Genomic DNA, 1,153,433 nt, shown 5'->3' with positions numbered 1-1,153,433 from the left:
AGTGTGCCATCTATATAATGAACATAATTAACAGACCTAATTGTCACACAGTGTGCCCTACATTTAACACAGACAAAAACTCAAACTATTTTCAGGCACACACAGTGCACTTACCACAATGATAGGGGATGATCTTTGTAAAGTAAAATGTTGCCGTCTCATCTGGCCATTGCTTCATGGCCAATCTACCAGGTATCCTAGCAGAACTTCTGTTAACTTATGAGTGTATCTTACATAAGGAAAATGAGCAAAATTCTATGGCACTTTTCTGTCTTATGAGTTAACATTGCTCATGCAATTAAAGAAAGCTGCAACCTCATGACGAATGTCTCAAGGGCTGTTGTTTTTGTCATGGAAGATCAGTTATTTCTTTTACATAAAAAAATATTATATGTACAGAAAGAGGAAGGAAAAAATGTTTTCCTTTTAACTGAAAAATTAAGTTTACTTCCAAGTATTTATGTTGCTGATCTCTTCTTTTAGTTATGCATATATAATTTATATTTCCTAAATAGAAAGTCTCCTTGATGTTGACATTAGGATGAATGTGCCTATCTGGCAGTTGGTCCAAATTGCCATTAATAATGCGAAGGTCATAGGGTCTACTATTCATTGGCCAGTGAGTATTGTATCATATTATGCCTGTAATAAACCTCTAGCTTGGCTGGGCATTTTATAAAATGTGTGTGGCTAAAATGGGAAGTAAAATATAAAATGTAGATGGATCAGCACAAACAATTAGAAAAAAACTGCTTAAAGAGCATGCCCTTTGAATCAATAACATCATCTTTGTTTAACAAGCACAGCCCCTTGATTTATCAGAAAAGACTCAGATTCATCCCTCATTAATGAAAGACTGTGCTGCAGGCTTTGTTTACTTAGAAAACCAAATTGGAACCAATGCTGTTAGGTTGCACTTGTCTGTGGTCTCGATAATTTGCAGTGAGCAAAATATGTTTGCAGCCTTGACAAACTAGAAATTATGTATTTCATATAAAGCAAGTTATATAAAAGTGAAGCCAGCTCAATTTTAAGACAAAACCATAATCACTTATTCTTAAAGCAATCATCTGCAAATTATGATATTAAGAGAAGACTGGTCTAAAACAGAGCTAAAAATTCCATCTTAAAAAATAAAAATCTCATTTTGGGCTTTCCAGGGCCAGAAGTCATCAAAAAAGATAAATGTAAGATCATACAAAGTTTATCTTAAACTTTGTAAATTGGCAAAATCAGACACCTTAGTCTGAAGGAAGGTATATTTGATATGTAAGGCAAATAATTCAGCATGATATGTAGTTCATACAATGCTCAGAGAATTAATTTCACAGATTTATCCCTGGAAATTCATATTAAAGTAGGAACTCACTTTGAATTTTCTGATTTCTGGTCCGTATGTATCTTTGGCTAATGCACAGAAATGTGGGTAAGACTTGACATTTCAATTTTTAATTAATTATTCAACTAAATATCTTGCTTGAATGTACCATAGGAAGTGAAAGTAAGAACGTTGACTAAAATGTCATTATTTTTCACAAACTATACCAAAGGGCAGCTTAATGGGTAGCAGTTTCACAAATAATTAGACTAAATTATAAAATGTCAAAATAAATGAACAGACATGCCCTTTGATGTGTTTTCTTTATTTAAAACATTACTGATTTGCATATAGGCCAATTTGCCAAATTGGCAACATTTAGTTGTTCTTTCCTGCATTCATGTGAATCATCTTGTTTTATCTATTTAGGTGCTGTTTCCAATCTATAAAGCTGCTATTCCTAAGGTAAGATTCTGGAAGTTTTTCTTCTGCTGAAAGGAAATTTATATTTATCTGATAATTTCCCATTGTAAAATAAGGGTTTTTTGTATACAACATGATTTAATCAGTAATGTTAAAAACTTACCTAACCAAAATCAGTTCCGTCATTCCAGATTCCTTGAAATCTTCTCCATTAATTACTAATAATTTAAATGCCTACATGTATACGTGCAGTCCCAATTCCTGAATTATGTATTCAAAATAAGGGAATATAACCTTGTATACTTTCTTCATTACCTTCTACTATTTAGTATTCATAAAGTTACTACCTTAATTATTCACAACCCTTTAATGATCAACTTCCTATTGATTTCAGTTGTTACTTCTAACTCATCCTTTGAGCCATTAATACCTGATTTATTAACCCATCAGCATGTAATCAATGATTTTTCTGAAATCACTAATATCCTCTATCAGTTAACTTCTGTTTCTCGAAACCAGGAAATCTCAGTGGCGTACAAAACCATGCCCTTATTTCATGCACATGGATGCCTCTACTGGAGGGCTGAGCTGCTTTTGGCTGGGCTGGGGGACAGCTGCACTGAGTGTAGGTGATGTGTGCCCTGTGATCTCCTGTTCTTCTTGGGCTAGTAAACTGGCCAGGGCATGGTCTTTTCATAGCGATGGCAAACGTGCAGGATATGTGGAGACAACGAGAGGCCTCTTGAGGCCTACATTTGTAACTGGCAACTCACATTTCTGTGCGTGTTTACTTGGCCAGAGTAAGTCCCACAGCTGAGCCCTACGTGGAGAGGTTGGGGAGCAAATTGTCTTTTGCGTCACAAATGGCAAAGTTATAAAACAAAGGTCATCAGTGCCAGGAGAGGTGGCCAACTAGGGCCACGCAGCTTTCAACAGCCCGAAGGGTGATTTCTCCTAAGACGGCTTCCTTCTGTGACCTCTTAAGAACTGGTAGTTTCTTAATCTCAGTTCCCTTGATCTAGCTTTCCCTCTACTCTTCATTTTTTTGCATCTTGCTTCTCAAAAGTTGGCAATTCGTAAGCCTCCTTATAAAAGTCATTTTTTCCTCATTCTAATTTTCCTCCCTGAATGGTCTCTTGTAGTTACAGGGTATCTATTATTACATATATTCTGAAAACACTTAAATTTAAATTTTCACCCCTCATTTCTCACCCGAGTGTCAGACTCAATTTTCTGAATCTGTATTAGACTTTTTAGCCTGAAAGACTTAAAAATCCCAAACTCAGTATGTCCAAAACCTAATTATTGCTAGATATTTCAATTATCAAACCTATTCTGCTTTCTTTAAATATATCAATGACATCATCTTATACCTAGATACACCAGCTGAATTCTCAGAAACAAAGTTAGCAACTTTCCCTTTCAAATCCTCCAAATTTAATCAGTTGCTAAATCCTGTTGAGTCTACCAAATCCCTCTCCTAATATTTCCACAGCTCTCTCACTAATTTATTTGACAAATTTTATTAAAACTAAATTGCTGTCAAGGTATTGTGTTAAGCCATGTTAAATGCCCAGAAAGAACTTAAGTCTCATATAGGATGTAAATATTAAGATAATGATAAAGACCCAAATAGCGTGTATACCTTGAAGGGATAATTTTTAGTGAGGTGTATCAGGGACAAGGCAATGTTCTAACTAGCTTTTGGAATAAGTTATAAAACATACAAGTAGGATTTTATATGAGAAGAACATAAGATGGCAAGGAAGAAGACTTTTCAATATAAAGAAAATTAATAAGTATGATTTAAAAAAGTTGGAGTATTTAAGATGAAATCCCAGGAAGTTTGGGATATAGCCAGTATTTTGACTTCCTCTCGCTGTATGGGTCCAATTATTAAGTACATTAGACAGACATGTTCTGTTCTTTATATTTTAAGGGATAGGCACAATTTACACTAGAAGTGCCGAGTTCAGCGTCTACGTGCAGACAGTGCCTGGCAGTGGAAGTGGTACTAGTGAGGAGTTTTATTAGTGACACCAGTGTGTGTGAACTCTGCACACATATGTTTTATGCTGCAATATTTTTTGTATTGTTAGCTTTCAGTAACTTTGTTTCTTATCAACTTTTTGTGCAAGTTTTTAAACTCCCTAGTGTCTGGTGAGCTGATCAACATGCCTCCAATGTACCATTTCTCTACCTTAAGTTAATCACAACCAGTGTTACTTGTGTTCAGCAGAGCCCTGACGTTGATCAGATTTTCTAGAAGAGAACTTCAAAGTGAGGATTTTTGTGCTAGAGATTCACTAAGGAGTACCATTCAAGGTTAAAGAATGTGTCAGGCAGGAGAGGGAATTGTGTCCACATGGACACAATTTCAGGAAAAGTCCTATGAAGGGTGAATCTAGTCTCCTCCCCAGGGGGAGCTCTGTATTGTAAGTTACACCCCTAGAGACTATCTTCTTCAGCACAATGATCGTGGGTTTGTACTTATACACAGCTCAGTTATTGGAGAAATCCCACTTCCGGGGGGCTTCTAGCTGTCTGCATTTTTAGGCAAAGCAACTCCAGTGGTTGCGTGGTGGTCCCCCAAGGACAGCTGCAGTTGTAGGCTATGCGCAGAAACACAGAAGTTCCAAGACAGCAGAAGAGAAACTCACAGAAATGACGACAGAAAGTTTTTAGATGAAGCACTGACAGTGCTAGCTATAGACTAAAATGGGTAAAAAATATATATATAATTGAGTTTCAGGTAATATTTTCATGGAAAACTAAATGAATCTTCATTAGTTATCTCCCCTATTAGGGGTACAAACAATGGAAATGCTGTTCATATTCAGGCATTCTCATCTAGCAGAAAGTGACTTGAAGTGAGAGACAGCATGGAATAATGGTTAAGAGCACGGTGAAGTGAAAGTGAAAGCGAAAGTCGCTCAGTCGAGTCCGACTCTTTGTGACCCCATGGGCTATACAGTCCATGGAATTCTCCAGGCCAGAATACCAGATTGGGTAGCATTTCCCTTCTCCAGGGGATCTTCCCAACCCAGGGATCGAACCCAGGTTTCCTGCATTGCAGGTGTATTCTTTACCAGCTGAGAAATCTAACTGCCTTGGACAAATTTCAGCTTTGCTGCTTGTTAAAGAGTAGCCTTGGTAAGTTACATAACATCTTCATGTCTCAGTTCTGCATGAGTAGAATCAAGGTTAACCATAATATGTACATCAAAGAGTCTGTGTATTCAGTTAGAATTCCTATAAAACTCAGAGCAGTGTTTGTCTCATGATAAGTAGTAACTATGTTTAACAAATAAATACATGTAGTTGTGAAATATCTAATTAAATTAGTATCTGCATTCCCAACCATGTCTCTGGTATAGAATATTACAAACGAGATACATTCAAGGCCGGTGCATTTGAATGCTGGGTGTTAAAGGTTTTGAGCATACAGAAGTATACTATTTTTGGTACGTGCATTACACCTTTTTCTTCCTGTTGAAGGCAGGGGTTCCCGTGATGTGCATCTTGAAGGGAAGCAGGACCTTGCCTCATTTTTCCTCTCTGCTGGTTAAGGTATCAGCGTATTGGCCAGGTTCATAAATCAGATTCTTCCTTTCCAGGACCTTGACTCAGGATGGCGAGACTAAAGCTCCTGGGGCAGGTGAGCGCAGTACAGAGGCAGTGGTGGCGTTAATGGTAGGGGTGTACCAGCAATAGCATTTGAAGGGGACTGTTCCTTTAGAACGCCTTGGCCACCCTTTTGGCACCCATCTCCCTCGATTTCTGCTCACTTTCTGAGCCTGGTTTTCTAGTCTTCCCAGCTGCTTTGTGATTTACCCAATACTCTGAAAATAAAGTCCTTTTATGCGTTAGTCAGATAGCCTCGACTCTACTGCTGCAACCAAGAACCTATGTGACCCACAAGCCTTGTCTTGAAAAAGTATATGGAGAGGGAAAGAATATGAAAGAAAATGTATAGAAACTATTTAGTGAAAACAATCTGTCAGAGGTGTGTGTATGAACGTTGTTGTACATGGGTCTGAGAATTTCTAAATTAAGTAAATTTTAGAAGCTACTCAAATCTCTCATTCATAGTTGCCAATGGACAAGAAAATGTGTGCATTAAATGCAGCTTTTCTTGGATAGATATTAAAAAGCTAGTAGAATGTATGCTTGAGGTCAGTTTTTTAAAACTAGTGATCATTTTTTTGAATCAATGGCTTATACAGTCATATATTCTTGGGCTAGATTGTCTGGGTTTAAAATCTGTGTCCATCATATACTACTTTATTAGTGTCACTGAGCCTCTGTTTGCTTACTGACAAAAAAAGAATATAACTGCAAGTTCTTTATATGGCTGTTGAAAAGCTTAAATGAATTATTTGTATGTGAAGAGCTTAGAATGAAGCCTGCCCTCTGTGATACTTCCACTTTGATGATAGTAAGTATCTTCTCCCCTTCATCATCATCATTATTATTCTTGTTGCTATTACTATTGTTATTGTTATTTGATAGCTAACTTGTACTAGTATATGATATTTTCTCAAAATTCTTTTTATAACTAAAATCACAAAATATATCACCTTCTAATCCATATACCAGATTTCTAGTTCATTTGTCCTATTTGTAACACTGTCATTTTGGCCTTTTTATGTCTTCATGAATAAATATTACACATACAATAGTTAATATTTGGAAAGTAGTCTCATAGGAGTTAGGATTAAAAATTGGCCACACACATTAATATATCCCTACTTTATTTCTTATCCTTAAATCTGAGGCTTCTTTTAAAATTTGCTTAGAATTATACCCAAAATGGTTAATGTGTACAAATTAAGTACAGATATAATTTGTACACTTAAATGAAATAAATCATTTTTATTTTAGAAGCATTATATACAGTATTTTCAATTTAATAAAACTCTGATAAGGGATTTTAAGAAATTTCCATGTATTCCTTTTTATAATATTGAATTTCAGGTTAACACTGTAATATAGTATTATATAGAGACTATTTTGGCTGAGTCTGTATTATACCATTCTATACAAGATAGGATACACCAGATGGAATTAACTAAGAAATTCATCCAGTGGCAAGAAGGTGTATAGAAAAATTTCAAGGTCAGCATTTACACTATTTTCCACTTCCAGTTCTCAAGTAGCCTTTTAAAAACACACTCGGCACATTTTATCTGCAAGGAAGTATCAATCTAGGGAAGAAAATATTTTCAATTCTCAGTTCTTATGACAGCTTCAAGGGTAAAGTATTACAGAAGAGTTCTGAAAATTTTTAGGAGATGAAACAAGAGCTGTACTTCAGAATAATGAACAAGATACTGTGGCTCATAAATGCACCCTATGCCTAAAATATCAAGAAGAGTCATTTCTTATGTATTAGGTCACTGTTGTAGGAAGATGAAGTTTTCTACTTTATCTCCCTGGTGGTAATGCCATTCAATTTTCAAAGAAATTTGAATTTATAACTGAGGGTACTTTAATTGAAATTTTATAAGTCAGATAAGTTTTGAAAATTGTTTGATTTCTCAGAATAAATATAATTCATGCATATCACTAAATTTGATGCAAAAAATGTCTATCTTCTAGTATCGATATATCAGTATTCCAGAATCACAAATTGAAATGTCCATCTTTAAGTACACATATATTTTATCTGTTGGCTTATAATTATTTTAATTGAAGCAATGGAATACATTTGCACAAATGAATTGTACAAATGAAGTATCAGGTATGTATTTCAGCAAATGGACTTTAAGGTAATACTTAAAATAACTACAGTGGAAATATCAACTTGGAATATTTTAATGTTTAAGTATCACAATATACTATAAGCACAAAGTGGCTAATGCCATTACCATTTATTTCTGATTAAAACAAAGTTAGCCATAGCTACTAAAATAATACTTAACAGTAAACAGTTTCTCTTGTTTTTAAAGGATGGCAGCAGAAGTCAGGGTGTGGAAACAGAAGGACTTGAGGAAGATGCTGTACTGCTCTGTGACGGTCAAATAATTACCATGCTTGAATATATGCCACCTAGACATGCACATGCCCAAATATACCCTATACAGAAACAGTTTGAGTTTTCACTGGCAATGTCTTTTAAAACCTCTGCTACTTTTATGATCAGATCATTCTGTTTTCATGGGTATAATCTTATACCTAACAGTAACGTTGAAAAAATGCTGCTTACATAGCTTTTGATTCTATACGAAAACCAATAAGGGTTTTGTCATCAGCACCATAGTCTCCAGAATCTGAGAAATGTGTTATCTACTTGTCAAAAGGAACCTTGCTGATGTAGTTTAATTGAGAATAAAAGGTTATCCTGGAATTTCCAGATGGGCGCAATGGAACCACAGAGGGACGCAAGAAAGTCAAAGTCAGGAGAAGGAGAGGGGATGATGGAGACAGAAGTTGGAGTGTTGTACTTTATAGACAGAAGAAGGGACCGCAAGCTAAGGAATGCCAGCGGAGAGGAAAAGGAAAAGGACTGTTTCCTGGAGCCGCCAGGAGGGACTGGCACCACTAAACCTTGACTTTGGCTCCGGAACACTCGTGTCAGAATCCAACCTCCAGAATTGTGAGAGAATTAATTTGTTTTATTCAGAGACATTAAGTGTTTGGAAATCTGTCACAGCAGAAATAGGAAACTAATGGAATTTTCTACATACATTAGTTATTTTTTTATAATTTCACAAAATTAGAAGGCAGGCAATGCTAACCTAGCAGCAATGCTTCAGTATACATCTTCTAATTCATATAAACCATTCTGGTTCTGACCTAGGTGTTCAAACTGAGTTACTTATATTGTAGTATGCTTATTTCAGTTATCTAATTACTGGCTAGAAACATAATTATATTGCTTAAATTGTTATTTATATTCTATTCTTTCCAATCATAAACTTAACCTAATATCATCAATAATTTGGAAAATAGAAAAAAACTAAAAAAATTTTCTGATCTACTAATTTAATATGTTTTGATTTATAGATGTACGTCCTTCAAGTTTAAAAAATAAGTATAATGTAATTAATTATAATAGTTCTATGTGTTTATAATCATAACATGTATATGCTATTTTGTATGATTTTTATCATTTAATATCATTGACTGATTTAATAAACTTAGAAAGCGATGACTATGTTTATATATTACTTACTCATAAAAATGAGAGGGATTTTTAGGTTGTACATAGATTCTGGAAAGTTTTTTCCTAACTTCCAAATAGTTTAGGAAGATGTTATGGAAAAGAAAAGATTTCAGTAAATGAAAAAGAAGCCACTTGGTAACCCGAACGGGCAAGTGCAGTGGGAAAGGGATGCCAGGCCAGGAACGCTTATGAATGCGTCCGCAGAGATTTGGAGGAGTAGTGTCTGCATGCTCAGCTGTGTCTGACTCTGTGCAACCCTAGCCTATCAGGATCCTCTGTTCATGGTTTTTTCCAGGCAAGAATATTGGAGTAGATTGCCATTTCCTCCTCCAGGGGAATCTTCCCGACTCAGGGATTGAACCTGCATCTCCTGTGTCTCCAGAGTCGGCAACTGGATTCCTTCCCATTGAGCCATCTGGGAAGCCCATTGGAGGTAGAAGTAGAATAACCAAAGGAGACAAAAAGTCACCCAGAAGAGGTGTGAAGAGGAGAAAGTCACATCTGATGCCTAACACAGTCGGAGAGCACTTCAAGGTCTCAAATCAAAGGATAAAGCAATGGACAAATGAAGATGGAAAGTGAAGCAGAAGAAATCTCAAGTGTAAGGTGCCTGCAAGATGGTGGCTTCCTGGAAAGTGTTTACAGAAATTTTGGCTAAGCTATTATATGACTAAAACATGATATAAAGAGATCCTGTGTTAACAGGTATACAAAATTGTGAATGAGCTCAGTCGCTCAGTCATGTCTGACACTTTGCGACCCCATGCATCGCAGCATGCCAGGCCTCCCTGTCTATCACCAACTCCCGGAGTTTACCCAAACCCATGTCCATCAAGTCGGTGATGCCATCCAACCATCTCATCCTCTGTAGTCCCCTTCTCCTCCTGCCCTCAATCCTTCCCAGCATTAGGGTCTTTTCCAATGAGTCAACTCTTCGCATAAGGTGGCCAAAGTATTGGAGTTTCAGCTTCAACATCAGTCCTTCCAATGAACACCCAGGTTGGATCTCCTTGCAGTCCAAGGGACTCTCAAGAGTCTTCTCCAACACCACAGTTCAAAAGCATCAGTTCTTCGGCGCTCAGCTTTCTTCACCATCCAACTCTCACATCCATACATGACCACTGGAAAAAACATAGCCTTGACTAGATGGACTTTGTTGGCAGAGTAATTTCTCTGCTTTTCAATAGGCTATCTAGGTTGGTCATAACCTTCCTTCCAAGGAGTAAGCATCTTTTAATTTCATGGCTGCAATCACCATCAGCAGTGATTTTGGAGCCCCCAAAAATAAAGTCTGACATTGTTTCCACTGTTTCCCCATCTATTTCCCATGAAGTGAAGGGACCAGATGCCATGATCTTAGTTTTCTGAATGTTGAGCTTTAAGCCAACTTTTTCATTCTTCTCTCTCACTTTCATCAAGAGGCTCTTTAGTTCTTCTTCGCTTTCTGCCAAAAGGGTGGTGTCATCTGCATATCTGAGGTTATTGATATTTCTCCCAGAAATCTTGATTCCAGCTTGTGTTTCTTCCAGCCCAGAGTTTCTCATGATGTACTCTGCATATAAGTTAAATAAGCAGGGTGACAATATACAGCCTTGACGGACTCCTTTTCCTATTTGGAACCAGTCTGTTGTTCCATGTTCAGTTCTCACTGTTGCTTCCTGACCTGCATACAGGTTTCTTAAGAGACAGGTCAGATGGTCTGGTATTCCCATCTCTTTCAGAATTTTCCACAGTTTATTGTGATCCACACAGTCAAAGGCTTTGGCATAGTCAATAAAGCAGAAATAGATGTTCTTCTGGAACTTACTTGCTTTTTTGATGATCCAGCGGATGTTGGCAATTTGATCTCTGGTTCCTCCGCCTTTTCTAAAACCAGCTTGACTATACATGAAGAATAAGATACTGTATACAGGAGTTAGATGCAGTTATTTTAAGGTATCTTGCTTAATGAATTACACTCTTGGTAATGTTGAATTCTTTTTGAATAAGAGAATGTTAGAGGAAGATTTCTCATCAAAGATGTTTAGCCATTGTTAAGCCATGCTGAAACAGGGTAGAAGAATGTTCTGGTAAATATAATTCAATGTAAATCCTTGACAGAGAATAAACTTTTCTTGGAACCCCAGAAGCCAGTGGATAGTATCATGATATGCTTTTTTTTCTTAAGGCAATCAAACACTGAAAATGACCACTGGCATTCTGAATAGCAAATGAGACTCAACAGGCTCAGAAGTTTCTCAGGGGTGAAGTGATTCTGTGAGAACACAACCGCTTTCTGCCCCGCTTTGACAGCTGGCGTGGGCGCACATCTTCATCTGCAGCGGTAGCCGGCCTCCCTGGCAGCCCGCAGGGGTCTCTCCCGGCCCTCACGCCCTTGTGTCCTCCCCTCCTACATGGACCACAGTTGGTCTGAGTGACCAGCAGCATAAGCAGAAATGATAAGACATGACTTCCACGTTCATAGTATGAAAGAGCACGGCTTCTGTCTTGGGAGCTCTGTTGCTCCTCTCTCCTCACTTTCAGATCACTCACTTTGAGGAAAGTCAGCTTTCATTTCACGAGGACACACAGGCAGAACAGGAAGAGCTCACGTGGCAAAGAACTGTGGCTTCTGGCCAATGGCTAGAGAGGAACTATTGCCTGCTGACAAGCACACAAGTAAGTTTGGAAGTGGATTCTCAGCCCCAGTCAAGCCTTGAGATGTTTGCAACTCTGGCAAACAGCTAACGGCAACCTTGTGAGAAAACCCGGTTCAGGGCCATCCCTCACTGCTGCTACAAGACTCCTGACTCCTAGAAACTGCGGTTATGCAACTGAAGGTAACTAGGACGCTGGCTCTTAATGCTTCTGCTAAATGAACACAGAGCACAGAAAAGGCTTCTGCACTGGAAATATTAGAGAGCTCAAGAGTAGAGTTTTGCCCGGTAAAGAAGGAGGGGGAAGGATAAGCTTTCCAGGCAGGGGTGACATTCCCGCATGTATCTCCTGCTTTCTTTGATTTAATGTTTAGGCTAATGAGATTATATAACTATTCCCCAAGTACACCTGAAATGTTTTTGCTCTTACCTTGCTTTCCCTCTATGTTTCACTGTTATACATTCATGTCTATTTATCCTTTAGATTTCCTTCTACTTTCTACTCAGAGATCAAATCATTTTGTGAATTAATGATTCATTTTGTAATTTCACCCACTAAAGTAATATTTTTCTCATTTGTGCTACCACAGAAAGCTGCACATCTCCTCTTCACTTTTCACTGTTGGTCTGTTTTATCATAATTGGATACTGGTTTTCTAAATTAGATTTTAAGCTCTTTGAGAGAAGCACCTATGAAAGAATTGTTTTTCTTATGCCTCAGCACTTATAGGATTGAATTGAATTAAAATAAGCTCTGGACATAAAAAAAAATTATAGAGTTACCTATGCTACAATTGTAGTAATATCACTGCATTTCTTCATGTTTAATGTAATATAGAGGAGAAAATCAACTTTGGAATCAAAAGAACATAATCCCACTTGGATTTACCAGATGGTAATTAGACAGTCTGGGGTTTGTTTTTCTTTCCCACCTTCTCTCTTTTTAAATTAAAAAAATTCTAGGTCTATTTTCTCATATACAATAGAATGTTAGACTTTCCTAAATAGAACTATAAATCTTACAAAATATGCATATAAAATAATCTCGTTCATGTTTCTTATAGAGACTCAATGCAAATTAGAAAACAAAAACAGCATTCTAGTTGAGATTTAGAAACATATTATAGATATCAATAGGATGAGTTAACTCTTTTGGATTAGTCATATTAGAATTTTGATGGAATTTGCAGCCAATTAGCATTTAATTTCTAGGCAAAACACAATTTAGTACTAATTCATTTTCAAATTGCTACTGCAGGATAAGAGAATGGCACATTTCTTGTGGTATTTATATGCTGAAATCACTAAGGTTGAGGCTAAAAAAACTACTTATTCAGTAAGTGGAACTTATACACAAGTGCTTAAAATGCCAACAAGTTCTGGTTTATATCAGTTAATTTCTCAAAAGACTTTTTTTTTTCCTTAAACAAAACATCATGAGTGTACAGCTGCGGAATATGTGAAAAGGAGTTTAATGGTATACTCTTCAATCAATGAGACATTTTAAAAATGCACACAGCATTGTTTCAGCAAATGGCCTACATGTAAACTTTCAAAATTTGTACTAATTCCAGTAGTTTAGGAGATTGAAAGAAAGTCAGCCATACCTGTGGGAGTTTGTTTACAGACGCTTAAATTACAAAGGGCAGTCTGCTCTATTCTGGAAACCTTTGGACTGTTATGGGAGATGAAGGCTGTTTTCAGTATCTAAGCAAAAGCCCTTTTAAACACATCAAAATTCACATTTGGGGCAAAATCAATAATGATAACTGAAAATGATTTTTTTCCTAATACACTACAAAGAGATACATAGCAAGCTACGCATCCTCAGAAATACTAATTGTTGATGAATATTCATCTCCTAGAAGAGCTTACATTATGTGGAAACTAAATTCAAAGCATGATTGTAAGTACCTTGAGAGCCTGTTTAAAATAAAAACACAAAAAGATAACAAGGTGATATATATTGTCACATTGGTGGCTTTATTATTTTTTACCGATATTGTTCCTCAAACTACCTTAGATTTGCCATTTTTTAAAGTATTTTTTATAATCCTTTCTGAGAATGAAATCCATTGAAAATGAGAACTTTTCCATTGTGTCTTGCCTTGCAAATGATTGCAAAATGAAGTCTTTGTCTAAAGTGCAGAGAGTGAGGCCGTATTATGGGGACAGCAATCTGTCAGGAGTGACAAATTTTGGTTCCAGCAAGTCTGCTCTAGTCTGGGTTCTGGGTCTGACTTTGGGGAGCAGTCAGATGCTGGGTCTGACCCTGTCATTCACATACACTCTCTGAGTTTTTATCTGTCAACAGTAATAACCACACTATTTACTATGGAGTTACCATGTGCCAGGCACTCTACTTGATACTTCCAAAAAACTTTGAATATAGTGGTGGTCCTTGTAGAACATACAGCCTCATGAATAAATGAGACAATTCAATAGACTCTAATTCTAATTACTAAAAAACCCGCAGAATTAGATATTGTATTGGGCATACGTAGTTACAGTGCTTAACATAGACGAAGTGAAAGGGAGATCAACAGGAGGAAGTATCATTTAAGTTATGATCTGAGAGATGAGATAATATGTGCAAAAGCAAAATGCAGAATCAAACAATTATTATTTTGGCAGATTGGCTCCATTTTAGAAGCCAAAATGACAAGTGAATTCACAGGTCTACTGCTTGGCTGGAGCTATTCATATCAGCAGTTCAAGTGATTAAATCTTGATTTTATAAGAGGAATCATCACTTTTACTGGTGAAAAAAGCATTTTCTTACCTACACAGGTGCATGGGACAGCTTAGATGCTATTCCTATGTTCTATAGAGTAGAAAAGTTACTTTATTAATTGAAGTTTTACAATATTCTATGAGATATGTGAAATTATTTTTAACTAGGCAATTCTGACTTAAGAAAAAATAATTTTATTGAAATCTAATACCTTATTTTTTAATATTATATAAAAATTGCATTACGTATATTAACATATTTAAATATATGCTCTGCTTAGTCACTCAGTGGTGTCCAACTCTTTGTGACCCCATGGACTGTAGCCGGTTCAAAATATAATTAAATATATTTTAAATGAAAAAACCCACTGTTGTTATCCTAGATTGGAGCAGACAGCCTTAGTGAGTATTTTAATTCAAGCAACAACTTCACTGAAAAAGCTGACAATTATCCCCCTTGTCTTCTCCCTTTTTGGGCATGCTCAGTTGCAAAGTCATGTCTGACTCTTTGTGACCCCATGGACTGTAGCCCACCAGGCTCCTCTGTCCTTGGGATTTCCCAGGCCAGAATACTGGAGTGGGTTGCCATTTCCTTTTCCAGGGGATCTTCCTGAACCAGGGGTCAAACCCCAGTCCTGCATTGGCAGGCAGATGCTATACCACTGAACCACCTGGGAAGCCCTTCCCTTTTCATACCTTATCAATAATCAGAAATAATAGTGGAGGCTTTCTGAAATATAGAAATGTCCCAAGTATTATCACAGTAGTGGACTGAAGGGAAGATCTATCATATCAGTAATGGTTTAACTGATAAAAAATAAGCAAAGAGGAAAGAAAAGTGTTTGTAAGGACCATAGTCCCCGACAGCTCTATCTGTCAGGGGTAAGTGGAGCAGAGGGCCAGGGCCACGTTAAAAGAGAAAAACCCTGAAATTAAGACTCCCTGAGAGACTTCAGTAAGAGTATGATTAGCTCAGCATTGCTTTCATCCTCCATTTCCCCCTCCCATTTCCTATAGACTTTAGTTTTAATAATGATTAAAGAATAATGCTTGAATCCCATCTGAATGGCTTTTGAGACTTAACTCACTAAATCTATTCATAGCACTGAGCTTGTAAGGGGGGTTTGAGCAGATCTGCACAACTAATCATGGAATATTACACTGATACTTCATCTCCCACATCAATACCAATTATGACTGCATAGAGAGTGCTGCGTATTATTTTAATAGGATAGAAATTTTTAATCTAGTCAGGTAGTTCTGGATGAATGTGTTTGTATGTCTATCATTAAAATTTGGTGGCTCATGCTGCTCAAGACAGACACATTTTGAATGTTTAAAATTTTCACAGATGTTATTTATCCATTAGAATGGAAAATTTCCTGCTCTCTACTATATAGATTCTGCCTCATTAACATAAATAAAAAATAAAGCATAACAACAACAATCTTGCTTAATGTGTACAAACAGAAATATTGTCATAGGCATCTGGCAATCAGTTGGAGAAGGTGAAAACTGCTAAATGAATGAAACTGGCAGAAGATAACAATTTTTTCTGAGGAAAAGGCCTGCTGTTAAGAGATTTTGCCTCTGTGTCCCATTGTTTTTTATTCTGAGTGTGGTTGTGATCAGCATGGACATTCAAATAAAAGATGTCTTCACTAATTATTTGTGCTAATAACATTTATAAAAAAATATTCCTTCTCTCAATTGACAAAGCTGGATTTCCCCTAAAGCCATTTTGCAAAACAAAATCATAAAGAAGGCCAACTTTTTAACATCAGGACCCATGTATCACAGCACTCCCAGGCATGGGCTTGAGATCACGATCATAAAAGAAACCCAGCTAAGAGACATAAATTCACCGCTATACTCAAGAAAATATCATCATATCATGACATAAATTTGATTATTACTACAGAAATTCCTTTTCATGTCCACTAGGAAATACTTCATGAATTTCTAAATTTTTTTGGTTTTGACTTACTAAAACTAGCAAAACATAAATGAGAAGATTTCCTACTGATACAAGCATCTCCCACTACCTGTCTCCAGACAATTTTGCCAACTTGCTCCATGTTAACTCCTTTCATTTCTGTCTTTCCAATCAGGCAGAATACTTTCATGAGGGCAGGGACAGCACTTTTTTTTTTTTTTAATGTAAAATTCATAATGATGACAGAGAGCAGTTATTATATTTTTGTTGAAGGAGTGAATAAAAAAAAAGTATATTTACATTCTTTCCCTGCAGTTATACTAAATTGTATCCTTGGACTGGCAAGATTGAAAAATTAAGACCAGGACACAAGCTCACAGCAGACATTATTCTCAATGGTGAAAAACTGAAAGGAATTCCCCCAAAGATCAGGAATAAGACAAGGGTGTCCACTCTCACCACTCTTACTCAACATAGATTTGGAAGTCCTAGCAACAGCAATCAGAGAAGGAAAAGAAATAAAAGAATCCAGATTGGAAAAGAAGAAGTAACACTCTCACAATGTTTACAGATAACATGATACTATACATAGAAAACCCTAAAGATACTATCAGAAAATTACTATAGCTAATCAGTGAATTTAGCAAAGTTGCAGGATACAAAATAAATACACAGAAATCACTTGCAATTCCTATATACTAACAATGAAAAATCAGAAAGCGATATTAAGGAATTAATCCCATTCACCATTGCAACAAAAAGAATAAATTATCTAGGAATAAACCTACCTAAGGAGAAAAAAGATCTGTATACAGAAAATTATAAGACAGTGATGAAAGAAATCAAAGATGACATAAACAGAGGAGAGATATTCCATGTTCCTGGGTGGGAAGAATCAATATTGTGAAAATGACTATACTACCAAATGCAATCTACAGATTCAATGGGATCCCTATCAAATGACCAATGGTATTCACAGAACCAGAACAAAAATTTTTACAATTCATATGGAAACACAAAAGACCCCAAATAGCCAAAGGAGTCTTGAGAAAAAAACAATGGAGCTGGAGGAATCAAACTTCCTGACTTCAGACTATACCACAAAGCTACAGTTATCAAGACAGTATGGTACTTGCACAAAAACAGAACTATAGACCAATAGAACAACATAGAAGGCCTAGCAATAAACCCATGCACCTGTGGGCACCTTATTTTTGACAAAGGAGGCAAGAATATACAATGGGGCAAAGATAGCCTCTTCAATAAGTGGTACTGGGAAAACTAGACAGCTACATGTAAAAGAAGGAACTTAGAACGGTTTGTAACACCATACACAAAGATAAACTCAAAATGGATTAAAGACCTAAATGTAAGACCAGAAAAAAACTATCAAACTCTTAAAGGAAAGCATAGGCAGAACACTTGATGTCATAAATGAAAGCAAGATCCTCTATGACCCACCTCCTAGAGTAATGGAAATAAAAACAAAGTAAACAAGCTACTTAAACTTAAAAGCTTTTACATAGCAAAGCAAACTATAAACAAGGTGAAGAGACAACCCTCAGAATGAGAAAAGATAATAGCAAATGAATCAACTGACAAAGGATTAATTTCCAAAATATACAAGCAGCTCATACAACTCAATATGGAAAAAACAAACAACCCAATCAAAAAGTAGGAAAAAGACCTAAACAGACATTTCTCCAAAGACATACAGATGGCTAACAAACACATGAAAAGATGCTCAACATCGCTCAATATTAGAGAAATGCAAATCAAAACTGCAATGAGATATCACCTCACAGCGGTCAGAATGGCCGTCATCAAAAAGTCTCCAAACAATAAATACTGGAGAAGGTGTGGAGAAAAGGGAACGCTCTTGCACTGTTGTTGGGAATGTAAAGTGATACAGCCACTATGGAAGACAGTATGTAGATTCCTTAAAAAACTAGGAATAAAACCACCATATGACCCAGCAATCCCACTCCTAGGCATATACCCTGAGGGAACCAAAATTGAAAGAGACACATGTATCCCAATGTTCACTGCAGCACTATTTACAATAGTGAGAATATGGAAGCAACATAGATATCCATCAACAGATGAATGGATAAAGAAGTTGTGGTCCACAAACAGAAGGGAATATTACTCAGCCATAAAAAGGAACACATTTGAGTCAGTTCTAATGAGGTGGATGAACCTAGATCCTATTATACAGTGTGTCAGAAAGAAAATTATAAATATTGTATACTAACGCATATATATGCAATCTAGAAAAATGGTACTTATGAATTTATTTGCAAGACAGCAATGGAGAAACAGACATAGATAACATACTTATCGACACGGGAAAGGGGAGGAGAGGGTGAGATGTATGGAAAGGGTAACATGGAAACTTACATTATCATATGTAAAATAGATAGCCAATGGGAATTTGCTGTCTGGCTCAGGGAACTCAAACAGGGGCTCTGTATCAACCTAGAGGGGTGGGATGGGGAGGGAAATGGGAGGGAGGTTCAAAAGGGAGGGGATATATGTACACCTATGGCTGATTCATGTTGATGTTTGACAGAAAACAGCAAAATTCTATAAAGCAATTATCCTTCAATTAAAAAATAAATTAAAAAAAAAGTCATAGGAAGAAAATATTCGAAAAAGATACGTCTGATAAAAAAGACTGCTATTCAAAATATACAAAGAACTTCTACTCAACAATAACAAAATAACAATCCAATGAAGAAATGGCCAAAAGTTCTGAACAGATACGTCAACAGAGGAGATATACTAATATATAAGAAATATATATATATATTTCTTAATATACACAGGAAAAAAATGTTTCACATCACTAAGTCATTCAGTGTTAGTCGATCAGTCACGTCCGACTCTTTATAACCCCATGGACTGTAGCCTGCCCGGCTCCTCTGTCCATGGGATTTCTTTGGCAAGAATACTGGAGTGGGTTGCCATTCCCTTCTCCAGGGGAACTTTCCAATCCAGGGATCAAACCCAGGTCTCCTGCATAGCAAGTGGAATCTTTACTGCCTGAGCTGCTGGCAAAGCCTTAGGGTACTGCAGATTAAAACAATGAGATACCACTGTATACCCATTAGAATAGTGAAAAATCAGAGCAGTGACAACACTAACAAAAGCTAACAAAGATATAGGGCCACATGAACATTTCTTCATTGCTGGCAGGCATGCAAAATAGCCACTTTGGAAGACAGTTTGCCAGTTTATAATAAAAGTAAATACACTCTTATCATGTGATCCAGTAATTGTGCTTCTTGGTATTTACCCCAAAGAGATGAAAATTTGTGTCCATACAAAAACCTATACATAAAAGTTGTAGCAGCTTTATTCAAAATTGTGAAAACTTGGATGCAACTAAGATGAACTTTAACAGGTGAATTCATAAACATACTGTGGTACATCAGACAGTATAGTTTTATTCATTACAAAAAAGAAATGTGCTATCAAGCCATGAAAAAAAATATAAAAATACCTTGAATCCATTGTACTAAGACAAAGAAGCCAATATGAAAAGGTAATATAAGTATGATCCCACCTACATGACATTCTGGAAAAGGTAAAACTATAGAGACAATAAAAAGAGCACTGGTTACCAGTGGTTAGGGAGGAGAGAAGGATGAACAGGTAGACAATCTCTAGGGCAGTGAAAAAGTACTCTGTATGGTGCTGTAATGATGGATATATGCTGTTATATAATACACTTGTCTAAGCCCATACAATGTATTACGCCAAGAGTGAACCCTAATGTTAACTCTGGGCTTTGGGTAATGATATGCCAATGTAAAACTCGGGTTGGGTATATTAGCAAGAGGAAGCAATGCATGTGTGGGATCAGAGAGTATATGGACTTTCTGCTCAATTTTTCAGTGAATCTAAAACTGCTCTAAAAAAATAAAGTTCATTAATTAAGAAAAAAACGAAATCATTTTTTCAAGTGGGAAAAATAAATCTGAACACCATCCCAAGTCAGAAAAATTAATACTTTTTTAAGTTTCTCACCCAATTTTATATTTCCTGGTGGCTAAATCTTCAGGTTCAATTGGCAAAGACAGTGAACTTGGGCAAGTATTTCACTTTTTGATGTACCATAAAATGTTATGTCAAGGCATTTTAAATTCTTTCTTCGCTTTAGAAATGAAGTAAGGCAGACTTTTCACTATTTGTACATAGTCTTAAGTAGTAACTACATCATCCAGGGTACTGTTTGCAAGCAACAGAAAACAGTTTTTGTTAGTTTAAGTAGAAAATTAGCTTCTTAGAAGGGTATTATGAGAATTTATTATTACACAATTTATTATTATGGAATTTCTGAGAGTTCTGGAAAACAACATTGAAGCCACATAACCAGAAGCAGTTCTTTAGGTGGCATTGCTGATTTGGTCCTGTGAAAACCCTAAGGCAATTGTCTCTGGTCATGGACAGTGTAGCTTGCATCCCCAATACTAGCAACCTTAGACAAAGGGAATGTGCATACTTAGAAAATTATGCAGACCACTTGAAATAAATAAGACTTGGATAAGAAGAATTCAAATTTGTCAAGTAATTCGATGTGGGAAATAAAGAGAACTGGGGAAGTCTGATTTCTCCTGTATTTCAAACTGGGCGATGAGAATAAGCAACAAAATGATAAGAGGTTTAGGGTGTGGAAAATACATTGAGTTTAAAATATTGCTGATACTTCCTTTCAAATTGAAATCTAAAATCTATCTATCACAAACCTTCCTGACGAGAGTGACAGATCGATTTGCTAGTGACAAACGTGACAGTGTTGAACACTCTGTCATGTCTTTAATATCAGTGTGCTGTGAACTGAGAGGATGCACAGTTTGGGAACATGGCATTCTAACTTTTGGAAACTCTGGGGAGAGCAGTCTTTGGAGGGAATGTAGCAATGCACAGCCTTGGAGCCCTGGTCTCCATGCTGTTGGTGTCAAGAGAATGAAGAGAACATATGGAAAAAGCAGAAGGTTTTCATCACTGATCTAGTTATTTTCAGCTTTCATTTTTAATAATAATGGCCTCACTTCAGCTTTTAGAGAGTTTCAAAGTTATCTCCTAATAGTAAACTAAGGAGAATAGAAAATTTGCTCATCTTGTTTTTCATGCAGCAATAACCTCTTTCACTGTTGAAGGAGAGTAAATTTGCGTTGCTCCAGCCACAGCTAGATTTTTTTTATATTGGATTATCAAGAAAAGAAATGGAATAATCTTGTCTCAAGGTCATTTCAATAGGATAAGATACCATCAATTTAGTCAGTTTAGCTTGCCAGTCTCATTATAAGTTGAAAGAGACAAGCTGACCTCTCAAACTACTCCTCAGGAAAGATTCACAAGCTTTTATGAGATAGTTGTCCCCCTAACTCATTATCTAGGACTGATGTACCAGCCTTTCTTGTTACTTATTAGAATACAATGGGAAACTAGCCCCTAAATATTATTTTCTCCCTTTTTGTGGACTTAGAATTGGTAAATGACACAGAGAAATAAAAACCAAAATCTCAGTGAGTTCACAAACATGATGGGGTGGGCACTTGATAGATATTTGCGTAATTCTTCATCTAGATTCATCTTTGAGTCACATAGATTGAATTCAGACATGCAATTCATTACTTTGCATCTCCTTGAGACAGATAAAAACAATTATTTATGATGTTATTCTGTCTTCATTTAAAATTTAGTGAGGTGTTTTGCCATTAACATGGATTTTGTAGTATGTAGCATGAATGCTTGGCAATTTTTCTTAGCATTATCTAGAATTTGTTAATTGATGGGAAATTGTCATTTTTGACATAATATTAATTTGTATGTTTATTGGAGGCATTAATCATTAACCATGAAAAATTAAATAACAAAGAAAATGCAATGTATTACACATATGTATGCAGATGATCTGTATTTTATACATACATACACATGGATATATAAAAACCTTGTATGTGTTTATACTAAAAATTGGAGTCAATTTCTGTAACATGCTTTATTGAAAGAAAGCTAGTAAAAAACATATTGAATCACCTGGTTTTTAGACCCAAAAGAACTATAAGAATTATATATTGAAGTCCCCAACCTCTACTTTTTATGTATTATTGTAGTTTTTTAGTTGCTAAATTATATCTGACTCTGTGAACCCATGGACTGTAGCCCACCAGGCTCCTCCATCCATGGGATTTCCCAGGCAAGAATTGCTTGCCATTTCCTTCTCCAGGGGATCTTCCCAACCCAGGAATCATATCTACATCTCCTGCATGGGCAGGTGGGCTCTTTACCGCTGAGCCACCAGGCAAGCCCTTTATAGATGATATCAAGAGAAATTAAAAGACTTGCCCAGTACTATAAGGCAGATGGTTACAAGGGCTCAGGGTCACTTTCTGGTTCATGGTTCAGTCTCCCACTAGAGAGGCCAATACTTCTGTTTGTATCTTTCAAGAAGAGAAGGGACGTCAGCATGAGCATAGTAAGAGATCTTCTACCCTGGAGCTTTTTAGTCAGTAGGCGCTATGCCTGTGGTGATCCGTATGAGCCCAAGGCTGTTCAGTCAGAGTCTTTATTCACATGCAGGTGGGACACAAACATTTTCTGGGTCCTTGTTAAATGAGCAATTAAACAGTTGAGGTGTTTTTTTTCTGTAAGTGTTCACTTCAGCTGGTAAAGTCTTCTGTTGCATGAGCTCAGGAGTCTCGATCTGTGTAGGTACCCAGTTTCTTGCCCACAGTTTGAGATGCCCAGCGTGCTCTCTCTGTAAGATGTGCGTGACTGAGGTTTTGTGACCTGACTCTGCAGAGACTGATGACAGTCAATGTTTCTAGGTGGTCATGTTTCTCCTTTCGCTACTGTAACCAAACATCAAATATCTCAGTGAATTCTTGAGAAGAACAGAAGAAGAATACAACATAGAAGGATATAAGTATTGAAGAATACAACATTTAAACACACACATATATATATATATATAAAATTCTTCAATGCTAACTGCATAAGATCATTTCTGAAATTGCTGTAGAATTATTTGCTATTAAACACTTAAAAAGTTTTAAATGTATCCTTGTTCAAATAAATATATCCTTATGTTCCTGAAATAGTTGTTAGAGTAATTTGCTTCTCCGAGCTAGTGACCTTTACAGAGAGAAGCAAGTCTGGACAGGAGTATGAAGTGATTAAAAGAAGTTGCTCAACACACTGATTTACTTTTATTTAATAGCCTGACATTTCATTAAAATTGAAATGATTGTATTGTTTATATTAAAACTTAGAAACATTTTTACTGTAAAAGTCATTTATCAAAGGAGTGGTCCATTGAGATAAGTTCAGATTTCACAGAGAGGTGATGCTACAACTGAAGAAAGGGGAAAAAAAAAAAGTTGGGGGCAGGGAATCAAATAGCAGTTTAGGTGGATTTCCATTTAGAAAATTATAATGATTAACCTAGTTCAGCTCATAACTGCCATGTATTAAAACCTAAAATACTTGGTGCTGGCAAACCAAAGTAAAAAGAAAAGTGAAATTAATTAAAATAATTAATTAAATTAGGTTTAAAAAACTTAAAGCATTAGGATAAAGCTTATTTTCAACTTCTGTATTAACTTCTAATGGGAAACTTCATTATTTTTGCTGTATGTTGTTTGAATGCAAGCTAATTATATAATTTTAAATGCTTATTGATTGCAATATGAAAACTGCAAAATATTTACAGGATCAATAGAAAGTCCATGATATTATATTTTAAGTTGGCACAAATAATTCTTTTTATATATTGAGAGTTATAATAGTATGCAATGTTACTGAGGCATATATGAAAGCATCTACTGTTTTTTTCTTCAAGAAATAAAGTTAAAAGGGTGACAAAATATGATTTGATTTCTTTCCTCATTCCCTGTTATACCCTAGTCTCTTTAACAGGTTGATCTAGAAAGTCTCAGATTCTTTCTATTTACATGTTTATTGAGGACAACATAGAAAATAACAGTCTATGAAGCTATTTATGAAATCGCCTTTACGTGTATTGAAAGACTCTAACCTAAATCTATTTTTATCAAGGAGCAGCACAGAGATTAATATTCTAGGCTCTGGTGCCAGAAGGCTAGCATATACATTCTTCCCTCACCATGTACAATCTGAGAGACCTTAAGCTAATTAACTAGACTCTCTATGCCTGCTTTCTCCACTGAAAAATACTGCAAAGTGGGAATGAGCCTAGACCCTATCTCCTTGGTTTTATTTTTTAACATTAAACCTGGCATAGTTATGCATATAGTGTGTTGGGCAGTACAGACATATGGTAAACTCTGAAAATTATTTAACTTATAAGTTGGGTTCCAATTCTATTTTTAAGATGGAATCCCCTTTGAAAACGGACAGTTTTTATTTTATTCATCTGCATTTTAATAATAGCATAATCTCCATTTGGAAGGGAAAAAAACTGAATGAAAAAATTTGTGTTTAACAAACAGCTTATATCTGAGGAATTCCTAGGACATTTACAAAGACCAGAAATTAATTCTAACCTGAAACAACTGACTTATTTATTAGAGGGTATATCTCCTCTTGAGTGAATGAGATATTTTGATCTCTATGAACTGCTGTATGTAGAAATGAAGACATGAAAATCTATTAAAGATTCAACTATTAACTTCAATTTATGCCTGAATCCTAGGGAAACTGCATTCTCACTCCAAGTTTTCTGAAACTATGTTTCATAGAATAAAGACACAATTCTCATTCTTCATTTTGAAGGGAAATTAAAGTTAAAATGTAGGCTCTTGGCTGTGCATTTGCATGTCCACTATATAATGACAGAGGGGGAAAGAAGAAATTCTTTCTTTGCTGTGTACAGTCCTTCAGCCATATTTGAACTATTCCTTTCATTCAAGGAAGAAACCAGCAAGTGCACGGGGATTAAAAGGTAGTACAGTTCCAGTTACATACACTGAATTTTTAGGTACAGAAATATTGTCTATGGCTAATTTTAAAGTTAAATTTAGGTATAAAAGCGGGTGAAGAGTATCTCAAAGGGTAAAAATCCAGATAGACGGCACACTTATGCCTTCAGTGCCTGAGGAATACCCATTTAACAGAAGGGTTATTTCAAGCTCTTGAAAAAGTTCTTTCTTCCTTCTTCCCTCTTCCTTTCTTTCTTCCCTTCCTCCGTTTCTTTATGTATCTAATATAGCTTTGTTTTTCTTGTATATAGTAGTCACTGTGCTGTGCATTAGAGCTCCATGACTTACGCATCTTCTAGCTGCAAGGTTGTACCCTTTGACCAACATCTTTCTGATCCCCACTCCTTGGCCTCCGATAAACACCATTCTACTCTGTCTCTATTAGCTTGGCTTTCTCAGAATCTACACACAAGTGATCTCATACAATATCTGTCTTTGTGTTGTTGTTTCGTAGCTAAATTGTCTGACTCTTTTGCGACCCCATGGACTATAGCCTGTCAGGTTCCTCTGTCCATGGGATTTCCCAGGCAAGAATATTGGAGTGAGTTGCCATTTCCTTCTCTAGGGGTCTTTCTGGCTTAGGGATACAAACCGCATCTCCTGCTTTGACAGGCGGATTCTGTACCACTGAGCCACCAGGGAAGCCCATTTGTCTTTGCATGATTTCTCTAACTTAGAATAGCACCCTCAAAGTCAATCCTTGTTTTCACAAAAGGAAGGGTTTTCTTTTTTCTCACAGCTAAGTAATTAATCCATTTAATATATTATACATATAACATCTTCTTTATCCACTTATCTATTGATGGGCACTTGGGTTGTTTCTACATCTTGGGTATTGTGAATAATGCTGAAATAAACACAGAGGTGTGACCTCTTTTTTGATATTCGGTTTTATTGTCCTTTGAGTATACACTCAAATGTGGGAATGCTGGATAATATGGTAGTTCTATTTTTAATTTTTTAAGCAACCTTCATACCATTTTCCATAGGGGGATGAACCAACTTACATTCCCATCAGCAGTGCATAAAGATTCCCTTTCCTCCACATCCTCACCAATGCTTTTCTTGTCTTCTTGTTGATAGCCATCCTAATATGTCTGAGATACTATTTCACTGTGGTTTTGATTTTCATTTACTTGATGATTAGTGCTGTCAAGTGCTATAGTTTATTTTTATATACTGTTGGCCATATACTGTTGGCCACTGTTTTATATACTGTTGGCCATTTGTATGTCTTTTTTGAAAAAAGTCTACTCAGGTACACTATACACTTTTCAAATTGGATTGTTTAGTTTTTGTTTGTTATTGAGTTGTGTGAATTCTTCACACAGTTTGGATATTATGTGGTAGGCAAATATTTTATTGCATTCTTTAGTTTGATGTCTCATTTTTTGGATTTTCTCCACTGTGCAGAGCTTTTTAGTTTGACATAGTCCTGCTTGCTTATTTTTGCTTTTGTTACTTGTGCTTTTGGTGTCATATGCAAAAAAAAAAAAAAAAAAATTGTTGCTAAGACCAGTATCGAGGAGATTTTTCCCTGATTCTTTCTAGGGATTTCATAGTTTATGTTTAAATTATGTTTATGCTTAAATTAAGTCTTTAACCCATTTTGAGTTAACCTTTTGAGTTGCGTAAGAAAGTGGTTCGATTTAATTTCTCTGCATGTGATTATTCACTTTTCCGCACACCATTTATCGTAAAAACTATCCTTTGCCACTCATTCTTGGCTCCTTTGTCAAATAATAGTTGACTGTATATGCAGGGCTTTATTTCTTTACTCTCTTCAGTTCCATTGGCCAACGTATCTATTTTAATGCCAGTACCATACTAGTAAAGGATCAGCCTGCAATGCAGGAGACCACCTGTAATGCAGGAGATGCGGGTTTGATCCCGGTAGGAAAGATTCCCTGGAGAAGAGAATGATGACTCACTCCAGTATTCTGGCCTGGGAAAGCCATGGACAGAGGAGCCTGGCTGACTACAGTCCATGGGATCACAAGAGCTGGACACGAATTAGTGATTAAACTAACACCATCACCATACTATTAAAATCACTAGTTTTGTGGTGTGAGTTGAAATCAGGAAGTGTGATGTTTCTGTCTTTATTCTTTCTCAGGATTGCTTTGGTTATCTAGGATCTTTTGTTGCTCCATAAACATTTTAATAATTTTTTTTTCTATTTCTTTGAAAAACATTATCAAAATTTTGATAAAGATTGCAGTGAATCTACCCATAGCTTTAGTTTATATGGGAATTTTAACAATATTACATTTTTAAATCAATAAAATAGTTACATCTGTAAATTACTTGCAGGTAGATACCATTGAAATTATCAGAGATATTTTTATTCATTAATCTCTCTAATCTGGAGGACATTCGTGGAGAAAGTATACACAATGGGTATGGAATGAAGCATAAGAGAAATGAGACTATGCTATCCTGTTTCAGTTCAGTTCGGTTCAGTTCAGTCGCTCAGTCGTGTCTGACTCTTTGCGACCCCATGAATTGCAGCACGCCAGGCTATCCTGCTTATTGCCAAATTCAGACTTAAATTGAAGAAAGTAGGGAAAACCACTAGCCCATTCAGGTATGACCTAGATCAAATCCCTTATGAGTATACAGTGGAAGTGACAAATAGATTTAAGGGACTAGACCTGATAGACAGAGTGCCTGATGAACTATGGACAGAGGTTTGTGACATTGTACAGGAGACAGGGATCAAGAAAATCCCCATAGAAAAGAAATGCAAAAAAACCAAAATGGCTGTCTGAGGGGGCCTTGCAGATAGCTGGGAAGAGAAGAGAAGCGAAAAGCAAAGGAGAAAAGGAAAGATATTCCCATCGGAATGCAGAGTTCCAAAGAATAGCAAGGAGAGATAAGAAAGACTTTCTCAGCAATCAGTGCAAAGAAATAGAGGAAAACAACAGATTAGGAAAGACTAGAGATCTCTTCAAGAAAATTAGAGATAACAAAGGAACATTTCATGCAAAGATAGGCTCGATAAAGGACAGAAATGGTATGGACCTAACAGAAGCAAAAGATATTAAGAAGAGGTGGCAAGAATACACAGAAGAACTGTACAAAAAAGATCTTCATGACCCAGATAATCACGATGGTGTGATCACTCACCTAGAGCCAGACATCCCGGAATGTGAAGTCAAGTGGGCCTTAGAAACCATCACTACAAACAAAGCTAGTGGAGGTGATGGAATTCCAGTTGAGCTATTTCAAATCCTCAAAGGTGATGCTGTGAAAGTGCTGCACTCGATATGCCAGCAAATCTGGAAAACTCAGCAGTGGCCACAGGACTGGAAAAGGTCAGTTTTCGTTCCAATCCCAAAGAAAGGCAATGCCAAAGAATGCTCAAACTACCGCACAATTGCACTCATCTCACATGCTAGTAAAGTAATGCTCAAAATTCTCCAAGCCAGGCTTCAGCAATACATGAACCGTGAACTTCCAGATGTCCAAGCTGATTTTAGAAAAGGCACAGGAACCAGAGATCAAATTGCCAATATCTGCTGGATCATCGAAAAAGCAAGAGAGTTCCAGAAAAACATCTACTTCTGCTTTATTGACTATGCCAAAGCTTTTGACTGTGTGGATCACAATAAACTGTGGAAAATTCTGAAAGAGACGGGAATACCAGACCATCTGACCTGTCTCTTGAAAAAACTGTATGCAGGTCAGGAAGCAACAGTTAGAACTGGAAATGGAACAACAGACTGGTTCCAAATAGGAAAAGGAGTCCGTCAAGGCTGTATATTGTCACCCTGCTTATTTAACTTATATGCAGAGTACATCATGAGAAACGCTGGGCTGGAAGAAACACAAGCTGGAATCAAGATTGCTGGGAGAAATATCAATAACCTCAGATATGCAGATGACACCACCCTTATGGCAGAAAGTGAAGAAGAACTAAAGAGCCTCTTGATGAAGGTGAAAGAGGAGAGTGAAAAAGTTGGCTTAAGGCTCAGCGTTCAGAAAACTAAGATCATGGCATCTGGTCGCATCACTTCATGGGAAATAGATGGGGAAACAGTGTCAGACTTTATTTTTTTGGGCTCCAAAATCACTGCTGATGGTGATTGCAGCCATGAAATTAAACGACACTTACTCCTTGGAAGGAAGGTTATGGCCAACCTAGATAGCATATTTAAAAGCAGAGACATTACTTTGCCAACAAAAGTCCGTCTAGTCAAGGCTATGGTTTTTCCAGTTGTCATGTATGGATGTGAGAGTCGGACGGTGAAGAAAGCTGAGCGCCGAAGAATTGATGCTTTTGAACTATGGTGTTGGAGAAGACTCTTGAGAGTCCCTTGGACTGCAAGGAGATCCAATCAATCCATCCTAAAAGAGATCAATCCTGGGTGTTCATTGGAAGGTCTGATGTTGAAGCTGAAACTCCAATACTTTGGCCACCTCATGCGAAGGGTTGACTCATTGGAAAAGACCCTAATGCTGGGTAGGATTGGGGGCGGGAGGAGAAGAGGACGACAGAGGATGAGATGGTTGGATGGCATAACCGACTCGATGGACATGGGTTTGGGTGGACTCCGGGAGTTGGTGATGGACAGAGAGGCCTGGCGTGCTGCAATTCATGGGGTCGCAAAGAGTCGGACACGACTGAGCGACTGAACTGAACTGAACTGAGGCTATTCTGTTTAGTTCTGGGTAAAATGAAAATGTTAATGCTTTAGGCTATATTTTTCCCTTATAACTTAGCTGCTTTGCTATATTAAAGTACTGATGTATGAAGTGAAAATGTTTACAATGAAATATTAAGGAAATACATCTGCTTGAAATATAACTATACTGACTATCCACAGATTTCATGTTACTTGACACGTTCAGAAATTCATTAATGAGTGATGAGTGTTGATGGCTATTCTTTATATTCTACAGAGGAATCAAAAATTTTAGTTCCCACACAGTTAAAAAAATGACTACACAAACACATAGAAAGATCTCTACCTGGGCAATTCTAAGATTTTTTTCATGGAAAGAAAGACTTTGTCTACAGGAGATTAACATTTCAGCATATTTGCCACTGAAATAAAAAATATCCTGATTTTATCTTCTATTCCAAATAAAACAATAGAATCTTAATTTTTATGATTATTTGAAATTTCACATTAGTTTTTCATTTATCACTTTTCAATAAATTAACTGATTTTTGATCAGGTTTTATATATGATGAAACATATCTACATATATTCATAACTGTTCAATTTCCAAAGGCAAACAGCACTGCCAGAATTTGAAATGGGCTTCCGGTAGAAGATGGCAGAATTGAAGGATGTGCACTCATCTCCTCCTGCAAGAGCACCCAAATTACAACTAGCAGTTGAAAAACCATTGACAGGAGGATGCTGAAACCCACAAAAAAAACGATAACCCATGTCCAAAGACAAAGAAGAAGCCTCAGAGATGGTAGGAGGGGCACGCAATCCCAATAAAATCAAATCCTATACCTGCCAGGTGGGTGACACATGGACTGGAGAACCATAATATCAAAGAAGTTCTTGCATGATTGTGAAGTTTCTGAACTCCAAGTTAGGCTTCCCAGCCTGGAGCTCTAACAAAGGGACTGGAAATCCCCAGGGAATCAGGCCTTGAGGGCCAGCAGGATTTGATTATAGGACTTGCAGAGGACTGGGGGAAACAGAGACAAAGAAAATTTTGCATGCATCAAGACTCAGAGGACAGGAGCAGTGACCCCACAGGAGATCGAACCAAAACTACCTGCTAGTGTTGGAGGGGCTCTTGTGGAGGCGTGGGTCATCAGGGGCTCACCACAGGGATGGGGGCACTGGAAGGTCCCCTTGGTGTCAACCCTCTTGGAGTTTGCCATTAACCCTACCATAGAGATCCTAGGGCTGGGATGCCCCAGGCCAAACTACTACCAGGGAGGGAGTGCAGCCCCACCCATCAGCAGATCATTGGATTAAAGTTTTACTGAGAAAGGTCTGATTTTTCCCTGTTCCTTCCATGAAGGAGCTTACACAAGCCTCTTAGCCTCAACCATCAGAGGGCAGACAGAAGAAGCAAGAAGCATAGTCTCATGGAGGCTAAAATAAAAACTATATTGCATAAAGCTAATCATGATGAATAAGTAGAAAGTTACATCCCAGATGAAGGGACAAGATCAGTTCAGTTCAGTTCAGTCGCTCAGTCGTGTCCGACTCTCTGCGACCCCATGAATTGCAGCACGCCAGGCCTCTCTGTCCATCACCAACTCCCGGAGTCTACCCAAACCCATGTCCATCGAGTCGGTGATGCCATCCAACCATCTCATCCTCTGTCGTCCCCTTCTCCTCCCACCCCCAATCCTACCCAGCATTAGGGTCTTTTCCAATGAGTCAACCCTTCGCATGAGGTGGCCAAAGTATTGGAGCTTCAGCTTCAACATCAGACCTTCCAATGAACACCCAGGATTGATCTCTTTTAGGGTTAGGGACAAGGGACAAGGGACAAGATAAGATCCTAAAAAAACAACTAAATGAAGTGGAGATAGGCAACCTACCAGAAAAAAGATCTCAGATAATGATTGTGAAGATGATCCAGGATCTTGGGAAAAGAATGGAGGCAAAGATTGAGAAGAGGCAAGAAATGTTTATCAAAGACCTACAAGAACTAGAGAACAAACCTATGGAGATGAATAATACACTAGAAGGAATCAACAGCAGAATGACTGAAGCAGAAGAATGGATAAATGACCTGGAGGACTGAATGGTGGAAATCACTGCTGCAAAACAGAACAGAGAAAACAGAATGAAAAGAAGTGAAGACAACCTAAGAGACGTCTGGGACATTTGCATTATGGGGGTCCCAGAAGATAAGAGAGAGAAAGGACCTGAGAAAATATTGGAAGAGGTAATAGCTGAAAACTTCCTGACCATGGGAAATAGTCAACCAAGTCCAGGAAGCACAGAGAGTCCCAGGCAGGATAAACACAAGGAGGAACACAATAATCAAACTGACACAAATTAAAGGCAGAGATAAAGTATTAAAAGCAACAAGGGAAAAACAACAAATAACATACACGGGAACTTCCATCAGGCTATCTACTGATTTCTCAACAGAAACTCTACAAGTCAGAAGGGAATTGTAGGATATATACGAAGTGATGAAAGGGAGGAACCTACAACCAATAATACTCTACCCAGCAAGACTCTCCTTCAGATTTGATAGAAAAATCAGAAGTTTTCCAGAAAAGCAAAAGTTAGGAGAATTTAGCACCACCAAACCAGCCTAACAACAAATGCTAAAGGAATTTCTCTAGGCAGGAAACACAAGAGAAGGCAAAGACCTACAGAAAAGAAACCCAAACAATTAAGAACATGGTAATAGAATCATACATATTGATAATTATCTTAAATGTAAATGAATTAAATGCACCAACAAAAAGACAGACTGGCTGGGTGAAAACATATGCATGTATTCATTTCCACTTACCACATCACTTTGCTTGACATCCTCCCCCTCCCCAAATTGCATGTAATTATTTTATATTGTTAAGTTAATGATGCTCCCATTATGGCTTGCAATTGTACTTATCTTTTATTTTTTGTCTGGCTATTGATTGGGAAAACTGATAAACATCTTTTACACTTGAGATTATGTAACTATTACTCACTTAATACCAATGTATCATGATTGGTCAACAGAAAAATAATAGAACTCTATATCACCAAAACTAGGGTGTAATAGAAAAAACTGCAGTCACTTTTTAAAATTCAGATGCATATCAGAATTATCTTGAATTTTTTTAAAAATACAAATGCTCAGGTATTGCTTTTTTTTCCTCCAGAGTTCCAGATATGTTTCTAATCAGTAGTCATGTTTAAAAGCAACTAGACTGTAAGAGAATTTTCTACTTTTTTCTAGTTTGTTTCACTTTTTCTATTTCATATTCAGTGCTCACATTTTATTGTTCATGGTCTCCAATTTCTCCATCTCTTTTTTTTTTTTTGATGTTCTTTCTCAAGTCTTTATCAAATGTAGTAGGAAAACTTTTGTATACGTACATATATCTATGTAAAAATATGCATAATATATATCTTAGAAAGCTTCTGAATTTTTGCCTAACTAAAAAATTATGACATTTTGATTCCACTTGTTTGAGTTAGTATGAATAGAATGCTAGATTTGTAATTAAAATATAGATATGCAGCAAGCAACAAAGGCTTACTGTACAGCATAGGGAACTATACAGTCAATATCTTGTAATAACCTAGGATAGGAAATAATTTCAAAAATACATATGCATATTTGTATAACTGAATCACCTTGCTATGTACCTGAAACACTGTGACTTAACTATACTTCAATAATATATGTATATATATATTTCAAAAAAAGGAATTTGAAATGGATAAAACTGTTACAGTATTTAACAAGTATTTTGTACATAAACCCTCCTCTATATATGGGGTTAATGGCCTTTAAGCTGAAACTATCGCACTAAAACTGCACCTAACACAGTCTGCCAGCACGGCAGTTTAGCCTAGGCTGCTTTAACTGCGCCCAGAAGACTTACAGTAGTCTACACTTGGGCAACATCATCTGCGCAAAGCTTATTTTATAGCAATTATTTAATACTTCTTGTAGTTCGCTGAATACTCCACTGAAAGGGAACAGTAGAACGGCTGTAGATGCGCCAGTCGTTTGCCCTCATCATCTGGTGGCTGAGTGGTACTGCACCTCACTGCTGTCGTGCAGCGTACTGAGAGGGCATAAACCACGTGTGGCTAATCCAGGCAAAGATAAACATTCAAAGTCTGTAGTATGGTTGCCACTGAATTCGTATCATTTTTGTACCACTGTAAGCCGAAAAATCACAAGTTGAACCATCATAAATCTGGGACCATATTTATAACTATAGCTATCTGTTGATACCTATCTATCTATTATCTATTGAAATCCATAGATCAGTTTCAGGATGCACTAAGAATAATAAAATCTGAAGAAAATAGTCCAGTCCCATTTTTGGCCCTCTCAATCCCCAGGTTCTACATCTGTACTTTGGTTCTACATCTGTACGTTCAACCTAGCATGGAACATATATTAACTTTGTGATTCATGCTTGGTTGGATTCCAGGTTGCAGAACTTGTAGGTACATAGGGTTGATTAAAGGACTTGACCATCTTCATATTTTGGTATCTGTGATGGGTCCTAGAACCAACTTCCCTCAGATATCAAGGGCAGACAGTGCTGAGGAATGAGAGAGAGAGAGAGAGAATGAGAAAGTCCAAGGTATCAGCACCAGTGTTTTCTACAAAATAGAGATCAAAGTACATAAACATTTAATAGTGATTTAAATTATTTTCAGATGAAATATTCTGGTCAGGACCTACTTTTATTTTAATTGAGTGAAGAATTATAACATAGTCCATTAGATAAAGGCTTGTAGTGTACTTGTTAAAAGCCGACCATTATGTGCAGACCCCATTGACTCAAATTTTAGGAAGATAGTTTAGGATATATTCATTGATTTCTGCATCTCATGATACCTTTCTGTTCATGTTGTGCTAGGAATTTGTGTTATGACTAACTTGTAAGCATCCTGCTGATTATTTCATTTATCCCACTATATATATTTAAGGTACTCAGTAAGACGGAGGAGTAGAAGGACATGTACTCTTCTGTGATAAATCCAAAATTGCAACTAGAAGGTGAACAACCATCAACAGGAGAATGTCAGATCTCACCAAAAAAGATACCCTGCATCCAAGGGCAAAGGAGAAGCCCAACAAGATGGTAGGAGGGGCGAAATCACGTTCACAATCAAACCTCATACCCTCCAGAGACACTGGGGGGGCACACAAAAAATGTGCACACCAGGACACAGTGCCTCCAAAAGGGACTGAGCCAGACCCGCCTCTGAGGGTCGGAATGTCTCCACTGGAGGCGTGAGTCAGCAGGGGGCTGCCGCAGGGACATGGGCTCTGGCTGCAGCAGACCTGGGAGGAGTGGCCTGCTGCCTAAGTCCTCTTGGAGGAGGTTGCCATTAGCCCCACAAAAGAGCCGCCAAGCCGACGACCCACAAATAGCAGAACAGTTATGCTGAACAATGTAATTCAAGATCACAGTAATCCAAGTCTATGCCCCAACCATGAATGCCAAAAAAGCTGAAATTGAATGGTTCTATGAAGACCTACAAGACCTTCTAGAACTAACACCAAAACAAAAACAAAACCAGAAAACCTCCTCTTCATCATGGAATACAAAAATAGGATGTTAAGAGATACCTGGAGTAACAGGCAAATTTGGCCTTGGAGTACAAAATGAACCAGGACAAAGGCTAACAGAGTTTTGCCAAGAGAACACACTGATCATAGGAAACACTCTCTTCCAACAACACAAGAGAAGACTCTACACATGGACATCACCAGATGGTCAATACCAATCAGACTGATTATATTCTTTGCAGCCAAAGATGGAGAAGCTCCATACAGTCAGCAAAAACAAGACCGGGGGCAGACTGTGGCTCAGATCATGAACTCCTTATTGCCAAATTCAGATATAAATTTAATCCAGTGGCCACAGGACTGGAAAAGGGCAGTTTTCATTCCAATTGAAAAGAAAGGCAAAGCCAAAGAATGCTCAAACTACCGCACAATTGCACTCATCTCACATGCTAGCAGAGTAATGCTCAAAATTCTCCAAGCCAGGCTTCAAAAGTACATGAACCATGAACTTCCAGATGTTCAAGCTGGACTTAGAAAAGGCAGAGGAACCAGAGAGCAAATTACCAACATCCATTAGATCATAAAAGAGCAAGAGGTCCAGAAAAACATCTACTTCTGTTTTACTGACTATGCCAAAGGCTTTGACTGTGTGAATCACAACAAACTGTGGAAAACTCTTCAAGAGATGGGAATACCAGACCACCTGACCTGCCTCCTGAGAAATCTGTATGCAGGTCAATAAGCAACAGCTAGAATTGGACATGGAACAACAGACTGGTTCCAAATAGGAAAAGGAGTACATCAAGGCTGTATATTGTCACCCTGCTTATTTAACTCATATGTAAAGTACATCATGAGAAACGCTGGGCTGGAGGAAGCACAAGCTGGAATAAAGATTGCCAGGAGAAATATCAATAACCTCAGATATGCAGATGACACCACCCTTATGGCAGAAAGTGAAGAAGAACTAAGAGCCTCTTGACGAGAGTGAAAGAGGAGAGTAAAAAAGTTGGCTTAAAGCTCAACATTCAGAAAACTAAGATCATGGCATCTGGCCCCATCTCTTTGTGGCAAATAGATGCGGAAACAGTGAAAACAGTGGCAGACTTTATTTTGTTGGGCTCCAAAATCACTGCCCATTTTGACTGCAGCCATGAAATTAAAAGACGCTTGCTCCTTGGAAGAAAAGTTATGACTAACCTAGACAGCATATTTAAAAGCAGAGACATTACTTTGCCAACAAATGTCCGTCTAGTCAAGACTATGGTTTTTCCAGTGGTCATGTATGGATGTGAGAGTAGGACGGTGAAGAAAGCTGAGCGCCGAAGAATTGATGCTTTTGAACTGTGGTGTTGGAGAAGACTCTTGAGAGTCCCTTGGACTGCAAGGAGATCCAATCAATCCATCCTAAAAGAGATCAATCCTGGGTGTTCATTGGAAGGTCTGATGTTGAAGCTGAAACTCCAATACTTTGGCCACCTCATGCGAAGGGTTGACTCACTAGAAAAGACCCTAATGCTGGGTAGGATTGGGGGCGGGAGGAGAAGGGGACGACAGAGGATAAGATGGTTGGATGGCATAACCGACTCGATGGACATGGGTTTGGGTGGACTCCGGGAGTTGGTGATGGACAGAGAGGCCTGGCGTGCTGCAATTCATGGGGTCGCAAAGAGTCGGACACGACTGAGTGACTGAACTGAACACACGTTATTGTATAATATATATTATACACACACATCTGTGAATCAGATATGAAAGTGTCATTTTGATGATGAATATAGCAAAATAACCCTATTCCTACATGCCTCAGGAGATAATGCTAACTCTTAAAAGTTACTGTATTTGTATCTGAATTAAGAAAAAAGTGTGTAAATTTGGATATGGAGGAAGTAGTTTGATAATAGCCATTCGCATCAGTAACGCCGATGCCAAATATAAATCTTACATGAAGTCATGTTTGCTTCTCTTTCTTGTCACATTCAAGAGGAGAATATTTAATTTTTAAATAAAATAAATGCCACTTGAAAATCATATAGTACTTTCAGGAACACGAAATATATAGTTCTAAAATGATTGGGTTAATAAAGCCAGAAACTTCTGTTAGAGCAACTTCATTATCTTCGAGATGAAGGATCAACATTCTAATTGTGGTATGTAATAGCCCTTGTCAGTTTTGTTTGAAAAGGAAAGAGATGACAAAGTCGCTTGCAGAGAAATGTTGAAGGATCGTACTGGTTTTCTAGGGCTTCCATAACAAATTACCACAAACTGAATAGCTTAAAACGACATAAATTTATTCTTTTATGTTTCTGGACACTGAAGTCTGAAATCTAGAAGCTCTGGGGAGTAATCTCCTCTTCCCTCTTCCAGCTTTTAGTACCTCTCAGCAGCCCTTGGGTTCCTTGGCTTATGGCCACATCAGTCCACTCTGACCTACCTCCATACAAACTTCTCTCCTTACTTCTAGAAAATCTCCCTATGTGTCTCTCACAAACACACATGTCATTGGAGGTAGGCCCTTCCCAGGAAGATCTCTTCACCTCAAGAGCCTTAATTTAGTTACTTTTGTGAAGATTCTTTTCCCAAGTAAGGCAAAAATCCACTGGTTCCAGGGATTTGATATGGGCATATTTTTAGAGGACAGTTATTCAACTCACTATACAGGTTTAATAGAATGTAAAGGGGAAAGGCCCTGGAGGAGGGAAAGGCAACCCCCTCCAGGATTCTTGCCTGGGGACTCCCCATGGACCGAGGAGCCTGGTGGGCTACAGTCCAAGGGGTCGCAGAGTCCATGACTGAGCGACTAAGCCCAGCACGGCGCATAGGAGAAAGGCAGGGAGAACGTGACAAGTGTGGTCAGAGAAGTTCTGATGAACACTGGGTATGCTCTAGTGCAGACATGCTCAAGTTTAAAGGTTTGCTTCCTTCTGATTATCTGGAGTACTCTGTCCATGGCATAATATATCAGTGAAACAATGCCACTTATCTCATCAAAGCAGGTTCAAAGCTCTACAAAGAATTGCTCTGTTCCCTTTAAAATCAGAGCTGTCAGATAATCTAACAAATCTTAGAGGAAATAAGAAAAAGAATGCTTTACACCTCCTTTCCCTCTCACCTCAAGCACTGTCTTACCCTTGTTCTAATTAAACTTACTTCTCTAATAACACTCTCATGTCCTCAGTTCATGAAGCTTCTTGAATTAGTCTACCTTTGTTAGGAGTGACCACTTCAATTGCTAATATTTTCAAATATGATGGAGATCCTTAATAAACATAGAAATATATTTGGTTGCAGGAGATTATGACAATGAGGTTTGTTCATTATTCTGATGGATTTGTCACATTTTCCCTGGATCTAAAAATGGTATTAAAATGTCATATTTCACATATGCTATTAAATTATTAAAAATATCCAATTCTCACAGTTAAAGCTTGAGGAAACTTTCTGCAGTCATATATAGTTCTAAGAAGAGTTGCCTACAGAATGTCATAGAATTTAATCAGTGTCTGAGTCTTACTAAGAGGGAAATTTGTATAAAATATTTTCAACAAGTTAACAAATTGATATATTTAAAGGAGTAAGAACAGACACATTATATTACTATATAAACCAAAATCTTAGCATCACAATAGTGGGATCCATTAGTGTAATTGAATTAAGGAAAAAAGGAAATTGCTAGTTATCCTATTGTCACACTAGACAAAACTCTATTGTTTGGATTTTAAACACAGAATGTGAATTAAGAGTTATACAAACATCAATGTATCTTTCACAAATTTAGATTCAGAGGGCACATATATACTCTTAAAGATACAATGTTCACCATTTTCTGTTCTATTTACTTTCAACCTTCTACACTTCCTGAGAATGTGAAGAAAATATGAAGTCTATCTTGGTATAATTTTATCATTTCTGAGGAGATTTTTCAAATGTAAAGAAAAACCAAAAAATGTTACACTGATGTTATGTAATCATTTATGTTAATTCAAGATAAATGAAATCTAGTATTCATTAAAATGGATTTTCCATTAGGCAAAATAACCAGATATTGCAACACTTTCAGTTCAGTTCAGTTGCTCAGTCGTGTCCTACTCTTTGCGACCCCATGGACCGCAGCACGCCAGGCCTCCCTGTCCATCACCAACTCCCGGAGTTTACTCAAACTCATGTCCAGTGAGTTGGTGAAGCCATCCAACCATCTCATCCTCTGCTGTCCCCTTCTCCTGCCTTCAATCTTCCCAACATTAGGCTCTTTTCCAATGAATCAGTTCTTTGCATCAGGTGGCCAAAGTATTGGAATTTCACCTTCAGTATCAGTCCTTCCAATGACTATTCAGGACTGATTTCCTTTAGGACAGACTGGCTGGATCTCTTTGCAGTCCAAGGGACTCTCAAGAGTCTTCTCCAACACCACAGTTCAAAAGCATCAATTCTTTGGCGCTCAGCTTTCTTTATAGTCCAACTCTCACATCCTTATATGACTACTGGAAAAATGATAGCTTTGACTAGATGGACCTTTGTCAGCAAAGTAATGTCTCTGCTTTTTAATATGCTATGTTGGTCATAGCTTTTATTAATATGCTATCTAGGTTGGTCATAGCTTTTCTTCCAAGGAGCAAGTGTCTTTTAATTTCATGGCTGCAGTTACCATCTGCAGTGATTTTGGAGACCAGAGAAATAAAGTCTGTCACTTTTTCCACTGTTTCCGCATCTATTTGCCATGAAATGATGGGACCAGATGCCATGATCTTAGTTTTCTGAATGTTGAGTTTTAAGCCAAGTTTTTCACTCTCTTCTTTCACTTTCATCAAGAGGCTCTTTAGTTCTTTTTCACTTTCTGTCATAAGGGTGGTGTCATTTGCATGTCTGACATTAGTGACATTTCTCTTGGCAAACTTGATTCCAGCTTGTGCTTCATCCAGCCTGGCATTTCTCATGATGTACTCTGCATAGAAGTTAAATAAGCAAGGTGACAATATACAGCATTCATGTACTCCTTTCCTGATTTGGAACCAGTCTGTTGTTCCATGTCCAGTTCTAACTGTTGCTTCTTGACTTGCATACAGATTGCTCAGGAGGCAAGTAAGGTGGTCTGGTATTCCCATTTCCTGAAGAATTTTCCACACTTCTTTGGGATCCACACAGTCAAAAGCTTTGGCTGATCTTTGCAGACCATTAGAAGTCTACAAATAACAAATGGTGGAGGATGTGGAGAAAAGGGAACTCCAGTACACTGTTTTGGGGAATGTAAACTGCAGCCAATTAATAGAAATGAGTAAGGAGAGTCCTCAAAAAACTAAAAATAGACTCCCATGATCGAGCAATTCCATTCCTAGGTGTATGTCCAAAGAAAACAAAAACATGCTTGAAAATGTGCATGCATCCCAGTGTTCATAGCACCATTATGTACAGGAGCCGGGACATGGGAGAAACCTCTGTGCATCAGCAGACGAAGCTACACAGAAGCTTTACGTGTACAATGTAATGTCATTCAGCCACATAGAGAACGAAATCTACTTTCAACAACCTAGGTGGACCTAAGGGGGATTAAGCTTACTGAAATAAGTTAGACAGATAAAGATAAATACTTTATGTAATATGTGGAATCTAAAAAATTGAATAACGAATGAACGTAGTAAAGGAGAGTCAGATCACAGATATAGAGAACAAACAGTTACCAGTGGGAAAAGGTGAGGGGTAAAGAGCAGGATATGGGTAGGGTGTTAATAGATACAAGCTACTATTTAAAAAATCAATAAGCAACAGGGGTATATTGGATAGCTCAGGGAAATATTGCCATTATTTTGTAATAACTTTAAATGGAGTATAATCTACAAAAATGCTGAGTCACTATACTGTACACTTGAAACTAACATAATTTTTAAATCAACTATACTTCAGTAAAAATGAATGATTATTATTATACATAAATATATATTTCTGATACTCAAATAAAGAACATTTTTTTATCCCTTTGTGCATAATGTAAAATTTTCACACATGAACACAAATGTAACAATAAGTCTTACAGAAGCAATATAATTTAAAATTCCTATTAAAAATAAAGCAGAAAAGAAAGAAAGAATAAAAATCTTTTGCTAGTTTGTTTAACCACAATATCACATTTGTTTATTAAACTTTTACTAATCTTTCTTCTACTAGATTTATTTCTCCCTTTTGTTATTGGATCCTATAATGACTTAATTAAATTTGGGCTGGATTCTATTACTGAAGAATCAAAGGACCATATTCATCATGTGTGTGAATGTAAGGTCACCACCTGTAGGATATTGTAATGTGTTATGAGAGATGTGGTAGGAATACACAAAGGTTAAAACCAAGTTTTAAACCTTATTCTCATGATCATCACAGAGATAATACAGTGTCCTCTTTGGCAAAAATAAAGGCGGCAAAATTCTTCAATGAGGTGAATCGCATAAATGAATCCCACGTGCTAAATGAGTTCCTTTTCTGGTAAACTGATTAATTCCTCTGAAAGTGAAAAGTTAAAGTGAAGTCGCTCAGTCATGTCCCACTGTTTGTGACTCATGGACTGTAGCCCACCAGGCCCCTTTGTCCATGGGGATTCTCCAGGCAAGAATACTGAAGTGGGTTGCCATTTCCTTCTCCAGGGGATCTTTCCGACCCAAGGATCAAACCTGGGTCTCCCGCATTCCTCTGAAGACATTTGTAAACATTAATATTGTTGCTAAAATTCTTTAGGTAATTTTACATGAAATTCCTAAAGAAATGTTAATTCTGGTGAAATAAGTTAAGTTGGTATGACAATGACATAAACTTGAAACAGAGCACATAACAGGAAGTTATGAAAGAGGAATATGAAAACCAAGATAGAAATATTAAAACAAAGCTTAGTCAAATACAGTTTGCAGTTATAGCTCAGGGCACTCTCAGTCCACTTAAATAAGATGACTGAAACAAGGACAGGACTTTCAGAGAGACTTGTAGATTGAGAGAGGTTCCAGAAGATAGGCAATAAATAAAAGCAAATAACCAGAAACCAGAGTGACTGGGGAGGTTCGAGTCAGTGTATGAGAAGCATTTAGAAGATATTGTTAAAAGAATGCTTTAGTGCAATAATAAAAATGAATCAGTGATAACTAGGATACATTTGAACAGGCAAAAATAAAGTTTTTGACTAAATGCATCAGTATCATATATAACATGTATTTTTAGTTTGAAAATATGATAAGGAAATAATGTTTCAACATTGTCATAAGTTTGAGACAACTTTCTATAAAGTATTTATAGGAATTTGGGGAAGTAGCAAATAGATGATATAAAAATTGAATTATTTGTATATATACATATATATATACATACATATATACTCTCACTACATAAAGTATACACTAAAGCAGTATAGGAAATATAATAGAAATATTTAAACAGAAAGCCATTTTTTAAACTTATTCTCAGAAATATTCAGAAAAAAGCTAAATAAGTTTCAGTTTCAAGGAAAATTCATAATACAGCCTTGTCAAAGACTGTCAGAATCAACATTTTGCCAATGATTTGCATAGTTTGTATGACGGTTAAAATATTAAAATAAAACATTTTGAGAAACGTGGTTATGATTTACTCTGATTTTGTGAAAATTAGAAGGATATTTATTTATTGGTTGAAAAATTATGAACAAAGAAAATTAGAGTCTAAAATGATGGTTAACTCTAAAATGATGATTTAAAAATTTAATTATGTTTCAATTGGTTAAACAATAAATGTCCACTGCTGTCTAGTAGGCCTAGACTTCTCTTAATTGGCTTAATTCTTTAAAATTTCTGCTTTTTAAAACTTGCCTTAAATTAATATTCTAAAGGACAATTTTCCAAAGCAGAGTTAATAGATTTCTTCACATTATCTTGAACATCTTTTTGGTGTATAATAGTTTGTTTTATTTGATTTATGAATTGGCTGTTGAGAAATTGACAGTTTTACAGTATTTATAAGAGAACATATCATATTTTTCCACTTATGAAAGTCATTTTTGTGCATAAGTACAATTTTGTAGTTCTCTGATACAAGTTTTTACATTTCTTGTAAAGTTTCTTGCTAAGCTAATTATATTTTCCATTAGTATTATGAATGAGAATCTTTCCATTGTATTTCCTAATTGAGTTTTATTACAATACAGGAAAATATATTGGGTTTTGAATGTTATCCAAATGGCTTATTATATAAATTTCTTTATAAATTGATTGTCTTAGTTTTTTTAAGATACAATTCTATATGCAAGATGAAACTCAACAATGTCCATCAACTAAATCTGGCACAACAGTTGAAAGAGCTATGGCTTAGGTATAGCAGCAATTATGAAAATAATTTTATTATCTTAGTCACAATTAATTGTTCTTTATTAAGAATTAAGTGCCTACCATTGTTAAATGCACTGGTGATACAACAATTACAGAGAAACATCCCCATCTTCCTAGAGCTTATTATTTTAATGGAAATGGACAATCTAATTTCACACTGACAGTGGGGAAAAAAGTCATTGGAAAGTTTTGAGTAGGGTAGAGAATTGATCTGGCTTTTCATAAGGCATCCTATAACACTATACCAATATGTGCAGAGTAGATTATAGGGGATAAGATTTGCATCAGACCAATTAAGAGATGGTTGCAAATGGTCTACATGACAAGTGATGGTGACTTGCACTAAAGAAGTTCAATTCCTTATCATTAAACCATTGTGGGAAATTGCCGTGAATTCTGGATTTATTTGAATGAAAAGATGATAAGATTTGTTGATAAAGTGGATATGGAGTGTCAAAAAATTAATGAAAAGATTTTATATAAATATGAGTCTGATATATATAAAAAAACAATGACCACTTTTAGATTGCATTTTCAGAAATCTCCAATATGATAACAACTGGGCTACCCTTTATTCCTACCTGCAATTCTGTTTTCATTATTGGATATTATAATTTGAATACATTATAGGTTGAATGAAATCTGCACAGAGGAGTGTCTCCATTTTGGTCAAAGGCACTTGAATCATAACATATGAAGTACACTTAAAGAGCAATTGATATTTAACCTAATGACTAGAAGAGCCAGGTGAAAAATAACAGCTTTTCCAAAATCACTGAGTCATGTGGAAGAGAAATTAAGCTTTTAAAAAGTGGACCCCATGAGGAAGAACTAGTATCTGATGAGTTAGTGGGACACAGATTTTACTCACTCTGTGAATAAATGGTGAGATCTGAATGCTATAGTGAAATCTGAATTGTTAATGTCATGCTTGGTATAAAACAGAATAAACTGTCCTGCAATACAGTTTTTCTCTTCAATCAAGGTACTCAAAGCTCATTTTACATGATAGGTCATTAGAAATATTATGGAAGGATTTCTACGTAAATCGAGTGGCTCTTCCAAACTGAAGTATCGGTTATTCTGCAAAATTTTTGATTACTTCATTTATTGTCTACAATATTTATGGAAGGCTAGGACAATAAAAATACTTAGGGGTGATTTGAAGAATACTTATCTTGACAAACTCTAGATGACATAATTATTTTAAATGACTTTTTTTCTCAAAAAAATAGAATTAACAGTAAAACTGCTTCAGGTAATAGTTATATACTCTGCTACAAGTATTTCCATGTTATTTCTTTTTTCTCCAAAATACAGAAGCTTATCTCAAAGAAACATCTCTTTAAATATCTTATGTGAAAAAAAAAGTTTGCCTCCAAATAAGAATAGTTGTGATACTGCCTAGCATGTTTCATTTATTTCACTTGACTTGATATAAAAAATGCCTAGAGACATTTTCATTTCTTTTTTAAAAAAACTGGTTGGATTCAATTACAATATTCCTTTGATAGTAACAATGGAATTGATATAGTATTTATATAAGGTTAAATGTTGTAAAAATCAAATTTCAAACATTGGTTTATTTTTTTAAACTCTCAAATAGCCCATGTGATTATGAAAAGTTAAAGCTTCTTATGAAACTTGAATAAATATATGACAATTAACCTTATCAAATAAGTATATTATTATTATAAAACTGACAATTTGATAATTCTGTATGACAATTATTTTTCAAAAATAACACAATTCATTTTGGAACCAAAGTCAAAGAATGGATGCATCCATATATTAAAGCCGTAGCTGTAGTGGGCTTATCATTTACAGTTTAAATAATTTCAAACTGCCAACTCATTCATTCTCTGATACTGAAAATTCTGTAGCTTGACAGAATCTCAAGACACATACTTAGCTCTAAAGATGACCAACAGAAACATCTAACTAAATTACTACTCCACCACAAACATTCTACTACCGATTTGCTTTGCTTTGCCAAGTGTTCCTATCTAAAGAGTACAAGGTACCAGCCTTCAAACTTTTCTCCCTTGAATCCCTTTTTTTCATTAATAAGCCAATTCGGGGGGTTGAAAGTTTAGATTTATTAGGTATTCACATTTGAAGGAGTGATATTTATAGAGACTGGTTCTAATGAATAAATACTTTATTATGCTGAAGGAGAAGGAAGGCACGATTATGAGGTGTGGTATTACAAGGGAGAAGAGAACATTCCACAGAGAACTTGATTCATGAAGCTTGAGGGAGGGGAAGATACTGGGAAATGTGCCATTTTTATTATGGTATACATCTTTGTTATTGGGATAGGAAATAAAGACATTTCTTACCACTGGAGTTTGCCCAAGTTCGTTAAAAAAAAAAAAAAAAAAAAATCTTTTTCATTGAACAACAGCATAGCTTATGTCAGTTAACATGCAGTTTCACAGAAACAGGGGTATGAATTACTTGGCACGTGTAAACCATCACCAAATGGCCAATACCGAAATCAAATGGATTATTATATTCTTTGCAGTAGAAGATGGAGAAGCTCTTCATTGTCAGCAAAACAAGACCTGGTGCTGACTGTGGCTCAGATCGTGAGCTCCTCATTGAAATTTTCAGGCTTAAATTGAAGACAGCAGGGAAAAGCATGAGATCATTCAAGTGTGACCTAAATCAAATGTCTTATGATTATACAGTGGAGGTGACAAACAGATTAAAGGGATTAAATCTGGTAGACAGAATGCCTGAAGAACTATGGACAAAATTTCCTACCATTGTATAGGAGACAGTGACCGTATCATCCACAAGAAAAAGAAATGCAAGTAGGCAAAGTGGCTGTCTGAGGAGGCTTTACAAATAGCTGAGAAAAGAGAAGCCAAAAGCAAAGGAGAAAGGGAAAGATATATCCCACTGAATGCAGAGTTTCAAGGAGAGCAAGGAGAGATAAGAAATCAATCTGTGAAATTGCTACACTCAATATGCCAGGAAACTTGGAAAACTCAGCAGTGGCCACAGGACTGGAAAAGATCAATTTTCATTCCAATCCCAAAGAAAGGCAATGCCAAAGACTGTTCAAACTACCATACAATTGTGTTCATTTCACATGCTAGCAAGGTTATGCTCAAAATCCTTCAAGTTAGGCTTCAACAGTATGTGAACCAAGCACTTCCAGATGTACAAGCTGGATTTAGAAAAAGCAGAGAAACCAGAGATCAAATTGCCACCTTCCATTAGAAAGATCATAGAAAAAGCAAGAGAGTTTAAAACAAAACAAAACAAAACTACTTCTGTTTCATTGACTACACTAAAGCCTCTGTATGGATCACAAAAAAAAAAAAGAAAAACTGTGGAAAATTCTTAAAGAGATGGGATTACAAGACCACTTTACTGGTCTCCTGAGAAGCCCATATACAGGTCAGGAAGCAACAGTTAGAACCAGACATGGAACAACAGATGGTCCAACATTGGGAAAGGAGTGTGACAAGGCTGGATATTGTCGCCTTGATTATTTAACTTACATGCAGCCAGGCTGGATGACTCACAATATGGAATCAAGATTACTGGGAGAAATATCAACAACCTCAGATATACAGATGATACCCCTTTAATGGCAGAAAGTGAAGAGAAACTAAAGAAGCTCTTGATGAGGGTGAAAGAGGAGAGTGAAAAAGCTGGCTTAAAACTCAACATTCAAAAAGCTAAGATCATGGCATCTGGTTCCATCACTTCATGGCAAATAGATGGGAAAAAAGTAGAAACAGTGACAGAATTTATTTTCATGGGCTCAGAATCTCTGTGGATATTGACTGCTGACTGGCAGCCACTAAATTAGAAGACATTTGCTCCATGGAAGAAAAATTATGACAAACCTAGACAGTGCATTAAAAAGCAGAGACATCACTCTGCTGACAAAAGTCCATATAGTCAAAGCTATGGTTTTTCTAGTAAGCATGTACAGATGTGAGAGCTGGACCATAAAGAAGGCTGAGTGCCAAAGAATTGATGCTTTCAAACTTTGGTGCTGTAGAAGACTCTTGAGAGTCCCTTGGACAGCCAGGAGATCAAATCAGTCCATCCTAAAGGAAATCAACCCTGAATAATCATTGGAAGGACTGATGCTGAAGCTCCAATACTTTGGCCACCTGATGCAAAGAGCCAATTCATTGGAAAAGACCCTGATGCTGAAAAAGACTGAGGGCAGGAGGAGAAGGGGACGACAGAGGATGTGATGGTTGGATGGCATCACCGACTCTGGGAGACAGTGAGGCACAGGAGACTGTGGCGTGCTCCAGCTCACGGAGTTGCAAAGAGTTGAACATGACTTAGCAACTGAACAACAACAAAACCACGGAAATCAGTATATCACCGATTTCAAAATCTTGTAATAAGACAGAAGAGATGTCATATCCAAACACATGAGCAAGCAAGAGCCAATTTCCATCAGCAATAACTCCCCATGGTTGAACTGGTAACAACTTTTTGTACAGAAGGAAGTTTCCTTGACATAATAAGACACTGTATTTTGAAGTTTTTCAAGAGCTCTGGAAAGAGTTGGAGCAATAATGAGAAATGTTAAGTGAGCTTGTGTCTGAACATGTTCTGCAGCAAGTGAAGCTATGTGTATTATAATAAAAACTGAGAGGAAGGAGCACAGGGAGAACAGATACTGAATGAAAGAATGATCTGTTTTACTCCCTAAAAGGCCTAAGGCAGAGGACACAACCCCCTCTTCTCTTGAGTCTATCTACTCCTTTCTTGTCCTCAGAAGAGATGTGTAGAATCACAGTGTTCCACTAAAAAAAAAGACAACATGCTTCTGACTAAATCTATGTTTTGGGGCAAATTATCTTACTATTTGCATAAGAAATTATTTTCCAGACTAAGGCCAAGACCTGTGGTGGAAAACCTTAATAATTTCACAGATTTAGTATCTTTTCATAAACATACTAAAAATAATTGCTTTTATCATTCATCCAACAAATAGGTATTGAGTACATGTCTGTGTGTTCAACTGCTCAGTTGTTTGTGATTCTTTGCGACCCCATGGACTGCTGTAGCCTGTCAGGCTCCTCTGTCCACGGGATTTTCCAGGCAAGAATACCGGAGTGAGCTGACATTTCCTACTCCAGGGTATCTTCCCAACCCAGGGATTGAACCTGGGTCTCTTGCGTCTTCTGCATTGGCAGGCATATTCTTTACCATTGCAGCACCTGGGAAGCCCCATATTGAGTACGTATTACATGTAAAGACGTATGCCTGAGTGAAAGTGAGCAAGGGCAAGCAAGGTTAACTAACCTTGTCACTGTCAAAAAACACAAAACAAGGAACAAAAACCCCTCAATTATGAATAGTGTCTCTTTAAGAGAGTAAAAAAATGTTACTATTGAGCATATTTGAAAAAAAAAGAAAACCTTCTGAGCATTTTAGAAGTTTGAGTAAACTTTTTTTTTCCCCGAGTAAACTATTTCTATTTACATCACTGTGAAACTGTATGATCTCAGCTGATCTTTAAATTTATCTAGTGTCTTAAAATCTACTAGAAGGAACCTGACCAATGACCATGATTAAAAAAGAAGCCTGACAGCAACTTCTTAGAATAGAACCATTTACTTAACAACTTCCTTCCACCAATCTATTTCTATCTGGTCCATAGCCACATATAGTTCCTGCTTTCTTTCTTTGAACTTCATTTTGAGTTTTGGAACAAATGCATATTTATATCTTTCTCAGATTTTCAGTATTATTTTCAACATTGCAGTTGATAAAGATTTAGTTTGTGAGTTTTCTGTGTATTTATTTTAATGAATTTTGGTATGCTTTTGTAGCCTCAAGTTCTGAAGGGTCATCAACCAAGAGATATAAAGGAGGTCACATTAGCACTGATATGGAAACTCCGCTGATCGACTATCTTCTACCTGCACAACTGGAGGATTTCACCCCCCTGAAAAGTCTAGGTATTTTTTGAGACTCCTTAGGGAGTGTTTCACGTTTGTTCAAGTACTGGTTTTACATATCAAAGTATTGCTTCTCCTATGCCTTCACTGATGACTGATTGAATCGACTTGTCATTCATCATTCTGCCATGGTTGTCCTGACTGTGGTATCTCAGTGAACTTCAAGAAGCCAGGCTTTAGAAAGGCACTACTTTTCTTTCAGTCATTTAAGTGACCTTCATCAAAAAACAAAACAAAACAAAAAAACAGACTCAAGATATTGCATCCTATATGGTTAATTTATATAACATTCTAGAGAAGGCAAAACTATTTACACAGAAACTTTATGATCATTGTTATTTTTTAATATAAGCTGTATTTATTTGTTTTTTGTAACTTAAATTTTACTGCCCAGAATCGATCTCAGTGCTTCATAAGGTCTGGTCAGAGGAGATCAGAACTACCACAACTTTCACTGTAGATACTATTCTATTCATATGCACTTAAGATTATATTAGTTTTTTTTTTATATTATGTGACTTTACTTTTTGTAGATTCTATCTCTTCATATTTTCAGACATTTGATCAATATACATTGAATATTCTCATTGCAATCATTGGATAAGGCATTATCTTAAGGTCAGGATATAAGAAAATATTTCTCTAGATCAGTGTGATCAATTAATTAGAAACTTCTGAGTATAGCTGTTCAAACTATTAGGAGTTCACCTAACTGTGTAATTCTTCAACTCATATATCTTATTTATAAGACTGTCACGAGAAACTTTTATATATCTTACCAAAATCTGGAATTTTTGTCTGCTGCATTTTTCTGATTTTCCAGTCTAACACGTCTATCAAAAAGGGACAATGAATTTAGTTCAATGAGAGTTTTTCTTAGTCAATCTATAGTAATGATCACTGCTTTCTTCTCTGGTTGCTTTCAGATCACTCTTTATCCATCAGTTCTTATTTCTTGCATGAGATTGATGTGAAACACTCAGATTTTCAAAACAAATATTTTTCCTTCTCAAAAATCAATATTATAATTTTCCCATCCCCAATCTCATGATGTTCTTCTGTTTTCAATGAATCTTAATATATTTTTCCTTTTCAAGGAATATTCCACAAGTGAATAGAAGTTTAATAAGGAAATGAATATCTCTTCACCAGTCTATTAAAAATTTTATGGAAGAATTCATAAAAATCTATAAGAAAATGACAAAGCCTGATGAAAATATGTAAAGAATACAAATACCTCCCAAATAAAATGCAAATAAATGTTTTAATGAATATAAAAGCCATACATTCAGACAACAGATTCCTATTTCTCACTTATAAAGTTAACAAAATTCATTAATCTCTTTTATTTATCAAAAACATTTTGAATTCTACCCTTTATTCTAGGTTTTTATTCTTTGGATTGGGTATTCAGTGATATAAACTTAAGATATATAGATATTTTCTTGTGTTTGTGAAGGAAGCAAGCATATGGATATCAGGAGAAATAATGCAGTCAGAGGGAAATAGTTTAAAGGCTTTGAGACGCGGGATGGAAGAGAAAGCCAATGTAGCTTATGCATAGTGAATAGTGGAGAGATGAACACAAACAAAATTAGAGAGATAGGAAAGGAACCATATTGTATTGATTCTACAGTGATGCAGAGTATGGGGCACAGTTAGAGTATAAAAACCAAGGAAGGGTTATGGTTTGATTTATCCTTTGAAACACAACCATTTTTACTGCCATGTTAAGAACTGACTATAATGGCCAAGTGTGGAAATAGGGAGAATAGCGGTGGCTTGTGGAGTAATGAAGGCAGGAGATGATATCTTGGACTATTTTGCTAAAATTGGAGATGGTAATAATAAAATAATTTGTTTCAAAATTAAATTAAAATATTAAAAATCACGGACAAGGTTTTTGTGGAGTCACATAATATTAATATTCTACTCTATGCCTGTTACATTGTCTATAAACATGTTTAATTTTCACACATTTATGGTATTACTACAGTTGTTTCCAATTATAGTTTTTTTGAAGTTATTTCTTTATACTTTTGTTCATTTATCTCTTTACATTGATTGTTTTCTTTAATCTGTAGAAGCTGTTTCTATATTTTGATTATGAACATTTTGTGTATTATGTGCATTTTGGATTATTCAGACTTTTTAATTAAAAGGCAGAAATCATATATTACACACATTTTTGTTACTTAAAACTATGACTATACGTTGTTAATTAAGGCTAATTAGAGGGTTGAAAAATGCCATACTTAATGGTTGCAGAATAACTGCAAACATGACTATGTCATAATTTACTAACCCAGTTAACTTACATTGGTCACAAAGGTTGCTAATTTTTTTTTTTAATCATGAAAAATAATGCTTGTCATAAAGCATTTACTCTTTCATCCATTTTTAGTCTAGGATTCTAGAATCAGAATTAGTTGATATAAACACATGAAAATTTTAAGCATCCTAACATTCCTAATAAATACGAAAGTTATTTCTTTGCACTCTCTTCTTTTATGCACTTCCACTTTAAGTAATTCAATTGTAAATTAATGCTTCTGCATATTACAGTGTCTCACTTGATCTTTGTATAAAATTAAGCATTGCTATTTTGCTTAGTGAATTACTTCCTCTATAATTCCAGTGGCTATCATTTCATGCTATTTTTTCCCTTTTGAATGATAGTACGCTAATTTTGTGAAAATGGTGCTGCATGTTTAATACATCTCCAGCCCAGAAGGTTACAAAAAGAGAGATTGATGTTCACACGTTAATATTTAAGTATATAAATTAAAGATAACACTCCAAGGTTGCTCTTCAATCAAGGCATTTGTGCTGTGGTTCTCCCACTGATTTCTCTCACTCCCAACTTCTTTGGTCTGCTTTCCTCACTTCAAATGGTCTCCGCTCAAACACCAGCATGTCTGAAGGGACTTTTCTTACCACCCTTTATAAAACAGCCCTCTGTGTTCATCCTTCTCTATCTACTCACTCTGCTTTTTCCTCACATTCTATAGCATATTTTAGACAGCAAATTTTTTGTGTATGTTAATTTGCTCATTTTGCTTTTCTGGCACTAAAACATCTGCACTGTGAGGACTTTATCCGATGTGTTTATAGCTGTATTTTCAACACCCAAAATAGTTTCTGGAAGTTATGGGAGTTCAATAGGTATTTGTCAAGTTAGTGGGTGAACAAATTAATTGACTCTTACTCAAGCATTCACTGTGAAAGCGAAAGTGTTAGTCACTGTCGTGTCTGACTCTTGTGACCCCGTGGACTGTAGCCCACCAAGCTCCTCTGTCCATGGGATTCTCCAGGCAAGAACACTGGAGTGGGTTGCTATTCCCTTCTCCAGGGGATCTTCCCGACCCAGGGATTGAATCCAGGTCTCCTGCATTGTAGGCAGATTCTTTACCATCTGAGCCACCAGGGAGGTCCAAAGCATTTATTATTTCAAAGTAAATTTTGCTCTTTTACTTACTTTCATGTCAGTAGGGATAATATTGACAAAGAGATTCTAGATCTTTATTGTTTCCTTGTACTGCTGAGCATTAAACATTCTTTAACCTAAAATAAAAACAATTAAGAAAAACCAATTTGGGAGAGAGATGTATTTTAATGATCAATGCATAGAAAGTAAGGTACAAACTCTCCCATTGACATTGCTGTGTGATCTTGCCGATCAGCTTGTCTTACTTTAGTCAACCACATACTACATGATGCAGGTCAAGATGGCTGTAGCTGTCAAAAAGGAGACTCTAAGGGCAATTTACATGCTTTAAAGAAAAGTTTCAAAAAGATTCTAGAATCATGCTTAAACTCACAAGCTAAAATCTGTTATTCATTACACACAATCTTAAGAGCTGTTCGGAGTTTGGGATGTGATTGGTTGGCATGCTGGCATTTAACATTCTGCATAAGCCGCAGGCACAGCTAGAAATGCTGTTTAATGTTTTGAATCACCACTTTTATTACCCAAACTTTAAAAAATGCCCTACACGATAAATGCTTTTGATTTATATTAAAATGCAGAGGAATCTAATATAAGATAACTATAGCCTCATAATATTTTAGTTCTAGACAACCACTCCCTCACTCTGACTTATTTTATGATTTATGAAACATAAGACAGGTTATTTATCCTACGTAGATACCACCATGCATCCTAATTATTGATAGGCAGAGATTTTTCTTTATTACTAGTTTATGACCTAACTTATTCTCATTTTACTTCAAGTTCCTCATTTATCTACCTATTTTCCCTCTTTCTCTATCAACATGCCATATCAAAACTGGAAGAGGTGTTTACAATAATACATTAGAAGAACAATGTAAAAAACTAGACTCGATCACCAAAGTGTTCCCTAGTTGACTGACTGGGTCTCTTAGATTCATAGCTTAGATACTCAAGGAATTCAACCATCCTCGCCTATTCATAAACTTCTTCCATGTTAACATTAGCAAGGATCAAATCAGATTAGCTGTCAGTGGTTAACACAGCCTTGTATTATATAGAGCAAAATAAAACTAAGTGTAAACATGATAATTCAGAGGTTTTCCTGCTAGAGATGTATAAATTATATTCCTAACTTTTAAGCAACCAATGTGAGAAGACTACAGATCCAAGACTTATATCAAAGTTAATTATTTTCCAGCTCTTTGTGGCATTTGAGAAGTCTAGTTTCTTAGTTACTGTTTCTTAAAAGGGCACTATCATTCTTTAAAATCATTATAGAATAACTGGAACATAATGAAACCAAAAAGCCTAAAACAGTATCTAACATATTATGAAAGAGAATATATGTGTGCATGTGTTTGTATATGTGTGTTGGCATACTGTATGGGAAACTCTCTTAAAACTTATCTAGCTTATAAGGGGAAGAGAAGTTATATATAGACTCTCATGTTTGTGTAATGGTTTTATTGAATTCCTTTGGTTTGATGAAAAGCTTATTAATGCTGACAAATTCTAGGGATTCTCCTCAAGGACTATCTGCAATACTATATCATTTCCTAGGAAATTTATCAATTATGCCAACCTGAAATTTACTTATCTTTCAGGGAATTCTTAAAAATAAGGCATGCCATATTGGTAGGTGCAAAAGAATATCTAGTTCATTTTGCTTTTTTAAAGTAGTGTGTAATGGAACAAGCTAAATAAACATATCTTTTATATCAAGGAGTAGTGATAACGTAACTCTCCTTAGCAAAAGACTTCTGGTTAGTAGCTCGGTAAAAAGTTCTTTCTTTGGGCTAAGATAATTTTCAGCATAATGTAAGCTTTTTACCACCTGTTTTGGGTTTTGCTTATTTTCTGGGTACATGGAAACCTTCCCATTGTTGCTGGGTTTCTGTTGCCTTTATGAAATAGTGCTTCAAAATGGTTTATCTTGTATTACAATTGTAAATTCCGTGGTTAAATATGGTTTTGAAAATGAAAACCTCTTGTAATTGTTTTCAGTTATCATACTAAAACTAAAAGTATTGACTGTATGTAGTAAAATTTCTAAATCTATTTATTTACTTTAGTAAATTTGTTTTGACATTTCCATGAAAAATGGATGTGTTTTTTTAATCCATAATGAGCAGCAGGCAAAGCCACATAATTTTAGACCTTGCTGCAAACTGAGAAAGTTGTAACTCTCTTGTGACTACAATTTTGAAAAGTCATTTTTAATAAAATTACCTTTGTGTCTTTTTGGTCTCAAAAACATAATGTTTATATAGATTTGTATTGGTTGATTTAGTCACTAAGTCGTGTCTGACCCTATGTGACCTTATGGAAGGTATTTCACCAGGCTCCTCTGTCCATGGGATTTCCCAGGCAAAAATACGGTAGTCAGTTGCCATTTCCTCGTCCAGGGGATCTTTCCCACCCAGGGATTAAACCCAAATGTTCTGCATTTCAGCTGGTCTCCTGCACTGCAGGCAGATTTTTTACCAATTGAGACAAAGAACAGTCCCCATATATTTGCATGCTTTTATTTTATTGTGGATGTCATATGGAAGGTTTAGACATGAGTTATTTTGAAATCATTTCAGGCAATTTCCAATTTTGTGTTTACGAGTCTATCGAGTCTATTACCAGGATTTGAGAATTATTGGGACACATCTAGTTAATTGTGGTAGTGCAACATAATAACACAACAAATTAGACCACTGTCAGGTCACTGATCAGTGTCTCGGCATTCGGCCATCATGATTAGTAAAAGAAAAAAAACTGAATTGAACTGAAATGGTTAATTTCACAGAGCCTTTGAGCTACGAGTTTTCTGTATCTCTTTCAAGAATAGAAAATGCTAGCGTTGTGTGGGTTAAAATACATTAATTCCACATAAAGCACTCTACAAAAGGAAAGGATATTTGATTTGTTTGGCTTTAAAGTTTTAGCAGATGAACCTATCCCTGTGAGACTACAGACCATTTACCATCACTAGATTGATTTCTTTCAATGCTAAAGGCTTGATGGCACTTTCCAGCGCGGTTCATTGTGACTAGAATGATACTTCAAATACACATTAACTGAAGAGTCTTCAGAGGCTGTATTAAGGAAATGAAACTCTAAGTGACAGAAGGGATAATAGCATTTACTAAGAAGAAAAATTCTGATAAGGTTTATAGAAATAAAACTATTGTAATAATATCTGGGTTTCTTTATAGGTATTGAAATAAGTCTTGTGATTAGTGCTTAAAGGTTAGTGTTTAAAGATAAAAATAATTTTTTAGTATTTTTTAGTGTTTCTTTTAATTTGTTAAATGTGTGCTCTGTACCATTTTTCTGAAGTTGTTTTGTTTTCAAGGTGGATATATTTGCAAGATGGATGGATACCCCAAATGAAAATTGATATCAATTAAAGGGACTGTGGATTAAGAAACTCAAATCCAAAGGATACTACCAAATGACACTTGATTTTAAAAATCTTTATTTAAATTTTAAATGAAACAAAATCTCAAGAGACAATTATACAAATTAAGGACACCAAACTAAACACAATAGTTATCTTCAGATGCGAGAATTTAGGGCCATATGTAAATAATACCACTCTAATGGCAGAAAGCTAAGAGGAACTAAAGAACCTCTTGAGGAAGGTGAAAGGAGAGTGAAAAGGCTGGATTAAAATTCAACATTCAAAAAATGAAGATTGTGGCACCTAGTCCAATCACTTCATGGCAAATAGGGAAAAAGTGGAAACGGTGACAACTTTTATTTTCTTGGGCAATAAAATTACTGCAGACAGGACTGCAGCCATGAAATTTAAAGATGCTTGCTCCTTGGAAGAAAAGCTATGATAACCCTCAGTTCAGTTCAGTCGCTCAGTTGTGTCCGACTCTTTGAGACCCCATGAATTGCAGCACGCCAGGCCTCTCTGTCCATCACCAACTCCTGGAGTCCACCCAAACCCATGTCCATCGAGTCGGTGATGCCATCCAACCATCTCATCCTCTGTCGTCCCCTTCTCCTCCCGCCCCCAATCCTACCCAGCATTAGGGTCTTTTCCAATGAGTCAACCCTTCGCATGAGGTGGCCAAAGTATTGGAGTTTCAGCTTCAACCTCAGACCTTCCAATGAACACCCAGGATTGATCTCTTTTAGGATGGATTGATTGGATCTCCTTGCAGTCCAAGGGACTCTCAAGAGTCTTCTCCAACACCACACTTCAAAAGCATCAATTCTGCGGCGCTCAGCTTTCTTCACCGTCCAACTCTCACATCCATACATGACCACTGGAAAAACCATAGCCTTGACTAGACGGACTTTTGTTGGCAAAGTAATGTCTCTGCTTTTAAATATGCTATCTAGGTTGGCCATAACCTTCCTTCCAAGGAGTAAGTGTCTTTTAATTTCATGGCTGCAATCACCATCAGCAGTGATTTTGGAGCCCAAAAAAATAAAGTCTGACACTGTTTCCACTGTTTCTCCATCTATTTCCCATGAAGTGATGGGACCAGATGCCATGATCTTAGTTTTCTGAACGTTGAGCTTTAAGCCAACTTTTTCACTCTCCTCTTTCACTTTGATCAAGAGGCTCTTTAGTTCTTCTTCACTTTCTGCCATAAGGGTGGTGTCATCCGCATATCTGAGGTTACTGATATTTCTCCCAGCAATCTTGATTCCAGCTTGTGTTTCTTCCAGCCCAGCGTCTCTCATGATGTACTCTGCATATAAGTTAAATCAGCAGGGTGACAACATACCCTAGAAGTGTATTAAAAAGCAAAGACATAATTTGGCTGACAAAATCCTTATTGACAAAGCTATGGTTTTTCCAGTAGTCATGTACAGATGTGAAAGTTGGACCACTAAGAAGGATGAGCACTGAAGAATTGATGCTTTCAAAATGTGGTGTTGCAGAAGACTCTTGAGAGTCCCCTGGACTGCAAGGAGATCAAACCAGTCCATCCTAAAGGAAATCAGTCCTGAATATTCATTGGAAAGACTGATGTTGAAGCTGAAGCTCCAATACTTTGGCCACCTGATGCGAAGAGCTGACTCATTTGAAAAGACCCTGAAGCAGGGAAAGATTGAGATGGGAGATGGTTAGATGGCATCACTGACTCTCAACAGACATGAGCTTAAGCAAACTCTGGGCGATAGTGAAGGACAGGGAAAGCTGACATGCTGCAGTTCATGTGGTGGCAAAGAGTCAGACACGACTTAGGGGAAAGAAAAACAACAACAAATGTTCTACATTTTCCAAATATTTACTTTTAAAAAATAGGAAAAAATACATTAATCCATGATTGTTTAAGGAACCAAGCCAGTTAGGGCATTTAAAGAAATCATGCAACAAAAATTTCTGCTAATGAAGAGTTTCCCCGATGGCTCGGTGGGTAAAGAATCTGCCTGCAATGCAGGAGACACGTGGGTTTGATCTCCGGGTCAGGAAGATCCCCTGGAGGAGGAAATGGCAACCCCCTCCAGTATTCTTGCCTGGGAAATCCCATGGACAGTGGAGCTTGGCTGACTACAATTCAAAGGGTCGCAGAGAGTCAATGTATTTTCTTGGGTGGTAGGTAAAGTTAAATTTCTCACACTTCAATTAATCCAAATTAGATTTGTTCTTCATTCCCTATCTTCCTCATTCAATATGAGTTCCCCACACTGATTTTGTCCTTTTTTGAAGTTCTTTAGTGCTTTTGGTCCAAACTTCCCAAGCGGGTTAATTTGTGCATAGAGTTATATTCTAGTGTATGCTAGCTTTGTCTCTGCAAAGGTTCCGATATCCGTGTTTTCCCAGTCTCCCTACCATGGTAGGCACTCAAAAATACTTACTGATAGACTGACTTGAAATAATGTTTGCATGTCATAATTTATTATCGTAATATGCAGTGTTTTGGGAATCCCCAGGTGGCGCTAGCAGTAAAGAACCTGCCTGCCAATGCGATAAAGAGACACGGCTCCATCCCTGGGTCAGGAAGATCCTTTGGAGGGCACAGCAACCCACCCCAGTATTTTTGCCTGGAGAATCCCATGGACAGAGGATCCTGGCAGGCTATGGTCCATAGGGTCACAGAGAGTCGGACACAATTGAAGTGACTTAGCCACCATACATGCATGAGCAGTGTTTTAGTCTCCAATATAAAAGTAAATATCATTTTCCATTCCCAATGAACATTCATTGTTTTACTATGAGGCTCATAAAAATAAAAATACTCATTATGGAATTAAACTTTTTGATTTCTAAAATCTGATTTAGTTTACTCTGGCTTTAAATTAATCCTGAATAACAGTCTTTCCTCCCTTCCATTTATTGCTAAAATCCACACAAGAAAGAGAAATAAAAACAAACAACTTGAACATAAATACTTTAGCTGAACTACTGTCAAATTACAGGATAAGTTAATCATAATTATGAATTCAATGGCACTATTTTATATCAAACAAGCAAACATCAATAAATAAATCCAAGCAAACTAGATCTCACTTTACGATATCTGGGCTTTGCCTCATAAAGAGAGGCAAACACTTGCTATTGTATTCTCCCCACCCTTCCCCTGTATCTGCCTCTTGCTTTAAAGACCCAGTTCCTTTCCATAACAGAAACTTAACTGTGAGCTCTGTACTTAGGGCTGCCCAGAAAACTGATCTCTCTCAATTAATGGCTTAGACTGTTTGAAACTTCCAAAAAAATAAAGTTTACCGACACTGGAAGCAAAGCATTCAATTATGAGCCATTCTCAGGAACAAGGAACTTTCTTGGAGCCGGAGGGGGAGCAGACCCAGTGGCAGGCATGCTGGGGAGGATGATTTGTTGTTGCGGAGCTTTCTTCGGCCAAAGACTCCACACCGGGGAGATAACTGTGGGATGAGCACCTTGTAAGGACAGCAGAGCTACACTGGATCCTGGTGGGAATGGGACCACGTCTGGGGCTCTGAAAGTTGGATTTCCCTTGGGAACTAATTTGGTTTAGCAGTGGATTTGGTCTCATTCGAATGGTAAGAAAAGTTAAGACATACTCAGTTGTCAGTCCTGAACAGAGAGTGTTTATAAAGACCTTGTCTGCTTAGAGGATGGGACCATGAAAACATACCACAAAAGATACAGTAGAAATTTGAATTTCAAAATTCACTATTTCAGGTCCAGTATATCATCTAAGAAAATACATTCTTAACAAGATAAAAAAACTATTTACTATTAAGAAACGAAAAGAAAAACTATAATGGCAATTGAAATGCAATAGAAAGAGATAAAAATTTTCAGCTCATCTCAAATTTAATAGTCAATTTAAAATATACTCTAAAAGAGGGGAATAACAAGATTATTTCAGAAAGACAAAGTCCAGAAAGTACAATATGGAATTTCAAAATTACAGCAAACTGAGAAACAATTTAATGCAAAAAAAATTCAAAAATGAAAAGTAAAAACCATGAGTTAAAAGCCTAGTAATTCCAGAAATACTGAGAGTATCATTGAATGAGTGTGCTTGTGTGTGTGTATGTATACATCTGGGCAGGGAGCAGGGTAAGTGAAGAATGTGAGAAAACTGTCTAAAGTTATAGCTACAACCATTAAAGAGCTTATATTTCCTTTATGTTTAGATAAAATACAGATTCAAAAATAAAATATGTGTTAATAACAAGGAAATTAAAAAAAAAACAATAAAGAAATGAAACAAAGACAATCCAAAATAAAATTCTACTGGATAATATTAAAGAAATTACAAAATTCTAAGATAGGACAAAACAAAGATAATCTGTATGTTACTTAGAAGAAATAAATCTCAAACCAAATGACATAAAGGTGAAAAATAAAAATAACAAAATTAGTCCTTGAATACCAGATATACACAATAAAAAAGGGATATTATACTAAAAAAAAAAACAAAAACACCCAAACAAATAAAACAAGGATGATGCTAATTTAAAGTAAGTTTTTCAGTCACAAATGAAGCAGCAGAACCTAATTACACATTGATAAACTGTGCAATTTAGTTTGGACAGAAATGATTTGCAAAAAAGATAAAGATCTTTATAATGTATGTTAGCTTGAACTCCAAATTGACCCCAAATGACCCCTGACCTTATGATGTCCTCACCCCTTGAACATGGGCAAAACTTGTATCTGGAGATATAAATTCCACGATTAGGGTAGGTATTAGGGCAAAAGTAAACAAGTAATTATGGGCTCATATCGGTTATATGAAGACAGGGAGATTATCTGAGATGACTCTAACCTAGTCAGATGCACCTTTAAATGAGATAGGCTTTTTCTGGAGAGAGAAATTCAAAGCTTGAGAGAGACTAGGCACCAGTGATGGCCAGCAAGAAATCAGTGACTTCAGTACTAAAACTGTAAGCCAATAACCCGAGAGTGTGGAAGCAGATTCTTCTTCAGAGCTCCTACCCCTGCTAACACCTTCATTTCCGCCTTCCAAGATCCTGAGCAGAGAACCTAGTCATATCATGCCTGAACTTCCAATACAAAAATCTGTGAGTCAATAAATGGGTCTTCTTTTAAGCCTCTAAGTTCCTGACAATGTCTGAAGTAGCCATAGAAAATAGAAATAAAGTGTGCTAAATTACTGAATTAAGGAGATCTGGACAAGGTCAGCAAGGTATTATGGAGAAATGGATAAGATGAGGAGGGAAATTCAAAGTGCTTGCATTACAAAATCATGGGCCATAACCACAACGGAAACCCACAAGCAGAACTTAGAACCCTGTAAAAACTGCACTGTTCACGAGCAATCCTGGTTGCACTCCTAGCGCCCCTCAAGTCATGGCCTGGCATTTTGGGTATAGGTTCTGAGCTTTAGAAGGAGGTTTATCATTCAGGAAAAGAAAAGGATACAATTGGAAGGTGACGGTTCTGCATCCTTGGGGACCCATAAATATATCTCCAGTAACTTGCTCATAGCACCTCTGAAAGTAAATGTACCTGTGGTTCCATATTATTTATCCCTCTCACACAGCATCATATCTCTTGAAATGAGACCCTTGAAGCAGCAATGATTAATGCCTTCTTACTTTTTTTATATATTCAGGGATATACACCTGTCTGGGTTCCCAGGCAGTGCTAGTGGCAAGAGATCAGCTGCCAGTGCAGGAGGAGATGTAAGAGACACAGGTGGGATCCCTGGGTTGGGCAGATTCTCTGGAAAAGGGTGTGACAACTCACTTCAGTATTCTTGCCTGGAGAATCCCAAGGACAGAGGAGACTGAGAGGCTACAATCCATAGGGTCGCAAAAAGTTGGACATGATTAAAGCGACTAAACTATCCCCACCACCATCACTATAGACCTGCATGACTCGAGGTTCCGCTCCTGCAGAGGTTTCAGGTCAGCAGTCTGTGCTTAGGGTTCTTGGATGCACTTCCTCTAAGTCAGTTGCTGTCTTTGGAAGGTTTTCTTATGGTGCTATTTTTATAGTTGAATATACAATATCTTACTCACTCACTTAGGTAATAATTTCCCTGCATCTCACACTTAGAAATTTTCTTTCAGCCTTAATATATATATATATGTATATATATATATATATATATATATATTACAATATTTGTAAATAGGATTCACTCTAAACCAGAGAAAACTCTTGATCCTTTGTTAATAAAAAAGTGTTTAAAGTAGTCACTATGAAAAACTCAAATACATGAGGTTTATCAACTTGAACTAGCAGAGTAAACAATAAACCACAATAAACATGTAAAAATATCTAAATCAATTTGACCAAGATGAAAGAACTGAGTAAAAAGAATCCACAATAATAAAAATAAGCATCAATATGTTAAATTTTGATTTCAGAACCATTTAAAAAGATATGATAGAACATCATTAGAAAGCTTTTGCATGGATCAGAAATGCCATAGAACATATTGGTTTCTATTCAACCTACCATCAAATTGACTTCCCAGGTGGTTCAGTGGTAAAGAATTTGCCTGCAATGCAGGAGACATGGGTTGAATCCCTGGGTCAGGAAGTTCTCCTGGAGAAGGAAATAGCAACCCACTCCAGTATTCTTGCCTGGGGAATCCCATGGACAGAGGAGCCTGGCAGGTTACAGTCCATGGGGTCTCAAAAGAGTTGGACACAATTTAGCAACTAAACAACAACCATCAAGGTACAGTGTGCATACAATGTATCTATATATTTAACTACAGGGCCCATCTCTATTTTTAAATCTTTTTGCCTCTGATTTTAGTACTAAAAGTATCTTAGTATCTTTAGTATCTTAGGACTCTATTCTTTATTATCTCCTCACTTATACATTTCCTTAGGAAATACTGTTCATCTCAGGCAATTTGTCATTTAATTATATATATTCTACTAATTTAAATATTAGTATCATCCTCCAGATTCTGTTGATATATGTAACAAGAACGCTAAGGATGCAGGAAATATTGCTTTGCTTAACTGGTGGGGAATTCTTCAAAAAGTTACTCATGTTTAAGGCAGAACTGACTCTACAACTTCTATCTAAGCATCAACAATGCTGTTTCATCACTTTTTAGATTTAATCCTTTGAGAGCACAGAACATTTATTCATCTTTATACCAACAATATCTAGGACAGCATCTAGCATACACTAACTGCATTATAAAACTGTGCTGAATGAATGCATGAGTGAGTAGATGAATGGAAATTTGTCTGAGACCCAGGTGGAGTCCTAAGCATTATCTTCCTGTTTTCATCTGGACTCAGTACAACTTTAACTATGTGAGGCTGGGTTGTAGGAGGCAGGGGCTGCATGAACCCTGGTCTCCTTTCTGCATTCAAAAAGTCCTGGCAGAGGCTGCTTCTTCCAGTATAACAACTCTCTACACTGTTATCTTGGTTTCTATATGACCTGCCTGATAGAAAGCCTTCATGGTAATAGTTTTTTCTTTATTTTCATCACTATGATATTAAGCTTAGAGTTACTTGGGTGCCATTTACTATAATGCTGATGAAGGTTCTCTTTATGAGCACTTCTTTTTATTATCCTTATTATGTTTTGTAGGTTTCCATGGGGGTGTTTCATTATTTGGTGGTAAAGCATACCTATTTCATTTTATTTATAGCTAATAGATATTTTCTTATCAAAGTAAGATTTGTATTGTTAAATCCAAGTTCCTTTCTAGTTTCCTTTATTAGGAAAGAGTATTCAGAAGAACTTTACATTCAGAATGATGGACATTTAGTGAAATTATGAAATGCTGCTATAGCATTACTCTTCTAGGTGAATTAGGCTGGCATTTCTAATTAGGGCATTAGAGGTATAGGCATAGATTTTACAGTAGTTAAATATTTGCTGACAAGATAAGCATTGAGTAAAGAAATTTGATCCTGTTCAGCTTTTAATAGAAAATGTTTTCTCTTTAGATCTACTTGCTCTCTGGGAAGGTTTATAGCTAATCAAAAAAGATTCTTTTGCCTGCTTATTTTTAGGTGTATAGATGCCTCCCATGAAACAAATATTCAAATAAATAAATAATTTTTTCCATTGGGAAAAATAATCAATATTATTATAAGTTGCTTTACGATAGTACAGAAACGAATCTGGATAGTTCCAATCATACTCTATAGTTCAGTAATAATTAAAACTTAATAATATTACAACACATTTTGCTCTTTTTGGAATAAGTTAAATATTTTAATTACAGGTTAACAAATATTTTAACAAGCATCAACTGAATTCTCAATGCTTTCAATACAATATTTCCTATGTCAAAAAAAAAAAACAAAGCAAAACAAAATTGAGAACATTCTTCCCATTTTCCACTTTACTGTGGTGCCACGAGTGTGTGTGTGTGTGTGTGTGTGTGTGTGTGTGTGTGTGTGTGTGTGTGTGTGTGTGTGTGTGTGTGTGTGTGTGTGTGTGTGTGTGTGTGTTAGACACTCAGTCATGCCCAACTCTTTGAGACCCCATGGACTGTAGCTCACCAGGCTCCTCTGTCCATTGAATTCTCCAGGCAAGAATACTGGAGTGGGGTGGCATTCCCTTCTCCAGGGGATCTTTCCAACCCAGGGATTGAACCCAGGTCTCCTGCATCACAGGTGAATTCTTGTACTGTCTGAGAAACCAAGGAAAGCCCACTGTGGTGCTGCCTTACATATATTTTTGCAAGATAAAATAACAGGTCCTCTCCTGAGTCAAAGTAGTAAATTTTGTTTTATACAATTTCTTTGTATCTAAAAGCAAACATTTAAAAGTTTATATTTACCAAGTAATCCAGCTTGAAGATTGGTAACCATTTTTTTTTATTAAAAAAGAGATTTAATTTATATAATAATTAACATGACCCAGGTAATGTACACTTAGATTTATGGTTGTTGCTGGTATTGAGTTGCTACGTTGTGCCTTCTCTTTCATGCTTAAAAAAGGACTTTATGACAGTAACAACTAATCCAAGTCCTTAGATATGTTATTTGAAAAGTAGATTTATTATTTATAATTAAGTGTGTATTGCAGCTAAATGGCAATATGGTATTTGCTTGGTTTGATATGTTATTACATAATTATTGTTTGAAAATTCAATAAAATGTTAAAACAAATAAACCTATTAAGGACAATGTTTCTGTGTGTGTTATACTCTCTGTCTCTAGACTATGAAAGAATGCAGCTGTGCTGATTAATTGTTTTAAAACTACTTGCAGAGTTAATCCCCGATCTACCAAAAAAGAGTTTACAAATCAATTGTTTTGAATCTTCATTATAATTTTGATTCTATTAAAAATGATACTTATCAGTTATGTGCCATAATTAAATTTTGCCCTTTTCTAGAACACAGTGATTTAATAGAATTGTCAACCATGAAATTTTACCAATGTATAAAACATTAAGTTCTATTTTAGCTTCAACATGTAAAATTGCTCATTTCTGTATCCTTTAAAAATATTTATAGATTTGTATTTTATGAGAAAATTTCCAAATTGTCAATATTACCGTGGTTAAAAGATAGGTAAAATGTAAAATCAGTAACAAAATCCTCATTATGTCATGTATTTCATGACAGTAAAACTGAATATTTCTCTTGGGTTCAATGTATAATTTGTATACAGAGAAAAATTATAAATTTTTAGCCCCTAACATAATTAATTAGCCATTTTCACATTAATCTGTTTGAGAAGTTTTCTCTTATAAGATTATAGTTTATGTTGAATTTGTAGACAGCTGTTTTATAGAGTAATCACATTAGCTATAAAACTGTAATTATGCTACAAATAATATTATAATTTTATTATATCTACAAGTTATACTAAATGATGCACTTTTGCTTCCTAATTTTTACCTTATGTTTGTGCTCTTGTTTTTATCACAACACTATCTGCTTGTTTATATCCCTCTTAAGTTTAAGCCTAACAGAGTCCTTTGAACAAACTTTTTACACCTATTAGAGTTGAGTGAAACTCAGCCTTTCCTGAGATCCAATGCTTTCCTGGGTATACTTCCATGATTAACACCAAGTAGTATACAAGATATTATGGGCTTCCCTGATAGCTCAGTTGGTAAAGAATCTGCCTGCAATGCAGGAGACACCAATTTGATTCCTGGGTTGGGAAAATCGGCTGGAGAAGGGATAGGCTACTCACTCCAGTATTCTTGGGCTTCCCTTGTAGCTCAGCTGGTAGAGAATCCGCCTGCAATGCAGGAGACCTGGGTTTGATCCCTGGGTTGGGACGATCCCCTGGAGAACGAGATCTGAAGAACACTCCAGTATTCTTGCCTGGAGAATTCCATGGGCTGTATAGTCCATGGCATCAAAAAGTCGGACATGGCTGGGTGAACTTCACCTCACTTCACTTCAATCCGTACAAGATATTGACTATCTAATGATTGCACACAAACATGTCTTTGCATTTGACATCGAGAAGTTAAGTGGGATGTTAAATTGTTTCCAAAGTTACTTTCTGCAAAAAAGAAACTGCTCTTGACATGTAAATTAAGATGGGACTTGTAAACATTAAAGTTTTCCTTCATTCTCCCTTCCCTCCTCCTTCCCTTTCTCACCAAAGAAAACCATCATTAAAAAGAGAGCACAGGGAAAGCCAACTTTGTGCCAGTCTGGAAAATCTAAAACCCTCAGGTGACAGCAGACTTCAGAAACTGAAAACTTTCCTAAAAGACCACATTCAAAACTCTGTTTTAAGAACAAATCAGAATAACTGGCGATGGTAAGAGAATGAGAATATTATTAATAAGGGTCTCGGTACACGAAAGCCACCCACTCAGTTGCAGATGGTGCTTGTAAATAATGAACACAGGACGAGCAGGAGTGGATCAGCAAACTGTGAGCCATGCCAGAGGACTCATAAATCTGAGCCTGAACGATCATCTCAGGGCAGGCTAGGAGAGACTGGAAAATTACGTATCTACTATTCTTAGCTGTCTTTAGCTTAACCGTAAATTCTAACTCTATTCTTTGTCACTCTGTCTAGAGTATCTGCCAACACACAAACCCATGTCATGTTCTAAAACATTATTGATGTTACTAATAACATTCATCATAATCTGAAATTATCTTATTATTTCATGTGATTACTTACATATTTCTTGTCTGTTTTCCTTTTTTCCCCACTAGAAAGCAAGCTCTGTGAGAAAGGGTTCTTATATAGGCACTGTTCTGTATGGTAACTAATAGCCATATGTAGCTATTTAAATTTAAATAAATGAGTAATATAAAACATTCATTTTCCATATTTTAAATGCTCAGTAGCCACATGTGGCTAGCGGCTACCATATTTGACTACATGGACTATAATCTCTATTAGTAGCTACATTTATAGTCTGAAATAATTTTTTAAGTTCATTTTTCTTATTTAACCAACACAAGAGTACAAAAGTCAGTATTAAGTCCTCCCAAGTCAAATGAGGACATTAATTCGATTGTTTTATTTCTTTTTGCCTTCAGTACCACTTTCCTCAGCTTCCTGACTGGAATGAAGGAACTTAGACATTTGGGAAAGGATCGTGGCATTGTCTCTGTAGCTTCTCTCTGAAGTTGTTGAAAAGCCTGTATCTAGGACCAGATCTATAAAATTAATCGGTTATCTCTGAATCATTTCTTTCCAAAATTGTTTTTGCCAGAATTTGGTTATAAACGCTCACTGTGTGATGTTTTATTTTGAATGAAACTCTCCTATTTGTTGGGTTTATTTTGTAACTTTATATGTAAGCTTACATTTCTTCTGACACCCTGGCACCACCGACGTGATGGACATGAGTCTCAGCAAGCTCCGGGAGCTGGTGATGGACAGGGAGGCCTGGCGTGCTGCAGTCCATGGGGTCGCAAAGAGTCGGACACGACTGAGCAACTGAACTGAACTGAACTAACATCCTGAGGACGTTTCACTTCCCCCTGGAGGACTAGATTGTAGAAATAAGTGAAATTATGCTACAACTTAGCCTTCCATGGTGGTGGTGGTTTAGTCGCTAAGCTGTGTCTGACACTTTGAGACCCCAAGGACTGTAGCCTGCCACACTGCTGTGTGCCAGGGATTTCCAGGCAAGCACACTGGAGTGGGCTGCCATTCCCTTCTCAAAAGGGGGTCTTCTCAACACAGGGATTGAACCCACGTCTCCTGCATTACAGGCAGAGCCACTAGGGAAGCCCTATCTCATTAGTTCAGTTCAGTTCAGTTGCTCAGTTGTGTCCGACTCTCTGCCACCCCATGAACCACAGCACGCCAGGCCTCCATGTCCATCACCAACTCCCGGAGTTTACCCAAACCCATGTCCATTGAGTCGGTGATGCCATCCAAACATCTCATCCTCTGTCATCCCCTTCTCCTCCTGCCTTCAATCATCCCCAGCATCAGGGTCTTTTCCAGTGAATCAGCTCTTCACATCAGGTGGCCAAAGTATTGGAGTTTCATCTTCAGCATCAGTCCTTCCAACGTATATTCAGGACTGATTTCCTTTAGGATGGACCAGTTGGATCTCCTTGCAGTCCAAGGGACTCTCAAGAGTCTTCTCCAACACCACAGTTCAAAAGCATCAATTCTTCGGTGCTCAGCTTTCTTTATAGTCCAACTCTCACATCCATATATGACCACTGGAAAAACCATAGCCTTGACTAGACGGACCTTTGCTGACAAAGTAATGTCTCTGCTTTTTAATATGCTGTCTGTGTTGGTCATAATTTTTCCTCCAAGGAGTAAGCGTCTTTTAATTTCATGGCTGCAATCATCATCTGCAGTGATTTTGGAGCCCAAAAAAATAAAGTCAGCCACTGTTTCCACTGTTTCCCCATCTATTTGCCATGAAGTGATGGGACTGGATGCCATGATCTTAGTTTTCTGAATGTTGAGCTTTAAGCCAACTTTTTCACTCTCCTCTTTCACTTTCATTAAGAGGCTCTTTAGTTTTTCTTCACTTTTTGCGATAAGGGTGGTGTCATCTGCATATTTACCATATTCTCCTTCAATTTTACAATTCTTGTGCATAAGCAATGGTAAAACAAGATCCAAAACGGTTACTGTAGCCCACTTACTTCTTCAGCACTCTTTTTTCCAAACTGATACTAATATGTTCTGTCAGAAGTACATCCACTTTAGAAGGTCATTCTGTTCCGGGTCTAGACGGTTTTAGTTTGGTTTATTTTGATTTCTTTCAATACCATCTAAATTGTCAGGTAACATGACATGAATTTTGTTGATGGGTGGGGCTGTGTTCTATCCCTGTTGTTTGGCCTGAGGCCAACTGTCCACCCATGTCTCCACTGGAGACTCCTAGACACTCAAGACTCAGTCTCTTGTTGGGACACTGCTCCTTTCTCCTGGCTCCTCGTGCACACAAGGATTGGTTTGTGCCCTCCAAGAGTCTGTTTCCCCAGCCCTGTGGAAGTTTTGTAAGCAAATCCCACTGGCCTCCAAAGTCAAATTCTCTGGAGGTTCTCAGTCCCTTTACCGGATCCCCAGGTTGGGATATCTGTTGTGGGTCCTAGAACTTTCTTAACAGTGTGAGAATTTCTTGGTATAATTGTTCTGCAGTTTATGGGTCATCTGCTTCGCATTTCTATGGTGGGTAACGCTGCGTGGCCCAGGACTGCTGCAGTCAGAGCCCCTGTCCCAGCGGCAGGCCACTGCTGACCCGTGCCTCTGTAGGAGACACTCACTCAAAGGCAGGTCAGCTCAGTCTCTGTGGAGCCTCTGGGTCCTGGTGCACACAAGGTTTTGTTTGAGCACTCGCAGCGTCTCTGGCGGGTATGGGGTTTGATTCTAATGCAATTTCACCCTTCCTACCAACTTGTTTGTACTTCTCCTTTGCCCTTGGATGTGGGGTATCTTTTTCTGGTGGGATCCAACATTCTCCTGTCAATGGTTGTTCAGCAGTGAGTTGCAATTTTGGAGTTTTCCCAGGAGAAGATGAGCACACATCTTTCTACCCTGCCACCTTGCTTACCTGAACACAGCCCCACCCATCAACAGAAAACTGAATTAAAGATTTACTGAGTGTGGCCCTGCCCATCAGAACAAGACCCAGTTCCCACCAGTTAGTCTCTCATGTCAGGAAGCTTCCATAAGCCTCTCATCCTTATTCATCAGAGAGCAGACAGAATGAAAACCACAGTCACAGAAAACTAACCAAACTGATCACATTGACCACAGCCTTGTCTAATTCAATGAAACTATGAGCCATGCCATGCAGGGCCACCCAAGATGGACGGGTCATGGTGGAGAGTTCTGACAGAATGTGGTCCACTGGAGAAGGGCATGGCAAACCACTTCAGTATTCTTGCCTTGAGAACCCCGTGAACACTATGAAAAAGCAAAAAGATAGGACACTGAAAGATGAACTCCCCAGGTTGGTGGGTGCCCAATATGCTACTGGAGATCAGTGGGGAAATAACTCCAGAAAGAATGAAGAGACAGAGCCAAAGCAAAAACAACACCCAGTTGTGGATGTGACTGGTGATGGAAGTAAAGTCCGATGCCATACAGAACAATATTGCATAGGAACCTGGAACATTAGGTCCATGAATCAACATGAACATTGACATTTTAGGAATCAGTGAGCTGAAATGGACTGAAATGGTCGAATTTAACTCAGATGACCATTATATCTACTACTGTGGGCAGGTATCCCTTAGAAGAAATGGAGTAGCCCTCATAGTCAACAAAAGAGTCCAAAATGCAGTACTTGGATGCAATCTCAAAACCGACAGAATGATCTCTGTTCGTTTCCAAGGCAAACCATTCAACATCAAAGTAATCCAAGTTTATGCCCCAACCACTAATGCTGAAGAAGCTGAAGTTGAACAGTTCTATGACAACCTACATGATCTTCCAGAACTTACACAAAAAGAGATGTCCTTTTCATAGGGGACTGGAATGCAAATGTAGTTAAGAGATACCTGGAGTAACAGGCAAATTTGACCTTGGGGTACAAGATGAAGCAGGGCAAAGATTAACAGAGTTTTGGCAAGAGAATGCACTGGTCATAGCAAACACCCTCTTCCAACAACACAAGAGAAGACTCTACACATGGACATCACAGATGGTCAATACCGAAATCAGACTGATTATATTTTTTTTGCAGTTGAAAATGAGAAGCTGTATACAGTCAGCACAAACAAGCCCAGGAGCTGACTGTGGCTCAGATCGTGAACTGCTTATTGCCAAATTCAGACTTAAATTGAAGAAAGTAGGGAAAACCACTAGACCATTCAGTTATGACCAAAATCAAATCCTTTATGATTATTATACAGCAGAAGTGAGAAATAAATGCAAGGGATTAGATCTGAGAGACAGAGTGCCTGAAGAACTATGGAAGGGGGTTCGTGACATTGTACTGGAGACAGTGATCAAGATCATCCCCAAGAAAACTTTGCTGTATATCTGAAACTTTTTTTGTACAGACTTTTTGTATGCCTGAAACTAACACATGGTAATCTACTATAATTCAATATAAAATAAAAATGTTTTAAACAGTTGTTTTGTCCCTAAAACACTGATTCAAGAAAAACAAAGCTGGTGTTTTTTTCTTTTTTTTAATGTATAGTTAATTGGAGATTTTGCATCAACTTTAAAATGTCATTAATAGCTTTATATGTTGTCCATAGTCCCTCCAACAAAAATTTGCTTTGTTGAGATTCATTTCTCTAGGCAATATACAATGAAATGCTACTCAATTTTCATTATTGTTACTTACTTTTTCCTTTAAGCTTTTTAAGCTTCCTTTTTAAGCTCAATGTTTAACCAATGAGTACATAAAAGGAATTAATGATGAATGAAGATCTAATAAATTAGTACATCTATATGAACATTCTTTTATTAGATTAAAAAAGGAAACTGTCCAGATTCTCTTTTATGTCTAAGACAAAAAAAAAAAAAAGATGTTAATAAAAATAGCAACCATCATTGGTGAAACGTTTTACAAACACCTTACTGATAAAGGCAATTTTAAGTTCTTACATACAGAAGCAATATGGGCAAGTCAATTTTGGTTTACACATTTTAAAGACATAGTAGGAAATCCACATGATCAGATTAAGCAGCAGAGAATAAGCAAATGCCGTCTAATGACAAGTGCAGCTTTCCAAGTCCACCAAAAGGGTGTCACTGGTAGGTACATGGGCTATAAAGAGTAAAATTAAATCAGAACTTCTGAAAATTCAATATTCTGAGTAATTCCATATTTAGGTTAAGGATATAGGCTAGGAACAACCTTATATGAGCAAGTCCACCCCTAAAACATATGGGGGCTGAGAAAAGAAATACCATCTGACTAAACATTTTTTTAAAATCAAATCAATCCGTATAATAAAATACTATTCATAATAGACTCTATAGCCTTACTTTGACAAATGCATCTTCATGATGAAAAAAAAAAAAAGCAACAGAAAAAAATTTAGAGTTTTAAATGAAATTTTTACCAAAGATGACAAATCTCTGTATTTATACCAGATAGTTCTCTGGATGTTCCCTATTAAGATTTGTTAAATGTGGGAGACTTTATTCTCCTTGCCTTAGTTTCATGGACAGTGGGAGAAGACGAGACTCTTGAGTTGGAGACAAGGGAGTTCATTTACTCACAGCAATATTAATAGTAGTCTGAGTGACATCCTTTTACACAAGCTTACTGAGCCCCAATTTCCATTTGGTAACAAGGGCCACGTGATGTCTGGGCATACAATGTCTTGTAGCATAGGAATAAAACCCTGATCATAGGAAATGTCAGTCTTTTAAGGATTCTGCCAGCAAACTTGTTCAAACTTTGCATCTGAGAGAGACATTATCTTTATTATTCTGGACAGCAAAATCCTGCCGTTTTCCAAGAAGAATACATTATCTCTGTCTTCCAAGTCTATTTGCTACACAAAGATTCTTTAAAATGTAGTCTGAAATAAAATAATGACAATGCTTCGCCAGCAAAATGTGTAGAAATATGGGACATTCACGGAGAAATGTCTCCCAATAGTATTACTGTGTTTGACTGAATAATACAGAAATATACAGCTTACAAATCACTATAAAATTATTTTGTAAAAATTATGTATGCCTTGATTTCAGCAAAATCATTAAATATGGTGTTGTAAAACAACCCTTTTACATAGTTTTTGTTCTATTGAAAGTAATGCCAAATTAAACATCTTTTCTTTAGTCATTATAGTTCTTATATTTTATTGATATTAATTTGGTAAAATCTAAGAAGTTGAAGTGAAGTTGTCTATTAAAATTCTTGAAGTAATTTTTATATTCAGAAATAAGGATTTTGAAACTGAATTTTATATATTATCATCATAAAAGACAAAATATTTTAATTTCAACACATCATTCACTAAATTTATTAAATTATATTGCCATTTTACCACCTCTAAAATATATTTGCACGATAAAACAAAGAATCATCATACATATTTAATTATCAGTGCACTTCAGTTCAGTTGCTCAGTATATTTAATTATACATACATATATATGTAAATTATTCAATATTATAACATATTGTTCAGTTGCCATGAGGTATGTGAATTACGGGCTTCCCTGGTGGCTCAGTTGGTAAACAATCCACCTGCAGTGCAGGAGACCCAGGTTTAATCCCTGGGTCGGGAAGATCCCTGGAGGAGGGCATGGCAACCCACTCCAGTATTCTTGCCTGGAGAGCTCCATGGACAGAGGAGCCTGTCAGGCTATGGTCCATGGGGTCGGGAAGAGTCGGACATGACTGAGGACAAACACGACACTTCACATTAATTACAAGCCATTATTTATGGATTCTTTTAGAATCCTGCATTAGAACACAAAGAAAAGCAGTATAAGGACCATTGGCACTATTTCATTGAATCTATAACATTTATTCTGTATATGAGGAAGATCCTATCATCAAGTTTACTAATATTTTCTTCTGCATAAAATCTATTATTCCTATTCAGTGGAGTTTACATTCATCTTTAAGATTTCCATTTTTTGTCCTTTTAGTATTTTTGTTTTCATTATATTTATGCTTTTCTTTAAATTATTGAACATATTTATAATATATGTTTTTTGTTTGCTTTTTGTCAGTTGAGATTTCTGAACCTGTTTCTCCTAACTGCTAATTCTCAGATTATGGATCACATTTTCCTGGATTTTTATATGACTAGTATGTTTTGATTGAATGCTGGACATTGTAACTATTATGTTTTTGAGTATCTGTAACTTGTTGCTTTCCTTTAAAAGCACTGTTTTTATTTTTTTTTTGGTAGGAAGCTATTTCTGGATTAGCTTGATACTTTGATAACTTGTCAAGTTCACTGACTATGCTGCTGCTGCTGCTAAGTCACGTCAGTCATGTCTGACTCTGTGCGACCCCATAGACGGCAGCCCAACAGGCTCCTCTGTCCCTGGGATTCTCCAGGCAAGAATACTGGAGTGGACTATGTCTAAAGTAGTCTAGCAGTCTTTACGAATAGTTTATCACTATTGAAAATGTGTATATACCATTTCTGGTGACTCTTTAAAGCCCTAAGTGTTCAATAACATCTTCCTACCCTTCCTTGTCTGAATTCAAATGTCTTTACTATGTGAGTTTTGGCTGTTGTTTATCTTACAGATATAATTTAGTTGTTCACTGTCTAATCTGAGTATCATCCCATATAGTTATATAACTAAATACCAAAGAGGAGGCCATGCAGATTTCTGGAACTTGTTTTTTTGCCTAAAAATTATCTTGTATGGTATTTCTCCCTATATATTTCAGCTGCCTCTACATCTATGAATATCTATGATCTTTATCTTCTCAATACAGGCATATCTTGTTAATACTGCAGGGTCAGTTCCAGATCACTGAAATAAAATGAATACAGGGATAAAGAGAGTGACACAAAATTTGTTTTCCTAATGCTTATAAAAGTTATATTTACACCATATTGTGGTCTATAAAGTGTGAAATAGTATTATGTCTAAAAAAATGTACACACCTTATTAAAAAAAAGATCCATTATTGCTCAAAAATGCTAACCATCATGTGAGTCTTCAATGAGTCATAGTAGCAACATCAAAGATCACTGATCACATACCATCATGACAAATAAAAATGAAAAAGCTTGACATAGTCTGGAATTACTTAAGTGTGACACAGAGACATGAAGTGTGAGCAAAGGTTTTTGGAAAAATGGCACCAATAGACTTGCCACAAAACTTCAACTTGTAAGAAAGGCAATATCTTCAAAACACAATAAACCTAAGTGCAATAAAATGAGACATGCCTGTATAGAGGGAATCTGATTTATTTCCCCATCACTACACTAGAATCAAGAAAGTGCTTCCCAGCCCTCAGCACTCTGGGGGTAATTATACAAGTAATTATAAAATTCATCTTGTTTATTTTTCTTCCATCAGGATTACAGTCTTGTACTGCCTATTGTCCAGTGTCTAAAAACACTGTTTGGTTTTTTTTTTAATGGCAGGAGAGTTAGTCTAGTAACATATACCCAATTATAGTTGGAAGCTGAATCATCCAGTGCTTTCTTTTTTTTAATTTTTTTAACTTTTTGTTGTGATTTTCCACCCTTGACCTCTTGATGCCTATATTTTTCTTTAAAGCTTTGGCCTTATATACAAAAGCTCTCTTAACTTTCCTGTTTGCTAATTTCATTGACATTGCTACATTTCTCTACTTATTTTTTCCTTTTAACTATAGATCACAACATGCTACTTTTTTTTATATAGGTATCGATTTTTTTTTATTATAACCTTGCCCCTGTGGATGTTAACATTATTCAGAGTCTGGATTCTGCTGATTTATTTTAAAGAATTATAATTTTTGCCGCTAATAGCCACATTTTCCATTTCTGTTGAATTTTTTTTTTTTTTAATTTATTGGAGCAGTTCTAAAGTAGTCTTACTCTCTAGTAAGAGTGTAGTCTTAATTCTGAGGAAAGGGCTTTCTGTCACTTCAGTTAAATGTCCAGAGTGATCAGTGAATTCTCTCCATACTGGCTGGATAAACTGCAATGTATCCAGAAATTTGAAACCTCCAGAATTCCTATTCAGGATACAGTCCCTCAGTAGTTGTTCTCAGAAAGGTCTCATAGAATATCATCCCTGCACGTGCATATTAATCTTCAGCCAGGACTCAGAGGTTCCTATGCAGATTTCTGGGGCTCTTTCTCTTTGTATTTCCTTTATATCTCATATACTGCTTTTCAAATGTCAGCTCCCTCTGCTGATGCTGCTGCTAAGTCGCTTCAGTCGTGTCCGACTCTGTGCCACCCCATAGACGGCAGTCCACCAGGCTCCCCCGTCCCTGGGATTCTCCAGGCAAGAACACTGGAGTGGGTTGCCATTTCCTTCTCCAATGCATGAAAGGAAAAGTGAAAATGAAGTCGCTCAGTCGTGTCCGACTCTGTGTGACCCCACGGACAGCAGCACACCAGGCTCCTCTGTCCAGGGGATTCTCCAGGCAAGAACACTGGAGTGGGTTGCCATTTCCTTCTCCAATGCATGAAAAGGAAAAGGGAAAAGGAAGTCGCTCAGTCGTGTCCGACTCTGTGCGACCCTACGGACAGCAGCGCACCAGGCTCCTCTGTCCACGGGATTTTCTAGGCAAGAATACTGGAGTGGGGTGCCATTTCCTTCTCCTCAGCTCCCTCAAGAGTCCCATATTGCGATTACTTACTTCCTCTTTTCTCTTTGTGAATTCCGTCCTTTTGTCATGGTTCAGCAAGTTTCCCCAGGCAGACATCTTGGTGAATGTGATGCTCACTTAATGTACCTCCTTTCTTTTACAGAGAATAGACTTGCTCTACGTTGTTCAGGATCTGAAAGTGTTGCTGCATGTAGTTTTTCCAGATACACTGTTGTTTAGGTAGGGGGTTAAGTCTGATACCTGGTATTCAACATCTGAAGGGTATTTCTTCTGAGTGTAGGACTGAATATGGGAAATGTTTCCAGCATGTAAATATGTCATTAAACTGCCAACTGTCTGACTGCTTTTGTTGCAAAGTCAGCCATCATTCTTACTGCTCCTTTGAAGGTAATACGTCTTTTGTTTCTCTGGCTACTGTCAAAATTTTCTCTTGATCTTTGATTTTCAAGTTTCACTCTGATGCGATTGAATATGGTTCTCTTTATATTTATCCTGCATGCAATTAAACAAAAGATTTGTATCTGTCTGGAATTCACAGAGAAATTTTCATTAATTTTTAAAATTATTTGCTGTCATTATTCAAGTACTGATTCTTTATTGTTTTCTCTATTCCTCTCTCTCTGGGGTTCAAATATCACATAGGCTAGAATTTTTGATGATATCTCACATATTCCCTTTCACTTTTCCCTTTCATGCATTAGAGAAGGAAATGGCAACCCACTCCAATGTTCTTGCCTGGAGAATCCCAGGGACGGCGGAGCCTGGCGGGCTGCCGTCTATGGGGTCGCGCAGAGTCGGACACGACTGAGGCGACTTAGCAGCAGCAGCAGCAGCTCATGCCTCTTGCTGTGTGCTCTGCTCTGTCCTGTCTGCCTCTCCGCGGCCGTTTGAATCGTAGTCTGCCAGGTTACTCTATGGATGGAAGGCCACAATTTTTATATACTTCTCTTTATAGCTGAGATATCAGTTGTGAAAAGAGATCATGGTATCCCTACTGAAACTTCTGCAGCTTGACTCTGCTTGTTCTGCTTAGATAAAATTAGGTTAGCAAAGGCAAATTAAAGTGGACATGTCGGGTCAAAATAACACATATGTACCTAGATAGCATATTAAAAAGCAGAGACATTACTTTGTCAACAAAGGTCCATCTAGTCAAGGCTATGGTTTCTCCAGTGGTCATGTATGGATGTGAGAGTTGGACTATAAAGAAAGCTGAGTGCCAAAGAATTGATGCTTTTGAACTGTGGTGCTGGAGAAGACTGTTGAGAGTCCCTTGGACTGCAAGGAGATCCAACCAGTCCATCCTAAAGGAGATCAGTCCTGGGTATTCATTGGAAGGACTGATGCTGAAGCTGAAGCTCCAATACTCTGGTACCTGATTTGAAGAACTGACTCACTGGAAAAGACCTTGATGCTGGAAAGAGTGAAGGCAGGAGGAGAAGGGGACGGCAGAGGATAAGGTGGTTCGATGGCATCACTGATTTTATGGACATAAGTTTGAGCAAGCTCCGGGAATTTGTAATGGACAGGAATGCCTGGCGTGCTGGTCTGGGGTCGCAAAGCGTCGGACAGGACTGCGTGACTGAACTGGAAGCGTGTGGTTCAAAGTTACTCTTTCAATTCATCTCACGCCGTCTTCTCTCCACCATGTCCACAAGTCTGCTCTCTGTGTCTTTGTCTCCGTCGCTTCCCTGAAAATAGGTTCATCAGTGCCATCTTTCTCGATTCCGTATATATGCATTAATACATGATAGTTGTTTTTCTCTTTCTGACTTACTCACTCTGTATAATAGGCTCTAGGTCCATCCACCTTGTTAGAACTGAGTCAAACGCATCCTTTTCATGGCTGAGTGACATTGCACTGTGTGTATGCACTACAGCCTCTTTGTCCAGTCATCCACTGAGCGGCGTCTAGGCTGCTCCCGTGTCCCACCTGCTGTGAACACTGCGGTGCGTCTGGCTTTTTCAATCACGGTTTCCTCATGGTATATGACCAGTAGAGGGATTGTTGGGTCATTTGATAGTTTTATGCCAGTTTTTTTATGGAATCTGCATACTGTGCTCCATAGTGGCTGTATCGATTAGTATTCCCAGGAACGGTGCTAGAGGGTTCCCTTTACTCCGCACCTTCTCCAGCATTTATTGTTTATTTTTCTTTTTATTTCCATTATTTTAGGAGGAGGGTCAAAACAGATGTTGCTGTGATTTATACCAGTGTACTGCCTATGTTTTTCTCTAAGAGCTTTATGGTCTCTGGCCTTACATTTAAGTCTTTAATCCATTTTGAGTTTATCTTTGCGTGTGGAAGTGTTAGGAATTGTTTTAATTACATTCTTTTACATGCAAATCTCCAGTTTCCCACTTATTGAAGAGACTATCTTTTCTCCATCGTATATTCTTGCCTCCTTTGTTGATGATAAGGTGCCTAAAGGTCCTTGGATTTATCTCTGGGCTTTCTATCTTGTTCCATTGGTTTATATTTTTATTTTTGTGCCAGTAGCATGCTGCCTTGATGACTGTAGCCTGTAATATAGTCTCAAATCAGGCAGGTTGAATCCTACAGATCCTTTCTTATTTCTCAAGATTGCTTTGGCTTTTCGAGGTCCTCTGTGTTTCCATACAAGTTGTGAAATGTTTTGTTCTAGTTCTGTGAAAAATATCATTGGTAGTTTGATAGGAACTGCACTGAATCTGTATATTGCTTTGCATAGTACAGTCATTTTCACAATATTGATTTTTTCAGTCAAGAAACATGGTCCATCCCTCCATCCGCTCGTGGTCATCTTTGGCTTCTTTCATCAGTGTCTTATAGTTTTCTGCATACAGGTCTTTTGTCTCTTTAGGTACGTTTATTCTTAGGTATTTTATTCTTTTCGTTGCAATGGTGAATGGAATTGTTTCCTTAATTCCTCTTCCTGATTTTTCATTGTTAGTGTATAAGAAAGCAAGGGATTTCTGTGTATTAATTTTATATCCTGAGACTTTACTATATGAATTCATTAGCTCTAGTAATTTCCTGGAGGCATCCTTACGGTTTTCTTTGTATAGTATCATGCCATGAGCAAAGAGTGAGAGTGTTATTTCTGCTTTTCAATCTGGATTCATTTTATTTATTTTTCTTCTCTGATTACTGTAGCTAGGGTTCAAAAACTAAGTTGAATAATAGTAGCAAGTGTGAGCTTCCTTGCCTAGTTCTTAATCTTAGAGGAAATGCTTCCTGTTGTTCACCACTGAGATTAATGTTTGCTGTAGATTTGTCATATATGACCTTTATTATGTTGAGACATGTTCTTTCTATGCCTACTTTCTGGAGCTTTTATTTATTTGTTTTAATCATAAATGGATATTGAATATTGTCAAAAGCCTTCTCTGCATCTATTGAGATGATCATATGATTTCTATCTTTCAGTTTATTAATATGGTATATCACAATGGTTGATTTGCATACATTGAAGACTACTTGCATCCTGAGGATAAATTCCATTTGATTATTAAGTAAGATGCTTTTATGTGTTGTTGGATTCTGTTTCCTAGAATTTTATTTGCACTTATGCTCATCAGTGACACTGCCCTGTAATTTTCTTGTTTAGTGGTATATTGTCTAGTTTTGGTATCAGGGTGATGGTGTCCTCATTGAATGATTTTGGGTTTTCCATCCTCTGAAATTTTCTGGAGAGTTTAAGCAGGACAGGTGAACACTACAGGGAGTTTTAAAAATTGGTTCTAATTCAAATATTGAAATTACCCATTTATATAAACCTGAGTAGGTCATTTGACATTTTAGGACCTCCATTTTCTTGTATGTAAATTCCAGTAACTACATTTTCTCTAAAATGCTATTAGCTTGTGAGATGCTCGTGTGTGTGCCCCCACCTCTCTCTGGGTGTCGGTTTCTGAGCATAAAATGCAGTTCAGAGCGCCTGTGCTGCTGTGCTGTTCTCAGTCACGCGGTCACGTCCGACTCTTTGTGACCACATGGACTGGAGCCTGCCAGGCTCCTCTGTCCACGCGGAATCTCCAGGAAAGAATATTGGAGTGGGTAGCCTATCCTTCTCCAGGGGATCTTTCCCCCCTAGCAATCGAAAAGGGGTCTTCTGCGTTGCAAGCAGTTTCTTTACCAACATAGCTACCAGGGAAGCCCCCATAGTTTTTGTATATTTGGGCATTTTGGTGTACAGTGAAAGTAAAATAATATGAGTATAAAGAAAGTACCATGAAATACAAGAATGAGAAGAGTTTTCATTTTCACTCTTCAAGGACTACATTATGGATCGTTTTCTCCAACTAATTCTCAGAAAATCTCTCTTGAAAAAAACCTGAAACAGTGAAAATTTTTGTTGATATGGTATATATTAGTTCTATAAATCTCATTTGTGTACAGCTCGATAAAATCTGTAACTACTTCTTTAAACTCAACCCTTCAAATATGTATGGTACTTTGTAAGTGAACCAACTTACCTAATCAGTTCAGCTCAGTCACGTCCAACTCTTTGCGGCCCCGTGGACTGCAGCACACAAGGCCTCCCTGTCCATCACCAACTCCTAGAGCTTGCTCAGATTCATGTCCATCGAGTCGGTGATGCCATCCAACCATCTCATCCTCTGTCATCCTCGTCTCCTCCCTCCTTCACTCTTTCCCAGCATCAGGGTCTTTTCCAATGAGTCGGCTTTTCGCATCAAGTGGCCAAAGTATTGGGAGTTTCAGCTTCAACATCAGTCCTTCCAATGAACACCCAGGACTAATCTCCTTTAGGATGGACTGATTGGATCTCCTTGCCATCCAAGGGACTCTCAAGAGTCTTCTCCAACACCGTAGTTCAGAAGCATCAATTCTTTGGTGCTCAGCTTTCTTCACAGTCCAACTCTCACATCTGTACAAGAACTGGAAAAACCACAGCCTTGACTAGACGGACCTTTGTGGACAAAGTAATATCTCTGCCTTTTAATACACTCTCTAGGTTTGTCACAGCTTTTCTTCCAAGGAGCAAGCATCTTTTAATTCATGGCTGCAGTCACCATTTGCAGTGCTTTTGGAGCCCAAGAAAATAGTGTCACTGTTTCCATTGTTTCCCCTTGTATTTGCCATGAAGTGATGGGACCAGATGCCATGACCTTCCTTTTTTGAATATTGAGTTTTAAGCCAGCTTTTTCACTCTTCTTTTTCACTCTCATCAAGAGGCTCTCTAGTTCCTTTTCACTTTCTTTCATAAGGGTGGTGTTATCTGCATATCTGAGGTTATTGATATTTCTCCCAGCACAGCCCCACCCATCAATAGAACATAGGATTAAAAGTTTACTGAGCATGTCTCCGCCCTTCAGAACAAGACCCAGTTTCTCCCACAGTCTGTGGCTCCCATCAAGAAGCTTCCATAAACCTTTTATCATTATTCAACTCACCTAATAGATATAAAAAATAATAAGAACAGTAATAGCAGTGAATATTTATTAAGAGCTTATTTTAAGAAACTTAACCACATACCCATGTAATACACAGCATAAAATTTTAAAGATTTTGGATAGTTTATTAATACTTGTGCAAATGTAACAATACATGTCTTTATTTCAGTATAATTGGTATATATTTAGTGACTATTTATATGGGGCATTAAAAATATGTGATATCTGTTTATTAACTAATGATTGTCAAACTGCTCCTGAAGTATGTATTGAAGAACACATTTGCTGTTGCTTTTACAATATAGATTAAACACTTCAGCCTTTCAACCACATCAGTTCCACTGGAAATATATATTGATTTCACTGTTTTATTCTAATTATTTGATTATTCATTAAACAACATTTCAGTAATTTTTACTATCTGAAAAAGTTATTGAACTTTTACATTGTTACTGATTTTTTATCAAGTACATTTAACCTATCAGATGTACAATTTACTATAAATTTCACCCTGTAGTACTTAACCTATTTATTATCAAACTCAAAAATTTTTAAATCAACATCATACAGTCTTTGCATGAACAAAAGCCCTCTTATTCACTTTTTGCTTTCTCCCACAGTTTCCCACATTTCTCCACATGGCATTACATATTACATAACTTATAGAGTAGGTCGCTATTCTAAGAACCCCTGTAACAAACGTACATTCATTCTTTTTTTAGGATGCAGTAATTACTTATAGTCCTAAAGTTATAATTGCAATGTGAACAGTGCAACTGTTGCCAGGTAAAATGTACTCTTTTAGCACAGTATGTGTGTAGACATGATTTGGAGGTTTGTTGAATGAAAAAAAAAATAACTCATAACAAATGAGTCTACATGAATAGGGCTAACCAGAAAGCAATAGAAAGAAATTATTTTGATATAGTTAAAATCCTCAGAAGGGTTTCTGAAGAAATAAATTTATCTATAGCTTGTTCTTTGATGATTTTTTTTTTTTGACTGTGCCATGTGGTATGCAGAATATTAGTTCAGAATATTAGCCCCCAACCAGAGATCCAACCTGTCTTTCTGGACTGGGAGGGCGAGTCTCAATCACTGTACCACCAGGGAATTTCCTGATAATCTATTAAGGGACCTTATTTTTAGTGTTCCATGAATAGTGGACCCTGTATTGTTATAAAATGAATGATACTTTTTACTATATAAAGATTGCTCAATTCACATGTGAAACAAGTTTAAGAGTCATGTTGTAATAATTTCAGATAAAAATACACTTGGAATTTTATTCACAAAAATTAAAATATTTAATCTGAGAAATAATAATGACTTGAAGTCTAATACTTAGGCTCCTAAAATTAATAAGCTAAGCTCTTCCCCAGTGGTTCAGCAATAAAGAATTTGTCTGCAATTCAGGAGACACAGGAAACACTGGTTCAATGCCTCCGTCTGGACCATCCCCTGGAAGAGGTAATGGCAATGCATTCCAGTCTTCTTGTTGGGAAAATCCTATGGACAGAGGAGTCTGGCGGGTTGTAGGTCCTCGGGTTGCAAAGAGTCAGACATGATTAAGCAACTGAGCACACAGGTACTTCAGGCTAATGCAGGGCAAAATAACGTGTCAATGTGTGTGTGTGTGTGTGTTTGCGCGCTCAGTCACTCAGTCATGTCTGATTCTTTGCAATCCCATGGACTGTAACGTGTCAATGTGTGTGTGTGTGTGTGTGTGTGTGTCTGTGTGTGTGTGTGTGTGTGTGTGTGTGTGTGTTTGCGCGCTCAGTCACTCAGTCGTGTCTGGTTCTTTGCAATCCCATGGACTGTAGCCTGTCAGGCTCCTCTGTCCATGGGGTTTTCAAGGTGAGAACACTGGCATGGGTTGCCAGTCCCATCTCCAGGGGATCTTCTTGACTCCGGGATCGAATCCACATCTCTTGTGTCTCTTGTACTGACAGGCAATTTCTTACTACTAGCGCCACCTGGGAAGCTCTATTCAATGGATCCAAACAATGGATCCAAACAATAAATTGAGAAAATGAGTATTTTTACTTAAAATGTTGAAATTTGTTTTTTTAGATGTTTTGCTTTGCTCTGGTGTACTCATCTATCCTTAATTATTTTACTATATTTCTAATCAATAATATTAAACCAAAAGGCTGTTTTCCTTGTTCTATTTCACTGATACTGACACAGTTTAAAATATTGAGGAAACAGATTGAGTTTGTCATATAGCCTCTAAAGAAAATATATATTAGTTTAGCTCTGTGTGTGTGTATATGTATGTGAAAGTGTATATATATATATATATATATATATATATATATATACACACACACACACAAGAGAATTTACATGAATTTTTAGCAGCCTAAAATATTTATAATTGTCAAACTTTGGTTCCTTGTGTGTTGATATGATGGAAGTCTGTGTTTTTTGTCTTGTTTTCAAACTGTGCTTTACTTATGCTTCTTCTGTTTGTTTCTAAAATGATTACTTATCCTTTAGGTGGCATTGAATTAACATACTTCTTACTCAAATAAAAAGCAAGCCACTAAACTATATTCTGTTTTATTTACATGTCTTCTGTAGCCCAAAATGTACATTCAAACAGAAGCTGGAGATGTCATCTGCATTTGACACTGGCCAACTGATGAAAATGCTTTGTCCTATTGACTGAACCCCCACAATTAGAACTGTTCACCATGGCGGCTGCATAGAGTGTGTTTAGCTACAGTGACCTGTGCTGTTATATGTTTTGGAAATGGTCTTTATCCTCCCAAATAAAGTTGGTGCATCCAAATTTGGAAACTGACAGCAGTAATATTCCCTGACTAAAGCTGGAGCTTAGCCCTGTTATACTTATTAAAAAGCCTATTCATACAAATTAAATCCATTCCATATCCTGGCCTCTGATGACAGCTCCATTTTTTTCCTTGTCTGGTTTGAATTACCTCAAGTCTGTACCCAGAAAGAATTTATCCTTTTCAAGAGACTTCTCCAAGCCTATCATAAATTCACATGGGTCGTCCCATCAATGTAGTGAATTTGCATTATTATTTCATTATGAGTAGGAAAGAAAGCGGATTAGATCTCTTCCAGCATTGGCAGAGCCTAATTCAACCTGAACACATGATTAAAGCTGGCATTTATGACTATAACTGTCAAAGAAAACTAATTGTAAACTGAGAGCTGTGGATAATTATGGCTTTTGCTATTAAACCATTTCTCTCCTATTTATCACAGAACCAACTACAGACCTTACTACTGTTTGCATTTAGTTCTCTGATTACTACGAACCTATTTATGCAAATGAAATTTGATCTATATTCTCAAATTGAAAACTTTGTGTAAACTTAAGTTCAATCAGGCTTTAATGTATATGTCTTGCTTTTTCTTTCCTTTTTAAAACTTTTTTGGAAAAGGTGAAGTAACACTAAGACCACTGAGTCTAAGACACTTCATTTTACATTGTTTGAATTAAAAACTCTGAAACAGCTATCTGATAATAAGTTTGACACATATGCTATTTGAACTAACTTTTACAAGAGACTTTTAAAAATTATCCCTGATTATTTGCTGTATATATGCTAAGGCCTATAGACTATATACATAAAAGTTTATATATTTTACATTATATATACTTACACAGGTATGAATAGCTATGCACATACAAACATGCATATAGAAATATATACATACACATACAAATACATATACATGTATCCATGGAAGCATATGCCTACATATATACAAACAAATGTATGGATATATCACCAGTAAACACTGTAAGTTCTTAATGATGTGACGAATATTTTTATAATTTCATGGGAAGCTGTATGTGATAGTGGCTAATCACATAAGCTCTTAAGCATGTCTATTTAGGATTCAACTGCATTTTTACCCTTTACCAGCTACACACATTTATAAAACATACTTATTTTGAAAATGTATAAATGTTATTATGAACAGGATAATTAAAGGAAATAATTGCTATAAACTAACTTGTACATAGTAAGTGCTCAATTAAAACTTTCAGCAAGCTTTTTAATATTCTAGTATTGAAACTGTGGATCACTGTGTGTGTATGAATTTTTATGGAAATATATTTTGAAGTTGAAATACAACAATAGTGACAACTATAATTAAATTACATGCTTCAATTTATGGGACAGCTCTAATACATGAATTTGTATTTGTCAAAGGCAATTACTAAAAAGCTTAAGTAGTAGAATTTAATTTGTATAACTACAAAAACTAAGAATAATAAAATGCACATAAAAGGAAAAGATAATTTCTTTTGTTTAATGATCTGGTCATCAATTCAGAGAATAGTTTCACTGAATCCTATGTGATACTACCAATAATCAATGCAATGAATTGTATGTTGATAAGATAAGGCTAGAGAGTGGCCAAGATGGGAGAATAGAAAGACCCTGAGCTCACTTTCTCTCACAAGTCCACCAAAATCACAACTATCTGCAGAACAACCGCTGATGAAAAAGACGAAGAAACCAGAAAAGATCTTCGACAATGAAAGACATAAAGAAGGAACTGCAACAAGGTGGGTAGGAGAAGCAGACTCATTACTTAATCAAGTTCCAAACTCCTGCAGTGGATTACCCACAAACTAGAGAATAATTGTATTGCAGAGGATTTTCCTTAGGAATGAGAGTTCTGGGTCTTGCATCAGGCTCCCTAGTTCAAGGGTCTGGCATCAGGAAAATGATGCTCTGGCACCCTAGAGCGTTTGGTTTTGAAGGCCAGCAAGGCTTAATTTCAGGAGCCACATACAAGTGGGGGGAAAAGAGACTTCATTCTTAAAGGGCATACACAAAATAGCTTGTGCCCTGGGACCTAGGGCAAAAGCAATAATTAGATAGGAGGTCGGGTGAGACCTACCTGCTGGTCTTGGAAAGCCTCCCAGAGAGGCAGGGGTCAGCTACAGCTCACTGACACTGGTGGCAGACATATCTAGCCACAGGAACACTGCTACTGGTGGTGCCATCTTAACTCATTAGAGCCAGAACCTGCCCCCACCCAATAGCTCCGATGCTGCAGGCCAAACAACTAAGCTGGTAGTGACACAGCCCCACCCCTCAGAGGGCAGGCTGCCTAAAGACTTCCTGAGCCTATAGCCACCTCTAGATATGCCCCTGGACGTGGCCATGACTGCCAGAGGGCCAAGGCTCAGCTCTACTCACCAGTGGGCAGCACTGACCATTCCCACTGGGAATCCTACACTGGACCAGCCTCACCTACCAGGGGGCAAACACCAGAAGCAAGACAATTAGGATCCTGTGACTGTGGAGCAAGCACACCGCTAGCAGGCTAGACCCTGCCCCGAGGCCAGCGGGCCCTGCACCTGCCCATTATCAGGCCAGTGGAGCTTTCAAGAAGCCTCAGGCCCCGCACTCAACTTCCCCCTCCAACAATCTGAAAGGAGCTACGGGGTTCCTGGAGTCTGCAGTCAGACTCTGGAAACCAGCTCTTCCTGCCAGTAGTCTGGCATTAACCAGAGGATCTGGCTTCACCTGCCAGTTGGTGGACAATAGCCTCAGAGTCTTTGGGACCCTGAATCCTCTCACCAGTAAAACAGAACTGGCCCTAGGATTCTGCAACCAGACACCTTGTGACCAGGCCTTGCTAAACAGGAGCCAGAAGCAACCACACAAAGGCCTGGCACCCAGCTGGACCAGGGGATGCGCAAGCCTCCCGGATCACCCACAGAGCTGTCACAGCAGAGAGACCCAAGGAGTCTCAGCAGAAACCTCTAGAGCACACAGTTTCAGTGACCAGCTGGGCCAGGGGACGCGCAAGCCTCCCGATCACCCACAGAGCTGTCACAGCAGAGAGACCCAAGGAGTCTCAGCAGAAACCTCTAGAGCACACAGTTTGAGTGCCAGCTGGGCCAGGGGACGCGCAAGCCTCCCGATCACCCACAGAGCTGTCACAGCAGAGAGACCCAAGGAGTCTCAGCAGAAACCTCTAGAGCACACAGTTTGAGTGATCGGGAGTGCACTGCTGGCATGCATAGGATGTCTCCTACAGAAGGCCACTTCTCTAAGGTCAAGAGATGTAGCTAACCTATCACAGACATAAAGATTCAAATAGCAACTTAGATAAAATGAAGTAGCAGAGGAATGTGTTCTAGACAAAGAAAAAGTTAAAATCCCAGAAGAAGAACTAAGTGAAGTGGAGATAGGGTTCAGAGTTATGATTATAAAGATGATCAAAGAACTGAGGTGAATGGATGCTCAGAGTGAGATGACTGATATGAGAAGTTGTGTTTTTTTCTTTAATAAGAGTTAGAAAACATAAGGATCTGCCAAATATGGATAAAGAATACAATAACTGAAATGAAAAATACACTAGAAGGAATCAGTACTAGACTAAATGATACAGAAGACTGGACCAGTGAAGTGGAAGACAGAGTAGTGGGAATCACTGCCACTGAATAGAGAACAGCAAAAAAAAAAAGAACAAAAAGAAAAAACAAGAGACCTCTGGGAGGACAAGCGCATCACTAATATTCACATTATAGGGGTCCCAAAAGCAGAAGAGGGAGATAAAGGGCCTGAGAAAATATCTGAAGAGATAATAGCTTCAAACTTCCCTAACTCGAGGAAGGAAACAATCACCAAACTCCAGGAAGCAGAGAGAGCCCCGCACAGAGCGGACTCAGAGAGGAGCACACCAGGACACAGTGTCATCAGGACAAAAGTCACAGATACAGACTATGAAAAGCAACAAACAGCATACAAAGGAACTCCCACTGGCTCTCAACCGATTTCTTTTTTTTAGCAGAAACTCTGCAGGCCAGAAAGGAGTGGCATGATATACTTACAGTGATGAGAGAGAAAAACACACAGTGAGGGATATTCTACACAGCAAGGTTCTTGTTCAGATTTGATGGAGAAATCAAAAGTTTCACAGACAGGCAAAAGGTGAAAGAATCCCGCACCACCAAATCAGCTTTACAACAAATGCTAAGCAACTTCTCTAGGCAGAAAAGAAAAAGCCACAACTTAGTAACAAGAAAATTATAAAATGAGAAGCTCACTGGTAAAGGCAAACATACCATAAAGGGAGGCAGAGTAAAAGCACTTCTATGAAGGAAGTTGACAGCAACAATTTTACCTCAGCAAACAAAAGAATCTCAAATAAACAATGTAACCTTACACCTAAAACAACCAGAGTAAGACCCTTCTAAGGGTCAATGAAGATAACATTTTATTCACAATTTAACATTTAATTCAGCAATACTGAATCTGGAATCCATGGGCTATAAGATTCTGTACTATGCCAAGTTGTGACATTTAACCTACTCAATGAATAATTAAAATAATTAGTTTCTACTGTAAAAATATTAGTTTAAAATCAATAGCAGAACATGTATGCAATATTAAAAAATTGAGACTTTTGAATCAAATATTTGTGTTACTCTTTTGCTAATGAAATAAGAAGCCTTTTAATCCCGTTTTATGACCTTACTGATAAGTCTTTGCATTTGTGTATTACCTTTCCATCTGTGTGTGTGTGTGTGTGTGTATATGCATGCATGTGTGTGTGTGTGTTTTAGTTACTCAGTTGAGTCCATCTCTTTGTGACCCCATGGACTGTAGCCCACCAGGCTCCTCTATCCATGGAATTCTCCAGGCAAGAATATTGGAGTGGGTTGCCGTTTCCTACTCCAAGGAATCTTCTAGACCAAGGGATTGAACTTGGATCTCCCACAGAGAAAGCAGATTCTTCACTGTCTGAGCCACCAGGGAGGCTCTCACTTCTGTCCACGAGCATGAATATTTTGGCAGTTATATTAATTATGTACCTGCACTGTGAGTGCCACTTTTTCACTTATTATTAGTTCATAAACACTGATCTGTATTTTTATGTCACCACTGTATTATAATTTAAACAACCTCTTAAAATGCCACCGAGTAAACATTTTTTATAATTTACTTGAATGATATCTTACTTTTATAAGACTTTTAGAATATTTTCAACTTGTTATGTATCCAGAGCACTATAAAAACATCTCAGAGCATATATCTTTGCTTGAATTACTTATTTAGGCTCAATTATTTAGAATCTGATGACATTTTTGAAAGGTATGAAACAATCATGATTTTAAAAAAACTTTGCCATATTATTCTCCAAAAGGATGGTATAAGCAATAAGGGTTTAACTAATAGTTTTATAGTGTCTTTTCTCTATATTTATTATGTTGTTAATTTGTAAATAAATATTAAAATATATTTCTTAATGAAATACAAAGACCAAAGATAACAAATCAACAATTATGAAATCAAGTTCATTCTCTGTATATACATTAGGTGACATCTAATTTCTTGGTTTTCACTTTCTGATTGCCTGCACTTTGCTTATGGATCCTGAAGAACACTGATAAATAAATTATATGCTAGCATTTTAGAAGTCTTAATTTCATATTAAAATGAAAATCTAAGTCAACACCTCTGTAGCAAACTTTTTTCAAGAAATAAAGCATCACTAAATACAATATTAACTCCTTTAATTGAAGTTAAAATAAAAAAATAAATAAAAAGGTGCTTATTCTAATGTACAAAACAACATTTTTGTATACCTTTCAAATTATCACTAAAGCTTATAAAGTAAGTAGCTCAAAATGTATACACATACTCCCTAATTCAGATGATAGCATGCACAGATAAAAATTATTTACCCAATAGAGCTGGCATCATAATGAATGAAAGAAGCAAAATTTTCTCACAATGATATCACAAATTCCTATAATTCAGTGATGATTTATTAATAGAGTTTTACTAAAATGACTCTCAGTTGAACTTTGTTTAAATTTTCTACATGACACAAATTTCAATGTAGAATTATATATATTTCTTCCTTGTGTCAAAAACTTTCAAATATCTCACTAATGTAAAAGGAATTAATTCTGCCAAAGGGTCTAGAGTATCAAAAAAATTATTGAAAATGTTATTAAACATTTGTATGCATATCATTTATTATATATTTGTCAGAAATATGGCCTTTCACTATTTTTATTCATTGATCATCATTAATGATACTTCTACAAATGAAGAGCTATGCAAGTAACTTATCAAGTATACTAAAGCATAAAAAGGATTGAAAATGGAAAAAATGTTATAAATTTTCTTGTGTTCTCAAGAATATATGAACATAATTTCTCATAAAATATAATAGATATAACCAGAGTATCACTGGATTTAAGAGGAGTAATATGTCATTGCTCAGCTATAGTCTGAAGCCCCCTTTTACATTATTAAGCTAAAGAAAATAATATACTCCAAATGAGAGTAAGAAAAACTGAAGTCCCCAAATATTGAATAAGATCCTAGGAATTCAGCAAGTCTTAAATGACAGTGACTAAAAATTACTATCTACACAGATGCTTTCATGACTTCAATGGAGGTCAATGCAATGGGGATTAAGTGACATTTATAGTTGATGTAAGAACTCTTGATGATTTGGCTTAAGTTAACTGGTGGCTATACACAGAAACTTTTTTTTTTTTTCTATAGAAAGAAATTTAAATAAAATCTTTTCTAGAGAGCCTTTGCAGTACAGGGTTTTGACAGGATAGAAAGAACCATGAAAATATTTATTTTTGTTATTGTCTTACTTTCATTTCTTAACAATATGTGTCAAAATCATATATATTAAAACAAAACAAAACAAAACAAAAAAACTCTGTCTTTACCATCAATTGCTACCAAAAGCCCAAGGGCCTTCATTATGCAAATTCTGAGTGCCATAAAATGCAGAAGACTTATTTTCTAAAGAGGTAAAAGACGGTATCTATCCAAGGAAGGCCATTCATATCTGAATAGTATGAATTGCACATACTCTACAGAAAACAAAGGAATCAACAAATACATTCTGGAATAAGTACAAGTCCTTTCTGCTTCTGTTTTGGAAACACTAACAGTTATTCTTTAGGCAAAATACTAGAAGATCATTTTTTTGAAAAACATAGAAACCTAAGAGAAAACACTATAGACGTTAACATTGGGGATTTCCAGCTGATTTAGCTAAGGAACGCAAACATCGAATAAATCAAAGAAAGCAGTCCTTTTCAGTAAACTATCATCCAATAGTACACTGCGGCCAATTATCTTTGGGACAAGAGCCAACTGTTAATATTCTCCATACTCTTCATTCAGTGCCTACCTGTTGGTAGCCCTAAACTATTGTTAGTATCTTGAAACCCACCACAGTGGAAGAATTTTATATCACTGAAATTGGCTAACTCAAAAAATACAACATTAACCTTAACTGTCTCAGAGATATACTACAACTATTAGGTCCACTAAAAGAGGATTCCATATTTATAATAAACAAAAATCAGAAACAAAAGTTAAGTTTTCAAGAATTAAAATTATGAAACTGGAATAGAAAAATGCCAGAGAATTTTTGAAAAGATTCTGCTCCCCCAAACAAGGATAAATCAAAACACAATAAAATATAGGATATGAAATTTTAAAAAATTAAACTGCTACTCTAGTTGTTCAAAATCCTAGCAGTAGAAAATCCAAGAAGAGGCAGCAGAGAAAATTGAGTTAAAAAAAAAAAAAAAGGAAAATTGTTCATTATTACTTCCAAGAGCTAAAGTTAATGTGTTTCCTAGTTGAAAGCACTTACTAAATATCCAGATCATGGATGAAGACATATGCACACAATGATATATCACCATTAGATTTCAAATCATGAACACAAAAAACAATACTGCAAAGTTTCCTCTAAAAGCAACTCATCTTAGAAGAAAAGCTCAAAGAAAAGAATAATTTTTGTTGTTTTAATTTTAGGGTGGAACACTTGAAAGTAAAAAGAACGGTATTGTCAAGTTACTTAGCAAAAATGATATCCAATCCAGGATTCTACATCTAGTTAAACTCTTATACAAAGATTTTGGCATTGTTGTTCAGTCACTGAGTTGTGTCCAACTCTTTGTGGCCCTGTGGACTATAGCACACCAGGCTCCCACGTCTTTCACGATCTCCCAGTGTTTGCTTATATTCATGTCCAGTGGATTGGTGATGCTATCTAACCATCTCGTCTCATCCTCTGCCACTCCCTTCTCCTTCTGCCTTGGATCCTTCCCAGCATCAGGGTCTTTTCCAATGAGTCAGCTCTTCCCATCAGGTGGCCAAAGTTTTGGAGCCTTCAACTTCAACCCTTCCAGTGAATATTCAGGGTTGACTTCCTTTAGAATTGACTGGTTTGATCTCCTTGCAGTCCAAGGAACTCTCAAGGGTCCTTTCCAGCACCACAGTTTGAAAGCATCCGATCTTCGGTGCTCAGCCTTCACTATGGTCTAACTCTTACTTCTGTACATGGCTACTGAAAAAAACATAGTTTTGACTATACAGACCTTTGTCGACTGGTCTGTATAGTGATGTCTCTGTATAGTGACATCACTATAAAGTGATGTCTCTGCACTTTAATACACTGTCTAGGTTTGTCATAGCTTTCCTTCTAAGGAGCAAGTGTCTTTTATGGCCTGGGTCATAGCTTGATTGATTTACACAAGCCCCTTCACCACAACGAAGCTGTGATCCATGAAGGGGATACAAAGCTTAGGATTAAGAAAAATTTGGACAGGTAGCAAAGACTGTAGAGTCCTCAACCAAAATGAGAAATCAAACAAAAATTTTTAAAGGGGGGATACATGCGATGGGACCCAGGAATCAGGGAATTCAAATATGGCAGAGTGGCAAAGGGAGACTCTAGGATGATGATGAAGCCAGGTGCTGCCGCTGCTGTTGCTGCTAAGTTGCTTCAGTTGTGTCTGACTCTGTGCGATCCCAGAGACGGCAGCCCACTAGGCTCCCCCATCCCTGGGATTCTCCAGGCAAGAACACTGGAGTGGGTTGCCATTTCCTTCTCCAATGCATGAACGTGAAAAGTGAAAGTGAAGTCGCTCAGTCGTGTCCGACTCTTAGCGACCCCATGGACTGCAGCCTACCAGGCTCCTCTGTCCACGGGATTTTCCAGGCAAGAGTACTGGAGTGAGGTGCCATTGCCTTCTCCAGATGAAGCAAGAATCTTGAATAATTGTATTCTACAGGTAGAACAAAGTCCAAATTGAAGCTGGTGAGAGGAAGTACATAGAGACTCTTTAAGAAGATTCAACTGACAATACACCTGCTAAGTCAGAATGTATTTCAAGGAGATTTGGACACTTGGCTGGATATGTAAAGTTGCATAATATAAAACTATCCAAAAAAACAGCAAGAGGAAATAAGATAAATTTCACTCTGAGGAAAATAAGAAGTTTAGAAATTAAAAGAAATAATAACTAAGCTAAGGAAATAAAAGAAATAAATACTATTATGCTCCATGGTTCAGTGGTGAATAGCATTTATATACCCTATCATTGCATCTGCCATGATACCTTCCCCAACTTCACCACTTCTGCTGATAGATGGGGAACGTGGTGAATGGGATCATTCTATATACAGTGTTGGAGAAGGCAATGGCACCCCAGTCCAGTACTCTTGCCTGGAAAATCCCATGGATGGAGGAGCCTGGTAGGCTGCAGACCCATGGGGTCGCTAAGAGTCGGACACAACTGAGCGACTTCACTCTCACTTTTCCCTTTCATGCACTGGAGAAGGAAATGGCAACCCACTCCAGTATTCTTGCCTGGAGAATCCCAGGAACGGCGGAGCCTGGTGGGCTGCCATCTATGGGGTTGCACAGAGTCGGACACGACTGAAGCGACTTAGCAGCAGCAGCAGCAGCAGCAGCAGCAGTCATCATTTTAAACTCTGGATAATGTTCTAATGAGAAGGCCCTCAGCTCTCATGTCTGGCTTACTTTAAGGAGCTCTACAAGCAAGTGAAGTCAAAAGGCGAAATGGATACCAATTGCTTGGCTGAGTGTTAAGCTTCTGCCCCAGAATGAAAATAGATCTCCTTTGTAAAGACTGGGAGACTTACCTAAGGAAATCTCTGTTCATTAATTATCTGATAACTTAGCTAATCAAGCAGAGATTTCAGGCCACATGCGACAAACAACACAGATTGTACAGAATTAATTCAGAATTATTTTTAAAAATATTGGTTGTGTACCTACTGTGTTCTGGTAGGTGGTGGTTACAAGAAAGCTAACTTATAATATACTTCAAATTTTCAAAGTTTAAAAGTAGTAAGGAAGGAAGGCTTTAGTCCACTGTGATTTAGGAAGAGTTACAAGTCTACTGGGCTTCTCCAGTGGCTAACTGGTAAAAGAATCAGCCTGCAATGCAGGAGACGCAGGAGATGCAGGTTCAATCCCTGGGTTGGGAAGATCCCCTGGAGAAGAGCATGGCAATCCATGCTAGTATTTTTTGCCTGGGAAAATCCCATGGACAGAGGAGCCTGGCAGGCTATAGTCCATGGGGGTCTCAAAGAGTTGGACAGGAGTGAAACAACAGCATGAGCAGGAGAGGTTTACTGTGTGCTGAAAGTTTATTAAAAGATATACTTAGAAGCAAAGAAACAAAAAAGAAAAAAAAAAAGACTGTGTTTGTTTGTTTGAATTGTCTGATTAATTTCACTTCTTCCCTGTTTATTTTTTGCCTAAATGCACTGTAAACACATATATCTTGTGAGTTACAAAAATATTTTGTTTAAAATAATACAATCTGATTCTACTTCATTCCTCCCATTCTGCCATTTTATGATGTTTTCTTTGGGCATTTGCTCTTGTAATTATCTAGAGCACTATACACAGGCTGTGATGCCTGTGAGGACTTTGTAAATGGATGTCCCTGTCTTCCTAGTAAAATCATTAATCCATCCTTTATGTTGGTGTAGTAAAAGAAGCGGAGAAGGCAATGGCACCCCACTCCAGTACTCTTGCCTGGAAAATCCAGTGGGTGGAGGAGCCTGGTGGGCTGCAGACCCATGGGGTAGCTAGGAGTCAGACATGACTGAGCGACTTCACTTTCACTTTTCCCTTTCATGCACTGGAGAAGGAAATGGCAACCCACTCCAGTATTCTTGCCTGGAGAATCCCAGGGACAGCGGAGCCTGGTGGGCTGCCGTCTATGGGGTCGCACAGGGTCGGACACGACTGAAGCGACTTAGCAGTAGCAGTAAAAGAAGCATCAGGCATAGAATGTCTGAGAGGAAAAAGTAAAAGTGTTCAATTTGTCAAGGTCTAAAATAAACCAAACGGAGAAGGCAATGGCACCCCATTTCAGTACTCTTGCCTGAAAAATCCCATGGACGGAGGAGCCTGGTAGGCTACAATCCATGGGGTCGCTAAGAGTCAGACACAACTGAGCGACTTCATTTTCACTTTTCCCTTTCATGCACTGGAGAAGGAAATGGCAACCCACTCCAGTATTCTTGCCTGGAGAATCCCAGAGACGGGGGAGCCTGGTGGGCTGCCGTCTATGGGGTCGCACAGAGTCAGACACGACTGAAGTGACTTAGCAGCAAAATAAACCAAAAGCATGGAATAGAAAAAAAACAAAAACAAAACATAATTTAACCAAAAGGTGTTTAAATGAGAAATGACTAAGAGGTTTTACTGATAAAGAAGTAGATATGTACCTCATCAATTAAAAAATCAAAGCCTAACCTTTCCAGTGAGATTTTTAGATATAAAAGTAAAAAATGTAATATGCCATTCATGTGCTCACTTCCAGACACAGAGAAATCCAGATGATGTCAAATATAACAATACTGAAGTTTAAGAGTTCAGTAAAACTTGGTATGCAGAAAGTCTGCTGCTCAGAAAGAGCTCACAAAGTGTATGTTTGACTTGAATATGCTTTTTAAAATATGCTATCAATTAAAATGAAGGTTATTTCATATCCAATTCCAAACTTCTGAGTTTTCTAGAACAATCTGAATAACTGGCACATTGGACCCAAGCTGGATTGCAGTGCATACTTTCTAGCTTGCCACCTTCCTTGTCAGTCTGTAAGGTCTTCCAGGCATGCGACCAAGTCTTAGTTCACATGTAACATTGTGTTTCCTCTGTTGCTTTTCTTCTTCTTGGACAAACAAAAGTGGAACATAAAAGAGAAGGCTTCAAGGAAATCAGAGTGAGCGCTTTACTGTGGAAATGAAGAATATTCTTCATTTTTAATATATCAAATATGTGTGCCCAGAAAATTCAAGATAGCATTTTCATATATCCAACTATCAAGCCATGAAAAGTCATGTAGGGTCTTTAAGTAAAAGAAGACAAACAGAGAAAACCACATACTGTGTGACTCCAGCTATATGACATTCTGGAAAAGGCAATGATGTGATAGAGATAGTAAAAACATCAGTGGCTGCCAGTGGTTGGGGAGGCAAGGGAGAGTTGAATAAGTGGAACAAAGAGTATTTTTAGGGCAGAGAAAATATTCTGTATGATGCATTAACAAGGAATTCAATCATAATATGTTTATCCAAATCTATAGAATGTACAAGACCAAGAGTGAATGCCTATGTAAACCACTGGATTTGGGGTGGTTATACTGTGCCAGTGTAGGCTCATTAATTGTCACAAAGGTGTAAATCTGGTAGGGGTTGTCAGTAATGGTGGAAGCTATTAACGTGTAAGGACTGGAGGTATATGAGAAATCTCTGTACCTTTCTGTCAGTTTTGCTGTGACCCTAAAGCTCTTCTAAAAATCATCTTTGAAAAACAAAAGCAAATGCTGAGTACACTTTCAGTGCGATGAGAGATACGATAAAACCTCAGAAGTCTAATTACCGTTGCACGTGCTCATGCTCAGTCACTCAGTCATGCCAGACTCTCTGCGACCCCACGGACTGTAGCCCACCAGGCTCCTCTGTCCATGGGATTCTCCAGGCAAGAATCCTGGAGTGGGCTGCCATTTCCTTCTCCAGAGGATCTTCCCAACCCAGGCACTGAACCTGCATGTCCTGCTTTGGCAAGCAGGTTCTTCACTACTGCATTGTCTGGGAAGATCCTAATTATCATTGAGTGATACCTAAAGCATCTGAGACCAAAGGAACTATTTGTGGAAGCCTCCATAACACTTCTTTGGGAAAGAGCAAGGTTAGTGAATGGGGCCTTCTAGTGGTACAGCTCAGAAATCTCCAGCAAATATTCACTCTTAGAAGGGAGATCCACTCTACCCAGGAATTACTCTGAGCAAAATGGGCATGGTAAAAGACTATAGATGTTCCAGAGATGGCAGATGTTAGAAAGTGACAGCAAAATAAACCCTGAATAATGACTGCATCACCAAGGAAAACTAATGCTGTCATCCCTACATTTAGCACTCAAGAAACCAGAGAGATACAGGATTATGGAAAAGCCCTCTTAACAAGATAAGGTCTTAGGAGGGCCAACTATACAGAAATTCCATGTATAGCAGGTTACTGCTAGAGTCAGAGAAGAAGTGTACACATATGTGTGTGTGTCTGGGAAGAGACAGAGAGAGCAAGAGAGAAGCAATTTCCACTGAAAAACATTTACAAAGAAATAACTATTGCTTCCACAAAAACCTCTGATTATACTTGGTTTCACAAGAAATACTTTGAAATATTAAAGATCTAAAAGGCTTTTTAGAACACAGGAAATAAAGAAAATTTCTAAATTCTTCTCACACTTCAAGCATAAGCTTAATAATGATTTCTATTTTAATTTTAAAAAATTAAAAAAGACAAGTATAAGGGTAATACAGAAACAATCTAAATGTCTGTTATTGGATGAATGGTCAAAGAAAAGTAGTTACATATGTAATGGAATATTACTAATCCTTAAAAAAAGGACATTCTGCCATTTGCAATATGAACCTGAAGGACATTATGCTAAGTGAAATAATTCAGATTTAGAAAAAAAATACTGCATGGTCTTACTTTAATGTGAGATCACACTACTTTACTTACTTACTTTAGTAATCTAAAATAGTCAAATTAAAAGAAGCAGAGTGGAATGGTGGTTGCCAGGGACAGGAGGAAGGGGAAAGTGAAAAGATGTTGGTCAAGGAATACATTTCCACTTTGCAAGATGAGTAAGATTATAGTCAACAATATTGAATGTTATACTGGAAATTTTCTAAGAGGTTAGATCTTAAGTCTTCTCAGCATATACACAAAAAGACTACAGGGAGGGAACACAAACCCACCCTACCAGCAGAAAATTGGATTAAAGATTTACCAAGCATGGCCCTGACCACCAAGCAAGACCTACTATTCCCCACAGCCAGTCCCTCCCATCAGGAAGCTTCCACAAGCCTCTTATCCTTATCCATCAGGGAGCAGACAGAATGAAAACTATAATCACAGAAAACTAACCAAACTGATCACCATAGATCACAGCCTTGTCTAACTTAATGAAACTATGAGCCATGCAGTATAGGGGCAGCCAAAACCGATGGGTCATGGTGGAGAGTTCTGACAAAAAGTGGCCAACTGGAGAAGGGAATGGCAAACCAGCTCAGCATCTGGCCCTGAGGACCCTTGGTGGTATGAAAGGCAAAAAGACATGACACTGAAAGATGAACTTCCCAGGTCTGTGGATGCCCAATATGCTACTGGACAAGAGGGGAGAAATAGCTCCATAAAGAATAAAGACACTGAGCCAAAGCGAAAACAAAGCCCAAATGTGGATGTGTCTGGTGGTAAAAGTAAAGTCTGATGCTGGAAAATACAATATTGCATAGGAACCTGGAATGTTAGGTCCATGAATCAAGGTAAATTATAAGTGGTAAGGAGATGTAATGGGATGGCTAAAGTGAACATCAACATTTCAGGAATCAGTTAACTAAAATGGACCAGAATGAGTAAATTTAATTCAGATGACCATTATATCTATTACTGTGGTTAAGAATCCATTAGAAGAAATGGAGTGCCCCTCACAGTCAACAAAAGAGTCTGAAATGCAGTGCTTGGGTGCACTCTCAAAAACAACAGAATGATCTCTGTTTGTTTCCAAGGCAAAGCATTCAATATGATAGTAACTCAACTCTATGCCCCAAACACTAATGCTGAAGTGGCTGAAGCTGAATGTTTCCAAAAAAGACCTACAAGACCTCCTAGAAATAACAACAAAAAGATGTCATCTTCATCATGCTGCTGCTGCTGCTAAGTCGCGTCAGTCGTGTCTGACTCTGTGCGACCCCATAGACGGCAGCCCACCAGGCTCCGCCGTCCTTGGGATTCTCCAGGCAACAGTACTGGAGTGGGTTGCCATTTCCTTCTCCAGTGCATGAAAGGGAAAAGTGAAAGTGGAGTCGCTCAGTCGTGTCCGACTCAGTGACCCCATGGACTGCAGCCTGCCAGGCTCCTCCGTCCATGGGATTTTCCAGGCAAAAGTACTGGAGTGGGGTGCCATTGCCTTCTTCATCATAGGGGATTGGAATACAAAAGTAGGAAGTCAAGAGATACCTGTAGTAACAGGCAAGTTTGGCCTTGGAGTACAAAATGAAGCAGGGCAAAGGCTAACAGAGTTTTTGCCAAGAGAACACACTGGTCATAGAAAACACCCTCTTCCAACAACACAAGAGAAGACTCTACACATGGACATCACCAGATGGTCAACACCAAAATCAGATTGATTATATTCTTTACAGCCAAAGATGGAGAAGCTCTATAAAGTCAGCAAAAACAAGATCGGGAGCTGACTGTGACTCAGATCATGAACTCATTGCCAAATTTAGACTTAAATTGAAGAAAGTAGGGAAAACCACTAGACCATTCAGGTATGACCTAAATCAAATCCATTATGATTATGCAGTGGAAGTGACAAATAGATTCAAGAGATTAGATGTGATAGAGTGCCTGAAGAACTACGGTCGGAGGTTCATGACATTGTACAGGAGGCAGTGATCAAGACCATCCCCAAGAAAAAGAAATGCAAAAAGGCAAAATGGTTTTCTGAGGAGACCTTACAAATAGCTGAGAAAAAAAGAGAAGCTAAAGGCAAAGGAGAAAAGGAAAGAAATGCCCATTTAACTATATAGTTCCAAAGAATAGCAAGGAGAGACAAGAAATCCTTCCTCAGTATTCAATGCAAAGAAACAGAGGAAAACAATAGAATGGGAAGGACTAGAGATCTCGTCAACAAAATCAGATACCAAGGGATGATTTCATGTAAAGATGGGCTCAATAAAGGACAGAAATTGTATGGACCTAAGAGAACCAGAAAATATTAAGAAGAGGTAGCAAAAATAAAGAGAAGAACTATACAAAAAAGATCTTCACAACCCAGATAACCATGAGGGCATGATCACTCACCTAGACACAGATATCCTGGAATGTGAAGTCAAGTGGGTCTTAGGAAGCATCACTACAAACAAAGCTAGTGGAGGTGATGGAATTCTAGTTGAGCTACTTCAGATCCTAAAAGATGATCCTGTGAAAGTGTCTCACTCAATATGCCAGCAAATTTGGAAAGCTCAGCAGTGGCCAGAGGACTGGAAAATGTCATTTTTCATTCTAATCCCAAAGAAAGGCAATGCCAGCAAATGTTCAAATTACTGCAGAATTGCACTTATCTCACATGCAAGCAAAGTAATGCTCAAAATTCTCCAAGATAGGCTTCAACAGTACATGAACTGAGAACTTCCAGGTGTTCAAGATAGATTTAGACAAGGCAGAGGATTGATCACATCTAGTCACAAATCAAGCCTTGGTAGATTGAAAAATACTGAAATTGAATCAGGCATTTTTTTCCAACCCCAATGGATGAATGGAATGTTATATAAATGTGAATTTGTAAAAGTTATGCTATGCCTTCAATTTCTGAAGTGAGAAAGCAAAAGGTATATGTTATATTCATCAGAAGACTTCTATTTTGTTAGAGACTGGTAGGCTAGGCAACTTACAGAAAATAATGATGATTCAAGAACATGAGATCAAGAGATGATTGACTCAAGTTTAAATAACAGCCAGTTACCTATCCTTGAACTTAATTTACCTACGCCATTCTGACTTGCCCCTTGTCTCTCAAGTAAGTACCAAAGCGAAAATCACTTGAAATATGAGCGTATGTGAACTAGCCTTGTCAAGGTAACTTCTAAACATAACGAGTGTGCTTTGGCAAACCTTGGTAAGCACGAGCCATTCCATCAAGCGATTCTGTTACAAGATCTTGATGGCACCCTTGATTTCAAACCATTATGTTTGAGCAGTTACTGCCTAATAGGAATTTACCTCTATTAAATTGAATCAGAAAATTCCTGTCTTCTTCACAAGATGATTCAAATGAAACACTACATTTAGAATTGACTGGTATTGGAGATCTCTGCTTTAAAATGCCACCTGGCTAAAAAAATGTCTGATCCAATCTTTAACACCTCCCACCATCAATAATTTTGAAATTTAGAAAAATGCAAAATCTCATGATAGTCTAAACGGTTACTGGTTAAAAACCTATTTTCTAAATCAGGGAATTCACTCTAAAACTTTACAACCTATAATTATGGTACGCATTTGCTTCTTATAAAAGACTAAAATTCAAAAGACAGAAAATAGTTTGTAAATTTGTTGTTCTTTGTTTCCTAAATTAGAGACTTAGAGTCAGTAGTACTGCAGATACATCTAAGGTGGCCCATGTTATCCTTGCCTCATAGTATTTATGATCATTGCTAAGCAATATAATATGACAAAAGTGATGGGATATTACTCCCATGATCAAATTCCCTTGTATAAGACTTTGTCTTGCTAGCAAACTTTTTTTAGAAACTCTCCTTGTTGGCTTGAAAAAGTAAGCCCTCATTTAGGGAAAGCCCTACAGCAAAGAACTACAAACAGCCTGGAGGAGCTGAGGGTTACTCCTAGCCAAGAGCCAACAGGAAGGAGGTGCCCACTGTCCCACAACTCTAAGAAAACAAATGCTGCCAGAAACTGAGTGAAATTAGAAGTGGATTCTTCCCCAATCAAATTTTCAGATGAGAACACTGCTGTAGCCAATGTCTTGCTTGACGATGTCTGAGGACTTAAGCAGAGGATACAGATAGGCCACGTCCAGATACTTGACTCACGGGAATTTTGAGGCAATAAATGTGTGTTGTTTTAAGCTGCCAAATTTGTGGCAATTTGTAATTAAGCAACAGGTAACTAATAGAGATGGTGACTAGAAGATTATGAGGCCTTGTATTCTGCATCTTATATTAACAGTCCTAAGGAGAGTACTCTAAGCGGGGCAGGTAAGGGGGTGAAAGAACACCTAGGACAGCAGACTCTGCCAGGGCATGAGTTTTTCTGACGCATAAAAGAAGTGAAAGTGTTAGTCATTCAGTCGTGTCTGACCCTTTTGCGATACCATGGACTGTAGTCCACCAGGCTCTTCTGTCCATGGAATTCTCCAGGCAAGAATACTGGAGTGGGCAGCCATTCCCGTCTCCAGAGGATCTTCCCAACCCAGGGGTCAAACCCAGGTCTCTTGTATTGCAAGTGGATTCCTTACTGTCTGAGCCACTCCATGGGTAAGTTCAAATATCAGAATAATGCACCAGAAGTGGAAGAAATCCCTTGATTAACATAGAATTGCTACTCTTGATAATCATTGTTTGTTAGAGGCAAGTCGTGTTGGAATCTGTATATGGAAACTTGTTTTCTAGTTATCAGTAAGGGAAGAGAGCCAATAGCACCTTATAGCTTAGAACTGCGGTTGGCAAACTATACCCTGCAGTCTAAATGCAGCCTCTTCTCTATGTTTACAAATAGAATTTCATTATAAACAGCCATGCTCACTTGTTTACATATTGTCTTTGGCTGAAATGCTGGGGCTGAGTGATCGGGGCAGAGACTAGACGATCTGCAGTCTCAAATGTTACTGTCTGACTTCCTGCTAGAGAAGTTTTCTGACCTCTTGGTTAAAAAGTGAGATAAAGTAGAATTTTTCCACATATGTATACATCCTTTGGCAAATATTACATCTAAAGAGATCTTATTTAAATGTTAATAAGAAAAACAGAATCTTGAAAATATACTGTAATTTAAGTAATAAAAGTAGCTCTATGAAGGCACATGGAAATATTACACTTATGAAAATGACCTGAAGAAATATTCAGAATAAAAAAATTAGAACAAATGCTTTTGAAAAACAATTAATTAAAGATGTGACATCAGAAATTTTTTTAGAGATGAATAAATTGACCAGTTTTTTCAGATTAAAAACACTACATTTCAATAGCTTTAAGAAGAACACACTGAATTTTTAAATTCAACACACATACACACACATACACACACACTCAAAAGGGAAAACACAACAAAAATAACCAGGTTGAAGAGACATGTTGCATACACCACTATGGCAACAGGCCTTTCTTCTACAACAATAAACTGAGATTAAATTGGGGAACTTTGAAACATAAAAGCTTATAATATTTTTAAATTGACCCAACTTGATTTTCAGATGTACAAGCCAATACAGTATATAAGCAAATGCTTAGATATTCAGAATATATAATTTAAATATTAATTTTGTAATAATTATAAATTAAGAAAACATGAATGTATATGAACAGAAAACTTATACTAGAAAAGAACTGGCAATGAACCCTGAAACAAACTGTCCATAGTAGAAGCTAAGTAAATATTCCAAACTGGGTTAAAATGGGAAAAAATAATGTGTTTCAAATAAATAATGCCATTACAAGTTATCAGCTTTCTAGAAAAGTATTAATAAAGACAATGTGTTAAGTGGTTGGGAGACTGTGAGGCTGTAATTAGACAGCATAGTATAGAATAAAATAATGGCATAAGATAAGTTAGGTAGCCTTTTAAATAGGAAAAATAGGCTATGTTATATATAAAATATGCCTCTTACATGTTTTATTGTTGGGATGAATTATCCCTACTAATATCAGGACTGGAAGGATATAATCAAATTATTATCAGCATTATTCCTATGTTTAAGAATTATGGGAAACTTATGTTCATGTTTAAAGTCTCTGTCTTTTCTCAATTTATTAAAAACAACATATATTATTTTTGAAATAAAGTATATTATAAACATGTTTGAAATGAATATATAAAATATTTATTTTCGACATTAGTAATATTAGAGATGAATGGTATTTTTTTTGCATTTAATGTAGTTTTAATTAAAGTCAGAACTACTTTGACATCAAAAAAAATCATTGTGTAACAAGTTCAGAGCCCCATTTTTGTTTTATAATGAAACTGACTGCCTTAGAACATGGTATAAATTTTATTTGGTAATGAGGAATGTCAATGTTTAATAGCAACACCATTTCTGTCAAGTTATTAGTTCAAAAATTGGGTTATGGGTACACCAAGTTTGAGAAATAGTTGTTTTGATAGTATTAGCTCTCTTTTAAGCTGTAGTGCTTTGCTTCTGGAGAAGGCACTGGCAACCCACTCCAGTATTCTTGCCTGGAGAATCCCAGGGACGGGGGGAGCCTGGTGGGCTGCCGTCTACGGCGTCGCACAGAGTCAGACACGACTGGAGCGACTAAGCAGCAGCAGCAGCTTTGCTTCTAAAACACTTACCGGTATGAAATAATGTGCTGTCTTGATAAATAAGACATGGTCACCATGTTTTGTAATGCCAGATCATAAAAATTAAAATCCATGTTGGGCAAGTAGGTCAAAATGCTCATATGGCAGGATATTTTATCAGCTCAGTCACTCAGTCATGTCTGACTCTTTGTGACCCCGTGGACCGCAGCACACTAGGCTTCCCTGTCCATCACCAACTATTGGAGCTTGCTCAAACTCATGTCCATTGAGTTGGTGATGCCATCCAACCATCTCATCCTCTGCCGTCCCCTTCTCCTCCGTCCTTCAATCTTTCCCAATATCAGGTATTTTCCAATGTGTCTATCTGCATCAGGTGGCCAAAGTATTGAAGTTTCAGCTTCAGTATCAGTCGAATATTCAGGACTGATTTCCTTTAGGATAGACTGGTTGGATATCCTTGCAGTCCAAGGAACTCTCTGTACACAAGCTGTGGTTTTCTCCAACATCACAGTTCAAAAACATCAATTCTTCAGCACACTTTTTTCTTTATAGTCCAACTCTCACATCCATACACGACTACTGGAAAAACCATAGCTTTGACTAGATGGACCATTGTCAGTAAAGTAATGTCTCTGCTTTTTAATATGCTGTCTAGGTTGGTCATAACTTTCCTTCCAAGGAGTAAGCGTCTTTTAATTTCATGGCTGCAGTTACCATCTGCAGTGATTTTGGAGGCCCAAAAATAAAGTCAACCACTGTTTCCACTGTTTCCCCATCTATTTTCCATGAAGTGATGGGACCAGATGCCATGATTTAGTTTTCTGAATGTTGAGTTTTAAGCCAACTTTTTCACTCTCCTCTTACATTTTAATCAAGAGGCTCTTTATTCTTCTTTGCTTTCTGCCATACGGGTGGTGTCATCTGCATATCTGAGGTTATTAATATTTCTCCTGGTAATCTTGATTTCAGCCTGTGCTTCATCCAGCCTGACATTTTGCATGATGTACTCTGCATATAAGTTAAATATGCAGGGTGACAATATACAGCCTTGACGTACTCCTTTCCCTATTTGGAACCAGTCTGTTTTTCCATGTCCAGTTCTAATTATTGCTTCCTGACCTGTATACAAATTTCTCAGGAGGCAGGTAAGGTGTTCTGGTATTCCCATCTCTTAAAGAATTTTCCACAGTTTGTTGTGATCCACACAAAGTCTTTGGTATAGTCAATAAAGCAGAAACAGATGTTTTTGTAAAACTGTCTTGCTTTTTTGATGATCCAATTGATGTTGGCAATTTCTTCTCCGGTTCCTCTGCCTTTTCTAAATCCAGCTTGAACATCTGTAAGTTCACGGTTCACATACTGTTGAAGTCCGGCTTGGAGAATTTGAACATTACTTTGCTAGCATGTGAGATGAGTGGAAATGTGCAGTACTTTGAACATTCTTTGGCATTGCTTTTCTTTGGGATTCAAATGAAAACTGACCTTTTCCAGTCCTGTGGCCCCTGCTGGGTTTTCCAAATTTGCTCGCATATTCAGTGAGGCACTTTCACAGCATCATCTTTTAGGATTTGAAATAGCTCAACTGGAATTCCATCACCTCCACTAGCTTTGTTCGTAGTGATGCTTTCTAAGGCCCACTTGACTTCACATTCCACAATGTCTGGCTCTAGGTGAGTGATCACACCATCACGGTTATCTGGGTCATGAAGATCTTTTTTGTATAGTTCTTCTCTTTATTTTTGCTACCTCTTCTTAATATCTTTTGTTTCTGTTAGGTCCATACAGTTTGTGTCTTTTATTTTGCCCATCTTTACATGAAATCATCCTTTGCTAGCTCTCATTTTCTTGTAGAGATCTCTAGTCTTTCCCATTCTGTTGTTTTCCTCTATTCCTTTGTATTGATCACTGAGGAAGGCTTTCTTGTCTCTCCTTGATATTCTTTGGAACTCTATATTCTAATAGACATTTCTTTCCTTTTCTCCTTTGCGTTTAGCTTCTCTTCTTTTCTCAGCTATTTGTAAGGCCTCCTCAGACGATCATTTTGCCTTTTTGAATTTTTTTTCTTAGGGATGATCTTGATCCCTGCCTTCTGTACAATGTCACGAACTTCCAACCATAGTTCTTCAGGCACTCTATCACATCTAATCTCTTGAATCTATTTGTCACTTCCACTACATAATCATAATATATTTGATTTAGGTCATACCTGAATGGTCTAGTGGTTTTCCCTCCTTTTTCAATCTAAGTCTGAATTTTGCAATAAGGAGTTCATGATCTGAGCCACAGTCAGTTCCCGGTCTTATTTTTGCTGACTGTATAGAGCTTCTCCATCTTTGGCTGCAAAGAATATAATCAATCTGATTTTGGTGTTGACCATCTGGTGATGTCCATCTGTAGAGTCTTCTCTTGTGTTGTTGGAAGAGGGTGTTTGCTATGACCAGTGCGTTCTCTTGGCAAAAACTCTGTTAGCCTTTGCCCTGCTTCATTTTGTACTCCAAGGCCAAACCTGCCTGTTACGGCAGGTATCTCTTGCCTTCCTACTTTTGCATTCTAGTCCCCTATAATGAAAAGGACATCTTTTTTGGTCTTAATTCTAGAAGGTCTTGTAGGTCTTTATAGAATCATTCAACTTCAGCTTCCTCAGCATTACTTGTTGGGGATAAGAGACAAGGATATATTATTCTTGGTGCTTAATGCAAACACAAAATACAACATATATATATACACACACACATATCAGAAGTGGTAAGATTGGACTTCTTTGTGGCATTTGGAATTTGCATAATTGGGATAGCAGGGCAGTCTGACCTCTGGAGGAAAAGCTGAGGTTGGGGAGTGCAAATCAAGATGAGAGCAGGAGATAAAATACACCTGCATCCAGACCACTTAGCTTGGTCCAGAAAGGGGAAGGGGGCAGGTAAGGTGCAGGTCTTTATAAGGAAAAAAGTTTATATGTGTTAGTTAAAAATGAGGACAGTACACAGCTGGGATAACCAAGTGGGGCTGAAAAGGACTGCGGCTTCAGGGAGAGGCTTGGAGACAAATAAAAGAGGTTTGGCAACATATTCATGGTCATTAAAACTGCTGAGCTTCATAAATCTGGAGTCTGCCAGAATCATTATTCAGAGTTCCCCATGTGTAAATCAGTTTGTGGGCAAGTAACTGGTATATATAATTACTTGCTGTTAGTAGGGACATACATGAGAAGGAATAAACAGCACTGATGCAAAATATATACTTAGTTTTGTTTTTTAAATAATTTGTTAATGAGAAAGAAATTATTTTCATGGAAAGTAAATAGAGAAATATAAAATCATACCATTAAAAATAAGATGTAAAATATCTCAAAATTTATGTCTACAGGTCAAGCAGAAGTATCAGTCTAATTACTTTAAGTGAATTGTATATACAGGAAATTAATTTGTGAAGCAGCTCAAGAATAAAGTTTGTTAGTAAATGTGATAAATATTACATATTTTGAGAAAACTAGGTTGGCGATGGAAATAAAAAAGAAATAGAATAACTCATGACAGCATATTCCATAATAGTGTTAATTCAATCCAGAGTGGAAAACTTGAAAGTAACTGACACAAGCGACTTTTAAAAAGAGGGAACATGGATAAATTTGGAAGAAAGTAATGTGGAGTCCAGCTGCTAACACAAAGGAGGAAACAGACTTAGAAACATTTCGTACTTCTTGGCATCCTTCTACTATAAGGTTTTCAATATTTTAGTTGTTGATGTTCCTAATCCATTAGGGTTTTACTTTTTGGCAAGGTAAGAACAGAAAAGACTTCATTGTGCCACTATAAACAAAGTTTAAGTAATTATACCTCAAAAGCTTTCCAAAAAGGATTTCTCTTCTCTGGACTTTGAAACAGGGTGTTGGAGAAAGCTTCCTGGTGTGGTATTTCTCAGTTTTCATTTTCACTTTGGCTAAAAGGCCTATTTTTGCACTGCCTTTTTCTTATTTTGATAGATCCAAGTTGGTTTCATTTCTTGAGTAGCAGATTACTCTGAAATTATTGCAGGTGGCTAAGAGGATTTGGTTTTGTCTCAGGTTAGGCAGACTTCAATATATTGTATTAATAGTTCCATTTAGTGCAGCAGATTTTACTAGCTTACATTTGCTTGCACATTCTTTATGCACTACCAACCAGTTTATCATTTTGGTAATATGCTTTATAGATCTAATATATTTGAAATCAGTGAGAGGTTTGTCTAGATTAGAGCTTTGCTCTGAATAATGAAACGGAACACATTTCCCAAAATTAAACTGACCAAAAAAGTGTTTTGTGTTTTTTTTTTCATATTTAAGAGGTTGTCTTTCTCTTACCATAGAGCCACATACTATTCAATGAATTCAGTCTTACTTTTGAGTTCTTTTAAGTCATAACTCTGAAAAGATCTTCACGACACAGATAATCACGATGGTGTGATCACTCACCTAGAGCCAGACATCCTGGAATGTGAAGTCAAGTGGGCCTTAGAAAGCATCACTACGAACAAAGCTAGTGGAGGTGATGGAATTCCAGTTGAGCTATTTCAAATCCTCAAAGGTGATGCTGTGAAAGTGCTGCACTCGATATGCCAGCAAATTTGGAAAACTCAGCAGTGGCCACAGGACTGGAAGAGGTCAGTCTTCATTCCAATCCTAAAGAAAGGCAATGCCAAAGAATGCTCAAACTACCGCACAATTGCACTCATCTCACATGCTAGTAAAGTAATGCTCAAAATTCTCCAAGCCAGGCTTCAGCAATACGTGAACCGTGAACTTCCAGATGTTCAAGCTGGTTTTAGAAAAGCCAGAGGAACCAGAGATCAAATTGCCAATATCCGCTGGATCAGCGAAAAAGCAAGAGAATTCCAGAAAAACATCTATTTCTGCTTTATTGACTATGCCAAAGCCTTTGACTGTGTGGATCACAATAAACTGTGGAAAATTCTGAAAGAGATGGGAATACCAGATCATCTGACCTGTCTCTTGAGAAACCTGTATGCAGGTCAGGAAGCAACAGTTAGAACTGGACATGGAACAACAGACTGGTTCCAAATAGGAAAAGGAGTACGTCAAGGCTGTATATTGTCACCCTGCTTATTTAACTTATATGCAGAGTACATCATGAGAAACGCTGGGCAAAGAAACACAAGCTGGAATCAAGATTGCCGGGAGAAATATCAATAACCTCAGATATGCGGATGACACCACCATTATGGCAGAAAGTGAAGAAGAACTAAAGAGCCTCTTGATGAAGGTGAAGGAGGAGAGTGAAAAAGTTGGCTTAAAGCTCAACGTTCAGAAAACTAAGATCATGGCATCTGGTCCCATCACTCCATGGGAAATTGATGGGGAAACAGTGGAAACAGTGTCAGACTTTACTTTTTTGGGCTCCAGAATCACTGCTGATGGTGACTGCAGCCATGAAATTAAAAGACGCTTACTACTTGGAAGGAAGGTTATGGCCAACCTAGATAGCATGTTTAAAAGCAGAGACATTACTTTGCCAACAAAAGTCCGTCTAGTCAAGGCTATGGTTTTTCCAGTGGTCATGTATGGATGTGAGAGTTGGACGGTGAAGAAAGCTGAGTGCCGCAGAATTGATGCTTTTGAACTGTAGTGTTGGAGAAGACTCTTGAGAGTCCCTTGGACTGCAAGGAGATCCAATCAATCCATCCTAAAAGAGATCAATCCTGGGTGTTCATTGGAAGGTCTGATGTTGAGGCTGAAGCTCCAATACTTTGGCCACCTCATGCGAAGGGTTGACTCACTGGAAAAGACCCTAATGCTGGGTAGGATTGGGGGCGGGAGGAGAAGGGGACGACAGAGGATGAGATGGTTGGATGGCATCACCGACTCGATGAACATGGGTTTGGGTAGACTCCGGGAGTTGGTGATGGACAGGGAGGCCTGGCGTGCTGCAATTCATGGGGTCGCGGAGAGTCGGACACGACTGAGCGACTGAACTGAACTGAACTGAACTCTGAAATACCCTCTCCATCTATTTCCTTGTTTTCCTAAAGTTCAATCCCTCTATCAAATCTTTTAGAGGTACTCCAATCTACATTTGATAATTCTAATTTTTGATTGCCTTATCTATGTACATAGGTCATGAACCTTTATTTCGGTGGAAAGATATTACTCTGAACATTTTGTCTTGGGTAAAAGAGAACTGATAAGGAGAGACTTCTAAGGTCGTCAGTCTTGGAGTGAAGGAACTGTGTCTGACTATGTAACATTCAGCATGAAGAATGTCCCTGGGCACAGGCTGGTGCTTAGCTCAAGATCTGAAGGCTATAATCTCAAGTAATGGGTTATTTAACTGAATAATTGATATGGACCAAGTGCTTCTTGAATTCATTGCCTATATTAACCAAGCTAAACTTCGTAACAACTCTGTGAAGTACAAACATTAATATACAAAGGCAAGGAAATGAAAGTATAAGATGATAAACGAAGATCACACAGTGAGTGTGTGGCCAGAACTTAAAACTAGGCTATCTGGCACCTGAGTTTATTTTGTTAAATACCTACCAAACAGCATCTGAAATTGGGCTCCCATATCCATTCACCATGGTCCAAGAAAACTCACTGCCATCTTCCACTTTCATTCTTAGAGAAGATGCCTCATCTCAGGGCTCAGTGATAAGCTGCAGAGGAGGCTAGTTTTTCCAACACTATTTCCTTGTTGCCGTATAGAGTTGCTATAAATAGACTCACTTTCTAAAATATGGGTTCCAGGAGACTAATTTGATGTGCTCATGTATGTAGTCAGGCAGGGTTGAGACAGTTCTCTTTTACGGTGTTCTAGTTTTTAAAAAATAAACTAAGGCACTCCACAATACTGCTGTCATATGTTCTGTTTTTATATAAGTAAATAAAGAAATATACACACACTAGATATCCAACTAGAGGGTAAGCTTTTGTCCTCTACATCACAGAGATAATCAATTCAACTCTTTATATTTATAGACCAGTCTTAGGTCCATAAATCCTGTGTAACTTGTTTGTGGCTACAAAATTCTTCAGTACGGGAATAAGGGCAAGCACTCAGCAGGGTGGCTCCTGGGCTACTTATCTTTGTTCTATAACATACACATGGTGGGTTTAAGAAAAATAGCTTAATTTATTAGGCAACATAACTTTGTGATTCAGCCCTAGATATAGCCTTGATAAGAAATAGTCATATTCAAAACAACTTGAGTCAAAATTAATATGCTATATTAAAATGTATTTAGATTTAATATTGTTATCAGATAAAATCTACATAATTCATGAAGCTTCAGTCAGTGAGAGAAAAATCTTTGGTTTGTCCGAAGTCTGATCACAGTCACAGAGTGTACAGCATGTGGATAGAACACTTAATACATAGTTATACTACAGGTAACATTTGCTTGAACCGTCTGCTTTGATAACTCACATGTTGGCAGGAAAACCACTCACACATAATAATTAGAAAGTGCTTTAGATTCAGACAAACCTTGACTACAATGTTGATCAAACCATGTACCGTTTGTGTGACCTGATCACGTTAGTTAATAATGCCTCAGTTTCTTTGTCTGTGAAATGGAGGCAATGTTGAATATGATTGTTACTCTCAGTTAAATATATAAAGTGCTTTATAGTCTCTGACATACACTATATAGCTTAAGAAAAATAATATTTTAGTATCTTTGCAGTTGGTATTAAATGCTGAATGAACAAATCTATTGCAAATTTTTCCCAGAGGTGTTCTACAGAATTTGTCAATAGGCAAAGTATTTTTTCCTTCCAGTTGTATAGTCTTTTGGGGGAGAAGGTTGTGAAGAAAGTTCAGTTAAAGCAATAATTTTGAAATATGCTCTGGGGAGCTACAAGGCTAAGTTCTCAATTAATGTGTTGTGAAATAAATGTATGTGGGAAAATATAAAATATTACAAGAAAAATTACTAAAAATAAATGAGATTCTAAGAACTTTTAAAATAAGTGTTAAGAGAAGCTGCAAACATGACAATTAGATCTGAAGGCAGATTATTTAGCAGTTTACATAGCAGTGAACTTTGAGCAAGATGTAACTGAAGATCTTATGGGGGGAGAAGGATCTAATGGACTTTCCAAATGGGACTGAGGGCTCTAGAGAACACTTAGAATTGTGAGCGAACACATTCAAAACGGCTGATTACCAACATATCTCTTTAGCTGAAATAAAAAGTTTTGCTTATAAATTAGATAATATAAGAACATGTACAATGGTTTCTAAAAAAGCTGCTCTTCATTCTTCAGTGACAGCAAATATTAGATAAACACATGTTTATTTGAAACACCCTGTTATCAGGGCTTACAATGTCTTTCAAGTTTTGGGCAGAGATTTCATTGATAAGAGTAGTAATACAATAAAAAAAAAAATGCATCATTTAAAAAATAAACTTTGGGTTTCCCTCGTAGCTCAGTCAGTAAAGAATCTGCCTGCAATGCAGGAGACCTGCGTTCAATTTCTGGGTTGGGAAGATTCTCTGGAGAAGGAAATGGCAACCCACTGCAATATTCTTGCCTAGAGAATCCCATGGACAGAGGAGCCAGGCAGGCTACAGTCCATGGGGTCTCAAGAGTCAGACACAACTAAAAACTAACTTCGGGTAATTTATTATAGCCTTGAATCTACCATCAATTGTTAACCTCTGTGTCAGCAAAGGTTAGCGTTTTGGTGGTCAGTGATGATTTCTGTGCTTCTTGTGACATAAATGATGTCTTCCTCTTGCTTTCTACCAAAGGTGTATAAGTTTTTAGTTCATAAATTTGTTAGTTGGTTCAATTCATAAAAGAACAAAAGCAGGTTCCTGGTTGAATAATTTTAATTATTTCATATTTTATAATAATGACAAATGTAATTCATATGATAAAATTTATAAAATTCCATAATCCACTGATTTATTGAGGAGTATTTCCCAGGTTAGGCGAAGAATGGGCTAATCTGCAAGGAAAAGTATATACAAGATACTTTTAAATTAATCAGATTGTATAAAATAGGAGGTTTCCCAGTTAGGGATTTCTATAATTCCCCTAGGAAAAGTATCTCTAATTGTTAGACTTCCGCTGATCTGGGGAATGCCACCTTTAACTACTAACGCTTTCCTGTTTTTCACTGCCACTTATGACATTGTTATATATAGTTCAGCCAGACTTTCGTTCTTTTCTTTCCTACTCCACAATCTAAATATTCTTTGAACATATTACAAAGGCAATCATTTGGTAGAAATCTTAATTGCCACAATAGGTAGAAACTGTCAATGATCATATCGTGATATATACACTGAACAAACAAAAGGAATGAAAGCATGCTTTTCCAATAAAATTTTCTTTCAGAATTACTTCTAAAATGATGTATGTCCACAATTATTAGTGCATATATTCAAGTACTTAAGAATGGTGCAATTTATAGATGAAGGCAATATAATTCCGTGAATAGACTTTAGTCAGACAGGCAAGTGTTCAAATCTTGCTCTTAAATGACATTTTCAGTACATGAACCTAGCCATAAATCTAGAATTAGCATTTAAATTATCAATACTGCTTTCTTCTGTTAACTGTAAACAGACCTAGTGGGTTACCACTTTACCAAAAGTCCTTCATATAGTAATTATTGCCATTACATTATTATGTTTACAGTATGTGCTTATTTTTTCCTCCTCATTATTCTAAAACACTTTGTACATATCTCTAGCTTGATACTTATCTTATTGCTATGTGTCTCCCTTCTCTCTGGAATAAATATGGAACATAATAGAGGTGAATGGAAATATTTGCTAAATGAATGAATAATATGGTGTGAAGTAATGTTAATCTGTTTATATATAAATCAAATATGAACAATCTTGTTTTACACTGACTATAAAGGTGCAAACATGAACAAAAATTTTCTATATCTGAATATATTTTTATTTAAATGAAATCTAAAACTGGCATACAAATAAAAATAGAAATACTATTTCGGTTCATTACTGTCATTTGATTACATTATAATTAAATACGTTTAGCATCATATACTAAAATGATTCATTCTGCTACTTGATAACTTTAAGCATTTAAAAACATGATAGAAAACTGCTTTAAAAAATATAGTTGGTGCCACTACGTATATATATATAGACAGCTTGATAAAGTAGACAGAAAATTACCATTGAAGTAAGGATGACTCAGGTTCGAATCAAATTTTTTAAGTTTGACATATAAGAGAATGAAGATGGAGTACAGAAGAAAGGCATGCCAAGAAACAGTGAGGGAAGTTTGATGCAAAAAATGAATTGGAAAAAAGGAGGAAAAATTAACAAGGGAGATCAAACAAAGGCAGGATTGAACCAAAGATATGGAGACAATGAAGTAGTAGAAAAACAGCAAAAACAAGGAAAGAAACCTTTTTTCTTTTCATGCAGAACTACCGTGGGTGGCCAAGGAGCCTTTGTAAAGAGGGTCTGCCCAATTCAAATCAAAGGGTAAGTCAATTTCTGGTGCTTTTGATCCTTTCTGGAAAGTGATGGTGATATATAAGTAAGACGAAAACAGTTGGTTTTGCTGTAATCAAGAGTGGGTTTTGGAAGGTTGGTGTTTTTTGTTTGTCTTGGCAGATATTATAGTCTTTAAATATGCAGAGGGGAAGACTTAGGAACTGCAAGAGAAGAAGAAAGAAAAACTGAAGGGGGAGGAAGAAATCTTGAGGCGGGGAGAGAGGAGAGCCGTGTGGGTATGTGAAGTCTTCTGTCACACTAGAACATAGATTATGTACGTCCACACTTGGGTGAGTGATGTTCGGGGAGCCTCTCGGGGGTTAGGAACTGAGATCCACACCTGGGATGATGTAGTAGAATATCGGGCCAGCAAAGCAAGGATTGTGTGACAAGCCATAAATGAGCAAATGTAACCAGCAGTTATTATGTAAGGCCGTATTCCACCACAGCTGGGATAGATTTTCAGTCAGTTATATTGAGCAAATCTAAAAAGATAGGGCACCTGGGTTGACATCCAGCTTACAGTGATTTGAGATAGGTACACACAGTAAAATACTCAAATGGCGTGAGTCAGCTATTGCTAGAAATGACTCACTTATTCAAACAAACAAACTAAAGAAAGCTGATGTCTGAGAAGAGTTAAAGCCTATTTTGTTTTTAGCTATTTGATTAGCAATTATTAGTAACCTAGTTATCCTTCCAAATCTTTTAACCAGCTAAACTTTTCTAATCTTTTTTTTTGCTCAAGAACCCAGCCTTAGTCATGGCAAGAATAGTGAGGATGATCCAGGTCTATGCTACATCAGCAAAGACTGCCCTGACTCAAGCAGAGAGCTGGTACTTCACTCACTAGTGAATTCAGTTTTCAGAGGCAGTTCACCATCTGACCATTTTCCTAAAGGAGTACATTAATAGATAGGGGCTCCCAGTGTACTTATTTTGAAATACCATGCAACTTTATATCTGTAGGTAATTTTGGAAGCACAATCTATTTTAATATGTTTATCTGCTTCCTGCTCTTCAAACAAACTGGACTTAGTACAATTCTTCTATGCATCAATGATCATCCACTATGGACTAAACTTGAATAATAGCAAAGTTAAGTTTTCTGAAGCCTTAACCTTTAAACCAGTTTTAACTGATTGTTCAGGAATTATCAAGTGAGATGAATTAGAAGAAACACTAGTTAACATATTTCCATTTTGATAAGCATTTAATTGAAATATTCATTATATACTGAAAAAGCACAAATCGCACTTACTATAAAGGGAATTGACACATTTACCATCTCTCTATATATTAGTATACAGCTTATATAAATTCATCTTTCTTCTGGAAAACAATAGAAAGGGAACTTTGCTTTGTCTCCTTGCACTGTTAAAATGTATTTGGTGAGGGAAATTTAGATTTTTCCCTTGTCCTTTGATAGAACCTGGGACCCGAGACTCTCCACAATCACATCCTTCTGGTCCTTTGGATGTTAAAAGATTTTCAGTGCTTTAAGCTATAAACACAGTCTCAATATGGAGGCTCACATTTTATGGTCCCAGAAAATGATCAAAGCTGTGAACTTGCTTTAACGTTTGGTCCTTTCCTTTCCTCACAGCCAGGGTCGTAGCAGGGAAGATGCTTCCTTTTCTTTCTCTCTTCTCAGAGGGTGTTCCTTCTGCCTACTACTTGAACTGCCTGGTTCTCCCCTCAACATATTCACGCTCAGGGAGACAGCAGTGGGGAGAAGGAGCCGGTCTTCCGAGGCAGTGGCTGTCTGTGATTTCTGACTGTCTCTCATGGCAGTCCTGGCCCTTCAGAGGCCCCTGTCCCCTGCGTGCTCCTGCTGCGACGCCTACAAAGCTGTGATGTACCTGTTCCTCCAGGTGAGCCTTCTTCCCACAGCCCGTGTTTCCCACAGAACTTTCCAGGCAGTCTTCATGGGCAGTCTTTATCACGGCTCTAGGTTCTCCTTCCTGTGGTCCCCAAACGTTCTTGTGTCTAAACGTGTCTATGGTTGACTTCCCCAGGATCTTCCTCCTGCCCAGCTAGCTGCCTCAAGGCAGTAGCCATGGCCTCTGACTTTACTTTCCTGGCATGTTCCAGATGGCAGCACTGAAAAACTGGAAATGTATCTCAAGCTATCTGATGGATCCTGTTGGAGGTCCTGTGTAATTTGCAGAGAGGTGGGAGTCACAGCCTAGAAACACACTCTCCAAATCAGAAAGCAAAACACAACCCTCTTCACAAGCTTTCATTTATGGTCTGTTTCTACCATCTATCTGGGTCAGTAGTCCCAGTGAGAAAGGTCTTTATGTCATGAAACCATTCTCAAATATTTAATTTGATCTGCTGTCTTACTTGTATGGAAAATCAAATCCTTAAGATACTATTATGTTGCATATATATGTGTATAACAGCTATAAATATTGTTTTTATATAGTACTCTTTATTTCCTTAAATATATATTATAATCATTTCCTCAAGCCAATAAATATCTTTCTTTCATAAAATTTTAATAGGTGTAGATTATTCCTTTCTATGAATGGACCATATTTTATGTAAAATATTCCCTACTTTGGACAAACTGCCTAGGATTATTTCCCTTCAGATTTTACTACTGCTAACAGACTACTGCTAACATAAGCTCTTAATGAAAACAGTCATGTTTATTTCCTAAGGATAAATTCTTAGAAAGAATTGCTGAATCGAATGCATGCACAATTTTAAGAATTTTGGTATATACTTCCAAATTGTCCTCTGGAAACTTTGTCTCAGCAGCAGTGTGTTAAAGTTTCTGTTTAATTTACACTCGACAATAACTCATGTAATTTCTTTAGTCTTTTGCAGTTGATGAATACAAAGTAAATTTCACTGAGACTTTATTTTTATTACTAGTGTTTGAATCTATCTATATTTACATATGCACATACACATATATATTAGGCATTTTTAGTTGATTTTAGAAATGTGTTCATTTCTTTGTCCATTTTCTATTGGCACATAAATTTTGGATTAATTTTCTTTAAATATTGAGGGCATCAAAACTTTGGCTTTCTGAATCAGTCAGATTCCAGTCAAAAAACAGAAACCACATTGGCTACTTCAAACTAAAAGAATTTCATACATGAGATACAGTATAAAGTTTTGGAACCTCTGAAAGAACCAAAATGAGAGAGGCATGCTAGAGGACTAAAAATGATGACAGACTATTACCCTGAGGTCAGAAAGCCACAAACGTCCTTGAGTGGGAGCCAGGATTCTGAGACTCTGCTGCGTTGTTGTAGGTGCCGCAGAACCAATTGTTGTTGTTTAGTTGCCAAGCCATGTCCGACTCTTTGCGACCCCATGGACAGTATCCTTGTCAGGCTCCTCTGTCCATGGGATAAGGCACGAATACTGCAGTGGGTTGTATTTCCTTCTCCAAGGGTTCTTCCCCACCCAGGGACTGAACCTTTTTCTCTTGTGTCTCCTGCATTGACAGGCGGATTTTACTTATTTATTTGCTTATTGCCTGTCTCTCCAACTAGAATGTGAGTTTAACGAGGGATTTGTCTGTTGGTTTCAGTATATCGTGTCGAGGGCTTTATCTTCATTGTTCAGAATGATGGACTGCACTAAGAAGATTCTTAACAAATATTTGTTTAATGATTAAAAAGCTCAGTATTTAACTGTAGGTGTGTTTCTAGACTTTACGTTCTATGCAATGATTTACTTGTCCAAATGTGTAATAGTGCTGTGGTTTATAAATTACTGTATCTCTTCAGTGGACTTTAAAATTTGGAATTTCGAACATCCTTTTAAAAATAAACTTTTATTTTAGAATAATTTTAGATTTAAGGAACAATTGTGAAGTTAGTGCATTAGGGTTGCTAAACACCCTATTTCCAGTTTAATAATATTAATATTTTTACATTGGTATAGAACCTTTGTCACAGGGAATGAATCAATTATCTAAAGTCCATATTTTATTCAGATGTCCTTAGTTTTTATCTAATGTCTTTTTATTTTTTTGAACCAGGAATCCTTCCATGATACCACATTGCATTTATCTTGTCTCCTTAGGCTCTTCTTGGCTATGTAGTTACACAGACTTTTTCTGTTTTTGATAACTGTAGTGAACTGAATGTTTGTGTTCCCTCAAATTCACATTTTGAACTCCTAACCTCCAGTGGGATAGTAGTAACAAGTGGAGTATTTTGCATGTGATTAAATCATTTTAATGTGCTCTCATGAAAGGAATTAATGCCTTGTAAAATAAACCTAGGATCCCTTAATCCTTGTAAGGACACAGTGAAAAGAGAACAATCCATGAGCCAGGAAGTGAACTCTCATTAGATACTAAATCTACTGGAGTCTTGATCATGGACATCCCAGCCTCTAGAACAATGATAAATTTCTGTTGTTTATAAGCTAGCAGTCAATGGTATTTTTATTACAGTGGATGAAGATGCATTAAGACAGTGAACTTCACAGTTTTGAGGAATGTTGGTCAGGTACTTTGTAGATTATTTCTCTATTTAAAATTGTTTTTATGTTTTTCTCATGATTAGACTGGAGTATTGAGTTTTTGGAAGAAAAGCCATGGAGGAAAAGTGATCTTCTCATTATATACGAAGGGTGACATCACTTTATCCGTATGACATCACTCCTGATATCAGTGTTGATCACTTGGTCGAGGTGGTGTTTGTTGAGTTCAGTTCAGTTCAGTTGCTCAGTCATGTCCGACTCTTTAAGACCCCATGGACTGCAGCACGCCAGGCCTCCCTGTCCATCAATGACTCCCAGAGTTTGCCCAAACTCATGTCCATTGTGTTGGTGATGCCATCCAACCATCTCATCCTCTGTCGTCCCCTTCTCCTTCCATCTTCAATCTTTCCCAGCATCAGGGACTTCTCAAATGACTTAGCTCTTCGCATCAGGTGGCCAAAGTATTGGAGTTTCAGCTTCAGCATCAGTCCTTGCAATGAACACTCAAGACTGGTTTCCTTTAGGATAGACTAGTTGGATCTCCCTGCTGTCCAGGGGACTCTCAATAAGACTCTTCTCTAACACCACAGTTCAAAAGCATCAATTCTTCGGCACTCAGCTTTCTTTATAGTCCAACTCTCACATCCATACATGACTACTGGAAAAACCATAGCCTTGACTAGATGGACGTTTGTTGGCAAAGTAATGTCTCTGCATTTTAATATGCTGTCTAGGTTGGTCACAATTTTTCTTCCAAGAAGTAAGCGTCGTTTTATTTCATGGATGCAGTCATCATCTGCACGGATTTTGGAGCCCAAAAAAACAAAAGTCTGCCACGTTTTTCCACTGTTTCTCCATCTATTTGCCATGAAGTGATGGGACTGGATGCCAAGATCTTAGTTTTCTGACTGTTGAGCTTTAAGCCAACTTTTTCACTCTCCTCTTTTACTTACATCAAGAGGCTCTTTAGTTCTTTTTCACTTTCTGCCATAAGGGTGGTGTCATCTGCATATCTGAGGTTATTGATATTTCTCACGGCAATCTTGATTCCAGCTTATGTTTCATCCAGACCAGCATTTCTCACGCTGTACTCTGCATATAAGCTAAATAAGCAGGGTGACAACATACAGCCTTGACATGCTCCTTTTCTCAATCTGGAACCACTCTGTTGTTCCATGTCTGGTTCTAACTGTTGCTTCTTGACCTGCATACAGATTTCTCAGGAGGCAGTTAAGGTGGTCTGGTAGTCCCATCTGGTAGGAATACTGGAATCTTGTCAGTCTATGATAAAAAATTGGGTTTTATGCAACAATGGACACTTCAAATGTAATTCTGATAACACTTTTGGAATTTTAAGAAATCACCCTGGAAGAGAAAATGTCAAAATGAAGAGGACCTACTCTAGGTAAGTTGATACCACAAAAACTTTATTGCAGTCATTACAGTCCTAAACCACCAACTGGTTTTCATCAGGATGTTTCTACATATTTCATGGATTTAAAAATAACTATTTATAATCATTAAGTTTATCTTTCTTTTTACTAAGAAAGGATGCTTTGTCTTCCAAATGTGTATTTGGTGAAACACAGTGATAAAGTAAGTACAGGACATCAGACAGGTTTACCAGATTTTTAAATGAAATTATACAGTTTCTGATATTTTCCCCTAAAAATGTAGTTCAATATACAACTTCTTTTTTTCTTTCAATACTTAAATACCTTTATTACTTTTAAAAAATTATTTGGGCATTGATAGCTCGGCAAATGGAGAAGGCAATGGTAACCCACTCCAGTACTCTTGCCTGGAAAATCCCATGGATGGAGGAGCCTGGTAGGCTACAGTCCATGGGGTGGTGAAGAGTCAGACACAACTGAGCAACTTCACTTTCACTTTTCACTTTCATGCATTGGAGAAAGATAATGGCAACCCACTCCAGTGTTCTTGCCTGGAGAATCCCAGGGACAGAGGAGTCTGTTGGGCTGCCGTCTATGCGGTCGCACAGAGTCGGACATGACTGATGGGACTTAGCAGCAGCAGCAGTAGCAAGCAGCTTGGCAAAATACTTCTCCCACCCCAAAGCCTCACACCCTTTCCACATGTCCTCCCCAAAAAAGACAAAATACTCATCCTTTTGCCCATTCTAATCTAATTCTTAAAAACATGCAAGGTTCAAAATCAAATATTACTTTTCTTTCCCAGAATTCGTTAATAATCTTAAATCACAATGCATATACCCAATGGAATTTCTTTTTTAAAAATTAGCTTATCTGACTATTTTATGAGGGGAAAAAAAAATCAATTCAAGGCCTTTGAATAGGGCTGGGAGTGCAGAGCAGAGGAGCAGGGCTGGGTCCTGGGTGGGGTGGGGAGCCTGCCCCTGCACTGGTTTCTCAGTGATGAACATGAGTGTCCACCAAACAACTTGAAATAAGTTAAAGGTATCCTTTGACTGTATATATATTTATTAGATTGTTAAATATTGTTTTTATTTAAAAACGGAGTTCGTATTACCTGTTTGTTTCTCCCTTAGAAACAGGTCAAGCAAAAGCATGATGATTCTACAGATTCTCATGAAAGACATCTATTTTTTTCCCCAGAGAAATTTTAGTTTCTGACGGTTTAAAGTGTGGAGGGATGGATAGTATCAAGTATATATATTGTAATAAAAGGTACTAATTATTGCTGGCTTGGTCATTATGCTATTGAGTGACAGTTGATCTGCAATTGCCACCCGGCTGAAGGGCCCGTATCAACAAGACTGCTTTACACTCAATGGGAATGTTGAATATTGCAGAAGAATCTGAAGTATGACTGGAAAGCAGGTAGGATTTTTTTTTGACAATGTAGACTTATCACAATTGACTGCTGCTTAAATCTACTCTTAATACTGACCCATAAATAAACTTTAAAAGTTCATCTTCCTAAAGAAACAGATTATTTTAAAGCTTGTATAAATAGTATGATATATTCTACATGAAGATTTCTAAGTAACAGTCACATCAAGTGAATGTAATCAGAATAGTCTTGAAGTTTCATTATTTTCTACATATCAAAATTTTACAACTTTTCCCTTTGTTAACAATTCCCCAACAACCTGAGAATTGTGGGGAGCCAGGAACTGTTCAAGGATAAGTTTAATCCTTCATGAACACAGTAGCTCTATTTGTCACCCCAGCCTCCAAAAATTACCCAAAGGCATTTTTGTCTGAAGCTAAAATCCCATAGACGGAGGAGCCTGGTAAGCTGCAGTCCACGGGGTCGCGAAGAATCAGACAGGACTGAGCGACTTCACTCTCACTTTTCACTTTCATGCATTGGAGAAGGAAACGGCAACCCACTCCAGTGTTCTTGCCTGGAGAATCCCAGGGACGTAGGAGCCTGGTGGGCTGCCGTCTATGGGGTCGCACAGAGTCGGACACGACTGAAGCGACTTAGTAGCAGCAGCAGGGTGCCTTTAAGGGATTTTCAAGCAATGGAGTGAAGATGTGATTAATAAAAGAACTGTAAAACAGGGGTTGGCAAGTTTTCTATAAAGGGCCATATTGTAAATATTTTAGGCTTTGTGGGCCATACAATCTCTCACAAAAACTCAACTCTGCCATTGTAGTCTGAAAGAACCAATAGAATAATACACATATTAATGAATGTAGCTATGCCTGATGCTGGGAAAGATTGAGGGCAGCAGGAGAAGGGAGCGACAGAGGAGGAGATGGTTGGATGGCATCACTGACTCAATGGACATGAGTTTGAGCAAGCTCCAGGACATAGTGAAGGACAGGAAAGCCTGGTGTGTTGCAGTCCGTGGGGTCACAAAGAGTTGGACATGACTTAGTGACCGAAAAAAAAAAATGCTTCAATAAAAAATTTTGGTACACTGAAATTTGAATTTCATATAATTCTCATGTGTCACAAATATCACTCTGCTTTTGAGGTTTTTTTTAAACCTTCTAAAATGTGAAAATCATTCTTAGCTTAGAGACTATATATAAGCATGAGGTAGGCAAAGTCTGTTTTCTTAGCCATTTGTTTCCACTGACCATTGTTTACTGATCCCTGATATAAACACTTGAATCCTCTCAGAATTTATCCAGTAATTGAGCAATTGATGAAATTAAACCATCATCTCTTTCAAAGGATATCATATTTCTAGTTCCTGGGTAGTGTTATCATATTGACCTTCCAAATATTTTTTGCCTTTTCTTGGAAACATTGTTTTTGGAAGCTTTTGATTAGACTAAAGAAGTAGATTATTTCTAGAATTCCTGGACAAAATATATACCTTACTTTGTTTTGGTGAGGAAAGAAGTCTTGGTATGTGACAAGGATATTTCTCGCTTTTCCCCAGACTATGGATTTTTTTAACTTGGAGGGTACATAAAGCATTTCCATGAACATGTCTCATTTGCATATATATTATCATATATGGATGCATATATATGCCTCTGTGCTAAATAAACATAATATTCTATATATAGTTAAAGTAGAACATGTAAGGAAAAGAGTCTACTGATGGCCAGTCTTTCCTTTTGGTCTTTACTTTGGGGAATGCATGATTTGAAAGCTAGAGCCTACAAAGAATGAATGAGCTGGAAAAATAAAAGTAAAATGAGTAGAAACACAGAATTTCTTTCGAATAACTTGAGAAGTTTTCTAACAATGTGGTGGGTTGACCCAAAGCACTGATACAGCTTCTCTGGTAATTGAAAATGAAACTATCTTACTCAAAGTAACAAATTATCTATGACTTTTAAAATGCAAACTGTTTGTTTCATATTGGCAAAAATATTATAGAAGAGAAAAGATTCAGATGTTGGCAAGAGATTGTGCTGTTATGTTTATTTTATTTCAGGTTTACAGCGTGAAATGCACATTCTGAATATTCAGGCCCAATACAGTATCATCAAATAAAATATGAACTATTTAACACTGGTTGAAGAATTATTTTTCACACTGGATATAGTTTTGGCTTGTTTAACATATGCCTGGGGCTCATGTTGAATAGCATGAATTTATTTAAATATGTGTTTTACCATGTATATTCAGGCACATTGTGTATAGTGAATGACAATTCTAAAATGTACAGTGTCATGCAAAATCCATGACTTAATATAATTGACCTGAAAGCAGTAATTCTACATTTCTCTCTCAAGCTGGTCAGCAGAGGATAGGATGGGAATGTCTATTGAGATGTTTTAATCAGTGTACTTTCTCCACCCAAAATTGTTGTTGGATGGAGTCCAGAATGACTTTCTTTGTCTTCCTCATATTTATCAAATGTTAGAGTAAAATAAAAGAGCAAAAAAGACTTGTCATAAATAGAAAGCCTTAAAATTAACTATTTTTGTCATTCTCAGTTTTTTTCTAAGACCTCACATTTGGCTACAGAAATGCAGAGTGGTTTCCATCTTTTCAAGACACAATGAAATACGTTGTTCATTGGGACAGTTGGCCTGCCAAAATTCCTTGGCAAAGGGAAGCTTCTGGCCAACTAACTGTGATATAACAAATGATCTGACCAGATTGTCAATGAATTGAGATCTGAAGTTAGAGCTGCTTTGGGGATGGAGAAATTAGTTATTTCTCTTCAACTCTTGCCCCTAAAAGTATGAAAGCTCTGACAAGTGTACCACACATATTCAGAGAATTAATACCGTATCAAGTGATAATGTGCTTCTCATTTGTCTAATGCTATGAATTACTTATTTATTTTTGAGACATTTCATTATTAAGTATTTATTATGTCTGATTTTAAATATAGCATATGTTCATTTGGATAACAGGGCAAAGTTTAAAGAAAAAAATAACAGCTATTTATAATTACACTACCCACTCATATCCACCATAAAATTTTTGATACTTAGTAGTTGTTTTTTCTGAATTTGTAGATTATATGTTGTGTGTATTATATTGCATTTACTTTTATAGTTTCATATTATAGCATAAGTAATTCACCAAGTAATAAATAAATCCTCATAAATACTAGAGTATTATGTACTCTAGTATATAGTACTAGAGCATTCAATTTTAAGAGTATTCAATCACAACAATAATACTTGGCTGTTTAATGTATCTACTTGTCAATATATTCACAATTTCAATATAAATTGTTTTAATATTTATCATTGCTTCATTTTCTGTATTTATTTTGTAAGATAATGTGATCTATAATCCTGATATCTATGTTAAATTGTTGCCTTCAAAGGTTTCGTCCAGGTACATTTATTTTTTTTTAAATGTAGACCTCTATGAAGGAACTTTCAAAATCTTTGGTGGTCTCCACTGAGAGTCTGCATGGATTCAGTAGGGGCTGAGCTAATATGTGAGTTATACAATTTTTTTGTTTTCTTTACAATATCCTATTTGATGTGTACTTCCTGTACTTGAGCATGTTTTTTACATGCACTCTCTTCTTTACAGTGTTCTTAAGTTCTGTTCTATCTTGGGTAAGAAAACTTATTCATATAAGTTAAATTTTGCAGGTGTCTGGTAATCTATGGATGATGGTCTTCTATAAACAAATAAGCTAGCCACTCATCCATATGCCCATCCCATACTTTCTTCAATGCTCTGTTTTCAATCCCAGACTCTGCTTCTCAGTTTTCCATAATTTTTAACCACACCTACTAGGAGTCTAATCTAGGATAAACATAAATATATTATTTCATAATATATTATGAAGTAGAAGTTTAATGAATACCTAATATGTGTCTTAGAGAGTTGTAGACAAGGGAATACAGCAGTGCCCATGACATCAAAAGCTCTTTTCTCATGGAGTTATCAATGCTTGGTTAGAAGAGGGGAAGACAATGGATAAACAAAGAATAAGCTGAAAAAATCAGATAGTGGCAAGTACTATAATGTTATTTAAAATTAGGAAAATTGATAAAGTTAACAAGATGGTTACTTAAGACTGTATCATCAGAGACAACATCAAAGAAGAGGTGATGCTTAGTCTGAATCCTCAACATCCTGAAGGAGTCAGCCTTGTGAAGACTGGAAGGACAAGCCTTTCAGACACAAGAAGCAGGTCTTGTAAATGTTTTCAAGTAGGGACCAGGTTGGTGTGTTCAAGGAATATAAAGAAGCTCCATATGACTGAATCTTGGTAGATAAAAGAGAAAATAAGGAAAATAGATTTATAAAGGAAAAGAGAGAATGAGATATAAATGAATAAAACTATGATGACAGGCAAGCCTGCCATGCTGCAGTCTATGGGGCTGCGGAGAGTCAGACACGGCTTAGCAACTGAACTGAGCTGAACCGAAAGAGTCAGACACGGCTTAGCGACCCAACGACAAGTCTATGGGGCTGAGGAGAGTCAGACACAGTTTAGCGACTGAACTGAGCTGAACCGAAAGAGTCAGACACGGCTTGGCGACTGAACGACAAGAGAGCACAGCGAGGGTCTATGCTTCATTCTGCTTGTACGACGAGTCCGTCAGGATGTCTTAGAGAGATCAGGTGCATGATATGAAAGCTAGCACTGCAATTTAAATTTCTGCATTATGGACAGTTCATAAGAACTCAAGAGCAGAGGTGGGGATATTTACCAGCTATAGAAAGGCAACGAACACGAAGAAGATGATGACTTGGACTTGAGTTGCGATGCTGTGGATGGAGAGACGAGGACAGATATGAGATGTGTTTTATTTTGTTTTTAATTAAGTTACAGTTGGTTTACAATAGATTATTATTTTCGGGTGTACATCATACTTATTCAATATTTTTATACATTATATTCCATTTAAAGTTATCACAAATTAATGGCTATATTTCTCTGTGCTAGACTACATAAGACTGTGGTTTATTTTGCAGCCAGTAGTCTGTCTCTTCGGAGAAGGCAATGGCACCCCACTCCAGTCCTCTCGCCTGGAGAATCCCATGGATGGAGGAGTCTGGTGGGCTGCAGTCCATGGGGTCGTGAAGAGTCGGACACGACTGAGCGACTTCACCTTCACTTTTCCCTTTCATGCACTGGAGAAGGCAATGGCACCCCACTCCAGTCCTCTCGCCTGGAGAATCCCATGGATGGAGGAGCCTGGGGGGCTGCAGTCCATGGGGTCGTGAAGAGTCGGACATGACTGAGTGACTTCACTTTCACTTTTCCCTTTCATGCACTGGAGAAGGAAATGGCAACCCACTCCAGTGTTCTTGCCTGGAGAATCCCAGGGACGGCGGAGCCTGGTGGGCTGCCGTCTATGGGGTCGCAGAGTCGGACATGACTGAAGCGACTTAGCAGCAGTCTGTCTCTTCATCCCTGACTTGTATTTTACCCTTCCCCCATTCTCCCTTCCACTGGTAACTACTAGTTTGCTCTCTATATCTGCGAGTCTGTTAGTGTTTTGTTATAAACATTTGTTTATTTTTTGGTTTTCACATATAAGTGATAATTTAGAGCATTTTTATTTCTTTGTCCAGATTATTACACTAAGTGTAATACTCTCTAGGTCCATCTATATTGTTGTAGGTGGCATAATTTCCTTTCTTTTATTTTTCTTCTTTTTATGGCTCAATAATATTCTATTGTATATATATTATATATACACACACACAACCATACTGTCTTTATTCACTCATCTATTGATGGGCTTTTAGGTTGCTTCCATATCTTGCTATTGTACATAATACTGCTGTGAATACTGGGGTATACGTAGCTTTTCAAACTAGTATTTTCATCTTCTTTAGATGTATATTCAGGAGTGGAATTGCTGAATCGTGTAGTTCTATTTTTAGTTTTTTTTTTTTTAAGGAAACTCCATACTGTTTTCCTTACCGGCTGTACCAATTTGCAATCTCAACAATAGAGTACTAGGGTTCATTTTTTCCCATATTTTCACTAACATTTTTTTACTTGTAGGCTTTTTGGTGAGAGCTATTTTTGATGAGTGTGAGGTAATATCTCATTGTGTTTTTGATTTGCATTTCTCTGATGATTAGTGATATTCAGCACTGTTTCATGTGTCTCTTGACCATTTGTATATCTTCTTTGAAAATAAAATGTCTTGTATACAGGTCTTCTACTTATTTCTTAATCAGGTCTGGTTTTGGTTTTTGTGTTTACTGCTGAGTTGTAGGAGCTGTTTATATATATATTAGATATTAGCCCATTTTCTCCCATTTAGTAGGTTGTCTCTCCCATATGTTGATAGTTACCTTTGCTGTACAGAAGCTTTTATGTTCAATTGGATCACATTTGTTTATTTTTGCTTTCATTTCTTTTGCTTTAGGAGACAGATAACCCAAAATATTGCTACCATTTATGTTAAAATGTGTTCTTTCTATGTTTTCTTCTAGAAGTTTTATGGTTTCAAATCTTACATTTAGGTCTTTAATTAATTTTGTGTTTACTTTTTAATATGGTATGAGGAATATTTTTGACGATAGAGTTAATGATTTGACCTAGGCCTAGACAGAAGAGACTTTTGGCTCAAAAATCTGAGTTGTGCACATTTTTCTGGGGTGAAGCAGACTGACGGTAGGCCAGGCGGAGCTAATGGTGAAGAACCTACCGGCCGACACAGGAGATGTAACAGGTGTGGGTTCCATCCCTGCATCAGGAAAATCCCCAGGAGGAGGGCATGGCAACCCACTCCTGGAGAACTCCCTTGGACAGAGGAACCTGGTGGGCTACAGTCTATGGAGTTGCAAAGAGTCAGATGTGACTGAAGTGACTTAGCACTCAGGCACATAGCATGCAGGGCATATTTGGGAGAGAGAAATCAAGAATCTGTTTTGGATACACTAACTTCTAGATGTCAATATGCTATCCAACTGGAGATAATGAGGCAGCTTATATGACTCTGGAAAATTAAGACAGATAGGGACAGGGAATACTAGAAATAAAGACGTAGAATTTATTTGCCCTTAAAATGGCATTTGAATCCATAAAGTCAGATGCATTATCTATTGCAATACTATATAGTTTGGAGTATGAATCTAACTCCCAACTTATGCCATTATTTTGGTGAATTCAGTACTAATACAGACAACTCATGTAACTTCTTGTATTCACAGATACTTGACTTTTTCAATATCAGTTCAGTTCAGTTCAGACGCTCAGTCGTGTCCGACTCTTTGCGACTCCATGAATTGCAGCACGCAAGGCCTCTTTGTCCATCAACAACTCCCGGAGTCTACCCAAACCCATGTCCATCGAGTTGGTGATGCCATCCAACCATCTCATCCGCTGTCGTCCCCTTCTCCTCCCGCCCCCAATCCTACCCAGCATTAGGGTCTTTTCCAATGAGTCAACCCTTCGCATGAGGTGGCCAAAGTATTGGAGTTTCAGCTTCAACATCAGATCTTCCAATGAACACCAAGGATTGATCTCTTTTAGGATGGATTGATTGGATCTCCTTGCAGTCCAAGGGACTCTCAAGAGCCTTCTCCAACACCACAGTTCAAAAGCATCAATTCTTCGGTGCTCAGCTTTCTTCACCGTCCAACACTCACATCCATACATGACCACTGGAAAAACCATAGCCTTGACTAGACGGATTTTTGTTGGCAAAGTAATGTCTCTGCTTTTAAATATGCTATCTAGGTTGGCCATAACCTTCCTTCCAAGGAGTAAGCGTCTTTTAATTTCATGGCTGCAGTCACCATCAGCAGTGATTCTGGAGCCCCCCAAAATAAAGTCTGACACTGTTTCCACTGTTTCCCCATCTATTTCCCATGAAGTGATGGGACCAGATGCCATGATCTTAGTTTTCTGAACGTTGAGCCTTAAGCCAACTTTTTCACTCTCCTCTTTCACCTTCATCAAGAGGCTCTTTAGTTCTTCTTCACTTTCTGCCATAAGGGTGGTGTCATCGGCATATCTGAGGTTATTGATATTTCTCCCGGCAATCTTGATTCCAGCTTGTGTTTCTTCTAGCCCAGCGTTTCTCATGATGTACTCTGCATACAAGTTAAATAAGTTCCTATTTGGAACCATATAAGTTCCTATTTGGAACCAGTCTGTTGTTCCATGTCCAGTTCTAACTGTTGCTTCCTGACCTGCATACAGGTTTCTCAAGAGACAGGTCAGATGGTCTGGTATTCCCGTCTCTTTCAGAATTTTCCACAGTTTATTGTGATCCACGCAGTCAAAGGCTTTGGCATAGTCAATAAAGCAGAAATAGATGTTTTTCTGGAACTCTCTTGCTTTTTCGATGATCCAGCGGATATTGGCAATTTGATCTCTGGTTCTTCTGCCTTTTCTAAAACCAGCTTGAACATCTGGAAGTTCACGGTTCATGTATTGCTGAAGCCTGGCTTGGAGAATTTTGAGCATTACTTTACTAGCGTGTGAGATGAGTGCAATTGTGCGGTAGATTGAGCATTCTTTTGGCATTGTCCTTCTTTGGGATTGGAACGAAAATTGACCTTTTCCAGTCCTGTGGCCACTGCTGAGTTCTCCAGATTTGCTGGCACATCTAGTGCAGCACTTTCACAGCATCACCTTTGAGGATTTGAAATAGCTCAACTGGAATTCCATCACCTCCACTAGCTTTGTTTGTAGTGATGCTTCCTTAGGCCCACTTGACTTCACATTCCAGGATGTCTGGCTCTAGGTGAGTGATCACACCATCGTGATTATCTGGGTCGTGAAGATCTTTTTTCTACAGTTCTTCTGTGTATTCTTGCCACCTCTTCTTAATATCTTCTGCTTCTGTTAGGTCCATACCATTTCTGTCCTTTATCGAGCCTATCTTTGCATGAAATGTTCCTTTGGTATCTCTAATCTTCTTGAAGAGATCTCTAGTCTTTCCCAATCTGTTGTTTTCCTCTATTTGTTTGCACTGATCACTGAGGAAGGCTTCCTTATCTCTCCTTGCTATTCTTTGGAACTCTGCATTCAGATGGGAATATCTTTCCTTTTCTCCTTTGCTTTTCGCTTCTCTTCTCTTCCCAGCTATCTGTAAGGCCTCCTCAGACAGCCATTTCAATATCAGTGATCTTCATCTTACTCTACTTTGTCAGTTATTCCCACAACTTCATTCTGGACCTGAGGCCAGGTATGACTCATCACTTCAAAACTCGTACTCCACACCTTCTTTCATAATTACCGAGCAAGAGCCCAGACCGACCCCAAATCTACACTCTGGTCCCCTACGTGTGCTTACTCTCTCAGTTGTGTCTGACTCTTGCGACCCCACGGACTGTAGCCTGCTAGGTTCCTCTGTCCATGGGATTTTCCAGGCAAGCATACTGGAGTAGGTTGTCATTTCCTTCTCCAGGGGATCTTCCTGACCCAGGAACTGAACCCAGGTCTCCTGCCATGCAGGCAGATTCTTTACCAACTGAGCTAGGTTCCCCTATATAATACCAGATAAACACTGTTACCATTAAAACACTTCAACACTTGTTTAAAAAGTTATTTCTCTCTCCTATCTTTCAGGTTTCTTTTTTTTCAAAGAATGGAACATTTATGATTAATGTGGCCATAAGAATAAAACATTTGATATAGAACAATACACATAAAAACTTCTAAATTTTGAATTATTTTGACCTTGGAGAGTGGAGTCTGTTGGAATTGGTTTAAGAGCCCATGGTCATCACAGTCAACATTCTTGTAAGTCTATCGGGCTTTTTCATGGCCACAGAAAACAGCTTGAGCTCCCGCTCCAGGCAAGGTATTAACAGTCAAGGCAGGAGGAAATAGAAAACGGGAAATAGGTGGTATCAGTTACATGTGTCCCTTTGAATCTAAAAAAAACAGGGGCTTTCTTTCCATCTCTACTTCATTCTGTAGCATTAATAAAGACCACAGGGGGCTAATTGAATGGAGCATGAGTCAGAGAGACAGCAATTATAGTCATGAGGGATGGAAGATCAAGGGGAAGGAATTCTTTATTATAAGAGACATAATTATTTTTATTGGGCTAATGAGAAAAAGTGAATAGAGAAATGCGATTTGAAAGTTAACCACAGTGACAGAGGAAGAGGAGGGAAATGAGGATGAAAAAAGAAGACATTGGAGCAAACAGAATTAAGCACTACAATGGAAGAGCTGGCTTTGATAAACAGGAGAGAAAATCATTTTCTAATTGAACCTAGACTGATTTAACCCTGTTCATGTTTATTCTTTTTAAAAATCCACTTAAAATTGTTGGATTCCATATAAATTCTGACTCTCAATTCTCTGAATGCTTCTGAAACTATTCATTGATGGTCTTCTTTTTTAAATATTTTATTGCAGTATAGGGGATTACCTTACCTATACTTCACCTATACAGCCCCATTGTGGTTCCTGCTGATGTTTAGTCACTTCAGTCGTGTCTGACTCTGTGCGACCCCATGGACTGTAGCCCACCAGGCTCCTCTGTCCATGCGATTCTCTAGGCAAGAGTACTGGAGTGGTTGTCATGCCCTCCTCCAGGGGATCTTCCCAACCCAGGGACCGAACCCAGGTCTCCTGCATTGCAGGTAGATTCTTTGCCACTGAGCCACCAGGGAAGCCCTATACAGCCCCATTACTTCATGGCAAATAGCAGGGGAAAAGGCAGAATAGTGACAGATTTCTTCTTCTTGGGCTGCAGATGATGAACATAGCCATGAAATCAGATGATTGCTTCTTGGCAGGAAGGCTATGGCAAACCTGGACAGTGTGTTGAAAAGCAGAGACATTACTCGGCTGACAAAGATCTGTATAGTCAAGGCTGTGGTCTTCCCAGTGGTCACGTACCACTTGTGGTCACATACCAGTTGTGAGAGATGGATCGTAAAGAGGTCAGTGCACCAAAGAATTGATACCTTCGAACTGTGGTGCTGGACAAGACTCCTGAGAGTAACTTGGAAAGCAAGGAGATCAAACCAGTCAATCTTAAGGGAGATCAACCCTGAATTCTCATTGGAGGGACTAAACCTGAAGCTGAAGCTCCAGTATTTTGGTCATGTGATGTGAACAGATGGGGAAATAGATGGGGAAACAATGGAAACAGAGAGAGACTTTATTTTTTATTTTTTGGGGCTCCAAAATCACTGCAGATGGTGACTGCAGCCATCTGGAATTAAAAGACACTTGCTCCTTGGAAGAAAAACTATGAAAAACCTAAACAGCATATTAAATGGCAAAGACATTATTTTGCTAACAAAGGTCTGTCTACTCAAAGCTATGGTTTTTCCAGTAGTCAGGTATGGATGTGAGAGTTGGTCCATAATGAAAACTGAGATGCTTTTGAACTGTGGTGCTGGAGAAGACTCTTGAGAGACCCTTGGACTGCAAGGAGGTCAAACCGGTCAGTCCTAAAGGAAATCAGTCCTGAATATTCATTGGAAGAACTGAAGAGCTGAAACTGAAGCTCCAATACTTGGCAACCTGATGCAAATAACTGTCTCATTGGAAAAGACCCTGATGGTGGCAAGATTAAAGGCAGGAGGAGAAAGGGACAACACAGAATGAGATGGTGGGATGGCATCACCAACTCAATGGACATGAGTTTGAGCAAGCTTCAGGAGTTGGTGATGGACAAGGAAGCCTGGGGTGCTACAGTCCATGGGGTCACAAAGAGTCGGACACAACTGAGTGACTGAACTGAACTGATGGGAACAGCTGACTCATTGGAAAAGTCTCTGATGCTGGGAAAGATTGAGGGCAGAAAAAGAGGACATCAGAGGATGAGCTGGCTGGATGGCATCACCGATGCAATGGACATGAACTCTGGAAACCTTTGGGAGATGGTGAGGGACAGGGAGACCTGGCGTGCTGCAGTCTACGGAGTTGCAAAGAGTCAGACATGACTGGGTAACTGAACAACAACATAGGTGATTTACAATGTTGTGAATGGCCTTCTCTTTAGGTCCATTGTTGGTGTATCAGAATTCTCCCAATAAGCGGTATTTACTTTCTTTGAATACTTGCCATATGTGATCTCAACAACTCATATTTTTCACAAAATATAAAAGGAAGATGATTGAACACTGACATTTCCCTTCTAAATCTTTCCCGATGGCTTATATGGTATTTATTGGCATAACACATTGTTTAAATGCTCCACCACAAAATTCAGCATGTCCAAAATTAATCTGAGATATATCTATCCTTTTCCTCTATATTTCCCAAGTCATCAAAAAAAAAAAAAAAAAAAAACAGAACTGGGAAGCACATTTGTTACTTCAATACAGTGCAACCCACAATGCTATGATCAAGTATTAATCCTAAATATTTCTGTTATTTCATCCCACTTTTTGATACCTAAGTTCAGAGTTCATTCAACTCTCCTGTACTATTTCAACAGCATCCTAATAAGGAAGGTCACTCTGCTTAAATCCATGCCTCACACTGAAACACAAACGTCTTCTACTCAAAATTCTTCAGGTGTGCTCCATAACTCATTGGATAAACCTTCAGTTTCCCCCATTATTCACAGGATAGCTCACAAGAGTCTTCTCAGGGCAATGAATAGTATCATTGTTCTAGTCCTTTTATGTGAAACCTGGTCTTTATATGACTATAAGGCTTCATCTGTCTTTGCTCCTTTCCTCACACTGTATGTGTTAGTAAAACCAAAGTGTGTGGAGCTCCTGGAGACACTGCAGTGGGTGTAAAACTCCTGCCTCTACTCTTACTGTTCTTCTGAGATTCATTCCTACCCTGCTGTTTTGATCCATTTAATTATTGCTAATTCTTGCAATTTTAGTTTGGTACCACTTTTCAGATATTTCATGTCTAGTCATTATTTCTCTCCAAATTCTTAGCTTACTCTAGCATCTGTATCTTCCTCCAGAATCATCAAAGTAATTTCAGTCCCCTCAATGCTATAATACTTTCCAATTGTAGATTTTTGCATTAAGTCTTCAGGCTGTTCTTTCCTCTCCTCTCCCCCTACCTCACCCTCTTACATTCCAACAGTTTTGCTCTAGAACATTTTCCTTTTCACCGAGATATTACTACCTCTTAGAAATCTCTGAGTATCAGTCTTTATTTGATGCCCTTTATGTGACTTCAAATCATGATAACAATATCAAACACACACAGTATCTAACATTTGATAGATACCTTCTAAGTACTTTACGTATATTAAAGCATTTAATTCTCACATAATGCTGTAAGGTAAGCATGATTATTATCCCCACTTTAAAGGTGAGAAAATTGAGGTATTGGTGTGTTAATTATGTTGAGCAGTTAGCAACTGAAAGGGACAAACTTTACACCATGCCAGGCTGCCTTCGCTTTACTGTGTAGCTAGCGGTAAAGAACCTGCTTGCCAATACAGGGGACATAAGAGACGCGAGTTCAATCCCTGGGTTGGGAAGATACCCTGGAGGAGGGCAGGGAAACCCACTCCAGTATTCTTGCCTGAAGAACCCCATCGACAGAGGAGTCTGGTGGGCTACAGTCCATAGGGCCCAAAGAGTCGGACACGACTGAGGTGACTAAGCCATGCATGCGCACACTATACTTCTCCATGTACTACTTCTGATACACAGAATTAATTTACTTGCTGTTACCATTCGCCAGATATAAATTCTATGAAAACTTACTCATTATTGAATCCTCATCATCCATCTAAAAGCCTTTGAATATTTGATGCTCAAAGAATTTTTGATAAATGACAAAACGATACAGAACACTATCCAAAAGCAGAGCAAAATGCATCTTAACAGAACACAAGTTGCTCAATATTAAATTGCCACAAGGAATTACAATGAAGGTGAAGATATATTTCTTACCCACAAGGGCGATGTAATACAGAAGTTAGCTACAGCACAAATACATCTGGGCAAACATAAGTGATAGAGACATGCATATTCTCCTACTGACATGTCAAGATACACACAGGTGCAAGAATATCTGAAATAAACGAACCCAGGTGGATTTAGTTTGACAAGCTTTCCATGAGTTGAATCAGAAATGAAGGGGGTTTTGTGAGTTTACACATTTAAGAAAGGTGTGTAACCTAGAAAGCACAGTGAAAACGTATACTGTAACACCATATGGAGGATAAGTTAAAATGTTTTCATTCTTTTCGGTATTTATAGCATGTCATAGGTTGCATATAATAGTCTGACCCGCTACTCAGAGATGAACTCATAAAACCCTTTTTCTTTGACAAATAGTCCAGGCATGGGCTTAATTTTTATTTTTTATTGTCCCATTGTGCTTGTAGTTCCACATATACTCAGCAGTATCCCACATATCTTTCTACCTCTGCTCCTGGACATTTTTTCTCTTTTCTTTTACCCTCTTTCTTGTTTAACAGTATTCCTTGGCTTGTTATTCCATGGAGAACAACTTCACTAACTCAGCAATTAGTGCTTGCATTTCCAGTAACTTTTTAGTTCATCTCACGTAACAACCTCTTTTTGAAGTGAGGATGTGGGACTTAATGCTTTGCATCGTAAGCATTTTGGCATCTAACTTTAAATTAAAGGTATGGATAGTACATTTGTAAGTATTTATATTTTATAAATGTGAAATATATATGTATTCACTATATTTTTATATAACTGAACTCATTTTCAATGCTTACCATATAGGGTAACATGTATAACATGCCAGAAAGAAATAATCTGAATGATAAAAAATTATTAATTTAAAAAATATGGTACCTATTTTTAACAGAATTTTTTTTTTTTTTTTTTTTTTTTTTTTACTCTTTCCCAAGGGGGCTGTTATGAACTTGATTTGAGTGAACCAAAGTTTTCCCTAAGGAAATCCCAATTTCCTGCTTTGTGGAGAAGCTCCATTAACATAATGTTCTCACAAACATTATCGTCAAATTAAATGAAAGGGTTAAGTGGCCTTGCCTGACACTAACAGTATGTTTATCTGAATTGAAACATGAGGCCCTATACGTAGTACATGTCTTTACATACATAAGTCCATAAGAAACAAAATAAATGGCATGTAGACAAAGCCTATAATAATAAAAGGAAGAAGAAAAAAAGTCACCCTGTTGTGCTTTCATTTGGCCTTTCCTTACCTAACATTACATGTTATTTAATTTGTGTTTTATCTCTTCTCTTAGAAGGAGAGCAAATCTGGGACTCCTTCCTTCCCACACTGCTTCTCAGAAAGAGGTCAGTTCATTTCAATTCAGTTCAGTTCTCTAGTCTTTCCCATTCTATTGTTTTCCTCTATATCTTTGCAATTATCACTGAGGAAGGCTTTCTTATCTCTCCATGCTATTATTTAGAACTCTGCATTCAGATGGGTATATCTTTCCCTTTTCTCCCTTTGGGTATATCTTTCCCTTTTCTCCTTTGTCTTTAGCTTCTCTTCTTTTTTCAGCTATTTGTAAGACCTCCTCAGACAACCATTTTGCCTTTTGCATTTATTTTCTTGGGGATGGATGGTCTTGGTCACTGCCTCCTGTACAATGTCATAAACCTCCATTCATAGTTCTTCAGGCACTCTGTCAGACCTAATCCCTTGAATCTATTTCTTACTCCCACTGTATAATCATAAGGGATTTGATTTAGTTTGACCTGAATGGTCTAGTGGTTTTCCCTACTTTATCTTTGAAGACAGATATATTCAAAATAGGAGAGAAATAAAATTTTCACAGATGGAATTAGTGTATGTAAAATCATGAGAAATTTGTGTTACAATTTTTTGAAGTATTATCTTTTCAGTAAAAATTTTAAATAAGATGATATCATAGGAATGCAAAGTATCATAAGAGACTACTGAGAACAATAATATGCCCACAAGTTGGACAACATGGAAGGAATGAATTAATTCCTAAGAGTATACACTATACCAAGAATGAATCAGGATGAAGTAGAAAATACAAACAGACTGATTACTAGCAAGGGGACTGACTCAGTAGTAAAAACATCTCAACAAACAAATATTCAGGACCATATAGCTTCACTGCTGACTCCTATCGAGGTGTCAAAAACTTATATCAATTCTTCTCAAACTTTTGGAAAAAAATAAAAGTAGAGAACTCTTCTAAGCACATTTTATGAAGTCAGGATTACTGATACCAAAATCAAAGATGCAATAAAAAAGTAAATTATAAACCAATATTCCTGATTAACATAGATATAAAAATTCTAATTGTTAACAAACCAAACTCAACAATTAATTAAAATGATTATACAGCATGATTAAGTGGGATTTATTTGGGTGTTACAAAGATGTTTCAACACCCACAAATTAGTCAATATCATATATCACATTAACAAAATTAAAGGACAAAAATCATATGATCATCTCAAAAGATGCAGAAAAAGCTTTTGATAAAGTCAAGCATGCATTTGTGATAAAAACTCTCAGTCACACAGTGGGTATAGACGGAACCATACCTCAGTATTATAAAGACCATATATAAAAAACACAGCTAACATCACTAATAGTGCATAGCTGAAAGCTCCTCTTCTAATATTAGAAAGAAGACAAGGATGCTCACTCTCAGCACTTTTATTCAACACAGTCCTGGAAGCCTTAGTTAAGCAATTAGAAAAGAGAAAGAAAATCCAGCTAAATTAGAAAGTAATAAGTAGCACTGTCATTATTTGTAGATGACATGATACTACTTATAGAAAAATCCTAGAGTTCATCAGAAAACTTTTAGAATGAATAAATTCAGCAAAGTTGCAGGATACAAAACCAATATGCAAACAATCTGTTTTCTTTTTATATTAAACAGTGAATTATCAGAAAGAGGAATTTATAAAACAATTCCATTTACAATTGTACAAAAAATAAATCCCTAAGAATATTTTTAACTGAGAAGGCAAAAGATCTGTGCATTGAAAACTGTAAGACTCTACTGTAACTAACTGAAGAAGATACAGGTGGAAAAATACTTGTGGAAGTAAGTGGAAAAATACTCCATGTTCATGAGCTGGAAGAATTAATGTTGTTAAAATGTTCATACTATGAAAACCAATCTACAGATTCCATGTAATCCCAATCTCTATTTCAATGGTATTTTTCATAGAAATAAAACAAAAATACTAAAATTTGTATGAATGATAAAAGATCCCAAATAGCCAAAGCAATCTTGAGTAAGAACAATCTAGAGGCATTGCACTTCCTGGTTTCAAACTATATTACAGTGCTATACTAATTAAAACAGCACGACACTGACCAAAAAAGACACATAGGTCAAAGAAACCAAAGAGAGAGCCCAGAATTAAACCCCAGCATATACTGTCAACTGAATTTTGACAAAGGAGCCAATAATATACAATGGTAAAAGGACAGTATCTTTAATAAGTGGTGTTGGCAAAACTGGATAACCAAGAGCAAAGAATGCAACTAGACCATTTTCTTATACCATATACAAAAATTAAATCATAATGGATTAAGGACTTAAACATAAGGCTTGAGATTGTAAAGCTCTTAGAAAAAAACATAGGCAGTAAGCTCCTTGACATAGGTTTAAAGATGATATTCTTTAATCTGACATGAAAAGCAAAAGCAACAAAAGGAAAAATAAACAAGTAGAATTACATGAAACTAAAAATCTTCTACATAGCAGAGGAACCCATTAAAAAAAAAGTCAACCTACTGAATGGGAGAAAATAGTTGCAAATTATATCTGATATGGGGTTAATATCCAAAATTTATAAAGAACTCATATAATTCAATAACAAAAACAACAAGAAAACAACAAACAATTCAGTTAAAAATGGGCAGAAGATCTGAATATTTTTTTCAAAGAAGACATTCAGATGGCCAACAGATATATGAAAAGATGCTCAATGTAATCAATCATCAGGAAAATGCAAATCACAACCACAAACAGATATTACCTCATAATTGTTAGAATGACTATTATCAAAAAGACAAGAAAAATAAGTGTTGGGGAGGACGTGAAAAAAAGGGAATTTATGTACTGCTGATGAGAGTGTAAATTCATTCAGCCACTCTGAAAAGCTGTATGGAGGTTTTTCAAAAATTTTAAAATATAATTATCTTATGATCCAATAGTTCCACTTATGGGTATTCATCCAAAGAAAAGAAAAACACTAATTTGAAGAGATCTCACTTGCATGTATATTGAAACATTAACTGCAACAGTCAAGAAACAATCTAAGTGTCTGTCAAAGGATGAGTGAAAAAAGAAACTATGAACGTTACAGATATTTCACTAAGTGAAATACGTCAGAGAAAGACAAATACCGTATTATCTCTTTTACAAATGGAATCCCCAAAAATAAATACAAGCACACAGATGCCGAGAACAGATAGGTGGTTGCAAGAAGCAGGACTGGGCGCGGATGAAAGGAGTGGGTGGACTGCTTTGTTTTTGTTTTTTAGGTTAAACAAATTGAATGATTTTTTAAATGGATAGAACATAATATATTAAAAGGAAGAACACCATGAATGGGAGACCATCTGTCACACAGGAAAAAACACTATCTTTCACATAAATATAGTCATTTTTTAAATCAGAATTGCTGAAGTGACGGAGCTCTGCTTGGTGTTCTACATAGTTCCATCAGGAATTTGAGTCATTTACCTGAGCTATCAATGTGTATTCTCTTTCTCTCTCTGAACATTGTAAGATTCTGGCCCTGCTCAATCATCATTATGCTTCCCACCTGCTAGTAGCTGAATCAATAGTTTGTTCTCTACATGGATTTAAGAAGCGCATCTTGATTTCAATAATTGTTTTGTAGAACCAAGGGTTTTTAGGGCATGACTATGTTAAATACAGAACAACTTTACAATTGATACTAAATCTTGTTAGGCTTAGAAATTGTTAAGAGTGCCTTGAATATAGACAACCCATAATTTAAAAGATGCTATTCTTAATGACAATAACTGCTATTGAGTTTTAAAAAAAACTTAATTGAATATTCATTCTGTCATTATGACAGTATAGATGCTAGTCGCATAAAACAGGGAAATCATATATAATTATATTTAATTTTAGCAACATTATTATTCTTTCTTGGGATTACTATACGTAGTCAAATATGACAAAAATGTGGGAATTTGAAGAATATGAAAAATCATTTGGACTTAGGGGCACTTGGATATCTATGTCCTAATACTTAGGAAAGATTTCTTAGCAAAGATTTCTTCTGTTATCTTTAGCTACGAAAGAAACTGAATGCTATGCGTGGTTTATTGAAAAAAATTATGATTAATGTATCTTTTAAAGTAAATGATTAATGATAATAATAGAAGTAGAGTTCTTAAGAGTCTTAAGTTGCACATGAACAATTTTGAATAGTATTTCACATGCATCATTTGATTTAATCTTTATACATTAATGTTGATAATAACAACAGCTATCCTTGTTCAAGTATTTACTTGTATTTAGACAATTTGTAGAGGAAACTTCATAGTTTCAGAAAAAAAAGACATTAAAAACCCTCAGGCATAAATACAGTATTTTATATTGTTACTATACTTTGAGAGCAATGAGCCAAGATTCTTTTTCACATTTAACTGACTCTGCCCAATACACTACATTTCCTTCCAAAGTTCTTGAGACAAAGGCAAGGTATTTATCATTAACCATTCAATAAGTGAGGCTCCATGATCAGGAAAATCTCATAGACTTTGCATAATAAACTAAATCAGATCCTGCTGCACCCCCATATAACCCCTCTTCAATTATGAAGATAATGAGTGTATACAATAAAGAATGAAAACTCTAAATCATTTATGGCATTAAGAAAGGGATACAAATAGTAATTTCAAAAGACAAATATATGTACTTTCAAATGTAAGAACGTTGAACAGTGGCATCTTGATTAATTTCACTCTTCATTTTTTCTAATTCATTTCTCTTTTCTCACATTTTTAAGAGATGGCACCTCAGAACCAGAAAACTTCTTTAACTTAAAATTATTTACACTATGATCATCAACTACTTAGTTATTTTGAAAGAACTTTGAACAAACAAAACCACTTATTTCCTACTTGTTCTTAATGGTTTATAAGATAATATAATTATAATTTGTCCCTTTTCTTTCTTTTTCACTTATACAATGACACCATTGTTTTCAGATAATAAGATACATAATACTGTACTCTGCTTTTTCCCCTCTAGTAGGCTAGTACAATGTAAATGTTATCACCTAACAATGAAGATAATTGTTTTAAGAAAAAAGAAATGTTTTACATCTTCTGTGACAAAAATGATGTAAAAAATTGATGTCGTTACAACCACTAAACAGAATTTTTTTTTAGTTTGGGTTCTTGTCAAGAGGAATAAAGACATAGCTCTTAGTGCATTTTAGAAAGTATTCTAATAGTCTGCATTTAATAAGGCATATCTCTCTGTCCCCACAAATCTTTTGTATAATCCCATAAGAACGTACAATAAACTGCATTCAGCCTGTTGTCAAGAGCCTGAAACTATGAGGTCAGAGGCGTGAAGCTATTAAGATATAAAACATGTAATCTCAGTAATGTTTTACTTTGAATGCCATTTTACAAGGACTTTCCAATACCTCTTCCCAAGTTCATTGAGGTTCACAGGGGCAGTGTGAAAAAAAGACCAACAGGCCAAAAACTTGGGTCAAGTTCAAGCTTACTGACCGAATTCATTCAAAACTTTGTAAGGTACACGGACCTTGTTTTAATCCCCATTTCCTCACATAGAATTTGGCATGGATTAAGAACTAAATAAATATCTTTTAAATAAATAAACACATGAGCTCAAACAAACTGCTAACGTTCCCTGAGTCACAGATTCTTCAGTTGAAAAATGGAAATAATGATATCTGAACTGTGATGACAATAGGAAACTATATGTGTGTTTGGTTGGTTTGTGTGCATATGTACATGAACATGTTCTGAAGTTTGTGGTAGCTATAAAATACAAGTACATGTAAAGATTATTATTATTATTATTTTTAATACTGGAACCCTTTTTTGAAGGCACTAAGTGAGGAAAATGAGCACGTTATGGTCCTCACTCACTATGATAAACGTCAAAAAGCTTGCAAATCCAAAGTGAGGTTTATAAATACAAACAGTGAGAATACCCCTATGCTTCCCACTTATGATAAATTGTCCCAACCCAAATACTCACTCTGTTCCCTGAGAGGCAAGTTAAATACCACTTAATGCTGTCAATAGGATGTTCAAGAAGAAAACAGTGTCTTATGTGTCAGAGACGTTCTCACACACTGCACTGCCGTTAAATATTCACATCAATCAGAGCTTCATTAAAGGAAGTAGTGAGTTTAACATTTAGATTATCCGTAAATCTTAGAGCACTCACTGTGACTGGTAGGAGCTTGTCAAAGATGAGGCGGTGGGAGCCGTCCATCTGTGGAGCAGGCAATTCACGAGGTGTGCTGTCGGTGGAGAATTTAGAAACAATAATAAAACTTGACTAAAGTTGGTCTGCTTTTTATTAACACCATGCCTCAAGTCAGTGATAAAATTGTCCTTCCAGAAAAAATCTGTTGTTTTAAGTGCTAAGCAATTGCTATGGTTACTATTCAGTTTTAATAATATATATGTAAACTTCAAATTAGCACATTTTTATTACTTATCCTTTGGTAAACATTGTATTCTATATGAAATTTAATTTAACTCTCAGTTATACAGCTGGGCTTGATACATGCATTTGTTTCAACAACAAGTTTTTAAAGATGTGGAATCATTTAAGCTCTCTTCAAGCATACTACATGGTTCCATTTAAACAGCAGAATAGAAATAAACAAGATAGTCTAGTGATTGTAAAAAAAAAGGAACAAAACTTGATAACCTATACTTTTATTTGTGTTAAGTATTGGAAGCTGTTGGAATTACTCCTAAAGAAACAAAGATGTAGAGCAATATGACACTTTCTGGAATTTACTGTGAAATAGGATTTTTATAACTCTAAGGCAAACTTTTTTCTTATATTTTAGATTACTAAAAATTACATAAATTGGTTGTATCATCTGAAATAACTTTTTTGAAATTAAAATTAATGAGAAGTGTTTCTCAATCACTACTATAAGTAGATGTAGTGTTACTAGTTATATTTAGCTATAACCATAAATATTTTAAGAAGATTCATTTTGATAAAGTCATTCATATAGCAACAGATTAACACTTTCAAATAGAAAATGTAAATTTATTATAACTCATTACAACCATAAATATACGACATTTTCATAATCTTTAAAAGACATAGTATAAACTAAGAAATACTAACTCACTATAATATTTCTTCCTGTAATATGTAATAATTCTACATTTACATTCCTTAATTTGTTTTACTGATATTATATATACATGCAGTTCAGGAAATACCACCTTCACTCTCCTTGTTCTTTCTGGACGTTACTCTATGACTCTCGTTTTATGATTATTACTTGGTAATGACCTACTCTGTGTCTCACTTATGCTAGGGATGCTCCTGACGATTCCTGACCCACAAACTGTTGTATGAAGAAAAGACTGTTGAAACAAGGTATGTCTATTTTCAAACAACATGGAAGTAATGGATTGTTTTTAATAACAGACAGATTCACTTCTCAGTTGAATGGGACAATACCAAAAGGAAAAAAATTAAGGTTGGTGGCTCAGATGGTAGAGAATCTGCCTGCAATGCAGGAGACGCGGGTTTGATCCCTGGGTCAGGAAGAGCCCCTGGAGAAGGGAATGGCAACCCACTCCAGTACTCTTGCCTGGAAAATTCCATGGACAGAGGAGCCTGGCGGGCTACAGTCCATGGGTTGCAAAAAGTCAGACATTGAGTGATTTTTAAATTACAAGAAAATAAAAGGGACTAACAACACCTACCACTGGCAAATATACAGAATAGCTAGTGGTACGAGTCTAAACTGGTACAATATTTTGCAAAAGAATTTAGTCATAGGCATACCCTGTGATCCAGCAGTTTCTTGTAAGAGTGACCTTTGCTGTTGTTCAGTCACTAAGTTGTGTCTGGCTCTGTGACCCCATGGACTGGGGCATGCCAGGCTCCTCTCTCCCTGACTCTCTCCCAGAGTATGCTCAAATTCACGTCCAGAAGGCTGATCTAGCAGCTTCATTCATGATGGTTAAAAACTCTACACCACCCAGTTTCTTATCAACTGTAGAATAAATGAATTATCTGTGACCTATCAATAGAATTAAATGTTCTAGAGCAATGAAAATGAAAAATCTACTGCTAAATGCAACAAGATGCATTCTCACGAAATTCACTAACATACTTTATATAAAGTATATATAAAAAATAATTCCTACAAAACTTATATTAAGTTCAAAACTGGACAAAACTTTTATGGAAAAAAAAATATTTTAGGGAGCATCAGAAATCAGGAGAGTAACTAATTTGGGAAGAAGTATTAGTAACTGGGAGATATCTCAAGGAGGAATTTTGGTGTGCTAGTAATATTCGATTTGTTAAAGTTTTCTATATGCATGTTCTACTTCCATAAAAAGTGTTTATAATAAATGATAATACATAGCACTTACTGTAATTTCAAGAACATAGAAAGTCTAAACAAGAATTTTACTTGTATAGCAGAGCCACAGAGATGATATCTCTAACCTATAACAGCACTAAACATAAATTGGTCATATAGCAACCTTTGTCGTAAGGCACTGGTATAGACATTTATATTTTATCAAAAATGTTTTGGATGTAAAGGTCATTAATAGGCAATTTAGATAAAATTGGATTTTGAGATTGAGGGGAAAAAATCTATTACTTTTGTTTCTTATATGAAGATTTGATATCTCATTCACAACTTAAATCATTATCTCACGAAGAATTACTAGACTGCCTAGTGGAATTACCAGTTAAAGAGATATAAAGAATATTTGTGTTACATTATTCTTAGCATTTTCTTTATGAGTTTTCACAGATGTTGTGAAATGTATGTTAGGGACAGTCACCTTGCCAGACATATAATTAATACTTTTCACATCAAGAACCTATTGAAAGTTACATCATACCTGCACTATTTTGAGCTTTTCTAATTAGGTATATGCTATTATTTGTTGTAGCTGATTTTATTTTTTTCCAAGAAAACTCAAACAGGTAAATTTTCTGGGTAAAAACCGTTGAATTTTCTTCAAGGACAAAGGATAAGGGAACAGTAACAATGTATCATAATGGCAAGAAGTATAAATGTGTGCTTTTCTTTTTGATTTCCTAGATTATGCATAGTGATTAATATTTATAATAATTAACACATTAATACATAATGTTGCATAAGTCAATTTTATTATTACAATTATATGCAAAATTTCATCAAATATGAAATTATTATAAGTTACTGGTAAGTTAAGAATAAAAGCTCCCATACCAATGTTGTTCAAATTATTTAAATATTATCAAAAGTTTTAAATGGGGAAAAGAATTAGTAAACCAAAAGGATGAAATTTTAAAGTGCTTGACAGACAACTAAATCAAGGTTAATAAACTGTGTCTTTTTAGCAAACAAGAAATGTTTCAAGACAGTGTCTATATGATACCATTAATTCTTAAATCACTAGCAAATTACAATTCCATATGCAAACAAACTGTTTTTCATAATGTGAGATAATTGTCGTAAGTATGTACATAGAAATTATGGAAGGTTTTAGTGTGCTGACATCACTGAAAAATCTGAAAAAGAATATGATTTAAATATTTTGCTTTGATACCAATTTAGAATATCATAGCTTGGGTCACGGAAAGACACTTAAAAAATAATTTTTTTCCAACTACTACATAGCAAACTATGATTGGGTAGAAAGTTAATTTTCTTCCATATTATGTAACTTATTAAAGGTAATTTACTTTCATTCCTATCAGTCATGCAGTTAAAAAAAAACATTTATATATACCACTGCTCCACCTGTAGGCGTCTATTAAAAAAATAATATCCTAAAATGCAACAAGCAGTTAAAATATCTTGGGTCTGCTATACTTTTCAATACTGTCATCTCCATGAATTAAATTTCCATTTCTTAAAAAAGTATAATATGTATCAGTCTAGCAATTACCTGTCCTGATGAAAATTTGGGAATTGTTTTTATAGATCACTTTGTTAATACCACTTAAAAATGATTGTGCTATGTGCTCAGTCATGCCTGACTCTTTGCAACCTTGTGGACTATAGCTTGCCAAGTTCCTCTGGGCATGGAATTTTCCAGGCAAGATACTGGAGTGGGTTGCCATTTCCTTCTCCATTTAATTAATCATTAAAAATGATTAATATATTTAATTAATGTATTTTGAAGCTTGTTTCTAAAACCAATTTTCAAATTAAAAAAATTAGAATCTGATCATTTCAAGTATTTCTCATGAAGTTCTATATGAAAATCTATGCTTGGGACATAAAGTTTGACTGGATTACCTACATTAAAACTGGGGCATCATTCACAAAGTATTCCCGTTGGAAGCTTAATGAATAATTTTTTTTCTGTTGCTTTCTTAATTTTTTTAATCTGTTCTAAATACAGACACAGTCAGTTGCCCCTTGCCTGAAATTCTTTACTATTGGGAAATGAAGGTATGACTTTTTATCCTGGAATTTACTGGTAGGAAAGTAAAAGACCATAATGTTGCACATGAAATATATGGATCAGATACCCTCACACAATTCAGGAAAAAGTGTGAAAAGTTGGCTCTGCCTGCTGAGGTATTAAATGAAAGGGACATGTATATTTTCTTTTTTAAAACATTTTTGATGATATTTGTTTAATTTGCGGACTTTGCAGGGGCTTAGTGGTAAACAATCAACTGCCAATGCATGAGATGCAGGAGACTTGGGTTCAGTCCCTGGGTTGGAAAGATCCCCTGGAGAAGGAAATGGCAACCCACTCCAGTGTTCTTGCCTGGAAAATCCCATGGACAGAGAAGCTTGGCGAACTACAGTCCATGGGGTCGCAAAGAGTCCGACATGACTTAGCGACTGAGCACAGCACGACATTCACTTTTTAGGTTCAAGTCAATGACTTCAATGAATTAAATATTTTAAAGATTTTATCTAGATAGATAGAAATGAATTTTTTTAAATGTAGCCACAATATAGTATCTGATTTAAAAATTACTATTTTCTTAATACTATCACAAAATACACAGATTAAACAATAATTTGACTTAATATGGATACAAATGAGATCAATGTTTGCCAGGTCTCTTCTAACTGTTTATTGTGAATAATTTATGTGTATTTAATTATATTTTTCCATAATACCTCTTTTTTGACTTGCAATTTTTTTATTGAAAAAATGGATTGTTCGGTTGAATCTCTCAAAGCCTGGATTTCTCTGACCGCAGTGTCATTGACTGGACATGTGTACTCATAGTTTATAGCTCCTGAAAACTGACAGGTAAGTCTTGAGGCTTGATTTTACTTCAGGTGAGAGACTTCATACATGGTAAGGTGTCATTTTCTTTCAGACAACATCAGCTAAGAGTTTGGGAAATTTATTGTTGGCAATTAAGACTACATTGTCCTTATTCCCAGAGTGTTGTTACTCTGAGTGATGATGAGGTTTCATTTTGATGAGAATCAATGTAAAATATCCTGTGGCAGAAAATTTGAGGATGATACAAAGCATCTTCTCTCTGGGGCTCCTGTTTGGATTAGATTTATTCGGTAACGGGAAATCTCCATATTTTACTGGGGAGACATAAGCAGACTCATTAATTCTAATGAGACCTGCTGAATACTTAGCAATGCTAAGCTACTGTCTACGTGATCTTCTACCTATATTTCTGGAGAAAAAGTTTGTTTTATCTTGTCCTGTACTGAGTTTTTATGAATTAAAGACAAAGTTCTGTCAATTCAGTAGAAAGTAGTACTGAGAATTTGTGCTTTAATTCTCCAAATATTAGATGTGGCTCAGTGGTAAAGAATCCTCCTGTCAATTCAGGAGATATGGGTTTGACCCCCAAGTCGGGATGATCCCCTGGAGAGGGAAATGACAACCCACTCTAATATTCTTGCCTGGGAAAACCCATGACAGAGGATCCTAGCAAGCTACAGTCCATGGGGTTGCAAAAGAGTCGGGCACAGTTCAGTAGCTAAACAACAAACACCTCTGGGCCAGGCACTGTTTTAGAAAATGAGGGTATAAGTATTAGTGAAAACAGATATGTTTTTTCTTTTCATAGCACTATGGTGATACGAAGAATATAGATAATAACCAAATAATTCTCCTAGTTAATATACAATTACTAACTGAAAGTGCTCTGAAGGGAGAGAACATTACTTAACATCATTAAAACAAAGGAACTGCATTTCAAGATGTAGCAAGAAGTAATGAAGGCAGTCCAGAACCAGGCACATTTGGGAGGTGATTAGTATCCACCGGTACTGTTTATGGATTTCTCATGGCAAAAATACTGGAGTGAGTTGCCATTTCCTCCTCCACTGGAGGAAAAAGGATAAGGGGGTGGCAGAGGATGAGGTGGTTATATACCATCACCGACTCAATGGACATGAATTTGAGCAAACTCTGGGAGATAGTGGAGGACAAAGGAGCCTGGTGTGCTGCAGTCCACGGGGTCACAAAGAGTCAGACACAACTTGGCACCTGGGTAACAACAAGTAACCAGCATGAGAATTTGTGGAACATAAAAATATATTTCTCAGTTTCAATCCCAGATATTCATTAAGGAAGGAAACTATTCTGGAAAATGTTTCTGAAAAACTTTGCAATATCGTCCTCACACTTTTTAAAATTAGACATTGAATACAAGGATTATCCCTGAAAGGAAGAGAGAGATGAGAGATATAATTTCTAACTCACAACTGCTTGTAAAACACAGGCCTTCTCATCCCTCTTGTTTGCCCATATGGTCCACATGGAACATATTGGGTAAGCAAAGAACTATATCTGGTCACAAAAAGTTCTGACTTCTGGATAGGTCCAAACATAATTTTAACTGCTGTTTGCAATTCAAACTAAATAGTGTAGTGATTATATTAACTACATCAATATTAGGCTAACTAAGTCGCTTTGTCTAGAAATAGAGAAGTTTCTCATAGGCCACATGTAAAGCAACCATAAATAACCATGTGCAAAAATATGAACGCAAGCTGAACATATTTAGAAATACAATATCCCCTACATCATGAAGTATTTCTCTACTTTGGCAGTTCTTTGTGTGAGAGAGTCACCAAAGACACTTTAATATACAGAAACCACAACTTTTTTTGTAATAAATGGGAAACAGAAGAATTGGAAAACAGAATATAGGAAATAATTTATGAAGAAAAAGATAGAAAACAAAAGAACCATTTTTTACTTATAAACTTTTGCAGTCTGATGCCTGTCTTGCTCATATGAACCATTTTTCAGAGAAGGTAAGTGATGACAGATGTGGCTTTGTTATGGAAAGAATGTAACGTCAAGCAGCTGAGCAACTACACTTCTTAAAGAAATTAATCCCGTCTTCCTAATTGGACCCTTTTCATCTCCTCTGTCCTCCTTAAATTTCTAAATGGCGTTTTAGGTAAATGATAACAATCTCGCTGGCCTCTAATGGTCTTAGTGATATTACGTTCCCAACTCTTTCTGTTGGTGGTATTCATAAACACCTTTGTAGTACAAGTGCCCGAGGTAGAATTATTTATTTGAAAACATGGCCATTTATTTATGATATGTTATCATTTCCATATATATTCTCCTTTCTGTTACTATATATTTTCTTTCTTGTTATACTTCTTTTAAAGGAGAAATAGGCGAAGTGAAAGTCGCTCAGTCGTGTCCGACTCTTAGTGACCCCATGGACTATACAGTCCATGGAATTCTCCAGGCCAGAATACTGGAGTGGGTAGCCTTTCCCTTCTCCAGGGGATCTTCCCAATCCAGGGATCGAACCCACGTCTCCCGCATTGCAGGCAGATTCTTTACCAGCTGAGCCACAAGGGAAGCCCAGAAATAGGTTAGACAATGATAATATTGGTAATTCTATTTTATAGGAGATAAAAATACCATTTTTATACGTTATATATTTAACCATGACATTTGAGATTCCTGTAGCATGAGAATAACATCTTTAAGTTGGAAGGGGCAGTTCTGCATTTCTACTAGGTAGGGCTTTTATACCGAAACCTTTTTAAAAATAATCCATAATAAATAACTGGACAGTCAGTGACAGAACACCAAATTAAAGGCCCTGTGTGTGTATTAAGTCACTTCAGTCATGTCCAACTCTTTGTGACCCCATGGACCATAGCCCGCCAGGCTCTTCTGTCCATGGGATTCTCCAGGTAAGAATCCTGGAGTGGGTTGCTGTGCCCTCTCCAAGGGATCTTCCTGACTCACGGACTGACTCCGCCTCTCTTACATCTTCTGTGTTGGCAAGTGGATGCTTTACCACCAGCACCACCTGGGAAGCCCGAAGGCCCTCTGGGACCTTTTTACTTTCCTCAAAGACCCTCTGCGGAAGGTATATAGAGGGTGGAAATTATATATATATATGTGTGTGTGTGTAAAATACCTTTCCTATTGCTATATGTATTGGGTTGGCCAAAAAGTTTGAGTTTCTCCCTAAGACGTTAAGGAAAAACTCGTACAACACTTTGGTCAAGCCTGTATTTGGTGTTTTGTCACAGCACCGTGAGGATTCTCCCAGTGACACTAGGGCCCTGAGGACGTCACTGCGTGAGGATGCTGATGAAGTGAGGAGGAAGGGAGTGATTTCTACTCTGGGAGCCCACTGAGGTGCTCAAGGAGAGACTGATTCCAGTGATACCTCCCTGGTCTGGAACAACCGTCTTCACACTCCAGTGAAACGGCTCCTCACCTCTGCGTGCTGTCGCCTGGCCTTGCATGTGTAGACTTTCACCTGGGATTCTCTCTTTTCCTATCCATCTTCTCACATCATGATTAAGCTCCTCAAGGCATTCCAGATCAGTGTTTCCAAGAGAAATACTATTCATGACACATAAATCATTTACAGTTTTCTAGTAACTCTATTACCAAAATTAAAAACAAATTAATTTTAATAATGTATTTGATTTAAACTAAGATATTAAATGTTATTTCACACACATCAGTGTAAGAATCATCAATGTGTATCTTACGTACCTTTGTTGTATTGTTAACTAAACGTCCAGAATCTGCTATTATACACATACAGCACATGTCAGTTTGAGCTAGCCGTATTTCAGGTGTGCAATAGCCACAAGTGCCTTTGTTGTTTTCAGTCACTTAGTCGTGTTCCACTCTTCGTGACCCTGTGACACTCCGGGTTCCTCTATCCTCAACTATCTCCTGGAGTTTGCTCAGATTCAAGTCTGTTGAGTTGGTGATGCTATCTAACCATCTCATTCTCTGCTGCCCAATTCTCCTTTTACCTTCAATCCTTCCCAGCATCAGGATCTTTTCCAATGAGTGGGCTTTTTGCATCAGGTGGCCAAAGCATTGGAGCTTCAGTTTCAGCAGCAGTCCTTCCAATGAATACTTATGGTTGATTTCCTTCAAGATGGACTGGTTTGATCTCCTTGTATCCCAAGGGGCTCTCAAGAGTCTTCTCCAGCCCTACAATTAAAAGCATGACTTCTTCGGCAGTCAGCCTTCTTTATGGTTCAACTCTCACATCCATACGTGACTACTGGGAAAAACCACAGCTTTGACTACATGAGCCTTTGTCAGTGAAGAGCTGTCTCTGCTCTTCGACACGCTGTCTAGATGTCTCTCAGCTTTCCTTCCAACGTGCAAGTGTGTTTTCATTTTGTTGCTGCCATTACCACCCGCAGTGATGTTGGAGCCCAAGAAAATAAAATCTACCACTGCTTCTACTTTCCCCCCTTCTCTTTGACATGAAGTGATGGAACCAGATGCCATGATCTTAGTCTTTCTGAAAGTTGAGTTTCATGCCAGCTTTTCCACTCTGCTATCTCACCCTCATCTGGTACTTTTATCTCTTGAAGAATTTTCCAGTTTGTTGTGATCCACACAGTCAAAGGTTTTATCATAGTCAATGAAGCAGAAGTAGATGTTTTCCTGGAACACTACTGATTTCTGCATGATCCAATGAATGTTGGCAATTTGACCTCTGGTTCCTCTGACACATTTTTTAAAATTAATTTACTTTTTATTGAAGGATAATTGCTTTACAGAATTTTGCTGTTTTCTGTCAAACCTCAACATGAATCAGCCATAGGTATACATATATCCTGTCCCTTTGAAACCCAGTTTATTCATCTGGAAGTTCTTGGTTCAAGTACTGCTGAAGTCTAGCTTGAAAGATTTTGAGCATAACCTTGCTAGCCTGTGAAATGAATGCAATTGTATGTTAGTTTGAACACTGTTGGACATTGCTTTCTTTGGGATTAGAATGAAAAGTGAACTTTTCAATATTGCGACCACTGCTGAATTTTCCAAAATGCTAACATACTGAGTGTAACAATTTAATAGCATCATCTTTTAGGATTTTTAAATACCTCAGCTGCTATTCAGTCACCTCCACTAGCTAATGTTTCCTAAGGCTCACTTGACTTTACATTCCAGTGTATCTGGCTTGAAATAAGTGACCACACTATCATGATTATCAGGGTCATTAAGACCTTTTCTGAATAGCTCTTCTGTGCATTCTTGCTACCTATTCTTAATCTCTTCTACTTCTGTTAGGTCCTTACCGTTTCTGTCCTTTACCATGCCCATCCTTGCATGAAACTTGAAGAGATCTCTAGTTTTTCACATTCTATTGTTTTCCTCTATTTCTTTGCATTGCTCATTTAAGAAGGTCTTCTTTTCTCTCCTTGTTCTTCTCTGGAACTCTGCATTCAGTTGGGTATATCTTACCCTTTCTCTCTTGCCTTTTGCTTCTCTTCTTTTCTCAGCTATTTGTAAAGTTTCCTCAGACAACCACTTTGCCTTCTTGCATGTCTTTTTCTTGGGGATGGTTTTGGTCACTGCATCCTGCACAGTGTTATGAACCTCCATCCATAGTTCTTCAGGCACTCTTTCTTCCAGATCTAATTTGAATCTATTTGTCATCTCCACTGTATAATCCTATGGGATTTGAGTTAGGTCATACCAAATGGCCTAGTGGTTTTCCCTCCTTTTTTTTTTTTTCCAATTTAAGCATGAATTTTGCAATAATGAGCTCAGTGATCTGAGCCAGAGTCAACTCTAGGTCTTGTTTTTACTGACTGTATGAAGCTTTTCCAACTTCAGCTGCAAAAAAATGTAATCAACATAATATAGGTATTGACCATCTGGTGATGCCATGTGTAGGATGGTCTCTTGGGTTGTTGGAAAAAGATGTTTGCTATGACCAGCATGTTCTCTTGACAAAACTCTGTTAGCCTTTGTCCTGCTTCATTTTGTACTTCAATGCCAAACTTGTCTGTTATTATGGATATCTCTTGACTTTCTACTTTTGCATTCCAATCCCCTATGATACAAAGGTCTTTTTTTTTTTTTTGGTGGTGTTACTTCCAGAAGGTGTTGTAGGCCTAAAATCAGTCAATTTTAGCTCTTTGTCATCAGTGGTTGGGGCACAGACTTGGATTACTGTGATGTTAAATGGTTTGCCTTGGAAATGAATCAAGATCATTCTGTTTTTTTTTGAGATTCCACCTAAGTACTGAATTTTGGACTGTTTTGTTAACTATGAGGGCTACTCCATTTCTTCTAAGGGATTCTTGCCCAGAATAGTAAATATCATGGGCATTTGGGTTAATTTTGCCCATTGCCATCCGTTTTAGTTCACTGATTCCTAAGATGTTGATGTTTACTCTTGCCATCTCCTGTTTGATCACATCCAATTTACCTTTACCAATTCGTGGAGCTAACAGTCCAGGTTCCCATGCAATATTGTTCTTTACAGCATCAGACTTGACTTTCACCACCACACATATCTACGCTGAGCATCATTTCTGCTCTGACCCAGCCACTTCATTCTTTCCGCAGCTATTAGTAATTGCCCTCTGCTCTTCCCCAGTAGCATACTGACACCTCCTGGCCTGGGGGGCTCACCCAGCATCTATCTATTTGCCTTCTAATACTGGAGTGGGCTGCCATTCCCTTTTCCAGGGGAGCACATTTTGTCAGAACTCTTCACTGTGACTCTTCCATCTTGGATGACCCTGCCTGGCATGACTTGTAGCTTCACTGAATTATGCAAGCTCCTTGGCCCCGACAAGGCTGTGATTCATGAAGGGACACATGTGCATAATGGCTACCATATAGGAGAGCACAGCTCTGATTATTCCTCCTTCATGTAGCCACAGGCCTACATCAAGCAATCAGGTTCTTTATCAAGGATACCCCTCCATTTTTATACACTGAGAAACCTACTAATGAGACGACCAAGTCCAATCCTTAGAAAGCCAAATATCACCCTTTCTTTTAAAGTTTACCTGATCTGTACAAAATTGGCGTGAGCCTCTATAACTCAGTTCATAAACAGAACATATGAAACTTCATTCGCAGTCTCCTTTCACCCCACACCTAGACATCAGGCTTGTACATTCTTTCCTCTTCAAACTCTTAAGATATCTATTTGTTGACCAAGCCCTTAAGCTGCTCTTAATATAAATTAGGCAGATACAGGAAACAAACAAGAGTTCCAAACTCAGGAGAAGTTGGGAATCATATAATCCATACATCATGTCCACAGGAAATTAGTATGTCCATAGTAAAAGCCAAAAGCAAGGTTGTATTTGTTCAGATAGAGCTATATTCTAATTCTTCCTGTATCATCCGTCTGCACACGAGCTGTTACTTCAGTGTGTGTAGTGTTAGTCGCTCAGTCATGTCCGACTCTTCGCAACCCCACGAACTGCATCCCTCCAGGCTCCTCTGTCCTTGGGATTCTCCAGGCAAGAATACTGGAGTGGATTGCCATTTCCTACTCTAGGGAATCTTCCCAACCCAGGGATCGAAGCCGCATCTCGTATGTGTCCTGCATTTGCAGGTGGGTTCTTTACCACTAGAGCCACCTGGTAAACCCTAGAATACTGGCGTGGGTCACCACGCTCTTCTCCAGGGGATTTTCTTGACCCAGGTTTCAAACCCAGGTCTCCCACATTACAGGCAGATTCTTTACTGTTTGAGCTACTTGGGACCTAAAATTTTCACTATAGGAACACTTTTTGCTCTAATACAGGAACAATAATATTAATAGTCCTTGATATTAAGAATTACAATTGCAACCATCCCTTGAATACTAGCATTGGACCAGATTTTTTGCTAAGGATTTCACATTCATTATTTATTAAATACAGGGACTATATCTCACCAAATGTGGTAATACATGTACTATTTCTATCTTATATTTGTTTATCAATATAGTCAGTATAATATATTAACTATTATGATTATAATGATTGCTTTATTATTTCTCATCTGTCTTCAGTTTTCTTAATTGATGATAACATCCCAATTTTCATCATAGACAGAAAATCTTCAGTGACAAAACAATGTGTATTATATGAATCCCCAGGGTACAGTTTGTTTATTTCTTATCAACTTCTGATGCTCAGCTGCTCAATAAATAATGAATAAATTAATGAATTAATTAGTGAGCCAAAAAAGGGAGAATTTCTGAATTCAATAGCCATTGTATAGCAAAGTAAGATTATATTAATTATGTTCTCTATTTCATTTAGAGAGCAGCCTCCAAAATTTCTCAAGCAAACCAAGAGATGTATGTTGCACCATCAGTGGAACAAAAAGAATGTTTATTTAAATGGAGGAATCAGACTCTTTGACAATGAGACCGATTTGATTCCTCAATGCTCTTCTCCTTCCCCTTTCCACTAGTGACTAGGTTGCAGATGTGCCACCTGGCTTGTTAAACAGCTGTACACACACAGTGGTCAATTCTCTGGCTGCAGAACAGATTCATATAAAAGAGGCTCTGCTCTTTCTGAGCTTTTAGATATGGGAATTTATTGAATCTGCTTCCTTCTTTTTTCAAAATCTTACAAACTATGAAAGTTTTTGCCTCTACCATCAACATGCAAGTTATAAACAAACCATACCAAACCATTTGTGAGCAAATGTTGAGGTAATGCCCTTTTGTGTACAAACTTCTAAACAAAGTTAAGTGGCAATGACATCAGCATTTTTGAGAAAATTAGATATTCATACATAAAAGAAATGAGACATCTATTTTACACTACTCAGACTTAAATCAAAATAGATTAAAGACTTAAATATGAGTAGACACTATAAAACTCCCAGAAGAAAATACTAAAAAAAAAAAAAAAAAGTTGCTGGACAGGGCTCTTGGCAATGATGATTTGGGTGTGACATATAAAGCACAAGTAACAAGAGCAAAAATGAACCTGTATGACCATAACTAAAAAGCTTCTGCACAACAAAAGAAACAATTAACAAAATGAAAAGACAACCTGTGGAATGGGAAATGGTATTTGCAAACTACGTATTTGACCACAGGCTAGTACCCAATATATATAAAGAACTCATATAACTCAGTAGCAAAAAATTTCCAAATAACACAATTAAAAACTGAGCAGAAGATCTGAATGGACGTTTTTCCAAAGAAGATATATGAATGGCCATAGGTACATGAAAAGATGTTAAATATCACTAATCATAGGGAAATGGAATGAAAAGCACATGTTATTATCTCACACCTACTAAAATGGCTACCATCAAAAAAGAAAGGGATAACAAGTGCACAGCTACTGTGACTGCAAATTGGTATAGCCACTATGGCAAACAGTATGGAGGCTCCTCAAAATTAAAAATAGAACTGCCATACAATTCATCAACTTCAACCCTTAAGATATATCCAAATAAAACAAAACCCTATGTAGAGAGATATCTGCACCCCTATGTTCCTTGCAGCATTATTTACAATAGCCAGGCATAGAAACAATATATGGCCAAATAAAGATATATGGACAAAGAAGTTGTAACACATATACAACAATGGAATATTTTTCAGTAATTAAAAAGAAGGAAATCAGCCATTTGTGACAACATGGATGGAGCTTGAGAGCATCATGCTAAGCAAAATAAGTTAGACAAAAAAATACAAATTCTGAATGATTGCTCTTACACGTGGCATCTGAAAACAAAACAAAAAGCCCAAGCAAACTCAAAAAAGATCGGGATATGTAGTTATAGGAGGTGGTAGGTGGCGGGAGGAGGGAATGGTTGAAGGTGGTTGAAAAAGTACAACTTTCATTTATAAGACAGGTAAATAGTACGAGATCAGCAGGTAAAGAATCCACTGGCAATGCAAGAGATTCAGGTTCAATCCCTGGGCTGGGAAGATCCCCTGGAGGAACAAATGGCAACCCACTCTAGTATTCTTGCCTGAAAAATCCCATGGACAAAGGACGCTGGTGGAATACAGTCTAAAGGATCTCAGAGTCAGACACGACTGAGCAACTGAGCACATGTAAGTACTAGGTATGCAATGCACATGTACAGTTAACACTGCTGTGTATATATATACATATACATGCATGAAAGTTATTAACAGAGTAAATCCTAACAGTGGTCATCATAAGAAAAAAAATTTTTTTTTTCTCTTTTTTTGTATCTCTATGAGATTATGGAGGTTAAGCACTTGTAATCATTTTACAATACACTTCAAGTAAAAGCATTATGCTGTGTACCTTAAACTTATATAGCCATTTAGGTGCCAGTCGTGTCCAACTCTTTTGTGAGCCCTGGACTATAGCCCACCTTGTTCCTCTGTCTAGGGGATTTCCCAGGCAAGGACACTGGAGTGGGTTGCCATTTCCTTCTCCGGGGCATCTTCTCAACCCAGGGATCAAAATCTTGTCTCCTGCATTGCAGATGGACTGTTACCAACTTATATAGTGCTATACGTCAATTTTACTGCAATAAAATTAGAAAAAATTAAGAGAAAAATAATCAGCATTTTGTATTAAATGCTATTTTGAGTGACATTCCATTTTCTTTACTTTTCTTGCCCTATTAAACTTTACTTAAATGGAAATATTTTTATGTAGTTATATTTCCTATTTACATGCTACTTTATATTGCTACTTTATATGAGATTGTATCCCTGGAGTAGGAATGGCAACCTGCTGCAACATTTTTGCCTGAAAAATTCCATGGACAGAAGTCTGGTGGGCTATAGCCCATAGGTCTCAAAGAGTTGGACACAACTGACAGACATGATTCTATTCCGAGTTACATATCATTATTTTGCATCTAGGCCATTTATTTAAAGAACTTCTACATTAAAAGAACAAAAAACTACAACACTAAAGGACAAAATTTTCATTGAAATGGCTCAGGAATTCCTGGTCTAAAAATTTTCAGGATGTTTCCAATGCCAGTATTAGAATGTAGACTTATGACAAATAAAAGAGCTATAATTCTTTACACCTGTGAGAGATTTAAAATGAAGTGTTTACTTGAAGAGCGAAATACGATTCAACGTTTTTCCTCAAAGGAAAATTGATATAAAAATGTACCACCTCTCTCCTTTCTCCTTCATTCCTTCTTTCTTTCCTTCTCCCCTTCCTTTCTTCTCTTTTTCTTTCCTTTCTTTCTTAGCAGAGGAATAAAGCTTCAAATATTGATACCACTGGAGTCCAAGAAATGAGATCCATACTTTGGAGCCCTATAGGATTAAAGATTATTGCCTGAGAGGACAAAGAGTTTGTCTCAGTAGACTCTATAACTTCTTCAATAGAGTAAAAGGTATGCCTGGTCCTGCTATCGAGCTTTCTGTGAAGTTCATACTCTCTCTGATCATCACATCGTGACAAGGTATCTCACATATGGGAACAAGAGCACAGATCCACAGACACACTGCTCTGTCCTTCCATGCATGAAGATTCAGCAAACATGATCTGGATCATCCACAATACTTAATGGAAATAGCCAAAAAAGAGACCTGATCTTGCAGTACACTGACAAGAATCTTAGCCTGAACATGCTTGAAAGACCAAGACACCATTAAAAAAAAAAAAAAAGGGAAATCATCAAATTACCAAGAATTACCAAGCCATCCTAGTTTCAAGACCTATACAGTTCAAAGTTGAGTTAGAGGACTCCAAGCCAGGAAGGTTTATAGACTTCTAATTCCATCTTCAGGATATTTAATTTCTTGCTTAAACTATTTTTTAAATGACAATTACAGGGAATCAAAAAACAAAAGCAAATGAAAACCAAAAAAAGCAAAATCTCTGCTTTATTAAGCTTTATGCATTCTCAAAGAGTTATCTATAAAGTAGAAGAATCTTGTTGAATAAATGAAGGTTAAATCATCAATAGCAAGATCATTATTTTCTCATTAGAAGATCCACAAAAGGATGCAGTGCTGCCCTTGCTGTATTAATTTGCAAACATAAATACTTGAAGGTAAACGCTTGGAATATGCATCTGGTCCAAAGTTAAAATAGTAAATGAAAGCTAACTTCTATTTCTTTGAAATCTGTTTTTCTCCTAGATTATAAAGCAGATCAAATTATGATTTGTACTGAAAGGAACCTTTACTACTATATTTACAATATTGTGTATAATACTGTACTATATTTGAATATGAAATCATATTTAACATCTGTGACACTTAGTCCATTCATATAAATACATAAGTGTCCTGTTACTAGTAGTTCATCCCATTGGTTTCACTCCATGTTCACTATGAAACAAGTTTGGCATATGCATATATTAAGTGAGATTCTTCACATATTTAGCACAACAAATACACAGCAAAGTACCTAGAAATAAGAGAATCGTGTCTAACTTTTGATGAGAAATTTTAACTTTCTGGGCCTTGCTGTTGTTGTTCAATGCTCAGTCGTGTCCGACTCTGTGACCCCGTGGACTGCAGCACGCCAGTCCTCCCTGTCCTTCGCTCTCTCCTGGAGCTTGCTTAAACTCACATCCATTGAGTCACTGATGCCATCCAACCAGCTCGTCCTCTGTCATTCCCTTCTCTTGACTTCAATCTTTCCCAGCATCACCATCTTTTTAACGAGTCGGCTCTTCCCATCAGGTGGCCCAAAGTATTGGAGCTTCAGCTTCAGCACCAGTCCCTCTAATGAATATTTGGGATTGATTTCTTTTAGGGTTGACTGGTTTGATCTCCTTGTAGTCTAAGGGACTCTCAAGAGTCTTTGCCAACACCACAGTTCAAAATAATCAATCCTTCATTGTTCAGCCTTCCTTATGGCCCAACTCTCATATCTATACATGACCTACCGGAAAAACATAGCTTTGACTAGACGGACCTTTGTTGGCAAAGTAATGTCTCTGCTTTTTAATATACTGTCTAGGTTTGTCATGACGTTTCTTCCAAGGAGCAAGCATCTTTTAATTTTGTGGCTGGAATCACCATCTGCAGTGATTTTAGAGCACAAGAAAATAAAATCTGTCACTGTTTCCATTGTTTCCCCATCTATTTGCCATGAAATAATGGGACCTGAGGCCATGATCTTAGTTTTTTGAATGTTGAGTTTTAAGCCAACTTTTTCACTCTCCTCTTTCACTTTCATCAAGAGGCTCTTTAGTTCTTCTTTGCTTTCTACCTAAGGGTGGTGTCATCTGCATCTCTGAAGTTACTGATATTTCTCCAGGCAATCTTGAATCCAGCTTGTGCTTCATCTAGTCCCTCATTTCGCATGATGTACTCTGCATATATTAAATAAGCAGGGTGACAATATACAGCTTTCAGGTGATCCTTTCCCAATTTGGAACCAGTGTGTTGTTTCATGTCCGGTTCTAACTGTTGTTTCTCAACCTGCAAACAGCTTTCTCAGGAGGCAGGTAAGGTGGTCTGGTATTCCCATCTCTTGAAGAATTTTCCACAGTTTTTGTGATCCACACAGTAAAAGGCTTTAGCATAGCCACTGAAGAAGAAGTAGGTGTTTTTCTGGTACCCTCTTGCTTTTTCTATGATCCAACGTGTGTTGGCAATTTGATCTCTGGTTTCTCTTCCTTTTCTAAATCCAGCTTGAACATTTGGAATTTCTTGGTTCAAGTACTGTTGAACCTATCTTGGAGAATTTTGAGCATTACTCTGCTAGCATTTGAAATGAGTGCAATTGTGCCGTAGTTTGAACATTCTTTGGAATTGCCCTTCTTTGGACTGGAATGAAACTTGATCTTTTCCCATCATGTGGCCACTGTTGAGTTTTCCAAATTTGCTGGCATATTGAATGCAGCACTTTAACACTTTTAGGATTTGAAACAGCTCAGCTGGAATTCCATCACCTCCACTAGTTTTGTTTGTAGTGATGCTTTCTAAGGACCATTTGACTTCACATTCCAGGACATCTGGCTCTATATGAGTGATCACACCATTGTGGTTATCTGGGTCATTAACTTCTCTTTTTTATAGTTCTTCTGTGTATTCTTCCCACCTCTTCTTAATATCTTCTGCTCCTGTTAGGTCCATACCATTTCTGTCCTTTATTGGGCCATTTTAGCATGAAAGTTTCCCTTGGTATCTCTAATTTTCTTGAAGAGATCTCTAGTCTTTCCCAATCTGTTGTTTTCCTCTATCTCTTTGCATTGTTCACTGAGGAAGGCTTTCTTATCTTTCCTTGCTATTCTTTGGAATTCTGCATCCAGATGAGTATATTCTTCCCTTTGTCCTTTGTCTTTCGCTTCTCTTTTTTTCTCAGCTATTTTGTTATGCCTCCTGAGACAATCATTTTCCCTTTCTTTTTCTTGGGGAGGGTTTTGATCACCATCTCCTGTACAATGTCATGAGCCTCTGTCCATAGTTCTTAAGGCTCTGTATCAGATAGAATCCCTTGAATCTGTTTGTCACCTCCACTGTATTTTCATAAGGGATTTGATTTAGGTCTTACCTGAATGCTCCAGGAGTTGGTAATGGACAGGGGAAGCCTGGCGTGCTGCAGTCCATGGGGTCGCAGAGTCAGACAGGACTTGAGTGACTGAACTGAACTGAACTGAATGCTTCAGTGTTTTTCCTACTTTCTTCAATTTAGCCTGAATTTTTGCAATGAGTTCATGATCTGAGCCATAGTCAGTTCCTGGTCTTGTTTTTGCTGACTGTATAGAGTTTCTCCATCTTTGACTGCAAAGAATGTCCTTAATGGCCTTAATGTCCTTATTTGTACAATCGTTTATTTGAAAAAAAAAATAGGTTAGAGCTAGATGTTCAAGGTGTTATAATTTTTTCCAAACAGGGCACAGAGACACATGCTTAAGAATCTACCTATATTATTTCTTTCTTTTCAACATAAAAGAGCTTATTAATTGATTTACTTATTTTCTTGATACTTAAAGATGTATTATTAAAGAAAAATAAAGTCAGTTTTTTATTATTTTTTTCTCCAGCTTTTGCTTCGAGGAGCTTGTTTGTTTTATACATAAGAAGGTATGAAGTATTTCTCTGAAACTGCATGAAAAATAAGAATAAATCAAAACTATAAACCAGTTTTGTACCAGGTTTCAACAATAAAGAAATGCCTTTGGTTCTTTACATTACCTTTTGAACTATACACAGTATTATAATTGACTGATCTTGTTACCTTGAATTCCAGTTTATCCCCATTTGATTCTAAGCAATTATCTGTCTAGATGAACTAAAGAAATAAATCATCTGCATTTTATATGAGGTGTTGACATTTATTGATTTAATGTTCTCTTAAATTCTTTCAGGGAAACAGTTTTTAAATTATAATAATAAGTGGACAGAAATTAATGGACCTAACAAGAGCAATGTGTTGGTGTATAATTCATCGTCAAAATTTTGTGAGTGAATTTTATTTCACCCTTTTTAGTAAGAGAAAATTATGGCTCAGAGGCTATGTAGCTATCCTTTGTAACTCACACTGCTCCTTTCTCAGGAGCAATTTGAGGACACTGCACTATTAGTGAAGGGAAAGTCCCTCAGTTGTGTCTGACTCTTTGTGACCCTATGGACTCTACAGCCCATGGAATTCTCCAGGCCAGAATACCGGAAGTGGGTAGCCTTTCCCTTCTCCAGGGACTCTTCCCAACCTAGGGATGGAACCCAGGTCTCCCACATTTCAGGTGGATTCTTTAGCAGCTGAGCCACCACTGAGAAATGTAATTATTCATTTTAGACCCTGACATGTATTATGTTTTCTGTTTTCACAAGACTAAAAGTCCTTCAAAACAAAATCTTTCAAAAAAATATTTTACTCTAAATAATTTAGGAAGAAATAGATAAACTATTATGAATACAATAAATGATTAACATTCAGACACTTCTGTATTAATATTTAATACAAAAATGTGTTGTAATGTAACATGCAGTATAAACTTTACTAAACATTGTATATAAAAACATGAAGCATAAATCATTCAGATTACCTTTCTTATAATCTCCAAGAAAGCTGTGAGTACGTATAAAATGTGTCTTTCTACAAATACATAATCAGCCATCTTTCACCTCATAATTCCTTTCATGTTCTTTACCTTGTGCTCTATCAGTTTTACCCAATCCTTTATCTATCCTCTTGATTTTTTGGCTTGTTTTTATCTTTAAAAAAACAGAGATACAGCTTCTTCGCTTCAATATGCAAATAAATTATATTTCAAAATTGTTACAATTTATTAGGTTTGATTGGTGGCTCAGTGGTAAAGAATCCACCTGCCAGTGCAGGAGACGTGAGTTCAATCCCTGAGTCAGAAAGATCCCCTGGAGAGGGAAATGGAAATCCACTCCAGGATTCTTGCCTGGGAAATCTCATGGACAGAGCAGAGGAGTCCTAGCAGGCTACAGTCCATGGGGTTGCAAAAGAGTCGGACATGACTTAGCTACTAAACAACAGACAACATAGATACATGCAAGGTAAGTATAAAATTAGAATATACCACTTTTCCCATATCAGTTTCATATTTAAGCATCTTTAATAAAATCAGGATTCTTCTAACATTAACAGCAATAAAAATTTTGTTGTCAATAGAGATTAGGTTAAGGGAGCAATTGATAGATCATAACAAGTTCACTCAAAAAAAAAGAAAAAGAGAAGTGAGCTGATTTTGCCTTAATAGGAAATATAGAAATGTTGCAAAGAGTTCAAGCGTCAAAATTTTACCTTCAGTTGAATTCTTGCCTTATTTGAAATCATAGTGAAGGGCTGCCTCCTTTTAGACACCTGTGTTTAACCATACTGTTTTCTGATACAAACTATTTTTCTTCTGTTACAAGTGTCTATGTTACGTTGTTAAATCTGAAGTCTGAGGTCAAAGAAGAAAGTATCACTTCATGATTCAGATACACTACAAGAGGCATTCTCCCATACCCCTGGGATGCCTGAAGTGCTCTTGTGAGTTTCCAGAGCTTAGCCCTCCAAAGAACTAAGATGTGGAAGGCTAAAGTGAATCTAAGACATGGGTAAAAGCAACTTTTAGGTTCTCACTATTGTGGAAAATAAACCCCCCATCTTGAAATTTTACTTCACATTGATTAGGCAAATAAATCATGCTTGAAAAAGCTGTTCCACTTCAAAATCATTGGCTTTTGTACACTGTTCTCAGTTTGATTTTTGAAAAACCTCTCTTCCCTGCCAGTTGTGCTACCCCAATGGTCTTTTGGCATTATCTGTTGAGTTATTGTATGAGCTCAGTGTACCAGAAATGCAAGCAGCTGAAAAACTTACATTAATGACACACACTAGTTTTTACATGGAGAAACAAAAAACTTTAATGGAAGTGTGGAAATCGATCCGAAGAAAGTACAAAAGTGACTTAACTTGGCAGGTTTAGATTTACTGAGGCTAAACGGACTATTCAGTTGGATAGTGAAGTTCAGGAAATACAATTATTGTTGTATTATATTGGTGCCTCTTGGGATTTGGCCTTTGAGGTTGCTTCGGTACATATCTTTTATAAAACATCTTTGTAAAAATCTCTCCTTACCCTTCTGGTGTGTAGGTCATGATATTTAGTCAGTTCCTATTGATGTCCACCAAATATTATTTTGCTAATTTTAAGAATTTGAAGTCTCATATATCCAGTGGCACACTCATTTAAAGCCCCAGCACCTCTCACCAGGATGGTTTGCATTCTTGATTAATCCCTGGAGCATACAGGATAACTCATCCTAACTAGCTGTATGAGGAAGTGGAAAATCTACAGCAAGACGGAAGCCCTGTGGTTTTTCTGAGAAAAGCACCTACCCCTTCAGTCTCACTTTTTTTTCTATGATGTGTACTACTAGTCACTAAAAATCAAGTGATATTTTTCTATTATTTGATTTGGTAAAATGGCTTTACTGTCTTCAGTTTATAAGACCCTAAATTCTTAAACTAACATGTTTCATAAATCATCAGACAATAAGAATGCTAGTGGCTCTTTACAAGATATATTTGGGAGGGCCTTTTTTAAATATTCAAACAAAATTAGCATTTGAAATTTTATATTAAATTTGTAATTTGAACTTATAGGTCATACAATTTTAATGTGATTATAGTTAGCATATGTAGTGAGATGTTTGACACTTTGCAGTAGAAAATTTGTGGTGACTGAGGGTTTTCTGTTCAATGACAGTCAAGTGTTGGAGAAGCAATTATTTTATGCTGAAAGCAACCATATAACCTTATGATTACACCCATATGAATGCCTTTAGCGTTTACTCAGATGAGTACATAGCAAGATGACAAAGAACCATTCAATCAATAGACACAGACGCCACACTTCTCAGTTAGTGCTGTGGGTAATACAAAGCTGAAAGAGACCTAAGATATAGAACTTTAAACTCCTAAGATATAGAACTTCAGTGCACTAGATTTTTCACGTCACTTCCAAGGGCTCACAGAATACCTATAATTCAGATTATACATCACTAGCTTATATGGAAAATGTTAAGCAAAATCTTGGGTTACCACAAAAAATTTTAGCAGGGCCAACACCATTGTGAGAACAGGCATTTTAAAAACAGAGAGAAGAAAGCTGCTCTTGTTGGAAACCTCATCACAAACCCCAAGTCAGGACTGCTTCACCATTCTGAATCATCCTGTAAATCTGATTATTTTATAAGGGTGATCAAGTGAAGAGAAATTACAGAAAATTCAGGTTCAGGCTTTGAGTAACTGCAGTTTAGATAAATGCTGAGGCTTCATAAGAAACGAGCATCTCGTAGACTCAGAGTGGCAAGTAATGGATACAAATTCATGATAATTCATTCAGTAGCAGCTTGATCACTAAAATGGGGGCAAACAACAAAAACCAGAAAACATACAAACATTGAAAATATGACTTTGGTGGATTTTCTTAAAGATAGCACCCTTTGCTGCGTAGCTCTGCTGAAATGTTATCACATCAGAATGCTACCTGTTCTATGTCTAGGAGGACCTGTGACTCATGATACTTCTTCCCTTTTCCCATTTGTGATTCAGGATCCTGGCTGGATTCCTGGAACACAGTGGATATTTGGATAATGGGTTAATCAAGTATAATAAATCAAAGTAGGCCATATATTATGCAGTTAGTGGCTATTTGGTTATTTTCCATAATGAGAAATATTATAAATAATCTGAGTTTCTCAGTTTTTTTCTACCAAACACTCTTTTCATATCCAATTCAAGACATAAATAACTAGTTGTATGACTTCATTAGCCTGTAATGAAAGAGAAGTTATCTCTCTCGCAATTGCTCTTTTAAATGCCCATTTGTATTTCTCTTCAAATTTCTTCCCAGGAAATATTGAATGAGTGCTTGTTAATTATATATGTGTTCAAAGATGGGTTGTACCATTTGTAAGAAAGATCAAATTTTGGCCTTTCATGGAGCTTCTATTTTAGTGAATGAAAAAGACATGAAACACAAAATTACATGATGCAATATCAGATAAATACAAGAGGAAGTGAGAATAAATAATAATAGAGGTGATTTTTAGACAGAGTTAATCAAGGAAGGCCTCTGTGCAAAACCAGCACTTGAAAGTAAAAGGCAACTACAAAGATCCCACAGAAGGAAGAGCTTTGTGAAGCAGAGGGTTAGAGGGAAATCCAGTGAGGGTGGGGCGAATGGGAGGGAGATTGATAAGCAATGTAACTGGAAAGGTAGGAAGAACCAGATGTCCTGCAGTTGTGGAGACATCTGGATTTTACTCTGATTGTGACAAAAGCCACCAAAAGTTTTGAAAAGAAAGTGATCTGATCTAATTTAGGCACTAAAATGATCATACTGAATGCTCTGTGGGAAAGAGGTAAGAAAATGGAATACAGCAAGAAGAGTCTATTGCAGCCTGTGGTGGCTGAAGTGGGATGATGTTAACATAAAACTGGAGAAAACAGTTTGGATTCAGCATTTATTTTCAGGGAGGAACAATGCGACTTCCTGTAGATGAGAATTAGGTATAAGGGAAAGGAAGGAGTCAAATATGACTCCTCATATTTTGGCTTAAAATAACCAGACATTTTGATGGTATCATTTATCCAAGTAGGGAAGAAAGGGAAGTTGAATTTGAATATACCATTTTTGCATTGTTTTTCAACCTGGGTATCAAACGTACTGGCTTATGCATTTAGAATTCTTTAGGAGAGTAAATTAAGTTGTCCTTTTAGTAAGTAAACTAACACTCAGTATGATAACATATATCAGTAATCCTAAAAGCAAGTGTCAGTAAACAAGGAAAAGGCTTTACTGAGAATTCTCTTCAGAAGTCATATAAGTGTTTTCAACATTATTATCATTCCTTTGTTGTGAAAGAAAATATTTTACCAAAATCTTGCCTTCTTTATCCACATACGCTCCCAATGGACTATTGTAATGTACCAAAAGCCCCAAGGAAATACTGACAAATGACTATAACCATAGTGTATAAACATATTTAAGTGTTTCATTCAAGGTGAAATAACAGCTCATCTAAACTTCCTATTGTTAAATATTATTACTAAAATAAGTGCTTTATCCAGCAGAATAAGGATATCTTGGGTTTCCCAGGTGGCACAGTAGTAAAGAATCTGCCTGTCAATGCAGACATGGGTTCAATCTCTGCGTCAGGAAGATCCTCTGGAGAAGAAAATGGCAATTCATTCCAGTATTCTTACCTGGGAAATCCCATGGACAGAGGAGCCAAGTGGGCTACAGTCCACAGGGTGGCAAAAGAGTCAGATATGACTTAGTGCCTAAACAATAGCAACACAGGGACATCTTAACTGACTAGATGTTCACAAATTTTATTTCCTTTGTCTTTTGAGGTAACTTCATTAACTGTTTTCGCTTTTTTTTTTTTTTTTTGCATTTTAGCTACCCAGCATTCATTCTCTTGGTTTAGTCAAATCATTTCATTGTACTTTTATAGAAATCTGTATCTACTACATGATTGGTCTTTAGATCAGGATATTTTCTTTTGTTCTTTACTGAAATGATAGATTTGTGCCATCAAAACAAATTGGAATTTTTCTTCTATTACTTTCCAGTAAGAATAGAGTTCAGAAAGGAAATAATATAGATGCTTTTATTCCAAGGACAGAGTCTTAATGAAATCTTGAGTGGTCCCTATGAGAGAAATATCTTTTCCTTCCCAAGTTTTATTTTTCAGCTGTTATTTATATTGCATGCCCTTTCACATCCTTCAAATAAATGTCTTTTTTTCAAATCCAGTTATTCAGATTTGGTTTATAAATTCTACAGACATAGAAATTTGATATATGATATACTATATATATGAGGCTTTCTTTTATCCAAAGAATTTTAGTATTGCCTTTTTTGAGGAAATACAAAAGCCTGTGGTGTTTAAGTATACTCACAAAAAATCTGGAAATAGTAAATTTTTACAAAATCATCTTGCAAAAAGGTGGCAACTGAGGCACCATCAGTAATTGATTCATGCTAAAATAATGCTATTGTTGTGGTTCAATCACCAAGTCGTGTCCAACTCTTTGCAACCCCATGGAATGCAGCAAGCCAGGCCCTTCTGTCCTCCATTATCTCCCTGAATTTGCTTAAATTCATGTCCACCGAATTGGTGATGCTATCTATCTAACTCAACCTCTGTCAACCTCTTCTCCTGTTGCCTTCAATCTTTCCCAGGATCAGGGTCTTTTCCAATGAGTCAGTTCTTTGCATCAGGTGGCCAAAGTATTGGAGCTTCAGCTTCAACATCAGTTCTTCCAATGATTATTCAGTGTTTTGATTTCCTTTAGCATTGACTGGTTTGATCTCCTTGCAGTCAGAGGGATTCATAGAAGTCATCTTCAGCACCACAATTAGAAAGCATCAATTCTTTGGCACTCAGCCATCTGATACAACTCTCACATCTGTACATGACTACTGGAAAAACCATAGCTTTGACTATAGGTACTTTTGTCGGCAAAGTAATGTCTCTGCTTTTTAATATGCTCTCTAGGTTTGTCACAGATTTCTTTAATTCTTTCGTTCAATTTCAAGCCTGAAATCACCATCTGCAGTGATTTTGGAGCCAAAGAAAATAAAGTCTGTCACTGCTTCCAATTTTTCCCCCTTACATTTGCCATGAAGTGATGGGACCAGATGCTGTGATCTTAGCTTTTTGAATGCTTTCAAGCCAGCTTTTTAACTCTCCTCTTTCACCCTCATCAAGAGGCTTTTAGATCCTCTTCACTTTCTGCCATTAGAGTGGTATCATCTGCATCTTTGAGATTTTGATATTTCTTCTCACAATCTTGATTCCAGCTTGTGATTTATCCAGGCTAGCATTTTGTACTCTGAATAGAAGTTAAATAAGCAGGGTGACAATATACAGCCTTGTGTGTATTCCTTTCCCAATTTTGAAGCAGTCCACTGTTCCATGTCTGGTTCTAACTGTAGTTTTTTAACCCATATACAGATTTCTCAGGAGACAGGTAAGGTGGTCTGGTATTCCTATCTCTTTAAGAATTTTCCACAGTTTGTTGTGACCCCCAGAGTCAAAGGCTTTAGCCTAGTCAATGAAGCAGAAGTATATGTTTTTCAGTAATTCTCTTGTTTTCTCCACGTTCAACAAATGTTGGTTATTTGATCTCTGGTTCCTCTGACTCACTGAAGCCTAGCTTACACATCTGGAAGTTCCTGTATTATTGTACAAGAATTCATGTACTTCTGAAGCCTAGCTTGAAGGATCTTGAGCACAACCTTCCTAACATGTGAAATGAATGCAAGTGTGTGGTAGTTTGAACATTCTTTAACATTGCCCTTTATTGGGATTGGAATGAAAACTGATCTTTTCCAATCCTGAGCCACTGTTGCATTTTCCAATTTGCTGATACATTGAGTGCAGCACTTTGATAGCATCACCTTTTAGGATTTTAAATACCTCAGCTGGAATTCCATCACTTCTACTTGGCTTTGTTAGTACTAATGCTTCCTAAGGACCACTTGACTTCACACTCCAAGACATCTGGCTTGAGGTAAAGGACCACAACACTGTGGTTTTCTGGGTCATTAAGACCATCTTTGTAGAGTTCTTCTGTGTATTCTTGTCCCATCTGATTTCTTTTATTTTTAATTGGAGGATAATTACTTTACAATATTGTGAAGGATTTCTGCCACACTTCAACAGGCAACAGCCACAGGGATATGTATGTTCTCTCACTTTTGAACCTCTGTCCTTCCCTCCTCTCCATCTTCTTAACCTCTTCTGCTTCTATTAGGTCCTTACTATTTCTGCCCTTTATCCTGCCCATGCTTGCATGAAATGTTGCCTTGGTATCTTTAATTTTCTTGAAGAGAGCTCTAGTCTTTCCCACTCTACTGTTTTCCTCTATTTCTCTGCATTTTTTGTTTAAGAAAGCCTTGTTATCTCTCCTTCTCCTGTCAATAGAGGATGAAATTGTTGGATGGCATCACTAACTCAATGGACAGGCATTTGAGCAAGCTCCTGGAGTTGGTGATGGACAGGGAGGCCTTGCGTGTTGCAGTCCATGGGGTCACAAAGAGCTGGACATGACTGAGCAACTTAACTGAACTGTTATCTCTCCTTGCTCTTCTCTGGAACTCTGCATTCAGTTGGGTATATCTTTCCTTTTCTCCCTTGCCTTTCACTTATCTTCTTTACTCAGCTATATCTAAAGCTTTCTCAGACAACCAATTTGCCATTTTGCATTTCTTTTTCTTTTGGATGATTTTGGTCATTGCCTCCTATACAGTGTTATGGACCTCCATCCATAGTTCTTTAGGCACTCTCTCCACCAGATCTAATACCTTGAATCTATTATTCATTGCCACTGTTTCTGACCTAAATCAAATACCTTATGATTATAGGCATTGGATTTAGGTCATACTTGAATGGTCCAGTGGTTTTCCCTATTTTGTTGTCAATTTAAGCCTGAATTTTGCAATAAGGAGCACATAATCTGAGCCACAGGTAGTTTAGGTCTTGTTTTCACTGACTGTATAGAGCTTCTCCAACTTCAGCTGCTAAGAACATCAATCTGATTTCAGTATTGACCATTTGGTGATGTCCCTGTGTAGAGTCTCTTGGGTTGTTGGAAAAGGGTATTTGCTATTAGCAGTGTGTTCTCTTGACAAAACTCTGCTACCCTTTATCCTGTTTCATTTTGTACTCCAAGACCAAACTTGCCTGTTATTCCAGGTTCCTCTTGATTTCTTACTTTTGCATTCTAATTCCCTATGATGAAAAGGACAGCTTTTCTTTTTGGTGTTGTTTCTAGTAGATGTTGTAAGTTTTCATAGAACCTATAATTTCAGCTATTTGGCATCAGTGGTTTGAGAACAGACTTGGATCATTATCATGTTGAATGGTTTGCCTTTTAAACAAACCAAGATCATGTTGAAACAAGTTAATTTATTATTGACACATTATGTAATGGTCAATTCTGATCATTCAAACTGTAGTTTTTGATGAGATAAAAATAATATATATTAAGATAAATTTGACTTCAAAAATTTCAAAAAGTACAACTTCCTGTTCAGTTGCTCAGTCATGTCCAACTCTTTGCAACCCCATGGACTGCAGCATGCCAGGCTGCCCTGTCCATCACCAACTCCCGGAGTCCACCCAAACCCATGTCCATCGAGTGGGTGAGCCATCCAACCATCTCATCTTCTGTCATCCCCTTCTCCTCCTGCCTTCAATCTTTTCCAGCATCAGGGTCTTTTCCAATGAGTCAGTTCTTCACATCAGGTGGCCAAAGTATTGGAGTTTCAGCCTCAACATCAGTCCTTCCAATGAACACCCAGGACTGATCTCCATTAGGATGGACTGGTTGGATCTCCTTGCAGTGCAAGGGACTCTCAAGAGTCTTCTCCAACAAACACCACAGTTCAAAAACACCAATTATTTGGTGTTCAGTCTTCTTTACAATCCAACTCTCACATCCATACTTGACTACTGTAAAAAAATAGCTTTGACTAGATGGACCTTTGTTGGCAAAGTAGTATCTCTGCTTTTTAACATGCTGTCTAGGATGGTCATAGCTTTTCTTTCAAGGAACAAGTGTCTTTTAATTTCATGGGTGCAGTAACCAACTGCAGCAATTCTGGAGCCCAAGTAAATAAAGGCTCTCAATATTTCTATTGTTTCCCCATCTATTCGCCATGGAGTGATGGGACGAGATATCCATGATCTTAGTTATTTAAATGTTGAGTTCTAAGCCAACTTTTTCACTCTCCTCATTCACTTTCATCAAGAGGCTCTTTAGTTCTTCTTCACTTTCTGCCATAAGGGTGGTGTCATCTGCATATCTGAGGTTATTGATATTTCTCCTGGCAATCTTTATTCCAGCTTGTGCTTCATCCAGCCCAGCATTTCTCATGATGTACTCTGCAGAGCAGTTAAATAAGCTGGGTGACAATATACAACCTTGTTGTACTCCTTTCCCAATTTGGAACCATTCTGTTGTTCCATGTCCGGTTCTAACTGTTGCTTCTTGACCTGCAAACAGATTTCCTAGGAGGCAGGTATGCGGTTTGGTATTCCTATCTCTTTAAGAATTTTCCAGTTTGCTGTGATCCACACAGTCAAAGGCTCTGGTGTAATCAATAAAGCAGATGTTTTATTCTGGAACTCCCTTGCTTTTTTGATGATCCAACGGATGTTGTCAATTTGATCTATGGTTCCTCTGCCTTTTTAAAATCCAGCTTAAACATCTGGAAGTTCCCAGTTCATGTTCTGTTGAAGCCTGGCGTGGAGAATTTTGAGCATTACTTTTCTAGCGTGTGAGATGAGTGCAACTGTGTGGTAGTTTGAACATTCTTTGGCATTGCTCTACTTTGGGATTGGAATGAAAGCTGACCTTTTCCAGTCCTGTGTCCACTGCTGAGTTTTCCAAACTAGAACCTTATAACATAACAAATCCTCTGAAGGTTTTATTTTACTTACTTCTAAAGTAGTAAACACCTTGGTAATGTACCATTTTAACTCTTTCATCAACTCAGGTAAATTGGGATGACATACTCCTTCAGTGTGGGCTTCCCTGATGACTCAGTAGTTAAGAATCCACCTGCAGTGCAGGAGCCTCAGGCGATGATGGTTCAGTCCCTTGGCCGGGAAGATCCCCTGGAGAAGCGCATGGCAACTCACATCAGTATTCTTGCCTGAAGAATCCCCATGGACAGAGGAGCCTAGCAGGCTATAGTCTATAGGATCGAGTCACAGAGAGTTAGACATGACTCAAGCAACTGCACACATGCACTCCCTCAGTGTAGCTCTTCATATTTACAAATATCTATTTTCCTATCAGTAAATTTCCAAATACAGCTCTGATGACTTCTATAGCCTGTTCAGAGCTAGTCACGGAGTCTATATACTTGATAAAACATTATGGAATGCATTTCCCCATAATTCTCTAGTATTGTTGACATAAGCTCTATCTGGAAATTCAGTATACTCATTTATACCTGAAATAAATTTAAGAAACCTGAAATGATGTGAAGTCATTTTAATGCACTTCTGAGTCTTATAAAAGTATTTATTTAATACTCTCTGAATTTCCAAGGACATATATATTTCTGTTATTTAATTTTTAAATTATTTGCTTTAAAATAAAGTGAACATTCTCAGCATATGAAATCCAGGTAACTCTGATTGGCAACAACTATTTAGTACATACTGAAAGTTATCTTCTGAATTTTAAAGCATATGCTTTGAGAACTGATCATGTTATCTAAGTTATCAAACTTATTAATGAAGCATTATTTGGTGTATTCCTTTAATATTTTTTGACATCTGCAGGGTCTTCAGTGATAGCTTGCTTCATCCCCAATATGGGTAATTTGTGTCTTGTCTGTTTTTGTCACTCTTGTCAGAAGTTTGTCAGTTAAATAAATACTTTCAAAGAACCAACTGTGTCATTGATTTCTTCTACTGTTTCACTGTTTTCAATTTCATTGATATCTGCTCTTATTATATCCCTCCATAGGAGTTCTTTGGGTTATTTTGCTCATGGTTTTTCTAAGTATTGAGCTGGCAGCTTAGATTATTGATTTGAGAATTTTTTTTTTTTTTTTTGCTTTCTAATATATGCATTCAGTGATATATATTTCTCTCTTCGTGCTAAAATAGTGCTGGTGCATGCTAAGTCACTTCAGTTGTGTCCAACTCCTTGCGACCCTATGGACTGTATCCCGCCAGGCTCCTCTGTCCATGGAATTCTTCTGGCAAGAATAATGGAGTGGGTTGCCATGCCCTTCTCCAAGGGATCGAACCCGCATCTCTTACGTCTCCTGCATTGGCAGGCAGGTTCTTTACCACTAGCACCACCTGGAATCCCCAAAGTAGTGCTATGTCCCACAAATTTTGATATACTATATTTTATCTTCATACATTTCAACATATTTATAAATGTCCTTTGAGACTTTCTCTTTGACTGAAGATCACCAAATTGTGATTTAACAGCATATTCTTTAGTCTCAAGTGTTTGGTGATTTTCCAGTTATTTATTATCAACCTCTAATTCGATTCTAGTATGATTGGAGAACACACTGTGATTTCAGTTCTTTTACATCTTCTGTTATCTATTTCATAGCCTTGGATAAGGTCTATCTTAGTACATGTTCTTTGAATGCTTAAAACATTGTGTATTCTGCTGCTGTTGAATGGTGTGTTCTAAAAATGTTGATTGACTTTTGTTGGTTGATAGCTTTTTCAAGTTCTTTTATATTTTCACTGAGTTTTGTCTAGTTCTTCTATGAGTTACTTAGAGTGTGTTACGGTCTCCAATTATAGCTGTGAAATTGTCTGTTCTCCTTTCAGTTCTATTTTTTTTTTTTCATATGCTTTGCAGTTTTTTGCTTGGTTTATACATAATTAGTATTGCTGTGTCTTCTTGGTATATAGACCCTTTTTATCATTATATCATGTTCCTCTCTGACTTTGCTAATTTCCTATGCTCTGAAGTCAACTATACCTGATGTTAATATATCCATGTCTGCTTTCCTTTGATTAATGTTTACATGGTATAAATCTGATATTCTTGTACTTTCAACCTGCCTGAATTGTTATATTTGAAATGAGCTTAAAAAACAGCAAATGCTTGAGTCCTGTTTCTCAATTAATTACGCTAACATTGCTCATTTGAATTATATATTGAGCCATTTACATTTATTATAATTATAAACCTGTTAGAGATCAAGTTTACCATTAAAATTTTTGTTTTCACATAATTGATTTATGATTATTTTTTCTGTGATTTCTTTGTTTTCTTCTAGTCTTCTGTGGGTTATCTGAACATTTTGTTAATTCCATTTTTATTTATCTACAGTGCTTTTGAGTGTATTTTCTTTGAATAACTTTATAAGTCACTTACTCTAAGCACTTAATTATATACACATATCTTACCACATTCTACTGATGGTAATATTTCATCAGAAACTTTACCTCACTTATCTATTCTATCTCCAAGTTCACTGATTCTTTCTCTGTGCCCTCCATTCTGTGGTCTTATTTCGCTTTTCATTTTGGTTTATATTGTATTTCAAATTCAAAAATGTTCATTTTTTTATATATTTTTAAATTAATTTATTTATTTTAATTGGAGGCTAATTACTTTACAATATTGTAGTGGTCTTTGCCATACATTGACATGAATCAGCCATGGATGGACATGTATCCCCATCCTGAACCCCCCTCCCACCTCCCTCCCCATCCCACCCCTCTGGGTTGTCCCAGTGCACTGGCCCTGAGTGTTCTGTTTCATGCATCATACTTGGACTGGTCATCTATTTCATATATGACAATATATACATGTTTCAATGCTATTCTCTCAAATCATCCCACCCTCACCTTATCCCACAGAGTCCAAAAGTCTGCTCTTTATATCTGTGTCTCTTTTGCTGTCTTGCATAGAAGGTCATCATTACCATCTTTCTAAATTCCATATATATGCATTAATATACTGTATTGCTGTTTTTCTTTATGACTTACTTCACTCTGCATAACAGGCTCCAGTTTCATCCACCTCATTAGAACTGATTCAAATGTGTTCTTTTAATAGCTGAATAATATCCATTGTGTATTGTACCACAGCTTTCTTATCCATTGTCTGCCGATGGACATCTAGCTTGCTTCCATGTCCTAGCTATTGTAAAGAGTGCTGTGATAAACATTGGGGTACACATGTCTCTTTATCTTTAATACATTTTGAGTTTATTTTTGTGTATTATGTTAGAAAGTGTTCTAGTTTCATTCTTTCACAGGTAGTTGACCAGTTTTCCCAGCACCACTTGTTAAAGAGATTGTCTTTTCTCCATTGTATATTCTTGCCTCCTTTGTCAAAGATAAGGTGTCCATAGGTGTGTGGATTTATCTCTAGGCTTTCTATTTTGTTCCATTGATCTATATTTCTGACTTTGTGCTAGTACCATACTGTCTTGATGACTGTAGCTTTGTAGTATAGTATGAAGTCAGGTAGGTTGATTTCTCCAGTTTCATTCTTCTTTCTCAAGATTGCTTTGGCTATTCGAGGTTTTTTTGTATTTCCATACAAATTGTGAAACTATTTGCTCTAGTTCTCTGAAAAATACCATTGGTAGCTTGATAGGGATCACATTGAATTTATAGGTTGCTTTAGGTAGTATACTCATTTTCACTATATTGATTCTTCTGGGCCATGAACATGGTATATTTCTCCATCTATTTGTGTCATCTTTGATTTCTTTCATCAGTGTTTTATAGTTTTCTATATGTAGGTCTTTTGTTTCTTTAGGTAGATATATTCCTAAGTATTTTATTCTTTTCGTTGTGATGGTGAAAGGAATTGTTTCCTTAATTTCTCTTTCTGTTTTCTCATTGTTAGTGTATAGGAATGCAAGGGATTTCTTTATGTTAATTTTATATCCTGCAACTTTACTATATTCATTGATTAGCTCTAGTAATTTTCTGGTGGTGTCTTTAGGGTTTTCTATATAGAGGATCATGTCATCTGCAAACAGTGAGAGTTTTACTTCTTCTTTTCCAATCTGGATTCCTTTTATTTCTTTTTCCTCTCTGATTTCTGTGGCTAAACCTTCCAGAACTGTTGAATAGTAGTGGTCAGAGTGGGTACCCTTGTCTTGTTCCTGACATTAGGGGAAATGCTTTCAACTTTTCACCATTGAGGATAATGCCTACTGTGGGTTTATCATATGCGACTTTTATTATGTTGAGGAATGTTCCTTCTATGCCTGCTTTCTGGAGGGTTTTTTTTATCATAAATGGATGTTGAATTTCTTCAAAGGTTTTCTCTGCATCTATTGAGATAATCACATGGTTTTTATCTTTCAATTTGTAATGTAATTGATTGATTTGCAAATATTGAAGAATCCTTGCATCCCTGGGATAAAGCCCATTTGGTCATGATGTATGAAGTTTTTAATATGTCGTTGGATTCTGTTTGCTAGAATTTTGTTGAAGATCTTTGCATCTATGTTCATCAGTGATATTGGCCTGTAGTTTTCTTTTTTTGGTGGCATCTTTGTCTGCTTTTGGTATTAGGGTGATGGCGGCCTCAAAGAATGAGTTTGGCAGTTTACCTTGTTCTGCAATTTTCTGGGAGAGTTTGCGTAGGATAGGTGTTAGCTCTTCTATAAATTTTTGGTAGAATTCACCTGTGAAGCCACCAGGTCCTGGGCTTTTGTTGGAAGATTTTTGATTACAGTTTTGATTTCCGTGCTTGTGATGGGCCTGTTAAGATTTTATATTTCTTCCTGGTTCAAGTTTGGAAGGGTATACTTTTCTAAGAATTTGTCTATTTCTTCCAAGTGGTCCATTTTATTGTCATATAGTTGGTGATAGTAGTCTCTTGTGATCCTTGTATTTCTGTGTTGTCTGTTGTGATTTCTCCATTTTCATTTCTAATTATGCTTACTTAATTCTTCTCCCTTTTTTTCTTGATGAGTCTGGCTAACGGTTTGTCTATTTTATTTATCTTCTCAAAGAACCAGCTTAGTTTTGTTGATTTTTGCTATAGTCTCCTTTGTTTCTTTTTCATTCATTTCTTTATATGTTTTATTTGGTGAGACTTTTTAAAATGTTTAAAATTGTGTGCAATTGTTGGATATAAAGTATGTCCAAGATGGCTACTACTAAAGTCTTTCTCAGATAATTTTAATATCTCTTTCATCTCAGTGTTGGTATCTATTGATTGTCTTTTTCATTCAATTTAAATTATTCCTGATTGTTGATATATATGATTTTCAATTAATAGCTACCGAGTTTCATGATAAGATTTAAAATTTTATTTGCCTGATGACTAGAACATTTAACTTCCACTTGCAAAAACATGGATGGGCTTGGAGGGGATTATGGTAAGTGACACAGTCTGACAGAGAAAGACAAACACTGTGTGATATTACTTACGTGCAGAATCTAAAAATACAACAAACCAGTGAACAGAAAATAAAAGAAGCCGATTCACAGATACAGAGAACAACCTAGCGGTTATCACTTGGGAGCTGAAAAGAGAGAACGGTAGATGGATATAGGAGATTAAGAGTTACAAACTATTATGTATAAAATAAGCTACAAAAATATATAACACCAGGAATATACCCAATATTTTATCATAACTAAGGATGGAGTGTAATATTTAAAAATTGTGAGTAACTCTATAATATACCTATAACATATAAACCATTTTACATCAACTACACTTATATTAATAAAAATGTTATTTAATGTCATATCCATAAAGTCAATGATTAAAAACGACACAAATCAATATTGGTAAATATTGAATAAATATTCCTACTAATAAAATAAAAACAAATAACCTTTGGGAAAAATACAGAACTGGAATCAAAAAGCAGAAAAATTTAGTAAGGGAATCCAGAGACTGCCTTAGGAGATAGAAAGTGCTAGAAGTGAAAGCAGAATGTTAGGAGTATTTGAGTTCTGAGAATCTAAACCATAATCTTACTTTAAGTAATGAATGATGGATAGTGATGGGATTGGTAGTAGAGTCAAATAAAAAGGGAATATTCTATTATAGCAATTACATGGACATTTCTTGCTCATATTAAAGACAATTATGATAGAAAAGCATCATTCTGTCATATAAAGATTGTAATTTGTGTGCCTCTGAATTCTATCCTTTCAGCTAAAACAACATTTTTCTTCTAGTGTTCTTTTTCTAAGAAATCAGTGTCTTTGTGTAGACTAGGGTAATGTTATTGGGCTGTTCCATCACTTAATCATAAGAGATATTTTGTTCTCTAATTTTTTCTTTTTCTGAGCAAAAGTTTGTAGAAAGTGCTCAGCGAACATTTGCAATTCTGAGAGGATGCTGTTTACTTTCTAATCTTTTATTATACCTAACTAAATCTCTGACCTTAGGTTTAAAATCATCAATAAAAAAGATGCATACAACAGTTAGAAATGTTGAAATGTCTTCTCCATGTTCAGTTCAGTTCCGTCGCTCAGTCATGTCTGACTCTTTGCGACCCCATGAATTGCAGCACACCAGGCCTCCCTGTCCATCACCAACTCCCGGAGTCTACCCAAACCCATGTCCATTGAGTCAGTGATGCCATCCAACCCTCTCATCCTCTGTTGTCTTCTCCTCTTGCCCTCAATCCTACCCAGCATCAGGGTCTTTTCTAATGAGTCAGCTCTTTGCATCAAGGGGCCGAAGTACTGGAGTTTCAGCTTCAAAATCAGTCCTTCCAATGAACACCCAGGACTGATCTGCTTTAGGATGGACTGGTTGGATTGCTTTGCAGTCCAAGGGACTCTCAAGAGAAGAATTTTCTTTAAAGGTGGTAGAAAGGTCTAGAAAGCCTATAAGATTTTCTTTATATTTATGACTGTATTTTCTAAATATGCTTTATATATATTTTGGAACAGTTTGGTATTTGTAGAAAAATTCACATTATAGTGTAGAAAAATTGAGAATATAGTATAGAAAGTTCTAACATATACTTTGTATATGTATATGTTCCCATATATTATGTACAGTTTCCCTATTAACATCTGACATTATTAACATTAATAAGGTTATAATATTATTAATGAAGTTTAATTGAAACACTATTGAGACATTATTATGTATCATTATTATGCATATTATAATAATGAAGCATTATTGATACATTATTATTAGCTAAAATTTATACTTTTTCAGATTATTTTAATTTTTGTTTAATGTATTTTTCTCTTCTAGGATCACATCCAGGTTCCCCATGTCTTTTTAGGTTCTCCTTTGTTGTGCCAAGTTTTTGGGCTTTCCTTGTTCTGATGGGTTTGGCAGTTTTAAGGTTTCCTGGTCAGCTATTTTTTAGAATTACACTCGAATTTTACTGAATTTTTTCTCATTATCAGGCTGGAGTTACAGGGTTTGGTCTTGTGTGGAGGAGCATCACAGGAAAAGTGCATTTCACGGCATACTATTACTATAGTTTATCACTGCTGATCTTGACCTTAACTACCTGGCTGAGGGCATGCTTGTCATGTTTCTCCACTGTAAAGTTTCTCTTCTTCCCTCTTTCCACACTACACTTAAGTTACAATGATCTTCCTGAATGCCAACGATTACATGCATTATTTTGAAGTCTTCTCTATGGAAAATTTTTATCTCCTCACAAATTTGTTTATTTATTCAGTCATTCACTTCTGCAAGTATAGACCAATGGATATTTATTTTATACTTTGGGTTATAACGCAATATCATTTTATTTTCCTACTCAAGTTATTCCAGTTTTGGCCTCTGGGAACTTGTTTAGTTTCTCAGCATCATTAAAGTGAAGTGAAGTGCTCAGTTGAGTCTGACTCTTTGCGGCCCATGGACTGAAGCCCACTAGATGCTTCTGTCCATGCAATTCTCCAGGCAAGAATACTGGAGTAGATAGCCATTCCTTTCTCCAGGGGACCTTCCAGATCCAGAGATTGAAAGAGGGTCTCCTGCATTGCAGGTAGATTCTTTACCAGCTAAACCACCAGGGAAGCTCGCCTATCAATTTGTATGTGTGTGTGTGTTTAGGTACTTTATTCTCAGGCAATAGAAGAATGTTTCAGGCTCATCTTGCCTATTTTCTGTCCCAGTCCTAAAATAAGCCATTTCTCCAAGGGAGCCTTGGTGCTTTAGTCTGGAGAATGGTATAGACATCACAGTCTGAGAGCTAGGACTGGAGTCTTGACTAATCATTTTTGATAGAAAAGCCCTTTGGAAAAGTTCTAGGCTGAATTGTGTTCGACTTTTCAAAGTGCTGTAGAATAATCAATGAAGTCATTAACTGTCCTTGGTAAAATTCTGCCAGAATTTCAAATATTTAGTTATATTTACATCATAAAATCTGTACATGTCAGAAGTTGGACATAAAATCAGATTGTCATTGAATAACTGAGAATATCATATGCAAATGACAGGAAATAATAGAGAAGTAATAGATAAGAAACTTGGCACTAAACTCCACCTTAGTTTTTATTGCTCTTGGTAAATAAACATAGTTCAGTCAAGAGGGTAAAAGACAGTAAAAGCTTAGGCAGCACTTGAAGCAAAGAGTAGGTATGATCATCATCAAAAGGAATTACTCAACTGCCCAGGCCCTGGGATATTGAGTATGAGGACGTTAAAAGCTGTTGTGCACTGTTCAGGAAGTGACATGGGCTGAGTGCGATATAATGAAAGCATGAAAAATGATGGGAGAAAACTAACCTGATCACCATTAAGGATGCATATGTGCATGCCAAGTCACTTCAGTTGTCTCCAACCTTTAGTGAACCATGGACTGTAGCCTGCCAGGCTCTTCTGTCCATGGGATTCTCCAGGCAAGAGTACTGGGGTGGATTGCCATGACCTCCTCCAGGAGATCTTCCTAACCAAGGGATTGAACCCACGTCTCTTACAACTCCTACATCAGCAGGCAGGTTCTTTACCACTACTGTCACCTAAGAAGCCCACCGTTAAGGATAATCTTTATTAAATAATGCTATAATACGTTCAACTTTGACAGAGTGCCATATCATAAGGAATAAGGGTAGTTTTGTGGAGTTTTTCCAGAAAGATAAGAAGTTACATAAGTTTTGGGAAGTGTTATAAACATTTCTTGGAAGAGAGAGATTATTACTGCACTTTAGAAACTGATGGCTAAGCGATTTAAATTTAACAAAAGTGACAGAAGAAAGAGGGCCTAATGTCACATGAGGACTACCATAAGGGAAGGGAGGAGCCGTTTAAGGGACGAGAACATAAGACAGTCATAGTGAAAATTTTTCAATCATTTAGTGTCTTTTGCTTGATTATATTAAGAACCAGTGCTCTTCAGCTTACAGTAAATACAATTATTGTACCTTCCCATACATTACTTCTACTGATTTCAATGTTTTAAGTTAAATATATAAGAACACTGTATCAGAGGATTATGTACTTCTACACATTCTTCAGAAAGCTCCATATCCATATAAGGTCCTAAATAAATATTTTGTGAAAAATTAAGCATTTAAAGTACAATATTTATGATTTATAATTAAAGAGCCTTACACTTATCATAAGAACTCCCACAATATAGAACTAGGCAAAACTGAAATCCTCTATCCTTCCTCTCTATTTCTATTCCCACACTCACATATTTTCCCAGTATGGTGATTATTAGTATATTTGCATATCTAAAATATATATGACAGAAATACTACTAGCTAAAATCTATTGAGTTGACCCAGGCAATCAGATAAGTATTTTCCATATTTATTCACTCTTAGTTTTATAAAACACTTTAAAATGGTATTATTATTATTATTTCCATAATAACATAAAAAGAAATAATATAACAAAAAGAAAGAATATGGTACTTATACTGTCAGTAAGCACTTGTGTGATATCAGGCTGCTTTACTAATATCTGCAGTTGGTATGTGCCATTTTGGAATTCTCCATCTCACCTGCTAGCACCAGTGGGTGCTCTGCCCTGATGAGAGTTCTGCTTCCTCCTGTGCCTCTGCTGGGCCTCTTAGCCAGCCAATCAACAGCCCCAACCACTGGCACCCACGGCAGCTACAACCCACGTGCAGCCCTGCTCACCATTCCTCCACAGCTGTCACTGCTCCACCAAAACAGAGGGCAGCCCACATAAGGGACACCAGTTGATTGTCTGGCTCTGTGCCCAGGCAGCACTGTTCTGAGCCTCACAGGACATCTTCTAAATAAAGTCAATCCTTTAAGACTGGGAGTTAATTGATACGCCTAACACATAGAAACAAAAACAAAAAATTAGGCAAAATGAAGAGAGGAATGTGTTCCATCTGAAAGAATAAAATAAAACTGCAGAAAAATAACTAAGTTGAATGGAGATACAATGAGAATCATCCTTACAGAGCAGCAAAATGAAAAAAACTAACTAAAGAAGTACAGATACCATAACACAACTTTGGGACAATATTAAACACAGTATTATTTGCATTTTAGGTACCCCAGAAGGAAAAAAAGAGAAAAAGTGTCAGAAAAAAGTATCTGAAGAAATAGTAGTTGAAGATATCCTGAACCTGGGGAAGGAAAAAGACGTCTAGGTCCACGAGGCAGAAAGAGTTCTAAATAGGGTAAATCCAAAGAGACATATACCAAGACACATTATAATAAAAAATGGCAATTGTTAATAAAAAATGAAAATTCCTAAAAGAAGCAAGAGCAAAACGACTAATGTAGAAGAAAAACCTCATAAGGCTATTAGCAGAATTTCTCAGCAGAAACTTTCCAGGCCGGAAGAAAGTGCCATGACAAAGTCTAAGTACTGAAAGGAAAAACACTGCCAAGAAGCCTCTCCACAGAAAGGTTATCATTCAGAATTGAAGGAGATGCCAAGAGTTTTACAGGTAAAAGAAGCTAAGATTTCATCACCACTAAAATGTCCCTATAAGAAATATTAAAGGGATTTCTTTAAGGTTAAAATAAATTTCATTAGTTAATAACAGGATAACTTACAAAGCAAAACTCTCACTGAAAAAGGTAAGTATATATTGGGTTGGTCAAAAGTTTGTCCAGGTTTGTCCATAAGGTGCAATGGAAAAACCCAAACAAACTTTTTGGCCAATCCAGTAATAAAGGTCACTCATTTATAAAAGAAGCATACAGGTTAAAATACAAAAGTTAGGAAAGAGAAACTACAATTATAACAATAATTTAAGGAAAGCAAAAAATTAAAAATTGTAAAATGAGGCATTGAAACTATAAAATATGGGGGTTGGAGTAAAATATGAAGCTTCAGAATATCTGTATCTAAATTGCTGCCAACTTAACACAGGCCTACTACTTACAGGATGGCATATGTAATCCTAATGGCGACCATAAGGAATTAACTTAAGTAGATATACAAAATAAATTAAAAAAGGAATATAGATAAAACACTAAAGAAAACTATCAAATGAAAGAAAAAGAAGAAAGGTACAGAGAAGAACCATAAAAACATCCAAATAATACACAAAAAATGGCAATAAGTACATGCCCATCAATAATAAAAAAATAATAAAAAAACAAGAAGGAAATGGCAACCCACTCCAGTGTTCTTGCCTGGAGAATCCTAGGGATGGCAAAGCCTGGTGGGCTGCCGTCTATGGGGTCGCACAGAGTCGGACACGACTGAAGCGACTTAGCAGCATCAATAATCACTTTAAATGTAAATGGAATAAATGTTCCAATTGAAAGACACAGAGTGACTGAATGGATTAAAAAAATTGAATATATAAGGAAACAAAAACAGGACCCATCTATATGCTGCCCACAGGAGGCTCAGATCTAAAGATGAGTGGACTGAAAGTGAGCAGAAGGGAAAAGGTGTTCCATGCAAATGTTAACAAAAAGAAAAAGTCTGGGCAATATTTATATCAGACAAAATAGATTTTAACATAAGACTTTAAAATAGACTTTATTTTTAGAAAATTAAAAAATAAATCTAGAAACAAATGAAAATAGAAATGTGATATAGCAAAATCCATTGGATGGCAGCAAAAGCAGTTCTAAGTGCCATGTCACAGCAATACAGGTATACCTCAAGAAACAAGATAAATCCCAAATAAACAACCTAACTTAATAATTAAGAAATATAAAGAGAGCATGTCAAAGCCCCAAATTATAAGAAGGTAGAATAATAGAGATCCATGCAAAAATAAATTAAAAAGAGAGTAAAAAAATAGACAAGATCAATGAAACTAAGAGCTGGTTCTTGTAAGATAAACACAATCGGCAAACATTTAGCAAACTCATCATAAAAAAGAGAGGAAAGAAATGCCATCAGAGATGAAAGAGAAGGTTCAACTGATACCACAGATAGACAAAGGTTCATAAGAGATGACTATATACATTACACACCAATGAATTGGACAATCTAGAAGAAATGGATAAATTCCTAAAAACATAACAATCTTCTCAGACTGAATCTTAATGATGTAGGAAATCTGAATAGAACAGTGACTAGAGTAAGGAGATTAAACCAGTAATCAAACTCTTCCAAAAACAAAAGCCCAGGACCAGATGGCTTCACTGACATATTCTACAATACATCCAGAGAAGATTTAATACTTTTCACAACATTTTCCAAAAAACTGAAGAGAGGAAATCTTCCAAAAATATTTTACAAAGCCAGTGCTACAACAGATATCAAAGTTAAGCAAGTACAACACGAAAAAGAAAAATACAAGTGATATTCCTGATAAACATACATGCAAAGTTCTTCAACAAAATGTTAGCAAACCAAACTCAAAAATATATTAAAAATGTCATAGACCATGATTAAGTAGCATTTATTCCAGGGAAGCAAGGCTGGTTTAACATACAGAAGCTATTTAAAATGGCCATTTAAATTTTAAAAATAAGGGATACAAATCATATGATCATCTTAAGAGATGAGAAAAGGCTTTTTATAAAATTCAACATTCATTTATAATAAAAAGTGTGAACAGAGCACATATAGAGGAAATGCATCTCAGCATAATAAATGTGATATGTCACAAGCCCACAGCTAACAGCCTATTTAATAATGAAAAGCTGAAAATTTTTACTTTAATATTAAGAACAAGACAAAGATGTTAATCTAGCCACTTTTCTTCACCAAAGTATTAGAAGTCTTAGAGCAATTAGGCAAGAAAAATAAAGAAAGAATATATAAACCGGAAAGGAAGAAGTAAGACTGTCACTATTTGCAGATTATATGACATATATAGAAAACCCTAAATACTCCATCACAAAACTATTAGATCTGTTGAATGAATTCAGCAAAGTCACATGAGGCAAAATAAATATACAGAAATCTGTGGCATTTCTATACACTAATAAAAACTAGCATAAAGAAAAATAATCCCACTTACAGCTGCATAAAAACAATAAAATACTTAGGAATAAATTTAACCAAGGAGGTGAAAAATCTGTATACTGAAAAGTATAACATGTTCATAAAAGGCACTGAAAAAGACACAAACAAATGGAAAGATACTCCAACATCACAGATTGAAAACAGTAATAATATTGTTAAAATGTAGATATTGCCCCAAACAATCTACAGATTCAATGCAATCTCTATCATAACTCCAATGTCATATTTCACAGAATTAAAAGAGACAGTTTTAAAATTTGTACAGAACCACAAAAGGTCCCATTTAGCCAAAACAATCCTGAGAAAGAAGAACAATGTTGGAGGTATTATTTGCTCTCATTTCAAACTATATTAAAAAGCTACAGTAAGCAAACTGTATGGTTCTGGCACAAAAACAGATTCACAGACCAACGGGACAGATTTGAGAGCCCAGAAATAAACATACATGTGGAAAACTAATTTATTACAAAGGCACAAAGAACATATAAGGAGAAATATTAGTTTTTCAATAAATGGTGTGGGAAAATTAATAACCATACAGAAAAGAATGTTAGTCCACTAAATTATACCATATGTAGAAATTAACTCACAATGGTTAAAAGACTTTAGATATAAAAACCATAAAAATTTTTTACATGAAAACTTAAGCAGTACCTTCACTGACACTGGTATGAGCAATACTTTTGTGTATCTGACTCCAAAGTGAAGGGAAACAAAAGCCAAAATAAACAAATGGGAATTCATCAAACAAAAAGCTTCTGCACAACAAGGGAAAAATCATAAAATAAAAAGACAACTTACTGAATGGGAGACGATATTTATAAACCATATATTTGTTAAGAGGTTAACATACAAAACGTATTTTAAAGAAAAACTCATATAATTCAATAACAAAAATCAAACCGTCCAAATGAAAAAATGAGCAGAGGACAGGAATAGACATTTTTCCAAAGTCAAAGACAGTAAAAAGGCACATAAATAGATGCTCAACATCATTAATTATTAGGAAAATGCAAATCAAAAGCACTATGAGGTTATCACCTCTCACCTGTTGCAAAGGCAATTTTTAAAAAGACAAGCAGAAAGAAATGTTGGAGATGATGTAAAGAAAAAAGAACCCTCAAACACTGCTTGGTGGGACTAAAAGTTGGTGTGATATATAGCAATTAGAATTGTGGTATGGATGGCAATTAGACTTGTAGTGTACATACAGATGACAAAAATTATAATGCTATACACTGACACATATAATATTAATAACTATTATTTTAAAGAATATGATACTTGCTTAATGTATCACATCAAAGTAGGGCCTCAGTACCTATTCTTAACGAAATACTAATATCCATTCCAATTTTTAAATTTTTCCACAACTTGCTTTCATTGCTAAGTAATAAATGTTATATCTCTTTCCATACTAGAATACAAAGATAATTCTGATACTTTTGAACAGTTGCACAAAACTGTTTTATGAAGGTAGGGAGATTTATTAAACCACAATTTTATTGGTGTACATAAATGATAATTTTTCAGTGAAAATCTTTGTAAGTATATTCCTATACTATTTTCTGCAGTAACTTTAGGATAAATTTATAGAATTAGAAATACTTATTCAAGGAGTTTCAGCATTTGTAAGATTACATCAATTTATACGTGCAGTTTTTCTGGAAGAGTAATGTGTTCCCCTTCAAACAGTTGACAACAAAACTAATTATCAAAGTTTGATCAATAGCAATCTGATAATTGAATAGTCTTGTTATTATAAGTGATTCTGATTGTACTTTCATTTGTTAACAGACCATTCACCTTCCTTAGCTATTAACTGCTTCTTCATGCTCATTGCCCATGTTTGTACTAGATCTAATTTGTTGTCTTATTGTAAAAATTTCTCAGTGTAATAACAGCATTAGCATTTATATGTCAGAAGGGTAAGTTTGAGTTCAGTTCATTTGAGCCACTCAGTTGTGGCCGACTCTTTGTGGGCCCATGGACTGCAGCACGCCGGTCCATCACCAACTCCTGGAACTTGTTTAAACTCATGTACCTTGAGTCTGTGATGCCATCCAACCATCTCATCTTCTGTAGTCCCCTTCTTCTTCTGCCTTCAATCTTTCCCAGCATCAGGGTGTAAGTTCACTGTTTTCTGTTGTTTACTGTTGCCAATTATATTTGTACTTTCTGTGAGTGTTCACTTATTTCCATAGAATTGTCAACATTTCATATAGTGAAATTTATCAAACTTTTTCATTTTTTTATTCTTTAATTTGATATACTTAGACCTTACCCAGTGTATGAGCATAGGCAATATCCACACATTTTATCTGTCATTCCATTTTTTAAAAATTTTCCTTTTCGACTCTTTTATTCATTTGTAATTTATTCTGTTGCAATCTTTTTTTAGCCTATAGGCCCCAACAATTTCTTGAGTAGTGTCTCTTTCCTTCACTGATTTCAATTACTTCTACATAATAATATTAAGGGCTTCGCAGGTGATGCTAGTGGTAAAGAACCCACTTGCCATCGCAGGAACATAAGAGATTCCGGGGTGCGGAAGATCCCCTGGTGGAGGGCATGGCAACCTACTCCAGTATCCTTGACTGGAGAATCCCACAGACAGAGGAGCCTGGCTGGCTACAGTCCATGGGTGGCACAGAGTCAGACAAGACTGAAGTGACCTAGCATCCTGTAATATATTAAATATTCATGATGTAATTTAAAATAGAAACAAATATGGTATAAATGTTATGGTGTTCATAGTGTTGCATTCATCTACATTTTTGAAATACAAGGAATATTTTACTTTCAGAAAAGCGAGTGAAACTTTTGCTAGGGGACCAAGAATTTAGAACTTTGCAAATACCAAAAGCCATGCCATTTTTTAAAAGATTAGAAACACATGAGGAAAGACTATAAGCATAATTCTAAGATTTTAAAAGTTGTAAGTTCTACTCTCTTCAATGTATACAGAGAAATATCCTTTCCTTTTCTATATCCTTTTGGACATCTGGATGCAAAATAAGCTTGGGGGGTTTCCTGTGCTGCAGTCTTAACACTGCTCATTCTTCCATATTTATCAAGCAAAACTACTTAGAAGTATCATAGATCTATGGCCCATGTTGCTATCAGAGATAGCAAAATAGAAATATCAAATCCCCACTACAAAACACTGAAGCTAAGCATGCCTAAATATTATTGCATAGTAACATCGTTGCCTACCTGGTCGTGAATTCTGTGTGATTTTCTGATTCACTCTATTTATAGTCTATCTAGAGTCTTTCTCTTGGTGCTTAGAAAAGTTACACAATACACTCTTTATTTAAATGTAATATGGACCAAAAAAAAAAAAAAAAAACAACTGAGAGGAAAAATTCAAAGCCCCTCTGACTTTCCACAGAGAAATTTGGGGAATTAGGCATAAAAAATATATCTCATTTAGGCAGCATGACCCTTATCTCAATAAGCTGTACATTAGACATGGAATTGGTGCTTTTCTAAATGGATGAAAACCTCCAGCCCCAAAAGTTTATATGATTTTCTCATGCTTCTGCAGATGCTAAGCCATAATTTCTGAGTTCATATCATGCATGCAACCATCAGTCTCTCTGTTTACAGGCATAAATGGCAGGCTTATTTGTTTCTTTTTAGATGTAGTGCCCCTTGGAGTATGAATGTGTATATACACAAATCAGGAAAAAAGAGAGTATGACAGAATTCTAGAGGGCAATATTTAATTTTGCTTTAAAAATGAGCTCTCACCTATTTCTCATACTGAAAATGAAGCCTGTAATTTCCCAAAGGTGTGCAGTGGGAAATAGATAATATAAGGAAATTCATCAGTGGATTCTTCTCCTAAAATGAAAAATATGGACATGGAAAGAAAGATTGTTTCTGCTAGTCATGGCAGCATTTAGGAAAGCATGGAAAGAGGTCTTAATAGTAAGTCTGAACTTAAACAAAGTTACAAACTCAATAAATTCATTTCTTTCTCAGGTTCAAGTGTGACAGAAAGATGGAAACACATAGATAATGAGTGAATCAAAGGGACAGTGGTTATTTTCCCCCTCACCTCTCACCACGGTGAGCTCAATTTTATTCCTTAGGTAAAGAAAAGGGCATCAAAAATCAAGAATTAAAAAAAAAAAAAAGCAAACAACAGTGACTTTTGAAAGAACTCTGACCAGATATGTTCTCTGTGAGTATCTTTATTTATTTAGTGGGCAACTTCTGTCTAGATATGAGGATATTTATTATTTACCATTATTTTTCACTGTACCTTAGAACCAGTACTGAGTAGTATCCAAAAAATAAAAGAATAAATTAGATATGATTAAAAATAGCAAGCTAATATATGTGATTTCATTTAAAGAAAACATAACTAGAAGATCAACTCCTGTGTTAATCTGGCTATCCTGCAGCCACTTGCCAGTATTTTCAACTTAACTTCTTTATCAACAGTAATTTACCTCATTTCTATTTCTTAACATTCCTCTTTGTAAGGAATCTGGATTTCTTTTCATCTTTAAAAATTTGAAATTTCTCTCTAATGACAATATATAATAATTAAGCATGTGTAAAATAGGGAATCTGTATCTTGAAATGCCATTGCACATACATTCTATTTTACTGTTCTTGCAGTGAATTATGAGTTTTCTACTTAAAAGTAATGAAAGTTACATAGCAACACTGAAAGTAGAAGAGACACCTTAAGATATTCTATCATCTAATTCATTCTTCTACTCCTGCTGCAAATAAATCTGTCACATGGCTAAATTGCAGCTCAAATATTAGATGAGTCATTCCACATATTAAGATTAGACAGATTCACTGAACTGGGAATTCAGAGCAGGGAAAGGCAAAGCACAGACTGGAAGTTTGATGAACCAGACTGCAACAGGTAAAGATATGGTGAAAGATGGTTCAAATAAACACCTGCTCTACAGATGACTGGGACTCCAAAATTCTAGTAAAATCAGATCAAACACACTGCAAAGTTGTTTAGGCTGCTATTTTAAAATAATTCTTGGAGACTGGAACATAGCTAAAGGTCATAAAGAAAACTATAGGCTTAGCTTACCAATTTGGGCATTTGGAAAGTAAACATCATTGGATAATTCTACAATTCTTTTAAGAGTGAAGGGGTCTGATAAATACCATAACTTCATGAGGCATAGCACATATTTTTACCACTTTTATTCAGTGTAGGGAAATTTCTTAAAATCAGAAGATTACATCCATCTTACTTACATCAACATCCATCTTAAGCTCAGTGTATTTTTGGATTCTCCCCTTTATGGTGTAATAATAACTTTAGAATACACAGAATAGACCACCCGACTGTCAGGAATGTACACAAAAGCAGCTTGATAATAATGTAGGAATTTCAATCTTAGAGAATTAACTGTATTTTCTTCCTGGAACATAAAAAAATAATCCTCTAACATATTGCCTCTGAATCCTGGATAATCAGGTAGACTGGTTATCTAAGTGATTAGATAATCATAAATATTGGTTAGATATATCAAAGATATTGATTAAATAATCAATAAGCCTGGATAATCAATTAAATGGTTTTTAATTAAAAAAGAGTTTCTAAAAGGAACGTAAATCCTGCTTACGTTGAATCCGTGTCTTTTTGATTGATTGCAAAATTGGCTTAAATCTGGGAAGAGAATCAGGCTTGAAGCCCTTTCACATCTGCTATTGCTGACCTTGCCTCTCCTGCCGTTACACACTGTGGCTCATCAGGCAGAGACTAAGCATACAAGACTACTGCCTCCAGCACTCAGCAAGTTGGACAGGTCATATGCATGGCCCAGTGAGAGACTACTGTGGCCCATTCTCCTTACTGACTGTCCACTCTGGAACACTAGATTCACCACACTATTAGTATACATTTGTTCACAAACTTGCTGACTCTAGTTTCCTAAGTCAGCAATATTCTATAAAAAATATTGGAGATATCAGATGCATTCAGTAATTGAACCATCAAAAAACACAAAAGCTATCAGAGTTTAACGTGACGTAAATGAACTCAACACATAAACAGAAGGAAGAGGATTGGATATGAGATATAATTTTCTGCCTTTGTTAGGAAATATATAATTTACATAAAGTATTTCATGAATTTAATGGATCAACGAAAAAGCAAGCGAGTTCCAGAAAAACATCTATTTCTGCTTTATTGACTATGCCAAAGCCTTTGACTGTGTGGATCACAATAAACTGTGGAAAATTCTGAAAGAGATGGGAAAACCAGACCATCTGACCGCCTCCTGAGAAACCTGTATGCAGGTCAGGAAGCAACAGTTAGAACTGGACATGGAACAACAGACTGGTTCCAAAAAGGAAAAGCAGTATGTCAAGGCTGTATATTGTCACCCTGCTTAACTTACATGCAGAGTACATCATGAGAAACGCTGGGCTGGAGGAAGCACAAGCTGGAATCAAGATTGCTGGGAGAAATATCAATGACCTCAGATATGCAGATGACACCATCATCATGGCAGAAAGTAAAGAAGAACTAAAGAGCCTCTTGATGAAAGTGAAAGAGGAGAGTGAAAAAGTTGGCTTAAAGCTCAACATTCAGAAAACTAAGGTCATGGCATCCGGTCCCATAACTTCCTGGCAAATAGATGGGGAAACAGTGGCTGACTTTATTTTTCTGGGCTCCAAAATCACTGCAGATGGTGACTGCAGCCATGAAATTAAAAGACACTTACTCCTTGGAAGGAAAGTTATGATCAACCTAGAGAACATATTAAAAAGCAGAGACAACATTTTGGCAACAAAGGTCCATCTAGTCAAGGCTATGGTTTTTCCAATGGTCATGTATGGATGTGAGAGTTGGACTATAAAGAAAGCTGAGTGCCAAAGAAATGATGCTTTTGAACTGTGGTGTTGGAGAAGACTCTTGAGAGTCCCTTGGACTGCAAGGAGATCCAACCAGTCCATCCTAAAGGAGATCAGTCCTGGGTATTCATTGGAAGGACTTATGTTGAAGACAAAATGCCAATATTTTGGCCACCTGATGCGAAGAGCTGACTCATTGGAAAAGACCCTGATGCTGGGAAAGACTGAGGGCAGGAGGAGAAGGGGATGACAGAGGATGAGATGGTTGTATGGTATCACCAACTCAATGGACATGGGTTTGGGTGGACTCCAGGAGTTGGTGATGGACAGGGAGGCCTGGCATGCTACAGTCCATGGGGTCGCAGAGTCAAACATGACTGAGCAATTGAACTGAACTGATTTCATGAATTTTGGTAACTTTAAAAAAGTAAATCACTAATTTTGAAAGCATTTTATGTTGCAACTGAAGATACAAGACATATCAATAGTTAAAAGATTGTCTTTCCCAAAGCTATGTTTTCCCACAGGTATTTTTAATGTAGCAAAAGAATATCTGGATCCCATCAGTGATAGTAATTTGATGAAAGTTGATCTCAGTGAATAATGAGGCTATATCTAAATCTAAAATGGAGTTTAAGACCATTCAACTTGAGCAATTCTGATGTGTTCAGCTTTATTCTCATTCTTGGTAAAAATGGGTTTGGGGCTCATTTTGCTATTTTTGACAACATACTTTTATTTGATAACATGTCAAGTCACTTGCATACAACAACATGAAAATAGAAACCACTTAAGTGTGAGTGAAGACTTACTTGCTGCTATTTAATAAAAATACCTTATCTCTCTATAACTAGAACAAGATTATTATAGTGATAACACAGCTTTTATGTAACGTGAATATTTTTAAAGATTCATAATAAAACATACTCATGTTAAAAATTAAAAGAGTACAAAAGGAAGGGGAGGGGTAATACAGAAGTGAGAAAGTGGGCGTACAACCTATCAGGTGTAAGACAGACTCAAGGATATATTGTGCCACATGGGGAATAGAGTCAATGTTCTGAAATAACTGAATGGAGGCATGCATGCTCAGTCGCTTCAGTCGTGTCCAACTCTGTGTGACTCTACGGGCTGTAGCCCACCAGGCTCCTCTGTCCCTGGGATTCCCCCGGCAAGAACATTGAAGTGGGTTGCCATGCCCCATGGGATCTTCCCAAACCAGAGATCGAACTCATGTCTGCCTGCATCTCCTGTAATACAGGAGGATTCTTTACCCACCGAGCCACCTGGGAAGACCAACTGAATGAAAAGTAGCCTTTAAAAATTGGATTAAAAATTAAAAAAAAATAAGGCAGTCCAAAATGAAATACAGTAAAATGTGAGTCTTATGGGAGTTCCACTTCCCACAGATACACTCGCTCTGTGTGTGTTTGGGGGGGGGGGTATTTTTTTCACATAATTACACGAGGAGAGAATTAACTAATGGAAAAGAACAAATAGTATATGTGAAAACACACCTCTTACAACTACATATAAGAAATAGATAAAATTTTTACCTATCAGAGAATGCATATTAAATTTGACAATCATAGGATTTAGGAAGAATGCAGGGAAGGAGAAACTCCTAAGGCTATTGAAAGAGTTAATAATGTGGCACTAACAATATTTTAAGCACTTGCAATTTGACTAGTTTCTTTTTACTTAATGACTTCCAAGTGACCACTATCTAAAACAAGTGACTGATATTTCTGTAGGTTTCTGGGTGCCAGTTTTTTTCCAATTTATAATTTGTCTTTCAACTGTGTCTTCAATATTGATTTTGCAGGTAAGTTTCAATTTTTATCACTTTATGTCTTCAAATTAATTGGTTCTCCTTTGTCTTAGTTTTTGTCTAGCTTTAAAGGGATTTCTTTCATAAAAAAGAAAGGCTTACTCTTGATTTATGTTTACTGTTTTATGTGTGTTTTTGTTTACTGGTTTGTTTCAAGTTTTTACTATAAAATATTAATCATAAACTAAAGTATAAAGACTTGTAAAACATCCTACATACGATTTTTACAAAGGTTAATGTTTTGCTGTTTTAGCTTTATGTATTTTTTCTTTGATTAACTATTTTAAGTTAAAACTATCATGATATTTCACCCATTTTATGTAAATACTCCAGTATGCATACCTAGAAAACATAAGCACAGATACTGCTTTATAAGAATTTCAAACATTCAGGTATAGAGCATTTTTCCTTCTTTCTTCATTTTTATATAATTTTTGAAGGCTAGTTTCCACTTACAGTTATTATAAAATATCAGCTACATTCCTCATGTTGTATAGTACATCCTTGAGCCTATCATACAGTAGTTATCATTCTCTGACTTATCTCTAGCATTATGTCCTCCAACTCCATCTGCGTTGCTACAAATATCAAAATATCATTTGTTTTTATTGATTAGTAGTACTCCATTGTATGCTTGTGTGTACATATATGTATACCATAGCCTCTTTATCCATTTATATGTTTACAGACACTGAAGCTGTTTCCATGCCTTAGCAAAGTAAATAATACTTCTTTGAACACTGGGTTCATGTGTTTTTTAAATTAGTGTTTTGGGTTTTTTTGGACATACTGCCAGGAGAGAAATCTCTGGGATATATGGTAGTAGTATTTTTAGTTTTCTGAGAAACCTCCATGATGTTTTCCATAATGGTTGCAGCAATTTACATCCCCACCCCACCGGCAGTGTAAAGGGTTCCCTTTTCTCAACACCCTTGCCAACATTTGTTGTTTGTAGAAGACTATTTAAGTGAGTTATCAAAACTGGTTTTAGAAAGATTTCTACAAGAAAAAAATAAGAGACAAAAAAACTACCGCAATTTTTAATATTTTAAAGGTAAGCCTTTTGAAATTCAAAGCAACTGGCCCACCATATGCTTATATTTTCTGACCTAGTTTAACAATAAAGGATATATGCTCCTTGAGAAATAAACACTTTTGAGAGGTTAACAATTTTGAGATATTAACTGTTTTGCAATAATCAGATTCAGTCTGGCTAATCAATGTTTTTGTGTGACAAAAGAAAAAAACTTCTGCAGACCTCCTGGCTATATGTCTCTTTTCCATTAAGCATACACCAATGGCAGAGACTTTGAAGAGTTGTTGAACATATATCATGAGAAGGATTGTCATAAGCAGCCAAACTCATAATAATTAATGGAAGTAATTGATTGACTCCTAAATTACTGCATTCAACACAGAAGTATTATTCAAGTATGAAATTAAAATAAAAAGTTTCTAAGTCACAAAGCAGTATTGATATATATATATATATATATATTTTTGATTTCTGAAAGAAATCTATTAAGTGCTAACGATTTTAAATGGTCCAAAAGAGCTAAAATTCAGATACAACAACATTTAAAGTACTGATAGATTCCCCTTTCGTCTTCCCTCCTGACATCAGATTCATATACACTTCAAATTCACATTTTTAGAACTCATTTTCAGCACAAGCTCTTGTTAATTTTAACCCATAATTATGATACCCCAAAATGGTAGCCTAAAGTACACTGAAAAATATAACAAATTGGACTCGCTGCTTTTATCTATATGCATTTTCTTCTCTTTTTTATGTCAATAATCTTTCCAATCAACTTTTATTCAGAATTAAGACCCAGTGGGGGGCTGGCGTTTTAAAATTGTTTCTTGTGCAACTCCTAATAAAGTTGTCATTGTTTAATTTTAAAAATATAATATTCAATGTATATGTTTTAATCTTTCATCACTTTCATTATATTATCTCTTTTATTCATATATATATATATATAAATGCACTTTCATCAAAGACATGAAAAAATAAAATTATAAAGTGGGACAAATATACATATATATTATATATATAATATATATACATAATACAAACAATAAATACTTCACATATCACAGCGTAAAGAAAGAGACAAATAATTTTAGGCCTAAATATAAATGGTGTTGTCTCTTCATAATTTGGGTTTTATATGTAATTCAAAAAGAAATGGGAGAAAAGTCCACTGACTGATAACAGTAAATATCATAAAAATGATATTTTACCATTACTTTACCCTTCATTCACTGATTAGGATAGATAATGGTTTGTGATGTCAGAGAAACAAGGCAGAAAACTGAAAAGTATAACTGAAAAATATCTTCCTCTTAAAAAATGCCAGATATGCCACTTCCATGCAGCCTAAATATTTTGGTTTGGGTTTTTAAAATTTCAAACTCTATTTAAATTGTATTTCAAACACAAAAATATTAAAATATTGTCAATGTGACAAATTCACTCTCTCTCTAAATTATAAGCATTTGAATCTAACTTGAATTTGATAAAATCTTTCCTAGGATCTATTAATCTCACATCAAAATTAATTTACCTTAGTTTCAGTTAAGTTTTGACAAGAAATTTATATTCAAATTAGAACATAATATCCAGTTATAATATTTCAAATATTAATACAAAGTTTCTAAACATATAAATGTAGCTTCTTCTGGATTTAGAGTAGCAAATAGTTCAATCCTAGTGATTACTTTTTAAAAAAATATATTACATAATAGTGCTTTGCAAAGTATATTGTATACAGTGCCAGTTCTATCACATCAGAGCTACTATAGCGCAATATCAGAGAGTATTACGGTAAAAATATTTAGGGAATAATTTAATCTGGTATCTTTATTGCAGAACATCTCTGAACCCTTGATGTTATAATTTCAAAAAGGGTTAATATGGTATACCACATTGCAAACATATTGATCATAGAATCACTTTGCTTCAAGACGAATCTTGGAGAAACAGTATTTTAAAGCACAAATTTTGGCAGACACTGAAGTGTTTTGCTGAGAATTTTTTATAAATATTAGGTAATATTTTAAATAAAAAATACCTGTAGCCTAATATATTTAAATTTTGTATTTGTGATTTAATGTGAATAGGGGCCTAAGGAAGACTGCTTAGCATAAAAATGAGTAGTCAAAGGGGACAGATTTATATTTTTAATTGTAATTCTATTATTATTATGTGTGTAGGTTTTCAGTGAATAACTTAAACCATTCTTAATATCCTAACACACTATGAAAATAAATGATAGATGGGAATACCAGACCACCTGACCTGCCTCTTGAGAAATCTGTATGCAGGTCAGGAAGCAATAGTTAGAACTGGACATGGAACAACAGACTGGTTCCAAATAGGAAAAGGAGTACGTCAAGGCTGTATATTGTCACCCTGCTTATTTAACTTATATGCAGAGTACATCATGAGAAATGCTGGGCTGGATGAAGCACAAGCTGGAATCAAGATTGCCAGGAGAAATATCAAAAACCTCAGATATGCAGATGACACCACCCTTATGGCAGAAAATAAAGAAGAACTAAAGGGCCTCTTGATGAAAGTGAAAGAGGAGAGTGAAAAAGTTGGCTTAAAGCTCAACATTCAGAAAACTAAGATCATGGCATCTGGTCCCATGACTTCATGGCAGATAGATGGGGAAACAGTGGAAACAGTGGCTGACTTTATTTTTTAGGGCTCAAAAATTACTGCAGATGGTGACGGCAGCCATGAAATTAAAAGACGCTTACTCCTTGGAAGGATAGTTATGACCAACCTAGACAGCATATTAAAAAGCAGAGACATCACTTTGCCAACAAAGGTCCATCTAGTCAAGGCTATGGTTTTTCCAGTGGTCATGTATGGATGTGAGAGTAGGACTGTAAAGAAAGCTGAGTGCCGAAGAATTGATGCTTTTAAACTGTGGTGTTGGAGAAGACTCTTGAGAGTCCCTTGGACTGCAAGGAGTTCCAACCAGTCCATCCTAAAGCAGATCAGTCCTGAGTTTTCATTGGAAAGACTGATGTTGAAGCTGAAACTCCAATACTTTGGCCACCTGATGCGAAGAGCTGACTCACTGGAAAAGATCCTGATGGTAGGAAAGATTGAGGGCAGGAGGAGAAAGGGACGACAGAGGATGAGATGTTTGGATGGCATCACCGACTTGATGGACATGGGTTTGCGTGGACTCAGGGAGTTGGTGATGGACAGGGAAGCCTGGCGTGCTGCAGTTCATGGAGTCGCAAAGAGTCGGACACGACTGAGCAACTGAACTGAACTGAAATGACTTTAAAGAATGTCAGATAAACATGGTCCTATTTGAGTATTATCAGAGATGTTTCTTAGGAAGAAGTGAACTTTTTCATAGAAACTGATTTTCTAGAGTCAGTATATGTTAAAGTAGCCTATTGACCCACTGCAAGAAATAATGTATTTAATTTAATGCAGGTACTTGGCAGTGGTTTTTAATTGCTTCTATTCAATGGCACATTTGCAGAATTGGCTGGTAATAAATATACCATTCAGAAAAATGAGTGAGAGATGGGACTGAAAAATCAAACCCATTTCTTTGGTTTAAGGCCTATCTGGGAGGTCAGTACCTCTCAAACTTGAATGCATATAATGATTCCCTTGGGGTGTTTTTTAAATCATTTCCTGGGCCTCACTTTCTCCAGAAAATCTACTCAGTAAGTCTGACACTGGTCCATAAAACTGATTTTTTTCCAAATGCTCGAGGTCATTCTAAAACTTCTGACCCATGGCCATGGCTTGTCCAATATTAGATTAGGTGAATCTTACAGACTTGCCTGATCACTTCCTTCTATTACTGAAATGGCTACATTCTCTCAGTTGACCAGATTTTAGTAGTATTCATATTATAATTTTATCTCAAGGCAGATTCATCAAAGAATAAAAAAGGTACTAATACTTTTTCTAGAAATGGAACACATTTTAATAATACTGGAGGTTAAAAGGAAATAAAATGCAGCATAAATGTGCCATATTATTTACTGATGACCAGCATACTGTGACATCAGGCTAAAGAAATTTTTCTCCTCAGGTATGCTTCTCAAGAAAACAGAACTTCGAATTATAGTTTCAACAACAAATTATAATCTATTTTCACATTTAGTTACACATATTCATTCAACAGCTATTAAGATATCACTGACTCGATGGAAATGAGTTTGAGTAAGCTCCAGGAGATGGCGAAGGACTGGGAAGCCTGGTGTGCTGTAGTCCATGGGGTTGCAAAGACTCGGGCATGACTGAATGACTGAAAACAACATGCTTCATGCTGGATACAAATACTCAGATAAAACATATCCACCTTCGAGTTATTTCAGTCAATTGACTCAAGATTCCATGTCTGCTCTATATTCAGGCACTCTGAAATCAGGTACGTGATGACTGATGAAATTTTTATATAATTAATATACATTTAATAGTTGAATCTATATTTGCCTATACAGTTTTTATTTTTTAGCTTTAATATACTATTTTTAGGTTTAATTGTTAGAGAATTACTAATGCTTTAGTATTGTTCTGTTCTTTACAATTATTGACCATTTTTGTTCAGGAATCTGCCTTAAAGTCACTAAATTGCCCTTTTTTCCAAATGAGCTATAAAGACAGATCTTGATTTCAACAGGCAATTGTGTTATGGTGCATGCCTTTCACTAAGGCAGTGAAGGCCTGCTTTTTATGTTTTGAATTAGAAATCAGTATTTAAAGAAGACCTATCAACTTCTAAGAAATAGGAAATTCCATAGATAATAGACTGCTGCAACCATTATAATATCACATTTATCCACAATTATATTCACATATCTTGACATTTTATATATTCATGGTTATTTATAGGTAGACAGATATAAAGGGACAGACTGACATAACAGAAGCTATTTTAATATTGCCAGCCTACATTTTGCACGTGTTTCAATAATGAGCTTGAGTTATTTGTGGAGAATTTTTCTCACCTTCGTAGATATACTTACTAGCTAACTTCCATGAAATTATTAATTACAGCTTGGAATAGCAATTAATTAAAAATTTAAAAAGTATACACATGTATATACTTAAACACATGCAAACATAGTATATATAAACATACATACATATGTGTGTGTATGTATTTGTAAACTCAGAATTTATCCATACAAGATTGCTTTCTTCATTTATTAACCATTCATCACAGACTATTGACTCTGGGTAAGGAAATGTACAAGAAAAATGGTGGCAATAAGAAATATCACTTACTTGATTAGAGTTATTCAATTCTTTTTCAGGAATGCATTTCAAATACCTAAACCAATCAAACAAAATTTCTAATCTGTGTGTTTCAAGAAGGCTTTATGAGTTTTCTAATTTACTATCCAATGACATACAGAGTTTCTATAGCAACTGTGTTAAGAACACAGCACTTGTGTTCTAGCACTTGAAAAAAAGAGAAATGCTCCATAGGTACTCAAATACATTTTAGAAATTATATAATAACCTGTCTTTCAGTGAGCAGCATACCACAACATACACACAAGTAGAACTTCATATTGTCTTTCCTGGAGAATGATTATACCTATATTTATATCTATACCTATGTTTATATACAAATCCATTTTCAAGGAAATTAGCTAGAGAAATTGTACCTTATGGCAAATTGCATTTATTACTAAATAAGTGACTGCTGTTCTTCATCACAAGTATCCCCACTGTTATTTATCTTTATTTAGAAGACAAGATTATTGAATTCACTTGTTTGGGTTTTAAAAGAAAATATATAGAGACATTTTAGATTTACAATAAAATTCAGAGGAAGACAGAGTTTGCATATACCCACTGACCTGACACATGAATGTGCTGTGCTGTGCTTAGTTCCTCAGTCATGTTTGACTCTCTGTGACCCCACGGACTGTAGCCTCCAGGCTCCTCCGTCCATGGGATTCTCCAGGCAAGAATACCAGAGTGGGTTGCCATGCCCTCCTCCAGGGGATCTTCCCAACCCAGGAACTGAACTCAGCTTTCCCACATTGCAAGTGGATTCTTTATCATCTGAGTCACCAGGGAAGCCCAAGAATACCGGGGTGGGTAGCCTATTCCTTCTTCAGGGGATCTTCCCAACTCAGGAAACAAACTGGGGTCTCCTGTATTGTAGGTGGATTCTTTACCAGCTGAGCTATCAGGAAAACAGCATCCCCCATTATTAGCATCTTTCATAAGAATGACAATTTTTTTTTTTAAACCAGGGATCAATCTATGTTGACACACCATAATCATCCAAAGTGGATAATTCACATTACGATTCACTCCTGGTGTTGTATATTCTATGGGTTTGAACAAATGTATAATGACATATATACCATCATCATCATATTATTATAGAGTATTTTCATTGCCCTAAAAATCCTGTGTTATCTGTATATTCATCTGCACACCACCACCAAGTCCAGAAACCACTGAGTAGTTTTTGCTTTTGTTTGTTTGTTTGTTTTTTACTGTTTTTAAGGTTTTGCCTTTTCCAAAATGTCATACAGTTGGAATCATACAATATGTAGCCTTTTCATATTGGCTTCTTTCGTTTAGTAATATCCATTCAAATTTCTCTCATGTCTTTTCACGTCTTTTTAGCTCATTTATTTTTCATGCTGAATAACATTCCATTTCTTGATATACCAGTTTATTTATCCATTCACCTGGTGAAGGATGTGTTGTTTGCTTTCTAGCTTTGGAAATCATGAATAAAGTTGCTATAAATACCTATGTTCAGGTTTTTGTGTGGACACATTTTCAACTCCTTTGGGTAAATACCAGGGAATATCATTGTTGGATCCCATGGTAAGATTATATTTACTTATAAGAAATTGCCAAACCATCTTCCAGAACATCTGTAACATGTTGCATTCCCATCAGTTAATAAGCAAGACAATTCCTGTTGCTTCACATTCTTACCAGCATTTGCTGTTCTTAGTGTTCTGGATTTTGACCTTTCTAATTAGTGGTATTTCATTGTTGTTTTAATTTGCATTTTCCTATTGCTATAGGACATGGAAGATTTTTTCATATGTTTATTTGTCATTTGTATATTTTCCTTGGTGAGGTGTATGCTAAAGTCTTTGTCCTATCTATTCATCAGGTTGTTGGCTTTTTTTTTTTTATTGCTGAGTTTTACTATTTCTTTGCACATTGTGGATAGTAATAGTCTTTTATCAGATATTTTGAAATATTTTGAGAATATTTTCTCCAGTCTGTGGCTTCTCTTCTCATTATCTTGAACATATAGCATTTTGCGGGGGGGGGGGGGGGGTTAACTTAATGAAGCCCAGCCTATCAATTATTTCTTTCACAGATTATGCCTTTGGTGTTGTATCTAAAAAGTCATCACCATATCCAAGGCCATCTAGGTTTTCTCCTATGTTACCTACTAGGCATTTTATAGTTCTGATATCTAACTTTAGTGTGTGAATAATTTTCAGTTAATTTTTGTATGGGTCTGCAACACACTAAAAATTTACAGAAACAACAATAAAAAATTCTTCCTTTCACACTAGATAGTTTGGAAGCACTGCTATAGGCTACTCAGTTCAGTTCAGTTCAGCTGAGTCACTCAGTCGTGTCCAACTCTTTGTGACCCCACAGACTGCAGCACACCAGGCCTTCCTGTCCATCACCAACACCTGGAGCTTACTCAAACTCATGTCCATTGAGTCGGTGATGTCATCCAGCCATCTCATCCTCTGTCGTCCCCTTCTCCTCCCGCCTTCAATCTTTCCCAGCATCAGGGTCTTTTCAAAGGAGTCAGTTCTTTGTATCAGGTGGCTGAAGTATTGGGAGTTTCAGCTTCAATATCAGTCCTTCCAATGAATATTCATGACTGATTTCTTTTAGGATGGACTGGATGGATCTCCTTGCAAGTCCAAGGGACTCTCAAGAGTCTTCTCCAACACCATGAAGTGATGGGGCCAGATGCCATGAGATTAGTTTTCTGAATGTTGAGCTTTAAGCCAGCTTTTTCACTCTCCTCTTTCACTTTCATCAAGAGGCTCTTTAGTCTTCACTTTCTGCCATAAGGATGGTGTCATCTGCATATTTGAGGTCATTGATATTTCTCCCGGCAATCTTAATTCCAGCTTGTGCTTCTTCCAGCCCAGCATTTCTCATGATGTACTCTGCATATATGTTAAATATGCAGGGTGACAATATACAGCCTTGATGTACTCCTTTTCCTATTTGGAACCAGTCTGTTGTTCCATGTCCAGTTCTAACTGTTACTTTCTGCCCTGCATACAGATTTCTCAAGAGGCAGGTCAAGTGGTCTGGTATTCCCATCTCTCGAAGAACGTTCCACAGTTTGTTGTGATGCACACAGTCAAAGGCTTTGGCACAGTCAATAAAGCAGAAGTAGATGTTTTTCTGGAACTCTCTCTAGGCTACTACTTGGCATTGATCCCATTTTTCCCTCTTTCTATTCAAGGCTCTTTTATTTAAGTAATTTTGAAGATTTCATAAATTCCCTGTTCATTGCAGTCACTGCCAAGTGTCGCATCCTTGCCTGTTTTGTCTGTTGATGCCTTTAATTGACCACTTTCACCATGCCATCACCACATGTGCTAATAATCCCTAGTAGAGGAATGAAGATCTCTCTGTTTTGATGATCTAGATAAGTAAAGCTGAATTATGTTCCCAAGTATTTCTCACAGATATGTTGTCTGTCTACCATTCCTATAATTCTTTCTGCGGCCTCCTTTTCCTGGACTTTGATTGGTATGCATGAAGGCAGATGAGCTATCTACTTAAGTGGTTCACTCATTTTGCCCATGAATTTTTGGCTTCCAGACTCCTATCTTTTCTTTGTTTATCTTCACTGTCTTTCACTCTCCCTGGTCAACTCAATGATCATATATATATTAGTGAACATTGTTGCTAAAAACTACATTATAACTATTTTAAATACTTTACACCTAGTTTGAGTTTAATGTCATTGAGCACTGAATACTAGCTTTGAAAACTGAAATATATATTGTCAGAAACCTATGTCTGTTGAAAAATATACTCAAGGCATCTCAAAGCTTCACTTTTACTAAAATGAAATATAATTTAACTGTAAAGGCAACTTAATACTTACATTTTATTTTAAATAGTTGACATTGTCATAAACCCAAACAAGGACATCAAAACTATGATTGTATATTGAAGATCTCACATATCTACTGACTTTTCTAAGTTTTATAGGTTAGACTCAAAACTCTAAGAAACTAGATCATTCTAAGCATACTCTACGGAAGTAAAAGAGAAAAGAAGTCTACTAGTCTACCAGCATTTCAGAACTGTGACACACAGAGGTCCACATGACTATGCACTATCTCAAACTTTAATTACAAAATACCCTTTAGATATTTCAATTTGCATTTTGTGGTAACTAATTCATAGAAAGCTAAAACTTGGGAGAAAAATATAGAGCTTGAAGTGTACTCATGACAAAGGCATTGGGCCATCCAGGAATCTAGGATAAAGAATTGGAAACCAGCAAAAAAACTTAGAATTGTTACCAATGCCAGCTATCATTTCAATATACATAAGGTCTTAATGATTACCTGTGCTATTGGACTTTCCAGCCACATTCATACACAAAGATCAAGTATTTTCCCATGGTATCACCCTAAAAATAAACAATGTATATAATTGATATAATGTATATAATTGCACTCAATATGCCAGCAAATTTGGAAAACTCAGCATTGGCCACAGGACTGGAAAAGGTCAGTTTTCATTCCAGTCCCTAAGAAAGGCGATGCCAAAGAATGCTCAAACTACCGCACAATTGCACTCATTTAACACGCTAGTAAAGCAATGCTCAAAATTCTCCAAGCCAGGCTTCAGCAAACCATGAACTTCCAGATGTTCAAGCTGGTTTTAGAAAAGACAGAGGAACCAGAGATCAAATTGCAAACATCTGCTGGATCATCAAAAAAGCAAGAGAGTTCTGGAAAAACATGGATTTCTGCTTTACTGACTATGCCAAAGCCTTTGACTGTGTGGATCACAATAAACTGTGGACATTTCTGAAACAGATGGGAATACCAGACCACCTGACCTGCCTCTTGAGAAACCCGTATGCAGGTCAGGAAGCAACAGTTCAAACTGGACATGGAACAACAGACCATTTCCAAATAGGAAAAGGAGTACGTCAGGGCTGTATATTGTCATCCTGCTTATTTAACTTATATGCAGAGTATATCATGAGAAAAGTTGGGCTGGAAGAAGCACAAGCTGGAATAAAGATTGCCGGGAGAAACATCAATAACCTCAGATAGGCAGATGACACCACCCTTATGGCAGAAAGTGAAGAACTAAAGAGCCTCTTGATGAAAGTGAAAAAGGAGAGTGAAAAAGTTGGCTTAAAGTTCAACATTCAGAAAACTAAGATCATGGCATCCAGTCCCATCACTTCATGGCAAATAGATGGGGAAACAGTGGAAACAGTGGCTGGCTTTATTTTTTAGGGCTCCAAAATCGCTGCTGATGGTGATTGCCACCATGAAATTAAAGCTTAGTCCTTGGAAGGAAAGTTATGACCAACCTAGACAGCATGTTAAAAAGCAGAGACATTACTTTTCCAACAAAGGTCCATCTAGTCAAGGCTATGGTTTTTCCAGTGGTCATGTATGGATGTGAGAGTTGGACTATAAAGAAAGCTGAGCACCGAAGCATTGATGCTTTTGAACTGTGGTGTTGGAGAAGAATCCTGAGAGTCGCTTGGACTGCAAGGAGATCCAACCGGTCCATCTGAAAGGAGATCAGTCCTGAATATTCATTGGAAGGACTGATGTTGAAGCTGAAACTCCAATACTTTGGCCCCCTGATGTGAAGAGCTGACTCATTGGAAAAGACCCTGATGCTGGGAAAGACTGAAGCCGGGGAGAGAAGGTGATGACAGAAGATGACGTGGTTGGATGGTATCAGTGACTCAATGGACATGAGTTTGGGTAAGCTCCGGGAGTTGGTGATGGACAGGGAGGCCTGGCGTGCTGCATGCAGTCCATGGGGTTGCAAAGAATCGGACATGACTGAGCCACTGAAGTGATAATTGGTATTATTAGAAATCACTTTGTGAGTAATAAAAATTATTATTCACAATTGCAGTGAGTTTTCCTGATGAGTGTTCCAGCAGTGTCTCTTTTGGAAGCAGGTCTCTCTTTTGCTGCCGAGCTGCTGTCTGAGTGTGCTGAGCAGCACTGTCAAGATTTCCGTACCCAAGCATCTTCTCTCTTCCCATTTGAACACTTGTGTTTAGGGTCATGGGAATGTTCACTGTGCCAATAGGAAAGATCAATTTAAAAAATCTGATCCTGTGCTACTCTGAGAAAAAAATTTTGCTTTCTGATTTTATCATACAAAGCACTTTCATTCTTTCACAGACTAATAAAATGAACTGAACTGAAGTTGAGCCCCCTAAATGAACTTTGCAGTAACACAAATTGTCAGTTTTTGGTCATGTGTGTCGCCCACTTAGAGGAAGGTCGAGTCTCTTGCTAGGCAATGGTGTTGAGCTCCAGTAAGCCCTCATAAATTCTCATCCAGCCCTGTGTTTGCATGGTACTCAGGATACTGAAAATATTTACAGCTGGGCTGGTCAGTGTCCTCTTATGTTATTTCCATTTACTTAACTGGTAATTTTGAATTCTTTTTCAAACTTTCAGAAATATTTGTTTTCCCTGAACAATAGTGAAACTTTTTTTCTTTTTCTGGGGTATATATTTTTCCTATTCTTTCTTCCATGACTTCAACATTTTCAAGTAACTGAGCTGTCAAAATGATGGGACTTTTCACAGAATACTTCTAATATGGAGACCATCATGTATAAAAATCAACTTCTATCTCTACTCTTAATCTTTGATTTTTTTCCATTGAGATTTCTTTGTTGTAATTCACCTCTCAAATAACATACGTATGTATTGATAGCTTCTCATTTTAGTTATGGACCTTTTCACAAATAAGCATATTTAATAATCATGAGAATTGTTTAACAATCAAGTTATGTCAGTCTTCACTACTTTGTGCATTTCTCTAGCATCTCTCCTTTAATTTTTTTTTCCTGCTAAGACTTTTTCAATAATCTTCTCACCACTTAATTCTAAATCTTTGCTTCTAAATATATGAATCAAATGCAGATGATTCTATAAACTTCATTTCAACATTAGATAATAAATTACGTATAGCAGATTAGCAGGTAAATCTGTTATCTGAATGTGACAATACTTAAACTCAGGACAGATATGGCAAATCTCTAACAAACAAAAATTTCCAATAAAAAGAAATGGAGTTAAATTTTTAATCATGTTCATAAAGGTGAAAACTTTTTGGTCAGAAGGATTTCTAAAGGGTTGAATAGGATCTATCTTGCCCTTATATTGAGTCATGCTTGTATAAACGTTTTAAGGCAAAAAATATAAGGAGTAATATGCACTAAACAAAACCAAACAAAAGATAATGAACACCTTTAGTCTAAATGACTATTTTCTGGTTTTACTTTGGGGTTTTAAGCCTATTTTTTATTATTTCTTTCAGCCAGATGCCAATTGAATTGTAAAACTCTAAGAATTTTAAGGTAAAATATTTTTCTAGTTAGAGTATGCCATCTTGAAAAATAACAAGGTAAGTTTCTCTGCAAAAATTAACTTGGAAACGAAAGAGAACTTTGTTAAAAAAAAGTGATGGTGGTACAAGTAGTTGGATGGATAACCCCATTCATCACCATGACATACAGGCAAGATCAGAATTCATGTAATTAATCCTTCTGAAAGGTTTTATTTACATATGTTTAATAAGGTTCTCTGCATCATACTATTAACCAATGGGTTTCAGGTAGAATAACAGAAAACATGTTTATTTTTTTAAACTAAATTTTCTTTGTGCATAGTTGGACCACACATACGAGTTTTAAAATTCTGTTGGCATTCTCATATTTATTTCTAAACTAAATTTTTAGAAAATATTTTTCAGCTCTTAGCCACTCCCACCTTTATCAGTTCTGTTTGACCTGGAAATCAATAAAAATATAGTATTGCAATCCTCATTCTAGCAATTAAACTTAAAATATATTTTTATTTTCATCAAAGCAGCTATCTAGCCAAATTGGTATTTTTTCCCTCCAAATATTCAATATTCTCCTTATCTAAGCTTATGATACTTCTACTGACTGAAACTATTTGAAATAGTAATTTCCACTCTGCTCTAAATAGCTATATATTTAAATCAGATGTTTCACATTAGTAGCAGTGGTAGATTTAAAACTGTGGAATGTTTTCTTCCTGTCCTGTCCAGTGTTAAAGATATCAAAATTGCTTTTAACATCGTAAAATCTGCATCTTTAATACAGAATTGAGATTTCTGGTTCTCATAAAAATTGGGATATCTGCTATCTCTTGATCACCTTTCATGCAGAATCCTCCCTTTCCATGTTAGGACATATGCATGTGCTTCACCTACTCAAGAATGCTGCTTCCACTTAAGTTGTGGATTGATTCCCATGGGCATTTGAGCTTATAATCTTTAATCTGAAACCTATCTTTAATCTCTTCTTGTTCTTTGATGACTTTCTGACAATGTCTTGAGCCTGGCAATGATTTTTGCTTCCATCCTCCTTGCTCTCTTACTGTTTAAAAGGTTAACTTGAAACGTAGCATAAACATGATATGGTTTAGCTAAATTGCTAAACTCCCACGTGTGTTATAAATCCATTAAACAGATGGACCATATTTTGTATCAAACTATGTGCCGTGCTATTTAGTAAAATACCTAATCACATAATGATTTCTATAAGAGAGTGTGCTATTCCATTATGGTTTGGTATTTGAGGAAATGCTTCTATTTTCCAATAGAAATTCATTTAAAATGAATGTGTATTACAGAGGGCTTGGCACTTTGGGTTTATGTTGTTCTCCTCAACATGTTATTGCACTCTTTCAGAAAGCTCACAAGAAAATACTTGGTTGAATTCGGGCAATCATGTTCAAATACCAGTTTTCATTCCAATAACTTGAGTTAAATATTTGCAAATAATTTGCAGAATGAGAGAGGACCCAGGGAGGAAATATAGAAAATTGCCACAGGCATCAATTTTCATAAGAACAATTTTCCTCTGCTTCAGTCATGAGTCATATACACTATGGAAACGCAACTAAAAATTCAGAGGGCACATGATACGCCATGAACACTGTAGTTTCATTATGTAGTAAATTGAATATTTAGGAGAAAATATCAGGGATGAAAAAATTAAACCATGTAGACTGTAGAAGTCAAAGGCCTTAAGGAGTTTAAATTGTGACCTCAGATTCTTCAAATGTAGTTTCAGTTCAGTTCAGTTGCTCAGTCATGTCCGACTCTTTGCGACCTCATGGACTGCAGCATGCCAGGCCTCCCTGTCTATCACCAACTCCCGGAGTTTACTCAAACTCATGCCCATTGAGTCAGTGATGCCATCCAGCCATCTCATTCTCCTCCTGCCCTCAATCTTTCCCAGCATCAGGATCTTTTCAAATGAGTCAGTTCTTTGCATCAGGTGGCCAAAGTATTGGAGTTTCAGCTTCAGCATCAGTCCTTCCAATGAACATTCAGGACTGATTTCCTTTAGGATTTACTGGTTGGATCTCCTTGCAGTCCAAGGGACTCTCGAGAGTCTTCTCCAATACCACAGTTCAAAAGCATCAATTCTTCGGCGCTCAGCTTTCTTTATTGTCCAACTCTCACATCCATACATGACCACTGGAAAAACCATAGCCTTGACTAGACGGACCTTTGTTGGCGGAGTAATGTCTCTGCTTCTTAATATGCTGTCTAGGATGGTCATAGTTTTCTTCCAAGGAGCAAGCGCCTTTTAATTGCATGGCTGCAGTTACCTTCTGCAGTGATATTGGAGCCCAGAAAAATAAAGTCAGCCACTGTTTCCACTGTTTCTCTATCTATCTGCCATGAAGTGATGGGACCAGAAGCCATGATCTTTCTTTTTTGAATGTTGAGTTTTAAGTCTACATTCTCACTCTCCTCTTTCACTTTCATCAAGAGGCTGTTTAATTCTTCTTCACTTTCTGTCATAAGGGTGGTATCATCTGCATATCTGAGATCATTGGTACTTCTCCTGGCAATCTTGCTTCAAGCTTGTGCTTCAACCAGCCCGGCAATTCGAATGATGTACTCTGCATATAAGTTAAATAAGCAGGGTAGTTTAGGTACTTTCTAAAACACAAAGAATAGATATGTATGCAAATTAGTTTATTTGATTGACAGAATAAAACACACTTTAGGAAAATATTTTAGTTACCCCAAAACTACTTCAGAATAGCTTAATTAAACAATTCTTAGCTAAAAAGTTGGCTTTAACATTCTCATATTAATGTACAGCTTAATATCTGTCTACCATCCTTTCTACTATATAGACTGGAGTTAAAAAATCCTCATGGAAGCAACAGAAATAATTTTGAAAGTTCTACCTACCGTATTAGGGAAACATCTGAATTTATTAGGCTGTTTATTTCCAATCAGTCCTGCTATTTTAACATTTCACCTCTAATTTGTGTTGTGTATTCATACCCCTAATTTACTTTAGGGAAAACAGTTTTAATAAATATTTCTTGAATTAAATTGTAATCATATTTAATATTTTTCATTGATTAATTATGCCAACTATTGATAAATATGAGTTTGTAAAAATATTTGATTGGAAACATCAATAACTTTTTTAAAACATCTTATCTCTATCATTCCTCTAGCAATATGATATTATATTTCAAGTTATTTTAATTTTTTACCTATTCTGCTGTAGTGTATTGGCCCTTATAATCTCTTAGAAAAATTGAACTTCAAAATGTGATGAATTTTCAAACTGTACAATTTTAAAAAAATGTTTACTGAAGTACAGTTTCTTCATAATATTATAAGTTTTGCTATACACTAAAGTGAATCAGTTATGGATATACATATATCCACTTTTTTTTAGATTTCCTTCCATTTAGGTCCCCATGGATCACTGAGTAGGTAGAGTTCCCTGTGCCAAACAGTAGGTTTTCATTAGTTACCTAGCGGTGTATACACAGTGGTGTATACATGTCAATCACAATCTCGCAATTCATCTCATCAGCACCCCCTTCCCCCTTAGGTAACCTAAGTTTGTTCTCTATACCTGTGACTCTATTTCTGTTTTGTCAATAAATTCATCTATACCATTTTTCTAGATTCCACAAAAGCCACCATGGACCAGAAAAATCCAAGTGAGAGGACACATTTGTGTTATCTCTGAAGAAACTCACTGGAGATAACTCTCCCAAAACTTGACCCAACAGATAAATGCTTCCTGTTTGGGGGTGAAGAATGTAGCCTTTTCACTGTGGAAAGCAGAACTGCTGAAACTCCAAAGGATGAACAACAAAATCCCATCTTAGCAAACGCCAGTCAGGCTCCTCTAGGTTCTCTTCTTGGATGGACTCAATCTTTACTTTCTAAAAGCTATTGCAGGAAATTGGCCCAAACGATTTTATTGATAGAACCATACCCCTCCCACTTCACACACACATACATATACACGCTAAGTGACTTGAAAAATATTACCATAGTTGCATTGTTTCTACCAGCTTAAGATCATATACCTAAGAAGACCTCAGTTCCCTTTAAAATGCCTGCCTGAGAAAGCTTAAGGCTGCCAAAAGAATTTACTATTTCCTCCAGCCAACATCTGAACACAGGGCCTCCGTCTCTGAGTCTCTATGGGAGGGTGGAAGCTTAGGCTCCAGAAGTACCAGTTAGAAAACCTAGATGCCTAGTCACACGGACCAACTCCCATCCCTGAATTTTGTAAATCTCCACTTCCCTGACTCTGCTCAAGTCCGTACAATTCTCCTTTCCTCTCTCACTCTCCCCTTAAAATTCTGTCACCTTTGCAAAAACAGGATTTTATGGGGGACTTTCTTACCAATTGCAATAATTAATCACTGAATAAAATTTGTCCTCAGCAATTTAACTAGTGTCCAGATTTGTGTTTGACATGGTTCATATAAGAATTGAAAATTAGAGGCACAGTTTACCACTTAGGAAAGCTGAGGAGTTGCCTATCTTTGACTAAGCGCTTGAACAGAAAAAAAAAAAAAAAAATTACAATAAATTAGTAACCCAAACCTATAACCTGAATTAACCATAAGAAAATATTATACCAAATTTCATAAATCATGTTATATCTTTTTATTACTTAGAATTTATTGAACTAAAAGGAAATCTGCACTGCAAGAGATGAATGCAAAATTTAAAACTGTTAAGAAAAAACTGGAAAAACATAAATAAGAATAAAATTAATGAAGGACCCATTGAATGAAAAATATCAAAACAATTTGAAAAACCTGTAAGTCCATTTGAACATTAAAGAGAAAAAGTTAAAATGAAAGAAAAAGGATTATAGGATTATATGTAAAACAAAAGATAACTGAAGTCAATTAATGTTCTTAAAATTGAAAACAAAGCATCTATACCATGACAGTGTTTGTTTTATTGTCAGTATTATTTCTCCATTTTTCTTTCCAATAGAAATCCTAGTTTATTGTTTTCAAACATTCACTATTCTCCTACCTGGTTAAATGCCTCAGAAGATCCTGATTAAGCCCAATTTCTAATAGGTCTTACTGGGTATAAGGAAAATTCTACTACAAAGCTAATGATTTAGTTCTGGAATGGGAATATACCCCAATTTGCCTGATTGAGATTTTTTTTTTAATTTCATTTCCCTAATAAGAAAAAAATGTTTATCTTCCTCAACTGAATTATGTTGCATGTGGATATTCTACCAATAACATATTATGACATATTGATGATAATACAATATAAATATACTATCTTATACATTATTATCCATTATGTATAATTTTGTATATAGGCTACCAGTAGAATTGAACAGTAACAATGTTTATTTATTTTTTTAATTAGTTTATTTATCTATCTTTTAACTTTACAATATTGTATTTGTTTTGCCATACATTGACATGAATCCACCATGGGTGTACATGTTTTGTTTTACTTTATATGACTAGCTTGCCTGTTTTGGTTTACTAATTGCTTTCCATTTTGTTGATGCTTGAATACCATCAACAAAATGCTCATCAAATATGAGCAGCTCTTTATCTGCTCATATTTATTCTGGAAATTATACCTTTATTTAAATTGTATTTAAATTTTTCATAAGTTGCATATCTACTCTTAAAACTGATAATTTTAAAAAGTAAACAAGACTATAAAAAATGAGTAGGTTTGTTATGACAACTTTTTTCTCTGTGAAATGTTGGGAGTTAGGGTATTAGTCAATGTCAATAATATTTAATAAGGCAAACTGGCTTTGAAAGCACCTTTACCTTTGAGAATTTGTCCTTTTTTCAGTCTGGAGTTTTTGACTGATATTTAATAATATGTTGCCATGGTAGAAGATAAGAGGTAGAATGTATGTAAGTTGTGGAATTCAATATTGCATATTAAGGTACTTTCATTCTTATAGATCAATTTTTATTTATGGTTTGATATAAAACTGTCACATCATATATCTTTCAAAAGAGGTAATATTTTGACAAGGCAGGAAATTGCACACCAAAATATATTTTACCTACATAAAGACTTAATACACACACTTTCTCTCTCTTCAGAATTTGAAAATTGATCACTTAGAGAAGGATACATAATTTCAAATATCTCTATTAGGTGCCATCTAATGAACAGAAACTTAAATATAAAATATACATTGTACATGAGATATTTAGGATTGTAAATCCACTTCCTAATATTGTTAACACTCTCAGTTGCCTGTATCCCATGGCTTTCTAATAATGGTAATCTACTTTGCCCCCTGTGTTAGGGATATAATTATGTTAACAGCTTTCCTACACAGGCACCATACATTGCTATTACGAAGCTAACTTCATTTAATTAGCATCGTGTAGTAAATTAGCAGTTATAAGGACTGCTGGGTGCAAGGGGATCTCCATTTTCTCACCATTTACTTAACCCTCAGTCAATGTTAAGATTATTTCTCACCGAATTTCCATAGCAAAGTCACCACCACCCCCCTCAGATGCTGTGATTCAGCATTCGTAGGGATTTGGAACAAACAGTTTTCTCCAGATGCCCAGAAGTTAAGATTATTGAAACCCCTGTCCTGCTCCTCGTTGGAAAGACACAGGAATGCAGAGAGACCATGCCCATGTGAATGCATTCTTTTTCTTTTAAGCAACTATTTTTTTTAATGACTTGATAAAAACAGTAGTATTAGCTAAGGAATAAATGGAAAGGCAGAATGATTCCTTTAAAGGAAGTTCCCAGGTTTTATTAGCATATTATTGAGAAGACTTTTTTTATGCCTAGTGCTTGGTGAAAACGTAAAATTAAACTATGCTATTATTTATACCATTATTGGGTTTATAGTGTGCTATGAAGTTGACTAATAAGTTTTGTGTTGGAGTATGTGCTTGGTAATTCATTGTGTTTCAACCACATTGAGAATTATTTTCAGAGCAGCAAAAACTACTAGTTTTAAGCAGAAATTATCAAAATCATAGAGCATCAGAAACAAACATTTTATTTATTTGCCTGTTATAGAAGAGACATGATACATATTTAAAATGTCATCTCATCTTGGCACTTCAACATAAGTTAATTCAATAGCTACATAAGAAAAACTCTATAAATAACTTCTAATTTGTGGTTTTATGATCAGAGTCTGTAACTAATAATTCAGTCTCCAGGCATAACTGAGGAAAATCTCCTCAGTAAAACATCATAATAAGTAAACTAAAAAACTTCTGATGTCTACTTTCCTTTTCCCTATACATGTGCCCTGTCAAATCATCATAAACACCAAAAATTACACAAATACAGAAAACAACACATATTATGTTGAAAGTGAAAACTATAATCAAAATGTTCACTGGTCTTCAAACAAATGAGAATGATGGGGTTGCACTTTAGACTGTTCACGTGTCTCCTCACCCAATGAAAACACAGATGAGGTTTGCATCTAGATGCTGTGAGCAGAGGCTCTCTCGGGGACGCATTTCTGCCGGATGCTATGCTGACCCTGGAGAGACACGGTCTGGCACCAGCAGCATTTCTGAAGCCGAAGGGGACTTCTGCTGTCTTTGGAAGCAGCTCCCAGAGCGCGGGGTCTGTCTCCTCAGAGGGCCAGGGTTTTGCTCCTCTCGGCCTACTTGGTTGGCCTGGCTCTTTGCCTGAGTGGCTCTCAGACTCTCCTATCTCTCAGAGACTCAAGCCAGCAGCAACCTGCCTCATGATTCTTTAAGGCTCTCTGGCCTCATTCCTGGGAAGTCTCAGTTCCCAGGGGTCTGGGAAAAGACAGGGGGCCTGCTGTGATTTCAAACAAGCGCAGCGGCTCTCCAGGCCCCGAGGGGAAGACGGCCAGCGCACACTTAACGTGCGTCCCGCAGACAGTATTAACACTGAGGTCTGGCGCTGTCACTGCTATTCTGAAACCTGGTGTCTCTGGTAATTGCTCTGAGAGGACAAACAGCACAGCTGACATGTGTGTACAGGAACTGATCTCTGGGAAGCAATGCTGACCGATGAAACACTGAAGTCATAAAGCCCCATTATATTCCTACAGAGCTTCTTTTGAGACATATTTGTCTACAGGGTCTCCGTGAAGACACACCTTCCTAGCCTCACCTTCCCTTCCTTCTCAATCTTGCTTTCTTTGTAACTTATACCCCACAAAGAATGGAAGGCATTAGGCTCAATTTTCTAGGCAAATAAATCAGTTATTTATCTATTTGAAGAAAATACCGAGGTCTCTGGCCAGCGAGCTGAAAATCAGAATCAACACATTAAGCTTGTGCCCTTTATTCACTTGTAAACTCCTCACTCCTTTAGTCACATCCTAGCTACTCTTACATTATACACAACTTAAATATGCTACATATTTTGGTTCAAAGCGCATTATATTGGGAAATAGCAAGCTTGAAAAAATGATGAAGGATTTATACAGTGTTGCCTTTATGAGACAAAGATAACAGTGAGATGGCAAGAAGAAAAACTAAAAAATTAATAAACATGATTAACACCATGCCAAGAGCCTTAAACCCTTCAATAACTCTTGGAGCTGTTACTGCTATGAAAAACAATACAAAAACTGATTTTGTAATAATGGTCTGGATGCTAAAACAAAACTCAAATTATGTTTACTATATCCTACCTAAAGAAAGAAGGCAATTTCCCTAGGGAATTCTCGACAATCAAAATGAAAATATCTTTATGTTCACATAAAGCCAGACATTTTGACAAATATAGCCATATAGAACAATTTATTCTCTAAAATTCTAGATTATACTAGATTATACTTAAAATATTTTGTCTTTTTCAGGAAACTAAATATTTCCATGGCAATCTGAAAACATGTAGAAAATATTGTACCTAGGAAAGACCACATGGTGACAACCCACAACTACTTTTTTTTCAGCTCTGGCTGTTTGAATCAGATTAATATTCCTAAATACAAACCACAAAAAGAGAAAATCTAAATAGCCCCATAACTAAGAAGAACAAATAAGAAAAAAAAAAATCTGACAAAGAAAATCCCTGAAACTGTTGGCTTCACTAATGAATTCTACCAAACATTTACAGAAGAATGAACACCAATCCTTCTCAAACTTTTCCAAAAAATTAAAAAGGAGGGAATATTCTCTGAACCATTCTACGAGGTCATCATTATCCTGATATCCAACCCAGACAAATGAAAACTACAGACCAATATCCTTTATGAACATTATTGCAAATATCCTTAACAAATTACTAGCAAAATGAATTCAACAGCATATTAAAATAATCATATACCAAAAATCAAGTGGGATTATTCTCCTGGAAGGCAAACATCCTTCAACACATAAAAACAGATCATTGTAATATACCATATTTACAGAATAAAGGACTAAAAATCACATGACTATTTTAATTGATGCAGGAAAAGCATTTGACAAAGTTATCCCTCTTTCATGATAAAACACTCAACAAACAAGAAATAAAAGAAACTGACTTGAACGTAATAAATTACATGCATGAAAAATCCAAAGCAAAAATCATCCTTTTAAGGTAGGCGAGGCCAAGCTATGATTTAGAAGTTTAGGTGTATTAAATGCACTGTCAACTCATGATCTTTTTAATTTTTGATGGGTTATAGGGACAAAATTATAAATTTAAATCAAAGAATATCTGTATTATTAAAATGTCAATGCCATAAAAATTGAATTAATTTAACTCCTATAAAAACACAATGATTTTGTGTAGAAATATAAAAATCCACCCTAAAATTCATAGAGATTATCAATGGACCTCAAGTAGCCAAAACAATTCTGAAAAAAGAACAAAGCTGGAGGATGCACACTCTTGATTTCAAAGCTTAATACAATGCTACAATAATCAATACTGTGTGGTACTGGAAAAAATACAGGTATATAGACCAAAGGAATAGAATAGAGTATCTAGAAATAAACCTCTGCATATATTGTCAAATGATTTCTATCCAAAGTGCCGGGATCATTCAACAGAAAAAAAAAAAAAAAAATCACAGTCTTTTCAAGAAATAATGCTAAAAAAACAAGATATACACATGTAAAAGACTAAAGTTAGACCATCACTTAACACCATAAACAAAAATTAACTCAATGTATCAAAGATCTATATGTAAGACCTAAAACTGTAAAACTCTTAGAAGAAAGATTAGGGCAAAAGCTTTAGGTTTGATAATGATTTCTTGGATATGACACCAAAGGCACAGGTAACGAAAGAAAATGTAGACAAATGGAACTTTATAAGAAAATTTTTAAAGTGTGTCTCAAAAAACACTATCAATAGAGTAAAAAAGAAACACAAAGAATGGGAAAAACACTTGCATATCATATACCTGGTAAGGAATTAATATCTATACTATATTGAGAACTTCTAAAATTTAACATAAAAAAACAAACAACCCAATTCAAATACAGAAAAGACACTGAAATAGACATTTCTCCAAACATACATGAATGGCCAATAAGCACATGAAAAGATGCTCAACATAACTAATTATGTGGGAAATGCAAATTAAAAGTACAGTGAAATATCACTTCACACTAATTGGGATGGTTACTATTATTAAAAAAAAAATTACAAAGAGAATATGAAAGAAAGTGAAAGTGAAGTCGCTCAGTCGTGTCCGACTCTTTGCGACCCCATGAACTGTAGCCCACCAGGCTCCTCCATCCATGGAATTTTCTAGGCAAGAGTACTGGAGTGGGTTGCCATTTCCTTCTCCAGGGGATCTTCCCGACCTGGGGATCGAACCCAGGTCTCCCGCACTGCGGGCAGACACTTTACCATCTGAGCCACCAGGGAATCCCCAAAGAGAATATACAGAAATGTTAACCCTTGTGCACTGTTAGTGGGAATATAAAATGGTACACCTGCCATGGAAAATAGCTCCTCAAAAAATTTAAAACAGAATTATCACATGATCTAGTAATCTACTTCTGGATATATATACTCAAAATAATTCAAAGCAAGGTCTCAGAGAGTTATTTATATGCCCATGTTCATAGCAGCATTATTCACTACAGCTAAAACATAAAAGCAACACAAGTTTCTATAAACCCATGAATGGATAAACAGAATGTGTCATATACATACAATAGAATGTTATTCAGCCTAACAAAGGAAAGAAGTTGTGATACCTAGTACAACATGGATGAATCTTGAGGAACATTATGCAAAATTGGAAAAAGACAGTGTCTCTATGACGATATGATTCCACTTACATGAAGCACTTAATTCCCTTAATGCTCTTTAATCAAGAATATTCCAATCTCAACATTTTCTCAAAACCATTTTTAATTTTTTATACTGCTAGGTAAGATGCTACAGAAAAACCCAAATAGACTTTTTGGTCAACACAATAAGAAAGCATTTTTGTTTTCTTGGAGTTAGGTTTTGCAATTTTATTTGGGTAAGACATTATTCTGTTTGATTTAACTCACTAGAGACGGTATATATTTTTAGTTAGTTAATTCCTTTTATCACTATATCTTACTCTAATTTCCATCTCCCCACAGAAAATTCTATTAATGGATTTACATTATATATTTTAACTTGAACATGTACTTACAATGTACACTATTTTTTTCTGTGTATGCTTTTTTTTTCCTTCTGCAAACTATCTACTTTCCCTTAAGTTATGGGAAACACCTGTAAGAGACTGGACAGGGTTTATAGCAAGTTAATTATGTCATTCATGGCCTAGTCTACCATCTTGTTTTTTTTTAATCTATTTGTTTTTGGTTGTGCTGGGTCTTCATTGCTGTGCGTGGGCCTCTTCTAGTTGCAGCAAAGGGCAGCTAATTTTCTTTGCAGGGCATGGGTTTTTCATTGTCTGACTTCTCTTCGTTGCAGAGCACAGGTTCTAGACACACGGGCTTCAGTAGTTGCAGCACACGGGCTCGGTAGTTCTAGCTTGCGGGCTCTAGGGCATGGGCTCAGTAGTTGTGGCTCAAGGGCTTAGTCGCTCTGTGGTGTGTGGAGTCTCTCCAGACCAGAGATTGAAGCCATGTCCCCTGCATTGGCAGGGAGATTCTTAACTACTGTATCACCAGGGACATCCCCATCTTCTGTCTACAGATGTAAAGTATGCCATTTTTCCACTGATGGGCCACCTGGTACTTATTGCATTGGTCAGTCCATCACGATCACCTTAGGCTACCATTCTTACCCACCATATGTCAGTGTACGCATAGTACTTATGATACTTATTTTTCTTCTTCAAATCTGAGTAGTGTGCTTACTCTAACTCAAGAAGTCAAAATAACTACAACAGAAACTGTTGATACCTTTAAATTCACATTTTCCATCAATCTGTATAAATGTTTGCCTATTATTTGCTATGGTCAGTGTACATAAAAGCTTGAGGAAAGACAGTTCACCATCATAATTAATATAATACTATTAATACACTGTTATAGTTGAGCCTGTAGTACACTACCTCTAAGCAAAATAAATATCCATCAAATCTATGCCAGTGAAAAGAATAGCACATTACTACTGCATACATGCTGACCTTCTACTTTAGAGTAAAATAGGCTTATGATTTATATCTATTCTAATTAGCTAGAACATAAGAGAAACTGTTAGCCAATTTGGTTAAAATAGAAAAATAAACTTACAAGCTGTTCTTGTACTTTAGTTACAATTCAAAGTGTTGTTGATAATCTAAAGATGGTTTTATGATGTAGATAATTTAGTTTCAAGGTGAAGTATGGAATGGAAATAACCAGCTGGAGCATTTAGATATAATGCCTTGTTTAAAACTACCTTTATAAATTAACTTTTTTTCTGAGTAAATTAGACTGTATAGTAAACATGATTATTAGAATTTATATTTATTAATTTTAAAAATTCAATAATATTTTATAAGGTAAATGATTTGCAAATAACACAATTTTTGTTCAGCTAATGTTACCAATCAAGTATTGACTTTGATCTTAGATTTAAACTTTTAAGCTCAAAGAATTATACAACCCTTTTACTAAATAAGTAAAAATGTCACTACAAAGCTGAATAAAGAATATGTTTCCTATTAAAACTACACTTAGAAGTAGTAAAAATATAGTAATTTCTTTTTCTCTTGAATTCTAACTCAGTCTAACAAATTCGGTTGTGGTAATAGAGCTTATGAAATTATCTACATGAGTTTATGTAAATCACACAAATACATTGTTAAAGGTAGATTCTGTCATCATCTAGAAAAATGACTAAAATCCCTAAATGGCAAAAGAGTTTCCAAAATTTGACTAGGTGAGAAAAATTTGGTTTAGTGTTTAATACCTCTTTTCATTTATATTAGCAATCAGAAGGGAAGAATTTTTTAAAATTTTCTATAAAATACTAATCTTAGAAATAAAATTATACTTCTTGAGGGCTGACCATTTTAAAAAGAATATATGATAACCAAAATATTGATTTTTTGATTTAGGGTTTGGTTATTTATACTAATAATCTGATACCACTAGAATCTCATCAATATTATATCAGCAATAGGGTATTTAATATCCAAGATCTAGTATTCTGGTCACTTCTTATATCTATTTTTCCTTCCCATCATCCATTCCTCTTTCCTCCTCTCTCCTGCCCTCTCCTCCACTTTTTTTTCTTTTCTCTGTCTCTCCGTCTGTCTTCAGTTGAGACCCCTAATTTAACTTGTGAGCCTAACCTCTAGCGCACATGTTGAACTTCTCATGGCTCAATTGTTCGCCTTCTCTGTAAAGCCTTAAAGAGATACAAAAACACTTTTACCTCTCTTTCAATAGATTCTTCCTAACTCGGAAGTATTACACATTGCATTTTCCTCAATTATTTAAATATGTATCTGCCCTTATCCCCTGACCAAGAAACACCCTGGAAGGCAGGTCTAATGTTCTGGTTGTCATCACATCCTTAGTCTTAGTACCATTTGTGAAACACAGATGATTTGTAATGAGTGGTTGTTTAGTAGATGGATACATATTTTTAGGCCATTTTTTTTCCCTAGTGGTTCAAATAAGCTAATCTTATTCTCTGTGGAAAACCTCAAAGAGGAAAGACAGAGTATACAGACTAGAAACTGTACTTTCCCTTTCCAGATGCCCAGCGCAGGTGGGGAGATACTGTAACTAGGAGATGCTTTCCAACATAAAATCTTACTCCTTTGCATTAAGAATCTCAGGATTCTACCACTTGTCTTCCCCACCAGAAAACTTTGGGAAATTCTTAAGTGCTGCAATTGAATCAGGGAATTTCCTGAATTATGTTTGTCTTCTCCCACTTATTTTTTGACATAGGTAAAATGTTAGACCATGCAGTGATAATAAGTATAGTTACTACCATAGCAACAAAAGCAGCTAAACAATAACACAATTCATTGATGGCTTTTCATAAATAAAACAGCTGGCAGACACTAAGCATTTATTGGGATTACAATTTATTTTTCTTTGTGGGTATGTAAATCCCATTTTTGAGCAAAACACTTGACAGCTCTACATGAGTACCAACTTTTACACGGTTAATTTATAAGAAACACTACAAAGCATCTAAATGACCTTATTTGAAAATACTGGGCAATAAACACATTCCTAAAATTCGTATTTCAAAGGTAAATAAAATAGTTTTGTCCATCATTATCAGAGAAGAATATTAGGAAGTGAGTGTAGGAGCAGAAGGAAACATATCAACGGGATACAATTTATCAATGATTTGCTACCTGCCAGACAACGTACTGAGCCTTTAAAGATTTCTCACATTTATACCACTTCATACTCAATGAAGAAATATTGCTATTATGCCCACTTTACATAAAAGAAAATACATAAGAAAGGCCAAGTAACTTTTATATTGTGACTCAGCAAGTAAATGTCTGGATTAGATTCAAACCCAGTTCTGTCTGCCTGATTTAAAAGACCATGCTATTAATTACTAATTTCTCCATTTTCAAAGTAAGATGCTTTCTTCACCCCTATGCCAGAAGTATTTGCTCTACATTTTCTCCCTCACTGGGAGTTTGGCTTCTTCTAGATTTATTAGTTAGCTGCTTTAAAAGGAAAGTAGGTTAAGGATTTGAAAAGTAATTGCAATTTTGTGAAGGACAGAGAGATATCTCTGTTGGAAAGAAGATAAGAATATCTGAAGATCTCTTTTTCCTGTCTTATTTATTAAGGAAAGATTCTATAACTGAAGAGAGAAAAATCTAGAAATAACTACTGCTATGTGAGGATCACTCCCTGTGTATAAATCATCGTTAAGTACTTTACATATATTATCATGCTAATACTTAGTTGCTCAGTCATGTCTGACTCTTTGGGAACCTATAGACCATGGCCTGCCAGTCTCCTCTGTCTATGGGATCCTCCAGGCAAGAATACTGGAGTGAGTTGCCATTTCCTTCTCCAGAGGATCTTTCTGACCCAGGGATCGAACCTGCATCTCGTGTGTCTCCTGCACTGGCAGGCGGACTCTTTACCACTGGGTCACCTAGGAATATTATACCTAATCGTTAAAACTCTGCCTCAAATTAAATGTTAGTTTCTTGCTTTACAAATGAGGGAAACTGGGACACAGAGAGATTAAATTAACTGCTGAATGATTGCAGAGCTAGGACTTATAGTTGTCAGGTCTTATATATAAACGCATATAAAGAATAAAATGCCTTCTAGCAAAATGGAGAAAGAGAGATAGACAATATTGAGGGGTAAAATAATCTTATGTGCAAATAAAAGAAATGGCATCATTAGCATAAGACAATGCTGTAGAAAGGAAGATATTTTCCCCTTAGGATTATGAATTTAGAGTTTCTACTGATGAAGCAATAACCCACTTTAAAGGATGGTATTAATTTACCCCCCTTCATGGATCACAGCCTTGTCATGGTGGAGGGGCTCACATAACTCAAGCTATGACCCATGCTGTGCAGGGCCACCTAAGACAGATGAGTCACAGTGAAGAGTTCTGACACACTGTGGTCCACTGAAGGAGGAGATGGCAACCCACTCCAGTATTCTTGCCATGAAAACCCCATGAACAGTATGAAAAGGCAGAAAGATATGACACTGGAAGATGAGCCCCCCTGCTCAGGATGGAAGGTGTCCAATATGCTACTGAAGGAGAGTGGAGGGCAATTACTAATATAGCTCCAGAAAGAAAGCAGCATCTGGGCCAATGCAGAAATGACCCTTGGCTGTGGCTGTGACTGGTGGTAAAAGGAAAGTCCGATGCTGTAAAGAACAGTATGTTCAGAAACCTGGAATGTTAGGTCCGTGAATCAAAGTGAATTGGACGTAGTCAAGCAAGAGACGGCAGGAATGAACATCGACATCTTAGGAATCAGTGAACTAAAAAAGAGAGGAATGGACGGATTTAATTCAGATGGACACTATACCTAATACTGTGGGCAAGAATCCCTTAGAAGGAATGGAGTAGCCCTCATAGACAACAAGAGTCCAAATGCAGTTATTGGTTGCAACCTCAACAATGACAGAATGATCTCAGATCATTTCCATGGAAAAAAATTCAACATCACAGTAATCCAAGTTTATGCCCCAACCACTGATGCTGAGGAAGCTGAAGTACCCAGTTCTATGAAGACCAATAACACCTTCTAGAGGTAACAACAACAAAACAGATGTCCTTTTCATTACAGGGAATTGGAATGCTAAAGTAAGAAGTCAAGAGTTTCCCAGAATAACAGGCGAGTTTGGCCTTGGAGTACAAAATAAAGCAGGGCAAAGGCTAACCGAGTTTTGTCAAGAGAATGTGCTAGTCATAGCAAACAATGTTTCCCACCAACCCAAGAGCCAGTTCTACACATAGACATCATCATATGGTCAATAGTGAAATCAGATTGAATATATTCTTTGCAGCCGAAGATTAAGAAGCTCTATACAGTCAGCAAAAGTAAGACCTAAGGCTGACCGTGGCTCAAGTCGTGAGTTTCTTCTTGCCAAATTCAGACTTAAATTGAAGAAAGTAGGGAAAATTAATAGGTCATTGAGGTATGACCTAAATAAAATCCTACGATTATACAGTGGAGGTGATGAATAGACTCAAGCATTTAGATCTGATAGAATGCCTGAAGAACTATGGACAGAAGTTCCTAACATTGTACAGAAAGCAGTGACCAAAACTATTCCCAACAAAAAGAAATGCAAGAAGACAAAGTGGTTGTCTGAGGAGGTTTTACAAACGGCTGATGAAAGAAGAGAAGCACAGGCAAGGAAGAAAGGTAAGATGAAACCAAATGGAGGCAGAGTCTCAGAGGGTGGCAAGGAGAGATGCTCATGTGCTCAGCCTCTCAGTTGTCTATGACTCTTTGCTACCCTTTGATGGTAGCCCACCAGGCCCCTCTGTCCATGGGATTTTTTAGGCAAGAATACCGGAGTGGGTTGCTATTTCATTCTCTAGGGTATCTTTCCAACCCAAGGATCAAACCTGTGTCACCTGCATTGCAGGCAGATTCTTTACTTGCTGAGGCATTTAATAACACAAGGAGAGATAAGAAGGCCTTCTTCAATGAACAAGCCAAAGAGATAGAGCAAAACAACAGAATGAGAAAGACTAGAGATCTCTTCCAGGAAACTGGAGATGTCAAGTTTCACAAGAACATTTCATATAAGATGGGCACGATAATGGACAGAAAAGGTAAGGACCTAACAAAAACAGAAAAGATTAAGAGGTGGCAAGAATATACAGAAGAACTATACAAAAAAGGTCTTAATAAACTGGATAACCACAATCGTGTGGTCACTCACCTAGAGCCAGACATTCTGGAGTGTGAAGTCAAGTGGGCCTTAGGAAGCATTACTACAAATAAAGGTAGCAGAAGTAATGAAATTCCAGCTGAGCTATTTAAAATCCTAAAAGATGATGCTGTTAAAGTGCTGCACTCAATATGGCATTATTTTGAGAATCTCAGCAGTGGCCACAGGACTGGAAAAAGTCAGCTTTCATTCCAGTCCCAAAGTAGGGCAATGTCAAAGAATTTTCAAACTACTGTACAATTCCATTCATTTCATGCTAGCAAGGTTATGCTCAAAATCCTTCAAGCTAGGCTTCAGCAAGCTAGGCTAGGCTTTCATGAACCACGAAATTCCTGATGTACTAACTGGCTTTTGAAAAGGCAGAGGAACCATATATCAAATTACCAACATACATTGGATCATGAAGAAAGCAAGGGAGTTCCAGTTAAACATTTACTTCTGCTTACTGACAACCCCAAAGCCTCTGACTGTGTTGATCACAAAAAATTGCAGAAAATTCTTAAAGGGATGGGAGTACCAGACCACCTTATCTGTCCCCTGAAAAACCTGTATGCAAGTCAAGAAGCAACAGTTAGAACTGGACATGGAACAACAAACTGGTTCAAAATTGGAAAAGGAGTACGACAAGGCTGTATCTTGTCACTCTGCATACTTAACTTACAGGCAGAATACACTATGCAAAATTCCAGGCTGGATAAATCATAAGCTAGAATCAGGATTGCAGGGAGAAATACCAATAACCTCAGATATGCAGATGATACCACTCTAATGGCAGAAAGTAAAGAGGAACTAAAGAGTCTGTTGATGAAAGAAGAGAGTGAGAAAGCTGGTTTGAAATTCAACATGAAAACTAAGATCATGGCATTTGGTCCCATAACTTCATAGCAAAAACATGGAGAAAAAGTCAAAACAGTGATATATTTACTTGGTCTCCAAAATCACTGTGTACTTTGACAGTGACAAATTAAGACACTTACTCCTTGGAAGGAAAACTAGGATAAATCTAGATGGCAGATATATTAAAAAGCAGAGACATAACAATATAAGCCCCTTTAGTCAAAGCTATGGTTTTTCCAGTAGTTGTGTATGGATGTGAGAGTTGGACCATAAAGAAGACTGAGCACCGAAGAATGTATGCTTGTGAATTATGGTGCTGGAGAAGACTCTTCAGAGTTCCTTGGATGGCAAGCAGATCAAATTAGTGAACTGTAAAGGAAATCAACCCTGAATATCCACTGGAAGGACTTATGTTGAAGCTGAAGCTTCAATACTTGGCCACCTGATGGAAAGAGTGCCTCATTGCACAAGTCTCTGATGCTGGGAAAGATTGAAAGCAAAAGGAGAATTGGGCAGAGAGGATGAGATGGTCAGATAGTCAGTGACTCACCAGACATGAATCTGAGTAAATTCTGGGAGAAAGTGGAGGACAGAGACTGGGATTTTACAGTCCATGGGGTCACAAAGAGCTGGGCATGACTTAGCAACTGAACAACATCATCAAGGACACAGTGAGCAGAGAATCTCCTGAGGATTGCTGAAACCACCCTGAGTACTGGGCCCTATCCTCTGAGTGCCTGATGCACTAGGTCTTGGGTATAGAATCTGCATTTTTAACTACTTTTCTGGATATGCTGATGATGATGCTTTGAGGACGATGCTTTGAGAACCACTGCCCTAGGATGACACTTGCCACCTCAGTCATCATGCACATTCAGTTATGAGTCACTGTGTCTATCATCCAAATTCTGTTATATAATGAAGATGGGTTTTACTTTAAATCACTCCTGTAAATGTAGCCTGTCTGGCTATAGCCCATGGAATCACAAAGAGTCGAACACAGCTTAGTGACCAAACGACAACTAATTTACCAATTGATAGTTTACTATCAGCTAGTAAACATTTAGATTCTATTTGTTTATGACCTAATCTCCATTCTTACAAGAGTCTTGTGAGATAGATAAGCTATACATTTCTAACTCTGGATTATAGATGATGTAAGAGAGACTTAGTTTCAAGATCCTACCAAGAGTAATGCAGTTAATTGGTGAATAGAGTAAGAATTCAAATGCATCTCTGGTTAATATCTTGCCCTAAGCTCTTATTAAAGGAGAATCTTCTGTTAATGTTATCCTATTAATAACATCCTATGAGTTGAATATAATTTACACTTAAGACAATATGTCTCATCAAAAAACAAACAAACAAAAAACAGATTTTTGGACTAAACAGTGTCTAGACCCAACCAACCAGACTTTAGTCCCATACAAGAGTTGTCAAAGACACTAAAACCTTGTGACAAGACAATAGCTCTATCAGTTGGAAATCACTGAGAAGTTGAGGAGAAATAGCTGAATGATCTTGTAAATGTGGAGAACACTGCTTATTACTGAAGCATATGCATCAATAGTTTGCTACTTCTAGACCACCCCTTAGTTCTGAGAACGAGCTCCAGTGTACTGTGATATCAGATCTCATTCACTAACTAAACTTAAAAACTGAAGACTACTATCAGTGCAACTGGTTGTGGCTGAGATAAACAGAAACTTAACTATGTTTCTGACAGCTTATTGTTATCTCAGGGGAACATAAAAATCAACAATTCAGTATGCCTTCTATAGTCTTTTAGAATTTTTTTACTTGATGAAAAAATACAGACTGAGACATAGAAAAATTAAGGGAAATTCATGTTCTCACATGCAAATATAATGCTAAAATGTTGATTTATAGATCGATGCCAACAGGAAGGAAATCTCTACGGAAAAACTATAGGAATTTGCAATATTTTCCAACAGTGACTGAGCTCATGACATAGAAGCCACTCTTTTCATATTTGTGGATGACAGATTTAGGAGAATTATCTAACAGTGGCAGAGTTCAAAAATCTTGATAGGCTAGGATGAACTGAAACCAATAAAGAAGAATTTGACAGAAATAAATATAAGATTCTCCATTCAGATTAAAAACAGTTTACATAAACCCATAGTCAGAGAGTTCTATCCTGAAAGCAACTCAGTTAAAAAGACTGGATTTTTAAATTGGTGACAGTAAATGTGAGATAGAAATTTAGAAAAAAATAAATTCTAGGCTGCTTTTTATAAGGCTAAGTGGCGCTAGCGGTGAAGAACACCCCCGCCAATGCAGGAGACATAAGAGACATGTGTTCAATCCCCGAGTGGGGAAGATCCCATTTGCAAACCACTCCAGTATTCTTGCCTGGGAAATCCTAAGAACAGAGGAGCCTGGTGGGCTACAGTCTGTGAGGTCGCAAAGAATTGGACATGGCTGAGCACCCACACATACATACACATGCTGCTTTAACAGCTCTGTTAAATGTATGAAATTCCAATATGGCAATGTTTTTCAATTGGGAGTCAGGATCCATTATTGAGTCTTGAAACAATTAATGGGTCCAAAGACCCTGATGGCTTGGACTGTAAAGAATCCACCTGCAATGCAGGAGACCTGGATTCAATCCCTGGGTTGGGAAGCTTCCCTGTAGGAGGGCATGGCAACCCACCCCAGTATTCTTGCCTGGAGAATCCCCATGGACAGAGGAACCTGGTGGGCTATAATCCATGGGTTGCAGAGAGTCTGACACAACTTAATGACTAAGCACACAAAGAGCAACTTATTTTATTTTTACAACTAAAAAGGAAGATAGTCGGATAGACCTGGATGGCTGAAATAACATATACACAACGTTATTGTTTCTAGATAGGAATAATGACAGAGACAGAGGGATAGATTATTAGCTCCATGGGGGCAAGAATTGCTGACTGTTTCAATTATTTTTGACTCCCCACTAACGAGATATAGAAGACTGAATAGCACATGAGTGCCATGATCCTAATTATGATGAAAAATGTTTTGTTTTGCTTTGTTTTTTTTTTACTATGGGTCATGTTGAAAAAATTTAAGAGTCAAGCTTACTGTCACTCAGGATTATCAAAACACAAGGGCACTGAAGCACCGAAAAGCTTTTAAGGTATATATTAAAAATATTATGGAGGCTTAGATGAAGCTTACCAGGATGGAGCTGTCTGGCTGCAAAGCTATACCATATTTTAAACTATGGAAGTAGTGATGTTTAGAAGCACTGACTCATTTGAAGAGACCCTGATGTTAAGAAAGATTGAAGGCGGGAGGAGAAGGGGATGACAGAGGATAAGATGGTTGGATGGCGTCACTGACTCAATGGATATGAGTCTGAGTAAACTCCGGGAGTTGGCGATGGACAGGGAGGCCTGGCGTGCTGCAGTCCATGGGGTCGCAAAGAGTTGGACACGACTGAACTGAACTTAGTGATGTTTAACTCTCAAGTATTCTGGGACAATGAGAGATGTCTTTACATAATGAAAAGCTTTTAAATGAAAGAACAAATATTTCAATAGTACTTGTGCTAGAAGCTTGGCAAACTCAAAAAAAAATGTATTCTTAATATTACGAAAATGCCAAAAACAGCAATGTTTGCAAAAAATATTTCCAGTAGGAAAATTTCTTTCTGCACTTTCATTAGTGGATGGTATCTTGATACCAACATTTCTGAATCAGATAAATTCTATCATTCATAAGGGACGAATGTCAGTTCTTTCCTAAGTCTACTTAATCTTTTCTTGGTATTAGAGAGTTATTATAATAAAGGAATTAAACAATTAGTAGGTTAGTGGGTTAGTTGTGCTAGGAATTGTGTAGCTTGCACTGCAAGGGAATCGAGAAAACAACTGCATTATGGTAATAACATATAGGGCTTCCCTAATAGCTCAGTTGGTAAAGAATACACCTATAATGCAGCAGACTCCGGTTCAGCAGATACCTGAGTTGTGAAGATCTGCTGAAGAGAAAGGCTACCCACTCCAGTATTCTGGCTTGGAGAATTCCATGGACTGTATAGTTCATGGGGTTGCAAAGAGTCAGACACAACTGAGCAAACAGTTTGAACAAGTTTGAATAACATATGAATGTAACCACATTTGCTGCTTTCTGAAGGTCCAAAAACCTTCTTTGCAATGACCATCTACGTAATGGAGTTTTGCCTATTTTCTTTTAAAAAGAATCAATTATTCTTTCTGTGATAGCTTAGGTTAAATTGAATTAGATGTTTTAAAACCAATGCAAATTCTAATTGTCAGTTCAATTCAGTTCAATCATTAAGTTGTGTCCGACTCTTTGCAATCCCATAGACAGCAGAATGCCAGGCCTCCCTGTCCATCACTAACTCCCGAGGTTGCTCAACTCATGTCCATCGGATTTGTGATGCCATCCAACCATCTCATCCTCTGTCGTCCCCTTCTCCTCCCGCCTTCAATCTTTCCCAGCATCAGAATCTTTTCCAGGTGGCCAAAGTACTGGAGTTTCAGCTTCAGCATCAGTACTTCCAATGAATATTCAGGACTGATTTCCTTTAGGTTGGACTGGTTGGATCTCCTTGCAGTCCAAGGGACTCTCAAGAGTCTTCTCCAACACCACAGTTCAAAAGCATCAATTCTTCTGCACTCACCTTTCTTTATAGTCCAAATCTCACATCCATACATGACTACTGGAAAAAACATACCTTTGACTAGATGGACCTTTGTTGGTTAAGTAATATCTCTGCTTTTTAATAAGCTGTCTAGTTTTGTCATAACTTTTCTTCCAAGGAGTAAGCGTCTTTTAATTTTATGGCTGTAATCACCATCTGCAGGGATTTTGGATCCCAGAAAATTAAAGTTGCCACTGTTTCCACTGTTTCCCCATCTATTTGCCATGAAGTGATGGGACCAGGTGCCATGATTTTAGTTTTCTGAATGTTGAGCTTTAAGCCAACTTTTTCACTCTTCTCTTTCACTTTCAAGAGGCTCTTTAGTTCTTCTTCGCTTTCTGCCGTAAGGGAGGTGTCATCTGCATATCTGAGGTTATTGATATTTCTCCCAGCAATGTTGATTCCAGTTTGTGCCTCATCCATCCCAGCATTTCTCATGATGTTCTCTGCATATAAGTTAAATAAGCAGGGTGACAACATACAGCCTTGATGTACTCCTTTCCCAATTTGGAACCAGTCTGTTGTTCCATGTCCAGTTCAAACTGTTGCTTCTTGATCTACCTACAGATTTCTCAGGAGACAGGTCAGGTGGTCTGGTTTCCCATTACTTTAAGAATTTTCCACAGTTTGTTGTGATCCACACAGTTAAAGGTTTTGGCATAGTCAATAAAGCAAAAGTAGATGTTTTTCTGGAACTCTCTTGTTTTTTCAATGATCAAATAACAGCCAATGGTGAAATATTTTACAAAAAATACAAATAATTTATTTTTCCTTGGAGTCAGATTCACATTTTATTATTAGCATTTTCATATGGTCTATATTCTATTATTATCATTTTTTTAAAACACTAATTTTTTTTTTTTTAGAACTTAGGTTTTCTTTTATTATTAAGGCAGTATACACTTCTGGTAGACAATTTAAAAACAGAAAAAAAAAGAATAAAAATAAATTACTTGTAATTTCAGTTTCTTAAAGCAAACCGATTGCTTATTTTTCAGTGTATATTCTTCAGTTATTTTGCATATGTAGACTACTTTTACCTGGGACTCTATTATGATCAGTTTCTAATATATATTCTTTCCATTAATCTGGAAGATGATACTTACACACTATTTGAAAAATACCATATTTGTAACTTTATATAATATGTACTTTTATTTTTAACTATTATTTATTAGTAGGGAAAGTTCCACATTATTAATATTTTTTCGCTAAATAGTTTTAGCTAATATAGCTCTTCCTTTTATCAGATGTAATCTTGTATTTTTTTGACAAGTTACAAAAATAACCTAATTGGTATTTTATTGAAATGTCATATCTATTATCTGTGGAAGGGGAAAAAAAGGCATCTTTATATTTCCTTCTTTCCATCCATAAACGCACTATATCCCTCATACATAAAACATATAAAAATGATTCTCTTTCTGAAAATGATCTTTAAGTCTCATAGAATCTCTCTTATTGCCCATCTTGATCAGTTAATTTGTCCAGAAAATATAATAAGATTATACGTTATTTAAATTTTATTTTCCGTGAAGACGGAATAAAGAAGAAAAATAAAAGAGCTATACTAAGGGAAATTCTTAGGACCCAAATACTTTGAGAAATATGTTGCAACTTTTGGTTAAATCTAAATAAATCCTTTCGGAAAGTTATCAATATCTAAAATGGAAATGATAAAAGAGGGTATAAGTTTCATCACAGTCTGAAAATCAAACTGAAACAGTATAGTCATCAGAATTCTATTCTATTGTTATTATTTCCTAGTCAAAGTCATCTTTAGTGTGATGAAACACTCATTATGTTGGACACAGTTTTACATGAAATGTAAATGAATAATAGCAAATCATATTGTTCAGCATAAGATGGTATTAGTGGTTTTGTGGTTTTCAAATATTAAATTATAATTTCAGGGATATAAGAAGACACTATTAAAAAGAAAAAGTTCATTGTAGATGTCAAAAAACAGTCATTAAAACTATCCATAAATTAATTCTACTTTGAAAATGATAGCAGTGTACCTTGTTGGATTTAAATAGAACTGAAAATCAAATATCATGATAAGCAGAACTTCTTCAAAACAAAATTAGGGTAAGATAGTTGAAATGAAGTGCTTCCCTGGTGGCTCAGCTGGTAAAAAATCCACTCGCTATGTGGGAGACCTCGGTTGAATCCCCAGGTTGGGAAGATCCCCTGGAGGAGGGCATGGCAACCCACTCCAGTGTTCTTGCCTGGAGAATCCCATGGACTATCATGTGGTCACAAAGAGCTAGACTGAGCAAACTTCACTTTCAGTTGAAAAAAGATAAGTAATTTTGCTCATTTAAAGAGTTATCCATGAATTTTTAGATTTATACGTCATAAATGCTATCTATTGTGAGTTTCATAGAACTATGTATTAGTTGTCAATATCTCAAAATAGTTTTAGACAGACTCAACAAGCAAAACAAAGAGCCGAGCAAGAGAGGACATTCAATTTCTCCTTTAACTGAGTTTACACCTGCAATTTCAAGAGAACAAATGATCAGGTATGCCTGGCATTATTTAGAAAGACAACATGTTACAATGGAAGTGAGAAGGAACTCAAAATGGTCTTGACTAACTAATGTGCTCAGAAAATTCTGCCTGCTTGAACAAACAGAAAAATACACAAATCAATAATGTCACAGGATGAAAACTCAATAATGAGGAGAACTAGATACACTACATCTAAAAGAATACATGCAGCACTAATGAAAAGGAAGAAAAATAAATATGCATTAATCTCAAAGACTAAGCATTGAGGAAATGTTTACTTAGTATGTCTCCTGTGCCAAACACTGCTTTTAGAACTGGAGGATAAGGTAATAAAAGAGATAGACAAAGTCCCTCTTCTCACAGAAATATTTTGGTGCAGGCATGGGTTTATTGAGATGTGGAGGGATTTGAAAGTAGAGAATATAGCTAATAAACTACTAAATTATTACCTCATAAGAACAACAACAGAAAAAGAACATGGTAATTTTAGATAGTGGTAAATGTAGAAAGAAAACAAAACTGGATATGAGCAAGAATAATTTGTTCTTGGGCTCAATGCTTCAGGAAATAAGAGTATAATAAGTGACTTTGTAAGCACAGTCCATCTTGACTTTAAGTGCATGCAGATAATTAGGGGTTATTTGTGGGAGTAATTTAAAGTGGTAAAAGTGATAGTGAACAGAGTCATAGAATGAAAGCTGAATTTTCTTAGGTGGGTATTAAGTATATTATGTATCCTACTTGCTATTCATTCTTTAAAATGTATGCTCTTGAGCACGGGAATATGGAAAGTGACACTAGAAATTTTAATTTAGTAACAAAATTGGACTTTAATAATAAATGTTAAATATTGGATATCAAATATTGATTAATGGCCGTTTTGAAATATTTTCAGTTTTAATCAATCAATACATTTGTTTCTGTATCATGATCTAGGTACTGTAACCAAGATTCCTCAAATACACAATGTTGTGAAAGCTTTAAGAGAATTATATATTAGTAGAAATTAATGCTAAAGACTGAACAAAGCAAATATTTAATACCATAGGACAAATATATAGTATTGTAGATATTTAAGTGAGTTGTGACACAGGGAATCTTTGTGATGTTTCACAATCATGAAGAATGAAATAAAAGTTCTAAAATATTTCTGATGTGTGTGACAGTCACATAGGAAGCACACTAAAAGTTAAACATGAGCATTTGAAAGATAAAAATCAGTCACACATGCTTCATACTGACATATGAACACGCACATGTACTAAAGCATATTTTGAAAGTTTAGAATATATGATCAAATATAGGGTTTATTCTTTTTCTCATATAAAGGATTGATTACTGAAAAAGTGATTTACTTATCAAACCAATTTCAAAGATTTTGTTGAAAATATTAGATTACTCACCTTATATTATAATGTTTACAATTAAGAATAAGAAATAGGAATGCAAACTCTAGGGACTATTATATAACATGTTCAAGAAAATTTGGAACATCAAATGTTACACTAATGAGTTCTTGCTTCAGTACTCATAAAATAAAATAAATTTATTCCCTTGTGAGGCAATTCAAAAAATAGCTTTCACGACCAAAGTCATTAACTGATTAATATGCTCATTCTTTTTTTTTGACCATCAAATTAGTGTCCACAATATAAGACTTTTGAAACCTCTATATTTATAAAATGATTAAGCTACACTTGTTTAGTAACAAGATAAAGCATAAACACAGACATTATAGATGCCAATTATTAATACCTATTCACTATTAATTATATGTCCTAGTTCACAATTTTCATGTACAGTACTTATACTAATTAGATAATTAGAGTATGCAATTAGAATTTTGCTGCAATATAGTGTGAAATACCTTGGCATATTTTAGACACTAAAAAAAAAAAAAGAAACATAATCATCCAATCTTTTCCTATATAAGGATAATGGTATCTTTTAAAGGAGATTAAATCATATGATACAAACAAAGGTAATATTTTTCAAAACAATTTCTCTGGATTCAGTTTCTGTGGAGATGCTCAAAGAAAAAAAATAATAACTACGTCCCATCACACACAATATAGGAATTCTCTGTAACAGTATCAGGAATATTATCTCTGTAAAGATTATCAGTGATATTGCTGTATTCCCTTTGAAAACACAGCAAAACTGTGATGGATTAGAAACTCAAAGTTAAGGTGGCAAGTAGTGGAGAAATAAGTTGATAGCCTTACATTTCTGTAGACAGGTAAGATAGCTACCAATGTACCTCCTTTTCCCCACTAATTAAACCCCTGGAAAGTACACATAAGTTAATTTTCATAGAACACTGAACAGTGTTAAATGTGATGACAGAAGGTCCTGAAAGGTAGTCTCAAAATACCTAGGCAACTATTATCAACTGCTGAAGTCATTAGATAAAGTTAATGAGGAATTCTATAATAGATCAGGCTGACAATTCCTGAATTTATTAATCATTCTTAACGCACTAAAAGTGAGACAATCACATGTATTACCTAATGTGATACAATATGAACTATACACACTACAATTATATATTATTGAAAGGATGGGCGTAAGGGGCAGGGACAAGTAACACAGGAATCTAAATAGCAGTTTCTAGGCAATATAAAGAATAAAGGTTCATAGTAACCTATGGAGCAGGTAGCCTCCATAGGAGGCTCCAGGGAATCTATCCAACCCAGGGATCAAACCAGGCTCTTCCACATTGCAGGTGGATTCTTTACCAACTGAACTATCAGGGAAGCCCATGCTATGAAGCTGTAATCAGCCAAATTCAGAGTTTGGGAAATTCTAAGGAGTACACAATTAAGCAGCATCAACCATTATATGACATGAGGGAAAAAAAAAAAAACACACACACAGATAGGGAATGGTTATAAAGGAAATTTAAGACACAGCAACCAAATAAAACATATGAAACTTATTATGATCTTGACTCTCTCATGGATTGTAGAAGACATTTTTAAGATAATGAGGAAGCATTAGAAATTGACCAGGTTTTAGATAATAGTGTGCTGCAGTCCATGGGGTCACAAAGAGTTGGACACGACTGGACGACTGAACAGCAACAACACAGAATTATTACTTTGTTTGATTATGTTTAAACAAAATGTCCTTACATTCTGAGATACACACAGAACTGTTTATCTGTAGAGTGATGTGAAGTCTGAGATTTGCTTAAAAATAAAACTGAAGCAAATGAACATATAAAGAAAAAAGTCTGGGTATGGGGGAAAGCAGATAGATATTGGCAAAATATTGATCACTGTAGTAGGCACAGGAGGCAGAAAAATGACCAACCCTACCAAAGTTTAGAAAACTCAGCAGTGGCCACAGGACTGGAAAAAGTCAGTTTTCATTCCAATCTCAAAGAAAGGCAATGTGAAAGAATGCTCAAACTGCCACACAAATGCACTCATCTCACACGCTAGTAAAGTAATGCTCAAAATTCTCCAAGCCAGGCTTCAGCAATACATGGACTGTGAACTTCCAGTTCAAGTTGGTTTTGGAAAAGGCAGAAGAACCAGAGATCAAGTTGCCAACATTCGCTGGATCATCGAAACGCAAGAGAGTTTCAAAAAACATCTATTTCTGCTTTATTGACTATGCCAAAGCCTTTGACTGTGTGGATCACAATAAACTGGAAAATTCCGAAACAGATGGGCATACCAGACCACCTGACCTGCCTCTTGAGAAACGTGTATGCAGGTCAGGAAGCAACAGTTAGAACTGGACATGGAACAACCGACTGGTTCCAAATAGGAAAAGGAGTACGTCAAGGCTGTGTATTGTCACCCTGCTTATTTAACTTATATGCAGAGTACATCATGAGAAACACTGGGCTGGAGGAAGCACAAGCTGGAATAAAGATTGCTGGGAGAAATATCAATAACCTCAGATATGCAGATGATACCACCCTTATGGCATAAAGTGAAGAACTAAAGAGCCTCTTGATGAAAGTGAAAGAGGAAAGTGAAAAAGTTGGCTTAAAGCTCAACATTCAGAAAACTAAGATCATGGCATCCGGTCCCATCACTTCATGGCAAATAGATGGGGAAACAGTGGCTGACTTTATTTTTCTGGGCTCCAAAATCACTGCAGATGTTCTTTGCATACAATCAGAGATGTCACAATGTAGTGTATTTGAGTAACACGACCTTGTTAAAAAGTAGAAAAAAAAGTGGGTTGTGTCCTCATGAAAGATTTTTGGTCACATATTTGAAGGAAATATACCACTAATAATAAGACCATCAATTAGCAGAGGAGGGAAGATAGCACACTCTTTATGACATTATGTGTTGAATATTCACCATTAATTTTGGAATTCTGGAAGTGAAACAGTTAAAATAACAAATCCCTCTGTAGTAAACACCAGATTTTTAGACCAAAAAGTCAAGGGATGATAATCTATTATTTTCTTAAACTGTAATTTATAATATTTTATTTAATAAAATATATTCTCATAACAATTTTCATCTGTCATGGTAGAGTGTGACTTTTTTATATGACAAATCTTGTTTTATCTCCCAACCTTATTGTTTTTATTTAATTAAGCCTAAAAGATTAATAGTAATTTTTTAAAGCACTGTTCTAGACAAACATCTATCCACCAAAGCTTAACAATGAAATACATTTTTTGGACATATTAAATATTTATTACAGGTTTGAAGTTGCCTCCTTTTTTCTTTCAAGGAATGTAAAATATATAGATAATTGGGTTAGTATATAAACAGATTATACTTGGCATATTAATATAAAATGAATTCAAAATCCTAACTGAATTTTGTCTTTTATATTTTTCATTCTTTCCTTATAAACCTATGTTTTGTATGTCTAATAAATAAAATCAATTTTTCTTATTCTCATAACCAAAACAACCACTACCCCACCTAATGTTTATGTATTAGCTTGCCAGGGCTGCCATAACAACATACCCAAACTAGGGGATTTAAACAACAGAAATTAATTTTCTCAGCTTCTGTAGGCTGAAATTCAAGATCAAATTGAGGGCAGAGCTGGTTTCCTCTGTTGCCTCTCTCCATTGCTTGTCAATAGCCCCTTCTTGCTGTACCTTCACAAGGTCTTAGATCTCTGTGTGCTGGTGTTTCTCTTTCAATCTGCGTCCTATTCTCCTATTCTCTTCTTAAAAAAAAAAAAAAATTTTGTTATGGGGTATAACTGATTAGCAACGTTGTGATAGTTTCAGGTGAGCAGCAAAGGCACTCAGCCATACACATACATGTATTCATTCTGCCCCAAACTCCCCTCCCATCTGGGCTGCCACATAACTGAGCAAAGCTTGTGCTACACAAGGACGTCCTTGTAGGTCATCCATTTTAAGTATAGCAGTGTATACATGAGATTGTGATTTTTTTTGAAGGGTAGGTATTTCCGCCCCTCCGCCTCATAGTCCGAAAAGGGCTTCCCCGGTGGGCTGCTGCTGCTAAGTCGCTTCAGTCGTGTCCGACTCTGTGCGACCCCATAGACGGCAGCCCACCAGGCTCCGCCGTCCCTGGGATCCTCCAGGCAAGAATACTGGAGTGGGTTGCCATTTCCTTCTCCAGTGCATGAAAGGGAAAAGTGAAAGTGAAGTCACTCAGTCGTGTCCGACTCTTTGCGACCCCATGGACTGTAGCCTACCAGGCTCCCCTGTCCATGGGACTTTCCAGGCAAGAGGACTGGAGTGGGGTGCCATTGCCTTCTCCCCACGGTGGGCTACTGGTGATAAAAAAAAACAAACAAAAAACCCTCCTGCCAATGTAGGAGACACAGGGACCAAGGTTCTATCCCTGGGTCGGGAAGAACCCTTGGAGAAGGGCATGGCAACCCACCCCAGCGTTCTTGCCTGGAGCCTCCCATGGACAGAAGCGACTTAGAGCGGGTACACACTGGCAAGGGACACGCGCACACGTACTCTGAAAGGCAATTCCCCACGTCCTCAAAGATACTTAATCTGATTCCAATACACTTCAAAAGAAAAAAAAAAAAAAAGACTACTTCACAGTACAAAGAAAATGGAGATTACTTAGTGACATGTTTGCCTTTACACCATTATAAAGTAAATAATAATATAAAGGAAATTATAAAGTAATAATGCAAGTGACGTAGAGGAAAATGTTTTTCTCTAACTTCAGAAACAGATAAGCTTACCTGAGACGGTTCAACTTCCCGCATTGCAGCTACCGTGATTCATGATTATCTGTGGTAAATTTAAACTGCCGGTTCAGCCTTAAAACAAATTTTAATTTACCTGAGGCCTCACACTACAACCAGTTCGCTTTAATTTGGACCGACTTTGACCCAGCCGGATTTTAGGTCGGACTCAGTCTGACCCCGGAACCAGTTCCGTTTCTAAATTGGATCCCCGTCTGACCCGGAACCAGTCAGACTTTTGAGTCCGACCCAGTCAGACTTAAGTGGTTTCTGGACCCAGTCTGGAGAAAGAAGTGCCCAAACTAAGTCTGAAAGCTCATTATAAATAGGCTGCAGAGCTAAAATCTGGTATCTGAGAGTTTAATTACGAACCATTTTGAGGCAGCGAGAAAGCGGGGTTCTCAAGCAGCTTAAAGGTACCTCAGCCTGGTTGCTTGTTGCTCCTGGCGACCTTCAGGAGGCTTTTTCGGTCCCTTCTCTGGATAGCAGAATTGTGAAGAGGAACTGAGGTATATTTTAAAATTTAAGAATTTTTTTGAGCAAAAATCTATTTGACTCGACAGTGCCAAGCCCGAAATGGTTTCTAATGTTCCACCTGACCGGAACTGCGAGAGCGACTTTTATAGAAGGAAGGTAGAAACAAAGTAAGAAAATTGAGTGGCTATAGCTTGTGGCCTCCCGGACGTTTGGACTTGGTTATCCTTAGCATTTTGATTGCACAGCCTTAAGGCTTTTACAGGCTTAGATTTTGGTTTGCTTACAGTAAGCAGCCAAGGTATTAGAGCCACATCAGTGAATGGCCTCCCTGTTTAATTAATATAACAGACCAAATATATCATTAGTTCCCCATCACTGACTTCTAAAACAAGATTCAGATTTAGCTTTATGCAATTCTAGTCTAAATGAATTTATAGCAAACAGCAGAGGTAAAAGCGTTTTGAACTTCTGGAAATTGGTGATGATAGTGGCTATATTTTATTTTTGTTTTCTGTTCGGTCACCTTTCAAGAAAGAAAAAACACACCAAAACACGTAACTTTTGTTACAATTATCTATGTCATAATTGCAACCTTTTGTGAGCGAAGTTGAAAAACGTTACTTAAATTTTTACTCTTAATTAGCTCATTTTACATAATAGAAAATCTCACCAAATTAATAGAGGATCAAGGATGAGATATATTTTTTAAACTGGCACTATTAATGTGCCAAAATTAGTAATTAAATTTTTACTAAGAAATTCCATATATAAGCTCTACATGGTAGCAGTCAAAATGATTCTAATAAAGTAAGCAGTGATTATTCTGAAAAAGTATAACTGACTTCTGACTTGTACATATGAATGGGTTGTTATTTTAATTTATAATGCTATTACATAATAAAGCAGTATTTTAATATCCATAATGAACACTGCCTTTGACTGTTGAGGGTAACTGATTCAGGTACATAGTCAAAAGTTTTTGAAGTCAGATCTACATACATGTTTCAGACAGACTTCTGTCTCACTGTTGTCTCCATTAGAGAAAGGGATGCAACTGTGTTGGTCAGCTCTTAAACTACAGAGAAACTAAGAGTTCACAAAGTAAAAACTTTTTAACTTCTTGTTGACTTTTATATATGGGATGAGCAGTTTAGTTATAAGATTTTTTTTAATTTACTTTTTATTGAAGGATAATTGCTTTACAGAATTTTACAGTTTTCTGTCAAACCTCAACATGAATCAGCCATAGGTACACACACATCCCCTCCTTTGTGAACCTCCCTCCCATCTCCCTGCCCATCCCACCCCTCTAGGTTGATACAGAGCCCCTGTGTGAGTTTCCTGAGCTAGACAGCAAATTCCTGTTGGCTGTCTATTTTACATATGGTAATGTAAGTTTCCATGTTACTCTTTCCATACATCTCACCTGCTCCTCTCCTCTGCCCATGTCCTTAAGTCTGTTCTCTGTGTTTGTTTCCCCATTGCTGCCCTGTAAACAAATTCTTCAGTACTATTTTTCTATATTCTGTATATGTGTGTTAGAATATGATATTTATCTTTCTCTTTCTGACTCACTTCGCTCTGCATAATAGGTTCTAGGTTCATCCACCTCATCAGACCTGCCTCAAATTCGTTCCTGTTTATGGCTGAGTTATATTACATTGTGTATATGTACCACAACTTCTTTATTCATTCATCTGTCGATGGACATCTAGGTTGCTTCTGTGTTCTAAATATTGTAAACAGTGCTGCAATGAACAATGGGGTACATGTGTCTTTTTCAATTTTGGTTTCCTCAGGGTATATGCCTAGGAGTGGAATTGCCAGGTCATATGGTGCTTTTATTCCTTGTTTTTTAAGGAATCTCCATACCGTCTTGCATAGTGGCTGTATCAATTTACTTTCCCACCTGCAGTGCAAGAGTGTTCCCTTTTCTCCATACCCTCTCCATCATTTGTTGTTTGTAGACTTTTTGATAAGGGCTATTCTGACCTGTGTAAGGTGATATCTCATTGTGGTTTTGATATATATGATCGACAGAGAAGGCAATGGCACCCCACTCCAGTACTCTTGCCTGGAAAATCCCATGGATGGAGGAGGCTGGTATGCTACAGTCCATGGGGTCGCTAAGAGTAGGACACGACTGAGCGACTTCACTTTCACTTTTCCCTTTCATGCATTGGAGAAGGAAATGGCAACCCACTCCAGTATTCTTGCCTGGAGAATCCCAGAGACGGGGGAGCCTGGTGGGCTGCTGTCTATGGGGTCGCACAGAGTCGGACACGACTGAAGCGACTTAGCAGCAGCAGCAGCAGCAGCAATAATGATCGATGTTCAGCATCTGTTCATGTGTTTGTTAGCCATCTGTACATCTTCTTTGGAGAAATGTTTGTTTAGGTCTTTTTCCCACTTTTTGATTGGGTTGTTTTTCTGTCTTTGAGTTGTATGAGCTGCTTGTGTATTTTGGAAACTAATCCTTTGTCAGTTGTTTCATTTGCTATTATTTTCTCCCATTCTGAGGGTTGTCTTTTCACCTTGCTTATAGTTTCCTTTCCTGATTAAGTTTAATCAGGTCTGACTTGTTTAGTTTTGTTTTTATTTCTGTTACTCTAGGAGGTGGATCATAGAGGATCTTGCTTTGATTTATGTCATCAAGGGTTCTGCCTATGTTTTCCTCTAACAGTTTTATAATTTCTGGTCTTACATTGAGGTCTTTAATCCATTTTGAGTTTATCTTTGTTTGTGGTGTTAGGAAGTGTTCTAACTTCATTTTTTTACATGTACCTGTCCAGTTTTCCCAGCACCATTTATTGAAGAGGCTGTCTTTGCCCCCACTGTATACTCTTGCCTTGTTTGTCAAAAATAAGGTACCCATAGGTGCAGGGGTTTATTTATGGACTTTCTATCTTGTTCCATTGGTCTATATTTCTGTTTTTGTGCCAGTACCATACTATCTTCATGACTGTAGCTTTGTAGTATAATCTGAAGTCAGGAAGCTTGATTCCTCCAGCTTCATTTTTTCTCAAGACTGCTTTGGAAATTCGGGGTCTTTTGTGTTTCCATATGAATTGTAAAATTTTTTGTTCTAGTTCTGTGAAAAATGCCATTGGTAATTTGATAGGTATCACATTGAATCTGTAGATTTCATTTGGTAGTATTGTCATTTTCACAATATTGATTCTTCCTACCTAGGAACATGTAATATCTCTCCATCTGTTTATGTCGTCTTTGATTTCTTTCATCAGCATCTTATAATTTTCTGTGTACAGTTCTTTTGTCTCCTTGGGTAAGTTTATTCCTACGTATTTAATTCTTTTTGTTGCAATGGTGAGTGGGATTGATTTCTTAATTTCTCTTTCTGATTTTTCATTGTTAGTATATAGTAGTAATAGTAGTAGTTTAGCTGCTAAGTTGTGTCTGACTCTTGCAACCTCATGGACAGAGGATCCTGGCAGGCTCCAGGGGATTCTCTAGGCAAGAATACTGGAATGGGTTGCCATTTTCTTCTCCAGGGGATCTTCTCAACCCAGGAATCGAATCCAGGTCTCCTGCATTGTAGGCAGACTCTTTACCAACTGAGCTACAAGGGAAGCCCCCAGTGTATAGAAATGCAAATAATTGTTTATTGATTTTGTATACTGCAGCTTTGCTGTTTCACTGATTAGCTCTAGTAATTTTCTGATACTATCTTTAGGGTTTTCTGTGTACAATATCATGTCATCTACAGTGAGAGCTTTACCTCTTCTTTTCTGCTCTTGATTCCTTTTATTTCTTTTTCTTCTCTGATTGCTGTAGCTAGGACCTCCTGAACTATGTTGAATAATAGTGGTGAAAATGGACACCCTTATCTTCTTCCTGATCTTAAGGAGGGGTGCTTTCAGTTTTTAAGCATTGAGAATAATGTTTGCTGTAGGCTTATCATATATGGCCTTTACTATGTTGAGGTAGGTTCCTTCTATGCCCATTTTTTGAAGAGTTTTAATCATAAATGGGTGCTGAATTTTGTCAAAGGCTTTTTCTGCATCTATTGAGATTATCATAGCGTTCTTATTTTTTAATTTGTTAATATGGTGTATCATATTGGTTGATTTGCATATATTGAAGAATCCTTGCATTCCTGGAATAAACCCAACTTGATCATGGTATGAGCTTTTTGATGTGATGCTGAATTCTGTTTGCTAAGGTTTTTTTGAGGGTTTTTGCATCTATGTTCATCAGTGATATTGGCCTGTAGTTTTCTTTTTTTGCATTGTCTTGTCTGGTTTTGGTATCCAGGTGATGGTGGCCTCATAGAAAGAGTTTGGAAGTGTTTCTTCCTCTGCAATTTTTTGGAAGAGTTTTAGAAGGATAGGCATTATCTCTTCTCTAAGTGTTTGATAGAATTCTCCAGTGAACCCATCTGGTCCTGGTCTTTTTTTGGGGAGGGCGGGGGGTGGAATTTTGATCCCAGCTTCAATTTCAGTACTTGTATTTGGGTTGTTCATAATTTCTGTTTCTTCCTGGTTCAGTCTTGGAAGATTGAACTTATCTAAGAATCTGTCCATTTCTTCCAGATTATCCATTTTGTTACCATATAGTTGTTCATAATAGTCTCTTATAATCCTTTGTATTTCTGCATTGTCTGTTGTAACATCTCTTTTTTCATTTCCAATTTTGTTGATTTGATTCTTCTCTAAGAAATATAATGCATAAATATAGAAAAAGTAGTCAAATCACACTATCCTATTTTATTTTCTATCATCTTAATTTTCTTGATATTGCTATATTTATATCACAGGCTTTTTATTACTAGAAAAGTCCACTATTGTTATGATGAATATTGTATTAATTCATCAAACGCTACTTTCTATTTAGTAAAGTATGCATTATATTGGAGAAGGAAATGGCAACCCATTCTTGCCTGAGAAATCCCATGGACAGAGGAGCCTGGTGTGCTATATTCCATGGAGTCTCAAAGAGTAGGACACAACAGCTAACCAACAATAAAGACAGCATGTGTATATGCATCTTGCCATAGCATTAATTTTTAAATCTCTTCATCTTATTTTTTAAACTAATTTTTTTAGTCTCTGTATGCCCAGATTCCTTCACAAAATAAAGAGTAGGAATTCTCCAAGTTTTCATAAATCAAGATGAATACAATGTCAAATACAAAATAATGCTAAATGTAATATATAAAATATATGACAGTATGTAAATATATAAAATAGTAAAAGGGACTTCCCTGCAGGTCCAGTGGTAAAGACTTTGCCTTCTAATGCAGCCAGTGAAGGTTAAATCCTTGGATGGGAGGCTAAGATCCCACATGCCTTGCAGCCAAAAACCAAATCTTAAAGTAGAAAGCAATATTCTAACACAAATCAAGATTTTAAAAAAAGAAGCCCACATCAAAAAAAAAAAAAATTATGTGATTACTGCTTTTAAGAAAAATTTAGAGATATATCTATTTAGTGAAACATTATAAATATTTTAAGTCTTAAAAATGTGTAGTTACCATTCTTTTGAAGTTTTTATTCCATATCTTTTCACCATATAGTACAGCAGACATTTTGGAGAATACAAACCTTTTTGAAATAATGAATAAATATCATCTAAGCATGCGTAGTGAGACACCTAAAGAAGAGAGGTTATATAAATGCTAGTGTCCTTAGTATATTCTTATAATTAAAACTGATAGGGTGAATAATATCATCTAATTAGAGAGATTGGCCTGAAGAGAAAAGATGATTTTGGATAAAGTTCAAAAGAATTCTGTCATGTGTCGTTTTAGGAGGAGGAGTCATTTTTAAGGAGTCAGAGAAAGAAAATCTGTGGGTATAGGAGAAAAATTAGAAAATTGTGATGTCACTAAAGTCAAGAAAGAACTCAAGAAGTAAGAAATGGCAAGCTGTGTCAGCCAAAATTTACTCAACATTGATGACATTATTGTCAGCTACCTGGAAAATGGTACAAAACTGAAAATCATGAGGGTTTCAATCAAGTAGACAAAAAATAGGCACTAAAATAAGAAAATAATATTCTTATAAATTTATATATAAAATATAGAGTGCAATTAAATATGTCACAAGGATGAAATAAAATTTTTATCTTTAAAATTTTTAAATAGTTAAAGAAGATGTGGATTCAAAGTATTTCTTGGGTTTGGTAACATGATGTTGATTGATTATATTTGAAAATGATTTCAGTAAAGTGGTAAGATTTAACTTTCATAGGAAAGGGGTTGCAGAATAAAAGAGAATAAATGAACAAAAGGTGTGTAGAACTCATTTTAAAAATTTGTGAATAGAAGGAGGAAATTAAAAAAAAATAGTATCAGTGGTCTGAAATTCCTAGTAAGCTTGTAAAACACGTAGTAAAAATAATAGATTGAATATATTAAAAGATCAAGATACTTGGGATGTCAGAATGAGTGGAGGAAGCGGTCCTCAGAGACATAGAGATGATGTACTTGAGAACTGGTTATGAATCTTTGTAGAATAGGAAGTTATAGCAGGATAATTTAAGATTTTGGATAGAGGCTACAACAAGTGCTAAAGTCTTAAGTGAAGGTATGTGTGTGGGGGGGTGTGTGTGGGGGTGTGTGTTGAGAAGGGTAGGGAAAGTATTGGATAGTGGTAGTGATGAGGCAAGAGACGGAAAATGACAACCTGGTCATATAAAAACCAAAAATACTTTAGGTAAATATTCTTTATCCTCTTGTGATGGTAATATTTTCTAAGTCATTTGCTCTATATGAGATTTAGCCTTCCTAAAGACAACAGTGCATAATATTTGATTTTCTCCACAAATAAAAATAATTGCACAGAGATGATACCCAACAGGAAGATGCATTATAAATCATATAGTAGTTAAAGATTATCTATGATTCACTGTATGAGTAGTAGATATTCTTTGCTAAATTGGATATTAGACAAACCCAGAGTTAAGAGTAAAAGCTTAGTTCTAAAGAAATATCCTCATTTAATTTGCATCTCTATTTGAAAAGTATTAGAAAGAAAGTAACAATTATTTTAAAAAAAACACCATAGTGTTACCTTTTTAATCTCAAAATCATCTTAATTATAGTTCAGATATTGAGCAATATTCAGTGGCTGTCATCACTACAATTTGTTAGACTGCACTGAGGCTACAGAAGGCAGATAAAAAGCTCATGGTCTTGTTATTAGACACACTGTACAGTTTTATTGCAACATAAATAAATTTTGTCATTTCTGATTTTTTAAAAATATCTTTCTTCCTAAACTGAAAACCATTAATAGAATTTTAAAAGATGAGCATGTTATACTATTTTATATTATCATTATTTTTTCAAAGAAATACCAGAGTATAATATTGTACACATACATGGTTTAAAACCCAGCTTAAGATATAAAGCACACAAGGTATTGAAGCACGTTTAAAACTCCCTAATTCATTTCCATTCCTCTTCATTCCTTCATTCACAAAGGATGATAGTATTACATTTCCATAGATGTTCTCAAACCTTTATAACATATGTTTGCAGCCACAAACATTTTATGTTTTTGCACTGTAGATTTAAAGTTAAAACAAGTAGTTTTGTGTAATTTGTTTTTTCAGTTAGTTAATGACAGTCATCTGTGCTGATAGTGTAACTCAAGTTCATAATTGCCATTAATTATTAGTATTTTACTATACAGTTTACATTTGAACGATCCTAGGGTTGAGTTGAGTTACTGACTTCCCACACAGTTGAAAACTGCATATAACTTTGACGCCTCCAAAAGTTTATTAATAGCCTATTGTTAACTGAAAGCCTTACTAATAACATAAGCAGTCAACTAACACATATTTGTATGTTATATATATTATATACTATGTTCTTATAATAAAGTAATCTCAGTTCAGTTCAGTCGATTAGTCATGTCCAACTCTTTGTCACCTCATGGACTGCAGCACGTCAGGCCTCTCTGTCCACACCAATTCCTGGAGCATATTCAAACTCATGTCCATCACGTCGGTGATGCCATCCAACCATCTCATCCTCTCTCGTCCCCTTCTCCTCCTGCCTTCAATGTTTCCCAGCATCAGGGTCCTTACAAATGAGTCAGTTCTTTGCATCAGGTGGCCAAAATATTGGCGTTTCAGCTTCAGCATCAATCCTTCCATTGGATATTCAGGGCTGATCTCCTTTAGCATTGACTGGTTGGATCTCCTTGGAGTCCAAGGGACTCTCAAGAGTCTTCTCGAACACCACAGTTCAAAAGCATCAATTCTTCAGAACTCAGCTTTCTTTAGAGTCCAATTCTCACATCCATACATGACTACCGGAAAAACCATGGCTTTGACTACACAGACCTTTGCTGGTAAAGTAATGTCTCTGGTTTTTAATAAGCTGTCCAGTTTGGTCATAGCTTTTCTTCCAAGGAGCCAAGAGTCTTTTCATTTCATGGCTGCAGTCACCATCTGCAGTGATTTTGGAGCCCCACAAAAAAATAATGTCTCTTACTGTTTTCATTGTTTTCCCATCTATTTGCCATAAAGTGATGGGACTAGATGCCGTGACCTTAGTTTCTGAATGTTGAATTTTAAGCCAATTTTTTCACTCTCCTCTTTTCACTTTCATCAAGAGGCTCTGTAGTTCTTCTTCAGTTTCTGCCATAAAGATGGTGTCATCTGTGTATCTGAGGTTGTTGAAATTTTTCCAAGCAATCTTGATTCCAGCTTGTGCTTCATCCAGCCCAGCATTTTGCAAGAGTTACTATGCATATAAGTTAAATAAGCAGGGTGACAATATACAGCCTTGATGTACTCCTTTCCCGATTTGGAACCAGTCTGTTGTTCCATGTCCAGTTCTAACTGTTGCTTCTTGACCTGCATACAGATTTCACAGTAATGTAGTAATCTAGATAAAGTAATATAGATCAAAGAAAATTTTATTAAGAGAATCATAAGAGATATGCATTTATATTACTGGGTTGTATTTATTGATACCATAATTTTACATCTGTTTACAAAATAAGTTGCCTATCAGTACATATATCAATATTGTTTTATACGATTCAAAATACTATATATTGCTATATGTATTATTAACATGTAGTATGTAATATGTGCTATTAACATGGCTCAATTGTGTCTGACTCTTTGCGACCCCATGGACAGTGACCTGCCAGGTTCCTCTGTCCATGGGATTCTCCAGACAAGAATACTGGAGTGAGTTGCCATGCCCTCCTCCAGGCAATCTTCCCAACCCAGGGATCAAACCCAGGTCTCCCACATTGTAGGTGGGTTCTTTACTGTCTGAACCACCAGGAAAGTGCATTACTAACACTAGACATCAAAAATTAGAGGGTAAATGGGGGGAAACCCACCACAGTATTGTAAAGTAATTATCCTCCAATTAAAATTAATTTTTAAAAAGGTGATAAGGGATATACATATACATATAGCTGATTTGCTTTGCTGTACAGTAGACTAACACAGCATTGTAAAGCAACTGTACTCCAATAAAGATTTTAAAAAACAAATGGAAAAGAAAATTTATTGGGGGGAAAAGAAATTCATATTTATTTACAAGTATAGCAATTCCTGCACTGATAACAAAGAAGAAGCCATGTGCTTTGTTTATGGTAGTCTGGCCTAAATGCTAATGAAGAAATCATTGAACATTTTATGGTATAGGATATTAGACATATGTGTAAGACAGTATTGGAAGCATTGTTTCATTTCTTAAAAAAAGCACTTGTGATGATAGGCTGACATGTAGTTTCTCCAATTATGATAGAGTATCACATGCTATAGTAATGTAATTCTTTGAAAGCAAAGCTATAAAATAGTAAAGAAGCTAACACATTACTAATTTTATATCAACACCACTTACTTTATGCCTATGTAGGATAGGCTATCATCTTCAATACAAGGCTTGTACACAATGAAAACTTAGATAATGATGCAAAAATGTCTCACAATTTTGCTATACAGTTATTAAATCTTCACACAAAGATACACAAATGTATCATACAAATGTATGGCCTCATGATTATTTACTATATATTAAGTGGAAGTGGATCATCATAAAGATCTTCGTCCTCATTGTCTTCATGTTGACTAGACTAAGGAGGAGGAAAAAGAGGGATTGGTATTGATTTTTCAGGGATGGCAGAGGCAGAATTGGTGGAAAAGGTCAAAGGCGAGGCAGACACATTCAGTGTAACTTTATGGAAATACATTACAATTTCTGACTTTTTTTTTCATTTCTCTAAAAATATTTGTATACAGTACCAATTCCTCTTCTACTCTTTGCTGTAGTTTTAGTGCCCATATCATCAAAGCATCCATGTCATAAAAGAAGTCAAAGCATCTTGAAAAGTCAGAACCCTTCTGCTAGATTGTCTCATCTCAATTAGTTGTCTGGCACTGCTGCTTCTACATCTTCTTCCTGGTCTGGCACTGGCTCAGAACACTCACCTCCAGCAAGGTGTCTTTTGTTAATCTCTCTGTTGTGGTGTCTATTAGCTCTTGAATGTACCCAACATCCTTCACCACCCTGCCCCCCACACACAGACCCTTTTTTTTTTTTTTTTTTAATCACATCCACAATGTCTCTCATGATTTTTTGATTGGCTCTCTCAGAATACTTTGAAGTCAGCACAATATCTAGTGAATTTTCTTTGACAGGAATTTATTGTTTTGGGTCTAATGGCTTTTACTATAACAATGATGGCATCTTCAATGGTGTAATCTTTCCAGACTTTCAAGATGTTTTCTTTCTTGGGATTTTTTTTTTTTTTTTCCCACAGCATTGAAAATCCTCCCCATAGAATGCTGTGTTTAATGAATCTTAAAGGTCCTTATGACCTCCTGATTTAGAGGCTGAATTAGTGATGTTGTATTTGTGGGCAAGTAGACCACTTGAATGTCTTTGATGTTGAACTGATGGACTTTTGGTGTTGAACTCATGGCCAAGGACATTGTCCAATATCAAAAGAATTTTAAAAGGAAGTCCCTTACTGACAAGGGACTTCCTTGCTTCAGGGACAAATCATCAATGGAACCAGTGCAGAAAAAGTGTTCTAATTGTCTAGGTCTTCTTGTTGTGCAACTGAAATACTGGAAGCTGGTGTTTTTCTTTTCCCTTCAAGGCTTATGATTAGCAGCTTTATATATAGGGCAGTTCTTATCATAAACCCAATTGCATTTTCACAAAACAGTAAAATTAGCCTGTTCCTTCCCACCTTAAACTGTGGTATTTGATTCTCTTCCTTGCTAACAAATATCCTTTGTGGCTTTTATTTATTTATTTTTTCCAGAATAGGGCATTTTTATCTGCATTATAAGCCTGTTGAGACAGATATTTTTTCACCTCAATGATTTTCTTAATGTTGTCTGGGAACTTATTTACTAATACTTAGTTGGCAGAAACTGCTTTTCCTATTATCTTGACATTTTAAAAAAAGCCAAATCATCTTTCAAAATCATCAAATCATCCTTTGCTGCCATTAAATTATCCATCTTCTGATTCCTCACCTTTGTCTTGCTTTAAATTACCATATAAAGACTTTGCTTTTTCTCGAATCATATTCGAATCTATAGGTACCTTACACCCACGTAAAAGCTGCACTCAATACAAGAGTAAAAGGTATTTCAAAAAAGTGGAAGGTTTTTGTGCCTGCTGATGTATCTATAGTGACTGTTTCACAAATTTCCTTTTCTTTTTTTACAACAGTCCTTACGCTAATTTTTTTTCTTTTTTTTAATGTTGAAATGGCAGGCAATTACACTGAAAACCTCAATCTTTGGTATATTTCAAACAAATTAACTTTCTCTTGGAACATTATGTCTTTTCTCCCTAGAAGCACTTTCAGCACCACTAGAGGCACTTTGTATGGGTTCCATGGTGTTATTCAGGCTTTACTGTGTGTGTGCTAGGTCACTCAGCTGTGTCTGACTTTGCAGCCCCATGGCCTATAGCCTGCCAGGCTCCTCTGTCTATGGAATTTTCCAGGCAAGAATATTGGAGGGGGTTGCCATTTCTTACTCAGGGTTTACTATATTGCACTAGACATGATTAAAAATACACAAGAACCTCAAGAGATCACTTTATACAGCAATACACAATTTATTGGAGAAATGAACTGCCCTCATGGAGATGTATCACACAGTATTTTAAATTGACACAACACTTGAGTTCAGCATAATAGCAACAGGTGGTGGCTTTAAAATTATCATAGTAGAACAGAATGTACTATAATTAATTTTATGCAGGTATGGTTTATTACTGCATCTTTACTTTATCTCTGTTTCTCTTGACTGTGATTACCATGTATGGTAATCATGTACCATGTACATACCATGTATGGTATGTAAGGATGTGCATATGTAAGGATGTGCATATGTTTTGACAAAGTTTAACTTTTTATAATAAATTTGTGTATATTTTATGGTAGTAAATGATAAGATAGGCTGGTGCTACATATATTTTATTTGTTCATGACATACCTTTAATTTTAAAAATATTTCTAAGCTATTAGTTTGTCTGTGAGTTTTTTCAAATTGTTACAAGCCTCTAAAATTTTTCCCAATCCTTATTGAAAACACTGCATATATGTGGATCGACACAGTTCAAATGAATTGTTCAAGGGTCAACTGTACTGTAAAATCATGATTCATTATAAATTGTTCTGGCAATGGACATATGGGTTTTTCATTGTTTCAGTCCTGTAAATAATGTTGCCATAGTATTATAGGTGTTTACTTTAGCACATATGCATGTGTGTCTGTTAAGAATATATGAAAGGAAAGAATTTTTGCTTTATGAAGATGTTGCAGTCATCTTTATTAAATATACTAACATGCTGATTTTTCTTGGCTGCCTATTAATAATAGTAATTTATTATTATAAATAATATGAATAGCATTTATAAATATAGCATATGATTATGATATGCTATGAATACATATAAAATAAATATAAAATTATAATATTTTAAAATATATATATAATTTTACTACATGAAAGTAACTATCCATTGATAGATGAATAGAGAAAATAGATGTTGTTTGTATATGCCACATATATATATATATGAATATTGTTCAGCCATAAAGGGAATAACATCTTGTCATTTGGAGCAACATGAACAGACTCAGAGGATTTTATGTGAAGTGAAATAACTCAGTGAAAGATGAATGCAGTATGATTAATTTCAGTGATATGTGAAATCTAAAAACAACAACAACAAAAACCCAGACATACAGATATAGAGAACAAATAAGCAGTCACCAGAGCTAAGAGGGTTAGAGGGATGGGTGAAATAGGTGAGAGAGATTAATAAATACAGGCTTCCAGTTACAAAACAAATGAGTCATGGGGCTAAAATGTATAGCATGAGGAATAAATTAGAGTATTATATAATAATACTAGTAGTAGTAGGTAGTGATTTTTTAGTAAAGATATTCTGAATCCCAAATATATTTATGTATATAGCAAGATCCTTCTATTTTGTCATTTGTTTCTCCTTATTTTTTATTTATAGAAGCACAGATGGTTTTCATTTTAACATGGTCATATTTATAAGTTTTTTCTTCTCTGTTTTTGTCTCTATCTTGTTTAAATATCCTTTGGAAACTAAAATTTAAAAAAATTATACATGAGTGTTATATTTTGCTTGATGTGCATCAGCCTTGACATTATCTGTAACTAATTTTAAATTGTCTAGAGAATTTGTTTTTATATACAGTAAACTAAGCACTTTTTTTTTTTCAAATATCTGAAACTACACACCTTATCCTGATTGGTCAAAACCATCTCTGCTGTATAGCAAATATTCATTCAACTTTGAGCCAAATTCTAGGATTTCTACTTTGATCATTTGGCATCTTTATTTATTCCAGTGTAATACATTTTCCTAATAATATGAGTTCATTAATGTTTTGACATTGACTAAGGTAATAATTGTGGGCTTCCCCAGTAGCTCAGTGGTAAAGAATCCACCTGCAGTGCAGGAGCTGCAGAAGACACCGGTTCGATACCTGTGTCAGGAAGATCCTCTGGAGGATGGCATGGCAACCCACTCCAGTATTCTCGCCTGGAGAGCCCCCATGGACAGAGGAGCCTGGCGAGCTACAGCCCATAGGGTCGCATAGAGTCAGATACAACTGAAGCAACTTAGCATGCACACAAGGAAATAATTATGAACAAATCTATGGACCAAATGGTCCAGGTTCAAATACTCAGTCTCTACAAATACACAAATATATACGGTATATATATATAACGTGTGTGTATACACACACACACACACACACACATGCACACATACGTATGTGTATATCAAGTAAATTTCCAGACTGGATAAATCATAAGCCAGAATCAAGATTGCCAGGAGGAATATCAACAAGCTCATATATGCACTGATGATACCATTTGAATGGCAGAAAGTGAAGAGGAACTAAAGAGCTTCTTGAGGAGGGTTAAATAGCTAGCTTAAAACTCAGCTTTAAAAAAAGAAAACAGGATCCTGGCATCTGCTCCCATCACTTCATGGCAAATAGAAGGGGAAAAAGTGGAAGCAGTGACAGATTATTTTCTTTGGCTCCAAAGTCACTGCAGATGGTGACTGCAACCATGAAATTAAAAGACGCTTACTCTTTGGAAGGAAAGCTCTAACAAACCTAGACAGCATATTAAAAATCAGAGACATCACTTTGCCAACAAAGGTCTGTATAGTCAAAGCTATGTTTTTTCCAGGAATCATGTATGGATGTAAGAGTTGGGCCATAAAGAAGATCGAGCACTAAAAAATTGATGCTTTTGAACTGTGATCCTGGAGAAGATTCTTGAGAGTGGCTTGCACTGCAAGGAGATCAAACCAATCAATCCTAAAGGAAATCAACCCTGAACTGATGCTTCCAGCCAACAGTGGAAGAACTGATGCTGAAGCGGAAGTTCCAAGACTTCGGCCACCTGATGCAGAGAGCTGAATCAATGGAAAGAACTCTGATGCTAGGAAAGACTGAAGGGAGATGGAGAAGATGGCCGCAGAGGATGAGATGGTTATATATCATCACCAATCATCAATGACATGAATTTGATCAAAATCCAGGAAATAGTAAAGGACAGGGGAGCCTGGCATGCCACAGTCTCTGGTGTCACAATGAATCGGACACAGCAATGACTGAACAGCACCACTACCATTATATAAAGATGGGAAATTATCTATTTTTTCATGCCTCTGTTTTCTCATCTACAGAAAGAGAATTACATTACTTGTATAATTGTTACGGTGATGAAATAATAGTTTAAACATAATCATTTAAAGATAATGTTGGCAGGAAGAAAGTACTATGTAAGTGTAAATATTATCAATATTATTCTTGATCAGCAAATATGTCCACTTCTGTCTCCAAAAATGTTGGTTCTTGTCACTTTTATATATATGGAATAGACAAGAGCCTTGCTGGGGTCCTTGAACCCCTAGAACAACATGGGGAGCCACTTGTCCCCAGTCCCCAAGCCTTCCACCCAGCATCAAGGAGCTGCATGCAGAAGCTCTCAGCTTAGTACTGTTTGGCTAATGCCCTCTCTATTCGCCCCACACTGTAGTGAGCCCAGTGTCTTGGAAGTTGCAGTATAGGGCTGGATGTCTCTCTCCAAGGCCTTCACTTTGGGAGAGCACCCTCCCCAAGCTGCTGCCTGGGGATGAGGTTGCAACCTTGGGAATCAAGTTTCCTCTGTCTGTAGTTCTTCAGGCACACTGTTAACTAGATCTAATCCCTTGAATATATTTGTTAATTCCACTGCATATTTATAGGACATATGAAAAGGCAAAAGCTTAGGACACTTGAAAGATGAACTCCCCAGGTCGGTAGGTGCCCAATATGCTACTGGATATCAGTGGAGAAATAACTCCAGAAAGACTGAAGAGATGGAGCCAAAGCAAAAACAACACCCATATGTGGATGTGAGTGGTGATGGAAATTAAGTCTGATGCTGTAAAGAGCAATATGGCATAGGAACCTGGAATATTAGGTCCATGAATCAAGGCAAACTGGACGTGATCAGACAGCAAAAGACAAGAGTGAAGTCGACATTTTAGGAATCAGCAAACTAAAATGGACTGAAATGGGTGAATTTAACTCAAATGACCATTATATCTACTACTGTGGGCAAGAATCTCTTAGAAAAATGGAGTAGCCATCATAGTCAAAAAAAGAGTCCAAAATGCAGTAATTGGATGCAGTCTCAAAAACGACAGAATGATCTCTGTTAACAAGGCAAACCATTCAATATCACGGTAATCCAAGTCTATACCCCGAGAAGTAATGCTGAAGAAGCTGAAGTTGAACAGTTATATGAAGACCTACAAGACCTTCTAGAACTAACACCCAAAAAAGATGTCTTTTTCATTATAGGGAACTTAAATGCAAAGATAGGAAGTCAAGAAAAACCTGGAGTAACAGGCAAATTTGGCCTTGGAGTACAGGATGAAGCAGGGCAAAGGCTAATAGAGTTTTGCCAAGAGAATGCACTGGTCATAGAAAACTCCCTCTTTGAACAAAACAAGAAGACTCTACATATTGACATCACCAGATGATTAATACTGAAATCAGCTTGATTATATTCTTTGCAGCCAAAGACAGAGAAGCTCTATAGAGTCAGCAAAAACAAGACCGGGAGCTGACTGTGGCTCAGATCATGAACTCCTTATTGTCAAATTCAGACTTAAATTGAATAAAGGATGGAAAACCATGAGACCTTTGAGGTATGACCTAAATCAAATCCCTAATGATTATACAGTGGAAATGAGAAATAGATTCAAGGGATTAGATCTGATAGAGTGCCTGAAGAACTATGGATGGAGGTTTGTGATATTGTACAGGAGTCAGGGATCAAGATCATCCCCATAAAAGAAAAAGAAATACAAAAAGGCAAAATGGTTGTTTGAGGAAGCCTTACAAATAACTGTGAAAAGAAGAGAAGCAAAAGACAAAGGAGAAAAGGAAACATATACCCATTTAAATGCAGAGTTCCAAAGAATAGCAGGGAGAGATACAAAAGCCCTGCTTAGTGATCAGTGCAAAGAAATAGAGAAAAACAATAGAATGAGAAAGACTAGAGATCTCTTCAAGAAAATTAGAGATACCAAGGGAACAATTCATGCAAATATGGGCACAATAAAGGACAGAAATAGTATGGACCTAACAGAAGCAGTAGATATTAAGAGGTGTCAAGAACACACAGAAGAACTATACCAAAAAGATATTCACGACCCAGATAATCACGATGGTGTGATCATTCACCTAGACCCAGACATCCTGGAATATGAAGTCAAGTGAGCCTTCGCAAGCATCACTACAAACAAAACTAGTGGCAGTGATGGAATTCCAGTTGAGCTATTTCAAACCCTGAAAGATGATGCTATGAAAGTGCTGCACTCATTATGTCAGCAAATTTGGAAAACTCAGCAGTGGCCACAAGACTGGAAAAGATCAGTTTTCATTCCAATCCCAAAGAAAGGCAATGCCAAAGAATGCTCTACCTACCACACAATTGCACTCATCTCACACGCTAGCAAAGTAATGCTCAAAATTCTCCAACCCAGGCTTCAGCAATATGTGAACTGTGAAATTGCAGATGTTCAAGCTGGATTTACAAGAGGCAGAGGAACCAGAGATTAAATTGCCACCATCCGTTGGATCACCGAAAAAGCAAGAGAGTTCCAGAAAAACATCGATTTCTGTTTTATTGACTATGCCAAAGCCTTTGACTGTGTGGATCACAATTAACTGTGGAAAATTCTAAGAAATGGGAATACCAGTCCACCTGACCTGCCTCTTGAGAAATCTGTATGCAGGTCAGGAAGCAACAGTTAGAATCGGACATGGAACAATAGAAGGTTCCAAATAGGAAAAGGAGTACGCCAAGGCTGTATATTGTCACCTTGCTTATTTAACTTAAATGCAGAGTACATCATGAGAAATGCTTGGCTGGAGGAAGCACAAGCTGAAATCAATATTGCTGGGAGAAATATCAATAACCTCAGATATGCTGATGACACCACCCTTATGGCCGAAAGCAAAGAACTAAAGAATCTCTTGTTGAAAGAAGAGTGAAAAAGTTGACTTAAAAGTCAACATTCAGAAAACTAAGATCATGGCATCTGGTCCCATCACTTCATGGCAAATAGATGGGGAAACAGTGAGAGACTTTATTTTTGTGCTCCAATATCACTGAAGGTGGTGACTGCAGCCATGAAATTAAAAGACGCTCATTCCTTGGAAGAAAAGTTATGACCAACCTAGGCAGCACATTAAAAAGCAGAGACATTACGTTGCCATCAGAGGTCCATCTAGTCATAGCTATGGTTTTTCCAGTAGTCATGTATGAATGTGAGAGTTGGATTATAAAGAAAGCTGAGCCCCGAAGAATTGATGCTTTTGAACTGTGGTGTTGGAGAAGACTCTTGAGAGTCCATCCTAAAGGAAATCAATCCTTAGTGATCATTGGAAGGACTGATGTTGAAGCTGGAACTCCAGGACTTTGGCCACATGATGCGAAAAGCTAACTCATTTGAAAAGACCCTGATGCTGGGAAAGATTGACGGCCAGAGGAGGAGGGGATGACAGAGGATGAGATGGTTGGATGGCATCACCAACGTGATGGACATGAGTTTGAATATGCTCCAGGAGTTGGTGATGGACAGGGAGGCCTGGAGTGCTGCATTGTATGGGGTTGCAAAGAGTCAGACACAACTAAGCAACTGAACTGATCTGAACTGGCTGGCTCATTGGTTTTCTGTGCTTTCTCTAGTTTAAGGCTGATGTTTGCTATAAGATGCTAATAATCTGAGCCACAGTCAGCTCCAGGTCTTATTTTTGCTGGCTTTATAAAGCTTTTCCTTCTTTGGCCACAAAGACAGTAATCAATTTGATTTCGGTATTGACCATTTGATGATGTCCGTGTGTAAAGTTGTCTATTGTGTTGTTGAAAAAAAGGGTATTTTCTATGTCTAGTGCATTATCTTGGTGGAATTCCGTTATCTTTTACCTGTTTCATTTTCTTCTCCAAGGCCAAATTTTCCTGTTACTCCAGGTGTCTCTTGACTTCCTATTTTGCTTTCCAATTCCCAATAATGAATAGAACATCTTTTTTTTTCTGTTAGTCCCAGGAGATTTTCTAGGTCTTCATAGAACTGATCAACTTTAGCTTCTTTGGCATCGGTGGTAGGGGTGTAGACACTAATTACTCTGATGTCGAATGGCTTTCCTTGGATATTATTGTTGTTTTATATTTACTATGTTTAAATTACATACATATTTATAAATCCTGTAACTCACTATTTTTCTTTTTTTTTAATTTTTTGAAGTATAATTGATTTACAATACTTTAAATCTACAGCCCAGTGATTTAGTTATACATATATATGTGTGTATATATATATATATATATATATATATATTCTTTTTCAGATTATTTTCCAGTCACTATTTCTTATGTTTCATCCCTTCTTTTCTATATATTATTTACACTATATTTCCTATTCAAATTCATTAGACATTTATTTGGTAGGTATTCATAAGTGGCAAACTCTAATCAATTAACATTTGTTTAAATTAGCTTTATTTCATTTTTTTATTCAATAAAAATTAATTGGCTATAAAGTTGTACATAGACAGTTAATATAGTGTCTCTATGTTATTAAGTCCTTTTCCCCACAGTCCTTATTGTTCTGTTCTTGTTAAGAGTCTATCCTTGTGACTGATATTCTTGTGTCAGTCTGATCATCATAATTTCTAGTAAAATTGCATTCCCTTTGTGGCTGATTTAAAATATTTTTTCTGAAAGAGGACTTTTTAAAGATGGTGATACAGGAGGTTCCTGAACTTCCTTCCTCCGACAAACATTAAACATACAGCTATACTTGGAACACTTCTCTCTGAAAGAAATCCAGAAACTAACTGAGTGACTCCTACATATTGGATGAACAAGAAAAGACCCATTTCAAAAGAAGTAACAAAGTCTGTGTTTTCCAGATAAGTAAAAGCTGAAAGAGTTCATCACCACTAGACTGGCCTTATAAGAAGTATTAAAGGGACTTCTTCAAGAAGAAGCAAAGGAACACTAGTTAATGAAAGGAAAACATATGAAAGAATAAATATCACTGGTGAAAGTAAGTGAAGTGTAGTGACAGTCACTCAGTCGTGTCTGACTCTCTGCAACCCCATGGGCTCTACAGTCCATGGAATTCTCCAGGCCAGAATACTGGAGTATGTGGCCTATCCCTTCTGCAGGGGATCTTCCTGACCCAGGATTTGATCCAGGGTCTCCTGCATTGCAGGCGGATTCTTTACCAACTGAGCTGGCAAGGAAGACTGGTGAAAGTAAACACATATTTAAATTCAGAGTACTCAGAGTACATAAGTCACTTATAAATCTGTGAAGGTTAAAAGACAAAATTAATAGTAATAACTATACAATAATCTGTTAATGCTTACACAAAGTAAAAAGATTAAAGTGAGACATTGAAAACATAAAGTATGGGCGAGCAGTGGTAAAAAATACAGAGCTTCAGTTTGCTTTTGAACTTAAGTAGTTATCAGCTTAAAATAGACTATTATATTTTATAAATAGTTTTATGTAAGCTTCATGGAAAACACAAAGCAAAAATCTGTAGTAGATACACAAAAGAGTAAGGGAAAGAAATCCAAGAATGCCATGGATTTGTGATGTGTGGTGTGATGTGTGGTGAAATCATCAAATCATGGAAGAAAAAATCAAGAGAAAAGAAAGTAACCAAGTAATTACAAAAAAGTCAGAAAACAGTTAAAAAAATGGCAATATTAAGTCCATCAGTTCAGTTCAGTTCAGTCGCTCAGTCGTGTCCTACTCTTTGCGACCCCATGAATCACAGCACACCAGGCCTCCCTGTCCATCACCAACTCCCAAAGTTCACCCAAACTCATGTCCATCGAGTCGATGATGCCATCCAGCCATCTCATCCTCTGGCGTCCCCTTCTCCTCCTGCCCCCAATCCTTTCCATCATCAGGGTCTTTTCCAATGAGTCAGCTCTTCTCATGAGGTGGCCAAAGTATTAGAGTTTCAGCGTCAACCTCAGTCCTTCCAATGAACACCCAGGACTGATCTCCTTTAGGATGGACTGGTTGGATCTCCTTGCAGTCCAAGGGACCCTCAAGAGCCTTCTCCAACACCACAGTTCAAAAGCATCAATTCTTCAGCGCTCAGCTTTCTTCACCATCCAACTCTCACATCCATACATGACCACTGGAAAAACCATAGCCTTGACTAGATGGACCTTTGTTGACAAAGTAATGTCTCTGGTTTTTAATATGCTGTCTAGGTTGCTCATAACTTTCCTTCCAAGGATTAAGCGTCTTTTAATTTCATGGCTGCAGTCACCACCTGCAGTGATTTTGGAGCCCCCAAAAATAAAGTTTGACATTGTTTCCACTGTTTCCCATCCATTTCCCATGAAGTGATGGGACTGGATGCCATGATATTAGTTTTCTGAATGCTGAGTTTTAAGCCAACTTTTTCACTTTCCTCTTTCACTTTCATCAAGAGGCCCTTTAGTTCTTCTTCACTTCCTGCCATAAGGGTGGTGTCGTCTGCATATCTGAGGTTATTGATATTTCTCCTGGCAATCTTGATTCCAGCTTGTGCTTCTTCCAGCCCAGCGTTTTTTTATTAAGTCCATACCTACCAACAAACTATTTAAGTAAATGGACTAAATTCTCCAGTCAAAAGATACAGAACTTCTTTCAGGAAACAAGAAAAATTTCAAATAAGCAGTAACTTTAAACTACAAAGAATTAGTTAAAAAAAAAAAAAAGAAGAAGAAGAAGAAGAAATGAAGCCCCAAAGAAGAAGAAGAATAAATAAAGCCCCAAATTAGTAGGAGGAAGGCAATTACAAAATCACAGTGGAAATAAGTTAAAAAGAGACTAAAAACAGAAGACTCAAAGTCAGAAAAGAAACAGATGATGCAGCTGATACCACAGAAATGCAAAGGGTCTTAAGAGACAGAGTATACATCAGGCCGGCTCGAAGAAATGGAATACTCTGCATTTATTTAACAAGGTTAGCATCTCCCTAACACCAGAGCCAAATGAAGATGATACAAGAAAGGAAGGCTAAAGATCAATATCCCTGATGAATATAGATGTAAAAATCGTCAACAAAATATTAGTAAACCAAATTTAACAGCACGCTAAAAGGATCTTACACTATAATCAAGTGTGATTTAATGCTAGAAATACTTGTAAATCATATATCTGATGAGTTAATATCCAACAAATATAAAGAATTAATACAACTTGATAGGAAAAAAATAAAGCAGTTTGAGTTAAAAATGGGCAAAGGAACTAAATAGATGTTTTTCCAAAGAAGACATTCCAAAAAGAATACCTGGCCAACCGTTACATGAAAAGGTGTTCAGTATCACTTATAATCAGGGAAACATAAAACCACAGTGAGCTGACACACCATGCATGCTAGAATGACTATCAAAAGCTCAAGATAACGTGTCAGCAAGGATGTTAAGAGAAAGGGATGCTTATGCACTGTAGGTGAGAATGTAAATTGGTGCAGCCACTATGGAAAGCTGTCCCTTGGACAACAAGGATATCAAACCCATCAATCCTAAAGGAAATCAACCCCAAATACTCACTGGAAGGCCTGATGCTGAATCTCTGATATTTGGTCACCTGACGTGAAGAACTGACTCATTGGAAAAGATCCTAATGCTGGGAAAGATTGAAGGCAGGAGAAGGGGACAGCAGAGGATGAGATGGTTGGAAGGCATCGCTGAATCAATGGACGAGTTTGAGCAAACTCTGGGAGACAATGAAGGACAGGGAATCTTGGCATGCTGCAGTCCATGGGTTCGCAAATAGTCAGATATGAGTTAATGACTGAACAACAATGATTAGGGAAAGCATTATGAAGATTCCTTAAAAATTATAAATTAGAACTACCTTTCAATTTATCAATTCAATTTCTGAAAAGAGAATCTTGAAGATATATCTGCATTTCCATGGTTATTGCAGCATTATTCACAGTAACCAAGATAAGTAAACAACCTATATGTTTGTTAAGGGATGGCTAGACAAAAAAAAAAAGGTGTATATATGTGTCCAATATAACATTATTCAACCATGAGAAAGAAGGAAGTACTGCCATTAGTGACACCGTGGTTGGACTTTGAGGGCATAATGCTAAGTGAAGTAAGTTAGACAATGAAAGATAAATGCTGGGTTAAATCACTTATATGTGGAAAATAAAAGCCAAACTCATATAGACAGAGGCTAGCATGTTTACCAGGGATTTGGGGAAAGGATGTGAGAAATGGGAAGATGTTGCTCAAAGAACACAAACTCCCCATTAAAAGGAATAAGTTCTAGGGGCCTAATGTATGGCACGTTCATTAGAGTTAGTAACACTGTGGTGTATAGTTGAAATTTGAAAATAAAATACAACAAATCTTATAGTAATCTGGGGCTTTTAGGGCAACTGACCTTCTATGCACTCAAAAATCCATGTAAAACTTAAGTTGGTCCTTCATATACATGGTTCCTCTGTATCTGTATTTCCACATCAACAGACTCAGCCAATGGTGGCTCATATAGTACTGTGGTGTTTACTACTGAAAAAAACTTTGGATAAGTGGACCCATGTAATTCAAACCCATGTTTTTCAAGGGTCAGCTGCAAAATCTTTTTGCCTTTGGCACCTTAAATTTTTATTTCCACTTATATAAATATTCATTTTGTATTTTTATTCTTTTAAATCTTTCATTGATTAATTAATGACACATCTTTCATTAATTCTGGGAAATTATCACCTATTATCTCTATGAATACTGTCTCTCCTCCATCTTTTTATCTGTTTCTCTAGAACTACTATTAGTATTCTCAAATATTTTCTGCCTCTTCTCCTTGTTTTAAAATTTTTATTTTCCATTTATCTTCCATCTCTGCCAATTTAGGTAACTTTATCTGTTTTATTTTTGAGCTTACTAAATTTTTCTTAGCTGTATCTAAACTGTTTATCTAATTCATTGACTATATAATTGCAGTAATTGTACTTGAAATTTTAAGAAATTATATTTGATAATTTGAATAATAATCTTCATAGTTTGGAGGGATTTCTTCTGTTTTTTTTCCTTTTCATATTTTTGTTTCCGACTAAATTTTAGCAATATATTTTAGACTACATATTCCAAAATCCCATTCTGAAAATTTTAGGTATCTAACTCTTCTCAGTCTTTCATTGTACCACATTTATTTTTGTGTTGACTCATTTTATATTGTGTTATACGTAGAAATTTTGTGCAGTCCTAATTGAGGGTCATGATACAAATAAGTTATCTTTACTTCTGATTGATATTACAAGGATCTTCAAATCTATAAATTCATGAGAGTGTAGATGTTTAGTTATAATTTCATGGGAGATATTTTCCAAATGGAGTTCAGGTTAAACTCATGATTTTTCTTTGTATATTCTTCTTGTGGTAGATAACTTTCTGCTGGTATTATTCTGGCAGTTTAGTTCTGACTTCCCACTTTCATGGCCCCCCAAGGCTTCAATATCTGTACTGATGCAGCCGTAAATATCCAAATTCTTCAATATTAGGGTTTAGGAAAGTTCTGAAGTTAACTACACATTTAGTTCTAATTAACTGCTTTAGTCTTGGCTTTATTTTCATTTTGGTACCTAGAGATTTTCTTTACTTTCTTGTGAGCTAATTCATATAACTGAGAGACTTTATAATTTGTAAACTAGCATTCCTAAATGTCTCTTATGAGGATATTATTTGGATTGTTTATTCTGTCATTTCATTTAATAGTCTCTCTCAATTAATGTGTGTGTGTATGTGTGTGTGTGTCGGTAACTGAACATTTTTACTGATGAACAGGACCAGTATTGACGTCACTGCTGGGAAAAAAAAAAATTACCACAGCTCATACATGCTAATATGCATTTTATGCTGTCAGCTCCAATAGGAGATATATGTGCTACATACAAGGTACACTTTTTTCCCCACTTTATGCTTTGCAAAGGGCATGCAAATAAAATGCTTCCTTCCTTTAGAAATGATTATTCAGTAGAATATTTACAGTTTGTAGTGACTTAAGTAGGTTAAAAAAGTCAAATGGGCTTCAAACGTCACTTTACTTGATTTTACTTAAGTTATTTTAAAGATTGCATCTTAAATTTGGAAACAGTTTCTCCTGGATTCTTAAAAAAGTCTCTGGAGGTAAGCACTGACTATGTACAAAACACCACCTTTAAAACTAAGAGAAAAAGATGATTGTCCCTATTTCAGCTCTAGAAAAAGGAATATTAATAAAAGACTTTTATGAATGGTACAAAAATGAGTATTTGAACTCTTCTAAAAAGCCTAAAATTTTATTTTAATGGAAAGCATAACCTAAGTGAGAGAAAAATAATATGGCAAAGATTAATATCTTACAATGACTAGACAAAATTTTCTGAGTGCTCCTTTATTTCTTTTCCATTTTCTTTTATTTTATTTCCATTTGCTCCTGAACCACTAATCACCTAATTTCCAAAAGCCAGAGTCAATACTGAAGTCATTTACTAGCCTGATAGTCTGAGTATCATATGCCACATTACATAACTATATATGCCAATATAATCAAAATCTTAATGAAACCCAATTAAGCTGTCTGTGCCATGGCTCTTCAGGTATCTTGTCTCTTTATTATAGAAGTCAATCTCATTTGTTAAGCCTTTTATAAATTTGAACTAAGCCAAGAAATATTTAGCTAAATGTTTTATTGAGATCCTGGGAAAATAAACCAATTCTTTTCTCTATGTTCTTAATTTTTTTTCCTATTTCCCCACTACCTATTTCTTTGTTCAGTCCTATGCTGTATAAAATTCAAGTTGGTTTGATTTTTACTGCTGTGTGAAATATTATATGCACATGAGTGATCAAATATATGTAGCATTTAAAATTAAGTTATTAATGAATGTCTATACAATCACCACCTTGTTAAAAAAAGAGTGTTTTTGGCACCCTTGACATTTCTTACTGTTCCTCTACAAAAATATTTCTTCCTGAAGAAATGATCACTCTCCTGATCTCTGTTATAACAATCCCTTGCTTATTTATTTTTTATTTTACTATGTATTTATACATTTATAACATTGTTTTAGTTTGCCTGGTCTTGAACTCTACATAGATTAACTCATACTATATATAAATTATGTGCCTTGTCTTCTAAGCTAAATATTGTGAATTTGTTTTATATTGTTGCACAGTGCCTATATTAGACAGGGTTCTCTAGAAAGCAAAAATAAGTGTGTACTTATATATAGGGAGATACATTTATTAGAAGAATGGGCACACATGGTTATGGAGATTGAGAAATCCCATGATGTATTGTCTGAAAATTGAAGAACCAGGAAAGCAGGTGGTATAATTCAGTCCAAGTCCAAAGAGCCAGGGCAACCAATGGTCTAAGTCCAAGTCTGAATCCAAATGTCTGAGAACTAGAAATATTGACTTCCAAGAGCAAAACATAGACATCCTAGTTCAAACGGAGAGAGAATTCACCCATCCTCTGCCTTTTTTCCTATTCAGGACCTCAAAGGATTGGATAATGTCCCCCAGCATTGCTGATCTTGACCCAAGTGCTGATCTCGGTTGCTTCCGTGTCCTGCCTATTGCAGAAACCTGCTGCAATAAACCCGGGGTGCATGTACCTTTCTGAATTACCCTTCTCTCTGGATAGGGCTCCCTGGGCGCTTAGATGGTAAAGCGTCTGCCTGCAATGCAGGAGACCCGGGTTCGATCCCTGGGTCGGGAAGATCCCCTGGAGAAGGAAATGGCACCCCACTCCAGTACTCTTGCCTGGAGAATCCCATGGACTGAGGAGCCTGGTGGGCTACAGTCCATGGGGTCGCAAAGAATCGGACACGACTGAGCAACTTCACTTCACTTCGCTTCACTGGATATATGCCCAGGACTAGGATTGCTGAATCATATGGTAGCTCTATTTTTAGTCTTTTAAGGAAACTCTATGCTGTTCTCCATAGTGGCTGTACTGATTTACATTCCCACCCTCTCAAGCGTTTATTGTTTGTGGATATTTTAATCATGGCCATTCTGGTGGTGTGAGGTGATACCTCATTGTAGTTTTGATTTACAATTCTCTAATAATTAGTGATGTTGAGCACCACTTTTCATGTGCTTTTGGCCATCTATATGTCTTTTTTGGAGAAATGTCTACTTTGCTCTTCCACACAATTTTTGATTGAGTTTTTTCATTTCTTTGATATTGAGCTGCATGAACTGTTTGTATGTTTTGGAGATTAATCCCTTTCAGGTTGCTTAATTTGCAAACATTTCTCCCATTCTGACGGTTGTCATTTTGTTTTGTTTATACGGTACAAAAGCTTTTTTAAGTTTAGTTAGGTCCCATTTGTTAATTTTTGTTTGTATTTTCATTACTCTAGGAGGTGGATCAAAAAAGATCTTGCTGGGATTTATGCCCAGGACTGTTCTGCCTGTTTCCTCTAAGAGTTTTATAGTATCTGGTCTTACATTTAGATGTTTAATTCATTTTTCTGTATAGTCTTAGGGAGTGTTCTAATTTCATTATTTTACATGTAGCTCTAGTTTTCTAGCACCACTTATTGAAGTTGCTCTCTTTTCTCCATTCTATATTCTTGCCTTGTATATATTAGATGACCCTAGGTGCATGGGTTTATCTCTGGACTTTCTATCCTATTTCATTGATCTATTTTCTGTTTTTGTGCCAGTACCATACTGTTCTTCCATCAACAGAAGGATGAATAAAGAAGATGTGGTACATGTATAAATGAAATATTGCTCAACCATAAAAGGAACAAAATTGTGCCTTTTGTAGCAACATGGGTGGACCTAGAGATTGTCATTCTGACTGAAGTAAGTCAGATAGAGAAAGACAAATAAAATGTGTTACCACTTATATGTGATATCTAAAAAAAAATGGTACAAATGAATTTATTTACAAAACATAAATGGAAAAAAAACCCATAAATTCACAAATGTAGAAAACAAACTTATGAGTACCAAGAGGGAAGAGAAGAAGGATAAATTGGGATATTGGGGTTGACATATACACACTACTATATATAAAATAGATTATAAAGACTAAATAATAATAATAACTAATAAAATAGAAAACTAATAAGGACTAATAAGTAGAGCAGAGAAAACTCTATACAATAGTCTGCAATGATTTATATGGGAAAAGACTCTTAAGATGGTTATATGTATATGTATAATGGATTCATTTTGCTGTACACTTGAAACTAGCACAATGTTGTGAATTAACTGTACACAAGTAAAGTTTTTTTAAAATGCTAATTCATTCCAGAAACACTCTCACAGACAAACTCAGAAATAATATTTTACTAACATTCTGGGCATCCATTATTCTAGTCAATCTTACATAGAAAATTAACCATCACACAACCTATTCTTTTCTGAACAGGCTCAAAACATGTTATTTCCAAAATATACCACTTTGGCATATTAATTATTTGGGGCTTGAAAGCACCAGAGAAACAGCAGATGCAGGAAGAACTGTCTGAAAAATCCCCTTTCTATCTAAAAGCCAGACATAAAATAACATGAGAAAGATGTCCTCTCTGTACAAGGAAGAGAACATTCTTATCGTTGGAAACTGAGGGATGATGCCAAAATCAATCGGTACAAACAAATCTATTAAAATAACCCTTCAGTCAATTCAGTTCAGTTCAGTCACTCAGTCTTGTCTGACTCTTTGCAACCCCATGGACTGGAGCACGCCAGGCCTCCCTGTCCATCACCAACTCCTGGAGTTTACTCAAACTCATGTCCATCGAGTCCGTGATGCCATCCAACCATCTCATCCTCTGTCATCCCCTTCTCCTGCCTTCAGTCTTTCCCAGCATCAGGGTCTTTTCCAATGAGTCAGTTCTTCACATCAGGTGGCCAAAGTATTGGAGTTTCAGCTTCAACATCAGTCCTTCCAATGAATACTCAGGACTAATTTTCCTTAGGATGGACTGGTTAGATCTCATTGCTGTCCAAGGGACGCTCAAGAGTCTTCTCCCACACCACAGTTCAAAAGAATCAATACTTCGGTGCTCAGCTTTCTTTATAGTCCAACTCTCACATCCATACATGACTACCTGAAAAACCATAGCTTTGACTAGGCATACCTTTGTTAGCAAAGTAATGTCTCTGCTTTTTGATATGCTGTCTATGTTGGTCATAACTTTCCTTCCAAGGAGTAAGCGTCTTTTAATTTCATGGCTGCAATCACCATCTGCGGTGATTTTGGAGCCCAGAAAAATAAAGTCAGCTACTGTTTCCACTGTTTGCCCATCTATCTGCCATGAAGTGATGGGACCAGATGACATGATCTTAGTTTTCTGAATGTTGAGCTTTAAGCCAACTTTTTCACTCTTCTCTTTCACTTTCATCAAGAGGCTCTTTAGTTCTTCACTTTCTGCCAGAAGGGTGATGTCATCTGCATATCTGAGGTTATTGATATTTCTCCCAGCAATCTTGATTCCAGCTTGTGCTTCCTCCCACCCAGCATTTCTCATGATGTACTCTGCATAGAAGTTAAATAAGCAGGGTGACAATATACAGCCTTGACGTACTCCTTTTCCTATTTGGAACCAGTCTGTTGTTCCATGTCCATTTCTAACTGTTGCTTCCTGACCTGCATACAGGTTTCTCAAGAAACAGGTCAGCTGGTCTGTTATTCCCATCTCTTTCAGAATTTTCCACAGTTTATTGTGATCCACACAGTCAAAGGCTTTGGCATAGTCAATAAACTAGAGGTAGATGTTTTTCTGGAACTCTCTTGCTAAGTAACCCTTATCTTCTATTAATTTCGTCCATGTACTTCCTAGTCACTTTCTCATAATTCATTACCCCTAGGTCAAATATCTTTGTTTTGTTCACTTCTCCACAAATTTACCACTTTTTTGTTAGAAAGTGTATATAAGCTCTTGGTCCTGGTTTTTTTTTTTTTATTTTCATTTTCCTTATGAAGACCCCTTTGTGTACTTAAAAATATTAAGTAAAATTTTTGGCTTTTTTCCTGTAAATCTGTCTTAGGTAAGTTTAATTTTCAGGTTCAGTCATAGAATGTAAGATAATAAATTTTTTTCTCCCTAATATTTTCATGTTCTACAGTTTTATATTCCTTGAACAAAATGTATCCATTCTATGAACGGTAAACATATAAAATTTCAGACTAGTTCGAAAAAATCCTGCTGAAAACAATTTTGTACATTTTCTGGTACATGGGATCAAATGTTTTTCTAGTGTATGTCTGCATAGAATTGAATTGCTACACTATAGAACAAGTGTAATTTAAACTTTCCTAAATAATGTTCCCAAACAGTGTACTAGTTTGCATCCACAGTATCCACGTTGTCATCTGTACTTAGCATTTTCAAATACATTTAAATGTTTGTTAATCTGGTGGGTTTTTAATGGAATATAATTGTGGTTTTGCATTTCTCTGATTGCTAAATGAGTTGAGACTTTTTCACATATGTTTGAGGGATTTTGGTTTCCTTTTTTCTGTAATAACTAAATTAAATTTTTTCATTTAGAAAGCACATTTAGTAAAGCATATTCAATCAATTTAATCTTGTCTTTCAAACCTTTCCAGCTATAAAGTTTGCTGACTCTGTGCTTTTTGTTAGAATCATATATATCCCCGTGTATAGTAGTTAAGACTTCTTTAGAATTCAGATCACTGAGTTAAGTTTTAGGAAATATGATGGAGTTCAAAAGAAAGAAGATATAATACTTAGATGAGTAAAACGTTGATCTCAGAGAGTTTGTTAATAAATTGGAGCTGATTTTCTGAAAACTTATTAAAAATTTTAAGGTTATATAGCATAAGAGAATTATATAGTAAATTGAAACTAGTTTATGAAGTTTTCAGGGAAAAAGTATATTTTAACTTAGATTTGAATCTTTCAGTGTAAAAAATAAAAGTTTTATTGAGCACTAGCCAAGTACTTGGGACTGTTTGAAGTACTTAGGAATGATAAGTTATGAGAAAAATGTCTTCAGATAATGATCTAACTATCCAATATACTTAAACGGATGAGATTATCACAGATAATCATAGATAAAGTAATGGTGAAAAAATAGTAGAAAATATAAATTACTTTGAAATACCCCTGGGAGCATTGGAATTCAGAAAATGGTCTATCTGCAGACAGAAGAAAAAAAAAAAAAAAAAAGATAACAGAGATAGGTATCTTTGTGTTTAAAATTAGTGAGTTATGGACTGTCAAAAGAACACCAAAGTGGGTAAATGGATAAAATTTACCAGTTTTATCCATTGATAACATTTATCAATGGGTAAAATTGAGGCAAGGGAGAATTGATAGAGGAGGAGCATACTGAATATTCCTTCAAAGGGAACACTAAGTTTGACACTCATTGCCTGTACATAAGACTTAGTCCTTCTAGTATTTTAAATGATGTCAATTTTACCTGGAGAAACAGTGGCATTAGATCAACATTGGTCTCCAGGGTAGGGTCTGATAATATTATCTCTAATGTTTAAAATTAAATGTCTACTTTTCATGCTTACAAGAAATATCTGTTTCCTTATGTGCACACAATCCATTCTGAAAAAAATATTCTGGCAATTATTTAGTTTGTTCAATGAATCCAGTTAATTAAAGTATCAAATTCTATGGGGCTGGTATTACATGGAATTTCCTTATTTTTTTTAAAAAAAGATGACATTGTTGCTGTATAAGCAGAAATTATGGTCATGATGTGAGCAACAGTCAGGTACAAGTCTTGTTTTTGCTGACTGTTTAGAGCTTCTCCATCTTTGGCTGCAAATAGTATAATAAATCTGATTGCTGTATTGACCATCTGGTGATGTCAATGTGTAGAGTAGTCTCTTCTGTTGTTGGAAGAGGGTGTTTGCTATGACCAGTCCGTTCTCTTGGCAGAACTCTGTTTGCCTTTGCCCTACTTCATTTTGTACCCCAAGGTCAAACTTGCCTGTTACCGCAGATATCTCTTGACTTCCTACTGTTGCATCACAGTCTCCTATCATGAAAAGTGTATCTTTCTTAATGATAGTTCTAGAAGGTCTTGTAGGTCATCATAGAACCATTCAACTTTAGCTTCTATGGCATTCACAGTTGGGGCATAAACTTGGATTACTGAATGGTTTGTTTTGGAAATGAACTGAGCTCATTCTGTCATTTTTGAGACTGCACCCAAGTAATTCATACCAGACTCTTTTGTTGACTATGAGGGCTACTCCATTTCTTCTAAGGGATTCTTGCCCACAATAGTAGATATAATGGTCATCTGAATTAAATTCTCCCATTCTCATCCATTTTAGTTTACTGATTCCTAAAATCTTGATATTTACTCTTGCCATCTCCTGTTTGAGCACTTATAATTTACAATAATTCATGGACCTAGCATTCCAGGTTCCTATGCAATATTGTTCTTTACAGTGTCACACTTTCATCACCAGACACATCCACAACTGGGCATAATTTCCACTTTGGCTCAGCTGTATATTGTCACCCTGCTTATTTAACTTATATGCAGAGTACATCGTGAAAAATGCTGAGCTGGATGAAGTACAAGCTGGAATCAAGATTGCTGGGAGAAATATCAATAATTTCAGATATGCAGCTGACACCATCCTAATGGCAGAAAGCAAAGAGAAACTAAACAGCTTTTTGATGAATGTGAAAGAGGAGAGTGAAAAAGCTAGCTTAAAACTCAGCATTCAGTAAACTAAGATCATGGCATCTGGTCTCATTACTTCATGGCAAATAGATGGGGGAGAAATGGAAACAGTGACAGACTATTTTCTCGGGCTCCAAAATTACTGTGGATTGTGACTGCAGCCTTGAAATTAAAAGGCACTTGCTCTTTGGAAGAAAAGCTATGACAAACCAAGACAGCATATTAAAAAGCAGATACATCATTTTTCTCTAAACATCCATATAGTCATAGCTATGTTTTTTCTAGTAATCGTGTACAGATGTGAGAATTGGACCATAAGGGCTGAGTGCCGAAGAATTGATACTTTCCAATTGTGGTGTTGGAGAAGATCTGAGAGTGCCTTGAAGCAAGGAAATCAAACCAGTCAATCCTAAAGGAAATCAACCCTGAATTTTCACTGGAAAGACTGATGCCTAAGCTGAAGCTCCAATATTTTGGCTACCTGATATGAAATGTTGACTCATTGAAAAAGAACCTGACACTGGGAAAGATTGATGGCAGAAGAAGGGGGCAACAGAAGATGAGATGGTTGGATGCCATCATTGACTCAGTGGACATAAGTTTGAGAAACTCTGGGAGTTAGTGAAGGACAAGGAAGCCTGGTGTGCTGCAGTCTATGGGTTTGCAAGTAATACATCAGGACTGAGTTACTCAAAAACAACAGCAACCAGAAACTCTCAATTCTCAGTGACTTTTAAGGACAGTTGATTGTGTTTTTTACTATTTATTTTCTTTTTTTTTCCTCATGCAAAAACATATCCTAGTTAACACAGCAACTCTATTTATATGAACTTGAGAGTCACAATTGGGCCTAGCCCAATGGGGCATACATAATTTGGAGTATTTTCTGAACAAGGAAAAATAAAGCTCAGGAGATTTGTACAACAAACGGAATATTTTGCCAAGCAGTGTTGCAAATATTTACACACACAATTTGTAGCCAGAACTCCTCAATGACTTCATGCGACAATAAGGATCAAGGAAGTACACTATATGCATGAAAGGTTGAGCATTAGAAGCAGTTAGCAACACTAAGCTTCTAAAATTGCAGCATCTGCTAAACGCCTAAAATTACTACATCTTCACTTCACATAACAGAGACAACATCTTTCACAATGGATAAACTTTCAGGTTATTCTCTTTTATTTATCAAAATTGTATAAGCAATTGAAATTTTCTGATTAATTTTTTATTGTGATCAATAATTTTTTGCCACATTTTTTTAATTGAAGGATAATTGCTTTACATGATTTTGTGGTTTTCTGTCATACATCAACAAGAATCAGCTATAGGTACCCCGGTATCCCTTCCCTCCCAAACCTCCCTCCCATCTCCCTCCCCATCCCACCCTTCTAGATTGTCACGGAGCCACTGTTTGAGTTCCCTGAGTCACAGCAAATTCCCATTGTCTATCTATTTTATATATTGTGTTGAAAATTTCTGTGTTACTCTCTCCATACACCCTCTTCCTACCCCCTCCCTCCTTGTCCAAAGCTCTCTTCTCTATGTCTGTTTATCCATTGCTGCCCTAAAAATAAATAAATCAGTATTATCTTTCTAGATTCTCTATATATGCATTAGTGGTCCACTGGAGAAGGGCATGGCAAACCACTTCAGTATTCTTGCCTTGAGAACCCCATGAACAGTATGAAAAGGCAAAAAGATGGGACACTGAAAGAGGAACTCCCCAAGTTGGTAGGTGCCCAGTATGCTATAGGAGATCAGTGGAGAAGTAACTCCAGAAAGAATGAAGGGATGGAGCCAAAGCAAAAACAATACCCAGCTGTGGTTGTGACTGGTGATAGAAGCAAAGTCCGATGCTGTAAAGAGCAATATTGCATAGGAACCTGGAATGTTAGGTCCACGATTCAAGGCAAATTGGAAGTGGTCAAACAGGACATGGCAAGAGTGAACGTCGACATTCTAGGAAACAGCAAACTAAGATGGACTGGAATGGGTGAATTTAACTCAGATGACCATTATATCTACTACTGTGGGCAGGAATCCCTTAGAAGAAATGGAGTAGGCATCGTGGTCAACAAAAGAGTCCGAAATGCAGTACTTGGATGCAATCTCAAAAACAACAGAATGATCTCTGTTCGTTTCCAAGGCAAACCATTCAATATCACAGTAATCCAAGTCTATGCCCTGGCCAGTAACACTGAAGAAGCTGAATTTGAACGGTTCTATGAAGACCTACAAGACCTTTTAGAACTAACACCCAAAAAAGATGTCCTTTTCATTATAGGGGACTGGAATGGAAAAGTAGGAAGTCAGGAAACACCTGGAGTAACAGGCAAATTTGGCCTTGGAGTACAGAATGAAGCAGGGCAAAGGCTGACAGAGTTTTGCCAAGAGAATGCACTGGTCATAGCAAACACCCTCTTCCAACAACACAAGAGAAGACTCTACACATGGACATTACCAGATGGTCAACACCAATATCAGATTGATTATATTCTTTGCAACCAAAGATAGAGAAGCTCTATACAGTCAGCAAAAAAAAGACTGGGAGCAGACTGTGGCTCAGATCATGAACTCCTTATTGCCAAATTCAGACTTAAATTGAAGAAAGTAGGGAAAACCACTAGACCATTCAGGTATGACCTAAATCAAATCCCTTATGATTATATAGTGGAAATGATGAATAGATTTAAGGGACTAGATCTGATAGAGTGCCTGATGAACTAGGGACAGAGGTTCATTACATTGTACAGGAGACAGGTATCAAGATCATCCCCATGGAAATGAAATGCAAAAAAGCAAACTGGCTGTCTTAGGAGGCCTCACAAATAGCTGTGAAGAGAAAAGAAGTGAACAGCAAAGGAGAAAAGGAAAGATATTCCCATCTGAATGCAGAGTTCCAAAGAATAGCAAGGAGAGATAAGAAAGCCTCCCTCAGTTATCAATGCAAAGAGATATAGGAAAACAACAGATTGGGAAAGACTAGAGATCTCTTCAAGAAAATTAGAGATACCAAGGGAACATTTCATGAAAAGATGGGCGCCATAAAGGACAGAAATGGTATGGACCTAACAGAAGCAGAAGATATTAAGAAGAGGTGGCAAGAATACACAGAAGAACTATACAAAAAAGATCTTCATGACCCAGATAATCACGATGATGTGATCACTCACCTAGAGCCAGACTTCCTGGAATGTGAAGTCAAGTGGGCCTTAGAAAGCATCACTATAAACAAAGCTAGTGGTGGTGATGGAATTCCAGTTGAGCTATTTCAAATCCTCAAAGGTGATGCTGTGAAAGTGCTGCACTCAATATGCCAGCAAATCTGGAAATCTCAGCAGTGGCCACAGGACTGGAAAATGTCAGTTTTCATTCCAATCCCAAAGAAAGGCAATGCTAAAGAATGCTCTACCTACCGCACAATTGCACTCCTCTCACACGATAGTAAAGTAATGCTCAAAATTCTCCAAGCCCGGCTTCAGCAATACGTGAACAGTGAACTTCCAGATGTTCAAGCTGGTTTTAGAAAAGCCAGAGGAACCAGAGATCAAATTGCCAACATCTGCTGGATCATCGAAAAAGCAAGAGAGTTCCAGAAAAACATCTATTTCTGCTTTATTGACTATGCCAAAGCCTTTGACTGTGTGGATCACAATAAACTGTGGAAAATTCTGAAAGAGATGGGAATACCAGACCACCTGACCTGCCTCTTGAGAAACCTGTATGCAGGTCAGAAAGCAACAGTTAGAACTGGACATGGAACAACAGGCTGGTTCCGAATAGGAAAAGGAGTACGTCAAGGCTGTATATTGTCACCCTGCTTATTTAACTTCTATACAGAGTACATCATGAGAAACGCTGGGCTGGAAGATACACAAGCTGGAATCAATATTGCCAGGAGAAATATCAGTAACCTCAGATAAGGAGATGACACCACCCTTCTGGCATAAAGTGAAGAAGAACTAAAGAGCCTATTGATGAAAGTGATAGAGGAGAGTGAGAAAGTTGGTTTAAAGTTCAACATTCAGAAAACTACGATCATGGCATCTGGTCCCATCACTCCATGGCCTATAGATGGGGAAACAGTGGAAACGGTGTCAGACTTAATTTTTTTGGGCTCCAAAATCACTGCAAATGATGATTGCAGCCATGAAATTAAAAGACACTTACTCCTTGGAAGGAAAGTTATGAGCAACCTAGATAGCATATTTAAAAGCAGAGACATTACTTTGTCAATAAAGGTCTGTCTGTCAAGGCTATGGTTTTTCTGGTAGTCATGTATGGATGTGAGAGTTGGATGGTGAAGAAAGCTGAGCACTGAAGAATGGATCCTTTTGAACTGTGGTATTGGAGAAGGCTCTTTAGTCCAAGAGCCTTCTCTGCAAGGAGATCCAACCAGTCCATCCTAAAGGAGATCAGTCTTTGGTGTTCATTGGAAGGACTGATGTTGATGCTGAAACTCCAATACTTTGGCCACCTCATGCAAAGAGTTGACTCATTGGAGAAGACCCTATGCTGGGAAAGATTGGGGGCGGGAGGAGAAGGGGACAACAGATGATGAGATGGCTGGATGGCATCACCGACTCGATGGACATGGGTTTGGGTGGACTCCGGGAGTTTGTGATGGACTGGGAGGCCTGGCGTGCTGCATTCATGGGGTTGCAAAGAGTCGGACATGAGTGAGCAACTCAACTGAATTGAAAGAATATTTGTATTTCTTTTCTGACTTACTTCACTCTGTGTGAAAGGCTCTAGTTTCATCCTCATTAGAACTGACACAAATGTCTTCCTTTTTAAGTCTGAGTAGTATTCCATTGTGTATATGTACCAGAACTTCTTTATCCATTCATCTGTTGATGGACATCTAAGTTGCTTCCATGTTCTAGCTATTGTAAATAGTGCTGCAATGAACATGTATCTTTTTTTTTTTTTAATTTTTTTTGAACATGTATCTTTTTAAATTTTGGTTTCCTCAGGGTATATGCCTAGGAGTAGGATTGCTGGGTCATATGGTGGTTTTATTCCTGGTTTTTTAAGGAATCTCCATACCATCTTCCATAGTGGCTGTATCAATTTCCATTCCCACCGACAGTGTAAGAGCAGTCCCTTTTCTCCACACCCTCTCCAGCATTTATGGTTTGTAGGCTTTTTGATGATGGCCATTCTGACTTGTGTTAGGTAGTATCTCACTGAAGTTTTGATTTGCATTTCTCTAATAATGAGTGATGTTGAGCATCTTTACTTGCATTTGTGAGCCATCTATATGCCTTATTTGGAGAAATGTCTCAAGTCTTTTTCTCACTTTTTGATTGGGTTGTTTGTTTTTCTGATATTGAGTTGTATGAACTGCTTGTATATTTTGGAAATTAATTCTTTGTCAGTTGTTTCCTTTGCTATTATTTTCTCCCATTCTGAGGATTGTCTTTTCATCTTGCTTGTAGTTTCTTTTGTTGTGCAAAAGCTTTTGAGTTTAATTTGGTCCCATTTGTTTGTTTTTATTTTTATTTCCATTACTCTAGGAGGGGGTGTCATAGAAGATCTTTGATTTATGAAGAGCTTTGATTTATGTCTGCCTATGGTTTCCTCTAAGAGTTTTGTAGTTTCTGGTCTTACATTTAGGTCTTTAATCCATTTTGAGTTTATCTTTGTGTGTGGCATTACGAAGTGTTCTGATTTGATTCTTTTGCATGTAGCTGTCCAGCTTTCCCAGCACCACTTATTGAAGAGGTTATATTTGCCTCATTGTATATTCTTGCCTTCTTTGTCAAAAATAAGGTACCCATAGGTGTGTGAATTTATCTTAAGTGATCAATATTTTTTAATCATTTTATCAAAACAGGATTTTTAAGTTAGTGTCAGGACAACTAAGAACCATCATCACTCACTAAAATCATGGTGCCTGTTTGAATGGGACAATAATAGCACCACCAGTAGATCATACTGCTTCAAAGGTTTATATTTAAACTGACCAGACATCAATTTAATGATCATTTATTGTTTTGCTATCAATATTTAGATGCGTTCTCCTTTTAAATACAGTTGACTGATTTTATTCCAATTAAATATAACATTCAGCTCTTTGATACCTATACAAAATATTTAACTTTGCGTTCATGAAAAATATAAATATTAGCAAGGGTGTTCAAGCTCCTGAAAAACAATAGAGTCACACATGTACTTGCTAGAACTCATCTGAACCATATGGAAATAATGAAAAATAATAATTTGGAGGTGATGATTCAGCATTTTTCTCAATGAGAATGTGCCTCTGAGAATAAATACCATAAAATCTTAAGTAATCAATCTATATTTTAATGCCTTAGAAAGAAGAGTGGGGATTCTCCAAAGAATTTCCAGATCATTGAGAAAGAAATGAATAACGTTTGTGCAAGTGGTTGGGAGTAGGAAAGTTAAATTGAAGGATTATATTTATTAGAAAAGAGACTATTGAGAAACATTGACTGTGAATGATTTATAAGAATTGATATAACCCTCTACAGTATTATATATGTAAGACAACACATTCCATATTTTGTAATAGTTTAACAGATGTAAAGCGTAATTTTGACAAAATGTTCCTCTTTACCATTTAATTACAACTTAACTCATGAGGTGTAAATCTACTGTACAAAATATTTCATACTATAAGTACATGTGGAAGTCCTATGAATCATCACACTATTTTTCAGGGATACATGTGAGGCTGATTTGCCTGTTTTCACTATTACTTTGTGTTAATAATTTTGTCTTATAAAAAACATTTTTAATACATTAAAAATTTTTGAGATAGTTCTGCTACTGCTAAGTCATCTCAGTCGTGTCTGACTCTGTGCGACCCCATAGATGGCAGCCCACCAGGCTCCCCTGTCCCTGGGATTCTACAGGCAAGAACACTGGAGTGGGTTGCCATTTCCTTCTCCAGTGCATGAAAGGGAAAAGTGAAAGTGAAGTCGCTCAGTCGTGTCCGACTCTTAGTGACCCCATGGGCTGCACCTGCCAGGCTCCTCCGTCCATGGGGTTTTCCAGGCAACAGTACTGGAGTGGGGTGCCATTGCCTTCTCCTTGAGATAGTTCTAGGGTTACAGAAAATTTGCAAAGTTTTCATATATCCCTCACTCATCATGTTACATTTGTCAATGTAAAAATTAAATGGAATTATTCTAGAAGAATAAAAGTCATTTAAAGATTAAAGAACTACAAAGGTAACCTTTAAAATATGAATAGAGAGATGAATTATATATTACTAGAAATCAAGTGTGCTTGAACAAATAAATATATGCCGGCTAAGAATCATAGTTATTTGGTTCTCTTAGATAGCTTTTAATAATCTTTTCAGCCCAGGAAATCAGAACATTTTTAGCTGACTTGAAAGGCAAAGACTGATGGGTTTGCCAGGATAGAGACACACAAGTCACTTAAGGAACCCTAGAAATTGATACAATTTTTTTCATGAGATAATAACATTTTTCAATTCATTTGTTTCTATTCTGATTAGTTAGGAGACTATTTTGAGAGGATTCCAGCAGATTTATTGCTAATTAGTTTGACTCATTCAAACTTGTTGCCTAGTACAGAATATAGTGACAGCCCTTACGTGGGGTTATTTTTATTAGGAGAGTAAATCACTGTATTAAGTCCCTGCTAAGTCGCTTCAGTCATGTCCGACTCTGTGCGACCCCATAGACGGTAGCCCACCAGGCTCCCCCGTCCCTGGGATTCTCCAGGCAAGAACACTGGAGTGGGTTGCCATTTCCTTCTCCAATGCATGAAAGTGAAAAGTGAAAGTGAAGTCGCTCAGTCATGTCCGTCCATGGGAGTTTCCCGGCAAGAGTACTGGAGTGGGTTGCCATTTCCTTCTCCATATTAAGTCCCTACTTAAATGGAAATTTTTAAGTAAAATTTCCTTCATCTAAATATGTGTCCTTCTTAAATAAGAAAGACAATGTGAATTAAAAATGGTAACTATTTTCTTGCTAGGCTTTAACAATTTACATGAATTGTTCAAAATATTTGTCCATTCTTCTCATTGAAATGAGAAGCTGTACGTTTGTATCTATCAATTACACTGTATTAAAATTATACTCTATTAAGATCAATTATGCTCTTTAAATTTTCCTATAGTGTATTTTTAAGTAAAAACAACATAGAAACTTTACTTTTTTTTCAGAATCATGGTAGAAAAAATTATGCAAATATTTACAGTTAAATCAGCAGAAAGATTTCCTTTATTGAAAAAAATTCCTGAAGCATTTCAAAAAAGCAATTTTTAAAACAAATGAGCACAGTCTTCATTCTGATTTGTTAGTGCTTGTCCCACCCCTAAAATAGCCTGCTCACCCTGCTGTCAATACCACCCCATGCCAATCCATTTCCCAATTTTATAAATTTTATTGTTTTTAACCAGTCATCTGATCACACCATACTTATTAAATAATTTTTTTTAATTTAAAAATTCATAGCATTCTAACTGCTGAAGAGTGGTTTGAATCTCAGTATATTTTACAGTGCCAACCAATCTGGGACTCGGGTCTCTCTCGTTGAGAATTAGGGTCAGGTATGCCAGCGTATTTGCAGCACCCTTATTTTCTCATGCCTATTCCTTACGTTGGTATCTCAACTTGAAATACCTATTTGCTTACTCTCCATTTTTAGTGATTCTATTAGGCACCTCCTCTGTGAATTCTTCCCCATCCCACCAGGAACACCTTCTTGCCTCTTTACTTAGTGCTCAGCTTATTCCTAATTAGTGTGCACCCTATTTGGATATTGCTTGTTTAGCAATAGTGTATGTGTGTGTGTGTGTGTGTGTGTGTGTGTGTATACAGATAATCTAGTTTTTTTGAACTTAGATCTCTGAATCAGGAAGATTCACATCTGGAACAAATGCAAAGTCTACATCAAGATCCTGAACTCTGAGCCTTATGTTGTGATTTAGTAGGAAATTTTAGTGTCTCTTGAGGAAGTGTATAAGTATATGTTACCTAAATCAGGGAGGGAAGTGAACATTGGTGTCCCAAAGCATTGCCTGTGGTAGATTATAATCCTCTTTCCAACCTCTTGCTGCACTGTTTTGAGAGGATGATATAACCCTGTCTGTTGCCATGTGAGGTGCAGTCCTCTCTATTAAATGATTATATTCCCCGACTCCGCTGACTTCTGGTTTTTACAATGTCACTTGCAGTGTGACGCATCTAGTAGGATGTGTGCAGAAGTAATGAGTATACCACACTCAGCAGGATCTGTAAGAATGACAGTGTGGTTCAGCGCCTTTCCTTTCTCCCTTCTGCTTTGAGAACAGTATACTATAAATGTAGGCTGTTGCCTCCTTGCTAGAGTGAAAAAGACCTTTAGAAGACCACGGGGATGGAGACACATATGAACTGCAGTTTCTTCAACTTTGATGTAACATGAGCAAGAAATAAACCTTTGCTGTTTCAAGTCTCTGAGATTTGGGGGTTACCTATTCCCAAAGCATAAACTACCAACAGCTAGCTACTAACTACCTGAAGACCATTTTCCCATGACTGCACTTATACCACCTGACACAGTCTGCCACAAAGTTCCTACTAAATAGATACTTGATATGCACGTAAGTGAAAGACATGAAGATGTCTAGTCATTCATCATAGAGCATCTTTTTTGAGAAAAGTCCCAAAATAGATTTTTTTTTTGTCTCTACATCTGAGTTCTCAAATGACTTCAGGACTCTTTTAGAGGACTGAGATTTCTTCTGCTGAAAAATTACCATTGTCAAAATAAGGATGCATTTGGATTGTTTGTATTGATTATTCCATTAATATGTCTGAATGGATGAGAATTTATATCAATGCAAAATGTCTAATATCTCCTTAAAATCAGTAAGGAAAAGGTCAAAAATGTCATAGAAAAAATAGGAAAGAAGTTGAAATGACTCAAATGAAATTTGTATACAAATTAAAATTAATAAGATATTTTCAAATATTAACAAGTTTAACATATATAACAAATTGTGATAACCCATTGCATTGGCAGCAAAATAGGTAAAATCATATATTGCTGATAGAACTTTTCAAGATGATAGCTTGGCAATGCCTAACAACATTTAAAAAACACAAAGTTTTTATTTTTTTAACTTTTTATTGTATATTGGAATATAGTTGATTAACAATGTCATGATAGTTTCAGGTGTAAAACAAAGTGATTCAGTTAAAAATATATATCTATCTTTCAAATTGTTTTCCCATTTAAGTTGTTATGTAATATTGAGCAGAGTCCCCTGTGCTATACAATAGGTCCTCGTTGGTTATCTGTTTTAAATATAGCAGTGTGTACATATCAATCCCAATCTCCCAAACTATCCTTTTACCCCACCCTTCCCCCTGGGTAGCTACAAGTTCGTTCGCTAAGTCTGTGAATCCGTTTCTGTTTTGTAAATAAGTTCATTTGTATCATTTCTTTTTAGATTCCGCATATAAGCAGTATTATACAATATTTTTCTCTCTGTGTCTGACTTGCTGCATCAGTATGACAGTCTCGAGGTTCATCCATGTTGCTACAAATGACAGTATTTCATTCTTTTTAATGGCTGAGTAATATTCCATTGTATATATGTGCCACATCTTTATCCCGTCCTCTATCGTTGGTCATTCAGTTAGCTTTCATATCTTTGCTATTGTGAACAGTGCTGCAGTAAACACTGGGATGTGTATCCTTTCAGACTATGTATTTTCTCCAGACAGATGCCCAGGAGTGGGATAGCAGGATCATATAGTAGCTCTATTTTTAGTTTTTTATAGAACCTCCATACTGTTGTACTGTAACAATTTACATTCCCTTTAACAGTGTAGGAAGTTTCCTTTCTTTCCACATCTTCTCCAGCATTTATTGTTTGTGGATTTTTTATTAAAAAAAACACATAGCTTTTAGTTCAGCAATTCTAACAACTTATCATATATATATATATATAATATATATATATATATATATATATATATAACCAAAATTACTTGTCTGCGAGAACATTCAATACAACATTTTTTGCAATAGTAAAAGAATGGAAGTAATTTAAATGTCTGTCAGTAGGGAAAATAATGATGTATTTATATAGACATTATAAAAGATGAGCGAGTTTTTCTGGAAATAAAATATATCATTATATGAAAAAGTAAAGAAGAGTGTATTATGCTGCCATACAGATCAAATTTGGCAATTTATTTACCTCAATACATGTGATATATAGTTAGGGTGACCATATATTTTATTTTGCCCAATGAATTTCTGATTTTTCACCTGGTGCCCTGGCATAATGAAAACTTGTTCACCCATTTACTCTTAAAAAGGCCTCGTTTTGGCTAATAAACTATAGGTTACCAGCTAAAGTTTAGATAGCATATGCCTAGAATATTATTTAAGTGTTTACAGGATACACAACTATGGCTGCCACCAGATGCTTGTGGGCCTAAGATGGAAAAACACTTCATTTGCTCATATGTCATGTTTTTGTAAATGTATTATACCATGTGTGTGGATTGATAATTCATAAGGGTATAAAAATTGGAAGAGTTGTGTGTGCTCAGTCTTGTCCAGGTCTTTGTGACCCCATGAACTGTAGCCTGCCAAGCTCCTCTGTCAGTGGGGTTGTTCCAGCATTAATACTGGAGTGGGCTGCCCCTTCCTCCTCTGGGGTCTCTTTCCCAGCCAGGGATCAAACCTGTTTCTCAGGCATCACAGGTGGATTCTTTACCACTGAGCCACCAGGAAGTCCCATAAAAATTTGAAATTCATAAAATATCTTTCCGTAAGATTTTTATAGAATGTGAAAATATTGTGAAATACAGGAAAAATGATTAACAACAAAGGACCGTACTGTGTAATGTTAAGAGAAAGAAGGAAATGGGATCAACATTAAAGAATATTTAAGGTACAGTGATCTAGAATTGCATTCTGCTGCTACAATGCCAAATAGTGGCCCTAAAGCAAAGTATAATTTTCTCACTGACCTCTTGATGTTTTGCAAAAATAAAATATGTGAGGTAATTACAATGGCTTCCAGGAATTAAATAGACTCCTAATTCACAAATAAATCTTGCGTATTTTCAGTTCTCTCCAGAATATAGTGTCTATTTGAACACCATGGAAAAGCTCAAAAGATTTTTTTTTTCCTCCTCAAAATTCAATCTATTTTTTTCTTCAGGCCAGAAGGTTATCATAAAATCAAGTATTGTAGGACGAGCTTCACTAATTATTCGTTAGAATATAAGCTTCTGGTATGACGGCAGCTTTTCCTGACTAATTCACTGTGATACCCTCTTAGCTACAGTAGCGCCTGGCATATTATAAGGATACAATAAGCATTTGTTGAATAAATGAAAAAATGGATTAATGAAGGAAAGATTACAATTCTCATACTCTAGTTTGGTATATAAATTGGCATAAAGTTTTCTCAGGCTGAGGCATTTTAACAGAACAAAGTTGAAAGTATACTTTTTAAATGAGCAATTTTATTTCTGGAAATTTATCTGGTGAAGATACAAAGCACTAGAATTTATACAACATATATCCTCCATGAGACTGCAAATAGTAAACTGTCATAAATATTATTCATATTTAGAAGAATAAATTATTTTATATTCATAAGTTGAATATAATTCAGGCATTGAAAACAGCAAAGTACATATATATGTACTGAGTTTAAATTAATTTATAAGAAAGGAAAGACAGGGCAATAAAGGAAAGAAAGATGGAATGAAGGAAAGGAGCAAACTATTAGCAAAGACTCCCCAGATTGGCACAGTCAAATATGAAAGCTTATAGTCAGCAGTGAAATCCACTAAATAAATATCTTTTATATATATAGCTTTTAAATTCACTATATCAAACATTTCTATAATGTATAAATGCATTTAGTATATATATTCATTTGATCATAGTTGTGTTTTCCTGTTTCTAAGCTCTACAAAAGCTGGTATTCTGATTTTTGTGTTCATTTCTTTGCCTCTTGTTCCAATTCATACCAGACACTCAAAATGATGTGGGTTTATTTTATTTTATTTTTATTTTTTTTGGTGGTGCTATCAAGAGATATCTCAGAAATAATGTCAAAGATCAGGTATGGAATAATACCACATATTCTCTGTCATGTCAACTAGACAGATTTCAAATAGGAGGGTTGGACAAGTTTCTCCTAATAAGTCCAGAGGCCCAGGCCTCAATATTTTGCTGACAGTACTTTGAACCCCCGCTGCTTTATTATGTACATATGAAAAGGCACAGGCCGACACTCCAGTTTCTTTTGTACTTTTTCCTTTCCTCTGGCAATCTAAGCAGGGTAGCCATCTCCTGCCCTTTGTAGGTAATGCCATTGACTAAGATCATTATGCAGATAATGCTGTTGGTTAGGTAATGCAGTTGACTAAGATCATTATGCAGATGTGTGACGCTTCAAAAGTCAATCTCACAAACATCTCCTGTTCCCCTCCTCCTGCCTCATGAACATAATTTAACTTTGATTTGGTTGGAATCCAACTCCTATCATGCACACTGTGTGTGATGCTACTTGTCTTGTCTCATCTGTCTTTTGGTTAAGTAAAACTGTCTGATTTTAAGCTGCTGAGAGTCCACAATGCTTTACTGTGTTGTAATGGAAGGCATGGTTTCATAATGAATTTTAAAATTCAAATGACCATAACACTAAACGTGGTAGAGATTGTGATTTTTATAACTGATTTTTCAAAACAGTCTTTCTTTGGAAAAAACTAATTGCCACTATGGTTATTTGTTTTTGTTTGGTTTGGTTTGGTTTGGTGATATTGATAAATAAGAAGTTTTAGAAATAAAATGTTATATAAAATTTTTATATAGGATTGCTTGTGGAGACTCAGTTTCACTTTACTGACATTTACACAAAACACATTTCTCAGTATTCTTCTGTTAGAATACACAGAATGGAAAGTGACTCAGAGCCTGAAACCAACCAGAAAAACAAGAGCCCTGAGTACTTGCCTCTCTGCCAGCACTGCTGGAAGGACCTTGATGAGTTAGCAGATGATAAAAGTTATGATTGGGTGAAAAGTGACCCACATTACATTTTTCTATTATTTTTAAAGCCTAAGAAGACCTATTTAATTGAACTATTCATTTAAAAAAATTTGAACTCTCTGAGTAAGAAGGAAACATAGACTGTAATTTAAATATTCCTTGACCTCCTGCTTTCAAAGAGGTTAAAGCACACTAATATTAAGGTAAAAATCTATTTCCAAATAATTATAGTCCTTGGGCTTGTGAGAGGGTAATATATTGAAAGGCATTAACCGTAATAGGTATGTGATAACTGCCATTTGACTGACACTCAGGTACTACTTGAAGGACTTCTCCAAGGACGGAAGATTCTTTCTACCTCATAAAAACTTGGATGCCCCCAAAGGAGGAAGGAGTAAGTGTTCTTGAGAAGATATTTATTTGAATATGCTTTAAACAGGAAATTACAGGAAAAATTATTATACTATTAAAATTAAATTCATATGATAAAAATAATATTTATAGTACTTTCATAATTTGTTCAATGTTTTGCACATGCAAAAATTTCTTAATTTCTCCAAAGAACCTTGAGATATAATTTTACAAATAAAGAGATTAGGGTTTAGAAAGGTTAAAAACTTCCCAAAGGTTCTATCTCTAGAAATAGTAAGGCTCAGATTCAAATATAGGCAATTAAACTGAACATAGTAAGTTATAAAAACTAAAGATACATTTCTACTGAAAGTATTTTTCTTTTAAAATTCTGAGTGTCTAACTGATATATGAGAAAATTATTTGAGTTCCCATTTTACCTACTTTTAAATAAGTTCTCTCAATTATAAGTGATGTTTATATTGGTGATTAGATATTATTAATGGTATACAGGTAAAGTCAATTCCCAATTACCATGTATTTTGCCTCTTAAGAGATGTGCAATCATTAATAGTGAAGTACAGGAAGCCATCTGATAAACAGATGCCTTTGTTTGTAATATGTTGTACATATACTTTCTCTTAATTTGTCCTTGTGATTCATAAATAAACATTAAATGTAGGAAAGGCAGATTTTTGCTTTATATTTAATAAAAACTACTTTAATTACTTAAGGAGAAATTTATCCTGACTGATATACTTAACATAGTACTTGCTGTATAGAATTTGGTTAATGAAGTAGTCATAATTATTATCAATAATTAATCACTTTAATAATTAAGTGAATTATTAAGTCTAAAATTACATAGATATAAAACTAGCTATAAGATGTTTAAAAGGAAAGCTATGCTTTGGGGCATTACATAAGGTGTGGACAACTTGTCCTAATATATTTCATATGAGGTAAAAATAATTTTAAGAATTAATTTTTATCTACATTCTATTTTACATTTGGTTTATGACTATTCTCACTTTGTATATTGATTTTGTTTTACATTGATCATTTATTTGTAGAAATATATTTGTACTAAAAGAAGGAAAAAGAGTTTTATGCAATCAAATGCATTATCATTTCTAACAAATATGTGATAAAAAAGTAGGCCTCAAGGCACAATGCTTACCTTTCCTAATTCAAAGAATGTATTATTTAGAATATATATCCTACTGAAAGCTATCTGGGGAGAGATAAGAAGTATGTGTAAGAAGATAATTGAGATTTTCAAAGGTTTATGGAAGTTATAAATGATTTGTGAACTATACATACTTGTGAAATATTCTGGGGAGACACGGACAAAGGAGACAGGGTCTGGACCTGAATGAGTCCAATTTGTCAGAAAGTGACAGTCAGTTAAAAGAAAAACAAAGCAGATTAAAGTGACAAGATATAATGACAATTATGAGAGAGGTAAGTGCCTTCTGCAGTAGGATAAAGAAAGGCTGTGTGGATGCAAGAAGACCTATGAAAGCAAAGCATCAAGAAGATTATGAGGTAGGATTTAATTGCTGATACTTTCTTGTGTTTCATTTGCATATGTATAACATACTACTTAAGAATTTTTACAAGCTGCATGGTTATGAGAGAAAAAGAGAACAAGAAGAATGTCTAATTGAAGGGGTTTTTAATAAGCCTTGAAGGTGTTTGCTTAATTTATACCTATATTTGCTTGTATCCCAGTTAAGGTGATGTTGTAGAAACTCAATATATTATGTAACAGACTATTAAGCTATAAATAACATTATAAATAAAACCAATCTAATTATACCATGAGAGGCTAAGAATCAATTCGTAAACTACCAAAAGATCTAACTGAAGAGACATATGTTTTCCTTAAAATAATGAAATATAGAATGTGTGAAATTTATTTTGTAGTCAAGCCTGAGATTTGGGGTATGTCAAACTTGGACAAGGCTATATGTTTTCCATGAAAGATATAGAGGATTACTTTTAGTAAAATTAGAAGCAGAAAAGTTTCAAGTTATTTCAGTCATGAGTATGCCACAGCTAAATTAAAAGCCACAGTTTTATATCTGGAATTCAAAAAGATTGTTTCAAATTGGAGGGCTTTCAATTACTTGTTTAAACATGGATGTTAAGTCACTGAGAGATTTCCTCTGATAACAAAACATAATGGACTATACAGATGTTAGTCTGAGAATTAGTAACTGTGTTACTATTAATAGTGAAAATACCTTATGACCCGGACCCCACTCACATGGAAAAATAAAAGAAACAATGAAAACTAGTTTCATCTCTTGCCTACACTTTATGTAAATATGAGTCACATTACTCAGAGCTTCAAACTCGGTTACAAAGGGAAGCTAGGATTTGACACTTTCTTGTAAGCAATACGGAGAAGGCAATGGCACCCCACTCCAGTACTCTTGCCTGGAAAATCCCATGGATGGAGGAGCCTGGTAAGCTACAGTCCATGGGGTCGCTAAGAGTCGGACACGACTGAGCGACTTCACTTTCACTTTTCCCTTTCATGCACTGGAGAAGGAAATGGCAACCCACTCCAGTATTCTTGCCTGGAGAATCCCAGGGACGGCGGAGCCTGGTGAGCTGCCGTCTATGGAGTCGCACAGAGTCGGACACGACTGAAGCGACTTAGCAATAAGACAGGGCAGGGTTAAATCTGGAAGAATTTACTTGTATGTTTCCTGTGTATTTCTCTTCATATCTTCCATTATTTCATTCAAACCCTAAGCCCTTTGCCTCTTCTTGTTCATCATACATAGAAAGGACAATTGAATACTTAGAGAAAGCATTGCCTAAGTGATAAATTGAAAGGTTCTAATGTGCATTTGGAGAGCAAATATTTTCTCCACCCAAAGATCATTTTGCTGCTGCTAAGTCGCTTCAGTCGTGTCCGACTCTGTGCGACCCATAGACGGCAGCCCACCAGGCTCCGCTGTCCCTGGGATTCTCCAGGCAAGAACACTGGAGTGGGTTGCCATTTCCTTCTCCAGTGCATGAAAGGGAAAAGTGAAAGTGAAGTCGCTCAGTTGTATCCGACTTTTAGCGACCCCATGGGCTGCAGCCTACCAGGCTCCTCCGTCCATGGGATTTTCCAGGCAAGAGTACTGGAGTGGGGTGCCATTGCCTTCTCTGAAAGATCATTTTGGGTCTCTGTTAAATGGAATAGTCCAATCAGTCCATCAAAGGAAATCAGTCCTGAATATTCATTGGAAGGACTGATGTTGAAGCTGAAACGCCAATACTTTGGCCACCTGATGCGAAGAACTGACTCATTTGAAAAGACCCTGATGCTGGGAAAGATTGAGGGCAGGAGATGAAGGGAACAACAGAGGATGAGATGGTTGGATGGCATCACCGACTCAATGGACGTGAGTTTGAGTAAACTCCGGGAGTTGGTGATGGACAGGGAGGCCTGGCGTGCTGCAGTCCACGGGGTTGTTGCAAAGAGTCAGACAAGACTGAGCGACTGAACTGAACTGAAACAGAATAGGGAACTTGCAGATTGAAAGGATGGAATAGAGAAGCGAGAGCCATTGTCATGGAAAAGGACAAATTCCAAAAAGTTACTGTTTCTGGATTCTCATCTATTCACAGCCTCTGGACCACTTGTCATCTAACAATCTGAGGCATTAAGTTCATCTGAACACAAGTGGTTAGTCTTGGCCATTCTGTATTGCAGTAGAACAGGAGAGAAACATTTTCCCAGTCCCATTCTATGGCAGAATTAAATAAAATTAGTTTTCCTATAATCTAGTTCAGTGTTGAATCCCTTGCCATTTAATATATACTATTCAAATGACTTGTTAGTCCCAAATATGTGTGGTCTTTCACTTAGCAAAGTGTTCATGTATATTTTTTTAAAAAATAGTTTACTTTTCTAGATACCCTGACGTAGTACAGTCCTCTAGAAGTTCTCCTCATAAAAAAGGGGGACAATTAATCTCTTTAAAAATAAAACATTTTTTCCTGTGAGTAAAAATCAGCAAGGAATTCTTATGTAATTTTTTTATGACATTTGCTATTGGTTTGTGACTTTCAGAATGTGAAATATCAGCTTTCAAAAAATCACATGAGACTACTACTTCAAAAAATGAGCGACTCGTTTTTCAGTACTGTTATTGATATTCAAAATGGCAGTGTATTTATGTATGTTCACTTCTCCAGAGTAATGAAGTTTAGGCTATCCTTTAAGGAAGTTAAGTAAGAACACTTGTAACTTATAATGTTACAAGTCTTATAATGTCTCTAAATAAAATGTCTCTAGAGTCTTATAATGACTCTAAATTTCATTTTTAGAAGAATTTTATACTCAGGCATGTTTTACTTAACATCTCAGAATGGCAAGTGGATGAATATACCTGTACCACTAAGGTCAATGAAACATTAATTTATAGCAACACACAGAGAGGTGAGAAAAAAAGACCTTGGACAGACTTTAGGTGGTAGGAAATGATGAATAAATTTTAATAGAAATTTAAATATCACACAGGATTTAGTTTGTAGGTATTATCCCACGACAACTTAAGTATAGGAAAATACCTTTTCCATTTTTATATATAAGAAATCTGATGTTTTATATTGGTAAGATCCTCTGGAAATAATACAGTGCATGGCCTCAAATTAAAATAAGTAATCATAGTCTCTGATTGGGTAATCTCAGCTATGGAAATTTGATTTAAGGAAATTATCCAAAAATGTAATGCTACACATTCAACAACATTTGTTAAACTTTTAATTTATAAAATAATAAAATTAATTAAGTGAAAATCTTATGTCTAAAGAGGTTTTAAAGGTTACATCAGCTGAAGGGAATGTTACATAGATATTAAAATTTACAAATATGAAGAAGAAAGGAAATTTTTCATGAAATAAAGCATATAATAGACTTTTAAAAATTGGTATTTATAACATATTACACAAGGTCAAAGTGATAGAAAGAAAAAATATACCTATTTTATTACAGCCAGCAAAATTGTATTGAATGTGAGTTGTATTGAATATATTTTACTGTGTTGAATATACATGATTGAGGCTGAAACAAGTTCATATCAATTTTAACCCTTGAGGTAGTATTAGAATCACATCATTTTTGGTGTCTTACTTTTTTCAAAATTACTTTAAAGTTTTTGTGTTATTGGAAATGTTATTTTTTAAACAAATAGGAATTCTAAGTTAAATATAATATCTGACCATTATATAAATTAAATATTACAATATTTAACTATGACCTCTTCCCTCTATCTGTCTAAGAAAGAAAAATCACGATTCTATATTTCTGGCTCAATTCTTTTTTTTCTTAATGAGGTTAGGCATACAGTAGGAAGTTGATAAAGATCTTGTTGACAAATGAAAATTTCTAGGAATTAAAATTAGCCTGCTTATACTAATCAATACTTGGAAGACATTGAGGCACACACATTCATTAGAAAATCATTACTGCACATAAAAGATGTATTTGAAGCCACACTAATGTAAATCTTTAAAAGATATGTTTATTGCATGGCTTAATAGGTGACGAGTGATAAGGAAGGAGTCGTTAGCGCCGTGTTTGTAAAGTGTGCTAAATGGACCATCGCAGTTCTCTGTGGTCTGACACGGTTTTCTGCAGATAGAGCTGCTGCTGTTTGTGGTGGGATGAAGGAGGGGAGAGAGAAACAATTTTCTTTATCCATGTTTCCTAAATTGGAAAAGTGAAATTTGTATTCCATTGAAATTTTTAATTCAAGTTTGTTGTATCCTTAACAATTTCTACACTCTTAAATTTTCCCATGAGCTACAGAAGCACACTGTTGAGTTCGTCTCTGTTATCCGTCTTTGAACACGGCTCAGTGATTTTGGTCCAAGTGTTTCACATCATTTACTTTTTATGGATTATATTTAATAATTTAAAATATATCACATTTTACTGCTATTACCCTAATTTAAGATATGAATCAATGACTAAAGAATGGTTCATTTAAAGTTGTGGGGATAAACAAAACATTGTGAAAAACATATTTTGAATGATACATGTAGGAACTGAATGCACACACAGAATGTGAAGACCACGTGCTGGGAAAACTCTAATTTTACAGAAGTGGCTATCAGAGACACTTTTAAAAAATAGGAAGCTTGAGACTGAATATTTTAAAATAATGTTACAAGACAGTTTCATTGTGTCTTAAAAGGTTACACATAATACACTCAGAAAGAAACAGAATAGCTATTGGAAAATATTTTTAAATACGATGTTGACAATGTTATTAAATCAATGACATATAATGGAGGAAAAACATTTTACTATTATATTAACCAATCATCTGTTTATTTTAGGTGATTGATATCAGTACACAGTGTGTTTATATGTGTATGCACACAAAGCTTATCTACATATTATATATGTAGATACACAAATATACAAGTATCTGTGCATATATCTTTATTTAAAGAAGTGCTCCATTTATTAATGAGATTATATGCATTATAAAAAAAAGCCTCCTCATTTTATAATCTATGCAGTAAATTTAAAGAGGATAAAAAATGATAAAGATGTCTGAGTAGTAAAGAAGTGTATAAATATATCAGTAGGACTTTTGAGTATTCTCAGTGATTTTGCCTCAGGGAAATAAACCCCACCACCCCATATCATAGGATAGTTATTACCCCATCTGTCAATTACTTGCCAATTCATGCTAAATTTCTCCAAAAATGGTGATATTTACTTTCCTCGTTTCCTCGCCTGATACCCATTTCTCCACCACTCCAATTTGACCTCAGGCACAGTATTGACTCTGTAGTAACTCTTGATAGGGACCATGGTGGGTATATTTAGCAAGTAGAAAAACAAGCTGTATTGGAATCTGATTAAATTAGTGATGGGTCTGGAAAACAGAATGACTAGGAACCATTCATTCAGCTTATGCTTGACTGACAACGTTTCCACCCAAAATGCTTCCTAAGGTCAGAATCTTATACTTTCATTTGATGCCTTCCTAACTCTGCCAGACCTGCTTTTGATTAGGTATTTAAAGATAAAAGTGTATTGGGTTAACTGTCGGATACAAGTGAAGGATGAAAGCAAGGATTCCATTTCTTGTAATTTCCTTTCTAGAAGGTCCAGACAGCTGCTAGTCATTATGTTTTAAGTATAAAAAGAGAGAGAGGGAGAGCTGGGGAGGAAGGAAGGAAAAGAGAAAGATGGAGAGAAGGAGGAAGGAAAGGAGGGAAGCAGGGGCGAGGGCAGAAGGGGGGAACGGAAAAGGAAAGAGCGAAGAAATAGGGCTAGTGTTGTCTGCTTTATTATAGCTGTCTCTTGATTTGCATCTCACTGTTAATATAGATGTCGGGTAAATCCCACTGAGTTTCATATATCTGTTATTAACTATCCTTCCTTTATTGGCTAATTTACAATTGCACTGAAACGAGGCTATATATCTCAGTGATAATAGTTCTAAACTGCATTAGGCACCTAATCTGCTTATGATCACTTCTTGGTATAATAGTAATTTTAAAAATGGATTTTAATTTTAGAAGTGTTCCATGGATTCTAAAATTTTAAAATAAATGGCTACCACCAGCAAAATGGCTTTTGGATAAGTGGATAATCATAATCTTTCTAGGAACTAAACTAATTAGCTGCCCCCACTTTCCTAAGGAGAAATCTTGGTACTTTGCACATTTCTTAGTAGCTATTTATTTGACAGAAGGACCATGACAAAGCAAGTGAGGCTACTTAGGATCATTTAACATGGTGTAGTAAAATAGAACCATGGAGTCATGGATTGAATTCCTTATATTAGATAGGATTCTGAGAATTCAAAATGAACAGAATTCAAAAGAGCATAGTGCTTAAAACTTTTGTTGGCTTTATTTTACTTTATTTGGTGGAGAAAGCAATTTCAAAGTTTATTCAAAATAATATCACAATTCAAAGATGAAGCAACACTAACATTTTGAAGAACAAAGATGCTAATTCAACTGAATCAGTGTGGCAGCCCTAATTCTTAGGCTTTCAAAACCTTTACTATAGTACATACAGATTGGGTTGAGGAATTTTATGATGCTTTGTAAGAATACTTCCAGTACACATATGACATGCCTTCAGCAAACACACATATTTATTTCAAATAATTTTGCTTAGAATTTCAAGATGAAATCGTACTCTTAAAATGCAATGATATAAATGAATAGCTGCTTCATTTTAGGACAATGATTCTAGACTTAGAAAGCTAAGAGAAAGATGGCCTAAAGGCTATAAGGCACATAAAATGATTTGACTCCTACTGAGAAAAATGTATACAGGTCAAGAAGCAATAGCTAGAACTGGATATGGAACAGCAGACTGGTTCCAAATAGGAAAAGGAGTAGATCAAGGCTGTACATTGTCTACCTGCTTATTTAACTTATAAGCAGAGCGCATCATGAGAAATGCTGGGCTGGGTGAAGCACAAGCTGGAATCAAGATTGCTGGGAGAAATATCAATAACCTCAGATATGCAGATGACACCACCCTTATGGCAGAAAGTGAAGAAGATCTAAAAAGCCTCTTGATGAAAGTGAAAGAGGAGAGTGAAAAAGTTCATAAGGCACAACTTAGAGTGGCTCTGCTATGGGATTTAAAATTTTAAAATATGACGTCTTTTCTCCTTTCCCAAAGATTTATCAAATATCCATTTCATTTTGAGCTTTGTGCTGGGTAGACACTTCCAATTATCCTTCACCCACCCAATGATTGTGTCTTTTAGTGTTTGTCAGAATCCTAGCCTCAGGAGTTAGGAGATATATATATATATATGTGTGTGAGACTAGAATACCATGGACTACCCTGATATTTTGAACTTAATTCTCCACTTTAATTTCTCATAACTTACTTGTTTATAGTTAAGTCTAGCTATACAGATATATTTCTAAATTGTGTATGGGAGGTAGTATGATGTTGGGAAGGGGAGAAAGTCCATAGCAGTTTATATTTTCATATTGTTCATCTCAGCTCAGCTCAGTTCAGTTGCTCAGTCAAGTCCGACTCTGTGACTCCATGGACTGCAGCACACCAGGCCTCCCTGTCCATCACCAACTTCCAGAGTTTACTCAGACTCATGTCCATTGAGTTGGTGATGACATCAAACCATCTCATCCTCTTTCATCCCCTTCTTCTTCTGCTTTCAATCTTTCCCAGCATCAGGGTCTTTTCCAATAAGTCAGTTCTTCACATCAGGTGGCCAAAGTATTGGAGTTTCAGCTTCAACATCAGCCCTTCCAATGAATATTCAGGACTGATTTCCTTTAGGATGGACTGGTTGGATCTCCTTGCAGTCTAAGTGACTCTCAAGAGTCTTCTCCAACACCACAGTTCAAAAGCACCGGTTCTTCAGCACTCAGCTTTCTTTATAGGCCATCTCTCACATCCATACATGAACTGGAAAAACTGCAGGTTTGACTAGATGGACCTTTGTTGGCAAAATAATGTCTCTGCTTTTTAATATGCTGTCTAGGTTGCTCATATATTTTCTTCCAAGGAGCAAGCATCTTTTAATTTCATGGATACAGTCACCATCTGCAGCACTTTTGGAGCCCCCAAAAATAAAGTCTGTAACTGTTTCCATTGTTTCCCCATCTATTTGCCATGAAGTAATGGGACCGGATGCCATGATCTTAGTTTTCTGAATGTTGAGCTTTAAGCCAAGTTCTTCACTCTCATCTTTCACTTTCATCAAGAGTCTCTTTAGTAGTTCTTTGCTTTCTGCCATAAGGGTGGTGTCATCTGCATATCTGATGTTATTGATATTTTTCCCGGCAATCTTAATTCCAGCTTGTGCTTCATCCAGTCCAGCATTTTGCATGATGTACTCTGCATATAATTTAAATAATCAGAGTGACAATAAGCAGCCTTGATGTACTCCTTTCCCAATTTGGGCCAGTCCATTGTTCCATGTCCAGTTCTAACTGTTGCTTCTTGACCTGAATACAGGTTTCTCAAGAGGCAGGTCAGGTGGTCTGGATTTCTCATCTCTTCATATTGCTAGAAGCCTCCAAAAGTGATTTTTGTATGCAAATCTCTAAATCTCTCATTTACTTGAATAATGTTTTTAAACATTTTGGTGATTATATTTGACTGTTGTACATAATAATCTACTAAAGAATTTTGAGAGCAGGAGTCAAGGCTTATTTAAATTTTTACCCTAATTATGTTTTAAACATATGTATGGCTGAAAAAATATTTCTTTAATTAAAATTTATATAAAATACATGTAGATTTTTTTCTGAAATAGTGTTCTGAAGAACTGTAGATGAAGGAATTTCCTAACATTCTTATAAAAAAATTGTTCATGTCTATCATAAGTTCCTACTTAAATAAGAAGACCTGAGATACTTTAAAATAAAAACATACCACAAGTGATTATTTGAAAATGTTGAGTGTACTTTTCTTCACTCTAGGTAATTGTATAGAATCTTTAAGATATTTAAGTTGACAGTACCTCAACTAAAATAGTGACTTTTAGTATACCAGTAAAATAGTTCTGGCTACTAGAGGAATATGTTTCCATTTATTATAAAGACAAATTCTAACTTATCAATTTTAAATCAACAGTCTTTTTAAAGAAAATATTTCATTTCTTCAGTGTGATAGATTCTGTTGAATATATATTTTCAGGAAAGATTAAGGGAAATTTTGTCAATTGAAATGTTTTTCATTTATTCCTTACATATCCTATCAGGTAAACTTTCCTTGACTGAATTGCAATCAAGTAATAATTCATCAGATAACAGCAGTTTCCTTGGAGCAAGTAACGATATAGAAGAAATAGATTATCATTTTCAAAGAGTTTGACCTTTTATCAAATCTGTAAAAGCAAAGGGAGTTAAACGCTCTTTGGCATATTTCACAGGTCCCAATTACAAAAGGCTATAGTTATTATTACAGAACAATCTGAGTCAATTAGGCTGCTAGAACTTCTGCTGGACTACCCTTAGCAACCCTCTCAACGTGCTGTTAACAGTCCTGAGCTGTGGCTTTCTATAGCACTCTCAGCATTTGATTTGGTTTACAAAGAGAAATGAATTATAACCGTCTCCTAGAGAGTGGAATTACATTGCTAACATGCTGAAGTAGTCTTTGACTAGAAGTTAAATGAGGAAAAATCCTCAGATACCTTAATATTGTCCACCATCTTCACAAATGTACTGATGGGAAGAAACTAAGGAGACAAAAATAACATTATAAAAATGTAGCTCTATTATCGTATCTGTGCTGGAAACCAAATCTTGAAATATTACTTCCATGTATTTTATATAATTTCTACCTTATACTACTCCATAAGCGAAACACATATATTTTTAAAAAGATTAAAACATTTAAGAAACCATGATTTATATATGTGAGTAAGCAGTATTAATTTTTAGCACTTGTTAAAGTGTGATTGTAAAATAATGTGGATGTTTTTATAGGCTTTACATGAAACCCATTTTAACTTCTCTATTCCTCTCAACTACTAGTGTAACTTAGTAGGTTATGACCAATTATTTATATCACGTTTTAGTGTTTAAGCTAGTGGAGAAAATGTTGATAGTTTTTATTACTATTAGGAGCTAGGTAGCAACACCTGTCTTCATTCAAAGACCAGCAATTCATTAAAGAGATGGTTCTCAGAAATTTGCATCACCTGGTGGGCTTCTTAAACCAGAGATTGCTGGGCCTCAATCTCAGAGTTTCTGATTCAGTGTTGGAGCAATAGAATTTTCATTTTTAACAAGTTCCCTGGTGACATTCTTGCTGCCTGAGATGACAATGTGAGAACCACTGCTGTAAAGAATAATTGTTCTCATACTTACAATATGAAAAAGTTACCTTGGGAAGCCATGAAATATACAGATCCCTGTGTCGCTGTCTAGACATTCAGATTGAATAGAATTCTGAATAGTTAGAACTACAGTTTAACTTCCTCAGAGTACTGAGGGGACAACTAGCAGGTATATCCACTTAGTTATTTATTCATCTAATATTCATCTAGTTTCAGCTTTGTGCCAAGTACCATTCCAGACCCCAGGGATACCATGGTGAACAGGACAGACATGATCCCTTATAGGCTGGCATGTTAGAACGGAGTGGACAAGGAGACAATCATGTATTGCTCATAAGAGCAAAATGTTGTAAATCCTACCTGTTCCCAAAATATCCATCTATACACTAGAATATTATGTAGAAGTTAAGTTATATGTCTTCAAAAACTGATGTGTTTGAAAGATCAGAGCACCCTTTCCAGTGGAAAAAAGCAAGTTCCAGATCAGCACATAAAAATTGACACAATATATATAAAATCAAAGTTCAGTTCAGTTCAGTCACTCAGTCGTGTCTGACTCTTTGTGACCCCATGAACTGCAGCATGCCAGACCTCCCTGTCCATCACCAACTCCCGTAGTTTACCCAAACTCATGTCCATTGAGTCGGTGATGCCATCTAACCATCTCACCCACTGTCGTCCCCTTCTCCTCCTGCCTTCAATCTTTCCCAACATCAGGGTCTTTTCCAATGAGTCAGCTCTTCGCATCAGGTGGCCAAAATATTGGAGTTTCAGCTTCAACATCAGTCCTTCCAATGAACACCCAGGACTGATTTCCTTTAGGATGGATTGGTTGGATCTCCTTGCAGTCCAAGGGACTCTCAAGAGTCTTCTCCAACACCACAGTTCAAAAGCATCAATTCTTCTGCGCTCAGCTTTCTGTATACTCCAACTCTCACATCCATACATGACTACTGGAAAAACCATAGCCTTGACTAGACGGACATTTGTTGACAAAGTAATGTCTCTGCTTTTTAATATGCTGTCTAGGTTGGTCACAACTTTCCTTCCAAGGAGTAAGTGTCTTAATTTCATGGCTGCAGTCACCATCTTCCGTGATTTTGGAACCCAAAAAATAATCAGCCACTGTTTCCTCTGTTTCCACTTCATATATTTGCCATGGAGTGATGGAACCAGATGCCATGATCTTAGTTTTCTGAATGTTGACCTTTAAGCCAACTTTTTCACTCTCCTCTTTCACTTTCATTTAGAGGCTCTTTAGTTCTTCTTCACTTTCTGCCATAAGGGTGGTATCATCTGCATAGCTAAGGTTATTGATATTTCTCCCGGCAATCTTGATTCCAGCTTGTGCTTCCTCCAGCCCAGCATTTCTCATGATGTACTCTGCATATAAGTTAAATAAGCAGGGTGACAATATACAGCCTTGATGTACTCCTTTTCCTATTTGGAACTCGTCTGTTTTTCCATGTCCAGTTCTAACTGTTGCTTCCTGACCTGCATACAGATTTCTCAAGAGACAGGGCAGATGGTCTGGTGTTCCCATCTCTTTCAGAATTTTCCACAGTTAATAAAGGACAAAAATGGTATGGACCTAACAGAAGCAAAAGATATTAAGAAGAGGTGGCAAGAATACACAGAAGAACTATACAAAAAAGATTGTCACAACCCAGATAATCACGATGGTGTGATCACTCACCTAGAGCCAGACATCCTGGAACGTGAAGTCAAGTGGGCCTTAAGAAGCATCACTATGAAGAAAGCTAGTGGAGGTGATGGAATTCCAGTTGAGCTATTTCAAATCCTAAAAGATGATGCTGTGAAAGTGCTGCACTCAATATGCCAGTAAATTTGGGAAACTCAACAGTGGCCACAGGACTGGAAAATGTTAGTTTTCATCCCAATCCCCAAGGAAGGCAATGCCAAAGAATGCTCAAACTACCGCACAATTGCACTCCTCTCACACGCTAGTAAAGTAATGCTCAAAATTCTCCAAGCCAGGCTTCAGCAATACGTGAAGCATGAACTTCCAGATGTTCAAGCTGGTTTTAGAAAAGTCAGAGGAACCAGAGATCAAATTGCCAACATTAGCTGGATCATCAAAAAAGCAAGAGATTTCCAGAAAAATGTCTATTTCTGCTTTATTATTATGCCAAGCCTTTGACTGTGTGGATCACAATAAACTGTGGAAAATTCTGAAAATCAAATTTAAAATTAGGCATTTCTATTATTAAATTTATAACCATAAAAGAGTGTGAAAAACATAACAAGCTATAGCATGGGTAGGTATCAGTATTGAGAATATTGGTTTTTGTTCTTCTATTATAAGTAAAATATTCATATGCTTTTATGAAATTTAAAAAAAATTACAATTTAGTGGGCAAGACAATAGAAAATTGGGCAAAGTGCTCTCCCTCATGAAAGAAAGAATAAAATTGACAATAAGATAATTGACTCTCAACAACATTAGTTGTCAATGAAATGAACATTAAAATAGTCATAAGATACCTATTAGCCATCATATAAATGCAAGGAGGAATAAAAGTACAAGCTTTGCTTGCCTGGTTCAAAAATGATTGCCTAGGAAATATCAGACCAAGAATTGTGACCAGATTTAAAGTGTCTGCTAACTCGTTACACAGAAATAGACTACAAAACAGAAAGAGCCTAAACAAACCCATCAACTTCAGCTGCATCTGCTTCGCAAAGGATATTTCAGGGAACTATGCTGTAGAATTAGTATCAAAAGCTAGTCTTTTGTATTTTCCAGTACGTACTTTCTCCTTTCAACCATACTTGCTCTCCCGTATTCCCACCATCCAGCTTTCCTAAAACACGGATGCTTGACAAATTTTTCCCAGCTTGTAGCATGTAACACTCACAAATAATTTCAACCCAGTCCCTCCCCTCAGGTGTGCTGTCTCTGATCACTTAGTAAAGAATTCTCTGTTTGACATGGCTTATAGGAGGCAAGACATGTAGCTTATCTCCTGTTATTTCCTTTATGTGCTGTGTATGCTAAGTCGCTTCAGTCATGTCTGACTCCTTGTGACCCCATGGACTGTAGTCCACCAGGCTCCTCTGTATTGAAATCTACTCATAATAAGGGCTTCCTAGATGGTGCTAGTGTTAAACAATCTGCCTACCAATGAGAGGTCTCAACAGATGTGGTTTCCATCCATGGATTGGGATGATCCCCTGGAATACGAAATGGCAACCTGCTCCAGTATTCTTGCCTGGAAAATTCCATGGACAGAGAAACCTGGCAGACTAGCATCCATGAGGCCACAAAGGGTTGGACACCACTGAGCACACATGCACACACATTGGAACCGATATCAAATTGCCAACATTCGTCATAGAAAAAGAAAGAGAATTCCAGAAAAACATCTGCTTCTGCTTCATTGATTGTGCTAAGGCCTTTGACTGTGTGGATCATGAAAAACTGTGGAGAATTCTTAAAAATATGGGAATACCAAACCACCTAACTTGTCTCCTGACAAACTTGCATGTGAGTCAAGAAGCAAGTTAAAACTGGACATGGAACTGGTTCAAAATTGGGAAAAGGATATGAAAAGGCTGTATATTGTCACCCTACTTATTTAACATGTACACAGAGTATATTGTGCAAAATGCTGGGCTGGATGAATCACAAGCTGAAATCAAAATTCCCAGGAGAAATTTCATTAACCTCAGATATGCAGATGATATGACTTAAATGGTAGAAAGTGAAGAGGAACTAAACAGCCTCTTGATGGAGATGAAAAAAGAGAGTGCAAAAGGTGGCTTAAAACTCAACATTCAAAACACTAAGATCATGGCATCTGGCCCCATCACTTCATGGCAAATAGAAGGAGGAAAAAGTGGAAAGAGTGAAAGATTTTATTCTTTTGGGCTCCAAAATCACTGTGGACAGTGACTGCAGCCATGAAATTAAAATGATTCTTGCTCCTTGAAAGTAAAGCTATGACAGACATACATAGCGTATTAAGAAGCAGAGACATCACTTTGCTAACAAAGATCTGTATAGTCAAACTGTGAATTTTCCAGTAGTTATTTATGGATGTGAGAGTTGGACTATAAAGAAAGCTGAGCACTGAAGAATTGATGCTTTTTAACTGTGGCATTGAAGGAGACTCTTGAGAGTCCCTTGGATTGCAAGGAGATCCAACTAGTCCATCCTAAAGGATATCAGTCCTAGGTGTTCATTGGAAGGACTGATGTTGAAGCTGAAACTCCAATACTTTGGCCACCTGATGTGAAGAGCTGATTGGAAAAGACCCTGATGCTGAGAAGCATTGGTAGCAAAAGGAGAAGGAGGAGACAGAGGATGAGATGGTTGGATGACATCACCAACTTAATGGACATGAGTTTGAGCAAACTCCGGGAGATAGTGAAGGACAGGGAAGCCTGGTGTGCTGCTGTCCATGGAGTCACAAAGAGTTGGACATGACCAACTAAACCACAATTTATAATAAAGAGACAGAGACAAATATGTAGGGATGAAAGTGTTAGTCACTCTTCTGTGTATGGGATTCTCCAGTCAACAATTCTGGAGTGGGTTGCCATTCCCTTTTCCAGGGAATCTTCCCCATCCAGGTATTAAACACGTATTTCCTGCATTATAGGCAGATTATTTATCGGCTGAGCCTCCAGGGAAGAGAAATCTAATTAAAGATAAGTAGAAAATTTTAGATCTATGGCCAAAGGTGCCTTGCTAATATTTCACCCAAAGTTAGATTCATATCCCCAAACACTTCTGGAGCTGGAAAATTGAACTTAAACCTGAAGAGCTTGCCATAACTAATTTATTTCATGGCTAGAGAGAAGACCCTAATGTAAACGCCTGTGAATGGGCCAGCCACCAATAAGATTCCCCAATTAACTGAGCTTGTCTGTCTCAGTTCCTTCTCTCAAATTGTCCAGTCTTTAAAGATAGTTCTCCCATACTGAGTGCATTAGGAATGAAAATCTGCAAGAGATATCTTAGAGCACAGCATAGTGGTCCTCTAACTTCAAAGAGCATGAAAATCACATGGAGAACCTGTTACAGCACAGAATCCTGGGTCCTATCACTGGAGAGTCAGATTCAGCAGGCCTGCGGTGGAGTCTAGGAATGTCTTGGAAGTTCACAAGTGGTACTGCTGCTGCTAGTTGGTGATCACAGTTGAAGAACCTCAGTAACAGTGCATTAGAATCACCTGGGGAATATTTGAGAAAATACTGCTGCCTCAGTTCTGTCCAAACCAATTATATCTGTCTCTGAAGGTGGGGCCCCATTCACTGGGAATTGATCAATTATTTCCTGGTGATTCTAATATTCAGCTTTATCCATGGCAATGTGAAGTAGTTGTCTGACATAGATACTCCAGACCAGGAAAATTTGTTCCGTCTTAATTAGTCTCTGAACTAGTTCTTAAATTTTAGATACATATACTTAGCCACTGGAAGTATATGTTTCTGAATACTTAGAAGAGAAAACACATTTGCAGCCACAGATTTTTTTTTTTTAGAAGACTTTTAGTATATAACGATGTATATGCTTTTGGGTCATTGCAAAATGCCAATAATATTTTCCTTTTAAATAAGAATTGTTTTTCAATTTCTTAATACAAGATAAATTTACATTTGGGTTTCCCTAGTGGTTCACATGGTAAAGAATCTGCCTGCAGTGCAGGAGACCCAGGTTTGATACCTAGGTCAGGAAGATCCCCTGGAGAAGGGAATGACTACCCATCCAATATTCTTGCCTGGAGAATTCCATAAGCAGGGAGCCTGGAGGGTCCATGTGGTTGCAAAGAGTTGGACATGACTAAGAGACTAACAACAACAACAACAAATTGATGTTGTGACTCCTCACTTTTTCTTTAAATCTTAAAATTTTACCAGAAACCATAGTAGAGTACTGCTTTGATGTACCTTTGTTAGGGCCATTTATAGAAAATTCATGTAAACAAATTTAACTTGAGATGATTACTTTCATTTTGAAAAAAATATTTTTTCTCTTTTATTTTGAAATACACAGAGATGCACACACAATATTAAGCGTAATAATAAAGAAGCAATCTCCTGTACACCAGTTAATCAATTTAAGAATTAAGACTTGGTTCAAAGCTTCAAGGATGACCATTACTAATCACATGGGAGGTAATTAATAACCTAAAGTTTCAATTTATCATCCCTTTGGTATTTTCATTGTATATAAAAACTGACATTTCCTACAGTAGTATGTGTCTCTCCTTGTTTGAAATTCTAACCAATCTTTAGTATTGTCCAAGGAGTTGTAAGTCCTTAAACAACCTAATTCTTATAGTGTGTAAGGTAACTTAATAGGGGAATTTAATTTGACTCAATATTATTGTAAATTCATATACTAAATAAAAGAACACACCAGTAAATATAAAGAGAGTAAATACCTAAAATGTTGGGAGATGGTTTATCTCAAAGACCTTCAGAATGTGTCTGGTCTATTTGGTCTACCATAAATGTCCTTCTCTATGACCCCTCCCACTTTTAGACTGCAATACAGGTAGAAGTGGATCACTGGCTTGACAACGAAATTGCAAAATCCTACCTACCCATTAAAAGTTATATCAGTCAAGCTGATCACAAGATGTTAAGAACCTAATGTTTATTAAACACCAATATCTTGCAGCAATTGGTAACTAATGTCTCCCTCTTACTGATCTTATCAACACATACTGAATTATATGGTTTTATATCCATGTATTTAGGGGATATTAGGATGCTGTATGCCACTTGGAATAAAATCTAAATTGTGTAGTATGGTTTAAGTACACCCTTATAACCTCATTCTCTGTATTTCAGCCTTGCTTTTCAATTTCTCAAGCACACCATGTTTTTGCCTCTTAAATAACACATTGTATTTTCACTTTGTAAAGAAACCCGCCCTCTGAATTATAAATGAGCAAATAAGTGCATAATGGTGAATTTTCATTGATACTACCTATTACATTTGTCATGCTTTGAACTTTAGCCCCTGGGACCTACATGTTCCCAGATCCTCTTATCAATGTCAAAGCAGGATCCATGACATCTTTTTGGTATATCTTACATCACATGCCACAAAGCAGTCTCTTGCAAAATTAAAGCATTTTATTTCTCTTGACTTCCTTCTGTTATTAAAGAATCAATGGTTTCCCTTACTCAACTTTTTCCATAGTCTGTGATTCATGCTGGATTCATATGCACAGAATATTTTTATACCTTCTTGCACCTTACTACTGATATTTAAAATCTTATAGTTTATGCAGTTTGCTGAATTGTATACCAATGCATTCATATTTTATCTTTTTAAACTTGAAAATAATAGTAGATCTTATCTTGTTATATGCTTACATTTAATTTCATCTCAGGATTTGCATATTTTGACTATATTTTTTTTTTACTTGTGTAAGATTAAATGATGAAATCCTCTTATGATACAGTACTTATTAAGTGTTAGCAGCTAGGATTGGTGTTCCACAGATATGATTTAATTCATTCTTCACAACAACACTATTAAGCCAGGAATAATTATTCCCAATTAACACAGAAGGAAATTGACCTCAGTAAGGTTAAGTAATCTATTTAAGGTTGCACTGCTAATAATTAACCCTAAAGGGTCTGTTGATTCCAAACAAAGATCTTAGCTACTAAATTCTGCATTTCAATCTTTTTTAGACCACACTACATCCAAAAGATTTTACTGATGCATTTTACTTACAGTTTTGCTTCTCTCTGATATTTTCTAGAGCTTTTTTTTCTTTCTCTCTCTTTCATTATGATATATCCAACATAGAAACTAGACCCGTATTGATTTTTAAATTACGTACTAACATGAGAAAGAGATCCCGAGACAGACAGATAGATGGACAGATGCAAGAGAAGAACTCTGAGTCTGTCTCATCTGTTTGGTTTATGATGCTGTAATTTTCATAATTTTTGACTTGCCCAAGTGAATAAATATAAGTGAAAGTGCATTAGGAGATTTTTGTGGTACCCTAGGGGACACCTACAATGTACTGTTGGCACAGTGGGTTATGTACTCTTACTGTTGACACAGTGGACTGTCAGTTACATATGAAGTACAGATTTTGGCTTTTCAAGTGATTGCTAGTAGTCTTTCCACTGGGCTAGTGTTTGGGTCCAGCTTTAATGTCCCTCATCATAGAGTTATGATGAAGGTATGTTCAAATTAGTGTGGCAGGGAGAATTCTGGTCTCACTGTCTCTCTCCAACCTCACTTATTCCTTCCTTCTCTCTGCCCTAGTTTTGTTTTCTATTCTTGCAACTATACACATTGCCAATAGGAGGGGTTATATACCTGGTTATCTAATTAAAAAGCATATCAGTTATGCAGGAAGGATTTTTCCCCCCCAGCTTTAAAATTTGAGGGAGTTTTGTCTTGGCTAATAAAAGAATGTGTCTTCACATTTAGTTTTATAGCAAACACATTAAAAAAAGTCTCATATTAAACTCTTGTAAAATGTGACTAGCTTCTAAGCTTGATCCTTCTCTCAGCCTTTGTTCTAAGAGAGTGGATCTGAAAAGGAAAAGATGATAGAAATTCTTGTTTAGACTCTCTTGCACACAAGAGGGATGTTTAAATTAAATTGTATGTTATGACACTCAAATGGAGGAGGAAATGGCAACCCACTCCAGTATCCTTGCCTGGAGAATTCCATGGACAGAGGAGCCTGGCGGGCTACACAACTGAGCAACTAACACACACACACACACACACACACTTGAAACTGATTGGACTTTGTTGCTCACATAAAATCCAGTGTTTCTAAAAGCACTCAGTAGACTGTAAGATGATTACCATGGTCTGACAGTCAAGTTTTGCCACACCATAAGGCCATTTATATTTATAATTATGAATATACAGTTTATTTTTGAAGACTCTACCAGTACACACTCACCAGTAATGGTAAGTACTAAGTACCTTCACTGATCTCTATTTCCTTAAAAGCACTTTGGTAGATCTGTTTCCTCACTAGAATCTTCAACTGAATACCACTTGGACTTTTAATGTTGTCTTCAGAACTAGTCTCTGTTACTAAATGTGTGTGTGCATGCTAAGTTGCTTTCGTTTTGTCTGACTCTTTGTCTGCAACCCTATGGGCTGTAGAACACCAGTCTCCTCTGTCCATGGGATTTTCCAGGCAAGAATACTGAAGTGGGCTGTCATGTCCTCCTCCAGGGGATCTTCCCAACCTAAATATATACGTGCAGTTAAGAAAATTAGAGGATAATATCTTGGGAAGACATCATAATTTGGCTCACTTAGCGCCCATTTCCTACTCTTTCTCCGTTGCCTGGCTTTTCTCAAGTAGAAACATAAAAATTCTCATTTTCTCTGGCTCTCTTGCATCTGGAATGGCCAATGAGTTATAATAAATTCTGATGCCACGGCCTATTCCACCTTCTTGCTGTCTCTCCCTTAATGCTGACAAGGTGTTTGGAGCTACAGAGCTATTGTGCCTAGTGGTGACTGCCACAGAAGGAAATAGGGACTCACAGATGTCTTTGCTCCACAGAAAACCAGACCAGTCTCTTAACTACTTATCTTCAGAATATATATCATATAAAAAGTATTTAAGCATTATTTAATACATCTGACATAACATGAACTATGAATGAAAAATACTGCTTACCTAGTTCATTAAAAAAATGAAAAAAAAAACAAAACTAGGTCTCTAAGCATGAAAGAAAATTGAAGCTAACGGAAAATTTTCAGTGTCCAATTTTGAGATGAGAAAGAAAATTTGGACTGTCAAAAACAGTTATTAAAGCAATCATTCTTCTTAAAATATACCCCTTTGTAAGTATTAATAAGTTGGACACGTGTTGGTCGGACGCATCCTGTCATTTGTCCCACCTCCTCTTCTTCCTAAGAGTACATGGAATTTCCCACCTGTAATATTTGCAAAGGATGGATTATTCCACCTCCATTTCTGAGGATGCAGTATAATGTTGACTAAATCCAATTAACATGACCCATTTTCTGGACAAGATAATTTTTCCAGATAAGTGCATATGAAAACATCAGGGCAAGTAGCATTGATATATCACGGTGAAATGGCTTTGATTTGGCTGTTAGAGATCAGACTCTCTCTTATTGCTGTATATGAGCATGAGAGCTTTTGGTAGAAGATGCTAGCAGCTAAATTGGGGCATACATTATCTGCTTGCTTTGTAAGTTAAAGTATCAAATAAAGGCAATTATAATAATTATTGATATTTTGTCACTATTATAGTATTGTGTCCTCTTTCTCACTTTCACTTTCACTATCTTTCATTACATGTGGCTAAATGAAAGTCTGTTCTGTCTTCTTGGGTAATTTTACAGTTTTGTATAGAGGAGCAAGCGATAAAATGAGAAGTATAACATTACTCTATAAATTCACTGTCCTGTACCTGTGTTTTTTAATCTTTTGTGTCAAGAAATGTTAGGGAGAGAAAACTTAAGACAGTTTTATACTTGAAATTTGGAACAAGCTTTGATTCAAATTACTTCAGTCCTTGAACCATTCAGTAAAGTCATCTAATAAATTCAGTTTATTTTAAAGCTTCAGTGAGAGTTGAAGAAGATGATTTGCAAGATTCTGACAGTAAGGCTTTACCTTCCTCACATCTTGGCACAGGCTTTTCATAGGATGAGTCCTACATAGTCCCTGAGCCAAGATACAATGTATTTGAGAACACCCCTCTGCTTTGATGGTAAATGCAGAATTAGTCTTATGTGAAAATTCCAGTATACATTCCATCTAGAGATAGTCCAGGGCATATGTTCTCAAAACCAGTCTATTTATCTGATTCCTGAGAATCTTTATTATTCTATGTGGTCACCCTCTCAGAGGCCAGACTTTTGGTTCTCAAAATTTAGTGTGCCTGAGTATCACCCAGGAAAGCTTGTTGAAAATCCAGATTGATCCATGCCATTCTCCCCAGAAGCATCTGCTGAGATGGTTGGAAAATCACCACCGAGAAATATTAGGATAGACATCCCCAGTTTCCAGACGCTAGCTATCTGAAGCTGGATAGACTACCACACTTGACTTTAAGTGCTTATAATGCCTGAGAAAGCTCATTTCTGCTGTAGTCTTTCCTTCAGATGAGATGTAGTTAGGGAAAGATTCACAAGCAGAACACTTTCAGAATAAGCAAAGTGGACTACCCTCTCTCTCATGCCTTGGAAGCAACTCATAATGATGAGAAAAACAAATATGATACTTTATCTTTCTTAAGAAGCTTGAAGTCTACTGAAGGAAGTAAGAAAAATTGCAAGTAACTATCACAGAGATGTTGTATTAAAAGAGAATGGAGAGAGTTATACATTGAGAGAAGACAGTGCTATGGCAATTGAAAGATAATGGAAAGCATGTTCAACTTGAGGTTTTCTTACAAAATCAATGTTTTATGCAAATGCTTCTCTTTTGGTGGTCTTCAACTTGTTTTTAAGAGCTATGCTCTAGGAGTCAGGTAATCAACATGAGGTAACAATGTGGTATCAATTTCCTAACATAAACTTTACAGAGTTTAACACTGAATATATGTCTTGAGATATGAATATTACAGAAAGTTAACATATACTTCTTGAAAGTGTTAGTTCTACTATCTGGATTTGCCTTCAAAATTAATGCAACCACTTGAAAAATAATGAAGACAGTAATGAATTAGACAAGGTAGTTGTAAACGGTTTACTTCTTGGTAGAAACAGTGATAGAAGAAGGAAATAAACGGAAACATTTTTGTAAAGTAAACTGAGGTGGACAAATTGAGGTTATAGGACATGACATATAATCATATAACGGATGGACCATTGGACAATGACTATAGCAAAGGAGGTAACCTTTAAAAATAAGGTGGTACAGCAGTCTCAAACCCTAACAATCTCAAACTAAAATTAAATGGTCAATTCAGTTCAGTCACTCAATCGTGTCCAAATCTTTGCGACCCCATGGACTGCAGCACGCCAGGCCTCCTGGTCCATCACCAACTCCCAGAGTTTACCCAAACTCATGTCCATCAAGTTGATGATGCCATCCAACCATCTTATCCTCTGTCGTCCCCTTCTCCTCATACCCTCAATCCTTCCCAGCATCAGGATCTTTTCAAATGAGTCAGTTCTTCGCATCAGGTGGCCAAAGTATTGTAGTTTCAGCTTCAGCATCAGTCCTTCCAATGAATATTCAGGACTGATTTCCTTTAGGATGGACTGGTTGGACCTCCCTGCTGTCCAAGAGACTCTTAAGAGTCTTCTGCAACACCACAGTTCAGAAGCATCAATTCTTTGGTGCTCAGCTTTCTTTATAGTCAGGCTCTCACATCCATACATGACCACTGGAAAAACCATAGCCTTGACTAGATAGACCTTTGTTGACAAAGTAATGTCTCTGCTTTTAAATATGCTGTCTAGGTTGGTCATAACTTTCCTTCCAAGGAGTAAGCGTCTTTTAATTTCATGGCTGCAATCACCATCTGCAGTGATTTTGGAGCCCAGGAAAATAAAGTCAGCCACTGTTTCTACTGTTTCCCCATCTATCTGCCATGAAGTGATGGGACCAGATGACATGATCTTAGTTTTCTGAATGTTGAGCTTTAAGCCAACTTTTTCACTCTCCTCTTTCACCTTCATCAAGAGTCTTCTAGTTCCTCTTCACTTTCTGCTATAAGGATGATGTCATCTCCATATCTGAGGTTATTGATATTTCTCCCGGCAATCTTGATTCCAGCTTGTGTTTCTTCCAGCCCAGCGTTTCTCACGATGTACTCTGCATATAAGTTAAATAATCAGGGTGACAATATACAGCCTTGATGTACTCCTTTTCCTATTTGGAACCAGTCTGTTGTTCCATGTCCATTTCTAACTGTTACTTCCTGACCTGCATACAGGTTTCTCAAGAGACAGGTCAGGGGGTCTGGTATTCCCATCTCTTTCAGAATTTTCCACAGTTTATTGTGATCCACACAGTCAAAGGCTTTGGCATAGTCAATAAAGCAGATGTAGATGTTTTTCTGGAACTCTCTTGTTTTTTCGATTATCCAGCGAAAGTTGGCAATTTGGTCTTGGTTCCTCTGTCTTTTCTAAAACCAGCTTGAACATCTGGAATTCACTCTTAAGTGCTCACTGATTCACCTATCAGTGGGCACTTATGTTGCTTCTATATCTTGGCTATTGTAAATAATGCTCCAATGAACATAGGAAAGCATACATCTTTTCTAATTAGAGGTTTTACTTCCTTTTGGGTAAATACTAGGAGTGTAATTGCTAGGTCATATAATAGTTATTTTTTCAGTCTTTTGAGGAATCTCCATTCTGTTTTTCATAGTGGTTGTGTTGCTTTACACGCTCACCAACAGTGTGCAGTGTCCCCTTCTGTCCATGTTCTCACCAAAACTTGTTATTTGTTAATAGTCATTCTGATAGGTAAGAGATGACATCACATTCTGGTTTTGATTTGCTTTTCCCTGATGATTAGTGATGTTGAGCATCTTTTTATGTGCCTGTTGATCTTCTGTATGACTTCTTTCAAAAATGTCTATTCAGATCCTTTTCACATTTTTCAATCAGGCAGTATTATTTATATCTTTCTCTCTTCCTTCCTTTCTTTTGATGTGAATTGTATGAGTCCTTTTATATTTTAGCATATTATACCCTTATCAGATATATCATTTGGAAATGTCTTCCACCATTCGGTAAGCAATATTTTCATTTCGTTGATAGTTTCCTAAAATAGTGTTGTCAGTCAATCATACTTCAAAAACAAGCACAAAAACTTACAGTAAAAGAGATTAAATGTATGGTTGTCAGAGGCATGAGAGTAGTGGTAATTCAACCAAAATAGTCAAAAGGAAGAAACTTCCAGTTATAAAGTGAATAAGTACTTGGAATATAATGTACAATGGGGTAAACATAATTAAAGCTGCTGTATATTGCATATGAACATTGTTACAGGAATAAATCCCAAGTTCTCATTTCAAGAAAAAATATTTCTACTATTTCTTTCATTTTGTATGTATATGAGATGATGAATGTTCATGAAATTTATTGTGATAATCATTTCATGATGTAGTCAAATCTTTTTGCTGTATACCTTAAAAATGAATAGGATATATATACTTTTTGCTTCCCTGGTGGCTCACATGGTAAAAAAAAAATCTCTGTAATGCAGGAGACCTGGGTTCGATCCCTAGGTAGGGAAGATTCCCTGGAGAAGTGAATGGGAACTCCCCCTCCCCCACAGTATCTCAGAGTAAATAATACAAAATGCTGGGCTGGATGAATCACAAGCTGGAATCAGGATTGCTGGGAGAAATATCAACATCCTCAGATATTAGATGTAAACATTGCAATGGCAGAAAGTTAAGAGTAACTAAAGAGCCTCTTGATGAGGGTGAAAGAGGAGAGTGGAAAAGCTGGATTAAAGCTCAACATTCAGAAAACTTGGCATCTGGTCCAGTCACTTCATAGCATATATATAGGGAAAAAATGGAAACAGGGATAGATTTTATATTCATAGGCTCCAAAATCACTGTGGACTGTGACTGCAGCCACAAAATTAAAAGATGTTTGCTCCTTGGAAGAAAAGCTATTAAAAAGGAAAGCATATTAAAAAGCATATTCAAAAGGAAAGACATCACTTTGCTGACAAATGTCTATATAGTCAAAGCTATGGTTTTTCCAGTAGTCATGTACAGATGTGAGAATTGGACCACAAAGGCTGAGCACTGAAGAATTGATGCTTTTGAATTGTGATGCTGTAGAAGGCTCTTGAGAGTTCCTTGGATAGCAAGGAGATCAAACTAGTCAACCCTATAGGAAATCAACCTTGACTATTCATTGGAAGGATTGATCTTGAAGTTCCAATTCTTTGGCCACCTGACGCAAAGAGCCAACTGTGCAAAAGACTGTAATTCTGGTAAAGACTGAGGGCAGTAGGAGATGGGGGTGGCAAAGGATGAGATAGCTGGATGGCATCACTGAATCAATGGGCATGAGTCTGAGCAAACTGCAGGAGATAGTAAAGGATAGGCAAGCCTGACATTCTGCAGTCCACAGGGTCACAAAGAGTCATACACGACTTAGTGACTGAACAACAGCATATGTTTTTCACACACACACAGACACACACATACATATATACACACATATATATGTGAAAAAGAGAAGAAATAAAAGGAAACAATGTGTGCAAACTTTGTGTCATGAAAGATATATGGACTCAGTATAATGGATGCAGAAAATCTACAGTTGAATAAAACTGTTTGTTCTTGAAGTTCAAATTATTTGGGTATAATTGGCTAGGATAATTTTATTTTCAATTGTTGTAGTAATTTTGGAGGCTTTGTTAAAAATAGGAAATTTAACATATGTTATTTTATAAATATTATATTGTAGGTCAATATTGATGAATTATTCTTTCAAAGAATGCTATTATTCACAATGGGATTATGTAAACATTATATCTTAGTTATTAACATACAGTACAAAAAAATTGATATACAATATTTAATTAAGCCTTACGCCTTCCAGTTGGAGAAATATATGATAGGGTATAGAATAGTCTAAGAAAGGACATACAATGTCAGCTAAACCATAGTAGGTTTGTCCCTTCAAGGAATATTTTTCCCATGACTCAGAATATAGTTTGCCACATTTCTTGCAAAATTGTAGCAGTCAGGACCACATTTCCATTAACAAACAAACTTTATGTATTTTTTTGACATTAGTTTTACAAGTTTCTCAAAAATAATGCTAAAATTCTGTGAAATTTTAGCTGAATATCAGTTTTGAAAGCAGAACTAAGCAAAGGATTACCACATATATTAACTACTACATGAATTTTTATTTACTTCAAATTGTAAGTTCAAGATAAATATGATTTTATCTTTCATTAATCACATAGAGTGAGTTAAAATATTATAAGATGAATCACAAGGTCAACTCATTTTCCTTTCATTCAGTAGCCTTCTTAGCAGTTTAACATTTTCTCCATGGTAGTATTCTTATTCTAAACAGTGTGATTTTTGTAAAGATGCTTTCCCTAGATTCTAACATGGATTCATCAAGGTGTTTTAATTGTATGAGAATTTCACAACCATAATGTTACTTCCTCTTCATTGAGAGTTTAAAAGTCTATCTTCTTGAATACCTTTACATTGGGAGAAGAGAAAGATTTCCAATAATAAACCTCACTTTGCACATCACAGATACAGAGAAAGAACAAAGTCCAAAGTTCATGGAAGTAAGGAAACTAGCAACATCGGAGCAGAAATAAATGTGACAGAGACCAGAACAATAGAAAAGATGAATAAAACTAATGAATTTTTTAACAATGATAAAATCAGTACATGTTTAGCTAGGCTCAAAAAAGAGAGAGCTCAAATAAAATCGGGAAACAAAGAGGAGACATTACAATTTATACCACAGAAATACAAAGGGTCGTAAAAATTACTATGAACAATTGTATTTAACAAACTGGATAACCTAGGAGAAATAGGTAAATTCCTACAATCATACAACTTTCTAAGACTGAATCTTGAAGAAACAGAAAATCTGCAAAGACCAATAGAGAGTAAGGAGATTGAATCAGTAATCAAAAACGTTCCATAAACAAATGTCCAGTACCAGATGGCTTAACTGGTAAATTATACAAAATATCTAAGGAAAAAATTAATGCCAATCCTTCTCAAACTTTTCCAAAAAATTAAACAGGAGAGAATACTGCCAAACTAATTTTTTGAGGTCAACATCTCTTGACACCAAAGCCAGATAAAGACATTACAAGAAAAAAAAAAAAAAAGTCCTGAATAATGAATAAGGGTTTAAACTTTACTCAGCAAAATATTGGCAAACCCAATTCAATAGAACTTTTTAAGGATCGTAGGCAATAATCAAGCGGTTTTTATCCCTAGCAGTCAAGGATGACTCAACATATGCAAATCAATACATGTGATAAATCACATTAGTAGAATGTATTATAAAATTCATATGATCATTTAAATAGGTACAGAAAAAGCATTTGAGAAAATTCAACATCTTTTCGTATTTAAAAATCTCAACAGAGAATTACAGAGGGAATATACCTCAATATAATAAAGATCATGTATGACAGACCCACAGCTAATATTATACTCAAAGGTAAAAGGTTAAAAGCTTTTCCTCTAAAATAAAAAAAAAAAATAAGAAAAGGGTGCCCACTGTCAATACCCCTATTCAGCATGTTTCTGGAAGTTCTAGCCAGAGGAGTTAAATAAAAAAAGAAATAAAAAACATCCAAAACAGAAAGGAAGAAATAAAATTGTCTTTTTGCAGATGATATGATCTTATATATAAAAAATCCTAAAGGCTCCACTTAAACTATTAGAGCTAATAAATGAATTCAGTAAAGTTAGAGGATGCAAAAACATAAATATCAAGATATAAGATTCATTTTTATACACTAACAGTGAAATATCTGAAAAAGAAAATAATTCCCCTTGCAATAACATCGAAAGTAATGAAATACTTAGGAGTAAATTTAGCCAAAGAGGTGAAAAATCTGTACATTGGAAAGTGTAAGACCTTGAAGACACAAAATAAATGAAAAGTTATTTATGTTCTTGGATTAGAAGAATTAGTATCTTTTTATATTTTAAAATGTCCATACTACCCAAAGTAATCTATGGATTCAATATAGTATGTATGAAAATTTCATTGGCATTTTTCACAGAAACAGAAAAAGCAATCCTAAAACTTATCTGGAACTCTGAAAGATTCCAAATAGCCAAAGAAGTCTTGAGAAAAAGGACAAATCTGGAGGCATCATAATTCCTCATTTCAAATTACATTATAAAGCTCCATTAATAAAAAATCATGATACTGATATAAAAATAGACACATAGACTAATGGACCAGAATCAAGAGTCCAGAAATAAGTCTCCACATATACAGTCAACTAATGTTTGAAAAGGAAGCCAAGAATACTCAATGCAGAAAGAGTAGTCTCTTCAATAAATGGTGTTGGGAAAACTGGATAATCGTCTGCAGGAGAATGAAATTGGACCCCTATCTTATATCATTCACAAAAATTAACTTGTAATAGATTAAAGTTAGACATAAGGCTCCAATCTGAAGAACTCTTGGAAGATTACCAAGGAAAATGAACTTCCTTTTCCTTTGTCTTGCCAACAATTTTTTTTGATATTACACCAACAGCATAAACACTAGAGGAAAAATAAATCAGTGGGGCTGAATCAAATGGGGGAAAAAAAAAAACTTGGCAAAGTGAAAGAAACAATCAACAAAATGAAAAGGCAACCTATGGTATGAAAGTAAATATTTACAAACCATCTATAAGATGTTAATATCCAAAATATGTAAGCAATGCATGCAACTCAATAGTAAATATATATATATATGATTATAAAATGTACTGAACAGACATTTTTCCAAAGATGATATCAATAGACAACATGTACATGAAAAAAATTCTTAATATCACTAATCATAAGAACCACAATGAGACATCATTTCATATCTGTTAAAATGGCTATTTTCAAAAAGACAAGGGATCACAAGTGAAGGAGAATGTGGTGGAGAAAATGGAACCCTTGAGCTCTTCTGGTGGAATTGTAAATTGGTGCAGCCACTGTAGAAAATATTGTGGATGATCCACAAAAATTAAAAATAGAACTACCATATGATCCAGCAATCTCCTTTCTGGATATATATTCAAAAAATGAAATCTGGGCTTTGAGGAGATATCTGTAGTAACATTCATTTCAGCATCATTCACAATAACAAACATATGGAAATAACCTAAGTGTTCATCCCTGGATAAAAGGATAAAGATGTGTTTGTGTGTGTGTGTACATGTGTGTGTGCGCTTTCAGTTGCTCAGTCATGTCCTGCTCTCTGCAACTCCATGGACTATAGCCTGCCAGGCTCTACTGGCCAAGGAATTTTTCCAGGCAAGAATATTGGAGTGGGTTGCCATTTCCTACTCCAGAGGATCTTCCTGACTCAGGGATTGAACTCACATCTCTTGTGTCTCCTGCATGGGCAGGCAGATTCTTTACCAACTATGCCACCTGGGAAGCTCAAATATGTGTTTACAATGGAATATTACTCTGCCATGAAGAAGAAGGAGATTCTGCCATTTGTGATGACATGGATGGACCTTGAGTCATTATGCTAAGTGAAATAAGTCTGAAACAGTAGGAGAAATAGTGTATGATCTCATCTGTATGTGAAATCGAAAAAGCTGAATTCATAGAAACAGCGAGTAGGCTGGTGCTTGCTAGGGGCTGGGAGATGCAGAAACCAAAGATGCTACTAAAGGGTAAAACCTACCAGTTACAAGTTGAGTGAGTTCTGGAGATCTAATGTACAGAATGGCAACTATAGTTTACAAAATGCTGTATTAAAACTTCAAAGTCGTTAATGACATGTTTTCACCAGACATACACACACACAAAGGTCATTATGTGAGGAGATGGAGATATTAAGCAACAATATTTTGGTAATTTTTGTTGCTGTTTATGCTCCTTTATTTTTAACTGATTCTTCCTGCTTTTATAGATGTTAAGTGCATGGGGTGGGGAAGATTAAATGAGATAATGTACTGTGTCAGTATGGGATTGAGGTCAGCTTAAATATTTCACAATGTATATGCATCACAATGGAGAGGGAAATGACAACCTGCTCCAGTATTCTTGCTTGGAGAATCCCATGGACAGAGGAGCCTGGCAAGCTACTGCCTATGTGGTTGCAAGAGTCAGATATGACTTAGCGACTAAACCACCACCATGCATAACAAATCATCATTTTGTACACCTTGAACTTATACCATGTTATATGTCGGTAATATCTCAATAAAGATGGAAGAAAATATATTGTATATATGTTAGCTTGACACTTCATAAGTGTGTTTCATGTACACATTGTAGAAGATACTTATGAAAATAAATATATCCTATAAACATTGCCATGATATTAAGACTTTTGTGTATTCTTTAAACAATTCTTTACAATTGTTTTTGCTCTGTCACTCTAACTTGCTTTATCTTTCATATACTCTCTGTTTACCACTTTTATTGCGTAGAATTCTGTGTTGTGACGCAGCATTTCCTGTAGCTGTTTTGAAGCAAATGTATCATTTGTCCTGTCTTTCAGTATCCACAATGATATTTTGCAAGTATCAATAAAAATATGTTTTACTTTAGAAACTCTGATTTTCTTTTAGACACTGTGATTTTAATTATGCACAAATGATTTGATGTTTCTGTCAACATCATAAAGCCTTAAGCTATATTTTAATCAATAAATTGATATTTTTACGTTCATTTACTGGAACTGATTAGGTATTCATTTAGTATACTCATGCATAAATGTTAAGATGCATAAACACATGGCAAACTGGTCAGGGTTATTCATAGCATGCATTTACAAAAGACAGTTTTCTTATCACTGAAAATTATCTTATAGTTAACCCCATTACAGTCCCAAATAACTTAATGTCACAGTAAAATAAACCTCTCCAGTGACAAAATGTGGTCCACAGGAAAAGGGAATGGCAAACCCTACAATATTCTTGCCTTGAGAACCCCAAGAGCAGGATGAAAAGGCAAAAAGATAGGACACCAGGAGATGAGCTCCCCAGGTTGGTAGGTGTCCAATATGCTGCTGGAAAAGAGCAGAGAAATAGCTCCAGAAAGCGAGCCAAAGCAGAAATGATGCTCAGTTGTGGGTGTGTCTAGTGGTGAAAGTAAAGTCTGATGCTGTAAAGAATATTGCATAGAAACCAGGAATCTTAGGTCCATGAATCAAGGTAAACTGGACGTGGTCAAGCAGGAGATGGCAAGAGTAAACACTGACATCTTAAGAATCAGTGAACTACAATAGATGGGAATGGGTGAATTTTAACTCAGATGACCATTATATCTACCACTGTGGGCAAGAATACCTTAGAAGAAATAGAGTAACCCTCATAATCAACAAAATAATCCATGCAATCCATGGGTGCAATCTCAAAAATGACCGAATGATCTTGGTTCATTTCCAAGGCAAATCTTTTAACATCACACTAATCCAGGGCTGTGCTCCAACACTCATGCTGAAGAAGCTGAAGTTGAATAGTTCTGTGAAACCTACAGTTCAGTTCAGTCGCTTAGTCGTGTCTGACTCTTTGCGACCCCATGAACTGCAGCACGCCAGGCCACCCTGTCCATCATCAACTCCCGGAGTCCACCCAAACCCATGTCCATCAATTCAGTGATGCCATCCAACCATCTCATCCCCTGTCGTCCCCTTCTCCTCCTGCCCTCTATCTTTCCCAGCATCAGGGTCTTTTCAAATGAGTCAGCCCTTCACATCAGGTGGCCAAAGTATTGGAGTTTCAGCTTCAAAATCAAGGCCTTCTAAAACTACCTCCCCAAAATATGTCCTTTTCATCATAGGGGATATGAATGCGAAAGTAGGAAGTGAAGAAACACATGGAATAACAGGCAAGTTTGGCCTTAGTGTGCAAACTGTAGCAAGGGAAAGGCTAACAGAATTTTGTTGAGAACACACTGGTCATAGCAAACAACCTATTCCAACAACCCAAGAGATGGCTCTACACATGACCTCACCAGGTGGTCAATACCTAAATCAGGTTGATTGTGTTCTTTGCTGCTGACGATGGAGAAGCTCTATACTGTCAATCAAAAACAAGACTGGGAGCTGACTGTGGCTCAGATCATGAGCTCCTTATTACAAAATTCAGACTTAAATTGAAGAGTGTAGGGAAAACCAATAGGCAATTCATGTATGACCTAAATCAAATCCCTTATGATTATATAGTGGAGGTGATGAATAGACTGAAGGGATTAAATCTGGTAGACAGAGTACCCAAAGAACTATGGACAAAAGTTCATAACATTGTAATGGAAGCAGTGGCCAAAACAATTCCAAAGAAAAATAAATGCAAGAAGGCAAAGTGTTTACCTGAGGAGGCCTTATAAATAGCTGACAAAAGAGACAGAAAATGTAAGAAAGAAAGGGAAAGATATATCCAACTAAATGCAGAGTTGCAGAGAATAGTAAGGGGCGATAACAAAGGCTGCTTAAAATGGGAAAGACTAGAGACCTCTTCAAGAAAAGTGGAGATATCAAGGGAACATTTCATGTGAGGATGGGCACAATAAAGGACAGAAATAGCCAAAAATCTAACAGAAGCAAAAGAGATTAAGAAGACGTGGCAAGAATACACAGAAGAACTGTAAAAAATATCTTAATGACATGGATAAACATGATGATGTGGTCACTTACCTAGAGCTAGACATCCTGGAATGTGAAGTCAAGTTGGCATTAGCAAGCATTACTACGAACAAAGCTAGTGGAGGTGATGGAATCCCAGCTGATCTATTTCAAATCCTAAAGGATGATGTTAAACTGCTGCACTCAATATGTCATCAAATTTGGAAAACTCAGCAATGGCCACAGTACTGGAAAAGGTCAGTATTCATTTCAATCCCAAAGAAGAGCAATGTCAAAGATGTTCAGTTTCACAGTTGCACTCATTTCACATACTGCAAGGTTATGCTCAAAATCCTCCAACTTGGCTTCAACAATACATGACCTGAGAACTTCCAGATGTACAAGCTGGATTTAGAAAAGGCAGAAGAACCAGAGATCAAATTGCCAACATTTGTTGGTTATGAGAGAGAGCAATGGTGTTCCAGGAAAAAACAAAACAAAACAAAACAACAAAAAAAACATCTCTTCTGCCTTGCTGACTATGCTAAAGCCTTTGTGTAGAGCACAACAAAGTGTGGAAAATTCTTAAAGAGATGGGATACCAGACCACCTTTCCTATCTCTTGAAAAACCTATATGCAGGTCAAGAAGCAACAGTTAGAACCAGACATGGAACAATGGACTGCTTCAATATTGAGAAAGGAGTACAACAAGGCTGTATATTGTTACCCTGCTTACTTAACTTATATGAAGAGTACATCATGTGAAGTACCAGGATGGATGAATCATAACTTGGAATCAAGATTGCCAGGAGAAATATCAACAATCTCAGGTATGCAGATGACACCACTGTAATGGCAGAAATCCAAGAGGAGCTAAAGATCCACTTGATGTGGGTGAAAGAGGAGAGTGAAAAAGCTGGCTTAAAACTCAACATTCAAAAACTAAGATCATGGCATCTGGTCCCATCATTGCACAGTAAATAGAAGGGGAAAAAGTAGAAACAGTGACAGATTTTATTTTCTTTTTTTCAATAATCACTGTGCATATTGACTCAGCTGTGAAATTAAAAGATGCTTGCTCCTTTTAAGGAAAGCTATGATAACCTTAGACAGCATGTTAAAAAGCGGAGACATCACTCTGCCAACAAAATTCCATAGTTAAAACTATGGAAAAAAAAAAAAAAAAAAAACTATGGTTTTTCCAGTAGTCATACATGGATGTGTTACTTGGACCATAAAGAAGGCTGAGCACTGAAAAATTGATGCTCTAAATTGTGGTGCTGGAGAAGACTCTTGCGACCCTTTGTACAGCAGGAGATCAAACCAGTCAATACGAAGGAAATAAATTCTGAATCTTCGTTGGTGGGATTGATGCTACATCTGAAGCTCCAATACTTTGACCACCTTATGTGAAGAGCTGACTCATTTGAAAAATCTCTTATACTAGGAAAGATTGAAGGCAAAAGGAGAAGAGGATGGCAGAGGATGAGATGATTGGATAGCATCACTAACTCAATGGACATGAGTTTGAGCAAACTCCAAGAAATAGTGAAGGAAAGAGGAGCCTGTTGGCTGTAGTCCATGGGATCACAATGAATCAGACATCACTTAGCAACTGAACAACAACAACAAATTACCTTCTGAAGTATGGTATCTGGAGAAATATTTTAATCTTTAATTTTTACACTATAAACTATTTTTTTAATTTTTCTGTTGAGCAGACTATATTTGAAATTCTTTTGAAATGCACAAATTGAAAAACATATGGAAAATTGTTAGTTGTTGGAGAACTTATAGTTGAATAAATGCTATCACTGAGGTAAAAATCTCAAATAATAATCACATACCTAGTTATATGGAAGAATGTGATTTAAATTATGATATAATACAAATGCAAACAATATCATTTTTCTATTTCCTTTCTGATTTTTAAAATTATAGATAAAATATTTCTTTGAATACAAATTTTCCTAAGTTCTGTGACAAAGTATTTGAAAACTTGTTAAGAGCAATAGGAAGTTTAAGGTTTTACACTATTTGCAAACTAACCATTTAGCCTGCCACAGTTTTTTCAAGCGTGCTCCACAGAAGGCACCTGTCTTCTAGATGAGAGAGCAAAGGAATTCACATCACTGTAAACAGTGTGAACATCACAGTTTTGCACTGGTTCCCCTTCCCCTTGTACATCAAATCCTATGAGACGATACAGAGGGATCCTGACATATGCCTTCACTCAGAGTGCATTACAGGACAGAGCTCAGAAAATCCACATCCTGTAATAAGCAAAAAGCATGTCTGTTTTCTCTGAAAGGAGACACACTCTGCTCCGGGTGGGTAGGCTAGATGTGCAAAAATGTGAAAGATCTGTTGAGAATGGTCTCCCAACAATATCCACCCCTTGATGCTACGACATCCTGGGACTAAATTCTTTTCCATGACTATACACTTTGTCAGGATAGAGAATAGAATGAAATCCATTCAGTCATCTCATTCAGCAGTGAGACTTCAAGCTGCAGAGGGGTACCAGCCTGCATTGTCTCATCCAAGCCTGTAAGTGTCCCATATTGAAAAAAATTCCATAAAGCATCAGGGTGAACTTAAAATAGCCTGTGATTTCTTCCATCTAATTGGCATTTCTGTATTGACATTTCCTTTTAGCTAAGGTATTTATCCAGCTACAACATGACATAGGTAATTGCACAGGCTTCATCCGGTCCCCAAAGAGTGCCCCTAAGACATTTATATCATCCACACCTACCCTGGCTTAGTGAGCTGTGTGTGAGGTGAATACCTCTCAGGGTTATGGTGGCATCACTGATGTCTTTAGCTAAAATTGTGGGCATATGTCGTTACACCTTTTCTAATTGTACGGCTTCTACTATACAGAATACTGCCTGCACTGTATACATGGATAACAAGTCAGTCGCCTTCTCAAAGAAATTCACCCAAAAGAGCAAGATTTACCTACATTGGGAGAGATTACCTCAGTTGTCTGAGGGCTATTTGGTCTATAGGTGGTGTTTCCTAAGGCAATTGTGGGTCTGTTATAACTACTGTGAAAGGACCCACCACTGTTCTGGGAAGGAGGCGAGTTAATGCCTGGCTTCACACAAGAAATACAGTCCCAGAGATGTACATTGGGTCCCTGAAGAGTAATTGTTATTTACTAAACTGCTATTCAGAATTGCTGGGGAACCCCAAATGAGACCGACAAGAGGCAGAGGGCACAGGTTGGTGGCGCCTCCAGTACCTCCATTGTTCATGGTGCATCTCCCTTACTGCTAGGAAGTCTCCGCATCCCCAGTTCAGTATGGCTAATTGGATCTGCCCTTTGTTCTCAGGGGAGTAGCTAAAGGAAGTCAGCCCAATCTGTTCTTTGTCCCAATAGTCAGGTGGTATTTTCGATGGGACGGGGTGACATCCAACGGGATGCTTAGCCTCAGTGTACTACTTTTCTATTGCAGTCTAACAAATCAGTTACAAACTTAACATCTTAATGCAATACATGCTTATTACACAATATATATGTGAGAAATCTGGGCACAGCTCATCTGAATTCACTGACTCAGGCTCTTGTTAGGCTGCAATTCAGGTGCTCTCTGGGTCTGTGGTCACATCCAAGGCTTGACTGGGGAAATATCCACTTTCAGGCCTGTTTCTGTTAGCAGAATTCATTTATTTCTGGCTGTACAACTAGTATCCTCATTTCTCAATGATGTATGGCTAGTTCCTTTCCATATGACCTTTTGTATGAGCCCTCTTATACATACTAGCTTTCTTCTTTAAGCCAACAAAGTGATTTTCTTTCACCATGATAGCAAACCAGTCTTAATATTGGGTTGGCCAAAAAGTTCATTTGGGTTTTTCATAGCAAGCCAGTCTTAATATTGGGTTGGCCAAAAAGTTCATTTGGGTTTTTCCATAAGATGGTATGGAAAAACCTGAACAGATTTTTTGGCAACCCAATATTTCAAGTAATGTAATCACAGGAGCTCTAGCCCATCAACACAGCTATAAAACATAACTTAAAGGAGATAAATGCCATTCTTTGCCATATATAATACTACTGTTTAGAAGCTAGCCTTAGAACCCATTACATTCAAGGAGGAAGAAATTCAGTTACATCATTGAGAAGGGTAGGTTATGCAAGAAGCCAGTGTAGATTCTGCCTGACTCATGAGCTGCAGGAATGAGGGTGGGAAAAGGAAATACAGAGTGTATTTTTATTCGAGAGGAACATGAGATTGGCTCCAAAAGCAAAAAGATCATTTAGGGTATTCTGTCACCCGTACTTTCAAGGGTCTAATGTATTCCCTGTAAAAGTAATAGGGTGATTTTTCTCCCCCTACCTCTGCAAAATTGTTTCACTTTCCAGGAATTATAACTTTTATTCTGATCACGTCCTTCTTGTAACCAGAGCTTTCATCTAGAAGAGTCAGGAGCAAGGGAGAGGGAACTTTCCTAAAACTAAGAGAGACCTATCAAGTCCTTTGCAGGTGTCTCTGTGGGAGACTTGCCAAGCTACATATTCAACTCATTACGTCCAATATTTGCCACAAATGAGAGGATGCGTCCTTTCTCAGGACATCTACATTCTCATGACCAAACGGAATTACTTAGGTGTTTAAACCAGGGAGAGATGATGGATGTAGAGGTAGAAATCTTCTGAGCAATATTTCCGGAGGTAATCCAATTACTGGACAATACCAGATGCCTATATATCTTGGGTGGACTTCCCTGGTAACTCAGCCGTAAAGAAACCGCCTGCCATTGCAGGAGACCCAGAAGATGGGGGTTCAATCCCTGGGTCAGGAGGAAGATCCTTTGGAGAAGGAAATAGAAACCCACTTCAGTGTTCTTGCTTGGGAAATCCCATAGACAGAGGAGCCTGGTGGGCTGCAGTCCATGAGGTCACAAGGAGTCAGGCACAACTTAGCCATTAAGCACGCCCAGATGATGATTAAATGAGAAGCTATGATTTACTCCTACAGTTTGTGACCTCCAAGAGATGTGCTTTAACCTGCCAGTTTAGTCTCCAACTGGGGTTAGGTTAGAGGGAGAAGACGGAAACAGTGTACAGAGGGACAGAGTGACTATGACTTAATAAACTGATTTATTAAGCAAGGCTTGGCATTTGCTTTCATTTTCAAGTCATCATTTTTTTTTCTAAAGCAGAAAATGTTCTAGTGTTTTCTTTCGACTCAAAACTCTTGAACTGCAATTTGCTCATTGCAGACAATGTTTGTTTCAGCTTTGGGACACCTTGGTTTTGTTGTCATAGAGCTATGGCCTTTAGGAGGAACTGTGGGACTTGCTTCCCCATCGTCATTTAATTTCCCCTTCCCATCACTCCCTCTCCTTTCAGAGCAGAGTGAATTATAAACAGGCACCATTTAGAGAGTTTGTTTTAATGCTGTCTTTCACTGCTCAGTCCCTAAATATCAGTTCTTATGTTAATTAACAGGTCGATCTCTGGGATATCCTTCCTCCTGGTTTCCCACTGCTAGGGCGAAAACACACAGGACCACGTCCCAGGAGTCATCTTACATTTCCTACCCCGGTGCAGAGTGCTCATCCTTCCTCTTTCAGAAAGTCTCTTCTGCCAACATCACATTCTCATTTCCAAACTGTCAAAGAACTGTGAAAGTTCGGAGATCATAGCCTACTTGTGAGCTAACCAGTGAGCCTGCCCCTGCTTCATAGATGCTGGCTGAAACGGCTAGACGAAGAACCTTATGTTTCATATCACAGCAAGCATTGTGAGAATCAGTGCACTTCCAGCCAGTTCTACTTCAATTCTACTTACCTCAGTTCCATCAGGTGACGAAGATGGGCTCAGACTGATGTCTGCAAGGGCATCATTGTCTAAGTCCCTGGACTAGAATGACAGCTTCATAACAGATGCCTGCCTTTTCTAGAGTGAAAAGAAGTGACTTTATTGAGACCACTCATGCATTATTTAGCCACAGGGGGAAATAATTTTGATTTTAAATAAGTTAATGTTTATGAGGTATAATAATAAATATTAAGTAAAATACTACAATTTTTAAGTTTATAGTTGCTATGGATTTTCCTACACAAAGCTTAAAGTTTATAAATTAAAAATAATCTAAGTAGAAGTGAAAAACCAAACAAAACTCAAAGCATACATTTGATGATGTAGCAAATACTAGCTCAATGCTTCTTTCCTGAATAATGGTATTTTTAGACTCAATAAAAATGTAAAATTGACTGAAACTTGACTATGATGCTATCTCTTTGGCAGGCACTTATTTTAGTAGAAGAGCATGCATTTCTTAAAAATAAATCCTCAATGAAAGTGGATAAGTAGGAGAGTTGCATTCAATGTTTACTAATTGGATGTATATAAGGAGAGGCTGTTGAACACTTGAACTCTTAAGAGAGAATGTTAAAGATTGGACTAAATGATCTCTTATTTTCTATCTGTGCATGGAGTCAACTCTTCTTTTAAAGATTTATTTACATTTTCCCTTTGCTGTCATGTGCAGACTTCTCACTGCGGTGGCTTCTGGTCTTGGAGCACAGGATCTGGATGAGCAGGCTTCAGTAGCTGCGGTTCGTCTTCGCTAGAGAGGTCATTTAGTAGTTGAGGCACATGGGCTTAGCTGCTCCACGGGATGAGGGGTCTTTCCAAAGCAAGGGTCAAACTGGTGTCCCCTGCACTACAAGGCAGATTCTTAACCACTGGACCACCAGGGAAACCCCAACTTTTCTTGATTTTAGGATTCTAGCAGGAACCTCTTATGTTTAATTTGTTGGTAAGATTGCAGCTAAAAATACAATAGTATCCACTTTGAAAATCACTTCACATAACCTGGAATACATGGGACTCCAGTAATATGGGGAAATCCTCCCTAAAGTTTAAGTTTTAATAAATTTAATTTAAGGAAAATAATACAATTATAATATATAATCAGTGTTGTTGTTTAGCTACTAAGTTGTGTCTGACTTTTTCTGTGACTCCGTGGACTTTAGCCTGTCAAGCTCTTCTGTCCATGGGATTTCCCAGGCAAGAATACTGGAGTGGGTTGCCATTTCCTTCTCCAAATGTATAATCAGAGGAAACATTAATATACTAATAATTATTTTTTTGGAAATTTAATAGGTTAACATGAAGCTCAGAGAAGTATTTTTTGAAATCAGATTAAAATATTCCTACAGAGAATTTTTCTTGCTGTTCTCCCTCAAATTTATCTTAACTTTTGCATTTATTCCCTCAACTTCCCAACAATGGATATATGTTAATCTCAGATTTTATGTCAAAACTTTTATTGTCAATATGTAGACTAATCTATCGTTTTAAATAAATGTATGCATATTTTCAGTAATGACCTAAAGTTTGCATGCTCAGAGAGGGCATTTGAGAAGTGTATATAAATGCATGTACATATTCACACTCTTGTATTTATTTTGGCAGCATTGTGAATACCTAGATGTACTAGAAAAAATCTAGGCTAACAGCAACAACAGTGTAAGCACTCCCTGTCCTTCAGTTTTCAGAAAGTTTATTTCTACCAACATTCATTCATTCTTTTAGTCTTAGACTATTTTGTTTTTATTTAATCAAAAAACTACATCTTGCTTTAGTACAATATCATTTTCTAAGATAATAGATGTGTAGTTCTTTAGTTTTTCTTTGTTTTTACTCTTTCTGCTACATGATAAAGCATAACTTTGTGGATCTCATGTGGATTCCTTCGTTTTATGAGTTAATGTAATTTTTTGAGGTGTCAAGTTTCATGATATTTGAGCACATAAATCATTTAGAAAACAATAGCTCTCCCTAGAAATGCCTAGGCTGGTTCCCATTTTTTGTCTTGGGAACTTTTTTCCCCATTATTATGTGGACACTTGGTTACATGAACAACTGTTCTTACCGGTCTCTTCTTCCATGGTATGAAGTCGTTGGTGCATTAAAATGTAGTCCACAGTGTGAATACTTATATATTTTGACATTTAGGAAGAATGTGCCTTTCTATACTGTAACCCCTAGCAGTGTTTTAGTTGATATATTTCTAAAAATGGAGCAATTCATTCATACTATGTCACTTCAGGCTTAAGGGACACATAACATGCCTTTCACAGGCATAAAATTCAGTTGTCTTATTTCTACCGCATGAATTATGTTTAGAAGCTGTAGAGTCACCAAATGCTTTAATGCTTTTTGTTTCTCCCTTTATGTATCCCTAGGTAGCCACATCCACAGAGCGGACAGGAATATTGAGAAATGGCAGAATCTATATGTAGAATGGCATCTTAAATATATGAAGTAGTGCTTTCTTTTTTAGGATCTCCAGAAACAGAGAATCTCCAAATTATTTAGGAAATTTGCCTAAGTTTCACCAAACATAGTGTTAAAAAGTTCTTCTGATCTCACTTATATCTCCTGTCTGTAGTTTTTTTTCCCTCATGTCATTTGAGAAAAATGGGGTTCTAGTCACATTTTTATAATTAAACAAAGAACAACAGCAATAATGTTACCCACAGTTCTCCTCTTTATGTTTGATGATTGAAGCGTTCCAAGTCTTTCTGCTATTTTTTTCTGTCATAAAATTTGAAATTTGGTAACAGTCAGGAATACTCCAAGGAAACTATGTGGGTTGCACAATATCCTAAAGCCTTGCAGACATTACTATAAAGTTTGTTCTTGAATTTAACTAGTGTGTGTTCATGCTTTCTAGTTCTATACAGAACAGCTATTTGGCCAGGTTTGAAAAAAAAAGCAGGTAAAAATTATAAAATGTTAAATGCATCTATTTATGCATTTATGCATAAATGCACATGTAATGAATTTTGACAGATTAATATGTTTGTATAACCAACATTCAATCAAGATAGCAAGTATTACCATTACTGCAGAAGTCCCCTCATACCTATATTCTGTCAACCCTTATCCATTAGGCAACCACTTTGCTGATTTTGAATGTCATAGATTAGTTTTTGTTGTTCAGTCGCTAAGTTGTGTCTGACTCGTTGCAACCCTGTGGACTGCAGCATGCCAACCTTCTCTTTCCTTCAGAACTATTTCCTGGAGTTTGCTTAAATTCATGTCCATTGAGTCAAATGATGCTATCTAACCATCCCAGCCTCTGCCACCCCCTTCTCCTTTTGCCTTTAATCTTTCCCAGAATTAGGGTCTTTTCATCTCTTCACATCAGGTGGCCAAAGTATTAGAGCTTCAGCCTCAATTCTTCCAAAGAATATTCAGGGTTGATTTCATTTAAGACTGACTGGTTTTATCTCCTTGCAATCCAAGAGACTCTCAAGAGTCTTCTCCAACACCACAGTTGAAAAGCATCAATTCTTCGGCGCTCAGCCTTCTTTATGGTCCAACTCTCTTATCCATACATGACTACTGGAAAAACTATAGCTTTGACTTATATGGATGGTTTTTGGAAAAATAATGTCTTGCTTTTTAATATGCTGTGTAGGTTTGTCAGAGCTTTCCTTACAAGGAGAGCATCTTTTAATTTCATGGTTGCAGTTACCATCTGCAGAGATTTTGGAGACCAAGAAAATACAATCTGTCACTGTTTCCACTTTTTCCCCTTTTATTTGCCATGAAGTGATGGGACAAGATGCCATGATTTGTTTTTGGAATGCTGACTCTTAAGTGGCTTTTTCACTCTCCTCTTTCACCCTTATCAAGAGGCTCTTTAATTCCTCTTGGATTTCTGCCCATAGAATGGTATCATCTGCATATCTGAGGGGATTGATATTTCTCCCAGCAATCTTGATTCCAGCTTGTGATTCATCTAGTCCACCCTTTTACATGATGTAATCTGCATAGAAATTAAATAAACAGGGTGACAATATATAGCCTTGACGTACTTCTTTCCCAGTTTGGAACCAGTCCGTTGTTCCATGTTCGGTTCTAACTGTTGCGTCTTGATCTGCATACAGGTTTCACAGAGAAGATATATGTTACAAGTAATAAAGAAATACCTAACATTTCTCCCGTGGTGGTTGTGTTGTTTTACATTCTCATCAACAGTGAATCGAAGTTCTAACTACTCCAGATCCCTATTGATATTTTTTTGCTGTCAATTTGTGATCTTAAACATTCTAGTGGGTAAGAAGTGGTGTATATTATAGGTTCAATTTCCATTAATCTGATGAGTGATTTTGAACATATTTTACATGTAATGTCTGTTCAAATCCTTTGCCCATTATTTTAATGTGTTCTCTCTCTCTCTCTCTTTTTTTTTTTTTTACCATTCAGTTACAGTATTTACTTGTGAACTGGTGTCTCCTGCATTGCAGATGGATTCTTTACCAACTGAGCTATCAGGGAAGCCTGATAATCTGGATACACATTATCAGATTTATTACTGATAATATTTTCTTCTGATATGACTTGCCCATTTATTCACTTAATATTATTTCTGAGGAGCAAAACTTTGTAGTACTGTTAAATTAATTTATCAATTTTTCAGTTAATTTTTTGTTGTACAATAAATCCCCTACATATGAACAAGTTCCCTGCTGAAAATGAGTTTTCAAGTCCAGTTTGTTCGTAAGACTAACAAAGACAGCCTAGGTACCCAACTAATTGGGTAATTGGCCATGTACTGTGTTTGTTATATCCTGTATTAGTGGCTCAGTTGTGACTGACTCTTCATGACCCCAAGGACTGTAGCCCACCGCCAGGCTTCTCTGCCCATGGAATTCTCCAGGCAAGAATCCTGGAGCGATTTGCTACAGTGACTATATACAACTGTGGTGTAAAAATGCTTTTCACAGAAATAATACAGAGAAAGCAAACACAAACATAGAGAAAACATTTTCAGTCTTACAATACAGTACCTTGAAACGTACAATAGTACAGTTCAACAGCTGGCATACAAGGGCTGGCAGTGAGTGAACAGGCAAGAAGTTACTGACTGCAGGAGAGAGAGACAATGGAAGATGGTAGAGCCGAAGGACCATCAGCAACAGGACACAGGGAGAAAGCTGCAATTTCACTTATATCTGATGTTGACGGCACAGCTTTTCCTTCCCTGCTAGATTCAGTTCTATCTGTAGCAGATAGAACTTGATAAAACCACCCAGTGATGTCTGGGTAGTAGGTCTTTTTTTCTCTCATCGTAGATGGCATGGTAATACTGCATTCTGAATGGCTGCTACAACCTTCGTGTACCATTCCACATTCGGGCCCTGTGCCTCAAAAACTAACAGTGCCTCCTCAAATAAAGAGCATCCACTGGCCATTTCCTGGGCCGTGAATCTCTTTGGTTCGTCCGTTACTTCTTCTCCCTCTTGGCTCTCCTCATTCTCTCTCTGGGCCTCCGATTCCATTAGGTCTTCATTAGTCAGCCCCTCTTGTTGCACAGCAAGGACTTCAGTGTCGTAAGAATCAGTGACGTCTACCGTCTTTTTGCCTCAGTCCATTCTTTCAATTGTTTTCACTTTTGTGTCCCTCTTTAATACTTGGTGCTTCTTAGGAATGCCAGCTACGTCACGGCTGCTTTTATGCTTGCTTTTGGACGTCTTGGGCTTGAAATAAAGACACTGCACTGCTGTACTCTATTTAGTGCTATGTGGACAGTACACAAAAGCACAACCACTGGTAGAGGACACACACGTGTGACAGTGTACACCAGACATGCGAACTAACGTGATTGGACATGAGAATTCACACTTGCATCTTTGAAAGTTCACAACTCGAAGGTTTGTATGTAGGGGACTTACCATATATAAAATATATATGCTCACCCTGAGATCATAAATTTCTCTTCAATTTCAAATTCTATTTGTTTATTCAGTTATCTTTTTACTCCATATAAATTTTAGAATCAGTATGCTAATTTCAACCCCCCAAAAAATCATGCTAGAATTTTAATTAACACTGAGGTAAATCTGTAGAACTACTTGTGGACTAATAACATATTATACTATTGAGTACTACATACTTCTACTTATAAATCATTAGTCTTCCTAAATAAGATTTTGTGTTGTTTCATTTTCCAAAAGTTTTGTAATTACTAGATTTATTTCTAATAATTTTTCCATAGTAGTGTAAACCAGTTTTTATTAATTTTTTAAAACATTTGCTAGTTTTTAAAATAAAGTTGATTTTTTCTGACCTTATATCCTGAACGTGTCTAAATTCACATTTTTAAAAAATTTGCGTATTTCATAAAATTTTTAAGCTAAGCAGTAATGTCAACCTTCTAGCAATGACAACCATACTCTGCCCTTTCTGATATTTTTTAAAATTTATTTTTCTTGCTTTATTAAGTGAACTAGAATTCTGATACTAAAAAGAAGTACTAAACATGAGCATCCTTGCCTTTTTGTGATCTGAGAGGGAAAGTGCACTATTTTACCACTAAGAATATCATCAGCTATAGATTTTTCTTAATGAGCTTTGACAGGTTGAGGAAATTCTATTCTTAGATTTTTGAGAGTTTTTTAAAATCATGAGTATTGATTTTGGTAAAATGCTATTTATACATTTTATAAATCTATTGAATTTCTAATTGATCATGCGATTGATTGCATAGACTGCCCAATATTACAAAAAGGGGACCTACATAGTCATTTTCAGCCTCAAACTCAATTTCCTTGGATATAATTATTAACCATGACTAAATTCTGGCAAACTTCTTATAACTACCTTTTGATGTTCAAATGTTAAATATCTCTTTAATTCCTAATAGGAGAGTGAATAGTTGGAGGCCTGAAGAATAATAATGGTACTTAAGGATAAATATAATCAATATTCCAAACAACTTTTTTTTTTAATAAATTCATTTATTTTAGTTGGGGGCTAATTACTTTACAATATTGTAGTAGTTTTTGCCATACATTGACATGAATCAGCCATGGGTTTACATGTGTTCCCCTTCCTGGACCCCCCTCCCACCTCCCTCCCCATCCCATCCCTCTGGGTCATCACGTTGCCCCAGCCCTGAGCATTTGTCTCATGCATCGAACATGGAATGGTGTTCTGTTTCACATATGATAATATACATTTCAATGCTATTCTCCCAGAACGTCCCACCCTCACCTTCTCCCTCAGAGTCCATAAGACTGTTCTATGCATCTGTGTCTCTTATTCTGTCTCGCATATAGGGTTATCATTACCATCTTTCAAATTCCATATATATTCATTAGTATACTGTATTGGTGTCTTTCTTTCTGGCTTACTTCACTCTGTATAATGGGCTCCAGTTTCATCCATCTCAATAGAACCGATTCAAATGTATTTTTCTTAATGGCTGAGTAATATTCCATTGTGTATATGTACCACAGCTTCCTTATCCATTCGTCTGCTGATGGACATCTAGGTTGCTTCCATGTCCTGGCTATTGAAAACAGTGCTGCGATGAACATTGGGGTACACGCGTCTCTTTCAATTCTGGTTTCCTCAGTGTGTATGCCCAGCAGTGGGATTGCTGGGTCTTATGGCAGTTCTATTCCCAGTTTTTTAAGGAATCTCCACACTGTTCTCCATAGTGGCTGTACTAGTTTGCATTCTCACCAACAGTGTAAGAGGGTTCCCTTTTCTCCACACCCTCTCCAGCATTTATTGCTTGTAGACTTTTGGATAGCAGCTATTCTGACTGGTGTGAAATGATACCTCAGTGTGGTTTTGATTTGCATTTCTCTAATAATGAGTGATGTTGAGCATCTTTTCATGTGTTTGCAAACAACATATTTTTTAAGTGAGGGGATTGCTTTATATCTGACTTTCAGTTCCTAAGACAATATTTACATATATTTTTCCAATTAAAATATTAGTTACATTCTACATGAAAACTTTATATTTTTCCTTCAGAAAATAGCACCTTGATTTTTTTTCTCTGTTTGCCATGTCACAATCACCATTCACTCGTATCATTGTTTTGCTCTCAAGTATAATCATGGGAATATAATGATGGGAAATGGGCTAGAGTATCCTTTTAAAATAAGAATACTCTTTACCATTTCCCATGTAGTGAAAACAATCTGTGAGCATTCATAAAATTAATAAAACATTTGTGGGAGAAAAAATTAGCAAATTACATATCTGATAGGGGTGTATATCAAAATAAATAAAGAAATTATACAACTCAGTAGAAAAAGACCAAGCAATTTGATTAAAATTGGATAGAGGAGCTGAATAGACATTTTCTGAAGAAGACATACAAACAACCAAAAGGTATATGTAAAGAGTTTCAACATCACTAATGGTTACTCCTGGAGTTTACTCAAACTCATGTCCATTGAGTCAGTGATGCCATCCAACCATCTCATCCTCTGTCATCCCCTTCTCCTTCCACCTTCAGTACCACCTTAAAAGTTGGTGATGGACAGGGAGGCCTGGCATGCTACAGTCCATGGGGTCACAAAGAGTCAGACAAGACTGAGTGACTGAACTGAAGAGGCTTATGGAAGCTTCCTGAGGGGAGAGACTGACTGAGGGGGAAATTGGGTCTTGTTCTGATGGGCAGGGCCATGCTCAATAAATCTTTAATCCAATTTTCTGTTGATGGGCTGTGTTCCTTCCCTGTTGTTTGACCTGAGCCAAACTATGGTGGAGGTAATGAAGATAATGGTGACCTCCTTCAAAAGGTCGGCCAGTGCCCCAGACCCTTTGGCAGGCCACCGCCGACCCACACCTCCGCCTGAGACTCCTGGACACTCACAGGCAAGTCTGGGTCAGTCTCTTGTGGGGCCACTGCTCCTTTCTCCTGGGTCCTGGTGCTCCCAAGGTTCTATTTGTATCCTCCCAGAGTCTGTTTCCCCAGTCCTGAGTAAGTTCTGGCAACTCATGATGGGGTTAATGGCAACCTCCTACAAGAGGGCTTATGCCATACCCAGGTCTGCTGCACCCAGAGCCCCTGCCCCAGAGGCAGACCACTGATCACCGATGACTTGTATCTCCACAGGAGACACTCACACACTCAAACGCAGGTCTGTCTCAGACTCTGTGGGGAGCACAAGGTTTTGTTTGAGCCCTCCAAGCATCTCTGGTGGATATGGCATTTGATTCTAAACACGATTTCGCGGCTCTTACCATCTTGCTGCGGCGTCTCCTTTGTCCTTGGACACGGGGTATCTTTTTGGTGGGATCCAACATTCTTCTGTCGATGGTTGTTCAGCAATGAGTTGTGACTTTGGATTTTTTGCAGGAGAAGATGAGTACACGTCCTCCTAATGAAATATTTTCATCCATAAAAAGAAGGTGGTGGTGGTGGTTTAGTTACTAAGTCACGTCTAACTATTGTGACCCCGTGGACTGTAGCCCGCCAGGCTCCTCTGTCTGTGGGATTGTCCAGGCAAGAATGCTGGAGTGGGTGCCATTTCCTTCTCCAGGAATCCTGCCATTTTTGCAACACAGAAGGGCCTGGAGGGCATTATGCTAAATGAAATAAATCGGACATATTACTCTGTGATCTCATTAGTACGCAGAATCTAAAAAACCAAACCAAAAAAAAAAAAAGCCGAGACAACAAAAAGCCACAAATTCTTAGGAAGACAAACTTGATTGTTCATTGCCAGAAATGGGGGTTAAAGGAAGAGGAAATAGTTGAAGGAGATCAAAAGGCACAGACTTCCTGTTATGAGATGAATGACGTTGGGGGATCAATTACACAGCATGGTGACTCTAGTTAGCAATACTTTTTTGAATATTTGAATATTGCTAAGATACCCGATGTGAAGAGCTGACTCATTGGAAAAGACCCTGATGCTGGGAAAGATTGAAGGCAGGAGGAGAAGGGAATGACAGAGGATGAGATGGTTGGATGGCATCCCCGACTCAATGGACATGAGTTTGGGTGAACTCCAGGAGTTGGTGATGGACAGGGAGGCCTGGCGTGCTGCGGTTCCTGGGGTCGCAAGAGTCAGGCACGACTGAACGACTGAACTGAACTGAACTGAAGAGAGTAGATCTTGAAAGAGTTCTCATCACCAGAAATAATTGTAGCTACCTGAAGTGATGATGTTAACTGTAGTAATCACTTCACAATATATGCATATATTAAAATATGTTGTAGACCTTAAATGAGTAAAATAGTGGTCACTGTGTCTGACTCTTGTGACCCCATAACTGTAGCTCACCAGGCTCTTCTGTCCATGGGATTTTCCAGGTAAGAATACTGGTGTGGGTTGCTATTTCCTTCTTCAGGGGATCTTCCCAACCCAGGAATTGAATCTGGGTCTCCTTCATTGTAGGCAGATTCTTTACCAACTGAGCTACAAGATGTCAATTATGTCTCAATAAAACTGGAAACTATTGAAAATCCTCATAACACTTGAGAAATATTTTCAAAAAGAAAACATTATATTATATGTGCTTTTGAGTAATCTCTTGACTTTCCATAATTTAATTTAGAATAGTGAATTAATTTTTAAGAATTTTATTCTAAAAATATGTATATACATATCTGTATACTTTCAGATGGTGTTCTGCACTGATAACATTATCTTACAAGATGATTAGCCTTTGAACAAAGCAGTTAGCTAAAATTTAAAGCTGTCATGCTTATTATAAAGTCAATCTACTACAGTTTCATTAAAAAAAAAAAAAAAAAGAATCACATATACAACTCTTGCAAGTGTTTGGCAAAAAGCAAACAGCCAGATCTTGAAATGAAGTACTTTGAATCATACTTGTATGTGCTCTTTTTCTTTTTCCTTTTGTATCCTTTGGGCATGAAACCGTGTTCCCTTGCCAGTATGTTCAGATGTGCTGTGATGTGGGTGTAGGATGCTGCAGTACCTCCCTGTGTTCTATCTGAACGGAAAGAAGTGACACTTTAGGTATCCAGGGGCTCATCAAGCCCCATATGTCTTGGTTTTCAGTTTTAAATGCAAAATGACAACCATTTTAGAGAGAGACAGCACTCGCCTGGTCTAGTGGCCGCAATGCAGTCATAATTTGTTACAACTAAACTAACCTGTTCTGTCAATGTGCACTTGAGCTGGTTAATGTTTGTTATTCATAGATGCCAGCCTACTCCAGGCAACCACAAAAAATGGTTTCATGAAACTTAGTAGTTCTTTGCAAATAAAGTGTTAAACTCTTTCTGGTCGATTCACTAATAATCTTACATATTTGAAATATTTCTGTACTGTTTTGATTTTACTATAAAGAAGAAAATCTACTTCTCAGTAATGTATGAGGCCAGTGAGGTTGGAATTCAAAAGAATAAAACTTTTTTTTTTTTTTCTCAAGTTTTCTCTTACAATTTTTTTTTTTTTCCTGCAGTGAGATCAGATTGTTAATACTGTTGGAAATTTCATTTGTGATCTTATCATTTGATGCCTAGAATTGTCTTTCCTTAAGTATACCCCAAAATGTCAAGATATCATCTGACAAGTACATGAAATTTGAAAATCCAAACAGACCATTTAAACATTCTGAATAATTTTTTAACAGTTTTTTTTAAATTTGGAAAATGATTGTCTTCCAGTGCCCCACTAGTAGCAAATCCCTACCTCCTTTCTTAAGTAATTGTTTTCCTCTCCAAAAGAATCATGGTCATAAAAGTCAGAGTGGTATTGAGTTTGCATTCCTCATGATCTACAATTTCACTCTGAGATGCTGAATATAAAGCTATAAAAATGAATTGAACTGAGAAAATATAAGAATCACTACATGCAACTAAATCCCAAATCTTTGGGGTAAGTATCTCAGTATACAAAACAGTATTTGGGAAGACTGCAAAGGATATACAAAATATGTCCATACATAATTTTTTCTCATGTATATATGGAAATACCTTATACAAGTGGCAACAACCTATATAGCATAGGAGAAGTGATTAAAATATGTATTAAACCATATTTATAAGTAATTATTTTAAGATATGAGTAATCATTGTTAAGAAACTAGTCATATTTGTTTATGGAATTTGTTAACTAGTTTACATTTAAAACATAAGCATTTTTTAATTGGACATACTATTAAAATCAGTTTGAATGTACTGAATGGTTATGTGTTAACTGAACAATAGAGAAGAAGAGACTATTAATTTATGCATGGGAAAATTCATTTAGGAGAATTAAAGTTAAAATTCAAGTGAAATTTTTTAAACTTGTAAATAACAAATTGGGAAATTTGAATGAATTTCCTTGGAGTCATGGAGACCACTCTTCCCCCAAATAAAAATAGGAAGCTTTCCATGCTCAATGGACTCTTTTCCAAATGCTTTTTTGTTTCCTGCTAATTGATCTTTTTTCCATGAGTTCTTATTAGCATTCCAAAAGACATGAATGATGTGACCTCTTTTACTCTTGCATGGTGATTGTTCACTTCTCAGAGTTCTGATGAAGATGGTTTGAAAGAATATCAATTCTAATTATGCATTTAGAAGGTGAAAAAAATTAAAAGCAATTTTAGCATGCAATTTTGCAATCTTAACTTTTGTTAAGATTGTCAAACTAGCAATTTGACTACTATCACATTTGTCCCTCTAGTCATCTATACCATTTTTCTCCATAAGAATACAACTGCTTTGCCTCTCAGAACATCCAAATTTATGTTTCCTTTACTTATTTATTTTTACTAACACTTGAGCTCTCAGATAGTGAAATGCAAAACTCCACATGTTAGTAATTGGGCATGTGAGTTCACTGCATGGGTGTGTGTATACTAAGTCATTTCAATCATATTAGATTTGATGTTTTCTTGCAAGCACATCTAAAGCAATTTCTCAACATAGAAGTATCCATTTATAAATCTAAATACAATCAAACACCTAACTAAAACCAAATTCTGAAGATATAATTTAGCATATGCCCATATTAATAAAGAAGAATGGTTGGAGATGAAAATTTGTTGTTCCATTTTGTTTTCACTAAATTATTGCTATTTTCCATCTTTGAAGTCAGTGTTCACTTTAACTTTATACCAAAAGTTTACATTATTGTGAACATTTGACAATTTGTAATTGAATGCTTACAGGCTAAAGAGGTTCTGCTCTTTCATTTGATGGATTGTGTCATGCCAGACTCTGGCAGTGCATTTTATTTGACCTTTCTCCTTAACTCCATTCATCTTAAATCCCTTGTCACATGAGTGACAGGCCATCATTATGTGATGGAACACAAAACTTCAAAAAGATGCATCACCTTGTCAGATAAATGTAGATCAAAATATTTTAAAAAAATGTTTAGTGAGTTGGAGGGACACAGGCTAAATTAGATTGTAATGTTGAAAAGTAGTATAAACTTTTGAAATCAAAGATTATTGTTGGAATAACTCTAATAATACTTACAAATGAAAAATCAGAATTATTTGTATGATATTTCTTATAAATTAGAAGTGAAAGGGTACAGAATTTTCTAAAGAAGGTCATTAGTGAGGGAAAATAATTTAACTACATGTGTGTGCATAAACACATATACACGAACACACACATATGCCCATAGTTTAACTTTGAGCATTTATTTAAGAAAAAAAACAACAAAAAAAACCACTGCTCTTTATAGGGAGATGTACAAAGCTTCATTCATTTTGGGTTGTGATACTGTCAGGGATTTGATACAACTGATGATGGGCAGCTTTATATTCCTTGAAGAGAAATCATCTATCTACTCACAGAACAGACACAGTTGAGGTGAAAAAAGGAGTAGATGGTCTCATGGTTTGTAGGTCATTCATCTCATACCCAAGACTTTTTATTACGAAGTCCTGAAAGATTCTCTGCTTTGTGTGTTTATACCAATAGGCAGAGGCCATTCGTATTGTAAATCAATGAACTAGTGTCCTATTTTGACAGGATCTGTAGTGATTTAGTAGTGGAATATAAGCTCAGAGTAAAGACATTGACCTGACACAATTTTATCCCTTCTCCTGTGAGTGAATTTTTTCTATCCATGGAAGAAAAGAAAAAAAATACATGAGAAACAAAATAATGAAGTTAGAGATACTACAGCCCTGGAAAAGAAATTGCAAGAAGTGGAGATCTGAGTCCTCTATAACAAGATACTGGACTTTGATAATATTGTTTATCTATTATAAGAGTGTACCAGTATACACACACATACAGATACATGTAGATAGATACATACATACATACATTAGAATTAATATTTTATTTGTTCATTCACGTATTGGTATTTAGTCATTCTAAGTCAGATATTGTATATTTTTGAATAATGAAGCCATCAAAGACAACACAAAATGACTCAACATCTCCAAAGTTTAACATATATGAATTATATATGAATATATATGTAAATATATGTATGTATGCGTGCTAAGTCACTTCAGTTGTGTCCGACTCTTTGTGACCCAGTGGACTATAGACCTCCAGGCTTCTCTCTGTCCATGGGATTCTCTAGGTAAGAATACTGGAGTGGGTTGCCATGCCCTCCTCCAGGGAATCTTCCCAACCCAGGAACTGAAGCTGGGTCTCATCTCTCCAGTATTGGAAGGTGGGTTCTTTCTCACTAGCACTACCTGGGAAGCCCTCAGCCCCCCCCCCCCAAAATACCAGAATATTAACGCTGAATATTGTGTGTATCAGATTAAAATGTAGAATGACACTTGTAAACTATTTTGCTAGATTAGGGTAGTGTGACCTGGTTGGATAGGGATAGGGCAGAATTAGGGGGAAAGGAATAAGCAAAAAAGTAATGCAGATTTTTAATAAAATAATGTATTACAGCAGCCGTAATGCAACTATGCAACTTTTCTTTTAAATGGCCCAAATAGTTCCATTACCACTGTGAAAAAACCATTCACATTGTGGTTAGAAAAGTTTGTTTTAGCAATTTCCATGCTTAAGGGCTTTCACTAAACAATAATTCTATGGTGGTGACTTTTTAGTGTGTCTAATTGTCCACAAAGTAAGCTTGAAACTGGCATTTCATGTCATTTAGAATTAAGAATTCAAAATATAATAATAATATAATAAAATAAAAGATTTACAAGGCTGGCCACTCAAGAAAAATAGGAACTTTAAATTGTCAAAGAGCTTTATATATATACACACACATATTAAAATAACATGACTAAAAATACAAAAAATTAAATAAAAATACCATAAAACATATTGATTTGAAATTACCTTTGCTGTTATAGATTTCTTTTTTAGCAGTCAGTTTTCATCAAGTTTATTATTTTAACATTCCTAATGCAAATGGCACTAGCAAACATTTGAAAAGTGAAAGTGAAGTCGCTCAGTCATCTCTGACTCTTTGTGACCCCATGGACTGTAGCCCACCAAGCTCCTCCATCCGCGGGATTTTCCAGGCAAGAATACTGGAGTGGGTTGCCATTTCCTTCTCCAAGGGATCTTCCTGACCCAGGGATCGAAGCCAGGTCTCCTGCATTGTAGGCAGACGCTTTACTGTTTGAGCCACCGGCAAATGTTTAGAATTTGTCTAATATTTTCTAAAGTATTTACATATTTGTTCTCATTGCCAAGAAGCAATTGCCCTTTGTACATATGTTATAGATGTGCAACATTACCAAAGAACTCTGGCTTTTAAAACCTATTTGTATATTTGTGAGGCAGAAAGGAAAGATTCTCATTGTAAGCCCATCTGGAAACTAGTGCAACCCTCAGGATAGGCTGAGTTTTAGCTGGCCTCTGAGAATATTTACAAAAACTGATGAAATTTCATCATTACAGCTCTCAGTGATTGAAGCCAACATATCCAATAAACCTCTATTGAACTTTGTGCTGAGGTTATGAGCATGATGCAGAGATAATTTGGAATAGAGTAGGCGTATTTTGTTTTGGTCATAATGAGTTTTTGTTCAAAAGAATGTGTGCTTATAAAATAATGGGACTGATTTTTCTTTCTAGTCTCATAAAACTTATAAAGCTGCTTATAAAATTAAGAAAAACGTTTCCAATATTTTAAAGAGAGTCAACCTGATGAGGTAAGCATGGGTCTATTGTTGACGACTTTGAAGGGGGCAATGTGTAATTGTTTTTGATATACTAATTGGAAAATTAGCTTTAATAATGTATAACCACATTTTGTACAGAAAGGTATGTTAAAATTTCCTGTCAGTACTATCTTTAATCTTTATACCAATTCTTTATACCAACATATTTAATAATTGCATGATTTCTTAAGGGACAGAGTTATTACTCATTTTCTATTGAAATGAGAAGGTAACTTGGTCTAGATACATGTCCCTATGATCACTGAAACATGACAGAAAATGTAATTTTCTATTTTCAGCTAAATGCTCCTGCAAAAAAGGATTTTTTTAATCAGGAACTATATTATGTTTAATCAATCCTTTTATTTTAAGAATAATGAGGTTTGTTATTAGTCTTCTCTGGGGAAATAAGCTTACTTTGTAAGATTTCAAGCAAATAAGAGTATTATCTGTAAAAGTGTCATTGACAAAAAACCTGTATCTCTGCACATAAGTAATGAAGAAATAAAAATAAAATTGATAAAGATCTCATATAAGATTCTTTTAAAAGTCTGTGCTTGGTCATGGTTTATTCTGACACCCTTATAATGCAATCACAAATACTAAAGTTGTTTGCCATTTAATTAATATTTTCACATTTATTTGATGATGTTGTTAGCTCTATCTAGTGCACTAAACAATAAGACTTTTTTTTTACAAAACAGCTGCAGGACACCCGAATCTTCTTCAACCCTCAGTACCAAGTAATCTACATTTTCTGAATGAAACATATATATATATATATATTTTATTGGCATTCATAATATTTGTTAGAGAAAATCATTTGCATGTCCAACTTTCTAAGTCAGATCCACCTTTCTTATTTCAAATTTCAAGCATATTTCATGTTGCTCATTCTAACATCTTTTCCTCACTTTCTGACACACGCATGACCCTTAGTAATCCAGCCAATCAGTTTTGTTTATGATCCCAATCCCAATTGTCCCCAATCTTATCAGGGTCCATAATATTTTAAAGTAAATATCTCATTTATGTCTGATAAACTACTTGTTCAGTGTTTACAAATAATTTTATCAGCACCTGACTAGAGAAGTGTACTGGTGAAAGAAAGCAAATCATCACTTTGACAACAGAAAGCAAAGAAAAAAACTCTTTGAAATGCCTCAAAATGGCATAAGAAAATTCTAAAGAATGTATTTAAAGAACCATAAAGAGTCAAAGGAAGTGAGTTATATATTTTCTGTTTACCTGGAAATGTTAACAAAGAGAAAAGTAAAAATACTGTTTAAGATTCAGGAATTGGGAGTGGAATATAATAGGATATAAACAGGTAACAAAGTTCTTGATGGGTGAGATTAAAATGAATAAAAAGCCAAAAAGAAAAACTCCACACAAATGTTATGGTAGAGAAAGAATAGGGTTTCAATGACTTGTGATGATGGTGACATAAGGGTGATGCATTCTAACATGGACAGCCCTCTACCACAGACAGAAAATAAAACAACTAATGTTTATTGAATTATTTAAGACATAGTTCTGAGGGGTTTTCTTTCACTAATTCACTTAGTAGTCATAAAAAATCTGTAAGGTAAGAGATAATAGTGTTCTATTTTATAGATAATAAAACATAACATTTCCAAGATCAACAAATCAGTTAATGACAGACCCAGAACTGAAACATAATGTGTATCATTATGCAGCCATGTTTCCCTGCAATTGAGAAAGAAAGGAAAGTGTGTTACCTGGGAATATCAATCAGTTCAGTTCAGTCTCTCAGTCGTTTCCGACTCTTTAGGTCCCATGGACTGCAGCACACTAGACTTCCCTGTCCAACACCAACTCCCAGAGCTTTCTCAAACTTATGCCCATTGAGTCAATGATGCCATCCAACCATCTCATCCTCTGTCATCCCCTTCTCCCGCCTTCAATCTTTCCCAGCATCAGGGGCTTTCTAATGACTCAGCACTTTGCATCAGGTGGCCAAAGTATTGAAGTTTCAGCTTCAGCATCAGTCCTTCCAATGAATATTCAGGACTGATCTCCTTTAGGATGGACTGGTTGGATCTCCTTGCAGTCCAAGGGACTCTCAAGAGTCTTCTCCATCACCACAGTTCAAAGTCATCAATTCTTCAGCACTCAGCTTTCATTATAGTCCAACTCTCACATTCATATATGACTACTGGAAAAACCATAGCTTTGACTAGATGAACCTTTGTTGGCAAAGTAATGTCTCTGCTTTTTAATATGCTGTCTAGGTTTGTAGTAGCTTTTCTTCCAAGGAGCAAGCGTCTTTTAATTTCATGGCTGCAGTCACCATCTGCAGTGATTTGGAGAATAGCGATACGAACGGCAAAGCGAAGCCGCTCAGTCGTGTCTGCCTCTTTGCAGTCCCGTGGACTGTAGTCCACCAGGCTCCTCCATCCATGGAATTTTCCAGGCAATGGTATGTGTGAGTTGCTATTTCCTTCTCCAGCAGATCTTCCTGACCCAGGGATGGAACCCTGGTCTCCCACATTGCAGGCAGACGTTTTACCATCTGAGCCACCAAGGACTGGCAAAGCTATAATTAAATGGTGCAGAGTATTCTATGGCAACTAGAAAAAGGGTATCCATCTCCATGATCTCAGAACTTACTTCTGAAATTAACTAAATTTAAAATAGGGCTTCCCTGATGGCGCTAGTGGTAAAGAACCTGCCTGCCAATGCAGGTAGATGTGGGTTGAATCCCTGGGTTGGGAAGATCTCCTGGAGGAGAGCATGGCAACCCACTCTGTTATTCTTGCCTGGAGAATCCCATGGACAGAGGAGCCTGGCAGACTACAGTCCATGAAGTCACAAAGAGTTGACATGACTGAATTGACTCAGCACACACACAAAATTAAAATAAGTGAAAAAATAGTGCAAAGGATAGAAGGGAGTAATTGGACTTGAAGTGTTCTAAGGTTCTAAAATTATCAAGTAAGATGGAATAACTTTATATGAATAACACATTTTTAATACATCTTAGAATATAGTGTCATTATCTACACAGTAATCTCTTGAGAATCCATTGAAAGAATAATAAAAATAACAAAATAATTATAGTCATTTTAAACATATGGATACCAAATGGCAAATAAACATCTGAAGATCTATTCAACTTCAATAGTCACCAAGGAACTATAATTCTATTCCTAGATACATACTCAAAAGAAAATATTTCTCTGTGTGTGTGTCTATGTGTTTCACCAAAAACACACTTATAAGTATAGGAAAACTCTTCCATTAGCCTGAATTGGAAGTAAGCCAAATATTCATCTACATTGAGATGAATAAATACACTGTAGTATAATCATACAAAATTTTATATACAAACATGAGAGTGAACAGTCTAAAACTACATGGGTCTCACAAATACAATGATGAGTGGAAGAAGGCAGAAACAATGTATGCTACACAAATTCATTTACATACAGCTCAAATAAAGTAAAAAACTAATCTATGGTGTTAGAAGTCCGTGGTTATTTTGTGAGTGGAAACAGTAATGGGAAAGAGTTTGCACGTAGAGGTAAGGTGTGGTTAAGACTTTGTTTCTTGATCTGTGTGCTAGTTAAGCAACTGTTCCATCTGTGGAAAACCATTAAGCTGTGTATTTGTGAACTTTTATTTATATGAGTATATTTGTGAATGTTTTATTTCTATTAAAGAGTTCCATAAAATTAAATTTCCTAGATGGAATTAGATATAGTGAAATATATTCCTATTTTTTTTTTCCCAGTGTCAAAGCATGAACTGATACCTAAAAGGACATTGTTTATTTTTAGTAATACAATCAACAAGAGATAGTCAATTATCTGTACCAGTTTTATTATTCAATTTTTTATTTATATACATAATTTAGGAATCACAATTTAGCATTATGATTATAGGTTGAGAAAGAAAATGAACCTTATGCACAAGCATGGCCATTGGTGCTAAAACTTTTTAAAAGCTGTGTACAAATTTTTTAAATGTTTCATTACAAAAGTTATGTTCATCTAATTGATTGTGAGAGGAAAAACACATTTTTAGCCTCAAATGTTCAAAGCAAATAGCACATGCTGCCTTCAAGTAGTAGTACTAAAATTAAACAAATTTTCCATCTCATCTTCAGGGTAATGAGTCTCATAAAAAGGCCATTTTTCCTCTGTTCACATTTACATATTTTATTTTCAGAAGAAAAACTCAGATTTCTTTCTTTTGGAAAAATGCAATTTGATTCTTAATGTTTTTAGTTGATTCTTAAGCACTAATAATGAGCATGAAACAAAAAAGTTACCTTTAGTATATATTTATTGCTACATAGGAATAAGTCTTTGTAAGTAAAAACATGAAAATGAATGAATAATAAGAACGTTTCCTTAAATTGGGTATAATTTCTAAATTCTTTACCTGTATGTAGCACATTTTAACTCTACACTATTTTGAAAATCAGCACAGTTTTAGTTTTCTAAGGAATTTTGCTGTCACTGGAAATTCCATGACAATTATTGGCAATTAAGATGTATGAATTTAAGTTCCATTATGTTGCCTGAGAATTCAAAGGTACAGATATTGGTTAAAGGAAGGAAATGTACCATAATTTTATAAACTCTTCTCTCTGTTTTTCCCTTCTCTTCCTTCCCATGCGACATTCTAGCCAAAAGAAAGCTGTGGACCATTTTTTTTGTTAGTCCTGTCACCTAGAAATATGAAAGAAATAAATGATACATAATTTTATCATAGAGTCATTTTGTAAAAAATGCAAATTAAAATCATTTCGAAGCAGCTCTTATGGATGGGGGGAAATGTATCGATAACTATGGCTGAGGGAGGCAGAATAGTGGTCTTCCAAAGATGAACTTGTGAATATGTTGCAAAACATGCAAACAGAAGGTGACCTTCTGGATGCCATTAATGATGCAAAATTGCCAGATAGGTTAACTATTCTGGACTATTTGGGAGGGCAGAATGTAATTGCCAGAGTACTTAAAACTGCCCAAAAAAAAGGTAAAAAAGGGAATCAGAGAAAGAGATATGAGGACAGAAGGAATGTCATTGATGTGGTGTGAGAAGGACTGGACCTTTGTAGACGGAGAAAGAGGGCCAGGAGCCAAGGAATGTGGGCAGCATCTATCAGCTGGAAATGTCAAGAAAAGAAATTCTCCTTTAGGCCCTCCAGAAGGGAACCCAGCCCTGCCAATGCCTTAGTTTCAGCTTGGTAAGAACTGTGGTGAACTTCTAACTTACAGAAATATAAGAGAATACATTTGTGTTGCTTTAACTTACTAAACTTGTAATACTTTATTATATCAGCAGTAAAAAAAAAAAAAAAAAAGGCTAAGACAGTTCTAATGAGCTGTATTTTCCAAGCAACAAAACAGGGATGCTGTTACAATCAGCGCCTCAGATTTCATGGGCATGGACTAAGCACCAAAACAAGTGTTCAGCAGATTTTATAAAGCTGGATAAGGAATCTCAAACTTATTCCGGTTTATAAAATATAAAACGTGCTTCCACCAGCACATTTCTGTTGGAAAGCAAAAGAATATGCTTCACTGTGCACCATGGGGAACTGGCAGAACCAAGGTTGGTTCCAACCAGAGTCCCTAATGCTGTCACTGAGGCCTGAAAAGCACCTGCTTACACATCATCTGCTTTAGTACCTCTGTCTCCGGTTATTGGGCAATGTTTCAAATAGTACATTTTGTGCCAGTCCAAAGCAATTCTGTACACATTCCCTGCAGATCAGGCTCTAAGAGCCGAAGGTCACTGTGAAGTAGCAATAACTTAGAGGTGTTTTATTGAGAGATCTAAGGAAAAAGATTAAGCTATGAAATATGATTTGAGATACAATTAGTCCCTGCTATTGCAAATATGAATGAAGACTCAAGTAAAGGAAAATGTTGAATTCCCTTTTTGCTGATGCCTATGATTGTGTTCTCTCAGGATACAAATAAACAGAGAAAAAGAATCTATCAGAGTCAAGTATGTTGGAAAACAGCTTAAGCTCACTCCTGCCAAAGTTGGCATCAGAATTGAGCTGTCTCTGGTACTCAATTGCTAGCAGCTGAAATGTTCACAGAGAGAATAACTTCACACAGAGTTACTGAATCTGTAAAAATTGTTCATTCATGAATTGGCAAGAAATAGATGTAGGAGACAGAGTATATAGACTGAAATTCCAATGTGGGAATAAATAATTACTGAAATATAATTTTAATTAGATTTGTTCCCAATGTCTACATACAAAATATAAAAAAGAAGAAAGAGATTAGGTTCATTCACATGCAGTGTATGAATCACTTTCAAACAAGGAGTATTAATTTTGCTACTAGAAGCCAGAGTATGACATGGTCACTGGATTAATTGGATCCGTATGAAATAGATCAGGTTGTGTAGCCTGCCTTAGTGATTTTCTTCCCCTCCCCTTTTACAGTCAAACTAGTGAGGCAGAGGTTGACTGACTGTTTTGGATAAAATATCAGAATGAAGTCTCCGCAAATCTGAACTTTTCCAGGTTCAAAACACTAGGGAAGTGAAAGTGACACATATGTATTTTATAACTTATTTTCACTGCCTCTGATTATTTCAGATTGAATGGAGCTATGGAAATATGGGACCTTCTGACATCTCATGACTGATGAACTATAGGTCTGATTTTTATGATGATTGATTTTATTTTTCAATTGTTTTGATTTCTGAAAATTTAAACACCCACTTAGCATGAGATTGATAATGGTTATTTGTCATGTAGAAATTCTGACTTAGATTTATGGAATTGCTTGACATATTTCAGACCTGCTTGTACGTAAGAATCCCTATTATTTTGTTCATATATGAATTTGAAATGAATCAAGAATATTTGCTGTTAGATTAACATGAGAAGGGCAAGTTCTTATTACTGGCACCACCGATTTTGGTGACCAAAAAATACTGTAGTTTATTATGATACTCCCAGAAGAATGTATGTGCATATATACACATACATATATATTTATTTCTCCCCCTCAAAATAAGCCCTTCTAGCAATATCACATTTATTTAGGAATGACTGTTCTTTGGGGATGAGCCACTATCCAATGATCAAATAAGTTTTTAAATAGTAATTGCACATAAGAAAAAGAAAGAAGAGTTTATTCTTGGACCCAGCTGGCTAGCAGTGTGAGTTCATCAGGTCTAAAAGACTTTTCGCTTTCACCTGAAATAATCATAGAAATTTTGAGTTGGAACTGACCTAAGACATAACCTTGCTTAACCACCTACCTAAAATAGAAATTATCAATGTCAATATTCTCTGACAAGTGGTCATTCATTATATGTTTCAAATACTACAAGTGATAAGAAACTCAGTTCTCTTTGATTCAGATAATTTTATTGTTGAATAGACCAGTTTTCTAACAATATTCTCCTGTATGGTGAGGCATCTGCATCTTCTTAATTCATATCCATTGATCCTTTATCTGTTTAGTCTTAGAGCTCTAAGACTGTGGTAGCTGTTACTATATTCCTCTCACTTTGTCTCAACTTCTGTTACTCTTAATCCTATCTTTGCTCTTTAGACATGTCCTCCAAAGATGTTGTGTACCTTGCTCGCCATGTTTTGGATACCCGCTGATTTTTCAATAGACTTTTAAAACTTTGGTTTGAGAACATTATTGGATTTTTCTAGTGTAGACAGATTTCAGGGTTAGATACTGGCTTTCAGTCTTTCAAATACTATTATTCCATTGAAGACCATGCTTTGTATTGTTTAAATCGTCTTGTTTTCTTGGGCCTCAAGTTAGACTTTGGGCTTATTTCATTTTATTCTGTCTGAATTAGTATTCAACCAGACTGTCCTCTGATTCCAGAATCGCCCCACCCCAGCCCCATTTTATTTGCAGTTGATTTTTTTTTAAACATGAATGCAACACTTCACAGTTTCCAGTGTCAGGGCATATTATTGCACTAATTTTAAAATTGTCTTATGCAATGCAGAGGTAGTTATTCCTCTAGTATCATCTTTTCAAGGCTGGGTTCTGAGTCTTCATCCATGTCATCTATTAAAAAAAAAATAAGTTTTACAAGAATGAGCCCAACGACTGATTTCTGTGGCATATTTTAAGAAGCCTCTTTCCATTAATCATCATACATAATGTAGTATTTCCTTGACTTGATATGAAGACCTTTTGTTACTTGAATAGATGTTTCCTGAAACAACACACAATGTCATTAAAATTTCTAGGCATTTTCTCATTATACCTATTCTAACTCAAGCATATTCATACATGTTCAGTTTCTTTTAATAAACCCATTTTAGTTTGAAGGACATTCTATACCCTAGCAAGATACTGGAATGGGTCACCATTCCCTTCTCTAGGGGACCCTCCCAACCCAGGGATCGAACCCAGGTCTCCCGCATTGCAGGGAGATTCTTTACCAGCTGAGCCACCAGGGAAGTTAAGTAATCATTATTTTCTATTCTAGATTTCCTAAAGTTATTATTTTTGATTAGCATCATTTTATAAAAAATTGTCTTTGGAGACGGACACTTCTTCCATCTTTTGCACACAGTATTTTCAAATATTGGTTTTCTGCCAAATTTAAAGAGCTTTAGAAGCAAGGAAGTTATAATAAGTAACTAGTTGCTATTATAACTCATTGCCAATTCTGTAGCCTATAACAGAAGTTCACAAATATACCCACCATCTTAAATATAGCCAGTGGTATTGTCATAATGTTGGTGCTGTGTTTAATTTGGAAACTCATTCATAGATATATAGTCTAAGTTTTCTGGATATTTACGTGGGTATATATTTTTCTCATGTCCAATTTTTCTATTTAGTCTCTTTGTAATTAAAAATATATACATTTTCTTGGAAATAATACAATCAAAAAAACAATTTTATTATGTGGGAGAACCAATAAAATCAATTAAAAGCCTAAATGAATAGACATGAGGACAAGGCACAATAGATAAATCAATGGATTTTACAAAGATTCTTATGTTTAACATTTTCAGATAACAGTGTATCCTGAGTCTATAGGATTATTTTCCCTCACTGACATTTCCATTTCATTATTAAAAGTACAACTTCTTAAAATAGAGTTTGTCAGGAAAAGACTGTACATATTAGTGTTTGATGGGGCTTCCCTGGTGGCTCAGTTGGTAAAGAATCTGCCTGCAATGCAGGAGACCTGGGCTTAATCCCTGGGTCAGGAAGATCTGCTGGAGAAGAAAATGGAAACCCACTCCATTACTCCTTTGCCTGGAGAGTTCCATGAACAGAGAAGTTGGGCTGGTTACAGTCCATGGGATCGCAAAGAGTCGGACATGACTGTGTGAGTAACTTTCACCTTCACATCATTAGTATTTGACTCTTGTTAATCTCTGGACAATATAGAGATTCAAAAATGACTAATACGTTCTTCATGAGTCCTAAAATATACCTGGATATCTATACAAACAATAAAGCAAAGCAATATAACTGCGGTTGAATATACATGTAATAATAACAATGCTATGAGTGTTCCAAAGAATATAATGTTTGAATATTATAAACAAGGAATTATTTGTGTAAGTGTTATAGACCAGTGTCCTTTCAAAATTCACACCTGAAGCCCTAGCCCCCAGTATGACTGTGCTGGGAGATATAATTTAGGGGAATAATTAAGGTTAAATAAGGCCATGAGAATGGAAACCTAATCCACTGGGACTGGTGTCCTTATGAAAAAAATAAAAAGATGATATCAGTTCTCTCTCTCTGCATATACAGAGAAAATTGCACATGAAGATGCTGTGAGAAGGCTCCCTTGTAAGCACGAGGGAGAGACCTCAGCAGTAACCAACCGTGTTGGCCCCTTGACCTTGGGCTTCTGGTAGACTCCAGAGTTGTGAGAAAATAAGTTTCTGTCGTTTGAGTAATGTAGTTTATGGTATTTTGTTACAACAGTCTGATAAAGTAGGTGGCTATTAGTCTGCTTTATTAGCAGACTAATAGAGTAGGTGACTGCAGTCCGCTCTACCACACAAGTCAAGTGGGGCTCCTAGTCTTCATTCAAACGAAGCGATTCATGACTATTTTGCTTAGAAATAACTTATGATTTTTGTTCTTATGATGTAACATGTATGTGAAATTGATGGTTTTATTATAATATATACAAATCAGAACTGAACTTGTTGAAATGGCATCTAAGAACTGAGAATGGCATTCATATGCCAAAGTTTCTGAAAATCATTTTACATATATTATTGTCTGTAATCCTCAGTAACTAGGTTTTTCTCCAGTTTACAAAAATAAATAAATAAACACTGAGGAAGAGAATAATTTTAGTTACTAGGCAACCCTCACATTTAGGTATACCTTAAGCCCTAGAGCTTAACCATCACATTAGACTGATTTGGGGAGAGGGCAGCTGTTATGATGACTATATAAGACATATTTAATTAAAATTAACCAGGGCTTCTATAGAAGTTGTCTGTTTTTGCAGTGTAACACACCCTAACGTCTAGTAGCTTGAGTTACTGAGTAGGCTGTGTGTCTGTGTCCTTCCACAGTTAGAATGTGATGTGAGAATAAATGCTATACGGAGTAATAACTATGATGAGATATTTTGAGAACTTTGGAGAAAAGTGACCTGAGTTATGAGTTCAACCAGTTGGATAAGTATATGGCATATGCTAAAATTTTACAGTATGGCTTTAGCTTCTCTGTGATACTTAAAAAATGTCCTAGTTCATGTACACCCTTTCAAAATATATACCAAGAACCCAAATATAAAGCACATACTAAAAACAAAATAAAACAAAATAGAACCCTGGAATATGAAAGGAAATTTGCTGAAACATTATTGTTACTATTATTACTGTTATTTATGTCAGTTTGCCTTTTAGTGGCTATTTGTTTTAAAGATAACTGTAATATGGAAAAAAGTGAGCATATATTTAATTTAAACCTTGTTGTAATCCACGGGGGCTTCCCTTGTGGCTCAGCTGGTAAAGAATATGCCTGCAATGAAGGAGACATGTATTTGATTCCTGGGTTGGGAAGATCCCCTCGAGAAAGGAAAGGCTACCCACTCCAGTATTCTGGCTTGGGGAATTCCATGGACTGTGTGGTCTGTGGGGTCGCAAAGAGCTGGACAGGACTGAGCGACTTTCACTTTCACTAATCCATGCATATATCAAATAGTGAAAACAAGATTTCACCCTTACTTATACCCTCTATAGAAAATAATTACAAAACTAATAAAGCAAAAGTTTGTTGGGTAATCAGAAGGAAGTAACAGTATAAATTTATTGCACTCCAAAATAACATTGTACAGCAGTCTTACACTGGGCAAGATAAGTGGCAAAAACTGTAATAACAAAATAAAAGAATCAGAACCTAAATCTGGACAATAGATGGAGTAGAAAACAGTTATATGGATTGCATCTCAATTTTGGCTTCATGAAGTATAACCTGTCTGGGTCAGAGACTTCCTCCCCAAACCTCAAATATCTGAGAAAACATGACTTAAGAGCAAGAGAAGCTACTGCCACAAGGCTGAACAGCATAAGGGGCCGCCTGTCGCCCTCTGTGTCAATGAGAGCAGGTCTCTGGCAAGAGAGACGTGTGGGTTTTGAAGTGTAGGAATCCTCTTCTTCGCTTGTGAACTTGGGCTACTCTTGAACTTCCTGCTGTGGTTCAAGCTGTGCCCTCGTGGTTCTAGCCCTCTTTGGTTCTTCCTTTCTTTCTACCTTGGTTAATCCTTTGCTCTTCCCTTCTTCATCAATTTTATCCTAAGTCCCTGCTTGGGATTTTCCAAATCTTGAAAGTATGTAAATGAATCCGATTCCCAAGGAACTCTGATTCTGGTGGAAGTGAAAGAAAAGGCGATAGGAGGGGGATCACTCATTTACGGAGAATCTACCTGACATGCCTCTTTTTGTTCAAATATCACAACAGTGAGATTGGCCCTTTATAACATTTGCAGAAACTGAGACGCATATTTTTTAGAAAGCTACCAAAGGATTGGAGATAAGTAAGCAAATTATCTTTCAAGTTAGAAGATAAATGCATCAGCAACTTTAAGACTGTGCAGGTCTTATTAATGAAGAAAGACACTCAACGAATTTAGGTACGACTGTTGGGGAAACGGGAGAACTGAGTGGCCACAAAAGGCTTGGTGGAGAAGAAGTTAGGAACTTAAATTTAAAGAACAGTAGATTTAAACTGAATCATAATATGGGAAATGGTGATCTGGGCACGCCAAGCTGTATTTGGAAAGTCAGGGTACCTTGGGAAAATATGGGATCCAAATATCCCATAATTTGTGAGATATAAGTATCACAGGATACGCAATAGGAATGGAAGTCACAGAGTTTGAATGGATTGCAGGAACAAGATGAAGAAAGATCTAGTAAGATATGGTACGAAATTTAAACATTATCCTGAAGGCAGTGGTAATTCACACAGAGATTTTTAGCAGAGTAATTGCACAATCAGATTGCACTTCTAAATTTACTCAGAAATAAGGAGGAATGGAGAAAAACAGTATAGGAGAGAAGTGATGATAAGTACTCAAGCAGTGGTAGTGTGAATGGTAGCAGCACTTTGAGAGAAATCTGAAGTAACTAATTTTGTGCCCAGCACAGCCCCTTTCACAGAAATAGAAAAATGGCACTTATAAAACCATGCTTGGTGATTGGCCTATACATTTACATATCTCATACATGTATCTGCATATTTAATGAGGAAGAGGAAATAGTTGGCATTTGTATATCACAGGAGCACATTGCTTTTAGAATAAGACACACAGGGGGTCGCAAAGAGTCGGACAGGACTGAGTGACTTCACTTTCACTTTCACTTTCAGAAGTTCCGCTAGTATTCAAAGCATACTAATGCTTTACCTAAACGGATTGCTGTGTGCACTGCACTTCCGCTTATATTCTGCATACTTCCCACAGCAATCATGGTCTTCATACTGTGCAGGCAAAAAGTTCTATAGATTTCTATGACATTAATTGCATTTTCTTTACATAGTAACTCTCTGTTACAAACCAAACTTTTAAAGAGTAATCTTATCTAATTGAAACAAATCTATAGTAAAATCGTTATAGATCATTTACTGGGATATGTTTTTGCTATCATTTAAGAGAAAATTAATCTAACACTCTAAAAATATAATGCCACAACCAAACATCACTCCCTGTTTTTCTTTTAGTTGCATGGAAATTCTCAGTTATTTAAAGAAATTGCTATGTGCATTAATTACAAGTTTTATCAGTAGTTGTATGAAGTTTTTCAGCCCCAGAAAGGAATTGTGGTTAAAGTTTGGTTGTTATTTTAACATTATATTAATATGCTTCTTCGTGTTACAAAGTGAGGGGGAGACTTATAAGTGCTTTTGTTTAAGAATATATTTCATCCTACTCATTTTCTTTTTTTCCTTGATATTTACTTCTTAAATGCAAACTATCATTACATCATTATATTTTAAAATATTATTGTATTAATTTCCCCATATTTTATTCAACGTCCTTCAAATATGATTTTTAAAGCAAACATATGTGCTGTTCTGAGACTTTTATTCTTTGACTTGCCTTCTAAAATTTATTTTATCATGTGTTTCTCTATGTTATAAACATGCTCAAAACAATCTATTCTTCTTCTAGTATTTGAATCATTGCCTTTTTTCCACATGCACATTTAATTTAAAGTCCTTTTGTTTTCTGTCAATCTCATTGCATCACTTGCCTTTTGCCATTCTGGAACACAGGATACAAAAGTTCCTCTTCATTCTGTTTTCGTCTATAATTCCGGCCAAGTATGTTCATAACACAGTACATTTCTCTGCTTTTAAAACAAATAGCCAAACCTATAAAATAGGCCTTATTCTTGTCTTCCAACACTGAGGTTATTGCAGTTTTCTATTCTAAGTTTCTGAAAAAATCCTAAGAAATACTGAGCCCAGGTATAAAGGTCAGGTAGCACCATGTACACAGATACTCAATAACAATGTGTTTCCTGAGTCACACAGCACAGAGAGTCAGGGACTGTGAGAAATTCTGACTGAAATCTATAAAGCATGAGCAGTGTGGATAGGCAAAAATGCAGGTTTTCTCCTTCTTCTTCTGCCAGTGCATAAGCTTAGTGAGAGAAAAATAGCCATGTACTTCATCACGGTAATCAATACAAATTTATGTTGAAAATCTTTTATGTGCAGAGCACTGTTCCAAATCCTTGGGAATGTAAAAAACTATAAAACACAGATCCTGCTTTTAAGTATCTGTGATTTAGGTGTAGAGTCATTATGTCTATAATACATAAAACATACTTTTTGATCCATAAAGAATGCAGGAGATATTTCCCTTACCATAAAAAAAAAAAAAAAAAATGATTGGAAGTTAAACTTTCTGATGATTTCCAATGATGCTTTCACTTTTCTTTGTTCTGTCCTGTTTCCTACTTCTTTTTTTTAGGGAAAATCTTGAGGCTTAGCCATTCTCAGACTGGGCTATAATATTGTAGGGAAGGAAATTCCCCTAAACATGCACACATGTTAAGTACAGCTACAACATCTTTCAATAAACTCACAATAACATCCTCTCTGATCAGCAGGAGCAGTTCCATGCAGATAAATTATAAACAATTCTATGAAACAATAAATAACATTAAAGCACTTCTATTTATATGAGCATAGCACAAGTTGGCATCATCTGTCTTTACATCTTGAGCTTCCCTAGTGGCTCAGTGGTAGAAGGATCCACCTGCAGTGCAGGAGGTGCCAGTTTGAGCCATGGATTGGAAAGATCCCCTGGAGAGGGAAATGGCAACCCACTCCAGCATTCTTGCCTGGAGAATCCCATGGACAGAGAAGCCTGGAAGGTTACGGGCCCATGGGATTGCAAAAGAGTCCAACACAACTTAGTAATTAAGCAACAACAATCTTTACATAGATGTACTAGATTAAATGTAAGATGAATCATAAGCAAAATAAAATTATACCTCCATAATGTATTAAAGTATTTTTAAAGAGGGGATTAATGTAAAAGTAAAACTATAAAGTGGATTGAAATGTTGGTAGATATTCAGAGTATTGCTAAATACTTAGAATGCTTAACTTGAAAAATATGTGTACTAATTCATGCTCTTCATGTATAAGAGTATTTACAAATCAATAAAGAGAATGAACGTCTTATAGTATTAAACGAAAGAATGAGGAGCTCAATTTGATAGGAAGATCCAAAGCTTATGTTTTTTTTATTCTCTCTATCTGATTACATGTATCTATTAATTAGCTATCTATTCATCCATACATATGCATGGTTCTAAAGTAATTTTTGAAGAAGTGTATAGTTTGTATACACAATACAAACCTCAATATCAATAACCTCAGATATGCAGATGGCACCACCCTTATGGCAGCAAGTGAAGAACTAAAGAGCCTCTTGATGAAAGTGAAAGAGGAGAGTGAAACAGCTGGCTTAAAGCTCAACATTCAGAAAACTAAGATCATGGCATCCGGTTGCATCACTTAATGGCAAATAGATGGGGGAACAGTGGAAACAGTGACTGACTATTTTTCTGGGCTCCAAAATCACCACAGATGGTGACTGCAGCCATGAATTAAAAGACGCTTACTCCTTGGAAGGAAAGTGATGACCAACCTAGACAGCATATTGAAAAGCAGAGACATTATTTTGTCAACAAAGGTATATCTAGTCAGTTTAGTTCAGTCGCTTAGTCATGTCCAACTCTTTGCAACCCCATGAAGCGCAGCACGCCAGGCCTCCCTGTCCATCACTAACTCTCTGAGTCCACCCAAACCCATGTCCATTGAGTAGGTGATGCTATCCAGCCATCTCATCCTCTGCCATTCCCTTCTCCTCCTGCCCTCAATCTTTCCCAGCATTGGGGTCTTTTCCAATGAGTCAGCTCCAGTGAACACCCAGGACTGATCCATGGATGTGAGAGCTGGACTATAAAGAAAGCTGAGTGCCGAAGAATTGATGCTTTCGAACTGAGGTGTTGGAGAAGACTCTTGAGAGTCCCTTGGACTGCAAGGACATCCAACCAGTCCATCTTAAAGGAGATCAGTCCTGAGTATTCATTGAAAGGACTGATGCTGAAGCTGAAATTCCAATACTTTGGCCACCTGATGCGAAGAGCTAACTCATTTGAAAAGACCCTGGTGCTGGGAAAGATTGAGGGCAGGAGGAGAAGGAGACGGCAGAGGATGAGATGGTTAGATGACATCACCAACTCGATGGACATGGTTTTGAATAAATTCTGGGAGTTGGTGATGGACAGGGAGGCCTGGCGTGCTGCGGTTCATGGGGTCGCAAAGAGTTAGACACAACTGAGCAACTGAATTGAACTGATAGTTCATATTTTCTTTATTTTCTCCTGTATTTTGTAACTTTCTACAAAAATGATATTGATGTTATTAAAACAATCAGAAATAGTGTGGTAAGTTTGTATATAAATTTCCACAGCCTTCTCGAAAGCTATTTGTGCCAAAATATTTCAAAAGACATATTAAGGACTAATGCTCTGTGAAAATTTCATTTCTGTAACTTCTTCCGAAGAAATCAGTCAAAGACATATCAAAAGTTATTCACACAAGTAAATTATTATCAGCATTGATTATAAACATTTGGAAAGAATCTGTTCATCAACAATTAGAAAATACTTAAAAATATTGTTTGAAATAATTATGAGATAGAATATTATGCAACCAAAGACATCATATTTGAAGGCAGAATATTATGCAACCAAATACATCTTATTTTGAATTAATATTTAATGTCTTGAGAGAAAGTTTATAGTATAAGGATAAATAAATACAAACACTGTATAACATATACTGACTCATGCAAAAATGTACATTTAGGCACACATAGCCTTTGTATGTTCATAGAATAATACTATAAGTAAATATATTAACATGAAGGTTCTCCCAGTAGAATTTCAATTTTATTATTATTTTTTTTTATTTTACAATATCTCACCATGAAATCATATTGCTATTACAGTCAGATAAAAAGATAAATGGTGCATAAATTGGGGCTAGATATCAATCTGTTTATCAGGTTTTATAGTAATGGATACAAAAATCCGGTAGGGCATTTTTCACACTGAGCTTTACATAAAGATGGAAGTAAGAGAGCGAAAGTAGAAGAATAGGAAATGTAGTTAGTTCTCTGTGGGTGTGTGAGTTTCTTAACTACTGGAAAACACTAAGCAGGCATCTGTGGTTAGAAGATAGATTCATAATTTAGGGATGAGGAAGCTGGAAGCTACTCAGAAGTCATTTGATTTCCAGCAGGACTAGATGAGCACTGATATCCTATTGTCGTGGGGCTGAAAAATAGCCCGGAGGAAGTGATCCTGAGTAATTTCCATGTGCTGTGTTTATGTTGCGGCCTACCGGAGAGTTTTTCTGTAAGTACTGTTATGAGTCTGGAGTGCCAGCAGGCTCGCTGGCCTGATGCGTGCTCCAGGATGCCAGATTCACAGATTAGACACACAGGGTATGTATCGAGTTTTGATGAGGATTTCACTAATTATGCTATCTCAACCTTATGTAACTACCAAGGGGCTCAGGAGGGAAAAAAAATAAGCCCTGTTTGTTTCCATAAATACCCAAAGAACTTATGCTATCATATTCTTCAATAATTTCCAGGTTTTTAATAGTGCGATTTTGAGATTTAACAAAAGTCAGTGGACAGGAAAAGACAGGAAGTAAGGATAGGCATATTTTTTCTAAATGTCCCAAGTAACAAAACATATCCAATCTTTGAGTGAGAAGTCAACATGTAATCTGACTGGCCTCTATGCTTCTATTCAGCCCCTGACTATCCCTTGCCCACAAAGCAACCACAAGAGTCTTTTTGAAACCAAACACATTTTATCTTGCCCATACTGTAAACCTCCAGTAGCATATTAAACTTCATAGTGCATCCTACACCACGAAGATGCCCTGCATCTGGGCCCTTCTCGCTCCATCCTCGCCTTGTGACATTCTTCCCTCTCTGACAGGACTGACTCAAATGCTTTTGTTGACTTCTCAAACACTTCAGACCAATCCAACCTTAAGATTTTTATACCAGTGATTCTAGCTGAACTACATTCTACTTCCTATGACTGTTCTATGAAGAGTTCATGCTATGGAGAATGTATTCTAACCTAAACTTACATGTAATTCTCTCACAATGTTTTGCTGACTGTCCCATCTTAACCTTGTTTCTCAGGTTCCTGCTTAATCACTTCCTGCTTAATCACTCTAGCTTTATGCTGGATCTGTGAAATTATGGTTTGTGTCTCATTTAGTCACTACATTCTCTATGTCTAGTTATTGCTGAGTACAGAGCAGGGTCTTGGACTTCCCTGTAGCTCAGCTGGTAAAGAATCTGCCTGAGTACAGGAGACCTGGGTTTGATCCCTGGGTCAGGAAGACCCCCCTGGAGAAGGGCATGGCAACCCACTCCAGTATTCTTGCCTGGAGAATCCCATGGATTCATCCCAGAGGAGCCTGGTGGGCTACAGTCTGTGGGTTCACTAAGAGTTGGACACGACTGAGCGACTAACACTACTACTATAGGCTCTCTCTCTCTATCTCTCCAATTGTAAAGGTCATTTCCAGTCCAAAATAACAGTGTCAGAAACAATACCTATGGTTCAAGGTTGCTGTTGCAGGTGTATAGAATATGTGAAATAAGCAATAATTTTCTGGAATTTTCACTTAAACCATGTTACTGTACAATTGTTAACCAAGACTTGGCTAGAGTGTGCTTTTATCTGAGAAACATCAAAGAAAGGGTATTTCACGTTAGAAAAGGAGCTAATACAGAATTAAGGAAAAACGAAAAACAAATAATGCATACGCATATTGGATATAATCTCACTTAATCGTCAAAAGAACTCTGGAATATTTTAAAATATTTTTATCATTGTATCCTGCTTCTTTAACTTATATGCAGAGTGCATGCATACGTGCTCAGTCGCTTCAGTCATGACCGACCCTTCGCGACCCTGTGGACTATAGCCTGCCAGACTCCTCCGTCCATGGGATTCTCCAGGCAAGAATACTGGAGTAGGTTGCCATGCCCTCCTCCATGGGATCTTCCCAACTCAGGGATGGAACCAGTGTCTCATGCGTCTCCTGCAATGCAGGCAGATTCTTTACCGCTGAGCCATGGAGGAAGTCATATATGCAAAATTCATCATGCAAAATGCTAGGCTAGATGAATCAGAAGCTGGAATCAAGATTGCCAGGAGAAATATGAATAACCTCAGATATGCAGATGACACCAACCTAATGGCAGAAAGTGAAGAGGAACTAAAGAGCCTCTTGAAGGTGAAAGAGGAGAGTGAAAAAGCTGGCTCAAAATTTAGCATTCAAAAAACTAAGATGATGGCATCTAGGCCCAATACTTCACGGAAAATAGATAGGGAAACAATGGAAACAGTGACGGACTTTATTTTCTTGGGCTCCAAAATCACTGCAAATGGTGACTACAGCAATGAATGAAAAGACTCTGGCTCCTGGAAGAAAATCTATGACAAACTTAGACAGCATATTAAAAAGCAGAGACATCATTTTGCCATCAAAGGTCCAGAGAGTCATAGCTATGGTTTTTCTAGTAGTCGTGTACAGATGTAAGAGTTGGACTATAAAGAAGTCTGAGTGCTGAAAAATTGGTGCTTTAGAACTGTGATGCTGGAGAGGATTCTTGTGAGTCCCTTGGACTCAAACCAGTCAACCTTAAAGGAAATCAGTCCTGAATATTCATTGGAAGAACTGATGCTGAAGCTGAAGCTCCAGTACTTTGGCCACCTATGTGAAGAGCTGACTCATTGGAAAAGACCCTGATGCTGGGAAAGAGTGAGGGCAGCTGGAGAAGGGGGTGACAGAGGATGAGATGGTTGGATGGCATCACCGATTCAATAGACATAAATTTGAGCAAACTCTGGGAGATAGTGAAGGGCAGGGAAGACTGTCATGTTGCAGTCCATGGGGTCGCAAAGAGTCAGACACAACTGAATGATTAAACAACAACAAATCAAATACTGGAGCTAAGACCCACAGAAAAAAAGGGGCAAAACTGATGGCATTATAGCTCATGATAGAAATATTATTTAATTCATATTCTTCTAATTCAAAATAATTTACATCAAACCAGGTTAGAAATATCTTCATAAAATATTTTATAAACAGCAAACCTCTTCCTTAAAATCAAGATCTTAATTAGAACCCCAATATGTAAAGGGACTTTTTTCTATGGCTTCCGTGGAAAACTGAATTTCCCCTTCTGAGCTTCTCACATATTTTCTTTGTATATTTTCATGTGTTCATGTAGGTTTAATCAAACCTTAAAGGCTTAGGTGTCAGTCTGTCTTCAAAAGTCACTCTGCCTGCCTGATCTCTGTATGTTTCTATGTTGGTTTCTTACCTTCTCTCAAATTTAGTTAGAGGAAGCACATGGGGGCAAGGATATTGTTGAGAAGAGGAAATTTGTTTTCTAGCTTTATTTGCTCATGCTCATTTGGAATACTTTTAAATGGGCTGATATAAGTGGTGCTACATGATTCATTTTGTAGTTAGTTTCCAGTTAACATTATAAATGTAGTACTATTACAGCCTCCACGTGCTGATCAGACACATGGCACATGTGTACATATATGAATACATACATGTGTACATGCAATAATCCATTCTCCTTTCCCCAATTTATGTTCCCTAATTATTACCATTAATTACATATAAAGTCCATGGAATTATACTATATTATATATTATACTATATATACTATACCGCCCGTGGAATTCTCCAGGCCAGAATACTGGAGTGGGTAGCTATTACCTTCTCCAGGGGATCTATCTTCCCAACCCAGGGGTCGATCCCAGGTCTCCCGCATTGCAGGTGGATTCTTTACCAGCTGAGCCACCAGCGAAGCCCAATTATTACCATAGTTTTTTTTTGTTTTTTTTTTTTTAAATATGCCACTTATTGAATCAAAGAGAAAATTGGAGAATAAGGAATATTTACCTCCTGTAACAACCAAGAGGGATGCAAGCTGCAAAACAGTGCCTGTCATGGGCAGCTCAAATGTGATGCACAAAGTTAAGATGTAGTTTCATACCCTGACTTGGGAAATTAGGACAGTGACATGTAGCAGTAATCTTCAGGGTTGTACTGGAGATAGAATGACCTCCCAAGTAGAAGGTCAGGTGCCAGGCTGGGTTGGATGTTACCACCATCATGGCAAAAAGGTTTGCCTCTTCACAGCTGTCCTCCTTGTACACAGACCTTCCAGGCCTCCTAGTTCTCTAGCTACTTGCTATCATGGGCTGGCTTAGGAATTCACGATGTCAAACATATAAATCTCAACAATACAGTTGTCCTTCCCTCTACCCAGGGTGTATATTTTCCCCAATTATACCCTCCAAATTATCTGATTACAACCCTTTTCTGAACAAGCAGCTACTTGTATAGCTTTCTCACAACAGCGCAGCATCTAGAAAATGTATATCCCTGTCTCACAGCTTATTGTTTGTTCAGTCACTAAATCAGGAATCCTGTATGAAAGCATGCAGGTAGTATTTTCTGGTTTTTTGAACACAAATGAGTTTTAATATTCTAGTAGTTTGAGAAAATAGCAAGAGACTGTGATATATAACATATACTAGCATTAAAAAGTGATAGAATATGGTTCTGTATATAAATTAACTGCTGAAATTATAAAAAGATGTGATCATCTGCTATTTATTACTTTAGAAAAAGATATATCAGAATAATATCAACTCATTGTATTAGATGCTATATATATATTATCACTCTATAATATTTAACAAATGTATATTGAAGTTGCATAATGAAGCAAAGGATATCACCAAATATCAAGTAGAGGTCAGCAAATGTTTTCTGTAAAAGGACAGATAGTAAATATATTAACCTCTGAGAGCTATGCAAATCTCTGTGATAACTATTCAACTCTATCATACAGAACAAAACTAGCCACACACAATACGGAAGGAAATAGATGTAGCCAGTTTCATATAAAATTGCATTTTCAAAAGTAGAAAACAGGTCTTATTTGGCTCAGGGGCCGTAGAAAGCCAATCCATGGACTTAGATTGTTAACCAGGTTGTAGATGATGCAATGACTGAATACTATCTGGTGTCCATACATCGGTGCAAGGAAATAACAAGCATAGTATTTGTTCAGCAAGGAATTAATGGTGCATTCTTCGATATGGAGATATTTTCCTGAAAGCAGATTGAATACATAAAAGTTAGAATAATTTTAAAGGTATGTATATTTTACCCATGGCCTAAAATATATTTTAGCTAAAGCTATAAATATATAGAAATTTCTTTCTTGTTTCTTTCTTCCTTCCTCCTTTCCTCCTTTCTTTTTCCTTTACTTGCTTTGATTTTCTTTAAGTTTAGTTACTTTTTTTTTCTTTTTAAAACCTTTTATTAACATCTTTCAGAATGCAGTTCTTTCCAAATATAGTTTCAGTTCAGTTCAGTTCAGTTGCTCAGTCATGTCCAACTCTTTGCGACCCCATGAATTGCAGCGCACCAGGCCTCCCTGTCCATCACCAACTCCCGGAGTTTACCCAAACCCATGTCCATTGAGTCAGTGATGCCATCAAACCATCTCATCCTCTGTCTTCCCCTTCTCCTCCTGCCCCCAATCCTTCCCAGCATTAGGGTCTTTTCCAATGAGTCAACTCTTCGCATGGGGTTTAGGAAATGCTTTTTGAGAGGAATCATGACAACAGTGCATCTTGTTTTATATAATATTAATTGTTGCTGTTGTTCAGTCTCTCAGTCGCATTCGACTCTTTGCAACTCCATGGACTGCAGCACACCAGGCTTCCCTATCCTGCACCATCTCCCAGAGTTTGCTCAAACTAATGTCCATTGAATTGATGATGCCATCCAACCATTTCATCTATTTTATAATAATAGATGTTGTTTTCTTTTCAGTGGCTGTATTCTACAGATAATTTTCTGAATTATCCATTTGCCATTGCTGAAATAAATTATTTCTTCATATATTAGTCAGTGTAGATGCTAGCTGAAATAACTCAGCCCTGATATAGAAAAGTAAATTTCTTAAAAAATATGATATTAAAATTTTTTGAAGATTCAGTTAGTAAAACCAGTAATTCCTTACAACCAGTCAATAACTATTATCTTTGATCATTGTCTATGTTCTATAATTTCAAAGTTTGGAAAATTTGCTTCTATTCTCTTCTGACACAATATTGAAGTATGATCTTGAGCATTTGCAAACTGATTCAAATGTATTTGAGATTTAGTGTTATTTAAGGTCCTTTCTTCACCTGGAATTTATCAGTGACAAAACAGCAGCAAGCCGGAAACCCTTTAGGTAAGTCTCCTATATTTACCATTCTGCAAATGAAGCTATTTAGGTTACGGTGCTGGGAAATAGTCAGAATGCAGGAAACCTTCAGAAGCTGGACAGGAAGAAAGAAAACAAAACGAACAAAACAACTCCATAATAGTCCTTTCATCACCCAGGAAACAAATCTTTCTTCATCATGAAATACCATGGCATCAAATTAGACATTTTTTTCTTATATGCTATCTGTTCTGTTTGGTTTATAAAAGACCTGATGAAAGAATTATGAGTCATCCACTCGGTTGTGATGTTTTGACAAAGTAGGGGGACAAATAAAGAACATGAAGCATGGTTGTAGCAAACCTAGAAATGCAGTCTTTTCCAGTGGTTTGTTACTCATGAAAGTTTTGTTTGTTACTCATGAAACCACCTAGAGCCAAGTTACATCTCTATCAGTCAGAGAATAAAACACTAGGTACTTCTGAAGCAAGGAGGTTTATAAAATTAGTAAATAAATGAATAAAATAAGTGATTGACCTAAGTGCCAGTTTGAGCCCATATTTTGCTTAAATTTGGCACCTTTTTTTTTACACTTACTAAATCATTGCTGTATTTTATATATGCGGTTTATGTGCATGCACACATACATATGTACAAATACATGTGTATGTGTGTGTGTGTGTGCGAGCTAAGTTGCTTCAGTCATGTTTGACTCTTTGTAACTCCATGGACTGTAGCCCCCCAGTCTCCTCTGTTCATGGGATTCTCCAGGGAAAAATACTGGAGTGGGTTGCCATTTCCTCCCCCAGGGGGATCTTCTCAACAGGGGGACTGAACCCATGTCTCTTGTGCCTCCTGCACTGGCAGGCGGGTTCTTTACCATATATATCACAACAGGTTAAACCTTTGCTTTAATACTCTAATGTATCTTTAACTCGTTTAGGCAAAAGTCCAAACTGTAGTCACTAGTATGCACACAATATGTTATTTTCTGTTGCTAACTTTCAACATCTTTTCCAGGGAAGTACCTACTTACCATAAGTTAAGCAGCCCAGTAGCTACCTTTTGGCTGAAATTGTACAAGCCGCCACGCATTTGGTAATTCTCACTTCTATATATATACAAACAAAACAATATAGTCTCTTGCCAAGAAGGCTATTATATTATCTCTTTAAAGAAAAGGCTAATACTTAATTCTTGCCTCAGTGCCCAAGACAGTTCACTGACTGCATTAAGGGATTTGGAGTATGGGTATGCATGGAGAAAATGAACCATCCACCAGAGACAACTACAAATGTATTCTTTTATCTCAGTGCTATAGAAACATTTCAGGAGCTAAAGAGTAGCAAAGTGGACACTAACTTTGGAGTCAGACATGCGTTGGTGCTAAGTTGCTTCAGTCGTGTCCAACTCTTTGTGACCCCATGGACTGTAGCGCACAAGGCTCCTCTGTCCATGGGATTCTCCAGGCAAGGATACTGGAGTGAGTTACCATTTCCTACTCCAGGGAATCTTCCCAACTCAGGGATCAAACCTGCGTCTCTTACATCTCCTGCACTGGCAGTGGGTACGTTACCACTAGTGTCATCTGGGAAGCCCTAGGAGTCAGACAGGTTTTACACCTGGATCTCTTTCTGACTTTGTGATCTTGGTCAAACTGCTCAGATTAGGTCTCATTTCCTAATTGTGTAAAAGGTTATAATAGCACCCTCAGGTTATGGTTCCACACATACTTATTACTACCTGATGAATAATAGAAGTCAGTATTATTGTTATTAATTGGATTTCAGAAATTTCTTATTTATAGCCGTATGAATAACTTGATATAAATCCCTTTGCTGAAATCTCTATTGAAGATCACTCTAGCAGAAGTTCATCAGTAACTTAAAAATAGTTGCTGTGCATTTATTAAGTTAAGAGGCTCATGTTATATTTAGAAGCTTGTAAATGCCAACTAGATTTAGAAATTACATCTAGGTTTCTTAACTTTTTCAACTGCTTGAATGTGAAGTCTATATTTCTTAAAAAGAGTTTAAATTTTTGAAAGTCTCTTATATAGAAACATCATTTAAAAACTCTCCAACTATGGACTTAGATCATATAGATGTTTTTAACATTAATTTGAATAGTTCTTTATGTGCTTATTACTCGTGTGTCCTAATGACAGAAACTCTAAGAGAAGAATCTAAAACAATCTCCTAATTAATAGGTAGAAAAAAAGAATGACAAATAACCCTAATAAAAATTTCCTGGATACATTATTTCTGTTTTTTCTGAAAGAAGTTGAATCTATTGTTATTGTTCAGTCACTAAGTCATCTTCAACTCTTTGTGACACCATGAAGTACGGCATGCTAGGCTTCCTCATTCTTCACTATACCCAAGTTTGCTCAAACTCATGTCCATCGAATCAGTGATGCCATCTCATACTCTGCCTCACCTTCTCTTTCTCTCAATCTTTTCCAACAGCAGAGTCTTTTCCAATAAATCGACTCTTGGCATCAGGTAACCAAAGTATTGGAGCTTCAGCATCAGTCCTTTCAATGAATATTCAGGGTTGATTTCCTTTAAGATTGATGGGTTTGATCTCCTTGCTGTCCAAGGGACTCTCAAGGGTCTCCTCCAACACCACAGTTCAAAAGCATCAATGCTTCAGCGCTCAGATTTTTTATGGTCCAACTTTCACATGCATACATGACTACTGGAAAAGCCATAGCTTTAACTATGTGGACCTTTGTCAGTTTTAATATACTGTCTATATTTGTCATAGCTCTTCTTCCAAGGAGCAAGTTCAGTTCAGTTCAGTCACTCAGTCATGTCCGAGTCTTTGCGAGCCCATGAACCGCAGCACGCCAGGCCTCCCTGTCCATCACCAACTCTCGGAGTCCACCCAAACCCATGTCCATTGAGTCAGTGATGCCATCCAACCATCTCATCCTCTGTCGTCCCCTTCTCCTCCTGCCCTCAATCTTTCCCAGCATCAGGGTCTTTTCCAATGAGTCAGCTCTTCGCATCAGGTGGCCAAAGTATTGGAGTTTCAGCTTCAACATTAGTCCTACCAATGAACACCCAGGACTGATCTCCTTTAGGATGAACTGGTTGGATCTCCTTGCAGTCCAAGGGACTCTCAAGAGTCTTCTCCAAGGAGCAAAGCTGTCTTAATTTTGTGGCTACAGTCTACCATCCACAGTGATTTTGGAGCCCAAGAAAATAAAATCTATCACTCTTTCCACTTTTTCCCCATCCATTTTCCATGAAGTGATAGGACTGTATGCCATGATCTTATTTTTTTGAATGTTGAATTTTAAGCCACCTTTTCACTCTCCTCTTTCACCTTCATCAAGAGACTCTTTAGAATCTATTTTGGCTACCATTATTTTTTCTATTATTCCATAATTATTTTTATTTAAAGGTTCTGCTTGATAGTATTTCCCTTTAAATATAGTCTTGTGATTGTTCCTATTTATAATTATGACAATAAATATTATTCTTCAGAGCTACAAAATTTTTGTGCATTTCACTCCTACATAGAATATTTAGCATAATAGCTCTAAATTAGGATAGAGTGTCTTGATTCAATTGTTTAAAGAAGTGTTTGCTTCATTTCTTTACAGTATAATTGTCTGATAAAAATATATATTTCACATGTCAACCAAAGTTTGCCTTTGAACTGGCAATACGAAATTTATTTTGAATTGCATCCTTATATATTAACGTAATTGTACTATCAGTAAAATGCTTACCAAAATTTGGAAAGTTTATAAGAATAGTTCCATAAACTGAGAAAATGATTCCATAGCATTCTAGCAGGTAGTACCACTCACATATTTAAAGTGGTAATAACTTTAACTTTACATTCATTTTAAAGAAATTATAAGCTGTGGTACATATACACAATGGGATATTACTCAGCCATTAAAAAGAATACATTCAAATCAGTTCTAAAGAGGTGGATGAAACTGGAGCCTATTATACAGAGTGAAGTAAGCCAGAAAGAAAAGCACTAATGCAGTATACTAACACATATATATGGAATTTAGTAAATCGGTAAAGATAACCCTGTATGTGAGACATCAAAAGAGACACAGATGTATAGGACAGTATTATGGACTCTATGGGAGAGGGCGAGGGCGGGGTGATATGGGAGAATGGCAGTGAAGCATGTAAATTATCATATGTGAAACGAATCGCCAGTCCAGATTCGATGCATGAGACAGGGTGCTCAGGGCTGGTGCACCGGGATGACCCGGAGGGATGGAATGGGGAGGGAGGTGGAAGGGGGGTTCTGGAAGGGGAACACATGTACACCCATGGGATATTCATGTCAATGTATGCTAAAACCAATACAATATTGTAAAGTAAAAACATAAATAAATTAAAAAAAAAAGAAATTATATTTTCCAACCATTGTTTATGGTAAACAATTGAACAAGCTACAAACATAAAAGATGTCTGCTAAAAAGGGGTTTTATGTATGCAGTCTATTAAAAAATAAATGATCTTTACTTCAATATAGATTAATTGCATTACCAAGGCCAAGTGATATTTTCTCTCAAGGACAAGAGCTTAGTTAAGGAGTCCAAGGTTCATTTTGTTAGTTAAATGAAAATAAATTGGTGACAACTTAAGAGTTAGCATCTAAGAACTCACAGAGAATTACTCAAACTTTAAAAGGATATTAAAAGTACTATAGGGAAAGATACCTCTTTCAGAAATCCAACCCTGGTACCATTTCTGCCAATCATATCTGTAAATCATTAGACACAGACACACACATATATTTGATGTTCAGCCAGCTTGCTCCCTTACTACTTTTGATGTGTTTTGTATTCATTCCATTTGCTTTATGCTTATAACTTTCTAATCATTAAATAATTTTGACTATTATTTGTGTTTATACACATATGTATAGGTGTATATGGAAATAAATCACATACTGTGAAAAATATTTCTGAGAATGTGAGTAATAATAAATGAGTATTGAAACTCAAATTATTTCTAAAGTGATAGCTGTGTGCTCACTCAATCGTGTCTGACTCTTTGCAACCCTGTGGATTGCAGTCTTCCAGGCTACTCTGTCCATGGGATTTTCCAGGCAAGAAACTGGAGGGGATTGCAATTTCCTCCTCTAGGGGATCTTCCTGATCCAGGGATTGAACCCATGCCTCCTACATTCCTGAATTGGCAGGTGGATTCTTTACTATTGAGCCACCTGGCATATCTATTAGAATGCAATTCTATATAAAGAGAAATCATATAAATGCAATAAAATTGCTCTTAAACAAAATAGAAGGACATCTTGAGTAAAAACAGAATGTATGTTGATTGGGGAGAAAAGTCTGGAGAATATGGTATATAAAGAAGACTCACTGAATCACTGACGTATGGTGAGTGTAAAGAGAACTATTTGGAAGTAAGTCTAGAGATCTCTAAATGTAAGCTAAAGAGAAGGACTCTGAGAGGCAGTAAGAATCACTGAAGATGCCTGAGCTGAGGATACATGTGATCAGATCTATGATTTAGGAAGATATATGCCATCCACACCCACAAAGAGTTTAGGTATATAGAACTTAGAAGGAGAAACCACACTGTTCTCATTCAGTCTCAGTGTTCATGAAGAGAAATACCAATAAACTGAGTCCATTTGCTCTAATGAAGAGGAAGGATGAGAGGAAAAAGAAGGAGGAGGAGAAGAAGGGGAAGAAGCTTAAACAAAGAGTGGAAAAAAGGAGCCTGATCAAGTAAAGAAAAGGGCACCTTCTTTTTCAGTAGTAGCATCCAGATCCGACAAAGCCAACCTGTGTTAACACTGTGTGTGTGTGTTCAGTTGTGCCTGAGTCTTTGCGATCTCATGGACTATAGCCCTCCAGGCTCCTCTGCCTATGGAATTTTCTAGGCAAGAATACTGGAGTGGGTTGCCGTTTCCTACTCCAGGGGATCTCCTTGAGCCAGGGATCAAACCTGCGTTTCCAGGGTCTCCTGCATTGGCAGCTGGATTCTTTACTACTGAGCCACCTGTAGAGACATGTTGACATTACCTTAAACTAAATAGTTTTTGTTGTCTTGAGATCTTATATGGTAGAGAATGCTATCGTCTTTGAATTCAGTAATAAAATATATCAAGATAAAAATAAATATCTCAAAGTATGCTAAGGAATCGTAAATTGTTCTCAAAGTTAACAAGTGATGTGAGAATAAGTTCTGTTCTGAAGCATAAAAAAGTTAAACAAAAGGAAATGTGAGAATTATACATACCTGGGATTTCATCAAATCATTGGCATTTGGAGGTTTGTGGTTAACATGTTTCATTGCTTGTGTCCACTCTGTGCCTGGATTTTCTTCAGTTTTCCTCTAATTATTGCTTAAGTAATTATGGTCAGCTAGTTGAATGGTTTTGAACCCAAGGAAGGAAAAAGAAAAGTTAACACCAGCTGTTTAAAAGAGTCAGACACGACTTAGTGACGAAGCACAAGAGCAATGCAAGCATGAAGAGACACTTCTAAACCGACTTGTCTACTGAAGGGTCAAAACAAGCGCACCTTGAGAACAATAAACAAAATCCACTTATGTCATGGTCAGAAACAGTCAGTTCCCAAACATGGAGAGAAAACGTCTTACTCCTGAGCATCATCGTCCATAAAACAAAGAAATACATGTTGCGATTCCATGATCTTATGATTATGTGTCTGTCTGTGCTCAGTTGCTCAGTTGTGTCCAACTCTTTGCGACCCTGTGAACTGTAGACTGTCAGGCTCCCCTGTCCAAGGCATTTTTCAGGAAAGAACACTGGAGTGGGTTGCCATTTCCTCCTCCAGGGGATCTTTCAGACCCGGGGATCAAACCCATGTCTCCTGCATTGGCAGGCAGATTCTTTACCACTGGGCCCCATGGGAAGCCCTGTAATGACTTGAGAGCAAAGGAGAAACTCCTATAGATAAATTGGGAAAAAATATCTGAGTCATGGGGAGAAATAAATTTAAAAGAACCTCATAAAAATGAAAAAATAAAAGATAATATGCCTCTTTTTTGCATGGAATTTGAAAAGATTAATGTAGAACAAAACCATGGCATCCAATAGGCTCAGAGAAGCTACCTCCTTTTCTAGTCATAAGACAACTATATACCCATATGCTTCATTCCATTAGAAAAGTAATGATTAAATCTGACCACACATTATAAATTCCTAGTTTTCTAAATATCCAAGTCTTTGCCACACCCATGGAGATTCTGATATAGTTGCTTTAGAATAGGGATCAGAGATGGGTAATTTTTCAGTAGCACCCTAGGTGATTCTAATGTGCAGGACTTGGAATCATTGCATTAAATGGAGGGAATGTTGATCATATTAGTTTATTCCATTCTGGACATCATGGTAAACTCCTAACTGGGATCATCTTATTTAATCCTACTAGCTATACTACATGGCAGACGTTACTCTCCTCGTTTTGCTGATGGAACAAGCAGAAAAATTAAATAATTGCCAAAACAGTATGATTTACACTTATTGAAACAAAGACTCAAACTAAAGCTATATATATTCAAATTCTGCCTCTTTACTATCTAACTTTTGTATCTAGGTTGTAATGATAGAGCAGTCTTTCTTTTCCTCTGCCCCTTCTGTCATATGTCAGGGGGGTTGTCATGTGTCAGGGGGATTGTCACTACATCAGAAACAAGTAAAATGTGAAAAACGTAGAGAAGAATGTGAAACTTTTGCCTCCACCAGGGTCTGATCCATAGATATGTTTTGTGAATTGTCAAAAGTATTTAATATTTTTATTTAAATAATTTAAAGTACAAATATTAGAAATTTTGTTTTAGAAGTTAGATTATAGCTTTTCTTTAAATGTTATAAAATCTATACAATTCGGTCTCTAAACAGATGAAAGTCTTAAGCTATAAATGGGTTGTGCTTTCTCCTACTAACCGTAGCTTCTGCAGATGTCTATTGTCTCCTATGCCAGTGTTTCTCCCCGATTAATAATGTTCATACAATTAACCTGAGAGTCCCATCAAAACGCAGATTTTGATTTAGTATGATTGAAGGACGGGACAGAGATTCAGCATCCCCGGATGCTCCTGGTAGTCTGACCACGACTTGAGTGTCAAGGTTATATATGACCTGCCATATTTACTTACATTACTTGACTTTAATGAATCAATTAATTTTGTGTCTCCCATTATGGTTATCCTATGTAGTCTCACATAAACGAATTCACATATGCTTTATTGGATAAAGATAAGAGCATGCAGTTCTAATTAATTTGTCTGCTTTTCCTCGAAATGTATTTTCTTTCTAAACTTGTCATATGGCATGTAAGAAAGAACAGAAATCCATCATAAATTTAGAGTTTAGACTATAATTTAGATTCCCCAGCCCAAATTTCCTCAGGTGAGGTTAAGTGAACATTTGATTCACACACACACACACACACACACACACACACAGTGTATTACATTGCAAAAGAGAAGCTCAGAGTGCAAAGAATTCTTTCCAGCACTGTGTATAAGCTGGCCCACCCAAGAATGTAGATATCAGACTGCAGTTTCACAAGGCCTGGGGGTTATGCATTCAATTTCAACAAGAGGCCAGTTGCAAGATAATAGCTGTTTTCCAAGTGGTGTACTTTGTAGCTTTGCCCGGAAGGCAACAAGTCCTAAACCTTGATGATCACTTCCAGGCAGAAGCTGCCTTCTTTTGCCAGAGACTCCAATCATTAAAATTTTCACATCTGAAGATTTCTAGTATAAAGGAGTCATTGGAGTCGTGAGGTCCCCCAGTAAACATGCTTTTCTATATCAGCTCTTTTGATCAAGAGAATTCCTTCTGCACTTATGAAATGGGGAAATACAAGTACGTAAAACATCAACCAACTGAAAATTCAGTGACAGAAGCCACAAAAAGTCAGTACACTGAACTGGCCCAAAGGGCCACCTGCACAGGTGCTATTTTCTCAGTATAAAAAGTTCTCAAATGCTGTAAGTTGTACTTGGGTGGCCCCTTTGCCCATGAATCTAAGTAGGATGGTTACATGGGTACATATATGCAACACTGCCATAACATTTGAGTCCCCTCTTTCGTCAAGCTTACGTAGCCTGAGTGGTGAGTAAATAAGCCCTTCAGGACTTACAGGAGACAGCAGGACACCAATCCTACCCTGTTCACCGTTATAGCTCCTGAGTTTGGGACAAAGGGACTGGAAACGGTCAGCTGAAATTTGAAAGCAGTTCTACTATTCCAGTAAGCAATGCACATCTGCCTTTGGTTTTCAGGCAGCGAGTAGCTCTATGGCGTGAAACCTCAGTATTTTCTGTTCACCCCAAATCCTCTTCTGGGCAGCCCTGTCTCAGTTAATGACACCAGGAATTTCAGCTTTGGGTGCTCCTGGCTTTGATAGCCACAGCCATATTGCTTTCCAGCTGTGTCTATATGGTTTATACTCTTGGCTGATTTACATTTGACGAACAGAGGAGTGCTTCTTCTTTATGCGGTTCACATGAATCTGAGGAAACGGCTGTTCCCTTAGTAAAATACGATTAAAGTTTTCACCTAATTTCAATGTAATGGCTGAGAAAGTTTCCTCGGTGGGAGGGATCACCCCAAGAATTTATCTAGATTTCTTTGGGCCAGTTTTCTATTCTCCCTTGCGTTAGACCTTATCACTAGTATAAATCCAATCTAGAGCAAAAGTATCCTAAATAACAGTCAGTACTTCATGTATTGTCCCCTATGGGAATTAGTATGTCACTGGGAAAATTCCCTAATTGGGTCAAAACTCTCTTACAGCAACCAGGAAATACTTGAAAAATCTCTGAATACTTTTCGTGTTATGTCCAAAGGGAGATGAGTTTGGCCTAAGAGACTGTAAGGAGTCTGGGGTGGGAGTGTGGGACTCAGCCTTAAGGCAGCATAAACGTTGCCATTCTTCATCGTTTCTTGATGAATAAACAGTGAGTGTTCTGTACCCCATCCTCCAAGTGAATCAGCTGTTGTTTTAAAAGCCTTACCTTTATTCTTAGCAGTCGTAAATTTGTCTCCACTATATCAGTAAATAATACATAAGAGAGAACAAAAAGCACACGTAAAAATAAAGAAATGTCAGGTTGGATAACATGATTAACATCTCGGGCAAATTTTATTTGTAAGCCAAATGCCTGAAACCAAAATATGGAGAGACTGGAAATCCTCTTGGCTGAAGTTTTTTCTTTTCTGCAGTTGCCCACCGCTTTGAGTGTATACGGTCTTGGAAAAGGGGCAGGAAGTCAGGGTGCTTGTGGGTGGTCCCCGCTCCTGGTCCCTCGGGTCTGCTTCCTTCCTCAGAAGAGCTCTGGGCGGCCCTCCTGTTACCCGCCCACTCACCCCCACAGCGCTGGGCTCAGTCGCTGGGTTATCGGACCTTGCAATCCATCAACAGCAGCAAAGCCAAGAACAAGGCCTCAACTCAACAATCTGTTGGAAGACAATTCTCTGGGAATGGGGTCTCACCCTTCTACACCCTGACTGTCTGCTCCCGCCCCATGGAGTTCTTGTAGTCTTTATTTTGATTATTCCTATCCATTCAAAATCGTGTTCCTTCTGTGGCACCTCTAAGGTTGAACTCAGGCAAGGAGCCAGCCGCCTGACCTCATGTACCATCTTGACAGCAAGGGCATCTGGTTTGCTTTAATCTTTTTAGAGTTGTTCATTTTCTTGTCCCTTTTGGCTCAGAACTGATAAACTCATCTTCACTGAGTGATATTGAATGTCTCTCTTTTTACTTACTGTGTAATTGGATTCAAAGCTGATCGCGTTAGGCACTAAACAATCAATATATTATTTTTTTCTTCTTGCTTTTGTTGTCGTTGCTTGTTTGTCTCCTTAACCCAAATCTAGTTCTTATCTTGTATTCTATACCATTTTACTCTGATATAAAATATATGCCCCAAACAAGAATAATAGTAAAAGACTGTCTGGATTGAATTTCACGATAAAAGGTATTTTTAATGCAGAGAGATTTTTTTTTAACATTCAAGAATTTTTCCATCAATAATGTAAGCTGCTTATTTTAAGTTGCAGCACCGTTAGAGACGTGCATGATAAATTGCTCCTGAATGCATGCTGTCCCGCAGATTTGAAACATGAGTACTATGAATATCATATTGGCTACAAAGTAGCACAGCCCTTACAAAAGAGCTTGGCAAAATATGGAGTGTGTTCTGTTTACTGGTGTGTGCTATCTCACCATTTAATGAGAAGATTACTTTAGAAATAGAAGGAATGACAGGTCCTGACTTTGCTAAATTGTGAATCCGCCATCTTCCTTGATTTGCTCTGCTACGGTCTAAGTTGAAATCCAAGGCTACTCCTTTGCAACTCAGAATCATTCCATCCAGACTCTGCCTGGTAGTTTTACATGCTTGAGTCATTTCTGATTTTACGCTTTTCAATAGAAATCTATTCCTTCTTGGTGATCTATCAGCTATTGTCTCAATCATCCTTTTTATCAAAGATAGTTCTTGAGAAAGTGACTATTGATTTAAAGTGTTTCTTAAAGCGTGGTCCCACTGGAATAAAATTTTCAACTAAGGTCCAGTAATACTTTTTTAAATCAGACTTCCTAGGTGACTCTGAAGTCCACAGAGGTTTGGAAAGCACTGCCATAAACTAGAGGAATGAGTAACACTCAATTATAGGCATCTATTGAAAATATAAAGGAAAAGCATTTTAGGCAAGTAGGAGTTGATTTCCTTCAAAACAAGCAAAGATGCTGATCAGTTATGACACCTAGATATAATGGTTACCAGAAATCTGTTTAAAGTATTTTAAAATGTTCATTATAGACCTTAGGTATCATTCCCAGGTACCTAAGTGGTAAAGGATCCGCCTGCCAATGCAGGAGACACAAGGAGACATGGGTCCAATCCCTAGGTCTGGAAGATTCCCTGCAGACGGTCATGGCAGCCCACTCCAGTATTCTTGCCTGGAAAATCCCATGGACAGAGGAGCCTGGTGGGCTACAGTGCATGGGGTCTCAAAGAGTTGGGCACGACTGAAAGACTGAGCACATAGTGAAGACACCAAACACTTAAATAATCATTGCATAATTTTTATTTCTTGAATTCATAGGCCATGTCACCTTTGTTTTTGGAATCAAACCGCAGATTCATTAGCCCAATCACTCCATACAGTGTAATAGTGAGGGCTGTGGGATTTGGGCCACACTGGGGAATGTTTCAACATATGAATCTGGGGGACATAAACATTCAACATGCATCACAACCCCTGCTTTAAGTGAAATTCAGGCCCTTCTCAAAGGAAAATATTTCCCTGCTAGCCTCTGAAGCCAATCGTTGTCCTTCTCTTATGCCCTCAAAATCCAAGCTTAAGGGAGTGGTCCTTTCTACTCTTCTGCTTTAGCCCCTCTGTGTTTTAACCATTTGGGGAATATTATGGCCATACTGTACTTTCTCTGAAGCTATGGTATACAGGCTTTAGAAACTGCCCAGGTAGTCTGGAGCCCTGTCTTCCACTCACTACCATGCTATATAGAATTTTTTTTTTTTTTTACAGAAAATTTTAAAAGGGCCGTCTTTGCTTAGTGTGAAATTCCTTTGTTCAAAGAGAGTTGTGCAAATACTGTGTATGGGTCTCACCTCCCTCACAACCTCTCCGTCCTTTTGTTTTAGACCCGGGCAGAAGGTCCCTGTGAGGGGCTCCATAATTCAAGAGGCACCACATATTACAAGTGTAAAATTGGACTTAGTGTATTTAGAAAAATTTAAGAATACATGAACGGTTTTCCACTCAGTTCTAAAGCTAAAGGGTGGCATAGGGCAATTCAGTTGTATTAGTGACTACAACCTTTAGGATCCCAGAGAAACATGTCTCCTCATCTCTTCCCTATATCTTTAAAATAACAGGTAAATGAGGTATGCTGCCACTAATATTTTCAGGAATAGGCACTGCTTTGGAGTAAGAGAAGAATTCCAGTAACAAAGTGCTCGTGGAACAAAAAAGACATTAATAAACTTCTTTTTTCTTATGTAGCATAAATGTCAATTGATTATTATGTAGAAAACTATTATTTCCAACTTTCTCAGTAATGTTACTGCATTCATTTTCCTTTTTCTTCCATGTACTAATTTATTTTTCAGAATTAATCATTAGCACAATTTTGATAATGTTTACACTAGTTGACTGAGGATACTTTTGCAGTATTCCGTAATTCAGGTTGAGATACATTTGTACATATGTAGGTCCAATTGCTAATGGATGAAATTATGCCAGCAATTATTTTTATTAACAACAGCTTGGGCACTGAATGTTGAGATTAAAATGTTATTGTTTTTGTGAAAACAAAAATAAAGTGGAATAAAAATTAAAATGAGGAAAAATGAGTTAAAGAATTTTTATTAAAAATTTCAGTATGTATTAATTATAATTTGTGCATGCCTTTTAATTTTAAAGATATATTTAAATTTTGAAAATATACCTGTTTTGAAAACATGAAGAAAGTATCTTAACATTAGTGTTAGCATTTATTTACATTTGTGTAAAATCTTATCCAAATTTGAGTGCTTTGAATACAAATAAAATTGTTAAGTCTTTTGCGTTATCACTATTAATCAAATGCCATTATTTGAAAATCCTGGTCATAACATATTTACTCTATCTGCTAGTTTATAGATTATGCACACTTTTTTTAATTTCTCCTCCAAACATCACTAGCCCATAAGTTCATTACCCACACATGTCTTATTGTTAATTTATCTTTGATATATTGGTTGCTTTTAGGTAAATAAAATAATAACTTTGCACTTTTTTTTCTATGTGGTAATAAGTTATGTTTGTCAAGGTATATATTTTATTTACCCATTAGCATGATTTATTACTTTTAAATATATGAATTCGCAGTACCAAATGTCTCAGGTGTATTTTTGCCATGAATAGTATGTGTGTGTGTGTGTGTGTGTGTGTGTGTGTGTTAGGGACCTACTCTTCCCCAAATTTTGTCAAATGGAGACTCAGAAGTGAGAGTGAAATTTTTTATTGGTCTAAATTCTGCTGTACTCTGTGTCTGTGTGTGTATCAGGGTGTGTGTGTGTGTATCAGTTATGAGAAAGCTTTGCCGAAGATGTAAGATGGTAATGAGAAGAAAAGAGAGGTTCTAAAATAACTTGATTAAATAGCCTAGTTATAAAATCAAAGCAAACACCATAAAACTTTATGAAATCACATTGACAGTGCCAGAATATTCAATAAATTGGGTGTATTATCTGAGAATTAATATTGATCCCCCCATTCTTAGCATAGTATTTTAGATACAACTTTTTGTGGTTTTTCAAAAATGTCAAGAATATATAGCTGTAAGAGCAAAGCAATCTGACATCGATGGGAAAGAGACTATTTTGCAAATGCAATCTGAGTGTTTTGTGAAATAGGTTTCTTTTCTCAAAGAGTCAACGTTTTTTCAAATGAAATATTGATAGAATGCACTTTCATCTCAACAAGCTGTACGCGTCGAAACAGTTAGAAAAAGGAGGGAATTGTTGAATATAGCTTCTTTATTAGGATTGAGCAATTATTTACAAGGAAATATTCAAGAGATGCTGGGAATGATTGAGGACGGAAGGAGAAGAGGGTGTCCGAGGATGAGATGGCTGGATGGCACCCCTGATGCTGTGGTCATGAAGTTGGGCTCCAAACTCCGGGAGATGGTGAAGGTCAGAGAGGCCCGGCGTGCTGCAGTCTGTGGAGTCACAAAGACTTGGACACAACTGGGACAACAGCAATTTATGAGAAAAAAAGATACGTATCATCCACTATCAGCGGAGTTACATCTGCTTCCACTGATGGTGAATGTTTTAACTAATGCTTCCCGACATTCATTTCTAACTCTGCCAATCTCTCCCAGACTTCTAAATATCTCTATCTTATTTCTCTATTGATTCCTGGGAAATTTCTTATTAGTATGAGACACATCATTCTAATTTTTTTTTTTTTCATTTTCAAACAATAATTCGGAAGCTAACCCAAATGCAAATATGAAGGTTAATAGTCAGTGTGAATTTAAATCACTTCAGGAATCCTGAATCAGCTCTATCTTATTTTTGACAATGTCAGTCTGGCTGCTCCTCTTCCATCCAGCCCTAAAATAATATTTTGAGGTTTTCTCAAAAGGAACAGCAAGTAAATGTCCCTCCATAAAATAATCCTTACTTTAATGTGTAACAAGTTTTTGATTATAAGCTCACATACATTAAGGTAATAATATGGCCAACGGATAGGGTATTCAATACCACTTGTTACTCAAAAATCAATGACTAAAGGATAAAATCAAGATCATGTTGAAGTGTACTATTTGATATTTTCTCATGTTAAGTAGATCACAGGAAAAGATTTACTCTTGTGATAACTTGTGTACTCTTATAATTACCCACCTTTTGGGAAGTTTCTCACAAATAGAGAAGGTTTGAAGTTACTCATATAGCATTTCCAGAAGCAGAAGAAAAATGCTTCAATTTAATCAGAAATATTTTGTCCCCAGTTTCCTGACAATGTGTCACTAACCAAACGTACTCCAATAATTATACATTTTAATATCTTTGGGGACCTATTCAGTAATGAATTAACACTCATTCTGGGATCATCTCAGCTTTTTGGTTTCTCTCAGGGCAGGGTGGTCATTAAATCTTAAATCAGTAAGAGAAACATGTGAAAAATGACCACCTCTATTCATTTAGCTTATTCATATTGTGGTATCATCAATTTTAACTAATGTTATTAAATGGAAACTTATTTGCTGGAAATTTTCAGGAAGAAATATTTATTCTCAGAAAATACTCCAGACCGAAAATTTAAAAATTAGTGTGGGAATGGACATGGGGAAGTGTTTAAAAATTAGTGTGGGAATGGACATGGGGAAGTGTTTAAAAATTAGTGTGGGAATGGACATGGGGAAGTGTTTAAAAATTAGTGTGGGAATGGACATGGGGAAGTGTTTAAAAATTAGTGTGGGAATGGACATGGGGAAGTGTTTAAAAATTAGTGTGGGAATGGACATGGGGAAGTGTTTAAAAATTAGTGTGGGAATGGACATGGGGAAGTGTTTAAAAATTAGTGTGGGAATGGACATGGGGAAGTGTTTAAAAATTAGTGTGGGAATGGACATGGGGAAGTGTTTAAAAATTAGTGTGGGAATGGACATGGGGAAGTGTTTAAAAATTAGTGTGGGAATGGACATGGGGAAGTGTTTAAAAATTAGTGTGGGAATGGACATGGGGAAGTGTTTAAAAATTAGTGTGGGAATGGACATGGGGAAGTGTTTAAAAATTAGTGTGGGAATGGACATGGGGAAGTGTTTAAAAATTAGTGTGGGAATGGACATGGGGAAGTGTTTAAAAATTAGTGTGGGAATGGACATGGGGAAGTGTTTAAAAATTAGTGTGGGAATGGACATGGGGAAGTGTTTAAAAATTAGTGTGGGAATGGACATGGGGAAGTGTTTAAAAATTAGTGTGGGAATGGACATGGGGAAGTGTTTAAAAATTAGTGTGGGAATGGACATGGGGAAGTGTTTAAAAATTAGTGTGGGAATGGACATGGGGAAGTGTTTAAAAATTAGTGTGGGAATGGACATGGGGAAGTGTTTAAAAATTAGTGTGGGAATGGACATGGGGAAGTGTTTAAAAATTAGTGTGGGAATGGACATGGGGAAGTGTTTAAAAATTAGTGTGGGAATGGACATGGGGAAGTGTTTAAAAATTAGTGTGGGAATGGACATGGGGAAGTGTTTAAAAATTAGTGTGGGAATGGACATGGGGAAGTGTTTAAAAATTAGTGTGGGAATGGACATGGGGAAGTGTTTAAAAATTAGTGTGGGAATGGACATGGGGAAGTGTTTAAAAATTAGTGTGGGAATGGACATGGGGAAGTGTTTAAAAATTAGTGTGGGAATGGACATGGGGAAGTGTTTAAAAATTAGTGTGGGAATGGACATGGGGAAGTGTTTAAAAATTAGTGTGGGAATGGACATGGGGAAGTGTTTAAAAATTAGTGTGGGAATGGACATGGGGAAGTGTTTAAAAATTAGTGTGGGAATGGACATGGGGAAGTGTTTAAAAATTAGTGTGGGAATGGACATGGGGAAGTGTTTAAAAATTAGTGTGGGAATGGACATGGGGAAGTGTTTAAAAATTAGTGTGGGAATGGACATGGGGAAGTGTTTAAAAATTAGTGTGGGAATGGACATGGGGAAGTGTTTAAAAATTAGTGTGGGAATGGACATGGGGAAGTGTTTAAAAATTAGTGTGGGAATGGACATGGGGAAGTGTTTAAAAATTAGTGTGGGAATGGACATGGGGAAGTGTTTAAAAATTAGTGTGGGAATGGACATGGGGAAGTGTTTAAAAATTAGTGTGGGAATGGACATGGGGAAGTGTTTAAAAATTAGTGTGGGAATGGACATGGGGAAGTGTTTAAAAATTAGTGTGGGAATGGACATGGGGAAGTGTTTAAAAATTAGTGTGGGAATGGACATGGGGAAGTGTTTAAAAATTAGTGTGGGAATGGACATGGGGAAGTGTTTAAAAATTAGTGTGGGAATGGACATGGGGAAGTGTTTAAAAATTAGTGTGGGAATGGACATGGGGAAGTGTTTAAAAATTAGTGTGGGAATGGACATGGGGAAGTGTTTAAAAATTAGTGTGGGAATGGACATGGGGAAGTGTTTAAAAATTAGTGTGGGAATGGACATGGGGAAGTGTTTAAAAATTAGTGTGGGAATGGACATGGGGAAGTGTTTAAAAATTAGTGTGGGAATGGACATGGGGAAGTGTTTAAAAATTAGTGTGGGAATGGACATGGGGAAGTGTTTAAAAATTAGTGTGGGAATGGACATGGGGAAGTGTTTAAAAATTAGTGTGGGAATGGACATGGGGAAGTGTTTAAAAATTAGTGTGGGAATGGACATGGGGAAGTGTTTAAAAATTAGTGTGGGAATGGACATGGGGAAGTGTTTAAAAATTAGTGTGGGAATGGACATGGGGAAGTGTTTAAAAATTAGTGTGGGAATGGACATGGGGAAGTGTTTAAAAATTAGTGTGGGAATGGACATGGGGAAGTGTTTAAAAATTAGTGTGGGAATGGACATGGGGAAGTGTTTAAAAATTAGTGTGGGAATGGACATGGGGAAGTGTTTAAAAATTAGTGTGGGAATGGACATGGGGAAGTGTTTAAAAATTAGTGTGGGAATGGACATGGGGAAGTGTTTAAAAATTAGTGTGGGAATGGACATGGGGAAGTGTTTAAAAATTAGTGTGGGAATGGACATGGGGAAGTGTTTAAAAATTAGTGTGGGAATGGACATGGGGAAGTGTTTAAAAATTAGTGTGGGAATGGACATGGGGAAGTGTTTAAAAATTAGTGTGGGAATGGACATGGGGAAGTGTTTAAAAATTAGTGTGGGAATGGACATGGGGAAGTGTTTAAAAATTAGTGTGGGAATGGACATGGGGAAGTGTTTAAAAATTAGTGTGGGAATGGACATGGGGAAGTGTTTAAAAATTAGTGTGGGAATGGACATGGGGAAGTGTTTAAAAATTAGTGTGGGAATGGACATGGGGAAGTGTTTAAAAATTAGTGTGGGAATGGACATGGGGAAGTGTTTAAAAATTAGTGTGGGAATGGACATGGGGAAGTGTTTAAAAATTAGTGTGGGAATGGACATGGGGAAGTGTTTAAAAATTAGTGTGGGAATGGACATGGGGAAGTGTTTAAAAATTAGTGTGGGAATGGACATGGGGAAGTGTTTAAAAATTAGTGTGGGAATGGACATGGGGAAGTGTTTAAAAATTAGTGTGGGAATGGACATGGGGAAGTGTTTAAAAATTAGTGTGGGAATGGACATGGGGAAGTGTTTAAAAATTAGTGTGGGAATGGACATGGGGAAGTGTTTAAAAATTAGTGTGGGAATGGACATGGGGAAGTGTTTAAAAATTAGTGTGGGAATGGACATGGGGAAGTGTTTAAAAATTAGTGTGGGAATGGACATGGGGAAGTGTTTAAAAATTAGTGTGGGAATGGACATGGGGAAGTGTTTAAAAATTAGTGTGGGAATGGACATGGGGAAGTGTTTAAAAATTAGTGTGGGAATGGACATGGGGAAGTGTTTAAAAATTAGTGTGGGAATGGACATGGGGAAGTGTTTAAAAATTAGTGTGGGAATGGACATGGGGAAGTGTTTAAAAATTAGTGTGGGAATGGACATGGGGAAGTGTTTAAAAATTAGTGTGGGAATGGACATGGGGAAGTGTTTAAAAATTAGTGTGGGAATGGACATGGGGAAGTGTTTAAAAATTAGTGTGGGAATGGACATGGGGAAGTGTTTAAAAATTAGTGTGGGAATGGACATGGGGAAGTGTTTAAAAATTAGTGTGGGAATGGACATGGGGAAGTGTTTAAAAATTAGTGTGGGAATGGACATGGGGAAGTGTTTAAAAATTAGTGTGGGAATGGACATGGGGAAGTGTTTAAAAATTAGTGTGGGAATGGACATGGGGAAGTGTTTAAAAATTAGTGTGGGAATGGACATGGGGAAGTGTTTAAAAATTAGTGTGGGAATGGACATGGGGAAGTGTTTACTGCATTTTGTGAGCACTAAACTTTATCTGTCATCTCCGATGAGGCCAAATGACCTTCTTGATAGAAAATAGCAAGGAGGTAATATTTTGAAGTATATTCTAACCTCCATTCAGTTATAAGTAGTACACTTTGTTTTATTTTTTAAGTGACATATTTCATGTAGGAGAATTTTTCTTTTTGAACCTAATTCATTGTTGGGTGTTATATTACTACTTGAAGTTTTAACATCATGAATGACTAATTCAAGTAATCAGAGAAAAATATTATGGAATGAATAACTTAACAGTTGGTTGTATCACAAAAATTTAAATACTTAAAATCATTCTTATAAGACCAAAGATAAGAGCAAGAAAATAAAGAGCAAGAAATCTTGGAGGCTCAACCTTGGCACCTGTTGGAAGGTTGTGTGTTAAGCTGGTGCAATTATTATTGTCTTAATATAACCACAGTGTTATGGCCAATCTTATTTAATAAACATTTCAGAACACCAAGTATTTCTTAGGCACTATAGCACACCAAGGCTCCCTGTCCATCACCAGCTCCTGGAGTTTACTCAAACTCATGTCCATTGAGTCGGTGATGCCACCCAACCATCTCATCCTCTGTCGTCCCCTTCTCCTCCTGCCTTCAATCTTTCCTAGCATCAGGCTCTTTTCCAATGAGTCAGTTCTTTGTATCAGGTGACCAAACTATTGGAGTTTCAGTTTCAGCATCAATCCTTCCATTGAATATTCAGGACTGATCTCCTTTAGGATGGACTGGTTGGATCTCCTTCCAAGAGACTCTCAAGAGTCTTCTCCAACACCACACTTCAAAGGCATCAATTCTTTGGCACTCAGATTTGTTTATAGTCCAACTCACATCCATACATGACTACTGGAAAAACCATAGCTTTGACTAGCTGGACATTTGCTGGAAACATAATGTCTCTGCTTTTTAATATGCTGTCTAGGTTGGTCGTAGCTTTTCTTCCAAGGAGCAAGTGTCTTTTAATTTCATGGCTGCAGTTACCATCTGCAGTGATTTTGGAGCCCCCAAACTGTGTAGAGGGTGGGTATGGAGGAAGTGTCAAGAGATACTTCTATTTTCTACCTTGTTCAGCTAAAGTTCCATTTATTTTCTGTATATAATTATATAAAAGTATAGAGCTGGAAGACATGCTTAAATTTGAAAAAAGTAGTATCTAGATGATTAGACAGACTAATGTCAACAGACATTAGTTGAGTATAAGTGTGAAAGTTGCCCAGTCACGTCTGACTGTTTGAGACCCCATGGACTATACAGTCCATGGAATTCTCCAGGCCAGAATACTTGAGTGGCTAACTGTTCCCATCTCCAGGGGATCTTCCCAACCCAGGGACTGAATCCAGGTCTCTTGCATTGCAGGTGATTCTTTACCAACTGAGCTACCAGGGAAGCCCTAATTGAGTAGGGGCATGAATAAATATTATCAGCTAGAGTAAGGGGCAGGAAATAAAAAAAAAAAAAAAAAAAAAGCTCTGAGTTGTAACAGTTAAAGTTCAGGTAGAGGAATGCCAAAACAAGACTGAAATTGGCCAGTAGATAAATACATCAGTGCAACACCATAAAGAGAAATCAACTGTTTCAGTTTCAGAAAGGAGAGATGGTAAACAGTCTTAACTTTAGTTGAAGGTCAAGTAAAATGAGGCATTCAAAAATGCCCATTGGAATTAGAGACCCCAGGGAAAGTCATTACTATAAAGTGATGAAAGTGAAAACTATCTTCTTGTGGATTAAGTGGAACTGTAGCCCTCTGATTCCTTTAAAACAGAAAAGAAAATTATGAATCTATCAAAGTATAGGCTAACATTTTACTTTGTGTGGGTCAATATCAGTGATGAAATTAGCAACATTAATAAGCCTAGAAATTTCTAGGCAGATAAAGCTGAATCTGAAGAGGAAATGCAGCACTTTACAAAGTAATTCAGATATTTTTGGATCTAGAGAGTTCATGGGCCAAGAAAAAATGCTGACATTGAAAAATAGAAGGCAGGAGTAAAAGATGTGAGACAAATGGGGATTCTCTTTCAAGTCTGTTTGAACTCACTATATCATCTGAACATTCTTTGATTTAATTATATTTTCAACACTTTTTCTCTCTTTATGATTTTTTAGGGAAAGCTATCAACAGATTTTAAATTAATGGATTTGTACAATAAATCACTTTTGTGTGGGAGAGATAAAAATGTAAGTCTCTGGCTTTGTTATCAAGGGGCTTATATTCCTAGACATGCATACATGAAGCTTTCAAAAATCCTAGGGAAGAACAAAGAAGATTATAAACAAATCAATGCTTATGTTAATATATTGCTTAAGCTACAGTTCAATGCATGCTATAGGAGTTAAAAAAAATGATAGATTTCTTCTAGACCTGGCTCTGAGCTTTCACTGTCATTCTAAGACGTGTACTATCTCTTGAAATTGTCAAGATAAATTGCCATTGATTAGAACATGCACAGAAACGAGCAGCATTACCATGTAACATTAAATCAACTTTTGATTAACTGTTTCATTTAGTCCAAGGTATTTCATAACTGCCAAAATTCTTACGACACAAAAGTTTCTCTACTCCACTAACTTAAGACATTTCTGAAAATCTCATTCAGAACTTCCATTGTATTTTCTCTATTCAAATTTTTTCTTCCACTTGTACAAACATTTATATTTTCTGACAAATCATTTTGAATTTCTTACCTCTTGTTCTTTCCCTAGTCCATGGCTTTATGTGTGTGCCTATTCTTGACTACATGTCAGTTACATTAGAAATAAAGGTAATACTTCAGTGATAAGCAAATAGAAGAGTCATGTTTGCTAATGTTCACTGATCAAAAACAAAAAAAAAAGAAGATAGAAAGTATATTATGTGCTTTTTTATGTTAAAGCTTGTAAAGTTATTATTTGACCAAAGCATACATGGTAAAACCTTAAAAAAGTTCCATAATTCCATGTCTGCAAACCCTAAGGTTATATACATTTTGGAATCCAAAATTAATCAAATTTTAGAAAGATAATACATGCATAAAATGCATTATATAATATTTCCAGTAAGTTCTGAAGCAACATCCTATGTGTGTGTGTGTGTGTGTGTGTGTGTGCGTATGTGTATGTACTCAGTTGTGTCTGACTCTTTGTGAACTTATGGACCATTGCCCCCCAGGGTCCTCTGTCCATGGGATTCTCCAGGCAAGAATACTGGAGTGGGTTGCCATTTCCTTCTCCAGGGGATCTTCCGGACCCAGGGATCGAACCCGCGTCTCACGCCATCTTCTGCATTACAGTTTAATTCTTTACCACTGTGCCACCTAGGAAGTCTGCTACACCCTATAGTTACATAAATCAATATTACTGAAGTTAAGCTTAAATAGTCACCCTATTTAGGACAAAATAATAAATTATCAGTGTTTAGCTGGAGTCAAGCCATATAGTAATATACTGATAAATTATGTGGGTAAATACATACTGCAAGTATTCTAATACTTCTCAATTCAGAGAAAACATTCATATTTCAATCCATTCTTCCTTTCTCCTTTCTCTCTCTGCATTTCCCCATGCGGTAAATGTTCATTATGTCAGGTTGTTTGGAAATCTTAGTGAACAGGTCACTTCATTGTTAACACCTTCACTGTCATCAGGTTAGAGGCAGATATGTGATGATGAGTGAGAAACAGGATTTTCAAGTCATGAGGCAGAACTTCGATAGGCTGCTTTTAAAGAGAGATTTAAGTTTGCCTTCTTCATTAGATAGACTTCTATCTAAGGGAGTTGGTGATGGACAGGGAGGCCTGGCATGCTGCGGTTCATGGGGTCGCAAAGAGTTGGACACAACTGAGCGACTGAACTGAACTGAACTGAAGCAGTGTCTAATTGAGTAAAACTGCCATAACCTTTTGCTGATTTATGATAAATGGATCATGGTCAAGGAATGAAGTTAGTTGATCACCCTTTTTTACCATATCTGGGGGATTTTTTTCCGCTTGTGTTCATAAACACTGCTCTCTTCATACTCATGATTTAAGAAAGTTCTTCATCATCCCTGGGATTGTGCAAGAGGAATATTGCTACAAGTGTTCACCATTCATGTTTTTTTTGTTTTCTCCAAGGATTATGATTTTTGTCAATTATTATCAAATTTGTCAGCTGCTTCATGACTTATAGAAATCTTTTGCTATAGGTTTTCAGATACTTTACACAGTGATGCCTCCTGACTTTCTGAATATTCATACTTTTTAAAATATTTAATTCTTTGTGATATATTCTAGCCTAATAAAAATATCAGTTGCCATATGAGTTTCCTTCTTTACTGTTCAATCTACTTAATCATTACCAGTCATTATCTTTTTTTTTTAATTTGTTGCTTGTTTCATTATAGTGTTTGCCCATTTTTTCATCAGTTTTTGTAACCACTACCAGCCTCCAGTGTAAAATCTTCAATAACTTTTGTTTCTATTTCTTTAAATTATATGCTAAAGACTTAAAGTACTATTGGATTTTCTCTATCACATTCCTCATTAGGATACCCCACAAACACACCCTGATGAAGATTATACAATAACAGCATTTGCTGAGATATTGATAGTAAAATTTGTTGTAATTTTCATTTTTTGATGTTACTCATGGAGTTGTATTTAACAATTTTTGGCAATTTCATTGTTTAATTTAACATAGTGTCACAAAATACAAAACAAAAAGCTAAATAATGATGAACAGAAGTGTGTAACTACTAGAATATACAATTTCAAATGGTGTCTCCTATCAGTTCAAATAAGATTGTTGCACAAAATAAGTTTTATTGCCAAATTTACACAAAAAAGTAAAGAAAAAGAAAATTTAGTATTTGAACTTTACAGGCTTTGAAATTTCCCTGAAAGATTTCAGATCTATATTGATTTAATATAGACATTTTACTGTATCTTGAATATATCAGTTAAGGGGAAATACCTCTTGATAAATGAATACTCATGATTAAAAGTAGATATTAATAAAAGACATATATTAATTGTTTAACTCACTCCATTATGAAAACTGAAGCATTACACGTTTATATTACAGCTTACATTGTAAGATTTTCGTTAATAATCAACATCTCCATGTGTGCCAGAAATGCTAAGAAACGTGTTAAAAAATTCATCATTGTTTACCTGTATTAAATAATTCATTTAGACTTATAGCCAGGAAGACCTACAGAACTGTTCATAAAATGGTTCATCTCACAGTCACTGACTTTTTTCAATAAGGAAACATGCATTTTTATATACAAAGTATAGCACGAATAATAGATTGTAGCTAGAGCTACATTAATTTGAATTTTTTTTATTTTTTTCTGTTTTGAGTGCTTTATATGCAATTCTCTTACTTTTAACACTTTTTTACTTTATTTTTATTTTATATTATTTGTTGAAATGGTTTTCATTCACATTCCTAGGATAATAGTAATTTAGGGTATTATTCATAATACTTATTTGTTTATGAAACAAATTTTTATTCCTTTGCTACATTGTGCCAGTCACCATTATAGGCATTCTGGAACTAGCAGTAAAGAAATAAAATCTCCTGAACTAATAAGAATTAAATGTGATAATACAATAAGATTTTTAGAAGAGTACCTGGCATACAGTAAGTACTTAATAAATTATAGTCAGTAATAATTTACTGGTGACTATATTTTACTATTAAACAACTCTTCTACTGGCAAATACATGCTCTAAATACATACAATTACAATAGTATCACTTTATATGGAGACTGATGCTTTGAAGTAAACACAGCATGTTAAAGAGGTGGAGTGTTCTTTAGTTAGGATAGTCAGAAAAAAATGCCTGTCAGGAACTGAAATTTGGACTTAAGCCTGAATGAAGGGAAATAACAGCAGAACCTCCTGCAGAGTTCCGGGGAAAGAGTATTTTGGGTAGAGTGATATTTAGTGCAATGCCCACATGGAAGGAAAGAGACGGGTATGTTCAGAGACTTGGAAAAATATAGCTGGAACAAACTACACCAGGAAGAAGCAGGTAGGAAGTGAGGTCAGAGATGTGTGGGTTATTACATGCCATAGGTACCACTCTAATGGCAGAATGTGAAGAGAGATTGAAGAGCCTCTTGATGAGCGTGAAAGAGGAGACTGAAAAAGCTGGCGTAAAGCTTAACATTCAGAAAACTAAGAGCCTGGCCTCCAGTCCCATCAATTCAAGGCAAATAGAAGGAGGAAAAGTGAAAACAGGGACAGATTTTATTTTCCTGGGCTCCAAAATAACTGCGGACAGAGACTGTAGCCATGAAATTAAAAGACACTTGCTCCTTGGAAGGAACGCTCTGGCAAACCTAGGTAGAATTTTGAAAAGCAGAAGAATCACTTTACCAACAAAGGTCTGTATAGTCAAAGCTACGGTTTTGCTAGTACACATGTGTGAGGGTTGGACCATAAGGAAGGCTGAGCAGCGAAGAATTGATGCTTTTGAATGTGGTGGTGGAGAAGACTCTTGAGAGTCTTTGGACAGCAAGAGATCAAACCAGTCCATCCTAAAGGAAATCAACCCCGAATACTCACTGAAAGGACTGAAGCTGAAATTGAAGCTCCAATACTTTGGCCATCTAATGCGAAGAGCAGACTCATTTGAAAAGACCCTGATGCTGGGAAAGACTGAGGGCAGGAGGAGAAGGGGACGGCAGAGGATAAGATGGTAGGATGGCATCATTGACTCAATGAACATGAGTTTGAGCCTGGTGTGCTGCAATTCATGTGGTTGCAAAGAGTTGGACACACCTTCGCAAATGAACAACAACAGCATGCTATAAAAGGAGACTGAGTTTTATGCCAGTTGCTGTAGGAAGTGGAGGATCGTAAGAGGAATGATGTTAACAGATTTGATTTTAAAACCTTATTCTTGCTGCCCTTTACTCATGTGTAGGGAGAAGAAAACCATTTAGGAATCTAAAATATCAGTCAGTCCTAGTTATATATAATTTTGATTTGGGCTTTTATCCTGTGGAGATGATGGAATCAACTAAATTATAGATATAACACTAATGGGATATGTTCATGAATTAATATGTGACATAGCAGAAGGAGAGGGATCAAGAATGGGTTTTTTAATTGAACTTCTGAATAGATAGGGCTCACTATTCTAGAGAGTACTGTAGGAGATACAGATTTCATGAGTGAATGAGCTAGTGTGGTGGGGTGTGTGCAAACGCACCTCTTTTTGCTAACTATTCAAGTGAGACAATGATTTTTAAGTATAAATCTATGTGATAAATTCCCTAGATTATATTGCCAGTGGGAAAAAATCTGCAACAGCCTGTTTGCTTTCTTTAATCAGTCACTGATTTTATTAGCGTACAAAATATTTCCTCTTTTAAGTTGGGTACCTGGCAATGAGAGAGAAATTTCATGATCTGTAACAATAAAGAATTCCTTCCAATTTTATGGTACATTACTAACCTTCTTTTTCTAATTGGATTTTGAGCAAACTTTGTATTTTAGTTCACTTTCTTCATATGTGTTTTAAGATTTTATGTTACTTCAATCTAGTTTGAGGACTCTAAATCATAGATGAATAAATAAGTAAATGAGTGAATTAATTAACAAATATCTATTGCTTTAGATTCAGTCCATCAACAAATTCAGGTAAATACCAACACCGCATACAAAGTTCTCTAATTAAAATGTTTATAGTATCTAGCATTTGATGAAATTAAGCCATGAGCCAAATCTGACCTGTTTACCGTAAATTCCTTACCTTCTCTTTCCTAAAGAATTAGTATGTGAGTAACGGAGCACATTTTTTCTTACCAAATTGACAAAAATAGTTGGTAAAATGCAAAAACAGCCACAATTTGCCTCAGAGCTTGCTCACATTTAACATAAATAAAGTGGCAAAAAAGTATGCTAATTGATATACAGACCAAGAAAAGTCTTATACCCATGATTTAAGAAGTACTCTTTGAGAATGTTAATTTACACCTTCCTTTTCAGCTGCTGAGTTAATGGAGAAACAATGCATGCATTTACTTTTAGCCTTAAGAAAGATGCATGAGACTTATTTTACTCTTTTATGCTTTCAGAGCAGCTTATAATCTGGCCCTTAAATGCTTTACAAACACTGAACTCACTTGTCTGTCTGCCCTTGAATAATAGCACAGCCCCACACCTATTTCAAGGAAACCATGGATTGCTTCCGGCCCATCTCCTCTTTGCAACACAAGAGGACTCTGCAGCAGGCTGCCTAGCACAAGGCACTCTCCACTGAACACTGGCTGTGTGCTCTTGGACAAGCTGCTTGTCTTCTGAAGCCTCCTTTCTTGTTTACAATCTAGACATGATATAATACTTTTTCATACACTTGTTGATACTAAGTCATTTAATTCTTCAAAAAGAAGTGCTAAATTAAAATTAGCCCTATCACAGTACCATTTTTCCTTCTTCTGCATCAATAACAGGAAGGCTCACAGGAAAAGCAAATAATGGTAATTAATTTAAAGGCATTTTAGTAATTTATTTTGGAGACTCTGCCTCCAGCAGAGCGGCAGCAAAAAAGCCTCGATTCACACAATAAAGTGAGAAAGTCAAGAGTGTTTAGAGACCATATAGAATGTGGCAGGCACAGTAGTGAGTCAGCATCAGTTGTGTTTTTTTTAATTTAGTTTTACATTAAGGAAGATAGAGCAAATGTAAAATAGTCTCATTAGCCTTGATACTAAGATGGAGAATGTTGAGTGATGTGCAACAATCACCAGTGGCTTGAATAAACCACATTAGCTGTGGTTCCAGATGGATAAATATAAATAAAGTAAATGAAGAGAGAGGGAAGAAAGGAGTTCAGAACAGAAAGAAGACCAAAGATGATGTGTAAATAATCAACAAGCATATGAAAAGATGTTCAACATCACTAATCACTAGGAAAATGCAAATCAAAACCACAATGAGCAGCCCCCCCAAAAAACAAATCCACGGTGAGCCATCAACCACTAGGATGGCTGCTATAAAACACACACATATATATACACATACACCAATGGAAAGTAAAATGCTGTTTATCAGGGCTTCAGAAAAAGAGGATTTGCTGTTTAATTTGTATTGAATTACAGATTTGAAGGTGGACAAGTTCTGAAACTATTTTGCAATGATGTAAACTTGCTTCAGTTCAATTCAGTTCAGTCACTCAGTCATGTCCGACTCTTGGCAACCCCATGGACTTCAGCACACCAGGTCTCCTTGTCCATCACCAACTCCCAGAGTTTACTCTAACTCATGTCCATTGAGTCGGTGATGCCATCCAACCATCTCATCCTCTGTCATCCCCTTCTCCTTCTTCCTTCAATTGTTCCCAGCATCAGGGTCTTTTCAAATGAGTCAGCTCTTCATATCAGGGGGCTAAAGTATTGGAGTTTCAGCTTCAACATCAGTCCTTCCAATGAATACTCAGGATCAATTTCCCTTAGAATGGACTGGTTGGATCTCCTTGCAGTCCAAGGGACTCTCAAAAGTCTTCTCCAACACCACAGTTGAAAAGCATCAATTCTTCGGTGCTCAGCTTTCTTTATAGTCCAAGTCTCAGTCCATATGTGACTACTGGAAAACCATAGCCTTGACTAGATGGACTTTTGGTGGCAAAGTAATGTCTCTGCTTTTTAATATGCTGTCTAGGTTGGTCATAGCTTTTCTTCCAAGGAGTGAGCATCTTTTAACTTCATGGCTGCAATCACCATCTGCAGTGATTTTGGAGCCCCCCAGAAATAAAGTCTGACACTGTTTCCACTGTTTCTCCATTTATTTGCAATGAAGTGATGGGACCAGAAGTCATGATCTTAGTTTTCTGAATGTTGAGCTTTAAGCCAGCTTTTTCACTCTCCTCTTTCAATTTCATCAAGAGGCTCCTTAGTTCTTCTTCACTTTCTGCCATAAGGATGGTGTCATCTGCATATCTGAGGTTATTGATGTTTCTCCCAGCAATCTTGATTCCATCTTGTGCTTCCTCTAGCCCAGCATTTCTCATGATGTACTCTGCATATAAGTTAAATAAGCAGAGTGACAATATACAGCCTTGACGTACTCCTTTTACTATTTGGAACCAGTCTACAGTTTCATGTCCAGTTCTAACTGTTGCTTCCTGACCTGCATACAGATTTCTCAAGAGGCAGGTCAGGTGATCTGGTATTCCCATCTCTTTCAGAATTATCCACATTTTATTGTGATCCACACAGTCAAAGGCTTTGGCATAGTCAATAAAGCAGAAATAGGTGTTTTTCTGGAACTCTTTTGCTTTTTTGATGATCCAGCAGATGTTGGCAATTTGATCTCTGGTTCCTCTGACTTTTCTAAAACCAGCTTGAACATCTGGAAGTTCACGGTTCATGTATTGCTGAAGCCTGGCTTGGAGAATTTTGAGCATTACTTTGCTAGCATGTGAGAAGAGTGCAATTGTGTGGTAGTTTGAACATTATTTGGCATTGCCTTTCTGTGGGATTGGAATGAAAACTGACCTTTTTCAGTGCTGTGGCCACTGCTGAGTTTTCCAAATTTGCTGGCATATTGAGTGCAGCACTTTCACAGCCTCATCCTTTAGGATTTGAAATAGCTCAATTAGAATTCCATCACCTCCACTAGCTTTGTTTGTAGTGATGCATCCGAAGGCCCACTTCTCTTCACATTCCAGGATGTCTGGCTCTAGGTGAGTGATCATACCATCGTGATTACCTGGGTTGTGTGGGTCTTTTTTCTATAGTTCTTCTGTGCATTCTTATCACCTCTTCTTAATGTCTTTGCTTCTGTTAGGTCCATACGATTTCTGTCCTTTATTGAGCCCATCTTTGCATGAAATGTTCCCTTGGTATCTCTAATTTTCTTGAAGAGATCTCTAGTCTTTCCCATTCTATTGTTTTCCTTTATTTCTTTGCACTGATCACTGAGGAAGTCTTTCTTATCTCTCCTTGCTCTTGTTTGGAACTCTGCATTCAAATGAGTATATCTTTCCTTTTCTCCTTTGCTTTTCACTTCCCTTCTTTTCTCAGTTATTTGTAAGGCCTCCTCAGACAGCCATTTTGCTTTTTTGCATTTCTTTTTCTTTGAGATGGTCTTGATCCCTGTCTCCTGTACAATGTCACAAACCTCCCTCCATAGTTCCTCAAGCACTCTATCAGATCTAGTCACTAAATCTATTTCTCACTTCCACTGTATAATCAAACTTGCTTAACACCACTGACCTGTTGGACTTCCCATGTGGCTTTATGCTAAAGAATCTACTTGCCAATGCAAGAGAGGTAAGAGATGGGTGTTCGAGCCCTGGGTCAGGAAGATCCCCTGGAGTAGGAAATGGCAACCCACTCCAGTATTCTTGCTTGGATAATTCCATGGACAGAGGAGCCTGCAGAGTCCATTGGGGTCCCAAAGAGTTGGAGAGCACTGAGCACACACACACTGATTTGTACGTCTACAACAGTTAACATGGTGAATTTTATTTGTCTTTGCCACAGTTTTAAGATGCAAGAATTTTGCTATCAGTCCATAGGGGTGGGATGGACTTGCACTTCACCCAAAATTTATTCAGATGTTAAGACTGATGGCACCATGTTAGAGGGTATAAGAAGGCTTATTAATCACATAAAAATGGAACTTTCTAAAGAAAGCAAGATAGCCCCCAAAACAGGTTAAATAATGGTATGAAAGACCAGGAAAGAAGACCGGTTTTGTTTGTCATGGCGCCCTGGGGGAGGGGCCGAGTGAGGGTTTCTGCATGTGAGTTGGAGCTTGTGTGCTGTGTACATTCCTGCAGTGCTGAAGGCAGGGATATCCATGCTTTCTTCACTCATCCAAATGTGGGGCAGAATGGGAAGGAAAATCGGTGGTGCTCAGAAGCCATAAGTGGTCAGAAAGTAAAGTCAGACCGTTAAAATTCCCTGTCGTTACAGACTACTGCGACTCGTGATGTTTGGCTGAAATGCGCCATGCTTTACTTAATTATACTTGTGCTTGTTTAAGTAAGCTGCTGCTGTCCCCTATGATAGCCTTGACGCCATAAGTGAGTGAAATTTTCATTTAATGCTTTGTTTGTAAACTCCTCATTGTCAGTTTTGTATAGTGTCTTGTATTGTGGCTTTTATGTAAAGAAACATGCATGACCTTCACGTATAGCGGAGATGTCTGTGAAATGAGAGCCTCCTAGATTTCTTCACCCCAAAGAGGGAAAGCTTGAATAAGGAATTTTTGTTGTTTCCATTGGCCACAGAAGACAAGCTACATCATTGGTAATAGACTGAGTCTGTAAAAAAAAAAAAAAAATGTGGCGATAGGGCCAATTCTTGGCCAAGGAATCCAGTGATGAGTATCTAAAGTTTAGCCAATTATGCTGACCCTTCAGTGTCATCCTGGATTATGCACAGCCTGATTAATGGATGAAAAACAGCAGCTTTCTAAGGAGCTTCGTCACGTGTATAGTGGAGACACAGTTCTTCCGTGTTGGAATCCCCTTCGTTGTACATTGAAGCCAAGATGGCTAGGACAGAGCTGACCTCGTTAAAGAGCGCCATGGCACCTGGCAAGGGACTGAAGTCAGGAGAAAAGGCCACCCCTTCCTGCAGGCAGAATATGCCAGGGAGCCCAGTCTTGTCTCCATCCTGTAGCAGGGAGATCTTGGCAACCGTGCCAAACTTTCAAGTGCTCCAAGGCATACTTGGGCAGCTGGGTACCAAGGGTCATAGACTGAGGGCCCAGGAGAGCCTCTGTTTCCAACAGAGTGCAGTAGCAGTCTCCACTGTACACCCTAGTGATACACAGAATAGGGCTAAGGAGAGTTTCTTATTCATGCGCAATGTGCAGCTATCATGAGTAGCCCAGAGATTCAAAGATGCATAAAACAAGGTTGCTAAAGCCTCAAAAGGAAAAGTGTCTTTGGGAACACTAACAAGAATGCTATTGTCTTGCAATTTGGGCAAATTCTGGAGACTTTGTTGTAGGGGGCTCATTCCAAGTGGGCCGATTTTCAAGTAACAGCCAGGATAGGGTTAAGCAAAATTTAAGTTAAAAAAAAGAAAAAGTAAAATTGATAAATATATTGCCTCTAGAATCCAAAAAATCCTAAAAGACATTGGACTTGTTTCAATTGTATGGGTGCTGAGATAGCTAATAACTGTTTCTTGACAGTGTCCTGGATGGAACAGAATTTGGTTTATCAAACAATTTTTAGGAATTTAACTGAGGTGACAGGGCCTTGTACTATGTGTGGGGTAAAGACCCATTCCCTTTTAATGAGTTTCTTTGTGAGTATTGACCTGTCCTGAATGAGGGTGTCAAATGAATCTCCTTGGAAGATGATGTCTTCAGTGTGATATCATACCTGTGTTCTTAGAGAATGTCACTTGTGGTTAAGATCTTTATTGCGAATGCTATGTATGATGCCATTGTTGTTCAGGGTACTACAAGACGAGCTGAGTAAAGGTATTTTGTGTCCCTTCAAAGAGGAAGGCAAACTGCAACTAAAAGCCCATTGCCATATGAACCAGATAGGACATATTAGCCAAATCTATGACTGCAATATATTTACCTGCTGCTGATTGGATGATATCAGTAATTTTAATCACATTGATAGATATACAGAGACACACAATTACATGACCTAAGGGCAGTTTGAGGAGGGCCTCATTCCCATACTCTTGTCTCTACATACCCTAAATCAAAAAACTTCTGATTTAGATTTGGGATGAATCTACAACTGAGACAAGGGAATACCCCTTAAATGTAGTACAGATCAAAGTATAAGCTTGCCAGCAGTTAATAATCACCCGCACAACATGGAAAGTGAAAATCCATACAGGTTATTTATATTGTGATGAAGTTAAACAATAAATAATATGTTTAGGGAACAATAAATTGTTTCACACTCATGTAGATATATATATATATATATATATATATATATATATATATATAGTAGATGTGTATAGAATGAACCTCCCCCCCCTTTTTTTTCCTCTTTGGGACTAGAATAGTTTTTGATAAACTAGAAAACTGGCCCATCATTCAGGAATACTCTTTATTGAATGCTAGACTCTAAAATACTCTATATGCCATTTGTGAAGTCTCCCTTCAGCAACTTCTAACTTGGGAATTGCACAATATTGATTAATTTAACAAATATACGTGGAGCATCTACAATTTTGTGTTATGGAGGAATAAAAGGATTTAGAGATCCTAAGAACAGGATAGATTTTCATAAAGTCTTCTTTTCTGATATATAATAAAAATATGAAATCATAATATCTAAAGTTTATAGGTATGCTAAAATCAAAGAGGATTTCATTATCTTTGGACAAGTCTAAAATCTGATCTAATCATCTTTCTCTTTTACTGTACTTGCCTCTGTTGGCCCTGCTTTATCAAGGAAATAATTGGTCCTATCATTACATCGATTATATAGGCGTTCATCCTCAGTAATGCACTGTGGTGCTAGTGGTCCAGAGGTCAGAAAGACTTACGGTCATTGCACTTGTGGAGCCTATATAGGTTGCCAGCTTGCAGAGGGTGATTTTCTGTTCCTACTAGATCTATTTCTTTTTATAGCCTTGAGAATGTAACAGGGATTTGTGCAGACTATACAGAAAAGAGCTCTGATTATAAATTAAAGCATGACCCATACATTTTAGAGACGGTACATTTCAGTGCCCTTCTTATTATTTTAAAATACGTAATTTTAGGTAGCAGACGTGAAATATTAATTTATAAAAAACACATCTATATAGTGGTATGAATTTTGTCTAGAAAAAATGTCTGTGTTAACAGTCCAATCTTTTATGAAATCTTTAAATGATTGTCTACCAGTAGAAGCAGGAAGTTCTACGACCGCCTTTCCATGTGTCTCATCAATGCCTCCTTATTTCTACCACCTATTCTGTGATAGATGTTAATCCCAAGTAAATTTGTCCTAATAAAGGTGATTCTGTCCCTTTCCAACTAAAGAGATGTGACAGCCTGTGAGGATAAAATCAATGTTAATTTTCAGTGAATTGTGTCCATATGAAAATAACCAAGTGTTCCAAGTATAAGGAGAGAAAAAAACAGTAAACAAAAGAAAAAGTGAGGCCTCTGCTCAGCTTTTTTGTTTGTTTCCATTACAAATAATTCCATCTTTAATGATCTGTTCTTTAATCTCTCTTTGTCTTGCTTCATTATGTTACAGAAAATTGAGTAGTGAAAAAATTACATCCAGTCGACATTTGGATGATTTGTTTTTACCTATGAAATTTACTATATATTATAGTATAGTATAAACATTCAGTTCAGTTCAGTTCAGTCGCTCAGTATTGTCTGACTCTCTTCTTGTTCCCCCCATGAACCACAGAGCGCCAGGCCTCCCTGTCCATCACCAATTCTCGGAGTTTACTCAAACTCATGTCCATTGAGTTGGTGATGCCACCCAACCATCTCATCCTCTGTCGTCCCCTTCTCCTCCTGCCCTCAATCTTTCCAAGCATCAGGGTCCTTTCCAATGAGTCAACTCTTGGCATCAGATGGCCAAAGTACTGGAGTTTCAGCTTCAGCATCAGTCCTACTATGTTAAAACATTTCCTTCTCATCTTCTACCTACTCCTGCTCCTACCCCTTTACTTATTTTTTCTTTTATCACCGACTCAATAGACATGAGTTTGAGCAAACTCCAGCAGATAGTGAAAGACAGGGGAGCCTGGCAAGCTGCAGTTCATGGGGTTGCAAAGAGACAAACATGACTTAGTGACTGAACAACAAATATTTGCAAATGCAGTGAAACTTTTCTAGGGTTAGCATCCAGGGATCAAAGACTAGCTAGATCTCCACTCATTTCCAAATACCAGTTTTTCTTTTATGGGGATGTGTAATAAGCACAGTGATTAGGGCTAATTTTGTATAGTCCTCACTTCAATTTATAACTAGGAACTCAGAAAACTTTTCCTTCCATAGAAACCGTTTTAAAAATGATCGGTAGGTTCCTAAAGTTTCTAAGCATACCTCATTTAACTGATAACATGCGTAAGTAATTAAGGAAATCTTAGTATATAAAACATATATATATATATATATATATATATGTTCCCTTGATATTTCCAATTTTCCATAACATATCTCATGCTTCTCTCCCTGCAATTATAGGCACAATTTGACTAACAAAAGACAAAGACACTAATAATATAATGAGAAACAGATATAAACAAATAATAAGAGAAAACTGTGGTTGTAAAAACAAAAGCCCTATTCAAGATTATAAGTAATTAGATGTATAACAGGAATATTTTATGTAAATTTTTTTCCATTTTTTTGGAAAAAAATGAATGATAATCTCAGAATAGTCATTAGGATGTGTAACAGGAACCTTCAGACTTTGCTAGTGGACAGTATATATTTACAGGAAGGTAATTTGACAGTTTGTAAACATCTTAAAAAATGTTAATAATCTGTAACACAGAATTCCACTTTTAGAATATTTTTCTAAGGAAATATTAAACAAGCTTTAAAGGATGGTTTACAAATCCATTCATTCAACAAATATTGAACATCTGCTATGTATCAGGCAATGTTCTGGTCACTGGACATATAGTTTAAAGCACTTACAGCACACTTATGGTCTAATAGGGGAGTTGATAATTAACTCAATGGCCACAAATAGGTACATGGCTGCAAATAAAGGAAAGTTCTATAAGGTTAAAGAATGTGGTATTATCACACACTTCTCTACTTCTCTTAAGGGTTATTTCTCTAGAGAAGGTAACATTTGAGCTAGAATTAAAGGAACAAATTGTGAGTGAACTAGGCAAAGAGAATTTGATAGTGAAAGCAAGGACCAGGACTGATGAAGACATATTTTGTTCAAGAAATGTTCTGTGTGGAGAAGTAAAGAGTGACAATGGAAGGTGAGGCTGGATGGTAAGCAGAGTAAGAACTTCACAAGCTAACTTATATTTTTTTATCACACACACACACAAAGAAATTCAATGAGCAAACAGTAGGAAACAATAGAACTCAATTTTTCTCTTGAAAGCAACCCTCCAGCTATAGGGTAAAGAACAGCTTAGAGAGAGTCAAGGAGAGATTATAAAAATCCAGTTAGGGGGCAAATGCTGTGCTGTGAAGTAGAAGTGACTGGCTTATATCAAGGTAGTGCAGGGCAGATGGAGAGAAATAAATAAACTCAAGTACTATATAAGATGGGAAATCTGTAGGATGTATAATGAATGGGATTTGGGGAAGAAAGGAGAGGGATTCTTTATTGTTTTTTTTTTATTAATTGATTTATTTTAGTTGGAGGCTAATTACTTTTCAATATTGCAGTGGTTTTGCCATTCGTTGACATGAATCAGCCATGGCTTTACATGTGTTCCCCATCCTGAACCCCCCTCCCACCTCCCTCCCCATCCCATCCCTCTGGGTCATCCCATTGCACCAGCCCTGAGCACTTGTCTCATGCATCGAACCTGGACTGGCGTTCTGTTTCACATATGATAATATACATGTTTCAATGCTATTCTCTCAGATCGTCCCACCCTCACCTTCTCCCACAGAGTCCAAAAGACTGTTCTATGCATCTGTGTCTCTTTTTCTGTCTAGCATATAGGGTTATCGTTACCATCTTTCTAAATTCCGTATATATGCGTTACTATACTGTATTGGTGTTTTTCTTTCTGGCTTACTTCCCTCTGTATAATAGGCTCCAGTTTCATCCACCTCATTAGAACTGATTCGAATATATTCTTTTTAATGGCTGAGTAATATTCCATCGTGTATATGTACCACAGCTTCCTTATCCATTCATCTGATGATGGACGTCTAGGTTGCTTCTATGTCCTGGCTATTTTAAACAGTGCTGCAATGAACATTGGGGTATACGTGTCTCTTTCAATTCTGGTTTCCTCGGTGTGTATGCCCAGCAGTGGGATTGCTGGGTCGTATGACAGCTCTATTTCCAGTTTTTTAAGGAATCTCCACACTGTTCCCCATAGTGGCTGTACTAGTTTGCATTCCCACCAACAGTGTAAGAGAGTTCCCTTTTCTCTACACCCTCTCCAGCATTATTTATTGCTTGTAGACTTTTGGATAGCAGCCGTTCTGACTGGCATGAAATGGTATCTCATTGTGGTTTTGATTTGCATTTCTCTAATAATGAGTGATGTTGAGCATCTTTTCATGTGTTTGTTAGCCATCTGTATGTCTTCTATGGAGAAATGTCTGTTTAGTTCTTTGGCCCATTTTTTGATTGGGTCGTTTATTTTTCTGGAATTCAGCTGCAGGAGTTGCTTGTATATTTTTGAGATTAATTGTTTGTCCGTTGCTTCATTTGCTATTATTTTCTCCCATTCCGAAGGCTGTCTTTTCACCTTGCTTATAGTTTCCTTTGTTGTGTAAAAGCTTTTAATTTTAATTAGGTCCTATTTGTTTATTTTTGCTTTTATTTCCAATATTCTGGGGGGGGGTGGGTCATAGAGGATCTTGCTGTGATTTGTGTCAGAGAGTGTTTTGCCTATGTTTTCCTCTAGGAGTTGTATAGTTTCTGGTCTTACGTTTAGATCTTTAATCCATTTTGAGTTTATTTTTGTGTATGGTGTTAGAAAGTGTTCTAGTTTCATTCTTTTACAAGTGGTTGACCAGTTTTCCCAGCACCACTTGTTAAAGAGGTTGTCTTTTCTTCATTGTATATTCTTGCCTCCTTTGTTGAAGATAAGGTGTCCATAGTTATGTGGATTTATCTCTGGGCTTTCTATTTTGTTCCATTGATCCATATTTCTGTCTTTGTGCCAGTACCATACTGTCTTGATGACTGTGGCTTTGTAGGAGAGCCTGAAGTCAGGCAGGTTGATTCCTCCAGTTCCATTATTCTTTCTCAAGATTGCTTTGGCTATTCGAGGTTTTTTTGTATTTCCCTACAAATTGTGAAATTATTTGCTGTAGTTCTGTGAAAAATACCATTGGTAGCTTGATAGGGATTGCATTGAATCTATAGATTGCTTTGGGTAGTATGCTCATTTCCACTATATTGATTCTTCCGCTCCATGAACACGGTATATTTCTCCCATCTATCTGTGTCCTCTTTGATTTCTTTCATCAGTGTTTTATAGTTTTCTATATATAGGTCTTTTGTTTCTTTAGGTAGATATATAACTAACTATTTTATTCTTTTCATTGCAATGGTGAATGGTATTGTTTCCTTAATTTCCCTGTTTTCTCATTGTTAGTGTATAGGAATGCAAGGGATTTCTGTGTGTTTATTTCATATCCTGCAACTTTACTATATTCATTGATTAGCTCTAGTAATTCTCTGGTAGAATCTTTAGGGTTTTCTATGTAGAGGATCCTGTCATCTGCAAACAGTGAGAGTTTTACTTCTTTTCCTATCTGTATTCCTTTTATTTTTTTTCCTGCTCTGATTGCTGTGGCCAAAACTTCCAAAACTATGTTGAATAGTAGTGGTGAGAATGGGCACCCTTGCCTTGTTCCTGACATTAGGGGAAATGCTTTAAAAGTGACTTTGAAAGTGGCTTGTTGAAATGACTGATAAAACATGAAGCTCAATCAGAAAACATAGGGAATCATGGCTGAAGACAGTTTTTGTAGCTTGTTGGGGAGGGAAGGTCAGGAGTTCAGTTTTTGTGCTTGTTGTGAAAGAGTTGCTTCTGAGAATTCTAAGCGGCCATGCCAGTAATTGACTTGAGTATTCAGGGCTAGAGTTCCAAGAGAGGTCTGTAATGAAGATATAAATACATACTTCACAAGTATTTGATTATTATTAAAGTTATAAATATGAATGAAGTTTTCTTGAAAAAGTATAGAATGAAGAAATATAAGAAATGGAGATACAGGACTTTATTTTTTTGTGGACCCTGACATAAACAGTAGTGCATGGTTCTGCAGCAGAAACTGAAAATAATAGTCACACATCTCTAGAAAACACTGGAGAAAGAAAAGCTAAAGGCTAATGGAGGGAGTCTCTCTGTACAAAAAGTGACCAATATTTATAGCTAAATATGAATAGATGATGGCAAAAACTGACTAGATTTAGGACCTAGAACAATGACACTATTCTCATGGTGTAAGGGAAAGGAGAACCATGCGGGAATGAGTTGAGGAATAAATAGATGTTTGAAAGTGGAGATCGAAACACTACTAAAGTAGAAAAGAATTTAGTTTTATAGTTGAAACATGGGGTTAAGGAAGAAGTTTTGGTTTATTGTGGTTGTTATTTTTTTTATTTGTTTTGCTCTAAGATGAGAAAGATATGAGATAATTCAGTGGAAATGGAGGGAGAAGGAAGCACAGACAGTGAAATTTTCTAGAAAAATAAGAGGTATAGGCTATACCATGTCAAATAAATGGGCATCCATTATGCTACAGGATGCTTCCAGTATAATGTTCATTAAATTTATATTTTTGTTTCTGTTTTTTTTTTTTTTTTTAATTCTAGTGGAAAGTTAAAATTTGCCTAAATGTTAAGCCAATAGGGAGTTGACTTAATAGAACATTGTATACATATGAGTAAACTATAATTTGGACTTTAAAGTTATCTAAATTTTTATTTTTTAGACTGAAATGTTTTAATAGTAGTAGAATTGTTAGGTGGCTCAGTGGCAAAGAATCTGCCTGCCAATGGAGGCAATGCAAGATGCGTGGGTTCGATCCCTGGGTTAAAAAGATCCTGTGGATAAGGAAACGGCAATCCACTCTAGTATTCTTGCTTAGGAAATTCGACGGACAGAGGAGCCTGACAGGCTGCAGTCCATAGTGTTGCAAAGAGTTGGACGCGACTGAGCACCCAGAATTGTCCTGAAGTTTATCTTTTTGCCTTATGTTCAACACAGTGTCTTGCACATAATGCATTTTTGATAAGCATTTACTAAATAACTAAGCAGACAGTTACACCTTTTCAAGTAAAAATCCTCCTACACAAGCAGACATGCAAGTATATTGACATACCGACAGCATTTTGTCATCCTCTATAAATCAGCTTAATTTTGATTCCAAATCCTCCTTTCACAGGGACTTGTGAAAACTCTCATCTCAGCGTCCACCTTTCAGGAGCTAGACAAGAATTTCAGGGAGGTAACTCTGGCCATGGGAAATGTTATCAATGGTCTACTAGGTTCTGGTTTCCGTGATCCTTTCCAGGCTGTTATTCTGTCTTGTTTGGCTGTGAGAATCTTAGACTGTAGGCATATAGTGTAGGAATGGGCCTGGCAGTGCGTTAAGCGTCCTTGCCCCTGGAGAATACCCCGACTCCCTGCCAGTGTATTGCCAGCGAGCCAACCAGGCCCCAGTGGCTTACATGACTCATGCCTCTCTCTCCTGTCTTCAGAAATGTTTACTCAGTAAAGCAACTTCTCTTCTTCATCCTTATTCTTCCTCATGTCTATGGATTTTTGATAGTAATCAAAAATCTACAATAAAACTGCCCTGAATCATAAAGCACAGAAAATGCTACCTCTTGGAAATAGGGAAATCTTACGGCCATAAAAAGAAAGATCTCAAAAATTATCTGGTCATATATATTAGCATATTAAAAAGCAGAGACATTACTTTGCAAACAAAGGTCTGTCTAGTCAAGGCTATGGTTTTTTCAGTGGTCATGTATGGATGTGAGAGTTGGACTATAAAGAAAGCTGAGTGCAGAAGAATTGATGCTTTTGAAATGTGGTGTTAGAGAAGACTCTTGAGAGTCCCTTGGACTGCAAGGAGATCCAACCAGTCCATCCTAAAGGAAATCAGTCCTGAATATCCATTGGAAGGACTGATGCTGAAGCTGAAACTCCAATACTTTGGCCACCTGATGCGAAGAGCTGACTCATTTGAAAAGACCCTGATGCTGGGAAAGATTGAGGGCAGGAAGGGAAGGGGATGACAGAGGATGAGATGGCTTGGATGGCATCACCGACTCGATGGACATGAGTTTGGGTGGACTCAAGGAGCTGGTGATGGACAGGGAGCCCTGGCGTGCTGCGGTTCAGGGGGTCACAAAGAGTCAGACACGACTGAGAGACTGAACTGAACTGATATATTAGTTCTATGAAAAAGTCATGAGAATATTAGATAGATACATACATAGTTAGATAAATAGATGGAGAGACTAATAAAGTCTCTGTATAGGCCTGGCGTGCTGCGATTCATGGGGTCGCAAAGAGTTGGACATAACTGAGCGACTGAACTGAACTGAATTGATAGGGAGTTAGTACATTTTTTTAAATTTGTTTTGTTTTATTTTTTTAAAAAAATATTTATAATTTCTTTTAAGCTATTTTACTTAATAAATGTGATAGAGAAATACTGGAAAAATAGCCTTAATATTCTGGGAACATAAATGATCTTCCTTAGAAAAGTAAAGCAAAGCCTAGAGCCGATACATGGCAGAGTCTGCTAACAATGCCAGTTTCTAAATGGCCAGAGATGTGCGTGTAGGAAACCCCTGCTCCGTGTTGGCTCTGAGAAGCTCTGTGTAACTGTTGCCTTGGGGATACACTTTTTTGTGCTCCACTTTTGTGGAGCTCCACTTTTAAGTATTTTCCTTTCCTAAAGAGTCATAGTGTGTGTGTTACATATGGAATAATATATATTTTTTTTTTTAGTGGAATCCATCCTGCTTTGCATTTATATAATTTTGGATGTATTATGAAAAGGTCTCCAATTACAGTTGGAGGACAGGGTCTAATAAATCACAGAGGAAGGAAACCTTATACGGGAAAAGGCATTTTTCATACCTTTACCACTTCTAAAATATATCATCCATCCATAGAAGTACTGGGGTTACAGAAACGGCTTGCACGTAATAATAACGCTTTTGAGCATATTCTTTAATCGACTGAGCTTTAGAACACTTGGGCTCTCTCCCTGTTGTAATGCTGTCCATCTTGGTCTTCTTTCACTTCACTTCTATCAGCACTTTGTGACTGGCAATGAGAATGTGGCTTTCTTCTTTTCCCCTTAAGTATTCGTTTGCTATGACTAAATTCCTCTTGCTAATACCGACAGGCATTTTACCAACAACAGAGTGCACACGGCTTATTGTTCTTGACCCTGCTCTGCTGGACACGGGGCTACCCACCAAAAGAGCATATTCTGATCTTCTCCGTAGAGAAAGTCAAAGCGAAGCACGAAATGATAGCTACCTACTGTTATTCCGGTTTGATTCTAAGAATTACACATGACTCTTCTTTCATCTTCACTTTGTATAAATTCTCTTTGGTCCGAAGGCAAAAGGACTAGGAAGGTAGAAGCACAGGTAAAGCTTGCAAATATTCAAGGCCAGGGGTGCTGTTAAAACAAAACCTCACCTCAGTGAGAGCTATGTATACATTTGAAAAGCCTATCTTTTGTTCCCTTGTGCCTTTTGGAAGCTGAGGTCTAGGAAATAGTTGTCAGATATCAGTCCAGACCTTCAGCTTAAGGATGTTGGGCAGTAGCTACTGGACACAGAAGTAGGAAAGAGAAACTGGAATTAGAAGAGCTTGGGATTCAGGGAAACTGCACAAAAAAAAGGCTGAGCAGGGATCCACAATAGAGAGAAAGCCAGGTATCCAGAGCCAACTAAAATTGAAGATCACTATGAAATAGTAGCTTGGAAGTCATACTGGTATGGTGAGCAAAAGTTCCAGACACCTGGATCCTAGGAGTTATTTTAGAGCATAGCTCCTGCAAAATGTGGAACCCACAACAGTGAAGGGAGCAGAGAATATTTTAGACTTTGCTCACAGCCACTGTTCAATAAAAGTGAATAAATTTGACTGGAGTGTGTAGCCTTTCCCTTCTCCAGGGGATCTTCCCAACCCAGGGATCGAACCCAGGTCTCTGTATTGCAGGCAGATTCTTTACCAGCTGAACCACAAGGGAAGCCCAAATGTGTGAGCACCTTATTTTTAATCACATTTTCAAGCCTTTTCAAGGAAAATGTCTCAATTTAAAGCTGTCTTTTTCATAACTCTCCACTAATTTCTTTTTTATCGAAAGGAAACCTAGTCTCTGGTTCAAAGACTTTAAACAGTGTTGTGCATTTCATCACCTTTATTTTATATCGTTTCCTCTTTATGACACGTTTTTTCATTTTTAATAGCATAAAATTTCCTGATAAACATACTTAAAGTTAATTAACTTAAAGATACATGTTAAGTAAATAATAATTTTAATATATTGTTAGTGAAGCTGGTACCTAGATATGGCAAAATCCTGAAGATGACACTCAGATGACAGACTTCTGGGAAATATTATTTTGACTGCTTACATATACTCCTGTATATACCCCAGTTTCTTCCATCAGGTATAAGCTATGTCTATTTTAATAAAAGACTGAGAATACTGAACACACACATGCACACACACGCACACACAAGTAGATGTTACTTTGAAGGGTGTGGGGGAGGGGAATCTGCTTCCAGCATTTATTACCCTCTTATCCCCAAAATTCAGTGTTCAAAAAAATGAAAAAAAAAAAAAAATGTTCAAGCTGGTTTTAGGAAAGACAGAGGAACCAGAGATCAAATTGCCAACATCCACTGGATCATCGAAAAAGCAAGAGAGTTCCAGAAAAACATCTATTTCTGCTTTAGTGACTATGCCAAAGCCTTTGACTATGTCTATCACAATAAACTATGGAAAATTCTGAAAGAGATGGGAATACCAGACCACCTGAACTCTGTCTTGAGAAACGTGTATGCAGGTCAGGAAGCAGCAGTTCGAACTGGACATGGAATGACAGACTGGTTCCAAATAGGTAAAGGAGCTCATGGGGTCACAAAGAGTCGGACACGACTGAGCGAGTGAACTGAACTGAACTGAGTGGTGAAAATTATACAGGATTTTTTTTTAATAGATTTATTTTTCTGTGTTTTCCTTGCAAGTAAATCTGAAATTATGTCAAAGCAAAAAGATAAAAATTAAGTTAAAAACAGTGCAGGCGCAGCACACTAGTTTTAAAAATTGTCACAGGATCAGGAGCCACACTTCAGTGAAAGATCAAATTGGAGAATCTGAGGCTAGGGATGTAATAAGGTAAAGAAAGACAAGCTTTCAGGGATCAGTTGTTGCATCTTTCTGACTGACTTTGCTAGGTGACTTGTCTTTCAGCCAGACCTTTTAAAATCAGTCGCATGGATACTTGCCAAGACATGGACTCCTGTGCTCTAAAATTGTGGCCTGGAACTGAACAACAATAAAACTCCACACTTCCTTGAAAATGCTAGTGATTTTGACTGTGTATCTCTATCCCTTAGCTTTATCTATGACTAGAAAGTTGACATTAGTTAACTGAGAAAGTACTGTATATTTCCATTTTAAAACATGAATTTCCCTTCAGTAAAATAATCATGCTGCTTTTATAAAGTTTTTAGTGGCTCTTATATGTAGTAGTAATGTGTTTAAATTTGCCAGGTTTGCCTGACTTTCACAATGGTTTTAAAATAGACATAGAAATCTTTTGCATATGTTTAATTAGTATTTATTCAAGGCTGATATAACCTACAAGCTTAATTATTTAAAAAATAAACAAGATTAAATTACAAAGTATCCTAACTGTGCTGATTTAGAAATTAATCTCAATTCACTTCATTGGAAAACTTTGAGAGACAGTAGACTGTAGTCAAATGTAAAAGGTATAAATAAACTGGAGTTTCTTTGAAATATATTCCTTGATTCTAGTATTTCATTGTTAGCATTTGGAATTTGTGTTTTGTTTGTTTGTTTTGTTTTTGTTTTTGTAAAATATCAGTGTATTTTGCAAGGTTTGAAAATGTCATTCGATATTATTTTCAGCTTATTTTTTTTCACTGGGGAATATACAGTAAGACATGGCTTAAATGGCCAAGCTGACCTTTAAATTAAAAAAAAAAAAATTAAGAAAAGCAAAGAGTGTTAGTGTTTTTGATTTGACAGATCTCAAAGACAAGTTAAACCTCTTGCTAGCAGTTAGAGGGAAAAACAAAGTAGGATGTTTACTTATAACTTTTTCTGAAGAAAATGTTGACTCTGAAAGCCAGCACTACAAACAAAGCTTCTACTTGGAATTTCATAGCTACTATTGCTTATATCAGTAAGTCAATGGTGACAACAAATGATAAACACTACAAATAAAATTCTACTGAAAATAAAAATTCGTTATTTGGGATCTACAAATAACCTAGAAAAGAACTTCATTGATAGGAAATTTCTGTATAGCATGAATATATTTTTGTTTAATAAATCTAATTTGCCATGGTTTAATGTATGCATGTGTACGTGTGCTAAATGAACTGGGGCCTGCCAGGCTTCTCTGTCCATGGGATTCTCCAGGCCAGAATACTGGAGTGGGTAACCATGACCTCCTCCAGGGGATATTCCTGACCCAGGGATTGAACCCTAGTCTCTTGCATTGGCAGGCGGATTCTTTACCACTAACACCAGCTGTTAGTTATCCCAGGCTTCTGGCAAATGTAATATAAGAGGAGACAGTTATAGTCAAAAGATTCTTATTCTTATTAAACACTTATACATGCCAGGATAATTTGAAAATATTTTAACTAACACAGAGTTAATTTTAAATATTATGTCAGTATTTGAGTGATCTGCTATGCTGATATTTATAGAGGAGAAGAGTATGTACAGAACATAAAACAAATGATAAAGTTTAAAAAATGACAGGAAGAGAGTCAGTTGTCAGAAAATACAGATTATTCAACCTCATTCTCTTACTTCTCTTGAATTCTCATAGAAACTAAAAATAATCAAAGTATTGATTTAAAGAAAAATTTGGTAGTTTACAGTAGGTCAATTTATGAAAATCTCTTTCTTTTCTTTATAAAGATAGATGCCTTATAGTTTATACAGGTCCCATAAACTGGAAAATCACATGGACACAGGAGCCTGGTAGGTTGCAGTCCATGGGTTCGCACAGAGTCAGACACGACTGAGCAACTTCACTTTCACTTTTCACTTTCATGCATTGGAGAAGGAAATGGCAACCCACTCCAGTGTTCTTGCCTGGAGAACCCCAGGGATAGGGGAGCCTGGTGGGCTGCCATCTATGGGGTCGCACAGAGTCAGACACGACTGAAGCGACTTAGCAGCAGTAGCAGCAGCATAAACAGGTGCCCTTTCTGATTCAATTAATAATACAAGTTTTTGTCATATTTAAGAGTCTAATATAATTTTAGTGTGCTGAAGATTAACATTGCATTGTGTCATTTCTACAATATATATGCTTGTATGCATATTTTCAGTATTTTTTCATCTTTTGATTGAATTAAAATAAAGTTCATAAAGATTACACACAGTTGAAGACAGGACAGTCCAAGGCAACATTGTCTATAAAATGAACACCTAGAATGACTTGCCAAAGCTACATAAATTTGTTTTGGTTCTTATTTGCATTAAATAAATATTGTATTGAAATTTCATTTTATAATGCTCCCATATTCTATTTTAAAATAATATTTTAATTCTTTAGAAAACTAATAGATAACAAGATTTCATAAGCTTCTTTGATACATACGAATTTTAAGCACAGAGTGAAGGGAAGAGACAGAGAGGAAAATACAGAAGAGAGAAAAATAGATATTTTTAGTGTAGAAAACTAATGACACTTAAAAATTTTTGATGAATAAACATGAGAGTAAACTAAAAGAACCTTTGTTTTAAGAGTAATGGACAACTGAAACATAATTTCTGTTGAGTCTTGTTGGAGAGGAGATAAAGCAGAAGAAAATAAGACTCTTCTACAGGAAGGATGAAGATAATTCCAACCACACTGAGTCCATTAGAGCAAACTTTATGTTGGCTTGTTTTGTTTTTTTTTAATTCATGAATGTCATGTGCACTGCCTTTTGCCTTTGGCTTCCTTTCATTTGAAACCCTAGGAAACCTGAAACTCAAAATAAAATCCCTACCCTTTGCCTACCCTCTGTGGGTTTGGAAACTTCTCTAGGGTTAAGTTCATTTTTTCATTCCTACCACCCAGCATAAGAATTGGACACTGAACCCAAATGAAACCACAAAATTGGTCTCCAGACAGTCATGGCTGTGAAGAGAGAGCAAGATGTTGTTTCTAGATTCACTGAAGGGTTCAGGGTTTTGAAAAGTATTCACATTTTATCTCTATTTTCAACCTTCAACTAAAGAATCTCTCAGATATAAGGTTTTGGTTTTAAGACAGAAGTGTGGCTCTTAACTGCTGAAACTCTCTTGAATAGATACTCAAAAAAAGATAGTTGTACATATTTGAATCTTATAAAAAATAAATTTAAAATTTATCTTAATTTGCATTATAAAAAGTGATGAAAACTTATGAAGTACAAACTCATCTCCTTTTTGTGGACTCAGATTGATGGAATATCACTAATTCACTCACTAGACTATCCAGACATGGTGTGTGTTAAGTCGCTCAGTCATGCCTGACTCTTTGTGACCGCATGGACTGTAGCCCCCCAGGCTCCTCTGAAATGGTGTTCTCCATGCAAGAATACTGGAGTCAGTTGCCATTTCCTCCTCCAGAGAATCTTCCCAACCCAGGGATGGACCCCGGGTCACTTTCACCTCCAGCATTGACAGGAGGTTTCCTTACCACTAGCCCCACCTGGGAAGCCCCAGGTGACAGGATGAGTGGTGTACAATATAGGCATTTAGGTAGTTAAATAACTTGAGAAAATTAAAATACACAGTTTTTGGCATAAATAAAATTAAAAACATGATAAATGTTATTATTGACTTTCATAGGAACTAGAATTACAATTATGCTGTTAGTAATTGTGAGAATGAGCAGAAGTAGACAAAAACATGTTTACTTTCTCAACTTGGAAAATATTCTGTTTTCTACTGTCTCTTACCTATAAAATAACGGTCATCTTCTGCTTTTGTATTTGGGTGCCACTAACTGCTTCTCATTTAAAACTGTATAATTTATTTCCTTTAAATATCAACACTGATATACCAAACCCAAAATATCTTCGATTGATTAGAAGCCTTATTAGCATTAAACTTTCACAGTGTCATCCTTCAGGATTTGTCACCTAGAGCCAGACATCCTGGAATGTGAAGTCAATTGGGCCTTCAGAAGCATCACTATGAACAAAGCTGGTGGAGGTGATGAAATTCCAGTTGAGCTATTTCAAATCCTGAAAGATGACGCTGTGAAAGTGCTTCACTCTGTATGCCAGCAAGTATGGAAAACTCAGCAGTGGCCACAGGATTGGAAAAGGTCAGTTTTCACTCCAATCCCAAAGAAAGGCAATGCCAAAGAATGTTCAAACTACTGCACAATAGCACTCTTCTCACACACTAGTAAAGTAATGCTTAAGATTCTCCAAGCCAGGCTTCAGCAGTACGTGAACGGTGAACTTCCAGATGTTCAAGCTGGTTTTAGAAAAGGCAGAGGAACCAGAGATCAAGTTGCCAACATCCGCTGGATCATCGAAAAAGCAAGAGAGTTCCAGAAAAACATCTACCTCTGCTTTATTGACTATGCCAAAGCCTTTGACTGTGTGGATCACAATAAACTGTGGAAAATTCTGAAAGAGATGGGAATACCAGACCACCTGACCTGTCTCTTGAGAAACCTGTATGCAGCTCAGGAAGCAACAGTTAGAACTGGACATGGAACAACAGACTGATTCCAAATAGGAAAAGGAGTCCGTCAAGGCTGTATATTGTCACCCTGCTTATTCAACTTATATGCAGAGTACATCATGAGAAACGCTGGGCTGGAAGAAACACAAGCTGGAATCAAGATTGCCGGGAGAAATATCAATAACCTCAGATATGCAGATGATACCACCCTTATGGCAGAAAGTGAGGAAGAACTAAAGAGCCTCTTGATGAAAGTGAAAGAGGGGAGTGAAAAAGTTGGCTTAAAGATCAACATTCAGAAAACTAAGATCACGGCATCCAGTCCCATCACTTCATGGGAAATAGATGGGGAAACAGTGGAAAGAGTGGCTGACTTTATTTTTCTGGGCTCCAAAATCACTGCAGATGGTGACTGCAGCCATGAAATTAAAAGACATTTACTCCTTGGAAGGAAAGTTGTGACCAACCTAGACAGCATATTAAAAAGCAGAGACATTACTTTGCAAACAAAGGTCCGTCTAGTCAAGGCTCTGGTTTTTCCAGTGGTCATATATGGATGTGAGAGTTGGACTATAAAGAAAGCTGAGCACTGAAGAATTGATTCTTTTGAACTGTGGTGTTGGAGAAGACTCTTGAGAATCCCTTGGACTGCAAGGAGATCCAACCAGTCCATCCTAAAGGAGATCAGTCCTGGTTGTTCATTGAAAAAACTGAGGTTGAAGCTGAAACTCCAGTATTTTGGCCATCTGATGTGAAGAGCTGACTCATTTGAAAAGACCATGATGCTGGAAAAGATTGGGGGCAGGAGGAGAAGGGAATGACAGAGGATGAGATGGTTGGATGGCATCATCGACTCAATGGACGTGGGTTTTGGTGGACTCCGAGAGTTGGTGATGGACAGGGAGGCCTGGTGTGCTGCGATTCATGGGGTCGCAAAGAGTCGGACATGACTAACTGAGTGACTGAACTGAACTGAGTGCTGAAGAATTGGTGCTTTCAAATTGTCATGCTGGAGAGGATTCTTGAGAGTCCCTTGGACAGCAAGGAGATCCAACCTATCAATCCTAAAGGAAATCAACCCTGAATACTCATTGGAAGGACTGATTCTGAAGCTGAAGCTTCAATACTTTGTCCACTTGATGTGAAGAGCTGACTCATAGGAAAAGACCCTGATGCTGGAAAGATTGAAGGTGGGAGGAGAAGGAGGTGACAGGATGAGATGTTTGGATGGCATCATGGACTGACACATGAGTTTGAGCAAGCTCCAGGAGATAGTGAAGATAAGGAAGCCTGGCATGCTTCAGTTCATGGGGTTGCAAAGAGTTAGACACAATTTAGCGACTGAATAACAGCAACAATGTTTTTCAGTACTGCAAAACAAATTCCAGATGAATTAATACAAAATAAATGTGGAGAGTAAATCTTTAAAACTATTAGGGCACAATGTAAGAGTAACCAGCCAACTGTTAGTGCTTAAAATGTAAGCGTTTTCCCATATTTCTGAAAAGAAGATGAACAATCTAATTAAAAGCTCAAAATGAATAAAAACAGGCAAACATCTGAATGATTAACATATATGTATGAAAAAGTGATTCTTTGTATGAAAAAGTGATTATAAATAAATATAATTTATTTTTGTTTAACGTTGTGTTTCCCAGATTATGTAGTTTCTGTTAGGCCTGAGGATCACACTTTGACTCACAAGATATAAAGAATCTCACCTTGTGCAAAAGGATGTGTCTAATTCTTGTTGGCAATTGATAAATTGTAAGTTTCATAAAAAGTGAATCAGATAAATGAAGCATTCTGCAATCACAAATTGAAATACTATTCTACTTTTAAAGTGAAAGAACCAAATTTACATATATCAACCTAAATACATTTGGGAAAATGCTAATTTTCAGATACCTTAAAATATTTACCCTAAACTAAAATGAAACATGTGAGTAAAATAAAACAAATCCTACTACTGGTATGTGTATGTGATTATTTACATAACATACAAAATATCCTGTGTATTAAATATTGCAACCTAAACATAATAGTTTCCTTTTGTATTGGAGGGCTTCCCTGGTTGCTCAGTCGGTAAAGAATCCACCTGCAATGAGGGAGACCTGAGTTCGATCCCTGGGTCAGGAAGATCCCCCTGGAGAAGGAAAAGGCTACCCACTCCACTACTTTTGCTTAGAGAATTCCATGGACAGAGGAACCTGGCAGGCTACAGTCCATGGGGTCACAAGAGACGGACATGACTGAGTGACCTAGAACAGCAAACTTGTATAGGAGAAAAGAAGTATGGATGGAGTAGGTTTTATCTATAATTCTCTAGATATTTAATAATGAGAGGTATAAGACAAGTATTACATTTACCAGTTAACAAAATATAGGCATTTAAAAACCTAGGTGGTATGTACATGAATTCATAGCATATTATGTTTTGCATGTATGAAGCATTTCATAGTTAAAATAGTTTTAAAATATAGTCAACCTCAATATCAATTTCTAAGTGGAAAGAATAGACATTTCTTACTAAAATTATTTTTTAATGTAATGGCTTTTCCATATATATATATATATAACATAATTATCATTCTGTCATCAACTGAAAATCAAATCAAAACTTTTATTTTCTTCCAGCTTTATTTAAATACACTTGACATATAGCACTTAATAAGTTTAAGGTGTGCAGTATAATTTTGACTTACATACATTTGATTTACATTGATTTGACTTACATACATTTTACAATGATTATTGCAATAAGTTTAGCGAATATTATATCATACAGATACAAAATTAAGTGACTAGGAAAAAAAACAATCCTTGTGAAGAGAACTCATTGGATTTTCTGCCTTAACAGGTTTCATATGTAATGTACAGCAGAGTCAGTTATATTTATCATGCTGTGCGTCACATCTCTAGCACTTATCCTATAACCAGAAGTTTATCTCTTTTGACTGCCTTCATCTGGCAGCCTCGTCCTCCACTCCCTTCATTTGCAACCACAGATACGATCCCTTTGTCTATGAGTTTATTTGCTTTTGAAGTTTAAGTGACATGGAACACTTAGTCCCTGTTGTATAACATAGCGATTCGATATTTCTGTCAATTCAAAATGATCACTCTAAGTCTAGTTAAAATACATCACACAGAAAACATTACACAGTTACTGTCTATGTTCCCCATGCTGTACATTCCAGAGCTGTGCCTCGTTTATTTCGCAGCTGTAAATGCTTACCTCCTTATCTCTCTCACTTGTTTTACTGGTTTCTTTCCTCCATCTCCCAAGGCCCCTCTCCTCTGATAATCACCTGTTTCTTTTCTGTATCTGTAACTCCGTTTCTGTTTTTTATCTCATTTTTTAGATTTAAGTGAAAAAATACAGTATTTGTCATTCTCTGTTTTATTTCACTTAGCTTAATACACTTTTCCATCCTTGTTCCATATGGCAAGATTTCATTCCTTTTTTTGTGGCTGAGTTAACTCGATCTCTATCTCTCTCTATCACACCTTCTTTATCCATTCATCTCTTGATGGGCATTTAATTTGCTTCCATACCCCCCCTACACACACACGTAGGAAACATCCCATCCAAAGGCAACATAATATACATCATTTTCAATTGTACATGGAACCTTCTCCAGGACAGCTCGTATGCTATGTTACAAAAGAAATCTCAGTAAATTTAAGAAAATTGAAATCTTATCAAGCATATTTTTCTATGCAGGCTGAGACTGGAAATCAACCTTTCTTGTAAAACGCAAAAAAACCCACACAAACAAATGGAGGCTAAACAATATGCCTACTAAACAATCAATGGCTCAGTGAAGAAATAAAAAAATTCAAACAAAACAAATGAAAACAACAACAAAAATTCTTAGAACATAGCTGTGCTGGTTAGTTTTACATGTCAACTTCCCTAGGTAAACACTAATCTAAGTATCACAGTAAGGTGTTCTGTAGTGTGATTAATATCTATATCACTTGACTTTAAGGAAAGGAGATTGTCCTCAGTAATGTAGGTGAGACTCATTCTGTCAGTTAAGGAGATCTTAGAGCAAAACTGGGGTTTCCCTGAGCAGGAAGAGATTCTGTCTCAGGACTATGCAGCATTAGTCTCTGCTCGGAGAATCCCAGGATTGGGGGAGCCTGGTGGGCTGCCGTCTGTGGGGTCACACAGAGTCAGACACGACTGAAACGACTTAGCAGCAGCAGCAGCAGAGTTTCTAGCCTCCACTGTGTCCTATACCCAGTTGAGGGGTAAACCTTATAAATCTGAGCCTATTCATGAGCATATGATTTCTCTTTTCAGTGATTAATCAAGGGTTAAGCACATGGCTAAATTCTGGGCATTGATACCCGATGATATGTCTACTGGACCTTCTACCGGCAAACTAGAAGAGCTAGTCCCTTTTCTCCCTCTGGATGAAATACATGGGATTGTTGCAACCTTGTTTCAGCTATGATAGGAGCTAGCATAATTAAGGGAGTAGGCGATGGCACCCCACTCTAGTACTCTTGCCTGGAGAATCCCGTGGACGGAGGAGCCTGGTAGGCTGCAGTCCATGGGCTCGCGAAGAGTCAGACGCAACTGCAGCGACTTACCAGCAACAGCAGCAGCATAATTAAGCCTTTTAGAATATCTCGCATTTCCATACTTGTAACCTAATCTAAACTAGATATTTCTGTTGCTTGTGGCCAAAGTCACCCTAATGTATATTTTATTCTCTTTATTTAGAAATTGTGACAAAATACGTAGCTTGTCAACTACAAAGTTTACTGCATTTCAACTGACAGAGTAATTCAAAACTTGAACATTAAACTCAGAACATGATAGCATATTCAGTGAAACCTAATATCTTGGTAGAGCCTCTTCAAAGACCTAGTTTGAGTGAATTCAACTAATGACACTTAATTGCAGATTTTGGGGGCTAGTTTCAGTCAGTTGAAGGCATTATTAATGTAAAGTGCAAATGGATATGAATTCTTCTAATCCTATTCTCATAATACTAATACAGTATAGGCCAATCTTTGTTAACTACTTAAAATACTTTTCAACCACATCTGATGAATTGCATAGACTGGTAGAAATATCTATTTGTAGAACAGCGTACTGTCTTATCAGGTTGCTTACCTTTGGTTTTTTATTCAGATTAGGAGTATTTATGGGAAAATTACCTGAGAGGCAATGATTACTAAATAATCATTCATTTTCTTTTCTTTATTGCCTAAACTAGGAATATTAACTGTTTTATATTATAATGAAAAAAGTGTATAATGTCTTTTGCTGTGGATATGTGCTAAATATTGAAATGACAAAAAAACAATAACAACAGCAAAAACAACTTTTCAAATCTCAATGAGGTGTTTAAAATTCTAATAACTAAATATATATTTCTATGAATTGTATCTGTCTTCATTTACATAATTACCATGCAGTTTTAGTTAACTGTCTGTTTTCAGTGGCCAGTATGGAATGGAAGGTCTCAACTGTTTTTATTTCAGGATGAGTTGGTATAATATTCTGTATCTCTCCTATGAGTTTCCTTTTACTTTTCTTAGTGCGTTACTTAGATAATAAACAATAGCTTATTAACTATTCTAATGATCACACAAAAGAATGGGTTTATGTTCAGGGCTTTTGCACTGTTGGGGCTGCGTCACAAGATACCTGGTTTCTTCACTGGGAAGCAACCAGAAGTCCTCTGTGTCTCATATTGTATCTTAGGTCATGTTACACAGAGAAGAACCCTGTAATCTCTTGCCTGTGTGAGTTGGTGTGGGGAGGTATAGGTCAGTTTCAGCTGCTTCTTGGAATTCTGGGGAGTTGAGTGACAGAAATAGGCTAGGGTTCTTACCTCTCGGTCTATTTTCACCAAATCTTTTCAGAACGTCCCCCGTATCCACCCTCTGGTCTGCTCCCCATATCTGATGGAGCGAGGAAGACCAGTTTCCTGCCCACACAGTCTGAAAGCAGGGTCCGAACTTCCCCTCTACTTCCTCTGACACAAGCAACTAACTTTCCTGTGTTAAACCAACCCCTATATTATGGCCTTGTGGCTCAGCTGGTAAAGAATCTGCCTGCAATGCCGGAGACCTGGGTTCGATCCCTGGCTTGGGAAGATTCCCTGGAGAAGGGAAAGGCTATCCACCTCAGTATTCTGGCCTGGAGAATTCCATGGACTCTATAGTCCATGCGGTCCATGGGGGTCACAAAGAGTCAGAAGCGACTGAGCGACTTTCATTTTCACTTCACTATATTATGGCCTTCGGAGAAGGAAATGGCGACCCACTCCAGTATTCTTGCCTGGAGGGGGCAGGGGACAGGGCCGAGGGAGCCTGGTGGGCTGCTGTCTGTGGGGTCGCACAGAGTCAGACACGACTGAAGCGACTTAGCAGCAGCAGCAGCATATTATGGCCTTAGGCAATACCATAGACTTCAAATTCCTGAGAATGTCTGAGGTTTTGTGACATTAATTGTCTTCCTTGTTAATAGAATGCCTCTATATTTCCCCTGCCACAGGCAGACTTAGATGTTCCTCAGCCTGAAACGCAGCTTATGAGGTGTTTTTCATTTGGCCAACTTCTAAACAACAGTTGTCTAATATTCTTTTCTTGGTGTCTTTCTGGTTTTATAACTTTTAAATCATGTCTATGGAATATCAGAAAGGAGGAAAAAATAAATGTAATGTGTCAGTGTCCCATAATATAAATGCAGATACCCAACAAAATGGCACTGTCATGCTTGCCAAACACTTACATTGGCATTATATGTTATACTATACTTAATAATCATTATATAAGAGAATTAAACTAGATACAATTAAAATTTATACCATTTCACAAGGCTAATTTTAGTTATATACTGTATTTACCAATTTCCTTGTGAAATACATTTACACTTTTTTTTAACTTTAAAAATATTCAATGGCAGACATTAAAAAATAAAACAGTTTGGCTGATGAAATTAATATTTAATAAACATAGCAGAAGTATAATAAGTGCATTTTGTCCCTCTCTAGAAAAATCAGATTTTACCAAATTCACTTCACCATGCACAGGTAATATGTTCTTACATCATATCTGTTTTGAAAACTGATAAAATAAACCTGTAAAATGTACAATCTTGCCTTCATTGATTTAGTGATACTTGAACTACATAATGATGGGCTTTCCTGGTGGCTCAGCGGTACAGAATCCACCTGCAATGCAGGAGCTGCAGGAGACGTGGATTCAATCCCTGGGTTGGCAAGATTCCCTGGAGGAGGGCATGGCAACCCACTCCAGTATTTTTGCCTGGAGAATCCCATGGACAGAGGAACCTGGTGGCCTACAGTCCATAGGGTCACAAAGAGTTGGACATGACTGAGACTTAGCAAGTACACATTCTCATGCTACATTATAATATCTGAAAGCTGGAATATTCTCAACTTAATAAATATTCACTGGTTTTAATAATAAAATACATACTGATTTGACCAGAAAGCCAAGAATCTTTGGCATAAAATACCCAAGAAAAACTAAATTTTTTTTAATAGTTTGCTTGCTACTAATTTTGAAACAAAGGAATCTCTAAGAAGAATTCAAAACAATACTTCCTTATGTCAAAACCAAAATTCTGAATAGCCATTTATGCCTCCTTCACAGTCTAAGTATGTCATAATAATTGCTGGGCATTTTCAGAACTTTTTAGCAAAGGTAGTTATAGTATTATCCTATGCAACATGATAGACTTGAGCAACCCTGTGTGTGTTAATTGTGGAATTTCTGGCAGCATAACAAATGAAAGCTTGTGATTCAGAGTTCCATAGGTTTTTCATAATACATTCAATTGAGAATCATTTTTCAGTTGCTATCATTCCATGATAACATTACTTACAGTATTAAACACTTTTCTTGGATAGCTTTTATTTGAAAATTCAAATAAAAGTCTGATATTTAGCTTACTATTCAGAGTTTAGACGTAGGAAAGGATAACGCTAACACATTTTTTTTGTGATTTAATGATAACATTGAATATATTGACTGGGTTGAGCCATACTGTACATCATAAACTATTATTCTTCAGTCAGTCAGATTGCTATGTTTGTGAAGAAAGTGTAGTTTATTAACTTTTATGCAGAGTGAATTATATTTTAATTCAAATATATCTGACAGATTCACAGGATAGGCGGAGAGGGATGATCTGAAACTTGTATTTTCCATTTTAACATGTTCCTATTCTCAAACCTGTAAGGAAGCAATAGAGAAGCCAGTGTGTTGTTTATGCCCAATAGCAATATTCCAGACTGAGACAACATTATGGACTTGTACCTGAGAGTCACAGAAAGAGAATTTTGAAGAGAAACTCTAGTAAGCTTATATACGAAGAGCACCTAAATAGCTGTGGGTCATTTTTATGCGCCCCTCTTTTAGACTGTCTGTCTTCTATTTTCTTATCAGTGACTGGGGCTATGCATCTTTGGCCTTAGCTTAGAAAAAGTGGGACGTCTGTTCAGGAGTGTTGAGACACAGGTTTCCCTGTTCCCCTTGCATTTCTGCATGTCTTGTTAGCAGGGGCACAGGCTGTGTTCTGGAATATTTTTTTAAGAATTGGTATATAGTGAAGAGCCTTGGAAGACAGAGATATCATCACCCTTTAAAGCAAAGGGCAGGTTTGCTTACATCCTTGAATGCTAGATATAATTTCACTCTCTGGATAGTTTGCTTGATAGTCTCTGGAGCATAAAGTAAGACATTCTTGCTGTCCAGAGTAATCCATTGCATGCACAGATATCATTTGGTCTTCTTTACATTTCCCTGGGGAATTTGGGCTTGAGGAAAATGCACAAGAAAATGCTGATACTCTGACTTCTGCTTTTACTGTGAGTGATAAAACCATTTTTGTCTCTAACCCAGGTGTCTTGCACCTTCTGCCAGTTTCTATTAAACTATCCTAGATTAACTTGTTGCCTTGCAAGTCAGGTAAAAATTCAGACTCTCCACAGACACCTCCTTTTATCTTGCTTCAAGTTCCTTCACTCACATTTCCCCAATTTTTTGCTGACATGGCTACATATCTTACTTTCACTTGCTACCTCAGACTTTTGGAAATATTGAAAGAGGTCTTGTTTAAGAAATTCATAATGCCTGAAGAGAAAAATTTCCTGGTTTAAGATAGACTAACTTTAGAAAAAAATAGATTTAGTCGATGAAGTGAAAAATTATATTCTTAAAACATTGTTTCACAAAAAAAATTGCATTTGACTCAAGTATGTGAAAACACAGAATTCATTTTTGCATTTTTTCTTTGACCTTAAAACCATTGGTGTCAAAAGTACATTACCACCCACTGCTAGAATTCACACTTTCTCAGTAGGACCATTTTGAGTATGAGGAAGCACAGGTCAACCCTATTTCAGTATGGCTTGTGTCAGTTTTATGTGTGCATGCTAAGTCTCTTCAGTTGTGTCTGACTCTTTGTGACCCTCTGGACTGTAGCCTGCCAGCCTCCTCTGTCCATGTGATGCTCCAGACAAGAATACTGGAGTGGTTTCCATGCCCTCCTATAGGGGATCTTCCCAACCCAGGTATCAAACCTGCATCTCTTATGTCTCCTGCATTGGCTGGTGGGTTCTTTACCACTAGTGCCATCTGGGGAGCCTCTGTGTCAATTCTATAGATCTAGTCAAATTCTAGCCTGCCTCATCACAGAAAATCTATTTCAGTTTTGTACTTCCTAAAGAGACATTCGTACCAGTGTGAAATGTTCTTCTTTATGTTTTTAATAGAATTAAAAGCACTTAAAAATCTGTTGTGAATGCAAGTGACACTAATTTGATTGCTAATTCTGACATGTGCTTTGGTGCATATTCATATTTATTACCTGCAGTTAGTGGCTATGGATGGGTGGAAAAGGCAACCAAGTCAGTGTTCCTCTCTTGGAGCTAGAAAATGAATCAGATGTCTAGCCTTGGGTATTAATATCTGGCAAATAACTTTGAGTTATATTTTAGTTTGATTTTATTTGTTGTAAATTGTGACATGTTTGATATTATAATAAAATTTCAAGCTTTGAGATATTATCAAAAGATTATATTGGCTTCATATAGTTGAACACTACTCTTTCAAGAAATTACAGTATTTCCCTCTGCTATACAGACAAGTTTCAAGAAGCATATGCCTATCTTTGTACAGAAAATCATGATGCCATCAATATTGCCATATATGCTTGTTGAAGTAACAAAAATAATCCTGACACTCAATTTGTTATTTTATTGATTTGTGGGCAAATGACATACTACAAAGTTTTTTGTTTTTTTTTTGTCTTTAAGCCATCTATTTTTGCCAAGTTTTAGAACTATACATTTCTTTGTAGGATTACAGTCTATAGTATATGGTTTCTACATTTTAGACAAGGAAATTAAAGCATAGAGAATGGTGGTTTCTTGTTATGTAAGGATGCTTAATAGGGCATCTGATACTAGAATTCTAGTTCATAGTACTATATCAATGGCATCAGAATTACTATAGATATTATATATATATGTATATATATATATACATATACATATATATTCATATTCACACACACATATTATTTGGCCTGAATCTAGGAAATTCTGTAATATCTGGCATAGAATCAGTGTCAGATGATTCAATCAGGTCACAGGAAAAGAAAAGGTATCTCAAAAAGAAGTGGACACGCCAAACAAGCAATGCCATGGGAAGATTTTTGAATAAGGTGGGCATTGGTGGACAGTCATTTTGTAAGCAATCTAAAAATACACTAGAAAGATTTCTAAGAATCTACATATATTGTATCAGGTTTATATTGATCTGTTTCACTCATATTTTGAAGTATTTATTGTTTTCTTGGCAGAGATATGACTAAAATGAGTAAAGATAGACTCAATATCCAGTAAGAAGTATTCTTTAAAATATTATACTAATAATTATATAACTACAAGAGAGATTCTGAAGGACATATGAGAGTATAGAACAAAAGTACTTACCTAGTGACAGAGTGTGGCAAAACTTTCTGGGACATACTGATAATTTAAGGTCCAGAGGATAAGTGTGAGAGCAAGCAAAGTTTTTGGAAAAGTGCCTAGGATGAAACTATTCTTGTCACATTCAAGGAACAAGAGTAATTCAATATGGAAAAGACTGTGGATATATTATGAAAGTGCCAGTTGTATGAATACCCAGAAAAAAGGGATTGAAAAGAATAACAAAAAAGAACAAGAGAAATACCATTTATTTATTTAGAGCATGTGTGTTGAGTCCTGTGTATATGCCAGGTCCTTTGCTTAATATTCTGGAATATGAAAAAAATTAAGTAGTTCCTATTCTAATTCAGAAAAGGTACACATTGAAATAAATGTGTTAACATGACTATAAGAAACAATTATTGCATATTTGGGTTTCATAGTTTGATAAAATATTAAATATTAAAATATTAAATGGATTTCAAAGAAAACTAAACAATAAAGCAGCATATAAAAGGTACTAAAACTTCAATATGCAAATTTTTGCTGAGTGTTTAGAGTGTAGCCTTCTGTTTTTAATCATTCTGCATCTTTAACATAAACTAACAAGAAAATAACACATGTTAGTTAAATAATATGGGACTAGCCTATGTGGAAGGTGGCAAAGAGAACTTTTGTTGAACATAAATTTCCAGACACTTGTGTTGCTAACAGTACAGTTATAGGTGTGTGCATGTGCATAGTTGCTCAGTCACGTCTGACTCGTTGTGACACTTTGGACTGTAGCCCGCCAGGCTTCTCTGTCCATGGGATTCTTCAGGCAAGAATACTGGAGTGGGTTGCCATTTTCCTCCTCCAGGGGATCTTCCCAACCCCGGGATCAAACCAGAGTCTCCTGTGTCTCCTGCACCGCAGGTGGGGAAGCTCATAGTTAGTGTTGAGTGTGTTCAGTTGTCGTTGCAAATTGACAGCCCTTGCCAGTCTTCTGATCATTCAGCATATTCTTTCATGTTCAAGCACAGCCGACAGTTTACTTGAACAGTTAGCGTCAAAAATTTCCTCAATTGTCTTTTCCCATATGTACAGAACAGTTAGATTATAAAAAGGAAAAAAAAAATGTTTATGTCTCTATTTCCATCTATTTTACAAATACTTAAAATGAATTGTTGATTACTTAGGTTGCTGGCTAGAATTTGACAATGTAAACAAGTTTCTAACTTTACCTGTGTTCTTTTAGTGCTAAAGTAGGCAGGTGATGGTGAAATTTTTCACATATTGCTCGGATCCGTAGGGCTTATTCCCTAGACAGTTTATCAAAGGTTAAGATTATACTTTTGCCAATGAAAACAATAAAACTTCATTTCATGTACTTTGCGGGCTCTTACTCCATACTTTATAGACATGACCTGAATAATTCTCTCTGTAGAAAGAGATTATAAAGTGACTGTTGTGCAGTTTTTATTCTTTCTTCTTTACTAGTCTTTTTTCTACTCCACCTTTCTTTATGAGAAATTTATTTATTTATTTTTTTAACAAATAAGTTGTTGAAGTTGTTTGGCAATCCATTGAATTACCCGATCACCTAGTTTACTAACAGAATTTAGTTCAAACTATTGTTTTCCACTTTCCACCACAGATTAAAGGAACTTTACAAGAGAGGAGAAACACAGTACATTAATAGATCAAACTACAGTAGAAAACATAGACCCTCAAAAAATTGGTTCTAGTAGAAAAAACAGTTTGAAATCTTATGTTGAGGGCAGATTCTTGTATATCCCTTCAACTAACAGAGAATTTGTACTTTGTTTTCTTCCTAGAGGAAATACATAGTGGGAGATTCAACAAGGGTTTTAGCTTGCCCCTTCCATCTGGGGAAGTGTTCTCCAGGGACTCTCTTCCTATGCAGTTTGAACTTGGCGTTGAATGCCCGGTGTGGAATGTAGGTTTCTTTGTAAAGTCTTAACAATGAAGCCTTAATCAGTAAACATGACTTTGTGCATTTGTTTTATCTAATATACAAACATTACTAAATATGAGTGGAATTTAAATAACTAAAACATGAAGTAATGAAATATGAAATTTAAGTTTGCTATTTATCATCTTTTTGTTTTGTTGGGTGAATATATACTACCAAATGAAATAGATATACTTTCGAACATGCTGGTTCATTTGCCAGGGTTAGAAGTGAATACTCAATGATTTCCACCAGTTAATATAAACACTGACCGGAACACAGGCACAGCTCTCCATATACCATTAAACAACCACAGATTTATCATTCCTGCTAAGGTTTTGCTCCTGGCATCTAATTAGAAACCATAGGCCAATGCCTGCTTTTATCTACTTGTTTTGATTTCCTCTTTGGATCCCTTCACTGGCACTGTACTTACGACTCCCTGCTGTTTATATGCTTCCTAGCATTTTTTATCTTGTTTTTTCTCTCACCGTGGTTCCACAGTCCAACTGAATGATATACTTCCCCCTACAAGGATAATCCACGTCTTCATCATCACTCAACCATCCTGAACATGGTTTCTGTAATATCTTGATATAATAGGGAAGAAAGCAATCACCAATGACCCTGGGATATTTCAAGTTGGTATAGAATGTTAATAAAATGCACCATATGCTTCTGTGAGCCAGGGTTTATTCCTGAGATCTATGCAAGGCACTAAAGTTTTGGGTCAAATGATGATGTCATCTAGCAGAATGGTTTTCTGGAGAAATTAATGGAAAGAGTCCTTATTACGTAGTTATTCAGATCCACACCAGTATTCTTCTCACTAGAGCATTTATTAAAACAAATGAGTTTTGCTTCATATGGATGAGGCTGAATTCAGCCCTCCCTTAAATAGAGTAAGACTGATATGCTAGGCGAAGGCAACGGCACCCCACTCCAGTACTCTTGCCTAGAAAATCCCATGGATGGAGGAGCCTGGTAGGCTACAGTCCATGGGATCGCTACGAGTCGGACACGACTGAGTAACTTCACTTTCACTTTTCCCTTTCATGCACTGGAGGAGGAAATGGCAACCCACTCCAGTATTCTTGCCTGGAGAATCCTAGGGACAGCGGAGCCTGGTGAGCTGCCGTCCATGGGGTCGCACAGAGTCGGACACGACTGAAGCGACTTAGCAGCTTAGCAGATATGCTAGGAAGACAAGATATTGGGGTATAAATGATAGCCCATTGGCTAATTTATAAATCTTGCAATTTTTTCTAAAGAGAGATAAAATAGTTGAGAGTGATCAATCAACCATCTCATCCTCTGTCATCCACTTCTCCTCCTGCCTTCAATCTTTCCCAGCATCAGGGTCTTTTCAAATGAGTCAGCTCTTTGCATCAGGTGGCCAAAGTATTGACGTTTCAGCTTCAGCATCAGTCCTTGCAATGAATATTCAGGACTGATCTCCTTTAAGATGGACTGGTTGGACCTCCTTGCAGTCCAAGGGACTCTCAAGAGTCTTCTCCAGTACCACAATTCAAAAGTATCAATTCTTCGGCGCTCAGCTTTCTTTATAGTCCAACTCTCACATCCATACATGACTACTGGAAAAACTATAGCTCTGACTAGATGGACCTTTATCAGCAAAGTAATGTCTCTGCTTTTTAATATGCTATCTAGGTTGGCCATAGCTTTTCTTCCAAGGAGCAAGACTCTTTTAATTTCATGACTGCAATCACCATCTGCAGTGATTTTGGAGACCAGAAAAATAAAGTCAGCCACTGTTTCCACTGTTTCCCCATCTATTTGCCATGAAGTGATGGGACTGGATGCCATAGTCTTCTTTTCTGAATGTTGAGCTTTAAGACAACTTTTTCACTCTACCTGTTTCACTTTCATTAAGAGGCTCTTTAGTTCTTCTTCACTTTCTGCCATAAGGGTGGTGTCATCTGCATATCTGAAGTTATTGATATTTCTCTCAGCAATCTTGCTTCCAGCTTGTGCTTCATTTAGCCCAGCATTTGGCATGATGTACTCTGTGTTAAGTTAAATAAGCAAGGTGACAATATACAACATTGACATACTCCTTTCCCTATTTTGAACCAGTCTGTTTTTCCATGTCCATTTCTAATTGTTGCTTTTTGACCTGCGTACAGATTTCTCAGGAGGCAGTTCAAGTGGTTTGGTATTCCCATCTCTTTCAGAATTTTCAAAAGTTTGTTGTAATCCCACAGTCAAAGGCTTTGGCATAGACAATAAAGCAGAAGTAGATGCCTTTCTGGAAGTCTGTTGCTTTTTCTATGATCCAGCAGATGTTGGCAATTTGATCTCTGGTTCCTCTGCCTTTTCTAAATCTATCTTGAACATCTGGAAGTTCATGGTTCATGTTTTGTTGAAGACTGGCTTAGAAAATTTTGAGCATTACTTTGCTAGCATGTGAGATGAATGCAATTGTGTGGTAGTTTGCACATTCTTTGGCATTGCCTTTCTTTGGGATGGGAATGAAAAGTGATCTTTTCCAGTCCTGTAGCCACTGCAGAGTTTTCCAAATTTGCTTTCATTTTGAGTGCAGCACTTTAACAACATCATTTTTAAGGATTTGAAATAGCTCAGATGGAATTCCATCACCTCCACCAGCTTTGTTCGTAGTGATGCTTCCTAAGTCCCACTTGAATTTCAGGATGTCTGGCTCTAGGGGAGTGATCACAACATCATGGTTATATGGGTCATTAAGATCTTTTTGTATAGTTCTTCTCGGTATTCTTGCCACCTCTTCTTAATATCTTCTGCTTCTGTTAGGTCCATACCATTACTGTCCTTTATTGTGCCCATCTTTGCATGAAATGCTCCCTTAGTATCTCTAATTTTCTTGAAGAGATTTCTAGTCTTTCCATTTCTATTGTTTTCCTCTATTTCTCTGCTTGGTCACTGAAGATGGCTTTCTTATCTCTCTTTGCTGTTCTTTGGAGCTCTGCATTCAAATGGATGTATCTTTCCTTTTCTCCTTTGCCTTCAGTTTCTCTTCTTCTCTCAGGTATTGGTAAGGCCTCGTAAGACAATCAATTTGTCTTTTTTGTATTTTTTTTTCTCTTGGGGATGGTTTTGATCACTGCCTCCTGTATAATGTTATGAACCTCCATCCATAGTTCTTCAGACACTCTGTCTGTCAGATATAATCCCTTTATTCTATTTCTTACTTCCACTATATAATCGTAAGGGATTTGATTTAAGTCATTCCTGGATGGTCTAGTGGTTTTCCCTACTTTCTTCAATTTAAGTCTAAATTTGCAATAAGGAGTTCATGGATGAGCCACTTCCATACTCTTTTCCATCAGTTCAGTTCAGTTCAGCCACTCAGTTGTGTCCGACTATTTGTGACCCCATGAATCGCAGCACTCCAGGCCTCCCTGTCCATCACCAGCTCCTGGAGTTTACCCAAACTCATGTCCATCGAGTCAGTGATACCATCCAGCCATCTTATCCTCTGTTGACCCCTTCTTCTGCTACCAATCCTTCCCAGCATCAGGGTCTTTTCAAATGAGTCACCTCTTCGCATGAGGTGGCCAAAGTATTGGAGTTTCAGCTTCAGTCCTTCCAATGAACACCCAGGACTGATCTCCTTTAGAATGGACTGGTTAGATATCCTTGCAGTCCAAGGGACTCTCAAGAGTCTTCTCTAATACCACAGTTCAAAAGCATCAACTCTTCGGCACTCAGCTTTCTTCACAGTCCAACTCTTACATCCATACATGACTACTGGAAAAACCATAGCCTTGACTAGATGGACCTTTGTTGACAAAGTAATGTCTCTGCTTTTTAATATACTATCTAAGTTGGTCAAAACTTTCCTTCCAAGGAGTAAGCGTCTTTTAATTTCATGGCTGCGATCACCATCTGCAGTGATTTTGGAGCCCCCCAAAATAAAGTCTACCACTGTTTCCACTGTTTCCCCATCTATTTCCCATGAAGTGATGGGACCAGATGCCATGATATTAGTTTTCTGAATGTTGAGCTTTAAACCAACTTTTTCACTCTCCTCTTTCACTTTCATCAAGAGGTTTTTTAGTTCCTCTTCACTTTCTGCCATAAAGGTGGTGTCGTCTGCATATCTGAGGTTATTGATATTTCTCCCGGCAATCTTGATTCCAGCTTGTGCTTCTTCCAGCCCAGCATTTCTCATGATGTACTCTGCATATAAGTTAAATAAGCAGGGTGACAATATATAGCCTTGATGTGCTCCTTTCCCTATTTGGAACCAGTCTGTTGTTCCATGTCCAATTCTAACTGTTGCTTCCTGACCTGCATACAGGTTTCTCAAGAGACATAGTGGCTGCATTAATTTACCCCCCCCAACAGTAGAAGGGTTGCTTTTTCCCCTCACCCTCTGCAGCATATTTTTTTTGTAGACTTTTGGATTGTGGCCATCCTGACCATTCTGAAGTGTTACTTCATTGTGGTTTTGATTTGCATTACTCTAATAATTGGCAATAGATTACTATATTTTATGACTTGTATCTATGATATTTCAGAAGTCTAAACAATTAAAATGGAATTACCAAAAAGATAAAATTAATATTTACTTACTTTGAGTCCATTACAATAGAATCTATTTTGTAGCCTTGGTTTGAGAAAAATGGGGAAATATGCATTTTTGCTCTATAACAAATTAACAATAAGTTAAAATATTCTGTTTGAATAATATTTTTTAGTAATCATAGTCTCTTTCAAAGGAAATTTAAATTTGTAGTTTCTTGGTGAAAAATTAGTAGTTAAAATTACTTAGAAAAGAGCATGGTGAAATCAGAAATATATGATATCATATGGATTATGGTCTATTGGTTAATGACAATATTTTGCCATCATTATGCCATTATTTAACATGATCCATTAAAGTATGTGTTTATGTAACTATACAATGTATACATTTATACATATATATGCAATATATAATGTATATGTTTAAATAATTATATAGTTAAAGATGTATCCATCCCTTTTCCTTAACTACATTAGCAGTTTACCTAGTTTTTTCAAAGTACACAGGGCCTAGATGGAAATGACATGCTGTTTAAAGTCAATAAAAGAAAACAGACAGGTTTTGTAGGACAATACTGAGAGATTTTCATTTTATTGGTGATAGAGATGACTTGAATACCAATTCTCATAGTTTAAAAATCTCAAATATTAAAACATATTGAGAATAGATGAAATTTCACCCATCTGTATATATGTATCTATATTATATAAGTGTATATAATCTAGTTATTTTAAAGTCTCATTGCCTATGTGTTTCAATGGTATTATTGCTATAAATAATTTGGCACTTTTTTTTTCTAAATTTATTTGGAGATTTATTTCATAGCTCTTCCATTATATATCATTAAATGTTAAGAATTTGTAATTAAGTACCAAGAATATTTTCAAGGCAAAATATTAGTAAGACTGAAAAACAATAGAGTCATCCAATGTGCACATACAATGGAAGTATAATTTTACAAGTTTTCATAACACAAGTTTTTATTTTAGTAGAAATATTTCTTGTTTCAGGGAAATACTGAGATACCTGAGATTATTTTACAAGGTAAAATGCTCATTTACATTGCCTTGAATTTCAATTATGTGGTTAATATTTTTAAACAGCATTACAGTAGATAGGACTTCCTAGGTCACATTTTAATAATCCTCATTCTTCAAGCGGCATCCACTTTTCACATTGCATACTAATTTGGAACAGTCCTCTGTAATATATGTACATAAGACTGTTATGTCTTAGAGTTCCTGGGTTAAAAAAAAAAAAAAAAAAAAAGACTTGACTTTATTTTTGCCCAAATATAACTTTGATAAGTAATTAAATCCTATATTCTATTCTATTATTGTTATATTTGGTTTGTTAATTTATTATTTTTCATATGCTTTATCTGTAATTGATTGAATACTAGGACTAAATGATGTAAGATTAAATAAATAGACAGTCAGAAAGACAGGCATAAAGATAGATAAATGGGAATGGAATGGTAGAAATAATCATTGCTTCACTGTCTTTGTGAACAGCAGGTGATTGCAGTGTGTTTTTTACAGATGTAAATAAAATTCCCAGTCACTGGTCACTGGGCAAAATCCTGAAAAATTTATAAATCAAAATGTACATTTCTCGACTAAGAAACTAAGTATTATATTATTTATGCTAAGTGTTACTTCAGAGATGAATGTCATATCTCTGTAAATAGTGTTCCTTTCTGACTGATTAACATACAGGGTGTCCAGACACTGGGAAAGGATTTCCTTCTTTGATATTTATTACCTATAAATTCTTATTTTTTTGTAGAATGTTTTCTTATAAACTTCACCTCATTTCAGAAGAACAACTGTAAAAATGGTCAAGTTCAATGCAGAACATGTTGTAGTGAAAGTAGCTCAGTCGTGTCCGACCCTTTGTGAGGCCATGCACTACACAGTCCATGGGATTCTCCAGGTCAAAATACTAGAGTGGGTAGCCTTTCCCTTCTCCAGGGGATCTTCCCAACCCAGGTCCCCTGCATTGCAGATAGATTCTTTACCAGCTGAGCCACAAGGGAAGCCCAAGAATGTGACATAAGACCTGAATAATTGGTGCAATGGGAAAGGTACAATTGTTAGATTATGGTATGCCCTTGACCACGACCTGAGCAGATTTAGTGGCAATGCCACGTTTCTATTGGTAAGAGGTAGAGTTCCAACTCTAAGTTGTGGACATTTTCACTATCAATCAATCTGGGAAATACAAATATCATGAAGAATTTGAATAGCAAAGAGTCATAGATAAGATAGGTTTCAAATATAGTATCACCAGTCTAATAATGATCACAAATGTTGTGTTCTCTTTTTAACAATAAGATGTCTGCACTTAGAACCATTGTCTTTATTCTCATCAGCATTATTTTATCATCATGATATTATATTATCATTCCCTGGCAAGAAATCTCTGGAGTCAGGTCAGGAACTACATTTTTAATGGTTACCCTGAGCTACTCATGTTTGTTAAAGTAATTAAGCCCTGCTTAACATAATGCACTGATGGGAGGGACTGTCTAAGGGGAAAACTGGGTCTTGCTCTGGTGGACAGAGCCATGCTCAGTAAATCTTTAACCCAACTGTCTGCTGATGGGTGGGGCTGTGATCTTTCCCTGTTAGTTGTTTGGCCTGATATGACTCAGTCCTGGAGTCTGCAGAGGCTACTGGTGACCTCCAGAAAGGACTTATGCCAACGTGCACCTTCCAGGACCGTTGCTGGCAATGTGCCTATGCCCGCAGCAGGCCAGTGCCAACCCACGCCTCCGCCAGAGATCCTCAAACGTTCACAGGCAGGTCCGGCTCACTTTCTTGTGGGCTCACTGCTCCTGTCCCCTGGGTCCTGGTGCACACAAGATTTTGTTTGTGCCCTCCTTGATGAGGGTGAGAGAGGAGAGCGAAAATGCTGGCTTAAAACTCAACATTCAAAAACTAAGATCATGACATCCGGTCCCATCACTTCATGGCAAATAGATAGAGAAAAAGTAGAAACAGGGACAGATTATATTTTCTTGGGCTCCAAAATCACAGTGGACCATGACAGCAACCATGAAATTAAAAGACACTTACTCCTTGGAAGAAAAGCTGTAACAAACCTAGCAGAAGCATCACTTTGCTGACAGAGGTCCGTATAGTCAAAGCTATGGTTTTTCCAGTAGTCATATACGGATGTCAGATTTTGACCATAAAGAAAACTGAGCATTGAAGAACTAATTCTTTTAAACTGTGATGCTGGAGAAGACTCTTGAGAGTCCCTTGGATTGCAATGAGATCAAACCAGTCAATTGCAGAGGAAATCAACCCTGACTATTCATTGGAAGGACTGATTCTGAATCGGAAGCTCCAATGCTTTGGCCATCGAATGTAAAGAGACGACTCATTGAAAAGACCCTGATTCTGGGAAAGACTAAGGGCAAGAGAAGGAGTGACAGAGGATGAGATGATTGGATGGCATCAGTGACTCAATGGCATTGAGTTTGAGAAAGCTCTGGAAGATAGTGAAGGACAGGGAAGCCTGGTGTGCTATAGTTCATGAGATTACAAAGAGGTGGACACGAGTTTGCAACTGAACAACAACAATGATAACTTAAATGCCCATCTTCTAAGTTCCTGCTTCTGTAGCTACGCAGTGTGAGCCGGGAAAAGTAAAAGAAATGCAAAAAGCGAAATGGCTGACTGAGGAGGCCTTACAAATAACTATGAAAAGAAAGGAAGTGAAAAACAAAGGAGAAAAGGAAAGATATACCCATTTGAATGCACAGTTCCAAAGAACAGCAAGGAGAGATAAGAAAGCCTTCCTCAGTGATCAATGCAAAGAAATAGAGGAAAACAACAGAATGGGAAAGACTAGAGATCTCTTCAAGAAAATGGGAGATACCAATGGAACATTTCATGCAAAGATGGGCTCAATAAAGGACAGAAATGGTATGGACCTAACAGAAGCAGAAGATATTAAGAAGAGGTGGCAAGAATACACACAAGAACTGTACAAAAAAGATCTTCACGACCCAGATAATCACGATGATGTGATCACTCACCTAGAGCCAGACATCCTGGAATGTGAAGTCAGGTGGGCCTTAGAAAGCATCACTATAAACAAAGCTAGTGGTGGTGATGGAATTCCAGTTGAGCTATTTCAAATCCTCAAAGGTGATGCTGTGAAAGTGCTGCACTCTCTATGCCAGCAAATCTGGAAAACTCAGCAGTGGCCACAGGACTGGAAAAGGTCAGTTTTCGTTCCAATCCCAAAGGAAGGCAATGTCCAAAGAATGCCCAAACTACCACACAATTGCACTCCTCTCACACGCTAGTAAAGTAATGCTCAAAATTCTCCAAGCCAGGCTTCAGCAATATGTGAACCGTGAAGTTCCAGATGTTCAAGCTGATTTTAGAAAAGTCAGAGGAACCAGAGATCAAATTGCCAACATCCGATGGATCATCGAAGAAACAAGAGAGTTCCAGAAAAACATCTATTTCTGCTTTATTGACTATGCCAAAGCCTTTGACTGTGTGGATCACAATAAACTGTGGAAAATTCTGAAAGGATGGGAATATCAGACCACCTGACCTTCCTCTTGAGAAACTTGTATGCAGCTCAGGAAGCAACAGTTAGAACTGGACATGGAACAACAGACTGGTTCCAAATAGGAAAAGGAGTACGTCAAGCCTGTATATTGTCACTCTGCTTATTTAACTTATATGCAGAGTACATCATGAGAAACGCTGGGCTGGAGGAAGCACAAGCTGGAATCAAGATTGCCAGGATAAATATCAATAACCTCAGATATGCAGATGACACCACTCTTATGGCAGAAAATGAAGAACTAAAGGGCCTCTTGATGAAAGTGAAAGAGGAGAGTGAAGAAGTTGGCTTAAAGCTCAACATTCAGAAAACTAAAATCATGGCATCCGGTCCCATCACTTCATGGCAAATAGATGGGGAAACAGTGGAAACAGTGGTTGACTTTATTTTTCTGGTCTCCAAAATCACTGCAGATGGTGATTGCAGCCATGAAATTAAAAGATGCTTACTCTTTGGAAGGAAAGTTATGACCAACCTAGACAGCATATTGAAAAGCAGAGACATTACTTTGCTAACAAAGGTCCATCTTGTCAAGACTATGGTTTTTCCCGTGGCCATGTATGGATGTGAGAGTTGGAATATAAATAAAGCTGTGGTGAAGAATTGATGCTTTTGAACTGTGGTGTTGGAGAAGACTCTTAAGAGGCCCTTGGACTGCAAGGAGATCCAACCAGTCCATCCTAAAGAAATCAGTCCTAAATATTCACTGGAAGGACTGATAACTGAAGCTGAAAATCCAATACTTTGGCCACCTGATGTGAAGAGCTGACTCATTTGAAAAGACCCTGATGCTGGGAAAGATTGAGGGCAGGAGGAGAAGGGGAGAACCAAGGATGAGATGGCTGGATGGCATCACTGAGTCGATGGACATGGGTTTTGGTGGACTGCGGGAGTTGATGATGACAGGGAGGGCTGGCATGCTGCGGTTCATGGGGTCGCAAAGAGTCAGACACGACTGAGCGAGTGAACTGAACTGAACTGTGAATGATCACTCGAAAAATATTGGAGTAAATTGAGGGGTGAATGTTTTTCTTCCTTTGTGCTCCTAAATTCTGAATGGTAAATTCAAGAACTGCTTCAAGTTGAGGATAGTTGCCCTTGGTCCTAAAGAGGAGGATGGAACTGTGTCAGAGAGGCTGCAAGGAAAGTTGTGTGCCTGTGGCGTATTACAGAAGGCACATCCAGTTACTGTTTCATGTTTATATCTGTACTGTTCCATGTTAATATCTGCTGTTTCATGTTAATATCTTCTTCCTTAGAACATTCCAGGAAAATCTTGAAGAAAGATCGGTATTAGCTTGGCTCCTTGAAACATAGCTTGATAATGGGACAGAGTAGTAATTGGAAAGTCATAGTTTGAAACCCATCCACCAATAAAAGCTCACAAGTGCACTAAAGGATTAATGAGAGATTAAGCAGTAGTAGTGCTGTAAGGATAGGATAAGTGAGCACTTTGTTGGGATTTTTCTTTCACTGAGAAGAAAAATAAGAAAATTGTAATGAGGATGAACAAAAAAGAGAAGGATGGGAGAAAGCAAACAAAGACGACATCATTTCTGCAAACCATAACCCTAAAGTGGAATGACAGTTCTTAACAATTTGGAAGTTTATGTGCACTCTAGTATTTTATGTATGTAGAGTTTATGATCTATTTTCATATACCTCATCTCATTTTATATTCACAGAACCTTCATGAGATAGGTTTGGCAGGAATTGCCATCTTATTTTTTAATGAAAAAAATAGACACCTAAACTATTTCCCCTGATTTTCTTCCCAGTTTTAAAAGAACTTACTTTTTCTAACTAAAAAAATAATAAAGAAAAATACTAGGAGTTATACTCCTTTATTAATGAAACACAGCTAAAGCATTGTGAAATCTTTGTTTTCACATTTATTTGATAAAAAGACTGAGATATAACATCTATAAAGTAAATAGCACAGAAAGAAAGATTATTTAGTTTAGCATAGTTGGCTAAGTTGAATAATAATAACATTTTCAATTTTGAGTCTGTGGATAACAGCCATGGTATCTTTTTTTTTAATTGGTTTATTTATCTATTTTATAACTTTACAATATTGTATTTGTTTTGCCATACGTTGACATGAATCTACCATGGGTGTACATGTTTTCCCCTTCCAGAACTCCCCTCCCACCTCCCTCCCCATCCCTTCCCGCTGGGTCATCCTGGTGCACCAGCCCCGAGCACCCTGTATCATGCATCGAACCTGCACTGGCGATTCGTTTCACATGCAGCCATGGTATCTTGAAAAAGAAAGTGGTGATAAGGTATTCAGTATAGGCTCTAATAATACTAAATGGGATGTGGGTTTGCAGCATCAAAGTACCTATATCCAAGTTTAGTAATGAACTTCTTCTCACCTCAAAACTGTCTTTTTTCTTGCCTGTTACATCCATTCTTTTTCATTTAGCCTTCTTATTACTGGGTAATAAATGATATGAATGTGAACATAAAATTGTCTTAAGCTGTAAAGTCACACCAGATATTATGTGAACCTAGAAGAAATTTCATATACTACTAAGAGTATACTATTCCTTTTCTTTCTATAATGCCACAAATGATTTCAATGAAAATGAGTCATAGTACCCAAGAAGAACTAGATATTGAACTTTATAAAAGTACAAGCAGACCTCACCGACAGGCAGTTCATCATGCTTCTACATTTAGGTATTAATTTCAATTTCAATCTTCCTGTAAAACAAAAATGAATATTTTTTTTTATTATGGAGTAATGGCCTTGCCGAAGTGACATAAATTACTGTTGGAGACATTAAAATTGCAGACTAAAGGCTACTTCCCACTCCTTTACATGGTGTATTTCTTTCCAGTGGAGTGTGGATTGCTTCTAAAAATACCCTAGATTTTAACCAAACCAGACTCTCCACTTTCCATATAGAATTGCTTCAACATTCTTAGACAAAGGATGTCAGAGGTCATTGGTGTGTTATTGTGCCTCCCTTGGTATCTCTTTCGACGTTCTCTCACTGACGGCACTACCATCTATGAATCTGAAGCCCGCTAGAGCTATATTTTGGCAATCAAGGACAAAGTTAAGTCATCGTCAGAATTATGAGTTTGACAAATGAAATTTTTGTTTTCTTCCTTTTTTATCCTCATCCCAATTATGTTTTCTAGATTTTATCTATGTTTAATCAGAATTCTTTTAACACCACTACATAGTTTATTGAGTATAAATAGTATCCTAAATCTATTCAGGTTACAGGAGTTATGATTCTGAATATTGCAGTGTGGTTTTCTTTAAGGAACTTTTGGTAATGTTGAGGAAAAGTGGAAAACAGACAATTACAAAACAATATGATACTACCATAAAGTCCGCAACTATGGAGTGCTTTATTACAGAGGGCATCTAAGTAAGGACTGGGAGATGTGGAAGCCTTCCTAGAGTCAGTAACATGGAAGCTGAGGCTTGAAAGATGAGTTGGGATATAGGACTTGCCTGCAAGTAAGAACAGCAAAACTGGAGAAACCAACATTTGACAAGGTTTCAAATTTAAGGAATAACATGGAGTTTTAGGCACTGCAAACAATTCAATTCTAGTAAGAATATGTATGTTTTTTAATTCCAGTTTTAAAAATATGAAAATAATACATAAATGTTTAAAAAGTTAAATAGTGCAAAATAATTTAGAATAAAGTCATCTTTAGAATACAAGCTATCAGTCCTATGCTCCCAAAACAGAAATCACCAGCTTATTATTTTATACCATTTCAGTCCATTTCAGAAAAATGGGTATGTATACATTTATGATACAAAAATTTCTATATCATTTTATATTAATTTTTTTGCTGATTTTATATATCAATATATATGTTTACATCTTTCTTTTAAATAAGATAAGCTTTGTATTAGAAATATTTATTAGATTATTCAAAAATTGTTTACTGTGGCTATAAATAACATGTTATCTATGTTAGTTGATATATAAATTTAAATTTTGATAGATATTACTACAGTTTTTCCCGAATTATTCATTCCAATTTAGTTAAAAAGTATGAGAGTATGTGTTTTTATGCTGTTATAAACTAATGATATTTAGGCTGAACCCTGTAAAACTTCAGATTTATAGGATTAAAATGGTTGAATATTGATTATTTAACCAGATTCAACTTAATACTATAACATTTATCTTTGCCAAAATCCTAACTGAAATACTTTTTGAATTTCTATAGTAAAAATAAATAAAAACATTTCAAAGACATTTTTCTGTATCTTTTATATCCTTCAAGTATTTTTCTGTCATTGTTTCCCTTTGTCTTATTAGTTTGCTCATTTTATGATATATATATATTTAAATTGCAAAAAATCATTACTATCACAAATTTTGCAATATTTTCCTGAACTTTGTATTATTTTCTGTTCAGAGTGAATCTTATTATGGAAATCATAAAAACTTTTATAAGCAAAATGATTAATCTTGAGCTTTCTTTAAGGTTTAGAGAAGTCTTTCCATCTCTAAGATGAAGTGTCTGTGTGTGTATGAATCTATTATATTCCTCTAGTACTTTTAGATTTTCATTTCTTAAGTTTAGAATATTGATCCATTTGGGCTTTTTAAAAATAATAGAAGTTTGGCAGAAACCTGTACAATTCTATAAAATAATTATCCTTCAATTTTAAAAAATAAATAAATTTAAAATTAAAAAAAGAAAATGATGCATTCTCATTTAATAAGTTGTAAAATTATCAAACACATATTAAAAAACATTTTTTGCAATGATTTGAATTGCATCATGAAAATATACATATCCATTAGATTTTTTTATACTCCCTGGTTTTCTATTATGATCTGCTGATTTTTTAGCCTATTCCTTTGACTACTTTTGGCTTCCCAGGTGGCAGAGTGGTAAAGAATCCACCTGCCAATGCAGAAAACGCAAGAGACTGGGGTTCAATCCCTGGGTAGGGAAGATCCCCTGGAGAAGGAAATGGCAACCCACTCTAGCATTCTTGCCTGGAAAACCCCATGGGCAGAGGAGCCTGGTGGGCCACAGTCCATGGGGTCACAAAGAATAAGACAAAACTGTGCGCACACACATGCAGCTCTGAATTCCAATTCAGCTTGACAACTCTAAATCATGGTAGTGTATGTTTAATATTGATTTTGGAAAACTGTCTGCTAAAAATTTTCTACATAATTTCTTCTATTCTCATTATTTATTTATTATTAGTTATTTCTTCTATTTTATACATCTATTTTTCCTCGTTGAGTCAAATTTTTATTTTATATATTCATATTTACAAACAAAATAATCTGTTATTTTGTGGAGGAACAATACTCACGTGTGCTTGCACATAGGCACAATCAGCACCTTTATAATGTAAAGACAATCAGTGCTTTTTAGTACAAGAACAGTCATGTGTGTCCATCTATGCAAATCTCCATTTAGGTACTTCAGTTGATGTTAAGCATTTTATATAATCCCCTTAGACTGGTAAAAACATCATTGAAATTTTACATTTCAGCTAAAAAAGAAAGTAACAACAATCACAACAGACTGTTAACTTTAGAGATTCGGTGGTCTCTTGCCACAGTCATCAGAAGTTTCAGGCTCCAAAGACAAACACAAGTATTTTTTTTTTTTTGGTCAGTGTTCTGATTGTTATCTTCATAATATGTACTTCTCAATGAATCAAACTTTTAATATTATATCTTCCAGACATCAAAGTTGGTGAATTATATTAAGTAAAATACCTTATCTAATATCCTTTTACCATTTATATCATTATCTTTATATCACTTCTTAGTCTATGCTGCTGCTGCTAAGTCGCTTCGGTCGTGTCCGACTCTGTGCGACCCCATAGACGGAAGCCCACCAGACTCCGCTGTAACTTTTAATAATAGAATTCAAACTTTATTTCTCGTTTCTCTTAATGAAGAAACCAATGCCTCTGTGGTTCTCTTTTTGTGTGCTGCTTCCAAGTTTCTGTTAACTATAAAATCACATTTCTTAAAATTTATAACATGTTGGCTCTGTTTTGCAATTATTAAAACTATGATACTTTGCTTAAATATTGGTTCAATTTTTTAAATAAGGGGAATTTTAATATTATAATTTGAAAAAGCTAAAATTCATCTAGAATTGAAAGAGAGAAAATGATCTCTGACAGGAAAGAGTAAAAGCAGTCCTTCCCATAATTAAGATGGAGAGACAGACAGAGGTAAAGCCAGATGCAGAGGAAACAGAAAACATCGTTTGTCCCTAGTTCATGCAGCAGTAAAATGCCTCAGCAGCATCTTATTAAGTGCCTACTGCTTTCTCACTAGCAATGCTGCAGGCATACTTTAATCTATCACTGCTGCTGCTGCTAAGTCGCTTCAGTCGTGTCCGACTCTGTGCGACCCCATAGACGGCAGCCTACCAGGCTCCTCCAACCATGGGATTTTCCAGGCAAGAGTACTGGAGTGGGGTGCCATTGCCTTCTCCTCATTTATCACTAAACATACTCAATTGCTAAACTGCCTTAATTCATGTTAGCGTCAGGGCTTCCCTGGTGGCCGAGACAGTAAAGAATTTGCCTGCAACACAGGAGACCAGGGTTTGACCCCTGGGTCAGGAAGATCCCCTGGAGGAGGGCATGGCCACCCACTCCAGAATTTTTGCCTGGAGTGTTCCATGGCCAGAGGAGCCTGGTGGGCTGCAGTCCATGGGGTCGCAGAGTCAGACATGACTGAGCAACTAACACTTACCACTTACTTCCCACTTCTCCTAACCCCACTTTCAGAATAGATTCTCCTTTTAGACCCTCTGAACTTTCAGCAGAAACTTTGCTTTGAAAAAATTGTTTCCCTCCTCTCCTACTTGAGTAGCATTCCCAGGTTCCTGCCTTCCTTTTGTTGAGTGACACTTTTGAGAGTTAATAAATCTGACCTTGTCTGACTACTGGCTAGTTCTTGGTAGTCTTCAGCTGACTGAAAATTTGGAGATTACATCAAGATCTTTCTGAGATTTGTTGCTGAGGACCAGGATTCTTAACTAGATAACAGTGCATATATCAAAGACCATTTGTGCCCTCTGATATGATTGAATTTGGTACTGAACTAGAGTTTTGATGTGTTCTTTAAGCCTTTCAGTATGACATCTCAGGATATGTGTTTGCCTATCTTTTGGTGTTCTCTTCTGAATTTTGGCTCCTAAGCCTCTGACTGCCTGTATTTTACTGATTTTATATGTCTTGCTGTTGCCTATTAGATGGAGGTGCCGGTCGATCATAATGATCTTATGTTTAACTAGTCTAAGAAGCTGAGGAGTTCAGACAGTTTCTTCAGTCAGGCACTCTTTGGAAAAGCTTGTTTTGGGGACACATTTTAAAAACCATATAAGGACTTGCCTCCAGCCATTTTTGTGTCTCTGAAACCTCCGTTTAGCTGTTTTGTCATAACCTTGCTGATAATGTTTTTTGTTTTTTTTTTTTTTTAACTAGATTCTATAGATAGGAAGTTAAACAAGAATCATTCTTAGCAACTGTATATTTATCATGGATCTTCTTATTCTCAACAGCCCCTTTACTGAGTTGGAAGCCAATTTTTTCCATGTATATATACTACTCTGCTAATTTATTTGCCTGTCTCTTTAAATGACACAGTCTAACCAGGGATAATTTGGAATTAGTGTGGCCACAGGAATTTGTGAAACTTTTAGCACAAGATTGTTCATGTATAGCTTGTTTTATATAATAGAAAGAGAACAAAAGTACAGGGCAACATTGTCTCCTTTCCATAATTAGTATAATAAAGCTCCTAAAGGCAACTAAGACTCCAAATCTTCCCTAAAAGGATTCGAGCAGAGATGTGGTGGGTTGAATTGTTTTCCCCCAAAGTGTATGCCCAAGTCCTAACCCCAACACCTGTGAATGTGATCTCAGTTGGAAATAAGAGTATTTGCAGGTGTAATCAAGTTAAAGTGAGGTAGTACTTTGCCCTAAATTTGATTGCCACTGTGTTTATAATGGAAGAAGAAGGCGATTTGGATACAGAAGCACAGAGGGAAGAAACCATGTGAAGTCAGGGGCAAAGCTGGAGAGACACAACGAGAAAGGCAAGGAATCTCAAGGATTGTTGGCAACCACTAGAAACTGGAAGAGGCCAAAGGATTCCTTCCTACAGCCTTTAGACAGAGCAGGGCCCTGTGGATATCTTGATACTGAAATTCTATCCTCCAGAATTTTGAAATTTCTGGTTTTTTAAAGCCAAGTGGTTTGTGGTAATTAATTTTGGAAGCCCTAAGAAACTGATACAAAAGACAAATGAAAATAACAACAATAGCAAAAAAAAAAAAACCAACTTGAGACTGCTGCTTTTGTGAACAGCTCTAAATCCTCTCCTACTTGTCTTTATCCAACGCTTACATTTCCTGACCCCCCTTTATTTCTCGCAAACTCCCAGGGCCATGCCAGTCCCCACAGACCCTCTGCCTTTTCCCCACTTCAACTATACCTGACAATCCCAGGCAGTCACAATTCATTTTTTATTTGTCTAAAGCCAAAACATTTCCCACTCCTTTTTTTCCTGTTTCTCTATTTTTTCCCTTCACTTGAGAAATTTAAAAGGTAAATTGATGAGAAAAAAATAATCATTCTATCATTATGTGAACATTCTAGGAATGTCTAGTTCAGATAAACAGCTAAAATGTGTAAGGGAAAGTTAATTAACTGTGATTCTTTCGCTTTAAGAAATGTGAACAAGTAAATTTAAGTAATAGCTTTTGTTACTATAGTTACAAGATAAGAAGAAAAGGCTTTGATTCAAGATAAAACAGAAGCTTTCAAAAATGATTTAAAGATTTTTAAAACTTTGGTTCATGAATATCAGATTTGTATTTTGTATAGTTTGAAATTTATGTAGTGTTTCTGATAGGTAGGTAAAATTCCGGACTAACTGAAATGAGTTAGTAATCTTATTTTAAAGATAACTCTATATCTATTATATTAATTATATGAAATGCTAAATGCTATGCTAAGTCACTTCAGTCGTGTCCGACTCTGTGCGACCCCATAGACGGCAGCTCACCAGGCTCCGCCGTCCCTAGGATTCTCCAGGCAAGAATACTGGAGTGGGTTGCCATTTCTTTCTCCAGTGCATGAAAGGGAAAAGTGAAAGTGAAGTCGCTCAGTCGGGTCCGACTCTTAGCGACCCCATGGACTGTAGCCTACCAGGCTCCTCAGTCCATAATCTTCTCTAAATAAGACTAAACATAAATTTCTCATGATTCAAAGTTTCTAAATACATTATCATTCTGCTAAAACCCATTTTAAATTACAAGCGAGAAAATAATACTTAACTGATATTACAATGATAAATGGCTTTTTAAAGTTTTTTTTTCATAAAAACTTTATTGAGATACAATGATAAATAATAAACTGCACATATTTAAAGCACACAATTTGATTGTTTGCACATATGAAGCATCATTCTGTCAAGAAAAAGAATATGTCCATCACTTTCAAAAGTTTTCTATTCCCTATTTTAATTTCTGCTTTCTAACCTCTCCTGTCCCAATACTGTCTCCAGGAAAGACTGATCTACCTGTTTATAGATGTTTGTATTTTATAGAATTTTACAAAAGTGAAATTATACCATATTTACTTTGTCTGGATTTTATTACTCAGAATAATTATGTTGACATTTTACCCATGTTATAATGTGTATTTATACTGCATGCCTTTCTCTTGCCGAATAATATTCCATTACGTGGCTCTTCCATGCTTTTTTATTGGCTTTCATGGCAGTGAAGCCAGCTCTCCCAGGTGGTCAAGACGGCTTTCCCTGTGAACTGGTAACTATATGTCAGACGTGCCTGGGAAAATCTCCCCTAACCTCACACTCAGTCTTATTACAAACTGACGTTCAATATCCGAAAGGACTCAATACACAGTCTAATCATCAGCATCTATGCACTTTCTTTTCTCAACATCCTCTTAAATAATTCTTGCCTAATCTAAAACCTGAAAGCATAATTTTCTATAAGCAATGTCATAAAAAGAGTGTTCTCAAATCTTGATGTAAAAGGGGTTCATCAAGTACTGTTAACAATCAGAATGCCAGTGAACGTTCTAGGGATTCATCCTTGGATTCATCATGTCTTTGAATTAAAGCAACATAAAACATAGTAAAATGTAAAATGACCATGGAATTAAAAGACATGTGCTCCTTGGAAGAAAAGTTATGACAAACCTAGACACTGTATTAAAAAGCAAAGATATTACTTTGCTGACCAATGTCTGTATAGTCAAAGCTATGTTTTTTCCAGTAGTCGTGTATGGATATGAGAGTGGGAAAGTAAAGAAGGCTAGGCTCAGAAGAATTGGTGCTTTTGAACTGTGGTGTTGGAGAAGACTCTTGAGAGTCCCCTGGACTGCAAGGAGATCCAAGCAGTTAATCCTAAAGGAGATCAATCCTAAATATTCATTGGAAGGAGTGATACTGAAGCTGAAGCTCCAATACTTTTTCCACCTGATGGGAAGAGCTGACTCATTGGAAAAGATCCTGATGCTGGGAGATTGAAGACAAAAAGAGAAGGGGGTAGCAGAAGATGAGATGATTGGATGGCATCACCGACTCAGTGGTCAGGAATTCGAGCAAACTCCAGGAGATAGTGAAGGACAGGGATGCCTGGAGTACTGCAGTCCCTGGGGTTGCAGAGATGGACATGACTTAGGACTGAACAACAACAAAAACGTACTGAAATCACTGTCTTCTAATACTCTCCTTATTAGACAGAGACCACACGTGTGGGTTCTTGCATATGCCTCTCCCTAGCCCCCCACACCTCCCCTCAGACAGGCACATTTTGTAAGGAACTACACCATTCAAGAAAGTTGGATCGAGTGTATGATTGAGTGAGATATTGGGAGCTTTCACCAAAGTCATCCAGAACTTGACTACGGTTTCTCATGGTTTAATCTTTATTATTTTGTTCTTTAGTTTCAAACCTCTTGTTTACTTCTTTTGCTGGCTCCTTTTAAGTATGCTACATATAGGACCTCAATTCTTAATATTGCTTTTTACATCGTTAGTCACTTCTTGGTATGAGGCAAACATCTGCCTATAATTTAGTCATAATTTTGCTAAAATATAGCAAATTGACTATTGCTTTTCCTTTGGATGCCAAACAATTTCCTTTGTTACCAATTGCTTCTAAGAGATCAGTTGGCACCCTAAGTGTCTGCACTCAGCCATTAGGATCCTTTTTAGAAGGCAAACATCATGACAATCCAGGCAAACAGAAATCTAACCACACCATCATGTCATTCTCGTTGTGGCTTTATCTTTTATAACAAAACTTTCACAGACTCAGAATTTTGGGACGTCTTGGGGAATATATGCACATATTTGAGGGCTATCTTACTTTTATAGACTTTACAATCAACGTGGAATACATAGACTCAGGCCTAAATTTATTTCATTTAGATCTACCTAGTGGTCTGTATACAAAAACCATCATGACCTGATGCCAAAACACACTTGATCAATAGTATCAAAGATTTTAATTCTGTTTGGCAATCTCATGGGTTACTTTGGTCAAAGAGTCATTAGGTGAACGCTTATTTACTAGTCCTAGATTTCTGGCACAAAAGTCTTGGTTATTACCGACATATGGGAATAGATCTGTTATCTTGGCAAACTAATGTCTGTCTTCATGAGAGTCCCTGAATGACCTAGTTTTGTTTTGTCTTTCCCCTCTTCTATTTTCTATTCATGCCCTCCTCTCTCCTTCCACCCCTCATAACCACTGACCTGTTCCTTCTCCTGTGTTTTTACTTTATACAGAATTTGATGTAATGAAATCATGTAATATGCTGTCTTTTGAGACTGGCTCCATTCACCTACTGTAAAGCACCTGAATTTCATTTATTGTTGTTTTTATTTGTGTTCTGTTCCTTTTTATTACTGAGTATTCCATTTTACAGATGTAATTCGATAGATCCTTTACTTTGAAAACTCCACTCTGAATAGCTCTGTGACATTTTCTTCCAATTTTACTTTCATTTTCCCCTCTTTTTCTTCTTTCTTTCTAGCACCTTTTCTATTTTTGTTGTTGTTTGCTTTTTTTTCTCAATTATTTGGAAAATCTTTTTTTCCTGCTATATTTGAGAATGAAAGCTTAGTTTAATTAATATCAATAGTTGATGTAGAATTTCCTTTTCTTTACAATATATGTGGATGCAGTTTTTTTTTTTTTGGATGTCCAAGATATATATTTCTTGCATATGAAATGCAAGAGTATAAAAGGGGACTCAATATAGTATGTCATTACCACATCAGAACTGCCAGTTTCTCTCAGAAAATGTATTTAAGTTCTTTTTAGAGAAGAGTTTTCAGTTATATGTCTGAGAATATGTACTTGACTGCCAAGTACTATGCATGAGTCCAAAGATATAAAAAGTAGTAGCTGGGGTAGCTTTTCCATAGATAGTCCTTCAAGTTAACATTGCTCTTCTCTCTTACCAGCTGCTTGTTTCTTTTTGTATATAGGCCTAGCAATTTCTCTGCAAGTCTTTACTGATAAACCTATTCTATTTCTGCTCTAACATTTTCCTCTTTGTCCTCCAAGAAATAGCTTCTTTGATTTGGTTTATCTGTCTAAATATATCATTTAGTGTGTCCTTTAGTGTCATTTTTTAAAAGGTCCTCACATTTATAACATACAATTACTGACAAAAAAGACTGCATGCTCCCATACTGAAATATTACTTTCATACTCAACTTCAGCTTTGCAATAAAAATTTGTAGCTTAATTTCTCTAAGATAAACCATATGACCACCTCATAGTTCAGTTCAGTTCAGTCGCTCAGTTGTGTCCGACTCTTTGCGACCCCATGGACTGTAGCACGCCAGGCCTCCCTGTCCATCCCCAACTCCCGGAGCTTACTCAAACTCATGTCCGTTGAGTTGGTGATGCCATCCAACCATCTTATCCTCTCATCCCCTTCTCTTGCCTTCAATCATTCCCAGCATCAGGGTCTTTTCAAATGAGTCAGTTCTTTGCATCAGGTGGCCAAAGTATTGGAGTTTCAGCTTCAACATCAGTCCTACCAATGAATATTCAGGACCAATTTCCTTTAGGATTGACTGGTTGGATCTCCTTGCTGTTCAAGGGACTCTCAAGAATCTTCTCCAACACCACAGTTTAAAAGCATCAATTCTTTGGCACTGAGCTTTCTTTATAGTTCAACTCTTATATCCATACATGACTAATGGAAAAACCATAGCTTTGATGAGACAGACCTTTGTTGACAAGGTAATGTCTCTGCTTTTTAATATGTTGTCTAGGCTAGTCATAGCTTTCCTTCCAAGGAGCAAGTGTCTTTTAATTTCATGGTCGTGGTCACCATCTGTAGTGATTTTGGAGCCCAAGAAAATAAAGTCTGTCACTGTTTCCATTGTTTCCCCATCTATTTGGCATGAAGTGATGGGACCAGATGCCATGATCTTAGTATTCTGAATGTTGACTTTTAGTGACATTAGTTTAGTTAGTTAGTTAATTAATTAGTAACCTCAGAGTTACTAATTAACTATATATATATATGAACTCTATTTATAAAGTATATATTAAATGAAATATATATGTACACACACACACACATATGGATATATGAACTAGGGCTTAAAAGGTAACTCAGTGGTGCAGAGTCCACCCGGCACTGCAGGAGTGGCAGGAAACAGGGGTTTGATCCCTGCATCGAGGAAGATCGTCTGGAAGAGGAACTCGCCTGCCACTCCAGCATCTTGCCTGGACAATTTCACAGACAGAGGAGCCCGGTGGGCTATAGTCCATGGGGTCACGAAGAGTCGGCATGACTGACTGTGCACTCACACATATAGGAACTCTTTCACATTTTAATTGGATTCATTATTTGGTTTAAATTGTAGATTACGGAAGCTAAGTAATAACTTCCTAGCATATTCTCTCTCATAGGTTTCTTAATAATTAATTGTATTCATTACAGTACTTTGTAATTATAGTACATTACAGTACTATATTGTTTCGTAACTGAACAAATACCAAACAATTTTACCTTCTACCTTTAGCCTTTTGCTAAATATAGATCAGCATTTATAATGATATAAAACGTTTTACCTTAGACAGAATGAACTTCTAAAAGTTTTTCTTAGAGTTCATGAGTTGGATGAACAAAATCAAACTACTTTGAAATGAACTACTTTTTTTCTATTTGCAGAATCTGACAGCCCAAATCGTTTAATTGTTTGTGAAGCTTTTCTGCCACTGATGAAATCAATGTATTCACACCTAATGCTCCACTATTCATTCCTGAAGGAGAATATGTAGAAATAAAATTAAATGAAATTGTTATGGAAATAATTTAACTGAACAATCATGCTTTACAGAAGGATGTGTATAAACACTCCAGATTCACACAGTAAAATAACTACTTTAAGCATATTCTTCACAAAATAATAATAACTCTTTGAAGTCAATGCCAGTGTGTCTCCAGCAGATCTGTGTCCTGCAGCTCTGCCCTTCAGGGACTGCTGTGACCTCCATAGGGAACAGTAAATATAAACAAATATTTTAGGCAGTAGACAATTCATTTTCAACTTTCCTGAGAAGTGGAAAGTCACTAAATTTTCATTAACTATATCCTCTGTTACCCTGCTTTTGTAGCCCATTGCTCGTAAAAGGAACCATTACAAAATAAAATACAAGTGTGAGGTAGTAAAATAAACAACTAATTGTACGATTTACCATATCTAATAAATGACAGTGTCATTATGGCAAGGATATTTCATCCATTTCAGCATTTTTTTGAGTGGTACTTAGTATACAATAAATGTATTCATTTTTAAATTTCTCAATGAGTTTTAGCAAATTTACAGAGTTGAATAATGATTAATACAGTCGAGAACATTTTCATCATTCCAAAACCAAACCTCATGCCAGTTGAGGTGACTGTTCTCACCCTCAGGCTGGGGAAACTACAAACGCCTTCTTTCTCACTGTAGATATGCCTTTTGTGAACACTCCATATATTAATTGTAAATGGAATCATACAGTATGTGGTCAGTAAGATCTAACTTCTTTTGCTGACACTGTTCATCCCTGTTATAGCTTGCTTCCATACTTTGCTCTTTCTTCTTGAAAGCTTTTTGACAGGAATTTTGAGACTACTCCCACACATACATCACAAACACCTAACACGGGGACTCTCACAGTTGCCCTTGAATTCCCCCGTGAGTGACTGACTGGCTGCTTCATGCATCTCTCACTGTGCCTCAGCACGGATGGCACTTCCATCAGTGCCTGGAAGGCAGTTGTGTCAGATTCTTCTCCCAGCTCCACCTGGGCCTGGAAGGTGTTGGCTGTCAGAAAAGGAAGACGGATTATCCCAGGTCTTTCAGATTTCCCAACATGTTAAAGTGAGAACTCGGTTCACTGTACATGTGGTGCACATATTTCTAGACCATAGCAAATGTTGGAAGTTTAAGATGAGGGCTTCCAAACCTTCAGTTCAGTTCAGTTGCTCAGCCGTGTCCACCTCTTTGTGACCCCATGGACTGCAGCACGCCAAACCTATTCCATCCTATTCTTGTTGTCCTCCTCTTTGGATTTTCCATGTACACAGTCCTATTAGATGCAATAATTCATCAATTCAAGGAGGATATGAGGTGAAAATTGGAGACCTAGAGGTCTATATTGCTTTACCTAAAAAGAAGAGATAAAAATGGGGAGGGATGAGGTAAAGGAGAGATGTGGGTAGTCTTGGGCAATACCCTATAATTATGAGAACCAGCCTGATAAAACCTGCCGTTTTGTGCACTGAGGTAATTTTATCCTCATATTTCAAAATAACTCAGGTCTAGTTTATAAAGCCAGTCTAAAAAAATACATTGTTAAGTACCATATAAAGAACTAGTCAAGTTACTATACTCTATTTCTACTTAATTGTCTAGCAATTAGAAACGGAAGAAAGGAAGGAAATGGGCGTCACCTTTGCACCCTGTTTGTCAATCAAAAAAAAAAAAAGCAAATGAGTTGATTGTGGTTAGAAAGCTATTACAGAATAAGGAAGCTTCGGGTTAGCATTAAACCTGGGAATGTGCAAATTATTTCTTGCTAGTCACAAAGATATGCTAATGAAGATCATGGTGAGAAACCTCTTGTTCATCAGGAGGCTTCAGAGCTGGCATTAATCCAGAGGCTGGGTGAATGCTGTCCACTCGGCACCAAAGACTTTCTTTCCTTAATTTCTGTCATTTGGTATTTTATATTTGGGCCACAGAAACACAGTATGCAGCCATACAAACTGCTTTATATCAGGCAGAAGCTGCAAGAGTAATATGCTGATCAAAGAGCCAAGTAGAGTTGGAAAAAAAAAAATGAAAAACAAGAGTTCAAAGATCTTCCAAACCAGTTTTGATATCAGTTCAGTTCAGTTGCTCAGTCGTGTCTGACTCTTTGCGACCCCATGAATTGCATAGGTAATAATTAGAAAGGAAATACATTGCATGACTTGGGCATAATGATAAAAATGAAATGAATGAAATGCAAATTAAGGATTCTAAGATAACAGCCTTCTACCACAAAAATAAATCTTCTAATTTTCACTCCTTTAAATTATTGGAATTAAAATTAACTATCCAAAACAGAATTCTATCTTCTTTTGTGTATTTAAGTAAATAGTGAACTAATATATGGATCATTTTCATTTTTGAGCACCATTTTTTATATTCCTCAGTTCAAATATCACCACCTTTATTTTGCAGATTTAGGATGATTAGTAATTCATGGTAATTCTGATGCAAGAAATAATTTTACTTAATTGGGAGGACAAGAGAAAAGCTTCCTTTTAAGAACATGGGCCTCTTAAAATGAAAATAAATTTGAGAGGGGAAAAAATCATATAATTACATTATATGTAATTTTCAGGTATATTTGCAGGAGAATTTGGTAGGTCTTTGTGCTCATGCCTCTTAGTCATATGACTCAGCATGACCTCAGATTGTCCCATGTGAACCTAATTGGCATGGTCTATTCTGTGGATTCACCCATCTGTGTTCAGAGCTTCATCTATTCCAATCACTTATGTCAATAAAATATCACAGAATGTTGTAGCTGGCATACTGTGAGTGGGAAGGCAATATTTTAAAAAAGCATTAATATTGTGGAAAAAAGGATGGATTTTCCTGGTACAGTCAATTTTACAGATTATATTCTCCTTGCAACCAAATAGCCATCTCTAATTCCCATTTTAGTATAAGCTATTTAAGGACCATAAGTAATCCTATAGTAGGTTCTATTATGAGTCTCTAGGCTGATTCTTCACTAAGGAACACAGAATAACTCAACATATCTAAAAATATTTCTCTAATGTAACACTTAATAATTCAAGACACTTATTACCAAGTCCTTAGTTTTCCTACTTGAGAATTCTCAAATTTCACTTTATAAAAGAATTATATTTTTAATTCACTGTTTTACTTATCTTTAGATATACAAGGTGATGATAGGTGCATTGTTATAAACAATCACATGATATTAATAGAATGAAAATTTGCAGTTCACATCCCAAAATTTACCTACATATTTCGAGTCAATGACCTTGCACTTTTTTATGCATTTTACATTTATATGTGTTCATATAGAAATATATCTGAAGGAATCCATATTATATATATATATATATATATATTCATATATATATTTATATTTCTACACTTTTCTTTTATACACAAATTACATGCTTTGGAATTTTCTACATAACGCATTTTTTCTGCCTTTCTTTTAAACTTTTATACATGATTTTATAGTACGATTACAACATAATCAATCTAGTGGTTTCCCTGGGGGTATAAATTGAGATTGCTTTAAGCTTATTAAAAGTGTCGCTAAAAGGAACATCCTTATATATGTTTTGTGGTTATTTTTCAGGAAATATCTATATGTATATATATATAGAGAGAGAGACAGAGAGAGACAGAAACAGAGAGTGACAGAAAAAGAGAGAAAACTGTAGAATTGTTCACATAAAGATTTATTTTTAATTTTTCTGGATAATATACCACTAAATCCCAGCAACTGGAGACCGCAAAGTTGTTTCTATATCTAACTCAGTAGTCCAGTCTCCATCCGGTGATTCATGCTACTCTCATGAAGCTTGAGTTTTGATGATAAGAAATTGCAGTTGTACCTATGTAAAAATTGTGATAGCATAGCCCATATTTCCAAGATAGCTATCTACATTTAGTTATATTTTTCTAACTTTTGTAATTTGATTGAAGGAAAATTCAGGTTAAAAGAGTCACACATTTTGGAGTCTGACAAGTTTCTAACTTGTCAACTACTCTATAGAATTAGGTAAGGCTAAGTTGTACATAAATTCACAGCAGTGTTGAAATTTACTAAGGCGGGGATTCATTGAATTGAATAAAAAATACTTATTCTGTATCTTCTTTTAGTTTTACCATTTATTTGGCGATATTACACACCAAAGATTAACATTTAAGATGGGGAAATGCAAAACCCCCTCATGATTGACTAATGAAATTGGTAGGTGGTTTAATGGCTTGGAAAGATGAGAAACTACATTAATCTTTTATTTTCTGAAATCACGATTTTCTGAGGTAAGATAATAAATGTGGTTTTACTTCATATTTTTAGACTCACATTCTGATAACCTCCTAGTTAACTTTCATGTGTCTAACAAAGACTGTCTCTTCCACTTCACATTGAAATCACAAAATTATGATTACTTCTCTAGAATAGTCATTTCTATACGAATAGAGACTGAAAATATTCAATGATAAGAGCAAAATCAGTTTTAGTCTGACTTCCATCTCCTCTAGGTCAGGGGTTCAACAGAAAATGTCAGAGAGGATTCCTCAGAAGATTTGTAAAAAGAAATATGGTCTCGCTTTAGTGACAATATAATCTGGATTTGATTACCACTTTTTACAAACTATGTGATCTTGGATAATTAATTTACTCAACCTCTCTGCGTTTCAATTTTCCTTTCAGAAAACAGAGGATGATAATACTATTATTTTCAAGGAAGACTAAATAAGCTATTTCATCAAGTAAATAGCTTAGCACAGTGCTTGGAATATTAAGCACTAGATATAAATTCACCTTCCTAACATGAGGAATTACATAACAATTCCAGTTTTACCTAACTATAATAATTAAAAGTTTTCCTAACCATTTTTTTTTTCCTTTTTAAAAATTTGCAATTTTCCTTGTGACACAAATCAGCTTTATCTGTGCATGATAGTTATCAAACTCATGCTCAAACTAGTCTGGAAACCAGGATCTCAGGTTGGGCTTAGGTGATGACAGGCGTGCAAGGATGAACAGAGCACAGGTCACTCCTGCAATCATGCTATTTGCACTCTCTCTGGGTTTATTTGACATCAAGCATTGACGTATGTACAACTTAACTACCCATGTGTGTTTGTTTTTTAACCTATGCAGAAGATCATTTCACTCCTTATACCTACCTTACAACAGTTGGAAAATTGAAGAAGTTAATATTACACTGAAATCTTTGTTTTGTGACCTGTGAAATAACATAACGTTTTGAAGTTTTTCCTTTTCCATTTTTTTTCCTAGATGAGAAGGATGAGAAATATTTCTTTCCTAGATGAGCAGCTTTTTGTTGCTGCTCCCAAATGTTACTTTCTATCTTTCCTTAAAATTTTGCCTGAAAAAATGATGTTCTTCTATAAATTTGGATATGTGTAGACATTGATAAACACAAAATTATATTTTATTATGATATTCTAGACATATAGAGTATCAATATAAAATCAGATAATATGAATACATTTTCACTACAAAAACTCACCTGATATTTTAAGGTATGTCACACACATTTACCAAAAAATAATGCAAATGACTTGTGGGTTTTTGTTGTTGTTGTTGCATGGATGTGTTTGATATCTGCTGAGCTTACCTTTTCTCTGATCACTGAAGGAATCAATAGAGAAACTGTGGATTAATCTGCGTCTCAGCTGTTGGCAGGTGGAAATGAAATCTCTTCTATGTCACTGAACTGTTCACTATGGTTTGAGGACAAATAAAATCAAAACTTTCTGTTGGACAATAAATGTTTTCTGAAGACTTGATACAGTCCTTCTCATGGTATTTGATCTGTATCATATGTAGGCTGTGATTTTTTTTTATACTTTCCGACCAATCCTTTACCTGTTGACTTAGGTCCACTTCTTATTCTGAGTATAATTTATTGCTTTTAGGATTATCACTATGTTTTGTTGTTGTTGCTAAGTCGTGTCTGACACTATAGACTGCAGCACGCCAGGCTTCCCTGTCCTTCACCATTTCCTGGAGTTTGCTCAAACTCATGTCCGTTGATTTGGTGATGCCATCCAACCATCTCATCCTCTGTCGTCTCCTTCTCCTCCTGCCCTCAATCTTTCCCAGCATAAGGGTCTTTTCCAATGAGTTGGATCTTTGCATCAGGTGGCCAAGTATTGGAGCTTCAGTTTCAGTACCAGTCCTTCCAATTAATATTCAGTGTTGATTTCTTTTAGGATTGACTGGTTTGATTGCCTTGCAGAACCACCATTTGAAAGCATCAATTCTTCAGTGCTCAGACTTCTCCCTGGTCCACCTCTCACATCCATACACGACTACCAGAAAAATCATAGCTTTGACTATACAGATCTTTGTTGGCAAAATAATGTCTCTGATTTTTAATATACTATTTAGGTTTGTCATAGCTTTTCTTCAGAGGAGCAAGCTTACTTTTACATTAATTCCCTGTTGCAGATTATTTCTAATTCCTAAATCCTATTTGATTACTCTTCCAGGGTACAGTGTTTATGACTCTAATTTAGTCTCTGTAATAGTCAATGTTCATGTCAGCATTAGACACTTGATTATGTTTTTATTGATATGTCAGAGGTTAACCAACTTGCCTGGAGTCGTAACAAAGCAGATGTGAATACTGATATTTAGATGTAGAGCGTGTGCATAAATGAGCCTTTTGAGATTCACATGGCAGTTGCACAATTAATAATCTTGAAGTTGTGTATTCTAGACTTGTGAAGGACCTAAATGAATAACTAACATTGTTATCCCACAGTCTGAACTATATATGATGGGTTTTTAAAAATTAACAATATATTATTGTACTCGTTTTTAGGTGAGACCACTGTTAAAGAGAGTACTTGCCTTCCTAAATGGCTTCCCAGGTGGTGCTAGTGGTAAAGAACCTGCTTGCTAATGCAGGAGACTTAAGAGACATAGGTTCCATCCCAGGGTGGGGAAGGACCCCTGTAGGAGGGCATGGCCACCCACTCCAGTGTTCTTGCCTGGAGAATCCCATGGAGAGCGGAGCCTGGCGGACTACAGTCCACGGGGTCACAAAGAGTCGGACGTGACTGAAGTGACTTACACTCATGCACTTTCCTAAAATCATAATTAAACTTTGTCGACATGTGAAGAGTTTTTGTTCTTGTTGTTTGTAGTTAGTATTTCTCTTGCATTAGTGTTTCTTAATTTTAAAGGTTTAGCCCATTTCTTTGAAAAGAATGTGATTGTAATGCTTGGGCTACTGAAGAGCAGTGGACACAGAAGAGGGCTGCAGTTTAAACTAGCTCACTACTTATAGATTCTGTAAGTTTACATTCTTAGTATTTCAATACTCATTTCCTCTTCATAAAATACAAAGATTATATTAGATAACTTCCAAGTTCCCGCTGGACTCTGAAATTCTAACTGAGGTCAACGCTGTATTGTTGACCCCTTTCCCAGGCTCCAAGCCAGTCTTTACTCTTCAGGTCGCCAAGCTCTGCCATGTGCCGGCACCTTGTTATACAATCATGTTCTCCTCTTGTAACATTCTGGCCATCTTTTTACCCTTAAGAAGTCTGAAAAATTACGGATCATTTAGCTAACAGGATTGTCTCTGAGCTTTTAACCATGGTTCCTCAAGGTTGGCACTATGGGAATTTTGGCTTGGATAACTATTATGTTGTGGAGGGCTTTCCTTGACGTTTTAGTACCTTTAGCATTGTGGTTGGTGTGAATAACACTAGATAGGAAGAGCACATTCCTCCTATTGTGACGCTCAAATATGCCTTCAGACACTCTTGAATATCCCTTTGGTGATACCACTAATATACTTACAAACAATATTAATAAGATAGTGTGTTCTAGCTTTCTTACTGCCTCTGTGCTTTAACATTTTTTTCCTCTTATGGACAAATTTTAAAACTTGTCTCCAGAATAAGTGTAATTGTCCCTAATTTGTAGCCCCATAGGGAATGATTCATGATGTCTATAGTCATCAGCTTAGAAACTACCAAAGTTGACTTCATGGCATTTGGAAATACATCTGTGGAAACTCTGAGAATTATTTATCCTTTATTTATCCTAGGTTCTTCCTAGTTTGGAGTAAATCTTAAATTTCTTAACCTAATCAGTTCAGATGATATGACTCTCTTCTGGGGAAAAAAAAAAAAAAAAAAACAACCCTTAACCAAAACCCCCTGCTAATATCTTTACTTTTAGAGAATGAAAATTCTAAAAAATATGAAGTAACTACAGTTTTAAGGTTTGTTTTCTGGGTTTTTCCTGCTCTTTACACTTTTTTTCCTCTCTCTATGGGTGCAATGCATTAAGTATTGTGGCTTTCCATTAAGAGCTTAATTTTATTTAAGAGAGACTTTTGTAGCTCATTATAAAATCCCACTGCTGTGTTACAATTGGTGCTTCTAGGGAGAAACACTTTTTTTTTTCTTTGCTATTGTTCCAATTTATATGAGGTATCATTTCTAAGATATTGAAAACACTTTTCTGTCTTTAAATAAACTGTATAATGATTTAGGGGTAGAGAGAGAAGGAGGAGAGGGAGAGACACACCAAGAGGGATTGGGAGGGATAAAATGAAAACAGAAAAGCTTCAAGAATTCTTTAGGAATACCAATAGACTCAGAAATAGATCATTTGCCTAACTTTCCATCTTTCAAAAGCAGAAAGGAATTTTCTCCTACAATTGTTTCATTGGTTTCTTACATATAGAAAAAAGGAATGCCTGGAATAAAAAGCTATTCCTATTGTATTTAAGATGGATAATCAACAAGGACCTACTGAAAAGTGTGGGAAACTCTGCTAAGTGTTATGTGGCAGCCTGGATGGGAGTAGTAGTTTTTAGAAGAATGGATTCATGTATATATATGACTGAGTTCCTTTGCTGTCCACCTGAAACTATCATGGCATTGTTAATTGGCTCTACTCCAATATAAAATATAAAGTTAAAAAAAAAAAAAAAAAGGCAATTGTTGCCTTTCAGACTCCATAGCAGCTAAGGGTAATCTTGTCCCTCTTTTCTTAATACATAGCCATGGCAGTCATTTTCTTTCCTTTCTCCTCCTCTGTTCTTTGCTCATGTCAATTTCTAGTGAGCAAAGTAAGTCTGGCTAGTTCGAGATCAATGCAGATGATGTGGAGAGCCTGAATTTAGTCTAATGCATAAAAACAAGTCTGGGATGAAAGACTGGGCATGTCTTAGAGATGTCTTCATTCTAACATAAGTAATACTGAGAAAGAAAATCTGACCCAGAAATCACATTTTAGAAGTTTGAATTCCCACTCTTCCTTGTGGTTCCCAAGCTGATTACTTACTGCTCAGGTCACCAAGGGTTTCAGAGTGGTGCCCGCAAATTATAGGTACTTCTCAGAGTCTTTGAAATAATCTTTGAACAAATGTACTTTTCAAAATTGGGAGAAGAAAAACAGTGATGTCTCTAACAAATAACTGTAAGAAAATGTATGTGTTTTTAATTTAAAGATAAGATACTTAGGCATGAGGGTTAGGCCTGAACAAAAAGAGTTGATGCTAAAGCAAGATTAATTCTTGGATTTTTTTTTTTTTTTTTTGCTGACCCAAATTATCAATATACTAGCAACTAAGAGTACTGTAGCATGTAGTGCTTTGGGATTTTGTTTGTTTGTTTAACATAGAAATGAAGTAAGTATTCCTTCTAATGTTACCCTTATTGGCACTGTTCTAAGTGAAGAAATACCTCTCTGTACATGGCAGAGGTATGATAAAAAAGAAGTCAAGCTTTCCTCCGATAACAGCCTATCATCATAACCTGCTGACTTAGCAGGTTGTATCAGAAGAGACAACCAAAGTAAACAAACAAAAAACATACAAACAAATCAAAATATAATTGCACATTATATGAGAAAAAACATGGAAAAGACTTACATTCAGGACCAGAAGGTCATGTTAAATTCTGACATTTCTCATGGGACTGTAAACAGGTCATAACTGGTATGACTTGAATTTCCATGGCTAAAGTGATATTCCAGTTCCTACAACATAAGTATAAAATGTTTAAATGCTACATAATAAAGGATATAATATCATGTATATGTGTGTATGCATACAATATATACATACAATAGAAATATTTTTGTAGAGCTCTAACAAGATGTTTATATTCTTTATACACATTAAAAATATTTACTTATATTCATTAATTTAAGTAAGTTGCTTTACAATGTTTGTTTCAGGTGGATAGCAAAGCAATCAGTTATACGTGTGTGTGTGTGTGTGTGTGTGTGTGTGTGTATAACTTTTTTCAGATTCTTTTATATTATGTTATTATAAGAATATAGTTCATGGTGCTGCTATAGGGGAGGTCCTTGTTGTTTATTTATTTTATATTTAGTGCATATCTTTTAATCCAATATTCTTAATTTATCCCTCTCTCCCTTTTCCTCTTTGATAAACATATGTTTGTTTCTACATCTGTGGATCTATTTCTGTTTTTTAAATAAGTTCATTTGTATCATTTTTTTTATATTTCACATATAAAGAGGTATCATATGATATTTAGCTTTCCCTCTCTGATTTACTTCGTTCGGCATGATAATCTCTAGGTCCATCTATGTTGCTGCAAATCACATTCTTTCATTATTTTCATGGCTAAATAATATTCTATTGTGTGTGTATGTGTGTGTGTATAGCACATCTTTATCCATTCATCTTTTGATGGATATTAAGATTGCTTTCATGTTTTGACTATTGTAACTAGTGCTGCTGTGAACATTGGGTACATGTGGTAGAGGAGTTTTCTCTGGATATAAGCCCAGTTGTGGGATTCATGTATCATATGGTAATTCTATTTTTAATTTTTAAAGGAACCTTCATACTGTTCTTCATGGTGGTTGCACCAATTTACATTCCCTAAAAATATTTCTTTTAAATTCAGTATTATGAAGGGACTCTTATACAGAACTATTTTAACAGTATCAAAAGGTGCTAATTAATCTACATAATGCTAGTTTAGAGAGATTTCAAAATATGCTCAATACTGCATAAAAACATTGAAACTGGTTAAAATCATGCTATAAAACCAAGGTTAATTTGTCCATATTTAAATGAAAATTAACCACTGCTTTACTTTTACGACATTTGTTTGTGTATTTCTAGTATTTGGGTCTTAAACTTTTAATATATCTTGTTATGCAGCTCACCTCACATGCAGTTTGGGAAACTGACTTTACTACTAATTTCTCCAAATGGCTCTCTTTACATTTTGTTTGTATAGTTCTACAACACCTTGGGAATAACTTAAGCCGCTTTATGGTGTTGACTTTCTCTTGTAATTTTTAACAGCATGTATTCAATTTTCCTATTTATTTATTCTGTGAACTTCAAAGTTTAAATGTCCATTTTTATTTCTAGAAGTGGTTTGGATCTAGATTTTCTGACTAGATCAGATATTTGGATTCTCTGATTCACTAATATCTTTATAAAATTAATAAATTAACAAAAGTTAGATCTGTTTGCAATTCTTTGAGAATGGCAAATCTTAGATGAGTTTTGTTTTTCTTTAGAAAAATCATTTGATTTTTAAAATGTCTTTCTCTAGTATTTCAAATAAAAATTTTCTATTGGAGGTAAAAGGCATATCATGCAAACAAACTCATTGTACTAACTTATTTGATCCTTTTATGAAGCCAACTATTATCCCCATTTGACAAATGAGAAAACTTAGACCCAGAGAGAAGTATTTTCCCCAAGATCACACAGTTTGTAAGCTGGCAAAGCCCTGATTCCAAAGTAGGCAGTCTGACTCCAACTCCTGTGCTGTTTGCTACTATCCTTCTATTCTCAGCAGACAAGTAGGCATTCCACTGTGAACAGTTTTGCCTCTTTCTTATGAGAATACCTCTGTGCAACATTCATTGTATGTGTTTGGCACCTTTCCATAACAGAAAACCCTGTATAATGGAAAGAGATCTGTATTATTAATCTAAATAACTGTGGTCATTTCAGAAATTTACCTGCTTTATGATGTTGGGCAAAAGCAATTAGTCTGCTTTTGTATCAGTAAAGGTGGATATTACTTGCCCAACTTCTAATAGATTTGTGAGGATGAAGAGATTACATTATATTTAGGAAAAGTCCATTATAAATGTTAAATGCTCTGTTCATATGATATTATTTTAAGTCTGTTATTTCATCACCTTCTCTGAATCTATTCTCACCATATCCCTCAACCTTTCTCTTCATTACGGTAGTCCTATAAAACTATAAAGATCATATTGCATGTGATATGTGTGCTTATACATATATACCAAATTTTCCTGGAGGTTACTACGTCAATTTCCTTACATTCCTAAACTATAAGGCTCTCCAATCTAATTTTTCCCCTGGTCAAATTTATCCAAATCAGCTTGTGCTAAAATCACCAGGTGCTTATGTTCAATAGGAAATTCTAACATCATTTATTTCATCTCTTTAGCACTTTTCAACATGTTGATCACTTTCTCCATCTGAAGAATTCCATCTTGGAGAGGTGCCTCAAACAGGAACACCTGCATTTCTTTCTTTCTGACTACTTATTTGTCTTTGCTTGGCATTCATTTTCCATGGGAGAAGGGAATGGCAACCCACTCCAGTATTCTTGCCTGGAGAGTCCTGTGGATGGAGGAGACTGGTGGGCTGCTGTCCGTGGGGTCGCACAGAGTCGGACACAACTGAAGCAACTTAGCATGCATGCATACATTGGAGAAGGAAATGGCAACCCACTCCAGTATTCTTGCCTGGAGAATCCCAGGGATGGGTGAGCCTGGTGGGCTGCTGTCTATGGGGTCGCACAGAGTCAGGCACGACTGAAGCGACTTAGCAGCAGCAGTAGCAGCATTTTCCATGAACTTGTCATTAAATTTCTTCAAGATGAAAGCCTAGGCATTCATATTCTTAGTCTATTTTAGCAATGTACCTGATATCAAACACATACAAAGCTTCAATTTCACCCTATCTACTAATGGATTGCAAAATTTTTACCAAAAGCCTGACCTTTAATAAGAATTTTAGACCCATCTTTGATGATCTCCATAGGCCTAATTAATATTTCATCTTTGAAGTTTCAAATTAACTCATTTCAAAATGCATTTACAATCACAACCATGGTCTTATAGATCCTTCCATCTCGAGTGGTACCATCAAGTCTCTAGTTGTGCAAAAGATATATGTAGGCTTTTTCATTCCTTGTTATTTGCTCTCACTCTGTATATCCAGTCTAATCATCAAGCTCTGTCTACTTTTTTTTTTTTTTCCCTACATATCTCTCAAGTCTAGGAGGAAAGCTGTTGGATACTCCCCAATACAAGTCATTTAGCTGGTGTTTAGCAACTACCTCATAACCTGTGTCCACTATCTCCAGCTGTGGTATGTTAGAAACATAGCTACAATAATGTTTTATTTATACCTCCTTGCTGTGTAATTTTTCTGTGCTCTCTCATTCAAACTCTGAATTCTAGTGTGTGATTTAATTTGGTAACTTCACGTCAACTGAAAAAAAATGACACAACATGAGAACTGTGAGTCCAGTTTTTTGGGGGGCTTATTGAGGACTATAGTGCAGAGACAGTCTCTCAGAGAGCTCCGAGGAACTGCTCTGAAGATGTGGGGAGTGATCAGTATATCTATGATTTTGTGCAGTCAAGCACACATCTCTGTAGAAGGTTGCTGCTAGTCATGAAGAGTAGATATCTCCATTAATGACTTTAGTTCTTTTCTAGGATTGAGGAGAAGAAATAAATAGAAGTCTATTCTGACAGTTTTTCCCAGGGAACAGCATATCTCAATCATGAGCTCCACCCTGAATTTTCAGGGTGTCCTGAAGGTCAGTGAACTGTAGTGGCTAGTTACTTCATTCTTGGAGAAGCAGTGAGTAGCATTCTTTGGTTGGCATACACAAAGAGAGACTTGAAAAACACTTGAATAGTCTGGCTTGTCTTTATTTTCTTGAGATCTTTGCCATGACATCATGTGACAAAACTGTAGTTAGCCCATTGGATGACAAGCGATGCATGATCCAATTGCTGTAGTTAAATCAGCAAATAAACAAACATCCTCTAGAAACAGACTCTAGCTGTCTGGCATTTGACTGAACATGCTGCTTGTTCTAATTCATAGAAAATCTACTATTTCTTAAAGAATATATAGAGAATCATTCTATCTGAGCATTTAAAACAGATTTTAGGTGTTTTTGCTTGTTCATTTCTTCCCTAGTTCATCAGACATATTTTGAGTGGCTGGTGGTGGTTTAGTCACTAAGTAGTGTCCAACTCTTGCACCCCATGGACTGTAGCCTGCCAGGCTCCTCTGTCCATGGGATTCTCCAGGAAAGAATAATGGAGTGGGTTTCAATTTCCTTCTCCAATATTGTGAGTAAATGTCCCAGTGGAATTATTTCTGATCAAGATGGAGCTCTCAGTTGGGAATGATTTAGTTCCTAGTGTCCTCAAATTGCAAACTACCCAGTCAAAAATGATAAGATTGATAGTACTTGGCTGTTATTGAATATATAGGCTTAGTTACATTCTCCACTCCAAAGGCCTTTATAGTATTGCTTTATAGCATACTCTTAAATAATAAAGTGAAAAAACAGAAATCTAATATACTATCTTTTGGTCTCTGAAGGAAGCAGTCAGAAAATCAAGATGGTACGAATTACGGTGTAACTTCTTCCATTTGCTCGTTTATTCTCTCATGTTGTTTTCTTTATGGTGATTTTAAATAGTGAGTGGGAGATCAAGAATGAAATGGCCAAATACAGATATGAATTAGGGAACAGATGTTTGTAACTTCCATATGTTCTTGAGGAGATATATGTGCACAGAAGTAAAAAACAATCAAACATGCTGTCTTTATTATTATGGTTCATATGGAAAAATCTCTTTTGTCCCAGAATAGTTGTCTATTCAGTATGATTGCTAATTGAATAGACGTAGGTCTTAATATTTTACATGCTTTCTGCCCTCCAGTCAGCTACACTCCCTAACCTCTTATAATCTGGCAAAAGGCAACAAGAATAATCCCAAACAACTGCCAAATAAAAAGAGATATTAAATATTAATTGTGAGAGTTGGACTATAAAAAAAGCTGAGGGCCGAAGAATTGGTGCTTTTGAACTGTGGTGTTGGAGAAGACTCTTGAGAGTCCCTTGGACTGCAAGGAGATCCAACCAGTCCATCCTAAAGGAGATCGGTCCTCGGTGTTCATTGGCAAGACTGATGTTGAAGCTGAAACGCCAATACTTTGGCCACCTGATGCGAAGAGCTGACTCATTTGAAAAGACCCTGATGTTGGGAAAGATTGAGGGCAGGACGGGAAGGGGACGACAGAGGATGAGATGGTTGGATGACATCACTGACTCAATGGACATGAGTTTGAGTAAACTCCAGGAGTTGATGATGGACAGGGAGGCCTGGCGTGCTGCGGTTCTTGGGGTCGGACACAACTGAGTGACTGAACTGAACTGAGATATTAATTCTTTAAGAAGAAAAATGTTTTTGAATCAAAAACATATTTGTTTTCAAAGATAGGGCCCCCGTATGGTGGCACTAGTAGACACTCAGTATATCTCATCTTTTCTTGCCTAGCGGCACCTATTTGATAAACTGGCATACTTATGGTAGAATGAAGCCAGTCAATGGACTGAATGGCTGAGGGGTCTGCTGAGCAATGAAAGGTTAATTCCTTGACTTATTTAGAGTTCCTAGTCCAATATAATTTTCTGTAAGATGATGCAATAATTTCTGTAAAACTGGAAAGCTTTATGACAACTAGATCCAAACACTTGTTAAGTTAAATCATATATATGGTTACCACAGTAGCCAGCAAGAAGGGATCAAGTACTATTCTCATCTGTTACCTATACTTTGGGCTACAGAATATTATCAGTTTAGCTGCATACTGGTTATCATCACAAATGTGAGTGGAAGAGAGAAACATGGAATTAAAAAAAATTCAAATTAAAGAAGTACTTATGAGTTTATTGGAAAATTTGTGCATTACCTTCTGCTTGAGAATTTAGACAATTGCCTTCATTATCAAGGGACATGAAACTGAATGCCTAGAAGTTTGCAATGGCTGATCCCACCATCTTGTGTGTATGTGTTTGCACATGTGTGCACATGTCCATATATGTGTGTCTGTGCACATTGTTACATATAGATGTTTTATGAGGGCCTTGTAAAAATATTACAAGTGAAATTGTCTGCTACTTTCTTCCTCTTTTCCTTGAGCTCATAACAACATATTTCAACAAACAAAACATCATCAGTTTCTCCAGTGATGTAGAAGATATAGATTGTAGGGACAGGGAAGCCTGGCGTGATGCAGTCCATGGGGTCATGAAGAGTCAGACACAACTTGGCAACTGAAAAACAATATAGATTGTAGGAGGAAGCGATTAGCATTTTTTTTTCATTTAGACTCTTCTTTGGGCTAATTCAGACTTCTCAATAACGTTTAAAAATACTATATTTTGAAATGTAGTTTCACTCTTAGTTAGCTAGGCAAATGTCATAGCAAGGAATCCAGTTTATGATTGACCCTAATGTTCTAGAAACACTGGGTTCAGATCATTAGGAACATATCAGGTTCTGAGAATTATCTACCTCTTGGCCCTTACCCTTTCTTTATATTCAATGGAAATTGTATCCTATAAGGCAAATAGGTTCTTAATGCTTATACATATGAGTCCATCATCCTTTTAGTCAAAATTTGGGTTTGACTTGCTGTCCAGAACGATGAAATGCCTGAACAACTTAGCTTGCTGCAGTTTTGTGGATGTTGGTAGAGGACTGAAAACTTCTAGGTCAGAGCCTGAGTCCTTGAGGGCAGTGTAAGCCAGGCTACATTAAACTTCAACACCCAGCTGTGTTATGTTATTATGGAGGAGCCCTGCTCATACAGAGACTGAACCTTTTATAACTGACGGTAAACATGCCTGTCATTTGCTTTGGAGGGAGACACTATTTCTATCTTTCAAGATTATTTACTATACAAAAATCCTTGAAATGATAATCGGGAACAAAAGCAAGCTCCGTTTTTTGTTTTTTTGTTTTTTTGTAATGACCGGTAACTGTATTGGATTGATTTTCAGGGTGTTAACATATGAAAGTTGTAATGATATGAAATGTGTCAGAATAAGACATTCTTAGAAGTGATAATATAAGCCCCATGAGGCAAAATACCCTAATTAGTTTTTAAAGCTAATTATATCATTTTCTTATTTCTCAAAAAGAGGCAGCATGAAATTCTTAGAGTTCTTGAGTAATCCTGTGACAGAGAGAGTTTCCAGAGTTGTCTATCAATGTGTTTGGATAAGTCGTTAGACTCTAAAGCTAGCTATTTGGAAATAGGAAAGCCACATTGTAAAACAGTAATAGCATGAAAATTAGTAACTGTTTTGAATTAGATTTTAGTGCTTAAATATTATCTGTGTTATTTGATTGGAGCTTTAGGAAAAGAATGGGGTGAGAAGACATTGCTCTCATTTAATTTACTTAGCAATTTTTAAAACAAATTTTATTGCCATAGGTATACATATACTCCCTCCCTTTTGAACCTCCCTCCTCTCTCCCTCCCCATCCCACCCTCTAGGTTGATACAGAGCCCCTGTTTGAGTTCCCTGAGCCATACAGCAAATTCCCGTTGGCTCTCTATTTTACATATGGTAGCAGAAGTTTCCATGTAACTCTTTCCATACATCTCACCCTCCCCTCCTCTCTCCCCATGTCCGTGATTCTATTTTCTATGTCTGTTTCTCCATTGCTGCCCTGTAAATAAATTCCTCAGTACCATTTTTCTAGATTCCGTATATGTGCATTAGAATATGATTTTATCTTCCTCTTTCTGACTCTCTTCACTCTGTAAAATAGGCTCTAGGTTCATCCACCTCATTAGATTGACTCAAATGTATTCCTTTTTATGACTGAGTAATATTCCATTGTATATATGTACCACAACTTCTTTATCCATGCATCTGTCAGTGGACATCTAGGTTGCTTCCATGTTCTAGCTATTGTAAATAATGCTGCAATGAAAAATGGGGTACATGTGTCTCTTTCAATTTTGGTTTCCTCAGGGTATAGGCCTAGGAGTGGGATTCCTGGGTCATATGGTGGTTTTAGTCCTAGTTTTTAAGGAATCTCCTTACAGTCTTCCATAATGACTGTATCAATTTACATTCCCAGCAACAGTGCAAGAGCATTCCCTTTTCTCCACACCCTCTCCAGCATTTATTGTTTGTAGACTTTTTAATGAGGGCCATTCTGACTGGTGTGAGGTGATATCTCATTGTGGTTTGGATTTGCATTTCTCTAATAATGAGCAATGTAGAGCATCTGTTCATGTGTTTGTTAGCTGTCTGTATGTCTTCTTTGGATAAATGTCTGTTTAAGTCTTTTTCCCACTTTTTGATTTGGTTGCTTGCTTTTCTGTCTTCGAGTTGTATGACCTGCTTGTATATTTTGGAAATTGATCCTTTCTCAGTTCTTTCATTTGCTATTATTTTCTCCCATTCTGAGGGCTGTCTTCTCACCTTGCTTACAGTTTCCTTTGCTGTGCAGAAACTTTTAAGTTTAATCAGGTCCAACTTGTTTGCTTTTGTTTTTATTTCCATTACTCTAGGAAGTGGGTCATAGAGGATCTTGCTTTGATTTATATCATCGAGTGTTCTGCTTATGTTTTCCTCTAACAGTTTTATAGTTTCTGGGCTTACATTAGGTCTTTAATCCATTTTGATTTTATCTTTGTGTGTGGTGTTAGGAAGTGTTCTAATTTCATTCTTTTACATGTAACTGTCCAGTTTTCCCAGCACCATTTATTGCAGATGCTGTCTTTGCCCCATTGTATATTCTTGCCTCATTGTCAAAAACAAGGTACCCATAGGTGCAGGGGTTTATTTCTGGACTTTCTACCTTGTTCCATTGGTCTATATTTCTGTTTTTGTGACCATACCATACTGTCTTGATGACTGTAGCTTTGTAGTATAATCTAAAGTCAGATTATATTGACTTTTATTTAGCAAATATTCATTGGCAATCTATATGGAGTGGGCACTGTACATGAAGCTGATGGTAAGAAGCTGATTTATTGGGAAGATAAAGAGGCTTAAATCTCCAGATATCTCACCTGATTGGGGTCCCTCAGCTTTTCAGCAATAGAGTCACTTGTTCATGTCACTTTTGTAAATTTTGCAGAGATAAGTCTGCAGACTTTTCCCATTCTGATTTCTACTCGGTAAAGACTGCTGCCTTTTTACGTACCACTTTGCTTTTATGTTAATTATAGTTTTCTTTGGGCTTTCTTTATGGGTGGCATTGAACTGGCTAGAGATATTTGGGGATCTAAGGAAAAAATTGAAGTGATACACTGTTATTTCTACACATAGTTAAGTTTTTACTATGTGTCCTAGTAAATGAATACTTTCCTGGAAAGTTTTTCCCAACCTGTATCAATTACCCATAATTCATGCCATAAAACTGTAATACCAGAGGCAATATCTTGATATGAAAATATTTGATGAGCATTGAGAGATAAACATGGTTTTAAATATATAGTATCAGAAGCTGGTCTGGATTTTTTTTTCTTTTTCTTCTTTTTCTTTTTTGGCATTTTGTGATGTCCCAGTATATATTTGTATTTATTTTTTCCATTTTTAAGATGTAAAATATTTGTGTATATGTTTTAGTCCTAATTTCATATTTACTATGTATAAAGAAGACTCTTGAGAGTCCCTTGGACTGCAAGGAGATCCAATCAATCCATCCTAAAAGAGATCAATCCTGGGTGTTCATTGGAAGGTCTGATGTTGAAGCTGAAACTCCAATACTTTGGCCACCTCATGCGAAGGGTTGACTCATTGGAAAAGACCTTGATGCTGGGTAGGATTGGGGGCGGGAGGAGAAGGGGACGACAGAGGATGAGAGGGTTAGATGACATCACCGACTCGATGAACATGGGTTTGGATAGACTCCGGGAGTTGGTGATAGACAGGGAGGCCTGGCGTGCTGCAATTCATGGGATCGCAGAGAGTCGGACATGACTGAGCGGCTGAACTGAACTGATGTATAAAGTTGAATCTGATCTTATCAGGGACACAATGATGAAACAAAAAGAGTCTTACTTATCAACCTGGAGCTTAGAGTTTCACAGAGAACATAGATATTAATAAAATATACACAAATGATTTAAAATTCTAGGAAATATAAGTGCCCCAGATGAACGGTCCATAGTACAATGAAAACATTCTCTAAGAGATCTGGCTTTATATGAAAGGTGACATATGTCTTATATGTTTAATTACTGCTTGAAGAGAGATCTGAACTAGATACCCATCTGAATAAACAGATGACAGTGGTATGGGTAAAAAGGCGGTTACTTGATATGAACTGGAGAACATCTAAGAAGACCCTTTGGAAAAAGTAAACAGATTTTTTAGTTTAAATCTTTCAGAAGAATATCCATTTTTAAAAGTGTTTGTACCTCTAATTACGGCAGAAAGTGAAGAAGAACTAAAGAGCCTCTTGATGAAAGTGAAAGAGGAGAGTGAAAAAGTTGACTTAAAGCTCAACATTCAGAAAACTAAGATCATGGCATCCAGTCCCATCACTTCATGGCAAATAGATAGGGAAACAGTGGAAACAGTGGCTGACTTTATTTTTCTGGGCTCCAAAATCACTGCACATGGTGACTGCAGCCAAGAAATTAAAAGACGCTTACTCCTTGGAAGGAAAGTTATGACCAACCTAGACAGCATATCTAAAAGCAGAGACATTACTTTGTCAACACAGGTCTGTCTAGTCAAGGCTCTGGTTTTTCCAGTGATCATGTATGGATGTGAGAGTTGGACTGTGGAGAAAGCTGAGCACTGCAGAATTGATGCTTTTGAACTGTGGTGTTGGAGAAGACTCTTGAGAGTCCCTTGGACTGCAAGGAGATCCAACCAGTCCAACCTAAAGGAAGTCAGTCCTGAATATTCATTGGAAGGACTGATGTTGAAGCTGAAACTCCAATACTTTGGCCACCTGATGTGAAGAGCTGACTCATTGGAAAAGACCCTGATGCTTGGAAAGATTGAGGGCAGGAGGAGAAGGGGGCGACAGAGGATGAGATGGTTGGATGGCATCACCAGCTCAATGGACATGGGTTTGGGTAAACTCTTGGAGTTGGTGATTGACAGGGAGGCCTGGCGTGCTGCGCTTCATGGGGTCGCAAAGAGTCGGACATGACTGAGCGACTGAACTGAACTGAATTATATTGTAACACACAAGAAAACTGCCAAGGTATTGAGGCTCAGCCTGTTTACTGTGTAAGTAAAAATACTGCCTAAGATAAACTAATTTCCCTTTATCTCTCTCTCTCTCTCTTTCTTTCTTATTTTGTCTTTCTCCTTCCTTCCTCTAGTAAAGAAACTTTTACTGATTTCAAGAGAATATTAGTTTTTTAAAGAGTTATTTTTTAAGCCCATTATATTAATAAAGTCATAAATTGCTACAGTTTTTTAAGGTCTTTGGATATGTGTGGATAAAGCTTAGGTTTGGCTGGAGACTACCTTTTAGTTGAGCTTTAGATATCCCTAAACCTGATTTTTAGTTATTTATTTCTTCTCAGTTTCAAAATGTTTTATTATAATCACTGAATTCTTTCAGTGTTTACCCCAATGGCTAATTCAACAACTCAATGTTTTAAACAGTTTTGAGAAAGACAGCCGTATAATAGACAAATGTGGCTGATAGAGATGTCACATAGTTGATGTGATTCTTATTGATAATAGATTTCTTATTCTATGAAGTTCTCTTTTCTTGTTTTCATCGATACTTTCCTCAATATTTTTTTTTTCTCTAAAATTAAAAAAAAAATTAGATGACAGTATGAAGAAAATTTAGTGGTTGCATTTAGTGCCTTGGGCAGATCCCTTTCAGCAGACTAGTCAACCTGTCTACTGTAAGCTGAGCTGCTACTGGCTCAAAATAGCTTTTCTTTTCCTGAAAAATCACCCGAGAAATTGATCTAGATCAAAGGTTCTCAACTTTTAGGGGACATCAGAATATTCTGGAAGGAACGTAAAATCATAGATTGCTGAGCCACATTCCACTTCCAGATCTTGAGTAAAGAATTAAAATTTGCATTTCTAAGATGCTTTTGTGTTTGGTCAGAGGTACTAGGCTTAAGAAAAACATGCTTTCCTGGGTCTCTTTGTATTCCTGCAATGGAATGACCCAAGGGGTAAAAATTTAGGACAATTCTTGGGTGATATTTTTGCTCAAAAGGCATTCTTCTCTTGGAGAGAACCAAGAAAAGGCTTTCTCTGGGGCCACAGTCTTTCTCAACTCTTTTTCTTTCACTAGATTGCTTCCTTCACTTTCTTAAAGGACTTCCCAAAAGCCCTCTGTGCTAATAAATCACATACTAGAAGCCCAGACTCAGGTTCTGTTTCTGGTAATTGAACCTAAAGAAGACTAAGAGAATTAATTTTCTTCAAAGTAATGAAATAATTTTTATACTCATTAATTGCCTTGATTCCATGTTAGTATTCTTACCTTGATTTGTTAAATTGAGACCTGAGTGAAAACTCACTGTGGTTTGAGGATCCACGCTGAGATATTAGGGCTTTCCCCATGGCTCAGTGGTGAAGAATCCGCCCGCAAGGCAAGGGACACAGGAAATGCCGATTTGGTCCCTGGTAGGGAAGATCTCCTGGAGGAGGGCATGACAACCCACTCCAGTTTTCTTGCATGGAGAATCTCATGGACAGTGGAGCCTGGCAGTCTACATACAGTCCATGGGGTCTCAAAGAGTTGGACACGACTGAAGTGACTTAGCGTGCATGCACATACTTGATGTTGAACATACCTTCTAGCACTACGTCTAAGAATATAGAAATATAGAGTAATTAATAGAAAATAGAAAAAATATCTTTTTTTTGAATCAAATTGTATTTATTTGATACATTCTTCTAATTTAAATATTCAATTTGTAGGATTAACTATTTTAGAAAAAATATCTTACTTAGGTTAGTCTACCTGGATTATATAATTGCTGTGCAAATCATGTACTCCAGGCACATTTTTATATTTTCCTTTTTGATGTTCAAATATTTATGTATCTTCTATAATTTGTTTTTATTCTGGTAATTTTTTGGCACCAGTGATATCATGCTACTCATCTAACAGATAAGCATTTAGGCTTGATTTAAATAAATTAGCATGGAGTGAGGTCCTCTTGTTCTTGTTTTCAGCTAGCTTCTCAAGGAAAGTGGAAGGAATCATTTTGAGAGATCAATGAGAAATTCCTATTAAATAACTTTAATAAACATAAGGCTTAGTTAATTAAAGGAGGGAAGGAATTGCTTATCATGTGGTTACATTCCTATCCACTAATGTACATACTCTTGTCTTTCACAACTCTAAAGGAACAAGAAAGACACACACGCTCATCCATGTTTTACGTGGTTATGTGACCATGTGAGTTACAGATTAAGAAATGGTGTTGTAAAATAAATGTTTTGTGATTTCATAAAGGGTAAATTATTTTGCTAAGCTTAATTCATATTCCATACAGGGAGAATATTCAGAGAAAATATGCACTTAACTGTAATATTGCTAGTATTTTTTCACGTAGGATTCTAATTTAGCAGAATTTTAATTTAGTCTAATTTAAACATCTCAGTGCAACAAGTGAAAAAAACTCAAAGGGCTTATAGAAAGGAAAAGAGTACCATTCACCAAATATGCCATCAATAAAAGAGAGGATATGTATGGTTATATTGAATTTAAAGTCTGCTTTTCTAAAGGAAGCTAAATTTTGTTTTTTATGTAACTGAAAACATGATGCATTTTGAATTTAAAAAGACAGCAGAGACTATCAGAATTTAAATGCCATAAACTAATTGTTAAAGATTTTATTCTTTAAGGAATTTGGAGGTGCTTTCTCTTAGTTTTCTTATTCTCAAATCAGCTTTTCAACCTCTGAGATCAGCCTAGGTATTTTCAAATACCAGTTCTAACATGCATTGCCTCTTTAAATATGACTATGTTACATAACTTTGCAATGTCTTGGGGTTCAAGACTGTGAAATAGGAAATAGATTACTGACCTCATCATTGCTGGGGTAATTAACTAAATTTATATCTGCAGAGAGTAATAACAGTGAGTACCTGTCACATAACTCAGCAAATGTTTATGCATTTGTTATTATTGTCCCTAAGTACCTATTTTCCCGGGTTTTTTGTCTTTAAATGCCATCAAAAGCATTTATTTCAAATTTAAATATGTTTGCTTTTTGGGAGATAAAACTTCTAACTCTTGCAAAAATTGTCAAACAAACGACATTTCATCTTGTCACTTATAACACAGTTTAAGAAAAGAAATACAAAAATGTATTTAGGAATTAAAATTACTATACCAGTGTTTTAGACTAAATAAGAGATTGGAAGTACTTTTATAAACCATAAGCCCAAAAATATTGATGGTGACATTATTTTTATTTATGCTTCTGTGCTCTATTCTGATGCTGGGAAGGATTGAGGACAGGAGAAGGGGTTGACAGAGGATGAGATGGCTGGATAGCATCACCGACTCAATGGACATGAGTTTGAGCAAACTCTGGAAAATAGTGAAGGGCAAAAAAATCTGGTGTGCTGCAGTCCGTGAGGTCGCAGGGTCAGACACGACTTAGTGACTAAACAACAACCGTCCACTCTAATAGTCATTTTAATAGTGGGAAATTTTTGATAATTCATAAATTAATATATTAATAATAATAGATTTATTTTCCATAAAATGTAAACTCAATTTTTTGTGCTTATTATGTAAACAAAATAGAGCCCTCAATCTTAGAGCTAACATTCTCGTGAGGAGAATGCAGACAATAAGTGAAGTCACTCAGTCGTGTCCAACTCTTTGCGACCCCGTGGACTGTAGCCTACCTGGCTCCTCCGTCCACGGGATTTTCCAGGCAAGAGTACTGGAGTGGGTTGCCATTTCCTTCTCCAGGGGATCTTCCCTACCTAGGGATAGAACCTGGGTCTCCCGCATTGCAGGCAGACACTGTACCCTCTGAGCCACCAGGGAAACCCGCAGACAATAAAAATGCTAACAAATAAAATTTTAGACACTGTTATGTGCTATAAAATAAAGGAGCAAAGCAATGTAATAAAGAATAACACGGGGAAAGAGGTATTGTGTTGGCCATGGTGATTGGATTAAGGCCTCTCTGGAGACCTGAAAGATGAGAAGCCCAGCTTGCATAGATCTAGTACTAAAAGCGCAGTCCAGAGATGAAGAAATTACAGGATAAAATACCTGAGCATATTTAAGAGATACAATAAAGGCCAGTGGAAATGAAATGTAATGAGTGTGTGGAAGAAAGGAGAGAAAAGTGACCAGAGATGCAGGCATCAGCCAGAATATGTAGTACCTTGCAGAACAGAATTTAAGTTGATATATTTATGCTGGTTGCAGTGGTAAGCCACTGGAGAATCCTAAGAAGGGGAATGTGTCCTGAGATTTATGTTATCCGTAGCTACAAACAGCAGAATATCAGAAATCCTGAGAGCCCAGCTTATTAAAGTCCCATCTGTCAAACTGTAATATATTTATCATTTTAATGAGCACTAATCATATTTTGATGATATTATATATTCAGAAGTTATCTTGTAAATCATTGGGTTTTCATATCACTGACAACATTAGGACTCAGAGGTACAGGGGTAGGGAATACAACTTTGGTAAAGGAATCACCCTGCACGTCTCTAATCAGCCACTGTTCCTAATTATCTGAGCAACTATTCACATAGGTATCTTCATGTTGCTTCTCTCGCTAGGATTGCAAGCCTCAGTGGAAACTTGTTGTATTTATTAAGTAGTAAGTTAACATCACAGTGCTTCAAGCAACAATATATGTTTTTAAATTTCTGTTACAATTTCAGCCTGCCCACCTGCCTTAGCTGCTGAATCCTCTGACAATGAAGCCAACTTACAAACTGAATGCTGGCATAGGTTTGTCAGCTTGGCAAATAATTTTATTTTTCCTCCCTTGTTCAGTAGAAATAATAGGTTATTTTCTTATAGTATAACAATTAAAGAAAAGTAAGTAGCAAAAATGGTACAGAAACTTAATCATGGAACATTTATATAGGCCATACTAGATCATCTCCTTTCAGAACAAGAAAAGCCATTACTGCTTCAGATGCTTTAAAGTTTCATTGAATATACTTTCTGAGAGACATCAATTGCAGTAGAAAGCAATCTCAAAGGGGCCTATTTGATAAGCTTTAACTGGATGCTATGCTATGCTATGCTAAGTCGCTTCAGTCGTGTCCGACTCGGTGCGACCCCATAGACGGCAGCTCACCAGGCTCCTCCGTCCATGGGATTTTCCAGGCAAGAGTACTGGAGTGGGGTGCCATTGCCTTCTCCGTTTAACTGGAGAATGACACTCAAACACTTACACTGATACTATACAGAGGAAGAAACTGTCATTACAAAAGACGTGAATGTTCGTAATCCAAGTATCATCCAGTGAGTCACTTTCCAGAATAGGAAAAATGACTGGTTAGAGTAGAAAGTAAAGGAGGGAAGAGTAGTTCTTCTGTTCCTTTTATGTTGGGAGACCAGCAGGGCAAATTTCCCTAAAGATATTTTCCCTTTAACAATTATAAATATGACTTTTATTACAAATGCACTTGTAATCAAAGAAAGGTGGTAATATTTTTAGATGCATTTCATTGTCCTTAACCACATACAGAGATAAAAATCAGTCATGACATACTGCTTCAATTGGTTTGTCTCAAGAATAATTAACTATTGCTCATTTTCTGGTATTCATTTTTGTGTACAGGGACCTTAGCCAATGGTCGATACTTTATTTTATGTTAGAACGCAGAAAAGAATGTCTGCCTTTCTGCCATATTTAGAATCCAGAAATAATGATGTTTCTATAAACCGTGCTGCACATATGAACTATAAACTAGATGGTCAACTCAAAATAGTAACTGATTGAATGCAATTATGTCTCAGCTTACAAGTGCATGTGACTATTGAATTATTAACAAGTAATAGGATTCTGAGTATCTTTTATATGTTCAGGTATATTTAATTTAACTTCACAAAAGAATTGTAAGAAAGTACATTATTTTAGCCCACATTTTGGCTTTCATTCTAGATTTCAGAGTTTTAAAGCATTGCACCTTTTATTGACTTAATGGTATTTCATTTATGTTACATGGCTATAGGAAGGTTTTTGCTTTACTTTTCTTAGGCCAAATTGCTGTATGGAAATAAAACTCAATATGATGTATTAAATATCTTTCCTTGGAAAGGAAACATGTGGATTGGTCCTCTGTTTGTTCAGGAAGGAAGAAAGCGACTGTGGAAACTGTAATACTGTAAAAGCTGTGAGAGGAGGAAATGTCCTAACGTTGAGACTTGCTCATATTATTCATTCAGTACAATTTACTGAACTGAATTTTAGGAAAAATGAAAGTTTATGCCTGGAAGGTTTGTTACTTATTGGCTACCATTACACAAATATCTGTTCCTACACAGATGTACATGAGAAAATAATCTTGAAAAGCAAAACTGAAATATAGTTTTGTGCAAAATGTATGTGAGTGAACTCTTATCAAAATATATTTTTGGGTAAAAATTGTTTCTAGGGTTGTATAGGAACTATACTTTGAATAAACTTTTTAAATAAAGCAAATGAAAGCAGGCATGTACTTACACAGTGCCATTTGATTAAATATAACATTGCATTTTTATCACTTTCCTCTCATTGACCTTTTTATCATTACTCTTCTATGTAGTAAAACTGGAAACTTTACATTAATGAATGTCATATGTATATATAACATTAATTTGAGATAATCTTGAATTGGTACAATGTTAATAATGTATCCTGAAAATTGGCCATTTTGCCTGTCGAGATGGACTTGGAGGGCATTGCTGAGTGAAATAGATAAAGACAAATACTATACAATATCACTTATATGTGGAATCTGAAAAATACAATGAACTAGTGGATATAACAAAAAGAAGCAGACTCGGAAATATAGAGAACAAACTAGAGGTGGAGAGGGTCAACAGATGGGGTGGGGTGAGTGGGAGACACAAACTGTTGGTTGTATGGCTCAAAGATGTATTGTGCAACGTGGGAAATATTTTGTAATAACTGTAAATGGGAATAAATTTTAAAATTATTTTTAAAACAGTCATTAAAACGGGATGACAATTTAAAAAAATAGGCACCAGAAATAAGCCAAGTTTGTTCTAGGCATAAACAAGGAGCTGTATCAGTACAGAAGAGAGGTACATAATGAAGCTTGAAAGGGATTCAAAGACCATGGTGTTGGAGAGGAGGCAACACTGAATTTTAGAGAATAAGGAAGCCTTGGGCAGGCATAGAAGACTAGACGTGTGTGTGTGTGTGGTGGTGCTTGCAGATGGCAGATCAAACCAAAGGAGCAACTCTAAAGACAATGGGTCACGCCTCTTTTGCCTCTAAAAAGGAGAAATGTCTCTCAATTAACAGAAAGTGGAGGACACTTAAAATAAGTTCTTTAGCTCTGGAATATCAAAGAAAAATTAAGGTATCAGCAACCCTTAACTGAGTGAGAAATTAGCTAATAGAGCCCCTACATTGGTGGGATGGGATAAAAGATCCTTGATAAATATAAAAGCACAATGTGAATATGAGATTATTATTATTACTACCACATTGTAAATACCAACATCCCTATCTTCTACAGATGTAGAAGATGTAGAGGCATCTTCTACAACTCATTCTCTTTTTTTAGACAATACACTGGTAATGAATTGGGTATATGAAAATATCTAAATATGCTACAAGAGTGAGAAGATTATTTTTATTGTTTAATTATAAGCATTGATTAAAGTTTCATTAGGCCCTGTCTTGCAAATTGAAAGCTCAATAACTAAAATTTTTAATCTCATGTGCATGTGTTGTTATATAAAGTTGTTAATAATTTTCAAGAATAAATATCTCTATTTTTCTGAGTCCATATCAAATATTCAGATTCATATGGTAAAACCACCAAGCACTTGCTACCATTTCCCAACCTCTAGCTATGTGCTGATTTGAAGAAAGTGAAAGTGAAAATGTCAGCTGCTCAATCATGTTCAACTTGTCACTCCATGGACTGTAGCCCATCTGGCTCCTCTGTCCATGGGATTCTGCAGGCAAGAATATGGGTTGCCATGCCCTCCTCCAGGGGATCTTCCAGACACAGGGATCAAACCTGGGTCTCCCGCTTTGCAGGCAGATTCTTTACCATTTGAGTTACCTGGGAAGCCCAAATAATTATAAATAATGTAAAAGTAAAGATAATCGAATAAAGAATCTGAAATCTGAACTAAATTTGAGTGTTAGTCATCAAGACTCAAAGAGATCCCTTAGTGTTCATTGGGTAAACCATATAATCTTTCCCAAAGATCTGAAATCAATTAGTTAGGTTTAATATTGAAAGAAATTATCCATTTTGTTTGAAAACTGTTCCTCTGTCACTGAAATTTACCTACAGTGAAACTGAGCTCCAATTCCATGCTGAGAAGCAGTATATTGGCCTCAGATACAGAACTGTGAGAAACTTGACCTAAGTGAACTGCTGAAAAAGGGGAAATAGAAATTGGTGTATAGCATGGTATATTATTAAAAGTAGAACATTCTGATTAGCATATTTTCCCTCCCATGACCATCTCGTTAGACTTTATCATTGAGGTTTATTTATTTATTTTGCTCCAAATCTACCTGTTACTTTGTGTATAATATGTACACATACACACACACACACACACACACACACACACACACACACATATATGTATATAGACCATTAAAGAGGCAATTATTTTTCCCAGCTTAAAATCGGTTAAGATACAGAATTTCCCAGAAATTTTATTCTTTGCCTGTATCTTTAAAACATACAACTTTATTTAAAGTATACAGAGATTTTAACTTATTTTATTAATACACAATGATGTCAGTGTTCTGGCGGGATAAATATACTTAGTGGCTCAATATAATTCTTTGATGTGGAAAATAAAACTTTGGAAAAGTGGGACAAACTAGATATGAACATATTATCATTTAATTTAATAGGTTTACTAAATTATGTTGTATGACAATGGCCATGCTTAATTAACTAAATCTAATGTATGAATTTCTAGGAAAAAATACCAAGAGCAGTTTTCATCATATCTATGCTCTATTTAGACAAGTTGATTTGTTATTATTTGATGAAGTATACCTATCTTAAATTAACTATATCTTGCCTTAAAGAATTATTTGAGTTCTAGAAAACATTACATTCTACTTAAAAGAAAACCCAATAATAAAATCAAATGTATTTAAATATTGCCTTTTCAATTCCCTCAGTTTTCTCATTTGGAAAATCAAAATAACAATTGTACATATCTCATATAATTGTTTCATGTTAAAATATAATAATAAATGCAAAAAAGTACAACTATTCATGGGGCATTTATGAATATTCAATATTTAGCCAATAGCATCTCAGTACTCTAAGTAGTATGTTTTTGATCATGTATAGATAAATATTTTAAAAGATGTATTGACAAAATTATTGCAATCTGCAAGAGGATAAGTAAATTAATGTCAAAGTTCTTTTATGCAATAATTTCCCAGTCTTTCTACATACACTTCTTTGCATTTATATAATTTATGTATATTTTATTCCATCCATTTTGTTAATAGTAATGGACATAATATGAATAAAGTATTTTTAATCAATCTCAAATAAAAAGCTTTGAGGAATAGAAGGTCACATGAGATGGTCATTTCCATACTAAGAATGAAAAATTACTCAAGCTGCAAAATTATGATCTTGCAAAATTTAGTATAAAATCAGTGCCTCTCTGTCACACTTACAAACAAACACACATAAAAGAAAATACATTCCAGATAACCTCAGGTTCTATTCAGGAGAGAACAGACTCAAAACTTACCTCATCCTGGTAGAATTTCTCAGGAGGAGGAAACCATAAAAGTGGATAAAGAGATACTACTTGAATTTTAGCAATCATTTAATAGTGATGTGTGGGCTGGTATGAAAGAATAGAATTCAGCATCCCCAAAAAACTAAATTGCATTTGCAGGTACTCTTTTAATTGTTGTTCTTCATTATATGTGGTAATGGTGAAGGAGACAGGACTACTGAGAGTAATACCTCTACAGCCCTCTAATTATGTGGTTATTAAATAAAAAAAGAAAAGAGAAGAAAAAGCCTCTAGTCTTTCCGGGTAGAATAGCAGAGACAAACATCTTGGACACACTAGGCTTCCACCTTCAAAACACTGATGGGGTTGGCCAGTGAAATAAGAGATATGTTCCTAGAGAATTTTGTTCACCTTGAACTCATACATTGTTATGTGTCAATCATATCTCAATAAATCTGGAGGAAAAAAGAACTCCACACAGCATAGGGCTGCAGCAGTACAGAAGCTAAGAAGGGGTAAGGAGTCTGGAAGAGGTTTTCTGAGACACGGAAAACAGAGAGCAGAACCCGAGTACAAAAACCTCCACAGAAAGCCAAAAATCCGGAAGAGAAACCGTCAAGAATCATGAGATTTACCACATATTTGTAAAAATTAAATTGTGAAACAAGGAAGATTTTGGAATCTCCTCAGTGTTCAGATCTTTGGTCCAAGTTCTACCCCCAAAACATTAAAAAAAAAAAAGCCAGCCATGATCTGAACCATATTAGGTAGTATTAGTCACTCAGCCATGTCCAGCTCTTTGCAACCCTGTGGACTGTATCTTGCCAGGCTTCTCTGTCCATGGGATTGTCCAGGCAAGAATGCTGGAGTGGGAAACATATTAAGCTGGTAACAAAACTCAGACCCAGACTAAGTACAGGTTGAACTGATTCAGCCCCATTGTTTTGTAATAACAGGAAAGAAATCTGCTCTTTTCTTGATATTAACATTATTTACTTAAGTCTCCATCATTATTTTATATAAAACTTTCAGTATAAAATCAAACATTATAAATTACATTTAAAAAATCAGGAAAATATAACCCAAGTTCAAGAGCAAAAATGGTCAATAGAATCAGTCTCAGAGATTATCCAAGTATTAGAATTATCAGAAAAGGACTTTTGAATCATTTTGTATGAATAATCAAATTATGTATTTGAAAAAGTGCAAAAAAAATGTAGGCTACATACCATGGGGTCACAAAGGGTTGAACACAACTTGGTGACAAGCACACACACACGGGAAAAAAGAAACAATAAAAAAAGCAAAAAACTTCAACCACTGCCTCATTCCTTAAACAGAATTAATTTGAGGTAGAGCATAGATGGAACCACAGCACCCAGATCCATAAATGTCTGGAAAAACAGGTTGTAAAAAATCTATGAGAACTTAGCGTAGGAAAAGTTTTCTCAGACTTGATGACAAATGCATCTACTACAAAAGGAAAAAAAAATAAAAAATTGGAGTTTATCAGATTAAAATGTCTGCTCCCTAAGTCACCATAAAAATACTGGGTTGGCAGACTACAATTGGAAAAACAACGCATGTGACAAAGAATGTGTCTATAAAATATATATAAAGCACTTCTACAAATAAATGATAAACAAATAATAAATCACCTAGAAGATATTCAGATAAGCAGAAGATATTAAGAAGAGGTGGCAAGAATACACAGAAGAACTGTACAAAAAGAACTTCATGACCCAGATAACCACAATGGTGTGATCACTCACCTAGAGCCAGACATCCTGGAATGCGAAGTCAAGTGGGCCTTAGGAAGCATCACTACCATCAAAGCTAGTGAAGGTGATGGAATTCCAGTTGAGCTATTTCACGCCCTAAAAGATGATGCAGAGAAAGCGCTGCACTCAATATGCTAGAAAATTTGGAAAACTCAGCAGGGGCTATAGGAATGGCAAAGATCAGTTTTCATTCCAGTCCCAAAGAAAGGCAATGCCAAAGAATGTGCAAACTACTGCACAGTTGCACTCATTTCACATGCTAGTAAAGTAATGCTCAAAATTCTCCAAGTGAGGCTTCAACAACAGTACGTGAACTGAGAACTTCCTAATGTTCATGCTGGATTTAGAAAAAGCAGAGAACCAGAGATCAAATTGGCAACATCTATTGTATCATCAAAAAGCAAGAGAATTCCAGAAAAACATCTACTTCTGCTTCATTGACTACACTAAAGCCTTTGACTGTGTAGATCACAACAAACTGAAAAATTCTTAAAGAGATGGGAATACCAGGCCATCTTACCTGTCCCCTGAGAACCTATATTGCAGGTCAAGAAGCAACAGTTAGAACCGGACATGGAAAAAAAGACTGGTTCCAAATTGAGAAAGGAATTTGGCAAGGCTGTATATTGTCACCCTGTTTATTTAACTTATATGCAGAATACAACATGTGAAATGCTGGGGTGGATGAAGCACAAGCTGGAATTAAGATTGCCAGGAGAAATATCAGTAACTTCAGATATGCAGATGACACCACCCTTATGGCAGAAAGTGAAGAAGAACTAAAGAGCCTCTTGATGAAGGTGAAAGAGGAGAGTGAAAAGGCTGGCTTAAAACTCAACATTCAGAAAACTAAGATCATGGCATCTGGTCTCATCACTCCATGGCAAATAGATGGGGAAACAATGGAAACAGTGTCAGACTTTATTTTTTTGGACTCCAAAATCACTGCAGTCTGTGACTGCAGGCATGAAATGAGAAGTCGCTTGCTTCTTATAAGAAAAGCTAGACAGCATATTAAAAAGCAGAGACATTACTTTGCCAACAAAGGTCTGTCTAGTCAAGGCTATGGTTTTTCCAGTAGTCATGTATGGATATGAGAATTGGACTGTAAAGAAAACTTAGCACTGAAGAATTGATGCTTTTGAACTATGGTGTTGCAGAAAACTCTTGAGAGTCCCTTGGACTGCAAGGAGATCCAACCAGTCCATCCTAAAGGAAATCAGTCGTGAATATTCATTGGAAGGACTAATGTTGAAGCTGAAGCTCCAGTACTCTGGCCACCTGATGCAAAGAGCTGCTTCATTAGCAAAAACCCTGAAGCTGGGAAAGATTGAAGGCAGGAGGAGAAGCGGAAGACAGAGGATGAGATGGCTGAATGGCTTCGCTGACTCACTGGACATGAATTTGAGACAGGGAAGCCTGGCGTGCTGCAGACCATGGTGTCGCAAAGAGTCTGACATACCTGAGCAACTGAGCAAATAATAAATTAAAATTGAATTAATTAATTCAATTAAACAGGGCAATAACTTTAATGTACACAAATAAAATACAACAAAATTATTTTTTTCAGGACAGTCTTAGTTAAAATACTAAAAATATACTGCCTTATACCCAATAGAGTGGCTAAATTTTCAAAAATATACATTGACAACACCAAATGTTGGTATGGAGTTAAAAATACAACTACACTGTGGCTGTGAAATTATGTTACTAGATATCTACCACCACGAATAGAATGTATGTCCACAAAAACACTCATACAAAAATTTTAATCACAACCTCGCTCATAGTAACCAAAACTGGAAACTATTCACATATCTATAGGCAAGAGAATAGATAAGAATATTAGTGGACTATTCATACATTGTAATACTACTCAGTACTAAAAATGTAATAATAATGAACTCCCAATACTTGAAATAGCAACATGATTGAATCTCAGACACTTTATGTTGAGTGAAAGTAGCTAGATTGAATAAAGTATGTATCATACAATTCTATTTATAAAGTAGAAGAACAGCCAGAATCCATCCATAGCATTAGGAATGAGAGTATAATTTGGGGGCTGGGACAGAGAATTTGTTGGAAAACTACACGAAGCAAGGTTTTAGAGTGATGGGAATTTTTCAGTCTTGCTTTGAATGGTGTTCTAGAACTATGTAAAATTTGCAAAGCTGTCAAAATGAATTCTTATTTCTGTGCTACTTTATTTTATGATAATAACACATCATTAACACACACACACACACACACATATATATATGTTTCACATTTGGAAATCACACCATGTTAAAATATATATTGTTTTAATTATAATTTATACAATATTGTCAACCTTGCAATTTTTTTCTTATATAAATAGTTTCCTCAACCAGGAAGGCTTCCCTGGTGGCTCAGATGGTAAAGAATCTGCCTACAATGCAGGAGACCCAGGTTCAATCCCTGGGTTGGGAAGATCCCCTGGAGAAAGGAATGACAACCCACTCCAGTATTCTTGCCTGGAGAATCCCATGGACAGAGAAGCCTGGTGGGCTGCAGTCCATGGGGTCGCAAAGAGCCGGACACGACTGAGAAACTAACACTTTCACACTTTCAACCAAGAAAGCAATTTTTCTCTAAGCCTCATGGATGTATGAATATTTTAAATTTAACTTATTCTTTTCTAGTCTTAATTGTTACAAGGAACAGGAGAGACATGACTAACAGAAAATGGGTAAATTTAATCACTGTTAACTAAAAAGAGAAATAGTAGGATAAGACGGTAAAATGGTTTCTTCATATTTAAGCAATTTTTGTTCTCTTTTTTATTGCATCTGTTTTAATATTTTAATAATAAGTATATCGATATTTTGCATTAGTTACTTTGTACAAGGTATTAAGTCATATGTGCATGCTCAGTCATGTTTGATTCTTTGCGACCCCATGGACTGTAGCCCACCAGGCTCCTCCGTCCATGAGATTATTCAGGCAAGAACACTGGAGTGGGTTGCCACTGCCTCCTCCAGGGGATCTTCCTAACCCAGGGATCAAACCCTCGTCTCCTTCAGGTACTGCATTGGCAAGCAGATTCTTTACCACTGAGTCACCTGAGAAGCCCAGTTAGTCATATATTTATGATTATATTACTCTAAACTTTAATGTAAGAAATTTCTAACATAAACAGGTTACCTTAAGGAAAAGCACTTATTTGTTCAATAAACACACAACTATTGATTACCAGTACTCTCTAGGCCCTTGGAAACTCATATTATGACAGAATGAAAGAAAGGAAATAAAAAATTTTAAAAGATAAATTTTTTTAATGCTTATTTTGCTTTATTTTTCTTTGTGTTTTCAATTACGTTTATTAAACTGAGGAAGAAGGAGAATGATTAAGTTCTATATATAGGAAAATAAAATGGAATTCAAGTACATATAATGGAGACTTGGAAAAAATAAATCAGAAACAAAAAGTTAATAATGTGAGCATATTGTATACTAGTAATAAGGGACATTCAAAAAGCTTACACCTAAAGGCTTTTCTTTTGTCTGTAAAGTAAGAGAAAGTAAAATCACCTAGTGTAGTTGAGGCTCTGTGATGAGAACACTTCTTGTATTTCTTTTCCCCAATACACAGTCAATTAAAAAAATCAAAGCTTTCTAAAGGAGACACTGATATCAAGCTTTAATTCACTGATAGCCTATTAAACTGTTTAACAGTAATAATTTTCCTATGCTTATTTCAGAAATAATAGCAGGTAATTATAATTCTTCTACAATGTTGGGTAAAAACTGCTAACTTATTTGAGATTTGTAAATTCACAGGTATTTTTTTCTTAACTGTTCATGAGAAAGGGGGCCAACTGGCAGAGGAGGAAAATCCTTAGTTTGTTTCCTCTCAGGACACATGAAAACTACTACACGTTGAGCAACTATCTGTGAGAATGACCTGACATCTATCAGAAAAGATTCTCCAAAACTAGGGTATAAAGGAGAGATATAAAGTGAGAACTAGACTCAAGGGATTAGATCTGATAGACAGAGTTCCTGAAGAACTATGGACGGAGGTTCGAGAAATTGTACAGGAGACAGGGATCAAGACCACCCCCAAGAAAAAGAAATGCAAAAAGGCAAAATGGTTGTCTGAGGAGGCCTGACAAATAGCTGTGAATAGAAGAAAAGTGAAGGGCAAAGGAGAAAAGGAAAGATATACCCATTTGAATGCAGAGTTCCAAAGAATAGCAAGAAGAGATAAGAAAGCCTTCCTCAGCGATCAATGCAAAGAAATAGAGGAAAACAATAGAATGAAAAAGACTAGAGATCTCTTCAAGAAAATTAGAGATACCAAGGGATCATTTCATACAAACATGGGCACAAGAAAGGACAGAAATGGTATGAACCTAACAGAAGCAGAAGATATTAAGAAGAGGTGGTAAGAATACACAGAAGAACTATACAAAAAAGATCTTCACGACCCAGATAATTACGATGGTATGATTACTCACCTTGAGCCAACATCCTGGAAGGTGAAGTCAAGTGGACCTTAGGAAACATCACTACCATCAAAGCTAGTGGAGGTGACGGGATTCCAGTTGAGCTATTTCAAATCTTAAAAATGATGCTGTTAAAGTGCTGCACTCAATATACCAGAAAATTTGGAAAACTCAGGAGGGGCCACAGGACTGGAAAAGGTCAGTTTTCATTCCAATCCCAAAGAAAGGCAATGCCAAAGAATGCTCAAACTACAGCACAATTGCACTCATCTCACATGCCAGTAAAGTAGTGCTCAAAATTCTCCAAGCCAGGCTTCAACAGTATGTGAACCATAAACTTTCAGATGTTCGAGCTGGAGTTAGAAAAGGCAGAGGAACCAGAAATTAAACTGCCAACATCCACTGGATCATCGAAAAAGCAAGAAAGTTTCACAAAAACATCCACTTCTGCTTTATTGACTATTCCAAAGCTTTTGACTCTGTTCATCACAACAAACTCTGAAAAATTCTTAAAAATATAGGAATACCAGACCACCTGACCTGCCTCTTGAGAAATCTGTATGCACTTCAGGAAGCAACAGTTAGAACTGGACATGGAACAACAGACTGGTTCCAAATAGGGAAAGGAGTACATCAAGGCTGTATATTGTCACCCTGCTTATTTAACTTATATGCAGAGTACATCATGAGAAATGCTGGGCTGGAAGAAGCACAAACTGGAATCAAGATTGCTGGGAGAAATACCAATAACCTTAGATACTACCACCCTTATGGCAGAAAGTGAAGAAGAACTAAACAGCCTCTTGATGAAAATTAAATAAGAGAGTGAAAAAGTTGGCTTAAAGCTCGACATTCAGAAAACTAAGATCACAGCATCTGGTCCCATCACTTCATGGCAAATGGATGGGGGAACAGTGGAAACAGTGACACACTTTGTTTTTTTTTACTACAAAATCACTGCAGATGGTGACTGCAGCCATGAAATTAAAAGATGCTTGCTCCTTGGAATAAAAGCTATGACCAACCTAGACAGCATATTGAAAATCATAGACATTACTTTGCCAACCAAGTTCCATCTAGTCAAGGCTATGGTTTTTCCAGTGGTCATGTATAGATGTAAGAGTTGGACTGTAAAGAAAGCTGAGCGCTGAAGAATTGATGCTTTTGGACTGTGATGTTGGAGAAGACTCTTGAGACTCCCTTGGATTGCAAGGGGAGATCCAACCAGTCCATCCTAAGGGAAATCAGTCCTGAATAGTCATTGGAAAGACTGATTCTGAAGCTGAAACTCCAGTAGTCTGGCCACCTGATGCAATGAGCTGACTCATTGGAAAAGACCCTGATGCTGGGAAAGATTGAAGGCAGGAGGAGAAGGGGACAACAGAGAATGAGATGGTTGGATGGCATCAGCAACTCAGTGAACATGAGTTTGAATACATTCTGAAAGTTGGCGATGGACCGAGAGGCCTGGCATGCTGCAGTCCATGGGGTCACAAAGAGTTGGACACAACTGAGTAACTGAACTGACCTGAACTGATGATATTTTAGCTATTCCATACTAATAACATGATTATTGCCTCTCTAAAGCCTTAATATTTAACAAATGATATAATTTTAAAATTTCTTGTTGACCATATCTAAAGGTGGTCCTCTGGAAATTGGCTCCTGAATTTATGTACACTAAGGATGATTGTTTTCTGAGTGAGTTTGAGCATCATTTATCATTCCAGTTTCCTCCATTATTCCACGTCTGAATTTATAACACCACCAAAAATTCCACATCTTATTTGTCTTCCACAAAAGCTTTTATCGCCAAGGTGGTGATTTTTGGTGACTTGGGATGGACCAGAGGAACAAAAGCCAGGGAAAAAGCTACAGGAGAGGTGTTGTCAGTCTGTAAGTGAAGGATGTTTGCGATAAATGTGATTCTGAGAGGGTGTGTTAGTAAGGGTTCTCTAGATTAGAGCCAACAGAATGTCTGTGTGTTTGTGTGTGTGTGTGTGTGTGTGTGTGTGTGTGTGTGTGTGTGCGCGCGTGTGCATGCGTGCACTGCTAGGCATGTTGGGGTGGGGTTGTTTATGAGAAAGAGACTTTAAGGTTGGCTTATGCAGTCATGGGGACTGATAAGTCCAAATTCTGAGAGCCATCAAGACAGGCTAGATAACCAAGGAAGAATTGATGTCGTAGATGGAACCTGAAGGCAGTCTGTAGGCAGAATTCATTTTTCTTTGAGGAACCTCAATCTTTCTCTAAGAACCTTAACTGATTGGATGAGTTTGGAGATTTTGAGAGTTAACCTGCTTTATTCAAAAGTATACTAATTTAAATGTTAATCTCATTTAAAAACTACTTTCACAGCAATATCATGACTGGTACTTGACCAAATATGTAGTCAAGTTGGCCTATAAAATTAACCCCATAAACTGCCCTCAAAAACTGTAAAGCTAATGTTTGTGGTTTAAATATATTTAAATGTAAACATAATTACTTTTGTTTTGAAGTTTTTTAAAATGTTTAATTGCACAAAAACTTTTATATATTTAAATTTTGCAAAATTAAAAATAGAAAATAAACTGATTACCTTTTTAAAATTTAATACTAGTTTTTGTAATAATAAATGCCTATATTATTTATTTTTTAATGATTGATGCTACTTAATGATTACAAACTGTCATCTGTGAATTCAGTAGAGATTATGCTCATTGTCCCTTTTCAATATATGTATATGGACTATATGTTCTTGTAAAAATTAGGGTTGAAAATAGTTCTTAGAGTGAATCTTGAGATTGCTTCATCCAAAGAGATGAATGCAAGAGTAGGGCATGTTTGTATTTTGTGACAATATAAAATTCAATGCAATTAAGTACATTCACCAAAAAAAAAGAAAAAAATTTCCATCTTGGGGTGTAAATTCCCACTTTAATTAATTTGGCAGAATGTAATTTATATAGAACACGAAAGTTTTACCTAGAATGTTCAGATATTACCATCATTATTACTTCATTTCTCTGTCAACTATAAAAGGCAATATTTTAAAGTTTAAAAGACATATAAATTTAATCTAATCAAACAACCAAAGAGATACTGAAAGCTATTGTTCACTGATACTATCATTAAGACAAAAACACTCAAACAGTGCTAAAATAGTGACATTTTATGTTTAATGAGGTTCCTTTTTTAACAGATTATAATAAGAGAAGATGCTGATTTTCAGATGAAATACTTTTGTCTCTGTATCTATGGCAATATAAATCATTCCTTTATGGTTATTATAATGCTGAGCAATGATAAAGTCACATACACACATAATGAATACAAATGAAAGGTAATAGTTAGCTAAATAATGTGTGCCATATAGATGTATGAAACACTAATTTAGAAATTTCTAGCAACCAAAGGGAATATCAGTGAGAAATAACCTAGAGGAAGAAAAAATCAGTTTGATGAATTGGGCTATATTAAAGAAGTTCTGAGACTTTTTATTTTATCAACTTCTGCAATAAAATAGACAAAACTTTCATGTGAGAAAGTAATATTTTACTCTTGGAAAATGAAAACTTCGAACCTTTTCCTTAAGGGAAGAACTTTGCATTTAAACCATTGGCTCTTTAGAGACATTTCAGGATGAAAAAAAAATCAAAAGATTCATTTTACTTGGAGCATTAAAAAAGATGAAACACATGGGGCTCCTGGTATTCCTCTCATTTAAGTTCAGTGTCATGATGGTTTGATAGGGCCTGAACATTCATTTAAAAAGATATGCCAAGTAATTAAAAATATTGCAGGTAAGTTGAACGTTTGACCTATTTGCTTATTTTAAGTTCTGCCTCGGGATCACTCCTATTTCACAATGTAGGCTATTCCACAGAAGTTATAGGCCATGCATATCTTTTAGCATGATAAATGTTGGTATTAAAAGGCTACAGTACATCCCATTTGAGGCAGCACTTTATATCAATGTAGAAACTTACTGTGAGATTGAGAGTTACTGCAGTATCCCAAGAACTCAAGGAAAGTCGTACTCAGATGGGATGAATACTCAGATGGAACAACACACAACATCTCTACAACAGTATCATAAAATGTGTTCTAAAGTAATGCATTTTCATTTTGATAGCAACATTTGGTCATTTATGTTTTCATTCATTCATTCATTCACTCATTCTCAGATGGTAAAGAATCTGCCTGCAATACCATAGACTTGGGTTCCATCCCTGGGCTAGGAAGATCCTTGGAGAGAGAAAGGCAGCCCACTCCAGTATTCTTGCCTGGAGAATTCCGTGGAGTTGCAAAGAGTCCACGAATGAGCAACTAACACTCATCTGTTTAATACATATTTATTGAGCATCAATTATATTTCCAGGAATTCTTCTTAATTCTGAGACATAGCTGTGAATAAAACAAACACTTTTCCCCAACCCCCATTTAGTGAGGAGAGATACAAGAAAAGTAAAATAAATAAATAAATTAAATAAACAAAATACATGGTGTCTTAGGTGGCTCACAATAAAGCATGATGGGAACAGAGAGTGATGGATGAGAATGTTGAGATGCAGTTTTGGAAAGCACTGTTCCGAAGGTCCCAGTTAACACCTACCATTCGAGAAAAGATCCAGAAGATGAGAGAAGGGCCACATGTTGATAACAGGGAGAAAAACCTTCCAGGCAGAGAGAATAGCATGCACGAAGGCCCTAATATTATTGGCAAATTCTATAAACAGCAAGAGGTTCTATTGCTGGGGTGGAGAAAACGAACAGAAAAGGGCTAGACTTTTTGAAACCCTATAGACTACAGGAGGGCTTCCCAGGTGGCACTAGTGGTAAAGAACCCGCCTGCCAATGCAGGAGACTTAAGAGATGCAGATTTGATTTCTGAGTTGGGAAGATCCCCTGGAGGAGGGCATGGCAATCCACTCCAGTATTCTTGCCTGGAGAATCCTATGGACAGAGGAGCCTGGTGGGCTACAGCCCATGGGGTCTCAAAGAGTCGGACACGACTGAAGTGACTTAGCACGCACGCGTGCACGCAGCACAAGGCTGTACGAACTGTGGCTTTTCTTCTGGGCTTTTCACTTATCAGAAACCATTGAGGAACTTGAGTTAATGCGATGTGACAGGTTTTAATAGCAAATAGTGACTGCTATATTGAGAATTCGCTGTATGTGGGTGAGGAAGAAAGCAGTTACAGTAGTTAAAGGACTTCCACAATAATTCGGGTGAGAAATGACAATGGCAGGTTAACTGATGGAACGTGTCAGATACCACATGAAATATGACTGTAGAGTAAATATAATCTAGGCGTTTCCCTCTTGGACAAAGGTCTTCTGCTTTACTTGCAACTGACAGATGAAATGCAGAATTCCCTGTTAAATTTTAATTTCAGAAAACCAGTAAGTCATTTGTAGGATGTGTGTGTGTGCGTGCTAAGTCACTTCAGTCATATTCGACTCTTTGTGACCCCATGGACTGTAGCCCACCAGGCTCCTTTGTCCATGGGATTTTCCTGGCAAGAATGCTGGAGTGGGTCGCTATTTCCTCCTCCAGGGGATCTTCCTGACACAGGGATTGAACCCTTGTTTCCTGAGTCTCCTGCATTACAGGCAGATTCTTTACTACTCAGCCACTAGGGAAGCCGCATTAATAGTATAATTATGTCTTATAGAATACATTATTAATGCAAGTATATTTCATGCAGTAAAAAAATACACTAGAAAGTTATTTTGTTTGGGGTTGAAAATGTAACTGGTAGTCTTGTATTTGTATTCACTGAATCCAGCGGCTGTGCTTCTATACTTTCACCAGCTACATCAGCTCTTTACTTGCATCCTATTGGTGAGGGTGTTCTTATTATTCCCTGAGATTCAGATATGATTTTCTTCTTCCAAACTCAGTTCCCCAGAAGGAGTAGATTTTTCTTGGTCCTTGAGAGCTGGCGAGTTTGCTATCCTTTACCAGAAGCCTAAGATTTTTGCTCCAGTGAGAGATGGTTCTGAGGGACATGGGTATGGGTTTGTGTTTTTCTCAAGCAGGGGCTAATAACCTCCTGTGTCCTGCGTCATATAGAATATTTCTCTTTGGTTTTCAGCCCTGCCCCCAGTCCTTATGAGCACCTTTTGGCAGGCTGTGAACGTTTGAGTTTGGAGCTCCCAGGTTTTCCAAACAAGTGTTTCACATTTGGCCTTTAAGAATTGATTAATACTTTATCTACTTTCTTCTTACCCTTTTGTAGAGTAACCAAATTTTTCCATGTTTTCCTAAAGGTAAAAACTTGCAGAGTCATCCCTTCCAGGAGGGCCTTGTCATGCTTTGGTGTTCAATTTATTTGGTTGCTTTGTGGCATCCTGTGTCTGTCTGAGAGTTTCAGAAAAGTTATGGTTTTGTGGAATACTTGGTCTTCTGTCGTTGTTTGGGTGGAAACAGTACTCTTTGAAGCTCCTACATGCTCAATGGAGTAAGATTATTAAAAACACAAACAAAATTTAGACAAATTATCATTCTACTTCCCCCCTCATACTTTTTTTTCTATTAAACATCTGGGAAGATGTGAATCAACTGTAATATATGTATATGTATAGGTGTGTATATATATATATATATATGTATAGGTGTATATATATGTGTGTGTGTGTGTGTGTGTGTGTGTGTGTATGTGTTCTTTCCATCTCCTTTCTCTTTAATAAATAAGTTCTAAACCTGGGACCATGTCTTATTTGCAGAAGCATTTTAATCTGTGTAGTTTTTGCAGCAGATACTTGTACGAGGCATGCTCCATTAATGCATAAATATAAATGTTTCAATAAGCACCGATTTTTTTTTATCTTGATCCTTTATTTTTTTCTGCCCAGAGGTAGTTTCAAATACTTAAGTTAAAAAAAAAATAATTTAAGCTTTTAGTACCAAATGGATTTTTATTGACATATAATGTCTATTGTATAAATATTTTCTTTAGTTTCTTAACTTCGACATTTAAGGTCAGCAATGTTTGATAGCTATGCTATTTTTCTTACCTCTATCTTTGCCTCTTTTTGAAACAAATCTACCTTAACAGATAGGATTTTAGAAGATTTCCCCTAGAGAATTACTTAAAGCTATTTAAGCTGCCATCAGCTCCTGATTTAGCATTTTTAATAAACTTCCTAGGGCAAAGCATTAATTTCCCTGGACCCTCTTTATCCTCGATGTAAAAGTATAATGTTTAATCGAGGATGGATCATTGTTCGCCTGCTGCCTTCCCTGTGTTTTTATGAATAAGTTGTTACAAGTTCGGGGAATGGAGGAAAGCCGGGGTAAAATAAAAGTATTCCCAATACTTAAAGTTTGTTGCTAAATAAAAGCAGCAACTAATACATATGAATGCAAATAGAATTACTTTTACCACATTAGAGTGAACGCATTAAAGAAACATATGTCTTCTGAGACAGTTTATAGCCAAGTAGTTGCATTAAATTGCCTATGTGCTTATTGATCCTTATCTAAAACTCATCTAAAAACAGAAGTTCCACTGTCTTAGCAAAACTGTGGTTCACATAGTGACCCAGAAATTTGGGGCATTAGCTTTATTAGGAACACTTGGATTAGTAAGCCAACCCTCAACAGTTTCTCATGATTATAATGGGGAGTTAATCTAGGAAAAATAAGTATAATTATTCCTACTTTCATTATGCATATACATGTAAAAATTCAGAAGCCAGTTATTTCATAGCATACCAGATTATTATTTGTGAGAGTTCCTAGTCTCAAGCTTGGACCCACCTAAAACCCTTTCCAAGAAAATGAGAAATGAGGTGAAAAGGTATATATTACCAAGAAAGTGGTGTAAGGAATTCTGGCAAACAACATATTAATCACATGCATCCTATCTTTGCTAAAATCAAACTTTCTATCGCAGTTTCTTTATTTGTTTTGGCCATGCCAGGTGGCTTGTGGGATCTTAGTTGAACCTGGGCCCTTTGCAGTGAAAGGGCAGAGTCCTGACCACTGGACTGTCAGGGAATTCCCATCATGATTTCTAATAAGATCTAATGCAACTTAAGCTCTGGGAGTTGGTGATGGACAGGGAGGCCTGGCGTGCTGCAGTCCATGAGGTCGCAAAGAGTCAGACACGACTGAGCTGAATATAACTTTTTCTGACAAAGCATACATATTCTATGTTAAGGTGAAGAATATCCTACCATACGCCATGAGTCAAACGTGAGCCAGAGCCATTGATAGACTTTTTACCGTCATAAATTATCATTTTATCTCTCATGTGTCATTCTGTTATCCCTTCTTACTGAGGGTGACCACATAATTTATAAAGTCCAAATAGAACACATTTGAGCATAAAAGATGGCACTGAGTGGACAGAATGTTTTTACAACAAGCCTAAGTTGAGACTATTCCAGGAAAGTCAAGATATATTTGGTAAAATATTGAACAAATTTCATGCTTATGGTTTGATTACTCATTTTCCTTCTACTGTAAAATGTGTTCCAAAATTATCAACATTTTCCAAAATAGAATGTGTATGCTAGTAAAATGATACCTATGAAACATTTAAAAAATAAAGTGAAATCCATCAATTTAAGGTTAGTTTTAAAAATAGTAAAAAGTAATCATTTTCAAAAGAAACTGGTGCTAGGTTATAGGCATTTCAAACCAAGCATTTTGAAATATATCTAAAATTAAGGGGTTTTTTTAGACAAAATCAGTATATTTCACATGTAAACATTCCATAATCCACAAACTTCTACAGATTGAAAACTCATATATAGACTCAGTTTTTCCAAAGGATGAGATTTAATAGGATATAAGTATATACACCCATGGACTCCTCCCTTTTATATATGTTTCTGATTTAATTTTTAAACTAATAGACTTTTTGTGTAGTTAGAAGGTTACAGGAAAATTCAGTAGAAAGTACGGGGTTCTCGTATATATCTTTCTGCTACTCTATTTTCCCCATTAATATCTTGCACCACTATGTTACATGTGCTACATTCAATGAACAATAATTGATATTAACTAAAGTCAATAATTTACATTAGGATTCACTCTTGGTGTTATACATTCTATGGATTTTCATAAATCTGTGACATGTAATCATCATTCTACTATCATAAGGAATAGCTTGACTGCCTTTAAAATCTCCTGGGGGAAACCCATAGGATGTAACTGAACTTAACAACAGCATCAACCAACTGTATATACTTGGCATCTATAAACTAGCTCATCCAACAACAGCACAATTCACATTTCTCACAAGCTCATTTCAAACATTCACAAAGAGAGACCACATTCTGTGCCATAAAACATACCTTACCATATTTAAAAGTATAGAAATTAGGCAATGTGTATTCTCAGACCATGATGGAATTAAATTAAAAATCAGAAACAGAAAGAAAACTGGAAAATTCCAAAATGTATAGAGATTGTATAATGCATTTATAAATGATACTTGGAATAAAGGAGAATTCTCAAGAAACTTTAATAATATGCATTTTTATACTTTTTAATTTTTATTGTGGTATAGCCGATTAACAAAAAATGTTGTGATAATTTAAAGTGAACAGCAAAGGGATTCAAATATATATCCATTCTCCCCCAAACTCCCCTCTTATCCAGGCTGCCACATAACATTGAGTAGAGTTCCATGTGCTCTATGGTAAGTCCTTATTGATTATCCTTTTCAAATATAGCAGTGTGCACATACCCATCCCAAACTCCCTAATTATCCCTTCCCTCAATCCTCTCCCCAACCCTGGCAACCCTCAGATTGTTCTCTGAGTCTGTGAGTCTCTTTCTGTTTTGTAAGGAAGTCCATTTGTATCATGTCTTTTTAGATTCCATATATAAGGGATGCCATATGGTATTTCTCCTTCTCTGTCTGATTTACTTCTCTCAGTACGACAATCTCTAAGACCATCCATGTTGCTGTAAATAACATTTCATTCTTTTTAATGACTGAGTGATATTCCGTTGTATAATAGGTACCGCATCTTCTTCATCCATTCCTCTGTTGTAATAATATTCTGATTAAATGAAAATTTGTGGAATGAAATGAAAATAATATATACAGAGATATTTATAGCATTGAATACATATACATTAGAAAAGAATAAAGATCTAAAATCAGTCACCTAAGTTTCTACCTTAGGAAACTTGAAAAAGAAGAGCAAATTAAATCCAAAGTAAGCAGCAAAAAAGAAATAATAAGAATTAGAATAGAGATCAATAGCAATTGAAAACAGGAAAATAATAGAGGAAATCAACAAAACCAAAAGCTGGTGCTTGGAAAAGGTCAATGAAATTGATAAGCCTCTAACCAGAGTAAATAAGAAAAAATAGAGAGAGGACCCAAATTGCTTACATCAGAAATGAAATAGAGGACATAACCTTTTGAAAAAGAGATTAATACAAAAAAGAGGTTAATAAAAAAAAATACTGAGAACTACTCTATGCCCACAGATTTGATAATATAAACAAAATGGACCAACTTTAGAAATAAAATCTACCAAGACTAACACAATAAAAGAAGACATATTTATTAAAGATATAGAGTCAATAATTAATAACCTTCTCAAGCTGAAATCAATAGGCCCATATAGAGTTCAGAGAGTTTCTTGTGGGGGCAGAGTACAGGGAAGATTCTTGGTATGACAGTATAATGATGGATGTAATTACATAGTTCTCAATAGAACATGTAACATCAATAGCCTTAAGGTACACTTCAGATTTTAAGTGATTATGATGTGCCTATGTAGGTTCATCCTTGCTAAAAACTGTACCATTTTAGTAAGGTACAGCCTTGGGGAAGACTAGCCTTGGGGAAGGCTAGGTTTGTGTGCCTTCATAGATAGTTTATGATAAATCTCTATTTTATTCTATATTTTTCTATAAACCTATAACTTCTAAAAAATTGCTTTCAGTACATCCCTTTGCTACATTTGTCCATCCTTCCCTACCCCTTAAGGTCATCCTTCCCTACCCCTTAAGGTCATCCTCCCCTACCCCTTAAGGTCATCCTCCCCTACCCCTTAAGGTCAACCACTCATCTTTTTACCATCTTCACAGTTTTGTCTTTTTCAGGATGTATTATAATTAAAATCATATTAGAAAACACTTTTATATTGGTTTCTTTCACTTAGCAAATACTTTTTAAGTTCCTCCATATATTTTCATTATTTGATAACCCATTTCTTTTTATCGTTAAATAATAGTCCATATTATTAGAATTACTTGGTGCATAATTGTTGGAATTATTGGTGCATATTTCTGAATGCACCACAGATTGTTTACCTATTAATGTCTATCTTGATTGGTTCCAGATTTTAGCAGTTAGAAAACTTTTGATAAGCACTCGTGTAGACATGTTTTCAGCTTGTTAGGATAGATACCAAGGAGTGCCATTAATGGATCACATGGTAAGAGTGTGTTTAGTTTTATAAAAAACTGTCAATATGCCTTCCAGAGTGGATGTACTATTTTGTGTTCCCACAAACACAAATGAGAATTCCTTTTGCTCCATAGCATTATAAATATCAGTGTAAATAATCTCAATAAATGTAGAAAATGCAAGTGATAAGTCTTTTGAAATTTTGCCTAGAATGAAGTGAGCCCTTTCAGACTTCATAAGCATCTTACAATCACTAATTTGTTCCTTCTATCTCCAATCAATTTTTCTCATCCATAATGAACCGATCAATTTACACTCTCATTCAATTCAGTTCAGTTCAGTCACTCAGTCGTGTCTGACTCTTTGCGACCCCATGAATCGCAGCACGTCAGGCCTCTCTGTCCATCACCAACTCCCGGAGTCCACCCAAACCCGTGTCCGTTGAGTCGGTGACGCCATCCAACCATCTCATCCTCTGTCGTCCCCTTCTCCTCCTGCCTTCAGTCTTTCCCAGAATCAGGGTCTTTTCCAGTGAGTCAGTTCTTAGCATCAGGTGGCCAAAGTATTGGAATTTCAGCTTCAGCATCAGTCCTTCCAAAGAACACCCAGGACTGATCTCCTTTAGGATGGACTGGTTGGATCTCCTTGCGGTTCAAAGGACTCTCAAGAGTCTTCTCTAGCACCACAATTTGAAAGCACCAATTCTTTGCTGCTCAGCTTTCTTTATGGTCCAACTCTCACATCTACCCTTGACTACTGGAAAGCCACAGTTTTGACTATGGCAAAATGATGTCTCTGCTTTTTAATATGTTGTTTAGATTCGTCATAACTTTTCTTCCAAGGAGCAAGAATCTGTTACCTTTGTGACTACAGTCACTGTCTGCAGTGATTTTGGAGACCAAGAAAATAAAATCTGTCACTGTTTTCACTTTTCCCCCATCTGTTTGCCATGCAGTGATGTGACCAGTTCCATGATGTTAGTTTTTTAAATTTTGAGTTGTAGGCCAGCTTTTTCACTCTCCTCTTTCACCCTCTTCAAGATATTCTTTAGTTCCTCTTCCTTTTATGCCAATAGAGTGGTATTATCTGCATATCTGACATTGTTGAGATTTCTCCTGGCAATCTTGAGTCCAGCTTGTGTCTTCCAGCCCAGCATTTTTCATGATGTACTCTGCATATAACTTAAATAAGCAAGGTGAAAATATACAGCTTGACATACACCTTTCCCAATTTTGAACCATTCCATCATTCCATGTCCAGTTCTAACTGTTGCTTCTTGACCTGCATACTGGTTTCTCAGGAGACAGGTAAGGTGGTTGATTGTGTTGAATTGGTTCATAGGTCTACTATATACTTCTACTTTTCTGTCTACTCAGTCTATTAATTTTTAATCATTTTCTATTTAAATTCCAATTAAAATCTTAAATATCTACTTAAAAATAGTTGTAATATATAATGGAACTATATGTAAATTTGTTCTGTATTTACCGAGTCTCCTGTTATCATTTTCATAGTTTAAAAAATAAAAAAGAAAGATTCCCTCAAAAAAAAGTAATGCAAATCAAAAGTACAATGAGGTATCACCACATACCAATCAGAATGGCCATCATGAAAATGTCTACAGTTAATAAGTGATATAGAGAATGTGGAAAAAAGGGAACCCTCCTACACTGTTTGTGGAAATGTAAATTGGTATAGCCACTGTGAAGACAGTATGAAATTTCCTTAACAAACTAAAAATAGAGTTACCAGTGTGAGATGGAATGTCAGTGTAGTTTATTGTTTTTTCATTTGTTTGCAAATATTTTCTTCCACTCAGCAAGGTTGTCTTTAATGTTCATTGACAGATAAATGGATAATGATGTGATATGTATATACAATGAAATAATGCTCAGCCATAAAGATGAATGAAATAATGTTATTTGTAGCAACATAGATTAACTTAGAGATTGTCATACCAAGTGAAGTAAGAAAGAGAAAGACAAATGCTATATTATATCACTTGTATGTCAAATCTAATATTTTATCCAAATGAATTAATTAAAAAAAATACAACACAGAAATAGACTCACAGACATAGAAAACCAACTTATGATTACCAAAGGAGAAAAAGAGTGAGGGAGGCATAAATAAGGATTTCAGAATTAGCAGATACATGCTACAACATATAAAACAGAGGAAAAACAAGGTCCTACTATATAGCACAGGGAACCATATTTGATACCTTGTAATAAACTATAATGGAAAAGATTATGAAAAAGAATGTATATATGTATAACTGAATCACTTTGTTTTACACAAGAAACTAACACAATAAGAAATGTGTTCTGGCTTCAAATAGAAAGGGAGTGAATTCCTGTCAGCTAACAGAGAATGTCCACTAAACTAAAACAGTAAAACTTTATTATTTTTCTGACCCTTATAAGCACCATTCAATAAACATAGATTATCTCCAATGTGTAAGATTGTAAGAGGCCCCAGTCAGAGGCAGAGAAAGACACTGCTTCAAATATGACTGTGGAAAAATTCTTCCCGAGTAATTATGACTAGGCTATTCATACTTTATAAAAATTGCATTTTGATATATGTTAGAGAATAGTGGTTTTTCCCTAGGTAGTGTTCTGCAGTCAAGTGATTCATATTTCTTTTCATTCTTAAACCTAGATTTGAATGGCTATTAGTCTATAATGTTAACTAATTGCTTTTCTATACTTGAAAAGAAATATTTATAAATGCCTAAGAAATCAAAATCCACATGACATCTGTTGCTCACAGCCAGAACATTACTCATTTACTTTTATTGTTCAAAATGATTTACATTTGATGTAAGGACAATTAACCACACACAACATGAAAGATAATCACATAATTAAATGTTTTTCATAGCACCAGAACACTTTAAAAATATTACTGCACAAAGTTGGTTCACACTGTGAGGGCAACTTTAAGAAAATAGTACAAAAGAAGATTTTAATATTTTAAAAATGTCTTTTTTCAGATATGAGAATAAGCTTAAGATTAGAAGGAAAATAACAATATTTTCTTTATTCCAACACCAGCATTTATTTTTAAATCTTATCTCTTATTTTTCAAGTATGTTTTTGAAAGAAAAATAGATTCTTATTGAACTCCTAATGTTTGGAAGAATGAGGATAACACATAAGCCATAACCATGAATTATATTAATTCAACTTCTATACTGTTGGGAAGCTTGGTTCTCTGCTGGGGAATTGACATTCCAGTCTGTTTACAACCTGACTGTCGTAGGAGACTATTTGGAAGACAGTGTTGAGCCTCTTTCTCAGGTGATTGTGGATGGGAGTGGGAGGAGGTGCCAGGGCATAGTCCCTGGGGAGGAGACAGCTGACTTCGGAAGCATCAGTTCTGGAACAAGCAAGAGCGCCTGATTTAGTCTTCTGCTCACAGTCAGACTTACTCTCCATTTTATGTTAAAAAAAAAAAAAAGTTTATATATATACAAAATAAAACTTTAGAGAAAGTGACCCCGTAGTCTTTACTGACAACATCAGCGCTGACTTTTAATCCCAGCACTGTCAAGTGTAAACCATATTCACTGTGATCTTCAGAGGGAAAGGGCAGAAGCTCAGCCCACTAATTTAGGTAGGGCGACGGCAACTCTGGATCCAGGGGCAGTCATGTGACCAAATCCAGCGGACAAGGGCATCATATTACTCACCGAGAATATTTTAGCTCAGAGAGAGTGATGTGGTTCAGGCAGTGTCAAACTCTTGGAACTTTTGCCTGAGTGATTAGGAGTGAGGCAGATACTCTTTGGCACTGGAATCACTGCAGCGACTCGAGAAGCTCAGAGCACAGAGAATCACCAAGACGAGTCATTTTGCTTAGGAAAGGAGCTGAGCCTAAACAGAAGGAAACAGAGCTGTGAGGCAGAGAAAGATCAATAACGATGAAGTCATCTGAGCTGCTGGAGCCAACCACGGGTGATACTTCTCTCCCTAATTTGCGACAGTTTCTCTCCTGGATCAAACTGTAGCCAGGCTCCGCTGAGCCCTTTCTGGATTAGGCCTCAAACTTGGCCTATGAAGTCTTGGTTCTTTTAATAGCCAAGGCCTCATTCCTAGGATGACCCTAGTCCCCCTTACAGGGTCTGCTGATAAAACAAGGTTGCCCACTAAATTTCTGTCTGTGCACAAGTTGGCAACACCTGAAGAGAGTGTGCCTATCTCTGAGTTTCTGTGGAAGGTTAGGGGCCTAATAGAGATGAACACCAGTTGGAATGTTTTACTTCCCTGACTCTACCAAGCTCTACTCCCCACTTCCTACTCCTCCCCTCCCCCTTTAAAATCCCCAGGCAACTCTATACAAATCAAAGTTGAATTCAGTTCACACTATACTCTTTTTTTTTTTTTTTATTGCAATAGCACGTTACTGATTAAACTATGTCCTCACTGCTCTAACTATTCTTTGGCATAGTTTGCTTTTGACCCTGGCTTACAGTAACCGATAACCTAGCATGTAGCAGATTGAGTTTTGTTGCTCCATCACTTTCAAACAAAAACAATCATAATTAATTTATTCTGTGTGCTGCCTAGAGCTTGATTTCCCTTCTCCATGTGCCAATGCACATATTTTGCAAAGATGATCTTGAAGGTACCATTGTGAGGCAGATCTTCCACGAAGATTCCTCTTTAGGAGGAAGCAAGCATAAAGCTTGTTTGTTAGTTACTCTAATTTGATCCTTGCTAAAATAATAAGTTCAGCGTTGTTTTAACTGTGGAGAAAGAGGAATCACAGATGGGCAGGAAACACAAGTAGAGGAATGACATATAGGCTAGGCAGCATGAATTTAAAATATTTAACAGAGACCCCAAAGAAGTTGGAGAGGAAGAGAGAAAACACGGTAGGAAGATATAAAGGAGAAAATTGGGCCTTTTTAATATTAGTGGAGAATTAAAAGCTTCTAATTATTTTAAATTGAAGTGAAATTGAAGGACTTAATGAGTGTCGTAAGGAAGGGAGTGCACAAATTGTTTGGATAAGAGAAGTGTAGGTTCTATTTTGATCCACAAGATCAGAACAAGAAGAAGGCTAATGGAAAGTTGGATATAGTTTACTTATTAATAGTAGCTATTCTAACACAAGCTAAAGCTTATGTTCTTTCTCAACTCTGATCATGTTTTTAATATTTTGAAGCTGTACTTTTCTTTGCTTGGAGTGAAGGCAACTTAGTTTTAACTATTACCGAGATTGAGATTACTGTTGCAAGCAATTTTGTTGCTTTGATGTACAATAGTTAAATGTAACTATTGACCTACAGGTTCAATAGACTTAAAAAATTACTCAGATAATCAATACCCATTCCTGCAAATGTACTCTGTATCAGCATGGCAGGGAGTCTCTATTTCTATGAAAACTATATATTGAAATAAATAATGCTAATCTTCAGAAGATCAGTGGTTTCTGAAAGTGAGGAGGGAGTTGCGTAGAACAGAAAGGCCTTTTAGAGTCATAGCTTTCAAACTGGATTGCTCACTGGAATCAACAGAGATGCTTTAAAAAAATCTGGCACCCGCTAATTTAAAAATCTGATGTCTGATACTCCCTCCAGAGATTCTGATCTAATTGTTCTGAAATTAAAGCTATTGGGTTTAAAAAGAAAATATCTCCTCAGAAGGATCTAATATGCATCCAAGTTGAAAATTACTCTTTTGAGAGCCCAGTTCAGGGACAAGTTTGTATGCATTGAGAGTCTCCAAGGTAGTTGCATAACACTCGAGAATTACAGGTTGAATGTTGGTAACACACATATCCTCTAAAAACTAAAAGCTCTCTGATGAGCTAAATTAAACTCTGATGAGTTATTGGAATTTAAGCTATATTTATAATATTTACATAGCAAAAATGTGTGAAACTTCTTAATGAACTTTGGAAAAAAACATGCAACCACTGCAGGTTATGGGAATACTTGTATATTATTAATTCAATTTAGCAAACATTCCCTTATGAAAACTATTTTAAATACATTATACAGCTTAAAATGCGTTTCTAATTTTTAGGTAAATTGCTGCAATTGAGAAAATTGTAATGTATGTTAAGTTGAACTAATTTGTAAACTTTTACAAAAGTACTTGATAGTATTTTTTTTTTTTTTTTGTAGATAAAGATGTGTTAGTTTTCAGATTTGTCTATTATTCTGGAAATTGTGGCTAGTTATGTTTTCATGGTGGTATTTCTAAGATTTATTTTACTTGTTCTTGTAGATAATTCATATTACTTGTAAGATATATTTAACTGTTACAAATAATTCTTTTGAGAATATATGTACTCCCTGAGAAGAAAAATATTTTATTGTCAAGTAAATTGTAATTTTGTTAAATTTTCCAAGAAACAACCTAAAATCATCACCTTGTCAAATAAGATATTAAGAGTATTTTAATAAACATACCACTTATTAGCAAGTGCTAGGAAAATGATTGTGAATATAAACTAAAATCAATAATACCTGGTACTAAACCAGGTATTTAAACTTTGAATTTTTAAACTTTATTATTTTAAAAATATATAAAAATTTAAGAAACAGTATGCACACATAAAAATTCATTACATAGTAATAAATATTATTTGGTTCAAAATCCTTAGTTGTGGATAAGGACTAAATTCATACAAGTAGAACTGTTCACTCAAAGAATATATGTTATTTTAATTTGGAAGGACACTAACAAATTATGCTACATAGTTTAATCTAATTAACATTCCAACACCAAATATGTGAGAATATATGTATGTATGTTCACCCCACCTCCTTTTAGCATAAACATTAATCTGAGAGATATGAATTATATTTTATGAAACTTTCAGTGCACTGAATCATAAGTGTATTAAGCATGTTTTCATACATTTTGAAGTTATTTTTCTTTTCTATAAGCTTGGTGATTGTAATATTTGCCAACTACTTTTGTAATAGGATATTTTTATCACACTGATTTATACAAAGGCTTTGAATTTTTTTAAATATTCTATAGTGCATGAATGACATACATGTGTATATGTACTTTTCTTTCACGTTGTAAGTATGTTTTCCTGGTTCATTGTTTGATTTGGCCTTTTTGGTATTTTAAGAAATACAAATTTTAAAGTATTATGTAATTAAATTTATGATTTATTTTTATTGCAATTTAATTTTATATCTGTTTAGGAGAGCTTTTCTCATTCTGAGATTATTATGATATAATCCCCATGTTTTAACCTATTTGAATATTTAATTAAAATGGAAAAATTCCTAAAAAAATACATTGCCAAAATTTTAAAATGAAGAAATAGTAAGTTTGGTTAAATTATATCTGATGAATAGAACTGAGTATTCCAAAGTAAAATAAAAACCTAGATATCATCACTATGAATTTCAAAAAGGAGAAGAATCAACCCAGCTGAAACCTAGATTTTATACTTCTGGCCTTTTGCAAAGTGAGAGAATAAGTCCTTCTTTTATAAGCCCCCACAATTGCTGAAGCTGAACAGTTCTATGAAGACCTACAAGACCTTCTAGAACTAATACCCCCAAAAGATATCCTTTTCATTATAGGGGACCAGAATGCAAAAGTAGGAAATCAAGAGATACCTGGAGTAACAGGCAAATTTGGCCTTGGAGTACAGAATGAAGCAGCTCAAAGGCTAACAGGGTTTTGCCAAGAGAATACACTAGTTATAGCAAACACCCATTTCCAAAAACACAAGAGAATATTCCACACATAGACATCACCAAATGGTCAACACCAAAATCAGATGATTATATTCTTTGCAGCCAAAGATGGAGAAGCTCTATACAATCAGCAAAAACAAGACCAGGAGCAGACTGTGGTTCAGATCATGAACTCCTTATTGCCAAATTCAGACTTATTGCAGAGAGTAGGGAAAACCAGTAGACTATTCAGGTATGACCTAAATCAAATCCCTTTTGATTATACAGTGGTAGTGACAAATAGATTCAAGGGATTAGATTTGGTAGAGACAGAGTTCCTGAAGAACTATGGACAGAAGTCCATGACACTGTACAGGAGGCAGGGATCAAGACCATCCCAAAGAAAAAGAAATGCAAAAATACAAAATGGTTCTCTGAAAAAATCTTAAAAATAGCTGAGAAAAGAAGAGAGGCTAAAGGCAAAGGAGAAAAGTAAAGATATAACCATCTGAATGCAAAGTTCAAAAGAATAGCAAAGAGAGATAAGAAAGCCTTCCTCAGATATCAATGCAAAGAAATAGGAAAACAATAGAATAGAAAATACTAGCGATCTCTTCAAGAAAGTTAGAGATACATAGGGAACATTTCATGTGAAGATGGGCTCGATAAAAGAAAGAAATAGTATGGAGCTAACAGAAGCAGAAGATATTAAGAAGAAGTGGCAAGAATACACAGAAGATCTTCATGAGCCAGATAAACATGAATACAAAAAATTCTTCATGACACAGGTAACCATGATGGTGTGATCACCCACCAAGAGCCAGACATCCTGGAATATGAAGTCATGTGGGCCTTAGGAAGCATCACTACGATCAAAGCTAGTGGAGGTGATGGCATTCCAGTTGAGCTATTTCACGTCCTAAAAGATGATGCAGTGAAAGTGCTGCACTCAATATGCCACAAAATTTGGAAAACTCAGCAGTGGCAACAGGACTGGAAAAGGTCAGTTTTCATTCCAATCCCAGAGAAAGGCAATGCCAAAGAATGTTCAAACTATCGCATAATTGCATTCATCTCACAGGCTAGTAAAGTGATGCTCAAAATTCTCCAATCCAGGCTTCAAAAGTACATGAACCATGAACTTCCTGATGTTTGAGCTGGATTCAGAAAAGGCAGAGGAATCAGAGATAAAATTGCCAAACATCTGTTGGATCATCGAAAAAGCAAGAAAACTTCACAAAAACATCCACTTCTGCTTTATTGACTATTCCAAAGCTTTTGACTGTGTAGACCACAACAAACTGTGGAAAATTCTTCAAGGAATGGAAATAGCAGACCACCTGACCTGCCTCTGGAGAAATCTGTATGCAGGTCAGGAAGCAACAGTTAGAAGTGGACATGGAACAACAGACTGGTCCCAAATAGGAAAAGGAGTATGTCAAGGCTGTATATTGTCACCCTGCTTATTTAACCTATATATGGAGTACATCATGACTAATGCTGGGCTGGATGAAGCATAAACTGGAATCAAGATTGCTGGGAGAAATATCAATAACCTCAGATATGCAGATGACACCACCGTTATGGCAGAAATCAAAGAATTAAAGAGCCTCTTGATGAAAGTGAAAGAGGAGAGTGAAAAAGTTGGCTTAAACCTCAACATTCAGAAAACTAAGATCATGGCATCAGGTCCCATCACTTCATGGCAGATAGATGGGGAAACAGTGAAAACAGTGACAGACTTTATTTTGGGGGGCTCCAAAATCTTTACAAATGGCGACTGCAGCCATGAAATTAAAAGATGCTTGCTCCTTGGAATAAAAGCTATGACCAACCTAGAGAGCATATTGAAAAGCAAAGACATTACTTTGCTGACAAAGGTCCGTCTAGTCAAAGCTATGGTTTATCCAGTAGTCATGTATGGATGTGAGAGAGTTGGACTGTGAAGAAAGCTGAGCGCCGAAGAATTGATGCTTTTGAACTGTGGTGTTGGAGAAGACTCTTGAGAGTCCCTTGGAGAGTAAGGAGATCTAACCAGTCCATCCTAAAGGAAATCAGTCCTGAATATTCATTGGAAGGACTGATGCTGTAGTTGAAACCAATACTTTGACCACTTAATGCGAAGAACTGACTCATTTGAAAAGACTCTGATGCTGGGAATGATTGAAGGCAGGAGGAGAAGGGGACAACAGAGGATGAGATAGTTGGATGGCATCACCGACTCAATGAACATGAGTTTGAGTAAACTCTGGGAGTTAGTGATGGACAGGGAAGTCTGGCGTGCTGCAGTCCATGGGGTCGCAAAGAGTCGGATATGACTCAGTGGCTGAACTGAACTGAAATTTACAGTAATTTGTTACTACAGACATAGAAAACAAATGTAGAATTCATGATATGCATTCCCTTAACCTGTCTCTTAATTGGTATATTTATGCCATACCCATTCCAATTGGTAATTGATATGGCTGCATTAATATCTATTACTACCTTATTTCTATTTACTATTTCTTATACTGTTACTGGTTTCTTTTCAAATCATGTCTTCTTTCTAGTTTAATTGAGAATTTTAAATGACTCCATTTATTCTCCTTTCTGAGCATATCTATTACTTTCCTTTTCTTTCTTTCTTTTATTTTTGTGAATGCCCTAGATTTGTAATTAACTTTTTTAGTATACATTTATACACAGTAGTAATATAAATTTACAATCACTTTTCAAGAATACTCCACCACTTCATGTATAATGCAGAAAGCTTTTAACTGCATACTCTTAACTGTCGTTCTTTTCAGTTATTCACTAGTCATAGTACGCCACTACATTGTTGCTGTTATTATTTTGAAGAAATACAGTGGTTTATTATTTTAGTTAAGAAAAAGAAAATGAAAATATCATGTTTTACTTTGGTATTCCTCCTCTAATGTTCTTGTTTTATGTAAATATGAATTTCTACCTATATCAATTTCATTTTCTCTGAAAAAGTTATTTTAACATTCTGTTGCAAGACGGGTCTATAACTATAGGTAACACATTCTCTCAGTTTTTGTTTTTGTCTGGGAAAGTATTTTTTCTTTCACTTTTAAAGAATAGCTTCATTGAATAAAGAACTCTGGATTAATGAACTTCTTCTTTGTACATTTTAAATACTTCACTGTTTTCAAATTAATTGCATGACTTCTGAGAAGTATGATATCATTTTTATCTTCTGTCCTATTTCAGTGCAGTTCAGTTCAGTCACTCAATCCTGTCCAACTGTTTACGACCCCATGGACCATAGCGTGCCAGGCCTCCCTGTCCATCACCAACTCCTGGAGTCTACTCAAACTCATCTCCATGAGTCGGTGATGCCATCCAGCCATCTCATCCTCTGTCATACCCTTCTCCTCCTGCCCTCAATCTTTCCCAGCATCAGGGTCTTTTCCAGTGAGTCAGCTCTTCACATCAGGTGGCCAAAGTACTGGAGTTTCAGCTTCAACATCAGTCCTTCCAATGAACACCCAGGATTGATCTGTGTTAGAATGGACTGGTTGGATCTCCTTGCAGTCCAAGGGACTCTCAAGAGTCTTCTCCAACACCACAGTTCAGAAGCATCAATTCTTCGGCACTCAGCTTTCTTTATACTCCAACTTTCACATCCATACATGACTACTGGAAAAAACATAGCCTTGACTATATTGACCTTTGTTGGCAAAATAATGTCTCTGCTTTTAATATGCTGTCTAGGTTGGTCATAACTTTCCTTCCAAGGAGTAAGCGTCTTTTAATTTCATGGCTGCAATCACCATCTGCAGTGATTTTGGAGCCCAAAAAATTAAAGTCAGCTACTGTTTCCACTGTTTCCCCATCTATCTGCCATGAAGTGATGGGACCTGATGCCATCATCTTAGTTTTCTGAATGTTGAGCTTTAGGCCAACTTTTTCACTCTCCTCTCCCACTTTCATCAAGAGGCTCTTTAGTTCTTCTTCACTTTCTGCCATAAGGGTGGTGTCATCTGCATATCTGAGGTTATTGATATTTCTCCTGGCAATCTTGTTTCCAGCTTGTGCTTCCTCCAGCCCAGCATTTCTCATGATGTACTCTGTATATAAGTTAAGTAAGCAGGTGACAATATACAGCCTTGACATACTCCTTTTCCTATTTGGAACCAGTCTGATGTTCCATGTCCACTTCTAACTCTTGCTTCCTGACCTGCATACAGATTTCTCAAGAGGCAGATCAGGTGATCTGGTATTCCCATCTCTTTAAGAATTTTCCGCAGTTTCTTGTGATCCACACAGTCAAAGGCTTTGGCATAGTCAATAAAACAGAAATAGCTGTTTCTGGAACTCTCTTGCTTTTTCAATGATCCAGTGGATTTTGGCTATTTTATCTCTGATTCCTCTGCCTTTTCTATAACCAGCTTGAAATCTGGAAGTTCATGATTCATGTATTGTTGAAGCCTGGCTCGGAGAATTTTGAGCGTTACTTTACTAGCATGTGAGATGAGTGCAATTGTGCAGTAATTTGAGCATTCTTTGGCATTGCCTTTCTTTGGGTTTGGAATGAAAACTGACCTTTTCCATCCCTGTGGCCACTGCTAAGTTTTCCAAATTTGGTGGCATATTGTTCTATCTAGTGTGGTGCTTTTTCTTTAGCTCTTTAAGACTTTCTATTTCATTCTGGCTTTCTGAAATTTAAATTTGGTATGCTTAGATGTAGACTTTTTTTTTTTTTTTTTTCATCCTGCCTGAGATCCTCTGAGCTTTCTAGATTTATGGTTTAGTATCTGTCTTTAGTTTACAAAATAATCAGCCATTACTCTTTATAATCATTTTTCAATTCCTTTCTCTATTTTTTTCCTTCTGGTATTCTCATTACATGAATATCAAAATCTCTTAACATTAGTTAGTCTCACATTTCCTCAATTTTTCCATTCATCTTTTCACAGTTCACTTTGGGAAGTTTCTATTCACATATTTTCAAGCTCATTGCTTATTTCTCTCAGCCATATCCCATCTACTGATAAGTCAGTCAAATTCATTTTTTTCTCTTACAGTATAGTTATTTTATTTTTATTTCTCACATTTCTTTTTGCTCCTGTCTTATGCTAAGTCTTTGCTTACATTTAATATATGTTGCTGCATGTTACTTTTTTTTTTTTTTCGTTTAGAACCTTATGCCAAAAACTTGGCCTCTGTGCATTGGTGTTGAATCGAATTTAAGAAATGAGTTTTGAGTGAAGTATAAAAGAATAGCTCTATTGCTCTGTCAGGCAAATGGGGACACAGCAGATGCATGCCTTCAAAACTGTGGAATTTGATGAGTGGTTTTATTGTAACAGTGGTTCAAGAGTGAAGTTACTGATAAGAGTCAAGGTGTATATAGGGCCTGCATTCCTTTAATCTGGCCTCAAATGGTCTCCTGATGAGCTTCTGGTTCTCAAAAGTTATCAAACTGTCACATTCTCTGGAATGAAGAATGCTTTATCAAGTAGTTAACGTTTTCCATTTGTTGAGGGGTTAGTTCTGTGCATGCGTGCGTACTAGGTCACTTCAGTGTGTCCACCTCTGTGCAGCTCTATGGACTGTAGCCTCCCAGGCTCCTCTGTCCATGAGGATTCTCCAGGCAAAAATACTGGAGAGCATTGCCATCCCCTTTTCCACAGGATCTTCCTGACCCAAGGATCGAAGTTGTATCTATGTCTCCTGCATTGGCAGGCGGGTTCTTTACCACTAGCACTCTTGTAGAAATTGCTAGTCAGTCAGTGTAGGACTCGTGAGACCTGTGTCTTGTTTTCAATAAACATCTCACTCCATTAACTTAAAACTATACCCTTTGTCATGAATTCCTGGATTGTGCCCTTAGTCTGATAAATTATTAACACTAAGATCAGGAAAGGGCAGTAATTAACTTCTGTTCCATATGCCTGAGGGAAAAGCAACTGGTGATCATTAATAGTTATCCCATACATCTCATCTATTGTAAAGTGCCAAAGAATGCTCAAACTACCGCACAATTGAACTCATCTTACATGCTAGTAAAGTAATGCTCAAAATTCTCCAAGCCAAGCTTCAACAATACGTGAACCATGAAATTCCAGATGTACAAGCTGGATTTAGAAAAGGCAGAGGAACCAGAGATCAAATTGCCAACATCTGCTGGATCATCAAAAAAGCAAGGGAGCTCCAGAAAAACATCTATTTCTGTTTTATTGACTATGCCAAAGCCTTTGACTGTGTGGATCACAACAAACTGTGGAAAATTCTTAAAGTGATGGGAATACCAGACCACCTGACCTGCCTCTTGAGAACTGGACATGGAACAACAGACTGGTTCCAAATAGGAAAAGGAGTATGTCAAGGCTATATATTGTCACCCTGCTTATTTAACTTATATGCAGAGTACATTATGAGAAACTCTGGACTGGATGAAGCACAAGCTGGAATCAAGATTGCTGGGAGAAATATCAATAACCTCAGATATGCAGGTGACACCACCCTTATGGCAGGAAGTGAAGAAGAACTAAAGAGCCTCTTGATGAAAGTGAGAGAGGAGAGTGAAAAAGTTGGCTTAAAGCTCAACATTCAGAAAACTAAGATCATGGCATCTAGTCCCATCACTTCATGGCAAATAGATGGAGAACCCGTGGAAATACTGGCTGACTTTATTTTTGGGGGCTCCAAAATCTCTGCAGATGGTGATTGCAGCCATGAAATTAAAAGATCCTTACTCCTTGGGAGAAAAGTTATGACCAACCTAGACAGCATATTAAAAATCAGAGATGTTACTTTGGCAATAAAGGTCCATCTAGTCAAGGCTATATGGTTTTTCCAGTGGTCATGTATGAATGTGAGAGTTGGACTATAAAGAAGGCTGAGCACTGAAGGATTGATGCTTTTGAACTGTGGTGTTGGAGAAGACTCTTGGGAGTCCCTTGGACTTCAAGGAGATCCATCCAGTCAATCCTAAAGGAAATCAGTCCTGGGTGTTCATTGGAAGGACTGATGTTGAAGCTGAAACTCCAATACTTTGGCCACCTAATGCAAAGAGCTGATGCACTGGAAAAGACCCTAATGCTGGGAAGGATTGAAGGTGCGAGGAGAAGGGGACGACAGAGGATGAGATGGTTGGGTGGCATCACTGACTGAAAGGACATGAGTTTAAGTAAACTCCAGGAGTTGGTGATGGACAGGGAGGCCTGGCATGCAGCAGTCCATGGGGTCACAAAGAGTCGGACACGACTCAGTGACTTAACTGAACTGAACTACATCTGGTCTATTGCTAAATGGCTAGGCGGTATCAAAAAGGCTGGTGACTTAATCCAAGGATCAAGAGAAGCCATACAGATGTTAAGTTAAGCATTTTGACCTTTAAACTGATTGGTTAGAAATAACTATTTTAAAGACAGAAGCCAACCAAAAAGGTACAGATTAATACTGGTATGCCAGTATTAATATAAATGTTGTAAGGATATAAATGTTATAAGAATATAAATGTTGTAAGTCCTACCTTTGAGGGACTCTTTGCCCCCTCTCAGTGTCTATGCTGAGAGCTTTGTACTTTCCTTCTCTTTAATAAATCCTCTTCTCTTGCTACTGTGAATGTTTGCATGTTCGTGAAGTTCATCCTTTGGCTCCAGGAATAAGAACTTGGATGATTTCTATAGAAGAGCTCCAAGATATTAAGTGTATCCCTTGAGGAAGAACCAGGACCCTGCCCCAAGACTGCACTATTTTTTGACTGCTTCTCCTTTGTCTCTGCACCCCCTCCTTTCCCTAATTAACAACTGCTTGAATCTGCCCTTTGACTCCAGCAAGGTCATGAAGGCTCAAATCCATTTTCTACAAATAAGAAATGGGGGACGTGGAAAGGCTTTTGTGCCCAGGAGCCTCACAGCATCCTACCCAGTTCTAAGCCTTTGCCATATTCAACACAGGTCTTTTAAATTCCTATACTAATATTTTCAAAAGCTTTACCATCTCCACCATAATCTGGTTCTTGGTGCTTTCTTTGCCCTGTTTTTCCTGCCTTTGAGTATGTCTTATAAGTTTCTTGCTGAAAGACAAATATGATTTGTTGAGTAATGAGAAATGAGGTAAAAACAAATTTGAGCAAGATTTTTCTGTTTCCTGAGTAAGGATTTGTGAAATAAAACTTGTATTTTTATGGCAATACAGGAAGAATTTAAACACAAAGATTTTCTCTGCCCTTTGGCCTCACCTTTCTCCCCATCGTGCATTGTGTGTATCTGCATTAAACATCAACCAAACCTCTGCCACTGGTAGAAATACTGATCAGTCGTAAAGAGCAACATCCTAGCGTCAACAAAATAACTCCCTGAAAGGTAACATTCCTTCTTGATCTTGTAAGGGGCCACAGTGATGCTTAGTTCTGAATTGTGTGAACTTTCAATAATACATTATTTAATGTACAGCTCTCTGTTTCAAGAAAACTTATATAGCTGTGAAATGGGAATCCAAGTTCTTATTCACAGAACCAAAAAATGAACTTTGTAAACACACAAGCACTCAGAGTTAAACAGAATTAGTTTCAGAGAAAAAGAAAGTACAAAGCTCTCAACATAGATACTGACAGAGGGTGAAGTGCCCCAAAAGGTGGGACTTACAGCAGTTTATATCCTTCTTAGTGTTGATTTGTATACTTTTGATTGGTTCTTACTTTTAATATGTTGTTTTTAGCCTATCAGCTTAAAGGTAGCAAGGTTTAACTTGACATCTTTATGGCTTCTTTTCATCCTTGGATTCTTAGTTTTCTTAGACATTAATTAGCCATTTTGCAGTGGACCAAATGTATGGGCTAACGATTAATGGTCACCAGTCGTTTTTCCCTCAGGCATATGGATCAGGGGACAACAAAAGATGAGATGATTAGACGGCATCACCGAATCAATGGACATGAGTTTGAGGAAGCTCCAGGAGTTGGTGATGGACAGGGAAGTCTGGCGTGCTGCCGTCCATGGGGTCACAAAGAGTCGGACACGACTGAGCGACTGAACTGAACTGATATGGAACAGAAGTTAATTACTACACTTTCCTGAATCTAAGTGTTGATAACTTGTCAGACCAAGGACACATTCCTCTGAGAGCCAGGAATTCAGGACAAAGCATATTGTTTTAGGTAAATGGAGAGGGATGTTTGTTGAAACAGAGGTCTCAGAGATCCTACACCAACTGCCTGACAGTTTCTACCTCAGCTGTCCTTTGACTTCTAAGGCGCTGTACAGAGCATACTCCAGGGGATCTTCCCCTGGAGAAGGAAATGGCAACACACTCCAGTATTCTTGCCTGGAAAATTCCATGGGTGGAGGAGCCTGGTGGGCTAGAGTCCATGGGGTTGAAAAGAGTCAGACGCGACTGAGCGACTAACACTCATGCTCACAAGCTTTCTGAGCTGCTCTTCTTGGGTTATAATCTGCAAATTTGGCTCAAATAAAATTTTCTATTTCTTTCTTAGATTGACTGATTAATTTTTCATCCACTGTTTTTTAATGTTTGCTATCACTCTACACTTCAGAAGTTGCAATACCCTCTAATGTCTTTGTTTTTGTCTTCCTTGTATTTGGGTTTCTCTAGAAACTCCTTCTAAAATGGAGTATGTGTCATGAAGCTCCCTCAATTTTAATCCAGTGTTTTTATACTATTATACTGGAATCCTGTTGATGTGATTGCAAGATATACCACAATCTATATTATCTATAGGGGCTTCCCCGGTGGCTCAGCTGGTAAAGAATCTGCCTGCAGTGCAGGAGACCTGGGTTCAATCCCTGGATTGGGAAGATCCCCTAGAGGAGGGCATGGCAATCCACTCCAGTATTCTTGCCTGGAGAATCCCCATGGACAGAAGAGCCTGGAGCCTGGCTACAGTCCTTGGGATCGCAAGGAGTAGGGCATGACTGAGTATGTAATCTCACACACATATTATTTACGATCTTATTATTAAGGCTTTTTTTTTTTTCCTTAGTGGATTAGACTGCTTGGGATATGATCTCCAAGAGCACTTAGCATTTTTTTCCTCCACTTTTGTAACACAAAGAACGCTGAAGTAAGATGAAGTGAACTAATTACCCTTCCCTCAGGTAGGTTTGGCCACCTAATGGGAAGAGCTGACTCATTTGAAAAGACCCTGATGCTGGGAAAGATTGAGGGCAGAAGGAGAAGGGGAAGACAGAGGATGAGATGGTTGGATGGCATCACCGACTCAATGGACATGAGTTTGAGCAAACTCTGGGAGTTGGTGATGGACAGGGAAGGGTGGAGTCCTGCATTCCATGGGGACTCAAACAATCAGACACGACTGAGCGACTGAACAACACCAACAGGTAGATTAAGGCTCTGGTGAGTTTCCCTTGAGGGCAGGCCTTTGTTATGAAGAACAGAATGATTTGGGCATATTTAAAAATGGCTCCTTTTTCCCTTCCCTCTGCGGGAAGCAGGAAGGAACTTCTCTTATTCTCACTGAGTAAACTTACTGGAGCACCTGGAGGTAAATTTTACAAAAATGGGTGTGGAGGGGTGGCGTGTCTGAGATCTCAGTCATTTTAAATCTGAAGCTAGCCCACACTCAACTTCCAGTAACTCATCAATTGCTGTTTAAGCATTCCTACCAGTTACTGGCTTTAGATGCCTCTGCTCGTGTTAAGCTGAGATGTCTGTATTCACTTGCCCTTCCAAATTCCAGGGCAGGAGTTTGCCCGGTCAACTTCTCTCATGGATCTGGAAAGAGTTGTTAGTATTCACTTCTTCAGCTTTGTTCCTGTTGTGAGACTGGGAGGAACAACTTCCAAGATCTTTATATGGCGCAATGGGAATGATAGCCCAGTTTTGTCTAAATTGATTTTGTGGTTTAATTTTCAGTTTAATTCCAATATGTTCATGGAGTATAGAGGTATTTATTGCCCAAGTATAATACCAGTTTTTGGTAAGTATTCCCTATGAACTTGAAAAGAATATGTAGGATACATATTTGAAAAAAAAAAACACACTTTTGGTGTAGTGTTTTACATATCTCAGTATGGCCATGTTTATTATTCAAATTATATCCATACTCCCTAAAAATGAATGCTCTTTTAAAAAGCTGAGTGATTGTTACTCTCTCTATAGATTTAGCTCAAAATTTGCACAGATTTTGGATAATGTGGGACCTTTCTTTTTCTACACATAAATCTTTATTTATTTATTATTTTTGGCTCCATGCATTTTAAGACTATACAGTAATAGACATCACCTGAGACAATTATCTCATCTTTCTAGCAAATCATCATCATTTTGAAATATCTTTATCACTGATAGTGTTTCTGGTTCATACCTTAAAGTCTGTTTGTGTAATATGAATCTAGTCTTCAAGCTTTCTTTTGATAAATATTCGGTTCATTTCAGTTCAGTTGCTCAGTCGTGTCTGACTCTTTTGGACTGCAGCAGGCCAGGCCTCCCTGTCCATCAGCAACTCCCGGAGTTTACCCAAACTCATGTCCATTGAGTCGGTGATGCCATCCAACCATCTCATCCTCTGTCATCCCCTTTTCCTCCTGCCCTCAATCTTTCCCAGTATCAGGGTCTTTTCAAATGAGTCAGCTCTTCACATCAGGTGGCCAGAGTATTGGAGCTTCAGCTTCAGCATCCGGTCCTTTATTTGAATATTCAGGGTTGATTTCCTTTTGATTGACAGGTATGATCACCTTGCAGTCCAAGGGACTCTCAAGAGTCTTCTCCAACACCGCAGTTCAAAAGCATCAATTCTTCGGCACTCAGCTTCCTTTATAGTCCAACTCACATCCATACATGACTACTGGAAAAACCATAGCCATGACTAGACAGACGTTTGTTGGCAAAGTAATGTCTCTGCTTTTTAATATGCTGTCTAGGTTGGTCATAACTTTCCTTCCAAGGAGTAAGCGTCTTTTAATTTCTTGGCTGCAGTCACCATCTGCAGTGATTTTGGAGCCCCAAAAAATAAAATTAGCCACTGTTTCCACTGTTTCCCCATCTATTTGCCTTGAAGTGATGGGACTGGATGCCATGATCTTAGTTTTCTGAATGTTGAGCTTTAAGCCAAATTTTTCATTCTCCTCTTTCAATTTCATCAAGAGGCTCTTTAGTTCTTCACTTTCTGCCATAAGAGTGATGTCATCTGCATATCTGAGGTTATTGATGTTTCTCCTAGCAATCTCGATTCCTGCTTGTGCTTCATCCAGCCCAGCATTAGTCATGATGTACTCTGCATATAAGTTAAATAAGCACGGTGATAAATATTGGTATGGCCTTTTTCCATTCTTTCACATTTATTCATTCTGCATTTTTAAATTTTATCTATTTGTCTCAAAGACATATCATTAAATTTCACTTTTTGTTTCCAGCATGGCAATTTTTTTTCCTTTTATTTGAAGCATATACTCCATTTATACTGAACTTCATTATTAATGTATTTAATTTTAAAAGTATTATCTTACTGTTTACTTTCTGTTTACATCCATTTTGTTTTCATTTATGTTTCTGCTTTTGGATTGGGTTTAATTTTTTAAGTTTTTTTAACTAGTTTTTTTAAACTAGTTATTTTAGTTTAAATTTTTAAACTAGTTTTTAGTACGATTAAGAGATTATAACATGTATCCTTGACTTACCAAAGTCTTAAAATTATTAATACTATTTACATGTTTGCCATACCCTGATTTATCTGCAAGATTAGTGTACTTTAATTCTATATTATAAAGATCATGATACATAATTTTTGAAATTTTGTGTATTTTAATATTTAGTTGGATATACCCACATATTTACCCTCTTTACATAAAACTGTCTTCTTTTTTACATAACTTTTATAGCTGAAAGTGTCCATTTTTATTCTATCAGTGATGAAATTACATGTTTTTGTCTGAAATTATCTTTATAAAATCTTTCTTAACTGAAAATTATTTTTATTTATAGAATATTATAGAAGTTGACACATTCAAGAAATTATTCAGTTGTTTTCTGATTCCCCTTGTTTTGGTTAAAATGTTTTAAATTGTCTATATTTCATATTTTTGGTTCAAACTCTCTGGATTTCAAAAATTTTGATGAATATATTTTCCAGAAGATTGGTCACCAATTGTTCCATTTTATTTCACTTTACTTTTTCTCCATTGCTTGTATATGCCTTGTTTATCTTTTATTATCTTCTTTATGTCATATCATATATCATGTTCTCTAGATACTTGAATAGTTTACTAGATATTCTTTACTTTTACATTGATTTTCTGCCTATTAATTTATTGGTTTTAATTTGTTTTATGTAATGTATCATTATAATAAATTTAAAGTTTGTATCATTAGTCCTGACACTAGTTATTTTGTTTTTTTACATTTTAATTTTAATCTGACACTACTATTAATTTACAGCTATTTCTCAGCCTCTTCATGGTCTCTTTATCATGTGAGTTTTATCATTTTTGCCCATTTGAAAAATCCTGTTGATATTCTTAAAGAAAAAAAAAATAACATTTGTCATATTTTCTAACATTTTGAATTTGTTTTATTAATAAAAGTATCACATAGTTTTTAAAACAAAACATCGGTAGCTTTCAATGATTTCCTCTTACCAAAGACATCCACCTGGGAATCGGTATTCTTCACCAATCTTCCCTGGTCATTATTAAAGTTTAGTATTTAACTTACTTCATTACTTTACTTTTCAATTATTCTGGTGAATTTCTTCCTCACTCGTATGAATTAGACAGCTTATATTCTTCACCTCATGTTTCATTTTGTTGTTCTTTATATCGTTGTTCCTGTTGATGCTATTGTTGTTTGGCTGATTATGTGATTCATGACTCTTGTTGGTGGAAAATAGCCTCTGATAGTTTCTGAGAAAAAAATGAATGGCAGTAATTTTTTAAATATATATTCAAAATCTGAGTAAAAAGTTTTATTGTACTCTTAAGCTTGATGGATAATTTTCTGTGTATCTCTCTGGCTAAACATTATTTTTCCTTCAGTATTTTCAGAGCATTGCTCATTTGTACCATTTTCTTCTTAATGTTTCTTGTGTGTGTCTTTATTTTGGTGCCATTCCTTCTCTTTTCTTGTCACCCCATTTTTTTTTTTTTCCACTGCCACCCATTCTTCTTACTTCCTTAGCCATACTGGGTGTCACCAAGGCAATGTTGTTTTTGGTTCATCCTGTCCAGAGAGCAAACTCATGTTCTGCTGAATTGAGGGGGGTTCACCTGAGTTTGGAGGGGAAACAGAATTTCATGGCCTAAGGGTTTCATAAAATCACTTTCAATGAATCACCTTCTCTCAGTCCCGCTCTGCACTTTGGCTTCAGCCATCCCTGGCGTGTTAGTGCTCAGCTTCTTGCATTGATCAGTTTGCTTCCTGCTGATATTCTTTCTTTGGGCATTGATGTTACAGGCACTAATTAAAAGCCCTTTGTATTATTGGCTATCATACTAGAAGTGATTCATGAAAGAGAATTCTTATAACCGTGTGGATTCAAACAATTTAAAAATCAGAGATTTTTTTTAAACAGCATTGTATATTTTACCTTTGTAGCAAAATGCATTATGTCCAAGTTTCAGTTCTTATTTGATTGATTGTTTTCCTTTACTTTATAAGTGGCTCTCCTTCACTTTTCAGATCTTCATTCAAATGTCACTAATTCGATCTTCCCTAACAATATCACCAACCTCATCCCTTGCTATAAGTTCTAGGAAATCAATGTGTTTTTACAGTGATTTCCTAGAACTTATCTAAAGTAATTCATTATATTTCACACATTTCCATTCTTTTATCAATCTTGTTAAACACCGTATACCAAATACATTGAAAAGTGCCAGTTTAAATGTATATAGTAAGTGCACCATGGATATTTGATGAAAGAAAAAATAAATGAATGAGTATGAAATTTTGTACATCGCATGCTTTGATTATGAAAAGATGTAGTGAAAGAACAGCTATTGTCACAAATCACGTTACTTGTACGAATCTTGGCACATATTAGGTACTTAACTAATGTTGATTTAAGAGAAATGGGAAGAATCTCACTTAGCACTGCAGATGGGATTTTCTGTAAATACATCATATTTCTAATAACTAAAGCCCGTGTGTATCAGACTTTGTGGTATGTGTTCACAGGATTAACTGTGTGATACCAATTCTTTATATTATTTTTCAAAATACCCTTTCTGAATTCAATTAGTAAATATTAACGCTTCCTATTTCAATTTGTAAATATAAAATCTTAAAATATGATCTTGTCACAACTTGAGTTTTTAATGTTATGCTAGTTTTTTTGGTCTTTTCAAGTACTCTAGGACAACATGAGTTCTTTGATGTATCAACCCAGAAGCAAAATTTGTTCTTTTAGATGACCTTTTTCTTCTCTTCAGAAGAATCAATATCCTGCTGTTTTACTATTTGTGAACTTTTACACATTATTGTAAATTTATTGTTAAAAAATACAACAAAAGTAAGGTCCCTCAAAGGACTAGAAAAGAAAAATTGAAAGCTTTAAAGCATCAGAGTAAAATGCATATTTCATGTCATAGTGGTAAGTGCTGCATTATATTAGCAATTTAGCTATAGGATCAGTGACTTTTCTGTCCTTTATTGAATTTCTAATATCATAAGAAAGTTACTAATGTGATAAAAGTCTTAAAGTATTACTGACTTTCTATCATGCTTTTGAAGTGAATTTTTATAGTATTAGCAAAAACAGAGTTTCAGAATACCATATAAACTGACCAAAATGATAATAAAAAAAAGCTTAAAAAATCAATAATACAGTTTATTCAACTGATCTATTTGAAGCTTCTCATATTTCATTTTCAGATCTTTCTCTCTTAGTGGCTCTTGCTCATTGATAAGAAGAGAAGTTGCAAAATCCCAACTTCCTCTGAAACAACATCTAGTTTTCAATAGATTATCTTGCTAAGAGAAGACTCTGAAAATTGCTAGTAGTCTTATTTGCAGAAAAGAATGATAAAGTATTTGCAGCACAGTAAATATTACTGCCAGCTTTAAAAGATACCTGACAAAAAAAAAAAAAAGATACCTGACAAAAATAAAGTCCACTGAGTGTATATGTATGTCTTGTACATATGGAAAATTTCAGTTGTGACAGACAGAATGTCATATATTATTTTATTTTCTATAATATAATATTAAATATGAAAAATAGGGAAAAATGTTTACTTTTCTTGTGTCCTTGATACACGAAATAGTTGTTACTCTTTACCACCCATTCAGTTTTACTAATGTAAATTTGTTATAGTTGTTTGTAATAAAAATATAATGTAAATGGGCCACAAAGACAGATTTTAAAAACATACACATTCAAAATATTTTCGGTAGTTCGGCTTTTCCTTAGCAGGAATCCTGTATTATTTGAAAAAAGAAAATTCTTAAAATTTGTTTGCTGATGGAGGATTTTTATACTCTCTCAAAAACTGCTACTTTGGATTACTACTGTTCCGTACTAGTTGTCCGAACACTTTTCTTTTGCATTCACTGCAAAATTAAACACCAAAAACGTTATTTGGAAGATAATATTTTTAAAAAGTTGTTAATATTAATAACTTCTGGAAAAAATTACAAAACTTCAGTTCCATAACTTTAGAAAAAGATCACAAACATTATTCATGTTCCCTTGATTTGTTTCTATGTTTGACCACAAATAGAAATTGATGACATTAGTGAAATGAGTAGAAGTACCTGTTATTTTCTTGAATCCTTTGTTACTTTATGTTTCTTCTTCACTGCGTATAAACCATCAGGATGATTTTAAATCTTATATAAAGTTGGTTTTTAACTATATTTGTTTGCTTTGTGTGTCCTCTCCTGGGACTGTGAAACTTTTAACTTAAGATCTATTTTAGAACTTGATGGTTTTCCACAATTCTTTCGAGTGTCATAGTTTGCCTTTGATTAAGAGAATGAGGATTTGTGAAGATTACCAAAATATCTATTATAGCAAGTCTTGAATCAAGGACTCAACTCATTCCGCTCTTACCATCCCCATGCTCCTTGACACCTTCACACAGTGCTCACACTGTGCTGATAGTGCTATGCCCACTTCTTTTCCTTACTAGAGTGTAAACCATATGTGGGAACATTCTCTGTAGACCGTGACATTTGGAACATAATCCAATGTGACTCAGAAAATACAGAAGCAATTTTAAAACACATCTTAAAAAAATTAATCCAATCATTTATTGCTAACATCACTGTTTCTCCCAGAAAACTGTCTTACTGAATTTAGTCTTTCATAGTTTTGTTCACAAGGCTTGTTTATTTGTTAAGATAAAAGTTACAGTGCCACGTAGGCATCCTGTTAAAAATACAATTTCCAAATAATAACATGGCAGTGACTTCCAGATAAATATCACCTGAGACACACCTATAGATCAACAAGTCAGGTTTATTATTCATAACAACAAAGAAGATACTTCTTGGTGAGCTGTGGGCAGTCTCAGTAATATATTGCATGAATCAAGGCAAGGTTTAAGGAAGTGGGGATTTGTTCCGGAAGTGTATGATATCAAGAATGCCGGTAAATCTGTGATTGTGTATAATTAAATCTTGAGTATTGGGAAGGAAGACTAGACAGGGCAAAAGTATAATTTATAAACACGCTGCAGTGGGAGATGCTTGTTATTTTGTGCCTTGATAATATTCTTGTTTTATTATGTGTATTCAGACATAATTACATAGTAATATTATTTTTGCTCTGATTCATCATGTTCAAAGTGACCTGTCCGATGTTAATGTTCTTTGAAATGATTTATGTTCAAGAGGAGACAGTTCACACTTGGCCGTGAGTGACAGGACAGCTCACAGCAATACCAAAGCCTCACTGATGTTACCAAACAGCTCCTGGGCGTCAGAGTTCACTTTTTTCTTTCTCAATAATAGCATATTATTGTAATATATGTACTAGCAAACAAAAGTTTCATTAAATTTATTTTGGACTTTGTATCACAAAAAAACAAGTACTGGAGACTGCCTTAGATTTCTGGAATGATTTTTTTTCCAAAGTTATGTATAATACTCATTTTTTTTTTAAAGTAATCTAATGAATTGATAGAAGTAGAGAATCAAATGTAAATAATTATTTTGCCTGGGAACTTAGTCACCATACATGTAAATGAATCAATCACGCTCTTCATTTTACTAGAATTGTGTCATTGCTTTTAACAAAAAAATGCCAACATACATAAAAACAACTTTCCATGTTTTTTAATGAAACTAACTTACAGTCTTTAATACTATTTTATTACTTAATGCCAGAGACTTCTGACAGCTTGAGGCTTATTTTTGCTGATCTTCTAATTGAATATTCCAGAAAGAACAAGTTTTCAGATTCTTCAATGTGTGGTCAACTGTAGCCCTTTTCAGAAAAATTATGTTATAGATACAGAAATATCATTGTGCACTTGTAATTGTCAATATAAGTGTTATTAGTTGTGTTGATTACAGATGCGTGATTGACAAATCAAGTTCAGAACAGGGACTCCAGTGTGGAAGTTTGATCGTCTCTGCATGAGAATTCCATCACTGCAGTCCTGTTTTGGAAAAATAGATTAAAGTTTCATGAATGTGAAATTTGAAGCCACATTCCTAGAACTCTCAGTGAAGGACCTTTTAACTAATTTAATGAAAATGCTCCTTCTTATGGGCCTGAGGAATAAAGTCTTGGAAATTGATAAGAGACTGCCTAAAGGCAAAAGAAAAGGCTGAGCCATAGTGAGATGATCATTTCCATGAGTTAAGCTTCAAAACTTAATCAGAGAACCAATAGTAATTTTATTGGCTTTGCAAATCTAGAAAGGAACCTGAGCTATTGTGCAGGATAGAAAACAACTATTCTCAGGCAACCAGGTGCCTTAAAGTCCCTAGTTCAGTCTCAGCAAGGATGCGGGCTTCCCAGTTATTTTTGTCATTTGTCCTGCCCAACCTCCCCCACCTCACCCAAAATTACCAGGTAGGACTGAAAGAAAAGTGTTCAGACAGGAGAAAGAATTTACAGCTGATACTGAGTGGAAAACGTTAATTGGCTATTTTCTATGTAAGGCCACTACTGCAATTGCTAACTGTATTCTGGTCACAGAAGAAGCCATGTGTCTAGGAACACGATGATATAGCCCCTGTTACTGGTCAATTAAGAGATAACAGCAGTGTGGCTGTGATTTGCCTCTCCATCTGCAGCAATCTGTCACTAACTCTAAAAGCCACTTATCCTAGGAAGACAACCCTAAAATAACCTGAAGAATTAAGTATGAAATATAAACAGCAAAGGGCAATTTCAGACAAGAGTTGGGCAGCAACAAAATCAATTTGACATTATTGCACATTATTTGGTATGTCCTAAATACTGTTTCTATTTCATATAGATGTTGAAGATAAATTTTATCTTAAATCTTTGGAAAAACAATGGGAAATTATCTTTTCACAAGTAATAGAGCATTTGAAATAATTTACACTGTATTATTCCTCAGAAAACTTTCAGATTTGCAAGTAAGATAGACATTCTGATTTCCCAGACTTAACTTCATGTTAAAACATGCAAACAAAGAACAAACCAAGGCACTCATTTTCAACCAGACTTAACAGTATCTATTATATCATTCCAGATAATTTCTAGAGTAAGTTATTACATGTCCTTTTTCTCAATTAATGTATAAAGAAAATTTCTTACTAGTTTAAGACAAAAGAACCAACTGATTTACGTATATTGATCTAATTAAACCTTTGGGAGGGTACTATGTCTACTTCCATTTTATGTATAAGGAAACTCATCTATATAAGAATTGTTAGATTACTTGCCAAATTTCACATAACTCATATTTGAATACAATCTATGTTTGTAAGCTACTTTACAATTCAGTAAGAGTAGTATAAAAAATGTAATCATCAAGTTAACACAAGATAATTATATAGTTAATCCCCCTTACAAACTTATAATAAATAACCATTCCCAGTTGATACAGGATAATTACGTAGTTAATCTCCCTAACAAATGTTTATGTGAATAATATATATTGAAAAGGAAGCCAATCATAGTGACTTATGGAGGAAATTCCAAATTTGTCTATGATATTTCATTTGTTTGTTTAAGGGTTTAGATGTCAGTGTTAGTAAATAATAGTTTACAGGAGGTTATCATAGAAATAGTGTTTATTAACAATATGATCATCATAGTTTCCTATTTTTTAGACCATAATACAGAAATACTAAATGAGAGAAGAATTACATTAGAAACTTAGTTGAATTCAATATAGTTGGTTTTTATGAATGGAAAAGACTAGAAAACTTATCTTCCTCTCCTCTTGATTATCTTAAAAAACATTTCCCCTTAAATAATTTGATTAAAACCAAGATCTTATATTCCATAAGACATGGTGAGCTATTATGTGTTTTCATTATCCTCTCAATACAAACATTCAAGTATATCATAACTATGAAAATAATTTTCAGAGTAGAAGTAACTAATCATGATCTTCCTTTTTAAAAATGTCTATGGATTCTAAAAGAGAGTTATTCTTCTTAGAGCTTAGTAAAGTTCTCATATTCATTTTCAAGAAAAAATGAAAGGCCACTGAAGCCTGAAACCCAAACATTTCTTTGCTAAAAAAATTGTTTGAAAAATTGACAGCTATAAAAATAAGAGAAAAAGAACATTTAATACCCAAGATCATACAATCCTATCAAACTCTTCAACAAAATAAACATAGTCTTCTCTTTTGCTATTTTCTATCAGATTTGTACACTTTACATTGCTTTAATAGTTGAAAAATGCTTGGTAAATTTCTCTTCAGGAAATCTGTTTCAATCTTCAAATTTACATTTGACATTTAAAACTATCATTACAATTCTCACCACTGATGCATATCATAAGTTACACTATTTTATTTGCTTTAGCTTCATGCATATGAGAACATGCTGTTAAATTTAAAATATCAACTTTACAATTCTTCCATCTCATCAGGTGAGCTATTTGAAGCAAAACTCCCTGTCAACAACATGTGATACATAAATTTGATGAGAGTGTTTTTCAGTTAAGTTCCTACTGGATTATAGTTTTCAATTTAACATTTCAAAATATTTGTACTATTTCCTAAAATTCTGGTTTCATTTGAGATCATTTTGGTTTTGGTATGATATGGGAAACTTAGCAGTTATTTTTGTTTGGAGGTGATTGTTTTTTGGAAACAAATGGTGGCTCTGTTAATGCTGAACATTGCCTCTGGAAGTGGGCATGTAGAACTACTCGGATAGCAACATGGCGAGGAGGATACTTGATATCGGTGGCCGGAGACAGTGTTCTTAAGGGAGCTTCTTGTATATAGAGAAAGAAAAATAGTAACTATACAATAAATTATCTTAAATTTTGGTAGTGTACGTCTGGTCAGTTCATAGTAAATTTATGTGGCAAATAATCCATCAGTATTTGCAAAATTAAATTATTATCTAAACTACAGCCAAAATCCCCCAAATACTGTAAGATTTCCAAAATATATAAAAGGCTTCTTTTATGAGCTAGATCAGACATATTTTGAATAGACATGTTCAAAGTATTGAGATATGCTTAGTGTGTGAGGACTCTCTGCTAGTCAATCAGATTGTCTTTCTCCCACAAGATCTTGATCTCTACTGAAGATTACTCCTACAATACTGCTTAAGGAGTAATCTGTCAGGTCTTCCACATCAAGAAGTGTTTAAATCTTAACCTAAAGAATTATAGGCCTCCAAGGAGATCCAACCAATCCATCCTAAAGGAAATCAGTCCTGAACATTCATTGGAAGGACTGATGCTGAAGCTGAAACTCCAATACTTTGGCCACCTGATGCAAAGAGCTGACTCATTTGAAAAGACCCTGATGCTGGGAATGATTGAAGGTGGGAGGAGAAGGGAGTTACAGAGGATGAGATGGTTGAATGGCATCACCGACTCAATGGACATGAGTATGAGTAGATTCCAGGAGATGGTGATGGACAGGGAAGCCTGGCATGCTGCAGTCCATGGGGTCACAAAGAGTCAGACACGACTAAGCAACTGAACTGAACTGAACTAGAATCTAAAGAAACACTTAACTGTCTTAATAAAATAATGTGGTAGCAATAATAGCTTTTTATCCAAACAAATTCACTGTTTAAAGTTGTATGTGTATAGCATAACAAAACAAAATTGTGTGTGGTGCTTGTATCTCATTTGTGACCCAAGTAAGCAATTCCTAAGAATGCTTTTAAGGTAATAACAATATGTACTAAAATATGAACTTAAAGAGAAATATTCCCACATAGCTAAATGTATGTTTTCATTTGAAAGGTAGACTACCTTTGACTAGCTTAGGTTGACGATCAGGTCTGGCACAATTATTTCATCATTTAAACTGCCTCCAAGTATCTAAATTGACTAACTTTAAAGACATCACTGTAGGTAAGTGGGGAAGCTATATTCCTTTAAAGAATGGCTTGTGAAATAACATGGAACATTGATCGCAGCAACAAGAGAACATAATACTGTTCTCATGGGGATAAACACCAAGTTCAATTTCACTGGAAAGTCAGAAATCACAACAAGGGAAATTAATGTTCTACTATAAAACTTTAACCAAAGTACCTATACCATAAGATTCGCACAAGGTACATTTTCTTTCTATTCTACTTCATATTTTTAATGTGTTCTGGGTTAATAACTTTCTGTTGTTATTTATACTTGCATTGCCTTGATGCTTTTTGGTAGTTTATTACATTGGATACAGATATCAGTTGATAAAAAAAAGTATTTCTTAATTAAGGTAAGATTCATAAAAGTGATTTAAAGAAAATGATAACTAGAATCAAATTTATACTAGTAGTGGCTGTTTAGAACGAACGTGAACGTGAAGTCGCTCAGTCATGTCCGACTCTGCGACCCCATGGATTGTACCCCACCAGGCTCCTCTGTCCATAGGATTCTCCAGGCAAGAGTACTGGAGTGGGTCACCATTTCCTCCTCCAGGGGATCTTCCTGACCCAGGGATCGAACCCAGGTCTGCTGCATTGCAGGCAGATGCTTTAGTGGCTGAGCCACCAGGGAAACCCAGGGAAACAGCCCAGGGAAGCTGTTTAGAATATTATGCAATTATCTTAGAAATACAATATTAAAACAATAAAATATTTTATATTTTATTAATATATTAATACATTTATGTATATATATATATATAAACATTTAAAATGAAAAAGCAAAACATCTCAGGTGCATAAGTTAAGGTTTTTTTTTTTGTTGTTGTTGTTAAGAGTTCTGTTATTTCTATGCCTTAATATTACTTTCTAACATTAAACATTGTTTATCATTTTAATTGAAGTATATTTGATTACAATATCATGTTAGCTTTAAGTGTACAGACACACACAGGAGCCTCGTGTTTCATGACCCCTTTCAATGCTCTGGGAAGAACCCCGACAATGGATTCACAGGGCCATATGTTCCTGTCAATTTTGTTGAAGCAAGATACTTTAACCCCAGCTTAAAACCACTGCTTCTTTCCACTCTAACTTCCCCTCCGTCTTTCTTCTCCTTGAATCATGGTGTGTTGTGGCACTGTGAAAATTGTTTGGATCCAGCTAAGTGAAAGTTTTGGAATATATTTAGTTTGAATTTTTAAAAGATATAATTAGGTGGTTCCCATTTCTTTTGTACAGGGGTAGTTACTGTTAGATGCCCACTGTAGGCATAGGTTCTAGAAATGGTTCTACTGCTGCCCCCATTGCTGATGGCATATTGTGTCACAAAGGTCTAGGAGGTTTGGTGGGATGGATGAGTCCTGGGGTGCCTGGCATAGGACGTGTGGGACAGTAGAGGAGAGCTGAATGGGAGCCAGAAACCGGTCTGTGCAAAATGCTGCCCAACATCAATTGTATCAAATTTGGCTTACACCAAATTTATCAACACTTAGTCAAAACTGAAGTTCCTTCCTGTGGGGTACATAAGTATAAATGCTCCATATAATTTTTGATAGGATGTTAAAAATGTATGAGACACAAACTTGGATCTGTATTAAAAATAGTATATATGTCTATGTATCACATGTTTTAGGTGTCTCAACAGTTGAGAATAACAAAAAAATACTTACTTTGATTGACTCTACCAGAGGAAGATTGTCATATCTCCATTCTCTAAGTAGAAAAAGTATTGCAAAATGTCATTTTGCAAATGAAGCAGCCAAGCAGGGATTAGCCTGCAAGATGTAGAAACAGCTTATGCTGCTCAGTACTGAAAAAAACAACTCGATCCAAAAAGGGGCAGATCTAAATAAACGTTTCTCCAAAGACATATTGATAGCCAAAATACAAATGAAAAGATGCCCAACATCACTAGTTATCCAGTTCAGTTCAGTTCAGTTGCTCAGTTGTGTCTGACTCTTTGTGACCCCATGAATCGCAGCACACCAGGCCTCTCTGTCCATCACCAACTCCCGGAGTTTACCCAAACCCATGTCCATCGACTTGGTGATGCCATCCAACCATCCCATCCTCTGTCATCCCCTTCTCCCCCTGCCCCCAATCCTACCCAGCATTAGGGTCTTTTCCAATGAGTCAACTCTTCACATGAGGTGGCCAAAGTATTGGAGTTTCAGCTTCAACATCAGTCCTTCCAATGAACACCCAGGATTGATCTCTTTTAGGATGGATTGATTGGATCTCCTTGCAATCCAAGGGATTCTCAAGAGTCTTCTCCAACACCACAGTTCAAAAGCATCAGAGAAATGCAAATCAAAACTACAATGAGGTATCACCTCACAGAATGGCCAGTATCAAAAATCTACAAACAATAAATGCTAGAGAGCGCGTGGACAAAAGGAAGTCCTCCTGCTCTATCGGCAGAAACGTAAATCATTATAGTCATTATGGAGAACGTATGGAGGTTTATTAAAACACTAAAAATAGAGCTAACTTACGATCCTGCAATCCCACTCCTGGGCATATCCCCCCAAAAACCATAATTCAAAAAGATACATGTACCCCAATGTTCATTGCAGTACTATTTACAATAGCCAGGACATGGAAGCAGCCTAAATGTTCATCAACAGAAGAGTGGATAAAGACGATGTGGTTGTCCAATTATGCAACAGAATTTTGAAAAAATGTAGCTAAGTCATTTCCAACACTTTCGCGACCCCATGGACTGTAGCCCACCAGACTTCTCTGTCCATGGGATTTCCCAAGCAGGACTACAAGAATGGTTTACTGTTTCCTTCTCCAGGGGGTTTTCCCAATTCAGGGATCAAATCTGCATCTCCTGCTTGACAGACATATTCTTTACTGCTGAGCCACCCAGGAAGCACATTGGAATATTTCTCAGCCATAAAAAAGAACAAAATAGTTCATTTGCGGCAACAAGGATGGACCTATATACATTGTTATACTAAGTGAAGTCAGTCTGACTCAGTAAAATGAATATCATATGATATTGTTTATATGTAGTTCAGTTCAGTTGTTCGGTCATGTCCAACTCTTCACGACCCATGAACCACAGCACGCCAGGCCTCCCTGTCCATCACCAACTCCCAGAGTCCACCCAAACCCAAGTCCATTGATTCTATGATGTCATCCATCCATCTCATCCTCTGTCATCCTCTTCTCCTCCTGCCCTCAATCTCTTCCAGCATCAGGGTCTTTTCCAATGAATCAGCTCTTCACATCAGGTGGCCAAAGTATTGGCGTTTCAGCTTCAACATCAGACCTTCCAGTGAATATTCAGGACCAATTTTCTTTAGGATGGGCTTGTTGGATCTCCTTGCAGTCCAAGGGACTCTCAAGAGTCTTCTCCAACACCACAGTTCAAAAGCATCAATTCTTTGGCACTCAGCTTTCTTTACAGTCCAACTCTCACATCCATACATGACCACTGGAAAAACCATAGCCTTGACTAGACAGACCTGTGTTGACAAAGTAATGTCTCTGCTTTTCAATATGCTGTCTAGGTTGGTCATAACTTTCCTTCCAAGGAGTAAGCATCTTTTAATTTCATGGCTGCAATCACCATCTGCAGTGTAGAGTCTAAAAAAAAGATTACAAATGAACTTATCTATAAAAATGAAGTACAGTCACAGATATGGAAAACAGATTTATGATTACAGGGGATAAGGGTGGGAGAGGAACTGATTGGAGAGATTGGGATTGACATCTACACACTACTGTATATAAAATAGATACTGTATAGCATCAGAGATCTCTACTCAGTACTTTGTAATGGCCTATATGGAAAAAGAATCTAAAAAATGAGTGAGTTTAAAAAAAAGGATTATTGTTGTGAGAATGTGGAGAATGTGGAACTCAAGTTCATTGCTGGTGGGGATTAAAATGGTTGAGCTGTGGAAAACCCTGGGAATTCCTCAAAAACTTACACATAGCATGACCATATACCTAGTGATTCCACTCTTAGATCTATACCCTAAAGAAATAAAAACAAGTATCAAATACTTGTACCTAATAACCAAAAGATGGAAACAAGCTAAATGTCTATCAATGGATCAATGGATAAACAAATTATGGTATATATATGTATATATATAATGAAATATTACTTGGTTACAAAAAGTAGCTAAATACTGATATTACATACAGCAACATAAATGAACCTTGAAGAATTTCTGCTGTGAGAGACAGACCAGACAGAAAAGGTCCCATATTATACAATTACATTTATATGAAATATACAGATGCGGAAAATCCATAGAGATGGAACACAACTTGTGATTGTCTGGGCTGGGAGTGGGAAGGAATGGGAAGTAACTGCTTAATAAGTATAGGGTTTCCTTTGATTTCCTTTTCAAATCATGAAAATATTTGGCTACTAGGTAGAGATAATTGTTATGTAACATAGTGGGTATATTAAATATTACTGAATTCTTCACTTTAAAAAGGATAATTTTATATTATGTGAATTTTACCTCAATAAAATATATGTCAACAACATCATCATATGAAGAATTAAAGAGCATGTTGCCAAAATAATCAAGAGAATATATTACAGTAGTGTGAAAATGAGTTAATTCATGTTAACTCCATTAATTCATGTAATTCATTCAACTCAGTATATTTATTATTATTTTTTGATGATTTTAATTTGTCTCCTTGTGGTAAGCTGAATGATGACCCTCACGGATATCAGAGTTAAAATCCCTGGAACTGCACAATTACTTTACATGACAAAAGTGATTTTGCAGATGTAAATAGTTAAGGATCTTCAGATGGAAAAATTATCTTAGATTATTTAGGTAGGACCTAAATGATAGGGGGTTTTGAAGGCAAAAAGGCTGGGAAAGATTGAAGGTGGAAGGAGAAGGGGACAACAGAAGTTGAGATGGCTGGATGGCATCACCGACTCAATGGACATGAGTTAGAGTAAACTCCGGGAGTTGGTGATGGACAGGGAAGCCTGGCGTGCTGCAGTCCATGGGGTCGCAAAGAGTGGGACAACTGAGAAACTGAACTGAACTGAACTGATATATGCACATGTGGATATGCATTGCAGGGGGAGTCTTGACCAACTGAGCTAGGAGGGAAGCCTATGTGCAATATGCACACACATATACAAAACAGATTTTTCTCTAGAGTCTTTGAAGGAATCATGGCCCTAATGACCCTTAACTTTAGCATGAAACTGATTTTGGACTTTTGTTCTCCAGAACTGTAAGAGAATGAAACTATATTGTTTTAAGCCACTAAATTTGTGTAAATGTGTTACAGCAACTATACAAAACTAATACACTCCTTAAAACATGCTTTTATTATGATTTGTGATTTAATTTTTCTTTTTAAAATAAACATTTACTTTCATTCACATTTACATTACTAATTTTGTATACTTTTTTTCTCTAAGATGGCTTCACAAATTAAGTTTCTTATCTCACAAAAGCTGACTGTAATTCTTGGTAGAGTTAAATAGATACTTTGAGAAAATCCATTCATATTCATCAATGTTTCCAGTGAAGTTATTAATGTACATATATGCTAAATGTCTTTTCATTGCCAGGCTCTGTGCTAGTAATGACGGGAAGCAACGCAGCCGTGTGTGTGTGTGTGCGTGTGTGTGTGTGTGTTAAGTCACGTCAATCAAGTCTGGCTCTTTGCAACCCCATGACTGTAGCCTGCCAGGCTCCTCTGTCCATGGGGATTCTCCAGGCAAGAATACTGGAGTGGATTGCCATGCCCTCCTCCAGGGGATCTTCCCCACTTAGGGATCAAACCCATGTTTCCTGTGGCTCTGGAATGCAGGCAAATTCTTTACCAGTGAGCCACCAGAAACGACCAACACAGATATAAATTAGACTAACTGTCTAGTGTGTAAGGTCTTGCGGAGGATACTAGGGGCACAAGTTGGTCTGATAAGTGAGTTGGTAGCCCTATACTCTTTTGGACAAGCTACATAAGTGTTGTAAGGCTGATTTTCTTTATCACAAAAACATAGAAAGTAAGTTAAAAGTAATAGCAAATATAACTTGTGTTCTCATTAAATATGTTTTATTATTTTAAACTCCAGAAAATATAGAAATCTAAAAAGATCATGTAATATCAATCGTTGTTTAAAGACTTTTTAACATAGTATACCATTTTATTCCCTATTGGGTATCAAAGAAATCAAAGGATATAATATTTATAACAATTTAAATTGGAATGTGGAATTCAGAATTAGCAAGGGATTTTATACATGGAGGAAGATATGAAAAATCTACTTATTTCTGGAAAGGGAGTCACACCTGGATTCCTTGCTTTCCTCCCACATGCTTAATTCTCTGTCAAAGTGAGACACTCCTTTTTCAAAAAGTGTGCTGTACTCATCTTTGAAGAAAGAGAATCACTCTTGCTCTCAATCTCTCAGTCGCCATATTTCTCTCTGTTATTCTACAGAGAAATGTAGGAGCCAGACCCCTTATAAGAATTACGCACAATAGCAAGATTTCTAGTGGTCACTGTTTAGAATTTCTATTTTAACATGTAATTAGGGCCACTTGACATTTTCTTGACATAAAAAAGGGAAATAAATTAAAGCTAATGACACTACAGGAGAATGATACTTCTCAAATTAGTTCTTAATTTCTCTTTTATCAGAGGTACACTAATAAGCAAGCTTGAATAAGTTCTGCTAGGATGGCTTTATCTGATGTTTCCTTTTCCATGGGTAGAAATAGCAAAAGTGTGATTTGATCAATTTTAAAAATTTTTGAGAAAGTTTATTGTCATATATATGAGGTCTCTCAGAAATTATATATATATATATATATATACACACACACACACACACACACATGCATATATATATGCTTATATGGTTGTGTATATGTTTATAAAAATAAATGTACATATATTCACACACATACATATATATACATATATATGTGTGTAAATATATGTGTGCATATATACATATATATATAGTGTAAAATATCTTTACATGTAGTGTAACCTACATGCTTTTGCTTTTTAGTACAAAAATGCCTGCTGATTTAATAAATCTCAAATATTACATTGTGTTAACCATTTTATAAACAGTTTTACATGCCAAGTGTGAGAAATTAGTGAAAACAATTTTAATTAATTTTAAACTAAATTAAAAAAAAAGAAATTATTGCAATGTTGTGTTTTTCATGTTATATGCTATTTAATAGTGAGTTTTAATGAGCTGAATGGCTAATTGATGCTTCTTAAAATAGACCTAAGGTAAGATGTACTTGTTTTCCTTTTTTTTTCGGGACTGGTACAAATTGCATGACTATTAAAACATGCCTATACCAAAGGAAAAAGTATATTTTATTAAAGAACAAAATAAATGTATACTGTAAATTTTTTTAAAAAAGAATGAATGAATGTATGTGCATATGAGTTTGTGGAGTGTGTGTGTATATATATATATATATATACACACACACATATATATATATATCTGTGCATGCATGCTAAATCTACTGGAGTGGGTTGCCATGCTTTCCTCCAGGGGATCTTCCCGACCCAGGGACCAAATTCAAGTCTCCCACGTCTCCTGCACTGGCAGGCAGTTTCTTGACCACTAGCGTCACCTGGGAAGCCTGTATGTCTATATATATGTGTGTATACAAATTTGCATTAAGTAATGGGGAGGAATTGTTTTTCTGAAAAAGAAAAGTATTTCAATAAAATTTTAGGTCAAAGTATAAAAATTAGAACAGTACATTTTTAGAGGAAATCAATTTCATGGTGTTGAAATAGTCAAGTATTTCTTAAATAGGTCACAAAACTGTACTTGTAAAAGCAAAATTATAGACTGAGTTGCAATAAGCAAAAAAACACTTCTGTTCTTCAAAGTATTCATTATGGAAATGGAAAGGCAAGTCGGGAGTGAGGAGAGCTTTGAACAATATATATATAACTCACAAAGAGTGTAAATCTAGATTGTGAAAAGGCATCACGCAAATCATAAGAAAAAGACAACTGAAAAGAAACAGGACAAATGTCATGACCAGACAGTTTACAAAAGAAAAATCAAAATGGCTAATAGATTTATAAGATGCTCATTACTATTATTCATTATGAAAGTTCCCGCTAAAAATATACACTGCTGCACATGCACCAGAATAAAGAAATTTAAAAAGAGAGAAAGCATCAAGCCTTAGTGAGGCTGTGAAATAAGTTACTCCATAGAAATTCACCTCGGTGAAGTCATTCAGGAGAAGTTCGTGGAAGTTTCTCGTAAACTTGAACATACACCTACCATATTACTCAGCAATTCAACTTCTAGGTATATTTCCATAGATTTCCAAGAAAAGTGCACCCAAATATTCACAAAAGTCATTGGTCAGACCACTACTTTAATCACAATAGTGAAAATCTGTAAATCAGCATAGTAGCTTATCTTGAGTAGAATGGAATACTACCCAGCAATGAGAATGAATGATCAAAAACAACAAACCACAATATGAATGAATTTTACAAAAGAAGTCAGACACCAAACAGGATTACTCTATTAAAACAAAGTACAAAAGCAACAAAATACAAAACCAATTCATCGTATTAGAAATCAGGCCACTGCTGCTGCTCTGGGAAGGAGGTAAGGAAATCTGAGATGGGTTCTTAATCTATGAGCTGTCAACAACTGGTAAGTTTGATTTGTAAAAAAAAAAAAAAAAAAAATCATCAAGACTTATACTTCTGTGCATTTTATTGCACATATATTTTACTTCTATAAAAAATTTAATATGTATGTTACATTCCCTACATCAATTCTGATTTTCAATCAAGTTTAAGATCTCTTAAAATACACATGCCCATTTTTTTCATTGCTCCTTCCTGTAATTTTCTCTATGCTCCATGTTTTTGGCCACATTTCTATATACTCAGGTCCTCTATGTATCATAATGATACAATGTAAAAATTTCAATCTAAACATGATATTTTTGTATTTAAAGAAGCAAAACTCCTAATAAATGACTCTTCACATAAGATTCTATCCTAGATTGAAGTTAAGTGTTGTCTTTTTTACTGGAAGTCGGCATATGGTGAGAGCATAGTACATATAAAGTAAATTAAAAAAAAAAATACAAATTGTGAATGGCAGACTTGAAATTGCTCAAAGGCATTTTCTAGATTAGATCATCAGTTTTAATATGATTCTTGCTGTGTTTTCTTTTTTTTTTTTTTTTTTTCTTTTCTCTGTCTCTCTTTCACTTGGGAAATCTGTATTGTTGTGAAACAAATGCTCAGCTCAGGAAATCCCTGGAAAAGCATTGCTTACCTTCTAGCAAATGATTTTTGACACCGTTTTCTGGCCCGGCTATTCTGAAAATATCAAAGTATGTTTTGAATTGCTTATTATTTTAATTTTTCAGAATACAGCATAATTATTCAGGTGGGCATAGAGAAGGTCACAAGCATTCCTACTATATCAGTTTATACTTTTTCTTATGTTCTACAAAGCTCCAAGTTTGTATATAAAGAAATATCCTTATATTAATTAATGCTTATATTAATGCACAATGGTAACACACATTAGTTACTAGAGTTTAAAAATTTGCACTCATGGTCAGTAGCTCAGAGTTCAGAAGATTTTCCTGACCCCTGCTCTTCCGCCTATCCAGGCCAGTATAATATTGTCTTCACCCTCCCAGTTTGGCCGTCCTTGAATTCGAGAGTTGCTCTTTTTCCAGATACAACCGAACAAGTTAGCTCTGCCTTTGGACTTAAAACACTCATGGTCTCTTTGATCTTAGATTCACTCCTGATGATAACTAGGTGACCTGAGAGGTGAATGTATCGACATAGCTGCCTAAATGACACAAAATGCTAGAATCCTAGTGTCAGCATCCAAAGCACTTTCTTATCACCATTCCCCACCCTCCCCTGAGTGTTGATCATTCCAACTGGAGGTTTACAAGCTGAATAATATGGCTTATTGTAAAAGGTCCTCCTACTAGTGAACTAAACTCTACTTTGAAAGTAATTGGACACTGTGTACATTTTGTCTTTTTAAGTGTACTTTGATGGTCACTGAAAAGTGAACATTCTTTCCTCTCCTTTTATTATATTTTTTTCATCTGCTTTAAAATTTCACCCGGTGATATGTCTCTGAAAGGAAGTTAGCTTTTACTGAGCACTCTGCTCGATATGTTTTGCCCTCTTGCCCAGCCTCCCTAAAACTCCCGTGACGGCCAGGCCAGAGTCTGTAGTAGACGTAAAATGAGGGCACTGGTGTGATTTTTGCTCCCTCTCTTCACCTCAAGACAGTCCTCACCATCAAGGGTAACAAAACAAGTGTGAGTCTAGTTCTGGAACAATCAATCCAGCAACTCACAACAGTGTTACCTAAGAAAGCATAACGGCTAGTCTTGTCTAAGTGTCTCAGCAGTAGCATTTTCTGAATTTATGTGAGGTGACTCATATATAGAAAAAAAAATTCAGGAATTTCTATTCTTTAAAAAATTAGCCCCTTTATGTGGTGGCACTAGCTGTAAAGTAGTAAAGCCAAAGCAGGAGACATAAGAGATGCAACTTCGATCCCTGGGTCAGGAAGACCCCCTGGAGGAGGGCAGAGCAACCTACTGCAGTATTCTTGCCTGGAAAGTCCCATGGACAGACGAGCCTGGTGGGCTACAGTCCGCAGTATCACAAAGAGTCGGACACAACTGACGTTGCTTAGCGTGCAAGCATGCATGTAGCATATTTTTGCATATTTCTTCTTTAAGTTTTTACTTGCTTGTTAATACCAGATTTTTGGTCAGAAGCATTACAACTTGCTAGTTTAACTGTCCTTCAATTTACTCTTTACAGTATAAAAAATATAAGTGAAGATTCATGCCAGATGAATTAAATTCATCCTTTAAAAGTAAATATATCATATACTAAAAGAGTTGTTAATAAATCCATGTGTGGACAGTGCTTTTCAGTTAAAATGAACTGTTATATAAATCCCATTTTCATTTTTAATCCTACAAAATTCTGGAAACTTTTCTAGAGTATCTGTGTTTATTTCTACATTCACTAAAGGAAATTGAACATGCTTTCTGATCCTCCCTTGATTCCAATGGGTGTTTTATTTTTACCACACCATTATATGGCAATGTCTTTAGCTAAATGCCCCATCTTATGATTTCCTTAAGGGCTTGGGCTGGGTCTTGCTGGGGGTTAGCATAGGATGTGCCACATAATATGTATTTATGAATGAGTTCTAAATATAATGAACAGAGTTGCCCAAAGTTACCAGCTAGTGAATGGCAGAAATATTGTGTTAATTTGGTAATCCAATTGAAGTTTCAAGCTCTTCACTGAAATATATTTCCACCTAACCCTATAATTAGGCAACAAATCAATTAGATAAGGCCTCTGCCTTAAATGACACATACTTTCTATAACCTATAGCCAAATGACAATAGCAATGAGATAAATATCAGGAGGTTTTCACTTCCCAATTGAGCAGATTAAGCATCTGCTTTACCATTATCATTTTTTAGTGGTAAACACTCCAAACTCCTCCTGTTACTGCATTTTCAGATTTAAGTTGCATTGTATTTTAAGTTTCAGAAAATATGTGAAGAAAAGGTATTCTTTCATTACCAAAAATAAAAGTTGAATACCAGCTGACTTGTAGGAATTTGAGGGTGAAAATTCATAGGGATTGAGGGAGAGGCTCAAAAAGAATTCAGAAATAAGTGCCTTATAATGTCTATTTGTGAAGATAATTCAATGAGTAAACTAATTTTCTTCCCTAATAAAGTAAAAAAAGAAAGAAAATGAGGTAAAACAATTGTTGACTAGCTTGAGAGAATGAAGTGTTGGTTGAATGAACTTAAAGATTAATGCTGAATTCATAAGAATTGCAATTTTTTTCTCCATTCAAAGTAATAATGGCATCAAAAAAGACTAAGTTTGCTCCTAAGCTCATACATTTTTGGAATGATGTGTTTTAAAATTGAATGTAGTTTGGAACTGTGTGGTAGAATCACATATATGCAATTTATTCAGTAAGTCTTTCAATAATTATTTGAATCATGACATCTAGCTCCTTATCTTCAAAAGCAGTAAAATCCACAAGTTATACCACAGAAAGTACAAATATGTGGAACCAAAGGGTATTGTGTTTAAAATGTGAATCTAGTGTCTTTCATTAGAAGAAGAAAACAGGACAGAAAAACTAGGTGGGGGAGGGTATAATTTTCTCATCAAGGCTATTGGATGAAGGCTATTTTCTATAATTTCCCAACAATAGGGCCAAAGTGAATTTTACAAAGTCATCCGGTCCAGTCCTCTGTCCTTGAGGCAGAAGTATATCATTGCAGTAGACGAGAATCAGTACTGTTTGTTGAGAACCGCCCCCCTCCCTGCCCCCAGAGATCATCCCTAGCCTCCCTCATAACCTTTGAATCTTTTTCTTGTGGCTATTTTAAATGGTTGAAACCCATATCATATTCTGAAGCCTTGAGTTCCCTTTAGGAGAAATGAACAAAAACTTCTGACACGAATCAGCCCCCATTTAAAGATATCTTTGATCACAGGTCTAGAGATTACTATAAAGTAATCAGATAGGAGAGAACCACATAATTTAAATATAAAAAAGCCAAACACTATATTATTAGCACACTGAGTTAAAAACTGCTCAAATGGCATATTCCCTTTCATAGGAAAGACCCACTATCTAGTGCTTGGTAGAAAAAAGTGTATATAATGGTTGTAATTGTGTAGATGTTTTAGCATGGAGGATCTTTGAAAGAAAAGAATTATACTCCTTTATTTCAGTAAAGTTCCCTTCCATGTGTAGTAGGTCAGAGAAGGCAACTGTTTAACAGGAGGTAAAATGTTTAAAAATAACAACGAAAATCAAAATATTATGTAGTTGCTACTTATAAAACTTACTGGTGGAGAACATGTTTAAGGAGTTCCTATTTACACTGAGTCCTGGTGAACGATGAATTATTCTGAGACCCTGAGCTAAGATTATCTTTATCCCCAATATGTCATACATACTACAAGCTAAAAATCAATATATCTTAACTCCTTTATTTGTTTTTCTTTGCTAAGTTGTGGCCCTGTTGTATTTATTTTAATCCCATATTGACTCCTCTCTTTGATTACTCTATTTTCCATAACACACACAAGTGTTAGAGACTTACTATATTTTATGGCTACAGATTTGCCAAATGTATAGTGTAATAAACAAATTGCATATCTTAAATATATTGATTTGGGGGATTTTTAAAAAATTATGCTATAACATTCTGCTATAAACATTCTTTATAATATTTGAAACTATCTTTAACAGACTAAATTTAGATATTTAGAACCCATAGATTTAGTATGTAGAATCATATAATGCATTCAAAGTTTACAAACATTTTTATTTCTTGTTTTTGGTATTTTTATGTTTATTTTCTTTAATTTATGGTATTTTAATAAAGCCCATTTTATTTGGATAATTTGTGCTTTGTTTTTCTCATAATGACAATATTGAAACTTATATAAAGAGTTTATAAAACCTCACCATATCTATCTTCCATCATTAACATCAACAATTTTCAGCATATATATTTTATACTTCCTCTTTCTATACAGTATATTACAGCAAACAAGAGGTATTTTATTATGTTCCCTGTAATACTGAATATTAAAATAATTTTTTAAAATAATAATAAGAACTGATCACTCATTTCAAAATGGTCTTTTCATGAAAATTGATAATACCTAAATAACTAAATTCATCAAGGCAAGATGCTATTTCTAGAATTGACAATGTGATAATAAGAAATAAAAATCATTAAGACACCTGGACAATTCTGAGAGGCAGACGTGTTATTATCATATCCGATGCAATTATATTAGAAATGTAGATGAAATTTGTGGACCCAATATATCTACTAAGCAGGCAGGAGTATACCATAGATTTGTTTCAGGAATTTATTGTGTTCATACCATATTAATGTAATTTAGATAAAAATTAATAAGTAATTAATATTAATAAATATGTCTCCACTTATAAAACTTTGGGCAAACCCCTAGCAATTCATCAACAAGGAATAGAGGAAGAAAATTAAAATTTTATGGCATAGAGAAGTTAAAGCAAAACAGCTTTCAAAAACTATCCCAGAGAGAAAACTAAAAATTTAACAATTTAGAAGAATTTGTTTATATAATTAGCTTATACTGAGTTAACTAATTAAACAGAAAAAACAAGCCTATAAAACATATTTTGAACAGTAGAGCCAACATGAAACAGTATTTTTTTAAGATAGTAGTTTTGGATAATTTCTCGGGAAGTATTGAAAACAAATAATTCTCAATCTTCTCTGAGCATGTATTCTAGTGTTCCATTTATTCCTCTTGTTTTTGCATTGACACAGCTCAGGCTAGGCAACTGTAACACCTTTCACCACTCCCACTGATGTTCAAATATAGTCAGGAAGTCGGGTCCATAAATCATATGTCAGTATGGTGGAATCTCCTCGAGGGTATATAAAGTTTAGTAATGCTGTGTGAAAGTGATATTATAATACAAACTTTGAACAAAGTAAAAACAAAACCCAATTAAAACAAGTTTCTTAATGTGTTGGGAACATAACATTAGCAACATATCTAATAATTTTAGCATAATTTCACAAACATGTATTATGAATGACTAGAAATGTAGATTCTTAGTGCAATGATATCGCAAGGGAGATATTAACATACCAGATGTTCTCAATTCTGTTACTTAAAGTGTCTAAAAAATATTCTCAATAAAATTACCCATGAATATATACTGGTTTTTAGGAAAGTGAGTTATGCTGTGACCAAGCTTTCTTTCCAAAAGCAGTTGTGAAAAATGCTCTGGAGTTTTAAAACAACCAGTATCTTAAAGTTCATTGCTTTCCATAAAGCTTTTGATAGCCATCCCCTTCCCGCTTTATTTAGGCTTATTCAAGAAAGTTATTTCTATAATCTCTTTCAATGAAGTCTTGCTTTGAGTATTATAAGGAAAATCCATGAAGAAAATTAAATACTGACTCAGTGATTGGCCTAATCCAATACAGTGGCATCTTTTTTCATTTTTCATCTATTTTTTTTAAAAAAATTCAGACATTGCAGATAGAAATTTGTGAAAATTAAGATACTCCTAGGTATAATAGTAAATTTTTTGTGAAAATTTTGATCCTAGCTTACTCATATCATTTTTGGCATACTGAAATTTAAGGGCTTATTTAAACCCTAATTCTAATGAAAGGAAAGTGAGGTTTTATATAAAATTAGTAATAATCTATTTAAGTTCTAATCTATATATGCATCTAAACTATGTATACATTATCTACACTATACATAGAATACATTGTGTGAATACACACACATACCTTACGACACTTCAAAACTATTATTTTACTTATTTTCCAGATGCAAACATACAAAATAAGGGAATTCAGTAACTTGCTCAATATTATGTCCAATTAAGTGGTAGACATATATATTAAGAATATCCTATTTTGCTTAACTTATTGCCCAAACTATCTCCTTCAGTGTGTTCAAGATTGGACTAATCTTTAGAATAAGGAAAATGAACAGGTTTCAGAGTTGTCTGTAATTTCCAGTTGTTGTTGTTGTTTTTTCTTTCTTTCTTAAAGAGAATGAAGGGACCTACAAAACTCAGTTCATTATTTTGCTGTCACAGGATTTTTCTGTTATTTTATTTTTTTTAATGTCAATATGCTTGGACATAGAGAAAGCAAACACAAGGACGCAAATGCATGAAAAAGAACAAAATGCACAGGACCTGGTCGGCTGAACTGAGCCTATTTTCCTTCACTAATGAAGATGACAGGTTTAATTAGCTTATTTGGTCAAACGATTTGAAGTGAAGAATCTTTGCTGCAAGGAAAGCAAAACTCACGTAGAACCTCCTCTGCCAACCAGTGTCGAGACTGTGCTGGCGTGCACCCACAGCGCGATGGAGTAAAGCTCCCTAAATCCTTAGGGGACAGTGGTCACGCAGACGCTGCTGGGAGTCCGCTGACCTCCCTCCGGTCCCTTTCCTAAGCAGCCACTGAAGAGTGATTGAGCGCATAGCAGGAGTGGGTGCTCCAGGACCTGTTCCAAACCACGTCCATGTTCGTTCCAACTGACCCCTGCCCAGGCACACTTACGGTTACGTGATTTAAAAGCCACTGCTGGGGTCAGCACAGATCACATTATTTCAGAGGGACATAGACAAGTACAAATGAAATATTTGACTGATCATTGGATAAAACAAGGCCGTTTAAGCAGACCTGCAAAAGAAAAGAAATTTCAATAGTTTTTATGACCTTCCAGACAAGTCTTACATACAAAATTAAATGATAATGATAATTTTGCATGGGAAAATATGTAAAACATATATAACAGAAAACATATTTCATAGCTTTAATATAAAAGTAATTGAGTATACAAATATAGAAAACTGGAAAATATATGACAGTTAACTGAACAACCCAAGCAAGCAGGAAATACGTTTTATAGTCTAATTTTTCAGTTAATCAGGAAAATTAAAATTACTATGACAGTATATATTTCTCAGCAAAGATTTTAGCATAATTGATCTCGTATATAGTAAAATCCTACAATTGTTAAGTGTCTCAACCATTTTTCTCACAAATACAGTAAGATACTTAACAGACAGATATGTAATATATTGCTTGATAATTATACTGAAAGTTACTTGTGTTTTGAAGAGGTTTCAATATCCATTTCAAAATTAAGGGACATTCTCAAGACTAATTTGATATTAATTGTGATAATTATGGTAGAATATTTTTTTCCTTAATTCCAATTTTATGCTTATGTTATCCTAGTCTTATATTTTATTATATATATATTTATTATACTTTTCTTACATCTTTTTTGGGAAGATGTGCTATATACATATATATTTATATATAACCATATATATTAAATTAGGATAGGTCTTAAATATTCTAACTTTTAAGAGCAGTTAGGTGGTCAAATCAGGTTTTGCCTCTAGATTATTATCAGATAGATTTTAATGAAGGCTTTTAAAGATCTTTTGCTATATCTTCTAATACTTTTCAATGGAGTGCCACTATACAAATATGCTGTTTTAAAATTATAATTGAATTTCTCTTGGCAATAGGGGTGTGAGTCATTCATATTTGAACCATAAATCCTAAAAAGGTTTTTAATGAAAGTATGCATCACTTTGTAATTAACCAAAACTACAACAAATTAAAATGCTGATTGTGAAGGCAAAATGACAGTAATCCATAGTTATAATCAAGAATAGCAGCAGTTGAAAACCATAGCCATCTCAAGACAAAATTTTTATGAAAAGCAAAAACCACAAACGATTTCTTACTTGAATTGAAAATGAGTCATAAAAGCGCATCCATATTATATACTTACTAAACTTTAGTGGTTATTTATCTTTTATTTCATAATTTACAGGTTCTTTGTACATAAACACAAAATTATGTGGACTTTTCTGTCATACTTTCTACAAAAAAATAAATTAAAAAAAAATACTCAGGGTTAAGCTCAGTGACCTAAGTGCAGAGCACTTGTTAGTCCAGGCTGGGATCATGTCATAAAAATGAGGAACGTGAAAGTCGCTCGGTCGTGTCCGACTCTTTGGGATCCCATGGACTATACAGTCCATGGAATTCTCTAGGCAGAACACTGGAGTGGGTAGCCTTTCCCTTCTCCAGGGGATCTTCCCAAATGAGGAGGAAGAGACAAAACAAAGGAACCAAGTAACAAAGCAAAACTAAACACTGTAATTCAAAACTCCTATTGTCAGCATGCTCCTGCATTTCTTTATCATTGATTTACAATCTCATCTTAGTTTCAAATACACAACATAGTGATTTGATATTTTCATAGTTTATAATCCATTTAAAGTGAATGGGAAACAACGTCTCTGTCTCCATGTGCTATATGATATACCCCTGCTGCTTGTCCATTTTTATACATGGTAGTTTATACCTCTTAATCTCATACCCTTATATTACCCCTCCCTCTTTTCCTCTTCCCACTGGTAACCACTAGCTTACTCTCTACGTTAGTGACTCTTTTTCTGTTGAGTTATATCAATTCCTTTGTCTTATTTTTTGATTCTAAATGCAAATGATAAGAGAGTATTTGTTTTTCTCTGACTTATTTCATTAAACAATACTGTGTAGGTCCATTCACATCATTACACATGGAAGAATTTCATTTTTTTTAATAACTGAATAATGTCCTAGTGTATGCATATGCCGCATCTTTATTCATTCATCTGTTGATGAACACTTCGGTTGATTCCATCTATCGCCACTGTAAATAATGCTTCTATGAACATTGGGGTACATATATCTTTTCAAATTAGTCTTTCAATACCTTCAGATGTATACCCAGGAATGGAATTGTTGGATCATCTGGTAGTTCTATTTTTCATTTTTTGAGAAGCATTTATATTGTGTTCCATAGTGGCTTCACTAATGTACATTCTCATCATTAACAGTGTATAAGAATGCCTTTTCTCCACATTCTTGACAAAATTGTTGTTAGTAGACTTTTTGATGAAGGTCATTCTGAAGGTCATTTTGATGAAGGTCAAGCTGATGTCTCATGGTTTTGATTTTGCTTCTCTAAAGAGCAATTTAAATTTAATTCCTATATTTTAATGCCATTAATTGAGCATTTTTCATTCTAGAGAGAGAAATGTAATTACAGAGATACCTGTTCTTACTAGATGGTACTGACTGAAGACTCTAGTGGCAAAATGTAGACATTTGAGGAGCCCAGATGATACGTTGCTGTCATGAATTAATTAGCATAATGTTTAAATTATATGAATTGCCTAGGTTCAAATGCCGTTTCCTCAGATGTCATACTAATTGTTACATTATCTCTCTAAATCTTTATTTCCTCAGTTTTGGAGAATGAGAGTAGTTTTCATCTCCTAGAACTGCTGTGAAGATTAAATGGTATAACACATACATACTACTTTACATGATAAGAAAGAAAGTGAAAGTTGCTCAGTCGTGTCTGACTCTTTGCGACCCCATGGACTATACAGTCCATGGAATTCTTCAGGCCAGAATACTGCAGTGGGTAGCCTTTCCCTTCTCCAGGGGAACTTCCCCACCCAGGAATCAAACTGGATCTCCTGCATTGCAGGAAGATTCTTTACCAACTGAGCTACCAGGGAAGCCCTTTACAGGATATACAACACATTTTAAAGACTCAATTATTTTTCACTCTTTAATGGCTAAGTAATATTCCATTGTATATACATACCACACCTTTATCCAATTCTTTGTCAATGGATATTTAAGTTGCTTCTATGTCTTGGCTATTGCAAACAGTGCTGCAGTGAACACTGAGTGTATGTCTTCTTCTGAACCTTGTTTTTCTCCAGGTATATGCCCAGAAGTGGGGTTGCAGATCATATGTTAGCTCTATTTTTATTTTTTTAAGGAATCTCTACACTGTTGAGATGATGCTGTCAAAGTGTTGCACTCAATATGTCAGCAAATCTGGAAGACCCAGCAGTGGTCACAGGACTGGAAAATGTTAATCCACATCCCAATTCCCAAGAAGGGTAGTACTAAAGAATGTTCTAACCATTGGACAATTGCACTCATCTCCTATGCTAGTAAGGTCATGCTTAAATCTTGCATTCTAGGCTTCAGGATTACACAAACCAAGAACTTCCAGATGTCCTAGGTGGATTTAGAAAAGTAAGAGGAAGCAGAGATCAAATTGCCAACGTTCGCTGGATCACAGAAAAAGCAAGGGAACTCCAGAAAAACATCTAGCTCTGTTTCATTGATTATGCTAAAGCTTTTGACTGTGTGGATCATAACATACTGTGAAAAGCTCTTAAAGAGATGGGAATACCAGACCATCTTACCTGTCTCCTGAAAAACCTGTATGCCCATCAAGAAGTAGCCATTAGAACCTTGGATGGAACAACTGATTGGTTCAAGATTGAGAAAGGAATAAGACAGAGCTGTCTGCTGTCACCCTGTTTATTGAACCTATACTCTAAGCACATCATGAGAAATGTCAGGCTGAATGAGTTACAAGCTGGAATCAAGATTAGTGGGAGAAACATCAACAAACTCAGATATGCAGATAACATCACTCTAATGGCAGACAGCAAAGAGGAACTAAAGAGCCTCTTGATGATGGTGAAGGAGGAGAGTGAAAGAGCCAGTTTAAAACCTAATATTAAAAAAAAATACTAAGATCATGGCATCTGACTCCGTTACTTCATGGCAGATATAAGGGGAAAAGGTAGTAGAGGAAATAGTGACAGACTTCCTCTTCTTTGGCTCTAAAATGACTGCGGATGGTGACTGCAGCCAGGAAATCAAAAGACACTTGCTTCTCGGCAGGAAAGCTCTGACAAACCTAGACAATGTGTTGAAAAGCAGATATTACTCTGCTGACAAAGGTCTGTATAGTCAAGGCTGTGGTCTTCCCGGGGGTCACGTTTGGTTGTGAGAGCTGGACCATAAAGAAGGCAGAGCACCAAAGAATCGATACCTTTGAACTGTGGTGCAGGAGAAGACTCCTGAGAGTCCCTTGGCCAGCAAGGAGATCAAACCAGTGAATCTTAAGGGAAATCAACCCGGAATACTCATTGGAAGGACTGATGCTGAAGCTGAGGCTCCAGTGTTTTGGTCATCTGATGGGAACAGCTGACTCATTGGGAAAATCCCTGATGCTGGAAAAGATTGAGGGAAGAAGAAGAGGGTATCAAGAGGACGAGATGGCCAGATGGCATCACTGATGCAATGGGCATGAACTTGGACAAATATTGGGAGATGGTGAGGGACAGGGAAGCCTGGCATGCTGCAATCCATGGTGTCATGAAGAGTTGGCCATGACTGGGTGGCTGAGCAACAACCACACACTGTTATGCATTGTGGTTGTATCAATTTATGTTCCCACCTACAGTGTTGGAGGGTACACTGTCTTCACACTCTCTCCAGCATTTATTGTTTGTGGATTTTTTTTTCTTTTGATGATAATCATTCTGACTACTGTGAGGTGAGGCCTTACTGTAGTTTTGATTTGCATTTCTCATAATTAATTATGTTAAACATCTTTTCATGTGCCTGTTTGCCATCTGTATGACTTTTTCAGAGAATGTCTACTTAGGTCTTCTGTCTACTTTTTGATCAGGTTGTTTGGTTTGATGATATTCAGCTACATATGCTGTTTGCAAATTTTGGTGATTAATCCCTTGTTAGGTATGTCATTTGTAAATATTTTCTCCCATTCTGTGGATTGTCTTTTCACTTTTTTTATGGTTTCCTTTGATGTGCAAAAATTTTTAAGTTTAATTAGATCTCATTTGTTTATTGTTGTCTTTATTTCCATTGCTCTGGAAGACGGATTGAAAAAGATATTCCTGTGATTTATGACAGAGTGTGTTCTGCCTATGTTTTCCCATAAGAATTTCATAGTGTTTGTTCTCATATTTAGCTTTTTAATCCATTTTGAGTTTATGTTTGCATATGATGTTAAATAATGTTCTGATTCCTTTAAAAAATGTAGCTGTCCAGTTTTCCCTGCACAATTTATTGTGTTTCTTCATTGTATAGATTTCCTTTGTCATAGATTAAGTGACCACAGGTGCATGGATTTATTTTGAGGCTTTCTATCCTGATACATTGATCTATATTTCTATTTTTTGTGCCAGTACCATACTGTTTTGATGGCCATGGCTTTGTCGTATAGTCTGAGGTCAAGGAGCCTGATTCCTCGTGCTCTGTTTTTCTGTGTCAAGATTGCTTTTGCTATTTAAAACCTTTTGTGTCTCCACAAACTCTCATTCATATTTGATGGAGAAATAAAGAGCCTTATAGAAAAGCAAAAGCTAAGAGAATTCATCACCATCTGACCAGCTTTGGAACACATGCTAACAGAACTTCTCTAGGCAGAAAAGAGACCAGCAACTTATATATATATATATATAGACTTAGGTCTATATAGAATATATATATATATATATATATATATATACATATATATATATATATATATATATAGACTCCTATATCAAAACTTCAGAGGAGCAACAAATCCCAAAACTACAATTGATACACACAAACACAAAAGAAATAGTAACCTGGATACAACACTAAAAATGGTCACCAAACCAAAAGAGATGAGAACAAAAGAGGAAAGGAAGAAAAAAAGATCTAAAAGACAAACCCAAAATAATTAAGAAAATGGCGTTAAGAGCATACATATTGATAATTACCTTAAATGTAAATGGATTAAATGCTCCAACCAAAATACATACACTGACTGAGTGGATACAAAAACAAGACCCATACATACACACATATATATATATGCATATATAAATGCTGTCTGCATGAGACCCACTCAGACCTAGTGACACATACAAACTGAAAGTGAGAGGATGGAACAAGATACCCCATGCAAATGGAAAAAAAAACAAGCTGGAGAAGCAAAATTCATCTCATTAGATGCAGAAAAGCTTTTGACAAAATTCAATGTTCATTTTTGATAAAATCTCTCCAGAATATGGGCATAGAGAGAACGTATCTCAGCATAATAAAAGCCATATATGACAAGCCTACAACTAACATCATACTCAACAGTGAAAAGCTGAGAGATTGGGAGCAAGATAAGGAGGTGAACTCACCATTATTATTCAACATAGGTTTTGAAGTCCTAGATACAACAATCAAATAAGAAATAAATAAATAAACAAAAGGAATCCAAATAGGAAAGAAGTTAACCTGTCACTATTTGCAGATGACATGATACTTTACCTAGAAAATATTAAAGATGCTACCAGAAAACTACTAGAGCTCATCAATGGATTAGGTAAAGTTGTAAGTTACAAAATTAGCACACAAAAGTCTGATGCATTTCTATACACTAACAACAAAAGATTAGAAAGAGAAATTCAAGGAACAATCTCACTTTCACCACTTTAAATATATATCATGCCACTCCTTTCTGGTCTGCAGAGTTTTTGCTGAGAAATCAGCTGATAACCTTATGGAAGTACCTTTGTATGTTATTTGTCATTTTCCCTTGTTGCTTTTAATATTTTAATATGGTTAATATTTTTTCTTTGTCTTTAATTTTTGTTAATATGATTACTATGTGCCTTATTGAGTATTATTTAATATTACTCAGCCATTAAAAAGAATAAAATCATACAATTTGCAACAGCATGGATAGACCTTGAGATTGTCATACTGAGTGAAGTAAGTCAGAGAAAGGAAAATGCCGTGAAATCACTTATGTACAGAATCAAAAAAAAAAAATGATACAAATGAATTTATCTACAAAATAGAAACAGACTCACAGACTTAGAGAACAAACTTATGATCACCAAGGGGGAGAATGGGTTTGGAGGGATACTTAGGGAGTTTGGGATTGGCATGCACATACTGCTATATTTTAAATGGGTCATCATTAAGGACCTACTGTATAGCATAGTGAACTCTGCTCAATATCATGTAACAACCCAAATGGGAAAGGAATTTGAAAATAAATACATACATGTCAATGTATATCTGAATCATTTTGCTGTACACCTGAAACTAACACAATATTAATTAATTATACTCCAATATAAAATAAAAAGTTTAAAAATATTTTTCATTATCATTAATCATTATTGTCTATAGCACTGTAAGTATTTCCTACCAGTGTGTGAAAAAAAAAAAAAAATCAGAAAAACTCTCTAAAGTTTCCATAGTAAAATACTGAATATATCCTCCTGCTTCTTCCAAAATCTTTTTGTTTTAAACCTCATGCCACATTAGAAAATTGATATCTTTTACAAATTGAGCTTGATTCTGCCCTTGTTTTAGAGTTCATAAAAAAGATACTAACATGTTTCCTCAATGATAAAGAGATGCTAATCTTTCATAGAACTGTTGGTATTTCAAAAGCATTTCTAGTGGTTTTATATGATCTATGAACAAGATTTATAGCACACAAATGCTGGACAGATATATAAATGCGAAGTACCACTTTTTCTCTTTCTTATTCACTCCCATGCATACATACACATGTTCTTAAATATTTTGATAGAAGTCTACATCAAGTCCAAGAAATATAAGTACGTAAATTTAATCCTATGATAATAATTTCTTCTCATATTAATTTCTCAAAAAATGAATGAATCTATGTTTCTATTGCAAATTATATGCTTGAAAGTATGTGCTTAGAATACTGCCTTGTCCAGACAGTATTTTATTGGGATCTATTTCTCTGTAGGTCTACAAATAGCGTGTTTTCAAATGTATTGTTAGCATTTAATTTGGATAAAGCTTTATATTCACAGTGGTTTCCTTCCTAAAGTGGGAATAGTCAGTGTAATACATTTTCTATACATTGATAAAGTTTGAACAATCTGGATGGATAAAAAAGCAGGAATAAGCTTTTGGAATAAGCATATCCATGAGAGGAGACTACTTTTCCTTAGAGAGAGGCAACTAAATTTTATTTATATAGAAACTATATATTAAATTTTGTAATTAAATTTAATTGACCAAAATATCCCTTTATTATTAAAATGGAAAATAATGCTTTAGTTATATTTTATTTCCAACCCTTATGAACCATATAGATTACTCTTTAAAAATGTAACTAAAAAGTAATCTTTTGAGAATAGTATAAAAATTTGTAAGTATAATTATAAAACACAGAGTGGATTTTATATAATTATATAATCTCTTTCAAATTACAGGAAGTTGCATTTTTTTCTCTAGTTTATGAATAGTGGAAGTGACTACTAAGTAGATATGATGTCAATGGTCACTTGCTTCTTATATTGCCAATGATGGTCAAGTAATAGACTGCTTCAGTGCTTGTTGTATAGGCGCTGCCTAAAAATAAAAAAAAATAGAGAAACTCAATTATGAGGCCTACTTAGTAGAGTTGCTGAAATTCAGCCTCTGTACACTGATGCCAGATTAAATCTCAGAGATGGAGTTTTGGGTGAAGTAGAAAGAAGTAGCTTTATTGCTTTGTCAGGCAAAGGCAGCCATAGAGGGCTAATGCTCTCAAAACTGTGTGTCCCAACCTGGAGTGGGTAGTAAGGAGTCTTACAACAAGGGTTCAAAGAGCAGAGTGTGATCAGTTTGTGGACATTCTTCTGATTAGTATTTGGTGAAGTAATTGAGAGTCAGCATCATCAACCTTCGGGTTCCCATCAGTCTAGGATCTGTGTTGTTGCTGTCAGCAGTTTTCATCTGCTTGGGGGTCTGCTTCCTGTAAAAACAACTTAAGAATGTGTGTCAGGCATTTATCTATGTCTTCCAGGTAATTGTGAGTTCCGTGGTTATGCTATGTGGCGGATTTGTAGTCTAAATTGTCACCAGTTCCCCCATCCCAACAGTTATTCTCCGTTTCTACATCTTCACCCTTCCCAATCATTAACTCTCGAATCAGCCTTTTACTTCAGAAGACAAGAACTCAGCTTCTACATGGTTTCAGTAGCTCTAAAGTGGAATCTAAAAATCTATATACTTTACTCCTATCAGTCCTTCTTAAAAAAAATAGCAAACAGCCCAACATGTTCCTATTAACATACAAAAAACCTAGAACCCAAAGACATTAGAAAACTTCTTCAAGTCCATAAAGCTACAGGGGAGCAGGATCACAGCTAGAAACATTGGATCTTCTGATTCACATTCTTGTTCTGCCTCCCCAATAACAACATATTGTCATTATATCTCTTTCAAAGTTAATATTTATAGTATGTTCTAGTGTGTGCATCTTTCTAGTTATAAAACAAATATCTTGCAAAGAAAAAAAAGAAATCCCTGGAAGGCAAGAAGTGTTTTTCCCCAGGATTATTGAAATATATGGACATATAACATTATATAACTTAAGGTGTACAGGTGATGGTTTGAAATGATACATTTTGAAATGACTCCCACAATAACTCTATACAAAACATTCGTTACCTCACTGTTACCATTTTATGTGTGTGGAGGGGACAGTGAAAACGTTTAAGATCCACTCTTAGAAGCTTTGAAGTGAACAATAATAATCACCATGCCATACATTAGATCCTCAGAACATACTAATCTTTTAACTAGAAGTTTATACCCTTTGACCAACATCTCATTTCCACAGCCGCAGCCCCTGGCAACAATATATTTACTTTGTTTCTGTGAGTTTGGCTTTTCTACATTCCACATAGAAATAAGATCATATTATATTTATTTCTTTCTGTCTGACATTTCACTTAGTATAATGCCTTCAAGATTCATCCATCATATTAGAATGAAAGAGTTTGCAGTGTTATAACTGACTCATGTTCCATTATATATAAATATATATATATGTATATATATATGTGTGTGTGTGTGTATATATATATATACACACACACACACACACACACACACTACTTTAAAAAGGTTCATCCATCAGTGGACATTTAAGTTTTTTCCATTTATTTTTTGTTTTTTTCCCCATTGACTATTATGAATAACACTGCAACAAGCACGAGATGCAGATGTCTGTGAGTGAAACTGATTTCTTTCTCTTTGGATATATAACCAGAAGTGAAATCTCTGATCATATGATAGGCTCAGTTTTAGTTTTTGAAGAACCTCCATAATGTATCCCACAGTGGCCAGTGGCCTCATCAGCATACATTTCCACCAGCAAAGCATGAGGTTCCCTTTTCTGCATATTCTCGTAGCACTTATTATCTCATGTCTTTTTGTTAATACCCATTCTAACAAGTGTGGCGTGATATCTCATTTTGATTTGCATGTCCCAGGTGATTAGTAATACTGAGCACCTTTTTCACGTACATGTTGGCCACTTGTATTTTTTCTCTGGAAAAAAACATTTATTCAATTATTTTGCCCATTTTTTAACCAGATTTTTTTTTCTATTGATTTATGTGAGTTCCGCAAAAAAGTGTGTTTTACTCTTCATATCCCTGGTGCTGAGAGAGAGAGAAAGAAAGTTTAATAAATATATTCATAGATTTTCCATTAAATTAAATTGCTATTTCAAACATACTACTACAGAAAGAAGGTAAGTCCAATACTACTAGAATATGCATTTGGAGTTAACATATCAGAATTGGAGTGATATTTTGCTGTGCAGATGTGGTAGTTACTGACTGTGTTTCTTTTGAGTAAAGAGGACTAAAACTTTCAATGGTCTTTGACCAGTGTTTTGTCCCTTTCTTCATTTCACTGTGTCAACTAAAAATTGGCACCTTCCAAGAGCATTGCCAATGACTGAACAACAAAAGCATTTGCCATCTGCCTCTTCAGAGATCGAACACCACGCTGCTGTAGCTGTGACCTTCCAAACCCCCAGAGGGAGTTCAGGGTGGAGGGAGGCACTCTGTGCTCCAGGGAATCTGGTGGACAGGTCTTTAGGTAGTTGGATGTTTTTAGGAACAGATTTTGTGATCTTAATCCTTGCATCTCTTCATATCTAGAGAAGCACTAAATCCCTTCCTAATGACATCAGACCCTCATGACTAACAAAAAACCTTTTGCAAAATGTGTGCTTCATGGTATTGAACTCCCCCTTCAGCAAAACCATATATATTGATCTTCCGCCACTGCTGCTTTGGAGCAGTCTCTCAGGGCTCTCTGAGATGCTGCCTCCAGGGCTCCAGTCCTCATCTTACCCTCAGTATAACTTAGCTCACAACTCAAAAGTTGTACATCTTTTTTAGTGGACAACTGTATATACTCTTCCTTGCTGTCTTATCTACTCCCTCAGCACGTTTAAACTGACAAAATGTATAGTTGTAACTCTAGGCTAAATACATTCAAAGCTTTAAGCCAAATTTTATACAGCTCAACTTGAATATATCAAAGGCGATCCTAACTCAATCTGTCCAAGACGAAACTGATCATCTTCCTTCCATGAATGGTTTGCTTTTGAATTTTCTATTCCAGCCACTAGTATCATCAGCCATCTTGTTGATTAAAACAGAAGCATGGTATTTCCTAGAAATGCTACATACTGCCCCAAAGAGTTCCAGCAAATACCTATATACTGTGACACACCATCTTTAAAGTTCTCCTTTGACCTAATGGCAAATTCAAACTTCAAAACAGAGCTAGTAAGATTCTTTACTAGTTTGATCTTACTATTTGTCTTCTTGATATTGCACAAGTGTTTTCCTCTACTCACCACCTCTATGCCACCTCCCCTACCTTCCAGACAATTCATCTCTTCTCTCTCATCCCCTGTAAACTTTAGCGTTCCTACCCTCTACCACTTCTTCAGGGCAGACTTCCTTTCATCCAAATGTCTGGATTGGCTATCTATTCAGTTCACTGAAAGCATTCTATTGCAATTGGCAGTTTATTGGTCAGGATCCTCATTTGTGCTCAAATAAGGCCTGTTGCTTCCCTGGTAGCTCAGCTGGTAAGGAATCCACTTGCAATGCAGGAGACCCCGATTCGATTCCTGGGTCAGGAAGATAGGCTGGAGAAGGGATAGGCTACCCACGCCAGTATTCTTGGGCTTCCCTTGTGGCTCAGCTAGTAAAGAATCACCTGCAATGAGGGAGGCCTGAGTTCAATCCCTGGGTTGGGATGATCCCCTGGAGAAGGGAAAGGCTACCCACTCCAATATTCTGGAGATTTCCACGGGCTATATAGCCCATGGGGTTGCAAAGAATCGGACAGGACTGAGTGACTTTCACTTTCATTTTTCTAGAACAGTCATTCTAAATGTAATTTATGGTCCATAGTCAGTCTACAAACTCTTACTAATGTAAGATGAAATAGGTAAATAAATTGAAAATAAGTGTTTAGAAACTCCTTTAGCAATTTTTCAGAATAATCTTATATTTGATGGAGGTAATAATAAAGACTTTGGCCTTGTATTTCTATTTCATTTCTCTGTTAATTCATTTTTGCTGTGTCAGTGATAGGTTGGGAATCATTACAATTGAAGCAGGGATCTGTGGCCTGTGTCAGCTTATTGCAATATTGTATCTGCTGAACCCAGCATAGAACTTTACTCATTGTAGTTACAACATGTTTGTTGATTTATTATTAAATGAATGAAAATACTAAGAAATATAGCTATATATACAAATCTCACTTAAATTTGGTAACCAATGCTTACGTGAAGCAAACACATGAAATCTTAAAAAGCAAGAAATATGAAACATAATACTCATGAAAAAGCATTCTATTTGGGAGCAACTAACAACTTGCTCACTTTCAAAATAATCATATTGAATAAAACCAGATTCTGAAACACATCACTGAAACGTTATTTTTAGGTAGTTAGAATAGGAAAAAGGTGTCCAAAATGGTGGTGGCTAAAAGACAAAGAAAGGAAAAAGCCTGTGAAGATGGAACAAAGGGAATCCGTGGACTGGAGTGAGAACTTTAGCTGAAACAAACAATCCCCCTTCTTGGCTAGGCCAATTTCCATACGGCAGGCTCACGGGGGAGGAGGCAAATGTATAAAAGGAGGAAGCATAGAAGGATTGGGGCCTCTCCTTTGGGGTTGGCCCACCCTCACGCCTCGAGGGTGTACTGTTCTTTGTTTTTCCTAATAAAACTGAGCTGTAACGGAGCTGTAACACTGGTCCACAGTTTCACATCTTTGCTGTGGCAAGACAAAACCGAGGAAATTACACACATCGTCAACATTAACATTTGCAATACCTTTGATTAACCAGTTTTTAAACTGAAATTACGAATGCTTAAGAATATTGAACATTTTAATTGGCAAAAGATGGATAAAGGAAAAATCTAAAACTCTGTTTTATGGCTGTGAGTCTTTCTCCTATGAAGTCTTAATTTTCTCTAATATTTCCTTACTCTCTAAACTCTTCCCTTCTACTTTTTCTTTTCTTGGGTGATACTTTCATAAGAAGTGAGTGAATGTGTCTATAAAGGCAAACAGTACAGAAATCAACTTTTATCTGCTAATGCCATAGTGGATTCTATACTTCTCCATTCAGATCCTATGTTTAGGACTGAGACACTCATTTTTAGCTACTGCCAGGGTTTTTGTTGCTGTTGTTTTTAGTCACTAAGTCGTGTCCAACTTTTCTGTGAGCCCATGGACTGTAGCCCACCAGGCTTCTCTGTCCATGGGATTTCCCAGGCAAGAATACTGGAGTGGGTTGCCATTTCCTTCACCAGGGGATCTTTCTAAACCAGGGGTCAAACCCGCATCTCCTGCATTGGAGGCAGTTTCTTTACCACTGAGTCAATGGGGAAGTCCTGCTTTTGATAATTCACAGTATATTCACTCAGTAGAAGTTGGCCTTTGCTGACAAAGGCTACCTCACTCAAGGTTATACTCATTTCTTGGGAGTTTCTCAAATCCAGTGCCTAGTGATGTGGTGGTACTTATGACTGGTCTCATTGCTTCAATTTGGAACAATGTAAGTTCCTCCTAGTTCCTTTGTGTCTCATGGGAGGGACTGAGTTCTTTCTTTTTTTTTTTTTTTTTTTTGCATTTCAATATCTCCCACTACTCAAATGTGTTTTCTCCTTTCCATATAGGAATAGTTCCAGAGAGCACTCTCTAATAAACCACATAAATGTATATATACATCTCAGATGCTATTTTCTGGCTTAAGAGAGTGAATAAAACATGTTAAACTAGGATCACATCTTATAGAGGAAGTCAAAAGTCATATAAACTGAAATAAGTTTTAAAACATTGTAGAAGTCATAAAAGAAAAGCATATAAGCTAGTGGTTCAAATTTATACTCAGCCTACTCACAAAGTATTAAAATGAAAATAGGATAACAGGATCTCTGTGGGTAAAAACACAACAGTGATTACCTGAAGCCGGGGTGCTAGAACTTCATTCAACAAAAGAATCGCGTTAGTTAAAAACTTATAACAAATTCAGTTGATTTGAGGCAGGGCTTAGGAATCTGTGTTTTACCAAGATATTCAGAGATTCAGGGTAGAGAATATACATTAACAGCCTTCTCAGAATTGCTCATAGCGGCTGTAGGTGAAGTCTATGTGTCTTTAGCACTGAAGCAAAAGAGGAAATACATTTGTGTGTTTTTTTTTTTTTTTTAAAGCAAGAAAAATTCATGGAGAGAAGAAAAAATTTTGTTATTTTTTTTTAAAGATCATATACAACTTTGCATAGCACAATTTGTATTGGCTCAGTTAAAAAAAGAAAGGCTTTTTTTTTTTCTCTTTAATAAGAAGTGAATCAGATTACCTTGTGAAAGTTTAGCTCATACTGTAAACTATTTTAGTATATGCCCTTTGGACTATGTGAAAATCAGTTCTGACATTTTAGAGTGAGAGCAATTATTGTTTTTCTTTGTAGAGAGGATTTACATCGTTAATGTTTGGAGTTTTGACCTCAGTGCTTTTGTTAGTCTGTAAATTTCCCCTTGGTGATCTTAATCAGTTCCATGCCTTCAACTGTACTTAATCCTAATGACTTCTAATTGCTGTTGCTGCTCAGTTGCTCAGTTGTGTTCCACTCTTTAGTGACCCCATGGACACTAGCCCACCAGGCTCCTGTGGCCATGGAATTCCCAGGGAAGAACAGGGAAGCCTAACGTGCTGCAGTCCTGGGAGTCGCAAAGAGTTGGACACGACTTAGTGACTGAACAACATAACAAAGAATACTCGAGTCGGTTGCCATTTCCTCCTCCAGGTGACCTTCTCAATCCAGGGATCAAACCCATGTCTCCTGCACTGGTAGCAGTTTCTCTGCCACTGAGCCAAATATGTGTCCGAAAACAGAGGGAGGGGACAGTTAGCACTTATTAACTACCTACCAGGCACTATGTTAGGTAATTTATGAATACTGCAGCCATGAAATTAAAAGATGCTTGCTCCTTAGAAAAGTTATGACCCAACCCAGGCAGCATATTAAAAAGCAGAGACATTACTTTGCCGACAAAGGTCATCTAGTCAAGGCTATGGTTCTTCCAGTGGTCATCTGTGGATGTGAGAGTTGGACTGTAAAGAAAGCTGAGCATCGAAGAATTGATGCTTTTGAACTGTGGTGTTGGAGAAGACTCTTGAGAGTCCCTTGAACTGCAAGGAGATCCAACCAGTCCATCCTAAAGGAAATTTGTCTTGAATATACATTGGAAGGACTGATGTTGAAGCTGAAGCTCCAATACTTTGGCCACCTGATGTGAACAACTGACTCATTTGAAAAGACCCTCATGCTGGGAATGATTGAAGGCGGGAAGAGAAAGGGATGACAGAGGTTTTAGTGTTTCTTCTTGGATACAACAGTAATAATTTGATATGCAATGCATTAATCATACCTCCCAGTTTGCCATGCACAATATTAAAGGAATGTGTATTCCAGAATAAAGGTTTAATCTGCCTTATTGAAGATACTCATTTTTAGATACAGTTTTTTCTTTTTCTACAAGTACTTGATGGTGAAAAATATACAATTCTGCTAATACAATTGTGTGCTACTACCTGAATTCAGGTTAAGACTCTAGCAATTTAGTCACTAGTGCCTGAACAAACCATACTGAAGCCAAGGCAAAATGAAAAAAGTTTGTGTGTTTATGAACTTTACATATTTTTAATATTTTAACACATTTATATGTTTATATGTGTTTTTATATGTTTTGGGGCTTTCCAAATGGTGCAGCGGTAAAGAATCTGCCTGCCAATTCAGGAGACACAGGTTCCATCTCTGGGTTGGGAAAATCCTCTGGAGTAAGAGATGGCAACCCACTCCAGTATTCTTGCCTGAAAACTCCCATGGGCAGAGGAGCCTTGCAGGCTACAGTCCATGAGGTCCCAAAGAGTTGGACATGGCTAAGCATAGCTCACACATATTTGTGTTATTATTTTTAATAGTTAATTTTTCCAGAACATTAATGTAGTTTAAAAATAATGAAATGTTGAAACTCTTTCCCTAAGACCCCAATATTGCATTGGTGTATATTTAAATTTTCATTTTTTATCACATATTTCTGTATAAATTTAAAATTTTAAAATATTACACTAAAATACTATCTGTATGGATTCTTGAGTGTTTGGTGTTCCCTTAAGTTTTGAGCCCAAGGGATGTGCCTCTGTCACTTTTATTGATGACATCAGTGCAAAACCAACACAATGAAATAGGCAAAATGACATATTAATAGATTATACATATAGTTTTGACTTCCTAGACCTCCTAAAAGTGTCTCAGTTACTGTCTTTGGGTCACATTTTAAAACCACTGCTTCAAGCTAAAATAATTAAAAAGTGAATTTGAAATAATGTTACTTCTAATAATTCATTCCCCCTCCAATCTCACACACAAAAAGTAAAGCATTTTGACTTTCAAGATTGTCACTATGTAGTATAGGGAAGTATATTAATTCTTTAAATATCCACATGCTTAAAACACTGTTACCAGGGACTTTAAACAGGGATAGTAAACAAAATAGGAAGAACAAGGAAAGGAAAAAAAAAAAACTTTCTGTGTTCATTACTTATAGTAAATTAAATAAAATCTCTATGCCTATGCTGTTCACATGTAGTTCAATGAAGGTCTTAGAACGAGTTTGTGAATACTGGCCGTATCATAGATAATTATGTGTCAAGTGATTGTGAGGTTTTTCAAACTGGCAATTTCTGTTGCTGTTGTTCATTATAATTAGAGTGAGACATTTCTAATTACATATTTCCAAAATTACAAAGTCCTTGAAATTAGGATCATACTTTTTACACATTGGGATACCATACATCATTAAGTGTCATGATTTAGACTTAAATGTTTATTAAATTGAATTTCCTGCATAAGCTGAAAGCCTACTATCATGGATGGTATGATTTTATTTTCAAATTCTCAGAAAATAAAAATTTTTAAACTCAAATATCAACCTATTTTTCATATTATAATGAACTCACATGAAATTCTAGAAGGTTACAAAATTATTTTCAAAAACAATCATGATTAGAAAAAAGTTTTTAGCAAAAACCATAAATTTATATACACAGTAAACAATCATCCTTAATCTTCATTTGATCAAAGTTATATGTGGATAAAAATGGGAACAGTTACACACTTTATTTTGGGGGCTCCAAAATCACTGCAGATGGTGACTGCTGCCATGAAATTAAAAGACACTTTCTCCTTGAAAGAAAAGCTATGACTAACCTAGTCAGCATATTAAAAAGCAGAGACAGTACTTTGTTGACAAAGGTCCATCTAGTCAAAGCTATGGTTTTTCCAGTAGTCATGTATGGATGTGGGAGTTGGACTATACAGAAAGCTGAGCACTGAAGAATTGATGCTTTTGAACTGTGGTGTTGGAGAAGACTCTTGAGAGTCCCTTGGAATCCATCCTAAGGAAATCAGTCTTGAATATTCATTGGAAGGACTGATGTTGAAGCTGAAACTCCAATACTTTGGCCACCTGATGCGAAGAACTGACTCATTTGAAAAGACCCGGATGCTGGGAAAGATTGAAGGCAGGAGGAGAAGGGGATGACAGAGGATAAGATGGTTGGATGACATCACCGATTCAATGGACATGAGTTTGAGTAAACTCTGGGAGTCAGTGACGGACAGGGAGGCCTGACGTGCTGCAGTCCATGGGGTCGCAAAGAGTCTGACAAGACTGAGCGACTGAACTGAACTGAAATTATATATACTGCCACATTTTTCAAAAGAAAAAAAAGAAAACTTGTGTGAATCAAATTTTAGAAAAAATTAATTAGAGATAGCCTTTAAAATTCTGAATCTTCTTGGTTAAAGATATTTGGTTAATTATTAAACCTTTATATCTAATTGGAGAGGGAAATGGAAACGCACTCAAGTATTCTTGCCTGGAGAATCCCATGGACGGAGGAGCCTGGTGGGCTACAGTCCACCGGGTAGCAAAGAGTTAGACACGACTGAGCGGCTTCACTTTCTTTCTTTTTGTATGTAATAGTAGAGCAAGGAAACAGTCAATATGTAATGCTAATTTTCTTGCTACACAGAAGATTTGCATATTATATCAAATTAAGAAGTTGTCTTAGGCCATACTGCCAAATGTGTAGAAAAATGATTTTGTCAAATTAATGTTAAAATATAAGTTGTTATTAAAACAAATTTTAGACTGTTAAGTTAGAAGTGAGTGAGTGGTAAAGTCAGTGTCAGAGTCTAGGAATCATATGATTATAGTGTGTAATATAAACTAAAATGTACATTTATTAGGTATCATGGTATTCAATGTTGAAAGTAAAAGCAAGATAATTTTCAAGTAACACAGAGTAGGGACAAACTGTTTTAATCACTCTGTGTTTAATGACGATGAGAACAAAACCATAACTTTAGTCTAGGAAATGTTTTCTAGTATTTATTCTGTTCAACCTCCCTCAGGTGGTAACAATCTTATTGTTGGATGGAAAGAAAGACTAAGACCTTCACATAAACTAGAAAGCCAGAGGATTTATAAACTGACATTTTATTCCACAGAGGCTTTTATATAGACTCACTGCATTTCTTAGTAAGGAAAATTCTTTCAGCTCACTAAAGGATTTAGAATCAAAAGTTCAAAAACTGAGCGTTTTTATACTGTTTCTACTTTCATAAGTGCTAAACGTTATGAAACTAAATCAGGGTTAGGGTGGAATGAAAGTTTCTCTTTAACAAGATAAATGCAATCAGTTTAATGAACTCTTCTTGGAGACAGGGATGAGATGGAAGAAATTATTTGTTCATTATGCTAATTAAAATAGGGGATCTAAAGTCTATGAAAACAAAATTGATTAAAGCATATTCAGTTTGCCTGCTTAGAGCTGTGAAGCACAAAATCCATACTTAGTGTGCAAAGCCATGGATATTGGTTGGAGGCTGCACATAATTATTATTATTTTTGCATGTGGTGAGTATGGTTTTTGGTTTTTACCTATGATTGTTTGACATATTAAACACATATGGAAAATAGAAATTCAAGAAGAGGGAGATCACTGAGCAAGGCAGAAGGAAACTCTTAATGTTCCGTTGCAATTAAGCAGCATATAGACTAAGGCACATAGGAGAAAAAAAAAAATTCCTGATGGGCTTCTTTTATGAAACTGCTAAGAAGCCCAGCTGAAATAGTGTTCACAATATAAATGTTGGCTTGACAACAGAGAAACAGGGTTTTCACCAGCTTTTTCCTATTAGCCAGTCGGAGCGAGCTTGCAGGGGTATAGGAGTTTAATCATCATTTAACAGTTCTTTTTGATCCACCCCCTACCCACGGTGAGGACTGGAAAGTGTTCTCCTTGCACTCATAGTTTCAATTGTTAACAAAAGTCCCAGTGTATGAGTGAATATGCATGACGTTGAACTCTGAGCTGTTGAAAAGAAAATAGAAACTTTACTTCTGAATGAGGCTGAATGTAGATCAACCTCTTTCCTAAGAGTCAAGATATCAAATGGACTAAAATTTGGAATTAATTTCAGGTGAAGCTTACTATGCTTTATTAGAAGTTTCCAAACATTTTATATGATGAAATAAATTTCAAATTATAAGTAGAGAACTCGTGAAAACTTTGGGATTTTCTGCAAGCTTTAAAAAAAAATATAGTTTGAAGGAAGTGATATGTATTTATTAAGTAGATTCAGTACTACTCATTGGCATTTTACCAGACCTATTTCATATAACTTAAATAAAGTTTTCTAAGCCAAGCAGATAGAAAACAGTTTTCATGTCTTACCACTTTATCAAGTTCTTCTTTTTGTCTTAAGACTTTGCTTAACCATGTGTTTCACTGTGAGGTTTTATTCAGCATATATAGACAAAATCAGTTACACTCAGTATGAACTTTAAATACTCTCTCTTTTGATTATAAGTTCTTTGAAAACATTTTCAATATCTCAGATTCCAAAATAGCAATGATATTGACAAAAGCACCAAAAAATATAAAACACTGTATCAATATCAATTTGGTTTATTTGTACCCTTGGACATTAGGAATACTATTCTCACTCATATTATTAATACGATGTGATACAGTGAATGGAAGAATGGAACTCAAAAGACATCAGTTTGGATTCTGATACTAACACAATCTTGGGACATTGGACAATGCATCATTACTCTACTTATATTTCCTTATCAATAAAATAGAAGAATATCCTGATTCTTTCAGTGTACTCACAGTGTTATCTGGGGATGATATATACCAGAATATAGTGGACTAGCGCCATACCCAGGAATCACTTGACTCCCTTCTAAACAAACAGATTCCAGGACCCAGAGGTGACTAATATAATGACATCTAGGGATACACACCAAGAGCCTGATTTTTAACTAATTCCCCTGCTAAAGTTTTGATTGAAAATTTCAATATAATTCCTAAGGAATAATATGCTAATAAGTAGTTCTATATATTATTTATATTTTTGTATTAGTGGAACTCTCTTAGAGACTTTATTTTCCTTCAGAAAAATTTAGCCTACTAAAATAATAGTGCAAAAGGAATACACCATTAAATTTTGATCCCTGTTTAAATAGAATATTCTTATTCCATTATCAATATTACTGTTGTTCTTATAATTGTCATTCAGCTTTACCACTTGATGTAAGTAGCACACACTCTGAATCTTAAATTTAACTTTTTATATTTGAGCTTGAAACCATTTAGCTCAGATTGGGACTTCAGCTCACATGGCTAGGACTTAAACCCAGCCAAAACCCACAGTACCTAGTTTCAGGACCTCTTTAGGACCAAGACCTAACTCTAAACCTTTTCTTACCCTAATCACTGTCCCTTCGTGGTTGCCAGCTGAAACCGTGTACCTCAGATTGGGACCTGAACCAAGACAAAACCCTGCTTGGGACTTGAACCCACGTGACTGGGAATTGAATCTGGCCAAAACCCAGTTTGGGACTTGAATCCACGTGACCAGAACTTGAACCCAGCCAAAACTCTGCCTGGGACTTGAACCCACGTGGCTGGGACTCAAACCCAGCCAAAACCCACGGTACCTGGTTTCAGGACCTAATGAAGCTCCGGTTCTTAATGTCTTATCACAGAAAGAATTCAGTGAGAGACAAAGTGATAGGTAAGAAGTGGATTTATTCAGATTTGGAGAGAAGCACGCTCTACAGACAGAATGTGGGCCGTGGCAGAGGCAGACGCAAAACGTGGCGTGGTTAGTTTTTGTAGTCTGGGTAATTTCTTTTGCTAATGAGTGCGGGGATCATTCCAATTATTCTTAGGAAAGGGTGGAGATTTCCAGAAATTGGGCTACCACTCGCTCCTCCGTCTTTTGTCAGGGCCTTGGAGCTGTCGTGGCACCTCTGGCTGTGTCATTTAGCTTGCTGACTGAGGATCAAAGCCTAAGCAAAGTCGACCTGTCTGCCATCTTGGACCCATTTGATGATAAACTGTTTATGTTGTGTCCTTGGGCTATGTCAGTCTTTCAAAAGTTGTGCCTCGCCCCTTCCCCTCCTGTCACACACTCACTCAGTAGTGACTTGGCTTGAGGTCCGTTGTCCTCAAAGTGTGTCCTGAGAATGAGAAGCAGCATTATCATCTGGGAACTTATTCAAATCAGAACATCTGGTATGACACCCAACAAGCTCAGTTTTTGTTAGTCTTTCAAAGTTCTTGGGAAGCATGCCAAATTATGGGAGTCACTAATGTAGGATAAGTGGGCTAAGGGCAAGTGTTGTAGGATAAATTGACTTACCCCTTAGGATATATCCTACATTAACCCTGGTTGATCGTCAGTGGGAAAACGAAGCAAATACTGTTTAACATGTTGCATTTATCTTTTCTTGATTCAGGATAATTGTGCTGAGACCAGTGCTGCTTTTCACAAGTTATCCTATTGTCAGGCCACCGTATTTATGTCTTCTCAAATGCAGCCCAGAAAGTCCTCTGATTCTTATATTTGGGATTGACTTTAAGACAACTCCTGATAACCCTTAGAGATAAATTTTCTGGCAGGAGGTATCTGGTTCTTTGAGAAAAAGGCTTGATCTTTTCTCTATACCTAATTGTACTGAAAGATTAGCTATCTTTTCTCTTCTATTGGGAACAGAGATAAGGGAGCTGACTGGAGTTTATTTTCAGCTGGAAGCCTACAGGGGAATGAAAGTTATGTTAATGGTATGCTAAGAATTCTATTCTGACACCATTTGAGATCTGCCTCTAAAACATATAAAACAACTCTATGTACATAATTTTGATCCAGTTTCTTGTAGTCACAATTTGGGAAAGGTAATATATGAAAAATTAATTTTCTTTCACCTGTTTTTACTAGACTTATAATGGGAAAACACCTATGCTATTATGAAAACTTGTCAAAGCAAATCATTTTTTTTTTTAAGATAAGGATGACATATTCTAGACCAGTGTTTACCAAAGGGTGGTGCTTATAACATTGATTTTATTTAGTACAATGTAAAGATTTCAGCTGAGATGCACAAAAAAAGAAGCTACATCCGGTAATCCCTCCCTTCCTCTTATTTTCTGTCCTTCCCCCCGCCCCACCACTTTCTCTCCCTCTGCTGTGATTTTGCTGTCCTGGATTCTTTTCTTAAATGAACCGCTGCTGCCAAGTACCTGGCTGTTATCACTTCTGCCCACCAGGGTTCTTCCTGGTTGCCTTGACTGGGTATTTAGGAGATTTCCTAAATGTAATCCCTCCCGGGAACATCACAAGCAGCTCTGTATCCTCCAGGCACAGAGTTAAAGCAGGAGACCTCAGATTCATAAAATATGATACTGCTCTCAGGGATATGACTGACTAGACCCGGCATTATTCAGGGCCAATCAAATTGCCTGTCCTGGGAGCTGGAACAAAAATGCGCAAACCATAGGCTAGTGAATCTATGGCTAGAAGAGCTATAAACTTGGAGGCTGGGTCAGTTACGTCTTGTTCTGTACACTGAGAATCATAAGACTTTGGTCCTCAGAGACAAAAAAGTAAAAAACACTGCCCAGAAAATTTCAAGGGATAGAGATGGGAAGAGAGAACCTTGATGCTGTTTTGGTCCTGATTCTAATTTATTGCTAACGTTAGGCTTTGCTCATGCACTAGGGTGCGGGAAGTAACAATTAAACAAATCCGGTAAAGTGTCTGCCTACAGTGCGGGAGACCTGGGTTCGATCCCCAGGTCGGGAAGATCCCCTGGAGAAGGAAATGGCAACCCACTCCAGTACTCTTGCCTAGAAAATTCCATGGATGGAGGAGCCTGGTGGGCTACAGTCCATGGGGTCGCAAAGAGTGGGACACGACTGAGCGACTTCACTTTCTAATTTATTGCTAACGTTAGGCTTTGCTCATGCACTAGAGTGCGGTAAGTAACAATTAAACAAATCCTCCTTTTGTAATCAGTGAATTAAATGGAATCCTCTTTCAGTTTTTCAAGCAAAAAGATTGAATATATATAGTATTATATTTGTGTTTCTTATCGTAAATGGACACTTAAGTTGGTCTTATAAACTAAGGTTACAAACCTAAAGAATATATTGCATACTTTTGTAGTCAAAAGAGTTCTGGGTTCAGAATTTTTTAAAAAAATAATTTTTGTTCATTTATTTATTTGGGGGACTGCGCTGGATCTCAGTTGCTGCACGGGCTTTTCTCTAGTTGCGGCGAGCGGGACTTACTTACTCTCTGGTTGCGGTGCTCAGCTTCTCCTTGTCTCCGCTCCTCTTGTTGTGGGGCAAGGGCTCTAGGGAGCATGGGCTTTGGTATTTGCCGTGAGGGCTCAGGAACTGCGACGCTGGGCTCTAGGGCACAGGCTCAATAGTTGTGGCGCACAGGCTTCATTCTTCTGTGGCGCGAAGGATCCTTCCGATCAAGGATCGAACCTGTGTCTCCTGCACTGGCAGGTGAATTCTTTACCAGAGAAGGTCCCTGAGTTCAAAACATTAACAAAACACAAAATTTTAGAACCATTGCCCTTCTTTTCTGAAGGACTGTATTTGTGTTATTTATTGATGTTTTAAGATACTATGGCGCCTTCAATATTTCTTATTCATTGTGACTTTAAATCATGTTCTTTAGAAAATAGTTCAAATAGTTTAAATGTTAAGTATGCTTTCCGATATTTGTTAAATATTATATCTAAGAGGAAACATACAAGAGGTGCTTGATAACAGTATACTGCTCTCATATATATATGTATGTATATATACGTACTATACTTATTATTGGATGCTTTCATTTATTCTAACCCATAAATGAGAACCAATTCATTTTTAAAATAATGTTAACATCTTCAAATCTTAACATAATTCTAGATAATCAAAATCATCAGAAAAAGAATATTATTAGATTCAGGAAGAGAAAAAAAGAACATGTTTTACTTTAGTGTAAACTGAATGGCATAAATCCAACATTCAAAATTAAAAAATAATGTTCGACATAAAAAAACAGGCAAAGATATTCCAGAATAAAATAAATTTGTTGTAAGCTCTATAATGTTATAAATATGTGAGTGATTTTTTAAGGAAATTTATATATAATTTTTTGTTCTTAATTTAATTGTAGAACTGAGATTCAATGCATAAATATATAACAAAACAATTTATAACAAGAAAAGATGGAAAGTTGGAATATATGCTTATTCCAAGACACTTTCCTAAATTCACACTTTTCTTCTGAAATGATACTTTTTATGGTTCTTTCTTCAAATTGCAATCACTTGGTGTATTAAAACTAATTATAACAAGAAAAGATGGAAAGTTGGAATATATGCTTATTCCAAGATACTTTCCTAAGTTCACACTTTTCTTCTGAAATTATACTTTTTATGGTTCTTCCTTCAAATTGCAGTCACTTGGTGTATTAAATCAGATATACAATTAATGTTATTTATCTGCAACTCATTTTTCAGATAGCTTTGCTGTCACATTTAGTTTTGGATTTCTAATTTTCCATGTGTTTTTGGATAATGATATTGTTTTAGATAAACTTCTTATACTTTCTATTTATAAATTTTTAATTGGGAAAAACAGGGATACTGACATTTATTGATTCCCTTTTGAGTGTCAATCGACTTCTATGGATTATTCAGTTATGCTAGCCCCCCAACACATACTCAGCAATTTACATTTTGAGATTGAGATTTTCCCCTAAGTATCTGAGATTCAGAACAATTGAGAAGCTTGCTGAAGAATTCAGAGCTTTGACAATTGAAGCCTGAATTTCAATCACAAGCCTACCTTCTTTCTAACACATCTGTCACCTGTTTCAAGTAAACACTAGTGTGCTGAATACATGGGACTGAATTTCACATCACTGAGTGAATGATTTGATATAAACATTTGTTTGATCAAGTAGGACTGACTTTTAGAGCTTGAAAGGTTTATATTTTGGCCATGTCAAAGTTTATGCATTTGTTGAAATCAAATGGAGATGTGTAAAAGAAACGCTAGCTCTGCCTTATTAATTCTATGAAAGTAAATTATAGAACTTTTGAATCTATGAAACATTGTTTTACAGATTTTTTTTAAGATAATTAAGGATATATATTTGCTTTTCTTTTATGATGCATGAGGAATAGGTCTAAAGCATAAAATGAGCGTCTTAACTCATTTATTGTGCTTTTCATCAGGCATTATATTCTCCTACTGGAGAGTTAAAATATTCAATATATATAATCTGTACCTAAAAAAGATAGGTGTTGATATTAACATATATTCCCCATTTCACTGTTAATTCAATTATATGAGAGAAAAATTCACAGTTATTATAAGGAGATTACTAAAATTTGGTTAGGTTTACAATTGTAGGCTATAACATCCATGCGTGTTTTGTATATTAATAAGCAGAAAGTAATGAATTCTATCCCGCGAACAAATATACTTTTACTCAGAATAAAGCAACCACAGTAGGCAGAGTTTGCTGACATCTGTTTTCTCAACTAAGTCACAACTAAAAAGGTATCCAGAGCAAGCAATCTTAAGTTAGGAATCTCCTGAGACAGTAACTCCTCTCTTCTGAGACTGTGTCTGAGCGCCACTAGAAGGCTCTGTTTGTACTGGGTGCATGCCACGTGTATGTGCTGCTTCTTCCTGTATGCTCAACTGTAACAAGGGCACGGAGACCAGGAACTCATCGTATTAAGAAAGGTCTGCGGTCTACTGAAGACTGAAGGGCAACTCGAGATGAACACATCTTGTCATATCTTAGAGTAATTAAAAAAAAATATATTACTCTTTAAGCTTTCTGATCTAAACAACATCTGGGGAGCTGAGCTGCAAGATATGGAGGAAAATGGCTCCTTCCTAGTGAGCTGGAGCCATCTTATCAAAATTGTTTATTCAAAAATAAACAAGTAAAGGAAAAGAAAGGGAAGAAAGGGAGGGAAGTAGGAAGTAGAGAAGGGGAGAGAATGTAAAGAAAGAAAGAATCATATAGGCCATTTGTTCAGTCCAGAATAGCTGGAAAAATTGTGACTTGACAAAGAATGCTAATTTTGATTTCTAAAAGCAGTCCAACAAATCTTTTCTAATTTAACTTCCAAACAATTTTTCATTTATTACTATACCGTTGATCCCCCTTCACTTTGATCCTCAGTCTCTGCTGACTTTTTGTCATAGGCATGTATCAGTTCAGTTCAGTCGCTCAGTCGTGTCCGACACTTTGCAACCCCATGAACCTCAGCACACCAGGCCTCCCTGTCCATCACCAGCTCCCGGAGTCTACCCAAACTCATGTCCATTGAGTCGGTGATGCCATCCAACCATCTCATCCTCTGTCATCCCCTTCTCCTCCTGCCTTCAATCTTTCCCAGCATCAGAGTCTTTTCAAATGAATTAGCTCTTCACACAAAGTATTGAAGTTTCAGCTTCAACATCAGTCCTTCCAATGAACACCCAGGACTGATCTCCTTTAGGATGGACCGGTTGGATCTCCTTGCATGACTGATACAAATTTGTTTCATATTTTTATTGTTTGTAACTTTTGGTGCATTCAGAATCTTACACCAAACCACTAGATGTTTTAAGAGACAAAAATACCAACATTTTTTTTTCCATATAGTAACAAATATTAATGTTCTTACACAGATCTCTTGTCTAGATGTCAGTGAATTTCTGTAAAAGTTATATATCACATTTAATTAATTAAATAAGTTGAAACTTATTATATGGAAACTGGAGCAATTCACATGAACTTTCCATTTATAACAACTAAAAATTTAGTACACTTAAATCATGCAGTCTTCTAAGGCATCTCTTCCTGCTTCAATACAAATAAGTGATACTTATGTATCTACAGAGAGTAGAAAGTATTATTGCTTGATTTAAGTTACTGTAAGAGCAAAAGCAATGTCTTTTGGTATATACATATATATACACACACACACACATATATATATACACTATATATGTAGTACAGAGCTTTATAAAAATATATATTTTCTACAATGGCTTTTATCAAATACAACACAGACTTATCTCTTTCACTCATGTATTTTCTCTTTGCAGCGGTACCCAAAAGTTAACAGGGAGTAAATAAGATGTTTTTTGGCTTCAGGATCAATACTCTACATTGGACAAATACATAACTCAAAGTGAGTTATTTAAGCATCAGTTTTTCTTTGAAAAATGTTCAGAGTAGCAGCATCAATGAGAACTATCTCAAAAGGGAGCAGAAGGGCCATTTGGCCTACGCTGATAGACATCTGTAAGTGTTGATGCTCACATTAAAGCCTAGATCTATCTGTGTACAAAACTTACACATACTATAAGCAACTGCATTTTGGTGCCTCATAGTAATACATGTAAGCACTACGGGCCATATTCCCTTGCTTTGGAATCTGCATGACTAGTCCTTTTTGTGTATTGCCATGTTCTGGCTTCTGAAAAGTGATGCTAACTCAAGAAATGATGGATCATTTATTCTAGGGAGAGGAAGCAATGTTGTACAAATACATTGCCGAAATAACATTACCTAACAGTACAGTCTCAAAAGTCAGAGGCTAAAACAATAAGCATTTGCAGTTTTGCTCACCAGCTTACACGCCTGCTCAACCATGCTTCTAGTTTGTCTCACTCGTGCATCTGCAAGTTAGTAACAGCGTTTTTCTCGTCTTCCCTAAGCTCTTCCCTGTTTCTGGGGCTTCTTCAGCGGAGACAGATAGACTGACTTGGAGTTGCTCTACACGTTCTTTCCAACAGTGTAGGTAGGAGTCCAAGAGAAGTGAAAAAACAATGAAGTCATTGCACTCAAATTTGGGACTGAAAAATCATGTTCGCCATACTCTATTGGCCAGGCTTAGTCAAAGGTTTATCTCAGCATCATTGTGAGGACTCTGAATAGCCTCTTGTGGAATCAACTCAATTATGGATAGCAAGAGACGTGGAGAATTGGATGATTTTTTCAATAAATCTACCACAGGGGATCTTACATATGCTTTAACAGACACAAAAATGTCTCCCAAAAATGTTCAATCTTTATTTATAATCTTTACAGTTTAGCATTCAATTTTTGGTATACTAGAAAATTGCTTAAAATTAACTCAAGCTATCTCAATGAAAAATTCAACTAAATTTTTCTATTATCATTTTTTAAAATAGAAGATTTGGATGGTAAATGTCACAAGGTGAGCAACAATAAAGTTACATCTCTGTGTTTCAAATCTAACACTAAACCGAATAACCACTGATATCCTAAAACAGTAAACTCAGCAACTTGGTATTTTGCTCTAGGAATTCCTCTTCTGAACAAATATCAATGGAGCAAAACTTTTTTTTTTTAATTAACAAAATGCCAGGTCCATATGTTACCAGCTTCTTCATTGGAACTCCTGTTTACATCAACGGGAATAATTTATGTAGCATATGGTCTTAAGAGGTAACTTTTATTTGGAATTTTAACTCCAAAAACAATAAAGGGCTTTCAATTATAATTTTGCCTTTTCCTTCAGTTATTACTCTTTTAAGGGATCAGAGGCTTATTAGCAAGAACATTGTAAGAAATTTTAAAAGCCGACTAATTTACACACAAGATAGTTTTGCAAAGCTGATATAGTCAATATATTAAAATAAAATAATATTATGCAAAAGCAATATGTGATAAAATATTTTTATTATATATCAAAGTAAAAACAATTTCCTTTAAGTTAATTCTCAACTTTTTCTTATTTTATTTTTATGCATATTTGATATCTGAGGAAGAAAAACATAGCAGAATAAAGGTTGTTCTTAAAGTTTTATCTGAAAATGAAATGGAAAAATATTAACGTCATAAACAACCTATGGTTTACTTTACCAAAATAAATTTTAGTGGGCTAACATAATCCAAGAATGTACAAAAAATGCAGCATAAGAGCACGAACATTAGAGTCTGACACAAATAGGTATTAATTTAAACGTGGAAATGCACGAACTGGATAGCTCTAATTTTTCTTGCCCAAGCCACAGTTTTCTTACTTGTAATACAGGAATAACAGTGGTTGCACGCATCGATGACATGCGGATTAAATGGCTTCATGTATAAAGAGAATTTTACATAGTACCTGACAAAATCATCATCCATTAAGAAAATACGCACTAGGCAAGCTGAAGCTTTTGTGTTTCGTCCTTATTTTTGTCTTTATTGATGCTAACGTTCTCCTTCACTTTTACTTTCTCCTTCACCTTTTCCTTATATCTTTTCTTCCTCTCCCTCCTGCTTTTTCTTCTTCTTCTCAGTATTCACATTAATATTGGAAAGGTAATTACTAAAGATGCAATAAAACTAAATCAATTCACTGCTTATTATCTTATCATATTTTCCCTTCAATTAGACAAGTGTGAGTACTGTACACGATCACAGGTCTAGTTAGCATTGCACTTGGTAACTCAGGCTGTTTTGTTCTTCCTTTCTTTCATTCAGAGAATCTTGCACATAGAGCTTTTCATAAACCATAGGAATCAACTCACTGCAGAAAAATCACATTAATGACCTAGCAAGAAATTCACTATCACTTTTGCAAGTTACAAGAGCCCTTTAGTGAGGTGGGAAATTAAGATGACATTTAAGGCTGATTTCCTATTATGTTTTCTTCAGTAAAATATTGGACTGCTGGAAAATAAGCCGTATATGGTGCATGATAATACAGAGGGCAGCAAGTGAGTTAATTAAATGTGTAGAGTGATTTTTCTTTCTTCAGAAAGAAATCCATAAAGGAAATGTAAGAAATAATTTTGTGAAATATTTTAACATCCCCCTTAAAATGATGAATTTTTTAAAATGTATTTTTAAAAATCTCACAGGTGAAATGCCTCAAGTAATTATGGGGAAAAAAGACATTATTAGCGGTTGTCAGTTTTCTTTCTGGATATATATTATAGAAAAGAAAAGAGAGATAAATGCTACACTGCATGTTTTGGGGAAGTAAATATTCGTAAATATAAAGTATATTTATGGACTGCACCCAGATAAACAGATAAATACTAGACATTTAGGAGCTTCCCAGGGGGCACTAGTGGTAAAGAACACGCCTGCCAATGAAGGGGACTTAAGAGGCACGTTCTGTTCCCGAATCAGGAAGATCCCATGGAGAAGGGCATAGAAACCCACTCCAGGGTTCTTGCCTGGAGAATCCCACGGACAGAGGAGCCTGGTGGGCTACAGTCCATGGGGTCACAAAGAGTCAGATACACTAAAGTGACTTAGCACGCGCGCGCACACAGTAATACAGTACACGCAAAAATTCAACTCATAAAGATAAATTTTATGATTATTAGAATATTTCGAGTCTGGCTGAAATATGACTTTAGTTAATTGCCTTCTTAAGTCTACAATGAAATAGATTTAATAGCAGTTTATCATTCTTCTTTTATAAATATATGCCTATTGGCAACTTGTTTCTTACCAATTGGTGAGTTTGAGGTTCATACTGATATTTGGAAGCAATCGTGGTGTGGTGTGTATTTATGTACATTTGTATATGAGAGGGTGGGAAGTGACGGAGGGAAAAAGTGTATTATGTACCAATTTTGGATTCAGTTAAATGGATGTGAACTATAGAAATTTAAGACACGCTTCCTATCAGTATTCTCTCTGCATGCCTAATGAATTGGGACATTCATTTGCATTAGTCTCATAGCACAAAAATATCTGGGGAAACAAAGATTCCATCTAACTTTTCAAAAAAAATCACCAATATTTTATACTGTAAATATTAATTTTATATCATATTGTAAAAGTTTCCTCTGGAAGAGTGTGATCAAAAATTCCAGTGGCTCTTTTAAACCTACTATTGTTTTTCTCTTATAAGTTATGACTAAAAGAATTTTAAAATAAATGTCAAGACTTTTGTTGTATTTATTATGAAGGTTTAAAGTATATAGATGTATATTTATATACCACATAATTACAGATACCCTCCTACAGCTAATCATGCATGCATATCCATTACACTCAAAGCTTCCATTCCTTAATCAAGCATTCTGTGATTACGCAAATTTAAAAGATAACGAGGTACACCCTATAACAGACAGCAAATCAGCCTTGTTAAATATGTCCTGAAAAATGAGAAAATTGAATCTTTGGTCTTGAAAATCTTAAGGAACTTTCATAATTAGTGAATTAGCCACACAGAGGAAAGTGGCACATTTTCATATATTGTATTAGTTATCTCTTTGTGTTTATTTGGCTTTTCCCTTTCCTCGTTGTTGGTGATTAAATACTCCCTAAATTTCTGGTCACCTCCAGCAATCAGAAAAATGATGAAGTAGATAAAAGAGAGCTTCAATCCAAAACCATATTTGTCATGACTATTGCCTATTGCTGGTTCAGAATTTTGTTTTTAAAGATTTTCTCTGCATGAATCATTTGCCTAATGAAAACTGTGATACTTTCAAGAATCAATGCAGAATTTTAGGTTTTGGTACTTTCTCAGCCAGATATATTTGGAAGCAGAGTAGGTAACTGCGTTTTTCATACTTTTCTCTTTCTTGTACAGTGTTGATCCCTTCCATGTAACTTTGCTTTAATCATTGCAGTGGACTGCAGAATGGTCTTATGCAAGTCAAAGTACATTTTTACTAAAAGTTTTCATTTTTTCCCTTTTGGAAGGAAACTCATGGCTTGGGAGGAGTTGGAACAAAATGAAAATGTGTTATGTTTTCCAGCTATTTCTGTTCATAGGTCCTTGCTAAGGGTGGGTTAGTAAATACTTCCACTTGAAAAAACAGGAATACATCATAACATAAATATTATTTTCTGTAAAATATAAGAAGAGTGATTACAGATTATTTTAGGAGACTAGTAGGTGTTCAACAATTCAGTGTGATTTAGGATTAGTAAGAAGCCTCCCCATCCTAGGATATTTTGTCTAGCTGTATGTGATAGAAATTGAAATGTTAGTCATTCTTTCAATGTGAGCATAATGTGAGAGGCATATTCGTTTTAGGTGGAATAGAAAGTCAAAAGTATAAAATAAATATTCAAGTGCTAATAGTTGTGAATTTTATTTGTCAAATGGTATTCTTTCAAATATATTACACCTTGTTGATTATTTGCATCAGATACGTGTATTTGAAGACTCTCGTAGTGTTTCCCTTTTCTAAAATTCTCATTTTCCTTCTTTTCAACAGTCTCTGTATCTCTTTGTCATTCAAATGTTTATATCTCATAGTCTTTTTGATCACTACTGCAATGTATATCTTTTGGGGATATATGGGATTATATTTGAAGATTTTTTTAATCATTATATATTTATTTCTTCAAATGTTTCTAGTCATTGAACAAATGATATTCCCCTCCCTTTGGGAAGGTAGTAGATAGAACCTAGAGTAAAAAAAAGTCAATTAATTAGGTGAAGGGAGATTTTAGCTTACAGTAGGTACTTTAATTTGAACCAAACACTTTTGAAATGAACGCTTCACATAGACATAGACGTGTTGCATTTCCAAAGGCTCCGTTTGAAGTGCTCTGCCAGGCTCTCCAACGCTGCTGTTGCCGCTCAGTTGCCCAGTCACGTCTGACCACTGGGGACATCTAGTCTTTACAGTGCAGAGACTAGATTAATGGGCAATAAGCTACTGACAGTAAACTGTAGAGTAGGGAGTGGCACAGGCTAAGCCTGAGACACGAAGGCTGTGGCAACATGGATTCTAGACATGTTGAGAGGAAATTCAGTGTCAGATGGCTTGTTCTTGGCCTGTCATTTAGAGACCTGGCCGGAGACCATCTAGTGTGACAATGGAGAAGCCACAAGTTACAGCTGGCATTTTAATAAATGTATACTCAAAACAGTGTAAGTTTGTAAACATAAAGATTATTATAAAAGAGCAAACGTTTATATAAAATTTAATAGCTTATTATTCAGATATTTATTGAGCCTCTACCATGTTACATAGAAAGAAAACAATGTCCCTACACCCACAGAACAGACTTCTAGAGAGAAAGGAGGGCTAAGATTGAGAATTTTCAGATATCAGCAGAATTAGTTGCTTCTCAGGTGGATTGAATTTGTTATAGAAAATAACATTACATTTTTGTAAAACTGAGTAGTGAATATATGCAGAGAATGTAAATTTAGAACTTAGAATTCTTACACAGTGTTTCGATCTTTCGATCCTTTATAAAACTTCAGAGACAAGTGAAAAGGTGAGGGACTTCCCTAGTGGCCCAGTGGCTAAGACTCCAAGCTCCCAATGCAGGATGCCTGCATTGATCCCTGGTCAGAAGGAAATGGCAACCCACTCCAGTATTCTTGCCTGGAAAATCCCAAGGACAGAGGAGCTTGGTGGTCTCCAGTCCATGGGGTTGCAAAGAGTTGGACATGACCAACCTAGACAGCATATTAAAAAGCAGAGACATTACTTTGCCAACAAAGGTCTGTCTAGTTAAGGCTATGGTTTTTCCAGTAGTCATGTATGGATGTGAGAGTTGGACCGTAAAGAAAGCTGAGCGCCGAAGAATTGATGCTTTTGAACTGTGGTGTTGGAGAAGACTCTTGAGAGTCCCTTGGACTGCAAGGAGATCCAACCAGTCCATCCTAAAGGAGATCAGTCCTGGGTGTTCATTGGAAGGACTGATGTTGAAGCTAAAACTCCATTACTGTGGCTACCTGATGCGAAGAGCTGACTCTTTTTTTTTTTAATTAGTTTATTTATCTATTTTTTAACTTTACAATATTGTATTTGTTTTGCCATACATTGACATGAATCCACCATGGGTGTATATGTTTTCCCCTTCCAGAACACCCCTCCCACCTCCGTCCCCATCCCATCCCTCCGAGTCATCCTGGTGCACCAGCCCCATGCACCCTGTATCATGCATCGAACCTGGACTGGCTATTTGTTTCACATATGATAATTTACATGCTTCAATGCCATTCTCCCATATCATCCCACCCTCGCCCTCTTGCATAGAGTCCATAATACTGTTCTATATATCTGTTGTCTCTTTTGATGTCTTGCATACAGGGTTATCTTTACTGATTTACTAAATTCCATATATATATGTGTTAATATGCTGTATTGGTGTTTTTCTTTCTGGCTTACTTCACTCTGTATAATAGGCTCCAGTTTCATCCACCTCATTAGAACTGATTCGAATGTATTCTTTTTAATGGCTGAGTAATATTCCATTGTGTATATGTACCACAGTTCCTTATCCATTCGTCTGCTGATGGGCATCTAGGCTGCTTCCATGTCCTGGCTATTATAAACAGTGCTGCAATGAACACCGGGGTACACGTGTCTCTTTCAATTCTGGTTTCCTCAGTGTGTATGCCCAGCAATGTCATATGGCAGTTCTATTTCCAGTTTTTTGAGAAATCTCTGCAATGTTCTCCATAGTGGCTGTACTAGTTTGCATTCCCACCAACAGTATAAGAGGGTTCCCTTTTCTCCACATGCTCTCCAGCATTTATTGCTTGTAGATTTTTGGATAGCAGCCATTCTAACCGGCGTGAGATGGTACTTCATTGTGGTTTTGATTTGCATTTCTCTGATAATGAGTTATGTTGAGCATCTTTTCATGTGTTTGTTAGCCATCTGTATATCTTCTTTGGAGAAATGTCTATTTAATTCTTTGGCCCACTTTTTGATTGGGTCATTTGTTTTTCTGGAATTGAGCTGCAGGAGTTGCTTGTATATTTTTGAGATTAATTCTTTGTCCATTGCTTCGTTTGCTATTATTTTTTCCCATTCTGAAGGCTGTCTTTTCACCTTGCTTATAGTTTCCTTTGTTGTGCAAAAGCTTTTAATTTTAATTAGGTCTCATTTGTTTATTTTTGCTTTTATTTCCAATATTCTGGGAGGTGGGTCATAGAGGATCCTGCTGTGGTTTATGTCGGAGAGTGTTTTGTCTACGTTTTCCTCTAGGAGTTTTATAGTTTCTGGTCTTACGTTTAGATCTTTAATCCATTTTGAGTTTATTTTTGTGTATGGTGTTAGAAAGTGTTCTAGTTTTATTCTTTTACAAGTGGTTGACCAGTTTTCCCAGCACCACTTGTTAAAGAGATTGTCTTTTCTCCATTGTATATTCTTGCCTCCTTTGTCGAAGATAAGGTGTCCATAGGTGCATGGATTTATCTCTGGGCTTTCTATTTTGTTCCATTCATCTATATTTCTGTCCTTGTGCCAGTACCATACTGTCTTGATGACTAGGGCTTTGCTGACTCATTTGAAAAGACCCTGATGCTGGGAAGGATTGGGGGCAGGAGGAGAAGGGGACGACAGAGGATGAGATGGCTGGATGGCATCACCCACTCAATAGGCATGAGTTTGGGTGGACTCTGGGGGTTGGTGATGGACAGGGAGGCCTGGTGTGCTGTGGTTCATGGGGTCGCAAAGAGTCGGACACGACTGACCGCTGAACTGACTGAACTGAGCGACTTCACTTTCACTTTCAGGGAACAAGATCCCACATGCTGCAATAGGAGTTCTCATGATGCGCTTAAAGTTCCTGCATGCCTCAGGGAAGGTCCACAATCCTATGTAGCACAAAGAAGACTGGATGCAGCCAAATAAAATAAATTTTAAAATATACTCAAAAAAAGACCTTAAAAAAAAAAAAAGGACAAAAGCAGAAACAATTATATTTTTAAAAGAAACACTACATGTTATTTGTCAGATTCAACTTTTTTTTTTTTTTAATTAGCAGCAGTGGTTTTCACATGACCCCTAGTTGTTTCTGAATTAATTTTATGGAGAAATCAAGAGTAATCATATTCTGTTGAAACTTAAGAAAATATTCCTATTCTTTACATAGAGAAAGGAAAGACTCTAGATAGACAGAAATGTGAATATGCAAACAGACACACTTATTTCTTAACAGCATCCCCTCCAAAATATAACATTTATCTGCTTAATTGAGAATAACTCTTATATTGATAGTTCCTGGTACCTTGTTGATGCTCATTTTATATTTAAAATGTGTTAAGCTACTCATCAGCAAGTGTTAGATGTACTGTAGTACAACTAGGTCTTCCCTCATAGCTCAGTTGGTAAAGAATCTGCCTGCAATGCAGGAGACCCCGGCTTGATTCCTGGTCAGGAAGATCTGCTGGAGAAGGGATAGGCTACCCGCCCCCCCCAGTACTCTTGGGCTTTCCTTGTGGGTCAGCTAGTAAAGAATATGCCTGCAATGTGGAGACCTGGGTTCGATCCGTGGGTTGGGAAGATCCCCAGGAGAAGGGAAAGGCTACCCACTCTTCAGTTTTCTGGCCTGGAGAATTCCATGGACTATAGCCCATGGGGTCACAAAGAGTCAGACGCAGCTGACTTTCACTTTAGTACAGCTAGGTTTATAATACTTATTTAGTGATTATTTTCATGTGCATGTTTTCATTTTAATTCTATATCCCCTGAGGAACTTTAACTAAAGTTAGGTAAATTGCCATTGTTCTACAGAAAAGTAGAAAGTCCTGTTGGTAGTAGAACTATACTCACGGGATCCTAGAGTTGGGTTCCTGTTCTATTAAAAAAAAAATGAGATCATTAGACTGCACAGAAACTGAGATATGGAAGACAGACACCCTGAGAAAGTGAGGGGAGTACCAAAGACACATTTTCCTTTATTTTGCAATTTTGCCCAGGGCTTGCTTTGTTTTGCAGTCATGATTTATGACTACGGGAGATCCCTGAGCACTTACATGATTTCACATTATCATCTTTCTACTTTCTGGAAAGATTTAAGTACATTTGAACAGCTGACATTGACACAAAGTTTTGTTTAGCATGGAAGTGCTCCAGGAATTTCAGATCATACTTGGGAGACTACTTGTCACCTAATGGTATTATACATGACACTTCTATGAAGAAATTTACAATATTTAACCATCTGCAAATATGTATAAAACAACAGAGGGAGTGAAGACACACAGCGATGCTTTATTTACCCTTTCTTCCTTAGGCTAAATGTAAGAAGTTTGTCTTTGATGTCTTTAACATACAGGAGACCACGGCTGCTAAATGCCAACATAGTCACCCACACAGAGTTGACAGTGATTTAGGATTTGTCGGCTGGAGTCAAGGCAGGAAATGCTTGTTTCAAATGACAATACTTTCTATCCTGTTCACCTCCAAGAAGATTTGGAGTAAATGCAGGCTTTTATTTTTATCAGAAAAAAAAGACCTCATCATAAAAAAACAGACTGACTTGAGCAACTTATCCCTAAATGGGAGGAAGGGTTGGGAGAGAATTTCCCAAGATAAGTTTTCCTTTTCTCATTAATGTGTTGTTGTATGTCAAGTCACTTCAGTCATGTCTGACTCTCTACGACCCTATGGACTGTAGCCCGCAGGCTCCTCTGTCCACGATAGTCTCCAAGCAAGAATACTGGAGTGGGTTGCCCTCCTCCAGGAGATTTTCCTGACCCAGGAATCGAACCCAAGTGTCTTATGTCTCCTTCGTTGGCATATGAGTTCTTTACCACTAGTGCCACCTGTGATTGTATATGAAGAGGAAATGGGAAACAGGGCTGTTAACTAGTCAAAGAGCTAGGTAAGCCATTGTTTACTTAACTTCTACTTAGTATAATATATAGAACTATAAAATACAATCTATTTTATGACTTTAAAATACAACTAAGGGAAATCAGGAAAAGCATGCCTTCAGATTTATTTATAATTCTATGAATGGCTTTGCATGGCCCATTTTTAAGTTTGTGAAAACATTACTTGCATTATTGCTATTTATAGTACAAATTGTTTAGGAAACTAATGCTGAAAAGTTTTTGACTACACTGTTCTGAAATAAAACAACACAAAGACATGCCATCCTTTAGGATACACACATGCTCAGTCTCTGCCATGTCCAACTCTTTGAGTCTGCACAGACGATAGCCTACCAGACTCTTCTGTCCAAGGAAATTTTCATCCGCGAGTACTGGAGTGGGTTGCCATTTCCTCCTCCGGGGAATCTTCCAAACCAAGGTGTATCCTGTATTGGCAGGTGCATCCTTTACCACTGCACCATCTGGGATTCTCATGCTTTAAAATAGGCACAGGTTATAACATGTTTACAGCATTTTGGAGAGAAAATATGCAATAAATGTATATAAATTCATAAATATATCCAAGTAAAGAAGGAAAAAACAAAATCATGTAAAATCATAATAAGAATAAATATTTGCTTTGCCCTATAAGATTCAATAAGGAATCAAAGTGATTTTGAGACAAGCTGGTTGGGAAGCAAATTATTTTTACAGAATTGAAATCACGAATATTTGAATTTTGACATTTATAAAGGCATTTAATATTGACAAGCTAAAGAAGAAAAATCATATGATTATATCAATTTACAGAAAAGAGCATTTTACAAAACATCCATTCTAACCCATTACAGCACCCAGCTAACATCATACGTAGCAGTGAGTATCATTCCCCTAGGACTGGGAACGAGGCTTTTTCAATACTGCACTAGAAATTGTAGCCATTGAAGTAAATAGAGAAAAATAAATAAAAGTATATATAATGGAAAATGAAAAAAAAAAACTGTCTCTGTATGCAGATGACATGATTGCAGAAGTAGAATAATGTAAGGAATCTAAAGAAATGCTCGGAGAATGAAAAGCATATAAAGATCGCATGATGTAAGACTTTAATTGGGGTCTGACTTCATTTTTGATGTTTGACTGCAACATCTTTAAGCCTCCTTCCTCCATTTTCTCCTTGTGAACCATATCTATGTAAGCTGATGAGAAATCCTAAGTGGAATTTCTTCTGATGCCAGTGGGGAATTCAAACTACACAAGACCTTCCAGTGTTCAGGAATGCTTACCCTGACTGCCCCCTCTAACCACAGTCTAAACACAGGCCAGTGTTCCTTCCTTCTCTCTCAAGCTGTTTAGGACCTACCTGAGATGCCTGGACTAATCCTCCAGAGACTTCAATAGTGGTAAACCTTTTCATACTGTTTTGGTGGATATGTGGTATTGTGAGTCTCAAAAACTGAACCAGACTTTATGTGGAGTCCATCCGCTTCTCTAGATGATCAGAAAAAGACTTAGATGTGTGTGTTACATTGATTGTGGTGATAGCTTCATGCCAGTCCACACATGCATGTCCAAATTCATTAAATTTTGCACATTAAATATATTTGCTACTGCTAAGTCACTTCAGTCGTGTCCGACTCTGTGCGACCCCATAGACGGCAGCCCACCAGGCTCCCCCGTCCCTGGGATTCTCCAGGCAAGAATACTGGAGTGGGTTGCCATTTCCTTCTCCAATGCATGAAAGTGAAAAGTGAAAGTGAAGTCGCTCAGTCCTGTCCGACCCTTAGCGAACCCATGGACTGCAGCCTACCAGGCTTCCCTGCCCATAGGATTTTTCAGGCAAGAATACTGGAGTGGGTTGCCATTTCCTTCTCTGATTAAATATATTTAGTCCTTTGTAATAAACTATTCCTCGATAAAGATGCTTTAAAAAACAATGTGAAGAAAAATAAACTACATTTTGAGGAAAAATATTTATAAACTATGTATATAAATATTTATATAACTATGTATAAGATTAGTATTTATAATAAACAAAGAACTTTAAATATTCACCACTGAAATATGGATGAGAGACATGAATAGACATTTTACTGAAGATACTTAGCATCAGTAACCACCAGGAAAAGGAAAATTAAAACTACAAAAATATATCACTGCATACTTACAAGAATACCTTTAAAAAATAGTGATAAAAACAAATGCTGGTGAGAACATGGAGAAATTGTATCATTCATACAGTTCTTGTGGGAATACAATGATATAGCCAATCTACAAAATAGTTTGTCGCTTTCCTCTAACTAGATATGCAATTGCTATAGAAAACAGCAATTGCATTTTTAGACATTCATCTTAGAGAAATAGAATTTTTGTTCACGCCAAATTCCATACACGTTTTCATAGAAATTTTATTTGTAATATGTAATATTGTTTGATTTTCTTCAAAAGATGTATGTATAAACAACTGTGTATTAGAATGTTGTTGTTTAGTCACTAAGTTGTGTCCAACTCTTTGCCTTCTCATGGACTGTAGCAAGCCAGCCTCTTCCATCCTCCACTATTTCCTAGAGTTTGCTCAGATTCATGTCCATTGAGTCTGTGATGCTATCTGACCATCTCATACTCTGCCATCCCCTTTTCCTTTTGGCTTCAATCTTTCCCAGCATCAAGGTCTTTTCCAAAGAGCTGGATCTTTGTGTCAGGTGGCCAAAGCATTGGAGCTACAGCTTCAGCATCAGTCCTTCCAATGAATATTCAGGGTTGATTCTTCATTTAGTATTGACTGTTTGATCTCCTTATAATCCAAGGGACTCTCAAGAATCTTCTCCAGTGGCACAGTTCAACATATCAATTCATTGGCATTCAGCCTTCTTTATGGTCTATCTCTCACATCTGTACTTGATTACTGGAAAAAAATATAGTTTTGACTATGCAGATCTTTGTTGGCAAAGTGATGTCTCTCCTTTTTAATATGTTGTCTATGTTTGTCATAGCTTTCCTTCCAAGGAGCAAGTGTCTTTTAATTTCATGGCTGCAGTCACCATCTGTAGTGGTTTTTGAGTCCAAGAAAATAAAATCCGTTACTGCTTGCTTCCACTTTTTCTCCATCTATTTGCCATGAAGTGGTGGGACCAGGTGCCATGATCTTAGTTTTTTTGAATGTTGAGTTTTAAGCCACTTTTTTCACTCTCCTCTTTCACCTTCATCAAGAGGCTCTTTTGTTCCTTTTCACTTTCTGCCATAAGAGTGGTGTCATCTGCATATCTGAGGTTGTTGATATTTCTCCCAGCAATCTTGATTTCAGCTTTTGATTCATCCAGCCCAGCGTTTCTCATGATGTAGTCTGCATAGAAGTTAAATAAACAGGGTGACAATATATAGCCTTGTCTTACTCCTTTCCCAATTCTGAGCCTGTCAGTTGTTTCATGTTAGGTTCTAACTGTTGCTTCTTGATCTACATACAGGTTTCTCAGAAGACACAGAAGGTGGTCTGGTATTCCCATTTCTTTAAGAATTTTCCACAGCTTGTTGTGATACACACAGTCAAAGAATTTAGTGTAGTCAATTAAGCAGAAATAGATGTTTTTCTGGAATCCCCTTGCTTTATGATGTTGGAATCCAATGATGTTGGAAATTTGATCTCTGGTTCCTCTGCCTCTTTGAAACCCAACTTTTACATCTGGAAGTTCTCAGTTCACATACTGCTGAAGCCTGGCTTGAAAGATTTTGAGCATAACCTTGCTAGCATGTGAAATGAGCACAAATACAGTAATTTGAACATTCTTTTGCATTTTCCTTCTTCGGGAGTGGAATGAAAACTTACCTGTTTCAGTCCTGTGGCCACTGTTGAGTTTTCCAAATTTACTGACATACTGAGTGCAGCACTTTAATGCATCATCTTTTATGATTTTAAATAGCTCAGCTGGAATTCCATCACCTCCACTAGCTTTGTTTGTAGTAATGCTTCCTAAGGCCCACTTGACTCCATGTTTCAGGATGTCCAGCTCTAGGTGAGTGATCACAACATTATATTTGTATGTATATGTACATGGACCAGTAAATGTCACTTCAGTCGTGTCCACCTCTTTGCAAGCCCATGGACTGTAGCCTGCCAGGCTCCTTTGTCCACGGATTTCTCCAGACAAGAATACTGGAGTGGGTTGCCATGCCCTCCTTCAGGGGATCTTCCTGACCCAGGGATCAAACCTGTTATATCTGTTATGTCTCCTGCATTGGCAGGTGGGTTCTTTAACCACTAGCACCTAATACAACTCAGCAATAAAAAGGAATAAACTAGATATACGTAGTAATTTGAGTGAATCTCTAGGGTATTATACTGAGTAAAACATACTGATCTCCAAAGGTATGCATAATGTGTGGTTCCACTTACATAACATTTTTGAAAGGAGAAGTGTCTCAAAGTGGAGGACAACTTAGTGGTTTCCAGCGGGTAGAAACAAGCAGGAGGAACATAAGCATGATTAAAGAAGGGCACTGGAGAGGACGCTGGTGATGCTGAAACTGTTTAATATCTTGCTTGTGTAAGTTTAGTGTAGAAATAGGTACATATACACAAATGAAAAGAAGTAAAACGGGAAATCTGAATAAGACTGGTGGGTTATACTAAAGTAAATATGCTGATTTTAGTATGATAGTATAGTGAAAGTTGCTCAGTAGTGTCCAACTCTTTGCGACCCCATGGACTATACAGTCCATGGAAATCTCCAGGCCAGAATACTGGAGTGGGTAGCCTTTCCCTTCTCCAGGGGATCTTCCAAACCCAGGGATCAAACCCAGGTCTTCCACATTGCAGGCAGTTTCTTTACCAGCTGAGCCACAAGGGAAGCCCAATACTATACTATAGTTTTGCAAAATATTACCACTGGGGGGAACTGGATAAAGCATGGCTTTTCTATTTCTTATAACTGTATGTGGATATAAAATTAAATCAGTATGAATTTTAATTAAAAAAACATAAAAAGTACATTTGAAAACCAAAAAGGAAAAATTAAAATGCATTTAGTTGTATTAAAGATCTATTGATTCAGTATATGTAACAAATGTTTCACTCTCTTTTATGTACACTCCAAAATATCATTTGTTAAGCCATATGTTCTTCAATTACAAATTATTTTTTTCCCTAAGAAGTACAAATCATAATGTCTTCAGTATAAGTAATGTTTTTCATCACAGTTGCTCTTGCATACATTGGATTTAGTGAAAAAATATATGCAATTAAGAGCTATGAAATCTGGAGATATAAAAACTAACATAATTTCTAAGGGAAAAATAAAATAACTACTTTTGTCATTTTTCAGGTTTTCCAAAAATTATGCATATATTTTTGAAATTCCATTTTTGATGAATATAGTCCAATTAGTTTGTGGAATGTTTCATTTATTTTTTTATGATGATTTCTTATGTTCTGACTCAAATTATGCAATTTTTGAAGGATATCATAGTCTTGATTTTTTGCCTAAGTGTATTTTATTCAGGAGGCCTGTAGTGTTGGTTTGACTCAACACTGATAATGTTGTCTTTGATCAATTTGATTGCTAGATTCTCCATGATATAATTTTAATATATCCCCTTATACATAATAAGTAACTTGTGTAAAGGTAGTTTTGTACAATATAGATATCTCTCATCAACATTTCACTGCACCTACACTCCACCTGTAACAATTTGCAGTCATCTTTAGAAGAGATTTTCCTGTTTTTTTACTGATCTATGTTAGAAAAAATATTGTACCTATGATTAAATATACAATGTGTGTGACATTTTGTATGTGTATATATGTAGATATACATACACACACACACACACACACACACACACACACACACACACATATATATATGTATGTATGTATATAGGCTTCCTGGTGGCTCAGATGGTAAAGAATCTGCCTGCAATGCAGGAAACTCAAGTTCAATCCCTGAGTCAGGATGACCCCCTGGAGAAAGAAATGGTAGTTTACTCCAGTATTCTTGCCTGGGAAATCCCATGGGCAGAGGAGCCTGGTGGGCTATAGTCCATGGGGTCACAAAGAGTTGGACATGACTGAGTGATTAACATTTTCACTTTCATATACATATATATATATATGTATATATAATATTTAGAGCTCCATGTAGAAAGTTGTTTTTTTTTTTTAACTTTGTGTAAATCCTATTTATATTGAACAGTGATCTTATATTTGTGTGGAATTTCTACTTTATGGAATTTATTGATTTTTCTGTCAGTTAATAAACAATCAGTTGTGAATATTTTAGTGCATTGGAAAAGAGGATTTATTTTCTATTATTAGGGTGTAAAGTTTAATATGTATTATGTAATATGCCTAATTTTTTATACAACAAAAACTAATATATTTGAAATCAGGTTATATCTTTGGACAAGAGGAGTGGGTTACACTGGAGGAGAGTATACTATAAATGTTGAGTTACTGTTAATGCACTACTTGTTCCAGGACATTGTCCAGTAAATTTCCATTTGAGCTAATCTACTGGCTTTTTGGACTTCCATTGGCACAGTGGTAAAGAATCTGCCTTCCAAGATGGAGATGCAGGTTTGATCTCTGGGTGGGGAATATTCCCTGGAGAAGGAAATGGCAACCCACTCCTGTATTCTTGCCTGGGAAATCCCATGGACGGAGAAGACTGGTGGGCTGCAGTCCATGGGGTCGCAAAGCAGTTCAGACACGACTTCATGACTAAACGCCAACGACAAATTGGCTTTTTACAATTCTGACTTGTGCCTTTTCCAAGCTTCCTAAAACGTAAAAAATAAGAAGAGTTTATAAAGGTTTTTCATATGGGCACTGTGGAAAGAAAAAAAGGCAACTTTCTTCTAGAATGTACATTACTGATTTCTGTAGCATAATAGGGTCATGCAATTTTATTAGTGTTTGTGTAAAAGGTCTGAAAATTAGGGTCAAAATTAATTGGAATTATTTGAGGCAACTTTTTTTTTTTTTTTTTTACTAAACTTTAATGCAGCTGGTGTATTAGTCCCTCAGTTGTCTTACTCTCTGTGACCCCATGAGTGCAGCCTGTCAGGCTCCTCAGTCCATGGAATTCTCCAGAAAAGAATACTGGAGTGTGTAACCATTCCCTTCTCCAGGGGATCTTCCTGACCCAGGATTGAACCTGTGTCTCCCGCGTTGCAGGCAGATTCTTTACCATGTGAGCCACTAGGGAAGCCCTTAATAAGTTGGGGTAATTTACAAAGGGTTTTGAGAATGAATATGGCATTACTTCAAAGGATATACAGTTTATGGGAGAGGTAGGAAAGAGAAAAAAAAAAAATAGCTTCATCTCTGTGTAGTAAATTCTTCTGTGTATGAGAGCATTGTTCAAGTTGCAATACAACCAGGAAAGGAGGCTGATGGAAATGCTCCGAAAATGTTGAAGGAGAGAGCTCAGGAATGTGAATCACAGGAGAAGTGATAATACAGGAGGTCATTGGGTACTTTTAGGAAGAGCATTCGCAGTGGTTGTTGGGGAAGAAAAAATACTAAGTTAAGATGGAACATACCCTCTTGGTGAATTTGGATAGAAGAAAGACATAAGCTATATTTATAAATTTGTTAAGTGTGATAGGAAAACTAGCTAGTTTGTGGCTTCAGGTGGAGATCCAAGCCAAAAAGCACAAGTTGAAGAAAAATTTTTTAGAAATTTAAATACTTGGACTGCCATAATTCTGGAAAGATTAGATCAAAATTACAGGGAGAACATTTTTTTTTTCTTCCGGCATGCCAAATAGAGTGAGATACAGATGCAATTAAATTTAAGAGACTTGAATTAAAATATATTCTCTAGTATTTTTAGTTTTGCCTTTACCTCTGAATCTCTGCCACAATTGCTTGTCTTTTTCATTCCTCCCACATACTCATTCTTTTCTCCTCCTTCCTCTACTTCCTCATTATCTCCTGTTCCTGATTCCTCACTTTTTTAATCCCCCGTTCTAATCTGACTCTTCTATCCAACTAGCATCTGGTTAATTACTGCCACTCTCCTTTCAAATTCACATTTTCACATGAATCTACCCTAAAAAATTTTCCTTTTCTTTTTTATATTCTTCTGCCATTTGACTTCTGTGTTTCTTCCTTAGAAAACGTCTAACTACCATGCCTCTTAGACTGCAAAAGATACAAACGGAAATCATGAAAGAAGGTGGCTAAAGTAGGCTGGAGGGTGGACCATTACTGTAAAATCAGTCTCACATAACGGTCAAGACATTATCTCAAATGAGGCCTAAAATTGGAATCGGAAGGAAAATCGTAAACCAGGCGTTAATAAATACGAGTGTGTCACCTAAAAGAAAGTTAAAGTGTTAGTCACGCAGTTGTGACTAGCTCTTTGGGACCCATGGACTGTAGCCCACCAAGCTCCTCTGTTCATAGAATTCTCCAGGCAAGAATACTGTGGTGGGTTTCCATTTCCCTCACCAGACCTCCAATATCTTCACCAGGTTAGATCTTCCTGACTCAGGGATCAAACCTGGGTCTCCTGCATTGCAGGCAGACTCTTTACCATCTTATAGTCAACAGTAGGGGTTTGAATAGTGCTATCGGCTTATATGAAATTCAGTGGAGGAAGATTTTTGTTTTAGTTTGCTAGGAAAGTGTGGAAGTTTACTGATCTAGATGGGCCGTGGGAACGTGGACCTGCAGTCTGACTGATGGGGTTGCATGAGAGAAAGAAGAACCTCTTTTTCAGAGAGCTGTTGAGATACTGTGTTTGGGATGAAGGTGTAGTTTTCTGTTAGTGCAAAGAGGGCATGAAAAATAGGGATGCCTTCATAGTTCTCAACGTCTTCCTCATGAAACCGTGTTCCCAAAATTGGCAGAAATTCTAACAGGCTGGCCAACACTTGTCTTCAACTTCCAGAGCAGATGGAAGCTATCAAAAGTTTCAGAAAAAATCATGATGTGGAATCTATGGGAAAAGATTTTCTCTGCTTCTTTTCCCAACACTCATCTACAAGGGCATTCTACTGTGTCACTATACAATAATGGCCTGGAAACTGTGTGACTGGAGGAAAAAAATATTCTTATGAAAGAGAGGGCTACAGTAGAAAGGGAGGAGATGAAAATGCAGACCTACTTTACTATACTGTTCTGAGGAACTAGAGTTACAGAGTTTTAAGATATGAACTGCTGGAAAGCAAAGAGAACCTGCGTTCCTTTATAAATTCCTGCCTTCCTTTACACCTAGGCCTTACTCAGAGGTCCCATTTAAAGCCAGTTGCCTTCACAGGAGACAATTAGACTCCCTTGCTTTGCCAACTCAAATACATGTTTTAACATATGGTAATTTAGATGCAGTTGCTTGTCGCCTTAAATATCCTTCTAAGACCATTTACTGTTTTTATGGCCAGTTTTAATGTGCTGCCATGTTTGTGGTATTGGCTGCCAGATACTATTTTAATACTGGCATATATATCTCTTGCAAGGAAGCAACCTGCTCCATTATTATTAAGTTATTTTTTTTGGCAGTAAGTTCTGACTGGCTCAAAGACTATGTTGTAGAAGAAGAATGTCCTTTCACAGTCATGGTTCCCTCCTTGACGCTTCTCTGATAAACTTGTTTTGTGTTATCTCCTGTTTTCTTTGTAGAGCTTTTCTTCCAAAATTTCATTACAGCCAGGGTGACAAGGATTTTGTTGTTGTTGTTTAAGCCAGTTGGCATGTGCTAAATTGCCTCTGATAGAAGAAGAACTCAATCAAAACTGACATTGTCTGTCTAGTGTTTCACTAAAAGCCCACTAGGTTGTGATATGTTTTAATGTTTAGACTTCAGTTCTTCAGTGAACGTTAAATCAAGAACTCTGGCTTGCATACCAATTCAGGGAATTAGCGCAGAGCTTGGGAACTCTTGAAAATAAGGTGTGACCCTCCTGAAGATAATTCTGGCTTCCAGGCTTTCATGGAGGATATATTAATTCATTAAATTATTCAAGCATGCTGCATACAAATGCTGACAGGGCTTCAAAGGTTTGTGGTCTCCTATTAATCACTTTATTATTCATATCATTCTTTCACTAGAGGCATTAGAATGCATTTGATTAATATCTCATTTCTATTGTTCTTATGAACAATGCTCACTGGGTCTGTCTAGAGAACTTTGTTTCCTTTTAAGTAAATGGGAATAAAACAAAAGAGGATTACTGAATCTTGGTGGTATTTTCTGTGAGTGCACAGTGTCTCCTGACAAGCCTGGCTATCAAACCTAATTCAGCCTGTGGCTAGGATGGATGACGGTGGTGTGTGGTGTCTCATCTTAACCTGACAAGAGATGAAGACTCATTGACCACCTGCCTGAAGGCACATAGTAACACCTCTGAGTGATCCCTGGCTACTTCATGGTTCTTCCCTTTGGTCTCCTTTCACTGAGAGCCCATTCATTTGGTCTGAATGTCAGATCAAGGGGAACTGTTTCTCTCATCCATGCCTCAAACATGCAGGGAGATGAGGGACATTTTAGAAGTATCTTAAAGCCCCGGATATTAAACTCACTATTGCATATATTCCTTTCTCTAATCTTGAAGGCAAACAAACCATTAGGTAGTTCTTAATGGTTTGTATGCCAAATATTTTGCTTCAATTTTCAAAGCATAAATTATTTTAGAACCTGTTTTGATTTTATTTAGGAAAAACTCAAACTTGAATGTGTTTCATTTACAAATCTTATGGTCTTTGAACATTATTATTAGTGAATGTGTTGAAAGTGAAAAATACCATTTACTATAAAAAAGGAAGATAAGAAAACTATGCCTGAAGAATAACAGAAAGAGTACACACAGGAACATGCTTCTTGTTCAAAAATATTTACTTTCAGTTGCTGATATTTTTTCTGTAGCTCTTAGATGCAGCACTTAATTTTTTAATACAGATAATTGCCCCTGACATTTGGATCCTACCTTCTCTGAAATGCCTCCTGTGCGGTGAGCTGTTCACCACAGGAAGCTCCACAGAACATGCTGCTCAGAGCTAACTCCTCAGCATCCAGATGGCTTGATCAAGGTCCTTTATAAGCTTGATTGCATGCACCTTTCCTAGCATTTATTGACCCCGCTGCTTTCCTTCTGTTCACTGCATCACCCTTATATGCTTGTTCATTTTCTGCCTTCCTGAAATTAATAAATAATCAACCAATTGGGCAGAAGATTGCCCCCACAGAAGTCAGCACCATCTCACGCATCCGTATTTCAGTTTTCTGGCTGTCTTAGTTCCATAAAATCTAGCTGTGACCAGCCGCATATTGGTTGTGTGAAGAAGAAGAAAGCAGTCATTGAATGAGAGCTGATGCTTACGGCTGAGGGCAGGTCAGCAGATTCTCAATACTGCGAGAGCAGGAGTAGAGAGAGGCTGGGGGAGCATCGCTGCTTTGTGCACATGACGTCGTTTTTAGTACCCTTCTTACACTCCCGTGTGTGTTAGAGGGAGACGGGAAGACACAGGAAGAGACATGGCATTTGGGAAGAGAATACAGCGGAATGCACAGCTCACAAGTTTTAAGTTCAGAAAGACAAAGTTCCAAGCTTGCCTTTGGCGCTTAGGACGTTGGGCGAGTTAACCCTGAGTTTCATTCCCTTCATTTGTTAAATAGAGAAATATTGCTTGGTTTGTTTAAAGGTTTTGTGATTTCATCTGAAGTTCCAGACCCTATATATGACCTCAATAGTTGGAATTTTTATTTCCTTTTAACTTTATTAGTCCAAGTTCTCCTCTCCTGAGGAGGTGTTTTCCACCTAGACAATGGGAAGGATCCAATAGAATATGTTGTGTGAATCTATGAGTGAATAAGTAAACCATGATACTGCTTCAGAGAAATGCTGAAATTTAGTTAAGATAATTTCATAAATCTTAATATTTCTAATAAGGCTAGTTGTGCAGTTTTTCAGAATTCAGCAAAACTTGGAGAATTAAATTAGAATTGTGCTCAAAGATAGCCAGTTAGGTACATAAACAATAGTAACGCTTACAGCTCACAGGTTGAGGAGAGAGAAAAGCTGAAATATATTTGAGTGTGACCTGTTCCACAGTTCTCCAAGTCAAGCTGATTCCATTGCTATTATATTACAGAACAGATTGGCATTCAGATAGATAGACACTTTGAGCCTTAATAGAAAAAGTAAAATTACATTAAAGTCATTGTGTTTTAGAAGGCATAAATGTGTGTAATACGTTTCAGAAATATTTCTATTAAAATGGTTACTTTCAACTGCTTGAAAAGTTAAGCTTCAGTTATCTGTAAAATTAACATATGTATACAGATCATTCCCCATCGGTGTCAGATTAATAGAGTTCCGCCTATTGTCATTACCATTCGCCCTCTGCTTCCATTTGGCATCTTTTCCCCTCCCGAAATAGGCTACAGTGATGCATAGGTTTTCTAAGGAAGGCTCCTTTTAGGAAAGGTAAGAAGAGCTGCTTTAAAATTAGCAAAAGCTATCCTCGAGCTATTCCAGGTGACCATTCAAACTTTTATGCTTCATTATGATGTCAAGGAATTTCCCAGGCTCAGCCCGGCATCAGTACCATTGTATAGGTTTGCAATCTGAGCCAGACATCTGTGAGTGAACTCAACAAGCCCCAGGGCAGGAAGACTGGCATTTTTCCACCTGAATGCCATTTAAGTAAAAGCAACACAGAGGAGAAAGACAGGATAATCTGTTTTCTTTGTAATTGGTGTGGGCTTGAATGTATGCAATTTATAAGCTAGCTCTAAGACTGTTCATTTTCAAAAAGACAATGCTTCCACATAATGTAGCAATCATCAAAGAGCTGGATGGTGCAGTAACGTTTTAACTATGTGAATGGTCTAAACTTTTCCTTATAGCTTTCCCGCATACTGCAGCTCTGCCCTTCCAAATAGACCTCCGCATCCTTCACCACACACATACACACACATACCTAAGGTATGTGGCCATTTCCTTGCTCTCTTGACTTATTTGATAAATGCTTTAAAGTATAGTCACATAAAAAGTAAAGTCTCAGGTTCCCTTTAATGACTCATTGAGTGAAAAAAGATTTACAGATGGACTGACAAATATTGAATATGAAAAGAAAAGCCAATTATAAAAATCATACATATGTTAATATACACTCCTATATAAATCCAAAATCAAAAATTTGTAAGAAAGTAAGAAAGAATTAATGCTATCTACAAGTAGAAAGTAAATAGGAAACTAGTTCCAGTAAAAATTTTGGAGAGTAACTTGAATAAATTATTGTGAATACTGATACAAGTTATTTAGTGTAGGTGCCAGACAGAAAGTTCAGCTGGTGGCAAACTGTGGAGATACAGAGATATACTATATAGGACTTTATCCTAGCAATGGGACTCTCCTTCTTTACTGCTCTCGCTTTTTATGGAGCAAGGATAAAACCAGCTGCATATTCAGGGAATAAATATTTCGGGCTCAAGCATTAGTCAGGTTGAGCCTATATGCCAGTTTTGAGGAGATTTCAAGGAATTACCATCTGCCTGATACTTGCAGACATTAATGGTTTCAGCTCCTGTGGACACATTGAAAGTGGGCAAATCCCTACCCCTGAGAGGAAGGACAAGTTCCCAATCTCAATGGGTCATTGAAAAACAACTGGAAATGAATCTCTGAAGTTTTCTCATCTGATTTTCCTTATTGCTTGTCTGCACAAATGTTTACATACCTGCTGAACAGCAATTTTAAATCTGAGATCTTATTATTAGAGAAAATATGAATTTTATAGAATTCATTTAGAAAGCATAGAATTAAGAATGTACAACACTTTTCTTCCTTCAACCCTTCATTTTGCATGTGAAAGAAGAGAGTTTAAGGACTTTATTTGTTGGGATTTTTTAGTCTTTCTTGGTTTGTGCTTTTGGTCTAGACTTATCTTCTCAATAACTAATCAACTTTACTGAAATAAAGTATGTTGTGTGTCTCACAATTACCAGCTGTAGGGTACTCTTTTTCTTCTCATTTTTATACTTCCTTTTAGTACAAATTCTGTAATGAACCAAACCCCTACCAGTTTCAATGATGCAATTTCTGTTGCTACATCCTCAGTACTAGGAGGTTCAAGAAAAGTTTGTAATTCAGCCTGCCAGCGGAAGTTACTATGTAACAGGGACCTTTTTCTCTGCTACTTTGACACTTACTTGTTACTATCCTATCTTGTGAATCTACATCCTTGGCTTTGCTGAAGATTGGATCCAAAGAACAAGCCAATGGTAGTCTCCAGTTAACCAAATATTCCAATTGTAAGAAAGTGAAAGTGAAAGTCACTCAGTCATGTCGGACTCTGCGACCCCACGGCCTATACAGTCCATGGAATTCTCCAGGCCAGAATACTGGAGTGGGTAGCCTTTCCCTTCTCCAGGGGATCTTCCCAACCCAGATATCAAACCCAGGTCTCCCGCATTGCAGGTGGATTCTTTACTAGCTGAGCCACAAGGGAAGCCCAAGAATACTGGAGTGGGTAGCCTATCCCTTCGCCAGTGGATCTTCCTGACCCAGGAATTGAACCGGAGTCTCCTGCATTGCAGGCGGATTCTTTACCAACTGAGCTATGAGGGAAGCCCAAGTGCACAATCCATTTCTGTGTTTTATGAAAAGGCTAAGAGAATGACCTCCGGCATGTTCCCAGAGCCTTATGAAGTGTTTACTTCAGCTCTAAAACAAGCAAGTAGAAAGCAAACCAGTCTAAAAAGCCACCAAAGGAGACAGCTAAATAAACCAGTGCTGTTGTTGTTTAGTCACCCAGTTGTGTATGACTCTTTCACAACTCCATGGACTTAGCCCACCAAGCTCCCCTGTCTATGGGGTTTTCTGGGCAAGATTATTGCAGTGGGTTGCCATTTCCTCCTCCAGGGCATCTTCCTGACCTTGGTGTCTCCATGGTTCCACATCTCCCTGTATTACAGGAGGATTGTTGACCTCTGAGCCCCCGGGGAAGCCCAAATAAATCATAGCAATGTATATCTATACTGAGGCAAAGATACTCAAATAAGGAAGTGAGTCTAAGGACAATATCCCCCAAATATTATTTCAATATTAAATGCATAAATAGCTGCAGATTGATATTGTAATATTAAAAAATAATAATGAAATTCTCCCATAGAATATAGTATTTATAATTTGGGTACTTAAGGAACATGCTCAAAATTCTCCAAGCCAGACTTTAGCAATACGTGAACCGTGAACTTCCAGATGTTCAAGCTGGTTTTAGAAAAGGCAGAGGAACCAGAGATCAAATTGCCAACATCTGCTGGATCATTGAAAAAGCAAGGGAGCTCCAGAAAAACATCTATTTCTGCTCTATTGACTATGCCAAAGCCTTTGACTGTGTGGATCACAATAAACTGTGGAAAATTCTGAAGGAGATGGGAATACCAGACCACCTGACCTGCCTCTTGAGAAACCTGTATGCAGGTCAGGAAGCAACAGTTAGAACTGGACATGGAACAACAGACTGGTTCCAAATCGGGAAAGGAGTACATCAAGGCTGTATATGGTCACCCTGCTTATTTAACTTATATGCAGAGTACATCATGAGAAACGCTGGGCTGGATGATGCACAAGCTGGAATCAAGATTGCCGGGAGAAATATCAATAACCTCAGATATGCAGATGACACCACCCTTATGGCAGAAAGTGAAGAACTAAAGAGCCTCTTGATGAAAGTGAAAGAGGAGAGTGAAGAAGTTGGCTTAAAGCTCAACATTCAGAAAACTAAGATCATGGCATCTGGTCCCATCACTTCATGGCAAATAGACGGAGAAACAGTGGCTGACTTTATTTTTCTGGGCTCCCAAATCACTGCAGATGGTGATTGCAGCCAAGAAATTAAAAGACACTTACTCCTTGGAAGGAAAGTTATGGCCAACCTAGACAGCATATTAAAAAGCAGAGACATTACTTTGCCAACAAAGGTCCATCTAATCAAGGCTCTGGTTTTTCTAGTGGTCATGTATGGATGTGAGAGTTGGACTATAAAGAAAGCTGAGTGCCGAAGAATTGATGCTTTTGAACTGTGGTGTTGGAGAAGACTTTTGAGAGTCCCTTGGACAGCAAGGAGATCCAACCAGTCCATCCTAATGGAAATCAGTCCTGGGTGTTCATCGGAAGGACTGATGCTGAAGCTGAAACTCCAATACTTTGGCCACTTGATGAGAAGAACTGACTCATTGGAAAAGACCCTGATGCTGGGAAAGGTTGAGAGCAGGAGAAGGGAACGACAGAGGATGAGATGGTTGGATGGTATCAACGACTCAATGGACATGTGTTTGGATAGACTCCAGCAGTTGGTGATGGACAGGGAGGCCTGGCGTGCTGCGGTTCATGGGGTCGCAAAGAGTCAGACACGACTGAGCGACTGAACTGAACTGAATGAATCATATGAATGTTTAAAAAGTCCCCCAGAATACAGAACAAATTCATGAAAGTAGTTCCCCTTCGGGGATGAGGAAGGGGTTAGCACTGGGGATGCTGATCTAGAGAACTTACACATAATGACTCCTCTTACAGGAATTGATTAAATTATTTTTATGTAAATCAATCAGCTTTGCTACCTATCTTGTTGAGTCCATGAGAATGTAGGAGGGATTTATGAATGGCCAAAAGAAAGGGCCAGTGCTATTCAGGAGCCTAATCTTTTTTTTTTTTTTTTAACAATAGAAAAGAAAGAAAGAAAATGAAGTCACTCAGTGTTGTCTGACTGTTTGCCACTGTAGCCCGCCAGGCTCCTTGGTCCATGGAATTTCATACCTGTCCTTTATTAAGCTTCCTACTAAGGTCCAGGCAATGTGCCAGGAGTTTTAAATACATTAATGCTAATCTATTTTTTAAATTGAGTTATAACTGACATACAGTACTATGTTGGTTTCAGGTATATAGCAGAGTGATTCAGTATTTTTGCACTCTATGAAATGACCACCATAATAAGTCTACATACCATCTGTCACCATTCTTAATCATTATGCTATTATTGACTAAATTCTCTGTACTCTACATTATGTCCCTGTGACATTTTATTTTATTTTTGTGCCTCTTAATCCTCTTCGCAGATTTTATCTATCCTCCCATCAGTCTACCCTCTGTCGCCCACCTGTTGTTCTTTATACCTTTGAGTCTATTTTTTTATGTTTGTTCATTGGTTTTGCTTTTTAGATTCCAGGTATAAATGAGATCATATGTTGTTTTTCTCTGACTTATTTCACTTAGCATAATATCTCTAATGTTTTCACAAATGGCAAGGTTTTGTTCTTTCTTATCACTGAGTGATATTCCATTATATCCACGTCTCCCAGATCTTCATTGCCCATTGATTTATAAATAGACTCTTAGGTTGCTTCCATGTCTTGGCTATTGTAAATAATGCTGCAGTGAACAATGAGGTTTATGAACTTTTCCAAATTAATATTTTTTGTTTTCTTCAGATATATACATAGAAATGGAATTGCTGGGTTATATATAGTTCTCATTTTAATTTTTTGGAGAAAACTTCATACTGTTTTCTATAGGGGCTACCCCAATTTACACTCCCACCAAGAGTGTACAGGGCTTCTCTTTTCTCCACATCCTCATAAATACATGTTGTTTCTTGCCATTTTGATAAAAATCTTTCTGGCAGATGTGAAGTGGTGTGGTTTTGATGTGCAGTCCCCTGATGATTAGTGATCTTTGCATGTGCCTCTTGGCCATCTCTATACATTCTTTGAAAAAACGACTGTTCAGATTTCTGCTCATTTTTTAATAGAGTTGTTTTGTTATTAATGAGTTGTATGAGTTATACATATTTCAGATACCAACCCTTAATCAGGTATATCATTTGTAAGCATCTTTTCCCAATTATTAGCGTGCCTTCTTGCTTTATCGGTTGTTCCCTTTGCCGTGAAAAAGCTTTTTATTTTGATATACTCCCATTTATTTTTGTTACCCTTGCCAGACAAGACATATTCAAACCATATTGTTAAAACCAAAATTAAATAGATTATTGCCAATATTTTCTTCTTGAAGTTTTATGATTTCAGGTCTTATATATAAGTCTGATTCATTGTATATGGTGTAAGAAAGTAGTCTAGTTTCATTCCTCTTTAAATTTTTTTTTTTTTTACTTTTTGGCCTCACTGTGGGTGGGATCCCAGTTCCCTGACTCGGAATTGAACCCAAGACCCCTGCATTAAAAGCACAGAGTCTTAACCACTGGGCAACCAAGAAGTCCCTAGTCCCATTCTTTTGTGGTCCAGTTTTCAAAATAATTCAATGAAGAGATTTTTTTTTTTTCTCTCTTGTATATTCTTGCATCTTTTGTCCTATATTAATGCATTATATGAGTATGGACTTATTTCTAGGCTCTCTAGCCTGTTCCATTGGTCTATGTGTCTGTTTTTGTACCAGTATCATACTGTTTTAATTACTATAGCATTATAGTATAGTTTTAAGTCTGATAGTATGTTATCTTCAGCTTTGTCTCTCTTTTTCAAGATTGTTTTGGCTATCCAAGGTCTTTTGTGGCTCTGTAGACATTTGAGGATAATTTTTTCTAGTTCTTTAAAAAATACCATGAGTATTTTGATATAAATCTCATTTAATCTATAGGTTGCTTTCAGTAGTATGAACATTTTAGCAAAATTGAATCTTTCACTACAAACACAGTACACTTTTCCATTTATTTGTGTCATCTTCAATTTTATTCCTCAGTGTCTTAAAGTTTCAGTGTACAGGTTTTTCACTTCCCTGGTTAAATTTATTTCTGGGTATTTTATTTTTTTCTATATAATTTTTAAATGAATTTTTCTGTCAATTTACTATTATTTTAAATATATAAAAAAGCAAAGGATTTCTGTATGTTAGTTTTGTGTCCTGCAAGCTTACTGAGTTCAATTTTTAGATCTAATAGTGTTTTGGGTGGAGGTTGGGGGGGTTATCTATCTATCTATATATCTATAAATAGTATCTTACTATCAGCAAATAGTGACAGTTTCACTTCTTCCTTTAGAGTTGGGATGATTTTATTTTATTTTTTCTTGTATGCTTTCTGTGTGTAGGACTTCCAAAGCTATGTTAATAGAAACCAATGAGAGTGGGCATACTTGTTTCACTCCTGGTATTAGCAGAAAACCTTTCAGATTTTCACCATTGAGTGTAGTGTTAATTGTGGGTTTGTCATATGTGGCCTTTATAATGTTGAGATATGTTTCCTCTATACCCATTTTGTTGAGAGTTTTTTGTCATAAATGGATGTTGACTCTTTGGAAATGTTTTTTTTTGCATCTGTTGGGATGATCATATGATTTTATTCTTCATTTTGTCAGTGTGCTGTCATAGTGATTGATTTGCAAATATTAAGCCATCCTTGCATCCCTGGAACAAATCCACTTCATTCTGTTGTATAATCCTTTTAATATCCATTAAAGTTTGTTTGCTAATATTTTGTTGAGGATTTTTGCACTTATGTTTATCTATGATATTGACCTATTGTTTTCTCTTTTTGTATTGTCTTCATCTGGTTTTGGTATGAAGGTGCTGGAGTTGTAAAATGAGTATGCAAACATTCCTTCCTCTTCAATTTTTTGGCATAATTTGAGAAGGATGGGTATTAGCTCTTCTTTAAATATTTTTTCAAATTCACTTGTGGAACTATTTGGACTTCGGCTTTTTATTCTGGAGGTGGGAGGGTGAGGTGCAATTTATTGATTACTGATTCAGTTTGGTTACCACTGATCAGTTTATTCTTATTATCTGTTTCAATCATGGAAAATTATATGGTTATAGGACATTATCCATTTCTCCTAGGTTGTCTAATTTGTTGGCATATAAATTGTTCATAGTATTCTGTTATCATCCTTTGTATTTCTATGCTATTGCTTGTAATTTCTCCTCTTCTATTTATGATTTATTTGAGTTCTATGTTTTTTTCTTGATGAGTCTGGCTAAATTTGTCAAATTAGTTTGTTTATTCAAAGAACCAACTCATAGTTTTCCTGATCACTTAAATTATATTTTTGCTCCATTTCACTTATCTCCAACCTAATCTTTATTTTTCCCTTCCTTCAACTAACTTTGGGCTTTACTTTCTCTTTTTTTTTCTAGTGCCTTTAAATGTAAATTTAGATTATTTCAGATTTTTCTTGTTTCTTGAAGGAGGCTTGTAACTCTTTGAATTTTCCTCTTATAACTGCTTTTGCTATGTCCCGTGGATTTTGGATATTTGTGTTTTCACTTTTTCATCTCCAGACATTTTTTTGATTTTCTCTTTGATTTCTTCATTGACACATTTCCTCTTTGGTAGTATGTTTTTTAGTCTCAATGTGTTTGTGTTTTGTTTTGTTTTGTGTTTTTTTTGTAGTTTTTTTATTATATTTTTTCTTGCAGTTGATTTCTAGTCTCATACCATTGTGATCAGAAAAGATGCTTGGTATAATTTCAATCTTCTTAAATTTATTGAGACTTTTTTTCACTTCAGTTCATTCAGTCATGTCCAACTCTTTGCAACCCCATGGACTGCAGCATGCCAGGCCTCTCTGTCCATCACCAACTCCCGGAGTTTACCCAAACTCATATCTATTGAATCTGTGATGCCATCCAACCATCTCATCCTCTGCCGTCCCCTTCTCCTCCCGCCTTCAATCTTTCCCAGCATCAGGGTCTTTTCAAGTGAGTCAGTTCTTCGCATCAGGTGGCCAAAGTATTGGAGTTTCAGCTTCAGCATGAGTCCTTCCAATGCATAGTCATCACTGATTTCCTTTAGGATGGACTGGTTGGATCTCCTTGCTGTCCAAGTGACTCTCAATGTAGTCTGGGGACTGTTACATATATACTTGAAAAATGCATATTTTGGTGCTTTTGAATGGATGTATATATTCTATTTATATACTTATTTATTTCATTTTGGTTTAATGTATTATTAAAGGCCATGTTTTCCTTATTAATTTTCTGTCTGGATGATCTATTTATGTAAGTGGGGTATTATAGTCCCCTACTATTATTATATTGTGATCTGTTTTTAAATTCCTCTTACTATTTGCTTTGCAATCTCAGAGCTCTTAGTTTGATACATAAATGTTTGCAAATGTCATATTCTCTGGTTGCATTCACCCCTTTATCATCATGTAATGCCCTTCTTTGTCTTCTGTTATAGTATTTATTTTAAAGTCTATTTGCCTTATACGAGTATTGCTACCTCAGCTCTCTCTTTTTCTATTTGCATGGAGTATCTTTTTCCAACAATTCATTTGTAATCTATGTGTATCTTTAGATCTAATTAGAGCCTCTTGTAGACAGCATATAGATGGGTCTTGTTTTTTTGCTCCACTCAAGCACCTGTGTCTTTCAATGGAGACATTTATGATAGGAGTAATTAAAATAAATTTAAAGTAATTATTGATAATTATTGATAATGACACACTGGTCATAGCAAACACCCACTTCCAACAACACAAGAGACAACTCTATACATGGACATCACCAGAAGGTCAATGTAGAAGTCAGACTGATTATATTATTTGCAGCTGAAGACTGAGAAGCTGTATACAGTCAACAAAACAAGACTGAGAGCTGTGGCTGAGATCGTGAACTCCTTACTGAAAATTCAGACTTAAATTGAAGAAAGAAGGGACAACCACTAGACCATTCAAGTGATAAGTGAAGTGTAAGTGGCTCAGTCATGTCCAACTCTTTGCAACCCCATGGGCAATAAAGTCCATGTTATTCCCCAGTCTGGGATAGTGAAATAGGTAGCCTTCCCCTTCTCCAGGGGATCTTCACAACCCAGGGATAGAACCCAGGTCTCCTGTATTGCAGGAGGATTCTTTACCAGCTGAGCCACAAAGGAAGCCCCTAGACCATTCAGATAGGACCTAAATCATATCCCTTATGATTATACAGTGGAAGTGACAAATAGATTCAAGGGAGCAGATCTGATAGAGTGATGAAGAACTGTGGATGGAGGTTTTTGGCATTGTACAGGAGGCCATAATCAGAACCATCCCCAAGAAAAAGAAATGCAAAAAGGCAAAATGGTTGTCTGAGGAGGCCTTACAAAAAGCTAAGAAAAGAGGAGAAGCAAAAAGCAAAAGAGAAAAGGAAAGATTTATCGATCTGAATGCAGAGTTCTAAACACTAGCAAGAAGAGCTAAGAAAGCCTTCCTAAATGATCAAGGCAAAAGAATAGAGGAAAACAACAGAATGGGAAAGACTAGAGATCTCTTCAAGAAAATTAGAGATACCAAGGGAACATTTCATGGAAAGATGGCCTCAACAAAGGTTAGAAATGGTATGAACCTAACAAAAGCAGAAGATTAAGAAGAGGTGGCAAGAATACACAGAAGAAATAAACAAAAAAGAACTTAATGACCCAGATAACCACAATGATGTGATCACATACCTAGAGCCAGACATCCTGGAGTGTGAAGTCGCCATGAATAAAGAGGGTGGAGGTTATAGAATTCCAGCTGAGCTATTTCAAATCCTAAAAGATCATGCTATGAAAATGCTACACTGACTATGAAAATGCCAAATTGGAAAACTCAGCAGTGGTCACAAAGCTAGAAAAGGTCAGTTTTCATCCCAATCCCAAAGAAAGGAAATGCCACAGAATTTTCAAACTACCACACAATTGCACTCCTCACACACACTAGCAAAATAATGCTCAAAATTCTCCAAGCTAGGTTTCAACAGCACATGAACCAAGATTTCCAGATGTTCAAGCTGGATTTAGAAAAGACAGAGGAACCATGTCAATGTCCATTGGATCATAGAAAAAGCAAGAGGATTCCAGAAAAGCTTATGCTCTGCTTTATTGACTACACCAAAGCCTTTGACTGTGTGGATCACAACCAACTGTGGAAAATTCTTCTAAAGACAGGAACACCAGACCACCTTACCTGCCTTCTGAGAAATCTGTATGCAGGTCAAGAAACAACAGTTAGAATCAGACATGGAACAATGGACTGGTTCAAAATTGGGAAAGGAGTATGTCAAGGTTGTATATTGTCCCCCTCTTTATTTAACTTATATGCAGAGTACATCATATGAAATGCCAGGCTGGATGAAGCACAAGCTGAATCAAGATTGTCAGGAGAAATATCAATAACCTCATATATGCAAATGACACTACCCCTATGGCAGAAAGCAGAGAGGAACTAAAGGGCCTCTTGATGAAAGTGAAAGAGGAGAGTGAAAAATTTGGCTTAAAATTCAACATTCAAAAAAGGAAGATCATAGCATCTGGTCCCATTACTTCATGGCAAATAGATGTAGAAACAATGGAAACAGTGACAGACTCTATTTTGGGGGGCTCCCAAATCACTGCAGATGGTGACTGCACCAAGGAAATTAAAAGGCACTTGCTTCTTGGAAGAAAAGTTATGAAAAATCTAGACAGCATATTAAAAACAGAGACATTATTTCACTAACAAATGTTCGTCTAGTCAAAGCTATGGTTTTTCCAGTAGTCATGTATGGATGTGAGAGTTGGACCATAAAGAAACCCGAGCACCGAAGAATTGATGCTTTTGAACTGTGGTGTTGGAGAAGACTCTTGCGAGTCCCTTGGACTGCAAAGAGATCAAACCATTCAATCCTAAAGAAAGTCAGTCCTGAATATTCATTGGATAGACTGATGCTTAAGCCAAAACTTCAATACTTTTGCCATTTGATCAGAAGAACTGACTCATTGGAAAGACCCTGATGCTGGGAAAGATTGAAGGCGGGCAGAGAAGCGGACGGCAGGATGAGATGGTTGGACGGCATCACCGACTCGATGAACAAGAGCTTGAGCAAGCCCTGGGAGGTGGTGATGGACAGGGAAACCTAGCGTGCTGCAGTCCATGGGGTCGCATTGAGTCAGACGTGACTGAGCGACTGAACCGAAATATTGATAAAAATGTCCTTATTGCCTATTAATTGTTCTCGTTGTTTTTGTAGTTCTCTTTTCCTGTCTTTCTTTGTGACGGTCGTTTTGGCTTGTCTGAGGTCAGATTTGGAGAAGGAAATCGCAGTCCACTCCACTATTCTTGCCTGAAGAATCCTGTGGACAGAGGATCCCGGCAGGCCATGGTCCGTAGGGTCGCAGAGAGTCAGACACGACGGAAGCAACTAAGCACGCACACACATTCCTATCTTCTCTTGATTCTTCCATGGTGATATGATGGATTCCCTTAGTGTTATTTTAATATCCCTTTGTCTTTATTTTTTGTGTCTTCAGTGCACGTTTTTGGTTTGTGGTTACCAAGAGGTTCATATATATCAACCTGTATGCATAGCAGACCATTTTAAGCTGATAGTCACTTGAATTTGAACACCTGAAAACCCTGAAAACCTTCCCACCATATTTTATGTTTCCGATGTTGTGTTTTACATTCTGTTATTTCATGTCCTTTAAATACTTACTGTACTTGCACAGTTAGTTATATGATGGATTAGTTGTGTCCACCCACCACATATTCACAAGTTTTTGTTTAATTTTATAGTTTGACCTCTAGATCTACAGTTCCCCACCCATAGACGAAACCACACACAGACCGTGTAGTACTGTAGGATAAATATTGAAAAAAATTCACGTATAAGTGTATCTGTGCAGTTCAAACCTGCATTTTTCAAGGTTTACCTTTGGTTGATTGTACTACTTTTGTTACTAATATTCATGCTAACTTCTTAAGTGGCTGATCCACTGCCAAACGTTTGCCTTTACCAGTGAGATTTTTTTTTTTTTCTTTCATATATTTTCTTATTTCAAGTTGTGGTCTTTTTATTTTATTTAAAGAAGTCCATTTAACATTTCTTGTAAGACAAGTTTAGTGGCGATGGACTTCTGTATTTTTTAGTTTTCTGGGAAACTCCTTATCTCTTGTTCAATTCTGACTGATAACCTTGTTAGATAGTTTGATTCTATACTGTAAGTTTTTTTTTTTTTTTTTCCCTTTCAGCACTTATTATATCCTGCCATTTTCTTCTGTCCTATAAAGTTGCTGTTGAAAAACAAGCTGACAGCCATTACAGAGTTTCCCTTATATGTGATTTTTTTTTCCCTCTTGTTGACTGTAAGATTTTTCTCTATCTTTAATTTTTGCAATTTTAACTATAATATATTTTGATGTGGATCTCTTTGGATTCATGTTGTTTGGGATTCTATACTTCCTAGATTTTTATGTCTATTTTTTTTTTTTAACAGGTTAGGGAAGTTTTCAGGTGTTATTTCTTCAAATAATTATTTCTGTCTCTTTCTCTCTTTCTCTATAACACAACTTTTAGTATGCTTGATATTGTCCCAGAATTCTATTATACTATCCTCATTTTCTTAAAATATTTTTCTCTCTTTGTTCTGTTCTGATTGAGTGATTTCCACACTTTCATTTTCAAAATTGTTTAGTCATTCTGCTATATCAGTCTTCTACTTACCGTATTCTTCATTTCATTTATATTCTTTAGTTATGAATATTTTCTTATGTTTTCTAAACCTTTGTTAATATCCTTGTGGGGTTCATTCATTCATTTTCTGAGTTCAGTGAGCATCTTTATGGCCATTGCTTTAAACTCTTTACCAGGTAAATTACTTATCTTCATCTCATTAGCTCCCACCCTGGATTTTTGTCTTAGTCTATCATTTGGAATATCTTCCTCTGTGTCCTCATTTTGTTTGACCTTCTCTGTTTGTTTCTGAGAGTTAGTCAAAACGGCTACCTCTTCTTATCTTGAAGTAGTGACATTATATGGAGGCATCCCCAGTATAGACTGCCTGCACCAGTGTTGCCCTGATGGATGGCTGGAGTGAGCGTGGGATAGGAGGAGTCTGGAGGCACTCAAAAACAATGATGCTCCTTGGTGCCTCTGACCCCTAATAGGGTTCCGGCACCCCCCTGCTCTCTTTGTAGACATTTTAAGTTTAGTAATTGGATTTTCTTCCTGCATATACTATGTGTTCTTTAAACGGCTGTGATTTTGCTTTGTCCTAGGCTGGGTGAGTCTGGGCTCACGTTCCTCACTGATATCCTTCCCTACTGCAGGTTGCTGTGATGAGAGTGGAGTTCCATGGATACCGTGTCTCTGCTTTTCTTATCTATATATATGTGGTCCCTCTGTATGCAGAAGCTGTTCAGTCATCCCTCACATCTTCTTTGGGAGGAATTGCTTTATATGTCTATGTTAATTTAGAGTATCTGTGGGAGGAGGTAGGTTCAGGGTCTGTCTTTGATGCAATCTTAGACCTGCTTTTGAGGCTACTTTTTTTTTTTAAGTATAGCATTAAATTCACTTACTAATTTTCAATGACAGATTATCTTCTAAAGCAACACACAAACAAGTAGACCTTACTGCTCAATATATCTGTCTTCTCCTTAAACTTTCCTGTGGAAGCATAAGTTGCAATATCAACTCCAAGGAGTTTATACTGTGTATACCAGTGTCACTGATCATTCCCTGTTACCAGGAGGCACTGGTTTATTAGGATATGTCTGTTTCGAAGTGTGCAGAAAAAATGGCTTTAATTTATACTCTTAGTTGTTATCTGGAGTAAAATAGAAATAAAGCGATTTCTATTCTCGGTATTTGTTTGAGGACTACAAGTGCTGATGGCTTGAGCAAAACCTAGATTTATTCAGGCGTGTGCTGTGGTGTGCTTATTTGCTCAGTCGTGTCCAACTATTTGTGACCCCATGGATTGTAGCCTGCCAGGCTCCCCTGTCCATGGGCATTCTCCAGGCAAGAATAATAGGATGAATTGCCACACCCTCCTCCAGGGGATCTTCCCAACCCAGGGATCGAACCCAGGTCTCCCACACTGCAGGTGAATTCTTTACCATCTGAGCCACCAGGGAAGCCCAAGCATACTAGAGGGGGTAGTCCATCCCTTCTCCAGGGCAACTTCCCAACCCAGGAATCAAACTGGGGTCTCTTGCATTGCAGGTGGATTCTTTACCAACTGAGATACCCGGGAAGTTATTCAGGCATACTCAATCTTGAAACAAATGTCTTCTCAGTTTTCAAAGAACCAGCTTTTGAATTAAGGACGCCAAAGCTCTTGGTGATACGCCAAGGGGACACTTCCTGCTAAGTGCCACCCTCCCTTCCTGCCCCTCCCTGTGAATTTCCCTTGTTCTCTCTTCTGGTTCAGGACCTACCTCTCTCCAGCTACAACCTCAGGGCGAGATCCCTGCTGATCAGGTTACTAACTTAAAGATCAGTTTCTACTTGTTGGAATTGCTAGTTCACTGTTGTTTGTTTAGTTGGTTTTGCACTTTTAGTGACTTAAGATGAGAAGCTCAAACTCTATGATGAGTGTATCTGAAGTTATAGTGTTGAATTCATTTTTAAAGCACTAAGCAAATAATTCAAAGATTTCATTACCAAGTGTCAAACAAGACTTTTCAGATAAAACCACTTAAGTTCATGACCATGTCTTCTCTTCTCTTCTCTGGGGTTTTTATGTATTCGATGTTTTCTTTCTTTCTTTTCTTTAATCTGTGCTTTTCATTCTTATTTTTTACGGTGAGTAAGTCCTGTCCCTCAACTTCTAAATGTGCTCAGGTTCTCTGTCATTTAAAACTAATGATTTAACTAACAAACAAAGTGTGTCTCAGCTATTGTTTACCTTTTATTCTTTGCTCTTGAGGTCCTAATTTCCTTACCTGCCATTCATTTCACCCCTCAGTCTAATTTGTTTTTTTTTACTTCAACTTCTCTCACCGAGGCAGAGGATTTCTTGGCATTAAGGTAACAAGTTGCTCTGAGAATCTAATCTAAACTTTAGGGCTCAACCCCAGGAGAAAAAATGCATATACAGTATACTCTTCCAAAAATTTGCCAGAGGCTATTTATATGTTTGTCCTGAATTAAATACACAGAAAACAGAATCCATGAGTTCAGGAATCACAGCTCTCTTTTTCTCTATTTTATTCTTAATACAAGCATAGTTTCCAGAAGCCAGTAAGTATTTAATAAATAAGTGCTACATAATTAATCAGTGTGTTAGGTGGCATGCAATATGGTGAGTATTTTTCACTCTGCTAATTTATTGAGTACTAACAATAGACCACGCAATGTACCAGCCTTTTTGTATAAGTTTTGTATGTGTAACCCACATGAATTCTGGAATCAATATCTATCCATTATTACCCAGGAAGCATTCAAACAATCCAATTTAAATAGCTACAAGAACAAAATCATTCCAGTCCTTACTTGAAACACATTAAAGAGAATGCAATTCATAACCTCTGGTAATATTTCTTAGAACGTTAATTTTCACAGGTCAGACTTCTCTGAAACTTTTTATTCACCAATCACATCCTAATTTCTCTTTTTGCTCAAACTGTCCTCTATCAATTGTATTTCACTTCATCTTTTTTCCCTCTCAGAACTTAATAATTTAGATTGGCTTTATCTCTTTATCTAAGTAATTTTATTTCTCTTCAAGTGTTAATGAGCCTGCCTTTTTGTGCCTGTCATTTTATATAGCACAGAAGTTCAGAACTTGTCTGAAGATCATTTTTTTTTTTTCCTACAGAAGTTGGAAGATAGAGGAGGGGATGTGTGAGAGGAGATAGCATTCTGTTTCTGAACCCTAAATAACTGTAGGGCCTCTTATTACCCTTCTGTAAGTTACCAGAAGCAAAAGCTCAAGATATAAAGCTATTTGGCCACAGGCTCGCTAAGGGCTTACCCAGTATGCTTCCAGATCCATTTATTCCCAAAAGCCTGTCCTTTAGCGTCATGCTACACTGCTTATTTGAAACTGCATTCATTCATTCAATACACATCTAGGGTTATCTACCACAGGGAAGTCTGGTGTGCTGCAGTCCTTAGGGTCCCAGAGCAGGATATGACTTAGTGACTGAACAACAGTAACCATGTCCCAGGAGTACCGACATTAACAGAAAACTATGTCAAAACTCTTGACCTAATGGATCTTATTTTCAAGTGGAAGGATAAAAAAATAAAGAGAAAAAATAAACAAAAAAATTAACTATATAACATATGTAAGGTGCTACAAAATATAGAACAAAATAAGGGGGTATCTAGAAAGGAAAAGGTGATAAGGGGTTGATGCTTTAATTAGATCGGTTGTTGTCATCCATATGAGAAGGAGATATTTGAGCTGTGTCTTGAAGGAACTGAGAGAGTGAACCAGACAGATAAATAAAGAGAAATCCTTCCAAGCAGATGGATGGTCATTGCAAAGACTGACTGTGATTCTGGATGTTTGGAAACCGACAAAAAGGCTATCAAGGCTAGATTGGTGTCAGCCAAGAGAAGAGCAAGGGAGAGACAGATGTATGAGATACTGAATATTTTGTGTTTGTGTATGTTTCTCAGTTAATGGTACATTATTTTACGAAGTTCTCCAAAGGGTTGGTGAATCAAAAAGGTTAAATTTCACTCCCCCAGGGAAAAGAGAGCTGGTAGACGATTTGCTGCTAACATGACTGTCTATTGCTTACCCCTTGACATTCTTTCCTCTTATCCCCCAAAAGAGTACATGCTCCTGGACTGGCTCATAGGTCTTGGGATCTGCAACTTGTTTCCATCATTATACCATATTTCTCAACCTCAGTAGTTGGTAAATGTTCATTGAAAAAAAAATGGAAAAATATCTGGAATCTGTGTATTTAGCAACACAATAGGACATTTTGTCATGTGGACCACCCATCAGAGATATAATCCGTACGTTGACTTTGACTGAACATTTGTCAGAAACTTTCTTGAGACTGACATTTCAGAGTCAGGCTTTCTACGTTCTCAAAATTCTATCCTTGTCAAAAGTTAACTCCCCTAAATGGCATTCCTGAGTTAATCTTTCAGTTGTTCTTGACTTTTATAAGGGAGATATTTGTAAGAAGTATGTACATGAAAAGTGTATTTTATCTCAGAAAATAATAATCATGTGTTATTAAGTTATAATATCTATTCCCTCTCACAGGAGGATCCATTTGACATAGTTTTGCTAGAACTCAGTACAAGAAAAACATATTTTACAAATTAACTTTCATGCATTTTTTTGTTGTTGTTTTCTTAATGAGAATAACCTACGTGCAACCCTTTTCTCACCGGCCTGACTCCTATAAAGTTTAAAACTCTCTTGAATATTTATTGAAAATATGTGATATAAAGGACACTATATAAAATCAATCTGTGAAGTGTAAAGTGATTGATTGGGTAGTGATCCTGTTTTCACAAATCCTGCAGTGAGTATAAAACTTAGATGTAAATAGCAGTGGCATAAGAAGTCAGGTAATAAGGACATTAATGAGGTTAAGGGGATAGGTTATTTTCAACAGTGGAGAATTATAGAACTTAACTCTTGAAAGTAAGTATCTATCATCTCTCTCAATGTTTTTTCCTTTCATCTTTTTATTCTGTATGTCAAAGCACAGTTATGTCCTTTTCACAGATAGTCAAGGAATATATCATTGCTTTAAACAATCATTCCAAAACATTCCAAATCCTTATCAAACATAGCGTCACACATCCTGATCATTCCCTATATATTTTAGAATTTAACTAGCTTCGCTGGTGGCTCAGTAGTAAATAATCTGCCTGCCAATGCAAGAGGCATGAGTTCGATCCCTAGGTCAGGACGATCCCCTGGAGAAGGAAATGGCAACCCACTCCAGTATTCTTGCCTGGAAAATTCCATGGACAGAGGAGCCTGGAGGGTTACAGCCCATGGAGTCACAAAAAGAGTCAAACATGACTTAGCAACTAAACAACAACAATTTTAGAACTTGTCCTAAAATGTATGCTAACAAAGTTTACTACCTAAGAATGATGAAACAAGCAAAAAAAAAAAAAAAACCTAAAATTTTTTTAGTGGGAATTTCCTAGAAAATAAACAAAACAAAACAACAATTTGTCCTGGATTATATATTAAGAATTTTCTGCCTTTCTAAAGTGAGAGAAATAAACCAGATAAATCACAGGGTCAATTGTTCTCATAGGTCTCTGTTTTGCTATTGATTTTCCACGTGAGACAAAGCACAGCTATGCCTAAATCTGTGTGCATTTTGACAAGGGACGATTGTGGTGTGTGCGTGTCTCTATGTGTTTCTGTTTCTATCTTGACTGGGATCAAGAATCTTATCCACGATTTGATTGGTACATACATGAATCTGACTTAGTGTGAAAGAAGTAAATTCAGCAACAAGACAGACAGTAAAAGCATGCTTTTGAAAACAAGACTGAGTTATAATTAAATGTTTTAGAGACAACGGAAGTAATTATGAGGTTGCAAACAAAAAAGCTGTCTTCAGATCCAGTATACACAAGATATAATTTTGGTGATTTCCACATTTAAAATTTAGTACTTTGTGTATTAAGAGTAAGTTTGCAGTTTCAAAGGGCTATCACTTATTCAATATCACTTAATTTTGTAGAAAATATAGTTAACTGAGCCCCACATCAGTTACATGAAACCCCATTAGAGGTTCATTGTCTCACTTTCTATCACAGATAACAGGTAGGTGTTGATGAAATCATAATTATTGGTCAAAGACTGACAGCTGACCTTCAGCATCACAGCATTATCTCTATTCATGATAGAGGAATTTGAACATCATGGACTAAACTGTTTTTATCATTAGGCTTACATATAAAAAGGAAGGCATAGCTACTAACTATTTCTGAGTTGGTCAGTGTATCTAGAGACTTTTCTTGGCCCAGATTTTCCATTTACCAACACTATGATCAAGGCCCCAGCATCTCTCTCCAGTGTAGAAAGCCTGTTAGAATGTCATGATTCCATAAATATGATAAACACTGCTAAAAGAGCCTTGGCTAGCTAATTCATCTCATTTCACAGTTTGGAGAGGAGGCAGGCTGGCTAAGTTTAGCAGTCCTTTAAAATAAGGGTTCCATAGCAGTCTTTTTGTTCATACAATAAGCTCTCCATGATGAAAGAGGATCTTACATAAAATACCTTTATGATCTGAAGAGTACATCCTCATTACATTTTTAGATCTCCATTTCAAAGACTTCAGGCCTCCTTTCCTCTCCTGAAGTAAGACCTCTCTAAAGAGCATCACAGATGGGCTGTCACATACTGGGTCATAAACTGCATATTGGTTGATTAGAGAAAAATAAAAGGCAACATTGGGATTTGCTCCCCTGGAAGTTGGTATTCTTGCCACTGACTTTTGCCCTTACCTGTCTGTGGCACCTCTCTCAGCATCCCATCTGATTTCTTTTAGATCAAACTGGTATAAAAAAAAATCCCTGTAGGTGGCTTTATTCTCATGGTAAGGCTTGTGAATTTGAGTTCTTTGTTTCACAAAAGCCTGACAAATTCAGCCTTCACTCAGTCTCTGAACACAGTTGTTAAGCAACTAAACAAGAATAGTAAAAATCTGACAGCTGACAGGCTTTGCATAGATTTTTCGTCTGCGAATGGATCATTTCAAAGAATTTGAGCCTAGTGATTTTGACAAACACTCAATTGATTTATGTCATAGATTGCTATCATATCACCTGCAACTTTACATTCAAAGTTTAAGGAGATTTACCCTAAGGTCAAATGGACCTGAACAATAAACATTCTTCATCTTAAAAAGATTGTACTTTGAGAATATCATAACTTAGTCGTTCATTCACTTCCTGCAGAACTAGTAACATCTCAAGACACTCCCTTCTACAAGCAACAACAGTCCCTGTTTCCTCAGATTCTAGCCATTCTTAAAGAAAATAGCAGAGGAAAGTAAAACTGAATTAAAAAATGAGAAACTTGTGAATGTGGATTAAATAAAGAATACAGATAGTGGACATCTAGAAATTACATATGAGAAACCAAAATCAGGTTAGAAAATATACTTTACTAACACCAAAAATATAGATTTAATAGCAAGGCATAAATTTACATTTCTCTTCCATGAAATTATATTTTTAATAAATGAAGATGTGTTTTAGGTGTCTTGGTTTCTGTGCATATTTTTTCCAGATTACTTATAAATAGTGGGGAAAAGAATGAGATGGGAGCAGGTGGTTGGCAATATTTTGGGCAAGGAGTTAATATTGAAGCAGCTGCTGATAATTTGCCTACAGTATTATTCATCATTTTAAAAATGAAAATGATTGTAATTACCCTGATATGTTACATCATATGTGACTAAAAGGAGGAAGAGATGATGGAGATGGAGAAAATGTCCATACCCCTGTAGTTAGGTGCTCATTACTCTGTAAACTCCTGAGAGACTGGTTTCCATGGGATGTTGCCCCAATGGATGCAGCTCAGGTAGGTAATAAAATCTAGCAGAAGGCCTGTGCGTGCCAGTGGCCACCTGATCAGAACTCATTTAGTGATTGTCATCACTTTGCAGCAACCATGCAGTTAATACCCAGTGTATTTGACACCTGCTATGTTAAATTAGTACTTGCAGAATTAACACCTGCTGTCAGCGACCCGGCATGAATGTTGCTTTCTTCAGAATAAAGGGAAATGAATTATTTCCCTAGAAATTTGTGTAAATTATTTTTGTGGATGAAGAATTACTTGGAAAGATCTTGGGACTGGCAGTCAAGATTCTTCTTTTTTTTTTTTATAGAGTTAGCACTGTTAGTAACTCGGAGTCTCTTTCTGGCTGTCAGAATACAGGACTAAAAGATGAGCTTTCTCTCATCCCTAGAAATAAACAAGACACTAGAGGGAAATGTGTTTTCTAAAGTATGAAAACTTATATAGGTGTGAAGTGTTATGTTAATTGTCCATTAATAATCATAATAAATTTGTCATTTTCAATTCTTATTATTTGTAAATGGGAAAATATCTCTTACAGTACAATTTCTTATAGTAGGGAACAGTGTTTATTTATGTAGAACCCTATACCTATTTATATTATAGTGAATATAATATTATATAGTGTCTTTTAAAAAACATTTTATCTATTATGATTTTTATTAATATTATGTAATTACATATTATATTATAAAATGTAATATATACATGTATACCATGGGCAAATTACTTCTCTAAAATCTGTCTACTTGTGAATAAAACAATAATAATAATGGTATTATTATGGTGTAGTAAATAGGCACCTCAGCACAATGCCTGTTGAAGGATAACCCTTTCCTGAACAAACCAACAAGCAAAAATAAAGAATGTAAAGCATAACAAAACAAACTCAGCAACCATTTTACTGCAAAGACTTCCAATGTGAACCACAATAATAATAAATGTATAAGACTTGAAACTTAACTTTGACTTGCTTATTCATTTTGACTCAGCAAAGCACTATGCTGCTAAGTATAAAAGACAGATTCTTACTTCATAGTGTTTAAATATCTTGAGGATGCAAGTTTCATCATTTCCTATAATACAAGGAAAATTAAGTACTTATTCTCAAGGAACAAAATGATAAAATAGTCGACACTGAGAAAGTTTCATTTTGAGGAGTAATATGGGATGTCTGGGGCCTCCCTGGGGGGCTCAGCGGTAAATACTTCATCTGCAATGCGGGAGATGCAGGTCCAGAAGATCTGGAGGAGGGCATGGCGACCCTCTTCAGTAACCTTGCCTGAAGAATCCCATAGACGGAGTAGACTGGCGAGCTACAGTCCATGGGGTCGCAAAGAGCTGGACACAACTAAAGGGACTCAGCATGCAAGCTCGCACACACAGGGTATTTATTAAGAACTTGGAATTGAAGCGAGAAAGTTGCGTGACCTCTACCAAGTACCTTAACCTTTCTGTGCTTCCGTTTCTCTCTCTATAAATTGGGGATGTGACACTATCTATGCATGAGGTTAGTATAAGGATTAAGTGTTTTGGAACAATGGTTAGCACATACTAAACATTCTAAAGATGTTCATTACATAATTTAAAATGGAAAGTTTGAGAAAGGGTTTACCAAATTTGAGAAAGGGTGATATTAATCTGGACTGGGCCTTTGTGAAGTTATACTTAGAATCAATGGGTGAAAGCTACTCCATATGACAAAACAATGTGCACATAGGTAGAAGACTTGGAAATTGCTGATCGCCTATATATTTGTGATAAATTATAATTGGAGATAAAGCTGGGAGTCAGAATGGGGTTCTGCCCATGGAGTGCCTGAAAACCATAATCAGAAAGATGCATTATAATTCATAGGTGATAATAGCCATTGAAAGCTTTAGAAAACAAAAATGTCCATGTTTTCAGAGGATCCAGAAATCAAGGAATAGTGGGTGAGTTTAGGAAAAGAAAGGATCGTACATAATAAAGAGGATTGGAGAGAGAGCTCAGTGATGATATTAGTTCCTAGCCTCATATCAGGATCTAAGTTAGTAATTACAATTGAGACAATTACATATAAACCAGCCAGCTCGTAGAACCCAAAACCTTATTTGATTTTGCCTTGTCTGAGACTCAGGCCGTGGTCATGGTGCTGAATACTTCTTGACTGTTGGCTATGTGATCTATCAGGAACTCACCGGTACTGTGATTTGAGAAATGCAGTTATACAAAACTTGAAGAAATAACCATTTTAGAGGTTAAACTGTGCAGAAGCCTTCCATGTAGGTAGTTCCTAGAAATCTTCTTGACTGGATCCACAGAGACCCAGGTTAAGACCATTCTGCTCTTAAAACTGTCTGCAAGGATGGAGAAAAGCACACTTCTGGAATTCAATCAAATCTAATGACTTTAAGGCTGGAGTCAATAACACTTTTTTATACCAGACATCAGAAATCTAGAATTCAAGACCAAACTGGGAAACTTCTTTCTTGATAAACACTGGAAAAAAAAAAAAAAAAAAAAAGGATGATAATTGAGCTAATGTTAATAGAAATGGTCTTTCCTTTAGTAAATGACAAAATTCAAATCCAAGTTTGCTTCAAGGGGCTCCTTAGGGGAGTACATTTGTGAAATGATCTTAACTCAATAAAGGAAGGAGATTAGGAGTACATCACAGCAGTGGTTATTCAAACCTGTATCTTCCTCCTCCTTCTGCATGTGGGTCTTAGTCCCATGGAGAGAGAAAACACACATTTAAAAAATGTGAAGTAATTTTATTTAAATTCTTAATGTACACTAGGGCATAGTCATTATTGTATTGACAGTTTTCATTTACGGACTACTACCCAGTTTCAGCTTCCTGAAATGGTGTTTAAAAATTGCTGTACCAGAGAAAAATTAGAAGTGACAAAATGGCGTTATGGAGCACAAAAAATTTATAAAAGGACAGAATATAGGAAGTGTATCCTGTGGGCCCTCAAAATAATTGAGGTACTTTGTAGAGGGCTAAAGTGCTGATGCTTCAGCAAATGAAGAGCACTAAAGTCAGCAATGTTGACATAAAAGGCCAATATGACTATTCAGCCCACCAAACTTTACATTAGCTTTCACTCTTATTTGGGATAAATTCAAAATTCTTAAAGTGTCCTACAAGACTCTATGTCAAGGCTCTGTGGCCTTTTCATTAACTTTGTGCCCTTGTCTCTTCCTTTAAAGGCAACTCCATCAGCCTGTGATCTCTGTAGCTGCACATAGCTTCTGATTGGTATAAGGCTCCGTTGCCTTCTTAAAATTCTTACAATATAATCCTTGATTTGTAAATGAGATCCAGTGGATAACAGAGCAAGTAAGGAGACCCACACAACATGTATGCTGCTGCTTGCAGTCCCACTCTCTTATACCCTTTATAATGAGCCCTTAGGGCAGAGTTCAGGGGCTTCAGAGTACATGGGTCTTCACAAGGTTGCGATGAAAACAGGGCAAGCATGTTGCCTCTATAACTGAGCAAGCAGCATTGTGCTGATCACGGACCTAAGACGTCGCTCATCCATTTGAACAAGAACTTATTTTGAAAGGGAAAGGACAATGATAGTCTTAAAAACAAACAAGTGATGGAAGGAATCCTATCATGTCTTTCCTTCCTCATACGAATACTCATTTAAACACTCCTGTATTAGCTAACTATTTATGCTGAAGATAATGACAAAGAAGGAATACAAAAGCTACAGTAACCCACAGTTCCTTTCCTTTTAGTTTTGTTTTTACTCAGCAGGAAGCTGAAGGTTCCTAGAGTAGGAAATGGCAGCCTGCTCCAGTATACTTGTCTAGAAAATTCCATGGACGGGAGAGTCTGGTGGGCTACAGTCCATGGGGTAGCAAAAAGTCAGACACGACTCAATGGCTGAACACATGTGCATGCAAGCTGAAGATAGGGTGGATTGGGAAAACTTGCATCAGAATGTGACATAGAAACAGTTGAGTTTGTTGTACTGTTCACACTATTCTGATTTTATATATATATATGTATATATATATATACATATACTACAAAATGCAAATTGTGTAATTTCAATATTCCACATGAGTTCAGTGCTCTTATGTTTGAACCTAAAACTGCTATTACACAGTATGAAATTAATCAGGAAAATTGATGCTAATAATTTAGAAGTTTTCTTTTTCTTCACTCAGAACTATATTACAAAGTGCATTTTAAAATACCTCAATAAGTCTAAAGAAGGACTGGAAGGAAGAGAAAAGATTTATTTTGCAGGATCCTTAACAGTACTTTTTTCCTTTTTGTTTACACAAGGGATTCCCACATTTTTATTTTACATGGGGTGCCACCAATTACGTAGACAGCCCTATCTATTCTTGCCATCTCTCTTGCTCCTTTGCAAACCATACTTGCTCTCTTGCTTTCACCTGAATGTGTCAGAATCTCTCTCAATTGCAAGGCCTTTATACCAACTCTCCTTCTCCCTGGCAAGCTCTCTTCCCAAACATCCACAGCAGGCCTCCCATTTCCTTCAGATTACTTCTTCCAATAAAATTTTCCCATTAAAGCTCTCCCTGTCGAGGCTGCTTAAAGTGTAATCTCTCTCAGTGAGTGAAGTCTCAATTTTTTTTCCTCTGAAATGTATAATATAGTACATATTAATTTGCTTATTGTCTATCTGTTTGATTTGTTGTGAGAAGGCATAAATTGCCACCCAGAAACAAAGGTCTAGGGAGATACAGGGTAACGTATTTATGATTTTCCCTATAGAAAACATCATTTTAACCAAATGGCAAATTTTGGGCCTCTTTCCTTTTGAGTTAATATTCAAAATGTGCTCAAACGTTGCTGTCAAATCAGATCTTAATCTTAATATAAAATTTTAACTCTTTGGCGAGAGAATAGACTCATATGTTACTTGTGTGATAAAATATAATTAAACATAAAAGCTAAGATTATAGCTTATTTAATTTTAAATCTTTAACCTGTTTAAAGCTTGTAGTCTACTTTTTTACTTTTTACTTTTATTTTTTAGTGAGCAGTAAGCATTCTGAGTGGTGAATGGCAGGTGTTCACTGTAATTTAACAAAGCAGGTGTCAAATATTGTTTACTGGGGCTAACTGCTACTCCTTCTGGAAAGCTCTTTACTTTGGGGTTTCTCCTAATTAAAAATATCTAGCCATCACCTGTCAATTTTGTCTCAGTGAGACAGTGAAACCTTTAGGGAACATGACTTGAGCAATCTTTCAGATAAAGAAAGAAAGGGGGAAAAGATTGCCATTAATTATTTACAGATTTTTTTTTCTCTACTGTCAAAATTAGCTGCATAGTATAATTAACTCCTGTAAAAAATACTGTTCAGAGTCTGAGACTGGTACAATCTGATAAATAAATTGAATCCCAAAGATGATGCATAACAGAGAGATAAAATGCAATGTTAGGTCATAAATTCACCTGTCTTGCATTATTCTATTTCCTATAAAGCACCAACACAGCTAATGTATTTTGAGAATGCCCCAAAGAGGCACATAAAGTCCAGTGAGTAATTTAATAATAAAGTGTATGTTCTAATGATAGAGGTTTTCCTAGCATTCTGTGAGATAATACTAACTTCCAATGAACTGCATTTGTGGGTCACAGCTTACATGCCTTGCATGATGACTGTGTTTTTTTAAAGACTTCGTACACACCTTTATTAGTATTGCCGGGATCGAACTTCAACTTCATTAAAAAAAAAAACAACTTGGTTAGTGGTACTGCTTTTATAGGGAATGGGGTCATCACATTAAGGAAGTTTCCTGATTAAGTATCTGAAGTATACGTTCATATAAAAAGATTACATGTACTTATTAGCCATCTGTTTTTATTTTTATCTCATCATATTTGTTTGGATTTTACCCAAACATGCAGCTGTATTGTGCTGCACTTGCTTAAATATATAAACCTCAGTTGTTGAGGTCTATCAATATTAAGAAGTGCATATTAGATTGGATCATAAAAAGTTGATGAGGTAAACACTGGCTATTTAATGTCTAACCTAATATATCCCTACTAAGCTTATCTGAAGATCGATTTTTAATTGAGCTTTATTTTTTTTTAAATTTGTTCTTGGGGGACTAGGTATCTATAGTAAAACACGTAGGGAAATGATCTGAGTGAATTTTCTAAAGCAAAGTGGGAAAAGTTAATAAAAATGACTTTCTTTCAAATCATTTAAGTTTGAACTATGGAAATGTATTTAGTCAATCTACATTATATTTCTTGTGGTTTTATAGATTTGAAATTTAAATTTTCTTATTGTGGGCAGTAGTAACAGAAACCAAACACACACGCACAACACACACATCAAGAAATTCCCAATCAATGGTTTAAAACCTAAATATAAGACACGGCACCTAGAATGCTTAGTGGAGAGCATAAGCAGGTAAACAAATACCCCATCCTTTTGGATGGGAGAAGCAACAACTGTACAATCATGTGTAATTGGTTCCAGAAAAGCATAAATCACAAAATTTGTAATGATTAAGACACAGATTATCTAGAATATTTGATACTATTATTGTTATTAGTACTGTTTGTAAGGATTAACAGTGATGTTTCTAGATTTATAAGTTTGGATGTTTTAGAGACTATATAAGAGCGCAAGTGAATTGTACATTAATCAAAATGCAGTCGTGGTAGGTTATTAAAGTTAGAATTCTTATTGCTAATACTCCAATCTAAAAAAAAAATCAAAACTGTAACGTGGGGCTGCATTTACCATCTATAATGCTCATTTTAACAAAATGAATCTAATAAATGATTATAGAAAATTGTATATAGAAAACAATTTAAGAACCAAAAATCTATTGAAGAGATCAATCAGTATCCATATACTATTCTTTCTAGTAAAATCAGAAAATACTTCAACACAGTGAAAGCAGTTTATAGAATATTGAAGTTTATAAAGACATAATTTCATCTGATTTTATCTTCTTACTGCCCACAGTAATGGTCTGGTTATTTTATCCACTTAAATATTAGAACTACTCACTTGAATCTACTGATTATAATAAAATTGAATACTTGATATTTGACATTAAACAGCCAATCCATTTTATTATAAAGATCCTGCCTTAGATTGCCCTTATAGCTATTAAAATTTAACTTGTCTTGTAATTTAGGCAATGAGGAATCTGTTTAATCAGTTGTAATAATTTTAAGTGACTGTGTTTGACAAGCAGTACTTTTCTGCTTTCAATTAGTCCCTAATGTAGACAGCAGATCTGATCATTCAAAAACGAGTTGTTTTTTTTTTCCTTAACCTGAATTATCTGGTTTGGTTTACTACACTGGCTGAGTTAATTGAAAAGTTGCCAAATATCTATTTCATGCTGTGCTGTGCACACAAAGCAATAACATATTTGATATACCAAATGATTTCATAGATAAATATAATGAAAACAAGACACTTTATTGCCATATTTATATTCATTCCTCAAAACCTGGCCTCACAAATCTTGTCTTCCATTTTGGTTACCATTGTCATCACTACCATTTGCCAAGACCTTACTGATGAGTTGACAATTTATAATTATCATCCAAGTCAATAATTTATAAATTCTTAAAGAGAAGATTTGGAGAAACTGCCATCTTAGAAATCTATACCTAATCATTTAGAGTAAATTTATTTGTTTAGCTGACATATTTCCTACTTTGATAATCAGATTTTAATATTAGATGATGTTGTTCCTTCCGGATTACGTGTTTCTATAGCTATTTTGCTTATAATGTCACTTTTATTACATACACTTCAAATCCTACTGCAAATGCAACCTACTATTCTGAAGTTTTTAAATGTATGTTACATAATAATTTGACTTTTTCCCCCTTCCAGAAAATTAGGGTTTCTTTTGCTTCCCTTGTTGATATTTTTGTGAAACTCCTTCAAGTATCTAATGTAACTTTATCGGTATTTAGTGAATGAGTGAAAGTTGCTCAGCCATGTCTGACTCTTTGCGACCCCATGGACTATACAGCCCATGGAATTCTCCAGGCCAGAATACTGGAGTGGGTAGCCTTTCCCTTCTCCAGGGGATCTTCCCAACCCAGGGATCAAACCCAGGTCTCCCGCATTGCAGGTGGGTTCTTTACCAGATGAGCCACCAGGGAAGCCCTACTGGCATTTAGATGCTATATATTTACCTTTTTTTGGTTAAATGGTATATGTCATAATAATAAATTGCTGAAAAATATAGGATCAAACTTGCTTGGAGGATTCTAGCTTTCATGACTTTATAATACCGATTCTCATTTTCATAGAATGAATATTCAGATCAACTAACTACAGTTAATTTTGGCACTCCTTTATTTTCTTAAAATAAAACACAATTTGGCACTCCTATGAAGGAGGCTGGAAAATTGAATCTTGCAAATGTTGCCAAGGCTCTTCTCCCACTTGGTAAGACTATATGGGAATTCTGGGTGGTATGGAGTCCAGAAAAACACAGAGTGAAATAATTGTCTTGAAAAGTCAGTCCACGCTGATTACTGCTCACATGGTCCTCAACCTTGACCTGTACCATCCTGGCTGAGTCCCAGGTCAATAATTCTGTTCATTTTTGCTTTAATAAAAGTGGACCACTAGCCTACTCTCAGCCTTCGGATCTTCTATCTGGGTGTCAGACCACAGTCCAATTTTCTAGCCTACTATAGGGGATACATATCAAGTTCTGAGAAGAATTTCTCCTACAGAGAACTGCCCATTAGATTTTTAGTAAGATGTGGGTTCCTGAGTTGAGATGGATTCATGAGAGGGTGGACCTCATCACCCATCAGCCGCTGCTGCTGCTTCTAAATCGCTTCAGTCGTGTCCGACTCTGTGCGATCCCATAGACGGCAGCCCACCAGGCTCCCCCATCCCTGGGATTCTCCCGCAGCTTTGTTCCAAACAGTTCTCTACAAATTAGCCTCACTGAGTCATAGTCTTACTACATATTTTTGTGGGAATCAATCACTTAAATGTGTCTTGGCCTTATTTTGAAGTTTTTCAAAGTTGTCTTATTTTCACTTGGTATTTGCTAAATATCTCAGCTAAAACTCCTACTTTAATATTCTGTGCTTCAGTTTCTTCATTTGTAAAAAAAAAAAAAAAAAAAGGAGCATATTTTTTAGACAAATAAGTTATTTCATGTTTAGAAAATAGAGCTTTTAAAAAAAATTAGATTTTTTTTTAATCTAAAGCTGAGAAGTCTGCCTGATAAATGAATAGGTGTTTAAGTGGCTGGAGGGAGGTTGGACAGAAGCAGCAACATTGGTTTGTAAGTTTGAAACTCTTTCTGTATTTCTTTCCATCCTTTAAATTATTGTAACTACAGATACTGATCTCTATGTTTTGACACTGATATTAACCTGAAGTTAATTTGTAGCTGTGCATTAGCCAAAAAAAAAAGCAACTGATTTTCGTCTCTAATTTCTTAATTTTTAATGATGCAGAATAGAGAATCCGAACATTTGAGGTTTTTATCTGATAAAATTCTAATTAATTTGGATCCATCTATCTTATTATTTCAGATAAAGAATTTTATGTGATGTAGCAGGCATTGTTAGTTGCCTACATGCTCTATCTTATAGCTGTTAAAAATAATTGTTGTTTGCTCTTAGGGAATTATAATTCCTTGTACCAATGACACTACACTAGCTTTAACCAATATACATGAGAAAAAGCTGTATATTTCACTAAAATGTAATGCCACTAGATTACTAATTTTAGTATATAATACGATTTACATTTTATATAAACACACATACATATGCATAAAGTCACATGGATTACATGGTAAATTGTATTTTCTAAAACAGATTATCAATTTCTGGATTCAAAGAGAAGTGAAGTCAGTGTATTAAAGAAAAAAAAAAAACTCGTTCATACAAAAATCTAATGAAATTAAAATATAAATATGAAAAATAAAAATAGACCAAGGAAAATATGATAAACTTCAACCTAAGGAAAAGCAATATAACCATAAAATAAGCATATTCATTATTGAGAATAAGAGAGTCAACTTCAGAAATCAAGACAATTGTTAAAGCAGGGCTGGTAAAGAAAAGTATTTACATGGAATATCTCTCAAAGATTTCATTGATTCTTCCATCAGCCCTTCCATCAGTGAGTAAAGTAGGAAGACCTCAAAACTGAGATAGAATTATCTCTGAAAACCATTGATTTACAGGAAAAAAAAATGTAAATGGCTATGAATTATTTTTTCTGTTTTAATGAGACAGCAGAGGAGAAGAACCAGGAAATAATGATGATTGCACTAACCTATTTATTTAACAGAAGAAGGAGGTAGATAATTTGCAACTTTTCAAAGTTACTTAGGTGTAGAAAGTTACAAAAGATCCTTGTCCTCAGCCTAGCACAAAGAACAAGGCAGATGTGCTACAAAATAATAGTTTCTGTGAATTTATTAGGAAGCTGAGGGTGAAAAAAAAGCAAAAAACCTGAAGAACTAAAATGCAGAGAGTAACTTGCAAGAATAGAGATGACCTACCACACATTTCAGCGCTGTTAGAATATTGGGCCAAAGTGAAATTCACATGGCATGAATTTTTGGAAAATACAGATCCCATTAGATTGTTAAGTAACTTTCATTTAGGCTCTAAAATTAACTGGTATTGCAACGAACCATTCAACAATCACATCCTAAAGAAAATCAAATTGCAGATACTGGTTTAAGAGACAAATAAGATAACAGGAAACTATGAAAATAAGAATAGGTAGCCATAGGAGAAGAAAGCCAAATCATTAATATCTGTCACAATTTGATAAAGAGAACCCTAAGTTACCTCAGTCACAGAGCAATTCTGCAGCTACTTGTCAATGTTTCCTATAGACCATACATACATAGTCAAGGCTGTGGTTTTTCCAGTGGTCATGTGTGGATGTGAGAGTTGAACTATAAAGAAAGCTGAGCACAGAAGAATTGATGCTTTTGAACTGTGGTGTTGAAGAAGACTCTTGAGAGTCCCATGGACTGCAAGGAGATCCAACCAGTCCATCCTAAAGGAGATCAGTCCTGAATATTCATTGGAAGGACTGATGCTGAAGCTGAAACTCCAATACTTTGGTCACCTGATGCGAAGGGCTGACTCATTTGAAAAGACCCTGATGCTGGGAAAGATTGAAGGTAGGAGGAGAAGGGGATGGCAGAGGATGAGATGGCTGGATGGCATCACCGACTCAATGGGCATGAGTTTGAGTAAACTCCGGGAGTTGGTGATGGACAGGGAGGCCTGGCGTGCTGCAGTCCATGGGGTCGCAGAGTCAGATACGACTGAGTGACTGAACAAACTGAAGTGATACTTGAGTGAATGGATATGTTGTGTTGCACCAAAATAAAGGCCAGGCACGAAAGCAGAAAACACAACCTCTGAGATACGTGATATCTTCTCTACGTACAAAACAGTGAAACACCGAAGTTTGAAGTCAAATAAGGAGAATTAGTTCAGATCAGGCAGTACAGAGTTTTCTCAAGAAGCAATCCATGGGTTTTCTGCATTTTTACATATCTTGTGATCAGAGGCATTGACAGTCTTTCCCTTTAGATTATTTTTTAATAATGTTTTGTAACAAAAAGCCATGGAAGGTAGGGGAAGCTGTCTGCCTCTAAACGAAAGGTCCAATATTTTGCTTTACAGTATAATAAAGATAAAATCTCCCTTTGCAGCTAAAGTTCTATAGGTTTGCTTGCAACTCATTATAAAAATTTGGATTTTCTAAGTTCAGAATTTTTGTATGTACCCACTCCATGTATAGCATCCAGCTGGCCCACTTTCACCTTATTGCCAAGGGACTTCGTTGGGAAAAAGGTCTAATGTGAACATGAAACTCATACTATCTGCTTTCCTGTAAGTAACAAAATCTGTTGTCTCTAACCCAAGAACCTCCAGTCTCCTGCCAGCATCCGTTAAATCATGACAGACTAATAAGTTGGTTTGCAAATAGAGAAATTTTTCAAACTTTTCACAGCTCTTGGTAATTTTCACCAAGTGCAAGCATAAGCTATTAAAAGCTAGAGGCAAGAAAACAAGGATGAGAGAGAGTCCCTGCTGTCCTGAAAGACCAAAATGGTACTGGAGGTGAAAGAAAACGTCCCAATGACACCAAAATACGGTGAGCAATCTGAAACCCCTAAAAGAGAGCTCTGTCATTGCTGAGCCTCCGATCTCTTTTGAAGGGAAAGATCTGATTTCACAAACAAAATGTTTGAAAGCAAAATTAAGTTAATCAAACTAAGGATGCAAAATAACTCCAAATATAGTTGAATTAAATAATAGGGAGAAAGAGAGTCAATTCTGCAAACTACCAATTCTCCACAATAAGTGACAAGCTCTATTATGACAATAAATATCATTAATTTAATTAAATAACATGACTAAGAGACAAAATTATCAATAATGAAAAATAAAAGATGTCTTGAAGGTTGGAACTGTCAGGAACATATTTTAACATTGATATTAATGCATAAAGGGTAATTATGAATAATGTCCATTGCAGAAAGAGAATGCACCAAAAAGAGGTAAGTAGAAAATATGTACGTAACGGAAAAAAACAGAAGTAAAAAATAGAAAATATCAAAAGAAGGATTCTGTCGATGAGCCTAACTGTATTTTGATACATTAGATGAAAGAATCTGTAGATATGAACATAGGGCCAATAGAAATTATAAAATTGAACTACCAATAGAAAAGTATGAAAAACATAAAAATGTGTATTTGAGATATATGGTCAATTACAATTGATATAATCCATGTACAACTGAGCATCCAAATAATAGGAGAGACAGGATAAGGTGAAGATAATTTTTAAAACGATCATGGAAATGATTTTTCATAACAGTAGAAACATTTCAAAGAAGAAAAAGAAAAATTAAGCAACATACAAACTTCAGGTAACATATGCAGGATAAATACAAAGAAAGATATCTAGGCATACTAAATTACATTGCCAAAATGAAGAAAATAATTTTTTACTATCCAGCAAGGAAATAAAATTGGCTGTTTGCAGACGTCAAGATCTTATATGTTGAAAACCTTTCACATTTCACCAAAACAATCAAACAACAAAAATCTATGTCAAACTAATAAAAAACTTCAGTAAAGTTGCAGAATACAAAATTAATATACACAAATAATTTGCGTTTTTTTTTTAACAATGTTAAGGTATCTGAAAGAGAAATTAAGACAATCCATTAAGATTTGTGAAATTAGGAAAATCCCATTTCTAATAGCACCTAAAACTATAAAATACTTATGAACAAATTTAATCAGGAACTGAAAGATATATACACTGAAAAAATTATAAGAAACTGTTGAAAGAAATTGAAGAAGACATAAATGGGAAGATACCCTGTGTTCTTGGATTGAATGGATTAATACTGTGAAAATGTTCATTCTACCAAGATGATCTACAGACTCAATGCAATCCCTATTAAAATTCCTATAGCATTTTTCACAGAAATAGAAAAAACATCCAGAAATTTGTAAGGAGCGACAAAAGACTCAAAATAGGTAAAGCAATCTTGAGTAAGAACAAAGATGGAGACATCATCCTTTCCTAATTTCAAGTTATATTACAAACTAATAGTTATCAAAACGACATGCTGCTGGCATAAGAACAGACACTCATCAATGGAACAGAATAAAAAACACAGAAATAAACCACATATACATAGGCATAGCTTGGAGATATACTAGCTAGCTTCCAGACCACCTAAAAAAGTGAATATGAATATATTGCAGCAGAGAAAGTCATGTGACTTCTGGTTTCATTTCCTAGTGTGTGTAAAAATTATGTCCACACTATACTGTAACGCACGAAGTATGCAATAGTATTATATCTAAAAATTAACGTACATACCTCAGTTTAAAAATACTTTGCTGCTAAAAATGTTAGACATCATCTGAGCCTTCAGCAACTAGTAATCTTTTTGCTACTGGAAGGTCTTGCCTTGATGCTGATGTCTGTTGACTGATCAGAGTGGTGGTTCCTGAAGGTTGGGTGGCTGTGGCAACTTACTAAAATAAGGCAACAGTGAAGCTTGCCATATTGATTGACTCGTTAACAAACAATTTCCCTGTAGCAAGTGATGTTGTTTCATAACATTTTACCCACAATAGGACTTCTTTCAAAATTGTGGTCAATCCTCTGAAACCCTGCTCCTGGTTTATCAACTAAGTTTACGTAATATTTGAAATTCTTTATTGTCATTGCAATAATCTTCACAGTGTCTTTTCCAAAAACCGCTTTTTTCCTCAACTTTAAGAAGCAACTCTTATCCTTTTAAAGTTTCATCGAGAGGTTGCAGAAATTCAGCCACATCTTTCAAGCTGCACTTCTCAGTTTTAGCTCCCTCATTATTTCCACCACATCTGTAGTTAAAATAGTATCATCAAAGATCACAGACCACAGACCACCAAAACAAATATACTCATAATGAAAAAGTTTTAAATATTGCTAGAAATATCAAAATGTGACACAAAGACACAAAGTGAGCAAATGCTATTGGAAAAAATGGAGCCTATGGTCTTTCTCAATACAGGATTGCCACAAAATTTTCAATTTGCAAGGAAAAAAAGCAAAAACCAAAACGGGCAGTATCTGTCTGGTGCAAAAACACTGAAGTGCAACAAAGTAGCATGCAATAAAATTAAGTATGCCTGCAATTTAACTAATCTTAGACAAGGGTGATGTGAGTGCATGCTAAATTGCTCTGTCGTGCTGACTTTTTGCAGCCCCAATGGTCAGCCCACAAGGCTCCTCTGTCCATGGGATTCTCCAGGCAAGAATACTGGAGTGGGTTGCCATGCCCTCCTCCAGGGAATCTTCCCGACACAGGGATCGAATCAGTGTCTCTTTATGACTCCTGTATTGGCAAGCGGGTTAAAATACAATGGGAAAAGACTAGTTTATAGTGAGAAAAGACTTGTTTCTTCCATAAATGAGGTTGGGAAAAATGAAAACCATGATGGAAAAGAATGAAACCAGAGTCTGATCTTGCAGTACCCACAAAAACTTACCTGAAATGAATTAAAGATCTAAATGTAAGGCCTGAATCATCAAACCAGATGACACCCAGAAGAAAGCCTAGCGGGGAATAAAAAAACAAAGCTCCTAGACATTGATCTTGGAGACTTTTTTTGTTTGTTTTTTGGAGGTTACACAAAAAAGCACAGGAAATGAAAGCAAAACAAACAAAGGGAAATACATTAAGCTTAAAAGCTTCTGCAAAACGAAACCATCAACAAAATGAAAAGGCAATCAACAGAACAGGAGAAAATATTTGCAAACCACATAACACATAAGAGGTTTACATCCAAAATATATAAAGAATTCATACAACTAAATTGGAAGGACTGATGTTGAAGCTGAAACTCCAATACTTTGGCCACCTCATGTGAAGAGCTGACTCATTGGAAAAGACCCTAATGCTGGGAAAGATTGAAGGCGGGAGGAGAAGGGGACGACAGAGGATGAGATGGCTGGATGGCATCACCGACTCGATGGACAAGGGTTGGGTGGACTCCAGGAGTTGGTGATGGACAGGGAGGCCTGGCGTGCTGCAGTCCATGGGGTCGCAAAGAGTCGGACACGACTGAGCGACTGAACTGAACTGAACAACTAAATTGCAAAACAAGAACATACACACAGCAAAAACAAAATCCCAATTAAAAGAATAAGCAAAGATCCTGAGTAGAATTTTTTCCCAGAGACATCATACAAATGGCCAACAGGCACATGCAAAGGTGCTCAACAAAACTAATCATCAGGAAAATGCAAGTTAAAGCCATAAAGAAATATCATCTCATACAAGTCAGGATGTATATCGTAAAAAAAAGATAAGAGAAAACATTTTGGTGAGGATGTAGAAGAAAGCGAAATTTGTATATATTGGTGGGAATGTAAGCTGGCACAGTCACTGTGGAAATCAGTATGGAAGTTCTTCATAAATTAAAAATACAATTACTGTTTGATTAAACAATCTGTCATGGATATATATGCAAAAGAAATTAAAGCAATATCTTGAAGAGATATCTGCACTCCCATTATCACTGCAACTTATTGACAAGAGCCAAGATATGGAAACAGCCTACGTTCTCATCAGCAGATGAATGGATAAAGAAATCAGGATATAGATACAACATCACTTAGAATATAACTTATCTGAAGTGACTTGATTAAAATGTTGCCTCTCAAATGCCATTGCTCCTGTGTTAGGTTTCTTTGCTGTAGAAAAACAACTGATCACTACTATGGTTTCTATTATTCTGAATCCCTGGCCAAACATTTTCAATACAAAAACCAAACAGTATAGATCTGATTGGTTCAGTTGTCAGTTCAGTTCAGTTGCTCAGTTGACTCTTTGTGACCTCAAGGACTGCAGCACACAAGGTTTCCTTGTCCATCACCAACTCTTGGGGCTTGCTCAGACTCACGTCCATCGAGCCAGTGATGCCATCCAAACAATGCTCTGCCATCCCCTTCTCCTCCCGCCTTCAATCTTTCCTAGCATCAGAGTCTGTTCTAATGAGTCAGTTCTTCACATCAGGTGACCAACCTATTAGAGCTTCAGCTTAGCATCAGTCCTTCCAATGAATATTCAGGACTGATCTCCTTTAGGATGGACTGGTTGGATCTCCTTGCTGTCCAAGGGACTCTCAAGAGTCTTCTCCAACACCACAGTTCAAAAGCATCATTTCTTTGATGCTCAGCTTTCTTGATGGTCCAACTCTCACATCCATATACGACTACTGGAAAAACCATAGCTTTGACTAGACAGACCTTTGTTGGCAAAGTAATGTCTCTGCTTTTTAATATGCTGTCTAGGTTGGTCATAGCTTTTCTTCCAAGGAGCAGGCATCTTTTAATTTCATGGCTGCTGTCACCATCTGCTGTGATTTTGAAGCCCAAGAAAACAAAATCTCTCACTGCTTCCATTGTCTCCCCAACTTTTTGCCATGAAGTGATAGGACCTGATGCCATGATCTTAGTTTTCTGAATGTTGAATTTCAAGCCAACTTTTTCACTCTCCTCTTTCACTTTCATCAATAGGCTATTTATATCTTCTTCACTTTCTGCCATAAGGGTAGAGTCATCTGCGTATCTGAGGTTATTGATGTTTCTCCCAGCAATCTTGATTCCAGCTTCTACTTCATCCAGACTGGTATTTCACAGGAAGTACTCTGCATATAAGTTAAATAAGCAGGGTAACGATATACAACTTTAGCATGCACCTTTCCCAATTTGGAACCAGTCCATTGTTTCATGTCTGGTTCTAACTGTTGCTTCTTGACCTGCAATATAGGTTCTCAGAAGGCAGGTCAGGTGGTCTGGTATTCCTATCTCTTTAAGAATTTTCCACAGTTTGTTGTGATTCACACAGTCAAAGGCCTTGACGTAGTCCCTAAAGCAGAAGTAGATATTTTTTATGGAACTCTCTTGCTTCTTTTATGATTCAACGGGTGTTGACAATTTGATCTCTGGTTCCTCTACCTTTTCTAAATCTGGCTTGAACCTCTGGAGGTCCTCGGTTCACATACTGTTTAAGCTTGGCTGGGAGAATTTTGAGCATTATTTTACTAATGTGTGAGATGAGTGAAATTGTGCAGTAGTTTGAACATTCTTTGGCATTGCCTTTCTTTGTTATTGGAATGAAAACTGACCTTTTACAGTCCTATGGTCACTGTTGAGTTTTCCATATTTGCTGGCATAATGATTGCAGCACTTTCACAGCTCCTCTTTGAGGATTTGAAATATCTCAGCTGGAATTCCATCACCTCCACTAGCTTTGTTCATAGTGATGCTTCCTAAAGCCCAGTTGACTTTGGACTACAGGATGTCTGGCTTTAGGTGAGTGATCACACCATCATGGATATCTGGGTCATGAAGATCTTTTTTGTATAGTTCTTCTCTTTATTCTTGCCACCTCTTCTTAATATCTTCTGCTTCTGTTAGCTCAGTACCATTTCTGTCCTTTATTGAGCCCATCTTTACATGAAATCTTCCCTTGGTATCTCTAATTTTCTTGAAGAGATCTCTAGACTTTCCCATTCTATTGTTTTCCTCTATGTCTTTGCCTTGAGCACTGAAAAAAATTTTCTTATTTATCATTGCTAATCACTCCTATTTTTTAAATGACTGCTTGGTTTTATTTCTTTGCTTATTTGTTCATTTTATCATATGTAGATGTGGAGCTTTGTCAAAATGCTTTTTATAATTATTTGAGGGTATCCGAGCAATTAGCAGGCAATGGTTTAATATCTGACTTCTATTTTCAACTTTTCTAATACTGAACTATTTTTATTTATCTGGAATACAGTATTTTGTCATTTGTTAGAGTTACAATTATCCTTTTTTTTTTTTTTTTTTACTTTTTTGTTATGTAGGTTAATAGTTTAATTTAGACTCAATTTCATTTTATAGTATCCATTTTCCCTGTTATATAATCAAGGTTTTCTTCATCTGATAAAATACATTAGATACATTTTTCTTTTATGTATTCCCTGAACCTTACTCCTTGGAAGGCTAGTTATGACCAACCTAGACAGCATATTAAAAAGCAGAGACATTACTTTGCCAACAAAGTTCTGTCTAGTCAAGGCTATGGTTTTTCCAGTAGTCATGTATGGATGTGAGAGTTGGACTGTAAAGAAAGGTGAGCGCTAAAGAATTGATGCTTTTGAACTGTGATGTTGGAGAAGACTCTTGAGAGTCCCTTGGACAGCAAGGAGATCCAACCAGTCCATCCTAAAGGAGACCAGTCCTGGGTGTTCATTGGAAGGACTGATGTTGAAGCTGAAACTCCAATACTTTGGCCACCTGATGCGAAGAGTTGACTCAATGGAAAAGACTGTGATGCTGGGAGATTGAGGGCAGGAGGAGAAGGGGATGACAGAGGATGAGATGGCTGGATGGCATCACTGACTCGATGGACATGGGTTTGGGTGGACTCAGGGAGTTAGTGATGGATAGGGAGGCCTAGCGTGCTGTGGTTCATGGGATCGCAAAGAGTTGGGCATGACTGAGTGACTGAACTGAACTGAATTGATTCCCTGAACCAGAATGTGTATTGTATACATAGTCTATGAATGTTTGACACATTATGCATATAAAACTCATTAAATATGGTGCATTTTGAGGGGCAGTATTTTTTTCTTTCATTTCTTTAAACTTTATTGGTTGTGCCATAATTTTAAATAAGTTTAAATACATTCTACCATATGTACATCATTTTAATTAGAATCATTGCTAAAATTTTTTAGTTTAAAATTTTAAATATTTGTATAAAATGTTATTTGGAATATTCAGTTAAATAAAATCTGCTCTATTCAAGATAGGTAATCTTACCCAGTGGTTCAGATAGTAAAGAATCTGTCTGCAATGCAGGAGACACAGGTTCGATCCCTGAGTAGGGAAGATCCCTTGGAGAAGGGATTGGCAACCCACTGCAGTATTCTTACCTGGTGAATTCCATGGACAGAAGACCCTGGCTGGCTACAGTCCACAGGATTGCAAAGATTCAGACATGACTGAGCTACTAACACCAACACAGACCAGAAATTATAAGATGATTCAAAAAGCTTAGAATATGTTAGGATTTTCAGTTCATACTACAAAGTTGTCTTCTGTAATTTTGCAGTGATAAACTGAAGTTGCTTTATTTACAACAACCAAGAAAGGGACACAACCTAGGTGTCCATATGCCCATGACTGGTGAACATATAAAGAAGATGTGATACAATACACACACACACACACACACACACACACACACACACACACACAGTGTAACGTTACTCAGCCATAGAACGGAATGAAACTTCGCCATTTGCAACAACATGGATGGACCAAGAGGCTATTATACTAGGTAAAATAAGTCACATAGAGAAAGACAAATGTCATATGATCTCACTTATAGGTGGAATCCAAGAAACAGGGCAAATGAGCAGAATAACCAAACAAAACAAGCTCGTGGACCCAGAGAGCAAACTGGTAGTTGCTGGGCAAGGGAAGAGTGGGGTGATATGGGAATGGGTGAAACAGATGAAGGGGATTAAGAAGTACAAACTTCCGATTATAAAATAAATAAGTCACAGGGATGTAGTGTGCACCGTAGGGAATGTGATCAGTAGTACCATAGTAACTTTGTATGGTGACAGATGGTGACTAGATCTACCCTGGGGATCGTTTTCGTAATGTATAAAATATTAAACCACTAGGCTGTACTAAGTGTTAAAGTGTTAGTTGCTCAGTCATGTCCGGGACTCTTTGATACCACATGGACTGTAGCCTGCCAGGCTCCTCTGATTTGCCAGACAAGAACCCTGGAGTAAGTAGCCTTTCCCTTCTCTAGGGGATCTTCCTGACCCAGGGATAGAACCCATGTCTCCCGCATTGCAGGCAGATTCTTTACCATCTGAGCCACCAGGGAAGCCTGAAGGTAATATGATATTGTAAGTTCATTATATTTCAGTATGATATAAATAAATAAGCAATTACAATATCAGAATCCGTAGCATAATAATTGAATAAACACTTAAATTTCTCTGATGACCCTTTTTGCTTCCTCATTGTTTTCTCTTTGAACTTTAATATCATCTCCTCGTCTCCAGCTCTCTTACTATCATCCTCTGTGTTAAGACAGTGGAAAAGGAAAGCGAAGGCAGTGCATGCTGAACAATCAACCAAAGTCAACGTAGTTGGGACCTTAGTTCTAACTTAAAGGAACCGAGCTCAGATTTGCCAAAAACAAAAACGCAATCTTAAAACATCATGTATTTTATCATATCTGAAATAGATCGCCAGTCCAGGTTCGATTCATGAGACAGAGTGCCCAAGCTTGGTGCACTGGGATGACCCTGAGGGATGGGATGGGGAGGGAGGTGGGCAGGGGGTTCAGGATGGGGGACATGTGTACACCCATGGCTGATTCGTGCTGATGTATGGCGAAACCACTACAATACTGTAAAGTAAATAGCCTCCAATTAAAATAAATACATAAAAAAAAACAGAGTATCTCACAAACTGTACTAACATTAAATAACATAGAGTCTACACTAAAGATGTAGAGGATCCACCACAGTTTATAGCATTTGCAAAAATAAAATAACCAACATGGATTAAATATTGGACTACATGTTCATATTGTCTGTTGAAAGTAGGCAACCATGGCCAGACTTTATCATTCTACTTTTTCCTCCTGAGGAGCATTCAACCTGATCACCACATTGAATACCAAATTCACTTTAAAATTTGAAATACGTATTGGTGCACTCACATCCTAATTCTGAATTGAGGCATGGTAATTTATAAATATCCTCAAAGTAAAAGAAAATACATCATACGGAAATCATATCTAAGTTGGGAAAAACAGAAAAGGAAGTAATATTTCTTTTTGACACCTAGAAACAGGATTTAATTCTAACAAAAGCTGTGCTTTAAGCCTTTTCTAGCTAAACTTAGCAAATAAGAAACTGTTAATGAATTATCTTATTCTTCTCTCACAAACCAATCAATAGTAACTCCTTCCCTCTAAAGATAATTAAAGTTGATCTAATTAGATTGCTTTCCCTTACAAACATCTTATAAATAAAGTTAATTTATTATCACAGCTAGTTCACCTATGGGGATTATTATACCATAATAATGGAATTATTGCTGTAAATCTTACAACAAACTATGTACAGATATCTGATATTTTTGCTTAAAACATGATTTTTCTTTGCTATGAGATATAAACATAAATAAATCTCATTATCTGTGGCACTAGGGCACTTGGGCAAAGACATCCAATTGTTGTTAGATAACTGTGTATGAATATTTTACTGTATTACTGAATAATATATACAATATTTTATATTCATATAATGAACTGTAAAGAATTACTGTACACATAATCTTACTGTCATAATCAAACTGAAAGATAGAGAAAACTAAAATTGAAATATTTATGTGCTTTTTTGATGCTTTCAACCATTTAATAAAGACTCAAGATTTTAATTCTGTATTTACTATGTTGGTTAATAGTTTATGGTAGTGGACTATGATTATAATGGTACATATGTAGGATATTAATTCAGAGTTTAATTGACATGTGGACAGATGGTAGCCGAGAGAGTAACAATTTCTTTGCTGCTGTTACATGAACAGAGCCCCAAACCTGCCACTGTCGCAGTGTCATCCTGATATGTGGCATGAGCACGTCACCGGAATATTTATTTTCTTCAAAACGATTAAAATATAATGTATATTTATTTGCAAAATTTTTCGATTTTCCTGTGTATTTCCCATTTCCTTTGCTCAACACTGCTACTTGTATGTAAGAACTGCAACCTGGAAAAATTTCCCTTTTTCCTAAAATTAATGTGAAAGCACTTTTAGTGAGGGGATTTTGATACAAAAAACTTGCAAGTTTTTAACTTTTGTTTTACCTTCACTTAGAAATTATTGTTAACTATAGTTGTTTAATTTTACATTCTCTACTGAAGCGTTTGTTCTGTATTTTTTTGTTGTTGTTTTTTCAAAGTTTTCTTTATCCTACTTTTTCATTCCTTTATAAGAAACGTGTCCTTTTAAAAATCTGGTTTTTTAGAAGACTGTTTTTAAATACTCTCTGCTTTTAGAATATTTTTAAATATTTATTTTTTGAATAGATTTTTATTTATTTATTTTATTATTATTATTAATTTTTGCTTATCTGCCTGTTCTGGTATCGGTCTTCCTCGATCTGATACTTAATTATTTATGACAAGCTCTTAACTTTAATCTCATTGATTATATTTTTTGCCACCTCTCTCTTTTTAGTTCTGAAGCTAGCTTCAGTTCAGTTCAGTCGTGTCTTACTCTTTGCGACCCCATGGACTGCAGCATGCCAGGCCTGCCTGTCCATCACCAACTCCCGGAGTTTACACAAACTCATGTCCATTGAGTCGGTGATGCCATCCAACCATCTCATCCTCTGTCGTCCCCTTCTCCTCCTGCCTTCAATCTTTCCCAGCATCAGGGTCTTTTCCAATGAGTCAGTTCCTTGCATCAGGTGGCCAAAGTATTGGAGTTTCAGCTTCAGCATCAGTCTTTCCAATGAACTCTGCATTCAAATGGGTATGTCTTTCCTTTTCTCCTTTGCTTTTCACTTCTCTTTTTTTCATAGCTATTTGTAAGGCCTCCTCAGATAGCCATTTTGCTTTATTTGCATTTCTTTTTCTTGGGGATGGTCTTGATCCCTGTCTCCTGTACAATGTCACGGACCTCCATCCATAGTTCATGAGGCACTCTGTCCATCAGAATCTAGTCCCTTAAATCTATTTCTCACTTGCAGTGTGTAGTCATAAGGGATTTGATTTAGGTCATACCTGAATGGTCTAGTGGTTTTCCCTACTTTCTTCAATTTCAGTCTGAATTTGGCAATAAGGAGTACATGATCTGAGCCACAGTCAGCTCCCGGTCTTGTTTTTGCTGACTGTATAGGGCTTCTCCATCTTTGGCTGCAAAGAATATAATCAATCTGATTTTGGTGTTGACCATCTGGTGATGTCCATGTGTAGAGTCTTGTCTTAATACTTGCTGGTGAATGGCAAATTCAAGTTTTGTTTTTTGAAATTTAGTTTTTCAAATATTTTTGATTGGCCACAGGTTGAAACTGAGGACCCATGAGTACCATATCAAACCCATGGATAAAGAGTCCTGATTATCTACTGAAAGCCTTGCCCTAAGCAATATCTTTGAACTCACCAGTTGACTATTCTAGTAAAAATGCTACTCTAAATTACACTTAGGAAAAATAGAGGCACTTCCAAAAGCATGCATCTCAGTGTTTCTCAAAATCCTTCTAATAACTGGGATATGTGCAACATTTGGTGAAATGTAGGAACAATAATGTGGTTTGGTCTAAGTTGTACTTCCATCACTAACTAGATATTTAAACTTTGAGAGAATAGTAAAATTTTGGAATTCACGATTTTGTTACTTATAAAACTGAAAAAATAGTATTTAATATATTCTTGTAATGATAAAATAGTGTTATTTCTGTTAAATTGTTAGCACAGGCAATGGAACATAGAAAGTAATCAATTATAACTCATTGATTTATTTAAAACATACTTATTTTGTTTTATCTATGTCTAAGTATTCTTTCCTGATATGGTGAATACACAAATGAATAATATAGACACATTCACTAAGCTCATGAAAATACAATGAACTAACAAAAAAGTAAATATATTATATTCCAGAATTGCCACATGTTATAGAGAAGAATAGCAAAATTATGCTGGATAAGAGAGAGAGTGACTATATGGGAGAAAGAATGATTTTGCATAAAGTGGCTATGGGAAAGTTTTCTAACAGAGTGAAAGAGTCTGGATCACGCAGTGTATTATAGATATCAGAGTTATTCTATTTTGTCAAGGAGAAACTGCATGAGAACATTCAGCATAGGGATGACAGAATCCATTTTAAGTTTTACAGAGGTCAATCTTACTGCTCTAAAGAAAACAAAATGTGGATTGGCCAAAAAGTTCCTTTGATTTTTTTAAGTAAGACTGAAAGACATATTTTTCATTTTCACCAAGAACTTTGTTGAACAACATACTCACTGTTTGTTCCACTACCTCCTGAAGTTTCAGGCAACTTCATAATTTCATCTTCCCCAGACTTTTTATCTTTTTGATCAAAGAGCTATTCCAGTTACCTTTTACAGTCTTCCAGGTAATTGAAATATTTTTCATTAAGACAATTTTGTAAAGACTGAAATAAATGGACATCTGAAGATGCAATGTCTGGTTAATAAAGCAGATGAATCAGAACTTCCCAGAAAAGCTATAAGTTTTTGCCTGATCATTAAAGAAACATGTGGTCTTGAATTATCCTTATGGAAGATTATCCGGTTTTATTGACTAATTCTGGATGCTTTTCAATGAGTGCTACGTTCAGTTGATCTAATTGGCAGCAGTATTTGTTGGAATTAATTGTTTGCTTTTCCATAAGGAGCTCATAATAGAGGACACCCTTCCAATCCCATCATATACGAAACATCACATTCTTTGGATGAATAACTGCCATTGATGTAGTTGTTGATAGTTCATTTTGTTTGACTCAGGATCTCTTTCATTCCACATTATTGTACAAAATTCACTTTTAATATCCCATCACAATTTGTTTTAAAAGCAGAATGTTTTCTTTATGTTTATGTGGAAAATCACATGTGGAAATTCAGTTAAGGTTCTTTTGCTTAACTTATGCAGAACCCAAACATCATATAAATACAATCAAAAAGATGCAAATGATTTTGAAAGATTGACTTGACTATTTTGAGTATATTGGCTATCTCCCGCATGGCATAGCATTGATTTTTCTCAATTAATGTCTCGATTTGATTGCTATCAAATTCAACATGGTCTATCTGACCATGGGGCATTATCTAGAACAAAACCTCCAGCATGAAAGTTCACCAATCTCTTATAGCACATTGGATCAGTCAGAGCACCTTCTCTATACATGGCACAAATCATTTTTTGGCTCAGTTGTGCTTTTACCTTTCTTAAATAATAAAGCATAATATACTAAAATATGCCTTTTTTCTTCCATCTTCAATATTAAAATGGCTACAGAAAAATTCACCAACTTTGATACGTATTTTAGATACATGCTGATATAATGGCTATCACAATAAAAATTAACAAAACTGTTTTGAATGAAGTTAAAATCATCATAGTCAACAAAAGTGTCTGAAATGCAGTGCTTGGATGCAATCTCAAAAACGACAGAATGATCTCTGTTCATTTCCAAGGCAAACCATTCAATATCACAGTAATTCAAGTCTATGCACCGACCAGTAATGCTGAAGAAGCGGAATTTGAACTGTTCTATAAAGACCTACAAGACCTTCTAGAAATAACACCCCAAAAAGATGTCCTTTTCATTATAGGGGACTAGAATGCAAAAGTAGGACTACAGAAACACCTGGAGTAACAGGCAAATTTGGCCTCGGAGTACAGAATGAAGCAGGGCAAAGGCTAATAGAGTTTTGCTAAGGGAATGCACTGATCATAACAAGCACCCTCTTCCAACAACACAAGAGAAGACTCTACACATGGACATCACCAGATGGTCAACACCGAAATCAGACTGATTATATTCTTTGCAGCCAAAGATGGAGAAGCTCTATACAATCAGCAAAAACAAGACCGGGAGCAGACTGTGGCTCAGATCATGAACCCCTTATTGCCAAATTCAGACTTAAATTGAAGAAAGTAGCGAAAACTACTAGACCATTCAGGTATGACCTAAATCAAATCCCTAACGATTATGCAGTGGAAGTGACAAATAGATTTAAGGGACTAGATCTGATAAACAGAGTGCCTGATGAACTATGGACGGAGGTTCGTGACACTGTATAGGAGGCAGTGATCAAGACCATCCCCAAGAAAAAGAAATGCAAAAAGGTGAAATGGTTGTCTGAGGAGGCCTTACAAATAGCTTTGAAAAGAAGAGAGGCAAAAACCAAAGGAGGAAAGGAAGGATATACCCATCTAAATGCAGATTTCTAAATAGTAAGGAGAAATAAGAGAGCCTTTCTCAGGGCTCAATGCAAAGAAATAGAGGGAAACAATAGAATGAAAAAGACTAGAGATCTCTTTCAAGAAAATTAGAGATACCAAGGGAACATTTCATGCAAAGATGGGCTCAATAAAGGACAGAAATGGTATGGGCCTAACAGAAGCTGAAGCTATTAAGAAGAGGTGGCAAGAATACACAGAAGAACTGTACAAAAAAGATCTTCATGACCCAGATAACCACAATGGTGTGATCACTCACCTAGAGCCAAACATCCTGGAATGCAAAGTCAAGTGGGCCTTAGAAAGCATCACTATGAACAAAGCTAGTGGAGGTGATGGAATTCCAGTTGAGCTATTTCAAATCGTGAAAGATGATGCTGTGAAAATGCTGCACTCAATATGTCAGCAAATTTGGAAAACTCAGCAGTGGCCACAGGACTGGAAAAGGTCAGTTTTCATCCCAACCCCAAAGAAAGGCAATGCCAAAGAATGCTTAAACTACTGCACAATTGCACTCATCTCACATTCTAGTAAAGTAATGCTCAAACTTCTCCAAGCCAGGCTTCAGCAATATGTGAACTGTGAAATTCCAGATGTTCAAGCTGGTTTTAGAAAAGGCAGAGGAACCAGAGATCAAATTGCCAACATCTGTTGGATCATCGAAAAAGCAAGACAGTTCCAGAAAAGCATCTATTTCTGCTTTATTACTATGCCAAAGCCTTTGACTGTGTGGATCACAATAAACTGTGGAAAATTCTCCAAGAGATGGGAATAACAGACCATCTGACCTGCTTCCTGAGAAATCTGTATGCAGGTCAAGAAGCAACAGTTATAACTGGACATGAACAACAGACTGGTTCCAAATCAGGAAAGGAGTAATCAAGGCTGTATATTGTCATCATACTTATTTAACATATATGCAGAGTACATCATGAGAAACACTGGGCTGGATTAACCACAAGCTATAATCAATAATCTCAGATATGCAGATAACACCACCTTATGGCAGAAAGTGAAGAAGAGTTAAAGAGCCTCTTGATGACAGTGAAAGAGGAGAATGAAAAAATTGACTTAAAAATCAACATTCAGAAGACTAAGATCATGGCATCTGGTCCCATCACTTCATGGCAAAAGATGGGGTGCAAACAGTGGCTGACTTTATTTTTCTGGGCTCCAAAATCACTGCAGATGGTGACTGCAGCCATGAAATTAAAAGACACTTGCTCTTTGGAAGAAAATTTATGACCAACCTAGACAGCATATTAAAAGGCAGAGACATTACTTTGCCAACAATGGTCTGTCTTGTCAAATCTATGTTTTTTCCAGTAGTCATGTATGGATGTGAGAGTTGGACTATGAAGAAAGCTGAGCGCCAAAGAATTGATGCTTTTGAACTGTGGTGTTGAAGAAGACTCTTGAGAGTCCCTTGGACTGCAAGGAGATCCAATCAATCCACCCTAAAGGAGATCAGTCCTGAGTGTTCATTGGAAGGACTGATGCTGAAGCTGAAACTCCAATATTTTGGCCACCTGATGTGAAGAACTGACTCATTGGGAAAGACCTGATGCTGGGAAGGATTGAGGGCAGGAGGAGAAGAGGACGACAGAGGATGAGATGGCTGGATGACATCACCGACTCAATGGACATGGGTTTGAGTAAACTCCGGGAGTTGGTGATGGACAGGGAGGCCTGGCGTGCTGCGATTCATGGGGTCGCAAAGAGTTTGAAACGACTCAGCGAGTTAACTGAACTGAACTGTAAACAACTAAGCACTCATTGAGCCATCTTACAGAAAAAAAAAAAGAACATTTTGGGTGACCCAACACTACTATTTTATAAGCAGTGTGTAATTTCCTTTACCAACTGAGCTATCAAGGAAACCTAGAAAGAAGCAGGGAAATTAATTATTTAAATCCATGCAAGAAATGATGTGAGTTTAATGAAGTAGTAGCAGTAGAAATAGAGAGAAGGAAAAAATATGTTTAGGTCTTGAAGGTTGATTGAATATGCAGCGATGGGAAAGACAAAAAGACTAGGATGATTCCTAAATTTATGTCTTTTCACTCCTTTGAGATGTATAGAAAGTAGAGCAGAGAGGTATCAACATATAGTAATTATTGTTTTAATATGCTGAGTTTGAGTAGGTATGGCATATTCTAGGAGCAATTTAGAGTAGACAGGTGGATATACATGATATACTCCTGAGAGAGGCCTGAGCTGGTTGTGATTTGATAATTATCATTGTTTTCTGAAACTCAGGATATAACCCTCATGTCTGCTTTGTATACTACTGTTTTCCCAATATTTCTTTTTTTTATTTATTTTTTTCCCCAGCTAGGCATTCAGTAAATATTTGTTGAGTGAATGAATCCGTTTGTATTCGTCATTTAGAGGTGTTGATGAGGTCACCTGAGTAGATTATATAGAATGAGAAAAGAAGACCAAGAACAGAGCCACAAGGAAGAGAGGCGTTTACATTATGTCATGTCAATTCCATTACAAACAATGGACATTTGGGGAGGAATGGCCATTGAGTTAACTGGAAACCTGGAAAAGAAAGCATTTAGAAGGAAATGAGGAAACTTCATAAAGATTGTCAGAATGATGTCAGTGGCTACAGAGGTCACGTCAGGAAACAAAGAAAAATGATCTGCTGATCCTGGTGTCAATACAAAGATTGGGGGTGACCGTAAGGAGAGTAACTATTTAAATGATTAGATAGCAGCTAAATCAAAGTATGTTGAATGATGAAGGAGAAAGGAACAAGGGAAACACACTAGCTTACTTGCTGTGAAACAAAGACAAAATGTGTGTTATAGCAAAAGCAAGGTATAAAATTACCCATTATATACTAAATGGAATGAGAGAATAAGATGGAAAAAATGAGGATACAAGAAAAGCCAGGCATAAAAGAAGTGAAAATTTAAGTTCAAATGCTACTTCTATGTTTATTCAATAGTGTGCTTCTAAATGTCTGCACATTGTTGAGTGGGCAGTTATACGTAGGAGGATTAGACATATTTTAGTTAAGAAGGCTTTTGGTCAGTGTCTTGCAGTGAATACTAATGAGGCACATTGCGTACATTGAGACTGATTTTCATTTGTGCATCAACCTTGTTAATAATAGCATCTAATTAAGACATTCATTAAAAGTCTATAATGTTAACTTAATGGGAAAAAAATTCCAATACAATGCCATTAAGGTTTTGTTACCTTAAAATTATACAAGTATAACAAATGCCTGAATTAGTTGGTAAAAGAAAGAAATATTATAAAATTTAGTTTAATATTGTTTAATGTAGGGATAGCGTTTTCCAGTGCTCATGCTTTATCTCAGCAACATATAAAATACTACATACATTTTAAAGCAGACACAGGAGCCTGACGGCGACAGGCCGTGGAGTCACAGAGAGGCGGACGTGACCTAATGACGAGACAACAGCTTCAGTACAGGGCAGGAGAGTAAGTTTCTGCTGGGAATGTGAAAAGATAATATAGAAAATAAAACTCAAGGTAAACCTTTATCAAACCTTTGTGCTAGTTCTCGTGCAGGTAAAATTCTCATTATTCGGTTTCCTTCAGAACTGGAAGTGTAAGTTGAAAATGGAAATTTGCTTAGTTTTAAAAGATTGCTTACATCATGTAGTATTAGAACAAAGAATAAAGAACAAAGTTAAATTTTGTTCAGATAAAAGACTTGATTTCCATGCAGTAGGTACAATCATGATACTTTTAGTTCTGATTGCAGCTGGGGTTGCATTTTTTTTCCCTCTTAATTTTAATCCTGTGATTCTCTGTTTTTTTTACATATTCTGTTTTTCCTTAAGTACTTTGATGGATAACATTTTATGATTAATAATGTTAATACTTATTAACTATTAATAGTAAAATTAGTAAAAAATATTCACTAGCCATTAGTACATAATAAAAGACTTGACACAGTTCTACAATTAAAAATCAAAGAAGTTAGAGAAGGCTTGCGTCTAATGCACATTAGCAATTGCAGTCCTCCTCAGTAAGTTCAGAATGCTGAAAATTAACCCCAACTAAAGAGCCTAGGGGCTTCCTGGGTGGGTCAGTGGTTCAGTGGTAAAGAAGCCATCTGCCGATGTAGGGGACATGTGTTAGATTTCTGACCCAGGAAGATCCCCCATGACACAGAGCAATTACGCCCATGCGCCACACGTACTGAGCCTGAGCCCTAGGGCCCAGGAGTTGCAACTAGTGAGCCCACACCCCCTCACAACAAGAGAAGCCACTGCAATGAAAAGGCTGTGCATGGCAGCTAGAGAGCAGCCCCCACTAACAGCAACTAGAGAAAAGCCCACGCAGCAATGAAGACCCAGCGCAGCCAAAAATAAATAGATACATAAAAATAAAATTACATATATATACATATATATAAAAACTAATGAGCTTAGGAATTTGCCTTTCCTTTTTGGATTCAGATGATATAAAAAGTCTTAAGCAAAATGCTTTATGAAATATATCTATTCAAAACCCAAGTCGTTTCTATAAACTGATGCTATTCTGGATTATCAGAGAAATATAAGTCACGTCTGGAGAAGGACATGGCAACCCACTCCAGTGTTCTTGCCTGGAGAATCCCAGGGACAGAGGAGCCTAGCGGGCTATGGTCCATCAGTCTCAAGACTTGGACACGACTCAGACACTAAAACGCCACCACCATAAGTCACGTCAGTCTGCTGGACTGTCAGTCTGGAAATTTTGACTGGCCTGCTATTGAATGGGGATAGGCGGTTTCCTTTTCAAGTTTGTACCAAAAGACTTACCCCAAGTAAGCTTCCCGCCAAGCCAAGGTGGAGATGGGGCTTCTTGATCAGGTGCTGCAGTGTGGGAGTGAGGGGAGGGAAGGGCAGGAAGCAGGGCTGAGAGAGGAAACAAGGGAAATAAGGTGGCTGCTTGAGCCCGAGACTAGATGAACTTGGGCCGCACAGGGAAGCGCTGAAGTGTAAATGCAGTACAGAGTTAGCATCACGTTGAAACAGGAGGAGTACTTTTCATTCCCTTGTGTCAGTTAGTTGCCTGCGGGCTGCCTCGGAGCAGGAAGAGGAAGCCTCAAGGCCCCCGAATGCAGCGTGTGTACATCCAAGAGCAATCCCTGACAGAGGGGGAAGCTCCAGTGGTTAGCCAACATTCACAGCCAGCTGGAAAAGCCTGTCTGTTTATTTTTTGAACATTCTTCTCTACTTATTCACATGTTCCCTTAGGTCTTGGCCTTACCTAGACTTTCTAAGTTACTAGAAATTGTATTTGGATGTCTTCAAAGTACGGGTAGTTGATTTTTCAACTATTACACATGCAGATAATTTTTCCTTTCACTAAAATCAAAAGCATAATATAGTCACAGATTGGATATTTTGTTGTTTTTATATCCCAAATGCCTACTTCAGAGTTTATTGATCAAAGAAATAAACATGTGAACAGAAACTGAACCATAATTTCTGAGTAAACCATCAATATTTTTACAGACTAGAAATAATGAAACTACCAAACACATTGCAGTAGTTGTTCCATTTGGTTAAAATTTTACTGAAACACATGCTGAATAGCACAAATGTAGCAGAAGAGCTAAAACAAACTTAGAAAAATAAATATATCGCAATGCAATTTTCCTCCAGTAAATGAATAATTATATACGGAATAGCCGACTATGCTCTAAAATATTTTCTTTCATTTTTACATACGTAAAAATTGTTCCTAGTTTTTGTTCAAGTTCATCGCAATTTCTAGAAAAGTTTTTTACTGGAGGATGTGTGGGGCAGCTAAAACTCCCGGTGCTGCAATTTGTACTGAGTGTATAGCTACTCATAACCTTTATCCTGGAGGGGATACTCAAGCCTTTGAAGGCAGCCCTAATCTCTTAGCATTGGCCTCCAGAATGTGATGTTGTTGTTGGATTACTATCTCAGTGGGTGGTTCTGTGTGTGGGAGAGCAGTTTCAGCATGTGTAAGGCAATATGCAAAGGAACTCAGAACCTAGCAAATTTATCTAAACATGTTTCAAGTGAAGCAAATAAACACTAATTACAAAGTCAAACACAGGGGAAAGCAATGACTTAAAGTTGTTCATGGAGGAGGTGGGAGATGACAATGGATGCTCAAAACATAGTGGAAATAGGGCACAGAAGTATGGGAAAGTTTAAAATATGAAGATAAAATGATGTATGGGAGGAGATGTGAAATATTGTCTTATGAATAGTAGACCAGGTAAGCTGGAACTGGGTGCTGTTGTAGTGAACGAGAAAATAGTAAAAACAGGAAGGGAATTATAGATGGTCTTTCATCACAGGCTCAAGGAATTATTCTTATTCAGAGAGCTAAATATTTGACTGACATTTGAAATATAGAATGAGATGAACAGAGCTGGACCTGTAAAGATAGACATGGCCATTTTGGTACCTAATTGCACAGTGAAAGAGTGATTTGGAGAGGCAAGTTTAGCAACAATGTTAATGTGGCTCTGAAGTAGATACTCTAAAAATACAGTGAAGATTTAATTTTATAAATGCTATTGAAAAAATTGCAGATGTTCCAGTCCTGTTGCACATTGCATGCAGATATCTTTTTGTTACAAGCACATCATAGATGTCACTGAAAGGCTAAATCCCACCTCTTCCTCCAAGAAATAAAGAAGAAAGAGTGTACATATGTGCTGGATGCATATATTGCTTCTGTTTCTTAGCCAAAAAGAGTATGTGCATATATGCTATAGGTAAGGTTTCCATTCTTATTTCAAAATAGTGTTGACATCATAAAACTTATAACAAAACGGAACCACCTTGACATTTAGGAGATACATACATATGTATATATATATATATATATATATATATATATATATATAGTTATTCCATATTTTGTGGATCACAGACTTGAAAATTACTACAGGCTATTGCCAGAACTAGATTTCCCAGGTGACTCAGTGGTAAAGAATCTGCCTGCCAATGCAGGAGATGTAAGAGATGTGTGTTTGATCCCTGGGTCCGGAAGATCCCCTGGAGGAGGGCATGGCAATCCACTTCAGTATTCTTGCCTGAAGAATCCCATTGACAGAGGGGCCTGGTAGGCTACAGTCCTTAGGGTTGCAAAGAGTCAGACACAACTGAAATGACTTGCACACACACACACACACACACACACACACACACTGCCCACACACACACACACACACACACACACTGCCCTCCCACACACACACACACTGCCCAAACACTGAAAACAGAATTTCATACAACGCCAAAACAGGAAACACAGAAATCAGCTGGCTGCATCGTGGAGAAGGTAGAAAACAGAGCTTCAGTAGGAATTAAACTGTTTTGATTCAAAGTGTCCTTGTATTTATAAGTCTCATTTCCTTGGCACAGAAGCAAGATTGTGAACACGAAGGGCAAGGATGGTGTCTTTGCAACCATAATATCATGCACTGTGTACAGCATTTTCAAACAGTGTGTTCTAAATTGAATTATTAATATTTAATTGAAAAAGTCAAAGAACAAAAAAGGCCGTTTGCAAGGTACAAATGGATTGGATTCCTAAAAGTCACATAAGCCAGTGACTTAGAACACCAGATGCATGTTCCTTATCGGAACAACAAAAATTGAATTCATTCACTTACTCATTTCAATAATTATTTATTGAGTGCATACTTAGTCACTCTGCTAAATATTGCTAATAAAAATTGAAAAGATATTATTCCTGCTCTTAAAACTGCCTTTTTATAGTTTAGTGGTGAAAAAAAAATGAGCAGAAATGAATCAACATAGCCTGTCAAATCCATAGTATAATAGATATATGATTGAGGTCCCATGGAAAAAGAGAAGCAGGTGCTTTTTTTCTACTGAGGTGAATACATGATTGAACAGAGAAAACTGGCAGACACTTAGGCTATATAAAATGTCCATATATGCATACAAAGTTGAGGAATCATTGACAAGTTTTATACATTTGAGGATTATGATACTAAATCATCCATATCCTGATGGGGACAAGACAGGAAGAAGAGAGAATAGTTAAAAAGGATTTTTATAAGAGCCAAGGTCAAAAAAGTGAGACTACAAACTAAGGCAGTATCATAAAGCAAAAACAAAACAAAACAAACAAACATAAAAAAAAACCTTGTATTTTTTAGAAGAAATTAGGGCAACTGTATTTTAAAGGGAGGAATCAAATCCAGGGAACTTCTTACTTTTCAGGTTAAGTAGCCAATTGGCTGGATGACAGTGTTTCATGCCAACACATAGCGTTCTGTTAGCTCACAGTATTGCCTTGGTATTGCGCTTTCACATCCACAATCTGGTGTCAGTGATGTTGCCGTGGGATGCGAGACTACAAAACCAAGTTGAGATGTCCCTGAACTTCCATGTTCCTGTCCCAGTGGTTAAGGCAGCTCGATGAAGCTGAGACTGTAAAAACAGAGAGAAAGATGAGACACAGAGAGACTAAGAGAGAAAGAAAGACACAGAGAAATAAGCTTTTTAAATATTGTTTCCTTCAGTCCCCTGGGAGGAAAATATTTGAGCTAAAGCACTTTCGTTTCATTTGTTTCTAAAATGCCCTTTGTTTCATCCTTTGTGTGCCATAGAAAGATTTAACCTGCAGAAACTCTGCTGTAACTTATGATTATGTTCCTACGTTAAGCTATATTTTCAGTTCAGTTCAGTCGCTCAGTCGTGTCTGACTCTCTGCATGGACTACAGCACGCCAGGCCTCCCTGTCCATCACCAACTCCTGGAGCTTACTCAAACTCATGTCCATCAAATCGGTGATTCCATCCAACCAACTCATCCTCTGTCGTCCCCTTCTCCTCCTGCCCTCAATCTTTCCCAGCATCAGGGTCTTTTCCAATGAGTCAGCTCTTCGCATCAGGTGGCCAAAGTATTGGAGTTTCAGCTTCAACGTCGTCCTTCCAATGAACACCCAGGACTGATCTCCTTTAGGATGGACTGGTTAGATCTCCTTGAAGTCCAAGGGACACTCAAGAGTCTTCTCCAACACCACAGTTGAAAAGCATCAATTCTTCGGCGCTAAGCTTTCTTCACAGTCCAACTCTCACATCCATACATGACTATTGGAAAAACCATAGCCTTGACTAGATGGACATTTGTTGACAAAGTAATGTTTCTGCTTTTTAAGATCCTGTCTATGTTGGTCATAGCTTTTCTTCCAAGGAGTAAGCATCTTAATTTCATGGCTGCAGTTGCCATCTGCAGTGATTTTGGAGCCCAAGAAATAAAGTATGTCACTGTTTCCATTGTTTCCCCATCTATTTGCCATAAAGTGATGGGGCCAGATGCCAAGATCTTAGTTTTCTGAATGTTGAGTTTTAAGCAAGCTTTTACACTCTCCTCTTTCACTTTCATCAAGAGGCTCTTTAGTTCTTCTTCACTTTCTGCTATAAAGGTGGTGTCATCTGCATATCTGAGGTTATTGATATTTCTCCCGGCAATTTTGATTCCAGCTTGTGCTTCATCCAGCCCAGTGTTTCTCATGATGTACTCTGCATATAAGTTAAATAAGCAGGGTGACAATATACATCCTTGACATACCCCTTTCTCAATTTGGAACCAGTCTGTTGTTCCATGTCCAGTTCTAGCTGTTGCTTCTTGACCTGTGTACAGATTTCTCAGGAGGCAGGTCAGGTGGTCTGGTATTCCCATCTCTGTAAGAATTTTCCACAGTTTGTTGTGATCCACACAGTCAAAGGCTTTGACATAGTCAATAAAGTAGAAGTAGATGTTTTTCTGGAACTCTCTTGCTTTTTTGATGATTGAACAGATGTTGACTATCTGATCTCTGGTCCCTCTGCCTTTTCTAAATCCAGCTTGAACATCTGGAAGACCTCAGTTTACGTACTGTTGAAGCCAGGCTTAAAGAATTTTGAGCATTACTTTGCTAGCGTGTGAGATGAGTACAACTGTGCAAATATAGCTTTGCAACAACACAAGCTATATTATATATATATATATATATATATATATATACATATATAAAATAAGGGTTTTTTATATATAAGAATATCTTCAAAAGTTTTGAATTAACACAAGATCTTCCAGAGAGAGCAGCCATTATATAATCAGGTGCTATGGCAGATGAGGTTAAATCAAGTTTCTGTCTTCTCTTGTTTTATAAGTAAATGTAAGTGAAACAATGGAAGATGTGACATAGTGGACATTATAGAAATTGAACAGGCCAATATACTTGTTTTTAAGCTCTATTTTTCTTTGTCTCTTCATATTCTCATTTTCTCTGCCAAATTCTGTTTTTCTTTGATAAGCCTTATGTTTAGGACATGTTTTAGCACAATCACTTCTCATAACAAGTGTTATAGCGTGAAATATCTATTTAATGTATTCATAAGAAGGCTACATTTTAGTGTCAGATAACAAATTAATCTTTATGTGTAGATAAGGAAGTATTTCAATCAAATTATTGCCAGCAGGCCCAACACTTCTGAGAGATATTAAGAGGAAAGTGAGAACATGTAACAGATTAAATGTTTTTAGCAAGGAAATAAAATAATTTCCACCATTTCTCAATTCCTGAGTATTTCAAGGCAATGGAATACAACAGTGAATCAAGTGAGACATAATGGATGTGCAACTTCAGTGAACTATTACCGTGGCTGACTTGGACTGAGGTCAGTGGAAAAAGAAAAATCAAAACAATAACAACCAATAGGTATGCGACCTACTAAGGTATTCTTGCCTGGAGAATCCCATGGATCGAGGAGCCTGCAGGGCTAACGTCCATAAGGTCGCAAAGAGTCAGACACAACGGAAGGAACTGAGCAAGCCCACAGTAGCGCTTTTCCAGAAATTCATACATATCTCCAATTACAAAGCTATTGTTAATCTTTTCCTACCAGTTTTTATCCTTAATTAAGTCATATTGCATCGTATTGCATGAACTCCACCCAAGGTATCTTCCCAATTTTTTACCAAGATAGAGCTAATTAAACTATGCATTGTTCTACCTCCAATTACTATTTAATTATATTTTTATAGTTTTTCAATCATAAAGTCATTATGATAAAATAAGTGCCACATTTCCACATTTGCAGAATACACAATTAGTATATGCATGGATCAGACTAAGCCAGATATATTTTTATCTTTGGTTAAAATCCTTGTTCTAATTTAACAATACATTTTCTCCTTTGAATTATTCTAGGACAGTGCTGTTTACATCATAGAAAAAAAAGAAGGAAATTCTTTTAGTGTGTTATAAACCATTTAAATCAGTTCACAAATTTTTCTATACTACTGCCAAATGTGTATCAAAAATACTATTTTTGCATTTTCGGAAACTATTCTAAATTTTTTCAGTAGATGACGATATAAATTTTGTTTAACTGCAGTAATTTCAGTTTGATCTTGCAATTTGAGCATTCTTTTTAAATAACTCTCATTTAGGTGAATGCCTATTCTTTAATAATTCTTTCCTTTTCCTCCTCTTCTCCAAGTTTAAATGATCCCTTGTGTCCTATTGGTCGAGGCAGAGAAAATTCCTCTGATTCGGGCTTGATGTTTTTCAACTGCGCTCAGTCCTAGTATCTACGGTGACTAGTTTCTTTGCTAAGAACTAAGTCAAAACCCGCTTCCAGTGATTGAAGCAAAAGAAGTTCATGGGCTGCTCCCTCCGCTTCCCTCTCTCTCTTTCTCTCTCTGCTTAGCACGGTCCTGTAGCCTCCTGAGCTGGCTTTGGGGCACCTTTGCTTTTGCTCCTACGCCTGGCGCCATGGATTTCTTGCGGTTCAGATGTAAACACACACGGCACTCAGTCCAGGTTGTCTGCTGGGCCACCCTGCTCCACCCAGCACCACTTTGCACCTTCCAGCAGAAAGTTCCTTCAGGCAAGGCATCTGGTTTAAGGCTCTTAGCTAAATATCACGCCTCCACAGGGACAACCAGGCACATTCTGGTCTCCCTATAACTCAAGAGAACTAGGGGAAAAGAAAAACTCCTAGGTTTATATATCAGTTATTTTACTGCAATGTCCCACCCAGGCTGGTCTGAGGAGCCCTTAACATGTTCTCTTTTAAGATCCTTAAACATAAAATTTGAATTCCAGCAAAAACCCCATACCCCTTTTCTCCCAAAGTAGCCTAACGCACCACATTTCACCAAAGACCAGAGTTGAGATCCCTTTCACACGTGTCTTTCTTCCCCATTTTTTCTTTCCATCTTGTAGAACCATCCTTGTCCGTGGGGAAATTCTTTTATTCTTCCTTCCATTTTTAATTGAGATTAATCTGTCTTACAACCTCTTCCCTAGGACAGAGGCCCTCATGGCTCCTACTATGGGCACAAAGTCTATCATTTATGTGGTGGCTGAGAGTTGACCTGAATCATTCAGTGTTGATAATTGATGTGATAAGAAATCCAGAATCATTTCTCTCTATATAAACATGCTTTTAAGCATGTGTTGGTGCTGTAAAATAGGATTTTAGTTGTAAGCATTTCTATTATTAAAAATTTTAGCCATACTAAGGATATTAAAATCCTATTTTGGATCAGAATTTGAATATTTTTTATTTATTCTTATTAAAATAACTGTAAAGCATTCCCTTTCTCTCTGCCCAAACTGCTACCTCAAAAACAGACAAGCAAACAAAAACATAGAAGCCTCAGCTAATTGCTTCAGGCTGACTCGACAAAAGATACATCATCAGAGATTCATTAATATTTCTCAAATTGTTGCCCATGTTTTACATTTTGACACAGTTATATGTTTGCATCCATGGTTAACCCAGTGTGTTTTTGTGATATGAACGTCAAAACATATCAAATTTGTGTTTTAATTTTAAGGTTTAATAATTATTAAGGTTTAATAATTTAAACCTTGTTCTACTTACCCAGTTTTCTGTTTATGCGTCCATGTATGGATTCTGGTTAAGAATCTCCTAAATTTGAGCACAGAGATTTTTCTGTATATGCTTTTGTTATCATTTTCTGAGCAAAAGAACAATGTTTTAATCAATTCTACACAGGGGACAACGGCAAAGTATTAAGAATCTTTTTACTGAAGAGAATGGGAAAAAATAAGAAGGAATAGGAGGATGATTAAAATAAGTACCAAAAACACAGAGAAAATGCTCTTTAAAATTAAAAGTTCCAAACAATAATTGTATTGGTGTAAGGAATTATTTTTTGATGTTTTTTAGCTCTGTCTTTAGGTTAGAATTTCACCCCCCCCCCCAAATGCACTGATCTTCACCTCACTTGATTCCCCCCAGTGTCCATCAAATGCTTTCTCTAATCCACTTTCAATGCAGCAGTCAGGGAAGTCTAAAATGCAAATATGATCATGTCACTCCTCCATTTACAGCATTCTGAGGTTTCCCACTTGCACGTATTAAAAATGCACAATTCCTCGCATAGGATTCAAGATTCTTTTATGATCTAACTACCACTGAATCCCTCAGTCTCATCAAGGGCTATTTTCTGTCCCAGGGTATGTTGATGTCTTATTAGTTATACCCACTCAGAAGCCAGAGAGCAGGAAGATCCTATTGATATAGTGGAGCAAGATTTAAAAATCTGGGCCACAGTGCTTGGTGGAAAAGGACGAAGAGTGAATCTAGAAGAGGAAAAGGGTAACTAGGTAAACAGGAGCAAAGAGAATGAGGACAGTGGGGATATCTTAACTCGGCTGGATTGGTAGTTTTCAATTCCAGTTAACAAGCGATCTCAATTAGTGACTCCCTTTGTTTATTTTCCCAGTTCGATATTTTTGCTTCCTCCTCATATTACATGCTTGCAGAAAAAAAAGAGATTACATCTCTTGTTTCTGTATAGCCAAAAGAAATTGTTTTAACCTTTAAAAATAACATTTTGCTTCAATTATACGGGTGTGTGTGTGTGCATTGACTCTATTGTTAGTGTTGTTTGACCCTCACAATGATTGATGCATGAATAGTCAATAAATGATTCAATTATTACGATAGATGAAAATGCCAACTAATGTACTCATTTGATGCTGTTACACATCTCTGTTGCCAAATATGATGCCATCTGTAAGTTGATTACATAGCCTTATTATTAAACAATTGGATTTTTATTTATAATGCAAGAAGTCAAGCCTGGTGAAGGTATAAAGAAGAAAGTAATTATATTACATAAAAAGAATAAAATTGTCTATGTTGAAATTAAATTCTTTCAGGCTTGTATCCATTTGGGTGCATGCATGCTAACTCCGTTCAGTCATGTCTGATTCTTTGTGACCGTATGAACTGTAGCCCACCAGGCTCCTCTGTCCATGAGATTCTCCAGGCAAGAATACTGGAGTGGGTTGCCCTGCCCTCTTCCAGCGTTCTTCCTGACCCAGGGACCAAACCCATGTCTCTTATGTCTGACTGCATTGGCAGGAGGATTCTTTACCACTAGTACCACCTGGGAAGCCCTTTTATCAATTTATTATTAATGTTAATATTTTCTATGTTTATTAAAAATCAACAAGCATGAACTAATTATAGAATTATTTAAATCCAATCTACAAAATATAATTATACCTGCATTTTTCTTGTTTGTATACTTTGCTCTATAAGTATTTTGCTCAATTTTGCTCACCATGACAGAGAAAAACCATTGTCTTTGTTTTTACTTGCATCAGAAGTTAAGCATTTTCTGCATTATACTCTATAAGACAGTACACACAAATTATCCCACTCTTCAAGCACTAATATACTCTAAACAAGAAAAATATATTCTTTTAATTTAAGTTGATTCTAGTCACCAATGAATATCAGGATAACTTTATCTGTCCTACACCCACCCACCCACCCAGAAATATACGTTAATGGAGATTTGTGACAAGTTCTCACTGTGAGTAATGTTCACTCAAAAGTAACCCAAGTTTACGCTGCTTACCAGATACGTCACTTTTCTATGCTTTTAAATGCCAATATCTCTTTTTCTGTATTCTTAAACATATATTATGCATTTTCTCCTGAACTTCACTGTAGCTGATGAAGTTTGTCTAAAATAGGACCATTAGACAAAACTTCCCACCAAACTTCCTCCACGTCCCACCAAAAATTTTACTAATCCATTTCCCTAATTCCTCACTTCTTTAGATGGGGTTAAGTATCTCCACAATCCTACCTGAGGCTTCAGTGCATTCTGGATCTTCGTCAGTTTTATCTCAAGAACTCTTCCGCTCATCAATATCTCACTCTCTATTGTATTATTTCTAGTGGGAAACAAACATGGTATTTCTTTTTTTTTAAATAGCATTTCTTATCTTAAAAATTAATTCTTTTACTCCTTAAAACCCGTTCTTTTGCTGCGGTGATGCCATGCCCTTATGGATTTCTTTCTAACTCACAGTACACACATATTCATACTTTCCTGCCTTCTCCTCTCTTGGATTTGACTACTCATTGCCCTGTGGTGGTGGTTTAGTCACCAAGTTGTGTCTGACTCTTGCGACCTCATGGACTGTAGCCCTCCAGGCTCCTCTGTCCATGGGATTCTCCAGGCAAGAATACTGGAGTGGGTTGCCGTGTCCTTCTCCAGAGGATCTTCCTGACCCAGGAGTCAAGCCCGGGTCTCCTGCACTGCAGGCAGATTCTTTACCACCTGAGTTATGAGGGAACTCATTGCCCTGGTGTCCTATAATCTTTGTCCTATGCCCTCTTTTAGTATTTTTTTCCTCTATGTGACATCATTTGACTTGAAGGTATTAAAGAAAATCTATTTCTCATGACTTCTACATGCATCTGAAGTCCTGGACATCTCCATACAATCCAGATGAGCATCTCTAACTGCCCAACTGACCTTCTCATTAAGATTGAATATAGTGCCTTAAACTGAATAAAATATAATATTTCTTTACATATCTATTTTCTCCACAGTCTCTCAACTTCAGCCAATTTTACCACCATTTACTAAGTTTATTCAAGGCAGCAGTCTATAAGATATACCTGTTCATTGATTTTGCCTAGTTTGATGCACATCCTATTTTGGAGAATGATTATTCTCTCAACACATGTAATAAATCTGCCCCAACTGTTTCCTCTGTTTTATAGATATTGCCTTGGCTCCCATGGTGGCGTGGTGGTAAAGAATCCACCTGGCAATGCAGGAGATGCAGGAGATGCAGGTTGGATACCTGGGTTGGAAAGATGCCTTGGAGGAGGGCATGGCAACCCAGCCTAGTATTCTCACCTGGACAGTCCCATGGACAGAGGAGCCTGGAGGTTTACAGTTCATGGATCACATAGAGTCAGACATGACTAAAGAGACTTGGCAGGCAACCACTCATAGATACTGCCTACCTCGACCATTCAGCTCCAGTTACACTGCTTCTTTCCCTGGTGGCTCAGACAGTAAAGAATCTGTCTGCAATGCAGGAGACCTGGGTTTGATTCCTGGGTTGGGAAATCCCCTGGAGAAAGGAATGGCTACCCAGTCCACCGTTCTTGCCTGGAGAATTCCATGGACAGAGGAGCCTGGTGGGCTACAGTCCACTGGGTAGCAAAGAAGCAGACAGGACTGAGTGACTAACACACACACACACACACACACACACACACACACACACACACTGCTTCTTTCTGGGAACATCTATTCTAGCTGTTCTCTCTGTCTGTAACATTCTTAACTTTGTCATTTGCTTAACTGGCCTTAGTTAATGTTTAGATCTTTAGCTCCAACTTAACTACTTAAATTTACCCAGAAAGAGGCTGACAAAGATGCTGCCCTTGATCCAACTTTAGACAAGCTCCTCTAAGGTCTTTTCTCAACTAGTATTCATGTAGTCCCAGTTCGTGCTTGTCCCGCCTAGCCCAGTTTTACCAAGAATCCTACTAAGCCAATTTAGACAGAAAAACTGATGGTTGGTATCTGAGCATCTTGTCATGCCTTCAACAAGAATCCTCTGCAGTCAGTCTGGCAATAATCTTCCTACACTTGACATCTTATTTTAGTCCTTTCCGTTCACCGGTCCCTTCCCTCCACTCATTGGCTTCAAACCTCCAGCTGTCTGTCAGTATTTGCAATTGAGCCTGGTTTCTCTTCCCTATTGAAATATCCTTATTAAATAATCTTCAATAAAATCTTCCTGTTTAAAAAAGTATCAGATTATTTTTTTCTTTAACAAGCTTTGACCATATCATTCAATCTCAAGTAGTCACCCAGCTACTATCCTTCTTGAAAAGTCATAGGGAAAGTGTTAGTGGCTCAGTCATGTCCTACTGTTTGTGACCCCATGGACTGTAACTTGTGAAGCTCCTCTGTCCATGGAATTCTCCAGGCAAGAATACCAGAGTGGGTGACCATTTCCTTCTCCAGGGGACCTTCCTGACCCAGGGATTAAACCCGGGTCTTCTGCATTGTAGGCAGATTCTTTATTGCCTGATCCACCAGAGCCCTGCTTATATTAAATTATTTCTTTATATAGTGCTTACATTGTCAGGTAGTTTTAATATTCTTTCCTACATTTGTATTATTTCCTTTATTTCTTTCAGAATTTCCCCCTTATTTCATTCTTTTCCTCCCTTCATTTTTTCTCCTTTGTTCTCCTTTATCTTTCTCCCTTTTTCATTGCCTCTCCTTGCCATAAAGGAAGTTTCACAAAAGCAGGCATATGATCTCTCTTTTCAATTACTGTATTCTCAGAGATTGAAGAACAATCATCACAGAATAAGCTAATAAACACTTATTAAATAACCGATTGAATTATTACAAAGACTTAAGTATATACTAAGGTAGAGATAAAGACAAAGGAGCTAAAATTTAGAATAAAGATAAAGAGATACTTGTTTATAGTGGAAAATTACTATACAGGACTTTATAAGTGATATGATCCTCAAGAGGGGTAATGTTCTATGGATTTAAGGTAGATATTCAGAGAATGAAAACAAGCAAGGTCATGTAAGAAGAAATAGAAATCATTAATTAATTATCACTTTTCCAATTAATCTGACATCTCACAATACTATTCAAATCATACCTCATATTTACTAGCAATAACAATAGGACTTTAAATATTCTTGATACTCTTCTCACATCTTGCAAACAGAATGGATACAAGAAATGTTTACTCCGGGATTTTCAGTATATCTTAAAAATATTCATTTATAAGATGATTCTCTTAGCTACTGCTACAGATAAAGTAGTATAGAAGTGACCATTGATAGATCAGACGCAAGGTCAGCAATATCTGCTCCCTATTGCAGGATAAGTCCATAGTTCTCTTTTCAGTATTTTATGTCTGTGAATATAATATTACGTGTTCTTCAGGCTGATAAGCTCTGGGAGATTAACTGATGTGTGAATCTGTTAGGATAACCTGTGGAGCGATTTGTTGATTTAAAATAAAATGTAACTACAAAGACTACACAAATGTGTCTTCTTTACATCATAATAAAATTTACTTAAGGAAGATTTTATTTTGAAACTTCCTTATTGAAGCTATATGCAGAGTAATTGACAAAAGACTTTGATAGTATGAGGCATGTAGCTCCATGACAAGCCCAAAAGTATTTTTTAAAAGAACAGTTTTATGGACTACAATATAATTTTTCCAACATAAAGGTACTTATTTTAAAGTGTGATAAGAGGACGAACAAATCATCAAGAATATAGTATGTAAATTTACACTTGGAAGTCCATCTGGGTCTAGGACCTTAAACTGCAATTATATTACTGAGTTTGTTTGGTTTAATGTGCTGACATCTACATGTCTGAATAACTGCTCACAATGAGATTAATCTTGCAGGGTAAATATGTACTTGAAATGCTCAGGTGGCCTAGTCAGAATTAGGTCAGGTTTGAAATATATCTTGTTGGGAATTTGTTTTCCTTAGGCTTAACTATGTCTTTCAAAGAGTAACAAGGAAGAGGAGAGAGTAGACCTCAGATGTCCCAGGGAGCTCCAGAGAGATTTCCCCAGTGGAGAGCAAGAGACTCAAAACAGAATGGTTCAAAGTGGTCTTGTTGATTTGCTAAGATTAAGACTGTGTGGCTGCTGTTGTGCTGATTTGTTTCATTTTCACTCTATAAAACATTTAGTTTCTTTCCTATTTTCTAGACATTTGAGGCCATGGATTTGCCAAGTATAATATTACAAGGTAATGATGTAGGGACTTTTTGTTTCCATCGCTTTAGCAAAATATTTTGTATCTACTTGGGATTCAAAATCTTTACCCCAAAAAACTATGACTGATCCGAAAACCACAAGGTTCTCTTCTTCCGGACAGAAGAATATAAGGCAAAAATCCCGGATTGTTCTTTTCATTTATCATCTGCCCCTTTGCCGCTAAGATGAAGCTATCATTTTAAGCAAAGCCATGACAAAGTAAAGTCAGTGGTGAACAGCATCATCATTTAACGTCAGGGTGCACCGAAGTCTGTGGCAAGTTTAATGGAGACTTTGATGAGATATTAATCTTTTTAGCCCTATCTTACTGAACTGGTAGATTCCTCAGTCCGTCTGTCTTTAAGAGTAATTCCCCTAAGGTCTGACTGAATGTGACTAAATCTGAACTAACCACGTTTGTGGGTGCATGCAGAGGACTAAGGAAGCTCAACAAAACGTGGCTGTAACTTCCAACAAATATATGCAACCAGTTCTGTTACACTATCTGTTAGTCTGTTATTAATGTGTTATTAATGTATTTAAACATATTTATTGAGCTCCTTCTATATTCTACATTGAGGTATATAGCAGGGTATAAGAAGTAAAGCTACTTGCTCACATAGTGCTAACGACCTAACATAGAAGAGAAAGAAAATACATTATCAAACAAACAGAATAATTTAAAATAGCATCAAGTGCCATGAAGGTAATCACACAGGGTCGACATGGTGAGTAGGGATGACTTCATGAGGTCAGCTACTTCAGTTGTGGTGACAGATAACTGTAGGCCAAGTGACATCTCTGAGGAGAAAGCATTTTATCAGAGCTGCATAAGGAGAATGGACCAAGTGAAAACTTGGAACCGGAAAATTCATGCAAAGTGAGCAGTCAGTGTTAAGGTTCACAAGCAAGAGAGACATACAAGTTTCATAGATTCTGGAAAAAAAAGGCTAATGTTACTGTACCACAGTATACCAAAGGAGGCATGACAGGCAAAACGTCTGATAGAAAATCAGGACCCAAGTTATGTGGCATCAAAACCACACATGTGGGAACTTGAACTTTATTTTGTGTATGCTTCCCTTTGTACGCAGCACATACTGTAAATAGTATAATGACATGATCTTCTGTAAAATTATTTTCCTTTGTTTCATTTCCTTATACCTATTTTTTTATCTATCCAAAATTCTCAGTCTTTGATTGGTGTGTCTTTGTGTGTGTGCATGTGTGCGTGCACTCTGACATGTATGTACACACATGTAAAGTCACGCTTGCAATGATCCATGGGTCTGTGAAGCCCAGCCATGTTGAATACTCAGGGATTCATCAACTTTTTTTTTGATTAATAATGTGATATGTCCCAGATGTTAAGTGAACCCATTCCCAGATGTCCTCCATATTACGCAGTCACAGATCTAATGAATTGTAACTTTGTAAGGTGTGTTTTTAAGATTAGTGAAGTAAATGGAGTGTCAGAGAAATTTAGTTAGGAGGTGGGAAGCATGTGTTTGTATTAGGGTCACTTATGAATATGTGTAAGGGCAATAGATTCTCCAAACTTATTTTTTGTCTGTTCTCATTAGTGGGGTTGTGTAAGTAGCCATGGGATTTTTCATAGATTCTTTTTGTTTTAATTTTTATTGAAGTATAGTTGATTTATAATTCTGTTTGTTTCTTCTGTTCTTTATTGCCATACAAAGACAGACTGCCATGTTACAATAAAGCCTGTTTTTTATAAGAGTAAATATGCATTTGAAAACCTTCTTTAATCAAATTTATCAATTCTAAGTATGAATCATTCAGTTTCATAAATCTCCAAATGCAGCAACTATATGTTTTTATTTGTAGGTGTACACATGTGAATCATTGTGATTCAATTAAATCAAAACGAAAGAAACTAAAAGTGCAGAAATGTTGTGCTTCATTAGAAGACCAAATGCCTAATGATACCTGCTTAGTTTATAATGAAAAGTTACAGTGACTTCAAACCTCACTCCCAGAGAAGACCCAAGGGGAGATCTGGACCATCACTTATCTACAGGGTTGATACTCCCTTAGAGAACCCAAGGCCCTTCTTTTTCATCCACCTCATTCATTACATTTGGAAAAACACTCAAGGCCCCAGTGACAAATAGGGATTACTAATACTGCTTAAGCTTTCTTAGTCTGCTTCTCTACTTTCAGACTTTAGATACACATACAAAAATACTAAAGTAAATTTCAGAATTCTTAGGATCATTCGTCACCAATGAGCCAAATCTTTTATTGAAATCCTTAACAATTTTCAGTAGATCAAAATGAAAGATACTTATCAAACTACAAGTAAGATTTGTAGTTCTTGAAGCCTATAAGGTATGAGATTACATGAAAGTCAAATCATGTAAACAATGAAAAGTCAACTTACAAAACACATTTTCCATTCATTTGATTTTGGAGCCATCCTGATTTTGTTACTAAAATATATGGTGTGTCTTCATAACAACTTTTAATCAACTCCAGAATTGTCACTTAAAATCCAGTTTAATACAAAAATGAATAATTTGATTCACAACAGGGATTTATCTGGAAAGAAAATTCTAATAAATCTTCCATCCCACTGGGATATTTTGACAAGTGCAATAACAGAAGCTGCAGTTGGCAGTCTCTTCAAGTGATATCTTGGCCCATCACCATAATTCTGACCATAGGACTTGTTAGCTTCTACAAAGCTTAGTAATAAAAACTTCCGTCTTTGACCCTTGAGGAGATACCTATGAATTCGGTGAGCACTTTTGCTTATCTGAATTAAATTATGTTTTAACTGTTTCATGATTTTAGGCACTCACATAATTGATGCCTGATATCAATTCATTTCCCTCCTGAGGAAGCAAGGTGCCTGAATACAAGCAGTGCAGAACGTCATAAGCTGTGTCAAAAGTGGTTTTGAGAGGAAAGTAAATGGAAAATATAGGGAGTCTAAACAGTGTTTCCCACTGTATCAGCAGAAATATGAAGCATCTGGAACTCCTGTCACTCTGTATTGTCCCATGCCATGTTCAGGGATACACAAAATAGGAGATATCCATGCCTAGGATTCACTGTGAATTTCAGCAGGCGGTGTCACAAGTCATAATATTTGGGTACTCTACCAGCATGTGGTGTGCAAAGGCCAAGGATGTTAGATACTACACTGTCAGGAAAGATCATGCTTCCTACTAACATTCAAGTAGGTTAATGTTAACCGAATACTAATATAGAGTAAGATTTCCCTGAACACAACTAGAGTATACATTTTAGAAAATTTTACTTTGTTACGTTTGGAATTTTGCTCATAATTATTCACAACTGAGAAGATTTGGAGTCTTCAGTTTTATAAATTTGCCTTAAACTACCCTCATGGTTACTGTCCATGTCAGTGCAAATATATGATTCTTTTAGTATGTGTTCTAGTGTTGTCCTGTTTAAGTATGTACATACTGAAATACACATCATTTCATTGTAACTTTATTTTCTTCTGTATGATGAAGAGCATTAGCTAAATTATTTTAAATTATGTGAGTACATTCCTCATTTTGTTTGTGAACTTCATTTCAGCAGAATAAAGAAGGACTTTCTGAACATTTTTTAAAAGCAGCATCACTGTGTCTTATAGGGTTGGGAAGAAATGTTGACCAAGTTTGCACAGGGCTAGGCGCTGCAGAGTCATAATGCTTGGGTCGGAGGCCAGGGCTACAATCTTGTCTCTGTTCTATGTATGTTTCTCTATCTCAGGGGAGGTGTGAACTACTGAGCTTACAATTAGTCATCGATAAAATACGATGGCTTATCCTCATCAAATAAGAATGGTTACATATAGTGTGCATATCTCTTGTAATTATGAGACTGATATTAAACCTTACATGTGAGATTTATTTTTTATAACTTTTAACAAATGACAGAAATAGAGGCTATTACTATTACTTCCTAAATATGAAAGCACACTTCTCCCCTCTATGGTTTTATTTGATTTCAAAATGATTCATTCCTCTTTCACAGGTATTGGGATTAATCACCATAAAAATAACAGAATTTTCTTCATCCTGCAACAAGCATTTCCAAACTCAGGTTTAGCACAAAGTACTCTTCTAAGTCCAGAGGATAAAAGAAATGAATACGACAAGTGTGTTTTGCAGTCTAGTCACGTTTATCTTTATACATAGCTGTACTCAGCATTTATACAATAATGAACGTGAACTGAGAGTGTCAGTCACTCAGTCGTGTCCGACTCTTTGTGACCCCGTGGACTGCAGCCCACCAGGCTCCTCTGTCCATGGAATATCCCAGGCAAGAATACTGGAGTGGGTTGTCATTTCCTTTTCAATGGATCTTTCTGATCCAGGTATTGAACCCATGTCTCCTGCATTGAAGGTGAACTGTTTACTGTTATGGACCAGATTAAGGACATTTTGGATATTTCCAGTTTGGGAATACAACAAATCAAGCTGCTATAGACGTTAGTGTGTAGGTATTTTTGTGGACTTATTTTTTGTTTTTCTGAGATAAATATCCAATTATGCAATTACCAAATTATGTGATAATTTCCTCTCAAAGTCAGCTAAATTAGCCTCCTCAATTTCATCTACAGCTTTAATTCCCTTATTATCCAACATATTCATAATTTCTGGAGATTTTGATATAAATATTTCTGTGCAAGGATAGGAGGGACCCTTTTTCTGCTTAACATAATTATTTTAGTTATTCTTGAGTCTGTATCTTAACATATAAAGTTTATAAAAAGCTTGTTTGTCTCTATAAAAAATCAATTTGGTAAAAACTGACTTATCTCCAATATTGAACTTTCCAATCCATGAGTATGGTCTCTTCATTTACATGGGTATTTCTAAAATGTCTCTCTTCAGAACTTTGTTAAAATATGTTAAAAAAAATTAACATATTTTAAATAATATTTTTAACATATTCTAAATATTTTAAATATTTTTTAACATTTTTTAAATAATACCTAGATTTCATGTATTTTGGAGCATTTATAATACTATTTTATTTTTAATTTTGGCCTCCACATGTTCATTGTTAGTACATAGATATACAATTTTTTAAAATGAATAGCTTTATTAAAATATAACTCACATAAAATTCACACTTCAAAGTGTACAATTCAGTATTTATTATTATATTCAGAGTTACATAACAAGTAATGCCACTATATCATATTAGAACACTTTAATCATCCCAAAAGAATCTCAGTTAATCCCCTTTTCCATTCTTACCCACTGATTATGTCAACCACTTTTGGATTTATGCCTCTATGCGTTTTTGACATTCTGGAAATTTCATATAAAGTGAATTATATAGGTGGTTTTTTGTATGTTACTTTTTCAGTTAGCATGTTTACAAGGCTTATCCATGTGGCGTGTATTGTAGTTCATTTCTTTTTTACAGTGAAATAATATCCCATTCAACATACCACAAATTGTCTTTTCATTTATATGCTGATAGACATATGTTTCCACTGTTTTGCTCTTAGGAATAATGCTGCTAGGCATACTTGTGTACAAGTTTTTTTGTCTTGACAAATATTTTCAGTTTTCTAGTCTATATACCTAGGTCATATACCTGGGTCATATAGTAGCTCTGTGTTTAGCTTATTCATTCTTCAACTGACAAGATTATTTCTTTTCTCTAACAAAAGCATTTCTACTTTTTTCAGATGCTTTTACTGAATCTATGGAGATGATAATATGGTTTTCCCTTTCATTCTTTAAATACTGCTTGTTATATTACCTGACTTTTAAAACGTAAATTAACCTTGCAGTCTGAGAATAAACCCTGCTTGATCACATTACTTTCTTGCATGTTGTTCTATTCCTTTACATGATATTTTGTTAAGCATGCATCTATATTTATGATGGTACTGATCTATAACTGTCTTTTTCTAAATTACCTTTTCAGATTTTTGTCGGGTCATAAAATGAGATGCTTCATCCTAAATTATTTGAAAGGATTTCTTCCTTGCGTGTTTGTCAGAATGCACTAGTGAAGCCTGGAGGTGTAGGCCTGGAGGCTTCTTAGTGAAACGTTTTAAATTTTATACACTCAATTTCTTTAGTTTTTTTCTTTATTTTTCCTCTTTCCCTTTAGGCTGACTGGGTCTTTGGTGTAGTGGGCAGAATTCTCTAGCTGTGGTGTGTGGCCTCCAGAGCGCACGGGCCCAGTGGTCGCAGCTCACAGGCTTATTGCCCCATGGCGTGGGATCTTCGTTCCTGGACCAGGGGTGGGACTTGGGCCCCTACATGGAAAGGTGGACTCTTAACCACTGGACCACCAGGGAAGTGCCATTACTGGGCTATTTTGATTTTATATTTCTCTGCTTTACAATTAATTTGTCCATCTTTGTTGTCTCATTTACTGACAAAAATTGCTAAGAATAGCTATTCTTTGCCTTTTTAATGTCTGTAGAATCTTTGCTTTTGTTCTCTTTTTGATTTCTGATATGGAAATTATGTTTTCTCTCTCTATCTTTTTTTCCCCCTGATCAATCTTTTGTATCTTCAAAAGATCTTTCAAAGAAACAGTTTTGGTCTTTGTGAATTTCCTTATTATCTTCTTGTTTCTTCTTTTATTGATTTGCTTTCTCATGTTTATTATTTGCACTTTTTCACTTAACATAAGCATAATTTGCTTTATTTTGAGGACTAGAATTTAGTTAAAAAATGTGCTTCAACTCAGATCACCTATGCTTTTTTAACTCTTTGGAGATAATTATAATTTCTTCTCTCCAATATGACCCTACAACTAAATACATCGAGTCTGTCAGATCGCAGCATTGAATCTGCCGGACCTTGAAATTGTAAGGTCACCTCCAGAATGCTGTCTATCAAGACAGGACACTTAGGAACACGGGGTCTGCTTTTTACATGGGTCTCAGTTTAAGCACCTGACACACAAATATATTTTAAGTAAGATAGGATGTGATTTAAGTGTACATTTATGGATTTGGTGAAAGAAATCAATTGACAATTGAAGCTGTGTTCTTTCTAATTAACTTGGAATTTACTCGTCCTGTCATGTTAGGAACTGGGTAGGCAACAATGAGACAGTGAAGGGTTAAATCTTCCTGGCAGGATTTAGTAATTATAGATATTGATTACTTTAAAACATCATTGAGCTGACAGGATAAGAAAAGCCCACTTGCCTCACTGTTTGGTCCTTTTATTTCTCACAAGATGGATGAGTTAATAAACAGGGAGCAAGCGCTCCCATAAATTCAGCATCTGTAATATTTGTCACCTTCGGAATTACTTGGATGAGAGGAACATCCTTTATGTGAATCTGCGGGAGAGGAGTAGCAGACTTTTCCCTAGAATCTGTATTCCACAGTGTGATTAATACCATGTTGATGTTAAAAACGGCAGGTGTCATTTGGAGAATATGCAACGAGAAAGAACGGTGCTTCCTGTAAGCGTATTCTGAAATCTAAGCCTCTTTTGATAGGTTATGGTTTTGTTCAGTAGCATGGTGTTGTTACTTCTTATCCCTTATAGCATAGTTTGAAACAGTAAGAAGCTGAACTACGTATTACACACTGAGACATAGATAGTTTCTTGAACAAGGGAACCCAAATAATTATCTCAAAGTTATATTGCAAATGGCTGTTTATATTAATGTAAAGACAATCTAGTTCTAGTCCTTCATGTTTACAAAGGAAAAGATTGAGACTTAAAGAGTATATATGACTTTTCCAAGGTTACAGGAATGTTCAGTGGCGAGCGCATGAGCTCTGTCATGTATGACTCTTTGTGACCACACAAACTGTAGCCTGCCAGGCTATGCTGTCTGTGGAATTTTCCAGGCAAGAATATTGGAGTAGGTAGCCATTTCCCACAGGCTATATAATGTCACCCTGCGTATTTAACTTACACAGAGAGCTGTTGTTGTTCAGTCACTCAGTGGTGTCTGACTCTTTGTGGCCCCATGGGCTGCAGCACGCCAGGCTTCCTCGTCCTTCACAACTACCTGGAGCTTGCTCAAACTCATGTCCATTGAGTCAGTGCTGCGATCCAATCATTTTGTCCTCTGTCTCCCCTTCTCCTCCTGCCTTCAACCTTTCCCAGCATCGGGGTCTTTTCTAATGAGTCAGCTTCTTGCATCAAGTGGCCCAACTATTGGAGTTTCAGCATCAGTCCTTCCAATGAATATTCAGGATTGATTTCGTTAGGATTGACTGGTTTGATCTCCTTGCAGCCCAAGGGACTCTCAAGAATCTTCTCCAATACCATAGTTCAAAAGCATCAATTCTCCGGTGCTCAGTCTTCTGAATGGTCCAACTCTCACATCTCTATGTGACTACTGGAAAAGCCATAGCTTTGACTACACGTACCTTTGTTGGCAAAGGAACGTCTCTGCTTATTAATATGTCATTGAGGTTTGTCATAGCTTTTCTTCCGAGGAGGAAGCATCTTTCAATTTCATGGCTGCAGTCACCATCTGCAGTGATTTTGGAGCCCAAGAAAATAAAGTCTGCCACTGTTTCCACTGTTTCTCCATCTATTTGCTGTGAAGTGATGGGGCCAGAACCCACGATCTTAGTTTTCTGAAAGTTGAGTTTTAAGCCAACTTTTTCACTCTCCTCTTTCACTTTCATCAAGAGGCTCTTTATTTCCTCTTTGCTTTCTGCCATAAGGGTGGTGTCATCTGCATATCTGGGGTTATTGATATTTCTCCCAGCAATCTTGATTCCAGCTTCTGATTCATCCAGCCTGGCTTTTTGCATGATGTACTCTGCATATAAGTTAAATAAGCAGGTGACGGTATACAGCCTTGACTTACTCCTTTCCCAATTTGGAATCAGTAGTTGTTCCACATCCAGTTTTAACTGTTGCTTCTTAACCTGCATGCAGGTTTCTCAGGAGGCAGGTATGGTGGTCTGGTATTCACATCTTTTTAAGAATTTTCCAGTTTGTTGTGATCCACACAGTCAAAGACTTTAGCATACTCAATGACGTAGATGTTTTTCTGGAATTTTCTTGCTTTATTTTCTATGATCCAGTGGATTTTTGCAATTTAATCTCTGGTTCCTCTGCCTTTTCTAAATCCAGCTTGAACATCTGGGAGTTCTCAGTTCACGTACTGTTGAAGCCTTGCTTGAAGAATTTTGAGCATTACTTTGCTAGTGTGTGAAATGAGTACAATTGTGCAGTAGTTTGAACATTCTTTGGCATTGCCCTTCTTTGGATTGAAATGAAAACTGACCTTTTCCAGTTCTGTGGCCACTGCAGAGTTTTCCAAATTTGCTTGCATATTGAGTGTAGCACTTTGACAGCAACCATCTTTTAGCTGGAATTTCATCACCTCCACTTGTTTTGTCCATAGTGGTTTATTCTAAGGCCCACTTGAATTCGCACTCCAGTATGTGTGGCTCTAGGTGAGTGACCACACCATCACGGTTATCTTAGTCATTAAGATCTTTTTTGTATAGTTCTTCTGTGTGTATTTGCCACCTCTTCTGAATATCTTCTGCTTCTGTTAGGTCCATATCATTTTTGTCCTTTATTGTGCCCATCTTTGCATGAAACGTTCCCTTGGTATCTCTAATTTTCTTGAAGAGATCTCTAGTCTTACCCATTCCATTGTTTTCCTCTGTTTCTTTGCATTGACCACTTAGGAAAGCTTTCTTTTCTCTCCTTGCTATTCTGTGGAACTCTGTATTAGTTAATATAGGTATATCTTTCCTTTCCTCCTTTTATTTTAGCTTCTTTTGTTTTCTCAGAAGAAAAGAAGAGAACATCATGAGGAATGTCAGAGTGGATGAAGCACACGCTCGAGTCAAGATTGTCGGGAGAAATATCAGTAATCTCAGATATGAAGATGATACTATTTATACAATGGCAGAAATCACAGAGGAACTAAAGAGCCTCTTGATGTGGGTGAAAGTAAAGAGTGAAAAAATTTGACTTAAAATTCAGCATTCAAAAAACTAAGGTCATGGCACCTAGTCCCATCACCTGATGGCAAATAGATGGAAAATTGGAGACAGTGACTGATTTTGTTTTCCTGGACTCTAAAATCACTGTAGACCATGACTGCAGCCATAAAATTAATTAAAAGTTACTTGCAAAAAAAAAAAAAGTTACTTGCTCCTGAAAGAAAATTTTTGACAAACCTAGGCAGCATATTTAAAGCAGAGATATCACCTGCTGACCACGGCTAGTATAGTCAAAGCTATGGTTTTTCCAGTAGTCATGTATGGATTTGAGGATTGGACCATAAAAAAGACTGAATGCCAAAGAACTGATACTTCTGAATTGTGGTGCTGGAGAAGATTCTTGAGAGTCCCTTGGACAACAGGGAGATCAAACAAGTCAATCCTAAAGGAAATCAACCCTGAATATTCATTGGAAGAACTGATGTTGAAGCTGAAGTTCCAATACTTTGGTCACCTGATGTGAAGAGTCGACTCACTGGATAAGATTCTGATGCTGGGAAAGATTGAAGGCAGAAAGAGAAGGAGGAGTCAGGATGAGATGGTTGGATGGCATCACCGACTCAATGGACATGAATTTGAACAAATTGCAGGAGATAGTGAAGGACAAGGAAGCCTAGTGTGCAGCTCTGGGGTCAGAAAGAATTGGACATTACTTAGCTACCAAACATCAGCAACAACTCCAGGGTCTTTCCCAACCCAGGGCTCAAACTGGCGCCTGTGGAATCTCCTGCATTGGCACATGGATTCTTTACCACTGTGCCACCTGGGAAGTCATTGCAGAGCCGCTTAACTATTCCCATTCAAGTATAGAGGACTTAGGATTATTCAGTAAATCATGGAAGTCTGGTCAGTCATTGGATAGTTTATGGTTTCTTTTCTATTTTATAAAAATGCTGTATTTACATATTTAAAGTCGATTTAGTCTGTGAATGAAGGCGCTTTGTGTAAACTCATAAATGTTCATGCTTCCTTATGTTTGGAACTTAAAATTTTGGTAAATAGGTACAGAGAACAGAGAACAAGGCTTTGTTTCTAAAACTTGAGCTGAGTCATTGGAAATTCCCATGTAAACAAAAAGTGAATAGTGTTCAATTTATGTGAGTTATTTTTCAAACGGTAGAAGAATCAGGATTTCTAACCTATAGTTGTGCCTTTTATAAGGTAAACTGATCTGATAGATAAAACTATATATATAGATATGGATATAGACCTTCTTCAATACTTGACATATTGTTGACTTCTTATTTATTTTATGCATGTTTAGATTCTCCTTTTCAAGCAAAATGATTATGAAACCAGATTCTTGCCACACTAAATATGGAGTTTTACTTTCCACTTGACTGGTCATTGGTAGAATTCATTCAGTATTCAGTAATCATTGCAGGGGCTTCCCAAGTGGCACTAGTGGTAAAGAATCTGCCTGTCAATGCTGGAGGTACAAGAGACACGGGTTCGATCCCTGGGTCAGGAAGACACCCTAGAGGAAAAAATGACAACCCACACCAGTATGCTTCCCTGGAGAATTCCATGGACAGAGCAGCCTTGCAGGCTACCGTCTGTGGGGTCTCAAAGAGTCAGACGCAGCCACGCCTATATATGTGAATCTTTACTGTCAGAATGAACTGTTCAGAACAGTAGACATGTGAAATGGCAGAAATTTAGTACAATCTACACTTTTAGTAGTTTGTAGTTTTAGGTTTTACTATCCCTTTTAATGAGGAGACCTAAGGATAAACATGTTTACTCAACTACCTATATAATTCTAATTCAGCTGATCAGTATTTATCACAAATATAATCAAATTTAAGCTATTAAAGTGCCTCATCAAATGTAAGCATTAAAACTCATAACTTCATTTAAAGGTAATATTTTTCCCTAGCCCAGCGTCTCTTTCCAGCTTGCTTCAGGCTAGAAACATGCAACAGAGGAAGCAGGAATGTGATCAGCATCTTTTGTCTTTTTGCTCTTCTCCTCATCACCCTTTCTTTAGCTGATGCTTCTGACTTTTACAGAATCTCACTCAGGAATTACATACAGAGAAGAGGTGTGGAAAAGGGCGGGGAAACTCTCCCAGGCAGCCAAAGAAATATGGTGCTTACTGAATACTTAAAGCTAGCTTTTTTATTTTCTATGACCACATTTGTTAATAAACAAGACTAAAAACAAGAAATCCAGATTTAATAGACTGAAAAATTTCCACAAAACACAGGCGATTATAGTCTGAACTGACACAGAAAATATTTACAAGATCATACTGACAGAAATGGAGGGGATTAGGTATCTAAGGAATCTGAATTTTGAGCCTGAGAGATATCTGAAAGTATAATATGTGGCATTTATAGAAAGAAAAAAAATAATTCTAGATAATGAGCCATTTGCTAAGGTATATCACTTTTCTGATGATTCTGAACACTAAAATAATAATCATAGTACGTGCTTGAAATCCCCCTAGGCAAAATACAAATCTATTTAAATAGAGAAGGGGGGGTGTTTTTACTAAATAAGAGAGGTAAATAATAAATGTGGAATAGTGTGGGCTCACACTAAAGATAAGGAACTCGGATGAGTAGCCCTATTTTCAATTGTTGGGTGAGGAAATGACTTGTCTATTTATATGACCTTGTCCCTTTTTAGACTTTCTCTGAGTAACCTCTGTCTCTTGAAACTCTATTTTTCTCTTCATTGCCTTGGTGTTGGACAAGATGAAGATGGAGAACAATAATAGGGGTGTTATTTATCCTTGGCTCCTTCTAGTGAGCAGAACAACTTCTACACTGAGCCCAAAATGACATTCATCCCCTTTTAGGCAGATAGATGAATGCGGTGATAATAACACCCCTTTTATATCTTCACCAGCATAAAGAATTGCACTGTAGCCAGTTCATGCTCAAATTTCTATCGGTCACAAGAAAAGAATTCAATTCATTTTAATTTACATGAAGAATTACATATGGCCAATGGCTGAAAATTACAGTTCAGCAGAAAGAAGGGCTTTCTAAGTACCTAACTAAAAAAATAAACAATGAAAAAAGCTGTCTTGAGACAAATCTGCTTCTAGTAAGTGAGTATGGACAAATACTTAAGGTGCTTTATAAGAGCATGTTTTTAAGCCCCCATATTTATGTAACATTTTTTTCTGCTATTCATGTATTGGCATGTGCACATATTTTTGCTATAAAGTTTTATTTTATTTTTTAAACCAATTTTAATCTTTATTTACTTTAAAAAATATTTGTCTTCAACCTAAGTGAATATACTCATGAAATCTAGGCATTTGTATGCTAGTAATAGCTTAGTTTTCTATTACATATTAAAATAAATTGATAGCTATTAAAGTTTTAAATATCCATCTGTGTTGCTTCTAAATCATATTATGTACAAGCCCTGAGAAGCAGTATTCTAGTTTGGAAGAGATGACCATTACACTTCATTCCAGCCACAGAATTTCATAATTTCCTAAATTTTGCATAACATATGCACTTTAATTTGTACATTTTATATATTCATATTTTCATATTTATGAGTATAATTATGTATGGCATATGTGATATTGGTGATTAATATTTAGGTCTGAACATATTTGCCACTGTAACAGAGTTTGGTAATAAAAACATATCTATTTCTTTTCATATAAACTAGTGTAAAACTAACTTGGCAGCACTTCACTATATAAATTAAACCCAATGGGCATTGCAGCTTTAAGCAATGTCTTGATGCAGTAAGATATGTTATAGTCCGAGATTTTTAACATTTAAGAAAATAAACTTTCCCACCAATGGTTTCACATGCTTTTCCTTGGTTTGTAGGGCCCTTGAAGACCTGCATCCTCCCACTTTCCAGCCATATCAATTCCCTCCGTCACTTCTACTTTATGGACCGGATATGCTGCTTTTCTCTGAATTTTCTAAACCTTCAGTTTTAACTCCCATATCTTTCCATTGCCTGAAAATGTCTTCAGTTCAGTTAGTTCAGTCACTCAGTCTTGTCCTATTCTTTGTTACCCCATGGACTGCAGCACACCAGGCCTCCCTGTCCATCACCAACTCCCGGAGCTTGTTCAAACTCATGTCCATTGAGTTGGTGATGCCATCCAACCATCTCATCCTCTGTCGTCCCTTTCTCTTCCTGCCTTCAATCTTTCCCAGCAATAGAGTCTTTTCAAATGAGTCAGTTCTTCACATCAGGTGGCCAAAGTATTGGAGTTTCAGCTTCAACATCAGTCCTTCCAATGAATAGTCAGGACTGATTTCCCTTAAGGTTGACTGGTTGGATATCCTTGCAGTCCAAGGGCCTCTCAAGAGTCTTCTCCAACACCACAGTTCAAAAGCATCAATTCTTTGGCACTCAGCTTTCTTTATAGTCCAACTCTCACATCCATACATGACTACTGGAAAAACCATAGCTTTGACTAGATATGCCTTTGTTGGCAAAGTAATGTCTCTGCTTTTTAATATGTTGTCTAGGTTGGTCATAGTTTTTCTTCCAAGGAGCAAGTGTCTTTTAATTTCATGGCTTCAGTGACAATCTGCAGTGATTTTGGAGCCCAAGAAAATAAGTCTGTCACTGTTTCCACTGTTTCCCCATCTATCTGCCATGAAGTAATGGGACCGGATGCAATGATCTTAGTGTTTTGAATGTTGAGTTTTAACCCCATGAACAGTATGAACATAGTTTACTATTGTTTATTTTTCCCTATAGTAAATATGTGCATTTGTGCCAAGTCACTTCAGTCATGTCTGACTCTTTGTGACCCTATGAACTGTAGCCCTCCAGGCTCCACTATCCTTGGGATTCTCCAAGCAAGAACACTGGAGTGGATTGCTATGCCCTTCTCCAGGGGATTTGCCCAACCCAGGGATTGAACCTGCATCATTTACATCTCCTGCATTGACAGACGGGTTCTTAATCACTATTGTCTGGGAAGCCCCTGGATTATAATTACTGTTTTGTACAGTATGCATGCATTTAACGTTATAAGAAACTACCAAGTGGTTTTCCACTGTGGATGCATGATTCCATGTTCCCACCAGCAAATTATGAGATTCCTATTGCTCTGCGACCTCTCAACTCCTTGGTGTTCTCACTATTTTTAGTGCTATAATGCTCAGACACTCAGTCATGTCTGACTCTTTGAGACCCCATGGGCTGTAGCCTGCCAGGATCCTCCATCCACGGGATTTTCTAGGCAAGAATACTGGAGTGGGTCGCCGTTTCCCTCTCTAGGGGATTTCCCTACCCAGAGATCAAACCTAGGTCTCCTGCATTGCAGGAGGATTCTGTACCCACTGATCCACCACAGAAACCACATTTTTAACGCTAGTCATTCTAATAGGTATGCAGTGGTATGTCAATGTGTCTTTATTTAGCATTACCCTGATGACTGATGATGTCAAATATCTTTTAATGTGCTAATTTGCCTTGTGTATATCTTATTTGGTAAAATACCTGCTAAAGCGTTTACGCTTTTTAAGTTGGGTTGCATTTTCAATGCTTAGTTTTGAGAGTTCTTTAAAAACATTTAATGCAAATTCTTTGCTGGATATATGGTTTACAAACGCTTTTCACACTCTGTAGCCTTGTGTTTTCATTTTCTTAGCCATGTCTTTGATATAGAAAAACTTTGCAGCCTTTTTATAAACTTTTAAAATTTATAACATTTCAGGTTTACAAAAAAAAAATGTTACAGAGATAGCAAGGAGAATCCCCATATACGCAAAATACTTTTCCCCTGTCATTAACATCTTACATTAATATGATGCATCTGTCAAAATTAATGAACCAATAATGATTCATTCTCATTAACTAAAATTCATGCTTTATTCAGCTTTCATTGATTTTACCTCATATCCTTTTCTCTTCCAAGGTCTCATAAAAAATGCTATGTTATATTTAGCCATCATTATTCTCTAGGGTTCCTCTTGATTGTGATAGTTCCTTAGACTTTCATTGATTTTGATATCCTTGAGTTTTGAGGAATACTAGTCAGGTATCCTGTAATATGTCCTTCAGCTGGGATTCATGTGATGTTTTCTTATCATGATTATACTGAGATTATTGGTTTTTGGGAGAAAGATTGCAGAGGTAGAGTGTCTTTCTCATCATAAGAGAACATATTATCAGCATGAGTTATTACTGTTCTTACTAACTTGGACCAGTTGGCTAATATAGTGTTTGGTTTTTCTCAGGAAAAGAAATAATGCTTCCCCATTATCAAACTTACCTTTGGGAAAATGATTCCATGTGCAGCTCACACTTAAGGAATGGGTAGTTTTAACTCAAAATATAAACATAAATAATTTTAAATTCTTCTGCAAGGAACATATGTCTATCTTCAGTATTTTATATGTGTATTTGTACATATATAATTTTGAATTTATATCAGTGTAGATTATTGGGTATTTACCTTATACTTGGGGCTATACCAACACTTCTTTATTTATTTGGTAATTCAAATAGCTCCAACTTAGGCCAGTGGCAGCTCTTTCATTTGGCTCCTGTGTTCTTTTGCCATGTATCAATCCTATTGGGGTTTACTAATAACTATAATAATAAAATGGAAGAGGAAATGGCAGAGAAGCCCGGCAAGGTACAGTCTATAGGATTGCAAAGAGTTGAGCATGACTGAAGTGACTTCGCACATAATAATAAAAAATAAAAATTCTGCCTCACCAGATACCTTGTCTTTTTACCTAATGATAACACAGTGATTAGTATGTGCTAGGGACAGTGCTAATTTGCAAACATTTACTTAGTTAGTTCCCTCACTCAGTCGTGTCTGACTTTTTGTGACCCGATGGACTGCAGCATTCCAGGCTTCCCTGTCCTTCACAAACTGCCAGAGTTTACTCAAACTCGTGTCCATTGAATCCAAAATGCCATAAAACCATCTCATCCACTGTCCTCCCCTTCTCCTCCCACCTTCAATTTTTCCCAGCATCAGGGCCTTTTCCAATGAGTCAGTTCTTTGCATCAGGACACCAAAATAATGGAGTTTCAGATTCAACATCAGTCCTTACAATGAATATTCAGGACTGATTTCCTTTAGGGTTCACTGGTTGGATCTCCTTGCAGTTCAAGGGACTCGTAAGAGTCTTCTCCAACACCACAGTTCAAAAGCATCAACTGTTTGCTGCTAAGCTTTCTTTTAGTCCAACTCTCACATCCATACATGACTACTGGAAAAAACATGGCTTTGACTAGACAGACCTTTGTCAGCAAAGTAATGTGTCTGCTTTTTAATATGCTATCTAGGTTGGTCATAGTTTTTCTTCCAAAGAGCAAGCATCTTTTAATTCCATGACTACAGTCACCATCTGCGGTGATTTTGGAGCCCAGAAAAATAAAGTCAGCCACTGTTTCTGTTGCTTCCCCATCTATTTGCCATGAAGTGATGGGAACAGATGCCATGATCTTTGCTTTTTAAACGTTGAGTTTTAAGCCAGCATTTTAATTTTCCTCTTTCACTTTCATCAAGAGGCTCTTTAGTTCCTCTTCTCTTTCTGCCATACGAGTGTTGTCATCTGCATATCTGAGGTTATTGATATTTCTCCCGGCAATTTGATTCCAGCTTGTGCTTCTTTCAGCCTAGCGTTTCTCATGATGTACTCTGCATATAAGTTAAATAAGCAGGGTGATGATATACAGCCTTGACATGCTCCTTTCTGGATTGGAACCAGTCTGTTGTTCCATGTCCAGTTCCAACTGTTGATTCTTGACCTGCATACAGATTTCTCAAGAGGCAGGTCAGTTGGTCTGGTATTCCCATCTCTTTAAGAATTTTCCACAGTTTGATGTGATCCACACAGTCAAAGGCTTTGGCGTAGTCGATAAATCAATAAAGAAGTCAATAAAGGCTTTAGTGTTGTCAATGAATCAGAAGTAGATATTTTTCTGGAATTCACTTGCCTTTTCTGTGTTCCAGCTGTTTTTGGCAATTTGATCTCTGGTTCCTCTGCCTTTTCTAAATCCAGCTTGAACGTCTGGAAGACCAAAGTTCATGTTTGTTGAAGACTGACTTGGAGAATTTTGAGCATTACTTTGCCAGTGTGTGAAATGAGTGCAATTGTGTGATTGTTTGAACATTGTTTGGCATTGCTTTCTTTGGGATTGGAATGAAAATTGACCTTTTCAGTCCTGTGGCCACTGCAGAGTTTTCCAAATTTGCTGACATATTGAGTGTAGCACTTTCATTAGCATCATCATTTAGGATTTGAAATAGCTCAGGTGGAATTTCATCCCATCAACTAGCTTTGTTCATAGTGATGCTTCTTACGTCCCACCTACTTCACACTCCAGTATGTCTGGCCTTAGGAGAGTGATCACACCATCGTGGTTATCTGGGTGATTAAGATCTTTTGTTGTATGATTCTTTGGGATATTCCTACTGCCTCTTATTAATATCTTCTGCTTCTGTTAGGGCCATATTGTTTCTGTCCTTTATTGTGCCCATCTTTGTATGGAATGATCCCTTGGTATCTCTAATTTTATTGAAGAGATCTCTGGTATTTCCCATTCCATTGTTTTCATCTATTTCTTTGCCTTAATTACTTAGGAAGGCTTTCTTATCTCTCCTTGATATTCTTTGGAATTCTGCTTTCAAATGGGTATGGCTTTCCTTTTCTCCTTTTCTTTTCACTTCTCTTCTTTTCTCAGCTATTTGTAAGCCCTCCTCCGATAACCATTTTGACTTCTTGCATTTCTTTTTCTTTGGAATGGTTTTGCTCGCTGCCTCCTGTACAATGTTACAAACCTCTGTCCATAGTTCTTCATCCACTCTGTCTATCAGATCTGTTCCCTTGAATCTATTTGTCACTTCCAATCTATAATAGTAAGGGACCTGATTTAGGTCATACCCGAATGGCCTAGTAGTTTTCCCTGCTTTCTTCAATTTGAATCTGAATTTTGCAATGAAAAGTTCATTATCTGGGCCTCAGTCAGCTTCTCGTCTTCTATTTCCTGAGTGTATAGAGATTCTCCTTCTTGAAAACTGTGTGGCCACAATAATAATACACTTCAAAAGCTTAGAGGGTGATTGCATTGGTAGTAGTGCAGTAGTGCTAGATGGAAAGTGGGGAAGGCAGGTTTTGATAAGGGGCCGAAGAGGCATCCAACATTCTCTTCCTGATCAGTGCTTCACATTTACTTCCTAAACATGTTGAAACACCCATATATACTCCTCTCGATTCTGATCATCATAGTTCAATCATTCATTATTTCTTGCCTGAATTCTGGAAGAACCTATAACTGATATTTCTGCTTTTAGTTCTGCCTTTTAAAAAATCTGTTCTCCATCAGAGAATATTTCCAAGACATATTTAGTTATGAGGGAAAGTTTAGCACTATGAAATATTACAAACTTTGGAGTGAGACTGGTGTGGATTTAAATTTTTCTTCTACTCTGTCTTTGTTTTAAGCAAATTGCTGAACATCACTGCTCTTCACCTTTCTTATGTGAAAATATTTACTAAGCATAGGGTCATTGCATATATCATAAAAATAGCTAACCTCAATATTGTTAGTGTGTTTACTGTGGGAAAAACACTAAAGGAAGTGTTCAGTCTGGCATCACAATATCCTCTGAGCTGGAGATTAATTATAAATATGAAAACTGACATACAAGAATTATGTGATTATTCAAGATCACATAGCTACCAAATGATAAAGTTAGTGTTCAAACAGGAATTTTAAACTCCAGAATCCATGCTTTTTAAAACCACACTGGCCAATTTCAGACTGAGAAAGTTATGGCACTAAGAATGGAATCAAAGTTTTCTAATATTTCAAACTGTTTCATATGATTTTCTAAAAAAGAAAAATACTTAAAAACCACTAGTTCACTGTCCAAAATACATAAAACATTGATAAATAGAAATGGCTCTTTATTATTTTTATAACCACTGTTATTTAACCTACTGTTTAATATTTTTGTAGACTCTGATCACATACTTTGACATGGTAATTAAGAAACTATCATAATCTAGCCTTGTTTTTATATTCAGACATGCAGATCTATCTTTAGGTTTGCCCTTCTCTGTTTTGCTATCTCTTATCCTTCTCTAACTCTATTACAGATACAAATACACACAGAAAGGACTCATAAAGATACATACAAAGTTCCTGTTGTTCAGTTGCTAGGTCGTATCTGACTCTGTGTGACCCCATGGACCGCTGTACTCCAGACTCCCCTGCGCTTGACTATCCCCTGGAGTTTGCTCGAGTTCATGTCCATTGAGTCAGTGATGCTATCTAACTGTATCATCCTCTGCTACCCCCTTCCCCTTAATACAATATATTTTTTATTCCAAAATTTGGCAGAGTGTTTTATTGCTCTTTTTGTTTATGCTAATTCCTATGTTTGGAATAACTTGTGACCCTTTTCAAGGTTACCTTTTGGGCTTCCGTGGTGACTCAGATGGTAAAGAGTCTACCTGCAATGCAGGAGACCAGGTTCGATCCCTGGGTTGGGAAGATCTCTTGAAGAATGAAATGGTTATCCACTGCACTATCCTTGCCTGAAGAATCCCATGGACTGAGGAGCCTGGTGGACTACAGTCCATGGGGTTTCAAAGGGTTGGACAGGACTGAGCGACTAACACTTTCACTTTGCAAGGTTGAATTATGCCTAATGTTTATGTAATATTTTTATGAAATATTTCTCCCTTCAAAGAATCTTCCTGAAACTTCATCTCATCCTTTTTGTTTCTATATTCCATTTTTATAACATATATTACTCTATCTTACATTCTTTCACATGTCAGATTGCCCTTTTAAACAGTAAGATTCTTGAGCCCAAAGAATATGTTTTACATATATGTTCCTCAATAGTTACAGTTCATTATACCACATGTTAAAAAACACAATTATTTCTAATAGTAAATGAACTGACATAATGGATCATTCTCTAAAATTTTCAGCAAAATATTTTAAACTGAATTTATCAACATTGCCAAAAAAAAAAGAAAGAAAGGAATGACCTTTCCCTCTATTTTGCAAGATAGCAGTTTCAAATGATTCTTATTATATTCAGCTTCTCATCAGTTTTCCTAGTTAGAAACATAGATGTCTATACAGAGTTCAGAATATATTGGGAATAATTCAAAATTTCAGTGATTCCTTTTTTCCAGTGCTAAACAAACCAATGGCTGTATAAATTCTGCTAAAATTTGACTACTTCATGGTTTACAAAGGGATGTGAATAGAAGAAAATCCACTTTTTACTCTACCTAGAAAATATATTTGACTGAAATATTTGATTTCATATCTTAGCTTTAGCAATCATGGTAGAAAGAATATGTGTACAAACAAACACACATATCCATGCTTAATTTTATTGTTACTTTGTCACTCCTGGGTTGAAATTCAATAAGTATCTTATTTGAATAAATCAGTGCTAATATCTACAGAAAGTATGATAGAATTCAAAGAGTGAATAATCTGTTATGAAGTTCTTTGTAATTACTTACACATTGATTTGGTTAAAAGTAAAACCAATCTGGGAAATGTTAGTCTTCATAATACAATTAAAATCATCATTTAAAAGGGCTTCAGATTTTTCTGAGGAATGCAACAAATATTAGGATAAAACATCATTAGAGAAGTTAACAAAAGATCGATGTTGATAAATATGCTAACTGTGTTCTAACAACGTTAGAAAAAATATTACCATTGTTACTGGAATTCAAAATAAGGAATTAACTTGAAAGTATGCCATCATTAATACAAATATGTACCATCACTAAATGCCTAGACTGTGATAAAATTCTCTATGGAGTAGTGAATAAGAGCTGAAATAATTAAAGAAACCTCAATATATCACAATGGACTAACTCTTCAAGAGTGTATGGGAGGGAAACACATTTCTTTCTATAAGCAGAGTGATCATATATTTGACTGTGAGATCTTTTCTAAAGGGAACAGTGTCTCGGTTCGATTTAATACACCAAATGGATTAATTGCTATTAAAAATCCAGTTTGGAACTCCTCAGTTGGAGATATTTATGTTCCTTTCTCTCTTTTTTTATTTCCCCAGTGGAGCCAGGATTGTGTATGAAAAATATATAACACTCTGTTTCTGAGTAGAAATAGGGAATTCATTTTATAATTTAAAGGATCACAAAAACTTGCATAATTAGTTTAACTGTATGAGAAAACAATTTTCATCAAAAATTAATTTAACATTCTTCAGTCTCTTTAATTAGTTATGTAGTGCACATTATTAATAAATGCAACATTTTACATTTCCAGATAAAAATTCATTTTAATATTTTAACAACTCATTAGAAAAATTGCCACTAATAAACTGATTGAACAAATTATTGCAACTTGTTCTACAATTTTATTTAAAAAAGACTTTTCAATTTAGGTAAATAATTCTATAATAATAGTGGTTGGCCTAGTTAAACTCTCTCTTAATTGAATCATTAAATTTTCCTTACAAATATAAAACAAAAATTGTTTTAATTTTGAAAAAAATTGCTATTATTTATATAAAATCTAACTCCATATTAAAAACATAAAAGTAATTGAAACTGAAATAATTGTTAGTTTAAAGTTAGGATATACTTCTAGTATCATTTCTAATTCTTATTCATAATGAATAATTGGTAATGCACAATTTATAATCTGTGCATATATAATTGTAAATTTGATTTGTTCCACACACTTATGCCCAACCTGGAAAAGTAAAGTGGTTACATTTCAGAACTGAGTATGAATTGGGATGACTTCTGAAACATTTACATATTTGTCTGAGAATCTTTGGAGTTGGTGATGGACAGGGAAGCCTGTCACGTTGCAGTCCATGGTGTTGCAAAGAGTCGGATACAACTGAACAACTGAACTGAACTGAACTGAATGTATTATGCAGATGCAGATTATGTATAACATTTTCAGAAAAACTATAGCTTGTTTTCAATGATTAAAAAGAAAAACAAAGTTAAATAAGAATATATTAGGTACGAAGCAGCGTAATGCATGAACACAATTTCTCTAAAGAGTTGGCTAAAAACTCTAACTTTATACTTGGATTTATGTTTTAAAATACGATATTCAGTTAAATAACTCTCACTAAGGCACAGAGAAGTTTAATTTTGGTTTAAAGTGCTCTAATGATTATAAGAAGAAAAAAAAAACCAAAACTTGCTTTAAATCAGTCCACACACTCTACATGTTTTCCTCTATCAGTTCAGTTCAGTCGCTCAGTCGTATCCAACTCTTTGTGACCCCATGGACCGTAGCTCACCAGGCCTCCCTGTCCATCACCAACTCCCTGAGTCTACCCAAACCCATGTCCATCGAGTCGATGATGTCATCCAGCCATCTCATCCTCTGTCATCTCCTTCTCCTGCCCTCAATCTTTCCCAGCATCAGGGTCTTTTCCAATGAGTCAGCTCTTTGCATCAGGTGGCCAAAGTATTGGAGTTTCAGCTTCAACATCAGTCCTTCCAATGAACGCCCAGGACTGATCTCCTTAATTTAAGGATTCAAAATAAGGTTATTTTATTGTCCTAATGATGATGATTCCAAGTCTCCCATGTATGTCTTTCCTTTGTGGCGTTTCCCTGTGATCACAAGACTAAGACCTTCAGATGTGATTACACCATTGAAGAAGTCACAACAATCACTGATTCACAGAGAGGAAAGTTAATGTCTGGTCAGCCTGTTAAATGTGTTGCTGTCAAGATTACATGAGTTTTCGGCTAGGATCCTGTTCCACAAGCCAGGAACTGCTAAATGCAAGAGGTATCTCTATAGACCATGTCTATTGCAGGAAAAGTACACTCATTGATATCGTACCCTCCAACAGAAATCATTACCTTTGATATCTATCCAGATGACAATTCTAAGGCAACGTGTAAAGCTAACAGGATCAGAGGAAGACCTTGTCTTCTCCTCAGTGATCTGTCAGAATGAGTGTTCCCTATTGAAACTAGTTAACATTACTTTTCATTTTCCACAAAGAGCTTTTGGCTGGCATCCACAGCTGCTTATCGTTTTTACCCAAATTGTGTATGGTGCTGACTGAGGAGCCTTGCACACTGGACCGATACCTGCCCAGCAGTTGAACTCACGCCACCCTTACTAAGACTTTCTCCTCAGGGACTTTGGGATTGTCTTCTTTGAAGTATCCTTGCTCAATGTCACCTCAGACAACAGAAAATTTAAATAATTTTAAACCATAGTAAAAAAAAGTTAAAGTACCAATATTTTTTTCTTGTCAGAAGAACCCTTGTATGTGCTCCTACCTTTTAAATAGGACACTCCAGTGGATATGGGGAAATAGTTGAATGAATTTCTCTCCTTATTCAGTTCACTTCCTGAGCATAAAATCCTCCCCTCACACTTTTTCTAGAGTTGGTGCTCCACTGCCATAGTACACACATATACACCCAAAAACAAACAAACAAAAAGCCACATTAGCGATGCCAATCAGAATAGTGAGGAACCACTTCACAGGGACTTTGAAATGGAAATGGGTGATCATTGTCTATGTGCAGTTTTTCTTTTAATGTGACAATTATTAAATATTATGACAATATAAAATAAAAATTGTACTTCAACAGATGCCTTGATTCATTTTAGCTAAGTATAACACAGTGATCAGTGTGAGTTAGAGACAGAGGTCATTTATATACTTTTACTTAGCGTTGGCTCCATTTTACACAGGAAACATAGCAAAGGAAGGCAGGAAAGGAAAATAATCCAGTCCAAAAATAATGAAATCAAAAGCTTAGTAGGCCATTGCCTTGGCAGATAAGGAATTATAAAATTGGAAGTATATTAATCTTCTTAGTGTTTTAATGTCCATTCGATAAAACAATTTAAATAAATCAGGGGGAAAGCACCTTAAAAATATGAGTTCTTCAAAAAAGCATAACAAACGTGGGATGAAGCAGAAGCAATTCTAAGAGGATACGTTACAGAGATAAATACCTACAATAAGAAAAAAGTAGGATCTGAATCTAACATTACACCTCAGTGAACCAGAAAAGAAAAAAAAAAAAAAAGAAAGATAGAAACAAAGAAACAAAGCCCAAACTTAGAAGGAAGGAAACAGATGAAAAGAGAGAGGATAGATAAAATAAAGATAAAAACTTAGTGGAAAATGTCAATGCAACTAAGATAGTTTTTTTTTTTTTTAAAGATACACAAAATAGGCAATCTTTAGCTAGACTTCCCAAGAAAAAAGAGAGATGACTCAAGTAAATAAAATTTGAAATAAAGGAGGAAATATTACAACCTATACCACAAAAGTGCTAAGGATTGTCAGAGACTACTACAAAGAATTATCTGCCAACAAATTGTACAATCCAGAAAATGCATAAATTTTTATAAATCTACAGTCTACTAGGCTGAACCATGAAGAAATGGAAAATCTGAACAGACTATTAACAACTAAGGAGATTAAATCCAGAACTTGTTCACAGGAAAAATGAATAAAATACATCCAAAAAAAGAAGAAACAAGACTTTTTCTGTTTGCAGAAGATATAGTACTATATTCAAAAACTACAGTCCACAAAAAAACTGTTTGAACTAAATCAGTTCAGTAAAGTTGCTGGTACAAAAATCAATACACGTAAATCAATTTTGTTTTTATATAATAAAAATGAACTATCAGAAAGAGAGATTATAAAAACAATCTGATTTACAACTGAATCAAAAATAATAAAATACTTAGGAATAAATTTAAACAAGGAGGTCAAAAGATCTGTGCACGGAAAACTACAAAATATTGATGAAAGAAATTGAAGGAAGCACAAACAAGTGGAAAGATATGCAATGTTGATGGATTGAAAGAATTAAAATTGTCAATTTATCAGTATTATCCAAAGAGATCTATAGATTCACTGCAATGTTTAAAAGAATTTCAATGCCATTTTTCATAGAAACAGAATAAACAATTCTAAAATTGTATAGAATCACAAAAGACCCCCAGTAGTCAAAACAATATTTGCAAAGACGAACAAAGCTGGAGGCATCACACTTTCTGATACCAAATTATATTGCAAAGCTATAGTAATCAAAACAGTATGTATTGACATTAAAAAATAGACCAATGGAACAGTGTAGAGAGCCCCAAATAAACATGTGCATCTATGGTCAGTTATGACAAAGAATCCAAGAATATACAATAGAGAAACAATAGTCTCTTTAATACAAGTTTTGAGAACACTAGACAGCCACATGCACAGAAATGAAACTGGAAGCTTATCTTACATCATGCACAAAGATCAGCTCAAAATGGGTAAATACTTAAATATAAGACTTGAAACCATAAAATTCCTAGGAAAAAAAACTTAGGCAATAAATTCCTAGACTTCATTGTCTGCAATGATTTTCAGGATTTGAGACCAAAAGCAAAAACAAACAAGTTGGTCTACATCAAACTAAAAAGCTTCTAAACAGCAAAGAAAACCACCTAGGAAATGAAAAGGTAATCCACATTGTGGCAGAAAGTATTTGTCAATCATAGATCTAATAAGGGGTCAATATCCAAAATATATAAAGAACACATACAACTCTGTAGCAAAACAAAACAAAGACATAATAAATTCAAATTAAAATTGGGCAGAGAAACTGAATAGACATTTTTCCAAGGTATAAAGATGACCAAAAGGTACATGAAAAACTGCTTAATATCACTAGTAATCAGTGGAATGAAAATCAGTACTACAAAGAGTTATCACCTCAGGCTAGTTAGAATGACTATCATCAAGAAGATAAGAGTTAACATGTTTTAGTGAGGATGTGTCCCCTTGTGCATTGTTGATAAGAATGTAAATTGGTGTAGTCACTATGGACAATAGTATGGAGATTCCTCAAGCTATTAAAACAGAATGACCATATATTCTAGCAATCCCAGGTCTTGATGTACAGTTGACCATTGAACAGTGCTGGAGTTAGGGGTGCCAACTCCTGTGCAGTTGAAAATCCCACTATAACTTTACAGTTGGCTATCACAATTCAGTGTTTGACATACAAGCAGACATGGATCCTGTAGGAATGTAGTAGGTATTTATGGAGAAAAGGAAAAAGATCCACATTTACAACCTGTGCAGTTCAAATTCATGTTTAAGTTTCAACTGCGTGTCCCAAGGAAAGGAACATAAGATATCACAGAGATATCTATACTTGCATTTTCACTTTTCAGTATTAAACACAATAGTCAAGAGATTAACACAACCTAGGCTTCATCAGTGATGAATATATAAAGAAAATATGCCATATGTATACCAAACATTTTTCAACCATTAGACACAAACCAAAAAAATTCCTGCATTTGCAACAGCATGAATGGGCTTTCAGGGCATTGTGTTAGTAGTGGCTCAGTCGTGTCTGACTTTTTGTGACCCCATGGTCTGTCTGTGGAATTATCTAGACAAGAATACTGGAGTAGGTTGCCATTCCCTTCTCCAGGGGATCTTCCTAACCCAGGGATTGTACCAGGATCTCCTGCATTACAGGGTGATTCTTTACTGTCTGAGCTACCAGAGACTTTCAGGGCATTATGCTAAGTTAAATAAGAAATATAAGAGAAAGACAAATTTCATGGTATCCCTTATATGTGGAAACTCTAAACAAATGTACAATCATGGAAACAAATAGGATATTGGTTACCAGGGGCTAGGGGAGATGGTAGAGATAGAAATCAAGAGAGGTTGGTAAAAGGGGGAAAAAAACAGCGTGGCATTGATTAGTAATGCGTTAATTTTTAACGTAAATATGCGATTTTACCTTTTGTAAATCATAACAGTCTCATTATATTGACTATATAGCTACCTTGTGGTATGGTCAATATATTGCCCAACTAACTTTCATAAGGATTTAGCAGATAAGGCAATAAATATGATCTAATCCAATTACATTTGAGATACATAGAACAGGTTTGGAGGGTGAATTCATTTCACTTAATAGATAATTAAAACCTACTGTATAAATATTGGCATTATTCTGCTAGTGGTTAGGACGAAGGATGCAACTGGCCAAAGGATGCTTTTGAAATATAATCAGATTGCATTTCATAATATCAGAAAAGAGGAGATAGATCCAATAATTTGTTTCTTGTTGTGACATTTAAACCCAGCTTTAGGCTTTTAAAATGCTAAAATGTCTGAATGTTACGTTGACTCAGTTGCTTTGCAGGACTCTGCTGCTTAGAGGGAATAGAAGTCTTAATGGGAAGCTACCAAAGTCATAATCCATAACTTGCTTTTATTAGCAGACTGTCAAGATGGGAAGCACAGGCTTGAAAAACAAGTGTGCTGTGTCATCGTCAGAAGAGAGTTTTAGTTGCTGAACCTGAGGTTTTTGCACCCCACACATTACATCAAGGAGTTTTGTTGGCCTTTTGACCTGTCACAACTAATAAAAACTTTTCCTGTTAAGTGATACTGGTCTGAAACTCTTTGAGGAAATGGTATACAAGGACCTCTCATGTTAACATTTTGTTTTCCTCTCAACATCAGTGGGAAATGGGGTAAGCTATAGTGGAAGTTTGCTATATCAAATATACCACAAATTTGCTAAGAAAAGCATTTCACATTCTATAACCTGAAGAACTCAGGTAGCAAATTATCATCTGCTTTTTCAGCAGGAATCTAAGTAAAGCAAAGAATACACATCTATACCAATTTATTACTTTATTTTATTAGAGCAGCTTTCAACCACAGCTCTTTTAAAGCGCTTAGCAGATCATATCTCAATAAGTTCAAATTTCTCCTGTTGCTAGTAGTAAATCAAACACTAAATAACTTTCACTAACTCTCTTAAAATAGAGATGGGAACATTTTTTGGTGTGCCTGGCCTGAAAGGACGTCAAGGGAGAGAGCTTGAAAGAAGCTGGTCTGCCTTGGTTCTCATTTCTTCAACTTCCGTTCTGGTGAAGGAGAGAAAAATTGGCGTTATGAAGTCCTTTGGGTTTTTTTGTTACGTGTAGTAGAATCTTACGGAGAAGGCAATGGCAGCCCACTCCAGTCCTCTTGCCTGGAAAACCCCGTGGACAGAGGAGCCTGGTAGGCTGCAGTCCCTGGGGTCGCAGCAGCAGCGACTTACCAGCAGCAGCAGTAGAGTCTTAGCGCTGTTATTTATTAAATACAGGAAGACATGCTATAGAGATGGATTAGAAGGACACTGATAGGAAAAAACGGAATTCTCATTGTCTATATAATGTAATCTTTAAACATTCTGTAATTATGTTTCATAGAATTATCACTCATAGTTTATATCTATATACACACACACACAAGAATATAAGATTTATGAAGGTGAGAAGAACAACTATCTGGATTACTGCTCTAGTCTCAGGGTTTTGCACAGCGTCAGTGCATTATAGGAGCTCAAATAACATTTGTAAAATGTTTGAAAAAAGTTTCCTATGGCATTCCTTTACTTTTACATTTCATGTTGTATTTCATTAACTTCAAGCTCATGAATTGGCCTCACACTCCAGAAGCCAGTTTTCTACTTCCCTTTTGTTGCAGGAGAAATTCAAGAATCAGTTATTATAGCTACATATCAGGTGGCATCTTTCCTTAACAAAGCAAAATATTGAGATGTCTGATTGTAGAATATCTCCTTGGAAAGCTTGAGTAGAGGCTTTTGTACAATCTCATTTTTTTTTTTTTTTACCAGTCTAAATAAACATCATCACTTCTTGGCCTTTTGGCTCAGATTGAGTGTAGATGATCGTCATATATGTATCTGATTAGTCTACTAATGTTTTGTGTGCATTTAGAGCAATTGTCTGTTATGCATCTATTTGACTCTTTCTTGACTAGACTGTAGACATATTATGACTATGCTTATTGAGCATATTCGGAGAAGGAAGCGGCAGCCCACTCCAGTATTCTTGCCTGGAGAATCCCAGGGACAGAGGAGCCTGGTGGGCTGCCGTCTATGGGGTCACACAGGGTTGGACATGACTGAAGTGACTTAGCAGCAGCAGCAGCATTGAGCATATTAGATCTGAATGATTATACCTTCTTAGTTTACTTTCATAAAACAATGATATTACTTTTATTTTATGGACTTATCCTTGCCACTTTTGTTTCTTTCTTTAAATCAGTTAACATTTCTGGTTAATATTTTTCATAGATTTAAAAAGAGAAAGATACATGCATTTCTCTCAGTTTAAATAAAAGTTTCAGTTGCTGTCCAACAAAAAGTCTGATTTTTAAGGCACTTAGAATAATGTCATTCTTACTTGACAATTAAGATTACTTCACAGCTAAAGTGTAGTTTGAAAAAATTGAAATAGAATGACTTTCTTGGTATTATTGCTTTCCATGTTTCAGGCTGTAAGTCATCTATTTTCTTTACAACATGTAATTATGGAACTTACTTAAACCTATTAATGACAACATTAATAGGCCTTAAAGTTGAGTGTGTTGCCTAGGATAAACTTATTGGAGAATAGAGTTTGTCGTTTTACAATATTAGGTAACACCTTCCTTAACATTTTTGACATGTAGCTATTAATGGCATGTAGACTATAATAATGAGAAAGCCTTGCTACTGATTTATAATATTTATTATAGGTGAAGTTGACTTGTAGAAGAAGAACAAATGCTTGTATTTATCGTTATTACAAAGTACAATTTAAATATATCACTATAAACATTTAAAGAAAAAACATAAGTTCATAGAACTCCATTTTGAAGCTTCAAGAGAAGAGAGACGATATAATGGTAGATGTTGCTTCCACCCTTAATCCAGGGGAATGCTAAGTTTGATATACACTTTGTAGACTTTAAAGAGACAGTTTATCCTTATCATTATCCTTATAGCCATTAACAGAATATATGTAAAATGATATATATTAAATAGTAACATATTCTCAGACTGAGGTTTCTCAGTCAAGAGATTTGAATTATCTGCAGGACAATGAAAACTGGAAAAATTAAACAACAACAAAAAAATCAAAATTAGTAAATTAATGAGATATAATTATTTTTTATTGAACTCTGACTTGAATTATAAACCTCAAAATGGTGAGAGAAGAAAAAAAGACTTCTTTAATTTGAAATCGAGAATGTTTCCGTTTTAAAGGAATATAGTCTTCCCCAAACAACGACAGAATGGCTTAATTGGTTTGAGGGTTGTGTGCGTGTGTGGCAGATAGAGTCTTTGCTCCACCTGTGTTCTTGCAGATCTCTTTACCGTTTTCACGTTGTGTGTTTATGTCCAACAGCTAACACCTGCAAGAAAAGCCAGTGATACCTGACGTTTGCATCGCCCTGCGAAGAGCCCTAGCAAGCGGCTCCCAGCCCAGAATTAGAAACGACTCCAGCATCCTCGCCCCTAGCCCTGCCTGCTCTGAGGTAAGACTGTCTTCAAAATGTTTGTGGAGTTGAGCCTAAATTGCCCTTCATAGGAATTTCTTTGATGTCGAATATTTGCTTGGTTTCCTCCTCATCCTGGTCTCTCTTCACCGCTCCCTTACTCTTTTTTTTTTTCCTGGCAGCACTTCCTGATATGTTATTTTCATATGTAGCCTCATCTTAGGGTCTGCTTTTGGCGAGTCCCTCTTAAGGCATCTTTGCCGGTCGTGTGGTTTAGGGTTTTCTGGGCGTCTGCTTCCGTAGTTGAGGTTGCGGCTGTACGGACGCTGAGGTGGCTGCTGAGCTTGGGCCGCATCGCCTTGATTTTCCGTGTGGTCGTCACTGCCTCCCTCTCTGGGCTGCTTTTGGTGAGGAGGGCCTCTGCGGAATTGTGGTCTGTAACCCCGGTACATACTCTGTCTCCCAGCTGTTCTCCTGGACTCGGCACCCTCCATTGCTTCTCTCTGCACACGAGAGTTGGAGTGCTGGGGTGGATGCCCACAGGGTCTCCTCACGCAGCGAGGTGGGGACCTCTGCCTGCGGTGGGGCGGGCACTGTTGGGCCTGGCCTTGGGGATCCTTCATTCTTTGCCTCACTCTCGCTATTCAGGTCATTTTGACGGCAATTGCACGGAGGAGCCCAGCGACAGGGGTGGCATGTTTCATGGTTACAGTCTGCTGCATATTTACTGCCTCTTGCAGCAACTGCATCAGGGCCTGTTATTTGCAGCCTCTGCACACTTTTCTTAAATTAAAAGACGCTTTCTCCTTGGAAGAAAAGTTATGACCAACCTCTACAGCATATTAAAAAGCAGAGACATTATTTTGCCAACGAAGGTCCGTCTAGTCAAGGCTATGGTTTTTCCAGTGGTCGTGTATGGATGTGAGGGTTGGACTATAAAGAAAGCTGAGCGCCGAAGAATTGATGCTTTTGAACTGTGGTGTTGGAGAAGGCTCGTGAGAGTCCCTTGGACAGCAAGGAGATCTAACCAGTCCATCCTAAAGGAAATCAGTCCTGACTATTCATTGGAAGGACTGATGCTGAAGCTGAAACTTTGGCCACCTGATGAGAAGAACAGATTCATTTGAAAAGACCCTGATGCTGGGAAAGATTGAGGGCAGGAGGAGAAGGGGGCGACAGAGGGTGAGATGGATGGCATCACCAACTCAATGGACATGAGTTTGGGAACTCCGGGAGCTGGTTATGGACAGGGAACCCTGGTGTGCTGCAGTCCATGGGGTCGCGAAGAGTCGGACACGACTGAGCGACTGAACTGAACTGATCGTGCTTATGTTCTTAACCTATACGTCAAAACTCTTGAGTGTGACAGAATTCATATCATGATAATGCACAGATGATATTTTGACAGGTATCTCCAAATGAGCGCTAGTTTGACTACTCAGCTCTTGTGTCTTCATGAAACTTTGGGTATGTTTGTGTGTGTGTGTGTGTGTGTGTGTGAGAGAGAGAAAGCAGGAGTAGGAGAGTGCTGGTGAATGAGAGTTCATTTACTTGTTGGTATGCAAGATTTTAATAAGGAATAGGGAAGAAAATGTAAGTCCAAGAAACAACATCCTAGTCCCTACTCTTTGCTTAAATGTTTACTCCAGAGGGGACACAGAAAGTCTGACTTCTGTAATTCAAATGAGTGTCAAACCACCTGATTGTATATTGAAAGTGATCTGGTACCCAAAGAAAAAAAGAGCATGCACACAAATTAGTGTTATTGTCCCTTAGAAATCATTTGTGGGTAGGAAGCACAGGCCAGTGCTCTAAAAGCCTTGGTTGCTGTTCATTTGCTTTGCTTACCAGGAGTACAACAAGGTTTATATTCAGAGGAAAGCTGTATAAGTCCTGTCTGATATTCAAGTCAAGCACAGTGGCTCCATCAGGTGCTGGAGGAAATACAGCTCCAAAATGTCTTACTTTGTTTCTCTAAAGAGTTGTTGAAACATTCAATAAATGTATACAGAATGATTCAAAGGTATATTTAAATTTTCTAGGCTCTGCTCCTCCAAAAGGCAAGATGTCATCAAAAGCTTTTAATTTTAGTTATTCATAGAATTTCTGCAGGAGCTTATTTCCAACTTCACTTTCATTGGATATAATTCCATTTCCATTAAGCTCTCAGCGTATGTGTTTGTCAAGTTACGACACCAGTGCAGAGTTAATTAAATAATCTTAAATACATGTACTTAAAAGTCAAATGAAGAAATTAAGATCCGGTTGTTCACCTGCAACTGTTTAATTTATGCTGGCTATTTAATTGAAAGTCAATAACCTGAAAGGAAAAAGCATATTCATTTGAGATTGTATTAGAAACTGGAAAGCGTAATCAATTGCATGATTCACAAGTGTATCTATTTATTTGAATTTAAAGCAACAATTTTGTCCTCTTCAAATGTTTATCAAATATATATACCATTTTAAAGTAATGTTAAAATTACTAATATTCTCATACATTTGAAAACAGTAGTAAATTTAAGCTGCCAAGGGCTAAACTTAATGCTGCACATATTTCAGTTTTACTTTAGTTGTATTTTATTGTCATATGTATAGAAATATTTTTAAAATCACATTTATTTTAACATCATTAAAGAGATAACTACAATTATGCTTTAAGCGTGAGGTCTTTTACTTACATCCATATGAACACTCTATATAAGCCTTGTGTTTAGTAATCATGCTGTATAATTTAGTTGACTCTTATTTTTCATATCTATCATTCCTGCATATATTTGTGCCCCGTGGAAGGCGTAGTAGTAACACATTTTCATTGATTACAATTTTAAAGGAGATTTATTTAACAGGGCAGGAGATCTTACAGCATTTAATTTGTTCCTATACTAACTGTATATTTACTGTGTGACTTGGGCTTCCCTGGTGGGTCAGAGGGTAAAGCATCCACCTGCGATGTGGGAGACCCAGGTTCCATCCCTGGGTCAGGAAAATCCCCTGGAGAAGGAAATGGTGACCCACTCCAGCACTCTTGCCTGGAAAATCCCATGGATGGTATGGGCTACAGTCCATAGGGCCGCACAGAGTCGGACACGGCTGAGCGATTTCACTTTCTTTCTTTCTTTGAAGAAGTTGCTTAACTTCTTGGTGTCTCAGTTCCTCTACTATCAAAATACTGTAGCATTATCAGAGTAGATAATTATTTATTTTTATTTGAGATGATTTTCTGAAATAATGGAGAAGAAACAAGGTAGTAAATACTTAAAGGTTAAAAAAGAACCTAAGAGGGTCTTTATCATATATATGAGGCAGATTAAGGGAATGAAAATCTATAGATGCCAAGATGCCATTTTTTTGTATAGAGCATTGAGTAAGAGTTTTAATTTTCTTAATATCAGTTTCTTCCATTGTAAATTAGGAATGATTATAATTCTTTTCCTCATAGCTTTTTTTTTCTATGAATTAAAAAAATTACACTTTGGAACTCCTTATAATTTATAAAGTAATACATATGTACTCTTTGGAGCTTCCTGGTGGCTCAGTGGTAAAGAATCCTACCAATGCAAGAGACACAAGTGATGCAGGCTCGATCCCTGGGTTGGGGAGATCCTCTGGAGGAGGAAACGGCAACGACTCCAGTATTCTGGCCTGGAGAATCCTACGGGCAGAGGAGACTGATGGGCTGCATTCCCTGGGGTTGCGGCGTTGGACATGGCTGAGCGACTGAGAACAGCATATTTATGCCCCTCTTCAGCGTAGTATTGTTCATGACCATCACGGAGGCCTGCATGCGTCACATTTCTGTGATAAGCAATCACTTTCAGGCCTGACAAATTTACCAAATTTATTTAATATAACATCACAATATCTAGACTATTATGATTCCATCAAAAAACATGTCTACTGTTTGATGAGTTTACATACCACCTCGGGTGGCTTAGTAGTAAAGAATTCGCCTGCCAATGCAGGAGACGCAGGAGACATAGGTTTGACCCCCGGGTCGGGAAGATCCCCTGGAGAAGGCAAAGGCAGACTACTCCAGTGTTCTTGCTTGGAAAACTCTCGGACAGAGGAACCTGGAAGGTTGTAGTCCATGGGGTCTCAGAGTCAGACAAGACTGAGTGACTCAGTGACTAAGCAAGATCAGAACATATAGCACCTCCCAGGTGGTGCTAGTGGTAAAGAATCTGCCAGCCAATGTAGGAGACTTCAGAGATATGGGTTTGATCCTTGGGTTGGGGGTATTCCCTGGAGAAGGAAATGGCACCCCACTTTGGTATTCTTGTGGAGAGAATCCCATGGACAGAAAAGCCTGGAGTGTTATAGTCTGTGGAATTGCAAAGAGTTGAACACGACTTAGTGTCTGAGCACTTGGAGCATATAAGAGTCTTACCTGCTAGTACTATTACAGTCAAGCTGTCATGTCTTGCTATGTTTATTAAAAATAAACTTTATCTTCCGACAACTTTAGCAATATAGCCATTATAATCATTGGTATCTCAAGCTTCAATCAATCATATATTCTAAAATTTCAAATTGTTTACTTAGGAAGGAGAGGTAATTATTCTGAAAATAAAAGCTAGCAAAAAAATATTGATATTGTTTATCACAGTTAATATATTTTTATTGCATTCTGACTAATTGTACTTTGTGGTTTCATAAACACAAAAAAGCAGGAAACATTAGGGCACATCTTACATTTGCCTGTGGGATTAAGTGGCATATTTGATGTCTTAACAAGGCCTTTGACTGTATGGATCGCAATAAACTGGGAAAATTCTGAAAGAGATGGGAATACCAGACCACCTGACCTGCCTCTTGAGAAACCTGTATGCAGGTCAGGAAGCAACAGTTAGAACTGGACATGGAACAACAGACTGGTTCCAAATCAGGGAAATGAGTACGTCAAGGCTGTATATTGTCACCCTGCTTATTTAACTTATATGCAGAGTACATTATGAGAAATGCTGGGCTGGAAGAAGCACAAGCTGGAATCAAGATTGCTGGGAGAAATATCAATAACCTCAGATATGAAGATGACACCATCCTTATGGCTGAAAGTGAAGACGAACTAAAGAGCCTCTTGATGAAAGTGAAAGAGGAGAGTGAAAAAGTTGGCTTAAAGCTCAACATTCAGAAAACTAATATCATGGCATCTGGTCCCATCACTTCATGGGAAATAGATGGGGAGACAATGGAAACAGTGGCTGACTTTATTTTTCTGGGCTCCAAAATCACTGCAGATGGTGATTGCAGCCATGAAATTAAAAGATGCTTACTCCTTGGAAGGAAAGTTATGATCAACCTAGACAGCATATTGAAAAGCAGAGACATTACTTTGTCAACAAACGTCCATCTAGTCAAGGCTCTGGTTTTTCCACTGGTCATGTATGGATGTGAGAGTTGGACTATAAAGAAAGCTGAGCACTGAAGAATTGATGCTTTTGAACTGTGGTGTTGGAGAAGACTCTTGAGAGTCCCTTGGACTGCAAGGAGATCCAACCAGTCCATCCTAAAGGAGATCAGTCCTGAATACTCATTGGAAGGACTGATTTTGAAGCTGAAACTCCAATACTTTGGCCACCTGATGCGAAGAGCTGACTCGTTTGAAAAGACGCTGATGCTGGGAAAGATTGAGGGCAGGAGAAGGAGATGACAGAGGATGAGATGGCTGGATGGCATCACCGACTCAATGGACATGGTTTTGGGTGGACTACAGGAGTTGGTGATGGACAGGGAGGCTCACCCAGAGCCAGTTATCCTGGAGTGTGAAGTCACCTGGGCCTTAGGAAACAATACTACAAACGAAGTTAGTGGAGGTGATGGGATTCCAGCTAAGCTATTTTAAATCCTTAAAGATAATGCTGTAAAGTGCTGCACTGAATACATCACCAAATTTGGAAAACTCAGCAGTGGTCACAGGACTGAAAAGGTCAGTTTTCATTCCAATCCTAAAGAAATACAATGCCAAAGAACGTTCAGCTTGCCATATAATTGCACTCATTTCACATGTCAGCAAGGTTATGCTCAAAATTTTTCAAGCTAGGCTTCAGCAGTACATGAATTGAGAACATCCAGTTGTACAAGCTGGGTTTAGAAAAGGTAGAGAAATCAGAGATCAAATTGCCACTGGATCATAGAAAAAGAAATGGATTAAAAAAAAATCAACTTCTGCTTCATTGACTATGCTAAAGTCTTTTACTGTGCGGATCATAACAAACTGGAATATTCTAAATAAGATGGGATTACCAGACCACATCACCTGCCTCCTGAGAAACCTGTATGCAGGACAAGAAGCGACAGTGAGAACTAGACATGGAACAACAGACTGGTTCAAAACTGGGAAAGGAGTAAGTCAAGGCTGTATATTGTCACAGCCTTCTTTACCTTCTATGCGGAGTACATCATGTGAAAAGCCAGGCTGGATGAATCACAAGCTGGAATCAAGATTGCCAGGAGAAATGTCAAAACCTCAGATAAGCAGATGGTACCACTTTAATGTCAGAAAGTGAAGAGAAATTAAAGACCCTCTTGATGAAAGTGAAAGAGGAGTGAAAAAGTTGGGTTATAACTCAATATTCAAGAAATGAAGATCATGGCATCCAGTCCTATCACTCCATGTCAAACAGGTGGGGAAAATGTGGAAACAGTGTCAGATTTCATTTTCTTGGGCTCCAAACTTAATGCAGAAGGTGACTGCAGCCACAAAATTAAAGATGCTTGCTCCTTGGAAGAATAGCTATGACAAATCTAGACAGTGTATTGAAAAAGCAGAGACATCACTTTGCCAACAAGGATCTCTATAGTCAAAAAACTATAATTTTTTTCTGGTAGTCATGTATGGATGTGAGAGTTGGACTATAAATAAAGCTGACTGCCGTAGAATTTATGCTTTTGAACTGTGGTGTTGGAGAAGATTCTTGAGAGTCCTTTGGACAGCAAGGAAATCAAACCAGTCAATCCTAAAGGATGTCAACCCTGAATATTCATTGGAAGGTCTGGTTTTGAAACCGAAGCTCCAATACTTTGGCTACCTGGTTTGAAGAGCTGACTCATTGGAAAAGGTCCTGATGCTGGAAAAGACTGAGGGCAAGAGGATAAGGGGGCAATAGAGGATGAGATGGTTGGACGACATCACTGACTCAATGGAAATGAGTTGGAGCAAACTCATGGAGATAGTTAAGGACAGGGAAGCCTGGCATGCTGCAGTTCCTGAGGTCACAAAGAGTCGGACACAACATAGCGACTGAACAACAACAATTTCTCTGTTTTTGTTGCAGCACCACACTATTTTGATGACTACAAATTTTAGTAAAGTCTGAAATCAGGGACCTTGATACTTCCAACTTTTTCTTTCTCAATATTGCTTTGACTATTTGTGGTATTTTGTGTTTCCATGCAAATTTTTGGATTATTTATTCCAGTTCTCTGAAAAATGTGATGTGTATTTACAGGGATTGCACTTAGAAAACACCATTGAATTTGTAGATTGCTTTTGGTGGTATGGACATTTTAACAATGTTACTTCTTCCAACCCACGTGCACAGTATATCTTTTCATTTATTTGTGTTATCTTCGATTTCTCTCTTCATCATCTTATAGTCTTCAGGTCTTTCACCTTCTTTGTTAAACTTACTCCTAGGTATTTATTTAATTTTTCCATGGTTATAGAACGGATTGTTTTCTTGTTTTCTCTTTCTTATAGTTCATTGTTAGTTTGTAGAAATGCAACAGACTTTTGTGTATTAATTTTGTATTCTGAAATTTTACTGAACTTAATTACTTCAATAGTTCTAATAGTATTTTCAGGATAGTCTTTAGGGTTTTTGATATATGGTACAATGATATCTACAGAGTTATAGTTTACTTCTCCCCTTTCAATATAGATACTTTTTATTTCTTTTACTTGTCTGATTGCTGTGGCTAAGACTCCAATGCTATGTTGAATAAAAGTGGCAAAGGTGAGCATATTTGTCTTGTTCCTGGTTTGAGAGGAAAAGCTCTCAGATTTTCACCATTGAGTATGATGTTAGCTGTGAGTTTGTCTTAAATCATCTTTACTATTAATATGTTAATGTATATTCCTTCTATATTAATTATATTGTGAGCTTTCATTATGAGTGGATGTTGAATTTTGTCTGATGCATTTTCTGCATCTACCATGAAGACCGGGCTTCCCAGGTGGCTCAGTGGTAAAGAATCCACCTTCCAATGCAGGAGACGTGGGTTGGATCCCTGGTTGGGAAGATACCTTGAGTAGGAAATGGCAACCTAATCCAGTATTCTTGCCTAGAAAATTCCATGGACAGAGAAGCCTGGCGGGCTGCAGTCCATGGGGCCGCAGAGTTGGATATTACTTAGCTACTGAGCACACATGCATCAAAATGATCATATGGTTTTAATCCTTTATTTGTCAATGCATTTGGTCACATTTACTTATTTGTAGATATTATAACATTTGTGTATCCCAGGAACAATTCTCACTTGATCATGATGTATGATCCTTTCAGTTTATTGTTGAATTCAGTTTGCCAATATTCTGTTGGGGCTTCCCAACATCTATTCATCAGTGACACTAGTCTGTAATTTTTTTTTGTGGGAGGGAGGGCACTGTCTTTGTCTTGTTTTGATATTAGAATGATGATGGTCTAATATAAGTTTGGAAGTGTTCCATCCTGTTCAATTTTTTAAAATAGTTTTAGAGACTTAGCTATTAACTCTAAATATGCAGTCGATTTCCCCTGTGAAGCCATCTGGTCCTGGACTTTTGTTTGTTGAATGTTTATTGATTATAGATTCAATTTCATTAGTCTGTTAAGGTTTTCTATTTTTTCAGTTAATTAGTCTGTTAAGGCTTTCTATTTCTTCCTGATTCAGTCAAGGAAGATTATTTGTTTCTAGTAATTTATTCATTTCTTCTAGGTTGTCCAATTTTGGTGTATAATTATATTATTTTGTGATTGTTTGTATTTCTGTGATATTGGTTGTAATTTCTCCTCTTTCATTTCTAATTATGTTTATTTGACTACTCTCTCTTTTTCTCTTGATGATTCTAGCTAAAGGTTTATCAATCTTTAAAAGTATGTTTAGAAAACCTGCTCTTAGTTTCCTTGATCTTTTGTATTGCTTTTTAGTCTCAATATTATGTATTTCTCTTGTGATCTGTTTCCTTTTCTCTACTTCATTGTTTGCTCATCTTTTTCTAATTTCTCTAGATATAAGGTTAGATTGCTTATCTGTTTGTTGTTGCTGTTGTTGTTTATTTGTTTCTTGAAGTAGTTGTATCACTAAGAACTTCCCTCTTAGAGCTCTTTTTTGGCTGTGTCCCAAAGATTTGGAAAGTTGTGTTTCTGTTTTCGGCCATATCAAGGGGCTTACCCGAGCAGTCTCGGCAAGTTGACTAGAGTGCCAGACACTTGTCAGTCGGCTGCCCTTGCTTTGGAAATCAGAGAAAGTGAGCTTTAGTGTGAGCCCTTTGAGAGCACACTGGTTTTCTCCAGCCCCCAGCTCAAAACCCCTCTGCTCTTCAGAACCAGTTAGGGGCTTATCCTCCTGTTGCCCATCCCCAGGGCAAGGATGCCCAGTGTGAGGCTCAAACTTCTTTCTCCTCGGGGTTTGTCATATTCTCTTCCTTCTTTGGTTGCCCTTTTGAGGTGTAGGTCCTGACTAAATCATGTCTCTGTCCCTCCTACCCATCTCAATATTTTTTTTTCATTATATCCTTAATTGTAGAAGAGCAGTTCTGCTGGTATTCAGGTTGGTTTTAGAGAAAGTAGTTCTATATGTGCTTGTAGTTGTGATGTGTGGGAATAAGTGAGTTCAGGATCTTCCTACTCTGATCTTGACCCCACCCTTTCTCAACCTAGAATTCTGTGTCCAGTTAAAATATCCTTCAAAAATTACTGAATTAAGGACATTCTTAGATTAAGGAAAAATAATCTGTCACTATCTGACTCCCCACCCCTCCAAAAAAAAAAAAAAAGAAATTATAGAAAGTTCCTTAACCTAAACAAAAATGATTCCAGAAGAAATTTTTTTTAACTTCAGGAATGAAGAGCAAGCAATTAAGTTAATAAAATTGATACCATATAAAGCATATTCTAAGACCATAATAGTGTGCTAGAGATAAACTACAAAAATTTATCTGGAAAGCCCCTTCAAAATCCCCAAATTTGGAAGTTAAACAATAGACTTCTAAACAATCTGTGGCCTGAAAAGGAAGTCTCATCCATGTAAGAAAATATTTTGAATTAAATAAAAATACAATATAGCAACACCTGTTGGGTACTGATAAAACAGTTTTTAGAGGGAAGTTTATAGCATTAAATGCATACATTGGAACAAAAGAACGATCCAAAATCAGTAAGCTTTCACCTTAAGAACGAGAGAGAGAAGGGCAAAATAAACCTACAGCAAACAAGGAATATGATAACAGTGATTAGAGCAGAGATCAGTGAAATTACAAGCAAACAGTAGAGAAAATCAGTAAGCCAACATTTCTTGTTTTTTTCAAGATCAATTAAATTGATAAACCTCTAGTAAGCCCAACAAAGAAAGGGAAGAATACACAATGCATACTGCTCGGATATTAAAATAATAGGAGGACAATATTACAAATGACTGTATGGCAATAAATTTGAACAAAAAAAAGATCAAGTGGAATGCACTAAACCCTTAAAAGACACAAACTATCAAAACTTACTATCAATGAAATTAACCACAAGCAGTGTAATATCTAACAAAGTAAATCTCAATCCCTGGTGGTTTCCCTGGTGAACTGTACAGCACATTTAAGACAGAGGCATATATTTTGTACATAATGTATCCAGAAAATTGAATGGGAGAAAATCTTTCCTAATTTATCAGTCCAACATCCTTATATCCAGATAAAAATTATGAGGAAAGAAAACTACAAATATTCATCTTGAATATAGACAGTAAATCCTCAGCTAAATATTAACAGATAAAATCTAGCAATATATAAAAGGATAATATATTACATTCAAGTAGAGTTTATTTTAGTAATAAAAGACTAGTTCAACACTTCAAACTTAAACAATGCAAAGTATCATAGTAACATGCTAAAGAATAAAAGTGGTATAATAACAAAAGAAATAGAAAATAAAATTATAAAATTCAGCCTGTGTTCATTGAAGAAATACTCTCAGCAAAACAAAAATAGAGTATACTTCTCTAAGCATCCAGGATGGGTACTTCTAGAAGGCAAGGACTATGACTTGGTTATTTTTTTCACCCATGATTAGGATAGTACCTGCTATAAAGGCAATATATATATATATATATATATGTAAATAAATTATTTACAATACATAAAATGAGTGCACAATTTATAATAAATCACACACATAAAGTCTGACTTATGCAAATAGGTTTAATCACTTTGGCAAATCTAAAGAACATCATCTAGGAGTGTAAGCTCAAATTCAGTTCAGTTCAGTTGCTCAGTCGTGTCCGACTCTTTGCGACCCCATGAATCGCAGCACGCCAGGCCTCCTTGTCCATCACCAACTCCCGGAGTCTACCCAAACCCATGTCCATCGAGTTGGTGATGCCATCCAGCCACCTCATCCTCTGTCGTCCCCTTCTCTTCCTGCCCTCAATCCTTCCCAACATCAGGGTCTTTTCCAATGAGTCAACTCTTCGCATGACATGGCCAAAGTATTGAAGTTTCAGCTTCAACATCAGTCCTTCCAATGAACACCCAGGACTGATCTCCTTTAGGATGGACTGGTTGAATCTCCTTGCAGTCCAAGGAACTCTCAAGAGTCTTCTCCAACACCGCAGTTCAAAAGCATCAATTCTTCAGTGCTCAGCTTTCTTTATAGTACAACTCTCACATCCATACATGACTACTGGAAAAACCATAGCCTTGAGTAGACAGAGCTTTGTTGGCAAAGTAATGTCTCTGCTTTTTAATACGCTGTCTAGGTTGGTCATCAGTTTCCTTCCAAAGAGTAAGCGTCTTTTAATTTCATGGCTGCGATCACCATCTGCAGTGATTTTGGAGCCCAAAAAAATTAAGTCTGACACTGTTTCCACTATTTCCCCATCCATTTCCCATGAAGTGATGGGACCAGATGCCACGATCTTAGTTTTCTGAATGTTGAGCTTTAAGCCAACTTTTTCACTCTCCCCTCTCACTTTCATCAAGAGGCTTTTTAGTACCTCTTCACTTTCTGCCATAAGGGTGGTGTCATCTGCATATCTGAGGTTATTGATATTTCTCCTGGCAATCTTGATTCCAGCTTGTGTTTCTTCCAGCCCAGCGTTTCTCATGATGTACTCTGCATGTAAGTTAAATAAGCAAAGTGACAATATACAGCCTCGACGTACTCCTTTTCCTATTTGGAACCAGTCTGTTGTTCTATGTCCAGTTCTAACTGTTGCTTCCTGACCTGCATACTGGTTTCTCAAGAGGCAGGTCAGGTGGTCTCGTATCCCCATCTCTTTAAGAATTTTCCACAGTTTATTGTGATCCACACAGTCAAAGGCTTTGGCATAGTCAATAAAGCAGAAATAGATGTTTTTTTGGAACTCTCTTGCTTTTTCAATGATCCAGCAGATGTTGACAATTTGATCTCTAGTTCATCTGCCTTTTCTAAAACCAGCTTGAACATCTGGAAGTTCATGGTTCACATATTGCTGAAGCCTGGCTTGGAGAATTTTGAGCATTACTTTACTAGGCTCAAATTCAGGGGACATAAAATGTGTTTGTGTTGTGTGAGTGTAGATTTGTGAAAGTAGGTATTTATTTGCAAAAGAAGTTTGAGTCTATAAATAATTTGTCTTGAGGAGCCAGATTGTTAAGTAAAAAGAAGATATTTCTCTCCTTTTCCAAACAACATCATGATATCTAAAATTTATTTTAAAAAGCTGATGTATTTCAGTACACTCGAGTGATTTAAAATGGGCTGGTGAAGGGGCTAAAACCATGAAGCATTTTATTCCAGACACGACAATCTGTGTCTTTTTAGTAGTAGATTTCATAAAGATGAATAGGTAAGAAAATTATATCAGAAACTTTGTTTCTTAAAATTTCATGGGGTAAATAAATCAGTATAAACTTAAATATGTGTTTTCAATATGTATTAGAAAACACTCATTTAAAATAATTTTTTTAGTGATAGCTAAATTTATCTAAAGTAACTGAAATTATAATATATGCATGTACTTATAGATATATATATATATTAATTTATACATGAACTTATAAGAGTGAAAGAAAATGTTAGTTTCTCAGTCTTTTCTGACTCTTTGCGACCCCGTGGACTGTGGCTCACCAGGCTCCTCTGTCCATGGGGTTCTCTGGGCAAGAATACTGAAGTGGGTTGCCATTTCATTCTCCAGGGGATCTTCCTGCCCCAGGGGTTGAACCTGGCTCTCCTGAATTGCAGGCAGATTCTTTGTTGTCTGAGCCACCCGGGAAGCCACTATATATACTTACAGTACAGATTTATTTTTATATTCATATTTTCTTATCTGTGTGTGTGTTAGTAGCTTAGTCATGTCTTACTTTTTGTGACCCCATGGACTGTAGCTCACCAGGCTCCTCTGTCCGTCGAATTCTCCAGACAAGAATACTGGAGTGGGTAGCCATCCCCTTCTCCAGGGGATCTTCACAACCCAGGGATCACACCCAGGGGTCTCCTGCATTGCAGGAAGATTCTTTAATGTCTGAGTCACCAGGGAGGCCTATCTTATCTAATATCTTCTATTAGAATATTTATGAATATCATTTACTAGACCCACATATCCTATATTTTCCCTAGTACAGTACACTGACTCAAGAAGATAGTCAATACCATCACATGGAAGCACATGCATAAATGAGTTAGTGATCAAGCAGGGTTACTTGTTGCAAAGAACTAAATGGTCTTGTTTACTTTACATATATCTTTGTCAGTCAGGATGTGTCTCTTAAGCTTGCTGCACGTATTACTGGGTGTGATTCAGGGGAACACCTGTTTTTTAAAAGAGCATACTTAAGGTGAATTCTGTTATGGGCCAAAGGTCTTCAGCCCACTGAGAGGGCAGATGGATAACTGTTTGGTTTAAGGTGCCAGAAGGAGATAGGCTTCTGAATTAGAGATTTCAGTTCGTTTTATCTTCAACTGGATAAAACTCCATATGCCTCAAGGTAACACCTTGAAAAGCTCTACTTAGCCTTGTCTTCCCTGTCCTCTATTTAAAATTGTGCTTCACAAGGTAAACATAGACACATAATTTTTGTTTAAGTGATGAATGCAGAAGCTGAATCTTTCATATTGTTACTCTATTTGAATTGTTTTTAAAGTTTATTTTCTCCTCTAGTTTATAAGCAAGCCCACGCTATGTAGAAAAAATACACATACCTGGCTTTAAGAAAACTACGATAATATATCATGTTCAGATACTAATAAGAATATTTTTAGACCATAATTTTTCTGAATTCAAGTTGAAAATACACCCCATACCTTTTTTTTTTCCGCTTTGCTGTTTTGTGACTACACACTTCATTGCACAAAAAGTGAGCTAATACTAAACGAGATGGTGAAAATCTGGATTGTGTGATGTTTATATGGTTTACACAGCAGAGGCAGCCGTTGGTGCCAGTTATGTAGTAATAAGCTTGAGCATCTGCCAAAAGAATAAAACTAAATTTGACTTGATAGCAAGTAAGACATGCTGCTCAAAAAATTATGTCTCCCTGGATAAGTGGTGCCCATTTTTACTGTGTAGATAGAAATTAGAGCCAAACAATCAAGTGGACAAGGACACACTGGCATCACTAATGATTATTTTAGGTATAACAAAATTGTAATCTTAAATTTCTAAATTTTCAAAAATTCTCTGAACTTTGCAAATGACTGGTAAATGTATGATTCAGATGTACCGGCCCATTGATATCAAATCACCAGGCTGAATATACACACAAGAAATAAACTAAACCTACAGATTGACTCACTTATAATAAAATGTAGCTACCTCTTTAGGGGAAATTAAGCAGATGTTTAAAATTTTTCAACAAATTTCAAAAGTGACTTAAGGCAGGAAATGAGTAAAATTATATCCAATTTAAGCTCTAGGAAGTCTGTAGACAGACTATAATTAACCATTATTAATGCAACTGGTGTAAATGATACAAAACTTCTATCCAGAAAGATTTCTTCCAGAAAGATTTTTTTCCACTGGCTGGTCCTTTTGAATTTCAGCAAGATGAAAAATGAGGATTCCTTTTATATTCTTTGGTCATCCATCTCCTTTTGAGCTCTGGTCCTTTCATTGATTAATTTATTTGTACAAATTTAGACTTTTTTTAGATAGTGGGGAAAAAATTCAGATAATTAGCCAAGGAAAAGAGTCTGATTAATAGTTGGTAGTCTAAGAAATATTTAGCCCATTGTGTCACATATTCTTATCTGTAAGTTATAAAAAATATTGTAAATTCAAAATGTCAAACCCTCTGGATGCTGAAGGAAGAGTTTTATGTTTGTGTTGTTTCATTAAATAGGGTCTGTGAATTTCCACTTCTTTCAGTGTTGGCAGTGGCAGCCATGATGACCTTTGAAATGCTCTTCCTCCTCACAGACGGATGGCTTCGAGAGCTTGAGCTCTTTACTATTTTAGAATTTTGAAAGTGAAAAAAAATTGCTGCAAATATTGAAAAGCAATAGTCTTTCAGAGGATTGAGTTTTGGCCCAATGAGTTCTTCATGCGCTACACTTGTCTCCTAAACTGGGAAATCCAATCTTTGCTGCTTAGGAGCCTCGTTAGAGTGAGTCTTCCATCTGCTATAAGTACTAACAACTATTGACTAGTAAATCCATGGGAAAGAGAAATTAATCGTCATTACTATCTTTCAAGTTACCTAAGGGTATAAAGCAATGATCAGGTCAAAAAATAAATTAGCAAATTAACATTAATAACAAATCCAAGAAGATACAGTAGCAGTGTACAAAATACAGCCAAAGCATATGGATTAGGAAACTTCTTAAGACATACAACAAATGGGGAGAAATATACACTTAAAAGAAAAATAGTAAGAACACTAAAGAAAATTGAAGTGTAGCACAAACACAACTGGAACTGAGAAACAAGGACAAAAATAATATAAAGCTAGGATTTGGGAATAAGTTCTTTATCAATACTATGCTTCACTGTCTATTTTCAACTTGAATTCATCAATAACGTCTAAAGTTTCTTCTGGGCTTCCCAGGTGACACTAGTGGTAAAGAACCTACCTGTCCATGCAGGAGACATAAGAGACGAGGGTTCATTTCCTCGGTCCAGAAGATCCCCTGAAGGTGGAAATGGCAACCCACTCCAGTATTCTTGCCTAGAGAAGCCCATGCGCAGAGGACCCTGGTGGGCTACAGTCCATAAGATTGCAAACAGTTGGACACGACTGAAGCAACTTAGCATGCATGCAATTTCTTCTAGGTATAGAAGAGAAGTTGAAAAGTATTTTCCAGAATCCCCTTCCCTGTGCAATACCCAGAAGTGCATGATATTTGGAAAGTATCAATAAAAGAGGAGAAGCTATGCTTTTTCAGAGGCATTTGCATCCTGATGTGAAATTCACTTTGGCTTCCTGATGGTTTCTTGAGAACCTACTGCTTTGCTGCCACAGATTAAGGCTTTTGAATAGTCTTCTGTATTAGGTTGCTAGGCTTTCTGTAAAGCTGAATGGCTTTGACTACAGAATTAATTTTTCTCACAGTTCTGGAGCCTGGGAGTCCAAGATCAAGGTGCTAGTAAGATTGATTTTTCCTGAGACCTCTCTCTCCTTGCCTTGTAGATGGCATCCTTCTCACTGAGCCCTAGATGAGAATAGAAGCCCCTGACAATGCCTTAATTTCAGCTTAGTGATATCTTGAGCAGAGAACCATGCTAACACAAACCGCTGACCAGGGAAAGTGTGATATAAATTTGTGGTGTTTTAAGCCAATAAGCTTGTGGTGATCTGTTGCACAGTATTGAAAACTAAAACACTTCTTTTCAGACTAGACCATTTGGCCATGTTTAGAGAGGTTTTGGATCGTCAAAATTTGAGGGAGGGTTCTGGAATGCTGCTAAGTATCTTATGATGCACAAGGCAGCCCTTCAAAGCACAGGATTATACAGCCCTATAAATTAATAGTGCCAGGCTAGTGAAGCCCTAGATTGGGCTCTTAGAATCATCTCCAACTAAAAGAAGAAACCTGCGTTTGAGTTAGAACCTTGAGTATATAAATAATTTTTTAAGAAATAAATTAGAGATTTTTAACTAGTTGCACATATTTTCTTGGGGATATCATGATATCATTAAATACTGCCTAACAGAGACCATTACTTTTAGGGCTTCCAAACTGAATGTGACACTTCTTACATATAAAGAGTAAGTTTTATTTTGATATTAATAAGAAATTTCCACTTATATGAGAGCATCAAGAGTCATATAGGCTTAGACCATTTTTCTCGGGATGTATAAAATGTTTGAATTTTTTTTTCCTTTGTTGTTTACTTTCTGGAAATATTCTTATACATTTTGCATGGTTTTCGGTAGATGCATTTAATCGGTAGAAATAATTTAATATTTAGCTTCTGTACTCCCTTAGCATTTCATTGCCTTTCTCATCAAGAAAGATTCCTAGGTCCCTGACAGAATACCTAGTTTGAAAAATCTAATGTATGCCACAGATTCCAAAGTATGTGGGTGGCATGAACACACCAAGAAGAGATTAGCATAACTCTTATAATTCCAAAGTGAAACAATCTTTAGAAACTTAAAGACGTACATAAGAGAAAGCTTTGTAATAGTAAGTATATAAATAGAAACTAGAGTTGGTGATATGTTTGGGCCTCTGGCCACTTACATCCCTTGAACATGATAAACATTAAATATGCTTGGAGTCCGTTTTCTTCAGTACTGTTCTTAAGTTCTTGATACTCAGTAAGACTCTGGGATTATCACAGTTTTTTGAGGTGAATTTAAAATAATTTAAAAAGCCCCCAGGAAGCACAGAATTTCTGTAAGTTACTGTCAACTGTCAGTCAACGTGATTCCACAATACAGATCCTCTGTCATTTGGTATGAGTTCCAACACTCACTTTCTGACATGAACCATCAGAACATTTAATAGAGAACAGATAAGTGAGCATGAAGAAGTCATTGTGACAAGATTGCAAAAACATGTTGAATACCAAGGGGATGAAAACAATATAGAGATCCTGATCCTAGTTATTCACACGTCTCTGTCTTGAATGAGTCTCCACTATCAAATTAATATTACAAAATAAGATCTCCCTGTCTTCTTAGTCATATTCTCAAATCTCTCCAAAGACAAATATCTTATGTTTTGTGGTTATTCTTTTATATTTATTGAGTAGCTTAGAAGGATAATAGAAAGGCAAATAGCAAAGAAATAAGTAAATGTGAAATTTTATCCAGAAGTGATTTATGATAAGCTCAGCCATCTCAAATTTACTAAGAAACTCAAGTATCAAAAGATTTACCAGAGCAACCAAAACAAATGTTAGCATATCCATACATGAATAATATGAACAAGCATATGTAGCGTTTATTGTAAGTCATATCCAGTTCAGAGTGCTGTCCTTGGACACTAACTCACTTAATCCTCATGGTAACGTTATAAAATAAGCATGATGTTTATCTTTGTTTGATAAATTAGGGAACAGAATCAGGAAGAACTTTGGAAACTTTTTGGAGGAGTCCAGACAGCAAAAGGGTAGTAAATATTCAAAAGAGAGTCCTTACTTTTAACGACTTCAAGTGGTTAATCTCCAAATCTTTATTTAGTCTTTACTCAAGCATGTATTTAGTGTTTAATGTTTATAGTACCCTCAGCTGATTGCTGTGGATAAAGAGAAATAACATGGATATATAAACCAATAAAGGCTTCCCTGGTGACTCAGATGGTAAAGAATTTGCCTGCAAAGCAGGAGACCCAGGTTCAAATCCCCAGGTTGGGACAATCCCCTGGAGAAGAGAATGGCTACCCACTCCAGTATTCTTGCCCAGACAATTCCATGAACAGGGGAGCCCGAAGGGCTACAGTCCATGGGGTCACAAAGAGACATGACTGAGCAACTAAGACTTTCACTTTTCATAAGTCAATAAATCTCAGTATGTGTTGTGATATGAACACAGAGGGAAATATGAACACTTGACAGATAACAAGAGGAAAAACAAGAAGGAAAGTAACAGTAAATGGTTCTGTATATGTCAGCTTCACATCACTTTATACCATTTGTTCTTATTTATATCATCAATTATATTCATAATGATGGCCTCAAGTTGCCTAGGAAGATTTAATATATGTTAATATATGCTTACAAAATTTTAGCTAAGAAAGAAGACAGCCCATTTATAAATGTTTATTTTGCATAGCTTATTCATCCTTTGGACCAAATACAATACTTATTTTTTTACTTATACTTTGGAATTGTTTTCTTTGTGGTTGCTCCAGGGCTTGCCACATATATTTTAGTTTATCAGAATCTTCATTTTTTTACTAAGCTTTATATTAAATTCCACTGAGATGTAGAAATGCTACTCATATATAGCTTTATATTTTCTTTCTACTTTAATCCTATTATCTCTATATATATTGTATTTATATATGCTGCAAAATCAACAATACACTCACAAACTGCTTTGCATAATTTCGTGTCAATTATAGAAGCTGAGAAAAGAAATGAGGACAAGTACATGTTTATAAACTTTATTTTATTTACCTTCTTAATTACCATTGACAGTTCTCTTCACATGTTCCTGTGGGTTTGAGTCATCATCTTGCTTTTACCCACCACCTTTGTGCTTCTTTGACAAACATATTACATTTCTATATATTATAAGCTAAACAGTACAAGTATACATATTATATAATTACTTTTTTAATCAATTAAGAGAAAAGGGACAAAATATGAATTTACATCATATTTTATAATTATATAATTACCTTTACCAGTACTCTAGTTCCTCGTGTGGATTTGAATTTCCATCTAGATTTTGCTTCCAACACAAAGAATATCTTTATTTCCTGCAATTTCTTTGCAATTACAAAAATTGTCTCAGTTTTATTTATCTGGGAATATATTTTATCTTCATATGTGAAAGGTGATATGACCACCATTGTTTCTGATTAGAAGTCAGGTGTTAATATCATTGTAATTGATAAGTGATTTTTCTCCTTCGGCTTTCAAATCTTTCCTCTGTCTTTCAGTATTTTTACTATCATGTATTTGTGTATGGATCTCTTTGCATTGATCCTATTTGGAATTGGTTGAGATTCTGGGATATATAGTTTAGTATTTATCAGCAAATGCAAGAATATTAAACAAGTTTTTTTTTTTTTTAATTTTTCAGTTCTTTTCTCCTTTCATTGTTGTATTTTCATTATATTATGTTGGTCCTGTTAAAGGAGTCTCACATTTTCTCTGTGGCTCTGTTAATTTTTCTTCATTATATTTTCTCTTTATTCTTAAGATTGAATAACTTCCATAGATTTAACATCAAGTTTGCTGATGCTTTCTTCCATTTTAATTCTATTATTTTGCTCCCCTACAGAATTTTGAATTTTAAACATTGTACTTTTCAACTCTAGAATTTTCCTTTGCTTTTAAAAATTATCTCTAATGCTTTATTCATGTTTTATATTTGACGAGGCATTGTCATGTCTTTCTATTCTTCCTTAGGCATGGCTTCCTTTCATTCCTTGAATATACTTATAATGGTTACTTTGAAGTCTACCCATTAAACCTGACAAGTTTCTGTTGTCTTGTTTTTTTTTATGTGTTTGTTTGCTTTATCATGTGTAAGTCATACGTTTATGGTTCTTGCCTTTCTCATCATTTCTTGTTGAAAACAGGATATTTTCAGAAATGTATTTTAGCAGCCCTAGAGACTGGTTTCTTTCCTCCCCATGGCTTGATTTCTTATTATTTGTTTGTTTTTGAAACTTGGCTATTTTGATAAAATTAGTTTCTACTATACTGTTCAGTTTTGGTGCCCTTGGAGGGTACAGCCTTGAGAATGTACACAGTCACCCTGAGATGGCAGTGTTCTGACACCAACAGGCCTATTCTTAGTTTTATTTTCCTTTTCTCTCTGGTGAACTAGATGATCTGTGCTTTAATTTGTTGTTCTTTATTAAGCTGTTGCTTTCAGTGTCCTTACGAGGGAATTTCCCCAAACTTTGTTTCAAATAAAATCATTAACCCTGGGGATAACTTTGGAGCTCTCTATTTTTGTGGATTTCCTCTCATTCTGGGAAGATTCTCTAAGCCACTCCTGTGTGTGGCATGTCCCTGTAAACCTTGGCCCCTGCAGCTTGCCTCAGCAGCATGCACCAAGCAAGCTGGAGTGAAGGCACTCAGCCCTAGTATTTTTGGCTGGCCATGCCTGGTGTAGAACCTCTATCCTATGTGTAGGCGGTTGGTAAAGGAAAGGAGCTCCTAACCTAATGGACTCACCAAGCACTTGGCTCCTTTTACTTAGTGTTAAAGGATATAAGAAATGTTGGTGAGCAGACCTCCACTGATACGGTAACTCTTGATTTGGGAGGTGAGGACAGAAAAATCTCTGTCTTCTTGGCAACACCTACCCAAGTATTTGTGTGTGTGAGTTGCTCAATTGTGTCCGACTCTGCGACTCCATGGACTGTAGCTTGCCAGGATCCTCTGTCCATAGAATTTTCCAGGCAAGAATGCTGGAGTAGGTTGCCATTCCCTTCTCCAGGGGATCTTCCCAACCCAGGGATTGAACTCAGGTCTCCTGCATTGCAGGCAGATTCTTTACCATCTGAGCCACCAGGGACTACCTAAGTATAGCCTCCTCAAGTTAACCTGGGTGATGGGGGGGAGGAAGAGGCTTGTCACTCAAATACATAGACTTCCACTGTTCTTGCAGAATTTTAGGAGACTTTCTTAAATTAATACTTGTTTCCTTTAATACAGTGCTCTTAGTGTTTCTCTAGGTCAGTTTACAGAAAATTTATTTGTATCAACGGTTTTCACCAGATTTGCTTGTTTCTCTAGGAAGAAGTACTGCAGAGCTCTTCATGATGCCGTCATTGTTTAAAGGATACTTTCAGTTATCTGATTATTTCATTAATATGAATAACAATGTCCTTCCTCAATAATGTGAGATAAATGAGGTATAACCGTAAATGCATAGACTCCATTTAAGAATATTCTAATTTTTATTTCTCTTGATCAAAAGACAAAATAAAATGAAAGACATAATAGCTCTCTAATCCAGTGTGCCATTGCCAGCAATTGGGTTACATATTTACAATATCATTTATAAGTTCCACACCATATCCCTGAAAATTCATTACTTGCCTATTGTTATAATTTTCACATTACATTGCCTTTATCCCCAACTGCCCACCCCATCCCTCTCATCCCACCAGCCCACAGAGTTTGTTTCTTTCAGAGTACTTTGAGGCATTTTTTAATCATCACCAATATCATTATAAAAATAATTCTTTTTATCCCTGGAATTTCCTACTCTCAATTAATTTTTCCCCTGGGTTGGGCATGAAGAACATTTACCCAACTTGCTTGATAAATGAATTAATAAGTATTGGTTGGGAATTAATTTATTCTATAAACAGTGATGTTTTTGTTCAGTCACTCAGTCATGTCCTACTCTTTGTGATGCCATGGACTGCAGCAGGCCAGGCTTCCCTGTCCTTCACTATCTCCTGGAGTTTGCTCAAACCCATGTCCTTTGAGCTGGTGATCCCTTTCAACTTTCATATCCTCTGTCATCCCCTTCTCCTCCTGCCCCCAATCCGTCCCAGCATCAGGGTTTCTCCAGTGAGTCAGCTCTTTGCATCAGGTGGCCAAACTATTGGTCTTTCAGCTTCAGCATCAGTCCTTCCAATGAATATTCGGGGTTGATTTTCTTTAGGATTGACTGTGTTCGATCTCCTTGCCGTCAAAGGGACACAGTTCAAAAGCATCAATTCTTCAGTTCTCAGGCTTCTTTACTGTCCAACTCTCACATCTGTACATGACTAATGGAAAAGCCTCAGCTTTGACTATATGGAACTTTGTTGGCAAAGCGACCTCTCTGCTCTTTAATACACTGTCTAGGTTTATCACAGCTTTTCTGTCAAGGAGCAAGCATCTTTTAATTTTGTGGCTGCAGTCACTGTTCACAGTGATTTTGGAACCAAGAGTGATAAACAGTGTACATTTTGGAACCCAAGAGTATAAACAGTAATGGACAGTTGCTTTCGGTCAGTTATTATCCTAAGTACAGGAATTGAGAAAACTCAGTGGGAGAAGAGGTATGATTCCAGCTTTCAATGAGCTAATTTTGAGGCCAGAAGGAATTTAGATTCTATTATATATATATTTTGTAATGAAAAATAAAACATTTTCAAATTTTATAGTTGGTGCAAAAACGAGTGGTCAGTTTTATTTGGACTGGAAAGCTGCTTAAGAGCAAACAGTGTTGGAATATCTTGACATACGGCGTCAGTACTTAGGCATAGTAGCAAAACACAGGTAGCTTTTGACGAACAAATAGTCCCATTTGACTGATATCTCGGATTTATGGAAGCAGCATGTGAAGGCAATATCTCTAGAGTGTTCGGCAGGGACCAGATTATGATGAACTCTTCATACTTTGCTAAGAATTCTTCACTTTACCCAGCAGGCAACAGGAAACAACTTAATGATTGGAAGTTCATAGACAGTGGGGATCACATTTTCATTGTTGGTATAAGTTTTAGAGGGGCTTCCCTGATAGCTCAGTTGGTAAAGAATCCACCTGCAATGCAGGAGACCCCGTTTGATTCCTGGGTTGGAAAGATCCACAGGAGAAAGGATAGACTTCTCTGAGAAAATCCATTAGCCTAGTTCATAGACTAGAGTGAAAATCTGTGTTAACAGGTGTTTCCCTGAAATAAGGCAGCATCAGCAGAGACAGCGCAAAAAGACATAAAAGTTGTTTTAAAGGTAGAGAAATAGGGCTGTGTTACCAATTATGTACAGACTGAGAGGAATAAAATATTTGAAGACAAACTCCAGGTTTTATGATTGTGTAACCCCAATGATGATGATATAATTAAAGAGCATTGATTTTTGGAGGAAAATTAATGCTTTTAGTTGTAGACACTGTGGTTTTGGTATACCCGTGGGACATTATTCATTCCTGGAAGGCAGTTCAATATATATGTTTACACTGCAAGGGCAAAGTCTGTGCTAGAGATATATATTTTAAAATAGTCACATATAGGAATTCATGATGTCATGAAAGTTAAGAAAATATCAGTTTAAAAATTTGATTTCTGAAGGATAGAACTCTGAGGGAAAGCTACATTTAAGGAAAAGCCAAATGAGGACTCATTTGGAAAGTAGCCGACCTTTCCTACATTAGCAATTATCTGAAGTTTTTTTTTTTTCCTCTAATTCAATAATTTATTAAATGATGAAGATCAACAGAACTAGCCCCTGGTTTATTCTGATGTCAAGAACCATGGTGATACTTGCTAATGCAAGCAAACAACTCAGAAAACATCTGTATGGGGACTATTCACATTTTATCAGAGAAAAAATTAATAAAAGATATGTTTTAAAAGTATAAGTACATGTATGTATCTGTGATTAAACAGCATTTTCTAAAAGCCATACTTAAGTAAATTACCAGGTATATCTAATGCATTTGCAAAGACTTTAATTCAAAATGTCTTAGTAAATTCTCCTAGACGAATTAAAGCATATGCTGATTCTTCATTTATGGCCATTTATTAATTCTTTGAAGACTTATACTCTATTACTTTCTTATGAAAAGTTTTATTTGTAAAGGAGTATGTATTCAGGAGATTAGATAAGTCATTATATGAGGTCATGTAAGTAGACAAAAAAGCTTTTTAATTTTTTTAAAATAATCATTTGAGAATCTTAAAGTAATTAAAGCATTTGCCTACAAACTAGGCCTTGTGATATGTGATGTTCCATTCTTGACAATTTGCAGTTCTTTACAATTTACAATGCTTTATTATTATGCGAGATAGCATTTTTTAGCTCATCTAGACTTTGGAATTCATAGAATGCAACTGCTTTGTCTATATTCAACCCTTAATAAGAGAGTAGAGGAGATGTTATCAAGTTATGCTTGACTCCCAATCCCATCTTTTTTATTCTCTAGTGTCCTAACATCTAACTGGGTGGTCTGTTTAGAGATAAGACCAGAAGACACAAAGAGAATGTACCTAAACTAGCCTCAAAAAATCCCTTGCGCTGCTCAAAAATTTCATCACATATGGTTTGTCATTAATAACATGGTTTCTGGATAATTCTGACATGGCCAAATATTCCTCCACTGTTTGAAGAGCTAGCAGGTTAAAATGTGACTTGTTCTCTGAGACTAGAGAGGTAAATATGGGTGTGTGAATGTGTGCGAAGTCGCTTCAGTCGTATCTGACTCTGGTGTCTCAGATGACATATATACACAATCCTGTGTAAGAGATGGCTCGTGGGACCAGCTGTGTAACACAAGGCGCTCAGCTCAGTGCTCTGAGGTGACCCAGACGGGTGGGAGGGGTCTATGTGTCGACATAGCTGATTAGCTTCTGGTGCAGCAGAAACTAACAAAACATTGCAAAGTAACTCTATCTCAGTAAGTTAGAATATATATACACATTATATAATAGATATGTTTATGTACATACATAAGCGGGCTTCCCGGGTGGCTTAGATGGAGAAGAATCTACCTGCAATGCAGGAGACCCAGGTTCAATCCCTGGGTCAGGGAGATCCTCTGAAGTAGGAAACGGCAACCCACTCCCGTATTCCAGCCTGGAGAATTCTTTGGAAAGAGGAACATGGCGGGCTACAGTCCGTGGGGTCGCAAAGGGTCGAACACGACTAAGCGGCTAACACACACATATACGTAAACATAGGTATAGAGGTTTAAACAGTACCTTTGTTATAGTCTTTGCTAAGTACATATAATTAAATGCACAGAAGTTGACTCCATTATACACTCTGCCTGACTGCTTTTCCTCTGAAGAACTGAAGTTGATGTATCAAATGGTGCCAAAAGGAAGTAACGCTCTGTAAAAAGGCTTTCTAAGTATTACAAAGTAGAAAGTGAATTAAAACAAGAAATGAGAGATAGAAGAGATTTTTTCTGCCAGGCCTATGCTGAAGTCCTTACTCTTCTTATAGTGACACTTTTAAGACACTAGAGACATAATCTTGGGACAGTTATCTTGAAAAGATTTATGTTAAAAAGAACACTACCCTTAGCACATTCATTTTTTAATAAAAGTTTTACTTTCAGCACAACCATTGTCGAAGCTGGATTAGAGTAAATTTTGTCCCAGTTATTCTCTTATATAACTGACTGAATTAAATAGAACTAGACACATTAGGGGAAAAGTGTGTGTGTGTGTGTGTGTGTGTGCCTATGTGTGTGTTAAAGAAAGAGAGAGAAATACTATAATATATCAACTGTTCCAATACATTTTTAGTGTCTGCAGCTGTAAAAATATAGGTTTAACTAATTACCTTGCAAATGTTTGAAATTTTGCTTTTGTATGTAGCCTGTACACTATAACAATTTTTTAGTTAAAACAGAACTCATGACTGAGTAAAGGAAGTGTCATGTTTTGATGAACATTCTGTTTGCACTAAAATACATGATATGATCAAGGATGAAAATTTGAAAGAGCTGAACTTTTAACGATAAAATAAATATACTTAAGTTACAAGACTTAACCTTCTTCCTTTTTGAGTTGGAAGATTTCCATAACTATGCTTGAATTTGAAGACCGCACAACTAGGAACCATTTTCTATACTTTCCCAGAAATTCTACACAGAAGAAAAACATTGCATGACATATATGGTGATACAGCACATTTCCTATTTTTGAGCCAGATAGACTAGAGATAAAATGATGAAATGCAATAATACTAGTATACTTAGCAATATGTCAAATAAAAGTATTAGTATACTTTCATCCAATTATTTTGTGTGTTGAAAATTATTCTTGCTGAGACAAAAGGGTTTGAAAAATGGGACCTGACTATAGAGGTTTATGAAAAGGGAACGTTTTTTATAGCTAGTGTTATATCCTTTACCTCACCGATGTGAAATGATGACATCGGGGATGCAGGCTGCCAGGTTTCCCAAAAAATAACTAGAAGGTAAAGGACAAGGGGCAGCAGTGCTGTGCAGCCAGAAACGTTGTTCCCTGTTCCAGCCAATGAAGTGTGTTTTTCTTTTTCCCTCTTGGAAAATATGACTGTCCTCCTTCACTATGCATCTCATATATATTTTTTTTAATTACAAGATGAAATAGCAACTTTAAAATATCTTGAAAGAGTGCTTTGGTAGTATTCCCTTAAGGAATTTAAAATATCATTTTTTTACTGTGATATGTCGTATCTATATTTTCTGTATATAAGTATTCAGTTCAAGAGGACAACCTGATTCTTTGCGCCTAGAAATCCTATTTCATTTCTTGTCCTTAACTTACCTCTCTCCCTTTCAGTTGGTAAAATGCTGCTATGATGTCTAAAAATTCATCCTCAGTTCTTCATGATTGTTATGTTCATGCCAAACAATTTATGATTCCAGCATTATTGCTTGTTGACCCATTCTAATGTTCCATAGTTTAGAGCACTTCCATTAATTTTCTTAGCTGAAGTTCTCCTGCTTTTTCTGTCAAGTATTTTATCAAAAGCCATTTCTATTATGAGTGACCTCATGGATTGTAGCCCGCCAGGCTCCTCTGTCCAAGCAATTCTCCAGACAAGAATGCTGGAGTGGGTAGCCATTCCCTTCTCCAAAGCATCTTCCCAACCCAGAGATTGAACCCGGGTCTCCTGCATTGCAGGCAGATTCTTTACCATCTGAGCCACCAAGTAAGCCCTCTATTATGAGGATTTCCAGGTTTTCTAGGTTTTTCTCCTCCTGTGCGGTTTTATAGCCCTTTACACATGCTTCTATTTTAGCATTTTTATGCTGTGCTGTCATTATGTGTCCAGGTGTGTCTAGAACACCTAAGCACCTAGAATGCACACTCTATTCCAAGCACTGAGCATAACTCTGGGTACAAAATAGGCGGTGAAGATGCTCAGTGAGTGAATGAAAGGGAACAAGGAACATGTAAAGTGATAGGATCCGTGTGCTACGATGAAGATTTGGAGAGCGCTAATAAAGGAACAACGTTTGAAAAGACGAAGCAAGGGGACAATAGCGACTTGGTCCAGTATTGCCTGTTACGTAGATTTGTCTATGGAGAAGAGGCTACTGTAAAGTAGAAAACACTGTCTTCTTCTTACACATGTGGCTTTATCTTGTGTTCTTTCGTTATTATAGACAATTCAAGATATAATATTTCAATCAGTGAATAATGTGTATAAGAAATTCATTGAGTTAAAAATATATTTCCCCTAAAAAAGAAGGAAATTAAAAAACTAGATTGGAATTAAAGTACATTTCTATGATAATTTATAAAGACATAATTTATTAAGAATGAATCATAATTTAGATCCATATGTTTAAATGTGGAATTAAAATGGTCTATATATTTTAAATCTAAAAACATTGTGCCAAATACATTGCTAACCTAATGGAATATTCAAGAAATATTAATTTAAATAAAAGTAATAAGATTTTGAAAAAAACTTAGTGACCCCCAGAAAGACACAGGCTGTGTTTTTCTTCCATTTGGTTATCTAAGTATGCCTCATGTGTTCTAAACTCTTTGAATACAATTTGACCTAAGCCTATAATAGAAATAAGAATGCATATAAACAAACTTAATATAATTTGGTAGTTTCAATGCATAAAAACTAGAAAATATGTATTATGTATACCTATATATCTAGTTTCTATGGTGACCTGGTCACTTGGAATATAGTTTTGCATGAACAATAGTACATAGTCATCACTTTGAATTTCCTGACCTATCTTTTCTGCTTAAATGCTGCATTCGCAGATTTTAGTAGCTACTGCTTAGCATATCTTATAAATTCTATTAATGTTGTCCGTCTGGAGCTCCACAGTTACTTCAGAAAACAAAGGAAGTTTTGCTTTACTTGAAAAGTTTTACTTTAGCTTTAAATAAACCATGAGATTACAGAAAAATAAATATGAAAGATGCTGTAAATTGCACATTTTATTTAATTGCCCTAGCTTTTAAACTAAAAATGAAGACAAAGCAAGTATGTCTATACAGTATCGATGAAGTTATGGATTAAAAGGCATTGCTGCTGCTGCTGCTAAGTCACTTCAGTCGTGTCCGACTCTGTGCGACCCCATAGACGGCAGCCCACCAGGCTCCCCCGTCCCTCGGATTCTCCAGGCAAGAATACTGTAGTGGGTTGCCATTTCCTTCTCCAAGGCATGAAAGTGAAAAGTGAAAGTGAAGTCGCTCAGTCGTGTCCGACTCTTAGCAACCCCATGGACTGCAGCCTATCAGGCTCCTCCATCCATAGGATTTTCCAGGCAAGAGTACTGGAGTGGGGTGCCATTGCCTTCTCCGCATTGAGGTATCCTTTAAAATTAATGTGGTGTTTCTATAGCTAGCCTTTTGAGCCACCAGGGAAGTCAAGCTAGCCTTAAGCTTTCATATTTATAATGTCAATATCAAGTTTATAATGTCAGAAAGAACACTGAATCAGAAAACTGGAGTCCTAATGTCAGGCCTTGTGTCACTTATATTTTATGACACAAGACAATACACTTTCCAAATGCTCAGCTATTTTATCTACAAAATCAGGAGTAATAAAACTATATTTTCTACCTAATTCTGTAAGTCTAAAGGCCTATATAAATTTCAAGTGAAAATATGTCATGCATTATTAAAAATCTTAAAGATTGCATGTTTTAGAATACCAAAACTAGAGTAAAAATAAATATTCCTAGCAATTGAGGAATGTTACATGATCTATGACATATGGTGTAATAAATATTTTGTTAGTAAGTGATAAATGTGTGGATTGTGTATATAAAAAGAAATGTTTGTGTAGAATAGCATGTTAAAATGGTACAAAGATTGATCACACTGAAGACATTTGTATAAAAAATAAGAGCTCATATACCAAGGTTCAAAGATGTCGAGTTAAAATAGTGTGTTAAAAGTGTCATTTGCTTTTTCCTGCTGTTATCTGTTCTATTATACTTGATAAACATGTAGTTTAAAAAATAAAGATATAACTGATGTCTTTTTTGCAATATTAACATAGCAAGGAATTGAGGCAAAATAAATTACCATCAGTTCTTAATTGCTGAAAAGAAAGCACTGTGAGCTGAGTTTCTCCTCGATTAGGGTACATGACTAGGAAAATACAGTATCTTTAAGATCATAAAGCAGTTAAGAGGATATACGTCTGTGTCAGGCTACACGTCTGACTACCTAGGTGAATCCAAACAAGTTAGTTAATCACCATAAAGCTTGGCTTTGTCATATGGAAATGTGGAAAATAACATAAAATGCCCCTCCAAAATCAATTTGAAGCTTATAAGTAAATGAATGTGATGTTTTTATCATAAAATAAAAAGTAAATACTAAATATCTAATAATGAAGGTGTGCATGCTTGATCGCTAAGTTGTGTAAAACTCTTTGTGACCCCATGGACTGTAGACCGCCAGGCTCCTCCATCCATGGGATTTTCCAGGCAAGAATACTGGAGTGAATTTCCATTTCCTTCTCCGGGGGATCTTCCCAACCCAGGGATCAAACTCGTGGCTCCTGCCTTGTCTCCTGCATTGCGGGTAGATTCTTTACTGCTGAGCCACCTGGGAAGCCCAAATATTCAATATCACACTACATTTTATTGGGTAAAAGATAGAGGATATGTGTTCTTGCTTCTAAAGATACAGAAACACAAAATTTGTGATATCATCCTAATATTAAATAAATCATTTGTTTCATTCAGTTTTAGTGGCTTTAGCTATGTGACTTTTAGAGAAGTGGGTGAAGCTAAAGGAGAATCATTTAATGTATGTAACACACAATGAAATCTTTTCGGCTTGGCTTCTCTATATATTGCCAAGATGCACAATGTATCTGAAACTGAAAGTTGCTCCGTCGTGTCCAACTGTTTGCAACCCATGCACTATACAGTTCAGGGATTCTCCAGGCCAAGATACTGGAGTAGGTAGACTTTCCCTTCTCCAGGGGATCTTCCCAGCCCAGGTCTCCTGCATTGCAGGTAGATTTTTTACCAGCTGAGCCACCAGGGAAGCTTTGATTTATGAAGCATTTACTCCCTGGTGGCTCAGATGGTAAAGAGTCTGCCCACAATACGGGAGACCCGGGTTCGATCTCTGAGTCAGGAAGATCCCCTGGAGAAGGAAATGGCAACCCACTCCAGTATTCTTGCCTGGAGAAATCCATGGATGGAGAATCCTGGGGAGCAACAGTCCATGAGGTCACAAAGAATCGGACACACTGAGCGACTAACATACTATAACGTGTTTATAAAGCAGGAAAGTATGTGAATACATGTCTGCAACAGTTAATCATAAAGAAAGATGCCAGTAACTCTCAAAATTTGAATGATTGCCTTAGGAATATTAGATGAAGTGAAATGGTTATAAATTGCAATAAAAGAGACTTAGTAACAAGAATTACTTGACACCAGGACTATATAAAAATGTCATGCAGTCATTTAATCCTGAAGTTTTGTTGAAAGGAGTAAATGAAAATATAAGATTGAGTGACTTAATTTGTTAATGCATTCATTATTCTGGAATGAGAGGGTTTATGGGTAGGTAGGCAGAGGTGGTTGGGAGAAGTAAATAAGATAAAATAAGAATTTCTACCTATACCTGACATTAAACTCCAAGGGATCTAATATCTTTATATTTTGGTATTTAAATCTTAAAAATCAAGAGGCATGCATATGTGTGTGTGTGTCTGTGTGTGTGTGTGTTTGTAGAATAAAGTCAATATATTAACTCCTGGAAATCAGCCACGTTTTAGAGGAGAATAGATAAGGTTACAATTGAGTACTTAAAAGTAATCTTCTTGGAAGGATGACTATAGTTTGGGCTCCACTCATCATTCTTTGTGTAAGAGAAGCAAAGGAAGAGAAATAGACACATTGGAGATAATAAAATGTGTGTGATAAGCAGAAAAACAAGAGTGAAGAATTTTGTATCTCCCTCCACATGATCCATCTGACAGAGTGACATCATTAAATTTTCATCAAGAGTAACATGTATAAAGCAATTAGGAAAGACAGTGTACATAATTTAGGTATCTATATTTTTTTTCTCCAAAGACAGGGTATTTACTACTTATTTGCTTTGATTCAAGGAAGAAAAAGGTAGCTTAGGTAGATACTTCCTGTTTTGACTGATAATATCTCAAACCTTCTGGGGCTCTATATGTGTGCTCAGTCACTCAGCTGTGTCCAGGTTTTTATGACCCCATGGACTGTAGCCCGCCAGCCTCCTCTGTCCATGGAATTTTCCAGGTGAGAAAACTGGAGTGGGTTACCATTTCCTACTCCAGGGGATCGTTCCGATCCAGGAATCAAACTCGCGTCTCTTGCCTTTCCTGCACTGGCAGGTGGATCCTTGACCTGGGATGACCCTCTGGGGCTCTATGGGTATCTCCAAACTCAGCAGTTACAAAAATGTCCCATTTCCTGTGTAGATAGTCAAAGAAGGCATTGCACAGATCTAAATTCCTATTGCTAACAATATGTTAGAGTTAAGTGACACTTTAGGTAATTCAAAGGTGTATTATTATTTTTAGATCTTTGAAAATTGAAACTCCAGATCAGCACTGTGTGTTTGTACTCAAGTTAGAGCTCTACACCAACAGACTTAATATCTCCATTGAAATATTCCTCTCATAAACAACACAAGAGCCAAATCCCATTGATTTATTTGCCAGTTATTTTATTCTACTGAATTCTGATGTTAAATATTGCCTCACAATAGCTTAAATTTCTAGGTGGACAATATAAAAACCCAATTCATAGAAAATCATCATAGTGGTTGTGTTGTTAGTATTTGGCTTACTTTTGAATATTGACGATTTAGTGGTCAAAATGTATGAAACATTTATTTAATGGAGCACTAATACCAATATAGAGGATCAGACGGAACCATATGTATTTTGCCTAGAAAGTTCAGAGCACAAGTGAAATATGCTGTGATTTCAGTCACATCCAATTCTTTGCAAGCCTATGGACCATATCCTGCCAGGCTCCTCTGTCCCTCCAGGCAAGGGTACTGCAGTGGATGGCCATGCCCTCCTCCAGGGATCCTCCCAACCCAGGGATCAAACCCATGTCTCTTACATCTCCTGAATTAGCAGTCAGGTTCTTTATCACTAGCATCACAAGAGTATAGAAGTGTAAATATAACACGTTAATTCTCTATCTAAACTCTGTAAGTATTATTCCCTTCATCCCTTCCAACCCAAAGATGCCACCATCACCAAGATGATACATACTGTTGTATCTGTATCCATCTGAAGATGGATCCTGCCACACCTTGTTTAGCACTGTGATCACTTCAATAAATGGTACAGTATTGGAAAAACTGGACCCATGTTCAAAAGAATGAAACTAGACCACTATCTTACACCACTCGCAAAATTAGCTTGTAAAGGATTAAAAGACTTAAACATAAATCCTGATACTGTAGAATCCTTGGGGAAAACTCCTTGATTTTGGATATTGGAGGAGTACTTCAAAAGAACTCCTCACTTGAACTAGATGGAAACTGATACCACAAGAGACAACAATATTTGTGGGAGTAAAGTGGGTGGAATACCTCCTTTCTAAACTTTTGTTGCTTATGTTTTTAAATTTTCTAGTTGTCCTGATCTACCTTTTTACCACATTTTAAATAAGTCTGAGTTGTTCTGTTTGTTAATTAGTTTTGCTTCTTTTGAAACACCCACACTTGAAAAAAAAAATTGACAATGTTTATTACTTCATTGTTCACATCTTATTTTAGGCTGAGTAAAATTTACATCAGACAATATTTTTCCTGAAGGCATTGAATAATTTGCTTCATTAGCTTGCCCTCCTGCCAATAACTAAATGTCCCTATCTGTGATCTTGAAAAATATTGCAATTTGAACATCAACATTTTCTTTGTGTATATGGAAGTTTTAGTTTATTCCAGTTATAAAGTCTCAATGTATTCCAACCTCCTTTGACCTAAATTGTAATATTCAAGTTATGTTATATTTGGATGACACTAAACTTCTGAGTGTTTAATTACTGATGTTTAGCTGATATAATTTTCTTTATATCAAAGAATTATATAATTTAATTATCAGCCTTTTTCCTCCAAAATTACAACCTAACCAATTGTCCCTAAGTAACTGTATACTTTATATAGACTGCTTATGGCTATCAAAGCATGAACTTAATTAAAAGCAATATCTCAAAACTGTAATGTAAGTGGGTGGGAAAGGATATGAATGACTTTTACAAAAGTTATTTGAACAAACACATCTCGTTAAACCAAATAGTTCTCAGCATGGAGGGTTATTAAAAAACATCAGATCTAAAGACTAGTATTCACTGAATATAAGAAACATGCCTTAGTCAGGTATACTGGTGAATAACCTAACAACCAAAAAAGAAATCAAATAGTTAAAAAATTAAGAAAACATATAAAAAAAAAGGACAACATATGAGCAAGTGCTGAAATGTTTGCCTTTTGAAATGTTAATCACATCCACCCTTAAGAAAGGACAGGGCTGTCAGCAGACATTAGTTCTTTTGAAAATTGTCATACTTAAGCCCTCTTTCTCTCATCTGTAAAATGGGAAAATAAAAATCACCTTTTATAAGAGCCAAAAATGTAAATTAGAAATGCAGAATATAATATCTGACATTTATCAATATGTATTATTTAAAATTTGGTAATTGCTTTTACAGATATTGTTACTTCCTTTATAACTGCAGCCAAAAAAGTTGCTGTTGTTGGTGTCTACTACCCCTTTTTTGCACTGAAGAACCATTTCTTTGTAAACTAACAAAATGGATAATTGCTTAAAATTAAAACAGTCAAGCATAGTTGTAGGTCTAGCCTTCGGCCCTTCTTTTAAATGCTTTCTAAAAAGTGACATAAAGTTAGTGGGATAGTTTTTATAGTCCCTCAATGATCTCTGAGTGCTAAATTTAAAGTCATGCAAAGATCTGCTGTGTTGAGATAAATTTTATTCTCCGAATCCATGTAGCTTAAAGTTATATTCCAAATTATGGCTTTGACAGATACAGAATAAAGAGTGTAAAATGAACTCTTCTTTCTACTCCTTGATTTTATGAATGAAGGAATGAGATTCAAGGTTTAGTCACTTGAACAGTACGACTATTTCAGAACCAAGGTTAGAATTAACCACTCCCCTACAAGTTGATTCTTTCAAATAACTCAGTGACTGCCTAATAATATGAAATATTGCTTTTATCCACTTTGCCTCATGATTATGCACTGGCTTAGGCTATTTCAACAACCTCAGATAGGCAGATGACACCACCCTTAAGGCAGAAAGCAAAAAAGAATTAAAGAGTCTCGATGAAGGTGAAAGTGGAGAGTAAAAAAGTTGGCTTAAAACTCAACATTCAAAAGACTAAGATCATAGCATCCAGCCCCATCATTTCATAGCAAATAGATGGGGGAACAATGAAAACAGTGTCAGACTTTATTTTCTTGAGCTCTAAAATTGCTGCAGATGGTGACTGCAGCCACGGAATTATAAGACACTTGCTCCTTGGAAGAAAAGCTATGACAAACCTAGAAAGCATATTAAAAAGCAGAGATATTAGTCTGCTAACAAATGTCTATGTAGCCAAAGCTATGGTTTTTCCAGTAGTCATATATGAATGTGAGAGTTGGAGAGTTGGGCTATAAAGAAAGCTGAGCACCAAAGAATTGATGCTTTTGAACTGTGGTGTTGGAGAAGACTCTTGAGAGACCCTTGGACTGGAAGGAGATTCAACCAGTCCATCCCAAAGTATATCAGTCCTGAATATTCATTGGAAGGACTGATGCTGAAGCTGAAGCTTCAATACTTTGGCCACCTGATGCTAAGAAGTGACTCATTGGAAAAGACCCTGATGCTGGGAAAGATTAAAAGTGGGAGGAGAAAGGGATGACAGAGGATGAGATGGTTGGATGGCATCACCGACTCAGTGGACACGTGTGTGAGCCAGCTGCAAGAGATGGTGAGGGACAGGGAATCTTGGCATAATGAAGTCCATGGGGTCCCAAACAGCTGGAGACGACTGAGCCATTGAACAAAAACAACAGACTATTTTTGATTCATCACTCCCCAAATAAAGGATAAGATAGCTTTAACTACTGCAGTGAGTAAAAGAGACATCAACAATTTTCCTGGAGCCATTTTTCATCAGTATACTTGATGATACAGTTACCCATACTTCCCAGAGATGTGGCTTTGAAATATCATCTCAAACAAAAAAATTGCCCTCTAAGTCATTGAATCTTTCAATATTCTCTCATTTCCTAAATTTTAAGACTCTTTTGGATTTCATACTTCCCAAATCCTTAGTGCATTTCCAATTGAAAATATAATTTGAATTATTCCACCCTTCCCTGATAGCTCAGTTGGTAAAGAATCTGCCTGCGATGCATGAGACCCCAGTTCGAGTCCTGGTTTGGGAAGATTGGCTGAAGAAGGGATAGGCTATCCACTCCAGTATTCTTGGGCTTCCCTTGTAGCTCAGCTGGTAAAGAATCCGCCTGCAATGTGGGAGACCTGGGTTCGATCCCTGCGTGGGGAAGATCTCCTGGAGAAGAGAAAGGCTACCCATTCCAGTATTCTGGCCTAGAGAATTCCATGGACTGTATTAGTCCGTGATGTCACAAAGAGATGTACACGACTGAGCGACTTTCACTTACTTACTTACCCAATGAAAAACAAATAAAAGTTGAACTTGAATTACATTAAGATATTATCAGTTTTTCAATTTGTTTTTTGTTCAATTTAGGAGAAGAGGATGTTGGAGAGAACTTCAACTATAAATTAATCTTAACCCTAATGAATCACTTTATACATTGTTTATTAACAACAAATGAGACCTATGGTTTTAAAATATTATTTTCAGTCATATATGTGCGCTTTTAAAAAATATAGTACATATATAAACAAAAGCATTATGTGAATTCTCAACCAAAAAAAGTATAAATGACTATTGCTTTACATTTATGGTATGACAATGTGAGGGACCGTATGGTTGAAATGAGTCAGACACAGCTGGGTGACTGGACAACTATACTGGTTCAAATATCATTGACAATTTGTTGTATCCTCATGCTACGATTGTCAGTTCATGCCCTCCTTGACTAATTTTTTAAAAGTCCATAATTAGATAAATATATGACAGGTAGGTAGACAGGTAATTTCATCAGACACCTCCAAATTCTTCACTTATTTCAATCACAGAGGTAGTCTTTTCTAATTTTCTCTTGTCTTTGGACTTGTAGAATTTCATAGGCTTATATATACCTTGGCCACATTCTTCCACACTCAATACAGTGGAACAAAATTGTGAAATTTCCTGTCTTACAATCCAGAGAGAAATGTACATCTTTCTACTTTATTACTGTCCAAGTGACCATAAACAAAATTTCTACTGATATTAACAAAAAATAATTTTAAAGCTGTAATTTGGGAATTAAAAGCAAGAATGAAGTGTAACTATAGTGGCTAATTAAAAAAAAAAAATCCATGTTGATCCAGGTTAGAGATCACAATTTTGACAAATTTCATCCTCTTCAGATATGTTTATAATTCTATAATGATATTGAAATCCATAAAATTAATAGGTTTACCTCAAAATGATGTTTCACATATGTAATACTGCACTTCAACAAATATCAGGATTAACTAGATTATGTTGTGGTAAGAATGCCTTTCAGTTGTTTAAAAGACCAAAAGGTAATTCCTTGCTTAAGCTACATGTCCATCACCAGTCAGTTAGAAAACTGTTATTCATATACTTGTTTTCTTTAGTCTGGGATTCAAGCTGACAGAGTGGCCATTATTTCTTGGATAGAGCAAAAGAGGGTGGTTGAGCATGCACTGGCTTTGTAAGCTTCTGTCTGGAATGTACACATATCATTTCTGTGTGTGTTCAACTGGCCATATAAAGTCATATACTCTAACTTCAAATGGGCGAGAGAGATGAATTCTACCATGTGCCTGAAGAGAAAGCCGGAATATTTACATATAGCCACACGTGTAGGTAAACAGCAGGTCATATTTAATTTGTTTTTCTCATAGTTTCATTGTTTTATCCCATTGCCATTATTTTTTTTTTCCTCTTCCTTAGTGGTATTTTTAAGAATATATACCACAGTTTAAGAGATTTCTTAGATTTTTCTCTAAACCTCGAATGTGCTCAGTCGCTCAGTTTGGAGTGGATTGCCATTTCCTCCTCCAGGGGAACTTCCTGACCCAGGGATTGAACCCATGTCTCCTGTATTGCACACAGATTCTTTGCCACTGAGCCATTAAAGTGGTAAGACCCTAAATCTCATATACATTCTTACAAATTATAAATAATACTGCTGCATACATTCTCTCATATACGTACAACTGTATAAAATTATTCTCTTAAGCTATATTGTTCTAGAAAAATTGCTAAATTGGGTAGTATTGTCTAAATCATTCTTCATCAGTTTCTTCATTTCTTCTTCAAAAATGACCACTATATTTGTGTTGTCTTTGTAACTCCAATTTGTAAGAACTGTGACTTCATTTTTTAATATTTATTTTGTCAGTTACTTGGATGGCTTATATGATTATGTGCACGCAAGCTAAGTTGTCTCAGTCTTGTCTGAGTCTGTGTGACCCTATGACCATAACTCTCCAGGCTCCTCTGTCCATGGGATTCTCCAGGCAAGAATACCTGAGTGGGTTGCCGTGGTCTCCTCCAGGGGATCTACCTGATCCAGGGATTGAACCAGTGTTTCTTGTCTCCTATATTGGCAGGCTTTTTTTTTTTTTTTACCACTAGTGCCACCTGGGAAGCCCTTTATATGATTAGTTTTGTTTTCTTAATTTGCATTTCCTATATTGTGAGTTCTGCCAAGTTTAAAAGCTAATTTAAACCAAGAGTTAAGTTTATATTTTCTTGACATGAAGATAGGTATAAATACCTTAAAGTATTGAGTGCATACACAGCATATTAAATGTTTTAAACTTAAATAAAATGAAATCACAAGGAAGGATGCATTTTATAGCAAAAATAGTAGTGAAAAATCACTCTGAAGTCAAGTTCACTAAAAAAAATTCCCATGAAAATTTATTGTTTCATGTAGGTCTAAACTTACTGAAGGAGAAGGCAATGGCACCCCACTCCAATGTTCTTGCCTGGAAAAATCCCATGGACGGAGGAGCCTGGTAGGCTGCAGTCCATGGGGTCGTTAAGAGTCGGACACGACTGGGCGACTTCACTTTCACTTTTCACTTTCCTGCATTGGAGAAGGAAATGGCAACCCACTCCAGTGTTCTTGCCTGGAGAATCCCAGGGACGGCGGAGCCTGGTGGGCTGCCGTCTATGGGGTCGCACAGAGTCGGACACGACTGAAGCGACTTAGCAGCAGCAGCAACAAACTTACTGAAGAAACTCTAATATTACAAGTGATTCTTGAAAAGCATGGGTTTGAAATATGTGGGTCCACATATACATGGATTTTTTTTTTTTTTCAATAGTAAATATTTTGGTACTGTACAATCTATGGTTGGTTGAATTTACAGAGGAGGAAAAACAGATGGGGAGGAAACATGCTTTTAGAGGAACCACACATACAGACGAAAAGTGAAGGTGCTACTTGCTCAGTCGTGTCTGATTCTTGGCATCCACATACACTGTAGTCCATTAAGCTCCTCTGTCCCTGGAAATTCTCCAGGCAAGGAAACTGGATTGGGTAGTCGTTCTCTTCTCCAGGGGATCTTCCTGACTCAGGGATTGAGCCCCGGTCTCCTGCATTGCAGGCGGATTCTGTACTGTCTGAGCCACCAGGGAGGCCCATATATACAGACTATAAATTATAAGTGGGTTTTTGACTGAGCAGAAGGTCGGTACCCCAACCTTCCCTTTCTTATCTAGGTATGACTACCTGAGGATACATTTGGATGAGGGATACAAATACAGAGAAAATTGTTTTGTTATGCTCATGTGATTGTTTTTGCTCATAACTGTTAAAAATTTGGTTCATGTCAATGTTATAGAAAGATGTTTCCTTTAGAAAAACTTGAAAGCATACAGTGACATCATAAAAATTTCCTAAGTTTATACATTTTGTAAGAAAAAGAAAGTGTTAATCACTCAATTGTTTCTGACTCTTTGTGAACCCATGGGCTGCAGCCTGCCAGGCTTCTCTGGCCATGGAATTCTCCAGACAAGAATACCAGAGTGGGTATGGGTAGCCATTCCCTTCTCCAGGGGATCTTCCCAACCCAGGGATCCTGCATTGCAAGCAGATTGTTTACTGTCTGAACCTCCAAGGAATCCCATACATTTTGTAAAACTGGTTTTAAAAAGTGTCCTGTATATTTCCTGAAATTTGTTGAAGTTTAAATAATTGGATATTACCCAAAATATTACAAAACAAACAACATTTGTTGAACCATTTTCATGCACGTGGTCAACATACCAGCAAATGTTATTTGCTCAATAACTTACTTGCCCATAAGGCTTCACTTCACCATCAAAGCTGAAATTCACAGACCTTTCTCTGAAGCATATGTATATGTGTGTGTATTTGGTGCAGCCTCAGGAGTATCCAAAACTGTAGTTGTAATAACTACCTTCTTAAGAATCATATACATGCTGAAGAAAAAACTACCATAATTAACCTCAAAAATATCTACACAAGAGGTTTTAGACCACATCATTTTGCAAAGCGGCGTCAGAAGAAAAACTACATAGCCAAACTGCATACATGATTTTATTGTTTTTTGTCTAAAAATCTAACAAAGATAAAGTGTTCTAACAACTTGGGGCTTTGTTGATACCACGCTTCCCATTCATAAGATTTGTTGAAGCCTGTATAATTACAAAGTACAAAAATATGCACCATGTTTATAAAAATATTAGCAAAGCTACATGTAAATCTGTAAATTCACTTTGAAACGTGAAGCATAAATATGTGAAATTAATGAATTTACTTGCCTTTTATCATCTTTATATCAAGCTAAAGGCTTGCTTGCATTATATCAATCTAAAGACAAGCTAAAGGTATTTGCTATAGACTTAGCTACTTGTGTGGTAGAAACCTGAGGTTTCTTTTTTCTCTCCGTGACTAGAAATGTTATCTATGAGCAACATGAGAAACCACTCAAGATTTATCCATATGTTTATATACATCAATGATTTAAAGGAGGAAGTAGACAGTGAGTAAGTGAAATTGGCTCATACTACTAAAGTGGTTTCTACTAGTTAAAAATTTCTTATTTATAAGAGACTGCAAGGAAGTCCAAATAAAGTCAATAGTATAGGCCACATAATAATATAAAAAAAATCCTATTCTATATAGATACACATATGTTGTTAAAATACTTTATTGGTTTCTTCCCACAATTAGATTCTGCTATGTGAAGATCTATTAAAAGAAAAAAGAAATTGAAAGTCTTTATAAAATGAGTTATGGATATTATAGATGCTTCTTAGTGTGTGTATATTTATATATATATATGTATATATATGTATATGTGTATATACATATGTATATGTATATTTGTATATGTATATATGTGTATATATATATATATATATATATATATATATATATATATATATATAACTTGATCTTAATGTAAAAACAAACCAAGCCAATGTACTGCATTTAATTTGGTGGTTGCAGTGAAGGAATATGTCACCAGGAAAAAAATAGTCTGAAAATGTCAGTACTCAGAGTACCATTTATAAGAAAGTATAGAAATATATTAAAGAGATTCAGTATTTCCCTGTTTTCCAGATATAGGAAATGAAGTGGAAATTGAATGAGTCATGAAAGTTTAAGAAAGATGTAGTAAAAATTGATTAATATTGTTTCTTTACTGTTTTTACAAAGTATGTATAAACAACTTAGAAGAAATTAATATCAAATGCATTTGAGCAAATAGAAGGAAATACTTCACACAGCATTGTGGAAATATATTGTCTTTAGAAGGTTACAGAGTCAAAAACTGTAACTGGTTAAGAGGACCAATGATAATATTTTCATTGGCCAACATGAGGAAGTTGGGGCCAGCTCCATGCTAGCTTCAGGGACTTTTCTCTGAACTCCATCCAAAAGCACTTTTTAGCTTGGGGGCTGACTGCTTAATTAACTCCATCTGACCCCGTCACACAGAGTAAAGTCATCAATCTATCAGACTTGGCTCACTTTCTTCCAGGGAGTTGTAGATGAAGGTCTTCCACCTATTTTGAACTAGCAAAAGCAAATGTCTCCTCTTGTAACACACACACACACACACATCCAAAGAAGAAAGCATGGCATGGTAAATTCAGCACTTTGATCTACACTGATGAGTCCGTAAAAGTTTCTGTCCTGCCTCTATGAAGACTATGCAGTACAGCTGACAATATATAGAATGAAGAGTCAGAAAATCAGGCTAAAAATCAATGTCTTCCTTTACTGGCTATGTATCTTTGGGCAAATCACTGAACTTCTCACAGCCTTAATTTTCTCTGTGGAAAACATGGAAACAATCATAATAAAACTCTGCTAGGAATATAAACCCTAAGTCATTAATAAAAATTAATTATTTTGTTGAAAAATCTCTTCATAATTGGGGAATTCTCTAGCACATATGAATATAAGACAAAACTTATTCTGGATACTTCTTGCCTTTTTTTTCCTTCTTCATGTATTTTCGCTTTCCCTCAATATTAATGCTACTCGCCAAATGCCAAAGTCTGTACTGCTTCCTGCCCTACCAGTATATGCGCACATTTATTCCACATTATTTTATTTTTGCTCATGCAAGGGAACTGTTGCCTTAATTAATAAAATAAAGTCAAATAAAGGAAGGTTGATAATGGGAAAAATGACCCACCAAGAACAATGTTTAACTTGGCCTCATATTCTCATTTCTCATTCCCAAGATTCCCTTCCTCCTTACATATTTCCTTCGTTTTTCCATGATGACTTCAGGGGTTGCTTGTCCCAAATATAGGTCATGGGAAACTAAACTGTAGGTACTTTTTTTTGGTATAGACAGTAAAATGGACAACAGAATCTTGTACCCTCTTCCTTAACGTACATGAAGCGTTTGCTCAATTATCCCTTCTCCTATGGTTTCCAGATGTCCAAGTGCAGAGATATGATAGAAAAATCATAAAATTAAAAATATCTCTAAATAACCACATAAAGGAAATATGCTTGCCAACTTTAACATTTATATTTGAATTGTTTTAAGAGTTAGAAATAAACTTTTATTGTGTTTGTTGTGTTAAGCCATGAAACTGAAACCATGGGGTTTACTTTTTAAACCTACAAACATCACTCTAGCAAATACCTGATTATACAGATTATATTAATTTAGACCATGCAACAGACATTTATAAGTGCTGAGAATAACAGAAAAAAAAGGGGGGGAGTTTGAGATAGATCTTGGAAACCTGAACTCCCACAATTGCATTTTACTAGGGGTTACAGACAGCACTTGGCATCCTGTATGTTGGTCAGCTTCCATATGAAGGATCCCACCTTAGCACTTTCTCTTCAGAAGCCAGGTATCTACCCTCCCAAAGACAAAACCTAAAAGAGTGAAGGCCAAAGAGGAATGCTATTTACCTTGAAATATAAAGCTTACCTTATGCATTTTCATCTTATTATCAGCCTCTTCTCAATGCGAATGAGAGAAGAGATGATTACCCCTTAAAAGGAAATACTAAGCCTATCCACAAGATAATGTCCTAATCTACAGATAATAAGATAATTACTCTCTCAACATCTCTAGAAATTCCAACATTCAAATAAGGGAAAGATATAAAATGTGCAGGGTCAGGAGTACAATTTCATTACCACGTATTTTTCTTTTATTTCTAAAACGTTGTGGTCTGTAAGACAAAGGTCAGAAACTTTTTTTTTTTTGGAAAGGGTCAGCTAGCAACTGTCTTTGGCTTTGTAGGACATACCACCTCTGTCACAACTCTGTCCTAGCTGCCCAGCCTTTCCACAGTAGCCCTAACACAGCCGTACACAGTCCATAAACAAATGAAGGTGGCTGTGTTCTTAAAACACTTCATTTACAAAAACAGGCAATGAGCTGAATTTGGTTTTCAATCATAGCTCACCAGCCCCTGATTTAAGAACTTAATATACACGGTGCTCTGACGTTTCACTCCTGTTGGTTTCCAGTCACCACTCCTTTAATCACAGGTTGATTTCATAAGACTCTAATATCTTTCAGTGAGACAAATTATGAGTGGGCAGGGCTTGATATATTTTAAATTATATAACTAGGAATCGAATGAAATGTCGTAATGAAATATTTTTAAAATTCTCTTGTTCTGCCTTAGTACTTTTCATATAATATTTTAAATCAATGTATAACTAAGAAAAAACACTGGAAATAACTCTTGGACACATTTTTTGGAGTCATTCTTTGGTTTTGGCAAGCTACACATGTAAACTATGAATTTTCATAAATAGTGATATGCAAGATCAGTGGATCTTATGCTAGAGGACCTGGCATAGAGTCAGCAGCCTATAGTCTCTTCTAAATCACCCTCACCCAACTCACTCACTGCCCCTAATCAAAAAGTACTCACGCTCACCTCATTGTAACAGTGCAGCTGGACCAGGGGTCAGCATCTGACCCAGGAAGAGCCAGTCAGTATATCAGCCAGCCCCATTTGGTCTGGTCTGCAGAATAGGCTAAGCCAAGCAGACGTCCTTTCTCTGAAATGGAAATTGAGCAGTTAGGAATGGGAGTTCAAAAGCATTCATAGCATCACAATTTTTTGAGAAAACACAAGTTGCAGTTATTAAAAGGCAAAATTTATGAGTGAACAGAAGCTGTACATTAAACACATGCCTTGCATAGTGGAGGAAAGTAGTAGCACATGAAAAAGAAGTAAGTGTGTAGGGAGTGATGGTGAATGGTGACAGCAGAACTTACACTGAAAAATATGTAGCTCTGTTCCAGTCCTGTTAGTGTCATTCTTGAAGCTAGGATGTTTGGCTCCTTATAATACGTCTGGAATTGTGTTCTTCACAAGCACATGAATTTAATTACATCAATGACAAGATATAGATATCTTTGAAGTATAGGATAGACAAAGCAAAGAAACAAAAACTTGGCATCTTTAGAACAATGAAGTGAAATGGGGAAACTCTTTCAAACTAACTAGACAGAAAGTGGAAAAGTCTCTCAGTTGTGTCTGAAGCTTTGTGACCCCATGGACTGTATAGTCCATGGAATTCTCCAGGCCAGAATACTGGAGTGGGTAGCCTTTCCCTTCTCCAAGGGATCGTCCCAACCCAGGGATCGAACCCAGGTCTCCTGCATCGCAGGCGGATTCTTTACCAGCTGAGCCACAGGGGAAAACCCAGTAATACTGGAGTGGGCAGCCTATCCCTTCTTCAGTGGATCTTCCCAACCCAGGAACCAAACTGGGGTCTTCTGCATTGCAGGCAGGACTCCCCACCAACTGGAGCCATCAGGGAAGCCCACTTAGACAGAAATAGAAAAGTAAATACAGCTAGTTTTGGTGCCAACCACAAATCCTTCACTTTGTAGCTGTGAGAACTTTAGAAAGCTACTTAACTCCTTTTGCATTTAATTTGACATCTATAAAATAGAGGCAAAACTTGAACTTGTCTCAGAGGGTTAATGTGATGAATAAGTGTTCTTACATCCAGAGTGCTTCAAGGAGTATCTGAGGCACAGTAAGATACCAGTGAATGCTGCTTGTATTTATTATGTCATCATATGTTATTACGTGCTTTTAAATACTTGTCATCTGTACATTTCACCTCAAACATTGTCCTAATTTCTTTTTGTCAGAAGATGATGCTTTTGCATAAGAGCAAAACACTAATAATGTTGTTTGATTCTATACAAATTTATTCAAAAAATTATTTGTATAGTTTGAGTGCAGGTAGAGCCAAGGTACCAATTCTTTGTTTTTTCTAGTAGAGGTGACCATGGAAATAATACTTTTAATTCTCCTTTGTAGAGGAAGTAACTATTGGCTGTAGTTCAAGCCATGAACAGCGGGTTGAGTTAAAAAAAAAAAAATGCAGAGTATTGTGTCTCAGGCATTTCACCCTATGGAAGAAATGGAATCAAAGGGACCATTTCCACTTACTGTGATATTTTGAACTACTCCGAATTACTTCCTTCTAGGAAAACTTCAAACTTGAAAGTTAAAAATTTTCAATTTACCATTGAATGTATGTTTGCTGTATAGTTGATAATTTAATTTTAAAGGTCTAGAATTTATGAGAGAGAGAGTTAGTGAATTGGAAAGAAGAATAAGAAAGGACAAGGATTGAAAGATGCAAGAAATGTTTATCAAGGATTTAGAAGAAATAAAAAGGAGTCAATATAGAATGAATAATGAAATAAAGGAGATAAAAGACACTCTGGAGGGAACCAACAGTAGAATAACGGAGGCAGAAGATAGGATAAGTGAGGTAGAAGATAGAATGATGGAAATAAACGAAGCAGAGAGGAAAAAAGAAAAAAAGAATCAAAAGAAATGAGGAAAACCTCAGGGACCTCTGGGACAATATGAAATGCCCCAACATTCGACTCATAGGAGTCCCAGAAGAAGAAGATAAAAGGAAAGGCCATGAAAAAATACTCGAGGAGATAATAGTTGAAAATTTCCCTAAAATGAGGAAGGAAATAGTCACAGAAGTCCAAGAAACCCAGAGAGTTCCAAACAGGATAAACCCAAGGCGAAACACCCCAAGACACATATTAATCAAATTAACAAAGATCAAACACAAAGAACAAATATTGAAAGCAGCAAGGCAAAAGCAACAAATAACACACAAGGGGATCCCCATAAGGATAACAGCTGATCTTTCAATAGAAACCCTTCAGGCTAGAAGGGAATGGCAGGACATACTTAAAGTAATGAAAGAGAATAATCTACAACCCAGATTACTGTACCCAGCAAGGATCTCATTCAGATATGAAGGAGAATTCAAAAGCTTTACAGACAAGCAAGAGCTGAGGGAATTCAGCACCACCAAACCAGCTCTCCAACAAATGCTAAAGGAGCTTCTCTAAACAGGAAACACAGAAAGGATGTTTCAACACGAACTCAAAACAACAAAGTAAATGGCAACGGGATCATACTTATCAATAATTACCTTAAATGTAAATGGGTTGAATGCCCCAACCAAAAGACAAAGGCTTGCTGAATGGATACAAAAACAAGACCCCTGTATATGCTGTCTACAAGAGACCCACCTCAAAACTAGGGACACACACAGGCTGAAAGTGAAGGGATGGAAAAACATATTTCATGCAAACGGAGACCAAAAGAAAGCAGGAGTCGCAATACTCATTTCAGATAAAATAGACTTTAAAATAAAGGATGTGAAAAGGGACAAAGAAGGACACTGCATAAAGATCAAAGGATCAATCCAAGAAGAAGACGTAACAATCATAAATATATATGCACCCAACATAGGAGCACCACAATATATAAGGCAAATACTAACAAGTATGAAAGGGGAAATTAACAATAACACAATAATAGTGGGAGACTTTAATACTCCACTCACGCATATGGATAGATCAACTAAACAGAAAATTAACAAGGAAACACAAACTTTAAATGATACAATAGACAAATTAGATTTAATTGATATTTACAGGACTTTCCACCCCAAAACAATCAATTTTACCTTTTTCTCAAGTGCACATGGAACTTTCTCCAGGATAGATCACATCCTGGGCCATAAATCTAGCCTTGGTAAATTCAAAAAAATTGAAATCATCCCAGCCATCTTCTCTGACCACAATGCAGTAAGATTAGACCTCAATTACAGGAAAAAAACTATTAAAAATTCCAACATATGGAGGCTAAACAACACGCTTCTGAATAACCAACAAATCACAGAAGAAATCAAAAAAGAAATCAAATTATGCATAGAAACGAATGAAAATGAAAACACAACAACCCAAAACCTATGGGACACTGTAAAAGCAATACTAAGGGGAAGGTTCATAGCAATACAGGCGTACCTCAAGAAACAAGAAAAAAATCAAATAAATCAACTAACTCTACACCTAAAGCAACTAGAGAAGGAAGAAATGAAGAACCCCAGGGTCAGTAGAAGGAAAGAAATCTTAAAAATTAGGGCAGAAATAAATGCAAAAGAAACAAAAGAGACCATAGCAAAAATCAACAAAACTAAAAGCTGGTTTTTCGAGAAGATAAACAAAATTGACAAGCCATTAGCCAGACTCATCAAGAAACAAAGGGAGAAGAATCAGATCAACAAAATTAGAAATGAAAATGGAGAGATCACAACAGACTTCACAGAAATACAAAGTAACAGCTATATGCCAATAAAATGGACAACTTGGAAGAAATGGACAAATTCTTAGAAAAATATAACTTTCCAAAACTGAACCAGGAAGAAATAGAAGGTCTTAACAGACCCATCACAAGCACGGAAATCGAAACTGTAATCAGAAATCTTCCAGCAAACAAAAGCCCAGGACCAGATGGCTTCACAGGGGAATTCTACCAAAAATTTAGAGAAGAGCTAACACCTATCCTACTCAAACTCTTCCAGAAAATTGCAGAAGATGGTAAACTTCCAAACTCATTCTATGAGGCCACCATCACCCTAATTCCAAAACCAGACAAAGATGTCACAAAAAAGGAAAACTACAGGCCAATATCACTGATGAACATAGATGCAAAAATCCTTAATAAAATTCTAGCAAACAGAATCCAACATCATATTAAAAAGATCATACATCATGACCAAGTGGGCTTTATCCCAGGAATGCAAGGTTTTTTTTAACATCTGCAAATCAATCAATGTAATACACCACATTAACAAATTGAAAGAAAAAAAACATATGGTTATCTCAATAGATGCAGAAAAAGCCTTTGACAAAATTCAGCATCCATTTATGATAAAAACCCTCCAGAAAGCAGGAATAGAAGGAACATATCTCAACATAATAAAAGCTATATATGACAAACCCACAGCAAACATTATCCTCAATGGTGAAAAATTGAAAGCATTTCCCCTAAAGTCAGGAACAAGGCAAGGATGCCCACTTTCACCACTACTATTCAACATAGTTTTGGAAGTTTTGGCCACAGCAATCAGAGCTGAAAAAGAAATAAAAGGAATACAGATAGGAAAAGAAGAAGTAAAACTCTCACTGTTTGCAGATGACATGATCCTCTACATAGAAAACCCTAAAGACTCTACTAGAAAATAACTAGAGTTAATCAATGAATATAGTAAAGTTGCAGGATATAAAATTAACACACAGAAATCCCTTGCATTCCTATACTCCAATAATGAGAAAACAGAAAGAGAAATTAAGGAAACAATACCATTCACCATTGCAACAAAAAGAATAAAATACTTAGGAATATATCTACCTAAAGCAACAAAAGACTTATATATAGAAAACTATAAAACACTGATGAAAGAAATCAAAGAGGACACACACAGATGGAGAAATATACTGTGTTCATGGATTGGAAGAATTAATATAGTGAAAATGAGTCTACTACCCAAAGCAATCTATAGATTCAATGCAATCCCTATCAAGCTACCAATGGTATTTTTCACAGAACTAGAACAAATCATCTCACAATTTGTATGGAAATATAAGAAACCTCGAATAGCCAAAGCAATCTTGAGGAAGAAGAATGGAACTGGAGGAATCAACCTGCCTGACTTCAGGCTCTACTACAAAGCCACAGTCATCAAGACAGTATGGTACTGGCACAAAGATAGAAATATAGATCAATGGAACAAAATAGAAAGCCCAGAGATAAACCCACGCACATATGGACACCTTAGCTTCGACAAAGGAGACAAGAATATACAATGGAGAAAAGACAAGCTCTTTAACAAGTGGTGCTGGGAAAACTGGTCAACCACTTGTAAAAGAATGAAACTAGAACACTTCCTAACACCATACACAAAAATAAACTCAAAATGGATTAAAGATCTAAACGTAAGACCAGAAACTATAAAACTCCTAGAGGAAAACATAGGCAAAACACTCTCCAACATAAATCACAGCAGGATCCTCCATGACCCACCTCCCAGAATATTGGAAATAAAAGCAAAAATAAACAAATGAGACCTAATTAAAATTAAAAGCTTTTGCACAACAAAGGAAACTATAAGCAAGGTGAAAAGACAGCCTTCAGAATGGGAGAAAATAATAGCAAACGAAGCAACAGACAAACAATTAATCTCAAAAATATACATGCAACTCCTGCAGCTGAATTCCAGAAAAATAAATGACCCAATCAAAAAATGGGCCAAAGAACTAAACAGACATTTCTCCAAAGAAGACATACACATGGCTAACAAACACATGAAAAGATGCTCAACATCACTCATTATTAGAGAAATGCAAATCAAAACCACAATGAGGTATCATTTCACACCAGTCAGAATGGCTGCTATCCAAAAGTCTACAAGCAATAAATGCTGGAGAGGGTGTGGAGAAAAGGGAACCCTCTTACACTGTTGGTGGGAATGCAAACTAGTACAGCCACTATGGAGAACAGTGTGGAGATTCCTTAAAAAACTGGGAATAGAACTGCCATATGACCCAGCAATCCCACTGCTGGGCATATACACCGAGGAAACCAGAATTGAAAGAGACGCGTGTACCCCAATGTTCATCGCAGCACTGTTTACAATAGCCAGGACATGGAAGCAACCTAGATGTCCATCAGCAGACGAATGGATAAGGAAGCTGTGGTACATATACACGATGGAATATTACTCAGCCATTAAAAAAAATACATTTGAATCTGTTCTACTGAGATGGATGAAACTGGAGCCCATTATACAGAGTGAAGTAAGCCAGAAAGAAAAACACCAATACAGTATACTAATGCATATATATGGAATTTGAAAGATGGTAACGATAACCCTATATGCGAGACAGAATAAGAGACACAGATGCATGGAACAATTTTATGGACTCTGAGGGAGAAGGTGAGGGTGGGACGTTCTGGGAGAATAGCATTGAAACATGTATATTATCATATGTGAAACAGAACACCATTCCTTGTTCGATGCATGAGACAAGGGCTCAGGGCCGGGGCAATGGGATGACCCAGAGGGATGGGATGGGGAGGGAGGTGGGTGGGGGGTCCAGGAAGGGGAACCCATGTAAACCCATGGCTGATTCATGTCAATGTATGGCAAAAACTATTACAATATTGTAAAGTAATTAGCCCCCAACTAAAATAAAAAAAAAAAAAAAAGACTAGCAGGAGGGCACTCTTTCTGCCCCCTTCTGATGTCTATGTCAGAAACTTTCTCTATCTCTTTTATACTTAAATAAAACTTTATTACACACACACACACACACACAAAAATCTTTAGAGTATAATGAAAAGCATTGAGAAACCCATGGTTACAGTGCAACAAGAATTTAGATAAGGGAAAGATTACTTTCATCAGAGTATTACATCAGGAAAACAGAATGACAAGATCTTTCAATCAGGCCTTGCTTAGAAGGATCCATAATTTCACATCAAACCAATATGAACACTTAAAGGGGACCAGAGAAAACTTGAAAATTCCACAAGAACATGATTCAAGACATTGGATGGGCCTACATGACTCTATCACATGGAATAACTAATGCTCAACATGTTATTCCTTTGGACCACATGATAAAATAAATGATTCAATAAATAAAAAAAAAGAAAAAAGAAAGGACAATAAAGCAGATTTTATATTTGATTACCTTTAATGTTTTCCTTTAAGAGGTTTCTTTTCGATAGCTCCCATGTTTTTGTTCTTGGACACACTTTTCTTTCTTTAGCTAAGTACATTAAGCAAAGCCACTGGAAGGAAACTCAATGGTTGTGAAAGACTTCTGCTGATAGATATCCTATCCATTTGTACTAGAATCAGGAGGCATCTTTAATCATTTAGGGTGTTTCGCCAGTTTAGAGACATTTAAAGAATTAATTATTTGACCCTATGTATAATTTTCGGTTAAAACTCTGGGAAATAAATTTATCATGAAGTTTAAATATGATAAATTAGAGCATACTTAATTTTGAATATATTTTTAAAAGGCTATAGCAATCTACATGTTCCAGGAAAGTTTTCCATTTGCCCTGTTGTTTGATTTTATACTCCTATTGGTTAAATTAATCTTCAGATTATTGATTACCAAGTAACACTGTGAATTGGTCTTCTATAGCGTGAGTCTAACTACCATGTTTGCTTTATCGTTAATCTTGTTGGTCATTATATCATTTACTGTTCATTATAGCAAGAGATAAATTGCACAAATGCTTAATATTGTTAGTTCAGCTTGGTTGCTTTCTTTAGTGACACTAGTTGTACAGAGCAGTTGAGCAAAATCAATGTCTTATGCACCATTTATATTAAATTACGCTTGCTATATGATTGAATCAACACTACATAGAGTTTTCTCAAGTTAATTGATCAACTCCTACAAAACAAATTGATATGATACATCAAACTTATGGAATTGTCTTCCAGAAAGAACATAATAAACATCAGTGCTGAAAGAAAACTAGTATTCCGTCTGCTGCCGATGCTGCTGCTGCTGCTAAGTCACCTCAGTCGTGTCCGACTCTGTGCGACCCCATAGACGGCAGCCCACCAGGCTCCCCCGTCCCTGGGATTCTCCAGGCAAGAACACTGGAGTGGGTTGCCATTTCCTTCTCCAGTGCAGGAAAGTGAAAAGTAAAAGTGAAGTCGCTCAGTCGTGTCCGACTCCTAGCGACTCCATGGACTGCAGCCCACCAGGCTCCTCCGTCCATGGGATTCTCCAGGCAAGAGTACTGGAGTGGAGTGCCATTGCCTTCTCCAAGTATTCTGCCTGGAATACTGCAATTCGCAACCCGAACGAAATGGCTGGCTAAAAGTAGTAGAAGAGAGAAGCTAATGAAAATGCCAAGGGAGATGTTTTTACTTTTCTAGAAGGATTTAATATATTTATGTCAAGTAATATAATTACATTTGTTGAAACACTACAGTGTTTCCCCCTCCAACCCCCTGCTCCCAAAAAACGGCATCTAAAATATCACTTAGAAGGTTTTTTTCCCTTTGTTTACTTTTCTATTTTAAATAGCTATTGTTGTTCTATGGACAGAGGAGCCTGGTGGGCTGCAGTCCATGGGCTCGCTAAGGGTCGGACACGACTGAGCGACTTCACTTCCACTTTTCCCTTTCATGCACTGGAGAAGGAAATGGCAACCCACTCCGGTGTTCTTGCCTGGAGAATCCCAGGGACGGCGGAGCCTGGTGGGCTGCCGTCTATGGGGTCGCACAGAGTCGGACACGACTGAAGCGACTTAGCAGCTTAGCAGCCATTATTAATCATCTTCTGAAAGTTGAATCTTAGTAAATATTTTATTAAAACACCTTCCATGGTTTAGCAAATTAACTCAATAGTAATATTGTAAAAATACATTTCTTTTTGAGAACATGAAGTCAAATGTATCCAACTGTGTAAAATATTACTATGTTTTATAATCATTAACATAATCACTGGAGTTCAATGTGGATTAAGGGTTAGTTTAAAATGATAAAAATATAAATAAATATTATGTCAATGTTTAAAATAGTCTAGTCCTTGGATTTTTATAAATTTGAGATTTTGAAATTTTAGCAAATGCAAAATCCACACACACACACACACACAAACACACACACACACACTAGAACTGTTGAGTCTCATTTGGATACATATTTTATACATAAAGTTTAAAAGGACATGTAAATTCTATGTGTTTATTATATGTTACTTGAAAATATATTTAATTCTACAGAAAATATTTTACTTTACGTACCATTTTAAGTTTGACCAGCTGGGTGTACTTAAAGTAACAGTAATAAATAAGAGAAGAAATGAAAGCATTTAAAATAAGTAGCCAATGGCATCCAGCTAACTATGTGGTTTCTCATCAAGGAAATGAGTTTAAAATCAGAGGAAAACATGTTAGGCTCCTTTCGCTATGTTTTGCAAGGATGAGTGCTTGGCTAGTATTCTGTTTGTCCATGTTTATATAAAGACAGACTGACATGACTCTATTTATTTATTTAGAGAATGGGTCTCCTTTCCAGTTCTTTTTTCTACTTTATGGTATACTATTTCCTTTCTCTCCCAAAAGTGCTCCTTAAGTGTTTAGAACCCTTAAAAAAGGATGATAGGCTGACTTTGGTAATGAATTAGTTCTTTCAATCTTTTCTGATTAACATCCAGTTAAAAACTAAGTTTTCTAAAAAAAAATAAATAAATAAATAAAACAAAGAAAATGTCTTCCTTTTAAAATGAATGACAGATTATTAATATGTTCTTTCTGTTAATTGGCATCTGTTGAGTGGGAGTTTTAATTCTAAACGATGGTTTTCTGATTGTGTTTTTGGAAATTTTATGGAATTAAATTACCAAAGGACACATTAAAATTATTTTGAGCAACTGAGTCAAGAAAATATTTTTACTTATTATTTCTTTAATAATTTTATTTTTTATTTATGTATTTTTTTTTCCCGTGCCAGGTCTCCATTGCTGTGCACAGGTTTCTCTAGTTTTGGCAGGCGGGGTCTATTCTAGTTACGATGCCCATGTTTCTCACTGTGGTAGCTTCCCTTGTGGTGGAGCCTTGCCTCTAGGATGCACAGGCTTTGGTCGTCGGAGTTCCCAGGTTCTGGTGCACAGGCTCCATAGCGTGGTACACAGGCTTAGTTGCTCCATGGCAGATGGGATCTACCTGGACCAGGGTTCGAACCCATGTCTCCTGGATTGGCAGGCAGATTCTTCACCACTGAGCCATCAGGGAGGCCCAGGAAGATAAATTTATACATTTTAAAAACTAAAAACCTACCATGATAACCTCTCATCCTACATAGTGTCAAGGATCTCAGGAAAAGTTGAATGGATATAGTCCTTGTAACTTTTGTTTACAGATTCAAACTTCAATTTATTAGGCAAATGATCTTTAGTTTATTTTAAAAGTGTGCTTGAAGTTTAATGATGTTAAGTTGTATTGCATGCAATGTAAAATATAGCTAATGTATTTATCAAAAGAATTGACCAAAATATGTCTATACGGTAAAATTAGCAACTGAGGATCAAAGATATAAATGAGAAATTCTGTCAATATTGTAAAAACTTTATGCTGAAATAATGGTAACTCAATATAATTTTGCTGTGAAATATTGACATTCTTATCTATATAGTAATGTTTCTGTGAAATTTTATGGAATGTTACTCTTATTCCTCATAAAAATTAATTACAGAAAGTTGAGGTGCCATGGCCTTTTACTTTCATAGTGCCTGTGACCAGTTGGATTCAATTCATAGACATTGTAGGATGATGGAATAAATTTAAGTCATTCAGGACCCAAACACTTTTGTACCTGTAGTATTTTCATCATTGTTATTAACTTAGGTATATTTCCTACAATTGGCTCTTTTTCTTTAAGATGATCAGTAGAAATCTGAGGCAAGGATTAGTTACATGATAAAGAACAAATCTCATGTGTATATCTTTGTATCGTTCAATTCCAGAAATTGAAAAAACAGAATTATTTAGACAAATCTTAAAAAAAAAAAAGTGGATGTTTTCTGCCACATAAACACAATGATTGAGAGACATTTCTTGTACATTGACATGTAATTAAGAGTTTCATTTTAGAGTATAAATTGCAACTCTGAAAAAAATTTGGCTTGAGTAATTAATGTATTGTCTATTTTTGTTCTTGTTATAAGAAATTTGGCTAAAGGCAGTCTGAGACTGTGGCAACTCCACAGCCCTGTCAGAGATCTAGGCTCTTTTAATGTTTTCATCACCTATCGCTAACTTGTGACCATTGACTTGTAATTCCAAGATGGTTTCTCAACTCTGGGCATTGCATCAGTTTTCTTGACAGCAAGAAGGGCAAGGGGAAAATGTCCCATAGCTTTGGAGTCAACCATCCCCCATCCCTTCACTCCTGCGATTTAAAGAGCTTGTGAATGGTGTAGTCAACAACTTTCCTTTTCCACAGAAAAGCATTTTATTTTAAATATATCAATGTGCATGTCAATCCGTAACTCCCAATCTATTCCCAACCCCACCTTTCCTCCTGGTAATTATATTTCCTTCTCTAAGTCTATTTCTGTTTTATAAATAAGTTCATTTGTATCTTTTTTTATATATATTTCACATATAAGTGATATCATATGGAATCACATATTAGTCTTTCTCTGTCTGACTTCACTTAGTATGATCATCTCCAGAACCATTCATGTTGCTGCAGATGGCATTATTTCATTCTTTTTAATGGCTGACAACCTTCATGTGTATCCTATTGATGAGCTGTGTTATATGGACTTTCCGATATACAAGGTGAAGTAAAGAATACTTTAGTGGGTGAAAAAAGAAAAACAAAATGGTAAATAGCAGTCTTTGCCAAAGTCTACGCTACAGTTTTACAGAATAAATTTATCATCAATATTACTATATAAAATCGTTTTCAGGGCACACCCTGTCTGGATGCCAGAGTAATATTCTGAGGGATTTTTGCTTCTGAAGGAAAGTGTTTTATTAGGGTAGAATCGGCATGGATGGGGCTTCGCTGGTGGCTCAGTGGTGAAGAATCTACCTGTGATGAAGGAGATGCAGAAGCCACAGGTTCAATTCCTGGGTCAGGAAAATCCCCTGGAGGAAGGCATGGCAACCCACTCCAATACTCTTGCCTGGAGAATCCCATGGACAGAGAAGCCTGGTCGGCTACAGTCCATGGGGTTGCGAAGAAGTGGACCTGACTGAAGTGATTCAGCACAGCACAGTGTGGATACTAAGGCCAGGCAGATGGATTCGATTCCTTACTTTGTCTCTTAGGGCTTCCCTTGTGGCTCTGTGGTAAAGAACCTCCTGCAATGCGGGAGACCTGGGTTCGATCCCTGGGTTGGGAAGATCCCCTGGAGAAGGGAAAGGCTACCCACTCCAGTATTCTGGCCTGGAGAATTCCATGGACTAGTCCATGGGGTCGCAATAAGTCGGACATGACTGAGCGACTTTCACTTTTGTCTCTTACCCAGATACGCTAACTGGGGCAATGCCCTGACCTGAAGTTGCCTCAATGACTGTATACTATTATTGAATAAATTAAATTAAATAAGGAATATAATTCATTCAATAATAGTATAATGAGCATGCAACATCCTTGGTACTCAATAATTGTTACTCTCCTATCACCTCTGATTTTCCTTTTCGTCTAGATAGGACTTTTAAAATCTTTCCGTTTACAAATCAGTAAGATACTGTTTACAAAAATGCCATAAGAATGGAAAATATTTCAGAGACAAATCTTTACTACTTGCCATTATTATTACTGTAAGATTTTTCATCATTATTAATAAATTAACTTTTCAATATAGAACCCAGAGCTGTATGTCAGTTTGCTCATATCTCAGGACACCATAACTGACAAAATATTTCAAATTCAAAATTAATTTGTAATTATCTTTTTAGATTAGTTTCCCAGACAACTTTTGTAGTCTTCTGAGTCCCAATTTTTCTGGTAGCCATTCTTTATTGTTATCAGGGTTTTTATTTGTTTGTTTTTATAACTATTGTTCTAGTCTCTTTATGAAACTTCTGCATACCAAGTCTCCACCAAGACAACTATTAAATTGTTAAAAGGGTTTGTATATTTAAAAAGTTGATCTTAGGGTAAATTGCTTAGAAAGAATATTACTTAAAGAAATGTCTAAAAAAACTAGACATATTTCTTAGTGACCCTTAACTTTAAGCCTGTCATACATTTCTAACTTTTTGATATATTTTATGCTTAAGTTTTGAAATATTTAATGCTCTAAAAATAATTTTCCATGATTGCATTTAAAATTGAGAAAGAAAGAAAAATAAAATAAAAAATAAAACTGAGAAAGAATTTAGACTTTTTTCCAATATTTTACAAAATTACATTGAAATATGTAAGTATGTTCAATTTTAAACTGAGAGTAAAGCAAAATAAGAAACAATTTAAAGTACAAAAATAAATATGAATATTCCTTTTAATCTCAGAACAAACTAGAAAGACTTTACAGTTTATAATAATGAATGTGAATGTTACCAGTAGAATGAAATTATTTTATTAAAATTAAATATCAAAATATCACTCTTAGAAAATTTTATTATAAAATTAAGAAATTGTTCAATCAGTATAAAAATATAAAGTATAAGACATAAAATATTTGCCTATTCTTGAAAAAACTGTATCATTTGATGCTTAATCAAGTAGGGCAAAGGAAGTATTCTGAAATAAATATGGTGTATGTCTATATTTCTTGGCCTTTTTTCTCCCAAAATTTCACAAGGCTTTTTAGAAGTCAGCCTTACTTAACACTGAGGTCTTGATCACCCTGTTATTCTTCACAAACCCTCTAATTTAGGTGGTCTAATCAGCACAGTACAAGAATCTTCCTCTTAAGAGATTTTTTTTAAAGCACTGCTTCCTGCCCTGGTATAATCCTTGAGAGGAAGCCTCCCTGAATTCTTCAGTTTGGGGATAATTTCCTCAGACTTGATAGACCACTTCTGGCCCCAACCATTCATGTTCTCTACAGAATTTGCTACCTTATAATATTTTTCATTGCATGTCTGTCCCTTCTCTGCAACTAAATCACAAACTATTTACAGGCAGAAGTAATTTCTTACCTTCAAAAAATGGCATGTGATTTATTCATGTTTATTGTTTCTTATGATATAAAGAGCAATTCCAGAAAAAAAAAAAAACTTATGAATAAACTCTGCAAGGGAGAGGAAAAATCATATAGGCTTGATAATATGTAAATTGTTGATGAAAACTAAAAGAAAAAATATGTCTAAATCAACATTGTTTCAAAGATAGTTCATATAAAAAAGATAGATATAAATACATTATCTCTAGCCATTCATGAAAACAAGTACTTCCTCAGGTTCCTTGAGCTCCAAACAAATAAAATGAGACTTAGAATCCAAAAGAAACACCAGGCTCCATATCTGCTTAGTTTGGTTTACTTAAAAAGATGCTCTGTGAGATTATATTTTCTGTGGGCAGATAAAATGATTCCTCTTCACGCGGAAGACCAGAATGCTGAACTTTGCTCTGGCATAACTTATAAAACAGGAAACTCATCAGCTGTGTAAATTCACATTGATATATTTTTACCCCAGATGGGTTGGATTAACTGAGAGTAGAAAGCAATTCTGCGACATCTCCAGAAGCTTTCTTATCTTGTCTCACTTTTATCTGACCAGAGAGATGTCCAGGGTTGACCAAGGTTAGCTACAGCATCTGTCACAGTTAAATAGATAAATCAATGAAAATGTCTATAGAACAGAAGAAGCAGAAAGCCATCTATAGTATACCTATATCAAATTTCCTATATTTCATATATTCTTAAAGGAAATAACTGACAGTGATCAGTTGTTTTCCCTTTAAAATTGGGAACTATACTAATTGATAATTTTTTGCTGTTAGAAAATAGTATTTTGGGATTCCTACCACTAATGGGAGATATTCATGGACCAAATGTAGTTGCTAAAGACTTCTTTGAGAAACCGTACATTCCTTTCTGATGAAGTGATATTTGTGACAATAATTTGGTGGAGGAAGGGGAAAATCCAGCTTTTATCTTTTCACTGTTTTTCCTTCAGTTTTAATTTTGAGCAATTGATTTGGACACTACTAGAAAGCAGGTGAGGTAAAATACTTTCTTTCTGACTTCAGTGATATTCGCTTAGCTTGTTTAGTTTATCATATATGGAGATGGTTTTCTTTTCACTGGTTGAACTTGTTCATCCTGAAATGTATAACATCTTATTTAAATACATATTTTCTCATGATGAAATCATATCTGTTATGCGTTTTACTAAAATCTCTTTTCTATTTTTCTTTTGCTTCTGTAACAGAGATTAAGCAATCTGGAGTATGAAAAAATAGGTCTGCTAAAGAAAATTGTAGATTTTATTTTCTTCTTCATCTTGAAATGGAATACTATAAAAGAGTAGAAGAAAAAAACAAAAAAAATTGCTTATGTATTCTCCAAAATCAAATTACATTCATTAAATTTTATCTATAATCCATATGGATACAAAAATTAAAATATCTTATCACATTATTATGTTATATATAATAATTGGAAAATATTAACCAAAATATAAAATAAGTCTTCTTTCATTCCTTCCTTAAACTTTCTATAATATGCCATTTTTCATAAACTGAAAACTATTTTAACTGCTTACATACTAATAACTAACATGGTGTCAAGTATCAATAATAATAATAATATAAACATAGACAGTTGTTAAATGGATTGGGTCTTAAAGACATCATTTTTCTGATGGTCACCCTTTCAAAGTTACTTATTATTTCCTTTAGCCATTTTACCACATTCTGTATCTACTTTAACCATCTTATCACATTCAGTAGGCATCAAACTTGAGCTTCTTCACTTTTCTCTTCCTTTGATATACGGTGAGAAAGTAGGGAAACCACGTTGGCATCACTGAAATTTTATCACATTTTCCTGTGCCTTATTTCCCTATGTCCAGAAGAAAACTAAACTCTTTGTAAGAAAAAGTGCTTCAATCTTTTAAATACCTGTAAAATATTCCTTTTGATTTTGAGTGTTTAAAGTATTGATTCAGAAATCTTGGGATGTAACTTTTCTTTCCTTAATCCTTTTCTATATCTTGTAAAACTTTCCAATATAAAATTTATATATCTTATCCTTTCTAAAGCAAAACTCCTATTGTTTATTGCAAGATGCATAACCTTTCATTTTCTGTTTTTGCATCTTCTATTATTTAAAAATCAAAACCGCTGATATGGGACTGTGTGTCTTTATTTTCCTCACATATATAATTATTATATTAACATATATTAAGTATATTTGCTTTATTTCTTTATCCACTTGATCTGTATTCTTGAATGTTTCTTTAACATTATGTCTTAGAATTTTTTTGAATTTATTTCAATCATCATAATTCTAATTCTGATTATTTGTTTCTTATTCTTTGAAGAGACTTCTCTTAGCATCCTTTTCATCTTCTCAAAATTATGCTGTTACCTATCATAATGATTTAAACATTGTGAAAGATCTCTTGTTTCATCAAGCATTAAAGGGTTTTTTTTTGGTTTGTTCAGTCTCTTTCCCATATTATATGTGCTTTCCTCTTTAATGTGTGGTTATTCTTGTTAGATCATTAAGAATGTGGGATCTTGCCAGAATACTAAGAACAAAGCATTATAGATTTTTGTAGTTGGTTTGGGTAGATTTTCCCAGTTGTTTTCAGGTTGGTTTGTTTCCTACTAAGCCTCCCTCTGGATTAGGAAGCCCACTAGTTGCTCTTATGGGGATGAGTGGAGAGGAGAAAAGCTAACTTTGTGTACTGGTGAGTTTCCTGACATAATGAAGACAGGAGGTCAGTCAAGAGGAAATTTCAAAAAGGACTTCAAGTTTATATGTAAAAATATTTACATTGTATGTTTGTTTCATAGTGGTAAATATCTACAGATGGCCTAAAGTCCATCACAGGAAATGGGCCTATCGTTAATGCATGCTATGGAGAGTACTAAAATAGATATATAGTAATAAATATGAGAACATAAAGATAACTCTTAAACATATTTTAATTTCAGTAAGGACTAAAAGATAGGTGATAAATGAATATAATCCGTGTATCCTTTTGAAATATAACTCACTCAAACCTCTATTCCATCCTGTTTTTTTTGTGACATGTACATTCTGCTTGTTAGTATTACAAATTGTATGATCATAAAACTCACATTTCACATTTTGTTTACCCAGGTACCATTAATAAAGTGTCATTCTGTGAACTCTCTTGACTTCCCTTGTGTATATGCTTGGGGCATCAAGGGTAAATCATAGGTTTCGAAATGACAGAGAGAGGTGCCCTCTCTTAGGCCGAGAAGAAATCTCCCAAACAAACATTGGTTGCCTAAAAACACTTTACATGGGGATATAGGTTAAGTTCTTTGGATCTCTGGGGACACTGGGTGGTGACTGCAGTGAAAGCTAATCGTTCAACTAATCTTCACTCTCTACTTATATCCACCCAGCTCCTTCCATACAGAACAATAGCTTATCTAGCCTAAAACATCTTTCAAAAAGTAAGTCATAGAGTATTGAAACATCATGTAGAGCAAGTGTTTATTGTGAAGTAGCTTAAGTGTCTGGGTTAAGAGGACAGTTCAGTTCAGTTCAGTCACTCAGTCGTGTCTGACTCTTTGCGACCCCATGAATAGCAGCACGCCGGCCTCCCTGTCCATCACCAACTCCTGGAGTCTACCCAAACCCATGACCATTGAGTCGGTGATGGAATCCAGCCATCTCATCCTCTGTCGTCCCCTTCTCCTCCTGCCCCCAATCCTTCCGAGCATCAGGGTCTTTTCAAATGAGTGAACTCTTTGCATGAGGTGGCCAAAGTATTGGAGTTTCAGCTTCAACATCAGTCCTTCCAATGAACACTCTGGACTGATCTCCTTTAGGATGGACTGGTTGGATCTCCTTGCAGTCCAAGGGACTCTCAAGAGTCTTCTCCAACACCACAGTTCAAAAGCATCAATTCTTCAGTGCTCAACTTTCTTCATAGTCTAACTCTCACACCATTACATGACCACTGGAAAAACCATAGCCTTGACTAGACGGACCTTTGTTGGCAAAGTAATGTCTCTGCTTTTTAATATGCTGTCTAGGTTGGTCATAACCTTCCTTCCAAGGAGTAAGCGTCTTTTAATTTCATGGCTGCAATCACCATCTGCAGTGATTTTGGAGCCTCAAAAAATAAAGTCTGACACTGTTTCCACTGTTTCCCCATCTATTTCCCATGAAGTGATGGGACCAGATGCCATGATCTTAGTTTTCTGAATGTTGAGCTTTAAGCTAACTTCTTCACTCTCCTCCTTCACCTTCATCAAGAGGCTCTTTAGTTCTTCTTCACTTTCTGCCATAAGGGTGGTGTCATTTGCATATCTGAGGTTATTGATATTTCTCCCGGCAATCTTGATTCCAGCTTGTGCTTCCTCCAGCCCAGCGTTTCTCATGATGTACTCTGCATATCAGTTCAATAAGCAGGGTGACAATATACAGTCTTGACGTTCTCCTATCCTATTGGGAACCAGTGTGTTGTTCCATGTCTAGTTCTAACTGTTGCTTCTTGCATGTGCAGCACAATTTGCCACTCCATTTTCACCCCGTCAACTTTAGAATTAAGATACAATTAGATTGTTGTCATTTGATTAATATTTCATAATCAATGACTCCACAAGTACCCAAGGGAAGAATGATTTATTTTGCATACATATTTTTTAAATTATCTTAAATGACAATATCTCTGTCTCTCCTTTAGTCTCTCTCTGTATCTGTCTTTATGTTCTAATCTACCAGAGTGGAAGATAATAATATTACTATGAAAAATGTACTTCTGGATGTTTTCTTTATGCATCAAGGATTTTAAAATTAGCAAAGAATGTCGGGGCCACTATTCACCTCATATTTGTGGTCTTACACTTGTGGAAAAAGAAACCTATACCGTTAAATAGGAAGATAAACATTAGCTTCAACTTTTGTGTGTTTTCCCCTCTTCTCTGATTATCAGAAGCATGTTTTAATTAACAAACTAACAAGAATATTCTAAATACTCTACGGAATTGACTCCACTTCCGCATTTTCTCTCATTTATTAGTTTTTAAAGAAATATTTCCATGTGGTAAACTGCATGCTGATGCATGTCACTGGTTAGTCTCAGCTTTAGTAGCTGCTTCTCAATACTTGCTTTCCCTCTTCTGAAGTTAGGAAGCAGAGGTCCTCATCAAAGTGTATCCGGGGTTAAGATACAGTAATTTCAGTTTGAATGATACCTTTTGTTCTAGCAGCTGAGCTCCATTTACTTCTTTGCCTGCCAAAGACAGCATTTTTTATACTCAATCCATGGCATACCTTTCTTTTTTTTCTTCTTCACTTACCTTTTTTTATTTTTATGGACTAAATTGGCTCCACATTCTAAGTTTAATGAGTATGTCCAGGTTGGCAGGCAAGAAAGAGTCATTTATCTAGAGGGCTGAGCCAACTGCAAGGTACAGAGCTTTTGTTTCATCTTGAGGAAATAAACAAAAAAAAAGCTAATATTATATTAATCTTCATGTTCACATGGGAAGCATTTTAGGAATCTTTGGGAAATATGGAATAGATTAGGAACACGATTAAAATTACCAGCATACTGCAATAGTTGACACCTATTATGAAGTAGTATTCAGAAAAAATGAGGGTATTTTGTTTAAATCTGTATCAAATAGAATATATTAAATAAATGCTATTGTGAAAGCAATCAGTTTGTAAGTATTGCACCTCAGCAACTATGCTTTAAATTTTAAATTCAAAAAGGCATTAAGCAAAGAGTTACATGATGATTAGAAACGGGTCTTAGGACTAAGGAAAGCTTATTGAAATAATCTGTTTAGTTACCATAGTGACTTTTGTTTGTTTCTTTTAAAATGATATTTTATGATGTTTTCACTATTAATGATTTCAGAGAAAATGTTTTTATTTTATATATAAAAAATAAAAATTGAGAAAGTTGTAAACTAAAGGAAATTAAAGTAATCAGTGTGACTAATCTAGGCAAAATACATTGTCAGAAATAGAAACAAACACACAAAATATAGCTGACTCTAGTATTACTTCACATTCATCTTATATAAAAATGATGCAGCTCTTACCTATACCCAAGCTATATGTTTTAGACTTCTTCAAACTAAGAATTATTTACAATATCCAACTCAACAAATAGTTATCCGAAACCTTTCTTCTTCTTGTTATATTTACATCATGTTCAAATGACCGTATAACTAGTTGTTGAATTATGAAAATGAATTTTTCTTTTGAGACTTACGAGATGCTGACTTACTATATTTGACTGTGCTCTCCTTCCTATTGTGTTTACTTCTGTGCACTGAATATCAGTTAAGTTGAACATATAGAAAAGACTCACTTAGAGACCAACTGGCGTGGTGCATCTATGTGTCTCTTCCCACCACCCATACCTTTCAAGATGATCTCCTGTCTGTAGTCCACCGTTAGCTCTATTTCTCCTTCCAGGGTTTTCTTCAGAGAAATCAATTCATCTCACTAATATTTCTGAGCACTTAAAACCCACAATTTAATTGCTATCCTAATGCAGTGGCATTTGTTTGTATGTAGTGTGACCTGAATAACCACAGTATATGTGCCACTATTACTTTTGTTGATGATTAAGTCATTAGTCATCAGGAGAATAACACGTTGATCCATTGCATGTGCCAAAGTTAAAAGTGATTATTCTAATCTTCCTAAAGTTGCATCAAAGTCAAATATAGGAAATATTTAGATCATTCCTTCGTCTGATTTGTCCCAGTTTAGCAGAACATTCAAGGTATTTTTTCAGAGTCCTCCTTAACATAATGATTCCAGCAGCCAATCAATATTAATTGTTCAAAACCTCTGATGAGATAAAAACTATTTGACATTCCTGCCATAAACAGTGGGCAAATTGTTTAATAATCATTGTAATAATAAATAAATTAGTGGGGAATTAGTATATTTTGGTTAAGATCTTTGTGGCTCAGCTGGTAATGAATCCACCTGCAGTGCGGGAGACCTGGGTTCGATCCCTGGATTGGGAAGATCCCCTGGAGAAGGGAAAGGCTACCCACTCCAGTATTCTGGCCTGGAGAATTCCATGGACTGTATAGTCCATGGGGTCGCAAAGAGTTGGACATGACTGAACGACTTTCACTTCACTTCGCTTCGCTTCACGTCATGGTTAGTAAGTCTGAGCTGCTCTTCCTGACTGGGTTCCCAGATTGCTCTGTATTCCCACTCTCATCCATAGACAGTTGCTCCCACAGTGAACTCAATGAGACTCAGCCACGGTCACTAGGGAGTGGAAATTTAGCTAGGTGGGGAATGAAGGAAAACAGCTTTTCAGGACAAATTCTGCTTGCTAGATCTTTAGCTTTCTCAACTGTTAAAATAATCTATGCTTAATATGTAGTAATCACTGAGTTTCCATTTGAAAGGGTAAAAGTGAAAGTGCTAGTCACTTAGTCCTGTCCCACTCCGCAACCCCAAGGACTCTAGCCTCCCAGGCTCTTCTGTCCATGGATTTCTCCCTGGACTCTAGCCCACCTGGCCATTCTTTTAATGGACTTCTCCATGGACCCTAGACTGCCAGGTTATTCTTTTGATGGAATTCTCCAGGCAAGAATACTGGAGTGGATTGCCATTGCCCTCTCCAGGGGATCTTCCCAACCCAAGGATTGAATTGCAGGCAGATGTTTTACCATCTGAACCACCAGGGAAGCCCTAATTTAGGTATACAGTATCACAACCCAGTGCCAACGCAATGATTCCTGGAGGACATTATAAATTAGGCTTCAGGTTTCACACTTTTGAGATTCTAATGCTTTACTATATTTTTTATGGCTTTCATAGAAACAATTGTGCAGTTATTACACATCATAATTATCAAGATGATACCCTTACTAATGTGATGATCCGTTTATGGTGAAATAGAGTTGCTTTACTCCTACATGACTCCTGAAAGAAACCTATGATTGTGGGTGAAATTACACTATTGCTAATAAAGTATTAGAATAATTTTTGAAACATATGTTCATTTCCAAATCGCTTTTTCTATACCCAAGTAGAATATAGCAGTGCATTAAAACTATGAAACTGATCAATTCGGGTCCAAAGACCTCTGCTCCCTTCTTATTTCTTCCTGTTTTTAATCCACAGAAAATAAGCTTTTGTTTTTGAATCCTGAAGCTAAAAGGAAGTGGAAAGAGCTGTCATTTCATTTTGACTAAATATTTCCTGTTATTTTGATTTCTTCAGGGGAAAATACATATGATATGCTATCAAAGAAAAAATGAAGCACAAAAATTCCACCTGTATAAACAAATGCATAGAAAAAAGTTAGAAAGAAAATATATCAGATGTAACAGTAGCTGTCATTGTAGTTAACACGGGTGGTATTTTTTTCTTTTTTATATAAATTTTAAATTTGCCTTAACATTTTAATACTTTTTCAGTAACTACAAATGGTTAAATGTCATAAATGAAGTTTTAATAAATACATTTAAGTGAGTCTTATTTAGAAGGCATAGGTCTTCTAAAGGAAGAAAGAATGAACAAGGAGGGAAGTTTCTGATTTCCACTGAGTTCACAACACAGGAGTCCTTTTCCTGGCACACACAGGGCTCTAGTTAAATACTATTTCCCATCACTCCATGTATGTGGCACTTTCTTTAAGGCTTTTCTTTCTGCCCAACCTTTTCCTATCTTATTCAGAGACATTTTCCCTTCTTCTGTGCTCCTATTTCACTCTTGATTTTCTCTTACGTTTGTCAACAAATTCTTCCGGCTTGTGACTTTTTTTGTTGTTGTTGTTGGCTTGTCTATTACTTCAAAGGAGAAAATGTTTCTTCCAGTTATTGCCCAAGTTTTATTTCCTTTTTCCATATCTCCAGTTTGTTTAATGTTAGCTGTATCGTGGTGAATTTTTTATAATTCTTACTTTACTTGAGGGTTCACATTTTCTCACTCATAATATTAAAGAAAAAACAGAATGAAAAAATCAGCAAAGTTGAAAACGTGTATTTCCTACTAAATGCACCCTTTGTCAAAGGCCGTAGAAATTCTAGCCATATCCCTTGTTTTCTTTAACTGTGTTATTATCATTTTTTCCCCTTGGGCGGCATGTGTGTTACACAGCCTGTTTGTCTTACAGAGTTCTCTTAGTAAAAGGTCTAGATAGTCATTTTAAATGTTGATGAAAATCACAGCAATATAAATGCTAATAAATCCTTCCCTCAAAAAGTAGCACCAATAAATATTAGCAGTGAGCGAAAAATTTTGGCTAGCAAAGGGAACTCTCTTGATTGGTGACTCTAGATTTATTCAAGCTATGAAAATAAGATGTTATTACCATGCTCTGACTTTGCTCAGATCAATGGTGAAAGATCTACTATGGGGAATATTCAAATGCTTGTGATACAGTCACACAACATGTTTAATCTTTAGGAAAGGCAACTTTTTCAAAAACTTTTACAACTTCCTTAGAAACTGTAGCATTGAAATCAAATAGCACTTAGCCAAACGTATCCCAGTTATTCAACTATGTGTTTCCATGTTTTACAACTAATGATATACAATGCTGGGACCATTGGGGAAAAACATAGAAGGTCATAGAGAAGTCACTATTTTTTTTTTATCTTTGATTGGATTTTTTTAATGATATGATTGAAATACATCAGTGTTTGGGGGCAGTATACATTACTAAAATCAATGCTTTAATTCCAATCTTTTAAATTATGACAATATAGGCATTGCCTCACAAACTCATGTTTCTCTATTGTTTCTGTTTATCTTTATTTTCAATTGGAATTTCTATAACTAGGCATTAAAATGTTTAGACTAATTTTCTTTCATTTTTTTAGCAAACTAAAACAAATCCCTCACATTATTTCAATTTCAGCCTACTTGTACTTAAAATAGTTTTCTCAAACTTTAATTTCATCAGTATTTTTTTTCAAATTTTTACTTAGTTAAGCACTGTAATTTATGAACATCTTTTAAAGCATAAAAAGTGTATTTGCAACGAAAAATCACAATAATATAATAGAATGACTATATGACTCAAAACAATGTGGTGTAAAAGCTCTTATTTTATAATAGAATGACTGTATGACTCAAAACAATGTTGTGTAAAAGCTCTTATTTCTAGTCTGACTCTGTAACTAGTCCTTGTTTGCAGGATACTTTTAAACAATTTATGTATCATAAAATTTGCAGGTTTGGACAAATGCATAAAGTAACATAACTAATAATGATATGGAACATGTATATCATGCTGTGTTTCTGTATACCCCCTTACAGTTAACCCCCCTCCTCAACTCATCCTCTCAAAAACACTGCTGCTGCTGCTGCTGCTAATTCGCTTCAGTCGTGTCCGACTCTGGGCGATCCCATAGACGGCAGCCCAGCATGCTCCTCTGTTCCTGGGATTCTCCAGGCAAGAACACTGGAGTGGGTTGCCATTTCCTTCTCCAATGCATGCACGCATGCTAAGTCGCTTCAGTCTTTCCCGACTCTGTACAACCCCATGGACAGCAGCCCACCAGGTTCCTCCGTCCACAGGATTCTCCAGGCAAGAATACAGGAGTGGGTTTCCATTTCCTTCTCCACAAAAACACTGTTATGCTCTATAATTTTGCCTTATCAAAAATTTCATATAAATAGTATTTTAAAATATATAGTATTGTATCTAGTTTCTTTCAGTTAGCTTAATGATTTTGAGATTCATTCAAGTTGTTGTGTGTATCTGCGTATATGTGTGTGTGTGTCTCAGTCTATTTCTGGAATCATAATCCTTTCTAAATGATTTTATATCTCTCCTTATTGCAATACCATGCTTTCCTGATTTCTATATCTTTAAGTAACTCTTATATCAGCACATGGGATGCTTTCCCCCCTTAGCTGTTGTGAATAATGCTGTTATTAACATTAGTATAAAATTATTTATTCAAATTCCTGGTGCCAATTCTTTTCATTATATACCCAAAAGTAGAATTATGGGAAACATTGTAGTTAAATTTAATAATAGTTTTATAACAATTGCATCATTTTACCTTCCCATCCACAGTGCCCAAGGAGTCAAGTTTCTCTTGTTCAGTTTCTAAGTTTTATCTGACTCTTTGAGACTCCATGTACTGCAGCATGCCAAGCTTCCTGTCCTTCACTATCTCTCAGACTTTACTTAGATTCATGTCCGTTGAGTCAGTGATGCTATCTAACCATCATATTCTTTGTCACCCTCTTCTCCTTTTGCCCTCAATCTTTCCCAGCATCAGGTTTTTTGCCAGTGAGTTGGCTCTTCACATCAGGTGGCCAAAGTATTGGAGCTTCAGCTTCAGCATCAATTCTTCCAATGAATATTCAGTTGATTTTCTTTAGGATGACAGGTTTGATCTCCTTGCTGTCTAAGGAACTCTGAAAAGTCTTCTTCAGCACTACATTTCAAAAGCATGATTTCCTAAGTGCTCAGCCTTCTTTGTGGTCCAATTCTCACATCTTTATATAACAACTGGTAAAACCATAGTTTTGACTATTCAGACCTTTTTGGTACCATATTGTCTCTGCTTTTTAATATGCTGTCTAGTTATCCTTCCAAGGTGCAATTGTCTCTTAATTTTGTGACTGCAGTCACCATCCATGGTGATTTTGGAACCCAAGAAAAGAAAGTCAGTCACTCTTTCTGCTTTCTTCTTTTCTATTTGCCATGAACTGATGGGACTGGATGCCATAATCTTAGTATTTTTCATGGTGAGTTTCAAGCCAGTTTTTCCATGCTCTTCTTTCTCCCTCATCAAGAGGCCCTTTCGTTCTTCACTTTCTGCCATCAAAGTGGTGTCATCTGAATACATGAGGTTGTTGATATTTCTCCCAGCAGTCTTGACTCCAGCTTGTGACTCATCCAGGCTGGCATTTCGCATTATGTCCTCTGCATAGAAATTAAATAAGCTGGGTGAAGATATACAGCCTTCCTGTACTTCTTTCCTAATTTCAAACCAGTCAGTTATCCCATGTCCAGTTCTAACTGTTCCTTCTTGATTCACATACAGGTTTCTCAGGAGACAGGTAAGGTGGTCTGGTATTCCCATCTCTTTAAGAATTTCCCACAGATTGTTGTGATCCATACAGTCTTTAGCATAGTCAATGAAGCAGAAGTAGATGTTTTTCTAGAATTGATTTCTCCATGATCCAGCTATTGTTGGCAGTTTTATCTCTGTATCTGCTACCTCTTTTAAACCCAGCTTATACATATGGAGGCCCTCAATTCACATGCTGCTAAAGCCTTTCTTGAAGGATTTTGAGCATAACCTTGCTGAAACGTGAAATGAGCTCAATTGTACAGTAGTTTAAGCATTCTTTTGCATTGCCCTTCTCTGGGATTGGAATAAAAACTGACATTTTCCAGTCCTATGGCCACCACTGAGTTTTCCAAATTTGATGACATTGTATGCAGCACTTCAGCAGCAGCATCTTTTAGAATTTTAAATAACTCAGCTGGAATTCCTTAAACTTCCCTAGTTTCTCTACATCCTTAAATAAGATTGCTATTTTTTTATTGCTATATTTTTCTAGATAACAGCCATCCTAATAGGTATGCTGGGTAATCTCACTGCAGTCTTAATGCATTTGCCTAATGATTACAGATGTTTAGAATCTTTTCATGCACTTTGTGGTTACATGTGTATCTTCTTTGGAGAAATGTCTGCTCAAGTCCTTTGCATATTTTAAGTTGGATTGTTTATTAATATTGTTGATTTGTAGGAGTTATTTACATATTAAATGTTTTTCAGATATATAATTTTCAAATAGTTCTTTCATTTCCTAGGTTGAATTTTTACACTGTTGTTTATGTCCTTTGGATGCACAGAAGTTTTAAATTTTGATATAGTCCAATGTTTCTATTTTATTGGTTGTCTGTGATTTTGATATCATATCCAGGAAATCATTCCCAGATCCAGTGTCATGAAAATTTTCCCCTATGACTTCTTATAAGAATATTACAGTTTTAGTTATCACATTTAGGCATTTGATCAATTTTGAGTTCATTTTATATATAGTATAAGATGGTGAGGGGGCGGCAGCTTCCCTTGTAGCTCAGCTGGTAAAGAATCTGTCTGCAATGCAGGAGACACCAGTTGGGTTCCTGGGTCAGGTAGATCTGCTGGAGAAGGGAAGAGCTACCCACTCCAGTGGTCTGGCCTGGAGAATGTCATGGACTGAATATCCATGGGATCACAGAGTCAGACATGACTGAGTGATTTCACTCACCTCATTCTTTTGCAAGTGCATATTGTTTTCCAATATTATTGTTTGAAAATACTATCATTTTTACATTTAATGATCTTGCCCACCTTGTTGAAACATTTGAAAGTATAAGAGTTTATTACTGAGCTCTTATTTTAATCTGTTGATCTAAATGTTTGTCTTTATGCCATTGCTATACTCTTTTAAATACTTTAACTGTATAGTAAATTTTAAAATCAGGATGTGTGAGAAATTCTACTTTGTTGTTTTTCAAGACTGTTTTGGCTATCTGTGGTCCCTTGAGATTCTATTTGAACTTTATAATGCATTTTTCTATTTCTGCAAAAAACACTATTGGGAGTCTGATGGGCATTGAATTGAATTTGTAAATTGTTTTGGAGTATGTCACATTCTAAAAGTATTATATTTTTCAATCCATTAACACAGAATGTCTTTCCATTTCTTGAAGTCTTCTTTAATTTTTTTCAACATTTTGTAGTTTTAATTGTAAATTTATATATATACACACACACACACTTTGGTACATTTATTTTTGAAAGCAAAAAATTTTTGATGCTATTGTAAATGAAATTCCTCTCCTGATATACTTTGTGAATAGTTTCAAAATTAATGTATAAAAATAGTTGATTTTTATGTTAATTTTGTATTCTGCAACTTTGTGATCTTATTCGTTCTAAGAACTTTTGTTTCTAAAGTGAAATCTCTAGGCTTTTCTATATATACAATCATGTCACATGAAAACAGATAATTTTACTTCTTCCCTTATATAATTTAAATGCCTTTACAAATTTTTCTTGCTCGTTTGCTCTAGTTAGGATTTCCAGTACTATGTTGAATAGAAGTGGTTAAAGCAGACATCTTAGTTTTATACCCAATCGTAGAGGAGTAGCTTTTCGTCTGTCATTACTGAGGATGATATTAGCTGTGGGAACACTTAGTTTTAACCTAGAAGAATCATTTTCTGTTTCCTTGTCTTTAAATGATTTGGAACTATTTATTTTTATTACTTTAGGGACTCTTTTTAAGATTTTTTTTATAATTTGTCATATATATATATTTTTTTTTTGTTTGTTTTTATTTATTTTTTTTTTTTTATTTTATTTTTTTTTTAATAAATTTATTTATTTTAGTTGGGGGCTAATTACTTTACAATATTGTAATAGTTTTTGCCATACATTGACAAGAATCAGCCATGGGTTTACATGTGTTCCCCTTCCCGGACCCCCCACCCACCTCCCTCCCCCTCTCATCCTTCTGGATCATCCCATTGCCCCGGCCCTGAGCCCTTGTCACATGCATCGAACATGGAATGGTGCTCTGTTTCACATATGACAATACACATGTCTCAATGCCATTCTCCCAGAACGTCCCACCCTCACCTTCTCCCTCAGAGTCCATAAAATTGTTCCATGCATCTGTGTCTCTTATTCTGTCTCGCATATAGGGTTATCGTTACCATCTTTCAGATTCCATATATATGCATTAGTATACTGTATTGTTGTTTTTCTTTCTGGCTTACTTCACTCTGTATAATGGGCTCCAGTTTCATCCATCTCAGTAGAACCGGTTCAAATGTATTTTTTTTAATGGCTGAGTAATATTCCATTGTGTATATGTACCACAGCTTCCTTATCCATTCATCTGCTGATGGACATCTAGGTTGCTTCCATGTCCTGGCTATTGTAAACAGTGCTGCGATGAACATTGGGGTACACGCGTCTCTTTCAATTCTGGTTTCCTCGGTGTATATGCCCAGCAGTGGGATTGCTGGGTCATATGGCAGTTCTATTCCCAGTTTTTTAAGGAATCTCCACACTCTTCTCCATAGTGGCTGTACTAGTTTGCATTCCCACCAACAGTGTAAGAGGGTTCCCTTTTCTCCACACCCTCTCCAGCATTTATTGCTTGTAGACTTTTGGATAGCAGCCATTCTGACTGGTGTGAAATGATACCTCATTGTGGTTTTGATTTGCATTTCTCTAATAATGAGTGATGTTGAGCATCTTTTCATGTGTTTGTTAGCCATCTGTATGTCTTCTTTGGAGAAATAATTTGTCATATATATTTTTGTCAAGAACATGGAAGAACGTTTAAAACAGATCAGCTGTGTGCATGTGCTTAGTCTAGTCACCCAGTCATTTCTGACTGATTTTGACTAAAAAGAAACTGATTTTGACTAGAAAATCAAACTTTCTTCGTGGGATTTCCCAGGCAAGAATGCTAATAACTAGAAGATGTCTTTCACATTATAGCAACTGATTGAAAGCACAGGATATCAGCAACCATTTCTTCAAAGTCTACATGCCCACATAAATTGTACTAATTTTCTTCCCTTTAATAAATGGTTACTTCTGTTCTTTCAGATTTCCTAACTTGCCCAATGAAATTGACAAATTCTTGAATAGATGATATTCTGCATTTTGAAATAAGACTTTCAAAATAAAATATACTGCATGGGAATAAGTTATTGAAGATTATAACTAAATCTAGTAGTGCTTGCAACTTTTAAACTCAATGCCATTCTGAATCAGAAGAAAAGCAAACCCGGCAAAGATTTACATGTTTAATTTCATCGTTCTATATTACAGTGCTAAAGCCAGTTTGAGAAGGCATGAGGTGAGGGAGGCCCAAGGAAATGTTAAAATCAGTGGAAAATTAAGTCACGCATTTTCTACCCACAGTTGATTATAAGCTCCAGAGAGTTAAACTGATGTGTTTGAGATTCTCCAGACAGATAAAAACATTATGAAAGAACAGCCAACTGGGCAGTTTTTAGAGTTAAATCATGATTGATTTCCAAAATTTTAAATATAATAATGAACTCCTGGGTCTCTTCTTTTGTCTGACTTAAAGTATACATTCATTGTCATGTTTTAAAATAATGATTTTGGAGCAATTTTCAGGACGGTTGTTACATTATTTAATAGTCCTTATCAGATACTCCCTAGGGGAGTTTTAGGTAAATACAACCATGTATAAACTCTTAAAATGCCCATTTCCTAGTACACAAAAATAATTGTAGGATCAGTTTTTCTATGTTCATACAGTTTCTTAAGCAGTAGATTAAAAAAAATGATAATAGGTAATACATGGGCTCCTATTAGAGTAAGATTTTAGAATAGATAGTAAGAAGTATACTTTAGTGATTAAGTCTATTACGTGGGCAGGTCATCCCAAATAGTGTACATTTGGTTAGAGCAAAAGTTCAGTAGTCGTCATCCTAGCAAAATCTTGAAGAATGGAGTAAAACCATTAGTGTCAAGAAGATGTTAGATGCCACACATGGGCTCAATTGTTTTAATCAAGGAATCTTTATACAGAAGTGATAACAGCCCTCAGTTACAACCTGATGTGTTTGCCTAAGCATTCATTTTTTTAAAACCAAGATGAATAGTGTATTCAATAGTAATATATTATTAAATAATATACTATTTATACACTTAATACATTTTTTTATTCCATGCAACTGATGCCAACAAAGTAAAACGGGTTACTTGCTAATCTTTTAAAAGTGATTATTTAGTCTAAAATTGAAATTCAGGTAATTAGGAGTCTAGTTTTTTCCTTACAAATAATTGAAGCCGTATCTCCTGGTATTTACCTTCTGTAGGTAAACTCACTGCTTTTCCTGCCTCTTCCTTTCTGTCTCCCTCCCTCCCTCTTTCTTTTCCTCCTTCCTCCCCTTGCCTGTCTCTTCCACCCTTCTTCATTTTCTGCCTGCCTTCATTTTTTCCGTTTAATTTTTGCATTTAAATAATAGTCTCATATTTAATTAGATTATGAAAAATTAGAATCAAATATGTCAGGCATTTCTCAATTATTGCAAAAACAAGTACACTGAAGAAAGAACAGAAGGGATACCTCTAGTGAGAGGCGGGCCAAGCCAAGAGAAGCAGTGGGCCCAGAATGATGAGTTAGAGGATTTTTCATGACAGGCTTTTTACGTATTCGTCCAGGCAGGCATGGACTGACAGTTTCGATCGACAGTTTCATGTTGCAAAACGACAGGCTCTATTGTGCATGTCTTTCCCATAGTTCAGTCTGTTAAAGTCATACATATATATATGTATGCATAGGATATTTATGAGCCCTTAATAGGCTCCTTGCTGCCTAAAATCACTGGAGGACACAGCTGTGCATCAGGGGCGCGTGCACCAGAGTTGGAGAAGCCCCTTTGGCTAGTTTCTATCCACTACGTGCCTAGGTTGCACGCATCATTGGGAAAATCTCTGTGGTTCTTTTGCAGCATTTCTGTGAGCTCTCCTGGGCTGCCTTAGGGCCTGGCTGGGGTGGGGTTTAGAGATCACTAGGCCACCCATCATTGCTCATGCCTAACTTTCTACCTAATGGGTCCCACTCTTTTTCTGGGAGTAAATTGTCATCTTGCTCAGTGACATAAGGGCCCACCATAATAGCTTCACGTGTGCATGCTTAGTCGCTCAGGCCTTTTCCACTCTTAGTGACTCCATGGGTTCTAGCCCGCCAGGGTCCTCTGTCCATGAGATTTCCCAGGCGAGAATGCTGGAGTGGGTTGCCATTTCCTTCTCCAAGGGATCTTCTCAACCCAGGGGTCAAACTTGAATTTCCTGCGCCTCCTGCATTGCAGGTAGATTCTTTTCCCGCTGAGCCACTGGGGATTCCCATATAGCTTCACAGTTCTCAGCAGCTCTTCCCTCGCATTCCTGTCTTCAAGCTTTTAGGTTTGCTTCCCATTCTTCAGCTCTTTAAAGATTTTTCAAACCTCCCATTCCTGGTCCTTCACCTTGGATGCAGTGTACCTCTCTGCTCAAGTTTTTAACTCTGTCAGACCTTCATCTGCTTTCAGCAGGTTATTGCATTAAAAACCCCACACCGACCTCTCACAAGGCATCCAGCCCTCTCTGCGGGCCCACACTGTATTTCCCATGCTCTGGCTCCAACCTTTGTAACGCCAGCTGTAAAGCACGTGCCTCTTCTAGGGTCTGCGCCCTTCCAGTGAGTCTGCTGTTTTTAATCCAGTGTTTTAAATTCCTCATTGTACTGTTTTTCACTTCTTTCTAGATTCTCCTTCTTCTTCGTTTATGAAATAGTTGGGAATTTGTTTCTTAATTTTCCAAATCTTACTACCTGGACTCCTAATTTCGAAAACTATGATACAACTTTTCAACTCTAACGTGGTATAAGGTATATATCTCAGGAAAAAAAAGAAAGAGAAAATTTAGAGAATCTGGAAAATGGAGGGCTCGACTTTTCTTTCTTTTCTTTGTAATTATGATCTCTTTCAGGGGTGTTTAAATTCCACAGACAGCAGAGGAGTTCTGGAGTACCAGAGTCAGATGGGAGTCTTTTCTATGCAACTGGTTGATTTTGAGTTATGGATAAGTCATCTGTCCATGGGGTGAGAGTGCATTCCAGGAGATGCAACTGTGACTCTCCATTTAGCAACTGGGAAACGTATGAGATATTCAGGTAGTCCAGTGTCATGGTGAAGTTGTTGTGTTTTGTATATAACAAATAACTAAACTTTGGGAACATTGGTAAAGTGAAAATGTTGCGGAGTTTGAGTGAGAAAAAGCACAGTTTACGTGGAAGTTGTGTTCCTAGCAACAAGGACAAATTGATTTGGTTAATTCATTCATTAATTTTACTGGATTTTAGTTTGTCTTCAAAAAAAAAAAAAGAAAAATAATTATGGCACTGAAAGGATAGTGAGGATATTAGAAGAGGAGAATAATATCAAGTACCTGAAACAGAGCATTCTATACACGTGAGCTCCCTTCTTTCCAGTCCTCTTTCGACCTTATTAAACTCCTTTAATATATGTGCAGTATGTAGTTTTCATGAGGAAAGCATTTACTTACTTAGTGAAAGAAAAAATTATCGAGTATTTGAATGGTCTCTGCTGAGGTTTATGTAGAAAAGCTTAAAGCCACACCTCTTTTTCTGTGTGTGTGTGTATGGGGGGTGTGTGTGTGTGTGTAAACAAATCCTCTCTGAGGAGAATGCATTGTGAGGAAGGGCGTTGTGGATGCTTCTGGAGGAACGTGAATGGATGGCTCACAAGACTGGGATGGAAGCAAACAACTGCAGTCAGTGAAGTCGCTCAGTCGTGTCCAGCTCTTTGCGACCCCATGGACTGCAGCCCACCAGGCTCCTCCGTCCATGGGATTCTCCAGGCAAGCACACTGGAGTGTGTTGCCATTTCCTCCTCCAGGGGATCTTCCCGACCCAGGGATCGAACCCTGGGTCTCACGCATTGTAGGCAGACGCTTTACCATCTGAGCTACCAGGGAAGCCTCCAACTTCAGGCCCTCCCAAAAGCAGAGCCCTGTGCCACAATCTGTAGTGGCAACTTGGACAGAGGCAGAACTTTAAGGGAAGCTTTTGTGTGACACACTTAGGGAGCTTTGCCAGAACTGTTGCCCGCACCCAGGATACCTTCACTAGTATTAGCAAAGGTATCTTTTCCTTTAAGATGCAGTCAAGTACAAGGGCTAGTGTCCTGGTGAGTGGAGGCCTCCGCTCCTCCAGGGCCCAAGCCTCCCACCAATGTAGAGCTACATGGGAGGATGTCTTCAAAACTCCCAGGCCGCCTTCTTTCAGGGGATTATTGCCACCACTGTCTGCGGTCACAGAGACTTCTGTACTGACCGTGTGAGTCTGACTATTATGTATTGGAGACTTGCAGCCCTTTTCTGATTTTTGACAATAATAAAGCCACTGCTCCCCCAAGATCCTTGAACAACGTCCCCAATGTCTTAAAACTAGTGTTGTCAACACGGTGGATTGATTGGCTGGGGTTCATATATAATTTCATTTGAAGTAAATACTGTATTGCAAAATTTCTTGCACATCTGAGTTTCTAGGATTTGCTTTATAAAGGTGGTAGGTGAGTTTAAAATTTTTTGATAATTAAATTGCATCTTGTTTGTATTTTGAAAAGAGTTTAAGTAGACTAGATGATATATACATTATTTTTGAAGTAATAACAGGTAACATTGTATATATTATTTAATTTTGAACTTCAGGGGTTGGCGTTTTGAAACACAGGGAGTCTTATCCAGGAGGTACTGCACAATTCAAAACTTTTAGTAAAGACGTTATAAAATTATTTATATGCAAATAAAGATGTTTTACCCTAGTGCCATCAGAGAAAGTATATATTAAATGATTATTTTTTTCATATTGTTGCACTGATGAGCTTGTAATCATAAAATAGAAAGCCATTTCATGAAGAAGGACCTACCACATAGAAACTAATTTATAATATTAATGTATAGAGAGTTCATAATATTAAAAATAATTTAGATCATTTCTCATTGTCTTGAATTTTTTTATCTTTTTTTCCCATATTATGTTGAATGAAAAAATTTAAAAAAAAATAGGTGTATATATACAGCAACATTGTCACTGAGCTAAGCAAGACAAAATGAACTCCATTCTGTTTATTTTATTGTTGAAACTACAGCAAACCAAATATTTCACAGGGATGTTTTTCACTTAGCTCATTTACACAGGCATATTAAGCCTAATTAGTATTTTTTAGTCATAAGTTATTCTTAATAACCTGAGGACTATTGCATTAGTGTTACAATTTACGGATTTATAAGAAAAGCAAGTTCGAGAAGGGACGATCCCCTAATTTGCATGTGCTAATTAGAAATATATTAATTCTAATTTTTAAATCGGTAATGTAATATTTTGGTAAACTAGGACAAGATAGTAATTCTAATTAGTTATACCAAATTGTTACTAAATGAAACAGACTTAATAGTCCCTTTGAACCTGTTAAGAAAATTTGGTTGTAATAAATATCTCTGTGTATTGTTTTGACCTCTGCTTCAGCTACACAATCCCAATTTGTTTTAAATGTTTTCCCAGGTACAGGGCTCGATGATTAATATCTCTTGCTGTGTTATCTCTGCTGCTAATGAAAAACATTGGGTGTTCTTTCACTTCACAGAATGCAAACGCAGATGAAAAAATTTCACAGGTGAACTTCTTATGAACACTTCTAATTGCTTAGGAACAGTGTTTGAAAATCTCAAGTAATTTGCCATTATTATAATGAATAACATAAACTGTAATTTTTCATAGTAATTAACTTGTGTCAGCACCATTATTTTTCATTAATTGTAAATGAGAAGGAATGAAAGAAGCCCCGCAGGAACAGATGTGCGGAGTTGTCTCTTAGGTTCTGTTTTAGATTCTGTGTTCTTTCCCCACTCAGTATCCTGTGTTGAAGACAGTATCAAGCTTGGAGACACTTTAGATGGTGATGCCTCTTTGGGGCAGAAAGGGACAAAGGGTATTTAATTAGGTTGTTGCCTGTGAAGTTCAGTGTTTTAATAACAAAAAATTGTTACTGATGTGCCAGATTCAACTATGGGAGAAAAATAACATCTTACTTCTGGTAAATGCATCTAATTAGAGAAACTGTATTTTGATCATTTTTTTCTTATGTTAGAAAAATTGAAAAGTCACTATATAGTTTTGCCATATTTTAAGCCTATAGTGTGCTAACTGAATTCATCTTTCTTTTTTAAGAAGAAGGGAAGGAAGGAGGAAGAGAAGGTAAAACTTATCATTATATTTCGGTGACCGGATGTCTTTGTTTTATAATTTTATCCAGCAATCTTTGTTTTATAATTGTTTCCAGAGGACAGAATATAGGAGTGTCTTGGGTATTTTTGTTTTATATCTGTGTCTTTTAATCTCTTATAAAATGATTAACTGTGTTGCCCTTCTTGATTTTTGTACCTTAGGCTTGTTATAGGCATAAAAGCCTTAAAAATCGTTGTACTATAAATTTGCTGTGACTTTATTAAGATATATCCTAAATAGCAAAAATCTAGAGATATCATGCTTACTTTTGGCTTTTTACAACTTCTGGTCAGTACTGTCCTCTGAATCATTCTTACCGCATCTTGTCAAAAATGACTGAGCTGCCAATTATATCCAATGTGAGTTCCTCTGGAAAACAAATGTTAGATGAAAAAAAAGAATTCTTGGCCAAATACATTTAGGATAAGTTGACAACATTAAACAAGATTTTTTTTTTAACCTAACAGATTTTCAGGGCTTATAAATTGGTGATATTCACTGTGACTCTCCAGAAGGAAACGAGAATAGTCATAGATCACTCATTGATTTTCAAACAGTTTTTGATCATGTAGTAACACTTCCCATAACTTATGTCACTCACAGTGTGTATTACAAAAATGTACTTACGACTTTCTCTGGAGGAAGTGGTGCTAAAGAAGAAGGATTTTTTTTCTGTTCTGCTATCAAAGGCTGTTTATCCCAATGGTATCAAATATGATGAGTGAAGATGCTTGAATATGGGAAAATTTGCTCTTTATTTTATCATACTTCTCAGCTTTTATCCACTTATGTATCCTTAGCTTACTGAATCCGTCTAGATGTATCCTATGTTTTAGATATCTTTTTACTCACTAAACTCGATTAAAATGTTTCTGTATGATATCATGATTTTGAACAGAACTTTAATAGTGGAACATCAGATAGGGTAGTAATAGTGAGCTTTTTTCGATTGTTACAGCTGAATCAAAAATTACCAACCCAGATAAAATAAATATTTATTTTTAGTCTTATACCAATACTTGCATACCTTTAGGATTATGATAATTAAATGAGATGACAACATGTAATATATGAGAGAGGTTAGCAGAGTTCGTAGGATTCAGTGGTTATTTATCAAACTTTATTCAATTACACCCCACTTTTCTTTGTATTCTGAGGAGTATTCTTTACGCTCCTTCATGAACTTTAACTTACAAAAATTGGTTGAAGATATGAAATGAGGTAAAATAGTTACCTTCAGATTTAAATTATGGGATTTTAATACTTCAATATCCTACTTTTCAAATGTTTCAGCCAAAACATCTTTAATGTGAAAAAAAGGAAAACTGTACCCACACAGATATGTTGGTACTTCCTACAGGTGTAGGAACTCTGATGTCTAAACTCTCTTCAGTAAAATTATGAAAAAAAAAATGTTTCCTAAAATCCCACATTAATTATATTCTCTTCAAAATTTCAGGTAAACTTGAAAATAAAAAAAAATCTAAACAAGGCTTATACTATAATTCCCGTAATAGTTTCCTTGGAATGCTATAACAATATACGACAAATTTGGTGAACTAAAGAACATAAATTTGTTGGCTCACAGTTTTGAAGGGCATTCAGTCAGTTAGTCAGTACAGTCACTCAGTCCTGTCCGACTCTTTGTGACCCCATGAACCGCAGCATAACAGGCCTCCCTATCCATCACCAGCTCCTGGAATTGACTCAAACTCATGTCCATCGCGTCGGTGATGCCATCCAACCATCTATCCTCTGTTGTCCCCTTCTCCTCCTGCCCTCAATCACTCCCAGCATCAGAGTCTTTTCAAACAAGTCAGTCCTTTGCATCAGGTGGACAAAGTATTGGAGTTTCAGCTTCAGCATCAGTCCTTCCAATGAATCTTCAGGACTAATTTCCTTTAGGATGGACTGGTTGGATCTCCTTGCAGTCCAAGGGAATCTCAAGAGTCTTCTCCAATGCCACAGTTCAAAAGCATCAATTCTTCAGCGCTCAGCTTTCTTCACAGTCCAACTCTCACATCCATACATGACTACTAGAAAAAACATAGCCTTGACTAGATAGACATTTGTCAGCAAAGTAATGTCTCTGCTCTTTAATATGCTATCTAGGTTGGTCATAACTTTCCTTCCAAGGAGCAAGTGTCTTTTAATTTCATGGCTGCAATCACCATCTGCAGTGATTTTGGAGCCCCCCCCCAAAATAAAGTCAGCCACTGTTTCCCCATCAATTTGTCATGAAGTGATGGGACCAGATGCCATGATGATCTTAGTTTTCTGAATGTTAAGCTTTAAGCCACTGTTTCACTCTCTTCTTTCATTTTCATCAAGAGGCTCTTTAGTTCTTCTTCTCTTTCTGCCATAAGGGTGGTGTCATCTGCATATCTGAGGTTATTGAAATTGCTCCTGGCAATCTTGATTCCAGCTTGTGCTTCATCCAGCCCAGCATTTCTCATGATGTACTCTGCATATATGTTAAATTAGCAGGGTAACAATATACAGCCTCGACACACTCCTTTTCCTATTTGGAACCAGTCTGTTGTTCCATGTCCAGTTCTAACTGTTGCTCCCTGACCTGCATACTGACTTCTCAAGAGGAAGGTCAGGTGGTCTGGTATTCCCATCTCTTTAAGAATTTTCCACAGTCTGTGGTGATACACACAGTCAAAGGCTTTGGTATAGTCGATAAAGCACAAATAGATGTTTTTCTGGAACTCTCTTGCTTTTTCGATGATCCGATGGAGGTTGGCAATTTGATCTCTGGTTCCTCTGCCTTTTCTAAAACCAGCTCACACATCTGGAAGTTCACGACTCACATACTGTTGAAGCATGGCTTAGAGAATTTTGAGCATTACTTTACTAGCGTGTGAGATGAGTGCAGTTGTGTGGTAATTCGAGCATTCTTTGGCATTGTCTTTATTTGGGATTGGAATGAAAATTGACTTTTTCCAGTCCTTTGACAACTGCTGAGTTTTCCAAATTTGCTGGTATATTGAGTGCAGCACTTTCACAGCATTATCTTTTAAGATTTGAAATAGCTCAACTGGAGTTCCATCACCTCCATTAGCTTTGTTCGTGGTGACGCTTTCTGAGGCCCACTTGACTTCACATTCCAGGATGTCTGGCTCAAGGTGAATGATCACACCATCGTGATTATCTGGGTCATGAAGATATTATTTGTACAGTTCTTCTGTGTATTCTTGCCACCTCTTCTTAATATCTTCTGCTTCTGTTAGGTCCATAGCTTTTCTGTCCTTTATCGAGCCTATCTTTGCATGAAACGTTGCCTTGTTATCTCTAATTTTCTTGAAGAGATCTCTAGTCTTTCCCAATCTGTTGTTTTCCTCTATTTCTTTGCATTGATCCCTGAGGAAGGCTTTCTTATCTCTCCTTGCTATTCTTTGGAACTCTGAATTCAAATGGGTGTATCTTTCCTTTTCTCCTTTGCTTTTTGCTTCTCTTCTTTTCACAGCTATTTGTAAGGCCTTCTCAGACAGCCATTTTGCTATTTTGCATTTCTTTTTCTTGGGTGTGGTCGGGAATCTGAAATCCGGGTGTCTAGGGCAGCTCCTTCTCTGGTGATGACAGAGTGCTTTCCATTGTGTGGCTCTTCCAGCTTCTGGTGGTGCCAGACCCCACTGGCCCATGACTGCGTCTCTCCTACCTGCCTCCTTGGTCAAACTGCCTCTTCCTCCTCTGTGCATTCTCTGTTTCTTTCTGTCTCAATCCTCCTCCTGTCTTTCTGCAGTAAGGACACTTGTCATTGGGTTTAGTGTTCCCCTGCGTAATCCAAAATTAGCACATTCAGAATCCTCAGAGAAACCACATCTGTAAAAGATTATTTTTCCTAAACACTAAGGCATTCATAGGTTCCACGGATTTTCCCTGGATAGCTTTAGGCCCATGAGAGGCATTTGTTGATCTACCACAACTTAATGGGCTCTCAGCTATTGAAACTTACCTTGGATATAAGGCTTTCTTACTATCTTGACATAGTTTTTTAGTAGGAAATGATGGGATCACTAACATGGATGCAAAGTAAGAGGAACAGGAATCTTTGTTCTAGATTTTATTCTGGAGGATAAATCTTTATCGTGTCTCTAACATACCCAAGATGGATGGGCAGAGGAAATGCACCTCTCCTCTGACCATGCTTACCATAGTATACGTAGGAGATTTATAACCTTTTAAGAGATTTATACCCATTTATTTATGCCTATTGTGTTAAAAAATTGTTTACCCATGTTGAGAATTGCTTAAAGTCAATGCCACTGTACCATAAGTAACAAGCTAACACCTAGAGATGTTATTTGGACTGCCTTCTTTGAAACACCTTAATTTTCTACAAAATGACATACACACTAAATGTGTATAAGCTTATGACAGAAAAGTGACTAGGGTGTGAGTGTGATATTTCTATAAATATATTAATCTCTCCTATTCAACATGCTGGTAAGAAGTGATAAATGCCTGCAGGCTACTTTTTCAGTAAAACAAACAGTAAAAATGTATCTTTCTTCTGACATAGAATAATAATAGGACGTTAGGAGCATATATACATAGATATATAGATATAGTTCTATTTAGCTATGGTTTCTATAGCCCCATTTTTTGGTAAAATATGATTAAATATTCATCTTAGGTTAATTAGGAAAAGACTTGTATAAATGTTTTACAATCAATGCCATTCCCTCTACCTGGAATGTTTTTTCCCTAAATATTTGCAAAGTTTGATCTTTCGAATTCTTTAAGTCTTTGCTCAGATGACACATCCTCAGTCATCCCCTATTTAACACTGCTAATTTTACATCATTGGTGCATGTTTTCCCCTTTTATTAATTTTTCTCCTTAGCATTTGCTACTTTCCAGTGCAGTACAAATGTATAACTTATTGTCCATATCTGTGCACTGAAAAATATCTCTTTTTGGAGACAAGGCCTTTATTGTTTCTCGTCAAGTTCTCTGATATATTGTAAGCACCTAGAACACCCTTAACACTTAGTAGGATCTCAATAAACATACACTGAATAAATTTACCAAAAATATTTTATTGAGTCCCTTGATGTTGTGGTTCTTGATGCTATTGGTCATACCTTTGCCTTCAACCTCACGTTATCTTTCAGTTTCCCCTAGAAATGTAGAAATGTTCAATTTGAAATTTTCATTATACGTTTTCTATGCTGCTGCTAGCTTAGATGACATAAATAAATAAATATTTATTAAATATTTAAATAAATAAATACTTAAATAAAATGATATTCAACTGAAAATCTTGTACCTTGAGCTATGTTTTAAGTTAGCTTGTGCATAAACATGATTGATATTATTTTGAAACACATTTCAATATCATACCAACAATGATAAAATGCAACTGAGCTGTCAAATCACAAACTTAGTTTAAACATCTTTCTTTTGTGGAAAATAATATTAAAACTTCTGTAGGTTCTCAGGTATATGAATTAGCTCAGAACTGACGTGCAGTAATCTCTCAGTGCTTGGGGTATTCATCGTCCTTAGTCATGAGTTTCGATAAAAGGTTATATGTGTTCATAATGTGATTGAAGGAAGGTGAGTCTTGCGGTAGGTACATGCTTGTGATGCTTTTAATAAGTTCCTTTCTTAAAGCAAGAAAACCATTTATGTACTCTGTGACTCTGAATTAACGCACATCGTTTCCAAGGTAAACCATTCAATATCATGGTAATCCAAGTCTATGCCCCAACCAGTAACGCTGAAGAAGCTGAAGTTGAACAGTTCTATGAAGACCTAAGAGACCTTTTAGAGCTAACACCCAAAAAAGATGTCCTTTTCATTACAAGGGACTGGAATGCAAAAGTAGGAAGTCAGGAAACACCAGGCGTAACAGGCAAATTTGGCCTTGGAGTACAGAATGAAGCAGGGCAAAAGCTAATAGAGTTTTGCCAAGAGAACGCACTGGTCACAGCCAACACCCTCTTCCAACAACACAAGAGAAGACTACACATGGACATCACCAGATGGTCAAAACTAAAATCAGATTGATTATATTCTTTGCAGCCAAAGATGGAGAAGCTGTATACAGTCAGCAAAAACAAGACCGGGAGCAGACTGTGGCTCAGATCATGAACTGCTTATTGTCAAATTCAGACTTAAATTGAAGAAAGTATGGAAAACCACTAGACCATTCAGGTATGACCTAAATCAAATCCCTTAAGATTATACAGTGGAAGTGACAAATAGATTTAAGGGACTAGATCTGATAGAGTGCCTGATGAACTATGGACAGAGGTTCATGACATTGTACAGGAGACAGGGATCAAGACTATCCTCATGGAAAAGAAATGCAAAAAAGCAAAATGGCTGTCTGAGAAGGCCTTACAGATAGCTGGGAAGAGAAGAGAAGCAAAAAACAAAGGAGAAAAGGAAAGATATTCCCATCAGAATGCAGAGTTCCAAAGAATAGCAAGGAGAGATAAGAAAGCCTTCCTCAGCAATAAATGCAAAGAAATAGAGGAAAACAACAGATTGGGAAAGACTAGAGATCTCTTCAAGAAAATTAGAGATACCAAGGGAACATTTCATGAAAAGATGGGCGCCATAAAGGACAGAAATGGTATGGACCTAACAGAAGCAGAAGATACTAAGAAGACGTGGCAAGGATACACAGAAGAACTGTACAAAAAAGATCTTCACGACCCAGATAATCATGATGGTGTGATCACTCACCTAGAGCCAGACATCCTGGAATGTGAAGTCAAGTGGGCCTCAGAAAGCATCACTACGAACAAAGCTAGTGGAGGTGATGGAATTCCAGTTGAGCTATTTCAAATCCTGAAAGATGATGCTATGGAAGTGCTGCACTCGATAGGCCAGCAAATTTGGAAAACTCAGCAGTGGCCACAGGACTGGAAAAGGTCAGTTTTCATTCCAATCCCAAAGAAAGGCAATGCCAAAGAATGCTCAAACTACCGCACAATTGCACTCATCTCACATGCTAGTAAAGTAATGCTAAAAATTCTCCAAGCCAGGCTTCATCAATACATGAACCGTGAACTTCCAGATGTTCAAGCTGGTTTTAGAAAAGGCAGAGGAACCAGAGATCAAATTGCCAACATCCGCTGGATCATCGAAAAAGCAAGAGAGTTCCAGAAAACCATCTATTTCTGCTTTATTGACTATGCCAAAGCCTTTGACTGTGTGGATCACAATAAACTGTGGAAAATTCTGAAAGAGATGGGAATACCAGACCACCTGACCTTTCTCTTGAGAAATCTGTATGCAGGTCAGGAAGCAACAGTTAGAACTGGACATGGAACAATAGACTGTCTCCTAATAGGAAAAGGAATACGTCGAGGCTGTATATTGTCACTCTGCTTATTTAAATAATATGCAGAGTACATCAGGAGAAATTCTGGGCCGGAAGAAACACCAGCTGGAATCAAGATTGCTGGGAGAAATATCAATAACCTCAGATATGCAGATGACACCACCCTTATGGCAGAAAGTGAAGAAGAACTAAAGAGCCTCTTGATGAAAGTGAAAGAGGAGAGTGAAAAAGTTGGCTTAAAGCTCAACATTCAGAAAACTAGATCATGTCATCTGGTCCCATCACTTCATGGGAAATAGATGGATAAACAGTGGAAACAGTGTCAGAGTTTATTTTTTTGGGCTCCAAAATCACTGCTGATGGTGATTGCAGCCATGAAATAAAAGACACTTACTCCTTCAAAGGAAAGTTATGACCAACCTAGACAGCATATTAAAAAGCAGAGACATTACTTTGCCAACAAAGGTCTAGTCAAGGCTGTGGTTTTACCAGTAGTCATGTATGGATGTGAGAATTGGATGGTGAAGAAAGCTGAGCACGGAAGAATTGATGCTTTTGAACTGTGGTGTTGGATAAGACTCTTGAGAGTCCCTTGGACTGTAAGAAGATCCAACCAGTCCATCCTAAAGGAGATCAGTCCTGGGTGTTCATTGGAAGTACTGATGTTGAAGCTGAAACTCCAATACTTTGGCTACCTCATGTGAAGTGTTAACTCATTGGAAAAGACCCTAATGTTGTGAAGTATTGGGGGCAGGAGGAGAAGGGGATGACAGAGGATGAGATGGCTGAATTGCATCATCGACTTGATGGACATGGGTTTGGGTAGACTCCGGTAGTTGGTGATGGACAGGGAGCCTTGGCATGGTGTGATTCATGGGATCTCAAAGAGTCGAACTCGACAGAGCGACTGAACTGAACTGAACTGAAAGAATAGGGCAGACTGCATCTGGCTTAGTACTGTCATTCAGACATCTGCTTATTCATATTTGAACATTGTACATTTTTATTATCCATTCTGTTGTTTTTTTGGCATACAAATCACTTAAGATGTCAGTGAAATTCCTAGAGATTTAAGTAGTACGAATCCCATAATTATTAATTAATATGATCTCCATTAATTAATATGATCATTTCCAAAGATCTTTGCCCACCCCAATTCCTGTTATACATTTTGTGTTGTAATTAACCACTACCTCAGGGACTGAGCAACTTCACTTTCACTTTTCACTTTCATGCATTGAAGAAGGAAATGGCAACCCACTCCAGTATTCTTGCCGGGAAACTCCCATGGATGGAGGAGCCTGGTAGGCTGCAGTCCATGGGGTCGCTAAGGGTCGGACATGACTGAGCGACTTCACTTTCACTTTTCACTTTCATGCATTGGAGAAGGAAATGGCAACCCACTCCAGTGTTCTTGCCTGGAGAATCCCAGGGACGGGGGAGACTGGTGGACTGCCTCTATGGGGTCGCACAGAGTCGGACACGACTGAAGCGACTTAGCAGCAGCAGCAGCAGCAGGGGCTTCCCTCCTGGTAAAGCAACTACCTGTAATGCAGGAGACCCGGGTTTGATCCCTGGGTTGGGAAGATCCCCTGGAGAAGGGAATGACTACCCACTCCAGTATTCCTGCCTGGAGAATTCCATGGACAGAGAAGCCTGATGGGCTATAGCTGATGGGGTTGCAAATATTCGGACTTGACAGAGCAACTAAGACTCCCTTTTCTTGCTGTTGTCCACAGCGGACTTCCCTCCTCCTTGGAATGTCATTCAATTGCTGCCTTCTCCCCAACCTCCCAGGCCTAAAGAGAAGTGCAAATTTGGCTTGACATGTTTATTTGAATTTTGCCACCTTCCTTACCATAGTAGATCCCAGGGCAAGAAAGAGAGGAAAGTGCTGTGGGGCGCCTCATGCTGTACCTTAGCCACTCAGTCGGGTCTGACTCGCTGTAACCCCGTGGACTGTAGCCTGCCAGGCTCCTCTGTCCAAGGGATGCTACAGGCAAGAATACTGGAGTCGCCATTTCCTTTTCCAGGGGAACCCAGGGATCGAACCCATGTCTCTTATGTCTGTTGCAATGGCAGGCGGATTCTTTACCACTAGCACCACCTGGGAAGCCCCTCTTTTATATTATCCAACCTCAAAATCTATTAGAACTTTGGCCAGTTGCCAGAGTCTCTGCAGAGTGTTCCAGTGTCAATATATCAGTTGGGTTTAAACTTCTGGTTCATTTTACATTTTTTGACACTTTCAAAAGTCTGTTTCTACAAATATTCTTCCAATTTTTGAGATGCTTTTTAGCCAACTTGAGCAGCTTTTTGTGGTTTTACCTTTTCTGTTCCTTAAATTTTCTTCATTTTCCTCCACCTCTTCATGATCAATCACAGTTGAATTTAAATTCTGGCTCCAGGCTAAGAAAAAAAAAAAAAAAAAGTAGAAGATTCAGGGACATTGAACTTGGTTTTATGAAAAAGGAAGGGGCTCTGCAAAAAGAACTATGCAATGGGCTATATTTCAAGGAGTTTAGTCCTCCAAAGCTTATAATGTTATTATGACAATGACAATGTGTATTTGTGAAGTTACTCAGTCATGTCCCGCTCTGCAACCCCATGGAATGTAGCCCACCAGGCTCTTCTGCCCATGGGATTTCCCAGACAAGAATACTGGAGTGGGTTACCATTTCCTCCTCCAGGGAATCTTCCTGACCCAGGAATTGAACCAGATATTTAGATTGCCCTAATTTCCTCCTTAAGTCAGGATGCAGTTCTAAATTCAGTATGCAGGCTTACTTGGCAAGTAGCTCTTTACTTACTTACTTCTGAATGTCTGTGTTCTCAATCCTATCACCAAAGCAGTTAAGTGATTCTTTCAGAGTGATTATTCCCTGGGGCAAGGTCTAGATTACATCTGCCTGTGTGCTCAGTCAGATCCGACTCTTTGCAAACGAGTGGACTGTAGCCCACTAGAATCCTCAGTCCATGGAATTTTCGGAGCAATAACACTGGACTGGATCGCCATTTCCCACTCCAGGGGATCTCCCCTATCCAGAGATCTGACCCATGTCTCTTGCATCTCCTGTGTTAGTTGGCAGATTCTTGACCACTCTACCACCTGGGGATTTGAATTTATCACATTAAGTTATCCAGTGTTCTGGTGCAGCCAAATCATCCAGCCTAATGGACGATATCAGTGTCGGCTTAATTGACAGCATTTGTATTAAACTGGTGGAGAAAAGTTTCTAATCCTTGCAAGTTTCATTCTCAATCTGCTTACATGGTTTTACCATATGTCAGTGGCTGAAGGCTTCTCATTCCATGTCTTTTATGATTTTTCAATAGTCAAAGTGATGTATCAGTCTTGCCTATATCTAGTCTGGTACCAACCTTGATTCAAAAGAGGATTCTTTGATAGTAATCAATAAATGTGACTTGATTTATTCAATTAATTATAAATTCAAAAAGAATTACACTTTGGGATGTATCCTAGGTAGCTCCCAGAATTTATGAAAAAGAAAAAAAAAATTCTGATTCAGACATTAAATGAACCAGAGTAAGATTCTGGCTATCTTAGCAATAGAGACTTACTGGCATCTCTTAATGTATCATCATCTGAGTAACACAATCTCAAAAATTTTGGGGATACTCTATTTATAAACAAAGATTCAATTGTCCAGAGTGAGAACAAGCATATAATACTACTAAAATTACTGTTAATTGACTTGATGGCAATTAACCAAATAAAATAATTATATGGGCAAAAAAAACACTCTAAGCAATTTACACATTTTACTTTGTATTTAAAATAACCGTAGAAGGCAAGTATTACTAATGTCTTTGCATGAATGAAGAGGAAATTGGAGCTCAGAGAGGTAGGGCAAATGGCCCAGGTCACATAGTTAAGGCAGTAAACAAGGCTTCCTGCAAAATTGCTCTCATTCAGCTCTGGTTTCACCAGTCATCCATGTTAGAAATTCATGGACTAGAACTATATTTAGGTTTTTTAAAACTTTTATTTCTCATTTTATTTTTCTTATTATGTTGGGTAGGATCTCTTACATACTTATATACATCTTTTTGATCCAAGAGGTAGTCCAGCTTCTGCAAACACAACACTTCAAAAATTATGATAACTTAAGCAACTGATCCAAACTATGGGGAATCATTCTAAGCAAACTTATATTAATAGAAGCAATTTATTTACTTATTAATTTCAAAGTTAGTGGTTTTATTGTGGAATCATTTTCATACTGAGGTCTGAGAATGTTTCCTAAACATCTAATTTCATATTTTATTGAGATTTTCTGTGACCTGAATTTTAATAATAGTATAAATGCCACAAAGGTATTCAAATGAAAACAAAATTTCTCACACTGTAGGATGAGTCTTTGACCTGGGTTTATTGGAATAATTTATTTTAATCAGATCCTTTGGAATTATTTATTTATTCTCTGACAAGCAGTAGAAAAATTCTCCAGTCTTATGCACTCAATTTATTACACAATTTTTTATTTATATATTTTGACACTTTGCTTTTTACTGTACTTGTGATGCTTTTCAATGTGTCTTATGTTCAATTAAGATAACGGTCATTAATCACTCAGGGATACCTTTCCCAACAAAATCCTGCTTGTTTGTTCCCATTACTGTCAAATCTAGTTTCTTTAGTTTTGAATTTTCTGGATATAACTTTTTAAAATTGAATTTTTATTTTATTTTATATCTGTATATATGTATATACAGATATACGTATGTATATAGAATGTATATAACCAGTATTTTGGTCATCTGATGCATACATATGACTCACTGGAAAAGTCCCTGATGCTGGGAAAGATTGAGGGCAGAAAGAGAGGGGAGCATCAGAGGATGAGATGGTTGGATGGCATCACCAATGCAATGAACATGAATTTGGGCAAACCCCAGGAGATGGTGAGAGACAGAGAAGTCTGGTGTTCTGCAGTCCATAGGGTTTCAAAGAGTCGGCCACGGCTGGCTGACTGAACAACCAATATATATATATGCCTTTTTAATATTGAAATCTTGGAACGTATTATGAAATTTCAAGTCACTTGGCCATGCTAGACAAGATGATATAGTTGCTCATACTTATTTGATTTTATGATTTCTGTTTCATTGCAATGGGTTTATTTTATTTTAATGCAGAATTCATTTGCTTTATTGACTTATTTTTGTAGTTGTTTGGGAAGTATTCATTTTAAAAATTCTTAGAATTCTATGAGATGTTTTAATTATAAAGATTAATAGTAGAATAGCATTTTATCACATATTATCAATAAGCATCAACTCTATAAAATGTAAAAATTAGTAATCTACCCTCCCATATTTTTATAATATATTATGCTATACTATGTGATATGCATTTAAGATTGCTCACTTTTTTTCATGACTTGTTAGTGCCTTTCTTTTTATATCTGAATGATATTCCACTTTCTGGATGTACCTTACTTGATCCATTCACCTACTGAGGGACATCTTGATTGCTTCCAAGTTTCGGCACTTGTGAAGAAGATTGATATAAACATCTGTGTACATATTTCTTTAAGGGCATAGATTTTTCACCTCCTTAGTCTAAATACCTAGGAGGGGGATGGCTAGGTCTAATGGTAATAGTATGTTTAGTTTGTAAGGAACTACCAAAATGTCTCCCAAAGTGATTTACCATTTTGTATTCCCACCATCAATGAATGAGAATTACTACTGCTGCACATTCTTGCCAGCATTTGATGTCCCCACTGTTTCATATTTTAATGAGTGTGTCATGATATCCCATTTTAATTTGCATTTTACTGATGACATGAAGTATGGAGCACCTTATGCCCAAGCTTACTTGATGTCTATGTATCTTCTCTGGTGAGTTACCTGTTAAGGTAATTAGCTCCTTTTTCAATTAATCAAGTTTGACTTTTTTCTTTGTACAGAGCAAATACAATTTATTTTGTAAGTAATGAATAGTTAACAAATACTTCAGAAGGTGGCAGCTCAGACGGTAAAGAGTTTGCCTGCAGTGTGGGAGACCTGGGTTTGATCCCCGGGTTGGGAAGATCCCCTGGAGAAGGAAATGGCAACCCACTCTGGTACTCTTGCCTGGAGAATCCCATGGATGGAGGAGCCTGGTGGGCTACAGTCTGTGGGGTCACAAAGAGTCGAATACGACTGAGCGACTTCATTTTCACTTTCACTTTTAGAAGGTGATTAAATGGACTTTGACAAGAGTTGGCTGTAAGACTTAGAGCTTTATTTTTTGAGTAAGATGTAAAAATGTGTCAAATGGATGTGATTATATATTGCAATACGATAACCACCATAATGTCAGCTAACACTTCTATCAGAGCACATAATTATTATTTCTTTCTTATGGCAAGAACATGTAACATCTAGTGTCTTAACAACTCTGTATACAATAAAGTATTGTTGACTATAATGACTATGCTGTGCATTATCTTTTAGGTGGAAGTTTGTGTTGCACCTAACAGGATCTCCTCAATTCTACCAATCCCAGTCCTTGGGATTGAACTCTAGGAGTTCATCATTTTTAGATTCCATATGCTAATGTTATCTTATAGTAATTCTCTTTCTTTCTGAATTAACTCCGTGTAACACCCTCAAAGTTCATCCATGCTTTTCAAATGGGAGGATTTCCTTCTTTTTCATATGTGCATATATATATATATATATATATATATATATATATATATGTGAGTGTGAGAGTATTAGTTGCTCAATTGTGTCTCTTTGTGACCCCATGGAATGTAGCCCACCAGGCTCCTTTGTTCATGGAATTCTCCAGGCAAGAATACTGGAGTGGGTTGCCATGCCCTTCTCCAGGGGATCTTCCCTACCCTGAGATCAAACTCGGGTCTCCTGCATTGCAGGCACATTCTTTACAATCTGAGCCATAAGGGAAGTCCATATATATATATACAGGAGAGCATGAGAGTATCAATATCTTTTAAATATCCTGTTTTCATTTTCTTTGCAGTTCTGGGTATATGCCCAGAATTGGGCTTACTGGATCAGATGTTGTTCCTATATTTAATTTTTTTGAGGAAATACCACACTGTCTACCATAGGGACTGAACCAATTTACATTCTGACCAACAGTGCTTAAGAATTGCTCATCTCTAGATCCTTCACGATGCTTACCATCTCTTGTCTTCTTAATAACTGTCATTCTAACAGATATGAGGTGATAACTCATAGTGATTTTTATTTGCATTTCATGGGTAGGTAGTGATGATGAAAGTGTTAGTTGCTCAGTCCTGTCACACTCTTTGCATCCCCATGGACTTGAGCCTGCCAAGCTATTCTGTCCACGGGGTTTTTCACGCAAAAATACTGGAGTAGGTTGCCAGAACCTTCTCCGGGGGATCTTCCTGACTCAGGGATCGAACCTGGGTCTCCAGCATTGCAGGCAGATACTTTACAGTCTGAGCCACCAGGGAAGCCCAATTAGTGATGATGAGCATCTTTTGTTCAAATTGTTTTGTTGTTGGTAAGTTGTATGAGTTCCCCTTTGTATATTTTGGTATTAGCTCCTTATTCAATATATGATTTATCGGAGAAGGCAATGGCACCCAACTCCAGTACTCTTGCCTGGAGAATCCCATGGACGGAGGAGCCTGGTAGTCTGCAGTCCGTGGGGTCGCTAAGAGTCGGACACGACTGAGCGACTTCACTTTCACTTTTCACTTTCATGCATTGGAGAAGGAAATGGCAACCCACTCCAGTGTTGTTGCCTGGAGAATCCCAGGGATGGCGGAGCCTGGTGGGCTGCCGTCTATGGGGTCGCACAGAGTCGGACACGACTGAAGCGACTTAGCAGCAGCAGTAGCAGCAATATATGATTTATAGATATTGTTTCCCATTTTTAGCTTGCTTTTTCGTTTTGCTGATGGTTTCTTTGTCTGCACAGGTTTTTTTTTTTTTTCCTTTCTTTTTTTAGTTTAATGTCTTGTTTGTTGAGTTTTGCTTTTATTGCTTATGCTTTTGGTATCTTATTAAAAAAAAAAAGCAACAAACAATATTCAACACTAATGTCAGGTATTGTCTTCTCCATGTTCTCGTCTGGAAGTTCTATGGTATTAGGACTTATGTTTAAGTCTTGAATTTGTTTCAAGTTAATGTAGGTCCGTGGGGTAAGCTAAACATTCAATTTCTTTTCTCTGCATATGGTTATCTAATTTTCTAACATCTTTTGATGAAAAGACTGTTCTTTCCCGATTAGGTGTTCTTGACTTCCTTGTCAAGCACTTGTTGACCACATAAGCAACACTTTACATCTCGGCTTTTGATTCTGCTCCATTGGTTTATGTGTCTGATTTTATGCTGGTGCCGTGCTCTTTTAAATACTAAGATTTTGTAATATAGTTTGTAATCAGGAAGTGTGATGTCTTTAGCTTCTTTCTTCTTTAATAGGATTACTCTGGTTACTTGGGCTCTTTTGCAGTAACATATAAATTTATGATTGCTTGTTTTCATTTATGTAAAAAAAACTTGCCACATGAATTTTATTAGGGATTGCATTGAATCTATAAATAGTTTTGGGTAATATGCACATTGTAAAAATATCAATTCTTCTGATAGTGAACATGGGATATCTTTCCATTTATTAGTGTTTTCTTCAATTTTATTTCATTACAGTCTTATAAGCTTCAGTGTACAGGTCTTTCATTTCCTTAGTAAATTTTTTTCCTAAGTATTTTATTGTTTTTGATACTATTGTGAGTGGCATTTTTAATTCTGTCTCAGATATTTTTGTTGTTAGTATATAGAAATACAACTAACTTTTGTATTTTTATTTTATAAATTGCAGCTTTACTAATTTCATTGATTATTTCCAACAATATTTCAGTTGAGTCTTTAGGATTTACTATATATAAGATGATATCATCTGTAAATAAAAACAATTTTACTTTATCTTTCCAATTTCAGTCAGTTCAGTTCAGTCGCTCAGTTGTGTCTGACTCTTTGCGACCCCATGAATTGCAGCACGCCAGGCCTCTCTGTCCATCACCAACTCCCGGAGTCTACCCAAACCCATGTCCATCGAGTCGGTTATGCCATCCAACCATCTCATCCTCTGTCGTCCCCTTCTCCTCCCGCCCCCAATCCTACCCAGCATTAGGGTCTTTTCCAATGAGTCAACCCTTCGCATCAGGTGGCCAAAGTATTGGAGTTTCAGCTTCAACATCAGTCCTTCCAATGAACACCCAGGATTGATTTCTTTTAGGATGGATTGATTGGATCTCCTTGCAGTCTAAGGGACTCTCAAGAGTCTTCTCCAACACCACAGTTCAAAAGCATCAATTCTGCGGCGCTCAGCTTTCTTCACCGTCCAACTCTCACATCCATACATGACCACTGGAAAAACCATAGCCTTGACTAGACGGACTTTTGTTGGCAAAGTAATGTCTCTGCTTTTAAATATGCTATCTAGGTTGGCCATAACCTTCCTTCCAAGGAGTAAGCGTCTTTTAATTTCATGGCTGCAATCACCATCAGCAGTGATTTTGGAGCCCAAAAAAATAAAGTCTGACACTGTTTCCACTGTTTCCCCATCTATTTCCCATGAAGTGATGGGACCAGATGCCATGATCTTAGTTTTCTGAACGTTGAGCTTTAAGCCAACTTTTTCACTCTCCTCTTTCACTTTCATCAAGAGGCTCTTTAGTTCTTCTTCACTTTCTGCCCTAAGGGTGGTGTCATCCACATATCTGAGGTTATTGATATTTCTCCCAGCAATCTTGATTCCAGCTTGTGTTTCTTCCAGCCCAGCGTTTCTCATGATGTACTCTGCATATAAGTTAAATAAGCAGGGTGACAATATACAGCCTTGACGGACTCCTTTTCCTATTTGGAACCAGTCTGTTGTTCCATGTCCAGTTCTAACAGTTGCTTCCTGACCTGCATACAGGTTTCTCAAGAGACAGGTCAGATGGTCTGGTATTCCCATCTCTTTCAGAATTTTCCACAGTTTATTGTGATCCACACAGTCGAAGGCTTTGGCATAGTCAATAAAGCAGAAGTAGATGCTTTTCTGGAACTCTCTTGCTTTTTCGATGATCCAGAGGATATTGGCAATTTGATCTCTGGTTCCTCTGCCTTTTCTAAAACCAGCTTGAACATCTGGAAGTTCACGGTTCACGTATTGCTGAAGCCTGTCTTGGAGAATTTTGAGCATTACTTTACTAGCATGTGAGATGAGTGCAATTGTGCAGTAGTTTGAGCATTCTTTGGCATTGCCTTTCTTTGTGATTGGAACGAAAACTGACCTCTTCCAGTCCTGTGGCCACTGCTGAGTTTTCCAAATTTGCTGGCATATCGAGTGCAGCACTTTCACAGCATCACCTTTGAGGACTTGAAATAGCTAACTGGAATTCCATCACCTCCACTAGCTTTGTTCCTAGTGATGCTTTCTAAGGCCCACTTGATTTCACATTCCAGGATGTCTGGCTGTAGATGAGTGATCACACCATCCTGATTATCTGGGTCATGAAGATCTTTTTTGTACAGTTCTTCTGTGTATTCTTGCCACCTCTTCTTAATATCTTCTGCTTCTGTTAGGTCTGTACCATTTCTGTCCTTTATCGATCCTATCTTTGCATGAAATGTTCCTTTGGTATCTCTAATTTTCTTGAAGAGATCTCTAGTCTTTCCCAATCTGTTGTTTTCCTCTATTTCTTTGCACTGAATGCTGAGGAAGGCTTTCTTATCTCTCCTTGCTATTCTTTGGAACTCTGCATTCAGATGGGAATATATTTCCTTTTCTCCTTTGCTTTTTGCTTCTCTTCTCTTCCCAGCTATCTGTAAGGCCTCCTCAGACAGCCATTTTGCTTTTTTGCATTTGTTTTCCATGGGGATAGTCTTGATCCCTGTCTTCTGTACAATGTCACGAACCTCTGTCCATAGTTCATCAGGCACTCTGTCTGTCAGGTCTAGTCCCTTAAATCTATTTGTCACTTCCACGGTATACTCGTAAGGGATTTGATCTAGGTCATACCTGAATGGTCTAGTGGTTTTCCCTACTTTCTTCAATTTAAGTTTGAATTTGGCAATAAGCAGTTCATGATCTGAGCCACAGTCTGCTCCTGGTCTTGTTTTTGCTGACTGTATAGAGCTTCTCCATCTTTGGCTGCAAAGAATATAATCAATCTGATTTCGGTGTTGACCATCTGGTGATGTCCAATTTAGACATATTCTATTTATTTTTTTTCATGACTATTACTCTAGCTGGAACTTTCAGTCCTACAGTGAAAAAGAGTAGTGTGAGGAAGTACCCTTGTCCTGTTCCTGATTTTAGAGGAGGAGCTTTTAACCTTTTACCACTGAGAATAGTAACTGTGGGTTGGTCCTATATGGCCTTTACTGTGTTGAGGTATGAATTTGAGCAAACTCAGCCAGGTAGGGGCACAGGGAAGCCTGGCCTGCTGCAGTCCATGGGGTTGCAAATAGTCAGACATGCTTTACCGACTAAGGAACAGTATGTTCCCTTTATGCCCAGTTTGATGAGGGTTATTACTATGCAAGATATGTTTTGGCACATGCTTTCTATGCGTTTACTAGGAAGATTACATGACTTTTATCTCTCAATGTCTAATGTGTTATATCACATATATTTATTTGCCTTATGTTGAATCATCTTTACATGCCAGGGGTAAATCCTACTTATTCATTCTGTGTAAATCCTTTTAATGTGCCCTAGAATTCATTTTGCTAGTATTTTGTTGACAATTTATGGATCTATTTTCATCAGGAATGGTGGACAATCATTTTCTTTTCCTGTATTCTTGTCTGACATTGACATCAAGCTAATGCTGACTTCACAAAATCAATCTGGAAGTGTTCTCCCCTCTTCAATTTGTTGGAAGCATTTGAGAAGGATTGGTGTTAAGTCTTCTTCAAAAGTTGATACAATTCATCAAGGAAACGATCTTATCAGAAGATTTTCTATGTGGGAAGTTTTTAATTACTGATTTAACATCCTTATTTGATATTGGACTATTCAGATTTTCTATATATTCATGATTCAGTCCTGGTAGGATGTAAGCTTCTAAGAATTTATTCATGTCTTATGTGAGCCTGCTTATTTGCTAAATTTTGTCAGACTCTTTGTGACTCTACGGACTGTAGCCTTCAGGCTCCTCTGTCCGTAGGATTACCCAGGCAAGAATCCTGGAGGGGTTGCCATTTCCTCCTCCAGGGGATCTTCCCCACCCAGGGATTGAACTTGCATCCCATGTATTGGCAGGCAGACTCCCATCAACTGTGCCACCAGGGAAAATCCTCTTCTTTGTTTAAAAGAATAATAATTGGTTTAAACATTTTTCCATTCTTTACCTACTGAGGTTTTTGAGAATTAAAGAATCAATTAAAATTTTCTGCAAATGTCTACTTTTATTTCTTAATAATCAGCTCTCCCCCAGGAGTGGCAAATTTAAGATACTAGGTGTCTAACAACATATTTTCCACATAGGTTATAGTCGTTTACTGAGAGCACAGGTATAAAGGGGCATGTTGGTCAAGCCAGTGAATTTAATTATCAGAAAAGGACCTACTTTATGTTGATATCTTCAGTTCAGTCAATCACACAGTCCTATCTGATTCTTTGTGACCCCATGGGCTGCAGCACTCCAGGTCTCCCTGTCCATCACCAACTGCCAGAGTTTATCCAAACTCATATCCATTGAGTCGGTGATGCCATCCAACCATCATGTGCATACACATCAAAATTTTCATACCATTCCGATGATTCTGATAATGAATGAAATAAGATATTAATACAACAGATTACCAAGGGAAATGTTTTAAGTTAAAAAAATAATAAAACATTAGATGGAACTTCAATCAAATGTGGGATGGAGTTCATGAAATTGAAAGAGCAAACAACAGCAACAAAAAAGGATGAATAAATTGTAAGAGTGGTACTGAAGAAAATAAAAAAGGCAAGCATTTTAAACGTTGGCGGGAAGTTCACAATTGCCAAACGCTATTCTGCAATCAAAGGAGGTGAAAATTTAAAATGAGTTAATTTACTGTATAGCAAAAAATTAGCACAACATTGTAAATTAACAATATTTCAATAAAATTTAAAAAATAAGGTGTAGGTTATCAATTATAAAAGTGTTAGCCATCTTAGTTTGGGTAAAGTCTTCTGATGTGATAAGAGAAGGGAACAAGTTATAATGGATTGAAGCATGAATTTTCATCACAAAAGTTAGAAGGTAGTAATTGAAGCTTCATTTTTTTTTTGCTGGAGTCCTGCTCCAATGGGTCCAGGGGTACCCAAGGGATGAATGGCGTCAGCGAGAGAAAAGAATCTCACAGAGTCTCTTGAAGTTTCAAAGATAATTTTTTTTTTATTGCTTTAAGCTTCTACTTATATAGCACATGTTTTGGGTCAATAACCTTCATAATTACTCTTGCAATATTTTCCTGTTCAGATAAATATCCCCTAATTCTAAGATATACTAAAGGTTCTTTCCTGGTCCTTTGTCATACTTTGGTTACATTTTTACCCAGAAACCTATCCTTATTCTACTAAAACATGATCTGTGATGTCATAAATCATATTGTTGCATTTACTTATTCTGTACAGTCTGCTACTTCAGCGAATACAGAGTCTTGCTTCAGCGAATAAGCACCATAGCGGCGTCTAAGGTCGAGTTTCTCATAGTACAGCCATTGTCAGTGGTGGTCTGTTTACCATCTACCCACGTACCACAAGACTATTTCTGGCAGAAACAAGTCTTTTACAGTCTACCCTGAAACCACCTACAATGTGACTCACATATTCCTTTTTGTCTGCGCTCAGATTCTGGGGGACAGAAATATCTCTAGCATCCCAATCTTTTGAGAAAAGGCAATTGATTTAGTTTCTGTAATTTTCCCTGATACATGACCCAAGTTTTCCAGTCATCAATAATAATCTCCTCATGAGGCCAGGTCACAATAGGCTTAGGGCTTATTTTCCAAATGAGCATGGCCTTATTCCCTGGCTGAGTGTTAGGGACCCATCAGCCAGGGACTTAAGTATGTTTAATCATTTGGGGAATATTTCTTTGGGGCAGAGGATCATTTTTCTTTTCCCTGGACTCTCGTGAACTCATTATAGAAGCCCCTTCAAATCCTGCCAACAAAGAAAGAAACACAGCTAGCCTGAACAGAAGCATAGAAACAGAAAGGAATGAAGTTTCTGATCCTGGAGAGAAACCACTTTGCAGTTTTTCTTGAGTGGTGCCGTGACTTTGTCATCCAGCAGTAGTTTCAGAACGGCTCCCAACATTTTCTTATTTGACACTTGAGTACTGTTGATGTACCACATGATACTGTTAATGTTACAGATTCATATTGACTAGCAGGCATTATAACTATTGACTAAACTCCCATAGTTTTCTTTATAGTGAATCTGTACCATTCATGGTTTCTGTAAAAGTAAATGCGCTGGGAGATCTCATTTTGGTCATAACTAACTAGAAGATTATCCCTGAATCTGAAGCCTAAGTATTCTTCCTGCTACTGAGTGTGTGATTTGGTCAATAAATTGCCTTATTTGTTGTTGCTCAGTTTCTCAGTCGTATCTGACTCTTTGTGACCCCATGCACTACAGCACGCCAGGCTTCCCTGTCCTTCACCATCTCCCTGAGTTTGCTCAAACGCATGTCCATTGAGTCAGTGATGCCATCCAACCTACTCATCCTCTGTGCCCCTCTCCTCCTGCCTTCAATCTTTTCCAGCAACAGAGGTTTTTTCAAGGAGTCGCATCAGGTGACCAAAGTATTGGAGCTTCAGCTTAAGCATCAGTCTTTCCAATGAATATTCACAGTTGATTTCCTTTAGGGTTTACTGGCTTTTATCTCTTTGCAGTCCAAGGGACTCTCAAGAGTCTTCTCCAGCACCACTGTTCAAAAGTATCAATTCTTCAGTGCTCAACCTTCTTTATGTTCCAACTCTCACATCTGTACATGACTACTCGAATAACCAATAATTTAAGGTATTTTTCTGTATTTTGAAACTGAAGAAAAAACTACATCAAAATACCTTATCTTGAAAGTCCCTATATATTACCCCAGAAATTCCAAGTTACAATGATGGCGTATAAGGAAAAATTAATAAATTAATAATTATAGGACTTGTGGCTTCCCTGGTGGCTCAGACATTAAAGCCTGAAATGCGGGATACTCAGGTTTGATCCCTGGGTTGGGAAGATCCCCTGGAGAAGAAAATGGCTATCCACTGCAGTACTCTTGCCTGGAGAAATCCACGGACAGAGGAGCCTTATGGGCTGCAGTCCATGGGGTTGCAAAAAGGTGGATAGGACAGAGCAACTAGCAAACTCAATACATGTTCAACAATAAATGAATACCTGACATAATCAAGACCCATTTTCACTAATAGTGAACCCCACACTGCCCTGGCTTAAGCACAATTGACTCCTTTCCCCGTTTCTGGTTGAAGAGAAATTAATAGTTCTAGTGAGGAAATGACTTGTCTATTGTTAAATTCAATTATTATTCTTAGCCATTTTCTTAACTACTTCCTTTATTTCTATTCAAAGAAAGTTTGCACTTTGAATTTGCTCCATTTTCCTTTATGCTTTATTCATTTCCAGTTCAGTTTATTTTATTGGTTTGGCCACAAAGTTTGTTTGGATTTTTCCATAACATCTTACAGAAAAACCCAAATGAACTTTGTGACCAAGCCAATAATTAAATCATTTAAAAAAAAAAATTACATGCAATTCTTATTCTCTTATGTCCCTTCCAACTCTTCTCTAGTTATTCCAGGAATCTCTTTGTCAACCTCTGCTTTTTTCCTCCTTTTATCTTTATTCCATTGGTAAGTCAAAAAATGACCTCCCTTAAGAAGCACTGCTGCTGATAAAGTTAATGGAAGCAATGGAATTCCAGTAGAATTCCAGAATTCAAAACCCTAAAGGATGATGCCATCGAAGTTTTGCATTCAGTTCAGTTCAGTTCAGTTGCTCGGTCATGTCCGACTCTTTGCTACCCCATGGACACAGGCCTCCCTGTCCATCACCAACTCCCGGAGTTTACTCAAACTCATGTCCATTGAGTCGGTGATGCCATCCAACCATCTCATCCTCTGTCATCTCCTTCTCCTCCCACCTTCAATCTTTCCCAGCATCAGGGTCTTTTCCAATGAATCAGTTCTTCGCATCAGGTGGCCAAAGTATTGGAGTTTCAGCTTCAGTATCAGTCCTTCCAATGAATATTCAGGACTGATTTCCTTTAGGATGGGCTGGTTGGAGCTCCTTGCAGTCCAAGGGACTCTCAAGAGTTTTTTCCAACACCGCAGTTCAAAGCATCAATTCTTTGGCACTTAGCTTTCTTTATAGTCCAACTCTCACATCCATACATGACTACTGGAAAAACCATAGCTTTGACCAGACGACTCTTTGTTGGCAAAGTAACATCTCTGGTTTTTAGTATGCTGTCTAGGTTGGTCATAACTTTTCTTCCAAGGAGCAAGCGTCTTTTAATTTCACAGCTGCAGTCACCATCTTCAGTGATTTTGTAGCCCCCCAAAATAAAGTCTGATACTGTTTCCACTGTTTCCCCATCTATTTGCCATGAAGTGATAGGACCAGATGCCATGATCTTAGTTTTCTGAATGTTGAGTTTTAAGCCAAATATGTCAGCAAATCTGGAAGACCCATCAGTGGCCACAGGCCTGGATAAGGTCGGTCCTCATCCCGATTCCCAAGAAGGGTAGTACTAAAGAATGTGCAAACAATCAGACAGTTGTACTCATCAACCATGCTATAAGGTCATGCTTATAATCTTGCTCAGTAGGCTTCAGCATAATGGCAACCAAGAACTTCCAAATGTCCAATCTGGGTTTAGGAAAGGAAGGGGGACCAGAGATCAAATTGCCAACATTTGCTGGACCATAGAGAAAGCAAGGGAATTCCAGAAAAACATCTACCTCCATTTCATTGACTCCACTAAAGCCTTTGACTGTATAGATCATAACAAACTGTTGAAAGCTCTTAAAGTGATGGAAATACCAGACCATCTTACTTGTCTCCTGAGAAGCCTGTATGCAGATCAAGAAGCAACAGTTAGTACCCTCTATGGAACAAGTGGTTGGTTCAAGATTGAGAAAGGAGTACAGCAGGGCTGTCTGCTGTCACCCTGTTTATTTAACCTATGTGTTGAGCACATCATGAGACATGCTGGGCTGGATGAGTTACAAGCTGGAATCAAGATAGGCAGGAGAAACTTCAACAACCTCAGTTATGCAGATGATACCACTCTACTGGAAGAAATCAAAGAACTAAAGAGCCCCTTGATGAGGGTGAAGAAAGAGAGTGAACGAGCCAGCTTAAATCTAAATATTAAGAAAACTAAGATCATGGCATCCGGCCCCATTCCTTCATGGCAAACAGAAGGGGAAAATGTGGAAACAGTGACAGATTTCCTCTTCTTGGGCTCCAAAATCTCTGCGGATGGTGATTGCAACCATGAAATCAGAAGATGATTGCCTCTTGGCAGGAAAGTGATTACAAACCTAGACAGAGTATTGAAAAGCAGAGACATTGCTCTGCCAACAAAGATCCATATAGTCAAGGCTGTGGTCTTCCCAGTGGTCACATACAGTTGTGAGAGCTGGACCGTAATGAAGGCAGAGCACCAAAGAATTGATGGCGTTTGAATTGTGGTGCTGGAGAAGACTCTTGAAAGTCCCTTGAACTGCAAGGAGATCAAACCAGTCAATCTTAAGGGAAATCAACCCTGAATATTCCTTGGGAAGACTGATTCTGAAGCTAAAGCTCCAGTGATTTGGTCATGTGATGCGAACAGCCAACTCATTAGAAAAGTTCCTGAAGCCAGGAAGGATTGAGGGCAGAAGGAGAAGAGGGCATCAGAGGATGAGATGGCCAGATGGCATCACTGATGCAATGATCTTGAATTTGGGCAAACTTTGGGAGATGCTGAGGGATGAGGAGACCTGGACTGCTGCCAGTCTCTGGGGTCGCAAAGAGTTGGACATGGCTGGGCGACTCAACAACAACAACAAGGATAATAGATGTTAAGGGAAGCTGATGGTAAACATATATCAAGGGAAATGAAAGTAATATATTTTAAGAGAATTTAACCTTAAAGAAAGCATGTCATATTAATCTTGATAAATTGAAATTATTTAGAAATTCCAAATAAATCTCCACAAGCTTCTATGTACCTCTTTTTTTCTCTTTTAATGCAACCCTTCATCCTCTAAGAATTAGAATTCAGAGCAAACTTTTGAATTCCTGGTCTAAATTTCTCTTTACTATTAATATCATAATATGTTTCCATTGAATTACATTGAAAGCACATATGTTTTAGAACCAACATGGGATAAAATTGATATTTCTTTACTGTACTCAGAAACATAATCAGTATTCAAAATATTGCTTCTGTGAGTAATCCACTTGACATTTTTAAAAAGATCTTTTTAAAGTTGGAATTTTTCATTGTTATGAAACATTGCATAAATTAATAGGAAATGGACATAAAAAAGTTTAAAAACAATCTTAAAAAATAGGTCAATGAAAAAAGATACCTGAAATGATATGAACTCACCATTTCCATTTGTAGATCTTTTCCTGGATAATCACCAGTTTGTTCATCAAAGTTAACATTTTACCAGCGGCGAGCAGGTTTCCCCCATGATTAGAAGCATCTCAATCGGAATAGCGCTCTCTGGCATAGCTCTAAATTATATGCCATTTATTTAGCAGTTACTGTGTAATTAGTGTGTCTTAATTTGAGCATTAAAAATGTATTGAGTTCCACATGCAGCATTTATAATTACAAGATCAATTTGTGGTTAACTGATTTCACTGCTAAGATTTTGTATCGGGAATATTTATATGCACTTTCAAAATTGCCAGTATAGAGAATTTCGTGTTGGAACTTCAATAAAAGTAAATCATTTGTATTTTATCCTGGATTAATATTTAAATATTCAAATTATAAATCTTATGAAAGGACTAATCATGCACTAGAAAGAAACAGTTACATAAGCAATCACATATATGTTCATACATTTACATGTGTACATATACTCACACACATACAAACACACAAGCACCCATAATGTCATTTGAGGTAAAAATGTCTAATCATGCACAGGTACTAGAAAGAAACTAGTACATAAGCAATCGTATATATGTTCATATGTTTATATGTGTACATACACACACACATACACACAGGCAAACACACATGTCCACATATTGGCATATAAGGTTAAAATGTCTATTCTAGAAGAATAAAAGTTTTATTGGAGCTTGATTTGTATTCCTCCAAAACCAGACATTTTGAGCTAATATGACCTTTTAAAATAATTATTTTATGAACTCAATAAACAATGTTCTGAAAATACTCGTATGTTATACATTTGTATTGGCAGAAACATTTAGTTGTAAAGTCTATGTACTTTCCTATGCCACCTAAACTTCACAATGACACAAGCTTGACTTTCTCCCATAACCAAGCATAAACATGATTGGCTTAGTAGATTGTGTCATGATACAGACCTGTTTATTCTTTGGCTAAATTTGATAAACTGATTTTTTCAAGGGAAAAGGAAAACATTTCAAAAGGCTATTATCTGGAGTTGCAGAATTTTACAGAACTATTTAAGAGCATAAATTCTGGAGCACAGCACAATCTGATATAGGAAAGCATAATTAGGTAGCTTGGGGTATAAAATTTTGCATGAATGACCCCATTAATTTTTCCCTTTAAGTGATAATAATAATAATAAAACCCAAAGATTCATCTTAAAAATGTGGCTTCAGTAAAGATGGCATAAACTGTGTGTGAGATTTTAAATGAAACAGTGAGTTAACATTTTAGGCATTAATGAAGAAAGGATATGAGAACAGAAAACAAAAATTGGAAAGAAATAAAAGATTTAACTGGAGAGCTTAACAACAAAATATAAACAATAAATATATCTATGGAAACATAAAATACTTAACATTTACCACCAGAGTTATATTTTTGGAAATTAAATAATGTAGAAATTGAAACATCATACACAATTAATATATAACTTTGAAATTTAGTATAATTTATATACTTTATATTAGTATACTAGTAAATATGTACACTAATAAAATGTGAAAGTAAGTGGGCAATCTGAGGAAGATTTTGAATATAAACGTATAGATTTCCCCCAGCACTAGTGGCGTATATGGACGGTGTGGGCCAGTTGCTTTATCTGCAGAGTGGTCCTTCACTCAGGTTCACTCACCTTTTCTGGGAAATGCTATTATTTGGTCTTCTACCCTAAGAAGCATTCATTTAATATGAAATGATATTTTCTTTCTGGAATTGTTCTAAGATGGACACCTATCAGAATCTGGGCTAATCCTTTTTCCCAGTTTTAAGAGTTTTTAAAAAATGGAATGGAGAAGAAAAGCAAATGAGATGCACAGGGAGAAGGAAGAGGGGACAGGGAGAGAGCGAAGAAGAGGAAGCAGAAACAGAGGGAAGCAAGGATGGAAGGAGAGAGAGGGACAGACAGCCACGTGGGGAGGTCTATCTTTAGTGCCAGCAGTGCAGTGAAGTATGCCTCCGTGACAGTCTGCCCACTCTACTAAGTAGCAGAAGATACTTTTTATGGCAAGAGTGAAGAATGAAGCAGAAATGCATAGACAAAAAAAAAAAGAAAGAAGAAATACTGTCTTGATGAAATTTTAATACCTGGTTCCCAGTAGATTCCAATATGATTTATATCTTTGCCTTAGGTTCTTTGAGAGCACTAAAATCTTTTCTACTCAAGATAGTTGAATGGGCTTCTGTTACTTGCACTGCAAAGAATCCTCATTTTGTGAAATATAGATGAGGGAAGAGTGATAATTATAGAAAATGTTTTAAAAATGAAGTAATTTAGATTTAAGGTTATAGTGAAAGAAGCAACGATGAGTTAGCAAGCACCAAATAGTTATGGCTTAGATATATTCATGGAAATATTTCATATTAAGAAAGATTTTATCTATAGAAGAAAGCTATAGGTTGAGGCAACAGGCTGGAGAAGACAAGTATATATTAAATTCAAATATGTTTAGAATTTATGGTTGTTCATCTATCTATCTATCCTTTACTACAGAGAACTCTTGTAAGTAGAATCACTGTTGCAAATTATGACCTGTCAAGAATTGGATTAGTGAGATTCAGCATTTTTCAATCCATTTTCTCATAATGACATCCCTTCCAGTTCTGATTTCAATCTGTAAGTGCTATCTATATTTGTTTTATATTAATGGTCTGGCACAATTTCATGTTGCAATAAAATTTTTTATTGATAACTTCTCTGAAAGAGCTTTTGGATAAGAATGTTATTTTGATTAATAAAGAGCCACGGTCTCTGTTAAATGCCCCTATTAATAATACACTGGAGGTGCTCTAAAGGTGAATGCCAGTAGCTCTTCAGTCAACACTTCATCTTACAGCTAACTATGCCTAAACACACACACACACACACACACGTCAGCTGAGCACAAAGACAGACAGTGGTCTAATATCTGTCCTTAGTCACTGAAAAAACAATGAAAAGATACAGATGCACTTTTTAAGGAATGTATAACTTGTATGATGAGAAAATCAGTAAACCACTGACTGGCAATTTTTAGAATTTATCAGAAAAGCAATCAGAATGGCTCTTTTATTTTTGCTACATTTTTTAGCTTGATTGAATAGGTACGAAAAAATGACAGCTACTTTAGTCTTCGTGCTTTAAGAGTTGAGGAGTGAAATGCTATTACTTACATTATTTCTGTAAGGTAGAAGGAAAGAGGAACAATCTTCTCTCACCTTAATTATTCACCTTTTCTTTCAACATCCACAGTTCTTATTTAGGTTGAACTTATAAAAGGCTGCAGAGAATTAAATGGTCATTAAATGAATCTAAGTAATTCTTAAACAGTAAATGTATATTGATTACCTCTATTGCCTAGTTTCCTGGCCTCAATAAAAATAGTCCATCTTTATTAGAAATATGTTTTAAAGTGAACTTTATACTCTACCATTTGGAGAAGGAAATGGCAACCCATTCCAATACTCTTGCCTGAAAAGTCCTATGAGCAAAGGAGCCTACCAGGTTCCAGTCCATGGGGTTACAAAGAGTTGGACACGACTGAGCAACTGAACATACTCTACCAATGTCATTAATACTGCATCAAATCAAATGTATAAATATTTTGTCTCTCTTACTATTTTCTCCTCACTGTTTTTCTTTCCGTAAGTATGAAGATTACTGAATATTAGTTCACATAATTTTTTTTTCTATGCTTTCCCCAAAGAATTTATGTTACAAAAAGACATCAACTACCATATCAGTGCAAATGAAACATACATATCTGGAACACTCTTCTACTTTTACATTTCACTGTAAAATTAGGGGTACTTAACTTTGTGAATTACACAACTGTAAAACACTTTAGAGAATATATGCTGTAGTTCTTTTATATTATGAAAGAGTGATCTTCCCAGGTGGTGCTAGTGGTAAAGAACCTGCCTGCCAATGCAAAAAAATTGGGGTTTGATCCCTGGGTCCGAAAGATCCCCTGGAGGAGGGCATGGCAACCCACTCCAGTATTCTTGCCTGGGAAATCCCATGGACAGAGTTTCCCAGCCAGATACAGTCCATAGGGTCACAAGACTCAGACACAATTAAAGGGACTTAGCACACAGCACGTATGGTGTGACAAATGAGAGGTAAAACCAAGTAGAAATCTGTACTTCTGTTACGTCTCATTACAAAAAATAATAAAATAATCCTACTGAGTGTCAAATATTTACAAACAATGAGATTAAATATCTTCATAATTTTTAAAATCGAAGTGAAAGTGAATGTTGTTCATTTGTGTCTGACTCTTTGTGACACCATTGACTGTAGCCAGTCTGGCTCCTCTGTCCATGGGATTCTCCAGGCAAGAATACTGGGGTGGGTGGATTACCATTTCCTTCTCCAGGGGACCTTCCCAACCCAGCAATTGAACCTGGGTCTCCTGCATTGCGGGCAGATTCTTTACTATTTAAGCTCCCAGGGAATTCCCTTAGTAGTCTAAGATTTATACAATTTTTTTGTTGCTTGAAAGTTATTTGAACATGTAGAAACTTCCTGATTAGTGCAATTGGAACCTATAGTTGTAAACTTATCTGAAATTTAAGAGAAGCATCAGACTATTTAAATTTATGCTGTGTGTATGTTCATTTACTCAGTAGCCTTTTATTCTTTGAGACCCAAGGACTGTGGCCCTCCAGGCTCCTCTGTTCATGGGAATTTCCAGGCAAGAATAGTGGGATGGGTTGCCATTTCTTACTCCAGGGGATCTTCTCCACCCAGGGATTGAACCCACATCTCTCCTGTTTCCTGCATTGGCAGGAAGATCCTTTGCCACATCTGATAAAATCTGAAGAATGGAAAAAAATGAATGAAATAATTAACACAATACTTCCCATAAAAGTCCAAGTTGAAAAAACTTACAGGGATATCTATGGGCTATCTTTTCAAGGTATATGAGTTATTTTTTCACATAGCCAGACTATCACAAATGCCAAAATATTATAAAAATAAATATTAAAATTGTAAAATTAAAACTAATTTATTGATATTAACTTTATAAAATCCTAACAAATATAATTCAAAAGTATTTACAAATGGGAACTTTTCACAGAAGGGTAAGAATAGATTTTTTTCTTCTAAATACATGAATGGAATTCGACTTATTAGTGTAGAAAATGCAATACAAAGACAACTGACAAAACAATAGCAGCAGTTACAGGGCAGAGCCAAGACCGAGATTCAGTAGGCTGTCTAGGAATCCGTAAAATGCATACTTCAAATAACATTTCAACTTCAATTAATTGCAGACTAAAATAGATTATAATAGGTAACATTGAGAGCTCAGAGAGATATTTTATTTTCTTTTTTAGAGCTATTTGCCTCTCTCTCTCTTTCTCTCTCTCTCTCTCTCTCTCTCTATATATATATATATATATATGTATATATACACACACACACATATTTAATGAGTATTTTTGTATTAATTTATTTTTTATTCAAGTATAGTTGACTTACACAGTTGTGCCAATCTCTGCTGTATAGCAAAGTGACTCAGTTATGCACATATATACATTCTTTCTTTATGTTCTTTTCCATTATGTTTTATCACAGGATATTAACTATCATTCCCTGTGATATACATCAGGACCTTGTTTATCCATTCTAAATGTAATAGCTTGCATTTTCCAATTTCCGGTCCATCCCTCCTCCCTCTCTCTTGGCAACCACAAGTCTGTTCTCTATGTGTATGAGTCTATTTCTGTTTTATAGGTAATTTCATTTGTGCCATATTTTAGATTCCACATATAAGTGATATATGCATTTGTCTTTCTCTTTCTGACTTCACTTAGTATGATAATCTCTAGTTGCATCCACGTTGCTGCAAATGGTATTATTTTGGTCTTTCATATTGCTAAGTAATATTCCATTGTATATATGTATGTCTTCTTTATCCATTCATCTGCTGATGGACATTTAGTCTGTTTCCATGTTTTGCCTACTGTGAATAGTGCTGCTATGAACATAGGGGAAATGTATCTTTTTGAGTCATAATTTTGCCTGGATATATCACCAGGAGTGGGATTGCTGGATTGTATGGTAATTCTGTTTTTAGTTTTCTGAGTAATTGCCATACTGTTTTCCATAGTGGCTGTACCAGCTTATCTTCCCACCAACAGATTTCTAAAGGCAATTATAATCTTCCAAACTACAAATGAACATTAGATGATAATCAGGATGGTCATGCAATTTAGAGGATACTTGTAATTTTAAATTTATTTTTACTGGCTATCCAGTTACTCTTATAATTTTTAAAATTAAGAATATTTTATAATTATTAAAATATGTCTACAAAAACAATTCATACTTACTGGTACCAAATAGCACTAAAGATAAATTTTAGACTAATGCTAGAGCCATGGAAGAAAACCTATGACAAATCTAGACACCCTATTAAAAAGCAGAGACATTGCATTTCTGACAAAACTCTGCCTAGTCAAAGCTATGGTTTTCCCAGTAGTCATGTATGGATGTGAGAGTTGGACCATAAAGAAAGCTGAGCGCTGAAGAATTGATGCTTTTGAACTGTAGTGTTGGAAAAATCTCTTGAGAGTCCCTTGGATTGGCAAGGAGATCAAGCCAGTCAATCCTAAAGGAAATCAGTCCTGAATATCATTGGAAGGACTGATGCTGAAGCTAAAACTCCAATACTTTGGCCACCAGTTGCAGAGTCAGCCCATTAGAAAAGACCCTGATGCTGGGAAATATTGAAGGCAGGAGGAGAAGGGGACGACAGAGGATGAGATGGTTGGATGGCATCACTGACCCAATAGACATGAGTTTGAGGAAACTGCAGGAGATGGTGAAGGACAGGGAAGCCTGGCAGTCCATGGGGTTGCATAGAGTCAAACATGACTGAGCAACTGAACAGCAGAACCTGTTGTAAATGTCCCTTAATTGCAAAATCATTTTTTGTATTCACAATTACTTTTCTGAAATGCATTAAAAACATACTAAGACACATTTACTGATTCTTATACATTTTCTTGGAAGTACCCCAGATTGTGTTTTGATAATGATTAACATAACTTAATAGTACATGATAGATTGTACAATTTGTTTTAGTCTAGTTCCCCTGAGGAGCCAACACTGATGCATGATTAAATATGTTAGAATTTCATTAAAGTAAATGTCTATGTGAAAGAAAATAAAAAGGGAATTGGACAGGCTGAGCAGGCAATGGAAATCTCATTGTAAGTGCCAGAGAAGGAGAGAAAGTTTGCTGGAAACATCCTAGACTTTTGTGAAGTCTAAGATGTTTTGGTAAACCCTCTGGAAGTCTTCAAGCCAGTGTTGGTCACTAGAGAAACTTGCTTGTAACTGAATCAGGTCTGCCCTAATATTTCTATTGCACTGAGTCTTGGCTGGGAGAGACTGTGGAACATGTGTGCTTGCAAAACTGTGGTGATGGAATTTCAAAGTGCAGTAACTGGGACACCCACTAATTATATTATCAAAGCTACCACGATCAATATATCTTATAATTTACTCTAAATTTTTCAATATAACTCATTATAGATTTATTACCATTATTTTTTCTGTTTATTTTACTTAATTATTCATTTCTGTATATTTATGCATGTGGTATATGTCTGTTTTTGTTGTTTATTCACTGTCATGTCTGACACTTTTGCTACCACATTGACTGTAGCCCACAAGAATCCTATGTCCATGGAATTTCCCAGGCAAGAATACTGCCATTTCCTTCTCCAGGAGATCTTCCTGACCCAGGGATCTAGCCTGCCTCTCCTGCATTGGTAGGTGAATTATTTACCACCAAGTCACCAGAAAAGCCTGATATCTATAATTGTTGTTGCTCTTTAGTCACTAAGTCATGTCAGTTCGTTTGTGACACCATGGACTGTAGCCCACCAGTCTCCTCAGTCCATAGGATTTCCCAGGCAAGAATACCGGAGTGGGTTGCCATTTCCTTCTATTGAATCCACATCTCCTGCATTGACGGGTGGATTCTTTACCACTGAGGCACCAGGGTAGCCCATATATCTATAGATACACACATATAAATAAACGCATGCATGATGTGCATGAAGAAATACATAGAAGTATTATATACATGGAAATGAGTGCATTGATATTTAAATATATGCATTATATATATATGTATATATTACACACACACACACACACACACACACACACACACATATATATATACAACATTTACTTCAGCTCTGCCTGAAATCTTAATAGTGCAGTGTATAGTTATCTATGGCTAATTACAGGTTTCAGAATATAAAAACTTCTTATATACTATGAAAAATTAAAAATAGAATGGTTATTATTGCACATATTTTAGCAATTCAGTTTCTGTTGAAAAAATAATGAGTATAAAGATTAATTATATAAGAAATAGAAAGGAGAAGGGGCCAAGATGATAGATTAGTAAAGCTCTGAAATTACCTCCTCCCATGGAAACACTAAAATTAAAACTACTTACAGTGTAGTAATCTATGACAATGACCTGAAGACTAACAGAAAATAATTCCACAAAGAAGCTCAACATAAAAAAGGAACCGGAAGAAGAATAGGAGAGGAAAATATGTGATCTTGTCAGGACCATTGCCTTGGGTCAGTGACTCTCAAACTGGAAGAATACCACAATTATAGAGGCCTCCCACCAAAGAATGAGGGGGTCCAAGCCCCACATCCAGCTTCCCAACCTGGGTAGGTCCTGCACTGGAAGAGAAGTCCTATAACATCTGGGTTTGAAAACCAGTGGGGTTTGTGTTCAGGAGAACCATAAGAAGTCTAGAGGAAACAGAAGGATGCACATAAGTCTCAAATACTTCCAGCACAAAGGAAATAACTTGAAAGAAATCTAGGTCAGATCAACTTAAGGATATTGGAGGGTCTCCCACAGAAGTAAAAGGCAACTGAAAATCTCCCTGGTTATGATGATACAAAGTGAAGCGCTCAGTCGTGTCCAACTCTTTGTGACCCCGTGGACTGTAGCCTACCATGATCCTCCGTCCATGGGATTTTCCAGGCAAGAGTACTGGAGTGGGTTACCATTTCCTTCTCCAGCGATGCAGGCGGAAGTCAATTTGGAAGGTTGTTCTACTGTGAGAACAATGACACAAAGAAGCATTTGGAAATCATTTTTCTAGCCTATTAGCCTGTTGCCCACTGGACTGATAATAGACACAATTGCCATGAAACTGTGCAGATAGCTGAAGAGGGTCCCAGTCCCACACTCTAGTGGGTGGACACCAGCCTTGAGCCCCACCAGTCCCTGAAGACAGTGGATGAAAGTATGGCCCTGTCCTCTAGCGGCTGCACGCCAGCCCCAAGTCCCCCATGGGCTGTACAGAGAGCCGTATGCACCTGTGCTGCATAGCCAACTGCATGGGAGAGACACCCTACCTCCAGTGGGCACACAGTCACCCCACAAAGGACTGCTTTGTAATCAGCTGGATAGGAGCTCAGGCCTGCCTACCAGCACTCCCACAATAATTAGCCCTTTCACAACAGAAGGGTGCATGGAACTTGCTTATGGGGGATACCTAGAAAATATAGTTCTAGGGAACAGAAGGTATGCTACTGAGCCCTACAGGATGTCTCCTATTTCGGGCCGTTTCTCTGAGATCAAGAAATATAACCAATTGACCTAACACACAGAAATAAACACAGAACACTAGGTGAAATGTGAAAACAGTGGAATGTGTTCCAAACTAAGAAGCAAGACAAAATTTCAGATAAGAAACCAAATGAAGTGGAGATAAGCCATCTACCTGACAAAGAGTTCAAGGCAATGATCATAAAGATATTAACTGAACTTGAGAGAAGAGTGGATGAATATTATGAGAAATTCAGCAAAGAGAAAGTTTGAAGTAGAATCAAACAGAGCTGAAAAATAAAATAACTATAATAAAAATACACTCAAAGGAATTCACAATAGGTTAGATCACACAGAGGAACAAATCAGCAATGCAGAAGACAGAGTATTTGGAAGTACCCATGCTGAACAGAAAAAAAAATGAAAATAGTAGTTTTTAAAAGTAACAATAATTTAAGATTCATCTGGGACATTAATGGAACTGACATTCACATTATAGGAGTTCCAGAAGGAAAAGAAAGAGAAAAAGTGATGGAGAAATTATTTGAAAAAATAATTGAAAGCTTTTCTAATCTGGTAAAAGAAACAGACATCCATATCCAGAAAGCCAAGACAAATTACAATTAAAATAGAAAAATTATGAAAGAAACATAAAGAGCTTTACAGATAAATAAAAGCTGAAAGAGTTCATCAACAGTAAACCAACTTTACAAGAAATGACAAAGGATATTTTCTAGGAAGAAAAGAAAAAAATATGACTAGTGATATAAAAAATTATGAAAGGAAAAATCTCATTGGTAGGATTAAGAGACAAAAATAATAAAATCATATATATCCCCAGTACTTGAGATACACAAAACAAAAATGTAAAATACGACATCAGATATATTAACTGTGGGGGTGAGTAAAATAAAATGTTGTTAGAACACATTCAAGCCTAAAATAATCACACATATATGAATTATTATATATAAATCTTATGTTAAGCACAAACCAAAAATCTAAAATATAATAGATACCGAGACTAAAAAAGAGAAAGGAATCCAAACATAATACTAAAAATGTTTATCAGATCAGAAGGGAGAGCAGAAGAAGAGGAAAGAAAGAGAAAAGAACTGCAAAAACAAACAGAAAACAGGTAATAAAGTGTCAATGACTATACATCTATCAAAAATGCCTATTTATGTAAATGGACTAAATGCTTCAGTCAAAAGGCATAGAGTGACGAGTTGGACACAAAAACAAGTGAAGAGAAGTGAAGTGAAGAAGAGGATATTCCATACAAACGGAAATGGAAAGAAAGCAATACTTATATAAGACATATAGACCTTAACAAAATCTGAAACAAGAGAAAAAGAAGGACATTACAGAATGGTGGATGAGTCAGTCCAACAAGAATTTAAATATATGTAACATCTAAATATGTAAATTACCATCTAAATATGTAAAGAAAATATTAACACAAATAAAGGTAGTATGGGGCAATAAACAATAGTTAGGGACTTGAAGCCATGGCAAAACTAGATAGCATATTAAAAAACAGAGACATCACTTTGCTGACAAAGGTCCATATAATCAAAACTATGGCTTTTCCAGTAGCCATGTATGGATGTGAGAACTGGACTCTTAAGAAGACTGAGCACCCAAGAATTGATGCTTTCAAATTGTGGTGCTGAGGAAGACTCTTGAGAGTCCCTTGGACATCAAGGAGGTCAAAGAAGTCAATGGTAAAGGAAATCAACCCTGAATATTCATTGGAAGGACTGATGCTGGAGCTGAAGCTCCAGTAAGTTGGTCACCTGATGCAAAGAACTGACTCATTTGAAAAGACCCTGATGCTGGGAAAGATCGAGGGCAGGAGAAGGGGACAACAGAGGATGAGATGGTTGGATGGCATCACCGACTCAGTGGACATGAGTCTGAGCAAACTCCAGGAGACGGTGAAGGACAGGCTAGCCTGGTGTGCTACAGTCCATGGGGTTGCAAAGAGTCGGACACAATTTAGTGACTGAACAATAGCGAAGAGGCTGTAATCCCACACCTACACCAATGACATATCATCTGAACAGAAAATTAATATAGAAACATTGACTTTAATCACACATGAGACCAGATACACTTAATAGATACATAACTTTCTATCCAATAAAAAAAGACAAAAAAAAGATTACATGTTCTTTCAGGTGCACATGGAGCATTATTCATAATAGGTAATTATATTAGGGCCAAAAACTAAGTCAATATATTTAAGATTGCAGTCACATTAAGCATCTTTTCCAATTATAATGCTGTGAGACCTGAAGTAAGCTACAAGAAAGAAATCTACAAAAAAACACAAACATGTGTTGTCTAAACAACAAAATAATCTATGGATCATTGGGAAAAAATCAAAGAGGAAATTTAAAAATATGGAGATAAATGAAAATGGAAAAAAACTTCAGAATCTGTTGGATACAACAAAGCAATTCTAAGAGGAGCATTAGAGCCATACAAGTCTACCTCGGGAAACAAGAAAAATCTAAAACAACCTAAATTTACATTTAAAGGGACTGGAAAAAGAACAAATAGATCCCAAAATTAGTAGATGGAAAAGAATAAGGATCGGAGTACAAAAAAAAAAATTAATATAGATACAAAATAGAAAATATCAATGAAACTAGTTTACAGTTTGAAAAAAAAAAATAAACACGAGTGATAAACCTTTAGTCAGACTCATGAGAGAGTCCGAGTTACTAAAGTCAGAAATGAAAGAGAAGTCATGACCCACATGGCAGAAAAACAAAGGATCATGATAGATCCTACAAACAACCATATTATATGCTAACAAAATGGAAACCTAGAAAAAAATGGATAAATTCCTGGAAAGACACAATCTCCTAGGACTGAATTGGGAAAAAAAAAAAAAAATAGAAAATATGAACAGACTGATTATCAATAAGTAAATTGAATCAGTGATAAAAGAAACTCCAAAAAATCCAAAAGCCCAGGACCATCAGATAGCTTCACAGTGAATTCCAAAACATTTAAAGAGGGGTGAGGCCCTATCCCTCTCCCTATTCCAGATTCTCTCGCTATGGAGTAAACCCATGCTTATACGGTCAACCAATCTATGACAAATGAGGCATGAATATTCGATGGAGAAAAGATGGCATCTTCAATAAATGGTGTTGGGAAAACTGGGCAGCTACTTGTAAAAAAAAAAAAAATGAACTATTTTTCCACACCATATACAAAAAAACTGTAAATGGATTAAAAACTCAAACATGACACCTGACATCATAGAAATCCGAGAAGAAAACGTGCAGGGTAAGCTTTCTTACATGGGTCTTAGCGATATTTTGGGTCTATTTCCTCAGGCAAGGGCTACAAAAACATACATAAACAAATGGGACCACATCGAACTAAAAAGCTTTTGTGCACCAAAGGTAAATATTAACAAAATAAAAAGGCAGCCTACTGAGTGGGAGAAGGTATTTGTAAGCAGTCTCCCTGGTAAGTGGTTAATATCCAGGATATGCAAAGAACTGGCACAGCTCAACATAAAAAAATAATCTCAGTTTAAAAATGGGCAATGGGTCTGAATAGACATTTTTCATAAGAAGATATACAGATGGACAACAGAAGTGTTAAAAATATTCAATGTCAGTAATCATCAGGAAATGTAAATCAAAACCACAATGAGATACTATCTCACACCTGTCGAATGGCTATCATCATCAAGACATCAAATATCGAGGGTTGGCCAACTTGGGGAGAAAATGAGGGATTGTAAATTGCTGCAGCCCATATGTAAAATGCTGTAGATCGCCTCTGGAAATTAAAAATAGAACTGCTATATGATCTGGCAATGTCATATGTGCGTGTTTATGCAAAAAAAGGCAAACGCTTATTTGAAAAGAAAATGCGCCTTAGTGTTCACTGCAGCATTGTTTACTATAGCCAAGGGGTGGAATCAACCTAAGTAGCTATTGATAGGTGAGTGAATATAGATGATGTGGTATGTATGTGTGTATATATCGCTCTGCTGTAGAAAATGAAACCCTGCCATTTGCAACAACGTGGATGGCCCTAACGGGTATCATGCTAAGTGAAATAAAGAAAACAGAGAAATAAAAATGCTGTGTAATCTCACTTATATGTGGAATCGGAAAAGCAAAACAAAAGAAAGAAAAAGAAAAACAGGTTTGTAGTTAAAGAGAACAGAGTGTGATTGCCAGACAAGAGGAGGGTGAGGGAGCAAAACAGGTTAAGGGTATGAAGAGGTATAAACCACCAGTTAGAAAATAAGTAATCCACAACGTTGCATTATACAGCATAAGGAATATGCTCAGTAATACTGTATTATGTATGGGGACAGATGGTTCCTAGCTTTATCACAGTGATCATTTCATAATGCATGTAAATGTCAAATCAACGCAAAGTACACATAAAAGTAACATAATATTGTATATCAACCATAGTTTTATTTTCTAAACAAAATAGAAAAAATATGTCCACATTAGCATATGGAATAGTATTAATAGATTTCAAAGAGAAGTCTTAAATTACTAAGAAAATTTATTGCCATGTAAGTCCATGATTACAAGTTTCTCTTTATTATTCCTCTAGTTTTGGTCTTTCTTGTGCAAGAAATTTATCCATTGCAATTAACTATATAAATTTATTAGTGCTGTATTTTAAATCTGCAGTTTAACAGCGGTTTTATCTTTGGTCTGTATATTTCATCCATCTTGTCAAAACGACACAAAATCTTGAGCAATCTTCAACTACATTTATTTGCTTTTTAATCGTGGCTGTTTGTTGTTTTCTTTCTTATTGCTCTCCATCCTAATATCCTCTCTAGTTTCTTTGACTTTATTCTGCTGTTTTTCCAGTTTCTTTAGGTTTTTTAATTCTTTCTTTCTTGTGTTCTGATATATTGAAAGCTATGTCTTCTAAGTATTAAGATGTTCAATTTTTTTGTCATCACTGTGTGTTTGCGTATTCAGAGGCTAGAGTTATAACATAAAAATATGTCTAGCTGAATATTTATTTTAGTCTTTTAAGTGGATATAAAATAGAATATGGACCATTGCCAGCTTTTAGGTGCCTCTTACTGACCTGTCTCAACTCATAAGCAGCAATTTAGAGAAAGTGTATGACGTTTATGGTAACTGGAACTAGACAGTTTTCATCATCCTTGATGCAATTAAGAGGTCAGTCTGTCCAGAGTAGACACCAGGAATAATTAAAATCAATAAGGAGAGCATTTTTCTCTTTTATTTTTAGCATGCTCAGCATATACAAAATAGTCAATGTGTTCAAACTATTCCAAATTTTCAGTGTTCAGATATATTTTATTACAGAAGTCATGAAAATGGAAAAACTCCCCAAGCTAGAGTAAAGAAATATTCGGTTAATGAATCTGAAGTGTTCATATTTGGGTCTGTATCTATATTGCATGGCCATAAATCCAAAATCTATTTCTTTTTTGTAATCTGACATTTTTATTTAGGTGGTGAATGCAAATGTCTTTAAAATTAAGAGTTTATTGACTCAATTTGTGGGAAAGCTTCTGGCTCAAAAACAACTCAGAAATAATTTATTTACCATAGTTTTTCCTTAAAACTTGTTTCTTGACCTTAACAAGTTCCTTCTCATCCTGTGCTTCAAGGAGTCAATGCAACTGCAGCATGTGGTTGCCAGGATACATGGGCAGACATTGCCTGATGAAAGTATAATGTAACAGCTTGATTTGTCATCAAAATGGAGAAATCTTGAGGGAAAGGTGATTTGGTGAGTGGCAACTAGAATTTGAAAATGCTGATTTTCCCGTAAGTTAACAAAACAAAAATTTTAGAAAGTTGGTACCAGGCACACATTTCTGTGTATTATCTGTATACTAAAAGTTGCATAGATATATATTCCTTACGTGAAAACCACATGAGAAGAAATAATGATTTATTATTAATATTTGTTAAAGATTTGTGTTTCTTATATAGAATCAGTAGATATTAAAATTGCATTATTTCCAGGATTAGCTTGTCATACCTGCTTAGTCTTACTGCTTAAATACTGTGGCAAAGATTGACTTGTTTTTTCATTTATTTTTTTATTGAGATAACGTTGGTATTTAATGTTATATGTTTCATGTGTGCAATATTATATTTCTACTTCTGTATACACGGCACTGTGACACTCACCAAAAATTTAGATTCCATCTTTATTTTTCATAGTTAGTAAATATTGCCCTTACAGAATTTCCAGAAAAATCTTAAATAAACTGTGAATATTGAGTTTACCATTTGCTATTTCTACACTTCCAAAATAAGCATCATTTAAAAAAAATTAATAAAAAGAGTCTCTGAGTTAATTTTAGCATCGTGACCCTATCACTATGTTGTATGAAGTGTTCAATAGTTAGGATTCTTTAGGAGATGGAGTTCTGTGCAACCCAATGTGATACTCAGAGTTGCATGATATTTATTTATATAAGCAAGATATTTTTAGAAATTTTGATTTATTTTCACAACATTGAAGCTATACATAAAGTGTTATATAACAAGCTATTAATAAAATGTCAATTATGTACTTTCTTATTACAATTTGATACATTTTCTCCCATAGAATCCTTCTTAATTTTGTGATTATGTTTAGTTATATTTTTAACATATTAACTTTTAATGGAATCAAAATGGTTAACGATGATTGATAAAGAGGACTAAAAATGAAGGGGAAAAAAGATTGAACTTTTAAGTGTACTAGGAAATTAAAATTTTAAAATAGCTGTGAACTGACTTATGAGTCATTTACTGTTTAAAAATTGCAGAACTTCTGTAAATTAAATTTTCTCACTGTTCCATCCTTACCATGTTTTTAGAAAGGGAAAATATACAGATCTAATCTTTTTTAAGATAGAAAAACTCTTAAAGGAATATCAAGTTGTAAGAAATTTCTGTGTCAAAATCTTACATAACATATAGACATTTAATTGAGGATATTAATTTCTGTACTCTAGATGCTGACACATAGCCATTTAACATTCATGTCAATGACAGATATTTATTTCACCACTGCAAGATATAACATATAAAAATTTAATTATGGATATTCATTTCCTTCTTTTAGACTTGATGTATACCCATTTGATATCATATCATAGATACATATTTTTTCATCATCGTAAGCTGTGAAATGTTAAAATTAAACTGCAAATATCCATTGCCTTGTTGTAGTTCCATGCACATAAAAACCAAACTGTAGTCACCAAACTGTATACAGATATTTTGCTCTAAAATACTTGTAATAAAATGATATTTTCAATCATTAGTAAGTGAATATTTAATCTCTTAAAGGGTTACTGTAACTTTAAATTTAGATGTGACCAATTATTAAACAATAAATAATATGAAGCTAAAGTCATTTAATGCAACTTCAAAATTAAGGCTTTGGTTTTTGTAAAAATGAAGGATGTGTGTTAAACAATGTCAAACAACTAGAAAGAAACACAAACTTAAAAATTTGCACAAAATTCCTAACACTTGAAGACAGTCTCTGACAAGATTCATCTATGCTATAGACAGTATCTCTTTACTGTATATAAAGAGATACAAAGATAGAAATAGATAGGTAGATAGATAAAGTTACAGAAAGAATACAACTTTAGAAAGACATGTTTAAAATGCCATTGCATTTAAACGAAGAAAATGAAGCTAAAATCAAAGTGGAGAAATTAATGAAAATGAATTTCAGATGAAGTTTGTTTTACCACAGAGATACAGTTATTAAAAACTTTATTTAAATTTAGAAATATACCCAGAATTGAGTAGCTCTACACTGGATCAACAGAGAGGCATTATGGATACTGATACCTGAGTCTCCCCATCAAAGGTTCTGCTTTGAGGATGTGATTGGATTATCAAGAGCTTTAAATATGATTACAGTGTAAAGTCAGAGTTGAGAATCATGGTTTTAAAGCAAGGAATGTTATAGTAAAAATCTTAAGTTATGTAAAATTATACAATGTTAATTTTGTAATGTTAAATATCCTTTAATAATATGAAAGTACACGTAATAAAAAGAGAAGAAATTAGCGGACTCACAATTCTATTATTAGTCTCTCACCTGCCTATTTTTTTTTTTTCTTTAAAGTCTAGGAGTGAAATGTATTTTATATAATCAGATAATTCTCACTCTTGTTGAATTGGTTTGATGACCACGATACCCTCCCCTAGCCCTACTCTTTTTTTTAAAATTGAATATGCTTGACTTACAATAGTGTATTAGCATACTACCAACTAGGGGATTTTTGCAGAGACTAACGCCTGTGTCCAGTGATGTGAATGAATATTGAAACACTCCAGTTAATAACATTTGGGTAACAGAAGACATATTAAGTCTCTGGTCAATAAGTTGTTAATTTCAAGTATGTCATGCCGCCTGCTAAGTCACTTCAGAGAGCCCACCAGGCTCATTTGTCTATGGGATTCTCCAGGCAAGAATGTTCGCATATGTTGCCTTGCCCTCCTCCAGGGATCAAACCTAAGGCTACTAAGGCTCCTGCACTGCAGGCAGATTCTTTACTGCTGAGCCAGCTGGGAAGCCCAGTTTCGAGTAAACAACATAGCAATTCATTTTTTTTTTTTTTATATATTACACTCCATTTAAAATTATTATAAAATATGGGTGATAATCCTTTTGCTGTACATTGCAACCTTATTTGTTTTATACATAGTTTTTGTACCTCTTAACCCCTACCCTTACGTTGCTCATCTTCCCTCCCACTGGTAACCACTAGTCTGTTCTCCGGAGTCTCTTTCTATCTCATAATACTCAATCATTGATTAATTTTAGAATCCACATGTAACTGAAAACATATGTATTGGCCTTTCTCTGTCTGACTTATTTCACTAAGCACAGAACTCTCTATATCCATCCATGTTCTAGCAAAAGACAAAATTTCATTTTAATGGTTGAGTAATATTCCATTCCATGCACAAATACCACATCTTTATGCATTCTGTTAATGGATACTTAGCTGCTTCCATATTCTGCTGTTGTAATTAATGCTGCTATAAACACTGGACAGCATGTATTTTTACAATTAGTGTTTTAACTTTATTCTTTCATTCCATTCCTACATACCTAGGAATGGAGTTGTTGAATAATATGAGAGTTCTATTTTTAATTTTTTGAGAAATCTCTATACTGTTTTCAGTAGAGTCTATACCAATGTTCATTGCAACCATCAGTATACTAATGTTCCCTTTGATCCACTTTTTTTGCCAACGTTTGTTATTTGTTGTCTTTTTGAGCATAGCCATTCTGACAATTGTGAGATTATATGTTATTGTGGTTTTGATTAGGATTTCCCTGGTGACAAGTTTTCATTGAGCATGTTTTCATGTGTTCATTGGATATCCGTATGTCTTCTTTTAAAAAAATGTCTATTCAGGACTTTTGCCCCTGTTTTTCTTTTCTTTTCTTTTTTTAAGATTTTATTGAAATATACTTGATTTATAATATTGTGTTAATTTCTTCTGTACAGAAAAGTTACTAATATATATATATATGACATATATATATATATTATTTTTCATATCATTTTCCATTATGGTTTGTCACAGGATACTGAAAATGGTTCCCTGTGCTATACAGTAGGACCTTGTTGCTTATTCATCCTACATATAATAGGCTGCCTCTGCTAATCCCAAACTTCTGTTCCTTTCCCTCTGCTACCCCACCTCCCCATTAACAACTATGAATCTGTTTTCTATGTCTGTAAAGTCTGTTTTTGTTTTATAGATATATTAATTTCCTAAATCAAGTTGTTTGTTCCCTTGATAATGACTTGTATGAACTACTTATATATTTTGAATATTAACCACTTATCATATGTATCATTTGCAAATAGTTTCTCCCATTCAGTAGGTTGTCTTTTCTGGTTTTTTTTTGATAGTTCCATTTACTGTAGTAAAAGATTTTATATAATTATGTTCTATTTGTTTATTTTTGCTGTTGTTTACTTTGCCTGAGTTGACAAATTAAAAAAAAAAAAATGTTTCTAAGCCTTCTGTAAAAGAGTGTATTGATTATGCAGCAATTTTCTCTAGGAGTTTTATGATTTCCAGTCTCATATTCAGGACTTTCATCCATTTTGAATTTATTTTTGTGTATAGTATGAGAAAATGGTCTAATTTTATATAGGGTTGTGAAGATTTCGCTAAACTACTTATTGGATCAGGTGTATTTTACCCATTGTATATTTTTGCTTTTTTTGCAATAGATTAATTGACCGTATATGTGAGGGGTTGTTTCTGGGCTCTCTATTATGTTTCACTGATCTATGTATCTTTTTTTTGTCAACATTATGATGCTTTAATGACTATATATTTGCAGTGTAATCTGAACTCAGGGAGCATGATACCTCCAACTTTGTTCTTTTTTTCCCTCAAGATTTCATTAACTATTTGGGAGCTTTTCTTTCCTTTTTTTTTCTTAAAAAAAAAAAAAAAAAGAAGCTATTTATGTTTCCATATAAATTTTAGGATTATTTGTTCTAGTTTCATGAAAATGTCATGGGTATTTTGATAGGAATTGCATTAAACCTGTAAATTGCTTTCAGTAGTATAAGTACTTTCACAACATTAATGCTTCCAATCAATTAACTGGGATATCTTTTCATTTATTTGTATCACCTTCAATTTCTTTCATCAATGCCTTACAGTTTTTAAGAGTATATGTTGTTGCCCTCCTTGGTTAGGTTTATTCCTAGGTATTTCATTCTTTTGGAAGATGTTTTTGCTTTCTCTTTCTGATAGTTCATTATTAATGTATAGAGAGGCAATAGGTTTTTGTGTATTAACCTTGTATCCTGCAAATTTACTGATTCATTTTTTAGTTCTAATAGTTTTTCTGGTGGACACTTCAGAGTTTTTTATGCACAGTATCATGTCATCTGCAAATATAGTTTTATGTCTTCCCTTCTAATTTGGATGCCCTTCAAGTTACTTTTCTGATTGCTCTGACTCACACTTCCAATACTATGTTAAATAAACATGGTGATAGTGGGAATTCTTTTTTTCCTGATTTTGGAGGAAAATATTTCAACATTTTAGCATTGAGAATGATATTATCTGTAGGTTTGCCATAAAGAAGTAAAGTGAAACTCACTCAGTCGTGTCCAACTCTTTGCGAACCTATGGACTATACAATCCATGGAATTCTTCAGGCCAGAAAATTGGAGTGGGCAGCCTTTACCTTCACCAGGGGATCTTCCCAACCGGGGGATCAAACCCAGGTCTCCCACATTGCAGGCAGATTCTTTACCAACTGAGCCACAAGGGGAGCCAGAGAATATAGGAGTGGGTAGCCTGTCCCTTCTCCAGCAGATCTTCCTGACCCAGCAATCAAACTGGGGTCTCCTGCATTGCAGATGGATTCTTTACCAACTTAGCTATGAGGAAAGCCCTGTGGTCTTCATTTTACTGAAATAAATTCCTTCTATACCAATTTTGTTGAGAGTTTTTTTTTTCTTTATCATAAATGGATGTTTAATTGTGCTAAATGCTTTACAACATCTATTGAGATGATCACATTATTTTTATCCTGCATTTTATTATATACTATATCATGCTGATTTATTTGCATATATTGAACCACCTGTATGTTCCTGGAAGAAATCCTACTTGCTCATGGTATATGATCCTTTTTATATATTGTTGAGTTCAGTTTGTTAATGTTTTCTTAACAAATTATATATACATCTATATTTCTCAGAGATATTAACCTATAATTTCTTATTTTTCAGTTTTAATTTTTGTAGTATCTGTCTGTTTTTGGTTTCAGAATAATAGTGGCTTTATAGAATGAATTTGGAAGTGTTCCCACCTCTGCAGTTTTTGGAAATGGTTTGGAAGTATAGGGATTAACACTTTTTTATATGGTTTGTAGAATTCCCCTGTGAAGTCATCTGGTACTGTACTGTTGTTTGTTGAGAGCTTTTTGACCAGTGATTCAGTTTCAATACTAGTGATCCATACTATTCAAATATTTCTTCCTTATTCATTTTGAAAGACTGCATGTTTCCAGAAATTTATCTATTTCTTCTAGGTTTCCCAATTTGTTGGTATAGAACTAGTCATAATATTCACTTATAATTGTTTATATTTTGGTGATATCAGTTATAATTACTCTTTTATGTCATGTTTTGTTTATTTGTGTTGGGGGAGTGTGTAATTTCCTTGGTTCTGTCTCACCCAAGCCAAGATTTGAAATGCAGTCAAGTGTTACAGCTCAGTTACAGCTCAGAGTTTTATTCAGCAAGTGAAGGAAAGTACACCCTCATGAGTGCAGGTCAACCCCAAAGGAGAGGCCTTTATTTTGGGGGGCTCCAAAATTAAAATCAGCCTTGGCTTCCTGTTTTTATTCGTTTGTCTCCTCCCCGCTGAGGCCACCCTATGTAAATTGTGCTAGCCAGGAGAGCTGTTTGTTTCACCAGAGGTTCTCACTCCAGTCCTCAGATTTTCTTTTGTTCCATTTTTGAGGGCTTTTCCTTTCTTTGCCCTTTAGCCTCTGCCATTTTGGACTCCTTTTTCCTATTCCAACTACCTAAACAGGCTTCAACAATACGTGAACCGTGAGCTTCCAGATGTTCAAGCTGGTTTTAGAAAAGGCAGAGGAACCAGAGATAAAATTGTCAACATCTGCCAGATCATCAAAAAAGCAAGAGAGTTCCAGAAAAAACATCTATTTCTGCTTTGTTGACTATGCCTAAGCCTTTGACTGTGTGTCTACAGTTTTCATTGGCCTGATGCTTGGCACGAAGAAGATTAAGGACAGAAGAACCCTCACCTACTTGGGCAATAGCTCCTAAGGTGCAGTAGACAGTGGAGCCTGCGGGACCCCCTGGGGAGCAGTCCCTGCCAGATTTCCTCAGTTGCACCCACTGCCGCTCGCCTGTTTGCAGGGGCTTTGAGGAAACAAGAAACAAGAGATGGTAAAGGAATTCAGACATTTTTAGCCATATGTCCTTCCAGCCCTAGGAGCGAGGATCTCCTGCCTTAACCGGAGGCCTTCTGGAATCTGAGACTGAGGTGTGTGAGCTTTCTGCCGAGTTTGTTTTCCTCGTTCCAGTCTCCAGCACGCTGGGCTTCTTGTCACTTCCACTGCGCTGGGTTTCCTTCGCCTTCAGCTTCCACGGTGTGAGCTTTCGCCAAGCTGGGCTTCCGCTGTGGTTGGTCTGCGCCTCACTGGGGCTGAGCTGAGGTTGTTGCAGCCAGCTTCAGTCTGAGACACAGCACCAGATATGTCCGGAGAGTGTGTACTTCCCTTTGCTGTCTTGCCACAGCAAAGACTGGATAGGCGGACCAGTGTCACAGCTCAGAGTTGTATTCCGCAAGCAAAGGGACGTGCACCCTCCAGGCCTCAGTCAGTCTTGGCTTCCTCCGTTTGTAGGTCTGCCTCCTCCCCCGTGAGCCTGCCCTTTGTAAACTGGGCTAGCCAGGAGGGCTGTTTGTTTTACCTGAGGTTCTCACTCTGGTCCTTGGATTTTCTTTTGTTCCAATTTCGCGGGGTTTTTTTACTTTCTTTGTCTTTTAGCCACCGCCATTTTGGACTGCTTTTTCCTTTTCTAACTACCTCTTTGGGGTCGCAAAGAGCCTGACTGAGGGACTGAACTGAACTGAACTGAACTACCTAACATTTGGATCCTTAATCTTTTTTCTTGATGAATCTGGCTAAATGCTTATCAATATTTTATCCTTTTGGAAAACCATTTCTTGGTTTCATTAACTTTTTCTGTTGTTTTTCTTTTCATTTCTGTTATTTATCCCCTCTCTGGTCTTTATTATTTCATTCATTATGCTGACTTTGGGTTTTCTTTGTTCTTTATCTAATATTCTTGCCTGGAAAATCCCGTGGAGGGAGAACCCTGGCAGGCTACAGTCCATGGGGTCGCAAAGAGTAGGACCGCGACTGAGCAACTTCATTTTATTTTATTTTCTTCTTTTCTTTATCTAATACCTCCAGATGTCAAGTTAGACTGTTTACTTGAGTTTTTGTCTACTTTTCTGAGGTACTGTTATACTATATATTTATAAAATTATCTCTTAGAGTTAGCTTTGCTATATCCTATAAATTTTGCAAGGTTGTGTTGTCATTTGTATTTGTCTTAAGGCTTTTTATGATTTCCTCTTTGATTTCTTCATTGACCCATTGGTTTCTTGGTAGCCTGTTGTTTAATTTTCACATCTTTGTGCTTTCCCCATTTTTCTTCATAAAGTTGATTTCTAGTTTCATACCATTGTGATTAGAAAAATTCTTGACTTAACTTTTATCCTTTGTAATTTGTTTAGACTTCTTTTGTGGCCAGCATATTATCTATTCTGGAGAAAGTTTCATGTGCAGTTGAAAAGAATGTGTATTCTGTTGTTTTTGTATGGAAACATGTAGATTTCAATTAAATCCAACCGGTCTGTCATTTACGGCCACTATTTCCTTATTAAATTTCTGATCTTGATGATGTAAATGGGATGTTAAAATTCCATATACTTAGTTATGGGCTTCCCTGATAGCTCCATTGGCAAAGAATCCACCTGCAATTCAGGAGACCTGGGTTAGATCCCTGGGTTGTGAAGATCCTCTGGAGAAGGGAAAGGCTACTCACTTCAGTATTCTAGCCTGGAGAATTCCGTAGACTGTATAGTCCGTGGGGTCACAAAGAGTGAGACACGACTGAGGGACTGTCACTTTAATACTTCATTATGGTGTTATTATCGATTCTCCCTATATATTTCTTAATATTAGCTGTCTATATTTAGGTTCTTCCACTAAGAGGTATATAACTAAAGGACTTGAAGACTTACATCCATTACAGTGAACAAATGGACAAACAAACTTGAACATGAATATTCATAGCAGCATTATTTATACTTAGGGCTTCCTTGGTGGCTCAAATGGTAATAAATCTTCCTGCAATGTGAGAGACCTGGGTTCTCTCTCTGGGTCAGGAAGATCCGCTGGAGAAAGAACTGGCAACTCCCTCCAGTACCCTTGCCTGGAGAATCCCATGTTCAGAGGAGCCTGGTTGGCTACATTCCATGGGGTTGCAAAGAGCTGGAAACAACTGAGCAACTGACACACAAAAGGTAGAAACTACTCAAATGTCTGCCATCAACTGATCAATAAATAAACAAACTGTGATATATTCCTTCAATGGAATATTTATCAATCATCAAAGTGAATGAAGTATTGATACATGTAACCATATGGGTGAATATTATGCTAAATGAAAAAGGCAAAAAAGACCATGTGTTGTATGATTCCACTTATGTGAAATGCTCAGAATAGGTTGAATTCATAAAGGCACAGAGCAAAATAGTGGTTGCTAGGGGTTAGAGAAAGGAGATAGTTGAGAATGACTACAAATGGATATAGATTTTCTGTTTGGATGATAGAAGTGTTCTAGAATTAGATAGTGGGGTGATTACACAACCCTACAAATATACTAAAAACCATTGGTGTGCACACTTTAAAAGGGTGAATTTTATGGGATGTGAATTATATCTCAAAAAACAATGAAATTATGCATCTAGATAAAATCATCCATTGACAGTGAAACTATTAGGTGAAAGGTTGATGAGGAATTTATAATATGTGAATCTATCTGACAGGCAGTGAACTTATTCAAAATTGGACTTTTAAACTGCCTTCTAATATTATACAGTGGGAAGAACACACCATATAGATAGTATTCTTTCCAAAAAATTGAACGTGGATTTATCAAGTCTATAAGATTGTAGGAAATATGAAGGCTAGATAAACACATTAAATTATGCTTATGTATATATATATACCACAAGAATATAAGAAATCAAGTCAAGAAGGGGGGAAATTCAATAAGAAAGCAATTCAATCTTTTTGATAAACAAATGTTTTGAGAAAAAAAATGTAGGGAATGGTAATGCAGACTCAAAGAGACTTAAGACATAAGAGCCATAAAAACTTGAACGAGAAAAAAGATATTTTTCCAAAAATTTAGGAAAATGTGCACATCGGATATTAGAAGATATTAAGAAATTTTTATACCCCTTAAAGTTCATAATTCATTAATATCTTCTAACACTAAACATGTGTAACTTTGCATATTGTTGACTCTGGGTGATAACTGGCACTTGCGATTCATAGTATTGTTTCTTCTCTTTTGTATATATTTGAAAATTTCCCCATAATACAAAATTAAAAAACAATAAGCCTAATATTCAATGGCAATTGATCAGTATTAAAGAATTCACCTTCTGATCTAAAATTGCTTTGCTGGAGAAGGCAGTGTTGAGTCAATGAGATCTTAGGCCTTAGAATTAGAAACACTTTGGCTTGAATATGGCTTTGCTATGTTTAAGCACTATTACCCTGGACAAGTAACATACTTTTCTGGATCAATTTTCCCATCTGTGAACAAGAATAATATTACCTACTTAAGAAAGTTTTGGAGAAATGTGTAATATATTTGATAAAGAATAAATGCTCTATCAATGTCAATTATCTTAAAACTTGACACAAAGTAATCTCTATTGAATAGGACTCCTAAATAAAAAAAAAAGTATATGTATTTTCAGTTTTAAGTTAATTCTCATTAAAGGTCAATCAATGATCATTCTCTAACTTCTCATGAATCTCCATAGTGTATTAGGCAAACCAGAATAGGCAACTCATAATATGTGAAAATAATTTATGACAGTTTCTGATTTTGTTAAGGAGCTGCCTGATACAAGATGTCCCTATTTTGAACAAAATCATGAATACTAAAAATGCCAAGAAGCTTATTTCTGAAGAAAAAAACAAACAAACAAAAAAACACCTGTTTTAAGGTATTGGAGGGGAAAAAAAATAAAAGCCAAACTATGCTAGCCATTAACAGTAAATTCAAGGTGAGGTTTTGAAACTGTCTTCCTTCATGAGATTAGCCATCTTAAAGCTAAATTGAAGATATGATACAGAAATTTTGAAAAGCATTTTTACTTTACTTTAGCTTACTTGTCCCCAACTTTGAATCATTTATCACCTCATTTCCAAGAGCCAGAAACTATTCAGATAGCTTGTATTTCAAACCTATTAATCATTTCCATATGTATAGTTTTCCTCATTGAAGAGGATAAAGAAAAGGAACATGATCTCAAGATTTAAATTGTGTAATATTCTCTTCTTTATGACATGCTATTATCTTTGTCAATTGTTGCTACTTTATTTTCTTCATAATCAATAACATATAGTTTTTATATTTTTCAGGTCCTTATAGTTCTATTTTCATTTATTTTCATCTAATATAAAACTGGTATATGTTCTTTTTAAAATTTAAATTTATTTATTTTTAATTAGAGGATAATTGCTTTACAATGCTGTGTTGCTTTCTGCCATATATGAGCCATAACTATACTATGTCCCTTCCCTCTTGAGCCTCCCTCCAACCGCCACGCATCCCACCCCTCTAGGTTGTCATACAGCACCAGATTTGAGCTTCCTGTGGTTTGGAGTAAATTTCCACTGGCTGTCTAATTTTACGTATGGTAATATATATGTTTCTATGCTACTGTCTCCGGAGAAGGCAATGGCACCCCACTCCAGTGTTCTTGCCTGGAGAATCCCATGGACGGAGGAGACTGGCGGGCTGCCGTCTATGGGGTCGCTAGGATTCGAACATGGCTGAGCGACTTCACTTTCCCTTTTCACTTTCATGAATTGGAGAAGGAAATGGCAACACACTCCAATGTTCTGTTGTGTACAGACATTGAGAGCTGTTTTAATCACTAGGACTTTAGAAAAATTTCTAATATTTGCTAATGCTCGTTTGTTTGCATTGCCTTTCTTTTATGTATTTTACTTGATTTTTCTATCATGCTTATATTTTCAGAGGAGCTGAACCAAGAGTCTGTAAATTTGAGACAAAACTTGGAAAATAATTGACCAAGGCAGCCCTGGATTTTGGGACCAAAATTACAGAGAGAAGAAAGCCCATTCAGGTGAGTCTCAAATTCATAATTTTTTTTTTTTTACTATGGAGGCATTTTTCTGATTTGTAAATGGCTTTGGCCAAAGGCTAGGCATATGAAAGGAAAGCAGAGGTTGCTAAGAGGTAAGAACTCAAGCAAAAGGCTTTGGGAGCCCCATGAGGCTGGGGACAGAAATATTTAAGTGGAAAGTCATTTCAGGGGGAAAACAAAACAAAAACCAAAACAGAAAAAATCCTATCCGCTGCAGACTCTGTTGGTGGGATGAGCCACTTTTAGCAAAAGGCTTCAGCTTCGGATGGCACTGACTAGCGAGGGGAAATGTCGTTCCAAGCGAGTGGCACAGCTGTTCTTTCTTCCCCCCTTTTCTTTCAAAGCAGCTCCACGCGTGGTGTTCTGCCAGGATGCGCTTTACTACTTCTTAGTTATACTGAACTCCTTGGTAATAAGAGAACATTTTATTAGTAAGTGGTGAGTTCCTTCAAATTGATCCCACCAACACCATATTTTGCAGATATATTTTTTTTGTTTTTCATATCATAGAGCCGGCCCTATTCCCTAATTTTGTACTGATACTGGTTTCCTCCCCCCCATTTGTCTTGATCTTTTGATTCCTTAAAGTTGGGATATCTTTACTGATTAACTAAATACCATATATATGTGTTAGTATACTGTATTGGTGTTTTTCTTTCTGGCTTATAAAAAAAAAAAGGTTGGGATACATCTGTGGTAGCTGGAATTTTACATCCATCTTTTCTATATACTATCATCAAATTATGTGTAGAATATCTCCCATAATGTCTAAAATGCTTCTTAAATTTGAATTTTCTTCTTCATCTTATTAAAATAATCTTTTTTTGTATTCTCATAAGTGCAATTTTAGAAAAAAAATAATAAGAAAGTATTTGTTTTTTTTCTCTCTCTGATAATTATGAGGCAGCTATTTAAAGATAAATTTTGAATGATGTGTCAAAATCTGTGAAGGGTCTAAGATTACCCTGCTTGCAAGGTTACAAGTCAGCCTTCTGCGCTGTCATGGGCACTGGCAGAGGACGTAAGACAGCTGGTTCACAGGCAATATAGAGTTTGCCTCATGGTATCGCGTGATGCGTCAAGCATCAGATTTACGCTGGTTCTTCTTGCCGTTCACCCTCCCTAATGGCAATGCAGAGATGTTGCACACACAGTGGGTTTGTCCCGTTTTTAAAGAATCTCAAGCCTAGGAAATCCTACTCCGTTACAATGAGGGACAACCATACTGCCCTTTGCCTCAGAAGGAGATTTTATCTCTAACTTCCAAGGCTGTTCTAAATTATATATGCATCTTAGCAAATATAGTCCAGAGAAAAAGGAGCAATTACTGATAGCATCTTCTTATTCATAAGATATGCATATTTCATAAAATATGAAGGAACAATAAATTACCTCCCAACATGAAACAAAACCAAAAAAATGAACACACTCACACACACACACATACACACACCTCTACCTGTTTAAAGGTATCAGAAGCTATTATGCTAGACAGGGCATAGAAAACAAGACCCCCACCCCCACCCTCACTTAGGAGTGGGAGAGAAACTTAAAGAGAGATTACACTATAGGCTGGACATACATTTAAATTTTCTCAACTGTTTCAGATTGATCAAAATAAAAAATATCTACTCTGTATCTAGGAAAGCACAAGTAGAAAACAAAGGTGTACCTGAAAGCACTTTTCTCTAATCTGACTCTGCTAATTTGATCAGTTTACTTAAGCTGCAAGAATTTTGCATAATCAGAATTTCTCCTCTGACCATCACATATCCTCTTTCTATCTGGAAAAATGATCATCACCCAAACTTTAAAGCATATGTACTGAGAAATGATTGCATGCATGCATGCGCAATCACTTCAGTCCTGTCTGATGCTTTGCGACCCTATGGACTGTATGTAGCCCAGCAGTCTTCACTGTCCATGGGATTCTTCTCCTGGCAAGAGTACTAGAGTGGGTTCCTATTTCCTCCTCCAGGGGATCTTCCCAACCCAGGGATCAAACCCACAGCTCCTGTGGCTCCTGCATTGCTGGTGGATTCTTTACCACTGAGCCACCTGGGACGCCCAGAGAACCTGGTACTGGCAGGACATATTCAGGCATGTTTACCTCTTAGGTGAGCTTTGATCCACGTGCCTTCTGCTTTCCATGCCTTTATTCTTTTCACCTGAAAATAAATATACTATCATTTACTTAATGGGCTTCCCTGGTAGCTCAGTCACGAACGAATCTGCCTGCAGTGCAGGAGACCCGGTTTAGATCCCTGCTTCAGCAAGATTTCCTGGAGAAGGAAATGGCAAACCACTCCGGTATTCTTGTCTGGAAAATCCCATGGACAGAGGAGCCTGGCTGGCCACAGTCCATGGGGTTGGAAGAGTCATACTGGACTTAGTGACTAAACCACTTATTTACTTTCCACAATTGTTAGGATGATTAAATAATTTAATAGAGAAAAAGTCTTTAGTACTAAACATAGAAAACAGAAAAGCTCATTAAGTAAGCTGTCATTATTATCAGGAAAAATAAAGAAATATAACCATTGTGTAGATAGGCCTGGTAAATTAATTTAATCAAATCTGTTAGGAAACAAAGAGCTAAATTACAAAGCAAGTATATTACTCTAAATGTAGATTTCTCCTAGTAAATATTAGATATCAAAGTGAAATAAAATAGCCATAGAATTTGAGAGTTGTTAATGGTTATATAATAACTGTATACCAAGTAATATGTAATTTATATATGAATATAATATAATACTCAATGGACATGAGTTTGAGTAAAATCCAGGAGTTGGTGATGGACAGGGAGGCCTGGCATGCTGCAGTCCATGGGGTCACAAAAAGTCAGACATTATTGAGCGACTGAACTGAACTGAACTGAACTGATAATATAATACATATTCAGATATTTCTAAAAAATCATATGTACTTCTCATAAATGGGTGCAAGGGATATGACTCACTAAATAACATATTCAAACTCTTATGAAATAATCAAAATGAAAGACTCAGGATTATTTGAAAATCATACTAAATTTCATATGAAAATATTTAAATTAATTATATCATAAGTAGAAATGTGCTCTAAATTTTCAAGAATAAGATTTAACATATGTAGCAATAGTAAGAAAACAAAGAAAGCAACAATAATCAGCTTATAAAATAGTAATCAACCAATCTATAATGAAATAAAGATGAATGAGATCTTTTAAGTTTGAAAACCCTACTCAAATGCTCTCTTATTACAAATTACTCAATATAAGCAAAGGTAAGCCAGGAAAATCTAAACATAAAATGAGCAGATATTTTAGTATCAATATAAAATATGCAGTAGAATATAATAGCATGCTGCTGCTACGTCACCTCAGTCGTGTCCGACTCTGTGTGACCCCATAGATAGCAGCCCACCAGGCTCCACCGTCCCTGGGATTCTCCAGGCAAGAACACTGGAGTGGGTTGCCATTTCCTTCTCCAATGCATGCAAGTGAAAAGTGAAAGTGAAGTCGCTCAGTCGTGTCCGACTCTTAGCGACCCCATGGAGTGCAGCCTACCAGGCTCCTCCATCCATGGGATTTTCCAGGCAAGAGTACTGGAATGGGGTGCCATTGCCTTCTCTGTATAATAGCATAGCTGAAAATTAATGATTTTTAATGAAAAAATGTTCACTATGTAATGGAAAATTTTATTCAGTCTCAATTTATACAAAACATATATTGCTAATTACAGTGGAAAAGTAGAATAAAAATACAGTTGAGTTTTCTAAACATTTTTCTTATTTTGAATGTATCAGATTCAGGAATAAATAAAAAGATGGAGAATACAGGCATTTCAATTAAAGATTAATGTGAAAATTCATGTCATATAAATAACTTTATTAAAACTCATGTAATTATAAATGTTATGTGTAAGAACAGTTTAAGTGGTGGTAAGTTTAGAATAAGTGTTTGACAAGGATATAGGCAAAACTGTAACCATATTCTACTAATAAATGTGTAAATGGATCAAATTTTGTAGAGAAGAAATAGGATCATGATAATATATGTGTAAATATTTACCCATATCAGAGTTATTTTCAAAGCATGTATCATTTGACCAGAAAATATTACCTTTAGAAGTTCACACTTAAGGTAAAAACTGAAAATTACATAAAATCTTAAATACAAAGATAACTATGACTACAAATTTATAATAGTAGCAAATTATTGCAGAAGCAGTCTATGTCTACCTATGTGTATTTCTTAAATGACTCTCATACACTTTCATAATGCAGCCCAGGTAAAGAAAGTGAATGGCCAATACCTATTTGAACATGCAGAAGAGAAAATACCTGCCATTGGTTCCTTTATTTTTTTATTTTTAAAATTGTGACTTAAATTGAATAGCTTTCAACAGAGATGGAACTTTAAAATAAACAGCTATTTCAGGTGTATTAGAATATAGCATTGTCATGTCTTACTTGTGAAAAATAGTTTCAACATTATTGCAATTGGCTGTACGTATTTAAATTACAGATATTTTCTCTGAGCATTCCAGTTCTTAAAACTTTTTCTCAGAGTGATATTTGAATAAATTTATACAGATATACATACAAGGATATCCTGAGCAATATGTAATACTTTAAAATAAAAGCAGCCGATAGGACTATCACATAAGGTTTGGTTTAGTATTATTTTATATCCTATACTTAAAAAAAAATGGTGCATTTTAAAATCCACACCTATATAGAACCATCTGAATTAATATGTACTTAGCATCAAATTCATATGAATTTAACTCCATATTTAGTCAATAAATGAGAAATATGTTGGTAAACAGTATAGACAGTGTCATATTTGAGAGAGAAGGAGAATGAGAAAGAAAGTGAGATGGAAGGAAGGGAGGAAGGCGGAATTAGTAAGCCTGTATCCTAAAACATTAGTGATGTGTCCTTTGACATAGGATCTGTAAAGATCTTTCCTTTCTCTCTAAAGCGGAAAATGGAAGCGATTTTAACATATTGTCTTATCTTAAAACAGTTATTTTATACTATTTTACCATAAAAGTAGTATAAAATAATAATATTTCTTATTTTTTTATTTTTCTGTGAAACATATATTATTTTTAAACAATTTTAAAGGGAAAATAAAAAAGCATCTTTGTATGACGTCAAAGTATGTTGTATATTTTTATTAGTTTCTAGTTGATGTGCAATAAGAAAATATCTTTGTCATTTAACAAATCAAGGTACTCTGAACTATTTCTTAGAAATGTATTACCCAGGGTAAAAATATGTTTCAACATAAAATTTTTCCCAATGAGTTTCTTTTGATACTTTTTCTAGTTCTCAATAGAATATAATATTTATCTTATAAGGAATGATAGGCATCTTACTGCAGCAATAGGATACTATACAAGATATACTTTCTCTTATTCCCCTTTGTCCAGGCATTAATATTTTTAATACTGCTAATAAGTTAACATTTTAAATGGTACCACCAATTCCAAAGGTATAATTAAAAGATGAATCTCAAAGGAGCTGGATGCATAGAAAATCCATGTAAGTCACTACCATGTATTTAGTGCCATTTGTTCCATTAAACCTTATGATCTGGAACATATATGTGAAGAAAATTTATTTGATTAGCAAAACCATCACCCCTCCTGAATGTAGTTACATCAATTCTTCTGTAATTCTGTTCATGTACATATGTGGAAAAATTTGGTATAAAACAGAACTGCCCTAAAGCCCTAACCTATGGTGATGATACAGTTTCTGAAATAGTATTATAGTGGTTTGTAATTATGGGCAGATCATAACTTGTCACATTCTCTGAATGAAGAAACTAAACTACGGTGAATTTGGCACTTCCCCCCGAAATTCCACAAATAGCGATGCCTATCTCTAGCTGAAATCACATTTCATAAAATATCCAGTACTTTACTTATTTTGGAAAACTTCATAATCATCATTATAATACATTTATTTTTAATGTACTTTATAGGGAATTATGTCTTATATATGATAGAACTTACATGTAAATTTTAAAAAGGAAGTGAAAAGTAAATAAGATATAATTATTAAGCTGAGATAGGATAGTCGTTTCGGAGAAGGCAATGGCACCCCACTCCAGGACTCTCGTCTGGAAAATCCCATGGATGGAGGGGCCTGGGGGGCTACGGTCCATGGGGTCTCTAGGAGTCAGACACGACTGAGTGACTTTACTTTCACTTTTCACGTTCATGAACTGGAGAAGGAAATGGCAACCCACTCTAATGTTCTTGCCTGGAGAATCCAAGGGACAGCGGAGCCTGGTGGGCTGCCGTCTCTGGGGTCGCACAGAGTCGGACACGACTGAAGCGACTTAGCAGCAGCAGAATAGTCGTTTAGTCGCTAAATTGTGCCCGACTCTTTGCAACTCCATGGGCTGTAGCCAAACAGGTTCCTGCATCCATGGATTCCTCCAGGCAAGAATACTGGAGTAGGTTGTCATTTCCTTCTCCATGAGATAGGATACTGGTTATTAAAATAGATATGTAAACATGCTATAACTTCCTATCCAACTGTCCAAATATAGTCACTTCAAAGCACCACAACCATGAAACTCCCCTCACCTTCGTAAGAAGAGAGAAACTTGGAAATATGGGCATAGAAGTACTAAAATGCAAACAAAAATGAGCCAAAATAACATATCATTTGACATCGTTACAAAATAGAATTTAAGAAGAAAAGGGCAAAAAGAGCTGAGAATAATATAAAGCTCCTTTTAATTTTAAAGTCATAGTAGTTTTACAGTTTAAACTCCTACTTTGGCAATATTAATAGTAATAGATTCATCCAACCTTGTCCAGTTACAAATCCCTCTTGGCCCCAGTATTTTTTATCTATAAGAAGTATCACAGCTCCATCTCCATTGTAAATTTGAGATTAAATGAATTAAGCTGACAAAAATCTCACAGAATTGCAGTTGACATATATTGAGCAGTTTGGATAAACTTTTACAATAATAATTGTGTTTATGTGCAATCGCAAAGTCATGTCTCACTTTTTGTGACCCCATGGACTGCAGCATGCCGAGATCCTCTCTCCTCTACGATTTTCTAGACTTTGTTCAAATTCATGTCCATTGAGTAGGTGATGGTATATAACCATCCCCCCCTCTGCTGCCACTTTACCTTTTGCCTCCAAACTTTCCCAGCATCAGAGCCTTTTCCAATGAGTCTACTCTTCACATCAAGTAGCCAAAGTATTGGTTCTTCAGCTTCAGTAACAGCCCTTCCAATGAATATTCAGGGTCGATTTCCTTTAGGATGGACTGGTTTGATCTCCTTGCAGTCCACGGGATTCTTAGGACTCTTCTCCAACACCACAGTTCAAAAGCATCACTTTCTCAGCACTCAGGCTTATTTATAGTCCAATTCTCACATCTGTACATGACTGCTGGAAAAAATATAGCTTGGACTAAACGGACATCCTGGAATATGAAGTCAAGTGTGCTTTAGGAAACATCACTACAAACAAAGCTAGTGGATGTGATGGAATTCCAGTTGAGCTATTTCAAATCTTAAAAGATGCTTCTGTGAAAATGTTACATTCAATATGCCAGCAAGTTTGGAAAACTCAGCAGGAGCCACAGGACTGGAAAAGGTCAGTTTTCATTCCAATCCCAAAGAAGGGCAATACCAAAGTATGTTCAATCTACTGCACAATTGCACTCATTTCATGCTAGCAAGGTAATGCTCAAAATCCTTCACGATAGTCTTCAACAATATGTGAGCCTAGAACTTCCAGATGTTCAAGCTGGATTAAGAAAAGGCAGAGGAACCAGAGAACTAATTGCAAGCATATGTTGGATCATAGAAAAAACAAGAGAATTAAAAAAAAATAAATCTACTTCTGCTTCATGGACTATACTAAAGTTTTAGTGTGGATCGCAACAAACTGTGGAAAATTCTTAAAGAGATGGGAATACCAGACCATCTGACCTGCCTCTTGAGAAACCTGTATGCAGGTCAGGAAGCAACAGTTAGAACTGGACATGGAACAACAGACTGATTCCAAATAGGAAAAGGAGTCCGTCAAGGCTGTATATTGTCACCCTGCTTATTTAACTTATATGCAGAGTACATCATGAGAAACGCTGGGCTGGAAGAAACACAAGCTGGAATCAAGATTGCCGGGAGAAATATCAATAATCTCAGATATGCAGATGACACCACTCTTATGGCAGAAAGTGAAGAAGAACTAACGAGCCTCTTGATGAAAATGGAAGAGGAGAGTGAAAAAGTCGGCTTAAAGCTCAACATTCAGAAAACTAAGATCATGGCATCTGGTAGATCACTTCATGGCAAATAAATGGGGAAAAAATGGAAACAGTGGCAGACTTTACTTTCTTGGGCTCCAAAATCACTGCAAATGGTGACTGCAGGCATGAAATTAAAAGACACTTGCTCCTTAGAAGAAAAGTTATGACCAACTTAGAGAGCATATTAAAAAGCAGAGACATTACTTTATCAACAAAAGTCCATCTAGTCAAGGCTATGGTTTTTCCAGTAGTCATGTATGGATATGAGAATTGGACTGTAAAGAAAACTGAGCACTGAAGAATTGATACTTTTGAACTGTGGTGTTGGAGAAGACTCTTGAGAATCCCTTGGACTGCAAGGAGATCCAACCAGTCCATCCTAAAGGCAATCAGTCCTGAATATTCATTGGAAGGACTGATTTTGGCCACCTGATGTGAAGAACTGACTCACTGGAAAAGACCCTGATGCTGGGAAAGATTGAAGGCGGGAGGAGAAGGGGATGACAGAGGATGAGATGGTTGGATGGCATCATCAACTCAATGGCCATGAGTTTGAGTAAACTCTGGGAGTTGGTGATGGACAGGGAGGCCTGATGTGCTGCAGTCCATGGGGTCACTAAGAGTCGGACACGACTGAGTGACTGAACTGAGCACTGCATAGGAGTTACCTAAACAGAGTGACAATATATAGCCTTGTCATACTCTTTTCCCAATTTTCTCAACTTTGAACCAGTCAAGTTCCACGTCCCTGTGAAGTCTTTCAGTCGTGTCTGACTGTTTGCGACCCCAGGGACTGTAGTCTGCCAGGCTCCTCAGTCCATGGTATTTCCCAGGTAAGAATAATGGATTGGGTTTCCATTTCCTTCTCCAGGAGATCTTCCCGACCCATGGATCAAACCCTGGTCTCTCGCTTGCAGGCGGACTCTTTACCATATGAGCCACCAGAGTTATAACTTTTCCTTCTTTACCTGCATACAGGTTTCTCAGGAGACAGATCAGGTGGTCTGATATTCCCATCTGCTTAAGAATTTTCCTCAGTTTGTTGTGATCCACACAATCAGAGGCTTTAGTGCAGTCGATGAAGCATAAGTAGATTCTTTTTCTGGAATTTCCTTGCTTTCTCTATGAGTCAGTGAATGTTGGCATTTGATCTCTGGTTCCTCTGTCTCTTTGAAACCCACCATGTGTATGTGGAATTTCTCAGTTCACACACTTTTGAAGCCTATTTTGAAGGATTTTGAGCATAACCTTGCTAGCATGTGAAATGAGCTCATTTGTTTTGTAGTTTGAACATTCTTTGACATTGTCTTTCTTTGGGATTGGAACGAAAACTAACCTTTTCCTAGCCCTGTGACCACTGCTGAGTTTTCCACGTTTGCTGACGTGTTGAGTGCAGCCCTTTAACAGCATCATATTTTAGCATTTTAAATAGCTCAGCTGGATTTCCTTCACCTCCACTACCTTTGTCCATAATAGTACTTCCTTCCTAAGGCTCACTTGACTCCATACTCCAGGATGCCCAGCTCTAGGTGAATCACCACACCATTGTGGTATCTGGGTCACTAAGCCCTTTCTCGTACAGTTCTGCTGTGTATTCTTGCCATCTCTTCTTAATCTCTTCTTCTGTTAGGTCCTATCTCTTCTTCTGTTAGGTCCTTAACGTTTCTGTCTGATATCATGCCTGTCATTGAATGAAATGTTCCCTTGATGTCACCAGTTTTCTTGAAGAGATTTCTAGTCTTTCCAATTCCTTTGTTTTCCTCTATTCTTTGCATTGTTCACTTAAGAGGGCCTTTCTTATTTCTCCTTGCTCTTCTCTGGAACGCTGCGTTCAGTTGGGTGTATCTTTCCCTTTCTCCCTTGCCTTTGCTCCTCTTGTTTCTTCAACTGTTTGTAACGCCTCCTCAGACACCACTCTGCCTTCTTGCATTTCTTTTCCTTTGGAATTGTTTTGGTCACTGCCTCCTGTAAAATGTTACACATCTTCACCCATAATTGTGTTATTACATGTTATACATTATAATATATTATTTTGTTATCATATAATATAGTAGAAGATAAAAGATTATTATAGATACTATGTCATATGTATCATTATATTTTATAAAAATAAAATTTACTTGAAATATTATAAACCTAATGTGTATTAAAAATGCATCAGTGGACTACTTATGGCAAATATTCTGTAAGTAGACAAAAGCCTCATTTTCTATGCATATTTGTGTTTATAATTTGTTGCTATCTTATTATCCTGCAAACAGAAAAAAAAAAATGTTCCTGAATATTCACAAAAGGTGCATTGAAATACAGGTGCAAAATTTCTCAACAACTCTTATCAAGTAGAATCCAACTATATATAAAAAGAATTATACGCCATGACCAAGCGGGATTTAGCCTAGATATTCAAGGGTGATTCAACATTTAAAATCAATTACTGTAATCCATCACATCACAGACTAAAAAAAAAAAAAAAAAAAATCACATTTTCACATCAGTAGCTGCAGAAAAAGCATCTGACAAAATTCAACACTCATTCATGATAAAAAAAACTCTCAGTAAACTATGAATAGAAGAAAATTTCCTCAACCTAGTGAAGAACAGCTACAAAAACCTACAGCTAGCATTATTCTTAATGTTGAGACTAGAAGCTTCCCCCCGGGATCTAAGGTACAAGACATCCTTTTATCTTCTCTTTAATATTGTACTGGAAGTTTTAACCAATGTAATGTTTCAGGTAATGCAACAGGAGAAGGAAAGGAAATAAAAGGAATACAGATTGGGAAGAAAAACATAAATTTGTTGTTGTTCACAAATGACATATTCACCTATGTGTAATTCCAAAAGTATCAACCAAAAAATCTCCTTGGAACTAAAAAGTTTTGTAGCAGGGTTACAGTACATAACATTAATAGGCAAAAGTCAATTGCTTTTCTATATATCAGCAATGAGCAAGTATAATTTGAAATTAAAAACACAGTACAGTTTACGTTACCACCTTCAAAAATAAATATTTCAGTGCATATATAACAAAATAACTACAAGATCTATATAAAGAAAACTACAATACTCTGATAAATCAAAGAACTCTATTTCATATTCACTGATAAAGAGTCTCAGTATTATCAAGATGTTAATTATTCTCAACTTGATTAATAGATTCAATGCTATCTCAAGAAAAGTTCCAGAAAATGACTTTCAGAATATCTATAAACTGATCCTAAAGTTAATTTGGAAGGGCAAAGACCTGATATGACAGTTCAGTGCTGGAGGAGAGGAACAAAGTTGGATGACTGACTCTACCTGACTTCAAGACTTAATATTTTGCTATATGATGCAGGGAGCTCAAAGCAGTGCTCTGTGATATCCTAGAGGGGTGAGATGCGGTTGGGAGGGAGGTTTAAGAGGAAGGGGACATATGTATTCCTTGACTGATTGATTCATGTTGATATGTGGCAGAAACCAACACAATGTTGTGAAGCAATGATCCTCCAATTGAAAGTAAATATATGAAAAAAGACAACATAAAATTAAGCAATACGGTGTGTTATTGGTGAAAGAATCCACATATCGATCAGTAGAACACTATAGAGAGCCCAGAAATAGACCCACGTTAACGTAGTCTGCTGATCTTTGACAGAGCACCATACAAATATATTCATTATTATTGACTGTCTTCCCCCTGCTGTACCTTTTATCCACATGACTCATTTATTTCGTAACTGGAAGTTTGCACATCTTGATTTTCCTCCCCTTTCTCACGCATTCCATACCTCCATTCCCTCTAGCAACAACTGGTTTGCTTTTTCAATCTAAAACACTGTTTCTTTTTTGTGCTGGTTCTTTTTTTTTTATTTCCTGTAAGTGGAATAATATGATATTTTGTCTGATTTATGTCACTTAGCATAACATCCTCCAGGTACATCCATGTTGTCTCAAGTGGTAGAATTTCCTTCCTTTTCATGGCTGAAGAATATTGCAAGTATCCAGTGGAATATTATTTCACATCTTTATCTATTGTTCAGCCATGACTGTCCATCTTGATTATGTTGATATTAATATAAAATAATTTGGCAGTAATGAAAGGAAAAATTAATAGAAAATACTTTATGTTTATATATAAACTTTGATATAAAATTATTCAAAATTATTGAAAGTTATCTTATTCATAATGTGTTTATAGGGAAATACATTTGAAAATTTGACAGTAGTGGTGAGTTTTAATATCAGAAAATAAATTAAAAACATAATTATTTTTACTCTAAGAAACAAATAAATTTAATCTATATAAAACACATATGTATTGGGTATATGTATAGTATATCTGTATAAAAATCCTCTTTTATACAGATATACTAGTGTTGAGGCTATCACTTGTTTGTGATTGCATTCTTTCTTTCTCTGTTCAGTTTTTTACATTATCCAGGAATTTTACATTATCCTCTTGCTTCAGAAAAACTTTTACCTAGCAGTTGTTGTTTGCTTATATACTTTGTTTTAACTCCTCAAATGTGACCTTTATCTAGAATACAATTAGATGGACAGTGAAAATATAGCTTATTTGTTAAAATTGCTTTAATTTTCTTCATGAGTTGAAGAAGCAAACAGGAAACAAAAAACAAAATTTTCAGTAAGATATTATTGGGTTAATCCCTTGCCTCTTTAGATTACTTAATACGTTTTGGTTAAGTGATCAGTTTTTGAGATATTCTGTGTAGGATCTTTCTCTTGTACAAAACACTATCTGCGTTCCTAAAGAATTGTGGCCAATTTCAAGCTACTGATATGAGCTTATGAACAAGGAGTTAGAAAGACATACCTATAGTTAGCTCCAACCTAGTAAAATGTAGATGTCAGAGAAGAGTAGGTTTAGTTCAGAATCATAAGCTTAACAGTTAGAGTAAGCCACTATCTTTTGGAAATATTCTCAGATTTTCAGACTTCATCATATTCCCTGCTCTTCCCCTAGCTGATAGCTAAGGGGATAAAGGAAGGCTTGCCAATCTCCTTTCAAATCCCCAAATTTCTTGTCTAGTGATGAGGATGGAAGGTGGAGAACAGCAAGATTAAGTTTATTTTTTTCACGTCAACCTATCCTCAAAATGCCAACATTTAAATAAAAAAGACTTTTTAACACAAATGCCTTGGTTTTGATATCTGAGAGTGCCCTGCTTGTGGCTGCTCTAGTCACAACAAGGCCCCTTGATCAAAAGGTCATTCTTTATTCTGATGGCATTCATATAATGACTTTAAATGCTGTGTATGTATTTAGCTTGAATATTAGGAAATAAGTCAGCATTGAGATGCACATTATGCAGTCTGATCTCTCTTCAGATTTGCTCGGTGTATGCAACTCTGATATAAGATGTAAAAGTTGGTTCCCTTTTTTATCTTACTAGCACTATGGTCACCTATGAGCCCTGATCATGTTCTCCATCGAGCCACTGTGAAAGTCTGTCCCTCAAGTGCCTTCCGTGGGGTCAACAGGATCCTTGCTGTGTCAGGAACAATGGAGGACTTCTCTCAACTTGGTGTCATACTATATACTCTGTGGACATAAAGGTTAGTTCGGAGCCCTGTCTCTGAATGATCTTGCTGTCAAGGCTGCATCTGCTTTGGATCCTCTCGCTGGATGAGGACATACCATTCTTCATCTCAGGATTTCAATCAGAATGCGGAGCAAGTAACTCCTCCATTATGAGTTTGTAAAACTCAGAAGTATTGTCACCATGACACAAATCTTGCTATATTCCTTTCTTATCTCTATCTTCTCTCCTTACAAAAGCACTGGGAATGAGGAGGAAGTCTTTTTTTTTTTTTTTTTTTTACTTTTATTTGTTCCACCACTGATATTTCTCCCAGAAATCTTGATTCCGGCTTATGCTGCATCGAGGCCAATATTTCGCATGATGTGCTCTGCATAAGTTAAATAAGCAGGGTGATAAAATACAGCCTTGATGTACTCTTTTCCCAATTTGGAACCAGTCTGTTCCATGTCCAATTCTAACTGTTGCTTCTTAACCTGCATACAGATTTCTTAGGAGGGAGGTAAGGTGGTCTTGTATTCCCATCTCTTTAAGACTTTTCCACAGTTTGTTGTGATCCACACAGTCAAAGGCTTTGGCATAGTCAATAAAGCAGAAATAGATGTTTTTCTGGAACTCTCTTGCTTTTTCGATGATCCAGCGGATATTGGCAATTTGATCTCTGGTTCCTCTGCCTTTTCTAAAACCAGCTTGAACATCTGGAAGTTCACGGTTCACGTATTGCTGAAGCCTGGCTTGGAGAATTTTGAGCATTACTTTACTAGCATGTGAGATGAGTGCAATTGTGCGGTAGTTTGAGCATTCTTTGGCATTGCCTTTCTTTGGGATTGGAACGAAGACTGACCTCTTCCAGTCCTGTGGCTACTGCTGAGTTTTCCAAATTTGCTGGCATATCGAGTGCAGCACTTTCACAGCATCACCTTTGAGGATTTGAAATAGCTCAACTGGAATTCCATCACCTCCACCAGCTTTGTTCGTAGTGATGCATTCTAAGGCCCAGTTGACTTCACATTCCAGGATGTCTGGCTCTAGGTGAGTGCTCACACCATCGTATAATCATAAGGTATTTGATTTAAGTCATACCTGAATTCTATGTACTATATAGTCCCCATGGATTTGCAAAGAGTCGGACACAACTGAATGAGTTTCACAGACACATATTGAATGGTCTAGTGGTTTTCCCTACTTTCTTCAATTTAAGTCTGAATTTGGCAATAAGGAGTACATGATCTGACCCAAAGTCAGTATCTGGTCTTGTTTTTGCTGACTGTATAGACCATCTCCATCTTTGGCTGCAAAATATATAAGCAATCTGATTTCTATATTGACCATCTGGTTTTGTACATGTGTAGAGTTGTCCTTTCTGTTGTTTGAAGAGAGTGTTTGCTATGACCAGTGTGTTCTCTTGCTAAAATTCTGTTAGCCTTTGCCCTGCTTCATTCTGTACTCCAAGGCCAAATTTGCCTGTTACTCCAGGTGTTTCTTGACTTCCTACTTTTGCACTCCAGTCCCATATGATGAAAAGGACATCTTTCTCGGGTGTTAGCTCTGGAAGGTCTTGTTGGTCTTCATAGAACCGTTCAACTTCAGCTTCTCCAGTGTTAGTGGTTGGGGCATAGACTTAGATTACTGTCATATTGAATGGTTTGCCTTAGAAATGAACAGAAAACATTCTGTCATTTTTAAGATTGCACCCAAGTACTGCATACTGGACTTTTTTGTTGACAATGATGGCTACTCCATTTCTTCTAAGGGATTCTTGCCCACAGTAGTAGATATAATGGTCATCTGAATTAAATTTGCCCATTCCAGTCCATTGTAGTTCACTGATTCCTAAAATGTTGATGTATTACTAACAAGACATATATAAAATATATTGCTAACAAGACATATATTATTTTTGAAAGTATTAAATCCTGAGAGCTGACCGTATAATATGAGAGTGAGATATGCAAATATTTAATTCAATAGTGTATGAGAAACAGTACTCTCCCGAAGAGTGGTGTATCAGGTGAGATGCTATATAAAAGGAGACCTTAATTTAACTTGACAATGCATAATTATTTATCAAGGGACAAGCAGGAAAGAGGCTGGCATTCCATGCAAGGAGGAAGAACACTTACAAAGAATCTGAGGCATAATAATTTGTAGCTGAACCATGGGACATCATACTAGACAGTGTCCAATAACAAATCCAATATGATCTGAACTAAGGGAATGTAGGTTTCATTGTACCAGCTGTGAAAAATTGTGTGTGGAAGAGAAGAAGGGTGGAAGAGAGGAGTTCACTTGGGAGGCCATTTAGATGTGAAGTTAAAGATGGCGAAGGCATCTAGTTAGAGCGTACCTGCATACTGAGTCTCTTCAGTCGTGTCTAGCTCTGTGCGACCCCATGGACTGTAGCCCGCTATGCTCATCGTCCATGGGATTCTTCAGGCAAGAATACTGGAGTCGGTTGCCATGCCCTCCTCCAGGGAATAATCCCCATCCAGGGACTGAACTGCATCTTATGCCCCCTGAATTGGCAGGAGGGTTCTTTACCAGTAGCACCACCTTGGAAGACCAGATGGAGAGCATCAAATACTGAAGTTCGGAAAAAAGACCACTCTAGACACAGATTTAGGATTCGGTTGTTATTTATTAATTATTGGAGCAATCGTAGCAGAATGCAATTGAATTACTTTGTATTGGGTTGGCCTGAAAGTTTATTTGGGTTTTTCCATACTATCTATGGGAACCCAAATGAGCATTTTTTCTAACCCAATATAATGAGATCTACATATACACAAACACTCACATGCAGTATTTGGGTTTACAGATTTTCAGTTTGAATCATTTAGAATTTCAGGGTGTAGAGGAGGAATTTAGAGTCAACATACATAATAAATGCTTAAATATTCATAAAATATTTCCCACTGGAATATTTTAAACCATATTGAAGTTACAATATTATTGAAATGAAAGTGTAGTACCTAAGATTACGAGCATTTTGTGTTATTTAAAAAAAATAAAGTGATGATGTGAGTTTTACATTGGCTCTAGACTTGTATTACTTTGTTGATGATAGCATTGGGTCCTAGTAGTACTATATCCATAAGGTTATTCTACAGAAACAATGATTGCTCTGAAAATTTTAGCGAGACTCATCCTAATTTGATCTACATTTTTGTTACCCCTGGGCCTAGAATTTAAATCTGTTGAATTGCAGTTATCCCCTTTCACTGGGGATGCTTAACCATTTTGGCCAGCATTTATATACCCACTCCAGTGTTCTTGCCTGGAGAATCCCAGGGACGGAGGAGGCTGGTGGACTGCCGTCTATGGGGTCGCACGGAGTCGGACACGACTGAAGCGACTTAGCAGCAGCAGCAGCAGCAGCAGCAATGCCTTACCACAGTTAATTTGCATGTCTATTTCATATTCCATATTAACTCTTTTAGATGTGTGGAATTCTCTTGAAAGAATTCATTGATGTATAATTCATTAGCATTCACTTGCAAGCTCCTGTTCTTAACAGATTTTAGGGAAGATAATTACTAGTACTTAAAGATGGTTTTTGGTATATTTTCTGTATTAGGAAATATGCTTTACATTGAAAACTCATCAAATATGCATAATGCCTTATTAAGACCATTATTATTATTTACTGAACAAATATATGGAGTTGACTCCCTTTGAATAGTACAATATACACTTATTAAAGGTATAATGCTTAAGTCCATTGATACCACATAGCAGTTAACTTGTTTTACTTTATAAAGTGATTTTGTAAATGATTTTACTGATCAGAGTTTTAAAGAATATAGAAGGGAATTAGGGGAATAATATAAGGAAAAGACTAATGGCCTCATTAAAAACTGTTTTGCAGAAACTGCATGCACTAAAATGCACACAGTAGCAACAATTAGTTGAATGAATAGGCAATGAGTTCTGATTCTCTTATGTCACCAGTAAATTCTGCCAGTACATAATTTGTGAGGCATAACCTTACCTGCTAATGACTTTATGATACAGGGCAGATAGATTTTTTACAAGGAAAATCAGTAACTTCAGAAAGCATGTAGAAGGTTTTACATAGATTGCTAATATGATTAAGTGGGGGGAAAAAGACATCTATAATTTCTTTAAACCTTTCTCTTACTGGAATAATGACTTTTTTTTTTTTTTAAATAAAACCATAGTAACTTCTGCTCTAAAGACTAGTTTGTTTAAAGAACAAGACAACAGATCCCAAATGAAGTCACTTATCATAAGCCACAAGTCACCAAATCAAGACTTAGTTACAGGTTTGGTCTCTTCCAGAAATTAAATCTTGATGCCATCTCGTAAAGGAAGTGACCTTGCCACAACTAATCCCCCTTTTTGCTGGCGTAACTTCCTTGTTCCCACCCCCTTCTGCCTCTAAAAGTCTCATTTTGTACAGCTCTTTGGAACCTTTTGCTCTCTGCTAGATGGAATGCTACCTGATTCATGAATTGTTGAATAAAGCCAGTAAAATATTTTTAATTGACTCATTTGATTTTTTTTTTTTTAATTTTCTGGTGATGTTAGTGTGGTAGTTGTATGTGTATTTTTACATAGTTTTAATAACCACAAATCTATTTTGAAATATTATTGATAAAGAAAATAATATCTATAGTGAGCAAGCCATGACAAAGCTAGCTTCAGTTCTGAGTGGATATAATTTCTGTAGTTGCATAATACAATTTTAAATAGATTTTTTTCTTTCTGAGTACATGGAACTGTACGTTCTGTCACTTTGGAGAATTGGTGTATGCTTTTGTGGTCTTGTGGACTCTCCTCTGCCTGGAATATGATAGAGGATCTTACGTTTTCTCAGGCTACTTGCTTCCAGATAGAGCTTTGACTTAAAATCCTCAGGAGGAATTTTTTTTTTTTTTATTAATTTATTTATTTTAGTTGGGGGCTAATTACTTGACAATATTGTAGTGGGTTTTGCCATACATTGACATGAATCAGCCATGGGTTTACATGTGTTCCCCATGCTGAACCCCCCTCCCACCTCCCTCCCCATCCCATCCCTTTGGGTCATCCCATTGCCCCAGCCCTGAGCATTTGTCTCATGCATCGAACCTGGAATAGCGTTCTGTTTAACATATGATAATATACATGTTTCAATGCTATTCTCTCAGAACGTCCTACCCTCACCTTCTCCCACAGAGTCTGTAAGACTGTTCTATGCATCTGTGTCTCTTTTTCTGTCTCGTGTATAGGGTTATCATTACCATCTTTCAAATTCCACATATATGTGTTAGTATACTGTATTGGTGTTTTTCTTTCTGGCTTACTTCACTCTGTATAATGGGCTCCAGTTTCATCCATCTCAGTAGAACTGATTCAAATGTATTCTTTTTTATGGCTGAGTAATGGTGAAGAAAGCTGAGCACCGCAGAATTGATGCTTTTGAACTGTGGTGTTGGAGAAGACTCTTGAGAGTCCCTTGGACTGCAAGGAGATCCAGTCAATCCATCCTAAAAGAGATCAATCCTGGGTGTTCATTGGAAGGTCTGATGTTGAAGCTGAAACTCCAATACTTTGGGCACATCATGCGAAGGGTTGACTCATTGGAAAAGACCCTAATGCTGGGTGGGATTGGGGGCGGGAGGAGAAGGGGACGACAGAGGATGAGATGGTTGGATGGCATCACCGACTCGATGAACATGGGTTTGGGTGGACTCCAGAAGTTGGTGATGGACAGGGAGGCCTGGCGTGCTGCAGTTCATGGGGTCGCAAAGAGTCGGACACGACTGAGCGACTGAACTGAACTGAACTGAATATTCCATTGTGTATATGTACCACAGCTTCCTTATCCATTCGTCTGCTGATGGACATCTAGGTTGCTTCCATGTCCTGGCTATTATAAACAGTGCTGCGATGAACATTGGGGTACACATGTCTCTTTCAATTCTGGTTTCCTCGGTGTGTATGCCCAGCAGTGGAAATCCATGCACCTATGGACACCTTATCTTCGACAAAGGAGGAATTTTAGATGGAGCTAGGGAAAGGAAGTGAAAACTCAATGATGAAAATTATGGTTTATATGTGCACTTGAATTTCTTGACTCTTACTGCTGTGAATTATAACTTTACTACTAGTTACATGTAGATTTGGAGGCAGCATGTGTGATCAATATACACATAAGTCTTTAAGTGCTTTTAACTGTGGCTGATCTAACTAAAAATTCATTGCTGTCCTTTTTTAAACTCATCTGTATTTCTGCCTACACATTCAGGGGAAAAATCACTTTGTGTGTATAGACTAGCCTTTTTTTTTCTCTGTACGTGTATTTATAGACTTAATTAGAGTTCAAAGATTCCAATATGAAATATTATCTTAGCCATAAATCTTATGTCTTTTTTCCTTCTTTGCCTTTTGAAGTTTCATTCTCAAGTATATCTAGTAATAATTGGTGTATCCTTCATTCAGTTCCCTAGAAATCATTCAGTGAAGCAGATTGCCAATTTTATAATATACTAGCCCTAATGGGGTATTTTTAGACATCCAGAGGAAATGATGCATTTCATTAATTTTACTCATATAGCTTTTATGATTCCTGCACTGATTTTTTTTTCTTACAATCATTTATTTGACTCAATCTATACTCACTGATGGGGCTTCCCTGATGGCTCAGTGGTAAAGAACTCACTTGCCAATTCAGGAGATGTGGGTTCAATCCCTGGGTCTGGAAGATCCCCTGGAGAAGGAAATCACAACTCACTCCAGTGTCATTGCCTGGGAAATCCCACAAACAGAGGAGCCTAGCAGGCTAAAGCCCGTGGGTTTGCAAAATAATTGTATACAACTTAGTGACTAAACAGCAACATACTCACTGGTGGGCTGATATGATGGAATCCATATTACTATCAGTCAATTATGATTTGGCACACATCTACTGAACACTCACCATGTTTTGGTACTTTTCTAGGATCAAACAATGATAAATAATAAAAGCTCCATTTCCTATGATGTTTCATTAGGACCTAAGAGAAGAAAAAAAAAAGATAAAGAGATAGCTCAAATATCATGTGATGAGTTTAAAGGAAGTAGATAATATGGGATAACATTGAAGAAGACTCTGACTAGGCCAGACGTGGTCTAAACTAGAGTGGACTTTGGTTGTTGTCCTGGAATGAATGACACCTAAGAGCAGACCTGTATTTCAAATAGTAGGTGGATGGGTTCAGATAAAGAAGACAAGTATTCTAGAGAGAATAAACAGCATGGACTGCAAACAAGGGTGAAACTGTGGCATTTTTAAGTAACTGATAAATGTTAAATATGGAAGATGGGAAGATAAGAGTGGTAAGGTAAATAGAACCAGACCATACTATATTTTGATGTCAGCATATAATTGATGGGGAGCCAGTGAACAGCTTTTTAGATAAACAACAATTCATTCAAATGTATCTTTGGAGGCATCACTCTGTACATAGTATGGAGACTAAATTGGAGGAAGAAAGGTTTTATTAGAGGAAAACTGTTGAAGCAATTCAAGTGAAGGATATCAGCTATCTAAATTAGTAAACTTATTGAAAATTGCAAACTATTTAGCAAAAGAAATTTATATAACTTGGTTAATGAAGGGATAGGAGACATGTAAGTCAAACATGGCTACCAGAAATTTGTGCGCTTTTCGTTTGCTAAAGTGGATGAGATTACCATCATTCTGCTTATGAAACACATTAGGAGGAGCAGACTGTTTTGGAGAAGATAATGACTTCTTTTTGATCAAATAAATTTAAGGTGGTCTTGGGGCATCCAAATGAAGGTGTTTAAATGTTTAGCAGGAAATGTATAGGCAAAATATAATGATCGAGGGCTTAGGTGAAATTTGCCAAGGAGAGTCTAAATCAAAAGAGAAAAGAAAGGAGTGGGAAAAAAAAGCTAAGAAGAACAGAAAGAAGGAGCAGCTTCAGAAATGTGAACTGAACCAGGACAATTAGTTATTATGAAATCTTAGAAAGAGAATATTCCAATAAGGGGAGCTATCAATGCCATTGAGAATATAAGAAAGATATAACTGAAGATATCTGATAACTGAAAGATATCTGAAAGATATCTTTCAGATATCAGATAACTGAAAGATATAACTGAATCTGATTAATAAATCAGATATATCTGATTTATTAACGATAAAATTGTTGTTACCTTGCAAGGTTTTAGAGGTTATATTCGATATGGTAGCCAACTTCTAAAGGGTGGTCAGAGGTGAGAAAATAGAAAAATAACCCTAACCCTAATATGAGGTGAGCAAATAGAAAAAGCAAATTTAAATTAATGAAACACTAGCTGGAACTTGGGCTGGTAAGAGAATTAGCAGTCTGAGAGACAGGGGGAGCAAACAGAGTCACAGGGAGCAGTGAGGGTTCTGTAAACCTTCCTTCTACTCCATTTCCTTTCCTTCTAGCTATCTTTTCAGGAGACCCCATCTTTACAAATCCTCCAACCAAATGTTGTCAGTAGTATATCCTCTGCCCAGCTCCAGAAGGAATGAAGAGGCTGAGCCAAAGCAGGAAGAGAAATACAGATGCAACCAGATATATATTATATGACAATCAAGTAGGGTAAACATCATCCATGTTTAGAATACTGTTCCGGCCATAGTCATTGCTGGATGCGGATGACAAAGGGTACAGATACAATATACAGCACTACTTTACATTAAAAATCTAACTGGCTTTTGTTCCCCAGAGCTCTGTTCTATCACACAAAGGCACTTCTTTAATACCTAGGTCTTTAGAGGGTAGTGTCCTGGGTGCTTTCTAGCCATGTGGAAGATGCTCAATTTGAATACCTCAACCTCCAATTTCCATTTTGCAACTCTTCTTGGGTCCCTCTTCTTTAAATAATTGTCCTCCCCTGATGGTCCCAGCCATCCATCCGTTCTGGAGATGCCCTGACTCTCTCTACGGAATGATGAAACTCCCTTTCCTCAGTCCTTTCTGTCTTACAGTACCCTAGTCCTTGGTACCTGCTAACCTCCCATCAGTTTCTTTTGGCGCCTTAAATAAAAGGGTGACAGCACTTACTTAACAATGCGAATGGCTTTCCAGGCAAATATTAACTTCTGGCTCTTCCATGGAGAGGGAACATGCTGGGGACTTTCATGTCCAAGATAGAATGTGTTTTCTCTATTTCTTAGGTGAAATAAAGTATAGGTTAATGTCATATGAAACATGTGTTCTCATTTAGAGGAGGAATACAGAAAATATGTCTATATCATAATAGAAATAAGAGCATGAGGTAAAAGACTTTATACTATCACTTATAACTTTGTAACTGAGGCGACATTACTTACAGTCTCTGATAATCAATTATTTTGATAATTAAAGTAGGGACAACAGTGATGTCTCCCCACTAGGACAGTAGTGAGAATGAAGAAAGATAATGTAAGGAATTCCTGGTATGTGATAAACTTTCAGTAAATGCTATCAATTATTATTAATGACTTTTACTTTTGGAAACTAATAGTGTTACTTTCTAATCTTATAATTCTTAAAAGGAACTTTATTACATTTTCACCTAAACTGTTTTCAAGCTTCTTTAGGTCAATAATTGTCAGCTATCAATGATTTTATATTGCTCAATGTAATATTATCTAAAAATGAATGATGCTACATGTTTGACTATGAGGTGGCAGTGGGAAGTGGTTTGAAGTACTTGTTCCCATTTTCCTACTAAAGGGTCAAGAGAACTTTTATTAAAAAAAGACAAAAAAGAGATATTTGCTAGTATGATGAGGGTAGCAGCAAATTTTTAAAAGTTTTTTCAATGAATACTTAAAAATACAATTTCTTTACAATTAAGAAACTGTTTTTTCTGTAATTTGGGTTTGAATTTGTTGTAAAATTAAGCATTAGTAAAATTCTTAGTATATATTAAGCTTTCTTCCTTGTGCACATCTGTTATGATTTAAACACTATTATTAGTTGATGTTACTGAATTTTCTAAAGATCAGTGTAACTTTTCTCAAGCATTTGGCCATTTTAGTTATACTAAGCCTTTTTAAATAATGCCCCAATGGAACTATTTTTTAAGCACTGACTTTCAATAAATATTAAATTGAGTGGTTGTAGACACAATTTTATACTTGTTCTCTCTGGCTATAAGAAATAAGGAAGGAAGAATACAAAAGCACACAATTGGGCTTAACATTTTAGGTATAATTTAATGGAAAATGTAATTTTCAATACATATTTCTCTGTAGTCACAAGGAAGCAAAATGGGAAACATGTCCTCTATTCAACAAAGTTTTTAATATGATTTCCAGTAATTAATTTGAAATCCCCAGCTGACATACCTCAGTAAACAAGTACACTTCTTAAGCTGTCTTTTCCTACCGTCCATGAATTTCTGTTCAGGAAACAAACTGATGTTTAAAAATGCCAAGCAACTTTTCAGCCCGAGTTTACTATTCTTGGGAAGAGAGAAACAGGAGAAGGAGCACCCTAGAATTAAATTCAAACTTAAGTAGACATTCTATGGTGTTATCTAACATGCAGAAAATTCTAGGATTCATCTTTTAAGAAAAATACAATATATATATATATATATATATATGTATGTATGTATATATATATATATATATTTATTATTTTTTTTTCTAAAGAAGAAAATAAACCCTTAGCAACTGCTGCTTCTGGTCGCTTCTTGCCCCTCAGCTAGTTACTTTCTCTTGGACCCCGTTTTCTTATGAAAGAATTTGTAATGCCCCTCTCAATCTTCATGCTTCTATAAACAAGGGATTTGTATAATGAATACATATTCTACTGTTATATTTTTAAATAATGGAATGCAGCTTTATTAAGTTCCAATCCAATAGGAAATCAGTCCTTACTATTCATCGGAAGGACTGATGCTGAAGCTGAAACTCCAATACACTGGCCACCTGATGCGAAGAACTGACCCATTGGAAAAGACTCTGATGCTGGGAAAGATTGACGGTGGGAGAAGGGGACAGCAGAGGATGAGATGGTTGGATGGCATCACTGACCCATTGGAAAAGACTCTGATGCTGGGAAAGATTGACGGTGGGAGAAGGGGACAGCAGAGGATGAGATGGTTGGATGGCATCACTGACCCATTGGAAAAGACCCTGATGCTGGGAAAGATTGACGGTGGGAGAAGGGGACAGCAGAGGATGAGATGGTTGGATGGCATCACTGACCCATTGGAAAAGACTGATGCTGGGAAAGATTGACGGTGGGAGAAGGGGACGGCAGAGGATGAGATGGTTGGATGGCATCACTGACCCATTGGAAAAGACTCTGATGCTGGGAAAGATTGACGGTGGGAGAAGGGGACAGCAGAGGATGAGATGGTTGGATGGCATCACTGACTCAATGGACATGAGTCTGAGTAAGCTTCGGGAGTTGGTGATGGACAGGGATGCCTGGCGTGCTGCAGTCCATGAGGTCACAAAGAGACGGACATGACTGAGCAACTGAACTGAGCTGAACTGAATCCACTAAAGGGAAATGTTAACATGTAGAGAAGAGTATTTTGGAAACATGGTAATGAAAGAACAAAGGAAACGTTTTTTTTCCCTCAAATCACAATTCAAAAATTTGTATTGTTTAGTGCAAATGTAGGATGAAATATAAAAAACTTGAATCCATTGCTTTTATATGAAAACACATGCCTGCCTCTTATTTGGCAACTTGTTAGAAAGAAAGAAATTGAAAGAAGAAAACTAAGGAAGGAAGGAATAAAGGAATTAAGCAAGCTAGCCATGAAAGTGTTGGAAAATAATGCCTCACTGAATAAAAATATGGGCTTAAAGTTGGAGTATTAATAGAGAGCTGGGAGAACTTTCATTCCTGTCCACTAGCTGCAAGGGCAGAAAGGTCTCAAATGTATCTAACTCTCAGTGGATAAATCATCCTCAATTTTAAAAAGGATTTTTTTAACCTTAAAAGGTCTATTTCTATGCCACAATAAATGGTTTGGGGATTATCTAACACTTTGGATTATCTGCACCATTAGTGAGGATAATAAAGAGCTGACTGCGTTTTGCATTGAAATAGCACGGTCTATTACACTCATGAATAGTCTGAGAATAAAGCTTTGGAAAGTCTTTCTTGCTGCGTTTATGCACAACAGTTTAATTGACTGCAGCATGGTTGATGGGATTTTTACATTGTTTACAAATGATGGTACATCCATCACTTATTCAGTAATTAGTTTCAAAATTATCAAAATTGATTATAGTAGATAACTTTGTAGATACGATCTTAAGCTTTACATTTCTATTCTTGCAAACAATGACATATTATTTCACAAACGTCTTGTCCTGGGTTTCTTTGTTCCAGTTTTCTTGACTGAAACATTTTTGCCCTGCTCCCTTTTTCAATGGTATCAAAAGGAATTATCAAATTCTAATAATTTTCAGGCAATGTATTTCAAAGTAACGTAAAGGAAACCGGTCTTAGTTACCAGAGTTTAAAACTCTGACATATTGGCAGAAATTCATTTTCCCTAAAAATATTCCAAGCATTTCTGCTTATGGAAATCATAAAAACTTAAATGAGTTTTTTTTTTCCCCCTAAACACTACCACATGTCTGGGACTTAAATATCCCTATCAAACTTATGATAAAGATAAAATTCCTTTGTGTTCCTCTACAAAGCTATTTTTGTTATTTTTCCATGGTTCACGAATCATAGTGATGCTGGAGAAAATGGCATCTTCACTCACTAAATCAGGCATGAATTTGCAACGGTATTTCATGCAGAATGTCTGGCATAGATCATATTACTCTTTCTAATTTTAAAGTTTTAAAAATAACTGTGCAGTGTCTTATTTCTTCAAAAGAAAATAACCCAAGTACTAGGAAATCTTGAATGGTAATATTAACTGCATTGTTTATCTCATAATGATAATATTTAATTAGAAATAGCCTTTGGTATATGTTTCTGCATTTATTCATTTATAAGGAAATACTAAAAACATAATTTTTATGCTACTATCACTAAAGAGGTTTATATAAATGGTTTTAGGTAAAATTTTCCCATATAACAAAGCTAATTCATAAATTATTCATCCATTTATTCTCATCTTCAATTTTGTTGTTGTTAAGTTGTTCATAATATTGCAAGTTCTGTTCTCATTGTTAGGGAGATGTTTTAGAAAGATATAAAAAAAGAACCCTTTTCTTCTTGTAGAACTTACATTCTAGGAGTAGATAAATGGTACACAATGAAGTCTGTTTTTGCCTTGCTTCTGTCTTGAACAAAATGCCACAATTTAGCGGTGAAATCTCACTTCCTGAGTGGCAGGCAGCCAGCTTATGCCACCCAGGCGGGTGGGAGGAGCTAACCCTCTGAGGAATGAATTTTATTCAGGATACATTGATGATGCTAAAGAAATAGGCAGATAATGGTTTTCTCATTTCCTATTTTGATGTGTTGTTACCAAAAAGAAGAAAACTGTCTTTAGATTGAGGGTAAAAAAATTTTTCAACCTATAAAAACCTAGAAAATTTACTATCAATAAACTCTGACTGAAGAAAATTTCAGTGTATGAACAAATTAAAAAATGGTTTAACATAAGGATTAATCTTGGAACATATATAAAAAATTTTATTATGAACAACCTCACACTATTCTAAAATGGAAAAAAAAGTGTTATAACAAACTCTCATATATTTACCATTGTTTCAGCAAGGATCAAAGAAAGCTTGGCTGATCTGGTTTGACTTATTCTCTCTCCCAAAATAAGTCCACTTTTAGAGTAATTTGAAATGAATCCTAGCATCTGTCATTTAATCCACAATACTTTAAGATATAAGGATTATTTAAAATAAACCATCAGTTATTATTTTAAACTATAATAATAATAATAAGGAAACACTCAATATGTCTCCAAGTTCCCTTAAGTCATACTTTTTGACATTTTATTTGCAAGAATAAATATTCAAAGAAGGCTTATGCATTGCAACCAGTTGTTATGCCTATTACACATCTTTTAAATTACAAGTTTTAAACTATAGGTTCTCTCTCTCTCTGTTACAATTTACTTGTTGAATAAATGAGAGCATATGTTTCACAGGATTTCTGAAGTTTTGATTTGCTAATGACATTCTCATGCTGCCATTTATTATATCTAATAGGTTCTCTGTCCTGTGTAGTTTCTGTATTTTGGTAGACAGACCTTTAGACCAATATTTGATGAATTTAGTTCAAAGTGTTGTTATGATTTCAAGAGGTGGTCTCATTTTTGTGATATTAGCAAACAATGAATATTATTGTTTAGATCCATTTTTTAACTTGGGGCTGCAAAATTATGCTATCTTAATTCTGAAATTCATTTTTATACACAAAATTACTTTATAGTGAGAAATTATTTGGTGTCATCAACTATTTGATTCTCCTAAGGTGCTATTTTAAAGAAAGGCAGAACAAATTATATCAGTTTTCTAAAACGGAGTTAAAAATTAGTATCCTCCTATGGTGATTTTTTTTTTCTTTTAGCATCACTATAAACTAATGCATTAACACGAATTTGCATCTCTTAGATTTATTGCAATTGTTACTCTTATCGATGATCAAACTGTATTATCTTTGCTCAAACTGTAGGTTCACTTCACTGTGATTCTTGAGTCCTTCTGATATAATTTAGTACGCTTTAAGTTCATCACCGACTCAATGGACATGAGTTTGACTAAATTCTGGGAGTTAGTGATGGACAGGAAGGCCTGGCGTGCTGCAGTTCTTGGTGTCGCAGAGTCTGACATGGCTGAGCAATTGACTGAACTGAACTGAAGTGTTTTTTTACTTTCTGGTATTACAAAAAAATTCAGGATTATCTTTTACCTTTTCTGTACCAAATCTTTAATCAGAATTTTTGTTTTCCCCAAGAATCACTTGTTCAGAGCAAGTATTGATTATATTGGATTTATTAGTATAAATATAAATGCTAACACTTAAAGTACTCATGATAAGAAAAAAAGTAGAATATATCATATGCAAACTGGTAGAAAACTATGAAATATAAAAGTCAATTCAAAATACAGTAGCAAGTTTAAAATGAGACAAGATTTTTAAAACTCTTGAAATTGGGTTTTAAAAATATAGTCCTTTGCTATTTGCAAGAGACATATTTAACATCCAAGAACACTGAAACATTTTTATTAAAAGGAAAGGAAGAGAGATAGTTGGGTAATGCTATCAAAATGAAAGTTGTAAATATATTACAATTTATGACAAGATAGATATTAAAGCAAAGATAGTTTCCTACAGGTAAAGATCAAATTGCCAACATTTGCTGGAACATAGAAAAAGCAAGGGAATCCCAGAAAAAACATCTACCTCTGTTTCATCAACTATGCTAAAGACTTTGACTGTGTGGATTATAACAAACTGGAAAACTCTGAGAGAGTTGGGAATACCAGACCATCTTACCTGTCTCCTGAGAAACCTGTTTGCGGGTCAAGAAGCAACAGTTAGAAACCCATATGGAACAACTGACTGGTTCAAGATAGAGAAAGGAGTACGACAGGGCTGTCGGCTGTCTCCCTGTTTAACCAACCTGTATGGTGAGCACATCATGAAAAATGCTGGGCTGAATGCCTTACAAGCTGGAATCAAGCTAGGCTGAGAAACATCAACAACTGCAGATGCATGGATGATACCACTCTAATGGCAGAAAGTGAAGAGGAACTAAAGAGCCTCTGGTTAAGGGTGAAGGAAGAGAGTGAAAGAGCTGGCTTAAATATTAAATATTAAAAATATGAAATATTAAAAAAACTGAGATCATGTTATCTGGCCTCATTACTGCATGGCAAATAGAAGGCAAAGGAAAGGTGGAAACAGTGACAGATTTCCTCTTCTTGGGCTCCAAAATCACTGCGGACAGTGACTGCAGCCATGAAATCAGAAGATGACTGCTTCTTGGCAGGAAAGCAATGACAAACCTAGACAGTGTGTTGAAAAGCAAAGACATTACTCTGCCCACAAAGGTCCATATAGTCAAGGCTATGGTTTTTCCCAGTGGTCATCTATGGTTGTGAGAGCTGGACCATAAAGAAGGCAGAATGACAAAGAACTGATGCCTTTAAACTGTGGTGCTGGAGAAGACTTCTGAAACTCCCCTGGAGATCAAACCAGCAAGGAGATCAAACCAGTCAATCTTAAGGGAGATCAACCCTGAATATTCACTGGAAGGACTGATGCTGAAGCTGAAGCTCCCATCTTTTGGTCATCTGATGCAAACTGCCGACTCATTGGAAAAGACCCTGATGCTGGGTAAGGTTGAGGGCAAAAGGAAAAGAGGGAGTCAGAGGATGAGATGGCTGGATGGCATCACCGATGCAATGGACATGAACTTGGGCAAACTCTGGGAGATGGTGAGGGATAGGGAGGCCTGGAGTGCTGCAGTCCATGAGGTTACAGAGTTGGACACAACTGGGCAACTGAACAACAACAACAATAAAAGATAGTCACAATATAAAGATAAATGCTTAGAAAGAAAATGTAAAATCCTCTAATACGAAGATATAAAATAGCATAATGTCAAAATGCATAAATCAAGAATTTGATATTTGTAATAAAAATTCAGTAAATCATAATCATAGTAGAAGGTTTTAGCTTCTCTGTTAGTAAATAACACATTAAGAGAAAAAAAGCCACTGAAGCAAGAGAATATGAATACATTAACAAAAAGAGCACTGTGCATAAATGTAGGAAACACTTATGCATTTTATATAAATGTACAAAATTACTAAGTGCAAGTCATTTTACAATGACAGCCATTCAACAAAAGGACAAATTAGATTCTTCCAAAAACTTTTCCAGAGAATATATAAAAATACTTTTTATGAAATTAGGGTAGCTTTGAAATCAATAAGAATCTAGAAATTGATAGTACAAGACATCTAGAGTGACATATTTAATTGTTAAATTTTGAGGGAAAGTGATGGGTCTATCAGGGTAGCTTTTGTCTGTTTCCTCTTCTTTCAAATAAGTCAGCCAGTAGGTAAGCTACATTCTGTTCCTTCTTTCATACTTTATAGGGGTAGACTCTACTGAAGATTTGAGAGATAAATTGAAATCCAAACTGTATTATAAAAGAAATCTATCTAGAAGTGTGAATTACAGACTCTTTTGGAGTGAACAATCCATGATTTTGCCCCCTAAACTATAAACTTTTAGAAGTAGCTTGTACTTATGAGACAGACTTACATGGTTGTGCTCTTTCTTTCTACTGTTAGAAACTGGACATGTACTCTTAGGCGTTAAATGCCAGTGAAGCATTCAAACTGGCAATCTGTATATTTATGGCACACTTGGCTACAGGCTAGCAGCTGTTTTAGTAACTTGCCATGCATCAGACATTTAGTTCAGAACTCAAAAGAGGTGAAGATCTCACTTAAGCAAAATCTAACATCTCAGGAAAGATAGAGGCTGTATGTCTGAGCAACTAATGGAAGCTTGGATCTTCATCACATGTTGGACCATGGAGACCTCAAAGACACATGCGTCTCATTGTAGAATGAGTATATGCCAGTCACTTGGGTCTCAAAAGGAGTGTGGTCCATGAAGGCCATCTTAGCCAAATGGAGAAGAGATTTCTGGAATGTTTATGTGGAATTGCACAGGTACAGCTATGTCTGCAGTCATGAGCCTGGCAGAGATTGTATCATATGGTTTTAAGTGTTGTTGAATAGAATGGTATTTGTGACTCTAAAACAGAAGGCAACTGGACTTTGCCTGCACTAATAGCACTAGTGTAGTTTTACCTTTGACCTCTCGGTTACTGTGATCAGCAGGCTCACGTCTTCTGGTTTATTGAGGAGGTTGGGTAAAATACAACGACAATTCAAACGAGATTTGGTGACCAAGACCTCTACCATTGCATAATCCAGCAGGAAACCTCCAAAACAATCTTTTCAGAGCATCTTCCTCAGAAACTAACGCTTGGCTTGTTTTGTAAAACATGGGGCCAATGATCTGATTTCTGCTTACCTTAGGTATATTATTATATAAAAAGCAGAGCACAGAGATATCAAGTTCTGGGTACAGCAAAGCTGCTTAAGTAAAAAAAAATAAAAACAGATAAAGTACAAATGCGAGTGGGTATGTGTGTGTATTTACCAATATTAATTCATAATTTTAATATTAATGCAATTAATAATAATACCTGTAATAACTAAATGTATATACTCTTTTAATGTTTTAGACATAATTCTATGATCTTAATATATATATTAATTTGTGTAATCCTCCAAATAACTCCAAAAGATAGATAGTATTCTTGCCATCAGAGTTTATAGATATGGACACTGAGGCATAGAGAGGTTAAATAGCTTTTTTATAGACATGGACACTGAGACATAGAGAAGTTAAATAGAGAATATAAGTGATGAGATTGAAATGGGATTTAATGTATAGTTTTTGCTCTTAACCACAACAATATATTGTCTGTTACTAAAATGAAATAAAAACTTTCGTTTTTTTGAAGCAGACAGCTCCTAATATATAAATTGCAAAATAAGAATATTCAGAAAGGCTTTGAAAAAAATGAGTAAAGAGAGTAAAATAGCTTTTCCTAAGCATGTTATAAATCTTCAATAATTAAAATTTGAATTTGGCACATGAACAGAGGGGAAAAAATGGAACAGAATAGAAAATTCAGAAACAGACCCAATTATACATACCATTTTAGAATGCAGTAAAGGTCTGTCTCAATTCTACAGCATAAAATTAGACTTTTTGAATAAATGATATTTAGACATCTGGTTAGTCATATGGAAAAGATAAATTTTGTTTCCTACTTCACCAAATTGTACATCAGGATAAATTCTAAGTGGATTAAAACTTAAATTAAAAATATGAAATAATAAAAGTACCAGAAGCAAATATGAGTATGTATTGGGGGAGAAAAGAATCAAAAAATTTGGAACACGATAAGCATTTTAAAAACACAACACAGAACCTGGAAGTCATAAGTTAAAGAATGATAAAATTTACTACATTAAAAATCTAGAAAGCAAAATACTATAAACAAATGAAAAGTTTAATGACATATTGGTAAAAAAATACTGGCAGTTCATCACAGACAAAAGGACCCATGCCTTAATATACACAAGACTCCAGAAATGAATAACAAAAACTCAAAATCCATTAAAAAAAGGAGAAACGGACATACATGGACATTACCCAAACATAGATAAATGGTTCTAAACACATAAAATATGCTTACATTGACTGTTAATCAGAGAAGTGCGAATTAAACTCTATTGAGATGCCATTTTCATCTAATAGATTGAAAGAAATACTAAATTTGATGACATACTTGATGGCAAGATTGTGGAGATACAGTCTTTTTCACTAATTTTGAGGGTGAGTATAAAATGCTATAATGCCAATGCAGCATGTTTTAGAAAAAATATATCAAAATATTAAAAAGACATTTGTTTACCCACTTGATACAACAGTCTCACTTTGGGGAATTTATTGTCCCTGTGTATTTACCAGCTTACAAAGTAATATTAAATACTATTTGTTGCAGATTTGTAATAATAAAATATTGAAAACAGTAGTCTATCATTTTTATCATTTCCTTTAATTCCATCAATAGGGCGCAATTTCTATAAAATATTTATCATATACAAAATAAGTATTATGTAGCTACAATGCTTTGAATTTTCTAGTTCTAACACGGACAATATTAAAATTAAAGAATAATAAAATTTAGCAATGATCTGAGGGGCAATCTATTCTACAGGCAAGTGGAAAAATGATCAGAAATAATTATCACTTAATTTGAGCAATTCTGTATCAACTAAGTCATTCCTGAGACATAAAACAATTATGGAGACTTTTTGTTCAGTAAATGGTAAGCCACTCCTTTGGTTCAGTAAGGTAGCTCCTTAGTTAATTTTTACCTAAATTTTGAAGATAAGCCCTACTTGAATTGAGAAAGATTTAGTCTTCATTTCATCACTACTTTAATGAAATACAGCTACTTTTTCATTTGGCATTCTCATGTAAGATAAATATTTTCTTGTGTTATAATTGACATTTGATTTTGAACAGATTAATCACATCTCTTACAAAGCAAGTATTATTGGCCTAACTGAGAGATGGGAAATACTGTATTTTTACTTTTTTTTGGTTTTTGGTTTTCATGCAGTTAGGCTTTTATTACCACTTAAAATTGGTAAAAATTTTAGGTGGTAATAAAGGTGATAAAAATTCCTTCTATCCTTCCACTTCAAGTTTTTTTGTAATACAAGGGTGGAGTTTTTATCATCTCCTTATGTCATTTAAAAATATAACTTTTTTAATGAGGCTCAAACTCTCAAATGTTATGACTCACCTCAGCTAAAATCTATAGTATTTTTTCAGTTTTATTGAGAAATAATTGGCATATATCATTGTATAATTTTAAGAATATATCATGATTTTATTTATATACATTATGAAATGATTACCAAAATATTCAGCTAAAATCCATTTTCTTCTTGACCTGCATACAGATTTCTCAGGAGGCAGGTAAAGTGGTATATTTCCATCTCTTTAAGAATTTTCCACAGTTTGTTCTGATCCACACAGTCAAAGGCTTTAGTGTAGTCAATGAAGCAGACGGTAGATGTTTTCTAGAATTCTCTTGTTTTTTTCTATGATCTAACAGATGTTGACAATCTGATCTCTGGCTCCTTTGCCTTTTCTAAATCCAGCTTGAACATCTGGAAGCTCTCCGTTCACATATTGTTGAAGTCTAGCTTGGAGGATTTTGAGCATTACTTTGCTAGCGTGTGAGATGAGTGCAATTGTGCGGTAATTTGAACCTTCTTTAGCATTGCCTTTCTATGGAATTGGAATGAAAACTGACTTTTTCTAATCCTGTGGCCACTGCTGAGTTTTCCAGATTGCTGGCATGTTGAGTGCAGCACTTTCACAGCCTCATCTTTCAGGATTTGGAATAGCTCAACTGGAATTCCATCACCTCCACTAGTTTAGTTCATAGTGATGCTCCCTTCCTAAGGCCCAGTTGACTTCACATTCCAGGATGTCTGACTTTAGGTGAGTGATCACACCATCATGGTTATCTGGGTCATTAAGATCTTTTCTGCATAGTTTTTCTGTGTATTCTTGTTACCTCCTCTTAACTCCTTCTGTTCGGTCCATACCATTTCTGTCCTTTATGGAGCCCATCTTTGCATGAAATATTCCCTTAGTATCTCTAATTTTCTTGAAGAGGTCTCTAGTCTTCCCCATTCTGTTGTCTCTCCCGTTTTATGCTGACTGTACCAGATTGTAATCCCACCAACAGTGCACAGGGTCTGGCGTTTGTTATTCCTTGTGTTTTGGATGATGGCCACTGTAACAGGAATGCAGGGATATCTCTTGTGGTGTTTATTTGCGTTTCCCTGATTCTTAGTGCCTCTTGGCCATTTACCTTCTATTCACTTCATCTGTCCAATGTTTAGACTATTTGTTGCTTGTTTTTGTTTTGCAGTTGAGTTGGAGATACGTGGTTTGTAAATATTTTTCCCATTCATAGGCTGCTTTTTCACTTTGTTAATGTTTTTGTTTTGTACAGATGCTTTTTAGTTTGAGGTAGTCCCACTTGTCTGTGTTTATTTTGTTGCTGATGCTTTAGGTGTCATATTCAAAAAAAACCCATTACCAAAACTCATGTCAAGAAGATTTATTGCTATATTTCCTTCTAGAAGTTTCATGATTCCACATTCTACATATAAGTCTTTAATCCATTTTGTGTTAATTTTTGTGAGTGGTATAAGATATGGGTCCATTTTCATTCCTTTACATGTGACTATCCAGTTATCCCATCACCATGGAAATGGCAACACACTCCAGTATTCTTGCCTGGAGAATCCCATGGACAGAGGAGCCTGGCAGGCTACAGTCCATGGGATCACTAGAGTTGGTCACAATTTAGTGACTAAACCACCACTATTTATTAAAGAGCCTGGCTTTTCTTCACTGAGTGTTCTTGGCTCCCTTGTTAAATGTCAGTTAACCGTGTATACTTGGGATTATTTCTGAGTTCTTGATTCTGTTACATTGGTCTATTTATCTATTTTTATGCCAGTATCATACTATTTTGATGACTATGTATAACTTGAAATCACAAAGGTTGATGGCCCTTGCTTTGTTCTTCTTTCTCAGAATTTCTTTGGCTATTCAGGATCCTTTGTGGTTTCATATACATTTTTGGAATATTTTTCTACTTTAAAACATGTCATTGGGAAATTGATAACATGACATTGAATCTATAGATAGCTTCTGGTAGTAGACATTTTAACTAATATTCTTGAAATCCGTGAACACAGGCTACTTTTTCATTTATTTGCGTCTTCTTTGATTTTTCTCATTAATGTCTTGTAGTTTTCAAAGTATTTTTACCTCCTTAGTTAAGTTTATTACTAAATATTTTATTGATTTTATGTTTTTAAATGGGATTAATTTTTACATTAACTTCCCTGGTGGCGCCGGAGAAGGCAGTGGCAGCCCACTCCAGTACTCTTGCCTGGAAAATCCGGAGAATCCCATGGATGGAGGAGCTTGGTAGGCTGCAGTCTATGGGGTCGCTAGGAGTTGGACATGACTGAGCGACTTCACATCGCTTAATTTTTACATTTATTTTTAAACAATATATTGGGTGTTTTATTTGGGAATTATTTTGATTGGAAATATGCCCAGTAATTTTCAGTGTATTTTTGCCACCATTAATTAAGTGCATATATGTGAGAACTTATTATATTCTGCCTATTGTAGAAGAAGTTTAGCACAACTGTTTCATTAATAATGCAACCAGTGGATTGATAGTAACATTTTATACTTAAACAGGAGCCCGGTATCTTCTTATTTTGTTTATGGAATATGATACAAAAGTTTGTGCAAGTTATGGTTGTGAAAGTAAATGCATTTAGTCTGTCTTATTACTGTCACAGCTGCAATGCTGAGAGCAGTCAGCATCTGCTTCTTGGTAATCACATCAGTTCTTTGTTTCTTACTATACAAGTTCACATGGTAATCACTTTGAAATTCTGAAATAAAATGCTGATAGATAGAGGGCCTTACCCTTACCCTGGAAAATCACCTGCCTCTTAGTATTAGCCACTTAATTAAAACAGCATCTGAAGTAATGAAAGGAGGGTGCAGAAAATGTTCAGTAGGAAGCAAATGCTGCAGAGAAACTCTCGTGCCTGTGGTTAGCCAAGCATTATTATTTATTAATTTATGGATCGCAGTGCCCGTGGATCAGAGTGCCTTATGACAACAGAATCGACAGTATAGCCTTGAAAACAAGAAAAATCCAGGAAGGCATGCTCTCTTCAGACAAAGAGTATCAGTAATGCACTTTTGATTTGATAGAGAGAAAACTCTAGACACTCTGAGCTTCTTGACAAATACCACATCCAGAATTTTAAATTCTCAAGGAAATTAAATTTCCTTAGATGACCTTCGATCAATTTCAAGAGGAAAATTGTAATGCTTTAAGATAAAGCCCATTTTGGATTAGCACACTTTATTTTAAGCCTTAATGATTATATTTCCTGTATCAGTTTTATAAATGTGTCTGATATTTCTATCATCTTTCTATAAATGTACCTGTCATTTTTGCCCACACTAAATAAATAAAACATATTTATTTTTTTCAACTCAGAGTATTTTGTTACCTTTAAATATGAGATAAATAATATCTTCTGTCTTTTAAATTCTGGATGTATTTAGAGCCTAATAAAAATAAAAGTGGAAAGAAAGAAAGTTATTCTATTTTAAAAAGGCTAACTAAATAACTGAAAAATAAATTGATTTAATATAAACTTTATTTAACTGTGTCCAATAGCAATAGCCGAATACATTCTACTCTTTTGTGATGTATTAGGGGATATTATGATTGTTGTCTTCTCAGAGTCTAGTCATAGTTTTATGATATATCTTTACTCCTATGACCTCTAAAATTTCAGTCCAGAAAACAAATGATTTAATAATCCAAAAGGTAAAAGAAAAGGAACAGCTATGTTAACTGCAATTGAATATAAAAATGCTATTTCACGGAACAGATCAAATTGAGAAGTCTATTCAAATTTTATTTCATTGATTCCCTCAGTGAAATTATTAAAATTGACATGAAAACAATTCCTTTACATCAAAAGTTAGAGAGGAGGCAATGTCAAGGAGAAGGTAGGAATGTGAGAAAAAAACAAAGAACCGAGGATGTGATATGCTAAATTACCAATAGCAATATTTATGTTAATTAATAAATATACTTTTTAGAAAGTTGGTCCAAGATTTGTTTGAATCATCTTCTTTTTGACCAACCTTGAATCATCAAATACGTCATCTTATTAAACATTAAAAAATCAAATTCTGTCTTCAAGTGCATGAACAATATACATACCCTTGTCTAACTTTTGGTTTTCTGCACATGTGGAAGGATATTTTATAAATAAATTGAGGGTTGAATAAATAAATTAAATGAATTAAATTGCAAACATTAGCAATGCACATTCATTATTTTCATTTTTAATTCTATTGTCAGCTTATTCATTTTATTCTGATCTAGAAAATTAGTTATAAAGTGAAAACATTTGATTTGGGTTTTAATTTGACTTTGAATATGATAATAAACAAAATCCTCCTCAAAAAAAAAAATCGATTTCTTGTAACAAGTATCTGTTGTTTTCTCCTGTGTTTAAGCCACACTGCTAACATTGGGGCAAAAATAAGTCAGATATGACCACTTAGTATTATTCTGGAGCTCGTTAGAAAGGTAAACCAGTAGTTATGAGATGATACAATGGGTAGAACGTTAGTCTGTTTCCGCTGGCATAGTCAGTAGTGATAATTGGACAGCCACTAGGTGAGGACACCTGTCTAGTGGCAGGAAATGCCCAGAGCCAGAAATTAAGTCTCTTGGAATGAAATCCTCTGAGGGGATTGGAAAGTAGACCTCTAAGGCAATCCCATCTGAAATAGGAAATAGTGATATTCCATGTGCCTGCAGAAGCAAAAATGTGTATATCTACCTGAACTAAAAGTTAAAAAAAGATGATATCATCTATGGTCAAACTGAGGAAAATAGAAGGGCCACATGGATTTGCTTAAATAGCGTTGGATTATTCCTGGAGGATATTATTCAGAGTGAAGATCAGGTAATGTCCTGAGAGTCAGCAGAATGGACCTATATGTGACTCATGCACTTGCGACCAGTGTAAATGAGCAAGCCTCTTAGAATATGGGAATCACTTAACTGTACAGTCATAAGTTTAAAATAAATGATCTCTCAAAGTTCATTTTCACTCCAAAATATCTATTATTAACAGTGTTATAACCCCGATCCAGAAAAATTAATTTTAAAAAACTTCTAGTATCTAGTAAAATTTCACTATCACACAATTCCACTCATTTCACACGCTAGAAAAGTAACACTCAAATTCTCCAAGCTAGGCTTCAACAGTACGTGAACTGTGAACTTTCAGATGTTCAAGCTAGGTTTAGAAAAAGCAGAGGAACCAGAGACCAAATTGCCAACATCTGTTGGATCATCGAAAAAGCAAGAGAGTTCCAGAAAAACATCTATTTCTGCTTTATTGATTATGCCAAAGCCTTTGTCTGTGTGGATCACAATAAGCTGTGGAAAATTCTGAAAGAGATGGGAATACCAGACCACCTGACCTGCCTCTTGAGAAACCTGTATGCAGGTCAGGAAGCAACAGTTAGAACTGGACATGGAACAACAGACTGGTTCCAAATAGGAAAAGGAGTCCGTCAAGGCTGTATATTGTCACCCTGCTTATTTAACTTCTATGCAGAGTACATCATGAGACACGCTGGGTTGGATGAAGCACAAGCTGGAATCAAGATTGCTGGGAGAAATATCAATAACCTCAGATATGCAGATGACACCACCCTTATGTCAGAAAGTGAAGAAGAGCTAAAGAGCCTCTTGATGAAAGTGAAAGAGGAGAGTGAAAAAGTTGACTTAAAACTCAACATTCAGAAACCTAAGATCATGGCATCTGGTCCCATCACTTCATGCAAACGTATGGGAAACAGTGAGGGACTTTATTTTGGGGGTCCAAAATCACTGCAGATGGTGACTGCAGCCATGAAATTAAAAGATGCTTGCTCCTTGGAAGAAAAGTTATAACCAACCTAGGTATCATATTAAAAAGCAGAGATATTAACTTGCCAACAAAGGTCTGTCTAGTCAAAGCTATGGTTTTTCCAGTAGTCATGTGTGGATGTGAGAGTTGGACTAGAAAGAAAGCTGAGCGCTGAAGATTTGATGCTTTTAAACTGTGGTGTTGGAGAAGACTCTTGAGAGTCCCTTGGACTGCAAGGAGATCCAACCAGTCCATCCTCAAGGAAATCAGTCCTGAATGCTCATTGGCAGGACTGAGGCTGAAGCCAAACTTCAGTACTTTGGCCATCTGATGCAAAGAACCAACTCACTGGGAAAAACCCTGGTGCTGGGAAAGATTGAAGGCAGGAGGAGAAGGGGACCACAGAGGATGAGATGGTTGGATGGCATCACCAAATCAATGGCCATGAGTTTGAGTAAACTCCGGGAGTTGGTGATGGGACAGGGAGGCCTGGCCTGCTGCAGTCCATGGGATCACAAGGAGTCGGACATGACTGAGTGACTGAACTAAACCGATTGATATTTTCAGGATATAATGTTTGCTAAAATATGTTTTTAACTTGTATTTTTTGTTAATACCATATGATCTTAATCTAGTTTTAGCTGGATATGTACAGAGACATATTTATGTCAGTATAAATATATATAGCTAAGCACAAACGTATGTGCCCATAAAATAAATCCAAGATAGAAACATAAAAAATATGTTTATCTCTAAAGAAATCATAGGTGTATATCCTTTACCACAGTTTTCTGTATTAACTTTTCTACAGTAAGTATATACTGGCATAATTTTAAGTACGAAATTATAATTATTTACTATATTTAGTCAACATGTAATGTTTTAAACATTTACTCTATACAGATATTATGCAATGGTTTTTATATGCATATTTTCACAACTGTGAAATATAAACAATTTTGCATCACATTTTAGGGCTTCCCAAATGGCACTACTGGTAAAGAACCCACTTGCCAATGCAGGAGACATAAGAGATACAGATTCGATCCCTCGGTGAGAAAGATTCCCTGGAGGAGGTCATGGCAACCCACTCCAGTATTCTCGCTTGGAAAATCCCATGGACGAAGGAGCCTGGCTGGCTATGGTCCATAGGGTCGCAAAGAGTCAGACATGACTAAAGCAACTTAGGGCATGTATCACATTTTATAGCTGAGCAAAGTGAAGATAAAGAAGATAACATTTATATGGAATAATATTTACCCTTTTAGAAAGTTGGTTGAAGTTTCAATGCAAAGTATTGGTATATAATGAAAAAGTAAAGTAAAATTATATGTAAAATATTCATCAAGGCACTGGGTTTTTCATATTTTCATAAAAGTCATTTCTTTTTTAAAAGTCAATTTTGTTATAACAAGAAAAAAGCTCTTCATGAATCAACAGCAAGATGGCATAAAAAATGATTGCTTATCAATATCGGATAGAGAACATTAGAGGGAGAAATGGTCATTTATAAAAGAAAGAATGGCAGTAGAGGTCCAGTTTTTGTGTTACTGTATATGATGGATGAGTTAATTCCTCTGACTAATGAACCAGGTCCTTCTCTTGGCCAGAACTAATGAACTAGGATGTTTTGCAGACTCAGTATTGTAAAGTATCCACTCCTCTGAAACAGACATGGGCCTTGATGACAGCTATCATATATTAAATAATGATCATGGTGAAACCTTCCCTGAAGTCACTCATCTTTTTCTTCTTTTTTCTTAAAGGTGTTTGTAAGATCATAGATAGAGGATATTAATGAAATATAACTAGCAGACACTAGAGATTACCTAGATTCAGAAACATGAGATTTCTTTGTCATTTGGGGGATCATTATTAAAATTAGGAATGCAGCTTGACAATATTATTTATGTAATTTGACTCTATACCAATGATGGTGATATTATATGGCAAGATCTTCTATATAAAGGAGAAAGTAGAATTGTAGAGTAATCCCAAAAGATAAAGTCTCTGAGAAATAAGGAAGTGGAAGGTATATCAGGACATCTGATGAATGTGACACTATTCACATATTCTGTATGTGATTTTCCAAGCGAGAATACTGGAGTGGGTTGCCATGACCTCCTCCAGGGAATCTTTCTCACCGAGGGATCGAATCTGTATCTCTTATGTCTCCTACATTGGCAAGTGGGTTCTTTACCAGTAGTGCCATTTGGGAAGCCCTAAAATGTGATGCAAAATTGTTTATATTTCACAGTTGTGAAAATATGCATATAAAAACCATTGCATAATATCTGTATAGAGTAAATGTTTAAAACATTACATGTTGACTAAATATAGTAAATAATTATAATTTCGTACTTAAAATTATGCCAGTATATACTTACTGTAGAAAAGTTAATACAGAAATGAATGTAGAGTGAGCCGAGATGGGGATTAAGATGCCATCACTAACACATGTTCAAACACTGGCGCCTGATTCCTATACTTGGGACTGACTTGTCGGTTTTTTGGGTGTCCTCCTAGAAAAACTGAGGAACTACCCCCTGCATTTTTTCTTTGGGCAATCTCCCCCACTTACATATGAAACAGAATAATTAAAATGGTCAAGGCAGTAATTTTCCCACCCTCCCAGATCTGTCATGATGCTCTCAGCTTTATAGACAAATAAGGGAGGAGAATTTTGATTTTCTACATTATTCCCAATTTTCTTTCACTTTTTAGTTTCCCTGGTGGCTCAGAGGGTATAGCGTCTGCCTGCAATGCGGAAAACCTGGGTTCGATTCCTGGGTTGGAAAAATCCCCTAGAGGAGGAAATGGCAACCCACTCTGGTACTCTTGCCTGGGAAATCCCATGGATGGAGAAGCCTGTAGGCTACAGTCTATAGTCAGCTACAGTCTATGCAGTTGCAAAGAGTTGGTCACGACTGAGTGACTTTACTTTCACTTCACTTTTTAGTTTCATCTCAGTATTCACCTGTTTTCTTAGTAATCAATGAGTCTTTCTCATTACTGAGCAAAATTCAGAAATTGCTATGTTAGTTTCATCTTTTATCTATCCTATATTGGCTTTCTGGACCAATTCTCAATTGATTATACATTCTCTACTGTTGATTTAACATTGTGCCTTTTATTAAAAGATGAACTAGCGTCTTCAAAATGCTTTTTTTTTTCTTTTTAAGAAAAGCATGTTTCACTACCTTATATCAATTGTAACCTGGAATTTTAGTAATTTATCTATTTACAGGAAAGACAGTCTTTATGTGTTCTCTCTCCAACTTATTATGCTTCCTATCACTATTCATCTATTTTATTGATACATTTTCTTCATTATTTCTTAAAGACAATACATCCTTGGTCTCTAACTAATGACATATTTAGAAAATTTATGCTGTTGTTTGTTTTATTGACTTGTGTATTTCTTCCTTCACGCTCAATTGGGTGGTTTAAAGAAATTATATTCTTACCTTGCCCAATTCTATAGTGTTATATCCTGTTTCAGGAAACACTGACACAGCTGATTTACATGTTCATAAGTCTTGTTCTTTTCCTGATTTTTCTCTATTCTTCTCTACTCTTCAGGTAAACCATATCAGTATACAGATTGCCTGAATTAGTTGTACACTTGTGTTTCCTCTTTGTCACTCTCTTAAAACAAGAGCACATATGTTTCTTTTCTTAATATATGTATAGGTATCTCAAACTGATAATAGCTGTTTTTAATTTTATAATTTTCATTTTATTACTACTGTGATGCTTAAAATTAATAAAGAAGTAAAATTCGCCATTATTTTTAGATAGGCCTAACTTGCATTCATTTTCTGTGAGGTTTATAGCATTTTTTACCAAACTTCATGTGAAATGCTTATCTATAAAATTTCATAAAAGTAAAATTCAAAAATAGCATGAAATCAAATGTAATTCACTTGACAAGTAGCTGGTTAGATATGTACATTCATTCTGGTCATTCTTTAGCTATAAATTTTATTTATGGTTTTGAAGTTATGATTATTATAAAAGTTATTTTATAATTAGTAATAAGCACATTGAGTCAAACATCAGAGTTATCTGGAGACTCTGTCCACCTCTCAGTTATTTACCTGTATGGCCATTGTCTTCTACTCAAGTACGAAAAAAGATTTCAGAACTCTAATCACTGGAGAACATTTTATTCATTATGTGACTCTTTGGTGACATGTAATCAAGTGTTTTTCTAAAGATGGTCAGGTATATGTGGTTTGCCCTGTCAGTGATTTAACCACAACTCTATAATTAATCGTGCCTGGATAAGCCCATGGACAGAGGAGAATGGTGGGCTACAGTCCATAGGGTCTCAAAGAGTCTGACAGGACTTTAGCAGCGGAGTATTCAGCACTATAATTAATCATGTTTTACACTGATGTTAATATATGAATGTCCTATTCTTAAATATAGAGCATTGGTAATGCTGCTGCTGCTTAGTCGCATCAGTCGTGTCCGACTCTGTGCGACCCCATAGACGGCAGCCCACCAGGCTCCCCCGTCCCTGGGATTCTCCAGGCAAGAATACTGGAGTGGGTTGCCATTTCCTCCTCCAGTGCATGACAGTGAAAAGTGAAAGTGAAGTCGCTCAGTCGTGTCCGACTCTCCGCGACCCCATGGGCTGCAGCCTACCAGGCTCCTCCGTCCATGGGGTTTCCCAGGCAAGAGTACTGGAGTGGGGTGCCATTGTATTTTGTTTTACTGTTATACTGTATGACTTTCTTCGATAACTTCACAATTTATTCATTAAAAGAAGTAGCACAGCTATCATAAAAATAGTCCCTCTGTGAGTACTGTGAAGTTTCTGCTAAAATGAGAAAATAAATGTGTTTAATTTATCAGTAAATTGATGACCACTCGTTTTACGCAAAGAATGCCTCTGGTAAGAAAAAAAGCAAAAGACAACAACCAGCAGAAAAGCAATTTGTGCAGCTCTGTGACTCTGTTTACCTGACTGTAATACAGATATTTCTCTCCTTGGCACTAAGATTACGTTAGATATGGCGGCCTCTTAGATATGCTTTGTTGTTTTGCTGAGTGACTACTTTGTAGAAAATCCTTCTTTTATTCTTGAACAAACAAATCTTAAACTAGACAAACCCTATCATACTTTGATTTATATTTTCCCTTAATAGGCTTTAGTTCTCATTCTGCCAGAGCCTTTAAGAGACAACTGGGTACTTGTCAGGTATTTTTTCCTCATTCACACTTAAATTCATGAATTTTGTTGTTTAGTCACTGAGTCGTGCCCAACTCTTGAGACCCCATGGACTGTAGTCCACTAGGCTACACTTTCCCAGACAAGAATACTGGAGTGGGTTGCCATTTCCTTCTCCTGGGGATCTTCCTGATCCAAGGATTGAACCTGCGTCTCCTGCATTGCAGGTGGATTCTTTAACAACTAAGCCACCAGAGGAGCCCCAATTAATAAATACGTTTCTTTAAAAGTCAATAGTAAATTTTCCTCTCATTAATACATCTCTTCACACCTCTTATGGAATTTGGGATCTGTAATTGAAAAAACAAACTCATCACCACAGTAGTCATGACAGTAAACATTTTGATACTTTGCGTCATATCTTGGGGCAGGTGTTACATATATGATCAAAACTAAAATTATTTTAGTTGTCTCAGTCCTGGATGGCTTTCTCTTGTCTTTAACTGTTATAATATAAAATAATCCATTGGTAACAAAATCTTTTTTTTACAAAGTTATTAGTGGAAAGATAATATGAACTAATCATTTTTATAACTCCTATCTTCCTAGTCTCTCTATATTGCTGCAAGCAATGATACAAGGAATTCTGGAATTCCTATTCTCTGGAACACTATTTAGATAAAAGAACATAAAATTTATAGGATTATAAAATGGAGCATTGAGAGATAGATAGAGGTGGTGAAGTAATTGGGTAGTTAGCAAAACACAGAGGAAATACTGTTCAAATTAGTAAGTAATTTGCAGGAAGAGTAGTAATTTATGGATATATTTTTATCATAACTAGGAGGAATCAACTATGTGAACTAGAGAAAATCATCTGAATTTTTTTTAAGTTTATCAAATCAGAGAATAAACTGAATTTGAAAGAAAAAGACTACTTTTTGAAATGGGCAAAATAGTTTGCCAACTGTTTTTTTTTTTTTTTTTCTTAACCACCTGTAGGTTAAGAATGATATTTGCATTTGCAAATAGCTTAAAAGAATAATATTTTGTCATTTGTGAAAGTTCAGTTCAGTCGCTCAGTCGTGTACGACTCTTTGCGACCCCATGAATCGCAGCATGCCAGGCCTCCCTGTCCATCACCAACACCCGGAGTTTACCCAAACCCATGTCCATCGAGTTGGTGATGCCATCCAACCATCTCATCCTCTGTCGTCCTCTTCTCCTCCTGCCCCCAATCCTTCCCAGCATCAGGGTCTTTTCCAATGAGTCAGCTCTTCGCATCAGGGGGCCAAAGTATTGGAGTTTCAGCTTCAGCATCGGTCCTTCCGATCAACACCCAGGACTGATCTCCTTTAGGACGGACTGGTTGGATCTCCTTGCAGTCCAAGAGACTCTCAAGAGTCTTCTCCAACACCACAGTTCGAAAGCATCAATTCTGCGGCGCTCAGCTTTCTTCACCGTCCAACTCTCACATCCATACATGACTACAGGAAAAACCATAGCCTTGACTAGACGGACCTTTGTTGTGAAAGTTAATGAAGTTTAAATCAATTGATCATATATGTTTAGGTTTTTTTCTGGACTCCTAACTCTACCTTATTGATCCATATGTGTATCTTATACTAATATCACAGTATTTTGATTACTGCAGCTTAATAGTAAGATTTAATATTGAATGTGAGAATCTTCCAGTATTTTTTTATCACTTTTTCAATATTGGTTGCCTATCCAGGCCCCTTTGGTTCTGTATGAATTTGAGGATTAACTTTTCAATTTCTGATACAGTTGCTAGTCCAGGGTGAGCAGTAGGGATCAGATAAGAATGGGAGTGAGTTTTCATCTAAATATTCTATAGTCACTTCTTCAGTTCCGTTCACCACCAACATAAAATGTGAATACTCACATACTCCTTCTAAAGCTGAGCTTGTACATACAGTTGCTAAATATTCAATATCCAACCAGTGGGAGAGGGAAGTGGGAAGGTACCATATAGGAATATGAGATTAAAAAAAGGACTATTATGGGATTATATGAAATCATGTGTGTGAAACCTTTGAAAATTGTAAAGTACCATAGAATTTAAAGAATCTTTCATTCAGTTAAAAATACATGCATAGTTCCCTAGAGAATCTGATGGAGTTTGAAGTTCTTTCTGAACAACATGGTGTCGGAAGGATCATCTCTCTACCCGGCATGAGGTATCAGTATAGAAGGACTTCCTCATCTCTCCCTGTGTCCTGATTCTCACAAATGACTCCTAGCGGTGTACCCTCTGAACGGGTGGAGTGGGCAGGGAACTGGTTAGTGTGCAAGGGAGAGAGATAGGGATGATGTTTCCCACGTAAGACTAGAGCTCTCATAGCTGGGAGACAACCTTCAAAATCTTATATCTTGTATCTAAATACATACAGTGAATATGACATAAAATGTTCCTTCCTTTGAGATGGTTCAATTTTGCTTTAGAGGAGGAAGAACGTGAGAGAATGCTTTAGAAAGGGCTTCAGTCTTAATGATGGAATTCTGAGAAGTCTCCACTTGTGGGTTATAATTTCCAGATAGTTTTCCATTGGAATGAAGGTGATAACATTTTATTTAAAAAAAAATCTTTTATTGCTATTTTCATGGGAAAGTTGAGAATGGTATACCATGCATGCTTACACTGCTAACATACTAAATAAAAAGCACATAAATATTTTGTTTCTCAGGAATGGAAAGCAACATGTGAAACATGAATATTGCTATTAAACTAGTTATTAGATATTATTCAAATGTTAAAATGGTTGAATAAAATATAAAATTTATTGCTTTGACTATACATAGGACGATTTCCAAGTACTTTGATTATGTAGAATAATCAATTAGCTAAGCAATATTTTCATGTTTAATTATAACATTTTAGTCTGTTGAGAATTAAACTTATAAATCTCTTCTTTTAAATCAAGATATCACTGGGCTTTAGAAGTATCATTATCCTGAGTAGATTCTTATAGGGAAAAAAAAAGATTATTTCTTTTATTTCATTTCAAATAATTATATTTAGAAACAGAAACGGGAGTAGATAAAACTAAAGAAAATGGTTGGCTTATATATTACAGAGGAAAATATCTGATTTAAAAGTATATGTTAAAGAAGTCACAAAATGATGGTTTGGAGGATTATGTTTTTGTTTTTTTCATAGACACAGATAAAAGTATAATCAAAGACAAGGTCATCATATCCAAACAGATTAGATTATTCTATCACTCAAAGTCATCATATCCAAAAATTAGATAAGATTATTCTATAATTCAAAAGACCTCATTTTTCCACAGCTCAAATTATTAATAATTTTCTTCTTAAATTTTATTGCAAAAATAACTTTATCCAGGTGTTACAAATTTGCTTTATTCCATTTAAAATTTACATATATTAGTTCATCCTTGTTTATAATTGTTTATAAATGAAATGTCCAGTGTTAGCATTTGATTTTAAAATAATGTCATATACTATGTGCTCCCATTCTCTGAGTAAACGTAAGTAAAAAACAGTAAGCCTAGGCATGAGGTTCTTATCCCTTTGAAGAACTCCCACATCGAGGGAGGGTTTATTCCTAGGCATTTTATTTTTGTTGCAATGGTGAATGGGATTACTTCACTAATTTTTCTTTCTGAATTTTTATTATTAGTGTATAGGAATGCAAGGTATTTATTTGTATTAATTTTGTATCCTGTGACTTGACTATTTTCACTGATTAACTCAAGTAATTTTCTGGTGGCATCTTTAGGGCTTTCTATGTGTTGTATTGGGGCTTCCCAGGTGACACTAGTGGCAAAGATCCCTCCTGCCAAAGCAGGAGACATGAGATGTGGGTTTGATCCCTGGGTTGGGAAGATCCCCTGGCATAAGAAATGGCAACCCATTCCAGTATCCTTGCCTGGAGAATCCCATGGACAGAGAAGCCTGGCGGGCTACAGTCCACAGGGTCACAGAGCTGGACACGACTGAGCGACTTAGCACAGCACACATGTCTAGTGTCATGTCATCTGCAAACAGTGAGTTTTACTTCTTCTCTTTCAATCTAAATTCCTTGCATTTCTTTCTCTTCTATGATTGCCATGGCTAGGACTTAGAAAAACTATATTGAATAATAGTGGTGAGAGTGGGCACCCTTGTCTTATTCCTGATCTTAGAGGAAATGCTTTCCGTTTTTCACCACTGAGAATAATATGTACTGTGGGTTTGTCATATATGGTATGTTGAGGTCATCGTTGTCATTGTTTAGTTATGTCTGACTCTTGCAACCCCACGGATGTGGCCTGCTAGGCTCCTCTGTCAATGGAATTTTCCAGGCAAGAATGCTGGAGGGGGTTGTCATTTCCTTCTCTAGGGGATCTTCCCAACCAGGAATCAAACCCAGGTCTCCTGCATTGAAGGCAGATTCTTTACCGACTGAGCTACGAGGGAAGCCCTATGTTGAGGTAGGTTCCTTCTTTACCCATTTTCTGGGTGTTTAATTTTGTCAGTGCTTTTTCTTAATAAACATTATATATATATGCATACATATGCATAGGTATCTTAATTTATATGGCTAGTTTAGATGATATTTTAAAATTTATGTTTGCTGCTTTATGTTTCTATTATATGTAATGCTATTGAATTCTGTGTAGGAATCATATTCTTTATTTTTATTTTTTTATTAAGTTATTTGATGCCTGGAAAATGAAAATTCCTTTCTTTTATTTTAGGCTTTAAATATCTTTTATTTATCTTGCTTTATTTTACTACCCATAATTCTCACACATATTGAATAGAATAATACCAGTGAATGTGAATGCATATCTTGTTAACTTCTTTAAAGGAATGCTATCTGTTTTACTATTAATATGATGCTTGGACACATTATAGAAAATAGCCTTTATCTTTTAAAGAAGTTCTCTTGTGGTTTTAGTGTATTAATGCATATTGTCATGAAAGAGTTTTTGGATGTAAAAATGATCATATCTTTTAGAAATTTTTTAAACTAATTTAGTTGGTTGACATAAATTACTTACAAACTCAAATTTACCATTTTAAGTCATTTATGCAATCATGGGATCAATTCTGCTCATTCCTAATAGTTCTTATCTTTCTTTGTTTTTTTAACCAAAATTTTATCATTGATAGTATGACCAGGAAACATGACTTTACATTCTTCCATTTGAAATGATCTCCCCTAAACATAGATACCACTTTCTTATGTTAAGTATCTGGACTTTTTCATGATCAACTCAAAATACATTAGTCAAAAGGAGAAATTGTATGGAAAATCGTTTGTTGATCTTGTCTTTCTAGGCAGTCTGCCATTCTCTTTCACTGAAATTGTTCAGTAAAGACCCAGATAAGGACTGTTTTAAACTTTGAGGCTCATACAATCCCTGTCTCAATTTCTCAAGTCAATTGTTGCAGTACAAAAGCAGCCGCAGACAGTATGGTAAATGAGTATGGCAATGTTCCAATAGAACCTTATTATGGACACTGAAGCAATCAGTGGCAGAATTGAAGAGAGAAATAGACCATTCAACAAAACAGTTGCAGATTTCAATATCACACTTTCAGTAATGAATAGAACATTTACACAGAACATCAAAAGGAAATTGGGGGCTTGTTCAACACTATAAACCAACTATACGTAATAGAAGCACAGAACACTCACATAGCAACTGAAAAATATATCTTCATCTCAAGTGCACATGTAACATTTTACAGGATAAACCATGTGGTAGACAATAAAACAATTCTTAATATATTTTAAAAGATTGAAATCATACAAAGTGTGTTTTATGACCACAATGGAATGAAAGTAGAAATTAATAGCAGAAGGAAAACTGGGAAATATGGGATAATTAAGAAACATCATTTTAGATTCATGTCAATGTATGGCAAAAACGATTACAATATTGTAAAGTAATTAGCCCCCAACTAAAATAAATAAATTTATTAAAAAAATAAAAAAATAAAAAGTCTATGCCAGAATACTGAAACAAAAATATACTGTATAAGATGCAAAAAAAAAAAAAAAAAGAAACATCATTTTAAAAACAATAGATCAAAGAAGAAATCACTGGAAAAGTTAGAAAATATTTTTATCTGCATGAAAATAAAATCACAATACAAAAAAAATTTATGGGATGCAACAAAAGCAGTATTCAGAGAGAAATGTATGGCTATAAATGCCCACATTATAAAATACACATTTTAAATCAGTAACCTAATTTTTTTATCTTAAAGAGCTAGAAAAATAATAGCAAAGTAAACCCAAAGCAAGTTGAAGGAAGGAGATAATAAAAATCAGAGTAAGCAAAAGGGAGAATATAAAAGAAACAAAAATAAAACATGAAACCAAATGATTTTTAAATAAAATTGATAAGCTGCTAGTAAAACTGGAAAAAAAGAGAGAATATATAAAAAACTAAAAACAGAAATGAATGCAGAAACATTACTATGACCCTACAGAATTTTTTATAAAAATAGATCATCTAGATGATAGAAAAAGTACTTAGAAACATGCAAATTAACAAATCGGACTAAAATGAAAAAAAAAATCTTACCACACCTATATTAACTAAAGAGATTAAGTAATTAAAAATCGAAAAAGAAAAGTCCAAGACCAAGAGGTTCCAATGAGTAGAATTCACTACTCATTGAGTAAGGAACTATAAGGAAGAATTAACCCCAATCCTGCTCAAACTCTTTCCAAAATGTAAAAGAAGAGGAAACACTCCTAACACATTCTATGAGCCTAGAAATACTCTGATACACAAAGTAATAAAACTGCAATCATACTTCTTATTAATGTAAGTACACACGTCTTCAAGAAAATAATGAAAAATAAAATTTAACAGTATATTAAAAGGGTGATACATCCTAAACAATTATGATTTACCCAAGGTTCACAAAGCCCATTGAACATAAGAAATTCAGTCAATTTAACATATCACATTAATAGATAAGGGGGAAAAATCAGATGATCATCTCAACAAATGAATAAAAAAAAATTCAAAATTCATCACTCCTTCGTTTTAAAAAACACTAAACAAACTAGCAATAGTTTATCCTTAACATGATAAATAGCTTTTACCAAAAACACATAACTGACATCACATTTGGAAAGACTGAGCTCTTTCACCCTAACATTGTGAACAAGAAAAGAATGGGCATTTTCACCTATTACACATTGTACTGGAAGTTTTAGCAAGAGCAAATAGTCAACTAAGAGAAAGGAGGTCCACAGTGGAAAGAGAAAAATAAAGCCATTTTTATTCTCAAGATGACATAATCTTACATATAGAAAAACTTATAGAACCTCTTCCCCTACACCTGCCAACACACACCCAGACACATACACAAACTACTAGAATGAATAATCCAATTCAGCAAAGTTGCCTATACACTGTCAATGAAAAGCTGAAAAAGAAGTAAAGATTAAACTTTTCATTTCTAATAGCATCCAAAAGAATATTTTCTTGTTGTTTAGTCAGTAAGTTGTGTCCAACTCTGTGACCCCATAGCCTGTAGTCCACCAGGCTTCTCTGTTCGTGGGATTTCCTAGGCAAGAATACTGGAGTGCATTGCCAGTAGTGCTGGAATAAGTGAATAATCAATTGAAAAGGAAAAAATATGGACCTTAATCTCACTCCATACAAAAAAAAAAAAAAAACTCAAAATAAATCACAGCAAAATATAAGTTAAAATTATAGCAAAGTATTAGAAAAAACAAAAGATACTTTTTTTTCTTTGAGGGATAAATTTATCACTGAGAATCTAGCAATGAGTTTTTAAATTTGACTCCAAAATCACAAAGAACTAAAGAAAAGATAGATTGGACTTCATCAAAAGTAAAATTTTTGAACATCAAAGGACATTATGAAGAAAGCAAAAAAAATAACTGACAGAATCAGAAAAACTATTTTCAAATTGTACATCTGATTAAGTTTAATATCCAGATTATATAAATAACTCTTGAAAGTGATAGTGAAAGTAAAAGTCGTTTAGTCATGCCAGACTCTTTGCAACCCCATGGACTATACAGTCCATAGAATTATCCAGGCCAGAATACAGGAGTGGGTAGCCTTTCCCTTCTCCAGGGGATCTTCCCAACCCAGGGATCGAACTCAGGTCTCCCACATTGCAGCGGATTCTTTACCAGCTGAGCCACAAGGAAAGCCCAAAGAACTCTTACAATTTCTTGAAAAAAAAAAGACACTTCTTTTAAAAAAAATGTTTAATGGACTTGGACAGATATTTCTCCAAAGAAGATACAGAAGTGGTCAAGAGCTTGAACAAGTCTTTAAGATCATTGGATATTGTGTGAGTGTGCTTAGATGCTCAGTTGTGTCAAACTCTTTGCAACCGCATGGACTGTATTCCACCAGGCTTCTCAGCCCATGAGATTATCCCAGCAAGAATACTGCAGTGAATTGCCATTTCGTCCTCCGGGAGATCTTCCCTTATCCAGGAATGGGACCCTCATTTCCTGCGGCTCCTGCATTGGCAGACAGGTTCTTTACTACTGAGATACCTGGGAAGGCGCAGGCGATATTTGAGGCCCTCCTAGTCACGCTCCTGTCAAGGCCATGAGGCATTAGAAGCCATGTAGAGTAACTTGCTCCAACTGCTGCAACTACAGAAAATGGCAGAAGGCACATGCTTCCCAGCTCAGTCTCTTCTCCCCCTTTCATATGTACCTGCGTCCACACACAATAGATACTGGGGACTCATAACTGCTGGCTGACCTTCGACAGCTTCATGCAATGGGTGTGCGATTGAGAACTAGGTCTATTCAACATTTGCTGCAGGTCCTTTGGATGTTGTGTTGTTGTTCAGTCACTCAGTTGTGTCCAACACTTTGTGACCCCACAGACTGCAGCATGCCAGGGTTCCCAGTCCTTCACTGTTTCCTGAAGTTCGCTTCAGACCCATGGGCATTGAGTCGCTGATGCCATCCAACCATCTCATCCTCTCTCGTCCCCTTCTCCTCCAGCCTTCAATCTTTTTCTTCATCAGGGTCTTTTCCAATGAGTCAGCTCTTTGCATCAGATGGCCAAAGTATTGGAGCTTCAGCATCAGTCCTTCCAATGAATATTCAGGGTTGATTTTCTTTAGGATTGACTGCATTGACCTCCTTGTAGCCCTAGGTATTCTTGAGTATGCTCCAGCACCACAGTTCTAAAGCATCAATTCTTCAGCTCTCAGCCTTTTTTATTGTCCAGCTCTCACATCCATACATGACTACTGGAAAAACCATAGCTTTGACGATATGGACCTTTGTCAGCAAAGTAATGTCTCTGCTTTTTAATACGTTGTCTAGGTTTGTCAAGGAAAGGAGTACGTCAAGATTGTATGTTGTCACCCTGCTTGTTTAACTTATATGCAGAGTACATCATGAGAAATGCTGGGCTGGATGAAGCACAAGCTGGAATAAAGGTTGCCAGGAGAAATATCAATAACCTCAGATACACAGATGACACCATCCTTATGGAAGAAAGTGAAGAACTAAAGAACCTCTTGATGAAAGTGAAAGAGGAGAGTGAAAATTTGACTTAAAACTCAACATACAGAAAATTAAGACTATGGCATCTGGTCCCATCACTTCATGGCAAATAGGTGGTGAAACAATGGAAATAGTTGAGAGACTTTAGTTTTTGGGTCTCCAAAATCACTGCAGATGGTGACTGCAGCCATGAAATTAAAAGATGCTTACTCCTTGGAAGAAAAGCTATGACCAGCCTAGACAGCATATTAAAAAGAAGAAACATTACTCTGGTAACAAAGGTCCATCTAGTCAAGGCTATGGTTTTCCCAGTGTCATGTATGGATGTGAGAGTTGGAACTTAAAGAAAGCTGAGTGCTGAAGAATTGTTGCTTTTGAACTGTGGTGTTGGAGAAGACTCTTGAGAGTCCCTTGGACTGCAAGGAGATCCAACAAAAAAAGGAAAAGATTGAAGGCTGGAGGAGAAGGGGACAAGAGAGGATGAGATGGTTGGATGGCATCAGTGACTCAACAGACATGAGTTTGAGCAATCTTCGGGAGTGGTGATGGACAGGGAAGACGGGTGTGCTGCAGTCCACAGGGTCGCAAAGAGTCAGACACAACAGCAACTGAACTGAACTGAGGCTTGTCATAGCTTTTCTTCCAAGGAGCAAGTGTCTTTTAATTTCATGGCTGCAGTCACCATCTGCAGTAATTTTGGACACCCAAGAAAATAAAGTCTGTCATTGTTTCTATTGTTTTTTCATCTATTGTTTTGTCAAGAATAAATAAATATGTTTACATTCTCTTGGGGTGTAAACATATTTATTTCTCATCAATAGGGCTCATTTTTAAATCAATCTTCCAATGACAAAATAAAGATAGAATTAATAAGTCCCCCTACCCATATAGCAAAAGTGACAAAATGACAATAGATCTCTTAATTTGAGATCTTTATTTTATTTTTTTTCGTTTTAAGATGCTACATAGTCAAACAGATTTGGATTGGTCTTTTATGAATACAATTAATTCACAGTCAAACTCTCAATCCCTACTTGATGGCTAATTGGACACTATGGAAATGCAAATTAAAATCATAATGACTTTATCATTATGTATCACTTTACACCCTCTGGGATGACTTTAATGAAAAAGTTAAAATAACAAGTATTAGCATGAATGTAGAGCAATCCCAATACTTCGCTATGGGGATTGTAAAAATAGAGCATCCACTTGGTGGCATCGCAAACAGTTAAGCACAGAAATATCATAAGACAGCAATTTCATTCCAAGATATATACCCAAGGGAAGTGAAAATATATGTCTATAAATACACTGAATCTTGTACTGAAATGTTTCCAGAAGCTTTGTTGATGATAACCAAAAAATGGAAACAATATTCATCAATTCATGGCTGTAAAATACATTGTGGTATGCATCTGTGGGATTCAGATGATGGAATATTATGCAGCCATCACAAGGATCAAAGTATTGATACATCCTACAAGGGTGAAACACAAAAACATTTCATTAAGTGAAAGAATCAGACATAAATGTCACATGCTGTATTATTCCTTTATATAATATATTCAGAATAGACAAAGCATAAAGACTGAAAGCAGATTAGAGATTACCAAGGGATGGGTGGAAAGAAAAATGGGAAGTGATTACTTAATAGGTACAGGGTGTTTTTCTGAGGTGATGAAAAGTTTTAAAGTACACAATGTTGTGAATATACTGAATGCCACTAAATTGTACAATTTGAAATGGTTAGTTGTATGTTTTATGGGTTTTTTAAATTTTTATATTGGAACATAGTTGATTTACAATGCTGTGTTAGTTTCAGGTGTGCAGCAGAGTGATTCAGATATGATAATACATACACATATATACGGAGAAGGAAGTGACAACCCGCTCCAATATTCTTGCCTGGAGAATCCCAGGGACAGAGGAGCCTGGTGGGTTAACCCTCTATGGGGTCGCATAGAGTCAGACATGACTCAAGCAACTTAGCAAAAGCAGCAGCAGCATCATACATACATATACACATGTATCTATTCTCTTTCAAATTATTTTCCCATTTAGATTATTGTAGCATTCCCTGTTCTATGTTGCAGATCCTTATTGGTTACATATTTTAAACAGAGCAGTGTATGTAATTCGATCTCAAACTTGCTATCTTGTCCCCACATCCTTCCCCCTTGGTAACTATAAGAGCATTTGCTACCTTTTTAAGAGTTCATTTCTGATTTGTAAATAAGTTTATTTGTATCATATTTTTTAGATTCCACATGCAAACAATATCCTATGATATTTGTCTTTCTCTGTCCGACTTACTTCACGTAGTATGACAATCTCCAGATCAATCCTTGTTGCTATAAATAGCATAATTTTGTTCTTTTAATGACTGAGTAATAATCCATTGTATATGTGTACCATATATTCTTTATCCTTTCATCTGTTGATGGACATGAAGGTTAATTCCATATCTTGGCTGTTGTAAAAAGTGCTGCAGTGAAACTTGGGGTGCATGTACACTCTCAAATCATGTTTTTCTCAAGATATATGCCTAGGAATGAGATTTCTGAATCATATGGTATATCTATTTTTAGTTCTCAAGAAACTCTCATACAATTCTCTACAGTAACTGTACCAATTTACATCCCCCCAACAGTGTAGGAGTGTTCAGTTCAGTCGCTCAGTCGTGTCCAACTGTTTGGCATCCCAAGGACCGCAGAAAGCCAGGCCTCCCTGTCCAACACCAACACCTGGAGTTTACTCAAACTCATGTCCATTGAGTCGGTGATGGCATCCAACCATCTCATCCTCTGTCGTCCCCTTCTCCTCCAGCCTACAATCTTTCCCAGCATCAGGATCTTTTCAGAGTCAGTTCCTTGCATCAGGTGGCCAAAGTATAGGAGTTTCAGCTTCAGCATCAGTCCTTCCAATGAACATTCAGGACTGATTTTCTTTAGGATGAACTGGTTAGATTTTCTTGCAGTCCGAGGGACTCTCAAGAGTCTTCTCCAACACCACAGTTCAAAAGCATCAATTCTTTGGTGCTCAGCTTTCTTTATAGTCCAACTCTCACATCCATACATGACCACTGGATAAAACATAGCTTTGACTAGATGGACCTTTGATGGCAAAATAATGTCTCTGCTTTTTAATATACTATCTAGGTTGGTCACAACTTTTCTTCCAAGAAGCAAGCGTCTTTTAATTTCATGGCTACAGTCACCATCTGCAGTGATTCGGAGCCCAGAAAAATAAAGTCTGTCACCTTTACCATTGTTTCCCCATCTATTTGTCATGAAGTGATGGGATCGGATGCCATGATCTTAGTTTTCTGAATGTTGAGTTTTAAGTCAACTTTTTCACTCTCTTCTTTCACTTCCATTAAGAGGATCTTTAATTCTTCTTCGCTTTCTGCATGTCATCTGCATATCTGAGGTTACTGATATTTCTCCCAGCAATCTTGATTCCAGCTTGTGCTTCTTCCAGCCCAGCATTTCTCATTAAGTACTCTGCATATAAGTTAAATAAGCAGGTGACAATATACAACCTTGATGTACTCCTTTCCAGATTTGGAACCAGTCTGTTGTTCCATGTCCAGTTCTAACTGTTGCTTCCTGATCTGCATACAGATTTCTCAAGAGACAGGTCAGGTGGTCTGGTATTCCTGTCTCTTTCAGAATTTTCCACAGTTTGTTTCAATCCACACTGTCAAAGGCTTTTGTATAGTCAATAAAGCAGAAATAGATGTTTTTCTGGAACTCTCTTGCTTTCTCGATGATCCAGCAGATGTTAGCGATTTGATCTCTGGTTCCTCTGCCTTTTCTAAAACCAGCTTGAACATCTGGAAGTTCACGGTTCACGTATTGCTGAAGCCTGGCTTGGAGAATTTTGAGCATTGCTTTACTAGCATGTGAGATGAGTGCAATTGTGTGGTAGTTTGAGCATTCTTTGGCATTGCCTTCCTTTGGGATTGGACTGAAAACTGACCTTTTTCAGTCCTGTGGCTGTTGCTGAGTTTCCAAATTTGCTGGCATATTGAGTGCAGCACTTTCACAGCATCATCTTTTAGGATTTGAAATAGTTCTACTGGAATTCCATCACTTCCACTAGCTTTGTTCATAGTAATGCTTTCTAAGGTCCACCTGACTTTGCATTCCAGGATGTCTGACTCTAGGGGAGTGATCACACCATCGTGATTATCTGGTTCGTGAAGATTTTTTTTGTATAGTTCTTCTGTGCATTCTTTCTACCTCTTCTTAATATCTTCTGCTTCTGTTTGGTCCATACCTAACAACAGCATTTTTGTTTGTAGACTTTTTGATGGTGGCCCTTCTGACAGGTGTGAAGAGATATCTCATTGTAATTTTGATTTGCATTTCTCTAGTAACTAGTGATGTTAAGTACTTTTTCATTTGCCTCTTGGCCATCTGTGTGTCTTCTTTTGAGAAATGTCTATTTAGGTCCTTTGCCCATTTTTGATTGTGTTGTTTTTCTTTCTTTCTTTTTTTTTTTTTTAATTGAGCTGCATGAGCTGTTTGTAAATTTTAGAGATTAATCCCTTGCCAGTTGCCTCATTTGCAAATATTTTCTCCCATTCTGTAGAGTATCTTTTTATTTTGTTTATGATTTCCTTTGCTTTGTAAAATATTTTCAGTTTATTAGGTCACAATTTTTAATTTTTTACTTTTGTTTCCATTAGAAATTTTATTCCATTAAATACAAATATTTTTGTATTTAATCCCATTTCTATCTGAGATTTATGTTGAAGAATATTTGGCTACATTCTCCTTTAAGAGTTTTATAGTACTTGATCTCGAATTTAAGTCTTTAATTCATTTTGAGTTCATTTTTGTTTGTGGTGTTAAGAATGTTCTAATTTCATTTTGTTTTATATATAGCTGTCTAGTTTTCCCAGCACTATTTGTTGAAGAGACAGTTTTTTCTCCATTGTATAGTCTTGCCTCCTTTGTTGTAGATTAATTGACCATATGTGCATGGACTTATGTCTGGGCTTTCTAGCCTCCTTCATTGATTTATAAGTCTTTGTGTCAATACCATGTTTTTTAGATAACTATAGCTTTATAATGTAGTCTGGAGTCAGCTTGATTTCTCCAGCTCTATTTTTCTTCCTCAAGATTGCATTGGCTATTCAGGATATTTTGTGTCTCATTACAAATTTTAAGACTTTTGGTTCTAGTTCTGTGAGAAATACCATTGGTTATATGGGATTGCATTGAATCATTAGATTGCCTTGGGTAGTATAGTCGTTTTGACAATACTAATTTCAGTCAAAAAACATGATTTTTCTTTCCATCTATTTGTGTCATCTTTGATTTCTTTCATCAATTTCTTAGAGTTTTCAGAGTACAGATCTTATGCCTCCTTAAGTATATTTATTTATATGCATTTTGTTCTTTTGTATGTGATGGTAAATGAGATTGTTTCCTTAATTTCTCTTTTTGACCTTTCATTGTTAGTGTGTAGAAATGCAACAGATTTCTGTGTACTTAAAGTATTTTATATCCTGCGAATTTACCAAATTCATTGATTAGCTCTAGTAGTCTTCTAGTAGCATCTTTAGGATGTTTTATGCATAGTATTATGTTATCTGCAAACAGTGGCAATTTTACTTCTTTTCCAATTTGGATTCCGTATTTTTTTTTCTTCTCTGATTGCCATGGCTAGGACTTCCAAAACAATGTCTATGTTAATTAAAAAAAACAAAAAAAAACCTAATGAAAATAAAATGATTAAATAAGTCAGAAAAAGTTATACATAAAAATGTATAGATTTAATGTAAAAACAAATGTAGAAGTATATGGTATTGGTAATATTAAGAGCAGATGAAATAGAATTGGGGGAACAGAATAACTAAAATAATCAAGAAGTATACAACAGTCGTCACAGTCTTGAACTCATGCCTTAAATGACCTGTTATCAAAATAAATCACCAGTTATAAAGGAAAATAACCATAAGCATATAATTTAGTGCATTATACAAGAATATTAAACTCATACAAGTCTAAGAGATTGTGAAATATATTTAAAACAAAAAATGAAAAATTTTACCCAATTCTCACCTATCAGTAGGCAATTATTTAAGGGAAACAAACGATCTCAAACACCGTCTGAACACACATAAATTAGTGAATCATTTAAAACTTTAAGTGACATTTTATTGTTATTTTAAACAATATATGATGAGGTACACTTTTTATTTTATGAAAGACATTTAATGCTAATACTAAAGCCTAACAATTTTCCATCATAGAAAATAATTTTATAAGAAAATCTTACTTACCAACAGATAAAAGAAAATTTAATGCAGAAGTATATTATAGTATAATTTACATAAGGAATTTTATAGTCATATAAAGAATATCATTATGTGGTAAACTAGGTTAATGAATTCAATCATAAATTAAATATAATACAGCAAAAAAATATATATCATCCTGTATATGTAAAACAAACAGCTTCGTTTGTTTCAAATCTTGCATCTCCAAAATGAGCTTGTGACTTTTTGTACATTTTTCAGAAAATTAAGGGTATTTTATCATTATATTTATATAGTCTGTCTGCATGTTATTAATATTCCATAAAACAATTATTTTTACTTTATGTTTTTTATTTATTGTTTCTTGTCTTTTAATACTCTTTTCTTTTTGATATTTTCTATTTCTGTTCAATATACTGAGCATCCAATATATCCTTTGATGGCTGTAATTTAATCATTTCCTTTTTTTATTGTTATTCATTTGTATCACCAAGACAGAATGATATGTCTGTATTCTTGTAATGATTGAATGCTATAATTCTATTTTCCTATTACTAAATTGTTTGTATTTCCAGAGTAATTTTATGTAATATTGAGATAATATGAATTATAATGCTTGGTGATTATGTGGATGCCTCTAATGTTTCACTGTTCAGTTATTAATTTGAGAGGGACATACTTATTTTCTCAGTTTATCAGTACCCCATGCAAGAGTTTATTCAATAACTATTCAGAACATTCTAAATTAATTTTGTGCTTTATTGAACTTTATGGATATTGCAGTGGTAGAAATATATATGTGATTTTTAAAAATATGTTTCCTGCTGCATAAAACAAACCTCAACATTTCAGTTGATTTATACAATAGAGGTTTATATTTCACTCTCACAGTAATTAAATACGGTTTTCTTTGTTCAACATGAAGTTTTTCTCTGTTTGTTGAATCAGGGATACAGAATCCTTGCCCTGTATGCCATTTATTAGGACCTCATAAAATGTGGTAGCTTCAATGACACTGAAAGTGCTGTTTAGTGCTCCTCTTCACTCCCCCTCCCATGCTTTTTCAGGGAACCAGTTGCATAGTTTTACCTACATCAGAGGACATAGGAATGGGATAGGACTGGAAAACACATTCCGTGAATGGATGGCAGCTTTTTAGCAGCAACTATTTATTAATAGATGTTGTAACATGAATAACTAAATATTCATTGGAAGGACTGATGCTGAAGCTGAAACTCCAATACTTTGGCCACCTGATGAGAAGAACTGACTCCTTGGAAAAGACCCTGATGCTGGGAAAGATTGAGGGCAGGAGAAGGGGACGACGGAGGATGAGATGGTTGGATGGCATCCCCAACTCAATGGACATGAGTTAGGGTAAACTCCGGGAGTTGGTGATGGACAGGGAGGCCTGGCGTGCTGCAGTCCATGGGGTCACAAAGAGTCAGACACGACTGATCAACTGAACTGAACATGAATAACTAACTGTCAATTCTACGAGACTGACCACCTAAAATTATTGAAATTACCTGATTTAGAATCACTCATTCCTACCTTAATCTCACTTTTAAAAAGAACAAAACACAGTGGTACTAGAATATAATATTTATAACCACAATCTGTCTACTCTTTCTGTATTGATGATATTTTGTGAGGTTTTCAGTGCCAGAGCAAGGACAAAATTATTAAAGATATAATGAATATTTTAATTTATATTATATGCAGTGGATCTTGATAAAACATAACGTATTTAGTGAGTGACACATTATTTATTTTATATAAACTGCATGCTTATAAATCATTTTACTCAGATTCAAAAAGTATTAAGATTTTTACATTAAAAAAAAACACCTATTTGTTTAAACCAAAGTTTTGAATGAGTAAAATCACTTTGTATCATTTCAATTGCTTTCTCTGTTGTAATACACTAGGAAGATTGTCCATGTATATTTGCATATAGATGAACTAAATAATTTCAGATACTTTTGTGAGTCTATCATAAAGACAGAGGTAAATATGAAGCAGTTAGACTGGATGATTTATTTTGAATATTTAAGCCCTACCACAGTAATATTTAAACAATGTAGTAGTCTTTAAACTTTTCACAAAATCACCTGACAAGCCTATCAATATCAAGTGGTCTAAAAATAAAGACCTCAATTAGATTTATAAATATAAAATTTACTTATTTTTTAATATTCCAAAGGACAAATTTGTCTAAGGTATTATATAACTGAAATGATGATCCATTAAGGGTCCTCATCTTGAATTATTGCTTGTACCTGGTTGTAAGAGCAAATTACTTTCACAAGAGGGAGAATGAAGATTGAGGAAAGCACAGTATGACCGTTTTGCTAACAACTATAACCCTGAGCTAGTTGATGGCTGAGTACTGGTAATTAAACCATTGGAAGTAATGGGATCTATATGATGCACTTCTCAAGAAACAAAAAAGAGGGGGATGAAATAGAAAATTAATGTGATACTAAAGTGACCACTATGTGTTCACACATTTTCTAGCATTAGAGGGAAACTGAAATAAATGCTTCCATCTCTTCTGTGGTTTAAAGCAATTGGAAAGAATATTAATGGGATCTAATATTAATGTTGACAGATAGCAGAGGATAGAAAAAGATGAAAAGCTTTAGTGGTCAATGAAGTCATCATAATGAGCGATGGAAAAACTAAGCAGGTGAAATTTGAGAAGAAAGAGGAACTATATGAATGAAGGAAGAGTTACAGTCTGTTGCCAGATCCTCCTATTCACTTCTTTCCTTCTATTCTTCCTTCCTTTCTCCTTCCCTCTCTTCCTTCCTTCTTTCCTTCCTTCCAGCTATTATATATAATGTTAAAAGGAATATTTTTTATTTATTTGTTTGCTTTCCATTTATTCATACAGTCTATGGAAAATTCTTCCCTTGTAGCTCAGTCAGTAAAGAATCTGCCTGCAGTGCAGGAGACCTGGGTTCAATCCCTGGGTTAGGAGTATCCCCTGGAGAAGGAAATGGCAATCCACTCCAGTATCCTTGCTTGGAAAATCTCATGGACAGAGGAGCCTGGTGGGCTGCAGTCCATGGGGTTGCAAAGAGTCAGGCACGACTGAGCCACTAACACTTACTTACTTATGCAAAATTCTGATTAGACAGGGCACCTTTTACTATAGAGAAGCTTAGGAAACAGTAGAGTGACTGTGACATATAGGTTGCATTGAAGGAAGCAAACATCTAGAGTTAGGAATATAAACTGAGGTTGGAGTAAGTCACAACTAGGGATACATATTGTCTTGGTTGCCCTCCCCTATTTCCCTGCCTGCATTTCCCCTCCCGTTTTTTTTTCTCTTCATTAAATTTCAGACTTTAATATTTTTAAGATGAGTGAAGGTATAGCTACATAAGAAATGTAATATGAAAAACTATAAAAATAGGAAATAATAATAATGGTGATGAAAAAATCCACTCAACTCAAAATACTGTAGACTTGTATATGTGCTATGGCACTTCCTTCCTGAGTATCATATATTTTTATTTTCTCATATGTAGTCAGAATATTAAACTGATTCAAATTATGTTGTTATTATTGTTGTTGTTTTAAAGAAAGCATCTTTGGCAAGGGTGGAACTTAGAACACTTCTTAGAACATTTAAATTAATCATAAAGTCTTGCAACAGAAAATTAATTTGGAAAAGTATCTTACCAAATCATAAGAATAATTGTAATTTCACTTAATATTCACCAATACAGGTATAAAGCTTCCATTACCTAGATTTTATGTCTTTAATATTGTGGTGTTTATTAACTCCCTTGAACTCTACCATAAGAGTAGAATGCAAAGTAACATTTGTGAAAGTGTTTCTTCTGATCCCCAAGCTCCAGTAATTTGTATCAAGTGTAGCAATTCATCCGAGTCTTGAAGGGATCCTTATTTAGAAATTTCATACCCTGGATATATTGTGCTTTTTTGACCCGTTATCTCTATCACTTTCATGCTCTACCAATGACTAATCCTTGTATTTGAGTAATTTTACACAATTGTTTTAACTAAGAGTATTGAAAAATGTTGTGTACAAACATTCCTGATTCTTTGTCTAGCCCAACGTGATTTTCTGTTTCTTTAGCTATTGTATTAACGTATCAATCCAGGTAACCAAAATGAATATTCAATTTTGATCTAAAAGCTTATAAATAGGCAGAAGACTAGACAAGTTTTCAATGTCCCTTTCTGCCTAGGGAAATGATATTTGGAAATACAAATAAGTAACCTTTCTCCTAGTTTGCATGTTGAATAGTAATTGTATTGTGTCATTTTTCTGGGACCTTGACAGATTTATTTGCATGTTTAATATTTGCTTTCACACTCTTTCATTTTTTAACTTTTATCCTCTTACATATTACAGGTAATACTAAGCTGTCTGAGAATACAAAACACTCTTTCTTCTTAGAACCTCCTCTTTCATCACTCCAGTATTTGATTCCTTTAAAGTCTGCATGCATTTGAAAATCTTTGGTGTAGAAAATCTTCAGTATCTGAAGCAGTTTTGCTAGCTTATAACAAGTCTTCAACCTCAGGTTTATCATTTGTCCATCCAGTTTTTTCAGTGGGTAGAATCAGGACTCTGAGCAAATGCATTTAAAATTTTCAAGCACTAGGCGTTCATTTCAGCGATAAGAGTTCTTTGTTTTCCATTTATCTTTTTAAGTAAAAATTGCATATATAAATTATACAACACATTGATTTGACATAAATGTGTATATATATATATATATATGTATGCATGTATTCAAATGATTACCATAGTCAAGATAATTCACATATCATCTCCTCACATAGTTATCTTTTTGTGTGTGTTTGTGACAAATGCACTTGAAACACATACTTCTGAGCATATTTTCAGTGTTCAGTACAGTATTTTTCAGTATAGTCATCATACCTGTGCTCTAGGTCTCTAGATTTATTCATCCTCCGTAACTGCAAGTTTACACCATTTGAACGACATACCCACATTTCCCCCATGGTCTCAGTCCTTGGTAACTACTGTTCTACCATTTGCTTTAATGAAATCAGCTTCAAAATGTAACTGAGATCATACAGCATTTGTTTTTCTCACTCTGACTTGTTTCACTTAGAATAATGCCCTCCTGTTTCATCTATGTTGTCACAAATGGCAGAACTTCCTGCTTTCTCATGGCGGAATCATATTTTATTGGGGGAAAAGATATTAGAAAAGATACATCTGATAAAGAGTTAATATCCAAAATATACAAGAACTCACACAACTCAACATCAAGAAAACAAATAATCTGATTTAAAAAAAAATGAGGAGAGGATCTAAATAGATCATTTTCCAAAGAAGACATACAGATGGCCAATGGACAAATGAAAAGATGCTCAATATCACTAATCATCAGGGAAATGCAAATCAAAGCCACAATGAGATAGGATCTCATTTTTCTTCAACAAAGATGCCAAGAACACACAATGAGGGAAAAGACAGTTCCCCCAATAAATGATATTGGGAAATTGCTTTTTTTTGTTCACTTTTTATTGTATCTATTTTGTCAAATGTAAAGCCCCCATGGATATGATATTATTTTAGCTGATTCTTCCTTACAGTCTAAAGTGCTCCACTAATCAGTAAGAAGGATGATTCAGTTTCGAGTATCAAATCTAAATGTGTGATTTGGAAAAAAAAAACAAAAAAAAGCTTATCATCCCTCATCAATATTTCATATTAAAGTTTTTGAGAATAATAAATATTTTCATTGGTGGTGCAGTGATAAAGAATCTGCCTACAATGCAGGAGACGTGGCTTCAATCCCTGAGTCAGGAAGACCCTCTGTAGATCATGGTAGCACACCAGTATTCTTGCCAGGGAAATTCCATGGACAGGGAAGACTGGCAGGCTGCAGTCCATGGGGTCAGAGTCAGACACTACCAAGCAGCCTGAGCATTGCAACAATTATTGCATTTTCAGACTCCAGTAGAGAAGTATCATCTGTGAATAATCAGATAACCACTGTTACCAAGAATGATGCTTAGAAGTTGAACTTTCTTTCTGACAATCATAATTGCATGCTATTCCTTTAATTCACATTACTTTCTCCTAACAAAGCTTCTTCAAACCACTTTTACTGCTTCTTGTTTTGCTCAGACAGTAAAGAATCTGCCTGCAATGCAGGAGACCCAGGTTTGATCCCTGGTTCAGGAAGATCTCGTGGAGAAGGGAATGGCTACCAACTCCAGTATTCTTGAGTGGAGAATTCCATGGCCGGAAGGACCTGATGGGCTATAATCCAGGGGGTCACAAAGAGTCGGACACACTGAGAGATTAACACTAACTTTATCAATGCAATTATACAAAAAGTATTACATTCCTAATGTATGCAATATAGCGTTGGATGTTTGGGATATGGAAATGAGTAAGAAGATCAACAAGAAGATAAATTAGAAACAAAATTCAGCTATAAGCCATCCCACACCTGCCATTCCTTTGCCTTTCTCTGATCTTGACTCTGCATCTTCCAAAAAATAACAGTAAGACAAAATTTTGACTAGTTCAAATTACTTTCAGGATAAATTCCAAGTTTCTAGACATAATTTTATAGGGCTCTTGAGGGCATAGCCTTTGCTTTTCTCTCCATCTTCATCCCCTCTCATTTCAAACTTCACAAATTCCATGTTAAAATACAAATGCGTATGGTTTCCTGTTCACATTGTCCTGTTTTTTTTTTTTTTTTTTTTGCCTCTCCTCTCATTTTCTCTCTTCCCAGGAAAGTCACTTTCCACCTGTTTTTTAGTATTACTATTCTCCCTGTAGTACGGGAGAATTCTCCTCCAGGCATCCTTTGCCAAATCTCAGATTCAGAGAGTATTTTTTGCACATGCCCTCCCCTCACTGGTACATCTGTCTGTCTGTCTTGGCATTGCTGTAGATAGAAATTGTCCACTGGTGTTTCTACCTACTGCTCTGTGTTTAAGCTCCCAGAAGGAGAGAATCATTTTTTCTTCATCTTTGTTCACTCCTGTCCACTAGCTTAGTGGTTGGCAAGCTGTGTTTTTAAAAGGATAAACAGTACACAGCATTTTATGATTTGTGGCCACAGGATCTCTATCACAGCTACTCATTTATACTGTTGTAGCATCATAGCTGTCATAGGCAACAGGTGAATGAACAAGCAGGGTTATGGCCAATAAAATTTTACTTACTAAAACAAGGCTATTGGCCTTAGATTGCTGACCCTTGCCATAGCATGGTTCCAATATAGTGCCATATAAATGTTGAGTGAGGGGAGGAATGAATGAGTCCCTGGTTTATTCCTCTGCTTGAATTATAACTGGGTGAACTGCCAAGTAATCTGTTCCCTCTGGAAAAGCCCTGTTGCCTCCACTGCCAACGCCCTACATTGACATCACTTAGCAATGTCTGCACGTCTTCCCTGTGCCAGGGACTCTTAAGCAAAGATTAATCAGACATGGGCTTTCTGTCCCCTAAGGCCATGTGTGTCAGGGAAAATTACAGCCAGGTGCAAGGAATGGCGAAGCATATTCCACTGACATAAATAACCAAGAAGTTTTTTTCTCTCATATATCAATAATATCATAGTATAGGGTTTGTGACAGGTTACCTATGCTTTTAAGGACTCAAATTTTCCCTTTATCCATTGTATTCCCTTTACATAAGGTCTGTGTCCTCATGTTCACAAGATAGGTGCTGACTAATCCAGGCATTATATCCATCTTCCAGGTAGGAGGGAGGGAGAAGGAGGCAAGAACACCCGCTTATTTCCACATTTGTCCTGGTCTACATTGCATGACTTTTCCTAACTGTAAAGCATATTGAGAAATACTGGTAACACCATTGCAACTTTTGCAGTATATGGCATCTGAAACATACGGCTGAAGGGATATTGAGTGAATTTTCCTGAAGTATGTGTCACATTATGCTACCTCTGTATATTGTTATGCAAATGAGGTGTTTTGTTGCACTTAAAATAGGCACAAATTCCCCAAATTTGGCCCATTGATTTTCGTAATTCCTTAAACATCATGATGCTTCATGTAAATTTAATGTTAACTTAGGACAATTATGTGTGCAAATTATGATACTGTTTATCTAGGCCATTGCTGAGTTTGCCAATTTGCTGGCATATTGATGGCAGCATTTTCACAGCATCATCTTTTAGGATTAAAAATAGCTCAACCAGAATTCCATCACCTACACTAGCTTTGTTCGTAGTAATGCTTCCTAAGACCCACTTGACTTTGCACTCTAGGATGTCTGGCTCTAGGTGAGTGATCACACCATTGTGGTTATCTGGGTAATTAATATATTCTGTGTATTTTTGCTGCATCTTCTTAATATGTTCTCTTCTGTTAGGTCCATACCGTTTCTGTCCTTTATTGAGCCCATCTTTGCATGAAATATTTCCTTGGTATCTCTAATTTTACTGAAGAGATCTCTAGTCTTTCCCATTCTATTGCTTTCCTCTACTTCTTTGTATTGTTCACTTAGGAAGGCTTTCTTATCTCTCCTTGCTATTCTTTGGAACTCTGCATTCAGAAAGCTATATCTTTACTTTTCTCCTTTGTCTTTCGATTCTCAGCTATTTGTAATGCCTCCTCAGACAACCATTTTGCCTTTTTGCATTTCTTTTTCTTGGAAATGGTTTTGATGACCACCTCCTATACAATGTTAGAGCCTCTGTCTGTAGTTTTTCAGGCACTCTGTCTATCAAAACTAATCCCTTGAGTCTATTTGTCACTTCCACTGTATAAGCATAAGGAGTTTGATCTAGGTCATACCTGAATGGTCTAGTGGTTTTCCCTACTTTCTTCAATTTAAGTCTGAATTTTGCGGTGAGTTCATCATCTGAGCCACAGTCTGCTCCCGGTCTTGTTTTTGCTGACCTTATAGAGCTTCTCCATCTTCGGCTGCAAAGTATACAATCAGTTTGATTTTGGTGTTGATCATCTGATGATGTCCATGTGTAGAGTTGTCTCTTAGGTTGTTAGAAGAGAGTGTGTGCTATAACTAGTGTGTTCTCTTGCCAAAGATCTGTTAACCTTTGCCCTGCCTCATGTTGTACTCCAAGATCAAACTTGCCTGTTACTTCAGGTGTCTCTTGACTTCCTGCTTTTGCATTCCAGTCCTCTATAATGAAAAGGACATCTCTCTCTCTCTTTTTTTTTTTTTTGGTGTTAGTTCTAGAAGGTCTTGTAGGTCTTCACAGAACCATTCAGTTTCAGCTTCTTCAGCATTACTGGTTGGAGCATAGACTTGGATTACTGTGCTATTGAATGGTTTGCCTTGGAAACGAACAGAGATCATTCTGTATTTTTGAGACTGCATCCAAGTACTGCATTTAGGACTCCTTTTATTGACTCCGAGGGTTACTCTATTTCTTCCAAGGGATCCTTGCCCACAGTAGAAGATACAATCATCATCTGAATTAAATCTGCCCATTCCCATCCATTTTTGTTCACTGATTCCTAAAATGTCAACGTTCACTCTTGCCATCTCCTGTTGAACCACTTCCAATTTACCTTGGATTCCTGGAACTAACATTCCAGGTTCCTATGCAGTATTTTTCTTTACAGAATTGAAGTTTAACTATCAGGCACATGCACGACTGGCCATTGTTTTCACTTTAGTTCAGCCTCTTCATTTCTTCTGGAGTTATTTCTCCACTGATCTCCAGTAGCATTTTGGGCATCTACCAACCCGGGAAGTTCAATGTTCAGTGTCCTATCTTTTTGCCTTTTCATACTGTTCATGGGGTTCTCAAAGAAAGAGTGCTGAAGTGGTTTGCTGTTCCCTTTTCCTGTGGACCACGTTTTGTCAGACCTCTCCATCATGACCCGTCCGTCTTGGGTGGAACTACACAGCATGGCTTGAAGTTTCATTGAGTTAGACAAGGCTGTGGTCCATGTGATCAGTTTGGTTAGTTTTCTGTGAGTGTGGTTTTCATTCTGCTTGCCCTCTGATGGATGAGGATAAGAGGCTTGTGGAAGCCTTGTGATGGCAGGGACTGGCTCTGGGAAAAACTAGGTCTTGCTCTGGTGGGCAAGGCCATGCTCAGTAAGTTTTAACCCAGGTTTCTGCTAGTCTTCCTAAATATTAGTATTTTCTGTTATAAAATTCTACTTGGAGAAAATTATAATGTTTTTTCTAATATTTTATATTTGAAGAACAATTCATATTTCCAGTGGGCTTCCCGGGTGGCTCAGATGGTAAAGAATCTGTCTGCAGTGTGGGAAACCTGGGTTCAATCCCTGGGTTGGGAAGATCCCCTGGGGAAGGGAATGCCTACCTATTCCAGTATTCTTACCTGGAGAATTCCATGGCCAAAGCCCTGGCAGGCTACAGTCCATGGGGTTGGGAAGAGTCATATAGGACTGAGAAAGTAACACTTTTACTTACATTTTCAAAGTACTTTAAAATCACCTATCTGTTAATCTCATTTGAATATTATATTGACCCTCTTTTCCTTTCATTATGAATAAAAGGCTTTTAGTAGAGAACTATAGTAATTGAACGTTATAGTTAAGAGATGAAATATTTCACATTCATTTTCCATAATGAAATCTCCATGCCTTCATATCTGAAAATGCATACCTGAAGAAAATAATTTGGTTGTAATTTCACCTTTCATTGACATACTGCATTAGACCTGTCACTAAAGAATTGTCTGCTTTGTGGTAATAATTGTTATTAATTATCAATATTTCAAAATAATGAGAATACAGTGATGAAATATATGTCATCACATGACCCTCCATTGACAAATAACACAGTAGGGAGAAAGGAGAAGAAGCTAAAAGCAAAGGGAAATTTGATTCTTTCTTAGAACTGGAACACCATGTCTTCTATGATTCTGCACAGGTATTTTAAAAGTTCTGCCTTAGTTTTTTTTTGCTCTTTAGGGTTGTATGTATAAATAATTTAATGTTTAGAAAAAACTTATATGAGGAATGAAATGCAAATGTTAGGTAGTGTTACTTTGTTTTCAAAGAAGTTTTCAAGGCTGCTTGAGATTTACTATAAAATTTTTAATAACTTTCCTAACAAGTTAATGATAAATATAAATAATGATTTATTAAAATTCATTTAACTATGAAATTATGTATTCAAGAGAGATAGCAAGTTTTCAAACTGTTGTAGCAATGAAAATAATATTTATTATATTCTGCTTAAACTTCTAACTCTAAAAATAATATATGCTTATGTATGATACATTTGGGCTTCCTGGTAGCTCAGCTTGTAAAGAATCCGCGTGCAATACAGGAGACCCTGGTCCGACTCCTGGGACTGGAAGTAGCCCTGGAGAAGGGACAGGCTACCCGCTCCAGTGTTCTTGGGCTTCCCTGGTGGCTCAGTCAGTAAAGAATCCACCAGCAATGTGGGAGCCCTGGGTTCGATCCCTGGGTTGGGAAGATCGCCTGGAAAGGGCATGGCAACCCACTCCGGTTTTCTTGTGTGGAGAATCCCATGGACAGAAGAGCCTGGCAGGTCACTGTCCATGGGGTTGCAAAGAGTCAGAGGCGACTAGGCACAAGCGCACACGTGCTATATTTATAGTTCCTTTCCTTCAGCTGTAAGATAGTCAAAACAAACAAACAAAACGCCCTCCTGTTTTGAGTCTCTCCTCCCGTGTTCTTTTCAGTTTGCCTTTTACTATAGAGTTAACCTGTGACTCCCCAAAATTAAGCTCTTGCCTAAATGAAAATTAATCCTACATCTCAGACTGCTTTTTTACTTATGATAAGCAACTTTGATATTAAGAAAAGAATAACTATTGAAATAAGACTTATTAGGCTTGAATAAATATGCACTATTTTATTTATTTTTATATCTTAATTTCACACTTAAGGAAAAATTGCATAGAAAGCATAGAGTCCCATATTCATTTCACCTATTCGCCTTTATGTTGGAATGTGGTAAAACCATGGTACAGATATTATACAAACTAAGAAATTAGCATTTATACAATTCATTATAATAATTGTATGTATACTGTGGGGCTTCCCCAGTGGCTCAATCAAGAATCCCCCTGCCTAGCAGAAGACCTAGCTTCAGTGCCTGGGTTGGGAGACCCCCTGGAGGAGGGAATGGCAACCCACTCCAGTATTCTTGCCTGGGAAATCCCATGGACAGAGGAGCCTGATGGGCTACTGTCCAGGGGGTCGCAAAGAGTCGTCCACGACTGAGTCATCAAACAGCAGCAGCATGTACACTGTAGCCCATGTATACACACATATTTATATTTATTTCTGAATCTATCCATCCATCTATATTTTAAAACCATAATTTCACAATGATAATTCCATTAGATGAAATATTACAGCATTCATTCTAGCCTTCCTCCTTCCTTATTCATCACTTCTTTCTCTTACAATGAAAAAATTGACTCATAATCTAAGATATATTTACTTAGTTGCTCCAGTATATTATATATTTAACACAGTTTCAGAATTCTAATCCTTTACTCCAATGGGGAAAAAAAATATCCACCCTTAAACCACTCTATTAGGTGAGTTAATTTACTTTTGGAATTATGACTTCAAAACAATAACAAAACACTCATTAAATGTGTAGAAAAGTAAAACTTTTATCATTCTTTTTTTGGGGGGAGGGAGCTTTCAAATAGTGCATTCTGCTTTTAGGGCTAGACTTTCATGTAAAGCTAATTGTATTCCTATGTGTTATATATTTTAAGGGCAATCTCTTTCCTGTAGATTTTTCCAGCAGAGAAAGGGACATGTGTCTCAAGTATGTCCCTGCATGACACCTCTGCACACGCTGGCTTAGCTACTACGTCAGGACAAATGAGTACATCTTTACACTCTCAAGCACAATGGCGTATAGATGTACAAATTATCGCCATTATTATAATTGCATTACTGTGCCATATTGAATGACTTCAGTGAATTAGCATTACATTATAAAAGCTGTCTTAGAAAGTATGTGAATAATATATTACACTTTTACAGAATAAATGAAAATGGAAGAAATAGCAATATTAAATTAAAAATGCAGTGGCGGTGTATATTTTATTATACACTAATATTCAGATAGAAGCTGACAAGTTTTATTGATTTTTTACTCATTTTGCTTATAAAGATCAATTTTAAATCAGCTTCTGAAAAGAATAGTTGTTGGCACTTCCTAAGCAAAACATAGATTGGTGAAAATTACCTATTTTAACAATGTCTTTATAACACATTATTTTTACCTTTTTCCTTTAACTAGCTTAAAAATATAGTTTTCAGCCAAATTTGTATTTGGATGAAATTTCAGTTCTCTCATAGACAAGAAAGTGGATATAGCAAAAGAAAGACAGACTCTCAGGCATAATTAAACTGAGATTGCAGTAATTAGTGACCGATTATATGGAGAAATAAAACTTTATTTCCTCTTATAATATTTTGCTTTATTATTTTGTACTCCAATATGCTTTAAGCACCATTACCAATTAAATTTCTTAAAGCTGATAAAACAACAAAGGATAATTTACTAATATTTTAACTCTCACAAAAAATAGTTTTTCATAGTTTCAAAAACTGAAATGAAAATATTAAGAAATTCAATTTGTTGATTAAGTTTCAGTTTCAATCATGTGTGGAGAAATACAGAGGTCATTATTTTATAAACCAGAAAAATAATAACATAAGAGGTAATATTAACCTAGTATATTCGTTATTTAAAGTCTTTGAATAAATTATTAGATAGCCATTTTTTTTCAGAAAATACGTGTGTATCCATTATATGAAAAAGAATACATATATATATATTTGTTACTTAAACTTTTATTCTTATAATTTCAAATTGAAATCCTCCTAAAACCTTCTTACCTAAATATCTTACAATTTCAGAGAAAGAATATAAAGTATAATCTCAACTTATCCCTTCTGTTTCATTTAATAATTGTTTAAGTAAGTATATGTTGGAAAACATTCAAGATAGGTGAAGGGCGTGAACTAGGGGATTTTCTCAGTTTAAAGTGTGGAATCCAGACACATGCTCTAAAGCAGTTCTAAGCAATACCAGTCTATCAGAAAGCTTGGGCAGTTAGAGATAATGACTTTGCTGGCATATTCAGCAAGCAGTAAACTCTGTTAGCAAAGGTCATCACAGTCAAGCCTGCCAACTTAAGCAGATAATGCTGGAGGGGGCAGTGGACAAAACTATACAGACATCACACACACCATAAGGTACACTCAGGCCCTTTGGAGGTAAAGTGTTTGTGACAGGGAGGGCAAACTCAGAATTAGCCAAAAACAAGAGGAGGATTTCATGTAAGTTTAGGGGGTGGCTGTGAAAGTCAGAAATAGTGCAGCTGAGACTGAAGACAATCACAGGATGGTAGTAAGAAAGATTTGCTTATGCTCAGAATCTGAGGAAAAAAGAATGTTTTCAAACAGGCGATATATACTTTACAGAGTTTGTATTTTGTATTCTTGATATTTCATTTAAAATAATAATATTATTTTGTAGTTGTTCAGTCAGTAAGTTGTGTCCAGCTCTTTGTGACCCCATGGACTGCAGCACGCCAGGCTCCTCTGTCCTTCCTTATCTCATGGAGATCACCCAAGTTCATGTCCATCGAGTCGGTGATGCCATCCAACCATCTCATCCTCTATCGTCCCTTTCTCCCCCTTCCCTCAATCTTTCCCAGCATCAGGATCTTTTCCAATGATTCAACTCTTCGCATCAGGGAGCCAAAATATTGGAACTTCAGCTTCAGAATCAGTCCTTTCAATGAATTTTCGGGGTTGATTTCCTTTAGGATTGACTGGTTTGATTTCCTTGCTATCCAAGGGGCTCTCAATAGTCTTCTCCAACACCACAGTTCAAAAGCATCAATTCTTCGATGCTCAGCCTTCTTTATGGTCCAACTCTCACATCCTTGCATGACCATTGGGAAGAAAAATAAAATTTTGACCGTATGGACCTTTGTCTGCAAAGTAATGTCTCTGCTTTTTAATAGCTATCTAGGTTTGTCATAGCTTTTTTTTTTTCCCAAGGAGCAAGCATCTTTTAATTTTGTGCCTACAGTCACCGTTCACAGTGATTTTGGAGTCCAATAAAATAAAGTCTGTATTTTCTAGTATTTACACAGTGTCTGTTCCATACTAGACTCTCTTCTAAGAGCTCTGTAACTCACACTCATGGAAATTCTTTAGAAAATTAATAGTAAGGTCCCTATCTTTTTTGGGGAAAAGATACAGGAGAAGATTGAGTAACTTGCAAATGTCACATGATTCATACCCATGTGGTCTCCTTCTCCCTATGTCACACTACTTCTCAAGTATTTAATCAAATGTTATACTTTTCTTGGATTTCCCAAGTGAGTGTTAGTTTCTCAGTCGTGTCTGACTCTTTGCGCCCCATGGACTGTAGGCTGTCAGGCTCCTCTGTCCATGGAATTCCCCAGGCAAGAATACTGGAGTGGGTTGCATTTCCTTTCTCCAAAGGGTCTTCCCAACCTGGACTGAACCCGGGCCTCCTACATTGTAGGCAGTTTTCTTTACCGTCTGAGCTACCAGGAAAGCCCATTCCAGGCTACGCAGTGGTAAAGAATCTGACCACCAATGTAGGAGACGCAAGAGATGCAGATTCAATTCCTAAGTTAGGAAGATCCCCTGGAGGAGGCCTGGCAACCCACTCCAGTATTTCTGCCTGGAGAATCCCATGGACAGAGGAGCCTGACAGCTACAGTCCATGGGGTCTCATTCAGTTGGCCATGACTGAGAGGAAGACACTGCCCCGTCCCGCTCTTAGAGAATGATGGACTTAGCTGAATGCTGTTCCCTCTGTCAAAAGCGCTGAAAGGCGTTAGTGCTGCCATTATGAAGGGTTTGCTGGATTTGTTCAATAGCTGCAATCTTTGTTAGGAGAGGTCTCCTAAAGTACTATTTTAAGAGAAAAATATGGACTTTTTCATTTATGAGTCTTTCTTTTATCCCTTCTTCCCTCCCTCCTCCTTCCCTCCCCTTCTCCTTCATTTCTTACTTATTTTTTCTTTCTTCTTCGGATAAACTGATTCTGGTTTTAACTATCTTTGCGATATTCTGCAAATAATATTAATTTACAGAAATTAAAATGTGTCAGTGATAGTCATTCATTAAACTTATCACACCTAGATGGTTCCGAAAACGTTTGTATATGTGTGACAGATTTAAAATTCTGATTGATTTACCAATAAACTCTAAAAGTCAGAATAGCAGGTATCTAAAAACTACTTCAATTTGTTTCAGAGATTAAACTTAAAGAGTTTGCTGAGCTCAGGATTGAGCCCATTTAGGTGACTTGTTCCACAATATTGGTCATAATTCCTACCTTTATCCTGGTCTCTTTAAATATAAATTTAAATTTATTTCCCTTATGAATTTTCTGAATTTTGTTGTTCTTTGTGTGTGTGTGTCTGTGTGTGTTAGCACTTAAAGTTGGCTCCTGTAAGGATTAGCATAAACTACATGATTATCCAAATACTAAGTCAGTTTGGGATTTATCATGTTTAATCATTGAGTTCTCAATTTTTAATTAAGAGACTAAGAATATATTTTCTGCTGAGTTCATTCATTCTTACTTGTAGCGAAGTTCATGCCTAAGTGTTTGTCTATATCATTTTCTAATGACTTAGGCAATTCAGTAGAAACAATTATAATTTTATATCGTAATTCACACTTAAAATATTTTTTTTTCTCTGATTGCTGTAGACTAAATATTCCTAAAATCTTTCTACCCGACTGATTCTTCCCTGCACAGAGCCAGCAAAGACGTGGGGAAAGAGACCTTCTAACAGGGCTGAGACATTTTGATCCACTTCAGCTCTGCTCGGCCTCACCTCATGATTTAGAAAATCAATGGCATATCAGCTTAGTAGTCACTGATCCATGAGGTAATTGCACCTTCTAACATCTTCAGCATAAAGTCTCTGAAATGGGCAAAGCCAATGACCAGAGGATAAAACACATTTTTTTTTTTTCAATTTTGTGATCAAATTGAGAAAATAGTCATCTCAGTCTGTATTTCTGAAGGAAAAATAATATTGCCTCAGAGGTGTAAAGATACTTTTAAGCACACTCTTGTCATGTTAAGGTTATTATTTTTCCAAAAAACTGGTTCTATTATACTACAGGCTATATTCACCCACAAAACTTGTGTATATGCTTCTAACCTAATTTATTAAAAAAGCTCTCTGGATTTCAGCATGGAGAGCTGGGCACTTCATTTTGTTGTTAAACATGGTGGGAAATTATCCCCACTGCTTTTGTTATGCTGCTCAGAGACATCTTAACTAACTAGATGAGAATTCCTCTTTAGGAAAGAGATGTGGGCTGAAGTAAATACTAAACACATTGGGTATTAACACACAGGGAGAAAGTAAGATTGATGATCTGACAAAACATTAATTAAAAGAAGGAACATTGCCAACGCTTTATTGTATAATTCAATTCCACATAATTCAAAGGCAAAATTAATTTAGTTTCTTATTTGACAACAAAGAAAGAGTTTTATATTGATTATTTTTTTTTAAATGTGTGCTCACATGACATGGTAAAACTCCATAATCGGAAATGAAGTTGTTTAACCTCAGAGGTTTGCATTTAAATTCCAGAAATCTACAGAGACAACAGAACACTTCTTTGAAAGGAAATAAATTTGCACTTATTTCTTCATGTTTTTAGACATACACAAACATCAAATTCCAATTTTGGTATTAATTAAAGGAAATAACCCTAAAATATTTAGTTTTTACTTTGAACAGTTGCCATTTTTGCACAACCCAACATATGCTGAATAATTTATATGCAAGTGATTTATTATAAAATTTACCAATGATGGCTAACACTATTTTTCAAAGTGTATGTGCCCAAATATCAGTAGTTTTAAAGGTTAAATGTTGATATGCATTATAAAGCTGAGTGTGCTTATTAATTTAATCTTGAAGAGCCTCTTTAAACTTATTTCATGTCACTGTCATTTTCAAATAATTTTCCTTTCTGTTAGACTTCATGTAATCATTGCTTGAAAATACGTAATTCTTCTGCTTAATGAGATAGAACAAAACAAATTTTTGTTCCAAATGTATAATTGTGGGCTTCTCTGGTGGCCCAGTGGTAAAGAATCCCCGCCTGCCAATGCAGGAAATACAGGTTCGATACCTGAGTTGGGAAGATCCTCTAGGGGAGGAAATGGCAACCTACTCCATACTCCTGTCTGGAGAATCCGTGGACAGAAGAACCTGATGGGCTACAGTCCATGGGTCACAAATGGGTTAGAAACAACTTAGCAACTAAGCAACAACAGCACTAAGGTATGCCAAAGTAAATGCCCTCAGAATTCTCAACAGAAAGAAACTTTGAAGTCTGAGTTTTCAACAATAATTGATTCTGAGACACCGATTACATTGGTTATGTAGCATTGATGTTGCTTAGAAGATGTAACATCATTGAAAGCCTTTGAACTTATAATTTTCTACCCTAGAAATATTGTTCCTAAAAAGAGAATGTTAGAATAGAAAATAGACTTTGAAAACAAACTCTTCGGCTCTTCGAGAAACTGGAACCAAGACATAATACTAGATTCTGTTACTTTATGAGAAAATACAACACCAGCGAAGCAGAAATAAGAGTAAAATAATGCAAGGAAGAAGGAAGTCATAAAAAACTGGAAATAAAACTGCCATATGACCTGGCAATCCCACTGCTGGGGATACACACCGAGGAAACCAGAATTGAAAGAGACACGTGTACCCCAGTGTTTATCGCAGCACTGTCTATAACAGCCAGGACCTGGAAGCAACCTAGATGCCCATAGGCAGATGAATGGATAAGGAAGCTTTGGTACATATACAAAATGGAATATTCAGTTCAGTTCAGTCGCTCAGTTGTGTCCGACTCTTTGCGACCCCATGAATTGCAGCACGCCAGGCCTCTCTGTCCATCACCAACTCCCAGGGTCTACCCAAACCCATGTCCATCGAGTTGGTGATGCCATCCAGCCATCTCATCCTCTGTCATCCCCTTCTCCTCCTGCCCCCAATCCTTCCCAGCATCAGGGTCTTTTCCAATGAGTCAACCCTTCGCATGAGGTGGCCAAAGTATTGGAGTTTCAGCTTCAGCATCAGTCCTTCCAATGAACACCCAGGTTTGATCTCTTTTGGGATGGATTGATTGGATCTCCTTGCAGTCCAAGGGACTCTCAAGAGTCTTCTCCAACACCACAGTTCAAAAGCATCAATTCTTCGGCGCTCAGCTTTCTTTACCGTCCAACTCTCACATCCATACATGATCACTGGAAAAACCAGAGCCTTGACTAGACAGATCTTTGTTTGCAAAGTAATGTCTCTGCTTTTAAATATGCCATCTAGATTGGCCATAACCTTCCTTCCAAGGAGTAAGCGTCTTAATTTCATGGCTGCAATCACCATCAGCAGTGATTTTAGAGCCCAGAAAAATAAAGTCTGACACTGTTTCCACTGTTTCCCCATCTATTTGCCATGAAGTGATGGGACCAGATGCCATGATGTTAGTTTTCTGAACGTTGAGCTTTAAGCCAACTTTTTCACTCTCCTCTTTCACTTTCATCAAGAGGCTCTTTAGTTCTTCTTCACTTTTTGCCATAAGGGTGGTGTCATCTGCATGTCTGAGGTTATTGATATTTCTCCCATCAATCTTGATTCCAGCTTGTGCTTCATCCAGCCCAGCGTTTCTCATGATGTACTCTGCATATAAGTTAAATAAGCAGGGTGACAATATACAGCCTTGACGTACTCCTTTTCCTATTTGGAACCAGTCTGTTGTTCCATGTCCAGTTCTAACTGTTGCTTCCTGACCTGCATACAGGTTTCTCAAGAGACAGGTCAGATGGTCTGGTATTCCCGTCTCTTTCAGAATTTTCCACAGTTTATTGTGATCCACACAGTCAAAGGCTTTGGCATAGTCAATAAAGCAGAAATAGATGATTTTCTGGAACTCTCTTGCTTTTTCGATGATCCAGCAGATATTGGCAACTTGATCTCTGGTTTCTCTGCCTTTTCTAAAACCAGCTTGAACATCTGGAAGTTCACGGTTCACGTATTGCTGAAGCCTGTCTTGAAGAATTTTGAGCATTACTTTAGTAGCATGTGAGATGAGTGCAATTGTGCGGTAGTTTGAGCATTCTTTGGCATTGCCTTTCTTTGGAATTGGAACGAAAACTGACCTTTTCCAGTCCTGTGGCCACTGCTGAGTTTTCCAAATTTGCTGGCATACATATAAATGGAATATTACTCAGCTATTAAAAAGAATGCATTTGAATCTGTTCTAATGAAGTGGATGAAACTGGAGCCTATCATATGAGTGAAGTAAGTCAGAAAGAAAAACACCAGTACAGCATATTAACGCATATATATGGAATTTAGCAGAGAAGGCAATGGCACCCCACTCCAGTACTCTTGCCTGGAAAATCCCATGGACGGAGGAGCCTAGTAGGCTACAGTCCATGGGGTCGCTAAGAGTCGGACACGACTGAGCGACTTCACTTTCACTTTACCCTTTCATGCACTGGAGAAGGAAATGGCAACCCACTCCAGTATTCTTGCCTGGAGAATCCCAGGGATGGCGGAGCCTGGTGGGCTGCCGTCTATGGGGTCGCACAGAGTCAGACACGACTGAAGCGACTTACCAGCAACAGCAGCAACAGCATGGAATTTAGAAAGATGATAACAATGACCATATATGTGAGACAGCAAAAGAGACACAGATGTATAGAACAATCTTTTGGACTCTGTGGGAGAAGGCGAGGGTGGGACGATCTGATAGAATAGCATTGAAACACGTATATTATCATATGTGAAATAGATCGCCAGTCCAGGTTCGATGCATGAGACAGGGTGCTCAGGGCTGGTGCACTTGGATGACCCTGAGGGATGGGATGGGGAGGGAGGTGGGAGGGGGGTTCAGGATGGGGAACACATGTACACCCGTGGCTGATTCATGTCAATGTATGGCAAAAACCACCACAATACTGTAAAGTAATTAGCATCCAATTAAAATAAAGAAAGAAAGAAATAAGGGATTCAGTAAGAGGCTGGGGTACTAAGCTGCTCCTTGTCAGAACCAAATGCAAGTGGTGGTTTGCCCTCAGGAGACTCTTGTGAAAGTATATAGAATTCCTGGTCCCAAGGAAGGCCTGCTAGAAATTTCAAATATTTTTTTAGATTACTTGAACGCCAGCTGTCTGTTCCCTCTGTAAGAATCTTCCAAATTCTAAGTCATTTACATAATCTGAAAACCAGTAAGTATCAATAAAATATAATAATTCATTAAAACTGACCAAATTGTCTTTAGCACATTGCTTTTGAGTTAATGTAATTGCCCTTCAACTGAGACACATTTTTATGCACTTTTCAAACCTGTCTTGAAGTATCTTATTGACTAAACATTATATGAAACAGACTAATGCTCCCCAAAGGTAATTAACAACAAAATGGCCATGTGTTCATGTTATAGAACTAAAGATGTCAAACCAGGCTCCTCAAAGAGAGCAGTGATTAAAGGAAACTCTTATTTATTTGATTCTTCTCCTCTCCAATTTGGTTAAAGTTTTATTTCAAACTGAGTGTTTCAAAGTGATGTTGCTTCAAAACACAAACAAAGAAACAACAAATTAAATCAGATACATGCTGCTGTATTAGCAGGTTCCCAAATGCTTAGTTACCAGCATGCTAAAAGAAAAAAACAGAATCACTGATACAATTCAAATGAATCACACTATTTGTTTAACATGGCAGTATAGCTATTTAGAACTGGAGCGAAAGAGATACTTTAGTTTGGATATTATTTGAAAATTGAGAAAAGTATTATTTTTTTTAATAGCATCCGTCTACTGCACTGGCAGTAATAATACAAATTTCTGACAAACTGTCAAATTTGAGAATGGTACTTAAAAGCTATGGACTTAATTCTTTTTATAAAATCTATAAACAAATATGTGTCTGAGACTGTTGAAAGTCTAAAATTGAAAGCATTCAAAATATGTTCAGTTATCTGAATTATAGCTCATTTTCTAAACTTATAGTGCTTAAGGGGAAAAAACGTACCTGGACTCACAGCCTACATGAAATTTGCAATACAAAGTACGTTAACAAGCAAATCAGTGACAAAAGCCCTCTGGTAACGCTACTTCCTGGAACAAAAGAATACCATGTGATAATAATTCCAGAGGACTTTGCAGTTTCACAGAAAGAACATTTAAATATGTCTGTCACTTCACTCGAAGTCTGTTTTAGGCACACCTTTAAGAGATTACAGGTTCAGTTCCAGACCACAATAAAGTGGGTCACACAAATGTTTTGCTCCATCAATATAAAAGTTAGGCTTATACTATACTGTAGTCTATTAAGTATGTAGTAGCATTATGTCTTGTAGAAGGAAATGGCAATCCACTCCAGTATTCTTGCCTGGAGAATCCCAGGGACGAGGAGCCTGGCAGGCTGCCGTCTATGCGGTCGCACAGAGTCGGACACGACTAAAGCGACTTAGTAGCAGCAGCATTATGTCTAAATCAAAATCCTGTGGTTGTTCAGTCACCAAGTCGTGTCCAACTCTGTGACCTCCTGGACTGTAGCCCTCCAGGCTCCCTGTCCTCCACTATCTCCCTGAGTTTGCTTAAATTCAAGTCACTTAAGTGATGCTAATGCATATACCTTAAATGTACACACCTAAAACACAATGTGCATACCTTAATTTAAAAGCACAAAACAAACAGAAACAATCACACTGGTAGCATCAAAGATCGTTGATCACAGATCATCAGTATAATAATGATTTAAAAGTTATTGCAATAATTACTAAAATGTGACAGAAATATGAAATGAGCTGTTGCTGTTGGAAAATGATTCTAATACATTTGCTTGATGCTGAGTTGCCACAGACCTTCAATTCATTGAGCTTGTTTACAAAACAAAAATAGAATTACATATGTAGAAAACAATATTATGGTTACATGGGAGAAAGGGAGGGAGGGATAAATTGAGAGACTGGGATTGACATACACACACTACTATATATACGATAGATAACTAATAAGGACTAGTGCTGTAACACAGGGAACCCTGCTCAAGCCTCTGTGGTGTGTATGGGACGTGTTGATGAATTTGGGAAAAGAATCTAAGAAAGTGTAGATATATGTATATGTATAGCTGATTCACTGCACTGTATAGCAGAAAGTAACACAATTTTGTAAATCAACTATATTCCAATAAAAATTTTAAAAAAAACACACAAACAAAAATACCCTTCAATTTGTAAAAAAAAAAAAAAAAACACAAAAAAACAAACAAAAAAAAAACCTTTACTAAGATCAATAAAGTAAAAGCATGATAAAACAAGGTATGCCAGTGATGATATTTGGCACATTTCACGTGTCAAAACAGTATAAGAAAAGCAAAGATGTTCTGCATGTAAACTAAACGCTTTAACTCTCTTCGTTTTGAATACAAAAGAGCTTGAGAATTTTCTACTAGCTCCATGACTGCTCACACCAAAAGTATAACCATTGGGTATTTGTTCTTAATTATCAGCTCTAACTACAATCACATTTTCATTAGTTGGGAAATGAATCTTGTCAAATCAGTATTATAGTCAATGATATTTAATCCTTGTTAGAAATCTTTTTGAGTCTGTCTTTAAAGCATTATACTCTTCTTAAAGATATGCTTACATTAATGTTTTCACTAGTGTTAGCATAAAGTATTTTACACTTCCTATATTGCCAAAGAGTATGTTTGGTTAATTAAAGACTTTACTGAGTTCTGAAGGACACAGTACTAGATTAGTAAATGATGCAAACAAATAAAGCTCTGTGTAATTGATGTCTATTGTGTCCCTTCTACTTCCTCAACAGCTGGGAAAAAATTAATAATTATTCATTCTTTTTTCCTAAGTGATTGCATGATGACCTTTTCTAGCAGTCTCAAGAGTAATGCAGTAATATATTATTACCTAAAAAAAATCTTGTTTGTATTTTATATTTTATTATATTCTTTTTATTCGTGCCTATGATCAAACTCATTCTTTCTGCATCATTCTACATGGTAATAATGGCAGAAAATAAAATATTGTGTATCCAAATTCACTGTTGTTATTCAGTTGCTCAGTCATGTCTGTCGCTTTGTGACCCCATGGACTGCAGCACACCAGACTTCCCTGTCCTTCAAACACTCCTGGAGCATACATAAACTCATGTCCTCTGAGTCGGTGATGCCATCCAACCATCTCATCCTCTGTCGTCCCCTTCTCCTCCTGGCTTCACTCTTTCCCAGCATCAGGGTCTTTTCCAATGAGTCAACTCTTCGCATGAGGTGGCCAAAGTATTGGAGTTTCAGCTTCAGCATCAGTCCTTCCAATGAACACTCAGGACAAAAATCTCTAGCCGTTGAAAAATTCAGAGAGAAAGAAAGAAGTGGGAGGGGAGAGGTAGGAGGTGGAAGGAAAAAAAAAGAAAGTAAAAAGGAAAAGAAAGGTTGCAACCGGTTTGAGCTCTTTGGATGACTTTGGATGACTGCCGAGGTTAAACGGAGTTTCTCTTTGTCTCTCTCCTCTCTTTCTCGTTTCTTTATTTTTCCATATGTTAATTTTTGACAAGCTTAGGGTTATTGTTTGATACACTGGTCTTACCCTTGTGACACTCTCACACATCTCTCATTGTAATAGTGTTTTTAGTCTTAAAGTCTGCTTTGTCTGACCTTAGTATATTTACCCCAGCTCTTCTTTGTGTAGTGTTTGCTTTGTAGATAATATCATTTAAAACTGAATTAACGCACATGAGATATCTTGGAATAAGTCTAACATAAAATGTATAAGACCTCCACAAGAAAACTAAAAAAGCATTGCTCAGGGAAATGGAAGAAGACATAAATGAGTGGAGGAATGTATCATAGTCATGAAATGTCAGAATCCATATTATAAATATGACAGCTCTCTTTGTATTAGTGCATATTTGTAATATGTAGCTTCAGCAGACAGAGGGTTCCTGACTTAAGATGGTTCAGCTTATGATTTTTTTTTTTATACTTTACCATGATATGAATGTGATACACATTTAGCAGGAGCTGAACTTCACATTCTGGTCTTTTCCCTGGCTGTCATTATTAGGTGTGATACTCTCTTGTGATGCTGGACAGTGGCAGTCAGCTCCTAGTCACTCACACCATCATGAGGGTCAAAACCAACCTCTTCCCATACAACCATTCTTTCCATTTTATCAGGTGAATTGTCTTGATGATTTTGATATTCAGGCATAAGTATGCGTGTGTCTTTGTATGTGTGTGCATAATAAATGGGGGGCAATTGGAAAAATTTAACTGAATTGACATGCAAATCTAATATTAAAATGACCCACCTAAAGCCAAAACTGTAAATGTTTATCTTTAAAATTTACCAAATATTCTCATATGTTTATAACTAATGAATTCACTGAGGGCCTATATGAATACATGCTGTAAAACATAGTAAGTGTGTAAACTTTATTTTGACAAATTTTATTTGAAACAGTTGGCTTCTGAAGTGGCATAAAATAATTCAATATTTTCTCATATGACAACAAAGATAATATGTATGTTAAATTTATGACTTTCAGAATGCATAAAGTATAAAATTTCTTAGGATTGTATGCTTATAATTATTATTTTATCAATCTACCACTTTGGGTGAATATTTTAGCTTAATTTTGACCAAATTATATGCCAGAAAAAATATATTCTATTTCATATGTTATTACCTACTAAAATCATAATGCTGATTTATTGCTGTGATCACCTATTTAAGGCATGAACAAGACCTATTAAACTCATTCCAGAAGGGAGATTTTTATTATTAACAGATGCATTCTAACTGGGGAGTCTCAGGCTGCTATGAAATATGAGTCTTGACTTCACGATATGTATATTCACTATGTGTGCGTAAGAACCAAGAGCTGGTTCAGTCCTGGGTTCAGGCTGTATTCTTGGCTCCTGTAGTCATCAGCTCCCGAGGTGATTTGACTCCCGTGTCCCCAGGGACCTGCCCATTGTTATATTTTTCCTATGTAAACACTGCGTGCGTTACCAGCGCAGCTGAACGCACTCTCCTCCTCCCTACTTTGCTCTCATAAAATCCCCATTTTTCACAAACAGGAGGACATTCATTTTTCCTGCCTCATTTTTCAAGTACCAAATTACGGCATTTCAAATTTTAAGTAAACAAAAAGTCCAATTTTTCATAGTGACAGCAACAGCATTGATGTATGAACCTGAAATACCAAATTACTTATTCCTGATGATATTTGAAGAAGCCCCTTGTATTTCTAAAACATGCCAAAATTATTTGTTTTGGCATTTTACTAGAGCCCTTGTTTATGTAAGTTCTTATTTGGCTATGTTTCATTATCCAGGGTATAGGTCCATGTTATAAATTAGAGCCCATCTGCTAAAATCTCCTCATTAGAGGTACAAAGGATAGATAATGCCAAGGACTTCTTACTTAAATAAATCTAATAAGCTCGCAAGCTGCCTGATTGACTTCCTGTGATCTTGGAAGGAGTAGAAACAAACATGAAACTTCTATTTTTTTTTTTTAACCTTTCGAGTGAACTGCCTTGAAAGTAAGTCTAGACAATCTCCAAGACGGACAGAACCTGGTTTTTCGTGTGTGGATATCCTGAGAGAGAAAAATAAGTGTCACAGCAATTGCTTTTTCGTTTTTGTTCCAGTCACAGAACCATGAGGATGTATTTTGAGAAGAAAGCACTTGTAGCCGTCAACATAATGCTACGCCCATCCCCGGCACTGCCGGGCGTGAGTGGACAGTGATAAATGAAAAAGGCTGTAAGAAGCAAGTGTTCACTTTCTGTCTGAGGTTTCTATCTTTCAAGAGTGATTTGCTAGGAACTCAAGGCTTAAAGGGTGGCAAAAAGTGCTCATTATTGCTTTTTCCATGACTGTAGGGGAGTGTAGTGATACAGTTCAGTGGTTACAAGGTTAAAATCTAGAGTTAGAATGCAAAACTGTGAGATATTTTCTTTAATCTCGCTTATCCTTTGGAAAGGGGCATCTCTTTAGCCCTAATTTTATATCTGTATTGGTGTGCAATTGAAATAAGGTAACTGAACATCTTCAAAGTGAGCAGTTTCTCACGCTGTGATGTGTATAGCCACCTGTGAATCTACCACAAGCAAGAGAGTGAACATACTCATTATAGAAATGGTTTCTTTTTCTTGGTTTGCATTCCATGGTACCTTCCACTCTGCCTTTGTCTCCTTATTCCAAGAAACCACTGCTGTGCTTTCTGTTACTATGTGATAGATTAGTTTATATTTTCTGAAATTTTATAAAAATGAAAGTGGACAACATTACAGATGATATTCAAAAGATATATGTATATATCAGATACAACAGAGTATCCACTAGTTTGTTCTCTATATCTGTGAGTCTGTTTTATGTATTTTGTGGTGGGACACTAGCTTCTAAACATCATTATTTCAAGAATTATTTGTGTTGTGTGTACTGATTGTATCTTGATTTTTGAATAGGATTCCATTGCATGGGTACGGCATGATAGGTGTTTTCCCTGTTAACAAACATTGGGTTGTCTCAAGTTTTAACAGTTTTACACATGAAGCTAATATGAATATTCCTGGACAAGACTTTTCAACAACTTACATTTAAAAATAAATGAAGCATAGTTTATTTACAATGTTACATTATTTTCAGGTATATAGTATGATGATGCAATTTGTATAGGATATATTCCATTTAAAGATATTATAAAATAATAGCTATATGTGTGTGTGTGTGTGTGTGTGTGTGTGTGTATCCCTGTGTTGTTGCCAAATACATCTCATTGCCTACCTATTATATCCATAGTAGTTTGCTTTTTTTAATCCCATAACCTTACCCTCGTCCTCCCATGCCCTCTCAGCAGTGTATCCACTAGTTTGATCTCTATATCTCTGAGTCTGTTTTGTTACGTGCATTCATTTCTGTTATTTTTTAGATTCCACTTATAAGTGATAACATGCGGTATTTGTATTCCTCTGTCTGACTTATTTCACTCCGCAGATTCTGTAAATCCATCCACATTGTTGAAAATGAGAATTTCCCTTTTGATAGCTGACCATATTCTATGTTATATAAACAACACATCTTTATCCATTCACCTATTGATGGACACTTGAGTTGCTTCTGTATCATGGCTATTAGATATAATGCTGCTGTGAACACTGGGGTACATGCATTTTTTTTCAAGTTAGTGTTTTTGAGGTTGTTTGGATATATATCCAGGAGTGGAATTGCTGGGTGATATCATAGTTCTATTTTTAGATTTTTGGGGAACCTTCATACTGTTTTCTATAGTGGCTACACCAATTTACATTGACACTAACTGTGTGAAAGTTCCCTTCTCTCCACATCCTCGCCTACATTTGTTATTTTTAGACATTTTGATGATAGCTCTTCTGATAAGTATGAGGTGATAGCTCATGTTGGTTTTGAATTGTATTTCCCTGTTGATTAGTGATGCTGAGCATTTTTTAATGTGTCTATTGGATATCTGTATTTCCTCTCTTCAAAAATATCTACTGGCCTTGTCCCTTTTTTAATGAGGTTATTTGTTCCTTTGGTACTGAGTTGTAAGAGCTATTTATGTATTTTGGATATTTTACCACGTATCAGTCATGCAATTTGCAAATATTTTCTCCCATTCAATAGGTTGTTTTTTTGGTTTGTTGACAGTTTCCTTGGCTGTGCTAAAGCTTTTAAGTTTAATTAGGTCCCATTTGTTTATTTTTGCTTTTATTTCTCTTGCCTTAGGAAACAGATACACATACATATTGCTATGATTTATGTAAATGAGTATTCTGCCTATGTTCTTTTCTAGATGATTTACAGTTTCAGGCCTTACATTGAGGTGAAAATCCATTTTGAACTTATTTTTATATATGTTATGAGAAAATGTTCTAAACTTTTTTTTTTTTTTTTTACATACAGCTGTTTTCTCAGCATCACTTACTAAAGAGACAATCTTTTCTCCATTGTATATTCTTCCTTCTGTATTATAGGTCAGTTGACCATAGGCAAATGGGTTTATTTCTGGGATTTCTATTCTATTCCACTGATTCCACTGTTTGTTTCTGTGCCAATACCATGCTGTTTTAATTACTGTGATTTGTAGTCTGAAATGAGAGAACATGATCCTTCAGTTTAGTTTTTTTTCAAGATTTCTTTGACAGTTTGGGGACTTTTGTGGATCTATGTAAATTGTAGGAGATTTTGTTTACGTTCTGTGAAAACAATGTTTTGGGTATTTTGATAGGGATTGCATTAAATCCGTAGATGGCTTTGGGTTGTATGGACACCTTAACCATATTCATTCTTCCAAGAACAGAGGGCATCTTCCTATTTCTTTGTACCATCTTCAGTTTCTCTTATCAGTGTTTTATGGTTTTCAGAGTATAAGTCTCTCACTTTTTTTGGTTAACTTTTTCTTTGTAACTTTATTCTCTTTGATACAATTTTAAATGAGATTTGCGTTTTGCTTGCTCTTTCTGATGTTTCATTATTAGAGTATAGAAAAGCAACAGATTGATGTATCTTAGTCTTGTATCTTGAACTTTAGTGGATTCACCATTACTTCTAGTACCCTTCTGGTGGAAAGTTTGGGCTTTTCTAGATGTGTTGTCATGTCATGTTTGACCCCAGCTGAGGGGCACAACGGGCAGTCTTGAGAAATCAAGCGGCCAGCACAGCAGTCCTCAGTCTGCCCTCTTCTTCCTGTTTTGGGAGCAAGCCGGCACTGTGTCTTCCTCTGGAGTGGAGTTCAGGTTTCCTACGGCTCTGCTCTTAGTCCCGTTATCGCTCCAGCCAGCCAAGGGAGCTTGTCTTCTCTGCGTCCGTGTCCAGGAACTGGGGTGCCCAACATGCGGCTCAAACCACCTCCTCCTTAAGGCGTATCTCCACCCGTGCATCTTCCCTTTTCCATTGAATTCCCTCCCATCGGAACAGGTCCTGACCTAATCACTTCTCTTCCTACCTGCCTGATTCCATGTGGACCTTTCTTGCAACCTTGGTCGTACAGGAGTCTTTCTGCCAGTCTCCAGCTAAATTGCAGTGAAAACTCTTCCACACGTAGAGCTGAAATCCATGTCTTCCTTCTTCACCATTTTGATCCAAGGCCAATATACATTTTTTAATAAAGTTATTCAATATATAGCATCTAAAGTGGATAGGATAAAAGCTAAGTGTATGCTTAACTTTTTTTAGAAGCTGATAAAATGTTTCCTGAAGTGGTTATAATATTTTACATTATCACCAGAAAAGTCTAAGAGTTGCAGTTTCTCCACATCTTTGTCAACACTTATATGGTAGCCTGTTTGATTGTAGTCATTCTAACATATTTCAATGACATCAATTCTATTCAATTCAATTCAGTCACTCAGTAGTGTCCGACTCTTTGAGACCCCATGAATCGCAGCACGCCAGGACTCCCTGTCCATCACCAACTTCCGGAGTTTACCCAAACTCATGCCCATCAAGTCAATGATGCCATCCAACCATCTCATCCTCTGTTATCCCCTTCTCCTCCTGCCCCAAATTCTTCCCAGCATCAGGGTCTTTTCCAATGAGTCAACTCTTCGCATCAGGTGGCCAAAGTATTGGAGTTTCAGCTTCAACATCAGTCCTTCCAGTGAACAACCAGGACTGATTTCCTCTAGGATGGACTGGTTGGATCTCCTTGCAGTTCAAGGGACTCTCAAGAGTCTTCTCCAACACCACAGTTCAAAAGCATCACTTCTTCTGCGCTCAGCTTTCTTTATAGTCCAACTCTCACATCCATACATGACTACTGGAAAAACCATAGCCTTGACTAGACAGACCTTTGTTGACAAAGTAATGTCTCTGCTTTTTAATATGCTCTCTAGGTTGGTCATAACTTTCCTTCCAAGGAGTGTCTTTTAATTTCATGGCTGCAATCACCATCTGTAGTGATTTTGGAGCCCCAAAAAATAAAGTCAGCCACTGTTTCCCCATCTGTTTCCTCTGAAGTGATAGCTTCTAATATTTTACAACTTTACTTTAAAAATACACATGCATACCAGTTTACAAATGCACCGCTCTGGTGCAGAATAGTGATGGTAGGTGAGGCTGTGCATGTGTGCCAACAGGGGACACATGGAAATGCTCTACTTTCTGTTCAGTTTTGCAGTGAATCTAAAACTGCTCTAAAAATAAAGCTTATTAATTAAAAAAAAAAAAAAAAGAGTAGGCCCCCAAGAACCTCTAGTGATTTGAATAACGACTTAAGGCAAGAGAGACATTAAGAAAAAGAAGATCAGATGAAATAAAGACATCTTAAAAACTATAATTAATATCCACAAAGAGATTAAAAAGCAGAGCATATAAAAAAGAAGAGACATTACTTGGCCAACAAAGGTATGTCTCATCAAAACTATGGTTTTTCCAGCAGTCATGTGTGGATGTGAGTGTTGGACTATAAAGAAAGCTGAGGGCTGAAGAACTGATGCTGGTGAATTGTGGTTTGGAGAAGACTCTTGAGAGTCCCTTGGACTGCAAGGAGATCCAACCAGTCCATCCTAAAGGAAAACGGTCCTGGATATAAATTGGAAGGACTGATGCTGAAACTGAAACTCCAATACTTTGGCCACCTGATGTGAAGAACTGACTCATTGGAAAAGACCCTGATGCTGGGCAAGATTGAAGGTGGGAGGAGGAGGGGACGACAGAGGATGAGATGGTTGGATGGCATCACTGACTCAATGGACATGAGTTTGAGTAAACTCCGGGAGTTGGTGATGGACGGGGAGGCCTGATGTGCTGCAGTCCATGGGAGATTTGGACATGACTGAGCAACAGAACTGACTGACAAAGAGATTTGCAAAAAGATACTATATCCGTAAAAGTATAAATGTTATTTTTAACAAGGAACAACTAGAAAAAAATAGGAATACCATGGAAATTTAAAATAGTATAGTTAAATCTGATTAAAAATCAGTCAAGTTTTGGAAGATAAAGTAAAATTTTTTTAAAGTAGAAGATAAAGACAAGGTCAATATACAAAGTTTAGTATTCACTACAATATTTCCAGAAAGAGAGACTAGGACAGAAAATCTAGCCAAAGAAACTGATAAAGAAGACAATAAAACAAATTATTTTTTTTTAGATTGAAAAGATTTATCAAGTGCCTTATGAAACAAATTAAAAAAATATCCTAGTGGACTTACTGAACACAACCCCAGGAATAAAGAAATTAGAAAAAGTCTTGAGAGTCGTTGAAAGAGAGGGAAAAATAATCTTAGATACCATGCCTAAATCTTTCTGAAGGGCTGGATGTTTCTTCCTGTGAAGGGTCTGTCCCTTGAACTTAAATTAGAATATATTCCTACCGAAAAATAGAACTTCTAACATCCAGGTTCCAGAAGATAAGGCCGCAGCAAACCGTGCTCTAAGCACAAAGCGCTCTCTGTAATCACACCACTTTGTCCCTACACAAGACGAGGGTAGCAGAGACCTTCCTGAGAAGGTGTGAGACAGCGGATCCTCTCAGACAGGATGACTTCTGCTGTCATCCAAGCCAGTCTAAAGCACTACGGAACAAACCACCAAAGTTGAAGTCAGTGATACTGATAAATGGAACTCCATCTTTAGTGAAGACTGCATACCTCAGTATCTCAAAACACAAAGTGTTTTTATTTAGTATCTTTAAAATCCCTCCTTTCCCACTGAGTGAATACTTGTAAAGTGAGAGTGTATTATACTTCCCATAAAATATCATTGCCTTTCAATATAATGATAAAAATTGCATGCATGCTCTAGCGACCTGACAGATAACTAGAAAACTTCCCCCTAGTGCCTTACCTGTAGAGAGATAAGATTAGTGATAGCAGTTATAGACAGGGTATCAACGAGTTTTTCTATTCCCCTTCTTGGCTCCTTTTCACAGTTGCAATTAAAGGAGCCAAACAGGAGTTATGTATGGCACGATGGATATTGTTGTTCAGTTACCCACTGGTGTCCAACTCTTTGCAACTCCATGGACTGCAACACGCCAGGCCTCCCTGCCCCTCACCATCTCCCACAGTTTGCCCAAGTTCATGTCCATTGCATCGGTGATGCCATCCATTTGTTAGTTAGTAATGGCATTTTACTAACAGACAAATCACACTACTTGTTAAGAGAGTTCCAAATTTAGAGTATATTCTTTGAAAAGGCAATAGGTTTAAGCCAAAAGTCACAACAATAGTGCAAGGAATATTTTTAAAAGAGTATTCTTTGAGAACTTTACATTGTATAATGTTTTAAAGAGCAAGTATTGACAACTTTTCAAAGTTAATCTTGTATGGAAGATAAGCATACTGGGTGTTTATTTCACGCTTCAATGATTAATTCACAATACTTCTTAATCTTAGAAGTGCCAAGCACTGTGCCAGGAATTGGATTATATGATTTGTTGTACTTTCAAAAAATTATTAAAAAAAAAAAAGAATACTGCATTTTTTTTTTCTTAAACTCAAATGGACAAAGTTTAGTAGTGATTTGTTTTCTGAGAAAATAAAGGGCAGCTATGAAGTTTTATATTTCAATAGGCCTCTGCTATCCACTGAAAGAAAAGTACCATACTGTGAATGAAATTTTTAAATGAAGGCTTCAGATCATTAATATTGCATTTTCACTTTTGGCTTTGAAGGTGAGATGATGTTATTATTATTATTATTAGTGCTAAGAAGATAGGCAGTTGAACAGAGTACTAGAGTGAAATTTACTGAAATTGAAAGCTATAATAATATTACTATTACTAGTTTACTTTCTTATAATGAATGATTCAAAAAGAAAATCTGCCTTTTGGACTCTAATTATAGTTAATGCAAATGTGTGGCCAGATTTCTTCTTAGGAACCTAGCACAGATTCTATTGAAGGCGTAATAAAAGTTATCAGGAATATACACATTTGGATTCTGAGGTCATAATTTTGTTCCAAAAGAAACTATAGGCAGAAATTTTCTTTCCACACACAGAATGTAAAAAAGGCAAAGGAGTGATGAGAGATAAAAGAAAATAGCATGAATCTAACTGGGGAGAAACTTCCCTTAGTCTCTCCAAAACAGTAGACTCTGAAATTCTAAGTAAGTATCGAATCCATATATAGCACCCTATATCATAGACTGAAAAGCATTTGTTTACCAGAATCATTGAATATATTCTCTTTAAAGAAGAGTTGGACCTTTGTAGGCAAAGTGATGCCTCAGCTTCTTCTATTTTTTTTCAGTTTACATTAACTTTATTTTGTGTATGTCTTTTTAAAAATTCATTTATTTTTTAATTGAAGGATAATTGCTTTACAGAATTTTGTTGTTTTCTGTCAAACCTCAACATGAATCCGCCATAGGTGTACATATATCCCCTCCCTCTTGAACCTCCCTCCCATCTCCCTCCCATCCCACCCCTCTAGGTTGATCCAGAGCCCCTGTTTGAGTTCCCTGAGACATACAGCAAATTCCCATTGGCTATCTCTTTTACATATGGTAATGTAAGTTACCATGTTATTTTCTCCATACATCTCTCCCTCTCCTCCCCTCTCCCATGTCTGTAAGTCTGTTCTCTATGTCTGTTTCTCCATTGCTGCCTTGCAAATAAATTCAACAATACCATCTTACTAGATTCCGTATATATGTGTTAACATATGATATTTCTCTTTCTGACTTACTTTATTCTGTATGACAGGCTCTAAGTTCATCCACCTCATTAGAACTGACTCAAATCAATTCCTTTTTACGGCTGGGAGGTATTCCATTGTGTATATGGACCACTACGTCTTTATGCATTCATCTGTGACGGACATCTAGGTTGCTTCTCTGTTCTAGCTATTGTAAACAGTGCTGCAGTGAACAGTGGGGTACATGTGTCTTTTTCGGTTTTGGTTTCCTCAGGGTATGTGCCTAGGAGTGGGACTGCTGGGTCATGTGTGGTTTTATTCCTAGCTTTTTAAGGAATCTCCATACCGCCTTCCATAGTGGCCGCATCAACTTACATTCCCACCCAAAACCTATGCTAGTGTAAGTAGTGTTAGTCACTCAGTCACGTCTGACTCTTTGTGACTGTAGGCCACCAGGTTCCTCTGTCTATGGAATTCTCCAGGCAAGAACAATGGAGTGGTTTACCATTCAGTTCTCCAGGGGTTCTTCCCAACCCAGGAACTGAATCCGTGTATTCTGCATTGCAGGCAGATTTACTGTCTGAATCACCAGGGAAGTCCACCCAAAACCTATGGGATGCAATAAAAGCAGTTCTAAGAGGGAAGCTTATAGCAATACAATCCTACCTCAAGAATCAAGAAAAAGAGAGAAGAATGAAATCAACAAAGTTAGAAATGAAAAAGGAGACGTTACAACAGGCAATGCTTCTGCTTCTTAATATGCTGTCTAGGTTTGTCATAGCTTTTCTTCCAAGAAGCAAGCATCTTTTAACTTAGTGGCTGCAGTCACCATCCACAGTGATTTTGGAGTCCAAGAAGAGAAAACTGTTACTGTTTCCACTTTTCCCCATCTATTTGCCATGAAGTGATGGGACAGGATGCCATGATCTTAGTTTATTGAATGTTGAGTTTTAAAGCAGCTTTTTCACTGTCCTCTTTCACTTTCATCAAGAGGCTCTTTTGAGGCTCTTTTAATTTTGAGCATTTCCTTGCTACCATGTGAAATGAGTGAAACTATCTTGTAGTTTGAACATCCTTTGCCACTGCCCTTCTTTGGGATTGGAATGAAAACTGACTTTTTCCAGTCCTGTGGCCACTGCTGAGTTTTCTGAATTTGCTGGCATATTAAGTGCAGCACTTTTACAGCATCATCTTTTAGGATTCAAATTAGCTCACCTGGAATTCCATCACCTTCACCAACTTTGTTTGTAGTAAGACCCACTTGACTTCACACTCTAGGAGAATGACCATACCATTGTAGTTATCTGGGTCATAAAGACCTTTTTTGTATTGTTCTGTGTATTCTTGCTACCTCTTCTTAATCTCTCCTGTTTCTGTTAGGACCTTGTCATTTCTGTCCTTTATTGTGCCCAACTTTGCATGAAATATTCCCTCCGTATCTCCAATTTTCTTGAAGACATCTCTAATCTTTCCCATTCTATTGTTTTCCTTTATTTGTGCCTTTGAATTTACTATTTTCTCAATATCTCTCACATTCTGTCATGTATGTAAAAGAGCTATGTTCAGTACATTGAAAAAAATAAGGGATATTTATATGATAAAAATGGGGCGTCCCAGGTGGCTCAGTGACAAAGAATCTGCATGCCAGTGCTGAAGACATGGGTTCAATCCCTGGCTCACTAAGGTCCTCTGGAGAAGAAAATGGGAACCCAGTCCAGCATTCTTGCCTGGAAAATTCCATAGATGGAGGAGCTCAGCCGGCTAGCTGGAGGAGCTCAGTCCATGGGATTGCAAAGAGTCAGACATGACTTAGCAAAAGAGCATGCATGCATACAATAAATTAAATAATATAAATGAACACAGGAGAAAGGATCTTGTGTGGTAACACCTGGAAGTTATAATTTTATAAAATCTTAACATTGTATACACATTGTAAACTGTGCCTTTTTTCATTATTCCTTGGGGGAAGTCTTCTTAAAAAAAGATACTTTTTCTATACTTTTTCATTTAGTAATTGAGTACAACCAGACTATCATAAAGGAAATCAGTCCTGAATATTCATTGGAAGGACTGATGCTGAAGCTGAAACTCCAATACTTTGGCCACCTGATGCAAAGAACTGACTCATTGGAAAAGACCCTGATGCTGGGAAAGATTGAAGGCGGGAGGAGAAGGGGACGACAGAGGATGAGATGGTTGGATGGCATCACCAACTCACTGGATATGAGTTTGAGTAAACTCCAGGAGTTGGTGATGGACAGGGAGGCCTGGCGTGCTGCAGTCCATGGGGTTGCAGAGTCAGACACGACTGAGCGACTGAACTGAACAAAATTATAAAGAAAACATATGATGTACAAATTATATGCATTTTCTTTAGATTTTTACTGTTCTCTATAGAGTTGGGTAATTTATTATTATTGTTATTATTATTGAGGTAATATTGGTTACAAAATTTTGTTTCCTATGTATGATATTATAATTTGTCCTCTGAATACACTACAGTATGGAGCTGAAAGTGAAAGTGAAGTTGCTCAGTCATGTCCGACTCTTTGCAACCCCATGGACTAAAGCCTACAGGCTCCTCTGTCCATGGGATTCTCCAGGCAAGGATACTCGAATGGGTTGCCATTTCCTTCTCCAGGGGATCTTCCCAACCCAGGGATCGAACCCTGGTTCGATCCCTGGCATTGCAGGCAGAAGCTTTATGCTCTGAGCCACCAGGGAAGGAGCTACAGAGGTCTAATTTCCATTCGTCATTATACACTTGGCTCCCGTTACCCATTTCACCCAGGCCCCACCCTTTCCCCTGTGGTAACTACCAAATTTTTCTCTGTATTTATGTGTTTGTTTTGTTGTCTTTACTTTTTTTTTTTTTTAAGTATTTGACATAAGAATGACATCATATTGTACTCGTCTTTCTCTGACTTATTTCATGTAGAATAACGTCCCCACATTGTCCATGTAGCCACAAGTGCCAAGAGTTCATCTTTTTAAGGTTGAGTGGTATTCCATTGCGTATGTGTACTACATCTTTATCCATTTGTCCGTCAGTGGGCACTCATGTTTCCATATCTTGGCTATTGTAAATACTACCCTGATGAACAGAGGGGTACACATGGATTTTCTAACCAGAATTTTCCTTTTGTTCAGATAAATACCCAGACCTGGAATCACTGGGCCATACAGTAATTCTCTTATTAATTTTTGAGAAATCTCCATACTGGTTCCCACACTACTTGCACCAATTCACATTCCCATCAACAATATATGTTTTAGGGCTCCCTTTCCTCCTGTGTCCATTTCAACACTTGTTATAGTTTGTCTTTTTGATCATAGCCATTCTAACAGGAGTGAGGCTATATCTCACTGTAGTTGTGATTTGCATGTCCCTAATAGTTAGTGATGTTAAAGATCTTTTCATGTGCCAGTTGACCATTTACATGTCTTCTTTCAAATATATATATATATATATATATATTCAGATCCTCTGCCCATTTTTAAAATCAGGTTGTTTGATTTTTTTTGTTGTTGGTTGGGATGAATTATTTGTATATTTTAGATATTATCCCCTCATGGGATATATGATTTGCAAATATCTTCTCTCATTTACTAGGTTTTATTTTCATTTAGCTGATGGCTTTCTTTTTGTTGTGAAGAAGCATTTTAGTTGGATGTAATCCCATTTATGTATTTTTACCTTTGTTTCCCTTGCCTCTTTTTCTTCTAATAGTTTTATTGTTTTAGGTCTTACATTCAAATCTTTAATCCATTCTGGTTAATTTGTGTTTATGGTATATGAGAGAGGTCTAGATTCATTCATTTGCATATAGCTATCCAGTTTTCCCAACACCATTTATTAAAGAGACTTTCCTTTTTTCATAGTGTGTTCTTTGCTCTTTTGTCTAAAATTAATTGTACACATTTGTGTGGGTTTATTTCTGGGCTTTAAATTCCATTCCATCAATCTGTCTGTTTTTCTGCCTGTGCCATGCTGTTTTGATTACTATTGATTTGTAGTAGAATTTGAAACCAGAGAATGTGATGCTTACTTCCCATAGTTTGCTTTTTTAAATTAGGATTGCCTTGGAAGTTCAGAGTTATTGTGGCTCCATATAAATTTTAGGATCTTTTTATTCTATTTCTGTGAAAAATGGCATTGGGATTTTGATAGTATTGCACTGAATATGTAGATTGTCTTACATATTATGAACTTTAAATAATGCTAACTCTTCCAAAACACGGGCATGAACTATCTTCCCACTTACCTGTGTCTTTTTTCAATTTCTTTCATTGATATTTTATAATTTTCAGTGTATAGGTCTTTTACCTCCTTGGTTAAATTTATTCCTAACTATTTCACTATTTTTATTGTGATTTTAAATGGGATCATTTTCATAAATGTTATTTCTGCTAGTTTGTTGTTAGTGTAGAGAAATAATACGTTTCTGTATAATTTTTTTATTTTTCTTTATTGTATTATTGCATATTTTTATTTTTGTATATTTTTCTTTATTGTATTATTTTACTATTTCTAATAGTTTGTTAGAGTCTTTAGGGCTTTTCACAAATAAAAAATTCTATCCACAAATTTTGACAGTTTTACTTTTTCCTTTCCAATTTGGATGACTTTTATCTTTTTTTCTGGTCTAATTGCTCTGGCTAGAACTTCCAATATTATGTTGAGCAGAGGTTGTGAGAGTGAGCATCTTGTCTTTTCCTGATCTTAAAGGGGCAGCTTTCAGTTTTTCATCCTTGAGTATGATGTTAGCTGTGGGTCTGTCCTATATAACCTTTATTATGTTGAGATATATTTCTTCTATTCCCATTTTATTGAGAGCTTTTTATAATAAATGTGTTCTGAATCTTTTAAAATGCTTTTCTTTTGCATCTACTTAGATGATCATATGATTTTTTGATCCTTCATTTTGTTAATGTGGTGTATCAAGTTTTTCATGTGTTAACTATTCTTTCATCCCTGGAGTAAATCCCATTTTATTGTGGTATATGATCTTTTTATTTTACTGTTGCATTTGGCTTGCTAATATTTTGTTGAGGATTTCTTGCATCTGGAGTCTTCAGAGATATTAGCCAGTAATTTTCATTTTTTAAGTGTCTTTATCTGGCTGTGTTATGATGATGTTGACTTCATAAAATGAGTTATCATGCATTTCCACCTTCTTCATTTTTTTGGAAGAGTATAGGAAGGATAGATATTAAATCATCTTTGAATGTTTAATTTAATTCAGCTGTGAAACTGTCTGATACTGAACTTTTTTTTTTTCTTTCTGGGAGGGTGGATTTTTAATTACCATTTCAATCTCCTTACTAGTGATTGGTCTATCCAGATTTTCGATTTCTTCATAATTCAGTCTTGGGCTGTTGTACAATTTAAAGAATTTATCAGTTTTTTTTTAGGTTACCCAAATTGTGTGTGTGTGTGTGTGTGTGTGTGTGTGTGTGTGTGTGTTAGCCACTCAGTCGTGTCCAATTCTTTGCGACCTCATGGACTGTAGCCTGCCAGGTGCCTCTGTCCATGGAATTTTCCAGGCAAGAATACTGGAGTGGGTTGCCATTCCCTTCTCCAGGAGATCTTCCCGACCCAAGGATAGAACCTGGCTCCTGAATTGAAGGCAGATTCTATACTGTCTGAGACACCATGCTGGACCTTTGTTGGTATATAGCTGTTTATAATACTCATCTATGAACCTTTGTATTTCTGTGGTATCTGATGTAATTTCTTCCTGTTTTGTTTCTGATTTTATTTATGTGTCTTATATGTCTTGTATTTTTTTCTTAGTTATTCTAGTTAAGGTTTGTCAATTTTGTCTTCAAAGGAAAAAAAAAGCTCTTAGGTTTAACAAATTTTTTTTTTTAATCTTTTTAGTCACCATTATAATTGTTTCTGCTCTGATCTTTATTATATCCTTCCTTTTACTAATTTTGAGTCTACTTATTCTTCTTTTCCTATTTCATTTAAATTTAACATTAAACTGATATTTGAGATTTTTCTTGGGTTTGAGGCAGGACCGTATTTCTGTAAACATCCTTCTTATACTCCCTTGGGTGCATCCCATAGATTTTGGTATGTTACACTTTTATTTTTGTTTGTCATCAGGTGTTTTTAATTTCTCTTTGATTTCTTCACTGATCCAGTAGTTGTTCACTAGCATATTGCTTAGTCTCCACCTGTTGGTGATTTTTCCTGCTTTGTTCCTTATAGTTTATTTCTAGTTTCATACCACTGTGATCAGAACAGATGTGTGTTAAGATTTCAATTTTCTTAAATTTATTGACATTTATTTTGTGTTCCCAGAATATTGTCTATCATTGAGAATGTTTAATGCATACTTGAGAAAACTGTATATACTGACGCATTTGGATAGAATATTCTGTATATATCTGTTAAGTTTATCTTATCTAACGTGTCAAATAAAGCTGGTGTTTCTTCGTTCATTTTCTGTCCAGATCATATGTCCATTGTTGTAAGTAGGATGCTAAATCTCCTTTTAGGTTTGTTAATACTTGCTTTATATATTTTAGTGCTCCTATTTTAGGTGAATATATATTAAATAAATAGCTATTGTGTCTTCTTGATGAATTGTCCCCTTTGTCATCATATAATGTTCATTTTTGTCTCTTATTCCTGTCTTTTGGCTTAAGGTCTATCTTGTCTAATATGAATCTAATCACACCCACTTTCTATTGGCTGCCATTTGCTGAGCATCATCTGTCCTCCCTTCCCTTTGAGCTTATGTTTATTTTTAGAGATGATATGATTCTCCTCAAGGGTTGTGTTTTTTAATCCATCCAGCCATTCTGTATCTTTTGATTATTGAATTCAGTCTGCTTATATTTAGGATGTCTATTGACAAATGAGCGTGTAGTACTCCTGTTCCTGAGTATATATCTAAAAAAAACCCACTAATTTTAAAAGACAGATGCACTCCAACATTCATAGCAGCATTGTTTACAATAGCTAAGATGAAGCAACCTGTTTCTACTAATATATGAATGGATAAAGAAAATGTAGCACATATATATACTATATATAATACTTTATATACAATATAGCATATATTAATTATGATATAATTATATTATGTATGAATACACAATAAATATAATTGTGATTATAATATATATAAATTGTGTACTAATAATTCTATAATATATACATAATATATAATAGAATTATATATAATTCTATATCATATATAATAGAATAGAATATTACTCAGTAATAAAGATGAATGAAATTCATCATTTGAAAAAATATGATTGGACCTAAAGAATGCTATATGCTTAATAACATAGGTCAGAGAAAGACAAATACTGTCTATCACTTACATGTGAATCTAAAAAAGTAATAAAAATGAATGTCTATGATACAACTGAAATAGGCTTACAAATATAAAAGCAAACTATTGGTACCAATGAGAAGAAGAAAGTGAGGAGTGGTAAGATTAAGAGATACAAACTACTATGGACAGAATAGATAAGCAACAAAGATATATTGTACAGCACAGGGAGATATAGGTATTATTTTATAAGAACTTTAAATAGAGTTATAAAATATTGAATCACTATTCTGTACACTTGAAACTAATATAATATTGTAACTCAACAATACTTCAACAAAAAAGAACTATCAAACTATAAATTCACTTGTACAATAATCATTAAAAGCAAATTTTTAGCCTGGGTGCTGGATAAAATATGGTCTCTTACTTTCAAAAACTTATCATCTAACAGAAAAGATGTAAAACTGTGATTCAGATTGACAATCACTAATTATAGTCATGTAGTCATAAGGAAGAAGGAATATAGAAGAATAAACACTGGAAACGACCTGAGGTGTTTGTTGTTCTGCATTTGAAATTTTTACTGATTCCTAATTTTCTATCTAAACTGGACTTTTAGCTAGAAAAGGGAGAGAGAAATACAAATGAGGCCATTTATTATTAAAATAGAAACTATTTCTCTAGAAACCAAAACTTCATTGCAATTGGATAATTTTAATATTTTGTCAATAGCTTTTTAAGGTCCTTATCAAAATTACATTGCTGTTTCTCATCCCTAGGGTCTTATTTCTAATGCTGGACTTATGCATGGGTTGCATCAATAAATAATGTTATAATTATTTAAAGCAAGAGATTATTTGAAACATATTCAAAATGGCAATCATTTCTCCTCCTTTTCCCTCTCCACATACTCTATCCATTCAGTTCAGTTCAGTCTCTCCATTGTGTCCGACTCTTTGCGACCCCATGGACCGCAGCACCCCAGGCCTCCCTGTCCATCACCAGTTCCCAGAGCCTACTCAAACCCATGTCCATCATGTCGGTGATGCCATCCGACCATCTCATCCTCTGTCGTCCCCTTCTCCTCCTGCCCTCAATCTTTCCCAGCATCAGGGTCTTTTCTAATGAAGCAGCTCTTCACATCACGTGGCCAAAGTATTGGACTTTCAGCTTCAGCATCAGTTCTTCCAATGAACATCCAGGACTGATCTCCTTTAGGATGGACTGGTTGGACCTCCTTGCAGTCCAAGGGACTATCAAGACTCTTCTCCAACACCACAGTTCAAAAGCATCAATTCTTCGGTGCTCAGCCTTCTTTATGGTCCAACCCTCACATCCATACATGACTACTGGAGAAACCATAGCTGTGACTAGATGGACGTTTGTCAGTAATGTCTCTGCTTTTTAATATGCTATCTAGGTTGGTCATAGCTTTTCTTCCAAGGAGCAAGTGTCTTTTAATTTCATGGCTGCAGTTACCATCTGTAGTGATTTTGGAGCCTAAAAAATTAAAGTCTATTACTGTTTACAGTTTCCCCGTCTATTTGACATGAAATGATGGGACCAGATGCCATGATCTTAGTTTTCTGAATGTTGAGTTTTAAACCAAATTTTTCACTTTCATCAAGAGGCTCTTTAGTTCTTCTTCACTTTCAGCCATAAGGGTGGTATCATCTGCATATCTGAGGTTATTGATATTCCTCCCAGTAATCTTGATTCCAGCTTGTTCTTTATCCAGCCCAGCGTTTCTCATGATGTACTCTGCATATAAGTTAAATAAGCAGGGTGACAGTATACAGCCTTGATGTACTCCTTTCCCTATTTTGAACCAGTCTGTTGTTCCATGTCCAGTTCTAACTGCTGCTTCTTGACCTGCATACAGATTTCTCAGGAGGCAGGTCAGGTGGTCTGATATTCCCATCTCTTGAAGAATTTTCCACAATTTGTTGTGATCCACACAGTCAAAGGCTTTGGCATAGTCAATAAAGCAAAAGTAGATTTTTTTCTGGAACTCTCTTGCTTTTTTGATGATCCAGCAGGCATTACCACACTCTTTATTTTTTTTTCCTTACCCTTCTCTTTCTTATTATTCTTCATCTTTTTATTTTCCCCTCAGAGGGGCAAAGTATATACAGAAGAGACAGACAAAATGATTTTAAAAAATTGGAGAATCAATTCACTGGGAAAATGTAGACAATCTAAAATTGTTGCTATGAAGACCATTTCTCCCTAAATACTAAATAACTGCTTTTCTATGTTGACTAGAAATGAAATATATTTTCACTGATATTTCACAAAACCACTGAAGTATTTTAAAAGCTGGTTTGAGTGTTAGTATTCTCCAGGCAAGAATATTGGAGAAGGTTGCCATGTCCTCCTCCAGGGAATCTCTGCAACCCTGGAATCGAATCTGTCTCCTGAATTACAGGCAGATTCTTTACCATCTGAGCCACCAGGGAATCCCAAATACTAAATAACTGCTTTTCTATGTTGACTAGAGATGAAATATATTTTCACTGATATTTCACAAAGCCATTATAATATTTTAAAAGCCAGATTGAGTGTTAGAAAGTAGTCCTTCTTTTTATAGATAAGAAAAGAAAAGCTCAAAATATGTTATTTTTTCAATTACAAAGTGAACCCCAATGCTTCAGAGTCCACCAGTAAAAGTTAACCCTTTTTATTAAAGACAATGTCCAAGGGTTAGTTTCCTTGCAACTCTTGTTTTATATGGTGTATTTTTTACTGAACTTCAATTTGGGTGTTTTTTTAAGATTGAAAATAAGGTAAATGATCAGATGAGTATGTAAGAGAAATTTGCCAGAATGAGCTTCAGAAGTATGACTTACTAACGATATAACTGAAACCCTATTCATTTCCAAATCTTATTGTTTTCATGGAGACCATAAAGGCAAATAATATCTTTTCACAGTTGTTAATCCAGCCTTTAGAAATAGGTTGAAAAATTCATATGACATGTCATCTCAGGATGGCTCTAGTGGAACCTGAAGAAACACACAGGCAGGATTCCTACCGAGATGAGCATCTCATGGCAGGTTGGCGAACATGACCTCAGCCCAGGTGATACCGCGCTTGTTTAAATCTCACTAGTATCAGACACTATAACTTCAGCTGTGCATGCTGAAAAGATGGTGTGGGCTTCACATAAAAAAGTGTCTTCTCTTTCTTAAAGAACTTGCTCCCATTTCTTCTGGTTCGCTTATATGCATATACGTTTTACTGTTTTCCATGTTGAAAAATAAAAGTTTTAATATATTCTGTAGAGTAAAGTTTTCAAAATGCAGATAGGAGAGGTTTATATTTTGTACTTTACTTTCAGGTATAAAAATATATCTTTCTATGCAAGTGCAGATCCAAGTTTTGAGTCCCAAAAGTCATACAATTTGGCCACCTTCTTTTAGGAAAAAAGACAGATACTCTGAGCATGTAATTGCCTAGGAAACTGAATATTTATTTAGACTGGGAAAAGGTGAGCCTTAGAAGGAGCTTATGAAAGGAAGAAGCCAGAAAATTAAATTTTCATGAGCTTCCTGGTAAATGTATCTCTATTTAGTTGATTTTTTCCCTTGCAAAAAACAATGAATAGTGAGTGTGTTTTATCATATTGTTTCATGGTTAATAACCCCTTATTTATGGCAGTATACTTTTAAAATCTTAAAGGTATTAGTGTCCTTAAAATTATTCATTTTATACTGCCCTGTGAGATGCCAGTGAATGTAAATATTAATAGATTTACTAACTTCTATACATTTTCCACTGTTGAAAATAATTAAGGTAGTAATTAATTTGAACAAAAAAATAGAAAATTCTGATGCACTTATTTTGTCAGATTTTTGACAAGAAAGTGCACCAAATTGGGCTAATAGTTTTTTAACATATAGTCCCTTTTCACTTTTAGAATAAATAGAAATTTAAAAATTAATTTTCTCCTTAGATATGTCATTTTATCTCACAGTTGTTAGTTGAGCAAAGCAAAGCTTGCCTCCTTTCATTTTAAAGAATCTGAAATACTTAAAAGTTTCATGCTGTGAAAATCTGAAAAGTAGCAACAAGAATTTCCCTCTGAGTACTGAAATATATTATTTCCAAATTATGAATCAAAATAATTATTTACTTTGAAATTTTAGTTGTAGAGAAATAGATTGTGCAACCAGGTCTCTATTATAAGAATTGCCTATACCACCACAAATCCAAAATTTCCCTACTAAAAAGGAAAAAGGATTAACTACTATTGAAAAAATAAATCTTCTGTTTTAAGGATGGAGAAATGGCTTTTTAAGCTATAGTCTTTGTTGTTGTTTTCGTTGACTTTTCTCACCTCCTTGAAAGTAAACTATAAAATATTTCACATTGTTTTAAACAATATAAATAGAACTAAAATATCATCACATATGTGGATACATTTTTGGTGTTAAAAGTAGTTCCCAGATAGTTTTTAGATGTTTATATGTCAGGGTATTTTTTTCCACCAAATCTATTCAAATAATCATCTGCATTATAATTACTGGATTGCTTTGTTAATACTAGTAGTGCCAAAATCTGCTTCCAACCCAGTGAACTGGAATCTTTGAGGGTGGGTCTCATATCTACATTTTTTTAAACAAGATATTCAGGGAATAGTTTTGCACACTGAAGTTTATGAACCACCATTAAAACAATAATTTTCTTGCATTTTATTAGTTAACACTTAAACATAATAATTTAACTATTTCTTACATTTGGCTACAGATAATGAAATGTGATGGCAATGTTAGTTTTAAAAAAAATCTTTACCAAATTACTAAATATATTCCCAAGACCCTATCTTTATATTCAATATAGATTTTAGAAAATTTCAAGACTCTTTATCACTTATATATTTGAATATAGAATCCAACAATCACATTAGACTTACTTTTTCAAGTGTTGGAGCCAGTATTTACTTAATATTAATTGCTTAAAAATTATGAAAATCCCATAATTGCTATTCTATAAACTGATTAAATTAATAATACCATAAGAGAATTATTATCATGATTTCTAGACAAAGCAGAGATAAGACATAATATTTGACAAAATCTGCCAAGTTTTGACAACAAATTTAGCTATGTAATTTAGGAGAAAATTAAGTTTTGAGTTAGTTTATATGAATTATTAGTTTATTTGCTCAATGATAAAACCACAAAGATATTGTTAGAGTACTGTTTTAAAACTCGTTAGGCATGTTCAAAATTACCTGCAAATAATTATGATTCATATAGAATTCAAGGAAACATGTATTATCTTACTCATCCACATGTTATGAATCTGTCATTTCTGTTTCTATTTCATCCTTGCCACTATTAGAGTCAATGTAGATCAAAGATAAAAGTAACCTAAAGGTTATTCAATCACAAATGTACATAGATCTAAAACGTGAAGAGAGCAGTGACCTCCAGGTGGGTCTGTGATTCCCACCCCAGCAGTGAGAAGCAGCGTTGGATGCTTTCTGACCGTTTTAGGCCAGTGTATCCTGTCCTATTCCAGACCCCGGACACCCTTCCTTGGCCAGAGTGACTGCTTCTAGAAAGTAATTTTGGATTGAATTAGAGCTTTCTGAGACAGACAAAACATACTTTACAGTAGGCAAATTGAATTTCTCTGGTTCAGTGACTTGCTGTGCCACGGTGCCTCTCAAGAAGATTTTCACATTATTGAGAGCTGGTAGATTTCCTTGTAAAATAGCCATAGGCAGCACACACATACTACACAGCCGATCCTTTGTCTGCCATTTCTCCCAGAAATATTTCTATCTTTCTTTCACACACATACAAAACTATTTAAATGAAGCATACAAAGAGATGACAAGCTATTGTCTCTGTCTTTGAAAAGAGTACATTTCAAGTGGTTAGTAATTCATGAAGAGGTCTCTAAGGAAAAGCTTAGTTCAGTACCTGGCATTGTGGAAATTCAAAGTATCTTTAATGGAGTGAAATGGAAGGGGTATTTACTTATCTCTCGCATAGCTCTGAATGGAGAATTGAAAATATTTGCAGTGATCTGATTAGCAATACCATGTGGTACCAAGCTGTTAGAGGAACTATCAATCCTTTAGTTTGCAATGAAATGAGCCTCTCCTGTTTTTTGTTTGTTTGTTTTTTTATTTTCCCTTTTGGAACATTCCTAAAAATTACAGGGTAATAACTTACAACAAAAATTTTACTTTCTAAATATTTTTGTTCAAAGGACACCAGACGTTTCTGTTGAGCATTCAACATGTACAGGTATAAATAGAGAACAATTTGGTACATTAGCACTGGAGGAATTGGCAATACTCATAAATAATTCCATACATTTCAAGTTTCACAGTTTACTCAAAAATATTTTTATGATTAAAATAATTCATCATACAAGAAACGACTATTTTCATAGACAGAACAACCATTTTTTATACTTAATTTGTTGGCGATATTGTCTTTACTGCTGAAGCACATCATTTTGCTGGCGATTTTTTAGTCACATTAGGAAAAGTATGTCTATGAATTTTTCTATATGGCGTGAAATGCCACAGTTCAGTTTATACCACTGTAGCCTACACATAATGTCACTTTATACATCTCAGGTAAAATTTCATGCTTGGAAAAAAAAAATGTCAGGGTCATTAGGCAATGAGGGACATTCACGGTGACGTGGGGGAGAAGGTTGTATTTAAGCAGAATACGCAGCGTTCTCTGTGGCGAGCCTTCACTCAGAGGCCCCTTGGGCTTGGAGCCCTAGGAACAGATGTGATCTCAAGCCTGGTCTAAAGAGAACAGAGCCATGGGCGGAAATAGCTCCCTCCATCAGGGAGGGAGCTTCTGCCAGGAGCAGCTTTCTCACCAGGAGGACCCCAGACCCCTTGCCAAATTAGAATTTGCCTGGTGAGAGTCAATGGGCATAAAATCTCCAGTGCCTTGGTGCCTGTTCACTAAGCGACCCAGAAAGCATATGTGAAGAATTCACAGAAGGGCTTGCATGTGTGTGCCTTGCCCATTGGAGGAGAGGGAGAGAATTTTATTGGCTTTCTTCCTGAAAGCACTTACTCAGGGCCTGTTATATTGTTCAAAACCTCTGGCAAAACTCGGGTATCTAGAACATGTGGGTTGGGAAGGTTGATACCATGCACATTTTCTTTAATTCTGTTTGTCTCAATAGTTTGGTGTGACTTTGTTTTGGAGGCAGGACCAACAAAACCATCTGGTTTCTATTTTTCTTTCTTTTTTTTTTTATTTTAAAAGTATAAATAAGACCTTAGGAAGAAATTTGAATGCAGACTGTAATAATGTTTAATATGCCCAGCAGGATTTAAAAAGGATTCTATAAATAAAAACATTCAATAAGATTTATCACAGATATGTTTTTAACCCTCAATTTAAAGAATAAGTAACACAACCTTTGGGAGTTTGCCCTAAATTCTGAAGACTTTGGAGTACCACAAAATTAAAAGTGACAGAAGGAACTTGAAAGTAATAAATGTATTGATAGATTATACCACACAATGCTGTGAATGCATATTAGTTACCTGGCTTGTTGGCATCTTAGATGACACTCTGTCAGAAAGAATAGCTTGAACATTTTATTTTGTTTTGTTTCAACAGCTTTGAGATTCCATGCATTGGCCAATTTAACAGCAAAAGTTATATGTTTACTGCCATATGAATCCATTATTTAGAACATTCTTGCTGAAAAATCTCATAGCAACACCTCCATTTTAATGGGACAGTGCAAAGATACCCTGGAGAATCAATTGTGATGAAGGCCTATGAAAGCTGTTTTGCTTTTCATTATTTTATAGGGCTAGAAGCACAGTTGATGAGGTAATGAGATCTGAAATTTTTCCAATACTTCTCAGGGAGAAACAGAATAAAATTCAGTTGGATCAGAAGAATTGCAGAGGAGCTGCTAAGTTGAAAATGTTGGTCTCTACAACCCTGAAAGCCTAGAGGCAGCCTGGAGTTCTGCCATATTAACAATATGAAACACCTCAGGTGATGATTAAGCTGCACTGACTAAATTAGTAGTTAAGTTCTGCATATTTGTTTTCAGGAAAGAAATTAGTAAATAAAAGAGTAGGTGGGTGACCTCAACTTCAGATGTCAACACAAAGAGAAAATTTATCAGAACTAGTCTTAATAAAGGGGGCAAATAAAAAGAAATTTTAAAATGACCTGCTGCTGCTGCTGCTGCTGCTAAGTCACTTCAGTCGTGTCCGACTCTGTGCGACCCCATAGACGGCAGCCCATCAGGCTCCGCTGTCCCTGGGATTCTCCAGGCAAGAACACTGGAGTGGGTTGCCATTTCCTTCTCCAGTGCATGAAAGGGAAAAGTGGAAGTGAAGTCGCTCAGTCGTGTCCGACTCTTAGCGACCCCATGGACTGTAGCCTACCACGCTCCTCCGTCCACGGGATTCTCCAAGCAAGAGTACTGGAGTGGGGTGCCATTGCCTTCTCCGAAATGACCTGCTAGGTGTTACTAATCTAATCAGAAATATTCACTCTGTAAAGAATCCTGTTTTATTTAATATTTGTTAGTTGGAATGTTATCCCTAAGTACATGACTAAGACTGCAGTTGTAAAGATATCACTGAAACGATTCCTGAAAATGTTCCCACTAAATGCAGGTAACCAAACAATGAGATAAAAATTGTTTTTTGAATCAGTTTTGCAAGACCAAGTGCAAGAGAGCTTTTTAATCATGTCTCAACTTACCTGTCTCCCAGAAATTCTATCCTCTACAATTTAATCAAATGTAAGTAATGTCTTGCTCCTGAGCCACATTTAAACTTTCTTGACTTGGTGCTTTTCCTCTGCCCAAGAGTAGAATTCCTTTGTCTTATTTTCACTCGCCCAAAGCATGCACATCTTTCAAGTGTCAGTGCTTGCTTTTCCTTAAAGGGTCTCTAATCCTGCCAGATGGAAGTAATTGGCAAACACCACCACCAATGCTGCAACAGCAATTTGTAAAGCTCTCAAAATACTTAGCACATTCTGCTTGTGTTATAGATATGTTTATGAAAGTAAAAAAGTGAAAGTGATAGTTACTTAGTTGTGTCTGACTCTTTGAGACCCAATGGACTGTAGACCACCAGGTTCTTCTGTCCATGGAATTCTTTAGGCAAGAATACTTGTTGGTAGCTATAACCCTTCTCCAGGGGATCTTCCTGACCCAGGGATGGAACTCAGGTCTCCTGCACTGCAGGCAGATTCTTTACTGTCTGAGTTACCAGGATGTCCCAGATATGTTTATACCTTTCCTAAACTCTCTAAGAATCTAAGCTCCTTGAGGATAAAGGCCACACTGTATATCTCATAACATGTAACAAAGTATCTTAAACTTAGTAGGCACTTAAGTTTGTATTATGTATATGGTTAATGATACATTGAAAATTACATTAAAAAACATTGTTTTATTTTAATTTACATATTTAAGAAATGTTCTTCATAGAACTCACAAAATTTAGAGGGGTTTTAATTAGTGGGTAAAGTATTTATAGAAACATTTAAATTATAGAAATTTTTACTCAAAAATCTGTCTGGTCATGCAAATGAAAGCATTTATATCAAGTATAAAGTACCAAATAGTGCAATTCCTTTTTGGCAAAATGCATATTCTTTATTAATATGAGAAAAATATTATTGTGTATTGAATCACAAAGACTAACATTTAATTTTATCATGCTTTTCAGAAATAAAATGAAAAGTAAGATGATATGAATACAAGTAACCAATAATCCAAAATCTGACTGAATGAACAAATCTGGAATTGATTAATAAATTCTTAGTATAGTTGAGGGTCATATTTGGATCGTAGCTGGAATTAGACATGCTAGGTAAAGCCTAAAAAACAGTAAGTGAGAAGTTTATTTCTGTAAGATTTAGAGGAGATGACTTGATTTTCAAAACTCTATTGGAACTATAATTCCATATTTGGCAATTTGTTTGATTTATGTATTACTTTGTAATATATCATTTATATCTGTGGTATGTCATTGTGCAAATTCTTCACCATTTATGACAAAGCCCTAGGTACTTGAAACTGAGTCTGTGCATAAAAGAGAAAAAAAAAAAGGCCTCTTCCAGCTGTGCAGGACTGTGGCCTGGAGTTTCTTGCTCTGTACAACCACCTTCATGCAATTACACTTACATACATATCATGCATGTGTACTTATATGTTTATACACACAGATATATGTGTGTGTTTGTGTGTGTGTCTGTGCTGAATCACTCAGTTGTGCCCAACTCTGAGACCCCAGCAAACCAGGCTCCTCTGTCCATGGAATTTTCCAGACAAGAATACTGGAGTGGGTTGCACTTCCTACTCCAGGGGACCTTCCTAACCCAGGGGTCCTTTGCATCTCCTGCAGTTGGCAGCTGGGTTCTTTATCACTGTGCCACCTGGGAAGCATGTGTGTGTGGGTTTTATCCTATGTCCCATTATTTATATATACATGGCACTATCACTTTTTACAAATTTTTTCCACATTTTCAAAATTATTTCATTGGAATAAATTCCTAAATTTGAAGTAGGGGTGTGCACTGTTTTTCATTCTAGATATCTTCACTTTGATTTATGATTTTATTAAGTATGACTTCTGTAATTTTTAAACACAGCTTGAATAAAAACTTTCTTTCATAATAAAATGTATAAAATAAATTTATACAGTTTCTCTGTATTTTTGAGTATATGTTTCCTGTTCCTTACTCTTGTGAAACATGTTTTAATTTTTTTTTTTTTTGATACACAAACTATATATTGTGTGGGATAAGCCCTATAGGTCACTGGTGGACTTGTTGGCATTCTCCTGGAGATATGTCAGAAGCTAATTGCTGTTCTGGTTTTACAGAGGTGACCTCAGGAATGTTCTTGGATCAGGTTATATTTTCCCCAAGAGTCTGAAGCTGATGGCTCAAAACATTCTTCCTCCATGGTGAGAGAGGATGTAGTGCCCTGAGAGATTAGTATTTAAAAGTCTGAACCTCAGGGAGTCTTGGTGAATCTTTGCTTAGTCATTCTACAAATACATTTGTCTATATTCATTTGTAGACACTCTTGTTTTTCGATACAGCAGTTCGTAAATTCATCTATTTCTTGCATTTTATTCATTTGAGATTTATTTTACTATTATTTTTCAGGGTTTTCACCCAATGGATTGCTTCATCGTTTTTAACTTGGCTTATTCACTGGAAATAACTTCGTTGTAAAACTTCTCCTGACAGTTCTATCTTCCCACTATTTTACTAATTTTGTATTTAATCTTCTTTATCCCCATCATACTAGAATCTTATTTGCTCCAGATATTACTGTCCACCCCACTATTTCTCTCTCATCCATTTGTCTTGTAGTTTCCCATTAAAAGAAAAATCAGCATTCTCTCTTCCTTGAGCCCTTGTGTTTGAAGATTTCTGTGCGTGTTCTTGCAGGCTTTCCACTTACAAACAGCTGCGCTTGGCAGTGGAACTTGGAAGACATTGCTGCTGGCATCGGAGAGTCATTGTCTAGAGTAGGGGAGACATACAAACTGGGAACAACTACTCTAGAGTATAAAGCAGTACATTCATAAAAATTAAGACCCAGAACAGCCTCTAGTTCCCTTTCTGTGCCTGTTAGAATTGTGGTGTGCTTTCTTTTTTAAAAAATAGTATTCATGGAGGTAACATTGACTTATAATAGGGATTCCCTGGTAGCTCAGACAGTAAAGAGTCTGCCTGCAGTGCTGGAGACCCAGGTTCGATCCCTGGGTCAGGAAGATCCCCTGGAGAAGGAAATGGCAATCCACTCCAGTATTCTTGCCTGGAAAATCCTTTGGATGAAGGAACCTGGTAGGCTACAGTTCATGGGGTCGCAAAGAGTCGGACACAACTGAGTGACTTCACTTTACTTTGATTTATAAAGTTTCCTAGGAACAATATATTTCTACTTCTATCTATACACTACATAGAAGTGTGGAGTATACAGCATTGTCTACTTAGTCACCCAGTCCTGTCTGCCTCTTTGCAACCATTTGGACTGTAGCCCGCCAGGATCCTCTGTCCATGCCATTCTCCAGGCAAGAATACTGGGGTGCTAGTCACTCAGTTGTGTCTGACTCTTTGAACCCCCATGGGCTGTAACCCACAAGGCTCCTCTGCCCATGGGATTCTCCAGGCAAGAAGACTGGAGTGGGTTGCTGTTCCCTTCTCCAGGGGATCTTCCCGAAACAGTCTCCTGCAGTGCAGGCAGGTTGGCAGGCTATGAAAGTCCTAAAAGGATTCTCCCCGATTCCTACTCTCTGCTGCCCCTGCCCTGGACCCTGGGCTATAGGGTTCCACCCCCTCAGATCCCAGCTGCAGCTGCGTCCTGAGCCTGGAGCAGTGGAGGGTGGGGAGTCCTGGTCCAGGCCAGGGGTAGCCCAGCCAGAGGACTGAGGCACGTGGCTGTCCGGGCAGGTGGTCCCAGGCCTCTGGACTGGCCAGGGTGTCCGGGGCAGGGGGCAAGGGGCAGGCAGTTCTCAGCAGGGCTGTGTCTGTGCTGGCCTTGGAGCCCCTAGGCCCTGGCGCACGCCAGCCACCACCACGTCCGGCAGAGGCTCTGCGGATGGGATCCAAATATAAGGATCCACGGGAAAGCTGGCGACAGGCTGGGGGTGCAGCTGCGGATTCCAGTCGTTCCTCGGGCACATCCTGGTCAAGTGCGGGATGCCCTGGACACAGGCCTCCAAGGCCTGCTGCCGCTGCCCCAGCCCACTGGGCCTCCCCGTGGGCAGGCATTTCCAGGGGAAATCGGGCACGTTGTACAGTCTCTGGATCGTGGGGCATTTCTTCGGGCTCTGCCAGACGCCCTCGGGGTGGGATCCCCTGACCGGGATGTGAACTCCCAGCATCCAGGCGCAGCAGGCAGCCGAAGTCACCCTCCCCGCGAGCCTTGCCCTTTCCTTCTCCAGGCCATCCTTCAGACCCCGGAATCCAACCCGCATCTCCTGTGTCTCCCGCATTGAGGGCGGGTTCTTTTACCCCTTGAGCCATGGGGGTGAGAGAGTCAACTCCTAGGCAAGTTGGTAAGAAGTCCAGGGTCCCCCAGGAGGAGAGAAGGGTCTGGAGTTCTCTAGGAGGAGGAAAGGACAATTTTTTTTTTCCTACATTCCTTAGTCTTAGTAAGGATTAGGTAACAACAATGTATCTTGCTCGAGGATATGTTTCTCCTTAACAAGAGCCTCCTGACTAATCCTGTTATTTTAAGATGTATGTTGGGGGAGTGGCTCTGATAAAAGCATATAAGGCCTGACTAAGACTAGGGAGGGGGGCACTCTCCGCCCCCCTTCTGATGTCTATGTCAGAAGCATTCTCTGTCCCTTTTCATACTTTAATAAAACTCTGCCATACCAAAGCTGTTGAGTGATCAAGCCTGGTGACTGGTCCCTGGTCCCGAAGATAAATCTTCTTTGGAGATCAAGATTCTGACACTGTTCACTGTCCACTGTCAGGGGAAGCCCACACTACAACATGCTCACCACCAAAAATTTATTTTCCACCTGCTCCCTACAGTTAATCCCAGTTGCCCGTTTCTCTCTCCCTCCTTTCCCCTCCCCCAGTCACTACTCTCTTCTTTGTATCTATGTGTTTGCTTTTGTTTGATTCATTTTGTTCACTTATTCTTGCTTGTTTGTTTTTTATATTCCACCTATGAGTGAAATCTAAGATATTTGTCTTCCTTTGTCTGACTTATTTCACTGAGCATAATACTCTCAAGGTCCATCCATGTTATTCCAAATGGCAAGATTTCATCCTTTTTTAATGGCTTAGTAGTTTTCACTGCTTTCTGGGCAACTTTCCTAGTGGCTCAGATGATAAAGCATCTGCCTACAATGTGGGAGATCCTGGTTCGATCCCTGGGTTGGAAAGATCCCCTGGAGAAGGAAATGGCACCCCACTCCAGTATTCTGGCCTGGAGAATTCCATGGACAGAGGAGCCTGGTAGGCTACAGTCCATGGGGTCACAAAGAGTCAGACACGACTGAGCGACTTCACTTTCACTTTTCATTGCTTTCTAAGTAGTTTGTAACTACCATGTGATTTTTTTTTCCTTGACCTAGGGAATTAATTGAGTTATTTTCAAAGATTTCCCTTGGTTTGCTTATCCTTTTATATTAATACTTAACCTAATTGCATTGTAGCCAGATAATGTCATGTGTAATATTCCTTTTTAATATATTGAGGTCACATTGAACACTACCAGTTTTCGTAACACTCTACATTTTGAAATAACACATTCTGATTTTTCTCTGTATAGACTGAAGCATCTCTAATCCTCCAAACTGGTGTTGTTAACACTTGTCTATGGATGGGCAACTGAGACTCACAGGCTTTGAACTTCCTAAAGTGAACACTGGTTATGTTTGACATAATTGGAATTAGATTTCCTGTCTGACTCCAGTGGTCTGCTATCATTTCTATCTCATAGGGTGTTCCTTTGGAGTCCAGGAATTTACAGTCGCAAAAACAGTTTAGGTGGTTGGCAGAGGGACACACAGATCATTGCAATACGATGTCAGGACATATGAAAGAAATGAAAGAAAAATATTTCAAAACACTGGCGCTGTTGTTACAGAGCACAGCTCTCTGCCTGTTGTGCATGGAAGCCAAAACAATGGCACTGGCTTCTGAGAGAAGAAAGAGCTTTGTTGCAAGGTTCACTGGCAAAGAGATAGGAGGCAGCACTCAAATCTGTCTCTGTGATTCAAATTTTAAGGAAAAATATAAGGAGTTAGGGAAATTTCACACTTGGAAGTTGATTGGTTAACCTTGAATCAGTCCATATAAGCTACTTCTCCTACTGGAAGGCAGATTCTCCTTATGGAAAGACTTTTCATTGAAGTCAGAAAGGGAAGCACCAATACAGTACATTAATGTATATATATGGAATTTAGAAAGATGGTAATGATGACCCTATGTGCAAGACAACAAAAGAGACACAGATGTAAAAATAGGCTTTTGGACTCTGTGGGAGAAGGCAAGTGTGGGATGATTTGAGAGAAGAGCATTGAAACATGTTTATTACCATATGTGAAATAGATGACCAGTGGAAGTTCGATGCATGAGGCAGGGCTCTGGGACAACCCAGAGGGATGGGGTGGGGAGGGAGGTGGGAGGGGGATTCAGGATGGGGGAACACATGTGTACCCATGGCTGATTCATGCTGATGTATGGCAAAACCCACCACAATATTGTAAAGGAATTAGCCTCCAGTTAAAATAAATTAATTAATTTAAAAGAAAAATAAATAAATAAAGGGCTCCTGTGGCTACATTTCTCTCCTTTGATTTAGGAAGATTCTGGCTTCCAGGATTATCTTAGAGACATGGGTTCCTGTCCTGCACATGTACAGTGCTGTCTCTGTAAAATAGCGCATTTGTTTAATCAACAACCTATTTAAGGTTTAAGTTTAAGCTGGTGCCATTTCAATTTGATTAATCAACAACAATATTTAAGGAGGCAAAACCAGTTTAAACTGGTCAGTACTTTTTCATGCTGTTTCATTCTACTCAAGTGAATGTCAGAAGGGAAAGAACTGAGCCCTTCTGAAGGTAAGGAAATATAAAGAGAAAAATCAGAGTATAGCCCTGGCTTTTCATATATATCTTACTTCCTGTGTGTTTGAGGAAATAATGGTGTATGGAAGGAGACAGCAATCTAGAGACACAAAAAAGGCATTGAGCCCTGGGGGGAAAGAGTCTGGCATCCATATTATCTTGTAAAATTCTTTTAGAGATAGTCAATAGTAGCAGTGAGAAATTAAAATGTATTTAATCATATAGAGCACTTTACTATAAATATATATTTTTGTTTTAATAAAATTATTTTATGAAGAATTTTATTTTCTATTCGTATCTTATTTTTTGCCATTTTGTATCACAGGGATTTTTAGATCACATGGATTAATAAATCTGAGGAAGAATTTTGAATGCATATGGGACTTCCCTGGTGGCTCAGACGGTAAAGCTTCTGCCTACAATGTGGGAAATTCTGGTTCTAGCCCTGGGTCGGAAAGATCCCCTGGAGAAGGAAATGGCAACCCACTCCAGTATTCTTGCCTGCAGAACCTCAAGGACAGAGGAGCCTGACAGACTACTGTCCATGGGGTCGCCAAGAGTCGGACACGACTGAGCAATTTCACTTTCACTTTCACTTTTGAATGCATAAATGTGAAATCACTTGAGTAGTAAACACATGGGCGTGCTAAAAAAAAGAAATTAAATGATAAAAATGATGTATAACAAGCACTAATAGGAAGAGTTTTTGCACCCTTGCGATTTCTAATTGAATATGTATTCAGAGTTTTGTATCTTTAAATATCAACAAGTCTATCCATTGTGGTGGACGGTGTTCTCATGCTTCCGGAAGGTGGACTAAATAGCTTCTCCAAAACAACAACAAAACAAAAAACAAGCACTAACATGAGGGAGAAACGTGGCAAAGGGCCACACGAATACCGGCGTAAAAGTGCAGAGTTCACCATGTAATTCACAGTCTTTCTCTTGACAAGGCTGCCAGGATCCCGCACAGTTGTGCTTATCCACTTCCTGGCTAGCGTCCAGTTCGTTGGTTTGGGACAAGTGCCGGCGGCTGCGACTGCGCACAAGCGCGGCCGGAAGGCGCTGCCCCACTTCCGACGTCAGGGCGGCCGCGGGAAGGACCGACCCCACGTCCGAGATAAGGAGCAGCAGCTGTGCTTTGCTGGAGCAGCCGTGAAGAGATAACCCCACGTCCGAGGTAAGAGAAACCCAAGTAAGACGGTAGGCACGGAGAGAGGGCATCAGAGGGCAGACAGACTGAAACCACAGTCGCAGAAAACTAGCCAATCTGATCACACGGACCACAGCCTTGTCTAAATGCTTTATACATCCATTGCTAATAACCAGTACCAGTGCTGCCCCTTAACATAAGATATCTTGTCCAATAGAATATGACTGGTTAGAGTAAGCAGCAGGCAATTCTAAAGACAGCAAGAGTCTTCATACTGAGCAGATAATTTATTTCACAATCACTTGTAGCCCTAGGCATTTTTTTTTTCCAGCTGAACGACTTTTCTGGGATAACCATTGCCATAAGATCTAGAGTCTTCCTAACTCTTAATTCTCTGACTTTAGAACAAAAATTCATTGATGAATAGATGCAATGATAAATTTTTGAGTTGCCATCTATATACACAGTGTTACCATTCTGACTACATTAACTGAAGTATATTTCTGCCTCCCTGTATTTTGGTACGGCTGAGTCAAGGAAGAGAAACTTTTTGGCTTAGAAATGAATTTATCGCATAGCTTTGTTTGTGTTCTACTGTAATGGGGTATTAGCTCCTAGATTGCTGTTTTCCTGATGTTTCAGGAGCTGGGGCTGTAGATGTATATATTGAAGAAATCCCTAGAGCCATATGTATTCTTGTATTATGATAATGTTACCATTAGTCTTGATTGCTTTTGACAATGGTTACAGAATTGCCCTAAGCAAGAAGTTTAGTTTTGTTCACATTTTCCCCCCTTAATTTGGAAGAGTGTTTTTATTTCACTTTTATTTGAAATGAGTTCCTGTGCTGTTATTATGGCATTTTATGTGGCTTGTCATTGTAGTAATCAATTTTATATTTTCTTCACGCCAGTTCAACATTCTGCTTTTGACGAGCACTTTGTCATATTTACTAGGGTTCTTGTCATACATAGGAAAACACTTCCTCTATTTGTCTCCTAAATTTTCTTTTTCCCTTGTTAGTAATTTTGCTATCTCTATATCAATGTTCTGGCTGGTTGCAATTACAAGTTTTCCCAGCTGGGAGCTTGTAGCATTTTCTCAGTCTCTGCAACATGCTGATCTAGTCTGATATGAGTTTCAATTGTTTTACCTCCGTGTTCTGCATTTTTACCATGCTTTGTTGAAAAGAAACTGTCGAAACCTGAAGGGGTAGACGTTTGAGGATTTTTTTTTTTTATTGTTGTTTGGTTGACTATATTTTTGCAGATTTCAAATGAGACAAACATTGGGTTGCTTAGATATCTTCCCACTGAGATGAATTCTTTTAGTCTGAGGTCTTGGAATCATTGCCTAGAGATTTGTATCCCAATTTAATCTATAAAAATGTCAAACTCAAAACGTGATTAAGTTCACACTTTGAACGAGAAACTAATTGACTCTGGACATGGTGGTGCTAGTGGTAAAGAACCCACCTGCCAATGCAAGAGGCACATAAAACACAGTTCTATCCCTGGGTTGGGAAGATCCCCTGGAGAAGGAAACGGCAACCCACTCCAGTATTCTTGTCTGGAGAATCCCATGGACAGAGGAGCCTGGTGGGCTACAGTCCATAGGGTTGCAAAGAGACAAAAACAACTGAAGTGACTTAGCCCACACACAGATTCAGTAATTGTGAAGACCTGTGTGTGTGTGTGTGCGCCTGCGTACCTACATGGGTATGTGTTCTCCTCTGAATCAGTCGTAATTGTTTTCAAAGATTGCTACCATTTTCTTATTTGCTTTTTTTAAAAAAATCTGTTGACAGTGAAAATGTTCCCTTAACGGGAATGATTTTCTGCAAATCAGAATCACCTGAATAGCGGGTTAAAGCACAGAGATTTTGAATTAGTGGATCTGGGGTAGAATCCAAAATTTGCATTACTAATAGGTTTCCAGGTAATGCCAGTGTTGTTGGTCAGGTGACCAAACTGCTCTAAGCGATGGGGCATTTGATACTAATGGGTCCTACGTTTCTAAGTCAGTACCTTTCATAATTTTTAGAGTATATTGACTGAAAAAAAAAAAAGCACGATATGAGTTGTGATTTTCTTTGGGATGAAATAAAGACTATAGCCTGGGAGACAGCATCTGAGATAGCTCTGAGGTACCACCTCCAGTGAGCTGGAGGGAGAGGTCAGTATTATTTATGATTTAATGGAGGTGGTATGTGCAGTCAGGCACATTTTGGCAGAGGGTTGTGGCTAGTCATGAGGAACAGATATCACTGTTAATGATTTCAGTGCTTTTTTAGATATAAGAAGATGCAAGAACTTGGGCTCATAAAATCTTCTCCTGAAGATATTTAACTGCCTGAAGCCCTATTCTGCCAGTTTTTCCGAGAGCACAGAGTTCCTTATTCCTGATCTCTACCCTGAACTTTTTTCAGGCGAATTGAATGCCAGTGGTGACACTTGCTTGTGACTTAATTCTTGTAGAGTCAGATGGCAAGTGCCAAAAGTTAATTGGCAAATATTATGTGACTAGTCCTTTATGCATGACAGCTATCTTTGGGAAGGGCAATAGCAACCACAAATTACTCATAGATTCAAAATTCTCTAAGAGTCCAAAATTCTAAATTACACACACACTTCTATGAAATGTCTATATATCTGAATGCATTGTTGATTTGACTTTAAAATGCATTCTGATGTAATAGGTTGAGATAAAGGAGGATTTATCTACAATGTTCCAAAGCATTATTTCAAAAACTATATATAAGAAAGCAAACATACAACTGTCGAAGGAACTTTAAATAATAGCCCAATTTAAAATAACGGGGGCTTCCTGGTGGTTCAGTGGTTAAGAATCTGCCTGCCAATACAGGAGACCTAGGATTGATCCCTGGGCTGGCAGGATCCCCTAGAGAAAGGAATGGCAGCCCACTCCTGTATTCTTGCCTGGGAAATCCCACTGAAGAAAGTTTGGTTTTTTGGTAAAAATTAGCTTTATTTTTCAAGTTACTTACTAAAAATTGGTAATCCAGTTATAGTTTCAGATATGGTTAGGAAATGTCAAACAGAAAAAATTATAAACTAAAACAATAAAACTTTGTTCTATAAAAGTATATTTTGCAGGCTAAAGAGTTAAAGAACTAACCAAAAATCTTAGAGTAAAAGAGATCCACAATTAATCATTTCATCTAAGAAATGTAAACTGGCTTCAGTGTACCGTTAGAATGTTAACATGAAATAAAGTGGAAAAGCAGTTATAAAACTGTATTCATAACTGTATTCATAACTATTGTAAGTATTATTTGGCTTCAAGTGACCTGTATTCTGATGATGATAGGAGAAGCAAAAGGTTGGAAATACTGTGAAAATGGCAAAAGTCTGAAAATGTTGTTTCCCTAATAGAACATCAACTTTGTTTGGGTTCTTTCATACATCTCAAAATTAGGCATTCAAAGTTTTTGTTATAACTGTTTCTAGTATCATTCTAATTGTTTTCAATTCCTTATTATATCTATTATTTTAATATAGTAGTTTAGCAGATAAAACTGGCATACAATAAGCAAACATTTAAAGTGTATAATTTGATTTGTTTTGATGCATATATATGTCTGCAAAATTGACAAAATAATCACTGTAATTAACATACTCATCATCACCCAAAGTTTATTGTGTTCCCTTGAAATCCTTCCCTCTCCCCCTCCCTAATAGTTTTTTCTGTCTCAGGAAACCACTGATCTGCTTTCTGACACTATATATTAGATGACATTTCATGAAATGTTAAGTTAGTGATATACTATAGCATGTACACTTCTGGAATTTTTTATTCAATTATTTGGCACTTCATCCATGTTGTAACATTTATTCGGAAGCTCATCTAGTGCACCTTCCAATTCTTACATCTTCCCCACCATAGAGCATAGACATGAAAGAAGAAAGAAGTATTTGTCTGCTATACAAATTGATTTTTCCAGAGTATCTACAAAAGTAATATAACAGAAGATGATTTAAAACATTTTCTCTCATCTCACATCCTTTCCGGGAAAAAAGGGAAAAAAAAAAAAAATTTCCCAGCTTTCACTTCTCAACTCTACCCTACCTAGAAACCCAGCTTCCTAGTGGGACTTGGAGGATGGAATAGAGTGAGAGGAATGTCCCTAAATATTTTCCTTAAAATAAGCTGTATCTGAAAGTAAAGCATTCAGATAAATGCGTGAAAAACAAGATAAATTTACCCACAATACAATATACTTGGAGGAAAACTATTCAAAACGTACAAAAATCCCTCAACCACCCCAGCCTCCCCTGACTATCTTTGTCTCCCCAAACCCCCCTGTTATTTAGTGTCACATCTGAGTCTGGCCTCCAGACTCTGGAACTTAACTCCCCTCACCTGGGTTTCTCGGGTCTTTGTTAAGAAAGAACTCAGACAAAAGAGTTTTAAATCCATGGCAGAGTTAGAAGGGAATACCAGAAAAAGTCTGAATGAATTTCAGAGATGTAATAGAAAGCCCTTGGGTGCCTCTACATATACTCCTGAATCAACCTTGCATTCAGTGGCCCAAGTTATTTTTTTTAAATGTAAGATAAATCCATTTAATATCTGAGTCAATATTTAGCTAAAGAGTCCTGCCTATTGTAAATTAAACCCAATATCCCTCTTTTTAAAATTAAAGTTTATTTTCCAAATAAGTCAAGTATGTTTTCATAGAATTTTGTTCTTGTATGTTTCTATTACTTTATGAATATAGTTTTGCTTTTAGAAAACCATTTCATATGTATCTCTGGCTATTCCTCATGAGAAAACAGTCAACTTTACAGGTTAAGTGCTTTGTGGAGGGAGGAAAGAAGAACAGGGAGAAGGAGGAGGAAGGAGCATATAGAGTTATGATTCTGTGATTTTATGTTTAGCTCATTGAGCTATGCATTTTTTCAAAGCATTGCCTTTTATTTAGCAGTCACATTAAAATTAAAAGAAATCGTATCATGTGGAAAAGATACTGATTCATTCTTCTGGATCTGGATCTGCCAAGTACAATCATTAATATCTGGAAAATAAAACCTAAATCGATAACCCTCTCTCCATTTAGGATCAATTAAAACCTTATGACAACTTCAACTTCCTGGGTGACAAATTCTTCCCATCCCCAAAAAATGACCTTCTTAACCTCTGACTCTTAAAGATGACTCTTCCCCATAAGATTGTGAATTGCCACTGTTATTCTGGAACCCAGATCTTCCTAACTTTTCCCATTTTTTGGTATGGTGATTCACTAGAGCTATGCATTTTTAATACTACATGTCTAGTGAGCACTTATGGTAAGCACTGAGAACCAACATTCTTTAGGTCTGTCCCTGTCAATCAATCAATCAATTTACCTATTGACTACCTACCATTTATCTATCATCTATCATTTCTATCAGTTTTTTTTTTTTTCTGGATGATAGGTTGCTCATTCATTCCATTAGGAAAGTTTTAAAGCTTTTTAAGTTTTGCAATCAGTCCTCTCTTTAGCCCCCAGATATAGCACTTTATTCCTGAAAGTTTCTAGGACAAACTTAAATCAGTAAATTTTTAAAAAGGATAGCTTTTTTTCCAGATTTCGTATTGAAACATTCTGTTAAACCCTGGGTATAAAACAGAATCACACATACCTCTGAAGGGAGGAGGAAAGCTTCACATTATAATTTAAGTGAGTTATGTGTCTAATTATGTCCAAGAGCTTGACAGTGTACTACACGTGTGGACATCTGTAACAACATTGCCTGAAATTTCATTCAGAGCCACAATGTCAGGTTTTACTTGCATTATCATCAGCAGTCATTATATACTCTGACATGTTTAATCCAAATGACTCACTACTTCTCACAATAGAAGAGTAACAGAACAATATGCAACATCATAAAACATAACATCATCTCTTCCTATTTCATTACACATTCTCCTTGTAACAAGTTGGCCAAAACATCCCTTCAATATGATTAGATAAGTGAAGAAATTATATTAGATTCAGTTCCCTGAAAGACCGTCTACAGTAAATACAGCTGTGGGTTTCAATTTAAATTAAAATTGATCGTATGCTTATTGGTTCTTCTAAGCTTTGGAACTGGAAAATTAAAACTTTACACATAGCAATTTTGATTTGTTTCTGAGAGAAAGTTCTTGATTTAGACACTCAGCAGGATGCCAATAGATAAATATAATGGTGAGGAAAATATACAAATATTTATTTGGGATGCTGTAATAGTTTTATGCATAAAACTAAAGGAGAAAACTTGTCAAAGAATCGCATCATAAGCTACTGGTTGTTGCTAGTGTTCAATGCACAACAGACAGCATACCTCCCCCTTTCCTCCAGATCACCCCAGCTTACTTCCATTATCTCAGTGTGATTTCCCCAGTCTCCAAGTTATCCAAGATGGATGATAAGTTACATCTTTATTTTACATCGTAGGAATTATCCTTGGAAACAACCCAATAACAGCCTCAGCAAGCTGAAGCTGGGATATAGCCGCTTTCTTCAATGGGAAGTTTTTTCAATGGTATGCTAGGGTGAAACACTGTAAAATTTAAATCATATAGAATTGTATCTGGAATTCATTAATACAGATTTCCAAGTAGGATTTAAGACCCTGTAGTTCTGTGATGCTACAATAATTGCAGTTTTGATCTAATTATACAGTTATGTGGCTAATGAATGAGATAAAACATCTTCAAATGCAAATGTGTTGAGTCATATTTTTTTTTTTCTGGCCACCTGATCAACTCTGTTTAAAACTAGATTTTTGAAATCTGTTCAAAATATATATATTAAAAAAAAAATACGCACACACACACACACACACACACACACACACACACACACATATTTAAGGGTTTCCTTGGTGGCTCTGTGATAGAGAATCCATCTGCCAACACAGGAGAAGAGGATTTGATCCCTGGGTCAGGAAGATTCCTTGGAGAAAGGGATGGCTACTCACTCCTCTGTTCTTGCCTGGAGAATCCCAGGGGCGGGGGAGCCTGGTGGGCTGCCGTCTATGGGGTCGCACAGAGTCAGACACGACTGAAGCGACTTAACAGCAACAGCATAGGTGGCTTACTCGTAAAGAAACTGCCTGCCGATGCAGGAGATGCAGAAGACACCCGTTTGATCCCGGTGTCAGGGAGATCCCCCGGAGGAGGAAATGGCAGCCCACCCCAGTACTCTTACCTGGGAAATCCCATGGACAGAGGGGCAGATGGGCCACAGTCCTGGGGATGGCAAAGAGTCAGGCACGGCTGAGCACACGTGCCCAACGAGAGCAGGCTCGGTGGTGACCTGGGGCCTGTAATCAATAGACCCGCACAGTGTAGTCCCTCCCTTCCCCAGAATTCCTCGCTGTACTCAGAATAAGGTGGTGATGGCCTTTGAGTCCCCCTGAGAGACAAGGAGCTGTAGCTGCATCACTGATCATTGTCTCCTTAGACTATCTGAGGCCAAGGTGGACTGGAAGCAGGAGGAGTCAAGGGGTTTGAGAAGAGCGAGTGTCTCAGCACCAGTAAGTATGGTTTTGCATTTACTTTTGATTTGGGCCAACATGGCAGTGTCTTGTGGCTCAATTAGGAGTATCTCTGATGCTTTGAGTATACTCTGTGCTGTATTGAATGGTGAGATCCTAGTGGCTTATACTGTCTATTCCAGACATAAAGACTACTCGATTTATCCATATTATTTTTCTGAATGGAGCCATGGGCTTTGCTCCTCTTGACTGACTTCAGCTTGTCTAATGCATTCAGGCTTTAAAACAATGTCCGTATTCTTTCAGATCATTTTTGGTTTCACTGACACAAATAAAACTTCTTAAGTTTTCACCTAGCTTTGCTGTAGGACTGTGAGAATTTTCAAGATTGATGGTGATGACTGAAGAATTTGGGGGACAGTTTCTATATATCTTTGGGACAGTTTCTCATTCTCCGGTTAATTACATTAATCAGTATTATAAACCCAATCTGCTTTGAAGACTATATCAGTTTAATGCAAAATATTTATATCCAAAACTTTAACATTTCCACCTGGAAGTCAGGAAAGACTAGAAAATCACACAATAAAATGTGTTTTCCTTCGCCTTTTAAGAATCTTAGAGCCACATTTTGAGTTTATGAATAGGGACTCTGTGAAGCATTTACCATCTATGCACCTGTGTGTTGACATTTCAGTCTTAGAAATATGTCCTATATTTGCATTGTCCTTGATTCTAATGCTCTAATTCAAAAATTACAATTCTAAGAATAATCTTGTTGAGCATCAAATTCTTTAATCAGTTGTACTATATGAGTAATATATAGAGAAATAAATAGTTCCTCACTGATTCTCAAATACATTTTAGAATTTTTCTACCCTTCTGAAACATGGTTGGATGGCATCACCAACTCAATGGACATGAATTGGAGCAAGCTCCAGGAGTTGGTGATGGACAGGGAAGCCTGGTGTGCTGCAGCCCATGAGGTCGAAAAGAGTCAGACATGACTGAACAACTCAACTGAACTGGCTGAAACTTCAGTAATGCTAGACCCTGGTTCTTTTCTTTGTTCACAGACATCTGTGCATGTGGGACCACACACATTCACGCTAAAGCTTCAAGCTTCGCATTCAGGTGAATATTTATGGAGCTTAGCTAAACCCTCTTGGCACTTCTGGACAGACAATATTTTCCTCTGCAAGTGGATGAATTGAGTTGTTTTGCTTTTGTGAACAGCAACATACTGTTACAAAGTTTTCCCAATCCAATTGCACCAAAAATAATGCAGATTTATTTCTACAATGAGGTTCATTTTGTCTCCAGTTGCCAGATGAATTTGTTTATTACAGACATCATCAAACTTACTTTGTTGAAAAACTATCAGCATCAAAATCTTTCCTAAGTATCTTTGGATTGGTGTAGATAACCTTAGAATGATGTTCCTTTCCACTTGTCCATTCCAAAGTTATTTCAGGTCTAGATCACTATTCCTGTGAATTTTCAAACAGATTTTCTGGTCTTCCTATTTCCAAGTGGAAATGTTAAAAGTTTTTAATGCAAATATTATGCTTTAAACTGATATAGTCTTCAAAGCAGTATCTGATAAACAGTTTAATTAGTAAGACTCTGAAAAGCAGTGAACACAAACTTGCCTCAAAATTGTATTACAGATTGGTTGGGGAGCTGACTGTAAAAGTTAGAACTTTATTTTTTCTTATATTTGATAGATTCATGAAAGAAAATTGCTTGTGCTTAGATGAAGGGAGATAAATTCTGTATGACCTCCAAAGTCCTGTTCTCTAAAACTTCTGGAACTCATACGGCTTATCTAAACCTTTCTCTTTATGTCAGGGTGTGTGATTATGTGCTTATTAACTTTATCTCATGCTCTCAAAGGAAAATAAAGAAAAATAAATAAGGCTTAATGTCTATTTGATGTTTTTATTGATTTATAGTTGACTGCATTATTGTGCTTCAGATATAGAACAAAGTGATTCATTTATCTAGATATATATTCAGTCACTATGGAAAACAGTATGGAGGTCCCTTAAAAATCTAAAAATACAGTTACCATACAATCCAGCATTCCCACTCCTGGTTATCCATCTGGAAAAACAAAGCCCCTAATTCTAAAATATACCTGCACCCCCAACATTCACAGCAGCACTATTTACAATAGCCAAGACATGGAAACAACTCAAATGCCCATTAGCAGATGATGTGTGTCCCATTTTATTAAGCCAATCATCTGCTAATGGACATTTGAGTTGTTTCCATGTCTTGGCTATTGTAAACGGTGCTGCTGTGAATGTTGGGGGTGCAGGTATATTTTCAAATTAGGGTCTTCATTTTTCCAGATAAATAACCAGGCATAGGAATGATGTCGGATCATATGGTAACTCTATTTTCAGATTTTTAAGGGACCTCCATACTATTTTCCATAGTGGCTGCATCAATTTCCATTTCCACTAACAGTATAGGAGAGTTCCCTTTACTCCAAGCCCTCTGAGCGTTTGTTTTTTGGAGACTTTTCATTATAGCCATTCTGACCCATGTGAAGTGGTACCTTAGTGTGGTTTTGCTTTGCATTTCTCTATTAACTAGTGACGTTAAGCACCTTTTCATGTGCCTGTTGACCATCTACGTCTTCTTGGGAAAAATATCTGTTTAGGTCTTCTGCCCTATTTTGACTGGATTGTTTATTTGATATTGAGTTGTATGAGCTGTTTGTACATATAATGTATTAACTCCTGTTGGTCACCTCATCTACAAATATTTTCTCCCATTCCATCGGTTGTCTTTCTGTTTGGTTAATGGTTTCCTTTGCTGTGCAAAAACTTATAAATTTGATTAGGTGCCATTTGCTTGTTTTTGCTTGTATTTCTTTTGCCTGGGAAGGCTAATCTAAGAAAATATTTCCATGATTTATGTCCAAGATACCTTGCCTGTGTATTCTGCTAGGATTTTCATTGTATCATGTCTTCAGTTTGGTCTTTAAACCATTTGGAGTTTACTTTTGTATCCGGAAGTACAAATGAAGCTAGGAAGAGCTCTAACTTCTTTGATTTACACACAGCTGTCCAGCTTTTCCAACATCACTTTTTGAAAAGACTGTCTTTTCTCCATTGCATAATCTTGCTAGGTAGAGTATCCTAGGTTGCAGATTTTTCCCATATCATGATACTCCCTTCTGGCCTGCAGTTTCTGTCATCAGCTCATAGCCTTATGGGGGTTCCCCTACGATTGATTTTGTTTTTCTCTTACTGTCTTTAGAACCTTCTCTTTAACTTTTGCCATTTTAATTATGATTTGTCTTGGTATGAGTCTGTTTGGATTCAACTTGTTTGGGATCCCCTTTTCTTTTTTAGGCTTGGGAAGTTTTCAGCCATGATTTCTTCCAATACGTTTTGAACACTTATTTTTTTTCTCTCCTTCCCCTATCGTGTAGTTTTCAGATTTTACTTTATCCCTTAGATCCCCAAATTGCTATAAAAAAAAATTGTCTCTCTGCCTGCTGTCTTGATTCAGTAATTTCCATTATTCTGTCTTCCGGATCACCTGTCCATTCTTCTCTGTCATAGGGTCCTCTAGTCCTTGCTTCCAGATTGGTTTCTATCAGGACAATTGAGCTAATTTTGGTGGTACATCTTTATAGTTTCTTGTTCCTTGTTATAGTATTCTGCATTTCTATTCATAATCTTTCTTAATTGAGTTACCATTTTTACTACCTGCTTTTGAACTCAGGGTCTAGTAAACTAGTGAGCTCTCTTTCAGGATGTGCTCTTTCAGGGGATTTCTCTGGTTCTTTGAATTGGGAGTACTTCTCTGCTTTGCCATTTTCTTAACTTTTTATGTCGCTACAAATTTAGGAGAAACAGTTACCAACTTTGGTCTGGAAGTGGTGTTGTTTTGTGGGAGTATCCCTGTGTAGACCATGTTTGTACAGTGTTTTTGGTGTGAGGGCTGGTTTTGGACCCCAGCCATGTGCTTCCTCAAGGTGAGCTGGCCTTTTTCCCCTTGGAAGGGGGTGTGGTTGGTGCTGTGGTATCTATAGCCGGTGCTGATGTGGGGTGGGGTTCCTCTCCACACCGTGGCTATTGCCACCCCATCAGGCGCGGGGTCTGCTCCCTCATGAGGGTCAGGGTTGATCACAGTCCCAGCCCTCAAGTGTGTACCCTGCTGCACACAGGCAGTTGCTAAAGCAGGTGAGGTCCGTGTGGTCACAGAGGACCTGTGTGCCATCAGGGTGCACACGTGGTTCTGCTCAGAAGCCGTCCAAGGTTACACCGTCCTCTCTGCCGTGTTCCTCCCAGATCTAGCAGGGCCATGGTGTGGCCTGGGTGAGGGCTGGGGATAGGGGTGTTGTGGCTGCAGGGTTGAGGTTGCCAGCCTGCCACCAGAGATCGGGGCCACCCCTGTGGCAGACGTTTCCCAGGACCCTTCTGCCCCCAATCCAACGCCACACTGCCGCCTGGGGAGGGTGGGCTCTTCTGCTGGAAGAGGAACCACCGTGTCCTCCCGAGAACCCTGACGTGGTCCTTGTGGCCCACCCAAGCTGCCCCCAGGCTCTCAAGACTGTCTCTTCCTGTCTACCTGAGTCCTCTCCCTGGGCCTGGCTGCCTGAGATTCAGTACATCGTTGCTGCCTGCTCTTGGGGTCCCACCTCGTCCGCAGGCTGACAGGGTCCCCCATGGCTACACTCACTGCCCAGTGTGCGATCTAGCAGTGGCCAGCAGGCACCCCGGTCTGTCTCTGGGCAGCTCGACTGAGTCTCTGCCCAGATCCCAGGCCCAGCTACGCTGTGGAGTGAGCGTGGCTGGGGTGTTCACCCCTGGAGATGGCTACGTTTGGAAAGATGGCAGCTGGCAGCACAAGGCTCTCTCCACCCTGATTGTCAGCAAGTTAGCATGTGTGCCCTCCTGGGGCAGGGTCTAGGTTCCTCCAGCCTTCTGTCTATCTCATCATTTCTCGCTAGGCCAGGACGACTGTCTCCTGCATGCTGGACTCCAGAAGTGGGCTGCTCAGACTGGCTTGAGCTTCTCACTCTCTGGGGTGACGGTCCACTTGTACGGAACTTACAGATCCATCCCAGGGGCATAGGTCCCTACCATAGGCCTTTCTTTTCCTGACACTACTGAGTAGTAGGGAAATTTTTTATTGCGTCTTTAATTGTATAAGAATTCTTCTGTTTCCAGTTAGTGCTCCATGACAGTCTTTCCACACGTAGATGGATTTTTGATGTGTTTGTAGGGGAAGGTGAGATCCACATTGTCTTACTCTGCCATCTTGATCCAACTCCCTCTATTTGATTTTAAATACAATTCAGGAATGTGACAGAATGGAAGCATGATGAGAGGGTGAACAAGAAAATAAAATGGGGGACTGAAAGACCACAAACTGTAAAATATCTTCAATACAAGGGACACAGTCCAGCATTTTAATTAACGTGTGTGTGTGTCTGTGTCAGTGTGTGTGTGTGTGTCTGTGTCAGTGTGTGTGTGTGTGTGTGTGAGTTGCTTAGTCGTGTCCAGCTCTTTGCGACCTCATGGACTGTAGCCCACCAGGCTCCTCTATCCATGGGATTTTCCAAGCAAGAATACTGGAGTGGGTTGCCATTTCCTTCTCCAGGGGTTTTTCCCAACCCAGGGATCCAACCCAGGTCTCCCTCATTGCAGGCATATGCTTTACCAGCTGAGCCACCAGGGAAGCCCTAATGAAATAGTAAGTAGCACATATTCAAAAAACTGACTGACTCATTGGAAAAGACCCTGATGCTGGGAAAGATTGAAGGCAGGAGGAGAAGGGGATGACAGAGGATGAGATGGTTGGATGGCATCACCCACTCCATGGACATGAGTTTGAGTAAACTCCGGGAGTTGGTGATGGACAGGGAGGCCTGGCGTGCTGCAGTCCATGGGGTTGCAAAGAGTCGGACACGACTGAGCGACTGAACTGAACTGAACTAAGCACGTATTCATAATGTCTAACCGTAGGATAAATGAGTATTCAGAAAATAATCAAAGGAGAAGCCTCACTGTGATGCTCTGCTTGGAAAGTCTTCTGTCCTTTCACTCATTTCTTCAAATGCTTGGTTTAAATAAACATAGCAGAGGATCCAATATATGTGTGTGTCTGACGAGTAAGTACAGTAGCATATTGAATATATCAATACACGGCCATATCCCTGATACTCTCTGTTCTACTATATATGTTTAGCTGCAGCTACGCGCCCTAAAGATAGAAGACAAGTTCTTGTGTGTGTGTGTGTGTGTGTGTGTGTGTGTTTTACTTTTCTTGAATAAGGGGAAAAAGTCAGTGTGATCTGTTAAATTCTGAGTCATTCACTTACTTTTTTTTTTTTTTTTTTTGAACATTTTATGCAAACCACACTCTTATTGGGGCTCTCCTGGTGGCTCAGCAGTAAAGAATCTGCCTAATAATGCAGGAGATGCAAATTCGATCCCTGGTCCAGGAAGATCCCCTAGAGAAGGAAATGGCAACCCACTCCAGTATTATTACCCAGGAAAGCCCACGAACAGAGGAGCCTGGAAGGCTACAGTCCATAGATGACAAAGAATCCGACACCACTGAAGCGACTGAGCACAGAGTAACCAAGTGGGCGGGCTACTCGGATCTCCAAAGCGAACCAGAGATCCTGATCAGTTAGGGCAGAGAGACACACCCACCTGCATCTCTCAGTCCAGACCACCCTGTCCAGACTTGATCCTTGACCATTTTGGACACAGTGATTTGCCTGAAAGTCTAACAAAATGGGATGTATTGCTGCCACCAAATGATTAGAACCTCTCCATTTGCTGGGCTAGATAGCTGTGCCAATCTCCAATTTCTTCATAAAAGCAGTCTGGAGTAATCTCACCATCTCTCCTAAATATACTAAAAGCTCCATGCTGACCACCGAGTATCTCCCAACCGACCACTCCCACCCCAGGCACCACAGCCCCACGTGGAGAGCTCTGGTGGGCCACTTTGCAAGGAGGAAGGGCAGTGAGGCTGGATCAAGAGCTTCGATCTGGACCATCTCCTTTTCACACAGGTATATATAAGAACTGATATGTATCTTCATAATTCAGTTAGATAAGTATTCACTTGATGGCTATGGCCAGGCAGCAAAGATCACTTGTTTTTGTTGTTCAGTCTCTAAGATGTGTCTGACTGTTTGCGATCACAAGGACTGCAGCACACCAGATTTTGCTGTCCTTCACTATCTCCCAGAGATTCCTCAAACTCATGTCCATTGAGTTGGTGCTGCCATCCAACCATTTTATCCTCTGTCACTCCCTTCTCCTCCAGCTGTCAAAACTTTCCCAACATCAGGGTCTTTTCCAATGAGTCAGCTCTTCATATCAGGTGCCCAAAGTATTGGAGCTTCAGCTTCAGCATCAGTCCTTCCATTGACTATTCAAGGTATGCTGGTTTGATTGGTTTGATCTCCTTGCTGTCCAAGGGGCTCTCAAGAGTCTTCTCCAACACCAGAATTCAAATGCATCAGTTCTTTGCTGCTCAGGCATCTTTGTGGTCCAGCTCTCACATTCATAGATGACTGCTGGAGAGACCATAGCTTTGACTACATGGACCTTTGTCAGCAAAGTGATGTCTCTGCTTTTGAATTGCTGTCTAGGTTTGCCATAGCTCTCCATCCAGGAAGCAAGTGTCTCTTAATTTTTTGGCTGAAGTCACTGTCCACAGTGATTTTGCAGCCCAAGAAAAGAGCTTGAAAATCATGCAAATTAGTATGCTAATACTGATACTGGTAGATTATAAGAAGGCAATAACTCTGAGAAAACATGTGTTTCTGACAGTTTATTTATTAAAGCTTTTTAAAACAGTATTAGAATTTCCACAAAATGTAACCTTAAAAACCTGCCACTTCTTTTCCATTAATGCAGTTTGTCACTAGATGTAAGATTTGCCTATGATTTTGACCCTGAAAGAGTGGTAAACTCTTGTCAAAATCTTTATTAATTTCCAAAATGTAATAGTCACGTATACCTGAAATTGCTTTTTTAATGTTTGAAAGTTTATTCAGTGTTATATCTAGATGAGTGTCCGTTATAAATATTTTAATTATAATATAGTTCATAAATTTAAGACCATGTTAATATCCTGGTTATGTGTAGAGTACTTAAACATGAAAGAGAGAAAGGGAAAGTAGGAAAAGAATGTGGAAAAACAGCATTCAGAAAATTTTCAGATAAGCAAAATACATATGCAAAGATGCTTATTATTAAACAGAATTTTATTATTTTCCAGTTCTTATTAGACTACTGATATAAAGAGGAGAGAGAAATAAAATCCTTATATGCATAGATAGAATCACAGTTTTGTTACGATAATAAAACCAGAAATAATTAAATTTTACCTTCTTGAAGATAGGATGAATATGTAATTTTTATCTTGTTTGTAAAATAAGATTTGTTCTGAGATTAAAATATAATAATGAAAATATAAAATTTAGCATTTTAGTATTATTGTTTTCACTGTTTTTTTCACTAAAAGGAGTAGCAGTATATGAACTCTAATTAATGCAAACACTCCCTTTTAGTTACTAATATAATCAGTTTTTAACAGAGTCAGCTAAGTAAAGGGATATTATTTGTTATTCAGACTTAAAATGTGCAACTTTTCTAGAATCTAGGCCACTGTAAATTGAAAGGAAAAAGAGATATATTTTAACTTTGTTGATTCTTTAAAAGGAAGAAAATAAACCATAATATCCAGCTATTAGAATTACAGGAAAGAAATTCTCTCATTGACATGTGAGTTAGATATTGTGAAACCTCCCAAGGAATAATTCTAACTTCTTAAGTATATTAAAATTAAAATTAATCATGCATTTTGACCAGGAAATCTCTCTCTTCACAGTTTTGCCTTTAGTAATGAAAATACCAATGAAAAAGAGTTGAGGGGACAGATAAACCCCTGAATATACATAAATGATTGAATACAATGTTGATTCCATGTAATATTTTCAATAATTCAAAAATATTGTTTACATCTACATCTTAATGTTTAGTAGGATATTAGCTAAAGAATAAGCATGGATGTATGGGAAGCCAGGTGGCACAGTGGTAAAGAACCTGCTGCCAATGCAGGAGATGCAAGAGGCTCAAGCTTGATCCTTGTGTCAGAAAGATCCCCTGCAGAAGGAAATGGCCACCCACTCCATCCAGTATTCTTGCCTGAGAAATCCCATGGACAGAGGAGCCTGGGTTGCAAAAAGTCAGACATGATGAGCACAGTACATTTCACATAAGCTATTGTAATAAAGTAGTTTTATACACAGACATGTATACAAAATATTTCATACAAGTATAGAGAAAATTGTTGAAGGATGCAGTCAGGTTGATGACATCAGGTTTATGCATATAAGATTGTAGAGGGTGAGGAAAAAAGTATGTAAAGTTATGTTACATATATTTTAAAATATAATTATGATATATTGCATATAAGAAATTGTACATATTATATGACATTGGGATTCCCTGAAATGGTAACATTGGAATTCCTGGTGACTCAGACAGTAAAGGGTAAACAATCCACCTGCAATGCAGGAGACTCAGACTCCATCCCTGAGCTGGGACGATCCCTTGCAGAAGGAAATGGCAACCCATTCCAGTATTCTTGGCTGCAAAATCCCATGGACAGAGTCTAGTGGACTGGAGTCCACAGGGTCACAAAGAGCCATATACGAATGAGTGACTCAATGTTAATGGTGGCATCAATATTTATATAAAATTGAAATAGATGTTACTGTATGGCAGATAGTATCTGTTATTCTTACCTATAATTTTACATAATACATTTTAATACATAGTATAATAATAATTTATGTATAAAATAAGCAGTAATACCATACAAATTAGCTCTATATAAATATGGTGTAGACATGTACAGAATAACTAGAAATATGTTACTTCTTCGGGATAGAAATTCACTTTAGTTTTTCAAACAACATACTCTGAATTTTCAAGATAGAAATATTTTCCCTTTCTAGTAAAAATAGCTATTTATTAGTTTCTTACTAACCCTAGCATAGAAATCTAAATCAGAAGTTCTTCTATACTTCTATTTTTGCCATATGATTAAATTTCTAATTTCTGTTAGATTTCCTGATTTGTGAAGTCGTAAAACTCCATACTAAGTTCTAGCATGTGTGTATGGATGTGTGATTACTTTCCTCAACAAGATGAATTTTTAAAGTCTTCTTTTTCTACCTGCCCTCTTTTTTAACTATGTCTTTTGTCTTGGAAATCACTCTCGAGGTCATTATAAGGAAATAGCTCCACGTATTCCAATGATCTTAACAGATCAATGATATACTCACCCTTTTCCATTAGAAGTGCCCTGTGTGATTATTTGTAAACTGAAAACAGATGATCGTATAACCATAATACCAAAAGAACCTGTGAAAAGAAAAGAAGATAAATAAAAATGCAAAGAGAGTCATATTATGTATAATTCAAATGCAAAATTGTCTTAATGTTTTCAGTAAGATTAATAGGGTTTAGGATATGCCCATGGAAACATCAGATACAGATAACATTCCAAAATAAAGCTACATATAGAAATCTTTCTTCATGTTGTATTTAACATGAAGTATGTTTAATCCTGGCTTCCTTGGTGGCTCAATGGTAAAGAATCCATCTACCAATTCAGGAGACGAGGGTTCAATCACTGGGTAGGGAAGATATCCCTGGGGAAGGAAATGACAACCCACTGCCGTATACTTGCCTGAGAAATCCCATGGAGAGAGGAGCCTGGTGGGCTACAGTCCATAAGATTGCAAAAGAGTTCCTACTAAACAGGAGCAACAATGTTAATCCTGTTAAGAAAAATAAACTTTATAGATTTGAATGTATTTGGGAGTGAATAGAAAACATTCCATTATACAGATGACACATTAGTGCTCATTCAGTTCTCACACAGGAATTTCACCTTGATGAAGTAATTAAATTAAAAAAAAATGTTTATTATAACAGAAGAGGCAGGGCCTTTTCCTCTAGCTTCCAAATCAGTTTCCATGATGAGAAGTGGTTTGAAGTGCAATTCTTAGACTTTCATGATTTCCTTTCTCTTTCTTTCCCTTTTTATTTATTTATTTTTTCTAGCACTGCATATTTTCTTCTTTGAGGATAGTCTTTTAATTGAGAATATTTTATGCATTCATCAGAGATGAGGGATAAAACTAATACAAGCAGTAGTTTAGCCATAAAATAGTTAAAGGAAAGAAAGTGTGTATATTCATGGAATTATCAGGTGGTATTCTGGTAAAAGGAAATAAAGGAATTATTTGGAATTCTAATGAATACTAATAGAAAAGGGAGGAAGATAGGTACATAGAGAAGACATGAATTCATCTAATTTTAATAAGAAATATTGAATTTTAAAGTAGGGATTTGTTTTTCAACATGAAACTTTGACAACTATACACAGAATTTCACAGAAGTGAATACATATGTAAATTTTACTTTAAATATATATCGTGAGGAAATTAAATACATACATTGAGCACATTAACATTTTAATAGACACACAAAAATATAACATAATATAATTATGTATTAACAAGACTTCTTTAAATAGGCACTAAAATCAGGTAGTAAGATGACTGTTAAAGATTAATGAGTACTTTAATGTTTCTCTCTTAATAGGATATCCTGTATTGTTGCATTTTACCTTTTTGCTGTTCAGTCACTCAATCATGTCTGACTCTTTGTGACTGAAGAGACTGCAGCACGCCAGGCCTCGCTGTCCATCTTCATCTTCCAGAGCTTCTCAAACTTATGTCCACTGAGTCGGTGATGCCATCCAGCCATCTCATACTCTGTCCCCTTCTCCTCCGACCCTCAATCTTTCCCAGCATCAGGGTCTTATCTAATGAGTAAGCTCTTCACATCGAATGGCCAAAATATTGGAGTTTCAGCTTCAGCATCAGTCCTTCCGATGAATATTCGGGACTGATTTCCTTCAGGATGGACTGGTTCGATCTCCTTGCTGTCCAAGGGATTCTCCACAGTCTCTTCCCCAACACCACAGTTCAAAAGCATCAATTCTTTGGTGTTCAGCTTTCTTTATGGTCCAACTCTCACATCCATGCATGACCACTGGAAAAACCACAGCTTTGAATATACGGACTTTGTTTGCAAAGTAGCATCTCTGCTTATTAACATGCTGTCTAGGTTGCTCATAGCTTTTCTTCCAAGGAGCAAGTGACTTTTAATTTCATGGCTGCAGACACCATCTGCAGTGATTTTTGGAGCCCAGGAATATAAAGTCTGTCACTGTTTCCACTGTTTCTCCATCTATTTGCCACAAAGTAATGGGACTGGATGCCATAATCCTCGTTATTTGAATGTTGAGTTTTTTTTTTTTTTTTTTATAAATTTATTTATTTTAGTTGGGGGCTAATTACTTTACAATATTGTAATAGCTTTTGCCATACATTGACATGAATCAGCCATGGGTTTACATGTGTTCCCCTTCCTGGACCCCCCGTTGAGTTTTAAGCCAACTTTTTCACTCTCCTCTTTCACTTTCATCAAGAGGCTCTTTAGTTCCTTCTCACTTCCTGCCATAAGGGTGGTGTCATCTGAGTGTCTGAGGTTATTGATATTTCTCCCAGCAATCTTGATTCCAGCTTGTGCTTCGTCTAGTCCAGCGTTTCGCATGATGTACTCTGCATACTCCTTTTCCTATTTGAAACCAGTCTGTTGTTCCATGTCTGGTTCTAACTGTTGCTTCCTGACCTACATACAGGTTTCTCAGGAGGCAGGTCAAGTGGTCTGGTCTTCCCATCTCTTGAAGAATTTTCCACAGTTTATTGTGATCCACACAGTCCAAGGCTTTAGCATAGTGAATGAAGCAGAAATAGATGTTTTTCTGGAACTCTCTTGCTTTTTCAATGATCCAGCAGATGTTGGCAATTTGATCTCTGGTTCCTCTGCCTTTTCTAAAACCAGCTTGAACATCTGGAAGTTCACGGTTCACGTATTGCTGAAGTCTGGCTTGGAGAATTTTGAGCATTACTTTACTAGCGTGTGAGATGAGTGCAGTTGTGTGATAGTTTGAGCATTCTTTGGCATTGCCTTTCTTTGGGATTGGAATGAAAACTGATCTTTTCCAGTCCTGTGGCCACTGCTGAGTTTTCCAGATTTGCTGGCATATTGAGTGCAGCACTTTCACAGTATCATCTTTTAAGATTTGAAATAGCTCAACTGGAATTCCATCACCTGCACTAGCTTTGTTCTTAGTGATGCTTTCTAAGGCCCACTTGACTTCTCACTCCAGGATGCCTGGCTCTAGGTGAGTGACCACGACATTATGGTTATCTGGGTCATTAATATCTTCTGTGTATTTTTGCCACCTCTTCTTAATATGTTCTCTTCTGTTAGGTCCATACCATTTATGTCCTTTATTGTGTCCATCTTTGCATGAACTATTCCCTTGGTATCTCTAATTTTCTTGAAGAGATCGCCTGTCTTCCCATTCTATTTTTTTCCTCTTGTTGCACTGATGACTTAGTAAGGCTTTCTCTTCCCTCCATGCTGTTTTTTGAAACTCTGCATTCAAATGTGTATAGCTTTCCTTTTTGCCTTTGCCTTTCACTTTTCCTCTTTTCTCATCTATTTGTAAGGCCTCCTCAGGCAATCATTTTGCCTTTTGGCTTCCTTTTTGTTGGGGATGGTTTTGATCACTGCCTCCTGTACAGTTTTACGAAACTCCATCCGTAGTTCTTCAGGCACTGTGTCTATCAGATCTAATCCCTTGACTCTATTTGTCAGGCCCACTGCATAATCATAAGGGATTTGATTAAGGTATACCTTATTTGAACCAAAAGTCAAAGGCTAAAATCTTAAAATCTCTGTGACATCCGTTTCATGTAATGGGATGATGATCCCGTTGATGTCAGAGCTTCACTGTTAGGTTGTCAGTCTCCCACATTTACGTGTTCTCTTCCAAACCATGAGGCACACCAGTGGCCTCGATGCACCTCCCACCTCACCATTGTATGTAGACTTGTCTGGGCCCTGCTGGTAGCTGCCGCCCTACCTCTCACTAAAAATGCCTACAAAATCTGAATCGGCGCCACTGTCCGGTAGAGATAAATCTAAAGTGTACTACATATATAATTTTAGGTTTTCCAATTGTCACAATAAATTAAATAAAGGTAAATTAAGTTTATAAATATGTTTTATGTAATCAATTTCAACATTGAATGATATAAACTATTGATATATTTCATTGAGGCATTTATATATTGTTTTCATTTTTATTATGCCTTCACAACCTAGTCTGTTTTACACTCACAAAACTTTTCACTTAGGACCCGTCACATTTCAGATGCTATAATTAGCATTTATATTTAGTGGCTGTCATACCAAAAGGGCAGACCTAGAACTTTCCTCTCTCTACCTCCTGGTAGTTAAGGCCCATCTGTAGGACCCCGCTCCTACAGATGGGGCCTTGAGTGAGTAATACCGAGGAAAGTAGCTATTGAGCTGTGTTGAAATGTGAGCTGTAGATATAGCTGTAATATGCTGGCTTTCTGGCTAGACTTTTCTGGCTGTCTACTTTTGCTACCTTTTAAGTTAAAGCCTAGTTTCCAAATCTGGTTTGTCCCATCCCCTTTGTTTTTCTGAGTCTGATATCCTTCCAAAGCATACTACAATTATATTTTGAGAGGAAGACAAAGTCTGATAATGTTAATTGAAGCTGAAACACTTCTACTCAATACATAATAAACATTTTGGATAAAGGTGAAAAAAACTAACCATGGCCAATGCTTGAATTTTATTCATAAATATTAGAGATATAACTGGGCAAGAGACAAGCTTTTCATAATAAAGACTGTTTTATAATAAAAGTTCTTCAAGTTTTTCAACATTAAAAACTTATGCTATGAAGTGCAATATATGCCCTGGATTAGTGGTCAGGTAACTAATTGCAACTCCAGAACTACATTCATTCTTTCGTGTATTCACTCTCTTTTATTCATTTTTCAGCAAATTTTTATAGAAATAGAAAATGTCCAGGGCACACAGATATCAGGATGAATAACAACACAGTATAATTGATTCAAAAATGTATTTTCCTAGAGGATTTCTGCCACTTGCGTGTATGTGAATTGTCAGACCAATAGCACATCATTGCTACAAAGAAGGGTCCTATAATTTGAGAGAATAAAGCTTTAATGGTTTGTAGAAGAGGTCCAGATATCCCAAACATTTAAGGGATAAGAAGAATTTGAATTTCTTAAGATATGAACAACATAGAGGATTAAAAATGTAAAGAAGCTGGAAATCAGAGAACATGAATTTGGAACCAAGAACGACCAGTTCAGTTGGAACTTGGCACTGTCAACAGTGGGACGGTGCTGTTTCCCGAGTGTTGGCCAACAGAGACCCTCAGAGGTTCACTGACCCTCCCACACCGATCCTCCCACACTGTGTCCCCGTGCTTTCCATTTGTCAGTGGGTCTGAGGGTCACTGACCCGCCCACACTGTGTCCCCTTGCTTTCCGTTTGTCAGTGGGTCTGAGGGTCACTGACCCGCCCACACTGTGTCCCCTTGCTTTCCGTTTGTCAGTGGGTCTGAGGTTTCCCGATCCTCCCACACTGTGTCCCCGTGCTTTCCGTTTGTCAGTGGGTCTGAGGTTTCCCGATCCTCCCACACTGTGTCCCCTTGCTTTCCGTTTGTCAGTGGGTCTGAGGGTCCCCGACCCTCCCACACTGTGTCCCCTTGCTTTCCGTTTGTCAGTGGGTCTGAGGGTCCCCGACCCTCCCACACTGTGTCCCCTTGCTTTCCGTTTGTCAGTGGGTCTGAGGGTCACTGACCCGCCCACACTGTGTCCCCTTGCTTTCCGTTTGTCAGTGTGTCTGAGGTTCCCCGATCCTCCCACACTGTATCCCCGTGCTTTCCGTTTGTCAGTGGGTCTGAGGGTCCCCGACCCTCCCACACTGTGTCCCCTTGCTTTCCATTTGTCAGTGGGTCTGAGGTTCCCCGATCCTCCCACACTGTGTCCCCGTGCTTTCCGTTTGTCAGTGGGTCTGAGGGTCCCCGATCCTCCCACACTGTGTCCCCGTGCTTTCCGTTTGTCAGTGGGTCTGAGGGTCCCCGATCCTCCCACACTGTGTCCCCGTGCTTTCCGTTTGTCAGTGGGGCACTTTGCAGGATGCGTAGCTTGAGAACTGGAAGCAGCACAGTGCAGATCGGCCCATGTGGGGATTAGACCCTTAACCTTGGCCTCATTAGCACAAACTCGGAGCAGCTAAGGCACCTAATTGAGACCGGCTCAAAGTAAAGATCTTTGTCATCACCTTCTTATCCCTTTATTTAGAAAAAAAAATACAAACTTGTTCTAATAACAATACTCTGTATAAAACATCTCATGACTCATATTACTTTTATATGCAGTTATTAGCATTTTAAAGATAGGTGCCTAAAGAGGTGCCTATGGTTACATACATATGTGGACATTCAATTTAGGAATCAAACCATTTGCAGTCAGAATTTGAGAAAAATTTTATTAGACGATGAGGATGTAAATGTTATGTGTCCTTCAGAGTTTAGGAATGTGCTTAACTAGTACAATTCTCCCTGCCCAATTAGCCCAGTTAACATAATGCATTTTTGTTAATTCATGTTGAATAACAGATTTGCAAGAAGAAATACAACTTCAGCCATTGTAAGAAACTTAAGAATTCTGCTGCAATTCATAAAACTTCACAGATATAAATAATAATTTATTCATCTGGTCTTTTTCTCCAGAAAAATAGTAAATATAGCTACTCGCAATAGTTTATCTTAACTTCTCCATATCAACATACCCTTCATGAAAGAACTATTATGTTAAAACATATATTTAAAACACATACACAGACACACACAAGGTCTTTATTGCTATTAAACAAGAAATCACAGTTCCTTAAGAAAAATAAAAAAAATGTTTGCTAGACAGTTTATATTATGAACACTTTAAAATATCATATGGAGGATAAAATAAGGAGATTAGATTCTGAATTTTTCATATATTAGGTTATAAATGGCAAAATCAAGGCAAAAAAAGACAGACCCACATGCATGCACTAAATATGGTGAAGGGGACCAGTTAGCTTTTTCATTATTCTGGGAAGTTTTCTGAAATAGCTCTGGGTTTAAAATACAAAGACTTATTTATTTTATTTCAGACAAAGGATAAAGTAAATAATTTGGAATCTAGACATTATTGGTATATGAGGAAAAAAAAACATTTATTGACTAAAGTACATGCATACTTTTGATGTGCAGTTTATAAAAATCTAGAATAATTCTAATTAATGAAACCTAAACTTTATTTATAAGAATTATGGTAGGCCTTTCCCTAGTGGTTTTTTTTAAATGGAGCACACTGTGTCAAAGTGATATTTATGGAGCTATCTATAAAAATTTTAGATTTAGCTTCCCTTCAAGACTTTTCAACATGTTAGATAAAGTTTAGGGTTAAAATTATTTAAATGTGATATCTTATCAGAAGCTGTATTTTCAAAATTTGACTATATTTCTAATTGTTTATTAAAATTATTATTTTATTTATATCTATTATTTTATTTATATCTCAGCTATTCATTAGAAGACACAATTCCAATAATTCCTTTTCTTTAGCCATCATTTCCTTGCTTAAAATGGAGACTGGGAGTATTCCACGAAAAGTCTTTGCAGTTAGTCCTGAGGATGTCTGGAACTTGCTCAAACCTCTGCTTTCCAAACGATATTGAGTACATTTTTTCTGCTTAAAAGCCGTTCTTTTATCTGCATCTTATTTTGAGATGTGTTTATTCAAATCTTTCAAGAAACGTATGCCTAATTCAATATCACAAAGAATTTTTCCCCAGAGTTCTATACCGCTGTATATAAGTTCTGTACATTCTATATACTAGTCCTTACATTTAGGTTTATGATGCACTGTGATTTTTGATTTCAGTTAGAAGTGTAGAAATTCACACTTTTGTGTGTTTGTATGTGCTAAGTCACTTCAGTCACGTCCAACTCTTTGCAACCCTTTGTACTGTAGCCCAACAGGCTCCTCTGGCCATTGGATTCTCCAGGCAAGATTACCGAAGTCAATTGCCATGCCCTCCTCCAGGGATCTTCCCCACCTGGAGATCGAACCCGTGTCTCTTATGTCTCCTGCACTGGCAGTCTGGTTCTTCACCACTAGTGCCACTTGGGAAGCCCCTTTATTTGTATGTGCATATCTAAATGTTCTAGTATAATTCATTGGAAAGACTCTCTTTTACCCAATGAATTACCTTGGGATCTTTTTGAAAAATCACTTGACCTCGTATGTGTTTGTCTATATGTGAATGCCCTAATCTATTCCAGTGATCTATTTATTTATTCTGAAAACAATACTTCACTCTCTTAATTTTTGTAACTTTTTTGTAAGTCTTGATAGCACATAGTGTGAATCATTTGTCCTTGTTCCTTTTCAAAGTTGCTTGGCTTTCTGAGATCCTCTGTCTTTTCATAAAAATTTTAGAAGCAGTTCGTCAATTTTATAGAAAAGAGCCTGCTGGGATTTTGATTGAGATTGCATTGTATCTGATCTATGAGCATAATATTTTTCTCCATTTATTTGGGTCTTCTGTAATTTCTATGAGCAATATTTTATAGCCTTCAATGTAGAGGTTATATTCATATTTCGTTATATTCATGTCTAAGTACTTTGTATTTTTGATGTTCTTATAAATGGTCCTTCTTAAAATTTCAATTTCCAAGTATTCATTTCTTGAAATGGAAATATGACTAATCTTTGCATATTGACGGTGAATCTTCAACCTTTCTAAATGCACCTCTAAGTTATAGGAGCCTTTTGAGATTCTTTAGGACATTCTAAATAGGTTGCCATACTTTTGGGAATTAGAGTTTATTTCTTTGGTACAATCTGTATGGATTTATATATTTCTGATCTATTGCCCTGCCTCATTCCTCCATTATGAGGTGAGTAGAAATAATCAAACAAGCTTCCTCTTCTAGTTCCTGAACTTATAGAAAAGCATCCAGTCTTTCATTTCTTAAGGATAGAGTTAAATGTAGGTTTTACAGAGATAGCTTTATCAATTTGAGTATATTTTCTTCTAAATAATGGAGATTTTGAAAAATTATGAATGGTAACTGAATTTTGTTGAAAGCCTTTCTTATTTATTAAAATTGTTATATGAATTCTCTTAATCCATTTATATAATAATTTCATTGTTTTTAAAATGTCAATGACAATTTTCCAACCTAAAGTGAACTTTAATTAGTCATAGGATATTATCTGTCTAATGTATTGTGGGATGAACTTGCTAAAGTTTTGGTGAGGACATTTGTCCTGAGGGATATTAGTTAATAATTATATATATTTTTTGGTAATGTCTTTGAAAGGTTGTATCGTCAGGACAATGCTGGCATCATCAAAGTATCTTTAGTGATCCTTTTTTATTCTGTAATGGAGTTTGTATAGAATTGGAATTATTTCTTTCTTAAATGTTTGATAAACTTGCATTATGAGGCAGCTTGACATGAAGAGGGCTGTTGCTGTTTTTACGGGAGAGTTTTAACTCTTTTAATAGATACAGACCCACTCTGGTTATCTGTCAGTTTTTTAATGAATGTTGGCAGTTTATGTTTTTCCTCAAAGATTTCAAATCCATAGGCAATAATTGTTCATAATATTGACTTATTATCCTAATATCTACAGGTTTTGCAATTTTTTCTCACTCTTTTCTGACATTGTTAATTTTTGTTCTCTCTCTCTTTTTTGTTTTTTTCATGATTAGCTTTCAGGATAAAATTTTTAAAAGTTCACTTGTCCTTTGAAAGAAGCAATTTTTTATTTTATTGTTTTCTCTATTTTTATTGCTTTTTTATTTTCTTGAGTTTTCTCTATTCTGTGCATGTATTTATATATTTATTTGTATATGTTATATATGATGTAACATATTTACATATATATAAGCATAATCTTTTTCTTAATTTATGGCTTCTTTAAATAGAAAATTGGGCATTTATTTGAATCCTTATTTTCTAGCATAGACATTTTATGTTATAATGTTATCCTAAGCATGACTAATGGCATTTCCAAAATTTTATGTTATAGTTTCATTTGCAGTTATTTTTTAAAGCAATTTTTTGTGATATTCTTTGACCCATGGCTTATTTAAAATGTATGTTTTATTCCCAAATATATGGACAATTTTCAGATATCTTTCCATAATTGATTTTCAGTTTAATTCCATTATGGCCAAAGAATAGAAGTGATTTTCCAAGTTTGAAACTTATAGAGGCTTTTTTATGTAAAATATTGTCCACTTTAAAGAGATCTGTCACCAAAAAGAATGTATATTTTGTTACTTACATATAAGTATTTTGTAAGTGTATAAATTAGTTCAAGTTAGTTCATAAAGTTCTTCAGATCTTCTATAGTCTTACTGAATTTGTACTTATTATAATAATTCTGATTGCATTGCAACAAAATCCAAATATACCTTTAAATTTGTCTATCCTTTCATTTCTATTTTCCCCTCTTAATAAATATTTATTTATTAATAATTGTTTAATTATTATTTTCTTTTCTTTCATTTCTATCAGATTCTACAGATTGAAGTTACTTATTTCCCAAAATATTTAAGATTGTATGTCCACTTCATGAATAAAAATGATTATTGCAATGAAATTGCTTTGAACTTTGGCATTTCTTTTTCCAGTTTGTAAATGGTGTTTATATTGTACACTGCAAATCAAACAACAATTTCTTGTTCAAGGCTCTCCATTATGCCTTCTTCTGTGGAAGTCTGGAACATATTTAAAAATCGGAAGAAAGGGCCAAATGTAACAGACATGACCCATCATCTTCATCTCGTAAAAGTGACGCAAATGTGTCTCTCTTAGGTCTGCACTCAGATGTTACAATTCATCATACAGTTGTGGAGGCTGTACCGTAAAAATAATGCAGAAAATAGCTCATTAGACTTCTGTTGGCATGAGCATAAAAATAACATACTCAAGTGGCTGGATTTTTAATTTCCACTTCCAACGGTAAAGAGGAATACAAGAGTTGAGTGTGGACTTTTACATGAATTTTAAAAATCAGTATATTTTTAAAAAAATATTAATAGTGCACACCAGAAGCAAAAAAAAAGGGGGTGGGGGTAAAATGATAGCCCTTGAAGAATTCCAGTATCTTAAAGCAAATGGTAAGTCTGAATGTAAAATAAATATCCCCACTTTTACTCTTCTTTTATCACAATGGTAATCTCCTGACCACATAATAAGGAGTATATACTTGTTAAAAGTGATTATATAGTATGCCTCCCACTCAACCTCATTACCATTAAGTGACCTTTGCTGATGTTCCAGTTTTAAAAAGAAATTAAGGCAACAGATTCAGACACCCCTGTTTTGTCCCCATGATGCCTCTCTTAATTAGCGAGACATTAAATTCACCATTGTGTACCTATTTTACTTCAAAAATCACTCTGAATTTTATCTTAATTTTTTTTTTTGATTATTTGCCTGTGCATTTGTTCATTTTTTTTGAGTATTTGAAGGCCATAACAATTCTCTACTTTTTGTTAAGAAATACTATTTATATATGGTATTTAATAAGAAATTAATTTTATTTTTGTTTTACATTCTTCTCTGAAAAGTAAAAATACAGAATCTTATTTTTAATTATACTAAACGATATTTGGAATTTTCTTTGGGGATTGTAGAGTATACAAAACTAATTAATTGCAAAAATCTTGTGTTAATACAAATATGTATTTGTACAATCACTAATCACAGGTGTTCTGGTTTAAATTAGCATATAATGATTATGTCATGTCTTATAATGCATAGCTTTCCTGTAGTTAATGATGAAGTCATAAGGCAAAAATAAACATTTTATGGAGAAATCAATCATCCTTAACCAATATGTTTTCATATCTTTGAGCTTGTAGCTTATATACCTACTAAAAACCATCTCATCAGCTTTACTCCCCTTATTGTAATAACAAGACTAATCCATACATGTGTGAGTGTATCATTAATTATATACAACCTTTTTAATTATTATAATGAACATGTTATAAGACTTATTATTTCCACTTTTAAGGGAAGAACTGAAATATAAGGTAGTTAAGTAATGGCCCCTACTAGGCCTTCCTTCTATGCTGTTTTTTAATTAATTCATTCATCATTTGTCCAACACAAATTATCAGAGTATTTACTCTGTGCCAACCATTATGCTAAGTGTTTAAAATTTAAGTCTGAATCATGTAGGTGTTGTTCTTGAAATGGAAAGTAGGTTAAATGTGCTTGACAAAGTGAAAAAGATCCTTGGTATTATATTTCATGAAGTAGTTCTTCAAAAATGTTCTATTATCTTTAATTCTCAAGCTTATTCACAAGTATTATGAAAATTAATGTGTAGAAAATGCTTAGGTGAGATTTTACAGAAGTTTTCTCTCATATTTAATTAGCATAGCACTTATGAAGCAGCTCGGGAAAAGTAAGAGTGAAACGCAGACACTCGGCAGGCAAATCTTCTGGGCTGGAACCTCCGTCGCTTTTTCAAGTGATGTTGGATTCTGAGTCGTCTTGCCATGTTTCAGGAGTGGATAACGGTAGTAGGTTTTTTGAGACTACAAACTGTTTGACTATGCTTGGCTTTTCCTACACATGTATTTTGTAGAAACATGTATCTTGTCCCCGAAACGTTCTCCTCCTATATTCCCTTTTATGTTACATATGACCTTCTTTGTCCATTACTCAGGCCACACTGAGCACTTTCAGCCGTCCTGCCTCCCTCAGTCCTCTGTTTAGCGGTCAGTCATCGGGTGCGGCTGATCCTACTTTGTATATTTTTCTAAAACAGAATCCCTACTTCATTTTGTCATGGCCATTCAGTAGTACGGATCCTTGTCACTTTAAATTGAACAAGTTATTTAAACTAAGCAATCCGTAAACGTTTATTTAACATCAACTGAAAAACATAATCTCTAGGATTATATGGGAAAGGAAGACATTGAAACTACCTTTTCTACTCTCTTGGAGCTTCATATTATATCAAGTTGGAGAGACTTGATGCGGATATTTGAAGTTACAAATACATGCTGTTTTTAATATGTATGTATTTGTTTTTGGCTGTGCTGAGTCTTCACTGCGGTGCGTGGACTTTCTCTAGTTATGGTTAAGTGGGGTCTACTTTTCAGCTGCAAGGCACAGGCTTCCCACTGTGGTGGCTTCTTCTGTTTGCGAGCACAGGCTCCGGGGCAGCCAGCCTTCACCTTCACCTCCAGTATATGTGGCACAGGAGCTTAGTTGCCTCACTGTGTGTAGGATCTTCCCGGACCAGAGATGGAAGAGAGAGAGAAAGAGAGAGAGAGAGAGTGTGTGTGTGTGTCCTGCACTGGCAGACAAATTCCTAACTGTGTGTGTGTGTCCTGCATTGGCAGACAAATTCCTAACCGCCAGGGATGCCCACAAATAATACTGTTTTGAAAATAAACTTCAGTGTTTTGCTGCATTAGATTTCATAAGACATGTATGATTAATTGATAAATGGACAGCACAGACCATAATTAACACAGCAGTCTTGGAAATCAGAGATGACCATTGATTGAAAGTTTTTAGGAGTGCTTGCAAGTTGGAGACCTGATCTGGCTATATTGTGATCAGCCGGGAAAGGTCAGCATGTTATTACTAACCGTAGAACTGAGTGAGTCACATTGTCTGATATGTTTAACACTCAGATCTTTCTGAGACTGTCTTCCTTCAACCTGAGGCAAGGAGGGCTTCTGTTCTTTGGCTTTAGTATTTTTTGTGTCCTCTGAAGCAGTTTCCAGGAAATACCCAGAGCTTCAGCAGCTAATGAATAGCCTTCAAACTCTACCTCAGTCAGTGGTACAGGATGATGGACGGTACCAGAAGTTATTTGAAATACTCTGTTTGTCCTCCATGTAAACATATGTTTCAGATAAAAAAGTTTAATTTAAATATTTGAAATACATATTTTGTGGACCTGATAAGTTAACTAAATAAATTTGAAACGAAAAAAAAATGTATATGCTGGAGAACAGAGTACTAGAGAGTCTCTTGATTGCTGATTAAGTTCATGACTGAACGCACCCAGGGGCCTGCTTAGAAGTGTTGTGTCACGGAGGCCTTCTGTCACATCCACGGCACTGTGGACCATTCCCCCTTAGGTGCTACAGCCATACCTTAGTATCTCTATTTTTCAGTCTTGCCACTCAATAGTATGTATTTGTTAATATGCCTACCTTCCCAATTAAGAAAACAGGTTGTAAAGGCAAACAGGTTGTTTGTTTTTCTTTCTGATTTGTTGATATAATTGACATATGTGTGTATGTGCTAAGTCACTCCAGTCGTGTCCGACTCTTTGTGACCCCACGGACTGTAGCCCACCAGGCTCCTCTGTCCATGGGATTCTCTAGGCAAGAATACTGGAGTGGGTTGCCATGCCCTCCTCCAGGGAATCTTGCTGGCCCAGGGATCGAACTCACATCTCATGTCTCCTGTACTGACAGGCAGGTTCTTTACTACTGAGCTCCCAATTAAGAAAACTGGTTCTAAAGGCAGCAATATGTTTGTTTTTCTTTCTGTTTTATTAAGATATAATTGGCATACGGCACTATATAATTTTAAGGTGTAAAACATAATGAGTTGACTTACATACATCATTAAATGATTACCACAGTACGTTTAGTGAGCATCCATCATCTCATATAGATATAAAATAATATGTCTCATATAGATACAAAATAATAGAAAAATTTGCTCCCTTGTGATAAAAACTCTTAGGATTTACTCTCTTAACAATTTTCATGTATAATATTCAGCAGTGTTAGTATTGTTGAATATTTACCATGTTGTACATTACATCCCTAGTTATTTAAAAGATACAACTTTTATTTATCTTATACTAGAAGTTTACAACTTTTGACTATCTGTGGTTTTTGGTTTTAATTTAGTACCAGGTAATATTCATTTATAATCATCTTAACAAAAAGAGTTTTGACCACATAACTTTACATTTTTCATCACTCAATTAGTTGTTGTGTGTAGATGACAATATTGCAAGAAATATTTTTTTTTAACTGGACTGATATTTTTTCTTTACTGAATTGAATAGATGTGTGTGTATTTGCTAGATATAGCTCTATTGTAAATAATAGCTATACTAAGCTGGCTTCAACTGATAGCTGTTTTCCATGTCCTATAGGCATTTTGATTGATTTTTACAATTCATGGGTTCTTTAAACTTGCCTGAACACAATTCTTTCTCTACACACATCAAAGAACACACACTGTATTTCATTATCTCAATTGATCGTTTTAACTTCTAATCTTCATAGAAGGGTTCCATCACTTCCCTGACTCCTTAAGTATATTACTTTTGTTAGTCCAACCCCCCTTTGCTCATTTACTTTTGAAACCAAAATATTTCAAATGCTAAATTTGAAGATAGAGAAACCTATATGTGATTTTTTCTTTCTCTTTCTAGTTTGCCTCTAGGCTTCACTGATGCTTCTGCCTGAATAAGGACTTTGACAGTCCAGAAATTGTATACTCCCAATTCCTGCAGGCAATTTATGATAAACTTAGCAAACATGTAATGTCCATAATATTTTGAAGTACTTTCTGATTTAAGTGCCAATTTCAGAATGCTGGTTTCAAACTTCTCCATATCTCATATATTCTTAAGGGCACAGAGAAAGTGAAAATAATCCTGCCACAAAAAGAGAAAATATGCCACTTTGTGGTAAAGCTTATATAAATATTATTTTGAAATAATTTCAGATGTACAGGAAATTTACAAAAATAATAAAAATAATTCTCATTAACCATTCAACCATATTCCCCAAAGATAAACATTTCAGTTCAGTTCAGTTCAGTCGCTCAGTCCTGTCCAACTCTTTGCGACCCAATGGACTGCAGCATGCCAGGCCTACCTGTCCATCACCAACTCCCAGAGTTTACCCAAACTCATGTCCATTGAGTCGGTGATGCTATCCAACCATCTCATCCTCTGTTGTCCCCTTCTCCTTCTGCCTTCAGTCTTTCCCAGCATCAGGGTCTTTTCCAATGAGTCAGCTCTTCGCATCAGGTGGCCAAAGTGTTGGAGTTTCAGCTTCACCATCAGTCCTTCCAATGAACACTTAGGACTGATCTCCTTTAGAATGGACTGGTAGGATCTCCTTGCAGTCCAAGGGACTCTCAAGAGCCTTCACCACAACCACAGTTTAAAAGCGTCAATTCTTTGGTGCTCAGCTTTCTTTATAGTCCAACTCTCACATTCTTACATGACTACTGGAAAAACCATAGCTTTGACTAGATGGAACTTTGTTGGCAAAGTAATGTCTCTGCTTTTTAATATGCTGTCTAGGTTGGTCATAACTTTCCTTCCAAGGAGTAAGTGTCTTTTAATTTCATGGCTGCAATCACCATCTGCAGTGATTTTGGAGCCCCCCAAAATAAAGTCAGCCACTGTTTCCACTGTTTCCCCATCTATCTGCCATGAAGTGATGGGACCGGATTCCATGATCTTAGTTTTCTTAATGTTGAGCTTTAAGCCAACTTTTTCACTCTCCTCTTTCACTTTCATCAAGAGGCTTTTTAGTTCCTCTTCACTTTCTGCCAGAAGGGTGGTATCATCTGCATATCTGAGGTTATTGATATTTCTCCCAGCAATCTTGATTCCAGCTTGTGCTTCATCCAGCCCAGCATTTCTCATGATATATCTGCATATAAGTTAAATAAGCAGGGTGACAATATACAGCCTTGACGGACTCCTTTTCCTATTTGGAACCAGTCTGTTGTTCCGTGTCCAGTTCTAACTGTTTCAAAGTATGTCTTTGTTTTTTCCTCAGTTTGACATTTTTGAGGAGTACAGACCAATTATTTTGTAGAATATTCCTCGGTCTGTATTTGTCTAACATTATCTCATGAGGACAGTCCAGTGCGCATCTTTTCAGGACCCTGGCAGCAGTGCTCCTGTGTTCCTCGGGGTGCACTGCCGGGAGGCAGACAGCGTCTGCTCTGTTACAGTGACAGTCACGTGCGTTACTTGGCTAAGGTGTGTCTCTCTAATGTAGAGAGTTTTCCCTTTGTATTTATTAACTGTGTTGTGAAGATACCGGAATCCTGTTTCTCATCAAACCACCTACTAATTTTAGCATCCATAGATAATCCTTTTCTGTGACTGTCATTACTATGTTGTTTGCCAAACACTGATTTTAATTCTATTATTTACTTTATATTTAGTACTTATAAGTACACCCCAAGGAAGAGTTTTCTCCTTTCCTATATTTATGCATTGATATATTTATTTATGCATAGACACATGGGTTCTCATTTCACTCTAAGGGTTATAATTATGCTTTATCATTATTTGTCTTTGCTATAAATATGTGAACGGAAGACCCTATCAAGGTAGCTATGTGTCCTATTCTTATGTCCAACCATTTGTTTCTTTTTTTTTTTTTTACCATTTACTATAACAGAAATATATTTCATTCTTGCACTTTCCTTGACAAAGCCAGAAGAAACCATTTATGAAAAAAAACTTAGTTCCATTTAGTTAAAAAATGTGTTTATAACTAAGATACGAATGCTAGGCATCCTTATTTCTTTTTTGTCAGGACAGTACTTCCCTTACCTCTCAATTGACAGAGTTAGTAGATGTATGTGTGCACAAATAAAAATATACACACATATATATTATATTTATTCATTTATATATCATTCTATTTAAAATAGATCTTTATAAAATTGACAAATTTCTTGAAATGTATGATAAACTGGAGCTGTGAGAAGAAATTGAAAAGCTAGATAGTCCTAAATCTCATAAAGAAAGTACATTTATTATATTTATTATAAAATTTTTATAGCGAAAACTCTAGACGAAAATAGCATTCCTAATGAATATTTCATAAAATACAATGAAAATAACTCTTAACAAAATCTTAAACTTTTTCAAATATAAAAGAATGTGACATTTTCCAATTTTCTTTTTGAGGACAGAATAACTTTAATTATATATCTATAAAAAAATTTTGCAAATAGAAAAGTGAAAATTTTGTACATAAGTGCAAAATATTATCAAATCAATATATATATATATTTATACATACACACACATATGTCCAATCTGGGTTTAGAAAAGAAACAAGAACTAGAGATCAAATTGCCAACTTTTGCTGGATTACAGAGAGATCAAGGGAATTTCAGAAAAACATTTATCTCTGTTTCATGGACTATGCTAAAGCTTTTGGCTGGGTGGATCATGAAAAACTGTGGAGAGCTCTTAGAGAGATGGGAATACAGACCATGTTAGCTGTCTCCTGAGAAACCTGTGTGTGGGTCAAGAAGCAAGCGTTAGAACCTGGCATGGAACAGCTGATTGTTCAAGATGAGAAAGGAGTAAAACAGGACTGCCTGATGTCATCCTGTTTGCTTAACCAATGCCCTGAGCACGTCATGAGAAATGCCAGGCTGAGTGAGTCAGCAGCTGGAATCCAGCTAGGTGGGAGAAACATCAGCAGCCTCAGATTTGTGGATGATAGCACTCTGATGGCAGAAACTGAAGAGGGACTAAAGAGCCTCTTGATGAGGGTGAAGGAGGAGAGTGAAAGAGCTTACTTAAGACTAAATATTAAAAAAATCTAAGATCATGGCATCCAGCCTAATTACTGCAGGCAAATGTGGGGGAAAGTGGAAGTAGTGACAGATTTCCTCTTCTTGCTCCAAAATCACTGTGGACAGTGCCTGCAGCCATGAAATCAGATGATCGCTTCTCAGCAGGAAAGCAATGACAAACCTACACAGTGTGTTGAAAAGCAGAGACATTACTCTGCTGACAAAGGTTCATGCAGTCAAGGCTATGGTCTTCCTACTGGTCAAGTACAGTTGTGAGAGTTGGACCATAAAGAAGGGGAAATACCAAAGAATTGATGCTTTTGAACTGTGGCGCTGGAGAAGACTCCTGAAAGTCCCTTGGACAGAAAGGAGATCAAACTAGTCAATCTTAAGGGAGATCAACCCTGAATATTCCCTGGAAGGGCTGATGCTGAAGTTCCAATATTTTGGTTATCTGATGCGAGCAGCTGACTCATTGGAAAAGACCCTGATGCTGGGAAAGGTCGGGCACAGGAGAAGAGGGCGTCAGAGGATGAGATGGCTGGAGGTCATCACCGACGCGATGAACATGAACTTGGGCAAACTCTGGGAGATGGTGAGGGACAGGAAGACCTGGTGTTCTGCAGTCCATGGCGTAGCAGAGGCTGATATGACTTGGTGACTGAACAACAACAGTATACACACGTATATGTGTATGTGCATGTGTATACACACACACCCGCATGCACACTCAGAAAGCGTTCTCAGGAAGCGCCAAATTACATGTAAAAGCTATGCTCATGGTTATTTTTTAATAGACACTCTAGTAGGATTTTAGCCACCATGCTTGCTCCTTCCATATGGTTCATCTTTATGTGTTTTTATGTCTTAAAAGTTAAAACACATATGGTTTTAAAACTATTCTATTTTTCCATCATTTAGTGTGCTAGTAAACCTTTTAGTTAAACTCGCTGATTCTCCCTCAAAATCACGCTTTTGTTATAAGTCTGCTGTTGTGTTTCCTGTCCGTTGAAGTCCAGTTCTGGACTCTGAACTCATTTCTAGATAACTGGTTTCAGAATCTTTAGTTTCTGGAACTTGAGAATTTCTCCTCTTGTCTGTTGAAATCTGTTCTCTTCTTTCTATCCATTCAGCCGTCTATCCATCCATCCATTTACCCATCTATGTGTAAATAGCCTCAGGATTTCTAAGTAACTGTACCAAAAAGTGTCTCATCTTTATCTGGCCAAAACACAACTTTGCATTTCCAAGTTTGAAATTTTAGTTAGAATTTCAGAATCCATAAGTTACTAAATACTATTCTAAGCCCAGTGCCTATACTGATTTAATGCTGACAACAGTCCTTTGTATGAGATGCTTACTAATATGATCTCATATTTTAAAAAACCTCCTCCTTTGTTCAGATAAAGAGGGATTTGATTACTTGTCCCACGTAACATAGTCTATAAGAAGATATAGGATTTTAGATTTGCATATTCAGATTATAGAGCTCCTACCATTAGTATATCATCTCTTTTTTTAGACTTTTTTAATGTTTCTTCCCTTCAACTAGATTAACTGATTCTTATGTATAGAATTTTGATTGGAAATTTGTTTGCTTGCTCCATAATATATGTTTAAAGCACTGAAATTTGAAATTTTCACTTTGTCTTATTGGATTCCTAGGAAGTAGTTGGTGGTAGACTTTGATTTTTTTGTTTGTTTGTGCATGTAAAATAGAATGATTATCACCATCTTGGTGCTACTGTGTTCAGATTTTGTTGCCAAATGATTCTATTTGCCCCAGTTTTCACATGAACAACAATTTATTTCATCTTCTTTTTAGAATGGCAGCCATTTCCTCCCTCATTGGACAACTTTGACCACTTTCTCTGACACCACTAAGACTTTCTTATATCTGTTGATGCTTCTTAAAAGGTCTAAAGAGGAAGGCCTACGCTTGCACTTGCTCTTGCGTTTTTGCCTGAAGTATTCTCAGAATTCACACTTAAAACATAAGCTCAACAAGTATATTGAGTTTGTTATGCAGAGTCATACAGCCCTAAGTTGCTGAGAATGACTTTATCAACAGTGACAGGTTAATAAAACCTTTCAGAACAGGTCCAAAGAGGAAAGCTAAACTTAAAAGCAGCAACAGAAACAGACAAAATTATCCAGCATTTTAAAAGTTTATTAATCAATTATTTATTCTCCATCTCCTCATACATTTGCTAATTCATTTATATATAAACTAATACCTACTACTACATGCCAGGGAATATTTTAAACAATAGGGATACAATGTGATTCAGAACCACAAAACATAGAATCTGGACACTCATGTTGCAAACATTTCTAGGAAGAGACAACAAACAAATAAATGAATATATGTTTATAAAAAAATACTACTGGAAGAACATTCTCTATGGATTTCTCAGCTTTGTATACAGGTTAAGTTTGAGCAGAAGAGAAGTTGGACAAGCAGCCTTGGAAGCTAGAGGGAATGTTTCCCTCTGGAAAGATTTAAAGATATATGCATGGAGATGTCCATGGTAGTAAAAATAAATCTCTCTTTGTCTTCTTCCCCAGAGACATTTGCTTATATTCCAGAATAGTAAATCTAGAGGGCTTTTTCTCTCCCTCCAGGATATATATTTATAGCCAGTGTGTGTGTGTGTGTGTGTGTATATCCGAATCTATAGCATTCTGGCTGGCTAACTAATTAGCAAATCGAGTAAAAACCCAGTTCCTTTACAGTTTCTGATTTAACAATTGTATGCACTGAACAGAAATTATATAGGTACGATAAAGGAAGCATGGCTGTTTGGGTAAGGATGGATGTATTTAAAGGAGGGAAGAATACTAAACTACTGAGGACATTTAATTCCTTGCGATTTTTTTCTTCCTGTGAAAAGGTACAAGGAGAGAAATTTGATAGAAAGGTTCAAGTGATTCACTTTACATATTGCTTCTTTTCAAGTTAGGGTTGTTGAAGAGAAGAAGGGACAATCATTGGATAGTAATCATTGAGTGTTAAAAATCTTTCGGCTCTTAAAGTAGATGAAGTTCTCTGTGGTGGAGAGAACACTGAACAGTATGTCCAGAGTCCTGAAACTTCCTTCTGGATCTACTCATTAGCAGTGCTACCGTGGACTGATAGTGACCTAATACTGAATTTCTTCATCTGTGACATCACAAAGTATCTTTTACCTCCAGAGAAACTTGTAATGTGAAAATGCGTTTAACGAAGAGAACACATTCAAAACTAGTAGAAGTTACATAAATATGAAGGTTTATTTTACCAGTTTATGCCAAAGCAAGAGAAAAATAAAATTACTTATATAACTAAAAATGTATCAGAGAAAACCATAATATGCAACAGAATGTACTTATTGAAGTTTTAAAAAATGAAATTCATTATTTTAATATAGAAAAATGCAAAAATTATATAAGAGGCAAGACCATCAGGTTTTAGCCCATCTTCATTGTATTTCCACATTGGTGGGAGTCCTAGAAATTGGGCAAAATTCTGATTTAGCTATGATAATCATCTTACATATGAAACATCAGAGATTCGGAGTTGTCAAAATAGTTATGAACATTTTAATTTTGTTATTATTTTATTTTACTATTTTATATTCAAGTCAAGAATTTTCTAGGTTAAAAGTGTTCCTTGCGAAAAATAAATGATGACAACAATCCATGGACTTGGATATATCTCAATATTTAACTATGCCTTTCAATATTTTTTAGTATTTTCTAGATTCTAGCATCTTGTAAAAAAATTTATCAATGCTTTATCAAGTATTTTATTAAGTGTTCTTCAAATTTTGCTGTGGGGATATCGGTTCATCAGTATATTAAATTTGATCATACATGTTAATGAGAAATTCCCAAACAAAAAGTAAAAAGAAAACATTTCTTTCTCTCTCTCCTGCTACTGCTGCTGCTGCTAAGTTGCTTCAGTCGTGTCCGACTCTGTGCGACCCCATAGACGGCAGCCCACCGGGCTCCGACGTCCCTGGGATTCTCCAGTGTCAGACTATTGTCCTTTCCTCTTGAATTCTAGACATAGAGCACTTTTGGGGATGGATGGGAGAGGAGAGTTTTCGTATTTCCAAATTCTTTTGACATATTTTGTTTTGTATCCATGCAGAAAGGGGATAAATATTCTTCCCCCATGATTTTATTCAAATGCCACTATTTGTTTCTTACTAACTTATAAAATATTATGTTACAATTTTTAAGACGTGAGGTTAAGCCATACATTTTTCACATCTGAAAGGACAATCTGTCAGCTGCCTGTGACATTGCTTTTCAGTTTTCCCTTCAGAAAGTCTATAGTCAACACCTTCCCCACTGTTGACTGAACACGGACAGGGAAAAGAAGAGGACATTTTTGGGAAGAGATTTCAGACCCTCTAATGTAAGCCATGAGATTGTGCATTTTTTTTTAAGGATTTTGAGATTACTGATTGAATCATTATAGTTCTAATTGTGCACATGACAGAATCTTTTGTTTTATTGTTGTACACAAAAATTATGTAGCCTAAGTTAAAGCGAGGATTTTCATTCTGACAGTTTTCAGAATCTATTGCATCTATATTCACTGGTTTGAGGATAATACATTGGTCTCCATGGCTGCTGGTCATCAAATTGTCCCTTTTTTTATTTCTGTCACACTTCTTTTGAGATACTTACTAGATGTCATATATTTGATTAAACACAATTTTGGGGAAATAGAAGGTCTATCTGACGGAACTAACAGACTGCTGTTCAGCGTTTCCTCTCAGCTACTCTAATGTCTTTACTCAGTGCTAAAAAATTTTATATATGGAGTACAACAAAATTTTTATTAAGGGTCAAGTTTATGGTTATATTAAAAAAGAACAATTCCCCAGTTGAAGGATGTTAGGTGACTAACATAAAAATGGAAGTTTTACAGTTTTATCTGCTGTTAATTTTACTCTGGCATAAATTGATATATATTTTTCCTTAAATTCATGAATGTACTTGGCAAGCAAGCAATTGAAGTGTCTGACCTGAGATCCATTTATTCCCTTTACCAGCATACAACCCCAGAGGAAAAGAAAAAAAGACGGCAGGTGACCTGGCCTAATCTCCTTGTCAACTGGACCTCTGGGTAAATAGACTAATGATATTTACCAGGAGGAACAGGCCTTATCTATAGAACCCCTTAGCACGATCTCCCTGGCTAAAGGATTACTTATAGTAAATAAAATTGCAATCATTGGATCTATGAGGAATGGTTCCCTGGAGAATATCATGTAAGTCATACAACTCTGTGGGTATAAAATAGAGATGATTTTTAACTTAAATGCCTCCTGCTGTGTTAGGTAAAACCACAAAAGCTTCGGAAACCTCGCCTATTATTCTGGGTGAAAGAGAGTGTCCAATGCTGAAAGAAAGGATACAGTAGAGTTGCTAGATTTAGCAAGTACAAATACAGATGCCCAGTTAAATTTGAATTGGAGAAATTTGAAAGTATATCCCTTGCAATATTTGGGAGTTCCTCATACTAAAAACTGAGTTTGTGTTTCGACTATTTAAATTTAACTAGGTATTTCATATTTTAACTGGTAACCCCTATTTAGAGAAACAGTTGGGATGGCTCAGGTATTTAATGTTTATCTTCTTTGCTTTGCCTCTGGATTACCTACATGTTTTTTTGAAATCATTAGTAGATTTTATTCTGGGTGACATCTCTGATTCATGAGCCTTATTTGATGATTTGATCCTGTGTATAAACACAGCAGAAAAAAAAAAAAGTATATATATATATATAATCAGTTTTACTCAATGCATCTCTACTATTTTAAATTTGCTAAAATAGGTGTTCGTAAACCACTAACACATTACTCTGACTACATACAACCAGGAGCCATATTTGTGCTTCTGTACCTGCTACAGAGATTCGCAAAAGCTGCATCCATATCCACTCACATATATTTTCACTTAAAGAAAAAAATATGTCCACATAGAAAAAAATTATCTAACACTTAGAAAAATATATGAACGTTTACTGGTTCACTGTCGCACTGGAATATTCTTTAATAGGTACACCAAGGGGTTATCTAACTCTCTATAGGAAAGTACCTTTGACTTCCTACTCATACTTCATTAGAGCCCAGACTCTGGGGGGTTCCATGTTAACGTGTAGATATTTTCCTATAGAAATGAAAATAATTTGTGTTGTGGTAAAGATAAATCTCAAACTCCGTGTCATTACTTTCCTGTAGTAGAATAATTTATTTTATATTTGACCTATGAATCTTATAACTGATTCTTTCTTGCGGGTCCATATATACTCACTCTCCCAAGTTCTCATTTGAACTAACTTTATCATCCTGCCTTTTCTCTTATCAGTATAACAAATAATACATTGACATATGTTCATTTTGTGTTTGCGTGCAAATCACATTGCAAATATTTTTGAAAATAATACTGTGACATACTTAATATTGAAGAGCTTATAGTTTGTTGAGGAGACTTACAACTAATAGATGAATTACAATATTAATTCTTCTGGCATTACTAGTTTATATATCTCTTTCATTAGATAAGATGTTTGAGGACAGTGACTGCATTCAGTTGGTTTTGCATTTAGAAAGTGACTGATCAAATCCAGCCAGGTAAACTTATTATTCAGTATGGTGGTAGATGATTAATAAGTTGATCTCCGATTGAAATTTTGCTGTTTAAGTGAAATGTTCCTCAGCATACTGTGTACAGCTAAAAGAGAATTGTAACATTAATAAAATTTGGATACCATCCCCAAAGATGCCCTGAGATGTGACATGTTAGATTGGCTCTTTAAAAGGGAAGAATGAATAATGGCCTGTCTTTTTGTCTCAAACTATCTCTGTCCTACATAGCTTTGACTTGACCTAGTAGGCCTCCTCCTCGCTCTTCACTCTAACTTTTGTCCCTTAAGGCTGACCTATACAGAATTCCTCAGCCAGTTCACTTGCCCTCTGGATTTAGTTTGCTCTCATCAAATGCTGAAAAGAGCCAAGAGAGAAATCCTTTTCACTCCTCCTAGAAATAGGTTACTTCATTATTGTGATGTGTTTTAGAGTTAGTTCAACACAGAACTGGCCTTATACGCATTGATTTGTAAAATGCATTGGCTCCTTTAATATAGTATAATTAATTAACTGATTAATTTATACCCTATTCTTTTTCAGAAGGATATCAGATTACTTACTTAAGAAACATTAAAAAATTATAGAGAGATACAATATACAAGAAAGGTATGTGAAAGAAAAGATAAAAATTAGAGTGAGGGAAAAGTGATATGCGTTTTGGAATAAGATACATACTATGATAATCTTCACCTATGCAATTTTTGGGATTCACACATTTGTGTAAAAATTCATGAAGAGAAAAACTGTATCCATTGCAACTCATATGTCTAAAAGGAAAGCATATTCCATGAAGAAATTCAATAGCTCACAGGCCAAGAAATCAATAGAAAAATTTTCTCTAAAATCTTCATCAAAATCTTTGCAATGTTAGATAACACATTTAGCAAATCATTTTATTTAAGTAAAAGTTTAATAAGGCTTTTGCTTTATTTTGTGTTGCTTTTCAGATAGATGCTATGTTGTGTTTGTTTATAACATTAGTATTGTCAGGTCAGTTTATTTCTCTCCCAGGATTCTAATCTCATCATAACAAAGATTTGGAATGATGGACTGATTACAGCTCAGTCAGGCAGGATTTCTTGGCTCTTGTCTTGCAGCAAGGATTTTAAACAGCAGACTAGTTACAGCTCAGTAACAGCACAAGCAGACAGAACTTTTATTAAAAAGACAGGATAGTACACTCCCCAGACAAGGGAGTGGGCAGACTCCAGAGACGTGAGCACGAGTGCTCTTGGCTTCCCTTTTTATACCTCTTGGGTCTGCCCTGTGAAAAACAGGGCTTGTATCCGCCACCAACCAGGAAAGGGGATGCAAACAGGTGTACGCTCGAGGCCAATCAGAGAAGGGGGCATATCTGGGCCCATGCAAAACAGGGCTTTTACATATTCATCTAGGCGGGCATAGACTGAGAGTTCTGATTGATAGTTGCACGTTACATGACAACAGACTCAAGTGTATGTCTTCCCCATAATTCAGTCTGTTATAATCAGATACGTAGAATATTTATGAACTGTTAATGGGCTCCTGGCTGCCTGACGTTACTTGGAAGACACGATTCTGCATCAAGGGCACATGGGGTGGAGTTGGGGGAGCCCCCTGGTGGTTAGTTCATATCCACTGTGGGCCTAGGGCACATGCCCAAGAATTGGAAAAGTCTCTGTGGTTAGTTTTGCAGCGTATCTGTGAGCTCTCCTGGCTATGTCTGGGGTGGGGTTGAGAGATCAACTTGCGTCCTTTTAGGCTAGGTCTCCCCGCATTGCTCGTGCCTAACTTCCTGTCTAACAGCATCAATAGAAGATGGGCAGTTTATGTACAAGTGCAGTTCATTCGTAGGTACATTTTGAGACAAAGATTGAGGGTGAGAGAAGGAAATGTAGTAGAAAGCAATGTTGTCACCTAAGGGGACTATTTTAGAATAGGCAAACTGAATTCAACTGGACTTTAGGTAAATCTTGAGCTATGCCAAGCGCAAGATTTAACTCTGGCAATTGCCTTACTCTCCAAAGCCATAGCTGGCCAACTGAGAAGAGATTCACAGGTATGGACATGCTGCAGCCACTGTGGAAGAAGAATGAAGATCCTTTTGAGAGGGTTCAGAGGCTAACGACGACTTGTGCCAGAGAACTCCTTCTCAGTCTGTCCTGAGCTGAGGTGCTGGCAAGGCCACGTTTCCGCTTAGAAAATTATTTTAAAACAACTTCACCACACAATCAAATGGATAAGAAGGGCAGAGAAATTTAACCCTCAGAGTCAATAAGTAGTAACCTTGTAACTTGAACCTAGTCCATCAAACTCTTCAGCCTCTGCTTTTTCTAACACATCATTAATAACCTTTTTTATTAGCTATTAGCATTAATATTAACATGAATGTTATTTTTACTAAAGCAGGCGAGTAAATACTGATGTTTCAAATAATGATGTGACAACCATACTCAGTAAATAATGCTAATTCTCAATGTTGCCCCAAAATGAAGTGGCTCTTGAAAATTAGATGTTTTAGCATTCCCTACTAAGTGTCCAACTGCTCATTAAGAATGAAAATGTGTTTCACATATGTTGGTCTTTGGCCTTTCTATTTGTAGAGCATTTTACACTTGTGATTTCATTACATTCTCCAAATCCCTGACAATGTTTGGCAAGCTTTACAAAATAGTAACTTGATCAGTTTGCCTTGAGGCCACCCAGCAAGTCAGGAGCAAATAAGGGCAGGACCTCAGGAACTGTGACTCTCTTTTTTCTATTGTATAAAAATATTTACATATCAAAATTTACTTTTTTCTTTATAAATGCACTTCATAAATATGTATATATATATATATACGGATAAGTTGTTATGTTAATAAATTATATGTAGAAAATTAGAGAAAGTAAAACAAACTTATAATGAAATAGATTCTTTTACTATTTTCTTTAAATATTAATATCAGTAAAGTAGAACTTTGTCTATCACAGTTACAAACTGTTTGAAACTCATGATTGATAAGCAACTGCAGGAATACTGTTATAGGAGGAAATATTTTACAACATTTCCACTAAAAGTAATCTTTAGTGCATATCTTTTTAAACAAATATTTACTTTTTCTGAAAATTACCCTTCCAAAAGCTAAGAGGCTTATTACATTAACTCCATAATACATACGAGATTATTTGCATAACCATTGCAATGAAGCTTTCCTCCCTCATGGTAAATCCACTACAGAGATAATTGTAGAATAAAATCAAAGAGCTTTACAAGTGAAGAGACCCATAGAGATAATTGCTGTCCTTGCTATGTATGGAAAGAGGTTGAGGTCAAAAAGATTAAGTGACTTGTTCAAGGTCACACAACTAACTAATAAGTGGAATTCAGAGATCCACACCCCCACTCCATAATGTTGTGTCTATGATCTATTTAATGGCTTTCTGTGCAAGAGCAGTAAATAGCTTAATCACTTGATCACAAGGGTACACTGATTCAACAAATCAAAGATGACACAGCTTAAAAGGTGCATTTTATGAAAGATGTTTACCCTATCCTTGTTTACACAGCAAGGAACTTTGAGGAGTTAATTTCAAAACTGTAAGCTGCCTGAATCAACTTTGATGAAAAACAAATATAGAAAATCAAAACAACCTCTAACTAGCCTAAGTAGATAAACTTAATAATATAATTTAGAAATGTGCCATATTGCATTTATAGCTCAATGAAATGGAAGTGGACTCAAAATTCTTAATGTCAGATCAGCTTACCAAAAAATCAAGAAAGTAAGAAACCCAAAAGTTTTTACTCAAATAACAAAAAAACCCACTGTGATCAGTATAAATAAAATTATACTTTCTTTTTGATTAGCTCTTGTTTTCAGGGAGAGTGGGCAGGGAATAAAGTGAAAAATATTTTATCTAGGGTAAAAGAGTTTCAATATGTTCATTTCATACCTAACTTATTTAAACAGTAACATCAAAATGGAAACTGGATTCATAAAGTAAATTCAGACATTTGTACAGTTTCGTTAGAACTTAACATGTTTTTAGTTGCATAAGATCTTAAGGAAGGAAATGTAATCATTTTGAATTATTTGACTGATCTATGATGAGAGACTTTGGAATCAAAATAATGCAAACAATACATATATTGACTTTTTTCACATATAAACTGAATCCATATATATTCTTTTGTTCAGTAACATAGTGTTTGTGTGTATATATAAATATATACATATCTATAATTTTTGCAGCAAGTTTAATTATGACTAAAGAACAGAATGTAAAGTGAACCACTTGTGACACTGTAAGAAGTTTCTTTGACAGAGATTAGGAGGTGGGAGTGAGAATATCTTAATAGAACAGAATATGAAAAAACAGTCTCATTTTACAAAGAAAGAATTCAAGAAATGCTCTCTGTAGTTGATAGAAAAGGAAATAAAAGATTATTATTCTATGTCAGATATTTGATCTATGGAACTTAAAAGAATGATAAAAATATGTAAATGAAAAGGACAGTTCAAGTGTGTAATTAAGATAAATTTTCTTGTACTACAGTATACATTCAACAGGTAATGTTTAAACTTCATAAATTAGTAAAGAAAAGCATAATATATTATTTAGAAATAAAAATTGGCCACCAAAAATTGGAAAAAAACACTTTAAAATAGTTGCTGATAAGAATGTGCTGGGGAATGGGCAAAATAGTTTTCCTTTATATTTTTTAATTTTTTAAATCATATCAATATATTAATAATTTTAGGTTTGATTGATTCCTCTATTAAAATAATAATTATATAAGCAGTAGCTCTGATCTGAAGTTGTTACTAAGATAGTATCTAATCTGTCACCATAGTTCACTAAAGCTAAGTAAAAAGTATAAATATATTATCAGTTCAAACTACATCCAGTTAATACATTACTGGAAAAATAGCCTGGACCTTAGCTAGTATGGAACTGATAGTCTCTAGTAATGTTTCAAATTAAGTCAAGTAGTTCACAGAGTACCCTGGTTACATGGAAGCTTACATGCAAACTTAGTGGATTCTTGAATAAAGTGTTGAATTAAATCCCACTCTGCATTCTGTAAGAAAAGTCTTTCAGTATTGAAGGACTACTTAATATATTTTAAGTCTAGGTGTAGACTATGCCTGCATTTTAAAATTGGGAAAAAATGTTACACATATTTAGAAAATAGGTTTATGTATTCTAATAATTATAATCTTATAAATTTTTATTAGTCAGTGGAAATATTTAGTATCAAAAATGATATTTTTAAATCAGTGAAAACAAATGAGAACCATATATTCTAAGCAATTAAAATTACCCACGTATTACTTTTGCACTATTAATGGTATGTCAGAATTCTATAGTCAATATTTTTTGCAATCTAAGCATATTTAATGTATTTTTGAAAGGTAAGTACATTTTAGTTTTGATTAACAGCTTTAATAATGACAATATAATCTTGTAAAATATATTTTAAGCCAAATTTTAAAATCTAAAATGACACTGCATTATAAAAATATCTTAGATTATTGAAGAATTTAAACAATTCATGTGCATTACTTTATTCTGTAGGTCATATCATACTCATACAAATATTTACATGTGATGTATAAGTTATTACTTGAGTATCAGATACATTTCCTAAACCGTGTTTGTTATAAGAAATCTTAAATGTAGTCTAAGCAATGCCGGTAAGTTATGCCACTGTTGAGTTGGTAATTTCTCTGAGCCACAGGTTCGCATGAAGGTCGTATTGTGAAATTCTGACGCGTGAGTTATTTTTACCTTTTTAGGTTTTTAAATTATCTCTTAGAAATCTTGTTATCCTTCAACTTCCAAATACAAGCAACTGAGTTACAGGAGTAGCACAAGTGACGATGAAACGTTTCCTTCTATTTTAGTGAATGGTGACAGTAGGTTAAAAGATCCTCTGAAGGATTAAACAGGTTAAGGTACAGAAACATACTAACAAATAAGCTCAGTAGGAAGAATGTGAAACACCAGCCTGATCACTCGGACCACAGCCGTGTCCATCTCAGTGAAACTAAGCCATGCCCTGTGGGGCCACCCAAGACGGACGGGGCGTGGTGGGGTGTCTGACAGCATGTGGTCCACTGGAGAAGGGCATGGCAAACCACTTCAGTATTCTTGCCTCGAGAACCCCATGAACAGTATGAAAAGGCAAAAAGATAGGACACTGAAAGATGAACTCCCCAGGTTGGTAGGTGCCCAATATGCTACTGGAGATCAGTGGAGAAATAACTACAGAAAGAATGAAGAGACGGAGCCAAAGCGAAAACAACACCCAGCTGTGGATGTGACTGGTGACAGAAGCAAGGTCCGATGCTGTAAAGAGCAATATTGCATAGTAACCTGGGATCTTAGGTCCATGAATCAGGGCAAATTGCAAGTGGTCAAACAGGAGATGACAAGAGTGAACACTGACGTTCTAGGAATCAGTGAACTAAGATGGACTGGACTGGCTGAATTGAACTCAGATGACCATTATATCTACTACTGTGGGCAGGAATCCCTTAGAAGAAATAGAGTAGCCATCATGGTCAACGAAAGAGTCTGAAATGCAGTACTTGGATGCAATCTCAAAAAGGACAGAATGATCTCTGTTCGTTTCCAAGGCAAACCGTTCAATATCATGGTAATTCAAGTCTATGCCCTGACCAGTAACACCGAAGAAGCTGAAGTTGAACAGTTCTATGAAGACCTACAAGACCTTCTAGAACTAACACCCAAAAAAGATGTCCTTTTCATTATAGGGGACTGGAATACAAAAGTAGGAAGTCAAGAAACACCTGGAATAACAGGCAAATTTGGCCTTGGAGTACAGAATGAAGCAGGGCAAAGGCTAATAGAGTTCTACCAAGAGAACGCACTGGTCATAGCAAACACCCTCTTCCAACAACACAAGAGACGACTCTACACGTGAACATCACCAGATGGTCAACACTGAAATCAGATTGATTATATTCTTTGCAGCCAAAGATGGAGGAGCTCTGTACAGTCAGCAAAAACAAGACCGGGAGCAGACTGTGGCTCAGATCATGAACTCCTTATTGCCAAATTCAGACTGAAATTGAAGAAAGTGGGGAAAACCACTAGACTATTCAGGTATGACCTAAATCAAATCCCTTATGACTATACAGTAGAAGTGAGAAATAGATTTAAAGGACTAGATCTGATAGACAGAATACCTGATGAACTACGGATGGAGGTTTGTGACACTGTACAGAAGACAGGAATCAAGACCATCCCCAAGAAAAAGAAATGCAAAAAAGTAAAATGGCTGTCTGAGGAGGCCTTACAGATAGCTGTGAAAAGATGGGAAGCGAAAAGCAAAGGAGAAAAGGAAAGATATTTGAATGTAGAGTTCCAAAGAATAGCAAGGAGAGATAAGAAAGCCTTCGTCAGTGATCAGTGCAAAGAAATAGAGGAAAACAATAGAATGGGAAAGACTAGAGATCTCTTCAAGAAAATTAGAGATACCAAAGGAACATTTCATGCAAAGATGGGCTCAATAAAGGACAGAAATGTCAGGGACCTAACAGAAGCAGAAGATATTAAGAAGAGGTGGCAAGAATACTCAGAAAAATTGTACAAAAAAGTTCTTCACAACCCAGAAAATCACAATGGTGTGATCACTCACCTAGAGCCAGACATCCTGGAATGTGAAGTCAAGTGGGCCTTAGAAAGCATCACTATGAACAAAGGTAGTGGAGGTGATGGAATTCCAGTTGATCTATTTCAAATCCTGAAAGATGACGCTGTGAAAGTGCTGCACTCAATATGCCAGCTAATATGGAAAACTCAGCAGTGGCCACAGGACTGGAAAAGGCCAGTTTTCATTCCAACCCCAAAGAAAGGCAATGCCAAAGTATGCTCAAACTACCGCACAATTGCACTCATCTCACACGCTGGTAAAGTAATGCTTAAAATTCTCGAAGCCAGGCTTCAGCAATACGTGAACCGTGAACTTCCAGATGTTCAAGCTGGTTTTAGAAAAGGCAGAGGAACCAGAGATCAAATTGCAAGCATCTGATGGATCATCGAAAAAAACAAGAGAGTTCCAGAAAAACATCTATTTCTGCTTTATTGACTATGCCAAAGCCTTTGACTGTGTGGATCACAATAAACTGTCGAAAATCCTGAAAGAAATGGGAATACCAGACCACCTGACCTGCCTCTTGAGAAACCTGTATGCAGGTCAGGAAGCAACAGTTAGACCTGGGTATGGAACAACAGACTGGTTCCAAATAGGAAAAGGAGTCCATCAAGGCTGTATATTGTCACCCTGCTTATTTAACTTACATGCAGAGTACATCATGAAAAACGCTGGGCTGGAAGAAGCACAAGCTGGAATCAAGATTGCTGGGAGAAATATCAATAACCTCAGATATGCAGATGACACCACCCTTATGGCAGAAAGTGAAGAAGAACTAAAGAGCCTCTTGATGAAAGTGAAAGAGGAGAGTGAAAAAGTTGGCTTAAAGCTCAACATTCAGAAAACTAAGATCATGGCATCTGTTCCCATCACCTCACGGGAAGTAGATGGGGAAACAGTGGAAACAGTAGCTGACTTTATTTTTCTGGGCTCCAAAATCACTGCAGGTGGTGATTGCAGCCAAGAAAGATGCTTACTCCTTGGAAGGAAAGTTATGACCAACCTAGATAGCATATTTAAAATCAGAGACATTACCTTGCCAACAAAGGTCTGTCTAGTCAAGGCTATGGTTTTTCCAGTGGTCATGTATGGATGTGAGAGTTGGACTATAAAGAAAGCTGAGCACCGAAGAATTGATGCTTTTGAATTGTGGTGTCGGAGAAGACTTTTGAGAGTCCCTTGGACAGGGAGAAGATCCAACCACTCCATCCTAAAGGAGATCAGTCCTGGATGTTCATTGGAAGGACTGATATTGAAGCTGAAACTCTAATACTTTGGCCACCTGATGTAAAGAGCTGACTCATTGGAAAAGACCCTATGCTGGGAAAGTTTGAGGGCAGCAGGAGAAGGGAATGACAGAGGATGAGATGGTTGGATGGCATCACCGACTCGATGGACATGGTTTTGGGTGGACTCAAGGAGTTGGTGATGGACAGGAAGGCCTGGCGTGCTGCGGTTCATGGGGTCACAAAGAGTCGGACACGAATGAGTGACTGAACTGAGCTGAAGCCACAAAAGTTAGTGGACTTTAAACTACAGAGAACATGCTTCATCAAAAATATCAGTCACTACATACATTAACATATTTGTTTTAATGTTTGTTACTGTTTAAAAAATATTTCATTTTAATATTAAGGATAAAACAAGTTATTCTTTAAAATGTATTTAATGGTTTCTCATGCCTTAAATTAAAGTAATATGAGCCCAATTGGGCCCAATTACCAGATTCTTGCATTTATAATTGCATTTTTTCCCAAAGACTTTCATATACATCAGCTTTTAGCAGAATCATAAACCATATCATCTTGAATCTTAAAGGAACAGAAAATTAAGTATAGAGTTGGGGAGGTAAATATGTTTTAAAAATTGTTCTATAGGTCAAATGAAAAGTGGCAATGTAGCATAATTGAGTATAGAACCTTTTCTTGGAAGTTCAACTTGAATGACATGTGAAACAGGAAAAATGAATATGTGCTATAATTTCTAACATTAAGCAATAAAAATGTAATATTTATAATGTCATTCAAATTTCCAATAGTTAAGTGACTATAAACCCACACACACGCGCACGCACACACACACACACACACACACACCTCATGCTAAATCTAAACATCAAATTCAGGTTGTAATGAGCAAATTTGTTGGAGGCCGCCACTGCCTGCAATGCAGGAGATCTGGGCTCAGTCCCGGGGTGGGGAAGATCCCCTGGAGAAGGAAATGGCTACTCCCTCCAGTATTCTTGCCTAGAGAATGGGCTGACTGGCTGCAGTCCATGGGGTCACAAAGAGTCAGACACAACTGAACAACCTACACTAAGGTCTTGGACTCTGATATTGGTAAAACCACTGTCGGTACTGTGTGTGTGTGTGTGTGTGTGTGTGTGTGTATTATGTGTATGTGTACATGGTTGGATCCGTAGTGTGTGTGTGTGTGTGTGTGTGTGTGTGTATTATGTGTATGTGTACATGGTTGGATGGGGGTGGTTGAGACCCACTGTATACCGAGTGCCTAAAACACTGACTAATACGTGATAGGTTCTCAAGAAATATTCGTTTAATCATTAAATTATGCTGACAAATTCTTCCTATAACATTTTTGACAAATGCGTTTTTGTCTCTCCTACAAGCATACATGTAAAATAGCAGTATTAAAGAAATTGTTCGGAATTGCAATACAAAACTGCTTCCAGAACCATACGCACCGTGGTAGGGCACCAGCAGAAAAGACAGTCTCACAGGCCATCTGCACAGAAGGATCTGAGGGTGAAGGGAGTACACTATTTATATAAAAAGAGAGAGGTGAACCAAACAGGTCATGTGAATTATCTACACTGGAGAAATAGAACAGCTTTTCTATCAGTGAGCTTACCAGGTCTTCTCTGTTTGTTTTGAACTAAAAGATTGAAAGAGTGCTAAGTTATTCAGGTTCAAACCCTTCACTGACCTCTCGACTTTTACAAGATGCCTTAACAACTTTAGACTTTTTAGTTATTGGTTCAAAGATAAGATGTTATGGGTGTGCACAGGGTTTGTCCCCTCAGTTGCAAATAAATTGAAGCAAAAGTAAATTCAATTTAATTTTCCTCTGGCACAGTGGGTGATCATTGAGATTGGCCATTTGCAGTTCAAAGAATCTGAGCTATGCTGTCTTTCCTGATAAAAATTTTTCTAGCCATGTGTCTTCCATATGATGTACTTGCCCCATGCTTAAAACACATTTCTTCTTACTCCGATTAGGAAAAGGATTATAGCTTTAGTATGATTTTGTTTTTCATGAATGGAGATGTTTATTTTCAGCACAGTTTTTCAAATAAGATTGCAACGTCTTTTAACTATTACAAAGCTAGTGGTATCCACATTTCCACAGCTTTTTGTGTAGTTATTAAAAATCCTAAATCCTTTCTTATCTATATTCCATAATATTAAAAATAGGCTCAATTTATTAATTCTATCCTAAAAACTTTGAAAAAGTAAAACTATTTTTAGTTAATAAAACTAATCCAATGTCTACTTTACAAAAAATACATATTTCTCTATATAGAGTCCATAGTATAAAATGTATCTCTGGATTTCTCATTGTTTCCTACTTTTGTCCCATATAGTGGATAACTGTATATTACTTGTCACAAAACAGGCATATCAGTCATCACAAAAAAGTTTGAATACTAACTCAGAAAGTACAGAAATTTCATTCTGTTATTTGCTATGCCACACAGCCAAGTCAGAGACCCTTAGATCAGCCAGAGACCTTGCATAGCAATTTGCATCAACTCACAATATATATGTTATGAATTTAGCAAAACACTCCCTGGATTATTTTATGAATTCAGCATTTTCTTGGTATCAATGTCAGACAGAGATTACAGGAAAAGAAAACTATAGACTAAATATTCCTCATAAATATGAATGCACAAATCTTTCATCAGTTATTAGTAAGTACACTTCAGCAGTGTATTAAAAAGATAATAAACCTTGACAATATGGAATTTATTTCAGGAGTGCAAAATTAGTTCAGCATTTAGAAAACAGTTATTGTAATTCATCCTGTTAGTTTCAAAATTAATGATTATCTGCATAGATGAAGACAAATATTTGACAAAATTTAACATATGTACATTATACAAACTTATAGCATCTTGTAATGAAAGACAACTTCTTCAACTTGATAAAGGTAATTTATGAGAACTATACTTACATCATACCTAATGGTGAGAGACTGAATACTTCTCCCCTAAAATTTCAAGGCAATGATGTTCACTTTCACTGCTTTTACTTAACAATGGGCTGAAGGTCCTAGGTGGTGAAATAATGTAAGAAAAACAAATAAAATCGTAACGTCTGAAAACAAGAGCTAGCACTGATTGTGTGTATGTGTGAGAAAGAGAGAGAGAGACCGAGAAAGGGGGTTGGGGGGGGGGAGAGACACAACATGGACGCCTGTGTAAGAAAATCCTAAATAATCTGAGAGAAAAACTCAAGTCATACCAAGTGGTTTACGCGGGTTTCAGAACGAAAGAGCAATAGACAGTCAAATGCATTCTAGATGTTGACAATGGTATTTAAAAGTAGTAGAAAAAACAACAATTTGGTAGTGGTTTTAATAGACAGCTATAAATCTAAAGAAAATGTACAAAATGACTGCATGCTTGAAATGTAAAACACTGAAAAGATTAATTAGAGTGGATCCAAGTAAATAGATATTTACTGAATTTATGGAGTTGAAAATTCAATGCAATTCCAATTAAAATATCAGCAGGGTTCTTGTAGACATTGATAACCAATTCAAAATTTTATATGTAAGTGTAGAGGAGCTACATTAACCAAGCAACTTAAAAATTGTAAACTAATTAAGCTAGCAGAGACTTGGCAGAAAATTAGACATCTAGATCAATAACAGAATACAGTGTCTAGGAATAAATTCATATATACAAAACAAAGAGAAGGATGCTAGGGAAAACAAGTCTTTTGAATAAATTATGTTGGATCAATTAAATATTCATATAAAATAAACCTCAACTCACATGTTATATGTCAATATAAAATGCATTTTCAGATGGATGATAGACCTAATTGTAAAATTTAAAACTGTAAAGTCATTCATATTGCTGAAAATCCTAAGGAAAGTTGAAAATATTAGTTTGTAACAGAAATTGGACCCTCATCAGCAATCTGCTTCTTCTATAATTAACATGACTAAAGGTCTTTTAATTTTGGCCTTGAGCATAAATATTAAACTTAGTTAAATTGGAATAATCAATTTATATTTAAAGAAGTAGAAAGTCACTTTATCTTCCTAGATTCAAGTAATGTAGATTAGATAGCTCAAAGAAACTTTTCCTTTTTCTTACTAACTTTGCTTTAATGACAAAATCCATGTTTGTTAAAAATTAAGCAAAAGAATGTAAATTAAAAATGAAATACTCTCCAACATCCTTTCACTATAGTCCTTCTGCTACTGCTTCTTAAAGGTGTTTGTTGTGGAGACACGTAAATAGCAATTGTGAACATCAAATTCTATGTCCACTTTCTACAGCTATTAAAAGTTGAATGTGTTAGGTATACCCTGTAAAGTCAACTTTGCTGAATGTAATGTGTTCAGATTCAGTTGGTATCCTAGTTAAACACACCTACACCTGTCAAACCTGGAGAAATGGTGACTTTGCAAAATTAGGTGTCCATCTCCCTGACCAGAGTTCACGTGGGCTTTCAGGTCTCCAGATGTTAAGTGCTTTTCCCGCCCGTTGACCACTCTTCTGTGCCTGCATCCTTTGAGTCAGGTAGACCACTGGCCTTGCGTATGTTGTGTGTTAGTCGTTCAATCGTCCTGACCCTTTGTGACCCCAGGGACTGTAGCCCGCCAGGCTCCTCCGTCATGAAATTCCCCAGGCAAGAACACCGGAGTGGGTAGCCGTCCTCCTCTTCAAGGGATCTTCCCAACCAGGCATCGAATCCACATCTCCTGCGTTGCAGGCAGGTTCTTGACCATCTGAGCCACCAGATGAGCTTAATTTATTGCTTGTAATCTAGAAACTTGATGGTACTTGTACATTAAAATGATAGCACTAGGAGTTAACCAGAGTTAATTAGAATTCAAGATAATTGGGAGAAAAACAGCTATTAAAAAATCTGAAGTATTTGAATAAAACTGAGATAAAGGCCAATTTGAATCTGGTATATCTGGAAAAAAATCACACATTGAAAGGCTAATGAAAACCGTAACATTTTCAAAAAGTCTTTCAATATTGAGGAAGTGATTTTTCTATATGTGTAGAGATTTTGCTCATGTCTAACAATTGTAATTAATCATCCAAACTTTCATTTATCTTAGTTTGAAATTGACCACCGTATTTGCCAAAACAATCATTATGTAAAAATAATAAAATAATACGTATTTGACTCTAAAAAATGGACTATTTTTTAATAATTTTATGCATTAGTTATGTGGAAACCTCATATATCTAGATATTTAATGTGCTTCTAAATTAGATGTTATATAATGCTGTTATTAGGCGAAATCCTTTTTGTTTATGAGATGGAATATTGATATTTTTACTTTAATTATAAATTGATTTTTTTCCTCCTCACTATGAGTAACATTTCAGCAATGCTGTACCAAGTAATGTTTTACTTGATGTCAAAGAAATTAACATATTCCCTTTCAGATGTGTATATATGGAAATGCCCTATTTTTCATTCAGACTTGTGAAGTATGAGTGAAAAAGATATGGCCTCAGTCTCTCATTATACCAGCAAAGGACGCTCAGGCCATAGGTCATCCTGTGGTTGTAGCTGTTTCACAGTCTTCTTGGCTTTGAGAAGACTCTGGTTTTTCTGCCAAAGCCATAACCTAGCCCAATCCCTTTCTCACACCCCACCTAGCCATTTTACTCCACTGTTGCCAGCTATTTGCAGTGAGAGGGATGATCTTAAAGTTCTCAGCTCCCAGAATTCCACATGAAGTGTGGGTGCAACTCTTTTCTTCAGGAGTCTTAAATTTATTTGGAGGTTTGACGGTCTCGACTTTAGATTTGGGCCAGAGGACCGAAAAACACGCGGGTCCGTGACGCGGGTGTCTCTCTCGGGGCATTCCTTTCAAGCCTCCCCTTTAAAGAGTAGAGGTAGTGGCCGAGGGTTGTGAGCTCTCTGCTGATGCCTGATCTTCTCTTCCCTGCATATTTTATTTTTATTTTATTTTATTTAAGCTACATCTTTTGTCAGGCAAGTGTTCTTCAAATGTAAAACCATGAATTTGGCATTTTGGTCCAAAGATTTGGGATCCCTCAGGCAATGCTATGTTCATACTTCATAAACCAAAACAAGGAAATAACACAGACTTAATATAGAAAACTGTGAGGGAAATTAATACAATTGGCATCTGTTAGTACTTCACAGATTATCCTACCAGACACTATTCTTTTCGTGGACATGTCTGTGGAAGTTGCTATTGAGACAGTTTTTATGAGATTCCCATTCTATGTTTGGACATGAGTTTGGACATGAGTCTCAGCAAGCTCCGGTAGCTGGTGATGGACAGGGAGGCCTGGCGTGCTGCAGTCCATGGGGTCGCAAGAGTCGGACACGACTGAGCGACTCAACTGAATTGAACATTCTGTGTTTTAGGTCAACATCCTTCTTAGTGTATCCTTACTCATTATACATAACTCTTTTATTAAGTCATGAAGCTAAAATTATAATGTCATTAGCATGAGAATGGTTCTTGAAAATGTAATGAGACTGTAAGCATATATTGAAATAATATTTTCATTTTATTTGAGAAAAGCCTTAATCTAGCACTCTACAGGGTAAAGGATTTACATCACACGTACACAGACACATACATATATGTGGCAAAATACCAAAATATTAAGCACTGTTCTGTAAATGATTTGGTCATGATTATTTTTATGTCAAGTGTGCAAATGTGCCTCATGTTGTACTTGAGTTCACTCTACAGAAGACTTTATATCTCCCAGGAGGGTCATTGCTGGATTGGCACTGAGAATTAGAGAAAAGGGGGCAACAGGTAAATCTCAGGATAATAATACTTTGTTGTTGTTGTTAAATAATAATTAAATCACTAGGGATGAGATTAGCTTAGCTAACAACATGAAAACTTCCTAGAAGAAGGTTGCCTAAAATGGACTTGGAAACATTCAAGGTGCCTCCCTGGATGCTATTAAGAAGTCAAATTAAAATGTATTAAAAAAATAATCAGTTTGTCAGGTATGTTATTAAATAACAGTTACAGTATGTAGTATGATTTTGCAATGATAAATTCAACCATCTCTAAGTTATTGATGCTGTAGGGAGAACTGGTGATTTCTAGATCAAGAAGATTTTTAGTTTTTTTATGCTTGCTATGAAACTTTTTAATTTTGTGTTGGAGTATAGCCGATTAACAATGTTGTGATAGTTTCAGGTGGGCAGCAAAGGGATTCAGCCATACACACACTGCTATATTTAAATTGAATAACCAACAAGGACATACTCTATAGCACAGGGAAGTTTGCTCAATGTTATGTGGCAGTCTGGATTGGAGGGGAGTTTGGAGGAGAATGGATACATGTATATGTAGATCAATAAGATGTTTTAGACAAAGGAATTTGAATCATCATTAACTACCCCAAAAGCATTGGAAAAAGAGAAAACTAAAAGGATCTCAGAAAAATAGGATAAATGGTAAATAATTATAAGATTATAAAATCACCTCTCTGACAAATCAAATCAAGTCAGGTAAATAGAATCAGGAAGATTTTTTGAAACTTTTTTGATTTATTCTTCACAATGATTCCTTTCAGCATGTGTTTGCCATATAATTTTACTTTTCACCTTGGATTTTGGTTGGAAATTAATGAGTCATAAACTAAGGGAAGATAAAAAAATAAGATTTAATAGCTTGAGTGACATCTTTCACATGATTCCTGGACTTTATTTACACGAAACAGTTGTATTTTTGTCTTCCTGTTTAGATAACTCTATGTGATCAGCATTTAGGAGATGTAATAAAATTTTTTGGATCTATAAACTTACTGTGCTAGGGAAATCAAATTTTAACATTAGGACCTAACAATCTTAGATTGAAGAATAATTTTTAAAGACCTGTTCACAGTGTATTTTTGTTTTTTTGGATGCATATTACCTTAAGGTATAGATTATAGATTGCTAAATTACTTAAAGTAATGTACAGTCATTTAGTTTTATTGGTATTGTTGTTACTTGTCTTACAAGAATATCTATTAATAAAAAAATTCTTCTAGCAACTGTACATATTAAGATATATATATATTTGTGTGTGTATAACATAGGTACAAATTGGTACAGAGAGACAAACGGTTGGAAAGGTAATTTTTCTTTCTTTTTAGAGTGTTTATTTAAAATTCACTTAGCAGTCAAGCCACATAAGAGACTTTGATTTGAAGAGGTTTCCTTTTGAAGGTGACAAGCTAGCTTTCACTAAAACATTAATCCTCTGGCTATTTATCAGAAATGAGAGACTGTAAGGACATTGGAGACTAGAAATATTATACTCAGAGAATAAAGAAAATCCTAGCACTTCTTGACCTTAAGAGTTTTATCACAATATACAAAGTCACTTAGAAAGTATATATTTGGAATTAAAATGGAAGCATGAGCCTTCAAGAGATTACAGAAAACTATCATTTAATGGATTGCTCTTCAAATGTTTTTTAAAGCGCAAGAACCTGGACACACACATATACATACACACACATATACACATAAAATAAAATGCAAAGAATGATTTTAATCGCCATGGCGAAAGAAAAGATGATTTCAAAGGTTTTAGTCATTATTTCTTTTTAATATCACTAAGTCCCTGAGACAAAATAAAGAGAATGAGCATAGTACACAAAAGAGATGCTCTTTTGGAAAGGCTGGTCAAGGACATTAAAAATAGATGAAAGTATGGAAGTCATCAGATACATTTTACAAATCCTGATTCCTTCCTATGTATGTGCCCAGATATATGAGAGGTTTCAAGAGAACACACAAAATTTCATATCAGGAAGTTAACCTATTTATGAGGAAATTAAAAAAAAAAATCATCCCAATGAAACAGAATTTTCAAAATTGTTACTTTTAGACTTTTGAAAGTAAAGACCAGCAAATTAAACTGTATTATCTACTATGTCTGCTAATGAGAATGCAGAAATCCAGAATACTGCATTATGCGAGATAACAGGATGCAAGTAGAAGTGGCTGCTATGTTGTGGAAGAGGTATTGGCCCAACAGTAAAGGGAACTGAATATTAATTCACTAAATTAACCTTATTAAATAAAATAATTTCCTCACCTTTCTCCACATCATTATTTGTAAAATTAGTTCGGTTGGACCAAAAGATAACAATTAAAAAGAATAAATAAAACATATCAACATGTCGATTCTTGGGAAAAAGACTTTTGAAACAGCACACACAGTTTGATAATATTTATATCCATTTAAATACTCAGCACACTATTGTATGTTGTTTCTGGATAAATATATGAATGTAAAAGTTAAAAAATGAGTATATGCACATACACCAAACTCATGCTAGTGCTGCTTCTGAGACAAAGATAAGAGGAACATGGAGTGTGTGGTCAAGAGAAATTTCACCAATGTCTGGGACTTTGTTCTCAACTATAAAGTGTGTATAATGATAATATGCACCTCATAAGCTTGCTGTGAGTAGTAAATGAGCCAACATAGCAAAGTGTTGTCTATATGTTTTCTCAATAGCCAAGTATTTTCCAATAAAATGCATATTATTATGTTACCTTGAAATGAAATTCTCCACTTGTTTGATTGATAACAAATACATGAATGACGTTTATTTGAAATATGATTTTCAAAGTCACTATTTTGATCTTCCATATTCTCATATTTTAACTCTACTTTCTCAGTTTTATAACAGTTATTTTGATTAAAAATAGATGAAAATATATACTCTGAAGAAGCTTATCTCAATGTTGTAATAATTTAAAATCCTAGTCTATCAGTAAATATGTGAAAATATTATTTGCATTTCCAGTGAAGCAATGGCATCTTGATTTCTCAACAAACGATAATATGGACTCCAGAGCAATTATTTCAGGCACACAAATTAGCAGCAGTTGAAAGAATATATGCACCATTTCACATAGTGAAAAGCAATAATATTACTTTATAACTCCAAGGCATTGAATATAACTCCAAGGCATTGAATTTAATGGTCACTAAACTTTTAAATAACTCTTAAGTCTCATAATAAAAGATCAAGTGTTTTTCCTATTATTGATTTTGAGCAATAGTAAAGGTTTTCTGGTTTTAGTCAAATTTTATATCCTAGAATAGTGGTTCTGAATCTCATAGCTTGTTGTTCAAATTTAGAAACCTAACAAATACTTAAAATCTCCTATAATCTTCATCGCCACAAAACTTACCTGTGAATTGAAAATGTGTGGTTCCCGTAGGCAGAGAAAACTTATCCTTGTATCCTTAATATAGGCATGTGTCTTGGTACACTGGGAACACTAAACAAAAGCCTGTTATATTTTAGTTATTGAAAAAGTTAATTGCTTCATATATGTCTGGATTTGATCTATATCTCTGAGTTGCTCTTGCTTTACATGGAGAATATAAAAGAAGAGAGAGAGAAAACATCTCTCTAAATTTAAAGAGGAGGCAAAAATACTGATGGAGTTGGAGATTAAGATCCGCCTTTGATCCGATTGTGCTCTACTAGTCTCTGCATAAATTCTAAACTTTTCTTCATATCTGGCAGCATGTGAAACATGGTGGCGACAGAGCAGTGAAAGGCGGTATTGTTCCAAGGGTTTGCTGTCTTTAGAGTAAATAGTTACTTTTTATTTAAACTATCTGTTCATCTGTTTCTCTATGTAGCTGTAATGTGAATGTCTCCAATTTGGACACTTAAACTTATCAGTTTGAAATTATTTACTTTGTGTTTTATTTGAATTCTATTAGAAATGTGTATGATGTCCTCATTTTAAAATGCTGGTTAATATGATCCACTTTTATTTTAGATATTCATGTATGTGGGAAGCTAATATTTTATTGCCTATAGAATAAAAACTAAGCTATTCAAATTATGGAAAAAGTCACAGTAATTAACATCATGGACCCCCCTATCTCTTAAACAAGAAGAACATGTTCGTTGACTATTTTTAGCACCATACTTGCTGTATATTCACAGTGGGCTTGGTCAGTGTTTCACCAGAGAGAATGTAGACTGCATTATTCCCACAAATCAGCAGATTATATGGTTACTTTCGTGGCTTGATATATGTATACACAGATACATATAACTGAATCAGTTTGTTGTACACTTGAAATTAACACATTTTAACTATATTTCAATTTCAACATGTTTAAAAACAAAAAGAATATAGAAAAAGTACATACCATGTTTAGCACCAGTAAAAACAGCTAAAGGCGGTATGTTAAGAGACAAGGTAGAATTTAAAGTAAGAAATATTACTGGGATGAAGAAAACTTTGTAATGATAAAGCAATTTGTTGTCACCATGGTTATTCTATCAAGAGAGCTATTATAATAATAAAACTGGAAAGACAACTTCAAAATATATGAAGCTGACGATGAATAAAGCTAAAAGGAAAAATAGACACGATTATAGTTAGATTTCAACACCACTTCTCTCAAAAAAATGTTAAAAAAATTAACACGAAGAAACTTACGAAGAACACTGTGAAGTTATTGACGTTTATAGAAAACTCACCCTAAAAGTAAGTTCTCTTTAAGTACGCATGGGTATATACCAATGTTCCACATTATTCTTGGACAAAAACAAAAGTCTACTATGGCTCAATAGATTTAAATGAAACAAGATGCTTACTAATTGGGAAGGAATAAATAAAACTCTCTTAGAGGTTTCATGAACAGCTATGCAGAAAACTCTGTGGAACCTATGCCAGAAAGAAAAAAGCTACAAGTACTACTAATTGAAGACACTATATCAGTATATTAATACAAAAAACTATTTTCCATATATTACCATTGAAAGATTAGAAAGTAAAATGATAAGTGCAATATTATTTAAATACCATCAAAAATATAAAATAAGGGGTAAATTGAATAATAAATGTATAAAAATACACAGTGAAAAGCATGAAATTAAATAATAAAATGAACAGAGATACCAGAGTATCCAAGAATTAAAATATGAGTAAATGCCATTAATTATACCTCAATAAGATTTATCTTTATTGAGATATAGTTTAGATACTTTAACTATTAGCTTTAGATAATCAGACCCCTTTTCAAGTGCAACTCAGTGTTTTTATATATGTTTAGCAAGGTTATAAACCATCCTCATTTTATAATTCGTTAATATTTTCATCACCCTAAAAAGAAATGACAGTCTATCAGTCCTTGCTCTCATTCTCCCTTCCCTCCAGCCCCTGAAAATCAACAGTAAACTCCCTGTCTCTAGACATCTGCCTACTCTGGGCATTTCATAAACATAGAATCATATCATAGGTGCCCTTTTGCATCTGACTACTTTCACATGCCTAATGACAGTGTTCATCTATGTCTTAGCGTGTATTTTATTCCCTTAATAGCTAAAAAAATAGCCTATTATATGGACATATTACAATTCTGGTTATCTTCACTTATCAGCTAATGAATATTTAACTTGCTTTTACTTTAGGATATTCTATTAATATTGCTTTGCATATTTGTATACATGAACATATATTTTCAATTCTTGTAGTTATCTGTTCAGGAAAGGAATTCCTGCATATGATGTGTTTAAAATTCGATCAGTTTACTTGGTATAGGAATGCTATACTTGTTACTGTTCCGTTCATCTTGATTCTTCTTAGATTGGGTTTGGTAGTATGTATCTTTAGAGTAATTTTTCCATTTCATCTAGATATTTAATTTTTTTCCATGTGATTATTCCTAGTATCCTCTTATAATTTATTTTATTTTTGTAAGGTCTGCATTCCCTCTTGCATTTCTGAGTTTGGTAATTTAAGTCTTCTGTTGTTCTCTTGTGCAATCCAGCTAACAGTTGGTCAGTTTTCAAAGAGCAGAATTTTTGTTGATTTTCTCTATTGTTTTTATCATTTATTTCTGCTCTAATCTTTCCAAATTAGTTAAGCTTGATTTTTGTTTAGTTTGCTCTTGTTTTGTAGTTTCTTTGGTTGAAGAGTTGGGTTGCTGATTTAATCTTTTCTCTAATTTTAGTAAGGCATTTTCAGATACACAATTCCCTCTAAGTGCTACACTGCTTTAGTTTCATTCCATGAATTGTGGTATGTTTTATGAATCTCAAAGCATTTTTAAATTCTGCTGTGATTTTTTTCTGTGTCATTTCTAAATTTATGTGCTTGCTGTTTAATTTCCACATATTTGTAAATTTCCCAAATTACCTTCTGTTAATTCCTGATTAACAGACTTCTGATTTCATTCCATTTTCATCAGAGGAGATATCTTGTATTATTTCATCATTTAAAATGCTTGAAATTTATTTTGCTAATGACTGCCCTGTGGATTACAATTAGCATCTCAATTTATAACAATCAGGTTAATACCAGCTTAATGCCAATAATATACAAAATATTTTCCCTACATAGCTCTACTTGCACCCTCTCCTTTGTACTATTACTATCATAAAAATTGCATCATTGTACATTGTGTGCCCTAAAATGTAGAATTAAATGTCTTGCTGTAAGGAATTTTCTCTTAAATGATATAAGAGAAAAAGAGTATTACAAACCAGAATGCATTTGTGTCTTTTTTTTAATCAGTGCATCTTTATTGATTCTTTTTCTTTCTTGCTGTAGATTCAAGTTTTGTATTCAGTAAATTGCAGTGAATTTAGGATTTCCTGCTTAGTGTTCTTTCATTTCAACCTGAAGGCCAGTATACGCTGAGGAAGCTCTTTTGTCGTGCTGGGGCACACTGCCGCCTCTCCAAGTCTGTGTCTGTGTCTCAGCCCTCACCTCCTGCATGTGAGAGCCTCGAGGTTAGCCAGGGAGAGAGTTTAGGGGTGAGGTCTCCTCAGGCCTTTGTTCAGCATATACACCATACAGCCCCGCATGCCTCTGGGGGGCCTTCCAGCTCCCAGGGACATGCCAGGCTTCTCCAAAGCTTCCTCTCTCCTTCCCCAGGTCTCCATCTGAAGGTCTCACTTAGCCTATGTTTTGTTTGTTTGTTTTGCTTCAACTGCTATCCAGTGTCTCAAGTAACTACAAAATGAAGTACTCCAGTTGTCTGAAACAGCACTCAACGTGAAGATGCTTTTTCCTCTCACACCTTCTTTTTCAGAACTCCTTTATTCCTCTGCGAAACCTTCCTGACTTTCACATATTCCTCTTTATGACACTTCGCTGCTCAAGAAACCCTAGTGGAAAAAAAACTTCTATGGGTGCGTTCTGTCCTCCACACGAGGCACCAGGCGTATACCTGTCTCTGCTGGCAGCTTCACTCCTTTCCATATCTAGGACCTCAAAGAATTAGCACCAGAAATGACTATTCTGCCGGAAATGGCAAGACCTTTTTGGTTTTCCCCAAATTGCATCCTACTTCATTTTCAGCAGCCCCTCTTCATTTCTTATGTCCCAGTCAAGAATGGAATTTTCCCTGAAAATTTTTAAATTTTAAATGTCATTTGTATGCTCTCATTCCAGGTTACATATTCATTAAAAGACTGACTATAGAAAGAGGCAAATGAGAGTTCCAAAGAAATTCAAAGTAAACTTTTTATCTAGTGTTGCTAAAATTGATACATATTCTATTTGAGAGGAAAACATTCTCAGAATTCCCAAGCTGAAGTCAATTTTAGTGGCCAGTATACTTACATTCCCTGCATTCAATTCTTTGCCATCATTAAGTAATGTACATTATAGTACAAATTCTCCCTTTATAACTAAAACATGGTTTTGGTTTTATTGTATCTTCATCTTTCAAATAATCTTTGGAAATAAGACACATTATTCAACAAACACTGTAGAATTTCTTGTGTTTAAACAGACGTGCCTCAAGCACCTACTACATATTAAACAGCTATCTAGATACTAGAGATAAAAAAAAAAAAGAAAAAGTAGTTTTTGAGAAGTAAATGTTATGGTTTGAATTTTAAAATACACACTGAGATTTCAGAATTGGGGGAATCAAAAAGGCTGGAGTGGTATGAAAAAACAGCATGAGTGAGTAAAGAAGGGAGTGAACTGAGCATTAGAGAATGAGCTGTTGTTCAGTAGCCAAGTCGTGTCCGGCTCTTTTGTGACCCCGTAGACTGTAGCCCACTAGGTCCCTCTGTCCATGGGATTTCCCAGGCAAGGATACTGGAGTGGGTTGCCATTTACTTCTCCAAGGGATCTTCCTGACTCAGGAATCGAACCCACGTCTCCTGCATTGGCAGGCGGATTCTTTACCACTGAGCCACCAGGGAAGCCCCAAAGAATAAGTAGAACTTAAGAAGACAGAGAGAATTCAGAAGCGCAGCCAAGCCCCAGGGTCAGATCATGAAGTCAGTCAAACGAATCCCAGACCATCAAGTTCTGACAGACCCAGGGTGTCTTTCTAAAGGAAACAGTGAGAATGCGCAACTGCCGTTTCAGCCTGGATTTGGGGTTTGTCAGTTGCTATTCTATCTTGTCTCTGAAATGGATGGGAGGTTGTCCAACGTGAAAGTCTTTTTCTTGATCAAAAAGAAAAATAAAACCCTTTCCTCTTTCTCATAGATGTGTTCTTCTTTCCATAGCTGACTTGATGAGTTTTTCCAGGTGCTTTATAGATACGTGTCCCCTTCCCTCTGCCTAAGTTTCTAAAGATTCCAGAAGATATTTCATTAACTGGAGCACTTTGAGTAAAAAGATTGCTACCAAAAAGATTTTTCAAAAGGAAACGTCAGTCCAGCTCTGGCCCATAAGATGATAGTGGGTAAGACTCAAGTAGAAGCATGAGATGCTTGCAAAGAGGCTAGTTCTTATCCTGCTCCTCCCTTTTCCAGGAGAACCTGCTCCAAGTGACCTGTTGGAAGATAAACAACATGAAAGATCTGACTTGCCCCCATCAACCTAGCTGAGACCGTCTTCAGTGAGCAGATCACCAGTCAAGCCCCAGGTATGTGAACCCTGTCCGTATTAGCCGAGCCAACCAGGAAGACTCTTCAAAGAGTAAGTTACCTCAGAGAGGCTTGAGCAATAACAGCCAAGCCTCATGTGCAGCAGTGAAAACCGTAAGACCTGCCAGACGTCGCTGTTTATTGTCGTGTGCCTCTGGGTGGTGAGTGCTATGTCAGGCAACGCTACTGTGTCAACAGATAATGTATACTCAGCTCATGACCAAAAGTGCAACCTTTTTACATTCACAAAATAAAATACCTTTTAATCACTTCCTCAGGGTAGCTTGCTTAAGCAAAAACAAAATCTTTCTGCCTGTGTAAAGCTGCGGCCTCCCTGTGAGCCACTAACAGAAGCGTTTCTCTCACCTGACCACAGGGATGTTTCCAGGGCTTTCGGGGTTCCCCCTGAAATTAGCAGCCTGCCAGAAGATACGGCAGGTTTTCTTGAGCAGGAATGGATTACGACCAGATTGCTGAGGCTTTGATTGTATCTTTGTGTGTGTTGTGATCATTTCCTCCTTTTCAAGTAGAAATAAAAGGAGGAAATAAAATTGCAGCCATTCCCCTGTCTAATTTGAAGTAACAGTAGAAGTCCCTGTACTAAATACTAGCATACAATATTTCATCTCCTTAAATCTGGCAAAATTTACTCTTTCATGATATTTGGCTGGATCTCAAAGTCACCTGAACTTTTTAATTATATTCCTGGAAACTCACCGAATGAACATCATGTGTAAGCACATGTAGCATCACTTACATTTACATGATAAAAGTAGCAGGAAAATCGCCTGCCTTTTTCCACTCCTTACAAGCTTGGAATCAGATGCCTTGTGTGTCTGTGCACAGGTACAAGTCATGCTCAGTGTTACAAATTAGTACAAAGTACACCTCTACCAAGAGGAAGGAGGTAGAGAAAGGATAGAATTTCTTACCCTTAGGCAGAAATAGTCTAAGCCGTCTGTTCATCTGATGTCTTTCCTGTGACTCTTTTCCCTCTTCTAAATCTCCCTCCATCCTTCTTCATTTTTTTTTTTTATTTCTCCACAGGAGGCCATCCCGCCCCAAACACATCAGTCTATCTAATGCCGTCATGTGTTTAAACAATAGGGTAGGCCTGGCCCTGTAAGATTTCCTTGAACTCCCAAAGGTTACTTTTCTCTCAAGCGGGAAGATTCTGTCCGCTTTTTTCTGATGCCAGTTTCTGGTAATACAAGCCATACCTACATCCCCGAGGGCCTCAGAGCAGTGAATTTCTGGGCGCTGAATTATTGCTGCTTTCTTCTTATCTTGGCAAATGATTATAAATAAAGTTTTCTAGAATTATAGTTATTGTATATTAAGTTTGCTATCTGTTTCCTGTGAGAACACTAACTGGTAAACTCCTTAATCACATTCTTCAAAATTTTCTTTTTTCATGAAACAGTTAACTTTTTGCAAGAGGTGTGAATGTGTGTCTGAGATCTTGGACAGATTAACATTTACCTGGGTATTGGAAGGGCATTTGCAAGAGGAAAATAGAAACATTATCTGTATCATCATTCTACCCACAGTAGAGAAAACAAGCTTCATGCTGTAAGGTAGCATGGTGTCAAAGCCCCAGCGGGTAACACACGGAAGCGAACCGTACTGACTGTATAATCTCGATGGTAACCTAAGGCTCGCTTTCCTCGTGTTTGAAATAAGCACTTGACTGCCTGCTCCATTCAGCTTTAGCAGCATTCTTGAGAGAATCAAATGAGAGCAAATGGAGATCCATAGAGTTATTAATTTTTAAAAACTGTTTTTGTTAAATATTTTGGAATACCCTATTTATCTGATTTCGAGCCCAATTAGACTAAAATGTATAAGATTTAAAAACCCATATTTGTTTGAGTCCCCTTGTATGTGTATAGATTTTTTTTTGTTATTAAAAATAAGGATGAAGTTCCATGGATGCTAATATATCTCAGAGGAGAAATTCAATCAAGCAGAAATTTTCTAAGACTGATTTCACTGAAGATATCTAATTTCTGCAGCATCGTATTTTGACAAATCCAGGTCACTTCCATGAATAGATACATAGAAGTCATCTAAATACTGTTTATGGAGAAGGAAATGGCACCCCACTCCAGTACTCTTTCCTGGAAAATCCCATGGACGGAGGAGCCTGGTAGGCTACAGTCCATGGGGTCACAAAGAGTCGGACACGACTGAGCGACTTCACTTCACTCCCTCCACTCACTTCATACTTTATCGCTGGAAAAGGAAATGGCACCCCATTCCAGTGTTCTTGCCTGGAGAATCCCAGGGACAGGGGAGCCTGGCGGCCCATGGTCCATGGGGTCGCAGAGAGTCGGATACGACTGAAGTGACTGAGCACGCAAATACTGTTTAAGGTTGCTCACTGACTGCTTCATGCTATGTAAGGCCTGAATCAAACTGGAAGGCAGTTTGATGACCTGTCATTTACCTATTTATCTATTTCTCTAGGTTATTTGTGTAAACATAGCACCCATCATGGAACATTATGTGTGGTCTCTTTGTTATCATCCACTGCCAATGAAACCTTAATAAGTAAGTCATCAGCTACCATTCTCCTTTCTTGGTATAGTGGTGGAGTCAGTGATTCTTATCATGTCTGGAGAAACACCACCCATCAGGGGTCACATTTACATGCTCCATTGAAAAAGAACTTTAGCTGAAAGTGTTCTAATAGTTCAGATCCTGCTGTGAAACATATGTGAAGAGACATTAACCACCTACACGTGTTAGAAATGTAAGAAATACAGAAAAACTGTGCAGCTTTACAAACTGGCAAAATAATTGAAACTTAATGAGGAGGTTCTCTGGGCAGAAAATGACCTCTTGTTCCAGCGTCAGTGAGTTCCCACTTTGTATCTGGTAGCTGGAAAAATGAATGAATAAGAGCGTAAAGAGCCGCCGAAATCCCACTGAGCCCATTTTTTCTCAGTGTTGATTACCTTCTAGGTGTTCTTTTTGCCACTTAGGTATTCAAAACAGCTTTTTTGCTTGACTGATTCGGGTTTTTTTAGGTTTGTGAAAAGGCAAAAGAGAGAAACTTTCTTCAAGTGTTAAGACAAGCGTAGTGTTTAGAGATTCCAACAAATCCAGACTCAATTTTAGTGACATGGTTGCAAGGAAACCCCACAATTCTAAACCTGTTGAATTTGAACTGTGAGGCTCATATTTGCAACCTTCAAAAACAATATGCCTTTTTCAATAGCATTTTTCTCCCACTAAGAAACTAAAGGATTTAGCTCTATATTTCACCAGGGACAAAATCTGTCCTTGGCCCTTTGAATCATGCTGTCTAGTCATCCAGGCTGTGTAGACTGTCCCCTGGCTCCCCAGGGTCCTCCGCCCTCAGAGCTGCCCTCCAGTCCTGAATTTTCTGGTCACCGTGTGCTAAGTCTTCTTTCTAAGAAAGTTTTTGTAAAATCTATTTACCCAACATTTTCTCCTGTCTCTCATTTAAATAAAATTCCTCATTCCAGCTAAACATATCTTATCAGTTACAACAGTAATGCAGTTATTAATGGAAGAATCTCAAGTTTATGTCCATTTGGCTAGTATGCTTTTTAAAATCATTATTATTTTCCCACTATTTGCTCATCTCTGAGATCTTCTTGAATTTGTTGATGTTAGAAGATAGTGTATTTTTCTCTTTTAATGGGTTACCATGCCACCCCTAACCACAAGTTTCCAGAATTAGTAAATTGTAGCTGTTGAAGAAAGTGATCAGGGTCATGCTTTATTTCAGTTAGCTAAAGTGGAGCAATAGAAACTCTTAAACCACCACAAATGGATTGTAAAGTTGCACAGGCATTTTGGACATCAGTTTGACTGCTTTATTAATGGTGTTAAATGTACACATACTATATGAACCAGCCATTCAACTCTTAGACATTTACTGAAGAGCAGTGAAAGCATAAACAGTGTACACAATTATATGTGCGTGTTACAGAAGCTCTGTTTCAAATCAGCAAAACCTAGAAATGTTAACTGTTCAGAAACAGGTGAATGGACACACAAATCACAGTATGTTCATACAGAAGAATCCTAGTCAGCTATAAGAATAAGGAACTGTTGATACACAAAACAAAATAATCTCCGAAAAAATGATGCTGAATAATCAGAGAGAATGGTGCCTATATGATCTCAAATATTTATGCTTTTTGAAAATAAAAACTAATATATATGACAGAAAATAGATCCTTGCTTGTCTGGGGTTGTGGCTGGATGTGGTTGAATAAAGTGATAATAAAGTGAACCAAGGAAACTTTCAGGAGAGATGTCTATACGTATTATCTTGATAAGAGTAATGGTTTCAGAGTTGAATACGTAAGTCAAAACTTGAAATTTTGTATGTTTTACATTGCGCATCTTATTAAATATCCTTCATATTTTAACAAATCTATTACACAAGGCAATACAATGAAAACAGAACGCGGGCTTCATTCTAGGAGATATGAAGTTGTTGAAAGCGTTAGTCACTCAGTCGTGTCTGACTCTTTGTGACCTCATGGACTGTAGCCCTACAGACTGCACTGTCCATGGGATTCTCCAGGCAAGAATACTGGAGTGGTTGCCATTCCCCTCTCCAAGGGATCTTCCCAACCGGGGGATCGAACTGTGGTCTCCCACATTGTAGGCAGATTCTTTACTGTCTCAGCCATGAGGGAAGCCTAGACGTTGTTGAAAGATAGTGTTTATTTCTTGAGAGCTTGACAAGTTTTTTGTGGAAAGGTGGTAGAAGCCAGAGAAAAAGCAAAGAAACAAAATTGCAGAAGTAAAAGACTACCGAACTAGTTGAAATCTCTCAGTTTTCAAGATGAAGGAAAAAGATCCCAAGAGTTGATTTGGTCAGTGTCACAGGGATATCAGATGTTTAGACTATTCTTAACTCCTAGCTCACGCCTCTTCACAACACAGTCTAAACGTTTTCGTTGTTAGCACACGGGATCTAATGGCAGTTTGTGTCCTATCGAAACTCGAACTGAAGCTGGCTCCACTTCTCTCGTTAGTCTCCTGCAGTCCCTTGACCGGTGAGGCCATAGTGCTTGGGAAAATAGAAGTCTCAGGATTTCTGTAAGCTCAAAATTTCAAACTCATGGTGTCTTAATGGCTTGAACACTGTTTTGTATACTTTCCTTTCTTCCTCAGTCCTACTTTCCTTACTCTCAGCTGTTGACCTTACTTTCCACTTTCCTGAGAAAATTAAAGCGATAGAGGAGAAGCCCATCCATAGCTACCCCTCTGCTGGGGCCTGAAGCCACATCCTCCCACCCATGATGATGTCCAGAGACAGCACTTACAGTTGCGTTGAGTCCTTACCATTCTTGACAACTCAAAGTCGTCTCTACTCAATTTTATACTCTCCTTCACATATCACTTTTCTATACTTAATCATTTTTACCCAGTGCATTATGCCAATATTTTTCCTACCTGAAAACAAAGCATATCGTTGATCCCACTTCCCCGCCAGTTGCTGCCCTATCTCTTTGCTATACCTTGCAACATGTTTCTTCAGATTTAAAAAAGAAAAAAGGACAAAGATGGTGGAATATTGTTGCTTTGCAGTACTGTGCTTGTTTCTCCTGTACAGCAAAATGAATCAGCTCTGTGTATACAAATATCCACTCGTTTTTACTTTATTTCTCATTTAGGACAGCAAAGAACATCGGACAGAGTTCCGTGTGGTATATAGTAGGCTCTAGCTAGCTATGCATTTCATACACATAAGTAATAGTGTACATATCAATCCCAACCTCCCAGTTCATCCCACCCTCCTTCCCCCATTGGTATCCATACATCTGTTCTCTACATCTGTGTCTCCATTTCTGCTTTGTGAATAAGTCCATCTGTACAATTTTTCTAGATTCCACATATATCCATTAACATACGGTGTTTGTTTTTGTCTTGCCGACTCACTTCATTCTGTATGACAGCCTCTCGGTCCATCCGCATCTCCGCACATGACACAATTTTGTGTTTTGATCACTGTAGCTTTGTAGTATAGTCTAAAGTCTGGGAGCCTGATTCCTCTAGCTCCATTTTTCTTTCTCATGTCTGCTTTGGCTATTTGGGGTCTTTTGTGCTTCCATTCTAATAGACCGTGTTTTTAGATTGGAAGAATCAATATTGTGAAAACGACTATATTACCCAAAACAGTCTACAGATTCAGGGCAATCCCTATTAAATTGCCAGTTATATTTTTCACAGAATCACATAATTGTACAAAAAATTTTACAATTTGTATGGAAATTTGTATAAAAGCCCTCAGAGTTTTTTATGCCAGTATTTTCGATTCTTTTCCATCTTCTCTTAGCAACAAATTTGTTTCTCCGCCAAAGAGTCTTCTGTCTAAAACACGACTCTCAATATGACCAGCCATTGCCTCATTGCCAAATCCTTTGGCTGTTACACAATTTTAATCTTTCAGAAACCACCAGCAGCTTTTTATACAGTTGATTGCTTACCTCTCCTTAATACATATATCGGTCAGAATTAGCTGGGCTATGAAATGGTAAAAAACCAAACCCCAACCTCACTGTGTTAAAAATCACCCATGTCTGTCCTGTCTTTGACACATTTATCCCAGGCATTTGGAGTCTCCTGTTTGCTTGGCCTTCACTTGGGAACCAACACTGATGGAGCAACCCCTATTTGGAAAAGGAAGCCATTAAATTCTAGAGTTTAAATGACACACGCCATCACTCACTACCTAGAGCTCCCTGACCCCAACCCCCTTTTCTCACATCCATTATCCAATCTGTCAACATCTCTTTTCTTTTCTACAAAATATACCAATATCTGGTCACTCCCATCTATCTTGACTGCCAACATCCAAGCCAACATCATCTTGTTCTCGAATTATGTTAATGTATTCATAACAAAAAGTCTCCTTGCTTCTAAGTTGCATCCCAACAGTTTATTTTCAACGCAGAAGCCTGAAAGATTCTTTTCAAAATGTTAAAATGTACCTTAAAAAGAAGACAATTTTGGCACATGCTGCAAAATGAATGAATCTTGAAGACATTATGCCAAGTGAAATTAGCCAGTCACAAAAGTACAAATACTGTATGATTTTACTTGCGTAAGGTACATAGAATAGTCAAATTCATAAAGACAGAAAATAGAATTGTGATTTCCAGGGACTGGGGTTGGATAGAGAGAGTGGGGGTGTTATTGCTTTAGGAGCATAATTTCAATTTGGTAAGATAAAAGAAGTATGATATTGATGGTGGCACAGCAATGTGATTTAAATATGTTTAAAATGGTAACATTTATAAGTAATAGCATGTCACTCTACTGCATTCTTTTCTGAAGACTTCCAATTTCACTTAGTGAAGTATACCAAAGTGTTTACCTTGGCCTGAATTGCCCTGTATTATCTATCTTCACCCAATAACCTCTGCAATTACCTTACCATCTCTTATTTACTTACTTTCTTCCAGCTATACTGGCCTCTCTATGAAACTATCATCTTATCCTTTTGGCTGTGTGTGTGTGTGCACGCGCGTGCACGTGTGTGTGTGCTGTTGCTCAGTTGTGTAGAACTCTTTGCAACCTCAAGGGCTTTAGCCTGCCAGGCTCCTCTGTTCATGAGATTTCTCAGGCAAGAACACTGGAGTGGGTTTCCATTTTCTCCTCCAGGGGATCTTCTTGACCCATGGATCAAACCCATGTTTCCTGTATTGGCAAGTGGATTCTTTACCACTGAGCCACTTGGGAACCCACTGTTTGCTCTAGCCATGACTAATTTTCTCTCCAAATTGTAATCTTGGGTGAATCGGATCTTCTCAAAGAGTTACCTTGATTACACTATGAAATGTTATAACATCTGGACTTCAACTCACCATTAACCTACTATACATTTTGTGTAGTACCTAGCATTTTCTAAAATATTATGTAATTTGATTAGTTAATATATTTATTATTTAGTACTTCCACTTGTTAAAATGTAGTTTCCCCAGGAAAAATCTTTGCTATTTAGCTTGTTGTTATATTACAAGTGCGATAGATAGTGTCAGACTCATAGAAGGTCTTTGTTGAGTGTTAAAAATATAAAAGCATTTTCCTACCCCAAACCAATATTCATGTTTGATCTATGGGGCTTTCCAACCTCAATAATCTTTAAAAATGTATTTTCTCTCTTTATCTAAGTATTTTTCCTATTCCTAGGCAATGTTGTAGACCACAGCTATTTCTAGTTTCTTCCAGGCTCTCATATTCACACCAAGTAGTTGACAATTATTTGAGTTAGACTTTGCTTTTAGTGTTGAATTGCTTGCTTCTTATCAGTGTATCTGTAAGAACAAGAACAGTATTTGAAAAAGGAGTTAACTTTTGCAACAGTTTCTTTTCCTTTTATAGTCATTAATTCTTATGGTAGTTATCAATTATTTTATAGACAACTATTATTTACTTGTGGGGGTTTAACATTACTAGCAGAAATGGTATATGGCTATCATTTGAAGTTTTATTCTTCAATTTATTCCAATTAGATGTGTCACCAATATTTGGTAATAACACCACACACAAATTTTTATATGTTTGAAGTTTTAATGTGAATATCATGGACATTTAAAGTTAAAACAGAGAGTTAATTATTGGAAACAGCAATAACAGTTTTCCATTTAAGACTCTCCAATTGTTTAGAAATATAGATATTATGACTCAAAAATAGTATATAAATTATCCTTTATGATTTGACATTTAAGACATTCTGTAAGAAAACTCACTGCTCCACCAACTGAGGTAAATGCAACAATAAGTCTACCTTGGATTCAGTGGCCAAATTATTGTCATTATAAAGAAACAGCAACAAATATCTGCCTGTATATCAAGCATCAGCATCAATTAAAAAGCATTCGTTGAATGTTTTCAGTGTGTCCGTCTCTGTTGACAAAACTATATACAGAATATTCATTTGATTCTGTTTTGTATTTTTTTGAACTATTTCATCAAAGTAACTCCACAAATCCACTTGAATACCTTCTAAAATTTGTATATAGACAGACCTTTTACACAATATAGTCTGAGTAAATGTTAAAGATTTGGCCTTGCAATTATGTTTGCACTTTGCAAAAATGGGCTTTTGAGCAGTGGTTTACCCATTTAACTTCCCACTCCCTGCTCCATACGTGGGCAAGTGTTGGCTCCCCTGCCTGCTGTTGCAATCACTGCCTTTGAGTAACCCCAGGAGTAATTACTTGCAGCCCCTACATTTGTACCTGCAATCAGTTTAGATTCCACAGAAAAAAATCTTATCTGAATTACACCATTTAATGATACTGTGCTTAAGCTTGAAAAATAATGCATTCAGTTATATTTGAAAGCCCTGGATATTTTAAAACATGCAAACATACACATGGTCCAGTTCTCCAAATTCCTTTCTTTCTATCATCCTTTTTCAAAAATAGGGCCTACGATTTGATCGGGGACAAGTTTGGCAATGGTTTTCTCTGCCATCCTAATGATTCCAGGGAAAAGTCTCATACTTTTGAGTATGAAACTCAAGTATATTTTTGTTTGATTGTTTATGCTAACAAATGTTTAACAATGACTTCTTCAAAAAATATATGCATGTAATTGTGTAACCAAGTATATTGGGACTTTTATATAATAGATGTGTAGCACATAAATAATTATAGTATGTATTCTTCTTGTAAATTCTGTACAGCCAATTCTCACAGAAGCGCTCAATGACTTTTTTCAAATTTTGTAAATATATGAAGCATAAGATTACATTTACTAATAAGTGTAGTTCTAATATATAATGGTTGATATTTTGTTTACATTAATATCTAAGAAAATGACACAGTTTTATGTTGGAATTTCACTTGTTCTTCAATGAGTGAAACATGTTTGCTGAGTCAGAGAGTCATTTTTGAGTACTGGAAGAATATTTCCTGAATTTATTATGCCTTTTACAATGTAATTGCAAATTTCTGTTTTACCTGCATTATTAACATTTTCTCCATCTCTTTCTATATAATCAAAAAATGACAAATGAAATCTTGATTTGTAGAATTTTTTATTCCCATTATAAAATATACTATATGGCCAACTTCAGGATACCAATCTGATATCACACATATTTCCACAGTACACATACTAGGCTATCTACTAGATCATCAAAATTCCACCTTTAAAATTTACTTGACCATGTCAAACTTTTTTCATAGACCTAGAGACTTTTGAAATTTTTCCTTAGTCCACTGATGAAAATTTTAGTTAGCTTATTCTGCTAAATGTTTCAATCTTTAGCATACCACTTAGTGAGATTTGCTAAAAGGTGGTAATGCTACCCAGCTGGTCTCTGTGGGTTTTGAAGAATGGTATAATAAGCATGCTTTGAAATTCAGGATATGTAGGTTGCTTAGGCCCATAAATGTTTTTAATGGGCTCTTCTCTTCAAAAACACTGTTGGCTACTAAGCACAATAAACCAAACAGAGTGAAGCCAATGAAAATTAGTGGATTTATGGGTTTATAATAAGTGAAATTGGTTAAATATAAATAATCACTAGAATTTCTTTTTTCAATTTTGTAACATGCTATGTAACATTTACTATCCTACATATCATCTTTCAGTAACGGTTTGGAATACTGTCTGACAGTAGTAAGCTGCCAGAATAATGCAACGATAAAATGCTCCTTTGTTTAATGATTTCATTTTGTAAAGGATTGTTTCCACACAAAGTGACTTCTGTTTCAAGCAGTCAATAAAGAAGGCATTTCTGTTTATGACAGGAACGATCTGGCTTGTGTCTGGCTGGTACTTGCCTTGTATTTCAAGCACTTCAATCATCAGCTTTAACAGGAAACCCAACCTGGTTAGGCAAACATAGGAAATAAGCACACGGAATCACCTCTTTAAGAAAGTTCAAGCAAATTAACTGGTAAAATGGAAAGCAAATCATTTCAGGGTAAAATTAAGAGTTTTGTCTTTTTTAAATTTAATACATATTTCTTAGCACAGGGCATGTTCATTTGCCTATATGGAAATAAAATGCAAGCTTGGAACTTTTGGAGTGAGGTAACTAAGGAGGGGAATCACTGAAAACTCAAAAATTTAGATGCAGGATTAATATTTTAAAAGTTCACAACATGGTCATCTTACTCCTTCATTCCTTTATAAATCTTTACCTTGGGTATGTAATGAGAAATGCTGCCAGGTTTTGAGATGGCTCAATGATTATCTAAAACTAAGTTTAATGTGCTTGGATTCATTTAAAATGAATCTGCTTTTCTAAGGATGCTTTCCCTAAAAACTTAAGCCCATCTGTGTTTTATGATGAAAATCCTTGCATATGTTTCTAATTCTTTCATAAACATGCTATTAAAGTCTACGTTTGCAAAGGCCAGTAGATAGCCAAAAAGTATATAAAATCTTTTATCCTCAAAAGCAAAAAGGTTAGGGGGCTAAATGTAAAGAAATGTGAATCCAAAATATTTGTGCAGTTACAAAAAAAAAAAAAAGTTCTTTCAATTTGCTCAGACTTTTTATTATATTTCTTACTTCATCCTTTCCAGCCATTTTTTTTTACCTTCTCTATATTTATTCTTTAAATATTTCTTCTTAAACTGAATTAAAAAAAAAAAAAGCTGCCTCTTCCAGTCTTTTGTAAAACGAATGCTATGTAACCAGCTTGGTCAAGAGAAGCAGAAAACTATAGGAGAAATGTGTGGTTTCCTTAGTGGCTCAGTTGGTAAAGAATCCACTTGCAATGCAGGAGACCCAGGTTCAATCCCAGGAGACCCAGTTTTGATTAAGATCCCCAGGAGAAGGAAATCTCAACCCACTCCAGTATTCTTGCCTGGAAAAATCCCATGGACAGAGGAGCCTGGCAGTCTACAGTCCATGGGGTTGCCAAGAGCGACTGAGCATATAGGAAAGATAATACTACAGTCACATGGCCCATATAGCTCATTACACATTTAGGTCATAATTTTAAAAAGGAAATACAGAGATAACCAAATGTGGGTATTTACCGAATATTTGAATTAAAGTGCTGAATGAATATTTGCATATATCTTGTGACATTATATAAGTTTATCTTTTACTTTTTTTGTTATACTCTGAATAATACCCATTTGTGGCCCGAAATGTTTCTTTTGGTGCCTTGTATGATACAAATCAATCAGTTATTTGCCACACCTTTCCTGTGCTGTATGTTGGCAATTGCTGAACATAGGAACAATGGTGGATATGAAGCTTTTCAAGGACCCAGAAGCCAGACCATATCTCTCTGTCCTGTGGACCTCCACCATGAAGAGATAGAAATAATGCAGCTTTCCAAGGCCATCACCTTGATTTACTCAGAAGCACCACACATGAATGAAATAGGTGGTGATCTCTCTCTGAACTGCACTGACCATTCAGTTTTTCCATGGTCCTTTAAGCTAGTTACAGACCTGTGTCTATGATTCAAAGTCAAATGGACAGTTGAGGCAATTATCCGAACAATTCTGGTGAAAAGAAAGCTTGTTTCTAAGGAAAAAGTGAGTTGGGGGGAGCATCCCTTAATTATCCATATTGAATTTCTGTATTGATCCCATTCACGAGACAATTGCTTGACTCACCACTTCATTTTGCTTGGGTAGACACGGGGTAAGATAATTGAAAGCAATTAAAGAGCCGTACCTGGGGAACCATAAGTGACATCTTAAGTCAGATATTGCGGTGTAGGATAGCTTCATCAACAAGTATGTATCATACCCCTGCTGTGCTGGGCCCTGGGAAGATGACCAGTTAAACGGAAAAGAAAGTTACTATCCACAAATGAATGGAAGCGAGAGATGCATCAGTGAAAAATGAGGTATAGTGGGTACCAACTCAACAGTGAGTTTCAGAATAAAAAGCAGTAATATGTTGATTTCTTTCCAGTGCCTAGCGGAACTCAAAAAGCTTACAGTTAGACATCAGGTTGGCTTTCTAAAAAGGCATGCCACTATTTAGGGAAGAGTCAGAAGATTTCTACTGAAATCTTTGAATGAATGAACCAAAAGCACCCTGGCCATCTTTCTCTAGATGGCAGATGCATCTGGGAGGAGTGAGGCATTTAAGTGCAATAAACCCACGGGCCTCTCCTTAAGGAAACTGAGTTGTCATTTTTCTGCAAAGTGACAGGTGAGAACTACAGCATAAGACCACTGGGTATCGGCGGGAGATAAGCGAACGGGGAAGAAAACATAAGCAAAGACTGCAAATAAATCTGCACTCACATGACCATTTTGCCTTGAGCCAGCTAGGGAAACTAGTAGCCTTTTAGGGTCAAAAGATTATGTAGTAAAAGTGACAGCAAGGTTAACCAATCCTCACTAGAATACTGAGGCAAGCTTTGGCCAGTGCACGGCTGTCTGAACATTTTCTGTTTTAATAGGAACAGTGTCACTGGTAGGTCTACAGTAGATTTATTTGAAAACACATTTGTCTCTTGGAGTACACACGCACTCACATAGTACCTGAGCCCTATTTATCACCAAAAGTCATTATTCACATACACTCATTTTTATCATATAGCATTTTTAACTCTTTAGAATCCTATATAATATGCTTTTCTCTTTGTAATTTTAATGAATCTATGCAGACATATATAAGTAAATATGTAAGATAAAGCTATTAAATATATCATAGTACTGGGTTGGCCAAAAATTTGTTTGGATTTTTCTGTAAAATCTTACTGAAAAACCCAAACGGACTTTTTTTTTTTTTTTTGCCAACCCAATATATTATGATAGTAACAGATTGCTAAAATATAAATAGTTTCTGGATGAAACTCCTTTGTCATCACAACATTTCAGATTTTACTTAGAAAGTAAAACTTGTCATATTGGGAAATTAGAAATCAATATTAAGACAAGTAGCATATAAAATAAAGGTGGATGCTTTCTGGTAATCCTTAGTGATTTTTATAGAGGAGATGGATTTGTCATTAGAATCAACCCTCCAATGACACCCATCTTTTCATGTTCATCTTTGTCACTGAAGTTTAGGACTGGTGCTAGAAAAGTGTGACAAGAACATATTCTGGTTTTCTTGGAATCTCTTGTGCGTTTTTACATACTCATCCCCGAGTATACCGGTGTACTTGCTTAAGTACTCATGGACTCACTCCTGGAGACAGATTCACTCCTATTTAGAGCTAATCACAAAAGTACTAGAATTCAGAGGCAACTTATGATAAACTAATTTCCTGCCTCAGACTTTCTTTACTAAAAAATTGATCTATTCCATTTGTCTCTCTGATTTAATCTATGGCATCAATCAAAGGAAAGATTTGTACAAATACACATATACGTTGGTGGTTCTGCTAAAGCTGTAAAGATAAATCAGTCGTCACCCTTCCCCTCCTTAATTGTATCTCTCCCTGAACCAACCTGAATTATAACTGAGAAACTGGAAAAGTTACAACTGGCTTTACTTGCTCATTCAGCTGTTTCTCTTCTCAAAATCTGAACCTTCCCACAAATCCTCAGAGGCAATACAATTCTTTATTTTAATGAATTCACTTGCACCCCACTGAGAATTAATTGCTTTGGAAGCAACCCAATGGTCTGACATGCTGAGAGGCCCATTGGTAGTTTTTCTTTTTTTTTCCTAATAAAGAACTCTAAGGAAGTAACCAATCTCTGATCAGTTATAATATCTACTTCTGTTATCCCTTTCTAGCTCTGTGTCTCTGCGATACTTTTCTCTATTTACACACAATACACACACACATACACGACAGGACTGAGATCCCAGGTGTTACTGACAAAACTTAAATTCCGTGCTGTATAAATATCACTGGAGGAGTTTGTGGTTTATAAATCTACAGGTCAACTCTCTACAGTCACTTTCTCTTTATGAAGAAAACAAGCAAAAAATTGCTCTTTGTGAGGATTTCTTGGGTGTTAAAACCTACAACAAAATTAGAATTTGCCATGCCTATATATAATACAATGTGTCATTCTGTGATTCCAATATGGGGCTATAATCCCTACTTGACTTACTTCACTAATTCATTAATCCAAAAAGATATTTATTCAACAGCTATTGTATGTCAGTATTCGCCCCCAAATTTGAAGCTATAATGGGAGGTTTAAAATCCCATGGATGGGGGAGCCTGGTAGGCTGCAGTCCACGGGGTCGCGAAGAGTCGGACACGACTGAGCGACTTCACTTTCACTTTTCGCTTTCATGCACTGGAGAAGGAAATGGCAACCCACTCCAGTGTTCTTGCCTGGAGAATCCCAGGGACGGGGGAGCCTGGTGGGCTGCCGTCTGTGGGGTCACACAGAGTCGGACAGGACTGACACGACTAGGCAGCAATGGAAGGTTTACTCCGGAAGGGTAGCATATGTTAGTGCATAGAGCTATTCATAGACACAGATAACTCATGTGACATACAGGAAGTGGTGTATAGCCTGCAAAAAACAGCACTGTTAAAATGTTGGATGAATTCTATGCAAACAATACTTTCTAAAAAAATGTTATTTATACTGCCTCAATTCCTTAATTGTCTTGACAAAGGATGGATACAACAGAGCTACTGAGGAAAAGTTAATGTATGTGAGGCACAAATAATAAATAGGGAGCGATTAGAAAGAGAAATAACTGAAATAGGCTTCTAAGTCATAACTTTTGCATTTCATTGTAATTCACATCACCAATTCTTTGCAACCCAGCCAGAAAAGGAAGAAAAGAAATGACTTGCCAAATTATTGCTACAGAATTAAGAAGAAAAACATTTTTTACCATAAATAATGTTTGTCTTTTATGGAATTCCAAAAGATATTTATCACATAGCATTTTAGTAAAAAACTTTGAAAAGTAAAAAGATCCAGTACATTCCTAATGAGAGGAATGCATTCTTAAATTCTTAATGCAGTCTTAAAATGAGAGGAAATATTCTTCTGAGGCTTCTACCTCTAGTCAAGACAGAGTAAGAGGAAGAGATTTGATCTCCTTCTAAAAATTTTTAAAAAGGGGACAAAATCCTCAAAAATCATAGATTCACTGGGCAACAGGCAACACAATCTGGTAAGTCCTGAAAGGGAGGAAACAAGTGAAGAAAGTTGTATGATTGTCTCATCTTGACTCTGAGGCACAGGAAGAGGACATTCAGGCAGGATATGCCTTGACTGTGGGGATAGACCTGCAAATCTAGAGAGGTGCTTCAAGAGTACGTGAACTGAGAACTTCCAGATGTTCCAGATGTGCAAACTGGATTTAGGAAAGGCAGAGAAACAAGAGGTCAAATTGCCAACATCTGTTGGATCGTAGAAAAAGCAAGAGAATTCCAGAAAAACATCTATTTCTGCTTTACTGACTATGCCAAAGCCTTTGACTGTGAGGATCACAACAAACTGTGGAAAATTTTTAAATAGATGGGAATACCAGGCCACCTGACCTGCCTCCTGAGAAATCTGTATGCAGGTCAAGGAGCAACAGTTAGAACCGGACATGGAACAATGGACTGGTTCAAAATTGGGAAAGGACTATATCAAGGCTGTATATTGTCATCGTGCTTATTTAACTAATATGCAGGGTACATCAAGAAAAAAGCTGTGATGGATGAAGCACAAGCTGGAATCAAGATTGCTGGGAGAAATATCACCAACTTCAGCTATGCAGATGATACCACTTTAATGGCAGAAACTCAAGAGGAACTGAAAATTCTCTTGATGAGAGTGAGAGAGGACAGTGAGAAAGCTGGCTTAAAACTCAACATTCATAAAACTTGGATCACAGCATCCGGTCCCATCACTTCATGGCAAGTAGCTGGGGTAAAAGTGGAAGCAGTACCAGATTTTACTTTCTTGGGCTCCAAAATCACTGCAGACAGTAACTGCTCGAATAAAATTAAAAGACAGTTGCTCCTTGGAAGAAAAGCTATGACAAACCTACATAGCATAGTCAAAAATAGAGACATCAATTTGCCAACAAAGCTCCCTAGGCTAAGCTCTGGTTTTTCCATTAATCATGTGCAGATGTGAGAGTTGGACCATAAAGAAGGCTGAACGCTGAAGAATTGATGCTTTTGAACTTTGGTGTTGGAGAAGACCCTTGAGAGTCCCTTGGACTGCAAGGAGATCCAACCAGTCCATCCTAAAGGAAATCAGTCCTGAATATTCATTGGAAAGACTGATGCTTAAGCTGGAGTTCCAATGCTTTGGCCACCTGATGCAGAGAGACGACTCATTTGTAAAGACTCTGCTGCTGGGAAAAATGTAGGGCAGTAGAAGAAGGGGATAACAGTGGATGAGATAGCTGGATAGCATCATCAACTCAAAGGACATGAGTTTGAGCAGGCTCCAGCAGATGGTGAAGGATAGGGAACCCTGGAGTGCTGCAGTCCATGCAGTGACAGACATGACTTGGTGAATGAAAAATGATAACAAATATTTCTTGTTTTGACTCACAATTCTTACATCAAGAACCACAAGGATCAAATTTTGGTGCTGATCAAGATCGAATAACCACTCTCCTGATAAAAGCTCATGAATATTATAGGAACACAAAAAATTTCCCACACCCAGCAAATGTGTGTTTTAATGTCTGACATCTGATAAAAAATTACCAGGTATGTGAACTGTGGTGGTAAATCAGACTTCAATTGTAGAAAAGGGTGCATAGGAGCCAAAATAACAATGTTTGAGCATTTAAAGTTTATTTCAAGAAAAATGTAGAATACAGTAAGAACATTAACTGAGTATGTGTCACAGCTAAAAGCTGGTTCCCAGCAGTTTTGCAGAAACAAGATCCAGTGGTCCTTCCCCTACAGGGTATATATAGAATATGTTTTCTCTCCTACAGGAAACCACCACCTTCTTCACAGGACACCTAGGATTCAAGGTGTTAATGGACCTCGGTTAAAATGTTAGCTTGAATTTTACACAACCTCCTGGCCAAGATCTTGCTATGTGACCAGTTTTGACCCTTGAGAATCTTGTCAAAACAATATACAAGCTGCCAACCATGACTTTATCATCAAATGATGCTGCTGTGCTAGTTGAGACAAGCAAACCACTCAGAGTCCTGAGTCTGACCCAGAGTTAGAAAACAATACTGTTTAATCAGTACATTTCATGCTCTGTCCAGGAATTACTATTGGACCAAAATACACCTCTTCAGGCTGTTTCCAGGTCCTCTAGAATAAACTAATTTAATACTCCAGCCATGCAAAGAAGGGAAATCACCATTGATGAGGAGGAGAAAAATCAATCTACCTAAAAAGTCTAGAATTTGATAGAGATTATGTCATTTTTAGACAAGCACATTAAAACAGTTATTCTAACTCTCCCATATGTTCCCTACACATCTATTGGAACAGCTTGAAATAAAAAATAGTGGCAATTCCAAATGCTGGTGAGAATGCAGAGAAACTAGATCACTCATATACTGCTGTTGAGGATGTAAAACGTTACACTGGAAAGTTATTTGGTGGTTTCTTAAAAGCTGAATAAATACAAACTTATCATGTGCCCCTGATAGCTCAGTTGGTAAAGAATCCACCTGCAATGCAGGCGACACTGATTCGAGTCCTAGATTGGGAAGATCACCTGGAGAAGGGAAAGGCTGCCCACTCCAGTATTCTGGCCTGGAGAATTCTACGGACTGTATAGTCAGTCCATGGGGTCATAAAGCATCGGACATGACTGAGCAACTCTCATTTTCACTACCATGTGCCCTGGGAATTGCACTCCTGGGCATTTATGCTATAGTAATGAAGGTTCATGTCCACTCAAAAACATATCCCAAATTGTGTAATATAGCAGATTTATTTATAATAACATTAAACTAGAAATGAATGAAGCAATATCCTATAGTAAATGATTAGTGAAACAATCTGATACATCCATTAAGGTCTCATCTCTTCTAGTCCAAAGAACTTTCTATCATATCCTTCAATACCAGTATTATTAGGGGAAAGACTGCTGATTTGAAAAAAAGAAATGAAGTTTTCTTTAAAAAGTGCCAGCTATGTGATTTGTCTCTATCTGGGGAGAAATAATCATGTTATATTAGAACAGGTGACGAGAAGCACAGATGTTGAAAAATATACAGACCTGTGCCTGGAAGACATGTGTTCATTACATGGTTATGCTATGAGTTTAGCGGTGCAAATTGGTTAATCTCTCCCAGATTCATATTCCTCACCTAGAAGATGATAAAAATGAGAGCTCCCAGAAAAGACGGTGTGAAACGAAAGCAGTTTAAATGAAAACCTTAATTGAAGGCCAAATACACAGGCACTCAGTTAAGATATTTTCCCTACCCAAATGTGTATTCTTTTTATGGATGTTATGTAAGGAATAGTTCAGAGCACGGAGTCAGATTTAAAAGAAACTTGGGCTAGAATTCAAATGGCATCTACTACCAGTTGTGTGAACTTGGGATATTTATGTTGAGCTTCAATGTTTTCAACTCTGGAAAAAGTTCGTAAACTGCACCACAGATTTTAGTATTCAGTTAATGATAAGATGATATATTTTATGCATACTCTAAACACTAAATCTTCAGTGACTTTACCAAGGCTATTTACTTAGACACATGGCAGTTTGGATTAAAAGTCAATCAATCTAAAAAAAAAAAAAAAAAAAAAAGTCAATCAATCTTTGCTGTTTTTGAATTAGGAATAATGCCTCCATAACATTCTGAGTAAAGTAAAGTAACTGGAATCACTTGAAGTGGGAAATAATTTCTCCCTAATTTAAGATTTTCACTTTTGAGTGGATATAGGAAAGAATTTTAGTTAGAGCTGGATTTCACCTAAACTGTCTCCCAGATTTACATGCTCAATTTGTATTTGACATATGTATGTAAATAAATATAACTCTTGTGTGAAGATTCTGAAGACACCTGTCCTGAAGTTGTAAATCATAGTGAAAAACTTCATTATCCAGGCCTTCTAAAATGCATTCTCAGGAAAGTACTGGAAGGCTTAACACAGTATTTATATTTTCTAAAATTGCTATCAAGTTTTCCCAGTAATTGAAGTCAAAAAATTAGAGTTAAATATGAAAACCACCCAACTATCCACATGAACATTGACAGAGGCAAAAAAAAAAAAAATAGATTAATACAAATATAAAATAGTATATAACACATGTACATATTTATGCTCTCTAGTCCAAAGATGATCATCTTTACCTCCAATAGCATTATGTTACTGAGTTGCTGCATAAAAGACAAAATTAATAAAGGGTTAACAATAAAGGGATTTGTTTTTCAAATATACTTTCTTCAGTATACAAATAACATTAAAGAGAAGAAAACATTTTTAAATTGCCTAATATGATTAGATTTGCATACTGATAAATTCCATGTGCAAAGTTTTAATGCCTGTGTGGAATGTTAAAGTCCTCAGATCAAATAAATTACAACAGTTTTTCTCTTTATTTCTCTATATTCAATGTTTTATTTTTTTATAATTTTTCCAGGTGGCCCAGTTGGTAAAGACCCTGCCTGCCAATGCAGGAGGTGTAAGAGAAATGGGTTTGGTCCCTGGGTCAGGAAGATCCCCTGGATGAGGAAATGGCAATCCACTCGAGAATTCTTGCCTAGAGAATCCCATGGACACAGGAGCCTGGTGGGCTACAGTCCATCGGGTCACAAAGTGTCGGACACGACTGAGTGACTGAACACAAGCAGGATGGAGTTAATGTTTCCCCGTTTAACTTCCATTTTTGGAACTGGGAGAATCTATGCGCTTCTTCAGTTGCTCCATATGAATAAAAGAAGATAACATGACAGAGAAGCAAAAAAATCAGAAAGATACAATTCTATGCTGAACTCAAGCTAAAAGTAACAGCACATTTTTAATCTCTGGCAAAGACAGAGTGAGTTTTAAAAAGTAAAATTAACCATATTTAAAATTTTGATTTTTGTTTATTTTCAGCTCTTTATAAAGAGCAATTCAACGTGTCTTTATTCATGTTACTTGTAAAGAATGGTGATATTACAACATTTAACTAAAGTGCTTATTTCAGTAGTTTTATTACTGAAATTATGTTTGGAGATCAAGACTCTCAAGGGGACTTTCTATTTTACCACCTTCTGTTTCCCCACAGCTTGATGCAGCTAGAGTGAGAAGAACGCTTCACATACAGGAAAGTCTCTGTAAATTCGCTTCCTGTTGTGGGAGACAGTGAGAGGGGTACATACACATAGGCCGCACACACGTGTTTATACATGTCCGTACGCGTACTGCTGCTGCCGTGTCAGGAGCTTAAAATGAAATAAAAGCATGAGTTGTCTAGTCAACATCCAAAACAGAGATGCAGTTGACAAACACACTAACGATGCATTCTCATCTCAAAATTCATAGCAGAAATCTCGGGAAACCAATGAGGAAATTAGGAAAGATTATGACAAAGGAGGAGAAGAAATACTTTTTACTGAGGGAGCGAGGAAAGACGTGTTATTAAAGAGGTGTTAACGAGGGTCGGCAGCAGCGCGCTTACCGAAATCCTCCCAGTGCTTACAAGCGGTTTCTGATTAATATCCTCAACATACAGCTGCATGGAAATAAGACAGATTTTGCAAGTCAGTCAGCATAAATATTTAATGACTTCAGATTGTATATATTATGTTTCTATTAATTTTATCAGGCATAACCATCATCTAGTTATAAATCCTATTTTCTATCAAATCCCAAATATTCTCATGAAATATCAACTATAAGACAAATCTCTATGATTGCCCAGTAATGTAAAAATAGAGACCCAAAGTACTATTTATTGCCTGAGCACTGAAGTAACTCCAGTTTCTTCAGGCAGATGAGAGAAATAAAAACTCCAGAGGCATGGAGAGAGGATGTGGTAGGTTCATTATTGATCTCCACTCTTTAATCCTCTTGGAATCCACAACTTTTGTCATGCTATTACTTTGCACTAAAGGGGTGGATTTAATTTCTCATTCTTTGACTTCTGTCTGGCCATATGACTTGCATCAGCAGATAGTTCTGATAATAGGATTTAAAACATCACACACATTTCTACATGCTCCTTTGCAGTTCCACCATTATAAAAATAACATATTTGGTCACACAGCCTACTAGTCCAAAGGAGGAAAAATGTGGGAAGTAGAGCTGCTGTTGCCTCTCCATCAAACTTGGAGAGCTTTGGACCAATTCCAGCCCGAAAAAGATAAAACACAGTGGGCTTGCACATATGCAAAAATAAATAGTTGTCTTATCCACAAAGATTTTGTGGTTGTTTTCAAGTGACTTATTCTGACAAAGTTAATTGGCAGAGCAAGCTAAATGTAAAAGATGAGTTCACAGGCATATATTTAAAGAGGGAAGGAAGCCAAAATAGAACCAAAGTTAGATTCAAGACCTTGTGCCTTGATAGAGATGGGCAATAGCATCTCTCCCCTGATGTAATTTGCAAACCCATGGACGGTAGCCTGCCAGGTTTCTCTGTGCATGGAATTTCCCAAGCAAGAATACTGGAGTGGACTGCCACATTTCACAAAGGTATGAGAAATAATTAATATCAGTGATTATATTAGCAGATACATAAAGGGAAGATTCTACAAGAGTGATGTTTCTATATGAACTTGTCCCGCATACCAAGAAAGAGGACGCTACTCCCAACCTCGAAATATCTCAAACTCATACCTCTTGTTTCTAAATCCTGGCTATACGTTTCCAGCCAAAGATGGAGAAACTCTATACAGTCAGGAGAATCAAGACCGGGAGCTGACAGTGGCTCAGATCATGAACTCCTTATTGCCAAATTCAGACTTAAATTGAAGAAAGTAGGGAAAACCACTAGACCATTCGGGTATGACCTGAATCAAATCCCTTATGATTATACAGTGGAAGTGAGAAATAGATTCAAGGGATTAGATCTGACAGAGTGCCTGAAGAACTGTAGACAGAGGTTTGTAACACTGTACAGGAGGCTGAGATCAAAATCATCCCCAAGAAAGTAGTGTTAGTCACACAGCTTTGTCCAACTCTTTGCGATCCATGTACTGTAGCTCGCCAGGCTCCTGTGTCCACAGAATTTTCCAGGCAAGAATATCGGAGTGGGTTGCCATTTCCTCTTCCAGGGAAACTTTCCAAACCGGGGATTGAACCCACATTTCTTGTATCTCCTGCATTGGCAGGCAGGTTCTTTACCACTAGTGTCACCTAGAAAGCCCCAATCTCCAAGAAGAAAAAAAGCAAAAAAACAAAATGGTTGTTTAAGAGACCTTACAAATAGCTGAGAAAAGAAGAGAAGTGAAAGGAAAAGGAGAAAAGGAAAGATATATCCATCTCAATGCAGAGTTCCAAAAAAATAGCAAGGAGAGATTAGGAAGCCTTCCTAAGCGATCACTGCAAAGAGATAGAGGAAAACAATAGAATGGGAAAAACTCTTCAAGAAAATTAGAGATACCAAAGGAACATTTCATGCAAATATGGGCACAATAAAGGAAAGAAACAGTATGGAATAGCAGAATCAGAAGGTACTAGAAGAGGTGGCAAGAATACACAGAAGAATTGCACAAAATAGAACTTAATGACTCAGGTAACCAAGAGGGTGTGATCACTCGCCTAGAGCCAGACACCCTGGAATGTGAAGTCAAGTGGGCCTTAGGAAGCATCACCGTGAGCAAAGCTAGTGGAGGGGATGGAATTCCAGCTGAGCTATTTCAAATCCTGAAAGAGGATGCTGTGAAAGTGAGGCACTAAATATGCCAGCAAATTTGAAAACTCAGCAGTGGCCACAGGATTGAAAAAGGTCAGTTTTCATTCCAATCCCAGAGAAAGGCAATGCCAAAGAATGCTCAAACTACCACACAATTACACTCATCTCACATACTAACAAAGTAATGTTCAAAATTCTCCAAGCTAGGCTTCAACAGTATGTGAACCTTGAACTTCCAGATGTTCAAGCTGGATTTAAAAAAGGAAGAGGAACCAGAGATCAAATTGCTGACATCTGTTGGATCATAGACAAAGCAAGAGAGTTCCAGAAAAACATCTATTTCTGCTTCATTGACTCTGCCAAGGCCTTTGACTGTGTGGATCACAACAAACTGTGGATACTTCTGAAAGAGATGGGAATACCAGGCCACCTGACCTGCCTCCTGAGAAATCTGTATGCAGGTCAAGAAGCAACAGTTAGAACTGGACATGAAACAACAGACTGGTTCCAAATAGGAAAAGGAGTACATGAAGGCTGAATATTGTCACCCTGCTTATTTAACTTCTATGCAGAGTACATCATGAGAAATGCCAGGCTGGATGAAGCAGAAGCTGGTTCAAGATTTCTGGTAGAAATATCAATAACCTCAGATATGCAAATGACACCACCGTTATGGCAGAAAGCAAAGAATAACTAAAGAATTTCTTGATGAAAGTTAGAGAAGAGAGTGCGAAATCTGTCTCAATGCTCAGGATTCAAAAAAGCTAAGGTCATGGCATCTGGTCCCATCAATTCATGGCAAATAGATGGGGAAACAATGGAAACAGTGAGATGCTTTATTTTTCTGGGCTCCACAATCACTGTGGATGATTGACTGCAGCCATGAAATTAAAAGACACTTGCTCCTTGGAAGAAAAGCTGTGACCAACCTAGACAGTATATTAAAACACAGAGACATTACTTTACCAGCAAAGGTCCATCTAGTCAAAGCTATGGTTTTTCCAGTAGTCACGCATGGATGTGAGAGTCAGACCATAAAGAAAGCCGAGCGCCGAAGAATTAATGGTTTTGATCTGTGGTGTTGGAGAAGACTTGAGAATCCCTTAGATTGCAAGGAGATCCAACTAATGCATCCTAAAGGAAATCAGTCTTGAATATTCATTAGAAGGACTGATGCTGAAGCAGAAGCTCCAATGCTTTGGCCACCTGATGCAAAGAGCTGCTCATTTGAAAAGAGCCTGATGTTGAGAAAGATTGAAGGCTGAAGGAGAAGGGGACGACAGAGGATGAGATGCTTGGATGGCATCACTGACTCGATGACATGAGTTTAAACAAGCTCCGGGAGTTGGTGGTGGATAGGGAAGCCTGGCATACTGCAGTGTATGGAGTTGCAAAGATTCGGGCATGACTGAGTGACTGAATTGAGCAGATGCCTTTGTGTTGAAATGAAGATTTAGAAGAATCACTCAGTAAATTAATCCAAACCGCTGTTTTTCGTGTAAAGAAAGCTGATATAAATATGGTCTTGTTAGAGAAGATAAATTTTAAAGAAATTAATAAAGGATATGCATAAAGTAAATGATTAGTCATCTAGAAGTTTTTAACATGTATGTGTTTGTGTTTAACAATATATCTTTAATATATAAAAAGCAATAATTGACAGAGAGATTAGAAAGACAGTGTATACTCATGAAAGGAGATATGAGTACATACTCTCTTGTGCTCAGGGAATTTGAATTTATTTATCTAGCAGAAACATAGATATGAATATGTTAAAAGTTTGGCAGAGGATTCTATCTGTATCCCTTCCTTAAAAAAAAAAAAAAAAAAAACACGTAAAATTACCACCATGGAGGAATCACTGGGATAAAAGCGCTTATGTATTATTAAGTGACAAAACGATGCTTAACTCTTGTATCACTCTTCAACACAGAATTGAAAACCTTAAGTGCCACTTCCTGTTTCTTTTATCCCTAGTCTGTTCTGTCAGTATCTTTTCATTGATGAAAGCAAATAATAGCATTGGAGAACAACCACAGGGTAACTGCTTGCATCTCAGACGACATGGTAGCTGGAGTAGATTTGATTATAGATGTATAATTATATTATTGGGTTTTTGTTTGTTTGCTTTCGAGCATTTACTGAGATGAGCATTGTCATATATTGGGATTTAGATGTGGGATTTAGATGTGGGACAGCAGACTTTCTTCATGGAAAAGTTAGAGTGGCAAAAAGAATAAGAAGTATTTTCTAATACCATCAATATCACAGAATTAAAGACATTGAACACTGTGTGCTTTGGTTTGTTTAGGATAAAAAATCTTGCATCATGTAGAAATGTGTTACACCATGTGATATATTTCTTTTACAGCCTTAGAGAAACTGTAGCTTAATACTACTTTCGTTTTCAAAGTCAAAGTTGCAAACTAATTTGATTTCTTACGTTAATTGACCAGAATGTAAGTATCTCAGACTCTGTCCAAACAAGCTACATTTCCCCACCTGCCAGCCCTATGTTCATGGACATTTAAAAATGGCACCTTCTGTAAATAACAATTTCATCGATAGGCTCATAGCTAAATTGTCTTATATTTAAACAAGTTAGCTTGCAATTCCTCTTTTAATTTAAAATCAGTTATCCAACTCAAGAGAAAGTTACACACAAAGTTAGGTACTAGCATTGCATAGTGAAGTTATAAGAAAATATAGAAATATAGTAGTAGAAATAATGAGTAAACAATTTTCTAAATTATAAAATCTTATGACTCATTTTTTTGCTTCTCTAATTTGCAAATATGTACTGATCATATTTTCTATAGGAGAAAAATAATTACCTAAAGTGACAAGTCCATATTTCAGAGAAATTTCACAGGAATCAAAAGGCAATAAAATTATGTCTATATTGTTCTTCATAACGATAAGAACCATATATATGATATGTGGGCTGTATGATATTTGACTATACAAGCATTCTACAGGAGGCATCATCTTCAGGAGGGAGAAGGGAAACCACTGCAGATGACTTTACTCCGGTGCTTGGCAAAACCAATCATTTTTATGAATGCCAAGTATTAACAACTGTTTATCTTATAAACTCCTTTACCCACCTACACAGCCACACTGTAGCATCCATGTGTGGGCATGCAGGGACTATGTAAATGGAGTCATTATCCAAGCATAAGGTGCTATATCATTGTGGATTTAGCTCTTCAATTGAATCTCTTTAAGCAATGTTAAAAAAAAAAAAAAAGATATTATTCTCTAACAAAGGAGTAATTTGCATTAGCAGTACGTTTGGTTTTTGGTGTTGCTCTGATTTTTACAGGTTTATTTCATTTAATAGAGATTCATGCAATTATGAAAATGTTATTTTTCAAGTACTTATCAGTACCAGACAGTATGGCTAGTTTCAGCTTAGGGCAATTATCAGTTAATTTGGCATCTATCTAGTAGATTGGCTCCCAAATCACAAGGCTTTTCAGACTAAATAGCATTTATTTTGTGAGTTGCTCACAAGTGCTCATCTGCATGTATGAAATTTCCCCTCTGATTCTGGCTTCTGAATGTGCATGTTAAGCAAAATTGTAGGGCTGAATCTGTTTAATGTTTCAGGTTCTGACTAACTTATTGTCTTCTGAACTCATTTTTATAGTTTTTAACTCCCCCAATTAAGATTTAATTATTTTAGTAAGGATTTGTATAGCTGACTCACTGTGCTGTATACCTCAATTGGGAAGCCTGCATCATGAATGGAAATGTGGGGAGATTTTACTAAAAATTCTAGTTCATTTGCACACAAACCCACATGTGCATAAAGGCAAAACAACATTAAACAGAAAACCACCAGCAAGTATACAGTTGGTTTTCACGAGTTAGGAAAGCGTGTATATTTTAAATGTAATTTTATATGATACTGCAAAGCCCAGTGAGCAGAGGTCTAAAAACAGAAGCAGTACATATGCATTTATATTTGTTTATACTATACTTTTCAAAGTATAACAACTGAATTCAATCTAAGATTGTGTATAATATCTTTAGCCATACCTTGTCAACGCACATTAATAATTCATGATAATCTAAAAAAATATGATACACATTGTTTGTAATGGCAATAAAGATATTTGATATGTGTATGTATTTGTATATTTCATGATTCTTAATATTTAATGAAAACTCAATTTGAGGTGTTTTTATTGGCTAACTAGGTTTTGTTTGTTCATCACAAGCTTCATAACCTATGACATTGCTATGTGTATATCAGTTTCACTCAAAGTAGTGAAAAGTAATGGTGCCACCTTCATTATCCTTCATTTGTGCTACATACACAAGTATAGTTTTTATACAGTATAGTTTTCACACTTACCAGCATTTTTTGAACAATCTTAATGATTATGTAATGTATTTTTAATCAAAGCACAATAAAGCAACATAAAAATTCTACTTTATCAGTAACTGGAAAAATTACTTTGAATCTTATCTTTTTATTCAGATTATTAAAAGATTTAAGGTGATTTGTCCATTTATTTTGCTTATTGACTACTCTGCTTAAACATGAGTACTTTTAGAGTGGAACAAGGGAGTGCAGAGGTATTTAGTCTGTATGGTGGAGCTAAAGAGAGCTAATTCAACTACCTTGGAATCTAACTGCTTGCTTTGGCATAGCCAAGGCACAAAGTATCCTAAACCATGTAACTAACAATTAGGTGAAGAGGTCACTTTGAATTTGGCACACAATGGGAGTGCAGGCGTGTCCTAACTGGATCCAGCTGAACTGGTCATCTACTTATACACACAGTATAGTCATGACTGATGCTTACAATCAGCATCATTTCTGAAGGGCGAGGCCCTGTGCTATAGTGACTGTAGATCCACTGTTTGTGCACTCTAATATTCTCATTAAAAATCATTTTTAAGTGTTTCCATTGACTTTTTTCAAAGTTAATATTCCAGCTTTTGTGCTATGTTGAAGAATACAGTGCATCCCATAGAATCTCCAAGTGTTTGATTCACTGATGTACTGATTGATGTTGTTGCTGTTCAGTCTCTCAGTCATCTCCAACTCATTGCAAGCCCATAGACTGAAGCACGCCAGGCCTCCCTGTCCTTCACTATCTCCTGGAGCTTGCTCAAACTCATGTTCATTGAGTCGGTGATCCCATCTAACCATCTCATCCTCTGTCATCCCCTTCTCCTCCTGCCTTCAATCTTTCCCAGCATCAGGGTCTTTTCCAATGAGTTAGCTCTTTGCATCATGTGGCCAAAGTATTGGAGATTCAGTTTCAGCATCAGTCCTTCCAATGATATTCAGGACTGATTTCCTTTAGGATTGACTGGTTGGATCTCCTTGCAGTCCAGGGGACTCTCAAGAGTTTTCTCCAACACCACAGTTCAAAAGTGTCAATTCTTTGGTGCTCAGCCTTCTTTATCGTCTAATTCTCACATCAGTTTATGACTACTGGAAAAATCATAGCTATGATTATACAGACATTTGTTGGCAAAGTGATGTCTCTGCTTTTTAATACACTGTCTAGGTTTCTCATAGTTTTTCTTTCAAGGAGCACATGTCTTTTAATTTCATGGCTGCAGTCAAAATCTGCAGTGATTTTGGAGCCCAAGAAAATAAAGTCTCTCACTGTTTCCATTGTTTCCCCATCTATTTGCCATGAAGTGATGGGAACGGATGCCATGTCTTCATTTTTTGAATATTGAGTTTTAAGCCAGTTTTTCACTGTTCTCTTTCACCTTCATCTTGAGGCTCTTTAGTTCCTCTTCACTTTCTGCCATAAGGGTGGTGTTATCTGCATATGTGAGGTTATTGATATTTCTACCAACAATCTTGAATCCATCTTATGCTTCATCCAGCCTGGCATTTCTCTTGATATACTCTGTATGGAAGATAAAATGCATGGTGACAATATACAGCTTTGATGTGCTCCTTTCCTGATTTGGAACCAGGCTGTTGTTCCATGTCCGGTTCTAACTGTTGCCTCTTGACGTGCATACAGATTTCGCAGGAGGCAAGTAAAGCGGTCTGGTATTTCCATCTCTTAAAGAATTTTCCAGTTTGTTGTGATCCACACAGCTTATTTAACTTATATGCATATATTTATATGCTAATTTAACATATCATGCGAAATGCCAAGCTGAATGAAGCATAAACTGGAATCAAGATTGCCGGTAGAAATATCAATAACTTCAGATATGCAGATGACACCACCCTTATGGCAGAAAGTGAAGAAGAACTAAAGAGCCTCTTGATGAAAGTGAAAGAGGAGAGTGAAAAAGCTGGCTTAAAACTCAACATTCAGAAAACTAATTCATGGCATCTGCTCCCATCACTTCATGGCAAATAGATGGAGAAACAGTGGAAACAGTGGCTGACTTTATTTTGGGGGGCTCCAAAATCACTACAGATGGTGATTGCAGGCATGAAATTAAAAAACCCTTACTCCTTGGAAGACAAGCTATGACCAACCTAGACAGCTTATCAAAGAGCAGAATCATAACTTTTCCAACAAAGGTCCATCTAGTCAAAGCTGTGGTTTTTTCAGTAGTCATGTATGGATGTGAGAGTTGGACTATAAAGGAAGCTGAACGTGGAAGAATTGATGTTTTTTGAAACATGTATATTCCTGTATGTGAAATAGATCACCAGTCCAGGTTCAATGCATGAGACCAGGCGCTCAGGACTGGTGTGCTGGGGTTGACTCTGAGGGATGAGATGAGGAGAGGGATGGGATGGGGGTTCAGGATGGGGCACACATGTATACCCATGGCTCTTTCATGTCAATGTATATGGCAAAAGCCACTACAATATTGTAAAGTAATTAGCCTCCAATTAAAATAAATAAATTAATTAAAAAAAGAATTGATGCTTTTGAACTGTGGTGTTGGAGAAGACTCTTGAGAGTCCCTTGGACTGCAAGGAGATCCAGCCATCCTAAAAGTTGGATCATCCTAAAGGAGATCAGTCCTGGGTGTTCATTGGAAGGACTGATGCTGAAGCTGAAACTTCAATACTTTGGCCACCTGATGAGTAAAACTGACTCATTTGTAAAGACCCTGATTCTGGGAAAGATTGAAGGCAGGAGGAGAAGGGGATGACAGAGGATGAGATGGTTGGATGGCATCACGGACTCAGTGGACATGAGTTTGAGTAAACTCTGGGAGGTGGCGAAGGACAAGGAAGCCTGGCGTGCTGCAGTCCGTGGGGTTTCAAAGAGTTGGACGTGACTGAGTGAGTGAACTGAATTGAACACAGTCAAAGGCTTTATCCTAGTGAAGCAGACGTATATTTTTTTTCTGAAATTTCCATGCTTTTTTATTATCCAGTGTATGTTGACAATTTGATCTCTCGTGTCTCTGTATTTTCCAAGTCCAAGTTTGTACATCTGGAATTTTTCGGTTCACATATTGTTGAAGCCTAGTTTGAAGGAGTTTGAGCATTACTTTACTAGCATGTGAAATTAGTGCAGTTGTACAGCAGTTTGAATATTCTTTGGCATCGCCTTTCTTTAGGATTGAAATGAAAACTGATCAAGCTTTTACTGAGCATCTATTACACTGTACACTAGACGCTCTCAGTTGGACACTGGACACTAGTCTTAGTGGAAGAGAGAAGCAGAAACAAATTTATTAAATTAAAATTTATGTGATAATAAAGTATATTGCTATATTGGTGTATCTGCACTAACGTCACTGTAGATTTTGGGTGAACTATTGCATTTTTAGGATTACATAATCCCTTCACATATTTTCAACATGTGCTGCCTATTTTTGAAGTATATCTTCCTTTTATTTGCATTATATTTACTATTCATTATTTTGAACAGGTTCACACATTCGTTGTTTAAATAATTTATTGTATTTATTAGTGAGTACTAATCAATTTCAAATTATAGTGATAATTGTAGTTTCATTAATGCATTATTGTCAGCCACTTTTTTTGAAGTTGATTTGCTTCATTGCCTAATATTTATGGATTATCTCAAAGTTTCTTATAGTTTATTTATATTCACCCTGTGTTGCGTTGACCCAATAACCCGAGACTCATCAGCTAATTCAGTATCTCATTTGTCCCACCTTCCTAAGTGTCATGTGAATACAGTTTTGTGTGTGTGTGTAATTGCAGTAGAATCTTTTCCAGAGCAACCCATCGTTTATGCTTGGGAAGTTTGTTTCTGACGTATAAGAAGACTCTTTGCTCCTTTTTGTTGTTGCTGTATCTAAGCCACTCTTCTTTTATAATAGTCCCGTCCCCGTCTCCCCTCCTCGCCCTGTTGATTTCATTGTACGGTACTGCTTAACACTGCGTATGTTTTTCTCCGTTATCTTGCCCTCCTGAGGATGAGAGATTAGTTCCTCATATTTTCCTTTACAGAAGCCAGGTTCCTCTTATAGGTGTGCAGTTCACAACTATGACATATCGATGGTGTATATAAAACAATCTCTGTGTCACTTAAAGTATATAAGTTCAGTGAACAACTTATATTTAAAGACCTGATACATATAAGGAGTTATGAAAGTTGGTGATGCATCATGAAAGGGGTACCAATGTGCTATTATTGGGTTTTAAGAGAATAAAAAAGTCATAGTTTTTCCCTAGTAGGAACAGATAAGAAAAGTTAAATTATAAAAGCACCGTTAGCAATGTATTTTGAGAATGACTATTTGACATTCAGAGAGCCTCAAAGACCGGGTGAAAGAACAGCAGAAAGACACCGTGGCATCATACTGCATGGCGTCCTAAATTTGGGAAAACTAACTCCAAATTTTCATTTTGAATTTTGGCCAGTGTGTAAAGTAAGACAGAAATTTTCATTGGAAACTAGTTGGAAGGTTAATTTGGGGGCATATTGTAGAAAGTCATTTATGTAAGAGCAGCAGGATTTTAACTTTTATCTGGTCAAATGGAAACCAATGAAAAATTATAATCATATTGTACTATCATATGTGTTTGATAATTTTATATTAAAATATGGTTTTATGAAATAATGTAATACCAACTATTTCTTACATAATTACATGTATGACGTCACACCTAAATAAGTCATATCTGAGACAAAACAAAAATTGGGACAATGAATATACATATGCATGGCCCAGAATTAATAGCAGAAGAAAAAAATGCATTGACATAAATTATTATGCACAAAACCAAGAAGATGTGTTGTTTGGCCATTTTATACAATGTGGTAGGGAATCACAGAGCCCAGGGGAAATAATCGACAATTCTAAATACGTAAGATAAAAAGGAAGATAAATGTCAGAGATTTCATGAAGAGTTTTTGATGTGTTAAACAATGCTTAGAGTCTGAGCGCCACAGGAGGCTGAACTTTATCTCACATTTTGGCTTGCTCATCACGTGAATTTAAGTAGTTCTGACTTTGAATGAAAACTGCAAGTTGAAAACCTTCCAAGCTGTCTGTAGCTTCCCTGCTCTGGATTCACTCAGAGGTAATAATAGGGGTTATCTCATTGTATGAGAAAATGGAAGGAGATAGAGGGATGGTGCCAAGATAACAAGAAAGTCTTCATTATCCACTGAAGTTTGCAGTGATTATGCTTGAAGAGAGAGGCCTTTATGCTACACAGTCACCTTTCTTGGCACGGCGCTGTCCTTTTCCTTGGATCTAAGGCACTCGAGACGACCAGAGATGGATGTGCTCCCGTTCTGAAACTTCACTGTTGTTCATTCTGCTTAGAAATTTTATAGAGTCTGATGAATCTTACTTCTTACAATCTGATTTACTTTAACATATATCATTTTATTTTATCTCCATTTGATAGAAGTTGTTTTTTTTTTTTTAATGTTCATCCTTTAATTGGCAAATGGCCCAAATAAGTTTTATGAAAAAATGATAGAGATGATAGAGAGGCTCTCTAGAGTTTTTAATTAGGTCAAGTCAATTTTCTCTTCTTCTTAAGCCAAGGGCATCATTATTAGAAAGTGCCAAATGTGATACAGGATTTCAAAAGCAGCACAATCAATGGTTTTTCCATTGTCAGGGAATAATAGAGCTGAAGCTTAATTACATTTCAAAAATGAATAGAAAAAAAAATCTTGAGGTACAGTAGCCTTTTATCATAGGTTTTCTGAGACCAAAATTTATAAAAGTAGAGATAAAAATTTGTCGATTTTCTCCGACTATTGAGTATGTATTGTAGACTCATCAGTCTTTTGCTGAGAAGGGCCATAATGTGATAGTTCAATGCTGTGCAGTCATTATGACTTCAAATAGGTAGATGTTATTTGATTTTAAATAACACTTTTGTCTGTTTCTTTATACACAAAGAAAGATTAATTCATCTAAAATATTTCCATGGTACTTTCAGCATTGTACTTTGCACATTTCTTTTACTGCAGAGAAGTAAAAATAATGTACTATAAAATCTCCTATGTGCACTAAGCTGGATTCAGCTGCTGGTTAAGATCAAAACAAAACAAAAATGCAAAACAGAAACAAAACAAAGGTTATACTTGGCTAAAATTCAGTTCACTTAAGATCATTTTCTGAATGAAGATAATTTTCTGAATTAATCTAATTTAAAAACCTAGTGATAAACTGTTGTCTTTTAATATTTGTAGTATCACTACCAGTAAAATCCTATATGAAAACCTCTCAGTGTTTAAATGCACATAGCAAATATTCGCACATGGCAAATATCTCACTTTCTATGTATATAACAGGTTTTAGAGCCAGTGTAATTATACTCAAAATGTGTGTAGGTGAGAGAATTGAAACTAGCGTGTTAAATGTCTGCTCATGATTGTACAACATGATTAGTAAGCCAGGGTCTTTGTGTATGTGTGTGTTTAATAGAGATGAGAGAGAGGCCCTAAGCCTTGGGCTCAGTCCCTTAGATACTTGCCTCTGAACATTTCAGTTCAGACATAATTCAATGGCACCTTGGGGGCGGGGAGGAAATGAAAAAGCAGGAGAATCTGATTCTGATATAAAGGGAGAGCCCTGCTCAGAACTTCGTGTGACGAAGAGAGGCAAGCTAAGTAGCACTGCAGCTGGAGTTGATTCTTCCAAACAGGCGTGTTTCTCAAGGCACAGGATAAGCCAGCAGTTTATACCTCTGCTTTATTTCACAGATTAAGTGTGACTCCTTAAAAAAAAATAAGGGATTTGCATGAGGATCAGACTCTCCCTGCTTTGCCATCTAACTTACTTCTTCCCCTGTTGCTTTCTTCTGAACTTTTTCAATTTCTCTAGCCTTTCTAGAAATAGACAAGTGAACAGCTCCTTCCTTCCATTACTGGAATCGTAATGTCTCAAAAGTGGATTATAGTTTTCCAAAGGAAGGCTGTTAAAATCATTTTCCTTAAGGTATTGATAAAATATCATAAAAGAACCTATAAATTACACAAGAATTTTATTTTTATTTAACTTTTTAAGTTTACCCATAGTGTAATATAATTATAAAATATTATTTAATTTTCTTTAAATTTTATAGTGAAGTATAGTTGATTAACAATTGTATTAGTTTCCAGTATAAAGCAAATTGAATCACTTATACATATACATATATCTATTCTTTTCCAAAATTTTTTTCCCATTTAGGTTATTACAGAATATTGTGCTGTATAGTAAGTCCTTGTTGGTTATTACAAGTCAATCCCAAACTCCTAGTCTTTCCGTCTCCCACCATCCCCCCGTCAACTGTAAGTTCATTCTCTAAGTCTGTGAGTGCACTTCTGTGGTGTAAATAAGTTTATTTGTGTCATTTTTTTTTAGATTCAGCATTTAAGTGATATCATATGATATTTGTCTTCCTCTGATTTTATGTCACTTAATATGATAATATTCAGGATTGTCCATAATAATTTTAAATATTAATGATTCAAACTCAGAGCAAGAGGCTTATAAAGACATTTAGTTTGAAGAATCCAAAATAAAAGTTAAATTTAAAATTGCTTATTTGTTTGTAAAATACGTTTTATACAATAGTCCTATGTATGCAATTATTTGAAAATTAAGTACACTAAATTCAGAGAAATAAGCAAAAATATCATCATGGAAATTGTAACCCTTTTCATCTATATTTATGGAAAATTCTCGTCGAAAAAAACAATAATCATAAGATACAATAGGAAATATTTTGATCTCACATTGCCCTTTAAAATTCTAAATGTATCCTTCATCTTAAATCATAATATTTGTAGGCCTCTTGAGTCTTCTTCCTTCTCTAAGATAACATAAATTTTTATGGTCACTTTTAGAAGCAAAATTTGTCCCAATTCAATCAATAAAAACGCTAGCAACATGTAATAACTAATTTAATGTGAAATCATCTTGTCTTCCCAGATGAAGCTGAATATTGGCTGACATCTCTCTTGCAGAAGCTCTAATCAGAGGCACTTCACTTTCAAATGACCTCAGGCCACAAGCCCTTCTGTGGGGTCCATATCTTTTCCCACAAGTTCTACACACTTGTCGCGTCATCAGAGGGGTGTGCAGCCGCTCCCAAACGAGCGTCTCCTCTCCTGTGACTGTGGCGCTGGCGCCAGGCTCTCTTCTTTTAGCTTCAGTGTGTCCACACCTCAGAAGCCTGTGTCCACCAGCTGCAGGGGACACGTGCCAAGTTCCCGTAGAAAACCCACTCAGCAGACTTGAGGTGAAGTGCAGCCAACTCCCTTCCGCTGGAGAGCAATCCACAAAACTTTCCAAACAAATTCAACTCAAAACCCAAAAGCTCTCCAGTCCCTCAAAAACCTTACCCTTATTTTCTCTCCATGTCCGTCAGTAACTTTTCAGAGGTTTGTGACCACTTGCTACGAGATCTGTCACTGTGGACTGTTCACCGTTCACTTTGGATGCATCCATCGTCTCCATGACTCAGTTGAACCTGGGCTGGAAAGAGTTCCTGTTAACTTGATACGTGCATATATACAGATAGAATTACAGGAGACGTGTGTTTAAAATTGATTGCAGCATCTATTCTAAACAAAACATACAAAGAAGCATTAGCTAAACATTAAAAAAAGAACTGCTATAGCCTGATCCTGTATAGCTCCTATATTTTCAAGAACCCTTTTCTGTAGATTTATTTTGTGAAATTTCCTCAAATTTTATTTCCACTATTTTCTCTTTCTCAGAAATAATGCTTTATTATTTTTTACAGCTTTGCTTTATGAAAATGTTCAAGCATAGAAAATCCGAATGTTAGTGTTTGCATGTATGTGTATCTTATAGAATCAATAGCAGTTACTATCTTGCCATATTTGCTTTACCCCTCTATTTTTTTTTCCTGAATCATTTGAAAGTAAGCTGCAGATCTCTACCAGACCCAGGCTGGGGAACTTCCCAGAACTTCTTACCCTCTATTTCTCAGGCCTCAGCTTTCGACTGTGTTTCCCAAAAACAGAACAGCTTTCACAAAGCACCATGCCGTTTCAGTGGCCGTAAAATTGTTTGGACACTGGCACTCCCGTAGGCCAAAGAGCTGCATAGACAGTGCCTGTGTGGAGGAGCCCCTATGCATACCCCCCGGCCAGACTGGGCTGCAAGGACTCTGGTTTCACCAGATGCTGCCCGTTGGTCAGGTGACGACCTGGAAATTAGGCAGAGTTCAGTACTCTTGCCTGGAAAATCCCATGGATGGAGGAGCCTGTAGGTTGCAGTCCATGGGGTTGCGAAGAATAGGAAACGACTGAGCGACTTCACTTTTCCCTTTCATGCACTGGAGAAGGAAATGGCAACCCACTCCAGTATTCTTGCCTGGAGAATCCCAGGGACGGCGAGCCTGGTGGGCTGCCGTCTATGGGGTCGCACAGAGTCGGACACGACTGAAGCGACTTAGCAGCAGCAGACTGGTAGATTTGACTTTAATAATGAGACATGGGAATAGGAGGGAAAGAACAACTGATAGCTTTTCCTCACCCTCTTCCTCTGCCTATTTCGAGACTCAGCAGATTTGCACAGGCTGTCTGGAGATGGCCAGGGAGGCCAGACGACCGTCTGTGAGGCTGTGGCCAGTTCAATAGCACAGCCCTTAGGAATCGCTCTCCTCCTTCCCCTGTCTCACTTTCCTGTTTCTCTCAGGCCCGCTTCTCTGAAATTGCACTCCTATCCTCATGAAGTGTTAACATATATTATTTTTTTTTCCTAGGACTTGTTTTTGAGGGAATTAAGAATTTGTACAATTGGCACCAAGAATAATGCTAGAACGTGGACTCTTGGGGTCCAGATTTTGAAACTGTATTGTTTTCCAGTCTGAAGGCAACAGAAACCACAAAGCTATTGTTGAAGAAACGGTGATTATCCCTCATATGCAGTGACATCATGGTGGCATAGATGTCAAAAATATGGTAGGAGATCAGGTGACTGCTACACATGACTGATGGGTCTGACACAATTATGACTACAAAGATACTAGTGTGGCTTGACTGTTTCTAATGGCAGGGAAAGTCTGGAAATGATTGACAGGTGAATGGCAGTGTATTGTCATCTTAAAGGCAGACAGTGAAATCACTCAATCAGGGATGTCTGACTTTTTGTGACCCCATGATCTGTAGCCTGCCAGGCTCCTCTGTCCATGGAATCCTCCAAGGAAGAATATTAGAGTGCTTAGCCAGCCATTCCGTTCTCCAGGTGATCTTCCCGACCTAGAGTTTGAACCTGAGTCTTCTGTATTGCAGCAGGATTCTTTACCATCTGAGCCACCAGGGAAGCCCAGAAAACCAGAGGGCTTCTATGATAGCTTTAGCAGAGCCTCATCTTCCTCTAATCTTAGAGTGGATTCTGCTCCTGCAATGCCCTGGGCTCTAACAGACCCTGAGCAACTAAACTTGAAACATCAAAGAAATGAGAGGAAGAACAGACAATGCTGAGCTGGCTGATATCAGATCAACTGAGTCACATGTTTTGCAAGAGCAGAAGCAGCAACTGCCTGTTAAAAATAGAAATGGTAGATAAAGGATCAGGCCTAAGCCTTTCCAGATGGCACGAAAAAACTAGATGAACCAGTGGTCTGGTTTCCCTTGTCACTTACTTATCTTGCTCCCAGAACACACAGTGGTCTCTTAGGACGTTCTCTATGATCAATTGCAGAGGAGGAAAGGACTTAGGTCTAGCTTACAAATAAAAAGATGTGATATGTCAACTCTAGCCAGAAATAGACTGCTGCTGGATTATAGCTGTTCTCATGGATCACCATGCAGGGAAGCAGTGAGAGATTCAGGGTGCAGTCTGTGAGTGATACCCTTGATGGACCATTTAAGGAGAGACAGAGGGGACCTGAGACAGAAATCAGAACTGACTTCTCAGCTGTAATAAATGATTGGGACATTGGTCAGAAGCTTGGGAAAACAACTTCGAGTGGTCAGGAAATGCTCTATGAGACATATTTATGTGAATGGACTTGGGAATGGGGATACCGGTACAGATATTTCTCTCTCACTCTAGTGACTACCAGGGAGCATTTACTCAAGGAGGATGTCCTAAGCAGGTGAACGGGACAGCCCATCCTATGGAGGCCGAATGATTTGACTCCCCAGTGCATTCACTGACACAGACAGAGCCCTCTGTTAGCAAGATGGAGATAAGTTGCTTCTACGATGGTATATCAAAATTTCTAGCATCAGAGGCTTATCTTACATCCTCGATGATTGCCCAGGAAACCAGCTACCTAACTCGGATCTTGACAGTTATTTTGAATTCCTTCTGGTCTGGAGTGGGCAGCGACGTATCCTCACTGAAGTGTACTTATACTCTAGATTGGATCTTTCCTTCTCTGACTTTGAAACTTTCAACTGTCACCATCATTTGAGGACTTACTGAATGACAGACAACATTCATATTGTATCCTTCAGAGCATCGATTCAGATCAAATAATTTGTTCATGGCAAAGAAAAAATTGACTTATAATCGTAGAATATACTGTTTTTTCCTATTTTATTTTCCAAACCCCAGAAATTGTTGACTTGAAAAAAATCACAAAATAGCTTGTCAGTGATAAAACTAAGGTGCTAATTTCAAGCAACACTTTGTACATTTGGGGTATAGCCTAATAGGCTGTGATATAGGCACTTAATAAACAGGAAATGCACAGTGTTGTGTCCTTAAGAGCTGAAACATGTTAGTTCAAGAATCCAGAGATAGAAATAGCATTGTTCCTTTTTATTACCAATCCTTTTAATTGTTCTCTTCCTTGAAAAGTAGGCTCTGCTGGGTTAGAAGTCCTGATTTACAGGTAGGAAAGTGTGCTTGTGCCAAGAGACACAGAGAGAATTCAACTAATTAGAAAGTTTCATTAACTGACCATTTATGAATTTTTCATCCTATTGAATTATTAGACAATGACAAGAATAAATATACCGTGTTCATGGATTGGAAGAATTAATATAGTGAAAATGAGTATTCTACCCAAAGCAATCTACAGATTCAATGCAATCCCTATCAAGCTACCAATGGTATTTTTCACAGAACTAGAACAAATCATCTCACAATTTGTATGGAAATATAAGAAACCTCGAATAGCCAAAGCAATCTTGAGGAAGAAGAATGGAACTGGAGGAATCAACCTGCCTGACTTCAGACTCTACTACAAAGCCACAGTCATCAAGACAGTATGGTACTGGCACAAAGATAGAAATATAGATCAATGGAACAAAATAGAAAGCCCAGAGATAAACCCACGCACATATGGACACCTTATCTTCGACAAAGGAGGCCAGAATATACAATGGAGAAAAGACAATCTCTTTAACAAGTGGTGCTGGGAAAACTGGTCAACCACTTGTAAAAGAATGAAACTAGAACACTTCCTAACACCGTACACAAAAATAAACTCAAAATGGATTAAAGATCTAAACGTAAGACCAGAAACAATAAAACTCCTAGAGGAAAACATAGGCAAAACACTCTCCGACATAAATCACAGCAGGATCCTCCATGACCCACCTCCCAGAATATTGGAAATAAAAGCAAAAATAAACAAATGGGACCTAATTAAAATTAAAAGCTTTTGCACAACAAAGGAAACTATAAACAAGGTGAAAAGACAGCCTTCAGAATGGGAGAAAATAATAGCAAATGAAGCAACAGACAAACAATTAATCTCAAAAATATACAAGCAACTTCTGCAGCTGAATTCCCGAAAAATAAATGACCCAATCAAAAAATGGGCCAAAGAACTAAACAGACATTTCTCCAAAGAAGACATACAGATGGCTAACAAACACATGAAAAGATGCTCAACATCACTCATTATCAGAGAAATGCAAATCAAAACCACAATGAGGTATCATTTCACACCAGTCAGAATGGCTGCTATCCAAAAGTCTACAAGCAATAAATGCTGGAGAGGGTGTGGAGAAAAGGGAACCCTCTTACACTGTTGGTGGGAATGCAAACTAGTACAGCCACTATGGAGAACAGTGTGGAGATTCCTTAAAAAACTGGGAATAGAACTGCCATATGACCCAGCAATCCCACTGCTGGGCATATACACCGAGGAAACCAGAATTGAAAGAGACGCGTGTACCCCAATGTTCATCGCAGCACTGTTTACAATAGCCAGGACATGGAAGCAACCTAGATGTCCATCAGCAGATGAATGGATAAGGAAGCTGTGGTACATATACACAATGGAATATTACTCAGCCATTAAAAAAAATACATTTGAACCGGTTCTACTGAGATGGATGAAACTGGAGCCCATTATACAGAGTGAAGTAAGCCAGAAAGAAAAACAACAATACAGTATACTAATGCATATATATGGAATATGAAAGATGGTAACGATAACCCTATATGCGGGACAGAATGAGAGACACAGATGCATGGAACAATTTTATGGACTCTGAGGGAGAAGGTGAGGGTGGGTCGTTCTGGGAGAATGGCATTGAGACATGTGTATTGTCATATGTGAAACAGAGCACCATTCCATGTTCGATGCATGTGACAAGGGCTCGGGGCCGGGGCAGTGGGATGATCCAGAGGGATGGGAGGGGGAGGGAGGTGGGTGGGGGGTTCGGGAAGGGGAACACATGTAAACCCATGGCTGATTCTTGTCAATGTATGGCAAAAACTATTACAATATTGTAAAGTAATTAGCCCCCAAGTAAAATAAATAAATTTATTAAAAAAAAAAAAAAAAAAAAAAGAATACTGATATTACTGGTAGATCAACTTGGTTTATCTTGAAAAGTTGGTTGTCACAGAAAAGTTGATCAGGGAAGAGTATGGTTGTGAAACCAAAGGATCTACTTGGATTACAGCTAATGATAGATCTAAATGGAAAATTACAAAAAATGTGGATCAATTGAGATCATGCAATTAATGTTTTAGAATATTTGGAGAAGAAACTCTGGAACAACATACCAGGCAAGCAACCTAGACTATCTTAAGAGCTAAGAGCTACACTAATAGCTAGCCAAGTGTGAAGAATTCTAGAATGAGGGGTGCAGATAGAAAATAAAAAATACCAATTTTGACCCAGAACCAGATGGACATGACAGTAACTTGGTTTGTTAATCTTAGCAAATCTCCTATTTAGCCTTAGCCAATCTCATATTCAGAGACTGCAACTATCCCTTACCTTGAAAAACTGGACATCGCAAATCATCTACTACTCCAGAATTGCTTGGTTTCTCCCACTACCCGTGTGGCTCTGTGTCTTGCTCTCTGGCCAGAGTGGAGTTCACAAGTTTCATGAATATTTCAGTGATGTTAAAGCACCAGCCTATGTTGCTGACATTGCTTGTATCACAGACCAAAGAATCTCATGTGAATGTCATCTGCTGACAGGAGAAATCCATGACCAGGCCCTTACTGGACTGTACTCACTGAGAATTTTACGTCACCAAAGGTTCTCTGGTGGGACCAGAGATGCAGCCTTATTGGTGTGAGTGACTCCCAGTGGCACAAACGGGGAGCCATGCTATTTTACCATCTTACCTTATCCATATCATATGAGATCAGAGCCTCTGAGTCTTGTAAGAATGAAAGCTATGTTATATCCAGTGACCTTTTAAATTGCATGATCTACTTATTGCTTAGCATATTTTTATCTTTCTCCTGGATTGCAGAAATTCATTGAAAACTCTTATGTTGGTAGATAAATTTCTATTCTCTCCATATTTTAGTTTTAATTATTTTACTATTATCTAATGAGTTCTCAGAAAAGAAAGATTAAAAATATCACTTATAGAAATGCGACCTGAAAGTTGTATATCTCACATCTGATGGCATCCCCTGGCACAAACTCGGTCAGTGGTCACGCATAACTCCAGCAGAGCCTGAGAAGGCCATTCTCCAGCTGGAGAATGCTGTGAGGAAGGGCAGACGGCTCCGTTGCAAGATGGAAGAATGAATCATGGAGTAATTAGCACTCTCAGTGACGTAGTTCCTCCTAAATTTCAGAGAACTTTATGGCTTGTTTAGGAATTCTAAAAGAGGTTATCTTCCAATAAGCTGCATAAGCTGTTTTGTGGGTCACAGTCCTAAACTGTGATCATTTGTTTGTTCTATTACATTCTTTCTCATTATTTAAATCAAGTCATCTCTTATTTCTTACTTCACAATGAATATTTCAAACATTTTTAGTGTCAGCTTGTAAACTGAATGTTTGTGTTCCCCACAAATTCATGTGTTGAAATCCTAACTCCCCAAATGATGGTATTAGTGTCGGGGACCTTTGGGAGGTGATTAGGTCATGAGAGCAGAGCCCTTGCGATTGGATGTGAGAGCTGGACCAGAAAGAAGGCTGAGCGCCGAAGAACTGATGGAGAAACTCTTTAATTTTCTAATATCTGAATTCTCTAATTTGTTGTTTTGATTTTTTTTTTCCTTAACCCAAATTCACCCTTTTATCTCATTCTATTATTTTATCACTTTACTTTGGACATCTAGTTTTAGCGAATTTTCTTATTAAGTTTCTCTTCTGTATTTAAATTCTGGAAATTTACATTTTTATTGTCTGTCATTGCATATTTTCTTTTCAGCTTGGTCTATTTTATACTTTTTAAAAGAGAAATTGCTTAATTTTTAAAATTCTATGTTTTCCTGTATAAAAGTAGCTCATATTTGCATTGTACCACATGTTTTTTCTTCTTAATCTTCTCAACATTATTATGGTAACCTTTGTTCAGATTTTCAAATTTTTCTGACTTAATGTGTGTGTCCTACATAATATTCCCAGTATAAATGAGAACTGTTTACTGAATAGCAATTTAAAGATGGAGCATTGTGTTACGTATCCTCTGCCACTGTGAAGAAGCAAAACTAAACGAGGAAAAATAATCAGTAGGTATTAAATGTAGTCCTTTCTTACAGGAGTGGATAGTGCTATTATGTGCTGGATTATGTTCCTCTGCCCCAGATATCTCATGTTGAATCTCTAACTCCCACTACTCAGAATGTGACTATATTTGGAAGTAGGGTCTGTCTAGTCAAAGCTATGTTTTTTTTCAGTGTTCATATAGGAATGTGAAAGCTGGACAATAAAAAAGGCTGAGCACTGAAGAACTGATGCCTTCAAACTGTGGTGCTGGAGAAGACTCTTGAGTGTCCCTTAGACAGCAAGGAAATCAAACCAGTCCGTCCTAAAGGAAATCAACCCTGAATATTCATTGGAAGGACTGAAGCTGAAGCTGAAGCTCCAATACTTTGGCCACCTGATGTAAAGAGCCGACTCATTGGTAAAGGCCCTGGGAAAAATTGAAGGCAGGGGGAGAAGGGAACGACAGAGGATGAGACCGTTGGATGGCGGATGGCATCACTGACTCAACGGACATGAGTTTGAGCAAACTCCACAAGATGGTGAAGGACAGGGAAGCCTGGTGTGCTGCAGTCCATGGGTTTGCAGAATTGGACATGACTGAGCAATTGGACAACAACAAAGGGTCCTTAAAGAGGAAATTAAGTTAAAATGAAGGCATACTCACACGGGCCATAATCCAACATGACTGATATCCTTATTGGTAGAGGAGATTAGGCCATAGGCACATAGACAGGAAGACCATGTAAAGATACAGGGATCAGACCAGCATCTGGAGAGAGGCCTTAGAAGAAGCCAAGCCTGTAACACTGTGATCTCAGACTTCTAGCAACCAGAACTGTGTGAAAACTATTTCAGTTGTTTAAGCCCACAATCGGTGGTACTTTGATTTATCAGCCCTAGTAAATTGACACAAATGCTTTCTACTTTCTCTTCTGAAATTGTGTCAAATATCCATGCACTTTTCAATAAATAGTATTGGCTGTATTATTTTCCAATGAATGTGTATAGTCTTGTGGTTTAGAAATTCAGCTCAGTTCACCATACAGAAATGAAGCAGTGACTTCTCTTGCCTCCACTAAAATGCTCACATTATATCATAAGAATATCTAATACAAAAAATATTTTGAGTCTCTCCTGAGCTGCTAGCACTTCCATTCTGCATTCTTGTGTTTATAGCCTGAAGCATTTGTTTTAATTTTCAGAATTTTGACAATTTTGTTTTCTGTTGCAGTTCTTCTTAGAATTTAATGTGTAGCCAGGCTGGAAATATCTTCTTTCTCTCTTCTTAAATTTCAAATTGAAATCACATTTCATTACCTTATTCATTGCTGCTTTTACAGCTTTCTTATTTATTGTCTTAGTCTGTTTAAGCTGCTATAACTAAATGCCACAGTCTAGGTAGCTTATAAGCAACAGGAATTTACTTCTCACAGTTCTAGAGTCTGGGAAAACCTAGGTTTGAGGGGCCAGCATGGTTGCATTTTGGTGAGGGTCCTTTTCCCGGTTCACAGGTGGCTCCTTCTCAATGTCTACTCATATGGTGGAAGGGGTTAGCGAGCTCTGTGGAACCTCTTTTTTAAGGACACTGATCTCATTCACGAGGGCTCCACCCTCATGACCTAAGCACGTTTCCAAATACCCCACCTCCTAAGACTATCATTTTGGGAGTTAGGATCTTAACATATGAATCTAAGGGGAACCCAAACATTCAGCAGTTATTTTTATTTTATCCCTTATTTTGACTGTGCCGGGTCTTCAGGTGGCAGTGAGTAGGGCTGCTCTCTAGCTGCAGCGCACAGGCTTCTCAGGGCAGTGGCTTCTCTTGAAGCAGAGCACAGACTCTAGGCTGCACAGCGTCAGTAGTTACAGCACGTGGGCTCAGAAGTGGCATCTCCTGGGCTCTAGAGCAAAGGTTCAATAGCCGTGGTGCACAGGCTTAGTTGCCCCGTGCCATGTGAGATCCTCCTGGATGAGGGATCAAACCCATGTCTCCTGCACTGGCAGGCAGATTCTTTACCACTGAGCCACCAGGGAAGCTCACCTTATTCTTATATTTTAAATGATAGAAGCAGGGGCATATTGTAGAATTCAGCCATAAATAAACTACATATAGCATTGCAAATACAAATTTACTGCATCATAATCTTTACACAGAATTATTATACATCATAATTATTATCAAATATTAGTTGACTATAATCTTGCCTTCCTAGAAATTTGATATGATTGGGACATGATGGAGTAGGTACTTTCTGTTTCAGATTTGTTCAAAGAGAATAAATTAATATGGTTTTCCCTCCAGGAAACAGAAATGTTCAGAATCATTCTACTGACCTTAGAATTACACTTACACAGCTGTATTTAATAAATTGTTTTCTCTTCTTAATACTGATGACAGTGTTTCTCCCAGTGAAAGTCATTTTTTGCAGTAGGGGCTGACCCAACATCCTTTCTGTTTATCACTTTCTACCTTCACAGTTTATTCAAAGTTACAGGCACTGCTTCTCAGTTTTTCAGGTGAAAGCAGCTCCAGCAGGACACAGTACATCCACTTAAATCACTCTTTCTCAGACATTGCTTCTGCAGGCTTCCTGCTCTCCAAGTGTTTGCAATTCCACTAAAACCGCGTGGAAAGCTCTGTCATATGATCATCATGGCATCTTTATAAAGGGAGCTTCAAGCACCCCTCACAGGCTCATCTTAACTAATAAAGGGCAACATCCTCTCTGCACATCTTGCCTTAGGTGATACTGAGATGTCAGTGAAGCATCTTTTGAAAGAGAATTCTTGAGTTGTGATGAAACCCTGAGATTTTTACCCTGTTTGTGTGAGCAGGTGATTTTCTCTTTGTTATTACCTAAAGGCAGAGTATTTGGAAGTATGTTGGTCCATAGAGCAACTCTAGAATATCTGAGAGGACTTTCACACATTTTTTTTCAGAGATTAGATAAGAAATAAACACAAGCACTCGTGTTTTTACCCAACTCAGTGATTTTATACTGGTACTTAAAACATAAAAATAATTGTCCAAATTGCACAGAAAAAGGTCACATTTTGTTGGTAACTTTAAAAACTGCACATTTCAACTGAGAATATTGGTAGAAATAGCAAACATGATTCTTCGCAGTAATTGTAATTACTGAAATTTAAAATGAGCAATTATCTAAACAGTGAAAGAAATCTTCATTGCAAAATTTATAATAAAAATAATCCTTATTAACTCAAAAAATAGTAATCTAAAAGATACAAAAAAGGAAATGTGTTTACTTTGTTGTTTATAAGTATATATAAGTTAAAGAGATTTAGTTTGATCTGAAAAACGTTTTCTAACTAAACTGAAAATTCTAATCAAAATATTTGTACAATGAACGACAAACAAAGTGGCCTTAAAGCCAAACTGGAAAGATCAAAATATTCATCACATAAAAGTAAAAGCTAAAATTATCTTGCATCTCCAGCTCCAATGTGTAATAAAGTTGGAGGATAATTGCTTAAAATAGGATGTGTACAGGTTAGCTTTTCCATGGTGAAAGAAGGAAACTGCAACTCCTGGCTCTTCTCTGTGATTAGCTTTCCATTAACTGTGTAGTTTGTGGCAAACTTCACTACCTTGGCTCCAGGTTACTCATCTTTTCAATGAGAATGGTACTAAATCTTTTGGGTAGCTTTATTTCAATTCTGTCATAACTTCATTTGTCCCTCACTTTGGTTTACTTGCCCCTCTATTTGGCTGCATCATTCACGTCCTCTGACTTGATCCAGTATCCCGAGGGAGGAGAGTGTTTGAGATAAGATGAAGAAGACGGAAACCTCAGACTCTGAGGAGCAGAGAGTAGGAGGAACTGAGTCCTGAGGAGGCTCTTATGACTTCAATCTCTTTTAGAAGGTGCCATCCTGGGTAAAAGTGTTTTATTGTAAAATAAAAAGCCTTTATTTTATTTTTATTTTTTTAGTTTTTTGTATGTTGTTTTTTTCAAAATAAATTTGTTTATTTTAATTGGAGGCTAATTACTTTACAATATTGTAGTGGTGTTTGCCATACATTGACATGAAGCAGCCATGGGTGTACATGTATGGAATATTACTCAGCTATTAAAGAGAATGCATTTGAATCAGTTCTAATGAGGTGGATGAAACTGGAGCCTATTATACGGAGTGAAGTAAGTCAGAAAGAAAAACACCAATACAGTATATTAACGCATATATATGGAATTTAGAAAGATGGTGACAATGACCCTATATACGAGACAGAAAAAGAGACACAGATGTAAGGAACAGTCTTTTGGACTCTGTGGGAGAAGGTGAGGGTGGGATGATTCGAGAGAATAGCATTGAAACAAGTATGTTATCATATTTGAAATAGATTGCCAGTCCAGGTTCGATGCATGAGACAGGGTGCTCAGGGCCAGTGCACTGGGATAAAAAGCCTTTAAAAAACACATTTTTATGTTGCTACTGAATACCTGTTCATCATAACTTATAAGAATATATATATATATACACACACATATATATATACACATATACATATATATGTATATATTGCTGATAATAGGATATATTCAATGAAATTTTTTAAAATTTCAATTGTGGTGAAATACAAATAGCATAAAGTTTACTGTCTTTACTCATGCAAAGTGTTCAGTTCAGCGGTGTTAAGTAAATTCACATTGTTGTACAACCAATCTCCAAAACCTTCATCTTGCAAAACTGAAACTCTCTACCCATTAAACAACTCTTTATTCACCTTTCCTCCTGGTAACTGTTGATCACCATTCTCCTTTCTGTGCATATGTACTTGACTATTCTAAGTACCTAAACTTAGGTATCGAGAGTATCTATCCTAGATATCAAGCGGAATCTTACTGTATCTGTGTGTGACTGACTGGCTTATTTTCACTTAGCGCAGTGCCCTTAAGTTTCATCCATGTTGTAGATCATATCAGAAAGGCTACATCAAAATATTCTTCCTTTTTGAGGTTGAATAACTTTCTGATATATTTATATACCACATTTTATTTATCCATTAATCTATTAATGGATCTATCCATTAGGGGACTTCTACCTTTTGGATATTTGTAAAAAAAAAAAACAAGACACTGCTATTAATATGAGTACAGAAATATCTCTTTAAAATCCTGCTTTCAATTCTGAAAGTGGAATTGCTGGATCATATGATAATTCGTTTTTAAATATTTTGAGGAATCACCATATTGTTTTCCATATTGGCAGCATCTTTCAACATTCCTACCAACAGTGCATAAGAGTTCTAATTTCCCCAAATCCATACTAAACTTTGCTATTTTGTGGAGTTTGTTGTTGATTTGTGCTTATTTTTGGTTTTTGCATAGTAACTGTCCTAAAGGGGAGGATGGTATCTCACCGTGGTTTTGATTTGCAGTCAGTGATTCGTGATGTTGAACATCCATGTACTTGTTAGCTATTTTCATATTTTCTTTGAAAAAATGTCTATTCAAATGTGTTGCCCATTTTTAGTTATCTTGTTTTGTTGTCATTGCTGAATTGTAAGGATTCTTTATATAGTCTTTTTCAGATGTACAATTTGGAAGTATTTTCTCCCTTTCCCTAGATTCCCTTTTCACTCTGTTGACTGTACCCTTGAAGCCTTGAAATTTTAAATTTTCATATGGTCCAATTTCATCTATTTTACTAAGTCATAAGAATTTTGAATTATTGGAGTTGTTATAGAAGTACTAAACTTATTCTTGCTACCAATGTAAGAACAAAAACTAATTCCATGAGAGTAATTGTGTTATAAATATAGAAGCTAATTTGAAGATATATGTGTCTAAAGTATGAGCTTGAAGAAATCTAGACCACTCTAAGATACAGATCATTAGCTAATCAAGTCAACTGTTGAAGAGCAGGAAGGCGAGACTATTTTAATCAATATTGGGTATTTGCTTCTCCTACAAATTTGCATATTGATCTTACACGATTACCATGCCTGTTGATTTAGTTTGCTACTATAGTATTTATTTGGCATGTTTTGATTTGTAAATTGGATTTGATTTTCCCATGCACCCGTCAGCATGACATCAGCTTATTCAAATTTTCTTCTTTAGTCTACACTAAACCTAAATTTACACATTTATTCATTCAGGTCAATCTTCTGACTATTAGGAAATTTGGCTAACTTTGACTAAAAATGTACTTGCTAAAAACTGGCTTACTTAATGCTACGTTATATAGTGGCCTTTAAATTATTTTGTTCACTAAATAGTTAAATGAATTATAATTGCTTAAAGAACATTGGTACCTTGTCTTTGTCAGAGTTAATAGTCAACAGAGAGATTCTTGGGTTAAATGAAGACTAATGTTCAAATAAATGAAGTGTAATTGGCAACAATTTTTCATTCTGCTAATTCTTTCCATAGCAATTTCAGATTCTGAAATGTGACAATTTAGACTTAGAGTGTTCGAGATTTTCTGCTAATACCTGTGGCAATCACTAGTATGACTTGTAATGACATCCCACAGACCTTTTAGTATGAGCTGTAAATCATTGCATAGGGCTCATTTACTCAAATAACCATTTTTTATATGATACTTTCATTTTGTTCTTTTAACCATAATACAGTGAAATTCTGTACTAAACTGCCTAAATAATATTTACTAGTCCAATAACATTTTAATTATTTTATAAATCCACACAAGAAAAATATTAAAATGTTTGAGATTCAAAGCAGACTATCACAAAGTATTGTGATTTGCAATTAAGGAGAGAGAAAAAGATTGAAATGAAGACAGGACAATTAGTTTGATTTAGTATTTTCTCCCATTAGACTGGTACTAACACTAAATAAACTCCTGATGAAGTGTTAATTGTTTAGGATATAATTAATAACAAATAGTCTTGCTCTCTATATCAATAAATCATGTTAAGTGGCATAGCTTTGGGAGATGTAAAACAAACAACTCTTAAAAACAAATATAGTTTTAATGAACTGTACTGAAAAGGGCAATCAAATCTTTCTATCTTAAGTAACCCAACCCTACCTAGGTGTAAAAGATCTAAGCATAATCGATGAAAACAACTGGTAAACCTTAAGATAAAAATTTCTTAAAATGACAAAATAGCATATTTTAAAAGAAATTAAATACATACACATATATATATCATATATATATGTATAAATATATCACACACACACACACATATATATATATCATATATGTATGTATATGTGTATATATATATATATATATCTCACCAAAAAGCTGAGAAGAATTAAATGTGTTATGTTGATCTGGGCCCTCTGAGGAGTACACACTGAGATGAGAATAAATGTTCAAGAAATTTATTAGAAATTCTTCTAAGGGAAAGTGGAAGTAGCCAGCTGAGGCTGGGAGAGCTGTCAGATGCAAGTCTGAGCTAGAGGGAAGGAGAGAGAAGAGAGAAAGGAAGGTCATGGGGAAGCACTGTAGACGGGTGCAAATCTGAGAAATGTACAGCGAAATTGTTAGGAAGAACTCAAACTCCAGTTCCACAGCAGTGGATCCCTGTGTCCCTCAGGAACGGGCCTGCCACACTCAGTCACTGGCTGGGTGCAGTCCATCGGAAGCATGTCGTGGTGGACACACAGCAACACATTTCAGAGTGCAGCAGGGGGGACCCGCAATCGGTTATATTTACTTGTAGGAAATCTGAAACACATCTTCACAGAAAACATTTTAAAAAGTGTATTGATTAAATAATTGACCTGTAGCCCATGTAATTTTCAATTGGGTACATCTGTATGTAATACATACATCAATCTGTATGTGTTATGGGGTAAATCAATATATTTTTAGTGAGAAAAACAGATGTCAAGTAAGAGTTTAGAATGATATCCTGTTTGTACAAAAATGACTCATCTTCAAATATATCTCTGTGTATACTCATATATGCAGAAATGGTTTCTCAAAGGTCAAATATAAAGCCAGTGACATTGGTATTGCTAGGCAAATGGGAGATGAGGGATTGGAGCTTCTACATACTTGTGGGAATGCATGTTTTTAATCTAATCTGACTGCTCTCATCTTTAAAGAATGGTTACTAGGGAATGGCAAAACACTTCAGTATTCTTGCCTTGAGAACCCCATGAACAGTAAGAAAAGGCAAATAGATAGGATACTGAAAGATGAACTCCCCAGGTCAGTAGGTGCCCGATATGCTACTGGAGATCAGTGGAGAAATAACTCTGGAAAGAAAGAAGGGATGGAGCCAAAGCAAAAACAACACCCAGTTGTGGATGTGACTGGTGATGGAAGTGAAATCTGATGCTGTAAAGAACAATACTGCATAGGAACCTGGAATGTTAGGTCCATGAATCAAGGCAAGTTGGAAGTGGTCAAACAGGAGATGGCAAAGCTATGGTTTTTCCAGTAGTCATGTACGGATGTTACAGTTGGACTATAAAGAAAACTGAGCGCGGAAGAATTGATGCTTTTGAACTGTGCTGTTGGAGAAGAGTCTTGAGTCTCTTGGACTGCAAGGAGATCCAACCAGTCCATCCTACAGGAAATCAGTCCTGAATATTCATTGGAAGGACTGATGCTGAAGCCGAAACACCAACACTCTGGCCACCTGATGTGAAGAACTGACTCACTGGAAAAGAACCTGATACTAGGAAAAATTGAGCACCAGAGAAGGGGGGGTGACAGAGGATGGGATGGCTGGATGGCATCACCGACTCGATGGACATGAGTTTGGGTAAACTCCGGGAGTTGGTGATGGACAGGGAGGCCTGGAGTGCTGCAGTCCTTGGGGTCTCAGAGAGTCGGACACGACTGAGCAGCTGAACTGAGCTGAACTACTATACTTAATATAGCAACTAATATCATTGACTTTATTCCTTTGATGTTTCCTACTAAATATTATGTGTTTAAATTTGTTATTTTATAATTTCTGTTTTCTTCCCTAATTTCAACAAAATATCATTTTAATATTTTAATTTTAAGCTTACTGTGGGTAACATTTTATTTATGCTTTCACTAATTATTGTCTCCCTTTCTTCAGGACTCATGAGAAAACCTTTTCAAAATTATATGATAGAAAATGTTTTTTCTCAATCAAGTTACTGTCGTCTGTGTCTGATTTTTTTTTTTCTTTTAGCGCTTTTAAATATGAGATATTTGAACACTTAATGTCCCAGTGGTATTTTGTTCCCCTACTAGAAATGAAACTCTGGGGAGTTCTATTCCTTTTCTCTCCGTCCATATCTACAATTTCTTGTTTTCTCTAGTTAAATAAGTGTTTTACTTCGAAAATATTTTTAAACATTTCCTTATATCAGTATTCTTCTATTCCATTACTCTTCTATTTCAAGATTTGTTATGAAAAACTTATGCAATACATTCCCATGCCATCTCATTATCTAAAAGTATATAGCATTTCATGATATTACCAATGTTAAGACACAACATTGTTTTAACTACATTACTTTTTTCTCTAAAAGGGAATGAAATCCATCTCTTAAAATTATAGCAGAGTGGTCCCATTCCATAGATTTGTTTTAATTTTGTAAAAGCCAAAATGACATTTTTAAAGCTATTTAATTAAGAATTTTTCTATATCACTCAATATATCAAAAAAGTTATAAGCATGATTTAAGGTGTTACTGAAAATTCTTCATTTTCTAAGTCACTTGCTATTAATGCCTTCAACTCAGAGTCGTGAATTGTTTAAGTTTTCCCACAAGATGTCATCATCCTCTGTGGGATTAAGAGTGTTGGTAATGCAGACATCTCAAAGGAGGCGTCTATGCTTGTATTCTGTGGGATGGCAGTTTCCTGTCGGATCAAAAGTCTTCTGCTCTTCAGTCTCTTCACATTTCTCTAGCTACAGATTTGGAAAGGATTCAGACAGTCTCTTTGATTCCACACCAACTGAAAGTGTTCAGAAACCTTCGTGCACAATTATTTCACTCTTCTCCGAGGGAGTCTACAAATCTCAGTGGGCCAGATCTGACCCCGGATCCACTTTGTTCTGGTTCTCAACACAGGACTGTCAGCCCTGGGATCACATGCTCACATCTAACAGAGGAAGATAATACTGCACCAGCTTTCCAGCAGAGTCTGAGTTCTCCCTTGCCTATTGGACCTGGATGCTAATTGGCTAAGGAACTACATCTCAGGACTTGGAAGTAAAAATGAACAGGAATGCATCAAGGCTGTCATTTTCCTGGAGCCCTCTGTATATTTACATATTTATATTTTACATATTCTTTAGCTTATATATCCTTTCATTCGTTTTTATTTTGTCCTTTTTTGTGTTGGTTTTAATCTCTTATTCTCTTCCCAAGCAGGTTTTCTTCATGTAATTAACAACATTTTTTACATTTTTATGAAATAGAAAGATGCTGTTAAATCCCACTCATTTATTGAACTTCAGTATGTCCTATAAATACTATTGAGATTCTCTTGATATGTGTCACTGTCAATGAGCTGTTGTGTGTCCTGATTGTGATGGGTCAGTCTTCTCCCCCAGATACCTTTGAAGGGAGCCTGCAGAGCTCTGAACAGGATCCACCCAAATCCCACCACTTCCACTGCCATCCTTGCTCTTGCCAGCACGGATTCAGAAATCCTTTAGAATAAGCATGTTTCAATAATACTTCATATTCTATGTTTTTATCACCTAAAAATCCACTGGGAAAACATAAGCTCCTCTTCCTCTCTTCCCTCCTTCTTTTTCCCAGTGAAGAGACTCCAAGTCATTCAACCATGATTGTCAGGAACACAACTGATATTAAGTTTAGAAAAAACACTTTAACTTTTGCAAATAATGGCAACGCTTTCAGCCTATTCGGCAAGACAACAATTGAGCCTACTACCTAATGTACACCTGCTGTATGACTCACTTATTTGAAATAAACTTCTCAGTTTCAATTCACTGATGTTTTTCCTTGTTGAACATATTTCTACATAATTTGTTCTCTCCTTGAAAACTGTGCCATTGTTGTTCCTGTTTACAAAAGCCAGAGTGACTTTAAAACTTTTGTTTGTTTTATTTAAAGCCCTAACTTTGGTCTCCAGAGATTTTTTTTTTTTTTTTAGATTTCCTGATTTCTTCATTTATCAAGAAGATATTTTAATCATTTTGTAAATGAATATTCATATTTTCCCCATTATCACTTCTGAATTTTAAGCTATAAAGATCTTGAGGTTTTTCTCTATTAACTCTATACATCTGTGAAGAAAATCACCTTCGCTTTTCCTTTTACAATGTCCCGTGTCTTTTCCTCCTTTCTCTTTGTTGTATTATACAGTTCAAGTAAAGCCAAGCCCTCTGAAATAAGAATATCACAAGAAAGTAAGATCTTGAAATACAAAGTTGAATAAATTTTAACTATTCCCCTAGAATAATCCTATCCATAAGGACAAGAACTAAGTAAACACACTATAAAACTATGTGATGTCCTTTAAATGGTACACTTACCTAAATTACAGAGGTGACCAAAAAAGATATGATGAGTCCCTGGAGTGAATGGGGGAACTGTCATAGGGAAGGAGGTACTCAGAATTTGGGATTGACATGTACATGCTGCTGTATTTAAAATGAATAACCAACAAGGACCTCCTGTCTAGCACAGGGAACTCTGCTCAATATTGTATAATAACCTAAATGGAAAAATAATTTGAAAAGGAAGAAATAAATGTATATGTGTAATTGAATCACTTTGCTGTATACTTGAAAGTAACACAACACTGTTAATCTACTATCCTCCAACAAAAAATAAAAATAAAGTAAAAGCAATATTAATATGTAAAAAAAGTAATAAATAGCATAGAGTGTGATAGAGACATAGCCAAAAAATGGAACTAACTTTAAAAGTCTAATGACTATTAACTAAAAAAGGAGAGGAGGAAAATAATAAGCAAAAAAACAGAATGCTTATTCATGAGAACTTTCATTCACTAGTCTCTGAAGAAAGAAACATTAGAATGATATAAAGAAAAACATAATAAATGCTAAGTGGGAAGACATTTACCTCTCCCATTGATGTTACTAGTTTTTCAAAAATGTTTTCTACACATTTAATAGAATTATTTTCAGAATCAATTTATGAATGTAATGAGGGAACTGCTCTTAGAACTTGGTCCACTTGCCTTTTTACATCTAAAAGTATTACATAAGTCAATATATTTATTCACTAAACATTGTTCTAAATAAGATAAGTCTATTTAAAGAACTCATATCTGAAAGCTAAAAATGTTTCACCATGTAAAACAAGCCAAAATTTCAGTGAGTTCTGAGGAAAATCTCCAATGAGGAGTTTTAAAATGTGTAGGACAAGATTATCAAGATTGGAATCACGTCAGATTGGCAAGATATTCCATGCACTTGGAAAAATTTGCTGTTTTCCAAAATTATACACTCCATAACCTAGCATCTCAGTTCATTATTTTAGGACTCCTTTGTCATCACAATGGAAACAGAGTTTGATTAAAGGATTGTTGATACATATGACATTTTCCAAAGATCTAGGGTGCTTAAATTCCAGTAGATCAGAGAACCTTTAGTAGATTTTTTTCAAATGGCAGTTTCCTAAATTTTCGCTGTTTACTGTTCTTTGAATTGTAGCTCTTTGCATATTCTTTAATTCTATCCTAGAAATATTTTTATTGATTGAGTGATGACAATCGTCAATGCCTTAAATTAGAAGAGCTCACTAGAGCTGAGATCTTTGTGTCTCACTGACATCCATTACCTGAGTTCTTGATACAGACCAACCATCATCCTTGAAAGGTTGTTGCTGAACCATGAAAAGAAGCCGGGATTCTCGACCTCCGGAGGAGAAGAATTCAATCCGGGGCCAGAGACGAGGCTTGATTGCTCAGAGATTTTTGGAATAAAGTTTTATTAAGTGAAAAGGAGATAGAGAAAGGTTCTGACATAGGCATCAGAAGGGGGCAGAAAGAGCACCCCGCTGCTAAATCCTAGCTGGATGTTATATAGTCACCAGCAGTCTGTTAATGAAAGAAAGGAATGTCTTAAAACTCAGAATGGCACCAGGCCCCTCACCCATAAAATGTATTTTGGGATAATCTTGGCACCAGACGAGTCATCCCTGGCCATAAAAGGATTGACTTGAATCTTGTAGAATGGCAGATTACCATACACATAGTTTGGTTTACATAGATTAGGGGAACAGTGTCTGACTATAAGATACTGGTTTGTCAAGCCAGATCTGAGCCATTAGGTGGAACCGACTTGAAGACAGCTGCTGCTGCTGCTGCTGCTGCTAAGTCGCTTCAGTCGTGTCCGACTCTGTGCGACCCCATAGATGGCAGCCCACCAGGCTCCGCCATCCCTGGGATTCTCCAGGCAAGAATACTGGAGTGGGTTGCCATTTCCTTCTCCAGTGCATGAAAGGGAAAAGGGAAAGTGAAGTCGCTCAGTCGTGTCCGACTCTTAGCGACCCCATGGACTGCAGCCCACCAGGCTCCTCCGTCCATGGGATTTTCCAGGCAAGAGGACTGGAGTGGGGTGCCATTGCCTTCTCCGCCTGAAGACAGAGTTTGGGGTAAATGCATAGCACATTAACATAGCTTAAGACAAATATTTCCATAAGAAGAATGCATTGCTTAGCTCAAGGTCTGAGAATAGTTAACTTCAGGTGGAACCAGGTGTCATGGCAACACAGTATTTTAAGGGAAACCTTTTGAATTTGTATAGAGAAGGGGAAAACAATGTATGTATCACTCGTTTGTTTCCTCCCGCTGCCTGAGAGAGAGATAATCCTGTCTGACGCCTGCAGCCCGTTTCTTCCCTTTGGGGGCCCCTGGCCTTCCTGCCTGTTACCCTCTCATCCTTTTGGTAGCTTATTACCTGAAGTCCTTTGATTAAAGTAACAGCCATACTCGACATCACACTTGGTAAAAAAGTACATGTTTTATTAATGATCTAGATTACTTACAACTACACAGATTCTTATTTGATGCCTCCAATAAAATTAACATATTTACTATAGTATCATCTACAATATTGACCGTTTATTGACTATGTAGCAAAGATGTTGCTATTTTGTTTACAATTAGAGCAGTTTGAATCCTATATCTGCTGTAACTCTCCACTGGGTATATAGTGGCAGACTGGTTTAAAAGAGCAAGGAGAATCCATCCTAATACCCCTGCATTTTGGTATTTTCAGCAATATAACTGATGCCGAAACTCACGTCTGTCTGTGATCAGAAGGTCTAGTTTTCCTTCTTCAGGTTCCTGCCTCAACTACCATTTTCTGCAAATGAAGTGCAGGAAAATCTGAAAAACTTCTCTTTATGTGGTTTTTCGTAACTGTTTGGAGACTATATTGGAGAGTAAAAGCTGAAATAAAGACCCATAGCCCCATTTTATACACATTCTCACATGAAGGTTCACACAGGCTTTATTTTCCCCAATTTAGCTAACTTTGATCTTTGATGTCCTATGAAAGTTTGACAACTCTCTGGCTATATTACCAAAAGTTCCCATATGTTCCCTATATAAAATTTATTTCCACCAAGACTACCCCATCTGGACTTGAATTTCTTACCCTTATTACTCTAAATGAGAATCTGAATTCTTCTCTATTTTGGATTATAAAAAAAATAAAGTCCCTTTCAATTAACTTGATGCCGACAACCTTAGTGCTAATCACTCCTTTACTTTCCTAACCCCATCCTCCCCCAGGGGCCAGGGTAGGAAGAGGGTGGGGCGTGAGCAGTGGTGGAGCTATAGTCCTTCCCCACATCTTCTAGGAGGTTATCTCTTTTCAGAATATTAGTATACCCTGTACTCCAGTGTAGTATAACAATAAAGAATGAAATCATTCTGCAGTGTAGTTTTATTATTGTTTTATTTTTTAATTCTATTTATCAAGAAAAATGGAATATCTGAAGCACAAAAAATATTTTGTTTTGTTTGCTTTTTCACTTCATTTTCATTATTGGTATAATTTTAAAGGTTATTTTCCGTTTATGGTTACTACAAAGTGTTAGCTGTATTCCCCACGTTGTACATACATCCTTGAGCCTAACTTACAGCCAGTTGTTTTTACCTGCCATTTGCCCATCCCTTAAATGTCCCACCAACTGGTAACCGCTAGTTTGTTCTATGAGTTGTCTTTTTTTTGTTGATGTTATGTTCACCAGTTTGTTATATATTTTAGATTTCACATGTACGTGATATCATACAGTATCATACAGTATTTATCTTTCTCTGGCTTACTTCAATTAGCACAATGCCTTCCAAGTCCATTTGTGTTGTTTCAAATGACAAAATTTCATTCTTTCTATGGCTGAATAGTACTGCATTGTATATATATATATCACCTCTCCTTTATCCATTCATCTATTGATGAACAGTTAGGTTGCTTCCATATTTTGGCAATTTTAAATAATGCTGCTTTTAAACATTGGGGTATATTTTTTTGAGTCACTATTTTTGTTCTTTTTATTTTTTAATTTTTTATTTTTTGGATATACACCCAAGAATGGGAATTGCTGGGTTTTATGGTAGTTCTACTGATATTTTGTTTTTTGAGAGGCCTCCATATAATTTTTCACAATGGCTGCACCAATTTACATCCCCACCTTTTCTCCACACCCTCACCAATGTTTTTATTTGTGTTCTTTTTGCTGATAGCCATTCTGACAGTTGCGAGGTGACACTTTATTGTGGTTTTGATTTGCATTTCCCTGATAATTAGCAATGCTGACCTTCTTTTCATGTGCCTGGTGGTCATCTCTCTGCATTTCCTCTTTGAAAAACTGTCTGCCTCCGGTCTTGGAGTGTCTGAGAGTTGTTTTTATTTGCGCCTTACAGTCTTTTCTCTCAGACCTCATTATCAACTGGGTTTTGACTCCTCAAAGGACCTTTCCTTAATTCTACCTCAGCAGGGTTTTAGTTTGTTTTTATGCTACATATGAAGTTATTAATAGACACTTTGAGGAACTAGCATTAACAGTATGGTCAATTGGTTTGCAGTTCTCACACTTTTGTGTGGGTTAGTTAATTATTCTTTGTCATACAAAAATTACTGTAGAACAGAATAGTATTAATAGAATTAGTAGCTTTTGTCTAATTCAGTCTAATCTGTATATGGAATTCGTTTGAAGGTATTTTTGTACTTTCAACGATCAATTTTGAAGGCCTCCAAATTTCTGTTGTCAGATTCCTTAAACTTTGCCCTTTTAAACATGTTTTTGGAGCTACAAAAATTAACCTTAGGCCTTCACTTTTCTTTCCGTATATACCAAATTATTGATAGTCTCAATTTTACCTTATTGATAACTCTTTGCAAATCTATAATTTAGGGAAACTGTATCTCTCTGACACTCCTTTTCTCAAGGAGCAGAAACGTCCTGAGTAGCATAAATATTTACTCAATTGAATAAGTATTCATTTTCATCAGTACTTTTCCTAGTAATCAGTATAACCATTAGTGTTCTATGCTCTTATTTTAAAACCCCTTATTAACTAAAAAAAGGGAGAAGTACTGTGCATTTTCCTTATAAAGATGCATATTAATTGTGATGTGAAAGTAAGACATTGCTGATCATATTCTTAAGATAAATAGCACCAAAACTTTGATTTAATATGAGAAAGTGACACATACAGCAGGCAAGATTTTGTAACTTAAAAAGAAATAAAACTATATTTTTTCTCATTTTAAAGTCATTTTTAAAAGAAATAAAAAATATCAAACATTGAAATAATAATTAGGGATAAATTAGATACACATACATTATTTGTAGAATTCAAGAAGAAAACAAAATGGATTTGAGCAAAATATTAATTATCTTTTCTTGTGACAACAATTACATTTGAAAAGTCACCATAAAAAACAATACTGTCTTTGAAAAACAGATTTATACAAAAGAATAAAATTACTCAGAATATAAAAAACAGAAAATAATTTTATTTCTAAGGATTGAGATAGAATGATTAAAGGAGAATTTAATTTTAAAATTATATAGTTGTATAACAGAGAGCTCAATTCACTACTCTGTGACATCTAGATGGGTTGGATGGGTTAAGTGGTAAGGAGGAAGTTCAAGAGGGAGGGGACGAATACATATTTATGGCTGATTCACATTGTATGGCAGAAGCCAACACAATATTGTAAAGCAATTACTCTTTAATTAAAAAGAAATTTAAAAAAGAGTAAAAAAAGACAATCAGCATTATTTGCATGTTTTTTTAAATTATATACTTGTTGAAAGCTGAAATAAATACACTAATCAGTTTCTAGCATTTGAATTATTTTTCATTGTTATTTAATTCTTGACATTTTCTATATTCTTAAATAACAAAAGTAAAGCAAAATTAGCATAAATATTATATTTAAAATCCATGATCCTTTTTATAATTGAAGTATAATTGATTCAGAATGTTGGGCTAATCTCTGCTATACAACAAATTTTCCTTTAAATTAAATTTAAATATGCCATTGAGATACACATTAAATGCAAAAGTACAGATACATCAAGTTGAAGTGTGAAAATATAAACAATATCTGTTGACGTGAATCGGGTTCTAAATTGAAAAACATGAGTACATAGAGCAAGGAGGTTACGTGATAAAGGTTTGCTAAAGGAAGTGAGATCCTTAAGGTAGTTTTTAAGAAACAAATCAATTCAAAAGAAATTATGAGAGATTTAACTAAAAGGATAATTAATGGAAATAAAACAAAACCTTAGTGCATTCCTATTCAGTACATGGGAGAAATGTGTGTGTTTGCATGTGTGGTTATAACTCTGAAATTTAACCCTCCTCTTTTACAAATCATCAGTTGCTTTCATTGTTGCTATAAACTATTACTGAATTTTTATTAAAAAAGCTGAAATTTGAATAGCTATTGGTAAACTTATCTTTGTAGACAATTTTGTTTTTATTGTTTTTAATTGGGCGTATAGTTGCTTCACAACATTGTGCTAATTTCTGCTTTACCTCAAAGTGAATCAGCCATATTTATACACACATCTCCTCCCTCCAGATTTCCCTCCCATCTAGGTCCCCGCATAGCACTGAGTAAAGTTCTCCACACTAATCAGCAGGCTCTCACTCATTACCCATTCCATGAATATCTGTGTATACATGTCAATCCCAATTTCCCGGTTCATCCAATTCCCCTTTCTCCTCTTGGTGTCCATATATTTGTTCTCCATATTTGTGTTTTTATTTCTGCTTCGTAAATAAGTTGTCTCTTCCACTACTCTAGATTCCACATATACATTTGAATATGTATTTGTTTTTCTATTTCTGGCTTACTTCACTCTATATGACAATCTCTAGGTCCATTCACATTTCTACAAAGGACCCAGTTTCACCCCTTTTAATGGCTGAGCAATATTCCTTTGTGCATATGTACAGCATCTTCTTTGTCTATTCATCTGTTAGTGGCCATTTAGGTTGCTTCCATGTTCCGGCTGTTGTAAATAGCACTGCAGTGAACATCGGGGTGCACGTATCTTTTGAATTATGGCTTTCTCTGCATATATGCCTGGAGTGGGGTTGCTGAATCACATGGTAGTTCTATTTTTAGTTCTTTTAAGGAACCTCCATACTGTTTTCCTTAGTGGTGTGTCAATTTACATTCCCACAGTACAAGAGGGTTCCCTTTCTTCCACACCCTCTCCAGTATTTATTGTTTGCAGATTTTGTATTGATGGTCATTATGACTGATGGGAGGTGACCCTCATTGTAGTTTTGATTTGCATTTCTCTAATAATAAGTGAGGTTGAGCATCTTTTCTTGTGTTAGTTGGTCATCTGTATGTCTTCTTTGGAGAAATGTCTATTTGGGTCTTCTGCCCAATTTTGGAATGGGTTGTTTTGTTTTGTTTTTGATATTGAAATGCATGAGCTCTTTGTAGAATTTGGAGATTAATTACTTGTCAGTTGCTTCATTTGCAAGTATTTTCTCCCATTCCAAGGGTTGTCTTCTCATATTATTTACAGTTTGTTTTGATGTGCAATACTGTTTAAGTTTAATTAAGCCTATTTTTGTATTTTTCTTTCTATTTTTATTACTCTAATTGGTGGATCAAATAAGATCTTGCCATGATTTATGTCAAAGAGTGTTCTTCCTATGTTTTCCTCTAAGAGTTTTGTAATGTCCAGTATTTCATTTAGGCCTTTAATCCATTTTGAGTTTATTTTTGTGTGTGGTATCAGAGGATGTTATATTATCATTCTTTTGCATGTAGCTGTCCAGTTTTCCTGGCACCACTTATTGAAGAGACTGGTTTTTCTCATATATATTCTGATCTTGCTGGTTGAAGCACAAGTTGGAATCAAGATTTCCAGGAGAAATATCAATAACCTCAGATATACAGATGATACCACCCTTATGGCAGAAAGCAAAGAAGAACTAAACAGCCTCTTGACAAAAGTGAAAGAGGAGAGTGAAAAAGTTGGCTTAAAACTCAACATTCATAAAACTAAGATCATGGCATCTGGTCCCATCACTTCATGGGAAATAGATGGAGAAACAATGGAAACTGTGAGAGACTTTATTTTGGGGGGCTCCAAAATCACTGCAGATGGTGACTGCAGCCATGAAATTAGAAGATGCTTGCACCTTGGAAGACAAGCTGTGACCAACCTAGACAGCATATTAAAAAGCAGAGACATTACTTTGCCAACAAAGGTCCATCTAGGCAAGGCTATGGTTTTTCCAGTAGTCATGTATGGATGTGAGAGGTGGACGGTGAAGAAAGCTGAGTGCAGAAGAATTGATGCTTTTGAACTGTGGTGTTGGAGAAGACTCTTGAGAGTCCCTTGGACTACAAGGAGATCCAGCCAGTCCATCCTAAAGAAAATCAGTCCTGAATATTCACTGAAAGGACTGATGCTGAAGCTGAAACTCCAATACTTTGGCCACCTGATGTGAAGAACTGACTCATTTGAAAAGACCCTGATGCTGGGAAAGATTGAAGGTAGAAGGATGAGGTGGTTGGATGGCATCCCCGACTCAATGAACATGAATTTGAGTAAACTCTGGGAGTTGGTGATGGACAGGGAGGCCTGACCTGCTGCAGTCCATGGGATCGCAAAGAATCGGACATGACTGAGCAACTGAACTGAACTGATTCCTGTCTTCTCTATATAGATTATGTGATCATAGCTGTGTGGGTTTTCTCTGGGCTTACTATATTGTTCCATTTATCTATATTCTTTTTTTTTTTCGCCAGCACAATACTATCTTGGTTATTGTAGCTTTATAGTATAGCCTGAAATCAGGGAACCATTCCTCCAGCTCCATTTTTTCTTTCTCAAGATTGCTTTGACTATTTGGAGCCTTTAGTGTTTCCATACAAATTGTAAATTTATTTTGTTTAAATTCTGTGAAAGATGCCATTAGTAATTTGATAGGAATTGTAATGAATCTGTAGATTGCTTTGGATAATATAGTCATTTTGACAATATTGATTCTTCCAATCTAAGAACATGGTATATCTCTCCATCTGTTTGTGCTGTCTTTTATTTCTTTCACCAGTGTCTTATAGTTTTCTGAACACAGATCTTTTGCTTCCTTAGCTAGGTTTATTCCTAGGTGTTTTAGTCTTTATGTTGCAATGGTAAATGGGATTTTCTCCTTAATTTTTCTTTCTGATCTTGTGTTGTTAGTGTATACAGATGCAAAAGATTTCTGCTCATTAATTTTGTATCCTTCAACTGTACCAACTTCATTGATTAACTCTAGTTGTTTTCTGGTAGCGTCTTTACAATTTTGTACGTATAGTATCCTATCATATGCAAATTGAAGAAGGCAATGACACCCCAGTCCAAAACTCTTGCCTGGAGAGTCCCATGGATGGAGGAGTCTGGTGGGCTGCAGTCCATGGGGTCGCTAGGAGTCGGAGACGACAGAGCGACTTCACTTTCACTTTTCACTTTCCACTTTCATGCATTGGAGAAGGAAATGGCAGCCCACTCCAGTATTCTTGCCTGGAGAATCCCAGCGACGATGGAGCCTGGTGGGCTGCTGTCTATGGGGTCGCGCAGGGTCGGACACGACTGAAGCGACTCAGCAGCAGCAGCAGCATATGTGAATAGTGACAGTTTTACTTCTTTTTTGTCTTTGTATTCACTAGCATGATTGAGTTCTAGTTGCAATATTGCATTTGTATGTGGAAAAGGCTGAATGAGTGCACCATATTAAAGATTTTCTCTGCTCTCCCAAAGGAGGGCATTCTTCTTCCAACCTTTCATAAACTGAAATGACATAACGTGAAGGAGCAGTTACCTTAGGACACATCCTTCCTAATGGATGCACAAAGTCAAGTTAAAGCGCAGATCCTCAGAGACACACTTCAAAGCTATCGTGACTCAAAGCTGAGATGCTTAATGTAATTCCCAGGAAAAGCTTGGTCTTGCATTCTCGGTGCTCGCGATGTGTGCTTTGTCTCTAATAGCTCACTGCAAAACAAACATTTAATGCTTTCTGCCATTTTTGCAAAAGTGAAAGTCCTCTTTTTTTTTAATTAATGAAAATGGGTACTAATGAAGATCTTTCGTAAAAGCTAAGTGGCGTAAAGTGAACTTTTTCAAATAGCAGGTGATACTTGTTTACTTAAGTCTATAAAAATATACCCACCTTTTGTAGAACTAGACAACAATTGTGTTAGGAAAAAAAAAATCAGTGAAATTATCGACATCCTTTATAGGCAGAAACCAGGAGTGAGTTTCAGCAAATGGTAGTTTCAACTTCACGTTTTAAGCCTTCTGCCACAAGACTTTTAAGCCTGATATTCAATGACTCATTAAAAAAGAAGTAAGTTGTCCTGGAAGAACTGTGCTCATGTTTTATGTTTCTAATTCATCAGTGAATTTAACAGAAAATTTGATTTATTCTTCTTGAGTTACTTGGGAAATAGAAAGTGGAGGCAGAATAGCATCTGGAATTTTTTAAAATTTTAAAACAATGATGTAGGGACAAATCCAACTTCTGATAAATATAATAATCAAATGGAATAAAAATGTATACAAATAAAATTTTTATGAAATAGATATTCCAGATCTTTGCAATTTTTGAACATGAGGCTAATGGCAGTCTTCTAATTTGGTTTAATTTTAGATAAGCCTTTACAAAATTAGATCAAAATGGAATCATATTTTGCCAATAACGTAACATACTTAAATTAAAAAGCTAATGATTCAGCTTTGCAAATACACATCTTGTCAAAATGAGTAATAGTTTGTTTTCAGAGTCAGAATGAAAACTAACTTTACCTTAGTATATCTATAAGGTAAGTAAAAGTAAATTAAAAACGCTAGGCCTGGTGTGCTGCGATTCATGGGGTCGCAAAGAGTCGGACACGACTGAGCGACTGAACTGAACTGAAGGGAACACTTCAAGGAGCCTATAGATGGTGACCCTACAAACATTAACAAAGAAAACAACATGTAAATTACATAAATCTATTTACCTTGATTTGTTCTAAATACAATCTTCGGTCCTACACTTTAAATTAGACCCTTTTATATAACTTCAAGCAGAATTTAATTTCCATCCTTATGTGCTACCTGTGGAAGAATGTCACTTTAGCATAGTTCATAAGACTGGTTGGAGTTGCAGTACCTTCTCTTAGTGTGGAATACATTTTTCCTTTTGATGTTGGTTTAAAAATATAATTGAAATAAATTCTGTAATTATCAGAAAACTAAGATCATGGCATCCGGTCCCATCACTTGATGGCAAATAGATGGGGAAACAGTGGAAATTTTTTGGGGCTCCAAAATCACTGCAGATGGTGATTGCAGCCATGAAATTAAAAGACGCTTACTCCTTGGAAGGAAAGTTATGACCAACCTAGATAGCATATTAAAAAGCAGAGACATTACACTGTCAACAAAGATCTGGTCAGGCTCTGGTTTTTCCAGTGGTCATGTATGGATGTGAGAGTTAGACTATAAAGAAAGCTGAGTGCTGAAGAATTGATGCTTTTGAACTGTGGTGTTGGAGAAGACTCTTGAGAGCCCCTTGGACTGCAAGGAGATCCAACCAGTCCATCCTAAAGGAGATCAGTCCTGGGTGTTCATTGGTAGGACTGATGCTGAAGCTGAAACTCCAATACTTTGGCCACCTGATGTGAAGAACTGACTCATTGGAAAAGACCCTAATGCTGGGAAAGATTGAGGGCAGGAGGTGAAGGGGACGACAGAGGATGAGATGATTGGATGGCATCACCGACTCAATGGACATGAGTTTGAGTAAACTCTGGGAGTTGGTGATGGACAGGGAGGCCTGGTATGCTGCGGTTAATGGGGTCGCAAAGAGTCGGACACGACTGAGTGACTGAACTGAACTGATTTAGTGCAGCACTTTAACAACATCATCTTTTAGGATTTTAAATAGCTCAGCTGGAATTCTGTTACCTCAACTAGCTTTGTTTGTAGTAATGGTTCCTAAGGCCCACTTGACACTCCAGGATGTGGGGCTCTAGGTTAGTGACCACACCATCGTAGTTATCTGGTTCATTAAGCTTGAATCAAACCTCCATGTTATGCAGAATGTGTTGCTATTAAATATAAATTGTCAGTATAATTTTACACTGTAATGGAAAGTGTATGCCTGTAATACATTGCATTCGAGTCATATGATTAGGTGCTAGACCTGCCAACATAAAGATGCATGACTGTAGAGACTCATAAAGTGCTAAACCCTGAATTATAGAATATTTTGTCCTATAGAATTTGACAACTCTTACTGTGGCTGTCTCCTTTTTGGTTTCCTTGCGGTCTGAATTTAAATGCTGTCTTCTTTTTTAAGGACTTCCTCAAAGCTTCAAAATAAGTCCAAGCTGCATGATTTAATTTCATTCTGCTGTTATTTTCCTTCACAGAAATGATAACCCATGTATTTATTGTGTGTTGAATATCTTTTTAAGAATCATTCAATAAATTTCTGACCCATCATCAGACACCTGATGTTTAGGACAGCTCTCCATAAATATTTTTGAGTGAAAAATGTAATAACTGGGCGTGAATTCCTTCTGACATTTATAGAATTATATAATAATGTGTTGAAAATGGTACGTACAAGAGGTTGATCTATCCACCTGAATGACGGTTGATTCTGCTATAAACATCTCTAACAATCATGAGGTCAATGAGTCTCTGTTTGAAAACCTTCTGTGATTGGATATGTATTAACCCTGGCTGCTCCCAGTTCATTATTATGGCTTCCCTGGTATCTCAGTTGGTAAAGAATGTGCGTGCAATGCAGGAGACTCCAGTTTGATTCCTGGGTTGGGAAGATCTGCTGGAGAAGAGATAGGCTACCCACTCCAGTATTCTTGGGCTTCCCTTGTGGCACAGCTGGTAAAGAATCCATCTGCAATGTGGATGACCTGGGTTTGATCCCTGGGTTGGGAAGATCCCCTGGAGAAGGGAAAGGCTACCCACTCCAGTATTCTGGCCTGGAGAATTCCATGGACTGTATAGTCTGTGGGGTTGCAAAGAGTTGGACACGGCTGAGCGACCTTCACTTTAACCAAGTTCATTATTACACAGATTTCACAGTGGAGTCATTCCTATTTCAAGCTTAATCTGTCTCCATTTAATGTCCACACATTTGCCTCAACTTTATGTTTTTAGCTATACAGATGAAAAAAAACATTCTATCTTCCTCATGAAAACTTTCAAATACAGTATTTGAAGCCTTCTGTCATATTTCCCCCAAGTATCATTAATTATATCTATACATAACATTGGGCTTCCCAGGTGGCTCAGTGGGAAAGCATCTGTCTGTCAAGGCAGGAGATGCCAGTTTGATGCCTGGGTCTTGAAGATCCGCTGGAGTAGGGAGTGGCAACCATCTCCATTATGCTTGCCTGAAAAATTCCATGGACAGAGGAGCCCGGTGGGCTCCATAAGGTCACAAATAGTCTGACAGGACTGAGGGGCTGAGCACAACACGTACATAACATTGCCACTTTCTGAAACTCAATTAGTTGAAATGATCTTTCATATCCAGTTTACTTTTATTTAAAGAGTCCTGCTTTGACTGGACTCCTGTTAATATAGTGAGGCCTCTTAGGATGGCAATCATGTATTGACTGAATAGGACAGCGTTGTAGAGAAAATACGTGTATTAGACACTCGTGATAACACCAGCTGTATCCCTTCAGCCTATTTGATTTAGTACATCTGTGATGAAAAATCCTGGCTTTATTTTCCAGTGCTCAGTCACTCAGCTGCACCCTACTCTTTGCCACCCCAAGGACTGTAGCCCACCGGTCTCCTCTGTCCCTTCAGGTAAGAATACTGGATCGGGTTGCCATTTCCTCTTCCAGAGGGTCTTCTTAACCCAAGGATAGAACCCACATCTCCTGCATCTCCTGCATCGCCGGTGGATTCTTTCTTGCTCAACCATCATGGAAGGCCCCACTATTTTCAATATCACACACTAAATGATTATAGTAGAGTCTCTCTGTTTTGCTTTTTCAGAGGGTCAAGGCCAACCAGCTGTGTACCAGTACAACCCGGAAATTCAGAGGAGTTAATCAATATGGAATGGGAATTGATGGGTGAGTGCTGCCTTATCTCATTTCTCTGATACAGGAATTCTGAGGGTCTCCAGATGCCCATGATTTTAACAAGCTTATTATCATGATTTTATTGATATGTGTCCTCTATCTTGTTCTCAATTTCCTCTTCCTTTTTTGTTTTTGCTACTGAATTCATGAATATTCTGCCAAATGTACAATAGCATACAATTCCTTATTGCATGGTCTGCTTTCAAAGGAATCCATACTAAGGACTATGCAATTCTAAATAGCTATCTTTGTATTATTACACTTAGTAAATTCTGATATTTTTGTGAAAGCAATGACTATCTTAAAATAGTTCTTTATTTTTCATATGCTCTATTAAGTTATATACTAAAGGTTTTTAAATTAACAATTTTTCATGCAAAGACTATATCTTTATCTCTTTCAAATACTGAATTGATATGTCATATCCATTTCAAAAACATGTCAGCATGTTTTAAGGCATATGACATATCTTTCTGCCTTTATGTACAACTGAGATGATATAAGTGCTGCTATTATGGCTTTTACCAATTGATAAAAGGAGACACTAAATGTAAGGACAGAAAATGTTTCCATCCCTCAGTTAGGGTTGTTCTAAATTTAATCCACTCACTGGAATAACTTTTATTCTTTCTGGAATAACTTTAAAAATCTTTACTACATTTATTTTTGTTTCAAAAATCAAAAAGTATGCATATTATGTATAATCTAATATTTTATTTAAAATCAATATTATGATACAGTATTTGAAATTTTGATAATAGAAGTTAAACCTATTTAAATTAATATTTGTCATTAATTATTTCATTTATTCTTTATTACAATTTTATGATATATATTGTCTTCACTTTAAAGAGGGTAAAAATTATCCTTGGATGATCCAAAGCTGATTCAGTATATATATATATATATATATATATATATATATATATAAATATATATATATATATATATATATTCAAACATCCATAATGATATATGGTGGAATGAGTGTTTTCTCAGATATTTTTGACTCCCAAATATTACTTTCATAATATATTTTATCAGCACAATAATAATGCTCAGAATTTCCGTTTTTTAAATCAGTATTTTGGCCACCTGATGCGAAGAGCTGACTCATTAGACAAGACCCTGAAGCTGGGAAAGATTGAGGGCAAAAGGAGAAGGGGGCAGGGAGGCTGAGATGCTCGGATAGCATCACCGGCTCCATGGACGTGAGTCTCAGCAGACTCCGGGAGCAGTGAAGGACCGGGGCGCCTGCTGTACCGCAGCCCCTGGCGTCAGAAACAGCCAGACACAACTCAGCGACTGAAAAACAATGATGGTAGTTGTTTTACCCTGTTAGTTTCAAGTGTAGAGCAGTATGTACAGCACAGGGAACTGTATTCAGTATCTTGTAGTGACCTGTAATAGGAAATGACGTGAACAACTATAAATATATATATATATGCATATATACACGCACCCACAGTAAATTTGTGTTGTTTATTTTATATACAGTGGTGTGTATCTGTTAATCCCATGCTCCTTATTTATCCCTCCTCTTCGTTCCCCTTTGTGACCATAAGTTTGTTTGCCATGTCTGTGAGTTTATTTCTTTTTTGTTAGTAAGTTCATTTGTATTTTTTTTTTTTAGATTCCACATGTAAGTGATATCATATATTATTTTTTGTCCTCTGTGACGTACTTAACTTAGTATGATAATCTCCAGGCTCATTCATGTTGCTACAAGTGGCAACATTGCGTTCTTTTATATGACTGAGTAGTATTCCATTTTATATATGTAGCACATCTTCTTCATCTCTGCATCTCTTGATGGACACTTAGGTGACTTCCATATCTCGGCAGATCCAGAAATGGAACGTAATGGCTATAAAAATCTTATTACAATTTACTTTATACAATTAACTTATAACTCAGAGAACTAAATATGACCTAAATACTTGGCAGTTTCTACAATAATGCTCTCAACAGTATATCATGCTTTGATTTCTGTGTTATTTCCACAGATTTATTATTTTACCTGTGATCATTTAAAATTCTTTGCTTCCATTTTATGTTATTTACTTTTATTTTTATGCCTCCATGTTTTTTTTAATGTTTTTTTTCCATTATATTTCATTAAATTTTCCTATCATGTTATGTCATTATTTTGCATTTTTTATTCAATTTTTTTGATTAAACTCAGCTCACATTTTCTCTCCTTATATTTTCTTACCATCTCTTTCCTAAGCTCTTGTAGCTCCAATTATACTCTGACTTTATTGGTAGAAACAATCTCTTGAGTAAGATTTTTAAAAATTGAAATCCTAACAGTTTTCATCTATTCTTCTGTGGTTTTCTGGCGAGTATTTTTACTTGACGTTTGGGTTTTCTCTGCCTTTTTTGGATATGCTATAATGATATCTTTGTGTATATTCTGTATGATTCCTTTGATGATTCGTTATTGCAGGAGTTATATTCTCTTAACAGTTCTCTTGTCAGCAGATTAGCATAAAGGAAGCGCCAAAGCCCTGTTGTAGGCTCTCAACTGATCCCGGGTTTTGTTTGTGAATTCATTTAGCTTATACTTTTTAACCAGTAAATGGAAATAGGTAGGTGTGAGCTGTGAGCAAATTAGTCTGTATCTCTCCTCACTTGTAGACATAGAGAGAGAGTGAGAGAGAGAAAGAGACTGCAAGACTGCTTTCCGGAAATCCTCACCTGTGTGATCGTCTTCAAGTACTGGTTCTCTGTTCCTCATTTCTAATTTCAGCCCTAGAAACTCCTGCTGCCAGTCGGTGCATCCTATTTCCACAGCTGTAAATAAACAAGTTAAATTTTACTTCTTAGAATGTGTCCTTTACCCTGGAGAAATCAACGTAGTTGACTCTTTCCTGAGATTTAGTGATATTCTCTTCTCTATTGACCTTTCCTTGTGACTCAGCTGGTGACGAACCTGCCTGCAGTGCGGGAGACCTGGGTTCGATCCCTGGGTTGGGAAGATCCCCTGGGGAAGGGAAAGGCTGCCCACTCCAGTGTTGTGGCCCGGAGAACCCCGTGGGCTGTATAGGCCGTGGGGTCGCAAAGCGTCAGACACAGCTGAGCCACTTTCCCTTTCACTCTTCTCTAAAGTGTTCCTGCTTTGTCTCCACACTTTTGAAAGCTGTTCTCCATCCGTTAAGCTTTTGTGTTTCAACTTTTAAGAGGTTTTGTTGAACACTTTGTATGTTTCTCACTCCCCTTGTTCTTCATTGATTTTTACAGGGGAATTATTGTCTTGTGCTGTGTTCTAGTGACTTATACAGGTAATGGATAATCTTGTATTTAATTATAGTAGCATTTTTTAAAATAAATAATGCACTCTGCATTATCCCAGTGATGCAAATCTGTGAAGAAACTTCATCAACATAATCCTCCCATGCTGTGTGGGGACATTAGACCCTAATCTTCTCATTTGAATTTTCACACTTGGTTTAAAATTTTTGATTTTTAATCTAGTTTACTTTATTAAATTATTATTTTAAAATTATTTTGGAAAAGTTCATGCTGACATTTCCCTTATGTTTTCTAGCCATGCTGACGACAGCAAATGTGTAGCTTTTACACATGAACAACTTTGATTACTCTGCAAGATTTTGCTTTGTTTTTTTTCTTGTATCACTAAAGTAAAAAAGTTGCTTGATAGTTAAAGCTAGCATTGATTTCTTTTTATTTTTTTCATAGCATGTGATGCATATACTTTTAATATAAAAGATTTTGTTAATTTTTGTAAACTTTGATTATTATTCAATTCATGTACACTCATTGATAATCAAAAAATAGATTAATAGCACAGCATTAAAAACAACAGAAGAATATTAAAAGTATCCATGTTCTAATAATGCACATACAGACAGTTTTAAAATTAAAATTTTGAAAATTGAGAAAAGGGCATTAGGACAATCAGAGGGATAAATTACCAATGATTTCTAAGACAGCAACTAAAGTTATTTGTATCCAGATTGTCATTTTGATAGGATCATCTTTGAGCTCACATTTGACAGTGCCTTGCAATATTTTCTGTATTGCAGAAGACACCATCATGAAAGTTCCAGGGTCCCCTACCTGTAAGTGTGCGGCATGTGTGCGGCATTCTTAGTCTAGTTGACTTCTTCCCCCTTTGTGTCTCCTGACCTTTGTTTTTGTGACTGCTGTTGCAATTACTCTTTAAAACCTAGTTTATGTATCTCTTTCTTTGTTAAACATTGCTAAATTATTTGCCATTTATGCTGTTTATCCTAAATCCTTTCCCTTTGCCTGAATTTATCATCCTGAAAAAATGATTTATTTCACTTGGTAGTGATTCTTCAGAGGACAGTAGATTTTTGTATTCAAAGATCTGAGTGTATTTTCTGAAAAATAGAAATTACTCAATAAATAGTTGAAACATAGGTCATATGATATAATTACACTAATTGTTAAAGTACTATTGAAAACAATGGATTATCTCCTATGACGTGTTATCTAAGATTGAGAATGTTTTAAAACTTTTCTAAAATAATCAATTTACATTAGGTTTCTGCTTTTATGGTACTCACTCATGTAGCCTAAGCATATCATAGTTTGTTTAATCTCATCATCATTTCTCAGTATGATATGTATTTCCCCCACCCCTAGTTTCTGGCTCAAATAATGAAAATATAATTACCTTGTGGTATACTATACATCACTCACTCACTTCTGTCATGTCCAACTCTTTGTGACTCTATGAACTGTAGCCTGCCAGGCTCCTCTGTCCATGGGATTTTCAAGGCAAGAATACTGGATAGAGTTGCCATGCCCTCCTCCAGGGGATCTTCCCGACCCAGAGATTGAACCCAGGTCTCTTTACATCTCCTGCAGTGGCAGGAGGGTTTTCTACCACAACACATATATTAAAATTATAAGGAATTATTAGATTACTTAAAACACTGTCGTAGATGCTTTCATATACTTTATTTCATTTAATTCCATTTTACCCTCATTTAATATCTCACAGGTATTGAAATATTTTTATCAAAAGCCAACACATAATGATTATTTAAAAATATAGACTACTATAACTAGAAAATGGAAAACAAAAGAAAGCCCTAATAAATAACACCATCCACGAACAGCTACCCTTTATGATTGGTGGATTTTTGGCTAGCTCTTCTCCATTATGTAAAAATAATTTGGTACTTATAAAAGTAAGATAACAGAGTATTTAAACTCTTTGGTGATTGTCCCCATAATGTTACACACACATGTTTTCTTTGTATTATGGATTGAATGCTGTGTGGTCCTTGCCCCACTAATACTAATAGTGAAGCCTTAACACTAAGAGATATATTTGGAAATGCAGCCTCTTAGGAAGTAACTTCGGTGAAATGAGGTCATGAGGGCAAGACTCGTATAGGAATTGTCCTTCTTCTAAGAGATATCACAGAGTTTCCTCTCTCCTCTCTCTCTCTGAGAACACTGAAGAAGAAGCCAGGTGGGCACGCAGCGAGGTGATGCCAGCCTCTCCAGGCCAAGGAAAAACGCTTCAGAATCTAACTTGTCTTGCCATGCTTGATTTTGTACTTCCCAGACTTGAGAACTGTGAGAAATAAATTTCTGCTCTTACAGTCACCCAGCCTGTGGTATTTTATTATGGCATCTGAGCAGACCATGACATCACATCATACAATATATGTTAAACATAAGTTAATTAGCGTTAATGCTATTTCATCTTATATATGTATTATATTCTAAATTATTCTTTCCCTAGTATATTATTTCTGAATGTTTGATATTTGGAAACTTCCTATAATAATAATACCTCATGTATGCTTTTTTTAACCTCATCTTAAGATAGGTTCCCTAGAGAAGGAAATATTTGGTCAAAGACTATAAGCATGCTAAGGAATTTGATGCACATTGTATTGGAAGAAGATTAAAAAATGATCTTTTCAAATATGACAATATTTTACCAGTTTAATGCAAAGAGAAAACCACAAACTAAATTTTAAATAACAGTGTTCTTGGTAAATGAAGCACTGATTGATGTTGTATTCATAATACAAAACAATCTTTTCCTAAGCAGTTTTAACCTGTCTTTGAAATGGCCCAGACATACATACATTCAACCACGTTTTTCTTTTTTTTTTTTTTCACTCAAATATTGACTGATAATTTTTTCACCATTATTTTGGCTTTTAGCAATTGGCAAAATATTTTGTCTTCATCAAATATCTTCATTGTAAAAACATCAAGCAAGAACCAAAAATTGGTCATGGAAATAATGTTTATATTTTATCCAATTATGAACAATTGTCTGTGCCTTAGTCTTTCTGTTTTTCCAGTATATACTTTGAACACATATACATTATTTTTATTCATTTTTTTATTGAAATATACTTGATTTACAATGTTGGGTCAATCTCTGCTGTACAGTAAAGTGACTCAGTTTTACACACGTGTACATTATTTTTTGTATTCTTTTCCATTATGTTTTTTCCCAGGATATTCAATATAGTTTCCTGGGCTACACAGTAGAACCTTGTTGCTTAAGCTTCCCCAGTGGCTCAGATGGTAAAGAAGCTGCCTGCTAATGCAGGAGACCTGGATTCGATCCCTGGGTCAAGAAGATTCCCCTGGAGAAGGGCATGCAATCCACACCAGTATTCTTGCCTGGAGCATTCCATAGATAGAGGAGGCTGGTGGGCTACAGTCCATGGGGTCACAGTGAGTTGGAAATGACTGAGCGACTAACACAAACACACACACACACACACACAGACACACACACACACTCTTTAATTGAGGATTCTGAAATATTCAATTCTGGTGTCTGATCATTAACTGTTCTTGGAACCAAAATGTGTTCAACCATTGCTACAGTGAGAGTTCATCCAATTCTCTCCATTATCTAGATCTTCCGATCTAAAACACATCTAGATACAATTATTGCTTTATTGACTATGCCAAAGCCTTTGACTGTGTGGATCACCACAAACTGTGGAAAATTCTGAAAGAGATAGGAATACCAGACAACCTGACCTGCCTCTTGAGAAACCTGTATGCAGGTCAGGAAGCAACAGTTAGAACTGGACATGGAACAACAGACTGGTTCCAAATAGGAAAAGAAGTATGTCAAGGCTGCATATTGTCACCCTGCTTATTTAACTTATATACAGAGTACATCATGAGAAATTCTGGGCTGGAAGAAGCACAAGCTGGAATCAAGATTGCCGGGAAAATATTAATAACCTCAGATATGCAGATGACACCACCCTTACGGCAGAAAGAGAAGAGCTAAAAAGCCTCTTGATAAAAGTGAAAGAGGAGAGTGATTCAGAAAACTAAGATCATGGCATCTGGTCTCATCACTTCATGGCAAATAGATGGGGAAACAATGGAAACAGCAACAGACTTTATTTTTGGGGGCTCCAAAATCACTGCAGATAATGACTGCAGCCATGAAATTAAAAGATGCTTGCTCCTTGGAAATTATGACCAACCTAGACAACATATTAAAAAAGAGAGACGTTACTTTGCCAACAAAGGTCCGTCTAGTCAAGACTATGGTTTTTCCAGTAGTCATGTAAGGACGTGAGAGTTGGACTATAAAGAAAGCTGAGTGCCGAAGAATTGATGCTTTTGAAGTGTGGGTGTTGGAGAAGACTCGTCACAGTCCCTTAGACTGCAAGAAAATCCAACCAGTCCATTGGAAAGGAATTCAGTCCTGAATATTCACTGGAAGGACTGATGTTGAAACTGAAACTCCTATACTTTGTCCACCTGATTCTAAGAACTGACTCATTGGAAAAGACCCTGATTCTGGGAAAGATTGAAGGCAGGAGGAGAAGAGGATGACAGAGGATGAGATGGTTGGATGGCATCACCCACTCAATGGACATGAGTTTGGGTAAACTCCGTGAGTTGTTGATGGTCAGGGAGGCCTGGCAGCTGCAGTCCATGAGATCACAAAGAGTCGGACACGACTGAGCAACTGAACTGAACTGAGATACAATTACAAAGGAATTTGAATTGCCAAGCCATACACCTGCAACTATATATACAGCATTATATGGTTATACTGTAGTTATATATGTGCTATGCTGTTCTTACTCACTCACTTGTGTCCAACTCTTTGGGACCTCATGGACTCTAGCCTGCCAGGCTCCTCTGTCCATGGTGATTCTCCAGGCCAGAATACTGGAGTGGATTACCTGTCCTCCTCCAGGGGATCTTCCCAACCCAGGGACTGAACCCAGGTCTCCCGCATTGCAGGCAGATTCTTTACCATCTGAGCCACCAGGAAAGCCCAAGACTACTAGAGTGGGTAGCCTATCCTTTCTCCAGGGGAACTTCCCATCCCAGGAATTGAACCAGGGTCTCCTGCATTGCAGGCAAATTCTTTACCAGCAGAGCTACCAGGGAAGCCCTAGGAAAAAGGATAACAAAATAAGTTCTATGTTTAGACTGAATAAAATAAACTGTGACTGATCACCTGAATCAGACCTGCTGAGCTTTACAATTGCTGTGTAGGATCATCTGATCTTAACTAACTGCTGTAGTCCTGGTACATGGGGGTTGCTCTAGGAATCATCTCAACGTGAGAAATACCTGGAAACACATTTAATGGATCTTAAAGCAAAATTTCATTAGGTAAATATCATCAAAAATGTTTGATCTATACTCATGAATATTTCCTTTATAAAATATCAATATGACAGTTGAGAGTAATAAATGTTTGAGAGCAAACTGTTTTACATAAAAATAAATTTAGAAGATTGTTTTTTTTTTAATTGATTTTTAAAACAAACCAAACAATGATTATATTTTAAAATCTGTCAGCACAATATCTTGAGTAGATAATGCAACCTTTGATACATATTAAGTATGACCCATTTTTTACTTGAAGATTTGTGCAATGAGCACATTCTTAAGTTTTTTGAAAAACATAATTGAATTGAATGCTTAGAAGAGAATACTTATTTTGACCAATTGTTTAGCTGAATTGAGGTAGATATATCTTGATTAACCTCTGTGTAGCAGTTTCTTTTAGTTAGCAGGTCAACTGTTTTCTCATTAATGACATTTTAATTTAAATGAAATTGAATTGAATTCACTGTTGAAAATATGGTGTGCATTAGGAGAGAATAAAGAATCTTTCTCTGCTATTCACTAAGTAATACTTCTTTCAACCAAAGGGAGAACTTTTAAAAAATTTCCTCTTTTCCTCAGTCACCCTCACATACTACAGTCATGCTGCAGAGTTTCTTGTGACATTTCTTTAAATGAAATTGCAAACAATGTCCCTATTATTAAGTCAGTAATTGCTGATCTTTTGTTATTTCCATAGGATAGAGAGAAAGGAAGGACAATTTAACTGTTTGGATTTAAGGTTTCTATATTTTTCCTAAGGGCTTCCCTGGTAACTCAGATGGTAACGAGTCTGCCTGCAATACAGGAGACCTGGCTTCAATCCCTGGATCAGGAAGGTCCCCTGTAGAAGGAAATGGCAACCCACTCCAGTATTTTTGCCTATGAAATCCCATGGACCGAGGATCCTGGCAGGCTGCAGTCCATGGGGTCACAGAGTCAGAGACTCTGAAGGGACTTAGACTGAAGGGACTTAGAAGAGCACAACACATTTGTTCTAAAAGTGAATAATTTATTTAAAAATCATAATTCAAGTGAGCCCACAATTTATTGCAAGTGAAATAAAAAAATCTCCTTATGTATTTGTTTATTAAATTGATATCCCCATTATTCAATGGGTGGATTTTCAGCAATCAAAATGTTTTAAAATATAGTTTTTGCACTTAAGTTTCATATTTGACATTCTATTTTAAAGCAATATCAGAAATACAAAGAAAGTTTCTCTGAGAAGCAAATTTACCTTCAGGTTCACCAGAAAATCTATGTAAAATGGAACAGCCATTTTCCAGACTTTGGCACTCTAGGTAAATAACTTCAAATCATTAAATGAGCTTGAAGGGATTACAAACTGTTGTTTAAGATCCTAAACTCTAGTCAACCCATAGACATTAAAAACATGTTTATAACACTCAGTTCAGTTCAGTTCAGTCGCTCAGTCATGTCCGACTTTTTGCGACCCCATGAATTGCAGCACGCCAGGCCTCTCTGTCCATCACCAACTCCCAGAGTCTACCCAAACTCATGTCCATCGAGTCAGTGATGCCATCCAATCATCTCATCCTCTGGTGTCCCCTTCTCCTCCTGCCCCCAATCCTTCCCAGAATTAGGGTCTTTTCCAATGAGTCAACTCTTCGCACGAGGTGGCCAAAGTATTGGAGTTTCAGCTTCAACATCAGTCCTTCCAATGAACACCCAGGACTGATCTTCTTTGGGATGGATTGATTGGATCTCCTTGCAGTCCCAGGGACTCTCAAGAGTCTTCTCCAACACCACAGTTCAAAAGCATCAATTCTGCGGCGCTCAGCTTTCTTCACCGTCCAACTCTCACATCCATACATGACCACTGGAAAAACCATAGCCTTGACTAGACAGACTTTTGTTGGCAAAGTAATGTCTCTGTTTATAACACTAAATATTAGTAAAAATGCTTACCAAAAGTTTATGTAAAATACGAAATTCTGATGCCTAGAATATCTATATTTTTCCAAATGGTGCCAGATAACTGAAATACCTCTACTTATCTGAGATTATATTCTAGGTAGAATACTTACTTGCAAAATGTTTGTAAGTTTATCTGATTTATATGTATGTGACTTGATGACATGACTTTTTCATTGACCTGGATGAAGAACAACTCTGGTTAGTGTTAACTTCTTAACTAAAACTTTCTCAAACCTGGTGAACATGCGTTCATTTTTGGAATATTCCAATAGATATTAGGGTGTCTATTTGGCTGACTAGACTTTTCTATCTTAGTTCAATCTGACAATATACATAGACTCAGCCTACTTATAATATTTTAATTAAAAAATATTACCCTCGGACTGCTGTGGTTTTACTATAAATGAGATGACAGTATGGTGATACATGAGATAATGTAATTTAAAATTTAATCCTTTGTGATATAGAGAAAACCAAGTTGTCAGTAAGTTTCACGTGTATTTCACTTCCCCCGAATTATATGTGATTTATAATTCATAAAAATTGTTTTAAGGGAAAATAAGAATGCCTACAATGTGATCTCTGTGTCTCTCTGGGATAGTTTTAGGAGTACTGTACATTTTATTTACTAGGGTTGTGTAGCAAGAGAGTGCTTAGAAATCCCTTCCCGCCTTGAGACTGAAGGAATAGTGTATGTGCATAAAACAATATTTACCGCAGTGCTGGGAGGTCTATAAATATCACCACTAGGACGGCTGATTAGGTTGTCTCACTGTACTTTCTCTTTCTCTGTATATTTGTTTGTTGTTACTTTTTTGCTTACTTTATTTTGTTTCTTGATTCTGTATCCTTCAGAGACTTTCTGAAGTATGACTCCTAAGCACTTAAGGTTACCTCAGTGATAGGAAAGAATTAATGTGATTGTGTGCATGTTTAAATTACTTCCAGAAGATAACTCCAGCTTTGGAAAGACTAAAGCCCACTTTGGAGATGCTAGAACTCAAGATGTAGGGTGAAGTTTTGAATTAATGAGAAATTGAATATGATCTTGATAAAGAATAAGGAAGATTTCCCAAATCCAAATTTCCCTCACCCTGTCCTATTACTCTGGTTTGAAATGACACTATTATAGAACTCATTCTCCATGAATGGAGAAAGGAATTATCCTCTATTAAAATGCAAATGCCCCGGAAAAGATAGTACAAGAATCGATCAATCATTTATACCTTAATGAGAAATTGTCACTCAAACCCTTTCCAACATTACAATTATCTGAGATTGAGCATTGATAGGATATTAGATGAGACAGAATCATGTTGGGAACCAAGAGTAAGGAGGAAAAAAATAACAAGGAAATGAGACAATGCTGAGACTAAATGACACAGTTTACAGTGTTACTAAGACATTGGATCACAGGTGACAGTCAGTTATTGGAGGGAGTGTGCAGAGCTCATGAAAGACTGCTACTGTAAAGCCGTTCGGTGGCATTCTTACATTTGAGGAAAAACATTTTATTCTCTGTTCTCTTCCTTACCTAGAGGACCACCATTCATGTTGAAGGGTGCCGAGATATCACTCCCATATGGGCATAGATCTGTATTTATGAAGTCAGTTTATATGTACCTGCTTTGAAAACACAAATATAAACGCATGTATTCTGAACTTATCAGCATAACACAAACGACAATAAATATAGTATTCACTTTTTTAATGTGCCCTGTAAATGATTTAAATAGAATGGTTTTTAGATCATGTACAATGTCTGTGAATTACAAATAGTTGGTCTAAACATAAATTTTTAGAAAAAACATCTATTTAATAGGGCAACATACCTTCCAATCCTTCTTCATTTATAATTTTCCTTGTGTAATCGTATAAGATACCATGCTTTCTGTAGCACTTTATGTACTTTATCAATATATCATTGTCATCATCATCATCATTATTTATGTGTGTGTTTCTCTAGAGTTATATAGGAAAGTCGTCATACATGAGCAGACAGGTGGTTCTCTGGCTTCAAGGACAATTCTTGATAAATATGCCATTTTTGATATCATATACAACTTATTATGTATTGTGGATATTATATGTGATTATATATAATATATACTATGTGTGAACACATATATTACTGAATCAACACTAGCCATAACAATTAAACTGAGTGCATATTATATGAGAATAGCTTAAACTATTGCTAAGAAATCTCTAAGTATAAGGCTTCAATAACATGAATCTTATGATAATAAAGTTCATAATAAATTTCAGCTACTGATGCAATATGTGGCAATTCAATTTACTTTCACCCACAAATACTTTAAAAAGTTTATAACTAGTGTGACTACCGCGATGGCAACGCATATGTTGTTGTGTACTTGAAAGTTCATGAGTAACATCTTATCTCTCCTTTATCATATTTTATTAACACCGTCTTCAAATAAATTTTTTTGTTATAACTGTGGTCATTTATTATCTCAACTAAGCAATGTGCTTATATATTTTTTGTTATAATTTTCTGATTAGCCATTTGTTGGGTTGCTAGTCATCTTTAATCCTCTTTACGTTTTGTACTTCATTCTTTGTGTTGTTTTTATTTAGCTTATTCTTGGAGTAAAACTCTAAGGCAATAGGGTTCATGAGCAAATTAAGTATATTTATCTGTTGGCGAGAAATCATTTATCATCCCTGTCAATACATATGCAAATTAAAAAAAGCTTACCAGTTAGCTCTATAGTGTCAAACCAGATTTAAATTAAGAGAGAAGTGATGCATTAATTATGTGCACATTTGTCTGTCTCTTTTTAAAATATGTCATCTATTATTTTAGTCCTTTACTCAGAAATGAGAAGCTTCATGAATGCATGATTTTTATTAAAGATAATATTTCATGTAACTGTAAATCTGAAAATCTCACTACAAAAAGTTCTTACTGATGTAATTTGCAGCTTTATCTCCAATGAAAATTGTAATTTTATTCATAACCAGAAAAAAATAATCAAAGGAAAACCTGAAAAGACAAATCACAACTGTCCAAATTTTACAGAATTTTTCTGTTTTCAACAGTCAGAATCAAAACTGTGAAGTAAATTGCTTTTGAGTGCTTCTGTACCAGATGTCAGCCATCTTGCTTATCACTGAAGGAGCCACATCTGAACTAAACAGCTCAGTATCGCGTTGAGGGATGTGGATGCTGATTGAACACAGGTGTAATGGTTGATACACTGTCCCACAGTCTGACGTTAACCTAGGATCTTTGTTGAAATAGTTATTACTGATGGCACGAAATGTAATTGCTAATTTTCTGCCTGAGTGGTTACATATTTTCTCTAAATCTGAAGAGTTATTCATCCTTTTCCCACTGCCCATTCCTCAGAGTTTAAGGCGGATGTGTCAGTGGTCCATGGGCCAGTAATTGAACCTGTCACTTGCAATCTACTGATTTCATTCTTCAGAAATGTGACTCCTGCTTTATTCACTCTCCCGCTTACTTTTCTCTGGGTATCAAATGTCTTACTTGAACCTAAGCTAACCAATATTCATTGTTTACCTTAGAGAGGATCTTCGGTCACTGGGCGAGGGGATGGTGGATGACTCAAATCTGACCGCATTTTAGTATTCCTGGTTTTCAGTGCCCGGCTTTCAAATGAATTGATTCTTTTAATGATCCTAATTATAATAAGTCAGTCAGTTGTACTGTGGGTATAGAGGGTGTGGAGGTACAGTGGAGAAAGGCTAGGAAGTTGAGATTTTCCATTCCTGTTTGAATGAAAATCTCCTTAGAATGACTCACCATAACTCAGTCTGACTAAACATCTTTCCAGAATTTTACTGAGTGCTAGTGCTTAGTGCCTAAAGATCGGTCAGTGTCTGGTGGTTTGACAATAAATTTGCCAAAGTAAATTTAATCACAATAAATGTTTTACTTTAAATTTTGGTTTCTACTAAAATGATTAAGTCATGGTCCACAGTAAAGGAAAAGAGGAAAATAACATGCCAAATTTATGCATGAATAGAGGATTTTCTATGAACATAAATTGTAAATTTTTTCAAAATCCTTTCAAAATGAACTCATACCCAAAAGAACTGTATGCTTCATGACACCTTTTTTAAATACTTTTTTATTTGCAAAAGATAGGAAAATTTTTCCTGAAACTGTGACTGACTAGTAAATCGTCAGGATTGTAAAACTATTGGTTGAAATTTTAGATAGTGGATCTTGTCTCTTTAAGTGAAAAAGATAAAATAATCAGTTTGGCTTAGTGGAAGAAATATAGATGCTGGATTGAAATTCTACCTTTACTGTTTTGTGACCTAGGGCATAGCACCTTCACCTCAGTGTTTTTATCTTTAAAGGGGGTACAATCACCCTTGTTTTATGAGTTGATGTCAGTATTAGAAATATGTGGATAAATTACCTCAGGCAGCATCCGTCTCATAACAGAGACTTGACACTATTGTCATGGGATCTGCTCTGAATCCCAAATTTCTAGTAGTAATGAGACGATCCACTAGTGGAAGAGTCGGCTATCAGCATTGGATCATCGTGCTTTCCAGACTGGACGCGAGAAGGAACGCAGAGCTCTGGGCTGCAGTTCCGACCCAGGGAACACACGGCCAGGTGCGGTTGCTCTTGTGGTCGCAGTTGTCTGGGGCTGCTTGACAGTGGGAGGGGGTAGTCTGCACATACAGGAGGGCCGCAAGGAAACGCAGGCCTTGGTGCATCTGTTAAGATGCTCATCACCTGACTTGATACAAATACTAGGTTATAAAGCAGAATCATTATTTGTTGCCACAGTAATGGGGGAAGTGGAAAGCCTTACGTTGTAGTCCACTTTAGTTTTTCAAGGTTGCATATTTATAAGGTAAGATTTCTAAGTTAAAAACTATAATTAGCTTCCCTTGAGTTTTGTTCATCTGGGATGTATGAAGCATTTTAATCTGGCCTCCCGATTTCCTGTTCCATGTTAGAGAATCAAAGGATACACAGTGAATGGGTTCACTTTGAAAACAAGGATAGGCATTAAAGAAGTGAGTATGAGGGCTGGAATCTGGTAACACCTGAAATTAAGGAGGAGAAATCGTGAGCATTTGGAAAAGATGAGCGACGGAGCAGGCTGTCAGAGAAAGCGATGTCATAGACGTTTTTGTTTTTGAAAATGCTGTCTTGACCCAGTTTTTAGGTTGACTTTTGAGGCTGGTCAGTTTCCTTTTGTGAGCAGCTGAGTAAATGGGTAGCCCAAACACCTCCCTTCCCACACTCTCTTTGCTAGGAGCCCTGTGTCTCAGCCTTAATCAGCTCTGAGGCCAAGTATCAGACAAGGTGTAAGAGTCCCTCCCTAACTGTCAGAAGCATTCTAAAGGGAACACGGCAAAGATATAGGAAAACAATAAATGGGAAAGATGAGATCTCCTCAAGGAAAGTGAAGATACCAAGGAAACATTTAATACAAAGATGGGCACAATTAAGGACAGAAAGGACAAGGACCTAACAAAAGTAGAAGAGATTTAGTGTATTATCTCATTTCAGAAACTGCAAACTTAATCTACTCCTTAGCTGAAGGCAAAAAATAGTTGTTGTTGTTTTTTTTTCTTAAGAGCAAACTTGATGTACGATAAACTGGGTATGTAGAAAGTGTACAATTTGACAAGTTTTGACATATATATATATATATGGCTTCAAAACCATCATACAACCAAGATAATAAAAACATATGTCCTCCCAAAAGCTTCCTCATGCTGTTCATAATGTCTGTCCTACCCTTTCTCAACCTCTCTCCCCCCTTTCCCATCCCTGCCTCCAAGCAACTGCTGATCTATTCTACCACTTAAATAAAGCTGCTATGAATGCTTGTGTATACATCTTTGTACGGACCAATTTGCATTCTTTTGTTTTAGGGAGTTAATAATTTACAGTGAACTAGTTGGATCATATGGAAGTTGTATTTTCAGGAAACTGTCAAACTGTCTTCCAGAGTGTTTCTAACATTTTACATTCCTAACATTAATCTTACAAGGTCATGTACCTCCACGTCTTGTCAGCACTTGATATGATAGGCTTTTTAATATAAACCAGTTTTAAAGGCATGTAGTAGGCTTCCCAGGTGGCTTAGGGGTAAAGAATCCACCTGCCAAGAAGCAGGAGACACAGGTTTGATCCCTGGGCTGGGATGATCCCCTGGAGAAGGAAGTGGCAACCCACTCCAGTATTCTTGCCTTGGAAATCCCATGGACAGAGGAGCCTTGTGGGCTACAGTCCACAGGGTTGCAAAGTGTCGGACATGACTTAGCAGCCAAAAAGCAACAACAAAGTGGTATCTCATCACAGTTTTGTTTTGTATTTTCCTGATAACTAAAGATGCTTAGCATTTTCATATGCATATTTGTGATTTGTAAATATTCTTTGTTAAAGTTACGAATTCACTAATAAATTATACCTAATTTTATTTATTGCTCCTTGTTTTCTTACAGTTTAGCTTTGATTGTGCTTACATATTTCAATATAATTCTCTCATCAAGTATATCGTTTGCAAGTGATTTGTCTTTCACTCTCTCAGTAAAGTCTTTTGAAGATCAGGCATGTTAAATTTTGATGAAGTATAAGGCAGTATTCTTGATTCTTTTGAGAGTTCTACCTCGAAATCTATTTCCAAAATGTCCACTTTACATTCCTATCACTACTCTGCTTTGTGTGTGCTCAGTCGTGTCCGACTCTTTGCGACCCCATGGGCTGTATCCGCCAGGCTCCCCTGTCCATGGGAGTCTCCAGGCAAGCGTACTGGAGGGGCTGCCTTGCCCTCCTCCAGGGGGTCTTCCCGACCCAGGGATCGAACCCAGGTCTCCAGCATTGCAGGTGGGCTCTTTACGGTCTGAGACACCAGGGAAGTCTTTCTGTAGCAGCTCTCAATTCTTTTCTTCACAATCACAATATCCTCTTAAGACTTTGCTTCCAAATTTCACCCTCCATCATGGTCATAGTACTTTACCCAACTGCTTTAAAAATATAATACAGATATGAACACTTTCCTGCTTCAGAATTTTCAGTAGCTTCCAGCTGGATTTTTTAAAGCATAAACTATTTTTACGCAGAGCCTATAATAAACGTGTTTCATGGTCTGGTCCCTGTCTGAACATTATCACCTCATTTTGTACCATATTCTTTCTTGATCATTGTATTTCATCAATACCACCCCCCTTTTCATCCATCTTGCAAATACTTTAGCGCCTTTGCTCTTACACTTTTCTTTGCTTGGATTATTTGTTTGACTGCTTAATTTGTGTGCTATCACTGACTCTAGAATGAAAGCTTCTTGGTAGCATGGCTTAAGTTTAAATTCTATGTTTCTTTGTTTTTTTCTACCTAGACTGGGACTGGGATAAAGTGAATATCCGTAAACAGTTGTTTAAAAAGTATACAAATGAATAAGAATACAAATTGTTTTGACTATTCTATGCATCATGAAACAGACTTTAATAATTTAATTCTATATTTATTATCAATGATTGTCTTAGCAGATGAGTTACCATTACTGTCAATAATATGTACTTACTGAGTAGATGAGATTGTGAGCAAAACCAAGGTTTTGACTAGTGAGGACTGATGTAGAATACAGAAGTCATAAAGAATAGCAATAATGTAACTAAAATATGAATCGGTTGCTGGTCCAAATTATGTCTTTACTCAAGGTTTCTTAGATCTAAGACTAAATGATACCTCATGAAAAGAAGACCAGGCTGGTTAGTGTTCCTGGAGTGACTAGAACATGAAAAGTTTAAATATGAACTCAGAAATGCTTATCGAATGTCCTAATTTCAGTGTGCTCCAGAATTCTCTGTGCAGTTATTGTGGAGCTTGTAACCTCGTACCTAAATTTATCTGCTGATTTCCCTATGCAGTTACTTATGTTTTGGCTGTGCCGAGACTTCATTGCTGTGTGTGGGCTTCTCTAGTTGTGGGAAAAGGGGCTCCTCTAGATGCGGTGCACAGGTTTCTCATTGTGGTGCCCTCTCTGGTGGTGGCACACGGGCTCTAGAGCCCATGGACTGCGCCGTTGCAGCACTGAGCCGCCGCTCCTCTGGGGCTCAGTAGTCCTGTCTCCCAGGCTCTGGACTGTGGGCCACGCAGTCGCGGTGCACCGGCTCAGCTGCTCTGAGGCATGAGGAGCTGACCAGGGGTTGAACCCGTGACTCCTGCATCAGCAGGCAAATTCTCTACCACTCACCCACCAGGGAAGCCCCCCTACATTTTCTTATAGTGTCTCCACCCCTGACTATATAGTTGAGAATTCCTATTACAAGTTTTGAAAGAACTAAGTATTGAGACCTGAAAGACTCTCCTCCAGACTCTTTCACTGTATTTTATTGGCATACTTGATGTTGAAGGAGCTATGCCACTCCATGCAGACAATAAAGAGATACCCACTTGCTATGTAACAGAGATCCTCAACATTTTTTTTCTGGCTAAATCATATTTTCAGATGTTAATTAAACCACAAAGTAAATTTTCCTCTGACATATATCTTTGCTAAGTTTGCAGTGCACACTTTTATATTCATTGGAATGATTATCCAACATCCTGAGGTGTTCAGATGATGCTATTCCAGAACAAAGCATGAAGCTGACCTGGCAACATGAGACATTTACCTCAATGATAGTGATGATCTGCTTACATTATTTTGGAGCCCTGGTATAACAAAAATAAAGTAACATTAAATATTTTAATGATGTCAACTTTGTTTTATGAAAATGATAGGGTTTACTAGGACATTCAGAGGCTTTTTACATTGAATAAGGCAAGGAATATTGTCTTGCTTCTTTGGAACACCCCTAAATATTTATGGTTGTAGAAATTTTATATGGATTTTGAAACATAAGCAACGAAAGGAGAAAATAAATTATTAGTACTGCTTATTTTATTTTATTATTTTCCCGGTCACAGTGATGATAGGGAGAATGACTGTCCTTAGGTATCACTTCTTATTCTGTATTTTTGAACCTAAATACTAATGGGCATTCTTAATTTAACTATACATGTGCACTGCATAAAATCATATAGTATCTCAATGTAAATTAAAAATTCAGCATTACCTGTAGATGCTCTGACAAGTATTGTAGTCTATTCGCAATTTAACAAACATACTAATCAGACATTACAAAATATTCAGGTGCTTTCTTGAATTATCATGATAGCTTAATTTATATGATAATTTTTGTGAGTTCAAAAATTATACAACAATATATGCTGTTTACAACAATTCCAAACAATGCAATGTGTATGAGGAAAATTATTCCCCTTCTCCATTAATTTTCCCAGCCATAAAAGTCAAACAGTGCTGTAAAGAGTATGCTTTTTCATTTGTTTTTCAATGTTTATATAAATGTGCAGTTAATTTAGTTTTATTTATTTAATTTTTAATAAAAATTGAGGGGCATGATATGCATTACTCTGCTATGCTTTTTCACTACTCCATCGTGGATGGCTTTTCAAGTCAGTACATATAAACCTCACTTTATTTCACAGAGTTAAGGAACCATAATTTAGGCAAGCATTTCTCTATTTATGGACTTTCAGGATGTTTTTAGTACTTTACTTTTGCAAATAATGCTGCAATAAACTGATTTGTGAAGGAAATTACCTAGTTAAAATATTACAAAACTGTATTATATTCTATGTTCTTCTAAATTAAACTTTCTCTGTTTTGCTCAAATAGTTTTTCTGAAGTCTAATATATAAGTAAGAGCAACTCGAGCACTAAGTAGTCTTTTTTAATATGTGATAATTTCACAAAATTGAAACAGCTTCATAAGGAATACACAGTACACTTTTTAAAGGTCCTTTTTGGAATGACTCCAGCTAACAAAAAATGCAAGTCAGGAAAAAAATAGATTTTAAAACCACAAATATATAATGTCATATAAATTATTTGATAATCTCTTATAGAAATGTATCCTACAGGAGAAATATGTTTGTTTTATCTAGGACATTTAAAAATATCTCTAGTAAGTTACATCAAATTCCTGTAGAATATTATTTTACAATTGAATTGCTCATTTGATTATTTCTCATGTATCCATCATCTAGCTTATTTTACATTAGTTTGAGTTTAAGATATTAGTTAATATTGTAATAATTCTGTACAGGAATAATCTTCCTTAAGTAGGTAGTAGACATGTTAAATTCCTCTTTTAGCAAATGAGAGAAATTGAGACTCAACAAGAAGAAATATATGTGCATGGATCCAGATTAGTTAATCACAGAGCTCTGACTTTAAACCGGGGCTTTGAGTTCCTATTGTCTTATTAAGTCCTATTGTCCTATTCATATTGTTGATCATACAATAAATGGTAGTTTCTTTTTTATGTGATATGCACATGTAGGCCAAATCGTCTAACACACTGATGACATTTTCTAATAAGTTAAATGTAGAAACTGTCCAAATAGAGACGCTAACCTGTGTGAATCCAGAAGTTCATCCAAGTCTGCATGTGTTCCAAGTCGCTTCAGTCGTGTCTGACTGTTTGTGACCCCATGGACTGTAGCCCGCCAGGTTCCATCTGCCTGTGGGATTCTCCAGGCCAGAACACTGGAGTGGGTAGCTATTCCCTTCTCCAGGGGGTCTTCCCGACCCAGGGATCGAACCCACATCTCTTATGTCTCCTGCATTGGCGTACGGGTTCTTAACACTAGTGCTACCTGGGAAGCCCTCGTCCGTGTCTACTCCTGCCAGAAAACAAACACCAAGATTATCTGTTTGACCTCAACCATAATGACTTCAGGTTTGGGAGCCTTTACACTTCTCCTTAACATTGACTCACTAAATACATCGGGCAGTTTAGTACCGTGGATTATGTAGTATATTCTCTGTCTCTTCACATCTTCAATCCACATTCTTGGCAATGTTCTGCTCCCAGGAGACTATCATATGTATCAGCTGGTGTGTGTGTGTGTGTGTGTGTGTGTGTGTGTGTGTGTGTGTGTGTGTGTGTGTGTGTGTGTTGGGCATTAAGTTTTGCAGGATAATCGATGTTGGATAGAACATCTTTGGGGTCCTTTCCCCCCGCAGCTCTCTCTCTGTTCAGACAACTGCTTCCTCCCCAAGCCCCTCAGACCTCAGACTGGGCCAAGGCCTGCTGATGCTAGCTTCACACCTTGTTGGTTTCTCTTAGCCTTGCCTACAACTTTAAATAGCCTCTTCTTTTAAGCTCTCCTTGATCTTCCTTTTGCATGCATTATCAATTTTTCTCTCGGACCTTGGCTGACACAAGATTTTTCAGTTACTGGGGATATAGAGAATCTTTGTTTTACTTCCAGGTATGGGAAAGGCTATTTGGAGGCTGCTCAACCAACACACATAAGGGACTATGAAAAGCTATGCTAAGTATTTTCACAATTTTAAAAACATACTTCTTAGACAGATTTCTTTCACTCTTGGATTTTATTTCATATAGCGTTTCAAATGTGTGACAAGAATTGGAAATAGTGACTTGTTTCATTAGGCACCTATTTTAAAAATGAGTCTGTTTGCATTTATGCTACTTAAAAGTAAACTGTTACACAAGATTTATATGAGGTTGAAGTTTCTTTCCTGCATCAACAGTTCTTACTGATGAGAGGGGGAAAGTGAAGCGTCTTTCTATCCAGGACATTGTCTTAACTGAGGTGAAAAAACCTGCTATCTAAAGAAAGCTGAGAGAAAAGAGAAAAAAAAGTGATAGAATCTACGAGTAAATGTCCTAAGGTTGCATACCCCAGATGCCATGACTGCTACTTAGTATGTTCATAGGACACCCTTTATATAATAACTCAAAAGAAGAAGGTAAAAGATCCAAATAGAGTTATCTATGTTTTAAAGTAACTAATAAAATGATCCAGATCGGATGCCCAGAGATGATAAACTCCCTTCCGCGTACAGACACACCCACAAAATAAAACGAACATAGCAGGGAGAGGACAGTTGAAAAGTCTGTGCAAGATACACCCATAAACAGATTTCAAAATATTTCTATATTCTAAACACACAAAACGCAATATAGACTCTCAAAATTGATTTAAAAATATTACAAGAAATCCATAATTGAAAAATAATGAAGTAAAAAGCTTAATAGTTAAAATGAGCATTATAATAAATACTTTTGTAAATAAGTGGAATGTAAAATAGATCTTATTGAAATGAAATTAGTGACAGGAAGAGCAGCATGAGGAAAAAAAAACAAATGAAGTATAAAGGAGCAATGATCACTAAGAATGTAAACTATAAAGAAATAATTGGTGTCATTGAGAAGAAAATAAAATATGGGAAGCAAATAATAATTTTTCTAAAATGCAGTGCATGAGATAATGAAGTATTTAAAGACAATAGGTAAGAACTTTTATAAGTGAGTACCTAAATCTATAGAATGCAAGAACTTTTGTTTTATAAAAGTAAATGCAATCTATCTTCTATGTAGAGCTAACTGTTAGATATGTAGATATATATCGTAAAAGATTCCAGCAAGAGAGAAAAGCATTGAAAAAAGCATTGAATAATAGTTTATCTTAAATATAATATGTATTTTATATATATATAATATATACATATGAGACAAAAAACTTGAAAAGGACAAAATTTGAGCTCTTCTTAATTTCTTTGTTACCACAGTCACTGTCAGAGTACGTGCCAGTGTTTAACTTTCATGGGTCTTCAGAGTCATAGCCAGCGAAGCTGTTATTCAATCCAATAAATGTAAAACAAATGACTTAATAGTGATTAAAGCAATTTGAACATTAGGAGCTATTTATACTCAAATTAGGACTCATGTAGTATATATTTTTTTGTCTTTCTTGAAAATGTATTTAATGATTAAATCCAGCTGCAGTAGGCCGATAAAGGTTCCCAAAGATTTGTCTATTCTCTAACTCCTGGAGACTATAAATATCACCTTATTTGGGGGAAAAAAGTCTGTTCTGTGCAAATATGATTAAAGATCTTGAATTAAGAAAAATTTGGATTATCCGGGTGAGGGTAAATGTCATCCTTGCAAGAAAGACACAAATGGAGAACACACACACACACACACACACACACACACACACACACACACACACACACACACACACACACACACACACACACACAGGAGTAAGCTGTGTGAAGATGCAGCCTAGTGACCTTGTCCTGGGTGGTGGCTCCACTTTCTGGAATCAAGAAGCTCCTGTTGACACAGCTCTGGGAATCCGTGGCCTCCGAGTCTCCTTCCTTTATTTCATCCACCTCTGTTCCTTTCCATGAGTTGGCAGTGTTTCTGCTGATACAAAATCGTCAAAAATCCTTGGTCACCCCTGGCTTATATTCTGTGGATATTGTGGGAATCTACACCATTAGCTAAAAGGACTCTCCGCAGATTCTTCCTGGATAAATATACATCTATTCCTGCCTTCTGCTGAGATGGACAGCTGAATCCTTAAGTCACACACAATCTCTTTTTCAGATATTTGTCCAGTCACAGGGTTACCCCTATCTCCAGATCAAGGTATTCTAAATAGGTTGATAATGTTATAAGTCATCAAGTGGAGATGCTTTTTTGCTTAGCAGGTACATCTTCAGTTTATGCTTTTCCTCTCACATTCTCCTATAGGCAGCAAGGAAACCAGACCATGCCTTTCACACTTTGCTTGAAAATCCCCTCAGGAAAATATCTAATTTCATCAAGCAAAAATTCTACTTTTTACAAAACTGTTGAACATGATTCATCCAAGTTTTCTGCCACTTATAAAAAGGGTAATCTTCCCTCCAGTCTCATATCGCATGTTCTTCATTTCAATCTGATGCCTCACCAGAAGCACTTTTAAGATTCACATTTCTAAGAACATTCTGTTTACTATAATGTATGTATTTTCTAAGATGATAGAAGCTTCCTCTACAGCATTCTTTTTTTCTCCTGAGACTTTGCTAGTGAAATAAACATCCAAATTTCTATGAACAGTGCTTTCAAATCAATCCAAGTATTTTCCTGTAATGCACCTCAAAACTCTTCCCTTCATCACCATTGTTATTGTTCAGTCACTCAGTCGTGTCTGACTCTTTGCAACCCCAAGGACTGCAGCATGCCAAGCTTCCCTGTCCTTCACCAAATCCCGGAGCTTGCTCAAACTCATGTCCATTGAATCAGTGATTGCATCCAACTGTCTCATCCTCAGTCATCCCCTTCTCTTACTCCCTACAATCTTCCCCAACATAAGGGATTTTTTAGTGAGTTGACTCTTGGCATCAGGTGGTCAAAGCACTGGAGCTTCTGTTTTAGCATTAGTCCTTCCAATGAATATTCATGATTGATTTCTTTAGGATTGACTGGTGGGATCTCCTTATTGTCCAAGGGACTCTCAAGAGTCTTCTCCAACACCACAGTTCAAAACCATCAATTCTTCAGTGCTCAGCTTTCTTTATGGTCCAACTCTCACATCCATACATGACTACTGGAAAAAAAACATAGCTTTGACTATAGAGACTTTGTTGGCAAAGTAACGTCTCTACTTTTTAATATCCTGTCTAGGTTTGTCATAGTTTTTATTCCAAGGAGCAAGTGTCTTTTAATTTCATGGCTGCGATCACCATCTGCAGTGATTTTGGAGCCCCAAAAAATAAAGTCTGTCACTGTTTCCATTGTTTCCTCATCTACTGGCCATGAAGTGATGGGACTGGATGCCATGATCTTAGTTTTTTGAATGTTTAGTTTTAAGGCAGGTTTTTCACTCTCCTCTTTCACTTTCATCAAGAGGCTCTTTAGTTCTTCTTCACTTTCTGCCATAAAGGTGGTGTCATCTGCCCATCTGAGTTTATTGATATTTCTCCCAGCAATCTTGATTCCAGCTTGTGCTTCATCCAGCCCGGCATTTCTCATGATGTCCTCTGCATATAAGTTAAATAAGCAGGGTGACAATATACAGCCTTGACGTACTCCTTTTCCTATTTGGAACCAGTCTGTTGTTCCATGTCCAGTTCTAACTGTGGCTTCTTGACTTGCATACATGTTTCACAGGAGGCAGATAAAGTGGTCTGGTATTGCCATCTCCTGAAGAATTTTCCACAGTTTGTTTTGATCAACATAGTGAACGGCTTTAGTGTAGTCAATGAAGTAGAAGAATTCATCACGGTTACCCAAATCCAAAACCACTTTCAAGTTTTCAGATATTTGTTGTAACTGCAAACTGCTTCCCAGTGCCAAAGCATGCATTAATTTCTTAAGGCTGCCGTAACAAAGTGCCATAAACTAAGTGACCCAATACAACCGGAATTTATTTTCAGACTAGTTTAGAGGCTAGAAATTATCAAGAAATTGGCAAGGAAGGCCACACTCTCAAAATCTCTAGGAGAGAAAGATTTCTATGCCTTTTGCTTAGCTTCTGGTAATGCAAGAAATCCCTGGCATTCTTTGACTTTTTGTGCATAATTTCATTCTCTGACTCTTTTAGAAAGTGAAAATGAAGGTCACTCAGTCGTGTGCAACTCTTTGTGACCCCATGGACTATACATTCCGTGGAATTCTCCTGGTCAGAATACTGGAATGGGTAGCCATTCCCTTCTCCAGGCGATCTTCACAAGCCAGGGACTGAACGCAGGTCTCCCGTGTTGTAGGAGGATTCTTAACCAGCTGAGCCACCAGGGAAACACTCTGTTATGACATTTATTCTTTACCCATATCATCATATTGTCTTATAAGGACGCCAGTCATAGTGGTTTAAGCATCTGCTCTGCTCTTAGCGAATTACAGTAACTTATTACATGCTCAACGGCACTGTCTTTAAATAAGTCCACATCCTTTTGTATTTGAGATTAGGACTTCAGCATATCTTGTTTAGGGACGCAGTTTTAAACCCATAAAAAGTACTGCAGCATGTGATGACAATGGTAAATTTCATAAAGTTATGTTAATGAAGGAATCCAAACAAAAAAATTCACATACAATATTTATACTGTATTAATATCCAGAATAGGTATCTCCCCAGAGATAGAAAACATATGGGTGGTTGCCACAGACTAGGGGACTAGGGAATAGGGGATAACAGTTTAGTGGGTATGGGGTTTCTTTTTAGAGTGATGTAGATATTTTCAAACTTGTATTTGTCCACTGAGGCTGCCATAACAAAATACCAAAGACTGGGTAGCTTAACTATAAAAATGCATTTCTCACAGTTCTAGAAGCTGGAGGTCCTAGATCAAGGTGCAGGCAGTGTTAGTTTCTCGTGAGACTTTTCTCCTTGACTAGTGTTGGCCACTGCCTCCTTCTTTCTTCATACGGCCTTTTTTCTGTGCATACACACTCCTGGCGTACTTGCCTTTTTTCATAGGGACACCAGTCCTGTCAGGTTAGACCCCGCCCTACGGCCTCATTTAACCTTGACTGCCTTCTTAAACGGCCAGTCACGTCGAGGGTTAGGGTTCCAACACGTGATTTCATGAAACAATTCAGTCTATAGTAGAGCAAGACAGAATGGTGTTTTCACAACATACTGAATATACTAAATATCACTTTGTTTACTTTAAAATGGTTAACATTGTTTATGTGAATTTTGCCTCAATAAAATAATTTAAAAGTATATTTATTTTAATCATAACTTCTTCCATGGAATATATATAGCTGTATTCATAGTTAATTGATGTTCAAATACAACAAAGACTTGTTTGTATATTTTCAACTTCATTAAAATAGATATAATAAACTTTATTTTTTTACTATTTGATAATAGCATGTAAATTAAACTTAATACATCATACAGGATTTCATTTAAGAGATTGAAGATAGTCTAACCTCAAATTGAAATACCGATCTGTGAATGTTAAATTTAATATGTTCTTCAGTATCAGAAACTACTATTTGAAAATAATTATGTCATAATCATTTATGTGGCAAGCCTCCATTATTGCCTTTCATTAATTGTTTAATTATCTATCAATTGTTTATGTCAAAATAGAGCCAGTTATAAAATCTCATACAATCCAAGTAGATAATTATCTCTTAATTTTGGGTCAAGTCTAAATGTCAGTATTAAAAAATGAGTACAATTTTAAATAGCAATAATTATGTATTCAAATTTAGCTATCATTAAGGAAGGAGTGACAGATTTAATTGAGATTATGGCAGGTATGTAACCATCCCTATCATTCAAGAATGTTTCCTTTACCTCCCCCTACAACCCATAAACTTTTATCATATATAGCTATGTCTGGTAAAAATCTGTTGTTTTATGTACTTATTTATGTAACTCAAAGGTAATATAGGGATAATATTCCTTCTGTTTTAATGAATACATATGTATTTCTTTTCTAACTTTACAGTTCAATTGTGTTGAAAGTAATGAACTATTTCTGGAAGTGACAATTCAAGCTAAATTATTGAATTGGTCAACAGCACAGCTTAAATTACCTATTATTGTTCCATTCCTGGAAATATTGAAAACATGCATTTCTTTACTGCTTTCTTTACGCACAATAGTAAGCCAAAGTTATGAGAAGATATATAATTAACAGATTAATGTTACAGAAAACGTTAATTTCCCTCATCTTTGATGGGCATAGGGGAAATTTCAGTCTGCAAAAACAATTCTGGGTCACTCATAACAGCCAAAGATAAAATGGGAAGAAACAGTCCCTAGATTCTAACCAGAGGCCTTTCTGCATGTGCTAAGTCACAGATGAGGTGTACAGCAGTTGGTCTGCCTTGAATGTGCCATTTCTAATACGTTCTTAAATGCTTGCAAGGCACAGTCTCACTGACAGTACCCCGAATCAGTTCTGGCATACAGAAAACATCTAGTCTTTAGATGTGTAACAAAATAAAGGACACAAAAGAAGCAAAGAAATAGTGATGAAAAGGAGAAAAAAGAGGAGGGAACAGGAAAGAAAGGGAGGAGGGAGAGGACAAAAAGGACAAAAAGCAGGAAAGATGAAAAATGTAAGACCAGCCTATTTAATTTACCCCCCAAATACCTGACTGTTCTTTTCTCATCTTTTAGTCTGTCTTCTCTCATACCTCACCTGCTGAACTATGAAAAACATTTCCATAATTAGAATAGCACATTTTCCAACAGGAAACAAATTAATCCCACAACACTTATCTGATTTTTAACAAAATTTATCTGGAGGTAAGGAAAAAGGATAATAACCAAATCAATTCCACTTATCTCACAATATATTTTGATTTAAATAGTACAGTGACTATTCAGTTCTCTTGCATGCTTACATTCATTTTCTTCACATATCCTTATGCTGTTGGATATGACATGCATTCTAATCAACAGTCCTAAGAGTCTCAAAGTCCCACAAGACTGGATCATAACCAAACATAAAGCAGATAGTTAAGTATCCAACCTCCATGCTTGAAACCTCTGATCTTAACCTTAAGTAACACAGAAGACTATGTCCCCAAGATCATCTTCATAATTTCCCTCTATCCTCCGAAGACAAGAGCAAAGTGCTTATCTGATACTTAACTGATACCGAACCTCCTTGACAAGAGAAGTCTGAGCAATAGTCTTGGGCAGTTTCTCTGGGATCCTCAATCCTTGTATAGCATATTTCTATCTTGGACTCCCTACAGAATTCCATTTTTTTGGTCTCTGATGAATTGTTTCCCTGTATTTACAAAGAGAAGATCAACCTGGTTTTACAGTCCAGGCAAAATAAGCATATATCAGACTTAGAGAGTGGGTGAAATAGATGAGGCTGACTTGAGTAAAATTAATCATGTATCCAGTTATTTCACTAATTCAGTTCTGAAGGTCATAAGTTTTGTGAATTACCATGGTGTAGTACACTGGTGTGCAAACTACTACCTATAGGACAAATATGGTCTGCCAATTGTTTTGTAAATAAAGTTTTACTGGAACACATCATATACATTTGTTTACGTATTGTCTGTTGTCATACCTCAAGAGCTGAGTTGAATAGGTGAGACAGTGATTGTATCAGTCTTAAATCTAAAATATTTATTTCATGATTCTTTATAGAACCTGTTTGCTGACTCTTGCTATAGTCAATAACTACAGTTGTATAAGTGATTGATGAGATTATGTAGAGAGCATGTATGAGATCGGAAGAGCACTCAGTATTGATTTCCCAAGTGTACATATATTAAGATGGCAAAGGAAAAAGGAAACCGGGAGATAGAATGGATACTGTCAAAATTCAAATGAGGTATAAAGTGAGAAGTAGGAAAGAATGATTGGTGTCTTAGATAAGAGTGGTTTCTACAGATTAAGACAGTAAGAGGTGTGTAGTGCATGAAGGATAAAGGGCAGGTTGGAAAATAGAAAGAGAAAACCTGTACAGATATCTTTGAGGAGTATGTAGCTTGAAAGGAAGGTTTTGTAATATTTCTTTTTATGCCAGAAACTAATGAAAGGAACTATCAGACAGAAAGAGGCAGAGACAAATCATTGAAAATTTAGTAGTTTGATAAGCCCTTTTGAATGTGTGAAGTAATGATACTCAGAAGGAGAAATGTTGCACAAAATGTAGTTGTTTTATTTTTATTTAGAGCATCTGATAGTATCTCCTCTGGCACTTCTTTTCTTATTCTTAGAGGGAGGTGTTAAGAAGGAAGGTCCCCCTTAAGACTGAGGGAGGGACAAAAGAATTGGAATTTAAAGGTGTGAGAAACAGTTTTCATATACTGATGGGCAGAATGTGAAAGAGAACCAGCCATGAAAATGAAGACAAATCAATTAGCAGCAACGAGGACTCAATTTATGTTGGAGTCCCTGAAGTCATAAAGACATTGCATATGTTTTTCTCTGTTTCCTTCATTAAGTTTTCTGCAACCTGAACATAGGCATGGGTATGATATAGAGCCATTCAGCCGTAAGTGGGGCAAATCCTACAATGTCACATGGTCTGGTTTGGAACTAGGTATTAATATAATTTGGAAAAACGTAAGAATTTTGAGTCAAGAATCACATGGAAAAAGGGCATGTGTAACCTTTAGGATCCACCCAAGTAAGTTGTTCTAGGACCCATTCACTAGACAAGAACAGTTGATTTCTACCCGGGATAGTGCCCATGAGTCACCACTGTGGTTTCTGTCTTTCAGTGATGTCCCCGTGAGCAGCCCTGGCCCTAACATTTGCTGGGTATTGGACAAGAGCACCAGTGGAGAGCTGTATACAACGCACGCTGTTGGCAGGCTGCGTGCACTGGCGATTGAAGCAGAAGCCTTAGGGGTGAGACCAGGAAATCCACAGCCAAAAAGTATCTCTGGACTCAAAGACAGTCACTCCATCCTTGATAACAAAGCGTTCTTATATATAGAAGTTAGAATTTGAGAAGTTCTCTAGACTGTCTGTGGTTTAAGAAAAAATTATAACCTCAAACACTGCAACAGACTAGAGCATAATACCAGGAGAGTCCGACTTATTTAGATTCCTAGACACATGCATTTTAATTCAACAACACTCAACCATAACTAGAATTTATGTTGTTGTGCATACTTCTGATGCTTTGAGGCAAAATAAAGGACTAAAAAATGCAAAGTTTATATAGAACATTTTTTCAGGTTAAATATATTAGATCATTGCCATGATTACTGAAGGATAGTAAAGCTGAAGTTGTGTTATTTTTGAGCCACATTTTGCATACAGCCTATTTATGGGTTATAGATATGCAAAATATTTAAGAAAATTATATGTCTATGCTATTAGTTTCAGCCTGATTTGCTGTCCCAAGTTATGTTTGTTTTTTTTTTAATTAAAATGAACCAAAGGTTCAGGTTGCCTGGAGTTTGCCTTAATCAGTGGTCATAGGGTCTGTTGTTATTTTTGTAATTGGTCATCAGCAACAAAGTAAAATTCAAAGAATATATTTGGAATACCAAGAGAATAGAGAAATAAAACAAGCAAAAGGAATGGTTTATTCAAATTCTAAGCATTTATTTTAGATTAAAACATACACTCTCTCCTTTTCCCTTGTTTTATCTAGGTAAGTATAAACATATTTATTTCAAAACAATTTTTCTATGAAATTTTGGTATTAGATACTAATCTATCTAGATAGTATAAACTTCTGTATTATTAATCACACAGGTACCAATACAAATAATAGGGAACAGTGAGGTTAAAATTGATAAACCAGGGTCAAGAGAAAAACTGTTAATAAAATTCACCCTTTCTGATTCTATTCTAGGATCCTATCTCGCACCTCACTCCCTAGAATTTTTACAGTTAGAAACATATTATGTTCAATGATTTGAAATCATTCTATTTTGAAGTTAATGGATACGGAAGTACTAACAGACATTTTCACCACTCATACGAATAGCACAAACCCTGAAGGAGAAACAACTGAATAATGTATCAAAATATCCTGATTTTTTAAAAACAATATTATGATATGAAATGAATATTTAAAATTGCTTTCACAACTTTTATGCTTTAATTTTGTTTTGCCTTTCTCTTTGAAAAATTTTATTTGAATATAGTTCATTCACAATGCTGTGTTAGTTTCAGGTGTACAGCAAAGTGAAATCAGTTACACATATATCCACAATTTTTTTTTAAGATTCTTTTCCCATATAAGCAATTACAGAGTATTAAGTAGTGTTCCCTGTGCTATACAGTAGGTTCTTAGTAGTTATCTGTTTTATACATCAGTTTGGTTCAGTCGTTCAGTCATGTCTGACTCTTTGCAACCCCATAGACTGCAGCACTCCAGGCCTTCCGGTCCATCATCAACTCCCGGAGTTGCTCAGACTCATGTCCATCGAGTTGGCGATGCCATCCAACTATCTCATCCTCTGTTATTCCCATCTCCTCCTGCCTTCAGTTTTTCCCAGTAGCAGGGTCTTTTCCAGTGAGTCAGCTGTTGGCATCAGGTGGCCAAAGTATTGGAGATTCAGCTTCAACATCAGTCATTTCAATGAATATTCAGGACTGATTTCCTTTAGGATGGACTGGTTGGATCTCCTTGCAGTCCAAGGGACTCTCAAGAGTCTTCTCCAACACCACAGTTCAAAAGCATCAATTCTTCGGCACTCAACTTTTTTTATAGTCTAACTCTCACATCAGTACATGACTACTGGAGAAACCATAGCTTTGACTAGACAGACTTTTGTTGGCAAAGTAATGTCTCTGCTTTTTAATATGCTGTCTAGGTTGGTCATAGCTTATCTTCCAAGAAGCAAGCGTCTTTTAGTTTCATGGCTGCAGTCACCATCTGCAGTGATTTTGGAGCCCTCAAAAATGAAGTCTCTCACTGTTTCCACTGTTTCCCCATCTATTTCCCATGAAGTGATGGGACCAGATGCCTTGATCTTAGTTTTCTGAATGTTGACTTTTAAGCCAACATTTTCACTCTTCTCTTTCACTTTCATCAAGAGTCTCTTTAGTTCTTCTTTGCTTTCTCTCATAAGCATGGTGTCATCTGCATATCTGAGGTTATTGATATTTTTCGCTGCAATATTGATTCCAGCTTGTGTTTCATCCAGCCCGGCATTTTGCATGATGTACTCTGCATATAAGTTAAATAGGGAGGGTGACAATATACAGCCTTGATGTACTCCTTTCCCAATTTGGAACCAGTCTGTTATTCCATGTCCAGTTCTAACTGTTGCTTCCTGACCTGCATACTGATTTCTCAGAAGCCAGGTAGGGTGGTCTGGTATCCCCATCTCTTTTGTTTTTTAATTAATGCATTTTAATTGGAAGCTAATTAGTTTAAAATATTGTAGTGGTTTTTGCCATACATTGACATGAATCAGCCATGGGTGTACATATGTTCCCCATCCTGAACCCCCCCTCCCACCTCCCTCCTCATCCCATCCCTCAGGGTCATCTCAGTGCACCATCCCTGAGTACCCTGCCTCATGCATTAAAACTTGACTGGTGATCTGTTTCACATATGATAATATACAGGTTTCAATGCTATTCTCTCAAATCATCCCACCCTCACCTTCTCCCACAGAGTCCAAAAGACTGTTCTTAAAGTCTGTGTCTCCTTTGCTGTCTCGCATATAGGGTCATCATTACCATCTTTCTAAATTCCATATATATGCATTAATACACTATATTGGTGTTTTTCTTTCTGACTTACTTCACTCTGTATAATAGGCTCCAGTTTCATCCACCTCATTAGAACTGATTCAAATGCATTCCTTTTAATAGCTGAGTAATATTCCATTGTGTATATATACCACAGCTTTCCTATCCATTCGTCTGCTGATGGGCATCTAGGTTGCTTCCTTGTTCTGGCTATTGTAAACAGTGGTGCAAATGAATATTGGGCAAAACACTCTCTGACATAAATCACAGCAGGATCCTGTATGACCCACTTCCCAGAGTAATGGAAATAAAAGCAAAAATAATCAAATGGGACCTAATTAAACTTAAAAGCTTTTACACAACAAAGGAAACTATAAACAAGGTGAAAAGACAGCCTTCAGAATGGGAGAAAATAATAGCAAATGAAGCAACTGACAAAGAATTAATCTCAAAAATATATAAGCAGCCCTTGCAGCTCAATTCCAAAAAAATAAATGAGCCAATCAAAAAATGGGCCAAAGAAGTAAACAGACATCTCTCCAAAGAAGACATAAGATGGCAAACAAACACATGAAAAGATGCTCAACATCACTCATTATCAGAGAAATGCAGATCAAAACCACAATGAGGTACCATCTTATGCCAGTCAGAATGGCTGCTATCAAAAAGTCTACAAACAGTAAATGCTGGAGAGCGTATGGAGAAAAGGGAACCCTCTTATGCTGTTGGTGGGAATGCAAACTAATACAGCCACTATGGAGAACAGTGTGGAGATTCCTCAAAAAGCTGGGAATAGAACTGCCTTATGACCCAGCAATCCCACTGCTGGGCATACACACCAAGGAAACCAGAACTGAAAGAGACACATATTCCCATCTCTTTAAGAATTTTCCAGTTTGTTGTGATCCACACAGTCAAAGGCTTTGGCACAGTCAATAAGGCAGAAGTAGATGTCTTTATGGAATTCTCTTGCTTTTTCGATGATCCAATGAATGTTGGCAATTTGATCTCTGGTTCCTCTGCCTTTTCTAAATCCAGCTTGAACATCTGGAATTTCTCAGTTCACATACTGTTGAAGCCTGGCTTGGAGAATTTTGAGCATTATTTTTGCTAGCATGTGAGATGAGTGCAATTGTGCCATAGTCTGAACATTCTTTGGCATTGACTTTATTTGAGATTGGAATGTAAAGAGACCTTTTTTAGTTCTGTGGCCACTGCTGAGTTTTCCAAATTTGCTGGCATGTTGAGTGCAGCACTTTAACAGCATCATCTTACAATGAAGTATACTTAGAGACGAAAATTCTTCTTTCTTCTTTCCTGTTTACCTTCTAAATATAGTGCTCTATCTTCCCTTGGGAGATAGAAAGTCCACAGGAAATCAGGAAGAAATGTATTGGAATTTCTAGCTTCCCTTATAGCTCAGTTGGTAAAGAATCTGCCTGCAATGCAGGAGAACCCTGTTCAATTCTAGGGTAGGGAAGATCCGCTGGAGAATGAATAGGTTACCCACTCCAGTGTTCTTGGGCTTCCCTTGTGGCTCAGCTGGTAAGGAATCCTCCTGCAATGTGGGAGACCTCAGTTCAATCCCTGGGTTGGGAAGATCCCTTAAGAAGGGAAAGGCTACCAGTTCCAGTATTCTGGCCTGGAGAATGCCCTGGACTGTATAGTCTATGGGGTCACCAAGAGTTGGACACAACTGAGTGAATTTCATTTTAACTTTCTAGTTTCAAAGTTATTTAAATTTCCATCTTATTATCTTCTTTAATAAGAATTTCAATAGGAGGTGAAAGAATCTATAACCAAAGTCTTTAGTAAAATTTGATTTATTTTATTGTGGTAAAAACATGTGAAATGGTAACTCTATATCAGAGATTTAAATACACTATTACATGGCAGAAAACTAAAAATAAATTTTAAAGTGTAGTTTTAACATTCAGTTATTTTGTGATAATTCAGATAGAAGATATATTTTAGAAATTATTATATCTTAATGACTAAGAATTTTAATTAAAATATAAACAATTCTATACTTTAAGATTATTATTTTAAATAAAAATGCTATAATAAACATGTTTAACTGCTATTATTTCTATATAGCCAAAAAATACACAACTCCACAGGTTATATATGTCTCAATGTTGCTAATTTTTTAAAACTATCAGTTAAATTAAATTAAATGACTGGTTTTAAAATTTTATAATTTAACTTTTAATAATGTAGTTAAGATAAATATGACATTTTCCCAAATAATATGTATTTGAATTTTCTAAATGTTCTTCTGCTCCCCTGGTGGCTCAATTGGTACAGTCTGCCTGCAATGTAGGGGGCTCGGATTCCACCTCTGGGTTGGGAAGATCTCCTGGAGAAGGGAATGGCTACCCACTCCAGTATTCTTGCCTGAAGAATCCCATGGACAGAAGAGCCTGGCCAACTACAGTCCATGGGGTCACAAAGAGTCGGACACGACTGAGCGACTAACACTTTTACTTTCACCACTTTATTCACATTAAAATATGATCCTCTTAGAACATATATCTTTAATTCACATTTGTGTAATCTTGAAATGTTTCCAAATTTCTCCATATATTGCATACAACATCATTAAGAAGCATTGATATACAGTGAAATTTATTCATTTAATAAATATTTATTGAGTGAGTGGCAGGTCGCTTCAGTTGTGTCTGATGCTTTGTGACCCCATGGACTGCAGTCCAGCAGGCTCCTCTGTCCATGGGATTCTCCAGGCAAGAACACTGGAGTGGGGTGCCATTTCCTCCTCCAGGGGATATTCCGGACTCAGGGATCCGTAGCTTTTATTATTCATACTATCTTTTATCAATATTTTAAATTCAAATAGTGCTGATTCTTTGAATTCAAAAATGTCTAATTTATAATTGATGTATTATTTTGCAGTATGTACACATACACATACTAATTTGAGTTATTTTAAAATTAGTCTGTGGCAGTACATTTCTATTATCAGTAACTAGAATACATTTAGGAAAATGGAACCATTATTTACTAAAACTCAGGAGACACTTTCCACTCAATAGCTGTGACTTTGATTTCTCACTAACTATTCAGAAATTCTATTTTCATAATCTTGGGGGCCATGTTTTTCTCTTTTAAAGTATGAAAGTTTTAGAGTAAGTAATCTCTGAAGTATCTGAACTTCCTAATACTTTTTGCCTGCATGAATCATTTGGAGTCAAAGCCAGCAGAGATCACTGTGAATATCTTATCCCCCTTTTTTACTGTCTTTTTATTTGATCAGATAAAACGTACATTTTCTAGCTTCAGAAACATAACCAAATCAATCTCTACCATCTCCACAGATGTTTCTAGACACAAAAATCACAGAATGTAGTAAAATACAACTCTTTTTCTGTCATCTTAAGAGGGAGAGAAGAAAAGGAGACGACCTGGGATTCTTGAAGATCAAGATACAAAGGGATGTTACCGTTTCATGCAGGAGTCTTTCTTCAAGGAGTCAGAGAAATTGGCTAGAAGTAGAAAGTCTAGAAAATAGGCCTCCTGATTTTTAGTTAAATATTGATCCACTTTGTAGTATCTCAATTTACTGAGTATGAACATTTTTTATAGGCTAAATTTAAACATTATTACTCAAGCTTGCTTCCTTTTATGCTAGTGTGAAGTCTCGATGATAGTTAATTTGTTGTAAATGTTTACAGAGTCTCGTTTTTCCCAGTGAGCCTCAGACAAGTCCCATGGGCTCTATAGTCCATGGGGTCACAAACAGACAGACATGATTGAGCGACTTCCACACTTTCAGACAAGTCACCTGAGTACTTTGTCTGGGTTGATGCTTTCAAGAATTAAGGAGTAGAGACAGAAAAGATGAAGTGATTTGGACAGAGAGATAATGCTAAGTAAATATTTTTAACTATTAATGATAAATGATTATCAATATCAAAACATTTCAGAATGGACTTAATTGAAAATTTATTTGCATTGCAGAATAGCATATGTCAGAGCTCTATTCAAACCTAGGCCTTCAAATTCAAGAACCTATATTCTCAACATTGCATTAAGTTGGTTTTATGGGCTTCCCAGGTGGCACAGTGATAAAATAATCCACCTGCCAATGCAGGAGATACAAGAGATGTGGGTTTAATCCCTAGGTTGGGAAGATCCACTGGAGCAGGAAATGGCAACCCACTCCGACATTCTTGCCTGGAAAAATTCCATGGAGAGAGGAACCTGGTGGGCTCCATGGAGTTGCAAAGAGTCAGACAGTACTGAGTGAGCAAACAAGCACAAATTCGATTCAGTGAGAGGTATCCCTCATAATATCAGTCATTTTTATTATGATTTTCATGAATATGATGACTGTTAGATATGCCAGAAATAGTTTACAGTAGGCTCTAATACCTAGACCTCTTTCCTTGTGTATCTCCGTGAATATCTACTTTGCATAAAGATTTTCACTGATTGAACTACAGACGGAAGATTCTTTTTGGCCCTGTCTTATTCCTTGGAATTTTTATTTTTATTTCCTTTTTATTCTTTACATGATAAATGTACTGCATGTTCAACTAGTGACTTAACAAAAACTTTGCCCTTCAACACCAGTGATCCAGAAAATAAGTCTTACTTAAGAGGTAGCTATAAATTTATTTCCTGGCTTTCTATTGAAAAAATAAACAGAAACCTTTTCTTCTTGTTAGTTTTTCCCATTTACTGAATTCTATAACACATGTAGTAGAAATTGGTTTTTCTTTTAGATACATCACATTATACCATTAAAATATGAATTATTTTGATAATTTCTATTACTATTTTCTGGCTCACAGACTTGCTGTTCTTCATATCTGACACATAATTGACTAATAAAAATAAGCACAATGGAGTCAGATTGTTGTTTGAATTTTCATTCCACTTACATATTAGGAAGCTAACGTTATGCACCTCATTGTACTTAAACCCTGGATTCCTCACCTATAAAATAATAATGATACTTTCCTTGCAGTGGCTTAAAAACAAACAGGTGATATGAAAAAGTGAAATTTTTGGTCATTTTTGACAGGCAATGTTTTGTAAATATTTTTTTATATTAATAATAAATAAATAATTAATAATAAATAATAAATAAATAAATAAATATTCTATATCAAAATAGAGACATTTCAAAATTAATTTAATTGAAAGTTTATTTATATTGCCAGATGTTTTGGCAAATTTATGAAATATTATCTATCTATGGGAAAATAAGGAATCTTCTTTAATCTCTATATATGTCATTATTTTAAGAGCAGCAGTTTTGATGAAACTTTTATTGATTCTAATTTGCTCTGAAAGATTGATGTTGTTTTTTTGTTTAAAGTTCCTGTGAAAAATTATGCAACTGCAATTGAAAATTCAACTGATCATATGTCATTTTAGATTTAATTCCAGAGGAGGACAAAATAATCAGGATGACTAAGGAGTTGGCTATTGAAATGTCTGACCATAAACAAATGTGATAATATAACAAAAGAAATGGCTGCATTAAAGTGCATGATTAAGCATCGCAGCAAACTTAAAACGGTCTCCAATTTCATTACTTCACTTAGCTAACTTGAAGCCATTTTTAGAGATGAAAATTTCAGCTTCCAAATCCAGAAAAAAGTCAACATAAATCAACCTAAACATTTGTTGCAAAAGAGAGAAAGAACACAGGATCAAGGCAAGATTGTACCTTTAACTTCAAAAGGTTTTTTGGTATAGGAGGCCTCTAGCATTGGGGCTTCCCTAGTGGCTCAGATGGTAAGAATCTGCCCCAGTTTCAATCCCTGGGTTGGGAAGATCCTTTGGAGAAGGAAATGGCAACCCACTCCAGTACTCTTGCCTGGAAAATCCCATGGACAAAGGAGTCTGGTGGGCTACAGTCCATGGGGTCACAAAGAGCTGGACATGACTTGAAGTGACTTAGCACACACACCACTAGTCTTAAACTATATGTAGAAAAATAATCGATATGACCTTCACTGTATCTAACACATTCTGCTTTGTAGTTATTTTTGTATATACATTGTTTTTATAATTACTTAGCATGGCATTTTAAATATATTCAGTTCAGTTCAGTTTAGTCACGCAATCGTGTCCGACTCTTTGCAACCCCATGAATCGCAGCACACCAGGCCTCCCTGTGCGTCACCAACTCCTGGAGTCCACCCAAACCCATGTCCATTGAGTCGGTGATGCCATCCAGCCATCTCATCCTCTGTCGTCCCCTTCTCCTCCTGCCCTCAATCTTTCCTAGCATGATGGTCTTTTCCAATGAGTCAGCTCTTCGCATCAGGTAGCCAAAGTATTGGAGTTTCAGCTTCAACATCAGTCCTTCCAATGAACACCCAGGACTGATTTCCTTTAGGATGGACTGGCTGGATCTCCTTGCAGTCCAAGGTACTCTCAAGAGTCTTCTCCAACACTACAGTTCGAAAGCATCAATTCTTCAGCGCTCAGCTTTCTTCACCGTCCGACTCTCACATCCATACATGACCACTGGAAAAACCATAGCCTTTACTAGACAGACCTTTGTTGGCAAAGTAATGTCTCTGCTTTTTAATATGCTGTCTAGGTTGGTCATAACTTTCCTTCCAAGGAGTAAGCGTCTTTTAATTTCATGGCTGCCGTCACCATCTGCAGTGATTTTGGAGCCCAGAAAAATAAAGGCTGCCACTGTTTCCACTGTTTCCCTTGGGCGTGGGGTAGCTCCTCTTGGCCGTGCTTCTGCCTTAAATATATTAATCATTATTATAAATAGCTCTATATTCTCCTCATGTACATAAAATTATGTTAATAGGAAGGACTGAACTACTGAATAAGCCCTACCTTTGGGAGAAAAAGAGTAAGACTCAAAATAAATGTCATTATTATTTGCCAGAGTAACTGTAAGTTCAGCTTCATATATTGGATGCTGAAATATTTAGTTCATTTATATTTTCACTGAACATCTTATGATAGGTTTTTCATTTGATGTACATTTCTCAAGATTATTTTTCCTGTTTTAGAATTAATCGATGGTTTTTATTTGTAATGTTCCCCTCCGTGTTTTCAAATTGATTTTAGTGGTTAATTTAGAGATTATATGTGCATCCTTTCATTATGGCAGTTACACAGATTTTGAGAGTGATAAAAGTGTAATGCAAGTACTTTTTTTGTTTGTTTATTTTGCATGGGTTCTACTCACTTCTTTCGTTCCACTCTTGTTATGCATTTTAACTTCTATTTGAGGCTGTATAAAACACACTATTAGTATTTTCAACAGTCAGTATTCATTTATATTCACCCATGTATCTAAGCTTTACAATGCTCTTCAATCTTTATGCACTTCCATAATTTTATCTGGAATTATTTTACCTCTGCTGAAGTTTGTGCTTAAATTTTCTTTCAACACTTTAAAGATGCCAGCCACTGTTTTCTAATTTCTCTCATATTATTCCACCAATGAAAGTCTTTTCTGTTTTCAAAGTTTTTCTCTCTGTATTTGGTTCTTGACCACTGTTCCAAAGTAACAAATACTTGATGTTACAAGATGAATGCATAAATATAAGATCCATTCAAGGTGTAAATTGGGTCATTGGATATGAATGTAACAGAATACAAACGGTTTTGTAATATTTTTTCACATTCCATACTATGACTATCATTATAAGGTGCCACTTGTCAATTTTCTGTGTTTACTAAGGGAAAATTCCCTCATTTATCTGAAAAGATTATCCTCATCCAATGCCCCTCCATTTTCTTTCAATATAATTGTTTGAGCCCAGGTTTTCTTATACTTCTACCAAACTAACACAGCAAATTCATTTTGGAAGCAGATATGACAATCAAGGCATCTTCTAGTAAACCAGATAGGAAAGATATTTACAAAAATGTGAAGCAAATAATTATAGTATTACTTATATTTTGTTTTGGAAAATATAGTAATGTTTGGTAAATATATGTTCTGTTACTTTAACATAATGAATATATTAGTATTTTTAAGTGAATGTGTATTTTTTCCACCAAGAACTCTACTGTAATGCTTTCCTTAATTTTTTTATAAATATGAGTCATTTTCTGTGGATGCTTTTACCATTTTACTCTTTATCATTTGTTTTAAATAATTTGATTATGATGCACCTTGTTTAATTCTGTTCCTATTTAATATACTATATCTTTGAGTTTCTTGTTCTAGGGGCTTACAATTTCCTTTTTTTAAAAAAGAACATGTTTTTAATAAATAAAACAAACATCTTTTATATTTCAAAATTGTTTTTTCAAGGTTTTTATAACGCTTCTTTCCATAGGGACTCCAATTACATATGTATTATACCACTGAAAAGTCAATTGGTATTCTCTCTCTCTCTTTTTTCTTTTTTACTTCATCCCAGGCTTAAATTGGATAGTTTCTATTGCTTTTTTTTTTCTCACTATCTCTGTCTAACTTGCTCTTAATCCTCTTTTTAAAAAATCTCTTTAAATTTAAAAATGTTGTTTCCACCTCTAAATGTATGATTTTGGTCTTTTTTTATGCCTTCTGTGTATTTAACATACTCAACCTTGACTTTAGCTTTCTGAAATTATAGAAGGAGCTTATAATAACTGTTATAATAGCTGTTATATATATAACAACATATATATATTATATATATAACTATATGTTATCTATATAACATGTTATATATATAGGTAATAATAGCATATAGTAACTGTTAGAATATTCTTACCTACTAGTTGTATGTGCTGTGTAATGTCTGATTTTAATTGAGTTATTTTTCTCATTATGAGTCAGCTTTTTTTCTATTGCATTAGAGGCTGACAATTTTTCATTAGATATCAGATATTTTAATTTGCATCCTTGGGGGCTAAATAGTTTTGTATTCTTATAAATATTCTGATTTTTGTTCTGGGGAGCTGAATGGTTTATAATACTAAAATTCTTGAACATTAATATTTTTGCGTGTCGAGTTTTAAGTTTCTTAGGTAGGACCAAAGCAACATTTCTTCTAGGAATGTTTCTCCCACTGTTGAGACATAATCTCCTCAGTACCCTCACAGCTCCCTATGAATTCTGGAGTTCTGCCCTAGGGTCTTTGGGAACAGGAACTATTTATGATTCTGTGTGAGACCTGTAATTGTTCCCTCTAATCCTTCAGGTGATTCTTTGGTCAGTGATGTCCAGTTTTCCCAAATATGTGCTGTTGTATGTCTGATGCCATGAGGGAGACTCTCCCTAAGAGGCTGGAGTTCTCCTTTTGTGAAACTCTCTTCTCTTTGATACGTTGTCCTGTGAACTTGGGCCACCTCCATCTCCTGGACTCACAGCTACATCTCCTTAACTCTTGAGATCATGGAGATTCACTTGAGTTCCCTCACCTTGTACAGGGAGCTGGAAACTCTTTTTAAACCATAAGTTTAGATGATTTTAGGACTCTCCTTACCAGTTTTTGTTTTTTCACCCTGAGATCACTGTCCGTTTTTTTTAATGTTCTATGTGTCGACTAAAAAAGATGTACCAATTTGGAAATTGCGAGTTAAGTATCATTTGGGGAAAAATGAGGACTGCAGCCTGGAAGGCAGCATCTCACACAGCTCTGAGAGACTGCTCCAAAGCCACAGTGGGGGGAGGTCAATATATAAGGTTTTGCTGAAGCGGGAGTTAAGTACCATGAAGCACTCATTTACAAAAGGGTTTTTGTTAGTCATGAGGATCTGATGTCACCATGAAGGGATTTAGTGCTTCTCTAGATATGAGGCTGTAGATTGTCACCCTGCTTATTTAACTTGTATGCAGAGTACATCATGAGAAATGCTGGGCTGGATGAAGCACAAGCTGAAATCAAGACTGTTGGGAGAAATATCAATAACCTCAGATATGCAGATGACACCACACTTATGGAAGAAAGCGAAGAACTAAAGAGCCTCCTGATGAAAGTGAAAGAGGAGAGTGAAAAAGTTGGCTTAAAATTCAACATTCAGAAAACTAAGATCATGGTATCTCGTCCCGTCAGTCCATGGCAAATAGATGGGAAGACAGTGGAAACAGTGGCAGCCTTTATTTTTCTGGGCTCCAAAATCACTGCAGATGGTGACGGCAGCCATGAAATTAAAAGACGCTTACTCTTGGAAGGAAAGTTATGACCAACCTAGATAGCATATTAAAAAGAGAGACATTACTTTGCCAGCAAAGGTCCATCTAGTCAAAGCTATAGTTTTTCCAGTAGTCATGTATGGATGTGAGAGTTGGACGGTGAAGAAAGCTGAGTGCCGAAGAATTGATGCTTTTGAACTGTGGTGTTGGAGAAGACTTGAGAGTCCCTTGGACTGCAAGGAGATCCAGCCAATCCATCCTAAAGGAGATCAGTCCTGGGTGTTCATTGGAAGGACTGATGTTGAAGCTGAAACTCCAGTACTTTGGCCACCTGATGCAAAGAACTGACTCATTGGAAAAGACCCTGATGCTGGGAAAGATTGGGGCAGGAGGAGAAGCGGACAACGGAGGATGAGATGGTTGGATGGCATCACTGACTCGATGGACCTGAGTTTGGGTAAACTCTGGGAGTTGGTGATGGACAGGGAGGCCTGGCGTGCTGCGATTCATGGGGTCCCAAAGAGTCAGACACGACTGAGCAACTGAACTGAACTGAACTGAACATATGACAAGATGCAAGGATTGATATCATAAAATCTGTTCCTAAGAACATCAAACTCTCTAAAGACCTGGAGCACAGAGTACCTCCCTCCACCCTGAACTCCCTCTGGGGGTTTGGAAGGTCACAGCTATAGCAGCGTGGGGTTCGATCTCTGAAGAGGCAGATGGCAAGTGCCGTTGTTGTTCAGCCGTTGGCAATGCTCTTGGTAGGTGCCAATTTGTAGTTGACAAATGTTTTGAAAATCATTGTTTCATATAAGTATGATTTCTTTTTAGCATTTGTCAGGCAGTAGGGTAAATCTGGTTCTGTTACTTTATCTTTACCAAAAAGAGAAATCCAAAAACCTTTTGTTTTTCTTTCTAGAATGTTACCGTGTATGCTATATTTATAAATTCAACATTATTGAGCAAAACTGAAATTTAAAATAAAAATAAAAGTATAGAATATTTCCTCAATATATCAATATTTCATTTTGCAATGAATTATTATAACTTCTCTAATTATATCTCTATTTGTGAAAGGAACACGAGGATAGAATAGATTACCTTTCTTTCAATGAAACTTCATTGAAGATGCATTTACCATTATATTAGTATTTTGTTTATACTAATTTCATGTAAAAAAATGATCAAACGTGGTGACAGTCTATGCTCCATTTACTATATATATTGCTTTTCATGAGGCAATTTAAAAATTTTTCTCTTGCTACTTATAACAAATTTATGATCATTATGATTATCAATTAAAAATACATCAACCAGTAACAATTATCAATTATTTTTTCACTGAGCATTAGAAACTATTAAAAAGCAAGCAAACAAAAACAAAAATGGCTAAGGATGTTAAAAAAGGCCTTGGATAGGTAAAGATGATTTTATTCCTTATAAATTGAGATGTGAAAATAGCAACTTAAGAGGAAGATAGGGATCATATGCATAAGGATGAACACAAAACAAGTGTAAAGCAGTTTTCATTTGCTCTTCTTGCAGCTGTGAGAAGAAAATTAAGAAAAAAGATTTAAAAAGAAATACCAGATTATATATTTACTCTTAGGCTGTTGGTCTTTATTTATCTCTTGAAATGTGAAAATAGATGGGTTTCTGGAAGATTAACATATACTTTCAGTATTTTGAGTTAATAAATAATCTGAAAATCAAGTCATTTTCATCACTCACAGTAAATACAGTACCAATCTCCTTGCATATCAATTACTTTTTTTTTATATTCTACAAAAAATAAATCAGGCTAAATTCATTACAAATAAGGTTTTTATATACAGCTTAAACGTATGTGCTATCACTGTTCTAGTTTTATACATTTAAAGGACTCGTTAGTGAGATGTCAGAAATGGTCTTGAATATAAATAGTAGTTTTAACTAATTTTATAGAAAAACCTACATCTAATACGAGAAAAAAAAATTAATCCTTGTAGAAGATTCTTTAAGCAATTAGCTTTATCATTCAAAATGGTTTAAAACAATCTCTGGTGTTTACAAATGTATGCAAAATATATTCCATATACATCTGACTTAAAAGCAACAATTTTTGAAAAGAATATGCTGCTGCCGCTAAGTCGCTTCAGTCGTGTCCAACTCTGTGCGACCCCATAGACGGCAGCCCACCAGGCTCCGCCATCCCTGGGATTCTCCAGGCAAGAACACTGGAGTGGGTTGCCATTTCCTTCTCCAGTGCATGAACAGGAAAAGTGAAGTGAAGTGAATTCGCTCAGTCATGTCTGACTCTTAGCGAACCCATGGACTACAGCCTACCAGGCTCCTCCGTCCATGGGATTTTCCAGGCAAGAGTACTGGAGTGGGGTGCCATTGCCTTCTCCTGAAAAGAATATATAAGAGGATAAATAAAAGACTAATATGTCATTAGCTTAAGAAAGATAATTTGCACCCTCTGTATTTTACTTGTCTGTTGCCAAGATCTGTGGTAATTAGAGTCTAAACTAGTTGAATAAAATAATATAAATAATTATCTTATTGATAAGATAATTATTTTATTAAGATAATATAATTACTATCAGTATAATAATGTTATTATATTATCATTATAGTAATAATGATAGTATATTATCTTATCATTCTTTATAATAAGATAATATAAATAATGAATCAAACTCAGAATCAGCTCCAGGATAAACAGGAAGGGCGCATCAAGTGATGATGCAAGGTATCAACAATTCCCTTTCCTTTTGGAAAAACATCTTTTAAAGGACAGAGTCCAGTTGAGGCAAATAGACAGCAAATATATCACCCTTTCAACTGTTTCCTCCTTCTCTGGCCATTGCCTATTACCTTTTATTGAAAGAAAGTGAAAGTGAAAGTCACATCAATAAGGACTTTTGAGGCACACTGAGAAATCTGTTTTACAGGCACAGTGCACTACCGAACTCTTACAGTGTTGGTTAATCAAATAACTAAAGGCAGAATTGTGTTTTCCTTTAGCCGAATACTGGAGAAGGGAATGGCTATCCACTCCAGTATTCTTGCCTGGAGAAGTCTGGAGACTTTCCTGGACAGAGGAGTCTTGGTGGGCTATATATAGTCCATGGGGTCACAAAGAGTAGGACATGACTCAGCAACTAACACTTTCACTTTTTAGCCAAAGACAAATGTTCTATGTCCTTTTTCTTATTTGGACTCATTTTCCAATGGTTATATTTCATTCACAGCAAAACATGCAATTGTTTCTTGAAGAGTTATTAAATTGAAATTATTTTGTTTTTTTACATATCACAGGAACATTAAACTGAAAGCTTTATTGCTGCCCTGATTATATATGTGGACATCAGTTGCTTAAGTATGATTATTTAGGCCTTCTGAAATTACTAGGAGAACAGGTTTAAGCTAACTATAGAAGGTTAGGATAACAGTTAATAAAATCAAATTTTGTCACAAGTATTGGGTATTAATTAGAATTTGGAAAATGTCTCTACTATTGGTCACCTTGTCCTAACACTGTGTATCTGTGATTTTGTCAATGCTAACATTTTAAAGAATGGATTCACTGGATTAAATGTGCTAGAGTTTTTAACCTGAGGACCGTGGCAGGGATTAATCAGACTTGAAGTATGGAAAGTAGTGATATTGGTAAGACTTTGTTATAGTAGATGATGATGATGGCCTATCAACTAATTTATTGCCACTGGGGAAAGAAGATCACTCAATTGATATGAGAGTTAGGAAATATTAAAATCTTCTGGATGATAAACTCATTTATAGAATGTGATCTATTGAATATTGCAGGGTCATGTTATGAGAGAAAAATATTGGTAGATCTATAAGGGAAGAGAGCAAGGTTTTAGTCATGAGCAATTGAGTAGAACCTTGTAAATTATTAGGCAGTCTAGAAGGGACAGTAAGGAGTTGAGGAATACCTAGACACTGAAACTGAGTAGCCAATAGGATAGCCAAGGGCAGAAGGTCAACAATCAAGGAGATCACAAGGTTTGCCAGACATTACTAACTTGAGATATAAATTTGAAAAAAAAAAAAAAAAGTCACCATTTAAAGTCAAGTCACATGTTATAAAGAAAGACACAACTCATAATTATGTGCATGGGCAGATTTCCAGGATTTTATATTAAGTAATTAAAGGAGGTTGGAGAATAGTTCAATATGTTTCTGTTGACATATAGCCAGGGTTACACCTAAATTACTTGTGTATTATGCTAGATATTAAAGAAGCAAAAATGTGGAATTGTTAGCGATTATTTACCGTGGGATTTTTTTTTAATAGAATAGCTTTCTTTATATTTAAAATTTTATTATGCTTATTTTTACTTTAAAAGGGTGTAATTTATTTCAGCAAAATAGTAATGTTTATTTGAAAGAGGAAGACAAAATATTTTAAGTGTAATGTTAAGTTTGAGAAATGGGTAAATATAGAAAGCAAAGGAGAAAAATATGGATTGCAACTTTTATTTCAAAGAAATTGTACAGTAGTCGTTAAAGTAGGCTTAAAGACAAGGCTTTTGTCTTCTGTACTCTCCTTCACTCATGACCTTCTTTCCCTTTCTATTTCCATCATTTACCCTCAACAGTATCTCCAAAGCCCCGCTCCGAGTGAAGAAGGTAGACAAAGAGGAACATTCAGACCACACACTATTAGAATCACTGATCATTCTTGAATAAGTTGATGCTATATCGTCCATGTTTCATTCTATAATAGTTTTAGAGAATATAGTTACAATTCACACTCTATCTTGTAAAGAATTTATCTTTTAGTGAATATAAAATTTAGATACAAATCATATCTTTTTTTTTCTGAAAATAACACTGCTTTTAATGCTGAGTTTTCTGAACATGGGTATTAGTTGGCATCATAATCTTAACATATTTATAGTCTAAGATTGGTTTGTCAGTCTATTTTAGTTGCAACAGGCTAAAAGTGTGTTGACATAAGCTGATGTTTGGCTACTTACTTGTCAATCTATTAGCTTTATCATTGCAAAATAGAGTTAAAGAGAAAGAATAGTATACAATTAGGAACACACGGAGAACAAATTTTGTATTACTTTATTCTCTTTTCTAACATTTTTCAGTCTATTATAAGAAGTTCGTAAGAAGTTTTCCAGGAACTGTATTCCCTGTCTTAAAGTCAGTACTCCAAAGAAAGTCTTTCTCTTTAAAAAATTCCTACCATTAAATGAACAATTTTGTATGATTGGTATCAACTTGATTTTTTTCCACATCTGCAAAGCGACTACTGTCAACCTTTCAACGTTTACTGAAAATAACCCTTCATCAGAACACCCAGATTCATACACAAGACTGTTTCACCATTAAGTTTGAAGACTTGATTCATGTGCCTGTGCAACTCTGAAATTTCCTACTATTTCCCAACCTTTTAGTGATTTAGAAGAAAGTGAGTAGAAAAGCAACTAGAAAATCATACTCCAAGTGAATACTTTTATTTCTTTTAAGAGATGAGAATTCCACCACATTAAGAGAAGCTTTTCTCCTTAGCTTTGTGAAGATAGCAGAAAACACATAAGATTAAAGAATATTACAGGATTGCTAAAAAAAATACTGTAGGATGATTTTTAATGATTTTTCATTTTCTTAAGAAAATTAAACTGTGTAAGTGTGTAGATCTGCCTTCCAGTAACTATGTCTAGAATATTTCACTTTGGAAAATACAAAAATGTCCTTAGAGAAGGGCTCATATTTATGAATAACACTTGTCAACTTCCCAACAAAGCTTGAAATCAAGGTTGGCACAACCTATTATTAAAATATGCAGAAGGTTTGGAAACATGCTAAATTGTATAGAAAATAATTGAAAAAATCATTTAAAAATAATAGTTGGAATAGGAAGGAAAAAATATATATAATAAATCTTAAAGTATACATGTATAACACCAAAGGATCTTTAAATATAAAAGTCTACAATAAGAAAAAAAATCTTGATCCAAGTTTTTGATTATTTACTAGACTCTCTAAATAAAGAAAACAAAGATGTTCTAAACTTATTTTTTTTTAATTTGGAATTAATATAGTATATTTATTCTAGGGATTTTTAAAAAGATCTATGTAATAGTAAAATATTATCAGAACCACTGATTTCAAATTCAACTTATTTAAATTTACCAATTTAAAAATCATATATTTCTTCGTTTCTTAAAATGTAATTTTTTAGATTGAAAATATAGCAGTATAGAATGATTAAGTAATGCCACATCTATATTCTCTGATTTGTGAGATAAAATAACTGTGATAGCTTCTTAGGAGGCCCATGCTTTGTCTGCGATCTCTCTACTGTCTATTTTAAGTTTAAGGAGAACGGTTTCCTCTTTGCGATCTCTTTACATTTTATTGTTTTCTATTTCTACGGCTCTGATGCAGTTTACTGGCATTATAGTAGTCAAAGAGTTATAAAGATTTAAAAAGTACTTTGTTTAAGATACTAAACAGTGAACAGTATATAAACATTAGTAAGTTACATGCAATTTATGTTGTTAGAACCTAGAGTCCTCCCTTAAGTCAGCCTGCCTCCTGCCTGAGAAGTGAGGTTTCTGTACCAAGTTCTGTATATAATCTCTCTCACGTCCATGATGATGTGAAACATTTATTTGATTCCCTTGGAAGAATCCATTATGTTGACAGTTAAGCACAATATCAAATGAACATTTACCACACTAAGTGTCTGTCTCTCTAGCTCCTATGTGCTTTTCTCATATAAATATTTAAATCTCCTCAGGGCTCCTCAGACACTTTCTCCTTCCCTTACTCAACTAAATTTCAAAGGTAAAATTTGTTTAACTATCTTTAATAGCTGCCTCACAGTATTTGTTAGATTCATTACATATGAATATGTGCGTGATCACTGGATGTATAAAGGATAACTCTTTGGCAATAAAAAATATGGAAAATATAATTTCAATTTTGTTGCAAGATGTGATTTCATCACATGCTATTAAGAAACATATAGTTTTTAATTCTTAAAAGGTATGTATTTCTGACTGATGAAATGATTCAGACCCTTTTTCATATTCAAAAATGGTTAACTCAAAAGATGCCTATTTTGTTAATTCTCTATATTTTATTAACAAAACTTAACATATTCATGTAAGACACACCCCAGGGTTTTATACTCCAACAAATTTGAACAGGAAAGTAGAAATACGTTATGCTAATTAACTATGTAAAGAGGATTAAACAGTGCTAAGAAATAACCCTTGCTTTAATCAGTAGTAAATTTATTTAAAATGTTAAGAAAATAGAAGAAAAATGATAAAGTCATTTTTGCTAAAAGGACTGTTAAGAAAAATGTTTTGATTCCTTAAATTCTATGGGCAATATGCTTACTGGCAGTCATTTAATTACTGGCAAGGAAGCTGAGAAAATGGCCCACAGCAGGAATGCAGATTTATCATTATGCATAAAGAATAGAAAACTTAGCTTAGGCTTTTAAGATATATTTCTGCATGAAAAGAAAGGATCTGGTAAGTCATGTAAGTGTGACTTAGACTGCTCTGATCCATGGTCAAATGCTGAACAAGTACCTTACAGCAAACAGAAGAAATGTGTGCTGTTCATGGAGGAAGGTGAGAGGTTGTAGATCCTGCCATATGAGAAGAAATCTCTTGAGCATTTTGAGTGACAAAAATCACACTGGGTAATTATCCACGTTTATTTTTGAGAAATCCAAAAGATTCATTATAAACATTCTTAATTTCTACAGAAATCTTATATTGCCACAAAGCATGCCATACTATATAGCACTTTTGCAGAAGCTAGTAGCATAGGTAACTACAGAAACAGCAAGTATTACAGTACAACCTTAGTCCATCTAGGCTAGTTTTAATGTTCATTAAGCTTTTATTAGGAGTATGACAACTGTCTCAGTCTATTTTCAGAAGCATGTCTGTCCAGTTTTGCTCATGAATTTTATCAGGGTAAAAGGGCTGCTGGTGTTCAAAATGACAAAAGGCTATTATTATTTTGGAGGAGAGTGTGAATACTGAAAATGACAGCCTTTACCACGTCTATTGAGCTAAACTTTTGCTCAGTCATGTCCCGCTCATTGCGACCCCATGGACTGTAGACCACCAGGCTCCTCTGTCTATGGGATTTCCCAGGCAAGAATACTGGAGTAGGTTGCCATTTCCTACTCCAGGGGATCTTCCTGACCCAGGAGTAGAATCCACACTTCTTGCATGTCTTGCATTGGCAGGTGGATTCTTTACCACTGCACTACCTGGGAAGTCCTATCTTCTTCCAGTGGAATGCAGTGTGTTCCACAATGCATTGTAGCTTATTTATACATACGTATATACACATGTATTATATATGTATTTTAAAAAAAATAATTTAATTGTTCTTAAGTTGCTTCCTCCCCCAACCACCCTCACAATTATTTATCATGCTCACCCCACAATCCATAATGATAATTTTGACCATAAACTCGATCAATACCAAAATCCTTAGAACTGACAATATCTCTCTCCCAGTTTAAGCACCACAGAAATATTTCTCTACCATGAAAAAGAAAGAGTATCTTTGTTGTGATGACTAAGCAACACTTTAAAATGTATTCTTTAACGTAAGTCCAAAACTGAGTTTGATTTTTGAAAAAAATATTGAATATTATTATCTCAGTTTCTTTGCATTTAAAATTGGAACACTTTTTGTTGTGTTCAAATGACTTTGGTGTTCACTTTATTGAAAAAGTAAGGGAAAATTTTCTGATAAGGAGATAGTAGATAAATTATTTTCAGAGAAATATTTTCACAGCCATGTGAAGTAATAATTTCTTCATTTTTGACATTAATATTGCTTTACTTAACTTTTAACAATAAAAATGCTGCTTTGATTTTGACGTATTTTGAAATAGTTTAACAAAATTTACTAAAATTTTATACTTAGTCCATAGTTTGTCAATATATAGTACATACAAATTTAACAAAATTTTTCAGTTTGAAAACCATGAATAAATTAAAAAAAAAAAAATCCAGAGTAGGAAAGAGTTTTGCTTTGTATGATAAATACAGTACTATGATTTGGGGCTCAATTTGGATTCTATGAATAGGAAACATAATTAGTAATATTAGTTACTGTCTAACCAGTTAAACAAAAGGAAACACTACACTATTATAACATTCTACCAGCATTATGTAAAATTCTGGTACTAATTTGTGACACTTTAGTTGACAACCTAATATTCTGTTACTGAATTGCTTTAATAGCATCACAGTCTGTGTCCTATTACTGACTTCCACAAGCAGCATGAGTCAATTGGGTTTTTGTAATGCAGTTGTAGATCAAAGTGGTGTATCATATAAATTGCTATCCATAGGAGTAGATAATTCTGATGAGATTTACTTCATTTATTTTAAAGAAATCAAAAAAGTATCCCTAGATTTCACAGAGCATAATTAAAATACTAATTGAAATACTGCATTCTCTGTATAACCTGCCTGTCATCTCATTTTTCAGAAGTCTGCCAGTATTTTAAATATATTTTACAAGGAGATAGCAGTGGTAAGCAATGCTTTTGTTATCTTTTTATCCAGTGTTGTAGAGCAAATGTTTGGAAACATTCCTCTGTATCATGAAAATAATCAAAAGTAAGTGAATGTAGAGTTAATTGATTATGAAAATTGATAAAGGCATCAGCAAAAAATTGACAGAGACTTTAGAATCCATGATGAAGCTTTTCTATGTGGTTTTATAGGTAGAATCAACTGTAGCTATTAACTGTTTCTTTCTGGCACTCTTCACTGTTTTAATCTTATAATATGCACACTAGTTTCTGATTGTGTGAATGAATTCTAATTCACATGAACCAAACATTAGCTTAAACCAATGAAATAATCAAATCTTTATATTTTGCCCTCCTCCAGGGATCTTCCTGACCTAGGGATCAAACCCATAACTCTTATGTCTCCTGAAGTTGCAGGTGGGTCGTTACTACCAGCACTGCCGGGGAAGCCCTATCCTCAGATGTGTTCTGTGCTTAGTCCCTCAGTCGTGTCTGACTCTCTGTGGTCCCATGAACTGCAGTCCACCAGGCTCCTCTGTCTATGGGATTCTCCAGGCAAGAATACTGGAGTGGGGTGCCATTTCCTCCTCCAGGGGATCTTCCCAACCCAAGGATGGAACCTAGGTCTCTTAAATTGCAGGCAGATTCTTTAAGCATCGGAGCCACCAGGGAAGCCCATCCTCAGTTTACTTAAAAGCAAATGTTAAAGCTCCTGCGAGGATAGCTGTTACTTTTAGTCCCTCCTTAATCCATCCTTGCAGCCAATTAAAAACCAAGATGGAGGAAATTAACTGAATTTGATATAGTTCAGCTGAAGCCAGATTTCCCTTTCACTAGTTTTAAGGGGATCCGTAGCAGAAAATCATTTTCCCTTAAACCTACAGACATAAAATTTCTTATTTTAAGTTCAGATGAAAGATACCTCCATGACTCTTGAAGGATTTTTACCTTGGTGAACGATCTTATACTTCCAACTTTACATAACATTCAAAATAAAATACATTAAATATATAGGGCACTAATTTTTATTAAAGAAGAAATAAGAATAAAAATATTTCTTTAAAATACAATCTAATTTAAAATAAGATAAATGGAAATTAAATCTATTATATATGCAGTTCCCAGTGGCTCAGCTGGTAAAGAACCCACCTGCCAAGGTTCAGTCACTGGATAGGGAAGATCTTCTGGAGGAGGAAATAGCAACCCACTTCAGTATTCTTCCCTGGAAAATTCCATGGACAGAGGAGCCGGGCGTGCTACAGTCCATGGGGTTGCAAAGAGTCAGAGAGGGCTAAGCGTGCGCACGCACACACACACACATATATATAAAGTCAGTAGAATAAAGTCCCTTGCCTCAAAGATATCCTTATTTTAATCTTCAGAATCTGTGAATATATTCAGTTTTGTGACAAAGGGGAATTAAATTAGGAGGCAGAATTAAGTTTACCACTCAGCCGACTTTAATATAGGCAGATTACCCAGGATTATCCAGGTGGCTCCAATTTAATTGAGTGTTCGCACATTCATTCCCTCAGTCGCGTTTGACTCTGCGACCCCATGGACTGCAGTGCGCCAGGCTCCTCTCTGTCCATGGGGTTTTTCAGACAAGAAGCCTGGGGTGGGTTGCCATCTCCTACTCCAGGGGATCTTCTCGACCCAAGGATTGAATTCATGTCTCCTGCATTGGCAGGCGGATTGTTTACCACTGAGCTACCTGGAAAAGCCCCAGTTTAATTGCAAGAGGACTTAAAAGTAGAAAAAGAGAGGAGAGTGAATCAAAGCAAAGCTGTGACTGTTGAAGAAAAGCGGAGAGAGACGTAACTGACTCAAGATGGAGAAGTGGGGAGTGAGTTAAGGACTGTAGGCTCGTCTCAGAGCTGGAAAGGACAAAGAAACAGGTTATTTCCTAGAGACGACAGAAAAAAGCCAGCATTTCTGACGCCCCATCTTCTTTCAACCCAGTGAGACCCAGGTTGGACCTCTGACCTACAGAATTGTAAGTTGTTTTTCTTTGTTTTTAAGCCACTAAGCTTTTGAAAATTTGTTAGTCAATCGAAAATTAATGCAATACATTATACTTTTTGTATCACAGCGAAAGAAAGGACAAAATACACGCAACATATGAGCTTCCAAAGTGTGCCTGTCTGAAATTTACTTTAGTTATGCCAATTTTACCGTAATATCCAAGTTTAAATATGCCTTTTTCTCTATAATTCCACATCTGGGAGTTTATTCTAAAGTTGTATTAACACATATGGAAAATAATATGTGCACCAAAATATTGATTTAGGACAATTTAGGATAAATTGTAACTTAAAAATTTGAAATAATGACATATAAAGAAATAGGCACTTCATATTCTGTGTTGCTTTCATAGGCTTGAAAACATCATGGCATATGGACACAATTGAGAGTTAAATATGTTCAGGAGTCAATTTTTACAAATTTGAATATTATGTCATGTGTATAAACAGATTATTCGAAATAGGGTTGGTGAATTGAAAATGAATGATAGAAATTTCAGGGATAATGGCTGGTGATTTTTTAAAAGGTTACAGAAGTGTAGCTAAGAGTTGGACTATCTGGTCTTCTAAACTCTAGTAAATTTTTGTTGGGGCTAAAACTTTTGTTGTTCCTGCTGATGTGTTCATAGATTTTTCTGGAATCAATGATAGATGAAACTTACTCGTTTCCTTTGTAATAAGGTTAAGTAAATAAAAAAAGAATAAACAGCAAAAAGAAGCCTTTGTTAGAACAGCTGAAGACAATCTTGTTTGAACTATAAGTCACAGGTACTCTGGCCCTTCTTATGGCTAAGGCTTCAGGTGTATTACGTTAAACAATTAGGATAAAGAGGCCCTTCTTCGCAAGGGCTTATGCTGAAAATGAAGTGGAGTTTTCTCACCTGTGATTTGCAAATGAGATGACTATATGCAGAGATCAGTTTGAACTGTACTGTAGGTATGATGAGAAAAACCACCCATTTATAATTGCTACTTTTAAAGGCAGAAAGGAGAAATGATGTCTCTACCGACAAATCACTTATAGCTTTAGAAGTGCTCCATTAGACTATTCCTACGGCATTTCCTCCCAATGAAAAAGTTGTAAGAAATCACCTCAGATAAGCCTAAAGTCAAAAACGCAAACAATATTTATCAGTTTGCAAAACTGAAATGGCTCTTTCAGTCTTGCTGCAAAATCCCCTAGAATAAGGTCATGGCCATGCAGGCCCCCTAGGAAAATAGACCTTGTATCACGTAAGAATCCTAAGGGTAGAGGCTTGCTGCCATACACAGAGTGGAGACGTTCCACTGGGTCAAGACAAACTGATAAAATGCAGTGGCTGGGCACTTGGTGGGGTGGAGCTCAGACAAGCAGTTGCATTTTCTCTAAAATGAAAATCAATCTTAAGTTTAAGAGACTTGTGAAAATGAAAAAAAATAACCACAGTACAGACTAGGGTGCATAAGAGTGAACCCTCACATACAGATCATAGCAGTCACCATTTAAGTTCTTGTTTAATTTTATACGAAATTCTGTATAACATTAATCAATGTACCAGTAAAGTAACAGTGGAAGTCCTTCAGTCATGTCTGACTCTTTGCGACCCCTATGGACTATACAGTTCATGAGATTCTCCAGGCCAGAATATTGGAATGGGCAGGCTTTTCCTTCCTGGGATCTTCCAAACCCAGGGATCAAACCCAAGTCTCCCTAATTGCAGGCGATTCTTTACCAGCTGAGCCACAAGGGAACCCCAAGGTAATAGAATAAAGATATTAAATTAAATGAACTATGAAAATAACAGTTTAAAGATGTACTGTCTTAAAATTTTATAGTATGAAGTCCTTAGAATCATTTAGAAATGTTTGGACAGTGGATAAACATCCTGTATATTTCAAATTAACAGGGCTTGAAATTAATCAGCACAGATATATCTAATAAGTCAAAGTACTTTTATAGCTTTTGAAATTTTTACCATGATTACAAATGCTACAATTGAATATTGCTCTGAAAAAAAATAGAATATCACAACAACAAAATCAATGTAGAATTGTATATATTTTGAGTGAACTTGTATATAAGCTTGATTTCTGGAAAACTTCTCTGTGAAAACTAAAGTGAATCTTTTTTTAAAGCCGTAAGCTTTTCACATAAAGAGAGGAGAGCTGAACCCCTTCCTCATCTATGCAGCCTCAGTGCTTTCAAAAAGCAATTTTAAGAGTGTCACAAGGTCAACTGTGAACTATAAAGTAGTAAATCCACATTTTTCCAGCTTAGTTTCATTGCAGAATTACATGCTTTCATATGAGAAAAAGCGAAGAAAAGGAGAAATAGCATCTGCTCAGCTTTAGGCCTGATTAAGGGAAATTAGTTCCATCAACATATGTAAATGCCGATTACTTACCTAACAGAATCTTAGAGCGGTAAAGAAGCATAAATGTCAGCTTATACAAACTGGTCTCGGTAGTCTGAGTTTGGATACTATCATCCTAAGTGGTTTACTCAAAAGCCGCCAACTGCAGACAAAACTGAAACTTGAATATGTGTTTTATTATAACTTAATGGACTAAGCATCACTAATATTTGCCTGTTCAGTGTCAACTTATGTGTGGAACTGTCCCTATTCTACACGTGTTTCTGATTTTCTGTCAGAGAGCCTCAGATCCAGACAACGTTCCTAGGACATAAGTTTTCACTGGGGCGTTTTTCTTTATGGAAATTTTCGCAGTAGTGATTTACTGGGAGAGCAGTCTATTTGTACTTCATCATGTTATGGCAGAATCTTGAAAACACTTCTCATGAGTCACAATGACTGAAAACTGAGTCGACACGTGAGCCTTTTTTCTTGGTTTGGAGGTGAAAGTTGAGTTTTATCATTAAGCCTGATATCAGACATAGATTTCACAGAAATGTCTTTTGTTAGGTTAAGAAAATTGTTTTCATTCCCATTTACAAAATGAAGACAATTTTCTTAACCTAACAAAAGACATTTCTGTGAAATCTATGTCTGATATCAGGCTTAATGATAAAACTCAAAGACTGAACATTGACATTTTAAGAATCAGTGAACTAAAATGGGCTGAAATGGGTGAATTTAACTCAGATGACCATTATATCTACTACTGTGGGGAAGAATCCCTTAGAAGAAATAGAATAGCCATCATAGTCGACAAAAGAGTCCAAAATGCAGTACTTGGGTGCAATCTCAAAATGAACAGAATGATCTCTGTTCATTTCCAAGGCTAACCATTCAATATCACGATAATCCAAGTTTACATCCTGACCAGGAATACTGAAGAAGTTGAAGCTGAACGGTTCTATGAAGACCTACAAGACCTTCTAGAACTAACACCCAAAAAAGATGTCCTTTTCATTATAGGGGACTGGAATGCAAAAGTAGGAAGTCAGGAAACACCTGGAATAACATGCAAATTTGGCCTTGGAGTACAGAATGAAGCAGGGCAAAGGCTAATAGAGTTTTTCTAAGAGAACTCACTGGTCATAGCAAACACCCTCTTCCAACAACACAGGAGAAGACTCTACACATGGACATCACCAGATGGTCAACACCAAAATCAGACTGATTATATTCTTTGCAGCCAAAGACAGAGAAGGTCTAACAGTCAGCAAAAACAAGACCGGGAGCGGACTGTGGCTCAGATCATGAACTCCTTATTGCCAAATTCAGACTGAAATTGAAGAAAGTAGGAAAACCACTAGACCATTCAGGTATGACCTAGATCAAATCCCTTATGATTATACAGTGGAAGTGACAAATAGACTCAAGGGATTAGATCTGATAGACAGATTGCCTGATGAACTATGGACAGAGGTTCATGAGATTGTACAGGAGGAAAGCATCAAGACCATCCCCAAGGAGAAGAAATAGAAAAAGTCAAAATGGCTGTCTGAGGAGGCCTTACAAATAGCTGTGAAAAGAAGAGACACAAAAGGAAAAGGAAAAAGGAAAGATATACCCCTTTGAATGCAGAGTTCCAAAGAATAGCAAGGAGAAATAAGAAAGCCTTCCTCAGTGATCAATGCAAAGGAATAGAGAAAACAAAAGAATGTAAAGACTAGAGATCTATTCAAGAAAATCAGGGATACCAAGGGAATATTTTATGCAGAGATAGGCACAATAAAGAACAGAAATGATATGGTTCTAACAGAAGCAGAAGATATTAAGAAGAGGTGGCAAGAATACTCGGGAGAGCTATATAGAAAAGATCTTCACGACCCAGATAATCATGATGGTGTGATCACTCACCTAGAGCCAGACATCCTGGAATGTGAAGTAAAGTGGGCCTTAGAAAGCATCACTACAAACAAAGCTAGTGGAGGTGATGGAATTCCAGTTGAGCTATTTCAAATCCTAAAAGATGATGCTGTGAAAGTGCTGCACTCAGTATGCCAACAAATTTTGTAAAATCTGGCAGTGGCCACAGGACTGGAAAAGATCAGTTTTCATTCCAATCCCAAAGAAAGGCAATGCCAAAGAATGCTCAAATGCTGCACAATTGCTCTCATCCACACCCTATCAAAGTAATGCTCACAATTCTCCAAGACAAGCTTTAATAGTACATGAACAGTGAACTTCCAGATGTTCAAGCTGGATTTAGAAAAGGCAGAGGAACCACAGATCAAATTGCCAACATCCATTTGATTATCGAAAAAGCACGAGAGTTCCAGAAAAACATCTACTTCTGCTTTATTGACTATGCCAAAGCCTTTGACTCTATGGGTCATAACAAACTGTGGAAAATTCTTCAAGAGATGGAAAACCAGACCACCTGACCTGCCTCTTGAGAAATCTGTATTCAGGTCAGGAAGCAACAGTTAGAACTGGGAATGGAACAACAGACTGGTTCCAAATTGGGAAAGGAGTATGTCAAGGCTGTATATTGTCACCCTGCTTATTTAACTTATTTGCAGAGTGTATCATGAGAAACGCTGGGCTGGAAGAAGCACAAGCTAGAATCAAGATTGCCAGGAGAAATATCAATAAACTGACATATGCAGATGACACCACCCTTATGTCAGAAAGCAAAGAAGAACTAAAGAGCCTCTTGCTGAAAGTGAAAGAGGAGATTTAAAAATTTGGCTTAAAACTCAACATTCAGAAAACTAAGATCATGTCATCTGGTCCTATCACTTCATGGCAAATAGATGGGGAAACAATGGAAACAGAGACTTTATTTTATTCGTCTCCAAAATCACTGCAGATGGTGACTGCAGCCATGATATTAAAAGATGCTTGCTCCTTGGAAGCAAAGTTATGACCAACTCAGACAACATATTAAAAAGCAGAAACATTACTTTGTCAACAAATATGCATCTAGTCAGAGCTATGTTTTTTTCCAGTAATCATGTATGGATGTGAGAGTTGAATTATAAAGATAGCTGAGTGCCGAAGAATTGATGCTTTTGAACTGTGGTGTTGGAGGAGACTCTTGAGAGTCCTTTGGACTATAAGGAGATCCAACCAGTCCATCCCAAAGGAAATCAGTCCTGAATATTGGAAGGACTGATGCTAAAGCTGAATCTCCAATACCTTGGCCACTTGATGGAAAGAACTGACTCATTGGAAAAGACCCTGATGCTGGGAAGATTGAAGATGGGAGGAGAAGGGGACAACAGAGGATGAGATGGTTGGATAGCATCACTGACTCAATGGACATGAGTTTGGGTAAACTCTGGGAGTTGGTGATGGACAGGGAGGCCTGGTGTGCTGCAGTCCATAGGGTTGCAAAAGTCAGACACGACTGAGTGACTGAACCAAACTGGTCTGTGATTTTTTAAGAATTTTTATGTATAACTGGAAGATTTTGGTCTATTGTTTGTCTGCTTTTGGTATCATGATAATTCTGGTCTTATACATATATTAGAAAATATTTATTTTATTTTATTTCCTAAAAAATTTTTTTTTAATTTACTTCTTTGAATGATTTATAGAATGTATGATGATTGTTCACTGTATTTTTCCCTTTAAATACCAGCTCCCTAGATTTTCTAATTGTCTTCAGTGGAAAAAGTGGTTGCATTACTTGCTCATCTGTTACCAAAGCATAAAGAACTTGTTAGTGGCTCTTCTTCCTTATTTGGAAATGCTTATGACAGAAGTCAAATTGAAATTGTTTCATTTCAGTATCTATAAAGGGGCATAGAAATGCACAATATTCTCTTAGCTTACTCCTAAAATGTGTCTAATTACTTGGGTAACTCTATACTGAAGGAGAAATATTCAAAATATTAGAGGACTGATTAATAATTACTAAAAATGCATAATATCACAGACACTTTAACCTCATCAGTCTTTGTAAAGACCTGTACAGCAGGCGGTTCTATCAATCCTGTCTTCTGTTTGCTCTCGGTTTTCCCAGTGTAACCCTGAATTTGTCTCATGCTTTTTCCCTCATGCTTGCAACGTTTTTGTTCCGTATACTGTTACCACGCAACAAATTACACTGCTGAAAACATTTTATTGTACTCAGAGTCATTATACTCAGAGTCATCTATTTGCATATAGCACGTAGGGATGGCTTTTCTTAGTTCCATAATGTTTGGAGCTTCAACTGGAAATTAACAGTAGGCAGCTCATTTTGCTCATATCAAGATACTGAAAACCTACCCTTATGCAAATTTGGCTCTCATTTGTCCCAGAGGATTTGAGGAAAGTATGTATTAAAGAATCAAAGCCATTTCAAGGTCATGAAGAGTCATGCCTTTGTGATCAGACAATGATTTTCAATAGGCTAATCCAGGGGTGTATTTAATTAAACCCTTCAGTTTAAATGGTACTTGAATTTTTAGATTTTCAAGTTTTATGTCATGCATCCATTGCCTTCCCCTTTAGTGGAGAGAAATGTATTATCCTATAAGCTCCTTTACGTAGTGTTGTAAATAAGGAGTATCACAGATGGACCACACTGGTTTTCTCATCTCACCATTGCTAGGAAGATGTTGAGCCAACAATTCCAAAAGTAATCTGAATATATTTAATATAGTCATGAAAACTGAATGCTAAAACTCTTTAGCTAAAAAGTCTTAAAGCAACTCATTTGCCTATGCGGGGAGAAATTTTGTGACCTCAGAGCCTTTGATAGTTTATCAGTTTATATTATTTAAAGTTATATTTTATCTAAATGCATTATTAAGGTTTCTTAGTGTGGATTTTCTCTTTAGTAAGTATATGCATTAGTTAGTCAAATTTAAACTAGGCAAATATACAAATATCTGTTTGTCTTTTCTGCATTTTGAAATAGAGTAATTTATGATATATACCTTCAGTTATGGATACTTCATTGCTTCTCTATTTTGTGCAAGCAAATCTTGATAGATTTCTACATTTTAACAAGCAGATTGTATTCCTTGACATAGCTCAAATTACTGTTAAAATATAAATCTATAATGTACATATGTAGATATTTTTCAGAGAATATAACTTGAAATTTTCTATGTTTTTCAAATTGTCAAGATGCAGAGGTCTACATATCCCTTAGAGATTTTGATGGAACCATGTAATTTCCATTTGTAGATGATTCACAATGCAGCTGAGAAAAAACGTATCCCGAAATTTGATAAGAGACTTATAAAGTTGATTATTTAAAAGTATTTCAGTTTGCATCTTTAACATTGTGGAGGGGTTTGCTATTGTTCAAAATTTCAGTTTTTTACATTATATTTGTTTTATAGCCCTCTACGTTAGACAGTTTAGTTGGCTATAGCTTGAGAGACAGTACAATAGAGTAAAATCCTTCAGTAAATTTAAAGACATATTATGACATATTATATGTTTCTATTAATAGAAGTAACA

The 1,153,433-nt window shown here is 36.4% G+C and overlaps 2 long non-coding RNA genes and 1 pseudogene across 4 annotated transcripts; 1 reads left to right on the top strand and 2 right to left on the bottom strand.

The window, feature by feature from the left end:
- Positions 1-171,973: 171,973 nt before the first annotated feature.
- LOC145509436 (uncharacterized) lies at positions 171,974-176,371 on the bottom strand. Its single transcript, XR_014056085.1, has 2 exons — positions 174,561-176,371; positions 171,974-173,506 (listed from the first exon to the last, which is right to left on the bottom strand). It is a non-coding gene; the product is annotated as an uncharacterized LOC145509436 (long non-coding RNA).
- A 67,398-nt stretch (positions 176,372-243,769) lies between these two features.
- On the top strand, positions 243,770-1,122,408 carry LOC145511728 (uncharacterized). 3 transcript variants are annotated; one of them, XR_014058108.1, is made up of 10 exons: positions 243,770-244,038; positions 291,085-291,164; positions 699,501-699,630; positions 833,701-833,809; positions 952,621-952,698; positions 953,249-953,475; positions 960,905-960,977; positions 1,020,898-1,021,010; positions 1,090,323-1,090,402; positions 1,121,042-1,122,408. It is a non-coding gene; the product is annotated as an uncharacterized LOC145511728 (long non-coding RNA). The 3 variants fall into 3 exon arrangements; XR_014058109.1 differs by lacking the exon at positions 960,905-960,977 and having other exon boundaries at positions 1,121,042-1,121,862; XR_014058110.1 differs by lacking the exons at positions 952,621-952,698; positions 953,249-953,475; positions 960,905-960,977 and having other exon boundaries at positions 1,121,042-1,121,849.
- On the bottom strand, positions 699,738-830,662 carry LOC145509419 (Y-box-binding protein 1-like; annotated as a pseudogene).
- Positions 1,122,409-1,153,433: the final 31,025 nt, after the last annotated feature.

Source organism: Giraffa tippelskirchi, chromosome 6 (assembly GCF_054371585.1).
Source record: "Giraffa tippelskirchi isolate mGirTip1 chromosome 6, T2T-mGirTip1v1.2.pri, whole genome shotgun sequence".
In the NCBI taxonomy this organism is placed as follows: domain Eukaryota; kingdom Metazoa; phylum Chordata; class Mammalia; order Artiodactyla; family Giraffidae; genus Giraffa; species Giraffa tippelskirchi.
The sequence above is the reverse complement of the archived record's forward strand: the minus strand, read 5'-3'. Positions and strand labels throughout refer to the sequence as shown.